This window comes from Bos taurus, chromosome 6 (genome assembly GCF_002263795.3).
Source record: "Bos taurus isolate L1 Dominette 01449 registration number 42190680 breed Hereford chromosome 6, ARS-UCD2.0, whole genome shotgun sequence".
Classification (NCBI taxonomy): Eukaryota; Metazoa; Chordata; class Mammalia; order Artiodactyla; family Bovidae; genus Bos; species Bos taurus.
Window position 1 is genome coordinate 76,705,035 of NC_037333.1, and position 1,153,433 is coordinate 77,858,467.

The following is a 1,153,433-nucleotide window of genomic DNA, read 5'->3' on the forward strand; positions in this document are numbered from 1 at the left end:
AAGTAACATTTGTGCACAGACTGGAAGGAAGCAGTGCAGACCTCTGCAGGTAAAGAGTGCTCTAGGTGCAAGGATGAGCAGATGCAAAGCCCTGAGACAGGAGTGTGCTTGGAAAGTGGATAAGCAGCAAGGAGGCTGTTACTGCTGCAGCAAAGTGATCTCTGGGGAAAGGAGCTAAAGGTCAGGCTTTAGGGGTGTTGGGAGTTAGAGTGTATAGTGCTTGGAAGGCCACTCCAGACCTCTCTGAGTGATAAAGGAACAACTGGAAGATTTAAGGCAAGGCCACTGTTAGGTGTTAAATTGAGCACCCTAAAAAGTTACGCTGACGTCCTAACTCCAGGTACTCGTGAATTAGATATTTGGAAACAGGGTCTTTGTAGATATGATCAAGTTAAGACGAGGTCACTAGATTGAGTCCTATTCCAACATGACCATTGTCCTTATAAGAAAAGGAAAATAATATGGAAAGACAGAGACATACAGGGAGAATGCCATGTGATGACAGAGGCTAAATTTGGAGTGATGCAGCTGGCAACTGGAGAAGGCCAACAATTGATGGCCACCATCAGAAGCTAGGAAGAGGAAAGGCAGAATCCTATCCAGAGCCTCAGCAGGAGCATAGCTCTGCTGACATCCTGACTTCTAGCTTCTAGTAGAACCGCTAGACAGTGAACTTCTGTTGTTTTAAGTTACCCAGCTTGTGGTACTTTCTTACAGTAGCTCTAGGAAACTAATACAGTCACTTTGCTCTCACAGTATGTATCTGACTAAGTGTCAAGAAAAAACTATAGCAAGGGCAAGTGTAGGAACTAGGAGGCTATCTTATGTCAAGTGTTCTGGGAAGCAGATTCTAAATCAAAGACTTGCAAACAGGTTTATCCAGAAGTATGCTCAGAAACAATACTGGGTGGGAATGGAGGTGGATGGGGGGATGAGGGACTCAGAACTAGGCAGGGGGAAGAGTGGAGCTTGCAAAACACCCAGGCAATTCCGTGGGTCTCACTGAATGTGAGATGGTCCTTCAGGGTCAACTTGAAGGAGGTGAGCCTAGTATAAGTATCCCTGTGAAGGACACGTATTGAATTAGTTTCCTGGGGAGGGAACATAATCTTGAGTTAGAGGTCTCCCTTCAGTAGCAGGAAGGAAATACTTGAGGAACTCCTCTGTGAGCAGCCCACATGCTTCAGGCTGTTGAAACAAATACTTTGGTCCTGGGGAGAAGGAATATACAAGGTGCTTTATATCATCTCCAGAAGAGGATACTGCATTTATAGAAGAGAGATTCAAACAGCATGGGAAAACTGGAATTGGAGTATAGCTATGGAATTCTGTGTGTGTAAATGGTGTAGTTGTTTATGGGGTGTGTGTGTATGTGTGTGTGTGTATCCTAGCAAGGATCTTCCATTTGCACAGTACTCTAACTTTATAATATATGTAATTTGATGGCCACATTAACCTTATAGTGCAGGTAAGACAGGTTTTTAAAATACTAATTTCTACAATAAGGAAAACCCCTAGAAATATCAACTAATTGCCCAATACTTGGTGAGTTAATGGTAAAGGCAAGACTGAATATATGCTCTTCTGAATCCATGTTCTGAGTTGTTTGTTCCAAGTCATATGGCTTAAATATCACTTCAGATATGTGATAGTGATTGTACTACACCATTCTGCATATTCTTTTACACCTTGTTATGTTGCAGTACTCCAAGAAAGTATGTGGAAAGAACTACATAATTGTTTATCAAATTCACAGCAGTTTCTTCCTGGATCCAAAGCTAGACCACATTTGCCAACTTCCTTTACAATTAGTGTAGCCATATGACTGAGTTCTCATGAATGGAATCTGAGCGGTGATAAGGATCATTGTTGTTGTGATCTTATGGACTATAGCCTGCCAGGCTCCTCTGTCCATGAGATTTTCCAGGCAAGAATAGTGGAGCAGGTTGGTATTTCCTTCTTCGGGGATCTTCCTGGCATATGGATCAAATCCTTGTCTCCTGCATTAGCAGGAGGATTCTTTACAACTGAACCACCAAGGCAGCCCACCATACCATTCATTTGTGTGTGTGTGTGTGCATGCTCAGTCACATACAGACTGTAGCCTGCCAGGTTCCTCTGTCCATGGGATTGTCCAGGCAAGAATACTGGACTGGGTTGCCATTTCCTCCTCCAGGGGATCTTCCTAATCTAGGGATCAAAATCCCATCTCCTATGTCTCCTGCATTGCAGGAGAATTTTTACTGCTGAACCACCAGGGAAGACTGCAATAAGAATCCTGCAGGCGCATAAATAAAATGCTGGGGAATCATCCCTCTCTGTTCCCCAGGGTCTTCCCAGTGCAAAGCCATGTGTTAAAGATGGACGAGTATCCACTAGCCTGGATCTCTGAGTGTTTGAAGGGAACAAAGATACCCATACACTAGCTCCTGTTTCAGTTTAGATTCCTAATCCAGTGATTTTTTTTTTTTTTAATGAGTAAAGAATTGGAAACACAACATGTTTACCTTAGTGTAAGATACGTAGTAGAGTTTGGGGATTTTACTTCATGACATTTCACATAAGCCTAACTAATGTATCTTATTAAAATATAATGCTAAATAACTTAAGAATATACCAAGCTGTTTATATATGTATATTTAATTGTTTCACCATTTTGTGAGAAAATCATTATTTTATTTTTCTAGTTGTTAAATCCCTGAGAGATGAACTAATTAACTGATAACTAAGCAAACGTGAGTTTGAGTGAACTCCGGGAGATGTGATGGACAGGGAGGCCTGGCGTGCTGTGATTCATGGGATTGCAAAGAGTCGGACACGACTGAGTGACTGAACTGAACTGAACTGAAGCAAACAAAAAACACTTGAGATTTAAACCATTCCAGCTTGAAAACACACCAGAGAAGGTGGGAAATTTACTCAGTGTTCATATTTTAAAAACTGCATGGAAGAACTCTGAATAGCCTGGCTTAAGTCACATGGCCATCTATAACAAAACACTGGGTAGAGCTGGTTACAATATGTGATTTGACCTGGTTCATCTGCCTTCCCTGGGTACCACAACGCACAGATCATTACCAATACATAAGTGCAGAGGAAAAGTACACCCAAGAAATAGGCATGCAATTTGCAAAAGCAGGAAGAGGGAAATGACCAGACAAAATCCATTGATGACTATGACTAAGTTATGCTGGCTTCATCAAAAAGGAGAATGTACTGTAACATCTCAAGGGCTGTTTTCCAGAAACTAAGTATAGCAATGTAGCTGGATCTTATAAAAGAAATAGAACTCATGTCCAGACAGCCATTTAAAAACGCTCTCTGCATTTCATGTAGACTCTTCTCTGTGCATATGTTTTATGACTCTTTCTGCAGATTATCATCATTTTCTTCACTTCTGCTGGGTGCCTAAAGGCAAGTTTAAATGGTGATAGAATAGTCCAGGTCTCCCATCAAACACGAACCATCTCTGATTCTTGAATTAAAATGGCAGGTAAATGAGGGCCATGTCACAATTTGGTAGCTTACCTGGCCTATTCAGAGAAACAATGACTCTCTCAAGGCCAATTCCCTGGAAACAAGACTTGTTTATCCTGCTAATCAAGCAACCTACCTCCTTCCCTTCCTGATTCAAAGAACCATAACCAAGGAGCAGTGTTCTCATTGGAAAAACTCACTTTCAGGATCTCTACGAATGTTGCCAAAGGTTTCATAAGATAAATGTGTCTAGATGCTGTACTCTATTAATACCTAATGTTCATCCTTGAGAAAGATATTATACTCTATGAATCTTAGTATCATTATTATTAAAGTAGAAATAATACCTATGTCGCTGGTTTCTTGGGAGGATTAGGCCTTGCCCATAGAAGGTGAGGATGAGAGATGGACATGAGTTTGAGTAAGCTCCAGAAGTTGGTGATGGACAGGGAAGCCTGGCATGCTTCAGTCCATGGGGTGGCAAAGAGTCAGACATGACTGAGTGACTGAATTGAGCTGATAGAAGGTGAGGGTCATTACTTTAAAAGAGTTTCAGTGCAAAAATAATCCACATAAAAATTAGTCATGCTTTATTTTGAACAACAAAACATATTTTTTTCCTGGCTTGATGGCTAATTAGATGATTTCCAAGCTCTTTTCCAGTTCTTTAATGCAAGTGATTTTTTCCAGCGGACTCCAAACCATTAGCCAAAAAAACAGTGCTTTCAAAGCAAGAGATTCACTAATATCTCAAGGATATTCCAAAGCATGTCATAGCATAAAATTATTTCAGAGGATTCAATTTGTTTTAAGCAACAGCAGCCTCCCCTTGTCAAGGTGACTAACTTGAATTTGATAGCTTTAATTTAGATGTATAACTTTTTTTAATATATAATCTTAATAGAGTGATATATAATATTAATCAGACATAACAGATAAATCTCATATATTTTATAACATATATAATACTTGCCTTGAATTTTTTCATCACCAAACATTTATTAAATATCTAATATGGTCCTGAGCACTATATTTTTAAGTAGGCAATAACTATTATTTTTCCTACACTCTTCATTTTGCTTTTATAAGAAAAGAGGTGAGGTGTATGATTGAAGCAAATATCAGAAATGAGAAAATTATCTAACTGGGAGTTAGATAACTATAAAAATATTATTATCAACATTCCAAGAGGAACAATGCAATATGTGTTCTACAAGCCAAGCTTATAGGAAAATCCAGCAGACAGTATTATAGGGAACCTAATTTCCTAGATATCACCATAATACAGGCTGCATGTTAGACTATAACATGTCCATACAGAATTTTCCCTCTGTGTACATCTTTATTAGGAGTTTAGATATAGATGCCAAATAAAAAATAATTTATTAAGGCTAGCAGTATTTTTAAGATCTGATTGCTTTCTTCAAGAATATATTGCACTAAATCAGTCTTAGATATATAGCAGAAAATGTGACCATGTACCCCTGATCCTCCACTATCAGGGGTGTTGAGACCCTTTGCATAATATAGTCTGAAAACTCCTAATGAAGGATACTGATTAGCAAAATTTGGGCCAGCTGCCCTTGCCTGGTCAAACATAGCCAAGGGACAGGGCCAAACGGTATGGCGAAAGCCTCCTCATACTTATGTTGAGGAACCACTCTGAGAGAAGGGGGAATAATGAGTCAGTCAGGAAGATCCCCCGGAGAAGGAAATGGCAATCCGCTCCAGTGTTCTTGCCTGGAAAATTCCATAGACTGAGGAGACTGGTAGGCTACAGTCCATGGGGTCTCAAAGAGTCGGACATGACTGAGCGATTTCACTTTCACTTTCATCTCCTATTGGTTGAGGAGCAGAGCCTAACAGGGTGCAATATTTTACAAAGAAACAAAAGTATTTCCCTTTTGTTCTAGGCCATGACAATCATTATTAAATACCTGGTTGACCATGGTATTTTAATTTGTAATGCATAAGCATGTTTGCCTTTATAAGAGGGAGATCTTAAGAAAACAGTTTTGGGTTTTGGAATATTTTTATATTTCTAGAGTCCAGAAGTTAGATACTGTGTTGTGATACTTTAACAGCAACCATGTTTATAAGAGTGCTGAATACTTCTCCAAGGGCCAGTGTTCTATTCGTAACATTTATAGTAAGTAGTTTAAAGCATTTGGTGTTGAACCTAATTTAAAGTTATGAAAGGTAATTTAATTGTGGGATCTAAGACAAAGTAGCAGGGAAAGTTAAAAAGAAAAAAACTAAAAAAGAAAAAGCTTGTTGTTTCTTTCACAGTCATGCAGAACTGGCATGCATGTATGCAAGCATTAGGGAAATTATGAAAAGGAGTTCTAGAGAGACTCTCCACTGAGAAGAAAAAAGGATATAAAAAGAATGTTAAACAATTAGGAGAAGCTCTTTATAGAAAGTATCTATATCTAGATTTATTTTATATGGGTCTATTGATAAATTTCCAGGTTATTTAGAATGTATAATACATAGATCCTCTTTTGGACCAAAAAAGACTAAGGCTGAATTGCTTTGAATCAAGGTAAGAATAGATGATACCAAATCAGTAGGGATATATAACCAACCTTTTAAAATGGGTCCTTTGATGTACATCCCAAGAAATGAAGAACATCACTGGATACTTCTTAGAATTAAACTATCCCTTAGTCAGTCAAATATGTTCTGATAGTATATATAATCTTCACTTGAGTCATCATTCTAGTGAACCCCAAATCCCTTAGACTTCTAATCATACCATGGCATACTAGGAATCTGAATATTAAGCTCTGGTACATACTTTGCTTGCAGGTATGATTAACCCTGCAGTGTATTTAGGCCCAGTAGCATTTAAGATGATACCTGTCTGCTGATAATTGATTAGGTATTAGAAAATATTTTTCCTAGTAACAAAAGCTTAGTAATTTATAATCTTGTGAAAGTTTACATCTGGTTGAAATACAAGGTCATTTCATGTGAAGGTGCATTGTCTAGTGTCTGCAGAAGGGACAGTTTGGTTACTAAAAGCCTCAAATATTTGAAGCTCAGCCCAGGGTAGTACATGTCAAGTCATAGGGTAAGGAAGAGTTGAATCATTAATGAATCCTGATTTTCACTTGCGTGCATGCCTGCCTGGAATAGTCAACATTTCTCATTTTACTTGTAGCTGGGTGTTACCAGCTCACCATTTCAGAAAATGAAATGAAAGGGCAAATGGTGTGTGCAAGTTTAGGAAAATGTCTCTGGGTGTGTCTTTCTTTTCTTCCTTTTCTTCTCTGCTCCTGCAGTGTAGGCATGATAGCGAGAACTGGAATCAGGAATAACTACCCTGCGTGGCTGAGCAAGAAGATAAGGAAGGTGTCTATTATAGGTTGGAATGCTGCAACAGCCCAGGATCACTAAATACTATACTTTAACCTGAAAAAATAAATAAACTTTTATCTTATTTATTGTTGATGTGTGTTTCTGTTGCTTGCAGCCAAAGTGAATCCTAACTAATATAGAATAAATTATTAAAAAAAAAAACTTTGTTAACTTTAACTAACTTCCCCTAATTGAATAACTATCAATTCCAATCAGGTAAGAAGGCATTTACTGAGTATGCAAAAACAAGGTATCTTACATACTTACTTTCTTTATACAACAATTACAACTGAGAGGTATGCCACTGTGCAAAAGCCTTGTCCATACCTCTGTTTATTTCTGTAGAAGTGACATCTGTGAATAGAAACCATGGATTAGTGACATATATTATTCTAGTAGGCAGTTGACATAATATCAGCTTTCTTTCCAGAAAAATTGTGTCAGTAAATATCACTAGCATAGAGGCAGGCATGTCTCAGTTCAGTTTTGTTAGAGTTTAGTAGTACGAAACTGCTATTTTTCAGCTAATTTCATGAGTGAAACAAAATGGATCTGGTACTTGTATATATTTTTACGTACTGGACTTACATTGACAGAATATATTTCCTTTTTTTTTGGCCATTTGTATTTATATTGTGAACATGTTATGCATGTTCTTTTCCTACATATCATGTGCTGGAGATTTTAGTGTATTTATTTGAAAAGTCTTTTGGTCAGGAAATATTTTAAATTATTAAAATATTTTAATTGTGATTATCTTATTTGATTGGCTATTCAGCTTTTAAAAATTTTTTGGGGAGGGGTTCTTTTCAATTTTATAAATATTGATTTATTTTTCAATTTTAATGTAGTTAAAGTCAACAGTGGGAACTTTTTTGAAAACCACTCTTGCACACAGAGCTACCACATATAATAGCTTCTTTGCTCAAACATCATCTGTCCCGAGAAGAAGGTGTTAAATAGAGTTGTGTAGCAAAGAGGGCATAGCATTTTATTTGATGGTATTTTCGTGGAAGGTTCACCTTAGAAAAATATTGGCAAGAGTCATGGATTTCCTGGCAATGGAGTATTGACACTTTGTATCTTAAATCAAATAGAGAAGACTATGCCCATCAGATTTAAAATGATTTGGAAGCATGAGGTTTGAACCTAAAGTACAGGTAGCTGCTGTAAAAATTGTTACCTTGACATTTGATTAAGTTGTATAAACCTTTAACCTATTCTTTTCTTTACAGTGCTTTTCATTAACCATCAGCTATTTTTATTCACACATTTTCCCCCCTTTTTGGTTCTTTCTTCCTCATTATTTTGTTTGTAATTTTGTTTGTTTGAATCAACTCCTCTGTGGTGAATACTTTAAATTATTTATTTAACTTACAATGCTTAGTTTTCACTTCTTATATCTCGCATGTTGATAAACATATTAATTATATTTTAAAATTTATTTTTCTCACATATCCTACCAGACCTGCCATATCATGATGTCTGATTCTAAAAATTGGTCTATAGGTGCTGTTTATTTATATTTCTTCTGCTACCACTTATACCATTTAATATCTATATAGCACCTTTCATTCTATATTCTGTTCTTATTACTTTTCTACATATCTACATTTGGGGGATGAATTGAGTACTTTCCATTTTTCCTCCTTTACAAATAAGAGCCTCTTGTCACAATTGGTTAGAGTCTACTCTTTCCAAAATCATTTAAGTAAAAGTGACTCCAGATGTCAGTTTACGGTTTCTTTAAGTACTCTGGGGAATTCATGGATGCCCCATATTAAGCAAATTCAAGTAGCCTAACTTAAGCCTGTGAATATTTAGTTGGTCAGAATTCAGCAATATCATTCAACCTCTTTCCCATTTTTTTTCCAAAATAAAAAGAATTATAATGTGCAAAATAATGTGGGTACAGATTAATCTTACACAGATGATTGAAATTTGTAATTTAAATTCCAGGAAGATACTCTAATGTGAGAAGGCATACAGCAAGCAACTAATACCTTTAAAAGAACAAGAAAAAAACAGAATGAGATGAGTGTAGAGATACAATCAAAGTGCTATGGGAATATAATAGAAGGGGTGATTATTTTGAATGGGTAGCAGTTGGTACTGGAATTGAGTTTTGAAGACTGAATGAGATTTTGATAGTCACTTGTATTGGGTTTGGTCTGTTAATTCGAATGCGGTTTTATGTTCTTCAGATGTTGACTCTACCTCCCTAATAACTGAGAGGGCATTAGATCATTCTGAATATATTATATACACTCAAATGTAATTTGGATATAATGTGCTTGTTGAATGCATATAATAAATCTTGGTTTCTCTTATAATTGCAACTCGAATGTACTGATACAGACAATAACACCTTAGCCATTTCAAATTATGAAATTTTAGAGCAGGAAAAGACCTTAGAAATTACCTACTTAACCCTCTAATTTACAAAGAAGGCAGAAAAGGGCTCAGTAATTGAACAAGGTCACTCAGTTAACTTGAACAGACTTTTCCTCCATCAAAAGGCACTGCTTTGGAAGCGACACCTTTCCATATCCATTATGGTAATTTTTACTCATGTGAAATAAAATCATTTAATCCCCACATCGGATTATCAGAAGATACTTTAACGACTACAATGAACTTGCACGCTGTGGTAAGTTTGAAGGAACATAAAATGGACCAAAGGCAGAAAACGCACTGGGACTGGAAACCTGCATAATGAAAATATGGAATAATTTGAACCTGTAAAAAGAGACGCTGGCAGTAGTTTCAATCTGATGTCACTTATTCACCTGGGGTGGAACGAAGGAAGAAGAGAAGAGAGAGAGGGAGGGGGGGAAGAAAGAAAGAGGGGAGAGGGAAGCTCGAAGGGGGAATGGGGGGCGAGAGAGAGAGGAGGAGGGAGAGGGAAAGGAAGACAGAGAGAGAGAGAGAGAGAGAGAGAGAGAGAGAGAGAGAGAGAGAGAGAGAGAGAGAGAGAGAGAGAGAAAGGAGAAAGCTTGTCTCAAAGCCGCGAGGAGAGGTACCCTTTGTTTGACAAACCCTGAAAGGAAAGCCTCTTGTAGCAGCTCTCTCGTTCCCACCTCCAAGCGTTTGTCGAGCTGCTAGGTGGAGCCCGCGCGGCGGAGCCCGAGCGCACTCCAGATCCGGGTTTTGCCTCCCGCCACCCCTTCTCGCGGCGCGAGCCCCCTCTTCGGCTCTCGGCGCTCGCTTGCCCGCGGCTCATTCTGGGCTCGGCTAGGGCCCCGGCTGCGTCCGCGGCACGCAGGCTGCTCGGCCTCGGCGCGCCCGCGCTCCGACCGGTTCTCGGCGCGTCGCCCGGTTGTCTGCTCGCCCCAGTTCCCAGGAGCGGGGATGCAGAAGGTGCCGCTGGTCCGGGTGGGCGCCGCCGCAGCCGCTGCCGCCTTTTCCCGGACTGCTCGTGGCCTCAGCTCCCGCAGCTGCCGCCTGTGACTCGCCCCCTCCCCTTTCTTTCTTCTCTTTTTGCCTCCGTCCTCTTTCTCCGGGTGTGCGCGCGCGCGGGTTGCACGGCTGGCTTTGGCAGAAGCTCGCTCGTGTGTGCGTGTGTGTGAGTGTGCGTGTCTGGAGAGCGCCAGAACCTTGCTCCCTCGCGGGGAGTCGAAGAAGAGAACGAAGCGAAGAGGCGGCGGAGGCAGCGGCGGCAGCGCCGAGCCCGGGGCCGCGCGATGAAGCTCCCACATGTCCGCAGCTGCCCGGCCGGGCCGACGAGCTAATCAGCCACCCTCCGGGCTCGGGGCTCCGCGGCCCCCGGGAAGCAGCCCTAGGCGGCCGGGCTCCCGCTCCGCCGGCAAGCCCCCGCTGTGCACCTGGGAAGGAGTTTGTGGGTCCCTCGCTCCCGCTCTCGGCGGAGGTTTCGGACGCGTGGGGGAGACCCTCGGCGGCGAGAGAACCCCGAGAGGAGAAGGAGGAGGGTTTGGCGGAGAAGGATCCACCCCTAGCCCTCGCGGCTCCCCCTACCTTTTCCATCGCTCCCGCTCTCCAGCGGAAAGGGGAGGACGAGGAAGAAGAAGAAAAAGAAAGGGGGTGGGGTGGGAGAACTGGATATAAAGATCGACTGGGGGGATGGTGGCAGATTTTTGGTCTCTTCAGCAGCGTGTTTCCTTAAGCGGTAGCAGCAGCAGGAGGAAAAGCAGCCCCAGCTATGACTGCCGCATGTTAATAGCTGCCGCTGGGGTCCCTCGGCTGCTGCTGGAGCCAGAGCCTGACTCCGAAGTTGTGCAACTGTGGACTGGGAGAGACATTTGAACCCTCCACTCTTTGCTCCGTTTTTACTCCCTTGGTGTGTGTGAAGCGAGGAAACGTAAAGGAAGACAAGCATTTGGCTCCCCCCGCCACCCCACCACCCCGTCGCTTTTCTTCATGGCTGTGTAGCAGAAGAAAAGGGGGAAGGAGACTTTTCGTTGTTTCCTTGGCCGGGGTCTCCACCCTCCCGCTGCCTTCTCTGCGCTCTGGTTATAATTCCTGGACGCGTGTGCTGGGGGTGTCTACGCTGGGGCTGCTCGGTATTTTGCCCCGGGCTCCATGGTTCGATTGTGGAAACTGCACCAGGCTGCAGGTTGTTGAGCAACTGATGGGACGAGCTCAGGGACCGGCGGTTACGAAAGGTAATTTATTCTTCTCACTCTTCCTAATAGTGGTGGCCCCGGCCCGGCGCAGGCGTCTGCGTCCGCGGGGCAGGCGACCGAGGGGGCGCAGGATTCACGCACACTCAGCCTCCCACTTGCACACTAGCCCGCACACACACTCATCCAGTCGTGATGTGGGGCGGGAAGGGAATCTCAAGGCTGGTGGACGCTGGGGGTTGGCACGGGTTCGAGGTTTTTCCAGCTACTGGGCGGTTTGGCGGCTGAGAGAAATGAAGGGGAGAGTGGCCGGTGAGCATTCGCAGTCCCGCACTCTGGGGGATAGGAACGGTTTCCACCCTGGGAATTTTCCCTCCTGTCTCACCCCAGTGTCATTCCCCTGGTGGGAGCCCAAAGCAAACCAGGGGGCGCCTTCTCGCTGCCGGCCCGGAACCTGTGCCGCTTGAGGCCGGAGAGGGCTGGAGGACCCACAGGGACCTGGTGAGGAGCTCGGCTCAGGGGTGATGGGGACTGAGGGGACCCTCTCAAGACACCTGCCTGAAGCATCCATGGGGGTCGCGTTTGCCCAGTTCGTGTCCCGGAGTCGCGGAGCCTCACCACCTCCCCATACCCCGCCCGCTGTGTCCCCTTCACGGGCAGTTTGGTTTAGACCTGCTTGCTCTGGCTTTGTTAGGCGGTTTTGGCTGGAGAAAGCGGCTACTTTCGTGGGTGGCCGGGGGCGGCGTGGTGTTGGGAGTGGGCACTGGGCGGGGGGTGGGGGCGGCGGTGTTGCAATAATCAGTCCGGCCGGGGCGCCGGGGCAGGGTGGTCAGAGCATTGGTGGCCGCGGTCGGCTAGGTTACAGGTAGGAACGCAGGCGCCCTGTATTTTTTCACCAGTGAAGGGAAAGCTCCGGGCTGCGGCGGAGCTTCAGTGTCACCGCACCCCGGGCGATGGTCCCGCGTCGGAGCTCAGAGGCTAAGCGTGCCAGGCCCCCTGGCACTATAGGTGGGTGGGTGTGTATGTGTGTGTGTGTATAGGAGGGAACCTCCGCTACCGGGGTTAATCGGCAGCGGGATCGGCGTGTTCAGGTCTACGTGTGCGCGCGTTAGTACGCTCCGGGGATGGCCCGGAGATATTTGCCGGGATGACAGAGCTGATGCTACTTGAGCTGAGCTTGCTTATCGAAATCGCCTGGGATCCGCTTAACCGGAAAATCTGGTTTGAGGAGGCCGAGGGGGAGGTAGGGGTTCTGAGGAAGCCCTACTGTGTCCCCTGTCCCCTAGTGAGCACCTCTAAGAGATGCGTGCTGCGCGTGAGAATCTCTGGTGCAGCGCGCGATGCACCCCAAATTGGCCCTGGTGAGGACCAAGCGATAGAGTAGTCCTCTTTCGGTCAGGTTGAAATAACCAAATCAAGCCCGTATAACCCTTGATCCTCAGAATTCTCTGGCCACTCTCAGATAGAAATGTGCGCTGCATAATTTATGGCCAGAGATATCACAGCAATTGGGCGAACTCGAGGCGTGTGAGCCACCTCTGGGTGTCTCCTTCCTGTGCCTGTGTGTGATCCTGCCTGCGGTAGTTAGAGCACATTGTAAACAACGGTGTAAGCAGCCCTGCCAGTCTCCTTCGGAGCCCGACCTGGTGATGTCTGTTGTGTTTACTTTCTTGGGTGGATTACTCATTAGGAAGTATAAGCCTTCTTGGACCTCCGATTTTACATCCTTTCAGCCAGCTGCTGGGGAAATGAGGAGATGCACAGACTCTGGCAGGAAGGAAAAATTGCCTTCTGTGTTTTGCTCTGAAGTAAATAGGCAGTCTGCTAATTTAGTGTCATATGGGCTATCAACACTAGTTAAAAGATGTCACTGTAGAATCTACAGAGAAATAGTTCTTCTGTAATTTTTCATTTGGAGAATGTACTTTGTTTCCCTGAGATTAAACAGAATTTAGCTAGATTTCCCTGGTATATTTTTCAATCTGTAATGGTACTAAATGACCTAGAGTTCCAGCATTCAATTTGTCTATATATGGATTATAGATAGAATTGTCAGTTCTTTTATAGAATCACCAAAAGAGATTCCCAGATATTTGTCTAGGAGTTAGAATATTTGTAGTGAAATATCTCACCTTTGTTTCACCCAATCTTTTGTTGTTGTTATTGTTGTTGCCAAGGGTTAAAAATGTACAAAGACAGTTTTAAAAAGTTGGAAAGCTAATTACTTTTCAGTTTCAATAATCAGAGACATGAAATTCTTTGTTGTAGATTAGCCCTGACTGCTTTCATGTTTGTTGTCCATGGTTTTGTTGAAAGAAAGTATAGCACTGTAAATGTAAAAGGGTACTTTGATTCTGGGTACCATCATTTTCATATTTCTTTCAATTTTAAGATACTGGCATCTTGGAATAGCTTAGATTACCCCTCAGTTCCCTCACCAAAAAAGGAATACTGAATCACTGATGCCTGATTTTGATTGTTATATTTGTATGGGATAGGGCTAGTGGAAAACTTAGGAAATTGTGATTTCATCCATGCGATTCTAGCTTCTTACATTTCTTTCCTTTCTAGAGGGTATGTGTTAAAGCCTTTGCCCTTGCAAGTATTTCTGAAGATTAAAGAGTACTTGTCCTCTTATTTTAGATCTAATCACAGTGATTCCAGGTCCTGTGTTAGAAGATTTGATCAGATCTGTTCTTTGTTTCCTAGCAGCATGTGTTTCCTAGCAGTCATACATTCCACAGGTCCTGATGTCATTAGAACTGTGTCTGTCAGGGTATTGTGCTGTCTTTAGCTGAAGGTGAATGTGTCACAAGTGCCTGAATGCCATTCCCTAGCACTTCTTCATAACTAAGTGTTCAGTAACCTGCTCTGTTGGTGTGCATGGTTGATGAGACTGTTTCCGTAAACTCAGGGTAGGAGGAATGATTACTATGAAGGTTTATGTGAACTATTTAAAAATTTTAGATAGATACATTAGGTTGCTCCAGGCATCCATGGCCTAAAGAGTGATAAGCCAGCATGTGATTTGCTTAATGGATAAATGCTTTTGATGTCTCATTTTAAGTTGCTTGGTGTGATTATCCTTCAGATTGGGAGCCCTCCATGAAAATATGAATGGAAGGTCTTTTAGAAATGAGTTTATTAATGATGATCTTCTTGCATTTTGGAGATTTTAAACATTCCTTTAAAACATTCCTTTGCACAGGGAATAATAGTGAGTATGAGACTTACTGGCTCCAGCTACTGTGCCTGGCATTGTTTCTAGTAATTAGGAAAGACAAATTTTTTATGGACTTGTTTTCCTTTTGATTTCTTGCTGAGCTCTAGTGAAGTTAATCCTAAATAGCAGATTTTAAAAAAAGTTATCAAATCGAAAGAATTGAAGTCAGTCAAATAATATTATGCTAAACTGAAATGTTTTTTCAGATTTCCTTTGGATAACTTTAACTGCTGGATGAAACTCTGTTTGAAAAGAGCTGCCAAGTAGGAGTGATAGTTACTGTTAGAAGTGGGGCATTTTTTGCCCAGAAATCAGCAAGGAAAACTGCTTGTGTACTTAAAAACAAAATAATTTTGAGAAATGCTGTGTAGCTTTAATTTAGCATGGTGTGAATGGCTATAGCATTTGGAATTAGAGGGAGAATATCTTTCCTTAAGTTTTGCAAATGACTATTTTCCCTTTGATTTCTTAGATTTGCATAGCATTCAAAATATACTCTTGTTCATATAGGGAGGAACCCTAAAGACAGAGGCTGTATTGTAATTTAGCATTTGTTTGCCTTCAAGGACATGTTTGCGCTTTGATCACTATTGCATTTATGTCTTTTTCTTTTATGCAAATGAATTTCCTACTAGAATATCCTATTTTATAATAAAATATAAACAAAAACTTTAAAATATGAGTAAGGGCTTCCTGACATGCTTCCTTTCTTATCTTTGAGTGTGTGTTATTAGGAATTTGCTGATCAGTGGGAGAAAAACTCAAATTTTTCGTTGATTATGATTTTGATATTGATGTTTATTAGCCATTGTGAAAGAGTAGTACAGGTGTGCCTGTGAATAGCATTTATGAGCCCAAAGATGTGCACACTGTCCCCCAAATTCTTTTATGTCAGTACCCTGGTCTGAGTCTACATGGCCCACTGAAATTAACTTTTCTACTGCATAAAGTAACCAGGTGTCATTTTTTTCTTAGAATTGTTAAGTGTGCCCATGAGCTCACAAATACAAATATATATATAAAAGACTTAGCTGTTCTACTCTGAGTTCATTGAAATTCTCCATCTGTTTTTAGAGAGTGAGTGAAAGGAAGAGTCCTTTCTGTATTTGATAATAACAGATTCTATGTGTGTTAGTCACTCAGTCATGTCTGACTCTTTGCAACCCCACAGACTGTACCCTGTCAGGCTCCGCTGTCCATGGGATTCTCCAGGCAAGAATACTGGAGTGGCTTGCCATACCCTTTTCCAGAGGATCTTCCCGACCCAGGGATTGTCTCCTGCATTTCAGGCAGATTCTTTACCCTTTGAGCTACAGGGAAATCCTAACAGATTCTATAGATCTTAATAATTTATGTCTTACTAATGTCTTGTTGACATTTAAAACAAGAATTTAGTTAAATATTAACGAATTTCTTCAGGAGTGATTACATATACACATTAGAAGTTGTTAGCATTTGGTCCATATTCAAGAACTTAAATGGAATACTGTTGGTGGTAATCATAGTTATTGTGAACATTATCTCTGGGATGGAGATTTGATTCATCCAACTGAATATTTCTTTCTGGTAAACTTCTGTGTCAGTTATTTTGTAGAGCAGACAAACTTCTCTTTTCAAACTTTATTCTGGAGAAATCTGTGGGTTTGTGGGACCCTTTCAGGGGTACTCTAAGAAGAAAACATTTTCACAAAAATGCTAAGATTTTTTTTTTAAACCTTTAAATCTCATACTTTAACAAGTTTATGGTAGAGTTTTCCAGAAGGTATACAATATGTGATGGCATCATTACTTTGATGGCATATGGCATGCTGGTGTATTCTTGTGTTTTAAAATTTTATGAGCTTAACTATTATTATTTAAACATTGATGGTTGTAACCAATATAATCAACAGTTGCTTTATGTCACCAATTTTAAGTGTGTAAAAGGGTCCTGGAACCGGAGAATTTGAGAACCAGTGAAGTTGACTTTTCAAGATCTGCCTCCTTGTATTCCAAAGTTCACCTCACTGGACCATATAAAGAGTCATCTAGGATGAGAAAACAAATTGTTCAAGTTTTAAAAACACACAAGCCACACGGGTATTTTATTAATAATTTGACATTTTCACTTTTCCCTTCCCAGTGTAGAGAGCTTCTTTCTAGTTTCTTTGGTCCCCAGTTAGTGGAATGGAAACATTAAGGCTACGGGTCTCCAGGGAAAATTTAAAATCTAGGCCCCAATTCTTGATATTCTGCTGTCTGGACAGGCAGAACAGCTTGGTGGTGATGAGAAGGAACTCTGTGATGTGTTTGCCGAGGTTTGATAAATTATTTGATTTTTGCCAAGATATTGGATCTCTCTCTCTATGCCTTAATTTCCTGGTATGTTTTTGTGGGTATAACAATTGTTCCTAATTCATAGGTTTTTCCCATTCTTAAAATTTAATGGGAAAATATATGCAAAGTGTTTGAAGCAGTTATAGGCACAATTGTAACTACTTGCTACTGTCATTATTATTATTTTTTAGGTCTCATGAGGGGCCCAGGAAACTTTAATCAATTCCCCATGTGACTATGTGATTGAAATTTACAATTATGTGTTATCTCATTGCTTTATAGCATACCTTAAAATGTGATTAAATTTGAAAATTTCATATAAAAGATAATCTTGGCTGTATTTTACACTTGCACTTGAAAACTTAAGAGTTACTGGATTTTTTTTTTTTTTTTTTTTCTGTATAGTAAGAATGAATCAAACACCTTTTTAGTCTGGGCCAAGTTTGAAGTTTGGTAGAGGATGAATGCCCAATTAAATTGAGATTTCAAAGACCCTAATTGAATATTTATGTATCTTGGGAATTATTAGGGAGGAAATCACTTTTCTGAAGTGATATCAAGACGATTCACTACACTCTTAGTCTGTTAATCACTATCTAAACAGGCCATTTTCAGTGAAAAACATCCTTGGGGTAATTATACACTGCAGTTCTGTTTGTGAGTGGTCATATGCTTGACAAGTAACAGAAACCCCACACAGAGATTACTTTTAATAGATGCTAAAGTTTAAAGATGACCTGTAATACTTCCGAATGGCACTTTGACATCTATTGGAAAACTTTCTCTCTCTCTCTCTTTAGTCACTAAGTTGTGTCCGACTCTTGAGACCCCATGGACTGTAGCCTGCCAGGCTCCTCTGTCCATGGGATTCTCCAGGCAAGAATGCTGGAGTGGGTTCCCATTTCCTTCTCCAGGGGATCTTCTTGACCCAGGAATTGAACCTAGTCTCCTGCATTGCAGGCAGATACTTTACCAACTGAGCTATGAGGGAAGCCCTAACCTTATAGAGATATTTATAAATTCCATACATATATTTGAACATATTTCATGGCTAGTTTTGGAGAAGGAAATGGCAACACAGTCCAGTACTCTTGCCTGGAAAATCCCATGGACAGAAAAGCCTGGTAAGCTATAGTCCAAGGGATTGCTAAGAGTCAGACACGACTGAGGGACTTTACTTTCACTTTTCACTTTCATGCATTGGAGAAGGAAATGGCAACCCATTCCAGTATTCTTGCCTGGAGAATCCCAGGGACAGAGGAGTCTGGTGTGCTGCCTTCTCTGGGGTTGCACAGAGTCGGACATGACTGAAGCAACTTAGCAGCAGCAGCAGCATGGTTAGTTTAATTTCTGACTTAGGGTGACCACTATGAAATGAGTGCTGTAGCACTGATCTCCAGCTCTTTGGCAAAACCTGACTTTTTCTGCAGAAACTATACTATACTCCTTAGATGGGCATACCTGGACAGTGTTCCTGATTATGAACTGCTTAGAAATGGTCTTTGGAAAGAGAGACACTTGAATACAGTCTCAGATCTGCAACTTTATAGCTATATCATCTCTCTTTGTGAAGTAAAGGTAATAAAATCTGCATTGCTGGTTTGGGGTGAGAAATAGGAAATGAGCAGAAAAGGACCTGATAGAGTGAACATTTAATAAATGGTACCTATTATTATTAGAGTGATATTAGAAATGTCCTCCGCTACTGATATTAAGAAAACTTAGCTAAATCAAATATCATTTTTTTTATGGAAGAGTTCTCGATGAGCTATGAAAATCAATAGCATTTTCTTAAGAAATTGAGAAAGGTTTCACATGTATTTTTGTCTTTTCCATTATCTTTCCCTCTCTCTTGTTTTAATCTTTTAGTAAGTACCTATTTCTGAGCTCTTCCTTGTAATGTTAAAATGTTGTATGTACTTTGCTACTAATTCTGCCCCCCTCCATCATAATCCTGACAGGAAAATATTTTTGACAGCCACAAAGTGCTGTGTCTGAAGATTGACTTTAAATCAGGTATAAAATGAAAGTAGCAATTTAACTTAAGACATTTTAAATTAAACTCCTGATCATCTTTTCACATGGCGTCAGCAGCTCTTTAAGCTTTAACTGCATCAGAATATTCTACATGTTGTAACCAAATCATCATAAACTTCCAAGATTTAAGGATTTCTCATATTTTTGAAGGATTTATAATCTTAAAGTTTAATCCTCATAAGATTGCTATAAATGCAGATGAACCCTTAAAATTCAGATCCCCAAATTGTTTTAAAGACTAGAAGTATAGAAGGGGTCATAAATAAGTCCATGTTTTAGAATGAACATGTGTATTTCAGTGACAGTTGCCATTAAGAGAAGCTATTAAAATGTGTGACTCATATCTAATCATTCAAAATGTATGTTAAAATGGAAAGAGTACAACATGGTTGGTGGTAAAAATGAATGAAATAATAAACTGCACGTTGAACGGCTGACTTGCTAAATTGTACCAGACTTAAGTGTCTTAAAGTATGACTCAAGAAAACGAAAGCCAAGTAGAAACGACCCCCCCTTTTGTTTGATCAGCTTGTGTTGGTGTTTATGCATCCCGCAGAGGCAAAGTGTGTTACTATTCAAGACAGCCCCAGTGGCTCCACAGTAGCCTGAGCCTGTGAGAATAGGGGAGAGACTTAAGCCCAGTTTTTGATGTTCTGCATGGGTGGGTAACCTGAATACTAAAGTGCATTCCATTGACAGCTGACCCTCTAAGAGGGTTTTCAACAGTCTCTTGTTTTGTTTTGGTCCCCCCTCCCCATTTTCCTTTCCTCAGAGTTCTTCCAAATACTTTTGGATAAGAGGAAATGGTCCTGACGGATGATTCTTTTTTTTGTATGAGATTTTATTTCTGGCCAGAACGGAAGGGCTCAACTGGTTAACATTTCTGTCTCTTGTTTTTTTTTTTTTTTTCATATTTTCAGTGTTGATTTGTCAGTGGCTGATGGTTGTTGTTTGAACCTTAACTCAGAATACTGATCATGACTTCAAGGAGTAGACAAAGAGTCTATTGAGAAATAGGTTTGTATTAGCATGAGGCATGTGTATATCTATAGACTTCTTTCTGCTGGCTTTAGTTGTTCAGTTGAATTTGTTGAGTTTTAATCATAATATTAACAGTAGTTGACTTTGGAAGAAGAACTTAGGAAATCCATTTTCTTTTAAAATAACATACCATCATGATTTGAATTTTAGGCATATTCAATTAAATTTCACTTTAGTTTTCAATAAATTTTATGTGTGACAGTTAAATATTATTTTGCAGTCATTCCAAATGAAGCATAGTTTATAACGTCTCAGTTGATGCTATATGATATATCATATGATAATATCTTCGTTATTATGATTACATATGATAACCATCATATGATATATCATATGATAACATCACCATATGATAACATCTCAGTTGTCAAATGGACTTAAATTTAGCTTAAATGATTTAGCAGAATGGGTGTGCTCATTCTTTTTCTTTTAATTGCAGACACCTCCCACTAGCTTTAGGCCATAAATGATTAGGGGGAGGTTTTTGTGTTTCTCACCTGAAAAATCTTGGGAAAGGATGGAGGTTTACCTAGGCATCATAAAAAATTAGCACCTTGACTACCACTAGGATTCCGTTCCAGTTTCATGATCCTGAGCAGACTGTCTCTTCCTTCTCTCTGGCTTCACTCTGGATTCTTAACCTTTCACCACAGTCTTAATTAGGTATTCAGCTTTAGATCAATCTATTATCACCAGCTTATGGAGTCAGTAAGAACACTGCAGTTCCTCTGTCGATGGACTAATATCTAGAAGAAAGAAAGGCTCAATTAAGAGAGGGATATTGTCGACAGAAAAAGGTAGAGGGACTGATGAAACCTGAATGTCCACTGCAGTGATCCTTTGTTAACTCATATCAGGCATTAGGAGAATTGGTTAGAAAAGCCATTTAAAAGGGATGTATTCTTTTCTTTTCAGTAGCCAAAGTGATCATTGGAAAACGGTCTCCTTTTACTTGACTCAGAAAACACAACAAAAGCATGCTGATCAAAGGAATTCAAATTTTCAGATTCAAGAACATCTGTGAAACTGTCTAATTTGTCCAGGTTGTCCATGTCTGAAAAGCCATTAAATATCTGCAGATATTATTTACATAAACAGTGTATGCCATTCCATCATTTGATGGCAGAGTTGCCTTCCCACAATGCCGAACAGGGGACACTGGAGACAGATTCCTTGGTACACAGAGTGCTAACTTTTTGCTACTCTTCCCCACAGTGCTGATCTTACTGGTTAGATCGTTTAGGCATTGAGTCCTAAAATCCAGGTGAAAAATCCCCTAACGTGCCACTGGGCATGGAACTCATGGTTAGGTTAATTTATGTATAAGCTCCATTAGCCATATTTAGATGGTCCTTAATGAAAAGGAATAAATTGTTCCTAAACCAGAAATGGAAGTTTCACAGAATAAAAAGTTATCCCAGAAGAAATCAAAGAAACAAAAATTTATGTCATGGGATTAAATACAGCATAAAATAAATGCAAGTAGAAGTAAAAGGAGAAAAAAGTGGATTTACAGGTATAAATCCATCCATCTGTTTGAAACGTCTAATTATTTTACACTTGCTAGTGTACTCATTATGTCTTGCTACTGATGGGAATATATTTTTATTCAAATTAACCTTATGTTTAGAGGCAGATGTAGGATATTTCAAATAATTGAGTATAGATAGCTTTATTAGCTAAGCATCCAATGAAAATGTATCTTCAATGTATCCATTAATAATGTTATTGAAATGATAGACATCTAATTTGGATCCATGATCACAAAAACTAGAGCCTAGGTAGTGTTTAATCCTGACACTTGACCAGCTGAAGTTAAATGGTGCTTTAGAGCTATTATTTGTGTAAGATGGGAAACCTTAAATTTACTGTGTTTTATGTATTCAAACAGAAAGTTATTATTGACTTTTCTTTTAATATGACCAACTTGATATAAATAGTAACATAGGAAAATTTGGGAGAGTTTTTAAAGGTTGATAGAAGCCTTAGTTAGAAGAACTCCTGTGTACTTTCCTTATTGTTGTGTATCTTTGAAGAAGAAAGAGTCCTAAAAATTAGTAGGCTGTCAGCATTTTATTTTTGTGATCTGACGCTATTAAGCAAACTTTGGGAGTATTTCTTTTTGTGGTGCATTTGATTAAAGGTGTGATCTTATCTTGGTGAAATAGCCTGCTGGGCTGCAGACAGTAGTATTCAGAAACGAAATTTGCTTAGAGCCTCTGAGCAGACGTTTATTCATTGAGACCCTTACTGAATAATGGATGATAGTGAAATTGCAGGAGTGTGTATGTGTGTTTTCTTGCCTGAATATAAGGGTTGAGATAGAGCAACAACAAAAACGTAATGGTGTATGAAAGGTAGAATAGGTTTATAAATGAGAAATTAACCTACATTATTGCAAATGAATGGACTCTCTGTGTGGAGGACTCAGAGTATCATATCAGGATGGTGTGCTAGTCCATTTGCTTTGTTTCAGTAATCTTGCTGAGTTCCTTCCTTTTCTGCTATTCCTCATAGCTTGGTAGATGTTATTCTGGGATTTGTGCAACAATCTCAGTGTATATCCTTTATGTATGCTCTTTTGATTCTAATTGGGTGCCAGTGATAGCTGAATTTTGATTTCTATTCATTCTTCCTAGTGCAACTTATTCTACATTCTTAGTGATCACACTTAAAAATTTTTTTTTCCTATGGCACATGCTCCTAATGAATACTTGTGAAATATAGTAATACATAAAGTCAAAACAGAAATCAACCAGTATATCATAATATAATACTACATTGCAGTGTTCACAGAGGTTATGTCACACATTTTTAGGCTGATTATCCATGTATTTATCTATGTATTATCTGCATTTTATGTGTGTTTGTGTCTTTGTTTTAGAAGAATTGAGGCTAAAATATATATAGTTTGTATAATTCTCTTCAGGTTCCCAATGGCATTAATTTTTTACAGCATCATTTTTAATGTTGTAAAATATTTATTTTGTAATGTGGATATACTCTAATTTATTTAAACATTTCCTGAGAAATTCCCTGGCAGTCCAGGGGTTAGGACACTGTACTTCCACTGCAGGGGGTGTGGGTTCAATCCCTGGTCAGGGAACTGAGATCCCACATGCCACACGGTGTGGCTGAAAATAAATAAATAAATTTAAAAAAATAAAAAAATTTGGACATTTCCTTATTCATGTGAGTTGTATTTTGTGATGATAAATAATATGAAGCTTGGCCTATTCTCTGATGATTTTTGTGGTGGAGATTCCTTGAAGTACAGTTATTAAGACAGAGTAAATAATGACTGTTTGACTTTTACCACTTGGTTATAGTAATCCATATGCATCATTGTCTAACTGATTTTCATGGGAAATTTTGAAGAATTATCAACTGTTAATTGTGTAGAATTAGTAGTTATTAACTTTTCATTATTTATAAAGTTAGTAACAGTTGTAATAATTAACAAAGTTGTTTGATAATTCTAAAGAATTACTAACTCTCATATTAATGCATAAAAGCAGAGGTCAGTAAACTGCTCAGTAATAAAACAATTAAATATACTGGCTATTAATATTTAAATAAGAAAGGTAATGGCAAAGAATGCGCAACCACACAATTGCACTCATCTCACACACTAGTAAAGTAATGCTAAACATTCTCCAAGCCAGGCTTCAGCAATATGTGAACCGTGAAAATTCAGATGTTCAAGCTGGTTTTAGAAAAGGCAGAAGAACAAGAGATCAAATTGCCAACATCTGCTGGATCATCGAAAAAGCAAGAGAGTTCCAAAAAAACATCTATTTCTGCTTTATTGACTATGCCAAAGCCTTTGACTGTGTGGATCACAATAAACTGTGGAAAATTCTGAAAGAGATGGGAATAACAAACCACTTGACCTGCCTCTTGAGAAACCTGTATACAGGTCAGGAAGCAACAGTTAGAACTGGACATGGAACAGACTGGTTCCAAATAGGAGAAGGAGTACGTCAAGGCTGTATATTGTCACCCTGCTTATTTAACTTATATGCAGAGTAGTACATCATGAGAAACACTGGGCTGGAAGAAGCACAAGCTGGAATTGAGATTGCTGGGAGAAATATAACCTCAGATATGCAGATGACACCACCCTTATGGCAGAAAGTGAAGAGGAACTAAAAAACCTCTTGATGAAAGTGAAAGAGGAGAGTGAAAAAGTTGACTTAAAGCTCAACATTTAGAAAACTAAGATCATGGCATCTGGTCCCATCACTTCATGGGAAATAGATGGTTAGACAGTGGAAACAGTGGAAACAGTGTCAGACTTTATTTTTTTGGGCTCCAAAATCACTGCAGATGGTGATTGCAGCCATGAAATTAAAAGACGCTTACTCCTTAGAAGGAAAGTTATGACCAACCTAGACAGCATATTCAAAAGCAGAGACATTACTTTGCCAACAAAGTTCCATCTAGTCAAGGCTATGGTTTTTCCAGTAGTCATGTATGGATGTGAGAGTTGGACTATAAAGAAAGCTGAGTGCCGAAGAATTGATGCTTTTGAACTGTGGTGTTGGAGAAGACTCTTCAGAGTCCCTTGGACAGCAAGGAGATCCAACTAGTCCATTCTAAAGGAGATGAGTCCTGGGTGTTCATTGGAGGGACTGATGTTGAAGCTGAAACTCCAGTACTTTGGCCACCTGATGCGAAGAGCTGACTCATTGGACAGGACCCTGATGCTGGGAAAGATATAGGGCAGGAGGAGAAGGGTTCGACAGAGGATGAGATGGCTGGATGGCATCACTGACACAATGGACATGGGTTTGGGTGGACTCCCGGAGTTGGTAATGGACAGGGATGCCTGGTGTGCTGCTGTTCATCGTGTTGCAGAGTCGGACACGACTGAATGACTGAACTGAACTGATCCTTAATGTCTTTGATTTTAACTTAATATTAAGGTAAAACCGGGCAATGAAACTAATTTATGAAGAATTAAGAAATCCACCATCCAGTTTATGTCCCCATAAAATTTCTTAGTTTTGTTCTCTGCTCTGAATTGACTTAATCTCTCAAGTTCATCTGTAAACATCAATTTTTAACAAAGTTCTTCTTTTCCAAACCTCTCATGGAGCAAGAAAATTGGTGGACTAGATTTAGGCTATTGTAAATTTTAAGAATGAAAAGCAGGAATAAACTGTCAATAAACACATTTATAGTAATTGAAGATTGCCTATAAAAGGGGAATGAGATCAGTAAAGAAAGTAACTGACTGAATAGTATGGCTCATAATTAGTAAATGTCAGCTCAGTTTTTGCTAGGTTTAAGTTTAGTTAGAGATCTGTCCATTGGATAAAAAATGACTACAAAATTTTAATGTGTTCAGTAGCACTGAAGTGAAATAGAAGAGGAAAACAGTAGGTTTGTAATGCAAATTTTTATCATTTTAACAATAATGCCAATACCTACTGAGTTTAATTTCATTATTTCATTCTTTGTTCAGAGGGACCAGTTGTTCTATTTTTAACCATATCTTTTTGATTTCTGTGTCTGTCATAAAGACATTTATTTAGGATATACATCCTAGCAGTCAAGTTGGAGACCAGTTCTTACTTCACTTTCTATATTTTCTTTAAAAATACATACCAGAACATAGTTATGGGACCGAGTTTAATGCTGGATTAATAATGAATGTATACCTGCATGAGTGTGCTTTATGGACCTAGAAGAAATAATTGAACATGAAAGCAGTTTTTGAAGTTACTGTTGCAGGATAAATTCAAGTGCCATTCAAAATTGCTTTGCACCTGCAAGTAGAATAATCAAGGCATAGAAGGAATCCTAAATGACACAGTCTTGCACACTTTGGTTCCTTGAAAAAAATTAAAATGTTGCTTAGCAATTCCCCGTTTACTAATCAATGGCTATAACGTTTCAGTTATGCAAAATAAGTAAGTTCTAGAGCTCTGCTGAATAACATTATGTCTGTAGTTAATAATATTATATTGTCTGCTTAAACATGTTGTTAAGAGGGTAAATCTCAAAGGTTCTTACCATAGTAAATCTTTTTAAAAAGTGACATGTCTGATGACTATGAGCACATAGCCCGAGGCCTCCTAGAACCTAAAGACTGAAAATGTTAACTCCGGTGACACCACCTTGTTACCTATGTCAGAGAATTGTATCCATTCTGATCACATACCCTGTGACTCCCACTGCCCCTGCGTTTACCTGGCTTTTAAAGTTGCTTTGTTAAAACCCTTCAGGAGCTTGAGGCTTTTTAGGGCATGAGCCACTTCATTTCCTTGCATGGCCCTGCAATAAACCTTTCTCTGCTCAAAAAAAAAAAAAAAAAAGTTACTTGTTAGGAATTGAACTGACTTGCCCAAAGTACCATGACTGGTTTATAGCATATGCTGCCTTTTGTTAAGTGTATGCATTGATGTATTTAGTGTATACTTAGATGTATACTTAGTGTTTCCTTTTCACTTGTTTTTTTCTCACATGGATGAATTTACTTACATAAAATTATTATAAATTATTGTAAGGTTTAAGTATTAACTTGCATTTAGTTCTATATTAATGCTCTTTACCCAAAGTAATAAATACACATGTGGAGAAATACAAAATACAAGAACATATAATGTATATTAATGAGAAGCAAAGTGGTAGAATAGCAGAAGCTTGAGAGTCAGAAGTGCATGATTTCCAACCTGCTGTCTGTTGTGACTCTGAAAACGTGACTCAGCCTCTCCATGGCTTCGTGTAAAATGGGGATAAAAATAATGCTTACCTTTCCAAGTTATTTTGAGGATTAAATGAGATGATAAACATAAAACATATACCACACTGATAGCTTGTATAACTTGTGTTAGTTTTTCATAGATTTTTAAAGCGGATATCTTCTTTTAAGTAGGACTCTAAATCATTCTGCTTTTTCTGCAGTTCTCAAAAGACCAGCTTTATGAAGTCATTAATTTTGTCATTCACTATGTATTTGTTAGCACCAGATGTCTGCATGATGTTGGGGATGTGGAGCATAATATGGCAAAAAGAGCCTCTGACTTTAGTACTTGCACAGACATAGAAATAAAGAGGTATTAAGCAATGTATCTATCATGGATTGTTAAAATTCTGGTAAGTGCTACAAAGGTCAGGTTCAGGATACTATGAGATAGCAGCAGGATCAGACCTTGTCTGAGTTGACGGGGTGAGTGAGTCTGCAAAGACTTCCCAGAGCAAGGGACATTTGAACTGAGATATGAAGGTTGAGTAGGCAGCCCTAGAGAACGTGCTGGTTCACTGCTTCCTTCACATTCTGTCATCAGAAGAGCTCATCACAGACCCAAGCATGTTCAAGTGGAGGAGGTTAATAGAGGTGAGTAAAGGGAAGAAAATCGAGCATAGTTACCTTGATTTGACAGTAGAGACAACACATTACAACACACCTGAATTTTTCATTTTACCTGAGTTAACACAGAGAATGGTTTAATATCAGTTGTCTGGCTATGATGCTAAATTTCAGAATGTCATAAACTGTCTAATGACCATAAAGTATGATCAGGCACTGTAGATTTGAGATGAGGAGAGTACTTAAACTATGTATGGATACTGAAACCACAATTTCCTAGTTTAGCTTTAGGCATGTGTATCTGTGTGTGTGTGACCGGGAGAGAGTTTTACTCCAGAAGGTTGGTTTCTGTTCATTTTTATCCTAACTTCTCCCCCTGCCCATTGTCTTAGTAAGTGTGTGGTGTCTTTGGTTCTGAAACTTTAGAAATGGAGGAACTAGTTTTAGGAATACCAGTTCGATAGTTTGGCAGTGGTTACAACTCTTTACTTGTCAAAGAAAAGTAGTAATACATCAATATGGAAAATGATTGTTAAGAGAGATATAGTATAATCATTTAGTAAAGACAGATTTTCTCTAGCATCTCTCCACTGTGAGGATTAAGCTTGTTATTTATTTTTTGAAAGCTTTCCACAGTATATGATGATAAAACTGGTTTTACTGTTATTTAGAACAAATCATTGAATGTTAATAAAATAACAATGAAGTAAGTTCTACAAAAAATGATATTAAAGTCTATGAATGAAAAGATAAATAAGTGTGGTTTAAGAAAATTATCTTAGAATAAGAAAATTAATATAGGACAAATGCTATAATAAGAAGATAGTAACTTTGGAATCATTAATCTTTTGCATCCATTTATCAACATTTTACTGTGTACTTCCTGTATGATAAAATTAAACAGAATAGTGATAGAGATTAGAAAAAAGTAAATAGAATAATTGCCCCAAGAATCTCAGGCACTCCAGGTAAATGTTTTTCTCACCTTACCAAGCCCTGGAGGATTTGTAAGAACTGGCTAAGCAGACAATCTTCCTGCAGAGGGGATCCTCCAGTCTCAAGGCCTAGAGTGAGACTGGAGCTCAGCTCCTGTGAAGAACTCAGGGAAGGTTCTTGTAGCTGGAACATCAGGATTGAGAGAGGCATGAAATATAGCTAAGGGAGTAAGTACGAGTCCAGAGTTTATAGGTTTCTTTTTCTTTTTTTAAGTATTTTGGATTTTATCCCAGGAGCAGTGGGAAAATCATGAAAGGTTTGAAGTGAAGTGAAGTTACATGAAGTTACTCCGTTGTGTCCAACTCTTTGCGACCCCATGGACTGTAGCCTACCAGGCTCCTCGGTCCATGGGATTTTCCAGGCAAGAACACTGGAGTGGGTTGCCATTTCCTTCTCCAATGCGTGAAAGTGAAAAGTGAAAGTGAAGTCGCTCAGTCCTATCCGACTCTTCGTGACCCCCTGGACTGCAGCATACCAGGCTCCTCCATCCGTGGTATTTTCCAGGCAAGAGTACTGGAGTGGGTTGCCATTGCTTTCTCCAATGTCGTTTGATTATTTGTCTTCTTGTCTTATACTTGTATGGAAATATAATTTCATTTATAGTTGGGACTGCTTTTAGTCTTTTGATAACCTAAAATAGGTGATTATGTAAATAGAGTTTATGTTTTATATTGATAGGTTATTTTTTTTTAAGGATGGATTTATAGTTGCTAGGTAAGCATCATGCATGAAATATATCTTGGGTGATTTAAAAAATTAATAGTATAACCTCTAATAACTTGACTGTGTCCATGAGACTTACTGTTTTAGAACATAGACTTTAGAGTCAGATGAACTTAAGTCTAAACTTTAGAGCTGCATACCAAGTAAGAGCTGTGTGATTTTGGGTCATTTTTTGAGTCTCAGTTTACTCTCTGTATCAATGGTTTAATGATATCTATTTCACAGTGATATTATGATAATTAGATTAGTTTCTGTTATATAATACAAGGTTTATATATTGCATATGAGAGTCAGATGGGAAAAATAGATACTGTCACGCTTGCATGTAGCAAGGAGTGAAACATGGTGGTTCAAGCCATCTCTTTTTATCCTTTAATCCCAAAATTTTTGCAAGATTGACATCACTTTAAATCTTGTCTTCAATCTTCATGGCCTTCCATTTGGGATTATTTTGTCGTGTTCCTTCATATATACCATACTATTTTTTTTTTTTTAATCTCTGACTTACTATGAAAGGAATGATTATCTAGTAGTTTATGAGATACAAATGAAAGCCTAAAAAAAAGAAACATTTTAAAATTTGAAGAAAGTTGCTTATTTTAAAAAGGGACAACTTAAGAAAATAGCATTACTCTCATAAAGAATTAACTCTTAGGAAGAATAGGGTATGAACTCAGTGTTGAATGGAATACAGTTTTATAAAAACCTGAAGCAATGGGGAATTATAATTAGGTAATAGTTACCAAAATTATTGGCGGTTTTGAAAAAAAATTGTACAGTTGGTATGTATAATAAGAGCAGTACAGTTTTCAAAAATATTTTGTAGCCAAGTATTCTGAGAACAATTGCAGATGTGTAAGAACTAGGGCTTGGTACCCTTTGTACTTAGCTTGTGAGAACTTGTTCTTCAGAGGTAGCCTTGTAGTATGTCAGTACTTGTATCCTCATGAAGAATTGCTCTTTCAATTTAAAGTGAAGTCGCTCATTGGAGCCCGACTCTTTGCAACCCCATGGACAATAGTGTGCACCAAGCTCCTCAGTCCATGGGATTTCCTAGGCAAGAGTCCTAGAGTGGGTTGCTATTTCCTTCTCCAGGGAATCTTCCTAAACCAGGGATTGAACCCAGGTCTTCTGCAATGTAGACAGACGCTTTACCATCTGAGCCACCAGGGAAGTCCATTTCAATTTAAGATATTCTCTATTCTCTAATTGTACTGGGTAGAAGAGTTGCAATTTTAAAACTCTCTTGACAACTAAAAGGACTTTTTGAATGCAAGTAAAAACCCTAAGTTCTCCTTCTGGGTAATTGAATATCTAATATTATTTATAATCCTGCCTGCTCTAAACATGAATTAGTAATTTTTCCATAAGTTTTTGAGTCTTTCATTGGAATTAATATTTTATTCTGTAATTGTTTTATTGTTTTTTCTGAATGTTGTATTAAAAAGAACTGTTAAACACAGAATGACATAGTTAAGTATATCAAAAAAGAACTTATTTTGAATAATTTTGGGTAATTGTAGCAAACCAGATGTTGCTAAGTTCTTATTTAATCAAAGATAAAAAATATTCACAATATAGTTTTGTCTAGCTGTCAGCTTAGATAAATGAATCCATTTCAATCAGCATGCTCCTAGTGAAAAAAGGAGAGGATATAATAACATTTTTCTAGCTACATTTGTTGAAAATAAATATTAATCTTCTATGTGGTTAAAACCATGCTGAGCCAATTTCATCATAACCATAATTGCGGAGAAGCCATTTAGATTTTTTATTTTTATGAAGTTTGCTTCTTTTTCTCCTCTGGAGGCATTGAGTTAAATTCTACTTTTCATTTAGATTATATGTCCATGTAGGTTTGTGTTAATCGTATATAGTCTTGAGGCTACTTGTTAAGACACTATTGGGTGATTTATTCTCCAAATATAATGCTGTGACGTGGCCAAGATTTTTTTTTCCCTCCCAAACCTAAACTTATTTTAAAAAAAATGTTGTAATTCTTGTGAGAAATTTAAATATTAATACTTTAAAGATTCCCTGTTCTCTTTTGTTCAGTGGCTTTAGTTAAGAGAAACTGCATCTTGAGCTGTGCTGATTTCTTAGAGAATGATGTATAAGATAAAATACTAAATGAAAACAAAAATCAACCTAATACAACAAAATAAAATAAGACGTTAGGCCAGGAAAAAAAATGTTATTTTCAAGCTCCATTAGAAATGCCAGGGAGAAGAATGGCAGAAAAGGATGATAGGTTTCAGGACCAAGTTGGTAAGTAATGAGTTTATATGTTTTTGTCTTTTTATTGTGCAGTCAGGGAAGGTGGAAAGAAAAATCTCAGACCATAAAGTGAATAATATCTTCTTAAGAAAGTATTGACAATGTCATACTTTCCTGAACTGATAAAAGTTTTGAATTTATGTGCTGTCTTAAGGGATTCCCAGATGGCACGGTGATAAAGAATCCACCTGTCAGTGCAGGAGATGCAAGAGACTTCAGTCCATTCCCCGGGTTGAGAAGATCCCCTGAAGGAGGGCATGGCAGCCCACTCTAGTATTCTTGCCTGGAGAGTCCCATGGACAGAGAAGCCTGGTGGGCTACAGATCATGGGGTCTCAAAGAGTCTGACACGACTAAGCACACACACACACAAACACACTGGGCCTCCACTATTGTTGTATACAGGAGTTGTAGTGAGGGGTTTGGTATTATGGTTGCAATTGTTGATTTTTATCAAATACATGGAATGCCTGTAGGGAAAATTGTTGGAGCCTTCTAAATGTGGCTCAGAGGGTAAGGAATCTGCCTCCAGTGCAGCAGACCCAAAATTCCTATGAGCTGTAATAATTGCCAGAACAAATTGATTGTTCCAGTTTATGCAGATGCTTGTCTAGGCTATTCATAGAGGAAATATAGAAAATAAAGATTGAGTTGCAATTTTATTTCTACCTCTAAGAATAATTCTTAAGGATGTGTCTTAGATTATTATTATTATTTTTTTTGAGTCAAACTCTTATCTCAGTTTTGTGTCCTTTTCAGAAAGCAAGTTTTAAAGTGTTCTTAATTGGTAGTTAGGAAATTGGTTGGAAACATATCACAAAAATCTCTTTGGAGAGAGATTGGGATGCCAAGGAAGAAGGGGGAAATCATAGGTATAAATTTATCTCTTTTTACTTTTATTATGGAAGTTTGAGAGAAGAGCAGAAAGCATATTTAATGGTCTTTCTGAAGTTATGACTAGTAGTACAATTTGAGCAGTGAGAAGAGAGTGATGCAAAATTGTCCTTTTATGGATTTCTCATTGGTCTTGCTGCTTCAGTGACTTTGAGAGAGAAATAAAACAATTCTTTTTGCTTCTCCTGGAACACAGTGGTTTTGAATGTAGGTGTAGAACCAGATTGGTGAGTGGTGGTGTCAGTCAAATGCCTCTACTTGTGGTTAAGATTCATATGCCAACAATTGTGGGTGTTTTGCCCACACACTATGGGGTAACAACCTGTATTTGATTTTTATTTTCTTCCTACTGTGCTGAGGGTGTCTGTCTGAGTGTTTGTGACTTACTGATTGTTCGGGCAGAAGAGTAGGTTTCTTTGAGGTACCTTGTCATTCTTATACTGCCTAGTTTCTGCCTGCCTCCCTATGCCTTTTGAAGCACAATAGAAATGACAATCTAGAACCAAGCAATCGGCTTCCAAGGGCAAATACTAACAGATCCCAGACTTTAAATGCATCTGAAGAAATCTCCAAATATTGCAATCAAAAATGTGATAGGAAAAAAGGTAAGTGTCTTTACATTTGCCACCCTCTCTTTTAAAACTCTTGCTGCTGCTTTGTTTTAAGTGGTCAGTACTTTTTTCACTCATAACTTTTTTATTGGTAAATTATAACTTATTTTTAAATACTGTTTAGAAATCATACTTTAATTTTTTATTTCCAAAAATAATCCTTGCGTGAATTAAGTGGGGTCTCAAAGATGGATCTGATGAGAATTTCATATCTAACAAAGTCTTTATCATTACTCTTTTTTTTCCAGCTTTGAGAAAACTTTAAATATGTTTATTTTCCATAGTTATAATTTTTGGGGTGGACATACATATCTAAAATTTATTTAAGAGCCTTTATTTAGGTCTTTGTTGACAATGTATTCTACATGAATGTAGAATCCACTCTTTTGTTCTTTTAAAACTGATTATAATTTGATATAGTAGTGGCCAGAAACTTGAAATGTATGGATGTTCTTCTGGTATCATGATATGACATGAGTCATTTCCTGGCAGATACTATGGGCTAGTTAATTTCCAATCAAACCCACCTTCCTGGAGTTGATAGCCCTGTGGCTGAAAGGGCTATGTAAGACTGAAACTTTTCGGAACATGTCCAGTTTTATGTAGTTGCTGGGTCAATGTCTGGTTTTCCCATTTCTTCCCTTCTTATCTCTATGCTGTTAGGGGCATTATCCTTTCTGCCTCATCTTCCTTAACCTCAGTGTTGTCCCCAGGCAATATAATATCACTTAACTATCCTCTGCTAGGGAAAAATAGTCCTAATACCATAGTCAGTGTTTCTCTGTGCAGATAATTACAAATATCACCTTGTTGTTCACCCTAGCTGTATGTAGCTTCATATATTTTAACAGGCATCTGGTTTTTTAGGCATCTCTTTTTACTTCCTTTGCTCTTTTAGTGACATCCAATTTAATTCCAGAGCTGAGCTTAGTTCATTCTTAGAGGAGCAAGGCCGTTTCTTCTGAGCCCTAGTCAACAATCAAAATTGGTCTTCCAGCAAGAACTCTGGCTCATCCAGTTATTTGGATTCAGTCCTATGTATCTATTGCTTTTCCTGGCCTATGGTCAGAGTGAAAATCCACTGACTGTTCCCCTGGTTTCATTTGTTAATAACATCTTTTCCATCACTGTTTTCTACCATCTTGTTATCTGACTTTTTTTTTGCTAGTAGCTCTCAAGTTCTCATTTTTCTCTAACAGCCTCTCAGAGTGCTCCCCACCCTTATTCTTTGTCTCCCCCAGAATAACTACCTAGAATTTATAATGACTCCTCATGGGTTATAGGAGAGTCACTTTGTCTAGCTTAGAGTTAGTTCTTTATTGTTCCTTTTCAATTCAAATATCAGCATATAAACATCAACATTTCTAAACCCAATTATAATTATCATGTTTTCCATCCAACCTTAGCACAACTTTTCCTCTTAGCTTGGTGATGGGTGTCTCAGTATCTGTAGTTATCCTAGTGGCTGAGCTTAAGGACCACTTCTTTAAAAGAAAACACTGAGAATCTATATTAGCTGTAACTGGACACATGTTAGAATTTGTAACAGTAAATAAATCATTTCACTTTGAAGTGTGGTAGGAAAAGTCTTTTTTTTTTTTTGAAATATCACATTGGTTTCCACATGGTCAGAAATCTCTTGTTTTTTGTGCATATATGATTATTTTAGCTTCAGGGTCATTGATAGAGCTGAGATTTTGATGAGTGGATAGCAGAAATTCATTCATTTTATGGGACTCATTTTAGATTTATGACTTTAGGTGAAATGCAAATACCACTACTTAGGTGAATAATCTCTGAATTATAAAGTAGGATATATTTGACCTTTGTTTATTGGCATCACTTTATGAGAAGATGGAGGAGGGGAAAACCCTGAGAGATTTTCTACTTTGACTGCAAATTGCCTAGCAAACAACTAGAGGGACAGCTCAGGTGGGAATGCGGCATGAAGTTGTCATTTCATCTCACTCTGGAGAAATGTGGGTGTCAATTAGAAAAAATTAATGGAAGGTAGATAGCCTATAAAATCCAACTCTTGTCTTCAATCCTCAGAATAATTTAAAGGTATATGAAAGTAGAGCCTCATTATCTTTGTAAATTGAGATTATTTAAGCTCAGTGAAGAAGAAACAGAAAATATACCCTTCTGAGAAACCAAATTTAACTCTTTTAGGTATTTAAAACTAGATTATTTTACTAATTTGTGCTTTGGGAGCAAGTTATATATCAAAATGATAATATTTTTATTTAAGATTTTGTTTTCTGGAGCTCAACATGAATGGCAATACTAGCATATAATACATGCTTCATAAATGCACATTGATGAATGAAGAGGTAAAACTTTATTTTGCCTTAGCAAAGATATCTGGCAAAGATGGAGTGGGGAATTTTAACCTTTTCTTATGGCAATGTATTTCCTGTAAGTGTTTCTTTTCTTTTAGAATTATATTACAATCCTAATGGAAAAGTATAATCTATTCTTTAATTCTGCCCTTGGCTGAACTGAACCTTGGAATTGTATAACTAATGAGATACAGTGTTTTGCTTCTCAGGTTCAAATGTAGCACTTAGGTTTTCATTTTTCATTCATGGCTCTATCTTTGTAAAACCATTCCTTTGTCAAAAATCAAAGGTTAATAAGCCCTAATTGTTAAACACAGCCAGTAGAAGCTATGTTATGCTGGTATTCTAAAGCTCAGAATATTTGAAATGGTCTTCATTTGATGTTCTGTGACATCTGGACTGCTCAGCAAGCTACTCTAAAATTTTCTGTTAAAAGAACTGGCAATTTTCTTAAATGTTTTATTTTGGATCAATTTCAACTTAGAAGTTGTAAAAATAATAGAAGAGTTCCCATATACTCCTTAATTAGTGTCCCCTAATGTTATTGCTATGGTTTGAAGGTGTCCTAAATTTCATGTGTTGAAATCCTAATACCTAATGTAATGGTATTAGGAGATGAGGCCCGTAAGAGGTCTTAGGTCATGAAGGTGGAGCCTCATAAACCAATGGAATTTACGGTCTTATGAAAGAGACCCCTCAGAACTCCCTACTGCTATTGCTAAATCACTTCAGTCGTGTCCGAATCTGTGTGACCCCATAGACAGCAGCCCACCAGGCTCCCCCCGTCCCTGGGATTCCCCAGGCAAGAACACGAGTGGGTTGCCATTTCCTTCTCCATGAAAGTGAAAAGTGAAAGTGAAGTCGCTCAGTCGTGTCCCCGACCCTCAGCGACCACATGGACTGCAGCCTTCCAGGCTCCTCTGTCCATGGGATTTTCCAGGCAAGAGTACTGGAGTGGGGTGCCATTGCCTTCTCCCGAGCCACAGTGAAAAGACTACCATCTATGAACCAGGAAGCCCTACCAAACACTGAATCACTGCACCATGAACTTAGAAGTTCTATCTCCAGAACTGTGAGAAATAAATTTCTACTTTTATAAGCCACTGACATCTCTGGTATTTTGCTATAGTAGCCTGAACAGCCTAAAACAGTAACTATAGTTCAGTTATCAAATCTGGAAATTAATGTTGGTAAACTACTATTAACTAAATTCTGAGCAGATGTAAAATAGCTTATGCAAATCGAGTCATATAGCTAGTACATCTTTGAGGAAAATCTTTCAAATAGGTAGTAATTAGGCAATGAAAAGAGTTATTCAGGTAGTCATATCTAGACATTATTTGCTTCATAATATTGTTTTGAGAAAACTTGAATTTGTGGATAAGATTTTGTACATTTGAAATGTAATGTAGATGTCTCAGATTCACACTGGACATATGACTTTTTTAACTTAATTTTTTCTTTCAACCATACATGTATTAATTTTAATTTGTAAATATGTGAAAAAGAAGCCAGGCTAACATCAAATGAGTATGAATCGAAAATTCAGAATGTATTTTTTTTTTTCTCTAATTTTATTTTATTTTTAAACTTTACATAATTGTATTAGTTTTGCCAAATATCAAAATGAATCCGCCACAGGTATACAGAATGTATTTTTAAAAAACTTATTTCGGTATTTATTTATGTGAGGGCTGAATATCACAGATATTTATGTGAGGGCTGAATAATGTGTGGAAGTCAAAATGTCCAAAGTATAGGCTGTGGCTCTGGCAATGGCTAGTTAGGTGATATTTGCACTTTCCTGTGTCTCTTGCAAGTTGGGAATACTAAATAGTACTTACATCCATAGTATTAAGATTCGTGAGACTATATATCTAAAACTTATAGCACAGTTTGGTCCACAATAAAAACAGTAAATATTAATTTTTATAATTCTTTAAAGAAGGCATCATTTTAGGATTTTAAATCACTGTATACCATATGACATGTTTTGAGAGAGAATCAAGGACAAATCAGCAGAGGTGTCATTGTTAGGTAATTAGAAGTTACATTGTTAAATTTTGGTATATTTTTATTATTTTAATTTTAGCTAAGGAAGATATTTGTTAACTTGCTATTGAATGAATTTAGAAATTATCATAACATGTAACTATTTTATCCAAGAATGGGTAGATAATCAGGAAGCCTTAGAAGTAAAGAGAAGTAGAGAGGTGGGAATAAATTAGAAGTGGTATGACAATAAGAAAAGAAGAAAACTATTAAATAATAGTGACTAATAAAATTTCCCCTTAGTATTGTAGTAGTTAAAATACTGCCATGTGCTCAGTTGTGTCCAACTCTTGTGACCCCATGGACTATAACCTACCAGTCTCCTCTGTCCATGGAATTTTCCAGGCAAGATTACTGGAGTTGGTCACCAGTTCCTACTCCAGGGTATCTTCCTGACCGAGGAATCAAACCCACATCTCTTGTGTCTCCTGCATTGGCAGGTGGATTCTTTACCACTCTGATACCTGGGAAGCCCTGAATATTGCCATAGAGGCATTTTAACTTTACCAGGCTCCTAGAATAAGAATATTGCCAATTCAACAAAGTAAAAATCCAGATAAGACAATACATGCAAATACCTAGAGATTTAACTAAATATAGTTTTGATTTTTTTCATGCAAAAATAGTTCCAGAAGTGAGTAGTCCAGTGCTAGTGTAAAATGTTTTTGATGACAGTGAGACCGGAAGCTCCTATTGCTTAAGCCTAGTCATGTTGCTCTTACATCCTGTGTATTCTCATAGTTGGCCTTCACATCAGCCATGGGAAGAAGGAGAAAAAGTTGTGTGGAGGTATTGGAACTAGTAAAGGTAGAGGAAAACTTTTCTAGAAAATACTCAGTTTCTGTGTCTTTCAACAGTGGTGAGTCATAGGACCACTCCTAGCTAGAGGGGTGTCTGGGGAATTAAGTAATTTTTAAATAAGTGTATTCTTACTCTGAACAATGTGAAGTTTCTGCTACTTAGGAAAAGGGAGGTGAATGACAAGCAGCTAATACTGTCTGCAGAATCCCTTGGCACCGTTCTCAGCACCTAGTGAGTCCTCATCGTCTGATAGGCATTCTGCTTTGTTATTGTTGTTGCTCAGTTGCATGTAAATTCTTTCAGATCATCAGCATTAGACCCAGTTTGGTTAAATGAAACAGTACTTAGTAGAACTGTCAAGTGTTGTGAAAATATTCCAGATGTTTCAGTCTTTCCTTATCTTTTCTGAATTTCTAATGTGGGCTTCACCGCATAAGTTGTTAAGAAACTGTAGTAAGGTCGTTTCCCCAATTTTCTAAAACCCTTTCACCCCTGTTGTTGTTTTTTTATTTGTATGTTATGATTTGTAAAAAATGTATTATTGTTGAGCCCAACCACCTGTCACACGAGTTTCATAGTAGTAGAGCTTTATTTAACCATTCAACAAAATATTTATTGTGCACTAATTAGAAGTTTATATCATGATATGCCTAATAATATCTTGAGGCTTATCAAACTTGCAGATAGGTTGCAAAGATTTTAGTCCTAGATGAAAGCCAGTAGTTTCCTGGAGAGAAGTACTGATAAGAACTAGGTTAGTTGGCTTGGGCACTGTCCCAGGCAGTCCCCCAGCCCAAGCAGGTGTTGTTTGTGCTATACAAGGAGACTGAGGCAGCAGCCCAGTTGGATAAAATGGTCCAATGTGAGGATTGTTCTGTCTCTAGGAGACGATGGTTTCCGTGTGTGCAGGACTGAACTCAGGCATGCCAGATAAGCAGTTTCTTGCAATAAGGGTAGATTCATGTGCCTCCATGTGAGGTGGTTGTTATGCTTGTCTTCTCTGGAGGCTGGGTAGGACAGAAATTAAAGTTGGAAGACATCTTATGATTCCAGGTGAGAGGTTTTGTAGAATGAAGAGGCCGCTAGCTAGTAATTCATGCAGGGAAATAATTTATGGAGGGTATTGGGAGGGGACAAAACACAAAAACAAAGCCTCTCCCAGAGTTTGGCCTTGAAAGTGAAAGCATTAGTCACTTAGCTGTGTCCGATTCTTTGTTATCCCATGGACTGTTATCTGCCAGGCTCTTCTGTTCATGGACTTCTCCAGGCAAGGATACTGATGGAGTGGGTAGCCATTCCCTTCTTCTGGGGATCTTCTTCACCCAGGGATCGAACTCTGGTCTCCTGCATTGCAGGCAGGTTGTTAATCATCTGAGCCACCAGGGAAGCCTGAGTTTGGCCTTGGTCTTTTCTTTTCTTCCCGGTATACTTTACTGTACTTCCATCTCTCCACCCTTCCCTCTTCACTGGGTGATTTCAGGCTTATCATTTAGGACTCAGTTTAGATGTCACTCAGCTCCCAAATCTGGATAAGATTATCCTTTTCTGCATTTCTTAGCAACTGCACTTTCTTTGCTGTAGCATTTCTTAAGGCTTTTTGTCGCTATCTACTTATTGTATTTTCCACAAATAGTATCTGTGTTCTACATTTTATCCCCTAGAGCAATCTCACTGCCTAGGACATGGTAAATGATAAACATAAGGTACCTGTGGTGTCAGATATCTGCATTGCAATGTACAATACCTGGATAGGAGTTTATTTGAGTGTATAGCACTGAGGAGGTAATGGTGACTGTGCCATGCTATTATAATGCAAGAATGAGGCCATTAGATAGAAAGGAGGAAAGAAGCATTGTTCAACAGATAGAGGTGGGAAATTTAGAGATATGAACTTGTGCAAGTACTTAACCTCCCAGAGGCCCAGTGTCCTAATCTGAAAATGGTGGAGAGAATGGTGATTTCTCCCTCCTGGGATTGTGTGGAGATTAAATGTGATGATGTGTATGGAGAAATCAGAGAAAGGCTTGCTACAGAGTAAGTGATCAATTATTGTTACACATATTGTATTACACCTCTTATATATTCTTATCTAGATTTAAAGAGGTAGGATGTCTATTCTAATGTTTGCATAGGTTTGAATTCCAGTTCTTTCAGTTACTAGCAGTGTCACTTTAGAAAAGTAAGTTTATTCATCCTGAAAATGAGCTAATGATAGCAGCACCTTCACATTGCTGTTCTAAGGATTGACTGGCTTAAAGTATGTAACATGTTTAGAACCGGGCCTGGCATTTCGAAAATGTGCTTTAAGATAGTTGTTATTATAGCTAAAGTCTCTGAAAGTACTGTATTAAGAGACGGACCTTCTGCTTTCATTAGAGCACTCACCAGAATAGAGCCAAAGGAGGCCACACCATGTGTGTGGAACTGCCACCAGCACAACTCACCCAAAGGTGTCATCAGCCAAGATAATTTTGTTGCCTCTGTGTCAGCCTGAATGTAGATAGTGACAAAGCCTCAACATTCTGTAATATTGCTCTATTACAAAATTATTTGCTTGAGTATTTATTATTATAGACTTTTAAAACAAATTTAAAATTTTATAATTAGTACTAAAATTCATTATGAAAAAAGCCATTTGGTTTATTTGAGTACTCTAATGAAAAATCCCTTAATAATGATAACATGTGGCACAGTGGTAAAGAATCTGCCTGCCAGTGCAGGAGACACTAGAGATGTGGGTTTGATCCCTGGGTTGGGAAGATCTCCTAGAGGAGGAAATGGCAACCCATTGCATATTCTTGCCTGAGAAATTCCATGGACAGAGGAGCCTGGAGGGCTAAAGTCCATGGGGTCACAAGAGTCAGACATGACTGAGTGTGCACATGCACACACACACACAATAATAATAATAATAAAACCTTATATTCAACATATTAAACTTAATTTTAGTTAAGTGCTTCTGCACACATATTTTCATTTAGGACCAGGTCATCTCTTTAGGCCGTCATGAGTGGTTGAAGTGATATGGGTTAAATTCCTACAGTTCTTCTTTTATAAACTATTCTCCTTTATTTTAGTTTCCTGTGCTTTTGTCTTCTTTCTTTTTAAAAAGGCTGTTGTGCACCCCTGCTTTATGCCATATATCTCTTCTATATTTTTTCTTCCTTTATCCCTTTGCTTGCAAGAGCGTTAGCTGTTCTTCCCAAGCTATACTGTTAGAATAATACAGTGTTTGTATTTACCATCTAGATCCTTCATTTTATAGACTAAAAAGTTGGAGTTGTGGAAAGGAGAAAGTATTGGAACAGAGTGCTCAGAGGAACACACAACAATAATGAAGTTACCCTGAAAGCCTGCATGTCTCCTGACCAGTCAGCAGCCCTTATGTCAGTGCTATCTCCGCTGTGGGAATTGGAGCCCTGGAGAAGGGTACTGAGTGGTGTTCAAAAAATCCCATGGGCAGAGGAGCCTGGCGGGCTACAGTGCATGGGGTTGCAAAGAGTTGGACACGACTGAGCGATTGAGCACGTAGCACTGGGTGGTGGGCTGTATGATATGCGAGATGATATAATAAGGTTGACTTCTCTGGTGCTGACCATGGGAACGTTCCCATCTTACAAGTACCATTTTCATCATAGATTACTGCTTATTAACCAGTTCAGACAAATAGGTGAAATGAAATTATGTATTTAATATACAACCAATGTATATTTGAGTACCTATTCAAAACCAGATGCTGATCTGGTTACTTGGGATGAGAAATGAGCAACAGCCAAAGATTACTGTCTTCCCAGAATGCTTTTCTGTGGTGGAGAATATATGTAGTAGTAAAGTTAAAAAGTGAGTGAATTACACTGCCTTTTGGAAGGTAATAAGTGCTCTAGAGAAAAGGCAGAGCAGGATAAGGGGATTAGAGGAATAGGTTGAGGGGAAAGGAAGGCAGGTTGTCATATTAAACAGGGTAGGCTTCATTGAGAAGGTCACATTTGAATAAAGACTTGGAGGATGTCAGAATGTATAAGGAAGTTTAATCCAAATTTCTACACAATTTTAGTAGTATAGAAGTTAGAAAATGAATCAGGAAGTTAAAGCATGTTACTTACAGTCTCTCCTGCTTGGGGCATTGAGATATATCATCCATAGCTATAGATATGAACTATGTTCTACAGGTAAATAGCCAAATTCAAGGCCATTTGTTAGGGAAAATTTTAATATTAATAAGGAGAGATGCATGTTTTGCTGACAGAATGAGAATGATATATAAAATGACCTGCTTAGGTTAAGAATTTTGGCATTCTCCTTAGTCCCACAATGAAAAGGACCTCTTTGTAAAGGAAAGATTTTTTCTTTTGAAAAATTACATTTTCTTCACTTTATAGTAAGTTCATTATATCTTAAAATGTGTTTTGTATAACGGTTGCTGTATATATCTTTAGTGACATTTGCATCAATGTTTGTATCCAGTTGGGTATGGAAGGCAGTGTTATGTTATCTGAGGGAATGCATGGCCTTGCTGTCAAGGCTCAGCATCAAATTTAAGTTGTTTCTTGACACTGGAAGTTATAGAATATCAGAAGTGCTTGCTAGTACCTCAGAGCAACATACTCACATATTCAGTATTCGCAGTCTTAGTAACATTAGCATTCTATTGTTAGTGTAGGGGTTTATTATTATCGTGAGCTAAAACTGCTAAGAAATTCAGAAGTTCTCATATAGTAAGGTATGAGCCCTGTTATTACTGGTGGATGTAGATAGAAAGCTTCTTAATTTATGACAGTGAAGAACATGATAATACACTGTGTCCATAATTCTTGTTATGGTGGAAGTTGTGGTTTGGCAGTTGTGGTTTGGCATATCTAAACTGGCGACGTGAGAATTATTTCTGTTGACACTTAACTGAGAAGAGAACTCTGCAATTTTTATAATCATGCCTTGGTTTTAAAACATATTGTGGATCAGGTCAGTCAACAAAGAGGTTGAAATTGGCTTCCTGAGACTCCATTAGGTGTTGGATCAATGTGGCACTGACCTGAATATTGTGTTGAAAGGTGTAGCAGAAAGAGGATGAACTTTAGGATAAATCTGGTGTGTGTGCACAAGCATGGGTGTTGTATTGATGTGGTTTACAAGAGGGGTCTGGAATTCTGGTGAATAAAGCTGGAGCGGTATGGGGACTTCCCTGGTGGTCCAGTGGCTAGGGCTCTAAGCTCGCAGTGCAGGGAGCCTGGGATGGATCCCTAGTCAGAGCACTAGATCTCACATGCTGCAACTAAGAGTTTGTACGCTCCAACTAAAGTTCCCAGATACTGCAGTGAAGATACTGTGTACCAAAGCTAAGATCTGGTACAGACAAATAGATAAATCAAATATATAGTTTCTAAAAAGCTAGAGAGGTGAGTTTGAGCCAGGTTCTGGGGCTTGGACTTTCTTGTGGTTAACAGGTGTAGGACATGGAGGATAAGAAGTTCTGCAAGAGGGGCCAGTCTTAGGTGCCTCTTGGCAAGATGTTAGGGACCTCACCAGGCAGTAGCCATGGGAATGGTGAGAAGGTTGTAAGAAAGTAAAATATTTCGGAGCTAATGACTAAGTTGTGGATGGACAGTAAAGGAGAAGAAATCCAAGTTGATTATATGTTACCTGAGTGATAGAGAGGATGGTGGAATCATTTTATGGTGTTAGAGGACCATTAAAAAAAATGATGGGAAAGGTATTGTATTCAGTATAGGATGTTTCTTTCACTTCCTCATGGGTATGATCTGGAGATAGATTTCTGAAGCTATGGGGAGGATTTGGGCTAGAGATACAGATTTTGGCATCTTTGGGGTGGAGGTTGAGGCCAAGGTTATGGATTAAATTACTAGGAGGAGTCATAAAGTACAGGCACAGAAAATAGCCAAGGATAAATTCATGAGGAACTCTGAGGGATCCAGATAAGAAAAGGGAAACAAAAAGATATGGTCACAGAGTGTGGAGGAAAAACACTTAGATTTTAAAATAGAAGCAAAGAAAGAGTATTTCAGAAGTTCTTGTTCAAATCTAATTAGTGACCTTTTTCCAGAGTGTTTCAGTGAAAACTGGCACTGGCCAAAAAAGATCATTGCAGAGGGTTTGTGATTGAAGGAGAGGTGGGTAAGAACAGACAGCAAGTATAAATTATTTCCCCATTTGTTGGGAAGAGCAAGAGAAATTTTTAGCAGTGTCCAGAGGAGAGTTATAGATGGCTGTGAGGGTTGGTTTTTTGTTTGCTGCATTGCTCACTTGCACTTTGAAGATAAGAGAGGGTGGAACATAATTGTGAGTTGTAGAAGTCAGTCTGAAGAGAATATGTGAGCAGACGAAGAACTTAGCTAACAAAGCAAGGTCTCAGGAACACTTGGAAGGAGAGGCTTAGCTTATTCTTCTGCTCATGGAGATAATGCCCACCCTATGTCTATAAGGAATTAATGAGAGAATAGGTTCTCATTTATCTAGTTATATGTCTAGAGGTAAGAGGCATTCAGTAAATGTTTGATCTATTCAGCTCCCAAATCCTTACTCCTGAAATGTGCTTGCTGACCTAGAGTTTGTATTGGCAGATATGTATTAAGTGTTGAACTGCACTCTGTTAAACATATGATAATCTTAAGAGGGTGGAACTAGTTGATCTGTAATTCTTAATTTGCTGTTCAACCCTGTTTTTTGGCTAATCTTTTTTATTACCACATCTTTTCTGGCTATGCCACTGATTGTACCAAGCTTTACAAATATAATCCTTACACTGCAGAATGATAGTGCAGTGTGTGAGAGCTTATAGACCAAAGTGTTGCTTATATAAGTAAGGAAGAAGGGAAATAAAAATTCCTCTAAAGGTGAGATAAGCACAGAATGGATAAAGCATAGGTGTGTAAAACTATCTCCAAAGTGACTGAATTGCACTTTGGCCTATAGCTCTTTGCTAGATTAAAGTATGATTAGATCTGATGAATACTGTGTCACTCAGGAGAAGAGCTGGTTAACTATGGTTGTGTAGAAAGGAAATTCTTCATCCATTGGTGAGACCATCTGCCCTTAGAGAAATGGGCTGGTGGCTGAGACTCTAGTATCTGGGTCCCTGTGAAGGTTATTTCTCCTTGTAAGTTAGTAAGGTGATATTCTGCTTATCTATGTCAATCTCTGTGGGCTTGGATATAGTGAGTCTGCTTTTGAGAGGCCTTTTCTTCCGCTCTAGATGTTCAGCTTTCATTAATGTTTCTAAGTATATGAGAATGAATCCTTCCTGTAAATGGTCAAGGAGGAGACATGCTTTTTTCTTTGGTGAATCCATCAGCCATTTTTCTACTCAACAGCACAGAGATAAAATAATACTACTGAAACTTTTCTTCTTTATTTTTTGGTATTTTATGAAAACAATCTTTACTAGATTGAACATGACTGTTATTCTAATAAAGCTTTTTAGGGCTTATACATATAAAATGAACTTTTATGAGCATGTATCAATATTATGATAGCCAACTAATTATTTTAGTGATTATTAGCATCTGTAAGTGGAGGTCTGTTTAAGAAAAGCATGGTAAATCCTAGTAATAATTCCTCTGAATTACAGTTGTCACATGAGGTTGTTTTGGAAAAAGTATTATTTATTTCATAATTCAATAAAGTGAATTAGAACTGAGTTTCCTCAGTGTAGTATATATCAAAACTTTTTTGTCCACCCAATGAAATCATAATTGTAAATCTGTCTAGGCTTGCTTTCTTCCTATCTTTTAAGATAAACAAGGCTATGAATTTGACTTTCTCTTTCAGATTTTACTACATTAATAGCTTTTGCTCTGCATGTGAATTTACATATAATTCTTTACTCATTCCTTTTTCAGAATGCAAAGATATTTATTCATCTGTAGTTGTGTTCCATCAGAGTTACAGTTTCATATTTTACTTTATTGTTGTTGCTGACTACTAAGAGATTGCTTAAGCTTATTTTCCCTAAAGTTTTTTCTTTTTTTTTTTTTTAATACATGAGCAGTACATTCTGAAGATGTTAAGAATCTTTTCATTTTCCAAGTGTATATTCATTTGGACTGCCAGGACTTTGACATAGATTGAACTTTTAAAATGTAAGGAATCCAGAAAAATGGTACCGATAAACCTATTTTCAGGGCAAGAATAGAGACACAGATGTAGAGAATTGGTATATGAATGTGGCGGGGGATAGAGAGAGGATGAACTGAGAGACTGGAATTGATATATATACGCTACCATGTGTAAGATAGATAGCTAGTGGGAAGCTGCTGTATGGAACATGGAGCTCAGTTTGCTGCTCAGCGATGACCTAACAGGGTGGGATATAGGGGTTGGGTGGAGGAGGGGAGGTCCAAGAGAGAGGGAATATATGTATACATATAGCTGATTCACTTTGTTGTACAATAGAAATTAAAACAGCATTGTAAAGCATCTATCATTTCAGTTCAGTCAGTCATGTCTGACTCTGTGATTCTATGGACTGCAGCATACCAGGCTTCCCTGTCCATCACCAACTTCTGGAATTTGCTCAAACTCATGTCTATCAAGTTGGTGATGCCATCCAACCATCTCATCTTCTGTCATCCCCTTTTCCTCTTGCCTTTAGGCTTTCCCAGCATCGGGGTCTTTTCCAATGAGTGTCTTGTCAAGGCTATGGTTTTTCCAGAGGTCATATGGATGTGAGAGTTGGACTATAAAGAAAGCTGAGCACCGAAGAATTGATGCTTTTGAACTGTGGTGTTGGAGAAGACTCTTGAGAGTCCTTTGGACTGTAAGCAGATCCAACCAGTCCATTCTAAAGGAGATAAGTCCTGGGTGTTCATTGGAGGGCCTGATGTTGAAGCTGAAACTCCAATATTTTGGTCACCTGATGTGAAGAGCTGACTCATTTGAAAAGACCCTGATGCTGGGAAAGATTGAGGGCAGGAGGAGAAGTGGACGATAGAAGATGAGATGGTTGGATGGCATCACTGACACAATGGACATGGGTTTGGGTGGGCTCTGGGAGTTGCTGATGGACAGGGAGGCCTGGCGTGCTGCAGTTCATGGGGTTGCAAAGAGTTGGACATGACTGAGCGACTGAACTGAACTGAACTGAAAGCATCTATACCCAGATGAGAAAAAAAAAATTAAGGAAAGCATTGCATGTATGTTTTCTATATCTTGCCATCCCTTATGCCACGATTTTTAGTTTTTTGGGGGTGGATTCCTGTTGAATATTTAAATAAACTTTTGGCCAACAGAGCTAGGTTAGCTGCATTTTCCCTCACTTTAGGGGGAAGGGGAGAAGGGAGACAGTAGGTTCCTAATAGTCTTTGTTTTTTGACACAGGGAAGAAGACAAAATGTGATGGAAGAGATCACCATTGACCAAATCCTAGATCTTTTGTCTGTACCAACTCCTTGAGTGAAGCTGAGAAATGCCATTTTTTTATTTGACCTGAAGTATAACCCTGTCTGCTTTTTAGATGTCGTGAATATTGATAAACATTATAAAAGATAGACCTATTGGTTAGCTTTAAAAAAAAAAGAAAGCAGCTGTATGATAATTAATGCAGCTGAGGTTTTCTGCAGTTATTAGTATTCTGGAAATACCTCACTAAGTTGCATTAGCTTTTTGAAAACTCTGCAACATCTATTTTTAAAATCTGGTTAGTAGTCATATCTCTAGTATATTAAATGTAAAACAAGATCTCCTTAAAAGGCAGATTATATTATAATATTGTATATAGAAATAATATGTAAGTGAATGGTCAGAGTGAAATATAAAAACAGAATAAAAAGCATTTCTCTTATAACAATGTGAATCCGTGTAGCTGAGGCATATATTAATAAATTGACACTAGCTCTTTTGCGCTTTTGATATTTCACTGGTATCAATTCATTGGAGGCTGACAACTTTCTCTTTTCAGTTGATTGATTTTGAATTTTTCAAACTGATTAATGTTTTCATTTGAATGGTAATGCTGACTTTGCAGAAGATGTGATCTTTTAATTAGCAGATGCTGAGATTAGCATTAGGGCTGAACAGTAATTAGCATTTGTTCTTATAGTACAAGAGCACAAACTAAGTGCTGAAGCAAATAGAGCTCCTGTGTCTACTTTCCATTGTTCTTTAGATCTCATTTATGAGAGAGGTTAACAATTATTGAAATACTTAATTACTGTGGCTCTAAAAACATTTTAATACATTGAGGATTCACTTAAGAGAAAAATATTTTCAATTCCTTAAGAATTTCTGTGTGTGTATATGTATTGTTTTGTTCAGTCGCTCAGTTGTGTATGACTCTTTGCAACCTCATGGATTGCAGCACACCAAATTTCCCTCTCCTTCACCATCTCCCGGAGTTCGCTCAAACTTATGTCCAATGAGTTGGTGATGCCATCCAGCTATCTCCTCTTCTGCTGTCCCTTTCTCCTCCTGCTTTCAATCTTTCCCTGTATTACAGTCTTTTCTAATGAGTTGGCTCTTCACGTGGCAATCCCACTCATAGGCATATACCCTGAGGAAACCAAAGTTGAAAAAGACACATGTATTCCTTATTCATTGCAGCCCTATATAGAATAGCCAGAACATGGAAGCAACCTAGATGTCCACTGACAGATGAATGGATAAAGAAGTTTTGGTACATATGCACATGGAATATTACTCAGCCATGAATAGGAACACATTTGAGTCAGTTCTAATGAGGTGGATGAACCTAGAGCCTATTCTACAGAGTTAAGTAGTACAGAGAAAGATAAATATTTCATCAGTCAGTTCAGTTCAGTCAGTTCAGTCACTCAGTCATGTCCGACTCTTTGCTACCCCATGAACTGCAGCATGCCAGGCCTCCCTGTTCATCACCAACTCCCGGAGTTCGCTCAAACTCTCGTCCATCGAGTCAGTGATGCCATCCAGCCATCTCATCCTCTGTCGTCCCCTTCTCCTCCTGCCCTCAATCCCTCCCAGCATCAGAGTCTTTTCCAATGAGTCAACTCTTTGCATGAGGTAGCCAAAGTACTGGAGTTTCAGCTTTAGCAGCATTCCTTCCAAAGATATCCCAGGGCTGATCTCCTTCAGAATGGACTGGTTGGATCTCCTTGCAGTCCAAGGGACTCTCAAGAGTCTTCTCCAACACCACAGTTCAAAAGCCTCAATTCTTCAGCGCTCAGCTTTCTTCACAGTCCAACTCTGACATCCATACATGACTACTAGAAAAACCATAGTCTTGACTAGATGGACCTTTGTTGGCAAAGTAATGTCTCTGCTTTTGAATATGCTATCTAGGTTGGTCATAACTTTCCTTCCAAGGAGTAAGCATCTTTTAATTTCATGGCTGCAGTCACCATCTGCAGTGATTTTGGAGCCCCCAAAAATAAAGTCTGACACTGTTTCCACTGTTTAACCATCTATTTCCCATGAAGTGATGGGACCGGATGCCATGATCTTCGTTTTCTGAATATTGAGCTTTAAGCCAACTTTTTCACTCTTCTCTTTCACTTTCATCAAGAGGCTTTTTAGTTCCTGTTCACTTTCTGCAGTAAGGGTGGTGTCATCTGCATATCTGAGGTTATTGATATTTCTCCCGGCAGTCTTGATTCCAGCTTGTGCTTCTTCCAGCTCAGCTTTTCTCATGATGTATTCTGCATATAAGTTAAATAAGCAGGGTGACAATATACAGCCTTGACGTACTCCTTACTAACATATATATAGACCTTAGACAAATGGTACTGAAAAATTCATTTCTATGGCAGCAGTGGAGCAACAGACATACAGAATACACTTATGGACATGGGGAGAGGGGAGGAGAGGGTGAGATGTAGGGAGAGAATAACATGGAAACTTACATTACCATATGTAAAATAAATAGCCAATGGGAATTTTCTGTGTCTCAAGAAACTCAAACACCCTAGAAGGGTTAGATGGGGAGGGAGATGGGAAGGAAGTTCAAAAGGAAGGGGAAATATGTATATGTATGTCTGTTTCATGTTGAGGTTTGACAGAGAACAACAAAATTCTGTAAAGCAGCTATCTGTCAACTAAAAAGTAAATAAAAAAAATTGGGGTTTGGAATCAGACTTAGAGTAAAATCCCTACTATGATACTTTCGAGGGTGTATTACTTGACAGTTTTATTCACAGTGTCTTTGACTGTGAAAACGGAAGAGTGTAATAGAATTGCTATGAAGATTAAAACTGTATTTTACATAAAGCATGTGCATGCTGCATGCTAAGTTGCTTGTCATGTCCGACTCTGTGTGAACCCATGGACTGTAGTTCGCTAGGCTTCTCTGTCCATGGGATTCTCTAGGCGAGAATACTGGAGTGAGTTGCTGTACTCTCTTCCAGGGAATCTTCCCTACCCAGGGATCCAATCCATGTCTGTTATGGCAGGACAGTTCTTTAACACATCCACCACCCAGGAAGTCCACATAAAGCATGTAGTATACATTAAATAATGAGTAACTATTACTGTTCTAGGGCTTCCCTCATAGCTCAGTTGGTAAAGAATCTGCCTGCAATGCAGGAGACCTGGGTTCAATTCCTGGGTCAGGAAGATCCCCTGGAGAAAGAATCCAATGGACAGATGAGCCCGGCAGGCTACAGTTCATAGCATCACAGGAGTTGGACACGACTTAGTGACTAAACCACCACCATTACTGTTCTAAAAAAACCTACTGTAAGTAATGTTAAGTAACATTATTTGGCAAGAGTACTAATTGGTGCCATTGCCTTCTCCGATTATATACATAATATAATCATATATATAAATATATGTATATACAAATTATATACATATAATATATATGTATAGTATCTATAAATATATAACATATAATGTATGTGTATGCAAATTATATACATATAATATATTTATAATATATAATATAATGTTAGATAATACGAGATAGGAGAATGAGATGGTTAGATGGCAACACTGACTCAATGGACGTGAGTTTGAGTGAACTCTGGGAGATAGTGAAGGACAGTGAAGCCTGGCATGCTGCAGTTCATGGAGTCACAAAGAGTGGGACACAGCTTATCGACTGAACAACAACGTGATGACCTACATTTAAAAAATACAGAAACACCATTTATTTTAGCTTAGTTAAGCCTAACAAAGAAAATAAGTGATAAACACCTGTAGCCTAGCTAAATTCCCTTGTTGTACTCTCTTGTGAGCATCATGTATGCCTCTGCCTCCTCTCCAGAAAGCCTTGTTCTGCTGGTCATTGTATCCATCCTAGCTCTTCTTCATATAGGATTTCTTACAGATAAGCTGAGGTGTCCCCTCCAGAATTGCTGCCTAGCAGTGGCAGTTTCTGTTTTGTTTTTTATGTAAATGGTTTCCAGAACAAATGACAGGAGAAAATAATCAAACCATGAATGGTGAAATATAAACTGAAGGCTCTTTTTCCACATATACAGTGTGGACTGCATTTTTAGGCTAAAGGTAGAGAAGAGAGTGATAATGTATAGGGATGCTAAACATGTTGTTGACTCAATGTATATCAAACATCAACATCGTGAGAGTTTAGCCAATGACATTTAAAGGGAAAAGTGCCGCTAATCCCCAGTGCCTGGGAGACATGTTGCTATATAGAATTTTTTTAATCTAGTCATACCATTTAAAATAGCCCTAAAGTAAGTGCTTTTACATCTGTTACTATGGATGTTAGTTTCTCCCAGGAGACATCAAACACAACACTTAAGCTGAGTGAGCAGAATAATTGACAATCTAGATCTCTATTCTCACAGTTTGCTGCCTGCCCACTTAAATACAAACAGAGGGAAAGAGCAAAAAATGAGTCAAAGAAGATTTCTAGAAAAAAAAAAAGAAGCTTCAAGGTATAATGCTTTATTTCTTTAGAGGGTTTAAATGGTACTTGAATGTAATGAAATTTTAACATAGAATAAGATTTTCTTTCAGGGTATCACATCCATTGAAAATAGGTAAAACTAAATATGACATTGAAGCAGGAGAGTTTTTACTTTAGAATTAGAAAATAGTTGAGAACCACATTCTTGAGAAAAAACTGGCTTAAGTTCGTAAACTGAAATATCTTTTTACTTGAGTGTGTATTTAGTTGAATATCAAAAGATAATAAGGTGATTGACTGTTTGGCAAGCATTTCAGTTTTCAGACCTAACTAACAGGAATGTTTCCAAATAGATCTCAGATTTCCTTTTCTGCTCATCTCGACAAGAACTTTTATTCCCTAAGTTCAATATAAAGAAAAGTCCATCTTCAGCACCATGTAAATCAATGAAGTTAGGACATTCCCTCACGCCATACACAAAAAATAAACTCAAAATGACTTAGAGACTTAAATGTAAGACATGGCACCATAAAACTCCTAGAAAAGAACATAGGCGAAACATTCTCTGACACATGTCATACCAATAATCTCTTAGGTCAGTCTCCTAAGGCAACAAAAAATAAATAGGACCAAATCAAGCTTATAAGCTAAAGGAAACTATAAATGAAACAAAAAGAACCTACAGAATGGGAGAAGATAACTGCAAACGATTTGACCAACAGCTTAATTTCTAAAATATACAAATAGTTCATACAGCTCAATAACAACAAAAAAACCGCAAGCAATCCAATCAAAAATGAGCAAAAGATCCAAATAGGTATTTCTTTAAAAAAGACATGGAGATGACCAATAGGCACATGAAAAGATGCTCACCATCTCTAATTATTAGATCAATGCAAATCAGAACTACAAAGAGATATTACTTCACACCAGTCAGAATGATCATTATGAAAAGATCTACAAATAACAAATGCTGGAGAGAGTGTGGAGATAAGGGAACCATTGAATACTGTTGGTGGGGATGTACACTGGCACAGCCACTATTGTAAATAATATGGAGGTTCCTAAAAAATCTAAAAATAGGGTTGCCACATGAGCCAGCAATCCTACTCTTGGGTATATATCCACAGAAAACTAATTTGAAAAGATACATACACCCCAACGTTCATAGCAGCACTGTTTTCAGTAGCCTCATACATGGAAGCAACCTTAATATCCATTGACAGATGAATAGATACAGCAAATGTGGTGTATATATGCAGTGGAATACTACACCACAACAAATGAAATAATGCCACTTGCTGAAACATGGATGGACCTAGAGATTATCACACTAAGCATATGTAATCTTGAATTAGGCATCAATATATTGAAATTACTTTTGTCAGTATCCATTTTAGCCAGGTTAATCTCTATGTGGCTTGGAAATGCTTTTGCTAGGCAATTACTTTTCCATAATTGTTTCTGTTTTTAGGATGGGTAATATAAAGGAAAAAAATTAAATTGTGCTTTCTATCAATACATTTGGTTTTTATAAAATTTGTAAATTACTTATAAGCAGAATATGTAGTTTGAATTGGGAGTGACCTCTCTTCCATTGTCCAATTTTACCTTAGTCTTTCTGGTACTTTAGTAAGCATCACCATATTTATCACTTGGTTATAGCATAATGTAACTTTTTTTACTTGTGCGTACAAAAATACACTCGCTATACCATGTACTCTAGGCATGGTTTGAGATTTATATTCTCATATTTTGTTTAACAATATATTACTTGAGAGAAGTAGGTTTTATGTTTCTTAATATATGTAAATGTTAAAAGTTACTAAATTTGTTATGATATATGGCACAATTTATATTATTAGAATATTCCTGATCATGTAATTCTGTGCTCACTACTCTCACCTAATTCCTTTTTTTCTGGGCAAACCTAAATCATAATTTTATTCGCTTGATTATCTGTTTAATATCTAGGACTTTATACCAATTGTAACCTCAGTGAGGCTGGGATTTATGTCTATTATGTTGCACTGCTGTACTTCCAGTCCCTGTAGAGGACTGGGCATGTAGTTGGTGTTCAGTAAATATTTGTTAAATGAGGTGAATGAGTGCCTTTCAGACTGATGAAATTGTGCTTCAGTGTTTTTTAAACATTGTTAATTGCCACAAGGAAGCCTATGTATAATTATTAGAATGCTTCTGCAATTTTCCTTTTTCCCAGTATTTCATAAACTGATTTTTATTTGAATCAAAGGATATTTGCATTATTTTGAACATAAAATCTCTTATTTATATAAGCATAAAATTAGGAATAATGTCTGAAATCTCATGAAAAACCAAGGCCTGGGTTAATCAGTGAGGAGCTTTCCATTGAAAGACTTGTATAAATTTTTCATAAACATTAGAACTAGCAGTGCAGAAAATACATAGAAATTCCTAGTGCACAAGTTATCATTGCCTGAAGGCTGCTGGCTAACAGTTTCCCCTGAACTATTCAGGAATGCAGTCTTATTTGTTGGCTAAATAGAATATATATGATGAGTTCATTTTTACAGACTGTCATTCTCTTCATAACACATTCTTGATTTCAATATCCTCCCATTGAGGAATATATAAATTTTAGAATTTAATTTTACAATTATTGAACAGTTCTACGCAAGGCATTGTTTGAAAAACACACCAATAATTTATTGTCTCTGGCTTTATTTGTAAGCTAGTGAAGAAACAGAACAAGTGCTATAAGCAAACTACAAAGTGCCCTGGGAACATTGAGGAGAAAGTTAATTTCAACAAGAGAATCAATGAAATGTTTACTGAAATCAGTGATACTAGACATGAACATTTAAAGATGAGTAGAATTTCAGGAGGTGAATTGGTAAGAACAACGTGACCCCACTGTGTATTTGGTAGGGAGTTCAAATTCAAAACAAATGGGAAATAAACACAAGTCAGGTAGAGATCAAACCATCTACTTTATTATTACTGGTTATATATTACTTTATTATTATATCAATTAGAAACCACAGTCTGGCAAGGTAGCAGTGGAGATGCAGACAGAGAACAGACTTACGGACATGAAGGCGGGGTGTAGGATGAATGGAGAGAGTAGCATGGAAAGACACCATCATGTAAAATAGATGAGATAAGATCAGTCGCTCAGTCGTGTCCTACTCTTTGCGACCCCATGAATCGCAGCATGCCAGGCCTCCCTGTCCATCACCAACTCCCAGAGTTCACTCAGACTCACGTCCATCGAGTCAGTGATGCCATCCAGCCATCTCGTCCTCTGTCGTCTCCTTCTCCTCCTGCCCCCAATCCCTCCCAGCATCAGAGTCTTTTCCAATGAGTCAGCTCTTCGCATGAGGTGGCCAAAGTACTGAAATTTCAGCTTTAGCATCATTCCTTCCAAAGAAATCCCAGGGCTGATCTCCTTCAGAATGGACTGGTTGGATCTCCTTGCAGTCCAAGGGACTCTCAAGAGTCTTCTCCAACACCACAGTTCAAAAGCCTCAATTCTTTGGCGCTCAGCCTTCTTCACAGTCCAACTCTCACATCCGTACATGACCACAGGAAAAACCATAGCCTTGACTAGATGAACCTTTGTTGGCAAAGTAATGTCTCTGCTTTTGAATATGCTATCTAGGTTGGTCATAACTTTCCTTCCAAGGAGTAAGCATCTTTTAATTTCATGGCTGCAGTCACCATCTGCAGTGATTTTGGAGCCCAGAAAAATAAAGTCTGACACTGTCCACTGTTTCCCATGAAGTGGTGGGACCAGATGCCGTGATCTTCGTTTTCTGAATGTTTAAGCCAACTTTTTGACTGTCCACTTTCACTTTCATCAAGAGGCTTTTGAGTTCCTCTTCACTTTCTGCCATAAGGGTGGTGTCATCTACATATCTAAGGTTATTGATATTTCTCCCGGCAGTCTTGATTCCAGCTTGTGTTTCTTCCAGTCCAGCGTTTCTCATGATGTACTCTGCATATTAGTTAAATAAACAGGGTGACAATATACAGCCTTGATGAATTCCTTTTGCTATTTGGAACCAGTCTGTTGTTCCATGTCCAGTTCTAACTGTTGCTTCCTGACCTGCATATAGGTTTCTCAAGAGGCAGGTTAGGTGGTCTGGTATTCCCATCTCTTTCAGAATTGTCCACAGTTTATTGTGATCCACACAGTCAAAGGCTTTGGCATAGTCAATAAAACAGAAATAGATGTTTTTCTGGAACTCTCTTGCTTTTTCCTTGATCCAGTAGATGTTGGCAATTTGATCTCTGGTTCCTCTGGCTTTTCTAAAACCAGCTTGAACATCAGGAAGTTCACAGTTCACATATTGCTGAAGCCTGGCTTGGAGAATTTTGAGCATTACTTTACTAGTGTGTGAGATGAGTGCAATTGTGCGGTAGTTAAGCATTCTTGGCATTGCCTTTCTTTGGGACCGGAATGAAAACTGAATTTTTCCAGTCCTGTAGCCACTGCTGAGTTTTCCAAATTTGCTGGTATATTGAATGCAGCACTTTCACAGCATCATCTTTTAAGATTTGGAATAGCTCAACTGGAATTCCTTCACCTCCACTAGCTTTGTTTGTAGTGATGCTTTCTAAGGCCCACTTGACTTCACATTCCAGGATGTCTGGCTCTAGGTGAGTGATCACACCATCGTGATTATCTGAGTCATGAAGATCTTTTTTGTACAGTTCTTCTGTGTATTCTTGCCATCTCTTCTTAATATCTTCTGCTTCTGTTAGGTGCATACCATTTCTGTCCTTTATCGAGCTCATCTTTGCATGAAATGTTCCTTTGGTATCTCTGATTTTCTTGAAGAGATCCCTAGTCTTTCCCATTCTGTTGTTTTCCTCTATTTCTTTGCATTGATCGCTGAAGAAGGCTTTCTTATCTCTTCTTGCTAATCTTTGGAACTCTGCATTCAGATGGGAATAATCTTTCTTTTTCTCCTTTGCTTTTCGCTTCTCTTCTTTTCACAGCTATTTGTAAGGCCTCCCCAGACAATCATTTTGCTTTTTTGCATTTCTTTTCCATGGGAATGGTCTTGATCCCTGTCTCCTCTACAGTGTCACAAACCTCATTCCATAGTTCATCAGGCACTCTATCTATCAGATCTAGGCCCTTAAATCTATTTCTCACTTCCACTATATAATCATAAGGGATTTGATTTAGGTCATACCTGAATGGTCTAGTGGTTTTCCCTACTTTCTTCAATTTAAGTCTGAATTTGGCAATAAGGAGTTCATGGTCTGAGCCACAGTCAGCTCGTGGTCTTGTTTTTGCTGACTGTATAGAGCTTCAGGGAACTCAAACCAGGGCTCTGTGACAACCTATAGATGTGGGGTGGGAGGTGGGATGGAGGCTCAATAGGAAGGGGACATATGGATACCTATGGCTGATCCATGTTGATGTATGGCAGAAACCAACATAATATTGTAATTATCCTTCAATTAAAAAAAAAAAAAGAAATCACGGCCTGGACCTGCTGCCAAATGGCTTCTCAAATACTTCTTCCCTGGAGTTAAACTTATTCAGACCAAGTGGGAAAAGACACCCAGGTTTTGGGCAAACTTTTTACACCTTTTCTCACTAAATTGAAGTACATGAAATTACCCACTAAGTAATCTCTGCTTCTCGCAAGGGCAGCAGTGACTACAGAATGAAGAGATTGTTAAATATGTTTTCCTCTTGGGAGTAGAAATGTCAGCATGAGAGAGGGGATTATGGTTCCCCCTAATAGTAGGTATCTTGATAGAAACTAGCTTAAGCTTTAAATACTTACTAGTAATATTTAAAGAAAGCTTTATTAATTCTAATGTTGGCTTTTTTTTAGAGCTGTCATTTTGTTTTGATGGAAAGCTATTTAATATCCATTCTAGTTCCTTTTCCTTCAGAGACCTTTCAAGGGAAGTCATGTTTGTATTGGTGGAAATCTTCAGCAAATAAAATTAAAAGTCTCTTATGTCTGATTTGTGAATGAAATCCAAGGTTGATTTTAATACCATCATCATAAAATAAGTTAAAGGACATTATATCACTGTGCAATCAAATGAAGTTAACCATGCTATTAAGAATAATTTAAATTAAATTTTACTTCATTACTAAAATATTTTGATTAAATTCTATCCTTGGACTTATGATTTTTTTCTCCATTGAAAGTAAATTTGTACTGGCAATTTCAAATACAACTCATTGATAGAATACAAAAATTAGGATCATTTATTGCTGTCCAGATCTACCTAACTTTCCCAACCTGTCATATTTTATAGAGCAAATATTTGTGGGTTATGGAGTTCAGCATGAGACCTTTGCTTGTGAAAGTTTATTAGCTGACTCCAGTTACACTGATTTATGCAGTAGTAAATTTGATGAAAGGGGAGGGATTGTGTTTTACTGATCAGAAAACACATTGAGAGTTAAACTTGTATTTCAAGTCTTCTAGGGGAATATTTTCCTTATAAAAATGTTTTAATGACATAAATACCCATTTGATAGAATAGAAATAAAAGTCACTTAAATAGTATTATAGAAGAGTTGCTGACCTTGGTTTGCTTTTTCCATGAGGCCTAAATAACTGTACGAGTAATAAACATAAAACTGGTGTTTCCTTTTCTCTCTTTAACTAAATGTACGCATATGTAAATATATGTAGGGCATATTCTCTTATATTATGTGCCTCTGATCTGGTTTTCTTCTCTATTTTCTGCCACTCATCTTTGCTTTTTACACCTTATACTGTTTTTCTTTAATAAAATAATACTTGTTCAGAGAGATGTGAAGGGTTTTGAAGGGTTTATTAAGAGGGGTCCTTTCCACATCATCCTCTCCTTGCCCTACTCTTCTGCAGATCCTCGTGTGAAGAACTAAGATGTAAACAAGAGAGAGGATCGGGTAGTAGTAAATGGAGAGACAGCATCTTGGCATTGTCTTTCTTTCTCATCGTTTCTCCTCTGAAGCACATTCAATTTTTTTAAACAAATTTATTTTTTATTGATTTTTGGCTGTGCTAGATCTTCCCTGCTGTTAGGTTTTTCTCTAGTTGTTGTGAGCAAGGGTTACTCTTTGTTGGGGTGCGAGGGCTTCTCATTGTGGTGGCTTCTCTTGTAGGGGAGCACAGGCTTTAGGGCACGCGGATTTCAGTAGTTGTGGTACATGGGCTCAGAAGTTGTGGTTCCCTGGCTGCAGAGGACAGGCCCCATGGCTGTGGCCCAAGGGCTTAGTTTCTCCTCTGCAAGTGGGATCTTCCCAGACCAGGGATCAAACCGGTGTCCCCTGCATTGGCAGATGGATTCTTTACAATGAGCCACCAGGGAGGCCCCCAGCACATTCGGTTTTGCTGTCCTTACTCCTGCTTTCTTTGGCAGACTGTCAAGAACAGCTAAAGAAAACCAAATAGACTTGTGGATCAGTGCTATTACACATGTAAGGTTTTTAGCCTCAGCTGAACCTCAGCAGATCTTTCACTTGTCTCCCAGTCAGCTTCCTTTGCCCATCTATCATGGTGCTTATATTTGCATGTGCTATTCTTTTCCTGAAATATCTTTTTAAAAAGTTCCTCTTCAGATAAACCCCAGTCATCCTTCAAGACTGGCTGGAATGTTACTTGAATTTATGAAGTTTTGCAGCTTGCCCCTTTTTTCTTCCCATCTTCCCCAGGTCCTTCCCCTAGCCTAGCTACTGTCTTTCTTTTGCATGCTTTTAGTGTGTCACAGGTAGCATTGTTATTAGTGTTGAAACCTTTCTCTCCCACATGCAGTTTCTGGAGGCCATGTCCATGCTTCATTCATTTTCTAGTCCAGTGGAGGGCAGGGGGTGGGGGAAGCATGGTTGACATCAGTCTAGGTTTGCTGAGTTAACCAGTGCCTTTGAATAGGTTATTGGTCTCAAAATATGGTCTGCTGGGGAAGCCAGAGTCATCGTCTTCTTGACCTTTGTCACAAATATCTACCTGTTTATAATGGCCATAGTTTATTTAAAACACATCACTGCATGGTAATAGCATTAAGTGGTAAACGGAAGGGTGAGGAAATAGTTCAAATAATAATCTAGCTTTGCTCCATTTAGATAAGGCAATAAAATACCTTCAGGCAGATATCTGTTTTTTTTTTTTTTTTTTAAACAAGGTCTCTCATTAGCTCCCATAATTTCTATAAGTAGTTCCTGCCACGGTGTGTTCGCATCAGTAGGCTATTTCTCTGTGTTTCTCTTCTTCCTGTTTCTTTTCCACCCTCCTCTTTTTCCCTCTGTGCTACTCTCTGTTGCCTCCTGACTATGGCTCTCCTCTAAAAATCTACATAAAATCTATAACTCCTTTCAGATCTCTTTCCATCGGCCACCTGCCAGCTGTTGAGGCAACAGCTGATTCTCCTTATATAGTGAAAGGGTGGGGCCACAGATTCACAGGTGCCAGGCTTCTGGTTCTTTTCCCTCACCATATTGAAAACCCAAGTTCCTTATTACACAAAATAGCCCAGCTGCCATCTGTCTTGTTACTGGTGATCAGGGAGGAGTTTTCTGTAGAATGGTTCATAGTGGGACTCATTCTGGGGGGAGTAACTAGCAAAACTTACAAGTATCAGGCATTGGCATTGGAGGTAAGTTTAGTCATTGCTATCCTGCTGCAGTTTGGGACCCTAAAAGGGTATTGTATTATGAAAATGTTCACAAACCTTAATAATTGTTTGTCCATAATTATTTAGTTTCTCCATAAGTTTAAATTTAAATATGTATTTAGGTTGGAATTTGGCATTATGACTTTGACTATGTCTCAATCTGTAGCAAGTTTCAATTGATTTTGTCTTTTGTCATGTTATTACTTTAATTTTATTTTGCCCAGAACAAATGAAGATTACTTATATCCTAAATAATAGATTTATGCTAATAACCCTTTTCCTATACAATATTTTAACCAAGATGAGTTTTCAAATTTTTCAGGGGAGGGGGTAATGGATCAGAATTGGGGTGAATGTTTTTACTCTGATTACCTATTTGTGGAGCATCAAATTTTATCATATGCTTATAGGAAAGAAACTAGGTTTACAGTCTATAAGGCCACACAATTGAGTGCTTCTACTGATTATCTTTTAAGCAAACACTAATGATGTAACAATCTGAGATTGAGATGTTTCTAAAGAAAAAGAAAGGAAGCAAATAGTTAATTTTTTTCCATATGCTTTAGTTTCAGATATTTTTGTCAGGAGCATATTGGCTTTTTAAAGCATGATTGAAAGCAGGCACTTTTAGTTTTAGCTGAATTCATTTAGCCATTAATAAAAAATATAATGTTCCTGACACTGAGCTACATCGAGGGGATAGAGAAATGAGTACAGCAAACAAAGAGCCTTCATCATATTCTATTCCTATTCAGGGGGTGTTTTTATAAATAGAAATCTCCCTTGTATACTACCTCCTATGCTGCTGCTAAGTCACTTCAGTCGTGTCTGACTCTGTGCAACCCCATTGATGGCAGCCCAACAGGCTCCACCATCCCTGGGATTCTCCAGGCAAGAACACTGGAGTGGGTTGCCATTTCCTTCTCCAGTGCATGAAAGTGAAAAGTGAAAGTGAAGTCGCTCAGTCATATCCTACTCTTAGTGACCTCATGGACTGCAGCCTACCAGGCTCCTCCATGGGGTTTTCCAGGCAAGAGTATTGGAGTGGGGTGCCATTGTCTTCTCTGACTACCTCCTATAGGCAGACCAAAATGTATATGACAATTTGTGCATTGTAAGTTCTATAAAGTTTAGCTCTTTTGTAAAAGTTCATAGGGCATTTACTTTTTGATGGTGTGGATTGTAAAACTTAGGTAGGTTTTTAAATACCCCATCTGCATAATTTGTGATAGGAGTTAAAATATATTGAAGGGCATATTTTGCACTATGCTGCTGCTGCTGCTAAGTTGCTTCAGTCATGTCTGACTCTGTGCGACCCCATAGATGGCAGCCCACCAGGCTCCCCTGTCCTTGGGATTCCCCAGGCAAGAACACTGGAGTAGGTTGCCATTTCCTTCTCCAATGCATGAGAGTGAAAAGTGAAAGTGAAGTCGCTCAGTCGTGTCCAACCCTCAGTGACACCATAAACTGCAGCCTAACAGGCTCCTCCATCCATGTGATTTTCCAGGCAAGAGTACTGGAGTGGGGTGCCATTGTCTTCTCCGATTTTGCACCATACTTCCCACCTAATGCCATAATTGACAGTTGTTCATTTTCTTGCCCCACAATGATATTTAAGTAATGACACTTTTTGCTAAATTTCAGTCAGTTGTGGGGTTTGAATAACAGAATAATTCTACCATTATTTACATTATATAGCATTTTATGTTTTAATGCATTTTCACATTAAAAAATCTGATTGCATTTTCCCAACCTCCATGAAATTTAGCTTTACCAGAAATTGTTATTCCTTTCCTTAAATAATAAAATGATACTCAAAGATGTTAATAATAATAATAATAGCAGCTTTTCCTTTTAGATCAAGAACAAAGGTTTGTCCAGAACAGTACCAGGAACAATACATCACAGTGGCTATGGAAGTTATGCATTATTAACTTTTTCTTTACAGTTGAAAAAATGGAAGAACAGCCATGGTAGATCCCGCCCTACTGCCTGGCTATATCAGGATTTGAACCTAGATCTATCTCAAACTTGATTGGAATGTCTTTATTATATATTCTAATATATTAAAATACGAATATTCTTTATTATATATTCTAATTATACCCTTCTGTCCCCCTTGTGTGAATTAATCAAGTCGTTCAGCCAGTTATTAGAGCTGGAATATCCAGATCTTATGGGACATAATCTGGTGCATTGTCATTCACTGACTCATTATTTATTCAAAGGTTATTTATGGCATGCAGACTTTATTTCTGTGATTGTGTCTTAGCTCACAGAGTTAAGAGCAAAGACACCGATGTGAATTTACAGTTTATTAGTAATGCTTTAAGGAAACATGAAACCGTTCAAAACAGAATTAATGTGATTTACGTTTTAGAGCTTTTCTATTTGTTCCAGACATCCCCCACAAGGAGAGCAGTAAACTAATTTGAATACCATTCAAAAGTTTCAGAGAGGGAGGGTCAAAAGGGAGGGCATATATGTATACCTATATCATGTTGAGGTTTGACAGAAAACAACAAAATTCTGTAAAGCAATTATCTTTCAATAAAAAGTAAATAAATTAAAAAAAGTTCCAGAGGGGTAAACTGCTACATGTGTGAAATGCAGTGTTGACTTAGTGAATTGAAGCTTTCTCATTTACTTGTCTTTGCTTCTTTAGCAGTTCGATCAAGTGGTACTATATATTTTTTGTCACTCTCATAGATTTTCAGATTATCTTCTAAAACAGACCCATGGTGAGTTGTTGAAATGCTTCATTTTAGAAAGTTACATATGACTAGGCATGCTGTAAATTGAAATTAAATTACTATTATGTAACATTTCTTTCCAAGTATATTGAGTTTGATTTCCATTATTTTCTAAGCTATTTCCACTGCCTTAGTCTATTTGTTTGTTTAAAGTCTTTTAAAAAACAAATTTCACTGCTGATTTTATAATCAGTTGACTAAATGGCAAATACTGATATATTGATTGATATAATTTGATCTGCAGTAAAACCTAATCTGACGTGATTTTTCTGTGGGTTGATGATACATGGGCAGAAATGGGTAATAGCTAAAGCATCTAAAATTAGCTGTCTTATATTTGTCTAAAATACTCTTTTTTTAGACATCAACCAATTTTTCTTTTAACAGTACATCTAATCAATTTCAAAGTGAAGAAAAATAAAGCCTGAGCCAGTTTTGAAAATTATTCCTCCTTGAAATGTTCTGAGTGTTGGAATTTATTTTACAGTTCCAGCTAAGTAGGCTTCTAGGCTGAAAAGAAGGGGATGAATAGTGTCTAAATCTGCTTTAGCAGAGAGCTTGTTTATCGAGCTACACCTCATTTTCCTTTATCTGTCACTGGGTAAATAATGGGTAGAATTTCTTGGTTGGTTGTATTGTACGTGCACAGCATAAAGCTTTGAGTCAACTAACTGTAGCATTTCTGATTCTTCCTCAAGCTGTCTTTAACTTGCTTAGCTCCCTTCTCCATCTCACCTCCCTGCCTGCAATATGATCCAAGCAGAATTATGCAGTTTAGACAATTATAGTCTTCAGTGTCTATCTTTAAATTTGTACATTCAATCTTGAAGTATAGATCCTTTGCCAGATGAAATAGAAATTACAGTGAAGTAGATTCTTAGGTATGAATTGAGTTTTAATTTTTTTAGGAGCTTTCAACATTTTGTTTGGCAATATTTTTCTGTAAAGGTAATACATTAGTAAGGATTTGCAGTGTCTCATAGCATTTATCAGAAAACCCAGCATGTTAGGAGCTTAAACAGTATAGAAGTTTCTCTGTCTTAGAAAAGAAATCTCTCAGTGGGCATACATGGTTGTAGGTTATTTCCATGGTCTTCAGAGACCAAGGCTCTTGCCTCCTTCCACCTTTTGACTCTGGCTTTCATTCTCAGGATCACCTTATGTTATGCCATGGCTTCTGGAGCTGAAGCGACCTCATCTACATTCCATATTGCAGGAAGGAAGGGAAAATGCAAAGCAGGAAGCACAAAAGGAATGCATTTTTCAGCTGAATCAAGGCCTTCTAGGAAATTCCACACAGCATGTATATATAGCCTGAATGTAATAACATGGCCACACCTAGCTACAAGGGTGGTTGGGAAGAAACCTAGTCTTTAAGTTGGGGACATTGCCCCCTTCGATGAAATAAAGAAAAAAAAGGAGAATGAATTTAATATGCAACTGTCATTGTTCATATACATGATGGTTGCTTCTCCAGTTTTCAGTTTTTTCAACTGTAATTTTGGCAAAAGAATATCCTCCCCATGGTGTTTGTGTGAGGGTTGAGGGAGATAGTGCATGAGTGATGCTTAGTCCTGGGACAGAGTAAACATCACCATGGTTACTTTTCTAATTCTCTTTCCCTTGTCATTATTGCAACATTAGAGCAGCAGGAAGTCTCAGGGCTTTATGGACACTTAGGATATGATGATCCACATTAACTTGTGAATTACTTCACTTTCGGGACTAATATGTGCTTTGTTTGCAATTGGTGTCTCCTTGTATTGTCTCTCTTCTATAATGCCTTACATAGCAAAGGCACATTCTATCTTCATGCCCTAAATATAACCGATAACTGGGGATTAGTCACCCTTTGAAGTGGAAAAGGATTAGCCACAGCCAGGATTAATCTATTCTGAAATTTTGGAGACTATGGAGTTTACTGAAATAATCAGTCTCCTTAAAGAAGCAGGCTGCTCTTTAGTCAAGGATTCTAAAAGAGTGTCAGTAAAGAAGGGCAGGCCTGGGCAAGCCACATGGCTAGTCTCCTTGTCAAAGGAGGCATTGGATTGGCTGATCTCTAAGGTCCTTCTTTTTAAATGATGTAATTGTAGAAATTCCATTCTCTTTAGGGCTGTTAAGACCATGTAGGTCTTTGTGGTGTTTGCTGATTTTTATATGAAGAAGGATAGTGAGGGTGGGCTGATCTGGTGGGCTTTAAGCAGCCCTCACAATTTTATACCATTAAGTTTTGTTTCCTGAGGTATCAAATTGTTTATTTTCCTCTCTGGAGTTCTAAGAATTGCAGATTTAATCAGATTTGAGCTATTTCAAGAAAATACTCTTGAAAATAAAAGTTCAGTGGCATATACATTAATACATTTTTTTGTTACTGTAAAATGGTACATTATTTTCCTTTCAGTTCAGTTCAGTTCAGTTGCTCAGTTGTGTCCAATTATTTGCTACCCCATGAACCAGAGCACACCAGGCCTCCCTGTCCATCACCAACTCCTGGGGTTCACACAAACTCATGTCCATTGAGTCGATGTTGCCATCCAACCATCTCATCCTCTGTCATCCCCTTCTCCTCCTGCCCTCCATCTTTCCCAGCATCAGAGTCTTTTCAAATGAGTCAGCTCTCCGCATCAGGTGACCAAAGTGTTGGAGTTTCAGCTTCAACATCAGTCCCTCCAATGAACACCCAGGACTGATCTCCTTCAGGATGGACTGGTTGGATCTCCGTGCAGTTCAAAGGACTCTCAAGAGTCTTCTCCAACTCCACAGTTCAAAAGCATCAATTCTTCAGTGCTCAGCTTTCTTCACAGTCCAACTCTCACATCCATACATGAATGCTGGAAAAACCATAGCCTTGACTAGACGGACCTTTGTTGACAAAGTAACGTCTCTGCTTTTGAATATGCTATCTAGGTTGGTCATAACTTTCCTTCCAAGGAGCAAGTGTCTTTTAATTTTATGGCTGCAATCACCATCTGCAGTGATTTTGGAGTCCCCCAAAATAAAGTTGGCCACTGTTTCCACTGTTTCCCCATGTATTTGCCATGAAGTGATGGGACCTGGTACCATGATCTTAGTTTTCTGAATGTTGAGCTTTAAGCCAACTTTTTCACTCTCCTCTTTCACTTTCATCAAGAGGCACTTTAGTTGTTCCTCACTTTCTACCGTAAGGGTAGTGTCATCTGCATATCTGAGGTTATTGATATTTCTCCCAGCAATCTTGATTCCAGCTTGTGCTGCTTCCAGCCCAGTGTTTCTCATGATGTACTCTGCATATACGTTAAAGAAGTAGTGTGACAATATACATCCTTGATGTACTCCTTTTACTATTTGGAACCAGTCTGTTGTTCCATGTCCAGTTCTAACTGTTGCTTCCTGACCTGCATATAGGTTTCTCAAGAGGCAGATCAGGTGGTCTTGTATTCCCATCTCTTTCAGAATTTTCCACAGTTTATTGTGATTCACACAGTCAAAGGCTTTGGCATAGTCAATAAAGCAGAAATAGATGTTTTTCTGGAAATCTCTTGCTTTTTCCATCACCCAGCGGATGTTGGCAATTTGGTTTTTGGTTCCTCTGCCTTTTCTAAAACTAGCTTGAACATCAGGAAGTTCACGGTTCATGTATTGCTGAAGCCTGGCTTGGAGAATTTTGAGCATTACTTTATTAGCGTGTGAAATGAGTACAGTTGTGCAGTAGTTTGAGCATTCTTTGGCATTGCCTTTCTTTGGGATTGGAATGCAAACTGACTTTTTCCAGTCCTGTGGCCACTGCTTTTTCCAAATTTGCTGACATATTGAGTTTAGCACTTTCACAGTATCATTTTTTAGGATTTGAAATAGCTCAACTGGAATTCCTTCACCTCCACTAGCTTTGTTTGTAGTGATGCTTCCTAAGGCCCACTTGACTCCACATTCCAGGATGTCTGGCTTTAGGTGAGTGATCTCACCATCGTGATTATTTGGGTCATGAAGATCTTTTTTATACAGTTCTTCTGAGTATTCTTGCCATCTCTTCTTAATATCTTCTGCTTCTGTTAGGTCCATACCATTTCTATCCTTTATTAATACATTTAATTTTAAAAAATTATTTATTTTCAATTGTAAGATAATTGCTTTAAAATACTGTGTTGGTTTCTGCCATGCATCCATGTGAATCAGCCTTAGGTATACATATGTCCCCTTTCTCTCAAACCTTCTCCTCACCTCCCACTGCATCCCACCCATCTAGGTCATCACAGGTCACCCTTTTGAGTTCCCTGAGTCATGCAGCAAATCCCACTGGCTATCTATCTATATATAGTAGTGTATATGTATTTGACATGCACTTTTATGAAAGGAATTGGACTATTTTTCCTCCCAAATGAGCAATGGACTACTAATAACTAAATTTTTCCAAATAACTCCCAAGTAAATACTTGTTCTGGTATGTGTTCTGCCATTTTCAGAGACTACTTACTATCTCATCTGCATAAATGGGAATATTTATTATACTTGTTTTTTAGGTCAAGGAGGGAGAGTTAAAGAAAATCATGAATGTGAAGTTTGTTAACCATTTATCTGGAGCTAGAGATCATGACTATTTATTACTGGTACTAAATAGTATTCTTCCTATTATGGAAATGAACTTGATAGCTAGCTAATTTAATTGGGGAGATGATCATTTATCTACTGCTAAATAACAACTATCAATAACCTTTTTATTTTGCTCACACACTATATGGGCAGAATTCTGACAATATGCGGAGGGCTTGCCTCTGTCCCACACTTGTCCGGGCACTCAGTGGGGAAGATTCCAAAGGCTGAGTGTGCCTGAGGTCTGGGACCTGGATCATCTGGAGGCTCCTTCACTCACAGGTCTGGTTGCCGGGGTGTGGTGCCTTGAAGGCTATGTCCAGCTGTATGATTGACTAGAGAACCTATACATGGCCTCTCTGTGTGGCTTGGATTTCTCCCAGTATGACAGCTGTGTTTGGAAGGGGACATTCAGAGATCAAGTGTTCCAGGCGACCCAGGGGAAGTGGCATGGCACTTTTTGACCTTGCTTCAGAAGGCACGTAGCATCACTTCTGCCACATTCTATTAGTTGATGAATTCTCAAGCCCTCCCAGGTTCAGGGGGCAGGGCATAGACCTTCTGTGTCCTTGGAAAATGTGTCAAAGGACTGTAAGGCCATCCCCACTGCCCTCCTGTCCTTATAGAAGGTTGAAAGTGATGAGGGACAAGCATGATTTCATTTGAAGATAGTTTGTGTGTAAGTTATTCTCAGAAGTAATGAAACTCTAATCTGTCAACATTTTAATATGACCAAGCAGGTAAAGTTTTGCATCAAAGGTGTAAAATTGCTGAAAATACAATCCTAGCTTTTAATCCTGCTAATCTTCGACCTTTACACTCTCAACTCTATGATAAATCTTTTTCTAAAAGAAAATTTAAAAGTCATTGTGGTGGTCAGGCACATTTTATTTTTCTCATATAGGAGTTATATCTTCCTAAGGTTTTTGAAAAAATAATTTATTTGTTTATATTTATTTTTGGCTATACTGGGTCTTTGCTGTGCAGACTTTTCTCAAGCTGCAGTGAGTTGGGGCTACTTTCTAGTTGCAGTGTGTGGGCTTCTCATTGTGCTGGCTTCTCTTGTTGCGGAGCCCAGAATCTAGGGCACGTGGACTCAGCAGTTGTGGCTTCCAAGCTATAGAGCTCAGATCAGTAGTTGTAGAGTACTGGCTCAGTTGCTCCATGACATTGGTCCGGGAAAGGATTGAACCCATGTCTCCTGCATTGGCAGGCAGATTCTTTACCACTGAGCTACCAGGGAAGCCCCTAAGGTTTTAATGAAGATTAAATTGTCTATTTTTAAAATGCTTAGAACAGTACCAAGTATATATATTACAAATCCAAAATAAGTGCTTATTATACTTTAAAAAGGCTTTCCAGGTGACTCAGTGGTAAAGAACCTGCCTACCAATGTAGAAGATCTGGGTTTGATCCCTGGGTGCGGAAGATCCCCTGAAGGAGGAAATGGCAACTCTTTCCAGTATTCTTCTCTGTCTCCCATGGACAGAGGAGCCTGGTGGGCTATAGTCCATGGGGTCGCAAAGAGTCAAACACGACAGAGCGATTAAGCATGCACACATGCACGCATGCACACTTACAAAATGCTTGTAAATCCCTTTTAAAATGGCATAAGGAATAATTAAATTATTGTTAAATCAACATAATATTTACCAATATTTGTACCATCAGGATTGTTACTATAATATTTCTGCAGATTTGATAAAAATGATTTTGTTAATTTGTTTTAAAGGTCAAAATTTATTGTCAACTAATTAGTGATTCTGATTTTTAAATTACAATGAATATTCTTTCTCAGATCTGTAGTTAAAATTATATTTCCAATGTGAATGTCTCATTAATTTTCCAAATTGATCTCACTTATTTTTTGGAAGCAACAGCATATCATCAAACTTGTTCAGATTTATTTTGGATCATTTCTGACTTGTATTTTAGTTTTCTCAAATTTAAAGTACATTTTCTGAGGGGCCCCAGTCGAATGTTTTAAAACCTGAGATTATAGCACCTGGTGGCTGATGATGCTCTTCTAAACTTACTCAAACCAGAAAGCAAACTTATTTACATCTAAATGACCATACTTTCTTTTGCTCAGTATCAAGCCTGCTGTTTCATTTTTATTTATAGTGACCTCATGCTTAGAGTACCTTGCATAAGTAGGAGTTTAAAAATTATTTGAATAGCCAGGATGAATATATCTTTTCTTGATGTTTTGATTTCTGAGTGAAGTGAGGATACTGAGGTTAAAATGTGTCGTGCATATTTTTTTAGTTATCACTCTCAGTCTAAGCCAGGCATATGGACAGTTCTGACAGTTAATTTTGTAAATCATTCAGGAATCTGACTGCTTTCTCAAAACATACCTGGGTCTTTCAGGCAGAAGTCTACAGGTGATTGCCCCTAGATATTTGCCTAGAGATGATTTAGAAAATTGGTGGGGAGCTTTGCTCTTCCCCAGCTATCAAAAATTAACCTGCCAGAAATTTGCAGACACAGCAATGATATGTTAATGATTCTGCACAGGATTTTTTTTTTTTTTTTAAGAAGTTGTCTATTCCAAATTTCAGAGATTCAGCATTTATTATTTGGTAATTTACTTCTTTTTTTGCGCTATGAACAGGACATTAATTACCAGGCTCCTTGACTGTCTCAAACCTCTAGTGTACTGATTGTATTTATTGAACTCAGGTAACCAGCGTTCTGTTACTCCAGTGGTCAACATAGTTCTCATTTGCTGGGAGAAAAGAGAGGAAAATCTTTGCACCAACAACTTAACTCCAAGAGGGACTGTTGTCTGATTTCCAAACAGGCCGGGGAGTAGTACACTGTCCTGCCGGATCCCCTTTGGTATTCATTATAGCATCCTGACTGGGTCACAGGGTGAGAGCCCAGAGAGTGAGAGGGGCTGAGGTTGTGACGTTTTGTTTATATGTTCAGTTCCACTAAGTCATGTATTTATGACTTAGTATACCGTCAGAGCCTTTTATAAATTTAAAAATTAAAAAAAATCATTGCTAAAAATTTTATGTACTTTGTAATTAAAGTTAGCTTCAAATGCTTTGAGCTTTTACATGTGAGTTGGTTAATTTATCTCTGTGAGGATCGAACCAGATGATCTCCAAAGGCAGTTCTAAATCCCTATGTTTCTATAATACTGGTTATTTTTCTAAACTTTAGCCTCCAGTTTGATTTTTTACCTTTGTTTAATTTTTGGCATAACCATTATTCTGATCAAAGTGCTGTACAAGCGATCAAGGTGCATTATCAATATTATTGGTTAAAACAGGAAAGCTTTTTACCTTAAGCTTTTGCTGTTTTAACTACTTTTCAACCTCCTTGTGCATTTTTTGTTTGCTTGTTTGTTTCATTTACGGGAGTTGATTTACATTCAGCATCTTCAGGGTTAGTCAAAGTGCGTGGTTACTCTTCCATCCCGCTTATACTCCTCATCCTATAGAAGTATGTGAGTGGCTCAGTCCTTTGAAAGTTTGAAATTTGATCATAAACTCAGAAGCTTCAAGATCTAAGCAGAGAGTCTTAATAAACTAAGAATATATTGTGTAAGTGCTGCCAGCTCCTCAGATTATTTTACTAGAAACTGGAAACCTAGATTTTTACTGTTACACATTTTACCTACTTGGTGCCATTTGAAATGATTTTAAAACTCTGAGGGAAGAAAGATAAAAGAAATTAAAAGTGATACGACTTTGGAAGACCAGGTCTACTAGTCCTTTAAATTCTAAACCTTAAACCTTAAAAGGCACACTTTTCAGCTTTGTGCTGACTGCTACTCTGTTGTGAATCATTCCCCTCAGTAGACCCCTCCTCTGGGGACTCTCCATTCCTGAGTGCTATGTTTTACAAGTGTGAACTTGCCTAGGAACTATAATTATCCCTGGACTTCAACATGGGTTCCTCAGTAGTAGTTGCCATGCTTATTAAGTTCCTGAAAAATGTCTGTCTCCTGAACTAACATCAATTTCACAGGCATCCAGGATTGATGCTGATCCTTAGGTCATCCTCACACTCAAAGCTCTTCCTTTTTACTAGTCATTTGTCTTTCTGTCTTCCGGATCAACCTACAATATTTTGCATGTTTTCTGATTTATTCTTCATTTTTCAGAGTCATTGCCACTCCTGACTCAGTGCTCATCTCAGCACCAGTGATTGCTTTCATTCTTGTTATCTTTTCACTTCTGTCATTGTGTACTCCTTCTTACTACTTTTTACACTCTTGCACTTTCTACGTGAATGGAAAAAATGGAAGGGATAATGTCAATAAAGTAACTTAAGTTATAGCATAAATATAGCAACCACATGTTAGATTAAAGAAGGATGCTGTGGGTTGGTATTAGAATGACATTACCTGACCACTGAATGCATTTGTTTTTGGCAAATCAGGTTTGATATCCCATTGTTCTTCAGCACAGACTTGCTCACTTTTGTGAAATTTTGAAAGTGGTAAGTTCTCAAGAAAAGAGCTTCTGTTCCTAGGTAGCTTTTACACACAGAAGTTACAGTATACACAGTATACTGTATATATTCAGTATTTATAGACTGGTGCATTAGAGGTCCTGAAATTGTTCAGCTGGCCCTCTTATTAAATGCTTTTTGGGTTTCTCTTACTAAACTTGGAGCATTTTAACACTCAGTTTCAGTCATATCCAACTCCTTGTGACCCTGTGGATTGTAGCCCTCCAGGCTCCTCTGTCCATAGGATTCTCCAGGCAGGAATACTGGAATGGTTTGTCATTTCCTCCTCCACGGGATCTTACTGACTCAGGAATCAAACCCACCTCCCTTATATCTCCTGCATTGGCAGGTGGGTTCTTTACTGCTAGCACCACCTGAGAAGCCTTGGCTTGATTTTATTTCTGTACATCCCATTGTGAGGACAGGACTGTCATGAGTGTTCTCACCAATTGCCTTGTGTTGTTGTTTAGTCTCTAAGTCATGCCCGACTCTTGTTGTTTAGTTGCTAAGTTGTGTCTGTCTGTTTTGACACCCCTTGGAATTGTATTCTGCTAGACTCCTCTGTTCGTGGGATTTTCCAGGAATACTGGAGTGGGTTGCCATTTCCTTCTCTGAGGAATCTTCCTGATTCAGGGATCAAACCCACGTATCCTGCATTAGCAGGTGGGTTCCTTACTGCTATGTCACTAGGGGTAGGACTGGTTAAACTCAGTCTTCTTTGCTTCCCTCTTTACATATCTGATATGTTTAGAAAGGATGATGTTGTAGTTAGAGATGCCATTTTTAATTATTTATACTGAAGAAGATGTGCATTATTGTTTTATGTCATCACTATTAAATACATTTATTTTTCATAACTCTGTTATGAAGAGGTCCTGTTATTACTGTTGTACAAATAGGAAATCAAATTGTAGGGAGTGGAAATTACTTGCCTGGATCACAGGTTGTACATAATTCCTGGGAGCTCTCACTATTCACCATTGTTCTGTGCTGTCTGTGTCTCAGTACTTCATTTCTGGTAACTCATGGTTAGTGTAGCCAGGTGGCCCCTGGTAAACAAGAAATCCTTTTCTAGCACCATGCAAATCAATTCCTAATAAGTTGTTATGTAAGCTTTTAAAAGAATAATGTAAAATTCTTATGTCAATATCTTGAAGAATTTACTGTTCTCTTCTTTTGCAAATTGAAAATGCATTTGTCTGAGTCTGCCTGGTGACTCAGACCCCTCTCCAATCTTTTAAGTTCCTTCAAAGATAACTGCGTTTGTTGGATCTATTTTGCAAGTCCTTTCAAATAATCTGCTCTTTAGTCAAATGGTCTAGGAGATTGGAATACTTTCCTAGTAATACAGTATTTCTCAACACATTTTCACATTTTCTTACCGTTAGCTCTACTTTTCCTTCTGACCAGTTTTTCTTCTGCTCTTTACAGTCAAGTGATTATTCTCTGATAGAGAATTCTGAGGCAACATGAATATTAGTTGTTTGGCTATCTTTTAATCATCCTTTTATATCCTTTATATCATTAATTTTAAAATGTATGTCTCCCTTGCCTTCCTTTGTGGGTATTTGCTTATTGCTTTAAGTTGTTGCAGCACATAGTTAGTATTTAGTTGTTAGAGAATTTAAAAGTAAATCAGAAATTATTTTCCTGCCAAACTGAATAGAATTTACTAGAATTATGAGTCTTCTCTGAGGTAGTATCAATAATTACAGACACTTTTTTTCCTCTGCATGAGTCAGTAAAAATACTCGACATTTTTAGGAACATCATATCTTTCAAGATAAATCTTCAAAGTTTAGCTTCTTTTGTTTGTTTGTTTTGTGTGAAGGAGTATTGTGAGTTAATCAACACTAAATCAACCTGAGAAAGCACATTTTTACTGTGCTTTGCCAGTGATTTACTTTGTGTTAATTTTTACCTTTCATTACTTGTAATCTAGAACAAACCAAGTTTATAAACTCTAAAGATGATGAAGGACATCCAGGGTAGAATCACATTTTAAAAATGCAAAGCCAGCTAAGTGTGTCATGCATTTGACTATGTGTATTCTCACATCCTGTCATTTGTATTTATGGAAAAATCTTTATATTTGAAAACTAACTTTAATAGGTGGTGCACTGTTAAAGAATCTACTTGCTAATGTAAGAGACACAAGAAATGTAGGTTTGATCCCTGGGTCAGTAATGACCTCTGGAGCAGGAAGTGGCAACCCACATCAATACTCTTGCCTGGGAAATCCTATGGACAGAGGAGCCTGGCAGGCTACAGTCCATGGGGTCCCAAAGAGTCAGACATGACTGAACACAGCATATACATTAAAAATTCTAACATTTTGGTGATTACTTTTCTCATTTCTTCTGTTTCTAGTCTTTTATACATACAATCAAATTTTAATATGAACTGAAATATGAAAATTATAATATTCCCAGCTGTACACAGAAGTACAGGAAAAAATCTTAACATGCTTAGAGTCCGTTTCATTGTAAAATATATTCAGTGCTTTTATTTCACCTTTCACTATTTTTAATTCTTTGGCATTGAAATCCAGTATTTCCATGAGGTCCATGTTTCCAAGTCTATTGCTAACATACTTGCCCTCCTACAAATAATATCATAGTAGTTTATGATAGATCACAATGTCAAAAAGATCACAAGGTCACACTGATCTTGGTCTAATTTTTTGCTCTGTTGAAAGAAATAAGAAATTCAGTTTGGCTCCAAATTTTGGAGAGAGGATAATGTTATTCAAACCAGTGAAGTGGCTCAGCTATGTCTGACTCTTTGCTATCCTATGGACTGTAGCCCACCAGGCTTCTCCATCCATGGAATTTTCCAGGCAAGAGTACTGGAGTGGATTGCCATTTCCTTCTCCAGGTGTTATTCAAAACAATAGTTTAAATATTTACTCATGATATCTAATTAGTGCTATTTATAATTGTTATTTTAAAACCATAATATTCCTTTGGTATCAAGTTTATGTTATGGGGACCAGTGAACAACTAGGTATATATTTAGACAGATCTGTGTTCTTTGAACTTAGTTTTAGACACACTGACTAGGATAGCTTAGGAATACTTTAAATCTATTCTGTGAGTACCAAATTTAAATAGTGAAGATAAATATTAAAATTAAGTTAGAAAGCCTCACTACTGATGATAATAGTCTTGAAATAAAAGTCAAATAAAACGTTGGAATGCTCTTATGTTGTCCTTGCTGTTATATAGTTGTGTCATATGAACTTATTAAAGATTATTTCACTTTATAATATTTTTGGATCCATTTTTCTTACTGAAGGTATGGATGTGTGTGTGTGTGTGTGTGTGTACCTGTGTGTACATGTGCATGCATACTTTTGGGCAGAAGGCACAGTGGTTTGTGGGGAAAATGTGTATGTGGTTTCAACTGCCTGTTTTTCTCCAAAGTAAGAAGAGATGTATGAACAGGTACAGGTTAGAGTCCTTTAAGGTTAGGGCTACCAGCTGCCTGGGGAGCCCTAGGACAAATATTTTTGTAAACCTGAGTGTTAAAATTTCTACCCCACCAATACTAAAATGTTGGTAATACCAGGAGATCTTGCTTATTAGCACTGAATGAACTAATGGACCAGGTCCCTTGATAAAATTTAGTCTTGGTTCCAGTCAAAAAAAAAAAAAAAAAAAGCCCTTATAACATCAGAGGATCCCCAAATGAGGATATACTTCGCTCTATAAGCCTCCATGGTTTTGGTATTGATGATGATTTTTCCAACTGTAATAGAATCTGCATATTGCTTTTCCAATATTTAGGACCCACCAGAACCCTGGGGTGTGTTAGCATGTGTGTTACATCATCCTAATGTGGTTCATGTGGCCTTTGGATCAAGTTTTTGATCTATTCTGGGATGTGTGACATTGGGGATATTATTTTACCTCCTTGATTTCTACCTTGTAGAAGGGGAATACAAATAGTAACTGCTTCTCGATTATGTTAAATAACAGAATGCATATAAAGTGATTAGTTCTGTATCAGGGACATAGTAAGCGCTCAGTATTATTGAAATCAACTAATTGTCATTGACACTCCTGAGATGTTGTCCGACTGCTTGAAGAGTAAACTTACAGTACTATTCATAACTATTCATTGTAGACCCTAAACCTATAAAATTAATGTGTCCATAACAGTAGGTAAGGTGTTTACCTCAGGATTAATCATATATTCTTATATGAATATATAATAAAAATAAAGTAATTCAGTTTTGAAATATAGAGAGGTATTTGGGTATCACAAGTATTAAAAAAAAGCCCTCATAATGGCACCCCACTCCAGTACTCTTGCCTGGAAAATCCCATGGACGGAGGAGCCTGGTGGGCTGCAGTCTATGGGGTCGCTAATAGTCCGACACGACTGAGTAACTTCACTTTCACTTTTCACTTTCATGCATTGGAGAAGGAAATGGCAACCCACTCCAGTGTTCTTGCCTGGAGAATCCCAGGGACGGGGGAGCCTGGTGGGCCGCCGTCTATGGGGTCACACAGAGTTGGACACGACTAAAGTGACTTAGCAGCAGCATACCTCATATACTAATACTTTGCATAATTAAATCCTATGTCTAAGATAAGAACATACAAACTTGTGCTTTCTTTTCTGTCATGCCAAGATTTTTAAGCATTCCCATATTTGCCTGATTCGCTCCCAGTATCACTTCAGGCATGCTTCTTCATCAATTGAATTTATTTCAAAACTAATTAATGATATATTCCAATAAAATCTTTCACCAGCATCCTCCCATTCCCACCATATTTAATTATTTTAAAATCAAGACAAATAACAATTTGATATAAGATCATCACTATTCAGAACTGGTCAGGCTTCTTCCTCAATGTAAGCAACTCAGCAAAGCAGTTTTCCTCACAGCCTGGAGTCTTGCAGTTTTATCCTCCCAGTGTTTGTGTTGCATAAAGTCTGACCGAAATGTAAGTTAGTCCTTGTGTCTCACTGACATGATGACATAAAGGAGAAAAATGGCATAATTAGCTTTTTGTATCTTGTACATTTTTTTCTTTGAACATATTTATGTTCTAAAACACTTACTTTCATTGGAAATATATGAGTTTCTGTTATAAAGCGATGCAAATCAATGCATACTCAAATAGGTTACCAAGATATATGCCATTGACACATTAGATTTCCTCTTTTCTACAGTTTCAAAAATCATTACTTTATGATTCAATTTAGAAGACATCTGAGTAAGTACTTAGTATCTAACATTGTGCTAGAGGCTTCAGGGATTTGCAAGGAAGTATAAAAATGCTTCTTGCAATCAAGGAACTTCAATAAGATGTATATGATTAAATGTTAAAATATATGATGAGCATGAAAGTGAAGTCATTCACTCGTGTCCGACTGTTTGCAACCCTATGGACTGTAGCCTACTAGGCTCCTCCGTCCATGGAATTTCCAGGCAAGAGTGGGTTGCCATTCCCTTCTCCAGGGGATCCTCCCAACCCAGGAATCGAACCCAGGTCTTCCACATTGCAGGCAGATGCTTTACCTTCTGAGCCACCAGGGAAGGCCATGATGAGCATCAGATCAGATCAGATCAGATCAGTCGCTCAGTTGTGTCCGACTCTTTGTGACCCCATGAACCGCAGCACGCCAGGCTTCCCTGTCCATAGATATTAATACCATACAAGGTCAGAGTTGAAAGAGATCAGAATGATTTAGATATTTGAAGATGATTTCATTGCATATTAAACCTGTAAATTTGTGAAGCTTATGAAGAATATTGGAAAACTGATAATGGTTTAGTTGTTTTATACTTTTTGGACAAGAGAGAGACTAGATAGAGCTTCAAACTTTATATCTTCTACCAAAGCATTTAGCTAAAAGCTGTTTATAGAAGGAAACAAAATGTGCTTTTCTGTCTATTATTTTCCCTGGGCATTTCTTGATCTACTTGTTAATAAATAATGAAGCCTAGAGACAGTCTAGTACTTGATGGCAGAAGTGGAGTTAATGGTAAGATCACAGGCTTTGATGTAAACAATGTGATTTTGGCTCTTAATTTTGATACTTACTACCTTTCCAATTTTGGAAAACTTATTTAATATCATCATGTCTCTTTTTTCATACATAAATAGTATTTCATGGTAGTTGTGAGAATTAAATAAGTAAGTGAAAAGTACTTAGCAAAAAGTCTGGCACACAACACACCTCAACACATACAAATTTAGCTCTATGTTAAACTAAGAGCCTGGTTTAAGATCTTTGTAATCATATGAAACCAGATCTGGTTTTTTCATCTCTATGAAGAGAACAATAGTGATTTACCAAGGTGTTTCAAAGGATTGAAACATTGGTATTTTGAAATTGGCCATGGAGTGTGTATGTACGTGCAGTGGTGGCAGGAAGAGAATGTTTTGCCATGGAAATTGATAAACACTTCAAATTAGAGATCCTTATTTTTTTCAAGAGTTGACTTACAAGCACACTGCTGGATAAAAGAAACATACTATTAAAGAATCACTGTAAAAACTATGATACAACTGTAATGCAGTGTTTCAGTTTAGTATTTACAAGTACGTTGAAACCAGCCAGGAATGTCAAGGAAGAATATCTCCTTTGAAAAGAAGTAATGTCTATATTGAGGATTTGCCATGTGATAAGTGAGGACAACAGTTTCTGAAACAGAAGGAAATAACCTATGTGAGGTTCTAAAGCTAAGAGAGAATTGTTCTTTCAAACAGCTGAGTTAATTGGGGCTTGGTCTTAGACTTCTATGGAGATAGAGATGTTAGGAAAGGAGAGGTTGCAGAAGTAAAATAAAGATCAGGGAAGGACTTAGCCATGGTTAGAAGATTGACTTTTAACGTTATTCCATGTTAAAGTATAATAATCCAGCCTTATTCATGAGAATCATCTTTATAATAGTTATGAAATTTATTATTTGCAATTTTAAGCAGTTCCACAATCTGTGGTAATTCATAGCCATCTATGTGGTATAGTCATTCACCCATCTCTACATAATTATGATCTATTTTTCATTCTTTTGTATTATATATTTTATTTTTTTAAATGGAAGACTTTATGAAATTAAATATATGCATATCTGAGTTATACCTGATAATATTAACTCTCAAAATTAGAAAATGAAGTTAGTTTGGTATGACTTTCCTAGGAACCTCTGTAAGTGGTAATTCTATTTTATACCTGTTTCAGTTTTGCTAGGAAGAAATATTAACCTCAGAATTGTGTTATTTTTGGGGTTCACTCTTCTGAAAAAAACTCAGCTAATGCTTTCTTTCACATTCACTAAAGAGCATATTAGTGATCACCACTGTTAGATCGTTAACTAACCTGGGCTGCTTCTTGCCTGGCCAACCACCCTGAATTAAAAATAAATAAATAAATAAAAATCTGCCTTGGTTTCTTTTCATTATATTTTGAATTTGGAACACTAGTTTCTTCCTGATCATATTTATTTTATAATAGTTTTACAAGCATTTATCTTGTTATAGAAAGGAGAAAAAAAAATAAAAGTGAAGGACTTCTGTCTCCTGTAATTTTGCCCTACTTTATACAATGCCACCTATACATCAAGAACTAGACTTCTTGTCTGTTTTATTTTGAATAATAAGGAACCAGTTCATTATTTTTGTCCTGTGATGCACTACCACTCTTAAAAACTTCTATGACTCAACCATAAAGGAGTGTATCTTTTAAAATATTTCTGGAAAAATGATCAGCATATCAGCTGTCAAATGGTAATGCTAGGGAAGATTTAAAAAATAGTGCACAGATGTATTAGGAACTGTGCATATTTAGATGAGTTTAAAATGTAAAAGTGGGGATTCCATATTTAAAGTTTCTGAAAATTGTTCAATACAATCTTGATATAAAGAGTCATTGGGTAAATTATGAATTCCTGGATGGCTCAGTGGTAACGAATCCCCCTGCCAATGCAGGAGACTCTATTCCTGGGTCTGGACAGTTTCCTGGAGAAGGGAATGGGTACCTACTCCAGAATTCTTGTCTGGGAAATCCCGTTGACAAAGGAGCCTGGCAGGCTACAGTCCATGGGATTGCAAAAGAGTTGACTTAAGACATGACTTAGCCACTGAGCAACAACAACAAACTGAAAAGTTAGGTAAATGTAAAATCATTGCAGAAACAATTCATAGTCTGCTTTCTGCTGTGTTATTTTCCAAGTAAAGTATATACCATTTTGTTAGCATTATTAAATGAAAATAATTGGAATGAAATCAACAGTATGCAATATATTATTTAATAGGAATTGAACTTTGTAGTAAAGATATCCCTAATTTTCCCAGAGAGAGGGGATTTAAAATAGTTTATTAATTCACTTTGATATTTTGAAAAGTTAGGAAATTCTTAAGAGGAGGAACCTTGTGGTTGGGGTTTAATCTTTTTAATCTTATCTGTAATTAAATATTAATTATAAAACACTTGTCTTTATATATAGTACCTTATGGAACCTGGAAAATCTGGTTTCTTTGAATTTTTATGTATAGTTCTAGGTCTTCATTTTGCAGGAAGAAAAAATACTGCTAAAACTTTCATATTTGGATGGAATATCTGTCTACTCTGAAGTGCCAGAAAAAGCCTTAAATGACGTGTGATGTGCTGCTAGTCATCTAATGAGGCATTGAGTGCAATGTGATTATGACTACATTACATGGGTACTGTGGATACTGGTTTCTCAAATGAATCAAAAAAGTTTCCAGGACCTGCAAGTACTGAAATAGTGCTGCTGCTAAGTCGCTTCAGTCGTGTCCGACTCTGTGCCACCCCATAGACGGCAGCCCGCCAGACTCTGTGATCCCTGGGATTCTCCAGGCAAGAACACTAGAGTGGGTGGCCATTTCCTTCTCCGATCCATGAAAGTGAAAAGTGAAAGTGAAGTTGCTCAGTCATGTCCGGCTCTTCTCGACCCCATGGACTGCAGCCTACGTCTGTCCATGGGTATTCTCCTGGCAAGAATATGAGAGTGGGTTGCCATGCCCTCCTGGAGGGGATGTTCCCGACCCAGGGATCGACCCAGGTCACTGGCCAACAGCAAATGTAATGGAGACAGCATTGTGATTGCAGATAAAACAGACTGTATTTGTCCATTTAGGGTGGACTTTTACTCATTTGCTTCAAGATAATTTTGACTTTCCTTGAAATAAATGGAAGTTATAGACTTGTTGGTATCTTTTATTATCCATGTGGTGTCTGCATGAAAGAAGAAGCAAGTAGATTTCAGGAAGTTTCCATAGCAGTAACAGATGCAATCAAACCGGCCAATATTGGGAATTATTGTTCCATAAGTAATTGTGGTTGGTTTCTAACTTTGATTTTATTCAGTCTAATAACAAGTATTGCTCTAGAGATAATTGTTGATGGTTGCAGACACTGATTTCATTCAATTAAGCTGGTAACCTTTTTAAGAAACTGCCTGGGAGAAAGCCAAGAATTCCAGTCAACTGATTTCTAGGGGAAGTGAATTGCAGTTGTCTTAGCCTAGAAAATGTTCCAGGTAGACCACAGCTGTGTTAATTAACCTTTTCTTTAAACTACCTTCTCTACACAGAACTCCAGATGAGCAACATAGCTGAGGACCATGTTATCTGGATTCAGATTTTGCTCAGAGTGATTATAAAGTTGGTAAGACTTATAAAATATGTTTGAGACATATACTAAGAGTGTGAAGGATGGTCTGTCTTTGTAAATCACATCAAAATTCAGATTCTCCCTCCTTTCTTCCTTTCTAAAAATCACTGATGTGTGTATTCAACAAAAGCAGAACCAGTGTGTATTATACAAAGGTTTGCTTTCTTTATGTCAAATTATAAATCCATAATGATAGATAATATGGTTGGAAGACATTGGAAACCTGGTCTGACATACTTTTTCTTAATGAAATGTAGAAATATTGGAGTAGTATAATTGGCTTATGACTAATGTGGACAATACTGAAACTTTGCTGTTTATATCTTTTTTGTTTCCCGGAATGGGAGAGTAAAAAATTCTTTGTGTTGAAAGTATACATTATATCTGGGGAAAAATGTTTCTTTAAATAAATGAAGCCTTTTGTGTAGGTACCAATGCAAAAGTCATAGGTCCCAGTGACCATGTGTGTCAATAAAAGGCATTTATGTGTCATAGCTACACCTAGTCATCTATGAAGTTATATTGTCCATCAAACTAGTAAGAGGCAGGGAAGTATTAATGTGATTCCACAACCATCCATCCTTGCCTAGGTAAGGTAGGAAGAAAACTGATAAACTCTTCAAAATATACTCATTTGAGTGATCTTTATATACAGAATCAGTTCAGTTTAGTTGCTCGGTTGTGTCTGACTCTTTGCGACCCCATGAGTTGCAGCACGCCAGGCTTCCCTGTCCATTACCAACTCCTGGAGATCACTCAAACTCATGTCCATCGAGTCGGTTTGAGCTAAGTTTTATTAACTGTATCAACCTGATTAATATTTTTATATTTTTGAACAAATAGAATCTACCAAAGAACAACTTGCTAAAAAAAAAATATTCCTGACATTGCTATTGATACTGGGTTTTAGTAGGTGAAGATTCATCATCTGCTGATGATATTCAGGTTCACAATTAAAAAGATTATGTCCAAGATGATTTTGATTGATTGACTTTTCCCTGGCTCATGGCCAGGGTTGCCGCATATGTGTATGGCAACCCACTCCATTACTCTTGTCTGGAAAATCCCATGGACAGAGGAGCCTGGTAGGCTGCAGTCCATGGAGTCGCTAAGAGTTGTGCACGACAGAGCGACTTCACTTTCCCTTTTCACTTTCATGCATTGGAGAAGGGAATGGCAACCCCCTCCAGTGTTCTTGCCTGGAGAATCCCAGGGACGGGGGAGCCTGGTGGGCTGCCGTCTCTGGGGTCGCACAGAGTCTGACACGACTGAAGTGACTTAGCAGCAGTAGCAACAGGCTGTATCTTTTAGGTTTTGCTCTAACTCATGACAGCAGCAGTTATTTCCTATCTTCCTGGGCTGAATAAAAGGAGGAGAGTAGTTAATAAGGTGACTTTGAACAGTGACAGAGGAATGTAGTGGGTATATGTTATGCTGTAAACAAGTTCTAATCTCTCTAAGAGTTGTAAGTAATATAAGATAAAAAGTATAAATCAGAAGTTTTTGCTCGGGGAGGGAAAAGTGAGATAATTGGCTAAAATGGACAAGTTTTGAATTTTACCAGCCTTAAACATGATGAGAAGTTTAATTCAAACTGGCTTTTGAATTAAAGCAATATAGCATACTGTGGGGGTCAGTCAATTCCAGTAAGTGGGCGGTACTGGCACACATAATAAGATAATGTGAAAAATTAACTACAACCCAAGATTTTTGACCTTCAGTGCAACTTCAAAGTTGAAAGAGATTAACTTAAAATAATGATCTTTTTAATTTGCATTTTGGAATTTATCTTTTCCTTAGTTCTTGCAAAAGCACATTGATGCACATAGATATTTGGGATATTATCTATAGTGGTATAAAATTAATAAGGAATTTTATCATATTACCTTTTCAATTTTACATCTTTTAGTCTTTATGTGTTTCTAGAATTCTTCTTTGGGTAGTTACAATTTGATAACAAATCCAAAAGTAATTTGTAGCATTTCAGGTTAAGTTTTTATTTTGTAATGAATAGATTTTCAGAAAGTTTGTCTGGTCTTCCTCCTTCATGCCTCTGCTAGTCGCCTGGCACAACTATATCCAAAGGGCTTGGACTCGATTCTTCACGTTTTTTCTGACTCAGGACTACTTTAGAAAGAGCTCTGTTTTCTAGGCTTTTCCTGTGCTTCACTACAATATTACCTTTAAAAAGTGCATTTAGGGATACTTTAGAAAGATTAAATTGTACTCATACATATTCATAAGGCAGAATAAAGAGCTGACTCTTATTTGGGGTGACTTTTAGAGAGTAGGGATTCTAGACTCTTAAGAAGATGCCATTCAGTTTTAACATACTTTTGTAGGAAAGGAGATTTGTTATATATTGCTTTGATTCACTAAATCTTTACTGGATGTTTTTGGACATATTTGGACAAGCATTCATGACTGGAAAATCCCACAGATGGAGGAACCTAACGGGTTACAGTCCATAGGGTCGAAAAGAGTCGGACACGACTGAGTGTCCAAACACATAGGCTCGTGTGAACTAGGACAAGCATTTGTGGGCAGGGAATGTTCTACAGTGGATTTTATACTGTGATTTTTCTTACATACAATTTACAGACTGTTCTAAAAATATAGGGATAAAGATTCTCCCTTTATCTTTAAAAAAAGGAAGTAGTTTTTCTACTATAGTTGCTCATTCTTATAGAATGAAATAGTTTTATATATAAGAATAATCTAATCATTCCAAAAATATTTTATGCTTGACAAAAATTTTATTGATCCGAATTGGGGCTTCCCTGATTGGCTCAGATAATAAAGAATCTGTATGTAATATGGGAGACCTAGGTTCAATCCCTGGCTTGGGAAGATTCCTTTGAGAAAGGAATGGCTACCCACTCTAGCATTCTTGCCCGGAGATTTCCATGGACAGAAGAGTCTTGTGTGCTGCAGTCCATGGGGTCACAGAGAGTCAGATATGATTGACACTTTCACTTTCACATTGTAGTCCGCTAATTAAAGTAAGCCATAGGCTAGTGTCAGTGCCTTTGTTTTTAATAATAAACTCATAGAAACATTACTGCTGTAGAACAATGGAGAGTTAGTGTTCAGAATTGTATGTTCATTGATGAAAATGTCCTGGACTATTGCTAATAAATGAATTCAGTTTAGTTTTGAATAGTATTTTTGTAAATATTCTTCATTTTGATGTATTGTATTTTGTCTAAGTATTATAATTCTGAGCTCAGTAGCAATTTTGATGTGTTGAATGCCATGTTTTTAAATACATTTAAAAGATTGAAACAAACTCAAACAAGTTACATAAATGAAAGCAATTGCAGTTCTTGTTGGAAAATTAAGGTTTCAACTCTGTTGGAATATATTTTTCATAACCTTTTCTAAAAGCAAACACCCTATACAATAAATTACTGGCGTGTGATATTTAAGAGACATCAATCAGGATTTCTTTTTTTTCAGAGAGGGTCCCAGCTGCAACTTAGCATGAATAAAAATCTCTATCCCTTTCCCTCAGAAAGATTTATATGGTTAAAATATGAGTTATATAGTGAGTTCTTATATCACCACTGATCATCATTGATCTCAGAGACTGGCCAATCTGTAGACTTCGTCCTCATTTCTGCTGTACAGTAGGCCTGAGAAGTTGAGGCAGCCTGGATTTTATTCATTTGCACGTAGAGGGTCAGTTTTCTTATCCTTCTTTACCCTTCAGCATTCCAGTACAGACTAGAAAGAATATTTAAAGTGAGTTGATGTCAGTTTGGTAAAAAAGAAAAATACTGTCCGTCTACTAATACCATGGTTCAATTTAAAAAAAAAAAAAAGGAGGAAAAGGTGTTTTCTTTTCTCTGTCCCTCTCTTACGTACTTGCTCACAGAAACTGAGAGCTACTCAATTAAAAGGCAGGCTGAACATGGACTACGTCTCTCCATCTGTTTCAGTAAAGCATTGTCCACCTCAAATTTGGATAGGGTGTAGAATATTTTAGTTGTCTTCCCTTTTTATTTTGCTACTTTGATTCAAGTATTGTAATTATATAATAAATAGTGTACTGGTATTTTCGGGGAGGTATTGATGGAAATGCTTTTGAAAATACAGACTATTAAGTAAGTTTTGTGGAAGTATATGAGCATGCTCTTTGTCCAAAATCTTGGCAAGAAAATATTGATAACTGATTATTTAAATTATGAATATGTATAATTATTAGTGGCCAACATGCCATTTTTTAATGAGCCCATGTAAATGTTTGATTGATTTCCTAAAACATGGGCTTCACTTTTTAGTCTATAACATTTAGTTTGCTTTCGTTATGAATCCAATGTATTAACTGATCCAAAGGGAAAAAAATAAAGTAGTTTATGGAGAAGTTAATATTGCTTCAGTTCTTTTGAAAGTTATTCATATTTTGAGTGGACAGTGTCCACTTATTAGTGTAAAAGTCACAGGCCTAATATTCCAATTTGAAATCATTGCAGGTAGTCTCTTCTGAATTCAGTTTTTCCCTCTTTGTAGATGCAAGGTAAAGAACTTCATCCCAAGGTTAGCTATCTGTTTTTACTTGCTGATTCACCCAATTTATATCTTCCTACTATCAGGTATGTTTTAGTCTAGGGTCTAATAAAGTATATAAGAATTTGTTGGACTAAGCTATTTTGAGCGAGGTAAATTCTATCGTTTAAGGAAGATATTTGTATATCATTATTTCCTGTGGAAATGCCCTGTGAAATATTTAGCATCAAGTTGCTAGCATACCTTTTTAGTACTTAGTACTAACAGCCTCCTCTAAAGAAAAAGAAATGGCCTTCCTTTTCTTTTTTTCTAGTTGTGTGTGATGTATTAAAATATGACCCATATTTGGGAAAAACATTATGTAAAATTAAATGTTAGACCTGTAGTACATCATTTATTAATTGGCAAGATAATTTCTTGAGAAACACTGCTACAATACTATAGAAAGTGTGACCGAGTTTCTCAGGTAGCAAAAACTATCTTAATTCTTTAAAACAAAGGACATTTATTTGGAGAGCACTCTTGGGAAAATGAATAATTTTGTCAACTCATTCATTATTTGCCCTTTATACTTAGGGCTTTAAGAAGTGAAAGGCAGGTGATAGTATATCCACTGTTTCTTGGTCATTCAGATGGTAACTTGTTCAATTAAAAATTCTTGTTAGGTCAGACATAATGGATTCTTGTTGTTACTTTAGTATTTATTCAATGAAAGGGATCAATATTTTGGGCCTGGGGGAGTAAAAACGGATAAGACACTCTGCAGTAAGTCTCTCTCTTCATTATAAACTTTTGGCTGGCAGGTGCAGTGTCTGCTGTAGGACTTATTTTAATTAGAAGATCAAGGTGGAATAAAAATTCACATATTCTTTTTCTCCCTTTTTAATAGCACATAAGCTTTGTTAGTGCATTTTACATTCTCCTCCCTGTTCTCTTCTCTGTGTGCTCTTTTTAGAAAGGATTTCTAAAAGAGAATTTGAGAACAATAGATCTGATTTTGAGAAATTTAACTATCGTGCATTTGAACTCTGTACAGAGCCCATTTGTTTCGAGTTTGAATAGATTAAATCTTATCGTGGTAATGTACACTCTGGTGGTACCTGATAGGTAGAGAAGTAATCATTCTTCATTAGCATAGTCACCTTTGCCAAGTTTTAAATGTATCTTTGTTTAAATTTAATGAAACTGATTTGTGATTTTTCTGAAGCATGGCATTAAATAAAGCTATAATAAATTCTATTTTGCTTTGCTAGTTGAAGTACTTTCCAAATATGGCCTAATGCTCTATTCAAGTAATAATGTCATTTGCAGAACAAGCTGTCAAATTTGACTTGCTCTAAATTTGGCAAGAGCCAGTATTTAAAAAATTAAACCAAAATGCAAGTCCTTGCCATTCTGCAGCAAAACCTTACTCAGACCATTACATTCAATCTAATAGATGATTTATTAACTTGCCATTTAATTCATCTAAGTAAAAGATTTAAATGAGATCATCGATCTGAGAGCTGGCACGAACCTTTCCAAATCCTTTAGTTCTGCTCCCTGGTTTTACAAATGGAGAAACTGAGACCAGGAGAAATTAAGTGGCATGCCTAAAATTACATAGCAAATTGTTGCCAGGAAAACCCGATTCCGTCAACCGAGTCTTCTTTTCAAATCATCATGTCAAAGAGATTGGTTGCTGTTTATAAGAAACAATAATGGTTTAAAATTTATTTATGTGAGGACTTCCTCGGTGGTCCTGGGGTTAAGACTTTGTCTTCTAATGCAGGGGGTGTGGGTTCGATCCCTGGTGGAGGAGGTAAGGTCCCAAATGCCCTTTGGCCATATATAATCAAAATATAAAGCAGAAGCAATATTATAACAAATTCAATAAAAATTAAAAATGGCCCACATCAAAAAAAGAAATATGTAAGCCAGTTTGTCTTCAGATCCCAATTTACTTAGAATTACCACAGTACAAATAATTTAGACATGTGCAGCTTGCAAAAACCATCATATTTAAGGGTCAGAATATGTAAAGAATAAAGGTTAGAGGCTCAGAAATGTTAGGTATACCCTATAAGACTAAATTTAAAATTATAGGCTCTTGAGTGCAGGGCCTCTTCCTGAGTGCAGGTTTACTTCCATGTCTTTATACAAGAAAACCTTTAGGGGTAAAATTCTAACAGGATGTTGTTGTATGACTGATTGAACTCCATAAAGAGTGAGAATTTGAGAAAATGTTACTTGTGACTAGCACCAATATTTCCCATATGGGAATCACATTATTTGTATCACTTTTCAGTTAATCTTCTTATTAAGAAAAATATTGTTTATCTGACATTAGACATTCCTGGAAACATATCCTTGTCTAATTGTGAAGGTCCTAAGCAACGTAGGAGAGTGGCAGTCATAGTAGTTTAGATTTGCTTGTGAGATAACACTGCATCAGAGGAAAGAAGTTTGAAATACAAAGGCACTTGGAGAGGTTGTCAGGAAATTAATGTTACCCGAAGCGTGTTTTTATTATTGCTGCCAATAGGCAGATGAAATGTAAGAATGGCCAAGAAAATCAGAATGTCCTAAACACCTGCCATTTATAGCAGCTAATACAGTAAAAAAGCAAGCATTTCCTTAAATATGGAATCGAACAATAATTCAAATCCAGGTGTTTAGTATCCAAGTCAGGACTATATAAACTCAAATGCCTTTAGGAGACAAGAATGTAAAATGAAACTGAAATTTATATATGTTGTAAATCTTTGCTCTTACTATGGTATTATATTGATTGTTCAAGTCCTTGATCTTAGACAAAGATTTGACAGAATTGAATGTTACCCAGTTTTACAGATCTCTCAAATGAGGTCATACTATGGCATTAAAAATATAATTATCCTAGGGCTTTTGGTTTCTTAGAGTAAGCATTGTTTAGGTTTTGTTAGTATTTCAGATATTTAAATAAATGGGAAAAGTTTGTGAAATACAATCTATCGTATGTCCATAGCACTTCATGTACACATCATTGTGAAGTAGGTCTTTCTAAGATTGATTTTGTGGCATTTAAGAAAAGAAAGTAAATTACTAAAATCAGAAATGGATGCGGAAATGGAGAAGCCTACTCTTTTCTGAACTCTTTGCTGAAGGCAGCTGCACTGCATCCCATAGCTAACTAATTTATGGTAGAGTATTCACTGCTTTTGAGCTTCAGATTATTCAGAAGCAGCAATCAAGGCCAGCCCAGAATTAATGTGCAAGTGACCTTTCTCAGAACTGGGTCAGAGGAAAACATCACTTATCATTGGAAGAGGTAGATTTTCAGATGTCATGAACTTCTCTTGCCTCTGTTTGAGCTAAATGGTAGAAGGGTTTCCCTTTCATAGATGTTCATTCTCAGTAGAGAATGAATGGGTGATATAGATCCATCTAATTCTGAATTGTTGCTGTTCATTTGTGTGACGTTTAATGCAAAGCCATAGGGAAGAAAGTGATGTGTGCATTTAAAAAAGGACTTTTCAGTGCATATTAAGTTTACCATTAGAGGTGAAAATACATTGTTTTTTAAGTGCTTGATATTTGTGAGATCTTCAAATACAAGAACGAATTCATTCAAGTCCAGGTAGTTTGAATATGTGGGAATTATTTGGAACATCTGATTTCTCTAAGTAACGGTATCTCATAGGACACTAAAACATTTAACTTTCTCATATAAATTTGTGCTTATGCTAAAATAGAGCTTCTAGAGTTTCAAAAATGATATGGTTTTATGATACTAAGTTTAAAATTTTTGTGTTCATTTTTTTGATTTCTGTGACAAACTTAAAATGTTAATGAAAAAACTATGCCTGGAAGCAGAAGTATGTTCAGAAGTCATGATTTAAAAATAAGCAAAGAGAGTGAATCTAAAAAAAGGGGGAGGTAGGGTAATAACTTACATTTTTCAAATGAAATTAAAGTAATTGGTAAGATTAATGTTGCATTCATGTGTATAAATCAAATATCTGTGTAAGCCTTGCATTCTGTGTAATGAGGGCTTTGGATAGATTTTACTTTTTGAACAGCTTTTTAAAATTAGAAGGTAACAATAACCCTGTGTACGAGACAGCAAAAGAGACACTGATGTATGGAATAGTCTTATGGACTCTGTGGGAGAGGGAGAGGGTGGGAAGATTTGGGAGAATGACATTGTAACATGTAAAATATCATGTAAGAAACGAGTTGCCAGTCCAGGTTCGATGCACGATACTGGATGCTTGGGGCTAGTGCACTGGGACGACCCAGAGGGATGGTATGGGGAGGGAGGAGGGAGGAGGGTTCAGGATGGGGAACACATGTATACCTGTGGTGGATTCATTTTGATATTTGGCAAAACTAATACAATTATGTAAAGTTTAAAAATAAAATAAAATTAAAAAAAATAAATAAATAAAATTAGAAAACAATGCAGTCATGATTTTCATGAAAAAAAAAAAAAAAAAAAAAAAACCTGTTCTAACATTTCTCCAAACAGCTTGGGATACACTGCTAGTGAGAATACTACAGACTTTTAAGTCTGGCCTCTACAGACTTTTAAGATGAGATGGTAACTAAAATCATCATGGATACAGCTATAATCCTAATTAATACTTAGAATGAAAAGTAGATTTTGAATAACTTTAACTGTCAGTCATATTGAATTTATTTTGATATTATTAAGATAGGACTCTTCATTTAAAGTAAATTAGGGAGATTTTGTGTAATCAAATGCCCACTGAAGAGCATTCAGACTGCTGTATAAAGTATATTCTTCATAGACAGTAAGTTGAAAATAAATAAACTTTGCTCTAAACTATTATATGGTATTCTGGAGTGATTTTTTGGGTTGACGAAGTTCTATAACATCTTATGGAAAAACCCAACCAAATTTTATGGTCAATCCAATAATATATTTTGGATTCTATTGTCTACTGTCTAGATTTGCTTCCTTCCCAAACATGCTACCTGTTTGAGTAAGTTACTGTCTCAAGTCTCAATATCCTCAGCAATATACAGGAGATAATGAGAAAAACTACTTTTGGCGGGACTTGGGGCTGGAATGGAGAGGGGAATGGCAAACCACTTCAGTATTCTTGACTTGAGAACCCCATGAACAGTATGAAAAGGCAAAAAGTTAGGACACTGAAAGATGAACTCCCCAGGTTGGTAGGTGCCCAATATGCTACTGGAGGTAAGTGGAGAAATAACTCCAGAAAGAATGAAGAGATGGAGCCAAAGGGAAAACAATACCCAGTTGTGGATATGACTGTTGGCAGAATTAAAGTCCAATGCTGTAAAGAGCAGTATTGCATAGGAACGTGGAATGTTAGGTCCATGAATTGAAGGCAAAGTGGAGGTGGTCAAACAGGAGGTGGCAAGAGTGAACATCAACGTTTTAGGAATCAGTGAACTAAAATAAACTGGAATGGGTGATTTTAACTCAGATGACCATTATATCTACTACTGTGGGCTGGAATCCCTTAGAAGAAATGGAGTATCCATCATACTAAACAAAACAGTCCAAATGCAGTACTTGGATGCAATCTCAAAAACGACAGAATGATCTCTGTTCGTTTCCAAGGCAAACCGTTCAATATCACATTAACCCAAGTCTATGCCCCAACCAGTAATGCTGAAGAAGCTGAAGTTAAATGGTTCTATGAAGTCCTACAAGACCTTCTAGAACTAACACCCAAAAAAGATGTCCTTTACATTATAGGGGACTGGAATGCAAAAGTAGTAAGTCAAGAAATTCCTGGAGTAACAGGCAAATCTGGCCTTGGAGTACAGAATGAAGCAGGGCAAAGGATGATAGAGTTTTGCCAAGAGAACACACTGGTCATAGCAAACATCCTCTTCCAACAGCACAAGAAAAGATTCTATACATGGACATCACCAGATGCTCAATGCAGAAATCCAACTGATTATATTCTCTGCATCCAAAGATGGAGAAGCTCTATACAATTAGCAAAAGCAAGACTGGGAGCTGACTGTGGCACAGACCATGAACTCCTTATTGCCAAATTCAGACTTAAATGGAAGAAAGTAGGGAAACCACTAAAGCATTCAGGTATGGCCTAAATCAAATCCCCTATGATTATACAGTGGAGTGACAAATAGATTAAAGGGATTAGACTTGATAGACTGAGTGCCTAAAGAACTATGGTTGGAGGTTCCTGACACTGTACAGGAGGCAGGGATCAAGACCAACACCTAGGAAAAGAAATGCAAAAAGGCACAATGGTTGCTGATGTGGCCTTACAAATAGCTGTGAATAGAAGAGAAGTGAAAGGCAAAGGAGAAAAGGAAAGATATACCCATTTGAATGCAGAGTTCCAAAGAATAGCAAGGAGAGATAAGAAAGCCTTCCTCAATGGTAAGTACAAAGAAATAGAGGAAAATAACAGAATGGGAGACTAGAGATCTCTTCAAGAAAATTAGAGATACCAAGGGAACATTTCATGAAAAGAAGGGCTCAATAAAGGACGGAAATGGTGTGGACCTAACAGAAGCAGACAATATTAAGAAGAGGTGGCAATAATACACAGAAGAACTGTACCAAAAAGGTCTTCATGACCCAGAAGATCATGATGGATTGATCACTCACCTAGAGCCAGATATCCTGGAATGCGAAATCAAGTGGGCCTTAGGAAGCATCACTGTGAACAAAGCTAGTGGAGGTGATGAAATTCCAGTTGAGCTATTTCAAACTAAAAGATGATGCTGTGAAAGTGCTATACTCAATATGCCAGCAAATTTGGAAAACTCAGCAGTGGCCACAGGACTGGAAAGGTCAGTTTTCATTCCAATCCCAAAGAAAGGCAATGCCAAAGAATGCTCAAACTACCGCACAATTGCACTCATTTGACATGCTAGTAAAGTAATGCTCAAAATTCTCCAAGCCAGGCTTCAGCAGTACATGAACCGTGAACTTCCAGATGTTCAAGCTGATTTTAGAAAAGGTAGAGGAGCCAGAGATCAAATTGCCAACATCCCTTGGATCATTGAAAAAGTAAGAGAGTTCCATAAAAATGTATACTTCTGCTTTATTGAAAACACCAAAGCCTTTGACTGTGTGGACCACAACAAACTCTGAAAAATTCTTCAGGAGCTGAGAAAATCAGGCCACCTGACCTGCCTCTTGAGAAATCTGTATGCAAATCAGGAAACAAAAGTTAGAACTGGACATGGAACAGCAGACTGGTTCCAAATAGGGAAAGTAGTATGTCAAGGCTGTACATTGTCACCCTGCTTATTTAACTTATATACCAGTATATCATGAGAAATGCTGGGCTGGATGAAGCACAAGCTGGAATCAAGATTGCGGGAGAAATATCAATAACCTCAGATATGCAGATGATACCATCCTTATGGTAGAAAGCAAAGAAGAAGTAAAGATCTTCTTGATGAAAGTGAAAGAGGAGAGTGAAAAAGTTGGTTTAGAGCTCAACATTCAGATTATTAAGATCATGGCATCTGGTCCCTTGATTTCATGGCAAATAAATGGGGAAATGGTGGAAACAGTGACAGACTTTATTTTTGGGGTTTCCAAAATCACTGCAGATGGTGTCACTGCAGAGATGAAATTAAAAGACACTTGCTCCTTGGAAGAAAAGTTATGACCAACCTAGGCAGCATATTAAAAAGCAGAAACATTACTTTACCAATAAAGGCCCATCTAGTCAAAGCTATGTTTTTTTCCGGTAGTCATGTATGGATGTGAGAGTTGGACTATAAAGAGAGCTGAGCGCTGAAGAACTGATGCTTTTGAACTGTGGTGTTGGAGAAGACTCTTGAGAGTCCCTTGGACAGCAAGGAGATCAAACCAGTCCATCCTAAAGGAAATCCATCCTGAATATTCATTGGAAGGAGTGATGCTGAAGCTGAAACTCCAATACTTTGGCCACTTGATATGAAGAATTGACTCATTTGAAAAGACCCTGATGCTGGGAAAGATTGAAGGCAGGAGGATAAGCGAACGACAGAGGATGAGATGGTTGGATAGCATCACCAACTCAATGGATATGAGTTTGAGTAAACTCCGGGAGTTTGTGATGGACAGGGAGGCCTGGCATGCTGCAGTCCATCAGGTCACAGAGTTGGACATGACTGAGTGACACTGAGTGACTGAGCTTAACGATGAAAAGTACTTCTTGGGGTGGAGTTGGGCTAGAATGAGGTAGATGGTGCATGTAAATGCTTAGTACAATTTCTGGCATAAATGTTAACTCACTTATTGTTTTGTTTGCTGAAGTTGTTTTTAACAGAGTAAGGACACATGTTGATGCACTCAGAGCCAGATTTTAGTTTCCTTTGTTGAATTTATTTAATTTGGAAAGGAACATAAATATTTAAGTATGACCACTGTCATTAGCCCAAACCTCTCTTTCCTAAGTATCGTATTTGGAGGAAATTGTGCAGTATGTTGTCTTTCTGCAATTAGCAGAGGCAAGGCAGCACTAAGATCCGTGTCCTGTGTATGGAGAAAGCTGGAGTCATGCCTTTGCCTCCATATGAGTGGCAGAGTTGCCACTTTTGTCCCATATGCTTGTCTATCCAGCTGATGTTGCAGATTTATACAAAGGTCCTGTATTTGCTGAAAAATATGCTTGTATGGAAAAGACTTTGTGACATACTTTGTGTCTTTGAATTACTTCCATCTGTTTCTTAGTCAATGTTAAAAGACAAAGAAAAAAAAAAGAGAAGTGGTGTTAGAAAATGGAAGTGTAGTTTCATAAAAACTGTGGTAAAATTTTTGTTTATGACCCATTCCCCACCCTCCACCATGAGACATTTGAGAGGAAAATGGCTGCCACACTCACAATTTCAATTTTACCAATTCACAGCTGTATATAATAAAAGCATTTAGAGGTTTTAAAGAATACCTTTGCTGTTAACTAACATCTATTCCCCCAAATGGAATTTGTGATGCAAGTCTTAAATGGTTCTTTGTTATTTACCTAATATATATTTTAAATGTATTTCCTCCTACGAATATATCTGTTCCTAGGCATAAAGAATGCCATTTTAAGATAAACTGATGTAATATATTTTAGTGGTTTTAAAAATTGTGAAAACTGTGACTTTTTCCGTATAATCTTCAGCAATCTTGACTACAATAAAAGATTCTAAAATAACCTTCATCTTTTTAGTAAAAAGAGAATCTACATGCAACATAATAAAGAGAAATTAAGAAACTTTAAAGTGCATACGTAGCAATATTAGAAGAAAGTTTCTATAATTTGGAAAGATTTGGCAAGAAAAAGTTAAAGTGTGGAAGTCAGAAATATTCGATGACAGAGTTCTGGCAGGAGTGGTTTTTCCCTACCTTTCAACATGAAGAGTCTCTAGCAGTTTAATGAGCAAATATAAAAATGATAAATGTTGGCATTATTATATAAACCACAGGAGAGACTGCTATCTCCACTATGAAATTGAAGAGTTTTAAATCGTATCCGATTAGTGGAAGACAAGAAGGGAAGAATATGTTACAAGCCTTCAACTACATTGCCCCCAAGTTGTAGACATCTAATTCCCCAGGGTACTGCCTTTCCATGAGGGCAGGGCTGTTTATGTTGTGTTTAGCAACTTACACCCAGGGTCTAGCCTAGAACTCCTCAGTAAATGTGTTGAATGAATGACTGTATTTATCAGAATGAATGATTTAAAAACTAACGTGTTTAGGGTTCATAATCTGTCTTCTCTGTATGTTTCTTTTGTTATCGTAGGTGGAGTGCTGGTTAGGGAAGAATACAAGATGGACACTTAGAAATTGGTTCCTGGCTTTGCCCCTCACTGGTTTTGTGACTTTGAATAAGTCAGTTTCTTTTTCTGGGCTCTTTCCTGGAAGACATTGGTCTAGAATTAAAATTAGGAAAATTTTAACCTTCAGACTTGTTTCTTTCCTTCAGCTTTATTAAGATGTAATTTGTGTAAAACATTATGTAATTTTAAGATGTACACCATGTTGATTCGATTCATTGATAAACTACAAGATCATTACTGCCACCCAAAGGAGGTTTTAAATAAGGGTCCATTATATGGTTTAGGGCTACATGTGTGATTGTATTCATCTTCACCCTGGTCCTTAGCCTTCAGAGGATAGGACATCTGTATCTATGTCTGTATTGTCCCACAAACTACATGCTCTCCATACTGCTGGAACTAAGTGTTTATTCCTTTCTGTCAGTATTGCCTGCTGTACTACTTAAGCCTAAACTTCACTCCCTTGCATTATCAGATAACTATATTCTCCGTGACACTACAAGTTTATCTGAAGGTAGGAGTTTTGCCTTTATCAACTTTGAATGGTACCTGTGCTGTGTTACACCTAACGAAATACATTCTTCACTAACAACAAAAAGTACCTTTCGGTAATAATTATTTTTTCAAGAGCATCTGTACCAGCTGAAGGGTATTTGTTTCTAATTTCTCAGGTTGTGCATATACAAGTTCATATTGATAAAGGGTCTGCTACCGTGTCACTGTGTTATCTGAAAGGAAATACCAGGTCTCTAGTTCTTCTCTTTTCTCCAGGCATCACAGAATGTCCTACGGGGTCTACTCAGTCTGCAAAACTGTCTCTAGGTGCTCTTTACAGATTTTAATGAGATCCCTGTTGAGAAGCATGCGGGCTGTAGTGTACTTGAGTTTTCACTACTTCTCTTTGCTTCTGCCCTGTCCACTTGACTCATTTAAACAACCTGCCAGGTTCCTGCAGGGCCTTGTGTTTGAACCATGTCTAGACAGATCAGGGTGAGCATTCAGTTACTTACGTATCTAAAATAAAAGCGATGTCTGTTGGCCTCAGGGGACACTCTGTTGAATCTATTTATTCTCTTAAAAATAGAAGTAGAAAACTAAATAAGGATTTAAGAAGTAGGCATGTGTGTCTCTACATTTTTTATTTAAGCAAAAGGTCTGAGACTGTACCACAGGCCAAAGACAGATGTTAGGGAAAAGACAGTAAGCTGCCATCAGAGTTCATGATAGAAGAGTGTGTGCCCAAAACAGAAAGATAGGAGTTATTCTGCTAAATGAGGAGTAGGTACCTGAGGGCAAAGACTGAGAAAAGAAGTTGATCATCTTACTCAGCAAAACAATCTATTTCAATAAAGGTCCTGATGCTGGGCAGAAAGGAATATATGATTTTTAATATCTTCAAAACGTTGCTGTCCACAACAGAGGGTTCTTTCCTTATCTTAACTTCAGAGCTTTCCTGACCAACTCCGTTAAAAGCAAGTCATCCATAAATTTAGACATTTTAAAGCCATTTATGATTTCAGTCCATACAACTTCTTGGGTTCACATATAATGGTTTCAGTGTAGAGAATATGTCTTTTGTTTGTTATGTATTTACCTCTTTCAAACTTAAAAGAATGGCACTCAGTTCTACAATATGTGGCTATAGTAAATTCCATGTAGTCATGATTTTACAGATCAGATTTTGATTGTATTTATTTTTTTGTTTTTGGCTTTCTGGGCTATATGAAGTAGTTCATTCTTTAATGGAGTTTCCACAGATGTGTTTAAAAGATTATTTTATATCATAGATTTTAGAATTCTTGCTGTTCATTTATAATTCCTTTTAATCAACTTAGGTGGTAACGTATAACTGAGCTCTGAACTTTATTTTATCTTGATATGCCTATTTTTCTTATTTAGACAGTTTTCTCTATTCTTTTTTCAAGCTGACATGTTAGCAAGAAGATATCTCAAATTTAGAAAAAGCTTGCGTTTTATTTTTTCTCTAAAAATTTTTAACCATCAAATCTTAAGCTTATTACTTAACTTTTTAAAATGACAGTGCACTCATCTCTAAAATAGGGATAATATACAAATATTGGATTAGACAAAAAGTTCATCCAGATTTTTCTGTAAGACAACGTAGAAAAATCTGAATACAGTTTTTGGCCAACCCAATAGATACTGGTATATACATAATTTGCAATAATAGGTAATATACATAGCAGATATAACCAATACACATGCTATACATAGTAGATACTGTTGTGAGAATCAAATGATTTGTGAAATAAACTGGAAACTGAAGGACTAAATAAGTTGAAAAGTTTTTTTTTTCTTTTTTAATGTAGCTATTATTAAAAAATAATGTCTGGACATTCAGTTCAGTTCAGTTCAGTTGCTCAGTCATGTCCAACTCTTTGCGACCCCATGAACTGCACCACGCCAGGCCTCCCTGTCCATCACCAACTCCTGGAGTTCACTCAAACTCACATCCATCGAGTTGATGATGCCATCTAGCCATCTCATCCTCTGTCGTCCCCTTCTCGTCCTGCCGCCAATCCTTCCCAGCATCAGAGTCTTTTCCAATGAGTCAACTCTGCATGAGGTGGCGAAAGTATTGGAGTTTCAGCTTCAGCATCATTCCTTCCAAAGAACAACCAGGACTGATCTCCTTTAGAATGGACTGGTGGTAGTGATGCTTTCTAAGGCCCACTTGACTTCACATTCCAGGATATCTTATGCTATAAAGAGCAATATTGCATAGGAACCTGGAATGTTCGGTCCATGAATCAAGGCAAATTGGAAGTGGTCCAACAGGAGATGGCAAGAGTGAATGTTGACATTCTAGGAATCGATGAACTAAAATGGACTGGAATGGGTGAATTTAACTCAGATGACCATTATATCTACTACTGTGGGCAGGAATCCCTTAGAAGAAATGGAGTATCCATCATGGTCAACAAAAGAGTCTGGACATTCAGCAAATGTTTTTTGATCATTTCTGGCTTCCTATGGGTGGGGTTTATAACATATACATTTTATTTACTCAAACTTTACTAGAGCCAGCAACCTGATTTCAGTTTCTGATATTGCCATATAATGATGTGCAATTTTGGGAAAAATAAGTCATTTAACTTCTTGAACCTCAAGTTATATATTTTGTGGATGATAAGATAGGACTGACTGATATGGGTTAGAATTATGCCTGTGAATCTTAGAATAGCACATGGATTAAAGTAGTTCAGCAGGGGTTGATGTTGATTTATCTTGATGAATGTGGGTAACATATAAAGCACCTAGCATGTGACAAGATCTAGGTGGACACACATCAATATTAATTGCTTCACTTTCTTGTGAAGTTATGGCATTTTTAAAAACTATGAATACCATTTTGGTCAAATTTTCATTTACTTCAATAAGAGTCAACATCTTGGCAAAGAATTTCAATAGAATCCAGAATCTAAAATCACAGGGATGTAGTGGAAAGAATGTTTGAATAGAGAGTCTCAAGATCTTAATTCCAGTCCCAGAGCCACACCTTACCAGCTGTGTTGTTCAGAACAATTTACTTTACCTTCCTGAAATCCACCTCTCATTTACAAAAATAGGATAATAATATCTATCCTATGTACCAGCAAAGATTGTTGTGAGAATTAAATGAAATAAATACATGTCAAAATGTTTCTTTAAGCTCCATTGCACTACAAATGATGCTATTGTTCCTATTAGGCCAAGCAATGCAAAAGTTAAGAAGGAACACTCAAAAGAAAATAGGTACACCCTCAGACCTGTAGAAGAAGCAGTGATGGGCTAATTCCATGAGGGAAGCCAGCCAAGAATTTATACCTGTGGGGTAAATTCTCAGTTGTAAGGGTCTGTGGCTGTGAGCAGTCAACAATTTTCAAGAGGCTGGTTAGGAAATTAAGAGAACAGATTAAAGTAGAATTGGGTAATGTTTCCCCTGGATCTTTATACTTGAAAATTTTCAACTGAGATACAGCTGATCCTTTCATTTACTTTTTAACGGTAGCTAAGTTTGGCTGCCTGCAGTGACACCATGAATCATGTTTATATTCTGAAAAAAATGGTCTCTTTCATCTGCCCTTTCTCTTGCCCCACAACATGCAACTAAGATCTAAAAGTTATTTTTCCTCAAGGGAATTTTCTCATCAGATCAAAACTCTGAAGTTCTGTGCAAAGATAATGAGCTAGTAGCAAATTGAATTTTAGCTTTTCCAAGAGTATTGAAATATTTCTTACAGTATTTCTGGTAGGGTTCACAAGTGAAAATATGAAATATGACATTAAATTGCAAAATATCTTAGGAAACATTGCAGTGGTGTTTTGAAGGGAAAATGAAGCACTTCATTAGTAAGAAATGGTTTTGAATCCATATACAAAAGGACCAGATATGAGCATGTACAGTATCATTCTGATCTATACCACAGGTTTTAGTTCATTTTGTATACAGACATGCCAACTCTTAATTCACATTGAACAAGATTCCTTTAATAATAAAGTCCTTATGTGGCTACAATTTAGTGCCTTAAGTTTGTTGCTGCTCCATGTCTGTTCATGATCATAAAAGAAAAATATTTCAGACTCCAGCAGATTCTGTTTGTCTAGACTGGTTTCAAAAAAAGTATTGCTTTATTTGATAATGGAAGTTGTAATATTTCAGCTTAGAGGCAGTTCCTTTTAAAATATAGATCTATTTGGACTGTCTGGAGGCCAAAAATGTATCACTTCTGAAACTTAGTTTACTGGTACACAAGTAAACTGCTGCATTGAAAACTAGGTATTCATTGACATTTCTGAGTGGGCTTTTTTGTGTTTATTAAGTAAAAATATTTGTTTCCATGAATTAGATCCTTTGTTTTGTATTAGCCAGCCGACTGTCTTCCCGTTCATCTGTTCAGAGTACATTTACTGAACACCTTATACAAATGGCATAATAGCAGACGTTGTTGAGAGTGTGATCAAGGAAAGCATCTTTAAAGAGATGACATTTAAGGTCAGGCCTAAAACATTAGAGCTGGCCCTTCATTTCTGTAAGGCTGAACTTAATGATATCTAAAGTCATATCTGTGATTCTGTGTGTGCCTGAGTAGTAGAATTATCTGCTGTGACTGACTTTATCATGTCTCGTTATGGCCTTATATTCCTTCCAGTTTGAGACTTAAGAGGTTTCTGCTGATGTTTTTTCTTTGTTTTGCTTTTTGCCTCATTTTCCATCTATTATTTATTTTTTCCCATCTCCCCTTTCTCCCTTACCTTGTGACAGAAACTATTGGCTTTACGAGATTAATGTTAAATGTGTTGTTCTTATTTGGTTCGGTTAATAAATGTATGCTTATGGCCAAGTCACTTAACCTATTTGGGACAAAGTTTCCTCATCTGGAAAATGAAGGTAATTAAGCTTTGTAAACTACTTCAGAGTATTAGAAGGTTACTGATAGTTCAGTATTAAATATACTTGTGAAGGATTCTGAGAAGTATAAAATATGTGGGGAATATAATGTATGTTGGTAATTTCACCCCAGGAGACACTAACACTATCAAAGAAAATTTAAACCATTGGATGTATCGCTCTCTAAAATACATTTAAAGTATTATTTTTAAGAAAAAGGACAAATAAATGTAAGTAAAGTAGGTTTTTATATAAAGTACTGTTTGTTATCTCTAATCAATCTATATACAGCGTTGCCTTTATAAACAACACGTAGTTTTGGGAGACATTAATAGGGATTACATATTGAATATGTAAATTAAATGTTAACATTTTATTTATTTATTTTTTAAATGTTAACATTTTAATGTGAAATTAAAATCCCCTCTACAAAGTAGGGCTTCCAGGTGGCACAGTGGTAAAGAATCCTGCCACGTAGGAGATGCAAGAGATGCAGGTTCAATCCCTGGGTTGGGAAGATCCCCTGGAGGAGGAAATGGCAACTCACTCCAGTACTCTTGCCAAGAGAATTCCATGGACAGAGGAGTCTGGAGGGCTACAGTTCATGGAGTTGTGAAGAGTTGGACACAACTGAGTGAGCATTCCAATGTATACTTTGTTATTATCTGATATTATTTTTCCTGAGAAGATTATTTCAGAGTAGATAGGCTTTCTGAATTACAGCTTTGTTATTATTTAATGAATCAAAAGGTATATCTTTTTTTAAAACTGAAAGAAAACACAGAAGTCCATGAAAAGATATATATTTTAATAGCAAATATCAGAATCAATTTGTTTGCCTAACAGAAGAGCTTAATTAAATGTATTGTGAAACATTGACTTAGTGAAATGCTTTGCAGCAATTCATACTTTTGATGCAAAATTTAAACATGCTGACCCAGAAAACAGCTATTAGTTGATTGACAGATAAATGTAAAAAGAAGATCTGGTATATTACACACACACACAATATTACTCAGCTTTAGTCTAGAAAAAAAAAAAGAATGAAATAGTGCCATATGCAACAGCATGGATGGGCCTGGAGATTATCATACTAAGTGAAATAAGCAAGACAAAGACAAACATCACATGATATTGTTTATATGTGAAATCTAAAAATATGATACAAATGAACTTATTTATAAAAATAGGCTCTAAAAAAATAATAGGCTCTAATACATAGAAAACAGTATTCTGGTAAGGAAGAGGAAGACAGGGATAAATTTGGAGTTTGGGATTAAAATATGCATGTGTGCTGTGCTTAGTTGCTCAGTTGTGTCTGACCCTTTATGACCCCATGGACTGTAGCCCCCCAGGCTCCTCTGTCCATGGGATTCTCCAGGCAAGAATACTGGAGTGGGTTGCCATGCCTTCCTCCAGGGTATATTCCCAACCCAGGGATCGAACCTAGGTCTCACACATTGCAGGCAGATTCTTTACCATCTGAGCCACCAGGGAAGCCTAAAATATGCGTACTGCTACTGCAGCTGCTGCTGCTAAGTTGCTTCAGTCATATCCGACTTTGTGCGACCCCACAGATGGCAGCCCCCCAGGCTCCCTCGTCCCTGGGATTCTCCAGGCAATAACACTGGAGTGGGTTGCCATTTCCTTCTCCAGTGCATGAAAGTGAAAAGTGAAAGTGAAGTTGCTCAGTTGTGTCCGACTGTTAGCGACCCCATGGACTGCAGCCTACCAGGCTCCTCTGTCCATGGGATTCCCCTTATCAGACAAAACAATAAAGCTGCTTTCTGTTTTTCTTTTTCGTGGAAAGGCTTTTTATTTTAAATGTAGCAGTATGTGGATTGACATGAGTTTGAGCAAACTCCGGGAGATAGTAAGGAACAGGGAATCCTGGTGTACTCCAGTCTATGGGGTGACAAAGAGTTGGGCACAGTTTAGGACTGAACAACAGCAACAGTGTATACATGTCCATCCCAAATTCCCAAACTATCTCCCCACCCCTTCGCCCTTGGTAACTCTTAAGTTTGTTCTCTAAGTTGTGAGTCTGTTTCTATTTGGTAAAAAAGGTCCTTGAATCATTGTTACAGTTTCTTTGAAAAAAAAAAAAAAAAAATTGGACTGTTTGAATTACATTTCCTAAACGGGAATGTTACTCCAAAGACCAGTGAGATTACCATAGTCTAAACCAGATTTTTGTTGTGATTATTGTAGCAAGTATTTTTTAAGCTTTTCACATGTAAAGCTCCTTGTGTTATGATTCTTGCAGTATTTGATCTAACCTTTTGGCACCTCAAGAATAGTATTTCTTGTGCATTAAATTGCATTGTGATGAGGAGGTAATATTTTAAGATGATTTAACATACTTGGGAGTAGTTATATTTTTTTCAATAAGGAATTGTTAATTGTTAAGAATATCTATAGAGATTTTTTTCTTGGATGAAGCATTAAGAACAAGGTGTGGAAAAGAAGGCAGGATTTAGACTTTAGAATCTTCAGACTGAAACACTCCTTACCTTTGATTTCTTCTAAATGCCTTAAGGCCAAAGGAGCAAAGGCAGGAGAGAATCCTGAGAAGCAATTCTATAGAATTGGATTTTTTATATCTGGGCAAGTTGGGTGACCTCTACTGAGCCTTGGTTGTTTTTCTGGTTACAGTTTTCTTGTACAGCATTCCATTTCTTTTATTTGACAAAACCATAATAATGATTTGGGAAAAAGCATTTTTAATGAGAAATATTAAATTACAAAAGTAGGTATGTTTCAAAGTTGAGAAAATCTTTTCAGTTTGTTATTGTCAATATCTATTTAGAGTCACTGAAGTGAATGTGACTTTCAAAACACCTACTTAGATTCTCTGTGTTGATAAGGTACTTGGTCCTTATTCTCTAGGTCTTCCAATTCAGAACTATATCCAACCTATTTTTTATTTTGCTATCAAGATTCTAAATAGGGTACGGTATCTGCTTTTGCTTGCCTTTCAAAAGTGGAGCATTGTAGTAGACTCAGTTCAATTCAGTTGCTCAGTCATGTCTGACTCTTTGTGACCCCATGGATTATAGCACGCCAGACCTCCCTGTCCATTACCAACTCCCGGAGTTTACTCAAACTCATGTCCATTGAGTCGGTGATGGCATCCAACCATCTCATCCTCTGTTATCCCCTTCTCATCCCACCTTCAATCTTTCCTAGCTTCAGGATCTTTTCAAATGAGTCAGTTCTTCACATCAGGTGGCCAAAGTATTGGAGTTTCGGCTTCAGCATCAGTCCTTCCAATGAATATTCAGGATAGATTTCCTTTAGGATGGACTGATAGGATCTCCCTGCAGTCCAAGGGACTCTCAAGAGCTTTCTACAACACCACAGTTCAAAAGCATAAATTCTTTGGCCCTCAGCTTGCTTTATAGTCCAACTCTCACACTCACACATGACCACTGGAAAAACCATAGCTTTGACTAAACTGATCTTTGTTGGCAAAGTAATGTCTCTGCTTTTTAATAAGATGTCTAGGTTGATCATTGGAGAAGGCAATGGCAACCCACTCCAGTACTCTTGCCTGGAAAACCTCATGGACGGCAGAGCCTGGTGGGCTGCCATCGATGGGGTCACACAGAGTCAGACACGGTTGAAGTGACTTAACAGCAACAGCAGCAATAGGTTGATCATAGCTTTTCTTCCCAAGGAGCAAGTGTCTTTTAATTTCATGGCTGCAGTCAACATCTGCAGTGATTTTGGAGTGCCCAAAAATAAAGTCTGTCACTGCTTCCACTGTTTCCCGATCTATTTACCATGAAGTGATGGGACCAGATGCCCTGATCTTAGTATTCTGAATATTGAGTTTTAAGCCAACTTTTCACTCTCCTCTTTCAATTTCATCAGGAGACTCTTTAGTCCTTCTTTGCTTTCTGCCATAAGGTTACTATCATCTGCATGTCTGAGGTTATTGATATTTCTGCCGCAATCTTGATTCCAGCTTGTGCTTCATCCAGCTCAGCATTTCTCATGATGTACTCTGTGTATAAGTTAAATAAGCAGGGTGACAATATACAGCCTGAAGTTCATCTGGAAGTTCATGGTTCACATACTGTTGAAGCCTGGCCTGGAGAATTTTGAGTATTACATTTCTAGTGTTTGGGATGGGTGCAATTATGTGGTAGTTTGAACATTCTTTGGCATTGCCTTTCTTTGGGATTGGAATGAAAAACTGACCTTTTCCAGTCCTGTGGCCACTGCTGAGTTTTCTAAATTTGCTAGCATATTGAGTGCAGAACTTTCACAGCATTATCTTTTAGGGTTTGACATAGCTCAATGGGAATTCTATCACCTCCACTAATTTTGTTTGTAGTAATGCTTCCTAAGGCCCACTTGACTTCTCCTTCCAGGATGTCTAGCTCTAGGTTGGTGATCACATCATCATGATTATCTGGGCCATGAAGATCTTTTCTGTATAGTTATTCTGTGTATTCTTGCCACCTGTTCCTAATATCTTCTGCTTCTGTTGGGTTCATACCATTTCTGTCCTTTATTGTGCCTATTTTTGCATGAAAAGTTCCCTTGGTATCTCTGATTTTCTTGAAGAGATCTCTAGACTTTCCCATTCTATCGTTTTCTTGTATTTCTTTTCTTTGATCACTGAGGAAAGCTTTCTTATGTCTTCTTGCTATTGTTTGGAACTCTGCATTCAAATGGGTATATCTTGTCTGTTCTCCTTTGCCTTTCATTACTTTTCTTTTCATAACTGTAAGGCCTCCTCAGACAACCATTTGCCTTATTGCATTTCTTTTCCTTGGGGATGGTATTGATCCCTGCCTCCTGTACAGTGTCATGAACCTTGATCCATAGTTCTTCAGGTACTCTATCAAATCTAATCCCATGAATCTATTTGTCACTTCCACTGTATAGTCATAAGGGATTTGATTTAGGTCATACTTGAATGGTCTTAAAGAGATGGGAATACCAAGACCACCTGACCTGCCTCTTGAGAAATCTGTATGCAGGTCAGTAAGCAACAGTTAGAATTGGACATGGAACAACAGACTGGTTCCAAATAGGAAAAGGAGTATGTCAAAGCTGTATATTGTCACCCTACTTATTTAACTTATATGCAGAGTACATCATGAGAAACACTGGGCTGGAGGAAGCACAAGCTGGAATCAAGATTGCTGGGAGAAATGTCAATAGCCTCAGATATGCAGATGACACCACCCTTATGGCAGAAAGTGAAGAGAAACTAAAAAGCCTGTTGATGAAAGTGAAAGACGAGAGTGAAAACATTGGCTTAAAGCTCAACATTCAGAAAACGAAGATCATGGCATCTGGTCCCATCACTTCATGGCAAATAGACAGGGAAACAGTGGAAACAGTGTCTGACTTGATTTTTCTGGGCTCCAAAACACTGCAGATGGTGATTGCAGCAATGAAATAAGAAGATGCTTACTCCTTGGAAGGAAAGTTATGACCAACCTAGACAGCATATTAAAAACAGAGATGTCACTTTGCCAACAAAGGTCTGTCTAGTAAAAGCTATGGTTTTTCTAGTAGTCATGTATGGATGTGAGAGTTGGACATAAAGAAAGCTGAGCACCAAAGAATTGACGCTTTTGAACTGTGGTGTTGGAGAAGACTCTTGAGAGTCCCTTGGACTGCAAGGAGATCCAACCAGTCCATCCTAAAGGAGATCAGTCCTGGGTGTTCATTGGAAGGATTGATGCTAAAGCTGAAACTCCAATTCTTTGGCCACCTGATGTGAAGAACTGACTCATTTGAAAAGACCTTGATGCTGGTGAGAGGAGAAGGGGACGACAGAGAATGAGATGGTTGCACGGTATCACCAACTCAATGGACATGAGTTTGAGTACACTCCGGGAGTTGGTAATGGACAGGGAGGCCTGGCATGCTGTAGTCCATGGGGTCACAAAGAGTCGGACAGTACTGTGCGACTGACCTGATTGATGTTTAACAGCTGCTCTCAGAAGATCAAATTCAGGACTGTATAATGAGGTTTTACCTCACATTTAAAATCTATCTTTGATTATTAAGTTGATTGGTAATATTTTAATTTTCATATTAGACAATTTTTGTGTTAGAGTTTTTTGGAGTATGTGGTAGTGTAGCATAATGGGAAGCTGGCTTTGAGATTGAGGAAGTTAGATTCATAATGCTTTTAATTCATAACATTTTAGGTGTTTTTTGAGTAAATTTTTTGGATATTTTGTGGATTCACTAAAGAGATCCCACACCTTTTATTATAATTAACCTGATATATCCTTTCTAGTTACTTTTTTTAGAAATCTTTTTATGTTATATCAGAGGAACTGTTTATCAATGGTGAATACGGTTGATATAAATAAAATCTGAAATTCTGCAGTAGCTGACATTCAAATTTGATCTTTAGACTCATAATTCAAATTTACTGAATAGTTGGAACCTTTTGCTTGGAGTGTGACAACCAGTGGTTATTTCATTCATTCACAATTACTTGGTAGACCTAAAGTTTTTGTTATTCATTGAAAGTCTTCGAATGTGAAGGACTTCCTCATAATATGACATAAATTTTCATATTTGAGATTGTTTTGTTTAATCATGGTCCAGCTACTTTTCATAGTGAAGAACACATCTCCTTTTTCCCCCATTGTTTAGTCATGGTCCTGCTATTAAAAAAAAAAAAAATCTACACTGTTGTTTGTAATATGTTCTCATGCCAAAGAGAATCCTAATAGAAGGTTGCATTTAGCTTAGTAGCCAATCACACATTGTAAAGGTCTTCAATAAAGCCACCAATAATTCTATCACATATTGCCTAATATAATTTGGAAGAACGAAAGTACTCCTCTCTGATTCCTTTATGTTTATGTTTTTCTTGCAAATAAAGTAGTAAATGTATAACTTTGGTTTATTGAAATTGATTAGCCTTCCTGCTCTTCATAACTATAGGTAGCACTGGCTTGATGGCTAAAACTGTCTTTCCTCAGAAATGGCTAATTAGCAATTGAGTTTTTTTTCAGGGACCCCTTTTCAGTGGTAGTCATGAATAGGAATTTCAGGTCTTTTAATTCCATCTTTTTCTATTTTTTAACTTTTTCTTTCTATTTTTTTCTTTTTGCAGCAGCTGCCTCACTCAGATGCTGATGATCTCAGTTAGACCTGCCCTAGTCTATTCCTTCTGCTCTGCTGCTTATAAATTCTGTTACCTTGTGCCTAGGAATTCAGAGACACTACTCTCTGTTAACTAAATTTCAGAAATGGTGCCAACTCTTCAATTCTCCAAAGTATAGTAGAGAATCGACTCCAGTGGTTCAGACTTTACTGATAAAGTTCAAGGATAACAAAAGAAAAATAACACACAGTACAATATAGATGTTGTTAAAGAAATTTCATGTCTCAAAGGCTTACGTTCATCCTAAGTCTTCTAGCTCCTTACCTGTTTCCAGAACCCTGGGGCAGCTTACTCTACTAAGTGGAGTACTTTATGCACCCACCTCACTGCCCTCTACATTTTGGTACAAATTTGAGAGGACCGTGCCCAGAGTCCTTAATCTCCCTGGATATTGAAATGATTCATAGGGCTAAGGTCCACACTCCAGAGCATCCCCCTACAATTATGTAACTATATGCACTTCATCCACAATTACACAATTGTGGTCCTGTCCCTAATACATGATCGAAGCCAGTGCATTCTGGATTGTTTATTCTTAATAACATATCCTGACTATTTCAGTGTCTTTCCATGCATCTTAATTGATGTGAAGTGACACCGAATGGTCTTTAATTCCAGGTCTCCTACAAACATCTATTCAAACAAGCAGGAATTTTCATAGAGCCTTCTCCAGAAGGAACAAAACACCGTAACCTTGTAACACATTTATACTTAAGACATATGATTGACTTTCTTAACCAGAGTCCACTGTCTCTCTTTCTAAAATATCTGTATCCAGTGATTCTATTGCTTTTAAGTCTCCTGTGAGAAATAATGGACAGTTGTTTGCTTTATATTAACCTAATAGGGCCATATTCTGCACCTATATGTACAGAAAAGTGTATGGTAGATATAAATAAAAGCTCAGTGCCTACTCTCTACCAAAGCATCTCACCACATATTATTTATGAGCTACATATGAACGATGGATCCAGAGATATATTTTTCCTCATTCTAAAAGTATGCAGCATTTTATCTATTAATTGGTGTTTTTTGATTATCAAAGAAATCAGTTTCCTATTTATTAAAATATTTTCATTGTATTCCTATGGAAAGTTTAGAATCTATTATCAGTTGCTCTTAAATTAACTTTATCTAGCTGTAAAAATAATTTAACTTTATCTAGCTGTGAAAATAATTGGTGGAACATATCCAAAGTTTTAGCATTGGGGTATTCACTTATATTATAAAATGGAAGAATTCATTGAAAGAATGTGTGTTTTCTTAAAATGTCTAAAGAAATAGTGAGATCTCATCATATTGACGTGGGTAGGAGATCAAACTGGAAAATATATCAGCATATGTGAATTGACAAGACACTATCTGTGCTTCCTTTGCTTCCTTTCTTTCCTCCCTCCCTCTATCCCTTCCTCTATTCGCCTTCAAGTTATCCTGAGTTCTCCCTATTTTATCGTCTTATTTTACCAATGGCTTTGTTTCATCATTCCATGTTAGCTTAATGATCTTAATGTTCAAAAATATGTATTTGTGAGATGGTTGGCCACAGGTAGATGGATATGGTTTCAGGCAATGAAAGAGAAACTACTTAATCTGTCAAGAAAGAAAGAAATATGACCCTGACTTTATTTAGTATAGTGCTTTAGCCAGCTGGAATACCGTACATTAAAAAAAAGAAAAAAGAAAAAATCCCGTCTCCAGATGCTAATTACAACAGAAGGGTTTACCACCTGCACTGATTAAATCAACCTTAAAAAATTATGCATTTATCTTACTGAGTAAAAATAGAGAATATTTATCAACAAATGGAAGAGCAGATATATGGGGATATATATATAACTTAAAACTGCTGAGTTTTAAGTTATACATGTAAAATGAGGGGTATATGTCTTACAATTTTTGTTGGTTGCTGGAAATAGTTAAGTAATTTTCTTGATGTTAAATTGGACAAAATATAATTTCTAAAATATAAAATACATATCAGTACTTTTTTTCAGTTTCCCTGGCTGTGTATCTAGACTGCTAAATAGTCCATGGATTGATCCTCATGCTGTCCCCTTGTGGAGCAGCCTCGTCCCTCAGTCCCACTTTGCAAATCCGAGTGTCAGTGTCTTGCTCAGCGCTTTTCTGTGCCACTAACTAAATCATGCTTCAGGCTTATGAAACAGGACAGTCATTCATTGTTGCAAACAAAGGAAAACGTGTTCTCCAGACTCACTTTTAACTTATCCTTGCTTCAGTCAGAGGTTTAAAGGGATCCAGTTTGGAGCTCAGCATTATATTAAAAATCATCTTAGGTTTTGTGAAATGCTTTCTCCTTTTGGTGCTTTCCCTGTGTTCCAGTGATCTTGAATTAATTAATATGGTACCATTAAGAACAAAGAGGGGCTATTCCCTCTTAGGAATTTAAAAATCATTTTCTTTTACTTGGTGCTTCCACTTGGACTTCTAGTTTAACTTTCCTTATCTTTTTTTTTTTCTTTTTTTTCCGGCAACTCATGCATAGGAGAACTGAAGAAGAGTGTTTAATTCTCTTAAAATTAAAAAAAAAAAATAAACATGATCTTAAATATATTAAAATAGTTTGATTTATTCTGCTGTAAAATTAATTCTCTTTGTGGTCAACTGTTTCACAGCATCTTGGCATGTGGATATATAGTGTGTTTTTAAAAATATAGTTATTTGAAACTTGATTTATCATTTTGGCTCAGATATGTGAACCCATAGAATATTTCACATGGATTGCAGTGCCAAATTCATGTCATCCCCCAGAACAAAACAACAAAGTTTGTTTTTTGATTGGAGCTTGGAGTCACTTGTTTAGTATTTTTTCTTTTTTTCCCAACATTTAAGATTTTTCACTTCGACATGAAAGCCGATGGGCCTTGGCAATGAACTTTTAAAATAATGTTTGACTTTTAACAATCCTGTTTTTTTGGAAGTAAAATTTAAAAGTTTTTTTCTAGAATATTTTAAAGCATTTCAGATGGTGACAGAAGTCATAAAATGAAAGAAGATAAATTCAGTCTGACACTTTAAGATGGTATCTGTGTAACTAAGGCAAATTGGTGAGTTGTATATAAATACCCAGTGAATTGGGAAACTGCAAATAGTTACATATAATAATTCAGTCCGACATGAATTTTTCCCTCTTTTGTATACCCAGACGAACCATGTGTATCTTTGTAAATTCTTTTGTAAATTCATCATATTCATTGAATTTTTTAGCAGTATGTTATTTCTAGAAGTCCTAATTTGAATAAAATAAGAAAAGGAGGGGAAAAATCCCCAAAATTCAGTACACACACATTCTTTCTCTCAATATATAGTGTTGGAAATAATATTTCTTTCAAAGTTATAACATCCACAATTTTTCTTTTTAAATGTGGTCACCAGTTTTATGCACATTTCTTCCCCCCCCCCCAAATTTTATCCTCTTGTTTTTGGTAAACAAGGTGTCTGTGAAGTGAAAGTTGCTCAGTTATGTCCGACTCTCTGCGACCTCATGGTTTATACAGTCCATGGAATTCGAATACTGGAGTGGGTAGCCTTTCCCTTCTCCAGGGGATCTTCCCAGCCCAGGGATTGGACCAAGGTCTCCTGCATTGCAGGCAGATTCTTTACCAGCAGAGTCACAAGGGAAGCCCAAGATGTCTGTATTCTTTTATAATTACTAAAGGACTTAAAATTACTAAAGAAATTTTGTGATTACTAAAGTCAAAGGACTCCTTAAATTTATAAGAAAAAAAGCAGTGTCCAGCTTTACTTTCACTGACTCTTATTTAATGACTGAATATCAGCAATAAATATGGAGCTCTTTATAGTCATGATTTTGCATAGGTAGAAGAGACCAAGTTCTCAGTTCTTGAATAGAAGATACATTATAACACATCAAAGTAGAAACAGTCCAAGCGCAAACTACTTGTGGATATTGTAGTTATATTGTAGAAGTGTAGCTATGTAGAAAGTGCACTTCAATCATCATTTGCCCCCTTTAACATCTTAGTATTTTAATAATAGACCATTACTAATGTAGTCTTCTATACTGTGGTCTTGCACCAGAGCATAAATATGTTTGACGCTCTTGTTAAGGTGACACATCCTTTTCTTGTACATTGAGGTTTTCATCTTAATGCATTATACCTGTCCGGTGAGGAAAACTGTAATGTGCTCTTCAGACGTGGGTTTGGGTGAACTCCAGGGGTTGGTGATGGACAGGGAGGCCTGGTGTGCTGCAGTTTATGGTGTTGCAAGGAGGTGGACACGACTGGGCGACTGAACTGAACTGAAACATTAAAAAAAAAAACAAAAAACCTGGAAAGTAAAAATGTCCACTCTAAGGGATTAGAGGTAATTTTACTGTATTTTTTCTGTATTATAGAAAAATGATTGTTTGAATGAATGTTACTATTTTGTGTAGATTTATTAAATTGTATAAGAATTCTGTAAGCAGCTTTCTCAGTGGTGATCAAAAGCATAAAAATATGGGCTATGCTTGTGTGATGTTTTTCAAAGGTACTGTTTATAGCTCTGCCTCTTTAGGAGAAATTGAAAATATAGGATGATGGATACAGATTTTTTGCTAGCTTGAGAAAACTTATCTTTGAGGACAGATAGTACCTGTCTTTTGATATATAACTTTAGTAAGTTAAATTGTTTAATATGATTAATGGTTTTGAGGTATTATAGTTGAAGTAGTGATAATGATTTTAGGAACAGGTAAAAATCTGACCTAGGTAACTTAATAAAATATGTGAATGTATTGATTTTACTAGTGAGTTGAAGGATATATCTGGCTTCAAGCAGGATGATCAGAACTAGCATTTCTCTTTTTCTATTTCTTGGTGCTTCTCCCTCACTGTTGACTCTGTAGTCTAGTGACCCGAAGATAGTGTGGCCACAAGCTGTAGGACTACAGGATTTTTCTTCAAAATCCTGATCCAGAGGAGAAAAATCTGCTTCTCATATTGTTTTGTAAAAGTCCCAGGATCAATGCTATTGACTCCAACTGGCCTAACTGGGAGAAGAGACCTATCCCAGTCCATCTGTAGGTCAGTGAGGATGGCATGTACTAATTGACCTCAATCAATAAAGGGTTATATTTCAATGAGTATGAGACCAGTTTCCTATTGCTGAGAAATTTGGGGTACTATTTAGAAAAGATAATGGATGCAGGGTTGACAACCACAGATTTTCACTGTAGTCTTAATTGTTTTATTTTTAGAGCTCATGGACAGTGAGACTACTGATGGGTTGTGAGGGCTTAGCATACTTGTTTTTTAATGTTTTGAACACTGACATTCACCTCCTCGTCCTTATTGTTGTTTAGTCGCTAAGTAGTACCTGACTCTTTTGCAACTCCATGGACTATAGCCCACCAGGCTCCTCTGTCCATGGAATCCTCCAGGCAAGGATACTGGAATGGGTTGCCATTCCCTTCTCCAGGGGATCTTCCTGACTCAGGGACTGAACCTGGGTCTCCTGCATTGCAGACAAATTCTTTATGGTCTGAGCCACTAGGAAAGCCCAGAAGCAGACTATAACGTAATTCTTTTAGACCTTACCCTAATGGGCTGCTGGAGAGGACCATTTTCTCAGTTCTGTACCATCAATAGTAATAGTATGCCATCAGAAGTTCTGCTGGGAGAAAAATGTTTCTCTGTGCTTTCTAGCTGCAATGTGCCTCCCTTCATAAATGGATTTTTTAACCTAGTCCTTAAGATATCTCCTTGGTTTAGCAGCTTTTGGTTCTATATAACAGAAGATCAAGCTAGCAGTGACCTTATCCAAAGGACACTTGCTTACTTCAAAAGAATTCCGAAAGAAGGTGGTACCTGTGATTATTTGGTTTTTCAACTGAATCATCAAGGACCTTTTCTCTTTTCAGAGGCTTTGGTATATAATTTTGCTAACTCTAGGTAGTAAAATGGCTTTCAGATATCTTGGCATCAGGTCCTGACATAACAGCATTCAAAAACAGAAGTATAGTAAATTGCACAAATATTTTTCTAAAGTCACCCGATACTCCACCCCTGCCCCCAATTCCATATCATTAACTAGAACAATAGACCGTAAATAAATGTTATCATTTTGTATATTCATAATAGAGACTGCCAGGTAGAGTGTGACTGAGAGCAGTTGTGTGGCTGGTATCTCCCACAACTGCTCAAAGTAAATAGGAGATAATTGCTTCATTTTATGTAGAGTCATGGGGGTGAGAGACTAGTCCCATACTGAAGACTTTGTAATGAAAACCACTTTTTTATCTGTTTTAGTTCTTGTGCTTTTTCAGTGGTTCTGAATCTTTAGAATAATGTCATTTAACAAAGTATTTCACATAATAGAAGCAAGTTCTGCTAAACTTGTTATCCTTGCCTGCTTCCTCCATCAAGATGCTAATGATGAAAACAGGATAGGTCAAAATAAATTAGGCAAAAAATTAAAGTAAAATTCTGCATATATGTACATGTATACACATAGAATGTTATACACACCTAGATATGTATATGTATTATCATGTATTTTGGAGGTGAGCATTGCCATGATGTAGCACAACTGAAGAATTCTAGTAATTTTAAATAGCCTTATCATGTTTTCCTTTCATTTGCTGATTTCCAAGATTTCTTCTTTCATAGGCTCAGATACTGCTCTCTTTCCATTCAAAATCACCCACAGAAAGTATTAGCATCATCTTAGAGAAGTGTTTGCTTATTACACTTTGCACCATCTTTCTGTTTCACTTCATGTTTGATTAATAAGATACTTATCATTGTACTAGACTTAAATAAATACAATGTAGATAATTTTGCTTCCCTGGTCACTTCCAACATTAGAAGACTATTAACATGTTGTGTACTAAATTATATAGATATAAATTATGGCAATAGTTGTCTTTATGACATGCTCATGATTTATATTATAAAATACATGTTTATAGATAAGTTATGGCAGAAAGTGAAGAGGAACTAAAAAGCCTCGATGAAAGTGAAAGAGGAGAGTGAAAAAGTTGGCTTAAAGCTCAACATTCAGGAAATTAAGATCATGGCATCTGGTCCCATCACTTCATGGGAAATAGATGGGAAAACAGTGGAAACAGTGTCAGACTTTATTTTTCTGGGCTCCAAAATCACTGCAGATGGTGACTGCAGCCATGAAATTAAAAGACGCTTACTCCTTGGAAGGAAAGTTATGACCAACCTAGATAGCATATTCAAAAGCAGAGACATTACTTTGCCAAGAAAGGTCATCTAGTCAAGTCTATGGTTTCTCCAGTGCTCATGTATGGATGTGAGAGTTGGTCTCTGAAGAAAGCTGAGCACCGAAGAATTGATGCTTTTGAACTGTGGTGTTGGAGAAGACTCTTGAGAGTCCCTTGGACTGCAAGGAGATCCAACCAATCCATTCTAAAGGAGATCAGCCCTGGAATTTCTTTGTAAGGAATGATGCTAAAGCTGAAACTCCAGTACTTTGGTCACCTCATGCGAAGAGTTGACTCATTGGAAAAGACTCTGATGCTGGGAGGGATTGGGGGCAGGAGGAAAAGTGGACGACAGAGGATGAGATGGCTGGATGGCATGATCGACTTGATGGATGTGAGTTTAAGTGAACTCCAGGAGTTAGTGATGGACAGGGAGGCCTGGTGTGCTGCAATTCATGGGTCGCAAAGAGTCGGATACGACTGAACGACTGAACTGAACTGAACATAATAGTATTTTTTTCTTATGCTATCAGATTCAGAACTTCTAAGTCAATTTTTTCAAACTTTTGAATGAGCCAGATATTTGGATGTTGCTACACGAAAATTTTTCTCCATGATTATTAATTTGTTCAGGTGAGATATATTTTTAAAAAGAAAGAAAAGGCAAATTTAGTGATTCCAATATAATGTAAGGAGATAGTAATAGGATACTAAAGACAAAATGTTTTAATTAACATTAATTTTTAAGTCTAATCTGCCTGCAATGCAGGAGACCTATGTTCAGTCCCTGGATGGAGAAGACGCCCTGGAGAAGGAAATGGCAACCCACTTCAGTATTCTTGCTTGGAGAATCCCCTGGACAGAGGAGCCTGGTGAGCTACAGTCCATGGGGTGGCAAAGAGTTGGACACAAGTTACCAACTAAACCACCACCTTCAATTTTTAAGTCATGCAACTAAGAAGGGTGAAGCAAAGAGTGCTCCCATTAGAGTAGAGTAAATGAGATGGAATTGGAGTTTCTCCAGTGTCCATTGACTGGTTTAGAGTTTGTAGGGTCAAAAGTATAGAGCCACAATTATAATGTAGTCAATATAAACCTCAGTACAGAAACAGTTATAACTTATAGAGTGTCCGTGATCTCTTCATAATTAAAACTACCTTATATATACTGAAATATACTTGTTTTTCATTATGGCTCATGTATAAAATATCGTTCTGGGTATTTAATCCAGTTTGTTTAGTTCAAAGAGAAAGTCTTCAAACTTTGATGAAAGAAAGCAAAGTAATAAAATAATCTCTGTGGGTTTGGGGACTATAGTTATAAAACTGGTAACATTTTTTGCGGTTTATCTAGAAAGTACCGATAGTGTTTGGAAATTAGATTATTGTTCACCTAGATGGCGAGCTTGTACATGTTTGTAATTACCTTTTGTTTATATGAAAATATAATAGTGTATGTATGTGTAACTTTGTATCCATAATTTGAGCATTAAAAAAAAAAAGCAGTCTTAAGACTGCCAACAATATAGTCTTCATGACTCTCCTATGTATCCAATGAGTGCATGGTGGGACAGGAGTGAATCAGTCAAATAAAGAAGGTCTGCCCCAAGGCTTTTCTTTGTTAATAGCAAAGTAAGAGACCTGGAGTCTGAGAAAATCCTGAAAGCTAGGAGGAAGCTGGAAGGCAGGAAATAATCTAGCTGACAAAGGAGGAGAATTTTAGAGACTTTTCTATGTTCTCTTAGATGCCTTTTCTCAAAATGCCTCTTTCTTCAGATTGCACCACTGGGAAAGCAAATAGAACCTCCTTGACCAACAACCAAGATTCATTTTAACAAAATATGTACCCAAGTGGCTTGACTATAGTTTCCTGAGACTACCTGTCCAATTTGAGGCTCCAAGGGAACAATAAGGAGAGATTTCACAGACTGTTCAGGTGAACCTCTTCTTCCTCTGTTTCAGTCACAAACACAGCTAGTTATCAGCACCAAGCACTTGCCTCAGCAAAGCCAGGATGTGCAGAAAACAGAGGTGGTGGATTGCTGAGATAGGTTATGTACCAGCTGGGGGTTTTGTGAAATGAAAGACACCAAGTCAAGGTATTTGGAGTGGAGAGAACAGTAGCATTCCCCTTCCTCTTTTGTCTTTTAAACCATTATGAAGCCTAAGATATTCTACTAGGTTTATATTAAATATGATTGTTGAATAAAGCTTTCTTGATTCACTTGCGAGTCATATGATTTAAAGCAGTTGCTCAGACATTTCCAAATGGATTTATTTTCATTTCCTCACAATGATATTGAAACTCTACCTTTTCCTGTAAATGGAAGTATTTAAATAGATGAGGTACTCAGAATTTAGACTTATGATTTATTTTACTTGTGATGATATATACTGCAGTACTGAATATGATGTTAGCTAATACCTTACCTGTCTGTGTGCATCACAACTGCATTCATTAATCAGAAATTAATAAACTCAGATAGGAATATTCTGATTGATGCTATACTAGTTGATAATACTTAGAAGAAAGTGACAAAATAGAGAGGTATAATCTATTGGCCCCAGGTATTTGTTTACTCGCTTTTTAATAAGTGAATCCAATTTCAAGTCTGTTGATGAGAATTCAGACCTAGCAAGCAGTAGGAATTGAGGAAGGTTTAACCAATGTGGGATTAATTTAACATCCTAACTGTAACCTTCCTAGTTGTTCTGTTAGAACAAGTAAGTAAATCTCCCTCTGCCATTTTCTCTACTTTATAGGTATGAAATGCTGTCTTGTGGTTTTCAGGGATAAAACGTTAATGACCTTAAGAGTTTTGTACAGTGACTGGAACATACTATAATTTATCCACTCAAAGGCATACATTATATTCTTATTTTTGTGTATCTGAAAATGGATGCCTTATAATATTTGATAGTCTATCAATGTAATTGGTAACATGCATTTCCCCTTAATGGTGCATAAAATTATGTTCTATCGTATAAGCAGTGGCATCATGTGTTTTTTGAAATATGAGTCATAAAATGGCTTCTAAAATAATACTCCACCCTATAATGAAAGGTGTCTTAATGTTTTACAAATGGAGAATAGATGTGCCCAAACTGTTAGTTCCCTTTCCTTTTCTGTAGAACTGTTATTTGATGTTAGACATTGTTCAATACTGATGGCTAATTTAAGCCTCAGTCTATGCTCCGTTTGTGATGTTTCAGATTATATATGTGTGTGTGTGTGTGAATTATTTTTGATTAATAAATATAGACATCACAAATATGAAGCAAGTAATAAAAATAGTTAAATTCTTGTAATTGCACTTAATAATAGCTGTGCTTTGATAAAGATATTTTCACACATCACCAAGTTTATGATGAAACAGCTGATCTCTACATAAAACATGGGGGCTATAAACAGAGTGAAGAATGGCGTGGCAAACTACTCCAATATTCTTGCCTGGAGAATCCCACGGACAGAAGAGCCTGGTGGGCTACAGTCCATGGGTCACAAAGAGTTGGACACTAATGAAGTGACTTAGTGCTCACACATGCATTAACAGAGACTCTATTCAGTATGGAATTGATAATATATGTTATGTGTTTTTAAGTGGACTTTGCCATGGTGTCTCATCTAAAGTAAACTGGTTTTTGTGGCTGTGTTGTATGGATGTGTGCAGTATGAAAAGGATGCTATGAAATAGAGGCTATTGGATTTTTCTGATAAGAAACTAAACAAAGCTAGCTTAATAACACTGTTATTTTTTTTTTCCCTGCCACCTCAGCAGGTGATGTGATGAAGGAAACTTGAGTGCAGTGATGAAATATCAGGACAAGAACGTGAAAGGTTGAGTTATAGGAAATGAGACAGAAGGTAGACTGACTCTTTACCCAGGTCAAATCTCAGGTTAACTGAAATTCTGGTGCTAGGAACAAAGAAAAACTCATTGCCTTTTCATGGTAAATGTCTGTTAACCCAGTCGTGAGGGAACTTCTGAGAAGCCCTGGTGTGCTTTTCAACAGATTTGTAAATTCAGTCAATACATGAAATAAAAATCAGCAGTTGGGAGTCAGTGCTTTGCCTAATATTTTGGTAGATCAATTGCTTAAGGATTTAAAATCCATCCACAGTAAGGATGATACATACTGGATTAGAATTAAGGGATTTATTTGGTCTTCTTTTCCCAGAAAACCAGGATTACTTCATGTCAAAACAGTGTCTTGAGAAAGTGTAAATAGCAAAAGGCTTTACTTGAAACTTCATTTGGAGATGAAGACTTTTATTTCCAAAATATATTATCATTATAAGATGTGATTTTGTGTACCGGTATTTTTGAAAGTAAGTAGCTTACTTTATACAAAGCAAAGCTTGTTAAATTGTGTTTATAAAATGCTTCTTGTGAAAGTAGCAGTGCTCAAATACATAATTTATATCTCTCTTCTTTGGCTTCCTACTTTAAAGTTGTATTAATTATATCTATGGAATTAAAAATGCTTTATTATGGTATATTAGACATATTGATATTATTTGAAAACTTTCACCAAAGTATTTTGCAAAGAGAACATCAGTTTTATAGCAGTTGATATTCTCCCTATACCTCCTTAAACTATGCCTGTGTGTGTGTGTGCCTACTTGCTCAGTTGCTCAGTTGTGTCCAACTCTTTGCAACCCCATAGACTGTAGCCTATCAGGCTTTTCTGCCCATGAAAATTTCCAGGCAAGAACACTGAAGGGGTTACCATTTCCTTCACCAGGGGATCTTCCCAACCCAGTTATCAAACCTGAGTTTCTTGTGTCTCCTCCATTGGCAGGCAGATTCTTCACCACTGTGTGACCTTGGAAACTATAAATATTAATAACATGAAAACAATAGATCAGGCACCATGATTAATACTGTTTGTTGTGCTATTTAATTGCATAGGTAGCTATTTATTTTTAAAGTGTTGTTTTATTTCCTGGATAAAATGGATAATTCTGATTTCTGAATAGATACATTGAAAATCATTGCTGGATACCGGAAATGTTTCTGGGGTCCCTTTAATTGCATTGAATAGACTGCACCTAATCGGTTTTTGATTTCAAGTCTTTTGTCAATAGAATGGTGATGTTTATATGTACTTTGAAAACTGTAGGGAAGACAAAAACACTGAAAGTTTATTTCTAATTTATTAGTAATGGTGATAAAAATCTGCTGCATTTTTAAGTTTCTGCCTTGAATTTTTGTAAAGTGTGAGACTGCAGATCTTATGTACTAACATAAGATTAACAACAAAAGATTTTTCCCCTTCTGTTTGTTTTTTAAACAATTATTTATTTTTAATTGTAGGATGATTACTTCACAGTACTGTGTTGGTTTCTGCCGTGTGTGTGCATGCGCGTATGTGTGTTAGTCACTCAGTTGCGTCAGACTCTCTGTGACTCCATGAACTGTAGCCTGTCAAACTCTGCTGTCCATGGAATTCTCTAGGCAAGAATACTGGAGTGGGTTATGTATGTCCCCCTCCCTCTTGAACCTTCTTCTCACCTCCCACCCCATCCTACCCTACTAGGTTGACACAGAGCACTGGGTTGAGCTCCCTGAGTCACACAGCAAATTCCCAGTGGCTATCTACTTTTGAATATGGTAATGTATATGTTTCCATGCTACTCTGTCAATTCATCCCAGCCTCTCCCTCCCAAACTCTGTCCTCAAGTTTGTTCTCTATGTCTGCATCTTCATTGCCGCCCTACACATAGGAGCTGATCAGTACCATCCTTGTAGATTCCATTACATCCATTAATATATGATATTTGTCTTTCTCTTTCTGACCTACTTCACTCTGTAGCTTCATCCATCTTATTAGAACTGAATCAAGTGTGTTCCATTTTATGGCTGGATAATATTCCATTTTCTATATGTTCCAAGACCTTTTTAATCCATTCATCTGTCCATGGACATCTAGGTTGCTTCCATGTCCTAGCTATTGTAAATACTGCTGTGATGAACACTGAGGTACATGAGTCTTTTCCAGTTATGGTTTTCTGAGTGTATATGCCCAGTAGTGGGATTATTGGGTTATATGATAATTTTATTCCTAGTTTTTAAAAGAATCTCCATATTGTTCTCCGTAGTGGCTGTTATCAATTTGCATTCCTGTTAACAGTGTAGGAGGGTTCACTTTTCTCCACACCCTCCCTAGCAATGAATGTTTGTAGGCTTTTTAGATGATGACCATTCTGACCCATGTGAGGTGATAACTCATTTTAATTTTCATTTGCATTTGTCTAATAATGAATGGTGTTGAGCATCTTTTCATGTGTTTATTAGGCATCTTTATGTCTTTGGAAAAACTGTCTCTTTATGTCTTCTGCCCAGTTTTTGACTGGGTTGTTTGTTTCTCTATTATTGAGCTGAGTGAACTGCTTGTATATTTTGGAGATTGACCCTTTGTCGGTTGTTTCCTTTGCTATTTTTTTTATCCCATTCTGAAGGTTGTCTTTTCACCATATTTACAGCTTCCTTCACTGTGCAAAAACTTTTCATTTTAATTAGGTCCCATTTGTTGATTTTTGTTTTTATTTCCATTACTCTAGGAAGTGGGTCATAGAAAATCCTGCTGTGATTTATGTCAAAGGGTGTTCTGCCTGTGTTTCTCTTAAGAGTTTTATAGTTTCTGGTCTTACCTTTAGGTCTTTAATACGTTTTGAGTTTATCTTTGTGTATGGTGTTAGGTGGTGTCTTAATTTCATTCTTTTACACAAAGCTGTCTAGATTTTGCTGTACGACTTATTGAAGAGACTAAATTTTCTCCATTGTATATTTTTGCCTCCTTTGTTAAAGACAAGGTGCTCATTTGTATGTGGTTTAACTCTGGACTTTCCATCTTGTTCCATTGGTCTGTATTTCTGCTTCTGTGCTAGTGCCATACTGTCTTGATGACTGTAACTTTGTCTGAAGCCTGAAGTCGGGCAGGTTGATTGCTCCAGCTCCATTCTTCTTTTTCAAAATTTGTTTGGCTAACTGGGATCTTTTGTGTTTCCATATGAATCTTGAATTTTTTATTGTAGATCTGTGAAAAAATCATTGGTAGTTTGATAGGGATGGCATTTAATCTTTAGGTTGCTTTGGTCATTTTCACAATATTGATCCTTCCAATTTAGGAACATAATATATCTCTCCATCTGTTTGTATCATCTTAGATTTCTTTCATTAGCACTTTATAGTATTCTCCATACAGGCCTTTTAACTTGTTAGGTAGGTTTATCCTTGGTATTTTATTCTTTTTGTTGCAGTGATGAATGGGATTATTTCCTTAATGTCTCTTTCTTATTTTTCATTGTTAGTATATGATAATGCAAGGGATTTCTGTGTATTAATTTTATATCCTACAACTTTGCTATATTCATTGATTAGTTTTAGTAATTTTCTGGTGGCATCTTTAGGGTTTTCTATGTATAGTATCATGTCATCTGCAAACAGTGAGGGTTTTACTTCCACTTTTCCAATCTGGTTTCCTTTTATTTCTATTTCTTCTCTGATTGCTCTAGCTACGACTTCTAAAACTATGTTGAATCATAATGGGCACTCTTGCCTTGTACCTGATTTTACAGGAAATACTTTCATGACGGTGTGATCACTCACACTCACCTAGAGCCAAATATCCTGGAATGTGAAGTCAAGTGGGCCTTAGGAAGCATCACTACCAACAAAGCTAGTAGAGGTGATTGAATTCCAGTTGAGCTATTTCAAATCCTGAAAGATGATGCTGTGAAAGTGCTGCACTCAATATGCCAGCAAATTTAGAAAACTCAGCAGTGGCCACAGGACTGGAAAAGGTCAGTTTTCATTCCAATCCCAAAGAAAGGCAATGCCAAGAATGCTCAAACTACCGCACAATTGCACTCATCTCACACACTAGTAAAGTAATGCTCAAAATTCTCTAAGCCAGGCTTCAGCAGTATGTGAACCATGCACTTTCAGATGTTCAAGCTGGTTTTATAAAAGGCAGAGGCACTAGAGATGAAATTGCCAACATCTGCTGGATCATGGAAAAAGCAAGAGAGTTCTAGAAAAACATCTATTTATTTCTGCTTTGTTGACTATGCCACAGCCTTTGGCTGTGTGGATCACAATAAACTGTGGAAAATTCTAAATGAAATGGTAATACCAGACCACCTGAGCTGCCTCTTGAGAAACCTCTATGCAGGTCAGGAAGTTAGAACTGGACATGGAACAACAGACTAGTTCCAAATAGGAAAAGGAATACGTCAAGGCTGTATATTGTCACCCTGCTTATTTAACTTATATACAGAGTACATCATGAGAAACGCTGGACTGGAAGAAACACAAGCTGGAATCAAGATTGCTGGGAGAAATATCAATAACCTCACATATGCAGATGATACCAGCCTTATGGCAGAAAGTGAAGAAGAACTAAAGAGCCCCTTGATGAAAGTGAAAGAGGAGAGTGAAAATGTTGGCTTAAAGCTCAACGCTCAGAAAACAAAGATCATGGCATCTGGTCCCATCACTTCATGGGAAATAGATGGGGAAACAGTGGAAACAGTGGCTGACTTTGTTTTTCTGGGCTCCAAAATCACTGCAGATGGTGATTGCATCCATGAAATTAAAAGATGCTTACTCCTTGGAAGGAAAGTTATGACCAACTTATACAGCATATTTAAAAGCTGAGACATTACTTTGTCAGCAAAGGTCCATCTAGTCAAGGCTATGGTTTTTCCAGTAGTCATGTATGGATGTGAGAGTTGGACTATAGAGAAAGCTGAGCACCGAAGAATTGATGCTTTTGAACTGTGGTGTTGGCGAAGACTCTTGAGAGTCCCTTGGACTGCAAAGAGAACCAACCAGTCCATCTTAAAGGAGATCAGTCCTGAGTGTTCATTGGAAAGACTAATGTTGAAGCTGAAATCCAATACTTTGGCCACCAGATGCTTACAGCTGACTCATTTGAAAAGACCTTGATGCTGGGAAAGTTTGAATGTGGGGGAAGGGGACGACGGAGGATGAGATGGTTGTGTTGCATCACCGACTCAATGGACATGGGTTTGGGTAGACTCTGGCAGTTGTTGTTGGACAGGGAGGCCTGGCGTGCTGCAGTTCCTGGGGTCACAAAGAGTCAGACACGACTGAGCGACTAAACTGAACTGAAATGAACTTTCAGTTTTCACAACTGATAATGATGTTTGCTGTGGGATGTTGCATACAGTGTTTAATATGTTGAGGTATGTTCCTTCTATGCCTACTTTCTGCAGGGTTTTCATCATAAATGGTGTTGAATTTTATCAAAAGCTTTCTCTGCATCAATTGGGATGATCACATGAATTTTATCTTTCAATATGTTAATATGATGTATCTCACTGATTGATTTGTATATATTGAAGAATTCTTGCGTCCCTGGGATAAAGCCCACTTGATTATGATTTAAGATGCTTTTAATGTCTTGTTGGATTCTTTTTGCTAGAATTTGGTTGAGGATTTTTGCATCTATGTTCATCTGTGATATTGCCTTGTTTTGTTTTTTTTTGTGGCATCTTTTCATGGCTTTGATGTCAGCATGATGGTGGCCTCATAGATTGTATTTGGGAGTTTTCCTTCCTCTGATATTTTCTGAAGAACTTGAATAGGATAGGTGTTAGCTTTTTTCTAAACTTTTGGTAGAATTCACCTGTGAAGCCATATGGCCCTGGGCTTTTGTTTGTTGTTAAATTTTCTATTAGTTTAAATTTCTGTGCTTGTGATTGGTCTGTTTATATTTTCTGTTTCTTTCTGGTTCAGTTTTGGAAGGTTGTACTTTTCTAAGAATTTGTCCATTTCTTCCAGGTTGTCCATTTTATTGGCATATAGTTACTTGTTGGAGTCTCTTATGATCCTTAGTATTTCTCAGTTGTCTATTGTATCTTTTTCATGCTAATTTTATTGATTTGGGTCTTCTTTTTCTTGATGGATCTGGATAATAATTTGTTAATTTTGTTTATCTTCTCAAAGAATTAGCTTTTAGTTTTATTCATCTTTGCTATTGTCTCTTTCATTTCTTTTTACACTGATCTTTACAATTTATTTCCTTCTACTAACTTTGGGGTTTTCTTTTTGCTTTTTCTAGTTGCTTTAGGTGTAAGGTTAGGTTGTTCGTTTGAAGTTTTTCTTGTTTCTTGAGATAGGTTTGTATTGTTATAAAATTCCCTGCTATAAACTTAGCTCTTAATACTGCATGTATTGCATCCCATAGGTTTAGAGTTGTAGTGTTTTCATTGTCATTTGTTTCTTGGTATATTTTTGTTTCCTTTTTGATTTCTTCAGTGATCTGTTGGTTATTAAGCAACTCATTGTTTAGCCTCCATAAATTTTCTGGGTTTTTTGGGTTGTTTATTTCTTGTAGTTTTATATATTCTTATAGCATTCTGGTTAGAAAAGATTCTTGAAATAATTTCAGTTTTTTAAAATTTACCAAGACTTGATTTATGACCCAAGAAGTGATCTATCCTGTAGGCATTTCCATATGCACTTGAGAAAAAAGAGGAATCTATAATTCTAGTATTGGTACACTTAATAGTGTCCCAGAGATCTCTGAGATTGTCCCCATTTCTTTTTATCCTTTTTTTGCTGTATTCTGCTCTGCCTCAGTGTTTCCACCATTCTTTCTTCCAGTTCACTTATTTGTTCTTCTGCCTCAGATGAGACTACTATTAGTTTTATTGGTTCCCTTTAGTGTGTTTTTAATCTCAGTTATTGTGTTGCTCTTTGCTGATTGTCTGTTCTTTAATTATTATAGTTCTTTGTTAAACATTTCTTGTATCTTTTCTGATCTGTGCCGCCAATCTATTTATCTGTCCTCCATTTTATTTCCATGATTTTGGATCATTTTTGCTATTGTTACTCTGAGCTCTATTTTAGATAGACTGCTTATTTCCTCTTCATTTGCTTGGTGTTGTGGATTTTTACCATTTTCCTCCATCTGCTGCATGTCTCTCTGTCTTTTCGTTTTTTTTGATTTACTGTGTTTGGGGTCTCCTTTCTGCCTGCAGGGTCGGGGGTCATAGTTCCTTTTAATTGTGGAGTCTTTCCCCTCATGGGGGAGCTTGGAACAGTGACTTGTGAAGGTTTCTTTGTTGGGAGTACTTGTTCTGTGTTCTGGTGGATGGAGCTGCATATTATCTCTCTGAAGAGCATTGACATGTCCAGTAGTATGTCTTGGGGTGTCTGTGTGCTTGGTATCACTTTGAGTAACCTTTCTACTATGGGGGAGGGTTGTGTTTCTGTTTTGCTAATGGTTTGGCATGAGGCATTCAGCACTGGAGATTTCTGGCTCTGGGGCTTGGTTTTAATGCAGAGGTCCCATTGATTAATGGTCCATGATGTCAGGAGTTCTCGGGTAGTCTAAAGTCCTAGACTTGGATCTCCCACCTTGGGGATTCAGGCCTGACACTTTATTGTAGCATCAAGACTTCACAGGCCTCACAGCACAGAAGACAAAACCCCGAGGGTAACAATGAAAGCACCCCTCAATAGCCAAGGACACCCAAAGAAACTTGCACACTTACAAAGGGAAAATAAGGAAAAAAAAAGAAGAAGAAAAAAAAAAAGGATAAAAACAAGAGCCAAAAAAGAAGAGATCAATACTGTAGAAATAAGGGAGAACAATTAATGAATTTATTTAGAAATAAGACTTTTTTTTAGGTAGTAAAAAATATATATTAAAAAATTTTTAATATAAATTTATTTATTTTAATTGGAGATTAATTACTTTACAGTATTGTATTGGTTTTGCCATACATCAACATGAATCCTCCACAGGTATACACATGTTCCCCATCATAAAAAGTAAGTTATAAAAAATAAAAATTAAAGACATAATAAAGAACATGAACAATGTGAAAAAGAAAATACTAAAGGGAAAAAAGGAAGGAGAAAAATGTATATAAGTGGTAGTTCTACCTCCACCTCCCTAGAAGGCCCTCCAATACTATACTATTCTCTGGACCTGCTGTGGGGACAACTCAGACTCTAATTTGACTCCGCTTCTGTGTGTACTTGCCTCCAATGCCCAAAGTTGCCAGAGCTAGGGCTTTTTCTTTTGTGTGACCACTCATTGTCCTTTTATTTATTTTTTTCCCCATTTTTTTTCTTTTTATTTTTTAACTTTACAATATTATATTGGTTTTGCCATACATCAAAATGAATCCGCCACAGGTAGTCTACTTGGTTGATCATATGGATTTACTCTGCAGCTTGTACAGCTGGTGGAAAGTTTTTTGATCTTCTTCCTTAACTAGAGGACCCACATCCCTGTTGAGGTTATGTAGGGCTGCAGTACAGATTTTCTGTATGGTTATCACTCCATTCAGACTGTCACAGATCAGCTGCTTCACTCTCCAAGATCCCATATGCCTCCTCTCTGTCCCAAACTATTACTTTGATGTGGGAATCTCACCCCTGCTTCAGTTCCTCTATCCCCCAGGTACAGGTCCAGCCCTGCTCTCTCTCCTCCTCTTGTCTCCTCCTCATTTTCCCTTCCTTCCTTTGCTCTACCAAGTTTTGTGTGGTTCCATATTCCTTTCTGGTGGTCAGGGACTCCTGCCAGCTTTCAGCTGGTGCTCTGTGAGATCCTCTGCTTTTGAATATGTATTCCTAATATATCCCTGGAGAGAGAAGTAGTCCATGTTCAGCTATTCCTCTGTCATCTTGATGTCTTATTCCCTTCTGTATTTTTCCTGAATCATGTTTCTATAACTGAAGGCACAGGGTGTCCTGGGGAAAAGGAGGGTTTTTGAGGAGACAGAACTTACTGAATTTTACTACCTTATTTTTTACCTTAGTTAGAATACCCTCTTCTCTCCTTTCTGATGTGTGGGTATAAGGGAGGAAAAGTAATTTTCCCTCTACCCGTGTAAGTTCACAGCTGTGACTCCTGTAATAAAAGACAGATAACAAGAAAAAAACAAAAGAAGTTTATTACCTTGTATACCTCATGTGTATATAGGAGATATCCAGAGAAAAATGACTAGTAACTCCCTGAAGTGGCTTAGAATTCAGTCTTGAATGCCATCTTAATAGAGAAAGGGTAGAGGGATTTAGATCTATAAGTTGGAGAGAATAGATGATTTTAGGGAAGATGAATGGGCCCTTGGAAAAATAGATGTGGGGATGATAGTTTGAGACAAACTTTGGTTTGTCTTGGTGTGGTGTCAACTTTTAGTCCCCTATCCTGTGACAAAAGTCAGTCTTTCTTGGGGATGAAGTTCCCAGGAAGTGATTTCTGACGTTGAGTTCCTCTTGGGAGATCTATCATTAGGCAGATAAGAGAAATTCAGAGAAAGCCTGTCCCTGCATTTGCTGTTTTTCATATGCCTATAGCTGAAACTAATCAGTGTTTCAGAGCAGTATAATTTGTGGTAAGATATCTTGAACTCCTGTAGTCATATTTTGGGGTAGTATATTTTGATATCCTTCAAGGGTTTGTTTTAATTAAGTCAGGAGATTCTTGTGAAGTTTAAATAAGATACCTTCTAGAATGGTCCTTAATACTCATATATCACTGTTACCACCACCACTCAGTTATTAAAACACATACAATTTGCCAGGCTTTCTGTTATGTGTTTTATTTTTAGAATTTTGTATAATCTTCCAAATTGCCATTTTACATGCATGGAAAAAGGTTTGAGGAGAATCAGCTCCTCAAGATTACATAGTTAGTACATAGTATAACCAAGGATTTCAGCTATTTAAAAAACAAACAAAAAACAACAACAACAAAAATTTTTTTAATGATTTTTGACATGTTTGTTGCAAACTAATTTGAGCATGTTTTAATTATTAAATGATCTGGAATTCATTATAAACTTGTTCATGTGAAAGTTATTTAAATTGTTCCTATTTCTATGTGCTTTTTTTCTTTTTGGTAAAAGCATGAAGATATTAAGAAAGCTGTCATGAGACTATCATAATAATATTAAGGGGATAGAATCAGATTAATACTATCTATGCTGTGTTAACCAGCCTACATTTGTGATCCATCTCCTTGGGCACACAAGCTGCTTGCTGTATTGTGCTGGTAAAGATAACCCTTAATTCCTCTGTATCCTGTTTTTGAATCATTTCATTAAACAAAAGCCTTTGAGTCTTCTTTTGTTGTGGAGAACAAATGGTTAGATTTTAGGAACTGTAGCTACTTTTGTTGTTCACAAATTCCAGAGCCTTTCAAAATTTATCATTCACATTCTCAGCTCTGCACACAATCAGTCATTATGTCAGCAGCTGCCCAGGGAGCCTCACTTCAATTCATTCAGCCAAATAATAACCATCAGGACAACCATTGCTACATTAAAAATAATAATAAAATCAAATCCTTAAATAGCAGAGTTCTTTACTTCTGTAGCTAAAAAGCTTATATTGGGTAGAAAACCCATTGTACATTTTGACAGGAAGAGAAAAGTAATATCTGTTGAAAGTTAAATTGATTAGATTGATATGTTTTAATACTAGGAAAGGTTAGAAAGGGTTCCATTTCCAAATAAATGACTTCAAATGATTTATTACAGGGTACCATAACTTAATCAGATGTTGGCTTTGGTTTTTATAGTCTAGAGAGCGAGCAATCAAAAATCTGTAACCATGTGAATAATTATACATTTTGAAATAACTTTAGCATAAACGCATATCTTTTGTACTTTTCTTCATTAGTGGTAATGGACACATTGTATATTGAACATTTACCTTGTTTTTGAATATGTGATATAATCTATTTGTAATTAAATAATTAAGAAAATAATTTCTAAAATTATAACTTGAGTGTTTGTCTCCATCCTTCTTCCACCGTGTACACTCTCCTCATCTTTTTTCTCTGCTTTCCTGTGATGTGTCACTTCCTGCATTCCCTGGCATATCACTGTTTAGAACACTGAAGAAGCACTTCATATATTGCAGGCAAAGCATAAATATAAATATTAATTTATACAGCATCATTGTGAGGCTGTGTCAGGAACACTTTCACTGAACTGTTTTGTGTAATGTCAGGTTCTCCCTATTTTAAATGTCCTTGATCATGTTCTTTACTGGTGTCTTAAACGAAAACCTATGTTTTTGTCAGCATCTTCACTTAATTTCCTTCTCATGCTAGAAATAAAGAAAATGAGAGGTAAGTGCTGACTCAGATGATCAGTTTGCTGGCAACTTGCTTTTAAGTCACATGGAATTTGAGCCATTAATTTATGCACAATATTGCCACCTTTTGCATAAAACTTTACATCTTTGAAAAGATCTGTTTTACTTTCTGAGTTACTAATAACTTGAAAAAAAATGAGAGGTTTTATGTGAATTTAAATTCAGTTTTGGTTACATAAAAATTAGATGCATATGTCAGGTGACCTGAAGACTTGTTTCTTTTTTTTTTGATATATGTAAGGTCTATTGTTAAGAATCTGGATACTTTTCCTTAAAGATTTATGTTGTATATTTTCTCAGCTATATGCAAAGACTTAGTAATTAAAATTTCACTGTTCATTAGCAAATCTGGTATAATAGATGTGATTTCTTAAAAGGTAACCAAGATAATTTTGGTGTTTATAGTAGAAAATCTATATGGTATCTTTTATTATTTATTATTATTATTACTCGAGTATCCAATGGGCAGAGAAGCTTGGTAGACTGCAGTCTATGGGATCGCAAAGAATTGTACATGACCAAGACACTGAGCCCCTGGATAAGGAAATGGCAATGCACTCCTGTATTCTTGCCTGGGGAATCCCATGGACAGAGGAGCTTGGTGGGCTACAGTCCTTGGGGTCACAAGAGTTGGATACCACTTAGTGACTATACCACCAGCACCAAGAGACTGAGCACAGCACAGTCTCTCTTATTATTATTTTTACCTTGAATGTTTTTAGTTACTGTCTCATTTACCATCAAATTTGGGATCCAGTTTTCTATTTTAGACAAGCATAGCAGCTTGCTGAAGAGTGGCTTTTTAAATTTAAGAATTATTTAGCTTATGCTTTTTAATAATGGATAATTCTGATATTTTCTTTTATTGATCTTGAAAGAAATAACTCATTTAGTTGAAATACAAGAACTTCTTAAGTTATATTTGCTAAGTATATCATTCTCATATATAATGCCAGTATTTTATCTCCATTTAATCTCAGGTTACTGCTGTCATAGCCTTCATTCAGTGTTTCAATGCAAATGTTTCTAAAGGGTTGCTATGATTTTGCAAATACTTTAAAATCTGCCAAACAAATGTACATGCTCTAAATGCATAAATCTTCCAAACAGATCTGATATGGGATTAACATGAAACTGGAATAGACCGGACTAGTGAATGCCAAACTTAATGTACAGTCTTTTTTGAATAAATTTTACAGGAGAATTGCAGAGTTTGTAAATTACATAGCCATCATAAATCAATACCCTTTAGATTGCTCTGCCTTAGATAAGGAGTTGCCTTGCAAGAGGCCATGACATACTTGAAAGTGAATGCGAAGAAAGCAGTTAAAAGGACAGAGGAACACCCATTAAGGAAAGGGAATGCTTAGGAAATTATTATAAAAGTTGAGGACACAAATTACACATTCCTGGGCACTGGTTATTTTATGCAGAGTGCATGGATGAATGAAATGGCTCATGCTGGATTTTACTCTAGACTGTTATAGGATTAAGATGTTTGAACTGGTCTTGTAAATTTGTCCTAATGCTTGAGAACGAGTCCTCAAATCTTAATGTTGTTAGTTTCTTAATAAAGATTTTGTATTTATTGATGAGGGGCTTCCCAGGTGATGCTAGTGTAAAGAACCTGCCTTTCCATTCAGGAGACATAAAACACGGGGTTTCTATCCTTGGGTTGGGAAGATCCACTGGAGGAGGGCATGGAGAATCTTATGGACAGAGGAACCTGGCGGGCTATAGTACACAGGGTTGCAAAGAATCAGACACTACTGAATCAATTTAGCACACACGTAGTTACTGATAAAGTTGTAGATCATGGTCTCTATTCTCATCTCAATGTTGTGTAAGAAAATTAACTTCCATGGAGGATACTGGTAATCTCTTAAAAATATTTCACTATGAGCCATCTAATCATTTTATTATAATAACTTACTCTGCCATCCACTTTATAATTTTACTGACTAAATGAAAAGTATTAGCAGAAAAAGATTGTAAGGTTAAAACACTACTTTTTAAAAATACTGTCTATAGTGGCAAAACAAGTTTTGTGAAGAGATGTGAACACTTTTTATTTTATTTTTTTTTAAAAAAAGCGTTTTCACAGGATCAAATTAACTGCCAGAAAGTTTTGCCAAACAGATTTTAAGGGGAAAATCAGGCTATCCTAACTGTCCAAATGTTTTCTCACGTTTCAAACAAGCAGCTGCTGGGAGTTCATGCCAGTAGTAAACCTTTCAAGGCAGAATGTGAGCAGCTGTCAATCTTGTGTCAATATTTTAAATTCACTTACAACTATCTTAACTGGTGTAAAAATGTCTCTTTCCCCCAAAAGGACTAATAGATAATTCCTTTTCATACTTTGCCTCCTTTTACTTCCCTAGTGGTAAAATAGCCAAATAAGAAGCTTTGGAAGAGAAAGAGAGATTTCTTTTGAGTATTAGGAGTAAGAACAAATCTCAATTTGTCTCTTGATGAGGGTAAATAAAAAATACCAACAGCAACTAAAATATACTAACAATATGAAAAATGTTAAAAATTATAATCTATAAATAGTTTAGCAAATATTTGCATAATAAATTTTAGGGGTTATTGCTAGAACTTTTTTATTTTTATTTTTTTGTAAAGACAGTCTAGAATTTGACCTTCAGAAGCTTATAGGTAAAGATTGGCAGAAGAAAGAACAAAATGCTTAGAAATTAGTTTGAAGATATCTATTAAGCTTAAACACTGGTGCATAATTATCACCTTGACTCTTAGATTATAATACAAAGATTATATTGTAATCCTTGGTCTAAAGAAGTTTTCTTTAAAATAGATAAGACTCAAAAGTGCCAGATATTATTGTGTATGTAAATTGAGAGGAAAATGTAAAAGATTGTGCTTGAGATATGATTGTATAATTTTTGTTCACTAGAGTAGGAGGATTTTATTAAAAGCATGATGATGGATAATCGTAGGGTGAGTAATGAGGGGAAAAGATGAAGAAACAGCAAACTGAAGCCACTTGTTTGCCTGGAGAGTGAAGATTTGTACAGAGCTAATAATAGGGAAGTGAAGGCTATCGGTGGAGACACTGAAGCAAATGGTTAAATCTCATCCTATCCTTGAATGTTTTTATCTAACAAGTAGGCATTGGGGAATTTTTCTATAAAAAGCTGAATTATTTATGGAACTAAACATTGTTTACTTCTCCTTGAACAACTTTTCACTTTCTTTTTTTTCCCCCTGCTTAATACTGAAAAAAATTCCTTTAGTCATGGAAAATTTTTATAAGATTTGATTTTACCTCTAATGTTACATTTTTGCTATCCAGGTTCAAAAACTATTAACATACATCATTATGCATATTGATGATGGTTAAAAAGTAGCCATAAAACAAAATCCTAACTCATTATTCATATTGGATTATGAGATATAACTACAAAGTATGTGATTTAGGAAAAAAAACAAACTTTCATAATTGCAACAATTCATGCAAATAAGACAATCTTTTAAAATAGTCATTTTGAGATACTATACTCTTATTCTAGTGATAAGGATATTGCTAACCATTTTTGAACTTCTCACTGGAATTGTCTATAACTGGTAATAAATAAGAAAGTAAGAACCACTGTTTTGTCAATACTTATGAAATATTTCTGTCACATCATGATCTGACTTGGCTCAAAATATATTTAGCCTTTCAAACGTGAAATCTATTTCTTACAGTTACTATGAAATGTAGTATGGACCTCATCAGTATCCCTGAAACTTTAGTGAGTAATGAATATGAAAATGAATTCTGTCAGAGGTGCTAAATTGAAAAAGGGGTTCCAACATATCTTTTTTAAAAATTGATGGAAAAGTTGCTGTATTATTGCATAAATTTTTAAGGTAAGTTATAAGGAATCACATTCCTTATCATGTATAAATTCTAAGAAACTGTTAAAATTTTCTTTTATAGTATCAACTCATATGACTATGGGAGAAGGCAATGGCACCCCACTCCAGTACTCTTGCCTGGAAAATCCCATGGATGGAGGAGCCTGGTAGGCTGCAGTCCATGGGGTCGCTGAGGGTCGGACACGACTGAGCGACTTCACTTTCACTTTTCACTTTCATGCATTGGAGAAGGCAGTGGCAACCCACTCCAGTGTTCTTGCCTGGAGAATCCCAGAGACGGGGGAGGCTGGTGGGCTGCCGTCTATGGGGTCGCACAGAGTCGGACACGACTGAAGTGACTCAGCAGCATATGACTATTCAAATTTATAACTTTTCTTTATGGAGTGAAAACACCAAACATCTGCATCTTGAAAGAATAGTTTATATACTAGTTGTGTGGTACTTAGGCTCTCAGAGCTTGTGAGATAGAATGGCTACTTTGAAAGCCCAGCTTCAGCTTCTACTGAAAAAAGCCACCTTGGCTTCAGAGGTGGTGCTAGTGGTAAAGAACCTGCCTGCAAATGCAGGAGACACAAGAAACGTGGGTTCGATCTTCGACCCCTGGGTCAGGAAGATCCCCTGGAAGAGAGCATGGCAACCCACTCCAGTGTTCTTGCCCGGAGAATCCTATGAACAGAGGAGCCTAGTAGGCTACAGTCCGTAGTGTTGAAAAGAGTCAGACACAACTGAAGTGATTTAGCACGCAGCACACACATAACTTTTACATGCTGTGTTGTCTTAGGGGAAAAATATCACTTCTTCTTCCTGTAACTCTGATTCCTCATCTGTGTTTTGGGAATAACAAGAGTGTCTCATAGGTTTTAAAGATTAATAACAGTGTATGTGAAGTATTTAGAATGGTGCCCTGAACATGGGAAATGTTATCTAATGTTGACAGATGTTAATACTGATAAATTTGAATTTTTTTTTCTTCACCAGCAAATTTAATATTAAGTGATCCTATGTGTGATTTTCATCTGAAAGTAGTTATGACAGAAACTGTTTCTGGAAGAGTACTGTTATATGCCTAAATCTGTAATTTCCTTTGATAGTTAGGAGTCTTACACTTTTGTAGTAAAAAATTAATTAGATATTTATACATTTTTTTGCATTTCAGGTGGCATCATTAAATGCCAGAAATGTGAGATTTTTAAGTTTAGCATAGCTTTCTTTCTCAGGATTTTAAAGTAAATCATTCTGTGTTCATATACTACAGTAGTGAATTTTATGCATGGTTCCACAAACTACCTAGTATAGTTTGATTTCCTCATTTAATTTAGTAAATATTGAAGAGTGTACACCAATCTTGGATGGCTACCTAAAACATGGATGTGATGAAAAATAAAGATAGGTTAATCTTGCAGAAATCACAGTTTAACTGCAACACAGAATCTTTACTCTCTTCACAAGGCATTATGTTCAGTATTAGCAGATGATAATAGATAGCTTGTTTTTTCAAGGGTGTGAACATGTTCGTTTCTGTGCCTTGGGTAGCAGCTGTGGCTGCTGTGCACAGATGTAACAGACTCTCCAGGTAAATGAGAGCTACAATGTTGTTTGTGTAGCTGCTGCTGCTAATTGTAGAATATTTGTGCAGTAGCCCTGCTGCCTGACTCTTCTGCTGCTTTCATAGTGGTGAAGACCTCATTGTGTGATTGCTTTTGCCCTCATGTAATTGATTCACTCCTTGTTTTTTGTTTTGTAGTGAAATGCATTTGATTTTAATCCAGGAGTTGTGCAACTCTCAAGGGAATAGACATTGTTCTATTGTAGGTGAAATACTCCCTGTGCTCTTGAGGTCTTGGGACTTCCAGTTTGTTTGTTTATATTATTTGGTAAAGTGATTAAATACTTCACCCCTCCTTTAGGTTATGCCATTGAAAAACAAACTCCTGAATTGTAACAGGCAGTGAGGAGCCCTTATTTATTTATTTTTAATGTTTACGTTTTATACCTGAGGTCACTTTGTGCATTCTCACATTTAGTAGCTTTGAATGTTTTTTGGCTTTTGTATACTAATTAGTGCTTTCCTCTTCTTATGTTGGTTAAAATTTTCAGATTTTCATTTTAGAAGTTATTTGTGTGTGTGTGCGTGTGTGGTGCACATAGCGGAATGGTGAGTGCTTCCTTGTAATAACATGTTTCTGATCATTTCTGTTTTAACAAGCTCCAAAGGACCTTGGTATAATGTTTCCTGGGTGTCTTATTGATTTAAATCTCAGTATTAGTAATACAGTGAGTGTTTATGGAAAATCCCAGAGCAAAGGAATTTTGATAGGGAGGTTCTTCCCATCTTAAAAATCACCTGAAATAATCCTGGTAGTCTTAGCAGCGAATCAGTTTCAACAATGGAACACCAGTGTCTACCCTAGAATCCTTTGTCTTTGGCTCAAATTTCAGTCAAAAAAGCAGAGTTCTGTGTCATATGTATTAAGTTATGAGGCAAGATTAAATTGTTAAATTATGAAGTCAGATTCTGTTATTCAAAATCAATCAACTACTGTTTGTTATCAGTCCTAAGCCTTATGCCTCACATGAACCATTCACAGGAATAATTTGAACCATTGATTCTTTGAAACAAAAGATTTTACAAATTTTTTCCAACTATTTTACTTCAAGTATATAATAAACAAGACATAGTGTCCATGCTTAGTCACTTCAGTTGTGTCCAGTGACTTTTTAAGACCCCATGAACTATCGCCCGCCAGGCTCTTCCAGTATTCTTGCCAGGAAAATGGGATTTTCCTGGCAGAAATACTGGAGTGGGTTGCCATTTCCTTCTCCAGGGATTTTCTTGATGCAGGGATGGAACCTGTGTCTCCTGCATTGCAGGCAGATTCTTTACCACTGAACCACTAGGAAAGCCCCCATACTTTAGTTCCAACACTTAAATTGTGAATATTTTCCTTGAAAAGTGAGTTTTAATCTACATTTGGAGCTTTGGTAGTAAGAAATACTAATACTCATGTATTAAAATTTCTATATTATTATATCATTCCAGAACTTATAAAGTATCTCGTGCTCCTTCTAAGGAAAGTTCAAGTCTAAAGTAACAAAACAACTATATTATATATTGTTGTAGATTGTATTATAATATCAGTGAGAATTTGGTTCACAAAAGTATGGTATGTTGGTGTAGGAAATGCTAGAGTTGGTAGGGTCTGGGGAAACTCTAAAAGGTTCTCTTTTATTTGTCTTTCAGTTCAGTTAAGTTCAGTCGCTCAGTCGTGTCTGGCTCTTTGCAGCCTCATTGACTGCAGCATGTCAGGCTTCCCTGTCCATCACCAACTCCTGGTGCTTACTCAAACTTATGTCCATCTAGTTGATGATGCCATCCAACCTTCTCATCCTCTGCCGTCCCCTTCTCTTCCTGCTCCCAGTCTTTCCCAGCATCAGGGTCTTTTCAAATGAGCCAGTTCTTTGCATCAGGTGGTCAAAGTATTGGTGTTTCAGCTTCAGCATCAGTCCTTCCGATGAATATTCAGGTCTGATTTCCTTTAGGACTGATTTTTAAAGAAAAGTAGGGCATCTAGATTTCCAAGTAAATTTTCCTATTTTTTTAAAATTGTTTAATAATATGTGGTTCATAGAAGAAAAGATGTATCTTTCCAAAAAGTGTTTTGATTTTCTGACTCTCAGATTAGCTTGAATTTTAAAAAAATTGAGATGTAATTAACATGAAATATACACACCTCTTCAGAGAAGGCGATGGCACCCCACTCCAGTACTCTTGCCTAGAAAATTCCATGGATGGAGGAGCCTGCTAGGCTGCAGTCCATGGGGACGAGAAGAGTCAGACACAACTGAGCAACTTCACTTTCACTTTTCACTTTCATGCACTCGAGAAGGAAATGGCAACCCACTCCACTGTTCTTGCCTGGAGAATCCCAGGGACGGGGGAGCCTGGTGGGCTGCCATCTCTGGGGTCGCACAGAGTCAGACACGACTGAAGTGACTTAGCAGGAGCAGCAGCAGCAGCATACACACCTCTTAAGACATCTCTTTAATGACTTCTGACAGTATACATACAACTGGATAACCACCACTTAAAACCAGGTTTAGAACATTCTCACCACCCTAGACAGTTCCCTGGTGTACCTTTCCAGTCAATTCCCTATTCTCCAAGTGTGCAACCACTTTCTGGAACCTTATCATAAAGGACAAAGAAATTCTGTCTCTACATCAATCTTTAAAGCCCAAGGGCTAAAACTTCCAATGGCCATTTTCTGCTATAAAAGAAAACAAAATGAACTCAAAGTGAACTTCCTTTGGTCAAGGGAAGGAGGGAAAGAAAATAACATTTGTTTAATGCTTACTCTGTGCTGACCACTTTACATCCATTATTGAAGCCTTGTGTGCAAAATAATGCAGTTTTTAAAGCCTCTAGATGCAGGGACTGAGGCTTGTAATGAAACGATGACTTGCCCAGTGTCAACAATTAGTAGGTAAGGTGAGAAAGAAAAACCAGAATCATAATATTAAAGATTTCTTTTTCCTAGTATAAACTTGGAAATGTGTTTTTGAAAATTAATATAATAATAAAAATGGTTTTCTATGGTTAGATTACCACATGGTGACAACAGCATCTAAAATATTACTATTGTTGTTCAGTTGCTTGGTCATGTCCAACTCTTTGCGACCCCATGGACTGCTGCACGTCAGGTTTCCCTATCCTTCACCATCTCCCGGAGTTTGCTCAAACTCACATCCTTTGTGCTGATGATGGCATCCAATGCCCTCATGCTCTGTTGCTCCCTTCTTCTCCTGCCTTCAGTCTTTCCCAGCATCAGGGTGTTTTTCAAAGAGTCAGTTCTTCGCATTTAGGTATCCAAAGTATTGGAACTTCTGCTTCACCATCAGTCCTTCCAATGAATATTGAGGGTTGATTTCCTTTAGGATTGATTGGTTTGATCTCCTTTCAGTCCAAGAGCCTTCTCCAACACTGCAGTTCAAAAGTATCAGTTCTTTGGTGTGCAACTCTCTTTATGGTTCAACTGTCACATCCATACATGACTACTGGAAAAAATGATAGATTTAGCTATATGGACCTTTGTAGGCAAAGTGATGTCTCTGCTTGTTAATAAGCTATCTAGATTTGTCATAGCTTTTTTTCCAAGGAGCAAGCATCTTTTAATTTCATGGCTGCAGTCCCTATCTGCAGTGATTTTGGAGTCCAGGAATATACAGTCTGTCATTGTTTCCAATGTTTTCCCATCTATTTGCCATGAAGTGATGGGACTGGATGCCATGATCTTAGTTTGTGGAATGTTAAGTATTAAGCCAGCTTTTTTCTCACCTTCACCTTCAATAAAATATTAATATATTCATTTATTAATTGCCTGATGCTATTCTGACATACTAATTTTGACCTTACAATCAAATTTAAGAGGTAGTATTTTTATTTGTATTTCATAGATTAGGAGAATAAGGACTATAGAGTGTATAGTCAGGCCACTCAAAATGGCTGCTGTATGGCTTTCTGTATGTCTCCTTCCTGATATGGGCCTTGCTTCACTTGTATCCTACACATATGACTGACCTTCTTAGATACTTGCCCCAGGACCTAGCTAGTGATTGTTCTCATCTAAGGGGCTGTGAAGGCGTGGTGCCCATCTACTGGTTTCCCTGGTAACTAGTGAGTCCACCTGACATGAATTCTCCTCCCACTGGTAATCTCACCCCCCAGCATGCCCTATACTGCCACCGTGTCCTTCCTGCCTTGGGATGCAGAAGATGGGGTGTCGCTCTAGGATTTTGCTTCATCCATCCAAGCTTCCCTATCCATCTAAACGACTGATGTTTCTGTTGCTGACTCCAGTCTCTCTTATGTCTTAAATCTGGGCAAATACAGACCTTGTAGGCCTGGGGGTGGTGGTGCAGCCCAACAGAGTCATTAATTACCTTTTTCAAATTCACATATCAAATTAATCAATTAGCCAGAATTTAATCAGGGATCGTTAACTCTAAGGATTGTACTTTTTATAAAACTATTTTGTTATTTGTTATATTTTATTGATTTAATATTACTGACTTTTACTTTGAAAGAAAACTTGACTTATTCTGTGACAAATGTTTATGGATTACAGATATCAATTTTAATGGGATATGAAGTGTGAAAGTACACAAACACTATAAATGTTTCTAAAAGTGTGGAAACGATATGGGTGAAAGATTATATATTTTATATATGTGTAATATAGTAAAAAAAACTGTTTAAAGTGCAATTAAGATGTATATCATAATTTACTGAATGGTAGTGTCTGTAGTCCAGATATTAAATAATTAGCAAATTAATGTTTTGTCTCATTGGTGGGGTTGAATAGTACACAAGTCCACCCTTGGTTCTGTCTCATTTAGGAACTAATTGGCAAATTAAAATCAAATTATTTTTTGAATCATCAAGGCTAATTTAAGAGAAGGTAGCTTGAGTAAAATGTGCTGTTTTAAACTATCCCCCTGAAATGGTCTCACCTACCTCTTTATAGAGGAAGAAGCTGGAGAACCAAGATCTCCCGAAAGCAAGCTCAAGACTTGTCTTAGTAATTCTCTTCCCAGTGGGAAGAGAAAGATGCTTAAGGGCATAGTGGCGTGTGGAGAAGGGAAAGAGCCAGGGACAGACCCACATAGAAGTGTTACCTTAACATTTTTATCTCTGCTGAAATTGAGTACATAACGGACTTAAAGTTAGCGTCTTGCCAATTCTATTTCTCCTATTTGGGGAACAAATATAGGATGGAGACATAGTAGGATTTTCCAGTGATTCTGCCCCTGAGAGTGGAAGGGTGTTGAGGGAATGCAAGCACCTCCTTGGAAGGATGGCAGAGAACAGAGGGACGGAGGGAGGGTGGTCCTTTATTAACTATTCCTTATTGTTTTCATGTACCTTGAGGTTATGACACTAAAATGTTTGTGTATTTATAGTTTAATGTTTTTAAGACTTCCTTCGGGGACACTTGCTGTGCTTAACCTGCTTACTCACTTCAGTCAGCTGCTAGTGTGTTAATTCATCCTGACACTATAAGTGCATTTGAAGTTCACAATAAAATAAAAACCATTAGTGAAGGTATCAGTCAGTAATAAAAATAAGATCTGCAAAACTTGTACTTTAATTAAAAATGGGGGCTGTTGAAATGAGAGATTAATGGAGCCATAAAGTAGAAAAATTAAAATGCATATGTAAAACTGAATGGAGTAATAGTTCCGAAGATTTACCTTGTCTTAAAATGGTTTTTGAAACCTTACTCTCATTAGATTGTAATTCAGAAGGTCATGAAGCCACAGAAGCAGGAATTTGCATAATCATCATTATTGGATTGATGATAGGTATTATAGTTTACTGTCTTATTTAAAAAGGTAATAGTGGAAAACAATACCATTTTGCCTTTTCATTTTATTTTTCTTAAAAACAAAGTAAAATATTTATTTGTTTGGCAAGTTCTTTAATTATATGTTTGTTGCACATATAGAGAAAAGACTCCTTCAAATTATATGGTCTCAAAGTATATCAAAATGTTTTGAGACATTCAAATGTAAAGCTTTAAATGATGCTCATTTCTAATTGATTTTCCAAAAGGGAGAATGATAGGAAGGAAGAAGGAAAGTCACATCTGTCAATTACTTTCCTGGAAATCCATATGAATTTGATAAATTAAGAGATGTCTTGGTCCACTGTATGGGCCAGTATCTGAGGTCAGGACATCTGGTACCCTAATTTGGCTCTGTCATATTTGTACGGTGGAGATTTGAGTCAAACCATTTAAACACTTTTTGTTTTGCCCTCTACCAAGCCTCTACAGATAAACATGCTGGAGGGTAAAAGCTGGGGTATGATACTAGCATCTTATCTACTCCTTGTTTATGTCTGAAATTAATAAGACATTTACTTCCATTTTGATGCTTCCTTAGTGCTATATAGCAATGATCACTTATCGTACTAAAGAATCTCTGATACATGTACACAACTCTAATAAATCATGTTTAGCATAACAGTGTCTTCAGATAAGAATAACAACCTTATGCTTTAAAGAGGTTGCTGCTGCTGCTGCTGCTAAGTCGCTTTAGTCGTGTCTGATTCTGTGCGACCCCATAGATGGCAGCCCACCAGGCTCCCCCGTCCCTGGGATTCTCCAGGCAAGAACACTGGAGTGTTGCCATTTCCTTCTCCAATGCATGAAAGTGAAAAGTAAAGAGGTTAGCAGGAAAAAAAAGATTGCTGATAATTCACTGGTTCAGAGTACTGGTTTTTAGGTATTTTCACCAGTGGACATTCTCCACAAAAACCTCCCTACACAGTCTTCCACCCCTCAGAAATGAAAGATATGAGTTGGTTATCCCATAAATCATCTTTCCAAGAAAGCGAGCTGTTCTTGCAATAGGATGGCAGATGGAACAGCTTTTTACCAGTGGGGGATTGTTCTCTGCTGCCAAGTATATTGAGGAAAGAAGGAATTATTTTAATTTGTCTGTTATTCTCCTTTGCAAGCAATTTTATATGTATAAGAAGCTCACTCATTTTGGGATCTAAGTTATTATTTTTGGCACTTTGTGTGATGAATGTATATGCACTGGTTAACCTTTAAACAGATATAAATGCAATACACTATTAAAGGATCTTCTGCTTGTTGAATTTCAAAAAGTCATGGGAGGTTAAGGTGTAGAAAACATTATAGGTAGTCTCTCTTGCTGCCCAGTTTCTCAAATGTGCAGAGTAGGAGAACTCTTATGAGAGGAGAAGTTTTCTTTACCCTGGCTAAAGCCTAATGAAAAAATAAAAAATGGTCCAGCTCTTACTCTGATCAAGCATGTGAAGATTATTTTATTAAATGACCAGATTTATAGAGGGATAGAATGCTTCAGCTCTTGGTAAACTTTATTCGTGGTATTGACTTTTGATATACATACAGATAGTTTTACTGTCTCTCCTGACTTTATACAATGACTACTTAAATGCAGAATCTGTTTTCTTTCTGTGAAGTACAATACCAATGTTCTAATCTTTGCCAAGGGCATGGGTTATTCCAGGGTGTAGTCAAGTGAGCAGTCCATTGGGACACATAATTATATCCTGCTCTTTGGTGACTTCAAAGAGAATATTTTGAGAGAATTATTAGTTTTCTCAAACAGCCACACATGTATTGAAATAGCAAGATCAAGTCCAAAATCCTGTGAGCTCTTTTGCTAAAAAAGATAACATGTAAAATGCTGCACATCTTCACTATAGTTACTGCTTTCTAAGAAACCCCTTTTCCATGCTGTCTAAGATCAGCTTATTTTTTTAGAGTTCTTCTTTTTTCTTTCATTTCTTTTTTCACTTGTCCCACTTGAGGGGAAGATAACTGAATCACCTCAGGCTCTGTGCTTGTGGACCCTATGAATTTAATGCCAATAAATAAATTATGCATGAGTATATTCCAGTCTAGGTTGTGATTTCAGGTAAGTAGTTAGTATCTTAGGTGTTTTGTGTTATTTGATAGGGAGGAGATAAAAAAGGATATCCAGATCTTAGGAAGGGACATTCTACATTGTGCCAGATTTTAACTTTAAGTAAAATACTGTGCTTTAAAATAGTATTTTAAAATACTGTCTTCTGTGTTCTGAATGCGTATCAGGTGATTTTCTTGAATATTTCTCTAACACCTTATTTGTAGATCCAGGTTACTTCCATTGTGTTGTTATTCTTTCTGGAATATGTGGTTTCTAATATTGCTGTGGGGCTTCCCAGGTGGCTCAGTGGTAAAGAATCTGCCTGCCAAGCAGGAGATGAGGGTTCAATCCCTGGGTCGAGAAGATCCCCTGCAGAAGGAATGGCAACCCGCTCCAGTGTTCTTGCTTGGGATATCCCATGGACAGAGGAGTATGGTGGGCTACAGTCCATGGGGTTGCAAAGAGTCAGGCATGGCTTAGTGACTAAATAACAACAACGTTGCTATGGTAGTATAAAGAGAACTAGAAGACCAAGAACTGTATTTTGTGGGCCAGGTCTGACACATTTCATAATGCAAAACTTACTTATTCTGCAACCTCACTGCAAGGAGAACTGGGAATAGCCCTCTTTTGGTATGCCTAGGAAGTAGTAGCAATGGGTTACTAGGCTTCATTGTCTCTGCCAATAGTGCTTTTATAAATTCATAACACAACCTATAATATCATCATCAGAGTCAATTTCAAATTATGTTACTCACACCTGGATACATTATGTATCTTAGTGTTCATGAAACTCTAAGGGAAAACTAGAACTTAAGACTGACACTACTCAACTTCAAGATTTTACAAAGCTACAGGAGTTGAGGTAGTATGGTATTTGGTGAAGAGTGGACAGACTGTTTTTGTCAAGATTAATGGAACAGAAAGAAGAATCCAGAAGTAGACTCACAGAAATACGGTTAACTCATCATTCACAAAAGAGCAAAGGCAATTTAATGAAGAAAAGATAGCTTTTCAACAAATGGTAGTGCAGCAACTATATATCCACATGCAAAAAATAATGAAATTAGAAACAGCCCTTAAACCTATCACAAAAATTAACTCAAAAATGGATCAAAGACTTAAGTGTAAAACCAGAAAAAACTCCTACTCGATCACATAGGATAAAGTCTAGGTGACCGTGGGTTTGGTGAATAATTTATATACAACTAGAGCACAGTATCGGAGAAGGCAATGGCACCCACTCCAGTACTCTTGTCTGGAAAATCCCATGGATGGAGGAGCCTGGTAGGCTGCAGTCCACGGGGTCGCTAGGGGTCGGACACGACTGAGCGACTTCACTTTCACTTTTCACTTTCATGCATTGGAGAAGGAAATGGCAACCCACTCCAGTGTTCTTGCCTGGAGAATCCCAGGGATGTGGGAGCCTGGTGGGCTGTTGTCTCTGGGGTTGCACAGACTTGGACACGACTGAAGCAACTTAGCAGCAGCAGCAGAGCACAGTATATGAAAGAAAAATACTGACAAGTAAGGCTTCATGGAAATAAAATCTACTCTGTGAAAGACACTGTTAAGAGAAATGAAAAAAGAAATTATGCCTGGTAGAAAAATCTGTAAAACCTATTTGTGACAAAACTGATACCCATTATATACAAAACTCTTAAAAATGCAATATGAAAAAAAATCCAGTTAAAAAGTGGGGAAGAGAACTGAACAGACTGCTCTGTGAAGATGATATGTAGTTGATAAATAAGCCTATGAAAATATGCTGAGCATCATTTGTCACTAGAATATTCTAAATTAAGTATTCTATTTAATTACTATTACACACCTTTTAGAATGATTAAAATCCAAACCACTGACAACACCAGTTTGTTGACAAGGCAGTGGAGGAACAGGAACTCTAATTTGTTGCTGATGGGACTGCAAAATGATACAACTATTTAGAAGATAGTCAGTTTAACAGTTTTTTTTTAACTGCATTATTACTGTGTGATACAGCAGTCATGATCCTTGGTATATATTCAAATCAACTGAAAACACATGTTACACAAAAACCTACTCACAAAAGTTGATAGAACCTTCATTCATAATTGCTAAAACTTGTTAGATATCCTTTAATAGATGCATGTATAAACAAACTGTGGTACATCCAGACAATGGAATATTATTCACAGATAACAAGAAATGAGCTATCAGGGTGGTCCACTGGTTGAAATTTCACCTTCCAATGCAGGGAGTGTGGGTTTGATCTCTGGTTGGGGAGAGAAGATACCACATGCCTCATGACCAAAAAACCGAAGTATAAAACAGAAGCAATATTGTAACAAAATTAATAAAGACTTTAAAAAATGGTCCACATCAAAAATAAAATCTTAAAAAAACAATAAAATGAGCTATCAAGGCACAAAAAGACATGGAGAATTTTAAACACATGTTGCCCAGTAAAGAAGCAGTTTAATTCCACACAGTATGATTCCAACACTGTGGCATTCTTGAAAAGGCAAAACTTACCAGTAAAAAAATCAATGAGTGATGTTGAGCATCTTTTTATGTGTTTGTTAGCCATTTGTATGTCTTCTTTGGAGAAATGTGTGTTTAGTTTTTTGGCCCATTTTTTGATTGGGTTGTTTATTTTTCTGGAATTGAGCTGCAGGAGTTGTTTGTATATTTTTGAGATTAGTTCTTTGTCAGTTGCTTCATTTGCTATTTTCTCCTATTCTGAAGGCCATCTTTTCACCTTGCTTAGAGTTTCCTTTGTTGTACAGAAGCTTTTAATTTTAATTAGGTCCCATTTTTTAATTTTTGCTTTTATTTCCAGTATTCTGGGTCATAGAGGATCCTGCTGTGATTTATGTTGGAGAGTGTTTTGCCTATGTTCTCCTCTAGGACTTTTATAGTTTCTGGTCGTATGTTTAGATCTTTAATCCATTTTGAGTTTATTTTTGTGTATGGTGTTAGAAAGTGTTCTAGTTTCATTCTTTTACAAGTTGTTTACCAGTTTCCCCAGCACCACTTGTTAAAGAGATTGTCTTTTCTCCATTGTAGATTCTTGCCTCCTTTGTCAAAGTAAGGTGTCCAATAAATGCTGGAGAGGGTTTGGAGAAAAGGGAACCCTCTTACACTGTTAGTGGGAATGCAAACTAGTACAGCCATTATGGAGAACAGTGTGGAGATTCCTTAAAAAACTGGAAATAGAACTGCCTTATGACCCAGCAATCCCACTGCTGGGCATACACACCGAGGAAACCAGAATTGAAAGAGACACGTGTACCCCAATGTTCATCACAGCACTGTTTATAATAGCCAGGACAAGAAAGCAACCTAGATGTCCATCAGCAGATGAATGGATAAGAAAGCGTGGTACATATACACAATGGAATATTTCTCAGCCATTAAAAAGAATACATTTGAATCAGTTCTAATGAGGTGGATGAAACTGGAGCCTATTATACAGAGTCAAGTAAGCCAGAAAGAAAAACGCCAATACAGTATACTAACACATATATATGGAATTTAGAAAGATGGTAACGATAACCCTGTATGCGAGACAGCAAAAGCAACACTGATATATAGAACAGTCTTTTGGACTCTTTGGGAGAGGGAGAGGGTGGGATGATTTGGGAGAATGGCATTGAAAGATGTATAATATCATATATGAAACGAATCGCCAGTCCAGGTTCGATGCAGGATACAGGATGCTTGGGGCTGGTGCACTGGGATGACCCAGAGGGATGGTATGGGGAGGGAGGTGGGAGAGGGGTTCAGGATGGGGAACATGTGTACACCCATGGCAGATTCATGTTGATGTATGGCAAAACCAGTACACTATTGTAAAGTAATTAGCTTCCAATTAAAATAAATAAATTTATATTAAAAAAAAAATCAATGGTTGCCAAGGACTCAGGAAAATGGGACAGGATGAACAGGTAGAGCACCAGGGAGCTTTAGGGCACTGAAAAGATTTCATAGGACACTCTACTGTTGGATCCATGTTACTATATATATATTTAAGTTTTAAGAGTGAAAGTTCTAAATATGAGATAGGAAAGATTATGGTGAGCAAAGGGTACTCCGAGTGGTGGTCACATTCTCAGAGATTGGTAAAAATCAGTTTAGATTTCTCAAGATGAGGAAGTCTGCTCAATTCTTGCCCAAGATCTTAACTCACAGTTGCCTTGTCTCTGAATCCCCTCCCTTCCTTCTAATCTGATATCTAAACCCTTGGTTGTCTATGGACAGTATGTGTTTGATCCTTTATCTCATTTCCATGACACAGAATTAATGACTATTCTTTTAAGTACCCCCAACCTATTCATGGGAGTTGAGTGGAAGTTCTTTCTAACCTAGATTAGTCACAAACACACTAGTGATCAGCCTTGGGATATTAGACAAGGGCTGTATATAACACCTTCTTCCCAGTGGCTCAGTTGGTAAAGAATCTGCCTGCAATGCAGGAGGCCTGGGTTTGATCCCTGGGTTGGGAAGATCTCCTGAAGAAGGAAATGGCAACTCCAGTATTCTTGCCTTGGAAATCCCATGGACAGAGGAGCCTAGCATGCTACAGTCCATGGGGTTGCAAACTACAATGAGGCCAGAGACTAAGTCTCCAATGGTAGTGTTAAAAGTGTAGTTCAAGTGATCTTGAAGGAGGTGCTGGAGAGGCAAGGAATCAGGCTGGTCTTGATTTTAAGTCTTGGATATATAGATTAACAGGTACCTTTTGCCATCAACTTCTGGAAACTGTGAATGATCAAGGTTAAGGACCAAGAGTCATATATATGTACTAGGAGTTAGACTAGGTTGGATTTTGTGCAGCTCTTGACTGCTGTAAACAATCATAAGACCATATTCAGATCTCAGTCTAGGTACTAGAGTCGTCAAGATGACACTATTTTTTGGCAGCAAGTTAAGTGAACTAACAGAATAAATGTGTCTCATTTTCTCTCTGTTTTCAAGATATGTACCATGTGTAAAAATAGTTTTGAAATATCATAATTTAGAGTTTTCATAGATATTAATTGAGTATCTGCTATGTACCAAATAAGTTTGAGGCACTGGAATGTTGTTGTTGTTCAGTCACCAAGTTGTGTTCGATGTTCTGTGACCCCATGGACTGCAGCACACCAGGTTTCCCTGTCCTTCACCATCTTCCAGAGTTTCCCCTAGTGCATGTCCATTGCATCAGTGATACCATCCAGCCATCTCATTCTCTGTCACCCTCTTTTCCTTCTGCCTTCATTTTTTTCTCAGCATCAGTGTCTTTTCCAATGAATTGGCTGTTCTCATCAGCTGACCATAATATTGGAGCTTCAGCTTCAGAATCAGTCTTTCCAATGAAAATTCAGGTTTGATTTCCTTTAATATTGAATATAACAGTAAGTAAAATTTACCCTTGCTGTCATAAAACTTCCTCTACTTGAGGAAGACTGATTATGGAAAACATTTATAAATAATCTAGTGAATAATTCCCAGAGAAGGCAATGGCAACCCACTCCATTGTTCTTGCCCGGAGGATCAGGGACAGAGGAGCTGGATGGGCTCCCGTCTATGGGGTCACACAGAGTCGGACACAACTAAAGCAACTTAGCAGCAGCAGCAGCAGCTTCTTTTTTATACATTTTTGGAAACTACATAAACAGAAGTAGAGAATTTTAGACCATTTTTACTGTCATTTTTCCAAGATGTGCTTTATTAAAAATATTAGGAAAATTATTGATAATGTAGAACTTGAGCAGTGTAAATTGATTTTTTTGAAGTTTTTTTCTTCAGGCTTGGGAAATTTTAAGCATTCACCCAGACTTACTTGTTGGGGGTATATATTTAATTATCCAGAAATTTATAAGACGGACACAAACTCTGAAACTTGTAGAAATAAAAGCAGTACTGAAAATTTTGGTCATGTTCTGATGTGTGACCATTGTGGAATAAACCATGAGGCTGGATTGTCTGTGCTTTAAGAATGCTAGTACATTTTTGAGAGCTAAATCTGGGGGTGGATCTGGCAGACCAACATCCTAGCTTCTGGTATCACTAAAGAAGTAGCAATTATTTTCAATTTTTAAAATATAAAGCAGATTTTTGTTGGAAGCATGTGCAAGTACCCAAGTAGATTGCAGGACAGTTTTGGCCCAAAGATTAATGGGACCATTACAAAGGCTTTCACCAGGTTGTAATTCTAAGGGTGGTTAGAGTACATTCATTATGTAGTGCCAGGATCCTTAAGGGGTTTTTGGGAGAGCTGGAAATGGATCTTTCTACATCAAAAGCTATTAACTTGTTTTTCCCTTCTTATGTAAGGCATACATTAGTGACTTTTTAAAAAATGCATTGAATTGGTTACTTTTTTGAAGTGCAGAGTAAAAATGAATTGTGAAATATGAGTACAGATTAGTTGAGAGCAAATTAACTCAGTTCCCAACCATATTTTATCACTGGGTAAAGAAATGCAAAACTGAGAAGTGTATCTTCTATCTTTATAGAATAACGAGGGACTGTATTAGCTTTCCAGGCTGCCACACTGACAATTTAAATAACTGAATATCTTCTTAATTTCTTTTTTTTCCCTCTTCTGTACCCTGATGTAACACTCAAAAAGAGAGCTATTATTTCTGTGCACTATAGGAATAGGATATTATTGTAAATAAATGATTTTTTCAAATTCAGTCTACTCAACTTTGGAAGAAGATTGTTACAAACAACACCACATGAGGAGACTCAAAATAAGGATTTTAGCTCTGGTTTTGCTAATGGGCCAGATTATTACCTTCTTAGAAATCCAGTTCCCTTAGCAGCAAAAGGGCCATAGTATTAGTTTGCTGTGAACATAATTGTGGTTTCAGACCATGCATTTTAAATCATTATAACTATGCTCAAACAGATCTTTATTAATCAAAATAGGAACTCTTAAAATCAACATATTTTTGCCAATGAGAAATAAGTTTGTTTATTCCTGTAGTGTAAAAGTCATGCTTCAGGATTCAATGAACTCTTTGAAAGCATTTTCTGCCTCCTGTTGGCTGTGGAAGTGTTTTCGCTGAAAAATGTTGTTGAGATGCTTGCAGAAGTGGTCATTGGTTGGTGAGTGGTCAGAAGAATATGGCAGATAAGCAAATCTTTGTAGCCCAAACATTCAACTTTTGTAGCATTGAATGTGTGACATGCGGTTGGATGTTATCTTTGAGAAGAATTGTGCCCATTTTGTTGATGGATGCCGGCTGCAGGCCTTGAAGTTTTGGGGGCATCTCATCGATTTGCTGAGCGTACTTCTCAGATGTAATGGTTTCACAGTGAATTAGAAAGCTGTAGTGTACCAGCCCCAAGCTTCCTGTATCTTGCATTGAACCTGGACTGGCAATTCCTTTCTTATATTGTACATGTTTTAATGCCATTGAGGGATGGTATGGGGAGGGAGGTGGGAGGGGGTTTCAGGATAGGGAACACGTGTACACCCGTGGTGGATGCATGTTGATATATGGCAAAACCAATACAATATTGTAAAGTAAAATAATAATAATAAAAAATAAATAAATAATAAAAAAATAAAACTGTAGTGTTTCAGACCAGCAACAGATCACTAAACAGTGACCATCACCTTTTTTGTGTGCAAGTTTGGCTTTGGGAAGTGCTTTGGATCTTCTGTTCCATCCAGCCACTGAGCTGATCATTGCTGGTTGTCCCATGCAATTCACTTTTCATTGCAGTTCAAAATCCAATTGAGAAATGGTTTGTTGTTGTGTAGAATAAGATGACACTTCAAAACGGTGATTTTTTTTTTATTTTTGATCAGCTCATGAGGCTCCCACTTATCAAGCTTTTTACCTTTCCAATTTGCTTCAAACGCCAAATGACCATAGAATGGTATGGGTTGAGTTCTTGGGCAAGTTCTTGTGTAATTGTAAGAGGATCAGCTTCGATGATGCTCTAAGTTGGTCATTATCAACTTCTGATCACGGGCCAATATGCTTCTCTTCAAGGCTCTTGTTTCCTTGGCAAAACTTCTTGAACCACCACTGCACTGGACCTTTGTTAACAATTCTCAGGCCAAATGTGCTCTTGCTGGTGCAAGGTGTCTCTGGTGCTTTATGACCCATTTTGAACTTGAATAAAAAACTTGCTTGAATTTGGCTTTTATCTAACATTATTTCCCTAGTCTAAAATAAATATAAAATACACAGCAAGTAATAAGTCATTAGCAAAACAAAATAAAGCAAGAAATGTACATAAAGATTATGTGTGACATAGCCACATTTATTTAAGAATGTATTCCAATATAAAAAGGCTAAGCTCAACAATGCAAAACTGCAGTTACTTTGGCAGCAGCCTAATATATGCCTTGCCTTCATGTCAAGACGTTTTGAGGATCAAATGAGGTAATTCTTGGACAAGTTTGTGAATTATGAAGTAGTATAAAATCATTATAGTTTTCTTGATTTGAGTCATCACTCCTTTTCAGAAGAATTAGCCACACACTGCTGAAGTTTTGTTCTGTGGAGTTAACCCCTGGTAGTCGACAGAATGACAGAGGCACTATGAATTAGTCTTCAGATAAGCATCAGATCTCTCATCAGTGTAACAGCTCTGTAATCACCCCAAGACACTGCAAGTACAGTTATAGTGCACTGCTGCTGCTGCTGCTAAGTCGCTTCAGTTGTGTCCGACTCTGTGCGACCCCATAGACGGCAGCCCACCAGGCTTCCCCGTCCCTGGGATTCTCCAGGCAAGAACATTGGAGTGGGTTGCCATTCCCTTCTCCAATGCATGAAACTGAAAAGTGAAAGTGAAGTTGCTCAGTCGTTTCCAACTCTTAGCCACCCCATGGACTGCAGCCTACCAGGCTCCTCTGTCCATGGATTTTCCAGGCAAGAGTACTGGAGTGAGGTGCAATTGCCTTCTCCGGTTATAGTGCACAGTTTTGTCCTATTATAAACAGTTTCATTCTGCATATATGAAAACTCCCTCAGTTAAATATTCTGTTTTTTTTTTTTTCTTGACAAATTTAATGTTCTAGAGAATTTGAAATATTTTAAATGGAATTATTATGTTGACAGTCACAATGCTAACTAAATGTCATATTTATTTAGTAATTATTGGTTGTCAGATATTTGACAAGTCCTGTAAATTCTCAAATTTAATCCTTACAACAACCTTGTATTATTATGCCCGTTTTACCTAAAAGAAATCTGAAACTTCAAGATATTAAATAACTTGTGCAGGTTACAACTGGTTAAATGGTGTAATTAAGAACCAGACTGCCTGGTTTTAAAATATGCCCTGAAATACTACGTTTTACTACCTTGCTAGAGTCATTTTCTGGTAAAAATATTTCAGAAAAAAATTAGATAGAAAGACAGCACTTTCATAAACTCAAAGAAAACACCACTTAAGAAAAACACATGATAGTTCTTCACTTTTATTTCGTTCTGGGGAGAGAAAATTTTAGTCCTCTCTACAAACACTTGGAATAAGTTATTAAGTCGTTTGATAAAAATCTTCACATCAGTATTACTTTCAGTCCCATGTGCCCAATATATTTAAAGTTTATCTTTTATTCTATTAAGAACTCTGGATATATTTACATATTTATACTTGACTTAGGATACTCTGAGCTAAGAAATAAATGGGAAACTGGATAATTCTTGAAAATTGACTTTATTATGTTAGTCTCTAGATTCTCCCACTTTCTCTCTCATATCACAGTTGATGATTAGTTCTGAATATGTAGAACCTATGGTATTTAGAATCAATGCATGTAGGCTCAATTCCAGCTTGCTCTTTGTGAGACTATAGTATTGAGATTTAGTGTATCCCACTGAATTCTAATTTGATCATACATAACATGAGAATAACTATTAAATTTTTCCTAATCTGAGAGAATTTTATAAAGTTTTAATGGTATATAAATTATATTATGTAATAAACTATAGGATTATAAGCAATTGAGTAAGAGAAGGTGTTCATATCTGTGTAACTGTCGTAAATTTTAAATATAAAAGCTACTAAAATATGTGCATGTGCTTTGAAGAACTGTTACTTCTCTGCTCTGGACTGAATTGTTCTCCATTCTTATGTTGAAGTCCTAACCCTAATAATGTGACTGCATTTGGAGTTAGGAGCAATCAAAGAGTGATAAAGGTTACAGGAGGCCATAAGTGTGTGGCACTAATTAAATACTGTCAATACCAGTGCCTTTATAAGAAGGGGGCTTCCCTGGTGACTCAGTGGTAAATAATCTGCCTGCCAATGCAGAGACATGAGTTCGATACCTGAGTCAGGAAGATACCTTGGAGGAGGAAGTGGCTACCCACTCCAATATTCTTGCCTGGTAAATGACATTGACAGACAAGCCTGGTGGGCTACAGTCCATAGGGTTCAAAGAGTTGGACACAACTGAGCACAGATGCATATACACATGCATGTGTATATGAGTAGGTGAGAGACAGCAGAGTTCCCTCTTCCATAAGAGGGCACAGTGGGAACCCAGCTGTCTGCAAGCCAGGAAGGGAGTCTCACCAGGAACCAAGTTGGCTTGCACTTCGATTTTGGACTCCTTAGCCTGTGAGATATAAATTTCTTTAAACCACCCAATCTGTGGTGTTTTGTTATGGCAGCCCAAGCTCACTAATATACCTTCCTAAGTATACTAATAAACCTAAGGATAGTTGTAATAAATAGAACTAGGAGCAAGTTACTTACTAGTAGTAAATTACATATATAGTGTGAGATTGGGTGAGGGGGGGAGAAAGAGACAGAGAGATTTTGACTTTAAGGAACTGGCTTAGTCTGGAGAGTCAGTCAGGTAAGAATTGATGTTGAATTTTTAAATTGCAAGACTGGTCATCAGAATTTCTATGTTGTATCCTAGAGGTAGAATATTTTATTCTTTGGGAAAACATAGTATGTGGTCCAAAGGCCTTCATCTTATTGTGTAAGACCCACCCATTTTATGAAGAATATTCTGCTTTGCATAGTTGCTGCTGCTGCTAAGTCGCTTCAGTTGTGTCCAACTCTATGCGACCCCATAGACGGCAGCCCACCAGGCTCCGCCATCCCTGGGATCCTCCAGTCAAGAATACAGGAGTGGGTTGCCATTTCCTTCTCCCGTGCATGAAAGTGAAAAGTGAAAGTGAAGTGGCTCAGTCATGTCTGACTCCTAGGGACCCCATGGACTGCAGGCCTCCAGGCCCCTGCATCCACGGGATTTTCCAGTCAAGAGTACTGGAGTGGGCTTTGCGTAGTTAACTGATTATAAATGTAAATCACATTTATAAAGCACCTTTACAGGAACATCTAGTCTAGTATTTGGCCAAACAATTGGTAAACCATTTTGTTAGCCAAGTTAACATACAAAATTAACCATTGTATTGCTGTAATAAATAAGTATAAATTTAGTAGCTTAACAGCACAGATTATCTCACAGTCTGAAAGTCAGAAGTCTGAAATGGTTCTCAGTTGCCTAATACCAAGATGTTAGCAAGACACAACTTCTGGAGAAAATCCACTTCTTTGTCTTTTCCAGCATCTAGAGGCTGCCTCCATTTCTTTGCTCATGGTTTCATCCCTCTGTCTTTAAAACTAAGTATGTCTTACATTATCATCTCCCTATTTCTTTTCTTCTGCCTTTTCTTCCATTTGTAAGAATCTTTATGGTTACATTAGCCCTACACTGATAATCTTAGATATTCTCTTAATCTAACAGTCTGAAGAGTAAATTCCTTAATTCCATTTGTAATCTTAACTCCCCTTTGCTGTGTAATTTAAGATATTCACAAATTTGAAGGGTTTGGAACATGGATATCTTGTGGCGAGATGGGGTGGCTTCTTCTACTGACTTCACTAGCTGACTTATGTGGCCTAAGAAGGGTATGGTAGTTGTTGAGACCAGACATTTAAGCAAAAGCACCTAAGTTGGTAGTTCTAGCTCTTCCTTTGAGTTTAACAGGCAGATGACTTTATTTTTTCCCAGATTGAAGTGATAGTTGCTAAGTTATGTTTGACTCTTTGTGACCCCATGGAGTGTAGTCTGCCAGGCTCCTCTGTCAGTGGGATTCTCCAGGCAAGAATACTGGAATGGGTGGTCATTTCCTTCTCCAGGGGATCTTCCCAACCCGGGGATTGAACCTGGGTCTCCTGCATTGCAGGCAGATTCTTTACCATCTGAACCAAGAGGTTTGCTCATCTATAAATTGAACTGAAAGTGTTTGAAAGGATAAGTGGTTTGATACTTGTAAAGCATCTAGAGGAGTGATTAACACATAATAAGAAATCAGCTCATTTATCTGTTATTATTTTGATTACATAGTTCATCTGTGTTTTTTTAGAAAATTAAAAGTAATATAACTTGGTTCGGGGAAATGAGAGATATATAATTATTATCACTTTGTTCCATGACTTTTCTTTAGGTTTTATGCAGTCCAAGATAACTTACTTTTTCTGTTTTAAATTATCTTAAAATCTAGAGACACAATGATATTTTATGCATATACATATGCATCTAGTAAATAAAAGATACTTCATGCCTGGCAATGGAAACAGGAAAACAAAGCATCACCAAAAATATTGAGCACATTAAAATAAGAATTTGAAAGAAAATTGATTTTTTCCCACCGCCTTCTTCTGATTTGAAGGAGGTGGAAGTTTTAGAAAAAAGATAGAGTAAGGCAGACTTGATTATTTTTAAGAATATATAACATTATAATTAAATGTAAAATATTCTCAATAGAAAATCAAAAGCAAAACCAGACTATATTACAAAATCAACTTTAGTCATATATATGTGTTTGTGTGTGATTTTTATTGTTAGAAATGAGACTTAATCTGCCAAATGTTTTATCTGTTAGGCCCTGGCAGTTCAACAGACAAATATGGAAGCCACAAAAATGATATATCTTTATTACATTGAATTTATAAATATTTACAGAACATTTTGATGTGCACTTTTTAGATTTAATATTTTTGACAACAGCAGCCACATATTGAACTTTTCTGTACTTTTTTTTCTTGGCTTTGACAATTCCTGTCTATAATAAATTTTGTGAATTTAGTTCTTGCATTGACATAGCTAGGTACCTGGGTAATGTAACCCATTAAATCATACATGAAATAGAATGTTAAATTCTGAAAGCCTCAAGTAATAACCTTATTATCACAATCACAATACAGTTCTTCTGTGTGGACCTCTCACTTATAGAGTACTGAATGCATTGCTTAAGAATAGTGTTTGCAAAATCTGTAACAGATTTTGTACTGATAATTTTATTTATGTTGTAGTCCAGTATTTAGATATTGATATATGGTCATATACTAAGGTGGAAGTACCTTAGTATATGAAATGTGAGTAGAAAAACATTTTTAGTAGCTTAATAGAAAGCTATCACTTTGAAAGTTACGTGTGAGTTCTCATTTTACAGGCTTTTTCTTTTAAATATTTTTCATTTAACAGATATTTGTTGAACATGTTCCAAAACAAATTCTACTGGTTGCTGCTGCTGCTAAGTCGCTTCAGTCGTGTCCGACTATGTGCGACCCCATAGACGGCAGCCCACCAGGCTCCCCCGTCCCTGGGATTCTCCAGGCAAGAGTACTGGAGTGGATTGCCATTGTCTTCTCTGCTAGTGGTCGAGAAGTTAATAAAATAGAAGACACACTTTTTCTATGCATCTTATATTCTAGCCTTTAAAAAAACCAATATGATGGCTTTTAACCTTTTCTGGTAATTTTATGGTAGTATTCCTCTGTTATTGGATTAGAGGAGTAAACATATATTTAATATAATTTATTATATAAAAAGTTAATTTTGAACTAATATGATTAAATAGATTGCTGTGAAATAGAGAAGGGCTTCCCAGGTGGTACAGTGGTAAAGAAACTGCCTGCTGAGGCAGAAAACATAGAGTTCGATCCCTCAATGGGGAACGTCCCCTGGTGGAGGGAATACACTCCAGTATTCTTGCCTGGAAAATTACATGGACAGAAGAATGTAATGGGCTATATAGTCCATGGAGTCGCACAGAGTTGGACATAACTGAGCATGCACAACCTCAAACCACAAAAAGAGAAGGGGATCATTGAGCAAATAGTTATTGATTACTTACATATTTAAAAGGATTATGTCCCTTTAGGAATACTAGAACCTATTATACTGAACAGTATAACTTCCTCATAGCAAACTAAGAAGTAGGGCCATACAGAAGCTGGGACCTTAGAAACTGAATTATTTGCTGTGGTTGTGCATTTGATGAAGCTGAGTCCAGAAACCAGGTATGTTTTATTCCAGGGTAGAATACTCTTGACCCAAGTGCAATGTGGTGTCTAAGTTTGTAAGTTTTTTAAAGTATTTTATTGAAATATCGTTGATTTACAGTGTTATGTTGATTTCTGCTGTGCAGCAAAGTGATTTATATATATATATATATATACACACACACACACACACACATATTATTTTTCATATTATTTACTATTATGGTTTGTCACAGGATATTGAATATAGTTCCCTATGCTACACAGTAGGACCTTGTTGTTTATCCGTCCTGTATATAATAGTTTGCACTTGATAATCTCAAACTCCCAGTCCTTAACTCCTGCACCCTCTTCCATGTTGGCAAGCATGATTCTGTTCTCTATATCTGTGTCTGTTGTGCTTCACAGATACATTCATTTGTGTTGTATTTTAGATTCCACATGTAAGTGGTATCATGTGGTTTGATCTTTCTGATTTATTTCATTTGGTATAATAATCTCTAAGTCCATCTGTGTTGCTGCCAATAGCATTGTTTCATTCCTTTTTATGGCTGAGTAGTAGTCAACTCTATGTATGTGTGTATACGTGTGTGTGTGTGTGTGTATCGTACATCTCATATCTTCTTCATTCATTCATCTGTCGGTGGACATTTAGGTTGTTCCCATGACTTGGCTATGGTAAACAGTGGTTTTGCTGCAAACGTAGAAGTGTATGTATCTTTTGAAATTATAGTTTTGTCTGGATATCCCAGGAATGGGTTTGCTACAGCATGTACTAAGTTGCTTTAGTCATGTCTGACTCTTTGTGGCCCTGTGGACTTTAGCCTTCCAGGCTCCTTTGTCCATGGGATACTTTAGGCAAGAATACTGGAGTGGGTTGCCATGCCCTCTTCCAGGGTTTTTTCCCAACCTAAGGATTGAACCTGTGTCTTTTATTTCTCCTGTATTGGCAGGTGGTTCTTTACCACTAGTGCCAGCTGGGAGGCCCAGGTGCAGCATATGGCAACTCTATTTTTAGTGTTTTGAGGAACTTCCATGCTGTTTTCTATAATGGCTGTACCAGTTTACATTCAGTTTGGTTTGTAAATAACTCATTCTCTTGAGTGAGATGTTTCTACTTGTTCATATGTGTTGTGTTATGAAGAATTTGAAAGTCTCTTTGGCCATGGTGTTTGTATGTATTATCATACAGAAGAAGTCCTCTGACTTCAAGCCATTATAACCTATTGGAATCCACATGCAGGGAAAAAAATGGTCTCTTTTATCTACACGTCAATGGGAATTCTAGGAAATATATGATTTGTATATAAATTTCAAGTGAGCACTTAAATATTTGAAAATTGTGTAGAAAAATTACTATTTATTACTTGTCTAAGTTGTAAGCTGTTTTTTAATCAACAAATTTAAATTTCTATAAGCATGAACTTATTTTCTGTAGTTGAAATTTATTTCTAGTTTTTCTCTTTAATTTTTCATACATGGAAAATTTTTGTCAATGTAATAAAAAGTTACTTTGTTTATGTGAAAAATACTACATGTTTAATATGTTGTTAATGTAAAAAAAATGGAGAAGGAAATGGCAACCCTCTCCAGTATTCTTGCTTGGAGAATTCCATGGACAGAGGAGCCTAGTAGGCTATAGTCCATGGGGTTGCAAAGTGGGAAATGACTGAGCTACTATCACTAATGTAAAAATACTACATGTATAATAAGATCTTATAGTAAGCATTTCTTGAGTAGTTACTCTTTGCTCTTTGCTGGATGTGAGGAGGTGAATTTGCCAATCTCTTTCCTCAGGGGGGAAATATTTAGGAATACAGTCATTTCATTCAAATGCTGTCTGAGACACAAAAATATGTATCTGGTCATATGCTATATTTTATTAGAATTTTTATCAGAGAAAGAATTTATAGTCATAACTATTTTGCTGTTTTAAAACTATTATAAAAATTAGAAAAATTTAGGTAGCTATCTGTTATTTCTCCTAATAGTAGACAAAATTAAGTTTAGTATGACAAAGTCTATGAAATTTTATTAAATTTTATTTAGAAGAATTAATTTAATCATGTTTTTTCAGTGTTAGTAATCTTCAGCTACCCAGTTATTCCAGTTTAAAAATGTTATTACAAAAAGAATTTAAAATTTGATATTTAGAATATGTTTCACTCAGAATTACTGAGAATTAGTACCATCTGACTAATTTTTTGCCAAACTATCATAATAGTCAACAGAAAAGCATTTAGTGAAAGTTGCGATTCTGGTAAGCACAAGATTACTAAGCCATCTAATTTTTGAGTGAAATCTCCAATTAAAATATTTGGAAGAGTTTCTCTATGAGATTAATCTTAATGGGCTATAGACCTATACTTATTAAAACTTGCTAGTCCTTTGTTTTTGCTTTGAAAATCTAATGCTTATTTTTATGGAGAAGAATTTATATTCTGAATTCAAGAATGGTGAATTGTAGTTATATCAGAAAAAGACAGATTTGTGTTGGAAAATTTTAAATTTCTTTTGGGGAGCTTTTGTTTACATGCTTTGGGGTAAATTTTCAACACAGTGTGTGTTAAGATTGAACCATGCAGCTCTCACTGATGTTATTGGGAATCTCTAGGCTACATTTGCTCATGCTGTGCTGAAAATGTACCTCCTAATGTTTGAGTAGTTTTCTGGCTATCATACATGCTAAAATAGAGTGATTATGGCCAACAGTATAAATATATACTTAGATAGTTTTAAAATATGTGTTTGATAAAGGGTTATATGAATTGTTATATAGAGCTCCAATCTAATACACTGCAACTTAACATTGAAAATAGTAGCATTCAGTGAACCATAGCTTATATTTCACCAGGACCAGATGATATGGTTCGTTTTGACTTCATTTTACTCCTTGCTATGATTCTGAACAGAAGCCACTATGGCACAAATGGAGAGCACCCCAATGGATTCGTTTATGAAATGCCATATGCTAAGAGAATTCTTAGAGCTTCCCCCTCTTTCCCCTTGTCCTTATTTTTAATCAGTACATCCAAGGCTTCAAGAACAAGGCTTCTATCTAGTGTAAGCTACACAATGAATTTTGCTAACTTTTATTCCTCATTTTGCTTGTTGAGGCAAAGTACAGAAGTATTTTCTGGAAAGTGTGTCCCTAGATTACTTTCTTTTTCTATTTAAGTGCAAGTAGATGCTTTATCATTAACATACTTGTCCATGATTGATTTAGAGAAATTAAAACTTATTGTAAAACTGATTTATCAGATATTTACTGTATTTTGTGTGATTTTTGAATGGTTTTATATACTTATAGAACTCTATGATTCTTTAAATAGTAAAAAGTCTATTTTTTTGGTCACTGAAGAATGATTATAGAATATTTCTTATCTAGTACTTTCAGGTTAGTAAGGTTCACATGAGAGGCATCCTAAGTTTTGCTTTGCTAGTTTTTAGTATTTATTCAAAGAAACATTGATATATGAAATTTTACAAGAAATATAAGAAAGAAATGTAACCTGAAAATATACCTATATTAAGCCATATGCATTTATTATTGTGATAAATTAAGGAAAAGGAAATGGAGAAGATTGATTTTTTTTTTTTTTTTACTTTGGAAGACAAATCAGACTAATTCCACAACATGTCTGATTTTAAATGTTTGGCTTTCTCCATGTCAAAAATGTTTTCTCTTTTATACACTTTACTGAAGTTATTGAATATTACTATCCAGAACTAAAGTACCATTAGATACTCTCCAAGTTAGAAAGATGAATAAAGCCCTTGGAATTAGAGTAAGATTACACATTTAAGAGTGATGAAAATGAGTTTGGACTTCTTCAATTCATCAAGCCTCTTGATGCCATAAGGAAAATCTACCAGCCTGATTAAAATTGAATGTCCTGGATTTGGGGGGGGGGGGAAGTCAATTCAAGGGACAGATTTAGATGTCACAGAGTGGTAGCTGAAATTCTGGGATTAGAGTAGATCACTCAAAAAAGGAAGTAGAATAAGAAATGAAATGTCTAGGGAAACCATACAAATAAAGAGAAAGAGAAACAGAGAAAGACAAGCAGAATTTGAAGAGTTAAGAGACTGTGAAAATGATAGACAAGAAAGAAGCAATTTTAAGAAAATGAAGAGCTCAAATATCTAATGTTTCATGTTGTTTTTGGCATATTGAGTGAAAAAAGGGAATTTAATTAATTAATTCACGGAAATGTTTAGTAGCTTTAAAGAGATATAACTTGAGCCCTAAAATATTGAAGCTCAAATGGAAAATAAAATGGAAACTGTAATTAAGACTGTCAAAAATTATTTCAGTACATTGGTTAGTCCCTTAGACTGCAAGGAGATCAAACCCGACAATTCGTAAAGGAAATCAACCCTGAATATGCATTGGAAGGACTGATGCTGAAGCTGAAGCTCCTATACTTTGGCCACCTGATGCAAAGCGCTAAGTCAAGTGCTTGGAAAAGACCCTAATGCTGGGAAAGATTGAAGGCAGGAGGAGCAGAAGGCTGCAGAGGATGAGATGGTTTAATGGCATCATTGACTGAATGGACATGTGTTTGAGCAAATTCCAGGAGATAGTGAAAGGCAGGGAAGCCTGGTATGCTGCAATCCATGGGGTCGCAATGAGCTGGACACAGCTTAGTGACTGAACAACACTGGCCATGAGAAGAAGGAATCAAGTATAATGGTGGTATGAAACAGAGCAGGAGTTGTGAGAGGATGTTTTGATGTTGATTTATTTCTTTTTCACGGGCAAGATTTGCACTAATTTTTCACTAGGAAGATAATGTTAATTTATAGTCCACTGTCACCTCTGACAGTGAAAAGGGGCTATTAGTATTTGTTTCAGGATGATAGGCATATACAGGAACTCTGAGTAGCAAACTAGGATATAATAGTTACCCTATTAAGTAGAAGGAATTAAGCCTAATAATTTTCAGTTCTAGACAGACTAAGGTAGCATAAAAAGCTTTTAGGTGTCTGGATGACATAGAGAGCAGAAACATTGCCACATTCATTCCGGAGATAATTGGATCCAGTGACAGTTTCCCAATGATTGACTATAAAGTAGAGGCAAAACATATAAGGCCTATGCCAATTTTTTCATTATATATTTTAAAGAGTATCTTCTTTGCATGAAAGGGAAAGACAGAAACAGCATTTGACACTCTAAACAGTTGTTACAGAGGCATGTATACACAACCCATAAAGGAAAATGACAGAGAATATCATCCATTACAAAAGAAAGCAGCCAGATTGCAGTTTTTTTTTTTTTTCCTTCGTTTGTTTGTTTTTTAAGTTCAGGTTAACTATTTTGGATATATTAAAGGAAACTATATGAGATTTCAGTGAAACTTTATTTGCATATTTTAAGTTTTTTTTTTTTTTCTAAAGCAAAATGTTTTTCTGTAAATATGGTAGGAATGTTAGGTGATACAAATGGCCTCTCTTTATACTAAGAGGATCACATTTGGTTTGTTTTGTTACACTATTGAATTCTCCTGGTCCTCCTCCTGCTTTATTGTGTACTGTTCCCCATAGTCCCTCAAGCTGAAAATTGATCTCCAGTCAATAGTGTGCATTTATTCAACCTGCTTCGTAATCGGTCCTGCTCTGTGAATGAAATTCATCGTGGGAGACTTGTTTACTATCTCTGTTAGGACTGACCTGGTTGAAAGCCCTGTCAAGCTGTCTGAATTTGGATGCTTTGGACGTTTGCCGTAAGGAATTCTTTGCTCACCAAAGGAGCTAAATTGAGCAGAGATGAAGGACTGGTGTTCATTGATTTTTTTTCCTCCTTGCTTCTGAACAGCTTAGAGGACAGGGTACAAATTTAAAAGCTGTACCATAAGCATTTAAATAAAATACTCTTCTACTCTTACAAGTCTAACTGATGTGGTTTATAAAATAAAACAGGTTTATAATTGGGAAAGCATTTAGCTGGCTAATAGAAATTCAAAGAAATCTTTGGCAATATTGTATCATTTCTTGTACCTGCTCTTGAAAGCTGTTAGTAATGCCAGGGTTTCCTTCTTAGAGGGATCAAACCATCCTTTGTTTGAAAATAAAATTCAGTCCTTTGATGTTTCACTGGGCCTTTTCTTCCTCTTGCTCTTTTCTTTTTTTTTTTGATTCTATTCTGATTTATTTTAATTGTAGAAATTCTATTTTTTCTGACATATAAAAAGATAAATGCTCAATGTAAAGCCAACAATACAGGAAATTAGAGAGGAGATAAAGTCATCTGACATGTCTGAAAAATTAATTTTGTTAAGCTTAGGTCACTATCCCTCTGTGCACATATATTGAATTGATGGTGTTCTGTAATCTGCTGTTTTTTATTTTTTTTAACTCAACAGTGTGTTGTGACCATTTTCTAGAACAATAAAGATAGGTCTGTGTTATCTTCCTATGACTTAAAGGATTCTGATTTACAGGATTCAGATATTTTACTGATTGTCTAAAGATGGACATTTCTAAAATCATAGAAGAATAACTTTGTGTTAATCCTTGTTTCATGTCAGAAGAGAGGTATTCAGGCTGTCTGAGCACAGGGGAATGTGTTAGCCAGGGACAGGTGCACCTCAGAGAACCTGAGGATATTCAGTACAGTTGGGTCTTCTTTAAAGTCTGGAATCAAGGAATAAATTTGGATTATTTTTTGGCACATTTCATTGTCTTAGCTTCTTTTCTTGCATCTGCTCACAGTGTTTACATCTCTGTGGTTGTTCAGTGGCCCAGTCGTGTTTGACTCTTCGTGACCCCATGGACTGCAGCATGACAGGCCTCCCTGTCCCTTATCATCTCCTGGAGTTTTCCCAAGTTCATGTCCATTGCATTGGTCATGGCATCCAGTCATCTCATCCTCTGGATTGCATTGGTCATGGCATCCAGTCATCTCATCCTCTGACACCCTTTTCTGCCCTCAGTCTTTCCCAGCATCAGGGTCTTTTCCAATGATTTGGCTCTTCACATCAGGTGACCAAAATATTGGAGCTTCCGCTTCAGCATTAGTCCTTCCAATGAATATTCAGGGTTGATTTCCTTTAAGATTTACTGGTTTGATCTCCTGCAGTTCAAGGGACTCTCAAGAGTCTTCTCCAGCACACAGTTCAAAGGCATTAATTCTTTGAATGTCATGCTTTCTTTTGGGTCCTGCTCTCACAACCATATGTGACACTGAGAAGACCATAGCCTTGACAATATGGACCTTTGTCAGCAAAGTGATGTATTTGTTTTTCAGCGCACTGTCTAGGTTTGTCATAGCTTTCCTGCCAAGAAGCAATCATCTTCATGTCTGCTGTTACCATCCACGGTGATTTTAGAGCCTAAGAAGAGCAAATCTGTCACTGCTTCCACCTTTTCCCCTTCTATTTGCCATTAAGTGATGGAGACAGATGCAATGATCTTAACTTTCTTGTTTTTTAATATTTAAAAAACTGGCTGTTTCACACTCCTCCTTCACCTTCATCAAGAAGCTCTTTAGTTCCACTTTGTTTTCTTCCATAAGAGTGGTATTATCCACTTACCTGAGGTTCTTGATGTTTATTCTGCCAGTCTTAATTCCAGCTTGTATCTCTTCTAGCCCAGCATTTCTCATGATGTGCTCAGCATATAGGTTAAATAAACAGGGTGACAACAAAGAGCCTTGTTGTACTCCTTTCTTAATCCTGAACCGGTTAGTTGCTCCATACAGGGTTCTAACTGCTGTTTCTTGACCTGCGTACAGGTTTCCCAGGAGACAGGTAAGATGGTCTGGTAATTCCATCTCATTAAGAGTTTTCCACAGTTTATTGTGATCCACACACTTGAAGGTTTTAGCGTAGTTGATGAGACAGAGGTAGATAGTTTTCTGGAATTCCTTTGCTTTCTCTATGATCCAGAGAATGTTGGCAATTTTGTCTCTGGTTCCTCTGCCTTTTCTAAACCCAGCTTGGACATCTGGAAGTTCTTGGTTCCTGTAATGCTGAAGCAAAGCATGTAAGATTTTGAGCATTACCTTACTAGCATGGGAGATGAGTGCAACTGTCTGGTGGTCTGAACATTCTTTGTTACTACTCTTCTTAGGAATTGGGATGAGGATTGACTTTTTCCAGTCCTGTGGCCATTGCTGGGTCTTTCAGATTTGCTGACATGAGTGCAGCACTTTGATAATATCATCTTTTAGTGTTTTAAATACCTCTACTATAATTCTATTGCATCCACTAGCTTTATTGAGGAGAAGGCAATGGCACCCCACTCCAGTACTCTTGCCTGGAAAATCTCATGGACAGAGGAGCCTGGTAGGCTGCAGTCCATGGGGTCGCTAAGAGTTGGACATGACTGAGCAACTTCACTTTCACTTTTCACTTTCATGCATTAGAGAAGGAAATGGCAACCCACTCCAGTGTTCTTTCCTAGAGAATCCCAGGGACGGGGGAGCCTGGTGGGCTGCTGTCTATGGGGTCACACAGAGTCGGACATGACTGAAGTGACTTAGCATAGCATAGCATAGCTTTATTGACAGCAGTGGTTCCTAGGGCCTAGTTGACTTCATACTCCAGAATGTCTGGCTCTGGGTAACTGACCTCATCATCGTGTTTATTTGGTTCCTTGATAGCTTTTTTGTGTGTGCAGTTTTCTGTGTCTGTGTATTCTTTCCATCTCTTCTTGATATCTTCTGCTTCTACTAGGTCTCTACCATTTCTGTCCTTTATTGTGTCCATCTTTGGGTGAGATTTTCCCTTGGTATTTCCAGTTTTCCTGAAGAGATCTCTAGTCTTTCCCCTTCTGTTGTTTTCCTCAATATCTTAGCATTGTTCATTGAACAAGGCCTTCTTGTCCCTCCTTGTTATTCTCTGCTGCTGCTGCTGCTAAGTCGCTTCAGTCGTGTCCGACTCTGTGCGACCCCATAGATGGCAGCCCACCAGGCTCCCCTGTCCCTGGGATTCTCCAGGCAAGAATACTGGAGTGGGATGCCATTGCCTTCTCCATGTTATTCTCTAGAACTCCACATTTAGTTGAGTGTAACTTTCCCTTTTCCCCTTACTTTCTACTTCTCTTCTTTCTTCAGCTCTTTGTAGAGCCCTCTCAGATAGTCAGTGTTTACACATTTTCCCAGGGTTTCTTCCTTCTGTTTAAATTTCACAGATGAATTTTTCTATGATCATCTTTGGCTCAATTTGCAGGGCCTTTTTTTCTTAACATTTGGGTTATTAATCCATTATCATTGATTAGAAATTATTTTCCCACTTAGACTTTCAGCCTTGTTTATAATAGCTTTGCTATATGGGCATCTAAATTGTTTTATTTCAAAAGTTTTTAAGCATGACAAAATTTTGGGTTAGAGAAATATACATCCAAGTAAAATTAACTTTAGCTGTAAGTAGTAGTTTCTGTTATTGCTAGGTATAAGTTGCTAATGCCAATATATAGTCATTATTCTAACTTGAATGTACATTGCAATTCCAGACCAGTCTTTTCCTTTTTGATTTGGGGAAATAGGAGCACAAACTTAGAAGCTCCCTCATAGCACTGAGACTTAAAAAGGTGGGCACATTTACTGCGTTGAAAGTAGACGAATCTCTTAGATATCATGGGTTTCATCTCATCTGCTGTAAAGCAAGGCATTTGGAATTGTAATCTCTACAAATGTGTATTGAGCATCTATAATTTATTGGCTTATTTACATGTGCTCTTTATTTATTCATCATTTCAACTGCGTAAGATGAGTGTTGCTACCTGCTTCCTATGTGTTGAGAATCTATGGTTCAGAGAAACGAATTAAACTTTATCATCATATATTTAATAAATGGTAGAATTGAAATGTGAATTTAGTTCTTTCAGAACTTAAAACCTGTTGTTTCCCTGATTATATCGTATATTTATGTTAATTTATATACCCTGTGTGCTCCAGAAACTTAGTTTCTAATTGGACAGAGGGAATATTGGGTTGGCCAAAAAGTTCATTTGAGTTCCCAGAGTAACTTTTTGACCAACCCAATATTTATTATTTGCCATCCAGACCAGTGATGCTTAACTAGAATGGTACCACCCCTGGAGCATTTGAGAATGTGGGAGAACATTTTCATTTGTCACATTGACTGGGAGTTGCCACTTGCATTTAGTGATTGAGGCCACAGTAATATTAAACATTTTACAGTGTCTACTTCAGGCTCCTAGAACAAAGAATTTCCCCCTACAGTTGCGTCCTTGGTGCCCATGTTTAGAAACAGTATTTTTCTGTGATATCTGTGAGGGCAGGAGACATTTCTTCTTGTTGTATTATTACTGCCTAGTAGAAGTGTAATGCTTTAGTTTTTCATAATGTGTACTGAAAACTTCCTGGAGTCATAGCCACAAGTAGGAGTAGCCATACCAATAGGATAGTAATTATTACTACCACTTAACATACAACCCAGAGTTTCAGTGCTGAGCACATTTGTTTACTAAGAGAATATCCAAAGCCTTCATGATGTTATAGATTTTACATCATAAACCCTCCTGTGATATTAATTGTTCTCTGCCAGAGTATTTCACTGGTTACTTCCTTCACACTTATATTCTGTTGATAGTATCTACCAAAGAAATTGTGCTCTTTCAGGTTGCCCTTTCTTGGGTCCTTTTTTTTCTATACTAGGAAGGGGAAGTGTTAGTCGTTCAGTTGTGCCCGACCCTTTGTGAGTACATGGAGTGTAGCCCACCAGGCTACTCTGTCCATGAGATTCTCCAGGCAAAAATACTGGGGTGGGTGGCCATTTTATTCTGCAGGGAATCTTCCTGACTCAGGGATCGAACTTTGCTCTCTCACTTTGCAGGCATTCTTTACCATCTGAGCCAGATTCTCCTTTGGCGTGCAGTTCCCATTTTTTATTACCTTGGTAGACCTAACTCACTTTTCCTTATCTAGTTTAGGTATGTAGCTGTTCTTCTTGCACAATTCCGGAATACCCTGCTTGTACTGCTATTAAGGTGTTGACCGCAGTGCTGTGTTTTAGTTTTCTGATCTTGTTTTTCCTCTAGCCTGTAAGCTCCCTAAAGGTAAGGGACTGTGTTTACTTCAGTAGATAAAAGATTATAGGTTACTTTCCCCATAACTTGAACTATTCTTGATGAGAGCAGTTTTAGAATGAGTAGTCCTTCAGCCAGTTCAGACTATCCAAACTTTGTATTATGTCTTGGCATTCTTTTCATTGGAATGAGTCTTGTAAAAATCTTAGTATATAGTCTCTTCACAGAAGATATATATATATACGGCTTTAAATCCATCACTGATTTTTAAATCTGTCATCATTGGGCAGTAGACACATTTTTTTTTGGCTTAATAAGGCTAATTTTTTGTTAAAATTTACTCTCTGTAAAGGCTCCATTCCAAAAATATTTAAATCATTTGCTTTAAAAAAGCATTTAACCAGTATAGAAGATAACCGCATATACTTTGAAAGTAGAGTATGAACAGGAATTAACAACTGTGAATAGGAGAGAACACTTGAAAATTTATTATTTCTATTTTGTACTGCTATCACAAATTGACTTAAAAGCAAATTGTTTCTTGATTAAATCCTTAAAAGGAAATCTTTAGTGGGCCTGTGCCACTATTAAAAATGCAAATATTTTAAATTCAAACTTACGAGAAACCACTTATAAATAGAATTCTTGGATATTAACTGCTCTGACTTAAAGGATCTTCAAATTTATCACAATAAAGTATAAACTAGTTACCTCAATTTTTCAGTTGTATTAAAAATACTTCTATAATACTTTAGTCCATTAAATTAAGGATAGAACACTATAGAAATGATATATCCTCTTTGATTTAGGCTCTTACAATTTTTGAAACATGAAGTTCTTAATTGTAATTATGGGTTATAAACAGAATTATGTTGTACATTTCTTGAGTCTAGGATATACTCTGGGTGATAATGTTTTAAGAATAATAATTTATAATATACTTTCTTGTGATTTATCTTTCTCTTAAAAACTATGTACAATAAGAAAGAGTTTATCTTAGTTGGGACTTTGTTGATAATTAAGGTTTTAATATGTCTGTTAAATATAAGCTCATTTGCTGATGAGTGCTAATGACCAAAATGAACTATGGAAATATTAATTCAAATTAAGTGGTTAGAGGATGAGAAAAATAGTAAAGTATCACTAAAATTAATGAAACAGTCTTTCCTATTATGATATATATATATATATATGTATGAACTTATTTTAGCTTAAAATTATGTATACTTACATACAGTAGTGAAGGAAATCAAGCTGTTCCATAATTCTCTTTAAAATGGTGTATTATTTTATTCTACTTTTTATAATTAAATTGAAATGATGTGTATAAACTGAACTTCAGTGAAAATAAAAGTGTCATCTCAAGCTTTGTGGATTTTGTCTCAAAAAAACACATGATTTAAACATGTTAGATCAAGGTTAATGGATGTATTGTCTTTGAAGGCTCTGACAGTTGAGTTGCTGGCATGGTAAAAGAATTTGTATTCCATTAATGGGTGAACTTCTTACCTATGTAATAAATAGTGTATTTTACAAAGAAGTAAAATGATGAATTTATTTCCTTTGCTTCAGGGAGATGAGGCAAGGTGCATATGGCTATCTTGACGGACGAAGTTGTCCCCTTATCAAGAAATGACACATAAAAATGGCTAAATTCCAAATCATGAGCACTTGAAAATATTTATTGAAATTTTATTTTATTTGAACTCCTTTGTATATAAGTAAAAAATAATACATTGTGAAATTTTAACTCTGATATAAACAATACTAATATTGTTGACAGTATTAATAACTTTGTTATAAGTTAAGTATATTCTATGTCTTTAGTACATAGAGCTGTGATAACTCAGGGAACATGGTTTGAAATCTGGAACTTTTGCATCCTTACAAATATGAACTAATGGAATTTTACTTTATTTTTTGTTCTGTTTCTCAAAGTACAGTAAAACAGCATGAAATAAGTAGTATAATAACTTGGGAATGTACTGAGTTAGAAGCTGCACTGTTTTATTTTGGAATGTCACTTAAATGTGTTGTGTTAAATCTGGGTACATTGAATTCTTACTTAACCTTTCAACTTTATTAAATGTCCTGATCTTCTTATTCTCAAAATATCCTTTAATATAAATTTTATTTGCAAAAAATTAAAATAGATTTCCATAGTTTGCAGATAATTTAAATTTATTTCTCTCTTCAAGGGTTGGAATAGATTTTTCTGGAGCACTGGGGAGAGAACATCCACCCTCAGAACTAGTTGATCTCCTTCCTCTGATATGATCAGGAAAGCAGCTCTGAGAAAACTGTATTGTGAAGTGACATTAATTACATGTAGCAAAATGTAAAAGTGTGCATTTGGCATGAAATGAAAGTGAAAGGAAACATTTTAAACTTTAGATACCTAATGCATTCCAAGAAAAAAACAAGTGATGTGACTATCAAGAACCATCCGTAAGTGTTGTCAGGGACAGCCTTTTCTTCCTCATACAAAGTGATAATTCCCACAAATCTAGAAAATGTACCTTAGAAGCAAAGTTTTTCTAATTACATTTTAGGACACTAGGGAAGCTTCTGTAGATGTCTCTGCTTGCATTTTACTGTGTTAATCTCACCTTCCCTTCCCCTTTTTCTTTCTTTGGTTAGGAATAACCAGTGTGACTAGAACGTTATACATTTTAAAAAGACTCCTAGACAAGACTATAAAATATGTCTTTTTCAAATTCTTTTGAGTTAGATTTGTGACAGCTTTGGTTGAATTTTTCTATTTATCAAATTGGATTTAGAAAGAGATTTATCATCCTAATTGGTTAAATGGGGACAAAAATCTCATCTTAAGTTGTTTTCATTGAATAAAAGTTATCAAATTTATATAGTAGATACAATATTTGCTTCCTCATTGAAGAATGCCTATTATAATCCATACGAAAAATTCTTAACTCTTCCTTTTAACAGCACATTTATAAGCTATTCTTATGAAAAAAGTAGAATGATTTCTGTCTTTTCTTGGTGGAGATTGCTTAAAGTAATGAAACTGGTTTGTTAAAATACTAGTATAATGCTCAGTTAATAACCAATTATTGTGGTTTTTGTTTGAAGAAGAGACATTTAGACGAACCTCATCTCTTTGTAGAGAATATACCTCTGGGATATGACACTGGACTTTTCTCATATTTCTGGGTAATACCTAAAAAGCAGTGCCTAATGCATAGATTCCTTTTCATTCTGTTTAACTCTTAAAGTTATTCAGCTTTTAAAGGAATATCATTACTGCTTGAGATTATCCCTATAATGAGAAATCACAGCATGCATCTTGAAAAAATGGTTCCCCTTCATCTCTTCTCATTCATCTCCTTGTGAAATTATAAATGCATGAGTGCAGTGTATGGCTATTCAGGTCAAATTCTCTTTCAGGACTGATGTTCCTGTTATACAGTTTATCCATCTATTAGCATGCTGAAATGTCAAAAGCTTCATTTTTTGAGAGTAGAATGTCAGTTTCTTTTTTTACTTAGAGCAGTTTACCCAGGGAAAAAGCAAGAGATTTGACAGTTATAGCCATCAGGGCAAAGTCTGGCTGATGATTTGAGAAAATAGGAGTAAATGTTCAAATACAGGGTGCTCTAAGTTTATATGTTTTCAGGATGGTGTATGAGGTAAAAGGGACAGTGCATGCAGTAAAAGGTAAATAGAGATCAGAATAATCTGTGCCTGTGTATATAAAAAGCTGCATCTCATTCCTAAATTTCAGGTTTTGAGAACTATTTTTTCACTCCTCTAAACTCTTGAATTCAAACTCTTGAGTGGCTTTTGAATTGCAGCCAAGGGTATCATTGTGATTGCCTGTAAGTAAAGAAGTTTTCAGTTACCTGTTGTTTACATCTAAATATTTAAAACTGTGATTGAGAGCTTTTCATTGATAATTAGAATTTTATTTATTGTATGTATATGGGTAATTAAGAAACTAAAGATAGCATATGTATGTGGAAAAGAAGTTGGATAGAGTACAAAGATTCTGTATATTAATGTAGAATATATAAGATGTATTCAACAAGTACTTCATTAGAATATATAAAGTGAAATTATTTTTAAAATACTATAAATATGAATATTAACTCAGTTGTGTTGATCATTCAGTAGACAGTATTGAGATCAATGAACAATTACACAAGAGCACAGTTTTCAAGGTGCCAGTCAAAGCCAAACAATGAGCTTCCCCTCAAATTTCTGAAAATTCTCCCTTTGTGAGATAATGGATTGGGGTGCCTCTTTGTCTTTCCCACTTAAAAAGTCACTTGGCACTGAGGAATGATGTGGTTGTTATCTACATTCCACATGGATTGAAAATCCCTTCCTGCATGCCCATGCTCTGGGATCTGTATGAGTCCACGAGATCCTGTATGGTCTGTGAGCCTCTGCTCCTTTATGTTCTGTCTCTGGATGGGACTGTGCTGTCTTGAGAGGTCTATCTGTTGAGGGTATTTCCCCCATGAAAGGAAAGTGAAGAGCTTGGAGGGTAGCAGGTTATTTTGCAAGCTTCTGAGCCTCAGTGTATAAGTGTGTGAGGAGGTGTTAGGGTGGAAATTGGGCTCATTATGCTTTTCAGTTTATTCGTTTGTTGGTTCCCTGTCAACCTGCCAGCCTCTCTGTGGGACAACTGCCCTTTGTATCATAATCTGCCAACATTCATGGTGGTTGCATTCACTGTACCCGTTGTACTTTGGAACTCCATTACAACTGGGGTTTGAATGCAAAGCTTCATGATATCTGGGTATATAGACAGTGTGCTGAGCCACAAAGGCACCCTTTGTATTTCTTAGTCTTATAATCCTTTAAAACAAAACAAAACACAAAAATGCCCAAACCAGCTTTGAAGAAGGGATTTTCTGAGAATAGGAAGGAAAATATGCTTTTACCACGCTGTTCCATACTTTCATAATACAGTGTTTGGGAAGAAGGGGAAATTTCTAATATTAAAGCTAGATTTGTTTCTTGGGCTAAAGTTGGCTATGTCTAAGACTAATTTTCTACCTGTGGAGATGTGAGTGACTTTGCACCTGTCTTCATCTGTTACCTTGCCTAGGCAGGTGGCTACATTGATTATTTTTGGCATATGCTTTAGAAGTACCTCCATGACCCTTGTGAGTTCCTACTTTGTCCACAGTCCTGGACAATTCTTAACTTTGAACTTCCTTTTCAAAGGAAGATGTGCCTCTGACCTCTTTATGGTCACCTCCTCTGAGTCTTTTGTTTATCTTCTCTTTTCTGTGAGTGTGCAATTTGGTTTTGAGAATTAAGAATAACAGAATCTTCAATCGGCAGACAGGTGACAATTACAAATGAAATAAGGAAGGCTTGTTTTTCTTCGTTCCACACCCCCTCCCATTACTTTAGAGACAGAATTCCAGTTCTGAGGTATGAGGAAAAGCGACACAATTGGGATGCTACAGCAAGCTCAGATAAATGCTCTGCTCTGCTTCTGTCCTTCCTCCCTCTCCAGGGGCTGACGCAGGCTTTGTGAGGGTCAAGGTACTCTCTTCCTTTCTTCCTCCTTTCTGTTGAAATACTTGACATAATTGGGAATGATATGTTTACTCTTTTTGTTCAATATCAGTTTAAACTGATATTTAAGTTAGTGCATTAAAGCATTGAGCACTTGCCCAGTACTCTGGTTCACATGTACTTTTCTCATTTAACTGATAAACTTGCATAGGACCATGGAAGTCAGAGCTTCCTTTGGAGATTCTTTGGCTTCTTAAGAATCCTGAGTCTGTTCATGCTACTGTAGCTTGTTGTTTTGGCAGACCATTGACTTTCATAAATTCATACACATGCACACATGCGTGCACACACACACACACACACACAGAACACACTAGTTATAGTAGTGTCTGTTACGGTCTTCATCAGTATGAATACAAGCAGATCCTAGGTCCTTTAGTTACTGTAATTAAAAGAAAAGAAAGTCCCTGTTACATGGTGGTCTCTCTAGCATTGACTTTTACTAGAGTGGTATTTTCAGGACTTCAATGACAATATATAAAAGAAAGAAGGTGTCTTTCTGTTCTTCCTGTTTGTAGATGGTTCTCAAAATTTAGTGTGCATTTGGTTCACTTGTGTTATGGTATGTGTGACAGAGATAAGACTGATTTGATTTAATAGCTATTATGTGGCACAAAGATATGCATATTAAATAAACATTCTGATTTTCAGAAAAGAGGCTCAGAAGACACAGTTTGAGGACCACTGAGGAAAGCCTTCCTGTGTGGTCTCTAGTGTGTTATAAATGAATCATTCTGTGTGAGGCTTTGATCATCTAAGCTAGTTTATCATTTCTAAGTTTGATCACCATAAAGGCCATTTAATCTATACATAGTCATTATATATATGTATATATGTAAATATATTTTAGATAATATCCTATATTGGTTTCCATTCATAATTCAAAATTATTGAATAACTATTAAATGAATGTCAGTGTACAAATCATAATGAGCATTTTATGTGAATGTAGATTATTATAATCTTCTGACATTGTAGGTAAACTAAACGAATAGTACAGTATTATGAAATTGTCTTTTACATTAGGTAGAGCTTATCCAGTACCCTATTTCCATGTGTCTACAAACTTAACTCATGATCATTCCATTTCACACATATGTATGATTCCTAATCCTTACCTCCTTGCTCATTAATGAGTACTGAAAAAATTTGTTCTTTGTAGGCCCACCGATAAAATATTTAAGTGCCTTCTCATCAGACTGACTCTAGCAGTGATTGATACAAACTCACTCTTTTCTAGTCTTTGCTTAGGATCCTTAACTTCTCAGTTGTTGCTGTTGTTCAGTTACCCAGTCATGTCCGACTCTGTGAACTGATGGACTGCAGCACACCAGGCCTCTCTGTCCCTCTCCATCTCCTGAAGTTTGCCCAAGTTCATGTCTAGTAGCATCCAGCCATCTCATCCTCTTATGCCCTCTTCCCCTTTGCCCTCAATCTTTCCCAGCATCAAGGACTTTTCCAGTGAGTCAGCTGTTTGCATCAGATGACCAAAATACTGGAGTCTGATTCAGGGTTGATTTCCCTTAAGATTGACTGGTTTGATCTCTTGCTGACCAAGGGACTCCCAGGAGTCTTCTCCAGCACCATAGTTTGAAGACATCAGTTCTTCAGATAAGAGAGGGTGAGATGGTTGGGTGGCATCACTGACTCATTGGACATGAGCTTGAACAAGCTGTGGGACATGGTGATGGACAGGGAAGCCTGGCATGCTGCAGTCCATGGGGTCGCAAAGAGTCAGACACAACTGAGCAACTGAACAACAAAAACAACTGTCCAGCTCTCACAACCATACGTGACCAACGGGAAAGCCATAGCCTTGACTATATGGACCTTTGTCGGCCTTCTCAGTACTTGGCATTAAGAAATTACAAGAATAGTTCCAATTTACAGGTTTATTTTGATGCTTGATGAAAATATATTTGCAGAACCCTTAGCATAGTGCTTCACACATATTGAATCTTCCTTAAATGTTTAGTTAGGTGGTCAAGAGTGTCTAGGAAACACATACTGTCTCTGGATTTTTTATTTTTTTTGATTGTGGGTATCAGCAGTTTTGTTTTTATTTAGGTATTTGTTAAATTCAAGAAGGCAGTTAGATTGGTTTACTTTATACTAAAAGAGATCTTAGAGATTTTTAAGTGAACACCCATGCCACCATTTTTCATTTCAGAACCTGAGGAACTTCATGTAGAATAATTAATAAGCTGGCACTGAAAATGGTTTGCTTGCTCCAGCTATGGAATACACATCTCCTAGCCTCATTATACTTCTGAATATTAAAGTATGGTGTTCGATGCATGATACAGGGTGCTCGGGGATGGTAAACTGGGATGACCCAGAGGAATGGGATGGGGAGGGAGGTAGAAGGGGGGTTCAGGATGGGGAACACATGTACACCCGTGGCAGATTCATGTCAATGTATGACAAAACCAATACAATATTATAAAGTAATTAGCTTCCAAAAAAAATAAAGTGAAAAAAAAAAAAACATATGGTGCCTTAATTCACAGAAATTGGGCTATTGTCATCAAATAGCACACATTTGATAATCACTTACACTGTATAAGATATTTTGTGGTAGTGGTTGGTGGTTTAGTCATTCAGTCACGACTGACTCTTTGTGAACCTATGGACCATAGCCTGCCAGATTCCTGTTCATGGGATTCTGCAAGAATGCTGGAGTGGGTTGTCATTTCCTTTTCCAGGGGAACAAAGACATTTTGTATGTATTTTAAATATTTGCAGGAATATAAAACTGTTTTATACTAAATTTTTAACATTTTTCTCTTTGAAAAATGCTGTTGGGTCTAATAACAGCATACAGCATATATCAAACAGCCTTGTAACTACAATTGTCTTGCGCTTTGTATATTAATAAAAATTGGAAGACCTGGTTCTATAGTTTGGCAGTGGTTTTGCATGATGATGGAGCCCAGGGGGACAGTCTTAGACCTCTTGGTCCTTGAGTTTGTGAAGCTCAGGTGTTTTGGAGCCAGTTTGCTGCCAGCTGGCTTATTCTCAGAGGCGGTGCTCTGGCAATAATTCTTCAGACAGATAGAAGCAGTCAGATTGGTCAACAAAACTGAGAACCAAAGTTTTGGAATCCCTGTTCAGGATAATTCCTTTTCAAATGACACTGGCTGCCATGTAAAGAAAAGTACAAAGTTGGAGGGGTGTTGACAGACCTTGTTCTGTACTTCATAACATAACTCCATCTGAAGATGCAGTGCTTTATTTTGGCAGCTGTGATATGGTGATTAGGCACATATTTTAGACAGGACATGCATCAGAGCCATCATCCCTCAGATTCAAACTAAATTGGGCATTTTCCTCTAGGGAGTAATTCTGCCCTACTCACCACATCTTACTACTTGCCACTTATCAGAGAGTGGCCCAACTGGCCCCATTAATCCTCATTTTAAAGTCCAGACCAAAATATTACCTTCTCAGTAAACCCTTGTCCACTGTTCTCTTTTATACAATATCTGCCATGCTGCTCTCTATTTTAGCAATCACTGATTTCTAACTTTTTTGTCTGATTTTTGTCTCACAGTGTAAATGATTATCAGAAGGTTGTTATTTGATGACAAGTGTGAGATGGGCATTCTCACACTTTTACTGTACAGCTTTATTTTTGTTTTTCCAAGTCCCCAGTGTAATGTCAGGCACATTCTCAGTGCTTAATAACAGTGGAATGAATGAATGTGCCATTTGGATACTTCTTTGTAAGGTAGAATTTAATAGATATAACTGATCTTGAGTGAACAGTGTTGCTATTGTACAGTGTAATTAAATGTACTTTATGAAGTTCCATCTCAAACTTTCTTGCTCTGAAATAGTACAGATCATCTGGAAAATTTTGCTCAACTTTCTCCTTTAAAGACACTTTTACAAAGCCGTTTTTCACTATTATTTAACAGTAAATCAACATTCACAAAGCTAAGATCATGGCATCTGGTCCCAACACTTTATGGCAAATAGATGGGGAAAAAATGAAAAGAGGGACAGACTTTATTTTCTTGGGCTCCAAAAGTGACTGTGGTTGTTGACTGCAGCCATGAAATTAAAAGACACTTGCTCCTTGTAAGAAAAGCTATAAAAACCTAGACAGTATATTAGAAAGCAGAGACATTACATTGACAGCAAAGGACCACATAGTTGAACCTATGTTTTTTCCAGTAGTCATGTATGGATGTGAGAGTTGGACCATAAAGAAAGTTGACAAAGATCCCACAAAAAAAGAAAACTACAGGCCAATATCACTGATGAACATAGATGCAAAAATCCTTAACAAAATTCTAGCAATCAGAATCCAACAATACATTAAAAAGATCATACACCATGACCAAGTGGGCTTTATCCCAGGGATGCAAGGATTCTTCAATATCCGCAAATCAATCAATGTAATACACCATATTAACAAATTGAAAAATAAAAACCATATGATTATCTCAATAGATGCAGAGAAAGCCTTTGACAAAATTCAACATCCATTTATGATAAAAACTCTCCAGAAAGCAGGAATAGAAGGAATATAACTCAACATAATAAAAGCTATATATGACAAACCCACAGCAAACATTATCCTCAATGGTGAAAAATTGAAAGCATTTCCTCTAAAGTCAGGACAAGGGTGCCCACTTTCACCATTACTGTTCAGCATAGTTTTGGAAGTTTTGGCCACAGCAATCAGAGCAGAAAAAGAAATAAAAGGAATCCAAATTGGAAAAGAAGAAGTAAAACTCTCACTATTTGCAGATGACATGATCCTCTATATAGAAAACCCTAAAGTCTCCACCAGAAAATGACTAGAACTAATCAATGAATATAGTAAAGTTGCAGGATATAAAATCAACACACAGAAATCCCTTGTATTCCTATACACTAATAATGAGAAAACAGAAAGAGAAATTAAGGAAACAATTCCATTTACCATTGCAACGGAAAGAATAAAATACTTAGGATTATATCTACCTAAAGAAACTAAAGACGTATATATAGAAAACTATAAAACACTGGTGAAAGAAATCAAAGAGGACACTAATAGATGGAGGAATATACCATGTTCATGGATTGGAAGAATCAATATAGTGAAAATGAGTATACTACCCAGAGCAATTTATAGATTCAATGCAATCCCTATCAAGCTACCAACGATATTCTTCACAGAGCTAGAACAAATAATTTCACAATTTGTATGGAAATACAAAAAACCTTGAATAGCCAAAGCGATCTTGAGAAAGAAGAATGGAACTGGAGGAATCAACCTACCTGACTTCAGGCTCTACTACAAAGCCACAGTTATCAAGACAGTATGGTACTGGCACAAAGACAGAAATATAGATCAATGGAACAAAATAGAAAGCCCAGCGATAAATCCACGCACATATGGACACCTTATCTTTGACAAAGGAGGCAAGAATATACAATGGATTAAAGACAATCTCTTTAACAAGTGGTGCTGGGAAGACTGGTCAACCACTTGTAAAAGAATGAAACTAGAACACTTTCTAACACCATACACAAAAATAAACTCAAAATGGATTAAAGATCTCAACGTAAGACCAGAAACTATAAAACTCCTAGAGGAGAACATAGGCAAAACACTCTCCGACATACATCACAGCAGGATCCTCTATGACCCACCTCCCAGAATATTGGAAATAAAAGCAAAAATAAACAAATGGGACCTAATTAACTTTAAAAGCTTCTGCACATCAAAGGAAACTATTAGCAAGGTGAAAAGACAGCCTTCAGAATGGGAGAAAATAATAGCAAATGAAGCAACTGACAAACAACTAATCTCAAAAATATACAAGCAACTCCTACAGCTCAACTCCAGAAAAATAAATGACCCAATCAAAAAATGGGCCAAAGAACTAAATAGACATTTCTCCAAAGAAGACATACAGATGGCTAACAAACACATGAAAAGATGCTCAACATCACTCATTATCAGAGAAATGCAAATCAAAACCACTATGAGGTACCATCTCACACCAGTCAGAATGGCTGCAATCCAAAAGTCTACAAATAATAAATGCTGGAGAAGGTGTGGAGAAAAGGGAACCCTCTTACACTGTTGGTGGGAATGCAAACTAGTACAGCCACTATGGAGAACAGTGTGGAGATTCCTTAAAAAACTGGAAATATAACTGCCTTATGATCCAGCAATCCCACTGCTGGGCATACACACTGAGGAAACCAGAAGGGAAAGAGACACGTGTACCCCAATGTTCATCACAGCACTGTTTATAATAGCCAGGACATGGAAGCAACCTAGATGTCCATCAGCAGATGAATGGATAAGAAAGCAGTGGTACATATACACAATGGAGTATTACTCAGCCATTAAAAAGAAAACATTTGAATCAGTTCTAATGAGGTGGATGAAACTGGAGCCTATTATACAGAGTGAAGTAAGCCAGAAGGAAAAACACCAATACAGTATACTAACGCATATATATGGAATTTAGAAAGATGGTAACAATAACCCTGTGTATGAGCCAGCAAAAGAGACAGTGATGTATAGAACAGTCTTATGGACTCTGAGGGAGAGGGAGAGGGTGGGAAGATTTGGGAGAATAGCACTGAAACATGTAAAATATCATGTATGAAACGAGATGCCAGTCCAGGTTCGATGCCCGATACTGGATGCTTGGGGCTAGTGCACTGGGACGACCCAGAAGGATGGTATGGGGAGGGAGGAGGGAGGAGGGTTCAGGATGGGGAACACATGTATACCTGTGGTGGATTCATTTTGATATTTGGCAAAACTAATACAATTTGTAAAGTTTAAAAATAAAATAAAATTAAAAAAAAAAAGAAAGTTGAGAACTGAAGAATTGATGCTTTTCAAACTGTGGTGCTATAGAAGACTCTTGAGAGTCCCTTGTACTTCAAAGAGATCAAACCAGTGTATCCTAAATGAAATCAACCCTGGTATTCTTTGGAAGGACTGATGCTGAAGCTCCAGTACTTTGGCCACCTGATGTGAAGAACTGAGTTATTGGAAAAGACCCTGATGCTGGGAAAGATTGAAGGCAGGAGTAGAAGAGGATAGCAGAGGAGGAAATGGTTAGATAGCATCACCAACTCAATGGACATGAGTTTGAGCGAATTCTGGGAGATAGTGAAGGATAGGAAGCCAGGTGTGCTGCAGTTCATGGGGTCATAAAGAGTTGGACATGACTGAGTTGACTGAACAATTGAAAGACAACAATAATAAATAATGATACACCAAGAGCCAAAGGACTTTCTTTAGTTTTTTTTGTTTGTTTGTTTTTATAGCTTTCTTTCTTTCTATTTTTAATGCAGTGTGTCTGTGTGCAAGGGGTCATGTGGTATGAACAGTGGCAACAACTGCATTAGTTTGAGGAATCAAGACAATTTTGAAGTGAAAGATTTAATATCAGTTCTTTAAAGGGAGTTTGCTTTAAATGTACCCTTAGATGAATTGTACCAAGGTAACATTGAGGTTTTTAAAATGCATATTTGGTCTAATGATGTGTGTGTGTGTGTGTGTATTTTTGTTGTTCTTATATTTATTGCAAAACTGTTTTGTTAAATCTATAATGTACTGGAATTAGTATAATTCTGAGGAATAGCTACTTTCATATTTCCAAAGCAGTTAATCTAAATAGAATTTGTTAACATTGTGATAGTAGTTACTATTTCCTTTGGGAAATTTTAATTTTAATATATTATAATTACAAAACTAATTTATAAATACTTATAAAAATTAAGGACTACAGAAGTGTATCAAGTTGAGTAAAAATTAACAACCCTTCTTATTGGCCATAAGTAAATATGGTAAATGATTTAGTATGTATTTTTCTAGATTTTTCTTTATGTATACAGTCATGTGTGTGTTCAGTTGTGTCAAACTCTTTGTGACCCTTTACACTATAGCCCACCAGGCTCCTCTGTCCATGAAATTTTTCAGGCAAGAATAAAGAAGTGGGTTGCATTTTCCTCCTTCAGGGGGTCTTCCCGACCCATTGACTGAACCCACCTTGCCTCTGTCTCCTGCATTGCAGGCAGATTCTTTACCACTGAGGTATCAGGGAAGCCTTATATAGTCATATATAGGGTAGTGTATTTATATATGGGCTTCCCAGGTGGCACAATGGTAAAGAATCCACCTGCCAATGCAGGAAATAGAAGCGATGTGGCCTCGATCTCTGGATCAGGAAGATCTCTTGGAGTAGGAAATGGCAACCCACTGCAATATTCTTGCTGGAAAATTCCTTGGACAGAAGAACTTGGCGGACTACAGTCCAAATGGTTGCAGAGTTGGACATGACCGAGCACACATATACACAAACACATTTATATATGCAATATATGCTTATACATATATGTGGTATATACCTATAAAGCCAATAGAATATTCATAAAAATGGAAATGGTATTGTTATTCATAACAATTCATAACATTCTCAGATGTTTTTGTTGCTTCAAAACTTATCTTGGAAATCTTTCTGTCTTAGTGTAGATAAATTTGTTTCTTTCCTTTTTATCAGTCTCTGAAAGTGAAAGTTGCTCAGTCGTGTCTGACTCTTTGTGACTCCGTGGACTGTATAGTCCATGGAATTCTCTAGGCCAGAATACTGGAGTGGGTAGCCTTTCCCTTCTCGAGGGGATCTTCCCAGTCCAGGGATTGAACCAAGTCTCCCACATTACAGGCAGATTCTTTACCAGCTGAGCCACAAGGGAAGCCCAGGAATACTGGAGTGGGTAGCCTATCCCTTCTCCAGGGGATCTTCCTGACCCAGGAATTGAACTGGAGTCTCCTGCATTGCAGGCAGATTCTTTACCAACTGAGCTATGCTCTAGTGGTTCTTTATTTACCAGGTCCACAGTATAGTGATTCAATCTCCTTTTCTTGGCCTTTTGCATTGTTTTCAGGTTTTTCCTACTTTGATTTCTGTTACAGCACACATCATGGGCATATTTATTGGTGCAAGTATTTTGGGAGATTATATTTGTAAAGTGGAATTATAGGGGAAATTATGAAATATATAATAAATGCTTTTGCTAAACACAATGCAAATGCATGAGTTCTTTCTTTCACATGGTCGTTTTAATAACAGGATCTTGCTATTTTAGAGTAAGTACACTTTTTTCTAATTATATAATAATGTATATCCATTATAGAGAATTTAGAATTATAGAAATGTTAAGGGATAAAAAGAAAAGCTGTCTAATCCTACCATCTAGAAATAAGCACTGTTGCTCTTTTGATACGTTTAGTTCCAATCCATATTTTCCTATGCATAATTTTTACTGTACTGATAGCTCAGATTTTCTTATTTATCATTATAGTGCATTTAACCCTGCATCCGGAGAAGGCAATGGCACCCCACTCCAGTAGTCCATCCCATGGATGGAGAAGCCTGGAAGGCTGCAGTCCATGGGGTCGCTGAGGGTTGGACAGAACTGAGCGAATTCACTTTTACATTTCACTTTCATGCATTGGAGAAGGCAACGGCAACCCACTCCAGTGTTCTTGCCTGGAGAATCCCAGGGATGGGGGAGCCTGGTGGGCTGCCGTCTATGGGGTCACACAGAGTCGGACACAACTGAAGTGACTTAGCAGCAGCAGCAACCCTGCATCATTAGAAATATTAAAACATTGATATACTGATTCCCTCATTATTCATTATATAGCACTAGCATGATACTTAAACTATATTTCTGTTTTATATTGATACTTAATATGTCTCCATTTTCAGCAGTCATAGATAGTAAGAAATATCTTTCATGTAAAGCTTTCTATGTGTTTTGTATTAGTCTCTTAGCACACATTAAAAGTCATGTAAATACTGGGTTAAATAGTAGTAATACTATGATGTATTTAGATGCCAAATTATTTCCCACAAAGACTGTATCAATTGCAGTCCTTTTTGTACGGTTTAAGTATGCCTATTTCAGCATTCTTAGGCTGCTACTGATGGGTTTTTATGATGTTTGGAAGGCTACGATCCATTTCATTTTTAGTCTTAGAATATTATTTCTTATTCGTTATAGGTACTCCTTTATGGTTTTGGCTTTAAGTTAAAACTTGTTTTAAACCTCTTGAACTTTGCCAGTTGGCCCAAATTATTAGACATTTCAGGACTATTTACTTATTGTGTAGTTTTACATGCATCATGTGTAGTGGGGTAATCAATGATGAACAATTCAATAACATAAATGTTTAATAGTAATAATGAAAACCTAGAGTCTCCAGAGAAATTCAGTATGCATGAAAGTTCCTTTCAACTTTGTGTGTTTCTTGGTGCTCCCTTCGGAGACCATGTCGTCTGCATCCATTCGTCATACACACTGTGCACCTCAGAGAAGGAAAAAGTGTGTAAGTTTCTTTTTCTGTTGCTGTTTCCTCCTTCATATATGTCTTCTTTTTGTGAAAAGCCATATTCCCTGGTGGCTCAGATGGTAAAGAATCTGCCTGCAATGTGGGAGACCCTGGTTCAATCCCTGGTTCAGGACAATCCTTTGGAGTAGGAAATGGCTACCCACTCCAGTATTCTTGCCTGGAGAAGTCCATGGACAGAGGAGCCTGGTGGGCTACTGTCCATGGAGATGCAAGATTCAGACACGACTGAGCGACTAACACTATGTTTTTTTGAAGCTTTTGCCACTGAGCTTTACCGCTTTTCTTTCCTTTTATTGTTGACATGACTGAGCTCTTATCATTTTCTAATTCAAGGAACCTTCTAGGATTATCTCATAGCTTTCAACTTACTGAACCTGTAACTTCAAACAGCCATGATTTCAATACAGCTCAGTTATTAAACTATCTCATATAAGTTTACTCATATGCCATGATTATCATAAATCTTATCAACAGATTATTTCAGTTTTCAAAACCACAGAAACCAGACCTACCTCTGATTATAGTCTTCTCTTCTTCCAATTAACTTTCTCAGGTACTGTCATAATATCACTACCATTAATACGTTGATTTTTGCCCTCACCATGTTCGATTCATTGATCATCATTTTTCTTACAATCTTGCAAATACTCTCAAAATCCTTGTTGCTCTGTTTTCATCACACTAGCCTGGCAAGATGCCTTACCGTATGTCAAAAATGATGTGTTGGAAGGACCCTGGCCACATCAGGGTTTAGTCCTTGCTCTCTGTGCTGACTAACAATATAACCTTGGCAAGTCACTATACTAATCTAGCCTGTATAAATTTTAGTGTTTAGACTAGATCATCATTTTCTAAAATATAATAGACACTAGATCCAGATGTTATATATAAAAAATTTCCATAGTCAAATATATTTGGTAACACAGCGTATTATTCCCTTTTACACATTCACTCTGCATAATAGCATTTTAAAGGCTCCGAGGAGTCCTATGGGGAGGAAAAAGCAATTTGACATTATTTATCCTACTATTTCTCAAACTATTTGACTGTGGAGCCTCACACACTTAATTTCTATCTGCAGAACTTGAATCACATTGAGCACACATTTGGGATTGCTAGGCCAGATTATCTTTGGCATTGTTTATTTTTGGTCTTTAATTTTCATGATTCTGTAATTTGTTTTATGTGCTTGTTTTAGTCACTAAGCATATCTAGGATAGATACAATCCAGAGTGTCCATAATTCAGTGAGATGGATTTATACTACATATCACCCACAAATAGTGCTTGACAGTGGTCCTTCCTTAAGAAGTATTTTTTTTTAGATCAGTGGTATTCTATATACTGTATTAGAGAGGGAGAAAAACAATGCCTATGACTTATTAACTACAGTGTGGCAAGTAATCCCTTATTCCACAGTCATCAGTCAGTGAATAAGGTTTCTTTAAGTCCTTCCTTCAAAGTCACTTAAATGGAGAAGTAGATGCATTTTTGTGGGGGAGGCAATGCATATATGTAAGAATTGCCAATACTTGCTTTGCATAATGTAGTGATTCTGATAGGTTGCTGGAGTAAGTACAAGTTAAAGAGATGCATGCAAGTACAGGATTGTACAGTTCAAACGAAATGGAAACTTGATTAACAGAAGTCACTGTCATAGACTAATTGTAATTCTGCAGCATATGAATCCTTGAAAAATGTCCCCTAAAAGGTCAGCCAAAAGTCCTGCTTCTGTCTACTGTTCCCCTGAAGAGAATTTTCAAACTTAGGTATTTCCTGGCATGGTAAAAACCAAGGGACCTTTAAAATAATTTTTAAAATATTTATATAAGTTAAAACAACATGAGTTTAGTGGAAATGATAGTAGAGCCTTTCTGGTCATTAAGTAATATGAGATTTAGCTTTCAATTTATTTAACTAAATGTACTATATGCAGGAGACCTGGGTTCGATCCCTGGGTCATGAAGATACCCTGGAGAAGGAAATGGCAACCCACTCCAGCATTCTTGACTGGAAAATCCCATGGTCAGAGTAGCCTGATAGGTTACAGTCCATTGGGTCGCAAAGAGTCGGACACAACTAAGAGATTTCACTTTCATTATATGTGAATGAGAGCTCTTTAAACTATATATCTCTTTATTTTTTGTTCCTATGTTTCATTGTCTTTAATTTACTTTTTTGAGAAAATATTTCTAAATTTGTCCTTTTTCGTGTATTAAGTTAGCATATAAAAGATTCATGCAAATGTTATTAGTTATGCATTTTAAAATAATTATGTTGGTTTTATTATAAATATGGGATATAATTCCCCAAGAGCATGGCAGAAATAATGAATTAGTACTTAGAGATTTTTCTAGTGCTAATGATTAAATGATTGCTTCAGTAGTGTAATTTTTCAACTCTACATAATTAATGACTCTGAGTAAGCAATTAAATTATGTTTAATTTTGATAACTGTTATGATTAAATAATTACATATTTTGTTATTTCTAAAAATTAATTGTTTTATTGGCTGTGATGTTGATTGAGTCCTCACTTAATTTATTGATTTTTGTTGTATGGGAAATGTTTTTTAAGTCAAACAAATGCCCATGATACAACTAGGCAAAATCTCTACGCATTTACTACAATAGGCAAGAATAAAAACTGTGGTTCAAATACAAGAGCAGTTCAATGTATTACTAACTGATTCACGAATTATACCAACAGGACGGTCATTGATATTTTCTGAAAGGAAATCCTTAAGTGGAATACTACACTTTTCTGTCTCTTTTGCCCTTTTATAAAAAGTTCAACATTTTATTAATGACTTGAAGAAAGACATCAAAGGGAATATTTTCAAGATTTGAGGAGGATATTTATTTGGTAGCAAAAAGTTATGTTTCAGAAATAAATTCCAAAATTAATCTCTATAGGCTATAAAATTTGTATGAGTTATACAAGAAGAGGTTTATGTCATCTTATTTCTTCAAGAAACCATCTGAGAAAATACTCTATCACGATGAAGTGAGTTAGGAGCTGCAGGGTGAGATAGGACTGAGGATTTTTTTATTCATTCATCAAACCTGATTGAGCGCTAACTACATGCTAGGTTCAGCTCTTCCTGAGCCCCTAAGGAACTCGTAGAACAGTTGAAACAGGTATTTGCTAAATGGTGGTGTTAGTGAAAATAGATGCTCTTTCAGAAGTAGAAGGTTTGTGTAGACACAAAATTAAGATAGTTTTAATACTGACATTACTTAGGATGTTTGAGGTTTCAATTACCGTACCACAGTTTGACCTTGTGGTGTTATCATTAATGACAATTATTAATATTATTCAGAATAAAATGTTGTATTGAAAATTGAAAAATTGAAACTTAAGAATTAGGGTCATTATTACAAACCCTAACTATGAAAAACACAGTGGTGTAGAAGGTCTAGACTGTATTATATAAAGAAATATTGAAAGACTGTTTAGCGTAAGCAAGAGAATGCTTAGGGATATGAAAGCTTTGTATTGATATGTGCAAATGCCATAATCCATGTTTTTATTATTCTTTGTGTTCTGAAGTGTAAGTGTCCTGAAGATGTGTGCGAGTTAGAACAGTTTTCAGTTTAAAACTGTTTAAGTTATATACAGTGAGGATATTAGGAACCATAAGCTTCTCTATTGGTATGTGAAACTTTCTTTGAAATGATTGTGAGGGAAATTGCTTTAAACTCTTTATGTACCTTTCATTACACCAAAGTGAATATTTCCAACTGTAGGAAGAAAGAAAAGAGGTATAAATATATATACTTCATGATATTGAGTAGGAAGACAGTATATTCAATTTGATTAATCCTTGTAACTAAGTCTCTTCCTATTGCTATTGGAAGGCACATTAGCTCTTTTAGGCCAGCAGGTATCACTCAATGCATTATTCAAATAATAGAGCCCATTGGGTTATTAATGCACCAATCTGGTTTTCAGTATATAACTCATAACTACTTAGAATGGTTCTTAGAACTACAGTCTTCGAGTATGATGACTGAGTTCACCAAAACAAACAAACAAACAAAAAAATCAATGTATGCCTGGGTTAAACCTGATTCATGTTTAAAGTCTCAGGGAAAGCAATGACTTGATTCAGATCAAAGGACCTATCACAGGTACTTGAAAGTCTTAGATATTCTGTGAGGAAAATTGCTGAAGTTTTATACTTGCTCAAACCAAAATCAAGAGATGCCTTCACCAGTTTGAGCCATGCTGTATTTCTTCATTAACCCATATTTTTACATTTTATATATGGAGAGTTTGCATTTGTTTAATCATGGTAAACATTCAACTGGAGATACTTGTTAAAATATTATTAGAAATTTTATATCTTTATACTTTCTGTATCTATGGATATAAGCTCTATGCAGAATTTTTCTTCTTATATCTTAAGAAGAGTCTGTTAGTGAATTATTGGACCCCTAATGGATCATTTGTCTATCATTTATTGAAATCAGACAAACTGATTTGTTAATATTTCTTCACCACCTGAAACCACTGTAGAGCACTCTTAGAAAATTTTAGCACATTTTCTAAGCTTGTAATAAAAGCAGATATTATTGGAAAAGCAGAGAACACGATTACCAAAGAGAAGAAACCAAATCAAACCCCCAAACCCAAGGACAGACACTTTTTATTCTTAAATGCACATATGAATATTTTAATCAAAATGATTACAAAGTGACTATTTTCCTATGTAATTGATTCTTTATTGTGTATATATTTATATCATAGAATTTGAAATTACCTCGAGGGTAATTTTTGAATGTTCATTGAGATATTTGTTGATATTTTTATTTAAAACATAAGTCACAGTTGCTCATTCAAAATTTTGTAATATTCTTCCAGGAGTACTTTAATCAGATCATGTAATAAATATTCTTTATTACTGCAGAGCAGAGTTGTGGAGAAAGCATGGTATATTCAAATGAGTATCCTAGTAGTACTATCAGAATAAATCTATGTTCTTAAAACACAAAACTTATGTTCTTTGGAACGTGGAAGCCTAATTCCAAACTTAAATTTTTACAAGGCAGAATTAAGATTATTTAATTGGCGAAAATAAATTTCTATAATACAGAAAGCTTAAATCTGAGAAAATGAATAGTCAAAGGTGTAAAATATGGTAGATATAAAAATGAAATAAAAACTCATAGTAAATCATGACTCTGCCATTTTATTAAACTTTGTTTCATAAACTGGAAGACTTGGCAATCTGATAAATTTGCCTTTTAATATTCAGTGGTTAATTTTTAAAATAAATGATTCCTTTGTCTTCTACTGCAGTAGTTAGCTAAATCTGTCTTAAGGAATGTGGAAATCTGCAGTCTTGACTAAGTAATAATAGAAGATATAAGCAGAAAAGTTCTGGACTTAAATCCAGAACTGTTATTTTAACCGTATTCTTGATATGATTTAAGAAGAGAATTTGAAATGAAGATGACTAAGTTGGAAGGGTAGTTATTTAGGATATGTGCATTTCATTTAACTGCCTTAAGGTATTTCTATAAGATCTGATTATGTTTGAGTGCTAAGAAAAAAGCTTGTATCATGTTACTAGTTTCAAATACAAAGGCAGTGTTATTCTTAAAAACTTAAGGAACATTTTGAATCTTATAAAGTAGTGAAACTTGATAAACAGACTTTTGATTTTAGTATTTAGATATATGTTCCAGTTTCCCTGGTGGCTCAGAGGGTAAAGAGTTTGCCTGCAATGTGGGAAACCTGAGTTAAATCCCTGGATTGGGCAGATACCTGAAGAAGAAAATGGCAACCCACTTTAGTATTCTTGCCTGGAAAAATCCCGTGGATGAAGGAGGAGCCTGGTGGGCTACAGTCCACAGGGTCGCAAAGAGCTGGACATCACTGAGCAACTTCACTTTCACTTTCCACTTTTGTATGTTGATTCCTTTCCTATATTCTCTGAATTGCAGAAAAGAATAACAATTTTTGAATATTTTCATTCTACCGAGAACCACTTATGATACATTTTTACTTTAAAGATAATTAAGCATTTGGTTATTGCTTTTCTGTGATTATAGAAAATACAATGCAACAATAATACCCTATGATTATTTTAGAAATAAACCTCTTCCCTCTTCCTAAAATGCCACACCATAATTATCTGTATTCTCTCTATTTGGGTCACCATACTATAATATAGAGTGTCCCTTTATAAACTTTGATCATGTCCAGAATCCTGGCTGCATCATACACAATGCTATGACTTACTTCTTTGATCATCTGTTGGACAGCACAATATTAGTACTTGTCTTGTGGGTTGTAGTGGGAAATGATGAAATAAGGCTTAATAAATACTAGTACCTTTACATAAAGTAACCAATCAAGAATGTTAGATGCCATTATTTTCCTTTAAATATGGGTGCATGGGGCTTCATTTTCTGTAATATTTATCCATGGCTTCCGAAATTGTGACTCCCTAGAGTCAATGATTTTTAAATGAATCAGAAAATAAATGAATGAGTGGTTCATAGATGGACTTTTCATTCTATACCTCACTCCTACTCATTTTTGAGATAGGCATTGAAAATTTAAAAACATGCTTTACTTCCTACATTTATTCTACAAATGTTTCTTGAATAATAACTTAGATCCATTGCACAGTCTGAGGTTGTCTATAAATTGGTGGTGGTGTTCAGTCGCTGAGTCATGTCTGACTCTTTGAGACCCCATGAACTGCAACACACGAGGCTTCCCTGTCCTTTACTATCTCCCAGAGTTTGCTCAAACTCATGTCCACTGAGTTGATGATACATCCTACCATCTCATCCTGTCACTCTCTTTTCCTCCTTCCCTCAATTTTTCCCAGCATCAGCATCTTTTCCAATGATTCAACTTTTCACATTGGGTGGCCAAAGTACTGGAGCTTCAGCTTCAGCATCCGTCTTTCCCATGAATATTCAGGGTTAATTTCTTTTAGGATTGACTGGTTTGATCTCCTAGCAGTCCAAGGGACTCTCAAATGTCTTCTCCAGCACCACAGTACAAATGCATCAATTCTTTGGCACTCAGCCTTCTTTATGATCCAGCTCTCACATCAGTACATGACTACTGGACAAACCATAGCTTTGACTGAACAGACCTTTGTTGGCAAAATGATGTGTCTACTTTTTAATAAGCTGTCTAGCTTTGTCATAGCTTTTCTTCCAAGGAGCAAGTGTCTTTTAATTTCATGGCAGCAGTCACCATCTGCAGTGATTTTGGAGCCCAAGAAAATAAAATCTCTCACTGTTTCTATTCCCCACCCCCCATCTATTTGCCATGAAGTGATGGGACTGAATTCCATTATCTTAGTGTTTTGAATATTGAGTTTTGAGCCAGTTTTTTCACTCTCTTCTTTCACCTTCCTCAAGAAGCTCTTTAGTTCCTCTTCGCTTTCTGCCATTAGGGTGGTGTCACCTCCATAGCTGAAGATACTGGTATTTCTCCTAGCAATCTTGATTCCAGCTTGAGTTTCATCCACAATGGCATTTTGGATGATACATTCTGAATATAAGTTAAATGAAATAGTAGATTAGGATGTATTTATTTATTTTAAAGGTTCAGTCATTTTATAAATACAAATTGAGTATTTACTGTCGGTTTGGGCCAGATGTGATAGAGTGTTTCAGAAGGGACTCAAACTGGAAACAGGGAAAAAAATTCAAACACAATGTTGATAAAAATTAGAGAACACTATTTGAGATCTGTTGTCAATGGAGCATGAATCCGTATCTGTAATATTTTCAGTTAATACAGACTTTATTTTCCTTTTTGTATTTTGAAATTTATACTGAAGAGTAATTGCAAAGAGAGTGTAATTTTTCCAAAAAAAGGATGCCTCCTCCCAAATATTCTCATATAGAATATTTTCTTTCTGTTTAGGCAGATGTATACCTTTATAATGATTGTTCTGTCAGAACTATAAAATTAAAAACAGTGAGGTGGTGCTCTTTTTGTTATTCATAAATACTACTTTAGTACATTCAGTCACCTAATGATTTAAGTTATGAATTGAAAGTACTTTTAAAGGTGGCTTAGAGGTAAAGAATCCACCTGCAATGCAGGAGATTTGGGTTTGATCCCTGGGTTAGGAAGATTCCCTGGAGAAGGAAATGGCAACCCACTCCAATATTCTTGCTTGGGTCGGACACAACTGAGCATGCATGCATGAATTAAAATATTCAATGCATGTTAGTTTCCAGACATGTCATTTTGACATGACTGGAAAGGATCTGAGTCTCTCCATCTTTTTAATTCGTGGCTCAAAAGTCCCAAGAGAGAAGTCTTTTCTGTCTAACTACTATAGCTTAGGCTGGTCCTAGCATTTCCAAGGAGGAGTTTGGTGATGTTCTGGGCAAAGTGCTCCAAGTTTTCTAAATTGTCATTTATTTGTGTGCTGTTTTTTTTTTTTTTTTTTCCCTAAAGCCACATCACAAGACTTGTGGGATCTTAGTTCCCAACCAGAGATCAGATCTACGCCCCCTGTAGTGGACTACCAGGGAATTCCTTTGTGTGCTATTTTGAATAGGTGCTGCATGTACTTATATATTTGCATGCGTGCATATATATATATACACACATGTCTATGTGTGTATAGCTATGTACATATATAAATATACGTTACACCGTGCCATTTTACAGAATTTCTGTTTCTAGTGCATTTTAAATTTATAAGTTCAGTTCAGTTCACTCGCTCAGTCATGTCTGACTCTTTGCGACCCCATGAACTGTAGCACGCCAGGCCTCCCTGTCCATCACCAACTGCCGGAGTCTACCCAAACCCATGTCCATTGAGTCAGTGATGTTATCCAACTATCTCATCCTCTGTTGTCCCCTTCTCCTCCTGCCCTCAATCTTTCCCACCATCAGGGTCTTTTCCAATGAGTCAGCTCTTCGCATCAGGTGGGCAAAGTATTGGAGTTTCAGCTTCAGCATCAGTCCTTCCAATGAACATCCAGGACTGATCTCCTTTAGGGTAGACTGGTTGGATCTCCTTGCAGTCCAAGGGACTCTCAAGAGTCTTCGCCAACACCACAGTTCAAAAGCATCAATTCTTCGGCGCTCAGACTTCTTCACAGTCCAACTCTCACATCCATACATGACTACTGGAAAAACCATAGCCTTGACTAGATGGAACTTTGTTGACAAAATAATGTCTCTGTTCTTTAATACGCTTGTCTAGGTTGGTCATAACTTTCCTTCCAAGGAGTAAGCGTCTTTTAATTTCATGGCTGCAGTCACCATTTGCAGTGGTTTTGGAGCCCCAAAACATAGCTATTTCCATAAAAAACCTTGTTAAAGGCCCATTGCTTGCTCAGTCACTTCAGTCATGTCTGACTCTCTGCAACTCCATGGACCATGGCCCGCCAGGCTCCCCTGTCCATGGAATTCTCCAGGCAAGAATGCTGGAGTGGGCTGCCATTTCCTTCTCCAGTGATAAAGTACGAAGTGAGTGAAGTGAAGTCACTCAGTCGTGTCCGACTCTTTATGACCCCATGGACTGTTGCCTACAGGCTCCTCTGTCCATGCGATTTTCCAGGCAAGAGTACTGGAGTGGGTTGCCATTTCCTTCTCCAAAAGCCCGTTTAGTAGTTTAAAAATGTTTATGAACAAGGATTGTGTGCTCAATCATGTCTGACTCTTTGTGACCTCGTGGACTGTAGCCTGCCAGGCTCCTCCATAGAATGTTCCAGGCAAGAATACTGGAGTGGTTTGCCATTTCCTTCTCCAGGGGATCTTCCCAAGCCAAGGATTGAACATGTGTCTCTTGTCTCCTGAATTAGCAGGTAGATTCTTTTACCGCTGTGCCACCTGGGAAGCCCAGAGAGAGAGAGAGATTTGTATTCATGTAGATTAAAAAAATCATATAAAATTACCATTAGTACCCCAAGGAGGTGCCTTAATAGGTAGCTTTATCTTTCAAACTGTTTTCATGAAAATATCTGTGTTAGTTTCTCTGGCCATTTTCTAGTCAATTTTGTATAATTTTCTAAGTTACTTACAACTTTGAGAATAAAAAGAAAACTATTTGGTTTTCTATATATCATTTTAATGTTTATATTAAGGTTTTGATATTAAATTTGTTAATGGATAATAGACAAATGAGGAATTTGATATGTGACATTACTGAATATAATTAATGAGAGTTGTAAATGTTAAGTGATTGGTAAGAATGTGAAACAGTTGTTCTGATCCTGTTTTGGGAAGTTGTGCTTCTTTTAGCAGGTGTGTTGAAAGAATTGAAAAACTTGGAAACATTTTGAAAAGTAATTTTGATTAGATTAATAAGTCTGGAAAAAATGTTATATAAGTCTGAAATAATTGGTGGTTGTGGCATATTAATAAACTAGTTAAGATTAAATAGGAAAGATATAACATTAAAATGTACTACTGTGGGAGAAGCTCTCTTCTATACTAAAAAATCATTAAAAGCCATATTTAAATATTGACTATAAACCATTTTAAGATACTTTTTTTAGACAAATCAGCAGTAAAAAATAAATTAATAATGTGTGATACTAAATAGTGATTGTTAAATCAGGTTTGAGAATAGAATGTTGGCTAAATAGAAAGTATTCTTGTTTTTTGATTATTGGGACTGAAAGGCATTCTGAATGTAGTTAAATTTAAAATAACCTCCAACCACCATTCTGAAAGAGATGAAGGGACAAGATACTTAGCAGTTTTCAATATGTAGATGATTTATATAAATTCATACTTAGCATTTTTCTCTACACTTCTCTAGCTGGAATTAATTTTTTGAAGTAATAATGTTTACCAGTATGATTTCCTACTTTTCTTTCTAATACCATAAATGGGTTAAAAGGATCATTTTCATTTTCTTGGTAGAACCTACCCCCAGCCATACTTTTATGTAATATAAAAGTAAAACTACCCCCATAGTTTTAGAGTCTCTCTTTTCTCTCAGAGACATACTATATAAATCATAACAAATACCAGACATTTAATTGGTTGCCATTTGCCAGATATGGTTTAAGTGATTGACTTCTGTTAAATCTTTAAATCCTCATAACATCCCTATGATACAAATAATCATATATTACTTTTTCAAAGGGGAACACCTTGATATAAAGATAATCAAGTGGCTTATCTTAGGTTGCACATCTAGTCTTTGGGGCATCAGGGAATGGCGTCATTAGCCATCTAACTACATTGATCTTGCTATGAACCATTGAACTATTCTGCTTCTTATGAAAAATTTTATTTCATCACAATATAAAATTTACATTACAAAATAAAATTTGCATTACAATATAAAATTTACTTCCAGAAACAAAATTAAGAAAAATGATATGTCAAGGGCAATGCAAATAATTGTAGAAATGAAGGAAAAGTTAATGGCCAAGATTGTTTATTTGGGTATCAAAGGATGATGGCATATGTTACATACTTCATATAAAGTTCTCTACTATCCACAGTGGATAAGACTTTTTTTTCCAGTGCTTTACTGACCCAAATAAAATTCCGACTTTGAACTCTGACTCAATAAACTATTGTAATATATATATAACATTTTAAAAATTACTAATCAGGAATGTGAATGATCTACCCATTACCTGTGGGTTCAGAGAGGCCAGGACAGTGGTTTCTGAAGAAATTAGCATGATTTATTAGTAGTTCCAAGTTGTATTCATTTCAATTTATCAGCATGACCTTGCTTAGACTCTTTAAAAAGCTTCTAGTTCACCTTGAGCCTCTGTTCTGCCTTGGTTTGAACAGTGGTATAGTTTTATGGCCTCTTTTCAGTTTATACTTACTAGAGCAGGTCAGTCTCTGGTTTCAACATTTCCTTCTGTCATAGTCTGAATTGATCGGAATACTTAAGGTCAATGGAGCAGAATAATTTGTCCTTGGCCCTTTCTTTAATTCCTTAAAAGTAAAAATATAAAGGCTAGTTTCATTTTATAAAAATAGGAGTATAGAGATCTCCTTTCTCTTATCAATTCTTTAACTGCCTGATGGGTAATATTAGATGAGACACTTAACTAAGCAGGATTCATTCTCATCTGAAAGTCTGGTAAGATGAAAAGTTTACTGTCAGAAATGTGAAACCCAAGTAAGATAAAACATATTCATCAGCTACAAACAAATCCCATATTGTATTATTAAATTATCATTATAACTGATTTTTGTTCTTTTTAAGCCTCTTCCAAAAAGACTTCCTCTAATATACATATTTTGCTTTTAGAATATATATATATATTCTATGTATATATGTAGAATATATATATATTAGGATATATATATATTCTATGTATACTATGTATATATATATATGTGTGTGTGTGTGTGTGTGTGTGTGTGTGTGTGTGTGTTTGGGGATGTTTGTGTAGTCTATCTTTTTTGATAATTTCTTAATCTTTTAATAATAGTAATATATTATTCATGTAAATTAGTTCCTGTTATATAAGCACAGCTATTGTGCTTGGTTTAAATGCATTTATAAGTTCTTGAATGAAGAAGGTACATATCCAACTATGGAAATCTCCTTTGGTAAACTAGAAAAGTAATAGATAATATCTTTCTATGGTAAAGGAGTACCTTTCTAAGAAAGTTAATAGATGATATTTTTCTAAAAGTGACAATTTGGGAATTAAATTGAGTGTTTTCAATTTATGGAAGAAATGTAAATGAGTCCTTTTTGGCCATGTTTGTTGACAAAATATGCCTTGGCATTCAGAGCAGACATTGACCCACTCTCTTTAAGTATATATGTAGTTTTATTTGCTGATCATTTCATTTCTTAGCACAGCTATACTAACTTTCCTATGAGAGTAATGTATCTAGCAGAGAAGAAAAGGAATGAAAGATTTTCAATAAATGTTGCTTACGTGAATGAAGAGTAAATTCAAGTATATGTTTCACTGGTAGTCTGTGGCTTCAGAGATAATTTTCATGGTCATATTCAGATTTTAAAGTGTTATTCTAAATCTGTTACTTCAGTTCAGTTGCTCAGTCCTGTCCAACTCTTTGTGTCTCCATGAACCTCAGTACGCCAGGCCTCCCTGTCAATCACCAACTGCCGGAGTCTACCCAAACCCATGTCCATTGAATCAGTGATGCCATCCAACCATTTCATCCTCTGTTGTCCCCTTCTCCTCCTGCCCTCAATCTTTCCCACCATCAGGGTCTTTTCCAAAGAGTCAGCTCTTCGCATCAGGTGGCCGAGTATTGGAGTTTCAGCTTCAGCATCAGTCCTTTCAATGAACACCCAGGACTGATCTCCTTTAGGGTGGACTGGTTGGATCTCCTTGCAGTCCAAGGGACTCTCAAGAGTCTTGTCCAACACCTCAGTTCAAAAGCATCAGTTTTTTAGCACTCAGCTTTATAGTCCAAGTCTCACATCCATACATGACCACTGGAAAAACCATAGCCTTGACTAGATGGACCTTTGTTGACAAAGTAATGTCTCTGTTCTTTAATATGCTGTCTAGGTTGGTCGTAACTTTCCTTCCAAGGAGTAAGCGTCTTTTAATTTTATGGCTGCAGTCACCATCTGCAGTGATTTTGAAGCCCCAAAAAATAAAGTCAGCCACTGTTTCCCCTATTTCCCCATCTATTTGACATGAAGTGATGGGACTGGATGCCATCTTAGTTTTCTGAATGTTGAGCTTTAAGCCAACTTTTTTACTCTCCTCTTTCACTTTCATCAAGAGGCTCTTTAGTTCTTCTTCACTTTCTGCCTTAAGGGTGGTGTCATCTGCATATCTGAAGTTATTGATATTTCTCCCGGCAATCTTGATTCCAGCTTGTGCTTCTTCCAGCCCAGCGTTTCTCATGATGTACTCTGCATATAAGTTAACTAAGCAGGGTGACAATATACAGCCTTGATGTACTCCTTTTCCTATTTGGAACCAGTCTGTTGGTTCATGTCCAGTTCTAACTGTTGCTTCCTGACCTGCATACAGGTTTCTCAAGAGGCAGGTCAGATGGTCTGGTATTCTCATTTCTTTCAAAATTTTCCACAGTTTACTGTGATCCACACAGTTCAAAGGCTTTGGCATAGTCGATAAAGCAGAAATAGATGCTTTTCTGGAACTCTCTTGCTTTTTCGATGATCCAGCGGATGTTGGCAATTAGAAAGCATCAATTCTCTGATTCTTAGCTTTCTTTATGGTTGAACTATGACATCTGTACATAACTACTGAACAAAAAACACAGCTTTGACTATATGGACATTGTCGGCAAAGCATTGTCTCTACTTTTTAATACTGTGTCTACGTTTGTCTTAGGTTTCCTTTCAAGGACCAGTGTATTTTAATTTTATGGCTCTAGTCACCGTCCGCAGTGATTTTGGAGCCCAAGAAAACCTCTGTCACTTTTTCTATTGTTTCTGCATCTATTTGCATGAAGTGATGGGACCGGATGTCGATGATCTTACTTTCTTAAATCTTGAGTTTCATGTCAGCTTTTTCACTCTACTCTTTCAGCTTCATCAAGAGGCTCTTTTATTTTTGCCATGAGGGTAGCATCATCTGCATATCTCTGGTTTTTGACATTTCTCTCAGCAGTCTTGACTCCAGCTTGTGATTCATGCAGCCTGGCAATTTACATGCTGTACTCTGCATAGAAGTTGAATAAGCCAGGTGAGAGTAACAGCCTTGTTGTACTGCTTTCCCAATTTTGAACCAGTCTGTTGTTCCATGTCTGTTTCTAACTGTTGCATCTTGACTGGCATTAAGTTCTCTCAGGAGACATGTAAGGTGGTATGGTACTCCTATATCTTTAAGCATTTTCTGCAGTTTTTGTGATCCATACAGTCAAAGGCTTTCACGAAGTCAACAACGCAGGCATAGTTGTTTTCTGGAATTGCCTTACTTTCTCAATGATCCAATGGATATGGGCAATTTGAACTCTGGTTCCTCTGTCTTTTCTAAACCTATGTATATCTGGAAGTTCTCTGTTCAGGTACATCTGAAACCTAGCTTGAAGAATTTTGAGCATTACTTGACTAGCATGTGAAATGAGTGCAGTTGTATGGTAGTGTGAACATTCTTTCACATTGCTCTTCTTTAGAATTGGAATGAAAATTGACCTTTTCCAGTCCTCTGGTCTCTGCTGAGAGTTCCAAATTTGCTGACATATTTAGTGCAGCACTTTAACATCATCATCTTTTAAATATCTCAGCTGGAATTCTGTTACCATCTCTAGGTTTGTTAGTACTAATGTGTCCTAAGGCCCACTTGACTTCATACTCCTGGATGTCTGGCACTAGGTGAGTGACCATGCCATCATGGTTGTCCAGGTCATTAAGACTTTTCTTGTATAGTCCTTCTGTGTATTCTTGCCCCCTCTTCTTATTCTCTTCTGCTTCTGTTAGGTCCTTACGATTTCTGTCCTTTATCATGCCCATGCTTGATGTCTCCAGTTTTCACTGGAGACATCTTTAGTTTTCCCCATTCTATTTTTTCCCTCCATTTGTTTGCATTATTCATTTAAGAAGGCCTTCTTATCTCTTCTTGCTATTCTGTGGAACTTTGCATTCAGTTGGGTAAGTATATCTTTCCCTTTTTCTCTTGGCTTTTGCTTCTCTTCTTTCCTCAGATATTTGTAGAGTCACCTTGGACATCCATTTCACTTTCTTACATTTGTTTTTCTTTGGGATACTTTTGATCACTGCCTCCTGTATGATATTATGAACCTCCATCCATAGTTCTTCAGGCCTTCTGTCTACCTGATCTAATCCTTTGACTCTAGTCATCACCTCCACTGTATAATCATAAGTGATTTGATTTAGGTCATGCCTGAATGACCTACTAGTTTTCCCTGTTTTCTTCAGTTTGAGCCTGAATTTTGCAATAATGTGCTCATGCTCTGAGGCACAGTAAGCTGCAGGTCTTTTTTTACTGACTGTATAGAGTTTTTACATCTTCAACTGCAAAGAACATAATCAGTCTAATTTCGCTATTGACCTTCTGGTGATGTCCATGTGTAGAGTCACCTCTTGTGTTGTTGGAAAGAGGTGTTTGCTAGGACCAGTGTGTTTTCTTGAATAATATAGATTAGTATATAGTAATATAGTTTATTGTTTCCACTGTTTCCCCATCTATTTGCCATGAAGTGATGGGACCAGATGCCATGATCTTAGACATAGGAATTTTAGACATGGGAATCTTTTTAGACATAGGAATCCTAAAAATGACCAAAACCCTTAGGAAAGATGATACATGTTAAATCTGTAAAAAATTGAGATATTTAGCCTGAAGAAGAGAAATGTCATACGGATATGACAAAGGGTATTGATGAAATGGTTTCTATAACTACCAAAAACAGAAAAAAGTAAGGTAAGAAATGATCTTTGGCCCCGATTGTATTATTTGCCTTTAAGATAGAATTGTTGAATATGAGGATATTAAAATAATAAAATTATCTATATAAGAAAATTATCTTTCCATGATCAGTTCAGTTCAGTAGTTCAGTCATGTCCGACTCTTTGTGACCCCATGAACTGTAGCATTCCAGGCTTCACTGTTCATCACCAACTCTCTGCTCCTGCTGCTGCTGCTAAGTCGCTTCAGTCGTGTCCAACACTGTGCGACTCCATAGATGGCAGTCCACCAGGCTCCCCCATCCCTGGGATTCTCCAGTCAAGAACACTGGAGTGAGTTGCCATTTCCTTCTCCAACGCATGAAAGTGAAAAGTGAAAGTTAAGTCGCTCAGTTGTGTCCATCACTTAGCGACCCCATGGACTGCAGCCTACCAGGCTCCTCTGTCCATAGAATTTTCCAGTCGAGTACTGGAGTGGGTTGCCATTGCCTTCTCCTACCAACTCCCTAGCTTGCTCAAACTCATGTCCATCGAGTCAGTGATGTCATCCAACCATCTCATCTGCTGTTGTCCCCTTCTCCTCCTGCCTTCAATCTTTCCCAGCATCAGGGTCTTTTCAATAGAGTCAGCTGTTTGCATAAGGCAGCAAAAGTATTGGAGTTTCAGCTCCAACATCAGTCCTTCCGATGAATATTCAGGACTGATTTCCTCTGCGATGGACTGGTTGGATCTCCTTGCAGTCCAAGGGACTCTTAAGAGTTTTCTCCACCACCATGGCTCAAAAGTATCAATTCTGTAGTGATCAGCTTTCTTTATGGGCCAACTCTCACATCCATACATGATTAAGGGAAAAAAAAAAGCATAGCTTTGACTAGATGAATCTTTGTCGGCAAAGTAATGACTCTGCTTTTAAATATGCTGTCTAGGTTGATCGTAGCTTTTCTTCCAAGGAGCAAGCTTCTTTTAATGTCATGGCTTCAGTCGCCATCTACAGTAATTTTGGAGCCCAAAAGAATAAAGTCTGTCACTGTTTCCATTGTTTTCCCATCTATTAGCCATAAAGTGAAGGGACTGGGTGCCATGATCTTCATTTTTTGAATGTTGAGTTTGAAGCCAGCTTTTTCACTCTCTTTCAGTTTCATCAAGAGGCTCTTCAGTTCCTCTTCACTTTCTGCCATAAGGGTGGTGTCATCTGCATAACTGAGATTATTGATAATTCTCCTGGCAATCTTGGTTTCAGCTTGTGGCATCCAGCCCAGCATTTAGCATGATGTACTCTGCATATAAGTTAAATAAGCAGGGTGACAGTATACGGCCTTGATGTACTCCTTTCTCAATTTGGAACCAGTTTGTTGTTCCATGTCTGGTTCTAACTGTTTCTTCTTGACCTAAATACGGATTTCTCAGGAGGCAGGTAACGTAGTGTGGTATTCCACTCTTTTAAGGATTCTCCACAATTTGTTGTCAAAGGCTTTGGCATAGTCAATAAATCAGAAGTAGATGTTTTTCTGGATCTCTCTAGCTTTTTCTATTATTATTCAATGGATGTTGGCAATTTGATCTTTGTTCCTCTGCTTTTTCTAAATCCATCTTTTATATCTGCACATTCTCGGTTCATGAACTGTTGAAGCCTTGCTTGGGGGAATTTTGCTTTCTTTTCTAGCGTGTGAGATGAATGCAATTGTGTGGTAGTTTGAACATTCTTTGGCATTGCCTTTCTTTGGGATTGGAATGAACACTGACCTTTTACAGTCCTGTGACCACTGCTGAGTATTCTATATTTGCTGGCATATTAAGTGCAGCTCTTTAATAGCATTATCTTTAGGACTTGAAATAACTCAGCTGAAATTCTATCATCTTCACTCTTTTTGTTCTTAGCTACGCTTCCTAAGTTCTGCTTGACGTCAGACTCTAGGATGTATGGCTCTTGGTGAGTGATCACACCATTGTGATTATCTGAGTCATGAAGATCTTTTTTGTATAGTTCTTATGTGTATTCTTGCCACCTCTTCCTAATAAATCTGCTTCTGTTAGGTCCATTCAGTTTCTATCCTATATTGTGTCCATCTTTGCATGAGATGTTCCCTTGGTATCTCTAATTTTCTTATAGACATTTCTAGTCTTTCCCATTTTATTGTTTTTCTCTATTTATTTGCATTGATCACTGAGGAAGGCTTTCTTATCTCTCCTTGTTATTCTTTGGAACTCTGCATTCAGATGGGTATATCAGATGGGTATATCAGATGGGTATATCTTTCCTTTTCTCCTTTGTCTTTAGCTTCTCTTCTTTTCTCAGATATTTTTAAGGCCTCTTCAGACAACCATTTTGCCTTTTTGCATTTCTTTTTTAGGATATGGTCTTGATCACTGCCTTATGTACAATGTCAAGAACTTCTGTCCATAGTTCTTCAGGCACTCTGTCTATCAGATCTAATCTCTTAAATCTATTTGTCACTTTCACTGTATAATTGTAAGGGATTTGATTTTTGTCATACCTGAATGGTCTATTGTTTTTCATTACTTTCTTCAATTTAAGTCTAAATTTTGCAATAAGGAGATCATGATCTATGCCACAGTCAGCTCATGGTCTTGTTTTTGCTGACTGTATATAGAGAATCTCCATCTTTGGCTGCAAAGAATATAATCAGTCTGATTTTGGCATTGGCCATCTGGTGATGTCCATGTGTGGAGTCGTCTCTTCTGTTGTTGGAAGGGGGTGTTTGCTATGACTAGTGCCGTCTCTTGAGAAAACTCTGTTAGCCTTTATCCTGCTTCATCTTGTACTCCAAGGCAAAACTTGCCTGTTATTCCAGGTATCTCTTGACTCCCAACTTTTGCCTTCCAGTCACCTGTGATGAAAAGGACATCTTTTTTCACGTTTCCATGATAGTTTTTTTTTTTTTTTAATGAAAATCCTTTCCCTGAGATTTGGCTTTTCAATTCAGTTTAGTTGCTCAGTCTTGTCCGACTCTTTGTGACCCCATGAATCACAGCACACCAGGCCTCCCTGTCCCTCACCAACTCCCAGAGTTCACTCAGACTCACGTCCATTGAGTCGGTGATGCCATCCAGCCATTTCATCCTCTGTCATCCCCTTTTGCTCCTGCCCCCAATCCCTCCCAGCATCAGAGTCTTTTCCAATGAGTCAACTCTTCTCATGAGGTGGCCAAAGTACTGGAGTTTCAGCTTTAGCATCATTCCTTCCAAAGAACACACAGGGCTGATCTCCTTTATTTTTTTCTTTTCTTTTTTAACTTTACAATATTGTATTGGTTTTGCCATATATCAACATGAATCCACCACAGGTATACACGTATTCCCCATCCTGAACCCTCCTCCCTCCTTCCTCCCCGTACCATCCCTCTGGGTCATCCCAGTGCACCAGCCACAAGCATCCAGTATCGTGCATCAAACCTGGACTGGCGACTCGTTTCATGATCTCCAGTATTCTTGCCTGGAGAATCCCATGCACAGAGAAACCTGGTGGACTACAGAGCATAGGTCACAAAGAGTCAGACAAGACTGAGTGACTTAACACTTCACATGATGTTGAGAGGATTCGATGAGTCCCTGCATGCAAAAAGGCTTAGTGCAGGGTCCAGCATATAATAAAGTTAGGCATTTTATTTACAAATTTACCTGTATTTTAGAACACATAAAGCAATAAACAGTGTGAATCAGTAGAGAATGGAGATATATTAGTAAAAAACTATGATCATGCTAAGTCGCTCAGTTGTGTTCAACTCTGCGACCCCATGGACTGTAGCCCGCCAGGCTCCTCTGTCAATGGGATTCTCCAGGTAAGAATACTGGAGTGGGTTGCCATTTCCTTCTCTAAATAACGATGATATATTTTTATAAATTAAATTTAGCAAAAATGTTATTAAAAATACCACGGAGTTTACTTAATGTTTAAAAAAATAAACATAAATGGTGAAACATACATATTTGGTCATAATATTGAAGACAAATATACAGAAACAATTAAAGGAGTTATGAAATATTGTGTTAATGTAGAAAGTATTTTGAGGAAGGATGTATTTTCTTGTATGCTACTAGGATATATTTGAAAGTGCTATTTTTATTATATGTGTGTATGCAAAAAAGGTTACTTTCTAGTATTTCTGTTGTAATATATCCCAGGGTCTATTGTTAGTATCTGTTTTTAAAGTTTGTTGAGACATTTACCAATGACAAGCTCATGTTGCTGTATTTTAATTCAGAGCATGACATTGATACCAGTGTCTGAGGGCTAGCCCTTAACTACTTTTTCTCTGATTTTAAATTCTGTATTGTTAATACAACTGCCTATCATGAATAATTTAAAATATTTCTTTTGCTGCTGCTGCTGCTAAGTCAATTCAGTCGTGTCTGACTATGTGTGACCCCATAGATGGCAGACTACCAGGCTCCTTTGTCCCTGGGATTCTCCAGGCAAGAATACTAGAGTGGGTTGCCATTTCCTTCTCCAATGCATGAAAGCGAAAAGGGGAAGTGAAGTCACTCAGTCGTGTCCTACTCTCAGTGACCCCGTGGACTGCAGCCTACCTGGCTCCTCCATCCATGGGATTCTCCGGGGAAGAGTACTGAATTGGGTCGCCATTGCCTTCTCTGTACAATATTTCTTTTAGAACTTTATATTGGATGCATGTTCAGATCAGATCAGATCAGTCACTCAGTGGTGTCCGACTCTTTGCCACCCCATGAATCCCAACAGGCCAGGCCTCCCTGTCCATCACCAACTCCCAGAGTTCACTCAGACTCATGTCCATCGAGTCAGTGATGCCATCCAGCCATCTCATCCTCTGCCTCCCCTTCTCCTCCTGCCCCCAATCCCACCCAGCATCAGAGTCTTTTCCAATGAGTCAACTCTTCGCATGAGGTGGCCAAAGTACTGGAGTTTCAGCTTCAGCATCATTCCTTCCAAAGAAATCCCAGGGCTGATCTCCTTCAGAATGGACTGGTTGGATCTCCTTGCAGTCCAAAGGACTCTCAAGAGTATTCTCCAACACCACAGTTCAAAAGCATCAATTCTTTGGCGCTCAGCCTTCTTCACAGTCCAACTCTCACATCCATACATGACCACAGGAAAAACCATAGCCTTGACTAGATGAACCTTTGTTGGCAAAGTAATGTCTCTGCTTTTGAATATGCTATCTAGGTTGGTCATAACTTTCCTTCCAAGGAGTAAGCATCTTTTAATTTCATGGCTGCAGTCACCATCTGCAGTGATTTTGGAGCCCAGAAAAATAAAGTCTGACACTTTCCACTGTTGCCCCATCTATTTCCCATGAAGTTATGGGACCGGATGCCATGATCTTTGTTTTCTGAATGTTGAGCTTTAAGCCAACTTTTTCACTCTCCACTTCCACTTTCATCAAGAGGCTTTTTAGTTCCTCTTCACTTTCTGCCATAAGGGTGGTGTCATCTGCATATCTGAAGTTATTGATATTTCTCCCGGCAGTCTTGATTCCAGCTTGTGTTTCTTCCAGTCCAGCATTTCTCATGATGTACTCTGCATATAAGTTAAATAAACAGGGTGACAATATACAGCCTTGACAAACTCCTCTTCCTATTTGGAACCAGTCCGTTGTTCCATGTCCAGTTCTAACTGTTGCTCCCTGACCTGCATACAAATTTCTCATGAGGCAGGTCAGCTGGTCTGGTATTCCCATCTCTTTCAGAATTTTCCACAGTTGATTGTGATCCACACACTCAAAGGCTTTGGCATAGTCAATAAAGCAGAAATAGGTGCTTTTCTGAAACTCTCTTGCTTTTTCTATGATCCAGCGGATGTTGGCAATTTGATCTCTGGTTCCACTGCCTTTTCTAAAACCAGCTTGAACATCAGGAAGTTCACGGTTCACATATAGTTTCTCTTTAAACAATTTGTCAATACTCTGTATTTTTCTATCTAAATTTTATATGATATAGTCTTACTCCAGAAGACTGAAGATATTAATATCAATTTGAAATTGATATTATAAAATTATAATAGGCATAATATAAAATATCAGAAATGATTACTTAATGTTCTTGTTTGTTTACTAATAAAGAATGCAATGATATCTATATTTTGTTTAGATCCCTGAGACAAGAGTCCCAATTAAAAAAAATCTAAAGCTAGTGGTATTTGAATATTTATGATTATTTTTAATGTCTGAAAAAGAATGTTTTCCTTTGTTTACTCTGGCTAGTTTTTTTTTTTTTTCTTGTAGTGATACTCACTTATTTCTTGAAATCGCTAGAATTGTAAGCCCATAACTTATGATACCCAGCATGATATAAGCATGTCATTTACTCTATCCTTTTTGAATACTGTAGAGCTATATTATCTTTTGACTCTACCATTTAGTATTTATCTCATGTTTTGTAAGTTTTACATTCTCTATGCTGTAGATTCTTCATCTGTTGAATTGGTGGTACTCTTCTTTACTTTGTAAGCTCTAAAGTTTTAAAAAATAAAATAAAAACTTACACAAAAAACATGGAGTGTAACATTTATGGCCTTGATAGCAAAAAATAATTTGTGCCTATTATGTGCTGAAAAGGGTTCCAGGTTTTTCATATTGTTTATTTAAAATCTTCTCAATAACACTTTAAGATACTTCAAAATAGCTCATTTTCCCAGTTTTACAGATGAACAAATAGGAACATAAATAACTTAATCCAGTTATTGTCAGAGTTAGAATTTTAAATCAAGTAGCCTAGTTCCAGAGCATATATTTTATGTTTCTTTTTTTTTTTTTACTGTTATTACATAGATATTTCATATGTTGTATGTATAATTTATAAATAATTGGGGTGTAATAAATCACTCAGTAGTGATATATCATGTGGTGCTTGAAATATGAAATAGAGTATACAGAACAACACGATATTATGCTTATCTTATATAAAATCCTATTGAACGTCTTTTCTGCTTTCAGTTCTTTTTCTAAAAAACAAGATATTTACCTTATGTTTTTGAATATTTATTTATACATGTTTCCTCTGTTGGGTGTGGAGCTTCTTAGTAAACCAGGTTCTCATTTTTTATTTTGTATCACACATAGTAGCGTAGTGACTTCCACCCAGTACATTTTGAATACATTTTGTAGGATGAATGAGTGAACAAGAAAATGAAACCATTAGCATAAATGGAGAATTAGGAAAGGACAGTCTAAATGTTTCTCATGATATGTATAATACAAACAGTTTGGAGTTTGAAAGGGGGACATTTGCTAGATAACCAAAATGCAGTAGTAATACTAATGGTTACTGTAATGTGACTTGCAGTAGTCTTTTCATTAATAAGTGCACCTTGATGTTATCAAGTTTTGAACAGCTGTATTTTCGGTAATGTTGTAGTAGATGTAATACACAGTAATTGTGCACTTGTTCTTAAAATGATGAAATGGTTGAATGGCATCACTGACTCTATGGACATGAGACTGAGCAAGCTCTGGGGGTTGGTGTAGGACAGGGAAGCCTGGTGTGCTGCAGTCCATGGAGTTCCAAAGAGTTGGACATGACTGAGCGACTGAATGTTGTCATTCTTAAAACCATTGTAGCAAATATGGTAAGCCTTACTTTAGCCTTAGTTTGTATTTATAGAGGGAACATTAAGCAGCAGAATATTCTCTAAATGACAAAAAAAAAAAACTTGTCTGGTAAAGGAAATGAAAGATAAAATATAAGCTGATATCATTATACTCAAGCCATTAAACAATAGTTATGATACGATTTTCGTGCAGATGCCACTGCACAGGTGTTCTAACTAAAGTTGGTTGTTCTAAACAGGAGAGGGGGAAAACGTCACTTTTAGTCTTGTTTACTTGACAACTTGACTTTGGAGGTGACAATGCCAAATGCTACAAAACTTCAATCTACCACTAGAAGTTTGACTGACTTTTCTAAAATGTAAAAATGAATATTTTAGCTCTAAAGAGACTGCTGAAAAGACCAGTACTCTGGGAATTAAACACTTATAGAGAGCCTCTCAGCAAAGACAGGTTAATTGATGTTCAATATCATTTGAACTAAACTACATCAAAGGGAGAATTACAGCCTCCACGTACTGAAGACACTTACTGTGTCCTCGGTGCCACCCTTGCCATACATTTTCAGGTGGTACAGGGATAGTTTGCTGTCATCCTCTTGCACGTCAGAAACTCTCAGTTTGGGGATCAGCCAAAGTTTTGAGGGGGTACTTCATGGTAGCAAGCTAAAATTGCTTCTGCTTCAGAACTAAGAGCAATTCCTAGAACTCTTCAACTTTTGCACCACAATATTTTTTGTCTAAAATATATGTGTGTATGTGTGTGGGGAGCTGTGTCCGACTCTGCAACCTCATGGGCTGTAGCCCCCCACACTCCTGTGTCCATGGGATTTTCCATGCAAGAATACTGGAGTGGGTTGTCATGTTCTTCTCCACAGTATCTTCCTGACCCAGGGATTGGGTCTCTTGCATGCCCTGCATTGACAGGTGGATTCTTTGCCATTGTGCAGCCTGGGAGGTGCCTAAAGTGTAAACTGTAGAACAACAGTTAGTACCCTTAGAAGTTGCAAATGTTAACCCCAAAACTATTTTGCCTTCTCTCTTGCTCCCCAAAAAACATTAAAAAATGCTTATTTCTGTTTTGTAAGAATTCTATATAATGGCTGCAACATTTTCAACACATGATGAATATAAATTCATGAGAATAATGATGAAGGGAGGTTTAGGAAAGCTATTATTCTAATTGTGTTATGAAGTTCAGTGAGTTTTTCAACAAAGTAGACTACTTATTGAATAACTGATTTGAATGGGAGTTTACAATTTACAATACAATGAAATGCCAGATAATTTTTCCTAAAAGTAGGGTAGTAATTTTAGGGGGAGAAAATTCATTTTATTTTATTTTTAAAAAAGAGATAATGGTACTTAATAACTTTATTTTAAAACAACTCTTCTTCCAAATTGTATAGAATCACTAGAAAGGCTGAAAAGTTTTGAGATTTCTATAAAGCCATAATTTTATGGAACATTTAAGTGTCAGTAGTTTTGACTAGCTGCCATAGAAACATAAACATCAGTGTCTGTTGAGACACTGTAAAGGCACAAGTGGAATGTAGCCTGTCTTGGTACTGTCTGTGCTGGGTTTTAATAGTGCATCTGCACCTATTTTTCCCAGTGGAAAATGACTGCATGTCACATGGTAGTTTTTTTTTTCTATAACTACTGTATAATAAAATATAGCCATGATAAATATCATCTAAGCGAATAAAGCAGATTTGGACTGAATCCATTTTGCCTTCATCACTCAGGCTTTGAAGTAGTTGTGTATCCTAAATCAGTTTAATTGGATCAAGTTGTATTTGCAGTGAAGTTGAGAAAGATTTTATTTGTTGTTTAGGTAATGTTTTCAGTTTAGTTTCCTCTACATTCCACTGTGTTTGTCCAGATTGTAATGTAAATTGCCATTTAAGGTAGTTGACCTCTTCAGCTATTTTTTTTTTCTTTTCTTTTTTGTTGTTACTATTATTATTGTTATTCTATTACTTTGCCAACAAAGGTCCGTCTAGTCAAGGCTATGGTTTTTCCTGTGGTCATGTATGGATGTGAGAGTTGGACTGTGAAGAAGGCTGAGCGCCTAAGAATTGATGCTTTTGAACTGTGGTGTTGGAGAAGACTCTTGAGAGTCCCTTGGACTGCAAGGAGATCCAACCAGTCCATTTTGAAGGAGATCAGCCCTGGGATTTCTTTAGAGGGAATGATGCTGAAGCTGAAACTCCAGTACTTTGGCCACCTCATGTGAAGTGCTGACTCATTGGAGAAGACTCTGATGCTGGGAGGGATTGGGGGCAGGAGGGGAAGGGGATGACAGAGGGTGAGAGTCTGAGTGAACTCCGGGAGTTGGTGATGGACAGGGAGGCCTGGCGTGCTGTGGTTCATGGGGTCGCAAAGAGTCGGACACGACTGAGCAACTGAAATGAACTGAACTGAACTGAACTGAACTTAATGAAGGAAAGAAAGTGAAGTTGCTCAGTAGTGTCTGACTCTTTGTGACCCCGTGGACTGTTTGTTGCTTACCAGGCTGCTCCCTCCATGGGATTTTCCAGGCAAGAGTACTGGAGTGGGTTGCCATTTCCTTCTCCAGGGAATCCTCCCGACCCAGGGATCTAACCCGGATCTTCTGCATTGTAGGCAGACTCTTTACCATCTGAGCCGCCAGGGAAGATTCCTAATGCTGGTAATTAAATACCTCCAAGTTAGGATTTTGTACGTTGTTAAGAATTTGCACAATTGCTCTGAGTGTCCTGGGAGCAGGAATAATGTTTGATTGAATTTTGTAGCTGTTACCTAACTCAGCGTCAGATTTTCTGTGGTTTTGTATATTGGATTGATTATTGAATGAAAATGACTATGAATAGTTTTCTTAGTTAAAAATCTAAATATATAAATAGTTTTGCTTTATAATATATGTAAAATTTCCATACACTTTAATGTAAAATTACAAGGTGAAAATATAGAATTTAATTTTGTGGGTGAAAAATGATTCCAGCCGTTTTTCAAACCCTTTCTTACTTACTCTTCCAAAAATACCTTATTCATCTTTGGTCTTGATTTTTAACTATGAAAAAACCATAGCATGCTATGTTTGCAGTTATAATAGGTCCATAATTGTCATATAAGAGGGATTAGATATATGACTGTGTTTTCTATAAGGCATGGTCTTTTAGTTCTAAATGCTGTTGGAAGGAATGAGAAACATTAAAAACTTTATTTTCATATAATAGTTAAAGGTAAATTTATATTTACATATTTTATCACATATGAATTTGAGAACTTAACTTTATTTTTTAAGAGGAAAATACAAAATTTTTGAACAGTTAGTATTAATATTTCCTGTATGTTTTGCCTCCTGAAAGCATAATTTACAGTAAATTGATTGTATTCAGTAACAATGGAGACTAAAATCAATTTCAAGTAAATTTTAAAAGCTCAATATTTAATTCAGTGATTTTCTTTGTGTTATAGTCTTTGATTTGTTAATCTGAAAAGTGCTGTTTTGGTTTGATCAACCTTGCTTTTTAAAGATTTGTGTTGATTGTTTGCAAGCAACATGTATTACTTTTAAAAGATCTGTGAATAAATATGCTTTCTGCCTGTTTCCTCCCAAAATCTCAACTAATTAAAAAAAAAAAATTGCCTGGACAATATTTAGAAGAAGTGATATGAATTTCCCCCTTCATGGGTATGTGGTATTTAAATAACTTAAAATGTGGGTTTATATGCTCTTCTTTTGATATACATAATACATATAAATAAATTAGATATACTTAAAATCATGTCTTGAAAAGGCATGGACAAAACACACTTATGTATATACATATCCTTTAAACTTTATCAAGGGTGTTAACTTTTAATTGTATTTAATACCAGCATAGTTTGACCTTACTGAATTGAACATGAATAAAAATGCAGTTGTATAGAGTCTGGTTTGGATATTGTGTTCTTTGCAGAGAAAAACTTCCGAAAATTGGAAGCAACCCCCACCTGATAAAAATGGCAAAACTCCGAATGTTTGATACTTTGAATAAAACCATTTCCAAACTTCTTTGTGGGTAGATTTCAGTTTTCTTTAGAGCTTTAGGTGTTTGTGCGGGTGGTTAGTCTGTCAGTGTCATAGTGCTGCCTCTACTTCTGATTTCTACTTAATAGACCCTATAGAAAATAAACAATAAGAGTTGACTGAAGGCCTCTCTGTGAGTCAAGCTCATTCGGTTTTAGTGCACTGTATTTTCTTTTTACACCATATTTCATGATTAAGGACTGTGTGTTAGATTGATCCGATTTCCAGATGGTAGAGTCTCAGATAAGGAACTTATTGCAGTGGCATATAATGTATATCACTTTAAAGATCTCAGTGCTCAAAATTTTCTGCTTGAAATCTTACACAAAGTGAAGAATAAAGCTATAGGCAGTGTAAGAATGGAACAGGAAAAAAAAAAAAAGGAGAAAGCAGAGCAGTGTGGTACAATGGAAATCTGATATTTGATATGTTAGCTAATCTCTTTTGGTCCTGCAGCCAGATTTTTCTCTTTTTTTCTCTTGTGAGAAGCATTTCTTTATTTCTTTCTTTCTGCTTTTTGATCCCATACTCTGCCCCTTGCACAGTTGGAATGTCCCCAAAAGACTTTGGCAGAGGTCACTTCTCAGAGCTTTTTAAACTTTAGTTAGAATACATTTATTGATTTTTTTAATGACCAGTGGAATGAGAATTTTTGGAAAAAGCTCATCTGAGATTCAATGTCTGACTTGGCAGTCCGAACTCTTTTAAACCTTTGAGAACACTTCATTAGATGCCAGGTCTTCATCGTTAGTAAAACTCTGTGAGGATTCTGGCATATTGGATTTTCCTTGGGATTGGTATCAGCTGACAATTTGGCCTTACAGACATTGGAGAAAAAAATCATTTTTCTGGAGCTGACTGTCAGAAACTGCATAAGTATGTGAAGTTCAGTAACACTTTTTAAAAAAATTCAATCATGTGCCTGTTGACATTATTTCGTAGAAAGAGTTGACACGATAACTTGTTCTTAGACTCTTTTCCTTATTTATAATCATTTGAAATTAAGCTATTTTGTTTGTCTAAATTAGCCATAAAGGGAAAGTACATTTTTGTCAACCGAAAACCTGGTAACTAAGAATAGGATAATGCTTAAAGGAAAATATCTTTTTATATTTCAGCATTTCTGCTTCAGTGTACTTTAAAGATTTTTGTTAAAATTTTCAACATAAGATAAAACATGACAAAATTTTCTACATCCATATTTCTGAGATAATTCTCATATGAATCCATGAGTGTACTAGCTACTTTATTCAAGTTAATACCATTCTAACACTCATGCTTCATGTTAGGCTCTAGTGTCTGCTTGACTGGTATCAAAGGCAATGAGATGTATTGATTGGAGGGTATTTAAATAATATACATTGAGGGTTGATTATTATGCATTTTATTTAAATGTTATTTGGAGATCATTTAAATAGGAAATATCTGTAATATATTCAAAATGAATGAATTCATATGCAACCATTCAAAATTACCTATAAAGAATAAGGTGACTATTTTTTTTTGTAATCCACCTTCAAAAGGATGCATTATGAGCTTTAAAATGTATATTCAAAGAAGCAGTGGCAATCAGTATCACTTTATTGAGGTATGTATTTTGAAAATTAATTCTGTATAATTTAGGAATCATAGTTTCATATTTTAAAAAGAATTCTGAGACCACATTTTTTCTAACTCCTGTATTTAGAAGAAAACATTTATTATTCAAAGTTTGATATTATATATTGCTACTGAAGTTGAAACAAATGGACATGGATCTAAATAATCCTCTTTTAAGAAAAATTCTTGGATAATCAATTATTGTATATTTCATTACTAATAATGCAAACTGTTCAAATTATTTTGCACTGCTCTGTTAGAAACCATATAAATATATATATTTTTAACAGCTGATACTTCATGATATCAGTAATGAAGTGGATTTTAGTGTATTCTACCAGAAAACAATTATTTAAAAGTATATAGAGTAGGCACTTTTTACTATAAATGACAGAAGCGAGATAACGCCTATTATTATAGAACTTGCAAATTATGACTAGGAAGCAAATATGTGTTATGGTTAAAACATAACCATTTTTGAGGGTTAGAAAGAGATTAAATTGGATGATTGTTTTTTATATTGATAACTTGAAAGCTATTTCTCAAGCAGAGAATGCAAAGAACATTCATTGCTTAGGAAATAATCTTCCTAGAACACCACCAACTCTTCTTAGGGTTAGAGCAATGGGCTGCTGACTACTTGTAATGCAGAAATGTTAAAGGGAAAGCAGAAAACCCTTCAGACATCAGCCATTAATCCATCTTCCCTACACAGAGTTTCTATTATGAACTGAGTCCTTTAAAGTATTGGTTCTAACCTTCAATAGTCACATCTGTTGTATATTTTACCAACTTTTCTCCCATCATGGGAACTTTCTCATTTTTCCTGTAAGCAATAGAGTGCTTGAACTCCTTTTGATGGTGAATTATTCACAGCAGGTCATATTTTCTTCCTTATGCCATAGGTTGATAGCTGCAGAGTTCCTTACATAGGAACAAGCTAAAGCATCTGTGACTCAGTGCTAGGCCAAGCCCTAAGAAGGAGGTACCTGTGGGTGTGAAAACTTGGGTGAGATTAATATTCTTGCCTTTTAGTATCATAATCAAGGCCAAAAGAATACAGTGAAAGCAGACCCCTGAAGGAATTGCCAGTCAAATGCAATGCCTTAACCAAGATGAGAGTTTCGGTATTATATATGCCATGAACTTTTAATTATCAGGAAATTACCATTTCTGTGGGGCAGAAACAATCTTTGTGTGTAATTGAATTACAAAGTAAAAGGCCTGTTCTTTGGTTTTGATTTTAATAAATAAAAACTTTAATAAATGCTGGGGAGGGTGTGGAGAAAAGGGAACCCTCTTACACTTTTGGTGGGAATGCAAACTAGTACAGCCACTATGGAGAACAGTGTGGAGATTCCTTAAAAAACTGGAACTAGAACTGCCTTATGATCCAGCAATCCCACTGCTGGGCATACACATTGAGGAAACCAGAATTGGAAGAGACACGTGTACCCCAATGTTCATCGCAGCACTGTTTATAATAGCTAGGATATGGAAGCAACCTAGATGTCCATCAGCAGCTGAATGGATAAGAAAGCAGTGGTACATATACACAATGGAGTATTACTCAGCCATTAAAAAGAATACATTTGAATCAGTTCTAATGAGGTGGATGAAACTGGAGCCTATTATACAGAGTGAAGTAAGCCAGAAAGAAAAACATCAATACAGTATACTAACGCATATATATGGAATTTAGAAAGATGGTAACAATAACCCTGTATACGAGACAGCAAAAGAGACACTGATGTATAGAACAGTCTTTTGGACTCTGTGGGAGAGGGAGAGGGTGGGATGATTTGGGAGAATGGCACTGAAATACGTATAATATCATATATGAAACGAGTCACCAGCCCAGGTTCGATTGCACGATACTGGATGCTTGGGGCACTGGGACGACCCAGAGGGATGGTATGGGGAGGGAGGAGGGAAGAGGGTTCAGGATGGGGAACACATGTATACCTGTGGCAGATTCATTTCGATATTTGGCAAAACCAATAGAATATTGTAAAGTTTAAAACTCAAAAAAAAAAAAAAAAAAAAAAAAGACACCAAGATCAACATGCAAAAAAAAAAAAAAACAAAAACCTGTTCTCTGTAAGAACTTCATATACACTGTTCTATTCCTTGATATTAACCACAGAGACTGGGTATACAGTGGACACAGATGAAGAGCTTTTCCCTTTCCTTCCATGTGTCTATTGACCCTATATTCTTCTACTTTATTTTATCTAACAATCCTATTAAAAATGCACTGGTCATAACAAACACCCTCTTCCAACAACACAAGAGAAGACTCTATACATGGACATCACCAGATGGTCAACACCAAAATCAGATTGATTATATTCTTTGCAGCCAAAGATGGAGAAGATCTATATAGTCAGCAAAAACAAGACCAGGAGCTGACTGTGGCTCAGACCATCAACTGCTTATTGCCAAATTCAGACTTAAATTGAAAAAAATAGGGAAAACCACTACACCATTCAGGTATGGCCTAAATCTAATCCCTTATGATTATACAGTGAAAGTGAGAAATAGATTTAAGGGCCTAGATCTGATAGACAGAGTGCCTGATGAACTATGGAATGAGGTTCATGACATTGTACAGGAGACAGGGATCAAGACCATTCCCATAGAAAAGAAATGCAAAAAAGCAAAATGGCTGTCTGGGGAGGCCTTACAAATAGCTGTGAAAAGAAGAGAAGCAAAAAGCAAAGGAGAAAGGAAAGATATAAACATCTGAATGCAGTGTTCCAAAGAATAGCAAGAAGAGATAAGAAAGCCTTCTTAGGCAATCAATGCAAAGAAATAGAGGAAAACAACAGAATGGGAAAGACTAGAGATCTCTTCAAGAAAATCAGAGATACCAAAGGAACATTTCATGCAAAGATGGGCTCGATAAAGGACAGAAATGGTATGGACCTAACAGAAGCAGAAGATATTAAGAAGAGATGGCACGAATACACAGAAGAACTGTACAAAAAAGATCTTCATGACCCAGATAATCATGATGGTGTGATCACTGACTTAGAGCCAGACATCCTGGAACGTGAAGTCAAGTGGGCCTTAGAAAGCATCATTACGAACAAAGCTAGTGGAGGTGATGGAATTTCAGTTGAGCTATACCAAATCCTGAAAGATGATGCTCTGAAAGTGCTGCACTCAATATGCCAGCAAATTTGGAAAACTCAGCAGTGGCCACAGGACTGGAAAAGGTCAGTTCATTCCAATCCCAAAGAAAGGCAATGCCAAAGAATGCTCAAACTACTGCACAATTGCAGTCATCTCACACACTAGTAAAGTAATGCTCAAAATTCTCCAAGCCAGGCTTCAGCAATATGGGAACCGTGAACTTCCTGATATTCAAGCTGGTTTTAGAAAAGGCAGAGGAACCAGAGATCAAATTGCCAACATCCGCTGGATCATAGAAAAAGCAAGAGAGTTCCAGAAAAACATCTATTTCTGTTTATTGACTATGCCAAAGCCTTTAACTGTGTGGATCACAATAAACTGTGGACAATTCTGAAAGAGATGGGAATACCAGACCACCTGACCTGCCTCTTGAGAAACCTATATTCAGGTCAGGAAGCAACAGTTAGAACTGCACATGGAAGAACAGACTGGTTCCAAATAGGAAAAGGAGTTCGTCAAGGCTGTATATTGTCACCCTGTTTATTTAACTTATTACAGAGTACATCATGAGAAATGCTGGACTGGAAGAAACACATGCTGGAATCAAGATTGCTGGGAGAAATATCAATAACCTCAGATATGCAGATGACACAACCCTTATGGCAGAAAGTGAAGAGGAACTCAAAAGCCTCTTGATGAAAGTGAAAGTGGAGAGTGAAAAAGTTGGCTTAAAGCTCAACATTCAGAAAATGAAGATCATGGCATCCGGTCCCACCACTTCATGGGAAATAGATAGAGAAACAGTGGAAACAGTGTCAGACTTTATTTTTCTGGGCTCCAAAATCACTGCAGATGGTGACTGCAGCCATGAAATTAAAAGACGCTTGGAAGGAAAGTTATGACCAACCTAGATAGCATATTCAAAAGCAGAGACATTACTTTGCCAACAAAGGTTCGTCTAGTCAAGGCTATGGTTTTTCCTGTGGTCATGTATGGATGTGAGAGTTGGACTGTGAAGAAGGCTGAGTGCCGAAGAATTAATGCTTTTGAACTGTGGTATTGGTGAAGACTCTTGAGAGTCCTTTGGACTGCAAGGAGATCCAACCAGTCCATTTTGAAGGAGATCAGCCCTGGGATTTCTTTGGAAGCAATGATGCTAAAGCTGTAACTCCAGTACTTTGGCCACCTCATGCGAAGAGTTGACTCATTGGAAAAGACTCTGATGCTGGGAGGGATTGGGGGCAGGAGGAGAAGGGGATGACAGAGGATGAGATGGCTGCATGGCATCACTGACTCGATGGATGTGAGTCTGAGTGAACTCTGGGAGTTGGTGATGGACAGGGAGGCCTGGCCTGTTGGGATTCATGGGGTGGCAAAGAGTCGGACATGACTGAGCGACTGATCTGATCTGATTCTTTATATGTAGGCAACCAATGTATTTTTCACCATAATATTTCTTCCCTTTTCTTGTTTTAGTTATAATTTACTTTTTATTAATCTAAAGAAAATGTGAGAAATTCAGTATTTGACCAGTTAAAGTGTTGGATAATATATTGATCTTTGAAGATTATTGTCTATTTTGCATTATCTGTGTACTTTTCCCCTAATAAACTATGAGTTGTCATATACTGTATATAATTTATACCCTTTGTAGGTCTGTTGACTGTTCCAAAAAATATGTTATATTTTTATTGATGGGGAAGAAGTTTATGACTAATTTATTCTAATTTATTAAAATTGAAGACACTTTAGGTCTTAAAAGACATGGATTTTTTTGTAACATAAAATATATAATTAGTGGGAGTGTGTTCATCTTAACGTTGGTGTTTGGTCAACATTATCCCTTCTTTCCTTTATTATTCTCTCATTTTTGTTAACTTTGCATTTAGTTTGCTCTTCTTGTCAGCTTAGTTATTGGTTTGGAAACTTCTTTTGTAATATAGGTGTTTAAAACTATATATTTGCTTTTAAGCAGTACTTTAGCTCTAATCCATAAACTTTGTCATGTCGTGTTTTAGTTTTTCATAGTTGAAAATATTTTTAAATTTCTCTTGTGATTTATTCTTTGATGCACTGGATATTTAGAAAAATTTTTAAAATTTCCAAATATCAGGGATTTTCCAAACTTCTTTCTTTTTGATTTTGATTTTAATTTTGTTTTGGTTTGACAAATGACTTTGTATACTTTTCTGTTCTTTTAAATTAGGAAAGAGATGGTAAAATTCCCAGATATAAATGCCACAGCATCCCTACTGTTCTTACCAAAAGTAGAATAGTTTTTCTGGCTTAAGCACTTAATCTGTTGTATAACTAGTCACTTTCCATGCTCCTGAAATAGCTAATTTTTGACAGTGTTGTCTAGTTTTATAATTGATTTAGAAGTCTGCCTTAAGACACTCTCCTTTATATGCGCTAAGTCACTTCAGTTGGGTCTGACTCGGTGTGACCCTATGTATAGTAGCCCACCAGGCTCCTCTGTCCATGGCGTTCTCCAGGCAAGAACACTGGAGTGGGTTGCCATTTCCTGTGTCAGGGGATCTTCCTCACCCAGGGATGGAACCCATGTCTCTTATGTCTCCTGCATTGGCAGGTGGGTTCTTTACTACTAGCACCACCTAGGATTTCTCCTTTTGACAATGGCATACATTCGTGAGTCCTTAAACTATCATGTGTGAAAAATATGGTGCATTTAGAACTAAAGTTTGTACTGTCAGTTTCAAATGCACCATGTTTAGAGATGTGTTTGTACCCGAAGTATTCAGGCTAAATTCATGGGGTTTACATTAACAAGGTACTCTATCTTAGCTGCATTCTGTCTGAGGAGCCAGCCAGCCAGCAACCCAAGCTGGCTGATGGGAAAATTCTATTTAATGGTATAGACAGTGTCAAAAAGACTCTATGGAAAATAATAGGGACATTTTTGGATTATTGAGGAAAATGAGACCTTAGATTATTCTGGCAGATAGATTTAAGAGAGGAATAGATGGTAATCCAAGAATATCAAGGCCTATTGCAGTATGACAGGAGGGGCCAGTGGTAACAATATGTAATAACAGGTGGCCAAACTAAGTGTCCACTGCTTTGGATTCCTATTTTGGCACTTTTACTTGATAGCCATGATAATCTTTATGAGTTGCCTTTTCTAATCTGTAAAATAGGAATTTTTTTTTTTTTTTTTTGTCTCTGCCTGCTTCACATGGCTGGGATGATTATGATACTGGAAACAGAGGTGAAAAACAAATATAAAGACTGCACAGAGAGAATAATATAGTGGTGCATAGTAACGCTCATCCATAAGGACTTAAAGTAGAAAATATTTGAAGATAACTCATAGACTAGTAGATTGAGAGATGAAAGATGGTAGTTGAAAAAATGATTTGAATAATATGATCTTATAGAGGTAGAATGTCAATAGTGTTGTTACTGTATCTATTTATAAAGCTTTATCTTTTATTTTCTTAACTTTCAAACAATTTGAAGTGATAGATATGAAGACTATACACTTCCTTTTACAGTAAGATAATAAATTGTGGTACCCAGTGTTTATTTATTTAATTTAAAAATGAATTGAGCTCTAACTCATAGATAAAAATTTGCCTTATGATAATTTGATTCATTGTATTTTTATATGAATCTAAGTTCTCATTAATCTTTTAAAAATATCTGTCCTGTTAGGCTGCAGATCATCTATTAATTGACATTAAAATGATCTTTTAATTATATGTTTGTGCATGTCACTTCTTTATCACTTCATGAACCTTTCCTGGGCAGTTGAGCAGGAGTTGTCAAATACTTTTGAATTAATGCCACACAAGGATATGGTGGCATTATAAAAAAATGTAATTTCATCTTAATTCCAGACTGATTTTTACTGAGATTTCCTGGGGAATCTCATTTAAGTATCAGAATATGAAGGTATCTTCTAATAGTCATGAATCCTAGGAAATTCTGAGATGACTATTTCCTGAAAAATTCACTTAAGGAAGCTTGTTTTCTGTCTTCCATTGTAAATGTGCTCTTAACATATATGGACAGTAATAATCAGTATTAATGCTATTTGAGCAGCTTGAGGGTTTAGACTCTGAATCTGGAATATTTGTGATCAAATTCTAATTTTACCATTCAGTGTCTCAGAATATTTATTTGTAAAATAAAGAAGATAACATTTATACCAACCTCAGAAAATTTTTCTAAAGATTAAGCAGAATATAAAATTTTACAGTATTTAAATATTTTTAAGTTCACTGAGAATATTAATTGTTCAGAAAATAATGTTTAAAGTTTAAAAATATTTTCAAAATGTCTTAAGAATATAAAGTCAAACTTACTCTCTTCCCCTTCCTCTCTTCTTCTCATTTTGTTCTTAGTTCCCATTGAGAACCAAGTCTAAACTCTGTAAGTGATATTTTTGTCTGTTTGGTTCATTTCTGAATCCATAGTACCTAGATCAGTGCCTTGACACAGGGTAAATAACTTAATTGCGTTTGGAAGAAAGGAAGGAAAAAAGGGAGAAACGAAAGAAGCTAGTCTATTTTTTAAACTTGCTATCTCAGGATCAGAAGATTTATCTTTAACTTTCATGTCTTTATCTTGGGTTTTTTTAAATTAGAGACTCAAACTTTATTGTTATGTTATTTTCCAATTTGATATATATGTGTTTATTTACATTTTATCAAGAGCAGGGTCTAATTTAACTTTATTTTTTAATTTAAGCACTCTAGTATTCATATCAGAGAAGGCGATGGCACCCCACTCCAGTACTCTTGCCTGGAAAACCCCATGGACAGAGAAGCCTGGTAGGCTTCAGTCCATAGGGTCGTGAAGAGTCGGACACGACTGAGCGACTTCACTTTCACTTTTCACTTTCATGCATTGGAGAAGGAAATGGCAACCCACTCCAGTGTTCTTGCCTGGAGAATCCCAGGGATGGGGGAGCCTGGTGGGCTGCCGTCTATGTGGTCGCACAGAGTTGGACACGACTGAAGCGACTTAGTAGCAGCAGCAGCAGTATGCATATCCAAAGTACTTCATCTAACTAACTCTTACAACTGACATTCAGTTTCAATAATTGATCATGAATTAGTTTTTATATAACTTTTATTTTTGGATAGGGAAAGTTTTCATTTTTAATAATGTTTTCTGGTGAACACTATAGAATTCCTATTTTAATGCTATCATATTTGCAAAATATTTAATTTAAAAATATACCTTCTTTTGACAGAAAAGAAAGACCCCAAAACAAATAGAACTGACTCCAAAAGTATATTTTTAAAGTAAATATTTTGCAAATTTGATAGCATTAAAATAGGAATTTGATGTTCATCAGAAAATATTATTAAAATTAGTGAAACGACAGGCCACAAATAGAAGGTATTTTTACCACTTAACCAAGAAAAGATTACTTTCAGAATTAGTATATAACCCTAAAAGTCAAAAGGGAAAGACAAAGGAAAGTTTATGGAAGTCATGAGTAGATACTTTATTAAATGTGAAAGGGCAATGAAATATTGCAGTGATACTCAGTTAATTGTATTTGTATAAATTTTGAACAGTAGTGAAAACATGTCAGTATAAATACATTGAACTGTTATATCCTCCTGTGAGTGTTTTCCTTCAAAGTAATCACTTTGATCAAAAATAATTCTAGCAACTCTTCTTTTAAAAATCCCTTTTAGACATGTTTACTAATTAGAAAGAAATTCAGCCTTCTTGCTCTATACTGATAGAACAGTGTTATTTGGTGTGGTATCTCTGTTTGCTTTTCTAGTCCCTTTGTCAGGTCTGTTTGTTTTGCTCCTTTGGTTTTTGTCTTATTACAGCAAAGATTTCAAATGATGGACTAAAGGGTTTAAACCAACAGAGAAGTTACAGCTCAGTTGCAGCTCAAGCAGACAGAACTTTTGTTCAAGAGACCCTGCCAAGACATGGGAGCAGTCCAACCCTGAAGGAGTCATAAAGATCTCTCTTGGCTTCCTTTTTCATACTTCAATCTCATTTTCTCGGTTGTGCACTGTGTAAAACGGGACTTGTACCCATCACCAGTCAGGAAAGGGAGTGCAAATGGGTATATGTATGACTGACTGACAGTTGGCAAGCTTCCCTGGTAGCTCAGAGGTTAAAGCGTCTGCCTGCAATGCGGGAGACCAGGGTTCTATCCCTGAGTTGAGAAGATCCCCTGGAGAAGGAAATGGCAACCCACTCTAGTACTCTTGCCTGGAAAGTCCCATGGATGGAGGAGCGTGGTAGGCTAAGAGTCGAACACAACTGAGCGACTTCACTTTTCACTTTCTGTTGTGTAAGTCTTCTCAAAATTCAGTCTGTTATAATCAGATGTATGTATGTATATAAAAAGGAGCCTGGTAGGCTACAGTCCATGGGGTCGCAAAGAGTCGGACATGACTGAGCAACTTCACTTCAATGGGCTCTTAGCTGCCTAAGGTTACTTGAGGAAGCACCGGTAGTTTGTATCTACTGTGTGCCTCAGGCCCAAATTCAATAGTTGGAAAAGTCTCTGTGGGTTTTTTTTTTTTTTGCAGCATTATCTGTGAGCTCTCCTGGGTGTGTCTGGGATGGGTTTTAAAGATCAGCTTGCAATCCTTTTCAGCTAGGCCACTCCTTGTTGCTCATGCCTAACATGAGTTGATGTTAATTGAAGAAAACAGCCAGTCCCATTGCTTTAATGTTTTTAAATCCTGAAATAAAATATAGTGCTTCTATTAGTGACTATTTTTCCACTGGCTTTTTTCATATATATCTGATGGTAATCAATAATGTCTGTAAATAAAAACTCAATTTTTATTTTATGCTAATGGCTTTCTGCCTATAACTAATTCTTAATCCATTTGAGGGACAAGATACTAGAATAGATAATAGATTTTGTCATTGTTTTGGCATGTACATGATTACTTAACCTCTGCTAATAGCACAATACTAACAGCATAAAGAATACCAAATATTGTAATAATTGATACAGGTGATGCTTGTATAAAGCATTAAATGGACTCACTGTAAAGTTCAGAAATTAAACTTGTTGCATGACAGTGAAAACACTGAAATACGAAAGAAAATAACCTTGGAGGACATTATTCCTTTTAAAAATTTATGTGTGTGTGTGTTTATATTATTTCTTTTTTGATAAAATGTCTGACATTGATAGTACTTTAATAATAAGATAAATAGGAGAAACTATAGTAATTTAGAGAAAATAAAGACTAAAATTTGCCATTTAAGGAAACTTTAATGTTATTGTTTATTACTTCATAATATTCTTAAAGCCTGAATTTCTCTGAATTATTATAATCACATTCTGTGTGTGCTGTGCTGTGCTAAGTCAATTCAGTCATGTCCTACTCTTTGCAACCCTATGAACTGTAGCCCATAGGCTCCTCTCTCTGTGGGATTCTCCAGGCAAGAATAGTGGAGTAGATTGCCCTGCACTTCTTCCTTCTTCCCAACCCAGGGATCAAACCCTCATCTGTTATGTCTTCTGCATTGACAGGTGAGTTCTTTACCACTAGCACCACCTGGAGAATCCCAGAGACGGGGGAGCCTGGTGGGCTGTCGTCTGTGTGGTCACACAGAGTTGGACAGGACTGAAGGGACTTAGCAGCAGCAGCAGCACCACCACCACCAGCACCACCTGGGAAGCCCCTAAACACTATCTATTTATTCATAAATACACAGAGCATGTATATTTTGGGGGCTTGTGTGTATATGTATGATAGAGTAGCAAGATATACTAAGGCCTTCCTCCAGTATTTTCTCACAATAGTTCTAGTAATAAATGTGATTAAACATATCCCAGGATCTTAGCTAAAAGTCCCTATGGCAAGAAGTAAGAAAGTTTCTTGGAAATCTCAAAATTTATTTTAAAACCCTGTGTGTTCATTTAATTAGGAAAATATTTAAGCTCCATACCTATCAAATTCATTCACTTTTCCCACTGAACATTATAGTAAATTAGATGGTAAAGGAAGATAAATCACATGTGAATTGAATTTTGTTTTTATATGTGGTTCTGCTTCTCTGGACAGAGAAGCCTGGAGGGCTTGACATGACTTTGTGACTAGCTGCTATACCCTAACCTTTGTTGGAGAAATACATTTGACAAACGATAAGAAATACATGTCTACTCAAATAGTCCTACACCTATAACTATAAAGTGTATATTTTTTCTCATCATCTAATTAATTTTTTTTTTACAGAAATGTTTAAGTGTTCAGTAAATCGGAGGAAAAAAAACATGGAGTTTTAGCAACTGAAGCGCAAATTAAGGTAATTATTAGATTATTGCTGCCAATCATGATTGTTAGTAATTTCAAAGTATATTTACTATATTCAAGTTAGAATATGCTTTTATGTGTTTCACTGAAAGTTGAACATATTGTTTGATGGGCTACTGAAATGCAATTTTACATAGTTTTGGAAAATAAATTGACTGCTTGTGAACAAATATGTAAATAATATACTACAAAGTACTTGTTGTTGTGAAGAATTATACTCTAAATATTTGAACACTAATGGGCTGCTAAAAATAATTTCAGCAGTGTTCTACTTTTGAAAAGCATATGGCTATCTTACACTCCTATGTAATATTGGATAACTATACAGATTTTTTTAAAAAATTAGTACATGTATATGACAATTCATGAAAGTCACTTTTGCTTAATTCGTTCTATTTGCTCTCAATTACCTATCCATGATGGTGAAAATGTATATTAGGAAATAAAATGTATGGATCTTATAGATCAGACTATTTAATGTAAAGCACATTCTTTTCAAAAGTAATGTTTTTATTTATCATAAATATATGTATGCAGTTGAACATAAGAGCCTTTAAGGTGTATGACAGTAGGCCAGTACATGTAGTTTGTTTTGCAGCAAATCATTTGAAGACAAAATAATCAATGGTAAAATTGGAATATCCTTTCTTCTTGAAGTTACTAAAGTTAAACTCCTTAAAGTGATTTTGAAATTTCTAAAATGTACACTATTATAAACATGCAGCTTGAAAGTAGAAATATTAACTTTATTTTCTTTATAAAATCATATTAATCTAATTTTGAATTGAGGATATAATTGGTATGTATTATAAATCATTATAAGCCTGTTTTCAAAGATTCTGTATTTTGCTTTTTAGTCTAAGAAGAATATTGAGTGACCTAAGACTATAAAAGTATCGCACTCACCTTTGTAGATATAAATTTTCCCATTGATTTTGTTTCTTATAGATATTTTGTTTCAGTTTCTTTGTCACTGTTCTCTTCTGCCCGTTCCTTTACAAATGCAAGCAAATAACATTATCCCTCTTTTCCAGAATAGATATGATTTAATCTACTAGCTTATCTATACATTGACATATAAATTTCACAGAAGTTCTTTTATTGACTTGAGTAAAGTGGTTTTTCCAGCACTTAGTGAAAGAAATAAATTTTAAAACAGTCTGAATCATTTTTTAAAAAATTAATCCAAGATAAACTTAGATGTGCTTGCTATAGAGAAATTAAGGCTAATGAGAAAGACATGAAGGTCTATAGAAGTGATTATATATATTTTAAAAGCATCAGTAGCAAACTGCTAAGGACACAGACATGGGAGAGCTTACTTTTGCTGGAGGCCCTTAAAACCTTCATGCATGCTGTGAAATTCACTGAGAGGGGTTGCTGATACAGAGAAAGGGAGGCCATGTGGGAGACCATGCATTCCAGATCAACACAATACCTTTTGAAGGGGTGCATAAAGGAGAAAGGGATGGCCATTGAAGGACTGAGGGATTACACATGTGACAGTACTATGTTAAGAGATGAGTCTGGAAAAGTAGATTTGGAGCAGCTCATATAATATATCGTGTTTACCAGACAAAAGCTTAATTTTCCATCTTAGCTGTCTCTAGAGTGCTTAAGTATCCATAAGGTTGTGAGGAAAAATTTTCAGAATCTCTCCTGATGCCTATTTTCGTTAAGAAATATAAGAAACAGCAAAAACCTTATAATATTTAATATCATGATTGCTACTGGCCCCCAAAATATGAAATTTCTGGAAAAGTTTTGAAATTTTTACAGTATTAAATAGTAGACAGTATTTGCTTCCTGGTTTTTTAATTGACCTATAATACATATACCATAGGTTCATCCTTTTAAAGTGTATAATTCTGTGATTTTTAGTGTATTTGCAGAGTTGTGTACCTGTCACCGCTATCTAATCTAGAAAAAGTTTCTCATTCCTAAAAGAAACATTGTACCCATAAGCAGTTACTCCCATTCTTCTCTCATCTCATCTGCAGGAAGCCATTAACATATCTTCTGCTTCTATGGATTTACCAAATAAAGGGAAGCATACAATATTTTTGTATCTGCTCTTTTCACTTAACATAATGTTTTCAAGTTTCAAGTCTTGTGTAAATTAGGACAATTATTTTATGCATGGATAATAGTAATGAAATCACATTTTGTTTATCCATTTATCAGTTGACGGACCTTGGGTTCATTAACACTTTCTGGCTATTATCAATAATGATGCTATGAACATATATGTCCGAGTTTTTGCATAGACATAATCGGACACGACTGAAGTGACTTAGCAGCAGTAGCAGCAGCATGTATTACTTTCTCTTGGGTGGATAGGTGGGGTGGAATGGTAACTGTATGTTTCACCTTTTGAGGAACTTCCAAATTGCTTTCCAAAGCAATTGGAAGGATTTTACATTCCCACCAAAATTATGTATGTTCTAATTTCATCATATTCTTGCCAAAAGTTTTTATTGTCATTTTGATTACAGCCATTCTAATGGATGTCAAGTGGCATCTCATTGGATTTTGATGGCAGTTGTATTTTTAAGAGTATTTTAGTATACTGATGTTACAAGTGTTTTGATAAGTGTGTTAAGTAGAATCATTGTCTATTTTCAAGTAGACTGATTCTCATATTTAGACAATAGTCTTTACAAAAGTAAAAGTGAGAGTCACTCAGTCATGTCCAACCCCTTGCGACTCCATGGGCTATAGAGTCTGCGGAATTCTCCAGGCAAGAATATTGGAGTGGGTAGACTTTCCCTTCTCTAGGGGATCATCCCAACCCGTGGATCAAACCCAGGTCTCCCACATTGTAAATGAATTCTTTACCAGGTGAGCTACAAGGGAAGCCCAAGAATACTGGACTGGGTAGCCTATCCCTTTTCTAGTGGCTCTTCCTGACCCAGAAATAGAACCGGAGTCTCCTGCATTGCAGGTGATTCTTTACCATCAGAGCCATCAGGGAAATTTGAGTTAAACTTATAAAGGTTATTTGATTAATCCCATGCATAAATTAACAACAAATGGTATAGCTGGCATTTTCTCTATTTTTATTAAAAGATATTTTCAGATTCATTATAAGCATTGATAATCACCATAAATTTATTCAGGGTATCAAAAACAACATAATCTCTTATATGTGATTAAACTTGGCCTAAGAGCGTATTTGTCTTGAGGTATAGGTTAGTGACAGTACACAGCATCATTAATACCAAGATTTTAATAATATCTGGAACACAACTGCACCCCTTTCTGGGTTTTTCAGCAATGTTTGAAGTCATGCTCAATCTAGCCATTTACAAATTTTCACTAAATTTATGATAAATGTTTGGAAGTTGTATTTGAGATTTCCTGCAGGGAAGGAATGAAATCATTGGAGAAACCATAGTTCTTCCTGCTGTGGTAAAGATGGTTGAAATCACACAAGATAAATTACATGGCAACAAATAAAATTATGTTACTTTATCACTAAATATTCTTAGAAAATTACATGAGAAACATTGCTTTAACCAGAAAAAAAAAGTAATGTTAGAACAAATTATGTAGTATGAGAGATTTGTTTTGCCTTTGGACAAAACCTGTTTTTCCAATATCAATCAGTTTATGATATTTGCTAGATTGCTTGTTAAATTCATATTTATTGATACATAATTATGTATATTAAACATATTCTTTTTAATGTACAATTATATTTTGATGCAGAAAATTGTGTTAGAATGTACCACCAAAATCCAGATGTAGACTATATCCTTCACCACAGGTTCTCTTGTGCCCGTTTGTAGTCATTCCCTCCTGCCAGTATCATTCCTGGGAATCTCTAGATTCTTCTTTAGTAATGAAATACAACAAAACAAACAATAACCCGAGAGGAAGCTGACTGAAGAAGATGCTGATTAAGTTTTGAAGAAGGATTCTATATATGACCTTCAAGGTGTTACTTATCTTCTCTCTGCTTCAGTTTCTTTATTAGAAATATGGAGTTAACAACATCATCTACCACATATCATTTAGAGTAGAGCTAGGTATATTTAAACACTTCTGGACACTCATGTTTTTTTAAAAATTAACTATAATTTTTTGAATCTTGTACGAAAGATTTATTGGAGTATATTTTCCACCGTAAATGACTTCTTAGTATCAATTCAGTCACAAAGAATCAAATCACATTTTTCAAAATAATACAAGTAATTCAGAAGCATGATGATCACACAAGTTTTGGTTAATGGTTCCATTCTTCCAATTCCTTAGGCACAGATGCTAAGAGTGACTCTTGAATTTTCTTTCAATTGCATTGCATATCCATCAGCATCTTTTGTTGGGCTACTGAGTACCTCTTTTGCTACTACCTTCATCCAATCACAATCCACTTGACTGGAGAATTGCAGCAGTCTCCTGTTTTTCTTGCCTCACTGTTTTCTCTCTACAACACTCAGTCTTTCTTGCTCTACCTTCAACCTTATCTAAACTCCAACTGCCCTGACACCATTTTCATTCACTGACCACAGGAGCCCTCTCTACCAAGGAGCCTTATCCTAAGATATCCCGTGGCTTATTTCCTAGGCTTCAGATACCCTCTTCTCATGGCAGCCTTCCTTGAACAACCTATTTAATATTGAAACTGTCTGGGGGCATACCCCACCCTCCTCTCTTGCTTTCTTTTTCTCCAGATCATATAATACCACATTACACACAATTCTGTTTATTGTCTCATCCTATTAGTCAATATATTTGAAATATTTCCTCTTTATAGCATTCTTTTAATTTTTACTTTAATGTGTCTTTTATATTGTTACACTGGCCTTGCTCATGACTTTGAATATTAGAAAATTAATTCTGGAGGCATGCAGTGTGGGGGATTGTCTGACTTGAGGCAGGAGAATTATCTGGGAAATATTTGCAATATCTCATGTAAGAGATAATAAAGATTTGATTTAAGGTGACAACACTGGGGATTGAGTAGTAATAATGCATTTGAGACTCTGTATTTAAAGAAAATTGACAAGTAATAGTGACTGATTATATTTGATTAGTGAGAGTTGAAATCTCAGTGGGACAAATCTCAAGAAGCTTGAAACTGATGTCTCCATGGATGGTGGCACCATTTACTGAGCTTTAGGGAGCAGGGTTCTAGAGAACCCTGTATGTTTCTTATAGAAAAACAATTATCTTCATAGGAATAATAGAGTTTGTTTTTTTACAGAAATTATTTCCAAAGCTAGATGTTAATTTTTATATCTAGGTAGGAATGATCTCTGAAAATAGAACACTTTTAACTGAAGGTCATTTCATTAATTGTCTCAAATTATTTACCCACTTGTTTATAGAAATTAAGAAAAAAATGTTTTTGTATGCTCTGAAAGTACATTTTTTAATTTCAAAACCACAGTCAGAAAGTGTAAGATGTATAAACTGGCCATGGGCAGAGTAAAAACACATTAATTATTCAGACAGTCATCCTTACTTATTCCATTCTTGGAGATATAGTGGCTGTCAGAATCTGTCAGCTGTATAGTTAGTACCCTTCAGAATTTACATGCATAAATGGTGACCTTTGGAAATTTGCATAAAGATAAGTCTGGCATTGGAATGATAGCTGCCAGTCAGTTTTGCAAGGCAAAAGTTGTCAGCCACCATTTAAACGACAAAATGGGCAATGAAGCAGGGATAGCAAATGGAGTATATACAAAAACAGCAATTATACCTATTTGACCAGAACAAAAATATAACTTGGTTATAACTAGAGCTTTATGAAGTTAAAAAAGTTATAACCAATTACTAGATATCTTTGGAACAGTATTTTTGCTTTTCTCACAACATATTTGTTCAAAGTTTTGTTTTATAATATCAGAATTTAAAAATTTAATTATTTAATATGTTTACTAGATTTTGTATTATAAAATCAGTGTATAATTATTATAGACAATTTAGAAATATTGCAAAGAAAGCTTATAATTATCTATAGCCTCACATTCAGAGAAAGCCATAGTTAATGTTTTAGTGTTAATTCTTATTTATCCTTTTAAATAGATAAATATACACATATATATTTATTTATTTAAATAGATAAGCATATTCATAGCCTCATAAATGGGCAAGTACTTTCTTACTGTCATTATACTATATTTTATTCATCATAAATATGACAGATAAACATGTATAAATCCTTTGATGCATAGTGATTATTTTTTGAATAGATTTTTAGTGGTGGAATTATTTGATTTAATTTATGACTCTCTTTAAAACTTTTGATGTATATTAAAATTTCCTTACAGAAAGTCAATTTATTGAAATACCTTCTCCCTTTAATCATTTTCAGATGTTATATTTTAAATGTCTGATTAAAGATTGCCATTTAGGGAATGTTGTACTAAAATCAAAATCTATGTAAGGCATAAAATCATTTTCAACTAAAAGTATCTTTTCTTTTATTATTGTTACTAATTTCAATTTCTATGTTTCTATATATGCATGTCACTTACTACTTAACACACTCATCACCCTAAACCTGAAACATTCATATTTCAGAACAGTGCTGAATACCTAAACCAAAGTAAAAAATAATGAGAAACAAAATTTAAAAAATTTGTGCATTCAAAAGAATTATATATAAATCATGTGATTTATAGAATGTATAGAATATTGAGATTTGTCCCACTGAGACTTCAACTCTCACTAATCAAATACAACCAGTCACTAAGACTTGTCAGTTTTACCCTTTAAATACAGAGTCTTAAATGCAGTACTCTCACTCAGTCCCCAGTGTTGTCACCTTACACTAAATCTTTTTTATCCCTTACATGGGATATTGCAAATATTTCCCAGATAGTTCTCCTGCCTCAAGTCACACAATCCCCTACACTGCCTGCATAATTTATGGCGTTGAAAATATTGTGGTGGTTCAAAAAAGACTGGTCATTTCTGCCTGAATTAGAGATATTATGTGGAGTATAGAGAGGACTGCTCTATAATATGAATATTTATAAGTTGGAAGGAATGGAATTTTTGTTTTGTGCCATAGTGAAAAACTAAAAATAGTTTACTACTGGTGATTTTTATTTATTTTTTGCAGGAGAGGGATTTTTAAATAATTTTTAAATTGAGTATATACATTTAAAATGTTTTCCTAAGTACATGTATTTCAAATTATGAAGTAATTTGAAAATACTGGAGGAATTTTATCAAATGTGTACACCCATGAAACTGTGACTGTTATTTGTCTGTCTTTATATCTGTCTATATATCTGACTATGTATCTATGCTTATAGTATTTTTTTTGTTTTCTACATTCTATTCTGAGATTTAAGACTTGTATAGAACTATGTTTTTATCACCATAAGTAGGATACAAAGTAGTTATAGCACCTAAAAGTTTCTCCTTACTGCCCATTTTTAGTCATTTTCTGCCTGTGTCTCTAATCTATAGCAACCACTATTATGTTCTTCATTCCTACATTTTTAGGTTTTTTAGAATACCATATAAATGAATCATACAATAAGCAGCCTTTTGAAACTGACTTCTTTCACACATCATAATGCCTTTGAGATTCATCCTTGTTTTTGAGTATATCAACAATTCATATGTTCTTTATTGTTGGCAGTATTCCAATCTATAGATGACTCACAGTTCATTTATCCATCTGTTCCCTTGTTGAAGATATTTGCGTTGTTCGTAGTTTTTGGTGAAATTAAAATTCCTGTAAAAATTCATATATATGTGTGTGTGCATAAATTTTCATTTCTTTAGTATAAATACCTAAGGATTGCAGTGTTATGTCATGGTAAGTGTATATATTATTTTTTTTATTGTTTCTGTTTTGTATTTCCAGGTTTGTTTTCTTCCTGTTGCTGTTTTATTTGTATCTTATGTGACATTGTTGTTATATAAATTGGTGCTATGCAAAGATTTTAATATTCAAGTGCTAAGTTAACCTGTTATTTTTTAATGCTAACTTCAAGACCTGCTTTTCTTTATCTCTGATTTTAAATAGAAAAAATTCTATCATCCAAGTGGAAAATGCCGCTTTCATGATATTTCCTTCCATAATATTTTTCACTTTTCTTTAGGATATGTCTTGTTTCCTTTAGTAATTGATCCCCAAACAATTAACCATAGGAACTGCAGTTTAACTGTTTATCCACTAGGTACAATATTAGCTTGTATTCTAATTAAGCAAATTAGTTTTATTCTAACTAAAGCACTTTTTACATAGAAAAGATCCTCACTGAAAAAAAAATACAATATATTTTAACAAATTTGGTCATTTAGCATTCAAGACTTAGGAAGTGAAAATTTTTAAAAAACCACATATAAAACTTTAGAAATACTAAAAGCTAAATGTTAATCTGTTTATCAAGTATGAGGCATGAATAGCCATTGAAAGTCATCATAAAAAATCTTGTAAATGTAGCAGTCTATTATATCTCAGAGTAAAGTTTCCATATGTACCTAAGAGTCTCTGAATTATACGTAGTTTAGAAATGTGGTTCCCATTAGGAACACCTCTGAATCAGGTTCTGTTCCCTCTAGGCTTGGTCTTGCCATTAACTTGCTATGAGACTCAGGGCACATCATATAATCTCTCTGGATTATAGTATTCTCCTTTGTCCAATTAGTGAGGGTAGTGCTAGATTATCCATAAAGGACCTTCTTGCTCTTAAAAAAAAAAAAAAATAGGATGCTGCAATTCTGTAGTGATCTTGGGTCATTGAGAAGAAAAGTTAGTTTGTGTGTGTTTAATATACTTTGTCAAAGGCAAGGATATATACAGTATGTTGTAAAAGACTTAAAAATATGTATAACTTTGAAAAACAGTTTTGGTACTTGGAAGAAATCCACTAACCTAGGAACCTTGACTATTATCAAATCATTAATTTTCTTACTATTTTTCAAAAGTTAAGTAATTTTAAAAATTCTAGAATTTGTTTTAAGTATTTACTTGAGTAAATATAAATTGATAACTCCTTTTTTAGTACTATAGAGCCTTATTGAAAATAGCATTTAATCATTTTTTCCCAGAATTTCTGTCAATACAAATTTATTGAATTAGTACCTCTCCTTAATTATGAAACATAGACTTCATAATGATTTCTCAAATTTTTTTCAGAGTAAATATGAGGTTTTTTTTTTTAAACAGAATTTTCACTTATATAATCACAAGGAAAGGGGACTGATTAAAAACATCATCTTTGGTTACATTTACTTAATGCTGGGTAACTACTACCTCATTAAGTAAAATATTTCAAATGCTGAAGAATGTCATTGTGAATCTTGAAGAGGAATAAAGGTTAAAATATTAAATTTGTTTTTAAAAAATGATTTAGTGGGTATTATGTTAATATCTGGGATACTTAAGACCTCTGGTGTGGTCTATAGGGATTGTGCTGTCCTTGTCCTGACACAGAGAAAATCACAACTCTAGCAGGGGATAAAGGATCATGTAAAACTAGCTACATTATAATGTCCTAAATACTATAATAGAAACATGAGAAAAAGGACATAATTAATTCTGAATAAAAGGCCTTAGGAAAGCTTTGCAAATTGCTAGCATATGGGAAGGATTTTACTTTCTGAGAACAGAGAATGGACATTCTAAAAGAACAGATATTCTTTATAAAATACTGTATTCATTAGAAAATAGTGAATATTCTATTTGAGGGACTGGAGTTTTCCTCAGTGATGGAGTATTAGGTAAAGATACCTGAGGAAATTTAAGAATAATAAGAGATCCTTTTGATATGATTATATATTAAGTAGAGAACTATATAGCTATATTGTCATGCTTTTTTTTTTTTAAGAACAACATCTCTTGAAAGTGTGCGAGTTGCATTAAAGGTGGGATATAACCATCAGATAAGAAACATTAACTAGAGGGCTAGAACTGATAGCTATTGTCTTCTGTAAGCTGATCGGAAACACTAGTGTTTTCAGCATTGATGAATTCCAAGTGCTTAACTTCCTCCCCTGTATTTTTATATAAACCTTCGACATATATACCTTTAGAACATACTTAGTTGAGGGGGACTACAGTTTTTCTTCTTTAAAACATTATAAATTTTACACATAAATAAAAATTTCTTTCATATCTTTCCAATTCATCTCACGTACATTATATACATTTTGTTCTTGAGTCCTAAAATGTGTTAGTGGAGGAGAATTTAATTCTTTAAGAAAAAAGAATAAAGAAATTGAATTTCTTGGTTTGGCTTAGTGTTGCCTTCAATGTTCTGAGAACAATAATGCAATTAGATAAAATGTTTATCTACAAAATTTAATTCCTGGGGAGTAGCTTCTCAAATTGCCTGTTACAAGTGTAATGGAAGCAAGCAGTTGTTTGCTGGCTTTGTTGCCAAAAATTGTGAATGGCTAGATTTTTATAAAACGTGGTGGTAATGCATATATAATCATGTAAACTCTCCATTGTCAATTTGAATGAAGAAACTGAATTTTGTAGACAAACAGTTTCTGTTATATTGTCTCAGTGTTCTCAGCCATGAGTGAAGAAATCTTTGATGTTATTAATTATTCCACAAATGAAGTTCTTAATAGAGTTCTTTTTCATTTCAATTTAATTTCATCCTTGATTAAATACACTGAATTAGTACTATTTTGGATTGTTATTTTATGGATAATCTAGTAATAAGTAGTTGAAAAGGAAAGTTTGATATTTATTCTGGGAATATGTAAATATCCAAAGAAAACAAATGCTTCTTATCATTATACCTCTATCAATAAATATTGTAGCAGTAATTCCCTCCCATTAGCAGCTAATGATGACATAGCTGAATATATTTTAATTGGCATGAACTTCCATATAATGGACTTCCCCACTGGCTCAGAGGGTAAAAGCATCTGCCTACAATGCGGGAGACCTGGGTTCGATCCCTGGATTGGGAAGATCCCCTGGAGAAGGAAATGGCAACCCACTCCAGTATTCTTGCCTGGAAAATCCCATGGACCGAGGAGCCTGGCAGGCTATGGTGCATGGGGTCGCAAAGAGTTGGACACGACTGAGCGACTTTACTTCACTTCACTTCCATATAATGACAAGGAATAAATTTAATAGAAAACAATTTGGAAAACATTGATACAGAGGGGAATAGCCCAACCATTCATTTAGAAAGAGTGACAGACACAGTGAAAGTTGCTCAGTTTCCCCGACTCTTTGAGACCCCATGGGCTATACACTTCATGGAATTCTCCAGGCCAGAATACTGTGGTGGATAGCCTTTCCCTTCTCCAGGGAATATTCCCAACCCAGGGATTGAACCCAGGTCTCCCACATTACCACATTACCAGAGGATTCTTTGCCAGCTGAGAGACAAAGGAAATGCTTAGAAAGGGTAGCACTGTTTTTAGTCCCATCTTTAAGATTATCCCACCTTGCTGCTGCTGCTGCTAAGTCGCTTCAGTCGTGTCCAACTCTGTGCAACCCCATAGACAGCAGCCCACCAGACTCCCCCGTCCCTGGGCTAATGCTAACAGATCAACAAGGAATGAGCTAATGGAATGTCCAACAAACTGTATTCATCATAAATTGAAGACAACATCTGAACTGAGATCATTTCCAAATTGCACTTACTATATAGCTTTTGTTACCTAAAGGGGAAAGGATGTGTTTCTGAAGTGCTATTATGTGTGTTTTTACTCAAATGCTTGATACATTTCCTGTACATACATGATGCCCACTGATAAAATTCTTTTAACTTTAATTACAGCAGAAAATAAACATCTAGCATAGTTTAAATTAATGAAATAATATTAGATTTTGTTATGATTATGTGTATTTGTCTTTAATATATTTAGAATGTAAACTCAAAGTTCTGGTCCATTTCTGCCATTAATGATGATAACGTCTTAAGTTTTATTTATGTATTGCTATCTTTCATAATGTCATAGATCAACAAAAATTGGGTACTCAGAAACTTTTTAAAGAACGTATATATATCAAGTTATATTAAAACACATTTCTTTTTTTGCCATTTAAAAATTTTATTTAATTTTATTGAAGGATAACTGCTTTACATAATTTTGTTGTTTTCTGTCAAACCTCAACATCAGTCAATCATAGGTATACAAATACGCCCTCCCTTTTGAACCTCCCTCCCATCTCCCTGCCCATCCCACCCCTCTAGGTTGATGTAGAGCCCCTGTTTGAGTTTCCTGAGCCATACAGCAAATTCCCATGGGCTATCTATTTTACATATGGTATATAAGTTTCCGTGTTACTCTTTCCATACATCTTACCCTCTCTTCCCCTCTCCCCATGTCTATAAGTCAATTCTCAGTGTCTGTTTCTCCATTGTCACCCTGTAAATATATTACTTTTGTTTTTATTTCCCTTACTCTAGGAGGTGGGTCATAAAGCATCTTGTTTGATCTTGTTCTGCCTATGTTTTCCTCTAAGAGTTTTATAGTTTCTGGTCTTACATTTAGGTCTTTAATCCACTTTGAGTTTATCTTTGTGTATGGTAGTGGAAGTGTTCTAATTTCATTCTTTTATGAATAGCTATCCAATTTTCTCAGCACCATTTATTGAAGAGGCTGTCTTTGCCCAATTGTATAATCTTGTCCCGTTTGTCAAAAATAAAGTACCCATAGGTGCATGGGTTTATTTCTGGGCTTTCTGTCTTGTTCCATTGGTTTATATTTCTGTTTCTATGCCAGTACCATATTGTCTTGATGGCATAGCTTTGTAGGATAATCTGAAATCAGGAAGGTTGATTCCTCCAGCTCCATTGTTCTTTCTCAAGACTGCTTTGGCTATTCGGGGTCTTTTGTGTTTCCATATGAATTGTGAAATTCTTTGCTGTAGTTCTGTGAAAAATGCTATTGGCAATTTGATAGGGATCACACTGAATCTGTAGATTGTATTTGGTAGTATAGTCATTTTCACAATATTGATTCCTCCTACCCAGGCACACGGAATGTCTCTCCATCAGTTTATGTCATCTTTGATTTCTTTCATCAGTGTCTTATAATTTTCTGTGTACAGTTCTTTTGTCTTCTTAGGTAAGTTTATTCCTGGATATTTAATTCTTTTTGTTGCAATGGTGAATGGGATTGATTTGTTAACTTCTTTTTCTGGTTTTTCATTGTTAGTATATAGAAATAGAAGTGATTTCTGTGTATTGATTTTATACTCCTGCAACTTTGCAACGGAGAAGGCAATGGCACCCCACTCCAGTACTCTTGCCTGGAAAATCCCATGAATGGAGGAGCCTGGTAGGCTGCATGCAGTCCATGAGGTCGCTAAGAGTCGGACACGACTGAGCGACTTCACTTTCACTTTTCGCTTTCATGCATTGGAGAAGGAAATGGCAACCCACTCCAGTGTTCTTGCCTGGAGAATCCCAGGGACGGGCGAGCCTGGTGGGCTGCCGTCTATGGGGTCGCACAGAGTCGGACACGACTGAAGCGACTTAGCAGCAGCAGCAGCAACTTTGCAAATTCACTGAATAGCCCTAATAATTTTCTGATACTATCTTTAGGGTTTTCTATGTACAATATCATGTCATCTGCAAACAGTAAGAGCTTTACTTCTTTTCTGATCTGGATTCCTTTTATTTCTTTCTCTTCTCTGATTGCTGTAGCTAGGAATTCCAGAACTGTGTTGAATATCAGTGGCAAAAGTGGACACCCTTGTCTTGTTCCTGACCTTAGTGAGAGTGCTTTCAGTTTTTCACCGTTGAGAATAAAGTTTGCCATAGGCTTATCATACATGGCCTTTCCTATGTTGAAGTAGGTTCCTTCTGTGCCCATTTTTTGAAGAATTTCAATCATAAATGGGTGCTGAAATATGTCAGAGGCTTTTTCTGCATCTGTTGAGAATCATATGGTTTTTGTCTTTCAATTTCTTAATATGGTGCATCACACTGTTTGATTTGCATATATTGAAGAATACGTACATCCCTGGAATAAACCCAACTTATTCATGGTATATGAAGTTTTTGATATGTTGCTCAATTCTGTTTGCTAAAATTTTGTTGAAGATTTTTGAATCTATGTTCATCAGTGATATTGGCCTCTAGTTTTCTTTTTTGTGTTATCTTTGCCTGGTTTTGGGTGATGGTGGCCTCATAGAGTGAGTTTGGTAGTGTTCCTTCCTCTGCAATTTGTTCAAAGTTTTAGAAGCATAGGCATTAGCTCTTCTCTAAATGTTTGATAGAATTCTCCTGTGAAGCCATCTGGTCCTGAGCTTTTGCTTTCTGGGAGATTTTTGATAACAGCTTCAATATCAGTGCTTGTGATTGGGTTGTTCATAATTTCTGTTTCTTCATAGTTCATTCTTTGAAGATTGAACTTTTCTAAAATCTGTCCATTTCTTCCAAGTTATCTATTATATTGCCATATACTTGTTCATAATAGCCTCTTATAATCCTTTGTATTTGTGCATTGTCTGTTGTAACCTCTCCTTTTACATTTCTAATTTTGTTGATTTGATTCTTCTCTCTTTTTTTCTTAATGAGTCTGGCTAAAGGTTTGTCAATTTTGTTTACCTTCTTAAAGAACCAACTTTTAGTTTTATTAATTTTTACTGTTGTTTCTTTCATTTCTTCTCAGTTTATTTCCACTTGGATCTTTATGATTTCTTTCCCTCTACTAATTTTGGGGTTTTATTGTTCTTTTTCCAGTTGTTTTAGGTGTAAAGTTAGGTTGTCTATTCGATGTTTTTCTTGTTTCTTGAGGTAGGATTGTATTGCTATAAACTTCTGTCTTAGAACTGCTTTTGCTGCATCCCATAGGTTTTGAGTTGTCATGTTTTTATTGTCATTTGTTTCTAGAAATTTTTTGAATTCCCTTTTGATTTCTTTAGTAACCTGTTGGATATTTAGGAACATGTTGTTTAATTTTCATGTGTTTGTGTTTCTTACAGGTTTTTTTTTTTTTTTTTCTTTCTTGTAATTGATATCTAGTCTCATAGCATTGTGGTTGGAGAAGATGCTTGATACTATTTCAGTTTTCTTAAATATACTGAGATTTGATTTGTGACCCAAGTTGTGGTCTATCCTGGAGAATGTTCCATGTGTACTTGAGAAGAAGGTGTATTCTGCATTTGGATGGAATGCCCTGAAGATGTCAATGAAATCCATCATATCTAATGCATCATTTAAGACTTGTGTTTCCTTATTAATTTTCTGTTTTGATGATCTATCCGTTGGTGTGAGTGGGGTTTTAATGCCTCCTACTACTATTGTGTTACTGTCAATTTCTCCTTTTATGTCTGTTGGCGTTTGTCTTATATATTGAGGTGCTCCTATGTTGGGTGCATAGAAATTTACAATTGTTATGTTTTCCGCTTGAATGATCCCTTGATTATTATGTAGTGTCCTTCCTTATCTCTTGTAATCTTCTTTAATTTAAGGTCTATTTTCTCTGATATGAGGACTGCTACTCCAGCTTCCTTTTGTTTCCCATTTCCATGAAATATATTTTTCCATGCTCTAACTTTCAGACTATATGTGTCTTGGGGTCTGAAGTGGTTTTCTTGTAAATAGCATTTATGTGGGTCCTGTTTTTGTATACATTCAGCCGTATGTGTCTTTTGATTGGAGCATTTAATCCATTTACATTTAAAGTAATTCAGTTCAGTCACTCAGTCATGTCTGACTCTTTGCGATCCCATGAACCGCAGCACACCAGGCCTCACTGTCCATCACCAACTCCCGGAGTCCATCCAAACCCATGTCCATCAAGTTGATGAAGCCATCCAACCATCTTATCCTCTGTCATCCCCTTCTCCTCCTGCCCTCGATCTTTTCCAGCATCAGGGTCCTTTCCAATGAGTCAGCTCTTCACATCAGGTGGCCAAAGTATTGGAGTTTCAGCTTCAACATCAGTCCTTCCAATGAACACCCAGGACTGATCTCCTTTAGGATGGACTGGTTGGATCTCCTTGCAATCCAAGGGACTCTCAAGAGTCTTCTCCAACACCACAGTTCAAAAGCATCAATTCTTCAGTGCTCAGCTTTCTTCACAGTCCAACTCTCAAATCCATGCATGACCACTGGAAAAACCATAGCCTTGACTAGACGGACCTTTGTTGGCAAAGTAATGTCTCTGCTTTTGAATATACTATCTAGGTTGGTCATAACTTTCCTTCCAAGGAGTAAGCGTCTTTTAATTTCATGGCTGCAATCACCATCTGCAGTTTATTTTGGAGCCTAGAAAAATAAAGTCAGCCACTGTTTGCACTGTTTCCCCATCTATCTGCCATGAAGTGATGGGACTGGATGCCAAGATCTTAGTTTTCTGAATGTTGAGCTTTAAGCCAACTTTTTTACTGTCCTCTTTCACTTTCATCAAGAGGCTCTTTAGTTCTTCACTTTCTGCCATAAAGGTGGTATCATCTGCATATCTGAGGTTATTGATATTTCGCTGGCAATCTTGATTCCAGCTTGTGCTTCCTCCAGCCCGGTGTTTCTCGTGATGTACTCTGCATATAAGTACAGGGTGACAATAATAATAATAATAATAAGCAGGGTGACAATATACAGCCTTAACATACTCCTTTTCCTATTTGGAACCAGTCCAGTTCCATGTCCAGTTCTAACTGTTGCTTCCTGATGATATATATGTTTGTATTTCTGTTTTCTTAATTTTTAGGGGTTGATTTTGTAGGTCTTTTCTTCTCTTGTATTTCTTAACTATACAAGTTCTGTTAACATTTGTTGTAAAACTGAGTTCTCTTAACTTTTGCTTATCTGAAAAAGTTTTTATTTCTCCATCAATTTTGAGTGAGATCCTTGCTGGGTACAGTAATCTTGGTTGTATATTTTTCCCTTTCAGTACTTTAAATATATCCTGCCATTAACTTCTTGCCTGCAGAGTTTCTGCTGAAAGATCAACTTAAGTGTATGTGGTTAAGTGTATGAGGTTTCCCTTGTATGTTATTTGTTGCTTCTCCCTTGCTGCTTTTAATATTCTTCCTTTGTGTTTAGTCTTTGTTAGTTTGATTAGTAAGTGTCTTGGCATGTTTATCCTTGGGTTTATCCTGTATAGATCACTTTGTGCCTCTTCAACTTGATTGACTATCTCCTTTTCCATGTTGGAAAAATTGTCAATTATAATCTCTTCAAAAATTTTCTTATACCCTTTCTTTTTCTCTTCTTCTTCTGAGACCCTTATACTTCAAATGTTGGTGAATTTGATATTGTCCCAGAGGTCTCTGAAACTATCCTCAGTTCTTTTCATTCTCTTTTCTTTATTCTGTTCTTCAGAAGTTATTGCCACCATTTTATCTTCCAGCTCACTGATTGTTCTGCTTCAGATATTCTGCTATTAATTCCTTCTAGAGTATTTTTAATTTCAATAATTGTGTTGTTTGTCTCTGTTTGTTGATTCTTTAATTCTTCTAGGTCTTTGTTAATGGATTCTTGCATTTTCTCCATTTTGTTTTTAAGGTTTTTGATCACCTTTACTATCATTATTCTGAATTATTTTTCAGGTAGTTTGCCTATTTCCTCTTCATTTATTTGAATTTCTGTGTTTCTAGTTTGTCCTTTCATTTGTATAGTATTTCTCTACCTTTTCACTTTTTTTTTTTAACTTATTGTGTTTGAGGTCTCCTTTTCCCAGGCTTTAAGGAAAGTTGAATTCTTTCCTTGAAGAAATTTGAATTCTTTCTTCCTCTTGGTTTCTGCCCTCCTAATGTTGGTCTAGTGGTTTGTGTAAGCTTTGAGTACAGTTTGTGCTGAGTTTTTGTTTGTTTGTTTTTCCTCTGATGGGCAAGGTGAGTGAGGTGATAATCCTGTCTGCTGAAGATTGGGGTTTGCATTTTTGTTTTGTTTGTTGTTTAGCTGAGGCATCCTGCACAGAGTGCTACTGGTAGTTGGGTGATACTGGGTCTTGTATTCAAGTGGTTTCGTTTGTGTGAGTTCTCACTATTTCTTACACCCTAGGATTAATTCTCTAGTAGTGTTGGGTCTTGGAGTCAATGCTCCCACTCCAAAGGCTTGGGGCTTGTTCTCTTCTCTGTTTTCCAGTCTGTCTTGCACTCAGCCAGTGAGGCATGAAAGATTCCCAGTGAACAAATTAAAGACAATCACTTTCTCCTTAGGGTCAAGGGTCACTCCCTTCTGTCCCTGTAAGTTCTAGATCTCTGGCTCATTACAAAAGATTAATCTCAGTAACAGCCACATGGGAAAGGTGCAGTGTGGGCAAGGTCTGAGAGGGGAGGACTCTTTCCAGGCTGCCATTCTCCCCAAATCTCCACATGATCACCTGAAACACATTTTTAATATCAATCTTGGAAGAGAGATTTTTGACATATATGAAAATTATTGTCATCATGACTCATTTGCACTGAATTTTTGAGTAGTTTATCATTTGAAAGGCTTTGATCTCTGACAACATATTGTGTAGTATAGGTAAAAATAAAGAGTAACCAAGACGCTTTGGCTTTCCCAGACACTGTATTTTCTGTAATATCCAAGTTTAACTCATCTAAGAAGAAAATTTTATTTGTTGTTTTATTAATGTATAATGTAGTTACTGAAAATTTATTCTAAATCTAGATTTTTTCCAGATAATAAATTAGTTTTTAAAGTTACATGGTAGCACGTATTTGTGTCATGCTTTGGTGTTTTTGATGTTTTTCACATTCAAATTGATATCGCTGAGTATATATTATTTTCCCAAATAGTAGGAAACATATTTTAATGAAATTTCTAGTAACTCATTACCTAGTAAAGAAGAGATTGTCACTCTAGACATTGCGAGGAATGGAAATTTGATTTAGTAGAATAACATTTGATATTTCATAATTAGTTTCCAATATAATAAAATTATATTAAAACTATAAAATAATACATAGCAATAACAATAATGCAGTTTACAGCATTTATTATTTATTATTATATTAAAAATTAATCAAATCATTACATCATCATTCACTAATTATTACAAAATTATATAAAGTTAGGATTTTTAAACGATGAACTTTTCTTTGTTGCATGTTGATATAACTTATGGTTTTTGTCCTGTGGCAAAGCCTTCTTGTTCTCACAGAACTTTCTCAATTTAAAATTTAAATTGTTTTACAAGATCAGTTAAGGAATAGAACTAATATGACTGAAACAGAATTCCCCTTCATTTCTGTGATCTGGCCAGCATTAAAAACCAAATGGTAAAAAAGATACCCAAAAGGGAAATGGGGCAAATGTGGGGATATGAAAATATGAATGTACATTTTGCCTTTTAAAACTCGTTTAGATACCGCCTTAATCCTCCAGAAAATTTTGAGTTTCATAGCATCTTCCTACCTCTTAGTTCCTAGTTAGCTATGTTGCCTATATCTTCACCAACTTTTCTTCCCTCTTTTGCATCACAAAGTCAAATGCCAGTATTTCTAAGATGGTCCTTGAGACTAGTCCTGTTCTATTCTTTGTGTTTTCTGAGTGCCACATGTGAGTACTATCTTTAGAAAAATTAAGTAACTGCAGGAGTTTCTAATCTGGAGTAAAAAAATAAATAAAATAAAAATAGTAAATGGTTTTTTCAGGCTCCAGAGAAGTATACTGAATTTCTTATCTCTTAAGAATCATTTCTTTAAAGAAGGAATTTTAAAGCATAAAGATTCAATTTCTCTTCTGTATTGAACTCCAAAGATATTTTGAGTGTATATTTGTAGAAATAGAATGGATGAGTAATAAATCGTTCACTGGAGAATAGTACTAAACCATATTTTGAACAGGTAAATAAATCTGGAACTGTTGAAAGCCCTAGAGTGAATCATTTTTCATAATATTTTAGAAGACTTTATCATACCCAGGAGGTTAGACTCTGAATGATGAAATAATAAAGTTATGTTAGTTTTGATAAGTTTATTTTGCCTTGAGAAAAAAATTCAATGAACGTTTCACTAAACTAATCCTGAAAATTTGTCAGAGCTCTTTGTGAAATGTCTAAAATTAAAATTAAGTAAGGAGTCGAATGTGATAAAGTAATTAATTAAATAAGAAATCAGCCTTTGTGAAGCTGAAATTCCATATAAAATTTGAGATTTTAACTTTGGATTTTGATTGATTGAAAATACACATTTAAGCAGACCTTTCATTAGATATCAGAAGATGAGAAATTTTAGCCTCTGTAAATATATTGATGGTGAATAGCATCGCAGTTCAACTTGAACCATATTTTTTTTTCATTGAGATAAGTTATCTTATCTTTTTTCTTGTCTATTAGCATTTAAAGCATGGCAAAGAATTTCATTTAAAGTCATCATCTGAACTTGGTTAGCAAGTTCAGTTCATGATAATCCTGTCCATCAACCTTACTCTGGTTCAGTTAATACCTGGGAAGATAGTATCTTCTTTTCTACCTTTCCTGACTTCCTAGGTTTGCTGACCACACCACCTTTTTGGCTTCCGTTGTACTTTTGCCTTCTGACACCATATATGGAGCCGGTGGTACTAAACACTTTCTACACTTTCTTTAAAAACATGTTTGACTTTATTGGTATACTTCTGAAATATGAACCAACATATTCAAAGGATCTGTCAAAATCTAATATTCAGTTAAAGAAGTGAATCAGATCTGATGTCTAGAACATTTAAATAAAGGAATCGTCTCTTTTTTCCTCTTCTCTTTTGCATTGTGTTTTTCTCCTTTCATAACTGTCTCCCTAACAAACACACATGCACATATACACACCCAAGTGCTTTTTTTACTCCTTTATTTTTTCTTACAGTAAAGAAAAGAATAATGTATACTAAAAATAACAGCAGTGAATGGACCATTTATAGGATAGGACAATTCCTTACTTGTAAGTAGAAAGTATATGGAAATAGAAATTGTCCACAGAATTGAACATTACTAAAATTATTCTTATTCAAATGTCAACAGGATATTTGATATGAAAGTATCTTAGTTCAGTTAGTATTCTGTTCTTCATTAATATATAAATAACATGAAATGAACTGTGTGAAACTCTCAGGAACAGAGATGATTTTTTTGTATGTTTCACAATAGAAATTAAGATTATTTAGGAAAGGGCACTGGTGAGTAGTTTGACATTGACTTTGAAAGTGTGTTTTCATGGCTAAAGATTTAATTTTTAAAGCAGATTATTTTCCATATGAAATCTAATTTTTAAATGATATAGATCATATATTAGACTAATTTATAGCAGAATTATTAATTCATTATTGTTTCATCTTTTTGGCTAATTTGATTAAGTTTCAAGATCTATTTTAAAAATACTATATATACTTTATATTTTTAAAGTTTAAAGTTTTTAGGTTTGTAAGCAAAAGTAGAAAAAGGTATCAATTAATAATAAGATATTTAACTCTTCATAGTGAATAAAAATGCTAAATGAGTATTTAAAACTACTAATACTGGTTCTTTCACTGTACATATTAAAGATAGGGTTTCACTTCCGTGGACTTGAGTTTCTGCTGTAAATTTGAGAGCACTGAACTTAATGACTGAGATATCTTTCTGATGTTAAATGTTTAATATTTAAATGTTCCTTTGTGCTCTACAAACTTAAACTCTTGCCTTTGGGAATTTAGAAGTGAGAAAGAATGTCATTTATGTTTGCTCTTATATATGATAAAGTAGACAAGAACTTCAGTCGGAATGACAGGGTATGATTTCCAAATTTAAAATGTTGCGTTGACAAATGCAATAAATTTATACTTAGTTATAAGTAGAGGCAGTGAGTAGCAGGGCACATGATAAGTGCAAATATGCTCCTGAGATAATATAATTTTCTATAAATCAAAATAATCAAGAGAGCATATATTTAATGGATATGGAGAGTTTATCAGCTTGTATTAGAGTATTCATTTAAAATAAATGAAGAAAAGGGAAAAGATCTAGTTGAATTTTTAAATCTCAGTTAATTAGAAAAATTTTGCGTATATAATATCTTAATGATTAACATATCTGGAGAGATCAATTCCTTGTTGAAAGTAGTATAATAATGATAGAAATGAGTATGCTACTGCTACTACTAAGTCACTTCAGTCATGTCCGACTCTGTGCGACCCCATAGACGGCAGCCCACCAGGCTCTCCTGCCCCTGGGATTCTCCAGGCAAGAACACTGGAGTGGATTGCCATTTCCTTCTCTAATGCATGAAAGTGAAAAAGTGAAAGTGAAGTCGCTCAGTCGTGTCCGACTCTTAGTGCACCCATGGACTGCAGCCTACCAGGCTCCTCCATCCATGGGATTTTCCAGGCAAGAGTACTGGAGTGGGGTGCCATTGCCTTCTCCAAGAAATGAATATAATTATTATAAAAAGCTTTTGCTCCAGTGAAAGTCAAATGAAATATAAGAATTAAAGACTTACAGTATAAGAAGAAATAGGGTGTATATATATATATATATATATATATATATATATATATTTTTTTTTTTGTAAAGGAGACTAGTAAGACAACTAGAAATGATTCCTGTTAAAACCTGGCATTTAGTAAAAGAAGACTATCACTATATATTGTCTATGAGATTCCTTGTGAATAACTGGCAATGTGAGGCTATAGTAGTCAGAGCTCTTTATTCCTTCCAAACCAGTTATTGTGCTGCTAATTAGAATTGGATATTGCTGGTAGTGGAAATGAGGGAGACTATCAATGTTACTTTGTGTTAAATTTTAATCACACAAGTTAGGACATTCAGAATTATGGTTTCCGTGGTAACCACAACACTAAGCCCTGTGTGAAGGCATTACAGTGGGGGTCTTTGATTAAAAGAAAGTAAACCAGAAGTGAAACAAAATGCTCCATATGTGCAGCTAAAGTTACAAAAAAAAAAAAAAAAAAAGTTCAGTTCCCTTGTCCTTAATTATATTTGTTTAATAGTATGTCACGTGTTTGTGCAGTATACTGAAAGGTCTGTTGTAATTCTCATGTGGATGCTGTGTTTTCATTAGGTTTCAAATGATTATTTTTATAGCAGCTTTTGCATTTTTAAAATTTATTCAATTTATGATTTTCATTTTTAACATCTGCAGAATCCGACCCTAGGGAATTCGTGATAATTCATGTGGAAGAGAATTGTTTTTCAGTGAAAAATTTTTATAAAATGTGTAGATAGAATTGTGTGTTGTGTGCTAGTCGCTCAGTCATGTTCAACTGTTTGTGACCACATGGACTGTAGCCCACCAAGCTCCTCTTGTCAATATGATTTCCGAGTCAAGAATATTGGAGAGGGCTGCCATTTCCTTCTTCAGGGGATCTTCCCAATCCAGGGATTGAACCCACGTCTCCCACATTGCAGGCAGATTCTTTATTGTGTGAGCCACCTGGACTTTTGCTTGTAAGGTTTTTATTTTTTTTTTTAAATAAAAATAGGTTGACAGCTATTTAAAGTTCCATTTTTAGTAAGTTAATTTTTACCATCAAAGTGAAAAGAGTCCCAAGGAAGAAACGAGATTGACTAATTAAAGGCATTAAAGAGCATTGGAACCATAAAGAGAATGTCCTGGTGGTCTAGTAGTTAGTAATCTGAGCCTTCACTTACAGGGGCTTGGGTTCAATCCCTGGCCAGGGAACTAACAACCTGCAAGCCAGGCATTGCAGCCAAAACAAAAACCCACAAAACAGTGAACCCATAAAGAGATTGGTATAGTTTAAAAGCAGTTGAAGACACCAATCACTATAGAAAAAATGTACTTACAGAAGATTTTATTTTTGAAGAATACATTTTGGTCAAGAATGGGGATAGAAATCACTAAACCATTGTGTCGCATTCATGTCTAATTTTTACAGAATATAATATTTAGCATATACTGGAAAACAAATGTGTTTCATACAGTTGAATAAAAATACACATATATGTATAAGCATGACAGAGTAATGTTTGTGCTGTAAAAATAGAGGAGATATACTCTGATGAGGATTTTTTCCTTTTACTATAGTGGTGATTTATTGAGCATCTATTATAGGGTTAATTATGCTAAATTTGTCATTATCGAAATTGAAATGCTTTAAGAAACAAATGATGTGGTGACATTTTTGACAAGAATAAGTAAAAATAAGAAAAATAGTTTTCTACATTTTCATCTGTAAATATAAAACATTCTAATCATACTATTACTTCCCATAAATATCTCAAAATATAGACTATAACATATATTCAAATCAGTAACGTAGATAAAGTACTTTTCTATGAATACATAATCATGAAAGAAATGCCAATGGGTCAGACTTGGGCCCATTTTTATACAGGCATTTAGTCTGTTGCGATATCAGCAAACTTTTTCTATAAGGGCCAGATCAGATCAGATCAGATCAGTCGCTCAGTGGTGTCCGACTCTTTGCAACCCCATGAATCGCAGCATGCCAGGCCTCCCTGTCCCTCACCAACTCCCAGAGTTCACTGGGACTCATGTCCATCGAGTCAGTGATGCCATCCAGCCATCTCATCCTCTGTCGTCCCCTTCTCCTCTTGCTCCCAATCCCTCCCAGCATCAGAGTCTTTTCCGATGAGACAACTCTTCGCATGAGGTGGCCAAAGTACTGGAGTTTCAGCTTTAACATTATTCCTTCCAAAGAAATCCCAGGGCTGATCTCCTTTAGGATGGACTGGTTGGATCTCCTTGCAGTCCAAGCGACTCTCAAGAGTCTTCTCCAACACCACAGTTCAAAAGCATCAATGCTTCGGCGCTCAGCCTTCTTCACAGTCCAACTCTCACATCCATACAAGACCACAGGAAAAACCATAGCCTTGACTAGATGAACCTTTGTTGGCAAAGTAATGTCTCTGCTTTTGAATATGCTATCTAGGTTGGTCATAACTTTCCTTCCAAGGAGTAAGCGTCTTTTAATTTCATGGCTGCAGTCACTATCTGCAGTGATTTTGGAGCCCAGAAAAATAAAGTCTGACACTGTTTCCACTGTTTCCCCATCTATTTCCGATGAAGTGATGGGACCGGATGCCATGATCTTTGTTTTCTGAATGTTGAGCTTTAAACCAACTTTTTCACTCTCCACTTTCACTTTCATCAAGAGGCTTTTAAGTTCCTCTTCACTTTCTGCCATAAGGGTGGTGTCATCTGCATATCTGAGGTTATTGATATTTCTCCTGGCAATCTTGATTCCAGCATGTGTTTCTTCCAGTCCAGCATTTCTCATGATGTTCTCTGCATAAAGGGCCAGATAGTAAACATTTAAGTTTTTGCATGACATATGGTGTCTGTCCTATCTTCTGAGCTCTGCTGTCATAGTGCAATGGCACCTGTAGTCAATATGTTAAAAAATAAGCATAGCTGAGTTCTAATAAAATTAAGTAGATGAAATTTGAGTTTCATCTAATTTTCACAACATGAAATCTTCTTCTTCTTTTAACTACTCTGAAAAATATAAAATAAATCTGAGTTTGTGAGATGTACAAAAACAGGAAACGTGGCAGGTTAGTCATGTGGGCTGTAGTTTTCCAAACCCTTGTCTTTATCACTTTCTGATATTTGTTTCATTGTTATATTTGGAAAGGGTTTGTTTCTTGGTTTATCAAAATACAAATATAATTTAAATACAAATATACTATCAACCTGCATGACAAAAATTAGTACTTAAAACACTAGACACTTATGTATTCAAAATTGCTTTTTAAAATTCTACATCAATTTCTGCTTATGATGTGAATATTTTATGACCCATTCTATTTTCAAACAATGGTAATATCATCTACCTAGCTTTAATAGTATCGCAAAATGGCAGTTTTTTCCCCCCACTTATGAAGTTTAATCAAGGTAAGAGCTAGGCAAATATTTGGGTAGGTGGAGATCAAAATGTGAATAAAGTGATTGGAGAAGGTAGTGTATACATATAGGTGCAGTGCGCATTGCAGCCCAGAATTAAGCAGATGAATACATATAGGCCTCCCCATGTAGATTGTTGCTGCTGTAAAATTTATTGAATGAAACACTGGAATCTGTGTTTCCAGTGTGTGTCTGGTTGCTCACAGATGGAAGAGAGAGAAGAAACTAGTCAGGTATGTCATGTTCCTTTTCTGAACTTGTCAGATAAGTCTAAAATGTTTTTTTTCCCCTACAGCAGAGTGAATAAAAGCTGGCAAATGACAGAAAGTTACATTAAATGCTGTTCTTTGTCTGAAAAAATACATTTAGAGGAAAGGCTTTTGTTTTTCCTATCTTTTATTCATTCATTTATTCAGTCATTCAACACATCTTTTTAGTTACCTACTCTATTAGTTGTAGTTACCTACTCTATTAGCCTTACAAATAGCTGTGAAAAGAAGAGAAGCAAAAGGCAAAGGAGAAAAGGAAAGGTATACCCATTTGAATTCAGAGTTCCAAAGAATGTCAAGGAGAGATAAGAAAGCTTTTCTCAGTGATCAATGCAACGAAATAGAGGAGAACAATAGAATGGGAAACACTAGAGATCTCTTCAGGAAAATTAGAGGTACCAAGGGAACTTTTCATACAAACATAGGCACAATGAAGGACAGAAATGGTATGGACCTAACAGAAGCAGAAGATATTAAGAATAGGTGGCAAGATTACACAGAAGAACTGTACAAAAAAGATCTTCATGACCCAGATAACCACGATGGTGTAATCACTCACCTAGAGCCAGACATCTTAGAATGCAAAGTCAATCAGGCCTTAGGAAGCATAACTAGGGAAAAAACTAGCAGAGGTGATGGAATTCCAGTTGAGCTATGTCAAATCCTAATAAATGATGCCATGAAAGTGCTGCACTCAGTATGCCAGCATATTTGGAGAACTCAGCACTGCCCACGGGACTGGAAAAGGTCAGTTTTCATTCCAGTCCCTAAGAAAGACAATGCCAAAAAGTGTTCCATCTAGTGGATAATTGCACTCATTTCATACGCTAGCAAAGTAATACTGACAATTCTCCAAGCAGGCTTCATCTGTACATGAACCGTGAACTTCCAGATGTTCCAGCTGGATTTAGAAAAAGCAGAGGAATCAGAGATCAAATTGCCAGCATCTGCTGGGTCATCAAAAAAGCAAGAGAGTTCCAGAAAAACATCTATTTCTGTTTTATTGATTACACCAAACCCTTTGACCATGTGATTTACAACTAACTGTGGAAAATTCTTAAAGAGATAGGAACACCAGACCACCTTACCTGCCTCCTGAGAAATATATATGCAGGTCAAGAAGCAACAGTTAGAACTGGACATGGAACAACAGACTGGTTCCAAATCAGGAAAAGAATACATCAAAGCTGTATATTGTCACCCTGCTTATTTAACTTACGTGCAAAGTACATCATGAGAAATGCTGGACTAGATGAAGCACAAGCTGGAATCACAATTGCCAGGAGAAATATCAATAACCTCAGATATGTAGATGACACCACTCTTATGGCAGAAAACAAAGAACTAAAGAGTCTCTTGATGAAATAGGAAGAGAAGAGTGAAAAAGTTGGCTTAAAACTCAATATTCAGAAAACTAAGATCATGGCATCTGGTCCCATCACTTCATGGCAAATAAATGGGCAAACAATGGAAATAGTAATAGAGTTTATAGAGTTTATTTTTTTGGGCTCCAGGTCACTGTGGATGGTGACTCTAGATATGAAATTAAAAGACACTTTCTCCTTGCAAGAAAAGTTATAACCAACCTAGGCAGCATATTAGAAAGCATAAACAATCCTAACCTAGATAGGTTCAGAGAAGGTCTCCTTGAGGATTGAAGAGGAATCTTCTAAAGAAGAAAGCAGCTTGTGAAAAATAAAAAAAAAGTCCTGTTACAGTGGGGAGCATGCTCCTATAGTCTTTCTTGTTCACTTACTATGGGGAATAGTACCTTGCTTTTTTCCAATTGTAGCTTAATTTTTGATCTGTATAAATGAAAAAAATAAATCCATAGTCTGAAAATATTTAGCTATATTTGAAACAAATTATCTGAAGAAACTTAGAATCACATCATTTGATATTTGTTTATCTTGGCTTTAATGCTTATTAACAGAGGATGCCTCAACTAGGTGTTGCTCCTACGAAGTAGAACATTCTTTCAATTGATCCATTTTTTATTACCACTTGGAATGCAATATAAAAATCCAGATAGTGTATATAAGTAGTTTAGTCTAAGCTGATATCGTATTTCCTCTTTTCCTTTGCAAAAAAAAAAGAAAAAGAAAAAAAAAGTCTGGTTAATAGTCAAAGGGAAAAATCTATTATTTTTTTAAAAATTCAAGTCAAAAATATCAGAATTTTGATCAGAATATCAGAATCATTAGATAATGTCTTAAATAAAAACTTTGTTTTTTTTTTCTTGAACTCTAGTGTGTCAGTAGTCCTAATATTGCCAAAGAATATAAAATAGTTGAAATATTCATGAGAATAACATAGAAAGTGATGATAAATTCATATACCCACAACTGAGATATAACTAAAGATGTGGTGAAAGTGAAAGTGAAGTTGCTCAATTGTGTCTGACTCTTTGCGGCCCCATGGAATGTAGCCTACCAGGCTTCTCCATCCAGGCAAGAATACTGGAGTGGGTTACCATTTCCTTCCCCAGGGGATCTTCCCAACCCAGGGATCAAACCCAGGTCTCCCGCATTGGAGGCAGATGCTTTAACTTCTGAGCCACCAAGGGAAGCCCATATACTTAAAATGCTCTTCGTTTGACCAGTTCTTTGCTAAACGCTTTCCCAGACTGGAGCTTGGATAATTTTCATATAACTACTTACATCTTTGAAAAGAGATGGGGTTAATTGAAGAGGGAAGCTGTAGATGTCAAGAGTGTTTGGAAACACTGCTACTTGCTTATTATGGGGAATACTAAAATATTGACAGATTAAAAAACATGATTTTACAGTGAATAAACAATTCCATTTGGAAAGGAAGCATAAAATTTTATACACTTTGATAAATTTTTCCATGTGTGACAGAAGCTCAGTCTTAATTGCACTTAGTATTGTAGTAACTATTTACATTTCTTATTACTATATGTAAAAGGGCATAGTTCTGTAAGAGGTACAATTTATAGACTCCTAGCACTTAATCTCAGAGAAGGCAATGGCACCCCACTCCAGTACTCTAGCCTGGAAAACCCCATGGGTGGAGGAGCCTGGTAGGCTGCAGTCCATGGGGTTGCAAAGAGTTGGACACGACTGAGCGACTTCACTTTCACTTTTCACTTTCATGCATTGGAGAAGGGAATGGCAACCCACTCCAGTGTTCTTGCCTGGAGAATCCCAGGGACGGGGGAGCCTGGTGGGCTGCCATCTCTGGGGTCACACAGAGTCAGATAAGACTGAAGGGACGCAGCAGCAGCAGCACTTAATCTTAATTGTATTAGTTATGACCTACCTAGTCTAGATACATATCTGGAGTAATACCAAAGGAGTTCTTTAGCTTGAGATTTATGATGACAATAGCAACTTTTGTTCAGAGTGACTTAAGCATTCCTATGGCGTGAGAACTATCCATGAAGCCCAATGAAACACCAGGTAATATTTTGGTATACATCACTTATTGTAGTTAATTCAAATTCCTCCTAATTATGAAAAATATCTGATGTGAAATTACAAGTAAATATTAGTACGGACTATGAGACAGATTGTTTTTTGAAATTTAGGGATGCAAAATGAAATTTAGATGTGATCCTAAATTTATCAAATTCTTATGTTGAAAGGCTTCTTTGTATTAAATGCAAATTATATTTTTCAGATTGCCAAATGCTAACCTTTCTAAGTAATGAATGTTACTCCGTGGTCAGCCACAACAGGAAAATAATGCATTTTGATCTGTATATTTCAACATCTGGTTGTCACTATGATGCTAAACCTATCAGAAATACTCTTTGCCAGATGTGACTTATGGTTATGTTATATTTTATTTAGTTCAGCAAAATGTATTTGAAAAGAAATCAAAGATATTACAGGGAATAAGCAAACCTAAGCAGTCTGTTCTGAAGGAGATCAGCCCTGGGATTTCTTTGGTTTTGGCCACCTCATGTGAAGAGTTGACTCATTGGAAAAGACTCTGATGCTGGGAGGGATTGGGGGCAGGAAGAGAAAGGGTCGACAGAGGATGAGATGTCTGGGTGGCATCACTGACTCGATGGACGTGAGTCTGAATGAACTCCGGGAGTTGGTGATAGACAGGGAGGCCTGGCGTGCTGCGGTTCATGGGGTGCAAAGAGTCGGACATGGCTGAGCAACTGAACTGAACTGAACTGAAGCAGTTTATTCATTCATTAATTAAAACAGTAAAACATTCATAATGAAAACAGTTAACATTTATTGAGAAGGACCTACACACCTTCTATTTGTATACATAACAATTGTTTAATTTTTACATCAACTGTATGAGAGCAGATTCTATCTGTTCTTCATGGTATAGATGAGGAAACTAAAGAGAAAAACGTGGGTAGTCATATAGCTAATGTGGGCTTTCCCACATTATATGGCAAGCTTTGAATCTGAGCTGAGGCCAAAATGCTATACAATACAACCTCAGTGTATGCTGCTTTAGTTTCTACTTGACTTTGACCCTACCTAAAAGAAGAACAAATGGTTAAATTTTACAGGTCTAATGACTTTTTAATATTAATGACTATATGCTGCTTTTATGAATAACTAGTACATTTTAAAGATGGTACATATTGAGGGAGATAGATAAGGCAATATTTTATTAAGGTATTTTTCTCTGATGAACATATACCTTTTTTTCTGTATTTAAAATTATTTCTAATATGTGTTGATAGATAATGCACTTTTATTTCTAAAAGGTCTTTTCTTGATTTGTATTATTTTAAATTTAAGTCATTTTCTTTTATTTATCAAAATATAACAGGGTAAATAATGTGGCTGATAAATCATTGAAATTATTAAACATTTTCAATGTTACACATTCATGTTTGGAGAGGCAAAGGTAGTTCAAATATTTTAACTGTAGTGTGTTTGTGGAGTAAAATATTCTGTGCAACTTATTCATCATGTCAATTTAGTAAAAATATAAAACACTGTTAGTATTGTTCTTTAATAGGTGAGCTTATCTAGTATAATTGCTGAATGATGTCATTGGTATTTCCCTTAGCTAAGAACAGTATGCGTTATGCCACAAATCATTCCATGGAACCAACTGTCATAAAATACTGTATAGGGTTTTACATTACAACTAAGGTTAAAAATAACAAAGTAGAATGTTATGAATTTGCTTACTTTAGTCAGATTTGTATAGATTTTATTTCATTCCAATGGTATGCGAGTTAGGCAAATAATTGTATAAGTAATTCAACAGGACTTCTATACTTGGATTTCAGTGATAAAATTTATATTCAGTGCCTAAGTCTGATACAATGAAATCTCATAGTACTTTATTGTACTTTTGCAGAATTAATAATAAAGATAATTTGAGGTAATATTTTTCTAACTGGAAGCCAAGATTTGAGCAATATGGAAAAAACTATTGAAGAATTATACTAAAGAAATATGTTTAAAATAATTTATTTTGATATTGCAAAAGAGGATATGTCATTAGTCTTTCACATATTAATTTTCTCTTTGCTCAAATCATAATGATAGAATAGTGCCAGACCTTTAAGGTTTGGACTTCGTCTGACAGTGTAATTTAATAAATATAGTAGTTAATCCTTTAATTTCCCTCTTTTATATCCTATGAAACCCTCCAACTTCAAGGTTTGAGGTTCTCATAATCTTTCTTTATTTGTAACATCTTGATTATGTCTTAGAGTTGCCCATAAGAAACAAAAGAAAACGCCAGCTGTGTAAACCAATCCTGAGTTTACATTGCATCTGGTTTTACCTTCCAAACAAAGTTCTCTATAACAAGGTTCTCTGTCATCATCATAGCTTGAAGGATTGGGAAATAATAGAGAGTCGAATCCCAAGAGATGAAGGAGACTGGATTAGCTCATACATAATGTACATACTTTGCCATTAATTTCAGAAATGCCTGTACTTAAAGCTATAAAAATTATTGGGGACTTCCCTGGTGGTCCAGTAGCTAAGACTTCAGGCTCCCAATACAGGGGGCCTGGGTTTGATGCCTGGGTAGGGAGCTAGATCCCACATGCTGCAACTAACACCTGGCATGGCCAAATATATAAATAAAAATATTAAAAATTCTTTTGACTTGTATTCTCATGTTTATATGTGTATAAATTATAACTGAATGAATGAATTCATTAGAGAATGACAATATATTAGTAAATGAAGGGACTCTTATAAATCATAAATCACAGACTCAAATTGTAAATTAATTTTCCATAACAAACATTTTGTACACCATATTAATAGAAATGCATCTGAAAAAAAAGAAAAAAAAACATTTAAATACAGAAGATGGTGAGCCTGCAGTGCATCATATTTTCTAACACAGAGGACAAAGGACAGGAGGGAGAAGGAAAGTAAAAAGATAAAACTTTAAAATAAGGGGTCTTAACTGCTGATTCTAAGATGAATCTGTGCTTCTCAAAGAAATTTTACAAATTTAACATCCAGCAAAGTTCTTTTGAACATTGCACTAAAATGACTATTGTACTCTTCAGTATTCTTACTTTTTTGTGTAAAGTTTCCCTGCTCTTTGCCTGTAATGGATTCCAAATGTGCTAGGCTTGTTAGTATGGCTGTTACTTCTCTTCTGGGCCCCAGTTAACCAATGAGAAGGTTATTTTAAACTACTAAAGCTGCACCTGGGTGTTTGTAGCCCATGGAGATATTAGATCTTTCCCTTTCTTTCTTGCTTGTAGAGATTTGCCTGGGTGTATTAACAGACTATACAGAGATTAATTTGATCATTCCCTGCTTGTGAGAGGGAGAAGGCACTGGCGACCCACTCCAGTACTCTTGCCTGGAAAATCCCATAGACAGAGGAGCCTGGTAGGCTGCAGTCCATGGGGTCGCTAGGAGTTGGACACGACTGGGTGACTTCACTTTCAGTTTTCACTTTCATGCTTGGAGAAGGAAATGGCAACCCACTCCAGTGTTCTTGCCTGGAGAATCCCAGGGACGGGGAAGCCTGGTGGGCTGACGTCTATGGGGTCGCACAGAGTCAGACACAACTGATGCGACTTAGCAACAGCAGCAGCAGCAGCAGCAGCAGCAGCAGCAGCAGCAGCAGCAGCAGCTTGTGAGAATAGGTTACCGGAAGCTGCACATCAGTTTTTCCAGCTCTTACTGATTTTTTACTGAATTGTGGTTTTGCCTCTTTAAGCCTTGTGCAAATGTCCCATGCATACCAGTATTTAACTTGGAATTTGCTTTTTAAATGTAGATTATTCAATTTATATAAGTTTCATGATAATCAGTAATCATAAATCTCAAGATTCTTGAAACTAATATGTATGGTTTTAGATGGACTGAGGTTCAAACCTAGATTCAATGATAGCCTGATTTATTTTCCTGGAAGTTGAATAAGAAAACACTGAATTTAAATAATACCAAGGTGTTTATATTGTCTCTTGCTAAATCTAATATAGTATTGTGTGTGTGTGTGTGTGTGTGTGTGTTAGTCGCTCAGTCATGTCTGACTCTTTGCGACCTCACAAACTGTAGCCCGCCAGAATTCTCTGTCCATGGAATTCTCCAGGCAAGAACACTGGAGTGGATTGCCATTCCCCTCTCCAGAAATATACTATTAAGTTTACTTTTTTCTGAGTTTTATAAATTATTCTTATAGATTAATTTAGAAGAGTCATTAGTAATGCAGAGAGCTGCTGATCAGATTTACATATATTGACTTTTAAGTCTACATAATGTAGTTTACTTATTAATTTTGTCTTCTTTTCTCTTAGTGTGTCAGAGCAATTATTTTGTGTATGGAATTCAGATACTGGCATTTTATGCCTCATGACTAGCTCTGCCTGGTTCATTAGTTTTTTTTTTTTTTTTTTTCTCCCCAGTTTTTTGTATCTTATATCAGTATTTTATATTTTATTATATTATATATATTTATATTATTTATTTATTATATAAATACTTTTATATTTATATATTTTGTATCTTATAAAACAAAGATATGTTTAGAAAAGTCACTAAAAATTCTAATTTTGTTGAAAAAATTTATGAAGATTATGTCTCTTCTCAAACTTTTCCTCTTAATATTTATCAAGTCGCTAAATCATGTCTGACTTTGCAACCCCATGGACCCCCTCCAGGCTCCTCCTCCTATGGAATTTACCAAGCAAGAATACTGGAGTGGTTTGCCATTTCCTTCTCCAAGGGATCTTCCTGACCCAGGAATCAAACTTGTGTCTCTTGCATTACAGACATTCTCCTGCATTGAAGGCAGAGTCTTTCTCATGCAGCCACCCAGGAAGTCCACACATCAAGCAGTATACATACCATTTATTTTACTTTTTGATATGTCTTAAAATTAGGCATTGTTCTAATCCTAATTCATAACCCCAAAACTCTTGACGAGTTGAGCCAAAAAAAGGAAAGGCATCTTAAAAACAAAATTGTGTACAGAGTTCTAAATGTTTCAGTCATACACAAAGTAACCTCATTTGTTATTCATTTTTAAGTAATATCTAAAAAAATAATATTAATAAAAAGCCATTTTAACCAAAATTTGAACCAGAAAATAAAATGTTATACTTTCTTTTTAAGGTGACTTGTAAACATGACATAATACCTTTACTGGGATTCAGAAAATGATTACACTTATTTTTATGCTTGATTTATAATCTTAAAATTTAAAATACTGATGATTTGACCTGTAAAGTTAATTGAAAGGAAGAATGGATTTTGTTGTGCCTTATTTTTAAAGAAGTGTTATCCCAACATTTTTAAGTGAACTTTTTGAATATTTATTCTTTCATAGGATTAAAACTTAATTCAGAGTTTAATTAAGGGATCAGGAAAAGGAATTTTAGGATAGAGGAAATGCAGTTACATTTTTGTCTATGAGTATGTACTGCATGCTGCATCTGCCTCAGTCATGTCCGACTGTTTGCAACCCCATTGACCATAGCCCAACAGACTCCTGTCCATGGCATTCTCCAGGCAAGAATACAGGAATGTGTTGTCATGCCCTACTCCAGAGGATATTTCTGACCCAGGGATCGAACCTGTGTCTCTTACATCTCCTGCATTGGCAAGTGGGTTCTTTACCACTAGTGTGACCTGGGAAGCCCCAAGATATAAATCTACTTAATTTTTATAATAATCAATCCATATTAAATTGTGTGTGCATGTACGTAATGTTCTTTTTTGGGGAAAAAAGTGTCAATCAGCACTTTGGCAACTGAAATGGAAGAAAAAACTCTAAAACTTATTTGTTTCCATTTATTCATTAAACAAATTGGTATTGGACATTTTAAAATAGCATGTTTTTCCATAAATTTATATTTGTAATTCTTTAAACCTAGGCTATAAAAATGAAATTTTGAGAGATAAGCTGGAAAACAGGATATTTTTTATTCTTTTAATTTGTCATATTGCAAGAATTATGCAAAGAATTTCTGTATATTCTTCAACCACATTCCCACAAATATTAAACTTTTACCTGTAACCACAGTTCCTAAAAAAAGAATATCATTTTTTTAACATAGTGACATACATAGTTTATCATTCTTTTCACTTCACATGCAAACACAAATGCAAAGGTAAAATTATGAAAAATTTCAAAATGATTACTGGAGAGCATTTAGCCTAAAGTGCTGAGTGTTGGGTTCATGTGACTGCATTGGTTGCTTGTCCATGACGCCATCACTGTTTATAAACCTCAAATATTGTCCATTTTACCAGTAATGTCCATTATAGCAAGAGAAAAATCCCTAATCATGCATTATATTCAGTGATCATGCCCCTTTAGACTTTTTTTCCTTTTTTTTTTGGTGGTGGTTTCTCAGCCTTTCTTTGTATCTCATTATGTGATATTTGTAAATTCCATAAGATAGTTCTTTTATAAATGCCCCTCAATCACACTTTTTCTTATTTTTTCTCATGGTTACATTTATGTTAGACATTTTTGACATGAATACCACAAAAAATGATATGATGTTCTCAGTACATCATAATAGGAGGCAAGTGATATCAATAACAAAAATTGCCAGTCTTCCTTCCTCTATTCAGTTCAGTTCAGTTCAGTTGCTCGACCGTGTCCGACTCTTTGTGACCCCATGGACTACAGTACGCAAGGCTTCCCTGCCCATCACCAACTCCTGGAGCTTGCTCAAACTCACATCCATTGAGTCAGTGATGCCATCCAACCATCTCATCCACTGTTGCCCCCTTCTCTTCCTGCCTTCAAATTTTCCCAGCATCAGGGTGTTTTCCATTGAGTTAGTTCCTTGCATCAGGTAGCCAAAGTACTGCAGTTTCTGCTTCAGCATCAATTCTTCCAATGAATATTCAGGACTGATTTCATTTACAGTTGACTGGGTTGATGTCTTTGCAGTCCAAGGGACTCCCAAGAGTATTCTCCAACACCACAGTTCAGAAATATCAATTCTTTGGTGATCAGCTTTCTTTATGGTCTAGCTCTCACATCCATACCTGACTGCTGGAAAAACCATAGCTTTGACTAGATGTACCTTTGTCAGTAAAGTAATGTCTCTGCTTTTTTTTTTTTTTTTTTTTTTAAAGCTTTGTCATAGCTTTTCTTCCAAGGAACAAACACCTTTTAATTTCATGGCTGCAGTCACCATCTTCAGGGATTTTAGAGTTCAAGATAATAAAATCTGTTACTGTTTCCATGTTTCCATATCTATTTGCCATACAGTGATGGGACTGGATGCCATGATCTTTGTTTTTTGAATTTTGAGTTTTAAGGCAGTTTTTTACTCTCCTATTTCATCAAGCTTTCACCAAGAGGCTCCTTAGTTCTTCTTCCCATCAATCAACAGAAAATTTGATTAAAGATTTACTTAACATGGCCCTCCCCATCAGAGCAAGAACTAGATTCCCTCACAGCCAGTCCCTCTCATCAAGAAGCTTCCAGAAGCCTCTTATCCATCAGAGGGCACACAAAATGTAAACCACAATTGCAGAATATTATGCAGACTGATCACTTGGATCACAGCCTTGTCTAACTCAATGAAACTATGAGCCATGCCATATAGGGCCACCCAAGATAGACAGGTAATGGTAGAGAGTTCTGAGAAAACATAGTGCACTGGAGAAGGGAATGACAAGCCACTTCAGTGCTCTTGCCTTGAGAATCCCATGAACAGATTGAAAAGGCAAAAAGATATGACACTGAAAGATGAGCTCCTCAGGTTGGAAGGTGCACAACATGCTACCTGAGACAAGTTAAAAAATAGCTCCAGAAAGAATGAAGAGGTTGAGCCAAATGAGAACAACACCCAGTTGTGGATGTGACTGGTGTTGTAAGAAAAGTCCCAAAGCTGTAAAGAACAATATTGCATAGGGACCTAAGATGTTAAGTCCATGAATCAAGGTAAATTGGAAGTGGTCAAACATGAGATGGCAAGAATAAACATAGACATTTTAGGAATCATTGAACTAAAATGGACTGGAATGCACAAATTTAATTCAGATGGCCATTATATCTAGTACTGTGGGCAAGAATCCCTAAGAATAAATGCAATAACCCTCATAGTCAAAAAAAGAGTCTAAAATGCAGTACTTGGGTGCAGTCTCAAAAACAATAGAATGAAGTCTGTTTCCAAAGCAAACCATTCATTATCACAGTAATCCGAGTCTGTGCCCCAAAAACTAATGCCAAAGAAATTGAAGTCAAATGGTTCTGTGAAAACTTACAAAACCTTCTAGAATTAACAGCAAAAAAGATGTCCTTTTCATTCTAGGAACCTGGAATGCAAAAGTAGGAAGTCAAGAGATCCCTGGAGTAACAGGCAAGTTTGGCCTTGGAGTACAAGATGAAGCAGGACAAAGACTAAAAGGGTTTTGTGAGGAGAATGCACTAGTCATGGCAAACACCCTCTTCCAACAACACAATGGATGACTCTACACATGGACATCACCAAATGGTCAATACCAAAATCAGATTGATTATATTCTTTGCAGCTGAAGATGGAGAAGCTCTATACAGTCAGCAAAAACAGACTGGGACCTGAATAGGGCTCAGATTTTGAACTCCTTATTGCAAAATTCCCTCTTCTGTAAAGATGATATTGAAAAATCAGGATTCTTTCTTAAAAGTTTGCCACAGTTTTGTGCACCTCTTATGTGGATAACTGTCTGATTCACACTAATATAATGCATATTAACACAAGAGCAGTATTTAGCTTCTAGGTTTGAATCATTAATGTTTCCAATCTTTCAGATTACAATTTTAGCCAGTACCTCTTTCAGTCTTTATATTTTTTGGATAAATGATCAATTCTCTTTACCTTACCTTGAAATTTTATTCTTTACACTTTTCTGACTTATCAGAAATTTCAAGTATATCTTAAGCTGAGCTGCTGAAATGACTCCTTATATGTAACTTACTGGATATCAGGATAACTTGGGAGATTTGAGAGATTTCCTGGACACTTTCAATTGTAGTGATATTACTGAGAAAATCACTTTAACAATTCAGCTAATGGAAGGATAATTCTATTTTAAGATGATAACCAATTATTGAAATGATTTAAATATAAAGTCATTAAAACTTTTCTTAGTTTTTAAATTAAATAATAAGAATGTGTTAATATGAATGCTAGCACTCATTTATTCATGTTAATACACACGAATTGAGTTCTGGTAATACGTCACCTCTCAAATGTCCACGCTTGATGACTACATGCTGTGATACCTTTTTTCAAAAAGCTCAGTATTTGGCTAGAGTCATAGACAGGTAACTCAATAATTTTAGTTTAGTGGGGCTAATTCTTATGACAGGGGCAGGCAGAGGATGTTCCTGAAGCACTGATATGGGTGCCTGACTCAGCTTAAAAATGTACTGAAGTGTTATGTTTCCCAGTAATATTGCCTGAATATTTAATAAATTTTAAAGGATGACTAGAGGCTGGGGGCCAGAGAAGGCAATGGCACCCCACTCCATTACTCTTGCCTGGCAAATCCCATGGACGGAGGAGCCTGGTGGGCTGCAGTCCATGGGGTCTCTGGGAGTCAGACACGACTGAGCGACTTCACTTTCACGTTTCACTTTCCTGCATTGGAGAAGGAAATGGCAACCCACTCCAGTGTTCTTGCCTGGAGAATCCCAGGGATGGGGGAGCCTGGTGGGCTGCCGTCTCTGGGGTCGCACAGAGTCAGACACAACTGAATCGACTTAGCAGCAGCAGCAGAGGCTGGGGGCAGCACTCTAAACAGAGTAAATAAATTGGAGATCTCATTCTTTTATCATCTCTAATGGTTATTCATTTTATAACATTGATTCTCCAAAAGAGGTTCCATATCTCCATGAAAATACTCCACCTAACTTATGCAGAAGCAGAAATTTAGGATTAGTAAATAATGTATGACCAGCCTAGACAGCATATTAAAAAGCAGTGACATTATATTGCCAACAAAGTTCCATCTAGTTAAAGCTTTGGTTTTACCAGTAGTCATGTATGGATGTGAGAGTTGGACTATAAAGAAAGCTGAGCATCGAAGAATTGATGCTTTCGAACTGTGGTGTTGGAGAAGACTCTTTAGAGTCCCTTCGACTGCAAGGAGATCCAACCAGTCCATCCTAAAGGAAATCAGTCCTGAGTATTCATTGGAAGGATTGATGAAGCTGAAACTCCAATACTTTGGCCACCTGATGCAAAGAACTGACTCATTTGAAAAGACCCTGATGCTGGCAAAGATTGAAGGTGGGAGAAGGGGATCACAGAGGATGAGATGGTTGGATGGCATCACCAACTCAATGGATATGAATTTGAGTAAACTCCAGGAGCTGTTGATGGACAGGGAAGCCTGGCTTGCTGCAGTCCATGGGATCACAAAGAGTTGGACATGACTGAGTGACTGAACTGAACTGAACTGAGGTACACTGAATCTGTAACTAATGCTGCAGTGAATATGTGGGTGCATATAACCTTTTTGAGTTAGTTTTTTTTGTATTATTTGAATACATAATCAATAATCAGAAGTGTAATTGCTTGATTATGTAATAGTTCTGTTCTTAATTTTTTAGCAACAGTCTTCATTTTGTTTTCCACTGTGGCTGAACCAATTTACATTCCCATCCACAGTGCACAAGTGTTCCCTTTCCTCCACATCCTTGTCAACACTTGTTTTTTGGTAAGAGCCATTCTAACAAGTGTGAGGTGATTATTCATTGCAGTTTTGATCTGATCATCCCTGATGATTAGTGGGCTTTTACATTCTTACTTCACTCTGCTGCTGCTACTGCTGCTGCTAAGTCACTTTAGTCGTGTCCGACTCTGTGCAACCCCAGAGACAGCAGCCCATTAGGCTCCCCCGTCCCTAGGATTCTCCAGGCAAAAACACTGGAGTGGGTTGCCATTTCCTTCTCCAATGGATGAAAGTGAAAAGTGAAAGTGAAGTCGCTCAGTCGTGTCTGACTCCCAGCAACCCCATGGACTGCAGCCCACCAGGCTCCTCTGTCCATGCGATTTTCCAGGCAAAAGTGCTGGAGTGGGGTGCCATACTTCACTCTACTATAGTTTAAAGTAAAAAGTTAGATTTTTTTTAAGGTAGTCTTTTTATTTACTTGTTAATCTCAATTGAAGTCTCCCAAATGTTTTGGGTTTTCAAGGAAAGGGATTAAAAAGACGATGTGACTTTATTGCAACTAAGCCTTGATATCAAGCTTGTGATATTCCAAATAAACATCACCATCTTGGGGGAAATTTTTCCATACACCTTAAAAGTACATAAAATGTTTAATATAGTGAATAATTTAAATAGTGTATTCAGTTCAGTTCAGTCGCTCAGTTGTGTCCGACTCTTTGCGACCCCATGAACCACAGCACGCCAGGCCTCTCTGTCCGTCACCAACTCCCGGAGTCCACCCAAACCCATGTCCATTGAGTTGGTGATGCCATCCAACCATCTCATCCTCTGTCGTCCCCTTTTTCTCCTGTCCTTGATCCTTCCCAGCATCAGGGTCCTTTCCAATGAGTCAGCTCTTAACATCAGGTGGCCAAAGTATTGGAGTTTCAGCTTCAACATCAGTCCTTCCAATGAGCACCCAGGACTGGTCTCCTTTAGGATGGACTGGTTAGATCTCCAGATAGCAGCCTATAACAGGAGGCTTAGATTTGATAATGCTTTGTAAAATAATAAAAATATAAAATTCTATAAAATTACCCACATTAAAATATTCCCACATATTAACTGAAAAACTTGGTTTATTGATTTCATACCAAGGAATTTCAAGTACATCAAATATATTCAATATATATTATTGCTTAATATTTCCATAGCATACAGTATTTGGTATCAACCATGTACTAAAAAATACAATGTTTTTTTTATTAAATTATATCAATTTTATAATCTACATGTAATTTTAAGTAGTATGTAAACAGAAAGAGACAGACATAATGCCTGAAGTTATCCTTACATCTTAAGAAATGATACCAACACTTTTATTTTTGCAATTTAAGAAATAATTAATGATGTGAAATTTATTCTTTTAAAGTAATACTATAAGTAATTCAACTGTCTAATAAATATATAATTACTTTTATTTAATTTAAAATTATGTATTATAAATGTTTCTATTTTGAAATACTGTATGTTTTATGTATATATCTAATATTAACAGTTGAATATGTATGCACATTTTGGAAATTTAATTATACAATTCCCCTAGGATTTACTGTACTAATCATTTTGGTAAATATTTGAACATTTTATTACTTAGATAAAATTTTTGATGTCATTTTGAAAATTATTGGAAGAACCTAATATTTATATTAGTTTACAAATATGCATATTTATAGTGCCTCATTATTCCATATTACAGTTCCTATTGAAGGCCCTGTAGTAAAGTATCATAAGCAAACATTAATTTAAACAAATTTTAATATTAATTTTTTATTTTGTTTTTTACTAAAACATACATACATTTTACAGATAGATGTAGGTTGACATGTAAGAAATACAGTGGAGAGACTTCCTTTACTAAGTTTTCCCCAATAGTGATACATGGCAGACTGCTGTAATTATAGACTGGGTGTGACATTGGTTCAGTGAAATACTTTTGCTTTCTATATGCCTATCTCCTTATATCAATATTTGAAGAGAATTTCTTATAGATACCATATCTGCCAATCTTTGTATTTAATTTGGTTTAAATTTTCATAGTATAATTATTTAATATGTTAAGGCTTGCATCTTCACTGTTGTTGGTTTTGTGGTGGCTGTACTGTACAACTTCTGGGATTTTAGTTTCTTGACCAGGGATTAAAACCTGGACTCTTGGCAGTAAGAGTGTGGAGTCCTAACCACTTTGTCTTTTATGTGTCTTTATATAATTGCTTTCCTTGGGCATTATATTATATATAAATAACATCATGGTGAACTTTTGTCAATTTTTCACCAGTACAAGTTTCTCCACCAAAATTGTCGAGACTTTATATCCCTTATGATCCCTTTACCCTCCCTCATGTATAAATAGTTGTCTTATTTTCTCTCCATACATTCAGAACCACATCAGTGTCAAAATTTTGCTACTAAAGTCAAATATAACTTAAGAAGAAATGGAAAATCTGTTTTATTAACACTTATTTTTATCTTACTGTTTTCCTTTGTAATCAGTGATTCCTACTTTTATTATTTCCATTCAATTTAGAGAACCACTTTCAGGCATCCTCTTAGAATAGTTTGTTTGGCAACACGTTTCTTTAGGATACCTTTATTCCCTGTGATTCCTGAAGGAAATGTTCATATGTTCCTTGATATATAATGTAGTGTGTTCACAGGTTCCACTGATTAGTATTTGGTGGGGGTTGGGGGGAATTTTGTGTCTATCAAAATGAGGATAATAGATCTTTTATTATAGTTTCTAAGACTTTTCAAATTTTTGTTTTCATTTGTTTCTCCTCTGTGGTTTAAATTGGATAATTATTTTGCTGTATATAAAATTATATATCAGTTCAGTTCAGTCACTCAGTCGTGTCCGACTCTTTCCAACCCCATGAATTGCAGCACGCCAGGCCTCCATGTCCACCACCAATTCCCAGAGTTCACTCAGACTCATGTCCATCGAGTCGTTGATGCCATCCAGCCATCTCATCCTCTGTCATCCCCTTCTCCTCCTGCCCCCAATCCCTCCCAACATCAGAGTCTTTTCCAATGAGTCAACTCTTCATACTGGAAAAACCATAGCCTTGACTAGACAGACTTTTGTTGGCAAAGTAATGTCTCTGCTTTTGAATATGCTATCTAGGTTGGTCATAACTTTCCTTCCAAGGAGTAAGCGTCTTTTAATTTCATGTCTGCAATCACCATCTTAAAAATCTTAAATTAAAAAAAAAAGATCACATGATATCAATGATGTGATGACATCTGACTAAGCTTTTAAGGTGACTATCACAAAAAATGTCCCAAGAGCAATTACAGAAAAACCTGAACCAAGAAAAAAAAAAAAAAAAATAGCAAAGAAACAAAAAGTTTCAGTAAAGAAACATAAGATGTAAAGAAGAAATAAACAGAAAATTTAAGGCAGAAAAATATAATAATCAAAATTTAAAAACTCAATGTATAACCCCAAGAGCCTAACAGATAATTCTCTTTTTTTATTTCTTTGAGATTTTATTGGTTATTCATATGATGAATAATTTTCTTTTAAACTTGAACATTTTGTGTATTATGTGATGAAGCTCTGGATTTTGTTTAAATCTTCTCTTTTAGCTGATTTCTTTGGTTACTGCCCCAACTGGGAAGATTGAGTACTGCTCTGTTATTTTATTATGGAGATAGAAGTACTCATTTGGCCATTGTTAAAACCTGAAGGGGAGCACCTTATCACTGCTGGATGCGGCTAGAATATGAAGTTCCCAGGAGTCCTCTACTGATATCTCCCTGACTGGGAGGAAGAAGAGTACTCCATTATTACTATCTATGTGGCTTCCACTTCCTGTGTGCACTGGTAAAATCTTGCTTGGCCTCTGCTCACCAACCTTATAAGGGGTATTTAATTACTCTTGTTGAGTGTGGGTATCCAAGTTCCCCATGTAGCTTTTATTGATAACATGGAGTTAAGAGTTCTTATTATTGCCTAGAGGGGATGAAAGTGTGACCTCCCCACTATACCTTCTCTGATATCACCCTTGTGGGGAGAGTATTGAGCTATATTGTTATAATCTAATAGGAGCTGAACTTTAGACATTTCTTGGTGTTTGATGATGTCAATGGTGATGGGGTACAATGAGTTCAATGTTGTTTGCCTTGGATAGAGTGTTTTTGTTAAGTTTCCTGCATTGCTGTGATGCATTTTTCCTTATTCCTTGGTTCAAGAGAGGACGCTTTAGTTGAACAGTTTGTTGTTTGCATCTTTTCTTTTTATAGGTTCCTAGGTTTTTGTGTTCCAAGCCCAAACTCTATAAATCCAGAGAAAACCCAAGGATTCACTACCATATTGTTCCTTGAATCTTGAGGACCATAGCTTGTCTGCCTATTCTCTCTAGTTTTCAGGGTCTTCTTATATTTGTTTATGTATAGTGTCCATGGTTTTAAGTTTTACTTGACTGAAGAAATAAAAAACAAACAACAAAAAAAAAGCAACAACAGCAAAAACTCATGTACCTTCTCACTGGGATCAGAGTTCTCTTTACCTTGTTGTTAAGCAGATCAGTCCCAGATACTGCTCTAATTTCCAAACATCTATTCATTTGGATTTATTTAATATTCTGTGTGGACTCAGGATCAAGGAGAGTGAATTGGTTATTGCTAAATTTTTTACTATTAATGAAAATATATTAAAATCATGTCCCACTGATATGAAATATCTTTGTGTATAAAGACCAGATTAGTATGAAACTTTATATTTAATGGAATGCTTTCATGTTACCAATCTACAACTTTACTATTAGCTTCTAACTTTATATTGTTTTAATTTTATTTTTGTTATCTTATTCCCTTTCTATGAGAGTATTTACTTTAGTGATTCATACTAATTCAGGCTTTGACAAATTTTTCATTCTTAAAATATTTGTATGACCAAGTTTTTTTTTAAATCCTTGCTATTAATGTGCTAGCGGTTTAATGATAGATATGTTGAAGAATGAGAAATTATTGTGGTTTTTATTTTGAAAATATGAGAAAATATACATGTAAACTTAATTCCCTTCTATTTGCTTTCTATATTCTTTTTTTGTATTAAGTCTTGGTACCTCGGATTAAGAAACCAAATAAGAGTCAAATGTTCACATGGCATGTCATAAATCTTATTGTTTATTAAAGATATGCATTTTCAAATAGTAAATGTACATTTGGCAGCTATGTGTGATTTTCCTGTATTTATTGGGAATATTTATGCCCCAAAGTCCTATTTCTAATATTAAGCTAAACCATATTGGTGTGACTGAAATTCATCAACTTTGTGGAAAACATTTCAGAAAATTATCCCAGAAGACCCTCTTAGGCTGTCATAGATAATTGTGATGAGAAAAAAGCATTACATAGAAATAGGAGCCCAGAAGCTAATTCATCTGGAAAAATGGAAAAAATAATATGAAGGGATTTCACTTTCATAACAAGTTTCATAACTAGTGAAGTGAAAGTCACTCAGTCATGTCTGACTCTGTGGGACCCCATGGTATATACATCCATGGAATTCTCCAGGACAGAATACTGGAGTGGGTAGGCCTTCCCTTCTCCAGGGGATCTTCCCAACCTAGGGATTGAACCCAGGTCTCCTGCGTTGCAAGCGGTTTCTTTACCAGCTGAACTATGAGTGAGACAGATGAAGTTTAATGAACTCTTCAATAAAAATGCTTCACTAACTTAAGATACATCGTCCCTTGTATGTAATATAAAGAGGCACTGCCAAGACTATTCTTCCTGCTACTCAGTGCATGTTAATTATTTTGAACATTGGAGCTGATAATTGAAGATTTGAAGATTTGATTTATTCTTTTATAAGTATATGTCACTCTTTTTCCAGAGAATAATTTTATTGCTTAAATTTTCTTCTCTTCTGGTAAAGGTAACATGATTCAAGTGAATATTATCAAAAGTTTTTATTATTATGTTTGATATTTTGCCTAACTCTTTGACTATTATTCTGTGCTCTGTGTCAGTTTTTGCATTTTGTGAGGGTTTCCTTTTTATTTATTTTGTTCTTATTCCACCTATAAGTGAAATCATACAGTATTTGTCTTTCTCCATCTGACATATTTTACTTAGCATAACACACTCTAAGTCCATCTGTGCTGTCACAAAAGGCAGATATGTAGCATATCCTGTTTATCCATTTATCTATTGATGGGTACTTAGGTTGCTTCCATATCTTTACAGTAAATGATGCTGTGATGAACATAGAGCTGCATTTATCTTTTTCAATTAGTGTTTTCATATTCTTTGGGTAAATAGCCAGAAGTTGAAATATGGATCATATGGTAGTTTTGTTTTTAATTTTTTGAGGAAACTCCATACTGTTTTCCATATTGGCTGCAGCAGTTTACATTCCCACAAACAGTGTATAAGGGTTCCCTTTCTCTATATCCTCGCCAGTATGTATCATCTTGCCATTTTGATAGTAGCTATTTTAACAGGCATGAGGTGATACCTCATTTTGGTTTAGATTTGCATTTCCCTACTAATTAGTGATTTTAATATCCTTTTACATGCCTATTACCCATCTATATGTCTTCTTTGGAAAAATGCCTGTTTAGCTCCTCTGCCCAATTTTGTTGTTGAGTTACATGGATTCTTTATACGTTTTGGATATTGGATATCCATTTTATTTGGATATATAATTTGAAAATATCATTTCCCATTCCATAGGTTGTCTCTTTGTTTTGTTATTCATTGTTTAGTTCCTGAAAAGTTATTAGTTAACCTGTGCTTATGCAGTTATATTAAGAGAAATGGAGGAGAGGAGACAGCAACAAAGAAAATATGAGAATGGTTTTGTTTTTTGTTCGCACTAGTGGTAAAGAATTTGCCTGCCATTGCAGGAGATGCCAGATATGGGTTCAATCCCTGGGTTGGGAAGATTCCCTGGAGAAGGAAATGTCTACCTACTCTAGTATTCTTGCCTGGAAAATCTCATGAACAGAAGAAAGAGCCTGGTAGGCTACAGTCCATAAGTTTGCAAAGGGTCAGACACGACTGAACACACAAATACTTAACTTTGTCATAATATAGTAAATCCAAGAATTGTATTTATGAATTTTTCCTTTTGGTTTTTCTCTGCTTGTTTACAGGAGTTGATATTTGTTATAAACTGTAAAAGTGATTTTTCACCTAATTTTTTGTAAAAGACATAAAAATTTTATTTTTCCAACCTTAGTCATCAAAATAATGGTATGGAAGTTTTTCTGTTATTATTTCAGCTTAAATTCTCCAACCTTTCCTGGCAATCTTAAGCAAATACAATATTTACTTGGACTTCCTAGATTGCTCTGTGGTAAAAAATCCACCTGCCAACGCAGGAGACATGTGTTTGATCCCTGGGTCAGGAAGATCCCCTGGAGAAGAAAATGGTAACCAACCAACCAGTATTCTTGATTGTGAAATCCCATGGACAGAGGACACTGTCAGGTTACAGACCATGAGGTCACAAAAAAGTCAGACATGACTTAGCAACAACAACAATAATATTTACTTAATCTACCTTATAGCTTTCTGGTTGTCGTAAAATAGTTGGAAATGTGCAAACCAATATTCTAAGTAGGTTTCTGAATTTTACCTGAGTGGAAGGAGTGTTTTTATTTCCAGCTATTTCTTGTTTTGTTTTGCTTTGACTTTAAATAAAGTTCTATATGTCTTGAATAAAAAGAGGAGAGCCATTAAAATAGGCTTTACTAAGATATATCACTAAATGCTAACCAAATTTATTGTGGAATACTTTAATACAGTATCCTATGTCAATTATAGATAATTAAAACTAGGAATTGATTAAATTACAGCCTACTTCCTAGGAGTCACATAATAAGAAACTTATATTGATGTAGTTTACCTTTCACGTATTGGTAAATCACTTTTGAAAATTTTATTTATTTGTAAATAGTTGCCTATTTTCAGGAATTCTTTTTATTTTAGGAAGACTTTTTTAATGAGGAACTAATGAATTCTTGAGAAAAGACAAAAGTGGTTTTTTCTCCCCCCCAAAGTTGTGTATCTGAAGCAATTTTTGTAGAATGTTAATACTAGTTAGGAAAACTTTAGAAAGTTATCTCATGAAGGCAACAATAATTTAAATTTGTATCATCTACTACATCATTATTGAGGTGCTATTTTTATAAAGATGATGAAATTCTAATGAGTACTAGTAACACATATAATTGACCATTTTAAGTTTATCTCATTTTCCTCTATCTTTGTTTCTACTTCCTTTTGCCAATCTTTTCTTTTTCTATTTATTCCTCTTCTTCATCCCCATTAAAACAACAAAAACAAAAACACAAACCTCTGTTTAAAGTACCTTTTTTCCCCCAATATAGTATACATTTTCAGCTTTTCAAATAATCACTTTACAGAGCCAGGGACATACACTTCAATAATAGGGGCTGTGATATATCTCAGTGTAGGGAATCTAGATAGCATTTTTCCCGTGTTCTAACACTAACATATTATTCTCGTTTTTGAGCTATTCTCCAGCAGTGTTTCAGAAGTTAATAATGGTCTATGCCTTCTGTCTCTTTTGTGGTTTAATTAAGACATTCATCAAGATTCCTCAGTCTCACTAATAAGAAGCTTAGATTATTATAGAAAGTAATTTTCAGAATATTAAAAAATACATCTTTCAGTTGTGTTTTTCTATGTGCTCATTTTTAGAATTGGCAAATTATGTGAAATACATTATAATGTATTATTTGATGTTAGTATATATTCACAGGCATAATATTGACTTACATCGGTCTCAATTTTGGCTGAAAACATAATGGGAGATAAGAAATTAGTACTTTTTCAGTAAAAGCTAATATGTTGAGTATTTTTAATATTTATATACCTATTAGAAAAAATAAATAAATAACTATGAACTTCTTTCAAAAGTCATTGAACTTCCTTTTCTTCTTCATCCAAGCCTTCCCCAGATTCCTCAAAATGATGCTGCTTTATTCAGTTTCAACTTGTGATAAATAAAAAAGGATAATTGAGTACTAAACTGGGTCAACGTATGTAAGAATTATATTTAGAAAAATATTTTTGCTTGTATTTTTAAATTCCAATACAAATGATTTTGAAAAATGGTATAATAAGTATGGGCTTTGGATCAATTCCAAAGTGCTAATAACTGCTTATTTCTAGTGTGCACCAAAGCAAGAAAAAATTGAGATTAATTTTTGGAAAGTGTTATTGCACTTTGATGTCTGTTGTAATCTCTAAACATATAATCAGTAGGCTTACTTTGTTGAGAGGGATGTATTTCATAAAAGAATTGGTCTGTGACACATTGTAATGAAAAAAAGAAGTCCTTCACCACAGATAGTTTGTAAAGCAGTGGTTTATAAAAACAGTACTCTTGTTTAGTTTGAATGGCTATTTTTGAGAAAACTTAGAAACGTTTTCCTTAGTGGTAAATATAATGATAGCAGATGTTGTAGTTTAAGTTAAATTTTATTTTTTAGTTTAAATCAAATTTTATTTTTTCATTATAAGAGGAGTTATATAGAAATATAATTGAGAATGCAATTTTGTGCTTAAACTCTGTCTACTCCATGACTGACTTACGGAGTTTGAACTTTGGTGAGGCAGATAGTTTTAGGGCAAAACCTTTGACTGCTGAAGTAATAGACCCAAAGGAATCAGATTGATTGCATGTTGATAGTATAGCAGTGAAGATTTTTGGTAAAATATAATTTCATTTTCAATGAGATACACATTTTAGGCACAAGTACTAGTTAGCAGTTGAACTTGGTCCAACCTGATTAAAGATAGAATTTAAAATTTTTTACTATGATGAATCATACAGACACAGGGAAACAATGTAGTTTCCTAGGACTAAGCTTTTCTGTTGTCCTTAGTATGTAACCTTCATTCTCATGCATGCAAACTGGTGACTGTCTAGTGCCAATCACCATGTTCTGGCTGGAAAGGGAGAAGAGCGGGATGCAAAAAGCATATTTCATCTAAGGCTACCATTCATTTTGGAGATTTTCTAGATGTTGTGCTTAATAGCTTTCATATTGTATCCTTTTGTATCCGAAAGAGTTGAAAATATTACTTTTAGATTAAATATTACTTGAAAATATTACGCTTAGAACAGAGCTTCTGCCACGAGAAATGAAGTTCTGTTAGTAAGGAGACACTAGAGAAAGGATATTGGGTGATCATCTGGAAGTCTCTGTCATCGGAATGGCTTGATATTCCCCAGTTCAGCATATGTCGAGCTCTGAACATCTGGCCTGGTTTTGTCTTCAAAATGGAAGCAGATTGATATAAAATTTTGTTTAGGGTCATCTCTGTTCATTACTTCAGTATCTTGAGTGTTATCTTCTTTTTTTTTTTTTTTAATGTTCTTGCAGTACTTTATTCCTGACAGTCTTCCTGTTACCACCATACCTTTTTCATTTTTTGTTGGTTTTGGCAAGGGCTATGTTCTTTGATAAAATGATATGTATCGATAAATTATATAAAAGAAAATACTTTAAATGAAAACAGACCACTTGAATAGGGAAATAACATCCTGCTCAGAAAACTCTCAGTAACGCCCAATGTTTGTTTTGTTAATTTTTTCATAAAATGTTCTTTTCATATCAATATGCATTCATATAATACATCTAAGTACTAATTGTATTAACTGTGTTGAATATTCATGCTTCTATAAGTAGAGTTTAAGAGGAAATTCTTGATTGGATATACAGGTCAGATCAGATCAGATCAGATCAGTCGCTCAGTCATGTCCAACTCTTTGCGACCCCATGAATCGCAGCATGCCAGGACTCCCTATCCATCACCAACTCCCGGAGTTCACCCAGACTCACGTCCAACGAGTGAGTGATGCCATCCAGCCATCTCATCCTCTGTCATCACCTTCTCCTCTTGCCCTCAATCTCTCCCAGCATCAGAGTCTTTTCCAATGAGTCAACTCTTCGCATGAGGTGGCCAAAGTACTGGAGTTTCAGCTTTAACATTATTCCTTCCAAAGAAATCCCAGGGCTGATCTCCTTCAGAATGGACTGGTTGGATCTCCTTGCAGTCCAAGGGACTCTCAAGAGTCTTCTCCAACACCACAGTTCAAAAGCATCAATGTTTCAGCGATCAGCCTTCTTCACAGTCCAACTCTCACATCCATACAAGACCACAGGAAAAACCATAGCCTTGACTAGATGAACCTTTGTTGGCAAAGTAATGTCTCTGCTTTTGAATATGCTATCTAGGTTGGTCATAACTTTCCTTCCAAAGAGTAAGCATCTTTTAATTTCATGGCTGCAGTCACCATCTGCAGTGATTTTGGAGTCCAGAAAAATAAAGTCTGACACTGTTTCCCCATCTATTTTCCATGAAGTGATGGGACCGGATGCCATGATCTTCGTTTTCTGAATGTTGAGCTTTAAGCCAACTTTTTCACTCTCCATTTTCACTTACATCAAGAGGCTTTTTAGTTCCTCTTCACTTTCTGCCATAAGGGTGGTGTCATCTGCATATCTGAGTTTATTGATATTTCTCCCGGCAATCCTGATTCCAGCTTGTGTTTCTTCCAGTCCAGCGTTTCTCATGATGTACTCTGCATAGAAGTTAACTAAGCAGGGTGACAGTATACAGCCTTGATGTACTCCTTTTCCTATTTGGAACCAGTCTATTGTTCCATGTCCAGTTCTAACTGTTGCTTCCTGACCTGCATACAAATTTCTCAAGAGGCAGATCAGGTGGTCTGGTATTCCCATCTCTTTCAGACTTTTCCACAGTTTTTTGTGATTCACACAGTCAAAGGCTTTGGCATAGTCAATAAAGCAGAAATAGATGTTTTTCTGGAACTCTCTTGCTTTTTCCATGATCCAGTGGATGTTGGCAATTTGATCTCTGGTTCCTCTTCCTTTTTTAAAACCAGCTTGAACATCAGGAAGTTCATGGTTCATATATTACTGACGCCTGGTTTGGAGAATTTTGAGCATTACTTGACCAGCGTGTGAGATGAATACAACTGTGCGGTAGTTTGAGCATTCTTTGGCATTGTCTTTCTTTGGGATTGGAATGAAAACTGACCTTTTCCAGTCCTGTGGCCACTGATGAGTTTTCCAAATTTGCTGGCATATTGAGTGCAGCACTTTCACAGCATCATGTTTCAGGATTTGGAATAGCTCAAGTGGAATTCTGTCACCTCCACTAGCTTTGTTCATAGTGATGCTTTCTAAGGCCCACTTGACTTCACATTCCAGGATGTCTGGCTCTAGGTCAGCGATCATACCATCGTGATTATATGGGTCATGAAGATCTTTTTTGTACAGTTCTTCTGTGTATTCATGCCATCTCTTCTTAATATCTTCTGCTTCTGTTAGCTCCATACCATTTCTGTCCTTTATCGAGCCCATCTTTGCATGAAATGTTCCTTTGGTATCTCTGATTTTCTTGAAGAGATCCCTAGTCTTTCCCATTCTGTTGTTTTCCTCTATTTCTTTGCATTGATTGCTGAAGAAGGCTTTCTTATCTCTTCTTACTATTCTTTGGAACCCTGCATTCAGATGTTTATATCTTTCCTTTTCTCCTTTGCTTTTAGCTTCTCTTCTTTTCACATCTATTTGTAAGGCCTCCCCAGACAGCCATTTTGCTTTTTTGCATTTCTTTTCCATGGGGATGGTCTTAATCCCTGTCTCCTGTACAATGTCACGAACCTCATTCCATAGTTCATCAGGCACTCTATCTATCAGATGTAGGCCCTTAAATCTATTTCTGACTTCCACTGTATAATCATAAGTATTTGATTTAGGTCATACCTGAATGGTCTAGTGGTTTTCCCTACTGAGCCACAGTCAGCTCCCGGTCTTGTTTTTGCTGACTGTATAGAGCTTCTCCATCTTTGGCTGCAAAGACTATAATCAATCTGATTTTGGTGTTGACCATCTGGTGATATCCATGTGTAGAGTCTTCTCTTGTGTTGTTGGATATGGGTGTTTGTTATGACCAGTGCATTTTCTTGGCAAAACTCTATTAGTCTTTGCCCTGCTTCATTCCATATTCCAAGGCCAAATTTGCCTGTTACTCCAGGTGTTTCTTGACTTCCTACTTTTGCGTTCCAGTCCCCTATAATGAAAAGGACATCTTTTTTGGGTGTTAGTTTGGAAAAGTCTTGTAGGTCTTCATAGAACCGTTCAACTTCAGCTTCTTCAGCATTACTGGTTGGGGCATAGACTTGGATTACTGTGATATACAGTTAGCATACAGTAAAATTTAAAGACTCCATATTATTAATATATAGGAAGAAAAAGTATTTGATTTAATTCAAATGCTATCTACATGCTACTTAATTCAGATACTATCTACATGCTGCTGATTATAAATTGAAATCCTTTTTCATATGTCACAGTAGTATATTTGATTTAGAGTGGTTTCCATGGTTTTACACTTTTATAAATTCATATATGACACTTATTTTATTAAAAATGTATGTATAATACATTTGTGATACATGCAAGTAGATTTTTAGAATTATAATACTATATTTTGGTATTTTCAGAGAAATAAAATATATTCAGATATGTTAAAATATCTATGTTTTACAACTTGATATAGATCTGACTGTTCATGACTACAAAGTTAAAAATTTTAAGATACACCTTTCTATTTTATTTTTTTTTTCTTTACATGGTATCTTTTACATTAGGGAGTATGGCTCTGTGAATGTGTATAAGAGTTACTAATCAGGAATTTTAAAACATTTTGGTTTCTCTAAATGCACACATGGGTTAATGTATCTGTAGACATATTTTTATCATGATAAATTCTAATATAATACTAAAACATTTGCAGTGGATAAAAGTGTGGTAATTTATTCAAAATCTCATTTCTATAGATGAAGAAACTAAAGTATAAAGTAATTTGGAGTCATACCCAAGTTTATAAAAAGCGACTTATTGGGTGAGGTCAAGTAAAACTTCATCCTCTAAATCTTTATTTTTCTATCACCTGTCTTAAAGAGGAAATTTGCCTACCAGATAAGAAATGCCAGTCTGGTTGTTTTAGAATACTATTGGAAGACCTATCTTCAAGTTTTAGCTCTGGTTCTTAAGAACTGCGTAACTTGGAGCAAAATACATGTTATCAGTTTTCTGTGAAACTGGCAAGTGCCATCTTAGTAACAAATTCACACAATTGCTGTGAAGATCAAATAAGATGTGTGTGAAAAACACTAGAAGTCTTATAATAGTATCCACAACAAGAGTAATTCATATCTCTATGGCACTTTTAGAAAGTACTGTTTATTATTGCTCTCATGCCTAATTCATTTGACCTGCTTATTTATCTTTCACTTTATAGAATTGTTAGTTGAGTGTATTCTCCTCGGTTCCAACTCGTCTCAACAAAAATTTGAAGTGAAGGACGTTAAAGCCCTCAGTGCATCACAGCTCTTGGACAGACGGTGTTATAGCTCTGAGGTCTTGAACAGACCGTGTTATAGCTCTTAGACAGATCAGTGTTACAGCTCCATGTTACAGGTCAATTTTATTTAGAAAATAGCAGGAAAATACATCCCTGAGGCGTGAGGGCATGCAGACCCAAAGACTGGAAGAGAAGAAAGGGCGAGCATGTGAGTGCATGTGCTGGTGGTGGTGGGGAGGGCCGGAGAGAATGATCTCAGGAGAGAAAGAAACCCCTAGCTCTATGGCTTCTCTTTTTATATGTTTTTTTCCTCCCCCCAGGCCTACCTTATGTAAATTGGGCTAGCCAGGAGTGCTGTTTGTTCTACCTGAGGTCCTCACTCCAGTCCTCAGACATTCCTTTGACCTTCCTTTGTTCTATTTTCCTGGACTTTTCCCTTCCTTGTCTTTTGGCCACTGCCATTTTGGACTCCAGTTTCCTATTCTAACTACCTAACAGATGTATAGCCGTTTTTATGCAAGTGTTAATTTTAGTATCTCTAAAAAGGTTGGGTAAACTCTGGGAGTTGGTGATGGACAGGGAGGCCTGGCATGCTGCGATTCATGGGGTCGCAAAGAGTTGGACACAACTGAGCGAATGAACTGAACTGAACTGAAAAAGGTTACCAACTAGAATATCCTGTTTAAAACATCTTCCTTAATACATTCTTAAAATTTGGTTTTTCTAAATGTTAGTTTGATTTCTTCAGTTCAGTCACTCAGTCGTGTCTGACTCTTTGTAACCCATGGACTGCAGCACACCATGCCTCCCTATCCATCACTAACTCTTGGAGTTCACTCAAACTCATGACCATTGAGTCAGTGATGCCATCCAACCATCTCATGCTCAGTTGTCCCCTTCTCCTCCCACCTTCAATTTTTCCCAGCATCAGGGTCTTTTCCAATGAGTCAGTTATTTGCATCAAGTGGCCAAAGTATTGGAGTTTCAGCTTCAGCATCAGTCCTTCCAATAAATATTCAGGACTGATTTCCTCAGTCTATTTGATTTTTTGTCACGTATGTTCAGTTAAAATTTTAATAAACATACGTCATTATTATGCTTGTTAATATATGCAAACTTATTCACAAACATAGCCTGTTTATGTATACACACAGATAAGACAAAATGGTTTATGGTTAAATTATGGAGCATCTTACTTTTTACTAGGTTATTAAGTACTGGGGCTTCACTAGTGGCTCAGTGTTAAAATATCCAACTGCAGTACTGGAGATGTAGTTGACACAGGTTTGATCCTTGGGTTGGGAACATCCCCTGGAGGAGGAAGTGGCAACCCACTTCAGCATTCTTGGCTTGAAAATTCCATAGTTAGAGGAGCCTGCTGGGCTACAGTCCATGGGTTTGCAAAGATTCAGGCATGACTAAGCTGTAGAGCATATTGTGTACTAAGGATTCCAAGATATTTTTTAAAACATGATAAAATCAAAATTGATCTAAGATATTTTTCTGTGTAGTATATTCATATAAGAATTTTTGAGGCTAATATGAATGCTGCTGAATATCTAATTTATTGGTATTATAAATTTTGATTAAATCTGGCATGGGGGTATTACATTGTCTAATTAATTAGTAAATGTTTGGTTATCACTGGTGGTTTTATTTTCTTATGAATAGTGTTCAGTTCAGTTCAGTTCAGTTCACTTCAGTCACTTAGTCGTGTCCGAGTCTTTGGATCACCTTGAATCGCAGCACGCCAGGCCTCCCTGTCCACCACCAACTCCCAGAGTTCACTGAAACTCACGTCCATCAAGTTGGTGATGCCATCCAGCCATCTCATCCTCTGTCATCCCCTTTTCCTCCTGCCCCCAATCCCTCCCAGCATCAGAGTCTTTTCCAATGAGTCAACTCTTCGCGTGAAGTGGCCAAAGTACTGGAGTTTCAGCTTTAGCATCATTCCTTCCAAAGAACTCCCAGGGCTGATCTCCTTCAGAATGGACTGGTTGGATCTCCTTGCAGTCCAAGGGACTCTCAAGAGTCTTCTCCAACACCACAGTTCAAAAGCATCAATTCTTCAGTGCTCAGCTTTCTTCACAGTCCAACTCTCACATCCATACATGACCACAGGAAAAACCATAGCCTTGACTAGACGAAACTTTGTTGGCAAAGTAATGTCTCTGCTTTTGAATATGCTATCTAGGTTGGTCATAACTTCCCTTTCATGAAGTAAGTGTCTTTTAATTTCACGGCTGCAGTCACCATCTGCAGTGATTTAGGAGCCCAGAAAAATAAAGTCTGACACTGTTTCCACTGTTTCCCCATCTATTTCCCATGAAGTGATGGGACCAGAGGCCATGATCTTCGTTTTCTGAATGTTGAGCTTTAAGCCAACTTTTTCACTCTCCTCTTTCACTTTCATCAAGAGGCTTTTTAGTTCCTCTTCACTTTCTGCCATAAGGGTAGTGTCGTCTGCATATCTGAGATCTTTGAGATTTCTCCCACCAATCTTGATTCCAGCTTGTGCTTCTTCCAGCCCAGCATTTCTCATGATGTACTCTGTATAGAAGTTAAATAAGCAGGGTGACAGTATACAGCCTTGATATACTCCTTTTCCTATTTGGAACCAGTCTATTGTTCCATGTCCAGTTCTAACTGTTGCTTCCTGACCTGCATACAGGTTTCTCAAGAGGCAGATCAGGTGGTTTAGTATTCCCATCTCTTTCAGAATTTTCTAGTTTATTGTGATCTACACAGTCAAGGCTTTTGCATAGTCAATAAAGCAGAAATATATATTTTTCTAGAACTCTCTTGCTTTTTCCATGATCCAGCGGATGTTGGCAATTTGATCTCTCATTCCTCTACCTTTTCTAAAACCAGCTTGAACATCTGGAAGTTCATGGTTCACGTATTGTTGAAGCCTGGCTTGGAGAATCTTGAGCATTACTTTACCAGCATATGAGATGAGTGCAACTGTGCAGTAGTTTGAGCATTCTTTGATATTGCCTTTCTTTGGGATTAGAATGAAAACTGACCTTTTCCAGTCCTGTGGCCACTGATGAGTTTTCCAAATTTGCTGGCATATTGAGTGCAGCACTTTCACAGCATCATCTTTCAGGATTTGAAATAGCTCAACTGGAGTTCCATCACCTCCACTAGCTTTGTTCATAGTGATGCTTTCTAAGGCCCACTTGACTTCACATTCCAGATGTCTGGCTCTAGGTGAGTGATCACACCATCGTGATTATCTGGGTCATGAAGATCTTTTTTGTACAGTTCTCTGTGTATTCCTTCAACCTCTTCTTAATATCTTCTGCTTCTGTTAGGTCCAAGCCATTTCTGTCCTTTATTGATCCCATTTTTGCATGAAATGTTCCCTTGGTATCTCTAATTTTCTTGAAGAGATCTCTAGTCTTTCCCTTCTGTTGTTTTCCTCTATTTCTTTGTATTGATCGCCGAAGACGGCTTTCTTATCTCTTCTTGCTATTCTTTGGAACCGTGCATTCAGATGGGTATATCTTTCCTTTTCTCCTTTGCTTTTTACTTCTCTTCTTTTCACAGCTATTTGTAAGGCCTCCCCAGACAGCCATTTTGTTTTTTTGCATTTCTTTTCCATGGGGATGGTCTTGATCCCTGTCTCCTGTACAATATCACGAACCTCATTCCATAGTTCATCAGGCACTCTATGAGATCTCATCCCTTAACCTGTTTCTTACTTCCACTCTATAATCATAAGGGATTTGATATAGGTCATACCTGAATGGTCTAGTGGTTTTCTCTACTTTTTTCAATATAAGTCTGAATTTGGCAATAAGGATTTCATGATCTGAGCCACAGTCAGCTCCTGATCTTGTTTTTGCTGACTGTATAGAGCTTCTCAATCTTTGGCTGCAAAGAATATAATCAGTCTGATTTTGGTGTTGACCATCTGGTGATGTCCATGTTTAGAGTCTTCTAGAACACATATTATTCATATATAAACTATGCACATATGATTAAATATACTTAAGAATAGGTCATATGATTGAAAGAACAAAATTAGAAGTCACTGTTTTTCTTTAGCTAAAAAGTATTGTTAAACAGATAATAGGAAAAGTATCAATTTTAATTGTGAAATCTGATGAATATAAATGTAGGTGAAACATTCAATCTTAGCCTTAATATTATGAAGAGGTATTGCTAAAATTTCTATAGCGATTGTATTTTGTGATTTTTAGCATTATTTCTGGTGTGTGGGGAAGTTTGCATGAGACTTTTTAAAATTAATAGGAACTAGATTTTGTTTTGAGTTAATATATAGTTTGTGTTGGCTACATGTTGAATACTCCCAAAGTTTTATACTTCTTTAATCTGTTCTGCATAATATTTGTTTTGCACATAAACCTTGTATTTGAGAGTCAACTGCTCAGAAAAAAACAGCAAGAAAGGCATTGATCATTTCACTAAAGAAACTGAGCTATTAAAATTCTGTTAAGTAGATAAGTAACTGTGGGAACAGTAGGATAAAACAAGAAGCCATGAACTTTCTTTATATTTGGGGGAACGTTGAATCTAGTATGAAGCAGATTAGCAAGAGATGAGCTAGAAAGGTATACTGAGGTTGAATTTCAAGAGTTCTTTAATGTTATGGTAGGGAGTTTGGGTTTCATCCTACAGCAGTATGAAGTCATCTGAAACTTGATGAAGAGATAGGGAGAGGTCTTTTCAAATAAGCCTGGCTGATAGCAGTGTAGAAGATGAAAGTCAGACAAGAGTTCACAGGGCCCTGAACTTGTGGAATGACAGAAATCGAATGAAGGAGGTGGTGTTAAGAGGTATTCTGGATTTGGTTTAAAGGAATTCACAGGCTTACATGTGGAGAAGAATGAGGAAGAGGGAAATCTCCACAATTATAGCAGGATTTGTAATGTGACTGACTAGAAGACCAGTGATGTTATTTTAATAGGTTGAAATCACAGGATGTGAAAGAGTTGGATTACTGGGGGAGGGTGATGATTGTGGGATGTTTCAGAACTGCTGAAGATCTTGGTTGTTTTCTTCCTTACAAAGTTGGAAATGTGTTGTGTTGGAACTTAGAAACAAGACCACAGTTAAATTAAGATATGAAGAATGGGATGTACTGTTTATTTTTTTCATTTTTATTTTTTTTAAATTTTATTTTATTTTTAAACTTTACAATATTGTATTAGTTTTGCCAAATATCGAAATGAATCTGCCACAGGGGGATGTAGTGTTTACAGTAGCCATAAGCCACGGATGGACTGTAGGGTAAAACCATGTTTAAAAATGGAACTTTGATGAAAACCTTCATATAAAGATGAAGTAGAGGATGAGGCGTTAAGTGAAGGAAGCTGAGAAGGGTTAATATTAGAGATTCAGAAGGAAACACAGAAAGGGAGGACAATGTCACAGAGGTAATATTGAAGAAAGATTCACGGAAAACAACCCACAGTGTCAAAGCTTGCAAAAGTTAGATCTGAAAAGATTCTGTGGTCTGAAAATAGAGTTTGTATTTAGATATTGAGAAGAAGTATAATAGTATATCAAGTGAGAGTTAGCTCAAAATCCCAGGAAATAAAGGAGATTGGTGGTTGAAAATTTTAAAATGAAATTTAGCAAAGCAACTTTTGTTGCCTAAAAAAATACTTCCAGCAATGGCAAATTAAAGACACACAAGAGTATTTAATGAAATGTCACCCTCACGTTGTTTCCATTGCACCCTGTCACTCCAGAAAAGAGTGTGTGGGTAGAAAGCACGCTGAAAAATTAGAGGTAAAGGAAGATCAAGCATATGTTAAGTAAATAGAGAAAGAAGACTCTTCGGACGATCATCTTTAGTAGTATGTGGGTTCATATATTGGAGAAGGAAATGGCAACCCACTCCAGTGTTCTTGCCTGGAGAATCTCAGGGACAGAGGAGCCTGGTGGGCTTCCGTCTATGGGGTTGCACAGAGTCAGATACGACTATTGTATAAGATATATTATATTCTAAAATTGCATGTGGTCATTTTACATTCAATATAATTGAACTGATTTTTACCCCAGTACTCTTGTTTAGAGTTGGGGAAATGCTTATAGCTTTATCAGTTTTTCTGTGAACATAAGAGGAAGCTCTGTAAATTCTCATGTCTACATTTCAAGAATGTCAATAAATGGTTTTAAAGAAAGTTCCTGTTTGTAGGCATTATGAGTGAAGAAATTAGGGCATTAGCTTGCCTGAGTACTGGATATTCAGACTCTCAAGTTATTATCAATTACAGTTCAGAAATATGGATGGGAAATAGTCATTTTAATTAGGAAGAGACTCTTGGAAATGAAGTAATTTTTTAAGGTAATTTTCTTGGTGAATGATCACTTGAATTTATTTATCACATGAATGTCACAATGAAATAGATATTTATTGGGTAGTTTTTAATTAGAAATAATGGCTTGTGGAGTTGAAGTGCTGAATCATTTTATCTGTTTCATGGCTCAAGTGTCCCCTATTGAAAGATGATCCCATTGATAGGTTTGGAGTATCCTATCTTAATGCTTTGTCTTCTAAAACACAGATAAATCAGTCTTATATTGATATTCAAAAACTACATCAACAGTGAAGTACAAAGATAATCAAATTATTAACCTGTACTTTGGAAACAAACAGGTAATTTTGCCTTTCATCATAACTGAAGTACTTTATAAATTAATAGAAAAATAAGTTATATGGCTACCTATTTCTAAATGTAAATAGGATTGGAAGCGAATCAACCAACCTTGTCAAATTTATGAGCATGAGTGCAATAGTGTAACTGATGAGATGGCTTCACTGTATGAAGGATGTGTCATTCGGAAGGACACATTGATTCAAGTTAGTTCTTTTCTGTTTGTTTGCATTTAATTATGTCCTAAAAAGATTGGTATAGAGAATAAAATATACATGAACTAGCACTTCTGATTTATAAAAGTACATCAATGACATTTCAATTTTGAATACAACCTCTGTAGGGAGAATAGGACTGAACATGCAACTTGCATTAACAATATTGAATTCAAATGAAAATTTATTCCTATTTCTCATTCATCTTTTAGCCAAGATATTTCATCCATACTGAAATGTACATTTTAACATTGCTTGTACTTAAAACCCACAATCAATAAAACTGAGATACAAAAATAAATGAAATTGAAAAAATTATGTACTTAGTTTTATTATTTGTTCATCCTTTATATAAATGTGGTGTTTCTCAGTGCCCTTTAGGAAATAATGGGATTAAAGAATTGAATCTGCCACTAACTGATTATGGATAGTTAAAATTTTTCTTGTGAACACAGTATATATCTGATATGTTTATATCATATCAAAATATATTCTACCTAGTATTTTGATATTAAGGGTAGAAGAGGTTTAGTGGCAACATTAAAACCTCAAGCTCAGGAAAGCCTCAGGGTGATTATAAAAAGAATAATGAATGTTAAACAGTAGTTTCAATCATAATGTCTTAGATGTTTAAGTAGCCATTGAATGCTACTAACAGCCTTCTCCTTCCATAAGTCTTGGTTTGTTTCTCAAAAGTTTGTGCCCCACCAGGGTAAGATAAACTGGGTCTCTCTTTAATTGTAAATTATTTGTCTTTGTAATCATTATTATCATCACTTGAAACCAAAGAAAAGAGGTGGATTGGGAATGCAGTCTCGGTATATTTTCTGTCATTTTAATTGAAACAGTCTGTCTTTGTGAGGAATCTGAGGTAAACTGTACGAACCATGAAATAGGATCTTTGAAGTGCTTAAACAGTCCCTCTATAAAACAAAACCAATGGACGTGAGGGCCATCTGGCAGAAGCAGCTGTCCCCTGTCTCCCCTTCCTTAATGGGTATTCTCATTCCACAGTAGGTACCATTCCTTTGTCCAGGGAAGCTGTTGTCTCTTTTGAGACTGAACACTCAACACAAGATGGCCTACTGAGATAGAAAACTATTTTTTTGTAGGAGTGTTCAGCCTCAAAGGGGCTTGAGACTGATTCTGATGGATCAGACAGTAAAGAATCTGCCTGTATTGCAGGACACCCGGCTTCTATCCCTAGGTGGGAAAGATCACCTGGCAGAGGAAATGGCAACCCACTCGAGTATTCGTGCCTGGAGAATTAAATGGATAGAGGAGACTGTCAGGATACAGCCCATGGGGTTGCAAAGATTCAGACACAAATGAATGACTAACACTTTCAGTCTCAAGAGCCTGGATCTTTTTGTTACCTATAACAAGTTCTACTGATATTGAACTGTTCTAATTGTGTGTGTGTGTGTTATACAGAGAGCAAACTAAATATAGTTGACTATGGAACAATACCAGTTTAAACTGTGTAAGTATACTTATAGGAGTTTATTTTTCAACAGTAAATAACTCCAGTACTAAGTCCTTGATCGGTTTAAATTGTAGATGTAGGGGAATGGAGGTTACCTGCACTGAATATAAATTATAAGAGGATTAACCTCTGCATTGTTCATAGTTTATATGTATCAACAAAATGAACTGGGATAAACAAATGTCTATTGTAAATTCACCATGTAAGAAATGATTGGGAAAGAATGAAAGCAATAAAACTTGAAAAGATAGATTTTAATATTAAATTTTCCTCAGGAAGGAAGATATTTTAAGTCATATTTTTAATGTCAGTAGTAGCTTATAATGTACTTTTCTCATAGAGTCAGTATTTTAAAAATAACTATAAGCTCTTACCAACAAAGGTCCGTCTAGTCAAGACTATGGTTTTTCCAGTGGTCATGTATGGATGTGAGAGTTGGAATATAAAGAAAGCTGAGCACTGAAGAATTGATGCTTTTGAACAGTGGTGTTGTAGAAGACTCTTGAGAGTCCCTTGGACTGCAAGGAAATCCAACCAGTCCATCCTAAAGGAGATCAGTCCTGGGTGTTCATTGGGAGGACTGATGTTGAAGCTGAAGCTCTAATACTTTGGCCACCTGATATCAAGAGCTGACTCATTGGAAAAGACCCTGATGAGGTTGAGGGCAGGAGGAGAAGGGAACCACAGAGGATGAGATGATTGGATGGCATCACCGATTCGATGGACATGGGTTTGGGTGGACTCTGGGAGTTGGTGATGGACAGGGAGGCCTGGCGTGCTGCAGTTCATGGGGTCACAAAGAGTTGGACACAACTGAGCGACTGAACTGAACTGAACTTAATAAATTAATAGCAATGCTATCCCCTGTTTCAGTGACCATAGATAAGCTAATTAATTTATCTCTGCTTTGGATTTCTCATAAGTAAGATAGGGATAGTAGGTACTTTATAGTTTTGTCATGGCAATTGAGCCAGTATATGTTGAGTATTCAGAAGGGTTCTAGGGAAGTAAGTTAAGTATTTACTATTATTTTTTTAAAATTAGTAGTAGCAGAATCACTTGTTTTGTTTGATGCATGTAAGCAAATTGATCTTTTCCCCTGAAGAATTAGTGTAAGACCAAGTTCTTGAAACTGGCTTATTTTAAAACATAATTGAAAATGTGCTGCCATTTTATGATTCTATAAATGTAATAAATTTTTGCTTATAGTAACTGTACATATAAAAGTTGACTCTTTTAAATCAAGTTATTATGTCATGTTGGCCTGGTTATGACTATTCAGCCATGATGTATTTCATCCATGCTCATCCATTTTTAGTCCATTTCACATGTCTAAATTACCCATTATGTAATAAGATTATAAGGCAGGCTTTAACTTTTAAAAGACAAGAGAAGCCTGATAAATAGCAGGTACATTAGACCTTGTCCTAATCCTAAATGAGTATCGCTAATGTCTCATTAATTATAATACTTTTCTTACTCACACTTGGTGTTTTCTGTGTTTCTAATGCTCCATTTAGGCATGAAGTTACTAACTTCCTTAAGCAAAGGATCAGGGTATGCTACAAGACCAACAGCCTTATAAGGGCTCTCTTAACATTTAGGAGTGGCAGTTCTAGAATAAAAATATATAGAATAGAGATATGATTATTTTCCTGCATTCCAATGATCCTGGTACTTCGTTTATGCACTGTTTCTATCTGGTATTTTCAGTGTTTCTTATGTATATTTTTTCATGATGTTTTGGGCTCATTATATGTAAGAATTGTATCTTGTGTATTATTCCTCTGAGTTGCCATCTCACAGCAGATGACGTGTCAGTAGAAACTTAATAAAAGTTTGTAAAGTTTAATTTATGAATGTATACATGGTGGATAAGATATATAGGTATCATATTAGTGAAATGTTTACAAAGGCATGACATGATAATTTACAGAGTCAGGATTGTGAGTGGCTTTTTCTTTTTTAAATTAACCTAGCAAGTCACCTAACTCAGCACAAATCCTGTAACTTCTGTGTTGCTAAATATGATGGATAATCTCCAGTCTCATCTTAGTTAAGTCTCAGTAGTATTCAAAACACATAATAACTCCCCTTATTTCTGACACTTTTATTTTTTTATGCAATGAACTAAATCACATCTCTGGAATTTCCATATCAGTTTCAGGCACCACCATTCAGTATTCCCCTTTGCCCGTTTATTGAGTTCTTTCATTGAGTTTTTTTTTATCCTCCTTGTCTTCTTGCATTCCTACTCTGTAAATACTATTTCTGGCTCACAAATTTGTATATATATGGTCTTAATTACAGACTCGTATTTAGCTATCCCCTGACATCTCAACTTGGGTATCTTATAGTCTTCAAGGGAACCTTTCATGCAAACGTGGGATCGATAAAGGACAGAAAAGGTATGGACCTAAAAGAAGCAGAAGATATTAAGAAGAGGTGGCAAGAATACACAGAAGAACTGTACAAAAACAAATCTTCATGACCAGATAATCATGATGGTGTGATCACTCACCTAGAGCCAGACATCCTAGAATGTGAAGTCAAGTGGGCCTTAGAAAGCATCACTACAAACTGGAATTCCAGTTGAGCTATTTCAAATCCTGAAAGATGATGCTGTGAAAGTGCTGCATTCAATATGCCAGCAAATTTGGAAAACTCAGCAGTGGCCACAGGACTGGAAAAGGTCAGTTTTCATTCCAATCCCAAAGAAACGTAATGCCAAAGAATTCTCAAACTACCACATAATTGCACTCATCTCACACGCTAGTCAAGTAATGCTCAAAATTCGCCAAGCCAGGCTTCAGCATTACATGAACCGTGAACTTCCAGATGCTCAAGCTGGTTTTAGAAAAGGCAGAGGAATCAGGGATCAAATTCTCAATATCTGCTGGATCATGGTAAAAGCAAGAGAGTTCATCTTGGAAAAAGCAAGAAAAACATCTATTTCTGCTTTATTGACTATGCCAAAGCCTTTGACCTTGTGGATTACTATAAACTGTGGAAAATTCTGAAAGAGATGGGAATACCAGATCACCTGACCTGCCTCTTGAGAATCCTCTATGCAGGTCAGGAAGCAACAGTTAGAACTGGATATGGAACAACAGACTAGTTCCAAATAGGAAAAGGAGCACATCAAGGCTGTATATTGTCACCCTGCTTATTTAATTTATATTCAGAGTACATCATGAGAAATGCTGGGCTGGAAGAAGCACAAGCTGGAATCAAGATTGCTGGGAGAAATAGCAATAACCTCAGGTATGCAGATGACATCACCCTTATGGCAGCAAGTGAAGAGCTAAAGAGCCTCTTTATGAACGTGAAAGAGAAGAGTGAAAAAGCTGGCTTAAAGTTCAACATTCAGAAAACTAAGATCATGACATCTGGTCCCATCACTTCATGGGAATTAGATGGGGAAACAATGGAATCAGTGTCATACTTTATATTTTTGGGCTCCAGAATCACTGCAGATGGTGATTGCAGCCATGAAATTAAAAGATGCTTACTCTTTGGAAGGAAAGTTATGACCAACCTAGATAGCATATTCAAAAGCAGAGACATTACTTTGCCAACAAAGGTCCGTCTAGTCAAGGCTCTGGTTTTTCCAATGGTCATGTGTGGATGTGAGAGTTGGACTGTGGAGAAGGCTGAGTGCTGAAGAATTGATGCTTTTGAACTGTGATGTTGGAGAAGACTCTTGAGAGTCCCTTGGACTGCAAGGAGATCCAACCAGTCCATCCTAAAGGAGATCAGTCCTGGGTGTTCATTGGAAGGACCGATGTTAAAGCTGAAACTCCAGTACTTTGGCCACCTCATGTGAAGAGTTGACTCATTGGAAAAGACTTTGATGCTGGGAGGGATTGGGGGCAGGAAGTGAAGGGGAAGAAAGAGGATGAGATGGCTGGATGGCATCACCGATGTGATGGACATGAGTTTGAGTGAACTCCAGGAGATGGTGATGGACAGAGAGGCCTGGCGTGCTGCGATTCATGGGGTCGCAAAGAGTTGGACATGATTGAATGTCTGAACTGATAGTCTTCTCAAGTTAACAGTTTCAAAAAGATAAAAAGTAAAAAAAATCAAAAACAAAAAAACCCTCTCTTTCACACCTGTTCTAACTGCCAATCTTCCCATATCAATAAATAAAATTTCCATCGTGCCAAAGACTGTTGAATCATTTATGATAACTCTGTGTTGATTGGACACTGCCAGAATATGTCTTAAATGAATCTGATTTTCATTATATTTCTAAAAGCCATCTGCTTAGTCCAAGCCACTTAGTTTTCTGATTTAGTCTCCTTCACTAGATTATAACCTCTTAAGCACAATACTTAGATATTTTGAGGTTCTTGTTATTTTTCAAGTGATTAACCCAGCACCGGTCTCACAGTAGTTATTGGAATATATTTGTAAATGAATGTATTTGTTAGGGCTTCCTGGAGGAAACTCTTCTATAACAACTTGTAAATGATACTTTGATAAAATTTTGCCGCAGTCATGGTGGAAAGACTGCTGGCAGATAGTGTATTAATTGACTCTGATATTATTCAAAATAAATTCCAATGCCCTTTTGATGAAATCTCTCTAGAACTTTGACACAGTGATAAGTTTTGACAGAGCAATTCATGATTTAAATAAAATTGTTGTGAAAGCCATGAGCATATATATCTTTAACTCAAAAATATATGAGTTAGCTTCATAGCTTCTCACTATGAAACTCCATACATTTAATAGTAATAAAGTCAGGTGATATGTGTAGTAATATAATCAGATCATATTCTGATTTTAACCCTTTGTTTTATAGTCAGAATAGATAATGTAGTCATAGAATGTTTTCCTTCTTTAGCATAAATGAGAGCTTTATTATTATCCTGAATCCTGCTATTTTAAAACTTCTCAATTTGACATGTAGTAATTTTGAATCAGAAAGAATACTTTATACTACTGTATTTAGTGAATATTTATATTCTTATTCTTTGAGTAATTTCAAAATTAACCAAAGTACTTCAGATATGCTGGGTTTTTTTTTTTAGTTTTAGTTTTTTTTTTGTTAAAGCTGATTTTAAAACATACACATAGCTTGATTTTAACTAACATAAACTAGCAAAATGAAGATTTGTAAATTTGAAGATGTGCATTTAGCACTCCCATTTTTTGATTCAGTCAGACTTTACAAATATTTTTAAATATTAATTAATAATAATTTACATTTATAAAACAGAACTCATTCATTTGAGATATTTTCAATTGAGATAAATAATATGGCCACTGAGACTTAAAAATGATATCACTCAAGTTTTGAAGAGAAAGTTTTCAAACATTAAATTGAAGAACATAGATTTTATAATTCCATTTATTATAAATTGTGAAATAAAAACAATGTAATTCTTAGTTTTAAATGTAAGAACAATTTACCTTATTAATTATGTTATAAGTATTTTAATACTTTTATATTTTAATACTTTTAATATTTTTTGTTAATTTGTGTGATGTTACCATTTAAATGTAATATCCTTTATGTAGCTAGAACTATCATTTTTATGGATTGTAGACCCTCAAATTAAAAAAGAATAATTGATTTTGCCATTTATCTCATGTTTTTTCATGATTAGAACTATTTTTCACTGTCTATAAAGGAGTTCAAGGTTACTAATAAATATCAAAGAAAAAAATAATAGCAAATATAGAGAGTAAAATGTAGAGATCCCTTTCTAATCCTCTGCTTAAATTTCAACTACCACCAGACATTCATGGATTCATCATAAATATAGTAAATTCTCTATACCAGTTGATTTCTTGGTTAATGTATCAATACATGTGCCCATTTTCAGTGTGAAAATAGAAAGGTTAACTTAGGTTTCTATGTATTGTATAGGCTTGACAAGGTATTCTATTCTGTACAGTGTATTCTGTTCTGTATTTTGTTGTCTATATAATATCATCTCTTTCTAAAATATGTATTAATCGGTATAGTATTCATCATCTCCTTTAATCAATGCATAATCTAGATGTTTAATCCTTCCCCTAGGAAACTGTACAAGTCTTCTTTCTGGTCCTCTACCTTATTCCCAGACAGTCTTTCATCCTTAAAACAGCAAGTGAGGGAATTCCTTGGTGATCTAGTGTTTAGGACTTTGTGCTCTCATTGTCAAGGACCTGGGTTCGATCCCTGGTTGGGAAACGAAATTCCTTACAAGTCACATGGTATGGACAAAATAAATACACATAATATAAAACAGCAAAAGGAACCTCTCAATTTTTATAATCTAGCATATTTCAAAGAGTGTATTAAGAAGTTAAATTAATAGTAGTTCCAAACTTATAATATTTATACATAAATATAAACTTGCATAATAGACTCTGTTTATAAATTTGGAGTTTATTCTAGGAATTTAATTAGTATATAATTCTTGTAGACCTGATATACTCTGAATAACTTCATTAGTATGAAAAGCCAAAAAAAATTAATTTCATTTAACATGTAATCAAGAGTAAGCCAGGATGGGTATTGAATATAGCTTATGATTCTAGATGTCAGCAACTTTTCATAATAATAATTTTTTCAATACAGATTAATTCACATCATTAGCATCTATTCGTTGGTTGATTAAAATTTATTCTTTGTTTCTTGGGAAAATCAAAGATGACAGCTTCATTCATTTTTGCTTTTCTTTGAATTTTAAACTGTTTTAAAATTTTGATTTTATATATGGAATAAATGTTTGCTGCTGCTGCTGCTGCTAAGTTGCTTCAGTTGTGTCCAGCTCTGTGCGACCCCAGAGATGGCAGCCCACCAGGCTCCCCTGTCTCTGGAATTCTCCAGACAAGAACACTGGAGTGGGTTGCCATTTCCTTCTCCAATTGAATAAATGTTTATGGATATACAATTTGATCAGTACCTCATGCTATAAAAGAACATGATTAATAGATCACTCACCATGTGGATAAATTCATTCTGGTTCTTCTGTGTTCATTCACGTGTTCATCCATGAACAGTTCCTGAGTGTCAGTCTGTTTTCTATATTAGTACTTGTGATGCCCATCTGTCTCCTTCTACATAATACAAATATGTCCTTCTACATAACTTACACTTCAGACAGACTTTCTCCATACTTAGTTCATCCTCTTATTCCTGCTTACAATTTCCTTTGTCCTCCTCCCTCCCTTTGCAACACTTGCCCTCAGTTCATGCTCCAGATCATATCCTATTCTTCACTGGACATCAGTGACATTTTTCTCTGAATTCTTTTCAAACTCATCCACACTTAGAAGTTGATCCAAATGAATTGTTAACATTATTAACAAATCTCCATAATTGACTTCTCAGCCCTGTGTACCTTGTTTTTGCTAGCTACCTGGAAAACTCCACTAGGACTGGCTGCACATTTTTTTGTTCTTCTTGGAGTTCCTCATACTTAGTGTTTTGTCTGTCAAAATACAGTCTTTCTTTAAGCATTTTATGATAGAATGATAAGGCAAATGTGCCCTCAGTGAAGTGATGAATATGAATATGACATAGTGGAAAGAAGCTATGAATATTTTAATACACTTTTTAGGAATTTGCATGCTAAAATGCATGCAAACCTATAAAACTGTCTGTAGGTATTCAAGTCACTCTATCACTCTCTTTCACATTAACCTATTTCAGTTCCTTCAAAGTACTAAATATCAGGAATGAACTTATTTCTTTACATATTTAGTTGCATTTCTGTCTAGGTGATACATAGACTAGGCTCGATAGGAGACTTGTCTGTCTTCACTACTGTGTTTCCAGCACAAGCATAGTTAGTACCTGGAACTTAGTCAGTATAAGATTAAATTATTAATCAATTAACCAAGCAAAAATATACAATTTTAATACTCTAAGATGAGGCCTACAGATGAAATGATGTGCTTGTGCTCAGTGGCTAAGTCTTGCCTGACTATTCTATGACTCCATGCCCGTGGCCTACCAGGCTCCCTTGTGCATAGAATTTCCCAGGCATGAATACTGGAGTGGGTTACCATTTCCTTCTACAGGGGATCGTCCCTACCCAGGAACTGAACCCTGCATTGAAGGTGGATTCTTTACCACACAGTCACCTGGGAATCGCTTCTCCAAAAATGATATTGAATACCAAATTTAAGGTATTTGGGAAAACATCATTATGTTGTAATAATCTCTTCAATTTAATCTTCCTAATTCAGACTTCATTTGATAAAGAAGTTTCTCTGTAAATCTTTCTGAGATGTATTAACTTTCCAGTCACTGTACTTTGAAATTATTGAAAGAGTAGAACAGACCCTTGGAGGTTGAAAGACAGTAGTTGATAAAACCAACTTTTTCTCAGCTCACATTTTTGTCAACATTTGGTCTCAAATAATTCTTGAGAGTGACCCCCTTATAAATAAAAGGTGACATTTTTCTTGTAAGAAAATGTATAAATATATTGGCTGAGTTTTTTTTTTAATTTTAAACAAATTCTTTTTTATCTTAAAAAGATGACCCTTAGAAAGATGCATTTCAAAAAAATATGCTACTTTTTCTTTTTTTCCTACACTCATTCTATACCTTCACTCCCTTTTTATCCATTTTGATACCTGTTTTACACATGCATATATACATAAATATATACACAAATAGATTGAACATGTATGTATGTCATATGCAATAAATATCATTGTATTAGTTGTTTCTATCAATTATATATCTGTCCTATCTTTCTTGTAATATAAAGTTTATGGTTCTTAAATTTAGAATATTTTTTTCACACTTCATATGGAAACTGACAAAGTTTAGAAGAAGCACTTAGTAATTGGGCTGCTCAAGTCATGTAACAGGTGATTCAAATCCTATTTATAAAACACCATCTGTTGTCTCAAGGGACTTCTCAGATGTATTAGCCATGTCAGTAGATTTCTTAAAGTTTGTCAGTGGCTTTTCTTAAGAGAGCATGAGGCAGATGATTTCATAAAAGGGTAACATCTGCAGATGGCAGAAGTTGAGTTGCTATTTGAAAATTTGAAGTAGAAATATATATAATGTATCATAATGTGCTGTTGACCTAAGATGTCCAACTCAGTTTTCCTATCATGGTTTGTATTGTGCTAAGTGTCCTGCACCAAATCACCTGACCTGCCTCTTGAGAAGTTTTTTTTTCTTTTTTAAAAAAAAATATTTATTTTAATTGGAGGCAATTACTTTACAATATTGTAGTGGTTTTACCATACATTGATATGAATCAGACATGGGGGTACATGTGTTCCCTATCCTGAACTCTCCTTGAACCTCCCTCCCCATCCCATCCCTCTGGGTCATCCCAGTGCACCAGCCCTGAGCACCCTGTCTCATGCATCGAACCTGGACTGGTGATCTGTTTCATATATAATAATATACATGTTTCAATGCTATTCTCTCAGATCATCCCACCCTCGCTTTCTCCCACAGAGTCCAAAACTGTCCAATACATCTGTGTCTCTTTTGCTGTCTCGCATATTGGGTTATCGTTACCATCTTTGTAAATTCCAAATATATGCATTAGTATACTGTATTGGTGTTTTTCTTTCTTGCTTACTTCACTCTGTATAATAGGCTCCAGTTTCATCCACCTCATTAGAACTGATTCAAATGTATTCTATTTAATGGCTGAGTAATACTCCATTGTGTATATGTACCACAGCTTTCTTATCCATTCATCTGCTGGACATCTAGGTTGCTTCCATGTCCTGGCTATTATAAACAGTGCTGCGATGAACATTGGGGTACACAGGTCTCTTTCAATTCTGGTTTCCTCAGTGTATATGCCCAGCAGTGGGATTGCTGGGTCATAAGGCAGTTCTATTTCCAGTTTTTTAAGGAATCTCCACACTGTTCTCCATAGTGGCTGTACTAGTTTGCATTCCCACCAACAGTGTAAGAGGGTTCCCTTTTCTCCACACCCTCTCCAGCATTTATTGCTTGTAGACTTTTGCATCGCAGCCATTCTGACCAGCATGAGATGTTACCTCATTGTGGTTTTGATTTGCATTTATCTGATAATCAGTGATGTTGAACATCTTTAATGTGTTTGTTAGCCATCTGTGTGTCTTCTTTGGAGAACTGTCTGTTTAGTTCTTTGGCCTATTTTTTGATTGGGTCATTTATTTTTCTGGAATTGAGCTTCAGGAGTTGCTTGTATATTTTTGAGATTAATTCTTTGTCAGTTGCTTCATTTGCTATTATTTTCTCCCATTCTGAGGGCTGTCTTTTCACTTTGCTTATAGTTTCCTTTGTTGTGCAAAAGCCTTTAAGTTTAATTAGGTCCCATCTGTTTATTTTTGCTTTATTTCCATTACTTTGGTAGGTGGGTCATAGAGGATCCTGCTGTGATTTATGTCGGATAGTGTTTTGCCTATGTTTTCCTCTAGGAGTTTTATAGTTTCTTGTCTTACGTTTAGATATTTAATCCATTTTGAGTTTATTTTTGTGTATGGTGTTAGAAAGTGTTCTAGTTTCATTCTTTTACAAGTGGTTGACCAGTTCTCCCAGCACCATTTATTAAAGAGATTGTCTTTTCTCCATTTTATATTCTTGCCTCCTTTGTGAAAGATAAGGTGTCCATAGGTGTGTGGATTTATCTCTTGGCTTTCTATTTTGTTCCATTGATCTATATTTCTGTCTTTGTGCCAGTACCATACTGTCTTGATGACTGTAGCTTTGTAGTAGAGCCTGAAGTCAGGCAGGTTGATTCCTCCTGTTTCATTCTTCTTTCTCAAGATTCACTGGTTCCAAATAGGGAAAGAAGTACATTAAGGCTGTATGTTGTCACCCTGCTTATTTAACTTATATGCAGAGTATGTCATGAGAAATGCTGGGCTGGATGAAGCACAAGCTGGAGTCAAGATCGCTGGGAGAAATATCAATAACCTCATATATGCAGATGACACCACCCTTATGGCAAAAAGTGAAGAAGAACTAAAGAGCCTCTTGATGAAGGTGAAAGAGGAGATTGAAAAAGTTGGCTTAAAGCTCAACATTCAGAAAACGAAGATCATGGCATCTGGTCTCATCACTTCATGGGAAATAGATGGGGAAACAGTGGAAACAGTGTCAGACTTTATTTTTCTGGGCTCCAAAATCACTACAGATGGTGACTACAGCCATGAAATTAAAAGACTCTTACTCCTTGGAATTAAAGTTATGAACAAACTAGACAGAATATTAAAAAGCAGAGACTTTACTTTGCCAACAAAGGTCCATCTATCAAGGCTATGGTTTTTCCAGTAGCCATGTATGGATGTGAGAGTTTGACTGTAAAGAAAGCTGAGCACCAAAGAATTGATGCTTTTGAACTATGATGTTGGAGAAGACTCTTGAGAGTCCTTTGGACTTCAAGGAGATCCAACCAGTCCATCCTAAAGGAAATTGGTCTTGAATATTCATGGAAAGGACTGATGTTGAAGCTGAAACCCCAATACTTGGCCACCTGATGTGAAGAACTGATTCATTTCAAAAGACCCTGATGTTTGGAAAGATTAAAGGGGGGAGGAGAAGGGGATGACAGAGGATGAGATTGTTGGATAGCATCACCGACTCAATGGACATGAATTTGAGTAAACTCTGGGAGTTGGTAATGGACAGGGAGGCCTGACGCTGCAGTCCATGGGGTCGCAATGAGTCAGACACGACTGAGTGACTGAACTGAACTGAAGTTGTCCTGATTCTCATTGTTCCTGCCTTTCCTCTTTTTGTCCCTGATGGTAGGGGATGTGATAATGATTATTATAACAATATAGCAACAACAGCAAAAAGTAATGATCAAATTGTGTTAAAAACTATAGTCCTAATATGTAATAGGTCATGTGGTATTTAATTTAAATATTGTGACAACTGATCATAATTACATTTTAAGACTTATGTTAAATTATTTGTGCAGTGCTTGTATGTTTAATCATTAAGTTGTATCTGACTCTTTGGTCTCATGTAGCGACCCCATGGTCTGTAGCCCACCTGGCTCCTGTGTTGATGGGATTTTTGCAGGCAGGATTACTGTAGTGGGTTGCCATTTCCTCCTTCAGGAGATCTTCCTGACCCAGGGATTGAGCTCTCGTGTCCTGAATTGGACATCCTGCATCTCCTGAATTGGAAGGCTGATTCTTTAAAACTGAGGCACCTGAGAAATACATTTGTCTTGTATTGTGCAACAACAATAATAATAATAATAATAATAATAATAAATATCAGAACCAGTGTCTGAGTTCAGTTCTCTTTGAGATCCTATAGAGTGACTCTCTAAACTTTATTTTTTCATTATTCCTCTTCTTTTTGTACTTTATATTTCCTGCCAAACTAATTCATTCTTACTTCATCAATTTTCATGTCTTTGTAGATAATTCTTAAATTGATATCTATAACCCCATTCCCCTCTTTTTTCTGACTTCTGCGTCTCCAAATCTGACCAATGCCTCTGCCTGAAAATACTCTAGAAATATCACAATCTTTCTACAGTATTTAAAATTAATTCTTCTTGGTTAAATCATCCTTATCCTTTTAAATACCCTTACTCAGGACATTGTCTTTGTCTCTGTTCTCTCTTTCAGTTGTTATCTACAAGCAGGAGGCACACAGTGTTGATTTTTATCTTGTTCCCTAGTTTCCTGCATTGTTATTCAGATGTATAGCATTTTTGTAAATATTATTGCTATTCAGCATGTTCTAAAGCCTACAAATAGCCCTACAAATTACGTCTATATGTCATTGCTGAATAATCTTTCTGAAATATTGAAAAGATTCTCTTTATGCTCTTAACAGTCTTCATTGCCTACACCTTTTCAAAAATAAATAGAGAGAGCATGTTTGCCATATTTCCATTTTGGTGTTTACTATCTTATGTAACTGCAAGCCAACACATATTGGTTACATCCAGAGATCTCCTTCACAATTCATAAACTGAAGCTGGACAACTTTTCATTACTTATCGATGTATCCAAGTCCTTGTGCATGACTCTTTCATCTTCCTGAATGTCCTATCCTCCCCACCCTCTGCCTTTCTGAATTCTACCCTTTATCCATTCTATTTAGGTAACTTTTCCAATGGGAAGTAATCTCTCCCATGAACAAATTGACCATGGTTGGCTGAACTTTGTTCTATCTGTTCTAGGTGTTTAATGAATGTCTATTGAATTGAACAGGCCTCATCTAAATTCTAACTTTGGCTATTAATATATAGATAATTTTACAGCTCTAAGATCACATATAATACTGTTTTTGCTGCCATCATATTAATTCTGATTTTGAGCATATTGTTTGAATATGCTTTCATTTTTTACTACATTAATATAGTTTGAGATGATGTTCATGAAACTCTTGTTTAAAAACTGAGAATATTTTTTACTATTTATTGAAAATTTGGAAGAGCAGTTTCAGCTAAAGGAATAATTTGATTGCAGTAAGCAAATACTTTTCTTCATCAAAACTATTAATATTTTATTTTAGTGCTTATAAAGTATTACTAAACTGTAAAACATACTAATTAATTTTTTTTTGATCTTGAGAAGATATTTAGAGCACTTAGTAGGTGCAGTGTTCTGAATGTCAGGAAGATGAAAAAGAAGCCCAGTCTGTACTTAAAATAGAACTCCAATTATTAACAAAAATCCTTTGATAATAACTATAATACTAGTTCAAATAAAGTATTTGAGAAACACTGAATAGATACAGTTGGTTATTTCACAGAAAGAGTTATATCTGAGTTGAACCTTGAAGCATAAACCTGAGTATAGGAAAGACATTACAAGTAAAAAGTGTTAGTCAATCAGTCATATCTGATTCTGTGACCCTATGGACTGTAGCCCACCAGGCTCCTATGTCTATGGGATTTCCCAGGCAAGAATACTGTAGTGGTTAGCCATTCCCTTTTACAGGGGATCTTCCTGACCCAGGGATAGAATCCTGGTCTTCTGCAATGCACGTGGATTCTTTACCATCTGAACTAGCCAGGAAGCCCATTGCAAACAGACAGTTTTTGGAGGGATAACTAGTGTGTTGTGCTAGAGAAAAAGTAAGTCGAGCTGATGAGGTAGAGTATTAGATGTGTGTGAAAAAATGACAAGAGGTTAGGCTTAAAAGTAGGCTGGAATAGGTCAAAGAAAACCAGGCTCTTCTGTCCATGGAATTCTCAAGGCAGGAAACTGGAGTAGGTTGCTGTTTCCTTTTCCAGGGGATCTTCCCAACCCAGTGATCAAACTCGTGTCTCTCATGTCTCCTAGTTGGCAAGCAAGTTCTTTACCACTAGTGCCACCTGGGAAGCCACAAAGAAAGCCATTAGATCATTTTAGGCAGAGAGACAACAAAGTCCTAGTAACAGCATTATAAATTCTGGATTTGAGAGGGAGAACTGGTCAGAGAGATCATTTAGGAACCACTTCCAATAATTTTGGTAAGAATAACATGCGTAGACTGGGATTTAGAACAAGAATGGAATGAGACAAGTGTGGAAAGTCAAAGAAAATAGTACTCCCCTGAGTAAGGATTTAAAAGAGAGAGTTAGGTTTCATCTTGAAATCTGGCTGGGTCGTAATAATACTGCCTACTTAATAGAGAAAGCAGGGGAGTTTAGGAAGGGAAGCAATCATAATGAGTTTGTCTTGAGTTTATTAAATACTTAACTTTATATGTAGGTTCCTTGAAGTCAAAACATGCTTATGTATCTTAATCAGTTCAGTCATTCAGTCGTGTCTGACTCTTTGTGACCCCATGGACTGCAGCACGCCAGGCTTCCCTGTCCATCATCAACCCCAGACCTTACTCAAACTGATGGCCATCGAGTTGGTGATGCCATCCAACCATCTCATCCTCTGTTGTCCCCCTCTCCTCCCGCCTTCAATCTTTCCCAGTATCAAGGTCTTTTCACATAAGTCAGTTCTTCCCATCAGGTGGCTAAAGTATTGGAGCTTCAGCTTCAGCATCAGTCCTTCCAATGAATATTCAGGAGTATTCAAGACTCAGTTTTCCCCGCAGTCAGTCTTTCCCATCAGGAAGCTTCCATAAACCTCTTATCATTATCCATCAGAGGGTAGACAGAATGAAAATCAAAATCACAGAAAAGTAATCAAACTGATCACATGGACCACAGCCTTGTCTAATTCAATGAAACCATAAACCATGCTGTGTAGGGCCACCCAAGACAGACGGGTCATCGTGGAGAGTTCTGACAAAACATGGTCCACTGGAGAAGGGAATGGCAAACCACTTCAATATTCTTGCCTTGAAAACCCCATGAACAGTATGAAAAGGCAAAAAGATAGGACACTGAAAGATGAACTCCCCAGGTCGGTAGATGTCCAATATGGTGCTGGAGATCAGTGGAGAAATAATTTCAGAAAGAATGAAGAGCTAGAGCCAAAGCAAAATAAATAAATAAATAAACCACCCAGTTGTGGATGTGACTGGTGATGGAAGTAAAGTCTGATGCTGTAAAGAGCAATATTGCATAGGAACCTGGAATGTTAGGTCCATGAATCAAAGCAAATTGAAAGTGGGCAAACAGAGATGGCAAGAGTGAACATCGACATTTTAGGAATCAGTGAACTAAAAATGGACAGGAATGGGCAAATTTAACTCAGATGACCATTATATCTACAACTGTGGGTAAGACTTCCTTAGAAGAAACAGAGTAGCCCTCATAGTCAACAATAGAGTCTAAAATGCAGTACTTGGATACAGTCTCAAAAATGACAGAATGATCTCTGTTTCCAAGGCAAACCATTCAATATCACAATAATCCAAGTCTTTGCCCCAACCAGTAATGCTGAAGAAGCTAAAGGTGAACGATTCTATGAAGACTTATAAGACCTTCCAGAAATAGCACCCAAAACAGATGTCATTTTGATTATAGGGGACTGGAATGCAAAATTAGAAGTCAAGAGATACCTGGAGTAACAGGCACATTTGGCCTTGGAGTACAGAATGAAGCAGGGCAAAGGTTTATAGAGTTTTGCCAAGAGAACGCACTGGTCATAGCAAACACCCTCTTCCAACAACACAAGAGAAGACTCTACATGTGGACATAACCATATGGTCAATACCAAAATCAGACTGATTATATTCTTTGTGGCTGAAGCTGGAGAAGCTCTATGTCAGTCAGTTCAACCTCTCAGTCATGTCCAGCTCTTTGCGACCCCATGAACCACGGCATGCTAGGCTTCCCTGTCCATCACCAACTCCCAGAGTCCACCCAAACCAATGTCCATTGAGTCAATGATGCCATCCAACCATCTCATCCTCTGTCATCCCTTTCTCCTCCTGCCATCAATCTTCCCAGCAACAGGGTCTTTTCAAATCAGTCAGCTCTTCGCATCAGGTGGCCAAAGTACTGGAGTTTCAGCTTCAGTATCAGTCCTTCCAATGAACACCCAGGACTGATTTCCTTTAGCATGGACTGGTTTGATCTCCTTGCAGTCCAAGGGACTCTCAAGAGTCTTATCCAACACCACAGTTCAAAAACATCAATTCTTCAGTGTTCAGCTTTCTTTATAGTCCAACTCACATCCTTACATGACTACTGGAAAAACCATAGCCTTGACTAGACAGACCTTTGTTGGCAAAGTAATGTCTCTGCTTTTTAATATGCTATCTAGGTTGGTCATAACTTTCCTTCCAAAGAGTAAGCGTCTTTTAACCTCATAGTTGCATTCACCATCTGCAGTGCTTTTGGAGCCCAGAAAAATAAAGTCAGTCACCGTTTCCACTGTTTCCCCATCTATTTGCCATGAAGTGATGGGACTGGATGCCATGATCTTAGTTTTCTGAATGTTGAGCTTTAAGCCAAATTTTTCACTCTCCTCTTTCACTTTTATCAAGAGGCTATTTAGTTCTTCACGTTCTGCCATAAGGGTGGTGTCATCTGCATATCTGAGTTTATTGATATTTCTCAGGGCAATCTTGATTCCAGCTGTGCTTCTTCCAGACCAGGGTTTTCATAATGTACTCTGGATATAAGTTAAATAAACAGGGTGACTATATAAAGCCTTGACATACTCCTTTTCCTATTTGGAACCAGTCTGTTGTTCTATGTCTAGTTCTAACTGTTGCTTCCTGACCTGTATACAGGTTTCTCAAGAGGCAGCTTCTCAAGAGGAGAAGCTCTATATAGTCAGCTAAAAAAAGACTGAGAGCTGCTTGTGGCTCAGATCATGAACTCCTAAGGCTACCCACTCCAGTATTCTGGCCTGGAGAATTCAGGGTCACAAAGAGTCAGACAGGACTGAGCAACTTTCACTTTCACTTTCTACATTTTAATAACTCATACTTTAAAAAATACAACATAACCATTTACTTGTTAATAGAGTTTTCCATTCATAAGCTAGGATTTTTTTTTTAAATTTTAATCAGGAAAAGGAAATGTAGAATATTTTTATTCAAGGCACTTACTGATATGGGGCATTTTTCAATTTGAATTCATTTTTATCTAATGTATCTTGCACTGTGTAGCATTTTAAACAGTAGTTGAAAGACTCTAATACAAAACCATTTTGTTCTAAATCTAGCGCACCATTTCTGACCCCTTTCCTACCAAATTCAGCCAGTGATATCAATGAAATCTTATAATTTTCTCAACTAAAGGCCACTTAGTTTTGTTTTATGCAAAACAGTCTGTTTACCAGCAAGTGAAGTAATTTTCCAAATCCCTTGCAGCTTACACAGCTACATTCTTTGCAATTACTCCACTTATTTTTAGATGTTAAATGAGGATTTACAGGAACTCATGCTCTAAAGAACATTTCAGGACTTGCTATTCAATCTTACTTAAAATTTAAGTAATTTTTTTTTTAAAGCATTAGGTTCCATGTAGTTTTATGTTTAACAGGGATGTTATATATTATCACTGTTCAGTCTTTATGGTTATTATCTTATCTAAGTAATCCTTTAAAAAGCCCAGGAACTTCCCTGGCAGTCCAGTAGTTAAGATTAAGTGCTGCCAATGCAAGAGGCAGAGGGAAATGGGAACCCTCATGCCATACAGCAAGATAAGGAAAAATTAAAAACTCCAAATAAACTTAACATATAAACCAGCCAGCCTTTAATTCTGTTATTTAAAAATATTTCTTTAAATTTGAAGATATTTTTGATCATGTTTTTGCACTTCATGTGATTGTGGTTTTCCTTACTTCAGACCAGTGGTGTGTGAGCAGTATATTGGGTTTGCCAAAAAGTTTGTTTGGGTTTTTCTGTAACAACTTATGGGAAAAAACTAATGAAGTTTTTGACCGATGCAGTAAAAATTTGTTCACATGTTTTGGCCCTTCCTACTCTCTGTAGTCATTGAGTAAACCACCTATCAATTTTTCAAAGAAAAACAGAATGAAGATAAGCCATAACTAACGTCTAACATGAAAGCCTTTTGTTTTTGTTTACAGTAAATGTGTTTATAAGGACAGAATTTATTATGAATAATGTGAGATTTATATCAAAAACATTAACACTAAATTTGTATTAACACTAAATTTGATGGTTTCATTCTCAATGGATATCACTTTAAAAACATTGCAGATATATCTGATTCTGATGGCTGAATCAGTGTGTGCTGTTAGATGAATAACAATGACAGGAATTTATATTATTCAGTATAGGCAAGGGACTCCCTCTATTTGCTGCAATAAAAAGGCATTCCTTGTTCATAGTATCAGATCAGTTCTATGCATTTAATAATCATAATAATTTGGGATGGAATGACATTCCATATATGAAGGCATATTTGCATTGCTTCTTGGTGTTTTTTCAGTGTAATGTCATTAATTCTTTCAGGTGAGCAGCTTTTAGAAGTACTTTGTCTCTGGTCATAGGCTTTTTATTCTTTTTTCCTAGCTTATGAATTGTTGAATCCTTAGCTCTGTCTCCTTTCCAAACTCTTGGATTGGTCTATGGACACCTTTATCACCATGTTCAACCCTCCCCCTCAGGCACCAAATTCCGTAAGTGACTTTTATCTTGATATCTGGGCCCAGCCTCTGATTTGAACCCACTTTGGCTCAACCTGAATTTTGTTCCCGTACTCCAGTCCCTGCATTCATCTCTTTTTTAATCTTCTAATTAATTACAAAGATTTTGGTCATAGTCCTAGATCTTACCCTAAGGTAATTCTTAGATTCTGTATATCATGTACTTACATAGTTTAATCTCCTATTATAGATATCCCTTTGGGTCACTTTTTCTCAGTTCACTCAACTTGTACTTTATTTTTTTATAATCCATCACTGGCATTCAACCGACCCAGTATGGTCTGTATTACCAGAGGCCATACCATGGTTATAAGCTCATCATGAACCAGGTTTCATGGTTTTTCCCCCCTTCAATAATTCTTGGTCTTAGGACAAATACTTTAGATTAGCTTTCTTGAACCTATGAGATGGTATTGACAGCTGACAAATTACTAAAATGTGGTTGTTCTATATGGAATTTCCTTTCATGTTTGTAGGTTCTGCATCTTGAAAGACAGTCTAAGCCCCAACCCAGTCTCAGTGCTAGTAGCACTGCCTGTTGGAAAACATGTATTCTGTGTGTCTGTCTAGGGTAGTTGAAGAAAATATAGATGAGCATGACGGAAGTCAGAGAAGATTTATATAAAGGCAAGGGCAAACTTCTTTTTGTTTAAATCCCAGAATTTTCCTCAGTGGCAGGCATAGAGCAGTGATACATATTGGTTGAAATCACTAATATTGTGCTGATATTACACATTACACAGGAGAAGCAGGAAGATTCTCCTGATTCCTTCTCAGTTGTTGGCAGCCAGGTGTATATTTATTTAACTGCTTTTAGGCTTAGCCTGGAACAACAGTAACAAAAAAATGTATTTGCCAGCAAATCGTTTGCTGCTACAAAGCTGATAATATACCTGTTAAGAAGAAGTGGACACAGGGACAATACTAAGAGATAGAAGACTTTGGACAATAATTCTAAGCAACCTAGCTGTTTAGGATGAGATTCTCTTGGGGGATTTTGGACAAGTGATTTTCCTGCTTGTGCTTTAGTTCGTCCCTTATTTGTGGAGTAAAAATAATAAAACTGCTATATAGATTATTGTGAGGGTTAAATGACAATTACAAGTGCTTAAAACACCTCTCAGGAGAAGGCAATGGCAACCCACTCCAGTACTCTTGCCTGGAAAGTCCCATGAATGGAGGAGCCTGGTAGACTCAAGTCCATGGGGTCATAAAGAGTCGGACACGACTGAGCGACTTCACTTTCACTTTTCACTTTCATGCATTGGAGAAGGAAATGGCAACCCACTCCAGTATTTTTTGCCTGGAGAATCCCAGGGATAGGGGAGCCTGGTGGGCTGCTGTCTATGGGGTCGCACAGAGTCGGCCACGACTGAAGCAATTTAGCAGCAGCAAAACACCTCTCAGCATATGCATCATTTGATCAATCTTACACCTTCTGTCCTGTGGACTTCAAATAATTAAGTTGAAATTTGATTCAAATGCACTTCATTAGCAGCTTTAAAGGGCAAAAATGGCATTGAAGATTGAGTGTTGGGAGGTTGAAAAACCCTTCATCACCTAATTTTTTTAAGCAGACCTAGATTCTTAACTCGTCTTGATAATTATTTAGTGACAAATTTAATTTAGAATTTATCTTGATAAACTGTTTCTAGAATTTGGAGTGATGCTGTTAGAATATATCAGGCCAGAGAATAATGTACATATAGGGAAAAAAAATAACCTATTGTTTTTCCACTCTTTTGGAGTCTTTGACCACAGGTATTTATAATCTGTAGAGCGTATGACTTGCTAAGAATAATGGTGTATGAAACCACCATTTCATTTACTTTGTCTTAAATGAAACAAAGTGAAGAACTTTGAGAACATATAGAATAATATATATATATATATATATATATATATGTATTCTATTTCTCTCTGCTGATGTTCCATTTGATTTTTCTCATAGCAGTACAGTTTCAAAGTCAGTTAACAGAATATGTAATCTCAAATTTTGTACGACATTTTCATGGGCACTACTTTCTAATATTTGCAGGGTTCTCATGTACAATGTATAGTTTGTTTACTGTGCAAGTCAAGGAGGCAAATAAAGTCTGAAACCAGACTCTGCTTTACTTCCCAAGGCATATGCTCTAGTATGGGCTGAGTGTGCACAGACGGGGCATCTTTTTCAAATGAATTTGCAGTTACCCTATGGGACAGAAATGGTATGGACCTAACAGAAGCAGAAGATATTAAGAAGAGGTGGCAAGAATACACAGAACTGTACAAAAAAGATCTTCATGATCAAGATAATCACGATGGTATATTCACAGACCTAGAGCCAGACATCCTGGAATGTGAAGTCAAGTGGGCCTTAGAAAGCATCACTACAAAAAAAGCTAGTGGAGGTGATGGAATTCCAGTTGAGCTATTTCAAATCCTGAAAGATGATGCTGTGAAAGTGCTGCACTCAATATGCTAGCAAAATGGAAAACTCAGCAGTGGCCACAGGACTGGAAAAGGTCAGTTTTCATTCTAATTCCAAAGAAAGGCAATACCAAAGGATGCTCAAACTACCGCACAATTACACTCACCTCACATGCTAGTTAAGTAATGCTCAAAATTCTCCAAGCCAGGCTTCAGCAATACATGAACCGTGAACTTCCAGATGTTCAAGCTGGTTTTAGAAAAGGCAGAGGAACCAGAGATCAAATTGCCAACATCCGCTGGATCATTGAAAAAGCAAGAGAGTTCCAGAAAAACATCTATTTCTGCTTTATTGACTATGCCAAAGCCTTTGACTGTGTGGATCACAATAAACTGTGGAAAATTCTGAAAGAGATGGGAACACCAGACCACCTGACCTGCCTCTTGAGAAACCTATATGCAGGTCAGGAAGCACCAGTTAGAACTGGACATGGAACAACAGACTGGTTCCAAATAGGAAAAGGAGTACGCCAAGGCTGTATATTGTCACCCTGCTTATTTAACTTCCATGCAGAGTACATCATGAGAAATGCTGGGCTGGAAGAAGCACAAGCTGAAATCAAGATTTCCGGGAGAAATATCAATAACCTCAGATATGCAGATGACACTACCCTTATGGCAGAAAATGAAGAGGAACTAAAAAGCCGCTTGATGTGAGTGAAAGAGAAGAGTGAAAAAGTTGGCTTAAAGCTCAACATTCAGAAAACGAAGATCATGGCATCTGGTCGCATCACTTCATGGGAAATAGATGGGGAAAGAGTGGAAACATTGTCAGACTTTATTTTTGGGGGCTCCAAAAGCACTGCAGATGGTGACTGCAGCCATGAAATTAAAGTACGCTTACTCCTTGAAAGCAAAGTTATGACCAACCTAGACAGCATATTAAAAAGCAGAGACATTACTTTGCCAACAAAGGTCCGTCTAGTCAAGGCTATGGTTTTTCCAGTGGTCATGTATGGATGTAAGAGTTGGACTGTGAAGAAAGCTGAGCACTAAAGAATTGATGCTTTTGAACTGTGGTGTTGGAGAAGACTCTTGAGAGTCCCTTGGACTGCAAGGAGATCCAACCAATCCATTTTGAAGGAGACCAGCCCTGGGATTTCTTTGGAAGGAATGATGCTAAAGCTGAAACTCCAGTACTTTGTCCACTTCATGCGAAGAGTCGACTCATTGGAAAAGACTCTGATGCTGGGAGGGATGTGGGCAGGAGGAAAAAAGGGGACAACAGAGGATAAGATGGCTGGATGGCATCACCGACTTGATGGACATGAGTTTGAGTGAACTCCGGGAGTTGGTGATGGACAGGGAGGCCTGGTGTGCTGCGATTCATGGGGTCACAAAGAGTCAGACACGACTCAGCAACTGAATTGAACTGAACTCTGGGCTAAGAGCAGCCCTTTATATTTGGGTTTTATATTCATCTAAGTCACAAATAACGGTAAGCATTAGATAATATAATTGAATTCTGTCACAGATGTGTTATGTTTTAGAGTTATTCAATGGCAGAGTTAATTATTCTACAGAAATACCACTCCCAAAATACATGGCACATTCTTATACTCTTCTTTAACTCTTTGGGAAGAAGAAAAGAAACTCTTCTTAGATATTTTATCATTCTCCCTCTGTTAAATAGATGAAGGTGGATCATGCACTTGTAATCATGACTAGAACTTAGTATTGTAATGTAGACCAAGAGTTGAATATTAAGATCAGCTTTTTTTTTCTTGACTGCTTTAGATTGATAAAATATTCAAACAAATAATATTAAAGGTCCTAGTAGAATGTTAAGAGAAAATGTCAGATTATAAGGCATTGATGTGTAATTTGTGAGAAAATTGAAATTTTTCATGTTTGTTTTTTTCACATTTCAAGGGAAGCAAAGGGAATTTAATGAAATATGGATAATTATGAAGAAGTGACTCTTAAGTACAAACTTTATAGAATGAATAGAAATCATATAGCTTCTTTTACCTTCAGTGTGGATATACTCAGAGTTCCAGACTTTTAATATCATTGCAGAGTTTGATTTATAGCTCACTATTTGGTTAATTTACTTTGCTCCTTGGTTTCACAGTTTATAAAAATAAGATGATAATAGTGGATATTGTTTGGATTTTTCTAAGAGTTAAATATCATAATGTACATGAAGAACTAAAAACAATGCTAGTTAAAATTTGTAGACTCAAAATGTGAGGTATTATTTTTATAATTATTGGTTTTAACTACATCTTGCATAGCTGTTTATTTACTCTTTCATCTGTAAGTTTAAGCCAATGCTTATTTTAGCATTTTAATACCATACCATATAGTAAGATGATAGAAATACATATATTTTCTCTTCATTGTCACTTTCAATTTAATGAGAGCATTGGTGTTAGGGGTGTTTAAATAACAAATGAATAGACATGAAAAAAATAATCACCAAGAATTCATTCTTTAGAAGGAAATTATTGTATTATTATTACCTTCATCATGCTGTGTTGTGGTATGCTTAGTCACTCATGGTGTCTGACTCTTTGCAACCCCATGGACTCTAGCCCATCAGACTCCTCTGTCCAAGAGGCAAGAATACTAGAGTAGGTTGCTATGTATTCTTCCAGGGAATCTTCCTGAACCAGGGATCAAACCCAGGTCTCCTGCATTGCAGGCAGATTCTTTTCTGTCTTAGCCACCAGGGAAGCCCAAGTCGGGTGCCATGGACTACCATTCGCTGTATTTAGCGAAGGTGTTAAATATGAACACTTTACTTTTTGTTAGTTTCTAGAGTTCTTATTTAGTCAACTAAAAATTAGATATATAAAAAACCTTTAGCTAAAGAAATTACATTTCTGCTATCTAGATGATAACTTGTGTGAACATACTTTAAGTAATTTACATCATGTTAGAGAGTGTTACATACCACAGTGGTTATGTTCATGGTCCAGACTCGGCATACAGGAAGTTGCATGATTTTGAGCAAGTCGTATCTCTTTACTGAATCTAGTTATGCTTTGAATAAATAAGTGAGACTTAGAGTTTTCAAAATATCTTCCTAGTCACACAATCTGATATTTATTTTTAAAGACAGTCTCACAAAGGAAGGGGAACCTTTGTTCAGATTCAGGTTCCCCTGCCTTTAAATTCTAAGTGCTCTAAATAAATTATTTTGTCTCTTAAAATTTTCTTATTTAAAAAGGGAGGGAGCATAAATCACTATTAGGAACATTGTTTTCTTTCCCAAAATCTACCAATTATTTACTTTATTAGTTTTTGCCATTAGTCCTGTTTTCTATGAAGTTAGCATTTTGGAGCCACACAACTTATAATACAGTCTTTTTGTATAGATATATTCTTTTAAAAATATGTTACTTTTTGTTACATGACACAATTTTGTGACAGTATTTATTTTAGTCTTAACCTTTTATACAGTTTATCAATCTCTGCCTGTTGAACTGGCATATTGAGTTTTGTTGTTGTTGTTCATTCACTAAGACCTATCTGGCTCTTTGTGACCCCATATTCTGCAGCATGCCAGACTTGCTTGTCCTTCACTGTTTTCCAGAGTTTGCTCATATTCATGTCCATTGAGTCAGTGATGCTATCTAACCGCCTCACCCTCTGCTGTTCTCTTCTCCTTTTGCCTTCAGTCTCTCCCAGCATCAGGGTCTTTTCCAGTGAGTCAACTCTTCGCATCAGGTGATGAAAGTATTGGTGCTTCAGCTTCAGCATTATATCTAATATAATTATTTATTTTGGTATAAGACTATTATGTTCATGATTCATATCTATTTGCCCCATCTGTTTTTGTTCTCTCACCTCATTTAAAATGCAATTGTTTATTATTGAAATCTATGTTTAATAAAGGCATCTGATAAAAATAAAGATAGAAAGTTTTATTATATATAGATTTAATATGTATAAGCAAAAGAAATTTCAAATTTTGCTGTCTATAAATTTCTGTACACTACAGTCTTAGACGTTTCAAACATCTATGAATAATTAATAAAAATATTTGAAAACCATTTAATGATCACTTATTGTTTGCTGACTCTTTTGCTTATTATCTAACAGGTTAAATATTCTTGAAGGAGTAAATCTGATACAAGAATAGTCAGACAAGTCATTAGAATAGAATAGGTAGCCTAGAAATTGACCTTGATTTGTATGTGATCAGATTATATGATAAAATAGATGACTCAAACAAAAGAGATTGAAGTATTTCAGAACTGGTGCTCTGTTAATTTGTTAGACAGCTCTATAAAAATATATTTCCTCTCTTTCAAACTGTATAACTAATACATTTAAAAGACGTAACATTTTAATGGAAAAAAGGGGCAAAGGGCAATGCAGCACTTTCTCTGAATGGTGAAGGATGCTATGAGCTTGCAGGTAATGAAACGTATCACGAAAGCTATACAACCACTGTGTTGAATATCAGTAGATTCAACAATTTCCAGATTGATGGATTGGCCAGGTTAGATACTGCTAAGGTACATAGAAGAGGTTACTTATATAGCATGTTTTTAAAAATCTCAGAACAGTCTGGGTACAGCGAGATGGGCAATATTTTCTATATAAATGGACATTCAGACTTTGAGCTCATGTTCCTCACCAGAGAATACAATGGAGAAGAAAGTAACATTTGTAAATATTACATTATGTCTTTGGAAATCCAACTGAAAACCTCCAACTCTCTCTATAGATGGATGCAAATGTCCACATGTTTGGAGTAGTCAGAATCATAGCCTAATCTGAACATATTCTGGACACCACTTCAACTGGCCAGCCTTCCTTAATTTTTTCTGCTCTATGTGGATCAGAAAAGGGGTCAGCTTCCCAGAAGTCACAAGAAGTCACAGTAACAAGACCAATAAAGAGTTTTTGCTAAAGTAGACTAAGGTTAATACGTACTGAACTCTGATTTTGTATCACATCATTTTCAAATCCCCTTATTTTCTCCCTACATAAAAGAGATCACTGATTGGTGATTTATGTTTTATACAGGGTCCAGAGTCCCCTCCTTTTGAGCTGATTCCCCTAATTGACTGGGGTGTGGCTGCTTTGGGCTGACAGCCAAATCTTTGAAGGAATTTTCCTTAGACATCAAGGTTTTGTCTCTGTCCTAAGGAAGTCTCCAATAAGTGATCCATGCTCGGGTACTCAGGCCTTCTCCCTTGCTGTACATGACTGCCCTTAAGGGCCATCTTGCTTTGATGTCTCTTCATTATTAGGGTGAAGCCTCTGTATTCTTCTTACAATTCAGCCTTGTCCTCTGCTTAGCTCAGCTTTCCTAATTTCTCTTGGTTACCCCCCCTCCCCCTAGTATTCTTCCTGCAAATATATCTTGTACTCAAGGTGTGCTTCCCAGGGAATCTGACCTAGAACTCTAGTCATATTCATGATAATATTCCAAACCTTGCAGATACTATTTCAATTTTTGTTGATTCCTAGAACAGGAAGACAAACTTGTTCTTAGATGAACTTGGAGTGATGTTTGAGAATTTTTTAAATGTACCTTACTTAAGCTAAGCTAAGCTAAGTCACTTCAGTCGTGTCCGACTCTGTATGACCCCATAGACAGCAGCCCACCAGGCTTCCCCATCACTGGGATTCTCCAGGCAAGAACACTGGAGTGGGTGGCCATTTCCTTCTCCAGTGCATGAAAGTGAAAAGTGAAAGCGAAGTTGCTCAGTCGTGTCCGACCTCAGCAACCCCATGGACTGCAGCCCACCAGGCTCCACCGTCCCTGGGATTCTCCAGGCAAGAACACTGGAGTGGATTGCCATTTCCTTGTTTGAAATTATCGTTGGCATCTTTTTAATCCTTAGCAGGGCTTTACAGCACAAAACATGTAAGACTAATTCTGTATTCTCCTCATTCTCACTAAGATTGTACACATAACTAGAATGATTATGATGTGTTCACAATCTGTTTTGAGACTTGGAGTGTTTGTGACATGAAATTTCATGATGTACTTTTACTTGATAATGGAATAGGCAAGTGAGACAGCTCTTTTTTCACAAAATGCCTGAAACAAAGATGACAGAATGTAAAACAGCTTGGCAATTTATGGACAATTTGTTATTATTTTTTCTTGGTTTTTAAATTATATTTTATTGATTACTTTGGAGAAATTCTCCAGAAGTTTAATGTTGACTTTGCAATGACTTAGAGAGACATGCATATAGTCCTTGTTTAGGAATCATAAATGAGAACTGATTAAATTTGTAAGTGCTACTGTAGTTCAGAAGTATCATACTATATGATTGGGAGACTGTCATAAAAGAGAAGAGACTAGTTCAGTAGTGAAAGATTTGGATACAGCATTGGTAGAACATCTTAAGTTTGAATACAGTCAAGTAAGATGGAAGTAAGTTTAAAAGATTTTGACTGTTAGTCTAAGGATGCTGAACTTTACCTTTTAGGTAGTATGCAGTTTTAAACGATTTAAGAGGCAGGTTAGGTAATATATGAAAAATATATTACAGAAGAAAAAGTGATACAAAAGGGAACTGGTAAAGGAAGAGAATGGTGGAAGGGCCCTATTTAGGATGGGATCACAATACGGCAGGATATAAGTCTTCTTGATGGTCATATTCTCAATTCCATTATTTGGAAATCTTACAAATATATTTATGTTACATATCCCTTGGAATGATTCCTATGGTTACTGTTGACGTGGACTATCTCAGATGATTGTGTGGCTGACAGACCCCTTTTAGGCAGTGGGACTAGTGATGTATTTGGTCACAAAATTATAATTTTGGGATATAATGGTTATATTATTGATTAAAATCAAAACAGCCACTGAAGTGCACAGATTAAATATACTGCTTTCTCCTTATCTTCATTGCCTCAGAATTTATCCCAGGAGAAAATTAAATTGGTTTGGAAACATTTATGTTTTACAAAGCCATGTTGGATTTACCTAGAATCTCATGCTTATGTAAATAATGGAAAATTGATTTGAACTTAGATATACATTAATCTGTACTTAAAATTATTGTCCATTTCTTATACAAAGACTCAGTTTATCACTAGATTTCTGTTGTCTCCACTATCTTGCTTATTTCATTTAAAGACATTTTGCTAGGTAGTAGCCCTAGAAACATGGACATGGAATAACAGACTGGTTCCAAATAGGAAAAGGAGTATGTCAAGGCTGTATACTGTCACCCTGCTTATTTAACTTCTATGCAGAGTACATCATGAGAAACGCTGGACTTGAAGAAGCACAAGCTGGATCAAGGTTGCACGGAGAAATACCAATAAAGTCATATATGCAGATGACACCACCCTTATGCAGAAAGTGAAGAGAAACTAAAAAGCCTCTTGATGAAAGTGAAAGAGGAGAGTGAAAAGTTTGGCTTAAAGCTCAAGATTCAGAAAACAAAGATCATGGCACCTGGTCCCATCACTTCATGGCAAATAGATGGGGAAACAGTGGAAACAGTGTCAGACTTTATTTTTTTGGGCTCCAAAATCACTGCAGATGGTGACTGCAGCCATGAAATTAAAAGATGCTTACTCCCTGGAAGGAAAGTTATGACCAACCTAGATAGCATATTGAAAAGCCAAGACATTACTTTGCCAACAAAGGTCCATCTAGTCAAGTCTATGGTTTTTCCAGTGGTCACGTATGGATGTCAGAGTTGGACTGTGAAGAAAGCTGAGCACTGAAGAATTGATGCTTTTGAACTGTGGTGTTGGAGAAGACTCTTGAGAGTCCCTTGGACTGCAAGGAGATCCAACCAGTCCATTCTAAAGGAGATCAGCCCTGGGTGTTCTTTGGAAGGAATGATGCTAAAGCTGAAACTCCAGTACTTTGGCCACCTCATGCGAAGAGTTGACTCATTGGAAAAGATTCTGATGCTGGGAGGGATTGGGGGCAGGAGGAGAAGGGGACGACAGAGGATGAGATGGCTGGATGTCATTACTGACATGATGGACCTGAGTCTGGGTGAACTCCGGGGGTTGGTGATAGACAGGGAGGCCTGGTGTGCTGCGATTCATGGGGTCGCAAGAAGTCGGACATGACTGAGCGACTGAAGTGAACTGAACTGAATTGTATAACTATAAATGTAATACATTCAATGTAAAATGTATTACATTTATAATACATATACAAATATATATATTTATATTTATGATTGTATAAAAGTATACATTTATAAGGAGAAGGCAGTGGCAACCCACTGCAGTACTCTTGCCTGGAAAATCCCACGGACGGAGGAGCCTCGTGTGCTGCCGTTATGGGGCTGCACAGAGTCAGACACGACTGAAGTGACTTAGCAGCAGCAGCAGCATACATTTATAAATGTATTAATTTATACAAATAGAATTGCATTTATACAACATGTGTGTGTGTGTATAAATGTATATACCTGTACACCTGTGACTGATTCGTGTCAATGTGTGGGGAATACCAACATAATATTGTAGAGTAATGGCCTATTATTAAAAAAAAAAGTATGTGTTTATAAATGTATTACAATGTACACTTCTACAATTATAAATATATAAATATGCATATATATAAATGTATACACATGCATATATGTATTATAAATATAATACATTATATAATAAGTATATTACATTTATACAGTCACAAATGTATAAATATGTTTATATAGATATATATATTGACTTGAATTCCTTTGACATCAGATAGCTAGCATTTCAAATTTTAAAAAAATGTTTGGCATCTGCATTTATATTTCACTTTTCTAGATTCCATGAATTCACATTTGCTAACTTGTTTTCCATGTGGTTAATGGAAATAGTATTACCTTTCCAACTATAGGTAGGCATCATTCTTAATGAACTTGTATCTTCCTCATTCCCAGATCTGTCACTTAATTGTAAATATGTCATTATTAAAAGCTACGTGACTTATGTAAGCAGAGATCCTGTTTATGTTAACAGAGAGGTATCATTAAGAGATAAGTAAAAAGTAAAAACTTGAAGTATATGTAGGTAGAATCTTTCCAAACTATTTCCAACTGTGAATAGCAGCCCCAATGAGAAGTAAGTATCAGGCTTGCCATGACTCTACAGTGGCTTGCTTTGTTCCACCGCTTCACCTAAGAATCAAGCAGCACATTTTATACTATTTTTTTCTGAAGTGTCATTTATTCTTAATTTTATGTATACAACATCAAGCTAGCTATTACTTACTAGCTATTTTGAATATAAAAAAAAGTTATTAATGCTCACAATTTTTAATATAATGTTCTAAGCAACAATTCTACCTGTGTGCTCATTGCTCAGTTGTGTCTGACTCTTTGAGACTCCATGGACTGTAGTGCTCCAGGGTCCTCTGTATATGCAATTTTATAGGCAAGAATACTAGAGTAGTTTACCATTTCCTACTCCATGATTTGACATTAATACATGTTCTTAGGGGGCTTCCCAGGTGGTACAGTGGCAAAGAATTCACCTGCCATTGCAGGAGATTCAAGAGACTCAGGCTAGATCCTTGGGTCAGGAGTATCCCCTGAAGAAGGAAATGGCAACCCACTCCAGTATTCTCACCTGGAAAATCCCATGGACAGAGGAATCTGGTGGGCTACAGACCATGGTGTCACAAAGAGTCAGAGATGACTGAGTGTGAGCATAAACATGATCATGAGCAAGAAATGTTTATAATGAAAAGTAAAATGTCAGAGTGAAGAGAATGGATGTGGAACATTCAGGTCTTAAATACTGGCCCTGCCAGCTACTTGGTGAGTGGCCTTGGGCAAGTCACTTATAGTCTCAGTTCTTCATCTTATTTGCATAAAGTTCAGGGATACTAAAAGTTCTACTTTGTAAGGTTGGGGTGAATATTAAATGGATTAACATATGAAGAGTGCTCAGCACAGTGCCTGTTACAGAGGAAAACTTCAGCTATCTTGTTGCCTATCCTGAGTTATAATTCTCCCTACAGCTGTAAATCTCCATGAGGCTTTATTTAAATAGCTCCTATAACTAAGTTTCACCTTCATTTAGTGAAATTGGAAAAGAATTGAAGAGAATACCCTAGCAGTCCAGCGGTTAGGACTCTGTGCTTTCACTGCAGGGGCCTTAGATTCCATCCCTGGTAAGATCCTATCAAGTGGCCCAGCAATTAAAAAAAAAAAAAAAGAAGTTAAGAAAATAAATCTGTACTACTTTCTGAATACAGGTTTCACTGAGAGAAAAGAGAAGAACATCTTTAGGAAAGATAAATTCTTTTGCTCGATTTTTTTTTTTTTTGTTTCCTCGCTTGAGTTGTTTTTCATTCCTACCTTCTGTTTAGGATAATATTTAGATAAATTATAATATGACACAAATATTTTACATTTTAAATTCAAAAAAAAGATTTATTTTTAAAACAAAGCTATGAGAATGTATACAAGTAAGATGGGTTTTTTTTGCAAAAAATGTGATCTATTTTTACATTGTACTGGAATGTGAAGAGCTTGATTTATAACCATGGATAGTTAATATGAATAAATCATACATTACAACAGTGAGCTTCTTCTGAGATTTAGAATGCATTTTTTGCATATAATCAGAATGAATTTGGCTGAACAAGTGGTAGCTTTTTGTTTGTGTGATATATATATATATATTTGAGTGTGTGTGTATGTATGGTAAGTATATATGTATACGTACCTATAGTCTACAATCTTTTGTCCATGTAGATACATATATAAATATATATAATCACAAACTAAATCATACAAATATATGATTGGACAGAATGTAAGATTTTTTTTTTCCCCTTAATATGTGAGAGGAGTATTTATCTTTGGAATTTCTTTTGTTTAGAGCTCACTTTATCAGGAAGCATGAAGGCCTTTCACATTGGAAATCCTTCTTCAGTGACAGTGGTATTATAGTTTAAATATGAAAAACTTAATTATGTAGCCAGTAATATATTTTACCTGTTTGTTAAGGCAAAACAAAAGAAAACTCTTAAAAAGTGACTTCATGATTTTGGGCTTATATTTAGTCTATTTTCCTTTTGTGTAACTAAAAGTAATCAGTCAAACATGGTGGTGGGGTGGGAAAAGACATATTTTAGATTTGAAAGACTTCAACGACATTATTTTCTAACTAATGATGACAATTGCAACAGAAGGAATATCCCATTAAGGTTGGAGGACTGGACAAGGCAGTGGAGAAGCATCAAAGCACTATTATTAAAAATAAAAAAGAAGACTTAATCATAACTTTGGAATATTTTCAAATTTGAAGATGTTTTCCTATGACAGGGATTATAGATGATGAGACTTCTAACTAGAAAAGGTAAAAATACGGCCAGAGCTTAGCTATATCTTGAGGCTGAATGCCGAGACCATTGTATTCTAAGTAGTTTATTTATTTATTCAACAAATGAATATCAGCCATGTGCCTGGCCCAGAGAGTGTAGGTACGAACAAAATAGACAGCAAAAATGCTTTTCTGTAACTATTACTATATTACTATAGTATACACAGTATATATATATATATATATATACATATTATATGGAGTATGTATAGTATATAAGGTATATGCTATAGTAATATAATAATGGCCTATACATATTCAACTCTAGTAATAGTCATCTATTCAACTCAGCTATTTTTCTATTCTGTTCTATCCTATTCTACTACATTTTCTTCTTTATTTGGTTATAAAATAAAAGCATTTCCAGGTAATAGCCCTTTGGACTTAAAGAAACTCATTCTTTTACATAACTGAGGTATTTCAAATTGAATAAAACTGTTACTTCAAAATTAGATGTAAAACACTTTTGATCTATAACATTATAGATATATGTGTTTAGTTGTTTGGGGCTTCCCTCAAGCTCAGTTGGTAAAGAATCTGCCTGCAATGTAGGAAACCCTGGTTTGATTCCTGGGTCGGGAAAATCTGCTAGAGAAGGGATAGGCTACCAAGTCCAGTATTTTTGGGTTTCCCTTGTGGCTCAGCTGATAAAGATTTCATTTAGTTATTTGTTACAGACAAATTTCACTCAAGTACTAGGCCTTATATCTATATTATTTGTTTGATCTCTACTAAATTGTCTTTTTGTTTCACATGTATTTAATAATAAACCTGATGATTGAACAAAGTATTATGAAACAAATGTTAAAGGAGTTCAGTGACTTATTTATTCCATACGTACTACCTGTATTCAAATCTAAAATATGCCTCTTCCAACAACACAAGAGAAGACTCTACAAACGGACATCAACAGATGGTCAGCACCAAAATCAGATTGATTATATTCTTTACAGCCAAAGATGGAGAAGCTCTATACAGTCAGCAAAAACAAGACCAGGAGCTGACTGTGGCTCAGATCATGAACTCCTTATTGCCAAATTCAGACTTAAATTGAAGAAAGTAGGGAAAACCACTAGACCATTCAGGCATGACCTAAATCAAATCCCTTATGATTATAGAGTGGAAGTGAGAAATAGATTTAAGGGCCTAGATCTGATAGATAGAGTGCCTGATGAACTATGAAATGAGGTTTGTGACATTGTACAGGAGACAGGGATCAAGACCATCCCCATGGAAAAGGAATGCAAAAAAGCAAAATGGCTGTCTGGGGAGGTCTTACAAATAGCTGTGAAAAGAAGAGAAGTGAAAAGCAAAGGAGAAAAAGAAAGATATAAGCATCTGAATGCAGAGTTCCAAAGAATAGCAAGAAGAGATAAGAAAGCCTTCCTCAGCGATCAATGCAAAGAAATAGAGGAAAACAACAGAACGGGAAAGACTAGACATCTCTCCAAAAAATTAGAGATAACAAGGGAATATTTCATGCAAAGATGGGCTCGATAAAGGACAGAAATGGTATGGACCTAACAGAAGCAGAAGATATTAAGAAGAGATGGCAAGAATACACAGAAGAACTGTACAAAAAAGATCTTCATGATCAAGATAATCACCATGGTGTGATCACTCACCTAGAGCCAGACATTCTGGAATGTGAAGTCTAGTGGGCCTTAGAAAGCATCACTATGAACAAAGCTAGTGGAGGTGATGGAATTCCTGTTGAGCTATTTCAAATACTAAAAGATGATGCCATGAAAGTGCTGCACTCAATATGCCAGCAAATTTGGAAAACTCAGCAGTGGCCACAGGACTGGAAAAGGTCAGTTTTCATTCCAATCCCAAAGAAAGGCAATGCCAAAGAAGGTTCAAATAACTGCACAATTGTACTCATCTCACACACTAATAGGTAATGCTCAAAATTCTCCAAGCCAGGCTTCAACAATAGGTGAACCCTGAACTTCTGGATGTTCAAGCTGGTTTTAGAAAAGGCAGAGGAACCAGAGATCAAATTGCCAACATCTGCTTGGATCATCGAAAAAGCAAGAGAGTTCCAGGAAAACATCTATTTCTGCTTTATTGACTATGCCAAAGCCTTTGACTGTTTGGATCACAATAAACTGTGGAAAATTCTGAAAGAGATGGGAATACCAGACCACCTGACCTGCCTCTTGAGAAACCTATATGCAGGTCAGGAAGCAACAGTTAGAACTGGAAATGGAACAACAGACTGGTTCCAAATCAGAAAAGTAGTATGTCAAGGCTGTATATTGTCACCCTGCTTATTTAACTTCTATGCAGAGTATATCATGAGAAACGCTGGGCTGGAAGAGGCACAAGGTGGAATCAAGATTGCCAGGAGAAATACCAATCACCTCAGATATGCAGATGACACCACCCTTATGGCAGAAAGTGAAGAGGAACTAAAAAGCCTCTTGATAAAAGTGAAAGAAGAGAGTGAAAAGGTTGGCTTAAAGCTCAACATTCAGAAAACTAAGATCATGGCATCTGGTCCCATCACTTCATGGCAAATAGATGGGGAAAGAGTAGAAACAGTGTCAGACTTTATTTTTTTGGACTCCAAAATCACTGCAGACGGTGATTGCAGCCATGAAATTAAAAGACGTTTACTCCCTGGAAGGAAAGTTATGACCAACCTAGATACCATATTCTAAAGCAGAGACATTACTTTGCCAATAAAGGTCCATAGTCAAGGCTATGGTTTTTCCTGTGGTCATGTATGGATGTGAGAGTTGGACTGTGAAAAAAGCTGAGCACCGAAGAACTGATGCTTTTGAATTGTGGTGTTGGAGAAGACTCTTGAGAGTCCCATGGACTGCAAGGAGATCCAACCAGTCTATTCTAAAGGAGATCAGTCCTTGGTGTTCTTTGGAAGGAATGATGCTAAAGCTGAAACTCCAGTACTTTGGCCACCTCATGTGAAGCATTGACTCATTGGAAAAGACTCTGATGCTGGGAGGGATTGGGGGCAGGAAGAAAAGGGGACAACAGAGGATGAGATGGAATCAGGGACTCAATGGACAGGAGTTTGAGTGAACTCCGGAAGTTGGTGATGGACAGGGAGGCCTGGCATGCTGCAATTCATGGGGTCTCAAAATGTCGGACACGACTAAGCAACTGAACTGAACTGACTGCCTGTCTTTACTTTGTTGCTTAGACAGGTCAAATATAATGTAAAACACAGTCCCTCAGATTTTGGGAGGGCTTCACTGATGGCTCAGTTGTTAAGAATGCACCTGCAAGGCAGGAGACTGTGGTCCATCCCTGGGTTGGGAAGATCCCTGGAGCGGGAAGTGGCAACAGACTCCAGTATTCTTGCCTGTGAAATCCCATGGACACGTGAGCTTTGTGGGCTGCAGTCCATGGGGTCCCAGAAGAATGAGTCACAGCTTAGCTTCTCAGCAACAACAACAGAGTTTTGGGAACAAGTGAGGACAGACAAAATGATATATTGGTCAGATAAAAGTATGTAGGTTTACTTTTGGGTCTAGAAGAGTTAAATAAAGGTTTTTACAAATTGTGTAATGAGGTGAGTCTCAAAATTTGCATAAGGATTTGTTGAAAAGCAAAGATGTTTAAAATTTAGTCATACAAATTTTATTATATAATAAAATGTCGAGCTTTCCCTGGAGCTCAGTGGTAAAGAACCTGCCTTCAATACAGGAGACACAGGAGACTTGAGTTTGTGTCCTGGTGAGGAAGATTCTCTGGAGTAGCGAATGCTTCCTTGGAGAATCCCATAGACAAAGGAGCCTATGTCTACCAGTCTGTGTTGTTGCAAAGAGTCGGACATGACTGAGTGAGCACTCACAGCACAAAATGTAGGGAGTTATATTATTTACTTTCTCTCTAAATTCCTTTTTGATGTTTTCTACCAGTGACTATCATTTATATTTTGATATACATTTTAGTCTTCTGAAAAAAAAATGTACCCATGGTATTTTTTTCTAATATAGAGTCATTATAGATGAGCATGCATGCAAAGGTTGTATCTTTTACTTATGTCAAAATATATCATGAAGTACTCTGCATCCCCATAAATGTTTTTCAAAATGTTATTCAGTGGCTGTTTGCATTGTTTCTAGTGTCCCTTTATTAAACCATGGTTTGAAAATATATAATTGCCCAAGTTAATATATTTTCCAATGTAAAATGGTTACATAGTAATTAAAAATTTTATTTCACTCAATTGTATGTAGTTATCCTGAAATACTTAGGGGTTGGCATATGGTGGTCATAGTGCTTAATTTGGAAAATGGTTGGAAATTGATCATTAAACATAAATTAACAAAAATATAATTTTAATTAAATTACTTACCATCTTATATATTAACAAAAAGTCAAGAAAAATTTAAAATTCAGAAGACTCTGTTCATTGTCTTACTCTTTTCTGAGAATACAATTTTGAAAGCAGAGCCCCCCACCTTAAATCATGTAATAGTCATGTTCTGAAGTAGATTAGTTTGAAAACCTATGTTAAGATACAATTACATAGTTTAATAATGGAAATGTAATCAAACTAATGGAGCCTTAATTTACATTTTTAATCCCTTCTGACTTGTTTTTTGTTCTTTGTGACTGGTTAGATTCAGTATATTATTCTGAAATATAAACTGGCAATTAAGATTCATGTATTGGCTTTTAAGGTCTGTGTCAATTTTCAGAAAGTCATTTAGCATTTCTTATTTTACTAACATAAAATGATTCGATTGGACAAGGTTAGAATTTCTTAGTTATTCACAAAGATCTTGAGTTTTTGGAGTTCCTAATTCCCCAATATAAATAAATAAACATTGATTTATAATGCCTCTTGCAAATATAGAATTCAGTCTTTCTGGAAGTGTTCAGATTTCATGAAATGCTTTTTGCCATAAATTTGTCAAGATGCTTTGTCAGAGTTAATGTGTTTGTACATGGTAACTATCTAATAATAGTTTGCATATGATAACATTCTTCTTTTTGTCATAATAAGAGGGGTAGTTTGCAATATGATTTTTGACCACTGCAGTTTAATTTGTATCTTTTTCATGGGAAGTGAAAATAACTAATTGGATATGTCCATAGATATGAATAGTGGTGTTTTAATTCATTAAAATATCATAAAACAATTGTTAGTTAATGTATAAAAATAAAAGTGTTCTTTATTTAAAAAATCTGAATAAAATGAATTATTCTGCTTGATTTTCATGGAGATTTCTAAAAATGCAGTAAGTAAAATCTTCATTGTTTGGTTAGAAGAATTAATATAATTTCAAGACTAGAAATATCAACTCCAATGATGTTTATTTTTACATTAAATATGTTCTAGATATATGATTTATAAATGTTCTTAAAATATGAGTGTGATCTAATAATATTCACCTTTGCTTTCAAATAGTGATGTGTCTTATTTATTTGGAAAAATAATAGAAATAGATAAATTCCTAAAATTTAATCCTTGGATACCCATTTAACTTAAAAAAAAAAAAACATTTTCTTGCCCTGTAACTGAATTTTACCTTATCAAATTACCCAACACAAATTATTCAGGTCATCTAATATTACTGACCAAAATTAATTTTAAATTATATAAGAAATACAATTTTAAATTATGGATCTTTTATTTGTTTTCTTTTTGGAAACCCATTATCCCTAAGTGTTCTTGAGACAATTTATTTTTTGAAATAGTGATATTGTAATGTGACTTGGTTGACACTAGCATCTCAGAAATTCAGTTCCATTTATTTTTCTAATTCCTATTTTTCATGTTTACTTTTAAAGGATTTGATACTTTTAGAATAGCACCAAGAAGATAGTTATTCAAAAACATGTTTATATTTAGTGATATAATGGTAATTTTTTAAGGCTGAACTTTATATCACAGTCAAAATAAATATTTCTCTTATTTAGCTCATCTTCTACTGTATAGAGATTATCTTTATAAATTTGTCTATTAGATATTAAGGATATACATTTAATCCTAAGTTTTAAACCTTTTCTCATTTTTTGACATTATATTTTTGGGTATTTATCTTAAAAATCAGTAGTAATTAAACAAGTCATTAGGAACTGAATTGTTTCATCTTTCTAAGTCACCAGCACAGATCTTAGTAGACACCATATTTCATGGATCTATATAAATGTGGTATGGTAACAAATAAAACCCAAGTTGAATCAATGATTCACCTCCAGATCACACCTAGTGTAAGTTCCATGTGTGATAGCTGATATGTCAGCTTATAAGTGCATTCTTTATTTTTTGTTTCATCTGTTCAGAGAGGCTGCCTATTCCTAATCAAGGAAAAGAGTAATTAAAAAAAATCAAAAACATCATAAATGCCTGAGCATGTATTATTAACTGCATGAGGTAGAGTAAAATGCAATATTTATACATGTAATTAAATAGCATCTTATTATAAAATTTACATTTGACCTTTAATTTTTATAGCCCTTTTAGGAGCCTGGTTATCTTCATTGCATATGTAAATGGGGATAGGAAGAAGTATGATTTCATCAAGTGTTTCTAATTTGACCTGTTCTTAATAATAGCCTAGTAAATTGTTGTCTATTGTTATTTCTCAAGGGTTCCAGAAGGGCCCTGGATCCACTAATCCTTTCTGCTCTGATGAATTTAATGCCCAATAAGATAAATTCTTGGTTTTCATTGAAATGCAGATGTTCCAGGGGAGGATAACAACTTGAGCCCTAGAAGAACTTTATGCTTTATAAAGGAACTATTCACATTATCCTTAAGTAAGGCAGGTAAGAAAGGAGTGAGAATTTGAGAAAAGGGTGCCTTTAAAGGAAAAAGACTTAGTGTGGGGACAATAAGTTTGAAATAGAGGATACTGGGCATCAGTCCCCTGGATGCTTTGGGCTTGGTTTGGTCCAGTTCACCAAATCAGTAAAAAAAAATTGTTACGTACTAAAACATAAACTAAAACCCAAACTACTGCACAATTGAACTCATCTCACAGGCTAGTAAAGTAATGCTCAAAATTCTCCAAGCCAGGCTTCAACAATACATAAACCCTGAACTTCCAGATGGTCAAGCTGGTTTTAGAAAAGGCAGAGGAACGAGATATCAAATTGCCAACATCCGCTGGATCATTGAAAAAGCAAGAGAGTTCCAGAAAAACATCTATTTCTGCTTTATTGACTATGCCAAAGCCTTTGACTGTGTGGATCACAATAAACTGTGGAAAATTCTGAAAAAGATGGGAATACCAAACCATCTGACTTGCCTCTTGAGAAACCTATATGCAGATCAGGAAGCAACAGTTAGAACTGGACATGAACCAACTGACTGGTTCCAAATAGGAGAAGGAGTACATCAAGGCTGTATATTGTCACCCTGATTATTTAACTTATACGCAGAGTACATCATGAGAAACGCTGGGCTGGAAGAAGCACAAGCTGGAATCAAGATTGCCGGGAGAAATATCAATAACCTCAGATATTCAGATGACACCACCCTTAAGGCAGAAAGTGAAGAGGAACTAAAAAGCCTTTTGATAAAAGTGAAATAGGAGAGTGAAAAAATTGGCTTAAAGCTCAACATTCAGAAAACGAAGATCATTGCAACCACTCCTATCACTTCATGGCAAATAGATGGGGAAACAGTGTCAGACTTTATTTTTCTGGGCTCCAAAATCACTGCAGATGGTGACTGCAGCCATGAAATTAAAAGACACTTACTCCTTGGAAGGAAAGTTATGACCAACCTAGATAACATATTGAAAAGCAGAGACCTTACTTTGCCAACAAAGGTCTATCTAGTCAAGGCTATGGTTTTTCCAATGGTCATGTATGGATGTGAGAGTTGGACTGTGAAGAAGGCTGAGCGCCGAAAAATTGATGCTTTTGAACTGTGGTGTTGGAGAAGATGCTTGAGAGTCCCTTGGACTGCAAGGAGATCCATCCTGTTTATCCGAAAGGAGATCAGTCCTGGGTGTTCTTTGAAAGGAATGATGCTAAAGCTGAAACTCTAGTACTTTGGCCACCTCATTCGAAGAATTGACTCATTGGAAAAGTCTCTGATGCTGGGAGGGATTGGGGGCAGGAGGAGAAGGGGATGACAGAGGATGAGATGGCTGGATGGCATCACTGACTTGATGGACATGAGTTTGAGTGATCTCCAGGGGTTGGTGATGGATGGGAAAGCCTGGCATGCTGCAATTCATGGGGTTGCAATGAGTTGGACATGAGGGAGGGACTGAACTGAACTGAAAACATAATTAGGCAAAGGTATGATGACTTGAGAGTGTCCTTGTCCCTTGATAAACTGTTTCTTTACTGTCAACAGCAGGAAGTAATGGATCTGATTATTTGAGAGAAATTAAAAAAAAATAGTAGAGAAAGAAAATAAAAAACTTTTGTTGAGTTTTGTTTTTGCCTTGCCCTAGTATATTGGGCGAGTCAGCCCAGCCAGATTACATGGTGTTACTTAGGATACGCAGTCATTGTTCATTGAGTATAATCGTTGTACAGTACCTGCTTCTTGGCAAAAGGCAAAAGCCAAATCCAAGTAGCACAGTCCCTACAACCAAGGAGATTAATACTCAGTCACATTGGGGGCTAATCAGAACTGTTTCAATGGCCTCCTGCTCAGATGTTTGCTTATTCCCACCTCCAGGGTGTTTGGTAGAAAACTATAAGCCTTAGTTACACAGCTAATAGTCTTTCCAAGGTGGAATAATTTAAAAGTAAAGTGAATGTAGAAAGGCAATGTGAAAAGGAGCAGATGAAGCCCCTTTTAATTTTTCTCTTTGGAAGTTCAAGGGATTGGCAGGGTATGTGTTGCTGCTGCTGCTAAGTCGCTTCAGTCGTGTCCAGCTCTGTGCGACCCCAAAGACGGCAGCCCATGAGGCTCCCCCGTCCCTGGGATTCTCCTGGCAAGAACACCAGAGTGGGTTGCCATTTCCTTCTCCAGTGCATGAAAGTGAAAGATGAAAGTGAAGTTGCTCAGTCGTGTCTGACTCTTAGCGACCCCTGGCAATACTCAAGACATACAGTTATACACCATTAAAAGTATATGCTGTTTCCTTGTAACTAAAATTTTCTAGCATCCTGCATATTTTACTATAATCTGGCAATCCACATTTAGGGGACAAATTTAAAAAAATAATAAAGCAACAAAATACACACAATTCATGTGGTACTTTACCTTGAAAAAGATTTTAAATTTTTTATGGAAGTGGGGGTTAGTTTGTGAGTTGTGAGGAAAGAACTGATATAAAGTGTATGTGAAAATGAGAAGGACATGGCAAACCACTCCAGATTCTTGCCTGGAGAATTCCAAGGGCAGAGGAGCCCAGTGGGCTATAGTCCATGGGGTCGCAAAGAGTCAGACATGACTGAGCGACTAACACTTATGTGAAATTGGATAGAAAGTTTCAACATCATATTAGATCCTGAAGCCACCTGTGGACATTTGAAGTTGTGTCTGTTCATTTTCCTTGAGCTAGAAAAGGCTGTGGTCCAAGTGATCAGTTTGGTTAGTTTTCTGTGAGTGTGGTTTTCATTCTGTCTGCCCTCTGATGGATAAGGATAAGAGGCTTATGGAAACTTCTGATGGGAGAGACTGTAAGGGGGAAACTGGGTCTTGTTTTGATGGGCAGAGCCAAGTTCAGTAAATCTTTAATCCAGTTTTCTGTTGATGGGTGGGGCTGTATTCCCTCTCTGTTACTTGATTTGAAGCCAAATGTGGTGGAAGTAATGAAGATAATGGTGACCTCCTTCAAAAGGTCCCATGCACCCACTGCCGCACTCAGTGCCTCCGACCCTGCAGTAGGCCAGTGCGGACCCAAGCCTCCACTGGAGACGTCTGGACACTGATGGGCATGTCTGGATCAATTTCTTGTGGGGTCACTGCTCCTTTCTCCTGGGCCTTGGTGTACACAATGTTTTGTTTGTGCCCTCCAAGAGTCTGTTTCCTCAGTTCAGTACAGTTCAGTCATTCAGTTGTTTCCGATTCTTTGCAACCCCATGGACTACAGCACACCAGGCATCCTGTCCATCAACAATTCCCAAAATTTAACCAAACTTATGTCCATTGAGTTGGTGATGCCATCGATCCATCTCATCCTCTATCGTCCTCTTATCCTCCCACATTCAATCTTTCCCAGCAACAGGGTCTTTTCAAATGATTCAGCTCTTTGCATCAGGTGGCCAGAAGTTTCAGCCGTAAGATCAGTGCTTCCAATGAACACTCAGGACGGCTCTCCTTTAGGATGGACTGGTTAAATCTCTTTGAAGTCCAAGGGACTCTCAAGAGTCTTCTCCAACATGACAGTTCAAAAGCATCAATTCTTTGATGCTCAGCTTTTTTTATAGTCTAATTCTCAAAGCCATACATGACTACTGGGAACACTATAACTTTGACTAGACAGACCTTTGTTGGCAAAGTAATGTGTCTGCTTTTTAATATGCTGTCTAGCTTGGCCATAAATGTCCTTCCAAGGAGTAAGCTTCCTTTAATTTCATGGCAGTAGTCACCATCTGCACTGATTTTGGAGCCCCCAAAATAAACTCAGCCACCGTTTCCACTGTTTCCCCATCTATTTGCCATGAAGTGATGGTACCAGATGCCATGATCTTAGTTTTCTGAATGTTGAGTTTTAAGCCAACTTTTTTACTCTCCACTTTCACTTTCATCATGATGGTCTTTATTTCTTCTTCACTTTCTGCCATAAGGGTGATTTCATCAGTGTATCTGAGGTTATTGATATTTCTCCTGGCAATCATGATTCCAGCTTGTGCTTCATCCAGCCTGGCATTTTGGCCATGTAATCTGCATATAAGTTAAATAAGCAAGGTGACAATATACACCCTTGACATACCCCTTTTCCTGTTTAGAACCAGTCTGTTGTTCTATGTCCACTTCTAACTGATGCTTCCTGACCTGCACACAGGTTTCTCAGGAGGCAAGTCAGGTGGTCTGGTATTCCCATCTGTTGAAGAATTTCTCAAAGTTTATTGTGATCCACACAGTCAAAGGCTTTGGCATAGTCAATAAAGCAGAAATAAATTTTTTTCTGGAACTCTCTTGCTTTTTCAATGATCCAATGGATGTTGGCAATTTGATCTCTTGTTCCTCTGCCTTTTCTAAAACCAGGTTAAAAATCCAGAAGTTCATGGTTCACATATTGCTGAAGCTTTGCTTGGAGAATTTTGAGCATTGCTTTCTAGCATGTGAGATGAGTACAATTATGCAGTAATTGATTTCTTTGGCATTGCTTTTCTTTGAGATTGGAATGAAAACTAACCTTTTCCAGTCCTGTGGCCACTGCTGAGTTTTCCAAACTTGCTGGCATATTGAGTGCAGCACTTTCATAGCATCATCTTTTCGGATTCAACTGGAATTCCATCACCTCCACTAGCTTTGTTCGTAGTGATACTTCCTAAGGCCCACTTGACTTCAGATTCCATGATGTCTGGCTCTAGGAGAGTGATCACAGTATCGTGATTATCTTGGTCATGAAGATCTCTTTTGTACAGTTCTGTATATTCTTGTCACCTCTTCTTAACATCTTCTGCTTCTGTTAGCTTCATACCATTTCTGTCATTTTTTAGATTGCATCCAAGTACTGCATTTTGGACTCTTTTGTTGACTATGATGGCTACTCCATTTCTTCTAGGGAATTTTTGACTACAATGTTAGATATAATGGTCATCTGAGTTAAATTCACCCATTCCATTCTGTTTTAGATTGCTGATTCCTGAAATGTCGACATTCACTCTTGCCATCTCCTGTTTGACCACTTCCAATTTGGCTTGATTCATGGAGCTAACATTCTAGGTTTCTATGCAATATTGCTCTTTACAGCATCAGACCTTGCTTCCATATCCAGTTACATCCACCATTGGGGGTTGTTTTTCCTTTGGCTCCGTCTCTTCATTCTTTCTGGAGTTATTTCTCCGCTGATCTCCAGTAGCATATTGAGCACCTACTGACCTGGGGAGTTCATCTTTCAGTGTCCTGTCTTTTTGCCTTTTCATACTGTTCATGAGGTTCTCAAGGCAAGTACACTGAAGTGGTTTGCCATTCCCTTCTTTGGTCAGTCCTCTGCAAGTTCTGTTGGTTCCATTGTGGGATTAATAGCAACCTCCTCCAAGAGGGCTTATGCTATACTCAGGTCTGCTGCACCCAGAGCCCCTGTACCAGGCCACTGCTGACCTGTGCCCTTCCGAGGTCTGAGAACCTCAGGCGACCAGGTGCTTGGTGAGCTCACTGTCCTAGGTGGGCCATGCGTCTCAATCACTTCCTTGGGCCCCACTGCTCAGTTTCCCAGGTGTGCTGTGGGAGCACTGTCTCAGGTGTGCCCTATGTCTCCTCTGGAACGCTTGAGGAATCACTAAGAACAAAGCTAGTGGAGGTGATGGAATTCCTGTTGAGCTATTTCAGATCCTAAGATGATGCTGTTAAAGTGTTGCGCTCAATATGTCAGCAAATCTGGAAAACACAGCAGTGACCACAGGACTGGAAAAGGTCAGTTTTCATTCCAATCCCAAAGAAAAGCAATGCCAAAGAAATTCAAACTATGGCACAATTGTACTCAGCTCACACACTAGCAAAGTTATGCTGAAAATTCTCCAAGCCAGGCTTCAACAGTATGTGAACTGTGAACTTCAAGATATTCAAGCTGGGTTTAGAAAAGGCATAGGAACCAGAGATCAAATTCTCAACAGCTGTTGGATCATTGAAAAAAAATACAGCTCCAGAAAAACACCTTCTTTTGCTTTATTGTCTATACTAAAGCCTTTAATTGTGTGGATCACATCAAACTGTGGAAAATTCTTAAAGAGATGGGAATATCAGACCACCTGATCTGTCTTTCAAGAAATCTGTATGTAGATCAGGAAGCAAAAGTTACAACTGGACCTGGAACAGATTGGTTCCAAATAGGGAAAGGGTTACGTCAAGCCTGTTTATTGTCACCCTGCTTATTTAACTTATATGCATAGTATATCATGCAAAATGCCAGGCTGGAAGAAGCACAAGCTGTAATCAAGATTGCTGGGAGAAATATCAATAACATCAGATACTTTGATGAGATCACCCTTATGGCAGAAAGTGAAGAAGAAATAAAGAGCCTCTTGATGCAAGTGAAAGTGGAGAGTGAAAAAGTTGGCTTAAAACTCAACGTTCAGAAAAGTAAGATCATGGCATTCTGTCCCATCACTTCACACTAAATAGATGGGGAAACAATGGAAATTATGACAGACTTTATTTTTTGTGGCTCCACAATCACTGCAGATGGTGACTGCAGCCATGAAATTAAAAGATGCTTGTTCCTTGGAAGAAAAGCTATGACTAACCTAGACAGCATATTAAAAAGCGGAGACATTACTTTACCAACAGAGGTCCGTCTAGTCAAAGCTATGATTTCCCAGTAGTCATGTATGGATGTGAGAGATGGACTATGAAGGCTGAGTGCCAAAGAATTGATGCTTTTGAACTGTGGTGTTGGAGAAGACTCTTGAACGTCCCTTGGACTTGAAGGAAATCCAACCAGTCCATCCTAAAGGAAATCAGTCCTGAATGTTCTTTGGAAAGACTGATGCTGAAGCTGAAAGTCCTACACTTTGGCCACCTGATGCAAGGAACCGACTCATTGAGAAATACCCTGATGTTGGGAAGGATTGACTTCGGGAGGAAAAGGGGACGACAGAGGATAAGATGATTGGATGGCATCACCTGCATGATGGACATCAGTTTGCGTAGGTTCCAGGAGTTGATGATAGACTGGGAAGCTTGTATTGCTGCAGTCCATGGATTCGAAAAGAGTTGGACAAGACTGAGCGACTGAATTGAACTGAACTGAACTGTTCATTTTGTGTGTTCTTCTGCAGGTGAGTTCAGTTTAGTGCAGCCATTTACCTAAGGGGCTAGAGAGGTCAGTTAAAGTTATTGGACCTTTAAGCCTGAAAGTAGTAGACAATACATGAAATGATGGTCCTGGCTGTCTTCCAATAAAACTTTTTTTTAAAATGAAAACATGTCACTGCTGATTTCACATGAGTTTGTAGATTTTGGCTTAAAGTTTTCTGCCTACCAATTCTTAAATAAGCAAATCTAAAAATTGCATTATGTTTAAATGGTTCCTGAACCACATCAGTTGCATCAGAACAAATTTATGTTTTCAAACTGAGTTTTCAATTTCATTCTTAAGTTTGGCATATTGGAGTACATGGACATATGTATATAGCAAAAGAGTAAAACTTCAAGAGTCATTAATGCCTGTACTAGGAATATAAATATGAACATTTGTTCACTGCAACATGCTAAGTCAGGTTACTCTCTCTGCCAAGGTGTCTTCATATTTTCATTTGTTACATTTAATTTCTTAAATTTAACTTTTGGCTTACAGTGTTTAAGTATGTGGTATTTAAAAGTATCTATTTACTCTAGCAAGCTTGGTAGTGCCTTTTGCATTTAATTTAGACATTTGGAAACATTTTAACTAAAGTTATAAAATCCAAACATTTAAAATATATATTTCTATTATTTTAAAATAACATATAACTAATATTATAATGCCTAAAGAATGTTTGTTTTGTAATACACATTTTAATATTGGAACTAGATATATGTATTGCTTGCATTTGATATGGAAGGTATTCTTTCTTCACCTCCTGATTTAAAATTGCTTTATAATTTAGGTAGCATATTTATTAATTATATATTCCTTAGAAAACTTATCAAGGTTGGAACATATGAATACTTTGTTTACAACCTTCTAATGCAGGCAAGCAGCTTGTGTTTATGATATGTATCATATCATGCAAATATGTTTTCTTTGTGGGCATATATATTCAAATATAAAAATAGTGTTATTTGCAAGACTGAAAATATATTTCATTTTAATAAATATTTTTTTTGTTTTAAAATTAGTAAAGCTTGTCCAGAAGAAGATGGGAAGGATTTTAGGAAATAATTGCAAGAAATTTTTAAATAGTCTAAATACAACCTACAAATAGCTACCTTTTTGTCCTAAACAAACAGATTAATCAGCTGTAATACAATTCATAATCCTATGATTAAATATAATTGGGATACAATTGCAAATATATTTATTTGTCCACTTTATAAATAATCTTGATGAATTTTTATTGTAGTTTATTTGAAAAATACAAATATTCTTTCTATGTATATTTCTTATAATTTTAAAATTAAATGTTCAAAAAAGTCCGGTAATTACTTGAGTATGAATTATTTCTAACTGCCAAATGATTTTTCCAAAAAGTTCTTTTTTCTTGGTAAGTTAAGTTAGTTCAACAGGATTGTTGAAAATTAAAGTGTGGTTTGTTTTGCGTTTTCGGGCTGGTTCTTGAATGGTTCAGTTTGGTTCAGTTCAGTTCAATCACTCAGATGTGTCCAACTCTTTGTGACCCCATGAATCGCAGCACGCCAGGCCTCCCTGTCCATCACCAACTCCCAGAGTTTACTCAAACTCACGTCCATCGAGTCAGTGATGCCATCCAGCCATCTCATCCTCTGTTGTCCCCTTCTCCTCCTGCCCCCAATCCCTCCCAGCATCAAAGACTCATCAAAGAGATGAGTCAACTCTTCGCATGAGGTGGCCAAAGTACTGGAGTTTCAGCTTTAGCATCATTCCTTCCAAAGCAATCCCAGGGCTGATCTCCTTCAGAATGGACTGGTTGGATCTCCTTGCAGTCCAAGGGACTCTCAAGAGTCTTCTCCAACACCACAGTTCAAAAGCATCAATTCTTCAGTGCTCAGCTTTCTTCACAGTCCAGCTCTCACAGCCATACCTGACCACTGGAAAAACCATAGCCTTGACTAGACGGACCTTTGTTGGCAAAGTAATGTCTCTGCAGTAATATACATTTAAATATGAGATACATAGTTTAGACACATTGTATCCCATTCAGTAAAGATTACTTCACCTTTAATGTGAGAACTAAAATTATTTAATATTTGACAGTAATATTTAAAATAATTTCCACTTACTGATCCTTTTCAATCTTATTTCTAGATTGTCTCATACATTAGCCAGTATCAGAAAACAAAGCCATGGGGAAATACGTCATCTCTAAAATGACTGTAAAATACTTTTCATACATTATTTTCTTATATGAAAAATTTTTTTAAAAATTCTGAACATTTTGTGTCTTTAGTGTCTCATGTGAATATAAAGAATGATGAACACTGGATAATTCTGCTGTAGTTTTTCTAGTTTGGTAGACCAGGGAGGATACAAAAATCAGATTATGGATGAGTATGATTTACATTACCTTCTTCATGTTATTAAATTGCCAGTCAATGTGTCTAATACCATTGGAAAATTCAGTATCCTCAAGAGACTGTATGTTCCATAAGCTCAGAGACTGCTAGCTTCATTCCCTGCTCTCTCCCCACTTAGAATGTCTGGTATAAAGTAGGCACTGAGTAAATATTTGTTGAATGAATGATGTCTTCCTGTGTTTGTTAGACCAATAAAAGTTCAATTAAACAAATAAATCATTTGTGAAAATTTAGTGTATGAAAAACGATGGAGTCAATTTAAAATCAAATAGAACCCAGCTTGACTGTTAGCTGTGTTGATTTTAGAAAAGCACCTGAGTGGCCACATTAATAAAGTATGGATGATGATATGTAAATTATAAAACTATTATAAGGGCCAAATGAAAAAAAAACATGATTTTAAAGCATTTAACAGTGTGTGTATAAGATAGAAGGGCTTCCCAGGTGGGTCAGTGGTAAAGAATTAGTGCAGGAGACACAGGAGCAATGGGTTTGATCAGAAAGATACCCTGGAGAAGGAAATGGCAACCTACTCCAGTATTCTTGCCTGGAAAATCCTTTGAACAGAGGAACTGGAGGGCTACTGTCAATGGGGTCACAAAGAGTCAGACAATACTTAACAACTAAACATCAATAGACCATACAATTAGTTTAAGCATTCCAACGCATAATACACATTTAAAGAAATTGTGTCTACTGCTCTATAAATAATTTTTGAATGAATGAATAAACTTATTAATGTGAGGTTTGATTGAATTTCAAGTGTGAACACAGTGAGTGAGTTAGTGAATGAAAGTCACTCAGTCATATCTGACTCTTTGCAACCCCATGGACTGTAGCCTGCCAGGTTCCTCTGTCCATGGAATTCTCTAGTCAAGAATACTGGAGTGGGTTGTCATTTCCTTCTCTAGGAGATCTTCCCCACCCAGGGATCAAATCCAGGTCTCCCATATTGAAAGAGGAATCTTAACCATTTGAGCCATCAGGGAAGCACATATATATGTGAATAAATGAAATTTGAGGCTTATATAGTTGGAGAACAGTTTCTTTGAGAAGTGAGGCAGTGAAATACACTCTTATTTCAAGTTAGAACACTAAAGTAGAAGTGATCTGTAGTTCTCTTCTCACAGTTAATATGAATGTAGCTCAATCACCACCTAATTATTTTATACCTTTTTCTCCCATTTGTAACTTTGCAGATCTTACTTTGTTTGAACATTTTCCCTTTTTCATTAAAAAAAAAAAAAATCTTTGATTTATTTTCATGGTTCTCCACCTCTTCCTCTCTTTCTCTCTTTTCCTCCCTCCTCCCCTTCCTCTTTCCTTTCATCAATTTTTGATTTTTGGACCACTGTAAATATTTATGAAAAACCACCTATATTTTCTTCTCTATGCATGACTACTGGCTGCGTGTTTGTCTGTCTATGTCTGTCTTATTAATCACTGAATTGACATGTACACTTGGAAAAATGTTCTAATTATTGTAGAAAATTATGTTCTTATTTCCTGAAAATGTTTTGTCACATCTTTGACCTTTGTCAAAGGAAGGATAGATTAGACCTTAGGTAAGGCAAGTATACCATGATATCTCAGGTAACACAGATAAAAAGGGACATGGAGAAGAACACAGGTGTCCAGAGAAGAGAACTTGGGGTAAGGGGGTGAACTGGAATAAGAAGTAGCTACCTTAGATATGATCTATCAAGCATTTGTCAATAAGACAAATGTGTGAGACAAATGTTCATGTTTTAAACTTTGGGGTAATCTGGCTGGTCAAAGTGTCTCTTTTATATGAATAAGTCATAACTGTGGAAAAAAGCCAACATAAAACCTTGAGAAAGCTTTAAAATGGTAGCATTGAATATTGATGCAAAGTTTTAAAGATATCAATCAAATTATTTGTCTTTGTTTGTTTTTCTGTTGCCATCCTTACAAAATATTGAGTTGTAGAAGATCACATATAATAGTTTTATGCTATGTATAATGTACAGTAATTTAGGATTAAGTAATTGAAGATACATGGACTTATGTTCTGACACATTCATATGTAATACTTATTACTTTCCTTTACTTGTATGTTAGGGAAGCAATAAATAGCTAGGCTCCAACAGGTTTTTGCCCTGTAGTCTTTATACTTATAAAATCACTTCAGAGTAACAGCTTTCTAAATCATAGCAGCATATAGTATATTGCAACAGGTGCTATGGAGGAAATAAGCATAAAAGGGAATAAAACAAAGTAAAAACCCCATTGTTGAAAAACAGTTATTACCTCAGGCATAATTTCTTCCACACCTTCTCCTGAGCCCCTGCCTGTATAACCATCCCAGTCTCTTAAGCAGCAGTCAGGTCACTTTGTGAAACTGTATCTATGTTTTACTGCCTAGCATATAAATACCAGGTAGCTCAGCTTTAGCAGTTGTTTTCCTGACTTCATAGCTTTGCTAAATCATTATGAGGTGCAACTGGGATGCCAGTGCTAGAAGGCTAGAGAGGGATCTCTTTTTTCAAAAAGGTCTGCTTTTGTCAAATCACCCTGAAAGGAACCGTTTTTCTCAAAAAGACTTTTTCAGAATGTCCCAAATAGTCTGTCATATATAGGGTGACTAGAGTTTAGAGAAAGATTTCACTTTATCAACAACATCTTAAACTCAACTGAATTCAAATTCTTTCCTTTGTCCAGAATAATAGTGTCTTAGGAAGCCACATGTTGGAAATAGTAGAGAGCAAACTGAGCGAGACTTACACCAAAGGCTGGAAATAGGACTAGGATGATGATTAACTGTAAGAAGCCATTGTTTCTTATTTAATGGACTTAATAAAAAGGGCTCTGTTGCAGTGACTAGCATCAATAGAGGGAGTGTCATTTAGCAGAGCCTGCACTGTAACCTCAACCATGGAAAGGACACAACTTTTCAACTTCAATCATTGGCTATGAACCCAATCACCTCTTAGTACTGACAGAACTTCTCATTTCTCAAATGAAAGTGAAAATGAAGTAACTCAGTTGTGTCCGACTCTTTGGGACCCGATAGACTGTAGCCTATCAGGCTCCTCTGTCCATGGGATTTTCCAGGCAGTCGTACTGGAGTGGATTGCCATTTCCTTCTCCCGGGGATCTTCCAAACCCAGGGCTCAAACCCGGGTCTCCTGCATTGTAGACAGACGCTTTACAGTCTGAGCCAAATAGGTAAAATGGAAAATAAAAGTAAAATAGGTTACCAAATTATAAATATGTTGTAATTAAACTCTTCCTACTTCTTGGTGTCCCTGGAGCCAGACTCAGATTTCTGGCTTGTGTGCTCTATTTGGCTGAGCTTTGTCGTCTTACCCTGCCCTCACTCCAGGGAGCATGGCATTTTTCTCTGTTCTTATGAGAGGTCCAGCTACCATTACTCCTTGCTGATTCCCAGTCTTTGGATCTTAAAAGGAAAGGCAGTACACTGCCTTGTGGTCCTGAGTTTACACTCGAATCAGACTACCTGGTTTGAATCCCTTTTTGGCCACTGTGTGACTATATGGACAGAGATGTCTTCTTTGAAAATTCTTAATTGTTCTATATTTCAATTTTTTTAATCCATAAAGTGATGAAAATAATGTTTAAAGAATGTTTATGAAGAATGAATTAATTAACCTTTGTCAGGTATTTTGAATGAAGTTGAGTACACTGTAGGTATTCAGATAGGAAAGGCTTTCCTAATTAAAAACTTCTGCTTATGAGCACACAGCCCCATAGATTTCTGTTTAGAAGCACTGGTCAGAGTTGCACCTTTCTGTTTGTGTGTGCATATGTGTGCGTTTGTGTGATTCAATTTTGTCCCTTCATTTGAAAGCTATGCTCTTTGACATTTAAAAACCTGTTTTATATTAAAACTTGTTTTTTGCATCATCCTAATAACATTTTATCCCTTGTAAAATATTTTCAGTTTCTCTTTGGAGATTGAATTTAGAAAAAAGAGATAAATTTGGCTGTACGAAGATTCATAATTTTTAAATGCTATCTATTTTCAAGACCAATTGTAATTTACATCAAGAGAATATTACACAGAATACAAGTGACAAGAGAATATATAATGTGGACATTAATTTAGGATATAGTTATTTATGAATTGTTTTGAGAAGTCAAATACAACTCTATTGTTTGTGCTTAGGAAGGAGAAGATATTATCTTATTTCAGATAGGTCAGGAGGTTGTGTCCTCCATAAGACCGTTTACCTGTCTTATTTGTTTAAAGAAGAAAAATACACTGAAGGAATGCTTTGATATTCTACCAGGTGGGTGCCTTATTTTTCACTATTAACTATATACATTGATTAGGTAAGGCAAATTTAAATGCTGCTTTTTCATTCTAATCACTTTGTCACACTTTTAGACAGTACATCATAGTAAGATTCTAGACAGCTCATAGGAAAGCCTTTTCCTAAAATTGGAAAAAAAAAAACAAAAAAACTATGATTTTGAACATCTGTTTCTCCTTTATTGACTATGCCAAAGACTTTGACTGTGTGGATCATAATAAACTGTGGAAAATTCTGAAAGAGATGGGAATACCAGACTACCTGACCTGCCTCTTGAGAAACCTATATGTAGGTGAAGAAGCACCAGTTTGAACTGGACATGGAACAACAGACTGGTTCCAAATCGGAAAAGGAGTACGTCAAGGCTGTGTATTGTCACCCTGCTTATTTAACTTCTATGCAGAGTACATCATGAGAAACGCTGGGCTGGAAGAAACACAAGCTGGAATCAAGATTGCCGGGAGAAATCTCAATAACCTCAGATATGCAGATGACACCATCCTTATGGCAGAAACTGAAGAGGAACTAAAAGCCTCTTGATGAAAGTGAAAGAGGAGAGTGGAAAAAGTTGGCTTAAAGCTCAACATTCAGAAAACGAAGATCATGGCATCTGGTCCCATCACTTCATGGGAAATAGATGGGGAAAGAGTGGAAACAGTGTCAGACTTTATTTTTGGGGGCTCCAAAATCACTGCAGATGGTGATTGCAGCCATGAAATTAAAAGACACTTGCTTACTCCTTGGGAGGAAAGTTATGACCAACCTAGATAGCATATTCAAAAGCAGAGACATTACTTTGCCAACAAAGGTTCCTCTAGTCAAGGCTATGGTTTTTCCAGTGCGAAGAGTTGACTCATTGGAAAAGACTCTGATGCTGGGAGGGATTGGGGGCAGGAGGAGAAGGGGACGACAGAGGATGAGATGGCTGGATGGCATCACCAACTCGATGGACATGAGTTTTAGTGAACTCCGGGAGTTGGTGATGGACAGGGAGGCCTGGTGTGCTGCGATTCATGGGGTCGCAGACATGGACACAACTGAGCGACTGAACTGAACTTAACTGATAATTTTGAATGGGGAGAAAAATCTTGATCCTCAGTATTTTTTGAGGCAGAGTCATTTAAAAAATTGAACAGGTTGAATTTTAGGTTCTGGAAATTGATTATCTTAAAGCTATCTGAATCCTATACCTTTTAGAGAGTCTTTCCGTATTCCCAGAGTAGGCGTACCTGAGTTTATTTTACAACTTCGGTAACAACTGAAAATAGCAGTAGAGCCAATGATACAGGATGGCTCTTATCTGATTTACAAAACATTTACGTAACAGTGATTTCATAGAATTGCAGAAATCTTCAAGGTAAATATTATTGTACAGAATTTTTGTTATTTTTGAACATTTTAAAATAATATTTAAATACCTATTCTAGGGTTGCAAATGTTCCAATAACAAATAGCAGAAGGAAACCACTGTTTATATTTGAGAAACAGTAAACCAGTTAACACAAACTGGAAGACTTTGGTTGTCTTTGGGTACTAGACTCAGTATTTTTAACATATCTGTGTTTGTTATTATTTTTATGACATTGCTTATTGGGACATTGAGTAACAGAAAAACATGATGTGTGTGCTGGTGTTGGAAGGATAATGGAGTAGAACAATACAAAATGGGGTGAAGAGATACTTGAATTAATAATATTACAAGTAGTTTCACGATAAGATGTATTATCTTTGATGCATGAGAAAAAATTACTCAAAAATAAGCATATTCTTGTAGTTCTGTGGGTTATGAGCCTTAGTATTACTTACTTGAGTGTCTCTAGCTTTGTCTCTCTCAAGAGATTGCAGTCAGGCTATTGGACACAGTCTCACCTTTAGGCTCAATTGGACGAGAATCCACTACTAAGCTTATTCACTTGGGACTCTCTACTGGCTACATCATAACGTCATGACATCATACCAATAACATCATGACCTTACATCATATATCATGAGGTGGCAGTTGGATACCTCCAGAGTAAACAACACAAAAGGCCTAAGACAAAACCGCAGGATTTTTATAATCTGATCTTTAAAGTGACATCCTATCACTTCTGCCATTCTGTTTATTTGAAGTGAGTCAGTAGATTCAGTTCACCTACAAGGGGATGGATTACGCGTGAGTATAGATACCTGCAGGCAAGAATCACTGGGGGTTCATCTTGAGGCTGCCCACCACAGATATGAAAGCCTGAGATGTAGATTTGGTAAAAGTACTGAAACAAAGATCTATGTTGAAGAAAGTATTAATAGACTTTGAAAAGATAGCCCTAAATTTTAAACATAACTCTGTGTCAACTCAAGATATGACCTCGAAAGAGTTAACTTAAGAGTTCCCATTGTAAAGTGAAATGTTGGGTTCAATTATACCTGTTTTCATTATTATTTCATATTATTTCCTTTTATCCTTTGTATATCATTGAATTTTAGGAACCAAGGAATCTGATTGGTATAAAGGTCTTCTGTGCTACTAATACATGAAATAGATTGAAAACTATGAAGAGACTGCCGGATTTGACAATTAGGGAATTTTTTGACAGAATTCTCAGTGAGTGAAGAAGACAGACCTGACTGGAAGTAATTAGAGGGTGAAGTGGCTGTGAGGTATTGGAACCAATAATTTTTGGTTGCTAAGGTGAGAAATTTGACAGTGAAGTGAAAAAGATATGTATGTTTTTGAATGTATGTCTTTTTTTTTAAGCACTAGAGACTTTCAATATTTCTGAGAAAGATGGTGACCAGAGAGCCTCAGCTTGATTCACCTTTGTGCCTTAGATACTTGTGTAATGCCTGAAGCAAAGCAAATGCAGGACAAGGGGATGGTCGACGAATGAAAGCAGCTTTTCCTTCTCCCTTCATTAGAGGCAGGGCTGTGTGCCTAAGAACAGGCACTAGATTGAGATTGCTTGGACTGAATTAGTTTGGTGACACGTATTTGAGCAAGTTCCTTAAAGGTTTTGTGGCTCAGCTTTTCCATTAGTAAAATGGGTATAATTCCAGACTGAACAAGAGATAAATGAAGAAAAACAAAGACAAACCAAAAACATTTATATTGTTTATAATAGGGCATAAGACCTTGATATGTGATTAATTTTATTATTAAATACTTTTATTTAGGAAAAATATTTAGAGTCATTTTCTCTTTGACCTAACCAACTCTTAACTTTTCTTTTATCTGAAACTTTAATCATTTGCTTAATTCTACTACATACTAGTGAAGCAGAAATTTATTCACCTTCTATTAGATGCCAAGCTTTGTGCTAGTTGATGCAAATGTAGAAATGAATGAAATATGACCATGTATTTTTGGCCTGTTCTCTAGGAAGAGACACATATACGTGAACAAATGAGAATAGTAAAATATTCTTGACTTTGTGATACAATTGTGAATAGAAATTTTTATGAAATTGTCAGAAAAAAATTTACAGGGAAAGAGATTTGTAAATATTATAGAAGTAAGATTTACTTTGTAATCGACAAGATTAATGAATGTATTATTAATACTGATGATTACGGAGCTATTGCTGAATCTTTAATTTTACAATAGAGCAAGCAGAAAATTTTGCAAGGCTCAAGTTCTAGTGTACAATAAGAATGTTAGGATTCTGATGTACAATAAGAAGTTAGGATTCTGATGTACAATACGAATGTGGTACAAATCCCTCTGAAATATTAACAATGTAATCTTGACATTTAGGTACAACTGTCTTATATGAATAACATTTAACTAAAGGAAAGAAAATAATTTGAAGATCCTATTTTATCTTTTGTGAATCACAGTGAAAGCAATTAATTTGAGTCTTTTCTATGGGAGGCTTTGTTTTTCCATCAGATCAGAGATCAGATCAGTTGTTCAGTCATGTCAGACTCTTTGCGACCCCATGAATTGCAGCACGCCAGGCCTCCCTGTCCATCACCAACTCCCAGAGTTCACTCAAACTCATGTCCATCAAGTCAGTAATGCCATCCAGCCATCTCATCCTCTGTCGTCCCCTTCTCCTCTTGCCCCCTATCCCTCCCAGCATCAGAGTCTTTTCCAACGAGTCAATTCTTCGCATGAGGTGGCCAAAGTACTAGAATTTCAGCTTTAGTGTCATTCCTTCCAAAGAAATCCCAGGGCTGATCTCCTTCAGAATGGACTGGTTGGATCTCCTTGCAGTCCAAGGGACTCTCAAGAGTCTTCTCCAACACCACAGTTCAAAAGCATCAATTCTTCGGTGCTCAGCTTTCTTCACAGTCCAACTCTCACATCCATACATGACCACAGGAAAAACCATAGCCTTGACTAGACCAACCTTTGTGGCAAAGTAATGTCTCTGCTTTTGAATATGGTGTCTAGGTTGGTCATAACTTGCCTTCCAAGGAATAAGCGTACTTTAATTTCATGGCTGCAGTCGCCATCTGCAGTGATTTTGGAGCCCAGAAAAATAAAGTCTGACACTGTTTCCGCTGTTTCCCTATCTATTTCCCATGAAGTGATGGGACCAGTTGCCATAATCTTCGTTTCTGAATGTTGAGCTTTAAGCCAACTTTTTCACTCTCCACTTTTACTTTCATCAAGAGGCTTTTTAGTTCCTCTTCACTTTCTGCCATAAGGATGGTGTCATCTGCATATCTGAGGTTATTGATATTTCTCCCGGCAATCTTCATTCCACCTTGTGCTTCTTCCATCCCAGCGTTTCTCATGATGTACTCTGCGTATAAGTTAAATAAGCAGGGTGACAATATACAGCCTTGACGAACTCCTTTTCCTATTTGGAACCAGTCTGTTATTCCATGTCCAGTTCTGGTGCTTCCTGGCCTGCATACAGATTTCTCAAGAGGCAGGTCAGGTGATCTGGTATTCCCATCTCTTTCAGAATTTTCCACAGTGATCCACGCAGTCAAAGGCTTTGGCATAGTCAATAAAGCAGAAATAGATGTTCTTCTGGAACTCCCTTGCTTTTTCCATGATCCAGCGGATGTTGGCAATTTGATCTCTGGTTCCTCTGCCTTTTCTAAAACCAGCTTGAACATCAGGAAGTTCATGGTTCACATATTGCTGAAGCCTGGCTTAGAGAATTTTGAGCATTACTTTACTAGCGTGTGAGATGAGTGCAATTGTGCAGTAGTTTGAGCCTTCTTTGGCATTGCCTTTCTTTGCGATTGGGATGAAAACTGACCTTTTCCAGTCCTGTGGCCACTGCTGAGTTTTCCAAATTTGCTGGCATATTGAGTGCAGCACTTCCACAGCATCATGTTTCAGGATTTGGAATAGCTCAACTGGAATTCTATCACCTCCACTAGCTTTGTTCGTAGTGATGCTTTCTAAGGCCCACTTGACTTCACATTCCAGGATGTCTGGCTCCTGGTCAGTGATCACACCATCGTGATTATCTGGGTCATGAAGATCTTTTTTGTACAGTTCTAAAAGTTAAGGACACGTAACAACAACAACAACAACAACAAAATCAGTGAGTGTTACGGTAAATAGTACTTTTGTGACACAGAGATGGCTTATTTACATTATTTTTTTTACCACAAAGGTTTTATAGAATATTATTAGTTGCTAAATTCATAGGAAACAACGTTATATCATTGAACTTAAATGCTGATAATTTTTTTTTAAGGGAGAACCTGTAACAAGAAGGTAGAGTGAGAACATTTCAAATAATAAACAAAAAATGAGAAAAGTCCTCATTGTTTTATTTTTACAGTTTTTCACCCTAAATAGTAATGAGTATATTAACTTCATCAATTCCGTAATAGATTTTATTAACAGGAAAAGAACTGCCTATCTCAAAGCTATAGCAATAAGGAATTACCTGCTGTTTAGTATCTAAAGCATAAATGTATTTCACTTGAGTGCTATTATACTTCATCTATTTATCCAAATGTAGTGTATCTCCTCCAAAGATAAATCTATTTTTCCCTGCAGGACTTTGTTGCTGATTAAATTAATATAAATTGCTGTCCAACTCTCATTAAGTCACTGTTGTCCAATTGTACAAAGTTACATTTTACTTGAAATGATTATTTTCTCTCTAAAGAACGTGTGTGCTTAAAAACAATCCAACTATTTTAGGCTAATCTAACAAACTATTTTAGAATGCGATGGAAAATGTAAAATAAGTATCTTCTCACTGTGCTCTAATTGAACATTCTGAAGAGAATTTTCACAAGCTGGGGCATTTTCTTGTGCTTCTTTTTTTTTTACTATTGATTTGTTCTATAGCAGTATCTATTGCATGTCACATGTCAAAGGGTCCCTTGATTCTCTGTGTAAAAGATAATGATATTTGAATCATGGAATTTTAAGCATTTTTTATCAGAACCTGAAGGAGATAAAATAAATTGGGATACTGTTAACAGCACTGCTGTATTACTTTAGCTAAGAGAAAAAGAATACGGTTCATTATGATTGAATTCAGGGCTCATTTCTAAAAGTGACATAGATTTATAGTTTCTTTTCTGTCCGTCCTGCTTGGTCCCCATGGTACTAGATCTTTTTTGAAGTATGTAAGAAAGAGTTAGTGCTAATGGCAAGATTTTTTTCTATAAAGTTGTATTTTAAAGTTAGATTTGGGAAATGTTAGCAAAACGACTCTGATTTTTTGAAACTGATGAATTATGACTACCAAATATAGGTTTTGATTAATATTCATAAGGCAGATCTTACATTTTCTTTGTTTTTTCAAAATACTTGCCAAGATCTTATGTTAACTGCTGCAACCATAGAGATTCCTTAGAAACCTTGATAATATTTCAGGGATTTAAACTTCAGTTCAAGAATATTAAATCAGGGGTAAATGAAGCTTCTAAATTCTATTACCTCAGTAGATTTACAGACCATGTGTGTTTAGTGAAATCTATAGACATCATCCTATTCATATTGAAGCAAATATGTAGACTGTATAATGATGAAAAAAATAATGACAGCTTTTAATTTCAAAAAGCACATGATGTTACACAAGAATTTTAGTTAAGAATTTAGACTTTACTCTTACAAGATTAAATGGCTTTTCAGAAAAATCTGGCAGCATCACAATCAGTCTTGGCCCAGGGGCATTTTGTGGGTTGTGTTCAGTTTGGGTCATAAGGTTCCCAATATTTATCATTGTATTTATACATCAGATTTTCTGTTGTGCAATAGCTACTCTTCTATCTTCTGGTGAATTCCTTTCTATATTAAGTATTTGAAAACCTTCATTAACATAATCAAGTATTCAACAAATATCCTTGCATATCAGTACTTTTTAAGAGTGAGTATTTCTTCTCGGGAATTTCAGTCCCACCTCCTACTTCCCATTTTATTTATTTATTAAGCAAGAACTTGAACTCAGCTCATGCAAAAAATACTGATGACATATACAGAAATAAATGAAAAGATAATGCACTAAATCTTTGTAGTTTGGAAAAGAAATGTATTGTAATATGTCTGATACCTAATTTTAAAAATCTTTTATAGCTTTTCAATAATTTTTTGTTCAATTTATCCAGTTTCAACTACAGTGTAGGTCTCCATGTATGTGCAGGCTTGACTCTTGCAATCCCACGGACTCTAACCTGCCAGGCTCTTCTATCCATGGTGTTTCCCAGGCATGATTACTGGAGTGGGTTCCTTCTCCAGGGGATCTTCTCCTACATTGGCAGGCAGATTTGTTTTACCAAGAGATACTTGGGAACCCCATAAAAATAGTATAAAATCAACAAAGTCAACTGAATTAGAAACATTAATGAAATTCCTCATTATTATGTTAGAGTATTCATGGTCAGAATTTTTATCTGGTAATATGGTCAAGCTTTGGCTTGGTGGCCATTTATGTTTTGTTATTAATAAGCTGCAATAACATTTACTTTATTTAAAGAGGTAATGATCCATATCAATAATTATCAAAAAGAGTTGAACCAAAAAAGCCTGAAACTTTTTTTTTTCTTTGTAAAATCATTAATGTTACAAGAACAATTTAATTCTCTGAACAAAACTACTTGGTACAAAAATGTGTGGAATCAAGAATTTGAACTATACCCTTTAGCTCCTTGGCTTCCCTGATAGCTCAATTGGTAAAGAAGCCTTCTGCAAAGCAGGAGACCTGAGTTGGATTCCTGGGTTGGGAAGATCCCCTGGAGAAGGGAAAGGCTACCCACTCCAGCATTTTGGCCTGGAGAATTCCATAGACTGTATAGTACATGGGGATGCAAAGAGTCTTGGACAAGACTGAGCAACTTTCACTCTCACTTTAGCTCCTTGTAAACAGAAATCTATTCTTACTGTATTTATATTTTCTTTGTAAATGTGTTTCAATACTAGGAAGCATGTATAGGGGAAGGATGCAGAGAGCTTAGGGAAGTTTATAACATTATCTCCTTCTCACTTGGCTTAGGGGATTTAAAAGTTTGTGCATACATACCGCTGTATATAAAATAAACAACAAGGATCTACTGTATTGCACAGGGACCTATATTCAGTATCTGGTTAATAACTTATCATGGGAAAGAATTTGAAAAAGAATAGATAGATGTGGGGGAGTGGGGATTGGGGTGTGTTTGTGTGTGTGTGTATAAAATTGAGTCACTTTGCTGTTTACCTTAAACTAATACAGCATTTTAAATACACTATACTTCAGTTAACAATTATTTTGAAATATATTTTGTGTTTGAGTTACTACTTTCTATCTTAGTCTTATAGTTCCTCTTTATCTTTATTAATTTAAAAACTATATTTTGGCATACAATGTATAAGAGCTCATTGACTTTTAATGTTTAATTCATTTCATTTCTCCTCTTTAAAAAAGGCTTGAAGAAGATGATTGCAAGAGTTTTCCTTTGTTCTGACACATCAAAATTACCCAAATATGGAGTTTGCACTTTTTACATATATAAAATAATTTCTAGTTAATTTCTCCATAGAGTATCTTAAGTGTCATATGTTTCATTTTTATTTCCTTATAAATTTTCTTTGCGAATAGAGCATAGAATAATAATTACTTCACTTGCAATGTGATCTCCCAAAACCAATAAATTGTTGATCCTTATCAGAGTAATTTTTATAGGTGTCTAGGATTAACACTATGCTAAAAGGATTAATGCTATATTTCTTTCCAGATAATTTTGTGTCTTCTGATTAATTTTTAAGATACACACTCTCACACTGAGACATGTATTTGTATCAGAGGGTGATTCTGGTAATGGGGTTAGTGATCCTTTGCTTCCTTGGCTAGACCACTGTAAGTCAACAAAGCAAAAGATGAAGAAAAAAAGAAGGAAACTTAGTGGGGTCATGTCTGAGAGGGGCTAATGGATGCTTTTGGTTTAATGATATCTGAAATGTATTTTTCAATGCTCCTTAGAATTCAAAGAAACTTTTCCATTAACTGTTTTAGTCCCAGGGAATACTGATGTTCTCCTCAATGCCATTGTTTCTGCTATGTATTTTCATTTCTGAATCTTTTATATTTAAGAAATCCATTGTGGGGCTATTTGACTCTTTTCTGTTTGAGATGAAGTGAATCATTTCTGTATCTTTGTCTTGGATTTGCATGGTGAAATTGTTTTACATTGGATGTTTACTGGCAATATTCAGCAAATTTTCCCTTAAGTACTAATTTGTAATAATACATCCATTTCCATCTAAGATTTTTAAAGGTGCCTGTGAGTACACATGTGTGTATGTCTTATGTTCAAATGAAATAATAATATTATTTCAGGTAATATTTCACTGATGTAGAAAATGTATAGATACACTGTAAAAAATGTTCTTTTCTTTCTATAGCATGGGTCACATAGGAAATATTCACTGTCTTTTCACTGTTTGATTGGTTGGTTAATATTTGTTGGTATACTTCAGCTGAACTGGTGAAGTGTTTCCTTTTTTTTTTTTTCTTAGTTATGGGCAGATTAACTCTATACAAGATTGTCAAATAGATGCCCCTTTGACATCTTGATTCCCAAATAATTTTTTTCTTTTTTGACACCAGGCTCCCAAATAGATTGAAATTTTTCTGTTAGAAGAAAGTTAATAAACCACAAATACCTTAGTATAAATCAACTACTCATGCTTTGTTGTTATTGTTGTTCAGTCACAGAACCTTTCGAGCTCTTTGTGACCCATGGGCTGCAGCATGCCAGGCTTTGCTGTCCTTCACTATTGCACTGAGTTTGATCAAACTCATATCCATTGAGTCAGTGATGCCATCCTACCATTTCATTCTCTGTCACCTGTTTCTCCTCCTACCCTCAATCTTTCCCAGCATCAGGGTCTTTTCCAGAGTAGACTCTTTGCATCAGGTGGCCAAAGTATAGGAGACTCAGCATCAGTCCTTCCAATGAATAGTCAAGGTTGATGTCCTTTCAGTTCAGTTGCAAAGTTATGGGTAACTCTTTGTGACCCCCCGGACTGTAACACACCAGGCTTCCCTGTCCATTACCAACTCCCGGAGCTTGCTCAAACTCATGTCCATCCAGTCAGTGATGCCATCCAGCCATCTCATCTTCTGTCTTCCCCTTCTCCTGCTTTCAATCTTTCCCAGCATCAGGGTTTTTTTTCCTAAGGAGTCAGTTCTGGGCATCAGGTGGCCGAAGTATTGGAGTTTCAGCTTCAGCAAGTGTCCTTCCAATGAATATTCAGGGCTGATTTCCTTTACGATTGACTGGTTTGATCTTGCAATCCAAGGGACTCTCAAGAGTCTTCTCCAGCACCACAGTTCAAAACTATCAATTCTAAAGTACTGAACCTTCGTTATGATCTAACTCTCACATCAGTACATGAGAACTGGAAAAATTAAAAAGCAACAACAACAAAACAACCATAGCTTTGACTGTATGGACTTTTGTTGGCAAAGTGTTGTCTCTGCTTTTTAATCACTGTCCTGGTTTGTCATAGCTTTCCTTCTACAGAGCAAAAGTCTTAAGTTCATGGCTGCATTCACCACCCACAGTGATTTTGGAGCTGAAGAAAATAAACTCTGTCACTGCTTTCACTCTTTCTCCTTTTATTTACCATGAAGTGATTGGACTGGATGCTATGATCTTAGTTTTTTCACTGTTGAGTTTTAAGTTAGCTTTTCCATTCTTCTCTTCACCCTCGTTAACAAGCTCTTTAGTTCCTCTTCACTTTCTGATATGAGAGTGATATCATCTGCATCTGAGGTTGTTAATATATCTCCCTACAATCTTGATTCCGGCTTGTGATTTATCCAGCCTGGCAATTTTGCATGATGTACTCTGCAAAGAAGATAAATAAGGAGGGTGACAATATACAGGCTTGTCATACTCCTTTCCCATTTTTGAACTAGATTGTTCTATTTCTGGTTCTAACTGTTGCTTCTTAACCAGCATACAGATTTCTCAGGAGACAGATAAGGTGATCTGGTGTTCCAATCTCTTTAAGAACTTTCCTTGTTCATTGTCATCCACACAAAGTCTTTAGAGTAGTCAATGAAGAAAAAGTAGATGTTTTTCTGGAACTCCCTTACTTTCTCCATAATCCAATGAATGTTGGAAATTTGATCTCTGGTTTGAGAGTGTATTTATCTGTGTGTTTTTTTTTTTTCCTGTTTTATTAGATAAAATTGACATAATGTTCAGTTGAACATTAAGTTGTACAGCATAATGATTTTATATATATATAAATTTCATATAAATATAAAAATTATTTATATATAAAACATATATATAAATGATTTATATATATGTTATGATACATATATATACTGCTACTGCTAAGTCACTTCAGTCATGTCCAACTCTGTGTGACCCCATAGATGGCAGCCCACCAGGTTCCCCCGTCCCTGAGATTCTCTAGGCAAGAACACTGGAGTGGGTTGCCATTTCCTTCTCCAATGCATGAAAATGAAAAGTGAAAGTGAAGTCACTCAGTCATGTCTGACCCTCAGCGACCCCAGAACTGCAGCTCTCCAGGCTCCTCCATCCATGGGATTTTCCAGGCAAGAGTACTGGAGTGGGTTGCCATTGCCTTCTCCAATATATCATATATATATATGTTTATATATATATATATATATATATATATATATATATATAAATAAAATATAATGATTGCCACAATAAATTTAGTGAACATCTATTGCCTCATACTGGTATAATAATTAAAACGATTCTTTTTTTTTTTGCAATGAGAACTCTTAGGATTTACTCTGTTGATAATTTTCATAGATAAATACAACAGAGTTAATTATATTGATTGTGCATTATATCTCTAGTATTCATTTATCTTATAACTGGAACTTTGTGTCTTTTGACTACCTTTGTTCCTATACAAAGATACTAAATTGTTATTGACTATGTTACCCCTCTGTACATTTCATCCTTCTAACTCATTTATTTTGTAATTAGAAGGATCAGATACTAAACTATACATTTTCATTAAAGGTAATAAATAAGACTTAACATAAAGAAAAAAAGAAAGAAGAGACCCTTTTCAAAAGGCCATTATTTTATTTGACTAAATAATCTTGTTGCTTTACAAAGAAAAATAATTATCTGCCTTTTAAGAGGTTTAGGAAAGAAAAATAAGGGCTATAAGCTTTGTTTTTAAACTGTGTTATGTTTCATGAATAACATTAAAAATTATTGCAATGGTAAATATTCCTAAAAGCAAGACTATGTTTCTTTGGAAATTCAAGTTTCTGAGATACTCAGAGCATACCTTATTTTTTTTAATATCCTTGAAAGGTAAATCAATGTCTCCAAAACAAGAAGAAATAGTCTTTTGGGTGCTTTCAAGTATATCTTATTCAGTAGTCATAGATGTACTAGGAAATGAAAAAGCCAGAACATAGATAATTGTTGCTTCTAAAAAGTAAAGTTTTGTAATTATTCTAATTCACAAAATTTTAACTGCTCCAAAGTTAGTGCAAATATAGTTATTGTTTCAAAAAATATTTTTAACCTAAAGATGCCTCAGCAGTTTGCATGGTAGAAAATCATGTACTTTGGCTCTTTATCTGCCTTCACTATGAATTATATTAGAAGAATAGTTAAATAAAATGTTGGTTAAAAAGGTCCAGATATTACTGTGTATAGTAGTCTTCCAGCTTTGTTGTTTCTGATGGATTTTCCATCACAGTTGATCTGTGTTTCTTTACTATATTTCTAGCTAGAGCCAAGTGTTGAACAATTACGCTATATATCTTTTTTGTACAATTTGCCAATTTTGGTTATTTTAGAACCTAGGTGTTCCTGAATTGTCCTTGTGAATCATCACCATTCTGCAGAGAAAGGACTGAAGAAAGAAATGATTTATGTACTGAAGCATCAATGTGATTTTTAAACTACATAACTCAAAGATATTTTTACCAAAGACAGGGAGAAAAGCTTTTTCTAGGGGATCAAAACTGCAGTATCTTTAAATAAATAGAAGCCATTAAGCCATTTTAGAAATATTAATTATTAAGAAAGTCAAATTTTATGAAGAAAGTTTTTTACAGGCAATATCTTAAATAGTACTCTTTGTCCCAATAATTTTAGGCAGCTACTTTTGTACTGCTCGTTTCCAAGTTTTGTTTCCTTATGCTTTTTCAATTGCATAGTTTCTAGAATGGATTACTTTTAGCCTAAACTCAGTTAAATATAACTTAGAAGTACTTCTATAGCATCCTCTTATCTAATGGGAAATAAAAAAACAGTTACTGTATATAAAAGAGTATCTTGCTCAAATTTCATTTGATTTCATTGATGTGTGTAGATTTTGAACACTTTGAAAAGTATAGACAACCAGAGGATGGAGTGTAAAGACTTCTAGGTGAGATGTGTATGGTTTGTGTGGCTTGGTCTTCATTCATTTTCACAGGTCTTAATGGGACTATTTTTTTCCACAACAACAAGAACAACTTGGTTATTCTTCCCACTAAACAAGACTCTCTTTTTTTCCTTTGTTTTTACCAGTTGTCTTAATTAAATCACCATATTTGATTGATTTAATTATCTTTCTACATCAGAAAATGTGTGCTGTTATTTGTGTAGACATCTTTAGGAGTCATTCAGTTTAATTTTTTAAATGAAAAGTCTTGACATTATTATAATTTAAGATGACACTTATTTTTATCATTATAAAATATTCCAGATATATAGAAAGTACACTGAGAGTTAGAAATTGACTATTTGAATGATAAGTTTCCAGTACTCTTGCCTGGAAAATCCCATGGACTGAAAAGCCTGGTAGGCTTGGGGTCCCAAAGAGTCGGACAGGATTGAGCGACTTCACTTTCACTTTGTTTTATCTATTCATATGCATTCTGTTTTATTAGGTTACTAAAATAATAATATTTATTGAATAAAATGAATATGATAAAATATATGTTATCATTGTGTTAATATTATATATTTATATAAATTGTTACATATATATGAATCAATAAATTAGTATATTAATGACTAAGTATAATAAGTTCTGTTATAAAATTCTTTAATTATGGGAATCTTAACAGAACCTGACTTACTGACTTACTTTTTTTTTGTTTGTCTAAATACATCCTTTATTATTCTATAGTTAAGGACATTACTGAAACCTGTTTAGGGTTTCCTTTTCTGTTGAGGTACTGCCACTAGGAAATTTTCAATTTCTTTCTTTTCCTTGACATTTTCTTTCCCAGGCTGTTGGTTACTGATTCCCAGATGTAATTGCTTTTTAGATTTTTCCCATGTTGCTCAGGTCAGCTTCTATAGTGATAGGGCTAGAAATATGATGAATGGAACATAAAGATGATTTCATTCTTGTTTTGTTTAATTCCTGTTGACCGTTTTGCCTACTAGTTAAACCCTGGAAGTTGAGGAAATGTTGCTGATATGAAAATACATTTCTTTACCCTAAGCAGCAATACCCATAGCTCCATCATATACTTGTTTTATAATTCCTGAAGAATAGATGTTATAATGATTATTATTTCTACTAAATTATACATATTTTATTATAAAGATTAAATAGAGTTTAGATATAATTTTCTTCCCCATGAAGAATATACTTTGAGGTACAAGCAGCTGTCTTAAAAGTTGAGTTTTGTAAAATGACTGTTTCATAATTTGGTAGCTACCTGTAAATGCTATACCATCAAAATATTAATATAAAAATGTATTGATGCATTCAAATTTTTAATCTGTGTTTTGGTGTTGTATTAAACCAGACTATGGTAGCTATTGATTTTAAAACCATTAAGTGTATATTTAAATAAACTCTCAGTCATATTAAAGTTACAGCATAAATATTGCATCATATGCTACAACCTTAGAAACTCTCCCTTAGCATTAATGGTCCCTGACTCCCTTTGGGTATTTCAGGAATTGATACTCCATAATGGGCCATTAAGGAAGATGTTTAATTTGAGACCTATCCAGGTGCACCCTACTGAGATGAGATAATTTCAAAACCTCTGATTTTCCTCCTGCCTAGTTACTACTGATACACTAACTGCAAGGAATGAAACATAGCAAAGTTATCTGTATGACTCTTAAAGGGCACTACATTTCTTTCATAATCTCAAGAACAAGGCATGTAGAATATATAGATATCCTTATGTTAGGAGGTTCTAAAGGAATTATTTTTAGACCTTATCTGTTACACATTTTTTTTAATCCACTATTGTATAGTAATCTCTTTATTATCAATACTTGTTTAAACGTCTTTTGAAAAGATACATACTGATCTTTTTCTTTTTAATGTGAATATCAAGGGTTTAAAGTCAAACTGTTTATATGAAAGAGATGAATGGGACTGACTAGTCATGATAACTAAACCCCAGTGAAACTCTGATATAAGCATCTAGCTCATAACGAGATTTAGCTCCCCCTGCATTCCACTTGGTTTTGGAAAGTCTTCAAAGAAACTGTAAGTAGATGTGTAGTTTTTTTTTTTTTTTTTTTTTCTTGTGTGCCTGAAGGAATTGGAATAGAATGATAGAATGAATTTGATATTACTACCTCAGTTCTGTAGCTTTCCTATTCTAGAATTTACTTTTAATTAAGTCAGTTATTTAGTAACTGTCATTGTTTTCAGAGAAGTAGTGTTAAGATTCCCCACCCTCCCCATTCAGCCTTCTAAACTCATTCTACAGCTTGATATGAGTCTAGCATCTAAGTTGACTTTTAAAGTTTATTGTTCCCAGCTATGCAAATAGCTTTTTACCATTGTCAACTGTATTACTATCTGCATTGGTATGATATTTTTAAATTTTGCTAGAGAAAACATAATCATGTTTTCTATTTCTCCAGCAAACCCTGGTACTTAATTTGTAACTAAAACTTACGCTAGATAGAATATATTATCATGATTGTCAATTATGAAGTACCCAGGTGATTTCAGTTATAAAATTGTCAAAAAGAAAGCAACATAAGACAGTACTAATCTATCCCAATCATGGAGTCAGGGCAGAAAATAAAAATCCAATAAATATTAGAAATGTTTGAGGTTCGTGACCTAATCACCTCTCAAAGCCCTCACCTACAAATTCCATCACATTGGTATTTGTATTCAACATATAACTCCTTGGGGAAGGGGGACAAACATGCAGTTTATAGTATGTAGGTTGTAGAGTCAGTAGTCAATGGGAGTGATGAGAGAGAGTAGGATCTTAAGAATGAAAGTACACACCATGTATCTAGACTGCTGCTGCTGCTAAGTCGCTTCAGTCGTGTCCGACTCTGTGCGACCCCATAGACGGCAGCCCACGAGGCTCCCCCGTCCTTGGGATTCTCTAGGCAAGAACACTGGAGTGGGTTGCCATTTCCTTCTCCAATGCATGAAAGTAAAAAGTGAAAGTGAAGTCGCTCAGTCATGTCCAACTCTTAGCGACCCCATGGACTGCAGCCTACCAGGCTCCTCTGTCCATGGGATTTTCCAGGCAAGAGTACTGGAGTGGGGTGCCATTGCCTTCTTTATTCAGGTGCAAATCTGAGCATTTATTTTTAGCTTTGTGACCTCAGCAAACTCTTTAACCTCTTGGTCTTGCAATTTCCTCATTTGCCAGTTAGGAATAGCAATAGCCCCTTTATTTGAAGTTGTTACAGAATTAATATTAATGTTTATTTTTAAAATAAATTAAGGGTATTAAAACAGTACCTGATAGTAAGGAATCAGTAAATGTTCATTGTTATTATGAGGAGGACTATTATTTTGCCTCATGCTCTAGATTTTGGAATAGATTCACCTTCTCCTGTCAGAAGTAGAATTACTTACTTTGAAATAGAAACCCGATGAATCTGCATGTGTTAAATATAGCTTGCTTGCCTTTGTTAATTTCTACTTCCCTTGGAAATAGAAACCAGTCCTTGAATATTATCATAAATGACATTATAAAACAGTTGTTGATTTTTTGAATATCCTTTTAAATAATGGCTGTGTTCATCAGGCTTATTTTTAACAGCTAATATTGATGATAAAAGTTTGAGATTCTATTGATGACAAAAGTTTTCATTTGTAGAGACCATAGTATCTATTTTACAAATCATCTACATGAAAAGAGTGTGAGATCTGGTTTTCAGTTTTCCTTATCTCATTTCAAATAGCATTATTTCTCAAACTGGTTGCATTAATGCTATTATTTATACTTAGGTTAATTTCAAACTCACTGATTTTATTTCCTATTGAACATATCAATGGAGGCAAATATCTTATCCAAAGCCTATTGGAAATAACCAGATGCTTTGTAGAATCTCAGGGAAAAGGTTAATTCAAGGACACTTTGCAAGGAAATGATCCTTAGTAAAACATCAATCTATTTCATGGTTAAATGATATGCTGCCCTAAAGCTAAAAATAGCATTGCTCATTAAATCCAAATTTGTTCCCAAACATTAATAGACACTTGTTAGATCATAACATCATCTGAAAGACAATTAGATGGGACTTTTACTCTAGAGGACTTTCTTATAAAAGTTACCTTTCTGGATTACCTGTTTTCTTACATAATATCAAATTATGTTTGAAATATAATTATAAGGCAATATGTGTTTTACTTAAGCAGTAGAAAATACTTTGTTAGGATTTCAGACAATGGGTAGAGACTTAGCATTTCATTGTTTGAAAAGTGTGGTGGGTAAATTAAAAAAATTAATTGAATACAAATGGATCTTTTTTCTTATCACTTTGTAGTTTGTGGGACAATAGTAGGGAAGGAATGAGGAAAGAATGAAGACTTCAGGAAAGTTATAGTGAAAATGTAGTTTTACTTTTGGACTATTCTAACTCTAATGTTTTTTTCCTGTATCTTCTTAACTATCTTCTATTTTTTTCTTTTTATTTTTCATCCTGATTTATTCTTTTTCTTTCCACCCTTACAAAATATATAACTTTGATATTCTGTAATATGAGAAATTGTTGTCTTGACTTTCTTCAAGTAATCTATACTTTAAATCACAGTCCTACACTTGGAGGTGACTGTGAACTCCCAAAGTTCATACTCCGGTAATATTGTTACTAATACCACTAGCCTAATTTTCTTTCCTCTCCATTTTCTTCTCGGTATGCCAGGACGAATTTAATCTTCTAAAAGTGTGGTGTTTACATTATACTTTCTGATTCTATCCCAGTTCTCACACAACCAATCATCCATTCCTATTGAACACTCTTCTGTCTCAGTCACCACCAAATGTAATCTCTTCTACCATTTATAATCCTACTTTTGAATATAAAACCCTTCATTAAATCAAAACATGGATTTTTCTTACATTTTGAATGCCTGCTCTTGCCAGGTATCTTTATAGGTCATGTATGTGTATAACTTTTATTTAAGCCTTCTAACCATATGGTGGAATAAGTATTAATTTTAGGTGTGAACATTAGAGTATAGAAAAATTAAGTCATCTGCCTGTGGTCATACAGCTCACAGCTTGAAGAGAGAACTTTAAAACTTTCTCACTCCAAAGCTCATATTATGCCTTCTATTCGTGCTGATTCTGATGGCTCTGTTTAATACTTGATAATAGGAGTTTTTTTTTTTTTTTAATGTGCAGAAAAAAGGGACTAAGAAAGATATGGCCGCATCTAGTTCTAGGTCAATTCAAACATATACTTAGTGTATGTGGAATTTCTTCCAGGTTGTATTTGTCTTGAATGTGTTATAAAATATGCATCTGAACAGATAAGTAGCAGAGTTAAACACATAGTCTATTATTTGGTTGTAATACACTTCTGAGTGCACACCACTGCCATTGTATCTGAAAGTGTGGTAATTTTCTGAAATCAGTATTTTATCTCAGATAGCATAACAGCTGCTTAGAGATGTTATGCAAGTTTAGAACCCTGATAAATGCATCATATTATGAAAATGCAAAGTCTCTGATATTTTTGTGTGGTGTCATGTTAGGTACTACCTAAATACTAATTAGTTTATTAATTTGACGGTTCACTTAATACTTCTATTTTATTTAATATCTTAACTCAGTTTCTCTATATCAAACCAAAGATGATTCACATAAATTACTTTCAGAGCAAAATGCTCAAATGTTTAAGAGTAATTTAGAAGATTAAAAAAATTTTTAAATATACTTTGTATAAATATTTGACTTCCCTGGCTGCTCAGATGATAAATAATCTGCCTACAATGTTAGAGACCCAGGTTCAATCCCTGGGTTGGGACGATCCCCTGGAGAAGGGAATGGTTACCCACTCCAGTATTCCTGGGGCTTTCATGGTGACTCAGAAGGTAAAGAAACTGCCTGCAATTCAGGAGACCTAGGTTTGATCCCTCCGTGGGAAAGATACCTTGGAGAAAGGAAGGGCTACCCACTACAGTATTCTTGCCTGGAGAATTCCGTGAATTGACTAACACTTTCACTGGAAATATATACCCTCATTTTTGAAAGATAATGTTTGCAGTGATTTTTATTTATGCAAATTGTGCTTTTAAAATAAAGAAATTAAAATTTCAAAATTCATCATTGGAAACTAAGTAAATTGAATTCAAATTCTTTGTATAGCTTTCACAACCTTTTCTCTTCTACCCAAATCCTTCTTTATATGATATTCCCTTGCTCCTTACTTACTCAGTAGACCTCACATACTAGACAAATTAGAGTTCTATAGCATGCTGTTTTTTATCTGCTCTTAACTTTCTTCATAACAACTCATAACCTAGAAAAATCCTTCTCCAACCACTGTTTAGTCAAATTTTATCTACTCATGCTCTAGCACAAGTATCCTTACAAACTTAAAAATTCCATAGTCTACTCAAATGCACTCTCATTTGAGAAGTTATATATAATAATTCTCTTGGCAAGCAGCAAGAAAACTTTAAAGAAAAAGTACTCTTTTTTAAGTTTTAGACATTGTGCTGCTACTGCTAAGTCGCTTCAGTCGTGTCCGACTCTGTGCAGTCCCATAGACAGCAGCCCACCATGCTTCCCTGTCCCTGGGATTCTCCAGGCAAGACCACTGGAGTGGGTTGCCATTTCCTTCTCCAATGCATGAAAGTGAAAAGTGAAAGTGAAGTCGCTCAGTCCTGTCTGACTCTAAGCAACCCCATGGACTTCAGCCTACCTGGCTCCTCCATCCATGGAATTTTCCATGCAAGAGTACTGGAGTGGGGTGCCATCGCCTTCTCCATTAGACATTGTAAATTATAGCTAATATTTTTAAAATATGTATTTTACTCAATCTGATCTTTAAACCTTATTTTGCTTCTACTCAGTGATCATTAACACCAGACGTTTAAATATTTTATAGGATGGTGATTGGGAGAAGTTGTGTAATAGTCATCTAATTTTTCATTTTACTGCTCTACTTCTTTTCCCTAAGAGTTAATTATAACTTGGAGCATCCATTCACAGCAGAATGAGTCTTCCATGTAGAACCATGTTAGAAAGACATGTTTGTGAGAATAGATACCATGTATCGTTTTATAGGACATGGATTATGGAGCACTGACCTGTATGTGCTTATGATTATATAATATTAATAAATCATGGAAATATTGCCATATTAAATTTGAATATTTAGCACTTAAACTCCTTATCTAAGCATCTATGCATAATTAAATACTCTATTTGAAATATATTTTCCATCCTTGTTAAATATTTCTCAGAGACACTTGATTCTTTTTGGTTAATATGGATAAACTTTTTTTGAAAATGTATCACTTTCATTAAGTTACCATATGTCAGTTTTATATTGCTAAGAAGTTAATATTTGTTAATGAATGTAATTGCAAATCATTCAAATTTCAAAATCTGTCTAATAACCTGGAAGAATACAGATTACACTCAAACAATATTTATAAACATTTCTAAAGTAAGAGGATTTTTTTTTGCGGGGGGGAGGGCGGAAATAGCTGCAGTTTAGCTATTTGGAATGGGGAAATGTTGCTGAATGGGAAACTGTTGTTTTATAATTAGCAATGGTGTTATAGGACTATGTACCAATCAGTTATTAAAACAGTGCCACAAGGCATTTTAAACATTCGGCATGTGCCAAACATGTAAAAAAAATCAAGCTCTAAAAACACTTAAATGGCAAACATGTAAATATATAAAATGAAATGTGGATTAATATAAATTTTTAAGGTAGATATGAAATGCAATTTGTAGTTAGCAGAATTTGTAATAAGTGAATATTTAACCGGTGGAACCAATACAATATTGTAAATTAAAAAATAATTAAAATAAATAAAAAGAGGATATAAAAACATTGTAAAGAAGATATTATAGTGTCTTTAGTAGGTTATTATGAGGGAAAAGTACAATAATGACATGCAATTTAATTTGGAAAAGATTGAGGTTAAGATATTTTATAGATATGTACTTAAGAATAGCTTAAAAGTAGAAGCAACAATTCCAAGATGAATGGCATTCACAGGCTAATACTAATCTTTATTTAGAGTATAGAAAGATAGCAAATATAAAATAAAATTTCAAATATGATTTGAGAAGGATGTATGAAAAAATTAAATTGAGAAAAAATTATGCCATCAGAATTTAAGGTATCAGTTTCCTCAAAGTAAATCAATGTCCAAGTTCAGAAGAACTTTTATTTCAGCAGTAACAAAAAAAAATAGTTTTAGCATATAATTATGCTAGATATGAATTAAGTTTAATCTGAATTAAATAAATTTTATTAAATTTTAATCTGAACAAATAAGGAATTTTCCATGTAATTTATGAGGAAAGATTTTACTTTCATAAAGCATTTATAGAATGTTTTCCATATTGTGAATTTTTTTTTAATGTTTAGTTGAAAATGAGTCAAATCACAGTTTCCTAACTATAATCTTAAATATTAGTGATATAAATTAGAACACTTTCATCAACCTCAATTTTTCCTTTATAATATTGTTAAGTGTAGTGAAGTTATATAGTTTTGATGGAGGACAGATTACCTAATCAAGATAAATATATTCCTTCCAAGTTTTTGAGAGCTTCTCTGGTGGCTCAGACAGTAAAGAATCTGCCTGCACTGCAGGAGACCCAGGTTTGATCCCTGGGTTGGGAAGATCCCCTGGAGAAGGAAATGGCAACCCACTCCATTATTCTTGCCTGGAGAATTCCATGAACAGAGGAGGTTGATGGGCTACAGTCCATGGGTTGCAAAGAGTCCTTCATGACTGAGCGACTTTCACTCACTCCAGATTTTTGATACCATAACAGGGAAAACTGTCTGCCATCTTCTGATAATCTTTGATATATCTTAGAAACTATCTTTCAGTAGTAATTTTTAAAGCAACTTAATTTTAAATTAATTTAATATGTTTTATTACTAGAAATTAATATCCTAAGTAACATAGTGTGTTTCAAACAAGAAGAACATACTGAAAATTCTTTTTAAAAAATAAAATCTTACATTGTCTTAGTATCCATTACTCATTCATAGCTTTCTTTAGGACAGTGCGCATCTATCTCAAGGAGACTGTGTATGATTTTCCTAAATATGTAAGTGAGATTTAAGGTGTGGGAGTCAAGCATATGGTCTGTTCCTCAGTTCTGAAGAAATTAAGGAAACAAAGGAATTGGTGAGTGACAAACAAGCATTGGTAGACATGCATGATGACATGACATCTCTGCATCATGCAATGTGTGTGCTAAGTTGCTTCAGTCTGACTCTGTGGACACTATTGACCATAGCCCGCTAGACTTCTCTGTCCATGGGGATTCTCCAGGCAAGAATACTGGAGTGGCTTGTCATACCCTTCTCCAGGGGCTCTTCCCAACCCAGGAACTGAACCTGCGTCTCTTACGTCACCTGCATTTGCATGTGGGTTCTTTACCAGTAGTGCCACCTGGGAAGCCCCAGTAATTTATGGTATGCTAATCTTCTCAGCAAAATACAGGTGTATATTTTTCTCTTATGCAGTTGAAGAAACTGAAATTCAGAGAGCTTTGTAAACTTGCCTAGCACCAGAATGTTCAGTCAGCATGTTTTTAAGTCCTTTGCTGTTTTTTTCAAAAGACTTTTTGGCAAGTTGTGTGTGTGTGTGCACATGTTTCTAGAATATCTCACTTAACACATATCACATTTTGCACAGCACTTTAAATTATTGGTGAGTACACCTTCTGGCATCCATATTTTACTAGAAGTTTTTTAAAAATAGTGATATTTTAGACTCTCAGCCACATTCTCCTATTTTGACCCATAGTATTAACATAGAGCTTTGTACATGGAAAAGTTTAAAGAAATTCTTTAGAGTTGGAAATATATGTTGAACTTGACTTGTCAAATTCTTTTTGTTAGTAGTAAATTTTTTTGAGTAATCATTTTGTTCAAGAGTTATTTAATGAGTCTTATATCTTTTCTTGGTTTTTCTCCTTTATGTGTTTTTGAAGAGCTATGTTTCCAAAATGATTTGAGTAAAAATCCCCTTTATATGAAAACTGATTGGTTTGGCTAATAACAACGTGTAATTGGAAAAGAAAAACATTCCAAAAAGTTTTCTTTCTTTCTTTTTTTTAATGTTAGTATTGAAGGAGTAATGGCTTATTTTTCTGTAGATTATCAACAGTCTGGTCTGGAACATTATCTACTAAAATTTCTATATTATTATTTGTACCTCCAAATTAGCATATTATTGTGGGACTGTGAGTGAAAGGTCCATGGATGGTGAGGCTAGAGTGTGAGAACATGTCACTGTCGTCAAATAACAGCTTCCATTCATCTAAATTCCTTTCCTCACCTCTGTTTACACACAGGTGTTTACATAGTAAACAGTACATGGTTACACTGTAATTGTGAAAACAAATTTTTATGCATAAATCAAGTTCAAAGTAATCTTAGTAGACATGACTTTATGCCCTGCCATGATATCCTAAAATAAGTCATTATTATAGATAATCACTTTCTTATACTTCCTATCATTTTCTCCTGTCCCTTCATCAAGTTGAAAATACATGAAATAAACTGCTGGTTTTCACTAAAACTGGACTTAATTTACTTCATAATTGTGTTACTCATATTTCACTATGGAAATAATTTTTTGATTCCTTCAAAGGGTGCAATATTATAATTTGTCCAGTTTCCTTTTAAGCATGTCTATCTTCTTCTTTCTCTTTGTCCCTCCAGACCTACTTCATATATCCATGCTGTTCCTTTGTTCTTTACTCAGCACAATTGGGTAACATGTTTAAGCAAAGCCTAAGTCTTTCATCAAAACTTGCTATATTTTGTCTATTCCTTTCCACAAGTAACACCCCTGATTATGATCATAAGTAAGTAAGTGTTATTCGCTCAGTAGTGCCTGACTCTGCGACCCCATGGACTGCAGCCCACCAGGGTCCTCTTGTCCATGATATTTTCCAGGCAAGGATACTGGAATGGGTTGCCATTTCCTTCTCCAGGGGATTTTCCCAACCCAGGGATCGAACCCGGGTTTCCTGCACTGGAGGCAGATTCTTTACCAACTGAGCTATAAGGGAAGTTCCATACATCTTGTTTATTTCTACCATAGAGAGAAGAAAGAGCACTGATGTTGGAGGCAGACGTTCAGTTTGAAATTCTTGCTCAGTAACATGTCTGATTTCCTTCTCAGTAGACATGAGACAATATTATCTGCATGATAGATCTGTATGGATAATTTAATCATATAATTGTGTAAATACCTATAAAATTAGTTGTCATATGAAAAGAACTGAAAAATGTTAATTCTTCTCTTTATATTGAGACTTCATGTATTATGATTTTCCCATTACAGGAGAAGTTGTGGGAAAAATTTTTCTACTTTAATTACATTCTCAATAGTATCCACCAAGGAAGATATTTAGTATATATTTTTGAAATAGTGAATAAATAACTCACCTAGAAGAGTTGCTATTAAATTAGTATTGTATATATTTATCTTCTTCATACACGTGTGTGTGCGTGTGTTTGTGTGTATTTGTTTGTGTACATATACATGTCCCTTGATGCTATAGAGGGGAAGAAAAGATAATTGAATGTTGAGGGGGATTGTTTACTTATTGATGGGTCAGTCAATTTATGTATCCTTATTTAAGTATCCATAATCATATTCATGTAAAAGAAGGCTATTTTAAATTAGTACCTGCTTTCAAATTTATTTTCAGAAAGAGTTATATACTTGTGACATGACAATTAAATATAAGTTCTAAATGTTTTCTTATAAGTCACAGTGTTAATTAAAAAAACAAGCAAAATGTTACACAGAAATTCTTTTCACATTATTTATCTCAACCTCATTTTTTCTTGTCAATGCTTTCTCTGTTTGTAAAAGTAAAATGTTATGAGAGTGTTTATTATGAGCTTAGTTTTTCTATTATGTCTGTGAGTTTAGAAAGAAAATTATTATATCTGTTGTTTCCAGATTTAGTTTATTCCATGCCTATCTTTACAATTGTGACTCAGTAAATAGTTTTGCTTGAATTTTCAAATGTCTTGCTTCTTACACAACCACATTAAAAAGTAAAAGTAAGATAAAATTGAAAACTCATGAGATGTATAAGAATTGTTAATATATATAGCACTTTCATACTTACTGTTCTGAACAACACATATTTTTATGTATTGCATATAATATGTGACAAATTTTAACATAGTTAATGTTCATGTAACCATATGAATTAAGTAACATTGCTTCCCCACCATTAACAGACAGGAAATCAAGGAGCTGAATGCTTAAATGACTTACCCAAAGTCTTAGTACTAGTAGAGTTGTGTGTATGTTAGTTGCTCAGTTGTGCCCGACTCTTCGCAACCCCATGGACTGTAGCCTGCCAGGCTCTGCTGTCCATGGACTTCTCCAGGCAAGAACACTGGAGTGGGTTGCCATTCCCTTCTCCAGGGGATCATCCCAACCCAAGGACTGAACCTGGGTCTCCTAAATTGCAGGCAGATTTTCTTTACTGTCTGAGCCACCAGGGAAGCCCACTAGTAGAGCTAATAATTCAAATTAGATGGTCTTGCTTCAGAACATGTGCTCTTACTTACATACTGTGAATAGTAGTGCCAGAAATTCAGATAAATCTGTGTAATTTTGCCTTATAATGAATGTGAGCACTTCAGAAATATTTTCCAATGTGTTTTGATAGAATGAAGGTTATTATAATCCTCAGTAAACTATCTCTATTTTGAATATTTCTTTCCAGAAAAAAATTTAGATTTATACTCAAAATATGAAATATATTTCACACTATTTCACAATAGTGAAATATATACTATCAATAATTACTTGAATAGAGGGAAAGAGAGAGGAAAGAAAAGAAAGAAAGAAAAGGAATACCTAGTTAGTACTTGATTGATCAGTTTTAAAGATGTTCACTGTAAAAAACAACATCTTCAAAATTGAGGTCATGTACCTTCAATACTTTTACTTTCTAACATATATATCTGCAAACTTTAAAGAGAGGGCAGCTATATCAGTTTGATTCAGTGAAATAACTTTACAATGCTTAAAATTTTTAGTGTCTTCTATATGTATTTAACACTTTTAAGCAAAATTCGTCATTTTGAGTTGTAGGATCCTGGAAGATAGGTTGCATGTTTTATTCAATATTTTGCCCTATTTTCTTAGCACTGTACTTTGTAATTTAGAGGACACTCAGTAAACTTTTGCTAAATGAATTGATTATGATTGAGCATAATTAATTAACATAAATTATAATTTTCACAAATTTAATTACAAAAATAATTAGAAAAGTAATATAGTTAAAATTTAGAATAATTTCTGAATTATTCTCAGGGTCTAGAATGAAAGTAGGACTCATACATTTAACTTTTTTGTTCACACATATAGTAATCATAATGAATGGTTTTTTAAAAACTTTTCTGTTATTAGTAAAAATTATATTTGTGGATAATATTTACCCTAAGTAAACACCAAATGTTTAAACCTATTGACAAATTATACAAATTAATTATTATACTAATGAGTATAGTTTATTTATATTAATTTGTCCAGTGAGACTGAATTACTTGTGTCAGTAAGTTTGGGGGTTGGGAAATAAATACTGTGGTAATACGTAAGTTAATAATGTCTTTTAGGTTACTTACTTATTTTTATGTATGATGTGTGTATTGATTACAATGAGGAAGGGAGGAGGTATACAGATGTTCTTGTCAGCAAGGAAACTTTCAAGGAAATGATAAAACCTATATTTAATAACTTTTTTTTTTTTCTTGTTTGCAGGATTCTGAATTGGGTATTGGTGTTTCTGTTTTGAAGAATATTTCTTTTTGAGCTGTTTTATTTTTAATCATCCATCTTGGGATACAGAAAAAGAATCAGAAAGACACTTATTTTAAGTTTAGAATACTCACTCCTGAGGCATCCTCACTGCCGAGCTCACGACAATGTGGCCATCACAGCTACTAGTCTTCATGATGCTCTTAGCACCGATAATTCATGGTAAGACTTTTAATTATATTTTTCTGTGACACTTAATGTTGTCTCAGTAATTTACATTAGATCCTTTATTTTAAATTTTTGTGCTATGATTTTTCAGTTTTTGCCTACCATGTAATAATAGCTGTAAGTAATGTACTTTAAGCTGTAATAAATAGAATGTTGAGTTTTATTTCTTAAAATACCATTTAAAATGTGTATCTAACCAAATTATTTTTTTAATTTCATGTTTTATTATTTTTTATCACCCTTAAAGAGTATCATTTAAATTATTAACTATCATTTATTATGAATTTAAATGACCTGTTTTGCTAAGTAAAATAGCTTTTAATATAGTAAATGCCCTTTCGAAAGAAAACACTCCCAAATTCTACTTTCCTGAACCCAGTAATTATTTGTTTCTGAGTGTTTAGTAACATGCTCAATCCTTAACACACAAAATTAAATTGAAACCTCTCATTAAGACAGAATTGTGATATCCCTTTTAACGAGAAAAGAGATAAAAAGCATTATCAAAACAGTATCAACATAAGCAAAAATGTATTTTTCCTGAAACATGCTAATATATTCATGAAAGACTGTATACATGTTCATTTAGACATCTTGGTACTTATAGCATGAGTATGATAGTTAAGAAATAATCTATCTTTCTTTGCAAATTTTTATAAAACATCTAATTAGTCAATAAATAAGCAAAACAAATTCTGTACCACTTAGAATAATATTTATTTAATCCCTCTAAAAATTGCCAGATTAAAGTCTATACATATGTTACTTTTTCCCAATTTAAAGTTTTCTACTGATTATCATTGGTTTTGCCCTTAGATTAAAATGGCATAATACAGTCACTGTCGCATATGTTAATGATAATTATAGCAAAGAAAAAAGGACACAGCTGTACTTGCCACTGCTTAGGAGGTCTCAGAGTATTAGAGTTTAGCAGGCAGCTGAAATGACTTTTTAGCCTCCTTGGCTCATTTTTGGTTTTTAATTGACTGTAGAAATCTATTGTAGTTTTTCAGTGATGCAGTTCTTAATTTGACTCATTCATATGTTTTAACATGAATTGCATTCTACTGTCATTATAAAAATGGGATAAAATCACTTGTCTTTTGACATTTCCCCTAAAGTTTCCCTGCTTTCACAACTTTATTTCTAACAAATTGCTATAAGATAGTGCTTTTTTAAAAAATAAAAGTAAAATTATACAACCATCTCATTTTAAACAATGTAAAATTGTTAAATATTTCAAATTTTTCCCTCAATTCTTATACTGATGTGACACTTGCACATTCATATACTTGGGCATGTATAACATTTTGTGATATGGCACAGTATAGGAATTATGTTCTTTTAAACAAATGCTTTTCTAATTGTCAGTGTACCTAAAGATGATTCTACTTAGCCTTTTTGATATTATGAAAATGTCTCACTCGTAAGTTTATTTGAAGATTAAATAAATAGGATATGTAAAAAATCTAGCACAGAACATGACTGATATTAAGTGATTGAACATGTTAATTTCCTTCATCATACTATCTACCCTTCCCGTATATTTTTGTTCTAGTAAATTGTAACAGCTAAGAATTAGCTTACCCTGAGAGCTTCTTCATTTGATACTGATATTCAGGAAAAAAACCTCTTAAGTATATGTACAATTCATGTTTACAAAGTCAGTCTAAAATTGTACTATTAGAGCAAGGTAGGTTAAAAATAGCAGAAATACACATTGTAAGAAAGACTTTCTTTTCAGAGGTGCAGTTTCTGGTCTCCTAAACCTGACACCTACTTTGTACCTCATGGGTCCCAAAGATCACTGAGCCTTACACCATGATTCTTGAGTTGAGACCTGTATTGAATAAGCATACAGAAACACACATATAATCTCTTCAAGCAACTCTAATAAGTATTTAAAAACTAATAAAGTACAGAAACTATTGACCCTGGTATATAAAAATATATAAAATATTTTGACTAAAAAACTAAAATAATGTTTTCATTTTCTGTGAACTACTTTATATCATCCTATGCATATCAGGCTAAACAGTATAGAAACTTTCCACTTATAAACTTTATTCTTATTACCTTGTGTAAGTATTTTAAAATTTTTCACCAGAGAAAATACAAGTCAGTTTTGACTGCCTTCTGTGGAAGGCTTTCTCCATTGCCTTGTGATGCCACTTCAAACTTGTAAATGAAGGGCTCCATGTAAGCAGATTTTTTGAGTTCAGCTTGCTCATAAACAGAAAGTGTGTGTGCCTTTGATCAGTGCAGAAATATAATGGAATTAGACATTTTTGGAGTCCCCACCAGTCTTGGCTTGAAGGAATACCATATAGCTTGAAACCTGAGAGGACTGAAATAAAATAGATGTCTTAGTAATAGAGGTACTTTTTTTCCAAAACATCCCTGGATAGCATGTCCTTGCCTACTGTTGATGCAACGCCTAGCTATATTTCTTCTCCTGATCAGAGAGAATTAACTTTTCTGGACATGACCCAAATTTCTGGCCTTTTCTCCAGAGTATATAATAATGATGACTACTTCCCTGGTGTCTCACACAGTAAAGAATCCACCTGCAATGCAGGAGACCCGGGTTTGAGACCTAGATCAAGGAGATCACCTGGAGAAGGGAATGTCTACCCACTCCAGTATTCTCGCCTGAAGAATTCCAAGGACAGTGGAGCCTGGCATGTTACAGTCCATGGGGTCACAAAGAGTTGGCCATGACTGAGTGACAAGGACATAGTGATTCAATAGCCATAAACTTTAAATGTATTTGGTACAATTAATTATCACAGCATTCTCATGGGTTTAATATTACTTATTATTATCATCACTACTTTGTATATAACTTTTTATAGTGAAAGTATTGGGGTACCAAGTGACCAAACAACTTGACTAAAGTTGCACATGAGACCCAGAGAGGTCTTAAAATGAAGGATTTAGCTTCTTGAGCTCTGGTCTTAACTGCAGGTAAATAATCAGTTCCTATTAAAGCCATTCTTCCCTGTAGAAAATTCCACATCAGCTCTCCTGGTTCTTGTGAACAGATGAGGTAAAAAGGTAGATTTCTGCCTCTTCCATGTTCTGGGCATAGACCAACTGGGCTTTGAAGTCTTAACAGATCTGAGATAAAATTTCAGCTCTACTGCCTACAAGTTCTGTAACAGTTACTTGGTAAATTAGGTAACAAATAACATTTATCATAGACTGTGAGTCAGATGACTGTGCTAGCTACTAAAGCTATGGTAATGAACAAGGGATTCTAAATTCTTCCCTCAAGCTTATAGTAACTTAAAATTTGTAATCCTGCTTTTCATCTGTAAGAACAAACACTCCATGTAGGGTTATTTTAAGAAATGAATGATATACACATAGTTCTAACATAGTGCTTGGCACTCAGTTAATCTTTTTTCTGTTTTATTTTCCTACCCCTAATTACTTTGAAATAGAGCTAAACCTCTCAGCATTAGATAAGGAATATATACAATTATCCTTATTCTTACCCTGAGAATTGAAGTCTTTTGCTACTAGAACCTCAGCATTTTGATTTTGCCAGAAAATTTTAATACTAGAATCTAAACAAAATTATTGTCAAACTGATTATATATATCAGATATATATATAAAGACTTAATATATAATTGTCAGTATATTATATTTTAGTATATAATTCTCTATTGTCAGTGGTAGTAGTATGTAATTGTAAGTGATGCATTTTTTGCATGATTTCTGCATGGGTAAAATTAGAAACTAAGCTAAATAATTAATTCTGAATAATATTTACACTAGTTGAGTAATCTCCCACATCATCCTAGAGAGTCTGGCCAGTATTTTTTATAGGAAAATAAACTTAATTAGTATATCCACATTTTGTGTATATATATATATATATATATATATATATACAACTTTAAACTTAAGAAATGTCTCTGGTTCTATGTTTATCTGTCCATATTTTATGTCTCTGTGTACCTCTGTATTTCTATTTTTCTGTTTTCCATGACTGTGTCTCCTTCCTGTATAACCATAAAATCCTTATCTATAATGCAATGAGACCTGGCAGAAGTAAAGAGAAGTAGTGAAAGCAGATGGCCAGTTCTTTGGTGTTAACTAATGTAGTGTTGCATGAAGATAAAAGACTTTTTTGTTCTAATGATGTGGTTGGGAGCAAGGGAAAATAGAGAGATCAGAGAACAAAAATCCAGTGATACCATGAGCACCTGGGACTCATCCTGACTGGCGGTAAAACAATATCATGGTTCAGTATAGGACCCACACTAGGAGACCTGTTCTTGGGAGGTACGTCACCCAAGCCATAATGGGTTGGGAGTTGAGAAGGTGATTGCGATGCTCAAATATTTTAACTGCATCTTGTGTTCATTAAACTGTACTTAGCAAGTGTATCACAATGATAGAGATAGAAAACAGGATCATTGTAGCTTACTATATGTAAAAGGAAACAGTATTTTTAATGATATCTTTGCAGAAAAAAGTAGAATTTAGAAAATTCTTTCATGAGCCACCATATATGTACTTTTTCCCAAGTTTATTTTGTGTTGGTAAAGTTGCATGTGTATTTATATATTAATGAACTTTAAAGCTAACAAATTAGTTATTATAAACAGTTCTTAGCAGGGACAAAACAATGATCAAACACATATATATTGTACTATTATGGTTTTTGTAATTTGTTTTATTATTAATCTATTTTTAGTTATAGTAATATTTAATGTGCCAATGATTTAAAATAATAATTCAAAATATTTTAACCTCTAATAATATGTGAAGCTTGAGAAAGTACCAAATTATATTTTACCACAGAAAATATTACCATATAAATTTTTTTATGAAGTCATGTTTTATTAATGGTGAAAGTGGTAGGTTGACTTCTAAGCTCTGCTTAGCTATTTTTTTTCTAGAAATTAATCATCCTTTAAATGTTTATAATGCTTGCCAGCCTAGATAATTTGTAATACTTGCAGTAATATCACTATCTGTATGGTCAAATATGTTATACTGAGAAATCTTTGTCATCATCATGATACATGAGATTATTGAGAACACATCCAATAGCATCTATTAATGCATTAGCCACTTGGTACTGAAATTCAAAATAAATATTAATATATATTTCAAAAGTTAACTATGCAGTCTCTAATACAACAGTATGTACTACCAATATGTACATCTGACAGCTTTCCTTTGTAAGAATGTGTTTAGGAGCCTTCTCTGTGCATTCAGTATGCAGTTTGGCAATTGGAAAATAATTTTATTTTGTCTTTGCATCTGCAAAACATGTTATGTGTGAATTTTATTGTGGTAATACTCCTCTACAAGTAAGAAATGTGCACTTTGAGAGCAAAGTAGCATTTTCTATCTTCAGATTTTATGTACTATGACTGTTTCAAGGGTTTAGAATCATATATTATTTTTTGTGCTTCTTGGCTTTGGGGTAAACTGATTATACTAGGATGGTCGTTGTGCACTTGATGTTGAATACATTTCAAGTAGTTTGATGTGTAATATATAAGTATCTAATTGTCTCCCTCTTCTTTGCATTGCTATTTATTTTCATTCTCAATGTAAGAATAGTGCTCTTACATTTATAATTTCATGTAAATAGCCATAGGGCATTTTTCATACAATTATTTCCTGCATTCAGATTGGAAAATAATTGCTTAATGACCAATCAAAAAATTGAAATGCAATAGGAAAGAGTCTTATCATGCAAATAAGATGCTATATATCAATGTTACATTATGATCTGTTTTGACAGTTCAGAATAAGGCCCTGTTGAAAACTAGAGTTAAGTCATTCTCTAATTTATTTCAGATTTTTAATTGATGAATTAAAAATAAACTTTATTTTAATAATTATATTTTTATTTTATTTGAATCTATGTTTCTTTACCATCATAGCAGAACTAGTTTCTTTAAATATAAAAACTTGTCTTTGTATCAGAAAAACTGTGTATGAATTATTTGACCAAAGGAGTTAGGCTAGCTAAGGATTTGCAAGAGAAATATGCTGGTTGTAATTTCCAAAAGTAATGGCTAGACACCTTCAAACAAAACTAGGCTCTCACAGTGACACTTGATAAACTTTCTGTGTTTATTTGATCTATGCACACTGTAGTTTGTGGTGATATGAATGTCATGAAGTCAAGGTTATAGCTTGATAAAGTATAAGAACATAGTCTCGTATATTTCTTTGTCTGTCATTACCAGTGTCACCTATTTTATTGTTTAAGTAATCCTCTTCAAACAAATTTATATCAGAAGGCAAAAATTCAATAATCCCATGACCTGGTGGTACAATTAATACTAATGGTTGTTAGATATTTTTTGCAGTCGTGCAAGCGCATATTTTTAAAAAGTGGATTAACTTTAGAAATAAAAGTTGTGTCTTTAATACTGATTTCACCTTAAAATTAAGACATTTCTAGCCCTTCATTAAAGTTTAAAAAATTATGAATGCATGTTATATAAGAAATAATTGTGTATATAACCATAGATTATTGGCTCAGCACTGAAGGTCATTGATACATTACAGTTACAAATCGCAGTATAAGGGAACATGGTTGTATATAAAATTTGACTGTATCTTTGTACCCATAGAAGAAAATCTCTTGATAATATGGAAAGTAAAAGAATGACTCATTTTTGACTCACAACTATATAAAATAAATGGTCATAAATGATCAAAACAGCCTTACTTATTATCACCACCATTTATTTAAAATAATTCCACAAGTTTTGGCTACTATAATAATCAACAAATGTAAACAAGAATAAATATTCAAATATTAAGATATAATTGTTATTTGCAGGTAGATTATGATGCATTCAGAAAATCAATAATATAATAACTTTCCAGAATCAATGAAAGCACTAAGTTCAGGTTTATGATTCATACATGCATATATGATTACATCACAGTAGAAATGAAATGCCTGAGTTACTTAGGAAATATAGGAGGAGCTACATTAAACCTAGGAGAAGAAAACTGTGAAACTTACTGTGAATTATAAAATAAAACACCCAATATACCATGTTCCTGAATAAAAAAAGACTAGGAACAGCAAAATTGTAAGTTATTTCCAAGTTAAATTTTATGTATGTTCACACAACTGCTTTCAGAGTACTGATGTGAGCTTTTCCATGTAGAAATTTAACAAAATTATTCTAAAATATATATTGATATATATATATAGAATATTAAGCAAAATTTTACAAAAGTGAAAAGAATAATAGGTAGATATAAATTTAACATATATATTATGAAAGAACAGTAATTAAGATATAATATCAAAATTAGTGTAATTGATCAATTTTGAAAATGAGATTCCTGAAAAATCACTGCACTCTATATTTGTATTGTAATTTTCAAGGAATGACTCAGAAAATCAAATATCTAAGACAAGAAAGAGTCAAATAAGGATCAAATCAATTGTGTGTGTATGTGTTTCGAATTATATACTATGGAACTTCTGGAGAAAGACTTCTTTGAGTTGCCTACTTTAATTTCCATTCTTAATGTATTAGATAGCGTAAACTTTGGCTGTGGTCACAGTAGAATTCAAAATGAATAATAGCTTCTAGAGAATATATTCTTGTTCACCAAACGTTTCAAGAAAGATAAATGTTTCTGGTTGGGCAGTATATGTGTGTGTGTGTGTGTGTGTGTGTGTGTGTGTGTGTGTGTGTGTGTTTGTGCACGTGTGTGCATATCTCTGTGTTTGAAGGACAGAGGGGATGCCATTCTCTTGTTCTCACAGTTATTTATAGACTCAGTCTATTAATGGCACAAGAGTTCCAATATCTTTCTGAGGCTCATTGTCATTCCCATCCACAGAAGGAAGAAGAGTATTGGGAGGATTCCAGTGGGAGGTTCTTATATGGATATGCTTGGAAATAGTGCGCATTACTTTTGTTTCCGCTTCCATTAATTAAAACTCTGCCTCATAGCCACACCTATAAATAAGTTTGAAAATCTTGTCCTCTTGTGATGAAGGAAGAAGAAAATATTTTTAAAATATATGGTAGTTTTTTAAAAATTAGATTTGATGCATCAATATCTTTTTTAATGTATAAATGGGTACTTAAAATATCTTTCTTGAGATATATTTCATATACCATAAAATTTAGTTTAGTGGATTTTAGTGTTTGCATAGTCGTGCACCTTTTAGAGTGTAATTAGTCCTCCAAAAAGAAATCCTATATCCATTAGTAGTCACATCCATCTTCCCCTTGGGAAGACCCAGTCCCTGACCATCAGTAATCATTGTATCTATGCTTTTCCCTATTGTAGACATTGCAACTTGCTTCTTTCATTTAGCATAATATTTTAAAAATATATGTATACCATGGCATGTATCAGTGGTTCTTGTTTGTTTCCAAGTAATCTGTTGTATAAATATACCACATTATATTTATCTGTGGATGGAAATTTGGATTATTCCCCACTTTTGGCTATTCTGTATAATGTTTTTATGAAAATTCATGCATAAATTTTTGTGTGGACGTTTTCACTTTTCTTGGGTATAAACCTAGGAGTGGACTTGCTGAGTCACATGATTACTATATTTAACATTTTGAGGAAGTGCTAAACTACTTTCCAAAGTGGTTGCACAGTGATACGTTGCAAACATTCTTGCATTCTCAACTATATTTGTTACTGTCTTTTTTCTTTTAATCAATCTGGTCAAAATGAAGTAGTATCTCATTGTATAATTTTTTTTTTTTTTTCTACTCAGTAGTTTCTTTTTGATGATCTATTTTAAATATAGTAGTTTGTACATGTCAATCCTAAACTCCCAATCTTGACTTACATTTGTCTAATGTATAATCTTGAGCTCATTTTCGTGTACTTGGTTATTTGCATATCTTACTTGAAGAAATATGATTTAATCATTTCTTAATTTTTATTTTTCATTTCTAAGTATTCTTTATATAAATATATTTTTTGTAAAAAGGTCACAGGGTACCATTGTTACAGTACATTTGGATTTAAGAAATCTTTAGATGCATTTTCTAAGAGGCTTTTTGCTTGGATTTGCCCACTTAAATCTCAGCTATTTTAAATTCACTTTGAAATCATATATCATTTGTCTAGCCCCACTCCACCTTCTTTTTTACTTATTCCTAAAAATAGTTCATTAACTTGTTTTTTTATGATTGCAAAAACTACTAATTGACAATGATTGAAACTTTATTCTGATATGTGAATTGAATAGTGGTGAATGATACACAGAATAGTTAGGTAATTCATTGAATTCTTCTAGTTAGTTTCCAATTACTCCTCCTTAAGAAAATGATAAAGAACATTAAGCTTTAATTTGATGGCCAGAAGCATTTCTATTTTTGTTCTAGTCTGAATTCTTCTACCAGATTCGGAAAGCCCTCTTTTTTACATTTTTTGTGTCTTTGCTCAAATTATAAACAGTGCATCTTTTATTTCCATACACTTATTTTCTCTGGTATGTTCTACAAACAACTCAATGCCTCTTTAAATCTTAAGAAAGTTATGCTATTTCTTGTGTCTGTCAAATCTACACATGTTACTTAGTATCCTTTGGACTCACTCATATCACATCTTTAAACAGAAAAAGATGAGAAATGGAAAAGGACTTGAAATATTATTTGGAAAGAATCCTAGTCAACTTGCACTATTTCAGCCCACTGGACTTATCTGAAATAATACTATTTCAGGAGAAAAGATTAGGACTAAATAAAGATAATGATTTATAAATGTTATTACTGAACAGCTGTTACATTTTTAAGAAACCTTGAATAAAGGAAGATGTCCTATTTAGAAAATAATGCTTACATGAAGCCCAGAACTGAAGTTTACAGTATTATTCAATTTAAACTGCTTTGGAATTCTAATTTGCATGGTTCTATTGAATGAAGTGAAAAGATTTCAGGCCTTAGAATCTAATTCCAATTCTGTTACTTCCAAGAAACATGACCTTAACCATGTGAATCACGGTTTTCTTATTTTTTATAAGGGTAATTAGGCCTACTTTGTTGTACTATGAGGATTAAGTAAAATAATGTATAGAAAGGCCTTAGAACCAAGCTTCACACATTTAATCTTGGGAAAATGTGGTCATTAAAACATACCTTTAAGAATTAGACCTAAAAACCAAATGACCTGGATAGTTAGCAAATTTTAAAATACTACACTGTCTTGGGTCACTTACTTTCCATAGTGTTTTTCAAATACTGCATTGTATATTCTTAACCCCCAAATGTGACAGTTTCTCTAATTATGAGTCTACACATTTGTACACACATTCCATCATTATATTCAGGACTCACCACTGAACTGTAACTAAGTCTTTAATGAGTTACTAATGAACATCTTAAGCTTAGATAAGCAAAAAAAGAAAAAAAAGTTTGAGCGTTTTGAAAAACTATTCATAGTTAAGCCTGTTGCTTTTAATTAGGCTATAAGCCCAGTGAAATTTCCTGTCTTTACTAATCTTCCCAGGTTTGAAGAAATTGAATAATAAGTGACAGATGTACCCTCCCTTTGATATTATTAATGTGAGGTAAAAAGGGATAAATACATTGAGCTAAATTAGAGAAATCATTGTTTGATTAAACACAAAGATAATATACAAATTCAAAATAGTATATTTCAATGATTCATTTTTTTCCTTAGACTCTGATAACTTCAAAACCAGTTAATTTTGTTGTTGAATTAGAAAATAACAGATGTCATGAGGAAAAAAGATCCAGAGATGATTAGACCTTGTAGATGAAAAAAAAATCCTCTATATGGATGAAAGAGCAAACAGCTTTTACATATAACTGCTTCTCTCCAAGCTGTTAGAGATACTGTGAAAATAGTGATCACAGACACTACCTGAATTAGATCAGGACTATTATTTTCTGTAGCTCTTGTTATAAATCAACAATGGTGGTGACTGTTTAGCAATGATCCATTTAAAAAATTCCTTTTGATAGTGAAGTTGATGAAACCATGCAGACCTTAAGGGCACATGATTAAATAATGAAGACAGATAATACATAAAATTCAAAGCAACAGGATGGCATGATGCTCCCTCCAGGGAACACTCATATTTGTTTAAAAGGAACCCTTTTATATCAGTCACAGTGGCTCAGGACAGTGGGAAGAGCTGAGATAGCCCAGATGTTTTACGGGTTACACACTGTTGTTAGAGGCAAGCTTGACATCATGCCTCTGTACACAAATTAAAAATCAGCATGTCAGTTTTTAAAAGTAAGTGTCCAATAATAATTACACTCTCTATATATGTATCATAATATAAAAACACAGTCAGTTGTTTTGACCTGTGAGACTGTTAACATGTCTGCTTGCTTGTGAACCAGCATTTAGGCATTCATTTTGTATATGTGCTGAGGATGGGGTTGATTGGTAAAAGTCCCTTATTATTTGGAAAAATAATACCAAAAACATTTTCATTCTTCTCAACTACCTTCAGAAATGCCAGTTATGATTAGCTTAGGATGGGGAGAAAGCACTCACTAACAAGACAGATCTCTGTCAAAATATGTATAATTTTTGCTGCTTTTTTTTTTTTTTTTCCTACATGTCAAGTACAGGTGTCAATGGGATTAAGGTAAAGTGCCTCATTACTATCGTTATAAAGATTTTCAAAGAAATTATCTGGAATATTCTGAAGGCACATTTTCTCTACCATTAAAATGTTAACATTCTTTAAGAGGAGAGTAGACGAAGGGAAATTAAAGGAATATTTGTATTCTCCAAAGAATAAATTCCAGAGTTATACTTTTGTTATCATTAATTGAAATCTGTTTGCATTATGTTTGCAAAGAGACAGTTGTGACATTTTATTTAATTTAAATGAAAATAATGTGCTTTCAAGAGCTGATTTTTTTTCAAATTTGTATCAGTACCAGAATTTTATTCTCTGCTTATTCATTTTAACAAATATTTGAGATATTTCTATTGCAGTATTTCAGTATACGCAACCACAGTGAGCCACAATTTTTCTTTTATTTTTAGAACATGGAAGATATCATGGTTGAAAGACAATTAAAAATAATCTTTTAATGTTGTTTCTTTTGTTTTTTAACACTGGGAATTTAATTTCCCTTTAGCTTTATTCATAACAGGTGTTTGCTTTTTCCACTAGTCTCAGGATGTCTTATATTGCTTTCAGAACTTGAAAGTTCAGTCTTTTGATGAAAGTTTAAAACATTTAAAAGTGTTTATTTTCCTGTAACAAGCTCTGTTTTAGAAAAGAGCAAGAAACTCAGTTTGCAAGGAAAGATGCATGTACACATAGAGCATATGAACACTACATAAGACAAGGAATAATCTGTTGAGTTAAATAATATATGCATATACTCTAAAGGTTGCTTCGTCATATACAGGTAGAAAAGTCATCACTTCTGAGCCATTTCTTCTAAGACCCAGAATTAAATCAGAGTTTTCTCTGTATTAGAACTCCCATGATGTAGTTTCTACCTGGTATTTTCTACCTTAGTCAGGTAGAAGTGGAACATTTATGACAATTGTTAGAGATTACTTTGTTGTTGTTAAATTGCTAAGTCGTATCTGGCTCTTTGCCACCCTGTGGACAGCAGCACCACAGGCTTTCCTGTCCTTCACCATCTCCCGGAATTTGCTCAGATTCATGTCCCTTCACTCAGTGAAGATATCTAACCATTTCATCCTCTGCTGCCCTCTTCTCCTTTTGCCTTCAATCTTTCTCAACATCAGGGTCTCCAATGAGTCAGTTCTTCACATCAGGTGGCCAAAGTATCGGAGCTTCAGCTACAACATCAGTCCTTCCAATGAATATTCAGGGTTGATTTCCTTTAGGATTGACTGGTTTGATTTCTTTACAATCCAAGGAACTCTCAAGAGTCAAGGGACTCTCCAGCACCACAACTTGAAATCATCAATTCTTTGGTGCTAAGCCTTCCTTATGGTCCGAGTCTTATATCCATACATCACTACTGGAAAAATCATAACTTTAACTATATGGACCTTTGTCAGCAAGGTAATGTCTTTACTTTTTAGGTTTGTTATAGCTTTCCTTCCAGGGAGCAGGTGTCATTTAATTTCATGGCTGCACTCACCATTCACAATCATTTTGGAGCCCAAGGAAATAAAATCTGTTACAGCTTCCACTTCTTCCCCATCCATTTGTCATAAAGTGATGGAACTGGATGCCGTGATCATAGTTTTTTGCATGTTGAGTTTTAAGGCAGCTTTTTCACTCTCTGCCATTAGACTGGTATCATCTGCATATTGGAGTTTGTGACTAGTTCTCCTGGCAGTCTTGATTATAGCTTTTGATTCATTCAGCCTGGCATTTTGCATGATGTACCCTAAATATAAGTTAAATAAACAGGGTGACACTAGAGCCTTTTCTTATTCCTTTCCCAATTTTGAATCAGTCTGTTATTCCATTAAGGTTCCAACTTTTGCTTCTTGACCTGCATACAGATTTCTCAGGTAGCAGGTAAGGTGAGCAGGCAGGTAAGGTCTCATATTCTTATCTTTTTAAGAATTTTCCAGTTTGTTGTGATCCACACAGTCAGTGGCTTTAGCATAGTCAATGAAGCTGAAGTAGATGTTTTTCTGGAATTTGCTTGCTTTGTCTATTGCCCAAGAAATGTTGGCAATTTGATCTCCGGTTCCTCTGCCTTTTCTAAATCCAGTTTGTACATCTGGAAGTTCTCAGTTCACATAGTGCTGAAGCCTAGCTTGAAGGATTTTGAGAATAACCTTACTAGCATACAAAATGAGTGCAATTGTACCCAGCCTATAAAGCAATTTTGCAGCTGTCATACTTACTTTAGGGAGAAATCAGGAAAGAAGTAATTTATTAATACAGCCAAGATGAAGGTGATGGCAGGAAGGTAGAGTCTTTCAGTTATGCATAAAGAAACACAAAAAAATGGGAAATGACAGTTACTTAAAAGCAAAGAAATAATAGCAGTCATCTCTCTCTCTCTCCTCCCTTTCCTTCCTGCTTCCTCCCTCCTCTTCTACCCTTTCTCTATGGATAGATAGATAGATATAGATATGGCACTAAATTGGATTAGGTATTTTGTATCACTCAGTCATTTTTTGATAACAAGCATTTCAATATAATTTGTAGCATTTATGTAGCATGTTGCCATTAGTTGAACACTTTTTCACACAAAAGCTCAGTGACTACTCATAGCAACTCTTTGAATCATACATAGTAATATCATTAATTCTAAGATGCACAAATAAACTTGGAACTGTCAATCTAATGATGTAATGACATTTCACATAGTTATTAGAAGAGAAACTCAAATCAAAATCCCTTAACCAGCTCTTAGAGGCTTCTCCCAAAGCATTTTAATAACCTGTTGAGAATCACCTTATTTTGTAGACCTGTGATTTTAATTAGAAATAAACCATCAGAGCAGCACATGTTAATAGAAGAATGAAGTAGAAATAAAAGAAGAAAAGGAAAGAAGTAAAGTTTGATTTAAGGAAAACGATATTGTATTTGCTTAAATCTTGTAAATAAAAAGACAAATATTTGAAGACAGGTGTCTTCTAGAACTAGATTAATGTGTTTTATACATAGCCTATTTGCACTGAATTTAGACAAGTGGGTAGAGAATGCCATAGTACAGATATCACATGTTTCTCAACATGAAGAAGGACTTGTTTCTTCATATGTAATTGGGTGGGTGGCTCAAGAACAGAGTGAATTTGTAGTCACAGTTTCCTCATATGAAACTTAGTGATTTTTAGCAGACATAATCTTAGAGTTATTATCTATTGTGTGAGTTGAATGGTTCTTTCCAGACTTGAGATTGCATATTTTTAATGGAATGCCAGACATATAACTGCAATATTTATCTTGAAGACTTAGTTTTATAATAGCTTCAGGAAGAAAAATTTGATTTATATTTATAACTCAAATATTTCCCCAGAATTTATATAATAACTTAGGGGATAACATATACACTATTTTTTTAAAACAAAACTTAAGATTTTAGCTCTGTTCTAAGAATATTAGAGATACCAAGGGAACATTTCATGCAAAGATGGGCTCAATAAAGGAAAGAAATGGTAGAGACCTAACAGAAGCAGAAGATATTAAGAAGAGGTGGAAAGAATACACAGAAGAACTGAACAAAAAAGATCTTCACAAGCCAGATAATCACCATGGTATGATCATTCATCTAGAGCCAGACATCCTGGAATGTGAAGTCAAGTGGGCCTTAAAGCATCACTACGAACAAAGCTAGTAGAGGTGATGGAATTTCAGTTGAGCTATTCCAAATCCTAAAAGATGATGCTGTGAAAGTGCTGCACTCAATATACCAGCAAATTTGAAAAACTCAGCAGTGGCCACAGGATTGGAAAAGGTCAGTTTTCATTCCAATCCCAAAGAAAGGAAATGCCAAAGAATGCTCAAAGTACCACACAATTGCACTCATCTCACACACTAGTAAAGTAATGCTCAAAATTCTCCAAGCCAGGCTTCTGCAATACGTGAACCGTGAACTTCCAGATGTTCAAGCTGGTTTTAGAAAAGGCAAAAGAACCAGAGATCAAATTGCCAACATCCACTGGAAAAAGCAAGAGAGTTCCAGAAAAACATCTATTTCTGCTTTATTGACTATGCCAAACCTTTGACTGTGTGGATCACAATAAACTGTGGAAAATTCTGAAGGAGATGGGAATTCCAGACCATCTGACCTGCCTCTTGAGAAACCTATATGAAGGTCAGGAAGCAACAGTTAGAACTGTCATGGAACAACAGACTGGTTCCAAATAGGAAAAGGAGTACGTCAAGGCTGTATATTGTCACCCTGCTTATTTAACTTATATGCAGAGTACATCATGAGAAACACTGGGCTAGAGGAAGCACAAGCTGGAATCAAGATTGCCGGGAGAAATATCAATAACCTCAGATATGCAGATGACACCACCCTTATGGCAGAAAGTGAAGAGGAACTAAAAAGCCTCTGGATGAAAGTGAAAGAGGAGATTGAAAAAGTTGGCTTAATGCTCAACATTCAGAAAACTAAGATCATGGCATCTGATCCCATCACTTCATGGCAAATAGATGTGGAAACGGTGGAAACAGTGACAGACTTTATTTTGGGGGCTCCAAAATCACTGTAGATGGTGACTGCAGCCATGAAATTAAAAGTCTCTTACTCCTTGAAAGGAAAGTTATAACCAGCATAGACAGAATATTAAAAAGCAGAGGCATTACTTTGTCAACAAAGGTCCATCTACTCAAAGCTCTGGTTTTTCCAGTAATCATGTTTCATTGTGAATGTTGGACTCCAAAGAAAGCTGAGTGCTGATGAATGGATGCTTTTGAACTGTGGTGTTGGACAAGACTCCTGAGAGTCCCTTGGACAGCAAGGAGATCCAACCAGTCCATCCTAAAAGAGATCAGTCCTGGGTGTTCATTGGAAGGACTAATGTTGAAGGTGAAACTCCAATACTTTGGCCACCTGATGCGAATAGCTGCCTCATTTGAAAAGACCTTGATACCTGGAAAGATTGAGGTCAGGAGAAGGGGACGACAGAGGATGAGATGGTTGGATGGCATCACTGACTCATTGGTCATGGGTTTGGGTGGTCTCCGGGAGTTGGTGATGAACAGGGAGGACTGGTGTGCTGCGGTGCATTGGGTCGCAAAGAGTCTGACATGACTGAGTGACTGAACCGAACTGAACAGACTTCGTCCATGTGGGCCGTGTTACAGCCCCTCCACTTTTGCTGCTAGTGGTCGGTGACTCAGATTCCTTTGTAGAGATGGTCAGTTTAAAGATTAGTTTGATCTATTCACACAAGATACCCCGACTTCATGGAACACCTTGCAGTCTAGTCTCCTTCAATTTAAGAGTCAAAATCTATTTAAATTCACAGTATTTTTGTGCTTCTCCATCTTACCACATGAAATAATTTTATCATCTGATCCAGACCTATTCTTTGTAGGTCCACAGACCTTGCTTTCTGGTAGTTTAAGCACTCTTATTTCTTGTTTAAGGTGAGATTCTTTCATTTAATGCAGACACTCATATTTTTCAACTGACAGTGAGTCCATTCCACATGCGTTTTCAATCACAGTTTTCTGCCTACTCTAGCATTTTACCTTTCCTGAAATAATTGATCTCTAGTTCCGTTCTTATGTCTTTTTCCCTTTCCTGCCCTAGTCCTTTTTTCCCTAGAAGCTCTATTCAGTATCCTAACCAAGTGGCTGGTTGTTCCCAAACTAAACTCCTTAACCTGGTTTACAATGCCAATGATCTGGCTGTTGCTCACCTCTCTGATCTCAGCCCAGAACATTCTTATCCCAGTCCTGTACAGATTCATTGGCCATTGTGATAATTCTTGATCAGCCCAAGGCGATTCCAGATTGAGGCCTTCGGAATGCTCTTTACTCCTGAGTTTTTATGACTAGCAACTTCTAATTTTGCTTCCATATGTAAATCTGTAAAAATCTAAACATAGTAGCATTTATTATTCTATTTAAACTTTCTGTGGATTACTCATATCTATATGATAGTAAAATTATTTATGTATTTGCATCTTCTCTGTCTTCCATACAAGAATGGGTGATTCATTAAAGTAGGTATGTAATCTCTCTTTTTCACTAAAATCTCCAGTACCTAGAAAAGGACTTGACATATAATTGCAACTCGAAACATATTTGTTGAATGAATGAACAAGTAAATGCATGCTCCATCACTCCAGATCTTCTTGCTAATTTGGCTGAGGGTGAAATCTCTCAACTTTATTATAACTGAAGCTTGAAGGATACATAATAGCTTCATAATCTTTTCCTAATTCCTTCCATAGACCATAGATATTTTAGGGAAAATATACCTGTATATATGTTCATGTGGCCTTCCCTGGTGGCTCAGCAGTAAATAATTTACCCCCAGTACAGGAGACATGGATTTAATCCCTGGGTCAGAAAGATCCCCTGGAGAAGGAAATGGCAACCCACTCCAGTGTTCTTGCCTGGGAAATCCCATGGACAGAGGAGCCTGGTGGGTTACAGTCCACAGGATCACAAAGAATCAGACATGATTGAGTGATTGAGCATGCACATGTTCAAAGAATCAGACATGATTGAGCGATTGAGCACGCACATGTTCATGTAAAAATAATTTAAAAAATAGTCACATTGTCAACTTGGGTATAAGGAGAATGATATTTTGGAAGTTGAAAGATTGGAAAAGATGTCACTGGAGGTGATTTTTTAGATATTTTCATTTTTGTCACAGCTGTATTTGGCCTTAAAACTTGCTACTTCTTTTGATACCTTTTCATTCACACAAACTGTCAAAATAGCATTCAGATTAACTTTTGGCTAGATATTTTAGTGTACATACATTATAATGAGTTTAAATAAAAATTTGTTTTAGGGTGGTGCCTTAAAGATATATTTTAAACTTTGTCATTGTGGACAAATTTCTTAATATCATTTTTGCTTTTTATAAGAGCTATATCATTTGTCATGATTTGGAGGAGAATGTGTTTTTCACTCTTAATTTTCAAATACTTTAGACACCAAGAAGTTGTAGCACTACTGTATAAGCTTCTAGTATTAGAAAGATGATTATAAAATTCTCTTACTTTATCGGATTTCTTAGTTTCTCTCCTGACTGTTGAATGGTAGCCATATAGAATCCTTATCATGTTTTTAATATGCATGTTATGTTAAAATAATTGTGTAATGCAAAATTGTTTTCCCTGTAAAGTCTTTTTCTTTCTGTTAGCAAGAACATTATCATTATTACTCCTATTTATTACACTAGTTGCAATTAGTATAGAAAAGTGTATCTGTAGCAATTCACACACAAAAAAAGAAGTCCTGTACTTAAACCGTTCTGTTTTTCATAGCATAAAATGTATGGCTGTTCTGTGAATATTAAAAAATAATCATGTGTGTGTAATTTTATTTTTTCATTATTGTCTTGGTCTTCCATATTTATCCATTTATGTAATATGTACCATTTGTCAGTAAAATCACTGTGTATATATATGGCAAAAATGTATGTATATATTTTTCATCCTAATGTCCATCACAAACCTTAGTACAGCATCTTTCCAAAAATGTTAAATAACCTGAAACATATAAATAAATATAAAACAATCCATGTAACAATTCCACAAACAAAATTAATAAAAAACTTTCTGAAAGTTTCTTCACCCATTATTATATCAAGCTTTTTGTGTGTAAATATTTAATTCAATAACCAATATTTTCATTGACACAAACATGAGTGCCCATAAATTAGAACAGAATGCTGTGAATCTATAACAAATATAATCATTATATTTTTTTCAGGCAGCTTTTTCTGCTTTCCATAATTATAGTTAATTTTCTAATGGTTGTTAGGAGTTAGGATGAGGTTTTTGGCTTACTTAAGATCGTGATTAACTAGGACAGAGTTACACAGTCCATATCACACTAGCAACCAGGAGATGTGAGCTCCTTAGCTCCAGGGTTGCCTGTGGGGCCTGGGGTGGTGGAGTCCACGGCCTAGGGCCTTCAGCAGAGAGCAGCCTTGGAAATAGCCCCAGTAGGGCTCCTCTGAGGCTGGCCTGAGCTAAGCGGAGTCTGATGGTGCGCCCTGCGGTCCCCGCAGGTGGCAAACACAGTGAGCGACATCCAGCCCTTGCTTCTCCACTGCGACATGCTGAGCGCGGCCCAGGAGGCGCTCTACCTCCCAGACATCTCCTTCAGCAGCCAGCTGCGGAGCGCGCCACTGCTCATCGCGGACCAGGGCCCCGTGGAGCTACCAGAGGAGTTCGTGGTCCAGGTGCCCATGGAGCTCAGATCTCAGCCCAAGGTGCGGCCAGCGGTGGGGAGAGAGGGCTGGGGGTGGCTGGGTAGGGGCCCCTAGGAGGCTCGGCCCCAGGCAGTGCCCAAAACGTGTCTTCTCATAGATCTCTGCATTCACTCATGTGGCTGATGTTTACACCCAGTGAGACACTGACATGTTGTTGAACAATGCATGCTTGTTCTACATTAGAACCTCATTGCTATTTCAAAATGTTTGACTTTAAATTTCCTATTCGGTTTGAAATATTTTCACTGCAAGTTTAAAATTACTCTTAGTGACCATGTCAACGGTTGTAAATTTGAATGGTTGTAAAAGACACATTTTAACATTTCCGATCATCTGTTTGAAAATATATTCCCATCAATGGAAACTGGAAAGAGTTTTGAGATTATGGTGAAAACATCTTGATTAGGAATTGTGTGTAGTCATTTAAAGAATACATCCTGATAGGAAAGTGATAGTTGCAGAAGCAACCAAATTTTTTAATGGAAATGTTGGAAAGTGCTTTCTTTTTATTATTGTCTCTTCAGTTGGCAAGTACAGTGTGAGACACCCAGCCTTTGAAGTTCCAATGAGGAAAGTTATATAATATTTTTAGAAAATCCAGTTTTATTCTTTTCCTCAGTACTTCATATATATATATATATTTTATCTTTACATAATATTTAGTCAATAGAGTTTTTTTCTTTTCACTCATCAAACTTTATGAAGACTGTCTTATCTCTCTAATTTCCCTCAGGGAACATAATATGTATAATGTAATATGAAATAATATATACACTATTATGTGCTTATTATACACTATTTATATACTTTATTTATAATTTTCTTTGTGTCTGCAACATGAAGAAGGTTGAGAAACATTTGGCAGGTGGAACCATGAGTATCAAGCTTTATCCCAAAACACACATCTCCTACACCATAATTTAATAATACAGGAAATACTGTCTAAGGAATCTGAAATGCCGCTATATTAACTGAGCTTATCTTCTGAGCACCATTACAGAACTCTCTGGTAAAATATGTTGGAATACTGTATTTTAGTTCAGCGACAAAGGGTTATTCAACACCTTTTTATCAATTTGAGATTTAAGAGACCTGTGATATTTAAACCTAATTCTTCAATTACTTCAGCCATGTAGAGTAAGTGTGTGGTGATGTTGGCACTCACAGTGGCTCCTTCCACTCAATCACATATTTTAATCAGTGGCCAAGAGTCTTTCAATTCGGATTAGCACTACTCCCCTGATAGCGATGATTGGGGGTCATTGCTGGGAGGTAAGTGCATGTATTTCTACAGAAGCACATAGAATTGACTCCAGAGTGTTTAGAAAAATCGCAGAAAAGATATAATAAATATTCTTTAAGAATTCATTTTTTTTTCTGTTTTGTATTATCATTTTAAATCTGAAATTCTCTAAATTGAGTACAGTTATATTTTTCACAAAATGTGCTTTAGCAATCAGAAAGTTTTCATCATGACATTGGCTTTTGATTTATATTATGAAAGAGTAACACAACATTAATGTTTTTTTTTAATTTGCTCAACTACATATGTGTTCATCACAATTTCTAGTACTAGTGAAGAAGAAATCTAGAAATTAATTTTACTTTTTGAGTAGATGTTATAAATGTTTAAATCAGCAACTGTAACATAAACACAGAAACACACACAAACACCTGCTGGCAATTCAAAATAGCAGTCAATTAGCTTCCTTTTTTTCCTATAGTACTTTTACTAATATGTTGGCTGAATTTATACATTCCCCAGCTTTTACAGCTTAATAAGATTTTTCTGTATTACTAGCTTTTACTTTTTGCCATGTGTGTGTCAGGTTACATTGTAGTAAGGGGATTAAGTCACATTTTTCTATCTATTTACAAATAGGAAAATTGAATTATATTCTATTTTGGGCAAAGACAAAAATGAGGGTATCAGGAAACCTTTACTTGATCTTGTAAATGAACACTTAGGTAAATATCATGTGATTTAAAACGAGCCTAGGTTATTATGTTAATCTGCTATGATGAGGTAATACTTTCTGAGAGTCACTTTTGTGCAAAAGTAATTTTATCAGTCAGAGAGCAACTAAAGGTCATCTTTGAAAGCTCTCTATAGAAAGAATAAAGAAGATGAAGTAAATATTACAGGGGCATAATCTTTATTGATATGGAAAATAGTACATACAGCTAGAACACATGAACTGGTATTAAATATGAAATTAAAATAAGAGATATCACATTACTTTGAGCTCTTCAAACTGAAAAAACATGAAAGAATTCAAACTGGAAAATGTCAATGAACTCCAGCTTCCTCCCTTCTTCTACCTGCCTTTCTAAAAGAGAAACAACAGTCTGTTATAGAAACAAGATATTTTAAGATACAGAAAACTCAGAAAAATATAAATAGTAAAGCTTGATATTAATGCAGTCTTTGATTGGAATACAAAATTGATATTACGTTAAAAAAAGTTAACCTCTGTTCTGTAGATAGCCAAAAGAGCAAATAGAAACACAACAAACTCAGCCTTCACAGCATAACAAAAACCCTTTTATTTGTTTGAAATTAAACTTTGCCATTTTTTCCCCCTTTATATTCAATTCCAGATAGCTAATAGCAGTTCTTGAGAGTTAACGAGTGTTTGGATTCACAGGAATTAGGACTTCACAGTAGAGCAGCAAAGCATAAAGAATTAAAAAATATTGTTCTCAGAAGACATTTTTCTCTTTAGCATATTAAGGCAGAAGGATGTCTGAGGGCAGATTGCATGCTTAATGACTAGATATCAAGACTTTTCCTTGAAGCTAAAGGAATGTTAATGTGTTTTTTATCAGCATTTTCCTTGCTTTAATTGTGATTTTCATGCAGATGCATAGAAAGTTCATTGAGATGATCTACAAATAAGCCTCCTGCAAGCCACATGTATAGTGTGCAGGGTTCATACAGGTGTTCTCTCGGAGTATAGCTGAAGCATTTCAATCCTGACAGGTCATAAAAACTCTAGAAGTCTGTGATCATTTTTAAGCTTACCTTTTGCAGGAGTCAAAATGCTTTTACAAGTGGCTTGTGTAGTCTCTCAGTCTCTTGAGGAATCACATCCACCTCTGCCATCACTATTTTTTTTTTCCATTTTCTCCCGTTCTTTCTTCCATCTTTTTATGTTTATAGATGAGAATTCTTTCATGCTAATTAAGCTCCATTTGATTTTTTTTTTATTGCTTTACACAAGTAAGTCTTTAAATTAGTCTGCTGTTGTTGCTCCTAAGTCACTTCAGTTGTATCTGACTCTGTGCAACCCCCTAGACGGCAGCCCACCAGGCTGTGCCATCCCTGGGATTCTCCAGGCAAGAACACTAGAGTGGGTTGCCATTTCCTTATCCAATTAAATTAGTCTAAATACTGGTAATTCCTTTATTCATTCTTACCTTCATTATGTTTTCCTCTTTTGATTGTTCATAGATGCATGCTGGGCCTTGCTCTAAAGTGGCAGGAAGGCAGAGATGGAGAACTAACAAACTTTAATGGTACTGGGAGATAAAAATAATACATTGTGACAAAAGTTTGCTAGAGGATATCTTTTCCTTGCACCCAAAGAGCCAAGAGCTTTGTTTGTAAAGTAGTGATTAACTTATGTCTTTGTATGTGTGTGTGTGTATTTGATGGTAGGTGATACCTGTAGGAGCAGTGTTTTAAGAATTCATAATTCTGACTTCCCTGGTGGTCCAGTGGTTATGCAATGAAGGGAACACTGGTTTGATCCTGGATCAGGGAAGATCCCACACGCTGCGAAGCAACTAAGCACACATGCCATGACAATTGAACACATGGGCCAGAACCCTTGAGCTGCAGGAGAGAAGCCACCACAATGAGAAGCCCTCACAATGCAACTAAGAGTAGCCCAAGAGCTTGCTTGCTGCAAGTAGAGAAAGTAAAAGTGAAGTCACTCAGTCGTGTCTGACTCTTTGCGACCCCATGGACTGTAGCCCACCAGGCTCCTCCATCCATGGGATTCTCCAGGCAAAAATACTGGAGTGGGTTGCCATTTCCTTCTCCAGGAGATCTTCCCAACCCAGGGATTGAACCCGGGTCTCCCACATTGTAGACAGTTGCTTTATTTACCATCTTAGCCACCAGGGAAGTCAAGTAGAGAAAGTTCAAGAGCAAAATGAAGATGGAGCACAGCCAGTAAATAAATAATTAATTCATTAAAAAAAAAAAAAACATAATTCTTATGGAAATCTAAGGACTATTAAGCCCTGGACCTTGGTGATCAGTAAATGATACCAGGGAATTTTTTTTTTTTCCCCCAATGGGCCTAGTTCCTCTTTGATTCTTCTCTAGCTTTCTGACAGCTTTCTTTGCTCATTAACATTGTAAATGACTGCCTTCCTGAATTGTACACCACTGCCCTTAGCAATAGCACTAAGCACCAACTAGCACTTGTCTTACCTTTTAGTTTGAATTTCCAAAAATAATATTTAATCTTCATTGGTTAGGCCTGATTAAACCCCTGATTTAATTATTCATGTCCCTGGCCATCTTAGGATGTAGGGCCACATAGAAGCAGTTTTGTAGCAAAGAGGAACTACAGAGACCCTATTACAAAAGTGAGTATAAAGTCCTATGGTACACGTAAGGAGAGTATCAACTCAGTTTTGGAAGATTGGAAGAGATGCTTGTGAAGAAACATGACATTTAACCTGGGATCTGACAGCCAAATAGTAGTTAACCAAGTATAGCGGTAGAAAAAGAAAGATACTATTAATTTTTAAAGAAATGGTACCAGACCACCTTACCTATCTCCTAAAAAACCTGTATGCAGATTAAGAGATAACAGCTAGAACCAGATATGGAATAACTGACTGGTTCAAAATTGGGAAAGGAGTACAACAAGGCTATATGTTGCCATCCTGCTTATTTAATTTATATGCAGAGTACATCATGTGAAATGCCAGGCTAGATGAATCATGTGGGGAGAAATATCAACCTTAGATACACAAATGATACCACTCTCATGGTAGAGCGTGAAGAGGAATTAAAAAGTCTCTTGATGAGGATAAAAGAGGAGGCTTGAAACTCAGCATTCAGAAAACTAATGGCATCTGGTCTCATCACTTTATGGCAAACAGAAGAAGAAAGAGTGTAAGCAGTGACAGATTTTCTTCTTTGGGGCTCCAGAATCACTGCAGATGGTGACTCTAGTCATGATATTAAAAGACACTTGCTCCTTGAAAGGAAAGCTATGACAAAGCTAGACAGTGTATTAGACAGTAGACATTGCTGACAATGACCATATAGTTCAAGCTATGGTTTTTCCAGTAATCATGTATGGTTGTGAGAGTTGGAACATAAAGAAGGCTAAATGCTGAAGAAATGATGCTTTTGAATTGCAGTGCTGAAGACTCTTGAGAGTCCCTTGGACTTCAGGGAGATCCATCAGTCAATATTAAAGGAAATCCATCCTGAATATTTATTGGAAGGACTGATGCTGTAACTGAAGCGTCAGTACTTTGGCTACCTGATGCGAAGAGCCAACTCATTAGAAAAGACCCTAATGCTGGGCAAGGTTGAAGGCAAAGGGAGAAGGGGGCGGCATAAGATGAGATAGGTAGATAGTATCACTGACTCAATAGACATAAATTTGAGCAAACTTTGGGAGTTAGTGGATGACAGAGGAGCCTCGTGTTCTGTGGGGATGCAAAGAGTTGGATATGACTCAGCAACTGAACAACAGCAACTAATATAGATAGGAAACAGTAGTACACAGGCCTAGTTCAGAAAGGATAATTTCTATTTGTTTGCCCAGAAATAATCTACAGAAGGTAAATCTGGCATGATATAATGTTATGAGGAGTTTGGAATTTCTCTGATGGCAGTAAGGGTAATATTAAGTTAATTTTAGAGGAATTGAGGGAGGAATGAACTGCCACCTGCATTTGACAAATAAACTAGAGGCTTCAAGGCTTGAAATGGGAGATTATTCTATTAATTCAGATAAGAAATGATGTGGCACTGACTCTGGGAACCAATGACATTGGTGATAATGAGGATCTATTGACAGGAGTTATAGGATTCATTGGGTAAGTGAGTAAGACAGAGGGAAAACCCAAAGAAGACTACCAGGTTTCTATCTTGCATGAGTATATGAGGAATGATCCTATCACTTCCTGAGATAAGAAAGACAAGAGGAGACAGAGAATGTTGATAAGGAATGATGGTGGTGTTACCCAAACATTTATAAATGACTTCTTCAATATATTCCTGTGAATAGAAACCCAGGTTTCTGGCTCTGAATTTAAGAATGCTCAACTTAAAAATAATATGTTAGTCTGAAAATATAAATATAAATGCTATTAATTGAGCATGACATTCTCATTAAAAAGAAGAAAAATATTATTATTCTTCATTAGGTATTCTATTTTGCCTTAGGTATAATAAGGTTCTTCAACAAATGAGCATCTGGTAGGCATTCAGGCATTCCTTCTATCTAATACTTGCCAGTAATACCTAGCAGGGCTATAATGGAGCCAAGATGAGATTTGATTTTGAGCTCTCCTGTGTTGCCATGAAACAGCTGGAAGAATTCTTCCTATATATATTCTTTTGGAATGTATACTTTTCAGTACTATGGCAAAGAGGCAAATTGAATGAGGTTAAGACAGTTGATCTGCAGGCCTAAATATATTTAGCATTCATTCAGTTCTTAGTACAATGTTCCATGGCAAAATTCAGAAAGAAAGTAGGAGACTAGTCTCCTCATATTTGGGCTCGTTAACAATGTAACAGAGAGCATAGTTTAATGAAATAATAACAAAAAATAATCTTCATGTGCATGTGAGAATACCTCAGAAATGAATCTTTATTTATACTTTTGCCTAATTAAAAATGATTAATAAAACAGAATATCTCTTAATGTCATTGTAAAATGATGTTTTATCTTAAGGAAATATTTAATCAATTATTACTCAGCTATTAAAAAGAATACATTTGAGTCAGTTCTAATGAGGTGGATGAAACTGGAGTCTATTATACAGAGTGAAGTAAGTCAGAAAGAAAAACACCAATAGAGTATATTAATGCATATATATGGAATTTAGAAAGAGGGTAACAATGACCCTATATGTGAGACAGCAAAAGAGACACAGATGTAAAGAACAGACTTTTGGACTCTGTGGGAGAACGCAAGGGTGGGATGATTTGAGAGGATAGCATTGAAACATGTATATTGTCATATGTGAAATAGATCACCAGTCTAGGTTCGATGCATGAGACAGGGTGCTCAGGGCTGATGCACTGGGATGACCCTGAGGAATGGGATGGGGAGTGAGGTGGGAGTGGGGTTCAGGATGGGGAGTGGGGTGGGAGGGGGGTGCAGGATGGGGAGTACATGTAAACCCATGGCTGATTCATGTCAATGTATGGCAAAAACCACTACAGTATTATAAAGTAATTAGCATCCAATTAAAATAAATAAATTAATTTTTAAAAACAATTGATTAAAAGTCTCAAAAAATAAAAGCTGCACTCCCCCAAAAATAAACACTTTCAAGTCATAGATCACGACCACAGCTGCAGAACTCACCTAGTTGTACATATGAAGGCATTAATATAAACTGATGGAGGCAGGGGGAGGTTAGCAAAAACTCATTTACTGTGATAGTTGTAAGACAGTGATTTGGAAATGGAGCCAGTTATACCATGATCTCATCAACATGATAGGGGAGGTCATGGACACTGGAATAAGTGAAGAACAGGAAGAGGTAACATGGGATGCTTTAAAACTTACAAGCCAAAGTACATGCATCCAGTAAATGAGATTAGTACATGCATGCTCAGTCATTCAGTTGTGTTGAACTCTTTTTAACCCTGTGGGCCATGAGATAATCCAGGCAAGAATCCTGGAGTGGGTTGCCATTCACCACTCCAGGGGATCTTCCAGACTCAAGGATCAAACCAGCAGCTCCTGCATTGGAAGGCAGATTCTTTGCCATTGAGCCACCTGAGAAACCCAAAACAAGATTAGTAGGTAGCACACTTTTTTCTTACCTCACACTACATCTCCTTCCACACATTTCTTATCTTTCAATCCCATGGAGTTTCTAACAATTTGTTAGATAAGCCCTTCCCCCTTCCTTCCACATCTTTGGCAAGTGATCTTATTTTTGCTGGTTGGCATGTCCTATACTACCTGAGTCCTCTTCAGCTCAGCTAAAAAGTCAATGTAGGACAGCCCTGAATTGATTTTTCTCTCCTTGCACTCATCCTTAGCTGTATTCTTGACCAAACAATTTCTATCCTCCCTCTAATTCTGAATTAGAGTGGCCTGAAGATGTGTGTGTGTGTGCATTTGGTAAATAACTTCTCTTCACTTCCTCCTTGCTTTTATATTTTCATTTTATATAAGTAATGATCACAGGAAAACCTGATACTTTTTTACTCTTAATATGTTTTTATATGTGTTATTTATATTGACTTTGATGAGTTATCCTTCTAGCATGTTCTAATGTTCTTACTCCCCAAGTTCTGAAAATCTGATTTTTATTTTGTTATTACATTGCAGTCTGAAGTGTATAGGTTAAGTCCCAGAATTCAGGGGGAGCTAGAGAGATGAAAGAACTTATAACAGAACAGAGATAAATGTTGCTACAAAAATAGAAACCCTCTGTTTTACAATCTCAGTCTTTTGGATATAACTGTTACTGCAAGTGAATAGTATAACATGACCTTCAAAGTGCTGTGTTAGCTTCTTGTTTTACATGAAAATATAATATTTCAGATGAAAGCCCCTGTTCATATTTGTTTCTTTTAGTGAGGTTTGCCAGTTTAAACAAAATGTCAGGTCTAATTGATATGCAAGATTTATCATGTGGACACCACCCTTTAGAATTATTGTGTGTGTGTGCTAAGTTACTTCAGCCATTTCCGACTCTTTGCAACCCTATGAACTGTAGCCTGCCAGGCTTCTCTGCCTGTGGGATTCTCCAGGCAAGAATACTGGAGTGGGTTGCCATGCCCTCCTTCAGAGGATTTTCCCTACCAAGGGATTGGACCTGAGTCTCTTAAGTCTCCTGCATTGACAGCCAGGTTCTTTACTACTAGGCACTAACTGGAAAGCCCTTTAGAATTATTAGGTACACAATATTATATTTTTATATGGGAAGGATAATAGGTATTTAGAAAAATAGGTATTTAGTTTAAAAAAATAATAAAATTTCTGGCCTAAAACATGATATTTTAAAACATTTCTTTAGGATCTTGTTTCTGTCCCCAAATAGTATAATACTAGAATGATGTATACAATGGAAAATAAATGTATTAATGAGATTGGCCTTCAGATATTTCCAGGAAAATATGATAAACACTTTTGTTTCTTTATGTTGCATAAATTATATTTTCCCTTTCCATCTGACAAGTAAATTTTTAGTAGCTTTTCAAAATGCTCATAGAAATTATATTTTTTGCCACTGAAATTTTCTTGTTACCAAGAATTTGTATCATGAAAAAATTCAAATCCTTGACATTCTAGCCCCAAAAGAGTTACTTAGGGATATATAAATTGTTTCATTATTTTATTGTTTGCCACATAATAACAATTGTGTATATGTTCCAAAGAAATAGGTTTTACCCTTCCAGTCACAGGTGCTTTTCAGAATAAATTATTTACTGGAAAATCTTTTCCTTTTTCTTATGTTTCCCTTCAACTCAAATAATACGTGATAATGAGAAAGATCTGAAGTATATTCCAGATATAGAGAGGAAGCTTCCATTATTTTTATAAAAGCCTTACTTCAAATTAAGATGAAAGGGAAGAGGAGGGCAGGTGTTGTTTTGCATAGAATATCATACATTCATAGATTGGTTTATGTCTGGTTTTTAGATTTTTGCATTATTCATGTATGTCTCCAGCACAGAAATGCAAACATTTGGCCAGGCACTCTAATTTATTATTTTTCTCTTTCATATGTATAGTTAGCCAAATTGATAATTTCCCTCCCGAGTAATACATCCTAAAGAAGCAATTCTTTTTTCTTAGTCATTATACATGTCTTTAACTCTTCACCATTTTGTTTTTATTGCTATTGAGAGAGTAGTATTATGGAATTACAGTAACTATATGAAATTTAGAGTCTGACAGATTTGAGTTCATTCTCACCAGGGGCTTCCCTGGTGGCTCAGATGGTAAAGAACCCACCTGCAATGCAGGGACCAGGGCTCAATCCCTGGGTTGAGAAGATTCTCTGGAGAAGAAAATGGCAGCACACTCCCATATTCTTGCTGGGAAATCCCATGGACAGAGGAGCCTGGCCAGTATAGTCCATGGGGTCACAAAGAGTTGGACACAACTGAGCAACTAACAATTTCAGCTTTATTGTTTATTAACTGTATCAACTGAGGCCAAGGTCTTACATTTTAAAAAATCTTTGTTATCTCATCCATATAGTGTACTAATAAAAGTATATACATTGTTGTTCTTATGATTAAGCATCGTATGTAAATATATCAAATATGATTAAGCTCATAGTTTTTGAGACCTAGTATGCATTCCTTTTTTTGGTGTCATTTTATAATAATCTTACCATAGATAAATAATGCAAGATCCATGAAAATTTTTCAGTGAACTGTTTAGTTTCTTTTAATATTTTTGTTGACTTTGGAAGAGACAAAATGCTGTACTCAATTACTGGCTTCATGTTTCTGTCACAATCATGGGTTCATAGCTAGGGTAATTGAACACTGAGTGTAAGTATTCTGATGAGAAAATAACTTCAGTTAGTTTACATGTTGTTTTTTTTCTATAATGCACATAGAACCCTCTATAAGGCTATTTCTTTCCTCAAGGATTTACAGTCAGTTGCTGGTGACAGAGAGAGTTGGCAAACCATAGGCATTCGACTCAATGATTTGGTGAAATGGGTGTCATACAACCCCCGGAGAATGGAATGGCTACCCACTCTACTCTTCTTGTTAGGAGAATCCATGGACAGAGGAGCCTGGTGGGTTACATTACCATGGAGTAATACAAATGCTGTAGTATTTTAAAGGAGGAAGAAATGGCTTCCCTGGTATGAGCTGGGGATTTTGGAGAAAGGAGTACAGGTAAAGCTAAGACAATGTGGTATTTTTTTATTTCTAGATTTTGATGTGAAGCCTTTATTGAATTTCTTATGATATTGCTTCTGTTTTCTGTTTTGGTTTTGGCTGCAAGGCATGTGGGATCTTAGCTCCCTGACCAGGGATTGAGCCCACATGTCCTGCATTGGAAGGCAAAGTCTTGAAGCACTGGACTGCCAGGAAAGTCCTGATAATGTGATATTTTAACAAACTCTTGAAAAGTCCCCAGAATCATTTGCAGCCTTAGATGGGAGGTGCTGGCAGTGGACGATGCTCCAGGGAATTGAATTATGTGAACAAAGTTATAGGTGAAGAAAATTATGACATTTTCATCAAACAGTGAATAGTTTAACCCACAATAAGGGAATGAGAAAAGAAGTAGTGAGGCAGGAAGTTTGAAAAGTAGTCCGTAGCCATATTATAGGGGGTCTTAAATGCCTGGGTGAGACTTTGTATGTAATTTTGTCTGTAATAGGGATTGTTTAGAAGCTTTTGATCAGAGTTGCAGTTCAGAACTTGTCAGGATTATGTAGGAAGGTTTGTGGTAGAGAGAGACTTGAGCATGGAGAGATCAGTTAGGTTGTTGCCCTAGGGCAAAAGGTAATGAGTGACTGAACTGGGGAGAAAGCAATGGGGATGGAAAGAAGAGGAACGATATGAGAGATGCACAGAAATTGAATCTGCAGTGGTTGACTACTAATTGGATGTAGGGAGTGAGGATAAGGGAAAAGTCAAAGATGGCTAGATGACTAGGCCATTCATAGAATTAGGATGACAAGAGTAAGCTTTGGTTTTCAGGGGGAAAATGATGAATCTGATCTTAGAAATATTGAGTTAGATATATAAATGAGAACCAGACTTTGAAACATTAATCTAAATATTGGGAGAAGTTATTGCTAGTAATAGAAGTTAGACACTTTCAACATAAAGGTGATGGATAGTTAAGGTTACTGGGGTTTAGGAGATTGTCAGCGCAGAAAAGAGAATGAGCAAGAAGATATCCTGGGGGCACACTTTCGTTTAGAGGAGGGAATATTATAAGCCAGTGGAGGGGTAATCATATCATAGGTTGATACAACTGGCAAAGGGAAGTCCCAAACTTTTAATATGCTTTACCACTCTGGCAGTCTCTGCTGATGTGAATCCACAGAAAGTTCATAAATGCATGATAAGATGATGAGAGAGTGTGAGCTAATAAGTGACAAAATGCAAGTATTTTTGATTCTCACTGATAGATTTGTGATGTGGCAATCTTTCTCAAATATCCTCTACCAAGTAGAGCATATGATAGATGATTAGATTTATTAGTATGTATGTTAGAATTGGGGGGGGGAATGATTATGTCTAGTGATTTTCTTCTATTTTGGAATTTTCACATATTCTTTTCTCATCATGGTTTAGTTGTGAATCATCAGGCTAAAGTAGTGCTGGAGTGGACACATGTTACAAGTATGTAAAATTTTTTAAAATTTTAATTTCTAGAATGTTGTAATACTGTTTGAGATTCATAGAAAAATGCTGGGATTTTTTTGATGAGACTTGGAAATCAGTAATTAAGCTAAAAATTATATACTGTAATAAGTTTTGACTGGCTGAATCTAAATATATGCAGTCAATAGCAAAAAAAAAAAAACTTGTTTAAACACTTATATCACTTTAAAATTTAAGAATTATACAAAGCAGATTGATTTTTAAATTTTATTTGAAACTGCTGATCTTGTGAAAGAGTAACTTATTCCCACAGTTCACATCTGAAAGGAAAAAGATACCATTTGTTCATCTGGTATTTATAAATTTTCTTTTATTTATATTAAGTAATGTGATTATTTATAGCATTAGAAAACTAATATGATTATATTGGGAAGATATTCTACCAGAATTATTTGACTAACCTATGAAGATGTGTGTTTTGTTGGTTTTCTTCTTACTCCTTACCTATATTTTATTTGTCCTGTTATACAGATTGATTTACCATCTTAAACATCTATGACAGCATAGTATTGTTGAAAAGCTACTTGTATGAGGTCCATTTTTTCATTTCTCACGTTTTTAGTCAACATACACATAAATGCATATTCACAGGAATTTAAACAAAATAAACACGGTTATGTAACCCATGGATAGGACTACGCTAGATTAGATGTAAGTTAAAAATCTTTATTTGTATTCATTGTAGTTCGGAGAACGTGAAATTTTTATAAGATATTGCCTTACATTAAAGGAAAGTCGTCACTAATTGAAAACTTCAAGGCTTGTTTTATTTTTTGCGTTTCATTCTGCATGATGTATTCACTTGTTTTCCCCTAAAAATATTGTAATGTACACATTGAGTTATGGGGACACCTGACAAGGAAGGTGATGAGGCATTTTGATAAAGCCTAAGGTAATCTCAGTTTCTGCTGCTGCTGCTAAGTCGCTTCAGTCGTGTCCGACTCTGTGCTACCCCATGGACGGCAGCCCACCAGGCTCCCCCGTCCCTGGGATTCTCCAGGCAAGAACACGGAAGTGGGTTGCCATTTCCTTCTCCAATGGATGAAAGTGAAAAATGAAAGTGAAGTTGCCCAGTCGTGTCCAACTCCTATCGACCCCATGGACTGCAGCCTAGCAGGCTCCTCCATCCATGGGATTTTCCATGCAAGAGTACTAGAGTGGGGTGCCATTGCCTTCTCCCCTCATATCTGTGCCATGTTTTGAACTCTGTTGAAATATGGTGGTTGTCTTCATTTGGATTCTCACTATGCACTTTTCTCCCTTTTTTGCATTTCTAATTCCCATTCATATTGTAGTGCTTGGCACCTGGGATATGACAGTGTAATTTGGTGATGAAGAGGGTGGTTTCTTGGACCAGAATGCTCTGCATTCAGTCCTGACTCTTCTACTCTACTTCATAGAGATATGTCACCTCTCTATGCCTTCCTTCTCTTATTTTTCAGATAGGAGTAATAGCAATACTAATTCATAGGGTTGTTATGAGGACTGATATAGAAAATGGTACAGCATGCAGTAACAATAAATGTTAGTCCTTGTTTCCTTCTTTTCTGTTTTGTTCTATACTGTATCCTTTTGTGTCCCTTTCTCCGCAAAGCCTTCCTTGATCCCGGGAGGCTAGGATATAACAACATTATTGTATCTTGTCTGTTTACTCATGTGTTTTCCTCTTTGGACTCTGTTTAAGAATAGAGGCTATGTCTTTCATTTTTATATCCCAGGCACCCAGAAATGAGCATACTGGGTGGTAGACACTCATATTTGTTGAATGAGTAAATAAATTAATGAGATTTTAGAGATATGTGCTGTTGTGTGGGAATTTATATCAGTGCAGTAAAAGCCTCTACATAAACTACCAGACAAGTGAAATTATGACTGCAAGGCACACAGACCAAGGCATCAAGATTCTGGAATTACATGCTTTATATATTCTGTCATCGGAAGCCCATTACAAAGCTGTAGGATACATTTGCACAGATAGGAAGAGTTCCATTGGATGGTTGGAAAGGTCACACTTTCTTAATTCTGTTTATGCAGTGTCGCAATATCCTCATTCACTTTCTGCTTCATCAGCTATTTCTGCTACTGATGTGATTACAAAAAACAGATAAACAAGGAAGTTCAATGTTTGGGAAGTATCTACAGGTAACACTAGCTTAGTTTATTGGAGAGATGCAGAGACTTGTACACTTGACTGCAGCTATACCCTGCTGTTTAATGTATTGGGCTGCTGTGGCTTATATCTGCCTTTTTCAAGAGAAGAACACATGGAATCAGAAATGGACCATAACAGATGTAACTAAGAGGTGCAGATGTAGCTGCTGCTAGTCACTTCAGTCGTGTCTGACTCTATGCAACCCCATAGATGGCAGCCCACCAGGCTCCCCCGTCCCTGGGATTCTCCAGGCAAGAATACTGGAGTGGGTTGCTATTACCTTCTCCAATGCATGAAAGTGAAAAGTGAAAGTGAAGTCGCTCAGTCGTGTCTGACTCCTAGGGACCCCATGGACTGCAGCCCACCAGGCTCCTCTGTCCGTAGGATTTTCCAGGCAAGAGTACTAGAGTGGGTTGTCATTGCCTTCTCCTCAGATGTAGAGGGGAGGTAACTATTAATCTAGAGGTGATATAATCTGGGCTTTATGAGTGTTTAAGATGTATGGTCTTTATATCCCTTTCTAAGTAACACTCTTATTTGTTCCATTCTTGTAATTGTTTCATTAATTCTGTAACATGTGTAAGGGTTAGTAACTTACTCATTTTATAAATTTTGCCTGTATCTCCCAAGTTACTTGCTTATACTTAATGTATATTTAACATATAAATTTTACCTATACATTTGTTTCTTATATCTATAGCAGATTAAATGTTCTCAATTGAAGTAGCAAATACACACTGCATGTGTTATGGCTAACCATAATCTCTGGTTTCCAAAGAGACCCAGTTTATACCTGTTGTCCTCCAATAATCCTTAATAGTATCCTCTCCCATTCTCAAAAGTGTCCTGTTTTAAATGATAATGTATTGGGTTGGCCAAAAATTTTGTCTGGGTTTTTTCATATGATGGTGCAGAAAATCTGAATGAACTTATTGGCCCACCCAAAATATTGCCACCTTAGTATTAATCCACCATCTGTTACTTGTGAAACTATGTAAATTGAGGTAAGTTATGGAATACCCCATCTATACAATTAGTGGATTAGCTGTTATTTGTAAGCCCTTGTGAAATCCAAAAGTCTTTGATACTTAGGAAAAAATGTATAAACCATTTTACTTCATTGAGTCTATTCATATAACTACTACCCTAAAGACAAGAACATTTTTCCATTAGAACTGGACCTAAATGAAGGTTACATGTAAATGTTTGCATTAACTACTTTGAATTGTACAAAATTACAGTTTTAATTTATACTTGAGGTGAAATATTTGAGACATTGTGACCATCGACTTAAGTTGAAAAACTAAAAGCACTTTTATTAATTTGTTTAAAAATGGAGTATATTAAATATAACACTTTGAAACTATTATATGTGGTTTTTAAAATACTTTATGGCTATGAGTTCAACCTCTGCTTGTATTCTATCTATATATTGAATTAAATGGTTGGCAAGGAATACTGTTTTTTGAGGAAGGTAATAACTTCAGTTTTCAATGTGATATATTTTCAGATATCCATAGCCAGTTCTGTAGGGATTTTGAGAATAATGAGAATTAAAGTAAATCAGATTTTTAGCAACAGATTTGTATGTCACCTACAGAGAGGAAATCACATAAATATATGAATTGTCCCAGAAGGGTTAGTGTAGATGTAGAAGGGAAGTGAAGAAAAATTTGGATAGCACATTTTTTACCGGTGAATTAATTCTTGCCTTGTGGATCTTTCAAGATTGACAACTAAAAATCTTACCAGAGAGTAACTGAATTTTCTCTACTCTGTAAAAAGAAATCTTCCTGGAATATATGGATATCTGAACTATTTCGTTTTAATGCAACACTGTTTATTTTAGTTTTTTTCATGGGTAGAAAATCCCATGGCCCAGGATTGAGTTTGTTGAACACAGATTATCGAGAGGTTTTGCTGTTTGGAATTTTGCACTTATATATGGTTATTCCAATTTGAAGGGGCTGGGAAAATACAGTCAATGTTATTCAAGTGTCCCTACTCCCTTGCTTAGCTGATAACCTGATACCACTGAAAAAAATGATTCTACCAGTGTGCTCTTGTACCACATTAAATTTGAAAATACCAGGAGATTTGATGGGTGATTAAATGACTTGAGCTCAGCGGAAACCCTCCTTTTTGTAGGTGGATGGAGAAGCAAGATTGATGGAAATATATTGATCTGTGTGTACATAGCAGTTTATAGGAATTCGTATAGGTGTAGATGGTAACACTTGGCACTCAAATGTAGTAGAGAATTTATCACATTGTCACATTATAGTTATTTATATATGTACCTTTTCCTCCTTACCTGATTATAAAAGTCTTGAGGAACTTTTATTCATCATGCATTTGCCTAGTTTCTTAATATTATATTATCTATGGCTTTGGGTATTTATCCAATAAATATGTCTCTAATCATATATTAACTGTAATACAACCAGTTGGTGATGGACAGGGATGCCTGGTGTGCTGAGATTCATGGGGTCGCAAAGAGTCGGACACGACTGAGCGACTGAACTGAACTGAACTGAACTGTAATACAAAGAGCACAATGTTTGTGAGCTGTAGACAACCATTTATGAAAGCAGGAGCTAACTGATAAAATACTGATATTCTTGTATGGCGTATCACTGACAAGCGTATTAAGCAAATAAAACGAGTGTGCGTGTTTGCACACATGTTCTTTCACAGACCCGAATCTCACTTAAATAATTAGATGCTTTGCTCCCATCTCTACCCTGCAGGAAACATGTTTTTCTCCTGGTTTAACTTGTGTTATACTAACAGGCTGCAGTTCTGATTTTAGTTGTTTGCTTCTGGGCTTTGTGGAAGCTGCTCATTAATTCCTTTGGGGTTGTGGAGGGGAGGAAAGGTAAGTACCTTTCATCATTCTGTGATAGCCTCGGGGGTTCATTCAAGAACCTTAGTGGCATGCTGTGGTGAGAGCAATGAACAGCTCTCCAGTTGGAAAGACATTATAATTAAAGCATTTCATTTCCTTCATTCAGCAGGCATTTACTATGAACCTAGTGTGTGCAAATGAATGACTCTCTTTACATAAATAATAGGGATCTGAAGATGTGACTCCTGCTTGGGAAGAAATGATAAACCAATAAATAAGACAGAAGATGGAATAGAGAGGAGAGCAACCCTGTTGTAAATCATTAGAGGAAAAGGGATAATTATTGGAATAAAATTCCCATATATGATGTGCTCTCTGATTTTCTAATAGTATGTCTTGTGTTTCCTCCTGTTTGCATGACTTTGCCCTTAGTAATTCCTAAGAAAAGCAGACAGGTCTTGTTATTCTCTAGTATACTTTTGTTAGCCTGTGGAAGTATTATGTTTTACCTCCCATGATACAGTGTCTGTGTTTCAAATTAAGGTGGTATGTTTTCTACCACATGCATGTAAAATAAGGAAAGGATCATTTTGGCTGTCTGAGCAAATTACTTATTTGATTCAGTTCTGTCTGTTTTATAATACCGATCGTTAACAAGCTAAAACAAGCTAAAAATATTTGGCAGAGTTGGTGATCCCTTTCCTTAGGTGAGATCTTGGAATCAGAAATCGTGCCTCAATTTATATGAAGGTCACCGGTTTATACTGAGTGTGTGAGGAAAGGAGGCAGTCAGATATGCATGGCTGCATCTGGACAGGAAAAGCATTGCACATATAGCCACACCAGCTCTTGCTTTATCTTCAAAGTTGGAATAAAAGCTTGTGTGACTTGGAGTGAAAAAAAGTTTATCAGCAAGATCATTAATAACTTGGTACTCAGCTTTTCAAGTTACAATTAGCTGCTCAACAGCTGTGACCTTCAAGAACTACTCATTATTGTTGGTCTGATTGTTCACTCCCACTCAAGTTCTCCTTTCAGAAATAGTTTCTCTGACATCATTGACCCCAAGGGGTCAGAGTGAGAAATGAGTCTTCAAGCATCCATTTGTAAGTCTTGCTTTTGCAGAATGCTATACATGTGTGGATGTGTGTGTGTGTCTGAGGAATTCAGCCGATGGTTAATGTTTCACTGTAAATCCAGCTGTTTGGTCAGATCCCAATTAGGATGATGCCTGTTGGAAGAGGGGGCACCCCTGGGAGTAGGGAGAAGATTTAGTGGCCTCAAAAACAAAGTAAAACTGATGGTAACACAGACTCCATTTTATTTAGATTTTTTTTTTTTTTTTTGAAGTCTCAGTGTACATGCTTGCCAAACTCTGTCATGCACTGTGTAGCATCTCAACGGATCAGCAGGGATTTTAAACATGCTGTGTGTTTGGCATACACTGCAACCCAAAGAGAAAGTGAGGATTAGAGCAACTGTAGTGAAGTATGAAATGAAAGCTCAGCTGGAAAAGGAGGACTGGATTATGTTCAGCTTCTTTGCCTCAGTTCCTTTGGATATTAAGAACATGGTGCTCTTAGTAAAAAGGGGTTTGCTTTCTCAAGGTGCAGCGCCTAATCTCTGTGTTCTGAAAGGAGGCTTAATTAGGGAAAAGCTATCTGTCATAAAACAAAGAATGAACAAATCGACAAGAAGGTTGATAGAATTTGATGATGAAAAGGACTTTTTTGCCCAATTATGACTCAAAATCCTATCTTTTAGTCTTTAGGGAGTCTGGTCAGTAAAATGTATATATAATGAAGTTCGTGAAAATGCAGCCTTGGCAGTTTCAACCTAAGATTTCAAACATGTGAAGTCATTGTGACTCTGGATGGAGATGTCTGGAGAGGACAAGATGGTCTGGTTTCTAGTTCTGACTCATTTGCTTCTACATCATGTGGTCCAGGACAGCATCTCTGGCCTGTGTGCTTTTTAGTTTGCATTTGAGAAGATGGTGGGACTTGGTTAGACTTGCATAGTTGGTGAAGTTTTTGAGGAACTGCAGTTCTTGGCATTGTAATCTCTCTGAATGCAGTTGTATTTCTCTATCGCCTCTATTTTAACCATATTCACTGGTTTTACTATTATTAGCTTTAGTGACCAAAAGAACCACCAAATAAAATCTAAATAAATTTCAAAGGTCTCTTCCTTTGTTCTCTGACTTTAGCCTTTCTACCACAAATCTGTCATTTCTTTTCATGTCTAATATCAAATGGTTAGGTTACTATTTTCTATTTTTTGAAATGTCCATATTCATGAATTTTTTCATATAATGATTTCTAAAGCACAGCTTTTTCATACCGTTCATGGGGTTCTCAAGGCAAGAATACTGAAGTGGTTTGCCATTCCCTTCATGAGAAATGCTGGGCTGGATGAAGCACAAGCTGGAATCAAGATTGCCAGGAGAAATATCACTAACTTCAGATATGCAGATGACACTACCCTTATTGCAGAAAATGAAGAAGAACTAAAGACCCTCTTGGTGAAAGTGAAAGGGGAGAGTGAAAAAGTTGGCTTAAAGCTCAGCATCCAGAAAACTAACATCATGGCATCTGGTCCCATCACTTCATGGCAAATAAATGGGGAAACAGTGGCAGACTTTTTTTGGGGGGGCCCCCAAATCACTGCAGATGGTGGCTACAGCTATGAAATTAAAAGACACTTACTCCTTGGAAGGAAAGTTATGAAATAGACAGCATTTTAAAAAGCAGAGACTTTACTATGAAAACAAAGTTTCGTTTAGTCAGGGCTATGGTTTTTCTAGTAGTCATGTATGGATGTGAGTTGGACTATAAAGAAAGCTGAGTGCTGAAAAATTGATGCTTTTGAACTGTGGTGTTGGAGAAGACTCTTGAGAGTCCCTTGGACTAACCAGTCCATCGTAAAGGAAATCAGTCCTGAATATTCATTGGAAGGACTGATGATGAAGCTGAAACTCCAATACTTTGGCCACCTGATGTGAAGAGCTGACTCATTTGAAAAGATCCTGATGCTGGGAAAGATTGAAGTCAGGAGGAGAAGGGGACCACAGAAGATGAGATGGTTGGATGGCATCACTGACTCAATGGACTTGAGTTTGAGTAAACTCTGGGAATTGGTGATGTACAGGGAGGCCTGGCGTGCTGCAGTCCATGGGTTCTCAAAGAGTCGGACATGACTGAGCGACTGAACTGAACTGAACTGAAAGCATGGCTTTGCATTCAAATATCTAAGTATCCTCTAAAACATAACTTATTATGATGAAATTGAAACTTCATCATTAAAGTTGATACTTTCAGCTAAAAGACTGTACAGATGAACAGCAGCAGCAATAAAAATAGCTTGCTTATTAAAAGTGTACTGTGTACTGGGTGCTTTTTGTTAAGTACTTCACATTAATATATGTATTTCATGCCAACCTATGCTGTAGGGACTATTTTTATTCCTTTTACAAATTAAGAAATTGAGACACAAAGAAATAACTTATTCAAAGTCTTGCAGAAGTAAGACTTAACCCCAGGCAATCTGTAGCAAAGTCTGAAATCCTTTCCTCTATAACCATACTAATATTGAGTGAAATACAATGGACTTTCTTCAGGAAATCTAAGATTTCCATATGTTTTAGATATTAGAATTATTAAACACATCCCTAAAACTGAATTAAATATAGTAAACTTTTGAGGGATAAGATTTGAGAATGTAGCAAAATTGTCAAGATGAATTCATTGCATTTGAAGATTAACCTGAATTTAATACCCCAAGTTGATATTTCAAAGGTATATTTTAAGAAAGTTTATATTTGTGCATATTGGAAATCTATCACTGATTACTACAACTGATTAATGTAGAAAGGAAGTTGAAATATACAACGTTCATTCACTAGATTTTTATCAAAGGTTTCATATGGTAAAAAGGGAAATAGTCACCAAAATAAAGAAAAAAAAAATAGCCACACACCTTTAGTCACAATGTAATTAGGATCAGCTGGGTTGAGCTGGGGCACTAATGACTTTGAAGCTTGGTATGTAAGCAGAAACCTCTGCTGCTGCTGCTGCTAAGTCGCTTCAGTCGTGTCTGACTCTTCACAATCCCATGGACTGCAGCCTACCAGGCTCCTCTGTCCATGGGATTTTCCAGGCAAGAGTACTGGAGTGGGTTGCCCTTGCCTTCTCCCAAGCGGAAACCTCTAGGACATTGTTATCAGAGACAGAATAGGAGAAACATTCCAAGTTCATAGAAACTGCTGGCAGCCTAAAGAGTCCTAGGAAATGAAGGTCCAGGGCAAGATGGGCAGGAGTTCGTGGCCCCAGCAGCAAAGGAAAAGCACTGAAGCAGCTTGATTGCTCACTGTTGGCCTGTTTTTATTTGTTTCACCCCCAGTGAGAGTTAATCCTGAGAGAACCTGGCCAGCAGGTGAGAATAACTGAAAACAGCTGGCTGTTATGAGGGCAGGGCTAGAGCAGATGCTATTTTCTGGTAGATTTTTTTTTTTTTTTTTTTGACAATTGGATAAGTCACATGTAGTTTACTCTTTTAGCCAGACATTTTAGTGGTTCTTCCAATAATCCCATGCCCACAAGCCTGCCATTCTTATGTGCTTGAAGCCTGATCTAAGGCATTATAAAGGAAGGACTGGGAATGAAGCATTGATATTCTTCAGTAAGGTTGATTTACTTCCATCTCATAGTTAACCTCCAAAGTCACCTTGACAGGGAAGCTCTCATTGGAAAGAGGAAGAGAGCTCCCAAGAAAGCGAGAAGGAATAAGTGTGAGTTCTGTTCAGCTGGACTACCTGGAGAGCAGTTCCTCTGTACATTTCCAGAGGGAGCTCTGGGCTAAAAGAACTAGATGATGATACAGAGTTCCCTTGAGCCTGTAAATGTATCCTCTTCCCTCTTTTCAAAGCAAGCAATCTATAAAGAAAGACAACCAACCAGGCAGATGAAATGGATATATTGAGACATATATACATATCCTAGTATTTCAGTGTCCATGCTGGTTGAGTTTTGAAACCTTTTTATTTTATTTATATTTATTTTGAATTTTATTTTTTATTTTTATCACCAAAAACATTTTGTATTGGGATATAGGAGAAGGCAATGGCAACTCACTCCAGTACTCTTGCCTGGAAAATCCCATGGACGGAGGAGCCTGGTGGGCTGTAGTCCATGGGGTCGCAAAGAGTCGGACAGGACTGAGAGACTTCACTTTCTCTTTTCACCTTCACGCATTGGAGAAGGAAATGGCAACCCACTCCAGTGTTCCTGCCTGGAGAATCCCAGGGACTGGGGAGCCTGGTGGGTTGCTGTCTATGGGGTCGCACAGAGTCGGACACGACTGAAGTGACTTAGCAGCAGCAGCATAGCTGATTAACAATATTGTGATCATTTCAGGTGAACAGCAAAGGTACTCAGCCATACATACACATGTATCCATTCTCTCCTAAAACCCCTCCCAACCAGGCTGGCACGTAACAGTGAGAAGAATTCCATGTGCTATACAATAGGTCTTTGTTGATTATCCATTTTAAGTATAGAAGTGTATACATGACCTTCCCAAAGTCCCTAACTATCCTTTCCACCCCACCCTCTGGCAACCGTAAGTTCATTTTCTAAGTCTGTCTCCTTCTGTTTTGTAGGTAAGTTCATTTGTATAATTTCTTTTAGATTGCACATATAAGGTATGCTATATGATATTATTTAAATTGGCTTGTCTGTCCTTGCCTGTGACCATATTTAGTGACGTAGTACTGTGGGGTTATGGCAAGTGCATCCAAACTGTCACAAGCACTAATTACCAGAAGTGTAGTCAATGAGAGTGTCTTTTTTTCTGATGATTTTTGATCTAGGTAAATTATATGACTTTCTTAGTGTGAATATATAATAATTTATTCATCATTTGAAGTTGACAAGTAATGCCATGTCTGCACATAAATATCATTTCATTTGTTCCAGTGTATTTTTTAGATAAATCTTTGAAATTTGAATTGCAGGCTACACAGGTAAAATGTGTGTATTCATTTCACTAGTTATTTCCAAACCAGCTAGATCTGAGCGTGTTTGCTCTACCATAGCCCCACCAAAAGAATATACTGTCAAAGTTTTAGGTTTTCCAATCTGATAGTAGATAAAGGAATATTTCAATGAGTTTTAGTTAGCAGTTTTCTTAATGTGAGAAGGCTGGACAGTTTTTTTATCATGAAAGGCTTGGGATTAGTTTCTTAAGGTTCAGGTCCATTTCCATTTCTTTTTTGTGTGGACTATCTATTTCTATAATGTTGTTGGCTTTATCATCTTTGTTTTTAGAAGTTTTATATACTAGGGATATCAACACTGTAAGTTGTCATTATTCCCAGTTCTTCATTTATCTTTTATAGAATTTTATATAAATAAAATTTTTATAAATATTTTATAGAAACAAAAATCTCTGTTTTCCTATTTGAAAGTAGGAATGTAATTTGAATCTGGATATTCTCAAAAATATTTAAGCTTAGAAGGGTCGTTTGAGATCATGTCTATAATCCACTTATTTATAAATGAGAAAATTGTGGCTCAGAAGCTTCATGTAATTTCCCCATAGTTAATGGGCTGACACCAGACCCAGTTTGATCTCTAAACAAGTTTTAGTTTCTTTATTGTGAACACATATGCTTTTTAAGTGAACTAATTATATTTTCATTTTAGTTGTTTAAACAAAAACAATTTTGAGGAATCTAGCTATGTCTAAACATTTACATTATTTCTAGAAATTAAAAAAATAATTCATGTGCATAATATTGGTAAAACGTAGGAAACTTAAAGAAAAAAGCATATATCTAGCTGCTAAAGGCAATCATTATGAAGAGCTCTACATACTTTTTTTATCTTTTTATCTATGCTGTTTATGTATCTATGTATTTAATGCAGTTGTGATTATACTATAGTTTTTATCTTTTTTCAAGAGTTTGAAAACATCAGACTGGTTCAAAGTGTTTACAAAGTTATATTTGCATGATATTCCATTAAGAAATAGAATAATTTGTGTGTTGTCTACTTTTGTGACATTTCATTTTTACTAATAGACTTTTGCATAATATAAATACATCTTAGAGAAGTGACATTGTGTTTTCACACCATTGCTACACCTAACATTCTCCTTAGTTTTAATTAATTAATTAAATTCACTTTAATTCAGATTAATTCAATTTAATCCTGCATTCTTTGCTACCACTGTACTCAGATTGCTTTTTTTAAGTTCACCAAGAATTTCCATTTTGTCAAATTCACCGTTTGTTCCCTCTGTCATCGTCTTAACTGACTTTTCAGCATCATCTGACATAGCTGATAACACCACAGTCTCATAGTCCTCTTTTTTCTACACTATTTTAGGATATCAGGTTACAGAGCATTCAGATATTATTTGATTCCTCATGGGTATCACACTATCATCACTCTTCCAGCTTGTTCAATCTTTGTTTTTATTTATTCATTTTTATCTTTCCCTGTGGGGGGCAGAATAATGGCTTCCCTAAGTGGTCATCATTCTAATTAATTTCTAACTACTGTAAATCCCTAACTACTTCCCTAACTACTCCAGAAAGGAACACAGCCCTACTGGATTTTAGCCTGTTGAGAACCACAGCAAATTTCTGACTAGAGAACTGTAGAATGACATTTGTGTTGTTACAAGCCAGTTAGTTCATGGTAATTTGTTACTTCAGAAGTAGAAAACCAATATATGCTTCTCATCTTCCTTTCTCAAACTAATTCTCCTTCTCCACTCTAGTGCTTTGGATATATATTCTTTTAGTCATACTTTCCACATTTGTTTAAATGTACCTATATTCTTATAAAATTAGGAAATATTTCATGAGTTTTTTTTTTTTTTTTTTACATACATGAATGCAGAGATGGTATTGTGCTATTCATCTTATTTATTACTTTTTTTTCACTCACTATTATTGTTGAGCTTTATCCATATTGCTGTAATGTTTGTTCAGTTATTCAAACATACTCCATCATCAAGTATTCCACTGTTGTATCATATTTCATCATATGAATGTACTGCATTTACCCATCCAATCTTGTAGTGATTCTGTCTGCTTATCTTAGCCCATCATATGGGTGGTTCACATTTTACTAATCCAATAATGGATACTTTGCATGCTTCTAACTCTTCATAATCAAAACCAATGTGCTACACATTGTCCTAGTTGTCTCTTTGTGTATCAGTATAAGTTTCCTTGGGAATAAATACATTCCACACAGATAGATCACACACAGATAACTAACTTCACTAAGCAGCAACAAGTTGCTCTTCAGAATGGTTGCAGCAGTTTTCACTTCAACAAACAGGTCAGAATTTTTCTTTCAAGCTTAATTATAGAAGCCAGCGTTTTATTTTGTCTATGGATAGATATTAAGTGGTATTTCAGTGTTTTAATTTGGATTTCTCTGATTACTAGTGAGATTGAATATTCTCTTTCAAAATTAATTGTCCAATTGGACAGTAACTTCTGTAAATTGACTCTTCACAGTCATTACCTGTTTTTCTCCGGGGTTGTTTTTTTTTCCCCCTAGGTTGTAAGAACTCTAATGGTAAGTCTTTGAGATTTTTAATTGTGCAAATATCTTCTTCCTCTCTTTTGACATTTAGATAGATTTGAGCATAAATCTTTCATTGAAATATAGTCCGAAGATGCCATTTTCTCCCTTTTGGTTTGTGATTAAGAGGTATTTCAAAACCATTCCTCACCCAATATCATACATATTTTACCTTTCACATTTAGAGCCACTCCTAAAATTCAAATAAATTAGCTTGAAGTTTTTAATATGTTATGAGCTAGAAATAAAATATTTTTTGAATGTAGTGAGCCAATTTTTTTCAATACACATTACCAAATAATACAAGCTGTCTTCAGTGGTTTGTGATGTTATTTCTGTATAACAAATTCTCGTGTACTCATACCTTTTTATTCTCTTTCATTGGTTCATTAGCCAGCATCTAATCCAGTATGCCACTATGACTTTGTAAAACTCTTGTAGGAGCAAATTCCTTCCTTTTACTCCTTTTTAAAATCGGCTTAAATTTTTTAAACTAGATTTTCAAGTTTCCGTCCAGATTTTATGATTAAGTTTTAATTAGAAATACACTGAATTTAGATTGACCTGTGGGACACTGATAAAGTGAATCATATTAATAGCTAGTAAAAATTCTAGAAGTTCTCTTCAATTTTTATTTTTGTTTACCTCCTACTAATGCTATGTTATCTTTAATATTTGTGGAGCTAGAACAGGGGCTTATGTGGAAGCCTGCATATCATACATTCTAGTTGAAAGTTATCAATTAAGCTATCTTCCATACTCTGCCCATGTTACTACCCTGAAATATAGAGGCTAAAGGAGTTCCCCTCCTTGTGGGGCAAATGATAATAAGCTTGAGGGTGGTTCTGTTCTGCTTGTAGGAGATGCTAGGAAGCTGGGCTTATCCAGGATCTACCCAGAGGCAGGACTGATACTATCAAACTTTAATGAGACAGGGTGGGTAATGCCTTTCCTCTGTATCTCACTTTTCCCACTTCGGGTTTCCAAGCAGTCCTAGGTTCTTCCAAGCAGAGGGGAAAAGAGAAGGAACTCTGTCTTCCTAGACATTGATTTCAGCTAATTTGAGAAAGACAACTTTAAGCAAGAGTTGTTTAAGCACTCTTTTCTCTGATTTTCTACTGCAGAGTTTTTCCTCAGTTCTCTCCTTCTACCACCACTGTCCCACCCTTCCCTTCCAGTGCTCAGACTTGCAAGTACTTTGGAGACAGTTCCTGTATCTTTCCCAGTGATTCTCTTTGGGTATGGAGCTTTCAAAAACTCTTTCTTATGACCTACAAAGGAGTTTCTGTGAATGTTAGATGTGGATCTTCTTAGCTCGACCCAAGGCCTCTGCTGCCTCCACTTCAATCCATCAATAAGTCAAGTTCCCTCCAAAACATCATTGCAATGAGTACTTTCTTCCCTAAGCCATTATTATCTCTCACCTAGGCTTTTATAGTAACTTCTTTCTGGTCTCCCCGTATCTGTTTTTATGTTTTGGGAATTAATTCTCCAGAGTACTGAGAAGGAATGTTTTAGAATACAAATTGTTACAGCTCTCCCCTGATTCCCACACTCTAGTGGTTTTTCCTTGTTCTTTCAATTAAATAAAAGCTCCATCCATTGGTTTATAAAACCTTTACTGGCTATGTCCCTGTTTATATCTGCAGCCTTATTTATATCACCTTATATCAACATTGAACTGGAGTTGGCTTGTACTGACTGTGAGAATGAATTGATAAATTTTCAAAAAATTTGCAAGTCAGTTGTTAAAATAAACTATTAAAATATTATCTAATCTTACAATAAATTAAATTACATGGTAAACAATAACTAGTTCAAGCTCATCACTTCCTAATTATTTTATTGCATTTTATTATACTATTGTTTAAGCTCTTGGGGTCTTTTCATGTATATTGTATGGGTATGGTTGAATATTTTCTAATGGTTTTACTTAGTGTATAGTGAAGTCATGTTGATAGCTTGATATCAGCTCTTGAGAGAGAATTTTCACCATAGAAAAGAACAAATATTACAAATCAGTGCTTACTTAATGTTTTGTTGATTGTCTAGACCTAAAAATGTGTTGTAAACAGTTGTTAATGCATAGTAAACTATGAGCGGGGCTTCCCTGGTGGCTCAGATGGTAAAGAATCTGCAGTGCAGGAGACCAGGGTTCAGTCCCTGTGTTGGGAATATCCCCTGGAGAAAGGAATGCCTACCCACTCCAGTATTCTTGCCTGGAGACTTCCATGGGCAGAGAAGCAAAGTAGGCTATAGTCCATGGGTTGCAAGGAGTTGGACACAACTTGAGGGACTAACACTTTCACTTCACTTCAAACCATGGATAGCACAAAAATTTGAGGAGCTATTCCAGAATTTAGAAGCTACTGTGCAATATAACACAGAAGTTACATTACTAATGAACTAGTCAAGTTTCAACATTTGTCTTTTTTATGTTTTCATCTTGCTCATTAAATAAATAGAAATATCAATCAACATTAACTTTAACTACACTTGTTCATCAGTTACAACTTACTTTGGCTACAGATATAAGAAGTTAGTGACAGAATTCCGTGAGAGTCAATTGGTTGTATGTAATTTATAACATAGGGTATTGTATACGTTACTATTGTTTACAGATTGTACACTGTACATCTTTTATATCAGTAACATTTATAACAAATTTAATATTTGTATTATACCCATGGTTTTCTAGAAAGCCAGTCAAACATTTGTTAGCACATCATTGCTCTTCATGCAGTATTTTTATCTTTGTAAGTAATATTTTTTTATTAGAATCATTTTACTTTGGAATTCAGTTAAAGTCCAAGAGATAAGTAAATTCATGGAACTAAGTTGTTTTTTCTTCTATTGTGGTTTCCGAGTTAAGAAAATTAACTGAAGGGTGCTAAAAAAAGACAATACTGTTAATAATGAGAGAGTCAGCATGACAAATTGCTCCCCAGGTTGCTCACTGGTAAATAATATGCCTGGCAATGCAGGAGACATAGGAGATGCATGTTTGAATCCTGGAAAGATTCCCTGGAGGGGGAAGTGGCAACCTACTCCAGTATTCTTGCCTGGAGAATCCCATGGACAGAGGAGCCTGGTGGGCTAAGTCCACAGGGTCACAGAGTTGGACACAACTGAGCAGCTGAGCACACACACATATAGTGTGATAAAGTAATTCACTTTTCTTAGATAATTTTGAGCTTGTGTACTTTTGTTATCAACCCTCTCACATTGTTCCTCAGCAAGAATCCTTCTGCCTAGTATTGTTTGAGCTAAGAGAATGAGACTGAGTTTGGTTCAGAAACAAAGGAATGTTTCATTCTTTGATCAGAGGATGGAGGGATGCTAGCTCATCTTTAGTCCACGCTCTTTCCCACAGGCTGTGGGCAGAGCTGCTCATAGGGCTGTCTTTAGTGGGGAGTGGTTGCTTTGGGCAGGGGCAGCTGTGCTTGCTTCCCCTTCAGATCGCAGCGCCAGGCACAGTGTTTTGTCTTCTTGCCTGCTGACATCATCTTGAGTCTGTGTGTCCTCTGCTTTGCTTCTGCACAAACCTGTCCGTTTAGGTATCGGGCACAGCCATTTTGTAGGAGGAACTCTGGTCTGAAGTAAAGGGTTTGAGGCCCCTGTGCTCAGCACCCTATGAACGCAAAGGAAAAGGAAGAAAAAGCTGAGACTTTGTCTTATTACCCAGATTGTTTTTATTTCTTGAGAAGTCTTAATGGATTTTGCCACTGACACTTCCTCAAAAGAGGCATGCCTTATTTGTATAGGAATTTATATGCTGATTCACACATGTGTGTGTTTTCTGATAGGCCAACAAAATATTAAAGGAATACAGATTGCTTCAATGTCCTATAATCTTTGTTGATTCACTTTATGAAGCAACAGACAAAACATTTTATATATTTTGCTGTGGTGACTGGTGAATCAATGATAAAGGTGCTGAGTCCAGGATAACAAAGAAAGGTGTGTATTGATAAATATGATTCCAGAAGTATTCTTACTTGTGAAGCTAACTGATTTTGAGGGGCTGACTAAGGCATAGTTTTAAAGTTGCAATATATTTATTAATTTATGGGTCATTAATCTAGGGAGCTGGCCAACTAACTAGTTATCCTGTTAAATAATAGCACTATAAATCTAGGTAATTCTTAAATATCTCACTATTTACATTATAAATTATACTGCTCATGTGATCTTTCAATTCTCAACTGTCAGCTCGTGTGTGTGTATGTGTGTGTTTATGTGTGTGATTAGACACTTTTAAATTTTTACATTAATAATATTTATCACATTGTATTGATAGCTAAATAATACTTACTCATTTCAACTCCACAGTTAGTATGCTGTAGCTAAACACCTGATTGAAGAGTCACTGTGCATATTTTTTTGTAGATTAAGGACTCTATGGCTATTTTTCTAGCATCAGGTCTTGAGGCATGTAACTATTTGAAATTATATAGTTCAGTTCAGTTCAGTCGCTCAATCGTGTCTGACTCTTTGCGACCCCATGAACCACAGCACGCCAGGCCTCCCTGTCTATCACCAACTCTTGAGTTTACCCAAACTCATGTCCATTGAATCGGTGATGCCATCCAACTATCTCATCCTCTGTCGTCTCCTTCTCCTCCTGTCCTCAATTTTTCCCAGCATCAGAGTCTTTTCAAATGAGTCAGTCCTTCCAGGTGGCCAAAGTATTGGAGTTTCAGCTTCAACATCAGTCCTTCCAATGAACACCAGGACTGATCTCCTTTAGGATGGACTGGTTGGATCTCCTTGCAGTCCAAGGGACTCTCAAGAGTCTTTTCCAACACCACAGTTCAAAAGCATCAATTCTCCAGCGCTCAGCTTTCTTTATAGTACAACTCTCACATCCACACGTGACTACTGGAAAAACCATAGCCTTGACTAGATGGACCTTTGTTGACAAAGTAATGTCTCTGCTTTTTAATATGCTGTCTAGGTTGGTAAATCCTGATTAATTATTTAGAAACTTGCCTATCAAGTATTAGCAAATTCCTAGTGATGTTTTGTGTAATTATAAAGCCAGTTATGTGCTTGTTGGGGAAGAAAATTTTTTCTTTCTTCCCTTTTAGGTTCTTTGGTCAAATAATTAAGTTGATATAAAACAGATTAACAGGAGGAATACAGATAAAACTGCATGTATATGCAGGAGCCCTATAAAGATGAAGACTCAAAAGGCAGCCAGGTAATTGAAGATTATATAACATCCTAAGCTAAGGAAAGGGCTAAGAATATAGGGATACAGAATGGTGGAAGGCCATACATATGAAAGCAGAGATGTTTAGAAAACAAAGGTTGCTGTTATCAGTTTCTTAGGTAAAAAGATAATTCTGTTAACAGCTCTCTTCCTGATACAGGCCCCTTTTTCCAATGGAAATTAAGGCTATTGGGGGGGTATAGAGAATTGTTCCTCAATCTGTTGCGTTTTTGATTACCTTTCACTGAAAATAATCTTCCGGCAAAACCACCATATTTTAGGAGGACTGACAAAATCTGTTCCCTCATGGTCAATGAAAAAACGTGCACCTCAAAGGTCATAATTTGAATTCTTCATTTTAGCTAGAGTTGAAAGTATTTACAAAATCATGATACTGTGGATATTTTAATGTTAAAAATATTTTGGTCTTCTTCTTTGCTTTCAAATATGAAAATTAAGAGTAATAAGTATGGAGGAGACTGAAGGGACTGTGATGACTGAGAAACACTGAACATTTTATTCATAGAAGGTACTGTCAACATTTATATAAGGTGTGATTGCATTTATACATAACTCATTACTGTTGACCCTTTATCAACATGGTTTAACTGCTCACATCCACTTTTGCAGACTTTTTTCAGAAGGTAACATGTGCTAAATACTAAAGGACTACACTATCCATGGTTGGTTGAATTAGAAGATGTAGAATAGTGGAAATATAGAAACTGTACATATAGAGAACCAACTGTAAGTTATATACAGGTATTTGAGGGCACAGAGCTTTGTGCCCCTAACCTCCATATTGTTCAATGGCCAACTCTATATAAAGACTTAGAAGATCAGAAATATAGCTTCATAGGTGAATTCTATCAAATATTTAGAGAAGAGCTAACACCTTTCCTCAAAACTTCCAAAAAATTGCAAAGGGAAGAACACTCCCAACCTTAAGAGGCCACTATCACCCTGATACCAAAATCAGACACAGTATCACAAAAAGAAAATTACAGTCAAAATCACCAATAAACACAGATGCAGACAGCCTCAACAAGATACTAGCAAACTGGGATTTTATCCCAGGGAGGCTAGAAAACTTCACTATATGCAGATCAATCAATGTGATGCATCATATTATTAAGGGTTCCTTTGGACTTATTCACATAGTTACATTTTCGAAGATGTTTCAAGTGAAACTGGACCTTATAAATTCTGTGTCTGATAATTTAGAGAATTTTTCTTTTCAGTTGTTCAAGAAACAACAGTATTTATATCACCCACAGATCTCCTTTGTCAAAGTTAATTTTTATTTAAGTCCTATCTGGAATCACCTTCTTTTGCTCAGAGGCAAAGAGCTGGGAGGTGGCTCTTTGGAAAAGAGGTAACTGCCAATTTGTAAGCCCTTGGGATAAGTTGGACAAGAAAGGCAATTAAATAAATTTCATCTTGATGCTCTCAGGCCATAACAGCTACTTTGAAAAGACTGCATTAAGTCTTTTAGGATGAAATCTTTGAAGAGAACTCAGGATGCAATTGGTAAAGAATTTGCCTGCAAATGCAGGAGATGCTAGAGGCATGGGTTCTCAAGTTCGATTCCTGGGTCAGGAAGATCCCCTGGAGGAGGAAATGACAACTTGCTCAGCATAATACTGAATACCTACCCACAGCAAATATTCTCAGTGGTGAAAAACTGTAAGCATCTCCTGCTTGGCCACGTCCAATTTACCTTGATTTATGGACCTTACCTTCCAGGTTCCTGTGCAATATTGTTCTTTGCTACTTTGGATTTTAGTTTGACCACCAGATATACCCACAACTGAATGTCATTTCTACTTTTGGCCCAGCCAATTCATTCTTTTCTGGAGCTATTAGTAATCTGCTCTTTGCTCTTCCCCAGTAGCATATTGGACACCTCCAACCTGGGGTGCTCATCTTCTGGTGTCACATATTTTTGCCTTTTTGTACTGTTTATAGGATTCTCATGGCAAGAATACTGCAGTGGTTTGCCATTCTGTCCTGCAGTGGGTCACATTTTTCAGAACTCTTCGTTGTGACCTATCCTTCTTGGATGGCCTTGCCCAGCATGGCTTATAGCTTCATTGAGTTTTATGCAAGCTCCTTAGCCACAGCAAGGCTGTGACTCATGAAGGGGACATAAACACTGCTGTATTTAAAAATTTTTAATCCAGATCAAAACAAACAATAAAAATAAGAATAAATGTTTTCAATGCATAGGTAAAATGGAAAAATAAATATAGATTTGTTTTAGGAAGAGGAGAAAGAATTATTTTAGCTGGATAAAATATTATAGCACAACTATTAATTACGCTCCCACAAACATACAAATTATAAAACTTCTCAGAATGCTAAATGAAGAAAATTAAAATGTATAAATGATTTAGCATTAAAATGGAGCCAACCTCCCCAGTTGATTATACAACTTGTCAATTTCTGTGACTTTTCACCATCATTTAGTTTTATTTTTTCCCATATGGACTAATTAATTATTGGCTAACCTTGCAGTATAATAGGGCATCACTAGTGGTTAAAATGGAAAAGAATCTGCCTGCAATGCAAGAGACCTGGGTTCAATCCCTGGGTCAGGATGATCCCCTGGAGAAGGGAATGGCAACCTATTCTAGTATTCTTGCCAGGAGGATCTCATGGACAGAGAAGCCTGGCGGGCTACAGTCCGTGGAGTCACAGAGTCAGACATGATTGAGCAACTAGCATTTTCACAATATAATAGAAGGGATGGTTTTTAAGTATTAAGATCAAGTGTAAGCATAAAATAAATGACAATAATTCTCATTCATTGGGCATTTTTCTATCATGTTCTCTATGATAGATTGCCAGATATTTCTCTAGCAAAGATAGATTTATTCAGAATCAGCAAACAATTATAATTTGGCATCTGTGACAGTGGTGAACCACAGGCAGTTAGGTATACAGCAAGGAAAGAGAAAGGAAAACTTTTTTTTCTTTAAGGAAAGCACTTTTTTAGAGGAGAAAAGGAAGTTGGGAGAGCTCAAAGTGTCTGGAAGAAGAGGTGCTTTTTTTTTTTTCCAATATAGGGCTCTGTTATCATCATAAGGCATGAGAGCTCCTCCTTCTGGTTTCTCAACTCTATTTAAATGAGGATTCTGTATTAAACTTTCACACTGTTGTTCTAAACACCTCACCAAGTGGCAGTATTTGGTTAATTAGTGGCTAGGCAACAGGATGATTTGTAGACTTGCTAAAAATTTTCTGAACTTCTCAATTAACTTCTGCAATTGATATCTTTGGGTTTTTAGATTCTCAATCTTGAAACAGAGTAAAAATCCCATTTTTAAATTAGCTTATGCAAATGAAGAGTATTTGAGGGAAGCAATCAGAATTTACATATCAATGATATGTGGAATTTCCTTTAAATTAGCGCTGGGGTAGTGCCTCTACTTGTTGGAGGACCCTGGAGAAAGTTTTTGAGTGAAAGCTATTAAAAGGAGAAGTGAAGTGTCCATTTTTTCAGTCTTTGTTTTAGGGATTCATTGTAATCCTCATTAATTCATGGTTATTAAGAAATACTTTTAGCTCAGTTTGGAATGATAGTTCTTTAATGAGTACCTCAAAGTCATATTAGCTACAGACTTTTTTTCTGTAAATTAGACTTGGACCTTTAAAATGTTTGATTCTATTTACTTGTAAAAAATTTTCTCTCCTGATTTAGGTTTTTAGTTCTGTCATTTATATTCATATTTTCTGCTTTTTCCTAATCCACCATCTGTGTGTGTGTATGTGTGTGTGTGTGTGTTCCTGAGAGTGAAAAACTGAAAAAAGGTGAAAGAAGAAAATTTGATTATATATCTAAGTGTTTAAAAACAATTACAGGGTTTTTTTATTTTATGGCATTTCTACACTTTAATTTCAGGGTCACATTGAATTAAACTGTATGTCAGAGACTTCCCTGGTGCTCCAGTGATTAAGACTTCATACTACCAGTACCCAGTCAGGAAACTAACTTTCTGCATGCCATAAGGCACAGCCAAAAAAAAAAAAAAAGTCAGTATAATTGAGGGTAAAACTTTTCTTTCTGCTTTCTTAGATTCAATATTTGGAGCCTTCACATTAAAGTGACACAGGACAGATTAGCAGGAGAGAAGGTGTATGCATATGCATATTCATATGCATACAAGGGGACAACACAGAAAAGAAATTAAATGTCCCCAAATGAGAAATATGTGGGTGCTTACATACCATTTTAACAAAGCATGATAAAGTGTGGATAAGGGACTTTTTATAGGAAATGCTTTGGGGATTCTGGTGGAGAGAAAGAATTGTAGGAAGGTGACTGAGAAAGGTAGGGTAATGAGGGCTTTCTAGACAGATTTGTTGTCCAGTCATCTCAGATAAGAGTTGTCTCCAGATTTGTACTCACACTCCTGGAAAGGGAGAGGAGGACACATTTACAAATGGAAATTTCCTTGATATTTTCTCTGCAGAAAGGAAATGTATCTCCTGCTTTTAGGTAGAAAGTGGAAGGACAACTCCTCCTGAGTTTTGTTGTTGTTGTTCAGTTGTTCCGTTGTGCCTGACTCTTTGCGACCCTGTGAACTGCAGCATGTCAGCCTTCTATGTCCTTCACAAACTCCTGGAGGTTGCTCAAACTCATATCCATTGAGTCAGCTTTTTCTTAATAGCTTTCAGCTCAAGATAATCCTTACACCAATGTGGCTTATTTTGGGGTGACATGTTCTGGTCCTTTTCATCTGCTTTAGAATGTCACTGAGTGTCCAGTAAGGGAATTTTCTCCCAGTGAATATAGGTATGCTTTAATTTTAACATATTGTATACCTTAGCTGTTTGTGCATGCTAAGTGGCTTCAGTGTTGTTAGACTCTTTGCACCCATCAAGACTGGCCTGCCAGGCTCCTCTGCCCATGGGATTTCCAGGAAAGGATACTGTAGTGGTTTGCCATGCCCTCCTCCAGGGGATCTTCCTGACCCAGGGATCAAACCTCAATCTCATGTCTCCTGAATTGGCCTGTGGGTTCTTTACCAGTAGTACCACCTTAGCTCTTTATTTCCTATCTTAAAAGTAGCAGAAATCTATATTTTAGTGAATGCAAATGACAAATGAGCCTATTAAAAAATAAAGCCAGGGTTATATACATTCTGCCTTTTTTCAGTAAATATTAATTGATTCCCATTGTACTCTAGGAGCTCTTTTAGATACAAGAACAAAATAATGGGATAGAAATAAGCAGTAGACAATATTCTGTTTTCTTCAGTAGGCAGCCTTGGGAGAGCAGATAGAGAAAACAAGATTGGAAATAAAATTCATTGGTATACTATATCAAAGGAAAATATTCATATACCATTCTAGCTTCTTCTGGTATTATAGAACCTAACTTTCATCCATGTCTGATACACAGCAAAACAGTTTACTGACACTAAGAAAATTATAGCATTTAATGCAGGGTACCAAGCAGGGAGAATGGACAACTCTTTTCAAATTACTTGAGCTACCTGATGACTTTCATAGATGGGTTTTTAAAGGCAATGTCTTGAGTTAAGGTTACAGGATACATTACTTTCTTCTGATTGGTTGGTGATGATGTAACAGGTGGTATTTTGGGAATCTCAATCATTAACCTTATAGTTCCAACTAGTCTGGGGTCTACATGCTTATGGTCACCATATTCCCCCAAGATAGAGGTCTCAGTTTTTGCCTAGGAACTTAACGTTATATATCACATTGTTATATGTATCTTTTGAGGAGGAACTGGGCTCTTATTTAAAGGCTGAACTACTGTTCAAGCTGCCTTGTTTAACTTCTTTTCCTTTGTTTATGCATTCCCTCACTTCTCTATTTAGTAGCTGCTCTTTGGAACTCAGCAAAAGCCTAGGAGATTAAAACCTTTTTTCTGCAAATAAGAAATGAGGGACATGGAAGAGATTTTGTACCTGGGAGGGTTTGTAGGGACCAGATTGGTTTCAATGCCCTCTCTTTTGATACTCCTTTATCCTAGGGGGAACAAGGGTGGGATAAAAAAGGAATGAAGTTTTGAATAGAGAAGTTAATCATAAGCTTGGCAGGGGAACTTGGTTTTAGGGGGACTCTGTTTCACTGGATGTTCTAAGAATAAAACTGACATGAGACATGAACACAAGAAAATTGAATTTAATTTCATACATGCATTAACCCCATATACATGAGAGGTTCAGAGACAGAATGGTAAAATGAACTATACATGACATCCTGGGCTAAAGAATGGGATAAGGGCCTGAAATTCTCAAGGACATTGAGGGTCATTCACAGTGCAATAAAAAGAACAGATATTGGGTAATTAGATGTTTGCTCTGCCATACAGATGGAATCATTTAAATAAAATTTCTCTCTGGTAATAATTCTGTTTTGGAAAAAAAAAAAAAACACAAATTCTTCTAGGTAGTTAAAAGGAGGGCAGTGATTTCTCTTGAACCTCAAGGTCTCCATTGCCTTTAGCATAAAATAATCCACATACCAAGTTGATATGTCTCTGGGAGGCCTGTTCTGAAGCTCTGCAATGAAAATGAAAGTGTTAGTAACTTGGTCATGTCCAGCTCTTTGCAACCCCATGGACTGTAGCCTGCCAGGCTCCTCTGTCCATGGAATTCTCCAGGCAGGAATACTGGAGTGGGTTGCCATTTCCTTCTCCAGGGGATCTTCCCAACCCAGAGATTGAGGCTGGGTTGCCTGCACTGCAGGCAGATTCTTTACAGTCTGAGCCACCAGGGAAGCCCATGCAATATCGTATATCAAAAACCATGGTGTATCATACATCAAAAAGTAATATAAAGAAAAATGTTAGGGTAGATGGAAAAGGTTGCAAATATAAAGAATATAGTCAGAAAAGAATTTAATGAAAAAGTGACTTCTGATCAATATCTTGGGGGAGATCATTCCAGACAGAAGGAACAAACAGAAAAAGAAGGCTGAGAAAGGAGTGTATTGAAGAACAGCAAGGAGATTGATGTAACTAAAGCAGAATGAGCAAATGGATGATTGTTGCAGAATGGGAGAATTATGGAAATGGGAGTTGTGTGTTGAGGGGGTTGGTTGGGTCAGAGTAAGGAGTTTGCATCTAAGGAAAATGAGACTTTTAGTAACAGGACTTGGCTACCATGTTTCCAAGGATCATTCTGTCTATTATATAGAGAACAGTAGGGAAGGACCTTCCTTATTTTGAGATGGAAAGTTTTCCTAAAGCTCCTTGGAGAAGGAAATGGCAACCCACTCCAATATTCTTGCTGGAGAATCCCATGGACAGAGGAGCTTGGTGGGCTACAGTCCACCAGGTCGCAAAGAGTTGGATAGGACTTCACTTTCACTTTCTACTGAAACACTTAGATGCCTCTAGGGCTTGGAGTTAACATAAAAGAGTAAAGCTTAGTATTGAAAGCAACTGTTAAAAGGATTAAGGAAATGGGTGCTTTGCCTCAGTGATAAGCATTTTACTTGTGGTGAATGAGGAAGCACATTATGAAAGGGCTGTCATTGCTCACCTCCAGTTTTCACAAAATGATAACATAGGCCCAAGTGTTTCTAGGTCTTCAGATTTTTTACAAGAAGCCAAAAAAATATTAATTTTTATGTTAAATCTGCTGATCTTTAGAAGTATGGCCTTTCACTCATATTTAAAACACTCAATCACCCACACTATCTGAGCTGATTATAACATTTCTGAGGGAAGGGTTTAAAGGAAGGTTTCCAGTTTGCATTTTCTAATCTATATGTAGCAAGATGAAGCTGGTGGGTTCAACAATGATAAATAAGAGATGAGATAAAGATGAAGGGAGAGAGATCTGCTCTTATATTCTGATCTTTTTAGGTAAAAGGCTTATGAAAATTTTCTTCTTAGACATATTTTGTCATAATCCAATATTGAGTATGACCTAAATTATTTTACCTTTAATATTCTTCAATTTTTATCACAATAAAATGATTCTTAACACATTCAAACACTATAAGACTTTATCCTTAAATAAGAGGAACTCATATGTATGTGTAATATCTAAAACAAATTTTTATTATGGACCCTTAATGAATGCAAGATACAGTCTTTTTTTTTTATCACTAAAAATACATCATTGATTCACAGGCATGAGGCATCAGGAAGTGCTAGAATTCAAAGACTTACTATGTGGTTTTGTTAAAAATAAGATGGTAAAAGTAGATAACCCACTTATTATCAATGTGTACCATCTACAGAATTGGGTATTTTAATGATGCACTGCCTGTTCCTATGGATAAAGCTGTCTAACAGGCATTTATAAGTTATCACCAGTGAAAAATTACCTAGCAGGTTGACTGCATTTTACTGTGTAATGCTAAGGTGCTGTAGGTCCCCAAAGTTGCAATTAGTAAGAGCACTTGAATACTAACTTTTGGAATCTCTCACAGAGTGTGGTTTCTTTAGAATAAAAGTATATGTGTCTGTATATATACTTTGCTTATTTTACCTTGAATCATTGATTGGATTTTTTGTAGTCTTTTTTTTTTTTTTTTTTAATAAAAAAATCTTAAAGAACTGTAATTGACTCCAGCACTTTTTCATGAGAAGGGATTAACAGATTGGCTGGATAACAATATTTACAAAACAGATGAGGTAATATGGATCTTTACTGTAAAATCTTGTGGGAAACTATTGGGTAAAAATGGCACCTTTGATGTAATGGCTTGTGAAATATGATTTAAAAAGTGCCCTAAGTTTGGGGAATTTCACAATATATACCTTGAGTTTTATTAAAGTACCCCTGTTTAGTTCAGATTTTGAGGTTATTGATTTATATTCTTTCCCATCACAACATATTTAAATTTCTGGTTACAAAATATGATGATAGTCTGTTTGAATGGAGCTTTGATAGAACTCTAATATTGTTAAATCATTTTTCTTTTGTGTTTCTAGCTCCTTTCCTCATGGACTTTCCCAGTCTATATTTGATGACCACTTTAGAAGCTGAGTGGAAAAAAGTAACACTGTGAGACTGGTGTTTAGCCCTTTGGTAAACCTCTAACAGGGATGGGGGAGCCTGGTGGGCTGCCATCTATGGGGTGGCACAGAATCAGACACTACTGAAGCAACTTAGCAGGAGCAGGAGCAAACCTCTAATATATAATATTGCTTTTAGTTCTACTCTCTTTTACCAGTACCAGACATAAGATAGAACTCTCCTTTTTTCCTAGGTACCTATCTATCTGCATAGATTCACTGCCTATAAAATTGCTTGGAGAAATTATTGTTATTATCCAGTTGTTTTTCAAACAATCTCAAAATTCCTCCAATATAAACTTTTTATTTTAAAAATGGATCATTTTAAGCTTCTGGCTGAAATAGGTACTATTTCTAGGTCCTGAAGGAAGTATTTGACATATTCAAGTGTCTTATAAAGTTTCAGAGTGCCTTGAACAGTGGCGGATGATTTGAACTTTCTGAGTGGACTTGAACTTTCTTCTTTTCTCATTGGGAAATGCAGATTCGAATACCCCTCAGGTTATCATAAGCATTAAAGGAGCATACTATGTGTGCATAAGAATCATATGCAAATTAAATGAGATTAATGGTTTGCCCAAGTCCTGGTGCAGGATAACTGCTTCGTCATACTTTGGGATTATTATCACATATTGTGCTATACATAGCATAAATGAGACAGGTTGCATAATCCGTTTAATGCTGTGTTTTGCACAATGTAAGCTCTCTGTAGTGATAGCTTCTTATAATTGCCACCACCACCATCATCCCTGACCATTGGCACTTTCTCCGTATATAAATTCATATTTTTTTTATTAAGAATTAAAATAATCTATTTGTAGAAACATGGGACAGTCGGTACAACTGGTTTAATTCCCTTTAATTTTCATGTGGTGACTTGAAAGTCTTCTGTAAGTTGTTCTCCCTTTGCCAATATAAGCTGCTTTTGTTTATGGCCTAGCTGAATACTTAAATAAAAATTAGAAAATGAAAAAGTTTAAAAATAAAACCTTGGCTTGCACCCAGCATGGCATTTAGTGTTATTAGGCTGAATTTGGCTCGTTCTTGTCTACTAATAGTCAGTGCATCTGACACACTGGCAGTAGGTTTTTCCAGCACAAATGTTCATGCCTTGTAATATTTTGTACTCAATGTGTGGACATATTTGTTATGTGTTACTTTTTTTTGGCAGTACCATAAGGGGATGAAAGTGTGACTAAAAATGTTGGAAACAAGAAAAGCATGAGTAAAATATTTGTGTCTTTCTTCCTTATTTGCTTATGTCCATATTAGGGTGTATAGTCCACTGACCTAAAGAGGAAATAATGGGATAGTTACACATAATTATAATTATGTTATTTTTATTCTAGTTTTATAGAACAAAAATGAGCTTTGATGGAATTGTGGAACTGAATATGATATGCGATGTATGTGTTACCCTTTGCAAGTGCTGTATTCATTCATGCCTATTCTGTCTGTGTAACATTCTCTTCTTTGATCCTTAACCATACCCCTCTGATTCACATGACAAACTCCTAATTATCTTTCAAGATTCAGCTTCAAGACTCATTATATCCTCCTGTGCTATTACTTCTTCCCGGGGCAGGAAGATTAGAGAGCTCTCTCTCTGCTCTCATGGCTTGCCTTCCACAGTCTGTTATGACACTTAGCCTGTTATATTGTTATTGATTACTTGCCTGAAGCAAAATAAAAGTATGAACTGGGGAAGAATGCTGGATGTGTCTTTCTGTTGTTTTAAATCTATTATGCCTAGCACAGTGATTAATTTATGATATACAATAAATGATTGTTTTATGAAACAGTGCATGCTAACTATAATAGTTAATAAGGTATCTTTTATGTATCCAGAAATTAGAGTAATATAATGTAATTTCCCTACAAGTAAAAATGATAATAACTAATGGTAAACTATGTTTGACCTTTAACTGACCAAGAGACTCTAAATGTCCAAGTATATTATATCCTCAAATTGTTGTGATGGTTAGCTTTCTTTTTTGGGAAATGGTGTGAAAATCTGAGCACGTAAAGTGATTATGGTGGATACCTGCCTTTGGATGTCACTAAGTGTATAGGGATTGAGAAAACCAGTCCTACCAAATATGTCCAATATTTCAGATCGCACTGCAAAAGCCTTGTTTTTTTAAACCTTACTTTAAAGAAAGTAATCTTTAGGAGATTAACCTACTAGTGTCCTAATTAGTAATCTACCCCTTCATAAGGAAGGGGTGTAGTCTACTCCTTCATAAGGAAGGGGTGTAGTCTACCCCTTCATAAGAACCTAAATAAGTCTTTTATCTTCATCTGGCTGATTTCACATGGCCTCCACACTTAGGCTTGCTATCCATGGATCTCTTTTACTGTGACAATAAGACAGTGGGAAACAGATATGCCTATTTGTTCTCCAGTCATAGTTTTGTTTTCATTGTCACTAAAATATAGACTCTTTGATTTATTTATGGTTGCAGCAGTTTTCTTTTAGATGAAATGTCATGATAACTTGTGTTGCTAATAACTTTAAAAAAATTGAGAAAGATAGAGTACCATATAGATAAATTAACATAGTAACTTTTATTTTAACTTTCAAGGTGCTTAAGGAATAGAATATGCTTTATTAATAATACTGATCAGTACATATATTCTAAGGTTTTATATCAATTTTTTTTGCCATCCAGGGAAAATTAATTCTGCCATTCAAGACTCATTTCTATTGGGATTCAGGGCTCCATGTTGAATACCTTCTTTGGCAGTAGATAAAAGAAAAATTAATTCTGCTTGTCTTATTTAACAATGCCATTTAAAAATAATTTCAAAAGAACACATTTTGTTGCCATTATTCTTACTGAGAAAAATGTCAAGAAAAGAATACATGTTTTGGATGAGGATAGATATTTTAATTATTGATATTTAATTATTTCAATGTATATCTCATTTATAATCTCATTTACCTCTAGGTACATTAGATGTCTTGATACATATTTTCTTCAGAAAGAAAAATAAGTAATTTACTGCTTTCTTTTTTTAAAACAGATGATTCAAGGAAATGGGTAAATTTTGAATACCTGAAATTTTCATAGCCTTATTCTAAATAGTTATTAGTTAATTCCTTACACAGAAAGCAGATATTCTCTGCATGTTTCTTTCTATTATGGAACATACTAACAATTGTTCCATTTCTACTTTATGGAAATTATAAATTACAGTCTATAAATCTCATAAATCTGCCAAATAAACAGGAATTATTGGTTTACTTCTCAGTAAGGTTGACTTTATAAATTATTTTTTGTTATATATCATAATGTTTGCTTTTATCTTGTCATTTCATCTATCCTGTGGTTTATTAATTCTAAGCTCAGGCTTGCCATCTTGAGAATTTATGTATTACTCATAAGATGACCCTAACTCTTAGTGTTCTGAGTAAAGACTTGTAACTTATATTTAATCACATATTATTTTGGCACTCTTGATGATCACTTTAGTTCAGTTAGTCACTCATTTGTGTCCTACTCTTCGCAACCCCATGGACCACAGCACGCCAGGCCTCCCTGTCCATCACCAACTCCTGGAGTCTACTCAAACTCATCTCCATTTGTTGGTGATGAAATCCAACCATTTCCTCTTCTGTCGTCCCCTTCTCCTCCTGCCTTCAATCTTTCCCAGCATCAGGGTCTTTTCAGATGAGTCAGTTCTTTGCATCATGTGGCCAAAGTGTTGGAGTTTCAGCTTCAGCATTAATCCTTCCAGTTAATTTGCCTGGGCTGCTGTAATAAAGTATCACATAGTTGGTGGCTTGAACAACAGAAAGTTATTTTCTCTTCAGTTCTGGAGACCACGAATCTGGTAGCAAGGTATCCCCAAAATTCTTTTCCTCTAAGTTCTGGGAGGGAAGGACCTATCCCAGGCCTCTCTTCAACTTATTGATGGCTGGCTTCTCTCTGTGTTTCTTCACGGAATCTCCCCTCTATGTTTTGTCTCTGTGTCCACATTTTCTCTTATAGGGACATCAGTCATATTTGATTTCACTCTATCCTAGTAGCTTCATTTTAATTTGATTATATTTGTAAAGATCCTATCTCCAAATAAGGTCACATTCTGAGATGCTGAGGGTTAGGACTTTAACATAGAAAATTTCCTTCAATATGTGTAACAGGATGGGAAATTTGCATTTCAGAAAAACATCTGCAGCTTTTTTTCCTAGTGGGCTGGATCTGCTATTTAAAGTTTTTTTTTTTTTTTTAATATGAACAATTTTTCTTGATATCTGTTAGAAGAGATTTAACAAAATGTGTTTCGGCATAGACTCAATAGTTTTATTGTGTCTGATGATGGTAAGACATGTATGGTTAATAAATAAAATTAAATATTATTTATAAATTCAGTCTTGACACTTTATGCAAGAAATTTTTGTTCTTAAAGGATATTTTAAAAATAATTTAGTATAAACTTGTATAATTTTGCTATCATTAGTAACACATGTGTGCTCCTTTTTATTAAAGAAATGAGTTCTTTATATGAGTAAATATGATCTATTTGCTCAACAGAAATATGGCATTTTAACTCATAGAATATGGAACTGCCTGTATTTTATCCGTCACCTATTCTACTTGAACTCGAAGCTTGGACAACATTCTTAATCATTTATTTACCATGTTTAATGAGAAGGAAATAGATTCCTGAAGCAGAGAAGCAGCTTGTCAGATGCTATGCAATTAGTCGAAAATGTCCGGTAAGAAACCAAAAATCATAGAATAAAAATCCAACAAATTTTACAACTTTAAATGACCTTTGAGTTCATCGGCTTTGTAATTTTCCAAATGAGGGAACTAAGGCTCAGAGAAGTTGAATAATTAGTCAAAATCATACAGTTAATTCAGTGGCAGAGTAAATACTAAAATGCACGTTTAATTAGTGCACTCATTTCAAAATCAGTTCAAGCAAGATCAATCTCATGGGGTGTTTTAGGGGCCACTAGCCCCTAGGCCACTAATCTACTCTGATCATCATCACCCCTTCCTCCAAAGACCCCTATAGGTAAATGCTAAAAATAGTTAAGCAAATATATACATAGGTAGGGAAAATAGGCAGAGTATTTGCAGTCTTCACACTATTGAAGTCACAGCTCAATTTGTACTACCACTGGTATCAATAGCCAGTCATTAGGAAGAAAAGTATATTAAAATTTAAGGACAAGACCCTATGTTCTTCTACCTTCTAATTATCCAAGTAGATTGATAGTCCTTAGCCCCATCTGAAATCTCTATTGAATTAACTGATGGTTCCCATACACCATTCTTTTCAAGGCAGTAAGTAAATTAAGTTGAATTATTAATTTGTTTTGTTGTGATTTTTCTTCTTATTATGGTGCCTTATATTTTTCCTCATTCAGTTTCCATTTATCTTCTAATCTACCTAATTATATTAGTATATGATCTGATTTTGTTTGAAAACTTCCTTTCCTATCAATATGTAAACTTATCTCCTTTCATTTTGAATCTTTTTGCATGGCCCCATACCAAATATTTATAAACACTTTAAGAATTCTCCAGCAAATAAGCAAAGAAAACAAAATAGTAGCAATTATAATTTCTAAAATCTGTCTACCATACCCTTCAACCTATTTTCCGCTGCTACTTTTACATCAAATCATACTAATAATTTGAAACTAAATTTATTCTTTATCTTTTGTGGGTTTAAATTCCTGTTTTTTGTTCTTTTAACTATACTATAAAACCAATTCTTGTAACGTGGAAGCAGTAGAAGAAAGGAATTCTGAAATTGTTCACACTCATAGTTGAAGCTCTGAGGAATTGAGAAATTATTCAATGGTTATAAACTGAACAAGTGGTAAGTCAGAACTCGGTAAAAAAGAATTTTTCCAGAGTTCATAGTAGTCCCACTGTAATATATTAATGCAAATCTATCAACTAAATGTCTTAGTCCGTTTGGACTGCTATAGCAGTTATATACCATGGATGGGGTGATTTACAAACAGTAGAAGATTGTTTCTCATAGTTCTGGCGAGTAGAAAGTCTAAGATCAAGGTGCTGGCATGTTTGTTGTTTGATGAGGACCTGCTTTATGATTCATAGATGGCCATCTTTTTGCTGTATTCTCTCATGGTATTAGTGATAGGTGGAAAAATCATCTCTGGAATCTTTTTTTTATTAGGGAACTAATCCCATGTGTGAACGCTTTGCCCTACTGATTTAATCACCTCCCAAAGACTTCCCACCTGCAAATACTATCATATTGGGAATTAGATTTCAACGTACGGATTTGAGGGGAAAGGAGACACAAACATTTAGCCTGTAGCACTAAGTTATAGGTCTTTTTCACGCTTCATCATCAGTGAAAATTCTACATTACTTGATATTAATTGCTAGTTCTTTCATGATCCCCTTCACTCTATCTGATTTTGTAAAGTATAACCATGGTTCTCCTCTTGCTTCTTTAACTCTCTTTTCCCTTCACAATTCCTTCTTCTATTTTTACCCCTTCTCCTCTGAATGAATCTACTTCTGAGGATAATCCTCAGCTTTCTTATCTTTTCTAGAATTGTGTGTGTGTGTGTTTTTTTTTTTTATCTGTAGATTATGATTGATGATTGATTTAGAAGCTCAATCTAAAGGGTTGATATTAGAATTATTTTAATGTACAACAATAGAATAAATCTCATATAGTGAGCATAGGGGTCGCTAAGAGTCCGACACGACTGAGTGACTTCACTTTCACTTTTCACTTTCATGCATTGGAGAAGGAAATGGCAACCCACTCCAGTGTTCTTGCCTGGAGAATCTCAGGGACGGGGGAGCCTGGTGGGCTGCCGTCTATGGGGTCACACAGAGTCGGACACCACTGAAGTGACTTAGCATAGGAGTGAGCATCAGTATTAGTTGGAGAGGCTTCTTTCCACTGTGTGTGTGTGTGTGTGTGTGTGTGTGTGTGTGTGTATGAGAGAGAGAGAGAGAACTTTGTATTGGGTTAAGTAAAAATGTATTTATTTCTAGAGAGTCATGGTCAAAAAAGTTTCAGAAATACCCCCCTGTATAGATTGTCTTCCTTGGCAACTGAAAAAAATAGCTTTATTTAAAAGTAGTTCACATGCAGTAAAATCTATCCTCATAAAATACACAATTCAGTGATTTTTCGTATATTCACAGAATTGAGCAAGTGTCATCACACAGAATTTAGAATATTTCATCATCACCATAGAAAATCTATAAGTATTAGCAGTCACTCACCATTTTTTTTTTTCAAATTCCCAAGTGCTAAGCAACCAATAATCTACTTTCTGTCTCTATGGATATGACTGTCTGTATATTTAATATAGATATAATAATACAGTATATTGTATCTTACAAACTGGCTTCTTTTACTTGGCACAGTGTTTTCAAAGTTCATATAAGTTATAGCATGTATCAGTACTTTAATTTTTATTTTTCTACTGACGTGAAAGTCACATAAAGTCAGCCATTTAAAACTGAACACTTATATGGCATTTAATACATTCATTATGATGTGCAATAACTATATATATCAAGTTCTAAAAGTTTTCGTCATTCCATTCCTAGTTATTGCTGAAAGATCTTCTGCATTTTGTTTATCATTCATCAGTTGGTGAACATTTGTTTTGTTTTCATTTTTGGCTATGACTATTGCTGCTATGAACATTTGCATAACATTTTTAATGGCAACTTTTTACAACTGTTGTACTTCATGTATTATTTTTAATTCAGGTGATTAACACATGTCGCCCAAGATTGATTTACACAAGCACTTGAAATTTAAGGGCTAAATAGTTACTGAGTCTTTATGTATATAAAAACTTAAAGTGAACTTATCTTTGTCTCCTTTTCCACCATTTTGAAAACTCCTGCGTTTTCCTTTCTCTGCTACTAATACAGCCATCTCTATCTACTTTGACACCATCCTACCCTTTCTTCTCACTATTGAAGGTCAATCAGTTCAGTTCAGTTGCTCGGTCGTGTCCGATTCTTTGCAACCCCATGAATCACAGCACGCCAGGCCTCCCTGTCCATCACCAACCCCAGAGTTCACTCAAACTCATGTCCATCTAGTTGGTGATGCCATCCAGCCATCTCATCCTCTGCCTCCCCTTCTCCTCCTGCCCCCAGTCTCTCCCAGCATCAGAGTCTTTTCCAATGAGTCAACTCTTTGCATGAGGTGGCCAAAGTACTTGAGTTTCAACTTTAGCATCTGTCCTTCCAATGAACACTCAGGACTGATCTCCTTTAGAATGGACTGGTTGGATCTCCTTGCAGTCCAAGGGACTCTCAAGAGTCTTCTCCAACACCACAGTTCAAAAGCATCAATTCTTCTGCACTCAGCTTTCTTCACAGTCCAATTCTCACATCCATACATGACCACTGGAAAAACCGTAGCCTTGATTAGACGGGACATTTCTTGGCAAAATAATGTCTCTGCTTTTCAATATGCTATCTATGTTGGTCATAACTTTCCTTCCAAGGTATAAGCGTCTTTTAATTTCATGGCTTCAATCACCATCTGCAGTGATTTTGGAGCCCAGAAAAATAAAGTCAGCCACTGTTTCCACTGTTTCCCCATCTATTTCCCATGAAGTGATGGGACCGGATGCCATGATCTTCGTTTTCTGAATGTTGAGCTTTAAGCCAACTTTTTCACTCTCCTCTTTCACTTTCATCAAGAGGCTCTTTAGTTCCTCTTCACTTTCTGCCATAAGGGTGGTGTCATCTGCATATCTGAAGTTGTTGATGTCCTGGCAATCTTGATTCCAGCTTGTGGTTCTCCCAGCCCAGCGTTTCTCATGATGTACTCTGCATATAAGTTAAATAAGCAGGGTGACAATATACAGCCTTGACATACTCCTTTTCCTATTTGGAACCAGTCTGTTGTTCCATGTCCAGTTCTAACTGTTGCTTCCTGACCTGCATATAGGTTTCTCAAGAGGCAGGTCAGGTGGTCTGGTATTCCCATCTCTTTCAGAATTATCCGCAGTTTATTGTGATCCGCACAGTCAAAGACTTTGGCATAGTCAATAAAGCAGAAATATATTTTTTCCTGCAAGGCTCTGTTTTTCTTTATTAACACTGTCATTTCTTCTTATCTGGATGATTACAATTAGCATCTTGTTTTTTGTTTGTTTTACCATTTTTCACTGTAAATTCTCTCAAATCTGTCTTGCGCATCTCAAGCAGATTATTTTTCTTAATGTGCAATTGTGACCAAATCGAGACTCCATGCAAAGATCTCAATGCCTCACATCTGAAACAACTCCTTGTCCCTCAGAGTCTGTGTTCCCTGGGTCTGAAGCCTACTGATGGTCGTGCTCTCAACTAGGAACACCAGAGACATTTACTTGAGCATGTATTATTTATAGTTAGCCCCACAGATATTACTGGGCCATTGTCATGGCTGAAAGGGCCTTGTGCTTCTTTCTGTTATCTGAGGAATCAACTCAGCAAAAACATCCAAGGGACTCTGAAGAACAAAATTTATTGCTCAGAGGTGCTCCAGGGCACATAGTACATGCAGGAGCCACACAGGAAAGTTGTAGGAGACGGAGGGCAAACATGGACCTGGGGCTTTGCCTTTATTAGTATCCCTGGGTTCACTTTATTGGCTAAGTTGAACTATAAAAGTGGGAATTAAGGTCCAGGAAGGGAGACGCAGAGTCACTCAAGCAGTTAGTTTTCTAGATTACCAAGGGTTTTCTAAAAGAAGGATCTTAATGGATGGGGGTGGCCTAGTTCCTTATCTGATTGTGTCACACACCTGGGGAATATGTTTATTGAAGATGATTGTCTTTTGAAATGGGCACCTCAAAATCAAAAGTTTAGCATCAGACACTTGCACTGTAATCAGAAAGATTGTCAGGATCAAACACTGCAGTCTGTTATATTTTTTGCCATTATACTTACCATTAATGGACACAACATAAATTTATGGTTCATTTTCTATCTCCCCCAATCATTAGTTAGGCTCCATGAGGTTAGATATTTTTTTCTGTTAGTTTACTGCTATGCTCCAGCTTTTTGGATGGTGTGTAGGAACTCAGTAATTATTTGTTGAATGAAGTAAAAATCAAACCCAGACCTCTCTTTAACATAAACTATTATATATTTTCACTAGTAGCATGTATTATTTCTTGCCTTATACCTGTAACTATAGCAAAAGTAGACCTCGTGCCATTTCCTAAATTAATTTCTGTGTTAATTTCAATTTAAATCAATTGGAGAAGTGGGTGGTAATGGAAATTACTGAGGCTAGAGGCTATGGCTCTGGATTACGAAAGAGGGTTGATCAAAGTCGTTCTGAGATTAAGGTTATCTGGAAAGCCATCGTTAGACAGTGGAAACACAGAAAAAGACATAAGTATGATCTTAAAAAAAAGCGTGAAAACCAAAGGAGATTTATACTGAAGTGGAGACCATAAACATAGGGTATTATATAGTAGACATCAAGGCAATTAGTGGGCTCGGATTAGAGGAGTGTGAGAGTTTGGGGCAGCATGAAAGCAGGTAGCTGTTTTACTGGATGCCTGTGTAAACCTCCCAGGCCCCAAGATAATGCTCTACAGCTTTATTTATACCATCTAATCTACTAGGAATTATTTTGTGTATAATTCTCATATTCACTTAAAACTCAGGCAGTATTGAAATTTACAAGATGTGTAACTTTGATCAAGCACTTATTATGTTCCTGGCACTATGCTTGACAATTGACTTAATTCCTATGAAGGAGATTCAAATTATTATCCTCATTTAATACAGAAGAAGACTACTACTTGAAAAGTTTGAGAAGGTTGTTCATGAATAGATAGCTTTGGATAGGAAACATGACATTTATATTCATTACACTCATATTCATCTTGCTGAAAATAAAGCTTATTTCTTGGCATATAATAAAAATCAACAGCTGTTTGTTGAGTTAACGGCTGAGTAGATAGATAAATAAATTGTATTAGCTTACAAATAATAATAATAAGATGTTCACATCAGATGATGTTTCCCAAATGACGAGTTTGGGTGTTTTTGAATATTTTAATAATATTTGTTAGAGAGTTTTCAAAAATTTTTTGGCTTGTTTTAAATCCTTTTTCTTGGCAAAACTTGTTTTAATCGATTTAGTGTTATGGTAAACAGGCCCATAAACCATAGAAAACACTATAATTATGCAATTCACCACTTTTTAAAAAGTGCAAATATTATTCCAATGGGCTTATATTTTCTCTACAGTAACTGATCAGGGGACCACAAATATTGAAGAAAAGAAACTTCAGCTTTTCATGAATCCTATCTGTGCAGTTATTCTTACTTGTGTTATTTTTTTGCTTCAGTGAAGACCACTTTTAATTCAGCCTCACTTGGTCTTCTGTTTTGTCTTGTAGACCAATTTATAGCCCAGTTTGTCCTTAGACTTAATAGTTAAAATTCGTTTATCCAGATATTGTAATGTGAGAAAACAAATATGGTTTAAATGCTTATGTTTTTAAAAAGAGCAATTTATGAGACTGTGAATTATCTAAGGGACTACAGATGAATCCCTTTTTAGTATATACTTTTAAACATATAAAACCCTATCTTAGAAAACCTAAAGCATGTGACATGATATTCATGGCAATGTGGTATCTCAAAATAGTATAAATTAAATAATATACCAGCAACTTCTCATTTATAAAAATGTCACTATTTCACAATTTCCCCCCTAAATAACACTGCATTAATTTGTGTCATGTGAAATTAAATATGGCAGAGATTATTACATATGTGACAATTGCGTGTGTTCTCAAGGCCCCATTCTGTGATATGACCTCTTCTTTGAGACCACTGAAATAAAGAAGTGCCTTTGACAATTCGAATCTCCAGGCATCTTTATGTAAATGATCATCTTTTGCCAAAAGTTCAGGATATCTGTGACAAATTCTTAGTGTATTTCTGAAGTAAGATTTATAGGCCATCTGAGCAAAGCTGTAGGACCAAAATAACAGTTGTTCATTAATGCAGAAAATCAGCAATAGAAATACACTTATTCAGTAATATGTGCTAAGCATAGTACTAGGCATTGGGATCTGGTATTATTAGGTATTATATTTTTTGAAAATTAAATCAAAGATCTGAAAATCATTTGTTTACAAATGTCAGCATTTCTATCAAATTTGTTTAAACATACTTGTAAAATGATATGGTTTGATTGAAGTGGGATCAATATTGCAATTTATCCCTTCATTTTTTTTGGCATGAATCATAGAAAGCCAATTATGAATATAATCATCCTTTTTGCTCTGTTCTTCAACAACTTATTGATTAAAGTCAATGTCTGTTTATAACAATACATTTTTGAAAGCTTCCTCTAATAAGAATTTGAGCAAGACTTAATGAAATTATTTTAAATAACATTGAGCTCTATACGATTTTAAAATTGTGTTTTAGTAACTTTAAAAACAATCTTGTTAAAATCATTTTCAGTTCATTTCAGTTCAGTTCAGTTGCTCAGTTGTGTCTGACTCTTTGAGACCCAATGAATCGCAGCACGCCAGGCCTCCCTGTCCATCGTCAACTCCCGGAGTTCACCCAGACTCAGGTCCATCGAGTCAGTGATGCCATCCAGCCATCTCCTCCTCTGTTGTCCCCTTCTCCTCCTGCCCCCAATCTCTCCCAGCATCAGAGTCTTTTCCAATGAGTCAACTCTTCTCATGAGGTGGCCAAAGTACTGGAGTTTCAGCTTTAGCATCATTCTTTCCAAAGAAATCCCAGGGCTGATCTCCTTCAGAATGGACTGGTTGGATCTCCTTGCAGTCCAAGGGACTCTCAAGAGTCTTCTCCAACACCACAGTTCAAAAGCATCAATTCTTCGGCGCTCAGCCTTCTTCACAGTCCAACTCTCACATCCATACATGACCACAGGAAAAACCATAGCCTTGACTAGACGCAACTTTGTTGGCAAAGTAATGTTTCTGCTTTTGAATATGCTGTCTAGGTTGGTCATAACTTTCCTTCCAAGAAGTAAGCGTCTTTTAATTTCATGGCTTCAATCACCATCTGCAGTGATTTTGGAGCCCAAAAAAATAAAGTCTGACACTGTTTCCACTGTTTCCCCATCTATTTCCCATGAAGTGATGGGACCAGATGCCATGGTCTTCGTTTTCTGAATGTTGAGCTTTAAGCCAACTTTTTCACTCTCCTCTTTCACTTTCATCAAGAGGCTTTGTAGTTCCTCTTCACTTTCTTCCATAAGGGTGGTGTCATCTGCATATCTGAGGTTACTGATGTTTCTCCCGGCAATCTTGATTCCAGCTTGTGTTTCTTCCAGTCCAGCATTTCTCATGATGTTCTCTGCATATAAGTTAAATAAGCAGGGTGACAATATGCAGCCTTGACAGATATTTGTTCAGGCTTCAGTTGGTGAAACTATGCTGTGTTCTCTCAAAGTATCATTTTTTTTTTCATTTCTTTTTTCTTTCATAGTCTTCGTGATTATCTGGGGGTTAGTTAACCACTTACATATTTAATTGTTCTTAATGTGTATTCCTTTCTCCCATTTATGTTATAAATTCCCTAAGGTCATGAATCAGTGTTTTATTGACCACTGAATACCCACAACCTGGAACAGTGTTCGGTACTTCCTTTAATGATCAATTTATTTTTGTTGAATGAACAGATGAAATTAATCACTGATTGATATTTATCTTTTAAGCATGTCACAATATGTATTTCTCAAACATCACCTTGACAGTTTTTATTTCACAGCTTTCTTGTTTAATGATTTGAGGAAGACATCAAGGTGGATGTTTAGAACTTTATTTCTTTGGTTTTAATCTATTTCAAAAAGTTGCTGTGTGGTTCTGAAAATACATAAATACTTTGTATTAACTTTTTTTAATAGGTGGGAAAATTTTATTAACCTCAATAATGTATTTTGAGGTTGAGCTGAACAAATAAAATAGAATCCTGGATATGTCTTATATAATTTCATGACACATACACAATTTTCATCCACATATACAATATTCTTTGGTATAGCCTTTATCACCTGTTTTCTGTGATTTTTTTAAAATGTGATTTTTGAAGGCAGTTCATAAGAATTTTGAAACTTAAGTGTGTGAGGTGAGTTTCTTCCTTCAGGATATTTTTGTTGTATTTATTGTTAGAGAAAAGAGAAAAATCTATTCAGAATCCTTTTGATGGCTTTGCCGCAAAGTTGGGGAGAGATGAAATTTCACTTCTGACCCAGCCCCATGTATTACATTTTCACTCAAAAGATCTTCCCTAATGTTCAGAATTATTCAACGTGTGCTTGGGATTTTTGTTTGTATGTTGCTTCGCTTAAGACTTACAGTTTCATTTTAGCTAGATTTTTTCTACATTCTGATTCCTTTTTTTTCCTAATTTGGAGAAGAAATCATCATCAATATTTATGAAAAAGCATGTTACTATTCTTCCTAATCCTACAGTCTGCATGTTTAGCAAATATCTGAACATTCATAGGCTTAGAGGTTTTGTTAGTATATTGCTCATTTACTGATATCACTTAGTATTGATTTCACTGTATTTAAAACTAGAATTTACATTCAGTATTTAGTGTTTAGTCAACTTCTTAATAAAATATGTTCATTTAAAAGAATTGTTAATAAAATATTCACTGGGAATAAAGAATAATTCATTTTGCAAACAGCATTGTCCATTTGCAACATTTGTTAGCTTCTGTAAACAGGTAGTAGGAAATTTGGGCAAAAAATCCAATGAACATGTAGATGTGGATTTGGTCAGGCTCTTCTTGATTAGATTTTTTTGTTCTAATCTCTGGTGTATTACACAGACAGTAATGCTCAGCACTGATTTGGCGAGTTTATATATGTGAAAGCTGTTGTAAATCTTGTGGATAAAGAAATTATAAATATTGTTCTATATGTTTTTTGATACTGAAGATTACCAAAGAGGATATTACAAGGTCTTATCTGTTGATGATTTGTGCTGCTGAATTAGAAAGAGATGTCTTAGCATTGCTTTCCTTAAGGATAAAACAAAACAAAAACATATAAGCCACTGAAAGCTCTTTACCCTTTCCGGTGAATGTACTGTGTTTGCAGGATAGTCGGAGGAGGGGAAAAATGTGAGTAGGTGCTGCTTGTGTATTTCTGAATGGTATTTGCAGTGCATTTGAGTTCATTCACTGTTTAGAAACCCCTTCCCTTTACAATTGAACATCATTTGGTCTTAACCTGTGACATCACTGTTTGTTCAAAACTGATATATATCCTTCACTAAATTTCCCGTCTATTTCTTATTACAATCTGTATGACTGCAGATATTCTCTGGTGTATGACAAGAAAAACATATATTTTAAACTTGGTGATTTGCAATAAAGAAAGTCATTTATTTATATACTGTAGTAAAAATATAATTGCATTCGAAAATTAATGCCTTATTTTAAAATCAGTGATTTTCCATCTTACCACAGTAGATTTTCACACAAAGGAAATTTTCATCTTAGTTTTTGTGATATAATATTGAAATGTATTAAATGTTAGAAAGAAATTTTAAGATTCTTGAAATAATAATAGTATACTGTTGTATTTTGTGCTATTAAAAAAGGGCTCTGTCAGACACAGTAAGTGGAATAATAACTTGAATTTCGATTCAGACATTAGGCTTAATTTCACTAAAGAAATGGCAATCCATAAATTTTACACTATTAATAACTAGTGTGATATTGTCACATTGCCTTATGTATCTCCTGATATAATCCCCCTTCCTTTGTTCTCTGTGAAACATACAAAGAGAGTCATTGCATCTTTTTTCCTATATGAATTTCTAGTTAAATCCTCAATCTTGCTATTTTAAACTAACCCATTTGCCTGGAGAATCCCACGGACAAGGGAGCCTGGTGGGCTGCAGTCCGTAGGGTCGCAAAGAGTCGGACGTGACTGAGCAACTAACACATAGTTTCTTGGTGTACACTAAATAGGGATGATGATGTTGACAAGCTTTAGAGTTTGAAATACAATGATATATAAGAAAATAAAATTATACTTTTAAAGCACCTGATACATGTTAGCTTACCATCATCATATGATCTTATAGCTTATTGCAGTATTTGTTTCATCAATTTCTAGATGTTATTTTTCACTCTGGTCTTTTTGAATAATCTTTTGGCTAGGGCTTTTAGGATTATTTTAATTAATATTATGTTATTCTTTTAGGCTGTAATTTTCCACTACCCTATATCAGTTCAATTAAGTTGCTCATTTGTGTCTGACTTTTTGCGACCCCATGAACCGCAGCACGCCAGGCCTCCCAGTCCATCACCAACTCCTGGAGTTCACCCAAACCCATGTACATTGAGTGAGTGATGCCATCCAACCATCTCATCCTCTGTCGTCCCCTTCTTCTCCTGCCCTCAATCTTTTCCAGCATCAGGGTCTTTTCAATGAGTCAGCTCTTCCCATTAGGTGGCCAAAGTATTGGAGTTTCAGCTTCAACATCAGTCCTTTCAATGAACACCCAGGACTGATCTCCTTTAGGATGGACTGGTTGGATCTCCTTGCAGTCCAAGGGACTCTCAAGAGTCTTCTCCAACACCATAGTTCAAAAGCATCAACTCTTCAGCACTCAGCTTTCTTCACAGTCCAACTCTCACATCCATTCATGACCACGGGAAAAACCATAGCCTTGACTAGACGGACCTTTGTTGGCAAAGTAATGTCTCTGCTTTTATTAAAAAGACATGCCGTCTAGGGTGGTCATAACAGAGACATGCTGTCTAAGTTGATCATAACTTTCCTTCCAAGGTGTAAGCGTCTTTTAATTTCATGGCTGCAGTCACCATCTGCAGTGATTTTGGAGCTCAGAAAAATAAAGTCAGCTACTGTTTCCACTGTTTCCCCATCTATTTCCCATGAAATGATGGGACCAGATGCCACGATCTTCGTTTTCTGAATGTTGAGCTTTAAGCCAACTTTTTCACTCTCCTCTTTCACTTTCATCAAGAGGCTCTTTGGTTCCTCTTCACTTTCTGCCATAAGCATGGTGTCATCTGCATATCTGAGGTTATTGAGATTTCTCCAGGCAATCTTGATTCCAGCTTGTGTTTCTTCCAGTCCAGCGTTTCTCATGATGTACTCTGCATATAAGTTAAATAAACAGGGTGACAATATACAGCCTTGACGTACTCCTTCTCCTATTTGGAACCAGTCTGTTGTTCCATGTCCAGTTCTAACTGTTGCTTCCTGACCTGCACACAGGTTTCTCAAGAGGCAGGTCAGATGGTCTGGTATTCCCATCTCTTTCAGAATTTTCCACTGTTTATTGTGATCCACACAGTCAAGGGCTTTGGTATAGTCAATAAAGCAGAAATAGATGTTTTTCTGGAACTCTCTTGCTTTTTCAATGATCCAGCAGATGTTGGCAATTTGACCTCTGGTTCCTCTGCCTTTTCCAAAACCAGCTTGAAAATCTGGAAATTCATGGTTCACATATTGCTGAAGCCTAGCTTGGAGAATTTTAAGCATTACTTTACTAGTGGGTGAGATGAGTGCAATTGTGTGGTAGTTTGACCATTCTTTGGCATTGCCTTTCTTTGGGATTGGAATGAAAACTGACCTTTTCCAGTCCTGTGGCCACTGCTGCATTTTTCAAATTTGCTGGCATATTGAGTGCAGCACTTTCATAGTGTCATCTCTCAGTATTTGAAATAGCTTAACTGATATTCCATTACCTCCACTAGCTTTGTTCGTAGTGATGCTTCCTAAGGCCCACTTGATTTCCCATTCCAGGATGTCTGTCTCTAGTTGAGTCATTACACCATCGTGATTATCTGGGTTCTGGGCATCTTTTTTGTACAGTTCTGTGTATTCTTGCCACCTCTTCTTAATATCCTATATGATTTGGACTATATTCTGGATCTGATTTCAAGACTCTTTCTGAGTTAACTACTGTTTAGTTCTTTCTGCCATCTACTGACCTTCTTGTGAATATGTCTCCTCTTTCTCACATTTGTTGGGATAGAGTTGATAACATTATGTTTGTTTAAGGTATACAATATGTTGATGTCATACACATGTATTTTGTGAAGTGATTACCATAATAAAGTTAGTTAATACCTTCATCATCTCACATAATTGTGATCTGATTTTTGTTATGGGAACATTTAAAGTCTACACTCAGCAAATTTCAAGTATATAATACAGTTTTGTTAATTGTACTCACCATGCTGTACATTAGATTTTCAGAATTTATCCATCTTATAAATACTAGAAATTTAAACCCTTTGGTAATATATCTCCATTTCCTTAACCCCCAGCCCCCAGAGACCACTAATCCATTCTCTGTTTCTATCAGTTTGCCATTTTAGATTCCATATATCAATTCTGTTAAGTCACTCAGTAGTGTCTGACTCTTTGTGACCACATGGACTGCAGCAAGCAAGACCTTCCTGTCCATCACCAACTCCCATAGCTTACCCAAACTACTGTCCATTGAGTTGGTGATGCATTCCAACCATATCATCCTCTGTCATCCCCTCCTCCTCCTGCCTTCAGTCATTCCCAGCATCAGGGTCTTTTCCAACCAGTCACTTCTTTACATCAGGTGGCCAAAGTATTGGAGTTTCAGTTTCAGCATCAGTCCCTCCAATGAATATTCAGGATTGACTTCCTTTAGGATTGACTGGTTTAATCTTCTTGAAGTCCAAGAGACTCAAGAGTCTTCTGCAACACCGAAGTTCAAAAGCATCAATTCTTCAGAGCTCTGCTTTCTTTAGGGTCCAACTTTTACATCCATACATGACTACTGGAAAAACCATAACTTTGACTATATGGACTTTTGTCAGCTAAGTAATGTCTGTACTTTTTAATACACTGTCTAGGTTTGTCATAGCTTTCTTCAAATGAGGAAACATTTTTTAAATTTCAAGGCTGCAGTCACCATCTGCAATGATTTTGGAGCCCAAGAAAATAAACTCTCACTCTTTCCATTGTTTCCTCATCTATTTGCCATGAAGTGATGGGATCCGATGTCATGACCTTTGTTTGCTGAATGCTGAGCTTTAAGCCAGTTTTTTCACTCTTCTCTTTCACTTTCATCAAGAGGCTCTTTAGCTCCTCTTCATTTTCTGTTGTAAGGGTGGTGTCATCTGCATATCTGAGATTATTGATATTTCTCTTAGCCATTTTCATTCCAGCTTGTGCTTCATCCAGCCCAGTATTTCGAACGATGTACTCTGCATATAAGTTAAACAAGCAGGGTGACACTATACCAACTTGATGTACTCCTTTCCCAGTTTGGAACCAGACCATTGTTCATGTCCAGTTCTAACTGTTGCATCTTGACCTGCATACAGATTTCTCAGGAGGCTGGTAATGTAGTCTGATCTTATCTCTTTAAGAATTTTACACAGATTGTTGTGATCCACACAGTCAAAGGCTTTGGCGTAGTCAATAAAGCACAAGTAGTTGTTTTTCTGGAACTCTTTTGCTTTTTTAATGATCCAACAGTGTTGGCAGTTTGATCTATGGTTCCTCTGCCCCTTCCAAATCCAACCTGAACATCTGGAAGTTCATGGTTCATGTACTGTTGAAGCCTAACTTATAAATTATGAGCATTACTTTGCTAGCATGTGCTGCTGCTGCTGCTGCTGCTGCTGCTAAGTCGCTTCAGTCATGTCTGACTCTGTGCAACCCCATAGATGGCAGCCCACCAGGCTCCCCCATCCCACCAGGTTAGAACACTGGAGGTGGTTGCCATTTCCTTCTCCAATGCATGAAAGTGAAAAGTGAAAGTGAAGTGAGATGAGTACAATTATGTGATAGTTTGAACATTCTTTTGCTTTGCCTTTCTTTGGGATTGAAATGAAAACTGACCTTTTCCAGTGCTGTGGCCACTGCTAAATTTTCCAAATTTGCTGGCATATTGAGTGCAGCACTTTCTTAGCATCATGTTTTAGAATTTGAAATAGCTTAACTGGAATACCATCACCTCCACTAGCTTTGTTTGACCTCTACAGACCACTTGACTTCTCATTCCAGGATATCCGTCTCTAGGTGAGTGATCATACCATCGTGGTTATCTTGGTCATTATGATCTTTTTTGTATAGTTCTTCTGTGTATCCTTAAGTTGTATTATACAGTAGTTGACTTTCTCTCATCTGACTTTCCTTACTTAGCATAATGTCCTCAAGTTCCATCAGTTTTGCAAATGGTGTGATTTCCTTTTTTCACATGAGTGAATGATATTCCATTGTGTACATATACCACATCTGCTCTATTCATCCATCCATCATTTTTTACATTGTAATATAATCACACTGTTTCCAATTTTTGACTATTGAAAATATGCTGTAATGTAAAAGGGGGTAGAGGCATCTCCTGAGATCATTACTCAGGATGTTGAATATATCTTTCTTTGCTCCGAACTTCTGCCTGGAATATTTTATTCTCTTTTCTCCTATATTCACTTATTATTTCATCTTTAAAGGATATCTCAAGTTTGCTTCCTTAAGAAATCCATCTTAAGCACCCAAACATTGCTTCATTACTTGGTATTTGTTTCCCATTTTCCTTGTATTTTGGTTTGGTTAAACTTTTCATAGGTTGTGCATTTTCTTATCAACTATAAACTTCCAGAGTGGCAGGAAACACTTAGGAAGATTCTCAGTTCTTTTGCTGTGGACCATCTGTCTGTCTGCTCTCTCCTGCTATGAAGTTTTACCCATCGGATCTTGTTGCCATTATTCTATAACCTTTGGTTTTGGTAATCATGGATACTTTCTTTTGGCTTTGGGGATTTTGCCACACTCACATCATTAGGTCTCTCTAGATTGTTTTCCATTTATATTCATGAGGAATGAAATTTCTAAGCTGTCATATTTCACATATCACATTATCCATATCATCTTTATATCAAGTCTATCTCTATTATCTGTATTTATGTTTATCTGTCTATTAAGAGATCAATATGGAGAAATTTATAATGAGGGATTGACTCACACAATTATGAAGGCTGAGAAATCCCGTGATTTGCTGGTTTGCAAGCTGGCAGCCTGGGAAATGCAGTGATATAGTTCCAGTCCAGTTTTCAGGTTTGTAAACCTGAAAAGCAGAGTGTCACTGATATACGTCCTGGCCTGTGACTGAGGGCCTGTGATCTTGGAGCACCAGTGTTAGAGGGTGGAAGATACTTATTCCAGCTCATGCAGAGAGAAAATTTATACTTCCCCATTTTTGTTGTATTCAGACCCTCAATAGCCCACCTTAAATTGGTGACAGTGATTAGTCTTCAGAATCAAATGCTAAAGTTTGTTAATCTTTTCTAGAGAGGGCCTAATGATACTCTCAGAAATACAGTTTGAGCAGCTACCTGGAGCATCCCTTTACCCAGTCACATTGACACAAACAATTAATCATCATGTACAAATGTCTGTCATTTTCTTGATTTCATATGATAGCTCTGGAGGTCTTTTTGCCCGACTTTTGGAATCCCATTCTGTAGAGGACCACTGCTAGGCCTGAGATAATCACCCACGTGGATGGAGAATTTAAACAGCATCCATGTCTTATGTTTGGTAACACCCAGCAGCCGCCTTGTTGTTCAGTTGCCCAGTCATGTCCAACTCTTTGCAACCCCATCGACTGCAGCATACCAGGCCTCCCTGCCCTTCAGCATCTCTCAGAGTTTTCTCAAGTTCATGTCCATTGCATTGGTGATGCCGTCCAGCCGTCTCAGCCTCTTACACCCTCTTCTCCTTCTGTCCTCAATCTTTTCCAGCATCTGGGACTTTTCCAATGAGTCGTCTGTTCACAGCCACCCTGTAATTGATAAATATACATTTGAAATTAAATTGGCATATCTTTTAAAATCTTTTGAATTGTATATTATTTTTTAGTAGACTCTCGTTTATCTTGAAATTATAATTTTTAGTCTTAAGAACATTTTGAACAGCCAGGTTGGTGTTTTTGACATTTAGAAAAAGACTGGGATAATTGTGATATGTGAAATTTGACACAGTTTTAGACATTTTATCCCTCATGAATATAATTGGAAGGAATGTCGAATATAATTTTATTAAATGTTGAAACTTATAACAAGTATATATGAACTCATTTAGTCAGACACTTGATACATTTTTTAGGCAACCTCCATGTGGATAATTTCACTTAAAGGTCACCAATTTGTATATGTATCTTTAAAAAGAATGATTAATGTTACTCTCATGTTGAAGCTCGATAATTCAAAAGGATAGCTTTGCATTAATTGTTTCATGATATTAATCTCTTTAGAATACTTTTTCCTGTAATTTCAGAATTGTAATTTTCATGCTTTATTTTTTCTTTAACCTCAGACCATAATTGCCTTTGGTTATTTCTTTATGATGTCAGTTCTAATTGTCACTATTACACTTAATTAAATACTAAAGTATTTAAATGATATGTATTCTTTATTGAAGTAGACTTGTTGAAATTCAGTGTATTGGATGCTTGCTGGTAGGAGATGTACTTTTATATACAGTAGATGATAGGTTGATATTTCACTGGGTTTCCAATATTATTTTTGCAGCCAAACATTTCAGACTAGATCTTCAGAGCACATTTTTAAAAATTTGGATAAGTATGTTGGCATGTAAAACAACACAGAGAAACTACACATATTTAAGAACATTATGTCATAGGCTCTGTTGAAACTTAGAATTGGGAATATTTGCTTTTTGGAGCTTGGTGGGCTGCAGTCCATGGGGTCGCAAAGAGTCAGACACGACTGAGCGACTTGACTTTCACTTTTCACTTTCATGCATTGGAGAAGGAAATGGCAACCCACTCCAGTGTTCTTGCCTGGAGAATCCCAGGGACAGGGGAGCCTGGTGGGCTGCCGTCTCTGGGGTCGCACAGAGTCGGACACGACTGAAGCAACTTAGCAGCAGCAGCAGCAGCAGCTTTTTGGCAGCATTTAAGTAATGAAGTATTTTTAAAAGTCATTACTGATAATTTATGGTAGAAAGTAGCCCACTCCCAGATATGTTCTTATTCTCTATAATTAAATTCCTTTAAAATCATTAGCTTTGACTTATAAATGATTTATTTTTATTTATTTTTATTTTTTTTACTTTACAATATTGTATTGGTTCTGCCACACATCAACATGAATCCATCACGGGCATACGCGTGTTCCCATTCTGAACCCCACTTAACTTACTTCTTTCTCTTAAGGAAAGAGATCTATATCTATATATATATATAGATATTTTATTTTAAAGTTTCCAATAGAACTTTTCTGTTTTTTTTCTTTTTCTTTTATTATCATTGGAATAGAGAGGACAAAAATTAACACCTATTAGTAATCTGTTTATGGTACCGAAAATTGATTATGTATTATAAATAATATAAAAATATGTGTATGATAAATTGAATAATAAAATACAATTATATATATAGTTGTATTTTTAAAAATTAATTGCCTGAACTACGTTTAAGCAAAGGGATGGTAATATTAGACTGCCTGTGTGGGTCATTCATAATATTTTTCTTTTATTGATTTTGTAATTCTTCAATATCATCCAACAGTTTTAATATCCACTCTTTAAGCATTCCTTCGGACCTGATTCTACACTCTATTATTAATAGATAGCTCCAAAATTACTGGCTTAAAAGAATAAACATTTATTATTTTCTATGGTTTCTTTAGGTTAGGTATCTGGAAGTAGCTTAGTTTGCATTTGCTGGTTCTGGTTCAGTCTCTCATGGGTTTGTAGTTCTTTCTGGTGGCTGAAAGGTCAGCCTCCAAGATGCCTCACTCACCTGCCTTACGAGTTCATTCTAGCTGTCAGCATAGTGTTCAGTTCCTTTTCCGGACCTCTCCTTGGGGCTGCTTGAATGGTTTCAAGATTTGATAACTACCTTTGTACAAAGTGAGTGGTTCGAGACAGAGGTTAAAGCTGCAGTGTCTTGTTAATGAACTATTCTTGGAAAGCGTACACTCTCATGTCTATCAAGCTATGTTCATTTGAAGTGAATTACTACAGAGGATAAGATGGTTGGATGGCATCACTGACTCAATGGGCATTGATTTGGGTGGACTCTGGGAGTTGGTGATGGACAGGGAGGCCTGGCGTGCTGCGCTTCATGGGGTCGCAAAGAGCTGGACACGACTGAGCGACTGAACTGAACCGAACTAAGTAAAGCACACGTTCAGGGTAAGGACGATGAAACTGGAGAAGTAGCAAAAAATTATGAACATATTTTAAAACTGCCATATAGACCTCTTTAGTAAAATCTGTTCTCCCTCTTCTGGGTTGTTTTTATTTACTGCTTTGGTTTTAAGTACTACTTTACAATTCTCAAATTTATAAAGATCTCTTTTCTAAATCATGACCTTTTCAACTTCCTAATAGATTTTGTTCATGGCACTGTACTCTAACTTGCTTCTTCCAGAAACCTGGTAGTCATCCTTGTCACCCTCACTTTTACCCTTCATGTTCAACCAGTCATTAGTCATGTAATTTTTTTTGTCCCTAAACATAGATATATTATCTGTTATTACCATTTAAAGCAACCATTTTATCTTTATTACTGCAAATATCCTTCTAATATGCATTTTCCTCTCTATGCTTAATTTTTTCTTAGTAAATTTAATTTTGTTTAATACATGGGATAATATGCTTCTCAGGTGGTGCAGGAGAGAATCTGCCTGCCAATGCAGGGGACACAAAGACGCAGGTTCAATCCCTGGGTTGGGAAAATTCCCTGGAGAAGGAAATTGCAACCTGCTCCAATATTTCTTTTCTGGAAAACTCCATGGACAAGGAGACGGGTAGGCTATAGTTCATGGGGTCACAAAGAGTCAGTTGCGACTGAAGTGATTGAGCATGCATGTAGTCACACATACTTGATTCATCTGTCCTAAAGCTAAGTGGTAGTGGCAGGTATATTAGTCCTTTTAGGCAAAATCTTCTTTAAGTAGATAAATAGTGCATTTCTCTATGTTATAGATATCCAGCATCTAATCAATACACTCATCTATGTGTCTTCTGAGGCCACTGATACTCCAACTTCTTCATTTATCCTCTTCTACTCTATATGTACTCCTCAAGCTATTTTATGTCATTACCATGGTTTTAGCCTATATTCTATTCTTAAATTCTAGACTCATGAATCCAAATGAGAATTAAACATTCCTGAGTATTATCCTGACACTTAAATTCAATGTGTTTAAAAACTTAGTTAAATTATACTAGATTAATGCCCTCAACCAACTAACTGATCGCTTGCCTCTTAATCTGTTCAGTCTTTTACTTAGTTGCTATCTTTTGTCCTGCAATCCTGTTTCAAGTTCCACCCCCTTCTTTGAGTGTTCCCCTCTATAAAGCTCTAAAGTTATCCTAGCAAGACTCTGACCCCTGTTCTTGAGTCCAGGTGGAAGCAATTAACTCTCCTGTGGTCATTAGCTTTTAGCACCCAGTTCCCAACCTCACCAACCACCTCCCCGTGCCTCCCACCACCAACCCCGTCCTGCCCAGGCAATCCTTAGATTGGTATCTTTAGTTACCCAAAACTCACCAATAATTTTAAGTATTTTGAGTCAAATGTCATCAACCCAGCATTATGATGGGAAAGCAACAAGAGGCTTCAATAGCAGAGTGGCCGAAGTCTCAGAAAATGAAGAATCAGAGTGATTTGTGCTGAACCAAGTGAGCAAAAACTGGGATCTAATTTTCTTGTTGTTTAATCCCTGGCTAGGATCACTTTTAATTAAGGATGTTTTTCACATAGAACTTGGGCACTTTCTGAGGTTCAGGCCATTGGTAGCAGAGAAGTTCCTTTCCTTTGTGTCCCCTTTGTCCCATGGTCAGTGGGTAGTAACAAACTGTAGTACCTATCAGAAGTCTACCAGGTTTCACATTTAGTTTTTCCAATTTATTCTGTCAAAGTCTGTCTATCACATACATAATAGGTAACACTCTTATAACTACAGATTAACTCATGGTAAGAAAGTGAGATGGAGCTCAAGAATATGTCTTCTTTGCCCTGTATTATTTTTCTATAGCCGCTTCACAATGCCCAGTGCAATATATCCTGATTAAAAATATGGTAGATTATTTCACTGGATAAATGCAGTAAATATACTATGAAAATACTATGACATTTTCCATGTCATAGCATTTTTCCATAGTAACCAAAGTCTCTCCATTGTTATCATGATAACTGAATGGAAAGCAAGACAAAGTGATGAAAATAAAAACTTTTAAGCATTTTATTTTTACATTTGAATTGCTCACTGATTAGAGTATTTAGCAACATAATTAGAAGTAATTTAAGTAGCTAATCAGATAATGTTATAAAATAGTTTCCAGTGATACATTCCTTTAAACAAAGCATACACATTTAGGAATGTAATTTATCACTGAGTTATTGATACAAATGCAATTATATGTTACATAGAAGAAAGCATTCACAAATCAACCGTGGTACCTTGTAAAAATGTCCATATCTATAACTTTTGGGTAATTCTCATAGGGTTAAAAGAGATACATGGGAAACTAGCCCTCCACATTTTAGCTCTCTTTGCCATTTTTTAGTGTCTGGTTCTAAATCATATTTTGACAGTTAAAGACAGATAAAGCTATGTCTGTGTGTGTACTTGTTTTAGTAAAATTGACTGATGAGTTTAATCAGTCAAATTGTCCACTTAGACAAATGCTTTGACTGTATGATTTGCTAATTTGTTTTTCTTTCTTTATTAAATTAACTTGTTTTAAACAATTTGATTTAATTGGTTAGGTTAACAAAACATAGCAAGATCAACTCAATGTTTGGAAACAGTTTCGATGTGATTTTTTTAAATAGTTATACCGAAGTTAAGAAAAAAACTGTCTCTTAGCAAATGCTCAAGAGTTTACTGTACAACATTCAGAAAAATTCAGATTTCAAGAACGTTTTGTAAATAAACAAGCAAAAAGTGTCTGTTATTCTATTTTAACTGATCAAAGTTATGTAACTAGATTGCAAAATTGGAGCATGTTTATTGTTCAACGATTTTATTAATTAAAATACTATATACATTAATGAAAATGTCTTTTTCCTTGAAAGAATCTCATTATTAAAAAGAACTTCAGGTTTAAAATAGGTGTCTAGTTTCTAAATAATATATATATATATTTTTTATATTACGAACCATAGAAATGCGCATTTTAGAGATTCAGTGTCTGTTGTGAGACAACCCTGTAAAATATTGACTCGAGATCAAACTTTAAAAATAATGTTACCTCCAATCTGTATGTTCATTCTCTTTGATCAGTGCTGTGGCTGTGATAGATTTGTGTGTGTGTGTGTGTTTGCCTGTGTGTATCTGTCTCTCTGTGTTTAAAGGTGATGGAGGACAGAATAAGAAGGATGCTGAATGAAAAGAATGGAATTAACTGTACAGTTTGGCTTGAGTGACTTACTTACTCGGAAGTTATGCATGGGGTCTTTGGGGGTATTTATGGTTTTTCCAAAGTAGTATTGAGATAAAAACTAATATCAGTCTCAATTTAGAAATGAGTTATGGTTTCATACAACAAATCAGTATTTTCTCTAAGTTTCAAGTGAAAATGTTTATAGTAATAAAATCTCATTTCCCCATTACAACTCTTTTTACACTTTCTTGTTTCTCTTCTCTCTTCTTTGCTTTTTAGGTTTCATACTTAATGTAAAAGCAGTAAGAAAAGTTGAATGTATTTCTTTAAATACATTTTTATGTATGTACACACTGAGTTAATCAACCATCAATTAAAATGTAATGGTATCATGTGTTTATCTCTATAATTAATTCTGTTATATGAATATCAACTTACTAATTGGTTGGTAAACACTTAATTTTGGAATTTCAGTCATGTGCTTTTAAAAGAAGACTTGTTGAGTTATTCCAATTAAACATTTGACTCTCTTGCAATAATGTACTGATTATGTTCACAGTCTTAGATTATGAAATTGTTAAATCTGACATGAAAAGATAGACGGTTTGCTGTATGAAAATGAAATATATATGCACAGCAAATATCTGAAACCAAACCGCAAATGAGAAAAACACAAAGGACAAAATTTCAATTTTCTTGCTATGCAAAAAAGTTTTGCAATAACAAACTACAAATGTGAGCAAGCAGTTCACAAATGAAATATGTGTGGAGGATTAATAAACATATGACAATATATTTCATTGTATAAATAAAATGGTGAAAATTAAAATAATGATTGTTGTATCATTATTTGTCTATCACTGGCAAAATATAAAAGAATTGGTAATCTGTAGTTTTTTCTTTATAGATAGAACTAGAAAACTTTATTAAAAGCTATTAAAAAAAAATCCAACCCAAATAGAGTGATAAGACTGAAGTGACTTAGCAGCAGCAGCAGCAGTTTTAAAGAAGAAAGTATTGCTTATATATAGAACAGTCTTATGGACTCTGTGGGAGAGGGAGAGGGTGGGAAGATTTGGGAGAATGGCATTGAAACATGTAAAATATCATGTATGAAACGATATGCCAGTCCAGGTTCGATGCACGATACTGGATGCTTGGGGCTAGTGCACTGGGACGACCCAGAGGGATGGTATGGGAGGGAGGAGGGTTCAGGATGGGGAACATATGTATACCTGTGGCGGATTCATTTTGATATTTGGCAAAACTAATACAATTATGTAAAGTTTAAAAATAAAATAAAATTAAAAAAAAAAGAAGTATGCATTTATATTAAGCTTTTTGGACATTTAGTTGTTGATATTTGGCAAACTTCATATATATTTACCCCCTATAAATTTTATTTATAGACATAGGCCATAAAATATATTTAGATAATTATATTTTTTCTAAAGTATCATAGCCAAGTACACAGGTTTGTACTTCTTTACAATATTATGACCCAAAAACACTGGGACATTTCTAAGTACCTGTTAACATAAGACCAATTAAATAACATTTTATGTGTATATGTATGTGCAATGCAGGTGTTAAAAATGTGAGATTCAACTAGGAATGAAAAGATTTCCACCATATATTGTTAAATTAATAAGTAAAATAAATCAGTGTATCAAGCAGTATGTATAGTGTGATGCTACCTGACTGAAAGTTACTTAAGTAAAATTTAAAAAGGGAGGGGAAGAAAAATACAATGTTTTTTTTCTGTAGACAGTTTTTATAGGAAGATCACCACATTGTTAACTAGTTACCTCCTGACATTGAAAGATAGATGCGAAGGAATTGTAATTTGTCTCCTTACAAATCTCTATCTTCTAAAAGAACATTCACTATTTCTATCATTAACTGAAAAAGTATACTGATTTATTTTCATTATTTATTGAAACAATAAAACAGTTTTAAAATTGAAATAGATTACCTTTTTAAGTAAGTATCTATAAGCTCAAGAACAGTACTTTTTTGGAGAGGGGTAATGGTTTCCATAGAAAAATGAAACAGATACAGTATTCCTGAGGTTAATTTGAGACTCTTGTTTTACAAATTGGATGATATTTCTGTATAGTCTTTAACTCATCTACCAGCCAGTGCTTTAGAAAATCCAGAGTGCTTTGTTTCCATTTATAAGGCGGGAAATCAAACAAACAGACTGTAAGACTAGGTTTTTAAGAAACAATTGTTATAGTTAGATTTTTAACATTTTATTTGATTTTTTAACATCTTAAAAACATTTTGTACTGGAGTATAGCTGATTAACAATGTTGTGCTAGTTTCAGGTGAGCAGTGAAGGGACTAAGCCATACATATTCATGTATCCTTTCTATCCCAAATCTCATTCCCTTCCAGGCTGGCACATAACATTGAGCAGAGTTCCATGTGCTGTACAATAGGTTCTTGTTGCTTATCCATTTTAAATATAGCAATGTGTACATTTGCTTCCCAGAGTCTTAACTGTGCCTTCCACTGGCAACCATGAGTTCATTTTCTAAGTCTGTGAGTCTCTGTTTTGCAAGTAAGTTAACTTGTATAATTAGATTTTTAAAAATCCTGTCAAGTTACTAAAGTAAAATGCTCCATTTGTAGTAAAATTTATGAATTGAGGTTGCTTTATTCCTTACTATTAGTAGACCAAAAACACATATTTTTCCTTTGTATGTAACAAAGATGTTTTATTTTTCTTCCTCCTTTTGGTAGCTTTCAGCCGTGCCCCCATTCCGATGGCTGTGGTTCGCAGAGAGCTCTCCTGTGAGAGTTACCCCATTGAGCTTCGCTGTCCAGGAACAGATGTCATCATGATTGAAAGTGCCAACTATGGGAGGACTGATGACAAAATCTGTGACTCTGACCCTGCTCAGATGGAGAATATACGATGCTATCTGCCTGATGCCTATAAGATTATGTCTCAAAGGTAGGATATTTCTAATATTCTTTCTGCATTTAGTATAGACAGTCAACATGCATCTGTGTGACATATTAAGCATAGGTAAGAACATAAAATCCTGTACTTTAGAATACTTTACAGAGCTTTTTCAATATCAAACTGTTCCCCATATCACTAAAATGCTAGTGCCATAAATTGCAAATGGCATTGGAAAATATTAAAATGTATTATTTATTGTTTCATGTGTTCTCTTCTGCATTCTCTAGACCTAGATTCATTAGTTGAGAAATCAAATTAATTTTTCAGTTTTCAAAAACAGAATTATGTAATTTTATCCAGAAATTACAGAAAAATATGTTACTACTAACAATGCTTTTCCATTAGTGTGGCAAAAGCAAATAAAATTTAGATTCATGGGCAATTTTATAAAAAATATATAGTAAAGACTATTGATTAATGATTATTTGACCTTGGAAAGCAATTTTAAAAGTTTTCCTTAGATATCTAGTATATGAATTAATTCATTTAATACATTTAAACTGTCTGAAGTATTACAATATTGAAATAAATATAAATTAGAGTATCATACAATATCATTGGATAGGTAAAAGAAAATCTTCAATTCTAAAGAGACTGGTTAATTCAAATTTATGGTTTAGAAAGTTTATATTAGAATTTCTTAATGTTGTTATTCAGTTGTATCTGATTCTTTGTGACTCCCTGGACTGCAGGCTTCCCTGTCCTTCACTGTCTTCCTGAGTTTGCCCAAACTCATGTCCATTGAGTTGATGATGCCATCCAACCATCTCATTCTCTGTTGCCCCCTTCCCCTCCTGCCCTCAATCTCTCCCAGCATCAGAGCATTTTCCAGTGAGTTGACTCTTCACAACAGGTGGTTTAGTATTTCTTAATAAATTAGTTAAATACTAAATATCATTCATATATTTGCTCACTATTGTGATTTGTCAGAAATCAGTAACGAAGTGATTCATCTTTGACAAACCTTTATACTGTCTGACTACTTACTCACAAGGTATTTTTTTAAAACTTAATGAACGATTTAGTGAATTTGTTTTTAATTAGAATTTCTATTCAGGCATTTCTTTCTTTTGTTTAAGGATTTCTTAAAATATGGAGGAAATCATACCATATGTAAAAATAAATTGAATTAAACCTGCAAAAACAGTGATTTTCAGGATTATCTTTCCTGTACTTACGAAAGATTGCCTTATTTTTAACCTTCTTGATACTTAAAATTCAGATACATAAGTCTCTATTTTTATAAATTACTGTTGTGTAAATTATTCAGAGAAATTATATCATGCCAGGATTCTGATGATAGAGCATCTGGGGTGTAATGGAAGGATAGTGGTCTCTGGGCAAATCTGAGGGCTCTCAGATTTGTTTCTGAAATGTTTCTAAAATGCTGGCTCATGGTAAGATGAGTGTTAATGGGAAATAAGATTTTAAAATTAGGAATTCCATTTGATACAAGTTTGGTGATTAGAAAACTAATCATTTTGTTGCATATAGGTGTTAATATCATCTTTCAAGAGCAGTTTTTCCACAAGTGGTATGGAATTGGCACAATGACTAAATTGTTATTTTATTTGTTTTGGTTAGAAAACCAAACATAGGATTTTTCAGAATCCTTTTTGGGAGTGGGTTGAGGAGGAATTTCTGCTTTTCTGTGATTATGTTTTCATTTAAAATGTAGAGAAGCATTAACTTCTCTAGCTCTTTGATCTCTATATGATTTTTCACAAAAAATTGTCTTAATCCTTTCATTGATATTATTAATGGCTCCCAAAATAAGCCCTTAATCTTATAATTATTGCAAAAAACATTGTTACAATGGATCTTCTGGAGCTACTGAATTAGATGGGATGCATCTGTAAAGTGACAAATCTGCAGAGGAAAATTGCTTTAAGCACCCTGAGTAAATCATTTATAGAATCCTTGCTAGGGGGCTCTCAAATAAGAATTGTCAGTTAACTGTAATAGCTGTGGCTAATTCTCCATGGAGGCAAGATTCTTGCTTGTATTTGAATTATTAAATGTACTACATTTACACCTGTCCAAAATAAATGGAGAGAAGATATCTGGTTCCATTTTGTAAGCTCCCAAGATATGGGATGATCACGTCCACTTAAGCTGCTTCATAATGAACTCTCACTGTCATGCCAATGCTAGCATGTTTAATAATGCTCAAAATTACTAAGTAGCAAATTAATTATGATGTTGAAAGTTTAAATAATATGTTTGAATTAAAACCATAATAGAAAACATCTTTTTAAAAGGTATTTTAGATTAATTATTGTGTTTTCTTTTATTTAAACTTCTAGAAGGACATTTTATCAGAGTCTACAATTTTTAAGCATGTCTCTAATGGGTGAATTATTACTGAAGTCAAAAAATTATATATGTATCTTTGCAAAACCTTGTTAAAAAAGGCTTCATAACTTCAACCTCATAAATTAGACAGATGTCACAGACAAGGACAGGCATGACATGTTATTTCTGTGGATGTTTGAATACACATTGAATGAATGCATAAATAAATTGTATGCTAATATGTATGTATGGTGTGAAAAATTGGGGACTTGTATCAAAAAGGGTATGACACATGATTTCTACATTTTTTCCCCCAATAGAACTATAGAATCTGCTCTGGAGAGTTCAGTTTCCTCAGTGCCTTTCAGATTAAGCCTGCTGTTCTCAAACCCAAGTGTGTTTTCATACCATTCTTCCCCCAGTTCCTCTGTGTATTTTGTGCCTTTTTTTTTTTTCATTATATTGCTTGAAGATTCGTTAAAATGTCAGAACACATTTATTTTCCCTTCTCAGAACTTCTCATGCCGCCCCTCACCTATTATCATCTACATCCATTTCTTTTGCATCTAAATAATAGATGCGTATTACCATATTTTAGATCATTTCCTTGTCTAAAGCAAATAGTAGGCTTCTAGAGTGCAGACTTGCTCTTGATTTTACCTAAAAGTAAAATTTGAATGTAGTAATCATAAATATGTATATATTTCAAGTCAAGTCAAATATATATATCTTAAATCAAATCAAATCAATGTATTAATGAAGAAATACATATGCTGTCCAATTTTGTCATGCCAATCAGAAGCTTTCTTAAATTTATTATCTGATTCATTTTTGTTTATTTGCATTTTATGTTTATACAGTTGAGTTTAAAATACAATACATACAATTTTGAATCTAAATGAACATGACTGGCAACTAATAACTGCAGGACTTTTACATTTTGAATGCACCTGTTATCACCAGCTATTAATGGAAATACTTGTGTTTTTTAATTCTACCAATATCTGAAAGTTCATGATATGAAGTACACTGTGAGAGTTACTCTGGAGTTTGGTGGATAAAAACATCAGTCATGATTCTGATTCATAAAACTATATATTTTTGTTCAATAAAAACTAAATTGCTATATCATTTGTTCATTAATTTATTTTTATCTTATTTACATTAATTGAAGAGTTCAAAACAGGAAGTTCTCTGTTACCTACATGGTATTAGGGAGCATACAGCTGAAATGGAAGTGTTAGACTGGTCTTTGAAGGATTGCAACATTAGTGGAACTGGAAGAGACCAAAGTGATGTTAGATATAGAAGTGGCTGAATACTGAAAAAGAACACGGGGAGCAGCTTCTATTCAATAACCATTCACCCATTCTTTTCTGTCAGGAGTTCATATGATTATTGATGTCTGATGTGCACAACTTAATCTCTCTAGATCCTCTTCCCAATGGGCCTGAGGCCAGCATCTCACACCAACCATTCCTGTAGATTCAACACATACGCTCTTAGGAAGCCTTGACGATACGACAGTAAAGTAGCTTGGATGCTATTCCCTTGTTAATAAAACTACCACTGTCCATTTTATAAACTAAACACAAATTCCAAGTAAATATGGGAAGTTTGAAAATCATATTTTATGACATCCTCAGCCAATTTTTGACAAGTATTTTAAGTATCTGATATAATAGCCTTACGTTACATACAATTGCCCATAATGTTAAAGTTGAAAAGGAAATTTAAATAAGCATATGTATATGAATGGGCTTCCCTGGTGGCTTAGCTGGTAAAGAATCCTACTGCATTGCTGGAGACCCGGGTTCAGGACACCTGGGTTCAATCCCTGGGTTGGGAAGATCCCCTGGAGAAGGGAATGGCTACCCACTGCAGTATTCTGGCCTGGAGAATTCCACGGACTAGTCCATGGGGTCACAGAGTCAGACACGACTGAGCAACTTTCACAGTATGTATATGAATATGTATAGGAGGGATTCCCTCATAGCTAGTTGGTAAAGAATACACCTGCAATGCAGGAGACCCCAGTTCAATTCCTGGGTCAGGAAGATCCACTGGAGAAGGGATAGACTACCCACTCCAGTATTCTTGGACTTCCCTTGTAGCTCAGCTGGTAAAGAATCCGCTTGCAATGTGGGAGACCTGGGTTTGATCCCTGGGTTGGGAAGATCCCCTGGAGAAGGAAAAGGCTACCCACTTCAGTATTCTGGCCTGGAGAATTCCATGGATTGTATAGTCCATGGGGTCGCAAAGAGTCTACAGGACTGAGCAACTTTCACTTTCAATATGTATATGAAATACTGTGATTTATTGCAGTATAACATACATACTGCTAATTGCACACTGCTGTTGTTCAGTTGCTAAGTCATGTTGGGCTCTTTGTGACCTCATGGACTGCAGCACACAAGCCTTCCCTGTCCTTCACTATCTCCCAGAGTTTCCTTAAACTCATGTCCGTTGAGTTGGTGATGCCATCCATCAGTCTCACCATCTACTGCCCCCTTTTCCTCATGCCCTCAATCTTTCCTAGCATCAGGGTCTTTTCCAATGAGTAGGCACTTTGCACAGGTGGCCAAAGTATTGGAGTTTCAGCTTCAGCATCACTCCTTCCAATGAATATTCAGGGTTGATTTCCTTAGTATTCTCTGGTTTGATCTCCTTGCTCCAAGGGAGTCTTGAGAATCTTTTCCAGCAACACAATTTGAAAGCATCAATTGTTTGGCACATAGCCTTCTGTATGGTCCAATTCTCACATCTGTACATGACTGCTAAAAAAAACATGGTTTTGACTAGACATATCTTTGTCACCAAAGTGATGTCTCTGTTTTTAATATGCTGTCTAGGTTGGTCATAGCTTTTCTGCCAAGGAGCAAGCATCTTTTAATTTCACGGCTGCAGTCACCATCTTCAGTGATTTTGAAGCCCAAGAAAAGGAAATCTGCCACTATTCCATTTTTGCTCCATCTATTTGCCTTGCAGTGATGGGACCGGATGCCTTGTCTTAGTTTTTTGAATGTTGAGTTTAAGCCAGCTTTTTCACTCTTCTCTTTCACCTTCATCAAGAGGCTCTTTAGTTCCTCATTTGTTTCTGGCATTAAGTCGGTATCATCTGCATATATGAGGTTTTTAATATTTCTCCTAACAGTCTTGATTCTAGATTGTGATTCATCCAACCCGACATTTCACATGATGTACTCTACATATAAGTTAAATAAGCAGGGTGACAGTATACAACATTAATGTACTCCTTTCCAATTTGGAGCCAGTTCATTATTCCATGTCTGGTTCTAACTGTTGCTTCTTGACCTGCATACAGTTTTCTCAGGAGGCAAGTAAGCTGATTGGTATTCCCATCTTTTTAAGAATTTTCCAATTCATTATTATCCACCCAGACAAAGGTATTAAGATAGTCAATGAGGCAGAAGTGGATTTATTTTATTTTATTTTATTTTATTGCCTTTTCTGTGGTCCAGTGGATGTTGGTAATTTAATCTCTGGTTCCTCTGCCTTTTCTAAATCCAGCTTGAACATCTGGAAATTCCAAGGTTCACGTACTGTTGAAGCCTATCTTGAAGGTTTTGAATGCTACCTTGCTAGCATGTGAAATGAGTGTCATTCTACAGTACTTTGAATATTCTTTGGCATTGCCTTCTTTGGGATTGGAATGAAAACTGACCTTTTCCAGTCCTGTGACCACTGCTGACTTCTCCAAATTTGCTGCAATATTGAGTGCAACACTTTAAGCACATCATCTTTTAGGATTTGAAATAGCTCAGCTAGAATTCCATGACCTTCACTAGCTTTGTTCGTAGTAATGTTTCCTAAGACCCACTTGTTTTACAGTCCAGGATGTCTGCCTCTAGGTGAGTGACCACACCATTGTAGTTATCTGGGTCATTAAGACCTTTTTTGTATGGTACTTCTGTGTATTTTTGCCACCTCTTCTTAATCTCATAAGTGTGCATCTCACTGAATTTTTACAAACCAAGCTCATCTAACAGCAACCAAGTGAAGACAGAATATTAAGTATATCTCATATATCCCACCTTGTGCTCTGCACCAGCCATATTCCCCGCAACCAAGAATTACTGTTACTGTATTGTCTATTACCTTAAATTAGTTTTGTTCAATTTAAATTCAAATAAATTGATTCATATAGTATATGATTTTTGGTGTCTAGCTTCTCTCACTCAGTGTGTTCATTTTAAAATATAACTTTATTGAAGCATTTTTATATACTGTGTAATTCACTCATTTTGCATGTATGATAACTTTTTTCTACTTTGTTTATCAAGAGGTGCAATCATTTCCATAAATCAGTTTTAGGATGTTTACATCACCACATTAAGATTATTCATGCTTTTCATTGTTAATCTCCATCTGCTTCTGTACCCCATGTTGTCTCTACTGTATCTTGTCTTTGTGTCTAACCTTAATGCATTCTTTTTAAAGCTAAAACCTGAATATTAAATCTAAATATTTAAATTAAATATTAAATATCTAAATATTTAGATTTTACATCTAAAATCTAAAGTCCAGTTAGATTTAGTGGGTGTTTCAATGGGGATATTATCAAAGAAATATTAGCAGTTGTTTCTGGAGGCATGAACATAAATATGTTTATTACCTTTTGAATGATCTTGGAATCAAATATCATGAATCTAGACATTTAAGAAGTACCCTCTTTAGAGTTTTCTATCAAGAGGAGATGTTAAATGTATAAAGTAGTAATTTTTTCTATTTAAATAAATGATTTAAGTTTTACTTTTAACCTGCCAGCACCATTTTAGCAATATTACATTTCCACATGTCATAGTTACATCAGGAATATGCAAAAAAAAAAAAAACAAATGGTGGGAGAAAGAGAGAAAATTGTTTCTCACATTTCTGAAAAAGTTCTGTTTCAGTTTATATCAGTACCACTGCAGGGGATTTTACAGTGTACAAAAAGGGCTTTGTTTTTGTTGCAGTCAATCCTAGTGATGTTAAGAACTCTTTCAATATCAGTAAAGGAGGAAATGCCAAAGTGATAGTTTTTGTATGTACATAGAAGGAAATGGCAACCCACTCCAGTGTTCTTGCCTGGAGAATCTCAGGGACAGGGGAGCTTGGTGGGCTGCCATCTATCGGGTGGCACAGAGTTGGACACGACTGAAGCGACTTAGCAGCAGCAGCAGCTGAATATATTCTGTAATAACTTTGTATATAGACATGAATTTTTCAGTTTGAGTATTCTCCTTTGCTCCCTTGACAGATTCATTGCATTATGTCCTGTATTTCTCTTGGAAATTATAACATATCAAAAACAATTCCACATTTTCAGGAATTTTTTCATTGAATACATATTTTAATGCAATAAAAAGAACAAAAGAATATAAGCATATAAATGGTAATATATAACTCTTTGCTGTAAGTATGAACAGTAATGTTCATATGTATGCTTATTAAGGAAACACAAAGGGAAAAAAGAAGAGTGAAGGAAATGAAGAAAGGAAGAAAAGTCCCATTCCCAAAGCCCAAATGTAGAGAATATGGAAAAAACTGAAAAGTTTATATCTGAAAGGCATTTATCTCTTCTCTTATATTTTGTTGCATTTTGATTTTGAGAATACCTATTTGATAGTACTCTGCTAAAGTACTTCCTGGTCCTCCTCACTGGTCATCTGATTTTGAATGAAATTATATTATGTATGTGTAATTTGAAATTTAAAAATCAGTAAATTTTTAAGTGTTTCAGGAAAGATTAGGGAAAAGTTAAAGGGGGTTGTGTTGGCTGTCTCTTATAGGCCTTGGGAGTGTTAACGCCTTGTGCAGCCACTCTCTAACACTGTTCATGGAAACTTGTAATCCTTGGGTTCTTTCTTGACATTCCGCAAAATCAAAGCTATTTTCATAAAAATTCTGACATTATATTTGCCATTTTCATCGTATTTAGTGCAGGTACTGATGGTGCAAAAGCAGTGGTAGGTAACATTAGCAGGGATCAAGGCACTAGCAACAATGAACTTTTAAAAATATCTCAGTTATTTAATTTCTAATATGGTAAATATTGATAGATATAACTCATATAAACTGATAGTTTGGAAATCTTAATTATTTTAAGAGTTTAGAAAAATTGATGATTAATTTTAAAATTAAAAATTTAGAAAAATTGATGATTTTCCAAAGATTTTTTTTTCATTTCTAATAATTGGGTGAAATTAGTGATTTATGTTCTGTTTTAATTATTTTTACATTGCGTAATACTCATCCTATTTGTTTTAAAATCATGTAGACATTTTCTATAAGTGAGTTATTTTTGAAGGGATTAATATCTCTGTGTTATACAGTACCCTCTGCTAATATAAAATCAAATGAGAATTAGACTCATGCCTAAAACTTACTAACATAATTTTCTGTTCAGATACTCATAACTTACATAAAATTACAAAACCTGCTAAAATTACAAATAAAGTGATTAAAACAATAGAAAGTTAGAATAGCTATTTTTTGAATAAAATTACTACACAGGTTAGCAGTATGATTTTGTGGGAATGGCGAGATAGCCCTGTTATGATATTATCCTAAACACAAATATTTTAGAGAAACTGAATTTATATAAGTATGTATAGTGGAAAATATTTTTCATTTTTGTGTATTGTTGCTATCAGTTTTCTTTTTCAAAAAGAGTCAGCCTTGTAAAGACAGAATTGACGAATGTTTGGGCAACTGTTCCCTGGCACTCTGTATTTTCTGAGTTCTTTTTAATTGTTTTAATTCATGGTAATTCCAGTGCCTGAAGCCATTAGCAAATGCATTGGGAAATATGCTAAACAAAATAAACCTAAAAGCGACCTCGAAATAGAGGTAGAGTGAGAATGATAGATTTACCTAGGATTTGTTCTGTTTCACATTTGATTAATAAAATATAAGAATAATTTTTTCATTCATAGTGAAAGATCATCATATTGTTTCTGCATTTCTAGAATTTTTAGAAATTTTACACCCTGTGGTCACTATGTAGAACTTGACATCTTGTATAAAATGTTTAGCAGATACTAATAAGGGAAGAAGGATAAGAATTTTCTGAAAATTAGAGAACATAGGATAAAAACACTGAAGCTATTGAGTATAATTTCAATTGAAATGGAAAACAACTAACAATTTATGAGCATAAATTTTGTTACTGATTAATGCAATGTAACTGGACTCTGGAGGAAAATAAGTTATAGTGATATGTAGCAGATATTCAGAATAAATACCTCAGTTTCTCTTATCGTTACAGTGATTTTAAAAGTTGCTGAGGATATTGTGGGAGTGGCTTTCAGAATATATTTACTGTCTTTCATTTTTCATTTTACTGATGAGGAGGCTGAGTTGTACAGAGTTAAGAAATTTATCTGAAATTACTTACTATATGATTGTGCAAACATACCTGCTCTCTTTGGGCACAAAGCCTATGATTTTTTTTTTTTTTTTTTGCTGTGCTCATTTGTCTTCTTCTAAGACACTAAGAATACTTTTTTATCTTTGTAAATTTATGTGTAGTTGATTTACACAATTATGTTAGTTTCAACTATATAGCAAAGTGATTCAGTTATACAGATGTATATATATATAAATATATATTTCTGATTATTTTCCAACTATAGGTTATTATATGATATTGAATATTGTTCCCTGTGTCATACAGGAAATCTTTATTGCTTATCTATTTATACATAGTAGGTTATATTAATATATGTTAATCCTATACACCTAATTTACCCCACCTTTCCTTTTGTCACTATAAGTTTGACTTCTATTTCTCTGAGTCTGTTTCCCTTTTGGATACAGATTCATTTGTGAGACTTTCCCAGCAGTCCAGCGGTTAAGACTTCATGCTTCCAGTGCAGGGGGTGCAGGTTCGATACCTGGTTAAAGAACTAAGATCCTATAGGCCATGTGGTATGGACAAAAAAAAAAAAAAAGATTTGTTTGTATTATTTTTAGATTCCACATATAAGTGATACAATATTTTGTCTTTGACTAACTTCCCTCAGTATGATAATCTCTAGTTCAGTATCAATTTAAAAAGGATTATTTCATTCTTTTTACAGCTGAAAAATGTTCACATCTTCTTTTACCCATTCATCTGCTGATAGACACTTAGATTGACTTTTGGCTTTTTTAAATACTGCTGCTGTGAACATTGGGTTAAAGTATCCTTTTAAATTAGAGTTTTGTTTTGTTTTTTTTTCCTGGATGTATGCCCATGAGTGGGAACACTGAATCATATGGTAGCTCTATTTTTTGTTTTTTAAGAAATCTCCATACTGTTTTCCATAGTTGCTGCACCAATTTGCATTCCTACCAACAGAATAGGATAGTTATTATTTGTAAACTTCTTGATGATATCTGCTCTGACTGGTATGAGTTGATAACTCAGTGTGGTTTTGATTTGCATTTCTTTGGTAATTAGTGATATACTAAGAATAATTTCTATCATAAGGAAAGGTCTTTTTACTTTTTTAGTATATCAGAAAAAGCAAGTGAAATATTCAAATCTATCCACATTTCATATAATTCAATCTGTTGTTCAAGCAAAAGAAGGGTTTTAAGGAAACCAACCTTACAAAATTGAACAATATAGCCATTTAGTTTCATCTTTGGAAAAATATCCTTTCTTACTGATTTTTACCTTTTGATGGAGTATTAATGTCTAGAATATTATGTGCGTGAACAAATAGAAAGCATATTTAGTTGTTATTGATAATAATACCTGGATATGTGTAAGGATGCTTTTTATTTGATATATATTCTGGTAGTGATTTGTACCTTTCATTCACTCGTATATTCCTCTCAATAACACTAGGAAATACATTTTATTATTATTTCCATTATACAAATAGATTATTAAAGCATATAGAAATTAACTTATTTTAGAATTTATTTTAAGCCCACTTTTAACTAGAAGTGCCTTAGTTGAGAAATTTGGGGTTTTGTTTGCTATAGGAAGAATAATAAAGTATTAAGATTAGTTAAGAACAGTACTCCTGTGTTCATGATGGTGAGTAAAGAAACTCATTACCTCTCATGGAAACACTCAACCAAATATTGGGTTGGTTTAGCTCAGGTTTTATTAATATTCAATTATAGCCACAAATTTTTATCATTGACGTTTTTGATAGAAAAATTTATTCTTTGTGAATCTGACACTGTCCAGCTTCTCAACCCCTTGTTTATTTGAATCAATTATATTTATAGAATGTTTAGTACAATGTTATGTATCTTGTATTGACAGATACATGCACTGATAGAACAAATCTGATTGAGTTACTAAATATTACAGCTATAACCATATATCAAGCAATATTTATTGAGAACTTCATATTAGCCAGACAGTATTCTAAGCACATTACATGAACTAACATATTTAATTCTTCTCTCACTTATATAAAATGGGTACTATTATCATTCTTCCTTTACTGATCTGGGAACTAAAGCATAGAGAGTTTGATTAGCATCCCAAAGCTGCAGTTTTAACATAATAAATCCAGCTTCAAGATCATGATAACTACTACAATCTATTGCCTGATGTGCTCTGTCTGAAATATGTACTATTTTTAATAAAAGGCCTTACCCAGGAAAGAAGTATGAACCAGTCACTGTTCCTGAAAAGAAATCAAACACACATATATGTGTGCATGTTCACCCCGCATACATATGTATACATTAGTGCTTAGCTGTCATCAGTTCAGTTCAGTTCAGTTCAGTCGCTCAGTCGTGTCCGACTCTTTGCGACCCCATGAATCGCAGCACGCCAGGCCTCCCCGTCCATCACCAACTCCTGGAGTCTACCCAAATTCATATCCATCGAGTTGGTGATGCCATCCAGCCATCTTATCCTCTGTCGTCCCCTTCTCCTCCTGCCCCCAATCCCTCCCAGCATCGGGGTCTTTTCCAGTGATTCAACTCTTCACATGAGGTGGCCAAAGTATTGGAGTTTCAGCTTCAGCATCAATCCTTCCAATGAACATCCAGCACTGGTCTCCTTCAGGATGGACTGGTTGGATCTCCTTGCAGTCCAAGGACTCTCAAGAGTCTTCTCCAACACTGCAGTTCAAAAGCATCAATTCTTTGGTGCTCAGCTTTCTTCAGAGTCCATCTCTCACATCCACACATGACCACTGGAAAAACCATAGCCTAGACTAGACAGACCTTTGTTGGAAAAGTAATGTCTCTGCTTTTTAATATGCTATCTAGGTTGGTCATAACTTGAAACATGGCATGAAGCTTATTAAATTATATGATATTTTCTCCCTAAGGATAAGTTTTCAAAAAAAAATCACTCAATTGCAAGACGTTTTTTCTTAAAAAATAATGAAATCAAATTCTGTTATTCTTTTTAATGTTTTAGAGTTTATAGGGAAACAATTATCCATGGAAATACTTCAGTAAAGATGAACTTATAGGTAATAATGGGGAATAATATACCAGTTTTTGTATGTGTATGGAAATAAAAGGAAATAGATATCAGTTGATGCGCAGACTTTAGCAAAGTGAGGCTCATGAATTAGAAACTACATATATCACATAGGAATTTGAAATACTTATAAAAGAAAATCTATCATGTCAATCTTTTTAAAATCAAACTTGAGTAACACAATACATTAAAATTTCTAATGTTTTATGTAATGAGATTTTAGGTAGCACAATTCTCTATAAGGCTTTTGATAATAGTTATAGAAAAAAAATGGGTCTTTATTTGTGCTACACTATGGTAAGTTTGTTTTATTTGTGGTCAGTTTATGCTCATTTTCTATTTTATTTTGCATATTCTGCCACATCATGCTGAAAACATATTGGTAATTTTGCCTCCGTGAATACTGTGTTAGACACAAGCTTAAACTGATTTATTTTCTCTTCATTAACAAGTCATTCTGTGTAATACATTTTGAATTTCTCATTATGTTATGTGATTAATTTATTAAAAAATGGTATTTCCCAAGTCATTGGAGAATAACCATTACTCTAGCATTTGTTAGTATGAAAAATTGAATTAATTGATACCAGTTTCTGTGAAATTAGGTATTTACAATACTTTGTCACATATGTTAAGCAAGATATGTAAATCATATTTATCTGTAATTAGACTTACAAATGGTAAAAGCAAAAATATGTTTTTTTTTCATGCATATGGGCTTATTTCCATATATAAATATATGTTGAGAGTTTTGGCTTGAAAAGACTTTGATCTTTCCAAAACTGTTAGTTATCAACCTTATGAAAATAAACATTTGGAGCTGTTTCTTGGACATGTTAGTTCATTGAGGAAGTACTATTAGGAAAATAATATAATTCTACAAAAATATTGCCATATGAAAGAGAAAAGCATACTTCAAAAGTATTATAAAAAACAAGAGGATATGGTTATGAGCTAATATGAAAAGAGGAATATAAATGGCTATGGGTTTGAAGTTAACAGTATAGTAATGTTACATGAAAGATTTATAAGTCTTCTACCAATATGAACATCTTACTAAATATACTATTCTAATATTATTTACTGATTTAACATTGAGTTTCTTATTTCATAGTAATTGGTTTTGCTTTAATTTCAGGATTATGCCCACCAAGTTCTGGCAACATGCTACGTCCTTGAGCATTTCTGTTGTATATTATTCAATTATTTCTTCCAACAGCATTTCCCTACTGTGACATTAAAAGAAAACACTGCAACTATAACAACAATAATTATATAAAATATTTTAATGAAAGTCATAGAAAGTATAAATTAATAAAAAAGCACAAATCCACATGGGTATTAGAATGGAATATGACCCTTATCCTGCAAACTAATGGAAAGAAAAATGTGTCGTAGTGTAAGTTATGAGGTACATAACATATATCTCAAATGTTACATTATTGCATGTAAATGAAAAGATGATTTTCCTATATAATTGGATATATATTTTATAGCTGTAATTGCATTATAATAACCTGTGAGCAACAAATGACCAAAAAGGAGCTGCAATATAAGAAATATCTTCCAGAGTCCTTTAGTCTGTTGTTCCACAGTTTCTTGCAGGAACCAGTGAAGAACACGTTGCTTTGATGGTTGTGGTATGAACTCAGTGTACCCTTAGTTTTGAAACTATTATGTCAGCAGTGTTGGCATGTACACAGATATAAATAAATAATATAACTTCTGAGACATAAGTGTATAGAGCATTTATTTTATGTATTTCTTGGATGTTGATTGATTTTAGGAAAAAAAAATGTGTCTGCCCTGGAATCACGTTGTTATATCATTATCAAAATTTAATGTTTACTTTTTCTTTCATTTATTGATAATTAGAGGGATATGTTTCTCATCCATTTCTTTATTTTATTTTAAAATATATGTTATTTGTTTTAGGATGATGGAGAAGACATTTACTGTATTTTACTATTTATGATACTGATACTCAAAGATAAAATGATTAATCCAGAGTTAAATATGATCCTGTGCCTTGAAGTTTAGATATAGATTAATCTGTTTTCATAGCTAGTTTATTTGGGAAGCAGACTGACTTATCTTTAGTTTTATTAATAAAAGGATGTCTTTTGTTTATTAACAAAATGAAAAAAAACAGTTTAAATTCTTAGACTTTTGAATTCAAAAGTAAAATTTCCTAATTATAAGTGGAAACAAATTGGAAATGAGATATTCAGCAATGGTATAGAGACATTTTAAGAAAATATGTCTTTTGAAGCTCCAAAATCATATTAATACCCTTAAAAAGACATTTAGAAACCACCCCCTTACTCTCAGATATGTATGTCCCCTCTTGTAGGTTCAATGCATTGATTGTTTTGCTTTGAGATCTTTGAAGCAGACTTTGGTTTCAAATCCAAGCCATGTGTCCCATTACACATGGATTTCTGAGCAAGTTAGATTTAAAATATTTGCCTTGAAGGGCCATAATGAGAATAGAAAGTTTGTGGGTTTTTTCACATGTGAAATAGCATGATGCCAAAGTGATTGTTATTATGACTAGAGAAATGTTTTCTATATTATCTTCTATTGTTGAATAAGAGGTGTTAGTCTGGATTTGATGTTTGTTTTCTTATGAATGTCAAAGTTTTAAATAATTCCTGTCTCCCTCTATCATCAAGTTCATATTCCAAAGAAATATGATAGGATGTGTTTATATTTGTAGATGTTTTTCTTGCTGTAGTTTCTAAAAATGTTATGGTCACTGTGTAAAGAGTTCTGGTTCTGGGAAAATCCTTAAAGCACATGAAGTTTATCTTTAAAGCCAGAAAAATTTTTAGGGGTGGATGTGTTGCAGACTTTTACTTCTTTATGTTCTGGGACCTTAGACCTCATTGTTTTAGTATGTTTAGTCTCTCTTCCCTACCCCACTCCTTGCTTTATAGTCCTCTATAAGAATGCTATTACTTTCTTACTTTAAAATTACCTCTGAAACTAAAAATTGTTCTAATTTCAGGTGAAGCACATGCCTCATAATGAGGGAAGAATGCTAACCAAAGGTTTATCTGTCTGGAAAGGAAAAAGAGAAATGCATGCTAAGGAGATAATCCAAACTAGCCACCCCTGTTCCAAAGACAAATTTGAATTTATGTGGAATATCACAAAATGATTTATCTTTTGTGGCTCAGCTGGTAAAGAACCTTCCTGCAAAGCCGGAGACCAGGGTTCCATCCCTGGGTTGGGAAGATCCCCTGGAGAAGGGAACGGCTACCCACTCCAGTATTCTGGCCTGGAGAATTCCATGTGCTGTGTAGTCCATGGGATCACAGAGTTTGACAAGACTGAGCGACTTTCACGTGACTAGATTAATAACAGGCATAATACTGTACAATATGTTACAGATATAAGCAAAGCTATTATTTCTTGAAAGTGTTTGTTTCTCTATTAAGAGTTCACCTACATACTTATAAGAGGCTATATTTTGCATTATGAAAATGTCACTTGTCTGCAAAGAAATGTGGCCTCTGAATGTCTTTACAAGTCACTCCTTTAGTCTTATCATTGAATAATCAAGCTTTGTAGATTTTTTCTCTTCTATTTAAATATTATATTTCAAGCAGTAATCTTTGTAAATTTTTAAAGGAAGTCTTGTTAATTTTGTCTTACCAGTGTCATTTTATTCTGTCAATATTGTTGGAAACATCTTGATAGACTACATAAGGAATAGTCACACACACACTGTTTACATTAGTAATAAACAGAGATAGAATTTTAGGAGGGAGTATAGGCAATATGATCTTTACAGAATCTTCCTCTTAATGAAGGAACTAGCACAATGGAGAGTCAGCTGTATTTTTAAACCCAACAAACAAAAGCGTGAAATAGAAACGATTAAGTGTCAGAAGAAAGGGTCTGAATATAAAGTTTGCTAAAACTGAGCATGATAAGTTCTCCTCTAAGGAAATACCTCTTGGGCAATCCAGTCTCAGTTCAGTTCAGTCGCTCAGTCGTGTACGACTCTTTGCCACCCCATGTATCGCAGCACGCCAGGCCTCCCTGTCCATCACCAACTCCCAGAGTTCACCGAGACTCATGTGCATCGAGTCAGTGATGCCATCCAGCCATCTCATCCTCTGTCGTCCCCTTCTCCTCCTGCCCCCAATCCCTCCCAGCATCAGAGTCTTTTCCAATGAGTCAACTCTTTGCATGAGGTGGCCAAAGTACTGGAGTTTCAGCTTTAGTATCATTCCTTCCAAAGAAATCCCAGGGCTGATCTCCTTCAGAATGGACTGGTTGGATCTCCTTGCAGTCCAAGGGACTCTCAAGAGTCTTCTCCAACACCACAGTTCAAAAGCATCAATTCTTCGGCGCTCAGCCTTCTTCACAGTCCAACTCTCACATCCATACATGACCACAGGAAAAACCATAGCCTTGACTAGACGGACCTTTGTTGGCAAAGTAATGTCTCTGCTTTTGAATATGCTATCTAGGTTGGTCATAACTTTCCTTCCAAGGAGTAAGCGTCTTTTAATTTCATGGCTGCAGTCACCATCTGCAGTGATTTTGGAGCCCAAAAAAATAAAGTCTGACACTGTTTCCACTGTTTCCCCATCTATTTCCCATGAAGTGATGGGACCAGATGCCATGATCTTCGTTTTCTGAATGTTGAGCTTTAAGCCAACTTTTTCACTCTCCACTTTCACTTTCATCAAGAGGCTTTTTAGTTCCTCTTCACTTTCTGCCATAAGGGTGCCATAATATGCCATAATCTGCATATCTGAGGTTATTGATATTTCTTCTGGCAATCTTGATTCCAGCTTGTGCTTCTTGCAGCCCAGAGTTTCTCATGATGTTCTCTGCATAGAAGTTAAATAAGCAGGGTGACAATATACAGCCTTGATGTACTCCTTTTCCTATTTGGAACCAGTCTGTTGTTCCATGTCCAGTTCTAACTGTTGCTTCCTGACCTGTGTACAGATTTCTCAAGAGGCAGATCAGGTGGTCTGGTATTCCCATCTCTTAAAGAATTTTCCATAGCTTATTGTGATCCACACAGTCAAAGACTTTGGCATAGTCAATAAAGCAGAAATAGATGTTTTTCTGGAACTCTCTTGCTTTTTCCATGATCCAGTAGATATCGACAATTTGATCTCTGGTTCCTCTGCCTTTTCTAAAACCAGCTTGAACATCAGGAAGTTCACGGTTCACATATTGCTGAAGCATGGCTTGGAGAATTTTGAGCATTACTTTACTAGCGTGTGAGATGAGTGCAATTGTGCAGTAGTTTGAGCATTCTTTGGCATTGCCTTTCTTTGAGGTTGGAATGAAAACTGACCTTTTCCAGTCCTCTGGCCACTGCTGAGTTTTCTAAATTTGCTGGCATATTGAGTGCAGCACTTTCACAGCATCATCTTTCAGGATTTGAAATAGCTCAACTGGAATCCCATCACCTCCACTAGCTTTGTTCGTAGTCATGCTCTCTAAGGCCCACTTGACTTCACATTCCAGGATGTCTGGCTCTAGGTCAGTGATCACACCATCGTGATTATCTGGGTCATGAAGATCTTTTTTGTACAGTTCTTCTGTGTATTCTTGCCATCTCTTCTTAATATCTTCTGCTTCTGTTACTGCTGCTGCTACTGCTAAGTCGCTTCAGTCGTGTCCAACTCTGTGCGACCCCATAGACGGCAGCCCACCAGGCTCCCCCATCCCCGGGATTCTCTAGGCAAGAACACTGGAGTGGGTTGCCATTTCCTTCTCCAATGCATGAAAGTGAAAAGTTAAAGTGAAATCACTCAGTCGTGTCTGACTCTTAGTGACCCCATGGACTGCAGCCTACGAGGGTCCTCCATCAATGGGATTTTCCAGGCAAGAGTACTGGAGTGGGGTGCCATTGCCTTCTCCCTGCTTCTCTCCCATTCCATATTTGTCCTTTATCGAGCCCATCTTTGCATGAAATATTCCTTCGGTATCTCTAATTTTCTTGAAGAGATCTCTAGTCTTTCTCATTCTGTTGTTTTCCTCTATTTCTTGGCACTGATTGCTGAAGAAGGCTTTCATATCTCTTCTTGCTATTCTTTGGAAATCTGCATTCAGATGCTTACATCTTTCCAAATTCACATTGCCACACAATTTCTAGTATAGCTGGACACTTTGTAGGCTAAGGCCACAAAGCCTAAATAGAATTTATAATAAGATACTTAATTATCTTTGAATTCTGAAGACCCTCCTCCATAAGACTAAAACCAGAATTATTTAAGTAGGCTCTTTTACATATGCCCATAGGTTTGGGAATAAAGTAGTTATCTCTTCTGCATTGAGATATTTCCAGAAGGAAAAATTGAACAAGAAAGCAGCAGCTATTTAAACTTACTCCCACTTCTCTTATTTTTCCTCCCTTTCCTGACATCTGGCCTTTGGTTAATAGCACCAATGGCTAAAAATGATTCTGATCTCAGAGAGGCTCATGGCTACAAATAAGGGAAGAACACTCACCACTGCAAATCTGTATATTCTTGAAAGAAAATGAGGGATAGATGGTGGGGTGCATGTGCGTGCTGGTTCCTTCAGTCGTCTGACTCTTTGCAGCCCCATGGACTGTAGCCTGCCAGGCTCCTCTCTGTCCATGGGATTCTCCAAGCAAGAGTACTGGAGTTGGTTGCCATGCCTTTCTCCAGGGGAATCTTCCCAACCCAGGGATCTAACCCATGTCTCTTATGTCTCTCTCCTGTTGTGGTCTTATTTTTGCTTTCTGTATAAAACTTCTCTATCTTCGGCTTCAAGAAATATAATCAGTCTGATATTTGTACTGACCATCTGGTGATGTCCATGTGTAAAGTTGTCTCTTGTATTGTTGGAAAAGGGAGTTTGCTATGACCAGTGTATTCTCTTGGCAAAACACTGTTAGCTTTTGCCCTGCTTCATTTTGTACTCCAAGGTCAAACTTGCCTGTTACTCCAGGTATCTCTTGACTTCCTACTTTTGAATTCCAGTCCCCTCTGATGAAAAGGATATATGGATGCATATGTCTTTCTGAATTATAGTTTTGTCTCAATATATTCCCAGGAGTGGGATGGCTGGATCAAAATGGTAATTCTATTTTTAGTTTTCTGTGGAAACTCCATATTGTTCTGCAATAGTGGCTGTGGCAGCTTACATACCCACCAACACTGTACAAGGATTCCCATTTTTCCATATCCTCTCCATATTTTTTATTTATAGATTTTTTAATGATGGTCTTTCTGACCAGTGTAAGGTGTATTGTAGTTTTAATCTGCATTTTTCTAATAATTACTAGTGTTAAACATATTTTCATGTGCCTACTGACCATCTGTATGTCTGGATAAATATCTATTAAGGTCTTTTTCCTATTTTTCAGTTTTTTTTTAATTGTTGTTGAATTGTATCATCTATTTGTTTATTTTGGAGAATAAGCCCTTGTCTGTTGCATACTTTGCAAATATTGATATTTTCTCCTACTCAGTACATTATCATTTTGGTTTTTTATGGTTTTATTTGCTAGGCAAAAGCTTGTAAGTTAGGATTATGTCCCATTTTTTAATTTTTATTGACTTGGAAGACTTAAAAAAATAAAAGTGCAATTTATATCAGAGATCGTTTTGACTATGTTGTCTTCTAGGAATTTTATGTTGTCATGTCTTATGTTTAAGTATTGAGGACATTTTAGTTCCTTGTATCACCTCAACAGAACTTTTGCCAGGCTCTCCTCTTACCTTTTGTGATTTGACTATGGTTCTTTTTGGCAAAACGCTTTGATTGATAAAATGTAATGTGGAACACAGGATCCACTGGGGTGGATAGGGAAAAAAAAAAAAAGAAAGAAAATACCAAAGTAACTTAAAGAATTTGTATCATTGAAAGGTGATTTTTTTCACTTTTTGTGTATATTCATTGAGTAAATAAAATTGTTATTTTTATTTTGTTAGAGAGACACCTTGATGTTTCATCAATTCAGTTCAGTTCAGTAGCTCAGTCATGACAACTCTTTGTGACCCCACAGACTGCAGCATGACAGCCTTTCTTGTCCATCATCAACCCACAGAGCTTGATCAAACTCATGTCCATCGAGCTGGTGATGCCACCCACTCATCTCATCTACTGTCATCCCCTTCTCCTCGTGCCTTCAGGCTTTCCCAGCATCAGGGTCTTTTCCAATGAGTTGGCTCTTCATATCAGGTGGCCAAAGTGTTGGAACTTCAGGTTCAGCATCAGTACTTCCTATGGATATTCAGGGTTGATTTCCTTTAGGATTTACTGGTGGTTTGGTATTCCCATCTCTTTAAGAATTTTCCACAGATTTTTGTGATCCACATAGTCAAAGGCTTTTGCGTAGTCACTAAAGCACAAGTAGATGTTTTTCTGGAACTCTCTTGCTTTATCAGTGATCCAACGGATGTTGGCTATTTCATCTTTGCTTCTTCTGCCTTTTCTAAATCCAGCTTGATCATCTGGAGGTTCACGGTTCACATACTGTTGAAGCCTAGCTTGGAGAATTTTGATCATTACTTTGATATTTTGTGAAATGAGTACAATTGTGTGATAGTTTGAGCATTCTTTGACATTGCCTTTCTTTGGAATTGGAATGAAAACTGAACTTTTTCAGTCCTGTGGCCACTGCTGAGTTCTCCAGATTTGTTGGCATATTGAGTACAACACTTTCACAGCATCATCTTTTAGGAAATGAAATACCTCAACTGGAATTCCATCACCTCCACTAGCTTTGTTTAGTGATGCTTCCTAAGGCCCACTTGACTTTGCATTCTAGGATGTCTGGCTCTAGGTGAGTGATCACACCATCAGGGTTATCTGGGTCATGAAGATCTTTTTTGTACAGTTCTTCCATGTATCCTTGCCACCTCTTAATGTCTTCTGCTTCTGTTAGGTCCATAGCAGTTCTTTCCTTTATTATGCCTATCTTTGCAGGAAATATTTCCTTGGTATTTCTAAATTTCTTGAAAAGATCTCTAGTCTTTATTCTATTTTTTCCTCTCTTTCTTTGCATTGATTACTTAGGAAGGCTTTCTTACCTCTCCTTGCTATTCTTTGAAACTCTTTGGAACTTATAGGGATATGATTGTATTATGGGTAGTTCAAGATCCTTAATTTCAAACTAAATGCATAAGAAAAACAAAAAGCCTGCCATTTTATTTTGTCAATAAAATTACTTTCATACAAGGAGTGCAAGTTTTACTTTTCAAACATTTAACGAATAGCCAGGGTTTCTATATTGCAGTTGACCTTTATAGAAAGCTTATATATATGAAATGAGTATTGAAAGCTGAGGCTGAGCAAGTCCAGGCTTGATGGCACAGATACATTAAATTAACCATAGAAATAAGCTATTCCTAAAGATTCTCCCACTTAATGCTACTATGTCAGGAATCTTGATAAGTGCTAGGCATTTAAGCATGACTAAAATAGTCCTTCATTATAAGGAGGTTTAATGGAGAAGATTATATAAGCAATTACATTGAAAAAATGTGGTAGATGCAGTAAGAATGATGTGGATAATTGATACATTATCTATTTATTATTATTGCAGACACATGTTTGCTATTGAGAATTGTTATGAATCAAGGTGTCTCCCTCACAAAATAAACAATCTTATTTACTCAATGGATATACACAAAAAGTGAAAAAGATTATTTTTTAGTGATACAAATATTTTAACATCTAAACAAAAGAACTCCTGTAGTAGACTGGGAAGCCTAAAGTGTGAAATCTTAGCTAAATCTTAAAGTGTACATGAAAAATCATCAGAAGAACATTCAGGGTTAAGGAGAGTTACGGGATTGCATAGATGGGAAGGGAAGTAAAAACTAATGCAGTTCAGTGACACTGAAATTCAGTCTAAGAAAAGATGAGGTATATAGACACAAAATAATGGCCTTGACTATCATGTTCAGAATGCTGGATTTTATAATGGCTGTAGTAATTTGCTAGGACTGCCATAAGAAAATGCCACAAACTGTGTGGCTTAAACAAAAAGACATTTAACTCTGAACAGTTCTGGAAGCTAGTTGTTTAAGACCCAGATGTTGGGAGGTTTGCTTTCTCCTGAGGCCTCTCACCTTGACTTGCATATGGCTTCTGTGTGCTCTCTCACAGTCTTTTTTCTGTGTATATGCATCCCTGGTCTCTTCCTATTCCTATAAGTACTTCATTCCTATTGAATTATTGAATTGAATAATGGAAGCCTGAGAACAAGTTAGAATTCCTATTGAATTATAGCCTCATTTAATTTTAGCTCTTTAAAGCCCTTATTTCCAAATATGGAGTTTAGTGCTTCAACGTATGATTTGGAGGGACACAGATTTGTCTACAATGATAAACATGAAGAGAGTCGACTGAAAGATTTTAAGAGAAGAAGCACATTCCTACATTTGTAAAATTTGTGTCTAGATACATAATGAAGATAGATTTGAAGGTAAAAAATAATGGAGGCTTGAGGACAAGTTTGAAACATAAAACAAGCTGTCTGTTATGAAAAACTTCATCTAGAGCAGTTGTAGCATGAACAGAGAATGGCAGACTGAGTTGAGAGAAATGTATCACTAATTGGATGCAGATGAGAAGGGAATTAAAAAATAAAAGTCCCAACATCTGTCTTACAAAAATAGTATTTCTACCTTAAGAGTACAGGTTAACATGGAAAGAGAATTAAAAAATGGCCTTCAAAGCTGGACCAACCTGCCTCCATTTCCCGCCTCCCACACTTGCCTACACAGCTTTGCTTCTTTGATCTTGTCTCTTTGTACTCCCAGTCTTGCTCCTTCTAATCCAGAGGTGATTGTGCCCTTGAAAAAGACTGACACGAATGCTATTCTTCAATTAATCAAGTTAACAGCATAAGTATTGTTTTTGTTACCTTAATGTGGAATGCTGTAGACAGTTTCAAAAGTATATACAGAAAAATAGAAAAACCTCCTAAGTACAGTCAACATTATAAATAAACCAAGGAAAAAAAAATCCCCAATCAAACAAAAACTGAGGCAATATTAGAAATGCAAAAGCAAAAGAAAACCAGCACTTTGCAGACTCATTCAATCAACATTTGTTTATTTATGTATTGAATTATAAAGACAGACTGTTAGCTTTAGGGTGGTAATGATAAGGAATGTGTTAAACCTAAGATATGTATACTCTTTAGAGGTTTACTGTAGGAATGCTAGCCATGTGCAGCTAACCTTTTTATTTTTAAAAAGAAGTCAGAAATTGGACTTTTACAAAAATCTCCTAAATTTTTGAATCAATTAAGGTGTGGGTTGAACAAACTATCTGAAGAAGAGATTTACCTTGTATTTGACTCCTGTCTACTAGAATCTGGGAAATCAAATATGAATTATCATGGATAATGATTATTACATCAAGAAGTCAGTAAACAAGGCTCTATTTAACCTTCTGTTTAAAATACATTTCAATCATTCAAGGATTTTAATAAGTGTAGACAATCTCTTAAGTTCACAGAACCGACAATCTCAGGGTTTGTTTGAGTTTACTTTCAAATTCAGTTAGCATGCACATAAGTTCCAAGATTCTGGGTGGTGGTAATGAAAGGAAGAGTAAAGAGCATCAGAGTATAGCTTTGAAACACAAACTGGAGTTATGTCAAAGCTATGTTTTCATAATTACATTTGGTTAGCACCAGATAGCAAAATAATAAATGATTATAGGCTTATTAGAAATGTTTTCCCTCAGACATGATGTCATTAGAAACGGTATGCCTTCACTTATTTGTAATTTGAGAAGATGCTGCCTAAGTAGAGCAAATGAGGCAGGACAAATTGTCTTTGATTTATCATAGTTGAAAAATATAGACACATGCTATTTATAAATTTTCAAATATAACTTAGCTATTTAGGAATGAAAAACCTCAGATTTGTTACAGAGTATTCTTTTATTGATTTGGTTCTTTTGCTGGCATTTTCACATACTTTACCCTATGTATGCATATGTGTAAGAGTGAGAAGGAGTTGAAATTTTTATCTACTAGTATTATCTTTTAAACCTCTTCCTGTTTAACTTTATAAGGTAAGTCATTTACGGGAAGCATTGGAAGTTCATGGGTATATGGAATTTACTATATACTTAGAATATTGAGAATAGTCTAAATCATTGATATATACAATATCATAAAGATGTGACTTAGATTATAAATATACCTGCTGGTATTGTTAGTGGCATCTAGTCAGCTCAATAATATGGCAATGTTTGAAACAATGTATTATCTTTTATGGAAAATTAATAATTCACTGACTTACCCATGAACTTATTTGTAATTTCTTGCTTAGGATTATGATTAGAAAAAACTGATAGTTATTTTTGTGTTAAAATTGTGCCCTTATTTTGCATTTTACAGTTTAGCATTCTGTTAAATACATGATAATGTTTATTTGTTTCTGTTTATGTAGATAGGCCTTATCAACTGTGAAGCTATTAACTGTGTAGAGGGAGGCACAGCAGGCATGAGGCAAGGAAAGTCCTTGCCAACAGTATTCTTATTGGTTATTCTGTTTGCCAATATTACAATGAAAAAGATACCTGAGTTCCAAATTTTTTAATGTTGAGATTAATTAAAATTTACTCATCAGTATTCCCAGAGAAATCTACACTATGTGTTATTCTGCACCTTCTGAAATAATAAATTCTAACTCTGAAGACTTGTACAAATACATAATTAATAATCAAGGTACAATATGCTGCATATACTATTTTGGACTACACCCTAAAGGCTATTTTAAAACCTTTATTGGGTTTCATAAAGTCATTTATGAGTAAGAATGTGCCTGATTAATTTTCATAGCTATTAATATTTAATAGCATAGCTCTTAAAATTAAAGAAGTAAACATGGTTCATGGGGAAAACACCCCGAATATCTGGAATTCATTTTTGAAGAATTGTTTCATACATATTATTAGCATATTATTTAGTTCAGTTTCTCTGTATTTTAAGAATTTCAGAATTCTGCTTTCTGAACTTTCTTTCCAATATTTATATATACAGTCCTGATTAAGCAGCCTAGCTTCACCTAATATTATTATGTCTTAATCTTTCTTCCCTTTGGCATGCCCCATGTTACTTTCAAATGTGTAATATTATGATAACAAATATTTCAAATTAGGATCCTCTAGCTTCTGATATGAATTTTAAAAATTGCCGATGAGTAGCTGGTTTTAATGGAGAAGGCAATGGCACCCCACTCCAGTACTCTTGCCTGGAAAATACCATGGACGGAGGAGCCTGGTAGGCTGCAGTCCATGGGGTAGTGAAGAGTCAGACATGACTGAGTGACTTCACTTTCACTTTTCACTTTCATGCATTGGAGAAGGAAATGGCAACCCACTCCAGTATTCTTGCCTGGAGAATCCTAGGGACCGGGGAGCCTGGTGGGCTGCCGTCTCTGGGGTCACACAGAGTCGGACACAACTGAAGCGACTTAGCAGCAGCAGCAGCTGGTTTTAATATGCAGATAAAATGGGCATAAATTATCAATGGTTCTTTTTGCTGCCTGAGATAAACTCTCCTCCCACAAAAGAAAATGATATGAAACAAATATATAATAGTTACTAAAGACATGTCACATGTAGGCTGATACATATTTTTGTTTAAAGAAAGACATTTTAGAAAGTCAAAGTAGGCATTGTTAGTAATTATGTCAAGATTACAGGAGTATACAAGTAGCGTGTGTGCTAAGTCACTTCAGTCGTGTCTGACTCTTTGTAAACCTATGGACTGTAGCCCACCAGGCTCCTCTGTCCATGGGATTCTCCAGGCAAGACTACTGGAGTGGGTAGCTTTTCCCTTCTCCAGGGGATCTTCCCAACCCAGCGATGGGACCCAGGTCTCCCGCATTGCAGGCAGATTCTTTACCAGCTGAGCCACAAGGAAAGCTGAAGAATACTGAAGTGGGTAGCCTATCCCTTCTCCAGCGGATCTTCCCTACCCGTGAGTCAAACCGAGGTCTCCTGCATTGCAGGCAAATTTCTTACCAACTGGGCTATGAGGGAAACCCGCTGCATTGGCAAGCGGGTTCTTTAACTAGGACATGTGTATAATATCTAGCTTCCAGAATTAATTATCTTTTTATGAGCATTTCACGTTAAAATAAGAGAAGTGATACATGTGTCTCTTTTATAAAAGAAACTGATTTTACTTTTATTTTAATGCAGGAAAATCTATGATTTGAACATTTGATTATAGATTTACTGACTCTCTGACTTAGTACTTTTCTTTAAGACAAATGTCACATTCCTAAAATCCATTCTTAATTTAAAACTTATTTTAGTAATGCATTGATTCTTCATGTCTAATGGATCATATTGCCAAAGATTGCCCAAAGTCAGCAAACTACATTTTAGAAGATGCATAATTTCAAATTTGTACATATTAACTTACTTTCTTATATCAGAACTGATCTTTAAAGGGTGTCCTTGACCTCAGGGAAATACCACTTAATGTTTTGATACTGTAAGTGATCTGGCAAATTAAAAGAACAACCAAAATATAAGTATTTGTTGAAGAGAAAGCCTCTGAACATAATTTCATGGAGATAATAGTGAGATGGTCAAGTGATTAGAGTGGATCATATTTTCCCTTGATTTTTAGCAAGAATATAGACAAACATTCAGATGTTTCAATTTAATTCTTCTAACGTTATCTGCTTGTCAGTGCAAAGAGAAAAGAAAATGGTTTTAACCATGGGGAACAGAACACTACATGAGTACTTTGAAAGAGAAAGTCTTTTATTTCTTTTAGCTTAGAAATTCATTTCCTAGAGGTCAAAAAATAAATACTAAATAGATAGTGAGGTGAAGAATGTTTGCATATAATCAGCATTAGCAATTTTTTCTGAAAAGCGACAACTACTTATAAAAATCTTTTAATATTCCTTGGCATAGGGAAAATATTGTTTCTTTTTGTTTCTCAAGTCCATTATGTCAAAAATGTCAGTATATTCAGGGGTATTCTCTTTTAGGGAAATGGTAGATGCTCTCACAAATAAACCCCAAATCTTTAGAGGCTTAACACACTGAAGTGTGTTTCTTGTTCTTATAAGACTTCAGAGCTGATATTTTGGCAGGCTATTTTCTTTCATATGGTTATCAAAGAACCTGGGCTCCCTCTAACTGTGATTCCCATCTTCTCTGGTGCCTAAGAATTCCCTCCATCCAGCTGGCACAGTAGACAGGGGACATGGACTAGATACAGAGGAACCCCCCAGAATTGAAGGTGTTAGTTGTTCAGTCGTGTCTGACTCTTTGTGACCCCGTGGACTGAAGCCCACCAGGCTCCTCTGTCCATGGGGTTCTCCAGGCAAAAATACTGGAGAGGGTTGCCATTCTCTTCTGCTGGAGATCTTCGTGACCCAGGATTGAACTTGAGTCTCCTGCATTGCAGGAGGATACTTTGCCATCTGAGCCACCAGGGAAGCCCTACAGCTCCTCAAAACTGTGACCTGGAAAGGTCATCTCTTCCAATCATGATACTCTGGCAAGAACAAGTCACATAGCCAAGAATAAAGAAATAAACAGTCATATAGACAACTCCTGATAAAGCTGTCTTGCTGGCCTGTAGTTTCTATGAGTGGCTACTTCCCACACTCTGGAGTAAAGAACACAATTTTTTGTTGAATAACTAACTGTCTCTATCAGAGTAACTATGATAAATTTAATTTGATAGTGAAGGTCCATTCCAAAGATGAGTATTAACAAGCAATCAGAACGGTACCTCTAGGTGGAGTAAGCTGAGTCCCCAAGGGGAAAGATACCTTCAGTTACTACCTTTTCACAGTTTGAACTAATACCATGTGTGTGAATTATTAATTATATTTTAAAATGTTTCTCTATAAATTTAATGGAAAAGAATTTTAGTAATCAGTAACTCATCTACCCTAGTGTTTTATTGTATATCATACACATTTTCCATTTACTTAGCCATTACAAAGTGGGAATTTGATGATTTGAAGAGATTAAAGTTAAAAAGATGAAATAGGATTTGCTTAATTTTCCTGTTAGAAAACATTTCTGTTAGTTCACATGATGAAAGAAAAAAATCCCTTTATTCTGGTCAGATTGAAATCTGGCCAACTTAAGTATATGATAAGTAATTTAGACACAAAAGCAGATATAGCACAATACAGTATAATTGGCATGATTTTGATATTTTTCAGTCTTTCATCCATGAGATCATTGTGAATTTTATCAACTGAAGGATTTACTGGTGGGGAGTCTGCTCTCTTTACCTTTGAGAAATCTGCAAGTGATTCATTCTGCTAAAAGACTCATGAGAAAACAGAGATGATACTCAAAGGCTCGCTAGACATTAGATAGTAAAGGTAATCACAGTTACTCTTGTAATTTGTCTTGAAAACATACACCTTAACTTATTTGTGCATCAACCCATAATATGAAGAGTCTTTTAACTAGTTCTAAATAATTTACCATACAGTAATGACTTTTTCTTTACTTTTACAAGATGATTATCACCCTTGTTAGAGGTGGTAATATTCTTTGAGAGAGAATTAAAAGATGAAGGCACTCAAAAAATCCTTTAATACAAATGTCAGTCAGTCTCTTTTGCCATTTAGAAAATGGATTATATTACTATCTACAAACAGGGATGGACTTAGGCTTTTGCGATGTAGTATGCAAAGGTCCGTCTAGTCAAGGCTATGGTTTTTCCAGTGGTCATGTATGGATGTGAGAGTTGGACTGTGAAGAAAGCTGAGTGCAGAAGAACTGATGCTTTTGAACTGTGGTGTTGGAGAAGACTCTTGAGAGTCCCTTGCACTGCAAGGAGATCAAACCAGTCCATTTTAAAGGAGATCATTTCTGGATGTTCATTGGAAGGACTGATGCTAAAACTAAAACTCCTATACTTTGGCCACCTCATGCGGAGTTGACTCATTGGAAAAGACCCTAATGCTGGGAAGGATTCGGGGTGGGAGGAGAAGGGGACAACAGAGGATGAGATGGCTGGATGGCATCACTGACTCGATGGACATGATTTGAGTGAACTCTGGGAGTTGGTGATGTACAGGGAGGCCTGGCATGCTGTGATTTATGGGTTGCAAAGAGTCGGACACGACTGAGTGACTGAACTGAACTGAACTGATGCAGAATAAAGGACCAGTATAGATTTCACTACTCAGAACTGCTAAATTATTGATTGTTAAACATGGGATGTCTCAAATTGTATACTCACCAGTTTAGTCTAGCCAATGTATACATAAAATTGGCAGTCCCACATAAAGTAACCTCAAGAGCATAAATGGAAGCTGATATTTGCTTTAGAGAAGAAAGGGGAGAAAAGGAAATCTTAAAGCTTCTTAAAATCTCAAGACGGTTAATTTATTTGTCTTTTTATTTTCGTCATCCCAAATCATTGTATAGGAAATATATGTATAATTTAGGCCAAGTCTTTACCCTCATAGAGCTGAAGTAATTTAACAAAAAATGTTGAAGGAGCAGATTATCCCTTAAATTATCATATTTTTCTGACTTACCATGGCCCTTTAGACTCAATATGATATGGACTACTGTCTCACTTATCTCCTAACCATAATCCCTATTCTTCCCATATTCCCTTTGAATGTTATGATCCTATATTTGCCCCTTTAATGTTTTCTTTGTGTTGGTCTGGGGAAGCTTTGAAGCTGGCTTAAATAAGAGCATAATTTTAATTTCTTTTCTCTATTTTTCTTTTTTTGCATATTTTACTGCAAAGTGGTATATTTAAGGCCTAAGCATAAAATTCTGAGTTCTTATGAAAATTTTCACTGATGTTTTTGATGAACTATTTCCTTTAAAAAATTGATCAAGAGTGGGTCCTGGAGACGTGTTGCAGTAGTAGATTTAATTTTAATCAGTACAGTGTTACATAAAATACATAAACTGAGATTCAATTATGGAAACATTTGTTTTGTTCAGTCACTCAGTTGTGTCTGACTCTTTGCAATCCCATGGATTATAGCACGCCAGGCTTCCCTGTCCCTCACCATCTCCTGGAGTTTGTTCAAACTCATGTCCATTGAGTCAGTGATGTCATCCAACCATCTTATCCTCTGTCCTATTATGGAAACACGTGTGAAAATGTACAATGTGATAGCAGTGCTGCAACTTGACACTATTGAGAACAAAATTCCAACTGCGAAGACACAGGTGCTTGTTAAATTCCTAAATGGTATATGCATCAAAATCATCAGTGTGAATTTGTCCAGAATTTAATGGTGAGGATGCATTATGGGTAGTGAATTAATTCCCCACATGTTTAATTTTTAATAAAGTTGAAAACAATTATTTTTACAAAAGAAATAAAATATCCAGGTCTCAAGAAAAATATTGCAAAGTAAAAAGGCCCTACTGCTAACTGTATTTGCAATATTCACAGCCACAGAACTGAAAGCTGTTGCTGGAAGACTCAAAAGCTGCCAGCATACAGTACTCTCACTAATAGCATTATGCATGCTTACATTGAGAGTGATCTCAAAAAATTGAATTTATCCCAAGTGGCAAACTTCAGAAGGCTCTCTTTCCAAACTTCATAGCATGCAGTTCAGAAAGTGATTGATCTTATTAAGCAGCTGCTGTTGTCTGCTATGAGGCAGTGATGCTTAAGGTCACTGCTTATTCTGTGCACCATTTATCCATACTGAGAATATTTGCACTGCAGGATGTGAGCAATCAATTGGGATCATGATGGCTAAAATATAAAGGCTAGCTTCTGATAGTCTCAATAAGCTGCACTAGATTTAAAGTACATTTTAGCATAGTAATCACCCTAGTGCTCTGAGAATTCAGATAAATTCATCAAGTCTAATACAGAGAAAAAATCCAGGATGCCAAGAAATGATGTATTGGATGTGGAATGATACTTTAGTCTCTGCTTAAAAATCATCTCTTAAAGACTTCTTTCCTGACCTCCGTGTCTGAAAGAACAGTGGTGACCCCTATCCCCAAACACACTTATTTTTGTTTCCATCTTCTCAATTATTTTTCTTCAGATATGATTACCAATTTGTATAACTATTTAAATGTATGCATGTATGTGTATGTCTCATCTGACTAGAGTATCATCTCTATGAGGGTAAGGACTTTGTCTTTCTTAGCTTACTGCAAAATGCTGTTGCCTAAAACAGTACCTGGAGTATAAGAGACACTTTAAACATAAAAGACTGTTGTGGAGTAAAAAGGAATGTATTATCCTTTTTTTTCACTGGAGCTGAAGTAAGGAATTTTTTTTTTATAAACATTCTCAGAGTATAGAAAAGAGTTTTACAGAGAACCCTTTAAAATGGACGAAAAGCTATTAATGTATAAGATAATGATAAAAATACAGTTTGAGAGAAAAAAAATGAATATTTATATGAGATATACATAAGGATGAAGATTTTAAGAAATCTAACATCTTGAATTATGATTGCTGTACATTGACTTTTAGTAATTATTAAATTATCCCTACTATACCTGACATTACTTTAGACCTTATGCATAATAAGATTAATAGAGCATATGTCCTGCCCTTCAAAGGTCCACTATCTGGAGAGAGTTGAAAGCAGCTATAGTATATTTGAATCAATAATGTATATGTTAAAATAGAAGCTAGTATAAGGCACTTTGGGAACAAAGTGAGGAAATGCCTTGCTATTTTGAGGGAAAGCTTTCAGAAAGAAGAGCTATTTAAATTTAATTTTGAAATATGAGATTTGTGTATCGGTTAGACATAAATTCTTTCTCTAGGTGTGAGAAAGAATTTGCGTATTCTGGTCAGAATCATGTGTGTATGTGATAGACCGACAGGAGACTGATAAAGAGGGAACAAATTATGGTTTTGAGTATCAGATTAAGAGAGTACATTTTCATTTTATTCTCTAGGTGATAGGAAGCTGTCAAAGAATTTTAAGCAAGGGAATATAACTTGAACAAAATTATATTTTTTAAAAATGATTTCTATGTCCAGAATGTGGTGAATACATTGGAGGGAGACAGTGGCAAGGTGGGAAATTGATATCTTAGACCTCTGGTTTTCCCCCAAAATTTTTTCAGTGGCATGCTCGCTTTGGGGAATGTCTGTTGAGAGTGGGTGAAAAAAATATTGCAAGGTTAGCTATGTTTTGGGAATATTAAGCAAAGATAAAAAGTTTATTATTTGCTTTATTATTTTATAATTGCTATTACTATTATTATTATTACAGAACTTCTTAGCAAATTCAGTACAGTTCTGTGCCTCATGAATCTCTGAGTTGGGGGAATGTTATGTCATATTTCCAAACATGATTAACCATGGAACGATGTATCTTCCTTCCTCCTGTAAACTGCCACCTCCAGTCTTATCATCTATGACATTCTTGAATCATCATTAGAGCTAGTATTCAGGAAGACTCTCTCAGCTGGGCTTCCATGAGAAATTAAGTCCTAAAGAAAGTTATTTGAGTTAGTCTTTTGGCAATTTTTCCAGTGGTTCATAGGTAACACCATTCTAGATTCGTAAAAGATAAGCTAATTCCTTACATGCAGTGAATGCCCTTGGATATTAGAAATTGATTCTTTAATGATCTCTTTAATTAATGAGAATTCTTTAATTCTCTCAATTGAGAGAACACACTTTAAGGGCTAGAGTTAAAGCAGTAGGAGTGTTAAGAAAGAGGCTATGCCAAATACTTTAGTAAGTTATTTTGATATGGAGAGGAATTTATGGCTTGGATAGACAGCTGTTATCATAGATTTTTTTTTGTTATTAAAGATAAATGAATAATGCACCAAAAATAATCTCGATACGTATATGTTTCAATTTAAAAGTCTGACATTTCTTCCTCATATTTACATGGAATCAAGGCAGAGTTCTGTTCTAAATGATGTAGAGACATTTTAATATAAAGAACAAACTTTTTCTATAGAAAATGATGGGTAAGGAATGTTTGCATCTCAGAGAGTCTGGGAACATATGTTTCAACAAAACTGAACATTTTGTTGAATCACAGGAAGGGCATAAAAAATATACTAAAGCTCCCATTGGAAATTATGAGAAAATTAGTCCCTGAGAAAAATGGTCCAAAATATTTATTTTTTAAGGTTGACAATATAAGTGGTAGGAAAAGAAAACATGGACTCAAGATATTTGATCAAAATGATTAATTGTTGCATAATAGCTGTGAAGTAGGGACATGTTGAAAAAAAACATTATTAGAAACAAAGCTTTTTAAAATCAATGTCTTATGAAAATATTAGAATTTGCATAGCAGATGCCTGAACCTGATGCAATTAACATTATAAACTATAAGGTCATTTATATTTTTATTTTCAGAGTGAAAGCCATTGGATAGTTTAGTGGGAAAAAACAATTTTATCACTACTGAAAATTAATTTTCACTTCTGTAATCAAAGAAAGGATTTAAAATTTTCTGTCCTTCAAAGATGTTGTATAGAATTTTAAGCAACACAAAGACCGCACGAGAAGGCTTGTTTTTCACAAGCAGCTTGATTGATGGAAGATTTCTTTTTCTTTTAAGTAGTGCTGTCTTGCTAGTGAGATAGTCGCAATTCAATTATTGATACAACCTCCCCATGTTGACAAAGATTTTTTTTTTCTTTTTAATTTTTATGATTTTGATTGGTACCTGGAAGGAAAAGCTAGATTTCTGATACTACTTTTTTTACTTTCAATTCTGTTATCCATACTATACAGTGTGACTGATGTTTAAAAAATAAGCTTTTATAAGTATGTTGTATTCTTTTAGGGTAGTATCCAAAATTAGAAAAAAAAGTAGCAATAGGTGGGTTGCTAATATTTAAACATTATCCTATAATTTTTGCTTTCTTCCTATATAAAAATCTTATCATTATGATACAGTGGATATTTATTTTGTTTAATCCATTTCATGAAAATCGGGAATTACTGGGATACTTTCATAGATATGGGATTAATTAATTTTGATTTCTAAGGAATTTGATCACAGATGCAAATGATCTGTATTGTTTATTGGAATGATTTTCCCTTTGTACTAAATGTGTGAAAATACAAATTACACATAGGAATACTGCATTTTTTTTAATAGTGGGCTTATCAAGTTTGGTGTTTATACTATTCAGGACAAATACTGGCCTTTAGAATTTCTGATAATTGCTTGAATACATTCATTTTTCCATATTGTATTTATTTTTTTAAACTTTTGTTCCCATTATATGATTCATATTTTCTTAGGCTTCAAAACCCCTAAGCATCTACTTTATCTCAGCTGTTTCAATGAGCACTTCCTTTCTAGGTGTTTAATTCCTCTCATTATTTTTGGTGGTCATTCCACCTCTTGCTTTTTCCCCCAAATTAGTTTGAGTGCTTCCAGTAAGACTGGTACCTCTCAATCGAAAAGAACCTTATTTTCAAAGTTGCTCCAAATATAAAATGTTAAAGTATGAGGCAGCCAAAAATTCAAACAGCATCTGCCTCATCTCAAGTCACTTGAATGCTTCTTGTTCAGCAACTCTATTTTTATTTTTTCAATATGAATCTTATTGACATAGCTTGAATTCTGAAGATGTGCTTAATATTTCACCCTGACCTATCTGTTCTGTTAATTTCTGTTATAGACTCTACTTGAGTATCTACTTACTTCTGTTATTTACCTTAAGGTCTCTCTGACTGCTCTCTGTCAAAACAGGGAACTTGTTCTAGTAAATTAAGCTCAGTAACATCATACGAATATCTACTATTTTAGAATCTTTAACTGGCCTGAGTTATTAGAACTCACTGACAATATGACATCTTCCTGTCTTTGAAGAGTTAAAAATCTAGTAAAAGTCACATATATGGATATCTTCAGCCTAATATTTTAAGCCTTGAAATTATAGGTGTGATCAGGATTCTGTTGTAATCTAGAAATAAATTATTTGCTCAATATTGAAATTGAAGACTAACAGGTTAGTGCAAATATAATTGTGGTTTTGGACTGTGCAATTTAAATCATTATAACTAGGTTCATACACATTTTTATTAATCAAAATAGGAACCATTGCAATCAACACATTTTTGCCAACAATAAGTTTATTTCTGTAGCATAAAAATCTTTACTTTGGGATTCGACAGACTCTTGGAAAGCATTTTCTGCCTCTTGCTGATTGTGAAAGCATTTTCCTCCAAAAATTTGTCGAGATGCTTAAAGAAGTGGCACTCAGTTGTTGAGAGGTCAGGTAATATGGTGGATGAGGCAAGACTTTATAGCCCAGTTCATTAAACTTTTGAAGCTTTGGTTGTTTGATGTGTGAGTGGGTGTTGTCCTGGAGAAGAATTGGGCCCTTTCTGTTGACCAATACTAGCTGCAGGCATTGCAGTTTTCTGTGTGTCTCATTGATTTTCTGAGTATACTTTTCAGATGTAATGGTTTTGCCAGAATTCAGAAAGTTATAGTAGATCAAATGGGCAACAGATAACCAAAGAGTGACCATGACCGTTTTTGATGAAAAATTGGCTTTGGGGAATGCTTTGAAGCTTCTTCTCAGTCCAACCACTGAGCTGGTCGTCACTATTTGTTGTGTAAAGTACACTTTTCATCACCCAACACAATCCAATAGAGGAATTGTTTGTTGTTGTTGTGTAGAATAAGAGAATATGACATATCAAAACTGTTACCAAGCCCAAGCTCATTCTGCTCACCAAACAACAGGTCGCCAAACAATCAGGAGACTAGTTGTTGGAACAAGGAGTGATGGCTTTAATTGAAAGGCCAGCAGACCAAGGAGATGGCAGACTAGCATCTGGTTGAACCATCTTATCTCAATCAGGATACAGAGTCCTTTTATATTCTATGCAGAGAGGGGGAAGGGACTTTCAGTTGCACCAAACAATGGCAGAGTACGACTGTTAACTGGTTGCTGCTTGACAGTTGCTCACTTGGTTGGGAGGGGGGCCCACCGGGGTGCCCAGTCAATGGCTGAGTAGGATTGTTATAGCTGATGTCTGTCTCAGTGGAGCATGCCAGCCAGAGTGAAGGACAGAAAGGCCCCTTATGTCTTGGGTCCCATCTGAGACCACCACCTTGTGGTCAGCTCATGAGGCACTCACTTATTAAGCTTCATCTTCCCAATTTGCTTCAAATGCCAAATAACCTTATAATGGTTGACACTGAGTTCCTCAGCAGCAGCAGCAGCAACAAAACAAACATGAAGCAAGAAATGTGCAATAAAATGATGTATAATGTTCCAAAAGTTATTAGAATGTATTCCAACATGAATTGACAGATTTCAGCAGTGAAAAACCATGATTACTTTTGCAGCAATCTAATAGCTTCCTAAGAAACATTCTACCTTGGAAAAGTAAGCAAGATATAGGAAGATATTTCTAATAGCAGAAGCCCAGATATGAAACAGAATGAATGTGAGAAAAACTATAAGGTTTATATTTTTATTTAATTTATAAATTTTTGTATTGTTATTAATACTTACTTTAAAATGTTATTTTTAAAAGTGAAATTTAATAAAAATAAGATAGTGCATAAAATTGCCATATCAGGAGTTACTATTTAACAAATCATCCCAAAACTTAGTGTCTTAAAATGATAAATATTTATCAAAATCGCAATTTTGTTGGTCAGCTGTGTGATTTTTTTGATCAGATCTTGGCCTGCTAGGCTGAGGCTTGATGGTCTACAATAGCACACCTATCATAGGTGGTAGTGGTTGGCAGAGAAAGTCCATTCGTTAGAGGAGAGTTGGAGGGATTAGATGGAACTGGTTGTCTGAACTTTTCCTGGCCTTCAGTTCTCCAGGCTTCTTTAAAAGGTGGTCTCAAGGTTCCAAGGGACTGCAAGCCAGAGTAAGTTCCAGTATTCTAGCACTTTTCAAATCTCTGCTTGAGTCATATTTTTTAAAAGTGAACTATTAGCCAAACAAAGTCACTTTGGCCAATCCCAGAGACAATTGTGGAGAAAGAAGCTTCACCTCTTTTTAAGGGAATAGTTGCAATTCAGATTTCAAACATTATTTGTATATAGATAGAAATGATCTGTGGCTATATTTGTAATTTACAGTCACCCTGTAGATTTTAATTTTTATCATTTTATTATTTTTTTCTTATTTCATTGTTGTTTTTTTTTTCATATTGAAAATTACATTCCAGTTTGTCTCAGGATTAATTATTAGTTATACATTTACAGTATGAAGAGTGGATCTGTTCTTTTTTCCTTTTATTTTATTGGTTTCCCTTTTTATTTGAATGTTAAATTATCTGTATTTTATTTTTAGTTGGAGGGTAATTGCTTTGCAATGTGTTGGTTTCTTCCACAGAACAAGGCACATCAGCCATAAGTATAAATATACCTCCTCCCTCTTGAACCTCCCTCCCTCTCCCCATCCTTGCCAAAGGAATGAATGTGAATCAGTTGAATTCAGGTGGATGAACCTAGAGTTTGTTATACAGAGTGAAGTAAGTCAGAAAGAGAAAATAAAATACTTATATTGGCACATATATATGGAATCTAAAAATATGATACTGATGAACCTATTTGTACAGGATTAGAGACACAGACATTTGTTTGCTTTTGTTACTATTAATTGAACACATTTGCTTCCTTACAGACCTCCTTTATTCTTTCTACTTGGTCTTTTTAAATGCACTCTTCCATAAAAAGATTTCCCCAAGTAGATTTTTTTCTAGAAATCAAAGTAAAAAAATAATTATTTTCTTTGGAATGAGATAGTAAAATTATTTTTAAAAGACATTGTGTGCTACTAAGTATCCACATTTGAAATATTCTGTTTTTGTTTGGTAGCTTTAGTGCTAGGCTTCTGCAGAGTATGTGGTGTGTGTGTGTGTGTGTGTGTGTGTGTGTATGTAGTCATGCTTTTGGATATATAGCGACTCTGATGATATTTTTTATCCTGTTTGCCCCCAGGTGTCCAAAGTAGTCCTAACTAGTGATTGAAGCTCACAAGGCTCATTGCTACTTTCTGGCTACTCGGGTGCCATTCAGAGCAGAGACACTGTAGCCACTGCAGTTCACACTTGGAAGTTCTAGGGACTGAAACTTACCTCACTTTTTTCTTTCTTTCTCTACTTAAAATATACCATCAGTTTCAAAAGAAACATATCCTTCCAAACGAGTTTATATTCTGGAGAAAACAAGTTTAATATCAAGAGGTTACTGCTGATTAATCAAAAATATGCTGCTACTCATCCTAGTAAAGAAAAAATAGTTAAAATTTCTCTGCATCAAGTTTCTGGTGGAGTTTTTACCAGTAAAAAAGAGACAAGTGGAGTAAAATTATAAGCGGAATATTTAAAATCTGTTCTTAGATACTTTTGGATAATTTTTTTGATATTTTAGAGATATATATATATATGTACATATATATACATGTATTTAATGTAGATGTATATATACATATACATGTATGTATAAATAAAATGAAGCCTGCTTTTAGGCTTTTTTCTTAAATTGTTGGGAGTTCTTTAATAATATAGGAAAGTACAAACAAGAACAATTTCTATTATATTTAGCAGATTTAACTCATACAACAAACTGCTTTCCCTTCTGAAAATCATAGTAATGACAGTGAAGAGATTTTTTTTAAGATGTAAATTCTACAAGAATGGAAAGAAAATAAAGAAAAAGTAGCTAGGCAGTTTTTGAAGCAGGAAAGCAGATGGATGAATAGTAAATAACTATTTGAGTATAACTGAGAAATTTCAGTTCTAAACTAATGTTGCAGAAAGCCTAAAATCAATCCCATCCAGAGGTCTTAAGGAACCAATGGTACTGGTCCAACTGGAGGTGGAAAAGAAAATAAAAATAGCTATTTAATAAGCCACACTCGCAGAGAAGCCTGGACACTTGAATCTACACAAGTGTCTCTAGTTTGCCTTTTATTCTTTCGCTCATCTCTTAAGCAGTAATAGATAAAGAAATAGTTTGGCTGACTTATTTTCTACTCTTGTGTATAATGTATGTAGTATAAATTTTGCCTTCCTGTAGAATAGTTCATTTCTGTATCTAATTTTATGGATTTACTTGGCTTTTTTCTTTCTTTCTTCTCTGTTTTCCTCTTTAGTTTTTTGTTTGTTCTGTTTTAAACAATTAAGCCTTCATTGGACTGTGGAAGATTCCCCTCATTCAAAGAGTGTAAGTCAATAATGAACAGTCTTACGGCTTTATTTAGTATTGATTAATGATTAATGCTACCAGAGGTTCAAGATGGACTTAGAAAAGACTCCCAACATTTGTTGGATCATCAATAAAGCAAGAGAGTTCCAGGAAAATATCTACTTCTGCTTTCTTGACTATACCAAAACCTTTGACTGTGTGGATTACAACAAATTGTGGAAAATTCTTAAAGAGATGGGAATGTCAAACCACCTTACCTGCCTCCTAAGAAGTTTGTATGCAGGTCAAGAAACAACAGTTAGAACTGGACATGGAACAACAGACTGCTTCCAAATAGGAAAAGGAGTACGTCAAGGCTGTATATTATCACCCTGCTTATTTAACTTAAATGCAGAATACATCATGTGAAATGCCAGGCTGGAAGAAGCACAAAATGGAATCAAGATTGCTGGGAGAAATATTAATAACCTCAGATATGCAGATGATACCACCCTTATGACAGAAAGTGAAGAGGAACTAAAGGGCCTCTTAATGAAAGTGAAAGAAGAGAGTGAAAAAGCTGGCTTAAAACTCATGGCATTCGGTCCCATCACTTCATGGCAAACAGATGGGGAAACAATGGAAACAGCGACAAACTTTATTTTTTCAGGCTCCAAAATCACTGAGGATCATGACTGCAGCCATGAAATTAAAAGACAGTTGCTCCTGGAACACAAGTTATGACCAACCTAGACAGCATATTAAAAAGCAAAGACATTAAATTACTTTGCTGACAAAGGTCTGTCTAGTCAAAGCTATGGTTTTTCCAGCAATCATGTATGGATGTGAGGGTTGGACTATAAGCTGAGTGCTGAAGAATTGATGCTTTTGAACTATGGTGTTAAGAGAAGACTCTTGAGAGTCCCTTGGACTGAAAGGAGATTAAGCCAGTCCATCCTAAAGGAAATCAGTCCTGGATATTCATTGGAAGAACTGATGCTGAAACTGAAACTCCAGTACTTTGGCCACCTAATGTGAAGAACTGACTTATTGGAAAAGACCTTGATGCTGGCAAAGATTGAAGGCAGGAGGAGAAGGGGACAACAGAGGATGAGGTGGTTGGATGACATTACCAACTCAATGGACATGAGTTTGAGTAAAGTCCAGGAGTTGGTGATGGACAGGGAAGCCTGGCATGCAGCAGTGCATGGGGTCACAGAGTCAGACACAACTGAGTGACTGAATTGAACTGAACTGAATTGAATGCATTTCAATCTTGTTTTTATATTCTATCTTTTCCCCTAACTTCTTCTTTACCTATATCCTTTCTTTATTATATAGCTTATTTTAATAACATGGATGAATTGAAGCCGATGATTACAATGAAATTATCACAGATTAAATTCTTATCTGGAATTTAAATAATAACAGTGATGACAAGCACACAGTGATCTCTAAAAAGATGGTTCATGCCCCACCTGCACCCTGTTACCCCAGTGGACCTCAAGTTTCAGTTGGCTTTTTAGAAATTTCTTAGTGCTTGTAAGTGTGACAATACTTTAATAAATTAATTAATTTATTTTTGGCAACTCTGGGTCTGTTGCTGTGTATGGGTTTTCTCTAATTGGAGTGAGTTGGGGCTAGTGTGGGTATGTGGCTTCTCACTGCAGTGGCCCCCCTTATTGCAGAGCATAAGCTCTAGGAGTTAGGCTCAGTAGTTGTGACAGACAGGTCTAATTGTTCCATGGACACGTTGAATCTCCCAGATCAGGGGATCAAGCCCTTGTTGCTTGCATTGGCAGACATATTCTTAACTACTGGACCGACAGAAATCCTAGGAAAACTTTCTATAGTAAATTTGTAAAATTTGCGTGGAAAGGAAATTTTGTTAATCTTGAATTTTATTTTGTCTTAAAAATTCTTCAATGTTGGGATTTTATCATATGTTTTAACATTTTGCTCCTCTTCACTGAACTGTTTAAAAAAGTATTATACACTTAATAACAATAAAAGTCTTTGTAAGTATAGTGTTTGTTCTCAGTATAACCAACATTATCCATTATTGCTCATGTGTGCTTAGTGAATTCTTCTAACAGCTAATTTTCCTTTTACATACTGTCACTAGGACAGCAGAGCTAATTAATTTGTGTGCAAAAAGGCAATTTTTAGGTTTTTTTATGCTTTTAATTTTTGCTGTGAAATTTAAAATTAAAGAAAAAAATAGTTGTATATTTCATTTCCTGTTATAAAATGGGAAAAGGGCAATTAATTTTTACTTACATAATTTATTCAAAGGTGGAAGGGTAAAATAAATCGCTGTTTTCATCTATCTGTACTTGTAAGCAAAATTTTAGTCAGACAATTAGACCACTTTAATTATTCATCAAGACACTGCTTATATTTTTGTGACTGCTGTTGGTATATTTATATCAAAGTAGTCAGTATTTCTTTAGCATTTTCTGAGAGTTTATAGAACCAAATTTGAGGTATATGCACAAAACAAAGTTTGGAAGTGCATCTCTTTTATATATTGAAAAAAAAATATCCTAAAGGAAAATGATATAATCATTGATCTGATATTAGTCAGCCAGTTGTATTTATTTTCATTCAAAAAATTCTATAAATTCTATTGAGGGTATTCCGTTAAAGTAAGATAACAGTAATCTAAACCAATATTGATATTATAGCTGCAGGGTTAAAAATTGTTCATATGAAGTCCTCCTTGAGCATTATAAAGTGGTCTATCTTAACATGCTCATCATTGCCTCCCATTTCCCCAAAGCTCTTATAAATTCAGTCTGATTTGTTAAGATAACTTTTTATACATTTTGTAGGATAATAATATTAAAATAAGAATACACTAATAATATGAAAATCATGATGAAGGTGAAAAGAATAGTTAGAATTTATTAAATATTTGGTACATGCAGGCATTCTAGCAGGTGCTTAATGTGAACATCTGCATTTAATCTTCATAATTAAGTAGATAAAAATTTTGTTTCCATTTAAAACAACTAGAGCAGGGAAAATTTTTAAATATTTCAAAAGTCATAAGTCTAGTGAGCAAAGAAGCTGAGATTGAAATCGAAGCAGTCATTTTCAAGGATATACTATAACCATAACATTCTTCTTTTCCTCCTTCGTGGCAATTTAGTCCAATCATAATGTAACTATAATGATGCCATTTTTCTCAGAAAAAATTATGAAAAACTGAGAAAACCAACTGCTCAGTTCTCAGTCTTTACATCTCAGAAGAAAAAAGAAAATATTGAAAAATAAATGTTTAGTTTCCTTCAATGGTCATATTAATAGGAGAGTGAATAGGAAAATGTGTTAAAAGCTAATTTGAAGTTGACAGTTAACCAGGATCATTCTTACCCATCATGGCCTAAAGTAACATTTTTGCAGTTAAAGAAAATGACTCAGTCATACCTCTTTTAAGCCTTATTCTACTGTCTTATTATGTCTTTGCCACATATCTTCTCTAATGTAAGGTCCTAACTTCTTCCCTAACTTATTTTATCTATTTGCTTATTGCTAGTAAAACCAGAGCTTACTCAGCAGTCTTAATTTTCTAAGACCCTGTCCTTCAAAGCAAAAGATAACTTGAAAAAATGAAAAAGAACAGGACCATGTTCAAACATAGCTGAGCTTGAACTCTAGGTCACAACTCTACAACTTAAAAAGATTTTAATATGAATTTATTGTCAAACACAAAAATCCTCTTAATATCTTACTTCATGTTTGAATCATATGATGTAATTCTTTCTAAAATAATTTTTACGTTTTTTCAAAGATAAAACACATTCAAACTTCGAGAACTGATACAGTTTCTTCCATCATTACCTGTCAGTCAGTTCAGTTGTTTAGTCATGTCCAGCTCTTTACGAACCCATGGACTGCAGCACGCCAGGCTCCCCTGTCTGTCACCAACTCCTGGAGCTTACACAAAGTCATGTCCATTGACTTGGTGATGCCATCCAACCATCTCATCCTCTGTTGTCCCCTTCTCTTCCTGCCTTCAATCTTTCCCAGCATCAGGGTCTTTTCCAGTTAATCAGTTCTTCACATCAATTGGCCAACGTATTTCTGCTTAAGCCTCAGCAGCATCCCTCTAATGAATATTCAGAATCGATTCCTTTAGGATTGACTGGTTTAATCTCCTTTCAGTCCAAGGTACTCTGAAGAGTCTTCTCCAACACCACAATTCAAAAGCATCAATTTTTTTTGGTTCTCAGCCTCCTTTATGGTCCAAATCTCACATCCAACATGACTGCTGGAAAAACCATAGCTTTTACTATATGGACCTTTGTCAGCAAAGTAGTATCTTTGCTTTTTAATATGTTGTCTAGTTTGGTCATAGATTTTCTTCCAAGGTGCAAGAATCTTTTAATTTCATGGCTGCAGTCACCATATGCAATGATTTTGGAGACTAAGAATATAAAGTCTGTCATCGTTTCCCCATCTGTTTGCCATTAAGTGATGGAACTAAATGCCATGATCTTAGTTTTTTGAATGTTGAGTTTTAAACCAGCTTTTTGACTATGCTCTTTCACTTTCATTAAGAGACTTTAGTTCCTCTTTGCTTTCTGCTATTGCTTTCTCCACTTTGCTTTCTGCTTTCTGTGGTATCATCTGCATATCTGAGATTATTGATATTTCTCCTGGCGATCTTGATTGTAGCTTATGCTTCATCCAACCCAGCATTTTGCTTGATGTACTCTGCATATAAGTTAAATAAGCAGGGTGACAATATACAACCTTGGCATACTCCTTTCCCAATTTTGACCCCATCCATTGTTCTATGTCTGGCTCTAACTATTACTTCTCAATCTGCTACCACTTTCTCAGGAGGCAGGTAAGGTGGTCTATTATTCCAGTCTCTGTAAGAATTTTCCACAGTTTATTGTGATCCACACAGTCAAATGCTTTAGTGTAGTCAATAAAGCAGAAGTAGATGTTTTTCTGGAACTCCCTTGCTTTTTCCATGATCCAGCGGATGTTGGCAATTTGATATCTGGTTCCTCTGCCTTTTCTAAATCTAGCTTGAACATCTGGACGTTCTTGGTTCACGTACTGTTTAAGCCTAGCTTGGAGAATTTTGAGCATTACTTTGCTAGCATGTAAAGTGAGTGTAATTGTGCAGTTGTTTGAAGATTCTTTGGCTTTGCCTTTCTTTGGGATTGAAGTGAAAACTGACCTTTTCCAGTCCTGTGGCCAGTGCTGAGTTTTCCAAATTTGTTAGCATATTGAGTGCAGCACTTTCACAGCATCATCTTTTAAGATTTGAAATAGCTCATTTGAAATTCTTTCACCTCCACTAGCTTTGTTCATTGTGGTGATTCCTAAGGCCAACTTAACTTCTCACAACCAAGATGTCTGGCTCTATGTAAGTGATCACACCATTGTGGTTATCTGGGTCATGAAGATCTTTTTTGTATAATTCTTCTATGTATTCTTGCCACCTCTTCTTAACATCTTCTCCTGTTGTTAGGTCCATACCATTTCTTTCCTTTATCAAGCCCATCTTTGCATGAAATGTTCCCTTGGTATCTCTAATTTTCTTGAAGAGATCTCTAGCCTTTCCCATTCTATTGTTTTCCTCTATTTCTTTGCATTAATCACTGAGGAAAGTTTTCTTATCTCTTTTTTAGCTCATGATGAGACTAGCTATAATAAATTGATTGTATTTAATAACTATGATACCTCAGAAACAGCTTATATATTTTATTATATATAATTAAGTTGTATCTTTTAAAAACTCATAAAATATGTCCTTAAGAATTATACTATAAGACTTCCCTGATAGCTCAGTGATAAAGAATCTGCCTTGCAATGCAGGAAACTTGGGTTTGATCCCTGGTCTGGAAAGATTCCACATCCTGCAGGGGAAATAAGCAGGTATATCACAACTAAGACCAAGGCAGCCAAAAAAAAAACACACTATAATAGTAGATATGCATCAGTAATGTAGGCTTTCTCATGCTTTAGAGACAAAATTTTTCTTATTTAAAATGTAAACGTTACATATTTAAACATTCTTTTTGAAGTATGCATAGGTTACTATTTTGAAGTGTAAAACTGGAAATTATTTTTAAAAATTGTCCATTTGGTGATAAAGACCCCAAAAAAGACTTAAATGTTGAAAATGAAATGTCTAAAAAATTAAACAATGGCATTTGAACTTTGAACTTTAGATGTAATTATATTAAAGTATTATTTTTCATCCAGTCATTCAGTAGCTTTATTTATCATCCAGTCATTCAGTATTTATTTAGTGCTTGGTATATGCCAGGGAGTATTTATGGCACTGGCATAAATCTGTGAACAAACTAGATAAAATGAATGCTTGTATGTGGGGTAGGCCAGATTGCTATTTATATAACATGTTCAGAAAAGTTCTTGTTAAAATATCATAAACAAGATGGATATTATTTGGTTCAAAAAGTATATGGACTTAGCTTATAAACTAGGTACTTTTTGCTATTTTTTTGTTCTTTTTTTGGATAATAAACTTAGATGTTAGAATAATGCCTGTATATATTTATTAGTATGTAGAAGCCTACATGGGAGAAGGCGATGGCACCCCACTCCAGTACTCTTGCCTGGAAAATCCCATGGATGAGGAGCCTGGTGGGCTGCAGTCCATGAGGTCGCTAAGAGTCGGACACGACTGAGCAACTTCACTTTCACTTTTTACTTTCCTGCATTGGAGAAGGAAATGGCGACCCACTCCAGTGTTTTTGCCTGGAGAATCCCAGGGACGGGGGAGCCTGGTGGGCTGCTGTCTATGGGGTTGCATAGAGTCGGACACGAATGAAGTGACTCAGCAGCAGCAACAGCTGCAGCAGCAGCAGCAGCAGCAGAAACTTACATATTGGTTACAATAGATAATTTTTAAAATATTTTAACAACACTTAGATGATTTCCCCTTTTTAATTTAAATATTTTTGAATTTGACAATCTGACCATTCACAGGCCAGATATACCTGATATATTAAGACACATAATACAATCTGAGAACTTGGAGGGGGCTTGACTTAACATGGATGTAGGAAAGGACTCTTCACAGAGAACATATTAGCTACTTGATGGAAGAAAACAGTTCATTATAAGTGTGGCTGTAGGCACTCTATGTATATTATTAAAACTATTTTTTAATGGTTATTAAGTATATGTGGAAAGCATTGCATCAATTGACAGTATTTTATTTTGCTCTATTTTATATACTTCTGTATACCTTAGAATGGAGATCCTATTTGGTTCTACAAATAGTAAATATTTATTAAGTAAAACCCTATGTATTTGCAGAGTAAGTTAAATTTGCCTTGAAAATGAAGGTTTGAAGTGAATGAGTCCACTTATACATAGATTTTTTTTTCACTATATGTACATATACTTATTGTCGGTTGAATTGATGGATACAGACTCCATGGATATGGATGAGTGACAATGGGCTTGAGTATCTGCAGAGTTTAGTATCTGAAATAGATCTCAGGGCCAATCACTTATGGATACTGAGGGACAACTGTATGTTTCTCACCATTTTATAGTGTAAGGTATATGTTTATAGAGCCTTTTATTTAATTTTCATATCAAATAAGAAAACTGTAGGTAGAAATAATAATCCCTCACTTTAAATGTCTGTAAGAATCTAATGAATTATTTTTACATGATTTAATGATTAATTTTATTCAGAAATATTACTGTTTTAGTGACTAAGTGAATGTTTCACACACAATAACTTATGTCTGTGTTTGTCTTCAGCTCCATTTCCTCTCCTCTAGATACCTATTTATTTGGATTAAGCCACTTACCATCAAGTATTTCTATTTTCATACAATTCTTGATTTAGCATATTTCTTCAAACAGAAAAGTTAGATTGGAAACAAGTTAGAGTCATTGACTATATGATACTTCTATTCTCCTCAAACTTTTTTTTTCTTGATATTCATTTTTATTGTTGTAGCTCAATATTTTTTTGATTAAGAGCCCAAGCTTTAGTTACCAACAAATTATTTTTTATTTTGTTCATCTATATTCGATAAGGAAAACTATTTCAAAAATGAATCAAAGCTACATATTATTATTGTTTTTCTTTTATACTCTAATAACAGAGCCTGTTTTATCTATTAAAAGCATATTCTTTGCCCTTTTTTTTATAACATGTTGATACATAAACATACACCCACATATCCATATATGCATTCATATACATTTCTCTAAGAATACAACTGTATGTATACATATTGAGAATTGTAACCCATATGTGTACAAGTATATATTGGTCTCCTTTGTACAGCATAGTATCAGAATTTTTGTTTACTCTTCATGGGCAATGATACATATGAAGATAAAATTATTTTTATTAATAAATAAGACTTCTGGAAACAATGTTGGTGATCCATAGGGATGATATGAGGAGTTCCCAGTGAAATGGAAATGCACATTTACATGATACATTTTATATACTACATAATCTGCTTTGTGTTAAGTAATTTTACTAATAATAACTAAATGAGGGACATTACTATCCACATTTAAATGAGGCAATAGAAACATGTTATTCTTTTCACTTCATACAAATAATAAAATGCTGAGATTTAAATCTACTATTTGGAGTGGAAGAGTAACTGAATTCATTCAATACAAAGATGAAACAGGAACAAAACCACCTTCAGGAAAACCAGGTTACTAAAAATGGATATAGATGTTATTTAGGAATCATTTTACAAGAGTTGAAACCATGATCATATTTTCATCTCCTTATTACCAATATTCTTGTAGCCTGAAATTTAGATTAAAATAGTGTATATAACTACTACTACTAGCATTCGTTTTAAAATCATTTGCTTTTTTTCTATTTTTTAAATTTTATTTTGTATTGGGATGTAGCCAATTTCCAATAGTTCATTGTAATAGTTTCAGATGAACAGCAAAAGGATTCAACTTTAAATAAGCATCTATCCATTCTCCCTCAAACTCCCCTCCTATCCAGGCTGCCACATAACAGTAGCAGAGTTCATGTGCTATACAGTAAGACCTTGTTGGTTATCCATTTTAAATATAGCAATGTGTACATGTCCATCCCAAAGTCCCTAACTATTCCGTCTCCCCATCCTTCCTCCCTGCAACCACAAGTTCATTCTCTAAGTCTGTGAGTCTCTTTCTGTTTTCTAAGTAGGTTTATTTGTATCATTTCTTTTTAGATTCCATATAAAAGGGATATCATACAATATTTCTCCTTCTCTAACTTACTTCACTCAGTATGACAATCTAGAGCCTCAAACTTTTTAAAAGATGTATGTATTTCTCTATTGATTTGTGTTTTACTATCCTGTTAGTGTTGTCTACCCTCTGGCAAGGTTGAAGAAGTAAAAATGTTTCCTCCTCAAGAGGGATCAAATGCAAAAACAAATATTAATCATTAATTAAATTTTATGTTTCAGGACACTTCCTGAATTATGTTTATAAATTTCATAATTTCTAATTTCATTTCTATTATATTGTTATGTAAGAAAATTCTATGTTTATTACTAATGAATTAATGAACACTGACTTTAAAGTGATGTACACTTAAAGTTAATAATAATTTTATTTGTGAAACTGCCTTTGTTTAATCTTTGTGGTTATTACTATCTTAATCTATAAAATGGAAAATGTAATATCAAACATATGGGTTTTATGAAAATTAAAGAAAATATAATATACAAGTCATCTTGCAATCTACCTGATATAAAGGTAGTACACAATTGTATTTCCTTTTGAGTTTTCATCCTCATTTATTAGAACAATGATATACCATATCAGTTTATGTTTTTAGTATGGACATGCCCTTTTCCAAAGAAATTGGGGGAAAACTACTCTTCCGATTTTCTTCTGATATTAACATTTTTATTATCCTGTCCCTTATATATCAAGTGAAATGATTATTCTGATATTCTGTCGAATTTTTCATCTTTACTATACCTTATATTCATTTTACCTTATTTAAAATTTGTCTTTTCTGCTTGTACTTTGTGAAAAATAATAATCATCTTTCTCTAAATGTTCCTTTGAGCTGGTACATTGGTAACTGTTAACATCAAATCCTAACTCTCAGTATATTGTAAGTATAACAGATTGCATTAGAAAAAGTAGAATAGTTGTCAGTGCTTGGCTACTTCAAGGGTACAGTACTCTCCTTAGCCCCCTTTGCTTGCTTATAGTGCCTTAATTTTCCAATCATTTAAACCATTTTTTGCATTAAGGTTTCTTTTAAAGTATGACCACATTATATTAAAGATTATCTTTGAGTCACTATCTTATATTTTGTGAAAGGTTGGCATAGTGACGCAAGAGAGGAAAGGACAAGATGCAGAAATGAGAGTATAGAGATAGAATGTAAACCTGAGTAAACATGACTCTTGGACCAAATAGGTGTATGTTTTATGGTAGCTCCCCTTAGAGTTAACTTGATAGCGTGGTAGGAAGAGATACACAGTGTAGTAATAATGATAATAATAACTGCAGCTAATGCATAAAAAAGCTATTTAGGACTTAATGATTAGTGGGACAAAATACTGCATGTTTCAGATTCTTTGAGAAAGTATTTGTTTTAAAAGAAAGGAGTTCTTGGAGAATAATGGGTATTTATAATTTGGTTTACCCATGACTGAGTACATTAAGAAATTTCATTTAATATTATGCATCTCATTGATGATAACTTTTAGTTAAGTTCAGTTCAGTTCGTCGCTCAGCCGTGTCCAATTCTTTGTGACCACATGGACCCAATGACCCATGACACCATGCAGGTCAGGAACTGTTGCTTCCTGACCTGCATAACGATTTCTCAAGAGGCAGGTCAGGTGGTCTGGTATGCCCATCTCTTTAAGAATTTTCCACAATTTATTGTGATCCACACAGTCATAGGCTTTGGGATAGTCAATAAAGCAGAAATAGATGTTTTTCTGGAACTCTCTTGCTTTTTTGATGATCCAGCGGATGCTGGAAATTTGATATCTGGTTCCTCTACCTTTTCTAAAACCAGCTTGAACATCAGGAAGTTCACAGTTCACATATTGCTAAAGCCTGGCTTGGAGAATTTTTACCACTACTTTGCTAGCATGTAAGATGAGTACAATTGTTGGTAGTTTGAGCATTCTTTGGCATTGCCTTTCTTAGGGATTGGAATGAAAACTGACCTTTACCAGTCCTGTGGCCACTGATGAGTTTTCCAAATTTGCTGGCATACTGAGTGTAGTACTTTCACAGTATCATATTTTAGGATTTGAAATAGCTCAACTGGAATTCCATCACCTCCACTAGCTTTGTTCATAGTGATGCTTCCTAAGGCCCACTTGACTTCATATTCCAGGATATCGGGCTCTAGGTGAGTGATCACACCATCGTGATTATCTGGGTCATGAAGATCTTTTTTTGTACAGTTCTGTGATTCTTGCCACTTCTTCTTAATATCTTCTGCTTCTGTTAGGTCCATATGATTTCTGTCCTTTGTTGAGCCCATCTCTGCATGATATGTTCCCATGGTATCTCTAAATTTCTTGAAGAAATCTCTATTCTTTCCCATTCTGTTGTTTTCCTCTATTTCTTTGCACAGATAACTGAGGATGGCTTTCTTATCTCTCCTTGCTATTCCTAGGAACTCTGCATTCAAATGGGTATATCTTTCCTTTTCTCTTTTGCTTTTCACTTCCCATTTTCTCACAGCTATTTGTAAGGCCTCCTCAGACAGCCATTTTGCTTTTTTTGTATTTCTTTTTCTTGGGGAAGGTCTTGATCCCTGTCTCCTGTACAATGTCACAAACCTCCGTCCATAGTTCATCAGGCACTCTGTCTATCAGATCTAGTCCCTTAAATCTATTTCTCATCTCCATTGTATAATTGTTAGAGATTTGATTTATGTCATACCTGAATGGTCTAGTGGTTTTCCCCACTTTCTTCAAGTTAAGTCTGAATTTGGTAATAAGGAGTTCACGATCTGAACCACGATCAGCTCCCAGCCTTGTTTTTGCTGACTGTATAGAGCTTCTCTATCTTTGGCTGCAAAGAATATAATCAGTCTGATTTCGGTGTTGACCATCTGGTGATGTCCATGTGTAGAGTCTTCTCTTGCATTCTTGGAAGAGGGTGTTTGTTATGACCAGCGCATTCTCTTGTCAGAACTCTATTAGCCTTTGCCCTGCTTCATTCTGTACACCTAGGCCAAATCTGCCCCATTTATTCCAGGTGTTTCTTGTCAGTCACTCAGTCATATCCAACTCTTTGGGACCCCATGGACTGCAGTATTCCAGACCTCCCTGTCCATCATCAAGTCCCAGAGTTTACCCAAACTGATGTGCATTGAGTTGGTAATGCCATCCAACCATCTCATCTTGTGTCGTACCCTTCTCCTCCTGCCTTAAATCTTTCCCAGTATCAGAGTCTTTTCAAATGAGTCAGCTCTTTGCATCAGGTGGCCAAAATATTGGAGTTTCAGCTTCAATATCAGTCCTTCCAGTGGACACCCAGGACTGATTTCCTTTAGGATGGACTGATTGGATCTCCTTGCAGTCCAAGGGACTCTCAAGAGTCTTCTCCAATACCACAGTTCAAAAGCATCAATTTTTTGGCACTCAGCTTTCTTTATAGTCCAACTCTCACATCCATATATAACTACTGGAAAAACCGTTGCCTTGACTAGATGGACCTTTTTTGGCAAAGTAAAGTCTCTGCTTTTTAATATGCTATCTGGGTTGGTCATAACTTTCCTTCCAATGAGTAAGCGTCTTTCAATTTCATGGCTGTAATCACCATCTGCAGTGATTTTGGAGACCAAAAATATAAAGTCAGCCACTGTTTCCACTATTTCCCCATTTATTTGCCATTAAGTGTTGGGACCAGATGCCATGATCTTAGTTTTCTGAATGTTGAGTTTTAACCCAACTTTTTCACTCTCCTCTTTCACTTCCATCAAGAGGCTCTTTAGTAATTATAAATGAGCAATAAGGGCTTAAATTACAGTGTGACATCTTAACCTGCTTGCAGGGAAAAATCTGTTTGGCTCTCTAGTATGAAAGATGGTTGCTTCTTTCCCCTCACATTTTATTCTTTATGTTTTTTCTTGTTCTTTTAAAGTTTTGAGGACAGTGTTTATTTCTGAAAGAGATGGCTATAAGGAGGTTGAGAACTGTTTTGCTATAACTCAACTTTTTTCTGCTTCAAAATATAGCTTAGGGACAGTCCCACTTAATAATCTTCATTTTTAAGAAATAAAATTGGACCTTGTTCTTTTTTGATAATATGTAAATTACCTGGAGAATAAGTGCTGCCACAGAATAGCTGTGGTGATTTCTGTTTACATAGCACCTATTCCTGCAAAGCAAATACAACCTTGCTTGCATGAGAACCTCTGGGTCTCTGAAATGTGACATCTTGCTACCTCACTCAACTAACAAATCCATGCAGAAAACACAAGTGAGACTTTAGTGAGAATGATATGATTTGCAGATCTGCAAAGTGAGAATAAGTGAAACTTACCATATACAGATGGAGATTCTCTTTAGGAACAATTTTGCCTTGAAAGTGCTGTGCCAATAGAAACAGTTCCTTTTCATTTTGTAAAAGGACAACTTGTAATAATCACAGGCAACTGGTGCCGATACTATTAGAAATTCATAGGGCTAAAATGTATATTTCATGCTGATGTAGAAAGATTAGTTATTTCTGTCTCCATTGTTACTTATTTTGTGAACTTGCATTTTTAGTTCAGTAACATACATCTTTCATTGTAGGGCCATACATTATTAGTATCTGAAGAGGTACTACATGTTTTTCCTCCATCTTTAAAGCAAAAATCCAAGAAATTTGGATTCACCTAAAAATCGTGATGCAGATTGCCAGAATCAGTCATTTGCATTGAACATGTGTCTTAATTATATCCATGTGTTGGCACGATATTCTGTAGAGACTAATTCTAATCAATTCTGTCTAAACATTCTGGATTTCCCATAAATTACTATGCTAAATCGTTGACAGAATTCCTGCCAGTCTTTGGGCAAATGCTTCCCAATACTGCTATTTTAATATCCCAGAATGAGAGCAGCTTGACAGATCTCTTTGTCTATGTATTTTACATACCCACCTTATTTAAATGTGAAAGATTACTCCTGTGAAATCACTACTTCAAGAGTATTATATTTTTCATGGATTTTATTGTACTGTGTATATTTGACCCATATATTATGCTATTTTTTGAACTGAATTGGCAATTGAAATATTAAAGCAGATTTATACTTATGTAACATTCAGGCACATTTTAACTTTCTAACTAGCATGCATGAATGAATTCTAAGTCATTTAAGTTGTGTCCAATTCTTAGGGATCCTATGAAGTATAACTCACTAGGTTTCTTTGTCTGGGAGATTTCACAGGCATGAATACTGGAGTGGGTTGCCATGACCTCCTTTAGGGGACTTTCCTGACCCAGGGATTGAATCCGCATCTCTTACATCTCTTACATTAGCAAGGGAATTCTTTACCACTAGCACCACCTGGGAAACCCTCTAAATAATATAATGCTAATCAAAAGGTGAAGTTAAATTCAGTCAAGTCGCTCAGTCGTGTCTGACTCTTTGCGACCCCATGAATTGCAGCACGCCAGGCCTCCCTGTCCATCACCAACTCCTGGAGTTCACTCAAACTCATGTCCATCAAGTTGGTGGTGCCATCCAGCCATCTCATCCTCTGTCGTCCTCTTCTCCCCCTGCCCCCAATCCTTCCCAGCATCAGAGTCTTTTCATATGAGTCAACTCTTTGCATGAGGCGGCCAAAGTACTGGAGTTTCAGCTTTAGTGTCAGTCCTTCCAAAGAACACCCAGGATTGATCTCTTTTAGAATGGACTGGTTGGATCTCCTTGCTGTCCAAGGGACTCTCAAGATCCTTCTCCAATACCACAGTTCAGAAGCATCAATTCTTCAGCCCTCAGCTTTCTGCACAGTCCAACTCTCACATCCATACATGACCACAGGAAAAACAATAGCCTTGACTAGATGGACTTTTGTTGGCAAAATAATGTCTCTGCTTTTGAATATGCTATCTAGGTTGGTCATAACTTTCCTTCCAAGGAGTAAGCATCTTTTAATTTCATGGCTGCAATCAACATCTGCAGTGATTTTGGAGCCCCCCCCAAAAAAGTCTGACACTGTTTCCACTGTTTCCCCATCTATTTCCCATGAAATGATGGGACTAGATGCCATGATCTTCGTTTTCTCAATGTTGAGCTTTAAGCCAACTTTTTCACTCTCTTCTTTCACTTTCATCAGGAGGCTTTTTAGTTCCTCTTCACTTTCTGCCATAAGGGTGGTGTCATCTGCATATCTGAGGTTATTGATATTTCTACCAGCAATCTTGATTCCAGCTTGTAGTTCTCCCAGCCCAGCGTTTCTCATGATGTACTCTGCATAGAAGTTAAATAAGCAGGGTGACAATATACAGCCTTGATGTACTCCTTTTCCTATTTGGAACCAGTCTGTTGTTCCATGTCCAGTTCTAACTGTTGCTTCCTGACCTGCATACAGCTTTCTCAAGAGGCAGATCAGATGTTCTGGTATTCCCATCTCTTTCAGAATTTTCCATAGTTTATTGTGATCCACACAGTCAGTTTTCCATTATTGGCATTGAAGGCTTTGTTAACCACTCACATTGTTGTAATTTCATATATATATATAATATTATCCATGACATTTCTCTTTTAATCATAGACCTTTTTAGTGAAAGAAATAGGATCTTAGTAAAAGTAGTTTGATTGAGAAAGTAATTATTTTTTAGAAATATATTGTGTTGTCTACTGAGTTTACATTTTCCTGAAACAAAGAACTGTTAAAACTTCATAGAGTCAGTAAGTTATGGGTCTTTCTCTCTTCCACGTCCTTTCTCATTTTTTTTTCCATTACTCTATAATTCTATTTTTTTTTTTTTCGCTTAGTTTTCCAATGTCCAATGTTTCTTACAGTTACTCTGTATAAGGATTGAAAAAAATCCCATTGAAATCAAGTTTACATGTCTGCAGTTCAAGAAACCAGCCAAAACTGGCTAGCCAAGCACCCAGGGAAGAATACTTAGGTTGGATTGTAAACCTTGGTCACAGAGAGTCACACATTCATTTTCACATGAATGTGTGAAAAGCTCATACATAAATATGGAGCCTTTTTAATGGACAATGATATAGGTGGCAGTTCTCAAAGAAGAGGTGGGCAGACACCATAAAAGGTGTTCAGTTATATTATCTTTTCAAGAATGCTGTATTCAGTCATTAAACTATGATACATGGAACTAGATGATAGTTTATTCCTCAGTGGCTGCCTATCTAGCCTAAATAATTCTGAATTCTAAATAAATATTTATTGTTTGATTAAATGAATGAAGTAATAGTTGGCAAGCTGACATACCTATTGGTATCTCAATTTGTGTTGATGACTTCATTATTTTCCCATTCCCCAGGCTAAACAACATGACAGTTATCTCCTTTATGCCTCTTTAGTACACTCTCAGACATTTTTCTTGTTTCTGTCCCTTCAGTATGCTTAATGAATTTGTACCTTTCTCAGTATTTCCAATGGCATCTCCTTAATCCTGACTTCTCCTAGATCAGCACTTTCTAAATTGAATTTTGTGGAATAGTCATATCCAGTGAGATATTAATGTGATGTGTGTTCTGGGAAAAAATAATAAAAGGTTTCTATTTTCAAGTAAATTTGGAAAAGATGCATACTCTATCACCCCTTGGATATTCACAGTGAACATTAGTGCTTTGATAAATCATACAATAAAGAAACTGTTTTTAATGTTCATTATTCTACCATTTCTTTAAACATTTGACCAATTAACTCTTTTATCATGGAGTGTCTGTTTGAATCTCATGAGACTGGTGTTCTATATATCAGTGTTTGGGAAATGTTGAGGTGTAGTGTGTTAGAAGGAATTAACCACTTTCTCTTTGTTTCTTGTCTTGTTGAGTCTCTGCACCCTATACTTTCCTATTGAAACAATAATTATGAAATAGCACTATGTAATGGACATATAGAAAGTAGTTACTAATTCTGTTGACCGTATTTAACACCTAGAGAAAAAAGAAAATGAGTTTAATTAAAATCAGATATTATTTGCTAGAATATAACATTTATTACTTACTTAAAATAAGCTTAAGGTAATTTCAAAAAAGATAACTAGTACTGTCTTCTTTTAAAAAAAACCTAATTATTTATGTATCTAAATGAGTAAAGTTCTTATAAGGGAACTATGAAACAAAATATCTAAATAGCTTCTTATACATACCATCTCAAAAGTAATAATTGCTACTGGGACAAAATCAAACTGCAGTCATTTTGTTCATAACTTCCTTAACATTTAGTTGCCTCTGTATGTGTTATTTTATTTTGAATGATGATATTGGGAAATGTTCTACATTTTAAAATTCCTGTCCAGAAAATATATTTATTTATTTTTGTGTACCAGAAATATTAAGGTCATAATATTTTTCCATTTTAAATAAAACATTTCTCTAAGTATTGTGAAAGTCACACTAAGATTTTGTTATTGAGCCTTCAAATCTTCATGAGTATTAGCTTGTTCCTTTAAGTTAATGAAAAGAAGCAATAGTGATCATCAAAGCATGCAGTATTTAAAAAACAATAAGGGATCTGCTCTCTGTTTTTCTCTTTGCCCTTTAATTTTTTTTTTTCCCTCTGCCTTGAAGCTTAGGAAGACTCTTTTTTGAGCACTTAGATGCACAGTCTGGTGTCATACCTATTAAGTTCATGATAAAAATGAACCACGGTCTCAGTCTAACCTAGATACTGGTCCTTGATGTTTTATACCTGGAAGGTAATTATTGTTTCGCTCTTCAGAGCTTCATTACCCCCCAAACAACTTTCCTCTGCTCATGCTTATTTTGTTCCTCTTGCTAAGGATGATTGCATATAGTTTTTATTGCTGTCCTTAAAGGTGTATATATAAATTATCTATACAATGTAATTGTTGGCTGAGGTAAATGACCTTTCTGGGTTTCCAGAATGTTTTCACCTTAATTGATCTACCATATATGGCTGCATTGATTTACTATATGTGAATTCACATTATTAATAATTTAAAAGGTTCCTTACTTTTTGTAGGAAATATCATTGATAATTTTGAAGTTTGGAGCTCCCGATAATAACAGTGATGTTCGCAGATTATATTTGAAAGTAATTTACATATTTGTAGATGTGCTTTCACATATATTATCTTATCTTGTCCTTGCAGCAACACTGAAGATCATAAATATTATTATTCCAAATAATGAAGGGATGAACTCATTATTGGAGAGTCAATTACATTGTGTCCTCATACATATAGTAAGTTTTGGAGCTGGGATTCCAAAGCCTGTATTCCTTACTCCTTTATTCCTGAAGTAGTAATTTAATAACACTGACCCATGTTACAATTTTTTGTTTTAAAGGATGATTATTGTTTGGCATACACACTTAGGTTTAACATCTACTTCATGTACAGTCCTGAATTTGTTTTACCTTTTGCAACTTAGTTTTACAATGCAAAAATCAAGTGGAGAGAACCCCAACATTAATGATAATTTATTTCTGAGTTACCATACTTTGTAAGCATATGATTTCACATATTCTAAAGGCAAAGAAAAGAAACAAATATTAGGGCACTAGGAAGTAAAAGCAGTATTCTGATTAAGATTGAGGGCAGGAGGAGAAGGGGACGACAGAGGATGAGATGGTTGGATGGTGTCACTGACTCAGTGAACATGGGTTTGGGTGGACTCCGGGCGTTGGTAATGGACAGGGGGGCCTGGCATGCTGCAGTTCATGGCATCTCAAAGATTCGGACATGACTGAGTGACTGGACTGAACTGAACTGAACTGATCAAGATAACCTAGAAAGTCAGACCACATGGGTTTTAATTCACTCCTTCTAAGTGAGCTTTGTGATCTGGCCTACGTTGCTTAAGACTCATTTTTCTTACATGTAAAGGGAATGCCATAAAAGCATTTTCCTTGTTAAATTGTTCTGAAAATGAAATGACATAATATGTGTGCTGTGTGTGTTTAGTCACTCAGGCATGTTACCCCATAGACTGTAACCTGACAGGCTCCTCTGTCCATGAGGAGACAACCCTCTCCAGCCAAGAATACTGGAGTGAGTTGCCATCCCCTCCTCCAGGGGATTTTCCCAACCCAGGGATCGAACCCAGGTCTCTCACATTGCAGGCAGATTCTTTACCATCTGAGCCACCAGGATAGCCCATAATATGTGTAATTCACTTAATACAGTGTTTCTACTTAGTAAACACTTGCTAATTTTTAGCCATGAAAAAAGTAATGGAATTGTCTTGTTGGTCCTATTCATAATGCTAGTTGTCTTGCCGTTCACAGTGTTCACTCTGTTCACTGAACCCAGGGTAGGCAAGGTATGGTCTAGGAGGCTAGAAGAAGACTCTAGGAGCCATAGGAATTGCAGACATATTTATTTTCTCCTGGCTGGCACAGCAGCCATACACAGCCTCTCTCCTGGCTGATGCAGCAACTGTAGCAACAGCCATAACATAAGCATAACTTAGCCATAATGTGGCCATAACATAACCTTGTATAATGTAACCATGGTATTGCTCCAATGTAGCCCTGATGCAGCAGCAGCCAGGGCTTTCATGGTGAAGCTCATACAGGCATATTGCACACAGTAGCCCATGAGCAAGTGAGTACCTCGTGACATTCATGTACAGTGGTATAAGTGATCTCAGATCTCAGCTGTTACATAATCATTATTTACAAAACATGGGGCAAGAGTGAGAGGCTGTGGGGCAAGAGAGCCTGACCATGCCACCTTGGCTAATTTGCTATTTCCCTATAGGAATGAAAACTTGAAACTATATTGAGACCACTGGAACATCAAAGCATACAGGCATGCAGAGAAGGGGGAAATGAAAAGGGAAACAGGGGAATGAGATAGGGTAATTAAAAAGAAGTGCAAAGGGGCTGCTATTTCTAATGAGGATGTACAGTGTTGCAGGGGAATGTCCCTCCAAACCTAACAAGGAAAAACAAGCTGAATAAACTATAAAATCAGTAAGTTTAGCCCATCAAAGAATCAGGCCCAAAGCAATTGAATAAATTAAAATCCAAAATTTGACAAACCTCTCTTAGGATATATAGCTGCTTTCATTTTTGAAATGTGGGAGGAGGAACTCACTAAAGTAAAAATAAAGCAGCTGAACTTTTAAATTTTTAAATGCTGAATGTGGGCTGAGCGTAGGAGTTTAGAATTTCTAGGAGTCCTAAATACAAGAGGAATCTTTGCTCTCTCCTCATCTTCTTTCTCATTGGCCTTCACTTGAGAGCCCATGAGAAAGGTCAGGATAAGGTCAGGAGAACTGAGAAGTGCATCTTACGAGAAGGCTCACCAGGTTTGCTATAGTCTCCATGTGCTAATGAGAACTAAGAGAAATGCTTCTGCATTCGGGGACTCATGTTCGATAAGCAGCAGAAGCAGTCTGCCTCAGGAGAGATCCCCACTGCCCCCGTCTGAGGTTCATTGGCATAAGGCTGAGGCAGTGTATGGTGGTAGGGAGGTCTAGCAGAGCTGAGACTTCCTGTAGAGCCCGCTTAAGTTTGAGGGCAGGCAGAATGAAGAGAAGCCCAAAGGCACCCTCCCCTGAGTAAGTCAATATCTGTCTTCCTTTAGAAGAGGGAGAAGAGAGTTGAGAAAGAAGTTTCCTAAGTCACAGGTGCAGAGATGCTATTGAATGAAGTCTGAAGATGGAGAAGGAATGGGTGTCACCAGTGCACTGGGGTTAAGATCAGAACTGAGAGAACTCTGACAGGCACTCTGGGCCCTTGCTCTTAAGAGTACCAGGAAGCGTTTTTATACCACTGGGATAGGAAAAAGATTGCTGAGATATACCTCTGGGACATCTGAAAGCAGAGTATGACAACTAAGACAAAATCTGCCATCACTTAGACTGTAAAGTGAGTTTCTAATTCTACTTTCAACATTTAAGCCTGTAGTAGACTGAATTTAAACAACACCAAAGCTCTGGTGCATTGTACTAGTTTGATAGATACGCTATAAAAAACAACTATCGCCTGAGTGACTTAACAGAAACTGATTTTCTCATGATTTTGAAAGCTGAAAGACTGAGATCAAGGTGTCATCAGAGTTGGTTTCATCTGAGGCCTTTTTTCTTTGGATCATAGATAACAGACTTCACCAACTGCCTTCAAATGGTTTTCCTTTATGTGTTTCTGTGTGCAGATTTCCTCTTCTTAGAAGGATACTAGTCATAATGAGACAGGATCCAGCCTAATGAGTACCTAAATTCTAACGTAGCTATTTAAAGACCCTTTATTTAATCACAATCATATTCTGAAGTACTAGGAGTTAGGGTTTCAACATATAAATTTTGAGGTTACACACTTTATAATGTCTTTGTAAATTGTTCCAACTTCCAGTCCAAACAAGAGGTGTACCCTTTTCTTTGTATGAATATTATTCATCTCAGTCCTTATTGTTTTTTCATATGATGTTAATTTTCAATCCAAAAATTACAATACATAAGAAAATATCCTTTGTCAAAGGAGGAAAGAATCAATAGGAGATCCAAGACATTGCAGTTATCAGACTGGATTTTAAAATATCTCTAATAACACAGACATCAATAACAGGTTTGTGGACACAGCAAGGGGAGGAGAGAATTGGACAAATTGATGTAGTAGCATTGACATATGTGCAATATCATGTGTAAAATAGATAGCTAGTGGGAAGCTGCTATATAACACAAACAGCCCAGTCTGGCACCTCTCTGGGAGGGGTACAGGAGGCTCAAGAGGGAGGGGGTATATATATATATATATATATATATATATATATATATATATATATGACTGATTTGTGTTGCTGTACAGCAGAAACCGACACAACATTACAAAGCAATTATCCTCCTGTTAAAAAAATTTTTTAAATACCTTTAATGTATTAAGTAATTTTCTTGAACAAAGGACAACATATGTGAGCAGATAGGGAATTTCAGCAGATAGAAACTATCAAAAAAAAAAATCAAATGTGAATGCTGGAAACAAACAAACAAAAAATACTGCATTGGAGTTAAATAGTTCTTGTGATCTTTTCAGTAATCTAATACATGAAATAGTGATTCTGGCCAACATTGAGCAATATAAATTTTCTAGCTTAAAGCACAGGAAGAAATATAACAAAGTGACTAATTTCTGTAAGACTATGTTTAATTAGCATCCCAAGATATAAAAAGAAAGAGAATGAGAGAAGAAATACTTGAATAAAAATTGATAATTTTCCAACATTAATGAAAAACATCAACCACAGATCAAAACACTAGAGAACTTCAATCAGTGTAAATTCAAAGAAAAACATACCTCCAATATCCTAATCAAACACTGAAAATCAAAAATAAGAAAGAAAACTCAAGGAGGCAACCAGAGAAAAAAGTATTAAATATAGGACAAGTGATGCAAATGATGTTATTTTTCGTCAGATGCAGTGGAATCCATGAAATAACAGAATAGCATCTTTAAAGTTCTGAAAGATAGATCTGGCAACATAGAATTAACACCTCACAAAAATATTTTTCAGAAAAGAAATTGAATTGAAGACTTTTTTTCTAAATTAAAAAAGCCAAAATTTTCTCTGAGTTCTCCATTACAGATATGTTAAAAATAAAAAGGGGAAAAAAAAAGATTCTTCAGACTCTTGGGAAATGATAGCAGATATGTATCTGGTTTGCTTTTAGGTGAAGAATACCTTAAAGATATGAAATATATACATATGAATATATATATACAGGAATAGGTATGCATGTAATATATACATATATTTTATATAGTACATAGAAAGACATTAAATATATTATCAATCTAGTTAGACATTTGTGTGATTAAGGAAAAATAATGGCAATATAGTATGTCTCTAACATCTATAGAAGTTAAACATATGATAATAAAGAGTACAGAAAATGGGTGGATGGTAATTGGAAATATATGGTTGTAAAGTTTTTATGTTTTATTTTTATAAGTAGTGATAAATTAAAAATGCATATTGTAATGTTTTGAGCAATAACTGAAGTAAACAGAGCAAGGCATTTATATGGACTGAATTCTTTCATCTCCCCAAATTCAATTCCTAACCCCAGTATCTCAGAATGTACCCTTCTTTAGAAATAACATCATTGCAGGGGTGATTAATTAAGATGAAGTTCTATCGCAGTAGAGTGGACCCTTCATTCAATGTGAGTGTGTGCTTAGTCAGTCAACCATGTCTGACTCTTTGCAACCCTACTGATTGTAGTCATCAGCCTCTTCTGTCCATGGGGATTCTCCAGCAAGGTATACTGGAGTGGGTTGCCACGCCCTCCTCCAGGGGATCTTCCCAACCTAGGAATTGAACACAGGTCTCCTGCACTAAGGCGGATTCTTTACCATCTGAGCCACCAGGGAATCTGTATAAAAAGGGGAAATTTGGACACTGACAGGAACGCTGGAGAATGCCATTTGAAGATGAAGTTAGAAATAATGGTGATGTTTCAACAAGCCAAGGAACACCAAAGATCACCAGCAAACCACCAGAAGGAAGGGAAAGGATATAGGACAGATTCCCTAGCAAATTAATGAAGGCACAAATAAAAAGTCAGTAGAGAAGATAAAATGGAATACTAAAAATATTTGGTTAACGCATGCCCAAAACAAGAGAGGAAGAAGAAAGAGGAAAGAAGGAAGAGAGAAACAATACAGATCGCATGAAACAAAATCAAACACCTGAATAGTAAATTAAATTAAAATGGTGCAGTAATTGCAATGAAGATAAATGGACTCCAATTAAAAGTCAGAAATTGCCAGACTGGATCATAACAGTTTGTCAGATTCTTTTAAAAGTTAACATGTATCAACTTTATGACAGTAATTCCAATCCTAATGAAAAATGAAGATAAATATCCACAAAAATATTTGTGTACAAGGATGTTCATACTAGATTTATTGATAATAGCCCCAAACAGGAAATAGCCAACATGTTTATCCATAGGAGGATGAATAAACAAACTGTGGTATATTGCTAGAATATGCGATTACTCACTGATGAAAAGGAACAAACCACTGATGGATGCCACAGAAAGTAAAACTCTTAAAAACATTGTTGAGTAAAGGAAACAAGACTGCTAAATATATACTGTTTGATTTCTTGGTAACAGAAATCAGATGAGTTGTTTGTTTGTTTTAAATGTGTGTTCCAGCAGCGTGGGGATGCAGTGAGAAAGGCATATGTGGGTCCTGGGGTAATGGGAATAACCCATGTTTCATAGTGGTGTGGGTTAGGTGAATCTAGACATCTGCCAAAATTGATTGAAATACATTTAAGATCTCTTTATGTATACAACTTGAAAAAATTGGAATAAGAAACACATTTACTTATATTGGCATGCAGTCAATTTTTACTTGACTTTATCTTGAGTGAACAATGTGCACTATGTTTTAATCCAGTTACTACTACCACAACTAGGGCTTCCTTGGTAGCTCAGACAGTAAAGCATCTGCCTACAACGTGGGAGACCTGGATTCGATCCCTGAGTTGGGAAGATCCCCTGGAGAAGGAAATGGCAACCCACTCTAGTACTCTTGCCTGGAAAATCCCATGGATGAAGGAGCCTCGTAGGCCACAGTCCATGGGGTCGCAAAGAGTCAGACATGACTGAGCGACTTCACTTTCTTTCTTTCTCTTTCTACTACTACCACAAATATTTAATATAAATGTTTATACTGAGTTTCAGTTTACAAAGTATTCTGCATATATAGTATTTGACTTGGGCTTAAAAATCACTCCAAGTTAAACAGGAAAGGCTCAGTATGATTATCCCTGTTTTATAGAGGGGATGATGTCACTCATGTTTATTATTCCAGAATCAGTGAGATGATCAGTGGACAAAATGAATCTTAAATGAAAATATTTTGACTCTGTCTCATTTCAGTGAATTTCTTCTACTGAAAACATAATTGTATGTAAATTGAGTTCCTCCACTTCTCAACTCTCACTTAACCTGCCTGCTTATGTTTCATTTATGTAAAGTAGTTCTCTTGGAGCACTGAGTGCCAAAGGGCTTGGTGGTTTATTGCACTGATCCTGTGTTCTAGGACTTCCCAGATGGCTCAGATGGTAAAGAATCTGCCTTCAATACAGGACACTGAGTTGTCCTAAGCCAGTCATATTGCACCTCTGTGTCCCTAAATCAAACCTAGTTATTGAAAACAGCCAATGACAAGAGTGAGATTATTTTGTTTGTGCGTGTAATAGGTTTAGAAGTGGAAGAAATGCCAACTCAATATGTCTTTGTACTCTAAAGTATGAAACCTATATGTTTTTTAACCATATTTTTTTCCTGTTACCCTCCTTCCTCAACCTCCCCAAGGCTGTTAGATGTGTTGTGATGATTTTTTTTTTTAAGTATTTATTTATTTGGCTGCATTGGTTCTTAGTTGCAGCACTCTAGATCTTTCTGTGTCATGCAGGATCTTTAGTTGTGTAGCAGTAACTCTAGTTGTGGTGTGCGCGCGAGCTCAGTAGTCGCAGTGCATGGGCCTAGCTGGTCCACAACATGTGGGATTCTAGTCCCCTAACCCAGATCGAATCCATGTCCCCTGCCTTGCAAGGCAGATTGTTAACCACTGGACCACCTGGGAAGTCCCTGTTGTGATGATTATTAAAAGATCTTGGGTTGTTGACACATTAGGTCTTAACAACTTTCTTAAGAGAAATGTAAAACTTTGGAATAATGTTTAATGTAGTATGTGAATAATGTATATCTTAATAAGTAAAATGATATGCACAATTAAAAAAAATGGAAAATGTATCTCCCAAAGTAGTATAAAACATTACTGCTATGTTCTGAAATCAGTCATAAAACTTATATACTGGTGAGATCATAGAAATGACATTTCAAGAGTTACATTTGTAACTCAAAACAGGAAAGAGTGAATATAAATTAGAATCTCACTGGAAAGTAGGTTTATCATGCAAAATAGGACAGATTCATTAGGGGGATTTATTTTACTCAATTAATAAAATATAATATCCTGCTGAAGACAATGGCTGAACAAGTATAAACTGGTAGCAGAGAAGTCATAAAATCTCATTAAAAAGGATTTTTAAATTGTAGTCTCAGTAGTGAGTTAAATTAAAGAAAATGAGTCCAGATATTTCTCACCCAGAATTATGTGTTCATAACCATAATTTTTAAACTTTAGTCATAGAGGCCAGATTAAGTTCTAATTAATATTGACCATTTTCTCAAATAATTTTAGTATCTATCTAGATTTCTACTTAGTCTTTCGTGTTACAGATTACATAAAAAAACAATTGAGACCATCTGTATTTCACAGAGGCTAACGTGTACTCCACGCTCATTAAAGGAAAATGGAATTGTCTGAATAAATTACTTCTGACTTTACTCCTGACAGCTGGAATCTAGAGAACAGTTCAGAGTGTAATATCCTTACCTCCCTAGACAAGAAGTGGTCAGAATAGTTAAACCTCTTTTTACTTTTTGCAAACTTACTACTTAAGAATAATTTAAACTGCTGTGATCAGATAATCAGATAGTATCATGCTACTGCCACCGACTAAATCTGTTCAGAAAGCAGAATATGAAAGAGGAAAAAAAAATATGTCTTAATTCTGTATAGAAAAAAAGTAAAGGAAGTAGTAATTACAATGACATGTTTTTTTTTAGCAGATGTCATCTTTTGAGAATAAGTTACATAACAGATCCTTCTGCCAGTGACAGTATCCATTGGAGGATACTTCTGCCTTCTGTAGTGTGAACTAAGGTTAATGCTACCCTGCAGAAGATTGCTGTTATCTAGTTAGTCATAATTGCCTTTTTAGGGCACACAGTTTCATAAAAAGTGGGCTTTTGGGAGCAAACCCTGGTTCACTGTATTCTCCATATGACCATATAGTTGTGACAGTATCCATCATATACTTTTTAAATCTATTTGTCCATATCCATGTCTTCTCCATAGCATAACACTGGGTGTGAAAATTCCTTTTTATTAATTTATCAGTTATAGTGATCTCTGTTAGAACTTTGTGACACATACTAGATACTCAATATATAGTTTTTATTTGTATGTGACACTTTTTCTTAAAATAATAATTGATTTCCACAAGTCAGTACCTAGAAAAAGATACTCTTTGTATAGGTCATTGGGTATCATTATCATTCTTGAGTTCTGCTTGGATGGGCTTTTTTTTTTTCCCTCAAAAAACCAAAAATGATTTATTTTTCTAGAATAAATTTGTTTTCCTTTGTGAATTAACCAGAGTTTGACAAAGCTGTTTCATTTTCTGTTTCACTATTCAGTGTTTGAGATTAATGGATATAGATCTTAAAAAAAAAAAATTGCTTTTGTAATTTTTTAAAAGCAGGTTTAGGTTAACAAATCAAGAGGAAGAGATTTTCCTTATACCTACTCATACCCCCTGTACTCCACAGCCTCCCTATCATCAGCCTCATTCACCAGATACTTTTTTTTTTTTTAAATTAAGGGTGAACCTATATTGACACATTATAATTATCCACAGTCCATAGTGTACTTTAAAGTTTCCCTTTGGTGTTATATAATCTATGGGCTTGGACAAAAATATACTCACATACATGAATCATCATAGTATCATAAAGAATATTTTCACTGCCCTAAAAGTTCTTTGTGATCTTCCCACCCACCCCCACCATCAACCATTGATCACAGTTTTTATTGTCTTTATAATTTTACCTTTTACAGAAGGTCATATAGTTGGAATCATACTGTCTGTACCCCTTGTGGATTGGCTTATTTTACTTAGTCATCCACATTTAAGGTATTTCCACGTCTTTTCCTGGTTTGAGAGCTGTTTTGTTTTTATAGCTGAATAATGTTTATCGTTTGGATTTGTGAGAGTCTATCCACTCACCTAAAGAAGGCCATCTTGTGTGCTTCTGAGTCTTGGCAGTTATGAGTAAAGCTGCTATATTCATCTGTGTGCAGACTTTTGTATGGACGTAAGTTTTCAGTTCATCTGAGTAATTATCAAGGAAAGTGATTGTTGGATCCTCTAGTATGTTTGTTTTGTAAGATACTGGCTAACTGGCTTCCAAAGTTGGTTATAAATTTTGCATTCGTACCAGCAGTGTATGAGAGTTCCTTTGGCTCCACATGCATGCCATCATTTAGTGTTGCCTGTGTTCTGGTTTTTGATCATTCTAATATGTGTGTAGTAGTATCTGGTTTTGGAGAAGGATATGGCAACCTACTCCAGTGTTCCTGCCTGGAGAATCCCATGGACAGAGAAGCCTGGTAGGCTGCAGTCCATGGGGTCGCACAGAGTCGGACACGACTGAAGCGACTTGGCAGCAGGCAGCAGCAGTATCTGGTTTTATTTTTCTCTAGTGGCATAGGATGTGGAACACCTTTTCATATGTTTATTTTCCATCTCTATATGGTCTTTGATGAGATGACTTTTATGATTTTTGGCTCATTTCTTATTGTGTTGTTTTCAACAGTTCTTTTATATTTAGGATGCATGCGTGTGTGCTCAGTTGCTTCAGTTAAGTGTGACCCTGTGTGAACCTATGGACTGTAGCCCATCAGGATGCTCTGTCCATGGAATTTGCCAGGCAAGAATAGTAGAATGGGTTGCCATGCTTTCTTGCAGGGGACCTTCCAGACCCAGGGATCAAACCCATGTCTCCTGCATTGCAGGCAGATTCTTTACCCACTGAACCACCTGGGAAGCCCATGTTTAGGATAGCAGTCCTTAATCAGATGTTTATTTTTCAAGTATTCTCTCCTACTCCATAGACTGTCTCTTCATTCTCTTGGCATTGTCCTTTGCCGAACAAAAAATTTTTATCTAAAATTTTGGTGAGTAGATTTGAAGAATTGGGAAATTAAATCTGCATATAGTTTTTAAATATTTTTTTTTATTTTTTAACTTTACAATATTGTATTGATTTTGCCATATATCAACATGAATCCGCCACAGGTATACACGTGTTCCCCATCCTGAACCCTCCTCCCTCCTCCCTCCCCGTACCATCCCTCTGGGTCGTACCAGTGCACCAGCCCCAAGCATCCAGTATAATGCATCGAACCTGGACTGGTGGCTCGTTTCATATATGATATTATACATATTTCAATGCTATTCACCCAAATCATCCCACCCTCTCCCTCTCCCACAGAGTCCAAAAGACTGTTCTATACATCAGTGTATCTTTTGCCATCTCATATACAGGTTTATTGTTGCCATCTTTCTAAATTCCATATATATGCATTAGTATACTATATTAGTGTTTTTCTTTCTGGCTTACTTCACTCTGTATAATAGGCTCCAGTTTCATCCACCTCATTAGAACGGATTCAAGTGTATTCTTTTTAATGGCTGAGTAATACTCCATTATGTATATGTACCACAGCTTTCTTATCCATTCATCTGCTGATGGACATCTAGGTTGCTTCCATGTCCTGGCTATTATAAACAGTGCTGTGATGAACATTGGGGTACACGTGTCTCTTTCAATTCTGGTTTCCTCAGTGTGTATGCCCAGCAGTGGGATTGCTGGGTCATATATTTTTAAGTAGAAAATAGCTCTTAATGAGTCACTTCCTGTTCAGCAGTGTTGGAATGACACATTCCTTTCTCAGATACTCAGTTAATCAAGTTAAGGATTTGTCCCATTACCATTCCTATCAGTTACAGGTATCATTGGTATGAGGAGGGCTTTGTTTTGTTTTTTGGTTTTTAAAAAAAGCCTTCTCCTCTTTCAAGTCTATGAAGCTACATATCTAATAAGCTATGTGTCTATTCTCTAATTACGGGAGAAAAAACAGTCTAGAATATGAATACTATTGACTTTCACTAATGAAAATGGGAGGAAAATGACTAAACTGGCATTCATGAAGTAACTGCTGTGTGCCAGACACTGTTAAGCACTTTTCATATATTATTTCAATTGCTACCCATCTAAGTCAGGCATTTAGATGAAGAAATTCAGTTTTATTGATGAAGAAATTGAGGCTCATTGGATGTGATAACTTTTAAAAACAGCTTTTCACCTTAAAAGTACTAGGGACATAGTAAGAACAGTTTCCTAGGACTTCAGCCTTCTCTTTCCATTATTCTTTATACTATCTTTCTCCCTCTTAAGTAATTTAACTTACAGAAGTAATGCCCCCCCCCAAAAAAAAAAACACATTTTAATCCTTTTAAGTAACCACTTTTAACAAACAGATATAAATATATTTAAGAAAATGAGATCTTACTCTCTACATTGTTCAAGATATAAAACAGTTAAAATGGATATTAGCTATTAAAATAAGTTTTGGAAAAGAGTGCTAGTAAAAATAATGCTATCTAATTTTTTTCTGGTAGTTACATATAGAAGAATCATCACTGACTAGTTAATAAAAAAAATCAAATTCATAAATTTCTATAATAATATAACAGGATGTATCCTTCTGATATTTGGTATTTTATTAATAAGATAAACATCTCTAATTAATTCATCCTTAGGAGTCACAATATCTAAATTTGCCAAATAAATTTTTAAAGCTTTAGGCCTCTTACTTTGGGCGTGTTTATGTTTTATTTGTATGCCTTCAGTTCTCAGTAAATTTATAGGTTCAACTTTGCTTTGTTTTTTTATATTATTATTTATTTTTTAGAGGTTTTTCATTTCTGAGAATAAAAAGAGGTTGTTTATTTATTTTGTGCAAGGGTTTAACCTTTTGTCACATCTCTTTATTTTAATGATCTATGATTTTTTTTAAGCTCTAGGCAAAATACAGAATGTCTTTTGGGCTAACGCTAATGATTGGTTTCTTATCATTTTACACCCTTTGTTGTTTAAGATGAAAGTTTTAGAGAAAGTTCATTACTTTTTCTTAGATGAGAAAATTAACATATCAATATATTTCTTTGACCTGTAAATACCAAAGTTAGAAGCACTCTCTAGTTATTATCTCTGGAAGATATCCATCTACATACAAACATGAAATTGAGTCCACATCTCAATTTGCATTCCTATTACAGAAATCCTTCAAAATTTAGGAGAGAATTGTGATTCTTATTCCAGTAAATATGGCATACCTTTACTAATCTAACCTTGTCTAGCCTTCACTGTGACCTTTTTCAGGTTGGGCAGTTGGAGTTGGAGTTGCAATCCATTGTTTGGTGTCTTTTCCGCCCTTTTAGAACAGTATTGTTAATAATTATGTATAGTAAAACCAGCTAAAGGTGTGAAAATGAAGAAGCAACTTAGGGCAATTAAATCTACCAAAAATAATAAAACCTTTTAATCTTTGTCTTAAAAATAGTAAATATATTTGTATATTTTATGTTATAGGAATTACAAAGAAAATTTATTAAGGAAGATAATCAATGAAATGCAATGCTGTTTTAAAAAGTATAATCAAAATTAGACTTTGATTCTTACTCAAAATACTACATTTTAAGAAATAAATTATAATTCTTGGGAATACATACTCCATAACTTTAGGAAAAATGTATTGAATGGAAGCATATTATAAGACCTCCAAAAGTTTTATCAGATTCCATATGCAACGATCTTGTAAGCACTCTTTATCTTGTCTGAATTTTCTCTATTTTATATTTTGTAATGATGCATTCCTAAAACTTTTGTAATGGTATATTCCTAAAACTTAAATAGTGAAGACCAACTTTAATGATTTCATAACTGTTTATTTTAAAAGTTATGACTACTACCCCTCGTGTTTCTGTGTTTGGCATTTTTATTTTAATATGTATTTTGGGGTTTTATGTTAATTTTTTTGTTTTGCAATTTTTTGGCCATAGGTGACTATCAAGTGAACTAGTAAATAAATGATATTAATTTGACCTGTATCCTTATCAATTGAAGAAGAAGAATCTGACTTTCTAACTACAAAGTCATGACGGAGAATATCAGCTATCGTCACCTTAACCATAGTATATAAAATAATCAAATAAAATAAACTATGAAAATAGTGAAAATTAATGTAGCCCCTATATTTATACATGAGTCATCAGTGACCTGGCAAAATCTATGCTGATTGTGGCCAATGAGCAATAAATAATTTTTCAGTTCAGTTAGTTGCTTAGTTGTGTCCTACTATTTGCGACCACATGGATTGTAGCATGCCACCCTCCGCTGTCCATTACCAACTCCCAGAGCATGTTCAAACTCATGTCCATCGAGTGGGTGATGCCATCAAACCATCTTATCCTCTGTCATCCCCTTCTCCTCTTGCCTTCAATCTTTCCCAGCATCGGAGTCTTTTCTAATGAATCAGTTCTTTGCATCAGGTGGTCAAAGTATCGGAGCTTCAGTTCAGCATCAATCCTTCCAATGAATATTTAGGATTGATTTCCTTTAGGATTGACTAATTTGATTTCCTTGCAGTCCAAGGGACTCTCAAGAGCCTTCTCCAACACCACAGTTCAAAAGCATCAATTCTTCGGCGCTCAGCTTTCTTTATGGTCCAACTCTCACATCCATACATGACTACTGTAAAAACCATAGCTTTGACTAGATGGACCTTTGTTGGCATAGTAATCCTCTGTTTTTTAATATACTGTCTCAATTGGTCATAGCTTTTCTTCCAAGGAGCAGGATCTTTTAATTTCATGGCTACAGTCACCGTCTGCATTGATTTTGAAGTTCAAGAAAATAAAGTCTGTCACTGTTTCCACTCTTTTCCCATCTATTTGCCATGAAGTATGGGACTAGATGCCATGATCTTATTTTTATTAATGTTCAGTCTTAAGCCAGCTTTTTCACTGTCCTCTTTTACTTTCATCAAGAGGTTCTTTAAGGGTATTTTTTGAATATCTGATTGCCTGCTTAAGAAAAACAAAAAGTAAGAATAATAATAATAATGATAGTAAAAAGACAGGGATCAATGACATGACAAAAGATATTTAAATAATCAATCAATATGATTCTTGAATAAAATAATTTTTTCCCACTAATGTTGTAGTTTTAAAATGTTGGGAGGAAAGGTTTTAGCTTATGCAGGCACTTTCCATATGAGAATGAGGTTAAAAATCTTAGCAACTCATTACTGGTCCATTAGAAAGAAAAAATGATAATTTTTTGGATCATATTACATGGATAATTGCAATCACCAAACAATGCAAATGGGATGATGAAATGATGAAAACTGATAAATAAGCTAATAAATGTGCACAATGACTATAAATCCTTTCTTTGTCTTTAAACTGTTTCCTAAATCACTAAAATACCACTAGATATATTTACATTATTTATTGAATCAGTAAAAAAAAAATTGACTGAATTATTACCATGTATTGTCATTAATTGCTGTATGAGAGCATTTCTAATATCCTTATCTAATAGCCTTATCAACCAGCTACAAATTTGAAAATATATTCCAGGTAGTTTTGCTGTTTAGTGCTTTTTACACAGAGACCAGTATTACTTTGGGAAGGGCTTAAAAGTTATATTGAGTAATGTTTTAAAATAAATTACTTATTAAGATAATATTTAAGATAATTTTAACATTTTAAAAACAAAATTGTTATTAAAAATATTTAAGCCAAAGAAGGCAATATAATTGAATTAACTTATTTTTCAATCTTTCTGACAAAGTTTGCATATGCATATTAAAAGTAATTTCCTTAATACCATCTAAAGGAATTGAAAAGTGTATAGCAGAAAGCTTAATTTATTCTCTATGTTGTGCCAAGCATCTAAGGGGTAGCCTTAGTACAATTAACTTCAACAGAATATCACAGAATACTGAAATGTTTTTTGTTGTTGCTGATAGTGGTTGTGTTTTTTGTTTGTTTTGTATTAGATATCAATATCTGCATGGAATGCAAAGCTATATAATTTTAAATTGGGGGAAATTTTAAAAGTATTAATTAATGGTGGAATGCTTTGGATTTTAATAAATATCGTTCACCTTATTTTTCACCCAGTCAAAAGTTAAAGGTAGCTATTATGGCTGAAATCAAAAAAAGAGGGTTCTTTAGGTTCATTGATTAAAAATCAGGGGAGATCAAGCAATGGCCCTCATTCCAAACTAGACCTGTAGTAACACAACGTATGTATTTGTTTTTTGTCTGTGGAGACTTTCTTGATACAATGACAGAGCTGAATAGTTGTGACAGAACCCATCAATCCCATAAGGTGTAAAATATTTACCACCTGAACTTTAAAGCAAATTTATGCTGACTTCTCAAAGGAATACATACATGTATATCATATATAGATTATTGCCATATTATAGTGTGTTTTAGAAATCATTTTGAAGAAAGACATTTGGCTACAGAATATATAAACTCTTCTAAGACTATCTCTGTTTATGCTTCCCTGGTCTACAATATTTGTATTTCTGTCATAATTATAATCATCTTTTTTCTTGTAAGAGCATGTTTTATATAATGTCTGCCAATGAAATAATTAATTAATGCATTAATTACTGAACACTTGCTAGATACAAAAAATGTAAGTACTAATGATATCAAAGTGAATAATTTTGTTCACAATCCACTGAGAGATTCAGAGATAATCTGAATCAACACGTGCATTATATGCACGGGGCAAGATGTAGTCAGGCCTGAAGGAAACTCAGCTGTTTACTGCTCTAAACTGCAGGGAGCTCAAGCCTAACTTAAAATGACTTACAGAGAAAGGAATTACTCTCTTACCTGCAAAGCCCCGGGTTTAATTGACTTTAGGTCTCTCTTCATCTACGTGCTCAAGTGAAGCCGCCAGAAATCTGTCTTTCTCCACTTCTGTTGTACTTTGTATTGGGCTTCATTTTTAAGTGTTAGCATATTGGCTTTAAGCAGCAGCAGGATTATGTACTTGAACTTTTAATCTCAGTTTTAGGTTACTAGCATTTTTTTTTCCCCCAGTGTTTTCAGCAAAAATTCCAAGCTTGGATATTATCGACTTCTGTTGGATTGCAAGCCCATCCCTGATTCAGTCAGTGAGACCAGGGAGCTTCATTAAGCAGATGTGGCTCACATGTCTAAAGAGACTGAGCTTGTGAGCAGTGATTCTGCAGAACAAAATTTTCTGCAGAGCAAAATCCAGATGCTCTTACAGGTGTGAGTGCTAGGTGGACAAATTGATATTGACTGCATTCAGTTAACCTGAAAACCTCTTCTAGGGAAACTTTTCAATAATATGTCATTCTATATAACTAGGATTTTCTTTGTGATATTTTGGGCTAAAAATAATATGACTTTTATATCTGGTCATGGAGAATCAATCAATAGGGAGTAGACTACACTATTTTTTGGTAAAAGTTTGTATTATGTATATCCTGGTGATTAATTAATTTAGAAATTTGAAACATTTTTTAAAAGTTTCAATTTTTCTGTATCACTGATAATTAAAAATTTATAATGAATATGACTTACATTACTATAAATATTCATATATATATACACATACATATATATGTGTGTATGTATATATATATATATATATATATATGTAGGAACATCTTAGTACCCAAATTTAGGTATAAATATAAATACATTAGATTGAATTCTCTATTTCATTATTCCTTATGAGGTAAGATCAAAGTATTTCTGTGTTCAGTTGTGTCTGACTCTTTGTAACCCTTTTGACTGTAGCCCTCCAGGATCCTTACAGGGGATTTTTCAGGCAAGGATACTGGAATAAACTGCCATTTCCTCCTCCAAGGAATCTTCCTGACCCAGGGGTCAAACTTGTGCTTTTCCTGCATCTCCTGCATTACAGGCAAATTTTTTACCTGCTGAGACATCAGGGAAGACCAGAAATATTTCCAGGGGAATATATAAGATTATTAATATACTGTAAGATAAGTACCAAGTTGAAAATTAAACATGAAAGTGATTTTAACACTTCTGTATTTCTTAGAATTCTCTTCCATGCTCTATTACTTCCTAAAATAAAACTGATTATAAAATTTATATTATATAGCAAAAGACCTGATATTGTATATATAAGTATATAAAGAAAACTGGAAAAGAAACTATTTTGAAAATGCAGTTATTCTAGAATAATCATGACTTTTTTAAATGAGCTGCCTTATCTATATATTTATATATATATATATATATATATATATATATATATATATATTTTTTGGCATGGCTTTTGCTATCAGCACTATTAATACCTAAAAGAAAGTGTCTTCTTTTTAAGCAATATTGTACTTACACTTACTTATACTATATGGTTGGCCTCTTTTACTTCATACAGGAGCCCTGTGAAATGTGGGTACTATTATCTCTATTATATAGATTAGGAGTTTGAGGCTTGGAGAGGTTAAGTAACTTATATAAACTATAATAGCTGATAATTGACCTGTGATAGATTCTCAAGTTTGCATAATTTTTAAGCAAATGTTTTTAACTTAAGCAAGACTTCCTCCAATTTCACAGCAAATAGATGGGGAAACAACGGAAAAAGTTAAAGACTTTACTTTTGGGGGCTGCGAGATCACTGCAGATAGTAACTGCAGCCATGAAATTAAAAGATGCTTGCTCCTTCTCTGGTGGCTCAGAAGGTAAAGTGTCTGCCTGCAATGCGAGATCTCTGACCCAGATCTCTGACCCGGGTTCAATTTCTGGATTGGGAAGATCCCCTGGAGAAGGAAATGGCAACCCACTCCAGTACTCTTGCCTGGGAAATCCCATGGACAGAGAAGCCTGGCAGGCTTACAGTCCATGGGTTGCAAAGAGTCGGATACTACAGAGCTACTTCAGTTTCAGTTTGCTTCTTGGAAGAAAAGTTATGACCAACTTAACATATTAAAAAGCAGGGACATTATTTTGCCAACAAAGGTCCATCTAGTCAAAGCTATGATTTTTCCAGTAATCATGTATGGATGTGAGAGTTGGACCATAAAGAAAGCTGAGCACCAAAGAATCAATGCTTTTGAACTGTGGTGTTGGAGAAGACTCTTGAGAGTCCCTTGGACTGCAAGGAGATCCAACCAGTCCATCCTAAAGGAAACCAGTCCTGAATATTCATTGGAAGGACTGATGTTGAAGCTGAAACTCCAATACTTTGGCCACCTGATGTGAGGAACTGACTCATTGGAAAAGACCCTGATGCTGGGAAGGATTGGGGGGCAGGAGGAGAAGGGGACGACAGAGGATGAGATGGTTGGATGGCAGCAACAACTCAATGGACATGAGTTTGAGTAAGCTCTGGGAGTTGGTGATGGACAGGGAGGCTTGGTGTGCTGCAGTCCATGGGGTCTCAAAGAGTCGGACGCGACTGAGCTACATAACTGAACTGAGCCTCCAATTACCTCTGTCATGTAATTTGAAAACATGAATTTGAAAATATTTATAATAAAAGTGATACTATATATATAAAGTCTTCATTCAGTTCAGTTCAGTTCTGTTGTTCAGTCAGAAAAGGAAAGATGTACCCATTTGAATGCAGAGTTCCAAAGAATAGCAAGGAGAGATAAGGAAAGCCTTCCTCAGTGATCAATGAAAAGAAATAGAGGAAAACAACAGAATGGAAAAGTTTAGACATCTCTTCAAGAAAATTAGAGATTAAGAGATGGAAATACCAGACCACCTGACCTGCCTCTTGAGAAACCTATATGCAGGTCAGGAAGCAACAGTTAGAACTGGACATGGAACTGCAGACTGGTTCCAAATGGGAAAGGAGTATGTCAAGGCTGTATATTATTACCCTGCTTTTTTAACTCTTGAGAGTCCCTTGGACTGCAAGAAGATCCAACCAGTCCATTCTAAAGGAGATCAGTCCTGGGTGTCCTTTGGAAGGAATGATGCTAAAGCTCAAACTCCAGTACTTTGGCCACCTCATGCGAAGAGTTGACTCTGATGCTGGGAGGGATTGGGGGCAGGAGGAAAAGGGGACAACAGAGGATGAGATGGCTGGATGGCATCACCAATTAGATGGATGTGAGTTTGAGTGAACTCTGGGAGTCGGTGATCGACAGGGAGGCCTGGCATGCTGCAATTCATGGGGTCACAAAGAGTCAGATATGACTTGAATTTAATTCAAATAAAATACATGTGATGTTACCATAGCTTTAAATTTTGAATAAAAACATGTATTTCCTTTAAATGTATGAGATTCTATTTATATACGGAATATATTTTTCTAACTGTTATTAAAAAAAAAATACCTTCTTCCTTGTTAATGTTAAAATTCAAGATCATTGGTTGACTTGGTCCCAGCTGTTTGGTTTTCTCCAGTGGCTTTTCATGCATTTTTCTTAATCATGTTTTTAATGCTGAAGTAAAGCATTAAGTGTTCATTGTATTGCTGAAAGGATGCTTATTGTTTTAGTGAGTCATATATCTCATCTTTCAGCAGACAGAGATACAAATTTCATGAATGTCCCTTAGTACTCTCTTTTGGTATGACAACTTATATGTATTATTGCTTAAATCAACATCTTAAAAATCTTTAAAAGATTAGTATGAATCTGTAGTTCAGTTTTTTCTCTATGAAATTAAAGTTATATATGATCATTTGTTGAGTGAAATAACTTGCATTGCATATACATAAATTGGTTGAAACATATAAAAAGTGTTTCTTGTTAAACTTTTTTTTTTCATTTACTGATGCATGTAGTGAACTCAAGTCCTTGACGATAGGAATAAATATTTATTGGAACCCATATCCCTTAATTTTGAAATATAAAATTTAAAACTGCATGTTATAAATGACTATATAAATGAGTTGTTTTGTCCCTAGGTAAAATTGAGTTCAGAAAAAGTTTCTTTTGTTTTTATCTCACTAGTTTGTAAATTTTGACAAGTTGAGATGCAGTAGTTATATCCTACACCTCTAGAGTGGGTCTCCATTGATGGGGACAAAAAAAGCCAATGTATAATATAGAAAAAGCAATGAATTTCCTAACTTTTTCTGCCTCCTCACCCAGGTTATACTTGTTAGTTGACTCCTTGTTCATGTCCACTTAGATATTTCAGATTCACTTAGCCATTGCTGCTACCTAACTTTTATCCCCTGCTATTTCTCTCTTTGCTGAACTTCCACTGATTTTCTCTGTTGATGTGCTAGTAATGGCAGTCTCCCAGTACTCTTCTCCCCTTGTAAAAGCTGCAAACACATCCTTCAGTTTGCATATATTCACCAAATGTTGACCCTTTTGATATATTTTTAAAAGTCTATTTACTTATCAGGTGAATTTAAATTCTTGAAATATGGTAAGCAGTAAAAAGCATAATTTTTTTTCACCTTTGCTTCTGTCCATTCTTATACTTTCCTTCAGGCTTCTCCATTTTCTTTCCATCATTTTTATGTAACTTGCTTCCAGCTGAAAAGCCTCAATGGGAGTGCCTTTCCCTCAAACTGAGGAAAGTATTGCTGTATAATTAGACCACAGGGAATGCTGCAGAAGGAAACAGCCACCTTCTTCCCTGTCTTTAGGGATTGCCTATCATCTCTGCAACATGCTCAGACATTATAATCCTCAAGAGCTAATGCTACAGACATACATATATGCCTTATAAATGGTTATTTATAATTGCATATGTTCAAAAATATATAGCTAGCTGATAGTAACTTTAATCAATATCTGACAGTATGGGATTTTATTCACTTAGGTACTGTTCTCTCTGGAGACCCAATTCTTTAAAATCTGTTGTAAAAATTCTCATTTAACACCAAAGCCAAGAAACAAGATTGTGCTTTTAATTCAGTAGCTTACTGTCTGCGCCAACCATTTCTAATGTTTGTTCTTCTAAGAAATGTGAATCTTTCTGACTAATTTTGAAAATGTTTCTTTCTTTGGAGAATGAACAAACAACAAAATCTGGTTATTTGAATGTGTATATAGCAATAGAAATTGTTAAACATTTCATATTATGTATTAGAAATCCAAAAGGTGTATACCCCAGATATTTCTGTTGACATATGAGATTTAGGTTTATATCTTAATCTCTTTAAGGATAATGGTAAACATTGGAGAACAAGGGAGTCTGTTTGGAGTCTGTTTAACAGAGTGATACCTTACAGCAGAATATAGCAGAGAAACAGCGCTTGCTGAGGGACATTGGAGGTTTTACCATCAGCTATTTAGAGTTCCTGTTGTGTACAGGGGCTTCTCTGGTGGCTCAGATGGTAAAGAATCTGCCTGCAATGCAGAAGCCCTGAGTTCGATGCCTGGTTGGGAAGATCAATCCCCTGGAGAAAGGAATGGCTACCCACTCCTGTATTCTGGCCTGGAGAATTCCATGGACAGAGGGGCCTGGCAGGCTACCATTCATGGGGTCACGAAATACACGTCAACACAGAACCAGTGCTTCATGTATCATGTTCCTAATGTAGATCTACTATAAATTATGCCCCTTCTTGTGTTCTCTGCCTTCTTTTTAATTTTTTAAATAATTGGAGCATAATTGCTTTATAATGTTGTATTGTTTCTGCCATACAGCAACATGAATGAGTCAAAAGTATAGATATATCCCCTCCTTCTATTCTCTGCCTTCTTGTGTTGTTCCACCACCAGACATTTAATTTCCAAAGCTAGAGTCTTCAACTTTGGTTCCTCCCTCCTTTTAAGTCTTGACATTTCAAGCAATTATCAAGACTTTTCAGTTTTGCCACCTTAAATATATTTTGAATCCACCTATTTCTCCATCTCTGTTATACAATCCCCACGCCTATAGGCCTGTACTTCACAGATTCATTTTCTATAGAAATGTCAGATTAACCTATATCAAAAGTAATGAGAGTTTATTATTGGATGGACAAAAAAGTTCATTTGGGTTTTCCCATATGATGTTATGGAAATCCTGAACAAACTTTTTTGCCAACCCAATACTTCCTTGCTTATAACACATTCTAGGATCTCACTTAACCAAATAGACTGACTCCAGACTCCTTTAATAACTAACTGGATAATGTGTACACAAATAACAATTTTTCAAAGCCTTGCTTTTCTCATATGCACATGTATACAATCGTATTAAGGTCATTGTGAAGATTGTTACAAGATAACGCACATAGAGCACTTTGCACAGTGTTGAACTCGGAGGAAGCGATAGATTCATGTTAGCTACTCTCTTTATTAACATGTTATACAAAATCTCTGTGTTTGAGCCTCTGTTTGCCTCTCTGACCTCTTCTGTTGTCAGACTGTGTCTTCTACTCCAAGGGCACAAAGTGGCTTCTAGATCTGTATGTAGTTTCAATTTTCTTTCTCTTGTCATCTGTCTGAAATGCCTGCTCTTTTCTTCTACTAATTTCACCAAGGTGACTATTATTCATCTCTTAACACTCAATTCTGATGTCATATCCAGGAAAGCTGCCCTGATATCCACTGTTCTGTCCCATTAGATATCTGTATTTCCTAGGGCTGCCAAAATAAAGTACCACAAACTAGGTGGCTTAAAACAATGAAAATTCTGTCACTGTTCTGAAAGTCAGATGTGCTAGATGTCATGGGTTTGAGGTCCTAGATAGAATCCTTCCTTGCCTTCCTAGCTTCTGGTGGTAGCCATCAAACTTGGTACTCCTTGGTTTGCAGCCTCATCACTCTAATCTGTGCCTCAGTTATAGAATGATGTTCTTTCTACCTGTGTGTCCAAATTTCCCTATACTGTGATATTGGATTAAAGGCCCACCCTACTCCAGGCTGACCTCATTTTTCCTAGTTGCATCTGCAGCAAGTCTAAGTCCAAATTAGGCCTTATTCTTAGGTACTTGGGGATTAGCACTTAAACACATTTTTTGAGAGACAATTCCACCAACAATAGTGACTCTCATGTGTACTTTCATATCACCTGTCATACAACTGTTTTTGCATTTAACTCATCATGTGTTAATAACCTGTTCATGTATCTCCTCTAATAGATTTCAAACTCTCTAGAGCATGCACCAAGTCTAATCTCTTTGTCTTCCTAGCACAGGACACATGATAAGCTTTTAATACATGTCAATTAAGTAAGCATATTATTGTTCACTATTTAAAAATAGGTTTTGTGATACAAAAGATTACAAGAATTGATAATGTCACATAATACCTAATAATCTGATTTTTTACTTTCTCATTACTACAAAGAGAAAGAATATAGAAATACCTTGAATCAGAAACAAAGAGAATATACTTCTTTCCCCTGGGTCCTCATTGTTAGTGTAGCTTTGGGGAAAATATCTAACTACTTCATGTTTATCTATAAAATATAAATGAAAGAAATTATAACTTACTGATTCATTTTCAGGCATCATACGCTTTTCCTTCCAGAACCGTCAGAGACTTAATTTAATCAGAAAGTAGAGTCTACTTATAAAGGGACTGATGTGTCATGTTTAGTTTTCAATCTGAAGGAAATAAAGGACCATGAAAGTCAAGTAAGGATTATGAGAAAAGCTGAGATAAAGCAGCAGTAGTGAATCTGGTTAAGAAGGGATACTGGAGATGGGGTTGAACACAGAGGTATGGGGCTGATTAAATGTTGGGAAGGACGAGAAAGAGGTTTAGGAAGCAGTGTTGAATGAATTTTTGAACTTGTTATCAAATAGGAGATATCATGATATGGATGTGTGAGTGTGCTCAGTCATTTCTGAACTCTTGTGCCTCCACGGACTATAGCCCACCAGACTCCTTTGTCCATGGAATTGTCTCCTTTGTCCAAAAATACTGGAGTGTGTTGCCATTTCTTATGCATATGTTAGTCGCTTCCAGTTCCAGTTCAGTCACTCAGTCGTATCCGACTCTTTGTGACCCCATGAATCGCAGCACGCCAGGCCTCCCTGTCCATCACCAACTCCCGGAGTTCACTCCAACTCACGTCCATCCAGTCGGTGATGCCATCCAGCCATCTCATCCTCTGTCGTCTCCTTCTCCTCCTGCCCCCAATCCATCGCAGCATCAGGGTCTTTTCCAATGAGTCAACTCTTCACATGAGGTGGCCAAAGTACTGGAGTTTCAGCTTTAGCATCAGTCCTTCCAATGAACACCCAGGACTGCTCTCCTTTAGGATGGACTGGTTGGATCTCCTTGCAGTCCAAAGGACTCTCAAGAGTTTTCTCCAACACCATAGTTCAAAAGCATCAATTCTTCGGTGCTCAGCTTTCTTCACAGTCCAACTCTCTCATCCATACATGACTACTGGGAAAACCATAGCCTTGACTAGGTGGACCTTTGTTGGCAAAGTAATGTCTCTGCTTTTTAATATGCTACCTAGGTTAATCACTTAGTCATGTCCAAATCTTTGTGATCCATGGACTATAGCCTGCTAGACTCCTCTGTTCATGGGATTCTTCAGGCAAAAATACTGGAGTGGGATGCCATTCCCTTCTCCAGGGAATCTTACTAACCCAGGGATCAAACCCAGGTCTCCTGCTTCACAGGCAGATTCTTCATCATCTGAAGGGAAGCCATTTCCTACACTGAAATCTAAAATTTTAGAATTCAGTAGAATGATATTTTTGAAAATATAAGAGGTTTTACATGCCTTTCTCTGTAAATGTGTACCTCAGTGAGACCTCTACTGAAGTTATTATACCCTGTAATTATAAAATATTTACATTTTCTTCACTATTCCCCATTTCATGCCTTTCATATAAGGAGGACCTGTAACAGTTGTTTTACACATGAGTGGAATAAAACTCAGGATAAATGGTTTGCTTGCATAATTGTTACTTTGAAAATGGTCTTTTAATTTAAATTTTTTTCTTAAAGCTTATATGTAATTTTAGTCTTTCTTTCTCCAACTTCATCTACATGTATTAGTTCCTTTTTCAACTAATAATCAACAACTGTTTCTTAATCATTTTCTGTTTTCATGGATTATTCTATAACTGTTGAAAATATTGTGTATTTTTGGAGATGGGTAGGGTCTTCAAATGCAGCACAATTCTCCAAACCCAAACTAAATAGCTTCCTAATTTTGTCCCCATTAATCAAGAGTATTTTAATTAATCTGTCATGAAGAAGATCTAATAGCACAGTGATATAAAGGTCACAATATATTAATAACTTTTATTGACAGAAGAGAATTGAATTGAAGTGCACAGTGGCTTCTTAGTTGAAGAAGCTTAGTGTCTTCTTTCTTCTGAGTAACTTTCTGCATTGAGCCAGCTTTTTAAAAATGAAATTGTGAGGTTTCAACATATAGTGCTTTGCTTGGTTGTCAGTGGATTTGTTTCATTTTACTTGGAATTCCAAAGTGAAGACTTTGTAGAATTCATTCATTTTGTTTTATATTTTCAATAATTTCTTACATTTTTAATATTAATTATCATATATCTTTGATTCAGGAATCCAGCATTTATGAGTACCTACACCATCCTGTGTTATATATTGCATTATCCTATGTAGTATTGTTTTTGAGTCTTTAAATAATCACAGATTATAATTAGAAATATGTAGAAAGTGAGACCCTGAGAGACTACATATTTTGTCTTGTTTTTCACCATAGTATAGGTTCAAAGATAGGCTTCTGAGCTTACTTCTAGGATATTTTCTATATTGCTAATGGTATCTAAACTCTTGGCTGTGGACTTTTTAAGTACCTTAAAATTATTCCACATTTCAAGCATTCTCCATAACCTGAAATCTTCCTTTGTGCATTTTGCATATTTTCAAGTGTGTATAAGATTATTTGACTGATTTAATATAAATACATTTAAAAACAGTAAAAATAAAATGATCAATTCCCATGGTAGGTTTTTTAATCAAAAAACAATGAAACCAAAACTACTATTCTATAGTAGCACAGAATTTTTCTTAAAAAGGAAGTCTATATCCTTGAAGAAAATTAGAAACCATTGGCTTACATCAGAACATTCTCTTGGTTAACTGCTGTATTTGAATAATAAGAAGTCTAGTACATGGTAGGCACAAAGTAGGTATCCATAAAGAACTGTTTTTATTGTATGTTTAATAGTTCTAAATATATTTATAAATGTCTTTCTCTAAAAGGAAGCAATTCTTAAAGAGTAATGTAACCAATGTTTAATTATATTTATATTTACTGATTTTTTGTCTCTCAAGTTTAAGACATAAGGTAATAATTGTATGTTTCATTATAAATATTTTAGAATTGTGCCTTATGCATTATATTACATATTTTATTTCTATTTCATATATGTGATTTCAAATTAATAAAGGATGTTAATAAAGCATGTATTTCATCTTTTTGGGTTCATTAATACAAAGTCCTTTCACTTAAACTTAAAAATGTTTAGATTATTTGTTAAATATCTATCTATCTATCTGTATCTATCTATCTGTCTATGATCCTAAATGCAAAAAGAAGCACCAAGTGCCAGTCATTGAAAATGGCAATCTGGAAACCAAGAAAATAAATAAATTGTGTTTACCTTTTGCTTACTATCTTTAAAGGAAAGCTATTTTACCAGATTTTTTTCTTCCTTTTTGCTTTTACTGCAAAGCTTAAATTATTGGTGGCTTTCCCAACCATGCATAAATTCTGAATCATATATCTCAGATAATCACTGTGTTGGATTGAGTAGTATAGTCCACTTGAATATATTTCTCTCATATATGGAATAAAGACCACAACTTTCAAAAGGCAAATGTGAAAAGTCCCTGAACACAATGAATGCATTTAAAGTTGTCAGAAATTTTCATCATAGTCATTCTAAGATGAATCAACCAACATTGTTATCATCTTAAGTTCCTTCGAAAATGTTGCAGAGATTATCCAGCTATGAATGATATGTATAAGCTTTCCAGACATGTGGCAAGATAGGTTTTCATTATGCCAGAGTTCCTAGGTGACCTACACCTGTACATTATCTCTAGAAAGGCTATTTCTCCCCTCAATACTAAAAATAAATGTAATGTTTTACAGGGAGAGAGATGTACAATAAATATAGGAGAAACTTTGTTTTATAGAAAAAAAAACTTAAGAAATTAAAAGACGCTTGCTCCTTGGAAGAAAAGCTATGACCAACCTAGACAGCATATTAAAAAGCAGAGACATTACTTTGCCAACAAAAGTCCATCTAGTCAAAGCTATGGTTTTTCCAGTAATCATGTATGAATGTGGGAATTGGACTATAAAGAAAGCTGAGAGCTGAAGAATTGATGCTTTTGAACTGTGATGTTGGAGAAGACTCTTAAGAATCCTTTGGACTACAGGGAGATCCAACCAGTCAATCCTGAAAGAAATCAGTCCTGAATATTCACTGGAAGGACTAATGCTGAAGCTGAAACTCCAATACTTTGGCCACCTTATGCAAAGAACTGACTCATTTGAAAAGAGCCTGATGCTGGGAAAGATTGAAGGCAGGAGGAGAGGGGACAACAGAGGATGAGATGGTTGGATGGCATCACCGATTCAATGGACAATAGTTTGAGTAAACTCTGGGAATTGGTGATGGACAGGGAGACCTGGTGTGCTGTAGTCTGTGGGTTCGCAAAGAATCGGACACAACTGAGTGACTGAATTGAAACTGAACTTAAGAAAGCTGTACTGTATAGATGACATTACATAAAATTTTTGGAGTTAAAATTTGTCAGAATATGAAGTAGTATGGATAATCTTAAAATTTTTCATTTTATATGAATTTTATGTACACTTTGAAGCATAAATATTCACTTTGAAATATTCACATGAAACAGTAAATTTTCACTTTGTTTTAAAAAGCATAATATCTATTAAGAAATTGAGAACTCACACTTATTCCATATCTCATTGATAATCACTGTTGCTGCAGATCCTTTCTAGATATTCCCTAAATTTATGCATATATTCAACTATACACGTTTAATGTTTTTATTTAAAAATGTAAATCTGGAGGTTTTGCTTTCTTTTCAGATTAGTAAAGGAAGAGTTGCTTCACCATTAAATGCTGTCTAGCATCCCACAATAGGCATGCATTTTAATATATTTAACCAGACTGTGTACCTTAGAATGCATAAACTATATACATGCTTTCAAAATAAACTGTTGTGTTTTAAATTTGAATAAAGACTTATTTTTATGTCCTAATATTTTTGATAGCTGTGCTGAAGACTTTACAATATTTTAAATATGAGATGCTTTTCACTAAAGAAGGAATCTTGAGAGAATGGTATATCTATACATTTGCTTGTGACAAACCCATCCTCACTAGCAACCACAATTTATTCCCTCTTCTGTAAGTGGCTAGTGCATCAAAGGAGACTGCTTGCCTCTCTAGCCCTCTGATGAAGAGCCATCACTGGGTAAAACCAGTCATGTGGATTCCCCTTGTTTTAGGCATAGGACTTTTTTTTTTTTAATTTGGGCCATTGTTCTTTTTTTAATATAAATTTATTTATTTTAATTGGAGGTTAATTACTTTACAATATTGTATTGGTTTTGCCATACATCAACATGAATCCGCCGCGGGTGTACACGTGCTCCCCATCCTGAATCCTCCTCCCTCCTCCCTCCCCGTAAGGGCTGCCTATGGAGTGGCTTTTGGTGTAGAACATCCTTACTCTTAAAATGAGACACAAGGTAGGAACTTTACTTTTTTGGATTTAACTTATTCATGTAAGAACTACAAATACAGTGTCCATTTTAAGACTATAGGACATAAATCCAATAAAATTTCACAGAATCCAAGTCATATACATGATGCTAAATGTTCAGTGTTAAATCTCTGAATTAATGAACTTGAATCAATTCATCTTCCAAATTTAATATATGAGACGATACAACCCTTATTTTTAAGCTACTTTAATTTTCATTTGATTTTTTTTTTTAACAGCCTAAAGTAGAAATGCCCTTGCATTTATCTTGTACTTACTGCTTCCCGGAAATACCTTAATTCACAGCAGGTAGGATGTACACTATAGAATGTACTGTGTAGTGTACATGAATTAGGTCATGACTGGACCTAATTCAAAAGAGCCAGCCCAAACAGGACAGGTACCAGAAAGGAGAGATGAAGCATCTTAGAGGAGATGGACCTGTGAGATTTAGTGGTCTTCAGAAACTGGCATGTGTGGACTTTCTTTCACAGTTTATTATGCTGTACCATGTATATTATACTTACAAACCATAAAGATGGCTAAACTTATTTTTTTGTAATATAAATCTTACTCTTATACTCTTCAAAAAGTCCATGTATGAAGACAGTTAGACATGAACGTTTATTTCTGCTATATAGTCTCCTTTGGAAGTCTTCTTATGTATCCTAATATAGGCATGTGCACACATACAAAGTTATTCATTTGCTTTTATTTGGCACTTCACTGAAAGCAAATGTGAAGAAATCAAAGACATCTTTCTGAGCTCATGTCGTTCCTTTCATAGGCTTTCATGTTAAGTGATTTCAGGAGCCAACATTAGTAAAATACCATTTCTTTGCAATTTTCTTTCTCTGGATTTGATTTTATTCCTTTTTATTTTTATCACATATAAATAGTTTGATCTGAAAATATTACACATTGAGAAGACAAAAGACTAAACTGAATTCGTATGATGTCTCTAGTCTTAGTCCTGTCATGGCAGCTAGGACGTTCTTGTAGCTTGGGGAAGAGAAGAATGCTTTGCAGCACTCACAGGAAGTGTAATCAATTATGTCTGTTTTTAACTTAAAAAAAGAAAATCTGTCTGCGAAGTGAACATTGTCTTCAATAAGAAAAATACATACATGCAAATATTGTTCCTCTTTTAGAAGAAAACAAGTTATACCTCCATTTACTGTACTTTAAGATAATGTATTCAGACACACACTGATTTATTTGGTTAACCAAACATGCAGCTTCAAAAATGTTCAGTTCTGATATGCAGCTGCAAGTAGATGGTTAATAAACTAATATAGAGGCAATTCCTATAATTCTATATATCCATTGTTGTAACATTCAGCTAGTACTAGAAGATTACAGCTTAGAAATCACTGGCACATAACTCAGAACTGAAATGCTTTTCCAAGCAATGCTTCTGAGCATATTAATTTTAAATGTACATTTCCATTTATTGTGAATGCATGCTCTATGAGTTGTATTCATGTCTGACATAGCTAATCATTTTGTTTTTGGAATGGGCTCCATAAGTATTCTGTGGATGGTGACTGATGATTATGATAATTTGTTCTATCAAATATTACCCAGAGATGTGTGTAATATTTGGCAGTTGGACTTCCTTGCAAGATTTTCAAACATATTTTTGTATTTTCAGAATATTACTAATATTACTAAGGCAATTTGAAAAAAAATTCCCAGTAATAAAACCCGTAAGGTTCATAAACTTGTTCATACTATAGTAAGACAATCTGAAAATTTTTCTTTTTTTAAATTGCCACAGAAATAGTTTAGAGCACAGGCAAATAGTATCTTTTTAGTGCAGTAGAAAATTAGTATATTAAATTGAATTTTGTCAAACTAAAACTGCTTACTTAAGTTGTAAACATGAAATAGTCACTTTTTATTTATTTGTGTAAACATATAATAACACAGATATATGAATTAATACATCAGTTGGGTCTCATTAATAATTTCTTAATGTTTGATATTTCACATTTTATGAAGTTTTATTTGTGATATTTTATACTTTATGAAATAAAATTTGAAACAATGACCTAGTTTCTGTAAAATGCTTTAATAATTGCCTTTGTTGGTCAGGCAAACCTAGCTCATTTTCTCACATCTATTGCAATAAGCTTTATCCACTGAAAATCCCATTGTGATCCAAAAAAAAACAAGCATAACATGATGTCTTTTAGCCAAGCTGTAATCAAAACATTTGCTTGCACTGAAACATATATGTAAGTATAGGCCTATACATCATTTTAATAAATAAAACTGTATATTATGGAAATGTTAAACATCTTAGCTCTACTAAACATGCTCTACTATAACAACATGCATCTTCCTGTGTAAGAGTTCTATAAAGTGACTGCCACAGGAAGCAATTTCAGTGAGTCTTTTTGCTTAAGTGCTTAATGGTAGGCTGTATAATACCTCTTCAATGGTCTTGACATCTTCATTCCCATAGCCTGTGAATTTTACTTTATATGGATAAAAGATTTTTATGTATGCAACAATATTAAGACTTTTGAGGTGGAGGCATCATCCAGGTTTATGGAGATGGGCCTTAAATATGATCACAGTGTCCTTATAGAGGGAAGCAAGAAGGTCAAAGAAGGAAGAAGGTAGCGCTGGTCAGAATCAGGGTGAAAGAGGTGATGTGGTGTGGGGCTGCAAGCCAAAGGAATGAGGGAAAGCCTCTAGAAACTGGAAAAAAAAAAAAGGCAAGAGAACAGATTCTTCTCAGACCCTTTATGGAACCAACTCTGCCAACACCTTTGTCTTAGTCGTAGAAGACTATTTTGGACTTCTACCGCCAGACCTGTTTTGTGGTAATTTGTTCCAGAAGCAACAAGAAAACGAACACAGTATCCTAGTTTCTGTGGTCCTCCTTACTCCTCATTTTGGTCATGTTTTTACTTGCTTGTGTCATATCACCTTTGTAATGTAAAGAGTATGAAATAAAATATAAAAATACAAAATATGAATGACTTGGGGTTAAAGAATTACCTTGTGAATCATAGAACTTGATTTAAATTCATTGTTACAGTGTCTTCTGTAAAACATTACAGTACTTTTAGTTTATGGTTTAGAATCAATGTTTCAAAAATATAAACAGCAAATAAGAACCTTATCACTTTTGTTGCTCTTTTTAAATTGTCAAAAAAGCTGTACATTCAGAAAACTAAGATCATGGCCTCTGGTCCCATCACTTCATGGGAAATAGATGGGGAAACAGTGGAAACAGTGTCAGACGTTTATTTTTCTGGGCTCCAAAATCACTGCAGATGGTGATTGCAGCCATGAAATTAAAAGACACTCCTTGGAAGGAAAGTTATGACCAACCTAGATAGCATATTCAAAAGCAGAGACATTACTTTTCCAACAAAGGTCCATCTAGTTGAGGCTGTGGTTTTTCCAGTGGTCGTGTATGGATGTGAGAGTTGGACTGTTAAGAAAGCTGAGCACCGAAGAATTGATGCTTTTGAACTGTGGTGTTGGAGAAGACCCCTGAGAGTCCCTTGGACTGCAAGGAGATCCAACCAGTCCATCCTGAAGGAGAGCAGTCCTGGGTGTTCATTGGAAGGACTGATGCTAAAGCTGAAACTCCAATACTTTGGCCACCTCATGCGAAGAGTTGACTCATTGGAAAAGACTCTGATGTTGGGAGGGATTGGGGGCAGTAGGAGAAGGGGACGACAGAGGATGAGATGGCTGGATGGCATCACCAACTCAATGGACATGAGTTTGAGTGAACTCCAGGAATTGGTGATGGACAGGGAGGCCTGGCGTGCTGCAATTCACGGGGCCTCAAAGAGTCGGACACGACTGAGCGACTGAACTGAACTGAATATAATATATATAATATTTATTTCAATCTTATAATTACTTGAGATTAACAATAGTATTTTATTTATAGAATATTTAAATATAATCTTGTTTTCATCATGTATATTTTCATTTTTCAGTATTTCTACTTTTAATTCATTCCTGATAATAGCTGATTTTTCTGTAACGATCTGGATATAACTGAGTTTATATAGCTGCTCACTGTATAAAATCCTGACACAGATTTAGGATTTTATCTTTTCAAGGTGTGATGTTAAAACTGTATTTCTTAACTGCAAAAAAAAAAAAAGTCATGTCTTTTAACTTAAGACAACTTTCTCAAAGGGTTTTTCTATGTAATAGGAAAGTACTGCTGATTTTAAAAAATGTTAATACACTAAAATATTTGCACCACCTATTTTCTGTGTATGTTGGTGACAGCCACATTTATGTTAATGTTATTAACATTATCAATTGTTTGATAATCATTCTTAGACCTAAATCTATGCAAGAGAATTTTATAGTATGCTGACCATCAGAATTAGCTGTTATTCTATACTGCCTGTTGAGTATGGAATATTGACCTTTATTACTCTTCATTTTCAATACAAAATATATTTTTAAGTTAAAGCATTCACTAATGAATCCATTTTAATTTAGGTAATAAATAAAATCCTCATTATGCCTGACAAATGGTAGCCTCAAGTAAACTCAAACCATTTTCACTATAAATCAAAATGAGTTCTGCCCTAAATACGCCTTATACAGCTAGTATCCTAGCAAGGATTCAGAGGTATAGGTCATACCAGGAAATGAAACATATCATTAAGAAAATAATAAAAAAATAATAAGAAAGAAATAAAGATACAGAGAGAGAGAAAATCTAGCTTGAGATATATTTCTGAGAAAAGTAAAATGAGAACATAAAGCAAATGACAGCGAGAATGTCTCATACTGTGTACTTAGCAATACTCTTTTGGGTAGGAGAAGCCATATATTTTTTTTTCCATAGGAATGTCTACTTATTGATAAATTATTGAGTTAAAAAGATTTTGAGTAAAATTTGCTATAACGAGGATGCTCTGAAATTGAGTGTCTTTTTCAGAGCCAAAATAATTTTCATTATATGTATATTTACCCATGAGTAAATCTAGGTAACCCAGATCTGTTTAAAAAGCCACAAAAGATGCCTAATTTGTTTTTCTATTTCATTAGTAATGTCTGATCTTTCTCTTTGGTGATTTTAAGTTATTTTAAATTATAAGATGCTGACATTTGTGAATAGCAGTCTGCAACATTAATGTCATTATTTGGCTGATCATGAGGAATATAAGAGTACGTTCTTAAAAATAGTCTTACTTATGGGATTATGTATTTTTACACTAATTTGTATAAATTAAATTCTTAGATATATTTTGATATTTAAATATTGACTTTTTACTGTTTATTTTTATTTTTTAGGTATAGCTAAAAGTGTTTCAAAAACATATGTTCACTGCCTATAAAAGTGATATGAAAATCAGTGAATTTATTTTACTACTGCCTAATAAAGTTCTGAGAGAAGGCAATGGCACCCCACTCCAGTACTTTTGCCTAGAAAATCCCATGGACGGAGGAGCCTGGTAGGCTGCAGTCCATGGGGTCGCAAAGAGTCGGACAGGACTGAGCGACTTCACTTTCACTTTCATGCATTGGAGAAGGAAATGGCAACCCACTCCAGTATTCTTGCCTGGAGAATCCCAGGGACGGGGGAGCCTGGTGGGTTGCCGTGTATGGGGTCACACAGAGTCGGACACGACTGAAGCGACTTAGCAGCAGCAGCAGCAGCAATAAAGTTCTGTGGTTCTATTTTCTTAATTATTATTATTTATTTATATAATGAGAGTATTTTCCTACCAAATAGTCCTGTCTTCACATTGACAATATCCTATGGGCCAGTTAATGTTGCTTAAGCTGTATTTTAACTTCTAACTCAATACTGTGCTGTGCTCATTCTAATATTCAATTAGTTACTATGAATAAACTGAATGAATTTTTTAGTGTCTAGCTTTTTAAAGTATACTATAGACATTACCTTAGTAAGCCTAAAACCCTGAATTACCCAAAACCTTGCTTAAATCTGTGTAATTAGAAAGTATTTATTAGATAAAATTTGTATTTATGTTTATAATTACTTAACTATATAGACACTTATTATTTTTCTTCTCCTTTGACTTTAGGTGCAATAACAGAACCCAATGTGCAGTGGTGGCAGGTCCTGATGTTTTTCCAGACCCTTGTCCAGGAACCTATAAATACCTTGAAGTGCAGTATGAATGTGTTCCTTACAGTATGTATATTCTTGTACTTCTTTTAAAAAAGGAAAGATATTAAGCATTGTTTTGCATGCATTGACAACATATTCTCTATAAAACATAAAAATAATCACATAAATTATATTAAAAACTGGATAATTTTAATTTTTCAAGGTCATACATTATCCTCACACTGGACTAATTCGATGTTGCCTAAATGATCTTGCAGCATTTAATTTTGACTATATTTTTCTATATATCGGTCAGTACTTATTCTAAAACTCTTTTCTTATTGCAAGAATATAAAATATTTAGGAAAAAGGATGAATGAATGATATGTCAGTACTATATCCCTGTAGTTCCAACAAACAGCAGTAAAAGTGAATAATATGCTTGTATATATAGTAGCATAGAAATTGATACATTTTCAATTTGATAGAAGCAATTAAATCTAAGCTTCCTCTGCTGCCAACATATTGAGAATTAAAAATATTCATCCAGAGGGAACAGACTGGATAGAAATTGCAAGAATTACATGAACTAAAGTACTCTTTAGAATGTATCTTTTGTACTCCCAAGAAGTTAGTCTTTACAACCCTTATGTCAGAAAAAATATATACCAACAACTTATTTTTTTTCCTTCAGGAATAATGAAAAATCAAACATTCAAAAATGGAACATTTTTGTTCCTTTTTTTAAAATTCAAAGGTAGAATCACCATCTCAAAAGAAAAATTTTTGATCTAACTAGTTAATTATTCATGGAATACCTTAGTGAAGATAACTTAGGAAATCCTATATTCTCATGCTAAATATGCAGCTCATCCTAGAGGCAGAAAACTCCTGGGATCAAAAACAAATTCCAGGTTCCAATATCCTTTGACATCTCAGAAGAAACGAACTGTCGGGGGATCAGCAAATATACTGTGCTTAGAGATATTTCTATGCTTCACTCATTTCTGTTTATTTAAAAAGTATGGCAAAACCAATACACTATTGTAAAGTAATTAGCCTCCAATTAAAATAAATAAATTTAAATTAAAAAGAAAATAAAATAAAAAGCAGTGTGTTGCTTATGAGCTGTAAGTGTTCATACTCTGATAATAGAGAGAAATTTGGCCAGCAAGAAATTAATTAAAATGTAAAAGTAATAGTGAAAGCAATCAGGAGAAAATACCATTGTTTGTTTATTTTAGATGTGATTGATTAGAAGTATATCTAGTGAAGTTTTATAGGCTAACTTTGTTATACAGAAGCATAAGTATATAGGTTTTATTGAAATCCCAGTTGAGGTTCCCCATCTTATATTGTTATCTCCAGGGACTGACCATTCTATAAAAATATAAAGCTAAATGACCATTTATTGTTCATCAGTGATATTTTAAAGAACTAAAATTTGTAGTCTGTTTTAGAACTGTGACAATTATACTTGGATTGCATAATAATAATATCTATGTGAAAAATGTAGAATAGCTACTTCCAAAGGCATTTTTTTTTAAAGTATGAATTAAGGTGTTCTTCAGTCTTAAAGACAGTTTTAAGAAACTTACATTCATATTTTTGAAACATGAAAGCTGAAGAAGGCTTGTTGAATATTTGTTTTTTACACAATTTTTAAAAATTAAAGAATTTCACAGCTGTTTTTTCCATTTTATGTACTTTTTCCAAATTTCTTTCAGGATAAGTACTCCAAAATCCTGTGCCAAACTCATTCTGAAAAAATCATTTTCTTAATTCATTTTGATATAAATGAGAACTTGCTCCGACACATTTGTATAAAGGGATTGTGATTTATCAGATTTCCTCTCATAAATTTTTAGAGTTGGGCAATTTGATTCCTGAATATCCTGTATTTACATGTTTCTGATAATCCTAAAAATGTACCGATTACTTTAGAAGTATATCCATATTATATTAGAATATTTATCTGATTATTTCATTAAATAAGAATTATAAACACAGGTGCAACCACTATGCAGGTTATACATGGTTTAATTTATATGATATAGTATGATTATGTTTGTTTGAAGTATCTTCAGTCTGTTTCAGTTAAAAATATAATGAATAACTAGAAATTCATTTAGTAAATTTAACTTGAATTTAAAAGAAAAGAATCCAAAAGAAGTTGAAAACCATAAAATAAAATAGAGTGACTCGTTTGAAAGGTAGGATAGTTTAGTAAAAAAATGACCAGGTAGCAGGACCCTGGTTAATTTAACAAAAATCTGGATTTTTTAGCTTAGGTAAGCTGTTAAAATTTTTTTAATCTCACCTTACCAACATTCCCTCATCTATAGTACAGTCATCCATTTTATCTGTGGTTTCATTTTCCATGATTTCAGTTACCCGTTGTCAACCTCAGTCTGAAATTATTAAATGGAAAACTCTAGAAATAAACAATTTGCAAGTGTTAAATAATATGCCATTCTAGGTAGCTGGATGAAATCTGCTGTCCTACCGCAGACATGAATCCTCCTCTTCTCTAGTATACTTACTGCATTCACTACCCACTTGTTAGTGTCTTAGTAGTCATCTGGGTCATCACTTCAGCTGTCTAGTGATGATAGCTGTCATGCCATCATAGTACTTGTGTTCGAGTAATCGATATTTTACTTAGTAAAGGGCCCCAAAGTGCACGAGGAGTGATGCTGGAAATATGGATTTTTTTTTTACTATGACTAATTAATAAATTAAATGTTATCATAGATATGTATAGGAAGAAAAACAGTATATTTGGGGTTTGGTGCTATTTGCAGTTTTAGGGATCCACTGAGGTCTTAGAATATATTCCCCTTAGAATGGTCTTGGCATGCGTAAGTCAGTGGGAGACTATTACAAGTCTTTATTTAGGTGATGATAAGCTCCTTTACTTTTCTCCAGAATAAAAAAGCACTGTTTGTTGTTGTTGTTGTTTTCCCAAAAATAAAAATATTCACTTATAAAAAGAGCTGACATTTATTAACATTTACTACATGCCATTTACTACACTGGTTTTAGAACTCTTTACGGGTGACCCTATGGACTACACAGTCCATGGAATTCTCCAGGCCAGAATACTGGAGTGGGTAGCCTTTCCCTTCTCCAGGGGATCTTCCCAACCCAGGGATTGAACCCAGGTCTCCCACATTGCAGTAAGATTCTTTACTAGCTGAGCCACAAGGGAAGCCCAAGAATATTGGAGTGGGTAGCCTATCCCTTTTCCAGCGGATCTTCCTGACCCAGAAATCAAACCGGGATCTCTTGCATTGCAGATGGAATCATTACCAACTGAGCTATCAGGGAAGCCCTTTATGTTTACATACCCTCTTTTATTTAATTCTCATAATCTCCTCCCTGTTAGATATGTGTGTCACAGCTTTACTAAAGAAGAAACAAACTCAGTAAGATAGGTAGAGTGTTTCTTATAAAGTGTAGAATAGCTAGAAAATGGCAGAGCCAGGAGTTGAGTCAGTTTGTAATATTTGTTCTGAAGGACCCAACTCTACTTCCACACATAGATTTTCCCCTTTATATTTTCATGAGTTATTCAGTGGTGTTCAGTATTCAGCTTTCATCAGTACAGTAATGGCACGTGATGAAGAAAGAGCTTCAAGAACCCAGGCCCTTTTTCTCAGTTCTTTTGCTACTTACTTTTAAGAGGTTTGTATTATTCTCTTAAAGCAGGTGAATCGCTGCAAACTTTTATTTTCCCAAACACCTAGTGAAGCTTTATGGCAAAGACTAATTTGCGCTCTAAAAATACTACCCACAATTTAGAATGAGGCTCTTACCTACATAGTAACTTTAAAAGTTGTTTAAATTACCTGCATTATAAGAAAAAAAAAATCCTTGTACTTAATTAAAATGCTTGTTAAAAGACCTCATTGTATTAGTAGAAGACAGACTTCATAGTTAAGATTCAGTATTAATATTTTTAACTTTTCTAACTGTACCACTGAATAAACAACCAAACAAGAGATGCTGTTAGGTTCTGTTTGTCATGTAGTTTTATAATATCCATTTTAATTTTGAATTTAAGATGATATTTTAAAATGTATGTGGTGATATATTTTATATTTATGAATGCTTTGATCTTGATGTATGGGAAAATATTAATATTTTATATTTATTTGTATATATATATATTATATGTATACACACACTGTATTTTTCCATGGTAATATTGATTTTTAAGGTGATGCTTTTTCTTGTTAAAATATAGAAAAGAAGGAAATATAGAAATACAGGGGAAAACAAAATTATGTATAAAAACATATCAATATTAATTATATATAAACATATGAGAGGTAATATAGAAAAATTCAACAAAGTCTCTTGTATCACATAGGAGAAAGAAAGTTGAAAATATCTAAGATAAGCTTGCAATAATTTTTGCACAGAGTTTTAGGAGTCAGTAAATAGGTGGATAATTGAGCAATAAGTTTTAAAAGGACCTTTGCCTGAATCAATCAAATGTTATGACTTCTTTTGAAAAGATGACAGTAGGAAATAAAATAAGGAAAATGAGTAATTGTTAACAATGTAGTGAGGCTACTGAATTGTCCTATACTGAATTTTTGGATCTCTTGTACTCAGTTTTTTTTTCAGATTGTAAAAGTTGGATTTAATCTTTTTTTCCTACTATTTATATTCTCTTGTTTGGTTTTATAGGTACCCTGTTTTGGGGTAAGATGAATTAATATTTTTTCTGTTGCTGTTACACCTTAGTTCCACTGTGGCTTTTATAGCTTTTGCCTTTCCTTCTGCGACTTGATTTTCCTCCTTTGTGATATTTTCTCTCCAAGAGATGACCCAGATATTCAAGAGGTTAAACCTCAGCCTTTACCAGTGCCACATATTTGCTCTCTCATCTTCTCACCCTACCCCATGACTTCTAGCCTGATTTGGATAAAAAATTGTAAGCATCTTTAAGTAGAGTTTCCTTCATTTAGCCAATTTACAGGGATGACTTGAGTTAGAAAGAAAACAATAAAACAACTAACCACCTACACAGAGTATTTCTGAGCAAAAATATCTTTACTTTATATCCTGCTGACAATTTGTCTTTCTTCCAAGGCATGCAATTTCACGCACATTACACTCAAAAAGTGCTTGTCTTCTCTCACAGTCCAGCTTTTCTATTCAGTTGTTTCTTCTTTTTAAAACTACAAAGCACAATTTACTTATTCTAGTAATCTTCTCCTCTGGTAGCTTTTCTTAGGAGATAGATGTGGGAAGCACACAATTGGAGAAGTACTAGAAACAAGTGTTTGGTTAAACCAGTCTTATTTTATAGCACTTACAGACTTTTTCACCATTCACATTAGCCATCTGGAGTTATGTATAAGATTGGCTTTATAGAAAGACTTGCAAAAAGGGCATTATCAGAAATTAATATTCATAATTAATTATATAATCCTTTTTTTAACTGAAAAAATGCCATACTTTCAACATTTAAAGTGAACAAAGCCTTTAAATATTTAATTATAAATAACTCAATATATTTTAGGGCTTCTCTTGTATTTCAGTTGGTAAAGAATATGCCTGTAGTGCACGAGATCCAGGTTCAATCCCTGGGTTGGGAAGATACTTTGGTGAAGGAAATGACAAACCACTCCAGTGTCCTTGCCTAGAAAATCCAATGGACAGAGGAGCCTGGTGGGCTGCAGTCCATGGGGTCACAAAGAGTCAGGCATGACTGAGTTACAAACACACACACAAATATATTTTACAAGTAATGTTTAACTGAGTATATATTTTAAAATGTGCACACATTGATTTCCTACTGGTATTTATTATGTAAGTAAATCTTTATATATTTTAAAGCTCATTGTACTGAAATTAACCCATAGGTTTAAGTTTTTAAATATCCAAAAATGTCAAGATATAATTTGATTTCCAATGGCTCAGTACATTTTCCAGTTTGATACATAGGAGATATTCAATAAATATGTATTGAATGATTGAAAGAAGAAAGGAAATGTGATAAAAGTATTATGTTCATTGCTAGAATGATAAGCAAAAGAAACTCTTATCTACAAGAGAGACCTTATTAACTCAAAGATCTATGGTAAAAAAATATATATATATATATTAATTTTAGTTTCTCCAAGTTATTTGATGTTTGTTACTATATCCCTCAAGAAATCTATGTTGTGCTGTGCTAAGTTGCTTCGGTCATGTCCGTCTCTTTGCAATCCTGTGGACTATAGCTTGCCAGGCTCCTCCGTCCATGGGATTCCCCAGGCAAGAATACTGGAGTGATCATTTCCTTCTCCTGGAGATCTTCCCAACCCAGGAATCAAACTGGTGTCTCTATGCCTCCTGCATTGGCGGGCATGTTCTTTACCACTAGTGCCACCTGAGAAGTGCCTCAAGAATGCTACTAGCAACCAATTTGTTTTCCATATTATTATTTTATACCTTCTTATAATATAGCAAGTATTATCCTTCTATAAGAAGAATATCACTTATCTAAATTCTCTGTTTTTAGAATGATACTTAAAAGAACATCAAAATTCTTCCTTTCCTTTCTCCTTTTTCTCCCCACTAGTTTCTTTCTTAAATATTTTCTCTATACTTGACAGTATCTTGCACCTAACATACAATTTATAAAGCTTTTGTAAGTCAGATTATTTAGCAGTTAATTAAAACTTTTATTGTATATAATAAATAAGAAATATACATAAAAATTGCTATTATACGTTTGAAAAACAGGAAGGATGAGTGGACTATATACTTTCTTAGAAGTTCTTATCCAAAATTCTCTCATACTTTTGTCTAACTGCTTCACATTTTTATGGAAATTAGTTTCAACTAGATGATATCAGTTGCTTTCAAGATCTCCCTCTTTTACAGTCCTATCCTCAATCAGTTTATATTGCAAACCAGACACTGTGCTAAATAGTTGGTAGAAAGCTAAGATAAAAATTCTGTCGTTGAGGAATTTAGCCAAATGAGACTCAAGGTCCCCAAAGTTACACTGTTACTTGTTCAGCAAAGTAGTTGAGCACTTCATATTCACAGCGCGCTAAGGAGATACGCCTGTCTCATAGCGCTTGATGTTTGTAACGGGTGGGTACGAAGGTTTTCTGAAAGACATGACCCTTGAGTGAGCCTTAAAGAACGAGCAGACTTTAGTGAGAAGGGCAATCAGTTTGGGCTGATGGGGCAATGGCAGATAAGAAACTGTTATGGTGAATATAAAATGAAAACAATTCGGTATTTGTATAAAAACAAAATACAAGAGTGACAGGAAATGAAACCATAGATTGGCAGGGTAGGAATCCTGATGTCGCTCTATGCTGGGATTGAGTCCTGATACTCATCACAGTGAGGAACACAAAGATAGAAAATTATTTTTAATGTAATTAACTAATACATTAACTAGAAATACTTGTTTGCAATCTGCAAAAAACAATTTTGACTAAGTTGAAAAACAGTCTTTTGCGGGGAGAGAGGGTTGGGAAATAACACAGTAATAGTTCCAGAATCAAAAGAGAAAAAGGTAAAACTCAAGTCTGAAAAAATAAGATCCAGTGATCTAGAGAGTGTTAGTGGACAGCAAGGACTCTTTGTTTGGATAAATCAGTTCCAAAAATGGTCTGTGTACTCTAAGTCCTGTAAAGATCTCTACAGGGACATCAGTGTTAGTTGCTCAGTCATTTCCGAGTCTTTGCGACCCTATGGACTATAGCCTGACAGGGTCCTCTGTCCCTGGAATTCTCCAGAAAACAATACTGGTGGTGGTGGTGATTTAGTCACTAACTTGTGTCCAACTCTTGTGACCCCATGGACTGTAGCCCTCCAGGCTCCTCTGTCCATGGCGTTCTCCCGGCAAGAATACTGGAGTGGGTTGCCATGCCCTACTCCAGGGATCTTTCCAACCCAGAGATCAAACATGTGTCTTCTGCATTGCAGGTGGATTCTTTACCATCTGAGCCACCAGGGAAGGCCTGGGGCATCAGGACTGCATGAAATTCATTTGTTTCCAAGGAAGGAGAATGGGGTTGTCAAAGAGCCTACATGTAATTAAAAAGAAGCAAACTCCTCAGTAGACTGTGCAATTCAGTCACTCAGTCACGTCTGACTCTTTGCGACCCCATGAGCTGCAGCATGCCAGACTTCTCTGTCCATCACCAAATCCCGGAGCTTGCCCTGTGCTAAATACAGCCTGCAGGGGATTTCTTTAGGCCTCTCAGATATCAACAAGTCAATTTTAACATTAAGTCTGGAGAACACTTGACTGGTATTCCCTTGAGCAACTGCAGACCAGAGCTGAGTGTGTGCTGCACCTTTTAAACAGGGTCTGTTCTTTGCTACTTCGTGTAATTTCCATTCCTTTTGGTATTGTTATCTGGTTCACTATGGGCTCCCCAGGTGGTGCACCCTCTTCCAACAACACAAGAGAAGACTCTACATGTGGACATCAGCAGATGATAAACACCGAAATCAGATTGATTATAGTCTTTGCAGCCAAAGATGGAGAAGCTCTATACAGTTGGCAAAAACAAGACTGGGAGCTGACTGTGGCTCAGATCATGAACTCCTTATTGCCAAATTCAGACTTAAATTGAAGAAAGTAGGGAAAACCACTAGACCATTTCAGGTAAGACCTAAATCAAATCCCTTATGATTATACAGTGGAAGTGAGAAATAGATTTAAGGAACTAGATCTGATAGACAGAGTGCCTGATGAACTATGTACAGAGGTTTGTGACATTGTACAGGAGACAGAGATTAAGAGCATCCCCATGGAAAGGAAAGGCAAAAAAGCAAAATGGCTGTCTGAGGCAGCCTTATAAATAGCTGTAAAAAGAAGAGAAGCAAAAAGCAAAGGAGAAAAGGAAAGATTATTCCCATCTGAATGCAGAGTTCCAAAGAATAACAAGGAGAGATAAGAAAGCCTTCCTCAGTGATCAGTGCAAAGAAATAGAGGAAAACAACAGATTGGGAAAGACTAGAGATCTCTTTAAGAAAATTAGAGATACCAAGGGAACATTTTATGCAAAGATGGTACAATAAAGGACAGAAATGGTATGGACCTAAGAGAAGCAGAAGATGTTAAGAAGAGGTAGCAAGAATACAAAAAGAATTGTACAAAAAAGATCTTCACAACCAAGATAATGACGATGGTGTGATCACTCACTTAGAGCCAGACATCCTGGAATGTGAAGTCAAGTGGGCCTTAGAAAGCATCACTACGAACAAAGCTAATGGAGGTGAAGGAATTCCCGTTGAGCTATTTCAAAACCTGAAAAATGATGCTGTGAAAGTGCTGCACTCAATATGCCAGCAAATTTGGAAAATTCAGCAGTGGCCACAGGACTGGAAAAGGTAAAGAAAGGCAATGCCAAAGAATGCTCAAACTACTACACAATTGCACTCATCTCACACGCTAGTAAAGTCATGCCAAGAATTTTCCAAGCCAGGCTCCAGCAATACATGAACCGTGAACTTCCAGGTGTTTAAGCTGGTTTTAAAAAAGGCAGAGGAACCAGAGATCAAATTGCCAACATCTGCTGCATCATCGAAAAAGCAAGAGATTTCCAGAAAAACATCTACTTTTGCTTTATTGACTATGCCAAAGCCTTTGACTGTGTGGATCACAATAAACTGTGGAAAATTCTGAAAGAGATGGGCATACCAGACCACCTGACCTGCCTCTTGAGAAACCTATATTCAGGTCAGGAAGCAACAGTGAGAACTGTACATGGAACAACAGACTGGTTCCAAATTGGAAAAGGAGTACATCAAGGCTGTATATTGTCACGCTGCTTATTTAACTTATATGCAGAGTACATCATGAGAAACACTGGATAGGGAGAAGCACAAGCTGGAATCAAGATTGCTGGGAGAAATATCAATAACCTCAGATATGCAAATGACAGCACCCTTAGGACAGAAAGTGAAGAGGAACTAAAAAGCCTCTTGATGAAAGTGAAATAGGAGAGTGAAAAAGTTGGCTTAAAGCTCAACATTCAGAAAATGAAGATCATGGCATCCGGTCCCACCACTTCATGGGAAATAGATGGGGAAACAGTGGAAACAGTGTTAGACTTTATTTTTCTGGGCTCCAGAATCATGGCAGATGGTGATTTCAGCCATGAAATTAAAAGACACTCCTTGGAAGGAAAGTTATGACCATCCTCTATAGCATATCCAAAAGCAGAGACATTACTTTGCCAACCAAGGTCCGTCTAGTCAATGCTATGGTTTTTCCATTGGTCATGTATGGATTTGAGAGTTGGACTGTGAAGAAGGCTGAGCACCAAAGAATTGATGCTTTTGAACTGTGATGTTGGAGAAGACTCTTGAGAGTCCCTTGGACTGCAGGGAGATCCAACCAGTCCATTCTGAAGGAGATCAGTCCTGGGTGTTCATTGAAAGGACTGATGCTAAAGTTGAAACTCCAGTATTTTGGCCACCTGATGCGAAGAGTTGACTCATTGGAAAAGACTCTGATGCTGGGAGGGATTGGGGGCAGGAGGAGAAGGGGATGACAGAGGATGAGATGCCTGGATGGCATCACCGACTCAATGGACATGAGTTTGAGTGAATTCCGGGAGTTGGTGATGGACAGGGAGGCCTGGTATGCAATTCATGGGGTCGCAAAGAGTTGGACATGACTGAGTGACTGAACTGAACTGAATAATATGTAAATGTAAACATGACGCTAATTATCAGTAAACAAGATGAATTACATTTCAGTTCAGTTCAGTTGCTCAGTCATGTCCGGCTGTTAGCGACCCCATGTATCACAGCTCACCAGGCCTCCCTGTCCATCACCAGTCCCCGGAGTTCACTCAAACTCATATCCATCGAGTCGGCGATGCCATCCAGCTATCTCATCCTCTGTCTTCCCCTCTCTTCCTGCCCCCAATCCCTCCCAGCCTCAGGGTCTTTTCCAATGAGTCAACTCTTCAAGGATTTAAAATTAATTGGATTTGGAGAGTTAGGAAAGTATTTCATTTAGGAAGCAAACTGTTATTATAGACTTACAGTTTGAGAGGTTAACTTACCCATGCTCGCTCACTTACTTCATTTGAAATAGTAAGATTGTATAACTAAGGCACTTAAACTTAATTCAAATAAAATTTTATAAGACCCTCAAATTGAATAACATAAACCTGACGTTTAAAGAAACATGGAATATAACATTTTGTTTTTAAAATATACAGCATATGGAACAAAAAGTAGTGAAAACATGTGAAAGTGAAGGTTTTCTTTCCAAAGTGTTTGCTACTAGGAACATCTTATAGCAAATATGATGTGTGAGATCTTCGGAGTTTATTTTTCAGAAAAATTTTTTCTAAATTCTTGTAAAATCAATTGAAATACTGTGAAAGGATATTATTGTATTATAATCATTAATTTTATGAAAGCAGAAAAAATAATTGTGTAGAAAGTACTTAATCCAAATATTAAAATTTTCACATAATAGTACCTCAGTAAAATGTGTAATTAGTAAAGGGAAAAATGTATATAAAGTTTAATGTTTTGTTTTATTTTTGAATAATTTCTCAAATTCCGTCTATCTGTGATAGGAGATCACAGATCCTGTGAATCTTGTAAATTTTATTAAATTGCTTAAAATTTTTTCAAAGCCCTGCTATTAAAGCCAAATTATTTTATACAATTAAATACTTATATGGTAGACTCAATATGTTCCCTTAAAGAATCCATATCTTAATCCCATGGTTAGGTGTTTATAAGTGTCAGAGAGACTTTGCCGATTTGATTTCAGACTTTGAAGATCTTGAGATGAGGACATTATTCTGGATTATCCATGGAGACCCAATCTAAGCATAAGTGCCCTTATAAAAAGGAGGCAGGACATTAACAGATGAATGGATAAAGAAGTTTTGGTACATATATACAAGGCAATATTACTCAGCCATAAAAGGAGTGAATTTGATTCTGTTCTAGTAAGGTGGATGAACATAGGGCCTGTTAACGCAGAATGAAGTAAGCCAGAAAGAAAAAAACAAATATCATATATTAATTCATATATATATATATATATATATATATATAATCTCAAAACAAATGGTACTGATAAACTTATTTGCAGGTAGTAATAGAGACACAGACATAGAAAAGAGACTTGTGGGCATAGTGAAGGAAGGTGAGGGTAAGAAAAACTGAGTGAGTAGCACTGAAACATATACATTACTATATGAAAAATAAATCTAGTGGGAAGTTGGTATATAACAGAGGGTGTTCAGCCTAGTGCTCTGTGACAAACTAGAGGGGTGGGATGGGGTGGGGTGTAGGGGGAGGTTTAAGAGGAGAGGGACATATATATACTTATGGCTGATTCACTTTGTTGTATGGCAGAAACCAACATGACGTTGTAAACAATTATCCTCCAATTAAAAATAAAATTTAAAAAAGAAAGTAATAAGTAATATTCAAAAGAAGAGATATAACAACAGAAGCAGAGATTGGAGGGATGCACATTGAATATGGAGGCAGGGGCTACTGGCCAAGGAATGCAGGTGTCCTGTAAGAAGCTGGAAAGAACAGGGACATAGACGTTCCCCTTGAGCATCCAGAATGAACACAATTCTGCTGACCACTTAATTTTAGCCCTTAAGACCCATTTCGAACTTCTGACAATGTATGTTGTTTAAAATCACCAAGTTTGTGGTATTTTGTTATGGCACCACTAGAATTCTAAGTATAACCTGTTACAATTTTTTTCTGACATGATTAACATATTTGGAAAAAAAAACATTGTTTACTTATGACATAAACTAGTGAAGACAGTTTTATTTTCTGAATAAAGATTGTTGTGTATTTCTCTAGTGATATTTTTAAAAGGTAAACATGGAAACTGTCTCTGCCATGGACTGGCTGGATATGAGATGCATAACATGTTGTTATAGACAGACATCATTTTAATTCTATGAATATAGCAAGCCTAAAGCAAACCAAAGTCAAGTCAATGATTCAAAAAATCAATTTTAATGTATTACATATATCTACTGCTTATAATAGGCAGCAAAAATATTGAATGGGTGAATAAGTGGTTTATGGTAAACATATGAGCTAATCAGATATGGTGAATAAATGCAGTGAGTTTCCATTTAAATTTTCTTGTACTTTAAACAAAGAAGAATTTTTTATAGTAACTGACTTGTAATACTTGGATTAAATCCATTATTTATGAACTTCCAAGTCAACCCTGCATGTATTAATTTAATTCCATTTTATCAGCACTTAGTTGCTCAGTCATGTCTGACTCTGTGACCCCGTGAACTGTAGCCTGCCGGTCTCTGTCCATGGGATTCTCTAGGCAAGAATACTAAAGTGGGTTGCTATTTCCTTTTCCAGGGGATCTTTCTGACCCAGAGATCAAACCCTGGTCTCCTAAATTCCAGGCAGTTTCTTTACCATCTGAGCCACCAGGGAAGCCCAATAGAAACCTAATTATCTTCAAAATTTTGCACAATATCTAAATGCCCCCAATATTATAAATATGATTGTTTTCTAATTTCCAAGAAACCATAATCGTCTCATAATTCTGTCATCCTTAGAGTAATCATATTAACATTGAATCAGAAAGGGAAAGGAACTCAGTATTCCTTTGTTTTTATAATTGGGTTTTAATAATATATTTTGTCCTCTGTGCTAATTGCTTTTATACTTCAATTGGAATAGAAACCAATGCAGGATAGAATAATAAGTGACATAGAGACAAAAGAAGTGGCTCCCTCCAAGTGTTCTTCATGGCAATGACATATTTCTAATTATTACTTAGGCACATGGCAGGTCCTGTCACATTTTCCATTCCCTTACCAGTTCTCTCAAGCATGAGACTATAACAGTGAGAGTGAGAACCTTAGAATTTATGTTCTGATTTTGCTAATTAATAGCTGTTTTCTAGTGAAATGACTTTGTTGCTCTGTGAATGAGTCTTTTCACATAGAAAGTAGGGATCATAATCAATTCATATAGTGTCTGTGAAAATTAAAATTAAATATACATAAGATTTATCCAGTGACGGCCATATTAAATTAAATTCCCAGTATATATATTAAATTCTGAGAATATCATAGCTATTAAAATTAAGATGGTTGTGACATTTCACCCATTTCTGAAGTTTTTGACAATCAGTGCTATGGTGTACTTGGACTTAGAATTGTTATGCTTTTAATTTATCCCAGGAAGCCCTGGGTATCCTAGCCATCTCTATTGCTCTAGACTGTCAGTACAGATTCACAGACAAGATTTTTTGTCTTTGTTTTTGTTCTTTTTTTTTTTTAAATCACCTCAGGATTTTGAGTCCTTCTTAAAACTAGTTACAGAGCAATCTGTCCTTTGATTTAGCTCTTGAACCAGTGCTATTTTATGCAGTTGTTATCTTTGACCCCAAGGTGGTACTAAGACACATCAAACAAATTTTCTCATCTACCCTCGATTCTGTGCATTCTTTTAGCACATATTCCCTACTCTGCATCCTCTTTAGACTAACCTTAAACAGAAAATTGGATTAAACATTTACTGAACATGGTAAACATTTACTGAACATTTATTTGCCCATCAGAACAAGATCTAGTTTCCCCCTCCGTCAGTCTCTCCCATCAGGAAGCTTCCATAAGCCTCTTACCCTTCTCCAGCAGAGGGCAGACAGACTGAAAACCACAGTCATGAAAAACTAACCAATCTGAACACATGGACCACAGCCTTATCTAACTCAATGAAACTATGAGCCATGCAGTGTAGGGCCACACAAGATGGATGGGTCATGGTGGAGAGTTCTGACAAAAAATGGTTCACTGGAGAAGGGAATAGCAAACCACTTCAGTATTCTTGCCTTGAGAACCCCATGACGAGTATGAAAGGTGAAAATATAGGACACTGAAAGATGAACTTCCCAGGTCGGTAGGTTCCCAATATGCAACTGGAGATCAGTGGAGAAATAAATCCAGAAAAACTGAAGAGACGGAGCCAAAGCAAAAGCAACACCCAGTTGTGGATGTGATTCCTGATGGAAGTAAAGTCCAATGCTGTAAAGAGCAACATTGCATAGGAACCTGGAATGTTAGGTCCATGAATCAAGGCAAATGGGAAGTGGTCAAACAGGATGGCAAGAGTGAACATCGACATTTTAGGAATCAGCAAACTAAAATGGACTGGAATGGGTGAATTTAACTCAGATGACCATTATATCTACTACTGTGGGCAAGAATCCCTTAGAGGAAATGGAGTAGCCATCATAGTCAACAAAAGAGTCCTACATGCAGTACTTGGATACAATCTCAAAAATGACAGAATGATCTCTATTCATTTCCAAGACAAGCAATTCAATATCACAGTAATCCAAGTCTGCCCGAGCAGTAGTACTGAAGAAGCTGAATTTAAATGGTCTATGAAGACCTTCAAGACCTTCTACAACTAATACCCAAAAGAGATGTCCTTTTCATTATAGGGGACTGAAATGAAAAAGTGGGAAGTCAAGACATACTTGGGGTAATGAGCAAATATGGCCTTGGCGTACAGAATGAAGAGGGCAAAAGCTAACAGGGTTTGCCAAGAAAACACACTGGTCATAGCAAACACCCTCTTCCAACAACACAAGAGAAGACTACTCTATAAATGGACATCAACAGATGGTCAATACTGAAATCAGATTGATTATATTTTTTGCAGCCATAGAAGGAAAAGCTCTATACAGTCAGCAAAAACAGAACCAGAAGCTAACTCTGGCTCAGATCATGAACTCCTTATTGCCAAATTCATACTTAAATTGAAGAAAGTAGGGGAAATTGCTTTTTCTAGGGATTAGACAGAGTGCCTGATAGAGTACCTAAACTATGGATGTAGGTTTTTGACATTATACAGGAAGCAGTGATCAAGAACATCTCCAAGAAAAAGAAATGAAAAAAGGCAAAATGGTTGTCTGAGGAGGCCTTACAAACAGCTATGAAAAGCAGAAAAGTGAAAGGCAAAGGAGAAAAGAATAGATATACCCATTTGAATGCAGAGTTCCAAAGAATAGCAAGGAGAGATAAAAAAGGCTTCCTCTGTGATCAATACAAAGAAATAGAGGAAAACAATAGAATGGGAAAGACTAAAGATCTCTTCAAGAAAATTAGAGATAGCAAGGGAACTTTTTATGCAAAGATGTGCACAATAAAGGACGGAAATGGTATGGACCTAACAGGAGCAGAAGATATTAAGAAGAGATGGCAAGAATACATAGAAGAACTGTACAGAAAAGATCTTCATGACCCAGATAATCACGATGGGTTGATCATTCACCTAGAACCAGACATCTTAGAATACTAAGTCAATTGGGCCTTAGGAAGCATCACTATGAACAAAACTAGTGGAAGTGGTGGAATTCCGGTTGGGGTATTTCAAATCCCGAAAGTTGATGCTGTGAAAGTGCTGCACTCAATATGCCAGCACATTTGGAAAACTCAACAGTGGTCACAGGAATGGAAAAGGTCAGTTTTCATTCCAATCCCAAAGAAAGGCAATGCCAAAGAATGCTCAAACTACCGCACAATTACACTTATCTCACACGCTAGCAAAGTAATGCTGAAAATTCTCCAAGCCTGACTTCAACAATACGTGAATCATGAACTTCCAGATGTTCAAGCTGGGTTTAGAAAAGGCAGAGGAACCAGAGATTATATTGCCAGCATCCGCTGGATCATTGAAAAAGCAAGAGAGTCCCAGAAAACCATCTACTTCTGCTTTATTGACTATGCCAAATTCTTTGACTGTGGATCACAACAAACTGTAGAAAATTCTGAAAGTGATGGGAATACCAGACCACTTGCCTGCCTCCTGAGAAATCTGTATGTGGGTCAAGAAACAACAGTAGAACTGGACATGGAACAGACTGGTTCCTAATTGGGAAAGGAGTATGTCAAGGCTGTATGTTGTTGCCCTGCTTATTTAATGTAAATGCAGAGTACATCGTGAGAAATGCTGGACTGGATGAACCACAAGCTTGAATCAAGATTGCCGGGAGAAATATCAATAACCTCAGAAAATGAGATGATGCCACCCTTATGGCAGAAATTGAAGAAAAACTAAAGAGCCTCTTGATGAAAGTGAAAGAAGAGAGTGAAAATGTTTGTTTAAAACTCAACATTCAGAATGACATCTGGTCCCATCACTTTGTGGCAAATAGATGGGGAAACACTGGAAGCAGTGACAGACCATATATATATATATATATATATATGTATGTATTTTTTTTTTTTGGCTCCAAAATCACTGCAGATGGTGACTGCAGCCATGAAATTAAAAGACACTTGCTCCTTGGATGGAAAGTTATGACCAACCTAGACAGTTTATTAAAAAGCAGATACATTACTTTGCCAAAAATGGTCCATCTAGTCAAAGCTCTTGTTTGTCCAGTAGTCATGTATGGATGTGAGAGTTGGACTATAAAGAAAGCTGAGCGCCAAATAATTGATGCTTTTGAATTGTGGTGTTGGAGAAGACTCTTGAGAGTCTTCTCCCTTGGACAGCAGAGATATTCTGCCAGTCCATGCTAGAGGAAAGCAGTCCTGAACATTCATTGGAAGGACTAATGCTGAAGCTGAAACTCCAATATTCTGGCCACCTGATGCAAAGAACTGACTCATTTGAAAAGACCCTGGTGCTGGAAAAGATTGACGGTAGGAGGAGAAGGGGAAGACAGAGGATGAGATTGTTGGATGGCATCACCGACTCAGTGGACATGAGTTTGAGTAAACTCTGGGAGTTGACGATGGACAGGGAGACCTGAAGTGGTGCAGTCCATGGGGTTGCAAAGAGTCGGACACGACTGAGCAATTGAACTGAACTGAATAGTGCTGGAAATTGCATGAATCACACCCAATCTTACTATGGATTTGTGCATTGTGTCCTTTAGAGTCATGTGTTTCTCACTGATGTTAACTTTTTAGTGCTAGTTTATTCACCTCCAGACCCATTTTTCTCCATAGATTGCAATAGATAGTGAAAGTGTTAGTCTCTCAGTCATGGCTGACACTTGGTGACCCCTTGAACTACATGTAGCCCACCAGGCAAATCTGTTCGTGGGATTCTCCAGGTAAGAATACTGTATTTTCCCATTCCCTTCTCCACGGAAGATCCCAACAAGGGATTGAACTCGGGTCTCCCACGTTGCAAGAAGATTCTTTACTCTCTGAGCCACCAGGGAAGCCCAACACTAGATAGGATGTCAGTGTCCTCCAGCACCTCCAGGTGGATCCTGGCCACGTTCAGTTATTTCACTCAACAAATATTGGTGCAGCCCTTATTATATGAGTTTTCACATATGGGCTCTAGGTTAATAACGCTAGTGAATAATTATGAAGCAATCTAAACTTTTTTTGGGGGGGAGGGTAAACATCCTAAAAGTCAGAGTATAGTTATATAGTATGATTGTATAGTTATATGTAAATTGAGCTGTCCTTTCCTCATTCTGGTAGACTTCCCTGGTGGCTCAGATGGTAAAGAATCTGTCTACAATGAGGGAGACCCAGATTTGATCCCTGGTTCGGGAAGATCCCCTGGAGAAGGAAATGGCAATCCACTCCAGTACTATTGCTTGGAAAATCCCAGACAGAGGAACCTGGTAGGCTACAGTCCATGGGGTTGCAAAGAGTCGGACATGAATGAGCGACTTCACTTTCTGACTTCACTTTCTTCATTTACTCTGTTTCTTTAAATTTCTGAATAGTTTTATGTAGCCTTAGAAAACAATAAAATAGGAAAGACTAGAGATCTCTCCAGGAAAATTAGAGATAACAAGGGAACATTTCATGGAAAGATGTACACAGTAAAGGACAGAAATGTTATGGACCTAACAGAAGCAGAAGATATTAAGAAGAGATGGCAAGAATATACAGAAGAACTATACAAAAAAGATCATAATTGCCCGGATAAACACAATGATGTGATCACTCCCCTAGAGCCAGACATCCTGGAGTGTGAAGTCAAGTGGGCCTTAGGAAGAATCACTATGAACAAAGTTAGTGGAGGTGATGGAATTCCAGCTGAGCTGTTCAAATCCTAAAAGATGATGCAGGCAAATTGCTGCACTCAATATGCCAGCAAATTTGGAAAACACAGCAGTGACCACAGGACTGGAAAAGGTCAATTTTCATTCCAATCCCAAGTAAGGGGAATGCCAAAGAATTTTCAAACTACTGCATAATTGCACTCATTTTATATGCTAGCAAAGTAATGTTCAAAAGCCTTCAAGCTAGGCTTCAACAGTTCTAGAACCAAGAACTTTGAGATATTCAAACTCCATTTAGAAAAGGCAGAGAAACCAGAGAACAAATAGCTAACATTCATTGGAACATAGAAAAAGCAAGGTGATTTTAGGAAAACATCTAGTTCTGCTTCATTGACTACACTAAAGACTTTGACTGTGTGGATCACAACAAACTCTGGAAAATTTTTAAGGAGATGGGAATACCAGACCACCTTACCTGCCTCCTGCGAAACCTGTATGCAGAACAAGAAGCAACCATTAGAACTGAACTTGGAACAATGGACTGGTTCAAAATTGGGAAAGGAGTACGTCAAGGCTGTATATGGTCACCCTGCTTATTCAACTTAAATGCAGAGTACATCATGTGAAATGCTGTAATGGATGAAGCTTAAGCTGGTATCAAGATTTCCAGGAGAAATATCAATAACCTCAGATATGAAGACAACACCACCCTTATAGCAGAAAGCGAAGAAGAACTAAAGAGCGTCTTGATGAAAGTAAAAGAGAAGAGTGAAAAAGTTTGCTTAAAACTCAACATTCAGGAAAAACTAAGATCATGGCTTCTAGTCCCATGACTTCATGAGGGAATATGGAAACATGAGGAAACAATGGAAACAGTGACAGACTTCATTTTCTTGGGCTCCCAAATCACTGCAGGCCATGAGTGCAGCCATAAAATTAAAAGATGTTTCCTTCTTGGAAGGAAAGCTATGACAAACCTAAGTGTATTAAAATGCAGAGACATTACTTTGTCAGCAAAGGTCCATATACTCAAAACTATGGTTTTTCCAGTGGTCATGTATGAATACAAGAGTTGAACCCTAAAGAAAGCTGAGCACCAAAGAATTGATGCTTTTGAACTGTGGTGTTGGAGAAGACTCTTGAGAATCCCTTGAACTACAAGGAGATCAAACCAGTCAATCCTAAAGGACATCAACCCTAAATATTCATTGGAAGGACTGATGCTGAAGCTGAAGCTCCAATACTTTGACCAACAGATGCAAGCAGCAGACTCATTGGAAAAAACCCTGATGTTGGGAATGATTGAGGTTAGGAAGAGAAGGGGATGACAGAGGATGAGATCATTGGAGGCATCATCAATTCAGTGATCATGTTTGAGCAAACTCAGGAAGATAGTAAAGTTAAAGGAAGCCTGGCCTGTTGCAGTCCATGGGGTCACAAAGAGTCAGACATGACTGAACAACTGAACAACAGAACAACAGTAATAGACAGGAGGAGTGAGTAAGGCCTTCTTTAACAGATATAAGTTTAAAATGTATCCCCTTTAATTGCTGTTTGGCATTCTAATTCAGCTTCTCATATTAATTAAAATTCCTCCATGAAGATTTCAAAATTCAAAATTGCCCTCATGTGAATAACTTGGTTATTTTGTGTTTCTTTACCTTCAGTATAGCCTATATTAATACAATTTGCTGTTACTGCTACTGCTAAGTCGCGTCAGTAGTGTCCTACTCTGTGCGACCCCATAGACGCAGCCCACCAGGCTCCTCTGTCCCTGGGATTCTCCAGGCAAGAATACTGGAGTGGGTTGCCATTTCCTTTTCCATAATACAATTTAGGATAGCATATTGAGACATCAAAAAACCCAACTTTCTCAATATCATGAAAGAGCAATCTTTTGTGCATATAGCTTGATTTCAAGTCTTATAACATGTCTCAAGTTTATTTCAAAATTACCTAGAGAAAGCCAATAAGTGGACATTTTAAGAGAAGGTGGGGTGTGCCATTTCCTTTTATGTTCACTATAGGCTGTTTACTTTTGGAAGCTTTCAAATTTACATCCAAATTTCTGCAGCAAATCCTTTCTCATTTTAGTTTTTAAAGTAGGTTGAAATAGATTCAGTACTCAGTTACATTGAGATTTAATAGTTTCTAAAAACTGTCTGCAGTTAAAAACAACCAAACAAAACCCAGCAAATGTAATTATGGAGACAAGAAAGGAATGAATCTCTCTCAAAAGGCAGAGAGGAATGATTCTCTCTCAAAAGGCTTTCCTATACTGTTGTTTTCCTTGACTTGCTCTCTTTCCTATTCTTAATCTTAGAAAATTCATTGTTAAGTTTATCAAGACAAAAGGAAAAATTCAGATGAAGACCATATTCAAATTTGTTGGAAACAAAATGCGTTTATTTCTACAACAACACTTTTGAGGGATTTTTTTGTTTGTTTGTTTTTTTACCTTCTGTATTCATTCTGTTTTCTCAAGTACTGATTGAACTGGTAGTTGGCTGTGTGCATCAAATTCTAACAAACTTTTCTTATGGCTGTATTCTGGCTTTATCCTGATCTGTTCTATCCTACTTATTGAGCTATTTACCCAAGGCTTAATTCCAGGAAAAGTGCTTGCCTAGTCAAAGAATATTGTGGAGATTATCAAGGACTAATACTCATATTGAATTAGTTTCAAATATCAAGTTCAGATCTCATAAATTATGAAATGACTGCCCTGCAACAGATGGTATGTGTTACTCTTTTAAAGAATGAGTGATAAGTGTAAAGTGAAAAACATAAACTATCCTTTGTCTTTAGGACCCAGCAGTCTTTCAGTCATTTTTCAACATTTGCCTACATTTGTGATTAGCACTGATTCTAACACAAAATTCAAGAGTTTATGATGTTATATTACTTGATTGAATCTTACCAGCTGCTGCTCCTTGGGGGTGTCAGATGATATTTTCTAAAATGTTGAAATGCCTTTTCTTTATCATCAGGGAGTAGCTTAAACACTGGCAGTGACTCTTCACTAAAAATCCCATTTGTCATTGGTTCTGAAAGTGCTGAAGATTCAGAACTAATAGGGACCAATGTATGAAGGTCATTTTATTTTACTTAAGTATTAGAAAGCTGGGATCTTGTCTGCCTCATTGATGAAAAATAGAGTTGAAGAGTCTCACTGTTTACCAGAAATATTCAAATGAATCTAGTGTTTTAAAATATGATTTATCTTTTCAATGTAAGCACTTACATTAGTTATTTTGACTCTTCAAATAGCTATACACACAAAAGAATAAAATAGGTTCTGGCATGTAATTAGTGCTTGATAAAAATTTGCTATTAATATTTTAATCTTTCATACAATATGGGTAGAGAGCTTGTCTATTGTTGAAAACACCAAATAAATAATAAAATTCTGAACTATTGTTGTTCTTTAGTCACTAAGTTGTGTCCTACTCTTTGTGACCACATGGACTGGGGCCCACAAAGTTCCTCTCTGTCCATGGGATTTTCCAGGCAAGAATACCGGGGTGGGTTGCCATTTCCTTCTTCAGGGGATTTTTCAGAACTAGGGATTGAACCCACATCATTCTTTACTGCTGAACCACCAAGGGAATCCCCGAGCTAGAAATAGTAATGTACTTTCCTGATTCGGGCTCTTGAGATATTCTACCTGAGTGTGTTTTTAAGAGTTAAAATTCTGATATGGACTAGTATTCATCTATCTTTGAATTATTTCAGTATATACTGTATACTTTAACAGAAACTCAAATCTAATTTTATATTAGTGATGGTTGCTAGGTAACTATTTAATGCAAATAGTTCTGAAATATTTAGCAGATCATTCTCTGATTGGAGTGGAAACTGGAGTGACTTAGAAGCTGATGGTCCAGGAAACGATTGAGAAAGAACATTGTGGAGTGTTTAATAAAAATAGACTGTAACTCTTCTACTTGATTTTCTTTCTCTTTGTCAAAATTAAATATAAAAGGGAGAAATCACTAGAGAAAAATGAAGTATTTTTCCTGAATGGTAGATATTGTTCTCTGAGCAAGTACCAAGTGTTGACACTATGCTAAATACTTTGTATACAGTATCATTTCCTAACAGCAAGGCCAAGGGCAGCCTTTAGCATTCAGTTGCTTCTGTGTGCCATTACCGCTCACCCTGTTACCAGGCAACAGGTCCCACTCAGCCATTGGTCTGCACCACAGAGAGCCCTCTCACAGGCAACCAACTGTCAATAAGTGACCCTTAGTGGTCATGCTGAGCCTCTGGTCAGCACTACAGTGGACCCCACTCACAAGCAGCCAACTGCCAAGGAGTGTCTGTTAGGAAGAGGATTTTAGCCAAAGGTTGGTGAAGTGGTGGCCTTAGTGGAGAGTGAGGTAAGATGTGGATCCCAGCCTTCTCCCTGGGGCCCTCCAGCTCACCCAGCCTTGAAACAGATTAACAGAAACATCATTATTGACTTCAAGAACAAAGGATCTGACAACAAGAAGTTTGCAACAACTAACCACTCCCATCTCTCACCTTTCCTAGAAAAGGGCTTTGCTAAAGCTTTCGGGAATTTGGTTTTTTTTAAGGCATGAGCCACCCATCTCCTTTGTTCCAGACTCTGACATTCTGGTATTGTTTGGTCTCACTGTGCATCAGGCACACAACTTGCTTTTGGTAACGGTTTTGTCCTATAGCAGTTTGTTTATTTATGTAATATAGTTCCCATTTAAAAAATAAGGAACACAGAAAAATATTCTTAGTCCTTATTTTGTCCAAGTTCCCATGCTTAGTAGATGGGTGGAAAGAAGGGGTGGGGATTTTAATACAGGTCCCTTTGACTTGTGGAATTCTGTTCATTTTATTAAAGGCTGGTAAAAATAGCTTCTTATCTGGGCATTGATAATTTTTATCAGCTATCTTTTGCAAAATGTTTTACTATTCTTTAGGGCGATACCTAAAAATTAGAGTCATGTTTGCTGAAGTTAGCTTGACATGAAAACAATTTCCATCAGGAGGTGAAAATCATTGTTAGGAACCTGTGTTAGTACAAGGGTACACAAGAGAAACTCATTAGTGAGTAGGGTGATCACTGTCACTTATGCTGTATCATTTTATTCTTATAGCAGTTTTTTTATTTATGTAGTATAATTCCCATTTTAAAAATCTTGCAAGTCTTTCTGTGAACTGAATCTGATATATAATGCTTTGTTTCTGTTAATAATTGTTAAACACTTGCATTAGTTTTCTACTGCCACTATATTGCAACATAGTGATAATTTTATTCCCTTACAGATGTGAAAGTCAGAAGTCTAAAATAAGGTTATTGATAGAATCCGTTTCTATTAGAGGAGTCTATTCCCTTGACTTTTCCAGCTTCTGAAGGGTACCTGAATTCTATGACTTGTGGCCCCTTCGTCCATCTTCAGAGCATATCATGCCACCCTCTGCTTCTGTCCTCAGGTCTCTTCTCTGACACTGACCCTCTTGCTTCTCTTTCATACGGACCCATTATGGGCTCACCTGGATGACTCAGGATTGTCTTCTCATCTCAAAATCCTTAACTTAATCACACCTGTAAAAGTTCATTTTGCAATGAAAATTAAAACATGCACAGGCTCAGGGGATTATGGTATGGACAGTTGAGAAAGAGGGCATTATTCATCCTTCCACAATTTTTTTTTTTAATTAAAGTGCATGATTTTATTTTAAAAAGAGTATAGTGCAGTATAGAATATACTTCAAGAATATACTTCAAGAATTTATGTCAAGCTCTATTGCTCTATTGCATAATGACCAAATATACTTGTTTATCAAATATCAGCTCTCATAGAATGCTCATATCTCATATTATCTAGGAGAAAATGGGCAGTCCATGGCTGATTTCAGATTGACGGATTAAATTGAACCCAGTCTGCTTACCTTTTTCTTCTGCAGCAAAGTGTCTTTTTTTCTGATTACATAAATAAAGAATAAGTGATCATTTAATAAAAATATTACAAAAATATAAATGAAGATGAAAGTAAAATTTACTTGAGTTTCTATAACTGGAGGTAATTTCAACTATCTTTGGTCCCAACCATTTTAGGTGTTGCTTTATACATTTATATATACACATGTGATTTTACAAGAATGGAATATATATATATATAATATATATATTATGCATATATATATAACCTTAATGATATTCCTTAAGCAGTTAGTAGCTATTTCCCCACCATATTTTTCCTCCACTGATTTACTGATAATATTTTATCAAAAACTGTATGAAACTTTTCTTTGAGTCAAATTTTATTTTCTCAGAACTTGCTTTTCAATATCTCCACAATAGTTGTGACCATTTACTATTTCCTTCGTTACTAAGCTCTCCCTTTTGACTTATCAATATTTCTTTAAATTTTGAAGCACTCTCACCAATTCAATCTCATAATTTTTCTGTTGAATTTCTTATACTTTGAATAATGCAATGATCCTAATCCTTCCACAGACATGTTGCAAGTAGCTTCAGTGTATTCTTGACTACTCATGGAAACATGTGAGTTCTTATCTTGAAAATTAACATACTCCAGTCCTTTTGCTCCTTTGCAATTTCTTCATCTTCCCAAACTATTATATAATTTCATTTTTAGAAAGCATCCCAGTGTGATAGTAATTTAGAACCCAGGGAAAAATGCCAGAATCCATGAATGAGAATACTTAAGGACAATTTTTCTTTCATTCTTATTTTTGTGAGGTTTAATGATCTTCACTTTTGTGAAAAGATTAGAATAATAACAGAAAGTGTATGCTTTTGTTTTATGCTCTTCTATTATCATACTTTAACTCAATTTAGCCACTGTTATTTAGTTTCTTACACAAAATAACCAGATTAACCTTTAAACTGTCACATTCACTCTTTTCAAGCTTCAAAGGAAATGGATCACTTTAGCACCAAGCAAAATTTATTCCATTTTTTGTGATAGTTTTAGACAAACCAACAATTTAGCATGCCAGAATTCTAACTGGCATGCCTAAAGCTTTTAATGTTATACCCTTAAATTTACTGTTATTAAATCACCAAGAAGTTTCAAAGGGGTAGAAAAAGATTATGTTAAGTCTGAAATTAAGCTGTCACATCATAGTAATTTGATTTTAAGTCTGGCTCCACCACCTCCATTAGTAATCACATCTTTGACAGAGACAAAGTTCATCCAATATGAGTTCTTATTGCAGATGAAGTACTGATGATTTTGTGTTACTTTGGTCAGTCAATAAAGTTAAAAGGATAAAGTTTATTTAGTTTTCAACTTGAAGTCAAATGTCTATTTAATTAAATTTTCCAGTATTTGGCAAGAAAGAACTAGTCACGTCATCTTTCTTCAGCTTGATATTAAATAGCATATTGTGAAGGTTGGTAAAGAATATCTACATTAATATGAAACAGATATACTTGGAATCTATTTAGAAGAGCATCAGGAAGTCCAACTTCTTTGTTAAGATAGTTGATAACTTCTGATAATCCCCTAATGCTAAAATTTTGTATTACATCTGCAGGTTTTAAGTATGATATGCATTTTCTAATTGGCTTATGTTACTCTCTAGTATTCTACTTGTTCAAATATTGAGTGTATATATCTATATATCCATATCTATATATATCTTTTATAATTCACAAAATAATTTCTGAACCAAGCAGATGATAATGATTTTAAAACAGTATGTCTTCTACATTTCATTTCTAATCCAGACACCTATCACATAATCATCTCTTCTACACTGTGCTATTGAAAATTTACAGTGCCTTTTTTAATATACTGATGATGTATGTCAAGAAAAAGTAAGTAGAAAATATACTATTAATAATGTGGTCACGTTATATTTACTTGACAAGATAAAGAACCCACCTGCCAGTGGAGGAGACTTAAGAGACATGGGTTCGATCCCTTGGTCAGGAAGATCCCCTGGAGGAGGGCATGGCAACCCACTCTGGTATCGTTGCCTGAAGAATTTGATGGCCAGAGAAGTCTGGCAAGCTTTGGTCCTTAGGGTCACAAAGAGTTGGGCACTACTAAAGTAACTTAGCATGCATGCATATATCATATCACTAAATATATATTATACTTAGTATATATTCAGTGACCAATTGAAGACTAACTACAAAGATAACCTTAATATCCTTAAAAAGCTTATAACCAATTTCATGAGAAAATACAAATTCCTGAATTACTCTTATAGTTTTATATGTGCAAAATAAAAATTCTCATGAGCCAGTTTCTATAGAAGTAGAAAGAAATATTCAAAAACAAAAATTGGCAAAGATTCAGGGTAGAAGAATACAGTGAAGTGAGTTAAAAAATTAGTTGTAATAATATTTTAAGTCAGAAAGTATTTAATATTATTTGAAAATTGATAAAAAAAAAAATAGGTGGGAACATCCAAAAGCTCAGTGAAACAGCAGAGGACCCTATGCAAGAAGTGGTAGTGATAGAGATGTTTCCAAGAAAACACTATCAACTTTTTCTGTCCATTTCTGAATTCTCTAGAAACTGGCCTAATAATTGTAGCATATAGTGGTTATGTGTAGGGTACATTACTTTGTCTTTGAATTTTAGCTAGTATTCTCTTTGTAAACTCACAAAACTTCTGTATGAGTTCTTCTTGAGATGGCCTATACTGTTAGCATGGAACTTCATTTACTAATCTCAAGTTATTCTATTATGTGCATCACTTAACCACAGAGAAATTTCTGCCACAGGAAAGCCAGGAGTGATTACAAGACTAGAGTAAATCAATCTGATCTATACCCTTATCTCTTAGCTATGGAGTAATATTTAAAATTACTAAATACTAGAGTTAGACAGAGGACCAAAACTGATGCTTTCAAACTTTGGGGCTGGAGAAGATTCTTGAGAGTCCCTTAGACAGCAAGACAATCAGACCAGTCAATCCTAAAGGAAATCAACCCTGAATATTCATTGGAAGGACTGATACTGAAGCTGAAGCTCCAATACTTTGGCCACCTAATGCGATGAGCCAACTCATTGGAAAAGAACCTGATATTTGGAAAGATTGAGGTCAGGAGGAGGAAGGGGACAACAGAGGATGAGATGGTTGGGTAGCATCGCTGACTCAATGGACGTGAGTTTGAGCAAACTATGGCAGATGGTGAAGTACGGGGAGGCCTGGCACGCTGCAGACCATGGAGTTGCAAACAGTTGGACATGACTTAGTGAGTGAACAACAAAAGACTATTCAGGGAGCCTCCCACCATTCAGGATTAGGAGCCATAGAGAAGAATATTACTCATCTTAGTTTTCTATTTTAACTTTAATGAAATTAAAAGACGCTCGCTCCTTGGAAGAAAAGCTATGACCAACCTAGACAGCATATTAAAAAGCAGAGACATTACTTTGCCAACAAAGGTCCATCTTGTCAAAGCTGTGGTTTTTCCAATAGTCATGTATGGATGTGACAGTTTGACTATAAAGCAAGTTGAGTGCTGAAGAATTGATGCTTTTGAACTGTGGTGTTGAAAAAGACTGAGAGTCCCTTGTACTGCAAGGAGATCCAACCAGTCGATCCTAAAGGAAATCAGTCCTGAATATTCATTGGAAGGATTGATGTTGAAGCTGAAACTCCAATACTTTGGCCACCTTATGCAAAGAACTGACTCATTGGGAAGACCCTGATGCTGGAAAAGATTAAAGACTGGAGAAGGGGACGACAGAGGATGAGATGGTTGGATGGCATCACCGATGTGATGCACATGAGTTGTGTAGGCTCCGGGTGTTGGTGATGGACAGGGAAGCCTTGCGTGCTCCAGTCCTCAGAGTTGCAAAGAATCGAACAGAGACTGAGCGACTGAACTGAACTGAACTAGTTTTCTGTTTGGTTTCTGACTCATTCTTTGAGACAGTGGTATCAAAACTTATTCCGTTACGTGAAATTATAAAGTATTAATGATTGTAAAAATCATGATTTATTTTTAAAAAGGCATTTACTGAGTTTCAGTGCTATATGCTAGGCACTTAGTGAAATGCTGAAGCAAAAAGTGAAAAAAATAGTGGGTCACTGACCTTACAGAATGAAAAGAGGTTACGCACATTTAAGTTCTTGTGATATTTTCAAATGCTTAGTTTTTAAATTCCACTAATTCCGACCCAGGGATTGAACCCGGGTCTCCCGTATTGTAGGCAGATGTTTTACCATCTGAGCCACTAGAGAAGTCAGTAATTATACATTAAATAAATTATTTAGAGTTGTTTATTTAGTATGTGAGATTATCTCAAGAAAAAATGTCATTAAATATCATAATCATTTTGGTGTGTTCTTCTTCATTCCATCACAGTGTATTATTGCAATCTTTGATTCCAGCCCCAGCTTATAAAATGAGGTAACTGCATATTACATAGAGTTCCAGAAAATCCACTTTAAATTATGTCTTATGTAAATGGCAGGCTGTTCTTTTGCAATGGGTGGCATTATTTAATCCAGTTAAAATTACTTTCTTTTTAACTCTGGAGCTTTGACTTAAATTAGTTTATCCTCAGGCTTCAGCATCTCACTTAAACCATTAGTGTTCTTCTTCCTCTAGGGACTCCCATTTATACTTTCCCATCCAGAATGTAATCCTATCAGAAATGGTAATTATACTTTATACTCAGTAATATCTTTCATCCAGAGAAGTCTTGAGCATTTTAAAATATGACTTTGTTAATGTTTTCCACCTCCCTGAGATGTAGCCACTAGCTGAGAAGAATTTCTGCAGTTTTACAGATGGAAAAAGGGGGTGAAGGAGAAAAATAGAGTTCTCCAAACATGATTTTAAATATGAGAAGGTATAAGTTGAATATCAGAGGTACTCCACAAGAATATAAAATTTTTTAGAAATATAAGCAATTATAAAATTTAATTTTCATTTAAAAAATAATTTTCCAGTCATTATTCATTAACTGGCTACTCTGGCCCAGTGGTATGCTAAACACTGAGTACAGCAGAAAGCAAAACAAAACCAGGTGAAGTGGGACAAGAAGACACAGGTTTCAGATCCTACAAGGCCTATGGGCCACGAAAAGGGTTTTAGACTTGGTTTAAGTTTGTTGAAGGGCTTAGAGCATGTTTAAGTTTTAAAAAAGAATCATCCCCAATAGAATGTGAAATAGGGGATTTAAGACAGTGAGCAGAGAAAATCCATTAGAATTTTTATTTCCAATGTTGTATATTGGTTGTTTTTGCTCTAAAACTTCACCATGTGCTCAGTGGTTCCTGAACATATAATAATAACTTCTAGAAATCTGTGCAATTATATAGGAATAAGTAATGTTGAATGTATTGAATTTTCTAATAAAATATGCTGCTTTGTTTATTGAGGAGCTTCTTGAAAATTGTTTAACTTGGGAGAAAGTATTGTAGATAAATCATGCTTTTATGAAATTGTAGATTGATTGGAAAGTTTAGATCTGTACTCAGATAACAAGTATCTACCTATCTATGTGTCTTATTGGCTAGATAGGGTATTATAGGAGTTCTAAAAAGAAAGTCATCACTTAAGGGGAAAATGACCAGCAAAAGAGAAAGAGGCTATATATTATGTGAATCAGTTCATGAAAGTATGTTTAAAAACTCACAAATAGTCATGTCATTTATTTCCCAAACACTATGGAAAGTTATAAAGAGGATGTAAATGTGTTACATTGTGTTTGTATTCAGTCAGGTGTCAAGGGCTAGTGACTCAATAATGTCTGACTCTTGTGACCCCATGGACTGTAGCCCACCAGGCTCCTCTGTCCATGAATTCTCCAGGTAAGAATACTGGAGTGGGTTGCCATTTCTTTCTCCAGGGGATCTTCCCGACCCAGGGGCTGAAGCCAGGTCTCCAGCATTGTAGGCAGTCTTTACCAACTGAACCACCAGAGAAGACTTTGTATTCAGTGGTCATAGTCTATTGGAAGAACTGCATACTTGCCCAAAACTCTAATGCTAGGCACACTACCAGAAGTACCACAAAATAGAATATGAAAGAAGAAATTTAATCTAACTGCAGAAACAAAGCAGGTTTTAAATTTGAGAATAGTAGACAATAAAATATCAAGTTTTCATTCAAGAGAGAACAGATTTTACCTTAAATATCAGTTTGAAAGAAGACAATAGATCAGAGAATTTTAGAAAATGCTGTGAAAGTTGCATTCAAGTGCCTTAAATTCCAGAAAGAATAGTTAAGTAGATGTATGCCACCATCTAGGTGTTCAGTGATTCCTCCTAAACTAAAGTGCTGATGATGGTGAGGGGGAGAAATGAGATTAGGGTGAAGTGGTGAAGAAAATTTGACAGAAACTAATAAATTCTTGAGTGTGGCTTTAAAAAAAAAGCAAGTACTGAGTTTTGAGCCATAGTGATTATGCAAGTGGCAGTACTATTATTTAAAATAGGAAAGTGAAGAATTCAGTAGAATGTAGAGTTCAGTGAAGTGGGATTGGAAGTAAGTTCTTAAAATCTGAAGTTTGAGGTGCTGGGGAAATTTATAGTGTTCAGCAGTGATCATATCCCTGGGTTTAGAAAAGAGCTTGAGGCAGGAAAGAAAAGATATTTGAGGCATTTTTCCTGAAACCTAACTTAATTCTCAAACCCAAGGTCATACAGCTAATAAGTAGACCTGAAGTTTAACCTCCTTCACCATCATTTTTTTTTAACCAAACCACTATGCTTCCACTTCAGAAGGAACTAAATATTTGAGAATCAATTGTAGAGAGGTACGAGTGGAATTTTGAGAGTGGTGCAAGTATCTGAAACAAACCAAAGGGTTGGTGGGAGGAGCAGGGAGTGTAGAGAACAAAAATTTTGAAAACAGAATGGAGATATATATGCAGAAGGTTTGTCAAAGTTGAAAGACGCTAGTCCAGAACCTAGGGAAAAGGCTATTGTCACAAAAACTAGGAGAATAAAATTTACAGAAAAAAAGAAACACATTAACTTGTAGAATTCTGTAAAGCAGTATTTCTCAAAATATGTTCTATGGAACATTAGCCATGCAACATAATTGAGAAGTGCAAAGGAAAGATTACATCTATCATATCAAGTAAGTTTGTAAGACACAAAATAATAGGCTATCACAACCGTCTTTCTCCTCATCTTCTAGAATCACAGTGTAAATTAGCATTAAAACTATAGAGAAATATGAAATTTAACTTCATCTTAGTGAGCATCTTTTTTTTTTAATGTTTTAAACCTAGGAATTACATATTTGAAAATATTTTTAAGAAAAGAATCATTTAGGGGTAGGATGAAGATTCTTAAAGAGGGGGCTCTTGAGTCACTAGAATCTAAGAAATGTTAAAAGAGGTGTTGCAGAGATAAAAGGACAGTTTAAATCTGGACATAGGAATTGGGGTAAACAATGAAAGAGAGTTGTGGAATTGTAGAATTAGAAGGAAAGGGTGAGGCCCACTAGGTTAATGACTAGTTATTAACTAGTCATTAACATTGACTAATGTTAAAATTACCCTGGAGCCAGATTGATGACAAAGCTGACTACTACTAGGACTCTGGGCTGTGTAAAGGTTGATAGGAATACCAGTCCCTGAACTATTCTGTCCTGGCAATGACTCCAGTTTCTCACTCCATGGTTTCTAGACTCCACTCCTTTCAAGTTTCAATCTTTGAACTCGTCCACCTTGATTACGTTGATCTCAAAAAGTATTGCTGAGAACTGAAGACAGAACCCCTTGCCTTTCTCTAGGGTACTGTGTGTTTCGTCTTTTCTGACAACATGATCAGAGGGTGGGTTCTCTTTGAAGTTTATTCAGTTGTGTTTAATTTATATGAATCTTTAAAATTCTTCTAGTAGCTATCCAACTTTTGTACATGAATGAAACACCTTTTTAAGGTTATTTTATAACTTTGCATTACAATTTGCATTTACATTTTATTAGTATCAGCCCTTTATCCTTGCCTGGTATTTAAAGGACTTTTTCAAATATTCATCCTGACTTTCTTTTTATGGAAGCCCCTAGCTTTGTGTGAATTGCAGATTTTACTTTTATGCCTTTGATTTCTCCAACTGAATATTAATATTAGAGTGATCAGCATGAAGGACAAAGGTTTGCTGAAAGCTGCTATAATCGTTGTCCAACTTTAACTTACCCAGAAATCTCTTCAAGTGCAGTTATTAATTGCATCCAGCTCATTGGGTGTGGCTTTTTCTCTTAAATTAATCATCTCTGTTGTTTTATTTCTACAATCTATCCACTTACATATTAGGATAAGCTTTTTCAAAGCCATGTGGTGTCCTGTAAAATCTTTATTCCTGCATTTCCTGATTTTCTATGAAGACAGCGGTATTACTTTGATATAATTTGTGATTCTGTTTTCATGTACTTAGTACCCATCTCATCATTCTAGAATCTTGCTTGTACCCTAAGTCAGTATCACTAAAATGTTTCTCTAAACATACATTTCTCCCTTTCTACTAAAGGCATGTGTCTTTCCTCTTGCTTCCCCACAACTTTCCTTTGTATTTTTTTATTCTATTTTTAAGGTAGTTTATCATAGTGGCTTTAGAATCTTCATTTATGCACTCAAATTCTTTCAACTTCAGTTTCCAGATCATTGTGAGAATTAAATAAACTTAAATGCTGGAATGTACTTTGCACAGTAAATGCTCAACAAATCCTGGATATTATTCTTTCAGCACCCTAGTCTTGACTAAGAACCTAGATCCATTTACAAACCTAGGGTGAAAGTAATTTTGGGAACTGTAAGTCATTGAATACATACAAAAGTTTCTTTCAATTACTAAGCTTAAGGAGTGTGAGACTTATGCTGGGAACTTAGTCTTTAATTGTTTCTACAAAAACAGCTTGTGGGAGACATCTTTCCAGTAAAAAATATGTAATAGTAAAGGAATCTGTTTATCCATTCAACATCTTAAAATAACTTTCTGAATTTAAAGTTACAGTGCCAAGTATCAGAAAAATAGGGTATGGTTTTAGGAAAAATGGATCAATTTATAAAAGAGATAGACATCAAGACTGTTCTTTCCATTGTTAGGGAGAGCAAATTAGGACAGTCTTGCTGGGCAGTGACTCAGAGAGGCAGATGACAGAGAAAATGGGTACTAAAAAAAGACCAAACCTTGTCACCACAGAATTTACATCCACTTCCTTCAACAGGCCATAGGATACTCTTTTATGATATATCTCATCTATTGTTTGCTTTGATATTTAACTATTTTTCTTTATGTAAATGTCTTTATATAAAGACATTTGTTTACAGGCCAGAATGGAGAAGAGATGAGGAATAGTATCTGCACCTTAGGGAAGTGGTTTCTTATCACTGGGGGCTCAGAATTGCTTGCTTCAAAAGTTGAGTGGAGATACTTTCTTTGGGGGTAGCATCTATATTCACTAGACAATGTATAGCAGTCTTTGGAAACTCATTAACAACGCTTCAAGGGGCAATGCTATTACCAGCTGAAGGATTTTAAGGGGAACATAAAAAGTAATTGCTAAAGGAGGTCAAGTGGGCCCAGGCTTTGATATCACAGCACATCCAAGACTGATTGGAAAATATGTATCAAAGTCTCTCCATGTATCAATAAATAAGCATTTCCATAGGAGTACAAATATTTGGAAAGGAAGATAAACTATAAAGTATTTTGATTCAAAAAAATAACAGTGTGTTGATTTCTTTTTAATGTTTCTATATCTTTTCAATGATTTGATTTATTTTTGTTGACGTATATTTGCTTTACACTGCTGTGTCAATTCCTGCTGCATAGCAAAGTGAATTAGCCATACCTATACATATACCCCTCTTTTTTAGAATTTCCTTCCCACTTAGATCACCACAGAGCACCAAGTTGAGTTCCCTGTGCTACACAGTAGGTTGTTATTAGTTTTCTACTTTATACACAGTAGTGAATGTATATCAATCCTAATCTCCCTATTTACACCTGCCTTTACCCTTGGTATCCATACATTTGTTCTCTAAGTCTGTATCCTATTTCTGCTTTGCAAATAAGGTCAGCTATACCTCTTTTGTAAATTACACATATATGGGTTAATATACAATATTTGTTTTTCTCTTTCTAACTTAACTTCACTCTGTATAACCACCTTTAGATCCACCCACATCTCTGCAAATGACACAGTCCTCTTACTTTTTTATAGCTGAGTAATATTCTGTTGTACTTACGTAGCACATCTTCTTTATCTGTTCCTCTGTTGATGGACATTTAGATTACTTCCATTTTGAATCATAGTTTTCTCTGGGTATATGCCCAGGAGTGGGATTGCTGGATCATATGGTAGTTCTGTTTTTGTTTTTTTAAGGAAAGTCCATACTGCTCTTCATAGTGGCTCTGCCAACTTACATTCCCACTAACAGTTTAAGAGGGTTCCATTTTCTCCACATAGTCTCCAGCATTTATTATTTATAGATTTTTTGACTGTGGCCATTCTGACCATGTGAGGTAATACTTCATTGTAGTTTTGATTTGCATGTCTCTAATAATTAGTGATATTAAACATGTTTTCATGTGTTTGTTGGCCATCCAGCATCCTTGCCTTGAAAATCCTATGGATAGAGGAGCCTGGTGGGCAACAGTCCATGGGGGTCACGAAAGAGTCGGACACAACTTAGCAACTAAACAATAATGTATTCTTTAGAGAAATGTCTATTTAGATCTTCTGCTCATTTTTTAATTGTGTTGTTTGTTTGTTTTTGATTCTGAACTGCATGAGCTGTTTGTGTATTTTGGAAATTAATCCCTCCCAGTTTCCATGGAGGCAGAAGCTGGAAGATGAGGAAGTGGGTTAATGGCTGCCATGCCCCTTGCATGCCACTCAATATCAATGCTTTGCTTCTGTGGTGCCAGGGCTTCTTCCACAAACTTTTCCAAGGTCTTAATCTTTTTTATTCCTCTTTTTTTTTCTTTCTTTCTTTCATCTTACCTGTTCTGAAGGTATTTTTCTTGTCATTTTAGATTTCCGAAATCTTCCACTTATGTTCAGCAGGTCCTTTCTGAGAATTGTCCCTTTTGTAGATGTATTCTTGATGTATGTATTTGTGAGGAGAGACAAACTACACATCCTCCTATTCTGCCATCTTGACTCCTCCCCTCATCAATGATTTTAAATGTGTTTGTTTGACTTTGACTTTTTTAAAGCCTTATTTAGTTTAGCTTTTTTCAAACATGTAAACATCTCTAGCTATCTAATCAGATCTTAGAGACACTTTTCAGCATGATTAAGTGTACTGAGAAATTTTTTAAGCAAACAAAGAAGAATTATGAGAAAGAAATGAAAACCCTTAAGCTTCATGTGCTTGTCTCTCCTCATATGTAACCCAGCATATACTCCTTGGTGTGTGAGATTGTCTGCTGTTTAAGACCTCCTGATGAAAGGCCCATATGTGTTTGCATATTGGCTGCAAGTCTACCAGGACCCCAATATGAGCACTGCGGAGGGCTTAACTCACCATGTCACTGCCCGTACTACTTTATTTCAAGCTTACTGTGGGTCACTTCATCTTACTTTCATTCTTTACCCCCTTTTGTGGCTATAATGTATAATTTAAGTATGTTTTCTTCAGAATATTGCATTCAACATTACCCCAATTTCAGACATTTTTTTCTGAAATTCAAGCTTCCTGGGTCATTTGGCACAGTTATTGGCTTATTTCCAAACTTGCCATCTCCCTTTTGTTTAGAATTGCTGACATTTTCATGCTTATTCATGAAAAATACCATGTGAATTTACACTGGCACTGGGAGAAAATGGTTGTGGTGCCAACAGTCAGTGTCATTTGGATTACAGAGGAATTTAAGGCTGTAATAAATTCTCTCATTCTAAATAAGGTAATGTATCAGAGTAATAAATCTTACCTTTCAAATGCCTTTCTTTAATTGCAATGGCTGTTTTTTTTCCTACACCACTAGCAAGAAAACTTTGATTATTCACAAGTTTTTAATGGTACTGTTTTCTGCCCTGTTACTGTTTTTTTAAACTCTTAAGGTCTTAGTTTTTTAATGTGGTTTCCAAGTTGAAAATTTAGACTCTCTTTGATCTAGGTGGGTTTTTTTTTGTTTTTTATTTTTTTAAGTAGGAACTGAAAAACTCAATAAAAATTTTAGAAAACACATGATACTTTCTACTTTTATTTTTTAAGTTATAAATGAAAATTGATCAAAATTAAAAGGTAAATTCTAAGATTTTTAACATTTCTTAATCTTTCAGTTTCAGTCCCACCTTACCAACAGAACACTTCATAGAGTTATATCCATTTTGATATTACACCCTTCTTACAATTTATAGCTCAATTGTATCTACTTAAATTTAGCCCTTTATTTTAGGCCATTTTATTTTATCTCGAGTTATATTAGGTTGGTGCAAAAGTAATTGCAGTTTCAGACTGTGAATTTTAAATCATTATAACTAGGCTCAAACATACATTGATTAATCAAAATAGGAACCATTCATCAATACACTTTGCCAACAATAAATAAGTTTGTTTATTCCTGTAGCATAAAAATCCATGTGTTGGGATTCTGTGAACTCTTGGAAAGCTTTTTCTGCATCCTGCTGGATATAGAACATTTTCCATGCAAAAAGCTGCCAAGATTCTTGAAGTAGTGGTAGTCAATTGGTGAGAGGCCAGGTGAATATGGCAGATGAGGCAAAACTTTGTAGTCCAATTCATTCAGCTTTTGAAGTGTTGGTTGTGTGATGCGCAGTTGAGTGTTGTCATGGAAAAGAATTGGGCCCTTTCTGTTGACGAATGCTGTCTGTAGGCATTGCAGTTTCCAGTGTATCTCATCGATCTCTTGGCATACTTCTCAGATACAATGGCTTCACTGGGATTCAGATCTGTTGTGGATCAGATCAGCAGCAGACCACTAAACAGTGACCATGATCTCTTTTTGGTGCGGTTTTGGCTTTGGAAGTGTCTTGGAGCTTCTTCTCAGCCCAGCCACTAATCTGGTCATCACTGGTTGTCATAATAAAACCCACTTTAATCACAGGTCACAATCTGATTGAGAAATGGTTCATTGTTGTTGCATAGAATAAGCAAAGATAGCACTTCAAAAATTACATTTTTTTGATTTGCAGTCAGCTCATTAGGCATCTACTTATAGAGCTTTTTCACCTTTCTGACTTGCTTCAAATGCCAAAGATCTGTAGAATGGTCAGTGTTGAGTTCTTTGGCAACTTCTCATGAAGTTTTACGTAAGAGGATCGTTTTGATGTTGCTCTAGGTTGTTGTCAACTATCCATGGCCCACCACTATGCTCCTCATCTTCAAGGTTCTCGTCTCCTTTGCAAAACCTCTTGAACCATCACTGTACTGTACATTTATTGGCAGTTCCTGGGCCTAATGCATTTTGATTCTATGAATTGTCTCCACTACTTTGTGACCCATGTTGAACTAGAATAAAAAAATCACTCAAATTTGCTTTCTATCTAACATCATTTCCATAGTCTAAAATACATATAAAATAAATAGCAAGTAATAATGCATTAGCAAAAAAGCATAAAGCAGGAAAGTTACATTAAAATGATGTATAACATAACCACATTTATTTAAGAATGTATTCCAATATCAAATGGCAAAGTTCAACAATGAAAAATTGTAATTACTTTTGCACCAATGTAAGTATTTATTCTGGCAATTTATTTCATATTTAAATATCACTTAATTTCCCATGTATTTAAACTTCTAATTATTCAATTAGTAGAAATAATATCTTTAGCAAAATTACAAAAATCATAAAAGGGACTCATAAACTTCCCTGGTGGTTCAGTGGTAAAGAATCCACCTGCCAGTGCAGGAGATTCGGGTTGAATCCCTGGATCAGGAAGATCCCCTGGAGAAAAGCTAATGGATTAGTCTTGGAGAATGGACATGAATCCAGTCTTCAGCTTTATAATACCCTTAAATTTATGCCATAAAAGATCACTTTTCAAAATGCCTATTTAATTGCCTGGAGACCCTCACCTGCAGGATGTTGTTCCCTTTATCTTGAATCATAGATCCTTTGATTCTTCTGCCCAGATGACACACCAACAGGAGTATAGCATTCTGTTGAACATCTGCATTCCCAGACAGAATTTTATAAGCACTGTACTGGGTAAGGTTATTGCAGATTACACCTAGAGTATATATTAATGATTCTGGACCTGTGTGTATATGTATATATATTCAGATCAGATCAGATCAGATCAGTCGCTCAGTCGTGTCCGACTCTTTGCGACCCCATGAATCGCAGCACGCCAGGCCTCCCTGTCCATCACCAATACCAGAATCTTGGTGGGTCTCTTGAATGAATTCAAGTTAATTCAAATATACAGCACTGTATATTCACTTTAGTGTGTTCCCATCTCAACATAATACTTTTCTGGACTGCTATCCTTATACACATGTAAAATTATTTTATACATTTCAAGTAAATATTAATGATTTGGATTTTTCTTTTTTAATTAACTTTTCTTTTTATTGAAGGATAATTGCTTTACAGAATTTTGCTGTTTTCTGTCAAACCTCAACATGAATCAGCCATAGGTATACATATCAGTTCACTTCAGTTCAGTTCAGTCGCTCAGTCATGTCAGACTCTGTGACCCCATGGACTGCAGCATGCCAGGCCTCCCTGTCCATCGCCAACTCCCAGAGTTTACTCAAACTCATGTCCATTGAGTTGGTGATGAGTTCCAACCATCTCATCCTCTGTCTTCCCCTTCTCCTCCCACCTTCTTTCTTTCTCAGCATCAGGGTCTTTTCATATAAGTCAGCTCTAAGCATCAGGTGGCCAAAGTATTGGGTTTCAGCTTCAACATCAGTCCTTCCAATGAATATTCAGGACTGATTTCCTTTAGGATGGACTGGTTGGATCTCCTTGCAGTCCAAGGGACTCTCAAGAGTCTTCTCCACACCACAGTTCAAAAGTATCAATTAGTCAATGCTCAGCTTTCTTTGGAGTCCAACTCTCACACTGATACATGACTACGGGAAAATCCGTAGCTTTGAGTAGGTGGACCTGTGTTGGCAAAGTAATGTCTCTGCTTTTTAATATTCTGTGTATGTTGGTCATAACTTTCCTTCAAGGAGTAAGCGTCTTTTAATTTCATGGCTGCAATCACCATCTGCAGTGATTTTGGAGCCCAAACAAATAAAGTCTGACACTGTTTCCACTGTTTCCCCATCTATTTCCCATGAAGTGATGGGACCGGATGCCATGATCTTCATTTTCTGAATGTTGAGTTTTAAGCCAACTTTTTCACTCTCTTCTTTCACTTTCATCAAAAGGCTCTTTAGTTCTTCACTTTCTGCCATAAGGGTGGTATCATCTGTATATCTGAGGTTATTGATATTTCTCCTGGCAATCCTGATACCAGCTTGTGCTTTCTCATGATGTACCCTGCATATAAACTTAAATAAGCAGGGTGACAGTATACAGCCTTGACGTACTCCTTTTCCTATTTGGAACCAGTCTGTTGTTCCATGTCCAGTTCTAACTGTTGCTTCCTGACCTGCATACAGGTTTCTCAAAAGGCAGATCAGGTGGTCTGGCATTCCCATCTGTTGAAGAATTTCCCACAGTTTATTGTGATCCACACAGTCAAAGGCTTTGGTATAGTCACTAAAGCAGAAATAGATGTTTTTCTGGAACCCTCTTGCTTTTTTGATGATCCCACGGATGTTGGCATTTGATCTCTGCTTCCTCTGCCTTTTCTAAATCTAACTTGAATATCTGGAAGTACATAGTTCATGTATTCTTGAAGCCTGGCTTGAAGAATTTTGAGCATTACTTTCCTAGCGTGTGAGATGAGTGCTATTGTGTGATAGTTTGAGCATTCTTTGGCATTGCCTTTCTTTTGGATTGGCTTGAAAACTGACCTTTTCCAGTCCTGTGGCCACTGCTGAGTTTTCCAAATTTGCTGGCATATTGAGTGCAGCACTTTCACAGCATCATCTTTCAGGATCTGATATACTCAGCTGGAATTCCATCACCTCCACTAGCTTTGTTCATAGTGATGCTTCCTAAGGCCCCCTTGACTTCACAATACTGGAGGTCTGGCTCTAGATGAGTGATCACATCATCGTGATTATCTGGGCCCTGAAGATCTTTTTTGTGTAGTTCTTATGTGTATTCTTGCCACCTCATTTTAATATCTTCTACTTCTGTTATGTCCATACCATTCTGTCCTTTACTGAGCCCATCTTTGCATGAAATTGTTCCCTTGGTATCTCTTGTTTTCTTGAAGAGCTCTCTAGTCTTTCCCATTCTATTACTTTCATCTATTTCTTTGCATTGATCACTCAGGAAGGCTTTCTTATATCCCCTCCCTTTTGAAGCTCCCTCCCATTTCCCTCCCCATCCCACCCCCTAGGTTGATTGAAAATATGTTTATTTTGGAAGGTTTTATTTTTGACAGTGGCTGTATCCTATGTGTTATCACATGACTCCACTGTATTTAACATTTTATCCAGTGGAATTATGTTTCTCAGTTATATTATGATAATGATTTTGCACACTGATCAAAATTTGGCACAACATCTGTAAAGCATTTGTGATATATTATGAATTCTATAGATCTTTTTTTTTGAATTCTATAGATTTTTCAGACTGTTCATAAAAGTCAGCACACATGGGCCTTATATCTAAGAGACAACTCCCTAAATTTCAATGACCTGATTAGATCCTTTTGAAAAAAAAGTACAGTCTCTTCTTATATCAGAGATTGCTTTATGGTAGTGTGACTATGGTAGTCAACAGTATTATTTGCCTGTTACAATTTGAATGGAAAATGTTATTCACTACACTAGCTGTATATGATACTTGGTTTGCAGTGTTGAGTTGCTCTTAAATAAAGAATATGCAAAGACTGCTAGTGCTTCTTTTTATCCTTCTTCTCTGTTACTAAAGTTAGGATCCATTTGGCTGCAACTATGAACCTAACAGTGCTGTCTTAAAACATATGCTTCAGAGATTTTGCAGTAATAGTACAATTATAGAATTAATAGATGCAACTATTAGTAAATTATCAGTAAATTAATGAGAATACCATTAGCTTTAAACAGTGTCAGGAAAAAAACATTTTTGAGGGTTTTTGGAATCATCACAAGTGAAATTATATTTTACATTTGCATTTCATTCTGTATTCTATCCACAAATAAACGTATAGCATTTTGGTTAGAATGTAGTTTTTTTATCTGACAGATCATTTATTAACAAATAATTTTTTATTGTCTGACAAATCATTTATTAAAAATGTGCCATGACAAGTCCACCATAAGTATATCCTGATTATGCAATCATTTGTGTTAAAAATCATAACTTTTCTATATTTCATGGATTTACTCTGATTATCAGTATCTCATTTTCAATTTTAACTAATTTTTGGAAGAATATAGGTTTTTTAATCCTACATATCTGGATCGAAATATCAAGCTTGTCGATCACAATTGTATGATTTATATACTTGGACTACTTAGTTCACTGAGCTTCCATAAGGAAATGAAGACCTTAACCTGAGTGTTTTTACCAAGATTGATAAAGAATAGGAATCTGTGGGAAAACACGAGAGGACAAAATGTTTGAATGAAGATTGGTAAACCGGAGGTAACTTAGGCCTCTTCTTTTGGATTCTTCTATCATCTCTCTGTCTTCTGGGAATGAATAAGGCACCTCTCACAAGACGGCCTTATGACCTACTTCAGGAGAGAAAAGGAAGGTCAGAGAGTCCTTCCTGCACCTGAGGTTTCTTAAAATATTTAATATGTCAAGGCACCATGTCTTAGGGTTGCATATTCAGATCCCCTTCGTGTCCATACAGTTACATAGCTGATATCACAATGGGAACATTCTTGCCACCTGTTGAAATTCAGGGGATGGTTGGCATCTGCACAAAGGCAAATGGAGCCTTCTTCACTGTGGTTTTGGTTGCTTTTGTCTCTTGAAGTCGCATGTCTCTGTATACACTTACGTTCCATGTTTCTTCTTGGAATGTTTTGTTTTCAAACTAAAATTGCCGTTTTTGAAAAAAGTGACTATCATATGCTTTCAAAATTGGCCATCAGTTAAACATGGGTATCTGAGTTGCACAACACCCAGATACATGGAAAATGATGAGGACTGATATTGCAGTTACTTCCAAATACCCTCCTCATTACAAAGTAATAATATATTCCTGTAATAAGACTTTATTAAAATTATTTTAGTGTGTAGGTATGAATGTCTATTACTATATTACTAGCCTGATTCTGTAGGTACTTTTACATTAATAAACATAATGTCATTTTATAATAATTATACAAATAGTTAATGGTTGTTGGTACTTATTTCCTCCAGTGAGAAACCAATTATGCTTGTATGACCAGCACTGAGTTCACTCTTTTTTTCTCCCCTTCAGTATGTTCTTTCTCTGTCTAGAAATTAGTTCTTATTAACTCATCATTATGTTCATTAAATCAATAACTTAGCAAATATTTACTGTGTAACCAGTGCTCAAGAAAGCACACATTTTGTTGCCTTTAAATTGCTTACAAATATTTTAGGTTGCTTCGTAATTTACTGTGGTAGATTAATCGACTTTGATCTACTACTTCTCAGTTTAAATGATGTCCTCTCGGAATCTTAAAATTTGCATGGGCTCACTTTTCTGTTTATGAGTTAGTAAATGAAAATATATGAGTTAAAATGGCCAGCATTGCCCATCTTTTCATTCTTTATTCAAGAATTTTAGGTTCCTTTAATCATCCTGAACTGAACGTGATTTATTAAAATAACTTCACATGCTGTATTTTAAATGGCCAAGAAGTAGGACACCCAAAAATGAATAATGGTTTGTACATAGGTAGTATTTGAATAGTTTCTTATGACGAAGGTCTATCTAAACACATTTTCTCTTAAGAAAATAGGAAGGACTATCAAAAGGCTAAATTTAAATGAATGTCATAAAAAGTAGCAGAAAAGAATTATTACATCTGTTGAATCCCTCCTTGTCCACTGGGTCCTAGCTGCTTGTGAAGTGAGAATATGTGATCTAGGTGATTTATCTTTCTCTTTATATGTTCCCAGAATTCACATGAGAATAGACAGAATCAGCCACAAGTTCTGTTTTTCCCCTTTCTATGTCTGCAGCAGGGGTTCTGCGGAATGTGTAAATTTTAGACCTCAGCTATACTTCTTTTCTGAACTTTTCTCTCAGCTGCATGTAACCAGAAAGGATGTTACAAAAATAAGCTAGTAATATTACAGTAGTAAATATTTTTTTTTTTTTGTGGTGGTTAGGAGAAGGAGTGAAGAAAAACTGCTATGTAAAATGTCATATGAGTAACTATCTTTTCCTATATCCAAAATTAAAGGGACTACTAAGTAAATTTGAAACTCAGTATTATGAGTTAATGGAAGTAAAAGATTAAGGTTTAGGTACTGTTTTTGTTTATGTACATGCATATACACATCCTGGTGGCTCAGACAGTAAATATTCCGCCTGCAATGCGAGAGACCTGGGTTGGATCGATCCCCTGGGGAAGGGAACAGCTACCCACTCCAGTATTCTCTCTCTCTCTCTCTCTCTCTCACACACACACACAGAGGCACTTAGCAGATGCCTCTGACATACATATAGCAACCCCTTGGCTCAACTGTTGACCATTTGGTGATGTCCATGTGTAGAGTCTTCTTTTGTGTTGTTGGAAGAGGGTGTTTGCTATGACCAGTGCATTTCCTTGGCAAAACTCTATTAGTCTTTGCCCTGCTTCATTCCATATTCCAAGGCCAAATTTGCCTGTTACTCCAGGTGTTTCCTGACTTCCTGCTTTTGCATTCCAGTCCTCTATAATGAAAAGGACATCTTTTTTGGGTGTTAGTTCTAAAAGGTCTTGTAGGTCTACATTGAACTGTTAAACTTCAGCTTCTTCAGTGTTACTGTTTGGGGCATAGACTTGGATTACTGTGATATTGAATGGTTTGCCTTGGAAATGAACAGAGATCATTCTGTCGTTTTTGAGTTGCATCGAAGTACTGCATTTCGGACTCTTTTGTTGATCATGATGGCTACTCCATTTCTTCTGAGGGATTCCTGCCTTCAGTAGTAGATATAATAGTCATCTGAGTTAAATTCACCCATTCCAGTCCATTTGAGTTCACTGATTCTTAGAATGTCGACGTTCACTCTTGCCATCTCTTGTTTGACCACTTCCAATTTGCCTTGATTCATGGACCTGACATTCCAGGTTCCTATGCAATATTGCTCTTTACAGCATCAGATCTTGCTTCTATTACCAGTCACATCCACAACTGGGTATTGTTTTTGCTTTGGCTCTATCCCTTCATTCTTTCTGGAGTTATTTCTCCACTGATCTCCAGTAGCATATTGGGCATCTACTGATCTGGGGAGTTCCTCTTTCAGTATCCTATCATTTTGCCTTTTCATACTGTTCATGGGGTTCTCAAGGCAAGAATACTGAAGTGGTTTGCCATTCCCTTCTCCAGTGAACCACACTCTGTCAGACCTCTCCACCATGACCTGCCCATCTTGGGTGGCCCCATGGGCATGGCTTAGTTTCATTGAGTTAGACAAGGCTGATGGAGAAGCTCTATACAGTCAACAAAAACAAGACCAAGAGCTGACTGTGGCTCAGATCATGAACTCCTTATTGGCAAATTCAGACTGAAATTGAAGAAAGTAGGGAAAACCACTAGACCATTCACGTATGACCTAATCAAATCCCTTATGGTTATACAGTGGAAGTGAGAAGTAGATTTAAGGGACTAGATCTGATAGATAGGGTGCCTGATGAACTATGGGCTGATGTACGTGACATTGTACAGGAGACAGGGATCAAGACCATCCCCATGGAAAAGAAATGCAAAAAAGCAAAATGGCTGTTTGGGGAGGCCAAAGAAGAGAAGCGAAAAGCAAAGGAGAAAAGGAAAGATATAAGCATCTGAATGCAGAGTTCCAAAGAATAGCAAGAAGATATAAGAAAGCCTTCCTCAGCGATCAATGCAAAGAAATAGAGGAAAACAACAGAGTAGGAAAGATTAGAGATCTCTTTAACAAAATTAGAGATATCAAGGGAGCATTTCATGCAAAGATGGGCTCGATAAAGGACAGAAATGGTATGCACCTAACAGAAGCAGAAGATATTAAGAAGACGTGGCAAGAATACACAGAAGAACTATACAAAAGAGATCTTCATGAACCAGATAAACACGATGGTGTGATCACTCACCTAGTCAGACATCCTGGAATGTGAAGTCAAGTGGGCCTTAGAAAGCATCACTACGAACAAAGCTATTGGAGGTGATGGAATTCCAGTTGAGCTATTTCAAATCCTGAAAGATGATGCTGTGAAAGTGCTGCACTCAATATGCCAGCAAACTTGGAAAACTCAGCAGTGGCCAGAGGACTGGAAAAGGTCAATTTTCATTCCAATCCCAAAGAAAGGCAATGCCAAAGAATACTCAAACTACCACACAATTGCACTCATCTCACATGCTGGTAAGCTAATGCTCAAAATTCTCCAAGCCAGGCTTCAGCAATATGTGAACCATGAACTTCCAGATGTTCAAGCTGGTTTTAGAAAAGGCAGAGGAACCAGAGATCAAATTGTCAATATCTACTGGATCATGGAAAAAGCAAGAGAATTCCAGAAAAACATCTATTTCTGCTCTATTGACTATGCTAAATCCTTTGACTGTGTGGATCACAATAAACTGTGGAAAGTTCTGAAAGAGATGGGCATACCAGACCACCTGACCTGCCTCTTGAGAAACCTATATGCAGGTCAGGAAGTACCAGTTAGAACTGTACATGGAACAACAGACTGGTTCCAAATAGGAAAAGGAGTATGCCAAGGCTGTATATTGTCACCCTGTTTATTTAACTTATATGCAGAGTACATCATGAGAAACGCTGGGCTGCAAGAAGCACAAGCTGGAATCAAGATTGCCTGGAGAAATATCAATAACCTGAGATATGCAGATAACACCACCCCTATGGCACAAAGTGAAGAGGGACTAAATAGCCTCTTGATGAAGGTGAAAGAGGAGAGTGAAAAAGTTGGCTTAAAACTCAACATTCAGAAAATGAAGATCATGGCATCGGGTCCCATCACTTCATGGAAAATAGATGGGGAAACAGTGGAAACAGTGTCAGACTTTGGGCTCCCAAATCACTGCAAATGGTGATTGCAGCCTTGAAATTAAAAGACGCTTACTCCTTGGAAGGAAAGTTATAACCAACCTAGATAGCATATTGAAAAGCAGAGGAATTACTTTGCCAAGAAAGGTCCATCTAGTCAATGCTATGGTTTTTCCAGTGGTCATGTATGGATGTAAGAGTTGGACTGTGAAGAAAGCTGAGCACTGAAGAATTGATGCTTTTGAACTGTGGTGTTGGAGAAGACTCTTGAGAGTCCCTTGCGCTGCAAGGAGATCCAACCAGTCCATTCTGAAGATCAGCCCTGGGATTTCTTTGGAAGGACTGATGCTAAAGCTGAAACTCCAGTACTTTGGCCACCTCATGCGAAGAGTTGACTCATTAGAAAAGACTCTGATGCTGGGAGGGATTGGGGGCAGGAGGAGCAGGGGACGACAGAGGATGAGATGGCTGGATGGCACCACTGACTCGATGGACGTGAGTCTGAGTGAACTCCGGGAGTTGTTGAGGAACAGGGAGGCCTGACGTGCTGTGAGTCATGGGGTCACAAAGAGTCGGACAGAACTCAGTGACTGAACTGAACTGGCTAAACTGTAAATTTACCTTTTTCCTGAGTGAAAGTCACTCAGTTTGCAACTCCATGGACTGTAGCCCACTAGGCTCCTCTTTCTATGGAGTACTCTGGGAAAGAATACTGCCATGGGTTGCCATTCTCTTCTCCTGGGGATCTTCCTGGCAGAGGGATCAATCCCAGAATTCTGCATTGCAGGCAGATTCTTTACCATCTGAGCCACCAGGGCTGCCAAAATTTTACCCAGACCCAAAGTAAACTCTTTTGTGGGCACTCAGGCCTACCTCAGTTACCTCATTCTCACCTTCTGTGCTTTCTCTTTGTCTTGTAATATTCTGCGATAAGACTTTCCCCAAGTCTACAAGCTTCTATGATTGGCACTGAGCCATTCACTTGAATGCAAGGGAGTTCATCTCGTGAAGATCATCCTCAACCACTGGGGAGAAGGGCCTGTGTATCATTACCCCAGATTTATATTACTCACAGAACTATCTCAGAGATCTGGAAAGAATTTGGGTTTCTTTGCCAAAAGTGGCAATTCCAATAATAATGTGTAGTGTGACTTTTCTTCCTTTTCAGTTTTTCTCTCCCCGTTCCTTCCAACTGCTTTCCTGGAATCACCCCCTGAGTATACTACCTACATCAAAGTTCTTGTCTCAGGCTCTACTTTTCAGAGATCCCAAATTAAGATACCAAACCACATAAGATTTCTTGGAATTATTATGTTTGAATAACTCAAAACATTTGTAGGCATCATCTGTCAGTATCTACCTATCATTATATAATTATTTAGTGTTATAAAAATATTGCATAGCCTTTTGTGTAAGTTTGATTTTCAAAATATTAATCATCTCACTACCTCTTTTAATATTTACCATATTACATACCTTCTTCGAAAGCAGCTATAATCTTGCTGAAGAAGTAATAAGCTTTACATGTTTGAAACAGTTGATCAATGCTCCTCTATTATTCTACTGAATACTGAATTTCTTGTTAACATACAAATTGAAGTGGTGTCTTACTCCAGATCTCCCAAAGTGAACAATTTCTGCAAAATCTTCTTCCTAAGGCTTATTTTTCAAATGCAGGCTTTCCTAAAAGCTGTGTTTCACATAGGAAGTTGTTGAAAACCTCATAAGAAGGGGTGGGATTTCAACTAATCTTAGGTAAATGTATTGGAGAATGGGAAAGTCAGTATTAAATGATAAGTGGTATGTGCATTGTTTAGTTGTTAAGTTGTGTCTGACTCTCTTGCAACCCCATGGACTGCAGCCCTCCAGGCTCCTCCATCCATGGGATTCTCTAGGCAAGAATACTGGAGTGGGTTGCCATTGCCTTCTCTAGTGGTATGTGCATGGGCACAGCTATAAGAGAATCATTGTGTTTCATTTCAAAAGAGATAGCTTGAGAGAGAGTGACCCTATAACCAACTTGCTTTTTCTTATGTAAAAGACAAGTTTGTGTGCAATAAAATAGTATATAAAAATGAAAGCAAGGCGTCAATTCACACACAGCTTTTCAAAAGTAAAATCAAATATATCATAATAAAAATTCTGGCATTTATCTACTGAGACATATTTTGTACTTATGCTAGGTATGTAAAATATATAGTATAGTTATGTTACAGCTGTGGGCATGTTCTGATTTAGTAAACATCAATATTGTCATAATCAAGGATAAGATGATTGCCACATAGAACTGGGAGAGAGCAGGTTTTATTATCTGTGAGCATCTATTCTGACTGTTGCATACTTGACCAATTGCTCAGAATGGCTCTAGGGGATTGATTATGTAAGCTTATCTATAACCATCTTCTGTGGGAGGTAAGGGACTGTAACAGGGCAGAGTTTGTCTACCTTCAAAATAAAAAATGTTTTCCTCTATAATACTATTAAGGGAAGTACTGACTATTTCCAACATTTTGTTTAATCCCTCAATTATCAGTTTAAGAATATTGGACTAAATTTGTTTTTACTTTATTTTTATGGAAATAATCTAGGCTTGTCAATAAGCCATTGTTATAGTAAATTTAAGAAAAGCATCAAACTAACATTATAAAATTCAGTCAGTTAAGCTCTCTTGCCTCTTTCTATACTGAAGAGTTGTATGGCTTGAGAAACAATAGATTGAATCTTTTAAAGTCTTAATATACTCCTCATTTTCTCTTTTCTTAATATTCCCAAGTATATATCAGAAATATATATCTAGTCCTATTAAACATTTACAAAGTAGCATTTCTGTCAGGGACCAAAAAAAAGGGCGGGGGGAATAACCTATCTTTCTGCCTTCTTGAAGGTTGCAAGATAAATATTTACTGATTTTAAATTAAAGTGAACATCAGCAAGCTAGACAGATTTATAGAGTTATCTTGTGGAAAAGGAGCTTGCTCTATTTTCACATGCTTTTTCTGGTAGCAAATGTTTTAATCTATTGATGCCATGGAGAAATGCTACATTAGCTGTAAAGCAGAAAGAGAACACTGTTCAGAGACAGGACTGATAATGTATATAGTGCAGGAACGACTTTGCAAGAATTTAATGGCCCTGAATTCAAATAGACAATATATAGTTTACCAGTCTGAGAGAGAAGATTCATAAAAGACGAGTGCATTCTCCAAATGCATAAACTAAACTTAGATATGAAATTAAGATAATATTTTTTACAGTGGCGGTAGAAATTAGTTGATTTGAAAAAGAAGGAAAATTCATTTTCATAGCTTGCTACACACTAGAATTTTGCACTCTGTTCTTTTCATAGTATAAGCATTTGACCTTCATTTTTGCTACTAAAGGATTTATAATTTTCCATCACAAATCTCTCCTCTAAAATTTTTAGGCACAGTAGAACATAGTTCCTCACTGTTTTCTAATGAATCCATGGTACATGCATAACAAATGAACTGATGCTAAGAGAAGACTGGTGAGTTGAGATGCTGCTGCTGCTGCTGCTGCTGCTGCTAAGTCACTTTAGTCGTGTCCAACTCTGTGTGACCCCATAGACGGCAGCCCACCAGGCTCCCCCGTCCCTGGGATTCTCCAGGCAAGAACACTAGAGTGGGTTGCCATTTCCCTTTCCAATGCATGAAAGTGAAAAGTGAAAGTGAAGTCGCTTAGTCGTGTCCGACTCCTAGCAACCCCATGGACTTCAGCCTACTAGGCTCCTCCGTCCATGGGATTTTCCAGGCAAGAGTACTAGACTGGGTTGCCATTGCCTTATCTGGAGTTGAGATGGTATTGTTTGAAACAAGAAAATATCAACTGGAGAAATCTAAGAAACCTTATGCTCTCTTTCCAAATGTACATGTCATTTATTTGAAAGTGGATACCAAATTCTGTAGGTCACATACTTTTCATGTAAGTGGTAAATCAGCCAACATTCACAACTTGAGAATTCACTCAAAATATCATAGTTTTGAATCTAACTTTTCAAATTTATTGACATTTAAAATGGGCATCAAACTGTTGTGTTACTTTATTTTCTGAGTGAGAAACTTTAGTCAGTACAAACTGATAAGTAATTCTCAGGAGACCATGTAGAACCATCTGATGAGAATAAGCTTTTGGAGTCAGATTGTCCTTTTTCAAATTCTAGCTCTTTTTCTTACTAAATTTGCAACCTTAAGCAAATAATTTCTCCTTATACTTCATCTGTAAACTGCTGTTTGTACCTGGTGGCTCAGACAGAAAGGAATCTGCCTGTAGTGCAGGAGACCAGGGTTCAATCCCTGGGTCAGGAAGATCCCCTGGAGAAGTGAATGGCTACCCACTCCAGTATTCTTGCCTGGAGAATTCATGGACACAGGAGCCTGGCAGACTGCAATCCATGGGGTTGCAAAGAGTTGGACAAAATTGAGCGATTAACACTTTTTCACTTTCATACTTACTTTAATGAGTTGTTTTGATAATTAAATGAGTTCATAGTAGGGGTTTCCACATAGTACACATTCAGTAACTGTTAACTGTTGTTACTATAAATGCTTCTTGTTTCAAATTATGCAGTTATTGCTATGTTTTAAAATGCCAAAAAATGTAAATGACTTTGTTTTCAGTGTTCATTATTTTTAAATGCAGTGTTTTTTTTTTTCTTTTTTAAGTAATTAAATATTAATCTAAAATATCAAATGGGTTTATTAATTAAACATCATATGTAGAAAATATTTACTTCAGTGTAGCAATTACACAATCTACATATATCAGTTAATTTTTTTTCCTTTCATCTTATCTTGGATGATTTAAGTTTTACCAGTTATTCAAGAGCATTGTAGATCGAGATCGTTTGTATTGATTTAACAAATTCAGAATATTTATTGAATAGCTTCTATATTCTAGACACTGTTCTAGGAGCTAGGACAGAGCAATGAATAAATGAAAGAGGGACCTTGAATATATACAGCTAACTTTCTAGTAGATTAATAGAGAATGCCATAATATGGATGCTTCTGAGAAAATATATAGTTTCTATTTGAAATTTATTTTTGGTCTTTAGTATTTTTTAATCACTATCTGTGGCAGATTCAATAATATTTTTATGTTCTACCTGTAAACATGAAATTAAAAATTTTAATAATTATCATCTATAGTCAGTTTGTAGGAAAAAAAAAAAAAAGTAAAAGTGAAAGTGTTAGTCACCAAGTCTTGTCAGACTCATTGCCATCACGTGAACTGTAGCCTGTCAGGCTCCTCCGTCCATGGAATTTCTTCAGGCACAAATTCTTCAGGCAAGGATACTGGAGTGGGTTGCCATACCCTTCTCCACAGGATCTTCCCAACCCAGGATCGAACTGCACTTCAGGGGTCTCCTGCATTGCAGGCAGATTCTTTACTGTCTGATCCAACAGGAAGCCCATTGTCAGTTTACAAGTTAGTTTTTTTTTTCTTTTGGTGTTTGTTTATAGGAAGTTTTTAAATTAAAAAGTGAGAAAATTATACATAATAATGTTATATTGTTGAGAGTTCCTTCCTGAATGCTCTAACCAGGAAATTTATGTTTTATGATCCTTCTACAGATAGCTTTTAAGACAAAATTAACTAACAGACAAACAACTGTAGTCAAGTTAAACTGTAAAGTATCTTGCCAGTGTCCACTAGAGTAAAAAATGGAGTGATTATTTATTTTATTCTGTGAAACTTGCCTTTCATTTAATTTGACATATTTTACTAAAACAAACTAAATACTACATTTAGTGAATTACTGAACAGATGTTGGCTGGGTATTATAAAGAATGGGATAACACACTTTATGCTGTTCATATTTATTTTAAATTTAATGTCTGTACTTTGGGTGTTGTAAACAGTATATCCATTTGAAGAACTTCCTGCTTATTATTTCCTTTTGCAACTTTCACCTGGCTAATTTGCAACACATCTTTTAAGGAATATTAATTCCTTCTGTTATTGTATCTCAAAGGAAGAACATAATATGACAAGGAAAGGAAGGAAGAATATGTTCTGGTTATTAAGAGCATAAGAATTTGACATAAGAATACTTCTTATGTTAAATATAACATTGCAGAGCTAAACACCATTATGAATGCTCTCACCTATGGGTGAGAAAAAAGTAGGAACTTTTCACTATACAATTAGCTATGTTTAACTAGACTAAAATGAAATATTGCTGCTAAATTGTCATAGGCATGCTATGATGGACACTGAAGAATAAAGAAACAGAATGAAGAGTAAAGAAACTTCTCCTATGAGAAGTATGCTATGTCTACAGTTTAGGATGCATAATTAATAAAACATAGTTTTTCTTTCTAGTAGGAAAAAAAGTAGCAGATAGTTTTATGTGTATCTATCAACTTTATTATCGTATCCTTAATTATTCTACCTCTGCGTTTCTTTCAAATCTCTCTGACATTATTGATTTAGGTCAGAAGCTGGCTCCTGCCTTTACAGGTGACCTGTGTGTGCCTTATGAGTCTGGGATGTGACACTGCCCTAAAAGGCATGAAAAAAGAAAGGATCTTGTCACAAAAGTGATCTTAAATAGGCAGCTTTGAGAAGAGATTCTTAGGCAAAAATCAGTAAAATACTTTTGTTCAAGTTAAGTTATTGCTAGTTATTAATACTAACCTTTCAAAGGTTTTGGTTGTTGTGGAAATCACATATTTTTCTTGTGGGAAGGAAATCATTTTTTTATATCTGGTGAGTATAATTTAGTGGATAAAGCACTACTGGCATTTAGAAAGTAATAGGGATAACTGAGATACTATTCCTCAACTGATGGATTTATTCAGCAATAGTTTGCACTTGAAAGATACTGATTAGCACTGAGGTTCTTGTGTCAGAGGCCTGGCATTGGATTCTGAGTCTGCTACTTACTATTAATTTATCTTATCTTCATCTAGTTTCCTTCTTAATACTGAAATAATAATGCTGCCATTTTATAATGGTAATGTGACTATTGTATGAATTGTTGTTGTTGAATAGTCCCTAAATTGTGTCTGACTCTTTATGACCCCATGGACTGTAGCAAGCTAAACTCCTCTGTCCTCCAGTAACTCTGAACTTTGCTTAAATTCGTGTGTGTTGAGTTAGTATTTCTATCTATATATGAATCAGATCAGATCAGTCATTCAGTCATGTCCGACTCTTTTCAAACCCATGAATTGCAGCACGCCAGGCCTCCCTGTCCATCACCAACTCCCAGTGTTCACTGAGACTCACGTCCATCGAGTCAGCGATGCCATCCAGCCACCTCATCCTCTGTCGTCCCCCTCTCCTTCTGCCCCCAATCCCTCCCAGCATCAGAGTCTTTTCCAATGAGTCAACTCTTCACATGAGGTGGCCAAAGTACTGGAGTTTCAGCTTTAGCATCAGTCCTTCCAAAGAAATCCCAGGGCTGATCTCCTTCAGAATGGACTGGTTGGATCTCCTTGCAGTCCAAGGGACTCTCAAGAGTCTTCTCCAACACCACAGTTCAAAAGCATCAATTTTTTGGCGCTCAGCCTTCTTCACAGTCCAACTCTCACATCCATACATGACCACAGGAAAAATCATAGCCTTGACTAGACAGACCTTTGTTGGCAAAGTAAAGTCTCTGCTTTTGAATATGCTATCTAGGTTGGTCATAACTTTCCTTCCAAGGAGTAAGCGTCTTTTAATTTCATGGCTGCAGTCACCATCTGCAGTGATTTTGGAGCCCCAAAAAATAAAGTCTGACACTGTTTCCACTGTTTCCCCATCTATTTCCCATGAAGTGATGGGACCGGATGCCATGATCTTTGTTTTCTAAATGTTGAGCTTTAAGCCAACTTTTTCCCTCTCCACTTTCACTTTCATCAAGAGGCTTTTGAGTTCCTCTTCACTTTCTGCCATAAGGGTGGTGTCATCTGTATATCTGAGGTTATTGATATTTCTTCCAGCAATCTTGATTCCAGTTTGTGTTTCTTCCAGGCAAGCATTTCTCATGATGTACTCTGCATATAAGTTAAATAAGCAGGGTGACAATATACAGCCTTGACGTACTCCTTTTCCTATTTGGAACCAGTCTGTTGTTCCATGTCCAGTTCTAACTGTTGCTTCCTGACCTGCATACAAATTTCTCAAGAGGCAGATCAGGTGCTCTGGTATTCCCATCTCTTTCAGAATTTTCCACAGTTTATTGGGATCCACACAGTCAAAGGCTTTGGCATAGTCAATAAAGCAGAAATAGATGTTTTTCTGGAACTCTCTTGCTTTTTCTATGATCCAGCGGATGTTGGCAATTTGATCTCTGGTTCCTCTGCCTTTTCTAAAACCAGCTTGAACATCAGGAAGTTCACGGTTCACATATTGCTGAAGCCTGTCTTGGAGAATTTTGAGCATTACTTTACTAGCGTGTGAGATGAGTGCAATTGTGCAGTAGTTTGAGCATTCTTTGTATATGTAAATTATTTTAAACAATAGATCATCAATAATTAGTAAGCCCACAGATGATATTAGTTATCCTCATTATTATTTTCATCATCATCAGTTTCTTGTTTGCTGGAGAGCATAGCATAGAGGTTAAGAGTGCAAGCCCAGAAGTTCAAATAGCAGCTCTACCAACTGCTAATTATGTGAACTCTGAACTCACCTGTATAACTCTGACAACATTCTCATCAGGGTTGTGGTGAGGATTAAATAAAATAATCTAGATAAAGTATTCACAAATAGCCTGATAAAGGGAAAGTATTAAATAAATATTTTAAAAATTAGAAAATCATTTTTTTTCAATGTCATTAAGGAGAAATTCCACAGAAATTACAAGATGTTTCTTAGTAATTGATTGTAGAAGAAACATTTTGCTGTGTACAATCATTTTGGTAGACAGTGAGAGTTACAATGGACTCTATTATAGAAAGATAGTAAGTGGGATCTAAGGGGAATTTTGTCTGTTTACCGGAAGTACTTCACTGTCTGTAAGATTTGCCCCTTCTCTTTTGTGCACATCATCAAATAAAGCATATCAAGTTCATATTTGGAACTATTTGCCTGTGATTTTAAAAGTGTATCAGTGCCAGCATTTTTTGACCAGCAGTTATAGCAAGACATTAAGCTAGACCCTTATAATCCCTGAGTGAGTGATACAGCGTTTTGGGGCTTCAAGAACTTCCAAGTTCAGTTGATCCTTGAATAACTTGGGGATTAATCTGAGTATAACTTATGGATGGCCCTCTGTATCCACTGATTCAACCAACCATGGACCATGGAGTACCATAATATTTACTATTGAAATATATCTGTGTATAAGTAGTCTTGCATAGTTCAAACTCACATTGTTTAAGGGTCAGCTGTGATTCCAGAAGAAGGATAGAAGGTTAAAATACCAAGGGCCAGGAGAATAATAAATGAGACAGTAATTAAATAGAATAGATATTAGCAAACTGTGGCCAAGGGATAAATCCCCAGTGGGTTGTCTACATACTGGCCCATGAGCTAAGAATATCTTTTACAATTTTATAGATTTGTTTCAAAAAAAGGGAGACAAAGACAACTGTGTGACAAAGCTTATAGGTGGCTCAAAAACCGAAATCACTAATTGGCTGTTTGTAAAAAGTTTGCCAATCATCGGACTGGGACATTATAGAATACCATCCTTCATAAACTCTGTTGGAATTATATACATATTCAATATGGACCTAGAAAATAATTATTAGTAGTGCTTATGAAGGAATGACCTAAACACAGAGTTTGACTTACTGAGATATATTGTGTGAGGCATTCTGGGTAGGGGCTACAGAGTGAGTAAAAGTTGAAAAATAAATATAAGTATAAAGTATATTGAAAAATAAATATAGGTGATAAGCATATGAAGGAAAATGAAAAAAAAATACTGTGACAAAATAGTAAAACACAAAATGAGAATAATAACATAACACATTTTTTGAAATTTATAGCAATGAAACTAAAGACCTAAAATTTATTCAGATGAATTGGTATTATTGGCATGTTAACTTTATCAAATTCAAAAATCTAAATGAGCAAGTATCTTAAATCTACTTTTCAAGAAATTCATATGACATATATAGGATATTTTTGGTATATATTTTCTACTAATGAATTCTGGATCTAACTATTTTTATTTATAGTTATAGTTTCATAATTCTATTATTAATCTTATTCTTATTAACCATGCTATTCCCAAATACAAAATGTTTTCTGCTCTTTGGCTACTGGATCTAGTCCAGTTTGGTTGGGATATTTGGAAGAGTCATACCAAGTAACAGATTATGTAGCAGCTCTTCAGATCCCTAAGCTATTTCTCAAAATGTTATTTTCTTTTTTCCTTACTGAATGTCATTGTGAGTTTTGTTGTCTTATTCCCTTGCACCAAGTGATTATACAAATTTTCAATTCCAAGAATAAGTCACAAGATCTTAAGAACTCCAGTGAAAACTAAAAGAATAATATTTATACAAAAGTAAAGTAATTGGACTTCCTTCAGCTTCTGTTTTTTTGCATCAATATGATTATGACAAATAGATTCAAGGGATTAGATTTGATAGACAGAGTGCCTGAAGAACTATGGACGGAGGTTTGTGACATTATATAGGAAGCAGTGATCAAGACCATGCCCCCCAAAAAAGGAATGCAAAAAGTCAAAATGGTTGACTGAGGAGGACTTACAAAGAGCTGTGAAAAGAAGAGAAGAGAAAGGCAAAGGAGAAAAGGAAAGATTCACCCATTTGAATGCAGAGTTCCAAAGAATAGCAAGGAGAGATTAGAAAGCCTTCTTCAGTGATCAATACAAAGAAATAGAGGAAAACAACAGAATGGGAAAGACTAGAGATGTCTTCAAGAAAATTAGAGATATCAAGGGAACATCTCATGTAAAGATGGGTACAATAAAGGACAGAAATGGTATGGACCTAACAGAAGCAGAATATATTAAGAAGAGGTAGCAAGAATACACAGAACTATACAAATAAATTTTCATGACCCAGATAACCTAGTGATGTGATCACTCACCTAGAGCCAAACCTCCAGTAGTGTGAAGTCAAGTGGGCCTTAGGAAGCATCACTATGAACAAAGCTAGTGGAGATGTTGCACTTCCATCTGTGCAATATCAAATCCTAAAAGATGATGCTGTGAAAGTACTTCACTCAATATACCAGCAAATTTGGAAAACTCAGCAGTGGCCACAGGACTGGAAAAGGTCAGTTTTCATTCCAATCCCAAAGAAAGGCAATGCCAAAGGATGCTCAAACTATTACATAATAGCATACGTCTCACACGCTAGCAAAGTAATGCTCAAAATTCTCCAAGCCAGGCTTCAGCAATATGTGAACTAAGAATTTCCAGATGTTTAAGTTGGATTTAGAAAAGGCAGAGGAACCAGAGATCAAACTGCCAACATCGCTGTATCATCAGAACAGCAAGAGAGTTCCAGAAAAACTTCCACTTCTGCTTTATTGACTATGCCAGTGCCTTTGACTGTGTGGATCACAACAAACTCTGGAAAATTCTGAAAGTGATGGGCATACCAGACCACCTTACCTGCCTCCTGAGAAATCTGTATGCAAGTCAGGAAGGAACAGTTAAAACCAGACATGGAACAATGGACTGGTTCCAAATTAGGGAAGGAGTAGGTCAAAGCTGTATATTGTCACCCTGCTTATTTAACTTCTATGCAGAGTATATCATGCGGAATGCTGGACTGGATGAAGCTAGGAGAAATATCAAGTACCTCAGATACGCAGGTGACACCACCCTTATGGCAGAAATGAAGATGAACTAAAGAGCCTCTTGATGAAAGTGAAAGAGGAGAGTGAAAAACCTGACTTAAAACTCAGCATTCAAAAAACAAAGATTATGGCATCCAGTCCCATCACACCATGGAAAATAGATGGAAAAACAAGGGAAACAGTGACAGACTGTTTTCTTGGGCTCCAAAGTCACTGCAGATGGTGACTACAGCCATGAAATTAAAAAGATCCTTGCTCCTTGGAAGTAAAGCTATGACCAACCTAGACAGCATATTAAAAAGCAAAGACATTACTTTGCAGACAAATGTCTATCTAATTAAAGCTCTGGTTTGTCCAGTAGTCATATGGATATGAGAGTTGGACTATAATGAGAGCTGAGTGCCACAATATTGATGCTTTTGAACTGTGATGTTGGCGAAGACTCTTGACAGTTCTTTGAACTTCAAGGAGATCACATGACTGAGCAGCTGAACTGAACTGGAGATTAGGATAGCCATTTTTGCCCTTACAATGCATAGCATTAAGTGACTCAAAAAGAAAATCACTTTTCTTATTGATTTAATACTATTGAGTTAAAAAGTAAACTGAGTTGAGACTGATATATTAATTCTCTGGCTTCCTTTTTCTAATTTATAACATTTTTACTGTGACTAGATAATAATTTAAAAAAATACCGTTCAGCTGTAAAACCCAAGGAGAATTAATTGTATTTACTAACTGTTTGAGATTAGATTTAGATTCACTTTGAAATATATTTTATTTTTAAATATACAGAGCTGGATCCATAGAACCTAGTAACAGGCATCAATCAAAAATATATTTCTCAAGAGCAAATGGATGACATTTTCCATAGGAAATTTGATCATAGTCAAACTGTTATGCCTTGTGTTTGTAACTCCAGTTTCTCATAACAGTTCCCCCTTTCTCTGCTCTTCACTTCTATTCTTTTTTATCTTTCTATATGAGTTCCTTTGAAGACATTTAGAAAGAACTTATCATTGGTAAAAAACTATTTTGAAAATCACCAGTTATTGGATTGTAAGCTTCCCTAAGGCAAAAATCAGTACTTCCTTTGTAACATGTTCATAAAAGTACAACCAAGTTCATCTTTTTGAGGATTAAATTAAATGATCTCCTGAGTAATTATTCACATAATACGTGTTCGGTGATTGTTAGGTATTTTGATTGTTATTACTTATTTCTGTGTTCACATCTCTGAGGCCCCCCATAGCAGATACATTTAGTGAATCTAATATATAAATATGGATGTATAGTCGAAGACACTCTGATGGGACTTTGCCTTTGCTTTTTTTTTTTAAATAAATCTAATTGCCACATGGTTGTTACATAGTGTGACAAATTATTATGATAAGGGTATATCCTTGCTGAACCAAATGTGATGTTGACTTTGCTGTTACCAATAATAACTTTGAAAATTATTATCTTTTACTAGAAACTATTACTAATAGAGTCACAAAAGAGTCAACCAGTAGCACCATTTTATTGAAAGGGTCTAAATTAATAGTTGAAGGATTTTACAAGTCCATCAATGGAATAGAGAGTTAATACAAAATAAGAGACAGTCTCAGTTTCTGTGGCATCTATAGATATTGTATTTAAGTGCTTAAATTATAATGTGGCTAGTGAAAGGATTTTATGAATTATTGATATTTTCAATCTACACATTCCAGGATGAAATTCATTAAGAGGTGATAGTTTAGGAAACACATTATATAAAGGCATTGTAATACAAGCTGATTGAGCAGCAATTTTATTCACTGGTACATGGGTATCATTTAAAAACATAATTTAGATGCTGAGCTGCAGAGATTACCCTTGTCTTTCATTAAAAAAAAAAGTATTAGCACTTTATTTATGGAAAGAGACAGATGTCTTTCAAAATTTTTGATACACAGTATACCAAAAATTAATGAACATCACAGATCTTTTTATTTCTGTTTACTGAAGTGCTTTTGTATTTTCTTGGTGGATGTAAAATGCATGAGGAGAGAATTTTCTCTGCTTCAGAATAATAATTAATAGGACATGAGTTACTTAGCACTGGTTTGTTTCTGGTGATAAGAAATATCTTGTTTCCTTGGCCAAGAAATGAGGATGCCATTTTTTTTTCTGTTATTTTATCTTCTCCAGAGAGATGCATTACATCACCATTCTGAAGCCTGCTAGCACTGGAAAGTATGACATTCAGTTCCTTTCTTTGAAAATACCACAGTACAATTTATCATTGCGTGGTGGTGTGAGAAATATTAATTGAGCTATTTCTGTGTGCTGGGTATTGAAGATGCAGTGATGAATAAGACCAGAACTTGGTTTTGAATTTCAATTCTACTACTACTTAATAAAAGAGCCATATATCTTTGTACCTGTTTTGTCATTTGAAAAATTAAGATAATGAAATATATACCTCATAAGTATGTTGTGAGATGATTAAATTAGTATATATGCAATACTGAAATATGGGACATGCTTAATTGTTGTTCAGTCACTCAATTATGTCCGACTCTTTGCAACATCATGGGCTGCAGCACGCCAGGCCTGCCTGTCCTTCATTATTTCCTGGAGTTTGCTCAAACTCATGTCCATTGAGTTGGCAATGCCATCCAACCATCTCATCCCCTTCTCTTCTTGCCTTCAATCTTTCCTAGGATCAGATTCTTTTCCAAAGAGTCAGCACTTCACATGAAGTGGCCAAAGTATTGGGGCTTCAGCTTTAGCATCAGTCCTTACAATGAATATTCAGGGTTGATTTCCTTTAGGATTGACTGGTTTGATTAACATGCTTAATGAATGTTGAGCTTATAGCAGACACAGTGCCTGCCCTTAGGGAGATTCCATTTGTGTTATTTATCTCCTCTACACCCCTCTTGGATTTGGTGACAGAAAGGAAATGGAGAGCAAAAACGCAATAGTGTTTCATTAAGTTTAAATGTTGTGAGAACCAGTATATGATATTGGACAAGTGCTAGGAGTCTGAAACCTACCAGTGTTGATCTTGGTTAAGTTTTTAAACCTTTTAAGTTTTGGTTGACTTTTATGTTTGATATGGTAGTAACTACGACCATGTCACATCAAAATATTTTGTTAACTTCAGTTCAGTCACTCAATCATGTCAGATTCTTTGTGACCCCATGGACTGCAACATGCCAGGCTTCCCTCTCCATCACCAATTCCTGGAGCTTACACAAACTCGTGTCTATTGAGTTGGTGATGCCATCCAACCATCTCATCCTCTGTGTTCCCCTTCTCCTCCTGCCTTCAAACTTTCCCAGCATTAAGGTCTTTTCCAATAAATTAGTTCTTCACATCATATGGCCAAAGTATTGGAGTTTCAGCTTCAGTATCAGTTTTTCCAATGAATATTCAGGATTGATTTCCTTTAGGATCGACTGCTTAGAAACTACTGTACTTTCTAATACTTTCTAATATAAAATATTATTATGAGCTTTTGGTTATCCGCTTATAGGAGATTTTCTTTGTAAATAATGCACTAGCAAATTTTTTTTAGAAGACTAATTTGTTTATTACTTTTGTGTGCTTTTAGCTTAACTACTCAGCTGTCCTGAGAAGTTCAGTTCAGTTCAGTAGCTCAGTCATGTAGAACTATTTGTGACCCCATGAACTGCAGCACGCCAGGCCTCCCTGTACATCATCAACTCCCGGAGTTTACCCAAACTCATGTCCATTGAGTCGGAGATGCCATTTAACCATCTCATCCTCTGTCATCTCCTTCTCCTCCTGTGTTTACTCCTTCCCAACTTCAGGGTCTTTTCAAATGAGTCTGCTCTAAGCATCCGGTGGCCAAAGTATTGGATTTTCAGCTTCAACATCAGTGCTTCTAATGAACACCCAGAACTGATTTCCTTTAGGATGGACTGGTTGGATCTCCTTGCAGTCTTAGGGACTCTCAAGAGTCTTCTCCAACACCACAGTTCAAAAGCATCAGTTCTTCTTTGCTCATCTTTCTTTATAGTCCAACTCTCACATCCATACATGACTACTAGAAAAACCATTGCCTTGACTAGACAGACCTTTGTTGACAAAGTAATGTCTCTGCTTTTTAATATGCTGTCTAGGTTGGTCATAACTATGTTTCCAAGGAGTAAGTGTCTCTTAATTTTATATCTTTAATCTGCAGTGATTTTGGAGCCCCAAATAATAAAGTCAGCCCACTGTTTCCCCATCTGTTTGCCATGAAGTTATGGGACCGGATGCCATGATCTTCGTTTTCTGAATGTTGAGCGTTAAGCCAACTTTTTCACTCTCCTCTTTCACTTTCATCAAGAGGCTTGTAGTTCTTCACTTTCTGCCATAAGGGTGGTGTCATCTGCATATCTGAGGTTATTGATATTTCTCCCTGCAGTCTTGATTCCAGCTTGTGATTCCTCCAGCCCAGCATGTCTCATAATGTACTCTGCATGTAAGGTAAATAAGCAGGGTGACAATATACAGCCTTGACATACTCCTTTTCCTATTTGGAACCAGTCTGTTGTTCCATGTCCAGTTCTAACTGTTGCTTCCTGACCTGCATACAGGTTTCTCAAGAGGCAGGTCAGGTGGTCTGGTATTCCCGTCTCTTTCAGAATGTTCCAGAGTTTATTGTGATCTACACAGTCAAAGGCTTTGTCATAGTCAATAAAGCAGAAATAGAAGGTTTTCTGGAACTCTCTTGCTTTTTCGATGATCCAGCAAATGTTGGCAATTTGATCTCTGGTTCCTCTGTCTTTTCTAAAACCAGCTTGAACATCTGGAAGTTCACGGTTCACATATTAGTGAAGCCTGGCTTGGAGAATTTTGAGCTTTACTTTACTAGTGTGTGAAATGAGTGCAATTGTGCTGTAGTTTGAGCATTCTTTGGCATTGCCTTTCTTTGGGATTGGAATGAAAACTGACCTTTTCCAGTCCTGTGGCCACTGCTGAGTTTTCCAAATTTGCTGGTATATTGAGTGCAGCACTTTCCCAGGATCATCTTTTAAGATTTGATATAGTCAGCTGGAATTCCATCACCTCCACTAGCTTTGTTCATAGTGATATTTCCTAAGGCCTGCTTGACTTCACATTCCAGGATGTCTGACTAGGTGAGTGATCACACCATCGTGTTTATCTGGTTCATGAAGATCTCTTTTGTATAGTTCTTCTGTGTATTCTTGCCACCTCTTCTTAATATCTTCTGCTTCTGTTAGGTCCATACCATTTCTGTCCTTTATTGAGCCCATCTTTGCACACAATGTTCCCTTGGTATCTCTAATTTTCTTGAAGACATCTCTTAGTCTTTCCCATTCTACTGTTTTCCTTTATTTCTTTGCACTGATCACTGAGGAAGGCTTTCTTATCTCACCTTGTTATTCTTTGGAACTCTGCATTCAAATGGGTATATCTTTCCTTTTCTCCTTTGCTTTTCACATCTTTTATTTTCACAGCTATTTGTAAGGCCTCCTCAGATAGCCATTTTCCTTTTTTGCATTTATTTTTCTTGGGAATAGTCTTGATCCCTGTCTCCTGTACAATGTCATGAAGCTCTGTTCATAGTTCATCAGGCACTCTATCTATCAGATCTAGTCCCTTATATCTATTTGTCACTTCCACTGTATAATCATAAGTGATATGATTTAAGTCATACTTGAATTCTCTCGTGGTTTTCCCCACTGTCTTCAATTTAAGTCTGAATTTGGCAATAAGGAGATCATGATCTGAGCCACAGTCAGTTCCCGGTCTTGTTTTTGCTGACTTGTGTTTGCTGTCCTGTGAAAAGTGTACCCAAATGCTTTTTAATAATCTAAGCCAAATGTAACCAAGAAAATAGTTTGGTTCAAAATACTACTACATTTCAATAATAAAAATATTTTTATAATTATTAAATATTTTACAACTCTCTTATTCTCTTCATAAATGTCATTTCTATATATTAGATTAGATGCATTAATTACATAAAATTCTGCTCATTTAGAATGTTTAAATTTTAGATAGAAAATGGGTTGTATGACTTGCAGTTTAAAAGGAAAGAAATTTTAAGCTACATTAGCATTAGATACAATTTCATAGTTCTCAGTTATGGCAATTTAGTTCTACCAATTTTTGGTAAGCGACAATTTTATTTCTCTGTAATTTGTAACACTATTTGAAAAAGGTTGACAATGCATGCATATGCTCTCTCATCCATACATTTTCTAATTAAAGAATGCAATCCCAAATATTGCATATGGTACAGATATGGACAGAACTAATATAGAACTAATAACATCTTATTTCTTCTAAACAATAACATGACTGTATTATATTTTATGAATTGTTGTGGAATGAAGTGGAAATTTGCTAGTCTTTTTTTTTTTTTTACTGTTTCTTCCTTTTATTCAGAATGCAGTTACCCTTAATTTGAATTTGCCCTGTAGCTAACCACAGGATGTAGCTTGTGACATTAAGTTTGACAAAGGACAACAAGAAAATCACTTTAAGGCAACATATAAACATATTTATGGAGGTTGCATGAATGAAAAAAGTAGTTTGGGTATTAAAATTGAAGACAGAAAAGTAGAGGAACTACTTCCAAGGAGGTTTGGAAATGAACAGCAACGGCTAAAATGTCAGAATTCAGGATATTGGATCGGAGTAACAGACAAGAGGTCCTGAAGAAGACCTAGCAGGGTTGTCATCATACAATCATTTATTCATGATCCCATAACAGAGAGAAGAAAAGGGAGTGTTTTCCACTTGTGTTTCTAGATTGTCATAGACTGCTTTATAGTGACCAATTTCTCTTGCCATTATAACCTCAAGACCATGCTTTTTTTTTTTTTTTTTCCTTTTTTTTCTTTGGTTTTACATTTAATGAGTTGAAGATGCAAATTGCTTATAAATTTACTTTCCTCCCCATCCTTTAAAATATTCAAAGACATCATCCCATGTATGATTCTATATAGCAAATCCAGATTCTTCTTTGCCATTTTTTTCTTCTTATCACATACCTTAAATATCTACAAAACAGAATTAATTATCTCTATGTGGATTGTGTATTAATTCAGTGGATGTTCATTGAGTATGCATTACATGCCAGGCATTGTGAGCTTGTGAAGGATACAGGGGTAAGCATGGTTTTTATATGCAGGCAGTTTGTTTGCATTTACTTCTTCAGGTGAGGGAAGCATCTAGAATTAGATGATGAAGAATGACTGGAGAACCCTAAATGTTACTTAGCTTTTCAGTGACAAATTATGTTTGCCATACTAGTTTTTGTTATGGGAATATGATTTGTATGTACTTTAACTCAACTTAAATTATAGGATTGTTTTACTTTAGTCTTAGAAATGGCAAATAAATGATGAATGAGCTACAGCCAGTCATGACATAGGTAACACCATAATTTTCTCTGAAATAGAATTGCCTAATAAATCTTAATTTAAAGTCACAAGCAGTGCCAGAGGTGCACTTTACTTGGGCTACAGTTTATGACAGTTTCTTCAAATTAGACCAGGACCAGAGAATTAAAAGTTAAACTTTGCCTAATGACAGTTGAGAAAATAAAGGTAAAATTTATTTGAAAAATAAAAATCTCCATTAAATTATAAGATAGTAGTTATAAATTATAATAAATATACCTTATTAATACTTTTTGCCACATATCCATCTTGCTCATTAAGCATTTGTTGGAGAGAGAAATACTAGTCACCAAGAAGTTAAAGTAATTGCACACAAAAATAAGATGAATTTTATATGGAATAAGACTAAAGTTGTGTGATTGTACATTTTATGTTGTATAATATAACCAGCTTCATATATAATCCAAAGCATATATATTTAGAGCTATTTCAAAGAACGAAATTAGTTCTAGGAATCCCTTGGTAGGCTAGTCCTTGACAAATGTCAACTTCAGCGTAAGACCCCACTCTCAGCCTCCACTTTCATTGTGAAATGAGCCTCCAGTACAAACATTTTGAGACTATTGATTAATTTTTAAAGTGCTTACTTCCGTTTCTTCTACTTGTCAGAGTGAGCTCAGGTTTGTTAGTAATCTAGTCATGAAGTTCATCTCTTAGGTAAAGTATTTAAGTGAACTATATTGAAGTATACAGTCCAGTAAATACTACATTTACTTGATATAGGTTTAATTAATGATGATGATGATAAATTATAATAATATAAGAGTATCATAGTTTTTTAAAAAGTCCTAAAAATCCTATTAAAAATAAGATTTGTCAATTAATGACATATCTTAAAAAGGATAACCCCATTTACAACTTCCTAAACATAAGTTTTCCTATATACCATTTTTGTCTTCTAACGCATGTGATTTTGAGCTTTCAAAAAAGTCAAGGAGAGAAATGAGTGTGATTTTGCTGGTAATTGAAGACATGAGCTTAAGTCAAAGCACAAAATCTTACCTGAAAGTAAATATCCAAAAGAGTATTTCTCCCTTGTTTTAAAATGTTCCTAGAGTTTTATTTATTGTACATAGTAGCTCAGTTTATCCCTTCCACTGAAATTATCTTAGATTTATATCACTTGGAACCTATTATTTTTCTTTTTAATGTTTGTATCATGAGCCCATTTTCTTTTGAGTCTTTCCCTCTTTCTTCCCCACTGATCCTTTTTTTTTGTTTGTTTCCTTGTTGTGTGGCAAATTCTCCCTATAGAGACCAATATTAATTAGAAAAAGAAGATGTCGCTTGATGAGTTTCCTGAATGTGTTACAGTTTCTCAAAATTTTCCTCTACTTGTAATAATTGATACCTTAAAATCATAATGGAATCTAATTTGAAAGATACATAACCATAACGTGTTGGAGAATCTCAATTTATTCTTAAAAGACTTTGTTGAAAGACTTGCTTTAGAATTTCAGAAAAGCCCAGAGCAGGTGGCTCATTATTTGTATCATCCTTTGGATATATTTTTTCCTGAAGATAGTATTTTTCCACAGTAACATAAAATACTGATGAGTGGGAGGAAGAAAAGCTTCTTCAGTAAGGATTCTAAATATATTTATTCAGGATGAGAGCATTTCCTGTTAATGTGTCACCTCGCAAGGTACATTTCTCATTAACTACAGAAAATATTAGGCCCTAAGAGATGAGTTACAGAGTAGTTTCTTCCAAAGAGATCAATTCTTGAGATGGGTAAAAAGCAAGACCATTTTGTTAAGTAGTGGTATAAACAATAATTAATAAATGAGACTATCAAAACTATCTGAAAGCTTTCTATATATAATTACCAACCTATCTTTCAAATAGAAAATCCTTGTGTTATTATTATGAATATTGTATTTCCTGTGTCTATAGTTTGGAATGATATGTTAATTCAATCTTAGCTTAACTTTTGCCTTATTTTTTTTTTCAAACTTATACTGTATTTTTAAGCTTATAATGTGGTTGTTTCTTAAAAAATAATTTTATAGAGGAATGGGTTCTTTTAAGAAAGACATGATGTTCAATAAATCAAGTTTGAGTGCAATAAATTATTTACTTTCAGTTTGCAAGAGGTGAATAAAAAGTGCTTGGCCAATATCGTACCATTAATCTATTCTCTTTTCTCCTTTCTCTCTTTACTTCTCTCTCTCCAATAGAAGTGGAACAAAAAGGTAATTAAATACCTTTCATAAATTATATACTATTTATAGGCTAAGTTATTTAACAGTTTAACATCTAGTTAAAATAATTGTTATTAATTTTTATCTATTTTCTGAAAATTTATTTACTACTTCTGCTGCTCAACTTCACTTTAATCTGTTGTACTGACCAGTGCTGGTTTGATTATTTTTATCCTAAAACAGTTTAATAGTGTAAAGTTTTAAACCATGCATTTTATTCCTCTTTATTTTTAAATGAGTAGTTAGAAATCCAGTAGATGCTGATGCATAATGACTGCTTCATATTTGTTTTTATTTCTAGACTAGATAATTTTCCATAGCTCTGGAGTGATTCCCTGTTCTTTTGATTTTTAACTATTAAGGGAAAAGGGGAGATGGTTTTCTGAAATACATTAAAATAAATTGCTTTTGTAAGCAAAGGCTGATTATTAACTAACATAAAGTTTATATACAATTTTGACAAGAATACCTACCCATCCTTTATAATTATAAACATCATATTGCGTGTGTGCTAAGTCACTTCAGTCGTGTCCAATTCTTTATGACCCTATGGACTGTAGCCCACCGGGCTCCTCTGTCCATGTAATTCTCCAGGCAAGAAGATGTAATGAGTTGCCATTTCCTCCTCCAGGGGATCTTCCTGACCCAGGGATGGAACCTTCATCTCTTATGTCTCTCACATTGGTTGGCGGGTTCTTTACCAGCAGCACCACCTGGGAAGCCCAGGCATCATATTAGAGTCCTGAAAAATTCTTCCAATAATGAATTTTATTATTAATTATAATTTGATGATGATCCTCTATCCTTGCTATGGAAGATTTTGATAGTTAAATTTTCCCCTAAATGTCTCATTTTCCCAAAATTGAAACTTTGGACATTTTAACAATGTACTTTTGTTTTTAATAACCTGCAAACCCTAGTTGAGTTTCATCTTAGATTTTCTCTTAGATGTAGGTTTATAATTGCTGTTAAAGAGCTAATCACTAATATCAAGAGAATAATACTTTAATCATTAAAATACGAATCAACCTCCAGATTTCTTGTGATTTCTTAATTTCTCTTCCCAATATACTTCTAATCATTTCAAACATAACAGTGAACTGCATGATTATTTTGCAGTGTGTTTGCTCTACAAAAATATTGGAGCAGTGTTTCCCATAGCAGGTTCAGAAGAAAATTACATCCCATCAGGCTCTGTAGAAAGGGTTCTGTGATCAAATTAATTTGTGTAAATTTGCTCACACTTCCTTCTTCTGCCTTGCGGAGTCACTAATGTACCTCAGCACTTAGAATCCTGATATTATTTTAATTAGATATTTCTTAAGCATGTGTGGCTAGGAATCCCTGTTTTTGTGTTGGGTTTTTTTCTGTGTATTATATATCTAAACCATATAAATAGGTATTTCAAGGACCTCCTTTTGGGAAACATTGCTTTTTAGCCCCTTTGTTACAGATGAATCAGTCAAGCTTTCCTTACCACCACTCACATGATGTGCTACTGAAAAATAAAATTAATCAGACAAGTCCTGCCCATTTTCAGTCTGAAGTATGAGCAGCAAAATATTGTAGCAAGTAATCTTGTTTTTTTAATGTTCTTCTCATGTAACAGTAAAAGGTACATGTTTTTAAGTTCCAATTCTACTGTATTTAACAGGACATTTTTAACTGATTAAAATCTAGATCTTGGGTTCTTCTCTGTAACTTTTCACCTTTTCTTCTTCCCTTATTTCTTCTTTCCTTTCTTTTTCTTCCTTTCTCTTTTTCCTTCCAGTATCCATCCATCACTCATTTTTAATTGTGTGAGTTGCATGCTCTGTGTGTGCTGTAGCAGCTTTAAGGGCTTTTTTGCTATAAGATTCAGTGGCCTGTATTACAAGGTTTTTCTTTTCCCTTATTATGTTTTTAATTACTTTTGTATTTTAATTTGCTTCTTAATGACAAGTATAGAGTAGTTACTAGCATCAGAGTGAAAACAATATTTTTTAAAAACTTTCAAATAAGATATATGAAACTATCACGTGTAAATGTTTGTATTTGGTATATGTCCATAGAATACACAGACATAAGTCACATCTATATAGATAGCATATCCAAAATTATTGAAACACTCTTGCAAAGGTAAAATGCAAAAGAAAGCACAGCCACTCATGAAAAGGCCAAATTTCATCAGCAAATCAAATCAGAATGATTCTAAAGAAATGTCAAAATTAATGTGGAAAAATACTTTATGTTCTCAGAAGAATGCAGCAAAATAATTAAGTGGTGGTGGGTATTTCTTATTAGAGTTGAATTCCACTTGGTGAAAAGTAAGAATATATGACAAAATATTTAAATTAATATAATTATTATTTTGACTCTTTCCCAATTGACAGTTTTTCTTTGTCCTGGACTACTAAAAGGAGTATACCAGAGTGAACATTTGTTTGAATCTGACCACCAATCTGGGGCATGGTGCAAAGACCCTCTTCAGGCTTCTGACAAGATTTATTATATGCCCTGGACCCCATACAGAACTGATACCCTGACTGAGTACTCATCCAAGGATGACTTCATTGCTGGAAGGCCAACTACAACCTACAAGCTCCCTCACAGGGTGGATGGCACAGGATTTGTAGTGTATGATGGAGCTTTGTTCTTCAATAAAGAGCGCACCAGAAACATAGTAAAGTTTGATTTGCGGACTAGGATAAAGAGTGGAGAAGCTATCATAGCAAATGCCAATTACCATGATACCTCCCCTTACCGCTGGGGAGGCAAATCTGACATAGACTTGGCAGTGGACGAGAATGGGCTATGGGTCATCTATGCAACAGAACAAAACAATGGTAAAATTGTCATTAGTCAATTGAACCCTTACACCCTACGGATTGAAGGGACATGGGATACTGCATATGATAAAAGATCAGCTTCCAATGCATTCATGATATGTGGAATTCTGTATGTGGTCAAATCTGTCTATGAGGATGACGACAATGAGGCCACGGGAAATAAGATTGACTACATTTACAACACTGACCAAAGTAAGGACAGTTTGGTGGATGTGCCCTTTCCTAATTCATACCAGTACATAGCAGCTGTGGATTACAACCCCCGGGACAACCTTCTTTATGTGTGGAATAACTATCACGTCGTGAAATATTCTTTGGATTTTGGACCTCTGGATAGTAGATCAGGTAAGTTTGACTTTTGATGGTACTTTAAAGGGAACTATTTACAGCTTGAACTTAGTAAGTTTATTGTGTATTTTTATTAGACTTCTTTCTCCTGGTTTTTCTTCTGGCCTGTGTTTTGAAAGTTATTCATTTTCTTATTAGCTAAAAAATGTTGCTGTTAATCACTGTTAAAAAAAAAATTTATAGGCATGAGAATCCAACTCTTACTCCTCTATGCAGCTAGTCTCCAACTTTCATCCCTTCTTTGAAGGGCATTTTCATTATCAGCTAGTTAGTTTGTGTGCCTGTGTGTGTAGTGAACTATAGAAAACCTTTGCAAAAATAGAATGCTATCCCACCTAATTAATTGTGACATGCCCTACAAAGTGCCCTCTACTTGAAAATGCCAAAGGGTTGGCTTGATATAATTCTTCAGGAGCCCTATACCAATATATTCAACTCACTGAGCACATCATATATGACCACCCCTACTGGGAATATTGTCAGTTTATTCATATGTATAAGTGTACCTAATTGATATATACAGAAAAATGTTCATAACTGATACAGATAAAAGAATAGATCTCAATTGTAAAAGAAAAAACAGTACAAAACTCAGCTTAAAAAAGAAAAAAAGACATTTCAACTCCCTTTCTTTAAAAGTATCTTTTCTTCTCCAGGAAATACTGTTTACTTTTAGTATTGTTTGAAGACAGTCATCAATTGATCCATCTTTTACATTTTTAGTTGCATAACTGAGCAGATTTATCTTAGTTTAGAAGTTAAATTATTTTAGCTAGCAATTTTACTGTTCAGTTTAGTTCAGTCTCTTAGTCGTATCTGACTCTTTGCAACCCAATGGACTGCAACATACCAGGCTTCCCTGACCATCACCAACTCTCAGAGCTTGCTCAAACTCATGTCCGTTGAGTTGGTAATGGCATCCAACCATCTCATCTTCTGTCATCCCCTTCTCCTCCTGCCTTCAGTCTTTCCCAGCATCAGGGCCTTCTACTGAGAGTCAGTTCTTCACATCAGCTGCCCAAAGTACTGGAGTTTCAGCTTCAACATCAGTCCTTTCAATGACGATTCAGGACTGATTTCCTTTAGGACAGACTGGTTTGATCTCCTTGCAGTCTAAGGGACTCAAGAGTCTTCTCCAACACCACAGTTCAAAAACATCAATTCTTCAGTGCTCAGCTTTCTTTATAGTCCAACTCTCACATCCATACATGACTACTGGAAAAACCATAGCTTTGACTAGATGGACATTTGTTGGCAAAGTAATGTCTCTGCTTTTTAATATGCTGTCTATGTCGGTCATAGCTTTTCTTCCAAAGAGCAAGCTTCTTTTAATTTAATTTCATGGCTGTAGTCACCATCTCCAGTGATTTTGAAGCCCCCAAAAATAAAGTCTCTCACTGTTCTCATTTTTTCCCATTCCATTTCCCTGAATTAATGGAAACAGTGATAATATTGTTCTTCCTGATAAAATATAATGGAAAAGTAAGATATAAGTGTCTGAATTTTCATAGTGACATAGCAATTCAAAGTTCATTTTTTTAAAATTCTTACAAGTTATTATTTCTTATTTTCTGCATTGTTTTTACCATGCTTTTACTAGCATGTCATTTTGCTTTATTAACTTACTTCATTATATACTTATCATCTTATACAATTAGAGTCTAAGTGCCATATAGCTAGTAATCTTGCTTTACTTATCCTTTTATTATTTTTCATCTGACCATTATTTCTGCCTTCTTAGATCCTAGTGTACTATATAGCATAAAGATAATACTCAATAATTCTTTGCTGAGTGAATGAATGGATGAAAGCATGAATGGATGCCTTTCTATTTCTCACTATGATAGAATGTCAAATTGGGTGGCATTTTCTCTAATGCCTGAGAAGCTTCTACAAGACTGAGAGCTGTTCTTTCCATGGCCAGCATGTTGATATTATGTTGAACTGCTTTTTGTAGAAGAAAAACCCTAATAGGCAATAGTAGCAAAAGCAACTTCTCATTATTAGTCCTGAAAAATCTCCTAGACCTAGCTAACCTCTGTACAGGTAAGGTTTCTTAAACCAACACACCTTTCAGTTAAAAAGCTAAGCATCTGAAATATTCTGGGAAGACAATTCTTTCAGACCTGTGATATTCTTGAGTATTTTGCCAGTGGAAACTCTATTGTTGAGTGGTTCTTAGCCTTTTTTGACTTTTAATTGTAACCAAAGTAATTTCTAATTGCCTTAAAAGAAATGATACATAGTAACATAATCATCTTTTGGTGTTAGTGAAATAAGGGCAGTAAAATACCTTAATTTTATTTATTGGTAAAATCATGCATTATTTTTTAGACTAATGATAAGTTTAAATTAATTAGTATTCCAGATTTTAACTCAATGAACTAAAGCAAATTCTTAACTTACTTTTTGTAAATTATCCTTAAAGATGATACTATAGCCCCATGTATTTAGAGACTTGCCAAAAATATTTCTGGCATACATTAATAAAATTATATTTTTACCCCATACATGTATCCCTATGCATAATAATTCATTGTAATCATGGACACAGGAAAATTATACCACTCGCTTAATACTTTTTGTTTGTTTGCTTATAGAATTAGATTATGAGCCATCTTGCCCACTTATAATAGTTATCATATTTGTTAAAAGGATATTATTAAAGTGGCAAACACTAAGAAATGAAAAAGCTCAGCTTTTGAAACAAATCACTATCTTAATTCAGGAAATTCAGTTTTCATTCTTTTTAAATGACAGTGAAATTGCTTCTGTTTTCCAAAAAGTGAGACTTCAGCTATATTAAACTTGTATATGTAATCACAAGGAAAATGACCAATTTTCATGTATGAATGCTCAAATTAAAAAGCTAGAACTTTGGTGTGTTCCTATAGTGGAGAGGTAGAAAGAAAAAGTAGAGAATAAGAATGTGTACATTTTATGCATCAATATGAGAATTTCAACTAGCATTAATGGAAGTTAGTTGTTCACCCTATTATACAAAAACAGTTTCAACTGAGTGTTTTTCTTTAGTATAAATTACACTGACATTTTTCAAAGAAATTTCCTTTTGACTTGTTTTTATGGACATTTTTATGTGTCTGTGTATGGAAACCAACTTACTGTAAATATTTAGGGTCAAAAAAACTACTCTGTAAATTAAAATATCTGGGTATTGGAAGTTGAGACAAATATGTTCCCCTGATGTATAAAAATCCCCAGGTGAAACATCCATAGAGGTAGCATACTGCTTCTGAACATAAGTCTGGGAGCCAAAGAACTTGGGTTTTAATTCTGCCTCCAGTGCTTGTTGGATTGTGGGCCTCTTGGTCTTAGTTACCTCAACTATAAAATGTAAAAATAATAATAATAATAATACCTGTGTCCAAAGATTGAGTTTCCCTGGTGGTTCAGTCATAAAGAATTTGCCAGCAGTGCAGGAGACCTGGGTTCAATCCCTGAGTTGGGAAGATCCCCTGAAGAAGGGAATGGCTACCCATTCCAGTATTCTGGCTTGGAGAATTCCATGGACAGAATTGTCTAGCAGGCTAAAGTCCATGAAGATTATTGTTAGATTTTAATGAGATGATATATGTATAGATATAGCAAAATTAACATAAAACTACATATCAACCCTACATGGACCTTTATTATCCATGTTATCTAATTGAGGGGCTTAAGGCACTACTGCTCATATAATTTTATTAAAAATCACCAGCTACTACAATGCAGCATGAACTTCAAAGTCATGGTCCCTTCTGTGACACTAGAAGTGGAAAGTATGCTTACTGAAACAATGTGTCCAAATTCATTCATTTGATAGAAGTGATCTCAGTATCCCCATGTGCCAGGCACTCTCCAGATGTCAATCTAATTTGTAGATCTCATGATTGGATAATTACCATAGATCTGCACTCCAAAAAAAGTGCTTCTGATTTTCAGTGGTGAAATCATGTACTCTATGAAGATTTGCTAAATAATTTAAGAAATAAATCAATGAATTATAATATATACATACATATTTTATATCTTATTATTCAGAATATTATGGTAATTGGAGTAATAGTCCAATAATGTATTTTATTAAGATTATACATATGCTTCCCTTCACTGTTGGCCATGCACTCCTGTGATCTGGAAGTTATTATCTGGAAGTCACCCCAGTTATTCCCCACCCACCACACACACTTACTTCTTATCTTCATTCAGATCGTAGTGATATTTGGTAATATAAAGGAAGGTTGGTGTGGTAAGATGTGCCTAAGCACGTTACAGGACCTAGTGCATTTTCTTCTGTAAGTAATTATAGAATTACTCAATAGTTTTACAATGGCAAAGAAAATGAGCAACTATTCAATGGATTCTGTTTTCAGAACATCTCAGGTTTTTCCATTGATGAACTGCATGAATCTTTTCAGCTTAGAGAAAATGAAAAGTGTATCCATTGAATACACCTGTGTATTCAAGTGAATAAGTGTGTTTCTTTGAAAATATATTTTGTCTGCAGAATAGGTGGTTAAGTTTTGGACACCAGAATCTTAAATATTTGTAAGCATTGTCACCTGAGCTAAAAAGTAAATATGTGAATTTTTTTTTTTTTTTCTGAACCGAGGACTACCAAATCTACAATTTTCCTGAAATGTACTTTTAACTGAGCCTTTTTCCTCTCTTATAAAATATGATAAATTATGCATTCATCATTTCCTTCAATGGCTATCTTTTGTAAGACATACTTTTAAAACTTCCAAACAGTACTTAGCTATTTCACATGTTATTTGAGTGATTCTCATGTTGCCATCATGATTCTAAAATTCTACTTGATATCTTCATATGTCTGGTGTGAGGGAATCAAGTAGTTACTTTACTTGTCGTTAGTTCACTGCTGTTGAATGACTCTTACTCTTGGAGTTCTTTCTCTCAAATCATCTTGTGCTGAGTTCATAATTCATTAATAAAAAAGAGATGTGAGGTATTATCTTTTACTCTCTCATTTTGTCTCTAAACTGTTGACTAAACAATCTAAATGTTCTTTGTCAAATATACAAATATTTTCCACTATCTCAACCTGAAGAAAAAAGAAATATGTACAGGTTGATAATAAGAATATACAGAGAAGGTAAAGGCCAAAATTCCTAAAATTAGTATGTCTAACAGATCTACAACCCTATTGGTTGAGATTTAGTGAAACACACCAGGCAGTCAGTATGAACATCAGATGACAAGGACATGTAGCTGTTGTCTAGTGCCTGCTCTTCTACTTCCCAAACACAATCCAAATTTTGAAAGCCATTTTATATTATGTAAATGTAATCATTTTGTATATGCTGAAGATAGTAGAATCTAAAACAACAAAAAGCCTACACATAACACTTTAATAATGCAGATAAGGTGAACCTTCTGTCCTTACAATATGCTAATTAAGTGCATTTGTGTCTCCAGTAAAAGCTGTGGCTATGTAGTGATGAATAAGAACTTTAAACACACATGACACCTCGTTAAAATGTAATTTTCACATCATATATCTGAGCCCTTTACTTTGACAGCTGAGTAATGTGAATGCTGGGCAGAGAATCTTGAACATTTTGAAGCTGTCACGTGCTTAATAGGTAGCCGAATCTGCTTCCTGAACGGTTTATTTAAATATGTTGCATCCTAGTCACAAAATAGAGCCTGAAAGTAGTGGGATGTTAAATCAAACTTGCCCTCAGCATATAGGTTATGATTGCCTCATGGTTCCACTCGAGATATCACATTGTCTCTAAAGTTTAATTGACGTAAATCTCAGTAGCTGAGTGAACTTCACAGAAAGAAAAAACAGTCAGCTACTTGTTGCTAATTTCATCCAGGTCTTTATTTTTATGCATCAGCTGTTTGGCTGTCTGCAGAGGCGCCCCCTCTCTTTCTCTCCACTCCTGCTTCTTTGCTTTTAGTGACAGCTGCTGACGGAAGGGCATTGCTGCTGGTGAGTTGTCAGGGAGCACAGCCAAAACTTACAAATTTTGCAAAAGCTATTCTATTGCCACTTAATGTCAGCTGAATTCTCTTATGTTTGTTTTTACATTTCTTATATTTTTCTTCTTTGTCATTTTAAGGCTAAACCTTTCCAGAATGACACCCTCTGCTTTTCAGGCTCTTAATATCAAAATCTCAGTCCTCTCGGGTTTCTACAACCAAACCCAGTGTTAGCCTTTCATCCCACATAGAGGTGACCCTCTTAATAAAGGAAACAGATACAAGGGATAAAAATGTTCAAAATTTTTATTAATTTTTTTCCTACATAGTGACATCCCTGAAAAATGTATAATTATTAGAACAGTAATCAGAATTATTTCTACATGTAGCTCACAGTCATACAAGATGACTTACTTGTGAATAAGCTTCCCACTCACACCAGCTGTCTTTTCTGTAACCATTTCACTGCTCATTAGCACGTCCACCAGAGGGCAGACAGGTGGAACTGAAACAGTTTGGCTGTTGATTATTAGCACATCTTGTCAGGGATGGCAGAAGTGATTAAAATGGGATTTCTGATTATCAAGAGATTCCACTTTAGAATACTCTACTTCCATCTGTATTACCATAGGTAAGTCAGAACTGACTTTATTAGTAAAGTCTGATTTTTGCTTTATTTTTCCGTTTTTTTTTTTTTTTTTTAATTTTAACAATCAGAATAGGGTTACCAAGCAAAAATACAAATCTAAGCAGAAAAATATTTCCCCCTTAATAACTACTTTTACACCATAAAGCTACATTCTCAGATAATAATGATGAATGACCAAAAATTTAAGATACCTAAATTACAGGTATAATCTACCATGCTATATAATTTTATGGAATGAGACATGTTGTCAGATATCTCTGAAAACAAATGGATTATGTATTTTTGTTTAATAATAATTCTTCCTGATTTTCTTCATGACCTTCAGTAGTACAAATCCTTGGCCAAACTCTATGTATCCACTTACGCCAAAGAAGACACAAATTGAAATTGCCTACTGTCATGTGACTGAAGTATTCTAGCCTTAGAATTTGGATTTTAAAAACTAATTGTTAAAAAATAAAATTCTACCAAAAATATACAAATGCACGTGAAATTAGGTATTTGTTGATTTCATGGCTTAGAATTATCTCTTTGAGAAAAAATGGCACTTTATTTGTAAATGCTTTGTTCCATAAAAATACAAAATGATAAACTTTAAAAATTTTTTAAACAAACTTTTCAAAATCTATGAAAATTTTGCAATGTAGTATACATATTTGCATATTAAAAATATACTTTTATGTTTTATAGAGAAGCCCACTGAGATAAATCTGAGAGAAACAGCAATAATAGTGGGGAGCAGTTCTGAAAATTCATTCTTCATTTTGATACAAAAAAAAACAAATCCCTTAACCTGTTTGTGGAGAGGAAGCTTGAAAGTGGAATTGAAAAATATTAAGATAGAGGTGAAAAGTGAAATTCAGGCACAAAATCAAGCCTGCTATAGAAGGCCAAAGCAGCCAAACTGGGCTTAATTCGGAAGTCCAATGATTAATAGTTGTTTCTTCCCCTCTTTCTCCCTTCTTCCTCCCTTCTTTCTTTCCTTTCATTTTTCAAGACACATGTCTTTAGGTAGCTGAGGTATGCTCTGTGGTTACAGTTGTTGAACAGGCCAGGCATTGACCCTGCTCTCATGGAGTTTATAGAATAGGGAAAACTTAGAAGAAGAAACAGAAGGAGAAAGGGGGACGGTGTGTCAGAAAACAGTGTTACTGATTAGCTACTAATTTTTGAGTATTTTACTTTCTGGCCTTTTACATAGATTATCAAATTTAATCCTAACAAAAATCTTGCCAAAAAAGCATTAGCTTCATTTCCAGTTAAAGAAATTTAGGATCAGAGACAGTAAGTAACTCAAATGTCACATACATAGTCCAGAGTTGCAGTTAAAGTATTAATTGTCAGACTTTCCACTGTGTCGTGTTGCCTCCCTTGGTAATTAAAAAGAATACAGGTGCCATAGTTACAGAGCAAGGGGAAAGCAGGAAGGCAGTGTACAGATAGTACATAGAATATAAGTAAAGCAGATAAAGTGAAGTAGCAAATGCAAAGCCGAAAGGCCACATCAAACTCATTTAGAACAAGGACAAGCAAACAGCAGCTAGTGTTGCAAAGCACCTAGTGAACAGTGCCCCGTGTCTGCTTTCTGTGCAGTGGGGTAGGGCCTTCCTTTGCATCTGCTCTGCCCGAGTGCTTGGCAAGCAGTATTAGCATATGACAACGGGGCAGCTGTCAGACAAGCAGACCTTCCTCACCTTGATCTCTGGTTTCATTTGCCTGAAGGATAAAAGCAAGCAGTCTACTGCTTTCCTGTGAACTCTGCTCACCTGGCTTGAGATCTGCTGTCATAAAATTGAGGTGCACTGGTCTTGTCAGGCGGAGAAGGCAATGGCACCCCACTCCAGTACTCTTGCCTGGAAAATCCCATGGACGGAAAAGCTTGGTAGGCTGCAGTCCATGGCGTCACTCAGAGTCGGACATGACTGAGCGACTTCATTTTCACTTTTCACTTTCATGCATTGGAGAAGGAAATGGCAACCCACTCCAATGTTCTTGCCTGGAGAATCCCAGGGAAGGGGGAGCCTGGTGGGCTGCCGTCTCAGGGGTCGCACAGAGTGGACATGACTGAAGCGACTTAGCAGCAGCAGCAGCAGCAGGTCTTGTCAGGAAGAAGGTGTAGGCTGAGGAGCTACAGGTGTTTCTGCAGAGAGATTTGGAGAATTGAAGAGATCATTCCAGAACACTTCTGTTTTCTAAAAGAAGCACCTGCCATCCCTCCACATTGCACTAGGTTTCACATACATGCCTTAACACTTAAAAAAATACTGTGAAGTGCAGATGTGAAAACTAAGATTCAGAAATGTAAAGTCATCTGTCTGGAGAAACCCAGTTTGTGAACATAGATGTGAACTTTAAAGAAGCCCAGGTTTATTTAACTAAATCATGAAGCTGAGACACTTTGTATTTACAATGAAAAAATTCTAATGTACACAAATATACAGTAGAATGTGATATAATGGTGTATGGTTTTTCTGTGTGCATGTGTGCGTGTGTCTTCTTATAAATGCTTGAAGAAACAGATTTAATTATTGAAGGATTATAAGACTTAGAAACTTGCAGAAATTCTGAGCAATTTAAAAGACTTTAGAGATTTGGGGACTGGCTCTTTATTAGATTTACTTAGCATGTTAATTCCATTTTTTTAATCTAGATGTTTTGCTAGCAATACTTTAATGGTTACTATCTATGAGCAAGATTAGTAAAATGGGGAAAAATGAATAAAAGAAAGGAGGTGGTGAGGCAAGAAATGAGGGAAATAAACATTTTTATCCTAAAACTAAATGGACAAGAAATGAATGAGTTCTTTTACTTCAAGAAGAAAGTGGTGAAAAAGCATGAATTTAAAAATGTTATTTTCCAAGATTGATTTAAGAAATAACCTCAAGTGGTTAAAGATAAACTTAAAGACAAAATGTGGCATACTTATGCCTTGCTGGTTGAAATATAAATTGTTGTTAACCACTTTTGAGGGAAACTTGGCAATATCTAGTAAAGTGCATGGAGCTTCCCAGGTGACTCAAATGGTCAAGAATCTACCTGCCAATGCAGGAGACACAGGTTGGATCCCTGAGTCAGGGAGATCCCCTGAAGGAAGACATGGCAACCCACTCCAGAATTCTTGCCTGGGAAATCCTATGGACAGAGGAACCTGGTAGGCTACAGTCCATGAGGTCGCAAAAAAGTCAGATAAGACTGAGTGACTAAGCATGCATTTAGTAGAGCCCATGTCTAAGTGATACCTTATATACTAGTAAGGGGCTTCCCTGGTGGCTCAGATGGTATGGAATCTGCCTGCAATGCAGGAGACCCAGGTTTGATCCCTAGGTCATGAAGAACCCTGGAGAAGGGAATGGCAACCCATTCCAGTACTCTTGTTTGGGGAATTCCATGGAGAGGAGCTTGGAGGGCTGCAGTCCACTGGTTCGCAAAGAATCAGACTTGATTGACTGACTAACACACACAAATACTAGCAAATCCGCTTTTAGATTTGCTTCTGGAGAAACTTTCTTACTTTTGTCCTAAGAGAGCAAGGTTTGTGTGTGGTTGCCCAAGTGAATAATAAGCAGCTAGAATAGGAGATATGAATGTGACACCTATCTTCACTGGCACCAAAAATTATAAAAGCCCTGGTCAGTGTTGAAAAGTGAAAGTGTTAGTAGTTCAGTCAACTCTTTGCAACCCCATCCTATAATCCCCCAGGCTCCTCTGTCCATGAAATTCTCCAGGCAAGAATACTGGAGTAGGTATAACAGTTCCCTTCTCCTTGGATCTTCTCAAACCAGGGCTCGAACCCAGGTCTCCTGCATTGCAGGCAGATTATTTACCATCTGAGTCACCAGGTCAGTGTTGAAGGTAGAGGGAAGCATTATGTGATCAGTTATCTTAGAAAGAAATATACCAAGTCAAGTACTGGTACCCATGGAATGATAAATAAGAAAAAATCTTATCCTGAGATTTACCCTTTCTAGTAATAGCATCCATCTGGTTTCACGCTGGCTATAATAACTCAAAGAAGCCAGAATTACAGTTTCCCAGGCACCAACAGCCTTTAACTTCTGTAACTCTTTCTCAGAAATCATTGCACTGTTAGTGAAAGAAGCCCTCTCTTGTCAGAAAAGGAAATTTTACTCTGAAATTTTAATTGAGTGTGACTTATTATAGTAACTCATGTGTTTCAGCCACTGTGCATGTTAAACAATTTTTAAGATTTAATTGCTCTAAAATTTGTTTTATATCACCTTCACTGAATTTTCCCCTGAGTTTGAATAGATTAACCTGCTATACATTCTAGTCTGCCATATATTCTGTATTCTTATAACAGCTTTTAGTATAATGATAATTTTAAGCTGTCAGGATCATGGCAAAATACTTCAGGGGCTGAACAAGATGACTGAGTTGGTTGATCATATTCGAGTTAAGAATTTGCAATGCCATGACATCAGCTCAAGAGCCCAGTTTTTGAAAGCATGGAAAATATAAAATTTTCTAAACCGAATAGGGAACTAGAGGATTTACATGTGAATGAAAGTTGAGGTTTTAATTCTCTGAGTTACAATAGAAAAAGCTGAGTTAGTCAGAAGAGATTTGTGCCATAAAAATATTGTATTTCAGGACAGAATATCACATAAGGAATTTAAAAAATAATTATCTAGTAGAGTTGAAAGGTATATTGGGTTAGATTCTAAAATCATCTATTTAAGTAAAATTAAATATTACCAAACCTATTTTTGAACCTCCTGTAGTAGTTTATAAAATATAATGAGATTTTAAAAAATATATATCCCTAGAGTACAGAGATAACATTATATGTTATAGTGTAATGTATATTGTACATAATAAATTGTACCTTTACAAAGTATACTTTTACAGTAATTTAATTACATAACAGAACTGCATGAGTTCATGTAAATTGAGTGTAATATCTGTGATACAATTCCTTTGTATTAAAAAAAGAGTTCCATAGTTACTCCTGTGTAAATCATTTACATGAGAACTTTTTCCCCAAACATATATTGATTTGTACTTTCCCATTAAACTTATATGGAAGTATTAGAACACTTATTAAGTGCCTAAATGATACAACTACAAAAGTATTGTGGTATAAGAATATTTAATGATATGAGAAATGTTCATTATATATTGCTAATTCTTTTTAAAGCAGGTTTAAATGATTTAGAATTTAGGTCATTATACATTTTTCTACTTTCATTTGTGTTTGAAAAATTTTACACAAAGCTTTTAAAAATGCTTTATGTGGAATAAATCTACTCATTATATCTAGTACAGTTATTGACAAGCATAGAATCCAAAGGTTTAATGGTAGCTAATTCTTTTTTATTGGCCTTGCCATGAGACATGTAGGATCTTCCTCCACCAGGGATCCTACCCACCTACCCTTGTTGGGAGTGCAAAGTCTTAACCACTTAATTTCTTATGGGTTCAGATTTGAGCTTATCTGGGATTCTTCAGATTTCTTTAGTGAATATGTGCGGTCTTCAAAATATATGAAACACATTTCTTAAAATTAATATTCCGCATTACTGGCGTATAATAATCTTTAGAATTCTATGATGAGATATTAAAAGGCCTTCTAGTTCTGTTCAGGACAATTGCCCAACTGACTGATTCTCACCCACGTGTGACTAGGACACACAAACCAGAATGTGCCAAAATATTCTTGAGAGAATGAAACTGAAGGAGGGGAGCCTTACTCTATTTCTAGCTTTTTTTTTTCTTTGCTGTAGAAGAAACTTTGTAGTTCTTAAAAGTATTGGGTATTCCTAGAAGCTTTACCTCTACCCCTGATTACTGAGACATTATTTGGTTTAGTGGTACTTTCTGTCAATTTTGACTTTTAAACTTTTTTAACCATCAGTTTTCACCAGTTGTTTATAAAGGTTAAAATTGAAAAGGAAAAAAAAAAAAGAGAACCATGTATTTAAATGTATTGAATAAAAGAGTCAACCTTCCTAATCAGAGATGCAACTTAAATATTTTACTTTTAGCTTTGACAGTAAGGCAGGTTAATTTGCTCATCTATGACATTCAGTATTATTATGTATACAACTGTCCCCTTTTTGTGGGCCCCCCTAGATGACTCAGCAGTAAAGAATCTGCCTGCCAGTGCAGGAGACGCAGATTCAATCCCTGGGTTGGGAAGATGCCCTGGAGAAGGAAGTGGCAACTCACTCCAGTATTCTTCCTTGGGAACTCCCATGGACAGAAGAGCGTGGCGGGCTATAGTCCAATGGGTCACAAAAGAATTGGACACAATTTAGCAAGTAAACAAGAACAACATGCTTATATTTTCTAAGAAGTAGAAAATAAATATGTTTATTGAATAGCGACTGTTCAGTTCAGTTCAGTTGCTTGGTCATGTCCAACTCTTTGTGACCCCATGGACTGCAGCTTACCAGGCCTCTCTGTCCATCACCAACTCCCGGAGTTTTCTCAAACTCATACCCGTTGAATCAGTGTTGCCATCCAACCATCTCATCCTCTGTCGTCCCCTTTTCCTCCACCTTCAATCTTTCCCAGCATCAGGGTATTTTCAAATGAGTCAGCTCTTTGCAAGAGGTGGCCAAAGTATTAGAGTTTCAGCTTCAGCATCAGTCCTTCCATGAATATTCAGGACTGATTTCCTTTAGGATGGACTGGTTGGATCTCCTTACAGTCCAAGGGACTCTTAAGAGTCTTCTCCAACACCACAGTTCCATTAAAATAAGATATCCAAGACATACTTTAGATGACTGAGAAGCACTAACGGTTGTTATCTTTGTGTAATTATATTAAAAACTGTTGACAAAACTGTTAGAATATTTTGCTGCAGTTTTATGTAATTATTTTGGGAGACAAATAATTTTGTTCTAGTGATCAGTGAGTTTAAACACTCTGATGAATTAAAGCCTCTTTTTATATTTCTTTGTATAATAAAACTTCAGTATTTGCAAGTAGGTTATAGGCAAGAGATTGCTAAGTTATATAGCATAATGGATCTCAAAACATAGTCCAACAGAAATTTTTTAAAATGCAAGTTCTCAGGTTTCACCCCAAATTAAATCAGAAACTCTGGGGGTGAACTCAGTAATCTATTTTTAATAGGCAGCTAAATTTGAGAATTACTATATAGGCCATAATCCCTCAATTATATAAGCTAGGGTAGTATATACTACAAAGTACAATAAAAATATTACACTACATTTTTTATTTTTTTGCTTTCTAAATTTCTGATTGCCTTTAAGTGTTTCCCAATCCCCTGTCTGAAAGAAGCTATATAAATCACTAAGGGAACACGTTAAAATGCAGATTTCCTATCTCTCTCAAATCACAGCCCTAAGATGTTGATTCAGCGTCAAGTGAGACCTGGGGACAGTATTTTTAAAAAGTGATTCTGGATTTGAAAAAATATATCACTGCTTTAGATTCCCTAAGGTATAAATAAAATTTGTATCTTAGCAGGAATGTTATTTTAATGCATTAAGAATCTGTGGAGCGATATATACTATCTACCTTCTCTCTGAGTTAAGGCTGTTCTGGCAGTGAAATGCATCACTTTTTTTTTTATTAAATGACCCTGTTTTGTGTCCTCATAGAATTACTACCTGTGTGGTTGACAGAAAAGAACAGTAGCCTAATACAGGATTGACACGTCCCCTCACAGGCTTGTTCTGGCAAAGCAAGGTGCCATTCATCTTCACCTTGGGTAGCTGGAATAAATTAACACACTGAGAAGAGCAATGAGACACTTTGTAGTCATGCAGGGCCTTAGGAACACTCATGGTATAATCATGTGTTGGCAAACAAACACCAAAGGTAAGAAAAGGGGCAGGAAAACAAGTAAGGCCTTTCCCTATAGTTGAAAGAATGTATAGTATAATCCTATGAGCAATACCTCAAACTTCCAAATTTTAATTTAAGGCTAAGTTATATTTCATACTCAAAGGTAATGTTAGCTAGAATTCTGAATTTTTCATTAATGTTCATAATTTTCCAAGTATATTAACACATAGTCAGGAATACGTGATATGTCCTTCTGCTAACTTTCATAAATATGGACAGATGATGAGATGTTTTGAAATGCTATTTTGCTCTCTGAGTCTGATCACCCTTTATGACTATTTCTTCTGGCTATTCAAGGCAGGCATGAATGGCACTCAGCTTTGGCAGCTGAGATCTGAGTGGAATCAGAAAATGTGCCCATGCTGAATCAAACTGATGTGTAAACTTTCTTTTGTCCAGCCCCCTGCTGCTCTCCATTTTTTCTTTTTTAAGATAGAAACATCTGGTGGCTTTGACTCAATAAGGATGTAAAATTTAAAAGCACATTTTCAAATATGAACCTGTTGAATAAATATGCTAACTCACTTAAAAGGCACTCAAAATTTTATATCATTTTAATTTTTAAATTAAAATTGTGCTTGGAAGTGCTGTGCCACTAAACAAAGTAACTATTTTTAAGAAAAAACTTTTCTTTATGTTAAATTCTCCCTTCATTTTTAAAAATATATCTATTATTAGAGTTATCCCTAGAAATGTTTGCCTTAGTAACTAGGTTGAGTAGTAGTTGTTTATTCTGAAGATATTTTTGTTCACTTTCCTCTAATTCTTTAAATTTTATACTGTCTCTTCCCCCAATTTAAAGCTGAAAATGCAGTCATTCATTCTTCTTGCACTGAAGTTCGATTTATTTGTTCTGAATGTACTCTATTCTGATTAGGATGAAAGGTAATTCTGCTATTTTTCCTCTTTAAAATAATATGAAATAGTAAAGTAATAAAATAATATGAAGCTTCACACAAGCCTTTGGGATTTTTTGCATTCTTAAACTGTAGGAAAAAGGAAAATCTAAGAGATGGAATATCTAAAAATCATGTTTCACTAATAGCCATCATGATTACCTATTTTAGATTCTAAGTATATCCTCTTTGAGATAATTCAGAGGCTTTTTAGATTTCTTTAATTATTTTACATAATAAGGCTAAAATTTTTATGTAATTCAATCTGTTAACAAATAGTTATTGAATTCTTATGCCCAGCTCTGTACTCAAGATTCTTAAATTAATTAGAATGAATATGTGATAGAATTGATCCTTTTAAATTTCAAAGCAATTCATTTAAGTGTTAAAGTGGACTGATTATACTGCTTGAAATGGGATGAGGACACAGTTATCATTTTGCAGAGTATCGATGGGTACTGTAAGCAGAGGATGTAACACTGGCTGCATCCTAAATATATGAGCTCCCTGATATTTTGATATGCTAAGGTTTTACCAGATTCATTTATTTTTCCATTAATGAGAAGGAATAATATTCACTGATTCAGTCTGTAGTACTTGGCCATTATATGCTGAGCTGTATAAACAATGAGCAACTGTATCATTGTTTATATTACATGATTTTGTTTATTCATTAAAAAATTTTATGACAGCAGTATGGCTTGGCAGCATGCTTATGGTAATGAAGAAGTTAATTAGTAATGTTGAGCAGAATTTCAAGAGATGACTTTTAGTAAGTAATACTGAAAATATTATAGTAGTCATCCACAGATAAACACAAGCTTTAGACAAATGGGAAACATGGTCAGATTACAAAAATCATATTAGAATCCTTTCGCTTTAAGTTTCCACAGAATAGTACAGATAAACATACTCACCCACATACCATAATTTCCCTGGGGTTTTTTTTTTCCCTAACAGTAAACTAAAGTAAGCAATCATCTTTAAATAATAAATTCACTCTGATAGAAGACGATGACTCTGCCAGTAAAAGAAGCAGACGGCTTACCAAAAATTCTGGAATTGCATGAGCTTTCCAGTCCAGAAATATTGATAGACATAGTCTGAGTGTGTTAGTCTGCTTCATTTTAGAGCCAAAGAAGTCTTAATTCAAGCACTAGGAAATCCATAATTGGAAAGAATCCCACAGTCACTGCTGATATTTTCCTCTAATTATAAGTGACTTTGTGTGTCATAAGTCCACTTAAGAACTCTGGATTCTGATAAGAAAAGTATTCTCAGTCTCCATTTACTAGATCTGGTGTTATCAGAAATTCACTTCTGCTGGCTATGCATTAGAGTGCCATGTAGTATTTGATACAATGATATGAAAATGCTTATATTGGTGTATTTTAATGCAGCGTCAATTTTTGCCTGAAGGCTAAACAGAGGTTAAACTTACATTTCTTGATATTTGTAATTTAGTGGATGCTATGACTCATTCAGGAATTCATTGTGATTGTGGCAGGTGACGTTACTTTATTCTTGTGTCATGTCACCATCACCAGTAACTCCATATCTGGGCCAAGCCCACTGGATTAAATATGGATTCAATTCTCATAGACCTGAAGAGGTTACTTTTAATGAGGAAAAAAGGTATTTTTTTTCTTGTTTATAAATATCATAGATGTGTGTGTGTGTGTGTGTGTGTGTGTGTGTGTCTCATCTGAGTGGGAAGTGCCAAAGTTATTAAAGCCAAGAGATGTTAGAAGCTTGGTGATATGAGATATTTTGAAAAGAGATACTGCCAGGAAATTGTACATAAAACCTCTCAAGATTTTTTAGTTGGATGGGTTATGAGCACACTCAAAATATCAGATTTTATTTATTCAACATTTCATGAGTATTTACTATGTGCAAAATACTTGGCAGAAATGGCTAGAAAAGGAGAGAAGAGAAAGAGATTATTGATAAATAAATAGAATGGTTTAGGAGAGAAATCAGAGGTGCCTTCAAAGACCTGAAGTCTGTGGATGAGAAGATATTCATACTTCATTCTTCCTACAGTGAGCACGAGCAAGTAGTTAGAAACCATAGGGTGAAGACAGATCACATTATGTTGTAAAATATAACTTAAAATTTAAAAAATTAGTCAATTATAATTTTGAAGTCCTTTCCTCCTTCCTAAATTTTGGTAATTTCTAAAATGATGCAGAATTGGAAAAAGTTAGCTTCAGCAACCCTGCAACCTGACAGCTTTCATGCGAACTAGGTGGCAGTGTTTTTAAGGTCTAAACAAATTTCAGAAATATTGTCAACTCCAAATATGGAAACAAAGTTTATTCTAATAATGGTTTGGAAAGTAACTGAGTACATGCCATGTGAGGGCATGACTGCCTACTAACTGATAATATAGCTGGTAACCAGAGGTGGTAAGGTCCTTGTTCCAGCAGTGGTTCTGCCAGAGATTATCTGAATATATTCAAATAATTTTCTTAGCCTCTGTTTTTCTATAACCAAATAAAATCTCATCAGTACAGTGCTATTACTAAGATTTCTTATAGTAACAGATCCTACTGTGGCAATTTGTCCTTGGATTATTCTTATTGGATTTACTGAAACCTCTCTTGGTAACATTAATATAATGTAACATTTTCAAAGTAAAACCATGGTTATGAATAAAGAGGAGCTTTTGGAATGGTGTTTTTAAAAATTATTTCCTTAAAAGGGAATTGTTTTTTTTTCTCCCCCTTGGTATTCTAAGCCTACAATATTTTTAGGTTATCCAAAAATAATCCAGAAAAATAAATGTTAGCACATCCACTTGAAGGCTATATTCCTTAGATAATTGTATGTATACTAGCTGCAGTATCACAGCTTCATCTATAGAATGTTAGTGCTGTGTCTCCACTGATGCATATCTACATTTATGCTACTAGAAAGCTATTTAAGGTTGATTTGACTGTTTTCAAAATGGCCAATTTCCCCCTATTAGGCACATGTAAGGTTAAGGTTGTGATTAGTAAGCAGTCAATTTTTGGCATTCAGTAAGTTCTCTTATTCATAATTAAGTTCACTTACTCATCTTCATACAGAGAAAGAACAGGAAGAACATTCATAAAATGATGATATAATACTCAAAAATGAAAAAGGCATGAATGACTCTGGGAGAAGGAGAGATATGAGATATTTGGTGAGATACTCATTCCTTAGTTGCTTTTACCCAACAAAGTATTTTATTTCTCATAGTTTTATATATATTTTATTTTTTAACCAATAACCTATCCAAAAGGGTATTATATTAAGTAGTATAAAGACTGGATTTTTAAAAATTGCAGTTCTTGCTCACAGATGAGCTTATAAACTAACAATATATTTTTACCCTAAATAAGTTCTTGGTCCGGTTCAGTTCAGTTCAGTTCAGCCACTCAGTCATGTATGACTCTGTGACCCAACAGACTGCAGCATACCAGGCCTCCCTGTCCATCACCAACTCCCAGAGTTTACTCAAACTCGTGTCCATGTGTCAGTGATGCCATTCAACCATCTCATCCTCTGTCATCCCCTTCTCCTCCTACCTTCAATCTTTCCCAGCATCAGGGTCTTTTCAAATGAGTTAGCTCTAAGCATCAGGTGGCCAAAGTATTGAAGTTTCAGCTTCAATATCAGTCCTTCCAATAAACAGTCAGAATTGATCACCTTTAGGATGGACTGGTTGGATCTCCTTGCATTCAGAGGGGCTCTCAAGAGTCTTATCCAATACCCAATTCAAAAGCATCAATTCTTCATTGCTCAACTTTCTTTAGAGTCCAACTCTCACATCCATACATTACTACTGGATAAAACATAGCCTTGACTATCTGGACTTTTGTTGGCAAAGCTATGTCTCTGCTTTTTAATATGCTGTATAGGTTGGTCATAACTTTCCTTCCAAGGAGTGAGTGCTTTTAATTTAATGGCTGCCGTCACAATCTGCAGTGATTTTGGAGCTCCCAAAAATAAAGCCAGACACTGTTTCCCCATCTATTTGCTATGAAGTGATGGGACTGGATGCCATGATCTTAGTTTTCTGAATGTTGAGCTTTAAGCCAACTTTTTCACACTCCTCTTTTACTTTCATCAAGAGGCTCTTAGTTCTTATTTATTTTCTGCCATAAGGGTGATGTCATCTGCATACCTGAGGTTACTGATATTTCTCCCAGCAAACTTGATTCCAGCTTGTGTTTCATCTAGCCCACTGTTTCCCATGATGTCCTTTGATTGCAAGTCAAATAAGCAGGGTGACAATATACAACCTTGACATACTCCTTTTCCTATTTGGAAACAATCTGTTGTTCCTTGTCCAATTCTAACTGTTGCTTCTTCACCTGCATACAGATTTCTCAAGAGGCAGATAAGGTGGCCTGGTATACCCATCCCTTCAAGAGTTTCCCACAGTTTATTGTGATATACACAGTCAAAGGCTTTGGCATAGTCAATAAAGCAGAGATAGATGTTTTTTCTGGAACTCTTGCTTTTTCGATGATCCAGCAGATGTTGGCAATTTGATCTCTGGTTCCTCTGCCTTTTCTAAATACAGCTTGAACATCTGGAAGTTCGTGGTTCACATATTGCTGAAGCCTGTCTTGGAGAATTTTGAGCATTACTTTGCTAGCGTGTGAGATGAGTGCAATTGTGTGGTAGTTTGAGCATTCTTTGGCATTGCCTTTCTTTGGGATTGGAATGAAAACTGACCTTTTCCAGTCCTGTGGCCATTGCTGAATTTTCCAAATGTGCTGGCATATTGAGTGCAGCACTTTCACAGCATCATCTTTTAGGATTTGAGACAGCTCAACGGGAATTCCATCACTTCCACTCAGTTCAGTTCAGTTGCTCAGTCATGTCCGACTCTTTGTGACCCCATGAATCGCAGCACACCAGGCCTCCTTGTCCATCACCAACTCCCTGAGTTTACCCAAACTCATGTCCATCGAGTCAGTGATGCCATGCAGCCATCTCATCCTCTGTCGTCCCCTTTTCCTCCTGTTCCCAATCCCTCCCAGCATCAGAGTCTTTTCCAATGAGTCAACTCTTCGCATGAGGTGGCCAAAATATTGGAGTTTCAGCTTCAGCATCAGTCCTTCCAATGAATACCCAGGACTAATCTCCTTTAGGATGGACTGGTTGGATCTCCTTGCAATCCAAGGGACTCTCAAGAGTCTTCTCCAACACCACAGTTCAAAAGCATCAATTCTTTGGTGCTTACCTTTCTTCACAGTCCAACTCTCACATCTGTACATGACCACTGGAAAAACCTTCCACTTCCACTAGTTTTATCCAGAAAATATTCTAAAGCTTGCCCATTATTTTTTCATGTATTTTTTGTAATATAATTTCTTAATTGATGCTTTTATTGAGAGTCATTCAGCTATCTGAATAAAACAGGCAGTGGTTTAGTAGCTAAGTCGTATCCAGCTCTTGGGACCCCATAGACTGCAGCCCACCAGACTCTTCTGTTCAGGAGACTTCCTGGGCAAAAATACTGAAGTGGGTTGCCGTTTACTTCTCCAGGAGATCTACTAGACCCAAGGATAGATCCCTGGTCTCCTGTTATGCAACCATATTCTTTACCGACTGAGCCACCATGTGGTATCCCCCAAATACCCTTTATATTGTGACTGTGATAAGCCTTACATCCGAAATAGTCCTGTTATTGATAAAAGCAAATGCTTTATATTTAAGAATTTTCACTTTAAATATGAATAACAAAAATTAGATTTTTGTGAAGTCTTATCCTGATTACTTGAGTTTCTTTAGTATTAAAAAAGGAAAAAACAAAATTTGTCTTACAAAGTGATGCTAATTCTTTTGGCATTCACCAGTATACAAATGATAAAGAAAAATCAAGAATATAAATTAATTAATTACAAAATGCATTAAGTTTTCTTAATTTCTCATACTAAATATGCCCTGGGAGGTTGCTGGGGCATGTGACACTCCTCTGTCCATGGGGATTCTCCAGGCAATAATATTGGAATAGGTTGCTATGCCCTCCTCTAGGGGATCTTCCCAAGATTTCAAATCCAGGTTTCCCACTTTGCTGGCAGATTCTTTACCATCTGACCCACCAGAGAAGCCCCCTTAAAAAATATTGTTTTCTTAATTTCCCATACTAGATATGCCCTGTGAGGTTGCTATAAGAAAGGAAATTGCTGTAATATCTTATAAATGTCAAAATTTGTAAATAATTGACTAACTTCACAATGGAAGGTATCATTTCTTTGATTGATATGTCATATAAGATTTAAAACCAAAAATAACATAATGGATTTTTAAAAGTATAGAGCTATATAGGGCTTCCCTTTTGACTTAGATGATAAAAAATCTGCCTGCATTGCAAGAAACCTGGGTTTGATCCCTGGGTAAGGGAGATTCCCTGAAGAAGGGAATGGCCACCAATCCAGTATTCTTGCCTGGAGAATTCCATGGGCAAAGGAGCCTGGCAAGCTCTTGGGTCACAAAGATTGGGACACGACTGAGAGCTAACACATTTCACTTTTTCATAGGACCATATAAGACTGAATTGGGATTAAATAATATTTTGCTACTGTGTTCTTTGAAAATCTTATTGTATGTGCCTTCAATATTATAAAGTAACATCATAAAAAGTGTTTGACAGATTTCAGTATTAGCTTAAGCTTGTGAAAGAAGAAAACAATCCAGTGAAATTTAATATCGAAAACAAACCCATTCCAAATAATTCTGTTTTTCTTGAAGTTTATCATTCATTGAAAGTTTGCCAGAACTCCTTGTATGTTATATTCCTTATTTTTTTTTTACTAAGGCCCTACCTTACTTAAAAAAGATTTTGTTATTTTTTTAAAGAATTTAATAAATTATATACTTTATATTATATAAATTTATAATTTATAAATATAAATTATTTATATATTTATATAAATATATAAATTATATACAAATTCACCACTTTAGTATGGGTTTCTGTAAATTTTATAAAATGTTGTTTTAAATTCACTACTATAATCAAGATATAGAATTGTTATTGTTCAGTCGCTATATAATGTCCTACTCTTTGCAACCCCATAGACTATATATAGCATGCCAGGCTTCCCTGAGTTTGCTCAAACTCATGTCCATTGAGTCAGTATGCCATCCAATCATCTTATCCTCTGTCATCCCCTTCTCTTCCTGCCTTCAGTCTTCCCCAGGATCAGGATCTTTTCCAATGAGTTGGCTCTTTGCATCAGGTGGCCAAAATATTGGAGCTTCAGCTTCAGTCTTTCCAGTGAATATTCAGGGTTGATTTCCTTTAGGATTCATTGGTTTGATCTCGTTGCAGTCGAAGGGACTCTCAGGAGTTTACTCCAGCAACACAGTTCAAAAACATTAATTCTTTAGCATTCAACTCTCTTTATGGTTCAACTCTCACATCCATACATAACACTGGAAAAACCATAGCTTTGACCATACGGACCTTTGTCAGCAAAATGATGTCTCTTCTTTTTAAAATGCTGCTAGCTTTTTCATAGCTTTCCTTCTAAGGAGCAAGCATCTTTTAATTTCATGGCTGCAGTCACCATCCACAGTGTTTAAAATCTATTCTGTTCCCATTGTTTCCCCATCTGTTTGCCATGAAGTGACAGGACCAGATGCCATTATCTTTATTTTTTGAATGTTGAGTTTTAAGCCAGATTTTTCACTCTCCTCTTTCACCTTCATCAGGAGGCTCTTTAGTACATAGAGTTAGGAGCACATAAATAAAAACTGAAAAGGACTAAGAAAAAAAAATAAAAAATACAGTGAAGAAGGTAATGTCCAACAGATGTAAAGAAGAGTCTTTTGGACTCTGTGGGAGAGGTGAGGGTGCGATGATTTGAGAGAATAGTATTGAAACATGTATATTATCATATGTGGAATAGATCACTAGTCCAGGTTCAATGCATGAGACAAGGTGCTCTGGGCTGGTGCACTGGGGTGACCCTGAGGGATGAGATGGGAAGGGAGGTGGGAGGGGGTTCAGGATGGGGAATTCATGTACACCCATGGCTGATTCATGTGAATGTTTGGCAAAAACCACTACAATATTATAAAGTAATTAGTCTCCAATTAAATAAATTTAAAAAAAGAAAGTAATGTCTAAAAAGACATATTACATAATCTAATATCTGGCCACAAATTTGACTGTAAAGATCTTTTCCAATTGATGAGAATATCATAAAAATATTATTTGTGTATGTTTATGTAACTGAATTATCAAATATTGCATTCAAAAATCATTAAATGTTTTTATATGTATTATATATATTATATTATGTATTTAATATATATATTCCATTTCTGAGAATGGATTCCAATGTCAAGAACTGATTCCATTGTTTCAGTGCAATAATTTTTTCCTTATATGAAGTCAATTTCTTTTACCAGTTTAAAAGATGTGTTCTACTTCCCTTTGGAGCAAGATGTACAGATTCAACTTCCCTTTAAAAATAATGTTCATCACAAATGTAATAATTGCTTATTTTCAGTCTTCTTCTCCAGTCTGAACATCCTTAGTGTTCATTCATGTATCATCATAACAATGTTCTTAAGACTCCTTTTCACCTTTTCTCTTTCTGTTCTCAAAACTGGGCACCACATAGAGATATAATGAGACCACCAATATACAGGTGGTTTGACTATCATCAATGGTTCACCACTAAAATTTATTGAGCTTTTCCAATGAACTGTGAAGTTGCATTTTTTTTTCCTTTTTATATATAAAGAAACTGGAATTTACAAAAATTGAACTGTATCTCTGTGATCATATAACTCAGCTTAAGAACTGAGATTTCAATCTACATTTAACTTTGTGGAGAATACTAAATCATTATAATTCAGACTGAGTAATCAGAATTTAAGCATCTGTATTGTTCCATTGATTCATGACGAATTTATGGTTAAGAAACCAAGTACTATAAAACTTCCCAATATATGATTTCTTTATTTGAAATATAAGAGTATGTCTCCTCAATCCTATATATACATGTACAATCCACATTTTAAAACAAATTCAGAATAATTATGAGATCTTAAATGAAGGAATTCTTTAAAAACTTAAGTAGAGAATAGGAAATACTTTACTAAATTTTCACCTTGGATTCAGAATATTAGAAATTTATATATTTATGGCATGAACACATGTGTTAAAGCAGTGGTATTTATCTTGACTGTGTTTTTAGTTTTTCCTCAAAATATTTTTGTTAAAATATATCTTAAATTTTATCTATTATTGGAATGAAAAGCAAGTGTTTATATAGTGAATTTATATTTTCCTGGAATACTTTTCACTAAATTATACAAATAAAATTATAGATATAAGTATTTATTAACAAAGGAAGAAAATTTCAAATGTCCTTTGAAGACTTAATATGACACAAACACATACCAATTAATTGTCAAATGTGCTAAGTAAAGTAATTGCTTTGTCACTTGCTAAAGGAAAATCTTACATTCCACATCACTTTTTCTAAGGCTTATTATATATGTGGGCAGATATTTCAGGAATCTTATACATTTTAAACTTTATTTTTTTCTTCAGAATTTAAAATGTATTATTGTTTTAGATTTTCTAATTATGCATGAGATAATATTACTAAGTAGTATGCTAAGCTTCCCTTTAATTGACAGGTTTGAACTTTAAGTATTTAATTGGTACTTCATAATAAAAATGACTGAAAGTCCACTTTCAGAGAATTCTCTAAGGGATGAAATGTCTTCATTACCAGCAAGATGTAATTAATTTTAAATTATTTCCACTTTTGCCAAGATATATTCATATACTAGAATATACATTCCATAACTCCAGTGGTAAAGATTCCAAAATGACACTGAAACAATGTTGCATAATCAAAACTGGAATGTGCAATATAAAGTGTAAATTCATAAATGAACCATGCCCTTTTATTGGTACCTGTTATTAAAACTGGAATGAAAGTTTTCCTATTTGAATCTCACAGAAAATGAGTCATTTTGAATAGCTGAATTCTCTGTCTAAATGAGAATGTTTAAGTAGCCAGAACATTTAAGACACATTTTAATCTTTTTGAAGAAATTCCTTCTGTAAATTATTCTATACACTATATATATTTAGCCACCCTTTTTTTTCCTGTAGCCAAGCTAGCTCAACTTGAATTGACTGTTCTAGATTATCATTATGTTTTGTGGCTTTTGACCTGACTTACATATATTTCTTATATAAATTCCTGGTTTCAAAGTAAGTGGGTTATACACAAACTGGAAGCAAGATTGCCGGGAGAAATATCGATAACCCCAGATATGCAGATGACACCACCCTTATGGCAGAAAGTGAAGAGGAACTCAAAAGCCTCTTGATGAAAGTGAAAGTGGAGAGTGAAAAAGTTGGCTTAAAGCTCAACATTTAGAAAACTAAGATCATGGCATCCGGTCCCACCACTTCATGGGAAATAGATGGGGAAACAGTGGAAACAGTGTCAGACTTTATTTTTCTGGGCTCCAAAATCACTACAGATGGTGACTGCAGCCATGAAATTAAAAGACGCTTACTCCTTGGAAGGAAAGCTATGACTGACCTAGGTAGCACATTGAAAAGCAGAGACTACTTTGCCAACAAAGGTTCGTCTAGTCAAGGCTATGGTTTTTCCTGTGGTCATGTATGGATGTCAGAGTTGGACTGTGAAGAAGGCTGAGCACCGAAGAATTGATGCTTTTGAACTGTGGTGTTGGAGAAGACTCTTGAGAGTCCCTTGGACTGCAAGGAGATCCAACCAGTCCATTCTGAAGGAGATCAGCCCTGGGATTTCTTTGGAAGGAATGATGGTAAAGCTGAAACTCCAGTACTTTGGCTACCTCATGCGAAGAGTTGATTCATTGGAAAAGACTCTGATGGTGGGAGGGATTGGGGGCAGGAGGAGAAGGGGACGACAGAGGATGAGATGGCTGGATGGCATCCTGACTTGATGGACGTGAGTCTGGGTGAACTCCAGGAGTTGGTGATGGACAGGGAGGCCTGGCGTGCTGCGATTCATGGGGTGGCAAAGAGTTGGACATGACTGAGCGACTGATCTGATCTGATCTGATAGGAAATTAAGTGCCTATGACTAGAAACATATATATTCATTACAAACATTTATAGTTCTAAATTAAACTTTGACAGCTCCTATGACAGTAGATGGCTGTACATTTATTTGTGTAATCATAAGTTACTTGGATTACATTGAATGAATGCATTTGTCATATTATTTCAAATAATCAAAAACTGAAGCTAGAACAGTATTGTTATAGTGAATTACCTCACTTGCATCCATTCTCTTTAAATTCTGGGATACTAGATTTATTTATATTTTTTACAATTACATAACCTTGGTGTCCCCCCTTTTACCCCACTGACACTGTTTTACTTCAGTCCATTGATCCTCTATTCAGGTGGGAGTAGGGGTATTACACAGAGAAGGAAATGGCACCCCACTCCAGTACTCTTGCCTGGAAAATCCCATGGATGGAGGAGCCTGGTGGGCTGCCATCTATGGGGTCGCACAGAGTTGGACACGACTGAAACAACTTAAGAGCAGCAGCAGCAGGGGTATTAGAAATTATGTATTACAGTCACCTGAACACATGAAGATTCCAAAACCGCCTCATCCTCCAGAGTTTCACCTGTTGATAATTATTGCTGGGTGAATCACTGTTTTTGATGGAAGTGTGTCTTCCTTACATATTTAGAGACTGAAATGTGGGAGATTGGTTGAGGCTCCCAACGTCACTTTCCTATCATCTTGTAGCAACTGATTGATGCTTCAACTTATAGTCTCAACAGACTCCTCTCCACCCTCATTCCCACTGTCAATCCGTCCTCCACACAGCTACCAGATAATTCTAAAACTCAAAACAATCATTTAAATCCTATAGTTTATTTTCTTGACTTCCTATTGCTTTTATGATTAACCTTACAAACCATATCATGAAAAATATAACCTCAATATATTGTCTTCATCATAAACAATGTGTTGTCATAATTTCATCTAAATTTATACTGTAAATTAGAATACATTTTATATATTTAGCTTCTAAATAAGAATATTAAGGTAAGCTTATTTTAATAGATTTTAAATACATTAAAGACCTGGAAAAGCTAGAATAATTCCCTGATAATGATCTGCATATTCTTTGTGCTCATGCTCAGTCACTCAGTCATGTCCAACCCTTTGCCACCCTGTAGACTGTAGCCTGCCAGACCCCTCTATCCACAGGATTTTGCAGTCAAGAATACGGGAGTGGGTTGTCGTTTCATAGGAAATATGTTTTACGAGAAAGGATGCTAGGTGCCATCTCCATGATGTCATAACCTATTTTGCAGACAGTCATAGTTGATAAATTTATATTGCCTTTAGAGAACCAAGTAGATTATATTTATTTTTGTAGCTAAAAGAGTCTTAAACATGTGATGTACTCTAGTCGACAATATCCACACAAAATTAGCCGTTTTTCCTACTTATAAGTTTGTTTACCATTGGAGAGTGGGGGTGGATTCACTGTCACCTGAACATTGGCTGTGGGTAATTTTATCCCACAAAAGTAAAGATGTAAGTGGATGGATTATTACAGCATACAGTCTTTAGTATTTTTCCACTGTAGAAGTTTATACTTTTGTGATGTCCATTACAAACTTCAAAACAAGAAGGAAATTTCTGCTTGTAATACTTTCTAAAAAGAACAAATTGGTTAGTTTTAAAACCAATTAATCTAAAAATGAGAACACCTGTCTCTTCTTAAATAGTGTGATGTTTTCCTATGAATTCAGTTTGAGATAATGCAAATCTGAATAGCCATGATTCATTTCTAGTTGTCTGTTTCTTCCAGTTTGAAACAAATGAAAGCTTCCTGTTATTGAGTTTCCTGGAAAGGAAAGACAAGTGATTGTTCAGTTGCCTGTGGAGATATTCTTAGTGAAGAGGAACTCAAATGCACTTGGCGATGATTGACTGACTTTAAGAATAAGGTAGCAGAGTTTAAGAGGCACTTGCTCATTTGTAAGTCGTAGAGTCTAAATGAGGAAAACCATTAGGTGATGGCTTCTTCAGTTTTCTGTCATGTTTGCTTGTGAACTAATGACCATTTTAAGCATAGATCTTAACTGAAAATTATTCTAAAGAAAGTCATTCATCACGGTTGCATTCACAATTACTTCCACATGAATAACTTCTTATCTCTTAACCTCTTTTCATGCCTAAGCAGCTCAAAAAATTCATATGCAATAAATGCATTTTACATGAATGGCTTTATGTCAGGCCACTGAGGAGAAATTGAAGAGCTATTCATTGGATTTTTCTGTATATCAAATAGAAACAATAATAGCTATTTTCTAAAAATGAAAAAAAAAATCAGTGTGAGCTCAACCTAGATTTAAAAAAAGAATGTATCAAGAATGATTAAAGAGTAACTACTGATTAGAATTCTTGAGTTTCATTTCTTTCAGTTTATATGTGACCTTGAGGAAACCATTTGCACTCATCTCTGTTTAACTATGACTAGAAAGTACATACATTATGCAAAATTTGAAAATAAAATATAGAAACATAAAGGAAATGAATCACTTTTTCAGCTTATCAGCTACCGTCTGCAAGTGAATACTTTACAGCTGCTGCTGCTACTGCTAAGTCACTTCAGTCGTGTCCGACTCTGTGTGACCCCATAGATGGCAGCCCACCAGGCTCCCCCATCCCTGGGATTCTCCAGGCAAGAACACTGGAGTGGGTTGCCATTTCCTTCTCCAATGCAGTAAAGTGAAAAGTGAAAGTGAAGTCACTCAGTTGTGTCGGACCCTTAGCAACCCAGTGGACTGCAGCCGACCAGGCTCCTCTGTCCATGGGATTTTCCTGGCAAGAGTACTCACAGTAAATAGAAGTCACTTTTCCAGATTATCAGCTAATCTGTTCAAAGGAACACTTTTCAGCTATTCATAGGGGGTTTTTATTGTTTCTTAGAATTATATGTAGTTCAGAAAAAAAACCCAAAGATCCTTTTTGGAAAAGGGTTTTTTTTTTTTTCACTCCCCCAAAAGATTATTCTGTGACCTTTTCAGAAAATATATCCAAAATCTGCTCCTGCTTATGTCTCTTATCCCACGTCCCACTCCCTTGCAGTTGGCACTCAGTGCAAAGATGGCCCTGTGCTACTTCATGTAAATGAACTTCCCCGTGTTCTGGTACCTTGATGCTGCCTTTCTTTCTTCACTCAGGAAGCCAAGTCCTCTGTACCTTTTGTGATTGGGATGATCATAGAATTAATCACCCAAATTGGGACACTTGACAAGAAAAGGACAGCTAGTGAGACAGGAAGTGTGAAAATAGATGTCAACAGCGCCGTATGGAACCATTATTTAAGAGCCATCTAAAATATTAGCTCCTCTGTGATGGTTTCTCCCCAAACAGAAATGCTTGTCTCTTGTTTTTATTGCTGTTGACCTCCATTATGACACTTAACACATTGTATTGGGTTGGCCAGAAAGTTCATTCAGGTTTTTCCGTAACATCCTTGGAATAGTTTAAACAGTAATAGATTTCATCCTAACAAAGTAGAAACAAATTTCAAAAGGAAAAAAGAAAACAGTTTGCATCCCTTCTGGTGTTTTCAGTTTTATAATCGAACAATTTGATTTTGTGGTAGAGTTGTTTTCCCCTATTCTTTAGAATTTTTAAAAGGTCAGCACTTAACAGCCTGTGTTTTTTCTTCTCTCAGGATCACTTTATTTTTTCTTCTAAAACACAGCACTCTTTGCTTTTCCAAAGAATTAAATAGATTTCTCAGAAGTTCTTGGCCTTTTTTCCTTACATGGACAATTAAAATGAAATTTGGTACTACTTTCCTTCTTTCAGTTCTTTGATAGCTTTTCATCCACACAGAAGTTAAGCAATGAAAATTTATAACAGAAGAAATTCGAAACTCTGGTGCCTAAGAAGGATATTCAGACTCTATGCCACATGATAAAGAATATTTTAAAGTATCAACTGTTTAATTTTAGACCAATGTTAAGTACCCTACAAAAGAGTATATCCAAATTAAAGTCCTTACTTTTATTTTTTTTAATTTTATTTTATTTTTAAACTTTACATAATTGTATTAGTTTTGCCAAATATCAAAATGAATCTGCCACGGGTCCTTAGTTTTAATTTGAAGGTTATACTTTCTTAAAAATTACTACAAATTTGGGGCAGAGAATATGGGGGCAAAACATTTAAACTGAGACTCAGTTGCCTCGTTTGTTAAACACTGATAACTAGAGCAATTACTGTTTTGATTTGTTGTAAGGATAAACATAGATTTATAAAATCCTTAATAGAGAATTTAGCAAAGTGTTAGATATTTAACAAATATCACCAACATTATCATTATCCTTATTTTTATATTATCTTTTATAGCAGTTTATCATTACCCAAACCAATTGATAAACCAGTTGAATTGGTTTATTGAATATATAACAAAATGTCCACACTATCAGGGGAAAAACCCAAAACACATATTCCTTTTTAGATTAAATTTGACCACGTGAACAAGAATGTGAATGTGAAAGTCACTCAGTCGTGTCTGTTTCTTTGCGACCCCAAGGACTATATAGTCCATGGAATTCTCCAGGCTAGAATACTGGAGTCGGTAACCTTTCCCTTCTCCAGAGGATCTTCCCAACCAAGGGATCAAACTCAGGTCTCCCATATTGTGGGCAGATTCTTTACCAACTGAGCCACAGTGGAAGCCGAAATTTGACCACAGTTCAGTTCAGTTCAGTCACTCAGTCATGTCCGACTCTTTGCAAACCCCATGACTCGCAGCACGCCAGGCCTCCCTGTTCCTCACCAACTCCCGGAGTTCACTCAGACTTATGTCCATTGAGTCAGTGATGCCATCCAGCCATCTCATCCTCTGTTGTCCCCTTCTCCTCCTGCACCGAATTCCTCCCAGCATCAGAGTCTTTTCCAGTGAGTCAACTCTTTGCATGAGATGGCCAAAGTACTGGAGTTTCAGCTTTAGCATCATTCCTTCCAAAGAAATCCCAGGGCTGATCTCCTTCAGAATGGACTGGTTGGATCTCCTTGCAGTCCAAGGGACTCTCAAGAGTCTTCTTCAACACCACAGTTCAAAAGCATCAATTCTTCGGCGCTCAGCCTTCTTCACAGTCCAACTCTGACATCCATACGTGACCACAGGAAAAACCGTAGCTTTGACTAGATGGACCTTTCTTGGCAAAGTCATGTCTCTGCTTTTTAATGTGCTATCTAGGTTGGTCATAACTTTCCTTCCAAAGAGTAAGCATCTTTTAATTTCATGGCTGCAGTCACCATTTGCAGTGATTTGGGAGCCCCCAGAAATAAACTCTGACACTGTTTCCACTGTTTCCCCATCTATTTCCCATGAAGTGATGGGACTGGATGCCATGATCTTCGTTTTCTGAATGTTGAGCTTTAAGCCAACTTTTTCACTCTCCACTTTCACTTTCATCAAGAGGCTTTTGAGTTCCTCTTCACTTTCTGCCATAAGGGTGGTGTCATCCGTATATCTGAGGTTATTGATATTTCTCCCGGCAATCTTGATTCCAGCTTGTGCTTCTTCCAGCCCAGCGTTTCTCATGATGTACTCTGCATAGAAGTTAAATAAGCAGGATGACAATATACAGCCTTGACGTACTCCTTTTCCTATTTGGAATCAGTGTGTTGTTCCACGTCCAGTTCTAACTGTTGCTTCCTGACGTGCATACAAATTTCTCAAGAGGCAGGTCAGGTGCTCTGGTATTCCCATCTCTTTTCAGAATTTTCCACAGTTTACTGGGATCCACACAGTCCAAGGCTTTGGCATAGTCAATAAAGTAGAAATAGATGTTTTTCTGGAACTCTCTTGCTTTTTCCATGATCCAGCAGATGTTGCATTTTGATCTCTCGTTCTTCTGCCTTTTCTAAAACCAGCTTGAACATCTGGAAGTTAACGGTTCATGTATTGCTGAAGCCTGGCTTGGAGAATTTTGAGCATTACTTTACTAGCATGTGAGATGAGTGCAATTGTGCGGTAGTTTGAACATTCTATGGCATTGCCTTTCTTTGGGATTGGAATCAAAACTGACCTTTTCCAGTCCTGTGGCCACTGCTGAGTTTTCCAAATTTGCTGGCATATGGAGTGCAGCAACATATATGAATTCTCAGTTCCTATCATGTCCTAATCACCAAGTTAAACTCCTCCATGCTCAAAGGGTTTAATGAACAGTAATGATACTTCTCCTTTGTCTCAGAGAAAACAAATGTAAAATAGCCATGACACAAACAGTAATGATGACAAATGTTTAACATTCGGGCCTTATTATGTGGCAGGCACTCTGCTTCATATTTGTGATTTTTTTTTTTTTTTAACCCTCACCACAATCCTAAGAAATGTAAATGCTATTGTTTTCTTTTTGTAGATGAAATGGACACTGAAAGACTAATACACCCACTCCCCAGCATCCATAAGTGATATAACTGTATGAGTACCCACAGGTCTTGTGTCTCTACAACCTGTGTTCATAACCATGGTACTACAGTGCCTCACTACTGAAACCCATGTGTTCTGGGATATGTGGCTTTGATTAGAATTAGTGAAACATAGCTCAGCCTTGTAAGTGTGGTCTAACAAAGACTAGCTTCTTAACCATCTAGTAACAATGAGCTAGGAATGCAATAAATAAACGGAAAAAAAACTACACACATACATTCATGTATATTTATCTTTATAAGATTCCCTTAGTACAACTGAAGCAAGACATATGCTGTCAACATGAGATTCAGCAGGAGTGATTGTTGTATAGGGATATTGAATAATACTTTAAAACTAAGCAACTTGTCAAAATTCATTAGCTAATTATTTTCGTATTACTTCATATTAATTCTGCTGTAGGAGGTCCATTGATTTAGATCATACCTGAATGGTCTAGTGGTTTTCCCTACTTTCTTCAATTTCAGTCTGAATTTGGCAAGAAGGAGTTCATGATCTGAGCCACAGTCAGATCCTGGTCTTGTTTTTGTTGACTTTATAGAGCTTCTCCATCTTTGGCTGCAAAGAATATAATCAATCTGATTTCGGCGTTGACCATCTGGTGATGTCCATGTATAGAATCTTCTCTTGTGTTGTTGGAAGAGGGTGTTTGCTATGACCAATACATTTTATTGGCAAAACTCTATTAGTCTTTGCCCTGCTTCATTCCATATTCCAAAGATTATACAGTGGAAGTGAGAAATAGATTTAAGGGACTAGATCTGATAGAGTGCCTGATGAACTATGGATGGAGGTTCAAGACATTGTACAGGAGACAGGGATCAAGACCATCCCCATGGAAAAGAAATGCAAAAAAGCAAAATAGCTGTCTGAGGAGGCCTTACAAGCATCTGAATGCAGAGTTCCAAAGAATAGCAAGAAGAGATAAGAAAGCCTTCCTCAGCGATCAATGCAAAGAAATAGAGGAAAACAACAGAATGGGAAAGACTGGAGATCTCTTCAAGAAAATTAGAGATACCAAGGGAACATTTCATGCAAAGATGGGATCGATAAAGGACAGAAATGGTATGCACCTAACAGAAGCAGAAGATATTAAGAAGAGGTGGCAAGAATACACAGAAGAACTGTACAAAAAAGATCTTCACGACCCAGATAATCACGATGGTGTGAGCCAGACATCCTGGAATGTGAAGTCAAGTGGGCCTTAGAAAGCATCACTACAAACAAAGCTAGTGGAGGTGATGGAATTCCAGTTGAGCTATTCCAAATCCTGAAAGATGATGCTGTGAAAGTGCTGCACTCAATATGCCAGCAAACTTGGAAAACTCAGCAGTGGCCACAGGACTGGAAAAGGTTAGTTTTCATTCCAATCCCAAAGAAAGGCAATGCCAAAGAATGCTCAAACTACCGCACAATTGCACTTATCTCACATGCTAGTAAAGTAATGCTCAAAATTCTCCAAGCCAGGCTTCAGCAATACATGAACCGTGAACTTCCAGATGTTCAAGCTGGTTTTAGAAAAGGCAGAGGAACCAAAGATCAAATTGTCAATATCCGCAGGATCATGGAAAAAGCAAGACAATTCCAGAAAAACATCTATTTCTGCTTTACTGACTGTGCCAAAGCCTTTGACTATGTGGATCACGATAAACTGTGGAAAATTCTGAAAGAGATGGGAATACCAGAGCACCTGACCTGCCTCTTGAGAAATTTGTATGCACGTCAGGAAGCAACAGTTAGAACTGGACATGGAACAACACACTGGTTCCAAATAGGAAAAGGAGTTCATCAAGGCTGTATATTGTCACCCTGCTTATTTAACTTCTATGCAGAGTACATCATGAGAAACACTGGGCTGGAAGAAGCACAAGCTGGAATCAAGATTGCCGGGAGAAATATCAATAAGCTCAGATATGCAGATGACACCACCCTTATGGCAGAAAGTGAAGAGGAACTCAAAAGCCTCTTGATGAAAGTGAAAGTGGAGAGTGAAAAAGTTGGCTTAAAGCTCAACATTCAGAAAACGAAGATCATGGCATCCAGTCCCATCACTTCATGGGAAATAGATGGGGAAACAGTGGAAACAGTGTTGGACTTCCTTTTTTTTGGACTCCAAAATCACTGCAAATGGTGATTGCAGCCATGAAATTAAAAGATGCTTACTCCTTGGAAGGTAAGTTATGACCAACCTAGATAGCACATTGAAAAGCAGAGACATGACTTTGCCAAGAAAGGTCCATCTAGTCAAGGCTATGGTTTTTCCTGTGGTCATGTATAGATGTGAGAGTTGGACTGTGAAGAAGGCTCAGCGCCAAAAAATTGATGCTTTTGAACTGTGGTGTTGAAGAAGACTCTTGAGAGTCCCTTGGACTGCAAGGAGATCCAACCAGTCCATTCTGAAGGAGATCAGCCCTGGGATTTCTTTGGAAGGAATGATGCTAAAGCTGAAACTCCAGTACTTTGGTCACCTCATGCGAAGAGCTGACTCATTGGAAAAGACTCTGATGCTGGGAGGGATGGGGGCAGGAGGAGAAGGGGACGACAGAGGATGAGATGGCTAGATGGCATCACTGACTCAATGGACGTGAGTCTGAGTGAACTCCGGGAGTTGGTGTTGGACAGGGAGCCCTGGCGTGCTGCAAGTCATGAGGTCGTAAAGAGTTGGACACGACTGTGGGACTGAACTGAACTGAACTGAACTGAGGGGGTCCATTCTTCCCTGCACCCTTTTTGGCTGTTGCTTGATAAGAAGAGTGGTATTTAAATAAGGATAATTCGTAAAGTTTCCAACCTCATAAATTCAGGTCAGAAAAAATTATAACGTGTCTGGTCTTTGGTGTATTGAAAATCATTAACTCAGAGCTGAGATAATGACAACAGAAGTTCAGTATATAACTGAAACCCTTCATGTTGTTTTTATAAGTAACCCTGCATGATCAAGAAGTTCCCCTGGAGTTCTCCTGAACTATAATTGAAGATATTTGTTTAAACAACTTTGGTCATATTCTAATAATATAATTTCCTTTAATGAATTATGAACATCTAGGCTTGGGCTTCCTTGGTTGCTCATCTGATAAAGAACCCACCTGTAATGCGGGAGACATGGGTTTGATCCCTGGGTTGGGAAGATCTCCTGGAGAAGGGAACGGCTACCCACTCCAGTATTCTGGCCTGAAGAATACCATGGACTGTATAGTCCTTGGGGTCGCAAAGAGTCGGACACTACTGAGCAGCTTTCACTTTCATGCTTGGACTAAACTCATCTGGAGCCAGTTGTAGGCCATCAATCGTAATTCTAAGAAGGATTCTCATGAAAATAGTCCTTCCATGTGTATAATATAATATAGATAATGTGATAACCATATTCTGTAATAACCACTTACTGTTTTTCCTTTAATAGTGCACTTTATGGCACAAAAGTCAAATTGCTTTTTTGTGACCAACTTTTATTTTCTCAGCCATATTCTAGTACTGATGTTCTCCTTCATACTGACATATAGGACTCCTGTCCTATGCAGTTAACTGTGCGATTTGATCAGACTGAAGAGATAATTGAGGATCCACTAGCCTCAAACCTTCCATGAAGTTAGCACAGTGTCACCTTTGATATTCAGTGGGAGACAACTCAGCCCATCAATATTCAATATTGCCATTTTGGTTTTGAAACTGTAGGTATGACCTCATGCTCTACTGCACAGATAATCTACTTGAGAATATGTTTATTTTCAGAAATAAGATTAGTGATGGGTAATCTTATTTGGGTTATGGTAAGATGGGTAATCAGTAAAGTCATCACTAAAGTAGAGGCTATAGATAGTCGCTTTTGGAAGGTTTATGTGATTTTTTTCTTGAGATAACATTTCTATGAGCATTTAGAACATAATGGCTATTTGAGTACAGCACTAGCACTTGATGTAAAATATTAATGGTAAGACACAATGATTTGTATATACCAAAACATGGAAGAAACTTTGAATTAAATTGAAAGGATTTGAATTCTATTCATTCTCTAGCTATTATTTTTTAATAGATTCTCACATTTATCTCACAGAAATAAGATGTTGGATTCTAGAGTACAGTGAAGAATTCTAGAATTCTTTGTCATTGTAGCAATGAAATATAAAAAAAGAAAAGTAAAATTATTATGATGCCTCATGGTATCATGATGGTGGTTGTGGTTTAATCACAAAACAGTGTCTGACTCTGCAACCCCATGGACTGTAGGCAACCAGGCTTCTCTGTCCATGTGATTTTTCAGGCAAGGATACTGGAGTAGGTTACCATTTCCTTTTCCAAGGGATCTTCCCGGCCCAGGGATCAACACTTGTTTTCTGCATTGCAGGCAGTTTCTTTACCAACTGAGCCACCAGAGAAGCCCTTTGTGTCATAAAATAAGGCTAAATTACTTGTTCTGTACTAAAGGAGGATACAGTAACAAAGTCCAGCACTTCTATATAATATTAGCAGCTCATAGTAGGATTTAACAATATTGATTGATCCCTAATGTCCCTAAAAGTGCATTTTCAAGATATAAAAGTATTTCAATATAGTTAATTTCCAGAAATGAATATTCTCCTTAATGAGTTAATGCTTTATCATCACCAAAATTTAGTGATTTAGCTAGTTTCTCCATTTTTTGTAAATATTTTTGTCTGAACTTTCTAAGGCATCTCCCCTTTATTGACAGTTAATAAGCACTTTAGGAGGTATGATAATAAGCAATTTTTTTTAAATTGTATATTAGCTGTCTATATATTCCCATTCAAAAAGTGATAAATTAAGATGTGTTACTTGAGTTATAGGTGGTTGAATTAATTGAATCATGGCTATGTTAGTAAGTTTTTGAATGGCCAAGGGAAAAAAGCTGAAGTGATTAGCTTCCTTTTGTAAGGTGTGCTTATTAAGGGAAGAAAATACTTCTGCTACCCAGACACACAGACACATTTCTACACAAACAAGATGATTTTATTTAAATTAAGAAAAACTCAATTCAAATTGGCTAAAGCTAAAGGAAGGAATTAGATGTCTGACATACGTAGACTTCCAAAGACAGAGGCTTGCTTCAGACCTAAAAAGGAAGTGTTCATTTGTATTATCAAGGCTCTATCTCACTCATCCAGAAGCTCAGCTTGCTTGTGATTGACTCCTGTTTCATGACTTCCTCCACATGCAGCGAGATGATCACTGGCATCTCCAAACATAAGTTTTTCATGGAGCTCAAGTTCTTTTCAAAAGAATGTTCTTTCTGTCTGCCGGGAGCCGGCATATTGCATATTGAGTGCATATTGCATATTGCATATTGAGTGCAGCACTTTCCACAGCATCATCTTTCAGGATCTGGAATAGCTCAACTGGAATTCTGTCACTGCCGGGAGCCAGCGTGAGGAGCTCTACCCATGACAAAGGTCATGAGGAAGGAGGCTCGGCATACACAAAGGCGGGATCGAGCCTCAGGAGTCCCCCTGGAAATTCTCGAGCATTTACACCCAAAACCAGAGTCTGCCTACTTTCTGCTTTGTGCTTTCACCTACACCTCTGACTTTACGGGGGGCTGTCCCCCGCTACCTCTCTGAAAAAAGAGTTAGCTTACAGCTCCAGTTAATAATTCCTGGGTGTGACAGTGTTTCAACCTACAAACTCCTTTGGAAATCCTCTAGCCTGCCTGAATAGGTTTCTCTGGCCACATGTGATTGTTCAGAGCCTCCCAACTGTGAGAGGCAGGAGATGTTCTGAACTGTCTAAACACAGATTCTTTTGAGCAGTTAAAAGATTGATTTTAGAAATTGTATTGGTGAAGGGATTTTCACTTGTTGGGCCAATGTTTGCTGCTAAGTTTCCATATCCCTTACCTGCTGTGTCCCTGGCGGTGTATTGATTAATATAATTGTAGTAGCTTTAATGTTTGTAGTAGCTTTAATGTTTGTAACCTGGGACCCTTGAATTAATTCTTTTTCTTGTTATAGCCCACCACACCTTTGCTCTGTAGGAATGCAGCTTTATCTAATGCTTTTGGAGGGTGGCTCCTGACCAATCACCTTTAGAGAAAAATAAGTTTTCTGAAGAAAGGGTCTTAAAATGTTAACAGGCCTCCGGGCCAGAAGATGATGCAAATCACCTAAGCTTTTGCATATGATAAGTTTACAGAAAGAAAGCCTGGCTTGCTGCCTGACTCTACCCCTTCCCCCATTATCCTCTATGCATAACTTAAGGTATAAAAACTACTTTGGAAAATAAAGTGCGGGCCTTGTTCACCGAAACTTGATCTCACCATGTCCTTCTTTCTCTTACCTTCTGGCTGAATTATTCAGCCTCTTTTCTCCACTAAATTTCCTCACTGAGCTATCCTTATTTCAGCCTCTTTTCTTCACTGAATTTTCCTACTGAGCTATCCTCATTCTATTACTCTTTATATCTTTGATAAATATTTAAATAAATAGGTCGCCTATGCCGTCTCTCCTTCGAATACCCTGGATCAGCTGGGGCTGGACCCCGGCATCTGTCTATTAACACTAGCAAGTTCCAGGGAAAATCGTAATAGGATCTTCTGATATATTTGATAGAACTGTCCGAGTAACCAAGTTCACTTCAGTTGTTCAGTCATGTCCGACACTTTGCAACCCCATGGACTGCAGCAGGCCAGGCCTCCCTGTCCATAACCAGCTCTCGGAGTTTACTCAAACTCATGTCCATTGAGTCCGTGATGCCATCCAACCATCTCATCCTCTGTTGTCCCCTTCTCCACCTGCCCTCAATCTTCCCCAGCATCAGGGTCTTTTCAAATGAGTCAGCTCTTCGCATCAGGTGGCCAAAATATTGGAGTTTCAGCTTCAGCATCAGTCCTTCCAATGAATATTCAAGACTGATTTCCTTTAGGATGGACTGGTTGGATCTCCTTGCAGTCCAAGGGACTCTCAAGAGTCTTCTCCAAAGCCATAGTTCAAAAGCATCAATTCTTTGGTGCTCAGCTTTCCTCATGGTCCAACTCTCACATCTATACATGACCACTGGAAAAACCATAGCCTTGACTAGACGGACCTTTCTTGGCAAAGTAATGTCTCTGCTTTTGAATATGCTGTCTAGGTTGGTCATAACTTTCCTTCCAAGGAGTAAGTGCCTTTTAATTTCATGGCTGCAATAACCATCCGCAGTGATTGTGCAGCCCCAAGAAATAAAGTCTGTCACTGTTTCAACCATTTCCCCATCTATTTGCCATGAATTGACGGGACCTGATGCCATGATCTTAGTTTTATGAATGTTGAGCTTTAAGCCAACTTTTTCACTCTCTTTTACTTTCAGCAAGAGGCTCTTTAGTTCTTCTTTACTTTCTGCCATAAGTGTGGTGTCATCTGCATATCTGAGGTTATTGATATTTCTCCCAGCAATCAAACTCTATACTTTTACTTTATAAATATTTTCACTTTTATGACAACTTTAACTTTTCATAGATAACTATAATATAAATGCCAAGTACCTCTAAATTATGCTAATAGTGCTTTGCTATTCTTTGAGTGTAAAGCTAAATTCTAATTTTTTCAAATTCTTTTGATTAAGACTGCAAACATAAAAGTGGGATAAATCTGCCAAAAATGAACAATTTGCACAAAGAGTTCAGACTTTTCAGCTGACAGCATTTTAGCACACAGAGGGGTGTTGTCAAAATTTCGCTACAGGCAGTTTCATTCTATACAATGATATAGTTTAGAGTTTATGAAAAGAATTACGTGGTAAAATTCACTGTCGTCATCCTTGGAGACTATCCATACCCTTTTATTTCTTGGTGTAAAAATCTAGTCTTATCATATTTGAAGCACTCTGGTCCCACTATTGGAAGCCTATACATGGGATACCTTTTGCACAGAAATTTCTGAATTCATGTCTTTTGTGGGTGTATATTGATCTCCAACAACTAACTGAACATGCTGGCAGGTCCTGCTGGGCTCTCTTCATGATCGATCCTCTCACAGATTCCATGGATTAATGAAAAGAGAGGAGAACAGTTCTGAGCTAATTGGCCTGATTGTGGGGAAAATAAGCATCTCCTTATTTCTTTTCTTTGGAGAAAAAAAACTAATTTTATGATCAAAGTGAAAGTAAAGTCTCTCAGTTGTTTCCGACTCTGAGACCCCATGGCCTGTAGCCTGCCAAGCCCCTCTGTCCATGGAATTCTCCAGGCCAGAATATTGGAATGGGTAGCCATTCCCTTTTCCAGGGGATCTTCCCAACCCAGAGATCAAACCCAGGTCTCCCTCACTGCAGGGGGATTCTTAACCCTCTGAGCCTCCTCTTCCTGACATAGAAATTGAACCTGGGTCTCCTGCAGTGCAGGCAGATACTTACTGCTGAGCCACCAGGGAAGCAACTATATCATTACACATATAAAGAACTTCTTTGATCCTGGACCCATAATTAATATATTTGAAATTTTCAACTCCTTTCAATTGAGAAATAACTTGTGGTAAATTTCTTATACTACAGTATCCAAAGTTCTCATTCTAATTCTCCTATAGGTATGCCTTCTCTAATTTTTACTGACTCAGGAGCTGTGAGGAAAAATGCCTGAAGGGCATCATTTGAGAGTAACACATGCTCAGTAGCTTTTACTTGGAGACCTGTGCTGTCTCACTTCTCCATTTATAGCATTTATTCAACCAAATCCAGGCTGCTCCTCTTCATATTCTGTACCCTTCCATGGGGACCAGGGCTAAGCGCAAAGTGTAAGCATTTTTTGCCATCCACCTATGAACTTTTTTTTCAAGTACATTTAATGTGCTTTATCATTCTACTTTGTGAATAAGTGTTGCTGTATATTTTCTATTAGAGGGGAGGAAAAGAAAATTTAACATGTTATGTTTTTCTTAGCATGCTAGGATAATCTTTGAAGCAGAACTCTAAAAATACAAGCACAGCAGGCCATCTTCCTGGCTCTGTACTCCAGGGAACAAACTTCTTTATTGTGAAGACCCTAATCTATACTTTTCTTGTTGTTGCTTGCTTCTGTGATCCTAGAAGCAAATTTTCATTTGCTAGTTCTCATTTGAAGTAATTTGAATAACACTTTTCAGGCACCATAACCCTTTATTTTTGGGGGCTCCAAAATCACAGCAGATGGTGACTGCAACCATGAAATTAAAAGACAGTTACTCCTTGAAAGGAAAGTTATGACCAGCCTAGATAGCATATTGAAAAGCAGAGACATTACTTTGCCAACAAAGGTCCATCTAGTCAAGGCTATGGTTTTTCCTGTGGTCATGTATGGATGTGAGAGTTGGGCTGTGAAGAAAGCTGAGCACCAAAGAATTGATGCTTTTGAATTGTGGTGTTGGAGAAGACTCTTGAGAGTCCCTTGGACTGCAAGGAGATCCAACCAATCCATTCTGAAGGAGATCAGCCCTGGGATTTTTTTGGAAGGAATGATGCTAAAGCTGAAACTCCAGTACTTTGGCCACCTCATGCGAAGAGTTGACTCATTGGAAAGACTTTGATGGTTGGAGGGATTGGGGGGGGCAGGAGGAGAAGGGGACAACAGAGGATGAGATGGCTGGATGGCATCACTTACTCGATGGACGTGAATTTGGGTGAACTCCAGGAGTTGGTGTTGGACAGGGAGGCCTGGCGTGCTACGATTCATGGGGTCGCAAAGAGTCGGACACAACTGAGCGACTGAACTGAACTGAACTGAACCTTTTATCCTAAATACACAGTTCTAGTCTTTCCTTTATGGCATTAAATATGTTCAATTCATTAAATACAGATAAATAAATAGAATTATAGTGTCAATTTATCCAATTTTTTACAATTTATTGTAATTATGTAATTGTCACCTACTTAATAAATGTTTTGAGGGGAGTAAAATTGATAAAGTTACAATAGAAGGTTTTTTTCCCCTGCTTTTTATTTTGTGTTGGGTTATAGCCAATTAACAATATTGTGACATTTTCATGTGAACAGCTAGGAACTCAGTCAGACACGTACATGTATCCATTCTCTCCAAACAGAAGAGTGTTTTTAAAAAGATCTACTTTACATAAACACATTGGGTTAAAGTCTGTACTTGGAGAATTGCTGTGTATCTCATTTGATAGAGACATCTTCAAGAGCCCCATAAATGTTTTCTGCTAGAAATGGACAAGATGAGAGAGGTGAAATAGTTATAAATTTGTAACACTTTTTAATTAAGCAAAATTAGTTGCACTGTGAATTTATTTCCATATGTGATGGAAATTTTCCCAGAGTTTTACTATTTGCCTTGTTTATGATTTGAAGCGTAGTGTTTTTAACATTCATCTTGATTGTCTATGTCTTTATTGTGAATTTTCACCAGATGAGACTGGGTGCATTTATGGCCATAAATGAATTTTCATCAGAAATGCATTGACAATGGCACCCCACTCCGGTACTCTTGCCTGGAAAATCCCATGGACGGAGGAGCCTGGTGGGCTGCAGACCATGGGGTCGCAAAGAGTCGGACAGGACTGAGAGACTTCACTTTCACTTTTCCCTTTCATGCATTGGAGAAGGAAATGGCAACCCACTCCAGTGTTCTTGCCTGGAGAATCCCAGGGACGGGGGAGCCTGGTGGGCCGCCATCTATGGGGTCGCACAAAGTCGGACACGACTGAAGCGACTTAGCAGCGGTAGCAGCAAAACATTCAAGTGAGTCCTAGAACAGCACAGAAGACATGGAAACTGAAGTTGTTATCCTTCCAGCTCTCATGGAGTCTTATACCTGGATTGTCCTATGTAAAGTCTTTGTGTGTTCAGTGAGCTTACTCTTCCAGTAAAGGCAGGGAAGCCTGGTGTGCTGCAGTCCATGGGGTCGCAAAGAGACATGATTGAGCAACTGAACAACAACGCAAATTAGAGAAGTGAAAGGGTGTTTCAGTTTAATATTTATAAAATTTTAACAAATGTTTAAACAAGTTTAGAAATCCTAGAATAATTTGAGGGTGTGTGTTTATGTGTGCATGTGACAATAAATATAAATATGCACACAATTGCTACTCATATTTTCCCACATAGCACACAACTTCTGGAGAACATACATTTATAAATATTATGTAAGTTTTCATTACATAAAATGAGTATAAAGCCAACATCATCTTTTTTATTCTTTAGAATTTGATACCTAGGCTGCATGTTGAAAATCAGGTTAAATAATTGTTATCTTTTTGATATTATTTTGATAGTTGAATTTAATTATAAGAAAATAAGTGGATTCAAGAGATGAAAAGACTATGCCCTTTATGCATTTCTTGCCATAAATCAGATGCCATGGAAAACACCTCTTCTTCTCTCTCTTAAAAAACACTTTTAAATATTGTGAATCATATTTCCAAATATCATAAGAGAATTAGGAGAGTGAACATGACAATTTTAGTCTTACAGAGTCACAGTATCTGCCTTGTGCTGGTCCCCTGCCAGTCTTTCCTGAGTCACCCGAGGAGCTTTTACTTGTTAATAATCAAGGTCATTTTTGTCTTTCTTATAGATGCAATTAATAAATATTTGTTGAACAATTACTCTGAGACACACACATATTTATTGGGCTCCCTTTACCTTAACAAGTTGATTTTTCACTTAAATCCCATAGTTTTTACCTCTGATTATAGATTTCAAGAGTTAACAGTTTACTTATTTCCAACACTTGGTATCAGTCATATGAGTGAAAGTCACTTAGGCATGTCCAACTCTTTGTGACCCCATGGACTATACAGTCCATGGAATTCTCCAAACCAGAATACTAAAGTGGGTAGCCTTTCCCTTTTCCAGGGGATCTTCCCAACCCGAGGATCGAACCCAGGTCTCCTGCATTACAGGCAGATTCTTTACCAGCTGAGCCACAAGGTATAGTAGGCATTCATTAAATATTTGTCCTAATGAATAAATGAGTAATTGAGGATATTAATGAGAGCTACTCACCATTTCTTTTTATTTTGCCATTATTTGAGATAAAGAGTTATTTTACTCAGTTTTTGCAAGTTCCATGATCAATAACTGGTATAAAACTAACATTTGGTATTTTATTTTAAAAATTTACAAACTCTTGGACAATGATATATCATCAAGAACATCATAATCACTTTATTACCACAATGCTGCACAAAATTATATTCTTAACATGCCAGATATATCTAATAGTAACAAGAAATTCAGCAGATACATAATAGCCCACATTTTAATATCCCACTGCACAATTAGATTCTGAATGTTGGAAAACATGACAAAGAATGATTCCAGTTTAATCCAAAATTTTCATGTCTTAATTTCCTCCTCGTCAAAATTAGATAATAAAAAAGCAATTTTAAAAAATAAATTATTTTTCATTACTTACACTTATCATTTATATTGACTGATGAATTACGTATCAGAAAATCACCACACAACAATGAAATAAGCCAAAAGGAAATAGTAAAGGGGTAGGAGTGGTAAAGTAATGTGTGTTTAATGAACCTTGATTCTATACTAGACACTAGTCATCTTTATGTCACTATTGATTTCATTCTCACTGTAAATCTGTGACCTAGATAATTTTGTGAAAGTGGATTGACTCCATGTCTCCCTTTTATATAAAACTTAATTTTCCTATAATGCAGCATTCCTGGCATTATTTTGTCCAGCCAAGTTTCTACACTTTCTCCATTCTCTGTCATAAAAATAAGAGAAATAAAGGAGAAGAAAGGATGAGTCAGCAAAGCACAGAGAATTTTTAGGGTTGTCAGTTCAGTTCAGTCACTCAGTCGTGTCCGACTCTTTGTGACCCCATGAATTGCAACACGCCAGGCCTCCCTGTCCATCACCAACTCCTGGAGTTCACTCAAACTCACATCCATTGAGTCAGTGATGCCATCTAGCTATCTCATCCTCTGTTGTCCCCTTCTCCTCCTGCCCCCAATCCCTCCCAGCATCAGAGTCTTTTCCAATGAGTCAACTCTTCGCATGAGGTAGCCAAAGTACTGGAGTTTCAGCTTTAGCATCATTCCTTCCAAAGAACACCCAGGACTGATCTCCTTTAGAATGGACTGGTTGGATCTCCTTGCAGTCCAAGGGACTCTCAAGAGTCTTCTCCAACACCACAGTTCAAAAGCATCAATTCTTCAGCGCTCAGCTTTCTTCACAGTCCAACTCTCACATCCATACATGACTACTGGAAAAACCATAGCCTTGACTAGATGGACCTTTGTTGGCAAAGTAATGTCTCTGCTTTTCAATATGCTATCTAGATTGGTCATAACTTTCCTTCCAAAGAGTAAGCATCTTTTAATTTCATAGCTGCAATCACCATTTGCATAGGAATCTGGAATGTTAGGTCTATGAATCAAGGCAAATTGGAAGTGGTCAAACAGGAGATGGCAAGAGTGAACGTCGACATTCTAGTAATCAGCAAACTGAAATGGACTGGAATGGGTGAATTTAACACAGATGACCATTATATCTACTACTGCAGGCAGGAATCCCTTAGAAGAAATGGAGTAGCCATCATGCTCAACAAAAGAGTCTGAAATGTAGTACTTGGATACAATCTCAAAAATGAGACAATGATCTCTGTTCATTTCCAAGGCAAACCATTCAGTATCACAGTATTCCAAGTCTATGCCCCAACCAGTAATGCTGAAGAAGCTGAAGTTGAACAGTTCTATGAAGACCTACAAGACCTTTTAGAGCTAACACCCAAAAGAGATGTCCTTTTCATTATAGGGGACTGGAATGCAAAAGTAGGAAGTCAAGAAACACCTGGAGTAACAGGCAAATTTGGCCTTGGAATACGGAATGAAGCAGGGCAAAGGCTAAAAGAGTTTTGCTAAGAGAATGCACTGGTCATAGCAAACATCCTCTTCCAACAACACAAGAGAAGACTCAACATGGACATCATCAGATGGTCAACACCAGAATCGGATTGATTATATTCTTTGCAGCCAAAGATGGAGAAGCTCTATACAGTCAGCAAAAACAAGACCGGGAGCTGACTATGGCTCAGATCATGAACTCCTTATTGCCAAATTTAGGGCTGTGAAAATACTGATATGATACCATAATCGTGGACTGATATCATTATACATTTGTCCAAATCTGTTGGCTATACAACACCTAAAATGAGCCCTAATACTAAATGGACTTTGGGCAATTATAAAGTGACAGAGTCAGTTCATCAGTTGTAATAAATGTACCACTGTGGTGGGGAGCATGGATAATGGCTACACCTGTGTGGGACAGGATATATAGGAAAGCTCTACCTCTTCCTTAATTTTGCTGTAAATGTTTAACTTTTGTAAAATTCCTCATAAAAAATGATAAAAAGACAGAATACTAAAATTTGTATAATTATTATGCTATGTCTGTCTCTGCCCTTAACTAGAGGGTGACCTTAGGTGAGTCCTATATCTTCAGTTCAGTTGCCTAGTCATGTCCTGACTCTTTGAGACCCCATAGACTGCAGCACACCAGGCTTCCCCATTCATGCTATTTCCTGTAAATCACAAGAGTTGGGCTAGATGATTTCCAAGGAAAGTATCCCATCTCTGATTTTTGTTTTGCCTAGTTTTGTATAGTTGTGTTTTATGCTTATCATTTATTTACAGTCATCAAGTTATGTTGCCTTGTGAAATGATCTCTTTTTTGATTAAAAGAACTTTGTCCTATCTATACTATTGGCTGTATTTTAGATGATTGTACATTCTTAATAATGTGATGCAGGAATTTGTATGCATTATAAACATGTGGTTAAGCAGTTGAAGCTCTAGAACTGTCATTTAGAGCAGTCCTGACAAAATGCAGAATCTCAGTGTGTTATAATATGGCAGCAATTCAAATAAATAAATACATGGTAGATTGTGTATATGTGAGTGTATTATAAGGGCATAGAATAACTCCAGAATGATATACTAGATAAAAGAGATTGCCTGTGGGAAGTATCAATATGATTAATCCTATCATTTTATCGCAGTTAAATGTGTACCACATCCATGTATTAGCTATTCAAATAATTAGTTCATTAATATGAACGGAATGTGTTTAAGATATATATATAAGGCTTCCCTGGTGGATCAGATGATAAAAAAGCTGCCTGCAGTGCAGGAGGTCTGGGTTTGATCCCTGGGTCAGAAAGATCCCCTGGAAAAGGGAATGGAGACCCACTCCAGTATTCTTTTCTAGAGAATCCCATGGGCAGAGCAGCCTGATGGGCTACAGTCCATGGCGTCTCAAAGAGTCAGACATGACTGAGCAACTAAGCACATCACTATTTATTGTATCGTGTCTTAGTTTTCTATCACTGATGGAACAAAGTACCACAAACTTAGAAGGATAAACAATGGTAATTTGTTATTTCTTTATATTTCTCTAAGATGGAAGTTCGACATAGGTCTTATTAGACTAAAAGTAGTTCTTTCTGTAGACTGTAAAGAATCTTTATGTTTATCAATTCTAGAAGCAGCCCTGATTCCTTGATTCAGGTCCCCTTCTTCCATCTTAAATGCCAGAAATGACTTATTTAGTGTTTCTCACATTGCATCAATCTGACTTACTCTTCTGCCTCCCTTTTTGACTTTCAAGAACTACTGACATAAGGATAATCTCTCTATCACCACCATAATCACATCTATAAAGTCCTTCCTGCCATATAAAATAACATATTCACAGATTCTGAAGATTAGGAGATAGGCATCTTTGAAGAGATGTTGTTCTATCTTCCATAAGCTATAAGCAGAATATCTGAGGAGACTATAATTCCTAAATCAGAATTGCTCTGAAAGAGAAAAAGTCTTAGAAACAGCCTCTTGTATGGCCTGTGCTGATTGATCAACTGAAGTTTATGACCCCTGTTTTCATGCTAACATCACAATTCTGGTCATTAGGTTAGCCTATGTTTTTTTCCAATCTAGCTTTTCACAGTTCTGCACCCTGAACACATACTGTCAGTGGAATAGGTCTGAATATTACCTACTTCAATTGTATTTTCTTCTATGCAGAGCATGGGGTTAGTACAATGATGATAAACATTAGGAAAGAAAGAGTTGTGTATGGAGAGGAAGACTGCCTCAAAAGTCTTTTTTTCTAACTGTTGGATTCAAAATGATTCAAGGAGATCTGTGTTACTGAACCTTATCATTTTTAACACCTCCATTAAAATAAAATTAAAAATTCCAAGGGAAGACTAATACAGTTAACCTATTATTAAATAGTACATAATGTTTTGTCCATTGTTTGAGGAAAATAATTTTAGAATCCCAATTGTTCTGTGATTTAGTAATGTAAATACTTAGTTTTAGGTTAGCTTAGAAAAGGAGAACTAGAAATTTCAGAATTTTAGTGTATTTGCCTCTCTCCGCCCTCGTGGGTATATTTATAGGATGTGGAGGCAGTAAGCTATATTCTAAGAATATGGTCTCTGGACTTGAAACCTGATTCCCACCCACACTGTTGTGTAACCTTTGAAAATACACTTAACCTTATAAAGCTTTAGTTACTGCATTTCTATAATAGGAAGCAACATTTACCTCACATGGTGCTTCTTGATATTAGTCTTGTAGAAAATAATCATTTTAATTAATATGTTCTTCAGTATTCAAAGTGTTCATTCCTCTTTGTTCTTATAGGACTATAAAAACTACTAACAGAGGACTGTAGTTTTTCTGTAAACACTAGAAATTCAGGAAAGAGAAATGCTCTGATTCATTTTCCTTTTTTTATTCTCTTTCTAGTTTATTTTTGTAAACCTTGCTACAATAGGTTTTTGAGACTTCAAGGAATAATTTTGAAGTGATGCCTCCAAAATTCAGTGTTTGTCATTTTAACCACCAAGTCTATTTTTCACACTTGTGAAAGAAAGGGAAGCATTTGTATGGTTTTGTAAAATAGATTCCCCCTCTATATCTGTGAGCACCTGAAATTCATCATCAATATAAAACATTCCTCCATCCAATACAATTTCAAACCTACAACCAATGAGGTATTTTGCAGGCCGACAGGTTTCATTTCTCTCGGATATGAAAGGCAATTCTTCCTGAAAATTGCTCCATTGAATTTTACATTAAATTCCTTTCACAGTGTATCTTCTTAATTTTTAGGTATCATAATGGTATTGTGGTTGTTTTAAAGAACTCTTATTTTAAAGACACATACTCAAGTAATTTACAGATGAAATTATATGATATTTGGGGTTTGCATCCCATATTCTGGGTGGGATGGGGAAAGAGGCTTGGGAGGAGACCAGTGAAACAATATAGGCCATGATATCGGAAACAACATTGCCTCCAAAAATATGACTCAGGGAATTGACCATTGTAAGACAAAAAGGTATGAACTTGGAGCAGTTAGTGAAGAAGTAACAAGGCTTGTTTATGCAGCTTTCTCAGCCCTGTCTCTGGGACAGTGATGCCTTCTGTCTTCCTGGTGCAGAGAGGATACCTTTCGCATGGGAGATTTATGTCCTGCTTTCAGGGAGACCAAGAAGGGCCAGAGTATCTTTATGTATCATTTCTTTCTCAAGTAACTTTAATTCAGATAAATCAGAGTGGCATGCTTTGGGGTGGTATAGTCTATTCTCCTTCACATGTATTTTTTAATTCTTTCCTTTTTAATACATTTTTCAATTTTTATATTATTTTAATTGGCTTTTTCTGTCTACCCTCCTTTGTGGATTCCTGTCCTGTATCCCTCCCACTCATTTTATTGGCAGGCGTTACCTCATATCCTTCCTTCTACTGCCGGGTGCCTGCCATGCTCATTAACTACATTGCTACTTGCTGTTCCCTCAGTCTCATCTTTCTTCAGATCCTGTTCTTCCCTCACTTCACTTTCTTCAGTCCAGTGCTATTGTTGTGCTCTGACTCTCACCTCTATCTGGGTACGTATCATACTTCATTGCAATTACCTAAACATGTGTTCAAGCTGCAATCTTTTTATTGAATCATTCTAGTTTCTTGTTTCTATGGTTACTGTTAATACTGATCACAGAATGGGATCGGGTAATGAAGAAATATTTGCTGGATGAAATACACACCAAACATAAACAAAACACACAGAAGTTACCTTCAAATTACTCTATTTGTTTTCTGTGTGGCAAGTGATATCTACAGAGAATCCCATCAATGACCTTTGAGCCTCCTTCAATGACTTTATATCCTCAATAAGTGTAGTTGTTTCTCTGTTACCTCATATGTTAGTAAAGTCACTGAAAATAAGTGTGAGTAATTGGATGAGGGGGGGAATGGAAGCCAGAGTGAAAAATAGTCATTAAATTGGCAAATTTACAACTCTTTTCTTCAGTAATTACCTTTGATTGGTGTTACATCTTCACCTGAAAGCTAGCTTTTTGAATGCCAGACAGTTATAGTCAGACTATATGAAGACAGAAAAGCAAGCTGTTGTAATACTAGGCACACCCAGTTTTCCATCAGCACATACAACACACTGATCTCTGCTATTTTTTTTTTTAAATCAGTAGCTGAGATTATTTACCCAGTTTTCCATCAGCACATACAACACACTGATCTCTGCTATTTTTTTTTTTTAAATCAGTAGCTGAGATTATTTTCAACAACAACAAAAAAATTAAGCTCTTTTTTGAGGAGGCTCATCTACTTTCAGAGTATTTGAAAAACTTAGAAAAAACCTCATATGCCATTCTTGAAGGCAGTGTAGTGTGTGTCGCCCCCCTGCGCCCTTTCACGGGTCACTTCTCGTGGTGATGGGCCTTGCATAACTCAGTGAAGCTGTGAGCCATATTGAGCAGGGCCATCCAAGACAGGTCAAAGTGAAGTGTTCTAACAAATGTGCTCCACCAGAGGAGGAAATGGCAACCCACTACAGTATTCTTGCCTCAGGAACCCCATGAACAATATGAAAAGACAAAAAGATACAACACCGGAGATGAGCACCTCAGGTCAGGAAGTGTCCACTGTGCTACTGGGGAAGAGCAGAGGACAGTTACTATAATAGCTCCAAAAAGAATGAAGAGGCCAAGGTGGAAATGACACTCAGTTGTGGATGTGTCTGGTGATGAAAAAGCTGGCTTGAAATTCAACATTCAAAAAACTAAGATTATGACATCCCATCTCATCACTCATGGCAAGTAGAAGGGGAAAAAGTGGATGCAGTAACAGATTTTATTTTCTTGGGTTCCAGAATCACTGTGGATGGTGACTGCAGCCATGAAAGTAAAAGATGCTTCCTCTTTGGAAGGAAAGCTATGACAAACCCAGACAGCATATTAAAAAGTACAGACATCACTTTGCCGACAAGGGTGCATATAGTCAAAGCTGTGATTTTTTTCCAGTAGTCATGTATGGATGTGAAGGTTGGACCATAAACAAGACTGACCACAGAGGAATTGATGCTTTTGAATTGTGGTATTGTAGAAGACTCTTGAGAGTCTTTTGGATTGCAAGGAGGTCAAACTAGTCAATCCTAAAGGAAATCAACCCTGAATATTAATTGGAAGGACTGTTGCTGAACCTTAAGCTCCAATACTTTGGCTATCTTATGTGAAGAATTGTCTCGCTGGAAAAGACCCTGATTCTGGAAAAGATTGAGGGCAAAAAAGATGGGGCTGGTAGTGTATGAGATGGTTAGATAGCGTCACTAACTCAATAGACATGAATTTGAACAAACTCTGTGACGTAGTGGAGTTTAGGGAAGGCTGGCATGCTACAGTCCATGGGATCACAAAGAGCTGCACATGACTTATTGACTGAACAACAATGATAGGTTCCCACCTTCCACATGGAATCATTATTATAGTAGGGCAGAGAAATGGAGAGGTATCACTTGCTATCATTCTAAAGCTTGTAAAAGGAAAATGAATCTCATTAAAAACCCCATGAACAAAAATATGAGATCTATATTATTGTTTGTAAGAAGGGTAAAATGTCATATCTCTAGAGGAAATAATTAAGTTCAGAAGTTGAAAATTTAAAGCAAACAAAAAGAAGGCATGAAATGTTCCTCGATGGCCATAAACTATTAAATTTGTTTACAGCACTGTATAGAAAATGAGGAAAATTTGATTTGAAAGTTGGTGTAACTGGAGAAACCAGTGGGGACTTTGTTATTAAAGTGTGTTTTTATTTCAGGAACAAAGTTGTATTGCCAACTACATACTGCTATATTTTATTTGTGTGCTCTTTTACTTATAAGTGACATTATTAATGTGTCTGTGTGTAAAATTTGAAATAAATATGTTAGGAAAACCATCTGATAGCAGCACATTTTGGTCTTTCATTCTTAATTAATAGAAATAGATTTGGACTCATCCATATTTTTATCTTTTTACAATTTCCTATAAAAGTCAGATAGTATCTCTTGCCTTTTCTTGAACTTTTCAAATGCTATTCATAGAAATTAAATTAGGCCTTCCAGATTATTGTTTAAAATTGCAACCTGCCAGTCCCACTTCAGTTCCCCTTTAGCCTATTTTAATTTGTTTCCATTGCCTTCAGCATCTCACATATATAATATTTGTTGTATTAATTGCTTATTGCCTATCTTCCCCTATGTAAGAGTGTGGATTATCATTTGTTATGTGCTACCTAAGAAGGCACCTGTCACATATTAGGGACTCCATTTATTTTGTGTGATGAATTAATGAATGAATGAATTTATAATAGTAATAATCATAAAGCTAAAAATTCTAAGCAATTTGCCACGCACCAAGCACTGTTCTAATTGCTGTAAGTGTGTTAGTTCCTCAGTCGTATCCAACCCTGTAACTCTGTGGACTGTAGTCAGCTAGGCTCCTCTGTCCATGGAATTCTCCATGTAAGAATACTAGAGTGGGTTACCAGTCCATTCTCCAGGGCACCTTCCCAACCCAGGGATCAAACCCTAGTCTCCTGCATTGAAGACAAATTCTTTACCATCTGAACCACCAGGGAAGCCCTATATGTATAAATTTAATTTTCAGAATACCCTATGAGCTCCGTGCTATTATAATCCCCCTTATCCAAATGAGGAAATTAAGGCACATAGAAGTTAAACAGCTCTATAGTTACTAGCTAATAACTTATGTTGTTAATAATTCTATGGCTCAAATGTGGCAGAATCCCAATACTATGATAGGCAGTTCTGTGTCCTGGGCATGATTTTACCTGTTACACTAAGCTGACTTTAGTTTACAGACCTAGCCAAATAGAAAAAAAAAAAAAAAGTACATATTTTTGTAAATAAATAGTTTTCAACCCTTTAAGGTGTCTACACACCTGAAAGTTGATGACCCAAACACCTTGAGAATAATAGCTTGCTGAGACTTCAGAGGTAAGAGGGAGTTGAGGGCAGTTTTCTGCAGGCTACTGTATCCCCTTTATCACTGTTCCTCTAACATCACTCTTGACAACCACTGGTTTGATTTGGCTTTTGAAAGTCACCAATTTCTCAAGATGTCAGTTTTCTTATTCTAAAATGTTTGGGACTATATGCTATCAAATGTCTTCAGACGTCCAAATTCTATGGTTCTAAAAATGTATTTCTGTGTTCTGATGTGCAAGTAAGGTATTGACAGAAAGAGAGGGGAAAAGCCTTTTCCTGTACCTAGTGCTGGCCAAGTCTTTTCTATATTTGAACTTCAGTAGAAATCACACAGAATTCCTAAATGAGATGCAAATTAAATGAAACTTGAAAGAGAGATTGAAGATAGAAAAAAATGGCTTTTCCAAAATGCAAAATGGCCCTTCAGGTTCTGCTAACAAGCACCCTTAATTTTTCTATATTTTGGGCATGCCTAACACTGGATGGTTCATACATTTTCACTTCAGAATATAAGCTGCTCTTTCTCTTTCTTTTCCTGTGTATATGTGTACTTTTTGGCCAGATCATTTTTTCCTCTTCTCTCTCAATGTGGATGACCGAAATCTTGTTTCTATGTTTATTTGGTGAGATTATTCCCTTCCCAGTTGTCTTAATATTAATTATTTCAAGGTTTTACCAATCCTAATTTAACTACACTATCAGCTTAAAATGAACAAACAAGCAAAAGACCCTGAAAACCATCTCTGTGATAGGGGAACCCTAATATGTCCCTAATGAAAAGTAAAATGGTACCTGTCGGCTCAGCGGTAAAGAATCCGCCTGCCAGTGCAGGAGACACAGGTTTAATCCCTAATCCAGGAAGATCCCCTAAAGAAGGAAATGGCTACCCACTCCAGTATTCTTGCCTTTGAAATCCTATAAACACAGGGGCCTGGGCACAGGGGGATATATCCACAGGATTGCAAAGAGTCAGATGCAACTTAGTGACTAATAACTGCTTCTTTAGAAATCATTTCCACAAAAGTTTAAAACATAGAATTTACTGTGTGACCCAGCAATTCCAATTCTAGGTATATATATTCAAGAAAATTGCAACATATGCCTACACAGAAGCTTGTAGATGAAGGTTCATAGCAGAATTTTTCATAGTAGTCAAAAGGTGGAAATTATTCCCAAAGTCCATCAACTGATTAATGGATACAAAATATATGGTATGTTTTACAATGAAATATCTCCAATTTCCTTGAAGAGATCTCTAGTCTATGTACATACATGTGTATACATAAATGCATATATATGATACCTTCATACAAATGACATCTTCATACAAATGACATCTTCATACAATGCAATCATACAATGCCATCTTCATACAAATGCATACAAATGTATTCATACAAATGCATACAAATGTATGCAAGTGAATCTTAACCTGGGAATATATTTCTTATAAGAAACAAAGATCACAGATCATAATCAAAATGCTATTTTAAGTGTATATAGCTCTAAGGATCTATTAAGGTAGAATCAATAACTAATTATAACAATGAAGGTCAAAAAATATAAGTGAAAGTCACCAAGAAAATTTAGAAATATTGTTAAAAATAGGGAAAATAGAATACTTGCACAATGAAATATTCTTATAACCAAAGTATAGAAAACTTCAAAAATATTTTTATTAAAAAGCAATTCAAACAAAAGTCAATTTAAAATATATGAAGACAAACTATTTAGAATGTCTATTCTTCAAACTGTTTACAGAATTAATGTAATTCTTATAAACTTTCAGTATGATTTTTTTTGCTTTGAAATTTAGAAAACTGCATTAAAATCAGAAGGAAAAATAATCAGATAATATCCTTTTTAATTTGGAAAAGTAAGGAGAATATCATATATTTAGATATACAAAGCTGTGGTTACAAGGATGAGGTGAAACTAGGTATCAGTTCAGTTCACCTTCTCAGTCCTGTCCGACTCTATGATCCCATGGACTGCAGCACACCAGGCTTCCCTGTTCATCACCAACTCCTGGAGCTTGCTGATGCCATCTAACCATCTCATCCTCGGTCATCCCCTTTTCCTCCTTCCTCCTAGTCTTTCCCAGCATCAGGGTCTTTTCCAATGAGTCAGTTCTTCACATCAGGTGGCCAAAGTATTGGATTTTCAGCTTTAACATCAGTCCTTCCAATGACTATGTAGGACTGATTTCCTTTAGGATTGACTGGTTTGATCTACTTGCAGTCCAAGGGAGCCTCAAGAGTCTTCTAGAACACCACAGTTCAAAGGCATCAATCCTTCTGTGCTCAGCTTTTTTTATAGTCCAACTCTCACATCCACACATGACCACTGGAAAAACTACAGCTTTGACTAGATGGACCTTTGTTGGCATAGTGATGTCTCTTATTTTTAATATGCTCTCTAGGTTAGTCATAGCTTTTCTTGCAAGGAGCAAGTGTTTTTTAATTTCATGGCTGCAGTCATCATCTGCAGTGATTTCGGAGCCCCCCAAAATAAAGTCTGTCACTGTTTCCATTGTTTCCCCATCTATTTCTCATGAAGTGATGGGATGGATGCCATGATCTTAGTTTTCTGAATGTTGAGTTTTAAGCCAACTCTTTCACTCTCCTCTTTCACTTTCATCAAGAGGCTCTTTAGTTCTTCACTTTCTGCCATAAGGATGATGTCATCTGTGTATCTGAGGTTATTGATATTTCTCCTGGCAATCTTGATTCCAGCTACTAGGTATAAGACTAGGTATAAGACTAAATTATGGAGGAAAATGTGTCAGATGTTTAAAAACATGTATTTGATATGCTTTTTACTCTCTTTGCTCTTTTTGAAGCTGACCACATTTTTCTTATTGAATATTATTCACCATAAATCCACGAGAAAATTTTATGGCAGTTAATTATGGTTTTAGCTGGTCCTGGGGTCATTATCTGACTGATGATGGGCAGGGCTGGAGCCTGGTATGTTTGGCCACAGGGACCTAGGGTCCCAGGACTAGTGCCTGTGCACTGATATGAAGGACCATATCCTGGGCTATCTGGTATACAGGGTGGTATCCTGGGGAGGCTGTGGGCTCAGGGGATCTTAAGGCAGCCCCACCCAGTTAGTTACTTGTCCTGATGCATCCCAGTACTGATGTAAACATGCTGGTGGTCAGGGCGAGGTCCCAGTGCTAAGAGACTTCAGGAAAGATTCCAAACTGGCACTTACCAGTACCATTGTCCACGTGTAAGAATGACTGCCACCAGTGTCTATATCTTGACAGTGAGCTTTAGTTTCCTTCTGCCTCTTCTCAACGTTCTTCAAGGTGAGCTAGTGGGTCTGACCTAAAATTACTGCTTCTGCCTTGAGTCCTAGAATGTGAGAGACTGTGTGTGTGTCCTTTTAGAGGGGAGTTTCTCTTTCCCACCGCCCTCTGACATTAAGCCCCTACTGGCCTTCAAAACTAAAATTGTTCTAGGGGTTGGTACAATACTCTCAGACTGCGGAGCCTAATGTGGCGCTCAGACCTCTCACTCCTTGGAGAGAACCTGTGCAATTGTAATTACCCTACCCCTGCACTGCCTAAAATATGTGGGTGGAGCACTCTGAAGTTACATGATTATCCCAAGAGCAGAGGCAAATGTGCCATTTAAAGGGACCATTTACTTCAGTTTGAATATAGAGGTGACAGTTTCAAAGCAGTTACTTGTCAGAATTTAATCACTGAAATCTACACACATTACTTCCAGGTTTAGTATACTTTCTTTGAGAAACATAATACAGAAGAACAAACTTCAAATTTGTTTGTCAAATGCTTTTGTCAAAAGTCAAAACGCTGCTGGCCTTGCTCTTTGCCTATTAGTTACTTACATTTTTTATTTAAAATTTTTATTACATTTTTTATTTAAAAATATGTGTATACTTATATAGTACCTACCTTTGAAACCTTATAGTGATACTGGTTGCATAAAATGAGATGCTGTATGTATGAATACGTAGTGGCTGTTATGATATGTAGTAAAAGCCATGTTCCTTAGTTAGACATAAAATCAACACTTTTATATGCTGAGGTTATTTCGAACCAATATGAAATGACTCTTATTTTCATTTACATGATCAATAAAGTTTGAAACTGATTCATTTGTAACAACACAGGACCTTAAAAATAAAAATGTTTTTGCAACAAAGTATGTAACATAAGTAAACATCCGATGTTTTTATAATTAATATAATATGAAATTTTTAATATGCTCTATTACACATGAACTTGATAATAGTGCACAATTGCTCTCTTATTACTTTTATAATAGTCCTTTTAGTATTCCACTGAAACATGGCCAGTGAATGCACAATATTCTTAGCTACCATTATGAGGGGCTTTGTATATTACAACCTTTTCACTGTGTCTGCTGTTAGCTAGAAAAATGCTGGGAGCAACAGCAGCTACTATCAACAGGGAGCCATATTAATTATTTGAAATGTGCCTCATAAGAGGAATCAGCAGACTTTATTACAAGTCGAATATTACTTGAAACGGGAAGGTTACTCTAACTGTTACCATAATCTATATATCGTTAACTTTCCTTGTTTAGGAAAAGAGATTAACAACCCTGTAAAGTGCTTTAGTAAATGTATAAAATACAACTGCATATCCCTTGTAGAAAGAAAATGATGGGTTCTCTACTTGTACCCAATATTTTTTTCATATAAAGTGGCTTTAGTAATTGAACTCCGTAATTATACTTTCTTGCCTTAAAATTCAAATTGTTTACTGGATTATCAGTCTATAAGCTATAGCTACTTTGAGCATTAGAAAATCCTTTTGTTTTTAAGTTAGAATTGTTTTTTTTTTTTTTCCAGTCAGCAATTTGGTCTTCAAAGGAACTTTAACACTTTAACTCATACAACAGAAAGTGTATTACAAGTTTGTGTGTGAGCTGACAAAATACAAGAAACAGAATGAATCCATCTACCTGCTTTTTATATTGTGGGTAGTTATTATTTTTCCATCAAATACAATAAGCAAGTAGAAATAGTTTTTAAACAATAAGTAAAATGTTGAAAAGTAATAATAAATATAAAGTTAATTAGGATTGTAAATAAGTGCTATTAAAAGTGTTATCTGACATGGATGCCTGTCTGCAGATTGTTACTGATCTTCCTTGAAATAAGTGCCAAAATCAAAAGTCAGTGTTTAGAAACATTTAAAGCAAAGAGAGTATTTAATGTCTCTTTAGAAATGAAAAATGGGGACTGTATTTTATATGTCTTGTTTTCAGTTTTTATATTTCATTTTTCTTGCCAGTCACTTTTATGGTGTTTTTCAAAGTGTCATTTCACAATAAACATGATTTAAAAGCAACAAGTTCAAAATTGGAGAAGGAAATGGCAACCCACTCCTATATTCTTGCCTGGGAAATCACATGGAGAAAGGAGCCTGGTGTGGTTGAGTCCATGGTGTCACAACAGAGTCAGACACTACTGGCAACTAAACAACAACAATAAAATTAGCTTAAGAAGGACTGTTTTAATTGGTTGACGTTTCGATGACGCATAATGTTTGCATTCTATAAGGCTATGAATTCAGTGTAAAGAGAGATGTGTGAAATCATAAAACTAACCAAAAAGTATAAAAACATTATTATAGTATTTTAACATTTATTTTTGGGTCCACAGGGCAGGCACATCATGGACAGGTATCATACATCTCTCCACCAATTCACCTTGACTCTGACCTGGAAAGACCCCCTGTTAGAGGTGAGTTGTTGTATTCTTTTTTTTTATATATTATTATTTAAAGAAAAAGAGAGTCTATTCATTATTTGATGAAGACAATTAATTAAAGATGATTATAAATATGTATGTTACAGTGCAGTGCCTGTTTAAAAAAAACAGGAGGAAAATGGTTTGTAATGATAACAGAGAGTAAGTCTTATTTATAAAATAAGATGTGAAATATTTTTTTGAGAAATGCTTGTAAACCAAATAAAAGATGTGGCTCCATAGTGAAAGACTAGTTGAAAACCAGCCTAGATTTAAAGATTATTATATAATCATTTCCTTTTTTATTGGAACTTTCTTCTTCTACTATCTTTTTATATATTTTTTTTAGTAAATTAAGATGTCTTAAACTAAGTTACATTGACAAATTTATTTCCTTGCAAATTGATGTTTTATGTTTTATTTTTCTTTTAAAAAGTCATTTTAGTATTAATAACATTTATTTTTAAATTGTATAAATTTAAATTATATATTTAAATTGATGCCATATGTTTAAAGATTTTTAAAAATAACTAATCATACAAAACAGAAATTAAAAGTAACATTTATCTTATCTACAGAATTTATCTTTCTACTTTTAAAGGATTATTAATAAATTTTAATGTTGTATAATGTTTAATCTGATGTAATAATAGATACAACTTTTAGTTTCATAAATACCAAATATCCTAAGGTTATTTTTTTTATTTAAAGTAATATAGTATATTTTCTTATACTTTTAAAAATATGCAATAAAAATCACTGGATCTGTCTTTTATGAGCATGTTCTCCATACAGTTTCCTCTGCTAGGAGTCTCAATTTTTTCTTTGCTACCCGTTAAGTTTCTACCAGTGTTTCAATGCCCTGCTTTATCTTCAGTTCCTCTGTTAAGCCTTTGCTGACTATGTATTAGGCAGAAGCTAAGTGCATGCCTCTGTCCTCTGCGCCTGCCTCAGTTATTGTACCTAAAGCAGTGCATTTTATTTTTTCAGGCTAAATGTTTCCCTTTCTTTTTTGTAAGGTCCTTGAGGGCAAAAGTGTCATAATTATTATTTCTCCTCCAACCACTGGTCTGTGCTTGACACATAATGGGAAGTCATACAATGATTTCTGAATGTGACAACCTATATTGTGAAGGATGCATCCTCATTTTTTTAAAGAAGTAAGCTGAGCAGGAATAATAAGAAATTTCACAAAGAGGACACAGAATGTACCAAAATATGGGTTTGTAAAGGTTGTGATATTTTTAAGGAAATATGCTAGGTGCACAGTAAAATGAAAGCAGTTTTAGACGAAGAAACTGGAAAGATGTAATGAGGCAGACTGTAAAGGATTCTGTTTCATATGCCAAGAAGTTTGTCTTTTATCCTGGAAAAACAAAGTCATCAAATATTTTTAGATAAGTTAGTGGGGTGTTACATTATAACATCACCAGTTCTTGATATTGGAAAAATATCACTGTTAATGTAGATGATGCAAGATTGACAGAGAGAGGCTGATTCAATAATCTAGGTAAAAGATGAATAGGAAATTAACAGTGTATTGGTGGCAGGGGTAGGGTCTGAAAAGTATTTTGAAGAAACATAGTATTGATTGAACAGATTTAAGGGAAAGAGCAGAAATACCTCTAAGATTGCTTTACTGATTAATTACCTGAATGCTTATAATGTAATTTCTCCTCATGAGGGAAATATGAGTTATGAAAGGATGTCTTGTTTTAACCTTGCTAATTCTTAGTAGAATGTCATTTCCACCAGGGGTGGAGGCCTACTTATGCAAGTTAGTGACTTTAATTCAGTTCTTCATACATAGTCCTAGTATAAATTGGGAAGCATACTGTACAGTCATGAGTAGAATAGTGTAATAATCCACTCTGGAATTTAGTGGCTTAAATCAAGAAACATTTTTTATAGTTCTCAGAGTTGGTTGCATTACATGTGTACTGCCTTGACTGAGACTGGATATTTAGTACTTAGCAGACTGGTCGGTTTTTCAGGGGAGGAAACTCACTAACAGGTTTGATAGCCATCTTGATGTCATCTTGGGGCTTCCCTTGTGGCTCAGACGGTAAAGCATCTACTGCAGTGGGGAGACCCAGGTTTGATCCCTGGGCCAGGAAGATACACTGGAGAAGGAAATGGCAACCCACTCCAGCACTCTTGCCTGGAAAATCCCATGGACGGAGGAGCCCGGTAGACTGCAGTCCATGGGGTCGCAAAGAGTTGGACACAACTGAGCAACTTCACTTTCTTTATTTGATATCATCTGGGTGGTAGCCATATGACTCTCATCTAGCAGGCTAGCACCAGCTCATTCCCATTGTGACAGGATTCCCAGCAGTAAGGAGGAAAGTCCCAAAGTTCAGGTATTGTTCAAGACTGCTTGTGCCATGTTTGTTATGTCCTATTGGCCCAAGTCAGTCACATAATCATCCCCAGACTTAAGAAATAGACTACATCTCTTGAAGAAGGAACCACAGTCTGAAGGACTATGGACAGAAGAAGGAGAGCAATTCGGGCCATGTCAACCTATAGTATTCTTGCCTGGAGAATCCCATGGACAGAGGAGTCTGGCAGGCTACGATCCATAGGGTCGCAGAGTTGTACATGACTGAAGTGACTGACCACACCTACAAGCAACCTACTATAGCTAGACAGATAGAATAAAATAAGTTTAGAATAAAATTTGACAAAAATTGAGTGATAAAGGGATTTAGAGACAATAATTTTAAACTTGGGAGTTCTAGAACTTTCTTGTCTTTAATTCCTCAACTGCTACACAGAAGACAGAAATAAGCACTCAACAATGTCTTTGTGAGGATTAGGGATAATATAGACTAGAGTCTGGCATTTGATAAGCCCTAGATAAATTGTGGCTATTAGTATGTACTTTTGGGTTTGCTGTTGTGGCATATAGGAAGAAATTTGGCATGGAGGCCAGGCAGACCTACATGACCTTAAGCAGCTTCTGTCTGTCATCTGTAACGCAAGGATAGTAATGCAACCCTGGCAAGTTTATAAGTGAAATAGTGTCAATTCCTGGCAAATAACTTGACATAAACTAGACTCTGAAGAGTCGGTTGGCATTATTAAGAACTTCACTTTAAAGTGGCATCATCTTAGTAAAAGTAGTGATGATACTGACGTGGTGAAGAATGAATTACTGGAATCCAACAGTGTCCTGCTTTATGAAAAAGTGAAAGTATTGGTCCCTCAGTCATGTCTGACTTTTTGTGACCCCATGGGCTGCAACCCACCTGGCTTCTCTGTTCTTGGAATTCTCCAGGCAAGAATACTGGAGTAGGTAGCCATTCTCTTCTCCAGAGGATCTTCCCAACCCAGGGCTCAAACTCAGGTCTCCTGCACTGGAGGTAGTTTTATTTTTTTACCATCTGAGCCACCTCAAATTGTGTCCTCGACCTTAGAAGGATTGTCCTGATAACTTGTAGGTCTCAAATCTTTCTACTATATGCCCAAGACCCTCTTAAACTATGCTGATTAATACAATTACAGTTATAGTTATAGGCTCATGTGTTATAGTTCTGAACCTTTTTTAAATGAACATTTAATTAAAGAGGTTTGTATAAATCACCAAAATTGTAGTACAAAAGATCTTGTGTTTTTAATTAAAACTATCTAATATTTAATTTAAAACAAATATTGGAAATAGTGTAGAGTAGGCAATATCATTACTTTGGAACCAAAAATATTTCAACTATCACTCATTTATCGTCATTTACTATTTTTAATTACACTGTATATTTTTTATGTTTTTATGAAGTCAAATGACACAAATGACCTATAAATGATCTTTATATAGAGAGAGAGTCTCTCATGCATGTTATAGATTTTTATTTGAATATATGCAAAAAGATAAATGAAGTTCTTTATTTTGGAATTCTATAATAATTTTTGTTAGATTATATAGCAATATACTTTGAACTACCTGAAAAACCACACTGCTATTTTAGCTTTTCTTTTTCTATTTTCCTTCCATAATTTTATAAATGTTGAGACTATGAGAGCTATGTCCTGATATTCCCCTCCCACCCACTAAATTACAGTTCACTGTATTATTTCTCTCTCTTCCTATACCAGTTTCCATTAGTGTACATGAATGTCCATGTTTTAAGAATTCTTGCTATATACATATTAATTCCTTGAGTATTTTACAGACTTGACTATATTTTCATAGAATATCATACTTAAGTTATTGACATCAAAAAAGCAATACAAAATGATATTTAGAATGTAGGAAAGAAAGCTGTGACAAAGCTAGACAGCACATTAAAAAGCAGAGACATCACTTTGCCCACAAAATTCCATATAGTCAAGGCTATGATTTTTCCAGTAGTCATGGACAGATGTGAGAGTTAGACCATAAAGTAGGCTAGGTACCGAAGAATTCATCCTTTCAAACTGTGATACTGGAGAAGACCCTTGAGAGTTCCATGGACTGCAAGGAGATCACACCAGTCAGTCCTAAAGAAATCAACCCAAAATATCCATCGAAGGATTGTTTCTGTAGCTGAAGCTCGAAAACTTTGACCACTTGAAGTGAAGAGCCAGCTCATTGGAAAAGAGCCTAACGATTGAAATGAATGAAGGCAAAAGATGGGAGCGGCAGAGGATGAGATTAGTTAGCATCACTGACTCAATGGATATGTGTTTGAGCAAACTCCAGGAAGATAATGGAAGTCAGAGAAGCCTGGTGTGCATGGGGTCACAAACAGCAGGACACAACTTAACAAATGAACAACAGTAATAACAATACATTTACTAATGTTTTCACTGGGGATTTTTCAGTAGAAAGTATCATTTATCCAACATACAATTATGTATCAGATTGCTTCTGATATTTTGCCATTTTATACTATTCTCACCCCAAACATTTTGTATTACTTGCCACTTTTTTTTAAATAATGATTTTGCTTTTAGTATTTGAGATAGTGAACTAATTATTGGTAATTTTGGAATTATTTTTAAACTGATATTTTAAAAAATAATTATATAATTGTTTTCAGATATCTATATTACATTTTCATTTATTTTTCATGGTTTTAAATTTTATATAATGTATGAATCATTCCAGCTTTAATCTACATGTCACCATACTACCTCCTTTCAGTTTTCTTGATTTCTTTCGCTTTTGCTCTCATTTTTAGGGGGAAAAAGTGTATCTTTCAAAACTGATGCATTTGTTTGTCATAATATATTTCTTCTTTGATAATGTGTATTCTGTGACCAACATGCTTATTGTAACCATATGGATAATATAGTAGCACGTTACCAAATAACCTTGAATAAAATGTTGAAATTTATATTTCAAAGTAGCTGAAGTATATAAATTCAGTAGCACTTAACCCACTGATGAGTAAATTTGAGAGATGCTGTTCTTTAAATCTAATGTGATCATACATGGCATTTGGTCACATAATTTATACCTGTGATGATTATATATGCATTCTGCAATTTACAGATTTTATTACTGAACAGGGGTGTAAATTCCAATAGTTTACTAGTACATTAATGTCACAATACATTACAAGGTAGGTAACCAGAGCTGCCACTATAAATAGAAAAATAGTCACAGCCCTCACTATAAACTACTTAATAAAAATAAGATCCTGAATCAGCATTCACCATTACAGTAATTTTACTCACCACACATCTCATTAATCAGGACTTAAAAAGAAATAGTTTCATCTAGAAGCCTTATTATTTTTAAGCCCTACATTATTAAAATGTTTGTTACAATTTGTACTGAATTTAATGGGGTTGATTATATATTTCTTATGCATATACATTCTCTATGCTTTTCAGACATATTTCCCAATTTTAGTATTACAATTGGAAATGAAAGTCTACTTTTGTAATTTTGTAGCAGATTTGTAAATAAGAACAAGGGAATTCTTCAGTTCAGTTCAGTTCAGTTGCTAGTCATCTCCGACTCTTTGCGACCCCATGAATCACAGCGGGCCAGGCCTCCCTGTCTATCACCAGAGTTCACCCAAACTCATATCCATGGAGTTGGTGATGCCATCCAGCCATCTCATCCTCTGCCATACACTTCTCCACCTACCCCCAATCCCTCTCAGCATCAGAGTCTTTTACAATGAGTCAGCTCTTCTCATGAGGTGGCCAAAGTATTGGAGTTTTAGCTTTAGCATGAGTCCTTCCAAAGAACACCCAGGACTGATCTCCTTTAGAATGGACTGATTGGATCTCCTTGCAATCCAAGGGACTCTCAAGAGTCTTCTCCAACACCACAGTTCAAAAGCATCAATTCTTTGGTTCTCAGCTTTCTTCACATTCCAACTCTCACATCCATACATGACTACTGGAAAAACCATAGCCTTGACTAGACAGACCTTTGTTGGCAAAGTAATGTCTCTGCTTTTCAATATGCTATCTAGATTGGTCATAACTTTCCTTCCAAGGAGTAAGTATCTTTGAATTTCATGGCTGCAGTCACCATCTGCAGTGATTTTGGAGCCCCCCAAAATAAAGTCTGACACTGTTTCCACTGTTCCCCCATCTATTTTCCATGAAGTGATGGGACCGGATGCCATGATCTTCGTTTTCTGAATGTTGAACTTTAAGCCAACTTTTTCACTCTCCACTTTCACTTTCATCAAGAGGCTTTTTAGTTCCTCTTCACTTTCTGCCATAAGGGTGGTGTCATCTGCATATCTGAGGTTATTGATATTTCTCCTGGCAATCTTGATTCCAGCTTGTGCTTCTTCCAGCCCAGCATTTCTCATGATGTACTCTTCATATAAGAATAAGCAGGGTGACAATATTCAGCCTTGACGTACTCCTTTTCCTATTTGGAACCAGTCTGTTGTTCAATGTCCAGTTCTAACTGTTGCTTCCTGACCTGCATATAGGTTTCTCAAGAGGCAGGTCAGGTGGTCTGGTATGCCCATCTCTTTCAGATTTTTCCACAGTTTATTGTGATCCACACAGTCAAAGGCTTTGGCATAGTCAATAAAGCAGAAATAGATGTTTTTCTGGAACTTTCCTGCTTTTTCCATTATCCAGCGGATGTTGGCAATTTGATCTCTGGTTCCTCTGCCTTTTCTAAAACCAGCTTGAACATCTGGAAGTTCACGGTTCACATATTGCTGAAGCCTGGCTTGGAGAATTTTGAGCATTACTCTAGTAGCTTGTGAGATGAGTGCAATTGTGTGGTAGTTTGAGCATAGCAGGGCTCAATAGAAGCTGCAGTTCTGAAGGTCATGTGTCCACACCAAGGATCCTTTCTCCCTAACCTTTATTTTGCTTCCTAACTACTCACAAAATACTCTGCACCAGAATAAGATCTATCACAGACAGAATCACTCAAATTCTTAGTGTTTAGGAGGGAGTTTGTTTGGGGAGCTGCGTCAGAATCCTAAGCAGAGTTGAATATTGACATTCAGCTATACCAGTTGAGGCACCCTCTTCAGTTGAAACTGTTGTTTTATTGTTTGGTTTGGTTTGGTTTCATTGTGTTTTCTATAAAATTGGCTGACAGCTTTAGCAGTTAATGATGGAACCCTTCCTATAAATTCTTCACAACATCATTAGCAATTCAATTCAGATAAGTTCCTGTCAATAACCAAGGAAAGACATTAACTTCTGAGAAATGTCTTCCTAGTATGTAACTAACAGTGATATTTTGAATATTATGCTGCAGAAAAATTTGACTGTTCCCAGATACATTCTGCCTTCCAATATGATAAGACACTAGTAATAAAGCTGGCAAAGAACATTGTTATATTTTGTATACTATTGTGTATAATCTTCTTTTAGGTAGGTTCTTATATTTGATCATAAGCCTAATGTGATGTGAACTGCTAAGTCGCTTCAGTCGTGTCCGACTCTGTGCGACCCCATAGACGGCAGCCCACCAGGCTCCCCCATCCCTGGGATTCTCCAGGCAAGAACACTGGAGTGGGTTGCCATTTCCTTCTCTAGTGCATGAAAGTGAAAAGTGAAAGTGAAGTTGCTCAGTCGTGTCCAACTCTAGCAACCCCATGGAGTGCAGCCTACCAGGCTCCTCTGTCCATGGGATTTTCTAGGCAAAAGTACTGGAGTGGGGTGCCATAGCCTTCTCCAGTGTGACGTGAACAGTCATGTCCAACTCTGCAACCCTTAAACTGTAGCCTGCCAAGCTCCTCTGTCTGTTGGATTCTCCAGGCAAGAATACTGGAGTGGGTTGTCGTTCCCTTCTCCAGGGGATCTTCCCAACCCAGAGATAGAACCTGGATCTCCTGCTTTGCAGTCAGATTCTTTACCATCTAACTACCAGGGAAGCCCCAAAGGGGATGTTGCATTAATCTAATAATACTCAATACTAAAGGGTGTGTTGCATAAGCCTAATACTCAGTACTCAATACCAATTTATACATTTTTAAACTTCTTTTTCTGTAATAAAATGAGTAATATAAACATGGTTCCATTGGCAGATAATCAATGAATAGAATAATGTCAGGCATTAAGTTTCACTTCCAAACTGAATTACATTCAGCAAATCCACACACAGAAAATATTGTTTCAGCTCAAAATAAACAGATGGTCCTGTGTAGTGCATATATATATAAAGTAGACTATAGCCAAAGATATAGAGTCACAAATTTGAGATGTTAACACACAACATTATTTAGTGAAATATAAAAACATTTTATATTGATTAAAATAAAATAAGTTCAACACATCTGGCATTCTTACTGAGGAGTCTCCAGGCTTCTTTAATGTGCTATGATAATGTTTTTCTAACTTATTTGGTTAACAAATATTATGGTGAAACATAATTGCCAAGTTTTATCCACCCTTATCCTAAGGTAATAAAAATTAAATTTGCATATAATGAAGTACTTTGACCATGTTGGATAAACTGCCTACAGTTGCAAATGCCAAGCTTTTTTTGTTCTGTTTATAGTACACTGTGAACACATACAAAATAGATACAGAGAGTATATAGCTTGTTATTATTAATGGTAAACACCACTCCCTTTCATTAAGTATGTATCTTATGTCAGACACAGGAAAAAATATTTTATACACATTGTCTTCTTTAGTCTTATAAGGATCCTGTCACTTTTCATTCAGGCTTATTGGTCATCATCATTCTATTTCTAACATCAAGCATACAACTATAATACAATAAATTAATAATTGAATTTGGGCTGAATTTAAGTGAAGTTAAATTCTAACTCAATGGTAAAATGTACTTTTTTCTCAATATCTTTAGGAATAAGTCGGAGTGTTTTGTAAATTGTAATCTACTTTCAAAATATAAATTATTGTTGAAAAGTCAACATTTATCATTTGAATTAATTTAGTATACTCCTGCAGGTCCCTTGTGGAAGATAGTTTATGTGTTGAGAATAAGTATCCAGAGAATAGTGTGATCTGGTAGGTTATCTCATTAGGTTCCTAGTCAGCTTATCTTGGTGTTCTCTCCGTGAGCCTGATTGAGAAGAGAGCTTGTTTGAACTCTCCTTCCCCATCGGTTGATTAAATAATATTCTTAGTATCCAAAGGGTATTAAGTGAAGACAGAAGCTTGATACTGTTATGATATGTACATTCTCCTTCAGATTTGGTGTGCCTAATGGCAGATCCAGTGATAATGGTCCTTGGCTTGAATGTGAAGATTCCTCCATTGGAGCTATTGTTCAAGGCAAGCAAATGTCTATGGTATTAGGATATCTCTAAGAAGCTATGACCATGATTCAGTTCACTGAACTTCACGCTTCCCCACACCTCCCAACCACCCCTGGCTCTCTGTGCTCCCTCTTAAGATTGCTCAATGGCCCAGCTTTCCTAGGAATGCTACTATAGGTTCCAGTACTTACTTCTCTTTGTCTTGTTTTAGTTTTAGTCTCATTAAGATACATGAGGGTAGAACTGCTTTATTTTGTTCAGAAATAAAATATTTAATGTTTTCCAGATGTCATAACTTTACAGTGAGGTAATACTAGTCATTAATAATAATAGCTAACATTGATTATACAAATTAACCTTAAGACATATGATCACCTAAAAAGTATCCATATGATCCCCTTTCTCCCAATTCTCAAAGACAGTTTCTCATAGTTTTCATCAGGATGTTCCAGTAGATACTACTTTTTTGAGTTGACTTGGTATGAACACTTGATATTTATATTTAGTGTTTGTCAAGCTCTATTCTAAGTACTTGACGTGGATTAGTACTTCAATAAGTTCCCAAATCCCATGAATCAGATAGTATTATTGTTGTAACTTTATGAATGAAAAAACTGAGACATAGAGAATTTCTTTAACTTCACAAATGCCATACAAGTATTAACTATTGGAACCAAGATTCAAATCGAGATATCTGAAATCTGGTATAACAGTTTTTCATTTATACAAACTGACTTAATTTCTAAAACTATGTATTACAGCAAGTATTTAGTAATAAAATATCATCAGCAAGCAATGGGAGTCTGACCATTCATAGTAGAGTATTTTTTAAAACAAATTCACCACTCTCAGTATTCATCTCAAGAACACAATATGATACAAGCAGTTCAGACACTTATGTACTACTGCTCAATGAGAAATAATTTGTATGTGTGTGTTTCTTTCTCTATAAAATAGAATATTTTGTTCTGTTGTCATTCTTGTTACCTTCTACTCTTCATAAAATGTGTTACTTTTTCCTCACAAAAGGAGTGTATACTGTGTTTTCCAGTATTCTCTCCCCAAAATGGTTATTTATGTAATCACTAAAAAAAATGTTATACATGTATACTCAAAATAATTGTACTGCCAGGAGCAGACTGCTATCAGTTGTATTAACCACCACCACCAGAGCCTGGGATGGGGAAGAAGGAATTGTCTTGAACTCCAAATATAGCAGTCACCTGCATCCCTACCTGCTGAATACTCACAGCTGCAAGGTTCTCATTTCTTGGTATACCCCCACAATACATGCATACAAATACATATGCCATTCAGAAGTACCATCTTTAAAAACAATTCTTGACAATAGATTTAGAAGATTGGTATGATAAATTTAAAATATATAGTAAATCCTAAAACTTTAAAATATCTTCTACTTTTACTGTCAGTTGCCTGAGATGTGATAAAATCTCTTTTCTCCAGGTTCATCTTTTTTTATCTAGATGGTAGTAGGTGAGGCTGTCACAGATACATCATATATATCATAGAAATGAGGAAAGTGAGGATCATGTTTTCTTAGTTCTAAAAGATATATGTATGGGAAGCATTGACTTTGGGTATTATTAATCCCATGACACCCAAAAGCAGCATTGCCTTTACACTAACAGGCACTTGGCACCCTCAGTGCTGAGAAACACTTTTCTCTTAGCTGATTATAGCTTTGGGTCCAGCAATAATTTCCAGTTCTTCAGAGGCCAGCGGGGAAAAAAAAAAAAAAATTCCCTCACTGGAGTAGTTAGTCCTGTTGTTTGGCATCAGGATTTTCTGGGTGGAATATTATGAAAGTATGCAGCTACAATTCTAATTCTTGTATTTAATCATGATAACCTTAGTTTATGTTAGGCTCAAAATCTTGCAAGCTAACTCAGCAGTATGTGAACTGAGAACTACCAGAAGTATAAGCTAGATTTTGAAGAGGCAGAGGAATCAGAGATCGTAGAGAAAGCAAGGGAGACTCGGGGAAAAAAAAAAAAAATCTACTTTGCTACACTGACTATGCTAAAACCTCTGACGGTGTGGAATACAACAAACTGTAGGAAATTATTTAAGAGATGGGGGTACCAGACGACCTTACCTGTCTCCTGAGAAACCTGTATGCAGATCAAGAAACAAGAGTTAAAACCAGACATTGAACAACTGACTGATTCAGTGTTAGGAAAGGAGTTCATCAAGGCTGTATATTGTCACCCTGCTTATTTAACTTATATGCAGAGTACTTCATGCAAAATGCCAGGCTTAATGAATCACAAACTTGAATCAAGATTGTTGGAAGAAATATCAACAACTTTAGATATACAGATGATACCACTCTAATGGCAGAAAGTGAAGTGGAGCTAAGGAGCCTCTTGATGACAGGGAAAAAGCTGGCTTAAAACTCAACATTCAAAAAACTAAAATCATGGCATCTGTTCCTATCACTTCATGGCAAATAGAAGGGGAAAAGATAGAAGTAGTGACAGATTTTCTTTTTGGGGGCTCAAAACACTGTGAACTTTGACTGCAGCCATGAAATTAAAAGATGCTTGCTCCTTGAAGAAAAGCTATGACCAACCTAGGCAGCATATTAAAAAGCAGAGACGTTTCTTTGTTGTTGAAGGGTCTTATAGTCAAAGCTATGGTTTTTCCAGTAGTCATGAAGGGTTGTGAGATTTGGACCATGAAGTAGGCTAAGCACAGAATTGACGCTTTCAAACTGTGGTGCTCCAGAAAACTCTTGAGAGCCCCTTGGACTGCAAGGAGACCAAACCAGTCAATCCTAAAGGAAATCAACCCTGAATATTCGTTGGACGTACTTATGCTGAAGCTAAAGTTCCAATCTTTGGTAACCTGATGCGAAGAGTGGACTTATTGGAAAAGACCCTGATTCTGGGAAAGATTGAAGGCAAAAGGAGAAGGGGATGGCAGAGGATAAGATGGTTAGATAACATCATCGACTCAATGGACATGAATTTGAGCACACTCCAGAGATAATGGAGTTCAGAGGATCCTGGCATTTATAGTCCATGGTGTTGCAAAGTGCTGGACATTACTTAGTGATTAAACAACAATAACAAACCTTAGTTTGCTAACTATATATGATCATGGACAAATCCAATAACAGCAACAAACTCTCTCCCAAGATTTTTTTAAGTATCAAACACCAAATATGACACTATATGTGAAAGTGCCTCATACACTATAGATTGCTGTACATATATTATTAATATAATTTAGCACCAGTGCTTTATTGCTTTAGTCTAAATCTCATTATACCTCATACACATTAAGATCCAGAATATAAGTCCTCAAGAGGGTTTACAATGTTTTAATACTCCTTAAATCCTATTGGCATATCTATGAAATTTTCACATTAAAAATATCCATGTTTACCCTGTGAATTTATGTACATTTAAAATCTCAAAAATGTATCAGACAATAAAGCTATACATCAGCTTTTTTGTCCTTTCCTGAAAGACTGATTTTTATTTAATATTCTGTGCTGTTACATCTTATGAATAGGTTAGGTTCTGCGTTTATAGAGTAAGACTAGAAAAAACCCACAAAACCCACCTTGAGATACCCTCAAAATTATGTATAAAATATAGTTTATCCAACACTGAGTTGGATGTCAGAAAATGTGAATAAAAATACCTCAATTTTCTCTTGGAAGTAGAGGTATTTTTGTGATGATCGTGTGGGAAGACATAGAACCAAGGAAACATAGCTCTTGAGGTCACTCTGGGCCATGTGTCCCTTGAGTAAAATGGCAAATGGACTCTTCTCTCAAATCTTTTTTGAGTTAATGTCGTTGAATTTAAGTCAAGTTAATTTTGCAATGACTATACTATAGGGAATAATTAGGAGAAGGCAATGTCACCCTACTCCAGTATTCTTGCCTGGAAAATCCCATGGGTGGAGGAGCCTGGTAGGCTGCAGTCCACGGGGTGGCTAAGAGTCGGACACGACTGAGAGACTTCACTTTTTACTTTTATGCATTGGAGAAGGAAATGGCAACCCACTCCAGTGTTCTTGCTTGGAGAATCCCAGGGATGGGGGAGCCTGATGGGCTGTCGTTTATGGGGTGGCATAGAGTCGGACAGTACTGAAGCGACTTAGCAGCAGCAGCAGGGAATAATTATTATGTGCCGAACACTGTACAGGAGATGGACAATACAGTGATAAACAGGAGAGAAAACCTGGGCTTAACCTGGTAGTGGAAGAAGTTACCAGTATATAAATATAGATTCAACAACCAAGGTTATGAATAGGTTATGATTAGATGTATAAAGGTGGTATATAAGTGGATGGTCAATAAAAACAGTTCTAGAGAGATAAATATTGACCTGAACTGTGAGATCAGAATGAAAATGAGTTAGCCATGATTAAAGTTGAAGGATAGTGTAATCAAAGCCCCTGACATAGACAAGTCATGGTGTTATTTTTTTACTAAGCAAATACTGATTAGAGCTTCATATGTGCCAGGCACTCCTGGGACTGTGCAGTTTAAAGGTCTGTCAACACTTCTGTTCTCATGGAACGTACACTCTAGACAGTGAAAGACATAGTAAATGAACAAAATAATTAACAAATATGTGGATGTGATTAGTTCTGAACGTAGAGGGAGGACTGGGGATATAGGCAATGCATTTAGTCAGGACTCAGACTATACAAGACTTTTTCAAGGAAAAACCAGAGCTTGACAGTAAAGTGGTTAAAATGTTTCTTTTTTAGAACTATTGCAGTAGAATAAAGACCCTGGTATAGACGGGGCCTGCTCTTCAAATACAGCATAAACTAGTGAGAATTTATAGCCAAGGAACAGGGCAGGGATCAGTGGATGGAAAATTACTAAGAGGAAACATCAGAGGTGAGGGTAATTCTGAAACCAACTTCATAGGATTCTAGCTGAAGACGGTTCAGGGAGATTGGACATCATCAGATGTCCAGTGGTGGAGGATGAGGAATATGATCAGATATGGAAGGCAAGCAGATACTGAGGGTGGGGTTCTAATTAAACTAATTTAGCAGAGTCATTGTTAAAACTGGATTTTACAAGTGCATGGATGGACCTGAAAGAAGGTTCAGGAGTTAATTAAAGTTGGTTCAAGCAAAGAATCTCCGTTGGCCTTGTAGGCCATGCAAGGAGTTTGGGTTTTATATTAAGATCTTTAAGGATCCCTGAGTAATTTTTACACAGAATTTTGCATAATCTGGTTTTGATTTATAAAAAATCACTCTAGATACAGTGTGGAAAATGGCATAGGATCCAACCATATCGTTGTGTCCCTTATTTAAATTTCATTTAGAGAATTCCCTCCTGTCACTTGATTTTTTTTTTTTTTCCTTAAGATTGTCTTTTCTACTTCCCACTCCATTTTTCACCTTATTGGCCTTTGGGTAATGTGTGACTTCTCTGATCCAGAAGTAGAGAAGAATTTGGAAATTTGCTGTAGGGCTAACTGCTGAGCCCTTTAGAAGCAGAACCTGAGGGAACACATGCCTGGATTCCAGAAATGCATGGGAGTTATAGTCCCTAGAGGGAAGAAGGGCATTAACTGATAACAGATAGCCCAGGAAAACACTGTATTTGCTATGCCCAGTCTGGGTACACTGAATATTGACCCTGTTAAAGCAAGAACAGCCTTAGATTCTTGACTGGTGATTACTAGACTGTTAACCTATTGGTCAGGTTGGTCTGCATTGCATCTGGAACTGGGAAAGCCTTCAGTGTTCACAGTTGATCTGATGTGAAATGAAAAGACAGAAGCTACATGAGGGATTATAGCAGATCTTTGTGTACTAATCCCAGCCATTCAGTTTATCCTATAGAAACTAAAAATTACTTTGGGTATAGAAGGCTTCCCAGGTGGCACTAATGGTAAAGACCCCACCTGCCAATGCAGGAAATTTTAAGATATGCGGTTCCATCCCTGGGTGGGGAAGATCCCTTGGAGGAGAAAATGACAACCTACTCCAGTATTCATATTGCCTGGAGAATCCCATGGACAGAGGAGACTGGCAGGGTACAGTCCATAGGGTCGCAAAGAGCCAGAAACGAGTGAAGCAACCTAGCACACATGCATAGGAGGCATTAATACCACTATTTTGCATAGGAATTTTGACTACTTTGTTTAGGATTAGATTGGGAATAAAGAAAATTAGTAGGCTATTTCAAGAAAGGATTCTTGGGACTGCAAACTTAAAGACAGTAGGTTTGGGAATACAGATGACATGATGGATTCATAGACTCTGCAGTTAAAGTTATAATAGCATGGTGGGTTTTTGGATATATTGGGGAGAAAAAATATGTAATTCCTTGATTTATAATTCAGATAATTTGGGTGAATATTGATACTGTCCTGGAAGACAAGGGAAATTCGTATTCAAACTAAAGATCACCTATTATTAATTATTTGAATATACATGCAAAATGAAACGTGATTGGAGCTTGTTTCCTTTCAGTCCACAGGAGATACGAAAAATAATTTCAGGGGTGTCTGAGACCTTTAACCTTTTACAAGTAATTGAATTGGCCCTTTGGTCACCAGGTGGTTAGTTATCCCAGGATGTAATTTATTTAGAAGAGTATGACTAGTGAATTTATGGGATACTGAGTCTGATAAAGTTCTTTCCTGGAACCTGAAAGGCATGCCTGCCAGATTTTATTTAGGTTTTAATGAATGAATAAATGAAGGCAAGGCTATAGAGTGAAAACCACCTCTGGTCATCAAATGGTCCATGCCTTTCCTTTGTTTCACTCTTTTGAACAATTGTACTCCTTCATTTCCAGTGTGTATGTTCATTTGAGAGGGGCACCTCAGGGCATACGTGTTTCCTTTTTTTTTAGATAAAACCATTCTTGAAGATGAAACACAGAACATACAGGCTGCACTGCAAGCACATAAAACCTGGGATACCAGCTGGAAAATGTCTTAGCCTTGTACTTCTGATTTCTTAAAGTTAAAAAAAAGGGGGAGTGGTAGTGGATAAACATTCACGTTTTGTGTCTGTTGTTTTTCTCTGTTATATAGAAAGGTGATGTTGATGTCTTACAGAACAAGACTTTTTAGAAGCAAATTCTCAGAATTTTAACACCCCCCAAAATATGTGGTATTATTTTTCTTTGTAAAATCTATCCAGCTAAAATATTTTCTGATAAGTTTAAATGTATATGAATTAATGCCCTGGAGAGTTTCTTGAGTACTTCATTTTGCATTTTACTGAAATGTGTATTTTGAAAACATTGGTGAAATTTGTCATTTCCCACCTTGCCCCAGCAGCAGCTGGAGCCTGGACCATTTTCAATGGCTGAAGCTCAGGCAGCACTAATCTAAGGCAAATGACATATTAAAAGCTACCTCACCACCTCTTCTTCTATTAGATGTGCCTAAGGTGAAAGAAAGAGGATAATATTGTATTGAAGTTCCAGCCATTTTCCTTTTTCTCCTCTTCCCTTTCCATTCCTATTACCTTAAAACTATTAACTACTGGTCATGCTCTTAACATCAAAATACTTACAGGAAAAGATTTGTTTTGAATGAGCAGATGGACCAGTTCTAAGACAAGCTGCTATATTAATAAACATGTGTGGTGCTTTATCTGCAAAGGAGCCTATTTTGACATTTCTCCTGGATGATTTGTATAACCTATCACTATCACACCTGGAGCAGGGACAATAAATGGGCACTTAATAGTCAAGCAGTGTGTGAACACCTTCATTATAACTTCATTATGTCAGATATAATCATCTATTACTGAATGTCAGGCATTTAATTTATGAACAGTTACCCTACAGAGTTAGTGGCCATAGAAATGAATGGGCCATTCATGTCCCTTTTACTGTAAATTTCCTTCTCCCAGTACCATCTCCTTTTTTATACATACAGTATTAATTTGACATCTTTTGGGGATTTTAGAATATAAGATGTGTTGTTTATATTTATGAAATTTGAGAAGAGGGTAAATGTGAATCACATGTGATGTACAATTGCATATATTAATATGCATATCTATTTACAATAATAGTACAGTTCTATCATTTACTTATGAACTTTTATTTGATTTTGATAAAGAAGTGATAATGCTCTTAGGAAAAAGCAAAAGTTTCCCCAGAAATCTATAATGATATAAGGTGCATATCATTAATAATACTGTTGTTTAGTCATTAAGTCATGTCAGATTCCTTTGCAACCCCATGGATTGTGTCCAGACTCCTCTGTCCATAGGATTTCCCAGGTAAGAATACTGGACTGGGTTGCCATTTCTTTCTCCAGGAGATCTTCTGAACCCAGGGATTGAACCCATGTCTCCTGCATTGGCAGGTTGATTATTTATCAGCAAGCACCAGAAAAGCCCTAACAATGCTGTACTGTGCATCTAAATGTTCATTGAGAGTAAATTTTTATTCTATGTATTTTTAGCACAAAATAATAATAATACCAACAATAATAATAATTCCATTGGACCATAATCAGTAGTCAAAAGTAAAAGTTGCTCAGTCGTGTCCAACTCTTTGCAACCCCATGGACTATATACAGTCCATGGAATTCTCCAGACAAGAAGACTGGAGTGGGTAGCCTTTCCTTCTCCAGGGGATCTTCCCAACCCTGGAATAGAACTCAGGTCTCCAGCATTGCAGGCAGATTCTTTACCAGTTGAGCCACAAGGGAAGCCCAAGAATACTGGAGTGGGTAGCCTATCCCTTCTCCAGCAGATCTTCCCAACCCAGGAATCGAACCAGGATCTCCTGCATTGCAGGCAGATTTGTTACCAACTGGCCTATGAAATTAAAAGACGCTTACTCCTTGGAAGGAAAGTTATGACCAACCTAGATAGCATATTCAAAAGCAGAGACATTACTTTGCCAACAAAGGTTCGTCTAGTCGAAGCTATGGTTTTTCCTGTGGTCATGTATGGATGTGGACTGTGAAGAAGGCTGAGCACCAAAGAATTGATGCTTTTAAACTGTGGTGTTGGAGAAGACTCTTGAGAGTCCCTTGAACTGCAAGGAGATCCAACCAGTCCATTCTGAAGGAGATCAGCCCTGGGATTTCTTTGGAAGGAATGATACTAAAGCTGAAACTCCAGTACTTTGGCCACCTCATGCAAAGAGTTGACTCATTGGAAAAGACTCTGATGCTGGGAGGGATTGGGGGCAAGAGCAGAAGGGGACGACAGAGGATGAGATGGCTGGATGGCATCACTGATTCGATGGACGTGAGTCTGAGTGAACTCCAGGAGTTGGTGATGGACAGGAAGGCCTGGCGTGCTGCTATTCATGGGGTCGCAAAGAGTCGGACACAACTGAGCGACTGTTCTGATCTGATCTGAACTATAAGGGAAGCCCAATCAGCAGTGGCACTACCTAAATGATATGTATAAGAGAGATAGTGAAAAGAGAAGCTTCAGTTTGTGAGAGAGAAGCTGAGGGAAATAGGAGAACCAGAACTAGCATTTTGTAGTTTTTCATAATTGATGTTCTTACTGGCATCTACAGAACCCTTCAGCCCTTTTCTCTGGACTTAAGAAAATACAGCCAGAGCTTCACCATATCTGTTTCCAAGTTCAGTATTAGAGAGAGCTTCAGTTGTTATGAAGACTCCAGATCTTCAAACTGAAATTACTATCTGTGAGAAAGTTCTTTCAGAGGTGTCTCAACTGCTGTCTGTTTAGAAACTTAGGACTGGGGTGATGGTAGGATCCAGTACATGGAAAGAGAAATCTCAAAGTCTATTGAACAATCAGTGCCACTATTAGACTTTGACCTCTCAGATTAGAACAACATGAATAATACAGACAGAAAATTATTAACAAACTGACAACAGAATTAAATGGTATGAGGATGAATCTACATTAATACCAAAACCATATTACAATTGCCTTTGGCTGTTTGAAAGGTTGGTGCTGCCAACAAGAAGCTTCCTCCTATATATTAATAATACAGACCTGCTTTTCTTCCACCCAGTTCCAGCTTTTAATGTGATGAATGGTAGCATTCACACAGGAAACTAGGTGGCAGAAGATTATGAATTTCTTCATTAGAATTATAAACTTAAAGAAACCATGTATTTTGGAAGGATGTCTCACATAACTGAAAAATATCATTGAGGATAAAGAAGGGGAGGATATTTAGTTTTAATATCCGAAAGAAACAAAGGCTCTGGTAGTGTGACAGAATGCATTTGCAAAACCTGACTACACTGACACATCTCTAATTGGCATGGACATAGCTGCCTTTGATTTCTGTTCTCTATAGATATCAGTGATCAATAGTCATATTAGTCTATAGACTATTTCATTGACTTGAATGACTGGAAAGTTCATTAAGGGACCTGAGTTGTACAAGGTGATCTTTTAACAACCAACCCAAATACTATGGTTAAGATTTATGTGATGAAAACTCATGCTGAAGATGACATAGAATGATTTTGGCCAAGACTCTTCAGGGATGCAAGCTCCCCAAATGAACTGATTAGACTTCTCTCTTTTACAGATCTAAACCCTTGAGCAAGTGTAACCAGAATCATGGGAGGCTGGTATGAAGGCTCAGTTGGTTGGCAAAAAAATTTCCAAACCTTCAGAGTAAGCTTCACATAGGAGGGCCCTGAGATAGTCAAAGCACTAGATGGCTGACTAGACCTCAGTGCCTATTCTAAACTACCAGACTGCACTTTGCAGGAATCTCATTCACTTACTTTCCTTTCCCCTTTGTCTTACATGTATCTTTCTCACAACTTCATTAGATCTCCATTATCAAAGATTTACATCATTTGGGACCATATTGGAGCATATATCATGATATATAATTGGTAGGCAAAATATGGGTTACCCTGAAATTTCGTGTAAAATTCACTAGCATAATTTTTGCAGGGACACTTGGTTCATACTACATTTAAAAATGTACAAAGGTGAATACCTTGCCTTTTTGCTTTCAGCTATTATTACAATCTTTAAAATCCATGTTACTGAGTAACTTTAGTTATCATCCATACTGAAAGTGGGCTTAACTCCTGCTAAGATACAGGAGCCTGGCACGCTGCAGTCCATGGGGTCACAAACAGTCCAATACTACTTAGAGACTGAACAATAAGATACAAAGAAAATTCAAGAAAATATATGATCAAAGATTTTACATGTTTAATAAGAGAAGTGGAAATGTTAATCAAAAGAGAAATGTTTTTTAAAAACATTTAATGAAATAGTTCATGGATGGTAGAAAATAGTACAATAGTAATCTGTAATAATAACAGTGGAAGTCTGTGATCTAACTATAATTTTTTCAAGGTGTGTACAATCACAGTGAAAAGACTATAAATTTACAAATCTTACCTTGAACACTAACCATTTGACAAATGTTTATGGAATTTAACAGAAAATTTTAAGATACAGCATCTATTTTAGGCCATAGGGTAGCAAAATGTAAATTGCTTTCCATCAGCAAAAAAATGGAATAATTCTAAAATGTAAGCAAAATTCTTTTCCCTCTAATATAGTTAGAATCATTATTAAATCAGATACATTAAACTGCTGGGAATTTGGGGACAATAATTAGATTTATTTACAGAAGTTGATTGACATATACCCAGTCTAATGAAAAATTACATACATTTTTGAGAATTAAAGCTTTTTACTGATTTTTTTCTTTTTTCATGTTTCAAATAGTTTGGGGCTTAATCTTTTCATCTTCTAAACTAGAAATAGTTGCTTGATTAAAGCTCCAAAATTCTATGTTCTCTGAGGAACAAATATTGTATAATTAGGGTCCTATCAAATTATGTAAACTCATTATTGTATGCACTGTTGAATAATATATGCGATGCAAATAATTGAAACCTTGGAGTCATAAAGTTGTAAAAGCTAAGTGAAAACAATTTAAGTGCATTCTTTCTTTTATCAAAAGCACTAGAATTTTTTTTTTTCCTTTTTGTAGTCTATGTTTTAGAATAGCCAATGTTAGATTACTGACATGAAATGTTATATTCTCTTGATCATTTTACCAATAAAATTTGAATATGTGATATTCAGGCCATTATGCATTTCTAAATCTGAAGTACCCATAATTTCAAATCAAGAGACATGTAAAACCCAAATGTCTTCCTTATGCTAATATTTTTCCTTGAATAAAAATATTATTCATGAATGCTTATTATAGTACTCATTAACATTTCATATTTAAGTGACTGTATTTATCATGAAACAAATTTATTTTTGTGGAACTTTTTGATGTCTTCTCAATTAAGAAAGGAATTGGTGAGTGGTTTTTATTTATTCTGTCATGTGAAATCTTTGCCTTTGAACACATGTAATTTAAAATGACTTTTACTCAGCTTCTATCCAACTGCAACTGTAGGAGTAGTACTGCATAATAGAAGAAAATCTGAAATCTAATACTTAGGAAATATCTTTAGAAATGCTATTAGCAAATAAAATAAGAACAAGAAAGGTCACCACCAACTGAATGGCAGTTTTAAACCTGGTACAGTATTTGGTGCTTCACATAGATTATTTCTAATTCTTATGAAAACTTGGGAAAGTAGGTCTCTTTATCCTCTTTACAGGAATAAGCTGAGACTTAGAGAAGATGCTGTAACTCATCCAGTGTTGTACAGCTATTAAGTGCTAGAGCTGGAATCCTGCAGAAGATTCCAAGCAGCTGCTGCTGTTGTGTTCAGTTGCTAAGTTGTGTCCGATTCTTTGCGACCCCATAGCACGCCAGGCTTCCCTCTCCTTCACTGTCTCCCAGAGTTTGCTCAAACTCAGGTCCATTGAACTGGTGATGCCATCCCATCATCTCATCCTCTGTCGCCCCCTTCTCTTCTTGCCCTCAATCTTCCCCAGCATCAGGGCCTTTTCCAATGAATCAGCTCTTCACATCATGTGGCCAGTGTTGGAGCTTCAGCTTCAGCATCCGTCCTTCCAATGAATAGTCAGGACTGAATTCCTTTAGAATAGACCAGTTTTATCTCTTTGCAGTCCAAAGGACTCTCAAGAGTCTTCTCCAGCACCACAGTTCAAAAACATCAATTCTTCAGCCCTCAGCCTTCTTTGTAGTCAAATTCTCACATCCATACATGACGACTGGAAAAAACATAGCTTTGACTATATGGACCTTTGTCACTAAAGCAATGTCTCTGCTTTTTAATATGCTTCAGTATTCTTGCCTTGAGAAACCCCCCCCCCCCGCCACCAAAAAAAAAAAATTCCAAGCAGTAACCATATTCTTATAGTCAGTAAAATATATAATAATAGTAGCAAAATACCAATATCTCTTAGGAAACAATGTAAAAACAAAAACAATTGTGATAACCTTCTAGAAAGTAAAGATCACACACTATTATCAGGTATTAGTAATCTCCCAGACATGGAGCTTGAAAGAATGGTATTGAATTATTATTTTAAAGTGAAATGAATCCCATTTGTCAGGATGTACTAAATGCAGTTAGGAGTAAGCTTTAGAACTGTCTTGTTTGTTGCTGTTGATAACTTTTGTTTCTCATCAAACTCTCATTATCATTGGTCACATTTCCCAGACCCCAAGTTGTAGCTATATGTAATCCACATTTTGTTGGTATTAGTAATAATTACACTTGCTGGATTATATCATGGGGCAAAGAGGAAGAAATGTGTTCATAAATCTCTTTGGTCATTTCATTATATATAAAGTTAAGTATCCAGTTAAAAATCAAGAAACCTTGTGAAGTTTCTGAAAAATCAGTGCTATTTTATTTGGGTTCATGGTAGTTTAAAATTACTTAAATGTGAACCTGTCTCTGTAAAAAGGAAACAGAAATGAATAGGAAATTTTTCATAAGTTTCTCATAGCAATTTAGCATTTGTCATATTTAAAGAAAGATTGTCAAGCAGGTAAATTCGAGACCATTCTTGTATTTGTTGAAACTTCGGTTTTGCTTCTATGAAGTAAATTAGAGCTACATACAAACATGTACAATTGAGTTACTTTGGTTACATATGGATATAGGTTTATCTAATATGTGGAACATCTTGAAGAATCCCCAACTCTGTTTATATTAATGAGTGAAGTTTTAACACAAGCAAAGCTGTAACTTCTCTGGCGGGAAGTAAAACAAGGTCTGTGCCATTTATCTTTAAGAAAATGTCTGAATATGCAAATTCATTTAATTTCTTCTCTTTGTTATATTTTATTGTGAAGGAGATAAGGGAGTTGGTTTAATTTAATGACAAAATAAAAGGCTCTGTCTGTAACTCTCATTCATTCATGTGTCTTAAGTGTCTAGAAAAAATGGAAATGACCTTTTAAGACCTGAGTTGAATACTAGTGAGACTAGTACAGAGGTGTTCTGCTGCTGCTGCTGCTGCTGCGTAGCTTCAGTCGTGTCCGACCCTGTGCAACCCCATAGACGGCAGCCCACCCCCCATCCCTGGGATTCTCCAGGCAAGAACACTGGAGTGGGTTGCCATTTCCTTCCCCAGAATCACTTAATATAAAGGGTTGTATTGATAGCTGCTATTGCTGCTAAGTTGCTTCAGTCGTGTCTGACTCTGTGCAACCCAACAGATGGCAGCCCTCCAGGCTCCTCCATGCCTGGGATTCTCCAGGCAAGAATACTGGAGTGGGTTACCATTTCCTTCTCCAGTGCATGCATGCATGCTAAGTCGCTTCAGTCTTGTCTGACTTTGTGCGATCCCATGGACAGCAGCCCACCAGGCTCTCTGTCCACGGGATTCTCTAGGCAAGAATACTGAATGATTTTCTATTAAGGAAACTTCATGGGTAGGGTGGAGTGAGGGAGAGCAGGAAGGAAGAAGGCATGTGCTGGACTATTTAAAACTCTCATACTTTGTGCAGTAGTTCTAAAATTCTTTGTTTTTATATAACTATAAAATTTATAGTTGAAAAAAGAAAAAAATTCCATAAGAATACATTTTTTCTTGTTAGTATTCTTATGCTTTTTTTTCTTTTTAATTGTCATAATTTTCCAGGTTTTCTTCTTTTTAATGATTTGGTTACTTTTGATTTACTTATAGGTTTTTAGAGATAAGCAATATGAAAAGTTACAGATTATAAAAGTATGGTTCTCATGTAATGGTATAGAATGTCATCTATTTAACTTTCCCAAAGATATCTAATGTGATTAAAAAATCCAATTTACATATGTTAAAAGATAAACTAAGACATATTAAAATTTAAGAATTTGTTGAAAAAAAAATTGATCAAATCAGGCAACATACAATCTAGCACATAGAAAGGAGATTTGAGGAGCTATACAAAATGAAAGACTTTTACAGGCAGAAGGGAGTGAAATCAAGAAAGTTATACTAGGCAAAAATGCAGACTAATTATTGCGAGGTTACTTTCCTTTAGGGGATGGCAAGGGTCTATCAGCAGATTATCTAACTAGTGTGCATGCCTGTGTGTCCTCAGTTGTGCCCAACTCTGTGATTCCATGGACAGTAGCCCACCAGGGTCCTCTGTCCATGGGATTATCCTGGCAAGAATACTAGAGTGTGTAGCAATTTCCTTCTCCAGGGCATTTTCCCTACCCAGGGACCAAACCCACATCTCCTGCATTGGCAGGCAGGTTCTGTACCACTGCACCACCTGGGAAGCTATTGGGCAATTCCCAGCTGACTGATTTAAGACTCCATTTCTGGGAGAGACAAAACTGTACTGGGACTTACCATAAGCAGTTCCATTTGGGGCTTGTTGTCTTTTTTTTTTTCCACATATAAGGAAAGGGAATCTCTAAGAGTTTGTGACTGATAATAACACATTTTGACTATACTACCCTTTGTAAGTCTAAGTCTGAGCTAACTCTTCTGAATCAACAAGCAGCTCCATGTATTGCCTTTCAGTCAGTTCAGTTCAGTCGCTCAGTCATGTCCGACTCTTTGTGACCCCATGAACCGCAGTACACCAGGCTTCCCTGTCCATCACCAACTCCTGGAGTCCACCCAAATCCATGTCCATTGAGTTGGTGATGCCATCCAGCTATCTGATCCTCTGTCATCACCTTCTCCTCCTGCCCTCAATCTTTCCCAGCATCCGGGTCTTTTCCAATGAGTCAGAACCTCGCATCAGGTGGCCAAAGTATTGGAGTTTCAGCTTCAACATCAGTCCTTCCAATGAACCCCCAGGACTGATCTCCTTTAGGATGGACTACTTGGATCTCCTTGGAATCCAAGGGACTCTCAGAGTCTTCTCCAACACCACAGTTCAAAAGCATCGATTCTTCAGTGCTCAGCTTTCTTTATAATCCAACTCTCATATCCATACATGACCACTGGAAAAACCATAGCCTTGACTAGACGGGCCTTTGTTGGCAAACTAATGTCTCTGCTTTTTAATATGCTGTCTAGATTGGTCATAACTTTTCTTCCAAGGAGTAAGCATCTTTTAATTTCATGGCTGCAATTACCATCCGTAGTGATTTTGGAGCCCAGAAAAATAAAGTCAGCCACTGTTTCCACTATTTGCCCATCTATTTGCCATGAAGTAATGGAATCAGATGCCATGATCTTAGTTTTCTGAATGTTGAGCTTTAAGCCAACTTTTTCACTCTCCTCTTTCACTTTCAGCAAGAGGCCCTTTAGTTCTTCACTTTCTGCCATAATGTATTGCCTTTAACTGACCTTTTCTAGCTTTGCTTTTCTTTTTCATTGTTTTATTTTACTAGTTACTGTTCTAGGGCCTTTAGTAATAGTAATAGTAGTGTTAGTTACTCCAGTCGTGTCTGACTCTTTGTGATCCCATAGAATGTAGCCTACCAGGCTCCTCTGTCCATGGGATTCTCCAGGAAGAATACTGGAATGGCCCATGCCCTTCTCCAGTGGATCTTCCCAAACCAGGGATCAAACCCAGGACTCCTGCATTGTACACAGATTCTTTACCATCTGAACACTGAAGCCTTTAGGAGGTTATAATAGAGGTGTTTGTTGTTTGCTTAGTTTTCTTGCTGTCCCATCTTGAAATGACATTTTTTCCCAAAAAGAATGGGTCAGATAATTAGGGAAAGCTATATTCCTGGGTTTACATCTGGATTTGGATGAAGGAAAAGGTTGAAGAATGCCTCTGGATGATCTATCAAAATATGCTACTTAAGGAAGTGATTACACCTTCAGCCAAGGGGAGAGATGGTTTGTGTGTTTTGGTTTAGATTATGTTTTCTTAAAGGATTGCTTCCTTCCATCCTTCCTTCTCTTTTTATTTTCCAAGGCTAATAAAAATTTCCTTCTCAAACTTCCTCTAATTTCTAGGGAAAGTAATAACTAAATTCCAGGTGTCCTTTATCAGTATAAACGGAAAATGTACACTGGCTAATTTTTAAAGTCAAATATTCCATATTTTACATTAAAGGCAGCCTTTCTGCCACCAGCCTCCCCTTTTCTTTCTTCACTAAGGTTTCTCCTTTTTTTTTTTTCCCTCCTCTGTTTTGCCTAAACAAATGCAACCATGACAACAATAAAAATCCTGGTTCAAACCTTCAACATTTGAAAACTCAAAAGTATGACAGTCTTATGGCAAAACTGAAAATCATTGGTCTCCATCAGTCCTTTCCAATATGCTGGAGGCTCACTTAAGTATTTGCATATAAATTATGTAGTTTCTTAAATTTTCATATACATCCTCAGGCCTAACAGATAGTCTCAGATGATTTTCAAGTCAAAATCACAATAACCAGTACCCTTAAGGAAGTTCTTTTAAACTTTTCTGTTCTCCCTACCTTTTCATCTCACTGCTCATCTTAATTGACTCAAAACTTCATGTCAGCGCCACATAGCTGGTAGAGATTTTGAGAATGAAAAATGAGGGAAAAAGTTAACAAAGCAACACAGATTTGTTACTAAGAATATTTTACAGAATATTTTACAGAAGAAGGACTGCACCTTGTCAGGCTTCGCTGTCCTTCACTGTGTCCCATAGTTTTCTCAAACTCATGTTCATTGAGTTGATGATACCATTCAACCATGTCATCCTCATTCCTCCCCTTTTACTCCTGATCATTTAAAACCATGAGATAATTTCAAAATTGTAGAATGGGAGAAAAAAAATTTTATTGGACAAATAAATTATCATGAGGAAAAAAATTCCACAGTGAAATCATTTGTACCTGCTTGCTATTTTCTTGAATATTTGAGTTCCTTGCTGCCTAAAGGACTTTACTCTTATCTTTGCAAACACTGCTATTAGAGTAATACTTGTAGTGGGAAAGGAGAGGGCATGGGAAGAGGCCAGCATGTATAGAGATAAATGACTGAAATTTGACTGTAGTTATCCCTTGTAGAAGCCAGCAAAGTTGACACTGTGGGTATTTTGCAATCATTTGTTTAATTAGCTGAAACTCCTAAGGGAAAATTTTATGAAATGGCAAACTTCCAAAGACTAATTTAAATCTGTTTTTCTATGTATGACAGAATTTTTGTAATACAGAGCTGTTAAAAAGGTACCAGTGTATAAAAGTCCATACAGTCAAAACCTTTAATAGCAAAAGCAATATTTTACAGAGAAATGTGAAAGTAAGTTAAAATAAAGGTTAATATAGGGTAAAATATTATTCACCTGAGAGAATTGAGATACATGCTTGCAGGTGGCTAAGAAAATCATATTTTGACTAAGAGGATTATTTTTAACAGTCTCCACCCCCACCCCCAAGCCTTTCTTGTTTCCTTTGGATTTTTCTGTGTAGGTAAGTATATAATTAAGTTTACATTCTGTTTTTACCTAGTGGGTTTTTCAAGCTACAAGATAATTCATTTTTGTAACAACTAGAGGCTATTAAGTTTTCATCATCCCACTTTAGTACTTTCAGAGTTTAGATTTAGGTAACTGGTTGATTCGGAGAAGGCAATGGAAACCTACTCCAATACTCTTGCCTGGAAAATCCCATGGACGGAGGAGCCTTGTAGGCTGCAGTCCATGGGGTTGCTAGGAGTCGGACGCAACTGAGTGACTTCACTTTCACTTTTCACTTTCATGCATTGGAGAAGGAAATGGCAACCCACTCCAGTGTTCTTGCCTGGAGAATCCAAGGGACAGGAGAGCCTGGTGGGCTGCTGTCTATGGGGTCACACAGAGTCAGACACGACTGAAGTGACTTAGCAGCAGCAGCAGCAACTGGTTGATTAGAGGCTAGAGAACTAGGTTTTCCTTTGCATTTGGTTACAAAGACACAAAAATACTGTGAGTCATCCTCCTAGGGGATAAAACAGCAGCTGGCCATAAAACCAACTCCTCAGGTGTTTTTAGTTGTTGTTTTTTTTTTTTTTTTAATCTACTGTATCATTTAGAAAATCAAAATCTTATTAATGTACTGATTGCAGTTGAATAAAATCCATTAGATTTGTTATAATCCTGAAGTTAGAGGAAGACTTTATACAAGCTCTGGTTGAAAGCAGTTTGCATTTTGTGTGAAGCTGCATCATTTGTTGTCTGCAGTAGCTGATGATTTTCTTGAAAAGATCAGCTAAATGGAAGCTTCTAGTCATGAATGCATGTAGTATACAATGAAGATGTAGTTTACACACTGGAGATTGGAAACAGGTGTTCCGGAACTGGTTCTATATGGGATTGCTTTCAGTAGGAGCCTATGAGGAAACACACAAGAAAAAGAGCAACTCATAATTCTTATGATTATTACCTCATTCATACAAGTGCCAAATGACTCAAATGGAAAAAGGGTACCATAGGAGTAAAGCTTTCAAAACGTAGGCCTAGGTGGGAAGGGTGTGACAGTACAGACACAGACAGAATCATTGTTCATGCTATGAAATAGTTTCATTTCCTTCACTCTCAGAAGTTGTCTAGTTGACATCATTTCTAAATTTATAGATATAAACATATAGATATGTAAAATCCATGTAGCAGAGACAACTGGATGTCCAGTGCCTGTTTACCTTTTCTTCAGTGGTAATGGGGCCTTCATTTACAGCTGGACCCTTGGCTACTGGGAATAAAGAGATTTTCCCTTACAGTTAAGATATGTCCTAGCCAACAGTATATAAGTAGAGGTGATTTGTGAAACTTCTAAGAAGTGTTCTTGGATGAAGGTGGCATTCTCCTTCCCTTCTTTTGTCCTCCCCACTGCCTGGTTGTAATATTCTAGGGGAGCCATTATAGATCACAAAGTAGATTTTTATGTATTAGAGAAGTGATGAATGTGATAAAAGGTACCTGCTTCCATATTAGCCCAGGAAAACTGTTTTGTCTTGAGAGAGAGAGAATATGGTCTCTTGAGTTAACCATTCTTAGGTTGGATTTTTTTATCACCAACAACTGAATCTCATCCTGTTATACTCTAACATGAGATCCAATAATAATTTCACTAGTAGACTGTGCCTATTGTCAATTCATGAGGGTCTCTGATTCTCAGAAGTGTATAAAAATGCAAAAAGTATATTTTTATGTGGTTTCTCTTTCATCTTTGCTTTCCTTTCTTTTTTTGCAGTTCTAGTTTTACCATAGCAATTGCATTCAAAAAAGTTTTCAGAGAAAAAATTAATTAAAAGCTATATATTTATCTTATTAATGTACAAGTTGGGAAAAGACTGGCTAAAAGTAAATAATGGCAATAAATTTTCTGTTTGGTAGGTTGAGCATTACTGCTTTAAAGATTGTCATTGATGTAGCCTTTGTATCCATTCCAACTGTCCTTGCCTTTTGCAAACCTCTTCATATCTTTATGTGGTGGCTCAGTTGTAAAGAATCCCCCTGCCAATGCAGGAAGCACAAGAGTAACGGGTTCGATCCCTGGTTTGGGAAGATACCCTGGAGAAGGAAAAGTGAACCCACTCCTGTGTTCTTGACTGGAAAATCCCATGGACAGAGGAGCCTGGCGGGCTAATGTCCATGGGGTGGCAATCGGGCAACTGAGCACATAAGTACCAGCCTTATATCCATTCCAACTGTCCTTGCCTTTTCTGCAAAACTTCTTCATATCTTCATAGATATATAATTTTAAAAATTTATTGTAGTACAATTGCTTTACAATGTGTTAGCTCCAGATGTACAGCAAAGTGAGCCAGTTATACATATAAATATAGCCACTCTTTTTTTTTTTTTTTTTCCTCTATAGGTTGTTACAGAGTGTTGAGTAGAGTTCAGTTCAGTTCAGTTCAGTTGCCCAGTCATGTCCAGCTCTTTGCGACCCCATGAGTAGAGTTCCCTGTGCTAAACAGCAGGTTCTTGTTAGTTACCTTTTTTATATGTAATCGTGTGTATATATCACTCCCAAACTCCTAGTTTAGCCCTCCTCACCTTATTCCCTAGTAACCATAAATTTGTTTTCTGCATCTGTGACAGTACTTCTGTTTTATACATAAGTTCATTTGTACCTCTTTTTTTTTTTTCCAGATTCCACATATAAGCCATTATCAAATGCTATTTGTCTTTCTGTGTCTGACTTACTTGACTCAGTCTGACAGTCTCTAGGTACATCCAGGATGCTGCAAATGGCATTATTTTGTTCTTTTTATTTGCAGTATTCCAGGAGACTCAAACTGCATTCATAGCTTTCGGCCTATTTTCTTTGCCTTATCTGACCAGCTTCCTCATTGCCTTGTGCTGTGGTGTATCTCTTTCACAGTTAACAATACTCTGTGTTGTGACTATTTACATGCCACATGTAAATGTGACTATTTACATGCCAGTCAAAAACAATGGAAATGTTAGTTCCTACATGCCAGTTATCTGTCCAGACTAATGGGCACATAGTAGCTACCCATTAAATATTAGGAAAGAAAAAGAGATGGAAGATAGGAAAGAAGAAAGGGGTTGTCCTTAGAGTAAGTCAGCTTTCTTCTTAATATTAATCAGAAGTATTATGTGGATAAGTGTAGTCGTCATATACACTACTAGTGTGTACAATAAACTTTTTTATTACAGTTTTGTGTTTTGATAGTTTAATTCTTGGTGTCTTAATTTTATTTTTTAGACATAAATTCTCTTGGAATGATCCCTTTTCATTTTTGGAAAATTTCTTGTGAGGAAAAGTAAGAAACTATTCATAACTATTGATCATAAGTCCTGTTATATGTTTCTTCTTTTTATTAACAATTATTATACTCCACTATGCTCTATTTAATGACCCAGAATTTGCTTAGTGGTAATATTAATCCTTAATGACAGAAATCAATAACTATTGTGGGAAAAGTGTGGCATTTGGAGGAAAATTGAAGAGATTATAAGGATACAGTAAAATAGTTAAACTGAAACAGTGTGAATATTTATATGATGAGATGTAAACCAATTTCTGTGAACAATTACCTCCACCAGTACTATTCTATTAATGTATACTGCTCAGTGCACTTTTATAATATTTATTGTCATTACATTATTTTATCAGTGATTCTTCCATTCTTTCGTTACAAAACTTTATATTTGCATAATATCTTCATTAAAAATTATATACTTGCTCATGTAGGACATGTTAAAAATTAAAAAAGAGTAAAATTAAAAATTACTCATATATACACTTCCCACAAAATTGCAGTGTTGTCATTTTAGTGTATAGCCACCTTACCTTCTGTTTTGTTTGTACAGGGAATATTATTATACATTCTATTTTTCAATCTATTTTATTAACTTCAAAATAAGTCATGAAAAAAAGTTTACATCAACGAATATTTTTCTACAGTATTATTTGTGTTTGTATTATATTTCATTTGTATGGGTATATTTAACTGTTCTCATATTATGAGATATTTAGTATAATTCCAATTAACTCATATTATAAATAGCTCTGCAGTGAATATTCTTGCAAAGTGTGTGATTATATCTTTTGTGCCCATCTGTGATTGTGTCCTTAGACTAAACTCCTATTTAATGAAATTCCTAAATTTAAGGATAAGCATAATGCTACCACAACTTTTAAAATATTCATTGACAGTTGTCCTGCAGAAATGTTACACTGATATACAATCTAAGTAGGGCTCTCCCCCACATCTCACTATTTAGAACCACTTAGAAAAATGTTTAACAATTTAAGTAGAGGGGTGTGCGTGTGTGTGTATATCACTTGAAAGTAGATACTATACTTTTTGTATGAAGAATCATTAAATTTTTATCTTAGAATTCTATTTGCTTCAAAGTCCCAGTTGGGAATTTATGTTAAGTGAAATAATATTTATGTATTAAATAGTAGTAGAATGGAAGAATATTTTTAAACCATGTACTGTATCTAAAAATCTAATATTATAAACCACAGTCTTTTTTTTTTTTTTTTTTTGGTGCTGAAATATATTAGCTCTTCTAACTCTGAAACCACATAAGTTAGTTTCCTAAGGAGGCTATAATAAATAATCACCATGTTTTTTAATGGCTTCAAACAACAAATTTATTCACTCCATAGTTCTAGAAGCTAGAAGTTCAAAGTCAAGATGTCAGCTGGACTATAATCTCTTCAAAGCTTCTAGAACAAGATCCTTTATTGCCTCTTAGCTCCAGAAGTTCCTTAGCTAGAGGCAGCATAATTCCAATCTCTGCCTCCATCTTCACACACTGTCTTCCCTGTGTACCTCTATCTCTAAGTGCCAGTCAAAAAAAGAAAAAAAAAGATAAACACCAGTAAAGTTGGATTTAGCACCACCCTTCTCTAGTATGACCTCATCTTAACTTGATTACACCTGAAAAGATTCTTTTTTTAATAAAGTCAAACCACATTCACACAGGGTCAGAAGTTTCAGCCAAGCTCTCTTTGGAGGACATATTTTAACCCATTACCCCATATATCTTAAAACTTATCCTCAATTATTATCTATTTTGATAATGAGGTAATAGTGGTTCTTACTTGTGGGTCAATACTTTTAATAGTATTATCTCATACAATGATAAATCAATTCAATCACCAAACCCTTCACCTTGTGACTACTTTCTGTTCCAGAGACCCTCTTATATACAAATAATAGGAAAATCAAAGTTCACTGAGGATTTTCTGAGACATGCCACTGATATCACAGGTGACTAGATTATGACAGACAGCAATGAATAAAGTTCCAACCCATTCAATCTTCTGTTCATACCAGTTTGTAGAGAAGTACTTTATCAAACTGTCCAAATACTTTAAAATAACCAAACCAACTCACATAGATAGTATATGCATTTTAACAAGTTCAGCTTTTAACAATATACAGTAAAGTTATAGTTATGTTTTCTTCTAGTGAAAAATCTTAGCCACTGTTACAAAAAAATTCATATTTAGCTGATCTGAATATCTTTTTTCTCTGCTTTAAGTTCTATTGATTCTTTTCTTATTTTGAAAAAAAAAAATTCAACTATTTTTTTTTAAATAAGGGCACTTAACCATTCTCTATAAAAGTCCTGTGTGCTATCCAGTGATGTTTAGCTTTGTATTACCAATGAATTATTGCTTCCTTAGGGCACAAACTTCTAAATGCTGTCTGCTATATTTGCTACCTGGCTTCAGTTAGTGTCAAGTTCTCTGTATCATTAGGATAGATTCTAATGCATATTCTGCTTTCCTGTAAAAAGGAATATTGTATATACTTTTTGTGAGATGTGGCTCAAAAACTGGATCCCCCTTCTTTCATCAGGCACAGACTGGTATATATTAACTCTTACTATGTAACCCCATTCAACAGTGCTTGTTGGGGGTCTTTTTATCCATTTTATATAGAAGTTATATATGTAACCTTTAGAACAGTTCTTGTTCTCATCTCTGATTTTAATTGTCTTTAGGTTAAGTTTTCAATTCTTTCTTACAAATATTGTATTCGTTTAATATCTAAATGCCAGCAACAACTTTATTTCTTACAAAAACCAAGTGCAATCAGCATAACCAAACACATTTAGTTTATTCTTAATTTGAGGACTGCTTAAAATATTTTCATACTCCAGTGAATATTGCCATGATTGTTTTAGGTATAAACACATTACATGTAAACAAAATGCTTCTGCAAAGCAGATTGACTTGAAAAATATTCCTTTGAATTATGATATAGCATATTTAAGCAATTTTTGGCATTATTTTATTTTCCTAGTTTCTCTTACTGAAGACATCAGAATCTAACTCCTAAGAGATAAGTAGTAACATCCTCTGATCCAGGTCTTGATGAAAACAGTAACTAGTAATTCTTTAACTCAGGACAGTGGCTGGTCAGTCTATACTCTCTTAATATTTATTAGGCACATGCCATGGGCCACATGCACTCTGCTTCTTAACCTTATGATTATCTCCTTTTATCCTCACAATAATTCTGAAATATGATTATTATTAATTTTTCCATTTAAAAGATGCAGACAGTGAATCTTAGAGAAACTGTATTTTCTTTCCTAGCTTTATTATTCAATTTACTAGATAGTTTACCATCAGTGAAATACAATAAGTAGGACAGTTTTGATATCAGACTTTAGATTGTCTTATCATTATTATATGATAGCTTTAGTGACTAAGTTAATAGTACTGATCCATTTTAGATCCTTTGTCCTAATTTTAATTCTAGGCTTAAAAGTTTCAAATTATGCAGGCAAACTGTATTGTTAATGATAGAAAATGTCAGCATAATTGTGCTAGTTTCCTGGGATCCTTCTAGAACGCATTTTCTTTGCAGCATTTTGCCCTTAAAGAACATACAAACATTAAATACTGAAGAGGCTCTGGAGAAAAGAGAAGCCTCTTGATTGTTGGTGGGAATGTAAATTGATATAGACACAGTGGATAACTGTATGAGTTTCCTTAAAAAATGAATAAAACCACCATATAACCAATAACCCAGTACTGAGCATATACCCTGAGGAAACCATAATTGAAAAAGACACATGTACCTCAATGTTCATTGCAGCACTATTTACGATAGCCAGGACATAGAAACAACCTAGATGTCCATCAACAGATGAGTGGATAAAGAAGTTGTGGTACAAATATATAATGCAATGTTACTCAGCCATGAAAAGAGATACATCTGAATCAGTTCCAATGAGGTAGATGAATCTAGAGCCTATTATACAGAGTGAAGTAAGTCAGAAAAATATTGTATATTAATGCATATATATGGAATACAGAAAGATAATACCGATGAACTTAACTGCAGGGCAGCAGTGGAGATGCAGACATAGAGATTATACTTGTGGACACACTGGAGAAGGAGAAGTTGGGACAAATTGAGAGAGTAGCATTGAAACATATATATTACCATACGTAAAGCAGAAAGCCTGTGAAAATTTGCTTTATGACACACGGAACTCAAACCTGGTGCTCTGTGACAACCTAGGGAGATGGGATGGGGTGGGTATATTAAATAAATTGATTAAAAGCACAAGCAAAACAAATAAACCAAAAAAGGAAGATACTCTGGACCAGGCTATTACTTCTTTATAATAGCACTAATTTTTTTCCATGTTATATAGGATTGTACTTAAGTGGAAATTTAAATATAGATAGAAAAATCTGAATTTTTTTGTCAGTAATCTATATAAAAATTATCCTCTGTGCACCAAAAGGGAAGATAAAAAAATGCTTTAGATACAACAAAATATAAATTATCCCCATCAAGATATATTGCTATTGAAAATTCTGTCCCCAAACCGAATCATCTTTGCCAGTAGCATTCCCCATTGAAATAAACAAAAGCATATTCCCTAATAATGAAAGTGAATTAAAAAGTGAACCAATGTCATTTTTCATCATTCATTAGTAGAGATTTGAAGAGTTGACTCATTGGAAAAGACTCTGATGCTGGGAGGGATTGGGGGCAAGAGGAGAAGGGGACGACAGAGGATGAGATGGCTGGGTGGCATCACTGACTCGATGGACGTGAGTCTCAGTGAACTCCGGGAGTTGGTGATGGACAGGGAGGCCTGGCGTGCTGCAATTCATGGGGGTGCAAAGAGTCCGACATGACTGAGCGACTGATCTAATCTGAGTAGAGATTTGAATTGAATGCTTGTATAGTTTATTCTAAAACAGACATAACTTTATCTTCTTTATCTGCTATTTTTATTATTTATATTACCTTGATATTCAAGTCTTTTATCTATTTCTTTTTAAATATAGTGATTTATCCAAAAGTCATATTATGCAGAGAAATTATGAAATCTTTAGTATTAAGTGAACAAAGATGTATAGATCAGTAAAGATATATATTAATTTCAAGAGCATTTATTAAGTACTTATAATGTGAATAACAAATTAAGGTTCTTATTCAATGCATTCAAGTGGCACTTTTAGGGGGTAGTTACTACAGTAACTTTGATCTTGTTAAAAATTTCACCTTAGCTCCATTTCTCCTGATATTATATTTAAAATTATTTTTTTCATTTAAAGTATTATATAGAATAAACCTCTCCAATGACATGTGATACTGTTTGTGTTTTTAATATAACATAATGAATATAGTGGATTTACTTCTTTAAATTTTGAAAGACATTGTCAACATACTATAGTAAAGATTTGTTTTGCTATACAACTAGAAAAAACATAGACAGCTTTTACTTTGTCAGGAACTGATGATATAATTCGGAGAAGGCAATGGCACCCCACTCCAGTACTCTTACCTGGAAAATCCCATGGATGGAGGAGCCTGGTGGGCTGCAGTCCCTGGGGTCGTGAAGAGTCAGACACGACTCAGCGACTTCCCTTTCACTTTTCACTTTCATGCATTGGAGAAGGAAATGGCAACCCACTCCAGTGTTCTTGCCTGGAGAATCCCAGGGACGGGGGAGTCTGGTGGGCTGCTGTCTATGTCGCCCAGAGTCGGACACGAATGAAGTGACTTAGCAGTAGCAGATGACATAATTATGTGTTTATGGAGGAAAAAAAAATGTCATAGCTAAAATATATATTGTTAATGTCCAAATTTTTCCTAAGCAATTTTAAATTTGAATCTTTAAGTTTGCATGTTAGGAGACTGCCAGGATGGTGGCCATATTATTAGGTTTTTGTTTACTTAGGACAGTTTTTTAAGATATTTTATTTATTTATTTTTTAATAAAAAAAGTGGGGGGGGGAGTGCGGAGTTTGTCTGATTTCTCTAAACTCTACTTCGTTAACACTATTATATTGGTGTGCTACTTAATACAATTAATGTAGATGCCATGGTTATTTAATCTGCTTGTTTCATTTAGTTCAAATGTGTGAAGTTTAAAGTGGAAAACTTTTATGAATGAAGGTTCAAAATATGTGGAATTATCAGACAGATATTTCTGCCAACAGTTCAGTTCAGTTTGTTTAGAACTCACCTTCTTCTTAGAACTACTTCTAACTTTCATCTTTTGAAACCACCAGCTACTGACTCTAGAAGAAAGACACTTGTTTTGTGCCCTGGAGGTGTATGCATGTCAGAGCTTATCCCTCTTTGTACTCCTGTTCTTAATTAGCACAGTGTCCAGGCCAGAGGTGGGGGTAGAGTTTCACACTGGCAAGATTTACTAATCTGGTATTCACTGATGGCCTTAAGCAATCCCTGTTTCTTAAAGAAATATAAACATATAGGATAAATGTAAACCAGTATCTGTTTAAGGATCTCCTGGGTTTCACACTGCAATATCCTTAAGAAATACCTGGCATGCAGATTCCCAGGATCCATCTCCCAGATTGTAACCCTTTAGACTTATGACGTAGAGAAGGAAATGGCAACCCGCTCCAGTACTCTTGCCTGGAAAATTCCATGGATAGGGGAGCCTGGTAGGCTAGTCCATGGAGTCACAAAGAGTCGGACACGACTAAGCAACTAACACACACACACACACACACACAGACTCATGATGGTGGAATAGAATTTGCATTGTTAATAATGTTGATAATTGTAGCTGATTTATCTCTCTGATCTGGAAAAATGAAGTAAAAGTCGCTAAGTCATGTCCCAGTCTTTATGATCCCATGGACTGTACATGCCACGGAATTCTCCAGGCCAGAATACTGGAGTGGGTGGCCTTTCTTTCCTTTCTCCAGGGGATCTTCCCAAACTCATGTCTCAAACCCAGGTCTCCCACATTACAGGCAGATTCTTTACCAGCTGAGCCACATCCCTGTAAAACTACTATTATTATTGACAGTTTGTGTTACAACTGTTTATTAAATACTTGTCATGTGCTTGACAACATAGCATGTACTTTTTAAAGTTGTTATTGTTGTTCTGTTCAGTTTATAAGTCATGTCCAACTCTTTGCAGTCCCACAGACTGCAGCATGCCAGGCTCCTCTGTCCTCCTCTATCTCCTTGAGTTCACTCAGATTCATGTTGATTAAGTCAGTGATATTATCTAACCATCTCATTCTCTACTTGCCCCCTTCTCCTTTTGCCTTCAGTATTTCCCAGAATCAGTGTCTTTTCCAGTGAGTCACCTCTTCACATTAAATGGCAAAAGTATTGCAGTTTATGCTCCAGCAACAATCTTTCCAGTGAATATTGAGGGTTGTTTTCCTTTAAGATTAACTGGTTTGATCTCCTTGCCGTCCAGTCTCCATCACCACAATTTGAAAACATCAGTTCTTTGGCCCTCAACCTTCTTTATGGACCAACTCTCACATCTGTACATGACTACAGGAAAAGCAATAGCTTTGACTCTAGGGACCTTTCTCGACAAGGTGATGTCTCTGTTTTTTAATATACTGTCTAGGTTGGTCATAGCTTTCCTTCCGAGGAGCAAACATGTTTTAATTTCATGACTGCAGTCAGTGTCCATAGTGGTTTTGGAGCCCAGGAAAATAAAATCTGTCACTGCTTCCACTTTTTCCCCTTCCATTTGTCATGAAGTGATAGGACCAGATGACATGGTCTTAGCTATTTGAATGTTGAGTTTCAAGCCAGCTTTTTCACCCTCCTCATTCACGCTCATCAAGAGGCTCTTTAGTTCCACTTCACTTTCTGCAATTAGAGTGGTATCATCTGTATTTATGAGGTTGTTGATATTTCTCCCAGTGGTCTTTTTTCCAGCTTGTATTCCATCCAGCCTGACATTTTACATGATGTATGTTGCATACTAGTTAAATAAGCAAGGTGACAATACACAGCTTTGCTGTACTCCTTTCACAGTTTTGAACCAGTCACTTCTTCCATGTCTGATTCTAACTGCTGCTTCTTGACCTGCATACAGGTTTCTCAGGGGACAAGTAGGTGATCTGGTACTCCCATCTCTTTTAAGAATTTTCCACAATTTATTGTAATCCACACAGTCAAAGGCTTTTGCATAGTTAGTGAAGCAAAGTTCAGTTCAGTTCAGTCGCTTAGTCATGTCTGACTCGGCAACCCCACGGACTGCAGCATGCCAATTCTCCCTATCCATCACCAACTCCAGGAGCTTGTCCAAACTCATGTCCGTCGAGTCGGTGATGCCATCCCGCCATGTGTTGTTCCCTTCTCCTTCTGCCTTCAATCTTTCCCAGCATCAGGGTCTTTTCCAAGGAGTTAGTTCTTCGCATCAGGTGGTCAAAGTATTGGAGCTTTGGCTTCAGCATCAGTCCTTCCAAAAGTAGATGCTTTTCTGGAGTTCCCTTGCTTGCTCTATGGTTGATCCACTCTTGGCAATTTGATCTCTGCTTCCTCTGCCTCTTCAAAACCCAGCTTGAACCAAAGTTCATGGTTCATGTACTGCTGAAAGCCTAGCTTGAAGAATTTTGAGCATACTAGCATGCTTCCATGGTGCTGCTGCTGCTGCTAAGTCGCTTCAGTCGTGTCCAACTTTGCGACCCCATAGACAGCAGCCCACCAGGCTCCCCCATCCCTGGGATTCTCCAGGCAAGAATACTGGAGTGGGTTGCTATTTCCTTCTCCAATGCAGGAAAGTAAAAAGTGAAAGTGAAGTTGCTCAGTCATGTCCAACTCTTAGAAACCCCATGGACTGCAGCACACCAGGCTCCTCCGTCCATGGGAGTTTCCAGGAAAGAGTACTGGAGTGGGTTGCCATTGTCTTCTCCAGCTTCCATGGTGGCTCAGTGGTAAAAGAATCTGCCTAAAATACAGAAGACTCAGAAGGAGCCACAGGTTTGATCCCTAGATGGGAAAGATCCCCTGAAGAAGGAAATGGCAACCCACTCTAGTATTCTTGCCTACAAATTCCCATGGACAGAGGAGCCTGGCAGGCTATAGTCCATGGGGTTGCAAAGAGTCTGACATGACTTAGTGACTAAATACAATTTCTAGCATGTGAAATAAGTGCAATTGTACAGTAGCTTGAACATTCTTTGTCAATGCCGTTTTTGGGACTGGAATGAAAGCTGAGTTTTCCAGTCCTGTGGCCACTGCTATTTTCCAAACTTGCTGACATATTGAGTACAGCACTTTCAGAGCATCATCTTTAGTTTTTTAAGTAGCTCAGCTGGAATTCCATCACCTCCAGTAGCTTTCTTCATAATAATGCTTCCTAAGGACCACTTGACTTCACACTCCAAGATGTCTGACTCTAGGTGAGTGACCATAGCATTGTGGTTGTCTGGGTCATTAAGAGTTTTAGTGTATAGTGTATTCTCTGTATTCTTGCCACTTCTTCTTAATCTCTTCTGCTTCTCTTAGGTCCTTGCTGTTTCTGTCCTTTATTGTACCAATCTTTGCATGAAATGTTTCCTTGGTATTTCTAATTTTCTTGAAGAGATCTCTAGTCTTTCCTATTTATTGTTTTCCTCTATTTTTTGCATTGTTCACATAGGAAAGCTTTCTTGTCTCTTTTTGCTATTTTCTGGAACTCTGAATTCAGCTGAGTATAACATTTCCTCTCTCCCTGCCTTTCACTTCTTTTCTTTTCTCAGCTGTTTCTAAAGCCTCCTTAGACAACCATTTTGCCTTCTTGTATTTCTTTTTCTTTGGGATGGTTTTGGTCACTGTCTCCTGCACATTGCTACAAATTTCAGTCCACAGTTCTTCAGAAACTCTGTCCACCAGATCTAATCCTTCAAAACTATCTGTCACCTCCATTGTATGTTTATAAAGAATTTGATTTAGGTCATACCTGAATGGCCAAGTGGTTTTCCCTACTTTCTTCAATTTAAGCCTGAATTTTGAAATAAGGAGCTGATAATCTGAGCCACAGTCAGCTCCAGATATTGTTTTTTGCTGGAACAAAAAAACTGTATACAGCTTCTCCGTATTCAGCTGCAAAGAATATAATCAATCTGATTTTGGTATTGACCATTTGGTGAGGTACATTTGTAGAATCATCTCTTAGGTTGTTGGAAAAGGATATTGTCTATGCCCATGGTGTTCTTTTGACAAAACTCTGTTATCCCTTGTCCTTCTTCATTTTTAACTCCAGGGTGAAAAATGCCTGTTACTCCAAGTATCTCTTGACTTCTTACTTTTGCATTCCAATACCCTATGATGAAAAGCATGACTTTTATTGATGTTAGTTCTAGGTCTTGTAGGTCTTCATAAAACCAGTCCACTTCAGCTTCTTTTACAACAGTGGTTGGGATTTAGACTTGGATTGCTATTGTTGAATGGTTTGCCTTGAAAAGGAACCAAAGTTATTCTGTCATTTTGAAATTGCACCCAAGTACTACATATCAGGTTTTTGTTGTTAAATATGAGGGCTACTCCATTTCTTCTAAGGGACTCTTGCCCACAGTAGTTGATATAATGGTCATCTGCATTAAATTCTTCCATTCCCATCCATTTTAGTTCACTGAGTCCTACAATGTCAGTGTTCAATCTTGCCATCTCCTGCTTGACCATGGCCAATCTTTCCTTGATTCATGGACCTAACATTCCAGGTTCCTACGCAATATTGTTCGTTACAGCATCAGACTTTACTTTCACCACCAGACATATCCACAACTGAGGGTCATTTCTACTTTGCCCAGTCATTCATTCCTTCTGAGGCTATTATTAATTGCCCTTGCCTCTTCCCCAGTAACATATTGGACACCTTCTAAACTGGGGGATTCATCTTCTGACTTCATATCTTTTTGCCTTTTTGTACTGTCCATGGTGTTGTCTATGCAAGAATACTCAAGGGAGTTGCCAATTCCTGTGGATCATGTTTTGTCAGAACTCTTCACTATGTACTTTTTAAAGCACTCCAAGTGGAGAAGATCCCCTGGAGAAGGGCATGGCCACACACTCCAGTATTCTTGCATGGAGAATCCCATGGACAGAGGAGTCTGGCAGGCTACAGTCCATAGTGTTGCATAGAGTCAGACATGATTGAAACGACTTAGCATACACTGCTTTTATATCCTTCTGACAACTATTTCTGGTAGAACTATTTCTCCCCATTTTATAGATCATGGTTACCTTCCCCAAAATAGCAAAATTAATAAGTTGATTTATAGAAATCCCTCACTTAAATTTCTTAACATTTATTTGAGTAATCATGCTCTCAAATGATTTTCACAAGAAGAATGAAACAAACAAAACAGTAAACCCAGACTACTCTCACATACACGTTCTATGTCTGCCATGTGATATCCACTTAACAATGGTTTAACTTGTCTCATTAGAATAGCACTGATTTTTAATGTAAAAGTTTGACAAAAATCCCTTTAAATTCAGTTTTTCTTTAGGTTCTGACCCACTTTGGTCTAATTAAACATCCCATCTTGTGCTATAAATGAGTTCTTCACAATCAAGAATGTGCACAGTCAGCAGTAGTCTTCATGAGATTTAGCAGTTATTAAGTAACTTAAAGAAATGTGAATGAATACTTTGCTTTTCAGTGATAAATAATACTGAACGTATTTATCCAGCTTTGTGTTCCACCCTTGCTGCTGCTGCTGCTGCTACTGCTGCTAAGTCGCTTCGGTCGTGTCCGACTCTGTGCGACCCCATAGACGGCAGCCCATCAGGCTCCTCCGTCCCTGGGATTCTCCAGGCAAGAACACTGGAGTGGGTTGCCATTTCCTTCTCCAGTGCAGGAAAGTGAAAAGTGAAAGGGAAGTCGCTCAGTCATGTCCGACTCTTAGCGACCCCACGGACTGCAGCCTAGCAGGCTCCTCCGTCCGTGGGAGTTTCTAGGCAAGAGTACTGGAGTGGGTTGCCAGTGCCACCCTTGCTACCTAATATATTATTATCCTTAACATAGTTCACCCAAACTATTCTAACAGTGTATGTTATATGCCCTACAAGAGCCTTTTTCTCACTAGTAAAACTTAACCAACCATATATATATATATGTATATATAAATCAAGGATGATAAATCAAGAATGACAACATTTTTGCCAATAAGGATATTAATTACATGTGTATATTTTAAAAATTTATTGGCATCAGTTTCATAAGAAGAAAGAACATTTTAGTCCCTGTTCCAGTGATGAAAATGAGAATAAAATCATAATCTCAGAGTAAAAGATGTTACTTTAAGTTATGGATGGAAGTGACATGGATTGGTATATGTTCCTTCACGGGCTCTTCACAACCGCTGCTTTAGGCAGGTACTGGGTTTGTCTTTTCAAGAGCTTCCTAATGACTTATTCCATTGCTTTTGTACTTACTTATAAAAAGCCACCCTTCAAATTTTCAACAGTTTTTTGATTAATGCAATATTTAACATTTCTTTTTGAATTTAAGGTTTTGTAGCATCATTGCTATGATGCATCATTTCCTCTCTAAGTGGCAAGCAATCTGTAGTGGTTTTTAAATTTCTATAAAAGTGCATTCCTAGTGCTTTTCTCTCAGTCTTCTACTTCCTTTTTAGACTAAAAGCATACTTATTATGCTATTGGTGTCTAATATTATCTTTAAAAAAGGATAAAGAAGTTCTCATTTGCAATTTCAAAATAATACCAATAGTTCTTTTGTTTCTATTTCTTTTTCTTACTACTACTGCAGTAGTAAAGAATCTGCCTGCCAACTCAGGAAACACAGAGACACAGGTTAGATAGATCCCTGGGTCAGGAAAATCCCCTGGAGTAGGAAATGGCAACCCACTCCAGTATTCTTCAGTGGAAAATTCCATGGACAGAGGAGCCTGGCGGGCTACAACCCATGGGACTGCAAAGAGTTGGACACGACTGAGCGACTGCACACACGCTACACTGAAGGCACTAAGAAAAGGAATTCTGGAATTAGAATATTTAGGGACTGTATGGTGTGCTCAGTCACTCAGTCATATATGACTCTTTGAGACCCTGTGTCCAACCCTGGACTGTAGCCTGCCAGGCTTTTCTGTCTGTAGGATTTTTCCTGGCAATAATGCTGGAGTGGGTTGCCATTTCCTTCTTCAGGACTACATGGTATATCTTTCATTTTTTAAAGTATGTTTTCATATCGTTTGTGTGTATTGTTTTCTGACACAACTCCCAAGACTGTCCCCACTCAGATGCCAGCCACAAAAGAGTGCCTGACCTACCCACACTTCTGCCTGCCCGACTACAAATTCAAGGGGTAACTATGATTCCCTTCCCCATTGCAGGTTCAATAATTCTGTAGAGCAACCCGTGAAACTCTGAACTCATGAAAATGCTCTATTATTATTTAGGATTATAGCTTTAGATGCAACTCAAGCCAAATTGAAGTAAGAAGATGTGTGGGGTTCTGCACAGCCTCAGTATCCTCTCTGGGTGTCACCTCCCAGCACATTAATGTGTTCATCTAATCTAGAAATTTTCAGAATCCTAGAATTCAACAGTTTTTATAACCAACTCTCCAGTCCCCTTTCCTCTCCCAGGAGGTTAGACAAAAAGGCCTAAAATTCCCACCCTCTAATCCTGTGTTTGGTCTTTCTGTAACCAGCCCCCTCCATCAAGAGACCCCATTCTGAGTCACTTCTATTAGGATGAACTCAGAATTTGTTATTAGTGAGAAAAGACATTCACAATTCTGAGAATTTTAGGAGTTCAGTGACAGGAACTAGGGATCAAGACCAAATATATATATATATATATAATTTTTTTTTTTTTTACCAGAGTTTGTTTTCTGAAGTGAGTGGAATATTATGATCAGATTTTCCTCTCCAGAAGCATCAGTAAGCATTCATAGTGTGTTTACTGTCTCATCATCTGGTAATTTTCTTATGTTCTACTACACAATTTCACTTTTGTCTGCAGCATAATGGCTACAAAAATACTTGGAGAAATTAAAAAGTACTCTCTACTATGAAGTATTATTATTACTTTAATAATTTTGAAGAACATTGCTCCCCTGAGTCACTAAAGAAGCATGTTTGTGTCCCTTGCCTCTGACCCATAAGAAGGTAAACTCAAAGCTACCTGCTGAAGCTTTTTTGTTGTTGTTATATGATTTGCCTTCCTTGAGTTGATGTTTATATATAGTTCCTAATATTTGAAATATATTCTTAATTTCCAGGAGTCCCAGTATCCATCATAAGAATCAGGTTCATTTGTAAAACTCAATATGGGAGAGCCAGATATGGAAAGTATGAACCATGATTACTGTACATAATTTTTATAGAAAAGGGTTCTTTTCAATAGCCCAGACTTGAGATCTATACTTTGAAAGCATTTTTTTTTTGGTGGTAGTTATGGATTTTGATATGTTACAGTTTTCATTTGCACATATGATTTAGTTTATTTGCTAAGAAATCTTCTTTCTTAGCATATTTATAAGCCAGAGTACTTGGGAACTTTTTGTTGTTCAGTCACTCAGTTATGTCTAACTCTTTGCAGCCCTATGGACTGCAGCATGCCAAGCTTCCCTGTCCTTCACCATCTCCCAGGGCTTGCTCAAACTCATGTCCATTGAGTTGGTGGGAATTTATTGCCTCTTTATTGGTAGAACTACATATGTGTGACTATGCTTATACTCGTATTCTTAGAAGGAGTGATGGAATAATGGTGGGCATCCAGAAAGTTGACTAGTCAATATCTTCCTTGCATAATTGAAACCAACCTCAAAAATAAAAGAAACCATGTAGCACTTGATTTCTGAAATGATTCTCCAGTCAAGGAACCAGCTCCTTGGAGGAATGTCCAATTCTGGGACTAAGGCAAAAAGTATACAGAACAAGCCTGGAAAATCTTACAGTGACAGAAAGTAAAGAAAGTCTCAAAAACTAAAACAATGGTGATGTGTCAAAGAGAGATGAGAGTGACCAAGAGGGAAGAGCTCCGATGGCCAAAGTGGAAACAATTTGTGCAACAGACTAAATTATGTAACGTTGGAATACAACTTAACAATACAAGAGGAATATCCATGAATTCATACTAATACAAGTAAATGATTAAACAAGTAAATAAATGGAGGGGGAGAGACTGATTTCCTTTAGTAACTTGCTATCAAAGAATACAATATGGAAGGGGCGGGAGGGAAACCCAAGTAAGTTTACAGTGGAGAAATTTGGGAAGCACTACTTCACTCATAGGATCGATGCTAATATCTTCACCAGTCAGACATGTTAATAGCACATACACTTGACATGATGTGATTGAAATGACACTTCACTTCTGTGGCCATCTTTCTAAAAGACTACATTCCCAGTCTAATCATGAGACAGGGCAAGAGACAAGCCCTAATTTAGGGACATTCTACACATTATCTGACCAGAACTCAAAATTATCAACATCCTTAAAAACATGCAAAATGCAGGAAAATGTCACAGTCCAGAGAAAGTTGCAGAGATGTGGCAACTAAATGTAAAGTGACATCCTGGGTGTGATCCTATAACAGGAAAAAGACATTTAGGAAAAGCTAATAAACTGGTGTTTATTTAAACTGAATATTCATTGGAAGCTCTATTGCTGAAGCTCCAATATTTTGGCTACATAATGCGAAAAGACTCACTGGAAAAAGCCCTAATGCTGAGAAAGATTGAAGGCAAAAGGAGACGGGGAGGCAAAGGATGACATGGTTATAGCATCACCAATTAAAGTACATGAATTTGAGCAAAATCCAGGAGACAGTGATGGACAGAGGAGCCTGGCATGCTGCAGTCCATGGGGTTGCCAAGAGTCGGACGTGATTTAGCGACTGAACAGCAACAACAAATTAGTTATGATAAGTGTCCTACACATTACCTACCGTAATGTAAGATGTTAAAAATTAGGGAAACTGAGTTCTGGGTATGTAGGAAACCAGTTGCAAAGTAATCTTTGCAAACTTTATGTAGTAAACTAGAAACCATTTTTAATTGTAAAATAAAAAATTAAGAGAAAAAAACATGAAACAAAAAATCTCACATTTATAGAGTTGCCTGGGATTTTATATAGAAGAACATTTCTGGAAGCAATCAAATACAGAAACTGAAAAGATTATGGTGTTTGCTTGCTTTCAACAGAAAGGAGTTCTGATTTAAAGACACTGTTTTGTGAGTGAATTGACAATCAATGAAGTATATTGAGATAACAATAGGGGATATCAATAAAGATTATTTTTCACTTTTACCAATTTTTCTGGGCTATTTAAAAGATCATGACAGTTTTAATTTTGTTATTTAGATATCAGCAGTTTGTTACTAATAAAATGCACAACTGTCCCACACTGGGACTTTAATAATCCACTTTAAATCATCTTAAAGTAGTTTAATGACAGTTATGTGCTATGAGTGAAGAAAATACTTTCCTAATATTCACTGAAAGGTGAAAGATATAATTCCTTTAGTTTTTTCCAACAAACATTAATTGAATGCCTACCAGTTGTTAGGCTCTGGAGATACAAACTTAATCCCTAATTTCAAAGAAGTTATGGTCTAGTAGAGGGCAATAGGCATATAATCAATAACAGTAATTAAGTAAACTATGCCTTGGTCCATTGAGAGCACTGAAGAAGGATTCATCAATTGCAGAGGACAGGGACAGTTTAAAAAGGCTTTGCAGAACAGGTTATTCCAGAGCTTAAACATCTTTCATCACGCTAAAAATGTTGGGAAACAAATGCTTAGTCTGAAGCCTGAAAGTAGTATATTAGATTCAGGCAACTGCTAGTATTTGAGAACTTCTCAGCCACAGTCAGAGTAGAAATTCTATAAGAGAAAAGCCTAGAAATACGGCCATACCCCAGGCTATAGGGAGCTTTATAAACTTGGCTAGAGTTTTAAATACCAGAATAAAATAATCAAGTTATTCTAGCAGCTCTTTGTCAAGGACAGTGAAGGTGGCTTGCCTATGAGAAAGTGTTGGGGCCTTATTTTAACTTTTTACCACCTAAGCACTGCTAATTTCCTCCACTATGATGAAGGAGTACACCTAAGTGTGGCATTACAACAGCCGTTAAATGTGTTGGGGTGAAACACTGAAGAAACCTTTGGAAGAGCATAAAATTATAGACAGCTGAGATTAGATGTTGAATGACTGTTTTAATAGTCCACATGAGAGATCCAAATTAAGTTTTAGCGATAATGACAGAGAGGAAGACAAATTTGGGATAATTTGATGAGGCAAAATCATTTGGAATTTAATCATTGATAAATAGTGAGAATAAAGATATCCCAAATGAGTTTTCATTATTGAAAGGAACAGAAGTTGGCTTGTGAGGAAAGATAATGAATTAAGTTTTAGCATATTGAGTTTGAGATACCAATGGGAAGCAGAAGTGACATACCCAAAAGGTAATGAATAACATGATCTAGAGCAGGAGTTGCAATTTTTTACTGCAAAGGACTAGATAATAACTCTTTTAGTCTTTGAAGGCTACTGTCTCTGTCACAGCTACTTAGTTCTGTTGTTGAAACTGGGAAGCAGCCAGGGTCACTATGTAAACAAACTAAGAGAGGCAATAAAATCTTAAAACACTAAAATTTGATTTCATATCATTTTCATGTCATGTAGTATTGTTTCTTTTTTCTAACTATTAAAAAAAAGAACAAAAAAAAACTCTGCTCTCATCGACCATTCAAAAACAGACTGGGGGTAGGGGTGGGAGGGTGGGCAGATTTGGCCCCAAATCCTGTAATTCGCTGACTTTTGATCTAGAAAGAGGTCTGGCTTAGAGATGGGAACTTTTTGTTGTTGTTGGTATTAACCTATACAGAGAAGTCTGAAGTGATGGTTGTGAATACCATGATGTCTATATATTGATGGAGAAAAGAGCATGGCTAGTATGTGGTTAGGGAACCAGAGTTTATGGACTAGGGGTCAGTAATGAGATTTGAGAGGTATCAATAAATGAGATCTGGAAAGTATTAATAAAACAAATCCTATATTTTTAATGAATAATCCTATAATCATTATTTTTTACATATACTATGACTCTGAATACTATCAGCATATAAACTATACTGCTATTTCCATTTTTCTGTGTATTTTTCACTGCTTAGTGTACCACCTACAGTAGAATTTGCATTTGAAAATTGTCTAAAGGAGGATGGATGGTTAGTAAAATATTTTAAAAACCCTTATTTAGAACCGTTTGATTTAACTTAGGAAGTTGTAGGTTGTGTTCTTTTTCTACCTATTAATCTAGATAAGCAAAAAGGAAACTAAATGAAAAGCTTAGAACTTTAAAATAACTTGTATGTTAAGTAATAATAAAATAATTAGTAATGGTAATATTGCAAATTAGTGGTTACGTTTACTTTTTTCAGACTTCAGTCATGATGGTCTTAAGTATTTATGTTTTTATTAATTCCTTGATGGTGAAAAATGATTAACTAAAACATTTGTTAATGAAGTTCCTCACCATTACGTAGGTTTCAGTGACCCAAAGCCCCATATTTTTTCAGTGTTCTCTTTCCAATTTGTAAGTTGTTAAAAAGCATGACATAGTAATAATAACCGCATGCAGTTCTGTAAGAAGTAGAAGAAATTCAAATGTGAAAAAGTTAAAAACGTTATTAAATGATGTTTATAATTTAGTTCTGATAAAATGCTAGGAAATTAATGTGATTATGAATCCACAGTAATGATCTGTTTCAGCAGTGTGTGGTATTAAAGTGGCATTATTCTTACTAAAGAGGCAACTACTAAACAGAACTAGTTATCTCATCAGTGAAACCAATTTTAAAGAAAGATAGTGCCTAATTATGTTAGCAAAATAAATGATGTTATGTTTTTCGGATGCTTGTCTGAGTTAGAGAAATATGATCTTATTGCCTTTAGGTTAATAAAATACCACTATACTAAAAGCTGTTTTTCAGAGCACAAATCCTCATACTTAACTTAAAAAATAGAAGTAAATGTGTGTGTGTGTTTATATATATATAGTCATTATTTTGGAATAAAATTTTTAACGACAGGGTATATTTCAGGTTTACCTGTGGAGACATTTGATTCTGTAGCTTCAGAGTGGCAGGGCTTTGTAATTTTTAAAGCTCTCCACGGGTTTTCTAACTTGCATGTCAAAGGTAAGAGACACAGTTGTGCTCTGTGCAAGTATATGTACAAGTCTGTGTATTGTTTACTTCCTTCCCTGCAACTGGCTTTGGACAGCTAACCTGAGAACAGTGCCATTCTCTTCTCTTTCTTTTCCTTAACAATATGGAAATAAACTGAAGCCAGATGAACATTTACGTACCAACATTGTCCAAAATCATATTATCAGAATTGAAGTGAAATGTGGAATTATTTGCCATGCTGATCAGAAAGTGAACAAATTTACCCACAAGCAGAGATAGATAACAGCAGCTGTCAGCTAATCCTTTCTTTATTTTATCTCTCTGAATCTGGGTGGAGTAGACTTTTATGATGCTGGCATCAGTGCACTGTGCTGATGCCAATATCTTGGTCCTTTTGTTAATGCCAACATTATACAAATCTTCTCATCCACTTTACTTCATCTACAGTACTTCCCCTGGGTGCCACATCTAAGAGTTGTCACTGAATGCCTGATTCCCATGCAGTTGCCTCTCAGAGTTCTTTCAGGTTGTTAATAGCTGCTATGAGAGTGCCTGCCATGTGGCAACTACTCTTTGGAGCACTTTATGACTTCTTATTCAATAATTGTCACTGTATTACAAGACAGCTAACATCATCATCTAAGGAAAGGCAAAATTCAGGGGAGATGAATGAGACTCTCCCTTTTGATAAGGGCATGGCAAGGTAGAGTAGCCAAACCTCTTTGTTTCCCCAGGACTTAGAGAGTTACCATGACATGAGCCTTTCCGCTTTAAAACTGGGAATGTCCCAGGAAAGCCATGATATGTTGGTTTCTCTATGGTAAGCCCAAGTTCACAAGAGCATTTAGAATAAGATAACTGTTGCTCAAGATATAATCTGTGCCAAAAACGGAAACCATGGGACAGAGCTATAACTATGAGAAGCCAGAGTCCAGATCAGCCAAGGCATAAACATTTATACGGTTCAGCTGGCCTGACCCACTTTTAGCTAGAGATGTTGGTTGACATTGTCTAATGTGGTTTAGAAGAGAAAGAGACTCATCTATGATAGGATATTGAATAACCTGACCCTGGATGAAAACAAAGCAAACCATTCATTGTCCCCTCACACATGCTCCTTGGTGCTCTGTGTAGCAGCACTGCCAGTAGTATCCTTGGGGAAAACCTCAACTCTGCGTTTCTGCTTGTGTCAGTGGCCTTGCTCGCCATAACAAAGCAATTCAGAAAGTGATCTCTGGACCCCTAGGATTAGCCTCCCCAGGACCTTGTTAGAACTACAAATTCCTGAACTCTATCTCAGACTAAATCGGAACCACTCTGAGATAACACAGGAATCGGTTTAAATTCACTCTTCAGGTGTCTATGATGTTCAACAAAGTGTGAAAAACATGGCTCCAGCAAAAATACTCCAGCACAACTAGTAGGTTTGTGGTTCTCATTCTGGTTATGCATCCAAATAATTTTTTTTTTTGGTGGGGGAGCAGGATAAGAGGTATATATATATTCTTTAATTTTATTTTATTTTTTAACTTTACAATATTGTATTGGAGGTATATTTTTAAATCAGACAAAAATCAGCTTCCTAAGTTGCATTACTAAGGTGAGTCTGATTTAGTATATTCAGGAACCAGTAGATAGGCAAAAGAACACAGGATTTGAATTTCAGAAGCCAATATTTGCAGCCCAGCTTTGCTACTTAAATACTGTGTGACTCCTCTCTGAAAGAACAGGTTGAACCAGATGAGCAGAATGAACTTTTTCTGTTCTTACATTCTGTAATATGCTTGATATCCTGAACCCACTAACAAAGACCAAACATTACTGACAAGGAAACATTCTACTTCACTTAGTGTCTGGACGTCATTCATGCTCAGTAATTCCAGTTCTACATCTTTTACTGTGGTAAATTGGATACTTATGTGGGTAGCAGTAGACAGACAAACACACTCAAGTATACATGAATTATTTTATTTTCAAACATTATTTAACAAAAGTCTTGCAAATATATCACCTTAGTTGGGGAGGAAGTTAGATATTTTATAACTTTAGGGCTATAATTTATTATTGGCAACAAAATGAAAAAACCTCACTGCCAGCATGTGGGCACAGTTTGAAGCGATTGAAATCATACAAACATCACTTAATAAGCATTGATTTTGAGTAGCATAGCTTCAGAAAGGATTGATTTTTAAAGGATATTTTAATTATGCTCTAACAGGTGTTCAGAATGAAATGCTATATTTCAATTATCCATATGAAGGTTTAGTCAGCATTGATTATTCTGAATGTCTAGCTTTGCAAGAGAGCAAAAAGGAAAATGGTTTTAAATAGACTCTTCTGGCACATATTTTATACTACTAGTAGTTACAGTGTCATCAAACCTTGAAAATAGTCTCAATGTATATAAGTGAAAGATGGTGGACACTAAGCCTTTATAGAAATAAGCTGTATCTTTGTAGGTTATCTAAGACATTAAATTCCTGAGTTAAAATTCTAAAGAAAAGGTACCAGTGAACTTTTCTATAAAACAAAACTAGAGTTATGGATGTAGAAAATAAACTTACAGTTACCAGAGGGTAATGAGGTTAGGTATAAACTGGGAGATTGGGATTGACATATGCATACTACTGTATAAAAAACAGATGACTAATGAGAACTTACTTACAGCACAGGGAACTATATCTAATTCTCTGTTATCACCAATATGGGAAAAGAATCTAAAAAAGAGTGGATGTATATATAACTGATTCATTTTGCTGTTTAGCAGAAACAAACACAATACACAAAAGAACTATACAAAAAAGATCTTCATGACCCAGATAATCATGATGCTATGATCACTCACCTAGAGCCTGACATCCTAGAATGTGAAGTCAAGTGGGTCTTAGGAAGCATTACTACAAACAAAGCTAGTGGGGGTGATGGAATTCCAGTTGAACTATTTCAAATCCTAAAAGGTGATGCTGTAAAAGTGCTGCACTCAGTATGCCAGCAAATTTGGAAAACTCAGCAGTGGCCACAGGACTGGAAAAGGTCAGTTTTCCTTCCAATCCCAAAGAAAGGCAATGCCAAAGAATGCTCAAACTACCGCACAATTGCACTCATCTCACATGCTAGAAATTAATGCTCAAAATTCCCAAGCTAAGCTTCAACAGTACATGAACCATGAACTTCCAGATGTTCAATCTGGTTTTAGAAAAGGCAGAGGAAGCAGAGATCAAATTGCCATCTGCTGGATCATTAAAAAAGCAAGAGAGTTCTAGAAAATCATCTATTTCTGCTTTATTGATTATGCCAAAGCCTTTGACTGTGTGGATCATAATAAACTGTGGAAAATTCTTAAAGAGATGGGAATACCAGACCACTTGACCTGTCACTTGAGAAATCTGTATGCAGTTCAGGAAGCAACAGTTAGAACTAGACATAGAACAACAGACTAGTTCCAAATTGGGGAAGGAATACGTCAAGGCTATATGTTGTCACCCTGCTCATTTAACTTGTATGCAGAGTACATCATGAGAAACTCTGGGCTGGAGGAAACACAAGCTGGAATCAAGATTGCTGGGAGAAATATCAATAACCTCAGATATACAGATGACACCACCCTTATGGCAGAAAGTGAAGAAGAACTAAAAGCCTCTTGATGAAAGTGAAAGGGGAGAGTGAAAAATTTGGCTTAAAGCTCAACATTCAGAAAACAAAAATCATGGCATCCGGTCCCATCACTTCATGACAAATAGATGTGGAAACAATGGAAACAGTGACAGACTATTTTTTTGGGCTCCAAAATCACTGCAGATGGTGATTGCAGCCATGAAATTGAAAGACGCTTACTCCTTGGAAGGAAAGTTATGACCAACATAGACAGCATATTAAAAAGCAGAGACATTACTTTACCAACAAAGGTCCATCTAATCAAGGCTATGGTTTTTCCAGTAGTCATATGAGAGTTGGACTATAAAGAAAGCTGAGAGCCAAGGAATTGATGCTTTTGAACTGTGGTGTTGGAGAAGACTCTTGTGAGTCCCTTGGACTGCAAGGAGATCCAACCAGTCCATCCTAAAGGAAATCAGTCTTGAATATTCATTGGAAGGACTGATGTTGAAGCTGAAACTCCAATATTTTGGCCACCTGATGTGAAGAACTGACTCATTTGAAAAGACCCTGTTGCTGGGAAAGTTTGAAGGCAGGAGAAGGGGATGACAGAGGATGAGATGATTGGATGGCATCACTGACTCAATGGACAAGTGTTTGAGTAAATTCTGGGTGTTGGTGATGGACAGGGAGGCCTGGCGTGCTGCAGTCCATGGGGTCACAAAGAGTCGGATATGAATGAGCACTTAACTGGACACAATACAATACCGTAAATTACCTATATGCCAATAACATTTTTTTCAGATTTAGAAACTAAAAATCCATTTAGACTTTCTCTTCAGACCAGTTTTCTCATAAATGATTCTCAGATATTCATTTGAATTTATGAAATTAGCATGAAATGTTGGGAACTGATCTTTAAAAATAGGTTCTCTAAACCAATAAAAATTTCCCTGCTGAATTCAAGTCCTTGATCAGAATAGGAAAGCCAACTAACTAGTTTTCCTCTCAGTGCAAAAGGCCTTTTAGGAGCCTCAGTAAATATTAGCAAGTCCAGCATAAAACCTTGCTTCTTCCTGATCTTGCATTTGATTTGAACATTTCAAAACCCCAGAGTATCAGATATTTAAGTTAAACTGAGCTCACCAGAAAACCAAGCTTTTAGATGTTATTGTGATATTACGACAGTTACTTACTGCCTAAATCACATGCAGAAACTATAGTAATGCTGGCTTTAGAAGATCAGAATTTTGATCTACTATTTCCTTTTGTTTGTGGTAGAATAACTTTATGCTACTGTGGCAACAAATAAAGCCAAGGTCACTAGCAGAAACTGGAGTAAATAATGGAATTTTCAAGCAAGATTCTTTTGAATCTGGTGTTAAACTGACTGAGGGGAAAAATGTTACATTTACTGAATATATAGAGTTCTGTGAATAGTGCCCCAAAGACACATTCAAAGAACAGGTTAGAAAAACTGGTAAAGCTGTGAAACTGTTGAACTAAAATGCAGTCATTAGAAGCATAGTATATAATGTTTCATTTAACTGTATTTTGAGGTTATTTTCTTTGATGGACATACACTATCACATGATACGTACTTTGATCCAGAAAGACCCAAATATCTTAATAATGATGCAGAACCTAGTGATTTTTAGCCTGTTTGGAGAAAATGTAGAGAGTATTACTTATATATGAATGTTTGTAATCCACTTAATTATTTATATCTCACTGAATGAGGTTGGCTTAAACTAAGCGTAAACTATGAAATAAAATTTTAGTCTAGAATAAAATGAGTATTTTAGATAAGAAACTTGAACCATTCACGAGGGCTTAAAAAAAAAAAAAAAAAAACAGAATTAAATGTATTGGTTTCTTCAGGGCCTTCATCTAGCTGTCCTGTATCCTGGGCTTCCCAGATGGTGTTTGTGGTAAAGAGCCTGCCTGCCAATGCAGGGGACATAAGAAATGGGGGTTTGGTCCCTGGGTAGGGAAAATACCTGGAGAAGGACATGGCAGCCGACTCCAGCACTCTTGCCTGGAGAAGCCCGTGAACAGAGGAGCCTGACAGGCTACCATCCATAGGGTCGCAAAGAGTTGGACACCACTGAAGTGACTTAGCACAGCATACTGTTGTATCCTGTATGATTTCACTCAGGATGTAGATTCCCAGGAAGTCTAACTGACCTAGCTTGACTCAGACCAGAGAGGGTCAGGGCATCTTGAGTGGCATTTCACAAGTTTATATACACAAGCTATATAGTTCTACAAAGCAAAATTGAGATGCTTTTCCAAGCAGAAGTGAAAGTCAGGAAAGCAAAAACAATAAATATTCAACACAGAAAGCAAAGTGAGAATTAATTTTTATTAGTCCTGCTAATTTAGGATAGTTTTTGTAACCAGTCTGACACTTTTCCACTTCAGTTAACAGATTATCAACTATCCCTGAAACACACGCACATTCTTTGTTTGCTAGCAAAAATCCAAAAATGCTTATATCTGTTCCTTCTCCCTATTACCTACTGCGAAATTCCTCACCTTCCACACTTCTGGCAGGTGCCCATTTGGCATCTTGACATCTGGGGCAGGATGATTCTTTGTGTAGGGTGCTGTCTTGTGTATTGTGGGATGTTGAACAGCATCTCTGCCCTCTACCCACCGGATGCCATCCCTCTTGGTTGTTACAACCAAAAATCTCTAAATATTGATGAGTGTCCTCTAGAGGACACCATCATCCCATTGGTACTCAGTGAACTCTTTGACCATATTTGAAGAAAATCTCTTTTTTTTTTTTCTTAATGAAAATAAATAGTAAGCCTTCTAATACATTTTAGCTATTTGAAAGAAATTTCATATAGAGAAAGATTGCCCAATATACTATTATTAACATTTCTTTTTGTCATAGTCTGTATTCACACATTAACTAAAGGTTCTGAGTCTAATCATAAAACACCTTTTGTTCTAATCCTACCATATTTCTTTCCTGCCTTTAGAGCCCCCTTTGCCCCACAATCATCATTTCAGCCCAAAGAATAATCTGATTTTTGAAGTTTCAATTTCCATTTACAGTTCCATATGATAGCAAAATTTCCAAAGTTCATTCACAGTAAAATTTCTTCCCAACTTTCCCTCTCCTCGATGCTATAGGAAGCTTGCTGTGTGAACTGGGTGCCTAGCCTGCTTCCTCTCTGTTTTTCCACTGAACATTTTCCTTGTCTTCTGTGGGACAGACTGCCTCTAGCTCCCAATGGTTTAGCATCACAGGTGAGGAAGAGAGGACAGCTGAGGCATAGGGATCATCTTATGTGATAGATTCAGATTGGGCAGCCGATAGTTTCTCCTTAGGAAGATACATAAAATGAATCTGTCTTGGGCAGATATCTGAAAGCTGAAAGGTCCCACTGATAAATATTTGTGTTCCATGTGAAAACAAATGATGCACACTCTTCCAGCTGGATGACCATTCATGATTCCTCCTTATGCCCCTGGAAATTCTTTTATACACCTCTTCTACTAATACCATTTTTCACCTCCAAAAAGTCATCTTGGGCTTCCAGGCTGCACCCTTCCCTGGTCCTTGAGAACTTATGCAGCCTTGCTGTCATCTTGAGAGTAGAGCTATAACCAGTTCTCTGTGCATCTTGGTCTCTTTTCTCTGCTTTGTCAACAAACTCTGGGGCATACATATTAAGCACCTGTGAATCCTTTCTCATTAGCTTTAAATGAGAGAGAAACAATGACAACCCTTCAGTAACTTGATCACACTTGATGGTGGCATATCTCACGGTTCTCACTGTAGTATATTCCTCAGGTTCATATCACTTGTACAAATTGCCAGGCCAGGAGTGCAGAGAACTTCCTTAGGGCTGTCTGCAATTTAATGACAGATTTGTCTGCTCTGGAGCTAGTTAGCCTGTCCTCAGCATATATGTTCTCTGTGGCAGGAGGAATTCAGATTCTATTGGTACTGGCCTAAAGCTACCTCATTCATTTCTTTCGTGTCTATAGTAAGTCTGGAAAACACGCGGATTTCCAAATACCTCCAAGCTTTCCAGTATAACTTCTGAAACCTTATAATTAAGGAACTCCCTGTTCAGCAAGTCTTTTCATTGAAGACTCCTTTTACTTCCTGGCATTAACTAAAATGCATGTCTCCCCTGAGCACACCCTCAAGTCCTCTTTTGAAGGAAAACTATTTTCTTGTGTCTGTTGTAATTCTATTTTAGGGATTAAAGGTAGTGTCACATAGATCAATCTTCCACATGCTTGTTGAATAACAATATTAAACAGGACAAAAAAAAAAAAACAAACAAACAAAGTAAAAACCTCCTCTGTTCTTATGAAGCTCATGGCATTCAACTGTTTTCCCTGAGAATCAACTACAGGCCAGAGAAGGCAATGGTACCGCACCAGTACTCTTGCCTGGAAAATCCCATGGATGGAGGAGCCTGGTAGGCTGCAGTCCATGGAGTCGCAAAGAGTCAGACACGACTGAGCGACTTAACTTTCACTTTTCACTTTCCTGCACTGGAGAAGGAAATGGCAACCCACTCCAGTGTTCTTGCCTGGAGAATCCCAGGGATGGCGGAGCCTGGTGGGCTGCCGTCTCTGGGGTCACACAGAGTTGGACACGACTGAAGCGACTTAGCAGCAGCAGCAGCAGCAACTACAGGCACAGTAGAGATTATGTACAGACTATCAGAAATGTATTGACTTCCTTACAGAATTTTGTTTTTCATTACAACATGAAAAATTCTTGTGTACTTGGCCTTCAAATTCTGTTTCTTAGGTTAAACATCATAAAAAAGGGATTTTGATATTAGCTCATATCTGCTTCTTAACAGATATGCTAAGGAATATTTGCATTATTACTAGTTAGATTAAACCAAACAGAAACCAGAAACTTACATCTAAAGGCAAAATTTTTTGAGATCATCATATCAGCACCTGATAGTAAGTTAAAGAATTAAATTTTAAAATTGAAGAGGAAGAAGACCATTATGAGGGGAAGAGAGGCAGGAGGAGAAAAAGGTTAAGTGTGTGAGAAGGTATTCAGCCAGGTGAAATCAAAGCAAGAAATGAGAAAGGTAGTTAATAAAACATGAGCAGATTCAACCTGATTAAGTATAGGAGTCAGATAGATCTTATTTTGACTCCCTGCAATACTTCTAAGAAGTTGTATTTGGAGTTACTAGCATTGCCTTCCAAATGACAGTAAGGTTTTTTGTTGTTTTTTTTTCCCCCCAAAAAAGCATTACCGAGTAATTTAAGTGAAGTTGATTTTAAGGAGGATCTGGTGGAGTCTAAGATCAAATAGTGTGTATATACTTTCAAGTAGGAACAGTAAAATGCAACTTAATTTTGCATTAATAGTACAGAGAGTCGTTTAAGCAACACATTTAAACTAGTAGATTCGACCAATGTTTATAGTAAAATATAAGCAAATATTTTATTTTGCTATATGAAAGTGTTCCAGTGAGAAAGAATGGTATCATTTGTTTATTTTTTAAAGTTATCTGAATAACCCTTATGTTAAAGTTTTACCAAATGCATTTAGAGTAATTGATAAGAGGTAATGGATTTTTGCTTTCATGATAAAGGTGAATTTATATACTTTTTCCTCTCTATGGGAAATGTCACTTAATCAAAATGTTGCCATTGTATGTTTTTGATGACATTTATTTGTCTGAATATATGCCATATTCCGAAAAAGAAATATAAATGAACTTCTTTTAATACAAGGTACAGCAGAGAACCTTTCAAAATTACTTTCACATTCTGTGTCTTTTATTACATACAAGTTGACATGAAATGTCAATCTTTTATTAGGTCAGTGCCATATATGACAGATTGATTTATGTTTTTGTTAAGTTTCTGATTAAATATGTAGGATAATAAGTGATAATATAAATAATATAAATGTTACCATTTACTTTGATAACAGTATTTAGATTTTTCACACTAAAATCAGAGTAACTTAAAATATGTTCACAGGCAGGATGAGAAAAGTGTAAAATTTTTCTTTAGATTAAAATGTTTAGGCCTAAAATGTGAACATAATGTGACTAGAGTTTATTTTGTTCTCTTAAGGCAAAAATCTATTTATCAAGCCATAAGGAAATTACAAGCCCGGCTTTCAGTTCTTTGTTTAAAATGCACTGTAGTGCAGTATGATTTGCATGTTAATGATGTGAATCCAACTGTATAATAAATGAGAAGGGGAAGATATAAACTAGTTTCATGTAGCGGACTTTTTTGTTTTTCATAATTTATTCCTTAAATGTTTAACTTGAGAAGACTTCTATGATATATGTTTATGTGAAAGCTGATAATTTGTGGTCATCAAATGCAGTGGCATTGACGCCAGAAGTTTCATTCTCAGATTTCTTGCTCAGAAAGTAACTGGACACTAAAGGCATTTGAACATCTTTGGAAGGCAGATCTAATATAGTCAACAAGAGTCTCACAGAGTTTATTCTGTGCAGTGTGATCACTGAAATCAGAAAACATGAAACTACCACGGTTTTTCTTTCTCTCACCAATTTTCCCCGCCCTTGATCCAATTCAAGCATGCAATTGAGATGCTTTGTGTTTTGTGTTTTTCATTAATTTCCTAGTATGCTGTTATGTCTATTCTCCTTAAGTAAAAAAGCAAAATACAGCCATTTTTTAGATATTAATGTGTGATTTATGGAAATGTGTTTTAGAAGCATGGAATCACTAGAAATTGAAAAGCATAATCTGTATTTTTGAAAGCCATCCAATTTCCTTTATTTACAGACTTTGACTCATTTCACAAATTGAAAAGCAACCATCCAGCCATTTCATGTTTAGATTAATATATGTTTAAAATATTCTAAAACCATTATCAGCATGCAGTAGCCCTCTCATTGAATAAGTATAGGTAAGAGGTAAATGAAGAAATTCCTGCAAATCAATGGTTCTCAAATGGAGGTGATTTTGCCAAAAAGGTTATTTGGCTGTCTCTAAAAAAAGACTCTGAAGCTAAGAGGGATTGAGGGCAGGAGGAGAAGGGGATGACAGAGGATGAGATGGCTGGATGGCATCACCGACTAGATGGACGTGAGTTTGAGTGAACTCCGGGAATTGGTGATGGACGGGGAGGCCTGGTGTGCTGCAGTTCATGGGGTTGCAAAGAGTCGGACCCGACTGAGCGACTGAACTGAACTGGAAGTTATGTTTGATGGTCACAACTAAGAGCAGTGAGTACTACTGGCATCTAGTGCATGAAGTCCAAGTCCAAGGATGTTGTTAAAACCCTAACATGCACAGGACAAACCCCACTCCCTAAGACACACACACAAACCCACACACACACCAAAGTGTCAGTAGTATCACTGTTGGGAATTCTTGTTCTCAATAAAGTTGTGGAACCAAATCATACCTTAAATTTTAAATTCTAAATCACATACAACTGTGACAACAGTTAGAACTTTTGTTATCTACTGGTATATAACAAGGTATCTACAGGGGCTCTTCCCGACTCAGGGACGGAACCCAGGTCTCCTGGGTTCGCAGGCAGATTCTTTACTGCTGAGCCACCAGGGAAGCTCCACAAATAACTATAGTTCTTTCTGTTTACTGTTTGATCTATTAGCTATACTATAAAAGACATATTCTATGGTACTTAATACATATGTGATGACTGATAAAATTGCATTTTGATAGATATCAAGTATATTTTTCACATTCATAGAATTCAGAGTTTCTATTTTATAGAAAATATACTCATAATGCGTAATTTTGGGGACATGAAAATTATATAGTCAAATAGAATTTTCTGTTTCTTTCAAATAACTTCATTGGACATTTGAGCCATTTGCATATCTTACATGGATTTCACACATACACAAAATGTTTATTAAGCACCTATTATCTAACAGGAACTGGGTACTAGGTGTGCAATATTTCATTCTCATTCGTAAGTCTATCTTACCCATTTTTTAAAAAAGGGAACGAATACTTTTCCTGGTTTAGAGGTTTGCCCAAAGTTTCAAAGCTAGAAAGTGCAACAGCTGGTACTCATATGCAAACGTCCTTTCATGTGGTTCTTCCTAACTGGTGGTGTTAAAAAAAAAAAAACACTCTGAGATGAATGAAATCTTGAACTCTCAGTCTAAATTAATGTCCTAAAATAATAAACATACACTGAATACAATTATGAGTCATCTAAAAATGATCATTTCTTTCACTCTTCCTCCTTTTCTGATTGCAATCATTACAAATCACAGCTATCATTATGATTAGGGATTTAGCGAAATGAAGTGGGATATGAAAGGGAAAAAATAGTTAAGACTGAGAAGAGTATGTTCCAGAAAGAAACATTTGGATCACTGAAGTTGACAGGGAGCCTTTTTGGGACAGGAAGTAAATCCAGGATTATTAGAAGGGAGAGAACAAGGGCAGGGTGGCTTCAGTGATGCTTAAGAAGTAGGCAGGATGAGGATTAGAGGCCTTTTAAAATCATGTTTAAGCATGTCAAATTTATAATAATATCAGTTGGGAGCTTTTAAAGGCAACAACATTATATTTGCATTTTTCAGAAATCACTCAGGTAAAAGGTGAAAGATTGCAGGTATTTTCGTGATGACTTAACTATTGATAACTGCAACTACCTGGGTGGACCTGATGGGGAATACATGTATACCTGTGGCGGATTCATTTTGATATTTGGCAAAACTAATACAATTACGTAAAGTTTAAAAATAAAATAAAATTTAAAAAAAATAAAGAAAAAAAGTAGTCTCAAAAGTTTCATGCTTATGATTCTACTTACATATCATTCTTGAAAGGTTGAAAGTATAAAGATGCAGAATAGTTAAGAGGTTGCTAGGAAATAGGGATGAGAGGGGAGTGTATAGGTATGAATACAGATAGAACATTCCTGTATCATTCAGGTGTAGACAAACATGTCTACATGAGATACAATCATGCTGAACTATATGCAGATGTGCATAAATGAGTGCAGGTGAAGAACAGTGAAAATTAAACAGTTCTGTACCAATGCCCATTTCCTGGCTTTGACATTATACTGTGGTTACATAAGGATTCACCATTGGAGGGAAGATAAAGGAAGGGACTCTTTGTACTATTTTTTGCAACTTCCTATGAGTCTATGCTTATTTCAAAATAAAAAAGAGTTCTAAAAGGCTATCATAATAGAATAGGCTTAGGTTAGAATGGAATGATAGTAAAGAACAAGAAAGGCAATGTCCTCTAGGCTCAATGACAATCACATTTGCGAGTCCCAATGTTAAGATTTTGTAATGAATCAAAGCAGTTGATGCTAGAGTGCTTTTATTGAACAAATACTAATTGAACAGCCTCTCTGTGTCCCAGGCTGTTGCAGGCACTGAGAATCATTGTTGGGCAAAACAGCAAGAGCCTGTCTTTAATGGGGCTTTTGGGCTATCAGGTGTCTAAAACATGCCTGCAGAGTGTTACAAAATTTTGGCACTCTCCTATATAAAGACCAGGCTGTGCTTCTAAGAGATCAAGCTACTGATTGAATTTTATTATGATTTGTGGACTCCTAAATTATGTGGGCCATCTGTAATTTTGATTTTACAGTAGTTTGATCTTATTCATATCATATATTTGAATATTGATTTAAAATATTGATTTCCTTTTTCTCTCCACTTTGAAACTAAAATCCCTCCGATTTTACTTTTAAAGCTAATTATTGAATTTAACTTTATTGGGATAAAATGATTTGTTATACCCTGTATGCTCCCAAATTTCATGTTCTGAAATACCACAGAGCAGACAAATAATTTTGAAGAAATATTTTCTCCTTATTTAAATTATTCTTACTTAAAAAATATATATATATTTCCCATTGGAGTGCAAGTAACAATATCCTATATCTTTTCTAAAGCTGGTTTGGATAAACTAGGTAGTAGATTACTAGTGGGGTTTTAAATGTCCTTCAGAGCTTGAGGTGAAAAAGATAAACTTTATGACTATACTTCAGGCTGGTCTAATTTCAGTTCTTGTTATATAAATTCAGGAAATAGTTCAACCTTCTAAATTAGGTGGCTGTTTATAACTTTCCTGAAACAGAGTCAGTGGCATGTTAGGATAACCTGAATTTGATTATAATAATGTTACGTTATGTGTGCGCTTAGTCGCTAGTTGTGTCCAACTCTTTGCAACCCCATGGACTGGAACCAACCAGGTTCCTTTGTCCATGGGGATTCTCCAGGCAAAAATTCAGGAGTGGGTTGCCATGCCTTCCTCCAGGGAATCTTCCCAACTCAGGGACTGAACCCAGGTCTCCCACATTGCAGGCAGATTCTTTACCATCTGAGCCACCAAGGAAGCCCAAGAATACTTTAGTGGGTAGCCTATACTTTCTCCAGGGAGTCTTCATGACCCAGGCATCACACCAGGGTCTCCAGCATTGCAGGCAGACTCTTTACCAGATGATCTACCGGGATTGTTGCTGAATATCTATTGTAAGTCTGTATTATTTTTAATAATTTGAACACATTATAACATGTAATATATTGTATGTCCTATATTCAAGTGAATATAGGAATCCACATCTTTAAAGCTTTAATTTTTGCTTTCTGGAGAATTAATTGACCAAATCCACACAGCTAGTAGATGATTATCCAATATTTGAAGTTAAAATGAATGTTCTTTCCAGTACACCTCAGTGTCTTTAAATTTTTTAATATACTGTTTTATGAAGCCTTTGGGTTCTCTTCATAGGCCTCTGAAAATGAACATAATTCTTTTGGAGTTAAAAAAAAAAAACTCAGTATAATCAGTATCCATTTTATTTGCTTGTTTCCCTAGCAATTTAAAATATATGTGAGATGTGCATATGCATGTATTTGTGTGTATGTTTATGCATATGTGTGTGTGTGTATATATATATATGTATATCCATATATTTTAGTAGAGAAACCTCAAAATTATTATTCCAAATTGTAATTTTTTCCTAACAATTTGCTTCTCTGATCCATTTATTACTACCTGTGAAATGCATGACTCCATCTTATTGAAAGAAAAATCACCAGGAGAAAGCAAACTGGGGAGGTTTTTATTATACTATCTGGAATGTGTTCAGTAGGCATGGTTGGCATGATAGTAAAAAGAAAATAAACTATTTGGTATATATTTGAGTGAGGAGAAATTACTAAGTTCCCAACATGAGGACTAGTCAAAACATTTGCCTTAGAGATAAATGTCCTGAATTTTTTTCTTGAATATAAAACAGAAAATACCTTGGCCTAATCATTCAAACACTTAATTCTCTCAAGATAGACAATTTCTATGCAGTATTATTCTTTATAGCATCAGACTTTACTTTCACCACCAGACACATCCACATTATCAGTTATTAGTGAAGTCGCTCAGTCGTGTCCAACTTGTTGCGACCCCATGGACTGTAACCTACTAGGCTCCTCCGTCCGGGGGATTTTCCAGACAAGAGTACTGGAGTGTGTTGCCATTTCCTTCTCCAGGGGATCTTCCCAGCCCAAGGATCGAACCCGGGTATCCCACATTGTAGGTAGACTCTTTATCATCTGAGCCACCAGGGAGTCCCACATCCACAACTGAGTGTCATTTTCACTGCCCTCCACTCTTCCTCAGTAGCGTATTTGGACACATTCTGACCTGGGGGGCTTAACTTCTGGTGTCATATCTTTTTGCCTTTTCATGCTGTTCCTGTTCATGGGGTTCTTATGGCAAGAATAGTGGAGTCCATGGGGTCGCAAAGACTCAGACACGATTTAGCAACTGAACAACAATAAAGACAATTTCTACCCCTTCCTTTATTTTAGAGGAAATTAATGGAATTACCAGTATCTATATAAATATGTAAGTTTCTCAAGAGTCTAGGTCTGTATTTTCTGATACTAATCTTATGGCTTAATATTATGGAAGTAAAAGTTTGAAACTCCTGTAAATTAAATCATACAAAATTTAATCTGGAATGAACAATTAAATTATTTAATACAACTTTATTGAAACCTTAATGTAATGAGATACAGTTACATATATACATATATCTGAACATACTTTCAAAATAAAGCATAGATAATTATTATATTATGCACTCATCATGAATTACTGAGTATTTAATATATGTCAGATAGTATATTTGTATGGAAAAGAGAGTAGAATATCAAATTTCCTTGCATTCAATAAGCTATAGAGTTGAAGAGTTTAAATGTGGTTTTGGAAGGATGAATTACTTTATCAAGTCTGTAATCTATATGCTGATTATTAAGTGACTTAGAAGAATGTTTATGTTTTTACTTGAAATTAAGTATCATTTATATGACGATTATGCAGCTCTCTTTCTTTTTTATAATTTTAATTACCTGAGGAAAATGAAATGTTTAGTGGTCTTATCAGTGTTAGAGAGATGATAGGCACAGTGAAGAGCCAAGATTTGACTGTCTACAACTCATAGTACAATAAGCCTGATTACCCTACCCTATAAACTCCTTGAGGAGAGGGGCCATGTCATATTCAATCTTGTATTCCTATTCCAGCAATGAGTTGGATCTCCCATTTGTGTCACTGTTAGGTTCTTTGGTTAAAAAAAAAAAAAATACTTGAGTTTGTTTAATTGTTGCTTTTAAGAAAGTGCTTAGAATACAATCTAATGACCTTCTTTTTTCCAGACTCTAGACATAAACAGCAAAACAAATAGCTGAGAACTTCAGCCACCTTGAACAAAGGCCTTACATTTTATCAGTTTCTTAGGAACTTGTGCATATATAACAGGGATGACAACATATATATTACTTTAAGCATCTGCAATAGATCAAAGTTTCTAAAATTACATTCTTAAAAAAAAAAAAAAAACTGGAGCTTAAATTATGAGCTCTTCTTCCCTATTCACTTTGAGTGTTTCATTTCCAGAAACAGAATAATTTTCTTTTTCCTGAATTTAACTTCATACTTATAAATAAATCATGTATAACCCATATATTTTGGAACCACTTTGTCTTCATAGGTAAACTACAATTCACAAGTTAATAATAAAACATATGTCACTGCAAATATTAGGTGATAACTTCAGTAACTGGATGTTACTGATGTTACATCATTCAGTAACAATGATGTCAAAACTAGGGAAATAAAATACAATATTGAGGCTGTAAGTAAGGAATTATTCTAAATCCTAATACCAATTCAGCAGCATTACACTCTGAATGTTTTGCTGCTTGATGAGAAATCAGTAAATTCAATTCAGTTGAATTTATTCCCCCAGTTTTTGTGTGTGCATAGTTTTGTAACCAACAAAATGTACTTAATATTCTCATAAATCAAAACTTCTGGAAATTTTACTGTAATGAGAAAATCAACATAATTCTGCTGATTATAACTCAGGAATTCTCAGAAATACGTTCATACTGTTTGAAGTTAATATGTCTATGTGGTCGTTTCAATTTTAAGTAAATAATAGTATTCGAGATGAAGCTGAAGAAGAGTTTACTTGAGAAGGACTAACTCTTCTTTTGTTAAAATAAAGACTCAGGCATTGACTCAATTCCACCAACATTATTGAAGACCTAGTATGTACCAATGAGGAGCATAGTATCCATACTCAAAAGCCATCACCTCTCTTACAGCCCCATGTTCTCGTCTGTATGCATGTGACCCATAGTATTCCAGTCATCTTCATCACCACTGAACCCTCAAATATATGGTCACATAGGAACTTGTTCTCCCTACTTCCATTTCATTTACTCTTGAACACAACAACTGAACTGAACCTAAGTCAGATCATATCTTTCCTCTGCTCAGAACTTACTGTGGCTTCCCACACCAGACAGAGTGAATATTGAAGTCCTCCCCATACCTGTAAAGTCCTATATGCTCAGTCCCTCAACACCTCTGTGCTCTCATCTCATACTGGTTTTCCCTCATGTTGCTCCAGCCACACTGGCCATCTCACTGCATAGAGACTTTTGCAGATGCTTTTCCCTCTACCTGGAAAGCTCCCCCGTTATTCACATCTCTCAGTCTTCCACTTCCTTCAGGTCTTCCTTGTCACCTTAACAGCCAAGCAAAACCTGACACCCTATTAAAAATTGCAATTCCCTCTTCTAACACTTCTGATTATTTTCCCCTGTTTTTCTTTTCTACTTGTCATTAGCACTTTTAAATATTTAATATGCTATATATTCTAATTTCTGTCCTGTTTATCATACTAAAATATGAGCTCTTTGAGGGCAGGAGTTTTTACTTTTTGTTGTTTTTGTTGTTCATATCAGTATCCCAGTGTTTAGAACAGCACGTGGTAAGCAATCAATAATTCTCAGTTGTGTTGAGGAATAAATAACAATATCATGTCCTGTGCTAAGTCACTTCAGTCATGCGTGTCCAACACTTTGCAACCTCATGGACTGTAGCCCACAAGGCTCCTCTGTCCATGGGATTCTCCAGGCAAGAATACTGGAGTGGGTTTCCAGTCCCTTCTCCAGCAATACCATGACTGATAGTAAATGTTTATTAATCTGTTGTTCTCTGTCATTTACTTTGCCAAGTGTGTTGGTAACACTCTTTAATAAATGTAGATCTTTCCCCACAGCATCTACCAATAAAAGGTTGTTTCTTGGGTGCTGGCCACAACATGTATATATCACTAGTTGTACTTACTCTTCCAAAAGCTGGCATTGAGCAGAGCCCTTGTGAAGTCTTACATGGCAGTAAATGGAAGGGAAGGGATGAAGGATCAGAGACAGCTTTGGAAATAGACTTTTATTCTGCTTAAAGTCAAACAGAAAGATATGACCCTGCTTGTAGACATCTCTCTGAAGCACAGCTCTGAGGGAAAAAGTTCTATACTGATCCTTAACATTAGTATTTCTGTATTAAACTAAATGAAGTCCTTACAATGTACTTCATAACAAATTAAACATAAAAATATAATTTTTATCAGTGTTAATGCTTCACAAAAATAATTCAATTTAAATATGATTGTTCTGAGATAAGAATTTTCTTAATGGAGAGTAAAATGCATTGATAAAATATATTTTCCAGCCTATCAACTGTAGATATTCTTAGATGCCCTGCTTGCTGTTTTCCCCATTTATCCATTCCTATCTATTGTGAAGTTTTACAGTGGGGCCCTCCCCTGCTTCCTTGACCTATCCCTGATGGTCATCTACATTGGCTGGGAGCTTATTAACTCTTAGACACAAGGCTAAAAGTTGAGAAAATAATTTTTTCATAACACATTGTAACACATAATCCTGTCATGTTAAATTTGAAAAGGTCTCTTGATGGAGATTGTATCCAATCCAAACTCCACAGAATACATAGGAATTATCAGATGGAAATGAGGGTAGGAATACTGTAGCATATGCAAAGACCCTGGGGCCAAAAGAACAGGACAGCTGGGAAACTACTGGTGATTTCCTATGGTTTAAGAGAAGAAGTAAAGATGAAAAAACATTGTACATGAGCTGAAGGAAGAAACTCCTAAGGGCTATAGGCATGAAGAAAAAGCGATCAGCCTTTGTTTGGAAGGCAGATGGAAAACATTCAAGGATTTTAATCTGGTGAGTCACCTATTCCAGTGTATACCCTAAGAATGCCCCTGGCAAAAGGTAGAGAATGGTTTGGATAGTGAAATTTTAAAGAAAAATAAAGAACATTGATTTTCATTATGTGATGCTATTGCTAAATATAGTTTGGTAGGATACTGTAGTCGCTAAAAATCTGAAATCTGGATCATTTAAATAAAGCATAATGATCATATTAAATCAATGCTAAAAGACAAATACATTCAAATTTGGCAAGTCTGGAATTATAGCAAGCAAAATCTTGTGATAATGTCATTACTCCTTGTGCATTAACCATGTAATTGACACAGTAAGCTGAAGAATCTTCTCACCACACATGTGATGCACATGTAATGGTGCAGCATCTTTATCAGAGCAAACATGATTGCAAACAAATCTCTTCTCTCAGAGCGTTGTATGTTAATTAAAATATCTAACTGAAGAAGGATGTATTTATTCAGAAAGCATTCGTTAGTACCTACATAATTCTCAAGAAGAAAAGGAGGACGGTTGAAAATCAATGACTGAACTAGAAGACAAAGAACTCAAAATGCTTTGCTTGAAACAAAAACTGTAGCTCACTATCAATGAGAAGATTTACAGTTCCTTTCAAAAATTTGTTATTCAAAACGGCTCCTTCAAAAGTCCAAATGAGAGATGGCATTATTGAAATTGGAATCAGAAAAGATAACTTGAAATTGATTTTTAACTATTGCCTTACTACTCCATCAAGCAGTAAGAAGTCAAAAAAGAACTTTTTCCATCAGCTGGAAAAATTTGCACAGAAAATGTGTTAACATCCCAGCAATGACACCACTGACACACATTTTTAAACCTATTGCTTAATATTAATAAAATTATATCACTTAATTTTAACATTAATTAATATCAATACATAATTTTTAAACTTCAAGTTTTTATTATTAAATTTTCTTAATTTTATGTTTTCTTTTTGAAACATCCAGATAATTTTATATGCAAAAAACATATATTAAAATCATTTTTACTGTTGATTATTTTAAGAATTCAGTTTCACTTAGTATTTTAAAATATGTTGCTAAATTTTATATTTGAATTGAATTAAATGCTGGGTCAATAATTTTACTTTATAAATCCTGAATTTGTATTTTGCAAAAGTAGCTAGTGAAATACTACTGTTCACATTTTTTGCTTTTATTAGTAAAATGTTAAAAGACTGCTGTTTTCATTCACTGATGATGATAGGCTGAGCGTAGGTAATGATGACTGGGAAGAAAAAAAAGTTTTTTAATGAGACAGAATCAGCCAGACCTGACAATTTAAGTATATGTGTATAAGGCAAAAGAAGGGAAAAGAGAATACTCTGCTTTCTTGTATGAACTTTGAGTAAATGTAGTTATGAACATTACCATTCCCATAGAGAGAGGAGACACAAGAGAAAAAGGAGGAAGAGAGGAAACAGAAAAATAAGCAAGAAAACAAAATAGCAAATAGCACCTCTGTCCTGTTTTATACCCCAAATGCACTGTGATGGATTTGGCAACTCTGCTGGATTGGCAGAGTCTAGTTGATGGCACAGTAAAGCAGACCATGAATGGCAAACAGAAGGTTCATCACAGGACTCTCTACAGTTTCTTAATCCTGAGATACTTTGAATCTGACTGGAGCCAGTGCCCCTACTGTTTGTTGCCTGTAAGTGAGGCTGAGTAGTTTCTAACCTTACAGTTAGAAAAGCAGTGTATGTATGTGGAGGGCTGGTATATGCTTGTATTCCTATGATGGGAATCTGACTGTATTATACCAGAAAGATGATTCTCTGCAGTGGTTATTTCTATAATATTATTAGGACATTCCTTTGTATACATTATAGATTTAATAACCTGTTAATATCTAGGCTTCACTGTTAGCTCAGATGATAAAGCACCTGCCTGCAATGCAGGAGACCTGAGTTCAATCCCTTGGTGGGAAGATCCTCTGGAGAAAGGAATGGCTACCCACTCCAGTATTCTTGCCTGGAGAATGCAGTGCAGAGTGGAGCCTGACGGGATACAGTCCATGGGGTCACAAAGAGTTGGACGTGATTGAGCAACTAACACTTTCACTTTTCACTTAATATTTCGTCAAATAGCCTAACCACTTTCATTTGGATTTTGGAGTACATTGGGAATAACCACTTTCATTTGGATTTTGGAGTACATTGGGAAAATGCCAATTAAAAAAATCTAGTTAGTAAATAATTTATGAACACACCAATAGGAAACTACTTATGGAGATAGTGAATGACAGGGAAGAATAGCACGCTGCCGTCCATGGGGTCTCAAAAAGTAGGCACGACTTAGTGACTGAACAACAAATATCAAGCTTGAAAGTTCTGATACAATGGGTCAGTTTTTAACAGCATCAGAGTAAAATCACCAAGCTACTCCAATTTGTGTTAAGGAGATTCAGAATTGCTCTTTTACTTTTTAGTTTGTAAGCACTTAAATTTCTGATTTTTTTTTTTTTTTTTTTTTGGTCTCTCCTCTATTTGCAACAGTTTAGAAACTCATGTTACAGTTAATGTGGAAAGAATACTGTTTTCAGTATATAGCTCCCTCCCTATCTATACTGAGTTTGAAAATGGTACAGAGAGGGCTTTAAAATATTTAATCCCCTAATTGTTGAAAAGTCCTGAAGCTTCTTAAAGCTTACTGAAGAGTTGAATTGCACTGTAACTTTGTTTTCTATAATTGAAGTCGAAGAGAACCACAGACAAGACTACATTTAACATTAGTCAAATGACTTGTTTTGATACTCAAGTGGCACTCTCAAATTTTGACATTGGTTTATCTTTCCCATGTTTAAAGCTCCTTGAATCGTCAAATAAAGAAGACTTCTGACATATTAGGATGTCTTTAGGTCCTACTGTGAACCAGCAATGCAGGTGTTTTCTTCTGGATTTTATTTCAGAAATCTCTACCACAGGACCTCTTGGCACGGGAAGTACCACCACCAGTACCACCCTTCGGACCACAACCTGGAGCCCAGGCAGGAGTACCACCCCCTCAGTGTCAGGAAGAAGAAACCGGAGTACCAGCACCCCATCTCCAGCTATCGAGGTGCTTAATGACATTACCACACACGTTCCATCAGCATCGCCCCAAATCCCAGCTCTGGAAGAGAGCTGTGAGGCTGTGGAAGCTCGTGAAATCATGTGGTTTAAGACGCGTCAAGGACAGATGGCGAAGCAGCCATGCCCTGCAGGAACTATAGGTAAGTTTGTCCTGCAAAACTAAGCTAAAGGTGTATTGCTAGTTTGGCTTGCTTTCCTAGCATTTTCTTGTTTATTTGTTGTCGGTGTGGTTTGGGGTTTGTTTGTTTGTTTTTTGTCATGACATATTTTAACATTTGATTACATTCTGGATTCAGCCGAATTACAATTGAAAGCAAAATATTGCCAGAGTTTGAGAATGCACCCTAAAGAAGTCACAGGTGAGAATCTGCTGGTAATATTTATGAGACCAGTAGTTCTCACCCATGCCGTGCAGTTTCTAGGTCAAGTTTCAGTTAAGCTCCAAAGGGACTTCCCTGGTGGCTCAGATGGTAAAGAATCCACCTGCAATCGGAGAGACCTGGGTTCAGTCCCTGGGTTGGGAAGATCCCCTGGAGGAGGGCAGGACAACCCATTCCAGTAGTCTTGCCTGGAGAATCCCATGGACAGAGGAGCCTGGGAGGTTGCAGTCCATGGGGTCACAAAGAGTTGGACAACTGAGCAACTACACACGGCACAGCACAAGTTCCGAAGAGCCAGCTCTTCTACACAAAAGCTCAGAGTTAAATCGCTGGGTTGGTGGGCACTAGTTCTCATGCTTGTTACCATCAAATATATATTACACAAAACTAGGCCGAGGGCTTCTATATTAGATAATCATTGGAACTACATATCATTTAACAAGAGAAAAGATTTAACTATCTTTTATTACCAGTCCTCATAGCCGGCCTTAATAATCAGAGGCTCTTTGTTGTCAGGGATGATGCTGGGAGGAGCCAACCTCCTCTTACCCAGCAACCACTGGAGACATCAATCCTGCATCGTTTTCTGTAGGGAACAGTCAAGAATTGGATAGCTCTTTGCCCTCCACCACCACATCCCCGCCCCCTGCTTTTTTCACGCTTAACAATTCATAATATCCCAAACTCAGAAATAGTTTGATTTCTTATTGTTACATATAAATCATCATAAAATTAATACTTGATACCCTGCATAAAATTTGAATTATTCCATAAAATATGTAAATAAAACAAATAGGCAATAGATGTCATTAGACTAACATTGTTAGGACTCTGTCTCTGGGTTTTATTGATTTGATTACTTCAACAGGTTTGTCTTAACAAAGTTTCAATGTGGACGTGTACTTTTGAATTCCATGGTATATGAAGTGATGGGAAGATCAGAAGATGCATATTGATTTCTATAAAAGTGCACATTTAATTTTTTTCAGCAAAGTGTTTAAAATTATTCTGAAATCGTTCTTCCCGTTATGAAGGTGCACAGTGTTTAGTCCCATTGTTTTCTATGGTATTGGAATCAGAAAACATTTTTAATTTCTCTAGAACTGTCTCCCTAATTTTAGACTCAATTCCTTTATCTCTAAAAGAGAAATAATAATAGCACCAACTTCTTCAGATGTTTGTTGTAGAGCTTAGTGAAGTACTTTTTCTTTGAAAGCAGTTAGCAAACTGTAAAGACCTACAGAAATATGTCGTTATATTTCTGTGAAAATGAAGAAAGATTTAAAGAAAACCTGAAACCCTCCCTCCCAGGTGACTGTGTTATGCTGTGGTCTTACTTTTACCCTTTGTCTGTCCCCTGTGCTGATCCTGTGTTCAGGCCCACACAGTCTTTTCTCACTTGAATTATTGTGATAGCTTCCTCATAGCCCCGCATCACTCCCCGAAATTCATCCTCCATCCTGCTGCCACAGATATCTTTCTAAAACCTAAATCAGCCCATTTGTCTCCTCTGCTTAATGGCCTTCATTGATTTTCCAACACCCACAGATGACAGACAAGGGCGTTTACGATCTGGCTCTGCCAGCCTTTCCAACTCCATTAAATACAACTCCCCTACCCAGCAGACCTCAATTCAAAACACTTGATTCCCAAAGACAGCATATTTTTCCTTTGCCTGGAATGCCCTTACCCACCTTGCAGAGTGATTCCTTTATGACTCAGCTGCTACCTTACATCTGAAAACTCAAGCAATAAGCCCCATGGAGGCTTATTCATTTAATTCATGAAATTATTCCCTGTACCTGGTGTAGTTGTCCGTAAATGCTTTAAAAATACTGAGTGTTTGTTGTGTTATGATTTTCTAATGATAGTTGCTTTGCTTGCCAGGTACTGTAAATGGTACTTTAATAGTCATTACCTCAGTTCAATGATCACAATCTTATCTTTTGCTCATATGTAAAAATATCATGGACATAAAGTCATTATAATGAAGATTGTTTGAATATTTGAAGCAGACCTATTTCTCTCATTATTTTAGGAGTATCAACTTATCTCTGCCTGGCTCCTGATGGAATCTGGGACCCCCAGGGACCAGACCTTAGCAACTGTTCTTCTCCTTGGGTCAACCATATAACACAGAAGGTAAACCATGTGACTGTCAAGGAAGGCTTTGCCAGTTCTAGATCCTCGGTTGTTGAATATAACAGCTAAAAACAAAATAGTCAATATTTGTTTTAATTAATGTGGAAAAATTCTCCCATTTTATTTTAACTCAAGATGTAATGACAGTTCTAATATGCTGTGAGCTAATTCTAGAATTTTTTTGTTCATAAAGGGCAAATCTGTGTATTTCCCCTAAACTGGCATTATGGCTTATAATAGTTTTATTATTAATACAAATTTTATTGTATTGTGAACTACAGATATAAAAGTCCAAGAGGTATTATAAATCAAACAAGCAAAAGCTTCTAGTATTCATACATATGGATTTTCCTGTGGAAATAATAATTACCAAAAGAAAAAAAAAATCTACCTTTGGAATCTTAATCCATTTGATAAATGTTCTGTAACCTATTCATTTATCAGTGTTAAAAGTATACACATGTGTGACAGAATCTTGCAGACTCAAATTTGCAGGGCTTATTTGGTTGCAATATGTTGAACATTTTTATTATTAATGCACTGTGGAGCTTTGAATTGATTTCATTACAAACAGAGACCAGATGTGCATTTATGCCAAAAGGGCTATGGGATGAATCCTTATTATAGCAATTTGTGCAGATTTATGCACTCCTAAAATGGAGAGTCCTTCTATAGCACATTAGCTATGCTGAGGAATTTTTGAAAGAGATTTTTCCTGAGAAATATTACAAGTGATGGCCTCACTAAAAGCCTGTCTGTGCCATTTGCTCTTTTCTCTATTTGTTTTTAACCAGGCTTATCCTCAATAATATACTGTATAATAATCCATAAATATCTACCCAGTAGATCATTTAGCAGATGAGCCGTAACTATCTATTTACCCTAAATCATGGAAGACCAGTGGTTATATTGACTCCAGTTACCCTCTTACATATGCATCTCCATACTTGTTGCTATTCATAATGATGCTTCTCCAATTTCAGTACTGTTCCTGCCACAGTTTTTATGTTCTTTGATTTTATTACAATGTAGCTCAGACCCCAGGGCAAATAACTTACTGGATGTGATCAGATTAAAAGATCAGTAGCATATCACCTTACATTAGCAACTTTTAAAAAATATTCCCTACATACTTAGCCTGGGGGTTAACATTAATTCAGCAATAATTCACCTAGAAAGCTGTGTGTTCATGATAATTCTTGAATATGGTTGGCGTATTTCATTGCAGAAATTACCGGTGACTTTAACTGATAACATTGCTTAATTCTTTCCTTTCCTCTGCAGACCTTCTAATCTTATGACAAAAGACACAGTTCCTTGCAAAGACCAGACAGTTGTTGCCCATTTGATTTAGGGATGGAATGTTTTTATTTTATAACAGATATGTTCCATTCTTTTGGAAGGTTTCTGTATACTCCTATAGCATCTGTAAAAATATATTAAGATTATATAGTTTAGATAGTTGAAATTTATAATGCCTTAGCTAGATTACTTATAAATTTGTAGAACTGTCAAACGTTTAATCCCTGCAAATCGACTTATGTGCTTATTGCCAGGTCAGCGTTGGAGCTGGTATTTAACTGGGTCTACCTTTAACAAGATGTCATGCTTAGCAACAATACCAGCTACACAGTGAATAGATCATGATGGCCTTTATATCCCATACCCACTTAGCTAGTCTCTCTTCACTTGTCTCCACTCTTTTCCTTGGTGTATCCATTATACCTCCAACTATTTATCCCATTCATTAAACATAATGGTAGTTGAACAGGCTACCACAAAACTCCAACATATTTAAATATTGATGTTGTAAACCTCTGAGAGAGAATCTGCATGCACTTCCCATAGTGATTTTTCTCTGTTTTCTCTCCCTCCTTCCCAAAACATCTTCCACAGAATTCATCCTTTTACTCATTTCCTCCCTCAGTACCCAAGTCCCAACAGCAAACAGATGGAACCTGGGCAGAAAATTTGTTTACAGTGGTATTGAGGGAACAAAGGTGAACTACAAGGGATTAAGAGGAATTCCAATGCTAGGAACACAGATAGAGCTTTCCCCAACCCCAGGCCTATGGTTGCCAGATCAAAGGAATGGTGGAAAATTGGTAACAGAGTGTCCGACTCTGTGCAACCCCATAGACGGCAGCCCACCAGACTCCCCCATCCCTGGGATTCTCCAGGCAGGAACACTGGAGTGGGTTGCCATTGCCTTCTCCAATGCATGAAAGTGAAAAGTGAAAGTGAAGTCGCTCAGTCGTGTCCGATTCTTCCCGACCCCATGGACTGCAGCCTACCAGGCTCCTCTGCCCATGGGATTTTTCAGGCAAGAGTACTGGAGTGAGTTGCCATTGCCTTCTCCAAGCCTCCCCACTAGCCAAACCCAAACAAAAGCCAAAGGGAGAGATGTTGTCTTAAACATATCATGTAAGTCCATTTCTTAAGACAGAGAAAAGGATGGAGGAGGATGGAAAGTGGTCTTCTCTGACTTAAGAAATGGAAAGTATCCAGCAGAGTTCAGTTTTTCTTTACTTCTCTCACCCCTCCTCCCTTTCCCATCCTTCTCTTCCTCTCTTCACTGCCTCTCTCTTCCCTCCTTCCTTTCTCTTGCTCCATCCTCTTTCCTCTGCTCTGACCTCCCCATTTTATGTTTTATGTCATGTTGAAAAACTTAAAGTGAAATAGGTATCTGATCTATTCCTCCCCTCCTCCACTCACTGTGGTTCTGAGAATTTTTAAAGTAGAGGAACACTGTTTACCCCCAATAACAGTATAGATGGGGAAAAATAAAGAGGGAGTGATTCTCTCATTTGAACAGTATATTCAGTTTCCCCTACCCAAGTTTGTGGTACCATTATAGGCTGCAAATATGAATAAATAAATGGATCACGATGCTCACTTTGGTTGGAAAAAGCAAACATTATCATTTTTCTTAAGAAATGAGTTGTGTTTTTTCTTCCTGCAGTCAGGCAAAGAGGGAAGAACCAAGCACAGAATTTTGATCGTTTTGTGATTCACAAATGAAGTCAGGCCACTTCATATGGGTGAAATGATAGATTGAATTTTGAGTGGTATTATAGAGTAGATTACATTTCACTAGAGAAAATGTAAGCCTTTAAAGTCAGAAGAAGTTTGTTAAATGCTGGCCATAATACTTTCATAGTCATGAGATTTAATAAAAAGCCAAATTTGTGTAGAAAGGAAAAGCAAAATACAAAAAGGAAAATTTACCTCAGCAGCAATGGGGAAGTGTAGGGGCAGAGAAAGAAGGAGAAACTGGTAAGTGAGTGGACAAATCGATGGGCAGGTGGACAGAAAGGTAGATACAATGATAAATAGATGGTTGGATAAAAAGATTAGATAGTGAAGCTGAGTACATACGTCTTCAAATTAATGTTTTAAAAACATTTTCCTGTTTATGGAAGCCAACAAATTAGTTTAGAGCTCTGCCTTCTCAGATACATGTGATGAAATATCTGATTTTCTTACCTTTCTCAAAGACTGTTCACTGAAACCATAATCTCTGGCTTTAGTTTGACCTGTAGTTTGGACTCAAGTCTTCAAAAAGGAGTTTATATTTTCTATTTTTGCATATCTGTAAAGAATTCATTGTACTTTATAATCCCTCATATCTTTTTTTTCAATTGAAAACTGTGAATTATAAATGTGAAGACCCTCCATATTTATAATATTTCCATGTAAAGTGAGATCTGCTTCCTACTTCATTAACTGGTCCAAGTATTATATGCAAAAGAAACACCTGAATTGTTACTGGGAAATAGTCTTACTGTTTCTAGCAAACTAAAGTATCTTTTCTTTTGTCTGCACACAAGTTACTGACAGATTTTGAGATAATGTAAGGTTCTTCCTGCATTTTCTAAAGAAGGATGTGTAGATCTAGAAATGGTGTTGCTGTTTTATATTATGTGCGTGCTAAGTTGCTTCAATCATGTCCAATTCTGTGCAACCCTATGGACTGTAGCCCTACAGGCTCCTGTCCATGGCGATTCTCCAGGCAAGAATACTGGAGTGTGTTGCCAGGCCCTTCTCCAGGGGATCTTCCCGACCCAGGGATCGAACTCACATCTCTCATGTCTGCTGCATTTTCGAGATCTTTACCACTAGCACAACCCGGGAAGCCCCAGGTGCAGGTTACAGTACATAATAAACCAACTGTTTGTTCTGAAACTCTGGCTGAATCTTGTACCCGGATCTTAATTTCACCATTCTTTTCGAACCCATAGATCTACTATGGAATAAAAGTAAATTGCTTATTATTTTTATCAGAGATTTGTGGCATTTCCACATCTTCAAGCTTAATTAGCCTACATTCAATTGTAAGGTAGAGGCATTTTATTGTCTATAAACCCACTTGACTCAGACTCACAGAAAAATAGGTAGATCTTTCAAAGAAATGGTAGCTTTATACTTAAACACTGTAACTCCTCCATGAATTATTTTGCCACCTAATTAATGTTTGATGTATAAAATCCCATGAAATGTCAAAGCTTATTTCAAATAAAATGGTTTTTTCTTGTGTCAAAATTTGAAATGCAAATAGTATCCATCTCTGTCATAATTATTATCCTTAACTACAGCAGCAGGGTTTCCCCTCCTTTATTCAAGCCTTAGGTATAATCCCACCATTTCAATACAGGCATTAATTTACTAATCCTCACAAAACTTATAAGATTTCTCAGTATGCATGTACTTATTTCTGAGGAATAATTTTAGCAGAATTTATTAAAAGAATTGTTAGAGATAGACATTGTAATGATGTCTTTAAGCTAGAATAAGCGAAATAACTATTTCAGTCTTGCTTCTTTGCATAGAAGACTTGGGGCAGATGTAAGATATGTGTATATTTTTGTATGGAAATAAGATAATAATAACTGGTGAGTGAAATAAATAGGACAATCAGAAAAAAGAGTGGCTTCTGGATGCCACTGGAAAGACTGTGATTCATGCAGGCCTGATCTGGATAGGTAACTTTTGAACTGAGCTTGAACCTTAAAGTCATAGTAGCTATCAGTCAGTCAGTTCACTCAGTTGTGTCCGACCCTTTGCAACCCCATGGACTGCAGCACACCAGGCCTCTCTGTCCATCACCAACTCCCAGAGTTTACTCAAACTCATGCTCATTGAGTCAGTGATGCCATCCAGCCATTTCATGCTCTGTCCTCCCCTTTTCGTCCCGCCTTCAATCTTTGCCAGCATCAAGGTCTTTTCCAATGAGTGAGTTCTATGCATCAGGTGGCCAAAGTATTGGAGTTTCAGCTTCAAATTTAGTCCTTCCGATGAACATTCAGGACTGATTTCCTTTAGGATGAATTGGTTGGATCTCCTTGCAGTCCAAAGGACTCTCAAGAGTCCTCTCCAACACCACAGTTCAAAAGCATCAATTCTTTGGCACTCAACTTTCCTTATAGTCCAACTCTGACATGCATAAAAGCCATAGCATTGACTGGATGGACCTTTGTTGGCAAGGTAATGTCTCTGCTTTTTAATATGCTGTCTAGGTTGGTCATAACTTGTCTACCAAAGAACAAGCATCTTTTAATTTCATAGCTGCAGTCACCATCTGCAGTGATTTTGGAGCCTCAAAAATTAAAGTCTGCCACTGTTTCCACCGTTTCTCCAGCTATTTGCCTTGAAATCATGGGAATGGATGCCATGATCTTTGTTTTCTGAATGTTGAGCTTTAAACCAACTTTTTCCCTCTCCTCTTTCACTTTCATCAAGATGCTTTTTAGTTCCTCTTCACTTTCTGCCATGAAGGTGGTATCATCTGCATATCTGAGGTTATTGATATTTCTCCTGGCAAACTTGATTCCAGCTTGTGCTTCATCCAGCCCAGTGTTTCTCATGATGTCCTCTGCATACAAGTTAAATAATCAGGGTGACAATATACAACCTCAAAATACTCCTTTCCTAATTTGGAACCAGTCTGTTGTTCTGTGTTTAGTTCTAACTGTTGTTTCCCGACCTGCATACAGATTTCTCAAGAGGCAGGTCAGGTGCTCTGGTATTCCCATCTCTTGAAGAATTTTCCACAGTTTACTGTGATCCACACAGTCAAAGGCTTTGGCATAGTCAATAAAGCAAAAATAGATGTTTCTCAGGAACTCTCTTGCTTTTTTGATGATCCAACAGATTTGGCAATTTGATCTCTGGTTCCTCTGCCTTTTCTAAAACCAGCTTGATCATGTAGAAGTTCATGGTTCATGTACTGTTGAAGCGTGGCTTGGAGAGGTTTGAGCATTACTTTACCAGTGTGTGAGATGAGTGCAATTGTGCATTAGTTTGAGCATTCTTTGGCATCACCTTTCTTAGGCATTGGAATGAAAAGTAACCTTTTCCAGTCCTATGGCCACTGCTGAGTTTTCCAAATTTGCTGGCATATTGAGTGCAGCACTTCACAGCATCATGTTTTAGGATTTGAAATAGCTCAACTGGGATTCCATCACCTCCACTAGCTTTGTTCATAGTGATGCTTCCTAAGGCCCACTTGACTTCACATTCCAGGATATCTGGCCTAGGTGAGTGGTGACACTATCGTGATTATCTGGGTCATGAAGATCTTTTTCATACAGTTCTTCTCTGTATCCTTGCCACCTCTTCTTAGTATCTTCTGCTTCTGTTAGGTCCATACCATTTCTGTCCTTTATTGAGCTCATCATTGCATTGTTACCTTGGTATCTCTAATTTTCTTGAAGAGATCTCTAGTCTTTCCCATTCTGTTTTCCTTTATTTCTTTGCACTGATCACTGAGGAAGGCTTTCTTATCTCTCCTTGCTATTCTTTGGAACTCTACATTCAAATGGGCATATCTTTCCTTTTCTCCTTTGTTTTTCACTTCTCTTCTTCTTACAACTATTTGTAAGGCCTCCTCAGACAGCCATTTTGCTTTTTTGCATTTCTTTTTCTTGGGGATGGCCTTGCTCCCTGTCTCCTGTACAATGTCCCAAATTTCCGTCCGTAGTTCATCAGGCACTCTATCAGATCTAGTCCCTTAAATCTATTTCTCCTTTCCACTGTATAATCATTAAGGATTTGATTTAGGTCACACCTTAATGGTCTAGTGGTTTTCCCTACTTTCTTCAACTGAAGTCTGAATTTGGCAAGAAGGAGTTCATGCTCTGAACCATAGTCATCTCTTGGTCTTGTTTTTGCTGACTATAGAGCTTCTCCATCTTTGGGTGCAAAGAATAGTAGCTATGGGAGAATCCAATTTATGGCACCACTGCCATTAACAAGAAGCCTGGAAATGACTCTTGGTGCCTCTCTCTCATTTCACTCACACATCCAATCAGAGTGTAAGCCTGTCTGTACTTGTAAATCTCTACCAAATCAGGCCACTCTTCATTTTCCCTGCTGCTCCAACCCTAATCCACAACAGCTTTTTCTACTGTGTTAGCTTCATAGTAGGTCCCCTTTCATTCACTCCTGAACCCTCTAATCCATTCCACTGAGTTCCATAAGCCTGAGTAGACCACTCCTATTTAGATTCTTTAATACCTTCAGATTGCTCTTGGCACAATTTCTCAAAATCATCATCACACCTTCCAAGTGGTACTACTGCTCTGCTCCTGCTCGTATCTCCAGCTGCCTGAACCCCAGTCACAAGTACCCTCGTGCAGCGCCCTTAAGTCTCCCTGCACCTCTTTCCTAAAAGCTTCTCTCTCTGCCTAGAAGCTCCTATCCTCATCCCAACCTAATTTTCTCTTTTCTATTTGTCTTCAGATTAAACATTCTTTCTCAGAGAAGTATTTCCTAAATTATTCCCTAACTTCAAACACCAGGCTAAACTGCCTTTAGGGCTTCCCTGGTGGTCCAGTGGTTAAGAATCTGCCTTGCAATGCAAGAGACACCTGTTCGATTCCTGATCTGAGAAGGTCCCACCTGTGTCAGGGCAGTTGAGCCCGTGTGCCACAACTAGCGAGCCCGCACTCTGGATCCTGTGAGCTGCAACTAGTAATCCCGTGCATCACAACTACTGAAGCCTGAACACCCTAGATCCTGTGCTCCACAAGAGAGGTCACCACAAGGAGAAGCCTGTGCACGGCAACCAGAGAAAGTCTGGAAGCAGCAACAAAAACCCAGCACAGCCAAAAATAAACAAATATTAAAAAAAAAAAAAGTTGTCTTTAAATTTGATCCACTGCACTGTGATTCTGGATTGAATTCAAAAAAATTAAAATTAAATAATTGTGCAGTTAATTTATTAATAGCTCTTTCCAGATCCTATTATGGGAAACCACTTTATTTACCATTTTATCCCCAGACATTAGTATGGTGTTATTCATAGAAATTCAAATTGTGGTTAAATAACAAATGAACATATAGAATGATAGAACAGTTTTTTTTGTTTTTTTTTAGAACAGTTTTTGAAATTAGAAATGTTTTATTCTTTAAAACTGTATATATATACATATATATATGTATGAGTATATATACATGTGTGCATGTATACATATACACAATTTATGCTATGTTGGTAGTAGATTGAATTCTAAAGGTATAAAATTTTTTTTTTTTTAATTTCTTTCCCACTTTTAGTACCCTGTCTTCCCAAAGCATGGTTATTCTAGACATCACTTACTTATATAGCATCCTCTTGGCTCCCTCCACAGTCCCCATCAGAATTTTATCTTACTGGGTCACTCTCAACTTGTCTGTTAACTTTCAACTTATTTGATATTTTCTGTTGCTTTCTTACATAGTCTCCATGTCTTTATTACCCCTGTACTATATTCCCATAAAACCTCACAGACATTATCTTATAATTGCATTTTTGAATTAATACCATCTGCTTTTATGTACCCCGCATACCAAGCAGTAGAATGTGAGGTTCCTGAATGTGAGCAAAACTACATATAACATTTGACTTTATTTCTTTAGGAAATAAGTGTCCAAATGATTGTTTAATGAATGAAATATTTTTTAATATTTTTTAATTTTTTTAATATTACTACTACAGTTTCTTCAATTTTAAGAGGAAAAGGGGATCATAATAAATAACTAGTTATATCCATTTTTATTTTACTCTAAATATGGTTTCACATTTTTATTTTAAACATTTTTTTATAATTTATCTGTACTTTAGGTTTTTTTTTTTTTCTGTTGCAGCTTTCTTGTTGGTGAACCTTGAGTTCCAGACTTCTTTAGTGGAATTAATTCAATTTATTCTTCATAAATAAACACTTCTTGAATGCTAAAACATAATAACTATTTTTAAGATAAATTACTGATGATTTTTGTATTTGACTCACCATTTACAACAACACACTATCTGTCATTGACACATACATTGGCAACATCATTATCTTTTATGTTGAAAACAGTTATATTTTGACTTGTCATCTATATTTTCAGCTTTTTCATTACTGTATTTTAAAAAAAAATTAAATATTTATATTAGGGAATTATATAGGCCTTCTTTTTTAGCTTATCATATCCTACCCCAATATTATAATACTTAATGTTGAAAACAACATTTGTACAACTACGCAGAACCAAAAAAATAAATTGAATTGCAATATGAAAATACCTATTATTTTTTTCTGTTTGTTAAGTAATTTTTCTTTTTATAATGTTCCCTGATAGCTGTAATGAAAGTCAGTACTTGAATCTTTAGTTTTGAAGATAATGTGTTAAAGCCTATTATTTATTCTAGTAGATCCCAGCCTTTTTCCAAAAGGACTCATTTAACTGAATCACAAGACTCCAGAGGTCCATATGCCTTGACATTTTCTCATAGAAAAAATACTATGTGGTAATAAAGACATAGAAGCAAACAATACAATAATAATGATAATAGTAACAATGGTAATAAAACAATTACACAAGAGCACAATGCTTAACAAAGTAAAACAATAGTAATTTCACAAATATATTCATTTTTATGAGAACAGCATAGGTGGAACACAATAGCAAATGCAAGACTCTGTGCATGGTGCACTGATTTAAAGAATATTCCTTTGGAATATTATAGGAACTCCAGCTATCTGGATACTCATGTGCACAGGGGTTTTGTAACATTGCTAAGCAATTGTATCTGGTGTTTAGACTTAATTGATGGAATGATGAATCTGAACACTTTATGCATACTAGCATTTTACCAATTTAATTAATGAATACTGAATTTTATAAATCATTAAGTGAGTTAATAGATTACCAGTAAATAGCTCTAAATTGTATATAATGATTAAATATATGGATTATAATCACTTTTATGTCACTTTGTGACTGCTTCAAAGTACTTTCACGATCCATCGGTGGGTCATGAATGCTACTTTGATCTACATTGACTCTGTTACACATTTATCCTTGAACCTTATAATGTATTCCATTTGGTGTTACAAGTATCTTAGTTTTTCAGGCCCTGATATTTTACAAATTCAATAAACTTAGTGCAGGTGTTTTTCTCTTTTTTTCATTTTAAAAGTTTTTAAAAATACCAATTAACCATATAATACTTTAACATATTCTTCTTACAATATATATTCTTGTAAAATTTAAGCATTGAACAAAATGATTCTTCTTTTGATTTCCATCTTTCAATTTTGTCCTATGTGTTTAAACATACACATATATATATATAAACATACAAAATATCTACATATAATATTTATTTTTCATAGCATGTTTATATGCTACTCAAGTAGCATTCATATTTCACAAATACCATGCCTATATATATTAGTATATATTTATAATTTTTATACTTGCATTTAAGTCAATATTACATGTTGAAGATTGATGTTAACAATATTGTTCTCTTTATTACAAAGCTGTTTATAGTATTCCATAATTTTTATATATATGTCCAGTTTTGTACAGACATAACCCATTTTGTTTTCTATTATAAGCAAGCTGGAATGAATATCTTTGAACATTTCCCTTTCATAACAGTGGGATTATTTTTTTACTGCTGATAGTGATAAGAAAAATCTCTGTCTTACACAGTCTTCAGATTTCAGAGTTTAATAGACACTATAATTTACATAGGAAGTATACAAATATACACATCAAGTAGTAGTTTATGACTGTCATATGTATACAAATCTTTGTCAACACTTGGTTACTAAGCTGTTTTTGTGTATTTGAATTAGGATTTTATATAAACTTAAGAATGTGATTGTTAACAATTTAGGTATTCCAATTGCTCCAATTTATTCATTTATTTCTTTAACATTTGGTCCTGCTATGAATATATTAAGTATCCCTGCATAAACAGTGGTAACCAGTTTGAGTTTTTTAGTGTACCCCTTACAGCTTTCTGAATATCGATTAGGAAGATAGCCTTACAAAGAGAGGCCCTTTCTATTTGTGATCCTAAATTCTATATATGACTGTTAAAAACAGAAAAAGAGAAGAAAAGAAAATGTTCTAAATAATGACACTTTTGTATAATAGTAGGGCAGACTAAAATTAGGAAAGATATATGCCGAACCATTAACAATCTCTACAAAATGGGAATGTATAGAGTCAAAAGAAGAGACACTCATTATTTTTGCATTGCATACCTATATCTATATTGCATAAATGTGTTATAATTGTACTTTAGTTTAATTTTAAAAAAGATAAAGGACGTGATAACTTGGAAAATTACACTTATTTACCTTTTTAAAAAAAGTTTTACAAGCCTTCCTTACAAATTAATATATATTCCTGTCTTATTACCCAAAGCTGTCAAATTTGTTCAAGTGATCATAGCATATAAGTTTTATCTCTTTTAACATCTTTGGATTGTTGACAATTTGAACAATTCTTATAGAATATACTTAAAAAATCAGCATGTAGTTTTAGAGAAGGAAAATGCTAGAAACTAAGCACTAGTTTGCTACCAAGTACATGGGGGTGAAATCTTTTACTTAGTAAGAAGATGAAGACCATTTTAAAAAGCAGAGTTTTTATTTGGAATTACATTTTCACAGAGCTTAGCAGACAGTGAGTATTCATTGTGAACTAAGTGTTAAACTAGACATAATGGAAAATTTGTATTGTCCTCTGAGAACACAGTTGTCCACAACACAAACTCATCAATGTTCAATTTAGAAATACATAGAGAAAAATCACTGGGCAAACCTTAGACTTAACCCCTCAGATGGGTAAAGTGAGAATCATTTCTAGAAGTTAGAGTCCTCAAGAGGAGCTTCCTAAAGGCATGACTTTCAAGTTAGTTATTAAAGAAAATAATGGATTAGCAGGAAAACTCAGGGAATGTATACCAAATAAAGAGGGAGTTTAATAACTTACTTACCTCAATGATTATAACATATGCAAAAACAATTGTCCAAAGAAGCCAATAAAATTACTTAAGATCTCTTTCCTTTTTGTTCTATTTTCAAAATTGTAGTTGAAATCTGGAGAGACAGCCGCCAACATTGCTAGAGAACTGGCTGAACAGACACGAAATCATTTGAATGCTGGAGATATCACTTATTCTGTCCGGGCCATGGATCAGTTGGTAGGCCTCCTAGATGTACAGCTCCGGAACTTGACTCCAGGTGGAAAAGATAGTGCTGCACGAAGTTTGAACAAGGTAAGGACCTTAGTTACATGCATCTTTAAAGTTGTAGTAAAATCAGTGAGAATTCCCTGATTAATTTCCCTCTCCATAAAATCAAATCATTCTAAAGAAAACTGCTAGCTATATTCAATTCACTTCACTGTCTCATTATAATAATGCCCTTATTTGACTTTCAATCTAAGGAACAATAAATGATAATCTCTTTGCATATATTTTGAATCATAATTTATTTTCTGTAGAATTCTGTTCTGGATGCTAAATTCTGACATGGTTAATATAGATAAATGCTGCTTCTTTTGTTTCTTTTTTTTTTTTATCCCTTTCAAGCCTTTATTAATATGATTAATAGTAAAACAAATATCTAATCAATAAAGAGAAATTTAGAAAATAACAGTGAGAAAAGATATAAATAATACATTATAGATTAAAAAAATAATTTAACCTAATTCATATTACATTTAAAAGCTCATTGGACAAAGTGTTTTAATTTTCCTTTTTATTTTTAAGTAACTTATTTTGCATCACTACCATTATAACTTAATAGGTTTTAATGTGTTTCAGCAACTTTGAATTGTAAGTAATAAAAATGCTTTTAAATTGTAAGGAATTTTATGTGTTTTAATTTATAGCTATAAATCTACAATATATGTTTATATACATTATATACACATATGTAAACATTTGGTATATAACTTATACAGATATAAGCATTGTATTTACTTAAATGTATAAAATATGTTTTATATATATTTATAAGGAGTATCGTTTATGTAACAAAATTTCACATTGTGAAAAGATAATAGAATTGCTGCCATTAGATAACATATATTCTCTTAATGGCATTTTTGTAATAAAGATGATCAGTTATTGAAACTGGATTTTAAGGCCTTAAATATCAGGGATAATCTTAATATCAGGGATACTTCAAACAGCAAGAATTTGGCAGCAACAGACTAATATCCTGTATGGAATTCACTGAATGAATATTCCCCTTTAGAATGAAAAAATAACTTTACAGAGTGGTCTTTGTTGTGTTTATTTCTTTTCTGTCTTATTTGACTAAGAGTATCATGAGATGGAAGACATTTTTAAAATGATGATTGTTTGACATTAAAGAAAAAAAAAACCTAGATATTTTATCCAGCAGTTTTTTCTGCAACTTCATCCTCAGAAAATAGATTCAGTTTTATCAGTTAGATAGAATTTATTACTAAGGTATTTTTTTTTTGGTTATTTTCATGCTGAGTGAAAAGGAATTATTTTGTCACTCACATCCATGATAGAATCTCAGCCCAGCCCCTGACAGAATATAATCCACAGCTGTCTATGTAATCTGGGCATGCTGTGATTTTACCAAGGTTTACTGGATGCTGTTAATGAATATCGCTGCCAGCTATTGTTATTATAATGTACTAGAAGTAGTAATTTCTATTAATGCTACATATCCATAACACTACTTGTTATAGAATATTTTGTATCTTTATTTATAAATGATGTTGATGTCTGGCAATATCAGGTAAAGCTGGCAATTAATGTCACATTCTAACAGGCTACAGCTAATCAGCTTGCCTAGTCTGAATATTAAATAACTACATAATGGGCAAATTTCCATTTGTGAAGCTTTTTAATGCTCTCTTTTGTTTCTTATTTAGCTCTTTTCAGTTGTTTATATAATGTGGTTTGTCATATGTTAATTTGCATGATGGGGTAAAGAGATGGGATGGCAAAGGTTATTCACATGCTTCCTGGCTTGCTACCATTTCCCGTGGTTCCCACTGTTCCCTGAAGCAGTTATAACCCAACAGATTTGCAAAGTCAACTCAGTACAAATCAATTGTGCTCCACATTGAAATTCTGAAGAGTTTAGAGACCTTTTAAACCAAGATGCTAGTCAGTAATCCAATGACAACACTGGCAATTTACTTGTACTGATTACTCACTTAATTCTTTAGAGGAGTAACTACTCTATGCTCACTGAAGAATGTATGAATTAAAGTTGAGAGAGTATTAGCCACACAAAAGGTATCAGAGTAACTGCTTCTTAAAATGGGTAATTTTCTCCTTCAACAATCAAGGCTACTGAAGGAAAAAAAATACTAGAAAAGGAGGAAAACTACAATCTAATTTATAAATTTTGCAGTCATTTATTTAAACTGAACAAATATATGTATTAATAATTCATTTTATCACCAGGAAAAAAAAAATATTTGGTACTGAATACGAGTTGCTGTTAATCTTTTTCCCAAAAAAACATCATTCTATATGCAAATAAATAAATACAGTCTTGTTATTCCACAAAAGTTTCTAAAATGTGTAAAATCTTTTGGTCAAAACCATTAAAAGAAATTCTTCAAGAAATAAAAACAGAGATAAATCAGAAGATTAATCACATTCTTTTAATCAGAAGTTACTTATCTCTTGGTATTTGTCCCTTAGAATCAACGAGTCAAATGAATATGCATTTCTATTTTCTCAATAAATGGAACTTTTTATATGTATGAACAAATGGTTTGTGGTACATGTTAACTACCTAAATTATCTTTAAACCACAAGCAATTTACTATCTTTAAAAAATGGGTTTCAAATCCTTGACATACTTTAATTACTTAACACATCTTCGTCTGTGGCCCACAAGTTAATAACTAACCTCATATGAAATGAATCATGTCAAAAAATAAAGCATATTGATTTTTACTAATTTCTACTAAATTTATTCTAAGATTTCTTTCCATCATTAACAGCTTTATACCATCCAGTTATCACTTGGGTTCTGGAAAGGTATTGGTTACTATTTTTCAAGCCAATGCTGACATTTTGCTGCTGCTTAGCTGTCATTCTCTTCTAGGAAGTAGTGCACAACAATATAAGGTGTTTGTGTAGGTGTGTTCTTTTATTTTTCTTGTTTTCTTCTGTCACTAACTTGTTTTTTCTATTCTGTGTTTAATCTGCTGTCTTAATGGATTCAGCTTCAGAAAAGAGAGCGCTCTTGCAGAGCCTATGTCCAGGTACTTTCTGCGTTTTTATAAATGTGTTAAGTTGTTGAATTGTCTCTGTTGGCAATAGCATGTATGGGAATCTGACAGAAAGATGATAATGTATTGAACTTGAAGAATTTCAGGGTGGTATAGACGGTGGGAATGGAAAGCTATATGAAAGAGCATGTGCTAAAAAGAAATTTGAAAAGTGACAGTGCTCTATCATACAAGAGGATCACAGACTAGCTAAGAGGTGCAACTTTGGTGTGAGAATTTTGATCATCATTGAAAGGTGAGTTGGATATAATATATAAATCTCCAATTTCTTCAGAGGGGGCTTTGAAAACATTTCATTCATATATTGATCTGGTTAATATTTGATTAACAAGTTATCCAGAAATGGCACTCAATCAAATAAGACAACAGTTCCAGGATACTTGGAATGTTATACTTCTGTACCAAATTGATCAAGACATGCTGTAACGATCTTATTCTTCCACTCATTATAAGCACATGAATCCCAATGTGAATGTTTTAGTTAACGTTGTAATTTGTTTCTAAGCAAGGTTAAAAAAAAAAAAAAAGTTTCTATGTTTATGAGTTCTTGTGGAAAGGAATCCCTGAAGCCAGCTTCATAGTTATTTTTAGAAGGAAAAGAAGGGTGGGGATATCAGAAGATAGGAGAGAGAAGAAAGGAGAGAGGTGAAGGAAAGAACAAAGGAAGGGAGGCAAGGTCAAACAACAAAATACTTTAGTAATGACTTCATTCTGCTTTATTCAAGGTAAATCAATCCACGGGTTGCCAGAATCAGTGCTTCACCATCAGTAGCACACTCTTCCTGAGGGATATTGGGCAAGAGTTAGTTTTATGGAGACAACTCGAAACAGGGATTGCAAAGGAAGTTGGGGATTTCCTTATAAGGCTAGCAGATCCAGTTTTCTAGGGTAAAGTGAGCTGGGTTAGAGGATTGTGATTGGCTCCTTGACAATCATTTCCCATAAATGCAGGTTTAGATTTGTGATATGGGCCAGGCTACTGAGGCAGCTTCCATTCTGTGGGTTCCAATATACAAATTAACTTTATCAGAAGGAAGAAAAATATGAAACTGTGTAGCTGTAAATGTTATTCCCTATGTGGATATATCAGCATTTTTAAAGGGGAAGGTCAACTACATTTGTAAAGAAGGATGTCCTCAAGACCCATGTTACTAGTTCTCAGATTGGTAGTCCAGAAATTAAACTGTATCCATTTATTCACAATAAGGGCATTGTGCGAGACAGTCATTTAAAGCGGGGGGGGGGGGGGGGGGGGGGGGGGGAAATCTGCATAACAGAGGTTAGGAAGAAAACCTTTTAATTTGTATTCTTTCTTATAAAATAATGAACTGTTGTATATAAGCAACTGTTCAGGTTTTTCTCATATTTTGGAAAAGAAATTACTTTGGGAGGTATATGTATATATACTTCTTTGTGTGTGCAACAGATAGAAAAATTGAAGTACTCTTCAGAACTGAAAGCTGAGGATCATTTTTGAGCAACATTAGTATTGTTTTTGATTGCAATCTATGTTATCCTTTTAATAGGGCCTTGGAAATAATTAGAATTAGCCTTTCAGTATTTAAATCTCTATGAAATGCATGGCCATTCAAACAAGAATCTCTGATGGAAAATTAATAGCACAGTTTATTCAATGGCTGATTTCCTGTTGTTATAATTGACTGGCTATGAATAAATGTTTCAGCTATTGACTAAACATCTGATAAGACCAAATACAAACAGAATATTGGTGAAGTGGAAATGCTCTGCTTGCTAATACATGACATTATTTCTATTCCTTTTGTATAGATCATTATTCTGTGAAATTCTAGACTGAATAATACCTAAATCTTTAGTCTATTTGGCTTTTAAAGACATGTTCTCTATTATTTCTATATTCAGAGCACATTCTAAGCTACCTGTGAAATAGGAATGAAATATACCAGAAAGGTTTTTTGCACTAAATTTGAAAAAAAATATTTATTATAAGATACTTAATTTTTTTTTTCCTTTCCATGGGCACAAGCAGTGATTCTTCTAGATATGATTTTGACCATCTAAATACATTTAACATTTAATTATTTAGAAGTACAGTGTCTATTTTATGAATTATCTAGATCCATTCATTACTTCTTGCTTCCCACTTTTTATTTCACACACACACACAATAACAGTGAAATCTGGACTGTCGATAGTCAGCTATGATAACTGATCTATAAGTGAGCAATTAAAAGTTAGTTGCTTTGATTTTTTAAAATAATATATGAATCTCCTAAAACTTATTATGCTTTTATATCAAGAAGTTTAATGAAAATAAAAAAACTGGGTCCAATATATTTTATTTTTCCTTATTCAGTTGTAATTTTAGATTACCCTAAAAGTTTTGTTGACTATTAAAATATAGGTATTCACATATGTCAAATTAAAATATCATTACCATATCCCAGACACAATGCATATCTTCATTTAGAAGAGGGTTTTAAGTTTTATGCCAGAGAAGACAAGTAAGGCTTGTGTTCCATATGCATATTAATATATATGTTACCATATATATTATTACCAGGAGGGGCCATAGAGGTGAAGATGAGTGAATTGAAATATGGAGAGATCCAATGACTGGAACTAGGTCACACAGCTGGCACTGATGGCACTAATGCTTCTATCCTGGTGCATCCAGTGCTTCTTCAACACCATCTTAAGAATAACAGTGATGTAATATGAAGAATAAATCATTTATTAGGCATTGTGACCGTCACTGAAAAGCATTTTGCATAAATTCTTATTTCATATTCTTTTGCAGGAACTATTAAAATTTACTGACATTCATTTTTTTCCATTTTAAATGCTTTAAAAGCAGGACATTTTCCTAGTTAAGAAATATGTTTTGACTTTTGCCAGCAGTTTCCTTTCTCCTCCAAATCCCATAGGTGGCATGGACTCCCTGGAGACTCACAGTCAATCTTGCTTGATGGTAATGGAGTCTGCCTGCCAATGTAGGAGATGTGGGAGATGGGGGTTCAATACCTGGGTCATAAAGATCCCCTGGAGGAGAAAATGGCAACCTACTCCAGTATTCTTGCTTGGAAAATCCCATGGAGAGAGGAGCCTGCCAGGCTACAGTCCATGGGGTTGCAAAGAGCTGGACACAACTGAGTGACTGAGCACACATGCATCGTTATTGATGTGAATCTTTTGAGTCATTCTTTGGAAACCACTATTATTTGCATACTTAGGCCAAGGATTGATTTAACAATTAGTAAATAACTGCAAAATTTTTTTTAAAGACACACACCTGGTTTCTTCTCTTCTTCGCATTCTTCCTTCCATTTTTCATTTTTTTAAAAGGCAGATAGTCTATGTTTTAAGTCTTACAAAGTATTTGAAATAAGCCCTCTTTTTATTAGATTTTACTTATTTTATTTTATTTGGACTTAATATTTACTTATTTATTTATTTATTTTGTTTGTTTCACCTTCATTATCCACTAGAAATCTGTATCCTAGGTATTAGTGCCGGGGTCCAGCCCCGGTGGATCCAGGGAATTCAAAGTGGGGACGGCGTCGGCAAGGATCAGGAAACAACTGCTTAATTAAACTTTAATTAAGGACATAAAGAGTAACAGAATAAGGATAGCTCAGTGAGGAAATTCAGTGGAGAAAAGAGGCTGAAATAAGGATAGCTCAGTGAGGAAATTCAGTGGAGAAAAGAGGCTGAATAATTCAGCCAGAAGGTAAGAGAAAGAACGACATGGTGAGATCAAGTTTCAGTGAACAAGGCCCGCACTTTATTTTCCAAAGTAGTTTTTATACCTTAAGTTATGCATAGAGGATAATGGGGGAAGGGGTAGAGTCATGCAGCAAGCCAGGCTTTCTTCCTGCAAACTTATCATATGCAAAAGCTTAGGTGATTTGCATCATCTTCTGGCCCGGAGGCCTGTTAACATTTTAAGACCCTTTCTTCAGAAAACTTATTTTTCTCTAAAGGTGATAAGTCAAGCGCCACCCTCCAAAAGCATTAGATAAAGCTGCATTCCTACAGAGCAAAGGTGTGGTGGGCTATAACAAGAAAAAGAATTAACTCAAGGGTCCCAGGTTACAAACATTAAAGCTACTATTTACACCAATTATATTAATCAATACACTGCCAGGGACACAGCAGGTAAGGGATATGGAGACTTAGCAGCAAACATTGGCCCAACAAGTGAAAATCCCTTCACCAATACAATTTCTAATCAATCTTTTAACTGCTCAAAAGAATCTGTGTTTAGACAGTTTAGAACATCTCATGCCTCTCACAGTTGGGAGGCTCTGAACAATCACATGTGTCCGGAAAAACCTATTCAGGCAGGCTAGAGGACTTCCAAGGGAGTTTGTAGGTTGAAACACTGTCACACCCAGGAATTATTAACTGGAGCTGTAAGCTAACTCTTTTTTCAGAGAGAGGTAGTGGAGGACAGTCCCCCGTAAAGTCAGAGGTGTAGGTGAAAACACAAAGCAGAAAGTAGGCAGACTCTGGTTTTGGGGGTAGATTGCTCGAGAATTTCCAGGGAGACTCCTGAGGCTTGATCCCACCTTTGCGTATGCCAAGCCTCCTTCCTCATGACCTTTGCCAGGGGCGGAGCTCGCTCCCCGCATATTAGCACAGTAAAAGCAACCTCAGCTTCAACTGTAAAAAAAATAATAATAAACTCACACAGTAGTTAACAAAAACATTCAAGAATTACTAGTTGAGCGCATTTGCACAATAATCCTCTCAGTACTGGGAATACAGCAGTGCCCACAACAGGTCAAAATCCCTGTTCACTCTCCTAGGGTGAAATATCTAGTAGCAGAATATAAACAGTAAATATATGGTATGTGAGATGATAATAAATGTTATGGAGAAAAACAGAGCAAGAAATGCATCACTGAGGTGAGGTGACATTTGAGAAAAACTATGAAGGGGTGAACTGTGAAGATATGTAGGAAAAAGCACTCTAGCAAAGAAAACAGAAAGTTTCTGAGATAGAAATAAGCCTGTGTTGTCTAGGAAGCCAATGCAACTGGAATGAAGTGAAAGAGAAAAGGATGACAGGACGTCAAGGGCCCAGATCTGACAGACCTTTGTAAGGACTTCAGCTTGTATTCATAGAGAGGAAACCACTCCAGGGTTCTGAGCAGAGGGATGACATGGTCTGATACGTTTTAAAATTAGAAAATAGATGATAACAGGAAAAGTAAGGACTGAAAGAGGGTAACCATTTGGGCAATAACAACTACTTAAAACAGGATATGAGTATGGGATGCTCAAATAATTTTTCTGGTTCAAGGTTTTTTTTCAAAGTGGAACAAATAGGATTTACTGTGTGGATCACAATAAACTGTGGAAAATTCTGAGAGAGATGGGAATACCGGACCACCGGACCTGCCTCTTAAGAAACCTGTATGCAGGTCAGGAAGCAACAGTTAGAACTGGACATGGAACAACAGACTGGTTCCAAATAGGAAAAGGAGTACATCAAGGCTGTATATTGTCACCCTGCTTATTTAACTTATATGCAGAGTACATCATGAGAAACACTGGGCTGGACGAAGCACAAGCTGGAATCAAGATTGCCAGGAGAAATATCAATAACCTCAGATATGCAGATGACACCACCCTTATGGCAGAAAGTGAAGAGGAACTAAAGAGCCTCTTGATGAAAGTGAAAGAGGAGAGTGAAAAAGTTGGCTTAAAGTTCAACATTCAGAAAACAAAGATCATGGCATCTGGTCCCATCACTTCATGGCAAATAGATGGGGAAACAGTGGAAACAGTGTCAGACTTTATTTTTTGGGGCTCCAAAATCACTGCAGATGGTGACTGCAGCCATGAAATTAAAAGACGCTTACTCCTTGGAAGGTAAGTTATGACCAACCTAGACAGCACATTAAAAAGCAGAGACATTACTTTGTCAACAAAGGTCCATATGGCCAAGGCTATGGTTTTTCCAGTGGTCATGTATGGATGTGAGAGTTGGACTATAAAGAAAGCTGAGTGCCGAAGAATTGATGCTTTTGAACTGTGGTGTTGGAGAAGACTCTTGAGAGTCCCTTGGACTGTAAGGAGATCCAGGCAGTCCATCTTAAAGGAGATCAGTCCTGAGTGTTCATTGGAAGGACTGGTGTTGAAGCTGAAACTCCAATACTTTGGCCACCTGATGCGAAGAGCTGACTCATTGGAAAAGACCCTGATGCTGGGAGGGATTGGGGGCAGGAGGAGAAGGGGACGACAGAGGATGAGATGGTTGGATGGCATCACCGACTCAATGGACATGGGTTTGGGTGGACTCCGGGAGTTGGTGATGGACAGGAAGGCATGGTGTGCTGCAGTTCATGGGGTCATAAAGAGTTGGACACGACTGAGCAACTGAACTGAACTGAAGGGATTGTAAGGTGAAGTGTCTGGAAAAGAGAGGTGTTGGAATGACCCACAGTGTTTTGCCTGAGCAACTGGAAGAATGAATTTGCCCGTTACTGAAATGGTCTATCTGTGACCAATTTGGGAGGAACATGAAAAGAACCTCACTAAAAGTATGTTAAGTTTCTTATCAGATATGCAATATTGATGGTAAATTTGCAGTTAGGTATATGAGCTTAAAATTTAGCTGAATGTTCACGCTAGAAGTAATCATTTAGTAATGTTTCAGGAACCAGTCAATCCTAAAGGAAATCAATCCTGAATATTCATTAGAAGACTGATTCTGAAACTTAAGCTCCAGTACTTCAGCCACTTGAGGCGAAGGGCCAACTCATTAGATAAGACCCTGATTCTGGGAAAGACTGAAGCCAGGAGGAGAAGGGCGTGACAGAGGATGGGATGGTTTGATGGTCTCTCTGATTCAATGAACATGAGTTTAAGCAAGCTCCAGGAGATAGTGAAGGGCAGGGAAGCCTGGCATGCTGCAGTCCTTGGGAAGGCAAAGAGTAGGACATGACTGAGCGACTGGAAAACAACAAAAACAAAAACAATGTGAGAGTGGCATTTTCAGTCAATGTTTCATTTCCTAGATGAGTTTATCAAGGAAATGAGCATAGAGAGGAAGGAATCTAGGGCTGAGACCCAGGACACTGTCATATGATGAGGTCTGGGAGAGGAAGAGTAACCAGCCGCAGAGAAGGAGGAGGACCTGAAGAGTATGGCATCCAGGAGTCAACTCAAGTTCTTATCTCACACAAAAGAAAAAGATGTCAGGTGCTGCTGAATCTGCTCAGAAACACAAATACAGCTTTTCAGTGATAAAAGTAATGTCAACATTTGATGAATTTTAAAAGATTCTAAAGCCCGGATACATAAACATTTCTACCTATTGCTTCTTTTTTTTCTCTCTCTTTAATACAGGCTTTCTGTGAACCTAAGTTGCTACTTGCACCTTTGACAAAGTGAAAATTGAATTATGCCAGTTTTACTTGTGTGCCTTTGGTGGATGAGACAAGAAAAGATTCTAACCTCCATTTATACTCCTAGGAAGAAATTAATGAGTATTTTCAAGTTCCTTGTTTGGTCACTTAATTGGCTGTGTGACAAAGAGCTCCGTGGTGCATGTCAAACAAGTTTTTGAGTCTTCTAATGATTTGTGCTTTGCTTGACTTGTGATACTATTCTTTGTGGCCTGTGAGGCTGGATATCCTTGTTAAAGTGGCTAGAATAAATTGGCTAGTGGTGTGCATACAACGTAGTATATTAACTATAGCAATGGGGAGTACTTTTAGCAACTCTTTCAAGAGATTTCAGTGTTTGCCCATAAGCATCAAAGCCAACTCAAACTTTCATTTAATATAATTAAAAGGACATCTGAAAGTAGTTTGAATCACGCCAGGTTCTTGAGATTTGGTAACCCTTTGTTAAAACACTATGAACTTAATGTATTTCACAGCTTGATAAATCTGCACTTGATTTGTGTAAGAGAGAAAATATAAATCTGTACCCTGCATGTTTCTGGTGCTCTGAACCTATTGCTAAAAGACATTGAGATCAAAGAAAGTGACTTCCGTGTAAAAGTAGTTTTCTTTAGATAAAGAAGAGATATGAATTCTTTTTTATACATTGTAGTCATTAAATAAGGCAATTGTTGAATCAAAAGATAGTAAAACCATATGTAATATAAGCAGTGTAAATTATACAGGCTATTATTTAAGATCTTGGACAGGTCAGTTCATAAATCTAGTGATTTGAAAACTTCCAAAGGATAATGACAGATATTGATGATGGACTTTCTGCTTTGACGTGCAAAGAACATCATTTTGGGAATCTCTCAAAATCCTCGTGGCTAGTGTGTCAGATCAGGCAGAGATGGCTGCTTTACAAAGTTATTTCCAACTCTTCCGTTTTGCACATTTCCTATAAATCAACAAAATGTTCCTGTTTACATATATATATATATATAGCTAGAATATATATGTGATTTATATATATGGAATATATATAAAATAAATATAGAATATATATATATATATATATATGGTTTGTAAATGCTTCAGGAAGTAATTCTAATAAGGGTGGGAGAAAAAGGCCTTTTATTTCTATATAAAATACTTTCACCTAAAACAAAAGTATTTTCTCACTTTTTTCCACCAAATTTTATTCTCTCCTTTCTTGATTAAAGCCTGGATCATTATTTAATTGTAAAATTGTTTCTTTAAAGTCCATTCTAGTTCATCATTGCTCTCTGAACATGAGTTTACCTTCAAAGAAGTTTTAAATACACAGAACATAAATATATATTATTTCTATGCAAACATAAGAGAGTACACATCAATTTACCTTACTATGTGTCTTTAAAAGCCTTATGATCATATACCTAACCAGAAGGAAAAAAATACACTTAAAATAACATTAGAGATTTAAAAACCTACTTTCTGAACCTATCATAAGCATTTCTGGTGCAGGTTAGACAAGAAATGAAAGCTTTAAGGTGTCATTTGCAGTAAAGTAGTTGCCTAATGACTTGGAACCAAACAAATGATTTTTTTATTCTACTACTAACAGAATTATAATTTTTATATTTTCACTTATCTCATGTATGAACTTTTTACAGCCAGTAGTCACAGAAACTTAACTATGGTAACTTAAACTAGGACTTTATTTTCATAAATAAAAAGGAAATACAGTTGAAGCAGTTCAAGATTAGTATGAACACTCCATTTCAGAGACCAAGGCTTCATCTGTTTTTCTGCTATATTGTATTTAGCACCTGGGCTTATCTTCAAAATGACAAGATGCTTACTTAGCATCCAATCATCACTTCATGCTAATTTCTACACAGAGAGGAGGACAGTAAACTATTCATTTCTGTTACAACTTTCCAAAAATCTCACCCAACTACATTTAATCATTTCTCCTACTCCTAACTGTATCCCTTGGCTGTTTAGTTTACATAAGTAAATTCTTCTTTGATAGATACAGTTTTGCAGCTGGGCATAGTGTCCAATGATTCTGTGTCTAAAACAAGAGAATTATTGGGAAGTAGTGTTCTTAGATGAAATAAAAAAAAATTTTTTTTTCATATTTGATGGTACATATTGATATATTCATCCAGTTTTGATATGATATCTGCCAGAAAGTTATGATGATACAATACCAATGGTTACTTTTAAATCCTAAGTAGAGATTAAAATGTCCTTTTGATTGTTATATTCTGAAGGCAATCATTTTTGTTCAAAGGAAAAAAAAACAAGGTTATTTCAAATTATTTCCAGATGGCATTTCTTTCTTTATAAGTACTTTTCTGAATGGATAATATAGGTATATGTTACAAAATTCAAAAAGTGGAATAATAGATATGTCTCCTTCCCACTCAGGCCACATGGCTAACTCCAAGGCATGCCACTGATGTTGTGATGTATTTCGGTGGTGTCCCCTCGGAGTTGAATGGTGCAAGCAGCCCTGCCTCTCTCCCTAGTAATTCATATCTCTTTCCTCAAAACAATTACTGTATCAACCTCTTAAATATCTTACCATGGAAGACTAGTTTTGCTCACATCCATATTTTTATAACGTTTCTTTATAAATCTTGTCATACAATTGCAAAACAGTGTTTGTTCTCCTCGCCTATGACTAGGACGTTGAGAGTAGCTGTGGCAAACTCATGTTATGTGGTAGCATTCCACTACTGAAAGAATGAACATATACTGATGATCAAAGGCAGTCTTGCATCACAGTTTATATCAATAAAACAAGTTTATCAGTAGGAAACCAGTTGAATAAAATGCTACACCAAATAGTTGAATACTCTCTAGCCACAGAAATGTTTTTAAAATGCAGATTGATCAAGACTTGATCCCACTCAAAGACTGTCTTTTTCCCTTAAAAAAAAAGTCCTGTTTTGGACTATAGTGTTTGAGAATTTGACTCCTCTTGCTGATTTCCCACATCTTAGCTGGCCTCTTCCATAAACTTGGAGTCTACACTCCCAAATGACCTAAGGACTTGCATTTCATATTTCTGTGCCTTTGTAGTCACAGTGCCTTCTACTTGGATTCCTTCTCTACTTCTCCTTCCCTTCTTCTCAGTAGCATTCACTTATCTGACAACATTTAGTTGATGCATGAATAGGATTATTCCTGTTTCCTGAAGACCATTTAAATTGTACTTAGCACATGAAAAATGACCTCTAAATATTTACCATTTAATTTAGGCCTTCGTCTAATGTTTCCAATTGCTTGATGGTATTTGCACTGAAGAGTATGAAAGGCAAAAAGATATGACACCAAAAGATGAGCCTTCCAGGTCAGTAGGTGGTCGATATGCTACTGAGGAAGAACAGAGAAATAGCTCTGGAAAGAATGAAGAAGCTGCATTAAAACAGGAATGGATCCAGTTGTGGATGTGTCTGGTGGTGAAAGTAAAGTCTGATATTGTAATAAAAATATTGTCCAGGATCTGGGATGTTAGGTCTATGAATCAAGGTGAATTGGACATGGTGAAGCAGATGATGAAAAGAGTGAACTTCAGCATTCTAGGAATCAGTGAACTGAAATGGATGGGAATGGGCAAATTTAATTTAGATGACCATTATATCTACTACTGTGGACAAGAATCCCTTAGAAGAATTGGAGTAGCCCTCGTAGTCAACAAAAGAGTCTGAAATGCAGTACTTGGGGGCAATCTGAAAAATGACGGAACGGCCTCTCTCTGTTTCCAAGGCAAACCATTTAACATCACAGCAATGCACATCTATGCCCCAACAACTAATACTAAAGAAACTGAAGTTGAGCAGTTCTGTGAAGATATACAAGACCGTCTAGAACTAACACCAAACAAAGATGTCCTTTTCATCATAGGGTATTGGAATGTAAAAGTAGGAAGTCAAGAGATACCTGTGTGACAGATAAGTTTGGCCTTGGAATACAAAATGAAGCAGGACAAAGGCTAACAGAGTTTTGTCAAGAGAGCACACTGGTCATAGCAAACATCCTCTTCTAACAACACAAGAGACAACTTTACACATGGACATCACCAGATGGTCAATACCCAAATCAGATTAATTATATTCTTTGCAGCTGAAAGGGGAGAGGTTCTATATAGTGAGCAAAAATAAGACCTGGAGCTGACTGTGGCTCACATAATGAGCTTGTTTTTGCAAAATTCAGGCTTAAATTGAAGAACATAGGGAAAACCACTAGGCCATTCAGATGTTTCCTTAATCAAATCCCTTATGATAGTTGACTAATAGATTCAAGGGGCTAGATCTGGTAGAGAATGCCTGAAGAACTATGGGCAGAGCTTCATCACATTATACAAAGGCAGTGACCAAAACCATCCCAAAGAAAATTAAATGGAAGAAGACAAATTGCTTGTTTGAGCTGAGAAAATAAGAGAAGCTGAGAAAAGAGAAGCAAAAAGAGGAAAAGACATAACCAACTGAATGAAGAGTTTCAGAGAATAGCAAGGACAGATGTGAAAGCCTTTTTAATTGAACATTGCAAAGAAATCAGAGGAAATCAAAGAATAGGAAAGACAAGAGGTCTCTTAAAGAAAATTGAAGATACCAAAGAAACATGTCATGCAAAGACAGGCACAATAAAGGACAGAAATAGTAAGGACATAACAGAAGTTGAAGAGATTAAGAAGAGATGACAAGAATACACGGAAGAACTATACAAAAAAAGGTCTTAATGACCTGGATAACCACATGGTGTGGTTACTAACCTAGAGCCAGACACCCTGGAATGTGATGTCAAGTGTGCCTTATGAAGCATTACTATGAAAAAAGCTAGTGGAGGTGATGAAATTCCAGCTGAGCTATTTCAAATCCTAAAAGATGATCTGTAAAAGTGCTGGACTCCATATGTCAGCAAATTTAGAAAAGTCAGCAGTGGCCACAGGACTGGAAAATGAATGTAATGATACAGAAGTTTTGAACATTCTTGGTTCATAGATAAAGCAAGTGGATTCCAGAAAGATATCTACTTCTGCTGCATTGACTACACTCAAAGCCTTTGATTGTGTGGATCACAACAAACTGTGGAAAATTCTCCACAAGAGATGGGAATGCCAGACCACTTTACCTGCCTCTTGAGAAACCTGTATGCAGGTCAAGAAGCAAGAGTTAGAACTCTACATGTAACAACAGACTGGTTCAAAGTTAAAAAAGTAACACATCAAAGCTGCATATTGTCACCCTGCTCATTTAACTTATATCCCGAATACATCACACGAAATGCCAGGTTGGATGAAGCACAAGCTGGAATCAAGATTGCTAGGAGAAATAGCAACAACCTTAGATATGAGGATAATACCACTCTAATGACTTAAAGCTAAGAGGAACTAAAGAGTCTCTTCATGTGGTAAAAGAGGAGAGTGAAAAACTAGCTTAAATTAAACATTCAAAAAAACTAAGATCATGACATCCAGTCCTATCACTCCACTTCATGGCAAATAGAAGGGAAACAAGTGCAAACAGTGACAGATTTTATTCTCTTGGGTTCTAGAATCACTGAAAATGGTGACTGCAGGCATGACATTAAAAGACGCTTGCTACTTGTAAGCAAAGCTATGACAAACCTAGTGTGTGCATGCTAATTGCTTCAGTCAGGTCTGACTCTTTGTAACTCTCTGGACTGTAGCCTTCCAGGCTCCTCTATCCATGGCATTCTCCAGGCAAGAATTCTGAAATGGGTTGCCATTTCCTCCTACAGGGGATCTTCCTGACTCAGGAATCAAACCCATGTCTCTTACATCTCCTGCACTGGCAGACATGTTCTTTACTACTAGCACCACCCAGAAAAATCCTAGACAAATCTAAACAGCATATTAAAAAGCAGAGACATCATGGTGCCAACAGAGGTCCATGTAGGCAAAGCTATGGTTTGTCTTGTAGTTACGTACAGATATGAGAGTTGGACCATAAAGAAGACTCAGTGCTGAAGAATCGACGCTTTCCAATTGTGGTGTGGAGAATACTCTTGAGAGTCTCTTGGACAGCAAGGGGATAAAACCAATACATCCTCAAGGACATCAACCCTGAATATTCATCAGAAGGGCTGATGCTGAAGCTGTAGCTCCAATACTCTGGCTACCTGATTAGAGGAGCCGACTCATTGGAAAAGACTCTGATGCTGGAAAAGACTGAGGGCAGGAGGAGATCGGAGCTACAGAGGATGAGATGGTTGCATGACATCTCTGACTCAGTGGAAATGAGTTTGAGCAAGCTCCAAGAGATAGTGAAGGGCGGGGACGTCTGTTGTGTGGCAGTCCATGGATTCACAAAGAGTTGGACACTTCTTAGCTACTGAACAACAACAGCAACAACATTTCCACCACAGTAGAAATTCTCAAAACACTTCTCTACATCACTGTCACCAGCCCCTCTCCTTTTACTGTCTCTTAATTTCACCTCATCAGACTTTGCCCTCACTACCTTACTGCAGCTGTACTAGTTGAGGTCATTAATGATTTCATGCTGATGAACTCAGTAGTCAGATGTCAATTAACTGTACTTAACCAGTCAGAAGACACAGTTGATTTCTTTGTCTTCCTTAATACACTATCCTGAAGAAAACCCATTCTCTTGATTTTCCTCCTCTTGATGCTTCTTTGCAGTCTCCTTTCTTCACTCCTTTTCTTCTAAATCCATGGGTTTGGGTGCCTCTTAGCTCAGTCGGCTCTTGTTTGCTCTTTGTTCTGACACTCCTATGTGATCTAGTTGATTTAAGTGGCACCTATGTGCCTAAGACTCACAGATGTTATCTACAGCACAGACCACTTTCGTGAACTCCAAAATTAGTTTGAAGGTAACTTTTCAAATCTTCACTTTTTTTTTAAATAGGCATCAAATTCATAACTGAATTCCCAGTCTTCACCTGAAAACTAGTTTCATGTGCAGTGTTCACCTACTCAATTGATTTGGTTCACCCCCGCCACCTCCTGTTTTCTAAATAAAGCTCCAAACATGGGCCTCTCTAAGATTTTGAAATATGCAAAGCATATTTCCACTTGTTGAATTGCATTCTGTTTATTCACCCTTTTGGAATACCTCCTCCAAATATCTACATGGATAACTCTCTCAGCAACTTTGTCTTTTTAAAATCATTACATTTTCAAGGAGGCCCACTTGGACCATCCTAAGTAAAATCAAAAGCCACCCTGTCCCCAACCCTACCCCTAACTCTGAATCCCCCATAGATAGATGATTGGTAGGAAGACCTGATTTACCCCTTGTCTGTTTGGTTAATGTTGTATTTAAGCTTGAAATTCTCATGGAGCCATTCTAATACAAAGCTTGTACTTCATGTTTCTACTATTATAATGCTTGTCATGCTGTATTTTACTTGTTTATTTCCCTGGCTTCACTCTATTGTTATCACTTTGAAGGAAGGAAGAATAACTATCTCTCTTTGCAGTATCTCAGTTAAAGGCACTTAATTAATATTTGTTGAATGAATGTTGAGTAAGTAAAAAGTTAATGGCAACCCACTCTAGTATTCTTTCCTGGAGAATCTCCATGGGCGGAGAAGCCTGGTGGGCTACATCCATAGGGTTACAAAGAGTTGGACGTGACTGAAGGGACTTAGCACAATTTCTCTAACACAACATAGATTTGACAGCATTCAATCATTTAATTTTATATAAGATTTAAAAATAATACAGTCAGTTACAGTTTGTTAAATATATTTTTAAATAAGAAGTTTCTTGAAGAGGCAGAGTCTTTTGTAAAATTTCTGTTTTATCTTGTTCTACTATTAAAGGTTCTTATTACTATATTCAAGTCAGTTGTATTATACAGTCATTTTTATTAAGACTTGAAAATGCCAACATTTCTCTGTAATATAAAAGGGAGTTCAGAGATTAGTGGTTTTTATATGCTTAGTAATATTAAATAACAGTGATTATTAAAAAAATCTTAGGTTTATTGATCAGATGTGTAAATATCAGTCACCCAGCTTGACTTCTAGTAAAAAAACTTTAAGTTTAAAACTGTTTTGAAGACTTCTAACATTTGCCCTTTAAAATTTTGATTTGAATCAATGTCTAAACATAGATTGGAGTACAATGTGCCCTATTCAGGAATGATGTTAAACTTTTGCTCTATTTTATTTTATTCTCAAATGACAAACTTATTACAAAGTCAAAAATGAAGAGTTAAGGTTTTTAAAAATTTTAATTATAAATCAATGTAAATTATATATATATATATATTATATATATAGAGAGAGAAAGAGAGTCAGAGAGTCAGAAAGCAAGAAATTGGAGCATAGAAGATCTGAATACTTATTTTTCTTTCTCTACATAGCCTGAGATTTATACGTGACATATATTAAACATGGAGAAGGAAATGGCAACCCACTCCAGTATTCTAGCTTGGAAAATCCCATGGGCAGAGGAGCCTGGCAGGCTATAGTCCATAGGTCACAAGAGTAGGACACGACTTAGCACTATCTTTCTTTCTTTCTATTAAACATAAATATATATATATATAATATAGTAAGAGAAACAATGTTCAGCATGATTACTGTATATATTGATAAAAAATATTGTGTTCATGAGAACACAGGAAAAAGATAAAGATGTGGAGATAAAAAATAAAATTTCACTTTTCAAAAGGATGTCAGCAACTTAATTTAAATTTATCCACTAAGGGGAGATAATTGCTCTTAATATTCTAATGGGCTGCCTAATGATTATATACATATATATGAACATATGCTTCAACACAAAAGAAAAAAAATGAAAATTCATTAAAAAATAATGAATGACCTCAAGAACTTAAGATCTAAGTTTATAAATCCTTTATGTAAATATACTTAATGGCTGTAGATTTTCTACACAATACAGCCCAAACTGCTATCATACTGAAAATCTTCTAAGATCTGAATTATACTCACCATTTCTCTCACTTTACTTTTTTTACACTTTTTTTTAATCTATCTTTTCTTACATCATGCATTCTTCTCACCCCAAGCACAAACCATTTCTTGCCTCAATACCTTCGTTTTTGTCTTTTTTAATCCTTAACTTGCTTATTATGTTCTTCAGCCTCAAATTTCCTTCTCTTAGGTAAAAAAAGCTTATTTATCTTTTAGTGTCTGATTCAAAACCAAACACCTCTAGGATCTTTTATCCTTCTCAGCAAGAATTCAGTACACTCTGTCCCATGCTATATGTTTACCTTCTGCTTTGGAGTGTAGGCAAATTGAGAACAGATGTTCTTATTTTTCCTAACCTCACCCAGCAGTGATTTCCCTAGTTCTTTGCATATCATACATATTTAATAAAATATGAGTTGCATTGAAAGTTAAAATGAATTACCCTTCATTCTCTGCAACTCATTCTGCCTTCCTTCCAAACCATGCTGATATCTGGTCATTCAGAAGACTTCTTGGGTGACATAGCAAAAAGTTACAGGAGTAAAAAAAGATGTTTTCAGTTTCCCTATTGTATTAATGATTTGATAGTAAAAGTAGGATATTTTTGTTTAATGAGCCTTTATAGAATACTAAAATGTCTCAAAACACTAAAATTTACCCTGGAAAAATGAAAATGAACGTGATATGTCCCCTGAGGACATCAGAATTTAGTCAGAATTTAGAATCAGAATTTAGAAAGCCAGACCCACATATGAATAATTCTATTAAAGGTGAATAAGTACTAAAAATGGGAGCCCATTTTGACATCGAGTCTCTGATGATAATGATTTGGATAATACTGGCTTAGTTAATAGATCTTTTCATTTGTACTTAATCTTTGCTCTTATAAAATCAGAGATTTTTTTTTTTTTTCCTACTGATATGAAAAGGGAGAAAACTCACTTTCATGTGAATCTTCACCAGATGGCAATAATTCAGCAAAGAGTTATTGAACACTTACTGTGTGCCGGGTGGTTTTGGGCACTTACAAATGACACAATCACTACCTTCATGAAGTTTACCTTTTTCCGAGTGAGTGATCTACCAGTTAAATAGTTTTTTTAGGTAAATAAATATCTGACACACCTTAGATAATGATACCTATTACAAAGAAGACAAAACAGATAATGGATTTAAGTGGGTGACTCTCCTTAGATATGCTGCTAAAGGAAGACCTATATGAGCAGCTGATACCTGAGCTAAAACCTGAATGAGATCATGATTAACAAGCTTGTCTTCAAAAAAACTACTATGATGGTATAGTTGTATATCCTTTCAAAGGCATTCATTCTGTTTGGATCTTTATTTTAATGGTTTTCAAGCAGAGAAGAAGGGTAACTAAGTTTCCCAGGTGATTTGGTTACCTAGTTACCTAGTTTAAGATTTAGAATTTACCTTGGTAAGAAATGCCATTGATATATTTCTCACCATGGACCCTTTTATGTATTCTTGCTAAGGAATTCTAGACTATTTCACAAGGACATTCTCCTAGAAAAATGATGAAAATTGATATTGGAAGATATACAGCTATTTTTCACGAAAATTTCACAGTAGTTAACAACAAATAAAAACACTGTCCCTTTTGAAATATATGAAGTGTGATTAAACAGTTTAAAACACCTTTTAACAAACATGCTATAGTTAAATGCTCAGTGTAAAATTAGTCAAATGAATTTGCTTAAGATCTGAATTTAATGATGAGGGGTCAGATAATATTGTGCAATGCCAATATATGTCAGGAAAGATATGGGATGTCCATAATTCTGGTATGAAGCTAACTGACTTTTCACACTTTCTAATTTATGTTTGATTTTTAGGAAGGCAAAAGTGACTTTAGAGTCTAGTCTGTAAACTGTTTAATAAGAAAAGTAGTATCTTATATAGTATGCCCCTAACCACACTCAAATTGAAATATGATGCATCTTATTTTCTTATGCAGTTCACACTTTGTTAATTGGTTAGAAAACATCAAATTGCCCAAAGGCACACTGAAATGTGTGGTGAAACCAGAATATAAATTCCCAGGTCCATCTCCTATTCAGTTTCTTGTGTTTTGAAAATATAGTGGGGTGAATTAACATTTAGTTTCTGGCAAAGATATTTTAATTAAATTAACATCCCCAAATTTTAGATTATTTCAGTCTATAATGTCAAAACCGTTAGGTATTTTTGTTTTTCCTTTTCAACCTTTTGTGGTTAGAATATATTTTAAGATTTATCCAGAATTAGTCTTATTTATTATAACTTTAGAATATAAATCTTAGGTCAATAAAAAAAAAAAAATGATAGCAGATGAGAAATTGATGAGAGCCATTGATCAATGTCCCATTACCTCACTTTAATCAAATGCATTGTGTATTTCCTGTTCAACTTTGGTTCTAAACTGTAGTTAAGTTCATTTCTTTGGAACCAAATAAAATGAAAAAGCAACTTGTATTTTAAAGAAATGTTTTTGAGGTAGTGAAAGCAGTACAATAACTAGTTTGACCAGAAAACCCCCCAAAATGAAAGCTTTATTACCAAGTGTCATCATTTGTGTGTAAAATATATAAATGTATGAATATATATAGGGAAAATGAAATATAGATGTTATTTTGCTGTTGAATATTGTGACTGTTTATTTGGTCTTCATGAAACTAGTAACAGGGACATGTTGAAAGGTTGTTGTTGAATCACGCGAACACACCAGGATTCTTGGCCCCCGGAGGAGAAGAATTCAATCCGGGGCCAGAGACGAGGCTTGATCGCTCAGAGCTTTTGTGTAATAAAGTTTTATTAAAGTATAAAGGAGATAGAGAAAGCTTCTGACATAGGCATCAGAAGGGGGCAGAAAGAGTACCCCCCTGCTAGTCTTCAGCTGGATGTTATATAGTCACTAGCAGTCTGTTAATGAAAGAAAGGAATGTCTTAAAATTCAGAATGGCACCAGGCCCCTCACCCGTAAGATGCATTTTGGGATAATCTTGGCACCAAATGGTTTATCCTGGGCCATAAAATGATTAACTTGAATCTTGAAGAAGGGCAGACCACCATACAAATAGTTTCATTTACATAGATTAGGGGAACAATATCTGAGTATAACATACTGGTTTGTCAAGTAGGTTCTGGGCCAAGAGGCAGAACCGACTTGGAGACAGAGTTTGGGGTAAAGGCATAGTACATTAGCATAGCTTAAGACAAACATTCCCGTAAGAAAAAGGCATTGGTTATCTCTAGGCGAAACCAAGTGTCATTATGGCAACACAGTATTTTAAGAGAAACCTCCCTTTAAATTTGTATAGAGAAGGAAAAAATATTGTTTTAAGAGAGAGAAAAATGTCTGACACTTGCAGGCTATTTCCTCCATTTGGAGACCCCTGGCCTTCCTGCCTGTTACCCTCTCAACGTCAACAACCTTTGGAAAGCTTACACAAATTGTATTAATTATAAAGCTATTAAATTGACTTAATTATGCTATCTCACTAGCAGAAAACAGATAAGTTAGTTCAAGCCTCTAGAATACATATTATGAATTTTTTAAAAAATCATGTATCTATTTTTTACAGTTAGTCTTTGTTGCTATGTGTGGGTGTTCTCTAGTTGCGGTGAGTGGGGGCTGGTCTTCTTTGCAGAGCATGGGCATCTCATTGTGGTGGATTCCCCTATTGTGGAGCACAGGCTCTAGGGCACACAGGCTTCAGTAGTTGTGGCACACGGGCTCAATAGCTGAAGCTTGTGGGCTCTAGATAGCACAGGCTCAGTAGTTGTGCATGGGCTTAATTGCTCCATGGCATGTGGAATCTTCCTCTACCAGGGATCAAACCCTTGTCCTGTCCAATGGTAGGTGGATTCTTACCCACTGTACCACCAGGGAATATTATGAACTATCAAATACACATGTTCTTCCCATTCCTCCATAGTAGTTAAGTTGTGTATCAGTTCTGCTTATGAGATTGGGTTGTAGAAGAGGCATTCCTTCCAGATCTCACTTCAGTGTGAATATTTTGCAATTATCAGGGATGACTTGTGCTTTATTCAGTGAATACCTCTCTCCTTCCCACACTGAACTTTGATATCAAATTAAAATACAGATAGGATTGCACCTAAACACTTGTTATGAGCCAGGAGACCTTATGAAATGATTTCATTATCATCTCTAATTTACAGAAGAGTACAAAAAAGTTAAAAAACTTGCCCAATAGCACACAACTAGTAAGGTGGCAAAGTACAATTGCAGACTCAGCAGATCTGGTTCCAAATCCCACACTGATTTTAGCATCTGAGAATTCTGTCTCAATTCATGTGTTGACATTTCCTATTATATACTTAGGCAATCATAATAGGTGCTATTTTAAAAATAAATAAATACTAGGTTTGTGTCTTAACCCACCCAGATTTTAGGACCTGTCATTTCTGCAATAAACTTGGAAATCATTTAGGCTTTAATAGAAAACTTCTATTAAACCTTACCTCAGGGAACATTCTGGGAAGATAAAGCAATGTTTCTGTTCTGCCCTCTATAGATTTTATTTTTTTTTAATTTAACAATGCAAAAGGAAAAGAAGCAACTATAGTCAACTCTGAGATGTTCTAAATAGGAAACTGTTTACAAATGGGGTGCTTTAGCTAAAATACTGAGTCTTTAAACTGACAGTAAATACATCAGACACACTCCTTATTATCTTAGTTTTGCAACTGAAAATGTATAAGGTGCAATATTTTTTCATTATATATTTTGAGCATATTTTAACAACTGCTTTGTGGGACAAAAATATTGCACCTTATACATTTTCAGTTGCAAAACTAAGATAATAAGGAGTGTGTCTGATGTATTTACTGTCAGTTTAAAGACTCAGTATTTTAGCTAAAGCACCCCATTTGTAAACAGTTTCCTATTTAGAACATCTCAGAGTTGATTATAGTTGCTTCTTTTCCTTTTGCATTGTTAAATTAAAAAAAAATAAAATCTATAGAGGGCAGAACAGAAACATTGCTTTATCTTCCCAGAATGTTCCCTGAGGTAAGGTTTAATCAATGTAAGGTGCTTCACTAATGTTAAAATGGTTGGTCCATAAAGAACTGGCATAGGTTTTGTCACATATGGAGCTTTCAGAGCATTTCTAATGAATTAAGAAGATCAGTGAATCCCAGAAAGAATACTTCCTTGCACTCAAGAGGTCAATGTCCTCTGTTTGGCTTCAGAGAATACATAAACTTTTTTGTTGTTTGATTTCTATCCGGCACCTCCTTTTTTTGGCATGTCCTGTTGGCATCACCCCATAGAGAACTTCCTGGAAAGCAGATCAGATTGCTGTGATCCAGAAATGCTTTTGTCTGGTTTCTAGGTCATGTTTTAAACACAGAACAAATGACAGAGCTAAGCATACTATGTGGAGATACTCAGTCATTAAACTCATGAGGGACTTTTTTTTTTTTTTTTTAACAATGCAAAGTACTCAACTTGCAAGTAGAACTATTTTATGTACAAAGCCAGTGATGTAGATTTTTAGCCAGAACTTGGAAAAGCTGGGAAAAATATCAAGAAAAACTTTTATCAAAAGGCAGATTAGTTTTTGAAGTTGGTGTTAATTGGCAGCAAGGTGTTTCATTATGAAGCTGAATTTTTAACAGTTGTTACTTGGTTACTATGAAAACACCAGCCAGAAGAAAACACTGCAGCTTAAGGGGTATTCCCCCAGTCTCTGCCACTCCCTCTCCCAATGTGTCAATACTGTGAGTCCTGTTTTAGAACACCAATGTACTGCCTGGAAAGTGCCTGTGTTTGCTGTTTATTCAACTTATTTCCGGATTAGATGCATATTTCATAATCAACAGGTTCAAGGAAGATCACTTTCAAACTGCCAGTGGTGTATTTTTCTGTTGTGCAATTCTCTATGTTTGAGTGAAATCTTAAGACCTTAATGGAAAATTGTCTTTTCTTGCAACCCAGAGTATTGAGCTAACCGTGGGAAATATATAAATTGTAACTAGAAAGACAGTTCTTTTGGATGAAGCAGAGAGAACCTTGGTACTTTATCTCTATGTGTGAGTGTACTTACTGCTGTTTTTTTTTTTTAAGGAAAAATGCTCAAAGGCCATAGGTAGCAAGCTCCAAGTGCTTACTCTCCTTCCTAGTAGTAAACAGCACAAATGTTTCTCTTCCAAAGCCCTGGGAGTATGTATGCTTTGATATTTTTCCCATAGTGACATTTTACTAGCTGGCTAAGAAAAAAATTGGTTTGCTTAGTGAGTTCTTTGGAGAAGGCAATGGCACCCCACTCCAGTACTCTTGCCTGGAGAATCCCAGGGACAGAGGAGCCTGGTGGGCTGAAGTCTATAGGGTTGCTAAGAGTTGGACACGACTGAGCAACTTCACTTTCACTTTTCACTTTCATGCATTGGAGAAGGAAATGGCAACCCACTCCAGTGTTCTTGCCTGAAGAATCCCAGGGACAGAGGAGCCTGGTGGGCTGCTGTCTATGGGGTCGCTCAGAGTCGGACACGATTGAAGCAACTTAGCAGCAGCAGCAGCAGCAGAGAGTTCTTAACCTATACATAACAAATTCTTGTATTGTCCTGTCTTTAGTCATCCTTTTGATTTCTATTATGTTCAGCATCTAGTTTTATGGTGATGTATAGAGGAAATAATTTTTGTGGTGATGTGATGGAAGTGTTAGTTTGAATTACTTGCCAACAGTTTCCCAGCCAAATAATTTAATTATGTGATTATAGTCTTATTGAAGCCTTTGCTATTGATTTTAAGAAAGAAGCATAGCTCTATTTGTTGTCCTTCAGAACAAAAAGCAGGTTTTCCTGTTGTCTTGCAAAGTCTCAGCTAGGATTTTACAGCACAAAATAATGAATGCTTCCACTGCAGCATGTCACAGGGGAGGCTGGGACAATACTGAACTCATGCACACCAGTGATTCTTACTTGCTGGGCAGCATGTATGCCTGGATTTCTGACAGCCCTGTGGGTTCACTAGAGACCTCTGTCATTCTGTTCATCTTCTTGTAGGCAATGGTCGAGACAGTTAACAACCTCCTCCAGCCACAAGCCTTGAATGCCTGGAGAGACCTGACTACAAGTGATCAACTGCGTGCAGCCACCATGTTGCTTGACACTGTGGAGGAAAGTGCCTTTGTGCTGGCCGATAACCTTTTGAAGACTGACATTGTCAGGGAGAACACAGACAATATTCGTAAGTGGCTTTTGTTATACAGAAGGGCCAGAGAAGGACAAGAAAGAACTATCATCTTGTTCAGCAGAAGAGGGAAAAGAAAAAAGTATCATCTATGGTGGACCACATATTATGAGTGGTACTTTATTTCAGGGGAGATAAGTTATTGTTTTTTCTATACTTAGGAGGGTATCACTTGTTGTTAGCTTAGGAGTGTCCTCATAATCACACATGTGTATTTCCAAGGACATTTCAATACTGACTATATTAGCCTGACCTGAGATCAAGGACAGTGAGACCCCCCCCACTTTTTTTTTTTTTTTTTTCAATTTTTATGTATGAAACTGATGTATACATATAAGTTTCTATCTATGGAGGGTAGTATTTTAAATTTTACCCTACGGGTCACTTCAGTTATAATAAAAATCTCTCTGAATTATAAACTATAAAGAAGGTAGTAATTTAAGTTAAAGTGTTAAAAATAATTTTTGATAATTGTGTTGCTAGCTCATAAAAAGTATAAATCTGATTAGTGTGTTTAAGGATGTAGCTGACAGTTTTATTTCAGAAGACTTGATAAAATTATTTCAAAGTTATTAGGTTTAAAGATAAATCAATATTGATATAATAGTAGAGTGCCAGATTATAAAAAGATTTCACTTAATTCATAAAATAAAGATAACATTTTGAAAGTAAACTGATAGTCAATGACAAATTGTATTTGAGCTTTAATTTTAAATTCTAGGCTTTATAATTGATAGTCTTACCTATCTGATTTTTAATAATTTTATTTGCTTTATTTTGAAAAAAATTGAAATACTAAAAAAAAAAGAATTTCTATAAACACTGAACTACTATAAAGTAGAGCAGATGAAGATTAGTTCTAGTGTTTTGATTTCAGAAATGTTTCAGTAATTAGATTATCTTAACTTTGGCATGTTTCTCAATGAGTACTGACATCTTTTTACCATTAATAGAATTGGAAGTTGCAAGGCTGAGCACAGAAGGAAACTTAGAGGACCTGAAATTTCCAGAAAACACCGGTCATGGAAGCACTATCCAGCTTTCTGCAAATACTCTAAAACAAAATGGCCGAAATGGTAAGTTAGAATGTGTCTATTAAGTTTGATGGAATTGAACTTGTCATTAATTCATTGAGTCTTAGGTTGGAATTTTAGATGGACTTGAACTTGTCATTAATTCATTGAGTTTTAGGTTGGAATTTTAGATCTGCTATCTAAAATCTTTTCTCTCCTCTCACTCCACTGATCTCTTTCTTCTCCTCTTTTTTAGCTTCTGCACTAACAATATTTTAATGATATTTGCTCTACAAAATTCCCAGTTATATTTGGAAATTGTTGTTACCTTTCAGATGTAGAAAAATATCAGAAACTTGAATGTGAGGAAAATTGATAGACAACAAAATCCAGAAGTTCTGACTTTTTCCTTTGGAAGGAGTAACACCCACCAACTTGACAGATTTTGCTTCTAACATTTCTAGTGGAAATTTTATTTATAATTTAAAATTTATAAATACATCATTTGCTATAAACTGCATGGACTTTGAGGGCATTATGCTAAGTGAAATAAGTCAGATAGAGAAACACAAGTATCTCATTTACATGTGGAATCTTAAGAAAAAACAAACTAGCTAACTGATAAAGAAAACAGACTACTGGTGGCTAGAAGTGAAGGGTGAGGGTAAGCAAAATAAGGGTAAAATGTAAAAACTTCTATTTATGAAATAAATAAGTCATGAGGATGGTGACTATCATTAATGATGCTAGATTACCTGTTTTGAAAATTGATAAAACAATAGATTTTAAAACTTCTCTCAAGAAAAAGAAAATTAACTCTCTATGGTGATGAATGCTAACTAGACTTATTGTGGTGTCATTTCATAATATATACAAATATCAAGTCACCATGTTGTACACCTTAAACTAACATAATGTTATATGCCAATTATATCTCAATTTAAAAAAGAAATCAAGACTGGACTGTCTAGATCACAGAGAGCATGCTAAAAACGGAGAGGAGCTGGAGCAGCTGAGGCAGGAAGGAATTGGACTAGGGAGCATGTGATAGGTCTGTGAAATCATTTTATTTCTTCCTAAGTGTAAGCTGGGATGAAGAACTCTCTGTCAACACATGTATACCTGTGGCGGATTCATTTGGATATTTGGCAAAACTAATACAATTATGTAAAGTTTAAAAATAAAATAAAATTTAAAAAAAAAAAAGTAAAAGATAAAAAAAAAAAGAACTCTCTGTCAGTAGGATAAACTGATGTGGGCCAAGAGCCAAAGAAGGGAAACCATTAGGAAGAATCAGGAATCTGATTTCGCTCTACAGAAAATCTTAGCACTGCCTCAATATTCACACTTAGTAACAAAATAAATACAATTTTAAGTTAGGGCTGATAAAATTTCCAATACTAAAGAATTTTGTTCTGCTGGCAACAAACATAATCTGTTTTTCTTGATATTATTTTAGTCTCTTCTTTTTCAAAACGATTTACCTTGTAATATGAAACATCAGCTCTGAGCTGGTTGTACAACATGAAGTCATCTTCCTATCACATAGCAGGTTAAAAGATATCACCTCCTTATTTAAAAATGTTAATATTAGTGAGGCTTGAGACATACTGTCTATGAGATTATTTTTTTAATATTTATTTAATTTTAATTATACTCAGTTACTATAATCTAGTACTAAATTGATCTGTATCTACTGGTTCCATTGTCCAAAAGCATCTATTTACATTTTCTGTATGCTTTGCAAAGGAAAAGCATAGAAACATCATCAAAAATAAGTTAATAAGGATCTCCATGAGAACAAGAAGCTTTCCCAATATGTTCTGTGCCTGGCACATGGATGCAATCACTAAGGGTTTATCAAATAAATGTATGGATTTTCAGATATAAAGCCAATGAAGATTGAAATATGTCTACATTAGTCATATAGACATATAGTTTACATAGTTATATAGTTTTGAACTTATTTTATTTGCTAAATTAATGTGTGCATGTGTATGTGTGTGTTTTAGGCCACATTTAAGCATGAATTCTGGAGTGGAGATTTTGTAACAATTATATATGTTAAATTGCACTGGTAAAGCAAGGTGGGATGACAGTCTGATGCCATTCCACAAGGGGAAATTGGTATGAATTATCACCAGTTATAAGCCAATTAAAATAGCCGTTGTTTCTGTCAATGAGAAAAATACATAGCCATTCCTAAAGTTTAGCCCGCCAAAAATTAACATTTTTATGTTAAATATAGAGGAAAAGAACTAAAATTAAATGCTATGTTGTAACAGTCAAAAAGTATTTAGTACATTATTGTTTGTATTAGAAAGTATAAGAATGCCCCTTTCCGTTATGTGGCTCGGATAATAATCTCTTTACTGGATTAGAAATCTTATAGTATTACTGAGACAGCTAGATAATCAGGTCCAGAAAACATACAAGATCAAGGAGGCCGACAGAAGCCTGTGTCATCACAAAGAAACAGTTCTGTGAGACGTCACTGCTGCCACAAGGGAAGGGGCTGCTGCTGCTGCTCCACCTCCTACTTCCTTGAGTCACTAATTCCCCATCTGAAATCTGAGGCTAGTGCATCTGACTGGACACGTTGAACTTATGTGCCCTGAGCAACCTCTTTGAAAGGCAAGCTGGGAAAGCAAATATATGTCCCTTTTGTGTCTGTAAGTATCTAAGAGTAGGGCATTTCCCAAACGTGGGAGTGCAATTTAGATATTGGACAGCCCCCTCCTTCCTCAAAAAATGTATTAATTTTTATCTTTATTCCCACTTCACTTTACAATTCAGGGATTTCCATGTCAGTTACTACAGTGGTCAGGACAGTGCCTGTCTCTTGGGGAACCAAAATGGATTTATACTGGAAGGAAGACATAGGGCTTTAAGAAAGGAAATTATGTAAAATTTAAGAGAAACATACTAAAAAGTTAATTTTACAGGGGATTTATATGTAAGAGATTGTCATAAGAGAAAAAATAAGGTAGAAGGACATAAGAAGATGTCATCTTGAATATGATAGTTGAGGTTTAAGACAGGTAAGGAATTTTTAAAATTCATTGAAATAGTTAATTTACACTGTTATATTTACAATATAAATATCCATTGTTTTCCATTATGGTGTATTGCAGGATATTAAATATGCTGCACTCTATAGTAGGGCATTGTTGTTTAATCATTCTCTACATAATTTGTATCTGCTAATCTCAAACTCCCAATCCTTACCTCTCCCAGACTCCCTCCCCTTCAGTAACCACAGGTAAAGATTTTGAATATTTTATTTTGTTTTAATTGAAATTGAGAAATAATTGGAATATAATAATGTACTTAAGTGTTTGATCTCCTTGCTTGATCTGATCTGACAGCAAACAGATCAAACAAGTCAGTCCTAAAGGAAATCAACCCTGAATACTCATTGGAAGGACTGATGCTGAAGCTGAAGCTCCAATACTTTGGCCACCTGATGCAAAGAGCTGACTCATTGAAAAAGACCCTGATGCTGGGAAAGACTGAAGGCAGAAGGAAAAGAGTGGAGCAGAAGATGAGATGGTTGGATAGCATCACAGATGCAATGAACACAAACATGGGCAAGTTCCAGGAGATGGTGAGGGACAGGGAAGCCTGGCGTGCTGCAATCTGTGGAGTCACAAACAGTCGGACATGACTTGGCGACTGAACAACAGGATCTTAAGTATTTAGCTTGATGAATTTGACAGTTATACATTCCTCTGTTACATCACATGAAATAAGATGAGTGATGTTTTTAAAGTGCTGCACTCAATATGGCAGCAAATTTGGAAAACTCAGCAGTCACAGGACTGGAAAATTTCAGTTTCATTCCAATCCCAAAGAAGGGCAATGTCAAAGAATGTTCAAATTTTTGTACAGTTGTGTTCATTTCACATTCCAGTAGGTTATGCTTCAAGCTAGGCTTCAGCGGTGTGTGAACTGAGAACTTCCAGATGTAAAAGCTGGGTTTAGAAAAGGCAGAGGACACAGAGATCTTATTGCTAGCATTTACTGATCATAAAGAAAGCAAGGGGATTCCAGCAAAGCATCTACTTCTACTTCATTGACTCAACTAAAGCCTTTAACTTATATAACATATAAGTTATATATAACTTTATAAGTTATATAAGTTATAACTTTAACTTATATAACATATAAGTTATATAAGCATATAACAACAAACTGTTGGAAAATTCTTAAAGAGATAGTAATACCAGACCACCTTACCTGTCACCTGAGTAATTTATATGCAGTTAAAGAGGTTCATGACATTGTACAGGAGACAGGGATCAAGACCATGCCCAAGAAAAAGAAATGTAAAAAAGCAAAATGGCTATGTGAGGAGGGCCTCACATGTAGCTAAGAAAATAAGAGAAACAAAAAGCAAAGGAGAAAAGGAAAGATATACCCATTTGAATGTAGAGTTCCAAAGAATAGCAAGGAGAGATAAGAAAGCCTTCCTCAGGGATTAATGCAAATAAATAGAGGAAAACAACAGAATGGGAAAGACTAGAGATCTCTTCAAGAAAAGTAGAGATGCCAAGGAAATATTTCATGCAAAGATGGGCTCAATAAAGGACAGAAATGATATGGACCTAACAGAAGCAGAAGATATTAAGAAGAGGTGGCAAGAATACACAGAAGAACTATACAAAAAAGATCATCACAACCCAGATAATCATGATGATGTGATCACTCACCTAGAGCCAGTCATCCTGGAATGTGAAGTTAAGTAGGCCTTAGGAAACATCAGTACGAAAAAAGCTGGTGGAGGTGATGGAATTCCAGTTGAGCTATATAAAATCTTAAAAGATGATGCTGTGAAAGTGCTGCACTCAATATGCCAGCAAATTTGGAAAACTCAGCAGTGGCCACAGGACTGGAAAAGGCCACTTTTCATTCCAATCCCAAAGAAAGGCAATGCCAAAGAATGCTCAAACTACCTCTCAATTGCACTCATTCACACACTGGTAAAGTAATACTCAAAATTCTCCAAGCCAGGCTTCAGCAATATGTGAACCGTGAACTTCCTGATGTTCAAGCTGGTTATAGAAAAGGCAGAGGAACCAGAGATCAAATTGCCAACATCCGCTGGATCATGGAAAAAGCAAGAGAGTTCCAGAAAAGCATCTATTTCTGCTTTATTGACTATGCCAAAGCCTTTGACTGTGTGGATCACAGCAAACTGGAAAATTCTGAAAGAGATGGGAATACCAGACCACCTGACCTGCCTCTTGAGAAATCTGTATGCAGGTCAGAAAGCAGCAGTTAGAACTGGACATAGGATAACAGACTGGTTCTAAATCAGGAAAGGAATACATCAGGCTATATATTGTCACCCTGCTTATTTAACTTATATGCAAAGTACATCATGAGAAATGCTGAGCTTAATGAAACCCAAGCTGGAATCAAAATTTCCAGGAAAAATATCAATAACCTCAGATATGCAGATGACACTACCCTTATGGCAGAAAGTGAAGAAGAACTAAAGAGCCTCATGATGAAAGTGAAAGAGGAGAGTGAAAAAGTTGGCTTAAATCTCACCATCAGAAAAGTAAGATCATGGCATCTGGTCCCATCACTTCATGGCAAATAGATGGGGAAACAGTGGCAGACTTTATTTTTGGGGTTCCAAAATCACTGCAGATGGTAACTGCAGCTATGAAATTAAAAGATGCTTACTCCTTGGAAGAAAAGTTATGACCAACCTAGACAGCATATTAAAAAACAGAGACATTACTTTGTCAACAAAGGTCCATCTAGTCAAAGCTATGGTGTTTCCAGTAGTCATGTATGGATGTGAGAGCTGGACTATAAAGAAATCTGAGGGCCACAGAATTGATACTTTTGAACTGTGGTGTTGAACACTCTTGAGAGTCCCTTGGACTGCAAGGAGATCCAACCAGTCCATCCTAAAGGAAATCAGTCCTGAATGTTCATTGAAACGACTGATGTTGAAGCTGAAACTCCAATAATTTGGCCACCTAAAGTAAAGAACTGACTCGTTTGAAAAGATCCTGATGCTGGGAAAGATTGAATGCTGGAAGAAGGGCACGACAAAGAATGAAATGGTTGGATCACATCACTGACTCAAAGGACATGAGTTTGGGTAAACTCCAGGAATTTGTGATGGACAGGGAGGCCTGGTGTGCTGCAGTCTATGGAGTCACAAAGAGCTGGACCTGACTGAGTGACTGAACTGAATTGAACTAAAAGTAGCAACAGTTAGAACTGGACATGGAACAACATATTGGTTCAGAATTGGGAAAGGAGTACAAGAAGCCTGTATATTGTTTCTCTGCTTATTTAACTTCTGTGTAGAATATATCATGCGAAATATTTGACTAGATGAATCATAATCTGGAATTAAGATTGCCAGGAGAAATATCAACAACCTCAGATATGCAGATAATAACCACTCTAATGGCAGAAATTGAGGAGGACCTAAAGAATCTCTTGATGAGGGTGAAAGAGGAGAATGAAAAAGCTAGTTTGAAACTCAACAAAAAACTAAGATCATGGCATGTGGTCCCATCACTTCATGGCAAATAGAAGGAGAAACTGTAAACAGTGATAGACTTTAATTTCTTTTGCTCCAAAATCACTGTAGATAGTGACACCAGCCATGAAATTAAAAGGTGCTTATTCCTTGGAAGGCAAGCTATGACAAAGCTAGACATCAGAGACATCACTTTGCAGATGAAAGTCCATACAGTCAAAGCTATGTTTTTTCTAGTAATCATGTACAGATATGAGAGTTGGACTATAAAAAAAGGCTAAATGCCAAAGAATTGACATTTTTGAATCACGGTGCTGGAGAAGTCCCTTGGACTGCAAAAAGATCAAACCAGTCAATCCTAAAGGAAATCAACCCCGAATATGCATTTAAAGGACTGATGCTGAGCTCTAATACTTTGGCCAACTGATAAGAAGAGCTGACTCACTAGAAAAGACCCTGATTCTGGAAAAGACTGAATTCAAAAGGAGAAGGGGTGCCAGAGGAAGAGGCGGTTAGAGAGCATCACCAACTCAATGGACATGGATTTGAGCAGACTTCAGGAGATAGTGAAGGACATGGAACCTGGCATGCTGTAGTCCATGGGATTGCAAAAAGTTGGACATGACTTATCAACTGAACAACAACCCAGAAAATGTCCTGATGTCTCTTTCTGGTTTTCTCACCCCATCTCCCGACCTGATGAACTGCTTTATTCTCATTAATATTTCTAATTACAAATTTTATCTGTTCTTAGACTGGAATAATAAAGTGTGTACTCTTTCCATCTGTATTCTTTAACTCTGTATAATATTTTGTGGATTCAGTCATGATGCTCCATCTATCATTTGTTTGTTCTTTATTGATGTATAGTAATTCTGTTATTTTAATAAGCCATAATTTGTTTATTCTCCTATTGACATACTTTGAGTTGTTTCTATTTTTGGACTTTTGTGAATAAGGTAGCTATAAACATGCTTATACAACCTTTTCTTTCTTTGTGTGTATATGTTTCCATGTATCTAGCAAGGGTAGATATATGTTTAACTTTATAAGAAATTGCCAAATATTTTTCCAAATAGTTGAACTCCCACCAATAGTATGCAGAGGTTCATTTGTTCCACACTTTTACCAACATTAGTGTGGCTAGTCTTTTGTAGTGTGAGTTGTGGAGATTCTAGTGGGTATTGCTATCTCAATATTATTTTGATTTTTACTTCCCTAATTATGAATAATGTTGACAGTTTTTCTTGTATCTATTAGCTTTTTATATATCTATAATAAAGTATAATAATACTTTGTAATAGTTTTATGTGTTTTGCCATTTTAGTATGAAATTAATTATTTGTTGAGTAGAAGAAATGCTTTATGTATTTATGAGTCATATGCATTTATATTTCCTAGTTTGTGGCTATCTTATTAATTTTCTTAATATTGTATTTGGTAGACACAGATTTTCAATTTTGATAAAGTTTAGTTTGCCATCTTTTTCTTTTATAATTAGTGGCTTTCAGGTCCTATCCAACGAATCTTTGCTTTCCCCAAGATCACATAAATATCTGATATTTTGTTCCAGACTCTCTTTGATTTGAATGAGATAGGGATTGAGGGTTTTGTTTTTTTTTTTTTTAGTACTGATATGTTATTTTCGTATCATTAGACTCTCCTTTCCTCATGAATGATTGGCACTTTGGTTGAAATGAATGTTTGAATTTTGTTGTGAATATATATAATATAATATAAATTTGATTATAATCTAATTAGAAACATCTAGTCTAAAAAGGATGTACAAGCTAATTAGTTTCTTCCCAATTTATATGTACTTATTTTAGGAGAGATCAGAGTGGCCTTTGTCCTTTATAACAACTTGGGTCCTTATTTGTCCACGGAGAATGCCAGCATGAAGTTAGGAACAGAGGCCATGTCCACCAATCATTCTGTTATCGTCAATTCTCCAGTTATTACAGCAGCCATAAACAAAGAGTTCAGTAATAAGGTTTATTTGGCTGATCCTGTGGTGTTCACTGTTAAACACATCAAGGTAAGAAAATGTTTATCCACATTATATTTGTTATAAGTATGAAGTATATTAATTTCCTTTCATTGTCCCTATTATTTGACATATAGAGATCCATTTTCTATAAAATAGTGACTTTTTTCCCCAAAGTGAGGGAGGAGAGTAATTCTTGTATATGTATATCAATTCAGTTCAGTTCAGTCGCTCAATCGTGTCTGACTCTTTGTAACCCTATGGACTGCAGCATGCCAGGCTTCTCTGTCCATTACCAACTCCTGGAGCTTGCTCTCAAACTCATGTCCATCGAATCAGTGATTCCATCTAACCATCTCATCCACCATTGCCCCCTTCTTTTCCTGCCCTCAATCATTCCCAGCATTAGGGTATTTTCCATTGAGTCAGTTCTTCGAATCAGGTGGCCAAAGTATTGGAGCTTCAGCTTCAGTGTCAGTCCTTCCAATGAATATTCAGGATTGATTTCCTTTAGCCTTGACTGGTTTGATCTCTATGCAGTCCAAGGGATTCTCAAGAATCTCTCCAACACCACAGTTCAAAAGTAGCAATTAGGTAAAAGTATAGATGGATTTATAAATACTTAATTGTAATTAAAAAGAACTAGAAATATGTTCAGTGGAACTGGGCATAACTACACATCTGACATTACAAGTAATTATGCCCTTTGTGTGTAGATATAATTTTATGCATATGCAAAGATTGTAGTGTAAATTGAACGAAAAATTTTAAAAACTGTTCTCTCAGAGAGGCTTTCCTGGTGACTCAGATGGTAAAAAATCTGCCTGCAATGCAGGATTCCCAAGTTTGATCCTGGGGTTGAGAAGATCCCCTGTAGAACAGAATGGCAACCCATAGTTCTTAGAGTACTAAGTATCTTTGCCTGGAGAATTTTCATGGACAGAGAAGTCTGGTGGGCTACAGTCTATGGTATAGCAAAGAATCAAACAAGACTGAGCAATTTTCACTTTCACTTTTCTTCCACTTTCACTTTTATCATCTCAGATGTTTATTATATACAGCAATTCTTTGCTTTGTAGGATATATTAATTGATGTGATTCTGAGATAATACTAGTATCTCTTCAATATTATTTTTAAATGAATTCACCTGGAATCAAGGGGAATAAATAACATATATTCATATATTCACATTTATTTAGAATTGATAAGCCCCACTTAATATGAAAACATTGGTAGACATCTCCAGAAATATTGGAACATAGTATGAAATTTTGTTAGATGTAAATAAAATGCCTACTTAATTTGCATGATCATAAAGTAGTTATTGGCTTTACTGATTTTTTTTGTTTGTTTTTTTCTGTAGCAGTCTGAGGAAAACTTCAATCCTAACTGTTCATTTTGGAGCTATTCCAAGCGCACAATGACAGGTTACTGGTCAACCCAAGGCTGTCGGCTCCTGACAACAAATAAGACACATACTACATGCTCTTGTAACCACCTAACCAATTTTGCAGTACTGATGGCACATGTGGAAGTTAAGGTAAGATATATAGCGTATGATAAAATTCCTTAGCATACAGTTAAGACACTAAATAAAAAGTCTTACCTCTGCACCTATCTTAGTATTCTAGCTTTTGTAGTAATTCTATTCAAGAACTCTCTGATGTTCAACCCATACCATAGTAGATGATTCAAATAACTCTTTTTTTTCTAGTATCAATATAGTTCATAATATTGAAATCTGATATGAAATAAAATTTTGCTGATAAAACTTCCCCTGTTATTCCCTGCTTTTATTTTGTATGAATAAATGTCAGACCATATCCTCATGACCTGGACAAGATAGGACCTCAGCATTACAGGCCAGGGCAATGGGGTTAAGAAGCTAGAATCTGTTAGGCTGAAGACTAAGGAGCCATGCATGAGATCAAATACTCTCAAAATGAGTGTTGGGAAAATAGCCATTAAACACATTGTAATAATGGTTCTGCCCATTCAAAAGACACAATTATAAGGAAAAATTCAGGTAATGGATTGTTTCCAAAATCATAAACATGACTAACTTGGATGCATCAGTCTCTTTCTAGGTGATTGGTTGTCATGGAAGGCAGGATGAGTATTTAGATTTCCGATATAGCTAGGATATAAAAATACAAAGGGATTACTAACTTGGCTATAGAGATTGATAGATGGGTTATAACAAGAAATTATGACTGTGAATTCTCTTCTCATCTTCCTGATGTGAATAAAAATAGAGGAAGTATCATTGGTTTTCCAGTGCATCTTAAAACATGAAAACCATGGCAAAAATTTTATCTACCTGATATCATCGATCCAATAATTTTATCCAAAATTTTATTTGGCTCTGTCGAAGTTAAAAATGATAAAGGTAGAAGAAAACAAAATCCAAGCCCACTCAGCACCTAATAAATTACCTTAGCTGTGTCAACACAGTCAAATTTGGTCTTTTAAGGACTACAAACAGTATTTTGTCAGAACTTCACAAATTGATAAGCTAAGCAAGATTGGCCACACTAACAAATATTAGATTTAAACCTGGAATGTGTTCGTATGACTCTAGGATTCTCTCTTTTCAGCTTAGGGTATAAATTCAAACACAGGAAAATGTATCATATTTCAAGGAAGAAGAAAATACAATTTTTTGCTCAGTTCATTGCAATAACAATCTCTACTCAGTCCATTACACAAGAATCTTGACTGTGACCATTATTGTATGTCAAAAAGAGATAAAATAAATGGAAATCAGTATTTTCCTTCAGCAGTCAGTAACAAAGTATGCCCTGGATTTCTTATATCACAATCTCTTGAAGTTATGAGAATCATTCCCATCTTGATCATGCAATGTGAATTTGACACTTGAAAAACGAGAAGCAAACAGAATGATCATCTCTGAAAGTCCAAAAGAAAATGCAGCAACCAAACTTACATTAGACTAATGTCTAGAAATGAAGGCTAGTTTATTCATGCACAGTGAGATATGCAATAGCCAGTTAGAATAGATATTTACATTGTCTAGTTATCATTCTCTAATTCCACAGGAAAATCTATAAAGAAAACAAAATTACATTGGAGAATTTTGCTTGATTAGCTTGAAAAGAGCAAGAAGAATTAGCTGAGTCTAGATGCTGTTGCTATTAATCTGTGGTGCCCTGATGTATCTTCACTCCAGGGCTCTACCGATGTACTGAGTTGCTCTTTTCTATCATCTGTGTTATCCCTGCAATTCATTCAGTACTTCCTTCTTTCTTTTAAAGAATATTTTTCAAGCACCTAAGTAAAGATATTGATGTGTTACACAATAGGTTCTGAATAAATGTAACTCCCTCCTTCTAATCTGCCAGAGATACCAGAAGATTCTAGCATTCCAGTGGAACTTAGGTCATTCATGATGCTTACATTTTTAAGGGGAAGGAAAGGGCAGAGAAATGAAGCTTCAGTCATAATTGTGATAAGCCTTATAATTGATACCTACACTGTGATTTAGGACACAGAAGGGGTTCATCTAAGGCAGGACTGATCAGAGAGAGGGCTTATCAAAAAAGTGACCTACGCTGAAGGATAAGTAGGATGAATTTAGTAAGGTAAACTGTGTAAAACTTGCATCAACCACATTCTTGGAACAGTTTGCCTTGGGTACAGTATTCTCTCTTATCTCTTTCCTACCTCAGCAACTGGTCCTTTTGAGCTTCCTTTGCTGGTGCCTCCCCATCTCCACAGCCTCTTGTGTTGCCCTGGCCAGGAGTGTAATCCTAGACGTACTCCAGGCACTATCCATTTCTCTGTAGTTGATCTCATATGGTGGTATGCTATAACCATCATCTCATGATCCCCAGGTTTCATCTCCATTTCTTAACTCCAGACTCCTAGATTCAATAGTTAACTTGATATATCCATCTAGACTTCTAATCAGTGTCAAAATTCCAGAACAATGCTTTTGGTGTTTTCCTACCAGTCTTTTCTTTCTTAGTAAATGGTTACTCTGTCTTTCCAAAAGCTCTGGAATAACCCATCCCCACAAAAGACTGTGGGAAGTAAGAGAAAGGAGGTCACTGGTCTCAGCCAATTTACAGTTTATCAAGGGAGAGAAGCATTAAGACTGACTTTTGAAGGAAAGGGATGCACTAAAGTGACAATAGGTCTTCCCAGGCGGTGCTAATGGTAAAGAACTCACCTGCCAGTGCAGGAGAAATAAGGGTTCGATCCCTGGGTTGGGAAGATCCCCTGGAGGAAGGCATGGTAACCCACTCCAGCATTCTTGCCTGGAGAATCCCATGGTCTGAGGAGTCCATAGGGTCACAATAGTCAGACGCAACTGAAGTGACTTAGTACGCACACACATGAAGTGACAATATTACTGAAAACCTGCCTCTGTGCACCAGTACCAAAATGAATCTCAGATGCAGAATTTTGGGCGATTTAGGAAAGAACATTGCTTTACCAAGTAAAGGGGGCCACTGCAGGTTAATGCCCTCAAAATTGTGCATCCCCACCTGAGGGGCTGTTGTGAGGAGTCTTATATTTAGAGTTTGTAGGCAGGGTTGCTGATGAGGATCAGGGTGCATGCGGGGCCTGCATTCCTTCAATCCAGAGGTCATCTGGCATCAGGTGGTCTTTGGATGAGCTTCTGTGGTTTTTGAGGTTCTTCTGTGACCTTCTGTCTGCAATGAAGGAGGCTTCATTAAGTTAACAACTTCCATTTGGTGGGGGTTTTGGTTCTGTACAGAACTCAAAGACATTGCTATGTATATGCCTTAAGGAGGAACCAGAACCCTTTCCCAAGCCTGCACTATTATTTCTTGACTGCTCCTTCCTTGTCTCTTCATCTCTTCCCTTTTCTTATTAGCAACTGTTTGAATCTGTCCTTTGGAACTCAGGGAAGATCATGGAGGCTGAGTGAAGCCTGTTTCATATTAGAAACGGGGAACATGGAAAGACATTTTTGCCTGGGAGCCCCACAGGGTCCTGCTCAGTCCTACACAGCTGATTAACTACTTTTGAGTTTTCTCTGCTTCTCTTGTCTATGGAAACATTTGATTTTCTTCTCTTTTAGATTTTCTTCTCTTTCCATTATGAAAGTTTATATAATATAGTTTTATACCAAACTGTGGTAGTATGTATGGCATTTAAAAAAAACTTTTCATTATTGAAATCATGTGCAGATTTGTCTGCTGTTCCGTAAAATGTTGAATACACTAAATTCAAATATCTGTCTCTTCTCCTACTAGTAATTCTCTTTGTGAACAATCTATTTAGGAGGAGTATTTTAGTTTGCAGGATCATAAGTTTCAAACTAATTGAGTAATGTTTCTACTGTGGTTTTTGAGAACACAGTAACAAATGCTTTAGAAATCACTGATAGCTGTTTCCTCTACTCAAATGATAATTCTTTGGGAGAGAATTTAAAAAGTCCCCGTGATCATTCCTGTCAGTTCAGCTTGATGTTGATTTTTATTATGTTTAAAAGGCTTCATTTTCCTTAGTTTGATGCTTGCATCTCTCTTTCGCCCTCTCTTTTCTTTTTAGCTTAGTATATCCTATTGCTTCTACCTCAACATTACCCCAGTCCAAGTATAGGTATTATTTTTCTGTTTAAAAACATTGTATTTTTTAATTTAATATTGATTTAAAACAATTTGAACAATTTCAAACAATTTTGAAATTTTTAACTTCATACCATGGTTTCTGTGTGTCAGGTATTTTATAACTAGATTTTCTAAGTTAGAAGGAAATACACTGTAGGGTTCTGCAGTGGGACATGAAGAAAAGTACTTGCTTTTTAAAAAGTCTAATTTTATTTTTAAAGTCCAAAAGAAAAGTTAAGAGTTTAAGAGAGGATTTTATTAGTGAAAAATAGAATGTTTAATGTTTGTTGATAAAGGTTGTACACTTTCATTCCCAGTTTTTTTATTCTCATTTTATATATTGTCATCTGTACTGTAATGGGTTTGAGGTGAAAGTAGAGATTAAACTCATAACTGTTCTTGGGCTCCAAAATCCACGTGGATTGTGACTGCAGCCATGAAAATAAAAGATGCTTCCTCCTTGGAAGAAGAGCTATGACAAACCTAGACAGGGTATTAAAAATCAGAAACATCACTTTGCGGACAAAGGTCCATCTAGTCAAAGCTGTGATTTTCCCAGTAGTGATGTATGTATGTGAAAGTTAGACCATAAAGAAGGCTGAGCACCAAAGAATTGATGCTTTTGAACTGTGGTGTTAGAGAAGACTCTTGAGAGTCCATTGGACAGCAAGATCAAACCAGTCATTCCTAAAGGAAATCAGTCCTAAATATTCACTGGGAGGACGGATGCTGAAGTTGAAGCTCCAGTACTTTGGCCATCTGACACGAAGAGCTGACTCATTAGAAAAGATCATGATGCTGGGAAAGACTGAGGACAAGAGAAGAAGGTTGGATGGCATCACTGACTCAATGGACATTAGTTTGAGCATACTCAGGGAGATAGTGAAGGACCGAGAAGCCTGGCATGCTGCAGTTCATGGGATCACAGAGTCAGAATATGAGTTAGAGACTGAACAACAAGAGTATATAATACTTTAATTGATGTATTTATTCAGAGGGAAAATAAAAAAAAAAAAAACTAGGTAACTCACAAATTGAATACCCTCCAAATATGTAAAATTCCATGAAAACAAAATGGTTTTAAAAATGTAAAATTTTATTGTATAATCTTAAATATTAACTCTATCAAAATTTTTGACAACCTCTTAGAACCAAGAACTATTATTGGATTTTCTTATCAAACAATTTCATAGTAATATGTTTCCTTCATATATTTATTAAAATCTGAAATTATTTATTTGCTAGTATGCTGTTTTATTGAAGAAGGCAATGGCACCCCACTCCAGTACTCTTGCCTGGAAAATCCCATGGACGGAGGAACCTGGTAGGCTGCAGTCCATGGGGTCGCAAAGAGTCGGACACGACTGAACGACTTCACTTTTACTTTTCACTTTCATGCATTGGAGAAGGAAATGGCAACCCACTCCAGTGTTCTTGCCTGGAGAATCCCAGGGACGGGGGAGCCTGGTGGGCTGCTGTCTTTGGGGTCGTGCAGAGTCGGACACGACTGAAGCAACTTAGCAGCAGTAGCAGCAGCATGCTGTTTTATTGTCTGCCTCCTCTGCTAGACCCTAAGCTCTGTATTATGAACAGAAACCTGAAAGAAATGAGAATCAATCTTACAAATCATCTGGGGAAAGACTCTTCTAGGCAGAAGGGACAAGAACAAAATCCTGAACTGGGGGTAATTCTGATGTGAACTGCAAGAACAGTGTAGTTGGAGTGGAAAAAAATTTTTTTCATTACTTATTTTCTCCACTCTTTATAGAACTTTAATAGAAAAAGATGAAACAGTGGTAAACACCCACATACTCCTTATTTGGAATTACATTTAAATTTTTGACACATTTGACTTTAACTTTTCTCTGTATGTACATAGCATATATAATGTATTATTTGACTCCTTGAAAGTAAATTGCTGATTTTATAACATTTAATTCCTAAATCTTGCAGCAAATGTGTTTCAGGAAAAGTCTCTACCATTAAAACACACAAGAAATTTAACTTTGACTCAGTATTATCATCTACTGTATAATTCATACACAGGTGTTCTAATTATCCTGATAAATTGCTTTATAGCCATTGTGTTTCCACTTAGGACCTAGTCAAACATCATGCGTTACCTTTAGTTGTGACATTTCTTTGGTTTTCTTTAGAAGTAACGCCACCTATTTTTGTCTTTCATGAAAATGACATGTTGCAGAGTTCAGGTTATTTGTCCTATAGAATGTTTCACAATCTCAGTCTCTCTTATTGTTTCCTCATAGTTAGATCCAGGTTACATTTTTTGGGCAAAATAATACCTTGTAGGAGATGCTGTATCCTTCCCGTTGTGTAGCTCACACGGTGAAGAATCTGCCTGCAATGCTGGAGACCTGAGTTCAATCTCTGGGTGGAGAAGATCCCTTGGAGAAGGGCATGGCAATTCACTCTAGGATTCTTGCCTGGAGAATCCCATGGACAGAGGAGCTTGGTGGGCTACAGTCTATGGGACTGCAGAGTCAGGCGCAACTGAGCGACTAACACCTTCACTCCCACTGGAAAAGGAAGCCACTTATAGGAGTCACTAAGTTTGATCACCTTGTTAAAGTTACATTGTATGGGAACATTTAAGTTTTTAATTAAGAGAAACGTGGATGAAAAGTTAGTTTTATCCATCTCAATTTATTTCATTGTAATCACTTTATCCCACCCTTCATTTGTTCCTCAAATATTTAAGTACTGTTTTTGGGACGGACAAAATTTGTGGTCTAGTTTGTAATACTAGTAATCAGCAAAATTAGTGTCTTATGAAAAATGTCTTATTGTTGTGTTAGAGAATGCTGTAGAAACACATGGTGGGCATGCTGTTATTCAGTCAAGTCTGACTTTTTGCGACCCCATGAAAAATAGTTGGTCACCTCCCTCTGTCTATGGAATTTTCCTGTGAAGAATACCACAGTGATTTGCCATTTCCTCCTCCAGGTAGAAACACATAGGGGAAAGCCTTAATTTGACCTTAAGAGATCGAAGAAGATGCTCTAGATGAAATGCCATAACTTTAAGCAAAATGAGTGACGGGGTTGAGGTAGCATGAAATAGGGTTCAATTTTTTATGGTGTGTATTTTCAGTAAATTTTATATTATTTTAGAGAGTATTAGTTGCATTCTTCCTCTTATTTGTTTTATTTCTAAGACGTAGCATTTTTAAGCAAAAAACAAAAACAAAAAAAAAACAAAAAACCCTGCAATCTTCTAACACATCCTAAATCCTTACCCTTAAATTTCTCAGGTTCTTGGTTGTCTTCAGTATATAAACATGGCTAAAAATAGCAGCTGGAGCTGCATCTGCAATTCTAGTGAGAAATACTTTACAAGAAAAATAAGTAATCAAGTTTAAGGGATTGCAAAAAGAAGAGATTTGATAAGGACTTCAAGCCTCAGAGAGGCCAGTGATAGTAGGAACTAATATAATTTCTTTAATGTCTACTTACATTGTCTTATTTGATCCATAGCACCATAATAGGTATTGTCATCATAATTTATTTCCTTGTTTTATAATCTGAAGGGAAGTTAGGATAAGAAAATTTAGGAAACTTAGTATCCTGATTCCAGCTAATTGCCTCTTCTTCTACAGCACATTATCTGAACTCACTGTACCCATTATTAATCAGGTAAATGAGGGTAATAAAATTATTTTCTAACATTGTCTCAGGGTTAAATTAGTGATTGAACAGCAAAATCTATTAAAATCATGTTGAGAATTATAAAGATTTCTGAAAATATAAATGTTTAATTCACTATATACTCAAGTGCCCTCAAAACCTTTGAGCTTTTGATCCTAGGAGTAGTTAACTATCAAGACTCCAATATTTAATTGAGTTTCTAATAATAAATAGTCCTCTACTGGTACATGAAAGAAAGACATTTAGACCAGTGCTTTGCATCACTGTTCAAAGTGACAGATTATTTTTTTTTACAATGAAATTGTCAAGTTATAAATGGATTTACAGCAAGATATCATCATAACTGCCCAAAACTTCCCAACGCTTCAAAATGGTTATGTGGACATTGTGAATTCCTATAATGTCAGCACCACCAAATTCAATTTAACTACAATCATAAGTTAGTACTAAGTATACATAATCCTTTCATTGATTGGATTTCTTCTTCATGTGTGAGATGATTTTTAAGATAGACCAAATGATGAAAAGACACTTACTCCTTGGAAGAAAAGTTATGACCAGCCTAGATGGCATATTAAAAAGCAGAGACATAACTTTGCCAACAAAGGTCTGTCTAGATAAAGCTATGGTATTTCCAGTAATCATGTATGGATGTGACAGTTGGACTATAATGAAAGCTGAGCACCGAAGAATTGATGCTCTTGAACTGTGGTGTTGGAGAAGAATTTTGAGAGTCGTTTGGACAGCAAGTAGATCCAACCAGTCCATCCTAAAGGAAGTCAGTCCTGAGTATTCATTGGAAGAACTGATACTGAAGCTAAAACTCCAATATTTTGGCCACCTGATGTGAAGAACTGACTCACTGGGAAAGATTGAAGGTGGGAGGAGAAATATCACTATTTCCTTCTTTTTTATGTTTGAATAATTTTCCATTGTGTATACTATATCTTCTTTATTCATTCTTCTGTCAGTAGACTTTTATGTTGCTTCCATGTCTTCACTTCAGTACAGTCGCTCAGTCGTGTCCAACTCTTTGTGACCCCATAGACTGCAGCACCCAGGCTTCCCTGTCTACCACCAACTCCCAGAACTTGCTCGAACTTGCTCATGTTCATCAAGTCAATGACACCATCCAACCATCTCATCCTATGTCATGCCCTTCTCCTTCTGCCTTCAATCTTTCCCAGCATCAGGGTCTTTTCCAGTGAGTCAGCTTTTCACGTCAGGTGGCCAAAATATTGGAGCTTCTGCTTCAGCATCAGTCCTTCCAATGAATATTCAGGACTGATTTCCTTTAGGATTGATTGATTGGATCTCTTTGCAGTCCGAAGGACTCTCCAGAGTCTTCTCCAACACCATTGTTCAAATGCATCAATTCTTCAGTACTGAGCTTTCTTTATGGTCAGCTCTCACATCTGTACATGACTACTAGAAAAACCATAGCTTTGACTAGACAGAATTTGTCTGCAAAGTAATGCCTCTGCTTTTTAATACGCTGTCTAGGTTTGTCATAGCTTTTCTTCCAAGGAGCAAGTGTCTTTTAATTGCATGGCTGTAGTCACCATCTGCAGTGATTTTGGAGCCCAAGAAAATAAACTCTGTTACTGTTTCCATTGTTTCCCCATCTATTTGCCATGAAATGATGTGACTGGATACCATGATCTTCTTTTGTTGAATGTTGAGTTTTAAGCCAGCCTTTTCATTCTCCTCTTTCACTTTCATCAAGAGGCCCTTTAGTTATTCTTAGCTTTCTGCCATAAGGGTGGTGGCATCTGCATACCTGAGGTTATTGGTATTTCTCCCAGAAATCTTGATTCCAGCTTGTGCTTCATCCAGACGGGCATTTCCCATGAAGTATTCTTGCATATAACTTAAATAGACAGAATGACAATATACAACCTTTACATACTCCTTTCCCTATTTGGAACCAGTCCATTGTTCCACTCTGGGTCTAACTGTTGCTTCTTGACCTGCATATAGGTTTCGCAGGAGGCAGGTAAGGTGGTCTGGTATTCCCATCTCTTGAAGAATTTTCTACAGTTTATTGTGATCTAACAGTTGAAGGCTTTGGCATAGTCAATAAAGCAAAAGTAGATGTTTTTCTGGAAATCTCGTGCTTTTTCTATTATCAAATTGATGTTGGCAATTTGATTTCTGGTTCCTCTGCCTTTTCTCACACCAGCTGGAACATCTGGAAGTTCTTGGTTCACATACTGTTGAAACCTTGCTTGGAGAATTTTGAGCATTTCTTTGCTAGCATGTGAGATGAATGCAATTGTGTGGTTGTTTGAACATTCTTTGGTATTGCTTTTCTTTGGGATTGGAATGAAAACTGACCTTTTCCAATCCTGTGGCCACTGCTGAGTTTTCCAAATTTGCTGACACATTGAGTGCAGCACTCTAACAGCATCATATTTTAGGATTTGAAATAGCTCAGCCTGAATTCCATCACCTCCACTAGCTTTGTTTGTTGTGATGCTTCCTAAGGCTACTTGACTTCAGAATCCAGGATGTCTGGCTCCAGGTGAGTGATCACACCTGGGTCCTTAAGATCTTTTTTGTACAGTTCTTCTGTGTATTTTTGCCTCCTCTTCTTAATATCTTTTGCTTCTCTTAGGTCCATACCATTTCTGTCCTTTTTTATGCCCATCTTTGCATTAAAAGTTTCCTTGGTATCTTTAATTTTCTTTAAGAGGTCTCTAGTCTTCCTGATTTTATTATTTTCCTCTATTTCTTTACATTGATCACTGAGGAAGGCTTTCTTATCTCTCCTTGCTATTCTCTGGAACTCTGCATTCAGACGGGTATATCTTTCCTTTTTACTTTGCCTTTGGCTTCTCTTCTCTTCTCAGTTATTTGTAAGGCTTCCTCAGACCTCCATTTTGACTTTTTGCATTTCTATTTTTGAGGGGGACGTTCTTGATTGACACCTCCTGTACAATGTCACAAATCTCCATCCATACTTCTTCAGGCACTGTATCAGATTAATCCCTTGAATTTGTCACATCCACTGTATAATCATAAAGGATTTGTTTTAGGTCATACCTGAATCATCTAGTGATTTTATCTACTTTCTTCAATTTAAGTATGAATTTGGCAATAAGAAGTTCATGACCACATCAGCTCCTGGTCCTGTTTTTGCTGACTGAATAGCTTCTCCATCTTCGGCTGCAGAATATAATCAATCTGACTTCAGAATTGAGCGTCTGGTGACATCCATGTGTAGAGTTGTCTCTTGTGTTGTTGGAAGAGGGTGTTTGCTATGACCAGTGTGTTCTCTTGGCAAAACTCTTTTAGCCTTTGCGCTGCTTCATTTTGTACTCCAAGGCCAAATTTGCCTATTGCTGCAGGTTTCTCTTGACTTCCTTCTTGTGCATTCCAGTCCTCTCTGATGAAAAGGACATGTTTTTATTTGGCGTTAATTCTAGAAGGTCTTGTATGTCTTCATAGAACCATTCAAGTTCAACTTCTTCGGAATAGTGGTTGGGGCATAGACTTGGATTACTATGATATTGAATGATTTGCCTTGGAAACAAACTGAGATCATTCTGTCGTTTTTGAGATTGCACCCAAGTACTGCGTTTTTGGACTCTTTTGTTGACTATAAGGGCTACTCCATTTCTTCTAAAGGATTCTTGACCTCAGTAGTAGATACAAAGGTCATGTGAATTAATTTCACCCATTCTGGTCCATTTTAATTCACTGATTCCTAAAATGTCGACGTCAACTCTTGCCATCTCCTGTTTGATCACTTCCAATTTACCTTGATTCATGGATCTAACATTCCAGGTTCTTATGTAATATTGTTCTTTATTGCCTTGGACTTTATTTCCATGACCAGTCATATCCATAGCTGGGCACTGTTTTCACTTTGGTTCCATCTCTTCTTTCTTTCTCAAGTTATTTCTCCATTCTTCTCCAGTAACATATTGGGCACCTACCAACCTGGGGAGTTCATCTTTCAGTGTCCTATCTTTTTGCCTTTTCATACTGTCCATGGAGTTCCCAAAGCAAGAATATTGAAGTGATTTACCATTCTCTTCTCCAGTGGACCACGTTTTATCAGAACTCTCCACCATGATCCATCCATCTTGGGTGGCCTCACATGGCAAGGCTCCTAGTTTCATTGGGCTAGACAAGATTGTGGTCCTTGTGATCAGTTTGGTTAGTTTTCTGTGAATGTACTTTCATTCTGTCTGCCCTCTGATAAATAAGGATAAGAGGCTATGGTAGCTTCCTGATGAGAGAGACTGACTGTAGGGGAAACTGGGTCTTGTTCTGATGGGTGGGGCCATGCTCAGTAAATCTTTAATCCAATTTTCTGTTGATGGACAGGACTATGTTCCCTCCTAGTTTTTTGTCCTGAACCCAAACTATGTTAGGGGTAATGAAGGTAATGGTGATCTCTTTCAAAACAACTTGTGCATGCACCTTTTTATTCAGTGCCCCAACCCTATAGCAGGCCACTGTGGACCCTTGCCCCCACCGGAGACTCCTGGACACTCACAAGTTAGTCTGGCTCAGTCTATCGTGGGGACACTGCTCCTTTCTACTGGTGTCCAGGGCACACAAGGTTTGTTTGTGTCCTCCAAGAGTCTGTTTCCCCAGGCCTGTGGAAGTTTTGTGACCAAATCCCACTGGCTTCCTAAGTCAAATTCCCAGGGGATTCTCAGTCCCTTTGCCAGATCTTCAGGTTGGAAAATTTGTTGTAGATCCTAGAACTTTCTTAACAGTGTAAGAGTTTCTTTGGTATAACTGTTCTGCAATTGTGTTATTACTACCTAAAAGTTACAGTTACTACTTAAAAGTTACAGTTAGTATTTAATACTAATTAGTAGTAGTGCTAATATTGTGAAAACCTATAATTATATTTTTAAATGTTTCTTTCTGTCCTCTGATACAGCAAAAATATTTACTGTATATTTAAATTTTTAGGCTATATTATTACACATTTTATAAATGTGAGAATTAAATAAGTTAGTACAACAAAATAATTAAACAGATATGATATATGTTTAATAAAAATAACTATGACATGTTTTTTTCTATGTGTAGTCTTTATCCTTTTTTTGGTAGTGTTAAAACTGAATATACTGTATAGTAAAATTCACTCTAACCTGTAGTTTTCATCTTATGAAACCAGATTACATTAATTCTTAATGTCAATACAATATGATGGCATCAAAATAAATATCTTCTCAACAAAACTTTTCAGCAAAGAATACTTAGGACTTTACTTAATCACTTGCTTAGTAGGTTTTTAGACTTGTGGGTATTAGTTCCCAGCTCTCCAAAAATTCCCATTCACTTTATATGTACAGGCTTTTTTTGGTAAACCAGCTGTTTTTCAATTTATTCCTTTGCATCTCTGAATTTACCATATAGTCTGTCCATGTCCAAAATATTCATGATTTAGAACCATTTTCAAGCACATCGAATGTCAGCATAAGATAAAACACTATTAGAGATAATGGCTTTAAAGTACTTAAATAGTTGTGAAATTATGAAATAAAGATTGGAATCCAATAAAGTTTTAGTTTTAATATAGAAATCATAAAGTCCTATTTAACATAACTGCTCTTTTCTGGTGAGATATTTTTTGTAAATAAGCTTAAATCCCAAAAATAAGCAATGTTTTTCTCTGTAATTTTTTTTTTTTCCTAACCTACACAGAAGTTCACACAACTCAGGTAGAATAAGATAGAGTATCTTTTATCAGATTCCCTATAGCCGCTTCAGAGCTTATCAAACAGTTTTGGAAAAACATATAAATGTGTCATATTATAATATTTTTCTCCATTGTCATCTGTCATATATATAAAATTCAGAGAAAGACATTTTCCTTGCTTTCCATACTTTGAAAATAGGATTTTATGAAAGTCAGTATTATAGCATCTTGTCTATGGCCAGCCCCAGTAATAGTCATCCTGAAGGCACATGTCTCAAGGAGACTGTCTCCTTCCATTTTCAGAAAGTGAAAAGGCTCATTAAGTACTTCTACACACTTTGAGGAAACTGAAAAGTGACCAAATAATTTCATTATGAATCCTCATTATCACAAATAAGCAAATCACATCCCTTTTTAGAAGCCTTTTCTACAAGGTGTACAGGACATTAAGTGGGTAAGAGCTGTTCATTTTCTTTTGTAAAGAGTTTATAGGCTGGATTACATTTTCCAAAATTTACATTTGCAATGTCTATCGAATATGCAGATTGATAAGCAAAGTCTGTTTTATGTCTGGACAAGATATTAACAGTCTTTTGTGTCTTCTGAAGTTTAATCAAAATCTTTATGGAAATCAAGAAGACAATTGAAACTTCATTTTTCAAATTGAAATATATAAGACGTAGGGGAAACATTATTTTGTTTCTGAGATTAAACACATCATTTTTTTGTCATTAGTAAGATCTGACAGAATCAGCTTTACACTGCTGCTGCTGCTGCTAAGTCACTTCAGTCGTGTCCGACTCTGTGCGACCCCATAGATGGCAGCCCATCAGGCTCCCCTGTCCCTGGGATTCTCCAGGCAAGAACACTGGAGTGGGTTGCCATTTCCTTTTCCAATACATGAAAGTGAAAAGTGAAAGTGAAGTCGCTCAGTCGTATCCGACTCTTAGCGACCCCGTGAACCTCAGCCTGCCACTATAAGGAAGCAAAACATTGATTATCAAACTTTCCCCTTTTGTCTACCCATAGGACATTTCATTTGCAACCTCTGAATCTGGAAAAGTACATCAGGAAAAATGCACCTTTACAGGTGTACAGACAAATCAAGGGAACAAAGCATTAATGCATGTTTACTTTTTTGGAATACTCAAGCTTATCCCATCGTTCACTTCTTTCAAACTGAACCTATCTCTGATCTCTGGAATAGTATCATTGTCTTGGAGAACATTTTCCCAGGGTTCCAAATTTTATTGCTAAAACTAGGACATTCCTGAGCAAACCTGGATAGGTAGTCACTCTGCCATTGATGCTGTATCTGCCACATTACTAGTTGAATAATCTTGGGTAAATTACTTCTCTGTGCGCCAGTTTCTTCATCTGTAAATTGGAAGTAATAATAGTATAATGTCATATTGTTTTATAGGACTAAGTGACTACCCTAATAAAATAAATTAGCACTTGTAGACGAATCTGGTATTTTGAAAGTTGTGTGTCAGCTATCATCATCATTATTGTTATCACCATCATCATCATCACTGTCAGAAATGTTAAAGATGAAATTTTCTCTCTACCTCACTTCATTTCTTACCCTCACCCCAGTTCTCTAAAATCTTTTTCTTATTTACTGCTTGATTACATCATTTACTTAAAAATATTCTAATTGGCCAGTAACTATTTTTTTTTTAATCAACTGTACTTTTTAAAAACCTATATCCCCATGTAATTCTCAGCTACTGTAGGATACTTAGTTTCCACATTTCCTACTATTTTTTTTTTTTTCTGTTTCCTTCATTAATGTAGTGGTGAATCTGGCTCACCAAATGTGATGAAATTTAAAAAATAATAATTCAAATCAAGTAAATCTTACATAACTTAGGCATACAATGCTGTGCTTCTAAAACCAAAGAGATATTCTGAGTAAGTTCTGTTGAACTCTGAAGACAGTGAATATGTATGTTTTTGTGTGCTCTTACTTGCCAGTGTTTCTCTCAGCAATTAAAGTCTGAAAATATTTGATTGATTTTTTTTCAATTTGATATAAATTTGGAAATTACTGCTGAGTTATTTTGGTTAATTTACTGTAAAAATCATAAGAGGTGCAGCCTAATCATTCTTTTTATTGTTACTCAACTTTGACCTTCACCCTATTCCACAAAGAAAATCCTTATTTCCTCAAACCATTGAGCCCTTTATTTTGCCAAGTATTTGTAGGGTGACCTTTGTGTTTGATGATCTGTTAGAGCAATGCAAGAAACTATTTCACAGAGTTCTTACCACATTTATCAGAAAATAGGACTTTCATAACAACACTGGCTTCAGTAAAATTCTTGAGTCAGAACAATGCCTTATGCTGATGTGATACATTAATAACAAATCTAGTGCTCCTACATTGGCAAAGAATAAAAAAATGAAACTCATTTTAGCTATAATGCAAGTACTTCAGAACAAGATATGTTTGAGAGGCAATTTAAAAACCATTTTATTATACCTTAGTAACTCTGACTCAACATTAAAATAATACATTTTAATACAGAAAGTAAAACAGATTCTTGAAAATTACTGGCCAACAATTAATAATTATTATAGGGTAATTGTTTAAGTAGTGTCTGGAAAATTCAGCTTTCTAAAAATATATAAAAGAGAAAACATCCAGAAGGGTTCAGAATTAATTCATACAGTTTGTGTCCCATCTGGAAACACTCATGAAGTTAAAATGAAAAGCATTTCAAAATCTATTTCTCCATCTTGTTTGCTGACTTACTTTTTGGAAAATAAAGTTGGAAATATCAAAATTTACATAAGGGTCTTAGTTGACTCAGATTGAGTTATTTTTATATCATGAGGCAAAAACCACATTTCCCTATTCCATGAATTTGGGCTTTGTTTCATTAAATATACCTATTGGTTTATTTAAGAGTTTTATATTGACAGAGTGAGTTTCATAAAACATCATTGTTTAAGCCATCTTTTTCCTTTGTTGAAGTACTTATTCCTTTTGTGGTATTTGAATTACTCAGTAACCCAACAGTGATAGCACAAAGCAGATTCATAGAGATGAAGAAAAAAGGGAAATCAGAAACTTTCTGAAATATCTGCATTTCATATGTGAATATAAACTTCATAAAAAGCTGGAAAAACAAATGTTATTTTCATAAAAATTTCTTTCTAAAATGGAAGAGTCAGTGAATTTCCTGGAAGTATATTCTGATGAATCATTCTGCTTGTAAGATTTTCTCTCATAGTTCTCCATCATCTTTAAGATGTTAATTGTCTTGAAGTTTTTTCATTCTTTTTATTTTTTGTGAATTTTCCAAATGTTTATAGTAACGAACAGTTTATGGTACAACTCTGGAAAAATAGGTATAGAGGTGAAATTAAGTACTTTTGGGCTTTGTTATTTAAACTTCATAAACACAATTGTATAGTAATGAAGGGCTTCCCAAGTGGTCCTAGTGGTAAAGAACCCTTCTGCCAATGCAGGACTTAAGAGATGAAGGTTCAATCCCTGACCTGGGAAGATCCCTTGGAGAAGGGTATGGCAAATGACTCCAGTATTCTTGCCTAGAGAATCCCATGGACTAAGGAGCCTGGCAGGCTATAGTCCATAGGGTCACAAAGAGTTGGACACGACTGAGGCAACTTAGCACACACATATAGCAATAAAGGTTGAATTCAGATTCTAAAGTTAAAATCTGTCTCCTCATATGCTATGGATATATTTTGCTCTTAATTTATAATAACCCAAATATTATTAATGATATAAAGTAAACTTACAATGTTATAAGAAGAAATTAGGTAATTAATTAGTCGGTTGCAATAATGTTTGATATCTTTAGGCAAAATAACATTAACATTTGTTCTTGTTACAGTTATTATTTTTCTGTTCTACCCTGTGTTATTCATATAGACTTTTGACTTTTAAATGAAGTTTGCTGTCAAGCATGAAAAAATTTAAGATTATTTTTAGATTGCTGCTGTTGCTGCTAAGTCGCTTCAGTCATGTCTGACTCAGTGCGACCCCATAGACGGCAGCTCACCAGGCTCCCTCGTCCCTGGGATTCTCCAGGCAAGAACACTGGAGTGGGTTGCCATCTCCTTCTCCAATGCATGAAAGTGAAAAGTGAAAGTGAAGTCGCTCAGTTGTGTCCGACTCTTAGGGACCCCATGGACTGCAGCCTACCAGGCTCCTCCGTCCATGGGATTTTCCAGGCAAGAGGGATGCCATTACCTTCTCCATTTTTAGATTAACCAAGAACAAAGAAACATTGACTTCCTTACTTTAACATATATTATCTTACTTACCACACAATAACCTGAATCCTCTGTTATTTTATCTCTATGTATATGAGGTTTTGATACTGTAAAGGGTAGGTGGTTGTTCAAGATAACAATTGCAAAATTAGAGTGACAAGGTTAAATCCACATCTTTTAACTCTCAGATTTACTCTGTGGTCCTCTTATTTCCATGCAGATTTTTGCCTTTCTTCTCATAATTGACCCCTTGATATATCCACATATTTTAAGATACTGTGGTTTAACAGCCTCCTCATTCTCCAGCTCTATTTTTTTTTTAATATCTTGCTCAAGATTTTAGAGCAGATGATTTATGAACCAAAATGGGAGTTCCCTGCTGGTCCAATGGTTAAGACTGTGCTTCTACTGCAGGGGCAGGGATTCAATCCTTGGTCAGGGAAGTAAGATCCCACATTCCTGCATGTCACGTGCCATGCGATGTGGCCAAAAAAAGTCCCAAAGATTGGGCAGCATGATACAACTTTTAGTTTATAATATAAGGCCATTTCAGAAGAGAGGGATAATTAGAGAGAATTTCATTTATTCAGTTCATATATTAATTGTGCATCTACTCTAGGATGCAACTTTATAGGACCTGGGGATACATTGGGGATCAGAAGATAAAACAACTTATTCTCTTGGAGTGCAATTTCTAGTAGAGGCCACAGATGATAAACAAATACTAATAAAATATCTAATATAGGTAAATGTTAAGGGGAAAAATAATGCAGCAAAAGTAATAGAGTCAGTTGGTTAAATGAATTTTGCAGTTTTTGATGGGATGATTCAAACAAAGCTCTGTGAGAAGGTGACATTTGAATGAAGTAGTGAATGAAGGTAGTGGATTAAGTCACACAGCTATCTTTTGGAAGAGCATTCCCGACCAAGAGAACATCAAGTACAAAGTTTGTGAAGTTGGAATGTGCTTGACATATTCATGGGCCAGAGGAGGCCAACTGGGGTTGAGTAAACTGAACGAAGGGGAGAATAGAAAATGTTTCCACAGAAGTGCAGACTTCTGGGACCTTGTAGATCTTTGTAAAGACTTTGGTTTTTACTTTTATTGAAATGGGAGACGTTGGATGCTTCCATCAATGAGTCTTATTATCTGACTCGCTGATGGAAGCATCCAATGTCTCTATCTTGTTGAATAGAGAGGAAAGGGCAATACATGAGGGTCAAAGTAGGGAATTCATTTAGGAGGCTGTTAAAAAAAAATCAGGTGGTTCTAACCAGTGTGGTACAATTGAGATGACTGGCAGCTGTCAGATAGAAGACAGGATCTACGAGATTTCTTGATGGATTAAGAGTAATTTTTGCGTGTGTGTGTAAAAGGAATCAATACGATTCTTAAGTTGGCCAGAAAACTGCAAAGAATGAAGTGTTGCTATTTACTGAAATTAGTAAAACAGAGGGAAATGTAGATTTGGGAGTGAGAGTGGAGGGAGAAACAGGATAAGGGACTCAGTTTTGAACATAATGTTTGATACTGATCCTTTTTAAATTCCAATGGAGAGTAAATGGAAGCTAAAGCTATACTGATGTAAGAGGGTCCAGCTCCTAGGACATTTGGTCTAAATGGTGCAGGGTTATAACCATTCAAAAACAAATATTAAGCATTTTTTATGTGGCATATCAAGTACTGAGTGCTAGAATATAATAATAAGATATAAGCTTAAAAAGATCTCAAGTCACATAATGATATGTAGTTCATGTCAAAGGTGATTTGAGTCATATAGTGTTCACAAACATGAAACCTTGGAAATAAGAATACTTGATCTGTTATAGCATTGTTAAAGCTATACTAGGAGTTTTAGTCAATTGACCATCCTCTTGAAAAAGGGTTGGTTTTTATCATGGTTTGGTCTCCTGAAATTTCTGTTATGACAGATATAAAGAACGCTAAACTCATAGATCTTGTTCACATTTAATGCCCGTCATTCTTTCTCTTTCATCTTACTGATAAAATTCAAGTGGTGAGTTGCATTTGATCATAGTATGGTATATATAAGGTTGTTGATGTTTGTTTTCTGAGCTAGACAGTATTACCTGAAAGATGATTATTAATTAATTGCTAGACTTTTTTGTTCCTCGTTTGAGTGTTTTGTACTTTTTGTACTGTTGTTTTGACATTTGGTATTCTTCTCTTAACAACTGTGCATGAGGTTTTTAAAAGACGTGTGAAGGCACTGAGTAAAGTATATATACGTTTCTAATAAGGCAACTACCCAGGAAAGGCAGAAGTTATTTGGTTTCCTTTTTTCTTTTTTTTTAGTTTTATAGGTCTTTAGGATACCTTTGAGAATGTATTATATATGCCATTATGGAAGACTGCTGTGCTGAACGTTGGTACTTGATATTCAATTACAGCATCTTTCCTTTAAGTCAAAGAAGAGAGCAAATAGCCCTCTGTTCAAGGAACCAGTAGCACTAACCACTCTCCAATAGTAACAGTAATTTAAGCTGTCAGAGACCAACACTAGTCTGTGTCCCCTGGAGAAAAAAGCAGTTAAAGCAAAATTTCATGTGGTTTTTCTTTCATGATTTGAGCTCCTTCTGAGAAATACATCTAGAGTTATGCAGGAATATATCAAAACTGTTTCATTGACAGTGTCCTAGCAGAGTTCTTTATCAGATAACAACTGTGAAGTTGTATCTGGCGGTATGTGAAGTGCTGTGATGCAGGTTGCAGCATGGTGGCTCACTTGTAAGGAGAATTTCCACATTCAGAATAATCTTTATATGAAGTTTCCATAAAACATAAAAGGACAAAGTCTGGATAAAATAAAAAATTAAAAAAAACTGTATGTATGTATATATTTCTAAGGTGAGCTAACAATGTGGGAGACAATGAAATGTAAATAGTAACTCCATCCTAAAACAAAAATCAATGTGTATGATCTCTACAGTTAAAAAGATGTCAATTAGAAACACATCTCTTTGTTTTCTACTAAAAAATTTGCTATGCACATGTTATTCTTTTTTCTTTTCTTTTTTTTAAATTTTATTTTATTTTTAAACTTTACATAATTGTATTAGTTTTGCCAAATATCAAAATGAATCCATCACAGGTATACATGTGCTCCCCATCCTGAACACTCCTCCTTCCTCCCTTTATGCATAGATCCATAAAAATCAATGTAACTGAATTGTATCTTTTAAAATTTTACATAAATGGAATCATACTGTATAGGTACTTTTTCTACTTGCATTTTTTTAAGTCTAATATTAGATTTTTGAGAAGTATTCATGTTTGGGAGTGTACCTCTAGAACACTAATTTTCTATTCCTCTTTTGAATATCATTTCCTAAGAATCAACAAATATTTATTTATTCCCCTTTTGATGGAAGTTGGGTCTTTATGACTTTTCAAGAAACCTAGAAAGAAAAAAGGAATTGACAGATAATTTCTCAAGTCTGCTCCAACATGTTGGCACATAAATGTGTTGGGTTACTGTAAATTCTAAAGCTTCACAGAGTGGTTTTGGATGGGGGCAAACTATCATAGAGTAGAAATAGAGTTTTGAATCTTAGAACAAAGACACAAATGAGATTGTGGAAAAACCTAGAAACATGTCAGGTATGGAACTCACAGGTCTATAAAAGAGCCACCAAATGCAGTTTCAGTGTGGAAGGTCTCATGAGCATATTTCTTTTTTCATAATTCTATTATCTGTTTTGGGCTTCTTATATAGTATAGTGATTTTGAATGCTTATTTTCCATCTGTATGTAACAGGTTCTATTCATGTAAAACCTTACAGGGATCACAATTCTTGATCTCTTTAAGCCCTTCAGTATGAATATAAATCCAAGGACTATCCTTTTTCTTTTAGATCTTCTACTAAATAAATGGTACACATATGTGACTGTCCTTCAGAATTAACTGGGCATCTTTATAAAATCACATACTTTTATAAACTCAACCTTGGAAATTCTGATAAAGGATTTATAGAACAGATAAATTATAATTTTTATTTAAAAAACAACAATAATTCAGAGAACATTTCAATTAAGATACCACTTCCCTAAATGTATAACAATTTTTAAAGAAAATATTCCCTAGCAAGAGTTGTTTAAAAAAAAGTTGTAAAAAAGCAACATGGTGTAGAAAAATGAAAAGCTTTGCCTTGAAATCTTTGGCTGGAACTAAGTTGTTTTGCTTCAACTATTTATATGCTGAAAATGAACATATCTAGGAAATGTGTGAACACTACTGACAAACTGATTCACACCTCAGAGTAAAGATAAAATGCCTTACCTGTGGACTAGGAAAAAATAAATAAGTCTTCTTACTCATTGTTTGTGTGGAGGATTTTTAGTACATTTTTAAAATCATGTTTCATGAATCCAGGCCCTTATAAAGCTTTGTAATTGTTATGTATGACTGGAACTTATGTATTTTCCATCATGTTTCCAGCATAGTGATGCTGTCCATGACCTCCTTCTGGATGTGATCACCTGGGTTGGAATTTTGCTGTCCCTTGTGTGCCTCCTGATTTGCATCTTCACATTTTGCTTTTTCCGTGGGCTCCAGAGTGACCGTAACACCATCCATAAGAACCTCTGCATCAGCCTTTTTGTAGCAGAACTGCTCTTCTTGATTGGGATCAACAGAACAGATCAACCAGTAAGCAACTTATGTTGTTATTAGAAAACAATTTCTCCACTTGTAGCTTTCCAGTTCTCAAAATATTCTTGTTTGAAAGTGTCCTCTCTTCCAGTTGTCTTAGTTATGAATTTTCATATCTTATTCAGTTTTCCCTTTTTCATGTCAATTGTCATAAAGGAGTAGTGAGTATATGGATGTATGAATGTACATTTCTTGAGAAATTCTGTTCATAAATTTGCCTTTCTAAAGAACCATGTTTCTTTATTAGTCTTTATTTTTTAATCACAGAGCTGAATATTGAGGAGAGTTAAGTCATTTAAGGAATGGAGGAGTATCTTTTCTAACACGTATTTGTTGTTCTTTCATAACAAACTTTTTAAAGACAATGGAAATTATGTTGAAAATTGCATGTCTAACATGACTTTTTTAAAATATAAATTTATTTATTTCAATTGGAGGCTAATTACTTTACAATATTGTATTGGTTTTGTCATACATCAACATGAATCTGCCATGGATGTACACATGTTCCCCATCCTGAACTCCCCTCCCACCTCCCTCCCCATACCATCCCTCTGGGTCATCCCAGCAAAAGAGACACAGATGTATAGAACAGTCTTTTGGACTCTGTGGGAGAGGGCGAGGGTGGAATGATTTGGGAGAATGACATTGAAACATGTATAATATCATATGTGAAATGAATTGCCAGTCTAGGTTCTATGCATGATACAGGATGCTAACATGACTTTTCTAATTGACTTATTTTGGAAAATAGTTCAAACTATATATTGTTTTTATAATTTATATACTCATCTCAAGTTTTGTTTTACACTTTTTATTTTTTCAAGTTCTGTTTACATTTTAAATGCTAATGTCATACTTTATTACTAATGACATTTAGCCATATCAAGAAAGGAAGGGAAGGAGGGAGAGAAGAAGGGAGGAAGGAAGGGAGGAAAAGAAAGAAAAGAGGATAACAAGGAATAGTACCAGCCAACTGTTCTTGATAAAAACCAAACAAAAAATATGATCAGTAGATAATATCTAATATATTAAACAAACTTTATGCCCACTTGTAACTTTTGTGAGGCCCTTTCTATGTCCTTGAGATTCATGAAAATAGCACATTTGTTCTCATGACTAAAACTACAAATGAAAACTCATCTTTTAGAAGACTTTTAGGCATAATAAATAATTCATTCACTTAATGCTGTTCTCTGGTATGAGTCCATATGTACAGTCTTTACAATGAAAAAGCAGTTGAATTCATGTTTGTGATTACACATTCATGATTAATTAAAGGGTGCAATTACAGTGATTATACTTTTAATTGGTTATCATATACAAATGTGACAATTTTTCTCAGAAATGCATATAGATGAATAAGCAATCAAAGTACACATTTTTTTCTCCAAAAACTACTCTCTGATAACAAAAGTTAATAGTTGAAGCCCTAACTCTAAAAATCAAGAAACTGTGATATTTCCCAAGAAGAAATCATTTCATTCTCTTTTTAACCTGCAATTCAACTGCTCTTTGATTTTTCCTTTCATTTAGAAACCTTCTTATTCTTGCTTCCTGATGATACATATGGTATGATAAACTTCTCCAAATTTTGCAGACTGCACAAAACTAATTTCTGACAGTAGCATGAGGACAATGATTGATATGAAACTTGGATAGGTGCAGCTCAGCCCAACTGTCTTTACTCTTGTTGCTGGATATGTGTCCTCTTCCTGCATCTTATATGGCAGTTAGGCTTTGCTTTCTCTCTCTGTGGGCCTCCCTGGTGGCTTAGACGTTAAGGAATCTGCCGGCAATGCTGGGGACACAGACTCAATTCCTGGGTTGGGAAGATCACCTGGAGAATGGAATGACAACCCACTCCAATATTCTTGCCTGGAAAATCCCATGGACAGAAGAGCCTGGTAGGCTTCTAAAGCCCATGGGGTTGCAAAGTGTAATACACAACTGAGTGACTTTCACTTCCCTTTTCTTTCTCTAGCTCCTTTGGTGCCTGACTTCCTTATCACCCCTTCATCATCATCTCTCTAACCCAAGGATATAGACCTGCCTTTGGCCTCATTTCTCAAGGATCATACTCATCATTGAATCCATACTAATCAGATCATTTGTATGAATTTGTTGCCTTTTTTCTTATAGGAACCACAGATTTTACTTAGGACTCATAAAAAATAAAGACTTCCCCTCCAGAAGAATGAGAATTTCAGAAACAGACATAAGAAAATTAATATATGGTCAGCTGAAACTTGTAGTACCTTAGAAAATATGACAGAGTAAGGTCCAACTGCCTTTTTTACCAAGCTTGTGTAGACCAGCATTTAGTAAAATAACACAAAAAATAAGAAAATGAAAGCACTTATGGAACAGTTTATTTTTACCAGATCTACTTTTACATCTTTGCAGTACAAACTTCACAATTCAGCTTAAATCCTTTCTGAAACAAGGCAAGGAAGAAATAAACAATAATAAGTAATAATCTCATAAACTATTTTAATTATTATATTTTTATTTTGGGCTATTTTTCTCCTTGGTTTTAGTGTTTCTCCTTCATTTACATTGAAGAATTTAGTATGTTAATAAATACAGGATTATTTATACAGGACCAAGAAAAAAATTTGTGAGATCTATTTTAAAACCTTTAGACTAATCTCTAGTATAATTATCAATAGAATCTTCTTAGAACCTTTTCTTACATGTTATACTTTTTTCTTATTATAATGCTCTGCTTTCATCCATATATATTATTAATCAAATGTTAAATATGGCAAATAGATGAATAAACAGTGGAAACAGTGACAGACTTTATTTTGGGGGGCTCCAAAATCACTGCAGATGTGACTGCAGCTATGAAATTAAAAGATGCTTGCTCCTTGGAAGAAAGTTATGACCAACCTAGACAGCATATTAAAAAGCAGAGACATTACTTTGCCAACAAAAGTCTGTTTAGTCAAAGCTATGGTTTTTCCATTAGTCATGTATGGATGTGAGAGTTGGACTATAAAGAAGGCTGAGTGCTGAGAATTGATGCTTTTGAGCTGTGGTGTTGGAGAGGACTCTTGAGAGTCCCTTGGACTTCAGGGAGATCCAGCCAGTCCATCCTAAAGGAAATTAGTCCTGAATATTCATTGGAAAGACTGATGCTGAAGCTGAAACTGAAACTCAATTACTTTGGCCACCTGATGTGAAAAACTGGATCATTTGAAAAGACCTTGATCCTGGGAAAGATTGAACACAAGAGGAGAAGGGGACGACAGAGAATGAGATGGTTAGATGGCATCACTGACTCAATGGATATGAGTTTGAGTAGACTCTAGGAGTTGGCATTGAACAGGGAGGCCTGGCATACTGCAGTCCATGGGGTCGCAAAGAGTCGGACACGACTGAGTGACTGAACTGAACTGAACTGAACTGATGATTTTTAAATATAGGTTATATTTGATTAGGTTTTAATATATGAATTAAGTATATGAATTTTAAGAATCTTGTCTCAATTCTTTTGCAGACCTATTTTACTACTGTAGTCTTGATAAATATTTATTTTAACTTTATGGCAATTGAAACTTCATTTGATAGTTATCTGACTGACTCATGTGTTCCTTTCCCTAGATTGCCTGTGCAGTTTTTGCTGCCCTATTGCATTTCTTCTTCTTGGCTGCCTTCACCTGGATGTTCCTGGAGGGAGTGCAGCTCTATATCATGCTGGTAGAGGTTTTTGAGAGTGAACATTCACGAAGGAAATACTTCTACCTGGTTGGCTATGGGATGCCTGCCCTCATTGTGGCTGTGTCAGCTGCTGTAGACTATAGGAGTTATGGAACTGATAAAGTGTGAGTTTATGTTTTCTTTCCTTTTTTCTCTTCTTTTTAAATCTAGTTGAAATTGAAACTTTGAATTTTCTCAGAAACTAAGATCTTTATATCACCTTACAGCAATAAATGACAGAACTATAAAAGCAAATGAGGATAATTCAATTCATGGGTTGTACTTTTGTTATTATGTAAAAAGAGATAGTATTCCGAGATTCCACATCTACATCACAGACTTGAGTAATTGTAAAGGGACGATACTTTTAATATCTTTCAGAGCATTGAGACTTTTGCCAACTCAAGAATTAGCTATGTTAAACATGTGTATTCAGAGGAGACTTTAGTCTCTGACACTGAAACCTTGTTTCCTTCCTGACATATCAATTCTAGTCACTAGAAAGTAACTTATACCATTAATAGAAAGGTAGACTTATAGGATCAGGGGCAACTTGTGGTTTCCCTTTTTTCCCCGGGTAGCTACTGGGGTCTAGTGATGACCTTTATTTTCAACATACCTTCAAACTGGTGAGACATACCCATAGAGATGTTAAGCATAATTATGGAAAGAAATTCGGTGAAAAATATTCCTGTAATTCACATCATTATAAAAACTGGGATCCTGAGAATTAATTAGTTTTCAGAGAAGAAAGTTTAGAAAGAAGAACAAGACATCTCTGATGAATACTCACATTTAAGTCATAGATTGAGGAAGGAAATTAAAAATAGAGAAGGAAGAGAGGTGAAAAATAAAGCCTCTGAACTATGGAGAAAGTGAGAAAAAGTTTCAAGGTGGGACTTTATGTCCAAGATAATGTAAGTAGGGTAAGCATGGAGGAAAAATCATTTGTCCTATTTTGATAAAGTGCTAGAAACAGAAGCCAAATTGGAAGATGTGAAGAGATAAGTCAGTGGCAATAGAGTAGAATCTTCATGTGTTAACTACAGCTTGAAAACATTTGATTGAGAAATAGTACAAATATTAATTTATGATACCAGTGATGAAGAATTCTTAAAAGTGAAGGTGCAAGAACATCTAGGGTGTGAAGAATCAAGTTGGAAAGAGGAGATTAGCAGACAGAAAGTATCTTATGCCTCATTTGTATTCAACATATATAGGCTGAATGAAAAGGAAAGGTCCCAGGGGGATAGAAAAGCATAGATTAGACATAAGATGAGAAAAACCTTGATTCAGTACTGAAAGTGGCCTTCGAATTCACCTAGTCCAAGGCATTAATTTTACAGATGAAAAAATCAGGAGCCAGGTAAATTGCCTTGCCCATGATGATAGAAGTAGATGGTGGCAGACATGTAATGAAATAAGTCAGGTTTATTTCCACTAAAACTAGGATGTTTTTGAAATAGTCAGATGACCCCTGTCTTCTGAGGTGTGAAGAAAATAACAGGTAAGATAAATTTGGAAGTGGAGGAATTTTTCCATCAAGTAGGAGATGCTGATCTTTGCTGAATGAACAGGTGAGGTCATGTTGAAAAGACAGGAGATTTGAAAAGCTTTGAAATGAGCACTATGGAAAATGTGTTAAGGAGCCAATTAGATATTAATAAAAAGATTTCCAAGCAATAGTGAAGGCCCAGATGAGGTTAGATAACATCAATTTATACAGAAGTTAATAAGCCAAATTTCATGACTTTCCACTAGCAGTCAGCAGCCTCAATATGCTAGCAATAAAGCAGCTCATTTCCCAGAAGAGAAGATTCAGGAGGGAATGACAAGAGGACTCCACAGTTACAAGGAGCATAGTTAAAATAGAACATGCTTTGGTGTAGAAGCACCAACAGTGTATTTAAAAGAAGACCATATCACTTCTGTTGAATTTTTTATTGAGAACAGTGACAGGCTACATAAAACCATTTGCCTAATATTGCTAGTAGTAATTATTTTTTAATCTAAACCTTGTGAATTGTAGTCAAATCTAAGGTCATTTTGTGTATCTCGGTGGCAATCATGGACCAGATTAGGATTAGATAAAATTATTGTCTATATTTTGCTGTAAAGACATTTTAGGAGATGGAGATTAGATAGATGATAGAATTTAATTTAAAATCTTTTATTGATATAATTTACATGCCATAAAGTTCACCCTTTTAAAGAATATGCTTCCATTGTTTTTAGTATATTCAGTGTTAGGCATCCATCACCACTATCTAATTTTAGAATATTTTTATCCTTTCTGAAAGAAACCCATTAGCAGACATTGCCCTTAAATCGTAGGATTTTTGTTTTAATTAATATGTTTCCACTCTAATATATTAAATTGACTGACATAGTTATTTGTTATCTATCTTTTCTTAGAATCAATACTATATATTCTCTTGTGACTTTGTTAAAGCCTTGGGTATCATTGCTTTAATTTCCTGTACCATACCTGGAAGCTCTCATTTACTGACATTATTACTTTGTAAGAATAGAGGCTAATTTATTTCCCAGGCACTGATTTGAAACAAGCCTTAATGATAATTCAGTTTCACCATTATGATTTTTCCCAAAACAAGGAGAAGTAAAACAGATACAGATAAAATAATGGATAAATGAAAGAAGTATAGAAAAGGATAGGGAAAATTGTACTAAAACTCTATCACAGGTGGGCATAGAGCAGTTAGTGCCTCATTTTTATATTTTCAATAAATTGTCCAGAGACAGACCTTCAAAATACATGGAAAAAAATTTTTGACTTACCCCTTTGGGACTTCATCTAGCCCAGTGTCTATAGAGTTCTGTTTTGCTCTTTGAAGAAGCACGTGTTGAAAAAGAAATGTTACTCAGTCATTTGTATGTACTTGATAAGCTGAAATGAACAGACCTGTTTTTCTAGGGAGTTTAATCAAGATATTGTTTAAAAATACATATAAGCAAAGAATTTCTATACAACCAGAAGAATTTCTGTATATAGAATTATGTATCTTATTGCTTATTATTTTTTTTAATTATTTATATTAATTGGAGGCCAATTACTTTACAATATTGAATTGGTTTTGCCATACATCAACATGAATCCACCACGGGTGTACATGTGTTCCCCATCCTGAACGCCCCTCCCACATCCCTCCCCGTACCATCTCTCTGGGTCATCCCAGTGCACCAGCCCCAAGTATCCTGTACCCTATATCCAACTTGGACTGGTGATTCGTTTCTTATATGATATTATACATGTTTCAATGCCATTCTCCCAAATCATCCCACCCTCTCCCTCTCCCACAGAGTCCAAAAGACTGTTCCATACATCATTGTCTCTTTTGCTGTCTCTCATACAGGGTTATCGTTACCATCTTTCTAAATTCCATATATATGTGTTAGTATACTATATTGGTGTTTTTCTTTCTGGCTTACTTGATTCTGTATAATAGGCTCCAGTTTCATCTACCTCATTAGAACTGATTCAAACGTATTCCTTTTAATGGCTGAGTAATACTCTATTGTGTATGTGTACCACAGCTTTCTTATCCATTCATCTTCTGATGGACATCTAGGTTGCTTCCATGTCCTGGCTATTATAAACAGAGCTGTGATGAACATTGGGGTACACGTGTCTCTTTCAATTCTAGTTTCCTCGGTGTGTATGCCCAGCAGTGGGATTGCTGGGTCATAAGGCAGTTCTATTTCCAGCTTTTTAAGGAATTTCCACAATGTTCTCCATAGTGGTTGTACTAGTTTGCATTCCCACCAACAGTGTAAGAGGATTCCCTTTTCTCCACACCCTCTCTAGCATTTATTGCTTGTAGAATTTTGGATCACAGCCATTCTGACTGGTGTGAAATGGTACCTCATTGTGGTTTTGATTTGCATTTCTCTGATAATGAGTGATGTTGAGCATCTTTTCATGTGTTTGTTAGGCATCTGTATGTCTTCTTTGGAGAAATGTCTGTTTAGTTCTTTGGCCCATTCTTTGATTGGGTCGTTTATTTTTCTGGAATTGAGCTGTAGCAGTTGCTTGTATATTTTTGAGATTAGTTGTTTGTCAGTTGCTTCATTTGCTATTATTTTCTTCCATTCTGAAGGCTGTCTTTTCACCTTGCTTATGGTTTCCTTTGTTGTGCAGAAGCTTTTAATTTTAATTAGGTCCCATTTGTTTATTTTTGCTTTTATTTCCAATATTCTGGGAGGTGGGTCATAGAGGATCCTTCTGTGATTTATGTCAGAGAGTGTTTTGCCTATGTTCTCCTCTAGGAGTTTTATAGTTTCTGGTCTTACATTTAGATCTTTAATCCATTGAGTTTATTTTTGTGTATGGTGTTAGAAAGCGTTCCAGTTTCATTCTTTTACAAGTGGTTGACCAGTTTTCCCAGCACCACTTGTTAAAGAGATTGTCTTTTCTCCATTGTATATTCTTGCCTCCTTTGTCAAAGATAAGGTGTCCATAGATGCGTGGATTTATCTCTGGGCTTTCTATTTTGTTCCATTAATCTATATTTCTGTCTTTGTGCCAGTACCATACTGTCTTGATGACTGTGGCTTTGTAGTAGAGCCTGAAGTCAGGCAGATTGATTCCTCCAGTTCCATTCTTCTTTCTCAAGATTGCTTTGGCTATTCGAGGTGTTTTGTATTTCCATACAAATTGTGAAATTATTTGTTCCTGCTCTGTGAAAAATACCGTTGGTAGCTTGATAGGGATTGCATTAAATCTATAGATTGCTTTGGGTAGTATACTCATTTTCACTATATTGATTCTTCCAATCCATGAACATGGTATATTTTTCCATCTATTAGTGTCCTCTTTGATTTCTTTCACCAGTGTTTTATAGTTTTCTATATATAGGTCTTTAGTTTCTTTAGGTAGATATATTCCTAAGTATTTTATTCTTTTCGTTGCAATGGTGAATGGAATTGTTTCCTTCATTTCTCTTTCTGTTTTCTCTTTATTAGTATATAGGAATGCAAGGGATTTCTGTGTGTTGAATTTATATCCTGCAACTTTACTATATTCATTGATTAGCTATAGTAATTTTCTGGCAGAGTCTTTAAGGTTTCCTATGTAGAGGATCATGTCATCTGCAAACAGTGAGAGTTTTACTTCTTTTCCAACTTGGATTCCTACTATTTCTTTTTCTGCTCTGATTTCTGTGGCCAAAACTTCCAAAACTATGTTGAATAGTAGTGGTGAAAGTGGGCACCCTTGTCTCGTTCCTGACTTTAGGAGAAATGCTTTCAATTTTTCACCATTGAGGATAATGTTTGTTGTGGGTTTGTCATATATAGTTTTTATTATGTTGAGGTATGTTCCTTCTACTCCTGCTTTCTGGAGAGTTTTTATCATAAATGGATGTTGAATGTTGTCAAAGGCTTTCTCTGCATCTATTGAGATAATCATATGGTTTTTATTTTTCAATTTGTTAATGTGGTGTATTACATTGATTGATTTGCGGATATTGAAGAATCCTTGCATCCCTGGGATAAAGCCCACTTGGTCATGGTGTATAATCTTTTTAATGTGTTGTTGGACTCTGATTGCTAGAATTTTGTTAAGGATTTTTGCATCTATGTTCATCAGTGATATTGGCCTGTAGTTTTCTTTTTTTGTGGGATCTTTGTCAGGTTTTGGTATTAGGGTGATGGTGGCCTCATAGAATGAGTTTGAAAGTTTACCTTCCTCTGTAATTTTCTGGAAGAGTTTGAGTAGGATAGGTGTTAGCTCTTCTCTAAATTTTAGGTAGAATTCAGCTTTGAAGCCATCTGGACCTGGGCTTTTGTTTGCTGGAAGAATTCTGATTACAGTTTCAATTTCCGTGCTTGTGATGTGTCTGTTAAGATTTTCTATTTCTTCCTGGTTCAGTTTTGGAAAGTTGTACTTTTCTAAGAATTTGTCCATTTCTTCCACATTGTCCATTTTATTGGCATATAATTGCTGACAGTAGTCTCTTATGATCTTTTGTATTTCTGTGTTGCCTGTTGTGATCTCTTCATTTTCATTTCTAATTTTATTGATTTGACTTTTCTCCCTTTGTTTCTTGATGAGTCTGGGTAATGGTTTGTCAATTTTATTTATCCTTTCAAAGGATTTGGCTTTGTTGATTTTTGCTATGGTCTCTTTTGTTTCTTTTACATTTATTTCTGCCCTAATTTTTAAGATTTCTTTCCTTCTACTAATCCCGGGGTTCTTCATTTCTTCCTTTTCTAGTTGCTATAGGTGTAGAATTAGGTTTTTTATTTTACTTTTTTCTTGTTTCTTGAGGTATGCCTATATTGCTATGAACTTTCCCCTTAGCACTGCTTTTACAGTGTCCTACAAGTTTTGGGTTGTTGTGTTTTCATTTTCATTTGTTTCTATGCGTATTTTGATTTTTTTTTTTATTTCTTCTGTGATTTGTTGGTTATTCAGCAGCGTGTTATTCAGCCTCCATATGTTGGAATTTTTAATAGTTTTTCTCCTGTAACTGAGATCTAATCTTACTGCATTGTGGTCAGAAAAGATGCTTGGAATGATTTCAATTTTTTTTTAATTTACCAAGGCTAGCTTTATGGCCCAGGATGTGATCTATCCTGGAGAAGGTTCCATGCACACTTGAGAAAAAGGTGAAATTCATTGTTTTGGGGTGAAATGTCCTATAGATATCAATTAGGTCTAACTGGTCTATTGTATCATTTAAAGTTTGTGTTTCCTTGTTAATTTTCTGTTTAGTTGATCTATCCATAGGTGTGAGTGGGGTATTAAAGTCTCCCACTATTATTGTGTTATTGTTAATTTCCCCTTTCATACTTGTTAGCATTTGTCTTACATATTGCAGTGCTCCTATGTTGGGTGCATATATATTTATAATTGTTATGTCTTCTTCTTGGATTGATCCTATGATCATTATGTAGTGTCCTTCTTTGTCTCTTTTCACAGCCTTTGTTTTAAAGTCCATTTTATCTGATAAGAGTATTGCTACTCCTGCTTTATTTTGGTCTCTATTTGTGTGGAGTATCTTCTTCCAGCCCTTCACTTTCAGTCTGTATGTGTCCCCTGTTTTGAGGTGGGTCTCTTATAGACAACATATGTAGGGGTCTTGTTTTTGTATCCATTCAGCCAGTCTTTGTCTTTTGGTTGGGGCATTCAACCCATTTACATTCAAGGATAATTATTTATAAGTATGATCCCATTGCTCTTTACTTGATTGTTTTGGGTTCGAGTTTATACATCCTTTTTGTGTTTCCTGTCTAGAGAATATCCTTTAGCATTTGTTGGAGAGCTGGTTTGGTGGTCCTGAATTCTCTTATCAGACTTTATTTTTGGGGGCTCTAAAATCACTGCAGATGGTAACTGCAGCCATGAAATTAAAAGACGCTTACTCCTTGGAAGGAAAGTTATGACCAACCTAGATAGCATATTCAAAAGCAGAGACATTACTTTGCCAACAAAGGTTCGTCTAGTCAAGGCTATGGTTTTTCCTGTGGTCATGTATGGATGTGAAAGTTGGACTGTGAAGAAGGCTGAGCACCGAAGAATTGATGCTTTTGAACTGTGGTGTTGGAGAAGACTCTTGAGAGTCCCTTGGACTGCAAGGAGATCCAACCAGTCCATTCTGAAGGAGATCAGCCCTGGGATTTCTTTGGAAGGAATGATGCTAAAGCTGAAACTCCAGTACTTTGGCCACCTCATGCGAAGAGTTGATTCATTGGAAAAGACTCTGATGCTGGGAGGGATTGGGGGCAAGAGGAAAAGGGGACAACAGAGGATGAGATGGCTGGATGGCATCACTGACTCGATGGACGTGAGTCTGAGTGAACTCCGGGAGTTGGTGATAGACAGGGAGGCCTGGCGTGCTGCGATTCATGGGATGGCAAAGAGTCGGACACGACTGAGCGACTGAACTGAACTGAACTGAAAGCTTTTGATTTCTCCTTCATATTTGAATGAGATCCTTGCTGGGTACAGTAATCTGGACTGTAGGTTATTTTCTTTCATCACTTTAAGTATGTCTTGCCATTCCCTTCTGGCCTGAAGAGTTTCTATTGAAAGATCAGCTGTTATCCTTATGGGAATCCACTTGTGTGTTATTTGTTGTTTTTCCCTTGCTGCTTTTAATATTTGTTCTTTGTGTTTGATCTTTGTTAATTTGATTAATGTGTGTCTTAGAGTGTTTTGCCTTGGGACTCTCTGGGTTTCTTGGACTGGGGTGATTATTTCATTCCCCGTTTTAGGGAAGTTTTCAAGCTTATTATTAAATTTGTCTTTGTTGTCTCATTTCTGTTACTATTGCTTTTTTCTTTTATTTCTAATGGCATTTCCTTCTTCCTGCTCATCATACTTAAGTGTTTATTTGGGGTTTTTTTTTTGCCAATGTTACCTCCTTATATGCTACATTGATGTTTTTAGTACAAATATGTAAGTCCACAGTCATAATAAACAGCAATTAGCCAGAAATCAAAGACATATTGTCACACATTTTTTTGTAAATTGTCATTAAAATTGATACAGTAAAATTTTTGTCTTAGATGTCTATTTTACTTATTTTTGGAATTTTATTATCATGCATTTTTACTTGTTAGCCTCAACTGCTTGATTACATCTAGAATAAAACCATTGAATATATATTACAATATTCCAAATAACAGGTTTCTCTTTCTTTTTTTCTCATCTTAGTGTTCTTAATGTATTTTATTATAGTAGCCATGAGGTTTTATTTCTGAAATCTTTAATAATAATAGCTTAAATTTCTAAAAAGTACAGACAGAATCATATCAATGGTAGGAGATAAAATTGGAGACAAAACTGTTTTTGTAGATTAAATAAATGTTATTTTGATACAGATAGAGGTAACTATCATTCCATCTGGCTGATGGATTACGATGTGTTTTTCTATGAAAGTCATTAGAGTTGTTGAATTGATTATTATGTACAAAACACATACTGACACACAAAGCATACATAATTTGATTTTGAGAAATTGCTTAGTGTGCCATCAATTTGCAAAGTTTATAAGAGAATCTCATTATTTCATGATAGTGTTTAATGAAATCTTTTAATCTGTGTTGACATTATTCTTGAGACAATTTACTTAGAATTACATTTAGTCACAATTATAAGACACTTAGAAAATCAAATTAAAATTTCAATACAATTGTTAAAAAAAAAAAAAAAAAAACCCTCAGCTAGTAGACCACAGGTCTAAATTGTACTAACTATGGGATTTTTTCCATTTTCTGTCTTCTTTTATATCTTCCTTTAATCTCTCTTATACTGTTATTTCGGGCTTTCCCAGTGGCTCAGCAGTAAAGAATCCACCTGTAATGCACGAGATGCAGGAGTCACCGGTTTGATCCCTGGTTTGGGAAGGTCCCTTGGAGGAGGGCATGGCAACTATTCCAGCATTCTTGCCTGGAGAATCCATGAACAGAGAAGCCTGGCGGGCTACAGTCCATAGGATCACACAGTGTCAGACATGACTTAAGCGACTTAGCATGCAGGCATGCATCCATACTACTATTTATATAGATATTCAATGAAGCCATTGGGTATAATTCTGTCAAAAGATAAAAAGTTGACTTAATAATTAAAACAGAACTGATGTGGAAATTCTGTGATAAATAGTTTGATTTTATGACCTGAAACTAATCAGTTCCTGTAAACTTTATTTACCTCAGTATTACCTCCCCAAATGTAAACTGTTTGAACATTTAATTTTTATTCAAAGGAAAAAATGCATTTATATTTTATAGCACTTTCCTTGAAATCTAAGTTTAGGGCAGTAAAAGCAGTGGTTAAAGTGATGGGTAGATTGAAAAAGGGCTGTAAGGAAGTCGGTTCCAACAGGAGGAGAAGGGAGAGTGCTGGGAAGTAGTAAACCTCAGAGAATAGCCCAGGAATTAAAGTGCAAGTTCAAAAATTGGTAAGAGGTTTCTGAAAGACGTTGATTAGGTCATGAACATTTATAATGGACCAGAACATCCTTGAGTTCTTGAAGCATAACTGAGCTCTTAAAGATAATTGAAATCAATTTTATGATCTGAAAATTATTATAAATCATCTATTAAGTCTTAGATTTGTCTTCCTAGCAAGCTTAACAACAGCTCTAAAAAGCATAGTCTCTCCTCGGCTAGTTAAAATCCCCCCTCCAGTTTCTTTATTTTAGTTTCATTCTCTAACCTGCATAATCATTTGAATAGAAAATTGATTATTGATTTTTAAAATACTGGATTATATTATCATTCAAGAAGGAAGCCAGCCAAGGAACATTATCCTTGATAGTATCTGAAAGTTATATGCATAGGTTTATTCAATACATTTACAATGTCTAAGCACTTCATCCTACACATAGAACGTTATATATTCATCTGAAATATTTATCTAATCATATTATTATATATAAAATATTCCTACTTTTAATATTGCATTAACATGAAGCATTTACCTCATTGAATATGTTGTCACCAGGCATGTTTGACTTTAAGTTGGACAGGGGGAGATAATATAGATAATGAACCAGTATTTATCATCGACATATATCAAGCTAATCATTCAATATGTGTGTGAGGAGTGCTCTGCGTGTTATATGTTATGTTGTTAAAGCCAAGAGCATGTTTTATGTATGAATTACAGAGACTGAGGGCTTATTATATCATAATTTCATCACCCAGGAACCTGCATTGAGCATGAGATTATCACTGTATGCAGTATATAAGAATTTAGGGTTCAGCATATTTTTTTTTGTTTAAAGATTTAGCTCTATCACAGAACATCAAGACTACTGTCTTGTTATTTAGAAAATGTGACTGATGTCAAATGTAGGACTTAACTTCTTACTGGAACCAAAGAAGTATAATATCTTATCAAGTGATCAATTTATAATTGCAAAGATCTAATATTTTTACTTGGGCAATCTGTGATTTATGTGCAACATATACATTTCTCATCTAATCATTTAGAATTTATAATTGTCAACAAAACTTAGATTTTATTATTTTATATCTTGTGTATTTATTCTTTTTGAGAAACACTAGGTTAAAGGACTTTGGAGTCAGGTAGACTAGAATCAAATTCAGGCTCAACTAATTATGAGTGATGTGGCTGTGAACAAGTTAGTTTCATTTTCTAATTTGTAATATGAGGGCTATTATATAAGTACCTTGCAAAACTACTGCAATATTTGAAATTGTGTGTGTATGAGTAAGTACATATGTGTATGTATGTGTGGGCATATATATATATATAAATATTTAATTATGTGTGCATGTGGGCTTCCCTGGTGAGTCAGTGGTAAAGAATTTGCCTGCCAATTCAGGAGATGGAAGTTTGATCCCTGGGTCAAGAGGATCCCCTGGAGAAGGAAATGGAAACCCACTCCAGTATTCTTCCCTGGGAAATCCCATGGACAGAATAATCCGGCAGGCTGCAATCCATGGGGTCTCAAAAGAGTCAAACATGACTTAGTGGCTAGACAACAACAGCAACAAATGAGTGTATGTAAAATATCTGGCATATATAAACATTTATTGTATATTACTGGTGCTATTATTCAACTGGGATACAAACTATGATTAGCAACATAGTTTTAATTGCAAAATAAATTTTATTAAAAGCATCCATTTATAAAAGTAATGATTGCAATTCTTATGCTACTGCCTCCTGTTAGTTTAAGCAACATGGGACTATAGGGATTATTCCAGTATTTACTATTAATAAATTATAATAGCACTTTTCTTACCTTTGTAGTCCACCATAAAGTTATAGGATGTATTTTGCTGAAGAAATAATGAATCACTTATTTTTAAAAAATAAGTGCATATTGGGTATATGAAGACAACATAACCTATATTTGGTGTATGAGATGTATCAGATGCAAAAGTAGAGCTGAACTACAAATGCTAATCTGGAGTACCAGTGGATCACATTCTATTCCTACATCACTCTGCCAATCTATTTTCCAGTTTATGCACTTGCAAAGTATTTCAAGTTTAGATGGAACAGTGTATTGTGATATAAATTACATTAAAAAAATCCTTAGCAGGTGTATTATTCAGTAAGCTTAGAACTAGATTTATGCTTGAAGTATATATCTGTCCTTTTTCCTCTTCTCTCCTTTCTTCCCTCAATTCTCCTTATTCCTTCTTTTCTCTCTCAATCTTGCCAGATATATGTAGTACAAATGTACAGAGATCTGCATAGGTTACAGAAAAAAGACAAATATGTAGTTTACAAACTTTCATAAACAACCTGATATGATGAGACCATGTAAAGTTTATGATCTACCAGTAGTGAAGATTGTTTACTGGTTACATTTAATACTTCATCAAGGGCAGTTTTGTCTGTGATTTAGAGTTTGCAGAAAATGAAGCAAATACCATTGTTAATTTACATTACTTCAAAAAAATGGTTCATAGTTAGATGTCTGCTTTGATAAGAGTGAATAAATAGGCAAAAAAATACAGTGCACCATGGCCTCTTAATTAAGCGGCACTGTATTAAACATGGTAACTTTGAATAAGGAACTGTACTAATGCAGTGTTTCTGGATTCTAAAAGCATTATAAGTCATATGTTTTTGGTAACATTTATATATATTGGGCAATTGGTTTTACCATTTTTCTAAACACAGAATCATTCATGTTTTTGTGTGCGTGTGTTTATTAATTTATTTTTTATTGAAGGATAATTGCTTTACAAAATTTTGCTGTTTTCTATTAAACTCATCATGAATCAGCCATAGGTATACATATATCCCCTCCGTTTTGGAACTCCTTCCCATCTCCTTCCCCATCCCACCCCTCTAGGTTGTTACAGAGCCCCTGTTTGAGTTTCCTGAGCTATACGGCAAATTCCCAAATTCCTGTTGGCTATCTGTTTTACACGTGGTAATGTAAGTTTCCATGTTTCTCTTTCCATACATCTCATCCTCTCCTCCCCTCCCCTTGCCCAGTGTCCATAAGTCTATTCTCTACATCTGTTTCTTCATTGTTGCCCCGTAAATAAATTCTTCAGTACCATTTTTCTTGTGAAAGAAGGGCTTCCCTCATAGCTCAGTTGGTAATGAATCTGCCTGTGATGCAGGAGATTCTGTTCGATTCCTGGGTTGGGAAAATCCCCTGGAGAAGGGAAAAGCTACCCACTCCAGTATTCTGGCCTGGAGAAGTCCATGGACTATATAGTCCATGGGGTTGCAAAGAGTAAAAGAAAACCAGTGAGGAATATTTTAGTAGAAGAGAATTAGCTTTAGAAGTATGGTTTTCTCTGGTCTTGTTTTGAGAAATGAATTTGTTTCATTATTTTTATTTTTATTTTTCTGTTTTCTGGGTAAACTTTAAGGTAGTACTTGCTGGATTGGTAATTGATATTTTTATGTGAGACTGATCCAGATATCAATACCTTTCAGTTCAGTTCAGTTCAGTCGCTCAGTCGTGTCCGACTCTTTGCGATCCCATGAATCACAGCACGCCAGGCCTCCCTGTCCATCACCAACTCCCGGACTCACATCCATCGAGTCAGTGATGCCATCCAGCCATCTCATCCTCTGTCGTCCCCTTCTCCTCCTGCCCCCAATTCCTCCCAGCATCAGAGTCTTTTCCAATGAGTCAACTCTTTGCATGAGGTGGCCAAATTATCATCTAATTTGCAAATGTTTCTTATATTTTGGAAGAAGACAATTCTAGAAGAAAATGATAATTTAGCTATGTAAATTAGCATTACTTCTTTAGCATATTAAATCAATAGACTTGAATTAATGTAGTAAGACTTTTTCAAATATTTAGCAATATATGCTGATTTTATAATTTTTTAAAATTGCTACAAAAATTTGATGACATCTTTGTATAGGTACATGGGAGGAAAAGTCAAAGTTTATGGTTTGTGACAAGTTCTCTTTTAATTACAGGATATATCTGGTCTTACAAGGTTTTCCAAACTTGAGTCAAATAAGCATGTTGTGTCATCAGAATACACTTGCTCTTTCAACAGCGGATTATCTCTCTCGTTATAGTACTGCTATAAACCTAATGTATAGATTATATATAAATGACAGAAGTTCGTTAGAAAAGAATTGATATAATCTTAAAAATTAAACAAAAGTGGCTTCCTGGTGGCTCAGATGGTAAAGAATCTGCCTGCAATGCAGGAGACCTGGATTCAATCCCTGGGTTGGGAAGATCCCCTGGAGGAAGGCATGGCAACCCACTCCAGTATTCTTGCCTAGAGAATCCCCATGGACGAAGGAGCCTGGTTGGCTACAGTCCGTGGGGTCACAAAGAGTTGGACATGATTGAGTGACTAAGTACAAAATTAACAATTTCACAAATTAAATGATGCTTAGTGAATAAAGGAAATTTTCAGATAAATCATATTTTTCAGTGGCAGATCTATGCAGTCATTTGCAAACTAGACTTTAATGTGTTTAGTGCAATACATTGTTCCTTTAACATTTGTCTTTCCTTAATTAATGGTTTTACATTATATCTAAGTGACATTGAATTGTCTAGACTTTTGGAATACTATGAGGTGGACTGTATGTGTCCAGGCATGTAAAAACACCCACATAATACAGCTGGCCTTCCAGATCCATGGGTTCAGCATCTATGAAAAAGGAGGACCAGCTGTAAGGGACCTGAGCATCTGTGGATTGAGGGTTTGGGGTCCTAGAACCAATTCCCATGGATACTGAGAGATGTCTGTATTCTCCCTGACCTTAAAGCCAGGGTGAATTCTTTCAACACTGGCATAGGAAACTCAGGGCACAAATCACACAAACTTTTGAGATAGTTAATGAGAAAGAGAGGAAATACAGAAACTTTTGAGAAAGCCAGCGTGCAGCCAGAAACAGCAGGTATGGCCATATGGCAATTGAATTAGAAAAGGAATTCTTGCCACGTTGCCTTCCAGAAGATAGTCAGGCCCAGGCAGCCCTTAGGGATGGATGATTTATTCAGCACATGTTAAGTCTTTCATATTGCCTCATTCGCTGTTTAGTTCTCCAGGGAATTTAAATCTATTGTACTGAAAAGATATTGAAGAATTTTCTTTCAAAAAAATTAAAAAAAACACTTATATAGTAATTTTATTTATACCAAATAGATATTGAAGAATTTTTTTTACCCTCCTCCCCAAAGAAAACTTCTAAAGTAATTTCACTTCTACATTTAGAGATCACTATGCCAAAAGCACATCTATTTCCAAACAAAGCATTTGCTAAGTAGAGAAGACATTTTTTTCAAAAAAGTATAAAAGTTTTGTAAGACTAAAATTTAATGATGTTATTTTAACAACACATTTGGTGAGATTATGTAAAGTTTTTTTAATTTCCTACTTAATCCAAGATACTCTGCAATATTGTAATTAAAACTACTATACTTAACCTGTACAGTAACTGTTCTCAGAAATCCTCAAAATACATTTCTCTTTGAAAAAATTTGCAGAGAATGTGTTTTGGTTCTCAGATTAACTCTCAAAAACTTGTTTGACCTCCACATGAACAGGGGCTATACTAATAACAGGCATTCTTAAATGTGCTGTTAGAATATCATGCTGCTATAATTTCAGAGGTCTTCCCTGGTAACTCAGATGGTAAAATATCTGCCTGCAATGCAGGAGACCTGGGTTCAATCCCTGGCTTGGGAAGACCCCTTGGAGAAGGAAATAGCAAACCTGTCCAGTATTCTTTCCTGGGGAATCCCATGGACAGAGGAGCCTGGCTTTTTAGCAACATTCTTGGACTCTGTGTGTGTATGTGTGTGTGTGCACGTGTGCTTATGTATGTTTTAATCTGGGAAAATATTCATGCTTTGTCCTTTATTGATCTTAATTTGTGGGAAAATATAATCCTTGTTGAAAACCCTGAAAGACCCATGGATATTTCCTCTGCTTTGGTCTCCCGGCAACACACACAAACTCATTATTAGAGGGGTAACAAACTAGCCTACAGTCAGAATGAAGACAGTGTTCGTATTTCAACCGTTGAGTTCTCTGGTTTGTTTCTGCTTATTGCCAATACCACACTTTTATTTTTCCATGGCCAAACTTTGTTAACAACAGCACAACAAAAAGTTTACTAAGTACTCAAACAAATTAATGGCTAGTAGTTTGAGTATTGATTGCTTCTCTAACATTTTTTCAAATATGATTATTATGTTTATTGTGAATGAAGAAAAATTATGTAAAAAGATGAACTTGTAGTCAGTTTCTTATTGGACTGCAAATATATCCCAGTGTAAATTATTTTGCAAATATTTTACTTTATAGAATAAAGCCCAATTTTCTTGTTTTAAAATCAGGTTTTTTCAGGGCATTTGATTATTTCTTTACTTAAAAAATCTAACTTTTAACCTTTATAAAAAATTTAAGTTACTTAAAAGTAAAAAGAAAAAAATAATAATAAACCTCACTGGCCCTATTGCTCAGATGATAAAACTGTTAGTATTTTGGCAGGTAGCTTTCAGGAATTTGAAAAGTGAAGCATATAGCTAACACCTCTTTTGTGCATTTCTAGTCCTCTGTACACCCATATGAGAGGCAATCACTAACCTGAGTTCGGTGATTTTTTCCCAATTAATTTAAAAAATTGCATTCATATTTAAATATATCTGTCAAAATATGAATATTATAGTTCATATAGATATGTCACTTTAGTTTTTCACTAAACTTTGTTCCTGTGATCTATTTTACTGACATATAAAGACCCTTACTCTTCACTACTTTATAACATTTCATCACATGTATAGAAAAATTTTTTTAATTTGTTGCTGTATTGACATACATAAATTTCTTCATAGCTTTTCTGGTTCTCCATTATTGTTGAGATTTAATGAGTAGTTACATAATGAGAAATATTTACATACTTCAGACAACATACATGCTGTTTTAGAATGCTTAGCACACCACTGAACTATTTTCTAGTTTTTTTTTTTTAATTATGCTTCAAATATATCCACATGGCAAATAATTTAAGATATGATTTTTAACATCAAAGGTAATTTATTCAAGATTTACATTAATCTTTCTCATAATAGTCACTTCCATTTTGTCTTCCTGTCATCCTGAAGAAAGAAAATGTAATTTCCCAAAGGCTTTAAGAATTGGGGGAGTATTAAATGTAACTGAAATTAAGTGATTAATAATTTACTTTTGGGTCATGAATCAACTTCATGGAATGCCAAGGATCATTTGCAACCTCAGAAGCACTAGCAGTAACAATGCACTTTTTAAGACTCAAGAACTCTCAAAGGTTGGCTGCCCAACCTAATTAAACTTCAGTCTTCTGATACCAAATTTATTTCTTCTTTGTACTGAATCTCCTCAGATCTTCTTGACAGGAAAATGTCACTTTACCTGACAGCTGATAGACAGGTTATGTAGCACCATAATTGGAGAGAAAAGGATAGCTTAAAGCTACTCGACTTAATGGCTATATGTATGGCTCTTTCTTTCTTTCTTTTCTTAAGATTTCTGTGACAGACACAAAAGGCCCCAGCAAATAGGCCCAGTGCCATTTATTCCTGCTTCCTCCAGGGGTAATTATCTTATTCCATCAATAGTGCTGTCAGAAATTGGGCACATAATTCAGCATTTAAATGAACAAGCAGTGTAATATTTCCTGTCTCCCAGTGGAATGCTTTGCAGCTCACATTCTTCTCTGTCACTCACTCACTCTTGATGTATGTCCCATAGCCAGTCCTTGAATGCCTTCTCTCCCTGTGTTTCATTGCAGATGTTGGCTCCGTCTTGACACCTACTTCATTTGGAGTTTTATAGGACCAGCGACCTTGATAATTATGGTGAGAACTCCTAATTAACTATGTGTTTCCCAGGTCAAGAAATAAAACTTTCACTCTCCCTATGCTGGCTATCTTTAATTTACATAGATTAATTTGGGGGTAAGCATGTATTTATTTGACACTACATAACTCAAGCAATTAGACACTCATTAGTCTACTTTTATATTGTAAAATGCTTAATCAAAACCCTCGGGAGCAGAAAACATGCATTTGCACAAGTTTATGCAGTTATTATAGCTCCTCAGGAACCTGATCTAGCATAATCCATTTGGTTTTATAGGTTTTAAACAGTGATGACTTTGTTTGACAGTAGTACATTTTCTTTCTTTTTCATTTGGATAATTTGAATTATGAATGGAATCAAATTGGAAATGTGGCAAAAAAAATAAATAACCTTCCTGTTCCTTCCAATTCTGTTTTTATATAAATTTCAAAAACTTTAAAATTTAAGAGGATTTTACTTGAGAATGACAAATAAGTTAGGCAAACATTCTGGAATCATGCTTTCTTTTTTATTTTTAAATGCATAGTATCTTTCAAATATGAATTGTTTATCCTAATTTAGATACTATTGTTGGTATCATTATTTATGCTTATCATTTTAAAATACAAGGTTGCCCCAAGTTCTGAAGTATAAACAAAGCAGGTAACAAGGGCATTTTAACATGTGGTTTGTTTTGTTTTATTTGCAGTCATATGGTCTGTCTTGGTCCAGTGATATAAAAATGTCATTGGGGGTGCCCACTACTTTAATTCTAGTTTGTTGTAGCATGAGAATTTAACCAGCATTTTATAACCCTTTTGATCTAGCTATTCACAAATATTATGATTTTGAATATTAGTTTTGTAATGCAGCATTTGAACAATAAGTTAAGGTCCATGTTTGGAGGGTGGATATAATATCAACCTGGAATAGATATTGTCTTTTTTATAAACATATACTTGACTTTGAATTGTTTTATAGTTCTACAGCATCATTCCAACTGCTGCTGATTTTCTATTTGCATTTGGCATATCAATGCTTTGTAATCCTCTGGTATCTCAAGTTTCCAAGCTGCCTTTACAAAAAGACTAGATGATTATCTGTGACCCAATTATTTTATGAGAGCTAATTTCCCAGAACAACTCATCTGTCATAGAAAATAGACTTACTTTTTTTTCTACTCCAGTTATGCTACATAACAGTACCTTTTACATTCCAGCTTAATGTAATCTTCCTTGGGATTGCTTTATATAAAATGTTTCATCACACTGCCATTCTGAAACCTGAATCTGGCTGTCTTGATAATATCAAGTAAGTAACTTTTCTTTTGCTTTTCTTTAGTCTACCTTACCTTGATACACTAAACTATTCAAGCTTTTAATTGTATTGAGATATTTATGACAAAATGATAAAGATCAATGTGTTTTATTTGCTGAATAAGATCATTTACTGACTACTGCGGTGACTTGATCTGCCTGAAAATAAGTATAGTGAAGCTTTGTCTTCAAAGAGACTTTTTCCCCCCTAAATTATAATTTAAAAAATGATAAGTTTTTTATTGAAACTGTGTTAGTCTCTCAGTCATGCATGACTCTTTGTGACCCCATGATCTTCCCAACCCAGGGATCGAACCTGGGTTTCCTACACTGCAGTTACATTCTTTACCAACTTAGCTACCAGGGAAGACCAAGTTTTTATTAGATGTATTTATTTATTTTGTCCAGGAAGCAAATATGTAGTTACTATATTGGGCAGACTCCTGTTTCGTAGAGTAATAGCCACACCAGTGCTCAACATTCCATCTCCTACTTCAGAGCAGTGGGAAGAGAGCAAGATGGTGCCACCTGCAAGTACCAAAGGAGGATGTTTATACTACAGGGGAGGAACCCAGAAATTATTAATCTGGGTGTTTATGGAGGAATTCTTATACTGCTGCCCTTCTGTCCTCCTGAGAGAGAAAGAGAAACTTAACATCTCCCTAATGTAAAATCCTATGGTATACAAATTTAATGCTCCAGATTTTACCTTCTTTGAAATGTTAACAAATCTCTTGGGAAGTAAACCCCACCAGAAGACTCTCAGTATGCAATCATCTTTTAACTCTCAAGGTTTATCCTTTAACGAAAATCTGCTTTTTTATGCTCAAAAAATCTGAAACATGCAGAGATAAGAAAATATCCACATTTCTTTCCTCCCTAGTAGTACTTCTTTTATATATACACAAAAAGAATCCAATTTACATTTTCTGGAAAAAAAAAAAAGTTCTTTAGTATAACCAAGAACTTTGTCTTATTCCCGTAAAGGGTGTGACATTTGAGAAAGAATAGTATGACTCTGTTGCAGAGGGAGAGGGTAGGAAGATTTGGGAGAATGGCATTGAAACATGTATAATATCATGTATGAAACGAGTTGCCAGTCCAGGTTCGATGCACGATACTGGATGCTTGGGGCTAGTGCACTGGGACGACCCAGAAGGATGGTATGGGGAAGGAGGAGGGAGGAGGGTTCAAGATGGGGAACACATGTATACCTGTGGCGGATTCATTTTGATATTTGGCAAAACTAATACAATTTGTAAAGTTTAAAAATAAAATAAAAATTTAAAAAAAAAGAATAGTATGGAGATGTACTTTAGTTATTAACATATAGTCTGTATTAAGTAGCTTTTGTAAGTGATTGCCTATGCTACGTATAAACTGGTTAAATGTTTTTATTTAAATGAATGTACTTTCAGAGGTTTAATGAGGTTGCCTGTAACTTTCATGTGCTACTGACATTCTCCTTGAACTACCTCAGATAGCAGCTCTGTCACCCATTTCTCATCGACTTACGTTTAGCACCTGACATAGTTCCTTGCCCACAGTTAGTCCTCAATGTGTTTTCAGAATAAAGTAATGCATTGAAGACTGTAGTGACAAAAGTGCATTGAAATTAAGTGCTTAATTTGGTTTAAGGGATCTTCTGTCTATAACAGTTGAAAAAGTAGCTAAAGGGTTAGAAAAAATAAAAATATAATGTAGTAAACTAGAACTTATCTACTGTGAGTAATAGTCTTTTGTAGTTTAATATTACTTAGTTGAGTCATTACACTTTTGAATTATGTACAACTAGACTGCCCTTCTAAAATGTCATTATGGTTCCGTGGACTCTTTGTTCCTAATGGTATTGAATTTAGATCAATTATATAGGCACATAAAATATAACTTCTTTATCTTAGCATATTTGTACTCACTTTCATACAAATTATATCTTTATATGTATCTTTATGTAATATAAAAATGCATTTAATATTTTATTATCATTTTTGTTACATTTTAAAGTACTATCAGAAATAAGTGAATAACACTTTGATATTTATGTGACAGCTTTTACCAAATTAAAAATTTTAGAAATGTCTTGAACTTAGTACAGTCACATATTTTAAAAGATATATTTGTTTTCTCATTATTCATATGTATTTCTTTAGGTAATATGAGTTGAATCTCTGTGATATTACTAATTAGAAAAACAAGCACACAAAAGTGATAATTACATGTCATAGTATAGAAGGCATCAAATTTTATATTATGAAGCAAAATAAAGCCTTAAATGATGCTGTCTTGATTTGAATTCTGTATAAATTCCTTTATAGTTTACAGCCATTGGCAAGTTTGAGCCTTTCTCTCTTCTTTAAAATGGGTACAATAATGAAGCATACATACCATCAAATGAGCAGAGGAATGTAATCATGAATGTAATGATGATGGTTTTTAAGGAAAAGTCAATAAAGTACAAGGAGATAAATAAGGTAGCTGTTATAGAGAATACAGAGGGTAGTTTTAAGATGGAAAGATATGCATATGGATATGCTGATAGGAAAGAACCAGTTTTAAAAGTGGTTAGAAATAGAGGAAAGGGAATATGTGCTATAATCATGATCCAAGGAACATAGGGGAATGAGATCCAGAATAGTGGGACGATAATTCCACTTCATTCGATTTCATGAGACACTTTTGTACTGAGATACCATAAACCAGCCAGGGGAATTCTTTTCTACTCAGAATGGATAAAATAGTTAATAGGTATGATGTACATATGTGGTAGAACCAGAGTGGAACAGTAAATTGAGGAATTTCTGTCTATTCTCCTCTACAAAGTAAGAAAAATGGTCATCTACAGGTTATGAGGACATGTGGGATAGAGAAAATTTAAAAAAAAGTCTCAAGAAAATATTTCTTAGAACTTTATAGAATTTGAAGAACATTTTATTTCATTCAAAATATGTTAACTATTTAATAGGTGCTTGTAAAAAAATCACCAGGGCATAATTAAAAAGAAAAAAAGAGAATTTAAGAAAAAGCAAAATACAAAATCTGGCATCCTTTTTGTTTTTAGTAAAAATAAGGATCTGTATAATATAAATTTTTAAGTGGTATGGATGATATGAGGGTATTTATTTTAAAGGCATAGCATGATTTATTTGGAAAATCTTTTTTAGTATGGACAGAGGGCATAAAAATGTATGTTTTTCTTATTATGTTTTGTTTTGTAAAATAATGAATAAGATCCACCACCTTACACAGTTTGCTGAGAAAATAAGCTCACCATGTAAGACCTTTTGCCAGACAGTGTCTTTCTAAAACTATTCATTCATTTATTAAATATGTGTTATTTTTATTATACATGTTCTTTCACAGAGAAGAAATATCTTCTTTATCCAAAATTTGTTGCTTCTTCCCATATTCACTACCACCACTTCCTTTTATGCCACAGTGAACTTCTGCAAAGCTGCTTCAGTGGTCTTCTGACATTTTCCCCCACACTGATTCTTGCCCCTGCCTCCATTAGCTAGAACGATCTCTTGAAAAGTTTAAATCTGATCATGCACCTCTCTTGGGTAAAACTCATCGGTGGTTTCCTGTTACTCTAACACTGAAGTCCAAATTTCCTACCATGGCCCACTAAGCCTTCCTAATCTAGTTGCCCCTTTCTTTCTACAGCTTCATTTTAAGCCATTTTAAGGGCCATTTAAGCCCCTCTGGCCATTCTAGATGCACTCACTTTTCCTTCAGGTCTTATCTGCTATTTCTCTACAGACTTTCTTTTCCCTAACACTGCATGACTGATACTACCCTAATTAATTAATCATCTAAAAACTATTGTTATATTTTAATTTTAATTTACTTCATAGTCATCATATTAATAATACTTTTTTGTTGTTGTTGTTATGGGGAGAATATTTGCTAACCAGCTGACATGAAGTGTTCCAGCCTACTTGACAGTTAATTCTTATTATAAGTGGATAAATTAGTGTTTGAATTATAAAAAATAAGTAAATAAATACATTTTGATGTTAGTATATGGTATTCATTTGGTTTGATAATGACTATATTAATGATATACTCTGGGAAAAAATAATAATATATTAAATTGCTATAGTTAACATACTTATGGAGGTAGAGGTACTCCACGTCTCAAATATAACCAAAAAAATACTTAAAACTACATTTCTGTTTGCTCTTTTCTTACTTGTCCTTTGTCTTCTTTTCATCAAAATAGGTAATTATATTTGGAGGAAAAAAATAACTCCAGTCACTTGAATTTTGGGGTTGAATTTCAGACATAAGGAAAATCTAGCCTAATTTTTTAAAATATATATATATATATAAATATAATAAAGCAATTAATGAAATGTTATCAGCACAAAAGTAATTTATAGTATTGCTGAAGCATTATGACATGTATAACTTTAATTTTTGAGGAACATTTATAGCACCTGTGACATTTCCCTTAGAAATAAAAATTGATCATTTCTATAGTTATCAACTACTTGTATTGTTGAAAAACTATTTAACAGCATCACAATGACTTTGAATAATAAAAATAAATAATAGAATTTTTTAGGGCAAAGAAAGAAAATTGGTGCCCATATGGAGAGAAAAAGAATCTGCTAAACTTCCCTTTTCTATATCTGTCCCTTTGCCCTTTTCCAGGGACAGATATCTTCTGCATCCAGACTTCTTATCTTGACCTAGTCCTGTTTTCCAATTTCTGGTATCTCCCCTTCATTATGGTTTTGCATGAGTGATGGATTGGCAAACACAATGTCAGATAGTTTAAAGAAACAGTTTTCACTTTCCTTCCTTCCTCCCTGCGCTCTGATTCCTAACGGAAGGTATAATGTTGAAGAGAAATAACAACTCATGTTATACACAATTTCAATTTGAATTGGTTATATGATCTCACAAGTTACATCATGGCTCTAAAGTCTTAGGATCTCCTCAGAATTAGGAATAATTGATTCTGCTTTATTGAGTTTTGTTATAATTAAAACTATCATATATATAAAGAATACAAAACATAATTTAGTGTTCATATAGTATGGTTTGATTATTTTTAACCAATCTATGTGGAAATACATTTCTGCCTTTCATTCTTAGTGTTTTTCTTAGTGAAATTTGCTCATTCTCTTATCGAAATCTCATTAGAATTTGACTGGCTTTGTTTCTCATGTAGAACTGGCCTGATATGATCCTCTTTTTTTTTTTTTCCCTTTTAAAGCAAAAGTTATCCTATTATGAAAGAATTAGGCTCCAGGAGTGAAATGCTCATTTGATTAATAAGTAACAAGTTCTGTAGTTAGTTTTAAATTAGGGGGGAAAAGAAGTGTCTCAGTGAACTTAGACATCTGCCACACATAAAGAAATCTAAGAAGGCTTCTGAGTAGCTTCAGGGATGAATAGAAAAATGTTTTACCTTACTGGTATCCATAGTAACTTACTTATTCCTTAATAAGGTAATTTTTGCTGTGTACTGTATTTCTAGATATTTGTAGAAATAATTAAGTCATTTACCTTTGCTAGTACTACATTAGTACTTCATGGAGTTAAATGTGGTAGGTTCTTAAAAACTGAAGGTGGAAAAGTAGAATGATATAATCATTAAAAATGTAACAGTATCACAAAAACTTTCAATACTCTGATTTTTCTTCTTTATGTTAATATATTAAGATGGAATATATATATATTCCCTGCTTTTTAAAGTGGTATCATTTTTATACTGAAGTCAGTGCAGTATCTTAAAAAGAATTTGATCCTTTATGAAAACTGGAAACCTAGTTCTGAATTATATGTAATAAATATATTTGCCCACTTCAATGACTTCTGGATGAGTTATGAGGAAAATATAATACTTTCTCATTCTTCTTAAAATATTAACTTGTTGTTCAGTCACTAATTCGTGTCTGACTCTTTGCGACCCCATGGACTGCAGCATGCCAGGCTTGCCTGTCCTTAACAGAAGTTTGAGTTTGCTCAAACTTATGTCCACTGAGTCAATGATGCTATCTAAACATCTCATCCCTTGCTGCCCTCTTTGCCTTTTGCCTTCAACCTTTCCCAGCATCAGAGTCTTTTCCAATGAGTCAGCTGTTTGCATCAGTTGGCCAAAGTATTGGAGCTTCAGCATCAGTCCTTCCAGGGAATACTCAGGGTTGATTTCCAGGTTCCTATGCAATATTGTTCTTTACAATATTGGGTTTTGCTTTCACCACCAGACACATCCGCAACTGAACATCATTTCTGATTAGGCCAGCAACTTCATTCTTTCTGGAACTATTAGTAATTGCCCTCTGCTCTTCACCAGTAGCATATTGGGCACCTTCCATCCTGGGGGCTCATCTTCCAGTGTCATAACTTTTTGCCTATTCATACTGTCCATGGGGTTCTCTTGGCAAGAATACTGGAATGATTTGCCATTCTCTCCTCCAGTGGACCATGTTTTGTCAGAACTCTTCACTGTCACCTGTCCGTCTTGAGTGGCCCTGCACAGCATAACTCATAGCTTCATTGAGTTACTCAAGCCCTCTCACCATGGCAAAGTTGTGAGCCATAAAGGGAAAAATATTAGCTGTGAATTAAAAGGTTGAAATATTGTTTTGGACTTTTATAAAGGAAGCTCAGTATAGTTTATATAGTCCATGAAGACTTGAAAAAAAAAAAAACTTGTGTCTCTATTCAGCTAATTTTATTCATTGTTTATCTTCCACCACCCAAACTACTACATTTAAATGAACATGCCATAGATTTCTAATTATTTTAAGCATTTAAAGATGTGTTTAGAAACTGTCACCTCTTGTAAAAAAAATTCCTCGGCCAACACACTGTACTGAGATGTGTTTTTCCAAAACTTTTTAATCAAATATAATTGTCAATACCCACACACACTGTGAACACTTTAGTCCTTAAAAGGGAACTAGTAGTTGATTTACTTTATTCACTGTAATAAAATAATTTTTAAGAATATTCTGAAAAGAATATCATTCAGTATCTCATTTTCCCCACCTTCCCTCCATTTCCTTGGTCTGTGGTTAAACATCACTGAAAATGTTCCACAAAGTTATCTTAAATGATCGAGGTATATTTGAAGAATAATACAATCTAAACAGCACTGTTTGGAGTTCTGTGTATTTTTATGACACCACTAGATTTACTTCAAATAAGTTAAGATTTTCCTCAGGTTTTAGTTAGTCCTTTACTGATTAACTTAATTTCAACTGCAAACATTTAACAATCACTTCTATGGAAAATTAACTTTAGCCACCAGTTCACAAAGCTGTGCATTCAGCCAGTCTTGTTGCCAATCTCACTGTATCATGCATTTTAGGCTGTAGTTTTAAGTTTTGTGAAATATTAAAAGTGTTAGTCTCTTTTTTCAGGCTTTCTCTTTAAAATGCATTCAGATCCCCATGAGATCTTTCTAGAACCAGGTGTTTTTTACATCACTGTGTTTGGCATACTTCATTTTCTGGGAGCTGACACTGAGAGGAAAAAAAAAAAAACAAAACAGTTTGAAGGATGACTGTCACGGGCTCACTGGAAAACTGTTAGGCATTTTACCTTGAGAGCAAATAATTCTTTCACTTTTTCCCAAAATGATCAGGTTATATCAGGATTAGGATAATCAATTACAGCCTAAGGATGAGAAAGCCTAAAAGACTACCTAAGGGGGGGAAAAATTATTCTTTATGAGAAAAACTTAAAAGCTGGTAACTCCTGTGTTCTTTATATGTTGGCTAAACTCAGATTTCCTTTGTATCCTATATGAAATGTGCAGTCAGACTTTGGGAAAGCTTGGTAATCAGAATTGTTTTATGAAACCAGCATTTCTGTAGTAATTATACACACAACAACAGAATTAATCTAAAATAAGCAGTTATAACAAGGCTGTATTTTTCCCCCAAAATAATTAGGAGACAATATTCACTTAAACTTTCATTAGGTCGGAAGAAATACAAAAAAATTATAAATGAATAATATTTATATTCCATATTATTCATATATTTTATTTGTTTAATGTATAAACACATTTTATTTTTGTCTTTTACTCATTAATTTATTTAATAAATGAAAAGTCATAAAATTTTGGATACGTATTGAAGATATAACTTACTGAATTGATAATTTATTTACACAGACTATAAGAGAAAGGTTCTTATGCAATATTGCTCTGTACAGCATCGGACCTTGCTTCTATCACCAGTCACATCCACAGCTGGGTATTCTTTTTGCTTTGGCTCCATCCCTTCATTCTTTCTCTAGTTATATCTCCACTGATCTCCAGTAGCATATTGGGCACCTACTGACCTGGGGAGTTCCTCTTTCAGTATTCTATCATTTTGCCTTTTTATACTGTTCATGGGGTTCTCAAGGCAAGAATACTGAAGTGGTTTGCCATTCCCTTCCCCAGTGGACCACATTCTGTCAGATATCTCCATCATGACCCGCCCATCTTGGGTTGCCCCACAGGCATGGCTTAGTTTCATTGAGTTAGACAAGGCTGTGGTCCTAGTGTGATTAGATTGACTAGTTTTCTGTGAGTATGGTTTCAGTGTGTCTGCCCTCTGAAGCCCTCTTGCAACACCTACCATCTTACTTGGGTTTCTCTTACCTAGGGCGTGGGGTATCTCTTCACAGCTGCTCCAGAAAAGTGCAGCCATTGCTCCTGACCTTGGACAAGGGGTATCTCCTCACCACCGCCCTTCCTGACCTTCAACTTGGGATAGCTCCTCTAGGCCCTCCTGCGCCCGTGCAGCCAGGGCTCCTTGGACATGGGGTTGGTCCTCCCAGCCACTGCCCCTGGCCTCGGGCGTTGGGTAGCTCCTCCCGCCCGCTGCCGGTGGCCTCGGGCTCCCATCACTTCATGGGAAATAGATGGGGAAACAGTGGAAACAGTGTCAGACTTTATTTTTCTGGGCTTCAAAATCACTGCAGGTGGTGACTGCAGCCATGAAATTAAAAGACGCTTACTCCTTGGAAGGAAAGTTATGACCAACCTAGATAGCGTAGACAGAGACGTTACTTTGCCAACAAAGTTCGTCTAGTCAAGGCTATGGTTTTTCCTGTGGTCATGTATGGATGTGAGAGTTGGACTGTGAAGAAGGCTGAGCACCGAAGAATTGATGCTTTTGAACTGTGGTGTTGGAGAAGATGCTTGAGAGTCCCTTGGACTGCAAGCAGATCCAACCAGTTCATTCTGAAGGAGATCAGCCCTGGGATTTCTTTGGAAGGAATGATGCTAAAGCTGAAACTCCAGTACTTTGGCCACCTCATGCGAAGAGTTGACTCATTGGAAAAGACTCTGATGCTGGGGGGGATTGGGGGCAAGAGGAGAAGGGGACGACAGAGGATGAGATGGCTGGATGGCATCACTGACTCAATGGACATGAGTCTGAGTGAACTCCGGGAGTTGGTGATGGACAGGGAGGCCTGGCATGCTGCGATTCATGGGGTCGCGAAAAGTCGGACACGACTGAGCGACTGATCTGATATGATCTGGTAAGAGAAAGGAGTAGAGTGTGATTCCAAGATTTTTGGCATTGGGTATTGAGATATGACTGTAGAAAAAAGACACACTGGGGGCAGGTTAGCAGATTTGGGAGGGGAGTTGAACAACATAAGTTTGAAAGATTTACTAAATATTGCAGTGTAGATGATGCATAAGAAGTTGGAATAATGAAGAGAGCTGAAGATTTAAATTTGAAATCATTGGTATATAGATTTGATTTGATTTTTGCATTTAGTGTTTTTTAGGTATTAAATATTGATTTTGTTTTATGTATCTTTATTCCTTTCTATAGTGGTAAATGATTCTGCTTTTTTTTTTCCATTTATGACAATGATATATTTCCTGTTAAACCATTAAGCAAAGTGAGATGATTTTTAAAAAATTAATAATGTAAAGGTGGTATGCAGACATGACAAAAGCTTAAGATAGTGATTTTCCAGTCAGATTGGTTTGTGTCACTTGTCATGGTATGTTACTGTTAGGATATCCTTGCTGTGAGTATATACATCATAATGCTCCTAATGAGTAATAAAAACTGAAATCCAGAAGTAGGTGTCTTTGTAGCTGGTTTAATAGCTCAGTGATGTTAGTAAGTACCTTAGCTCTTTCCATCATTTATCACCCTTAGCATATTGGATATTGTCACGCACAGTGTCAACTTGTGGTCCAGGAATGTCTCCTTCAGTTTCCACCATCTCATCTTTAGCAATTGTGTTCAAAAGCAAAAGCAAGGAGAGAAAAGAGTGCTTTCATCAAAAGCCTCTTCTATACAATGTTGCAAACCTCTGTCCTTAGTACCGCGGGCACTCAGTCTATCAGATCTAATCCTTTGAATCTGTTTGTTACTTCCAATGTTTAATCATAATGGATTTGATTTAGGTCATGACTGAATGGCCTAGTGGTTTTCCCTACTTTCTTCAATTTAAGTCTGAATTTGGCAATAAGGAGTTCATGATCTGAGCCACAGTCAGCTCACAGTATTGTTTTTGCTGACTATATAGAGCTTCTCCATCTTTGGCTATAAAGAATATAATCATTCTGATTTTGGAACTGACCGTCTGGTGATGTCCATGTGTAGAGTCATCTCTTGTGTTGTTGGAAGAGGGTGTTTGCTATGACTAGTACATTCTCTTGGCCAAACTATTAGCCTTTGCCCTGCTTCATTTTGTATTCCAAGGCCAAACTTGTCTGTTACTCCAGGTATCTCTTGACTTCCTAATTTGCATTCCAGTCCCCTTTGATGAAAAGGATATCTTTTATTAGTATTAGTTCTTGAAGGTTTTGTAGGACATCATAGAACTGTTCAACTTCAGCTTCTTCAGCATTAGAGGTTGTGGTATAGACTTGGATCACTGTGATATTGAATCATTTGTCTTGGAAATGAACAGAGATCATTCTGTCATTTTTGAGATTGCACCCAAGTACTTCATTTCAGGATCTTTTGTTGATTATGAGACCTACTCCATTTCTTCTAAGGGATTCTTGCCCACAGTAGTAGATATAACGGTCATCTGAATTAAATTTGCCCACTCCCGTTCATTTTAGTTCACTGATTCCTAAAATGTCAGTGTTCACTCTTACCATCTCCTGTTTCAACACTTCTAATTTACCTTTACTCACAGACCTAACATCCCAGGTTCCTATGAAATACTGTTTTTTATAGCAGCAGACTTTTCTTCCACCACCAGTCACATCCAAAACTGGACATTGTTTCCCCTTTGGCTCAGCCACTTCATTCTTTCTGGAGCTATTTTCTCTGCTCTTGTCTAGTAGCATATTGGGCACCTACCAACCTGGGGAGTTCATTGTTCTGTGTCATATCTTTCTGCCTTTTCATACTCTTCATGGGTTCTTAAAGCAATAATACTGAAGTGCTTTGCCATTCCCTTCTCCAAGGAACCGTGTTTTATCAGAACTCTCCACCATGCCCTGTCCATCTTGGGTGGCCCTACACAGCATGGCTCATAGATTCATTGAGTTAGACAAGCCTGTAATCCACGTGATCAGTTTGGTTTGTTTTATGTAAATTGTAGTTTTCATTCTGTCTGCCCTCTGATGGATAAAGACTAGAAGCTTATGAAAGCTTCCTGATGGGAAGGACTGACATGGGAAAATTGGAGTCTTGCTCAGATGGGTGGGGCCATGCTCAGTAAATCTTTTTTTTGTTTGTTTGTTTTTGTTTTTTTTCACATTCTATTTTTTTTTAATTTTATTTTATTTTTAAACTTTACAATATTGTATTAGTTTTGCCAAATATCGAAATGAATCCACCACAGGTATACCCGCGTTCCCCATCCTGAACCCTCCTCCCTCCTCCCTCCCCTACCCTCCCTCTGGGTTGTCCCAGTGCACCAGCCCCAAGCATCCAGTACCGTGCATCGAACCTGGACTGGCAACTCGTTTCATACATGATATTATACATGTTTCAATGCTATTCTCCCAAATCTCCCCACCCTCTCCCTCTCCCACAGAGTCTATAAGACTGATTTATACAGCGGTGTCTCTTTTGCAGTCTTGTACACAGGGTTATTGTTACCATCTTTCTAAATTCCATATATATGCATTAGTATACTGTATTGGTGTTTTTCTTTCTGGCTTACTTCACTCTGTATAATAGGTTCCAGTTTCATCCATCTCATTAGAACTGATTCAAATGTATTCTTTTTAATGGCTGAGTAATACTCCATTGTGTATATGTACCACTGCTTTCTTATCCATTCATCTGCTGATGGGCATCTAGGTTGCTTCCATGTCCTGGCTATTATAAACAGTGCTGCAATGAACATTGGGGTACACGTGTCTCTTTCCCTTCTGGTTTCCTCAGTGTGTATGCCCAGCAGTGGGATTGCTGGATCATAAGGCAGTTCTATTTCCAGTTTTTTAAGGAATCTCCACACTGTTCTCCATAGTGGCTATACTAGTTTGCATTCCCACCAACAGTGTAAGAGAGTTCCCTTTTCTCCACACCATCTCCAGCATTTATTGCTTGTAGACATTTGGATCACAGCCATTCTGACTGGCGTGAAATGGTACCTCATAGTGGTTTTGATTTGCATTTCTCTGATAATGAGTGATGTTGAGCATCTTTTCATGTGTTTGTTAGCCATCTGTATGTCTTCTTTGGAGAAATGTCTATTTAGTTCTTTGGCCCATTTTTTGATTGGGTCATTTATTTTTCTGGAGTTGAGCTGTAGGAGTTGCTTGTATATTTTTGAGATTAGTTGTTTGTCAGTTGCTGCATTTGCTATTATTTTCTCCCATTCTGAAGGCTGCCTTTTCACCTTGCTAATAGTTTCCTTTGTTGTGCAGAAGCTTTTAAGTTTAATTAGGTCCCATTTGTTTATTTTTGCTTTTATTTCCAATATTCTTGGAGGTGGGTCATAGAGGATCCTGCTGTGATGTATGTCAGAGAGTGTTTTGCCTATGTTCTCCTCTAGGAGTTTTATAGTTTCTGGTCTTATGTTTAGAAAATCTTTAATCCTATTTTCTATTGATGGATGGGGTTGTTTCCCCTACTAGTAATAATGGAGGTAATGATGACCTCCTTTTAAAGGACTTATCCCAGGACTACTGTATTCAGTGCCCCTTACACCATGCAGGCCACTGTCAACCCACACCTCCACTGGAGACTCCTGGACACTCACAGGCAAGTCTGGCTCAGTCTGTTGTGGGGTCACTGCTCCTTTCTCGGTCCTGGTACGCACAAGGTTTTGTTTGTGCCCTCCAAAGTCTGTTTCTCCAGTCCTGTGGAAGTCCTGTAATCAAATCCCACTGTCCTTCAAAGTCAAATTCCCTCAGTTCTCAGTCCCTTTGCCAGATCCCCAGATTGGGAAATCTTCTGTGGGCCCTAGAACTTTCACCACAGTGCAAGAACTTCTTTGATATAATTGTTCCCCAGTTTTTTCTCATGCCTAATTATCTATTATTAAATGTCTGCTGTGGATATGTCTACATTATAAAAATTCAAGTAAATCTTATGAAAATGGAAGTATTATATTATTGCAGTTCATTCATCCCCAAGTTTTTTGACAGATAGAACTTATTCTAGTCTTTGCTTTTATTTATACCATAGAAGAGATTAATGTAAGAATCTGTTTATTATTTAGGAATTAAAAATGTTGAAATTTACTGTTTTAATCTTTTTTGTTCATTTTTTAAAAATGCAGTTGCTGTGCACTTTCCAAACAGGTACTTGTATTTGGCATTATCTTGTTTAATTCTATATTGTAAAACTTAATCTTGCTTGCTGTTGGTTAAACTCACAAATTCTATCCTAAAGTGTTTTCATTAATTTGTAATATATTTATTTTAATATACTTTCAGCTTATAAACAATTATACAAGGAAATAATAGATTTGGAACTATATATTTCAAATATAAATAAAGAGATTTGAGTCACTTTGATTTATTTCCACAAAGATCATCTTTCTTTTAAACATATAAGTCAGTTTTTGCACCAGTGACTACTTAAGGTCATAATTCTTTAAAATATAAAGTGAAAACTATGATTGCTTAAAGGCTGAATGAAATATACGAAATCTCATGGATGTCACAATTATGTGGCTTTTAAGAGCTGTCTTGGTTGCTATAATCAGAACCAACTAGTAATAACATTTTTGCCTAATATAACTATAAAGTGACTCTGAGAGAGTCAGACATGACTGAGCGACTCAGCACAGAACAGCACAAAGTGGCACAAATTATTTTAAACTGAAAATTCTATTTACTACAATGATTATCAGCATATAAATTTGTCTGAAAGTTGACCAAAACTTATGATTTAAAAAATTTGATGTGAGAAATTTTGCATAAATATTATTGGGCTCAAAGACATTTTTACTTGCAGATCCTAATCAACCCATATTTAAAATGTTTCTTGGAGATGTTTAAAGAAAATTTACGGGTAATATTAAGTTAAATATTGAATTGCATTTTGAGTCACATACTGCAGATAAAAATTTAGTCATAGATTCTGAAATAAATGACCTAAACCCTCTGGTTCTGCCCTTCAGTTCAGTTCAGTCACTCAGTCATGTTGTACTCTTTGCAACCCCATGGACTGCAGCACACCAGGCCTCCCTGTCCATAGCCAACCCCTTTAGTTTACTCAAACTCATGTCCATTGAGTTGGTGATGCTATCAACCATCTCATCCTCTGTTGTCCCCTTCTCCTCCTGCCTTCAATCATTCCCAGCATCAGAATCTTTTCAAATTAGTCAGTTCTTCACATCAGGTGGCCAAAGTGTTGGAGTTTCAGCTTCAGATTCAGACCTTCCAATGAATATTCAGGACTGATTTCCTTTAGGATGGACTGATTGGATCTCCTTGCAGTCCAAGGGACTCTCAAGAGTCTTCTCCAACACCACAGTTCAAGAGCAACAATTCTTTGGCTCTCAGCTTTCTTAATTGTCCAACTCTTACATCCATGCAGCTACTGGAAATACCATAGCACTGACTAGACATACCTTTGTTAACAAAGTACTGTCTCCGCTTTTTAATATGCTGTCTATATTGGTCATAACTTTCCTTCCAAAGAGCAAGCGTCTTTTAATTTCATGGCTGCAGTCACCATTGGCAGTGATTTTGGAGCCCAAGAAAAGAAAATCTGTCACTGTTTCCACTGTTTCCCCATCTATTTCCTATGAAGTTATGGGACCAGATGCCATGATCTTAGTTTTCTGAATGTTGAGCTTTAAGCCAACTTGTTCACTCTCCTCTTTCACTTTCATCAAGAGGCTCTTCAGTTCCTATTCACTTTCTGCCATAAGGGTGATGTCATCTGCATATCTGAGGTTATTGATATTTCTCCCAGCAATCTTGATTCCAGCTTGTGCTTCCTCCAGCCCAGTGTTTCTCAAGATGTACTCTGCACATAAGTTAAATAAGCAGGGTGACAATAGTCAGCTTTGACATACTCATTTCCCAATATTGAATCAGTCTGTTGTTCCATGTCCAGTTCTAACTGTTGCTTCCTGATCTGCATACAGGTTTCTCAAGAGGCAGGTCAGGTGGTCTGGTATTCCCATCTGAACTCCCCAGGTCGGTAGGTGCCCAGTTTGCTACTGGAGATCAGTGAAAAAATAACTCCAGAAAGAATGAAGAGATGGAGCCAAAGAAAAAACAACATCCAGTTGTGGATGTGCCTGGTGATAGAAGTAAAGATGATGCTGTAAAGAGCAATATTGCATAGGAATCTGGAAAGTTAGGTCCATGAATCAAGGCAAATTGGAAGTGGTCAAACAGGAGATGGTTAGAGTGAACACTGACATTTTAGGAAACTAAATTGGACTAACATTTAGCAAACTAAAATGGACTGTAATGGATTAATTTAACTCAAATGACCATTATATCTACTACTGTGGGCAAGAATACCTTATAAGAAATGGAGTAGCCCTCATAGTCAACAAGAGAGTCTGAAATGCAGTACTTGGATACAATCTCAAAAACAGCAGAATGATCTTTGTTCGTTTCCAAGGCAAACCATTTAGTGTCATAGTAATACAAGTCTATGCCCCAACTAGTAATGCTGAAGAAGCTGAAGTTGAATGGTTGTATGAAAACCTACAAGACCTTCTAGAACTAACACCCAAAAAAGATGTCCTCTTCATTATAGGGGACTGGAAAGCAAAAGTAGGAAGTCAAGGAATACCTAGAGTAACAGGCAAAATTTGGCTTTGAAGTACAAAATGAATCAGGGGAAAGCCTAATAGAGTTTTGCCAAAAGAACACAGTGGTCATAGCAAACACCCTCTTCCAACAACACAAGAGAAGACTCTACACATGGACATCACCAGATGGTCAGTACTGAAATCAAATTGATTATATTCTTTACAGCCAAAGATGGAGAAGTTCTATACAGTCAGCAAACACAAGAGCAGGAGCTGACTGTGGCTCAGATCATGAACTCCTTATTGCCAAATTCAGACTTAAATTGAAGAAAGTAGGGAAAACCACTAGACCATTCTGGTGTGACCTAAATCAAATCCCTTACAATTATACAGTGGAAGTGACAAATAGATTCAGGGGATTAGATCTGATAGACAAAGTGCCTGAAGAACTATGGACGAAGGTCATGATCGTACAGGAGGTAAGGATCAAGACCATCCCCAAGGAAAAGAAATTAAAAAAGGCAAAATGGTTGTCTGAGGAGGCCTTACAAATAGCTGTGAATAGAAGAGAAGAGAAAAGCAAAGTAGGAAATGAAAGATATACCTATTTGAATGGAGAGTTCCAAAGAATAGCAAGGAGAGATAAGAAAGCCTTCCTTAGTGATCTATGCAAAGAAATAGAGAAAAACAATACAATAGAAAAGACTAGAGATCTCTTCAAAAAATTAGAGATACCCATGGAAAATTTCATGCAAAGATGGGCACAATAAAGGACAGAAATGGTATGGACCTAACAGAAGCAGAAAATATTAAGAAGAGGTTGAAAGAATACCCAGAAAACTATACAATAAAGATCTTCACAACCCAGATAATCACAATGATGTGATCACCAGTGTAGAGCCAGACATCCTGGAACGTGAAGTCAAGTGTGCCTTAGGAAGCCACACTATGAACAAAGGTACTGGAGGTGATGGGATTCCTGTTGAGCTATTTCAAATCCTAAAAGATGATGCTGTGAAAGTGCTGCATGCAATATGCCAGCAAATTTGGAAAACTCAGCAGTGGCCACAGGACTGGAAAAAGTCAGTTTTCATTCCATTCCCAAAGAAAGGCAATGCCAAAGAATGGTCAAACTCCCACGTAATTGCCCTCATCTCACATGCTAGCAAAGTAATACTCAAAATTCTCCAAGCCAGGCTTCATCAGTAGGTGAACTATGAACTTCCAGATGTTCAAGTTGGATTTCGAAAAGGCAGAGGAACCAGAGATCAAATTGCCTACATCCTTTGGATCATTGAAAAAGCAAGAGAGTTCTAGAAAAACATCTACTTCTGCTTTATTGACTATGCCAAAGACTTTGACTGTGTGGTTCTGCCCTTAATCAGCCCTAATAGTTGCATTTGATCTAACATCAGTTTAAGATTTCATGTGTTTTGTCTATTTGAAACTGTGAGTGAAATAATGAGACATACTTATGTATTGAAGTTTTGCTATATATCAGGCACAGTTCTGCACCCTCTACATGTGTAAATTTAATCTTTGTAATAGCTCTTTGAGATTTCAAAAGGGATAATTAACTTACCTTGAGACCTTACAGATAGTTAGTGCCAAACCTTGTATTCCAATAGGCCGTCTGGTTTGAGTCCATTTCCTAATTATTACCATATATTCCTTATTCTATTACATTGTACATCTACAAATAAACTGTGCTTCACTTGAGTTTTTCCTAAGGATCATTTTAGAATGAAGACATGCTTAAAGATTTAAATTCAAATATGGACTGGAATACATGACTAAAGAACCCCATCTTCAAAATCCTGTGATTATTTTAATATTTTAAATAATGAGCTGAAAAATAAGGTTAGTAAAGTGCAGTTTTCAGGAATCTTAATGTAACAGTGGTCTTAGAATTAGAGATAGAGATTTCAGAGTACCTAGAATTTAAAGTGAATTACTGAATGAAGCTACCCAAGAAGGATGTGGTTCTGGTAAACAGTCACTTTGGTGACTCAGAAAGTATAGTCAACATGGTAAATAAAAAATTATGTCATAGAAGCCAAAAAATAGAAGGGGATGATCAACTATAGGATGTTCCTGAGTACTCGAGTATGATGAGATGGAAAAGTTGACAAGGGACTTGACAATGATAGGACATTGTGGAGTTAAGAGGAATGTGTGCCTAAGTAGAGTGGCTTTTATGAAAATGAGAAGTGAGCCTGTATGAATTATATGTTTAGAAAACTCTTGACAAATTTTTCAGTAAAGATAACACCAAAGATTCTTGGAGAATCTGTGGGATCAAAAGGTGTTTTGTTTTGTTTTTTAAAGTACTGAAGTATGTTTGCTGATGGGAATGAACCTATAGACGAGGAGATGATTCATAAAAAGCAGGAGAGAACAATCCTCAAAGGAGCACAGTTCTTGAGAAGCATAAGAATGAATGAATATGTTGCCATAATAAGAAAGAGGCATTTCTCTCATTATAAAAGGAGGGAACACAGTGTGTGTGGGTACTGTTGAAAGTAGTTTATAGATTTGGTTTCAGAAACGTGAGGATGTTTCTGTCAGTAGTCTCGATTGAGTTCTCCCAGAAGTGGACTCTGAGCCAAGGATTCAGCACAAACAATTAATGAAGGAATTCCTTTAATAGGAAATCAATAAGAAAGTAAGGGGAAGCAGGATAGATAATAGGAAGAAGCTATGCAAGGTTGTCATTCTGGTGAAGTCTCAGACTGACCCTGATCCCAAAGGGAGCTCTGGAGTGTAAATAACACTTTGGAACTGTCCAGTGTTAAGGCATAGGAACTGGAATTCTATAATTTCAGACCTGTTAGTAATTGACTACAGTCTTGCTGAGGGACAAGGGATGGGTTGTGAGAGTGGAATGTAAACTCCCAGGCACTTCTGGCTGTATGGGCCTAGTAGCTCTGGTACACAAAAACAGTCATCTGCAGGTCATGGCACAAATCTTTATCAGCTAAGCGTGCAGCAGATGAGGGATCAAGTCAGGATCTGTACAAGGGATTGTGAGGTCCAGACAGTGCACCAATGCATTTGCAACTATCAGATTGCTTTAAGTAAATAGGAGGCAATATTCAGTTGAAGGTGTTGGGATAAATAGGAAGTTTGAGGTACAAGGAAGATGTTCAATATTCCTCATGGGGTAGGGGAAAGCACATTGATAGGGGAGTTTAGTTGACCTTCTGGATATTGTTAAATGTTATTAGACATTTGTTTTGTTCAATACTCATCTATTCAGGGTTGCATATTTTTTCAAATCATTAAAGATGAGAGGAGATGCAAGAAAAAGGTTATAGAATCTAGGCTGGTCAAGCAGGAAAGGATGAATACAAAACGGGGGATATATAGTGAAAGTGTGGAGGGGTCGAAAAATGAGATGTCTGGAGATGCTAGTATATAACAACAACAAAAAAAATAGGAAATAAATGGTGGTAGTAGATATTTGACGGCAAGACTCTCAGAGGAGCTGGGTTTTTGACAGAGGTAAAAGTCATGGTTTGGCAGTATTACTTCTACTGCCTGAGTTGTAGGAAAACCAATATTTGAGTTTGTGTGGTCTTCAGGGAAAGCACTGTAAGCAGACAACACTTAAAGCATGAACGTGACAAAAACACACCCAGGATGGAATATTAGAATGGAGGGGAATTTGTTGATATTAGATTCTGAATTTCAAGGGACAGGATGGAATTGGGGGAGAACAAGGGAAATGGTGGACATTTGGATTGAATTAAATTACATTTTAAGTAATTAGATGGAGCAAGCTTGGGACCATTTTTGTGGTCCCCATTCATTATTTACTATCTTTTTGCAGTCACTTATAATCTTAGATAATAGATTTTGTACCCATAGAATGGAAAAATCCCCCTAGAAAGATGAAAACACTACTTACATTCTGCCTTAGATACATACATTTCTCCTCAAATTCTAGAAAATATCAAGGTACTTAATCTTAAAAATCGCATCTCAAGCTATTTAATTATATTCCAATTCATTAAAGGAGACTGAAATGCTCTATGATTAAAGATATTATTATTATTATTACAGATGATCGCTGACAGGCAAACTAATCATCACAAATTATGGTTTACACAATCAGGCTGAAAAACTTACTAGCACACTCTGGGTGCATATCAGTATCCCCTAATTCCAAGGGAATACCTCTCATTTAAATAAGAACAACATTAAAGCAAAAACACTTTTTTAAATTTCAGCTTTTCTCATTCTCCTACTTTCAGGAGTACTTTTTTAATAGGAGGGTTACTTTGTTTTTAATAAGTTTACCTCATATTAAGAAGTAGTGAAACAATGTAAGTCACAGTTATTTTAAATAAAAGACTGTGTAGTAAATCACTGGATTTGTAAATAAAATGTGCAGACAGTATAGTGGAATGTTAGGTGTCTTGAGCTGCTCAGTCCACGCTTGAAAATTTCCTAATCTAATTTTCTCTTGGCTGAGTCCCAATTGTTGCTGGATTTGTTCCACTATATACAATTATGTATTTTAAAAAGATCTGTCATCCAAGTCCCCTGGCTCTTTTATAAATGTATATTTGAGCATGTATTCTAGAATACTCAGAAATGTTGTTTATAGAAGTTCATATTTTCAATCAGACATTTAAACATGCTAACACAAAAATCCTCTCAGTTCCAGTACTGAGATTAACGGTTTTAGCTTTAATTTCAAACTGTTTATGAGATAAAGCAAGCAAGCCATGAGTATAAAAAGTAGTAATATATCAGTGAAAAATATTGACATAATTGAATATTAACATTACATATGCCAAGAAGTAAAAAAAATGGCGAGTTTTCTTTGTGATAGTCATTATCATTGCATTTTTCTCATTTTTCTGCCTTCTTTGAATTTACAACATCTTGTTCAGTTAGCTGTAGAAAGATATCTAAAATTACCAGATCTTCCACTCAGTTACTTTCATTAATGTAATATATAAAAACTTAAAGCAATAAAACAATAAATATTCAACATCTCAGTTCATACTTACAGGAACCCTATTAGTAAAATGATTAAGGTCATTTGTTTCTATTTTTAATCTTCCTAAAATCATTTTCATTTCCCCTCCTTTTTTTTTTCAATGAGCCTTTCTGTAAACTTTCTCATTTACTTGCTAATATAAAGTTTGAATACTTCGGTTATTGCATGTAGCTTCTCCATTTGTCATGTCTCTGTTGATTCTTGTTTTACTACAGAGAACAATATTATATATTTAAACCATCAACTTTTCCTCTGTAGTGTGTGATTTTGAGGTCTTTGGAGGACATGTTGTATTCCTAATATGATCAGCCAAATTTCCAACATTGTTCGCAAAATAATCCATCCTTTTCCTCAAGATTTTTGCTGCTACACTGTCCCAAACCAAATCTCTGTGTGCTCTCTTCTATTCCATGGACATAAACTTCATTTCTCTACCATTACTTCATTATTACCAACCTTGCTTAGTACTAACCTTGCATGAGTCCTCCCATTTTGATCATCTTTCAAAATTGCTTTATCTTCTCTTAGACTTTTATTTTTCTTCAATGTAAATTTCAGAATCAGTTTTTAAAGTTCTTCTTCACCATTATGCAATAATTAATCATGATGTTTATGCACCATTAGATTTTGCTATCTAATAGCTTATTTAGGATTTTCAAGTAAGATTTTAAATAAAATATTCTAATTTATTCTTTTATTCTCTTAAATTTTACCTACCTAGTAAGTTATAGTAGTCTCATAAAGCTTTTCTTCTTTTTCACTTAGGCCTGACCTATATGAAAAAAGGATTATTTGTTGTTTTAATATTAAATAGAACTTATTTGTAAAATATTCAGGGTCTTGAGGTTTCTTTGGAGATGTAGCAGCATATGAATAATTGTTCATGTATATCTATGCATATTTTATAAGTTATTTATTTCAAGATTTAATGTCACTGCATCAGAGAATGCAGTTGGTTTGATATTAATTCTTAGTATTTTATTAAGGTTGCCCTTTGGCCTAATGTGTGACTGATTTAAGAACTGTTATTTTGGTATTTGGAGTTTGTATGTCTTTAAAGTTTGATTTATGTGTATATTTGCTTAAATTTTCTATACCATTTCTCAATGTTTTCTTGTTGACATAATTTTAAGATTATATTCAGATTTCTAGTTATAAATATATTTAGGGGCTACAACATCTCACAGAGCTTCTGTGTTAGAAGCAGACTAGAAGTAGAGATTGTGGGTCATTACCTAGGTCTACTCACTATTCAAGAAACTAGTTGAGGCATAGACTATTCTTTCCTTGGTTGCATTCAATTCTAAAAAGATCACAGTAAGACACTCCAGTATTCTTGACTGGAGAATTCCATGGACAGAGGAGCCTGGAGGGCTAAAATCTATGGGGTCACAGAGAGTCTGACACAACTGAAGTGACTGAGCATGCACGCATGCAAGATTATGTCATTCATTGTTAAAGTGAGTAAACTAGGCCTAATGAAAGTTACATCACTTGACCAACATTAAATAAGACTTGTATGTATCCTATTGTGTTTCAAGGTCTGCCTTGGTTCCATTTATTAGAATCTTTAGTAAATACCAACATGTTTAAAATACACAGTTGTACTTTTTTATGTTTTAGTTGTTCATACAAGTGGTTTATAATAAGGTGTTTATTCACAGATAGGATATGATGAATGCTTCTGTTGCAAGTTGTTGAAATGAGAGGTGATGATAACATATGGTATGAGAAAGATATAACAATTCAATGTGTCAAAACACATTTGGCAAGAATATCTAAAAGTTATCAATTTTTCTCTCATTTTACTTATCTTAAAAGTTTTTATATCTTCTAAATTGAAAAAAGAAACCTTGAAAGTATGTTATACCTTTAAAGTACCTTTAAAGTACTTCCTGTCCTTACATTCTAATGATCAAGCTTATCAGCTTGAAAAACATTGGTCCTTAAATAATAAGCCAGGAAACATGATTCTATCTGTAGGTTTTAAAATATAAAAGATGTCAATTTGTTGCCATTATTTTAAGATCTTGAGATATTTCTATCACATACTAGAACCACAGTTTTCATAGATTATAAGACAAAATCATTAGTAAGAAATGCAAACTTCTTTTTATATAGTTTGTCATTTACTTTATCCTATTCAGAGTTTCAAGTTTTCAAAAAATCACAAGAAACTATGAAATTCAATTTTATAACAGATATCTTAATGAATTTTCATGAACATTTCACATATAATTTTATGTTGTTTATGTCTTACTTGATGATCAAAGGGTTACGTTTAGTGAAATATTGCGGTTATTAGTGTACTTTTTGACACTGAAGATACAATATATTTATCAATTAAATTTGGATTTCTCATGTAATACAAAGAACTATTGGTTTCTATTTTAATGTTCATTAGGAATCTGGATATATACCCCAGTTCAAATGAAAATGTAGAATTTCATAGCATATACTAAGCCTAAAGAAATCCAGAATAAAACATCAAATAGACTGAAGCTTTCTCAATCTAAATATTGATTTCAGAAAAAGGCAGTGATTCTCCCTTGCTCTTTGGATGTCTAGTTAATATATGAATTTCCAAAACACTTAAAAGAAAAACACTTTTTTCCCTGTAGCTCTTTTTTTGAGGTCAGAAGGTCAGTACACAACAGCAAATGTAAAAACAAATATGTGTATGGTACTTTTGTATATTAAAGTTATACGTTGTTGAGTAATTTTTTGCATTTTAAGTAAAAGGAGCTTTTTGGAACTTTTATTTAATACACACAACAGCCCTATGAACAAAGATCTATATTTATACACATTTCAAAGATGAAGCTTGTGAGGGTGAGAGTAGATGAATAATGTGCCCAATGTTGTAAAATGCCCATCTAAGTGCAGGCAGGATGATTCACAAATCAGTGCTTTCAGTTACTAAGATACACTATCTTTCATGATTAATATTGATAATCATACAATGATCTTATTTGCTTCCAATGTGATTCCAAAATTTTATATCTTAATTGCACATGTATATTTGTGCTTAGTTGCTCAGTCATGTCCAACTCTTTACAACCCCATGAACTGTAGCCTGCCAGGCTGCTCTGTCCGTGAGATTGCCCAGACAAGAATACTGGAGTAGGTTGCCATTTCCTTCTCCAGGAAATCTTCCAGACCCAGGGATTGAACCCATGTCTCCTGCATTGCAGGAGGATTCTTTACTGTCTAAGCCACTAGGGGGAAGCATCTTATTTTCATGGAAACTACCAATTCATTTTTATAAATTTTCATAAATTCATTTTTATAAACCTACTAGTTCATTTTATAAATCTGATAGATGGAGATACTAAAGTGTGATAAATTTTTTGCTGTTTGTGTCCAATATACTAATTCATTTTTCATTCTCATAATTGATGCTCCTAATGTCTTTTGTATATAAGTTAGCTCTTTGACCATATTGTACTGAGTTATAAGAATTTGTATAGCATTAAGTTGGGGAGATAATATAATTAAAGTTTTATTAGTCATTTATTTAATATTTATTAATCCAGGCAAGAATATTGGAGTGGGTTGCCATGTCCTTATCCAGGGGATCTTCCTGACCCTGGGATTGAACCCATGTGTCTTATGTCTCCTACATTAGCAAGAGCAACTTCCCTGGTGGCTCAGACGGTAAAGAATCTGCCTACAATGCGGGACACCCAGGTTCAGTCCCTGGATTGGGAAGATCTCCTGGAGAAGGAAATGGCAACCCTCTTCAGTATTGTTGCCTGGAAAATCCTATGGACAGAGGAGCCTGGTAGGCTACAGTCCATGGGGCCGCAAAGAGTCAGACATGACTAAGCGACTTCACTTCTCACTTTTCTTTACCACTAGCACCCCTAAAAATTCTCTACCATAGAGGCCCCTAAAAATTCTGAACTTTATTCTAAGGATCACTCTTAAAGATAATATTATGACCTTAATATTTAAAATTTTGAATTTTAGATGTAAGGATAAAATGATAAATGTCTGATAAAAGGAAAATGTACTTACTAAGAAAAATGTATATTTTTTTCTTATTTGTACCTTGAAAACTATACAATATGTTTTATTTCATTTTCCATGTCACAATTTGTAAATTCTAAGATAACTTGTAAGTTCCTATTAACATCACCAAGAACATCTTAAGCCCTTGTGTCCATATTTTCATAAAACCTTAAAATAATTACAGTAAAATTGTTTCAGTCTTACAACCTGGGATGAATTTTTGAATCAGTGGACTTTCATTGGTGAATCAGAATGAAAATTATTCAACTTTAGAAGCTAGCTGTGTAGATTTTTTTTAATAAAAAGTGAATCAATAGCATATATCTTTGTCACCATAACATGTGGCAATATTATCATCAATTTAATTTAGATTTGATGGAAAGACATTCTGAAACTAGATTCTTTAAGCCAGTAGAATATCTGACAACATGATGGAAAATAACTGACAGATTATAGATAAAGTTTAGTGATATTTAGATTTTAAACTATTGTATATTATTCATGTCATTCTGGAGGTAAAATTAATGAATAGTTCTTTGTCATTAGCATGAATTTCTATATTGCATGTGAATTGCTGCCGCTGCTGGTAAGTCACTTCAGTCGTGTCTGACTCTGTGCGACCCCATGGACTGCAGCCCACCAGGCTTCCCTGTCCCTGGGATTCTCCAGGCAAGAGTACTGGAGTGGGGTGCCATTGCCTTCTCCGATATTGCATGTGAACTAGGGATTCTTATAGCTAAAACCTGCTTTAGTAATTATTGCACAGGCTAAGCCACGATAAAAATTACTCTAAATTACAGTAGCTTAAATTTACATTAGAGTATAGAAATAGGTGATCTAAATCTAAAAGGTGGCTCCCCATTAATAAACAGACTTCCTTTTAGATCTGAGGCTGTACTGTCAATGTCTCCTAGGAAAAGAGAAGGATAAAAAGGTCCAGGGAAGCCCAGTTCCAATCTTTTAATTGCCAAGACCCAGAAATGTCACAGTTCACCTATGTTCATATTCTCGTGAATTAAACACATTGCCATCAGTTCAGTTCAGTCACTCAGTCCTGTCCGACTCTGCAAAACCAAGGACTGGATCACTCCAGGCTTACCTGTCCATCACCAGCTCCTGGAGCTTGCTCAAACTCATGTCCATTGAGTCAGTGATGCCATCCAACCATCTCATCCTCTGTCGTCCCCTTCTACCTTCAATCTTTACCAGCATCAGGGTCTTTTCCAAGGAGTCAGTTCTTCACATCAGGTGGCCAGAGTATTGGAGTTTCAGCTTTAGCATCAGTCCTTCCAATGAATATTCAGGACCGATTTCCCTTAGAATTCACTGGTTTGATTTCCTTGCTGTCCAAGAGACTCTCAAGCATCTTCTCCAACACCACAGTTCAAAAGCATAAATTATTTGGTGCTCAGCTTTCTTTATAGTCCAACTCTCACATCCATACATGACTTCTGGAAAAACATAGTTTTAAATTGATGGGCCTTTCTTGGCAAAGTAATGTCTCTGCTTTTAATATGCTGTCTACAGTTGTCGTAACTTTTCTTCCAAGGAGCAAACATCTTTTAATTTCATGGCTGCAGTCACCATCTGCAGTGACTTTGGAGCCCAAGAAAATAAAGTCTCTCACTGTTTCCCTACTTTCCCCGTCTATTTGCCATTAAGTGATGGGACCAATGCTATGATCCTCATTTTTTTGAATGTTGAATTTTAAGCCAGCTTTTTCACTCTCCTCTTTCACTTTCATCAAGAGGCTCTTAATGAGGTTCATCTTCGGTTTCTGCCATAAGGGTGGTGTTATCGCCATATCTAAGGTTATTGATACTTCTCCCGGCAATCTTGATTCCAGCTTATGCTTCATCCAGCTCAGCATTTCTCATGATGTCCTCTACATATAAGTTAAATAAGCAGAGTGACAATATATAGCCTTGACGTACTCCTTTCCCATTTTGGAACTGTTCTGTTGTTCCACATCTGGGTTCTGTTGCTTCTTGACCTGCATACAAATTTCTCAGAAGGCAGGTAAGGAGGTCTGGTATTCTCATCTCTTTAAGAATTTTCCAGTATTTGTTGCAATCCACACAGTAAAAGACTTTGGCATAGACAATAAAGCAGAAGTAAATCTTTCTGGAACTCTCTGGCTTTTTCTGTGATACAATGGATGTTGGCATTTTGATCTCTGGTTCTTCTGCCTTTTCTAAATCCAACTTGAACATCTGATAGTTCTCGGTTCATATACTGTTGAAGCCTCACTGAGAATTTTCAGCATTACTTTGCTGTCATGGGAGATGAGAGCAGTTGTGTGGTCGTTTGAACATTCTTTTACCTTTGCCTTTCTTTGGTATTGGAATGAAACCTGACCTTTTTCAGTCCTGTGGCCACTGCTGAGTTTTCCAAATTTGCTGACATATTGAGTGCAGCACTTTAACAGTATCATCTTTTAAGACTTGAAATAGCTCAACTGGAATTCCATCACCTCCACTAGCTTTGCTCATAGTGATGCTTCCTAAGGCCCACTTGACTTCGGACTCTAGGGTGTCTGGCTGTAGGTGAGTGATAACACCATCGTGGTTATCTGGGTCAGGAAGATCTTTTTTTGTGCAGTTCTGTGTATTCTTGCCACTGTTTCTTAATATCTTCTGCTTCTGTTAGGTCCATACCATTTTTATCCTTTATTGTGCCCATCTTTGCATGAAATGTTCATTTGGTATCTCTAACTTTCTTGAAGAGTTCTCTGCATTCAAATGGGTATATCTTTCCTTTCCTCCTTTGCTTTGGCTTTTCTTCTTTTCTCAGCTATTTGTTAGGTCTCCTCAGACAACCATTTTACCTTTTTGAATTTCTTTTTCTTGGGAATGGTCTTGATACCACCACCTGTACAGTGTCAGGAACCTCTTTCTGTAGTTCTTCAGGCCCTCTGTCTATCAGATCTAATCCCTTGAATCTATTTGTCACTTCCACTGTATAATCATAAGGGATTTGATTTAGGTCATGCCTAAATGGTCTAGTGGTTTTCTCTACTTTCTTCAATTTAAGTCTGAATTAGGCAATAAGGAGTTCATAATCTGAGCCACAGTCAGCTCCCAGTCTTGTTTTTACTGACTGTATAGAGCCTCTCTATCTTTGGCTGCAAAGGATATAATCAATCTGATTTCAGTATTGACCATCTGGTGATGTCCATGTGTGGAGTCATCTCTTGTGTTGTTGGAAGAGGGTGTTTGCTATGATCAGTGCATTCTCTTAGCAAAACTCTGTTAGCCTTTGCCCTGCTTTATTTTGTACCCCAACTGCAAACTTGCCTGTTACTCCAGGTATCTCTTGTTTTCCTACTTTTGCATTCTAGTCCCCTATGATGAAAAGGACATTTTTTTTTTTTTGGTGTTAGTTCTAGAAGTTCTTTAGGAGTTCATAGAACCATTCAACTTCAGCTTATTCTGCATTAGTTGTTGGGGCATCGTGGATTACTGTTACATTGACTGTTTTGCCTTGGAACGAACAGAGATCATTCTGTCATTTTTGAGATTGCACCCAACTGCTGAATTTCAGACTCTTTTGTTGATTATGGGGGCTACTTCATTTCTTCTAAGGGATTCTTGCCCACAGTAGAAGATATAATGATCTGAATTAAATTTGCCCATTCCAGTCCATTTTAGTTCACTGATTCGTAAAATGTCAGTGTTCACTCTTGTCATCTCCTATTTGACCACTTCCAATTTATCTTGATTCATAGACCTAACAATCTGGGTTCCTATGTAATATTGTTCTTTACTGCATTGGACTTTTACTTCCATCACCAGTTCCATCCACAACTGGGCATTATTTCCACTTTGGCTCTGTTTCTTCCTTCTTTCTGGAGTTATTTCTCTGATCTCCAGTAACGTGTTACTGACATGAAAGAGTTCATCTTTCAGTGCCCTATCTTTTTGCCTTTTGATACTGTTCATGGAGCTCTCAAGGCAAGAATACTGAAGTGGTTTGCCAATTCCCTTCTCCAGTGGACCACGTTTTATCAGAACTCTGCACCATGACCCGTCCATCTTGGGTGGCCCTACAGGGCATGGCTCAAGTTTTATTGAATTAGGCAATGTGGTCCTTGTGATCAGTTTGGTTAGTTTTCTGTGACTGTTTTTCATTTTGTCTGCCCTCTGATGAATTTGCTCAGTAAATCATTAATCTAGTTTTCTGTTAATGGGTAGGGCTGTGTTCCCTCCCTGTTGTTCGGCTTAATGCCAAACTGTCAACCCATGCCTCCACTGGAGACTCCTGGCACTCACAGGCAAATCTGACTCAGTCTCTTGTGGGGACACTGCTCCTTTCTCCTGGCTCCTGTGTGTACAAGGTTTTGTTTGTGCCCTCCAAGGGTCTGTTTCTCCGATCCTGTGTAAGTTCTACAATCAAATCCCACTGACCTCCATAGTCAAATTCCCTAGGGCTTCTCCATCCCTTTGCCAGATCCCCAGTTTGGGAAGTCTGTTGTGGGTCCTAGAACTTTCTGAACAGTTCAAGAATTTCTGTGGTATAATTTTTCTGCAGTTTGTGTGTAGATAACTCTAAGTAAAATTGGAATTGGAATTGCAGTCTTTGCTACTGAGTATAGCAAGCAGCTGATCCCCAGAGTTGCCAACAAAAATCACAGAATAGCACCCTGATATCTCTCTCTTTTGGTATTTCTCATTAAGGCAGACATCTCACTCTAGCAATTATAGTCTAAGTTCTATATATGTATATATATGTGTGTGTGTGTGTGTGTGTGTGTGTGTGTGTATGTATAACATTTTTAGTGACCCATAGTTGCTTTACAATGTTGTGTTAGCATCTGCTGTACAGCAAAGAGAATCAACTGTGTATTGTTTTTGAAACATTTAGGTAGCTTAATATAATTTTGTATAGCCCTTTGTAGGTATCCCTACATGTTAACCTCTGTAACTTTCTTTACCTAATATTGTACTGTATAAATTAAAATAGAGTCATTCTAATCATAAATTTAGCATCATAGATGGAAAATATTGATACCATGGGGATGCATATAGTAGAATAAATATCATGCTATTATCTTCTGTAAGTTTTCAATATTAATATAAGTACAGGATTTTCTTTTTAGGCACAATTTACAAGTGTTAAATATGATTGATTCTTAGAAATTCTTCTCTTTATCTTTTTACATATCCATGGCATTATTTAAATATTTTAGAATTTCATTTCCTGGCTAAAAACTCTCTTTGACTCTTCTAGTTCAGCACTGTCCAATAGAACTTTCTGTGATGACAGAAATATGTTCTAGAACTGCTGTGTTCGATATGGTAGCTATTGAAATTTCTAAGTATTTGTAATGTAACTATTGTGACCAAAGGAAATGAATGTTAAACTTAATCTCCTTTTAATTAATTTAAATTTAACTATAAATAAATCCATGTGGCCAGTAACTCCATATTAGACATAGTTAGTCACTCCCTGCTCCATCTCCAAACTTATTTTCACCACATCTATTTTACAGCATAATATTTACTCCTGAAGCATCATCAAATGAATTTAACTGTTCAACATTTATTATTTTCTATTATATTCTTTGGGGTGGTAAGAAATTCTGTATTTTCAGAATGAAAATAGTCTAATAGTAACTACGGGGAATTTATCAAACAATGTGTCAGGTACTATTCTGAGCACTTGATACATAATGTATCATTTCATTATCACAGGAAACTTACATTATAATTATCACCATTTTATAGATGTAAAAATTGACACAACCTAAGGTAAATTATTAATAATTTTTGCCTAATATCAAATAGCTAGTAAGTGACTAAATTAGGATGTAAACCTCAGGCAAACTGGCTTCAAATCCCAGGCTGTCACTCTGTTCTTTACTCTTTTATCACCCTGGAGAGTGAGACTTTTTTATCTGTGGTTCGCTTTGTTCAAAATGCATCACAGTTGGAGCCTTTCTAAGAGCTTTACTTTGTATGCATGATATCAGAAACCATTGCCTCTGGCAAGAGGTAAGAGAATAGAGGATCAAGCTTTCTGTTTCTTTTCACTCCTGTCACAATTCACTCAGAAGCAACTATGTTTAAAAAAAAAAAAAAATCCAAAATATCCCCTAACTAATCTCTACTAATTTGGTGCTTGGATCTCATTTTGTGTGGATGATACTAAATAGTACATACAAGTGATAATGGACAGGTGCTGTCTGTTTGCTCCTATTACTACATAAGATTGTTCAAAAATTTTTCTCAGTGCGCCATCAGAAATAATTTTAAAATAGTCTTGTTGATTATTTTCAATGGGCTATAATGTTCTGATTTAACTCAGGTCAATCATCTGCAAGTTAAAATTACTCAGAAGTGTACTGTCCATAATTAAGTAATCTCACCTACTAATATTATAGAATAAGGAGACCTTTAGATGACATGAAATCTATCATTTTAAGTATGCCCCCAAGCCTTTTCCAGGTTGCTCATAAGATTTCTCATTCTCTAGAGAAATGTGGTCTCTTAGAAATAAATGTCTCTGTCAAGTCACAAGTAATATGTGCACATGATGAAAAAAAAATGGAATTTTTTAGTCTCCTAAGGGATATTACAGTATTGTAAAATTGATTTTGTTCCTTGTTATTTAGGTTCTCATGGTCATTTTAGGATTTACCTTCTGGATATAAAGGGAAGATTATGATGCCTTCTAGGGAGGTGGGCGACAGAGGCCTTTGGGAACCAGGAGAATATTTTTCATATGAAATTCTTTGTCATAAAATGCTAATGTTGGTGTTCTTGTCTTTATGTCTATGCATTCTTTAGCTATGAGGATAACAGACCCTTCATCAAGTAAGAATGACCTGAATGGCTGATAAATTCCATTTATCAGTGTGGTCCCATGAACCAGCTGTCAGATCAGTACTGGAAAATCATTAGAACTTCTGTCATTCACATTGAGGCAGAAGAGCAAACTGTGCAGGAAAATAATCAGGCATACAACTTCTCTGCAGAATAAATATGCTGCAGGTGTATTGCCAGGAAAATTCTGCTTCACCTCTTTTAATTGGATAGCACCTGAACTTAGTGCCACAGTAATAGCAACTTCATGTGGTACAGACTTGTTTTGCTTTTATTGGCTTTCTCCTTTCATTGTGATGTGCTCCTCTGTGCTGCATATGTCGTCATTTCTGTTGCTTGTTCGGACATCATTCATCTAAAACTATTTCATGATTTAGTGTTATTTCTTCAAATGATTTTCTGGATATGAAACTACCAAGTTACAAATGATACTAATGAAGTTCTTAGGCTAAATATCCAAAAGAAGGGGAAATACCTCCTTCAAAAATTAAATCTTGCATTGCCAAATAATCTCTTTCAAATTTGACACATATCTTGATTATTGATCATATCTTTTAAGCTTCTGAAACAAAGCTACAAGTCTGTACTAATCTAATAAAAATAAACCTAAATATTAAGATTTGGGCTTTTTCTCCTTTGTACATTTTAAAATTCTATGTCCTGCAGCAATAAACAAGATTGGCAACCTTTCGGTGATCTTGCTGTAGACTTTCAGTTTGTTCTTCTGGTGAAGAGTCCTTTGTTTTCATTTTCTCCAGTACCATTTCACTTACTTCTTCATGCTCTTCTTTTTTCTTTAGAATTTGGGCTCATCACTGTTTTATATCATTAACACTTGAGCCCATTATGTGTTTTCTAGTGGATAGCTGACTTGAATATTTTATCCTATCATTTTATTTCTAAAGCTGAATAACAATTTTGTCTTGGTTTAATGGCAACTCTTCCCATTTTTCCTTTTTCCAATATCTGTAAAAAACTGAGAGCTTTATCTTGAAAGTTCTCATACTTCTGAATCTGCTTTTGAAACAAGATATTAACTTCTAAGATGTTTTCTAATTTGTATATACAAACATGTCACATACATGTTTGTGGCATGGCAAACTTCCTTTAGGGATTCTTTATTCAAGATTATTAATTTTTTAATTAAGCACATTAAATTTAGTGGATGTTTCCATCTGAAATATAGTGGCTGATGGTTATAGAAGGAAAATGGTAAATATTTGAGATTAACTTTAATAAGACTTTAATAATATTTAACTACTCTGGGACATATCTTTCTTAAAATGTAGTTCTCTCTGAAAATTTATTAAACCCAGCTTCAGATTATAGTAAATATATGCAATTTTCCATCCTTTGTTTTGCAAAGTTTCAATCCCTGTAAATATTCATTTCTTAGACAATGTAAGTAGAGGATAGTAGTCTGCTGAAAAGAAATATTAGTTTACCATGTTCAGGAAGGTATACTGGGAAAGGAAAGGATGGGCTAAGACTATAGAAATCTAGACTGTTTTGGTCCTATCATATGTACATAGAAGTTGAGAAGATTACACTTTCAATTATTGGATTCCTATCTATTGGAAAGATTTATTTTATGTTGATAGTGAATACATAACCACAAATATATGAACTTTTGTCACCCATTTACTAGTATTGTGAATGGCAGCTTGGAGGAAACTAAGGGAATGGAGTGAGAGTGAGAATTTGTCTTCCGTTCTGGACTACTTTGTTCATACCTCTCCATCCCATTTTCAACTTCATTTTCTCCCATGAGTTTACAGACACTTCAAAGACATGAAGGTGTCCTGAGCCTTTGGGCTTCTTTTCAACAAAGCTGCCAATTGCCTGATTTCCAAAGTCTAGTCCAACATAACCCAGAAGACAGCAATCCAAAGGCTGAAAGAGTAGATGGTGATCTAGAGGGGAACTATTTTTTTTTCCATCTACTGTATATCACATTTGTTCTACATAACTACAGAATCAGACAGAAATTTATATGTGTTCCATATATTGGTTCCTTCTGTTTTTATCAGTACACATTAAATTTTTTATGGAAAAAGAGGAAATTTGGAAAAATGGGGTAAAAGTGTATCAGGTGAAGCACTAATGGAAAGAGTCTAGTCAAATAAATGTTATCATACCAATGAGACCAGTGGAGACTAACATAACTTTACAGACTTTCCCCCTTGCCATTAACCATAACTACATCTCCATATCATTCACATATGTGCTGCAAATACCTGAATAGTTTAATAGTACAAATCTGCTTTGCTTAAATGAATTTCTGTGTTCATAACATTTTCATTCATGTATATCTCCTCAAGCTTGAAAACTTGTAAGTTCTCATTAAAATCTTGAAGTACTTATACCACCTGTCTTACATTTCCTGTCAATAAACTTACCGTAACATTTTTTTCAGTGTCAGTATTGTTGATACAATATGACTATGTTAACTAAAGACAAACTATTTGATAACTCTTAATTTTCTCTTCTCTTTGCAGGTCATGGGTTATAGGTGCAATAGCTCTTCTCTGCCTATTAGGATTGACCTGGGCCTTTGGACTCATGTATATTAATGAAAGCACAGTCATCATGGCGTATCTCTTCACCATTTTCAATTCTCTACAGGGAATGTTTATATTCATTTTCCATTGTGTCCTACAAAAGAAGGTAAGCTAGAATTCTCTGTTCAGGAACAAATGGCATACAAAAAAAAAAGAATAAATGGCATATATTCTATGATAACAAAACACCGTAATATAAATCATTCTTGATCCTTTTGTCTCTGAAAAATAAATATATGATTTGGTTAATTTCATTTTTATAATAGAAGAGAAAAACAGACATAAAATGCAATTGTAAAAGTTGATGAATGTGTTAACAACAAAAGACAGAATCATATTTTGATTTAGACAGTGCACAAAAATAATATTCTTATAGATTTGACCTTATTGTCTTTGATATTATTGGCAGACACATGGAATTGTATATTAGGAAGTAGATGTTCTAAGATGTATGGAGGCAAAGAATATACATATGTATATATTATATAGCATGGCATAGGAAATATATATTTTTCTATTTTTAAAAAAACTAGTTGTATATTCTAAGAAATATAAATATCTAAACAATTTATGATAGAAAGCATTTATTATTTTAATGAATGGTAAAACACTTAGTAAATATCTCTATGTGTGTGTTAGTTGCTCAGTCATGTCTAACTCTTTGTGACCCTATGGACTTAGGCCCACCATGCTCCTCTGTCCATGGGATTCTCCAAGCAAGAATACTGGAGTGACTTGCCATTCCCTTTTCAAGGGGATCTTCCTGACCCAGGAATTAAACCCAGGTCTCCTGCATTGCACACAGATTCTTTACTGTCTGAGACACCAGGGAAACCTGAAGATCTCTGAACTTCTTTAAAAGCATATTTTATTAAAATTTATGATTTTGATGATTAGAATGCAATATTTAATTTTTATAATGGTCTATTTTTTATTATTTTTCACATCTACCAAGACCTAAAGTACTCATTTTAAAAGTTAATTTTAGCAACTAAACACTTACATTGCTTTTTTTTAAATATCAACATTGATTTTCTCATCTTATACTTTTTAACTCAATTAAAAATGTGGTCTTTATAGTTCTGATCACATAGACCCCTGAGCCAAGACTGTGTCCGAATCCTAGTTCCTCTACTTAATGGCTTATGTGACCTTGGGCCATTTAATTAGCATGCATGTGCTCCAGTTTCCTCATGTATAAAGTGGAGCTAATAAAATAATTATGATATATTGAGATGTGGCACTGAAGATGAAATGGGAAAATGTGATTTTTTTTTCCCTAAGCAACAACAAGATCCACAGTTTTTCTTTGGAAAATGAAGAGTAAATATATCACTCTATATGATTTTGGGTTTGAAAGACTAAACAAATTTGAGAAATGTGTGTCCACTTATTGAGATGAGTTCAGTTTTATCCTGTTTTCAGCTTTATATCATGTTAGATATTAAAAATATGCTGGCATGATATTAAATGTAGGCTAGAATAACAATGTTGACTTAGGCCAGTTAATGTAGGTTACAGAAAACAGGTTAAGATGTTAGAATGGATGAATCTTCCTAAATACTTAATGTGCATACACCCCAATTGCAATCATTTAACCTAATAAATGTTTATTCTTTTTTACTCATGGCCCAATTGATGCAGGTGCCTAATGGAGGAACACAGCCAGTGACAGCTCAACTAACCTCACTATTTTATTTCGATAGTGATACCAACACCTTTACTAACACTTTGGATGTTGGTATCCAGCAGATAATCTGAGAAAAAGAGAGGGGACCTTGTATAAAAAGTCTGGAAATGGTTCATATCATTTCCACTCACATTCCATCAGATAGGACACCGTCAGTAGTACCACTCAAACTGCAAGCAAGGCTGGGAAACATAGTCTACCTCTTATACCCCAGGAAGATGAAGAATTGGGTATTATAATACAAACAGCTAGCAGGTGATGACACTTGGTCAGTGTGAAGACTTGGAGACATGAGCGATGAGTAAGAATAGAAATGGAAGAAAGTGTCTGAGGAGAAGAATGAAAAGATAGTATCTGAATTAAAGATGGGGGAAGTATCCAGAAGTAAACAGTGGTCAGTATTATAAAACACTGCAGAAAAGTCAGAAAGACTTGAAAAGATTTCTAGATTTTGTTAGAAAGGAGCCATAACTGATTGTCAAGAGAAATATGTAAAAAGGTGGAAGCAAAATCAGGAAAAGGTAGCATTTGTTCATGTAAATAAGGGAATATTGGGCCATCATAGGTAGTTATACTAACATTTTCAAATAAAGTAAACTGGATTTGCCAATTCTTTTCTATATTAGCTGGAAATTTTGTATGTGTGTATTGAAATTTTCTATAGAACAGAAAAGATTTTTGTGCTTTATGCATGAATTATTTTGATTGGGATTATCTTCATTAGCTAGTACCTATTAGAGTTTTCCCTTATTATTTTATTATGTCCAAAATACACATCACTGTTTCGGTATCCAGGTAGAGATACCAAACCTTAGAATCCAAAAACAAATTATGGGTTTTAGTATATGGAACGTATTTAACAGAGGTGAATTTTTAAAAACTACATGTGATCAAGTTCAATTTTGTGATTCATTACAACAGAGTACAGCAAACTATAGTTTTCTTCTTGATTCATTCATTCACTGATGGACAGTTTGGTTACTTCCATATGTTGGCTGTTGTGAATAGTGCTTCAGTGAATATGGGCATGCAGATATCTCTTTAAGATCCTGATTTTTGTGTTCTTGGGATATAAGCCCAGAAGTGGGATTGCTGAATCATATGGTAGTTCTATTTTCAATTTTGTAAGGCACTTTCATATTGCTTTCCATAACAGTTGTATTTATTTATATTCCCACCAACAGGGCATAATACCTCTCTTTCTTCCATATTCTCACCAATTCTTATTGTGATTTAGTCTCTAAGTCATGTCCAACTCTTTGCAACCCTATGGGCTATAGCCCACCAAGCTCCTCTATCCATGAAATTTCCCAAGCAAAAATACTGGAGTGGGTTGCCATTTCCTTCTCCAGAGGATCTTCCTGACCCAGGGATGGAACATATGTCTCCTGTGTCTCCTGCATTGCGGCAGATTATTTACCCCTGAGATAGCAGAGAAGCACCAATTCTTATCTCTTGTTTTCTTCATGATAGCCATTCTAACATATGTGAAGTGATATCTAATTGTGATTTTGATTTTCATTTTTCTAATTAGTTATGTTGAGCATCTTTTCAAGCTAGCCATTTGCATGTCTTCTTAGAAAAAATGTCTATTCACTTCTTTAGTCCATTTTTAGTTGGACTGGGGGGGCTACTTTTGAGTAGGTGGGGCTACTTTTGAGTTGTATGAGTGCTTTGCATATTATTGGTGTTAACTACTTATCAGATGTATGATTGGCAAATATTTTCTTCCATTCTGTAGATAGCCATTCAACTCTGTTGTTTCTTTTGCTGTGCAGCAGCTTTTTAGTTTGATATAGTACAACTTATTACTTTTTCTTTTGTTGCTTGTTCTTTCTATGTGTGTGTGTTAGTCGCAGAGTCGTGTCCAAGTCTTTGCGATCCCTGTTCATGGAATTCCTCCAGGCAAGAATACTAAAGAGTAGGTTGCCATTTCTTCCTCCAGAGGATCTTCCCAACCCAGGGATTGAACCCAGGTCTTTCATATTTGGTGAGGTGTAGTCCTCTCCACTAGTCCACAGATAGCTTCTTTTATATTGGAACCCACCTCATGTCCAGCACAGTTGCAGCTGCTCATGCGACCAGACTTCAGGAGAAAAGAGGCTCATTTACTTATGTATAAGCAGAAGCAGCCTAAGGGGCAGGTGTCTAACTTAACATGTACTTCCAAGAGCTTTTGGATGCCCCCCAGTGAGGGCACCAGGGGTGCCATCTTTGGTGTATCCCTCTACCTGCTCTAGCTCTGGGGTGCCATCTTTTTTTCCTCTCCACAGGTGTCTTAAATTTGTAAAAAAAATTGATTGATTGATTTAATGAAGCAATGGCACCCCACTCCAGTACTCTTGCCTGGAAAATCCCATGGATGGAGGAACCTGGTAGGCTGCTGTCCATGGGGTTGCGAAGAGTCGGACACGACTGAGCTACTTCCCTTTTACTTTTCACTTTCATGCATTGGAGAAGGAAATGGCAACCCACTCCAGTGTTCTTGCCTGGAGAATCCCAGGGATGGGGGAGCCTGGTGGGCTGCCGTCTGTGGGGTCGCACAGAGTCGGACACGACTGAAGTGCCTTAGTAGTAGTAGTAGGCCTGGGAATTCCCTGGTGGTCCAGTGGCCAAGACCCAGCACTCCCAATGCAGGGGTCCCTGTTTGATCCCGAGTCAGGTAACTAGGTCTCACACACGGCAACTAAGAGTTCGCAAATTAGATGTTGTGTATGGTATAAGATAGTGAGGTTCAGTTTCATTCATTTACATCTGGTTATCCAGTTTTCCTAATGCCATTTATTAAGAGACTGTATTTTCCCCATTATTTATTCATAACTTTCTTATCGATATTAGTTAACCATATCAGTCCAGTTCAGTTGCTCAGTCCTGTCCAATCTTTGCAACCCATGGACTGCAGCACCTCAGGCTTCCCTGTCCATCACCAGCTCTCAAGCTTGCTCAAACTCATGTCCATCTTGTCGATGATGCCATCCAACCATCTCATCCTCTGTTGCCCAATTCTCCTCTGACCTTAAATCTTTCCCAGAATCAGGGTCTTTTCCAAGGAGTCAATTCTTCGCATCAGGTGGCCAAACTATTTGGTGGCCAAAGAGTTTCAGCTTCAGCATCAGTCCTTCCAATGAATATTCAGGACTGATTTCCCTTAGGATTCACCGGTTGGATCTCCTGGCAGTCCAACGGACTCTCGAGAGTCTTCTCCAACACCACAGCTCAAAACCATTAATTCTTTGGCACTCAGCTTTATTTATAGTCCAACTCTCACATCCATACATGACAACTGGAAAATCATAGCTTTGACTAGATGGACCTTTGTTGGCAAAGTAATGTCTCTGCTTTTTAATACTAGGTTTGTCATAGCTTTTCTTCCAAGGAGCAAGCATCTTTTAATTCCATGGCTGCAGTCACCATCTGCAGTGACTTTGGAGTCCTCCAAAAAATAAAGTCTCTCACTGTTTTCCATAGTTTCCCCATCTATTTGTCATGAAGTAATGGGACTGGATGCCATGATCTTTGTTTTGGAATGTTGAGTTTTAAGCCAGCTTTTTCACTCTTCTTTTTCACTTTCACCAAGAGGTTCTTTAGTTCCTCTTCACTTTCTGCCGTAAGGGTAGTGTCATCTTCATATATGAGGTTATTGATATTTCTCCCAGCAATCTTGATTCCAGCTTGTGCCTCATCCAGCCTGGCATTTCTCATGATGTCTGTATATAAGTTAAATAAGGAGGGTGACAATACTTGACATACTACTTTCATGATTTGGACTAGTCTGTTGTTCCACATCTGGTTCTAACTGATGCTTCTTGACCTGCATACAGATTTCTCAGGAGGCAGGTACCAAAGAGATGGTTTGGTACTCCATCTCTTTAAGAATTTTCCACAGTTTATTGTGATCTACACAGTCAAGGGCTTTGCCATAATCAGTAAAGCAGAACTAGATGTTTTTCTGATATTCTCTTGCTTTTTCTATGATGCAGTGTTGGCAATATGATCTCTGGTTCCTCTGCCTTTTCTAAATCTAGCTTGAACATCTGGAAGTTCATGGTTTACGTACTGTTGAAGCCTCACTGGGAGAATTTTGAGCATTACTTTGCTAGTGTGTGAGATGAGTGCAATTGTGCCGTAGTTTGAACGTTCTTTACCATTGCCTTTCTGTGGGATTGGAATGAAAAGTGACCTGTTCCAGTCCTGTGGCCACTGCTGAGTTTTCCAAATGTGCTGGCATATTGAATGCAACACTTTCACAGCATCATCTTTTAGGATTTGAAATAGGTCAACTGTAATTCCATCACCTCCACTAGCTTTGTTCGTAGTAATGCTTCCTAAGGTCCACTTGACTTCACATTCCAGGATGTCTGGCTCTAGGTGAGTGATCACAACATTGTGGTTACCTGGGTTATGAAGATCTTTTTGGTGTAGTTCTGTGTGTTCTTGCCAACTCTTCTTAATATCTTCTACATCTATTAGGTGCATACCATTTCTGTCCTTTATTGTGGCCATCTTCGCATGAAATATTTCCTTGGCATCTCTGACTTTCTTGAAGAGATCTCTAGTCTTTTCCATTCTATTGTTTTCCTCTATTTCTTTGCATTGATCACTGAGGAAGCCTTTCTTATCTCTCCTTGCTATTCATTGGAACTCTGGATTCAAATGGGTATGTGTTTCCTTTTCTCCTTTGCCTTTCATCTCTTTTTTTCAGCTATTTGTAAAGCCACCTCAGACAATGGTTTTACCTTTTTGCATTTCTTTTTCTTGGGGATGGTCTTGATAACTGCCTTCTGTTCAATGTCATGAACCACCATCCATAGTTCTTCAGGCTCTCTGTCTGTCAGATCTAATCCCTTGAATCTATTTGTCACTTCCACTGTATAATCATAAGGGACTCAATTTAAGTCAAGCCTGAATGGTCTGGTTTCCCTACTTTCTTCAATATAAGTCTGAATTTGGCAATAAGGAGTTCATGATCTGAGCCACAGTCAGCTCCTGGTCTTGTGTTTGCTGACTGTATAGAGCCTCTCTAACTTTGGCTGCAAATAATATAATCAATTTGATTTTGGTATTGACTATCTGGTGATATCCATGTGTAGAGTCATCTCTTGTGTGTTGGAAGAGGATGTTTTTACTATAAGCAGGTATAGACAAGGGTTTATTTATGGGCTCACAATCTGTTCCATTGGTCTTGCATTGTAGCTCAGCTGGTAAAGAATTTGCCTGTAATGTGGGAGACCTGGGCTTGATCCCTGTGTTGCGAAGATCCCCTGGAAAAGGGAAAGGCTACTCACTCCAGTATTCTGGTCTGGAGAATGCATGGACTGTATAGTCCATGGGGTCAGATAGAGTCAGAAACGACTGAGTGACTTTCACTTCAGAATCTGATCCTTTGTCTATTGATCTACTTTTCCAATACCATACTGTTGGGATTACTATAGTTTTGTGCTATGGTGTGCAGTTTGCAATGTGATGCCTCCATCTTTGTTCTTTCTTCTCAGGATTGCTTTGGCTGTTTGGAGTCTTTGGTGGTTCTATATACATTTAAGGATATCTTTTTCTGTATCTGTGAGAAATATTGGAACTTTTATAGAAACTGCATTGAACCTATGGATAGCTTTGGTTCTTATGGACATTTTAACAGTCTTATTTCTTGTAGGAGGTTTTTCTTAAGCCATCTGACTGATTTCAATAATATGCTCATCTTATGTAGTTACTCATATTTGAGTAGAGAAATATAAAATATTCCATTTTTTAGATCATTTGTTTTATAGGATTATTTGTTTATTGATTCAACTCATTAACAACAAAAAAAATCAAACTTTGAATTGTCATTTTCTAGAGCGTAGATTGTATGATTGTGTCACCAGCATCTCTACTTTATCATTAAGGTTGTCAAGTTTTCTTTGTTGTTAATTATGTGAATCATCTCAGAAAGTTTCATAATTATTTTATTTCTGATCAGAGAGTATAAAAGAAATATTCTTTGGGCAGGTGTATTTTCTTTTCCATCTTTATTTTAGAACAACCTCATGTTGAATAATCACATGCCATATCTGATTGGGATAAGATGTTGTATCATGTGAAATAGTGGATTAGAATATGCAAATGACTAAATTGACAAAAAATTATAATATGAAGAGATACCTCTCATGGAGATGGTGCATGTTATTTTTGCTTTTTTCTTTTTAACATACGTGCTCACCACTTCAGATCTAATCATAGAAAAATTAAGTCTGTAATGATTCAGTAAGTAATATAGCTAAATGTGGGACTAGGTATCACAAGATATCTTTATTTACTGGTTATTTATATAATCAGTTCAGAATATTTAACATTTTTTGGTATATTTTCATGGTGAATTCCTTCTTATACAATAGTGTTCCCTTTGAAAGTAACAGAAATGGAAGTGGTTCCCTTTCTTCTTCTTTCTCTAATAGCCTCTCTCTCCCCAAAATATCTGTTTAGGTTTAAATCACTTCACTAAAAACCACTTCCTCTTCTAAGGAGAAAACCATCACTTGTTGAGTTCATTAAGAAAAACAAAATAGGATATAGGTTATGGTGAAAATTTAGGTTCTAGGAGATATTTAATAAATTGAATACAAATTACTAAACTGTAATTGATAATGCCTCCATATGGGTGGAGATTTTTAACTTTCCTAAATTCTAATTAAATATTTGTCCTCATTTTCTCCAGAGACAAAGAATGAGATAATCTAATAGATAATAATATATAATACCTTATGTTGGTTATAGCAATATTAGAAATGTGGCATCTTAGTGAGCGCTTTCTGATCATAGAGCACCCATGAGATTTGGATATTTTCACATAATGCATATCACTTAACCTTTTCAGTCTTTCAGTTTACTTTCAGTGCTTAATCTTTTTAGTGTTCTTATTTGTAAAATGTCAGTAATAATTACTTCCTAGATTCATTTTGAGTGAAGAGCCTAGCATCAGATCAAATCAGATCAGATCAGTCACTCAGTCGTGTCCGACTCTTTGCTACCCCATGAATCGCAGCACACCAGGCCTCCCTGTCCATCACAAACTCCCGGAGTTCACCCAGACTCACGTCCATCGAGTCAGTGATGCCATCCAGCCATCTCATCCTCTGTCGTCCCCTTCTCCTCCTGCCCCCAATCCCTCCCAGCATCAGAGTCTTTTCCAATGAGTCAACTCTTCGCAAGAGGTGGCCAAAGTACTGGAGTTTCAGCTTTAGCATCATTCCTTCCAAAGAAATCCCAGGGCTGATCTCCTTTAGAATGGACTGGTTGGATCTCCTTGCAGTCCAAGGGACTCTCAAGAGTCTTCTCCAACACCACAGTTCAAAAGCATCAATTCTTCGGTGCTCAGCCTTCTTCACAGTACAACTCTCACATCCATACATGACCACAGTAAAAACCATAGCCTTGACTAGATGGACCTTTGTTGGCAAAGTAATGTCTCTGCTTTTGAATATGCTATCTAGGTTGGTCATAACTTTCCTTCCAAGGAGTAAGTGTCTTTTAATTTCATGGCTGCAGTCACCATCTGTAGTGATTTTGGAGCCCAGAAAAATAGTCTGACACTGTTTCCACTGTTTCCCCATCTATTTCCCATGAAGTGGTGGGACCAGATGCCATGATCTTCGTTTTCTGAATGTTGAGCTTTAAGCCAACTTTTTCACTCTCCTCTTTCACTTTCATGAAGAGGCTTTTTAGTTCCTCTTCACTTTCTGCCATAAGGGTGGTGTCATCTGCATATCTGAGGTTATTGATATTTCTCCCGGCAATCTTGATTCCAGCTTGTGTTTCTTCCAGTCCAGCATTTCTCATGATGTACTCTGCATATAAGTTAAATAAACAGGGTGACAATATACAGCCTTGACGTACTCCTTTTCCGATTTGGAACCAGTCTGTTGTTCTATGTCCAGTTCTAACTGTTGCTTCCTGACCTGGGTACAAATTTCTCAAGAGGCAGGTCAGGTGGTCTGGTATTCCCATCTCTTTCAGAATTTTCCACAGTTTTTTTGTGATCCACACTGTCCAAGGCTTTGGCATAGTCAATAAAGCAGAAATAGATGCTTTTCTGGAACTCTCTTGCTTTTTCCATGATCCAGCAGATGTTGGCAATTTGATCTCTGGTTCCTCTGTCTCTTCTAAAACCAGCTTGAACATCAGGAAGTTCACGGTTCACATATTGCTGAAGCCTGGCTTGGAGAATTTTGAGCATGACTTTACTAGCATGTGAGATGAGTGCAATTGTGCGGTAGTTTGAGCATTCTTTGGCATTGCCTTTCTTTGGGATTGGAAGGAAAACTGACCTTTTCCAGTCCTGTGGCCACTGCTGAGTTTTCCAAATTTGCTGGCATACTGAGTGCAGCATTTTCACAGCATCATCTTTCTGGATTTGGAACAGCTCAACTGGAATTCCATCACCTCCACTAGCTTTGTTCGTAGTGATATTTTCTAAGGCCCACTTGACTTCACATTCCATGATCTGGCTCTAGGTCAGTGATCACACCATCGTGATTATCTGGGTCGTGAAGATCTTTTTTGTACAGTTCTTCTGTGTATTCTTGCCATCTCTTCTTAATATCTTCTGCTGCTGTTAGGTCCATTCCATTTCTGTCCTTTATCGAGCTCATCTTTGCATGAAATGTTCCTTTGGTATCTCTGATTTTCTTGAAGAGATCTTTAGTCTTTCCCATTCTGCTGTTTTCCTCTGTTTCTTTGCATTGATCACTGACGAGGGCTTTCTTGTCTCTTCTTGCTATTCTTTGGAACTCTGCATTCAGATGTTTATATCTTTCCTTTTCTCCTTTGCTTTTCGCTTCTCTTCTTTTCACAGCTATTTGTAAGGCCTCCCCAGACAGCCATTTTGCTTTTTTGCATTTATTTTCTATGGGAATGGTCTTGATCCCTGTCTCCTGTACAATGTCACAAACTTCATTCCATAGTTCATCAGGCACTCTATCTATCAGATCTAGGCCCTTAAATCTATTTCTCACTTCCACTGTGTAATCATAAGCGATTTGATTTAGGTCATACCTGAATGGTCTAGTGGTTTTCCCTACTTTCTTCAATTTAAGTCTGAATTTGGCAATAAGGAGTTCATGGTCTGAGCCACAGTCAGCTCCTGGTCTTGTTTTTGCTGACTGTATAGAGCTTCTCTATCTTTGGCTGCAAAGAATATAATCAATCTGATTTCGGCATTGACCATCTGGTGATGTCCATGTATAGGGTCTTCTCTTGTGTTGTTGGAAGAGTGTTTGTTATGACCAGTGCATTTTCTTGGCAAAACTCTATCAGTCTTTGCCGTGCTTCATTCCATATTCCAAGGCCAAATTTGCCTGTTACTCCAGGTGTTTCTTGACTTCCTACTTTTGCATTCCAGTCCCCTATAATGAAAAGGATATCTTTTTTGGGTGTTAGTTCTAAAAGGTCTTGTAGGTCTTCATAGAACTGTTCAACTTCAGCTTCTTCAGCGTTACTGGTTGGGGCATAGACTTGGATTACTGTGATATTGAATGGTTTGCCTTGTAAACGAACAGAGATCATTCTGTCGTTTTTGAGATTGCATCCAAGTACTGCATTTCAGACTCTTTTGTTGACCATGATGGCCACTCCATTTCTTCTTGCCTGCAGTAGTAGATATAATGGTCATCTGAGTTAAATTCACCCATTCCAATCCATTTTAGTTCGCTGATGCCTAGAATGTCGACATTCACTCTTGCCATCTCTTGTTTGACCACTTCCAATTTGCCTTGATTCATGGACCTGACATTCCAGGTTCCTATGCAATATTGCTCTTTACAGCATCGGACCTTGCTTCTATCACCAGTCACATCCAAAGCTGGGTATTGTGTTTACTTTGGCTCCATCCCTTCATTCTTTCTGGAGTTATTTCTCCACTGATCTCCAGTAGCATATTGGGCACCTACTGACCTGGGGAGTTTCTCTTTCAGTATCCTATCATTTTGCCTTTTCATACTGTTCATGGGGTTCTCAAGGCAAGAATACTGAAGTGGTTGGCCATTCCCTTCTCCAGTGGACCACATTCTGTCAGACCTCTCCACCATGACCCGCCCGTCTTGGGTGGCCTTATGGGCATGGCATAGTTTCATTGAGTTAGACAAGGCTGTGGTCCTAGTGTGATTAGAATGAGTAGTTTTCTGTGAGTATGGTTTCAGTGTGTTTGCCCTCTGATGCCCTCTTGCAACACCTACCGTCTTACTTGGGTTTCTCTTACCTTGGGCGTGGGGTATGTCTTCGTGGCTGCTCCAGCAAACCGCAGCCATTGCTCCTTACCTTGGACAAGGGGTATCTCCTCACTTTGCTAGGAGCCTAGCATAGTTCCTAGCAAAGAATGTTTAAGATGGAGAAGCTTCCTCATCTCACCCTCCTATCTCACCCTCACGCATATCTTCAACAAACACACACACAGAAGTTGTCACAGACTTATTTTAAAAAACAAAATATGAATTGGCTTGTAAATAATGAATAAAAATGATGATTTCTAATTAATGATAAATGGCATAAAAACTTGGTTGGAAACAATATAATTTAAATATATTAAAATATGTAATTTTGGCATAACCAATGAAAGGTTTTAAAGATTAGCACATCATGCCTCTTTGTTCTGCTCACACTGAGCACCTTTTTTCTCTTATCTATCCTATCTTTCAACTTAATTCACTAAACCAACAAATTCCAACATATATATATATATAGATTTTAATTAATTTATTTTTTAATTGAAGGATAATTGCTTTACAGAATTTTGTTGATTTCTTTCAAACCTCAACATGTATCAGCCATTGATATACATGTGAAGATTATTTCAGCAGTCTTCTCTGGGAAGCCTTTCTTGGTCCCTCTCTACTTCTATCAGGCACTCCTTCTCCATGCTTCAATTCACATGACTTTGTATCATTGTTCCTATCACATAATTTAGTGAATGTGAGTTCTTCAAACAAATCTGAATCTAGTCAGTATCTGATTTTGCCATATTATAGATGGAATGAACTGTAATATATTGAGATAATGTTTAATTTCAAATACTAACTTTACTATATCATACACACTCCTTATTTTTCTCTTGATTCTAAGTAAAATTTCTCAGGAAAGCATGTTTTTATAAGTTTGTTTTAAATAATATTACATTGTCACAAATTCTGGAAACTATGAACTCATGTGAAATCAATGAAATGCTAAAGATAATATATATACAATATTATTTCATAATGAATGTAAACTTTGTGAATATAAAGCCAGTAAGTTATCCTATAATGTATTTTAATTGAGGAACAAGTAATTGGCATTTATTTTTCTTGATGTCACTAGTGGAGATATGATTTAGAACAATTTCTGTTTATTTTTGTAAGTCTTGTTTGATTAAATTGATTTCCCCCAGAATTGTTGATATATTTTCTTGTTTGAAAGTATCAGCTAAAAAATGTGTATCTCCTTTTATATTGTGATTTTTATACTACAACAAGGATTAATTAGTTAATTGCAGTCCTATATAGGAAAACAATCATATTTCTCTGTAATTATTTAATAGAACTATTTTGATGAAGGTCTTCCCTCATAGTTCAGTTGGTAAAGACTCTGCAATGCAGGAGACCCAGGTTCAATTCCAGGATTGGGAATTCCCTGGAGAAGGAAATGGCAACCCATTCCAGTATTCTTGCCTGAAAAATACCATTGACAGAGGAGACTGGCAGGCTATAGTCCATGCAGTTGTAAGAGTTGGAGATGACTTAGTGACTAAACCACCACCATTTTGAGGGATAAATTTTAAATATTTTGAATGTTATATTCTCAAATTGACAATTTACCTCTTTTAAGAGAAATACATTTCAAAGAAATATAAATTATTTAAAAATGCTTAGCCCAACACATTCTTTTTTTCTGCTCTGTCTTTAAATATTTTGTCTCTTCTTTCTCTCTCACCTGTTTCCATTTCCTCTTCTCTCTAACTTCCTGGCTAGACCTCTGCCTAAATGATAGTTGCACCAATAGGGATACTTTGTATCAGATCTATGAAGCTAAACATAGTGTAGAAAAGTCTTTTAAGTTTTTGTTTTTTCAACTAAGAGATTATATCATTATGGTGTGATTGGGCATATGTGTGTTTATGTGTTTTAAAAAGTCCAGTTATACAAATTTCAATCTTCACAGTATGGATATTATTTTATATTGGGTTCAATGCACAATACTGGATGCTTGGGGCTAGTGCACTGGGACGACCCAGAGGGATGGTATGGGGAGGGAGGAGGGAGGAGGGTTCAGGATGGGGAGCACATGTATACCTGTGATGGATTCATTTTGATATTTGGCAAAACTAATACAATTATGTAAAGTTTAAAAATAAAATAAAATTAAAAAAAAAACATAAAATATATTCTGAACAGACTTTCTTATTTATATCTGTAGGGCAAAATGTTTTAATTATCTGAAAATAAAACTCACGTACATTTTATATTTCTAGCTGAAATGAAGTCTTTGCTAATAGAGGTTAATGTTTTTGACTAGGTACGAAAAGAGTATGGGAAATGCCTGCGAACACACTGCTGTAGTGGCAGAAGTACAGAGAGCTCCATTGGCTCAGGGAAAACATCTGGTTCTCGGACTCCTGGGCGCTACTCCACAGGCTCACAGGTAAACAATATTTGTTAATTAAAATGAAATAGCTCTTATCTGTATTTGATTATGAGTTGCTGTCCTTTCTTGATGAGATTTATTTTCTATCCCCAGCATTTAACAAAACACAATTTTGTTGTTTTGTATTAGTGTGTCTCAAATGAAAATGGTTATGACAGAAATTTAAGAAACCAAACTGCAAAAAAATTTGAAGTTTAGAGTCTAAGTTTGAATAGTAATTCGTGATTTCAGATTGTTCCTAGTTGAATGAAAAATGAACGTGAGGAAAGGAATTTGACATATAACCTAAAATTTTAAGAACGTAATACTTTACATAAATGTTCTTAATTACTTCTTTTAATTAGTCTAATAATTCTTTATTGTATACTGAAAATATTTACTTATTAAATAGGTTTAATAGAAAGTTATAACTCATTTCATGTTGTATGCTAGTAGATCAAAGGGCAATTCAGAATACCAAAGTAGCATCATTGATTTAACTGGTTAAAGTGCTTGCTTCCATGAGTCCAGAACTTCAGTTCAGTTCAGTTCATTTTAGTCTCTCAGTCTTGTCTGATTCTTTGTGACCCCATGAACTGCAGCATGTCAGGCCTCTCTGTCCATCACTGACTCTTGGAGTTTACCCAAACTCACGTCCATTGAGTCGGTGATGCCATCAACCATTTCATCCTCTGTCGTCCCCTTCTTCTCCTGCCTCAATCTTTCCCAGCATCAGGGTCTTTTCAAATGAGTCAGCTCTTTGCATCTGGTGGCCAAAGTATTGGAGTTTCAGCTTCAACATCAGCACTAGATATATTAATAATGACTGCATCACCCCTCTCAAAGGAAATTCTGAACTTCTAAGTAACTTGTCTTCTATTTTCTACACAATGTCAGTCCAAAGATTACTATGTAGAAATTTCAGCAACTCTAGGATGCTAAAATGCACCAAATAAAAGACATATGTGGGTCATGCATGAGTGAGTTTGAGTTCCAATTACCAAACTAATATTTCTAAGAATATATGATTCAGTGGGAAAAACAATCATTTTGTAGTGTTGTTAACTGAAATTTTCTGAAGAAGACTTGAATTGAAATTCCAAAATAAATTTATAAATCAAGAGCATATTTTAACTCTATTAATGCAACCTTCTAAATTAATTTATTTTAATTTGGTAAGTATTTATATACACATATATATAATAAAAAAGATCATTTGTTCTTTGACTAATTCCAATTGGCTTATAAATATAATAGGTTCAGTTTCCCTAGACAATTCCATTCATATGCTTAGAAAATTAAATATCCTTGTAACCTTTAATTATAATATCACTTGCCAAGCTAATATATCTTATTCTCTAAAACACATTCATTGTCAGGCTGGACAGTTGTACACACTGAACTAGCACTTGAAAAACTCTTATAAACCAAAGATAATAAACAATATTCTCAGAAATGTTTTCATCACACTAAAGGAGTTATGTTTTATTTTATAAATAAAACCACATATCTACTATCAATCTAATAGTTCCAACTAAACATTTTAAAACAAACATGTAACTGTCAAACCTATCAGTTATATGTTAGTTTTAGAATGTTTATTTTTATTTTGACAAGTTATCTTGACATTTAACAACCACAAATTATCATAATAATCATGGAACTTATTCCCACATATAAGAATAGGCAGTTATTTAAAATTTGAATTTATTTTATTATTTCTATGGCTTAGTAAGGTTGAAAAGTTGTAAATTATGGAAGCAAATGTACCAAATTAGATGGACTAAGATTTCTGAGTCAGGACTAGTAAATTTTCATTCCGAATCTGAGTTTCATGTAAGAGTGCAGGCACACCTGGATACTTTCTGTATGACCTTCTTGTGATCCAGTCCTTCATTTTCAACCTGATAAATTCTTACCTCTCTTTTTTGTAACAGTCTTTTCAACAATTTTAAATTGAAATTTCTGAGATTCTGTATGTCATTTAACTTGATCTGTTTCTGCATTCCTTTCATATAACTGAGCTCATCAACCATTATCCCACAGCCATTTTATTGACAAATGTCTTCAGTGAAATCATAGTATTTCGGAGCTTCATGCATTATATTAGAACAGAGTTGTGCAATGTTTAGCATTACTTCTAACCCACAAGATAAAATACTGCAGTTTAAAAGAATAATCATAAACTTTGTGAGTGTGTAGACCTTGTTTTAATTCTAGCCTTGCCATATTCCTACCAGCTGTGACACAAAACAAGTCATTAAATCTCATTAGCCCTCAATTTTTTCATAAGTAAAGTGGTTTCTGATTTCTTACATCATTAGGAAGATTAAGCTAATGTGTACAAACATGACAAATTGTGTATGCTCAAAAAGTTGGAATAGATATCACTTACTAGTGGCATTATTGCAGACTATAATTTCAGGTATATATTTTAAAGCCATGTCTTTTTTTTTTTTTTTGTACTTTTATAGTTATAACATCACAATTATAATATTGGGAAGAAAAACCTCACATTGTTTTCTTGTGCTTAATATAATATCAATTCTGTTTAACTTTGACAGTCTGACACTACACAGAGTACTATTACTTAAATATAGTCTGTTTAGGTAGAAATAGTAAACATTTTACATTAACTGTGAAATTCCATGCGCAACATCTAAAACATTCACTGATATTGAGGTAATATTTTGAGAGTATAGGTGTCTTTTTCCACATCAGAGAACTTCTAAAATAACAATCATTATTTTTTGTTGTTAAGAAACATTGGATTTATGTTATAAAATGCCAAGCAATATTATAAGCTCTGGTGATAAAATGGTTAAAAGACAACTTCATCCAAGATCTGGGGCTTTCATACTAACTGTAAAAGGCAGAAAATTTATTAACAATCAAATAAACCAACAGAAAATATCAGATTATAAAAGTTGCTGCAGAACCAAATATAGCCATATGATGCATAAAGTCCAGGTGGTTACTTGGATTAAGTGCTAGGCCAAGACTGTTGGGAGAAATGACAGGAAGGGTGTTCAGGGAAAGAGAATTTCAGATGAGAGTGCATCAAATATAAAGCCATTTAGGTGGGTAAGAACTTGAAACTTTGGGAGTAGGAAGAATGTCATTGGCTCAAGTGGTGTGTGAATGGGAAATGAAGAAAGCTGGAGACGGATCCTTAGGTATTTGTAAGAGAACTGGAGTTTTGATTTTATTTTGACTATTTAGAAAGTTAAGGATATAATTTAGAAAAGGAGGTGACAGGAAATCACCCACATATAATAAAATCATGTGGCTACTGTGTAGGTAATGGAGGGATGTGATTTTCAAGACTAAAAAGTAAAAATCCTCTCCATCTGTTAATCTCCCAGTGGTAATCACTTATAAAAGATTGGTTTATAAAAACTCTGACTGAAGTATTGTTCTTTCCACCTTGACCTTTCATTAATTGTTCTGTCATCTATTCTCAGTTGTTTTGTTGAATTTGTAGATGTATTTACTTTTGTTATATAGTATTTTAAACCAAAAATATATGTACCATAGATTAAATTGTGAAGTGTAGTAATAAAATCAACACCTGTGAACTCATCATCAAACTTAGGAAATAGAGTATTTTCCATATGTTTTTCCCTTCTTGAAACTTCTCCCTAAGCAATCCCTGTATCTCCCTACCAGAGACAATCTACTAACCTTTTGTTTGTCATTTTCATGACTTATTCTAAAAATTTCTTCACCTCTCCAAAAGATGTTAATTACTTCACCTAAAATATTTCTTTTTTTTTTTTTAATTTTTTATTCCTTTATTTCTCATGTGTTCCCCATCCTGAACCCTCCTCCCTCCTCCCTCCCCATACCATCCCTCTGGGTCGTCCCAGTGCACCAGCCCCAAGCATCCAGCATCGTGCATTGAACCTGGACTGGCATCTCGTTTCATACATGACATTTCCCATGTTTCAATGCCATTCTCCCAAATCTTCCCACCCTCTCCCTCTCCCACAGAGTCCATAAGCCTGTTCTATACATCAGTGTCTCTTTTGCTGTCTCGTATACAGGGTTATCGTTACCATCTTTCTAAATTCCATATATATGCGTTAGTATACTGTATTGGTGTTTTTCCTTCTGGCTTACTTCACTCTGTATAATAGGCTCCAGTTTCATCCACCTCATTAGAACTGATTCAAATGTATTCTTTTTAATGGCTGAGTAATACTCCATTGTGTATATGTACCACAGCTTTCTTATCCATTCATCTGCTGATGTACATCTAGGTTGCTTCCATGTCCTGGCTATTATAAACAGTGCTGCGATGAACATTGGGGTACACGTGTCTCTTTCCCTTCTGGTTTCCTCAGTGTGTATGCCCAGCAGTGGGATTGCTGGATCATAAGGCAGTTCTATTTCCAGTTTTTTAAGGAATCTCCACACTGTTCTCCATTCAGAGCAGAAAAAGAAATAAAAGGAATCCAAATTGGAAAAGAAGAAGTAAAACTCTCACTATTTGCAGATGACATGATCCTCTACATAGAAAACCCTAAAGACTCCACCAGAAAATTACTAGAACTAATCAATGATTATAGTAAAGTTGCAGGATATAAAATCAACACACAGAAATCCCTTGCATTCCTATACACTAATAATGAGAAAACAGAAAGAGAAATTAAGGAAACAATTCCATTCACCATTGCAACGAAAAGAATAAAATACTTAGGAATATATCTACCTAAAGAAACTAAAGACCTATATATAGAAAACTAAAAAACACTGGTGAAAGAAATCAAAGAGGACACTAATAAATGGAGAAATATACCATGTTCATGGATTGGAAGAATCAATATAGTGAAAATGTGTATACTACCCAAAGCAATTTATAGATTCAATGCAATCCCTATCAAGCTACCAACAGTATTCTTCACAGAGCTAGAACAAATAATTTCACAATTTGTATGGAAATACAAAAAACCTCGAATAGCCAAAGCGATCTTGAGAAAGAAAAATGGAACTGGAGGAATCAACCTACCTGACTTCAGGCTCTACTACAAAGCCACAGTTATCAAGACAGTATGGTACTGGCACAAAGACAGAAATATAGATCAATGGAACAAAATAGAAAGCCCAGAGATAAATCCACGCACATATGGACACCTTATCTTTGACAAAGGAGGCAAGAATATACAATGGATTAAAGACAATCTCTTTAACAAGTGGTGCTGGGAAATCGGGTCAACCACTTGTAAAAGAATGAAACTAGAACACTTTCTAACACCATATACAAAAATATTTCTTTAAAATGATATCTTATTGTGTGTAATCTTCTGTGACTTGCTTTCTTCATTGGCATATTCTAAAGCTTGTCCTGGTCCTTTCCATGAACACTTAAGTATAAGCTTAATGCTACATATTATATAGTTTTCTCTGCTTGCAATACTTTACCCTTTTCTCCTTTTACAATTATTATTTGATATAGTATAATAAGTTATAATCTCCTAAATCAGGAGCCAAATGATTGAAGTCAAATATTGGTTATACCACTTATTAGGTCTGTGATATTGTACATGTTAACCTCTAAACCTCAATTTTGTAATGAATAAGCGAGTACATACCTCAGGGAATTCTTGGGAGATTTCAGTGAGTGAATACATGAAAAACACATGAGAGAACCTAGAAGAATTAATTGAAATATTTGTTATATTTATAATATATGTTTTATATACACACACAATAATTATTATATATCAAGTACCATTTCAGGTGAACAAAAAAGGACAGAATTTTTATTTTACTTTTTTCTTTTGGCTGCCTCATGCGGCCAATGGAATCTTAGTTCCCTGACCAGGAAATGAACCTGGACCCTCAGCAGTGATAGCGTGTATTCCTAACCATTCAACCACCAGGAAACTCCCAAACTTTCTGTTTTTCTAGAGCCTCAAACCTATATGCAGACATTGGACATTACTGATTGGACATTAAATATAAATATAATAAATAACTATATTATAATAATATGTTGTATGTAGAAAATGGTAAAGCTATGAGGGCAAAAAGTTGCAGAGTTGGGTACATGAAATACAACTTCTATATAGGATGATCAAGTTAGGTCTCTTTAAGGAGAAAGTATTTGAGCAAAGATAGAGATGTAAGAGTTATCCATACCCATATCTGGGGAAAGAGTACTCCATGCAGAAGAAATAATCATACAAAACCGAAGGCAGAAGCATGCTTGGCTTGTTATGTAAGAGCAGGGGAACAGGTGTGGCAAGCCCAGGTTGAGAGACTAATGCTGCTGCTGCTAAGTCACTTCAGTCGTGTCCGACTCTGTGTGACCCCATGGACGGCAGCCCACCAGGCTCCCCCGTCCCTGGGACTCTCCAGGCAAGAACACTGGAGTGGGTTGCCATTTCCTTCTCCAATGCATGAAAGTGAAAAGTGAAAGCAAAGTCGCTCAGTCATGTGTGACCCTCAGCGACCCCATGGACTGCAGCCCACCAGGCTCCTCCATCCATGGGATTTTCCAGGCAAGAGTACTGGAGTGGGGTGCCATTGCCTTCGAGAGAGAGAGAGAGAGACTAATAGAAGATAATAATAATAGAAGATAATGGGGCCAGCTCAATAAATGTCACCTAAAAATAGGCAGGGAGGCCTGGTGTGCTGCTATTCATGAGGTCGCAAAGAGTCGGACGCGACTGAACTGAACTGAAAAATAGGCAGGCTTCCCAGGTGGCTCAATGGTAAAGAATTTGCCTGTTAATGCAGAAGGCACAGGAGACATGGGTGGGCAAGAGCCTCTGGAGGAAGGAAATGACAACCCACTCCCTATTCGTGCCTGGAAAATTCCATGGACAGAGGAGCCTGGCAGGCTACAGCCCATGGAGTCACAGAGTCAGACACAATTGAGCACACATGCAAAAATGGTCATAATTCCATCAACTCTCAGTTGAGATGTCACTTCTTCACTGCAGTGTTCTCAGATTTACTTGGTTCAGTTCAGTCGTTCAGTCATGTCCAACTCTTTGTGACCCCATGAATCACAGCACACCAGGCCTCCCTGTACATCACCACCTCCCAGAGTTCACTCAAACGCACATCCATCTAGTTGGTGATGCCATCCAGCCATCTCATCCTCTGTCGTCCCCTTCTCCTCCTGTACGCAATCCCTCCAAGCATCAGAGTCTTTTCCAATGAGTCAACTCTTCGCATGAGGTGGCCAAAGTACTGGAGTTTCAGCTTCAGCATCATTCCTTCCAAAGAAATCCCAGGGCTGATCTTCAGAATGGACTGGTTGGATCTCCTTGCAGTCCAAGGGACTCTCAAGAGTCTTCTCCAACACCACAGTTCAAAAGCATCAATTCTTCAGTACTCAGCTTTCTTCACAGTCCGACTCTCACTACATACATGACCACTGGAAAAACCATAGCCTTGATTAGACGGGACATTTCTTGGCAAAGTAATGTTTCTGCTTTTCAATATGCTATCTAGTTTGGTCATACTTTCCTTCCAAGGAGTAAGTGTCTTTTCATTTCATGGCTGCAATCACAATCTGCAGTGATTGGAGCCCCCCCCCCCCCCCGCCAAAAAAGTCTGACACTGTTTCCATGTTTCCCCATCTATTTCCCATGAAGTGATGGGACCAGATGCCATGATATTTGTTTTCTGAATGTTGAGCTTTAAGCCAACTTTTTCACTCTCCTCTTTCACTTTCATCAAGAGGCTTTTTAGTTCCACTTCACTTTCTGCCATAAGGGTGGTGTCATCTGCATATCTGAAGTTTTTGATATTTCTCCTGGCAGTCTTGATTCCAGCTTGTGCTTCTTCCAGCCCAGCATTTCTCATGATATACTCTGCATATAAGTTAAATAAGCAGGGTGACAATATACAACCTTGACGTACTCCTTTTCCTATTTGGAACCAGTCTGTTGTTCCATGTCCAGTTCTAACTATTGCTTCCTAACCTGCATATAGGTTTCTCAAGAGGCAGGTCAGGTGGTCTGGTATTCCCATCTCTTTCAGAATTTTCCACAGTTTATTGTGATCCACACAGTCAAAGGCTTTGGCATAGTCAATAAAGCAGAAATAGATGTTTTTCTGGAACTCTCTTGCTTTTTCCATATCCAGCAGATGTTGGCAATTTGATCTTTGGTTCCTCTGCCTTTTCTAAAACCAGCTTGAACATCTGGAAGTTCACAGTTCATGTATTGCTGAAGCCTGACTTGGAGAATTTTGAGCATTACTTTACTAGTGTGTGAGATGAGTGCAATTGTGTGGTAGTTTGAGCATTCTTTGGCATTGCCTTTCTTTGGGATTGGAAGGAACACTGACCTTTTCCAGTCCAGTGGCCACTGCTGAGTTTTCCAAATTTGCTGGCATATTGAGTGCAGCACTTTCACAGCATCATCTTTCAGGTTTTGAAATAGCTCCACTGGAATTCCATCACCTCCACTGCCTTTGTTCATAGTGATGCTTTCTAAGGCCCACTTGACTTCACATTTCAGGATGTCTGGCTCTAGGTGAGTGATCATACCATCGTATGGTATGAACTCATGATCTTGGTCATGAAGATCTTTTTTGTACAGTTCTTCTATGTATTCTTGCCACCTCTTCTTAATATCTTCTGCTTCTGTTAGGTCCATACCATTTCTGTCCTTTATTGATCCCATTTTTGCTGAAATGTTCCCTTGGTATCTCTAATTTTCTTGAAGAGATCTCTAGTCTTTCCCATTCTGTTGTTTTCCTCTATTTCTTTGCATTGACCACTGAGGAAGTCTTTCTTATCTCTTCTTGCTATTCTTTGGAACTCTGCATTCAGATGCTTATATTTTTCCTTTTTCCTTTGCTTTTCATTTCAAAGCTATTTGTAAGGCCTCCCCAGACAGCCATTTTGCTTTTTTGCATTTATTTTCCATGGGGATGATCTTGATCCCTGTCTCCTGTACAATGTCACGAACCTCAGTCCATAGTTCATCAGGCACTCTTCTAGGCCCTTAAATCTATTTCTCACTTCCACTGTATAATCATAAGGGATTTGATTTAGGTCATACCTGAATGGTCTACTGGTTTTCCCTACTTTCTTCAATTTAAGTCTGAATTTGGCAATAAGGAGCTCATGATCTGAGCCACAGTCAGCTCCCAGTCTTGTTTTTGCTGACTGTATAGAGATTCTCCCTCTTTGGCTGCAAAGAATATAATCAATGTGATTTCAGTGTTGACCATCTGGTGATGTCTATGTGTAGAATCTTCTCTTGTGTTGTTGGAAGAGGGTGTTTGCTATGACCAGTGCGTTCTCTTGACAAAACTCTATTAGTCTTTGCCCTGCTTCATTCCATATTCCAAGGCCCAATTTGCCTGTTACTCCAGGTGTTTCTTGACTTCCTACTTTTGCATTCCAGTCCCCTATAATGAAAAGGACATCTTTTTTGGGTGTTAGTTCTAAAAGGTCTTGTAGGTCTTTATAAAACCGTTCAACTTCAGCTTCTTCAGCGTTACTGGTTGGGGCATAGACTTGGATTACTGTGATATTCAATGGTTTGCCTTGGAAACGAACAGAGATCATTCTGTCGTTTTTGAGATTGCATTCAAGTACTGCATTTCGGACTCCTTTGTTGAGCATGATGGCTACTTCATTTCTTCTAAGGGATTCCTGCCTGCAGTAGTAGATATAATGGTCATCTGAGTTAAATTCACCCATTCCAATCCATTTTAGTTCGCTGATGCCTAGAATATCGACATTCACTCTTGCCATCTCTTGTTTGACCACTTCCAATTTGCCTTGATTCATGGACCTGACATTCCAGGTTCCTATGCAATATTGCTCTTTACAGCATCGGACCTTGCTTCTATCACCAGTCACATCCAGAACTGAGTATTGTGTTTACTTTGGCTCCATCCCTTCATTCTTTCTGGAGTTATTTCTCCACTGATCTCCAGTAGCATATTGGTTTCAGATTTCCTAGACAAGGACATATTCTTTTGTTATATGCACTTAAAAATTATTTTAATTGTGTATCATAACAGATATTAACAAAACCACACAAAATTTAAGTGTATGGCACTTTTTATTTTATTTTATTTTATTTTTTTTTAATTTAAAAAAAATTTTTTTTTTTTTTTAATTTCAGGTATACACATGCTCCCTATCCTGAACCCTCCTCCCTCCCCCCTCCCCATACCATCCCCCTGGGCCGTCCCAGCGCACCAGCCCCAAGCATCCAGCATCGTGCATTGAACCTGGACTGGCATCTCGTTTCATACATGACATTTCACATGTTTCAATGCCATTCTCCCAAATCTTCCCACCCTCTCCCTCTCCCACAGAGTCCATAAGCCTGTTCTATACATCAGTGTCTCTTTTGCTGTCTCGTATACAGGGTTATCGTTACCATCTTTCTAAATTCCATATATATATAAGTATGGCACTTGGATTTATCCTTCCCCAGATCAATTATTAGAATATTGGCAGTAACTTAGAAACCCTTTGAATGCTTCTTAATCAGTCATCTCAAGACATAATCACTATCTTAACAGTAGCTTTTCTTTTGCATGTATTTGATACTTATCCACATGAAATCATCCAGTACATATTCTTTTATGTTTTCCTTCTTTCCTTGGGCATTATGTTGCTGCAGGTGACTCTGTTGCTCTTTTGTTTTCATTACTCTGTGTGTTCAGTCCATTCAGTCATGTCCGATCTTTGTGACTTCATGGACTCTTGCCCACAAGGCTCATCTGTCAATGGGATTCTCTAGGCAAGAATACTGGAATGGGTTCCCATACCTTCCTCCACGGGATCTTCCCAACTGCCAGATTGAACCTGTGTCTGCCTGCATTTCCTGCCTTACAAGCGAATTTTTTACCCACTGAGCCGCCTGGGAAACCCTTCATCACCATACATTATTCTATGATTTATGTGTCCATCATACCATTGATAGGCATTGAATTGTTCACAGTTTTCAGCTATAATTAGTAATGCTTCTGTAGAGATTTGTGGACATATTGTACTTTTGCATTTATTTTGTTAATTTATATGTGATTAATCTGTCATGTATTAGTCTAACATCTCCATGAAGGCAAAGATGTTTGTGTTTGCCTTTCCCCTTTGTATTTTTTACATTAAAGAGGCCAATTAATATGTTTATAGTTAATTAGCCAATAAAACAAATGTGAGAAATTGATTCCAAGTATTTCAGTTTGAATTTTGAAGTATTCTTCAATAGAAAAATTTTTTATGTGTCAGGTTTAATGCATCAGTTTTCTTATTGTATTTTATTATTTTTGCTTTTTTTGTATGTGTAATATGTGTATTTTCTGATCTATATAACAAAATAGTATTTCCAAAGGATAAACATGACCCAATGTTCATAAAACCAATCGTCTAATATTTGAGGATTAGGTACTCCTATTATTTGAGTTCAGATATATTTGGAATATAACCCTTTTGTGAGCCTTGGTTTCACCATTAGTACTAGTTAATACTAGTTAGTATTATAACTTTTTCATCCTTGGAAAAGCTTCTTAAAATATTTTGTTTCCTGTTCACAAGACTGTTATTTCTTTTTTGATCCCTAACTCTAATAAAGTAACTAAACAGTAAACCAGAAAAAGTCTCCCCCCAGAGTGGAAAAATCTTTCTTGAATTATCAGACACTTAAAAAATTGAATTTGAGAATTTATATAATGATGTAAGAATTTCAGTTCTCTATAAAACTTCCTACTGTATGGAAATGAATAAAGATCAATTGAATTCCTTTGTTTCCTTCAAAAGATAGAGAAGTCAAGATAGTATGTAACCTGTAAAATTACATTGCTCTTCTTACAAAATGTATCGAAAATGTTAAGTTTCAGTTCAGTTCAGTCGCTCAGTCATGTGTGACTCTTCGCGACCCCATGAATCGCAGCACACCAGGCCTCCCTGTCCATCACCAACTCCTGGAGTTCATTCAGACTCACGTCCATCACGTCAGTGATGCCAACCAGCCATCTCATCCTCTGTCGTCCCCTTCTCCTCCTGCCCCCAATCCCTCCCAGCATCAGAGTCTTTTCCAATGAGTCAACTCTTCGCATGAGGTGGCCAAAGTACTGGAGTTTCAGCTTCAGCATCATTCCCTCCAAAGAAATCCCAGGGCTGATCTCCTTCAGAATGGACTGGTTGGATCTCCTTACAGTCCAAGGGACTCTCAAGAGTCTTCTCCAACACCACAGTTCAAAAGCATCAATTCTTCGGCACTCAGCCTTCTTCACAGTCCAACTCTCACATCCATACATGACCACAGGAAAAACCATAGCCTTGACTAGACGGACTTTTGTTGGCAAAGTAATGTCTCTGCTTTTGAATATGATATCTAGGTTGGTCATAACTTTCCTTCCAAGGAGTAAGTGTCTTTTAATTTCATGGCTGCAGTCACCATCTGCAGTGATTTTGGAGCTCAAAAAAATAAAGTCTGACACTTTTTCCACTGTTTCCCCATCTATTTCCCATGAAGTGATGGGACCAGATGTCATGATCTTTGTTTTCTGACTGTTGAGCTTTAAGCCAACTTTTTCACTCTCCTCTTTCACTTTCATGAAGAGGCTTTTTAGTTCCACTTCACTTTCTGCCATAAGGGTGGTGTCATCTGCATATCTGAAGTTTTTGATATTTCTCCCAGCAATCTTGACTCCAGCTTGTGCTTCTTGTGATCTACACAGTCAAAGGCTTTGGCATAGTCAATAAAGCAGAAATAGATGTTTTTCTGGAACTCTCTTGCTTTTTCCATGATCCAGCGGATGTTGGCAATTTGATCTCTGGTTCCTCTGCCTTTTCTAAAACCAGCTTGAACATCAGGAAGTTCATGGTTCATGTATTGCAGAAGCCTGGCTTGGAGAATTTTGAGCATTACTTTACTAGTGTGTGAGATGATTGCAATTGTGCGGTAGTTTGAGCATTCTTTGGCATTGCCTTTCTTTGGGATTGGAATGAAAACTGACCTCTTCCAGTCCTGTGGCCACTGCTGAGTTTTCCAAATTTAGTAGCATGTTAATAATACTTGTTGTTTTCATCCCAAACTATTTCTTCTTATAAAATTCTGAATTAAGTAAAATTTTTGTTACTAAAGCTTTAATGCACATTTAAACATTACATTCCCATAAAATTACAGTGTAAATAATTTTTTTTACCTTAGAAATTGAAATTACTAAATTCTATCTAGAGTACACTTCTATGTATCTTCATATGTATCTTCCATGTATCTATACATGTATCATATGTATCTTTTATATTGGCATATCATATTACATTTGGGGCTTCCTTGGTGGCTCAATTGGTAAAGAATCCTCCTGCTATGCAGGAGACTGCCTGCAATACAGGAGACACAGGTTTGATCCCTGGGTCAGAAGAAGGAAATGGCAACCCACTCCAGTGTTCTTGCCTGGAAAATTCTATGAACATAGGAGCCTGGTGGGCACAGTCCATAAAGTTGTGAAGCATCAGACACAACTGACCTACTAAACCACCACCATTACATTTATTTTAAATAGTTATAATGACTTCTGGCATACGCATTTAAGAATACACTTAATAAGAACCAATGATTATCATTAATTTAGTTCCTGATGTTCTCATGCTCCTGTACTACAAGCATGTGTAAGCTGTGTATTTGCCAGATGCCAGAAATAAAAGCCTCATATAAGCCTATATTACAGAAATAAAATAAAAGAGTGACTTGTGCAAAGGTTCACTGTATAGTGATTTTATTTCCTTTTTCCTTTTTCTTCATCCAGAGCCGAATTCGTAGAATGTGGAATGATACGGTCCGAAAGCAGTCAGAGTCTTCCTTCATTACTGGAGATATAAACAGTTCAGCGTCACTCAACAGAGGTAATTAGAAATAATTTTTCATATTTTTTCTTTTTGTGATTACTTTAAGAAGTTCCTAAATACATTTCTTTATTTGCAACTTCTGGACTTTGTTCCATGTGATAGGAATATTGCAAATATATAAAATGTGGTTGAGTGTAGCAGTGTATTCCATTATTCATAAGGCTTCTTTTCTCAATCCTGAATTTTCAGATCTTTTTTGAAAGTAAGTTAAAAAGTGAGAAATTTCTTTCTCTAATCATCTGCCACTGCTGTAAACTGGTGAGTTGTCAGGCCTCATTGGAAGCTGTGAAAATGGGCAATTATGTGGCTATATAGTCTGCTAAGCATCATAGAGTTTCACATTGTCCCAGGTATAGAGCAATTTCTTAGTCTTTGTGGAAGTAAAATTATACTGTCTAATATACTTAAGGCAACCTGTGTATTTGTGGAAAAATCCTGTCTAATCTTAATATCAGTAAGATGTGTTCAGATAATATTGGATATTTAAAGATACAGAAGGAAAAACCCACTATATGTAAATTTTATACATATATGTATATAATAATTCTTTCGGTGTGTATATGCTTCTGGTTAAAATTTTTCTGGAATATCATTTAGATTTTAAAAACGGTGTTCCCTTAACTACTATTTTGTTTGTGCTTGATCTTTCTTATTCCCTCTGTCTCTCTCCCTCTCACTTTCTCCCGCTCCTCCCCTTCCCCATCATAAGTGTATGTGTGAGTGTGTGAGAGAGAGATTAAAATTAAATTGACTAAAAAAAAAAAAATTAAATTGACTGCAGTAAAAATGGGTAGAAACAATGTTTGTGCAGAGCTGGGGTACACTACAGTCTGTGCTGGGAGATCTTTGGAACATAGTTTTATCTTGGGGATGGTGCTGGCATGAGCACATTTTAATCAGACTGTCCTAAAAGAGACATTTTTTGATGCATACATTCGGTGGTTATTTTCATGACTTTTTTATGATCAATATTGTTATTTTTATTAGCTCCAAACTAGAATTGTTTGCTTTAAACCTGCTTCTGTCTACTTTTTGTTACATCAAATGCTACTTAGAAACAACTAATTCACTAATTATGGCTTATGATTAAGAATGATTCAAATACTGGTGTTCTTGATTACTTTCAGTCAAATAAGTTGCATCTTGTTTATATAAAAGAAGTTATAAAAAATAGTGTCTAAGTTAAATTTGATTTAGGGATTCATCCATGTTGTATAAATCTTGATTGACTTCCATGCTTATATGTGTGGTAGTGATAAAGTAACTATAACCTAGTGATGATATTAAATTTTCTACAACACTTTTGCTTAAGTAGAACGGTGAGTGCAAATATTCTTGCAAATATGAAGAAAATACATTAAAATAAAACAATTACCTTCTTGTATTTTTTTTCAGTTTATTTTACATAGTATCTCACAAGTGTTCTCTTTTTAAGTTTACTTTTATGATTAGTTTTATGAAAATTTAAATATGAATACTCTTAACTCTTTGACACACTTTCTAAATCAGAGCAAATATATTGTCTACACATCCCTCCAAAGTTTAGGAAATAAATTGCTTTCATAGTGACAGATTTTCTTTTTACTTTAAATAATATATAGAAATAATACATTGAAAATGTATGGCGGATTCATTTTGATATTTGGCAAAACTAATACAATTTGTAAAGTTTAAAAATAAAACAAAATTAAAAAAAAAAGAAAATGTATAGTATGCTCCTTTAAGAAAACTATTCTTTTATTCAAAGCTATTCTTATTAATAAGATTTTTTGTTAGTATCTTGTATCTAATGATCACAGAAAGCATAGAATGTATTATTTAAACAAAAGATGAGGTTTGATTGTAATAATGCAGCATTTATTTGCTTACTGTGAAGACAGAGAACATGTAAACTACTTGGCTTAGCATTGTGATCTAGATTTATATTGACATGAAAGCATGTAGCTTTATTAAAAATTATTTTAAATGAATAATTTTTATGACCTTGATTTTAAGGTCAATTGCACTATGTAAGATTGCTTTGCTCTTTTTAGTTCCTTCTCAGAAATTTCATCAACTTGGAATATGTGCTATGTATGACTAGGTCAATTTAAAATATATTTAAAGAAAATAATAATATTTTATATTGTCTGATTATATATTAAATCTGTTTTTAAAAATCTTTAGTTTTAAAGGATACTTCTTAAAGTTATTGAAGAAAGCATACAAAATTTCTTGTGATACCCAGTAAGTTATTTGATGATGACTTTGGGGAGAGGGTAAAACTGACTTTATGGTTTGTTTGAAGTATGCCTATGCAGTGATCTTTTCCTTCAGGATATATATTCTTCCTTTCACTCAGTGACTTTAATGGGGAGACATCATAGTGATCTTCCTGATCTCCTGTATTAATTTCCTAGTCCCCCGAGTCAGAAACTCCTCATTTTGTTCTCATCTCATTATTTTTTATCTTAGATGAGTGCAGTACTTTAAAATTTTATTTCTTCATATAGTATCTCTGAAGCTAGTCTTTAACTTCCTTCTTTAATCTTGTCTTGTTCCCCAGGGTCCTATCTTCCCTGCATTCAGGCGTGTGTATCATATTTAGGTAGGTGGCATATAAGATTCACCCTTCCAGATAAACACTTCAGTCACCTCAGCACATAATTATTTACATCTATGTATTCAAAAGATTATATTCTCTATTATTAAAATAAAAATGTTAGGCACTACATCTTTACATCTTCATATATTCTAACTTCCCATTCATTCTTAGTTTCTTACAGTTATAAGTTTTTAATTTCCAACTTCATTTTCCTTTCTTTCTAAATTAGATATTTTAAATCTCTTATGTTTGTCTTTAGAGTGCTTCTGACCTTTGAAAACTACAAGAAGTTGTCTAAAAATTAGTCTTATTTTCAATTCAGGATTTCTTTTCTATTCATACCACTGTCCAATTCATTTAAAGAAAATTATCTTAAATTTCTGTATGTCTTATCATCTGTTCTTCCAAATAAGAACCATTATTATCATCTTTGGGATTCATTAAGAATAGAAGATCTACCATGCGGTGAATAAATCCTTCTCAATGGTTTATATTTTTTCAAATTATCTCTAATGTTGGTTCTTGAACAAACTAGTTATATCCTATGTATCAGATTATTTGTCTAGAATCCTCAATGTGATAAATTTGATTACCATTGGGATTGTACTCCTTGGAATCAAGCAAGACTTTGGAAGATTTATTGATAATTTTCAAATTTATGAAATCATTCTTAGACATTCTCTTGGGGATTTTGTTATTTGGTCACCTCATCTCTTTAAAAGCTTTCATTACATTGTCCTTGGAATATCTATATTTTGAAGATGTTTTCCAAGTGCTCAGTATACATTTTCAGACATTTTTCTTCTGATGACTTGTTTGCCACAATGCTACACACTCATACAAATCCAGAATTTCATGAAACCAATTCCCCAAATCCCAGAACTAACATCAAGTTAACTTCACCCATGCCTCTGTATACACAGGGAGAAGGAGCTTTTTGAGAGCCCTGAGGTGATGGTTGTTTACAGAGAGTTTCAGAGAAAGCTAACTCTGATCAAGCCATGTTTCACAAACCCCACAGGACAGCTTGTTCCTTTGTTCATTTAAATATATACAATTTGCATATACCGTGAAGTCATCCTCAGTTCTCAAGCTGCTCCCAGGACAATGGAACGCTAATTCAAATTTTTGGTAGCTCGGAACTCCTGATAGTAGTAGAAACAATTGGTAGCTAAGGTTAGGTTTCCCACCTGTATCCCCTACCCAGTCTCTACTGGCCAAACTGAATTCTGAGTATTTAGATTAGCAAACTTGAGTTTGATCCAGATATGTAGCATTTGATGAGAAATTCTCTGGTAGTTCAGTTATAATAATTGTTACATGTTTCCACTCTTTTTGTAGATATATATAGAAATTGTGATATTTTCTGAAATGAGATCTTATTAGGCTCTATCATCATGAATAATATTTACAGCTTTCATTTTCTTTTTAATAGTTGAATTGACATCAGAAATTTCAATTTAGAAACAAGGTTTGGTAGGTAGCTGCTACCAATATGTCTGAATTATCAAAAGGTGCCTCCCTGCCTCCCAGCTGTGGACTGCAAAAATGTGCCCCATTTGAGTGGGAGAACCACCAAAAAGGCATTTGTCCTGGAACAATGACTTGGCTAGTACTGTGAATTTTATTTTCCCTTACTTCCCATTCTCCATCCCATCAACATCCCACACAATGTAGATTTTTCTTCATGCAGATATGACCAGTAAAGCTGTATTTATGTAAGCCAAGTTTAAGTGTTATGTGGCAGAAGACTGTCTAATATGTAGCTGTATTTTACATAGCAGCTTTGATTATGAAGTGTTAACCTAGGAACTTTCAGTAAATTGCTGAACTTTTCAGTGTCTTTGCAGTACGGATATAAATAGTACCCACTTCAGAGGGACCTTGAAAGGATCGAGTTAATATATCATAGTTGCTTACAACATGCCAGGAACATAATAAGTACTATTATTATTATTGTATTCACAAGTTTATTAATATTTTCTAACAACTGAAAACTGATTCTTGCCAATGCTCTCAAGTAATCAGATATTAAAATTCATCATTCATTGCAAAGGTTTCTTTTACTTTGTAGTTTCTAGTAATAGGTGGGAGGAATGAAGTAATTACCTGAATGTCAAGTAAAAGAAATAATTTACCTAGTATGGTGCTTCCCTTGACACTAACAAAAGGAAATAAACTAATAAAACTGAATTGTCTCTTTTGAATTAGAAATTAAATGCAAATTACACCTATGTAGTTGCATTTTCTATTTTTGATTTGTATCTATATTTTAGCATTGAGGAAATAAATGTAAAATATTTTTTCTCCCTACCTTAGATAGTATAAACAAGCACAACCTTCTCTTTCCTCCAAGCCCTCCTGTGCTTCAGAGGCTTCGAGACACTAGCTCAATGTAGACCGGTCCTCTAGATAACCAGATACATAGCAGAGTAGGAATATGACTTGTTCCCTTTTTAAATTCATGTCTTCTCAGAACCTATATTGTCTTTCCCAGGAAATCGGTCATTGGGACAGATGAAACTTCACAAGAAATCACTGGCTGTCTCCTTAAAATTTAGGCTACTAAACATATTTTATTTTTATATTTTTAAGAAAAATGCAAATGAAAAATATAAGTGGTCTTTCACTGTAATTAATGATTCATATATATTAAAACTACTAGGGTGAATACTCAAACTCATTCATCACCTTATTAATGTCAGTAAGTATAATTTGGCTTACATGCATATGATATGTCTTATTGCCCCCAAAGCCTTGCTGTTTTGAAGGATTATAAAATCATTGGCTGTAAATATTAACCAGATTCTATTATAATTTGATATCTATTTGTGAAATTTGTAGACACCGTTAATTATATGCCTAAGAGAACTTGCATAGCTAACAGATCAGACTGGGCTATATAACAAATTACTTTGTTATGAATAAGTATTATGATGACATGAGTGCAAATGCAGTAAGTATCCTATGCATGGACACATTTTATATTTGAGATTCACCATTTTATTTATATCTAGTATTTTTCACTTTTATATTTGTGATTGTTAATGAGGCAACAGTGATTTCTGTGTTTCTTTTCCTTTCTATGTGTCTTCAATATTCCGAAAGTATATGGTAAAATAAGAGTATCTCCTGTTTTAGGAAAATCAGTTCAATACACAAAAGCAAAATGGATACAGATTTTAAAAGTGAAATATTGCATCAAATAGATAATGTAACAATGCTACTAATAACCTGATTCCTTGATTCCTCAAGGAAGACCAAGTAACTTTCAGAATGAACTTCCCATTGCAATATGAGATATATTAAATATTGATCTCTAGTCAGTCTGGGGCATATGTTCTTGCTATAAATTGTTAGCAGGAACTGAAAAAGAAAAACCTTTAAAATGCTTGCCCAGTGAGTCCTGCTTATGTTTTGCTCTTAACTTTGTCCGTTTGTTAGGAATCCTTGAAATCATCCAGGCTGTTGCAGCCAACTGTACAATAGTAAAAATGGCGTTATTACTATTGTTATTATTATTATAATTTTTAAAGATCTCTTCACAAAGAGGGTTATTTATGTAGAGTAGATTTCTTATTTTTATAGAATATGATCTTTCTCCCTTTATATTTAATTTATAGTTAGCAGTATCCCATACTGCTTTGTTATAAACCAAACAAGCCACAGTGAGATACCTTGATAACTTCTAAATATGGTGCTATAGAACATTTCCAATTAGTTTTAAAATACTACTATTTTGTGTAAGTTGCTGAGGATGTAATTTTTTTATTTTAGAGAACAGTATCTTTTTTGAGAACTAAATATGAATACTCCAACTTATCTTCAGAAATTACTAGTGTTCTTTTCTCTGCTAGAACACAATATGCTCCTTTTTAGCCTTCATAAATTTGAAATTTCTCCATTATTGTGTGTAACTGTCATTTTCTTATTGTACACTGTTCACTATTTATTATCCATTATCTTTATATCGATGAAGAACTTGGGTTTCTTGGTAACTTGTCCAAAATCATGTGGTTAATAAAGTACAAAATCTAAATTCCAAACAAGGTCTTTCTGACCAGAGAGCCCTACTTACAGCAATAAAAATTTTCATTATTTTCTTATGATGACAACTTTTCAGGAAGCTTACTGAGGATTAGAATTAGAGATCTTTTCCAAGAATGTATTTCAGAATGATTTTTATTACCTTGTATGGAAATAAGTTGTTCTTAAAGCACAGTTATTCACATCCTTATTTCTTAATTGCCTTGATATAATATTCATTTCCTTTCACTTTATTTTGTTCTAAGCACAGTTCTTTAGTATGGATTCATTCATCCTACTCACTTAGGGAAACTGTAAGATATTGTGAGTAAATTGGGAGATGGATTGACAATACCATTTTTTTACAAAATGATTTGATATTGAATATGCAGAATTACTGTTTAACTATATGTTTAAATATAACTGCAGGACTTAGGTTGCAAGAATTTATGATCATTCTTTTTCCTGGAAGTTCTCAAATACCCAAAATATCAAGAAATTTTATTAGTAGAATCCTTTTCTCTTTTATTTTTAATTTCTTGTGTTTCAGTAAAAGGATGAATATTTTGATTAGAGAAAAGATTATGTTAAAAAAAAAGCTTGTAAATAGCTTCTGCCTATAATAATTTAGTAATAGAACCAAAGATATAACTTTTCCACATCTCTATATTCCTGAATTTGATGTTCCTTGAACTGTGTTCTCTCAGAGGGCAGTATAATAATACTGAGAAAAAAATTGAAAATTTATTTGAGTTGATTTCAATTAGGCAGTGTTAATGTTGTAAGTTAAACTTATTAGTTTCATGTGCTAATTTCAAGTTGAAAAAAATCTATGAAACATCTTCTAATTCAAAATCTAAAAACAAAACAAGACTGAACCTCTCATCTGGAAAAATGGTCCTACTATATTATAAACATAAAAGATAAATGCAATATATAATATCCAAAGTTAATTGAGTCATCACTTGTTCAGATTTTTTCTAAGAAATAGATTATATTAATTTATATCTGCTATTCTGAAAGTGAATAGAAGCTAGTTCATTTACATGGAAAATTAAAATGTGGAAATAGGATATATTTTAGCATAAATAAAGTCTTATTAGGAAAAAAAAATACTTAAATTGTCATTGCCAATAATTCTGTAGTATCCAAAAGCCCCTGTTTATTGCATAGTGAATCTTTCATTTTATATAGTTCAACCTTATATACAACATGCCATTTAAAAGTAAGTATTTATGTGATAGGCACTCCTTTGATCTTGTAATAGGCTTTCCTTATAACTTATTATTATAAAGGATGTGGGTTCTTCAAAAACCAAAACAAGTTACCCATCACATTCATAGAGTAATTTACAACCCCAGAAAATCACTGGAGAACCAAGATAGGTTTAAGATGATATTACAGATTGAAGGAAGAGAGTTAGTCTTGATGTAGGAAAATAGAAACAATATGTTTCCTGAAATAGCCTCAATCTAAAAACAGAGCTGAGCTGATTATGATTATATGAGAAAATAAGTTTTCTCTGAAAAACATTATCAAGAATCTCTGTATTCATAGACACGTTGTTTTAATTCATATCTACTTTTCTCTATATACTTTTTAAATAATGTTTCCAAATTTAAAATTCAAACTTTAGCTGGTATAGGCTTCCCCTTGTGGCTCAGACAGTAAAAAATCTGCCTGCAATACAGGAAACCTGAGTTTGATCCCTGGGTTGGGAAGATTCCCTGGAGAAGGGAATAGCAGCCCACTTCAGTATTCTTGCCTGGAGAATTCCATGGACAAAGGAGTCTGGCAGACTACAGTCCATGGGGTCTCAAAGAGTTGGATATGACTGAGCAACTAACACTAACTTTCACAGACTTTCTGCATGTGAGTTTGGATAATTTGCACACTATAAGTATGCCAATATAGGGCAAAAAAAATCTATGAAAAGTTATATTTTCTTCAAATTGGTATTTTAGGTTGTTTAATTATTATATTTTCCTTTGTTCTAAAATTTGTTTCATTCAGCAAAAAATCACAAGAAGTTTGTGATTTACAAATGAATATAACTGTGGGAATAACTACATACCACATTCTATACACTACATTCTTACTAAAAAGAAATGTGATTTACTGCTTTTTTACCTGTGGTTAAGCACTTTGGGCCTATTATATTTGGGCTCAGTATTCTTGTTTTGAGTACTATGCCAAAGTATTCAAAATGTCTAAGTTAAAAGCATACAGAAATATATAGCTCTGACCACAAAAGATGAGTTTTAGAGATGAATGACTGAGTAGTATAGGTTCATCATTTCTACTTGCAGAGCATCCACCTCCTATTTTGTGAAGCAAAGACTCACCAAGAATTCTGATTTCCAACCCTGCCACCATTGACTTGAGTAGTCAAAAAACATAAGATCTCTGAGAAAGCTTGCTTTCAGCTAATTATGTAAAAAACAACAATGAATACCTAATGGCATAAGTTTCTTCAATAAAGTACAACCAGGTTGTGTTGCATTGCAGAGCAAAAAAAAAAAAAATATATATATATATATATATATACACACACACATATATATACACATACATAAAATAATACCTTAAAGCTTTTAGAAGAAAATACATTTTAGATTTTAGATTAAAGGAGTTCTTAAAAATAAAATAACAAACATAAACTACAAGAAAAAGATAATATTCTCAGCTCAAAATTTAAACAGTACTCAAAAAAGGTGAGCTACTAGAAGGAGATGTAAACAGTACATGTAACAACAAAATGTTAATGCCTACATTGCAATGAATGTCTTCAAATTAATATATAAAATTCAACAGTCTAATATGTATGTGGGAAAAAGATATGAATTGGCAATTCTCAGAATAAAGAACACTTACAATCAACAAATATATGAAAAATTACTCCATCTCTCTAGTATTCAGGAAAATGCAAAGTATAAGGGTAGTATGATATATTTCATACTCTATCAAATTGGCAAAATGTCAGCCAAACAATACTAAATCCTGGCAAAAATTTAAGAAATATGGACTACTTGTGAAAGTGTGCATTGATACACATGTATTTGAAAAAACGGAAAATGTGGGCAACATATGACCCAGTAATTTTACTTCTAAGTATGTATTGTAGAAAAACTCATGTATCTGGACAAGAAGACATGTTTAAAGCCAATTAGCACAAAATAAGGGAAAAGAGAACAGGTAAAATCTAGGCCTCCTGACTCTAAAGCTCTGAATTTACATATTAAAATAGAGGCAACACCTCTACATTCAGAATATTCCATTTTATACTGAACTAACAATAATCCAGTCTTTACTCTGGAGACAACATGTCATTGAAATCCATATTAATAGATTTCCAGTGAATGAATTAGCTATTAAAAGAAACTGAAGTATCTCTCAACCATTTGAAAGCAATTTAATAGGCAGGTTGATTAAAATTTAATAGCAAACTTGTTGGCTATTAAAAGTGCATAGTGTGATAAATCAAGATGTCAGCTCTTCAATTTATGACTTTGGGAAAAAGTGATGAACGAGCTTTTGAGTTTCAATAAAACATCTCTTCTTTGACACTTTGTAATTTAATTAATTGTTTGAATAAAAACAGTGGGAAAATATAAAGATATGGTTTCTATGGTTTTAAAATTTGTATCACTTTTAAGGACACCATGCAGATTATTTTACTTATATCATTATAAAAATCTTGTTCTTAATATGTCTGTCTCTATTTTATAAAGTAGCCCTTTAAAATTGATTTAATCATTGCTAGCACTTTCAGTAGATTACATTTGTGTACTGATATTGTTTTGTTACACAAAAAAGCAGAAAAGTAGGAAACAAAATATTTCAAATAGAAACTGCCTATTGAATCAGTTCTCCATAGTTCTAGAGGTCTCTTTTATCTACTTTTATTTGTTATATAAATTAATATGTGAATATGAAAAATAAACTAACCGAATTTACAGAAAAGCATATGATGAAAAAGTAATACACTACTATAAGGTTCCTAATAAAATTTTGTTGAAACATATTTTTGGAGAAGATGCTAAAATATGTTTGAAAGTCATTGACTTAAATATATTTAAGAAAAACTACCAGAGTAATTTTGGCCACCTGATGTGAAGAGCTGACTCATTTGAAAAGACCCTGATGTTGGGAAAGATTGAACGCAGGAGAAGAAGGAGATGACAGAGGATGAGATGATTAAATGGCATCACCGACTCAATGGACATGAGGGGTCTGGGTAAACTCCTGGAGTTGATGATGGACAGGGAGGCCTGGCGTGCTGCGGTTCATGGGGTTGCAAAGAGTCGGACATGACTGAGCAACAGAACTGATAGCTACTGATACTGACCAGAGTCATGTGTGACCTTGAATAAATCATGAATGTCTCTGAACCTGTGTTTCTTTACATATAGTGTGATGATGATCAGTTCAGTTCAGTTCAGTCACTCAGTCATGTCCGACTCTTAGCAACCCCATGAACTGCAGCACGCCAGGCCTCCCAGTCCATCACCAACTCCTGGTGTCCACCCAAACCCATGTCCATCGAGTCAGTGATGCCATCCAACCATCTCATCCTCTGTCATCCCCTTCTCCTCCTGCCCTCAATCTTTCCCAGCATCAGGGTCTTTTCAAATGAGTCAGTTCTTTGCATCAGGTGGCCAAAGTATTGCAGTTTCAGCTTCAACATCAGTCCCTCCAATGAACACCCAGGACTGATCTCCTTTAGGATGGACTGGTTGGATCTCTTTGCAGTGGAAGGGACTCTCAAGAGCCTTCTCTAACACCACAGTTCAAAAAAGATTTAGATAATGTTAAAATCTCATTCCATTGTAAATTCTTGGTTATAACCTTTTTTCCATTGTTACATTGCCATTGATTAGGTGATATTTACATATGTAAGGTATACTTTGGATATTTCTGAATCATTTCTTCCAGATTTCTTGTTTATTTTAGGTCCCTTGTTAAAGAAAAAGACATGTTTTTTTTTTCCTGTATACCACTTTTCTTAAATATTTAAAAAAGAAGTAGAAGCCACAGTACTTGCATTCTTGTATGAGCACAGTTGAGCACACAAACATACACCTATTTTGCATACAATTTTAAGGGTTTCACAACTTTGTAGAGACCATTTCCTGCTGAAAGAGTCCTTGCTTTACACTGCAATTAGTATTCTAAATTTCTACAGAAAATACATTATTGGTGAAACTATTTTTATTTATACAAAATGAAGTCTCTGCTGTGGGACAGTATTATTATCTGAAGACAAAAGCACAAAGACATCACTCAGGCGTAACTCTGCTTTGTGTAAAACTATGACTTATATGCATTGGTCAATATATACAATGAAAATGACATCATAGAAGACAAAACAAAACTATGCCAAACCAAAGGAGAGAGAACGATGAGGGAATTGAATGGAGGATGAGGTATATTAAGCAGGGAGGAATCATCTGGGTAAAGCTATTTTATTGAATAAACCAAACAGAACATTTACTATGCTGTATATTTATACATAAGAATTTGAAAATTGACGTATATTGATATGTGACTAATAGAGAATGTTTGTATTCAATTGGTTCATTGAATCACCACAGTCTTAAATTATACAGTTTTGTCCATTTAATATGATCAGTGTGAATGTAAGTGCACTTTTTTTTAATGAAGTGTGAGGGGCGAAGGAGAGTGATAGTTCTAGTTATTTTAAGAGCTTTTCAGTATACTTTTGTTAGCCTGCTGTCAAGAAGAAACGTTGTTTGAATTATGTTTCTGAATCATATAATATAGATTCAAGTGATATCCAACTGTGATCTTGTTTCAGATCTGTTCTTTCCTTCACAGTTTCAAAGCAGGTGAATCTGCCTTAGATTTTCAGTCCTCAATTACAGGTATCACATTGAACTAGCCTAGGCAGTGCTGTCATTCAGGGCCTCCCAGTGTCAGAACACATAGTTTAGTTTCCTAAGGAAAGAAATGTAGCAGGTTTGCGGTAAAAGACTACACATTTGAAAAGAATATACTCATTATTCCATTCAAACTTTACTCATTCAAAAACTTTTATATCAACCTCAATATTTAGATTTTTTTTTTTTTAAAAAAAACCTCTTCTTAAAATGACTACCTTTGATTTTACACTTAGTCTTTTTCAGTAGCACAGGGTCTGACAAAAAACTGTCAGAAAAACCTCTAAGTTTTCAGTGTGGAATATGAAAATCCTATTTTGTTTTCTATCATGCTTTTACCAAAAGTAAAGATTTTGTGCTTAGTCCTCTGTTGACAGCCTTCTTAATGAGCCATGTATGTTGAAATTCAATACTAATTCCTTTCCTATGGTTTTATTAAAGAGCAACCCCTTGTTTCTGATAGCAAATAATCAAGTTTGACTAGACTGTAGTCAGGATGTAATGAGTCAAAGAATTAAAGAACAGCTATTTTTACATAGCCGCCTTAAACTGTTTTACCCTATTTAAGTTTTTTGAGTCATAGCAGTCTGTTCTGTTTTTTTCCCCTCTAATTATTATCTGCAGTTAATATTCAGGTAGCATTTACTATTTACAAATAATTACATGAATATTGTCTTTGCTTTAATAATTTCAGTATTTCATGGCAGGCAGTGCTGTTTCCCCGCCCCCCTCTAATTATTATCTGCAGTCAATATTCAGGTAGCATTTACCATTTCCAAATAATTATATGAATATTTATCTTTGCTTTAATAGTTTCAGTATTATGGTCATCAGTGTAGTATTGGAAGGAAAATAATCACAGTAGATGGCGAAATAGGTGGAGAAACAGTGGAAACAGTGGCTGACTTAATTTTTTGGGCTGCAGAATCGCTGCAGATGGTGATTGCAGCCATGAAATTAAAAGATGCTTACTCCTTGAAAGGAAAGTTATGACAAACCTAGACAGCATATTAGAAGGCAGAGACATTACTTTGTCAACAAAGGTCCGTCTAGTCAAGGCTATGGTTTTTCCAGTAGTCATGTATGGATGTAAGAGTTGGACTATAAAAAAAGCTGAGCGCTAAAGAATTGATACTTTTAAACTGTGGTGTTGGAGAAGACTCTTGAGAGTCCCTTGGACTGCAAGGAGATCCAACCAGTCCATTCTAAAGGAGATCAGTCCTGGGTGTTCATTGGAAGGACTGATGTTGAAGCTGAAACTCCAATGTTTTGGCCACCTGATGTGAAGAGCTGACTCATTTGAAAAGACACTGATGTTGGGAAAGATTGAAGGCAGGAAGAGAAGGGGATGACAGAGGATGAGATGGTTGGATGACATAACCGATTCAATGGACATGAGTTTGGGTAAACTCCAGGAGTTGGTGATGGACAGGGAGGCCTGGCATGCTGCAGTTCATGGGGTTGCAAAGAGTGGGACACGGCTGAGTGACTGAACTGAAATCACAGTAGGAATTATACAAATGACACTCTTAAAAATTTTAATCAAAGTATAAAACTACTTAGAGTTGAAAAAAATGATTTTGTTTTAGTTTTCATCTTTTCACAATGTCATGGATTTCACATAAGTTTTTTCTTTAATTAAGGAAATATCTCTTAACAACTATCCTAGACATGAGATACAGAGCAGTGAAAAAAACCCTATGTATTCTCTGTTTTTCTGGGGTTTACATTACAGTGAAATTAGCACATGAACAGGATTTTCCCATACATAGTGTTATAACTATCTTCCTCTCCACCTCCCACTATCAATTTATTTCTATCTTCAAACTGACTAACCAGTAGGCTTAACATTTTAGTGGCAAATTAGTGACAGATGGTCTGTAAACTTTGATCTTCTTGGAAGTCTTCAGCAATTTCACAGTTATTAGAAGGGGAGTTTACAAATCAGTAGCTATTTGGAGGGAAAAGGAAAAGACAGGTTGGACAGAACCTTGGAAAACAGTATCAGAATTCAAAGTGACCCAATTAAATTGGAGAAGCAGCCAGAAGCAAACAGAACAGACTTGGGCAAAAGACAAATGAAATGCAGTGCAGCTACAGAGAAAAGACATAGGCATAACTGTGTACATAAAAGATGAAGGAAGATAGATTCTGTGCAGGTGTTTAGATAAAAGATTGGGCATTAGCAACAAGCAGAGTTTTTTAGTACAGCCAGTGCTATCTTTCATAACTTAAATGCCTAAATGTGAGTGGGTACTGTGAAAGTAAAACTGTTGGTCCCTCAGTCATGCCTGATTCTCTGTGACCCCATGGACTGTAGCCCTCCAGATTCCTCTGTCCATGGGATTCTCCAGGCAAGAATACTGAAGTGGGTTTCCATTTGCTTCTCCAGGGGATCTTCACAACCCAGGGATTGAACTTGGGTCTTTTCTCATCGCAGGCAGATTCTTTACCACAGAGCCACCAGGGAAGCCCAAAGATAGGCATCACATTCTAGGAAAATTGCACTTGTTTGGCACGCCAACAGGAAACATGGCATTTTGAGATTACAACAGCTATGCGTGTCCATGAAAAGGTATTAACTTCTTACACAAGGTGAATCGAATGAAGCATAATTGTTGAGTTATTCAGATATCTCCCTCAAAATTTCAAACTAGCAAACTCATAGAGCTTATCCAAAACCTTATAGTCTTTGCAAAACATTGATCACCAAACTGCACATCCTGCTCTGTAGTTCCTATAACTGAGCCCATACTTCTTATAACTCTTTGGTTTCAGGACTAAAGTCAGTTTTAGTGACACTAATTATATTAGTTTTAAATGGTGCATGAGGTATAAAAATGAATGATAGTAAAAAAAGCCAACAATGTAAATAGTGATTCTTTTTCTGTCAGGAAGAAGGGTCCTTAACACCAACGATAAAGAGAAAGCTGATTTTAGTTTTAAGTTTAATTTTTTTTTAAGTTTTTATCTGGTTTTAGATTCAACAGCAGGTGGATCTCCAATAATGTCACTCATTAGGACTGTAGTTTAGTAGCTGATTCTTCCTTGCCCTCAGACTTGAAACAGCCTACCAAACTCTTGTGGTAGAGATGGATAGTGTACCATTTCAGCAACACTGTATCAAATACAGCTGTATGCCAATCCATTGCTGCTATTATTGCTGGCCTTTTCTAACTTAGCAGGAATTGATGATAAATAACAAAGCTTTAAAATTCAGTCTTCCCACATTAGTAGATTTCACTGATAAAAGTGCTTTAAATTTAAAATACATTTAAAGATTAGGAAACCCCTAAGAAAAACAGAACAAAAACTTTATGCTAGGAAAGCTAGAACCAGATGGATTATCTGTACAAATTTTGATATGGAACTCCACTTTTTGTTCTCTTATTATTAGCTTTTTTGAAAACCAAATTCTGAACAGAAACCAAAATTTGAGTCACCTGCTTCCTGCTTATGCTTGATTCTTCCCAACTCAATTGTTTACTTGTTCTCTAGGTCGTCTTTTTTAAATTATATTTTTATTATTTATTAAAGTTCAGGTAAATTGACATATTAGTTTTCAGTGTATGGCATAATTAACTTCTTGTATATATTATGAAATGGTCACCATAATGAATCTAGTTCATATTCATTACCATACATAATTAGTTTTCTTATGATGGTAACTTTTAAGCAGATTATCTTTTACATAGGCATAGGAAAAAAAAGGGATATTTTCTTTTATAAGCTATGTGAAGTAAGGAAAAAAAGTGACAAGCCATCTTCCCAGCCTACTATTTGTTTTCCTATTACTTTAAATAATGTGTAGGAATGAGGGGAAATATATAGAAATGCACATGTAAGTCCCAGCGATAAAGATCTTACCCTTATTTGATCTATGAGAAAATATAGAGTTTGAATAATTTCATATTTTTAAGTTTTACCCTAGTTCATTTTAAGTTCTTATACCTTTCATTTTTTATTTAAATTTTCATTCATAGTAACTTTAGAAAACAATTACTTGTATTAGAAGACTAACCTTTTTTATTTGAGAAAAGGCTGCAATAATAAATATTACATAAATACAATTTACAGGTAGTTTGTTTTTTAAAAATGTTGGGCAAATCAAATCCTGTCTCAGTCAGTTTATCTTAAATTTGTGCAACATCAGCAATGTCCGTGTTTAAGATTAACAGTATTCAGTTTCTTATCTGAAAGACCACTATAGCCAACTCATTTTAGCTTTCCTTACTAATATACCATGTATTCAATTCATCAATGAAAAATAATATCCTGATGTACCCATTTTATAATAAGCTGAAGATCTGCCATCTCACTGTGTAAAGACATGTAAATGTATATGAAATACAAGTTTAACAAATACTCATCAAGCATATAGTAAGTGAAAACTTGTGTGCCAGTTCTTTGCAGAAGGTGTAGGATGTAAACATATGGCTTATTTCCTAATATAACTGAAACCTTGCAGCTCTACAGATCAGACAAGCTTTGCCTGGCCATGAAATTCTCCTGGCCAGAATATTGGAGTGAGTAGCCCTTCTCAGGGTATCTTCCCAACTCAGAGATCGAACCCAGGTCTCCCACATTGCAGGCGGATTGTTTACTGTCTGAGTCACCAGGGAAACCCAAGACAAGGTTTATTGTCCTTTAAATCAAGAGTTCACTTTCCCAATTTTGAGGTTAAAATATTTATTTGACTGGTAATTTACTGTATAACAGTATGATTAAAAAAATTAAAACTGCCATGGAAAGTTTTCCCTTTTCACTTTTTTAACATTTCTGTGAGCAACTGAATGTTCCTATTTTATGCATTCAGTATAGATTACTTTTTGAGACAGTTGTAGATTCACTTGCAGTTGTAATGAAATACTACAGAGAGCATGTACCTTTTTCCCAGTTTCCCTCAATAATATCTTGTAAAAGTATGCTACAGTGTCACAGCCAGCATATTGACATTGAAATTTCCCACCAATTTTGCTCAGATTACTTCAGTTTTACTTGTATTTAATTGTATTTGTGTGTATGTGTGTGTATTTAGTTCCCTGTAATTCTATCATAAGAATGAGTGAATGAGTGAGTGAGTGAAAGTCGTTCAGTTGTGTCCAGCTCTTTGCGACCTCATGAGTAGGTTTGTTTATCCACCACCATAGTCAAGATACAGAGTCATTCCATCAAGGATGCCTCATGTTGCCCTTTATGACCATGCCCACCTCCTTCCCACTTGCATTTTTCAACCCTGGAAGCCACTAGGGTGGCTTATGCAGAAATGCATAATGTTCTGCATTTCTATAATTTTGTCATTTCTAGATTATTATATACATATTTATGGAATCATTCAGTGTAAATCTTTTGAATTGTCTCTTTTACCCAGTATAATTCTCTAGCAACTCATCCAGGTCATTATGTGTATTGATAGTTGTTCAGCTTTATTTCCGAGTAGTATTCCATGGTATGGATGTGCCACAGATTGTTTAACCACTCACCAGATGAAGGACATCTGGACACTTCCCCATTATGGACTATTAAGAATAAAGCTGCCATGAATCTGTAGGTTTTTGTGCCAGCATGAATTTCCAATTCTCTGGGATAAAAGTCCAAGAGTACAGTAGCTGGGTGGTATGGTAATTGTACATTTACGTTTTTTTAATTAATTTATTTATTTTAATTGGAGGCTACTTTACAATATTGTACATTTAGTTTTATAAGAAAGTCCAAACTACTTTTCAGAATAGCTGTACTACTGTATATTTCCATCAGCAAAGTATGAGTGATCTCATTTCTCTTTATCCATGCCAACATTTGATGTCATCACCATTTTTAAGTGTATAGTGATATCTCATTATGGTTTTAACCTGTTATTTTCCTAAAGCATTCTTTCTCCTTTTCTCATTATGAACTTGTTTGCCGCCTGTATACACTTTTCCATGACACATCTGTTTATACCTTTGGTCCATTTTCTAATTGAATTGTTTTCGGTTTTGTTTGTTGTTGATTGTTTTTTACTGTTGACTTTTTGGAGTTCTCCAAAGTCCCAGATATCCCAGATACTAGTCCTTGTTGGACTGCAAACATTTGTAAATTGGCTTGCAAATATTTTCTCCTGTTCTATATGTTATATTTTCATTTTCTAATATTTATATATTTAAATTAATATACAGTGTTTTCAACCTACCCTTATACAGTTTGTATTTTTCTTTCTTCAGTGATTTTTCATTTATCATCTAACATAAATACATATATATCTATGATTTTCGTATATGGCCTAATTCTATTTAATAAAACTGTTTTCTAAAGTTTTTGCCTTTTTGGTTAAATTGCTATGAAAGATGGGAAGTTGTAATGCATGCTGACAGTTTGGTAGAGACTAAGTACTTCTATTCATAAAGAAATGAAAGAGTTTAACTTTCTTACTTTGCTATGCCAAAACCCACCAGTTGGAAAATGGAAAATGTAATTATATGTATTGGTTGATACCAAGAACTTAATATTTAATTTAAAGTATTTTAGAATAATATCCTTATGATCATTTTATCAGATTTGAAAGTTCACCTAATGCTTACTATGGTGAACTAACAAGTATGATTGCATTTTATTTTATTTCAATTTGAATAAGTCTTCTTCATAGAATTGTAAGTAATGTCAAAATCTTCTGTTGTGTCCACAACTGCTCTCCAAATGAGTGTTTTATCATAAATGTTGCCTTTTATTATTTTCATTGGAAACAACCCAGTGGTTTCTGTGATTGAATGAATATTTTATTTTAGCTTTTCTTTCTGTGTTTTAAACTTTCTTTAAGCTTTTGTGTTTTGTGTTTTGTTTATATGGAAGACTATATTTTGCTTTTTTAAAAAATCTTTCATTTTTAGCAAGCATGGGAATATATTCTTGCTTACACTCTGGGAAAGAGAACACCCTAAATGTGGCTTAACATTAAAAATCATCTTCTTTCTTTCCCATTGACTCAGATATGTGCATTGTTGGAAACATGTGTGCTTTAAGTGGCATATATTTTTGAGTCTGACTAGCTGCCTGCCTGTGATCAGGACTATATCAACTGTTATCATTCTAAATGTTTCCTTTCTTTTTTTCAAACACATTTGCCTGATTGACCTTTTTTTTTTTTTTTCTCTGTCTTTCTATGGGGCTGCTCCAGGAGCCATGGCTAATCATCTTATAAGCAATGCTCTGCTTCGTCCGCATGGTACTAACAATCCCTATAATACATTGCTTGGGGAACCGGCGGTCTGTAACAACCCTTCTGTCAGCATGTACAACGCACAAGGTGTGCTGGAGTTTATCTTAATTTTTTCAAGTGAAAGTCCCATTTTATGTAGCTTTTATGGCCACATTCTATTTTTCTTTCCTTCTTCCTGCCTTTTCTTTCTTTTGGAAGCAGACACACAGACTCTTTTCACCTTTCACCCTTCTAGGTGCTTTTATTTTCCATTTTCCTTAGGTTTTCTTTAGTAAGAAATGGATTTTTTCCTTCTGATAAACAAATGCTTGATTCACCAATATGTGTTTGTTCTCTGTAATGTTATAAAATGTTTTGTGGTTTGTCAGTACTTTTCTTGTTGTTGATTGATTTCCATACTAAATACCTGTGTATTCATTTTGAGAAATGAGCTATTTGCCTAAGGTAAGTAAGATAAAGAAGACTTGATTCAGTGATCTTAATGCTATAAGATCAAGAAAGTAATCTTACTCTCTTCTACCATGAAACACACTCTAGGCACAAATATCAGTACTAAAGAAAGCACTTAGATCAACTTCATGGAAAACACTGAAATAAGCTGTGGAGGAAAGAACAGTGAACTGAACAGTAACAGATCAAGTTCTACCCGATCTTAATATTGCCTATATGCAGTGACTCAGGAAGGTCGTGAAATGCTTTTTCTACTGTGGCTGCATGTTAACAGCAAGGGTTTTGGATATGGCTCCTCTGTATATCCTCCAACTTTAAATTATATCTCAGATAAGCATGTCTCTTTAAAACCACTTACAATCTAAGCATTTGTATGTGACACTATCTTTTTTAAGATAAAAATATATTGGGGCACAAGAAATTAAAAATATTCATATCATAAGTAAAGTGACCACATAAAAAAATTACTCAAGTAAAAGTTTTATAAAAGAAAAAATTTAGTCAGTGATCCAACTATTTAAAATTATATTTGAAAATAACTCACTATAACAAAGAGACTTCAATAGTTCCTTCAAGCTGGACATGATAGATTAGATATATTTTAACTTTCCTAGGCAATCTTGAGTAAAATGTCTATTATCCTTTTTTGGGAATATGTGTGTGTGTGTGTGTGTGTGTGTGTTTCCTTCTCAGAGGTGAAAAATTACTGGCATGAATGTGAAAACTTGGTGTGAATGTTTATTCCAAAAAAAAGCATTTTTGTTGCAACATGGTCTTTGGATATCTCTCTAAAATCATCTGAGTTTCCTAGGTGACAGAGACTTGTTAGATACAAAAGACGATTATAAATGGTTTCAAAAATTTCAAAGCCAATAATTCAGAAGTGACTTCAGGAATATAGTCAAGTGGTTTGTCAGTAGGAAAAATAATTAAGCAAACTGTTAATTTTATCCAGTTTCTTAAGATTTACACCTGAGAATCATAGACCTAGAATTAAAAGAAGGGAGAGAACACACTGAATCCTCTTTGCTGTACTATGGACATTCTGTCAGCGTGTGCTTAAGTATTTCCTCTAATGATGCCCTTCCTAGCTCAGGATCTTAAATATTCAATTGTTGAAATGTTCCATTTGTTATAAATATTTTTCTTTCCACCAAGCCGAAATTTGCCTCTGGCCATGATGCTTAGCTTTGCCTTCTCGAACAAAGATGAGCAAAGCATTTTTCTGCTGTCTGTGGCATCCTTAAATACTTGAAAGTAGTTAATCTGGCTTCTTTTAGTCACCTTTTTATTCTAGTAAAGCAGCCTTAGTGCTATCAATGGAAGAAAGTTTCTTCATGGTTATCCCCCTTTATATCATTTACCGTTTGCCAATATCCTTATTTCGTTTTAGCATTCAGTGGTGTGTATATTACACAATGCACCAAATGTGGTTTGGCAGAACAATTCTGCAGACTTTACGAAGGCTTGTCTGGGGCTTTTCTTTATTTTCATTAGTCTAAATGACAGATAACCGTGTCATTAGAAGCATTTTAAAGTGTGCTGACATATTAAGTTTTGAATGATACTAAATGAAGATTTACACCATATTTGCAAATTATATCTGTTCTACATTATTCACCTTACACGAAGAATTGTTGGAAATTGGTTTAAAATAAGTAATAAATTTAGATCACATTTTATTTAGCTCTTTTGACTATTCAGATATAATTTCTAATGTCATACATAATGAAAAAGTAACAATCATTAATCTGTGTTTTCCCTAATTCAGTATTTGCCTTCTTGACTTACTTTATTACTGGCATTCTAAATTAGATTTTTCTAAGGATGGAACACTATTATATAAACACTTTCAAAGTGAATTTTTCATGACAAAATTTAAAATAATACCATATAAATCCAAAGTTTTATTCCCGTCAAGCCTATTACTGAATATTACTATTAAGATTATCAATAAATACACAAAGGTTACTTCTGAATGGATTTGTTGTTTATGCCAGTAAACTACATTTGGCTGACTTTTCTTAAAAATAGAAGTAAATAATTTTATTATTGGTTTTCAGAATCAGAAATGGAATTGTTCAACTACTTTATGTTTTAGTATTTTTTAAGATGTTAAGAAAATCTGGTAGTGCTTAAAATGATGTTTTACCACTGACCAAAAATAAAACTTGGTGACTATCATATTGCTACTAATCTTATGCTTTCAGATGAATGCACTTATATTCTTACTGGCAAGGTGAAATCTTACATGAAATATAGGTGGCTCGGTATGTACTGGAGTGGTTTATGTTGAATTACGACTTGGTTCTGTTCTGTTGGTCCTTTAATTCTGTTATACCAATGCCATCCAAGCAAAGAAGCATTTGGATTTAAAGTATCCATTTTTGTTTTTTATATTTTTATTTAAAATATGTAAAGATATGTTATAGTGTTCCTGATGCATATAGACTTAGGAACAAAAATGAATAATATACCTTTGTTAGATTGGATTCAGATTCTCTTTGTGGAAATATTTAAAACTTCGTGCATAGTATTTCTGGACCATTATCTTCCTATCAGTATTGGATAGTTCAGTTTTTGTTAGATAAATCTTATTATAGATTAACCTGTCAACAAAATGAAATATATAGAGAAGTCATGCTTTTACAAGTTAATTTACATTTTAAGGTGACTTAATTCAATTCTAAAACTTTAAAGAAAGACATATCTTTAGGATGGGATACATGAAGAATACATTATAGTTGTCAAGAATACAAGGTTATAGTATAAAGTATATAATTAAATATTCTGTTACAGCTTTCAAAGTCTAATGCAAGATGTGAAGAGAAGAAGGTAGAGGAGAGTAGTGCATGAAGTCAATCAAGATTCCCCTTCTGATCCCAGTTCTGCCACTGTTAGCAGAGGGGTGTTAGATAAGGCTCAGTCTCTCTTGGCTGCAGCTTCCTCATCTTGCAAAGCAGGAGCTGAACTTCAGTTACCTCTCCTGTGCTTTCCACTTCTAAAACGTTATCATTTACAGAAGGGGCCATAATGAGCCTACAAGCAATTTACATCTGTTGCTATACTAATTTGGCTTTTTATTTCAAATTCTTCTTCTTTAAAAGAAATTTTCTCTGCATTTTGACATATTGTTGGTCTTTTGCTGAGAAGCAAATCAACTTTTAAAGTACAAAAACAGTACCTCTAAAGCAGTGGTTAAATTGTAACAAGTCTGCATCTCTTGAAATTATCTAGCCCAGCGACTTTGCTGGTTTTTATTTTGTGATGATTTAATCCTCTTATAAAGAAAATCAGCAAGAGCAGTTTTTTGACTGGATTAAAATATGAGAATTTTTTAAAATAATGTTTTTATAGTTGTTTTTAAAGTATTAACTTTTAAAATGTTTGATTGCATATGACTATGCAACAATCCAGAGGAAAACTTGATATTGATTGGTGATTTTTTTCCCTTCACATTTTCATGATACAGAATAATGGTTGGATTTAACATTTTTCTTTCTCCATAGTTATACAACTTTTGAATATGAGCTCCAGAAATGACAGTATTGATCAGTATTATTTATAAATGATAAAAAGCATTTGTATAGGTACAGTGGGAAAAAAATAACCTTTGTACATGAGAAGATACATAAGAAAACAAACATAAAAACTAAGAAAAGTGTTTTTCTTTTCTCTCTATACAAACTAAAGAATTTACTAACAATCTAACTGAAAAAAACTTAAAGTGACATTCCTTAGAAGCAAGTATGTCCTAACACGTACACACAAATATATATGTAATATTGAATTAAAATTGTGGAAAATGTCATGGCTTGCCCTCAGGATTTTACTCTCTTTGGTTGGTGTGATAATTTTAACTTTAAAATAAATGTGTATTTGTTTGAAATTTACAAACTGACTAAACGCTTATTACTCATTTTATTAGCATGTGTTATGGGGGTTTCTTATTTTCTAACATTTCAGTATTTTTAATTATGATAAGCCATGTAACACAGACTCATGAATTTTGGGGCAGTGGAATTATTTCCTTTGACTCTTTTTTCTGCATATCATCAATTTGCTTTTTACTCATGTTTCTTCTACTGTCGCTGTAAGCTTACTTGTTGTTTTTTCTTTCCTTTTCTCCATGCTGTCGTTTAGAGCCCTACAGAGAGACAAGTATGGGAGTAAAGCTAAACATTGCATATCAAATGTAATTTTTTTTAGTTCACTTTTATTGCATCACATATAGATGATGTAGTTATTAAAAACAGTTCATCTCACAATTTAAAAACTAAAGAACCTATAAATCAACTTATATAAATATATGTTAACAGAGATTAGACGCTTTTGTTGTCTGATTCTTTTATCGTGTCACGTAACATAGTTGTTAAGTCTCATGTAATGTTTGTGTGAGTTAAATTGTTTTTAAATTAAGCATTTATTTTTGCTAAGTAATTCATAAACTTTTAATTTTCATTACTACATTCCATCACACAAATACATGTCACATAGAATGTATCCACCTTCTTTTAGTATGGCTGTTTTCAACCTGTACCTAATGCATTGACAACAGAAATAATAAACACGTTTCAATGCATCAGTTGCTCAACCATAACCATCAAGCATACCATAGCAGCCTCTGCAGCAGCAATCACCCATCACATATGGCCCTTTAAAAAACATTTACTTTTATTTTTTCTTAACATCGTGGATTTGTCTACAAGATATCTTATAACATGAAAATAAATCGCTTCACCCTATGTCTGTGATGGCTGCTTTTTTAATGTATTCAGTGCATTGTTATTTTTGAAAACTGTGTTACTTGAATACAGAGTATGCATCAGAAGTCCATATAAAAATTGATATATTTGGAACACTTTATTTAAACCAGTAATGAACTAGCTCACTTTTGGTAAACATAACTGCATCACAGATATAGAATGAATGCTATATTTTCACAAGTTAATGATGTATTGAGAAGTTTAATGGAATTCTTAAAAAAAAATTGTTCTATAAAGAAGTACCCTTATTTAGCAGTATTGGTTAAATGTTTGTGTTTTATTTTATTTTGTGGTTGCATTTGAAGTAATTTATGTAACTATTATTGATTCTTGGTTTCTTGTTCATTCAAGAAAATGCAAAAATCTTGAAGAAGCATATGGTCAGATTTATATCACTGCAGCTGTATCTTCCCAGAATAAGATGTTTAATCTCTTTTAAACCCAAAGTTTAATATGCACACAAAGTCATCACTCATTATGAAATGGAACCTTAAATACTGACACTATGTTTTTAGGAATTAGATCCCATGTTTTATACATTCTTTTGTAGAATTATCTAATGACCCTAACAATTACTAATGGATATATAATAGTAATCAAAGTGCTTATAACAGAAAAAAAAAAGGAAAGTAAATCAAAATATTTCTGTTTTGAAAGTTCCCATTTGCAAATTATTTTGGTGTGCCATTTATTTACCTAGGCATTATTTAATAACTATATCATTCTGACAAATTTAACATAATCCTTTTGTGGTTTTTGTATAGGGATTTCTCAGTTTTACAAAATTACATACCAAATTATTAGACAGTGCTTGAATCTTCTACTTTGATTAGTACATTCAAAGTACCACACCATGAATTATGTTAATTCTATACCTATTTCAATGTTAAGACAACACATAAAATTAAAAGGTAATGAATTATTGATTGACTTTGGTGTGTATAAATTGAAAGCTGTGAATGGCTACAGAAAATTTTGTGTTTTTTTCCTAACATAACCAAATACATTTCAAATAGTGTCAGGCAATGTTTGTATGGAACGTTATAGGGTTTTGTGCAAATTTATAGAGTTTTAAAATTCTTTTAGAGATTTACTGTAAATACTTATTTTCTATTTAAAAGATTTCTATCAATTGTCCAAGTATATGTATATATATTTATATAGATATGTATATATAGATTTAATAGTACTTTTTTATTTCCAAACATTTTATACTTAATTCAAATTGCTACCAATTTATACATACTTCATAGTCGGGTGTTTCTGCTTTTGTGTCTCTGTGTATGTGTTCTATGGCCAATTGGACATGAATGTCATAATGTTTTGTGATCTTTTTCAGAGGGGCTTCTGAACAATGCCAGGGATACAAGTGTCATGGATACTCTACCACTGAATGGTAACCATGGCAATAGTTACAGCATTGCCAGTGGTGAATACCTGAGCAACTGTGTGCAAATCATAGACCGTGGCTATAACCATAACGAGACCGCCCTAGAGAAAAAGATTCTGAAGGAACTCACTTCCAACTATATCCCGTCTTACCTGAATAACCATGAGCGCTCCAGCGAACAGAACAGGAATCTGATGAACAAGCTGGTGAACAACCTGGGCAGTGGGAGTGAAGATGATGCCATTGTCCTGGATGATGCCACCTCCTTTAACCATGAGGAAAGTCTGGGCCTGGAATTGATTCATGAGGAATCAGATGCTCCTTTGCTGCCCCCAAGAGTCTACTCCACAGAGAACCATCAGCTACACCATTATACCAGAAGGCGGATCCCCCAAGACCACAGTGAGAGCTTTTTCCCTTTGCTAACCAACGAGCACACAGAAGATCTCCAGTCACCCCACAGGGACTCTCTCTACACCAGCATGCCAGCGCTGGCTGGTGTGCCCACTGCAGAGAGTGTTACCACCAGCACCCAGACGGAACCCCCACCGGCCAAATGTGGCGATGCTGAAGATGTTTACTACAAAAGCATGCCAAACCTAGGCTCCAGAAACCACGTCCATCAGCTACACACCTACTACCAGCTAGGTCGCGGTAGCAGTGATGGGTTTATAGTTCCTCCAAACAAAGATGGGACCCCTCCAGAGGGAAGTTCAAAAGGACCAGCTCATTTGGTCACTAGCCTATAGAAGATGACAGAAATTTAAGCCAACAAGACTGCTAACACCTGATAGACTGTGCTGAGTTGATATTCGCAGTGGTAATAATGTGTTCTTTTAAATCTTTATGCTGTTCTTGAACGACAAACACAAACTCTCAGACTCCTTTTTTTTTTCTTTTTTTTTAAACTGGGATTTTTAGGTCAGCCCAGGGGAGAAAGATAACTGCTGAAATTCCCCTGTGCCCTCTCCTTTCTTGCCCTTCACCCCCCGCACCCAAGATGGAGACTTCATTATGTTAATGAACGAGATTTGAAGAAAATGGCACTCATTGTGGCCTTGTTGAATTATGTTGTGTTTGTTCTAACATCTCTGATGCTCTGTTACTATAATTACAAGGACCTGATTTTTTCAAAGGCCAGAGCAGTTGTTCGGAGTTAGTAACAATGCTGCATCTAGACTGGAGTGTTGCACAAACATAAAAGCAAAGCAAACTGTGTCACATAGTGGTTTTTAGTCATTCACAACCTGAATTCACCACAGTGGGAATAGCTGTGGTGTGCAAAATCAAACAACAAAATCAATAATGAAATGGAGGGGAATTCTAGAATTATATGCTAAATGCATATTTTATGATTTGCTGTATTAACTGATGATAAACTAATGGCAGAAAAAAAACTGAACAATTTCTATGTAATGTACAGATACTAGCATTGCACATGTAGTCTGCTTTCTGTTCCTCCAGAATTTGAGTCCTGTTAATGTAGTGGGAAAAAAAAGAAATTTTCTTTTTCTTTTGTGCTGGTCTTGCAAGTTTGTCTACCAGTAAGAGCAAAGTTTCCTTCCTTTCTTCTTTCTTTTCTTTCTTTCTTCATTTCTTTCTTTTCTTTTCTTTCTTTCGTTCCCTTTTTCTTTAAAATTTCACCTGGCAAAAAAATAAATAAATAAATGAAGCTATCACTTTATAAGAATCATTTTCTAGTAATGCAAACAAATTATTTTTTACAAAAAAATAAAATAAATAAAATTAGACTTCCTTCCCTCACTATATATCTTTATTCAGTCAGAATATTTCCAAGAGCATTTTTGCAAGTTAGAGCAGGAAGAACTTTTATGTTTACAGTGCACATCTGTTGTAATGCAAAGCATATTTGGCAAGCAGTTCATCACTAAGACAGTAGCTATGATTCTAGAAGTCAAGAGATGTCAGTAGAACTAGTGGGGCTTCTGCATGTGAAAAACGGTATCCCATAGGTGTGAAAGTGCTGAATACTCAGTCTGATCCCTAAGTGGGCACCTGCACTACCAATTTTTAAAGGAAATACACACAATTGTAGAAAGAATCAAAAGGTCAAGTTATTTTGAAGTGATTTAAAAAAGAAAACTCTTCTGTTTATTAACAGGAAAATTATTTATTTGACAGGATTTTAAGTAATGTAGGATTATAAGAGGTAAATTAGCAGCACATACAATTTTTTTTTAAATTTATGATCCATTTTGTATGGTCTCAAAGTTGGATGACCTCATTACTAATATTTGTTGTAAAAGTGAAACTTGTTTGCCAACCAATAAACAACTGATTGAGATTTAGAAGATATTGTATTGATGTATGTACTATATGATTAATTATTCTTTTCATTTTTCTCACCTTTCTTCTGTTTTCAGTATATAAATTCTGCTAATCCTCTGTGGCCCAAATGAGCCGTGCTAAAGAAATCAATCTGCCTAGGTGAATAAACTAAGCACAAAATTCGTTTTTGCAGACAAAATATAAGAGAATAATGAGATGGGCATTTTTATGTTGGCTGAAATAAGATGCATAACTTACTTTCAAGCAGGTTAATATGTAGATTACTATGTGCTTATTTATAAGCCAGCTTCAGTCACACGGCTTATTATAAAAGTCAGCTTCAATCAGAGATTTAAAGTATTTGGAAAAGAAGGATCATATTTTCTCCTCCATTGTATTCTTCATTTTGATGTTAAATATTTAAATTCATTCCATTAGCTAAAAGTGCAAGAATAATGGCAAAGAGAATACCCATTTTATAAACATAAGACATTTTTATGCTATTTTTTGGTTGTTTTTCTATGTATAGATAAAATGAGAGGGAAAAAGTCCTTTCAAAGAAACTTTCTAGATCTCCAATTACTGAAGAATCTTTACCAGCAGTGTGCAAGCATGGGGACCCTCCTAGGGCAAAGTTAGAATGAATTTGCCAAATTATAATTTCTAATTGTATTATATGATTTCTTGGTGATTTTTTTTCTTTATTTTTTTCAAAAAATTTAAACATCAGCCACCTATAAATTAATTTCTTGAATTAAGATTAGAAAGAGTAGTTTAGAGAGTAGCCAGTAATCTATGTATTCAGTTTTAATATAAAACGAAAGAAAAAATTCTGTACTGGGCCAGAGTACATCATAACCTTAAATTAATATCACCTCAAAATATCTTATGCATCATTCCTTTTAGTCACTTGACATAAATATTTTTTAAGTCTACACTTGTCTCTAAGTTACAGGAGAACCACAAGCTTTATGAGTAATTAGGTTTTCAATTACCACATATGGCAATATTAGCTCCTAAAAGGTGGTTAGTCTATCTGGTATATAGAATACATTTGATAATGAACGAATCCCTTTTAGACATGCTTAAGGTGATTTCAGAAACACAAATGTAGTCTGTGGATTTATGAGTACTTACGCTAGTTTTGCCAATCCAAAAGTAATCTATATGAAAACTCCATCAATAAGAAGCTAGTTTCACAGAATAATGGGGAAACTACCTCAATTCAGCTTGCTGATGATGCCAATTCTGATTTTCTGCTATTGCTACCTCCCTGACCATTATTTTTTGTGTTTCATTATATGGAAATTTGAAGCTGATAATCTCCCAGCTCTACATAGTCCAAGTTGAAGAAGATCACTTGAATACATAGACTGATGTGGAAAGCCCTTCAGTCCTGTTGGTAACCACCAAGCGCTTATGTCAAGATGAAAGGGTCAGATTTTTGAACTTACATACATCATAATTGGTGTGCTTTCAGAGAGACTTAGGATCCCAAAGACTTTCACAAGAAGAGATTATTCCCCCAAATTGAATGTGACTATAGTGAAGACAAAATAGTGGATTAAAGAGTTAATTATGTATACATTTCAATAGAAATTTGTGGATGTCTATCATATATTCCTTTAGTCCTTGTTACACTAGCAAGTGTTGAATTCCTGAATTTGAATCTTCTTTCATGTGCATTTTCATGTGTGGCAATTGATAATAACTTTAAAATTTTTTTAATCATATTTGGCTGACCCTATATTTTCAGTACTCTGTGACATTCATCACCCTTTTATTTGCATATTTTGGTGTATTTATCTGATCTTCCATCAAAAAGTAAACTTTCACCAAACATACTATACTACATTGTACATTATTTGGAGAACTGGAAGTAAAAGTTATGCAGTGAAACAAGTTATTATTTCCAAGTAAAATAACATTTTTATAACATTTTACAATTTTGTTTCCTTTTTGAGGTCTGTTTCACATGATACTTTAATAGGGCATTAGCTTACAAACCTCATGTCTAGTTGATTTAGAAAATGTTGGATTGTTGCATAGCCCATGTTCCTAATTGATAATATTTATGGAGAAATGTAAATTTTGTGAGGAGAAATAGGCAGGAATTCCAATTAAGTTTTTGAGCATCTTTTGTTTTCACTCTATTAAAATTAAAAATACTATAGTTAAATAATAAATTGTTATGCTAAAATAATCATAATGGCAAAAAATAATTGGCATGAAAAATTATCTTGAAGTTAAAAATAGTCAATATAATGTAGTAATTAAATGCAGGTAAAGGACAGCCCTTCACCTCCTGTAATACAAATTTATAATGACTGAAATTAAAATGTAGTTGTGATTTGTATTTTTAAATTACCATTAGCCTAAAAATGTTGACATTATGAGGAAAGGTTTTTAAGATTTCATATTTAAATTTTTTAATATTAACTTAGTTGGTATAACAAAAGTTTTCATAATAATGGAAAAAAGGATATATTATAAATGAATTATTTAAGAACCCATAAACTTAAAGTCAGGCAATATCTGCAGCTTTTTCCCTCAAACCTGTTCAAATCCATTGTAATTTGCCTGCTTTAAAAAATGACATTAAAAACGTCAAAGACTAACTTTTTGTTTAATTGTGGAGACCAAAAGGGAGAGGAAAATATTTCTTCTAGGTTGTCTTAAGATTGACTTCAAAATCATCACCTCCTATTAGTGAAAGAATAATTCATTTTTTTAGAAGCTGTCCATCAGTACTGTACCAAAGTGCAACTGCTTATGGCATTTTTCAAAAACCACTGTAGAACTAGTCTGTAATCAGTTCATATTTAGAGAGAGAAAAATGTAGAAAGAAAAAAATAAAAACCCAAATCTTAATTTGATTTGATTTTGAGTAACTCTGAAAATGCTGACAAGAATGTCCTTTCTTCTTTAACAAATATATATTTTATATAAAATAGCAATATGTATGATCTCCCCAATGTACTATAATAATAGTATCAAGATATTAAGAATTAATTAGCTCATGTTTAACAATTCCTAATTATAGCTCACTACATAAGTAATTATGCATTTCTAAGTAATACTTTAAATATGTCTTATGTTAGATTTCTACACAAAAATTAGTAACATGGAAGCACAAAAGTGAAGCAGCAACATTGCAAAATAGCTTATGGAAGCATTTTTGTGCAAATGAATTCTACATGAGAATCATCTTTGAGCTTGTAAAATAAATTCGATGGATCCCAACCATAAATTCAATTTTGTAATCAGTAGTAAAAAGGTCCCTATATAATCATCTGAAGAATATTGACAAATATCTAAATTTTCATTTCTAGACTAAAATAAGTTCAAGTGTTGATAGCTTCTTCTTTCCTGCTTAGGCCAGAAGAGGAACTTTCCTATTTGCTAATTAACTTGATTACTTCCTCTTTGCTTTAAAAAGGAAATTAGTCAACTTTCATCTGTACACATACTTCCATATGCCATTTATTTTATTTCCTGTTTGCAGAGGAAATAGCTTGTTTACATTATTGCAAACTTTGTGATTTTTGCAATGAAACAGATAGTTGTTATGGTTTTGCATCTTCTCATTTGAAATAAAGTTATTGCCATTCCCTATTCTTAAGAAGTTAAAAGCCAGCAATTCTTTAATATCTACGATCTTTAAGTTATTATTCAAATGTGTTGGTTTCAACATTTCTGTCTCTTAATAGTACATCACACAAATCTTTCTAAACTCATATCCCCGTAGAGTATTTCAAAGGTAAATACAAACTATGGTTTTTAAGAAGGCGTGTGAAAGGAGAACTTTGATTTATGTGAAGAAGTCATAGAAGACTATATAAGGAAAAAAACCTCTGTTGAAGTAATAAAGTGTTTTCAACCACAATATGTACAGAAGAGCAGAACCAAGTTGAATTCATGGTGAGGTAACTAGAACTAAATTAGAGATACAGAGAAAAATTATCTAGGAAAAAATAATAAAATTACTTAGAGTGATAAAAATCTTAAACACTGTACCAAATGTTATTGATGTATTGAAAAAAATCAAATTTAAGTTTACCATATTATAATTTTTACCACAGAAAACACTAAACACTTTTAACCCTCTTTAGATATTTCTTGTTTAGTCTTGTCTCAAGGAAACATGAATATTTTATAAATGTCTCTTAAATAGAAGTATTTTTGCCTCAATTCACAGTCACGCTGTAGTCTGCTTACTCTATTGTATGTCAACATAGTTAATGCTACTAGTAACTTTGTACCTTTTAGAGCTTTATTATGAATCTTTCTAATAACATTAAATTAACATTAAATTGGAATTATGTACATTGTGCAAAACAATTCATAACTAAGCAATAATCATTAATTCATTATATATATATATGAATAAACTTTGAGACTGAATAATACAAATAATTAACAATGCTGAAAATAGTACTCTCAAGTCCTTCTCTCTCTTCAGTTATTGTAGTCAATTCATAAAATTCTGCAGACAGTTGTACACATGACGTGTTATCAAAGTACTCCATAATCCAGGTATGCTAAAAGTTCCCAGTGCTTCTTTCATTCTAAAATGCCAAACGAAAGAGCTTGAAAGAAGAAGAAAGTAATGCCTTCTAAGTTTCTTATTTAGGTAAACATTGTCATTCAGAATGAATAATTTTAAAAGGAAAATGTTCCATTTTGTGGTCTGAGGGAAAGGTTATTAAAGTCTACAGTTAGCCCAATGTTGGATAATTTTAAATTTTAAAGGAGTTAAGTTTGTCTCAATGGCCCAAGAGTGCAGAATTTCACAATATATTGGCAGGGAAATAGGTATAAAATCCATACCCAAATTGGCTTTTAAATGTTAAGAATTCCTCTGATTCTTCTGAAAGTGAAGCAGGTAAAATAGAGCCAGATTCAAAATGAAATATATTGGTTGACCTCAAAAGGCAAAATAGCAACAACTCTTTGGTAGTAGGTAGAGGTCTTTGGGGATGGAACTCAGGATACAGTGACTAAACAGAATGTCTTCTTACGCTGACCACTGCCTTGTCCTCTAGTGCATTTTTTAATGCCTTGAATTTCAATTTGTCACCATGTCTTATGTTTTGAATGACATCATGAATCAAGAGATTAGGAAAAAACATTTAAAATTGATTTTCATGCCTCATTTGAAAATAGAGATTTCCTTTACCATCCTAAATAATATAAGATGATATGTCTTGAAGCAGCTGTGGACAATCAGAATGTGTTCATTTATAAACAGGTCTTATTTGTATATTCTAACACTGATCTTTGCCTATGAACTACAAAGTCAAGAATTGTAGAGAGGGTCAACTTGATTTCCCTTAATGGTTTCTGTGAATATATTGGAAAATGGAAGGATAATTAAAAAAGTTTTTTCATACTGTTTTCCCACTTGCCAAGCATTAAATCTAATTCAAAATACATCTTTTTAAAAATGATAGTTTATTTTAAAAACTAACAAATAATGAACCATTTCTCATTGATAAAAATCACTTTTTTAGATACTAGAATATAGCTATTGCAGGCTTTGGTCTCTTACATTCTCATATATTTACACATGGCATTAAAATTATCATACACACTTAACAGATTTCAATCTATTGGATTTTTCCCTTGTACAACGTTTCCAACTTTTTTTTCCCCCTTAAATCTTCTGTACAATCACATGTAAAATCATAAGCTACAAACCTCAATAAAAAATATCAGTAAACAATAAGTGATGTAGTCACTGTTATTATATGGTAATACCCAAACTCTGGTTTGGAAACAGTATTTCAACTGCAAGATAATAATTGAAACATGGACTCTTACTATCCCCACCCCTTTAATCTCCTCTGACAAGCTGAAAATAAAACAAGAAACTGTTTTGTTTATGTTTTCAGAAAACTGCTGCCATCTGAGGTGTCTATGAGTTGATTCGTTATTGCCAGGAAAACAGAAAGTTAAATTCAGAACTTAGTGTTTGCTCTTAAAGTTTGCCAATGATGTGATATAATCAAATGCAGTCCTGTATCTGCTGCCTGATCAATTTCTTTTTCCTCCTCTCAAACTGGCAAGTAGGGGAATCAGTCACCAATGAAACTTTGGCTCAAAGGAGAATTAGGTGCTCTGTGAAAATGAAGGTGTTAGTTGCTCAGTTGTGTTGGACTCTTTGCGACCCCGTGGACTGTAGCCCACCATGAAATGCTTCAGGCGAGAATACTGGGGTGGGTAGCCACTCCCTTCTCCAGGGAATTCTCCCAACCCCGGAACTGAACCTGGTCTTCTGTATTGCAGGCAGAGTCTTTATCATCTGAGCCACCACTATTCTTCTTTTGAATAAAAGGCATGATAAATAGTAAATGTTGTAGATCGCAAAGGTAGACGTTGTATAATCATCATTCTGTACTGTCAGGGATTCTGATTATTTGGTTTACTAACTCTTAACATCAGTACAAATTTCAGCTAGAGGAAATGTAATTTAGATGCGTCTACTTTGTAATGTTGAAAATACATTTTCATTAAAAAAAAAAAAAATACTTTGAAAAGGAAACAGAAATCAGGAACTCTTGAGTGGCTAGTGTATACCTGACACTTTACAGTGCCTCATTTGATCTTTCCAATCATATGGTGAAATGGATTTTTTCACACAAAGGAAATTGAAATTCATACCTCAGAGTCATAGAGCTAGTGAGTTTTGAGCCAAAATCTCTTTTTTGGTTCAAAAAAGAGATTTTTGGGGTCAAAGTCCATTGTATTAATCTCATCAACTAAATGATTAGTTGAAAAGAGGTAGCTCAGACGGTGAAGAATCTGCCTGCAATGCAAGAGACCTGGGTTGGATCCCTGGGTCAGGAAGATCCCCTAGAGAAGGGAATGACAACCCACTCCAGTGTTCTTGCCTGGACAGTTCCATGGACAGAGGAGCCTGGTGGTCTACAGTCCACTGGGTCACAGAGTTAGACATGACTGAGTGACTAACACTTCTACTTTCACTTCTTATTTAAATAAAGGAGTGAAAACAGATATTCAAGGAAACTTTCAGAAAAACATGAAGCCTGCTTTTTAAAGAGCTAAAAGTTTATGCAAACTCCATTTTACTAAGCAGTTGGCAGAAATAGAGAAGTGTCACTGACTGTACACTTCTGAAAAATTACTTTTCTAAGAATAGAGCATCTCATCTCTAAAGTAAATGCAATACCTAATTTGTATGGGATATATAATGTACTTGACACACATGAAATTCTCAAAAAAAAAAAAATCTTAAAACAGATTTTTCGTACTAAATAAATTCTATGTGTGTGCTGTTTTTCAGCAAGTCTCATTTGATGAAAAAAAAATGTCTTTGAGTTTAAACGTTTTGGGGAGATGTCAGGCTAAACAAGGTAACATAACTTTTTATCATAAGATTTCAGAGAATGTACTGCAGAGTAAAAGAGGAGTATTTATTGTGTTGTTTCCTAAACTTATTTGGCCCTAAAATCCTGAAGGAATCTGAAGAGCAACAATTTAAAACTATTAACCTATGGAACTCAGTTGGTAAAACACTGCCCAAAACACTTTTGTTACAACTGCATTTTTTATTTCTCCTGAGTATTTTACATCAATGAAATGTTGTAGGTGTGACTCCTTCAATATTAATTGGTTTTATAACTCATCATAAAATGTTACAAAAGTATTGGCCCTAAATGTCTGGTCCCATTCCGTAGGTGGAGAAAGAGCAATTAAGATGAATGACACCTTAAGAATTCTGCCTAGTCATAGAATCCCTTTATTTAAATATACCTTCCTATCTTCTAACATCAAATATCCATTTGGCAACAGACACTGGAGACAAAGAATTTTACTCAACAATCGTGTTTCTCATTTACAAAGAGAGACTGATTCAAATCCCTACGAAACACAATAATTGTGCTACATTTCGTTCTCTTATTTTGAAGAGGATGATTAAACTTCTCTTGCTATTTTCCTATGTTATTATAAAGGTCAATAAAATAGCTCAGTATTTCTCAGCCCTGTCATCAATGAGAATCACCTAGGGTATATTAGGAAAAGAAAGGAAAACAAACACACACCTCATTCCATAGCAATTAAATCTGAATCTCTGGGTGGTGACCAAGTATAAATTAATCTTCAGAGCCCACAGGTGACTTAATATGCAACTTGAGCTGAGAATCACAGAGTTAACAGTTTAATAAATACTGGTAAGTATTAACATTAATAAAATGTTTGCTGCTAAGTCGCTTTAGTCGTGTCCGACTCTGTACGACCCCATAGACGGCAGCCCACCAGGCTCCCTGGTCCCTGGGATTCTCCAGGCAAGAACGCTGGAGTGGGTTGCCATTTTCTTCTCCAATGCATGAAAATGAAAAGTGAAAGTGAAGTCGCTCAGTCGTGTCTGACTCTTAGCGACCCCATGGACTGCAGTTTACCAGGCTCCTCTGTCCATGGATTCTCCAGGCAAGAACACTGGAATGAATGGGTTGCCATTTCCTTCTCCAAATAAAATGTTTAAATATGCTCAAAATTTATAAAGTTTCTCTTTAAAGCAGAAATGATATACAGAAAATTACAAAGAAAATTTCTTATCTTCATGTGAGTCTGATTAATCATCTAAATGGTTTTTCTCTCAATTTATGAAGATAAATTATATATTGTTCAAATATAAATCAACTGGATTATTAAATATATTTTTCATTTTTTAATTCATAGATGAAAAACTCTTGTTCAGAATATCTGGGTTTCTATCACCATTTTCAAGTCCATGAATATTATCATATAGAAAGAAGTCTGTTATTAGTTTTAGATCATGCAGAATTCAAAGATAAATACCAGGAATTAACTTCATGGAACAAAAGTTTCTTCAAGTTTTTCCTGGAAATTTGACGACTACCAAACCATATATGTACCTGGTATTTTGCACAGCTATTTACAAATGTAGCTATTCAAAAATCTACTCACTGTAAAAATGAGTTGCTTGTAAAATGAAGGATATACATTTTTACTATTAACAATGCATAACAGATAGTAAATTAAGTTTCTTCAATATAATGCCCAGCTAATATTTACCTGGTGGTCATCCAATTCACATTTTTATTTTAAGTTCTAGTAAACAACTAATATTGATTCCTAAACGTTTCTCTAATCAGGAATAGCAGGAAGGACCCCATGGAAGGTAAGAGAAAAATCAGTAACCATTCATTAGAGATAACCACTTACGCTGGGTTCTCACAGCCACTAGTGTTCTCCTTCAATGGTTAGCAATAATACCTAGAATTAATACATCTAAATTACCAACCTACTTAACACATAACTTTCATGGATAAAATGATAGGATGTCAAATAGTTTTTATTCTAGTGACAACTGATCAAATGTTAATGTCTGCTTGGAACACACCTTTTGAAAGCTGCATCTAAGATTAGTAAGAAGGAATCCCATAGTGAATTTTTTACGTCTGCTGTAGTAAGGGGAAAAAAAACCACAGGGGTAATAAATCAACTCATGTGCAATTTATATATTTATATAAACATATAGTATATAGAGAGAGTCTGGTGGGCTCTAGTCCATGGGTTGCAAAGAGTTGGACATGACTGAGCAACTAACACTTTCAATTTCACTTTTCATCTCTTATATACAAGTTGTTAATACAAATATCTGATACATATTTTAGAAGAATCCAGAGTCCTAACTCCTTTTTGATGATAGCTATTTCAGTTATGCAATGATAGAAAATATTTTACAAGGGGAGCAGAAAAATTATTTATAATCATTCATTACACCTCTTTCTCATGTTTGCTTTACATTACTTATTGAGCTATGTTTAGAAGATTTCCGTTCCCATTATTTTCACAAAGCTATACCTAAGCTCTCCTCTCCTCTATCTAGTCTTTACTTCCATTTTACCACAACCCTGTCTGGTCTCCCTCATATTCAGGCTATATTCTATCTGCTGCTGCTGCTGCTGCTAAGTCGCTTCAGTCGTGTCCAACTCTGCGCAACCCCATAGATGGCAGCCCACCAGGCTCCCCCTTCCCTGGGATTCTCCAGGCAAGAACACTGGGTTGCCACTTCCTTCTCCAGTGCATGAAAGTGAAAAGTGAAGTTGCTCAGTCCTGTCCGACTCTTCACGACCCCATGGATTGCAGCCTACCAAGCTCCTCCATCCATGGGATTTTCCAGGCAAGAGTACTGGAGTGGGTTGCCATTGCCTTCTCTAATTCTATCTAATCTCATAGAAAATATGAGATCTCTTTTCTCTTTAATATTTTCCTCCTTATCAATCTCATTCTCAGTCTCTCTGTTATCTTTACTTGTGGTCTTACTCACTTTCCCCTCTTAGGTCTGTGTTTCACAAATGTCATTTCTGCCTTATCTAATGTTTCTTACCAACAGCATCTTCTCCCACTCAGTCAAAAGATTCACTCATCAGCCAATCCTTTCTTTTGTTTCCCTTCTTTTCCTTTCAATATTCCCAGACTCACTTTTGTGTTAGTCCTCAACCAAAAATTTTTTTCTAGGTCATTTTCATCCATCTCTCTGGACTTCTCTACTCATCACTCTAAGTCATTTGTGTCCCCAGTGTACAGGGTAAATTCACAGAATTGCAGACCTGAGACAAGTCTTGAAATCATTTAGTTCCATCCTTTTACTTCACAGATAAGTAAACTGAGGACTACAGAGGACATGGAAGTGTTCAATGTCATAAGATTCATGCTGGAGCTAATTCTTGAATCAGGGTTTCTTGATTAGCACATTTTATACAATATTATTTTTAAAATGTTTTCCTGGTTTACCCTTCCTATGGCAATATGTCTGCCTTACATGTGATATAGTTTCTCCTCTCTTTCTATAATTTAAAGATCTTTTTTTTTTTTTTAAGCAACAGAACCAAAACTCAATCTTTCTTAAGCTAAACCAATAAAAAAATATTTAATGGGATTTATTGATTCATGTAATCATGGAGGAAAAGGGTGAAGACAAACCTAATTGGGAACGAGGACAATGAACACAGTAAAGACTTGTTCTGTGTCTTATTTTTATCTACTTTTCCCTATGTGCTAGCTTGATTCCCTACTGAGAAGCAGTATCTGATGGTGGCTGAGTTTCCAGACTTTGAACCTACACTGCTTGAGTTAAAAGCCTGCTTCTCCATTTTCTAGTCCTGTGATTATGAGCAAGTTCTCTATAGTTCAGTCCCCTCCTCTGTTAATATGTGAGATAATACAGTAAAATTATAAGTTAATAAAATGCTTTTAGAACAGTGCCTTACATGTAATACATGCTTAAAAACTGTTTCCTATTCTTTCTGTTGCAACTAGACAGTCTCTTTTTATAGAGAGTCATGTTTGGCAGCAGCTTTGGATTTTGAATCAAACAGAGCCATGAAAATCTAAAAGAGCATTTGGTTAGAAAAATCACAAGGAAGGATTCAGATTCACCATGCTTGGTTCTCATAGCTTACCCTGGACCAGTTTTCCCTCTGGGATTATGTACCATGATTGGAATAGCCTAGGTTACTGTTCCTATCTCCTCTAGGATAACAAAGTCTTAACAGGAGCTAATGTAAGGGGGATGCTGGAAAAACACACTTGGAGTAGAATCAGTTCTTACAGTGCTGTGTCTCATCCAGTCCATCTGAGACATGGGCCTTGTAAATGTCACTCTTTCACAGCTAAATCCTGCTTTACATCTGACTGATCTTAACTGATTATTTTGATTTAGTTTCAGTTCTATCTCACAAAAGCATCTAGTAAACCCATAATCCAATCAATATTACAGAAGTGGTATATTTCCCTCAGTTACAATTAATTTCTCTCCTCTCCTTAATAAGTCTAATTATAAACATTAGAAAATCAGAAATGAATGTTTCATTCTTCTTATTCTTCTCTCAGTTGATTCCTAAATTTTACTTTGTAAGTTTGAAAATTTCAAGTAGAGAAATACTACTTTTTCTTACACTTATGTGTCCTTGAAAAGATAATTAAATTGGTTTTGATGAAAAAACTCTTTCTCAAAAAAAGGTGGAGATGAAAATGCTATTAGGTTTAATCCAGGATTAGCAAGAGACAGCCAGAGAAGCTGTTATTCTCATCCAGCATGAAGGTTTAAAACTGAGGGATACACCCCACTACAATACATACATCTGTACAAAAAAATAATTACATTTCAATTCTGACATGCTACCACCAGTTGGAAACAGTCTTTCAGATAAAATGGTCAGGACTTTTCCCAAGGTATGCCTTGCACAAAAAGCAGTTTATTTGAATATGGAATGCAGATCTTATCTTCCAACACACGTACAAACATACAACTATTGGGAGGAAAATGAGAAAAAAATATATGTGTGTGTGTGTGTGTGCGCGCGCGCAAGCATGCGCTAAGTTGCTTCAGTCATGACCAACTTTGTGACCCCATGGACTGCAGCCTTCCAGGCTCAGTGGGATTTTCCAGGCAAGAATACTGGAGTGAGTTTCCATTTCCTACTCCAATATATATATAATTCTAGCAAACAAAAGCAAATCCTATCAGCTTTCCACCAATTTCACTGCTGCTACTGCTAAGTCACTTCAGTCATGTCCAACTCTGTGCGACCCTATGGACAGCAGCCCTCCAGGCTCCTCTGTCCACAGGATTCTCCAGGCAAGAATACTAGAGCGGATTGCCATTTCCAGTTTCACTAAGGAGGAATATATATGCGTTATACTCTGGGGTGTTCTATATTCTTTAGGTTAAAGAAAAGATCCAACCCCTTGTATAATGCCATAGGATTTTCAGTTCTACCAAAAGAAGTCAAAAGTGAAACACAATTACAGTCCTACCTCTTCTGCTTCATGATCCATATAACTGTATAGTTGTGTTTTATTAGTTTCTTCAGTTTTAAGTGGAAGTAATTATTGAGATTTTTGTGAATAAACAAACTAGAAGTGCTACTAAATTTTCTTTTGAAGCATTTCCAGAAATATTAAAAGCTAGACAAAAATAAAAACTAATTGAGTGGTCTAATTTAAAAAAAAATAGTTTAAAGTGTTCCAAATCTGAGATGCAAAAAATTGGATATACATCAGAGGAAATTACTATTTCCAGTAGACTTAATTTCAAACAAGCTAGAGGGGAGACCATCATAAGCAAATGATGCAAATCTTTAATTAGAAAAAATTAAAGCCTAATAGTGATTTAATTACAGATAAGATTAAGTTTTGCCATTTAAAAATAAAAATCAATTAAATGCTAATGCTCTATTGGGAGTTTGCTAGATTTAAAAGCCTGGATTTTGGAATTTTGGAACTTGATTACTAAAAAAGACCTCATCCTTTATCTATACAGGCTTTACATTAAAGCAGTTGCATAATCTCAGTATGCTAAAGTTTTTAAGATGATAGAATGTTCAACCATTTCCTGTCACCCCACCTAAATACTAACAATATACAAAGACAACACATACTTTCACTTTTCTTGGAGGAATATCAACTTCAAGAACAAGGGAAAATACTGAGGATTAAATCACACTTGGGGCTTATAGAGTTGCATGCTCCAAGTGTTTGAAAACACTTTCAAGAGAAGGGAATACAGAAAAGGATTTTAACTCTCAAGACTATTGTAACTTAAGCATATTGTGCTGCAAATAAATCCTGATGTGACTGTCATGGAAAATAGATGCTGTAAAGACCATTCTTTAGAGGGTAAATACAAACTGTCTATGCAAATAATAAAAACTTTTTGATTAAATGAGCTGAAGCTCAGCTGTCTCTTGAGTTTTAGAATGTTCTTCAGCAATTCTGTCCCTCAGTTCAGTTCAGTTCAGTCACTCAGTTGTGTCCGACTCTTTGCGACCCCATGAATCACAGCATGCCAGGCCTCCCTATCCATCACAAACTCCTGGAGTTCACTCAAACTCATGTCCATTGAGTCGGTGATGCCATCCAGCCATCTCATCCTCTGTCATCCCCTTCTCCTCCTGCCCTGAGTCCCTCCCAGCATCAGAGTCTTTTCCAATGAATCAACTCTTCTCATGAGGTGGCCAAAGTATTGGAGTTTCAGATTTAGCATCATTCCTTCCAAAATTACGTCCCTAGTGAGATTTAATTATCTCATTAGATATTTATTTACTACTATATATTAAGTTTCAGTGCACCATTATAGTTTGTGGACTAACAAATACATAACTGCTACTAGATAGAAACAAGTTACCCAAATAAGTATTTCCAATTATTAATATTTCACAAATATATAACAGTATCCCCAGAGCAATCAGTTTGAAGTACATTAAGGAGGCTTGTGGATGGAATATAACATAGAGGAACAGAAGATTGTAGAGGGTCACTTAGAGGTAAGTGACTTTTTAAATACATCCTGCTAGGGTTATTTTTTTCTCTCAAAAGCTACCCTAGCTTGGCAAAAGAATGTTTAAGATGTTAAAAACTAAGACACAAAGGACTAGAGATAAAGCTTTTGAATAACTATTTCCTTTTTGTAATTCTTAGAGGGAAAAAAAATGATCTACTATCCTCCAGTAAATGACTGTTTATCTTACACCTCTTATTCAAAGAGTTTGGAAACATTATCAGGCCTTCAAAATAATCTCTATCATGATGACATTTCTGCAGCAATGAAGTGTAAGAAAGTTACTATAACACTTAAGTCAGTGTTTCCCAAACTATTCTGATAATCTTCGGTTCTTTGCGATATTATGTATGTGTGGGGGGTGGGCATGGAAAGGAGGATTTTCTGTGAGTCAAATAAATTCAGATTAAACAAATTGAAACACATTTTTTAACCCAAGGTTTTCAAAATCTGTAATATTTTTGTGTTTTCGCCAAAACAGCATAAACTAAATATTCAGTTCAGTTCAGTCACTCAGTCGTGTCCGATCTTTGTGACCCCATGAATTGCAGCACGCCAGGCCTCCCTGTCCATCACCAACTCCCAGAGTTCACTCAAACTCACGTCCATCAAGTCTGTGATGCCATCCAACCATCTCATCCTCTGTAGGCCCCTTTTCCTCTTGCCCCAATCCCTCCCAGCATCAGTCTTTTCCAACGAGTCAACTTTTCACATGAGGTGGCCAAAGTACTGGAGTTTCAGCTTTAGCATCAGTCCTTCCAAAGAACACCCAGGACCAATCTCCTTTAGAATGGACTGGTTGGATCTCCTTGCAGTCCAAGGGACTCTCAAGAGTCTTCTCCAACACCAAAGTTCAAAACCATCAATTCTCCGGTGCTCAGCTTTCTTCACAGTCCAACTCTCGCATCCATACATGACCACAGGAAAAACCACAGCCTTGACGAGATGGACTTTTGTTGGCAAAATAATGTCTCTGCTTTTCAATATGCTATCTAGTTTGGTCATAACTTTCCTTCCAAGGACTAAGTGTCTTTTAATTTTATGGCAGCAATCACCATCTTTAGTTATTTTGGAGCCCAAAAAATAAACTCTGACACTGTTTCCACTGTTCCCCCATCTATTTGCCATGAAGTGATGGGACCAGATGCCATGATCTTAGTTTTCTGAATGTTGAGCTTTAAGCCAACTTTTTCACTCTTCTCATTCACTTTCATCAAGAGGCTTTTTAGTTCCTCTTCACTTTCTGCCATAAGGGTGATGTCATCTGCATATCTGAGGTTATTGATATTTCTCCCGCAATCTTGATTCCAGCTTGTGCTTCTTCCAGCCCAGCGTTTCTCATGATGTACTCTGCATAGAAGTTAAATAAGCAGGGTGACAATATATACCCTTGACGTACTCCTTTTCCTATTTGGAACTAAATATTAAGAAAATAATATTCAGGGTTATGATGGGATAGAAAAGAAGGAAATTAAAGTAGAAAGAATGGTAGTGATTACTAAGTCCATGATTCTAAACCTATTTCTGGATCAGCAAGATCTCAAGCCTACTCTGTTTTGTACAAAGATACCTAAGAGGAGTAACAGAACAGACTTAGTCTTTGGTAAATAAGCAACTGCATGTTACCTACCCAGTCATCCTTGTCCCTCTTAAAAGAAGTGAGATGGATATTTGTCAGGGATAAACTAAAATAACTGAAGCTATTACTGGAACACAGGCACATGCATTCAATTTGTGTCTTTTATTGCTGCTTCTGGTTACAAATGTAGAGTTGAATAATTGTACAGACCCCTTACAGCTGGCAAGACTAAAATATTAAGTATCTGGCTCTTTTTAAAGAAAAATCTTTATTTAATGCCAACTCCAGCATTAGTAGTTAGGGGTACACATTCTGAAACAAGAAATCAAGCTTCAAATCTTAGACTGTTTATGATTTAGGTAAGTTACTCAGTCCTTCAGTGCCTCAGTTTCCTTATCCACAAAACATGGGTAATAATTTTACCTCTCCCAGAGAATTTTTATAAGAATGAAAGATGTTAATCTATGAAAGCACTTAGAATATGTGATGCATATCTGTGCCTGACACACACACAGTATATGTAAGTACTAAACTATTATTACTATTACTAATAAAATCCTGATATTATATTACCATTGCAGTTTGCTGAGGTACAAGTCAATATTACTCACCCTTTCTTGTGGCTGAAGGTGTTTAATGAGATATTGATAAAAATTATTGATATTGCTTCCAAGAAGTCTCTGTTAAAGTGATTGCCTCGGCTAGGCATTGTGTCTTTCATCATTCCTTCTCTTCCCTCCTATGATGGTAGGAACTTTAGCAGTCATCTTGGACCATTCAGTTCATTTCAGTCACTCAGTCGTGCCTGACTCTGCGACCCCATGGACTACAGCACGCCAGGCTTCCCTGTCCATCACCAACTCCCAGAATTTGCTCAAACTCACATCCATCGAATTGGTGACGCCATCCAACCAACTCATCTTCTGTCAACCCCTTCTCCTCCTGCCTTCAATCTTTCAATCATCAAGGTCTTTTCCAATGACTCAGTTCTTCATCAGGTGGCCAAAGTACTGGAGTTTCAGCTTCAGCATCAGTCTTTCCAATGAATACTCAGGACCGATTTCCTTTAGGATTGACTGATTTGATCTCCTTGCAGTCCTAGGGACTCTCAAGAGTCTTCTCCAACACCACATTTCAAAAGCATCAATTCTTTGGTGCTCGACTTTCTTTATGGTCCAACTGTCACATCCATACTGAAGAAAACATAGCTTTGACTAGACAGACCTTTGTCGGCAAAGTAATGTTTCTGCTTTTTCATATGCTGTCTAGGTTGGTCATAACTTTTCTTCCAAGGAGCAAGCGTATTTTAATTTCATAGCTGCAGTCACCATCTGCAGTGATTTTGAAGCCCAAGAAAATAAACTCTGTTACTGTTTCCATTGTTTCTCCATCTCTTTGCCATGAAGTGATGGGACTGGATGCCATGATCTTAGTTCTCTGAATGTTGAGTTTTAAGCCAGCATTTTCACTCTCCTCTTTCACTTAGGCAATCTTTAAAAGACAGCTATATGTTAAAGATGGCAGAGCAAGAGATTAAAGGAGCATGAATCCCTGCTGAATATGCTGCTTCTGTAGGACCCTGAACTGTCTACTTTCAGACTTCTTTCACCTGAGCAAAACTAAATCTCTATCTTTTTTAGTTATCGTTACTTAGATTTTTCTCTCACATGCAACTAAACATAACTCCGAACTGATACAGCAGTGAATCAATTAAAATTATTATTTATTTCCTTTTTTTGAGAAGAGTGGGAAAAGATAATAATGCCATTTTTTTTTTTTTTTTAAGAAAAATAAGGAAAGAGTGTGAAAGGTTTTTGCTGAACCACAAAAGATGCTGAGATTCTTGGCCTCCAGAAGAGAAGAATTCAATCCGGTCCCAGAGATGAGGCTTGATTGCTCAGAGTTTTTGTGCAATAAAGTTTTATTAAAATATAAAAGAGATAGAGAAAGCTTCTGACATAGACATCAGAAGGGGGCAGAAAGAATGTCCCCTTGCTAGTGTTAGCAATGGAGTTACATACCTTTTAATTAGTTATTACTGTGAATCAAAAGAATGTCTGGAGGTTGTAAAGACCTTACTAGACCCACTCCCATAATTTACATTTTAAGATTACAGGATTAGCCAGAAGGTTTTTTCCAGAAACTGTCCTCAAGCAGGATATATTATTGTTATATAATCCTAAGTAATGTAGAGGGGAAAAAAACGTTTGTCCTTTCTTCTTCCTTGATAATTTCAGACCCCTCTCTCCTTGGGGACCCCCAGTTCTTGATAAGAACCTGAGGTTCTTCCTAGGAATTGACTCTCTCAAGTGGTAGGGCTTTACACTTCAACATTAAACTACAGCTTTGCAGGATGGTCTTATTTTAGACTGCTTAAAACAGGACTATTCAATTTAACTCTAATCTCTTCATGGAATATATATATATATTATTGTAGGAAAATCTCAGCTATCATTTAGCTCCAGCACAGCATGATTTCTCATTACTAGCCTACAGTTATCAGAGGAGTTTCCTTTCAAAGTTGTAATCATCATGAAAATGAAGTGAAGTGAAGTGAAGTCACTCAGTCATGTCCAACTTTTTCGACCCTGTGGACTGTAGCCTACCAGGCTCCTCCGTCCATGGGATTTTCCAAGCAAGAGTACTGGAATGGGTTGCCAATTCCTTTTCCAGGGGATCTTCCCAACCCAGGGATCAAACCCAGGTCTCCCACATTGTAGGCAGACACTTTACTGTCTGAGCTACTAGGGAAGTCCATTGTGAAAATGGCAATGTACTATTTAGTCAAAAGATAGTGAAGTTCAATTAAAACTTGATAGCAACACAAATCTTTCTTGTCTCATGCATGAAAGCTGTTTATATCAACATTTGACTACTCAGTTAAAAATGAGCACTAGAAAAAGTTTAGCAAGAGTCATAATAGCAAACACATCAGGAAATGGCTATTTAACCAATACTACAGTATCTTAATAGGGGGTGTGATGATCAGGTATGTGTTTTTTTTCCTCTTGATAAAGCCATGCCATTTTACCCAAAGATATCAGTAAGGTAAAACTCTGTCCTAGTAACACAGGACATGCATCATATGATGCAATCACTTGCAAATGACAAACAATTGGTTGGTAAAATCACTTTGGGATAAAAGTATTGCTTAGAGGGACATTTCTGAATGTCTCTGCACACATACAAGTAACTCTGTTACTTGAACTTAAGAGGAATAAACAGGAAAAGTATAATTAAGTGTACTAGTAGGTGAAGAAACTAGTTTTAACAAATGATTACAAGGAAAAATAGTGAAGATCGTTAGAGCTTAACACATAAGTATTTATAAGTGACTGAAGGATTGATGTGATAGGTTCTCAAACAGATTACTGCCAACTGACAGCCAGGTGAATGCTTTCCTTTTCTGCAAATGGTCACACTTCCAAATTAAATGAAGACAACCACAGATGTCTTTTATAAGCATCAGTATTTTCTTTTTTTTTTTTATTTAAATTCATTTATTTTAATTGGAGGCTAATTACTTTACAATATTGTATTGGTTTTGCCATACATCAACATGAATCTACCACGGGTGTAAACGTGCTCCCCATCCTGAACCCCCCTCCCACCTCCGTTCCCTTACCATCCCTCTGGGTCATCCCAGTGCACTAGCCCCAAGCATCCTGTATCCTGCATTGAACCTGGACTGGCGATTCATTTCTTACATGATATTATACATGTTTCAATGCCATTCTCCCAAATCATCCTCCCCTCTCCCTCTCCCACAGAGTCCAAAAGACTGTTCTATACATCTGTGTCTCTTTTGCTGTCTCGCATACAGGGTTATTGTTACCATCTTTCTAAATTCCATATATATGCGTTAGTATACTGTATTGGTGTTTTTCTTTCTGGCTTACTTCACTCTGTATAATAGGTTCCAGTTTCATCCACCTCATTAGAACTGATTCAAATGTATTCTTTTTAATGGCTAATACTCCATTGTGTATATGTACCACAGCTTTCTTATCCATTCATCTGCTGATGGACACCTAGGTTGCTTCCATGTCTTGGCTATTATAAGCAGTGCTGCAATGAACATTGGGGTACACATGTCTCTTTCAATTCTGGTTTCCTCGGTGTGTATGCCCAGCAGTTGGATTGCTGGGTCATAAGGCAGTTCTATTTCCAGGTTTTTAAGGAATCTCCACACTGTTCTCCATAGTGGCTATACTAGTTTGCATTCCCACCAACAGTCTAAGAGGGTTCCCTTTTCTCCACACCCTCTCCAGCATTTATTGCTTGTAGACTTTTGGATCACAGCCATTCTGACTGGCGTGAAATGGTACTTCATTGTGGTTTTGATTTGCATTTCTCTGATAATGAGTGATGTTGAGCATCTTTTGATGTATTTGTTAGCCATCTGTATGTCTTCTTTGGAGAAATGTCTACTTAGTTCTTTGGCCCATTTTTTGATTGGGTCGTTTATTTTTCTGGAATTGAGCTGCAGGAGTTGCTTGTATATTTTTGAGATTAGTTGTTTGTCAGTTGCTTCATTTGCTATTATTTTCTCCCATTCTGAAGGCTGTCTTTTCACCTTGTTTATAGTTTCCTTTGTTGTGCAGAAGCTTTTAATTTTAATTAGGTCCCATTTGTTTATTTTTGCTTTTATTTCCAATATTCTGGGAGGTGGGTCATAGAGGATCCTGCTGTGATTTATGTCGGACAGTATTTTGCCTATGTTCTCCTCTAGCAGTTTTATAGTTTCTGGTCTTACATTTAGATCTTTAATCCATTTTGAGTTTATTTTTGTGTATGGTGTTAGAAAGTGCTCTAGTTTCATTCTTTTACAAGTGGTTGACCAGTTTTCCAAGCACTACTTGTTAAAAGAGATTGTCTTTTCTCCATTGTATATTCTTGCCTCCTTTGTCAAAGATAAAGTGTCCATAGGTGTGTGGATTTATCTCTGGGCTTTCTATTTTGTTCCATTGATCTATATTTCTGTCTTTGTGCCAGTACCATACTGTCTTGATGACTGTGGCTTTGTAGTAGATACTGAAGTCAGGCAGGTTGATTCCTCCAGTTCCATTCTTCTTTCTCAAGATTGCTTTGGCTATTAGAGGTTTTTTGTATTTCCATACAAATTGTGAAATTATTTGTTCTAGCTCTGTGAAAAATACCGTTGGTAGCTTGATAGGGATCTATAGATTGCTTTGGGTAGTATACTCATTTTCACTATATTGATTCTTCTGATCCATGAACATGGTATATTTCTCCATCTATTTGTGTCCTCTTTGATTTCTTTCACCAGTGTTTTATAGTTTTCTATATATAGGTCTTTAGTTTCTTTAGGTAGATATATTCCTAAGTATTTTATTCTTTTCATTGCAATGGTGAATGGAATTGTTTCCTTAATTTCTCTTTCTATTTTCTCATTATTAGTGTATAGGAATGCAAGGGATTTCTGTGTATTGATTTTATATCCTGCAACTTTACTATATTCATCAGTATTTTCATGTGCAAATGATACAAACTTAAAAAGCACCAAAAGAGCTACATAAGAAAAATCCCCAAACTTGTATTGCAAATACAATAAAACATGTCCTGTGGCCTGTTTCACCTCAGATCAGACCAGATCAGTCGTTCAGTTGTGTCTGACTCTTTGCGACCCCATGAATCGCAGCACGCCAGGCCTCCCTGTCCATCACCAACTCCTAGAGTTCACTCAGACTCACGTCCTTCGAGTCAGTGATGCCATCCAGCCATCTCATCCTCTGTCGTCCCCTTCTCCTCTTGCCACCAATCCCTCCCAGCATCAGAGTCTTTTCCAATGAGTCAACTTTTTGCATGAGGTGGCCAAAGTACTGGAGTTTCAGCTTTAGCATTATTCCTTCCAAGGAAATCCCAGGGCTGATCTCCTTCAGAATGGACTGGTTGGATCTCCTTGCAGTCCAAGGGACTCTCAAGAGTTTTCTCCAACACCACGGTTCAGATTTATGTCTGTGCTATTTATTAGTGTATTCCCAGTACCTGGAATAGTATATGGCATGTGGCAGCACTAAATAAATATTTGATAAATAATAGGTCAATGAATGGATCGGGAATAATGAAAAACTTTAAAATAGCATATTATAAAATTTTCCACTGGTATCAATTTGCTGTGTATTCCTTCTAAAAATTTTCTAGGGATATGCCAATGTATATATGTGGCCTAGGTATACATTCATACATGTGTATGTATGCTTACCTGCAGATATAGGCATGCTTTATACTTTATATAATTATATATTTTACATTGACTTACATTTATATATTAGCATTTAATATGTTACTTATTTTCAGCAAATGGTCATTTTTTTTTTTTACACATTTTGAGTAGTTCAATGACAGCTTCCTATGTGATACATGAATGTTTCTATTATTTTTTATAACAGTAAATTTTTCCAACCAGGTTCAACCTCCAATTTAAGTTAATTCTAGCTTTTTGTCATTCTTTTTACACATAATCTTTACACTATATTAATGTATCTATAGATAAACTCCTAGAACCAAAATTGCCAAGTCAAAGATGTGTGCTGTTTTAAATGTGTTATAATAGATAAACATAAACCCCCAAGTACTTCCCAACCTCCACTATCATCAAGCATTGGCCAGTGTGTTCATCTATATCTCTATCCATCTCCTTCCTTCCCATTTTATTTTGAAATAATTTTTGTGATTTACTTTCCTTTTCATGAAGCAAATCATGCAATTATATCCATACATATATGTCTCTTTAAGAGATTACTGTTTCATTTAGACATAACTGTGATATCATTTACATGCCTTAAAATAAAAGAATAATTCTTTTAAAATTCTCGAATACCTAGTCAGTGTTTATATATTCAACTGCCAATTGTTTGGAGAAGGCAATGGCACCCCACTCCAGTACTCTTGCTTAGAAAATCCCATGGACAGAAGAGCCTGGTAGGCTGCAGTCTATGGGGTCGCTCAGAGTCGGACACGACTGAGCAAATTCACTTTCACTTTTCACTTCCATGCATTGGAGAAGGAAATGGCAACCCACTCCAGTGTTCTTGCCTGGAGAATCCCAGGGACGGGGGAGCCTGGTGGGCTGCCGTCTTAGGGGTCACACAGAGTCGGACATGACTAAGCGATTTAGCAGCAGCAGCAGCCAATTGTTTTACATGTTTTGGAATCAAGAATCAGATAAGTCACTCACTAAGGCTGATTAGGTCTTTAAGCCATTTTTTCCCCCTTGATTAAAAAAAATAAATTTTGTTTTTTGTTTGTTTGCTTTGTTATTTGTTTGCAACAATCAAGGTTTTACTTGATGCATCACTATGATGTCTTTTACTAGTTTCCTCCACTCTCTGCACTTCTTCTACAATGAGTGTTGGATCCAGAAGCTTGAGTAGATTCATGTACAGTGATTTAAACAAGATTACTTCATAGGTGATGTTTCACTCTTTTCTTTCATCATCAGGAAGTAAATCATATCTGTTTGTCTCTCTATATATAGTATGAGTAGCCATTGATAATGACATCAATATTCATGTCAATATATGTGCAGTCATTTTCATTATCTGAGGCTTATTTCCCTAATGGATTTCTCAGGAAGGGGCATGTGCATTAGAACTGAGTTCAAAGAAGATTTAAGAAGCTGAACTGTGACTTTTATACTAAAAAATTTGGCAAGAAAAACAGAGTCAAATTTGCTTTTCTTGAGTATCTGAAATATGATGAATATACCACTCCTTTGTCTTTTGGCATAAAATGCTGCTATTGACAATTAGGTGACAATCGGGTCTTCTTTACTCATATGTAGCTTGGTCGTTTTGACTTAATATTCACAGGACTTTTTTTTTCTTAAAATTTCTATGATGTTATTAAAATATGTCTTCAAGGGTGGCCATCCTGGGTCAAGTTTTTCAGTATGCATTTCTTTTCAATATGGCTTGTATTTTCAGATAGTTTTCCTGAATTATAACTCTTGGCATTTTTTTTTTTTTTTCATTTCTTGGAATTGATTTTGTTTTTGTTGAGGACATCTATTACAGCTTACCTCTATTTCATTCCACTGTTTTCTTCTTTAGGGATTACAATTAAAGATATATTGAAACTCATTTACCCACATCTTTATCTGTGTTTTCCTTAATTTCTTATTGCTTTCTTCACTTTTTGTTTTTACAATTTTCCTTTTTTCTTTGTATTTCTTTTAAGAAGTTATTAAGTTTAGTAGCTCAGATATTCTTTATAATTATTTTTATTACTGAATAAATTTTTATTTCTATTGTTTTAAGTTCAATCACCTTGTCTGAACTTTTAAAATCCTAATATATATTGTTCTTTCACAACTTATCATTTTATTATTTATTCCACTTTATTTTAAAATTTTAGGTTATAATTTTTATCTTTTTGGAGCATATCTGTCCTGCTTTAATGTCTGTGGGAAGTTCTGCTCCACATTCTTTCCTTACTTCCAAAAGTTTTGTATGAGTTTCAAACCAATCCCTGTCTGTGTCCCATTTTTATCTGAAATTAGTTTTCCTAAACTTTTAGAAAGGAGAGGTGGATCAGAATTTTTGTTTTAGCTTAGTAGTTTCAGGGGTCCTTCTCATTGCCATAAAGTGTTATGAGAAATATGATTTTCTGAACTCTTCTGATCTGGCACCCTTCTATTTTTACTCAGACCTTCACTTTTCTTACCTTGTCCCTGTCTTGCTCACTTGGAATCTATTCCCCAAACTTCCTTCTCACTGTGGGACTTTGTTCTAGATGGTAGCTTTGCCTGGTTAGTTTTGAATGTTCATGGAGACCATACTGCTCCATCCTGTCAGAACTTACCATGGAACCTGTGCACCCAAGAATTGGAACGTACAACAACTCCCCCACTTTTAGCTCCTGTGCTTTCTGGTAAAAATCTTTTGTAATTCTGGAGTTCTCCTCCTTTCAGATCATTCAGATTCCCTTTTGCTTAATTTTCATCCCTTTAATGAATGCTATGAATTGTAGTTTATAATTATTGGTGATCTACTCCCATCTGCTAGTATTTTGGAGTCCATGGAAATACTTTGTCAATTTTATTGTAGCTGCTAGCTGTGAGGTTTGGGGTTTTACTATGCAGTTTCTGCATCTCTTTTTATAATGGGATTTTGGAAGGTCCAACATTGCACCACTACAACCATCATTTCATAATATTCTAGCAAAGATGGTACATGGATTTTTAATTTTGACGGGTGGGACAAATTTCCCTTAACAAAGTCTTAGTCCTTGTACTCTCATATATAGTTTATGAGAGTTTCTTTCCCCATCCCATGGCTAACATTAGATATTATTACTTTTCATCTTTGGCAGTCTATCAAATGAACAGGTGTAGATCACTGTATTATGTTTCCTTTCATGAATGCAATTTATGAAGAAGGGGTATTGAGCTATATTCATAGATATACCAGACAATCATGTTTATTTCCTGTGAACTAATGTTTTACATATCCTTTGAATGTATTTCTAACAGGGCTGCCTGGTCTTGTTTGTACTGGTTTATTAATTTAATATATCAATAAATTGGTTAAATCATTTAGATAATTTTAATGTAGTAATTCATATTGTCTTAAGTGTTCCATGTCATTTGTTTTTCACAGATAATTTTGTTGTTTAAACCTTATTATCCAAATATTTTGCTTTCTTCCATGGTTTGAAATTCCACATGTATTATTCTCAAATTGCAGAACTCTATTTGGATTAATTAATGAGCATTTAATTCTGATTCACTGACATGCCTGCCTACTCTTTTTTCTATTAAAATTCAATTAATAAATTGTAAAATTATTACAACATATAAGGTATAATGTAAAATTATCTGCACAGCATATTTTAATCTATAAGGACTATGTTCCTCTAAACATTTTTTCCTTAATGTTTCTTTCCATTATGTGAAACTTAATTGTAATTTTTGCTTTCTAAGGAAGTAAGAGGCTTGCCTGAGGATACATATCTCAGGGTGGGCAGAGGCAGCATTTGAAATAAAATCTGCCTGACTCCAAAATTTATACTCCATATACATAGTTTTTGTTTTTAAAAAATTCAATTCACCCAGCAAGAAAAACAACTCTGTCGTGTGTACTATGTGCCGGATTCTGTGTTAACTGCTAATGCTACAAAGATAAATTATTTTGTTTTTGAGCTTGAGAGGTTATTGCTTAATATCCTATTGTAATCCTTTTTTATTGCCAATTTCCCTCCAGAAAAATTATAGATAAATCTTTATAAAATCTTTTAAAACCAAAGAAGTAGTCATTTTAAATATCATAAATACATCAGTTGGGCACAGAGACAGTTTCTAAAATAATTTTTGTTTGGAATCATTTTTATGAGAGCAGAATACTTAAAAAAACAGAAGCAAGCTTTATATTTTAAAAATAACAGAATAAGTATAATCTCTTCTACAAAACAGCCTCTTTAGAGTTTATACCTAAAGACCCTAATTCATGTTCCTTAATTCTCCTTTAAAGATTGTCTAAGCTATTGGAAAACATGGCTCAAAAACCTCAAAAGGTTTCAAATCCTTCCTCCTTATATTAGTTATTTATAGCTGCATAAAATATTACTCTGGATTGCCTAAAGACAACAATGTTTATTATCTCACGGCTTTTAGTCAGTGGCTGCTTTCAATTCCTTGCCACTTGGACCTCTCTATAGTGCAACTCAAAACAGGGCACCTTGCTTCATCAGAACTATCAAGCAAGAAGACAAGAGAAAGGTGTGTCAGCAAATGGCAGACAGATTTGAATCTAGTCTTGGTAGTACCATCCCATGGCCTTTGCTGGGTTCAAATCATTAGAAGTAGATTATTAGGTTCACCCCACATACAAGTAAAGGGGATCATAAAATGATATAAATAACAGGAGGCAGGTGTTACTACAGATCATCTTAGAAGTCTGCTTACAACTATCCTCTCTGTACTGATTCTGCTACCCTGACTTGTCTGTGTAACATAGTAATAGAAGAAAAGAAATAATTTACAAATTATTATCAATAAAATTAAATCTAGATATTCTTAGAATAAAGTTTTGTCAATATATTCTTTAGTTTTGCTATTACTGATAAACTTAACAGGTATTTAATGACTTACTGCATGGCCAGTGGTGAACTAAATTTTGTATAAGTTTATCTCTTTTAGTATTCACATAAGGTTACTAATAGCCTTAAGAGTTAGGTGATCACTATTCCCCCATATTAATTTGACAAAACCAGGGCACAGAGAATCTAAGTAACTTGGCTCAGGGCATACAACCAGTAAAACAACTATCTCCAACTCCATAACTGCCATCACTACATTATAAACAGAAAAATGTGTTTATTTTTAAACTCTCTCTAAATATTGTGAGCTGGACACTCTCTACTACATTTCTGGTGACTAATTCTGAGACCAAAATCATCATCTAGGTAGGACTTAGGGTATCTGTTTGAAAAAAATAAGTAAAAGCCGACTATGAGTTAAAGTTCAGATATATATCCTATAGTAAGACTTTGCTGCACAGAAATTTTATAAGCCTGCAGCAGTTATGAGCCTGAACTGTGAAAAAACCTGAACAGACACAAACCATTTGCAGATAATTGTGCTGTCATTCCTACTTCATTACTTTTAATAGAATTGAATTTGTGGTGCTCATGCCCAGATTCATGAGTGCTACCTTTAGGACGAAGACATGTCAGGTGTCTTTATTCCTAGGTGAATGGAATGCTTTGGGGAGGAAGTCACTGTGCAGCACAAAAGACACATTCATTTAACTAAGGGACCATCTTCATTAAAATAAAATAATTTTTTAAATGGTTTCAGATGACCCTGTATATCTAGCCTGGCTCTTGGTACAAGAGATGTGATGATAGAAAACAATTATACAGTGGAGCTCTCAGGGCAAATTTGGTATCTGTTCCAATAAATATCAAGCAGGGATTACATAATCCACTCTTTTAAACTCTGAGAGGGAATGAAACCTGAGTCAAACAAATATATATATTGAAAAGGGTTACTTTTGTATTCAATCAGTGATGAGATTAAAAAAATAAAACTTTAAAACATTTTATAGGAAATGAATTTAATTAATAAAGCTAAACAGATAAACATAATACTCAGGTTCCTTTGCCTATCCAAATGAACTTTTTCATAGCCTTGAACTCACTCCATTTTGTCATTTAAGTCACTTTATCAAATGAATATCTGTTCAATAAGTTGTACTTCCCAGATGGTGCTAGTGGTAAAGAATCTGCCTGCCAATGCAGGAGACACAAGAGACCTGGGTTAGATCCCTGAGTTGAGAGGAGCCTCTGGAGGAGGAAATGGGAAACCCACTCCAGTATTCTTGCCTGGTAAATCCCATGGACAGAGGAGCCTGGTGGGCTACAGTCCATGGGCTCACAAAGGGTCAGACACAACAAGCAACTTAGCACACACAAAACCAGATGACCAAAACACATGTTAAAAATGTTGAAGAATTTAAACTTCCTGACTTGCAGCTAGTTATCAAGACAATAGGATAGTTGCATAAGGATTGACATAATCCATATCAATGGAATAGAATTTAAGCTCCAGAAATAAACCTTTATTTGCTGTCAATTGATTTTGACAAGGGTGCCAAATCAATTCATTTGTGGGGAGGATTGGTGGGAAGAACAGAAGTCTTTCTATAAATGTGTGCATATGTTTAGTTGCTCAATCATTTCTGATTATTTGTGACTGTAGCCCTCTAGGCTCCTCTGTTCATGGGATTTTCCAGGCAAGAACACTGAAGTGGGTTGCCATTTTCCTCTTCCATGGGATATTCCTGACCTAGGGATCAAACCTGTGTCTCCTGTGTCTCTTGCATTGGCAGGTGGATTCTTTACCCACTGAGTCATTGGGGGTGCTGGAGCAATGAGACATCCAGATGTCTACCTCACATCATACATAAAAACTAACTAAAAATGAATCAAGATCTAAATTTTAAAGTTCAATATATGAAACTCTTAGAAGAAAACACAGAAGCCAGTTTTCATGACCTTGCATTAGTAAATGGTTTCTTAGTTATAATGCTCAAAGCACAAATAACAAAAGAGAAAATAGATAACTTAGGCTTCTTAAAAAAAAGTTTGTGCTTTAGTACCACCAAAGAAGTGAAAAAACAGCCTGCAGAATGGAAGGAAATATTTGCAAGTCATAAGGAATTTGTATCCTAAATATATTAAAAAAGAATCACAACTCAATAAGAAGAGGTTAAATAATATAATTAAATAATAGGTAAAAATTTAAAAGACATTTCTCCATAGAAGATATACAAGTAGTAAATAAACACATGAAAACATGAAAAGAGAGGCTAGTATCCCTAGCCATTCAGATCAGATCAGTCGCTCAGTCGTGTCTGACTCTTTGTGACCCCATGAATCACAGCACACCAGGCCTCCCTATCCATCACCAACTCCCGGAGTTCACTCAGACTCACGTCCATTGAGTCAGTGATGCCATCCAGCCATCTCATCCTCTGTCATCCCCTTCTCCTCATGCCCCCAATCCCTCCCGGCATCAGAGTCTTTTCCAATGAGTCAACTCTTCACATGAGGTGGCCAAAGTACTGGAGTTTCAGCTTTAGCCATTAGGGAAAGACAAAACTACCATGAGATGCCCCTTCACAAGCACTAGAATGACTGAAACAAAAAAAGACACACAACAACAAGTTCTGGCAAGGATGTCGACAAATTAAAACAATTAAACACTGCTTGTGAAATTGTAAAATGTGCAGGTGCAAAGGATGGTAGTTTGGCAGTTCCCCCAAAAGACTAAATAAACAAAGGCTACTATATGTGGCAGTGGTTCTAAGGATGTACCAAAGAGCATGGAAACATGACCATACACAAAATTACACACACATTTTCATAGCAGCATTGTTTGTAAGAGTCAAAAAATGGAAACAAACCAAATTCCACTAACATAAATGGTTGAACAAAATGTGGTATATTCATACAATGGAATATTATTCACTTATAAAAAGGAATGAAGTATTGGTACATGCTAAAACCTGGATGAACCTCAAAAATATCATGCTATGTAAAAGAAGCCAGTTACAAAAGACCAAATATTGTATTTTCATTTAAATGAAATCTCCAGAATTTGTGAATCCATAGAGAGAGTGGTTATTAACTGCCAAAGGCTTAAGGAAAGAGAAATTTTGTGGTGACTGCTAATGTGTATGGAGTTTCTTTGAAGTGTGAATAAAAAAAAAGATCTTGAAATTAGTGATTTTATTTGCACAATTCTGTGAACATTAAAAACTATATTTCAGACAAGTGAATTTTATGTTATGTGAATTACATCCCATAGAAGTTTATAAGAAAATTGTACTTGTCTCATTATGTGTCTATTTTTTCTAATTACATTGTAAGTTTTTGTTTTTGCCTGAATATTAAAAATTCATTAAAATTAAAGGATTATGTTTCTCTGGAAAATTATACTTATTGTCTTCAATAACTAACCATCAGTTCAGTTCAGTCACTCAGTCATGCCCAACTCTTTGTGACCCCATAGACTGCAGCATGCAAGGCTTCCTTGACCATCACCATCTCCCTGAGCTTACTCAAACTCATGTCCATTGAGTCAGTGATGCCATCCAACCATCTGATCCTCTTTTGTCCCCTTCTCCTCCCACCTTCAATCATTGCCAGCATCAGGGTCTTTTCAAAGAGTCAGTTCTTCATCAGGTGGCCAAAGTAATGGAGTTTCAGCTTCACAAACAGTACTTCCAATGAATATAGAGGACTGATTTCCTTTAATATGGACTGGTTGGATCTCCTTTCAGTTCAAAGGACTTTAAAGAGCCTTCTCCAACACCACAGTTCAAAAGCATCAATTCTTCAGCACTCACCTTTCTTTATTTTTTTTATTTTTTTATTTCTTTATTTTATTCTTTATTACTCCAAATTTCACATCCATACATGACCACTGGAAAAACCATAACCTTGACTAGATGGACGTTTTTTGGCAAAGTAATATCTCTTCTTTTTAATATGCTATCTAAGTTGGTCATAACTTTTCTTTAAAGGAGTAAGCGTCTTTTAATTTTATGGCTGCAATCACCATCTGCAGTGATTTTGGAGCTCAGAAAAATTAAGTCAGCCACTGTTTTCAGTGTTTCCCCATCTATTTCCCATGAAGTATTGGGACCAGATGCCATGAGCTTCGTTTTCTGAATGTTGTGCTTTAAGCCAACTTTTTCACTCTCCTCTTTCACTTTCATCAACAGGCTTTTTAGTTCCTCTTCACTTTCTGACCTAAGGGTGGTGTCATCTGCATATCTGAGGTGATTGATATTTCTCCCAGCAATCTTGATTCCAGCTTGTGCTTTCTCCAGACTAGCATTTCTCATGATGTACTCTGCATAGAAGTTAAATAAGCAGGGTGACAATATACAGCCTTGACGTACTCCTTTTCCTATTTGGAACCAGTCTGTTGTTCCATGTCCAGTTCTAACTATTGCCTCCTGACCTGCCTACAGGTTTCTCAAGAGGCAGGTCAGGTGGTCTGGTATTCCTATCTCCTTCAGAATTTTTCACAGTTTATTGTGATCCACACAGTCAAAGGCTTTGGCATAGTCAATGAAGCAGAATAGATGTTTTTCTGGAACACTCTTGCTTTTTCATTGATCCAGTGGATGTTGGCAATTTTATCTCTGGTTCCTCTGTTTTTTCTAAAACCAGCTTGAACATCTGGAAGTTCACAGTTCACGTATTGCTGAAGCCTGGCTTGGAGAATTTTAAGCATTACTTTACCATCCTGTGAGACGAGGGCAATCATGCAGTAGTTTGAGCATTCTTTGGCATTGCCTTTCTTTGGGATTGGAATGAAAACTGGCCTTTTCCAGTCCTGTGGCCACTGCTGAGTTTTCCAAATTTGCTGGCATATTGAATGCAGCACTTTCACAGCATCATCTTTCAGGATTTGAAATAGCTCCACTGGAATTCCATCACCTCCATGAGCTTTGTTCATAGTGATGCTTTCTAAGGCCCACTTGACTTCACATTCCAGGATATCTGGCTTTAGTTGAGTGATCACGCCATCGTCATTATCTGGGTCGTGAAGATCTCTTTTGTACAGTTCTTCTGTGTATTCTTGCCACCTCTTCTTAAAATCTGCTTCTGTTAGGTCCATACCATTTCTGTCCTTTATCTAGCCAATCTTTGCATGAAATGTTCCTTTGATATCTCTAATTTTCTTGAAGAGATCTCTAGTCTTTTCCATTCTGCTGTTTTCCTCTATTTCTTTGCATTGATCCCTGAGGAAGGCTTTCTTAACTCTTCTTGCTATTCTTTGGAAATCTGCATTCAAATGGGAAGATCTTCTCTTTTCTCCCCTTGCTTTTTGCTTCTCTTCTTTTCACAGCTATTTGTAAGGCCTCCTGAGACAGCCATTTTACTTTTTTGCATTTCTTTTCCATGGGGATGGTCTTGAGCCCTGTCTCCTGTACAATATCACAAACCTCCATCCATAGTTCATCAGGCACTTTATCAGATCTAGTCCCTTAAATCTATTTCTCACTTCCACTGTATAATCATAAGCGATTTGATTTAGGTCATAGAGTTGACTCATTGGAAAAGACTCTGATGCTGGGAAGGACTGGGGGAAGGAGGAGAAGGGGATGACAGAGGATAAGATGGCTGGAGTTTGGGTGAACTCCGGGAGCTCTTGATGGACAGGGAGGCCTGGTGTGCTGCAATTCATGGGGTCGCAAAGAGTTGGACACGACTGAGTGACTGAACTGAACTGAACTGAATGGTCTAGTGGTTTCCCCTACTTTCTTCAATTTAAGTCTGAATTTGGCAATAAAGAGTTCATGATCTGAGCCACAGTCAGCTCCCAGTCTTGTTTTTGTTAATTGTATAGAGCTTCTCCATCTTTGGCTGCAAAGAATATAATCAATCTGATTTCGGTGTTGACCATCTAATGATGTTCATGTGTAGAGTCTTCTCTTGGGTTGTTAGAAGAGGGTGTTTGCTATGACCAAGGTGTTCTCTTGGCAAAACTCTATTAGCGTTTGCCCTGCTTCATTCCGTACTCCAAGGCCAAATTTGCCTATTACTCCAGGTGTTTCTTGACTTCCTACTTTTGCATTCCAGTCCCCTATAATGAAAAGGACATCTTTTTTGGGTGTTAGTTCTAAAAGGTCTTGTAGGTCTTCACAGAACCGTTGAACTTGAGTTTCTTCAGCATTACTGGTTGGGGCATAGGGTTGGATTACTGTGATATTGAATGGTTTGCCTTGGAAATGAACAGAGATCATTCTGTCATTTTTGAGATTGCATCCAAATACTGCATTTCAGACTCTTTTGTTGACCATGATAGCTACTCCATTTCTTCTAAGGAATTCCTGCCCACAGTAGTAGATATAATGGTCATCTGATTTAAAGTCACCCATTCCAGTCCATTTAGTTCGCTGATTCCTAGAATGTCAACGTTCACTCTTGCCATCTCCTGTTTGACCACTTCCTATTTTCCTTGATTCATGGACCTGACATTCTAGGTTCCTATGCAATATTGCTCTTTACAGCATCAGACCTTGCTTCTATCACCAGTCACATCCACAACTGGGTATTGTTTTTGTTTTGGCTCCATCCCTTCATTCTTTCTGGTGTTATTTCTCCATTGATCTCCAGTAGTATATTGGCATCGACCTGGGGAGTTCCTCTTTCAGTATCCTATCATTTTGCCTTTTCATACTGTTCATGGTGTTCTCAAGGCAAGAATACTGAAGTGGTTTGCCATTTCCTTCTCCAGTGGACCACATTCTGTCAGGCCTCTCCACCATGACCCATCTGTCTTGGGTTGCCTCACACAGCGTGGATTAGTTTCATTGAGTTAGACAAGGCGGTGGTCTGTGTGATCAGATTGGCTAGTTTTATGTGGTTATGTTTTCAGTATGTCTGCCCTCAGATGCCCTCTCACAGTACCTACCATCTTACTTGGGTTTCTCTTACCTTGGATGTGGGGTATCTCTTCATGGCTGCCCCAGCAAAGTGCAGCCGCTGCTCCTTACCTTGGACGAGTCACCCCTCCTGACCTTGAACATGGAGTAGCTCCTCTGGGCCCTCCTGTGCCCGTGCAGCCGCCGCTCCTTGGACGTGGGGTTGCTCCTCTTGGCCGCCGTCCCTGACCTCAGACATGGGGTAGCTCCTCTTGGCTGCTGCCTCTCCCTCAGACGTGGGGTAGCTCCTCTCGGCCACTCCTGTGCCATTGCAGCCTGGCACTTTCAGTTGATGCCCCTGACCTTGGGCATGGGGTAGCTCCTCTTGACCGCGCTTCCTGTGTGTGAGATGAGTGCAACTGTGCAGTAGTTTGAGCATTCTTTGCCATTGCCTTTCTTTGGGATTGGAATGAAAACTGGCCTTTTCCAGTCCTGTGACCACTGCTGAGTTTTCCAAATTTGCTGGCATATTGAGTGCAGCACTTTCACAGCATCGTCTTTCAGGATTTGAAATAGCTCCACTGGAATTCCATCACCTCCACTAGCTTTGTTTGTAGTGATGCTTTCTAAGGCCCACTTGACTTCACATTCCAGGATGTCTGGCTTTAGGTGAGTGATCACACCATCATGGTTATCTGGGTCATGAAGATCTTTTTTGTGTAGTTCTGTATATTCTTGGCCACGTCTTCTTAATATCTTCTGCTTCTTTTAGGTCCAAACCATTTCTGAACTTTATTGTGCCCATCTTTGCCTGAAATGTTCCCTTGGTATCTCTAATTTTCTTGAAAACATCTCTAGCCTCTCCTATTCTGTTGTTTTCCTCTATTTCTTTGCACTGATCATTGAAGAAGGCTTTCTTATCTTTCCTTGCTATTCTTTGGAACTCTGCATTCAAATGGGTATATCTTTCCTTTTCTCCTTTGCCTTTCACTTCTCTTCATTTCACAGCTATTTATAAGGCCTCCTCAGACAACCATTTTGCCTTTTTGCATTTCTTTTTCTTGGGGATCGACTTGATAACTGCCTCCTGTACAATGTCATGAACCTCCGTCCATAGTTTTTTAGGGACTCTGTCTATCAGATTATATTTTTCTGGAAAATTATACTTATTCTCTTCAATAACTAGCTATACTTTTTGACATAAAGTCTATTTTGTATTATTTATTCAACTGCATCCACTTTCTTTCTTAAGAATATGGTGAATTATAACTTTTTAAGAATTCTTTTTTTTCAAGTATCTATTTTCCAATTCTAGACCTTTCTCCTATCAGTCACAAAGCCCTTTGAAAGTCCTTAAACAATGTATTCATTTACCTTATGTTTTGATTAAATTTTCAGTAAAAGGTTTTTTGACTGTAATTGACTGATTGTTACTTTTTTCCACTCAGTTTTTCTGCAGTCATACTTCCCTAACTGGTCAATGTCAGTAGCATGGCCATGGAACTTTGGGGAATTCAGCTAAGGAGATAAGTATTTCGGGAGTAGAGAATTTTGTTTATGTGGTTTATAGAGTTACTTTCTTGGATTTTTAATTCTTGTTTGTCTTGTTGGTGTGGGAATGCCTTCTAAGAGTTCTCCAGCCACATATGGTATAGTCTTACCTGGCTTCACCACACAGAACTTATGGCCCTGAGGCTGCACTGCCATATGAACTTTCCTACAGTCCCTAGCAACAAAGATATATGTGAAGTGGAGGAGAAAAATGTTTGGCAAAACATGAATGTAGGAACTTACTTATTAAAAAAAAAATCTTCCAATCAAATTTTAAGTATAAGATGTCGTCCTTCTTGGTGCTTACTCAAAACAGAAGCTGTGTCCTGTCTGGTACATATCCAATAATTTACATGTACAGTTATAAATACACACTTTTTAAAAAAGTACCTTACATAACAGAATTCAGTGTTCAGTAGGGTACAAACCTATAAACATGCTGTAAATAAGTACACTAGCGTGTCCACCCTTGTTTTATGCATCTCAACACGTGGGAGCACATCTTAGTATATTTGATGCATTTGTCTTTTAAGTTGCAGCTGTATGGCTCATGCTAAAAAAAGAAAGGTTTCCTGCTGATGTGACCCAAAATACTAACATTGATGAATATACCATAAAATATGCCACACAATGAGTCTGTAAGTAATTTGATTAATGAATACATAATTCTTTAATGTATTCCCCTTTACAAGAAGATTTTAAAGGCTCTGAAACCTCACAGCTCATATATAAAACAAACAGGTTTTCCTAATTTTAACAACCACCACCAAAAAAAAAAGTCTAAATGATATTACTAATGATAAGCCATAAAATTGAAACTTTTCTACTTTACCAATATTAGAAACAAACTTCAATCACGCTTAAAAAATTGGAATTGTTTTTCTTTCTGTTCACTAAAAATTTCCCAAAATCTTTATTCTATGTATACCTGTGATGGATTCATTTTGATGTTTGGCAAAACTAATACAATTATGTAAAATTTAAAAATAAAATAAAATTAAAAAAAAAAAAAGAAAAGAAAAGCAATACAAAATATTCAGCCAAAAAGTTTAGGACATATAAAGATATGTCCAAAAGGAGACTTTTAAAGTTCATTTGTTTGTTTTGGCTTATGGTATTTGTGATGTGTGTGTGCTAAGTCACTTCATTTGTGTCTGACTCTCGGTGACCCTATAGACAACAGCCCATTAGGCCTTTCTGTCCATGGGATTCTCCAGGGAAGAATACTGGAGTGAGTTACCATGTCTTCCTCCAGGGGATCTAACCCACTTCTCTTAAGTCTCCTGCATTGGCAGGCAAGTTTTACCACTAGCGTCAGGTGGGAAGCCCACTTGTGGTTTTTGCCAGCTCTTAAAACATAATTTGTTATGATTTTTCATTCTAAATAAATATTAAATTTTATACCAGATTTGTTATTAGTTATTCTTTATATCTTTTTCTTAGAGAATCCCAAATTAAATAAGCCCCTGGATTCTTACAAAATCTGTATTTCTGTCTATTATTTATTTTATTTTTGTCACATAGTATATATAAAAGTATTTCACTGCAAACTTTTTCCTGCATTTCCATGTCCACTGCTAATATTTTTATTGGTCATGTGAATTTTTTTTTTGAAAATTTTCCATCCATTTTGACCATTTATTTTATCATTTAAAATATTTTCATATTTTACTTTGTGAAAGTCTTTTTATATGTAACATCTTAGTACTTCATTAAGTATATTGCAAATATTTTCTCCCACTTTGCAACATTTTGATTTACTTTAAAACATCTTTTGATAAATACGTTCTCAGTTTTGATGTAGTTAAATTTATGTTTTTTTATTTATTTATGGTCAACTCTTTTTTTCTAAAGGTTTTATGTTTATTTTCCATTTTTACCACTACTGACATGTTGCAAAAACAGTGCAGACTAACCTGGCTACCTTTGCAGGACTTGGCAATGATTCAAAACTGGTTTAGTTAAAAAAAAAAAGGAACATATTTTGTAATCTATCTTCAAGGTCTTCAGGAGAAGGTTTGAATTCTATACGTTATTATTAAGCTAACAATTCAGGACTAATATATCTCTCATCTTAAAATAATTATTTTATTTATAATAATAATTATTAAAATAATTTATAATAATAACTTTCTGTCCAGAGGTTTAAAAAAAAAAAAAACAGGAAAGAAAAGAAAAATTAGATTTCCCACTGGCTGGCAGTGTGGCCATCGCCCCAGCTCTACTTGGCAGTGACAGTGTTCTCCATTAAAGGCTCTGTAGGGGCCCAAGGCCCTGTGGGACTGTGGCTGGTCCCTTGACCGTTCTGCTGAGGGCTGTCCCCCACCAGGCTTTCCTCCTCCTCCTGGGCCAGCGGACCCTGTAAGGACATGACAGGGACACATACCCTGACCCGCTGGCCCCTGCAGGGACCAGAGGACCTCTGACTCTGCTTACAGGCACTAACTTCTGAGAGTTAGGATGTTCAGAACAGGAGCAGAGTGGGGGAGATGGAAAAGGCTGCAGAGTCCAGAGGAGACCAGCCAGACTTCATTTGGGGGCATTTTCAACAAAGCAGAGAACTCAGTACTGAGAAGGTAAGCGTCTGGGAGACCGGGCACAGCCACAGATAGGTGCGGGTCTGGAGGCGGGGACAAGGGCTGCTCTAGGAGAGCCTGTATTCCCAGGGACCCACTTTTTGAAGCCTCTCTGTCTCCCGTCAGCCTCAGGCTCCCAGGAGATGCACACCTCAGCAACCCCCAGAGTTAGGGTGGATGTTGAGCACGGGCAGCCCTGCCTCATCCACACTGGGGGGTCCTCAGAATTCTGGGCAAAGCGGGGCCAGGGATGTCACCATAGCAGCGGAGGACTGGACTGGTGTTAGGGCCTGCATGCTCGCCTTTGCTGCCGCAGCAACCAAGGAGTCTGACAGGCTGCTCCTGTGAAGCTCCGCCTTGTAGGGAGGGGCAGGGCTGCAGTGGGTTTCTAGAATCCTCAAGCTTCCTGGTACCTGGCTGATACCCGATGCAAAACTGCTGGGGCAGTGGAGGCCAGGGAGCAAGATAACTGGCCAGTGGGGTTAAACACACCAAGGTGGGAGATCAGGGCAGGAGCCTGCTCTGCCTTCTGTACCTGCACACCCACAGGGTGACACGACACATTTGTCACCAGCAGTAGGTGGCAAACATACCTTGACCTGTTCTACCATAAATAGGGTGTTTTCTAAAAGGAGTCCAAGGCACTGGTCTTCCCACAGGCACCCTCAGACAGCAGTGCACCAGCCTCTGTCTGTCACCCAGGGTGTCCCTTAGAGACACTCTGATTGACAAGGCAGGACCCTACTCACGTGAGATGTACAGATTTTTGGGGTCTGGTCCCAGCCAAAGTGACTGGCACATCTGTGCTTCTGAGCTTACAGGAACTGGTCCACACAGTAAATAGAAGTGGAGACTCTGAACACAACATGCTTCCCCCACCTCCGCCCAGGGTCCTACCTGCCATAACGGAAGAGGCAAAAAGTTCTGAAGTGGGAACACAGGTGAGGGCAGAACAAGATTAAAGATATTTAGCATCATTTTTCTGGACATGAACACTAACCCTTGACTCCGGATCCCATACTCTAGTTGAACTTGAATATACCACGTACTCCAAGCCAGCCAGGGCCTTAAGGAAGAAGCCCCAGAAACATGAACACAGAGCTGGTTTTCCCTGGGCGGAGGTGGGGGAAGCATGTTGTGTTCAGATGGTGACTGCAGCCATGAAATTAAAAGATGCTTACTCCTTTGAAGCAAAGTTATGACCAACCTAGATAGCATGTTCAAAAGCAGAGACATTACTTTGCCAACAAAGGTTCGTCTAGTCAAGGCTATGGTTTTTCCTGTGGTCATGTATGGATGTGAGAGTTGGACTGTGAAGATGGCTGAGCGCCAAAGAATTGATGCTTTTGAACTGTGGTGTTGGAGAAGACTCTTGAGAGTCCCTTGTAATGCAAGGAGATCCAACCAGTCCATTCTGAAGGAGATCAGCCCTGGGATTTCTTTGGAAGGAATGATGCTAAAGCTGAAACTCCAGTATTTTGGCCACCTTATGCGAAGAGCTGACTCATTGGAAAAGACTCTGATGCTGGGAGGGATTGGGGGCAAGAGGAGAAGGGGACGACAGAGCATGAGATGGCTGGATGGCATCACTGACTCGATGGATGTGAGTCTGGGTGAACTCCGGTAGTTGGTGATGGACAGGGAGGCCTGGCGTGCTGCAATTCATGGGGTCGCAAAGAGTCAGACATGACTGAGCGACTGATCTGATCTGATCTGATCTGATATATATAAATATATATCAAGTTTCAGTCATAGCTCTAAGGCAAAGTTACATTTCTCACATGGACAAAAATGAGATACCTAAAGTCGGACGTTAAGGAGGTGGGTTCACACGTCCCTCACAGCACCTTGGCCTGGATGACGATTTCTGGGTTCTCTATGTCCTTCTTGCTCTGGATCATCCTCAGCTCCAACTGGGCCAGGCTGTGTTTCAGTCCTTCCCCAAAGTGGCTTTTGCACATTTTTTGATGGTCAGCTGTGGAACATGGGGCATGGCCAATGGAGTCTTCTTGCAGGCCACCTTGAGATTGTTGGGGACCACAGGTCTGAGCTGGTGATGATCACCCTGTCAGTGCCCACTGAGTGCAGCATATCTATCACCACTAAGGCTTTTACCTGGCTTTATCCCACCCAGCAACTCAGCCTCAGACTAGTTGGGGGTGATGATGTCTGCAACTTGCACGACTTCTCTATGTAAACAGGGAGATCCCCAGGGTGGCACATGGACCTTCTCCGTTCCACGTGTGTCCCATCTCGGGGTCTCTTGTGCACACAAGCCTGGAGTTCTGCTGCTTCAGCTCTGCACGATGCCCACCACCATGGCCAGGAAGAACAAGCCTTTCGTGTAACTGGGAGCATGTAGTCATACTGGTTCACCTTGTTCAGCTTTAGCCCGTCTTATAGCTCCTGGAGCTCTTCTGAGTTTAGCTCTTGGCCCTTCCCGTGTGAGTAGCCTGTGTGGTTTGACTACTAAACCGTTTAGGGCATCTACCTCAAACTGCAAAACCTGCAGCAGGAACGTGGTCACAGAGCTGTGAACCTTGTTGCACCTGGCATACCTCCACGCAGTGGGGGTGGGGCGGGGCGGAGGGGAAGTGGGATTCAAGGCAGAGGCCGGGCGGGGTCAACGTCTCAGCCACAAGCAGGGTCTGGGCTCTGGACAAGCTCTGAGTGGGCGTGCCAGACAATCTTCCTCTCTAGAGGTATTTTATTTATTTAAAAAAATACATGTATTTATTTAGTTTCCACTGTGTTGTTGGGTCTTAGTTATGGCAGCCGAGCTCTCCCTTTTAGCCCCGTGGACTCTTCCTTGCAGCTTGCTGGCTTGACTCTCGTTGTGGCCCACAGCGCAGCGGGCTCCATAGTTTGCAGCTGGCGGCTCTCTAGTTGAGGCACGGCAGGCTTAGTTTCCACAAGGCATGTGGAATGTTAGCTCACGACCAGAGATGGAGCCCCTGTACCCAGCATTGGACGGCAGATTGTTAACCACTGGACCGCTAGGGAAGTCCCTAAAGACATTTTTTAGAAATTTTCATGGCCCTAAATCTAAAATCTTTTAAAATAGGTTCTTCTACCAGACACTTAAAACATTTCATTTTTGACATTTAAGTCCTTAAATTTTTGCATTCTATGTTTATACATGGAATGAATTCGATTCAAATTTTATCTTTTTTCCATATGGATAGTCATTTTTCCCTAAACATTTTCCTTTCCCAACTAATCTGAAATTTAACCTCTGTCATGTATCAACATGTGTGGCTATGTTTCTTAGTTTTCTATTTCAGTTGTTATTAATATTTTGTTTATCCTTGTACAAGTTTACACTTCTCACTTATTGTAGCTCTATAATAATTACTGATAACTTTCTGGACAGTGCCTTTCACTCTGTTCTCTGGCTCTTACTGGCCTTTCAGTCCTCCACATAAAGTTTTAGGATCAGATTATGTTTCATGAATAACCTTGGTGTACATTGGAATTGTACTGGATATAATCTTTATCAGGAGATATATTATTTCCAAATATCAGTCTTTCGACCACAGACATGATATATTACTCCATATATTTAGCTGTTAACAAACACCTGTTTATAAAGCTTTAAAAATTTCCGTTAGCAGTCTTAAACATTTAAAAAGATTATTGATATAGTATTGTAAATTATGGTATCTCATTGTATTTTCAAAATGTTTATTACTGTTAATATATTTCCTATTTTACATTTGATGTCTCATTCTTTTTCTTATTACACTTGCTTAAGACTTCAAATCAATGTTTCATAAAAGTATTGGTACTTTGTGTACTTGTCTTAGTCCTGATTATAAAGAAAACTATTCTAATATTTCAGGATGGTATTTATCTTAGATCTGTTCTCTTTATAAGATTCAGGATGTTCTGCTATAAATTCTTGCTTACTAATAATATTCATTATGATGTGTATTGGATTTTATTAAACACTTTTTTCAATCTAAATAGATGATCACGTTTCCCCCCTATAATCTGTTAATGTGTTGAATTAAATGTATGACTGAAAATATTGACCTAATCTCCCATAACTGGTATATCTTTTTGGCCAACAGATATTATTTGAAAAATACATTTGGATTCCATTTGCTAATATTCTATTTAGGATATCGCTGCTGCTGCTAAGTCGCTTCAGTCGTGTCCGACTCTGTGCGACCCCATGGACTGCAGCCTACCAGGCTTCTCCATCCATGGGATTCTCCAGGCAAGAACACTGGAGTGGGTTGCCATTTCCTTCTCCAATGCATGAAAGTGGAAAGTGAAAGTGAAGTCGCTCAGTCGTGTCTGACTCTTAGTGACCCCATGGACTACAGCCTACCAGGCTCCTCCATCCATGGGATTTTCCGGGCAACAGTACTGGAGTGGGGTGCCATTGCCTTCTCTCATTTACGATATTGCATCTACATTAATGAGTGAAACAGTTCTGGAATTTTCTTTTCTGATAATATATTTTTCTGGGTTTAATATCCGGCATATCCATGAATAGTAGAATGATTTTGGAGGATTTTCTCTTTTTGATTGTCTGTGATATTTGGTGTGATCTGTTTTTTTGAAAAATTGAAAGAACTCTATCTCCTGGTTTCTATTTTTATTATTAAGAAGTAAACTATCTAGTGTTTATTCCTTTGAAAAGAACCTTTTTCCTCTAATTGTAATATTTTTATCTTTTTACTTGCTGTCTGAAGTTTCATTAAAATATTTCTTTGTATGGATTTCTTTAATTTATTCTGTAAACCCTACACTTTGAATCTTTTTGAATCTTTTGTTTGGCATCTTACATTAGTTATAGAATACTCTCAGCCACACTCCGTTAGAACTACTTATGTTTTAGGGGGAAATTATCCATGAGAATTCTGAGCCCTAAAATGAAGCTTTTCCCCTCTAGAGAAGATTTTCATTTGTTTCTTTCAAATCCCTAGTAGCACTAGAAATCTCCATCATCTTTACCGTAAATTTATGACACATTTTAATATATTAGCTGTACAGTATGACTTTTTGGCCTCAAAGTCACCTTGGGAGCAGTCTGAGTTACTACTTCACAAAGTCAATTCTATGTTATAGATTGGCTCTGGAAATTTAATTTTGCTGATTTATTTAAACAATGTTATTGGTTGTGTTTAGGATTAACAACCATGCTTTGAGTTTGCACTTCAGTTAGTCTAAACACTTGAGAAATAGGACGTTTGTTCTTTCCTTCAGATCCCAGTTTGTTACAGCTCTATAATACCTGTGTTACTGAAATGATCTGATTGCTATATAGGTGTGAATTCAGTTTAAGATTAAGGTTGGATGGGTTTATTAGCTATTCAATTATAGAATTCATCATTGAATGTTTACAGAAAGTTGATTTGGCTAGAGTCCAAAATGTGGAGATGTTTTTATGGCATTGCTTATTTGTAAATGTTTTGCTTAATCAGGCTAAACTTTTAAGCAGTTAAATATGAATAGATACTGTGAATAATAATCTAAGCACCAGAGTAGTTTAAAATACCTTTATCTGAAGGAAAATTCCATTCTGGTGCCTTTGTTAGCAATCAACATGTATTTAATGTAAGATTTTTCATCATCGTAATTAACTACTGAGCTTCTGAAAGCTGAAACACACATTTTTTAAAAGCAGTTTGCCTAGCTTACAAAGATATAATATTCAGTCTTATATATCACTTAATAGATTTTTCTATCATTGCACATCTTTAAGTTTAATGATTGCTATCTTTATTTATTTAGAACCAAATATAAAGCAGCAGATGTACTGAAATAATATATTTGATGCAAATATTCATTACAACAGTGTGCATGTAATATATATTGCTATATACATACTTGTGCCTACTTAGCACAGACTTCCAGCACTACATATAAATGCGGCAACTATGATTATGACTCCCAAGCTCATGTGCTTTTAGATGTATAATGATAAAGTACATTACACCTCAGAGTATAAAGTTAGCAGTCCTTAGGTTGTATGAAATGGAAACTTTCTCAGCTTGAGCAAAAAGCTAATTTGTTAGGACAGCTGTGTATTTGGGCCTCGGGGATAGAAATTAGAATGGGAACACACTAAAGAATACATTAAGTTAATCCCTTGGTGCCTCTTATGTCTATCTTTCTCTGAACATCATGCTTTATTTTTCTCCTTCATTGAAAGACAGTTTTTGTCTTGCCCATCCTCTCGGTAGAAAATGACACCAGCATTTGCTCTGGAATTTATGTAAAGTCATGAGGTAATTGAGAAAGACTAAATTGGCTCTCTCTGGGTCTCAGTTCTCAATATTTGACAAGGAACTGATTGGCTGAGTTATGAGCTCACTCCTGGGGTGTGAATCAAAGAGAATCTTGATGGTTTCCACTGTACCAGGGTTGCTAGAGAGAAAAGGGAATATTTGGAGGAAAGAGTTGCTGGACAACAATTCAGTAGTATCTCTTATATTTAATCGGAGGCTGCATTCCCTAACTCCTTACCACTCAAAACGTGGTTGGTGGAATAATAGCGCTGGTATTACCAGGGAGCTTGTCAGAAATTTAGAATCTCTGCTGCACGGTGTCTCTTATGAAATTTGGATTTGCATTTAACAAGATCCTCAGGTCATTTGAATGCAGATTAAAAATTAAAACATGGTTCTAATCTGGTAAAAAGTCAGGACCAGGTGTATAAAAATTGATTTTATTCAAGTATCTTTTACTCTTTTAGCTTCCTAAGTTAACCTTTTAACATTCTGGCAGAATCCCCAACAACTGCTATACATATATTTAATATATATGTATATATATTTAATTATAAAAGTAATCTTGACAGTGTGTCAATCACTGCAAATTCATTTTCATTAATGGAAAAATCAGTTTAAGATTTAGATCCTAATAATTCAGGTCAATAGTTCCAGTTTTATACATGGAGGATGGCATAATGTGTCTATTGACAATGTATTTCTAATATTTTAAAATTTTACAGATACGACTCATTTATATTAATTTCCAGAGAAGGGAATGGAAATCCACTTCAGTATTCTTGCCTGGAAAATCCCAAGGACAGAGGAGCCTGGGGGGCTACAATCCATGGGGTCGCAAGAGTCAGACATGACTTAGCAACTAAACAACCACCACAACCATATTAATTTTCAAAAAAGAAAAATAACTGATTGGACAACTCAGATGGAAACGACTAATTCAGGTAACCTTGATGAAGATGTTTAAGATCATGAAAATCATCAGCTCTTAGGTTATCATATACTTTAATTTTTCTGTAAGCACATCTTATGGAATAAAATATTGGCTGAGTGTCATTAATGTTTATTACACACTAAAACCTTCCTAAATAATATATATAGATTTTTCTGGTTTATATTTTGTGGTGTTCAGATTGTGACCTGCCATTAACTGAACATTTACAAATATAATTATTTTTATCTAGGCTTTCTTTTCTTTCTTTATTATAGTGCTATACATTTTAACTTGGGCTTGGGATATGGAGCTGGACTGACTTGGATTTGGGTTTAACTTCTTGCTAGTTTCATGGTCTTGGGCTACTTACATCAGCTACCTAAGCCTTGGATCCTTGTTTGTAGAGTAGAAATAATCATTATAATTTTTTTCTATAGAATTATGAGACTTGAAAGAGACAATGATTATGTCCTTGCAGAGAGTTAGCATGCTGTTTGGTCAGGCCACTCAAGATGGCTGTGTTCTTGTTCTCTGTATATCCCTCGCTCGAGTAGTCCACACTACATGTATACCCTACTGACATGAACATGTTTGCCCTCAACCCCAGCTAGTGATTGTTCTGATCCTTAGGGCAGATGCAGCTCACCTGATAGTTCATTAAAGTGAAAGTCCTTGTGATGAGCCATATTATAGCCTCCTTCTGCTCAGAGTAGCAAAGATGGCTGCCTATCCTGTCTATTTGCTGTCCATACTAAGATATCACTCCAGAATATTTTGCTGAGGACAGGTAAAATTCCCTGTCTAGTATGCCATCCAGGGTTTCCCTGGTGTCTCAGTAGTAAGGAATCCACCTGCCAATGCAGGAGATGCAGGAAACATGGGTTTGATCCCTGCTTCAGGAAGATCCCGTGGAGAAAGAAATGGCAACCCATTTCAGTATTCTTGACTGGGAAACCCAAGGACAGAAGAGCCTGGTGGGCTATAGTCCATGGGGTTGCAAAGAGTCAAGACAAGACTGAGCACACACACATGCTGTCAACATCTCTATCACTGTCTTCCAGCTCTTTCATCGGCCTTGGGGCTGGGCAACAATAGCTCAACACGTCAGTAAAAATTTGTTGTGGTTATTATTTGGCTAATGGGTCTTCATTGCTGTGAGCAGGATTTCTCTAGTTGGAGTGAGTGGGGGCTACTCTCTAGTTGAGGAGCACAGGTGTCTCATAGTAGTGGCTTCTCTTACTGTGGAGGGTAGGCTCTATAGCACATGGACTTAGTTGCCCCTCAGCATGTAGAATCTTCCCAGACCAAAGATCAACCCTGTGTCCCCTGCCTTGCAGGGTGAATCCTTAACCACTGGGCCACTAGGAAAGTCCACAATTAGTTCCTATTATAATTATTTACCTTTATATGCTCACCTTAACTTTATTTCATTTGGTTCTTGACAGCAAGTTTTTTCATGTTCCTTTTGGAAACATTTTTACCTTATCTAATCACCAACAAAAGAAAGCTTTCTTCTTTGTTCACACTGTTTTTTACTCAGTGGCTAGTTTGGGTTAGAAATTTATTGCCAATACATCTTCTTGAATGGGACTTTGATAATCGTATGTGTTGCCTGTATTTGTTTATAAACTCCACTGCAGTTTTCAACTTGATTCTTACTTGGGTTGATTTCATGTAATCATATACCATTGTATATACTGTATCAGAAACAGGTAAGCAGAGAAAAGTCAACATGGAAGGCATTGTTTGATGTATATATATATATATATATATATATATATATATATATATATATATTTTTTTTTTTTTTTTAAACACAAATAAATCTCTAGCTTCCTTACTTCCTGATTGATTATTAGATTTGCCACAGATAATTCATGAAACATTTTAGAAGTTGGAACCTCCAGGTTAGAAGTTTTGTAGTAAATTTACACTTTTCTATAATCATAAAGGCAATCATTGATCTCAGAAATGTTTATCTTTGCAAATATCCTTTTACTATTTAGGTGAAATATTTTTCTGATTCAATATTGTTATTTCTCATGTATTTCCTAGGATGAAAAATTCAGGTAGAATGTATCTCACATTCAAACACACTGAATTTTCATTTTTCGCAGTTTATTCTTTTTTTCAAGTTTGGAACCAGTGGAGAGAGAGACTTAAGGTCAGACAAAAAGCAAAATGTCACACTCATTTGTCTCATGAGTAACTGGAAAAGGTAAATTTAGATGTAAAGCTAAATAAGCTTACTAATAATCCATCTCTATATTAGACTAACTCACACCATTAATGGGAAAACTGTATAATCCCAGAGTGGACATATCAGACTTTTCCCCTCTTGTGAATAAGACAATAAATAGACAGAATACATGCTTTCAGCAAACACAATAGAAGCACAGAAATTGCCAAGAGACTTGTACTTCTTTCTTGCAGCACCATATCCTCATGAACATCATTTCCCCTTCTATGATCAAGGTAATTTGAGTTTTACTTTTTTTCAAGGTAATACAGAGAAATAGCACAAAACTTTAATATTACCTTGGAATTGAAGACATCTTTAGTGCTGGTAAATAATTGCATTCTAACATTCTGGTGAGTTTTTAAAATCTAAGCATAGATTATCCACTTTAAATATATTATCATTTTAAACTTCAGTCAGTTCAGTTCAGTCACTCAGTCGTGTCCGACTCTTTGCAACCTCATGAATCGCAGCACGCCAGGCCTCCCTGTCCATCACCAACTCCCAGGGTTCAATCAAAATCACGTCCATCGAGTCAGTGATGCCATCCAGCCATCTCATTCTCTGTTGTCCCCTTCTCCTCCTGCTCCCAATCCTTCCCAGCATCAGAGTCTTTTCCAATGAGTCACTCTTCGCATGAGGTGGCCAAGTACTGGAGTTTCAGCTTTAGCATCATTCCTTCCAAAGAACACCCAGAGCTGATCTCTTTTGGAGTGGATGGGTTGGATCTCCTTGCAATCCAAGGGACTCTCAGGAGTCTTCTTCAGCACCTCAGTTCAAAAGCATCAATTCTTCAGCACTCAACTTTCTTCACAGTCCAACTCTCGCATCCATACATGACCACTGGAAAAACCATAGACTTGACTAGATGGACCTTTGTTGGCAAAGTAATGTCTCTGCTTTTCAATATGCTATCTAGGTTGGTCATAACTTTCCTTCCAAGGAGTAAGCGTCTTTTAATTTCATGTCTGCAGTCACCATCCGCAGTGATTTTGGAGCCCCCCAAAATAAAGTCTGACACTGTTTCCACTGTTTCCCCATCTATTTCCCATGAAGTGATGGGACTGGATGCCATGATCTTCGTTTTCTGAATGTTGAACTTTAAGCCAACTTTTTCCTCTCCTCTTTCACTTTCATCAAGAGGCTTTTTAGTTCCTCTTCACTTTCTGCCATAAGGGTGGCATCATCTGCATATCTGAGGTTATTGATATTTCTCCTGGCAAACTTGATTCCAGCTTGTGTTTCTTCCAGCCCAGCGTTTCTCATGATGTACTCTGCATAGAAGTTAAATAAGCAGGGTGACAATATACAGCCTTGACGTACTCCTTTTCTTATTTGGAACCAGTCTGTTGTTCCATGTCCAGGTCTAACTGTTGCTTCCTGACCTGCATATAGGTTTCTCAAGAGGCAGGTCAGGTGGTCTGGTATTCCCGTCTCTTTCAGAATTTTCCACAGTTTATTGTGATCCACACAGTCAAAGGCTTTGGCATAGATAAAGCAGAAATAGATGTTTTTCTGGAACTCTCTTGCTTTTTCCATGATCCAGCGGATGTTGACAATTTGATCTCTGGTTCCTCTGCCTTGAACCCTCTTGAACATCTGGAAGTTCACAATTCACGTATTACTGAAGCCTGGCTTGGAGAATTTTGAGCATTACTTTACTACCATGTGAGATGAGTGCAATTGTGCAGCAGTTTGAGCATTCTTTGGCATTGCCTCTCTTTGGGATTGGAATGAAAACTGACCTTTTCCAGTCCTGAGGCCACTGCTGAGTTTTCCAAATTTGCTGGCACATTGAATGCAGCACTTTGACAGCATCATCTTTCAGGATTTGAAATAGCTCCACTGGAATTCCATCACCTCCACTAGCTTTGTTCATAGTGATGCTTTCTAAGGCCCATTTGACTTCACATTCCAGGATGTCAGGCTCTAGGTGAGTGATCATACCATTGTGATTATCTTGGTCATGAAGATTTTTTTGTACAGTTCTTCTGTGTATTCTTGCTACCTCTTCTTAATATCTTCTGCTTCTGTTAGGTCCATACCATTTCTGTCCTTTATCGAGCCCATCTTTGCATGAAATGTTCCTTTGGTATTTCTAATTTTCTTCAAGAGATCTCTAGTCTTTCCCATTCTGTTGTTTTCCTCTATTTCTTTGCATTGATCACTGAGGAAGGCTTTCTTAACTCTTCTTGCTATTCTTTGGAACTCTGCATTCAGATGCTTATATCTTTCCTTTTTTCCTTTGCTTTTTGCTTCTCTTCATTTCACAGCTATTTGTAAGGCCTCCCCAGACAGCCATTTTGCTTTTTTGCATTTCTTTTCCATGGGGATGGTCTTGAGCCCTGTCTCCTGTATAATGTCACGAACCTTCGTCCATAGTTCATCAGGCAATCTATCAGATCTAGTCCCTTAAATCTATTTCTTACTTCCACTGTATAATCATAAGTGATATGATTTAGGTCATACCTGAATGGTCTGGTGGTTTTCCCTACTTTCTTCAATTTAAGTCTGAATTTGGCAATAAGGGGCTCTAAGCTTATGTAAGATCACATAGAAATTTGTGACACCCTCACAAAAGTAAAATCTAGCCCATTCTTTGGAACTATCAATTCAAACTTTTTTTAACTTTGAATGTTTAATTAAAATGCTGTACATTTCCTCTTACCATTGGGAAATGGTGTACCTTCTTTACTACATCTCTGCTAACTTCAAATATTTCCTTCCGCCCAACTTTTTTTTCCCCTAGTGTATCGATAGTTTCAGAGTGGGAGGAATCTCACTAGGTAGGATTCATGGCAAACTATTAATTACAATGAAATTGCACTGATAAAAATCTCAAATCTCAAATTTTAAATTTATTTTTACATTTTTTCTTCTTTGGATCAACTCAGTGTACTTTGATTCCTCTGGCTCCAACCTGAGTTAGACTCATTATATCACTGTAAGAAGCTAATCTCTTCCCATGACATTATGTACATGGAATGCATAAGAAAATCACAAAGACAAGATTTATTTGTCAAATCTCTAGCTCTAAGGTTTCAAGAGTGGACAAAGAAGTTGAAGTTTTGTTTGTCCTTTCCATTTTTATATCTTAATTTTAGTTTTCAGGATATTGTTTCCCCTCCCCCCCCCCCTTTTTAAGGAAAACCTACAACTTTTATCATTTAGTTTAACTGAACATCATCTGAACAGATTTGAGGATATCATTTTTTTTCCAATATAAATACCCATTTAAAAATACACATGTTGGTTATTAGTTACATTCTTAAAGATGATTAAACTATCCTCTCTGGACAGTTTAACAGCCTTATTACTGCATTCACATTCAACCATCTGGTTTACCTAAAGAAAATTTAAAGGATGATGTCACCAGAGTACCTCATCTACATTGAAAGAATTACACTGCATACACAAGAGTATTATTAGAAACATATGTTTAGTTTAAAGACGCCTTACATTTCATTCACTGTGAGCCAGATTCTATCAGTGACAAACATTTCTCAGGAAGTTAGATAACATTTGAATTTGTTAAATTACCACTAAAAGGCACAGCACCTTAAAACTAGTTTCAAATATCTATTGCACCAATCAAAACTCTTGATTTACTCTAAGGGGAACTTTCTACTCTTAAAACAAATAGAATGAAACAACACAACTGTATTATAGTTGAGAAGGCATAGCAAAGATTTATACAATGTACCAGCATGTATATTGTCTCATATTTAAAGAAAGGGAGATCAGTATTTAATCTCACAGTGAAATTATTGACCTATTTCCACAGAGAGTTAAAAAATTGAAAAATTGACTGGCTTCAGAGAAGAAATGCAAAAGATATAGTGGAACATCTGAAATAAGCAATCAGAACAAAGCATTCTTTGAGGGCTGACCTAGTGTTTCAGCGACTTAATTTTAAAAGAAAGAGCTGTCTATAATATTATTTTAGAACTCCCTCCTCTAAATCAGTTGTTCATAATCTCTTTTTATGATATTTTTTCCTAACAGACAAAAAACTTTAGCAAAACTTATCTTACTTTAAAAAAATAGTCTGTCACTAGCCTGGAAGAGGGGTGGTAGATATCAAACAACATCATATCTCTAAGAACAAGGATAAAGATGGAATGATTTTTAGATAGGCAGGCAACTACATCTGCTTCTAAGGGCTTATATGAAATCAGTTTTAATGTATTCAAATTATTCAGGGTACTTGAAGTAGTATAATGTTACTACATTATACATTAATGTATTAATTGCTGTATTTCTTGTGAAAGCTACATCTCTCAATGGAAAATGCCCTTATATTTTCCAATGTAAAATGACAAGATAAGACTATACCTTAAAGCCAATGAAATTGATAATATGGTACAAGATATAAGTGACCTACAAATAATGAGGTCTCCTAAAAGATTTTGGTTTGTTGACAAGTTAGGTTACATATATAGAATGGTCTGTGACTTACCAAATATTATAAATTTAATGTCATATTAAAATGTTTATTCTGTAGGCTTGTAAGTATCCAAAAATTTTACCTACTTCCAGACTGGGATACTTTTAAGAGATAATGCAGTAAAGTGAATGGCCCATGGGTTTGGAAAAACAAGCAAACAAAAAGCCCCCAAACAACAGCCTGAGTTTTAATCCTAGTCTCTTTATATACTAAGAGTATGGATCAGAATGAGTCATATAATCTATTTGAGCCTGTTTCCTGTTCTGTAAAATGAGAAAATGTTAAGGTGCTATGTATATGACATGGGCTTCCCAGGAGATATTAGGAGTAAAGAACCCTCCTGACAATGCAGGAGACATAAGAGATACAGGTTCAGTCCCTGCATCAGGAAGATCCCCAGGAGGAGGGCATGGCAACCAACTTCAGTTTTCTTGCCTGGAGAATCCCATGGACAGAGGATCCTGGTGGTCTATAGTCCATAGTTGCAAAGAGTCAGACACAACTGAAGTGACGTAGCACACACTGACGTATATGACATATACTTATTCCACTTTCTAAAGTTATGACCAATCTAGATAGCATATTGAAAAGCAGAGACATTACTTTGCCAATAAAGGTCCGTCTAGTCAAGGCTATAGTTTTTCCAGTGGTCATGTATGGATGCGACAGTTGGACTGTGAAGAAAGCTGAGCGACGAAGAATTGATGCTTTTGAACTGTGGTGTTGGAGAAGACTCTTGAGAGTCCCTTGGACTGCAAGGAGATCCAACCAGTCCATTCTAAAGGAGATCAGCCCTGGGTGTTCTTTGAAAGGAATGATGCTAAAGCTGAAACTCCAGTACTTTGGCCACCTCATGCGAAGAGTTGACTCATTGGAAAAGACTCTGATGCTGGGAAGGATTGGGGGCAGGAGGAAAAGGGGACGACAGAGGATGAGATGGCTGGATGGCATCACCGACTCGATGGACATGAGTTTGAGTGAACTCCGGGAGATGGTGATGGACAGGGAGGCCTGGCGTGCTGCGATTCATGGGGTCGCAAAGAGTCGGACATGACTGAGCAACTGAACTGAACTGAAGGCTTCTTAACAAATCACCCCAAAACTTAATGGTGTACAGTCGTCCATGTGTTCTGTGGCTCCAGAATTCAGCCACGTCACAGTGGGGATGGTTTTTTAAATGCTTTTCTGTCCTTCACCTTAGCAATTATCTCTTCCCATGAACATCTCCTTCATGTTGGGCTTCCCAGATGGTAATGAACCTACCTGCCAGTGCAGAAGAGGTAAGAAATGTGGGTTCAATCCCTGAGTTGGGAAGTTCCCCTGGAGGAGGTCATGGTAACCCATGCCAGTATTCTTGCTGGAAAAGCATAACACACACATGGCATGATGTCTGGGTTGCTAGAATGAGTGTCCTGAGAGAGCGAACTCAGTAAGATTATTCTACCATACTCCATTTGTTAGAGCACTTACAAGTCCTTGCCCAGACAAAATGGAACAATACCTCTTGATGGGAAGATTTTCAGTCACATAGTATGAACATGTGGGATGGGTTACATACATTGTGTGACCATTTTTAGAAAAAAGAATCGCCTGCAGCACTCAACATGTAGAAGCTATTTTTATATAGTATGGAATTGTGGAAAAGGCATGGATTTGGGATCAGGATATTTTACCACTTAAAAATTCTTGTTATGTATGTCTCTTACAAATTCTTCACCTATTAAATTAGTATGATACACTTATTTTGAAAGTTTTTTGGTGAGGATTAAAGAAATAATATGCAGAAGTATTTGACAAATACTGCATGCTCAGTAAATGCTTCTCCAGATTTTGCCTTAGCAGGTAATGGCACTAAAATTGCCTCAGTCTGAGTCTGCTACAAAATCAAAGTTCCCAACAATGCAAAGCAGTTGTGAATAGGCCAAATGGATGGATTTCTGTTTAGAATCAAGCTTTGAGCAGTGTATTCAGAACCAGCAAAATATAACTTTCTATCTGGAAAAGTCCAGTGTCATCCACAAGCTTAAGGAACAAATTGAATCACAGACTCCTAGAATCTTAGAGAAGTAAGTTGGCTGATAGGGCAAACTCCACATTTTATAGATAAGAGAATCAAGAGAGGTTAAATTGCTTATTCAAGGTTGTACTCTAAGGAGAAAGTGTGTGGCTGAAATTCATGTCTGCTAACTTGTAGGTTCAAATCTTTAATAGTCAACTATGCATATTATGAACTTTATACCTTTTTTCCTCTGGAATGGAATCCTACATTAATTACAGCTAAGCATATTATGTGTGTGAATATAATAATAACATGATTGCAATAGTTAATAATATGACTAATGAGAGTTTTTCAAAATCTTTATTAGAAGAAATAATTATTCTATTATGGGAAACAATCAGGAAACTGAAGCTGAAAAATATTTTCCAACTTTCCAAAAATATACCTTTTCAGTTTTAAATGTTTGATATTGATTAATCAAAAACACAAATATGATTGTATCCATGTCTTGCTCAGCCACTAAATCATGTCTAACTCTCTGTGACCCATGGACTATAGCCTGCCAGGCTCCTCTGTCCATGAGATTTCCAGACAAGAACACTGGAGTGGGTTGCCATTTCCCCCTTCGGGGGATCTCCCTGACCCAGGGATTGAACCCACGTCTCCTGCATCTTCTACATTGGCAGGTAGATTCTTTGCTACTGAGCAACCTGAATTGATCATAGGTATGTACTGAGCACGTCAGTCAGTTTTCCCATGGAATCAGACTTCCAGGACTGGATGCAGACAACTGAACTCTACTTCCAATCATAGTTGGTACATTGAGTAGTTGTGAGGACTTAGTAGTATATTAGTTCCCTGTTGTAGTTGTATTACTACAACTTAGTGGCCGAAAGCAATACAAATGTATTTTCTTACAGTTCTAGACTCAGAAGTCCTAAACAAGTTTCATTTGGTTAAAATCAAGGTGTTGGCAGGTTTCTCTGGAGGCTCTTAGGAGATTTTTTTTTTTTCTGTTTTTCAACTTCTAGTAGCCATCTACATTCCTTGTGATTATATTTAGAACCACATAGATAATCTAGAATAATCTTTCCACCTCAAGATATTTAATCACATCTATAAAGTCCCTTTGGTCATATTAGAAGACATTCACAGGTCCTAGATGTAGGAGTCTTTATTCAGCCTACCAGAAGTGGCATGATACATACTTATTAGTTTACCTCTTGCCTGGCTCTAAGTGAAGGCTCAATAAAAAGTAACAGATTATTATGTAATACAGTGATTTTGTATTTATACACATAGTCATCATTTGCATCCCTTGAAAGCCACACTGTTGTGTGATATTATTCAAAGACTGTGGTTGCCAAAACAATAAAGTTAAAAATTGTCTCTGAGCATCACCTAGTGGAATGATTAGAAACCAGGAACACTCCAAAGCCCTTCCCACTCCTCCTCACATGATCTTAAGAAGGCACCTCTGTATTCTATGCATTTTTAAACCTTCTTTCCACTTCTCCCCTGGTTCTCACTCTTGATACCTTGATCTGCAGAGATATCCGCCTTCACCTTTTCCTGTGTCATTGCTATTTTATCTCTTCTGCCATTGCATCATACCTCTGTCCCTGCCAACTGGATTTGCTCCACTCTCCAGGGAAAGAAATTGGGTGAAATTCCCAACTCCTTTCTCTCTTCATCACTCTGATGATTCAACATTAGTTTTGAGCCCTTCTCTTCCCCTAGATTTTTATTTTTTCTTTCTTTTAGCAACTTGACTGTTGTATGCTCCTTTATTATTAATAATTGCTATCTATAGATCTCTTATAGCTGTCTCTTGCAGAACACTTTAAGCAGCTTTCCCTAGGCTAAAATGGAGGACATTACCATCAGCTGTTTCACTGACACAAGTTCAAGATGAAGCCATTCTTTTCCCAAACACAGAGTGAGTTTTATGTTGTTCAAGGATGTGAATAATGATTTAAAATTTAGTGTGTATCTATTGTGTGTTGATAAACATGGAATCCACAGTCTCTGCCCAAGAAGTTTGTTAGTATGGGAAATAGAAAAAAAATCAAAACATAATACAGATAATTATAATCCATAGTGACATGCTAGAAAATGTTAGACATTCAGGGTGTGATAGAAGCGTGTAGGAGAGGCAACTATTGCTGATTTGAAGGGTCAGAATTTGGTTCCTCTAGAAAATGTTCTGTATGAGGAGACTTCAAGAATCAACACTCCTTAGACTAATGAAGAGCAGGAGAGGATAGGACCAATGGATGCATGGAGAATGCAGTTTTCAAAGGAAAAAGAAAAGCCTAAAGCAGAGACTTGGAGGATAAGAGAAGGTGTTGTGTGTAAAGTTCTGAGTGAATTTCAGGATGCTGAAGCATTGAGTATGACAGGAGAATGGAAGAAAGAAGGCTGGATAGGTTCACAAGATCCCAAGGGCCTTGAGAGTGATTATAAGAAGTTTAGATTTTATATAAAGGTCAAAGAGGAATTCCTGAAGTAAAGTGGTATTTTAGGAGTGGTGTTTAGGAAGATCGTTATTTGACTCATACTGCAATGGAAAAAGGCAAAAGGGAAGACTGGAGGTAAATTGGGTGGGGCAGGGTAGAACTTATTACAGTAAAACATTTGAACTTCATTCTAAACTGGTGATTGTGACAGGTTAAAGTGGAGAAATGGTTAGAGGTAAATCTCACAGTATTTAATGCTTGTTTGAATGTGAATGTTATGGTGAAATTAGAGAGAGACAGGTTCCTGGTACCTGTCATATATAGATTCTTGGTTGTGAGGTTACTTGTCAGACTTTAGGATCCTTTCTCAATTTGTCTAAGGTCTGCATTTTTTCATTTTTCATTTTGTCTTCATTTTTGCACGAAAAGAATTGACAAGCTGGAGATCATGGTGCACTCACAGATTTTGCCCTTCAATTAGGCCCCTGTTGCACATCTACTTTTTTTTTAATGTTCCTTATTGTTTAACCATTGCATGGGATTCATTTCTCCAACCCTCCCATAGAATTGGATGAAACTGATCCTCACAAGTCTCACAAATCAAGAATAAGATAGGAAACATATGACTACAAATTAGTCAGAAAGGCTAGTTATTTAGGAAACCAGGGTGTTTTGGTGAGGCCCCTGGGAATCTTTCAGCTAAGATACCTTGACGGTTTCCTTCTGCTCTTTAGGAGGTATCAGAGGCGATGGTCTTGTTAGACACAGTGAGGCAGAATTTTCCTACTCAGCTCCTGTCTATTTTCAGGGTCATTTCCTGATGTGATGCCAGAATGTTTTAAGGTGCTGAATTATTAGTAAATTCAAACCAAAAGGTAGAGTAAAAGATTTCATAACTAGGACATGAGAGAAAAATCTTTATCCAATGGATTATTTCTTCTCCCTCCTGAGGAATGATCTTAGACTGTCAGATCATATCCAACATGACCACAACACATACTACATAACCATTAGGAATTCATCTCCTGTTATGACAGGAATTGGTAAGATCTGTGGTTGCAAAGCTCTATAGATGGCTAGCCTTTGCAAACAGGGGAGAAGCATGACTCGTGGGTTTCTCAAGTGTGACAGAATTCTTTAATTTTTCATTAAAGGATGTGAACAGTTTACACAGTTGTCTGAATTTTCTAACAGAGAAAATCAAGCAGACAAATTTCAGAAAAATATGAAGTACTCTTTTGGCATGCCAATGTATTTTTCTTTGTATGCCCTCTGGAGGACAATGAACAAATACTATAATATTACTATTCAAGAAATATAAAACAAAATGAAAGCAAAACAATAAACAATACAAATATAAATATGTGGATAATTTTTTGATTGTATTACATGGAGGACTTTTAAAAGCACAAAACGAAAGAAATTAGAAACATTTCTGTACACAAATGTTCATCAAATCAAATGTAATGACAAACTAGAAAGAAAAGATATGATTAAGAAATTTGACATAAATATAGTCTAGAACCTTAAGCTCTTATTCTTTAAAAAAAAAAATCCACAAGAAAATTTTAATACTTCAGGACATAACTTGGAAATAACTCACAGAGAAATACCAATAGCCTTTAAGTATATTGTGACTACCATTTGTTTTTCCTCAAACCCTCTAGCAGTTTTTTTCTTCTCTTCTGACATCACTCCATGAAGTTCATTTGAGGAATCTCTTCCACACCCCCTACCCCAGTGTTGAACCACGTAGTCTAAGCTCAAGCCAGTCAATAGTTCAGGGCTGGGCACATGTCCTAAGACCATCCATTCAATTCCTAGACTGTTTCTGGGGTCTGCCTGTAAACAAGCTTTTCCACTGAACTTGAACCCAAGAATATATGATGTTTCAGTTACTGCAGTTATCTTGCCACTCTGAGAATAAAGTGTACATATAGAAGAAAGAAGAGCATAGCAGGTAAACAAATAAAAAGAGACTAGGAAAGGATGACATTGTTTGGAGTCTAGAAATTCAGCTGTGCTTGGAAAGTAGTTACAACCTTTCTGCAGAACAATATGTTAATATTAGGTTATATGACTCAGAACATATGTTAATACACTAAAATGTTAATAAAATCATATTGCATATATCTGGTTGATATAATTAGTAATCCTTTTAATTTCTTTTTTAAAAATTTTATTTTATTTAACTTTACAATATTGTATTGGTTTTGCCATATATCAAAATGAATCTGCCACAGGTATACATGTGTTCCCCATCCTGAACCCTCCTCCCACCTCCCTCCCCATACCATCCCTCTGGGTCGTCCCAGTGCACCAGCCCCAAGCATCCAGTATCGTGCATCGAACCTGGACTGGTGACTCGTTTCATATATGATATTATACATATTTCAATGCCATTCTCCCAAATCATCCCACCCTTTCCCTCTCCCACAGAGACTGTTCTATACATCAGTGTCTCTTTTGCTGTCTCGTATACAGGGTTATTGTTACCATCTTTCTAAATTCCATATATATGCGTTAGTATACTGTATTGGTGTTTTTCTTTCTGGTTTACTTCACTCTGTATAATAGGCTCCAGTTTCATCCACCTCATTAGAACTGATTCAAATGTATTCTTTTTAATGGCTGAGTTTTTTTATATTCCATTTTATTTCTTAAATTTTTCTAAAATTACATGTATTTTGTTCTTTACTTTTTACTTTTTATATTCGGAGAAGGCAATGGCAACTTTTACAAATTGGAAAGAATATGTTATTAATTATATTAATGCTAATTAATTTGATCAGTTGTATGAGCAACATGACTATATATGAATTTAGTTAGACTCAAAAAACATTTATTCTCATAAATATGGTAAAATTATACAAGTTATCCATATTGTGAAGTTTGAGGATACATACTTCTGGACTACCAATTCTTCCCAAGACTTCTGATATCAACTGCAAGTTTTGGAGGTTACCATAATCAGTCTAAATTTGAGCAATTAGCTAGAAGAACTCATAGCACTTGCTGAAAGCCAGTATACTCACGATTTCAGATGACTACAGGGAAAGACAATATATGAAAATAACAGCCAAGGTAAGAGATGCATAGGGCAGAGTCTGCGAGGGTTCCAGATATGAAACTTCTGTTGACTTCTGGAAGATCTACACTCCATGCATTGATGGCGACAGTACACCTGAAATATTGTCAAACAGAGTTCACCTGAGTTTCAGTGTCCAGAGTTTTTACTGAGGCTTTGTTACATGGGTATATAATTGATTGATTGCCCATGTGGTTAACTCAGCCACCAGGTAGATTATTCTGCTTGGACTGCCATAACAAAATACCACAGACGGGATAACTTAAACAACAGAAATTTATTTATTCTAGTTCTGGGAGGCTGGGATGTCCAAGATACAATGTCTTGGTAAGGTAGATATCATTTTGAGGCTTCTTTTCCCAACTTTTAATCACCATCTTGCTCCGGGCTCACAGAGAAAGAGTTACCTGATGTCTCTTATAAGAGCACCAGTCTCATTAGCCCAGGGCCCCACCCTCATGAACTCATCTAACCAAAATTTCCCCCCCCAAGGCCCCATCTCTAGATACCATCAAGTTGCAGTTTAGGGGTTCAAAATATTAATTTTGGAAGAACAAAAACATTTAACTGATAATGCTGGGTCAACTGATACCATGAAATTCCAAAGCTCCCACCTATCATTCCATTCTTGATATATGTGCTGTTGAAGCAAGCACAAAACCCCTACTCCAAATCACATGGTTGGTTTTCTAGCCAGGACCAGCACCACAGTAAGGTCCAGTGTGGTCAAAGACCCCATCTTTGAACAAAGACATAAAACACCTGTCACAAGCATAGGACAAAGGCCAACCTCTTTGGGGGCAAGGTCAAATTCTTTACCACACAGAAGAGCTAGTTTTATAAAAATAGTTTAGCTTAGTAAAGTACAATAAAAGAACAGCTTTGTTCTTTCCCCTTTTCTGTGTTTTAATATAGGCTCTTTTTCCTGACCTGATGGCAATGTCTGTGGCAGATCATGCGGCTATATAGTCACTGTCAACTATAAAAATGGTCTTATTTAATATTAATTTTTTTTAAAGTTTTTCCTCTCCCTTTCCTCACACCAAATCTGTGGACTATTTCTTCTGTTTTTTTTTTTTGTTTGTTTTTTTTTTTTGCTTTTGTTGTTAGGTGTCTAAGGGTTTATGATGTCTGTCTTTGTGAATTTTACCTTTTATCATTAAAACATTCATCTTTGTTTCATTAAAATAAATAAATTCAAACAAACAAACCAACGAATTGACTCTCTCACTGCCAAGGTAAGGTTTAGATGTAACAGAGAAATAGAGTAGATATTTTCATTGGTTGGATACTGGTATAAACTGATTCTCAATACACTCTGACATATCAGGCCTGCATAGGTTTATGTAGGCTCTTACACAATAGATAATCGTTTGTGCTGGTCTCTTTCACCCTTTTATTAGTTTTGTCCCCCAGTCACTCTGTCCCCTAGTCCACAACTCCAGATCAAGCCACTTACCCACAGTGGTATCCTTGTGGTCCAAGGGAACTTATGCCTTCTAACTTATAAAATGCCAAGTTTAGTTAAATTTTTCAAGTTGATAGGAAATACCCTATTCAGCATCCCATCAAATGTCCCATAACATATGGCATATGTTACTATGCTCATTTACTGCCCAGAAGAACTAAGGCATATGGCTGCCTGCTTACTGTACCATCCTCTCCCTTTGCCTTGTCACTAAATGTTACCAAGGCTGGCATCATCCTCTCCTCTGAATTTCCCAAGAGAAGTATGTATAGTCTTTCTCTTCACATTACCCACAAATCCAGAAGACTCACATCAGTTTTTCTTAAGAATTCTCTCATGCTTTATGTCATTAGATCTGTAGTTTCACAAGCATAAGATACAAATAATGAGAGTGATGCTGTAGAAAATTCTTATTTATATGAATAATTTTGGGGTTTGCCTGTCTTTACTTGGTGGTAGTGGGACAGTCGGAGAAGGTGATGGCACCCCACTCCAATACTCTTGCCTGGAAAATCCTATGGATGAAGGAGCCTGGTGGGCTGCAGTCCATGGGGTCGCTAGGAGTCGGACACGACTGAGCGACTTCACTTTCACTTTTCACTTTCATGCATTGGAGAAGGAAATGGCAACCCACTCCAGTGTTCTTGCCTGGAGAATCCCAGGGACGGGGGAGCCTGGTGGGCTGCCGTCTCTGGGGTCTCACAGAGTCGGACACGACATAAGTGACTTAGCAGCAGCAGCAGTGGGACAGTGGATACAGTCTTTCCTTTCCACAGAGTGAGGCACAGGCTTCTCTATTCTTATGAATTTCCTTCAAGTAATTTCCTCATGAATCTTCCAATCATTTTTAACAAAGACTGAAAGTGGGTGGTGGGAGTTGATAGTCAAAGAACCAATTTAATCTCATGTTATTAAGTTCTGTGGGAATATGTAGCTCTCTTTGAGTGAGGGAGTTACATATCATCTACTGTCTACAGCTTTAGGGATTTCACCAATTTGTAAAAGTTGAATTGAAATATCCCATTCAGCATCTTAAAGCATGTGACACACGTGACTGTGCTCATTTGCTGCCCCCCAAATCTAAAACCTATTGAACTAACATAGATTTAGGAAAAGTATCACTTCTGATTGATATGTCTTATTCTAATCTAGAATGTCTTAATGCTGCTTTAGAGGACTCTTCTAATGGAGGGATTCTCAGGCTTCTGACATAATAAGATTCTGAGAAATCACAACAATGATCTGTACCTAACCACCCCAAAATTCAGTGGATTGAAATAACACATTTAATCTTGTGTATCTTTTTGTCTTTTGGGGCTTGGCTGATCTCAGTTGAACTTGACTAGATGGTGCTCTACAGACAGTGGTACCACAGATCCTGCTTCTAATTAAAGGTCAAAGGCAAAGTGGGCATATTCAGTGTCTCTCATTTTCCTTGTGTCAGAGATGTCCCTTCCTCTCATAGCATTGGCATAGGGGTGCAAGAGAATAAGTGCAACAGGTACCCTGCTAAGATCCAGGCTTGGCACTGGCATATTATTGCCTCTGCCCATAGACCCTTAGTAAAAGGAAGTCATACGGCCAAGCCAGAGTCAAAGGGTGGTGAAACATACTCATGATGAGGCCATGGAAAAGTGTGGATGATTGAGGGAAGAAGAATCAGGGCAGTAATTCAATTCAATCTAAAACAGCATTGTTTGATGAATATTTTACAAACTTTAGGCTTCCCTGTGGCTTAGCTGGTAAAGAATCTGCCTGCGATGTGGGAGACCTGGGTTCTATCCCTGGGTTGGGAAGATTCCCCAGAGAAGGGAAAGGCTACCTACTCCAGTATTCTGGCCTGGAGAATTCCATGGACTGTACAGCCCATGGGGTCACAAAGAGTCAGACAGACTGAGCGACTTTCACTTTCTCTTTTAGTCATGAATGACTCTTTTTGACCCCATGGACTATAGCCTACCAGGCTCCTCTGTCCATGGAATTCTAAAGCTGACCACCAAAGAATTGATGCTTTTGAATTTCAGTGCTAGAGAAGAGGCATATTTTGGGGTAGCATATTCTTATAACCTTCACATTACTTATTACAATGACAAGGTTATATTTCTTTGTGTGATTGTTTAATTAATGTTTCTGTTACTAACTTGAATATGGGCTCCAAGAAGACAGGAAACATGCTGTATTTAGTTACTGTGATATCACTAATGTCTTGTGCAAACCACCTCCCCCAAATTCAGGAAATACATTTATTGAATTATTTTGACTTATTTCTTATAGTGTAGGATAAAAATAGTTCAGGATGGGGAACACATATATGCCTGTGGCAGATTCATTTTGATATATGGCAAAACCAATACAATATTGTAAAGTTAAATAAAATAAAATTAAAAAAATAAAATAAAGTAAATAGTTTATAATATCTGAGGTTATATTATTGTGGCATGAGTGAAAAAAAGGAGGTATCTTGTATAGATATTCATATATTGTCATGGAATGATTCCAACTTTCCCCTAGTCTTGTTTCCTTTTTAAATCAAGTTTTCTCTTAAATTAAACCTCACCAAAGAGGTTCCATCTTTATAACTTCTCTTTCTTCCTTCTTTCACATCATCCTGTTCTTTTATCTTTAAAACTATGTTTTAATACTAAACCGTAAACTAACCTGATTCCAAACCCTAAAAGCCTGAATTTTGGTAAATCTCAAGGGCTTCCCCATCAAGCTAAAGAAAAACACTGATTTGCATGACTGGATAAAGTTTTACCATCTCAAATTCCTGTTATAATTAGTTTCAGAACAGTAGATCCATGTTATGTCTATTTCTATTCCTTTCCTCATCTGTGGCAAGGGAATGAGTCATTAGAATTTTAATGTTTGCATTACATGCCAGCAGTGGTCTGTTGTTATGCTTTTACTTAAATATTCTGAATTCTGACTGGCTAATCCATTCTACCTTTAACTGTAAGAAAACTGGAATGGGCTGCTAACTCAAACAAGAGAGCCTGGAAAAGGTCAAATGAGTGCAAAATCAGCTGTCAATCATCAAATGGTGACAGAATTAGAAGGCTTGCTTTTGTGACTAAGATTGAAATTGAAACATAGAATGTCACCACATGAATTCTCTAACATTCACAATGAATGTGGTTGGAGTAATAACAGGGAAGACCTAACAATTTTAAAAGGATTATGTTGCATTTGATTCTAAATTCCAAAAGGACACATTCTTTAACCATATGAAATGGCTCAAATGATAATGGGGTGGTGATAGTGTGCTGTTCTGAACTTATTCAAATGCAGATTTTTGAAAATAATTTTATTTATTTGATTTTTATTATCTTTGGCTGTGGTGGGTCTTTGTTGTTGCACAGGACTTTTTCTCCAGTTGCTGCAAGTGGGGGCTGCTCTCTAGTTGAGGTGCACTGGCTTCTCATCGTGGTGGCTCCTCTTGTTGCTAAGATGGGCTCAAGAGTATGCAGGCTTCAGTAGTTGTAGCTCCCAGGTGCTAGATGCTGGCTCAATAGTTGTGGTGCATGGGTTTAGCCACTCCATATCATGTGGGATTTTCCTGGGATCAGGGATCGAACCTGTGTCTCATGCATTGGCAGGTGGACTCTTCACCACTGAGCAACCAAGGAAGCCTCAAATGCAAAACATTTTTGATAAACATCTAAAAAGACACCAAAGCCTATTCTTGAAGCAATTCATAAATTTCACTACTAATATATTATACCTTTTCAATTTGGTCTAGTGTTTATATTTTTTTAATTTATAAATAATTGTTCTGATTTGTAAATTATAGGTGCTATTTTTAGAAATGAATTTGCTTTAATTTTATTTACTTTTTGGCTACATTTTAATCTTCAGACTCACTTTTTTTTTTCCAGAAAGGCTGCCAAATAATACTCCTTTAGGTTTCTAATTTATCATGTATTTAAATAGACTTTCAAAAAATAACTGTACACGTTGTCATTTCTTTTGCTGTGGATTAGTTCAAATTTTTCATTGCTTTTAAAAGTCACAAAAATAGATCTCTGCCATCATTTCAGGGCTGAAAGCAATGTAGCAGTCACAAATTTAGTGCTTTTTTTTTTTTTTTTAACACTCATGTTATCTGTGGACTATTTAGAATAATTGTTTTTCCTTTCACTCTCTTCTGCAAGTTTCCTTTTCTTGCCATGCTACATTTCTGAACCTTCATTGTAGGAAAAGAAGTTTCAGTCTAATGATTGAATGGAATTTGCAGTGTTACCTGTATGGTTTGGTCTCCTGCTCCCTCTATCTCCCTAAGTCTTTGGCAATTAAATTTATTTAATTCTTTGCCAGGTGTTGAGACTATTATCAAACTCAGGTTTGGCTGCTTGCCCCTCAAAAGATGATACTCTAGAGGCAAGTGTTGGTTGAAAGGAAAGGTTGCTTTAATCAGAAGGCTGATAATCTGGGTGGACTCCTGTATCCAAAACCAATTCTGAAAATTCTAGTTCATGGAGAGTTTTTAAAGGACAAAGGGGGAAAGAATCTCAGTGTACTGTTGAGGCAGGAAGTTAGATTTTGTATCAGTCTCCATTACATGCAGACTGACTCCTCATTATCTTTCTTCAGATTTTATCTAGACTGCATGATCTGCCTGCGTGATTGCTGAGGAGATCTTGAGGAGTAAAGAGCTAGTCATTCTTTAATTACTTAATTCTTCATTCCCACTTCTTTTAATCTAGGAAAATAGTCCACAGGTTTGGTAATGTATGGTGTGCAGTCAGTGTGCATAAATCAGCAATTAGGCTAAGTTGCCTAGTGATCTAATTTCTATATTTAGGTTCTTCTAAGGTTAAAGGGGAATGAACAGGAAAGGGCAAACAGCAAAGGGGCAAAAGAGTTGCTTTCAAGATTTTCAAGGTCATCTGAAAGGATCTTTTCATATATGGATAACAACTCATAGCACTTGACTGTTTATCATATCATAATATCTTTGGCTTAGCAATTGCTTTGTTACTCAGCAGGCTCAGAGAAAAAATTTTTGATCATTGGTGTTGTCCACAGACATGCAATCTGTAACAGCAATAGAAATATTGGAAGTTGAAAAGCAGCTGTAAATAGAAGTATGAGATAAATTATTGTTATTCTCATAACAAAAGTAAAGAGCTAAATTAGCTGATCCAGGAGAAAATCAGAACTTTGTGCTTAAGGATATAATTTTGTATTTCATGGAAGTTGAGAGGTAAACAACAAAATCTTATGTGCCAACTAATAGAAAAATAGAGAAGGCCCAGAAAATAGAAGTTACTATTAAAGTGTGTGATTTATAGGTCTGCCAGAGGGGACCAGAGAGTCTCGATTTCAGTGAAATTATTTGAAAAATCTATTCAGAGATGTGCTATGTCGAGGGCCAGGGAAGAGTGGAATAAAATTGATAGAATCCTTCATCTTCACATGCTCAACATATGACTTAAAGGCTCAGTAAAAGAGCAGTTGGCAGTATTTTAAGTCCATGATATGTAAAGGAAGCCGTGTTACCATTATGAGTCCTCATTAAAACTGACTAAAATTCACAGTCAGATTAAGCAAGTTCAGTTTGTTCACTATGTATGCATATTGATTATAGTGCTCTTTCTGACATTGCAGAGGGAAAAATAATCAAACTTGTAGAATGCTGTGGACCTTGGACTTCATGTTTATAGATCCAATTTTCTTTTCATTACACCCCCCTTTACATTGTTTTAGTCTTGGTCCATAAGATGAATGGATCAAATAAAGGAATTCTTTGTGGGTATGGATTACCAAAAGTAAAAAAAAACTAAGAATATGAAAAGCATAATTTGATAAGGGATGAGCAATATATGTGCTGTGGTAATAGAGTGTGGCTCAGATGTAACAACAGACATTTGATAATTACAAATATCTAATTTAATGTACTATTTCAGCCTTGCTGAGTCTGAAACATGAATTAGAACATCTTACATCACTGGCCATGGTTGGAGGAGTCTAGGTCACTTTGTCAGTTGCAGCTCTTTAATGACAATAAATTCATTAGTTCAGTAAGACTGAAGTGAGAATTAAAAGTAATCACAAAAATATACTATTTCTATGGGCTTCGAGTTTTTAAAGGGCTCTTAGAGGTAGCTGACAGAGAAGGCAACGGCAACCCACTCCAGGATTCTTGCCTGGAAACTCCCCTAGATGGAGGACCCTGGTAGGCTGCAGTCCATGGGGTTGCGAAGAGTCGGGTATGACTGAGCGACTTCACTTTCACTTTTCACTTTCATGCATTGGAGAAGGAAATGGAAACCCATTCCAATATTCTTGCCTGGAGAATCCCAGGGACAGAGGAACCTAGTGCACTGCCGTCTATGGGGTCGCACACAGTCGGACACGACTGAAGCGACTTAGCAGCAGCAGTAGAGGTAGCTGAAGAAGCAATCTGTCAAAAGAATTGAGTACCTGTTAAGCTATGGGCATTGTGTCAGGTGCATAAATGGACTACAAATAAACCATAAAACGCAGTCAAGAATCTGAAACAACAGACTATCTTGCTTGAAAAATAAAATCTGAAGAAACAATAAAGAGCAATTCAAATCTCTGAGATATAGCCTATCAGTGCCTAGAATATACTGACCATCATTAAACGTTGAGTAAGATTCACTCTTTCATTCATTCAAGGACTGAAAACACCACTGGTTGGGCATAAAAGTACATACTACCTTGTGAGGAGGAATTTGCATAGGGGTTGGCAAGAATGACCTTTCAATAATCTCTATTTAACTCAATTGCACTTGGAAATTAGTGTGAAAAATAAAGAATATAGATGTAGAGGACGAAAGATAATGTTTCCTCTGAGAGCCAGACATCCTGGAATGTGAAGTCAAGTGGGGCTTAGAAAGCATCACTATGAACAAAGCTAGTGGAGGTGATGGAATTCCAGTTAAGCTATTTCAAATCCTGAAAGATGATGCTGTCAAAGTGCTGCACTCAATATGCCAGCAGATTTGGAAAACTCAGCAGTGGCCACAGGACTGGAAAAGGTCAGTTTTCATTCCAAACCCAAAGAAAGGCAATGCCAAAGAATGCTCAAACTACTGCACAATTGCAATCATGCCATACGCTAGAAAAACAATGCTTAAAATTCTCCAAGCCAGGCTTCAACAATACGTGAACCATGAACTTCCAGATGTTCAAGCTGGATTTAGAAAAGGCAGAGGAACCAGAGATCAAATTGCCAACATCTGCTGGATATCAAAAAAGCAAGAGAGTTCCAGAAAAACATCTATTTCTGCTTTATTGACTATGACAAACCCTTTGACTGTGTGGATCACAATAAACTGAAAAGTCTGAAAGAGATGGGAATACAAGACCACCTGACCTGCCTCTTGAGAAATGTGTATGCAGGTCAGGAAACAACAGTTAGAACTGGACATGGAACAACAGATTGGTTCCAAATAGAAAAAGGATTACGTAAAGGCTGTATATTGTTACCCTGCTTATTTAACTTATATGCAGAGTACATCATGAGAAACACTGGGCTGGAAGAAACACAAGCTGGAATCAAGATTGCCAGGAGAAATATCAATAACCTCAGATATGCAGATGACACCACCCTTATGGCAGAAAGTGAAGAGGAACTAAAAAGCCTCTTGATGAAAGTGAAAGTGGAGAGTGAAAAAGTTGGCTTAAAGCTCAACATTCAGAAAACGAAGATCATGGCATCTGGTCCCATCACTTCATGGGAAATAGATGGGGAAACAGTGGAAACAGTGTCAGATTTTATTTTTCTGGGCTCCAAACACTGCAGATGGTGATTGCAGCCATGAAATTAAAAGATGCTTACTCCTTGGAAGGAAACTTATGACCAACCTAGATAGCATATTCAAAAGCAGAGACATTACTTTGCCAACAAAGGTCCATCTAGTCAAGGCTATGGTTTTTCCAGTGGTCATGTATGGATCTGAGAGCTGGACTGTGAAGAAAGCTGAGCACTGAAGAATTGATGCTTTTGAACTGTGGTGTTGAAGAAGACTCTTGAGAATCCCTTGGACTGCAAGAAGTTCCAACCAGTCCATTCTAAAGGAGATCAGTCCTGCGTGTTCATTGGAAGGACTGATGCTGAAGCTGAAACTCTAATACTTTGGCCACCTCATGCGAAGAGTTGACTCATTGGAAAAGACTCTGATGCTGAGAGGGATTGGGGGCATTAAGAGAAGGGGATGACAGAGGATGAGATGGCTGGATGGCATCACCATCTCAATGGACGTGAGTTTGAGTGAACTCTAGGAGTTGGTGATGGACAGGGAGGCCTGTTGTGCTGCAATTCATGGGGTCGCAAAGAGTCGGACACGACTGAGGGACTGAACTAACTGAACTGACTGAGTTCTTGACTAAGACCCTGTAATAAAAGAATAACAAAAGAAAAACAAGTTTATTAATGTGTACAACTCATATATTGCGGTAGGAAATGGGAACCTACTTCAGTATTCTTGCCTAGAAAATTTCATGGACAGAAGAGCCTAGTAGTCTACAGTCCATGCGATTGCAAAGAGTCAGATACAACTGACTGGGAGCAATAACTACTTGTGTATACCTAAAAGATCCAGGAAAAACTGACTAATGCTCTGGATTGGTTTAGAACTCAACCTTGAGTATCATTTTAAGCCAAAGATAAAAGAAAGAAAGGTGTGCATTTGATGGAGGCCAGTTTTGGAGAGGTTACTAGGAAAGCTTGATAAATAAGGATAAGGTTTGTTAGGAAGACTTAAGCAGGTGCTTTCTCTATTGATAAGATTCTCTTGTGACTTTAGAATCATCTTCCTCTTTCTGGTATAGAGAGGGAGATGCCTTTACAAATCAAGATATGAAGATTTGATTTATACATGTAAAATTCTCTTTCAAAAGGGTACTTTCTACTTCTTTACAGATCTTTTCCTATTGTGCTATTTCTCCAAATAATGTATTATGCCAAAGAGGTATATTTTGAGGTGGAATATTCTTATATCCTTTATAAGAAGAATATTTTTCTTCCCTGGTGGCTCAGACATAAAGAATCTGCCTGCAATGCAGGAGTCTGGGTTCAGTCCCTGGATTGAGAAGATCCCCTGGAGAAGGGAATGGCTACCCACTCCAGTATTCTTACCTGGAGAATCCCATGTACAGAAGGAGCCTGGTGTGCTACAATACATGGGGTTGCAAAGAGCTGGACACAACTGAGCTTAATTAAATTAAACTTACTTATATAGGTCATTATAATCTAGAAGAAAATTTAAATTGCACTTATATGTTTTAATTTAATTAATTTTGTTTTTGTTTTTTTGAATTTACAGGAAAAGTTTGTAAACGTGTTAAGCAGTTAATGAATACAAATACTCCCCCCCCTCATTTTTATGTTTGTGCCACAATCAACTTTTTGAAAGATGTTGGTTTGTTTTTCTTCATTTGTTGTTGTTTAGTCACTAAGTCATGTCCAACTCTTTGGGACCCCATGGACTACAGCACGCCAGGCTTCCCAGTCCTTCACTATCTCTGGTGTGTGTGTGTTAGTTGCTCAGTCTTGTCTTGAGTCCTTACAACCCCATGGACTGTATGTAGCCTGCCAAGATTCTCTGTCCATGAGATTTTCCAGGCAAGAACTCTGCAGTGGGTTGCCATTTCCTTCTCCAGGGAATTTTCCTAACCCAGGGATCAAACCCAGGCCTCCAGCATTGCAAGCAGACTGTACCATCTGAGCCACCAGGGAAGCCTCATAGTTTGCTCAAACTCATGTCCATTGAGTCAGTAATGCTACCTAATCATCTCATCCTCTTCTGCCCCCTTCTCCTCTTGCCTTCAATCTTTCCCAGCATCAGAATATTTTTCAGTGAGTCAGCTCTTCACATCAGGTGGCCAGAGTTTTGGAGCTTCAGCATCAGCATCAGTCCTTTTAATGACTATTTAGAGTTGATTTCCTTTAGGATTGATTAGTTTGTTCTCCTTTTCTTCAGTAAAGTCCCCCAAATTATATGAATATTAGGCCTCATAAAATTTATTCATCCCTTATAAATATTTAGCAATAATAATTAATAAATACATTTGGTTAAAAAACATGAACTCTTAGTTAACCAGATATAAATTAGGTTTTTGGCATAGTTTTCTATTAAGCTTGTGATAATGAACCTATAATATTGACCCAGAAATGACGGAAGTGCCACTGTAGCTAACAGGGAAGTTAGTTATTAGGGTCATTAGATAAATAGGAAAAAGTTCATAAAAATGGAAGTGTTATGAGTATCACTGGATAATCATGTATATAAAACTTGCCACATACTTGCATGAAAAGTCTCAATATAGGTAAACCCATATTAATATCTATTAAAGTATAATTATTTGAACTCCTCAACATCATCTTATTTTTAAAAACTGATTTTATAATTTTTTATCATCAGGGTTCATCAAAACTCAAAGGTCAGTGCCTTTGAAATAACTTAGGAGCTTTGACAGAAATTCTTTCATAATAATTTTCTAAAAACAAAAAATTTCCAAAAGAATTGGTCTATAATCATATTTTCCTAGACAGTGTATGGTATGATGTATACATTTTTTAAATAGTGGTAAACACATCAGGCTCTAATGTGAGGCTGATACTTATCTTTTTTATATCATTATTTTGAGTTTATAGTGCTGTGATTTTTGATTATTGTGGTGTTTGGAAAAATAAATCTGCATTTACAGAAGTGATTCTTTCATCCAACCATGTCTCCCTACAATTGTTCTTCTATTCTTCAAATTCCACTTCTCAAAGACTTCCCCACTGACCCTCTTTAACTCTCTCTCTCTTCTGAAATCTTATATTACTTATTGCTTTACAAATACTCTTTATAAATTATTCCTCACTGCTGTCTAAATCTTTCATTTTTCAAATCTAATCTCCTCAATTAGCTTTTAATCTCTATCAAGACATGGTCTGTGTCTTTGGACTTCTTGGTACTGCTCACGGTAATATGTAAGTAATTAATATTTAATGTGATTGAATTTAATTTAGTTTGATGTAAATTCCAATGGATTTTTTTCCGATAAGATGGTGTGAGATTTTTAACTATTAAAAATATGTAACTATTACTAATTTCAGCCCATTAAGTGTAAAACTTATCCAAAAGATGAGCCAAGACTTGTTATATTTTGCAGTCTTGAGATACACTTCACAGACTCTTCATCTAATCACTGTTCTATTCATCTTGTACAAATCCCAGCCATAAAATATAACATGCCATTGGCTCAGCTTGGATTTATTATAAATCCTTGTTCTATAAGAAACCATGTATTTATATATTCATGAAAAAATATTATTAACTATAGAAGAAAGGACATATTGATAAAAATTTAAATATATTATTCAAGAAAAGAGATAAAAAGTGTATCAGGCCAGATTTTAGTACTGCAGAGAGGGGATAACTTCTGGATGGGGGGGAATCTGATCACTGGTGTCTGCCCCTTTCACAATTTGACTACTTTCTTCAAACATTTAAAAAAAATAGATATATATTTCAAGCCATTTAAGTTTTATATAACCAATTTGTTGAGCTGTATAAGTTTAACTGTTAAAAAAAATGAAACCGCTTTATTTTTCTTTAATCACTGTCATTAGCTGTGTCCCTTAAACAATATTTAAGAGAGATTCCCTAGTCCCAGTCAATCTCACTTACTATATAACCAGTGAAGTTAGAAAATTAAACCATAAACTCTTTTTAAATCTCATCTCTGGGACTTCTCTGGTGGTCCAGTGGTTAAGAATTCACCTGCCAGATGAATGGATAAGGAAGTTTTGGTACATATACACAATGGAATATTACTCAGCTATAAAAAAGAAAACATTTTAGTCAGTTCTAATGAGGTGGATGAAACTTGAGCCTATTATACAAAGTGAAGTAAGTCAGAAAGAGAAACACCAATGCAGTATATTAACACATATATATGGAATTTAGAAAGACAGTAATGACAACCCTATATGCAAGACAACAAAAGAGACACATTTGTAAAGAACAGACTTTTGGACTATGTGGGAGAAGGTGAGGGTGGAATTTCTTGAGACAATAGCATTGAAACATGTATATTACCATATGTAAAATAGATGATCAGTGAAACTTCCATGATGAAGCAGGGCACTCAAAGCTGGTGCTCTGGGACAACCCAGAAGGATAGGGTAGGGAGAGAGGTTGGGGGAGGGATTCAGGATGGGGGATGCATATACACCCATGGCTGATCATGTTGCTATATGGCAAAAATCACCACAATATTGTAATTAGCCTCCAATTAAAACAAACAAAAAAGAATCCACCTGCCAATGCAGAGGACGTGGGTTTGATCCCTGGTCTGAGAAGATTCCATATGCCTCAGGACAACTAAGCTTGTGGGCTACTTCTGAGCCTGAGTGCTGAAACAACTGTGCTCTGCAACAAAAGAAGCCACCACAATGAAGAGTAGCCCCAACTTGCGGCAACTAGAGAAGGTTCATGTGCAGCAACAAAGACCCAGCATTGCCAAGAAATAAAATAAGTTAAATCTCATCTCCTCACCTCTACTTGTTGCGGAAGATTCCTGGCTCCATTACCTGAAGGGAATGCTGAGGAGTACAGCTCTGGAATACATCCATCCCCTCTCTCTTCCAGGTCCAGATTTTTTTTTTTTTTTTTTCTGTCAGGAATTGAAGATACAGTTTAGGGAACAAGATTATCCTCATCATTTCAGAGGGAAGAGATAAAGTGTCCCCCTTTTTCTTTTTTTGATATAAAACTTTTCAGGATAGTTGGCAATTGGATGAATAATTATCCTAAAAAGATATGTCCAAGTCCTAGCCCCTGGCACCTATGAATGTGACCACATTTGGAAAGAGGGTGTTTGCAGATGTAACTGAGGATCTTGAGATGAGATCATTCTAATTTTATAGGAAGGCCCCTAAATCCAATGATGTGTATCCTTGTAAGAGAAAGAAAAGGGGAAGACACAGGGACATACAGAGAAGGGTGTCATTTGGCAATGGTGATAGAGATTAGAGTTTTATATCTGCAAGTCAAGGAACTTCAAGTATTGCTGGCAGGAGAGAGAAACAAGGAATGAATGCATTCTTCCTCAAAGCTCAAAGGATGCTTATTCTCTTTCTCAAAGCTTCCAAAAGGATCCAACACTTCAGACACTTTGATTTTGGACTTCTGGACTCCAGAACCAGTGGTAATAAGTTTCACTTGGTGTAAGTCACCTAGTTTGTGGTAAATTGTTATGACAGCCATGGGAAACTAATGCAGACTTATTCTTGATGCCTGTGTGTGGCAAATGTTTGCCCTGTCAGGGTGTATTTGCAAATTCTTAAGATAATTCTAGGCCATTTCCACTGTCATTTCCTGAATCTGAAAGGTCAGCTTCAAGTTCAAATTTCCCTCCTAGTCTTAATCCCTGTAGAAGACAGTATATTCAAAAGTTTGTGCTGCTCTCATCCTCTTGCCTTGAGGTCAATCCTCATTTATGGCTTACTGAGAAGATAGCTAAGACATTCTGTTGTATTCCACCGACAAACTCTGAAAACAGGTTGCTCTAATTATTTTGTTTCTGTCAGTTCAGTCGCTCAGTCGTGTCCGACTCTTTGCGACCCCATGAACCGCAGCACATCAGGCCTCCCTGTCTATCACCAACTCCCGGCGTCCACCCAAACCCATGCCCACATAATTGATGATGCCATCCAACCATCTCAACCTCTGTCACTCCTTCTCCTCCTGCCCTCAATCTTTCCCAGCATCAGGGTCTTTTCCAATGAGTCAGCTCTTCGCATCAGGTGGCCAAAGTATTGGAATTTCAGCTTCAACATCAGTCCTTCCAATGAAAAGCCAGGACTGATCTCCTTTAGGATGGACTGTTTGGATCTCAATGCAGTCCAAGTGACTCTCAAGAGTCTACTCTAGCACCACAGTTCAAAAGCATCAATTCTTTGGTGCACATCCATACATGACCACTGGAAAAACCATAGCCTTGACTAGATGGACCTTTGTTGGCAAAGTGATGTCTCTGCTTTTGAATATGCTATCTAGGTTGGTCATAACTTTCCTTCCAGGAGTAAGCATCTTTTAATTTCATGGCTGCAGTCACCATCTGCAGTGATTTTGGAGCCCAAAAAAATAAAGTCTGACACTGTTTCCACTGTTTCCTCATCTATTTCCCATGAAGTGATGGGACTGGATGCCATGATCTTCGTTTTCTGAATGTTGAGTTTTAAGCCAACTTTTTTACTCTCTTCTTTCACTTTCATCAAAAGCCTCTAGTTCTTCTCCACTTTCGCCATAAGGATGGTGTCATCTGCATATCAGGTTATTTATATTTCTCCCGGCAATCTTGATTCCAGCTTGTGCTTCTTCCAGCCCAGCATTTCTCATGATGTACTCTGCATAGAAGTTAAATAAGCAGGGTGACAATATACAGCCTTGATGTACTTCTTTTCTTATTTGGAACCAGTCTGTTGTTCCATGTCTAGTTCTGTTGCTTCCTGACGTGCATACAGGTTTCTCAAGAGGCAGGTCAGGTGGTCTGGTATTCCCATCTCTTTCAGAATTTTCAACAGTTTATTGTGATCCACACAGTCAAAGGCTTTGGCATAGTTAATAAAGCAGAAATAGATGTTTTTCTGGAACTCTTTTGCTTTTGCCATGATCCACCAGATGTTGGCAATTTGCTCTCTGAATCCTCTGCCTTTTCTAAATCCAGCTTGAACATCTGGAAGTTCACGGTTCATGTATTGCTGAAGCCTGGCTTGGAGAATATTAAGCATTACTTTTCTAGCGTGTGACATGAGTGCAATTGTGCGGTAGTTTGAGCATTCTTTGGCATTGCCTTTCTTTGGGATTGGAATGAAAAGTGACTTTTTGCAGTCCTGTGGCCACTGCTGAGTTTTCCAAATTTGCTGACATATTGAGCGCAGCACTTTCACAGTGTCATCATTCATTTCTGTACCTGTCCCTAATTTTATTTTCTTGCTCGGAGGAACTAGTGCCTAACAGACAACTGACCTGGGAATGGAATGCCAGCTCTTTCTCTTGCAGGACAGTCATTTCTAGGGTACTTCATAGTTTCAGATTTTTTGAGAAGCAGCACCTTCTTCCCTGTTGTGGTCGTAGAAGTTAGTAAAATTTCTCTAAGAAATTATGGGTTCTACAAGAAAAAAATAACCTATCTTTCTCTCTTGTACTTCATATGGAGCCACCCTCTTTCTTAGATTTGGGAAGAAGATGGAATAACAGTTTGTGGTAGTTGAAACTGGTTCTCCAAACTCATAATTAACTCAGGAGTTGGGGTGGGGGTAAATAGCATCTGCCCTCAACTGCTGACCAGCCCTCCTTAGAATATATGGTAGTTAGTGTTTCTTTGGAGAAGGAAATGGCAACCCACTCCAATATTCTTGCCTGGAGAATCCCAGGGACAGAGCAGCCTGGTGGGCTGCCATCTGTGGGGTCGCATAGAGTCGGACACAACTGAAGCGACACAGCAGCAGCAGCAGTGTTTCTTTGTCTTCAATTTTGGATGCTGTGATTTGGGGGGCACTGGGAACCATTTTACTCAATAACATTACATGCACTTTACATGAACTCTCTCCATTAGTTATATGTAAGTGTGTGGATTTAAATCTTTAATGTGAAAAAACAGCAAGATTTGCTTTTACTATTTATTTGATACCCAATTGACCTCTGCAGTTTACTTCTTTGTAAAATAAGAGAATTGGACAAAAATCAGTTATTTCATACTCGAGTGATTTTAAGAGATAGAAGGGAAAATAGACACACAAAGTCATTGTGAATGGGGGCTGTGACCAACTTAAAAAGTGTCAGTACTTACCGCATATATTAACATTGTTTGCAAGCCAGTTTTTATCCTCTGCTGGTTAGCCTTTAACGGCCATTTCACATTAAATTGTCCATTCGTCTATTTCCATAGATCTATGCTCTTTACACAATCTGAGAGCATTTTTTTTCTTGTCATAATGATTGGAAGTGGGAGATACTAGTCTCTTTTAGTGAGAAGAGACCAGAAATATTATATATGCAATTCACCTTTGTTCCACATGATTTTCAAATGACTAACAGGGCATTCATGTGGGGGACATATTTGTTCATATTTATTCAGATTGAAACTCAATTCTGTTTTTTATATAGAGAGATATAGATAAAGACTTCTTGCATAATTTTATAGAGATACTTTTCCAGAAATATACATTACTGTGTATTTGAGGAATTATTGCACTTTATTTTGTTTAAAATCTTATCCAGCATTATTTAGTATCAGTCACTTTTTGACAAAATCATTTCAGCAACAGCAAGCTATTCATAGAATTTGAGTCTCCAGTGCTTCACACCTGAATCAGGTAGCATTTGTCATTTAGCATTTATGAAGTTATATGGACAAAGGCCAGCATCTATTTCATGAAATCTTATGTAGTTATGCCTAGGAGTGTACATAATGATCTTTAGATTTTTTTCTAAATAAAGTGTTTTTTTATTATTTATGTGTAAATAGCAGATATGAGTTTGAATAAACTCCAGGAGTTGGTGATGGACAGTCAGGCCTGGCATGCTGCAGTCCATGGGGTCACAAAGAGTTGGACATGACTGAGTGACTGAGCTGAACTGAAAAAGCAGATAGGGCATTATATAGATTTTTAGAAAAAAAAAAAAAAAAAACTACATGTAGTTAGATTTTCATATCTATGATCTTAACATTTAGGTGATAAAGCAAATATTGCAAATTATTTGCTGTAAAAAGGGGAAATTGGTTTGATAAAACTAATCTACACCTACCTCCAGAGAGCTGAAAAGTTTCAAAGGTCATCAGAATTCTAGTGTACATGTATATATACATATATGGATCTTCACTTATTCCTTGCAGTATACATGTTCAATGTCCTTTACCATGCCATTGTCCTCACACTATGAAATTCTTTTTGGAGTCACCAGGGGTTTAAAATAGTCTATTTTAAAATACTGTATTACTATTTAAAATGTGTGTGTGAAAGTCACTCAGTTGTGTTTGACTCTTTGTGACCCCATGGACTGTATAGTCTGTGGCATTCTCCAGGGCAGAATACTGGAGTGGGTAGCCTTTCCCTTCTCCAGGGGATCTTCCCAATCCAGGGATCAAACCCAGGTCTCCCGTGTTGCAGGCGGATTCTTTACCAACTGAGCTATCAGGGAACTTCAACTTGATACCAACTTCCAGATAACCTATTAGTTTGATGGTTTCCTGAATAGAAGCAGTTTTTCAATTTTCATCTTAATATGAGAGAAGTATAGCTTCCTAAATATTGTCTATGGTTATTTTTAGATTTTTACAAAATTATTTTTCCACAATTACAATATTTATTAGACTGAAGAGTTTTAAAATTTAAACTAATAAATTGGAAACTCAGTATTAAATGACAAAGTATTTTCAGCATTATAATGAAAAAGGGTCATTTTATTTTCAAATCCTTTTTCTTTCTAACTGAATTTATAATTAGTGAGCACATGTTAAAAAAAGGTGAGATATTCTGATAGAATGAGGTCAAATATTATATATATATATATTTGTACATATATTACAAAGAAAATTCTCATTATGGAAGATAATTGTCATTTGTCACAGAAAATTTCCATAGAATTACAGGTGGCATAAAATTACAAGAAGCTATTTATCTGATCTCTCCCCTTTCAGTTATTTACTCCCTTTTGTCTATAAATGTATCTTCCCATTTGCTCACAACTTTACTTCCCTTTAATTACAACTAAAACATATAGAGAACAATTTCTACTACAATTTTAAACTAAAGTCTGAGGATTCTGCAAACATGTGATGAGTACTTGATATAGTTGAAAGTTAATGGAGATGTAGTCAGTGATAGAAAGTGTCAGAGAAGCTTTATATCTCTTAGTTTTCTCCATTCTGCAATTATAAAATAGATAATTCACATTTTTAAAAATTCACATATTTGTTTTATTTATTAAGTTGGACAACAAAAACAAAGTGTTTTTTAGGATAGGTATTTCTGTATCATCTTTATCCTAGTATTTTCATTCTTTTTACATTATTTTCACTTCTTTCATAAAGTTATAGATATCTGTGATATATGCATAGATTTGGAAATTGAAATAAAACCCAGGTTGACATTAATGTATGAGCAGGAGTATAATTCAGAAAGAATATCTTTATATTGTTCATAATTGTTTCTATTTTGGGCTGTAATTATTAAGGGAATCTGCTAACAGAAGACTGTTTGGCAGAGAATTTAACTACAGTGTTCTGTAACACACAAATTGCTCCTAAAGGTAGAAACCTAGCTTGAAGGAACCTAGAATTGTCATGTCCTTGAGGGGTGCTTAATCTCGAGTTCATGGCTGAAATTGTAGGCCATATTTTAAACATTGTTCTGTGTGTGTATGTGTTTTTTAAGTGTGGGGTAGGGTGTAGCCTATTTAGTATTTTTAGGCTCTCAAATCTGATGGCCTATGACCCTCTACACCTTAAGATTGCTGAAATCTCAGCTTTCTGCCTCTAGATAATTTACAGGAAGGTATTTATTTTCCCCTCTATTTTAAATATTTCACTGAATAAATAAATTATCCTTCCCTTTAATTGATAAAGGTGATACACTCGTTTGGTCATTAAAATCATCTAACACTATTGGCTTTAACAGGCTTTACTCAAATAAAAGCTAGTTCCATTTCATTTTTAAAGCCATTAAGCTTTATCCAAGTAACATTCCTGAAAGCTGTACATTTCATTTGTGCATTCTAATGGCTTAATTTAGTAACTTAATAAGCTTATCTCCAGTCAAAGATAAAATGGCATTTATATAGACTCTAGGGAATGTGTTAGGACTGAATTCTTCCTGCTTCAGTTTCAAACTAGACTCGATTTTGATGGTTATCAGATACCAAAGTGAGTGTAAGACAAATCTACCCATGAAGATTTTCAAATAAATGGATTAAGAACCTACTCTTTTATTTCCTGAACATCTCATGGACTTGGACATTATGAAGATGGTCACAGGGTGAAGAGAGGCTCTTACGAAAGGGATTAGTAAAGAGGTTTCTCTGGAGCTGTTGTACTGCTTGGTTGCTCCATCCTCTTTTGAGGGAGAGGCTTTAGGCAGGGAGTTACTCTCCAACCCCAGGCTTGAAGAGGGCAGGCTTCTAGGCTAGCAATTCTTGTCCTTTGAAATAGTCAGGAAACTTTGACTATTTGTGCCTGACCAAAACAAAGCAAGGTAAAGCAGAATGAACTCCTGAGTTTCTTCCTGCTCAAGAAATCCAGTGGAGGAAAGAAGGTCCTATTAACAACTTTGGTGGCTGCACTGGGATAGGCCCACCCTCACCAGTCTTGCCGAGGACAGAGAGGTCTGATTGTTTCTGAGTCAGATGTGAACCACTCAATGAGGATTTGGTGGGGGGTGGGGTGAGAAGTGTCCACTCGGATATCAGGAGGAAGCAATATGGGCTGGAAGTGTACTCTGGATGCTCTGGGTCTGGGGCTGAGTCATAAGTCCACGTGTAGTAGAGACAGATCCACCGAGGACAATGGCATTTCAGGCAAGAGGAGGAGCATGGAAGCATTCTGAAGCTCATAAAAGAAGATTATGAGAGAAGGAGGTGGCTTTGTTTATCAGCTGGGTATGCTGAATTCACCGAGAGATTTACCTATCTATTCCACCAGGAGAATCCCCTGGTGGCTCAGAGGTTAAAGGGTCTGCCTCCAATGCGGGAGACCGGGGTTCGATCCCTGGGTCGGGAAGATCCCCTGGAGAAGGAAATGGTAACCCACTCCAGTATTCTTTCCTGGAGAATCCCGCGGACGGATAAGCCTGGTAGGCTACAGTCCAAGGGGTCGCAAAGAGTTGGACACGACTGAGCGACTTCACTTTCACTTTCACTTTCCACCCAGACAGCACAGAGTCACCCAGTCAAGCAAATCTGGTAAGAAGCTAAACTGCAGCTTTGCAAGTAAAGAGAGAAGGTAATAGAGAAGTGGCGATTACCACACTCATGAAGCTTCCTTGAGCTTTCAGTTTGTGGAAGAAGAGATTTCAAGCAACGTCAGGATTGAACTGTTTTGAGTATCTGATAGTAGATATTCTAATCACTGAAATAAAATGTATTTGTAAACCGAAGTGACCATATTGTGATTTACTCCCCTTAAATGTGCAAAAAAACCTTGGGACCTCCTGAGCTTCCATCCACAGCTACAGGAAGATGGTCTTTATTATAGAAAGTTTGAAGGGATGGTGGGAGAGCAAAAGAAAGTTTGTGTTTTATTTATGTCTTAGGTTCTGTTTGTTCATCATACTAGTTATGCTGCTGACAAGGAATTCAGGCCATTAGTACTTCTTGAAACTGATTCTTTTTTTGTGCAACATACGTTTTTTTTTTTTTAACAGTGCCTTAGATGAATAGATGGGTAGAATCTAATAGTACTTAGCTTTCAACAGATATGTTTTAGTCTCCATCATTTTCATTATTATTCAATAAACATAAGCCATGTATGCTTTATCCTTGATATCTGTGCCATACTATTTCAGGTTATGATATAGTTCATTTCCATTCTTGATTCTCAGAAGAACATAATCACTTATGTTAGTGAGAGTGTGTCATCCCGGGTCAGTACTCATGACTCATGGGAGACACAGCTATGTCTCCCACCTCACTAGCTGGAGATGAGAAAACTCTGACTTTTAGAGACAGACTGTCTGAAAGTCATAATGTAAAACTGCTTTCTAAACTAATTCAGCTAAATAATATTTAATATCAGATTTTAGTGACTTTCTCATGACTGTTTGTCAGCTCCCACATGACACTTTAATTAATTGTTCCTCCCTTAGTGGCTCGTTTTTGGTCAGATCCCTTTCCTTAGAGCAGCGTTCCCCCACACCCTTTATATACACCATGGCAGAAATGTTGTCTGAGATTCCACTATCGTTAAATGTAGCCCAGTATCATTTAAATATGTTACCTTGATGATGGTGATGTCACTCAGGTAGTTGGCCTACAAGGAACTAGCACAATTTCACTTATTTCATTTTAATGGGTCCCCTTGGCTTTGAGGCTATAAACTAAAATACCACTGCAGTCTCCTCCAGCAATCTCAAACTTAATTATTCCACTCCAGGAAGCCGTCTGATGGCCCTGCAGAGACTTGCTTTTGCTCTCAAATGCAGTCCCTTATTGTGTAGCCAAATTACCTTTGTTTCTTTCTTTTTTTTTTTTAATTTATTTACAAACAGCATGGAAAACTACTCCTCAGCACAATTTAATAGGTGATTAGCACAAATATGATTTCAAGAATTTAGATTGGGTATTTGTCAGGGTTTTCTTTTTATTCTTTCCCATGTAATCACTAAGACTTCTTACATACCATTCCAAGTACTGGGCATTGTGGGTAATATGGTATAAATTGCTAGGAGAGCTGACTCAGATCTTTTCCTCTACTAAGTTTTGATATTATTTATTAAGTTTCACAGTTCAGATGACACTTCTTATATGCCTATCTCTACCAATATCTTTTTTTGCTGCTTTGAGCAAATTTAGTTTTCTAAGCTAAAATTTCTAACTGATTTTGCAGAAAACAGAAGAGAGACAGAGACACATTGCAGGAGAAAGAGCCAGAGAGGTCAGAGATTTGCAGATATTGTCATCTGCAATACACATTTATCTATGAAAATGGAAATAGTCACTAACATATTTGACGAGTGATGGAAATTTTTTAAAATTTCGCATTTATAATATGAAATAATAGTAATATGAATATTTTCACAATTTGAATAATAACAAAGAAAAATTCAGCTCACAGTCAAAAAGAAGACTGAACTGAAACCCAGAAACTCTGTAATAATATACAAAGGAATATTTGGACTCTATTCAATACTTTGTTCTATGAAGACTAATAGGAATCTTATTTCTTGCTTCTGTCTTGCAGTCTTTAAAGATAAAGGGGTAGCTCTACATATGCTGTGTTTCCTACTAATAAAATTTTCTTTCTATTGCTAGTCTTAGGCTTTAGGGAAGAAATGGTAAGATGAGAGAGGAAAAAGTGAAAAAGCCTGGCTTTATTGTACTTTATGTGTGCAAGTAGTTTTTAATTTTGTTCTTTTCAGCACAATGCTTTCATCTGTGCAAGAAATTAAGTGCATGAGAATTAATATGCTCCAGTCAATAGAAGAAGCAATAAAATATAACTGAAGAGAAAGGACCCCCATCATGTACATGCTTTACAGACATTTACTTCCCCATGTGGATGCAATATTTACTTCCCTGGATTGAAGCTTCACACAAAACAAGAATTAGATTTTCTTCATTTTGAGCTTACAAGCCTACTTCATTTAACAACTGTGGACTGAGAAAGAAAAACAGATGGAGGGACAGATAATATTTGGAAAAAGAGCCAGAATGAAGTCGAATTCCACTTGTTTATTTTGGGTTTCGGAGAATGTGGAGAAAAAGAGATTGAATTTAAACACACGAAACCTATAAACACTTTTTCTAAAACTCATTTTAGTTTATCCTCCCTGAACAAACTGAACAATATTTATGAAACTTTGTCTTAGTCCCAATGACCACTTTTGAATTACTGGATGGTCAGGAGAGAATCGGTGAGCACATCAAAGATTGGCAAGTCATTGCAGACTGAGCAGGCTGATGCAGGTGTTACATAATCTATTGATTCAGCATGAATGATTCCCTATAAAATGAGTTCCTATACTTTTCAGACACATTGAAAAACATACAGGTATTGATAGATGTTATTTGCTTAGGCTTAGAGACAAATAAAAGAAAATATTAAGATTTTACTTTTAAGAAATGCCAATTTAAATAATCTCCCTATGACCTAATATCAAATACTTTATGATTGAAGGCCAGTATACCAAAATATAAAGTCTATATATTGTTACCAAGTAAGTGAAACATATAGTTTCCGACTCAAAGGGAACTAACAGGTTAAAATGACACAAAAGTCTCGACAAAACTTTGAAAATATTTAAGTAAACCTACAGTTTGGGCTTTCATTTTGATCACAATAAATTTCACCCTCTTACAACTCTTGCAGAGAGATTATTTTCCATATTCAACAAAGTAAAACATATTTTAAGCAAGTATTTTTCTATTATGAGGAATGATTTAGTCAACAAATATTAATTAATGGCACCTGGCGCTGTTTGACTAAGTATTTTTCACTCCTGGTCCATCAAACAGAAAAATTTTAGGGAGGACGGATACCATTTTGTCATGTCTGAAGTTTCTAAAACTTTAAAGAAATGAAGTACAGAATTTCAAACACATACTCACAGGATACCTCCTAGGTTCTTGGAAGGGATGTGGTACAGTGTGGATCCCAAATTTTAAGCTGTGTTAGCCTCATAGTTAAGATTACCCTGGTCTCTTGTGATCTGACAGAAAGCACGATTCTCCTGTTCTGTGAATTGGCAACAAATGGCAGCAACATGAAAAAAAAAAAAAGAAAGAGAGAAAAAAATGCACTCTCCTTTGCTTTTCAGTACAGGGATGAAAAAAGTTTTATTCAACTTCCAAGCATCAAATTGTTATAAGTATGCCTTTCCCTACTTCTTTAGTGGTATTACCACAGGGACGTGTTTTTTGGGGGCTATGTGTGCTCAGTTGCTTCAGTTACATCTAACTCTCTGTGACCCCATGGACTGTAGCCTGCCAGGCTATTCTGTTCACAGGATTCTCTAGGCAAAAATACTGGAGTGAGTTGCTGTGCCATCCTCCAGGGGATCTTCCTGACCCAGGGATCAGACCTGCATGTCCTGCATTGCAGGAAGATTCTGTATCACTGAGTCATCAAGGAAGGGCAACTGATCTAACCAACAGGTAGCAGGAGGTGAATCCCACAGCATCAGAAAGTGCATTATGGAGATATAGTCTAATACAAGCAACTTCAGTTCAGTTCAGTCACTCGGTCATGTCCGACTCTTTGTGACTTCATGGACTGCAGCACTCCAGGCCTCCCTGTCCATCACCAACTCCCAGAGTTTACCCAAACCCATGTCCATTGAGTCAGTGATGCCATTTAACCATCTTATCCTCTGTCATCCCCTTCTCCTCCTGCCCTCAATCGTTCCCAGCATTAGGGTCTTTTCCAATGAGTCAAAGTATTGGAGTTTCAGCTTCAACATCAGTCCTTCCAATGAACACCCAGGACTGATTTCCTTTAGGATGGACTGGTTGGATCTCCTTGCAGTGGAAGGGACTCTCAAGAGTCTTCTCCAATACCACAGTTCAAAAGCATCAATTCTTCGGTGCTCAGCTTTCTTTATAGTCCAACTTTCACATCCATACATGACTACTGGAAAAACCATAGCCTTGACTAGATGGACCTTTGCTGACAAAGTAATGTCTCTGCTCTTTAATATGCTGTACAGGTTGGTCATAACTTTCCTTCTAAGGAGTAAGTGTCTTTTAATTTCATGGATGCAATCACCATCTGCAGTGATTTTGGAGCCCAGAAAAATAGTCTGACATTGTTTCCACTGTTTCCCCATCTTTTTTGCCATGAAGTGACGGGACCAGATGCCATGATCTTAGTTTTCTGAATGCTGAGCTTTAAGTCAACTTTTTCACTCTCCTCTTTCACTTTCATCAAGAGGCTCTTTAGTTCCTCTTCACTTTCTGCCGTAAGGGTGGTGTCATCTGCATATCTGAGGTTATTGATATTTCTCCCGGCAATCGTGATTCCAGCTTGTGCTTCTTCCAGCCCAGCGTTTCTCATGATGTACTCCACATATAAGTTAAATAAGCAGGGTAATAATACACAGCCTTGATGTACTCCTTTTCCTATTTGGAATCAGTCTGTTGTTCCATGTCCAGGTCTAACTATTGCTTCCTGACCTGCATACAGGTTTCTCAAGAGGCAGGTCAGGTAGTCTTGTATTCCCATCAACTTAAGACCCTGTAAATATTAAGAAATAGTGTGGAGCACAAACCAAGAGTGAACCTAGGGTGTCAGAGCAGGGATTCAGGCCAGGGAAAATGAGGTCATGACAATTACTCACTTACTGAGACTGGGTTTTGATAGCACATTTATGGAGAACCTATTTATTGGCCGTGTGTTATGCTAGGCCCTAAAGATGTACATATAACTAAAACTGACTATCAGGGAATTACAAATCTTGTGGGAGAAGTACCTTCTCCAACATGTAGCATAACTGGTTTCTAAATTATAAAAATCTATATAAATCATGAAGTGCCTTGAGTGATTATAATTTGTTTACTTAATTCAGAAATCACTCCATTCCTCCACTCTACCTGCAACCTTGATTCAGGAGGCACATCTTTGATTACCTCCACTGCCATTTCATCCAATCTCTATGCCATTTTAGTTTTTCACAGATGCTGGAACTTGGTTAGCTCTTAGAAGGTGCACCTGGGGCAGGATTTGCTTTGCATGGTAAAGTTAGTTGTCCCACATTTGGATGTGAGAAAAATTAAAGAATAGAGAGATGGATCATTTTATTGGCATGCTTCCTTCACTATAGAAATGATGGGATATCTGGCTTCATGATGTCGGGAAAGAGGAGGTTCCTGGTTTCCTTCTTCAAATGAGACTACCCTTCCCTAGAAAGTCACCCCATAGTCTCTGGAGAGAAGATGCCTTCATGGTGCTTTGCGCTCCTTGCAGCTTTGGACAACACCAGTGACTTTAGTTAAATGCTGACTTCATCCATCAGCATTGTAGGGGAGGAAAAAGTGTTCCTCAATCCTCTTACAGGCCCTTAGCTGGTCTGAAAATTAAGCTAACAAAAAGCAATTAACAGTAGAAAAGTACACAAACTATGAAACACAGGAGATTTCATTAAGGAAATGAAGACCCTAAGAAATATACCTGAGTATTTTATTGCTAGGTTTGATGAAGAATACACAGTTGTGCAGATACACAGTAGGTCAGAATATGAGATAAGTATAGCTCACAGAGGAAACAGCACAGACTGTTCAGATTCTTCTTGGTGTCCCATTATCTTTGGAGATAAGGATGCTTGTTTCCTCTGGGTATAGGGAGATCACCTCTCACATAGATATTTCATGGTCTGTTTCAGGGAAAAGGGGCAAGGTTGAAGTTGGAGTATCTTCCTGCATTTGCCATTTTCTGAGACTCCGTCAGCTTAAAATATTCAATATGCTGAGGTTACATGTTTTAGGTTAGCAAGTCCTGAGCCCCATCAGCAGCATTGCAAACATTTGATCACACCCTTCTCCTTAAAACATTTTCTTCTCCTGACTTCTGGGACAAAGTTCTCTCCTGGTTCTACTCTACCTCATGAAGTTGTTCCTCCTGAGTCTACTCTGTTAGTTTCATTCTTCTCAATGTCTACAAGTTGGAGTGCTTGAGACTCATTCTTGAAGCAACCTATCCTGTCAACCTATTGAGACACTTCCAGTGATCTCATCAGATCACTTAAATGGCTTCAAATAACACTGATACTGTGATGACTCTAAAATTTATATCTCCAGCCTGAACCACTTCCACGGAATCCAGAAATGTATGTCAAACTTCCATAGACACCTCCACCTGCTGCTGCTGCTAAGTCACTTTATTTGTGTCCGACTCTGTGTGACCCCATAGATGGCAGCCCACCAGGCTCCCCCGTCCCTGGGATTCTCCAGGCAAGAACACTGGAGTGGGTTGCCATTTCCTTCTCCAATGCATGAAAGTGAAAAGTGAAAGTGAAGTCACTCAGTTGTGTCTGACTCTTAGCAACCCCATGAACTGCAGCCTACCAGGCTCCTCTGTCCATGGGATTTTCCAGGCAAGAGTACTGGAGTGGGGTGCCATTGCCTTCTCCTCATGTCCACCTGGATTTGTCAAATTAATGTATCAAAAATTGTGTTCCTGATTTTCCTTCTTAAACTAATTTTATCACCTATAATCCTACCTTCTAGTCAGTCAATTCCATTAGTCTGACTACTCAGACAAAAACTTTGAAATTATCATTGATTTCTCTCTACCCTACATCCAAAACAACAGTAAATTCAGTCATCTCTATTTTTGCAGTCCAATATACATATTAATTTTTACCATCTCCATTGCTAACATCCACATCCAAAACAACATTATTTCTTGCCTAGACTTTTGCAGTAGCCTCATAATTGGTCTCTGTTGTCACTTTTGTCTTACTACAGATTCGTCTCTTCACACCGTCAGGGTGATTATTTCTGACATGTCAGAATACATCATCCCCTACAAAGCCCTACAGTGGTTATCCATCTCCACAAGGCTAAAATCTAAAGTCCCAATTACGAGTATCATCACATTTTTATACTCTCAACTTCTCTTATCCTACTTGCTTGCTTAGGTCCAGATATACTGTCCAACTTGCAGCTTCTTGAACATGTAAAACATGTTTCAACCTCAGGACTTTTGCATTTGTTCTCATTGTGTTCTTCAAGATATTTACATATATCATGCCTTACTTGATTCTTAACTATCCTCAGACAGAGAAAAGACAACACCTACCACCTGGAATGCCCTATTCATCTTACCTGATTTATTTCTGTTTGTACAAGTTGTCATCATTTAGCTTATCACATATATTGTTTTAAGTTTTATTGACATATGAATTTGTGTAAGTTTATGGTGTACTGTGTAAGATTTGATATGCTCATTTTGCAAAATAACTACCACAGTAGGGTTACTTAACATCTCCATCACCTCATATAATTACCATTTCTTTCTTTGTGGTGAGAATATTTTAGATCTACTCTCTTAGCAATTTTCAAGTATATAACACAGTTATTACGAACTATAATCACCATGCTGTACATTAGATCTCCAGAGCTTTTTATCCTATAACTGGGAGTTTGTACCCTCTGACTGACATTTCCCCATTTTTTCCACCCTCAGCCCCTGGGAACTATCATTCTACTTTTTCTATGAATGTGATTTTCTTTTTCCAGATTCCATATAATAGTGATATATACAGTATTGGTCTTCCTCTTTCTGACTTATTTCTCTTAGCATAATGTCCTCATGTTCCATCCATGTTGCCACAAATGATAAGATTTCCTTCTTTCTCTCGGCTGAATAATATTCCATTGTACATATGTACCTTATCTTCGTCATCTGCTAATCCATTGATGAACACTTAGCTTGTTTCATATCTTGGCTACTATGAATACTGCTGCAATGAACACGATACTGCAGTTATTTTTTGGGGATCTTGATTTTATATCTTTTGGATTTACACCCAGAAGTGGGATTGCTGGATCACTTGTTAGTTCTAGTGTTAACTTTGTGAAGAAACTCGGTACTGTCTTCCATAGTGGCTGACCCAGTATACATTCCCATCAACAGTACACCAGGGACTCCTTTTCTTCTCATCCTCACCAACATTTCTATCTTTTGTCTTTTCAGTAATAGCCATTCTAGCACTAATAAGATGTCATCTTGTTGTGATTTTGATTTGCATTCCTCTGATGAGTAGTAGTGGAGAAGGCAATGGCACCCCACTCCAGTACTCTTGCCTGGGAAATCCCATGGATGGAGGAGCCTGGTGGGCTGCAGTCCAAGGGGCCGCTAAGAGTCGGACACGACTGAGCGACTTCACTTTCACTTTTCACCTTCATGCATTGGAGAAGGAAATGGCAACCCACTCCAGTGTTCTTGCCTAGAGAATCCCAGGGACGGGAGAGCCTGGTGGGCTGCCATCTATGAGGTCTCACAGAGTCGGACACGACAGAAGTGACTTAGCAGCAGCAGCAGCAGCAGCAGATGATTAGTAGTGTTGAACATGTTTTCATTTACATTTTGGCCATTTAGATGTCTTTATTGGAGAGGTGCCTATATGAGATCCTCTGGATGGAGGATGATCCTCTGTCCATTTTAACATCAGATTTTTTTTTCTTCTATTGAGCTGTATGTTTCATATATATTTTAGATGGTAATCCCTTATCAAATAATAGATTTGCAATTATTTTCTTACATTATATAAGTTGCCTTTTTATTTTGTTGATCGTTTCCTTGGTGTGCAGAGGTTTTTTTGTTTGTTTTTAGTTTATTGTAATCTCATTAATTTTTGCTTTTGTTTCTTGTGCTTTTAGTGCCAGTTTCAAAAACTCATCTCCAAGACCAATGTAAGAGAGTTTTCCCCCCATGTTTTCTTCTAGAAGTTTTATAGTTTCTGGTCTTATGTTTAAGTTTTTAATCAGTTTTGTGTTAATTTTTGTGCGTGATATAAGGTAAGGGTTTTATTTCATTTCATGTGATTATCCAGTTTTATCAACACTATATATTGAATACACTACCTTTTCAACATTTATTATTCTTGGTTCTCTTGTTAAAAATTAGTTGACCATATCAGTAAAGAATCCACTTGCAATGCAGGAGACTCCAATTCAATTGCTGGGTTGGAAAGATCCCCTGGAGAAGGGATAGGCTACCCACTCCAGTATTCTTGGGCTTCCCCGGCACCTCAGATGGGAAAGAATCCACTTGCAATATGGGAGACCTGGGTTCGATCCATGCATTGGGAAGATCCCCAGGAGGAGGGCATGGCAATCTCCCTGTATTCTTGCCAGGTCCCCATGGACAGAGGACCTGGTGGGTTAGAGTCCATGGGGTTGCAAAGAGTCAGACATGACTGAGCGACTAAGCACATAGCACACATATAACTGAAGCTCTACTTCTGGGCTGTTGAGTCTGTACCATTGTCTATGTATCTATTATTATGCAAATTCCAACTATTTTGATTACTATAATTTTCTAATATAGTTTTGAAATCAAGAGTGCTTCCCTTGTGACTCAGCTGGTAAAGAATCTGCCTGTAATGCGGGAGACCTGAGTTCAATCCCTAGGTTGGGAAGATCCCCTGGAGAAGGGAAAGGCTACCCACTCCAGTATTCTGGCCTGGAGAATTTCATGGACTGTATAGTCCATGGGGTCACAAAGAGTCGGACACAACTGAGCAACTTTCACTTTCACTTGAAATCAAGAAGTATGATACTTCCAGTTTTTTTGCTTTCTCATGATTACTTTGGCTATTTGGAGTATTTTGTGATTCCATATAAATTTTAGAATTCTTTTTTCTATTACTGTGAAAAATGCCATTGGAATTTTGATAGGAATTCTATTGAATCTATAAATGCCTTTGAGTAGTATGACCATTTAAACTATATTAGCGATATTTGTTAACAATATATAGAATTAGCCATAATATTTGCCATATGTCTTAAAGGATGCTTAAAAAGATTTGGAAAAAATAATTCTAATATCTTATTATTAACAAAAAAAAAAACAGTCTTAATGTATTTTAAGGAAAAGAGTTCTAAAAGAATATGCCTTAAATGAAAGGGGCTATTTTCTGGACAGTGTAAATAATGGAATGTAGAATAACTTCTTAGCCATCTGGCTTTTCCATCTTCTATAGCATGCAAGAAGAAGTCCCATGTCAAATTGGTCAGTCACTGTGTTGCTGATGGTATATTTCCTTTTTAACTTTAGCAGATTTTATTTGAATAGATGGCATGCAAACATATTTCTATGATAAGCTGGTGTTGATCACTTTGTTTACAAACACCCAGGGATGTTGGGTTTAGAAGCTGCGAAGACATTCAGCATCCATGAGGCTCTTTTTGCTCTGTGTTATATTTACTTCTCAGGTGGGGTTAATGATGATTCTTTCAAGAACTTGACAGTTGTATTTCCAGTATGCAAAGAATGTTTCTAACTGCTTTTAGTGATAGGCTTAATCTAAGAGTAACAAAAAAAAATCTCATTTTTCCTCCCCTGGGGCCCTTCAACACCTTAACATGTGGAACCAAGAAACTGTCTTTTTTAAGAAGTGACAGAAATTGCAAGTATCTCTGGCAATTTTGGGGAAATATCATCTGTGAAAATAGTTTCATTATTCAACACTTCTGAAATGTGAAAATGAAATACACAAAACCAAACCAAAAGCACCATGGGACTGAAGAGTTTGTAAAATAGAATATAATATAGAAGAATAGAAAATAAAGCCTGCATATTATTTATTGGTGGCTTCATATTCTTAACATGGGGCCAATACAGAAGAGCATAAGCAGATGTCTTCATGACAATATACCAGGAAAATAAACCTATAAATACTGATTTTTATTCTGTACCTACCTACCGTGCAGAATTTGTCAAATTTCTTAAGCTTATATTTGTCAGAAATATCTGTAAAACATTTGTGTGGCTTCCTTAAATTTTAACTTAATGTTAGATATATTTTTACTTGTTATGATGGAGTTGAAGGGCAATTCCATTATGCTTTATAATTACAATATATTTTTGTAAAACAGAAACTTAAAATTTAGAAAGATTGAAAAAGGTAAAAAATCTTGAAAGGTCTTTGAAAGGTCTTTCTTTAATTTTATAAGGAAGTGAAACTTAAGATCAGTTTGTCAATGAAGCAATTTAAAGTATAGGGCCTAATTTTGGTTCATTCTCGATTGTCTATGGCACCCCACTCCAGTACTCTTGCCTGGAAAATCCCATGGATGGAGGAGCCTGGTGGGCTGCAGTCCATGGAGTCGCTAAGAGTCGGACAGGACTGAGCGACTTCACTTTCACTTCTCACTTTCATGCACCGGAGAAGGAAATGGCAACCCACTCCAGTATTCTTGCCTGGAGAATCCCAGGGACGGGGGAGCCTGGTGGGCTGCCGTCTCTGGGGTTGCACAGAGTCGGACACGACTGACGAGACTTAGCAGCAGCAGCAGCAACATATCTTAATAGTACTACTGATTAAATATTAATCTTTTAAACTATCTTAAATATCTTTTAAAATTCTGGTTCTCTCTAATATAATTTATATTAAATATTAGATAGAAGGCAGACATAAGATGATAAGTCTTTTAAGGGAAATATATTTACTTCACATATGTTTTCTACTTTTCAAAATAATCCCAAATTTCTGTATATTTTCAATATAATCTGACAGGTTTTGGTATAACATATGGTTAATCAGTCTGGATTCTGGATTGCAAGCCACACTAATAGTTAGCTAATTTATCTGAAAAGGAATTTCTTGGAAATATATCAGGCCATCAGGCTTCCCACATGGTTCAATGGTAAAGAAGCTGCCTGCCAATGTAAAAGATGCAGGTTTGATTCTTGGGTAGGGAAGACCCCCTGGAGTAAGAAATGGCAACCCACTTCAGTCTTCTTGCCTGGAAAATTCCATGGACAGAGGAGCCTGGTGAGCTAAGTCCATGAGGTTTCAAAGAGCTGGACACAACTGGATGACTGAGAACACCTACACATATAGGCCATCACTCAGATTTATTGGGCAGACTAAAGAACCAGGCTCAGAGAATGAATAAGAAACAAGGAAGTTTCAGCATCAAGATTCCTAGCTCTGGTCACACTGCGAAGTTGTATGATCTGATCTCCATGACAAAATGCTGATGCTAGTGAAAGTTGCCCCTTGAGAATATATTAAAACTTAGGCCTTTGTCTTCACACCCACAATATTTCATGTCCATCCTAAGACTCAGTATTATAAGTAATACCATTCACTTGACTGGTACTAGGTCAAGTGCCTGGACCCTTACTCTCAAGATAATGGAGAAACAGTATCTGATCTCTTCAGTGTGACAATGTACATTTCATCCAAGACTTAAATGATGGAAGAATCCCCTCCACCAAATAAGAAGAAACACTGAATGATGGGAAACTAAAGATGTCCTTTAAACTTGGCATTCTATAGTATATAGTGTTAGTGTTACTCAGTCATGTCTGACTCTTTGTGACCCTATGGACTGTAGCCTGCCAGGTTCCTCTGTCCATGGAATTCTCCAGGCAAGAATACTGGAGTGGGTGACCATTCCCTTCTCAGGGGATCTTCCCAACCCAGGGATCGAACTCGGGTGTCCTACATCACAGGCAGTTTCTTTACTGTCTGAGCTACCAGGGAAGCTCATGGTATATCATCTTTTATATACTAAAACATTTTTGTTTAGTATATAAAATTTTATATATATAAAAATGTGGATTATTGTTATCCACATTTTTAGGTTCTATTAAGTCTCCTTTAACACTGAATTAACCAATACTAAGCATTGCAGTTAGGGACAAATGCAGAATCAGGTTCTTTTGAGCCTCTGGCTACATCATTTTCCTCAATCAATCAATGTATAACTTTTCTTTGTTTTTATGTGTAAAGACAAATTTATTTACATTGTATTTACAACAGTACATTGTTGATTGATTAACCCTTGACTCATGACCAGCAGCACTACAACTGATGTCTGAATGAAGCTTGTCTAATGCATGTATTTTCTCCATAAGACATATCACAGCTTTTTTGACATTTGTAACACGAGATAGCACTTTGGAACTGTGCTTGCAGGCTATTTTAAACACCAAAATCATCAACAAAAGCACAAAAATGGAAAAACTGTGGTGCTAAATAAACTGTGAAAAGAACACTTGCTTATAGTATGAGAACTAAAACAAGAAGGTAGAATGTTGCTTTGTTCAATTTCCAAAGGAAATGTGAGTGCTAGTACTGAACATTTTTTGCTGCTCTGTGCTTGAGTATGTCTGCAAATGACAACAAAGATACCACAAGTATTGATTTGGGGTTTAAAATAAATTTCAGCTAGTGTATGGATTAAAAAAGATGAAATTTGTGAACAATGAAGATACAGTATATATATATATATATATGTATATATATATATATATACACACACTGTATATATACACTATACTATACACTAGTGTAGTATATGTATATACTACACTATATGTGTGTGTGTATATATGTATACACTTCTCTGATGGCTCAGACAGTAAAGAATCTGCCTGCAATCCTGGAGACCTGGGTTTGATCCCTGGGTTGGGAAGATCCCCTGGAGAAGGGAAAGACTACCTACTCTAGTATTCTTCCTGGGAAATCCCATGGACAGAGGAGCCTGATGGGCTACAGTCCATGGGGTCACAAAGAGTCAGATATGACTGAACAACTAACACATAAATATATGAAGTTAACAAGTAGTGCTATGATTTTGCTATGATTTTTTACATATGCATGTAAAAACTGCAATTATTAGTAGTGTAAGTCAGTGATCTAACATACTTGAAAATTCTTTATTGGCATTGATACCTTTCAACATTTAAAATTTAGTTTATTTTATTACTGGATAAATATGATAATGTGGGAAGTTATATAACTTCTCTATTTGGTAGTCTATGTTAATTCCTAATACTTTAAAATTTTTTTTACATCTATGAATTTGCTTATCCCTTGTAGGTTTTAGTTTTGCTTCATTATGTCAAAATCTCTTAGCCATTATTTGGATATTTATTACAAAAAGCTAGTACCAAAGTTCTGTATACTATTTTCAATCTCTAAACTACATTTAAAAGTGATCATCTAACTAGTTACTTGCTCTCTTTGTTCAAGAATACTAATTGAAATTGATTTTTTTTTATTTTTTATTTTGTGTATCTGATGAGTTGGATAGATCTCATTGGTCCAAATTCCTTTCCAGAGCATCTGGCAAATTAAAGATATCAAAGCATAAATAAGGCTAATTCCTGTCAACATTGTCACTTTTGATTTCTTTCTGGACTTTTGCAGAAAGTTGGTGTGATTTAGTGCTCTCAGTATGTTAATGTTTTTGGTCTTTTTCAGCTTTTTCTTTGATCACTGACTTTTGACCTTTGGTTTATGTCAATGAAAATGATAATAAGAAATCTATTTTATAAAGAAATGAGAAATAACTCTCAGGTTCAAAAAACATGTTCTAGATGAGAAACCTTGCCACCCCTATAGTTAATGTTGGTATTGTTGATAACTCTGGCAAAGGTGGATCAAAAGGATAGCATTAGGACTGGTTTGAAGCAAAGGTTTTGATCAGGGATATAGTAGACTTTTACATCAGTGTGAGGCTGAATAAAAAAATCACTATAGGTAGCAGTGGTATGGTAGACATCTTGAATCTAGACTCTAAAGAAATTTCCCCTGAAGTATATCAAATGGTAGAACATCTCAGAAATCAGAGAATGAATATGACTGCTTCTAGAAATTACAGCCTGGTTGGCCTCTGCTCCATTTTATATTACCTCTTGGAGTGAGTAGGCTTGAGTCTTAAGATATCATTTTAAGCAAAAAAAAAAAAAAGGGTCAGGAGCTTGCAGGAGAAGGTCAGACATGCTAAAATAATCTTTTTAAAATAATAGGTCTACAATAACATTAGGTACAAGTGTATGAATTTCTGAAGGGAAGTGAATTCAGTTTTGGAAAATAATGAAAAATGGAGAAGGCTCTAAGACCAAATATCAATATTTCATACATTCATTTATCTGAAATGAAAGCAATTTTTTATGTCTAAAATAAAGAAGAACTATTGTAATTCATTGATTCTAAGATGCACTTTTTCACATTTTTAACATCTCTGAAACATGGAAGCATCTTACAATCAGTGGCACCCTACAATTAAAATTGAATAATGTTTTTCTTTGTGAAGTGTAAAATAATGAGATGTGTTACAACTGAACATAACTTTGATTTGATTAAATACAGTAATATGTCCAAATTTAGAAAAAGATATTCATTAATAAAAATAAGATTAATAAGCTATACAAAATAAACATTTAAAAACAAATTTAGCAGAATATGTTACAGTTTAACCCTAGAGCACAATGGACCCCTTTTAAAGATCAACTTTCTGTCATTTTGTACCCAATTCTTTTTGTATATGTGTATGTGTATTTTTCTCCATAGTCTGTAGTTTTCATCCAGTACTAACTTGGTATAATGTAGTAGTGTTAGTCTCTCAGTCATGTCCAACGCTTTGCTACCCTACGGACTGTAGCCCAGCAGGTTCCTCTGTCCATGGGATTCTCCAGGCAAGAATACTGCAATGGGTATCCATTCCCTTCTCCAGGGGATTTTCCCAACCCAGGAATCAAACCCGGGTCTCCTGAACTACAGGCAGATTCTTTACCATCTGAGCTACAGGGAAGCCCACAACACTGGAGTGGGTAGCCGTGGGTAGCCATTCCCTTCCCCAGGGGATCTTCCTGATCCAGGGATCCCACCTGCATCTTTTGTGTGTCCTGCATTGGTAGGAGGATTCGTTACCACTGCACTACCTGGGAAGCGGGTTCTAAGTTGGTATTCAAAAACTGAAAAAGATCTTAAATAATTAAGATGATTAATTATAATATTCCAAATAATGATTATGTAGTAGATATTTTCTAATTATTACATTAATCAGTTTATATAGGTAGCATTTTTTCTTTTTTGATTTTTCGTTGCTCTTCTAAGATCACACAGCCTAATAGTCATGAATCCACCTAAATGTGTAGTTCAGTCTATCACTTACACACAGGAAGAAAAAGTAGAAAGGACCTTCTACTGTTCAAGTTCTCAAATATATCTCTACATTATATTATAGTGTCTAGAAACTGTCAATTTTCATTTTGACATCTAAAAAACTAAGTTGAATAATAATTTAGAATAATATCTCCTAATTTTAGAATAATATCTTCTAATTTTAAAAATGATATCTTTGCGGGAAAAATATATACAATGGGAAAAAATATCAAACAAAATTGAATTGTCTTCACACTGTCATTTTAGGGGAAAAAAGCACTAATTAGGGGTAGATAAATTTTTTTAAGATGGAAAAATAGAATAATAGTCTTTTAGTAGTTATGAATTTCAAGCACCAGACTGCTTTGGAGAAGTAACAAAAATGGTCTTTCTTTAAAAGAGTAACAGGAATTTAGAGTTGTTCTTTGCCTATCAAAGACTCAAGAGGGATGAAACTGGTTTGCCTCAAAAGATTCCAGACACAGAGGAAATGGGAAAGGTGGCCTTAAAATGGAAACAGCTAAGTGAGGAATTGGAGAACAAAGAGAGGAACATGACTGTAAGAGATCTTTTGTGGCAGAGATGGCTAGGAATTTAGGGGCAATACTGGCTGCCATTTTATCTTTAATCTTTGTTTTTTTTTTGTTCTGTAGTAATGGTGTTCCAGTATTCCATGAATTTGGTTGATGGTTCACACAACACCATTATGTAAATTGCACCTTGGGGAATGGAGGCAGCACAGACATGTTTCAGAGTGCAACCTTTGCAGCCAGGCTTGCCTGGATTCAGATCCTGACTCCATGTATAGCTGTCAGCCTTTCTGTGCTTCATTTATCTTAGCCCCAAAAATGGGAGTAAAGTGTTCTTAATCCATGGAGTTGTTTTTAAGATTCAATCTGTTAATGCAAAGAAAGTTCTTATACCAATGCAAGGTCTAGTGTTAAAATTAAAAACAAGTTTTGGCATAAAAATCACACACAGATTCCTGAAACACCCTGAGGTAGCATTGGGTTTTACTAAGTAATTTAAAATTGAACTGGGAACAGGGGTTTAGATTAAAGCATCTGTGCAAGTCTAAGGGTCCCTTCTGCAAGTGTCCCTTCTAATTCTGTGTGGTGTCTCATGAATGCCAGAAATGGTCAGCAGAAGAATGAACCTGTTCCCTTTTCATGGAGTGAAGACTTAAATTGACTTTTTAAGGCTATTAACGAAGGGTAACTCAGGCGTGCTGCAACTCATGGGGTCACAAAGAGTCAGACATGACTGAGTGACTGAACTGAACTGAACTGAACTCAGGAAGAATGCATTATATCAGACTCTTCTGGTTATATATGTAACATGGGAAATGAAATATCCCAGTCATCTTGCTCTCAGAAATACCCTCTGTTGAGAATTTAATGTACAGAATATGTCTTTTTGCATACTCTTAATAAAATTATTTTACTTTTAAAGGAAGAAAAATATGTGCCCAATAATCATTTTCATTTTCCTGAATTGACCCCTCTGTTTTCATTACATACAAGGTAAGATGCTGCTTTGAAAACTGGAAAACTGGAAGGCATAATGTTACCAAACCAAACTTAGGTGCACTCACCTGTACACGATAAAGCTCATTTACTGTCATTGGGTGGTGCTGATGGAAAGGGCAACATTCATTGCAGGGCATCCATCAGTTAGTTCAGGGCAACTAGTGCTCAAAATACCCAAACCCCCAATGGAATTCAGGAAAGCGTTTTTAAAGGTAAGGTGAGAGAGGGGCATCTTGGAATGAGAAGTCAAGTGGGCCTTCGGAAGCATCACTATGAACAAAGCTAGTGAAGGTGATGGAATTCCAGTGGAGCTATTTCAAATCCTGAAAGATGATGCTGTGAAAGTGCTCCACTCAGTATGTCAGCAAATTTGGAAAACTCAGCAGTGGCCACAGGACTGGAAAAGGTCACTTTTCATTCCAATCCCAAAGAAAGGCAATGCCAAAGAATGCTCAAACTACCACACAATTGCACTCATCTCACACACTAGTAAAGTAATGCTCAAAATTTTCCAAGCCAGGCTTCAGCCATACTTGAACCATGAACTTCCAGATGTTCAAGCTGGTTTTAGAAAAGGCAGAGGAACCAGAGATCAAATTGCCAATATCTGCTGGATCATGAAAAAGCAAGAGAGTTCCAGAAAAACATCTATTTCTGCTTTCTTGACTATGCCAAAGCCTTTGACTGTGTGGATCACAATAAAATGTTGAAAATTCTGAAAGAGATGGGAATACCAGACCACCTCACCTGCCTCTTGAGAAATCTGTATGCAGGTCAGGAAGCAACAGTTAGAACTGAACATGGAACAACAGACTGGTTCCAAATACGAAAAGGAGTACGTCAAGGCTGTATATTGTCACCCTGCTTATTTAACTTATATGCAAAGTACATCATGAAAAACGCTGGGCTGGAAGAAGCACAAGCTGGAATCAAGATTGCTGGGAGAAATATCAATAAACTCAGATAGGCAGATGACACCACCCTTATGGCAGAAATTGAAGAAGAACTCAAGAACCTCTTGATAAAAGTGAAAGAGGAAAGTGAAAAAGTTGGCTTAAAGTTCAACATTCAGAAAACTAAGATCATGGCATCTGGCCCCATCACTTCATGGGAAATAGATGGGGAAACAGTGGAAACAGTGGCTGACTTTATTTTTCTGGGCTCCAAAATCACTGCAGATGGTGATTGCAACCATAAAATTAAAAGACACTTACTCCTTGAAAGGAAAGTTATGACCAACCTGGACAGCATATTAAAGAGCAGAGACATTACTTTGTTAACAAGCGTTCATCTTGTCAGGCTATGATTTTTCCAGTAGTCATGTATGGATGTGAGAGTTGGACTATAAAGAAATCTGAGCACTGAAGAGTTGATGCTTTTGAACTGTGTTGTTGGAAAAGACTCTTGAGAGTCCCTTGGATTGCAAGGAGATCTAGCCAGTCCATGCTAAAGGAGATCAGTCCTGGGTGTCCATTGCTAGGACTGATGTTGAAGCTGAAACTGCAATACTTTTGCCACCTGATGCAAAGAGCTGACTCATTTGAAAAGACCCTGATGCTAGGAAAGACTGAAGGCAGGAGGAGAAGGGGATGACAGAGGATGAGATGATTGGATGGCATCACTGACTCAATGGACATGGGTTTGGGTGGACTCCGGGAGTTGGTGATGGACAGGGAGGCCTGGCATGCTGCAGTTCATGGGGTAGCAAAGAGTTGGACATGACTGAGTGACTGAACTGAACTGAATTGAGAGAGCAGCATGTCAGAATATGTAATCAGTTTCTGCAGAATTCTTTGGTTGTTGGTGATGATGTAATAGGATGATGTCACAGGGGGTTAACATTATAAATCCCTAGGCTCCAGTAGGCCTGGGGGCTGTGTACTAACGGTCATCAAGTAGTTAATGTTTTCCAGTGGTGTGGGTAAAAGTGTGTGTAAAATCAAGAGGTATCTAAGTATTTCAGAGGGGAGCTAAAGTACAGGATATGAGGGGAGGAGTCTGTCCCAGGAAGGTCCCATAGAGTCCTGCTTGGTTATAATAGGTCTTCTGGTTTTAACTTGCATTATTCTATATAAATTGTTTTTTATTTCAAGGACCCAATTTCATTGTATTTTAAATGAAAATATTTAGCAAATCTTCCCTGAAGCACCTTCCAATCTAAAATTATAGAATTTTAAGTGTTCAATAAGTAATTTGGTTGATTGGATTATAGCAAAAGGGTTTTTACATCTAAAAACAAGTATTTTCTTTTTTGAAAAAATGGTCACTTAATAGCCCATAGTCCACAACTTCTAGGTTTTTCCAAACAAATCACAAGTCTAAATACTTCAGGTAACTGAGAATGTGATTCTTAATGATTTTTCTCTGTATTTGGTAGCATTACATCTCCATTGTATTTAATTTCATACCTATTCATTCTTTTACTTGTGAAAAATTTGATGAGAGGTTGAGTTTTTAATCTAATAGCTGTACTTGGCTACAAGTACACATGAGAGTTTCAGTAAACTAGAGCCCACTCGATTGAGGTGGACTTGTGGCAGGAAGTGGGCCCCTTCCATGGTCTGAGAGTGGGCTCTTGTCCAACATTTGGAAATGAATTGTTAAGGAGACACACGTGCTGACAAAGCAAGAGACTATTATTGGGAAGGGGCAACTGTGCGAAAAGCAGGAGGGTAAAGGGACCCAGAAGAACTGTCCCAGCACATGGCTCTCAGTCTCAAGTTTTACGGTGATGGTATTAGTTTACAGGTTGTCTTTGGGCAGTCATTCTAACTCAGGGTCTTTGCTGGTGGTGCTTGTATTGCTTACTTGGCCAAGATGGATTCCAGCAAGAAGGATTCTGGGAGGACACATGGACTGCTGTCTCCTGTCTCCTTTTGATCTTTCTTCTGGTTGATGGTGGTTTGTTATTAATATTAATAGTTTAATGTTCCTTACTAGGACCTCCTATCGTAATATAACTCATGCAAATGGGCTACTGCCCAGGGTGTGTGGTTTCAGTCAGTGTTTCCCCTAACAGAATAACTTGCCCTATTTATTTTTAAAAAGATTTCGGTCAGAATGATCAGTTTATAACAATTGGTGTTATGACTGCTGGTATCAGTGGAAGAGGAAGCAGACAGATCTATAGCATAATCTGGGAAAATAAAAGGAAAAGAAAGGTTTAGTCAGAGATTACAGTAGATAAAACATTAATTGATAGAATTTTTTTCTCCAGCCTCTTATAGATTTTGCTTTAGTTATCCACGTTGACTTAAAAAATATACACAGCCTAAAAGTTGAGTTATAGTTTATTTGGTGGAAGTTTTTAGGTCTTCAAGCCTGGGAAGCAGCATCTCAAAGCAACCTGAGAGAACTGCTCTAAGGAAGTGAGGTGGGACGAGCCAGGTTATATAGAAGTTTTGTAACAAAGGGCAGGTAGTCTGGATGTCAAAAAATGATTGTAAGTTAAAGAAAATGAGATATGTTAAGGAATTTAGCACTTTTCTAGTGTGAGAAGATGGAAGAGTCTGGGCTCACTGAAATTCTTTCTTTGATATGCACCTCAGCTATCTGGGGCCAGTATCCTGTGTTTTCACATCCTGTGTTTTCACATCCTGAGTTTCCTCAAGGTTCACCATAGGGAGTGACTGCAGTCTAATGGCTGTTAGATGGCCATATTCTTTCCTTCCTGAGTTTCCTCAGGGATCACTGGCTCATATTGGAGCGCTGCATGGCTGCAATTGTTGATGACTGAGACAACCTTTGTTTACTGATATGTAGGAAATATCCCATTTCTCATCCATCACCACCTAGTCTGCTGTTGTGGTATGATTTGCTCTAGGTAGATGTTCTTTAGAATGAGTAGCACGTAAAGACATTATTTATTTAACTATTAGCATTTAAGTTATCATGTTTGTTTTTGGCATCAGGACTAGTAAACGGAGACAACTTTGGGGACTATTGTGGGAATCCAGAGTTGGGAGGGTCCATGGTAAGTAGATACTGAATGAGAATTATAGACACATTGGTGAGTATCAGGATTAGTATGAAGAGAAGGTGCATGGAGGAAAGAGAAACTTGCAACTGCACAAGTTCTCTGAAAATTACCTTTGAATTTTAATTATCTCTGAAAGTTGGCCCCCAGAATTCCAAAGGAAACTGGGCTAATTCAAAATGTAGATGCTCTAGTCTGAGATGCTTTGAATTTGTTTATTCAGCTCAAGGCATTTGCTCTCTACATATGTTAGTTTAGGATTATGATGCCAGATGTTTCTTATGGAGGATGCTGGCAATGAAATTCTTCACATATTTACCTTTTGATTTTTATCTAGGAGGCTTTGACTGAATGCCACATGATCAGAATTAAAATAAATACACAATCAAGTTTTTTAAACTTAAGATTTAGTAACTCTTCTCACAGAGATATTCTTGTTAAACTTAATGTCATTTATAGTAGGCAATTCTCTCAGTTTTGTTGATTTTATCTTGTCTGCAATTATATGCTGTGAAATAAAATTAAAAATATATAATTACAGCCCTCTTGGTAGGCTGTTGACTATTTTGAGTTAAAAAGCATTCTGTGCTGGCAGCAGAAACACAGCAGCAGTGGTCTAATTTCCTCTAATCCACTAGGTGCCTGTTTAATTACAATCTTCCATTTACTAGCTCTTTGGCTGTATTCCATCTTTGCTTGTATATTTTTTTCATTCAGTTTATTGTCCATTTCTATTTCATCGAGTAATGTATAATACAGACTTTGCCTGTTTTACTCCCTCAGTTGCAAACGTTGTAGAGTCATTTCTGTATTTTGCTATTTAATTGATTTTAACTTTTATTTTTTATTGGGAGAAGAAACATATTCATAATAAAGTTTAATATTTAAAGTTTTTTTTTTTTTAAGTCAGAACATTATGGAAAGTAACAGAGGAGTTTAAAAGTCATTTCATCTGTCAGATTGATGAGTTAGGTGGTAAATACTGCAAAAAAAAAGAAAACAGATATTGATGAAGGAGTTTTGTTGTCATATAATATAATTTGTTAATTGGTTTAATGAAAGACTCAACTAGTTTTAAAATGTTATGTATGTATAATGATTATATAATTCTTAAAACCAAAAAAATTAATTTAAAAAATTAATTGAAATGTAGTGGATTTACAATGTGATGTAATTGAATTAATTAAATAAATGAAAAGCATACAATTTTATTATTCAATTAACGTACAGTGATTATGTAGATACATATTGATTATGGGCTTTTAATTATATACATGTTAAATATATGGAGTTTCTATCTGCTGAAACAGTTTTGTGATTTTTGTGGTGTTAGATTTGTATGGGATGTGTGAGAGTCAATAGAATTAATGGTAAAGGATTTGGTTTACAGTAAATTTATTCAACTTAGATTGTAATCCACATAAGGGTGGGGATCTTGTCAAACTTTAGCATCATAGTCTGAGACTAGTGCTAAATACAATACCTGGCAAATAGTATGAGGATTTAAGTAAATCTTTCCTTTACAGGCATAAGACCTGCACTTATAGATTTAACAGCAATACACAGCCAGATATACACAATGAAGTTTGGCCAAATACAGAATAAGTTTAACCTTGTGAAGTCTGTTGTCAGCAGTTAGAAGACAAAATCAGGAAAGTAGAGAGAAGCAATCAGGAAGGTAGAGAGAAGCAATGACAAAAATTCTATCAAGAGTTAGAAGCTCATGGTAAAATGTTAGCTTTTATAGGGACTTCCCAGGTGATAAAAATAATTCTGCCTGCTAATGCAGGAGATGCAAGACACAGGTTCAATTCCTGAGTTGGGAAGATCCTCTGGACAAGGAAATGGCAACCCATTCCAGCATTTTTAGATTAAAAAAGTTTAAAACACAAATATTAACTTTTCTTAGATTAAAATAAATGATAGCTAGGAGTTAGGGAGAAGGAAACGGCAACCCACTCCGGTGTTCTTGCCTGGAGAATCCCAGGGATGGGGGAGCCTGGTGGGCTGCCATCTACGGGGACACACAGAGTTGAACACGACTGAAGTGACTTAGCAGTAGCAGGAGTTAGGGAGATATCAAATAGAAAGGGGAACAAAAAATTATTTTAAAGTGATGAACATGTTTTGTATCTAAATTGTGATGGTGGTTACATATATGTACAACATTTCCAGAACTCAGAACTATTCACTTGAAATGGGTACTTTTTACTGTTTGTGGGTTATATTTTTCAGTATGGTTGATTTAAAGAATGTTCTTAGAGAGATGAATAGATAGGTGATGCCTGATAATCTGCCTTGTAAAAAACTTTAGCCTAAGAAACATTTTACAACCTGACTGGAAGCCTAACCTGGAAATAATTTGTTGACTAGAAAATCAATGACTGTCATTTTCATTTTATTTTTTCACCTTTCCTGGCTATTAGTCACTGTGGAAGCAATGCATAGAAAATAGTAAAGGCTCAAAAGGACCAAGAAATCTCCTTAAGCTCTTTAATTACTATTAGAGAGTGAGTTAGAAAATAAGATCACTCGATATAACTCATTGCAATTCTGAACAGACATTTTTGTGATGACATAAAAATTCTTTTTTTTTTTTCTTTGAAGAGAGTTATTTTATCTCTAGTTTTGCTGTAATTGCTCACTTTTATTTATTCAGAACAGACCTGCCTCATTTTCTGGGACTGTACTATGAGAGTCTGGTCATAAAGTCCTGTCTGACTTCAAATTATGTGCTTCTTTAAGCTTTCCCACTGGAATGCAAGCTCACTCTTCTAACTTTAGTGCTTAGCAATGAAGTCATCATGTTATATGCTGCAAATAAATAATGTGGAAAAGTTAATTACTCTCTTCAGCAGAATTTTTTTAACTTCCAGTGAGATAATCTAGATCAGACAAGCTGGGGTTTTGTTTTGTTTGCTTCTATATTCTACAAAAAAGTATGTAATATATTCTCATTTGAATTTTAGTCTCCATTATCTTAAATTAAATGACAATTCCATTTGAATCTAGGATCTCTGGGTATGTTGTAATGACCATTTTTCATACTCAGTGATTGTCCACCACATTTTGAAAACTCCTTTTCATCTTGGGGGAATATTCTTTATAAGCCTTGTATTCTTTTTTCTAAATTAATTAGTTAATTTTAATTGGAGGCTAATTACTTTACAATATTGTAGTGGTTTTTGTCATACAAAGTCTTGTCTTCTTAATAGATTACCAGGAATTATTTTTTTAGCCTCCCTTGAAAATAAGCCATGAAATTAGAGGTCTCTGTCAATTAGAAGCATCCATTCAAAAGTCTGATTTGTAAGAGGAGCCAGCATTACATGTTGGACATTACCTGGAGTGCCAAGCTTCCACCATCACATGAGTTTATTCATTCCATTAATGCATACCTAAGATTTCATAAGAAGGTCCCAATGGGTAATTGACAGAGGAAGAAAAAAAAAAAACAAAAAACTGAGTTCGGTTTGGTTTATAGACCATCCTGCATGGTATATCAGAAATGTGGACCTCTGCAGTGTTACAGTAGTACTCAGGGATATTCCTAAATGAGAGTGGCAATGAATTAATATCTCAATGGGGAGAATTTGGGGCTACACTTCTAATTGTTCATTTGTCTTAGAAGGAAAGAAGACATTAGACACCTTTCACACCCACTCACAGATGCTGAATAATAATAAGGTTGTATCAGTTCAGTTCAGTTCAGTCGCTCAGTCGTGTCCGACTCTTTGTGATCCCATGGACTGCAGCATGCCAGGCCTCCCTGTCAATCACCAACTCCCGGAGTTTGTTCAAACTCATGTCCATTGATTGAGTCGGTGATGCCATCAACCATCTCATCCTCTGTTGTCCCCTTCTCCTGCCTTCAATCTTCCCCAACATCAGGGTCTTTTCAAATGAGTCAGTTCTTCACATCAGGTGGCCAAAGTATTGGAAGTTTCAACTTCGGCATCAGTCTTTCCAATGAATATTCAGGACTGATTTCCTTTAGAATGGACTGGTTGGATCTCCTTGGAGTCCAAGGGACACTCAAGAGTCTTCTCCAATACCACAGTACAAAAGTATCAATTATTTGGTGCTCAGCTTTCTTTATAGTCCAACTATCACATCCATACATGACTACTGGAAAAACCATACCTTTGAGTAGATGGTCCTTTGTTGGCAAAGTAATGTTTCTGCTTTTGATATGCTGTCTAGGTAGGTCATAACTTTTCTTTCAAGGAGCAAGTGTCTTAATTTCATGGCTGTAATCACCATCTTCAGTGATTTTGGAGCTCCCCCAAAATAAAGTCAGTCACTGTTTCCCCATCTATTTGCCATGAAGTGATGGGACCAGATGCCATGATCTTAGTTTTCTGAATATTGAGTTTTAAGTCAACTTTTTCACTCTCCTCTTTCACTTTCATCAAGAGGCTCTTTAGTTCTTCTTCACTTTCTGCCATAAGTGTGGTGTCATCTGCATATATGAGGTTATTGATATTTCTCCCAGCAATCGTGATTCCAGCTTGTGCTTCATCAAGTCCAGCATTTCTCATGATGTACTCTGCATATAAGTTAAATAAACAGGGTGACAATATAAAGCCTTGATGTACTCCTTTCCCAATTTGGAACCAGTCTGTTGTATAAGTTGTATAGGCAAGGGCTTTTGAAGGAAAAATAATGGTGGATTGCTGGCATGGCATTTTAAGGAAGGGCTGTTTAGATAGGAAATAAAATTTACCTAGAGTGTGAGATTATTTGTTTCCCATTAAAATGATGAAACTAAGCATGCTTTCTGTGAAGGAGTTTATTAATACTCAGATACAGAGGATGACAGCTAATACAAATGTGAGTATCCATGCCAATACAAATGAGTTCAGTTCTTGTTTTCAAAAGAAGGATATGCACGGAATCAGCAAGTCTTTCTGTTAACACAATCTGACTAGTTTCTGACTGTGTTAGATTTCTGGTTCACCAACCTCGTAAGATAAAACCCTTACCCCCTACATATAGATACCATCCATACTTGAGGGTAGAGTGCAAACTAGCCAAGAAGGGATAGATGACTTACCGTGAACCGTACAACTTGGCCTTACTAGATTTGGCCTTACTGGAATAAATTACTCTTTGAAATCTGTATTTGCCTTCTCTCTTTTCCATAATTAATATATGTGGCTAATTGAGTGCCTAGTCTTCCACTATGATATCCATGTACCAGTGCTTCTGATCCTGAAACTGATTTTATAGGAACAGAATTAAGGCACAGATATATATTCACTGGGTTTGTAGGTCTAGCTATGTACTGTGTCAACCAAAAGTTGCTGATCTTGCTGTGTGCAAGATTGTTGAAGACACATTATGGCACCAATCTTATGAGGCCATTCTGCCATCTTGCAGAATATGGCATCTGTTATATACCACATGGTGATATAAGGTGTTTTTTCTTAGAATCTGTGAGTAAAGAAATTGGGAGTCAGAATATAAGCTCTCACTTTTATACCTTATGATCTATTGACAAAAATTATAGTTAATGATCCATGATTTTTGGCTTTGTTGATTCAGAAGTCTTAGTAGTCAAGAAAAGATTATTTCCACCCTGGGACACAACTGTGTGTGTGCTCAGTCACTCAGTCATGTCTGATTCTTTGTGTCCTCATGGACTGCAGCATGCAGGCTTCCCTATCCTTCACTATCTCCCAGAGTTTGCTCAAAGTCATTTCCATTGAGTCAGTGATTCCATCTAATCATCTTATCCTCTGTCACCCCTTATCCTTCTCCCCTCAGTCTTTCCCAGTATAAGGGTCTTTTCCAGTGAGTCAGCTTTTTGCATCAGATGACCAAAGCATTGGAGCTTCAGCTTCAACATAAGTCCTTCTGATGAGTATTCAGAGTTGATAGGGGAAAAAGTGGAAGTAGTGACAGGTTTTATTTTCTTGGACCCAAAATCACCGTGGATGGTGATTGTAGCCATGGATTTAAAAGATGCTTGCTCCTTGGAAAAAATCTGTTAGAAACCTAGGCAGCATATTAAAATGCAGAGACATCACTTTGCTGACAAATGTCCGTATAGTCAAAGTTATGATTTTCCCAGTTGTCATGTACAGATGTGACAGTGGGATCATAAAGAAGGCTGAGTGCTGAAGAATTCAGGCTTCTGAATTGTGGTGCTGGAGAAGACTTAAGACTCTCTTGGACAGTAAGGAGATCAAACCAGTCAATCCTAAATGAAATCAACCATGACTATTAATTGGAAGAACTGATGCTAAAGCTGAAGATCTAATACTCTGGCCACCTGATGTGAAGAGCTGACTCATTGGAAAAGACCTTGATGCTTGGAAAGATTGAAGACAGGAGGAGAAGGGGGTTGCAGAGGATGAGATGGTTAGATAGCATCACCAACTGAAAGGACATGAATTTGAGCAAACTCCAGGAGATAGTGGAGGACAGAAGAACCTGGCGTGCTGCAGTCCATGGGCTTGTGAAAAGTTGGACGCAGCTTAGTGACTGAACAATAACAAAGCACTTACTAATTTTTTTTGTATAGCAATCATGCATACATAATTTATGAAAATAAATTTATGTAAAACATACTCTAGTAAATGTTCGCTATGATTTCTTCTGGCTCATCAAGCCCCCTTACTCAGTAACTGAATTGTACAGATTTTGAGTGAATTAAGGAGCATCTAAAACAGTAAGTTATTAACCATTTAAGCGAATAGGTGTGTGCTCAGTTGTTTCAGTTATGTCTCACCCTTTGTGAACCTGTGGACTGTAGCCTGCCAGCCTCTGTCCATGGGATTCTCCAGGCAATAATACTGGAGTGGTTTGCCATCCCTCATCCAGGGGCTCTTCCTGACCCAGGGATCCAACCCATATCTCCTGTGTCTCTGCCTTGCAGGTGGATTCTTTATCACTGAGCCACTGGGAAAGCCCATTTTAGCAAGTAGATCATGTCAAAGACAACCTTTTCATTTGTTCCACCCAAGCTAATAAACTGCTCATGTTCTAGTGTGGTGCTTGTCTCTGAATGGCCAGGTTCTCACTCAGGATGCTCTTGTTCTTCAGCCTTTACTAGGCTCTCACACCTCAGTTAGAAATCCGAGAGGCACAATCTGTGCAGGTTTATATGCCTAAGGGATGGTAGTGTTTCTTCTGCAGTTTAGAGTGGAAACTATTCACAAAAAGTGAAAAAAAAAACAAAAAAAAACAGAAACAAAACAAAACTCCGGACAACAGAGAGCCTTTCATAATGTCTACTTTCAGGCCTCTTGCCACTTCAATATGTCTTTTTCTGGATGTTCTGCCTTTGTTTGTTCTGTTTTCTAGTGCTTCCTTTTATTCAAGCATTTAAAGACAAAGTACTTACATAGACCAAAGGAATCCTGTTTTAGGTGGATAGATTCAAGACTTCAGTTCTGTTGTCTTCGGGGCACACAGAGCGAAACAACTGAGCCTAAAAAGGTTTTGGGAAAGTGCAAGGAGCCTGGAAATAATCCATCTCTTCACATCAGGGTTTGTGTGTACTTCTGTCATCAGCAGGGATTACATGTGAAGTCTTTACTTTTCTCACTGGCTGCTCAACAGGCACAGCATTAAATCTCCTCATCTCTTCTACTTGTGAATTTTAGTTGGTGAGGCTGGTACACAGCATAAAGCCATTTTGGCAAAAATGACATGTGTGGGCGTTTAAACAAGAATGGCAATTTTAATTTTATTTTCACTCTAAATTAGAAAGGCAAAAAAGAAAAAAGAAGAAGAAAGAAAATCTTTCTTGGTCAAACAAAAGAGGGTAGTTTTTGTTTTTTTCATTTGGGTTTCAGGAATACAGAAAAAAAAAAAAAAACTTAAAACTTGTCTATGTCCTTTTAAAGCAGTTGGTTAATAAGCTTTGGCTTACAATTTCAATGTGGAATTTCCCTAGACTACTCTATTTATAATAGAGGCTGGATATTATAGTGGCGTTTTATGTGCCTGGTCTACATTTTAAAGCCCATCTCTGTTGTTTAGGACCAGAAGTGGACACAATTTAATTCTGTTTATTATAGAAATCAAGTGCTTTTGGAGAGAGACTTGTGAGCAGCTGTTTAATATTGTCTTTCGGCTAATATAGAGGTTCATTTCTCTTTCCCTCCAAGGAAATAGCAATTCATGATATTTCTAGAGGTTCTTTTCTACAGAAATGCAGGTCTGCTGCCAGGATTTAGGAGGGAAAAAGATATGCTGTTAATTGGTGGGGCTGGCTGTTTCTGACAGGTGTCAATTTAAGACCTGTATTGCAGTAGGATTTCAGAGGATTCTGCAAAGAAGATATCAATAATCAAAATAGAAAAGGAAAACATATTTTTGTTATATAATTTTTCAGCTATTTTTAAACTTCTTGTAGCTAAATTTAATAGGAAGGATGTTTTGAAACAAAGATGGGCAAGAATTATCTGCATTCCTTGGAGACTATGTTCAATAGTTAAGGAAAATAATTTTCTTTTGAAAACAGTATGGTTAAAATAATTGAGCAAGTTTTAAGGTGAGATGATTGAACAATTATATTTATGGTGGTAAATAACTGAAACGGTCTCTTGAAACAGGGCCTTGAATATAGCATTAGATGTGTTTTACAGTGATGTAGAGGAGACTATTAGACTTGGAAAATTAAATGACATATGGTTCTTTGTTTGGTGTATATATATGAATAAAAAAGGTACCTCCAGGAGGAGACATTCTCATATTCTCTTTAAGGGCCAGTTCTGGCTCTAGATTCATTATCTTAAATCTTAGGGTCCATTTTGTTAGTGTTAAGAGAGAGACAGCCAACTGACTAAGAATTTCAGTGATGCTCTGAGTCAAAGAATAACAGTATCCAGATAATTGCCTTATTTTTCAGTGGATTGTATGAATATAAACTAAATGTGAACTACTTTGATAGTTGGAATAATACTGAGGAATTATTAAATGGAGTAGGATTTGTACTACACATAAAGTTTGGGCCAAATGTCCATTTAAGATAGGTCTTGAGAGCATATATTGGTAGATTTCTACAAGAACGTGGGTGGTCTCATAGGTGTGTGTGCTTTCTGCATTAAGACTATGTGGAGTGAGGTTATTTCTTTTTGTGTTCCATGATTACTTTTTTTTTTTTTTAATTGTACATGATTTTGGATGAACTAGTTTGGGTTTCTTCTCTCATGTTCTTTCTTTCCATTAAAAAAAAGTTACTAAATTTAAAATCTATTGCATAAACATCACATTTTGACTGAGTTGTGTAAAATGATTCAGAAGTAAATTGTTTAAGAGTCAAGGTAGCGTTTGCCACCTGCCTGCCTGATAAGCTGTTGTATCAGAATATAGATTTTCTCTCTTACTGTGGGAAGCACCTTGTGAAAATGCATTCCGAGAGTCTGCTTTCCGTTTCCAACTCAAAGAAGAAGTATTACTGAATTAGGTGGTAATCAAAATATATAGGATGTTTACCTTGAAAACTTGGCTTGCAAAGAAAGCTCTTTGAAATAAAAGATAATAGGTATACGTTATTTTATGGAAAATAAAAATTTTAATAAGAAATTTTGGTTCATGAGGATTTTTGGATTTCAAGGAAGTGTGAAATCTCAAGCTCTCAGAAGCAAGGATGTTGGAATAAAAGGGAGGAGAAACTTGGGAACTTGATGATGTGTTGCTGCCATCTCCATCTCGGACTATCTGTTAGATTTACAATATTTCATTGTTGCTGTTAAGCCCTATAAGCTCTGTTTCATTGTGTTGTTATATAAAGGTGAACACAATACCAACTGAAACATTTACCCAAGCAAATTGGAATGGGCAAACTGCATGAATCTGTCTCTCTGTGTTTCTCTCTCACTTTCCCTCTCATCTCCTCTCCTTTTGGGTTGGAAAGTGAGGTGTCATAGTCATACACACACCAAAATACACTTCAAATAAAATGAAATAAAGCTTAACTTTAAGTTTTAGTCTTTGAATACACATGTAACAATTCTTGCTTCTCTATATGTGAAGAAATTGAGTGTTTAAGTTGGTTGTTTTCACAACTTAGGAGAAAGCTATCATCTGAACTGTTCACTTTTTACTCCCTTGAACTGCCATAAGGGAATGCATTTATAACAACTTGAACTTTGTATATGAGCATGATCCAACTTTAGTCTTGTCCTGTATTTCAAAAACATGTGGGCAATTTTCATCGATTACTTTTACATATGTTTCTAGTCCTCTGTTATGGCTATATTAAGAAGCAAAACTTGTAGAAATAGTACCAGGCAGTGATCCTGTTTTAATAAGATTTTTAATCTAATTATATGTGTTGTAAAGTTCAAATAACATTTGGATCAACTGCCAAATTTTAGGGGTGCTTAGCTGAATTGAACTTCTGAACTTAGGAACAAGTTCACTTTTCAATGCCTAAAATGACTCTTCTCGTGAAAGCAAATCCTTTGCTCTGGTCAGAATTTATATATATATATATATATATATATGTATTTAAATATATATATATATATTTAAAGTCTAGCCTGCTACATTTGACCTATATATTAATATATTTATACATAGTCTATTTATCTTACTACTAAGGAAGTGGAACCATTAATTTCAGAAAATAGAAGGTATTTATTTTTCTAAGATGGTGAATATATATTTTGAATGGTGTCCTATTATGTTCAGATTGGGAAAGAAAATATTTCCTTTTTTATGTTTGTAATTTAAGTTAAGTTGATGGCCAGATGATGTCATCTCTGACTATCAAAGATAATGTTTTCCAGTTATGGACAACAAACAAGCTCTAATATGGATTTTATAATGCCCTCCCCATTTGTTTTAATACATATGTGATGCTAACAGCTCCCTGTAAAATTTCTTATTAATCATGTTTTACAGGAAATATAGGAGTATTAGAGGTATAATGACTGACTGAGCATCTGAGTTAGTTGTTGAATTGAGATCATATGACTCTTGGTCCATTTTTCATTCCACTGTGCTGCAACTACCTCATGTGATTAGTCTTTTTCAAGAAACATAAGAAAACACAATGATTAATATGGAAACAGATAAATTTTTTTGTGAGGTACCAAGTGGCAAGTTTCGGAGAAGGCAATGGCACCCCACTCCAGTGTTCTTGCCTGAAGAATCCCAGGGATGGGGGAGCCTGGTGGGCTGCCGTCTCTGGGGTTGTAGAGAGTCAGACACGAGTGAAGCAACTTAGCAGCAGCAGAAGCAGCAGCAAGTGGCAAGTTTAAGTAAAGATGGACTCTGAGCCAGCTAAGCCATACACAGATCAAAATTATGGGGGAGGAGAAGTTGTGATTGACAGGAAGTGCCTCCAACAAGACAGAGGAGGTGGCCCAAATTTTCTATTTTCTAACTCCGGTCTGTGTACCACCTGAACTATGAGGTTCTTCTCTACAATTGTTTTTTTTTTTAAAAATAAAAAGAATAGCAACATAAGGTTCTGATGTTCTTCAGTAAGTAATAGATTCAAAAGGCATTTAAAATTTTATTTTAATTTTTAGAAGGTTGAAAAATAGCTTTCTTTCCAACATCTCCACCCAAAGAAAATTTTAAAATTCTAAAGTATTTAAATGATTTAAACTAAATATAGAAAACCAGTCATTCAAATGCTGTCATAGATCCAGTTATTATATTATTATGAATTATTGCAATTGCTTGAAAAATATTTCTCTGGCTGAGTTCAACCACTTAAAGGTGTCTCTAAATACAATCTCAGGCAACTGTTTCCTCTTCTCTGAGGATTCTTCTGAAATTACAGAAAAACCTTAACAAAACAACAGACACAATATTGTCCTTTTGTTGTTATTTAGTCACTAAGCTAAGTGGTGTCTGGCTCTTTGGAGACCCCGTGGACTGAAACCCTCCAGGCACTTCTGTCTATGGGATCTCCCAGGCAAGAATACTAGAAAATCAAGAAAAGGTTTTGCCAGAACAACAAAAGGTTAAAGGGATTCTTGAAGGATAGAAAGCAAGCAATGAGCCTGAAGGAGAAAACAAAGACTGGCCCTGGGCACTAGACATAAGCTTAGATCCTCTCCAGAAACTCCAAGATCCAGATCTACATGTACAAGTGGTACAGAGCCAGCCAGGGACCCGCACAGTGATCATTACAGCACTGCCTCTTTCTCCTGTGAATAAATAGGCTGCCAGTAATGACTTTTACCCTTGGGCACAAGCCAGGGAACTGCTCTGGAGAGAGTTTGTCATTGGCCTCAGGGGTGAATTTATTGAGTCCAGAGAGAGAGAGATAAAGAGAGAGGAGAGAAGCACAGTGGAATTTGAGGTTAACAGATTCAAACAGTGTATGCAAAAAAAGACTCCCCTATCTTCCCCCACATCAAAAATTCCCCAAAACTATATATTCTCTTTAATTTGTAAAGTGTTGTTGGAGGGGAGTTTCCGGTTGCCTACCTAGTGGTTCTTTATTCATGTACCCTGTTGGCAAATTTGTCACTAGAGCCGGTCCAATAAACTAAAACCACCAATTAGTGTCTCCCATTCAAAGAATGTGGTTCATTAAGGGGGGAAAAGTCTATTTGTCTATCTATCTTTGATATCTCTACTGTCTCTGTCTCATCATCTATGTACAGAGAAAACTCATGCAAGCTGACTTACTAACAAACATAGTGTTTAATTCAAAGTACCACTGACTCCATGTGTAGTAGGTACATTAGACAAGAAAAATTCACAAGTTATAATCATGAAAGCAACTTTATTTTCATCTTCCACTGTCCTTTTTATCCTACTGGTCAGGCAGAATAGATTTTCCTGACTCTTTCATGAAAAGTCATGATTCTTCCATTCATTCTCCAGTGACAGAAAAGTGTTTTGGTTGCTATAAATAGTCTGGATTCATGCCTTAAAGTTTCTAGTTTATTTTATTAATTGACTCTTCAATATTTGTTCCAAGATAAGACTTCCCAGATCCCTCAGTGTCTGTGGGTGGGCTGCCTGCTTTAAAGAAAGGGATTATTTCAATTTCTTTCTCTCTCTCACTTCTTTCTCTTCTGATAAACTTTTCTACCTCACCCTTCAAAAGTTTTAGACAAAATATAGTGGTAAAATATCACTTAGCTCATAATATTGTTGTGAGAAATGAACTTATAAGCCATATTTAGAATCTAGACTCTAATGATTGTAAACCATGCTTATTTTATATACCACTAAAATAGGAAAAATGAATTTTGCCACTTAAACTATGACACACACTTTTAAAATCTCTTCTACTTTTTTATTAACACCCTTTCCACTTCTCAAAAGAATGTTCCATTACTTTTATGGTATTTATCCTTATTAAAAATTTCAATGAAGGTTTCTTCTTAATCTTATCAAAAGCTATCAACAAATGGGTTTTAGACAACAATCAGAATTCACATATTTTTTTCTTGAAAGATCCTTAAATAGTTTATTGGTTAAAATATTTAGAGGGGCAGTTGTCTAGTTATTCCATTCAATTATGCCATAGAAGTAACCAAATAAAGTTATGACAGACAATGACAGCTGCAGTAAAGGCTAATTAAGAGTGAACCATAGAACTCTACTGACTGTTAGATACATCTGGATTTCAGAAGTGTTACAATATGAGAATGTAGGACATCTTGAAGTTGATGCACTAAAATGTACACACTCCTGTATGTGTGTGAGCATGTGTGAATCATGTCTGGCCATGGTTAAACCTTCTATATGTATCAACTACAATTACTGTTATTATTATTTCAATCTGAATGATACTTTAGAAGGGTGGTTTTGTGTGCTCTGGGACAGATGTGTATTTAAAACTAACTTTTTCTATTCCAGGAAATTGTGAAGGGATTTTGAAGCTTCTTAGAAAAATGTGACTCTACTCTGTGATATGGTTGATGCATTTCTCTCTAGCTGCCAACTGTTCACTTTTTGTCAGTCCTACACAGATATTCTTTCTTGTAGGCCAATAGCACCCTCCCATTCTTGGGAAGGATTTAAAACTTCCTTCTCTTATATATAGTGTACCTCTGGTCCATGAGAAACATTCAGGAATCCTGTAACCAACCTAATCAGAAGTCAGACTGATCTTAAGGGAGTATCTATTCTCCACTTTGCCCCTTTGCAAAGCAGCTGACCAGTACAACATTCTGCATCTATATTTTCAGAATACAAGTCATACCCAGTTCTGTTCAGTTAGTTCAGTCACTCAGTCATGTGCAACTCTTTGAGACCCATGGCCTGCAGCCTGCCAGGCTTCTCTATCCATCACCAATTCTTGGAGCCTGCTCAAACTCATGTCCATTGAGTTGGTAAAACAATCCAACCATCTCATCCTCTGTTGTCCTCTTCTCCTCCCGCCTTCAATCTTTCTCAGCATCAGGGTCTTTTCAAATAAATCAGGTGGGAGAAATATCAATAACATCAGATATGCAGATGACACCACCCTTACAGCAGAAAGCAAAGAGGAGCCAAAGTATTCGAACTTCAGCTTCAGCATCAGTCCTTCCAGTGAATATTCAGAACCGATTTTATTTAGGATTGACTGGTTTGACTCATTTCTGTCCAAGAAACTCTCAAGAGTCTTCTTCAAGACCACAGTTCAAAAGCATCAATTCTTTGGTACTCAGATTTCTTTATGATCCAACTCTCACATTGATACATGTCTACTGGAAAACCCATGGCTTTGACTATATGGACCTTTGTCAGCAAATTAATGTCCATGCCTGTTAATATACTGTTCAAGTTTGTCATAGCTTTTCTTCCAATGAGCAACTGTCTTTTAATTTCATGGTTGCAGTCACTATCTGCAGTGATTTTGGAGCTCAAGAAAATAATCTCTCACTGTTTACATTGTTTTCCCATCTATTTACCATGAAGTGATGGAACCAGATGTCATGATCTTAATTTTTTGAATGTTGAGTTCTAAGCCAGCTTTTTCTCTTTCCTCTTTCACTTTCATCAAAAGGCCTTTTAGCTCCTCTTTGCTTCCTGCTGTAAGGGTGGTGTCATCTGCATATCTGAAGTTATTGATATTTCTCCCACCAGTCTTGATTCCAGCTTGTGCTTCATCCAGCCCAGCATTCCACATGATGTACTTTGTATATAAATTAAATAATCAGGGTGACAATGAACAGCCTTGAGGTACTCCTTTCCCAATTTGGAACCAGTCTGTTCCATGTCTGGTTCTAACTGTTGCTTCTTGAGTTGCATATAGATTTCTCAGGAGGCAGGTGAGGTGGTCTAGTAGTCCCCACTCTAAGAATTTTCCACAGTTTTGTGAACCAGATAATCAAAGGCTTTGGCATAGTCCATAAAAAAGAGGTAGATATTTTTTCTGGAATTCTCTTGCTTTTTCTATGATCCCACAGATGTTGGCAGTTTGATCTCTGGTTCTCCTGTCTTTTCTAAATCCAGCTTTAACATCTGGAAGTTCTCAGTTCATATACTGTTGAAGCCTAGCTTGGAGGAATTTGAGCATTACTTTGCTTGTGTGTGAAATGAGTGCAATTGTGTGGTAGTCTCAACATTCTTTGGCATTGCCTTTCTTTGGAATTGCAAAGAATACTGACCTCTTCCAGGGAGCATCATTCCTTCCAAAGAAATCCCAGGGCAGATCTCCTTCAGAATGGACTGGTTGGATCTCCTTGCAGTCCAAGGGACTCTCAAGAGTCTTCTCCAACACCACACTTCAAAAGCATCAATTCTTTGGCACTCAGCTTTCTTCACAGTCCAACTCTCACATCCATACATGACCCACAGGAAAAACCATAGCCTTGACTAGACGCAAATGTAAGGACATCACTAGTAGTCATTAAAAATGCCATTGAAGGACTGATGCTAAAGCTGAAACTCCAGTACTTTGGCCACCTCATGCGAAGAGCTGAATCATTGGAAAAGACTCTGATGCTGGGAGGGATTGGGGGCAGGAGGGGAAGGGGACGACAGAGGATGAGATGGCTGGATGGCATCACTGACTCGATGGACGTCAGTTTGAGTGACCTCCGGGAGTTGGTGATGGACAGGGAGGCCTGGCGTGCTGTGATTCATGGGTTCGCAGAGTCGGACACGACTGACCGACTGAACTGAACTGAACTTGCTTGAAATGTTCCCTTGGTATCTCTAATTTTCTTGAAGGGATCTCCTGTTTTCCCCATTTTATTGTTTTTCTCTATTTCTTTTCATTATTCACTTTAAAAACTGTCTTGTCTCTCCTTGGTATTCTCTGGAACTCTTCGTTCAGATGGGTATTTTTTCCTTTTCTCCTTTGCCTTTTGCTTTTCTTATTTTCTGAGCTATATTTAAGGCCTCCTCTGACAACCGTTTTGCTTTCTGCATTTCTTTTTCTTGGGTTTGGTTTTGATCATCGCCTCCTGTACAATGTTATGAACCTCCATCCATAGTTTGCCACGTTCGCATGTCTCAAATAAGTGTGCAGGGTAAAAGTGCAGTGTATGTCACAAGATTGTCTACAGTGTCTATCTAATTATTTATGACCTTTAATGTATCATTAAAATACATCTTGACTCTGTCAAGTAAATCATATCTCAAATGTACAGTTCCTTCTCCTAGAGGAATAATTAGTTTTTGAATATACCTGTGACCAAAAATATTTTTCTGTTAATACTTAAAATTTTTTTTAATAGATGAGAATGATTAGTCAAAGAGGAGAAATTTTCAGAAAGGAAAATGCTGAAAATATTTGTAAACTTTTGGAAAAATTTTTCTCTCCCTCTTTTTACATTAGTATAAAGTATAAGAACCCTCATGTACTAAACTTGCAGCTTCTGTGGGTCAAATACGGAGCTATACTTAGAAACAGATGAATCTCCAACAATATAAAATTATTTGGTTTGTCCTGAAAATAATAAACCTCCCAGCTCCCCAGTTCCAAACAGATTATTTTGAGGTATTGCTAATTCACACAGTAGATAGTGCATCAAGCAAGAGAGACATGTGCTTGCTTTCAAGGTTTATTCTTAAGGGGTTTAAGTTTAAGTGGTATTTGTTATATGTCTTCCTGAGTGACTTGGAGGAGTGGTTTTTCTTTGGAGTTGACCCAGGGTTTGAGTGAGACCAAGATGTGCAAAGATGATATAATCTTGTTCTTCTGGCAACCAAATAAGTTGGTTTTCAAATTAGGGTCACATCAGGTCACTTCAGGAAACAGAGTGGTGAGTGATCTCAGCACCTAGTAGCTACCACTAATACCACATTTGAGAGATTTTGCTGTGGCAGCTGAATCAACAGCTGGGATTCTAAAATCCCTAACTTGCACATAGGATTTAGCTTTCTCACCCACAAAATTATGGTCCTATATTTACCATCTGTGTGTCATTTTATATTTATGAAATTATAAAAATGAGGATTTCTTGGGAAAGAAATATTTTTGAAAATAATTTAAAAGCATAATTCTTGATAAGACATGGTCCATTAGACATAACAATAGCTCATTAACAAAGAGTTGCTATTAGCTAATAATTTTTGAAAGAAATCATTATTAATTAAAAAAAATGACGAGTTGTTGAAAAGACTATGTCCTTTTCCAGTAATAGCAAAAAGCCTTCAAAATTACTGCAGAGCTCATCCAATGCTTTATTCTTTTTAACTATATCAATGTCAGCGTACAATGGAAAGAACAATAAAAGCTAACCTTGTGCCATCCTTGAATGTCTTTTGTTTTTTGTCTTGTATTCAAAGGGCAAATACTTTTTGCTAGAGGGTTTGAATTGAAGGAACTGGCTGCCAAAATGCAGGTCACTTTGTCAGGTGGAGGACAGTTTGAGAAACAAAGAAACATGATTCTACCAGGCTAATATACACAGGTGAGATGCAAATCTCCTACCAGTTGTTCCCATTTGTGTCATTAGCCCTCCTGTCCATAAATAAACACCCTCTCTGTGAAAAAGCTTCTAGGTACTATGCCGTACCTTCTGAGCTCTATCAACCTGCAAACCAAGAAAGAGTGATCAGAGAGAAAGTGTTCCCCAAATAGGCTGTCACTGTAGACTGAGACACGGTGCTGATCTTGGGAACAGACGGCATGACTTCTAGGTGTTTCTATGGGGAAGTGTGTCAGTTTTCATATATACTCTTCTCTTAATAAGGAATCAGTAATTGTTGGTACATCTCTGCAGTATGGTTATCTTGTGTTCACTGTTTATAGTATTTCATAGCTATGAGGAAACTTACAGATTCACCTCTCACAGAGGAGAAATATTTTCACATTTGCCTTTTCCAGGAACTTATTTTTCTTATTGCAGATGACTGACTTCAAGTGAGAGTGGATTTTTTTTTTTATTTGCATTTGGGGTATTATCAATTGAAGCATATGTTTAGTGCAGGGAAGAGAAAAACTAGGTAGAATTCTACTTGAAATATTCAGCTACTCTTTCTACAGATTTTTAGAAATAACATTAACTTTTACAAAGACACATTTTCATTGTTTCAAAATAGCTTTAAGTTTTTAATCTGATGTTAAAATTTTTTAATAATCAGAGATGATTTTGTTTTTCATGAAAGATTTCCTGTATTGGTAATTCCATAAGTGTATGGTCCTAATTTAACATAATTGCCCTGAACTAAAAATAAGCAACTATGTATCTGTAGGGTTTAAAACAAGGGCAGCCTTCCAAGTAAATTGTAAACAAATTGACTATCTTAAGATTTTCATTCTTATCTAAAAACTCATTCTTTGCCAGTAAGGTTCATAATTTTCTTTGTGGCTAGAAAAGCATAGTTCTTAAATGGCTCAGTATCCTTAGCCTTCTTGATCTAGACAAGTAAATGCAAGCCCAAGCCTCATGAAGAATGATTGATCTAGTTACATGATTATAATTGTTCCATTAGGAAGAATCAGTTTGTTAAAGCTTTAGGGGAATACATATAAATTTCTTTACTCTTACAATATCAACTTGCTGCTATAAGATGCTCCTTTATCCCTTGTAAACCTCAGTAAAACAACCTTATCTACAAAGAGAAGTCTGCCTTGGCAGTATTTATAAAATATAAATACTAGCAGCTAGATGTAGCTAGACATGGAGACAATCAAGTGAGGGGAAATCAATTGGCATCTATTTAATACTCTATGATGTGTGAAAACTATTCCAAGAAATTGTTTCTTTTTCCTTTTTTTTCCTCTCAACAGGTAGAAATCAGTACTTTTAGTAAAAATTTACATCCGATTTTTAAAATAGAGTTAAGAGGATTTAAAGGTATATTAAGACTCTTGAGAGAGAGAGAGAGAGCTTCATTCTAATTTATATTTTATAAATACTGCCAAGGCAGACTTCTCTTTGTAGATAAAGTTGTTTTACTGAGGTTTACAAGGTATAAAGGAGCATCTTATAGAAGCAAGTTGATATTGTAAGAGTAAAGAAATGTATATGTATATAAAACTCTTATTCTGTGGGCATTATGATATACCACTAATAGATTTACAGGGTTATAGGGCTTTATAACAATACATTGAATTTTGCAGTTTTTGCAGGGATATGCATTTTCACAGAGACACTGCAATTTAGCCACTTCTGTGCAATCCCAATTACTCATGTGGAAACCAAATTTCAAGGTCATCTTGACTGTGGTAACCAAACCCGGACCTAGAGGATATCTAGGTAATCTTATTATTTTATATTTAATGAAATAAAAATTTTGAGATTGTTCAAGATCATAGCTTAAGTTTACTCATATTAAGAGAAGCTTTACTGAATCATTTAAGAATTTATAAATGCATTTTATTATAAAGAACTTAAACTATATGCATTCAAAATTTATTGGGTTGGCCAAAAAGTTCATTTGAGATTTTCCACAAGATTCTTGGCCAGTCCAGTGAAACAGGAAGTCATCTTTTTTCTCAGTCTACAACTTTTGTCAGATTGCTGTGAAACATTTCAGACACAGCCATATGGATTTAACCACAAAGGAACATGTCTAAATACATACATGTAGCCTCTCTCCCACACAGTGTCTGATTCATTTATTTATAAAATTAGTAATATTTTTATGTTTTTTTCTGTAACCTGGTTTTTAACCTTAATATGTAGAGAAATTATTATATTTAGAATAGCTATATTATTCTTTAAAATTACTACAAATATTACATAATATTCTAAGAGAACACACTAGTTATAGCAAAACCCTCTTCCACAACACGACTCTACACATGGTTAGCACCAGATGCTCAAACCAAAATCAAATTGATTATATTCTTTGCACCCAAAGATGGAGAAGCTCAATACAGTGAGCAAAAATAGGACAGGGAACTGACTGTGGCTCAGACCATGAACTCCTTATTGTCAAATTCAGACTTCAATTGGAGAAAGTAGGGAAAACCAGTACACCATTCAGGTATGACATAAATCCTTTGTGATTGTACAGTGGGAGTAACAAATATATTCAAAGGATTAGATCTGATAGTCAGCGTGCCTAAAGAACTATGGACGGAGGTTCCTAATATTGTACAGGAGGTGGTGATCAAGACCATCCCCAAGAAAAAGAAATGCAAGAAGGTAAAGTGGTTGTCTGGGGAGGCCTTACAAATAGCTGAGAAAAGAGAAGTGAAAGGCAAAGGAAGAAAGGAAATATATAGCCATCTGAATGCAGACTTTCAAAGAATAGCAAGGAGAGATAGAAAAGTCTTCCTCAGTGATCAATGCATAGAAATAGAGGACAATGGGAAAGATGAGAGATCTCTTCAAGAAAATTAGAGATACCAAGGGGACATTTCAGGCAAAGATGGGCACAATAAAGGTCAGAAATGGTTTGAACCTAAAAGAAGCAGAAGATATTAAAAAGAGGTGCCAAGAATACACAGAAGAACCATCCAAAAAAGATCTTCATGACCCAGATAACCATGATGGTGTGATCACTCACCTAGAACCAGACATCCTGGAATGGGAAGTCAAATGGCCTTAAGAAGCATCACTAAAAACAAAGTTAGTGGAGGTGATGGAATTCCAGTTGAGCTATTACAAATGGTAAAAGATGATGCTGTTTAAGTGTTGCACTCAATATGCCCACAAATTTGGAAAACTCAGCAGTGGCAACGGGACTGGAAAAGGTCAGTTTTCTTTCCAATCCCAAAGAAAGGCAATGCCAAAAATGTTCAAATTCCTGCACAATTGCACTCATCTCACACACTAGCAAAGTAATACTCAAATTTCTCCAAGCTAGCCTTAAGTAGTACATGAATTGAGAATTTCCAGATATTCAAGCTGGATTTAGAAAAGGCAGAGGAACCAGAGATCAAATTGCCAACATCTGTTGGATCATAGAACAAGCAAGAGATTTCCAGAAAAACTTCTACTTCTGCTTTGTCGTCTATGCAGAAGCCTTTGTGCGGATCACAACAAACTGTGGAAAATTCTTAAAGAGATGGGAATACCAAATCACCTTATCTGCCTCCTGAGAAACCTATATGCAGGTTAAGAAGCAACAGTTAGAATTGGACACAGAACAGCAGACTGGTTCCAAATTGGGAAAGGAGTACTTCAAGGCTGTATATTTCCACACTGCTTATTTAACTTTTATTCAGAGTACATTATGCAAAATGCCAGGCTGAATGAAGCACAAGCTGGAATCAAGATTGCCAGGAGAAATATCAATAACCTCAGATATGCAGATGACACCACCCTTATGGTAGAAAGCAAAGAAGAACTAAAGAGCCTATTGATGAAAGTGAAAGAAGAATGAAGAACCTGGCTTAAAACTCAGCATTCAAAAAATGAAGATCATGGCATCCAGTCCCATCACTTCATGACAAATAGATGGGGAAACAATGGAAACAGTGAGAGGCTTTATTTTCTTGGGCCCCAAAACCACTGCTGATGGTGACTGCAGCCTTGAAATTAAAAGACATTTTTTCCTTGGCAGAAAAGCTATCACCAACCTAGGCAGCCTTTTAAAAAGTAGAGACATTACTTTGCTGACAAAGGTCTATCTTGTCAAAGCTATTGGTTTGTCCAGTAGTCATGTATGGTTGTGAGAGTACGACTATAAAGAAAGCTAAGGGCCAATGAATTGATTCTTTTAAACCGCTGGGTTGGAGAAGACTCTTGAGAGTTCCTTGGACTGCATGGAGGTCCAATCAGTCTATCCTAAAGGAAATCAATCCTGAATATTCATTGGAATGACTGATGCTGAAGCTGAAGCTCCAATACTTTGGCCACCTGATGTGAAGAACTGACTCATTGGAAAAGATTGTGATGCTGAGAAAGATTGAATGCAGAAGGAGAAGGGGACGACAGAAGAGGAGATGTTTGGATGGCATTGTTGACTCAATGGATGTGAATTTGAGCAAGCTCCGGGAATTGGTGATGGACAGGAAGCCTGGTGTGCTACAGTCCATGGGGTCACAAAGAGTTGAACATGACTGAGACTGAACTGACTACATAATAGTTGCATGTGTCCTAAGTTGCTTCAGTTGTGTCCAGCTATTTGCGACCCTATGGACTGAAGTCCACCAGGCTCCTCTGTCCAAGGGATTCTCCAGGCAAGAATACTGGAGGGGTTGCCATGCCCTCCTCCGAGCATTATTGCTGACTCATGGATCAAACCCACATCTCTTATGTCTCTTGCATTGGCAGGTGAGTTCTTTACCACTAGGGCCACTTGGGAAACCCCTGCTGCTAAGTCACTTCAGTCGTGTTCGACTCTGTGTGACCCCATAGACGGTAGCCCCCCAGGCTCCCCCGTCCCTGGGATTCTCCAGGCAAGAACACTGGAGTGGGTTGCCATTTCCTTCTCCAATGCATGAAAGTGAAAAGTGAAAGGGAAGTTGCTGAGTCGTGTCTGACTCTTCACGACCCCATGGACTGCAGCCCACCAGGCTCCTCCATCCATGGGATTTTCCAGGCAAGAGTACTGGAGTGGGGTGCCATTGCCTTAATAGATAAAACCCCTTATTTATGTGATATCTAAACTACGTGTTAAATAAACTCTACATTTCCTACTGATTTCAAAGGTCAACTCAGCAATGTATTAATTTCTTTCTTATATATAACATGAAGTGTATAATCCTATGATTGGGTCTGAGTCTTTTCGTGAGCCTGTACTTCTGGACTGTGTACTTGACAAGTGTGTCTCAGCACCCCTCGCCCCCGCCCAGCCCTGCCCTGTTAGGTGGCATAGCATGGCTAGAGTGGACTGGAATTGAATATTTTCTGTCTCCAGCTTGGTAATAGAAATTTCCCTTGCCCAGGTCAGTTAGGCTCTGATAATACCTAGCAGGTTAAGCTTTGTTAACTGGTTTCCCCTGAGGACAGCCTTGTGAAGGAAGACAGAGAGCTCTGGTATATTTTACAGTGTCTCCTGTTCTCCTCCCTTTTGCAGGATGTTTAAGGGTATTTTCCTAAAATATATACTGTGGGAATCTGGTCAAGCCCCTAGGTAAAGCTCACAGTCTCGCGGAGCCCTCATCTTAGAGGATTTCCTTGGGTCTTTTAGGGGTCAGAGTTGCCTAGTTCAAGCAGTTGGTCAGTTACACTTTAGGTTTTCCTCCCAGGGCACTGCTTCTGGCTGCATGTGTCTTTTGCTCCAGGAAGAAACCATTCCCTCTATTCACCTGTCTCTCCAGTTTTGGGGGGCTGCAGATTGTCCTTTCTTAAGAATCCTTGAAGAGCTGTTGATTTTTTTGAGTCTGTTCAGCTTTTTATTTGTTGATAGGGTGGTGTGGCAACTTGTGAACAGTATGTTTTCTTTTATATCTGATTGTTATTTATAGGAAGATATTGATTTTCACCTGATTAGTATATGGTGAATTTGATAATTAATAAATTTAATACTGTTTCAGTTTATATTTCTATATTCAAGATAGAAAATTATATCTATAAAAATGATAATTCTCATTTTCTTTTAAGTTTGTTTATATATTTTTGTTTGTTAAAAAGCCAATTTGGTTTTATTAATATCTTCTGTTGTTTATTCTAGTTTGTTTGCTTTTTTATTTTATAGTTTAAGAATTTGTGCTTTAAGATTTGTTAATTTCCTTCTGTGTCTTTGAACTCCTTTTCTTGTACATCTGAAAACATTTCAACTTGGGGGATTGTTTTGATTGAATTCAAAGTTAAAAGAAAATATGTTCCAGGATTCAATATTATTGATGAAAGGATAGCAAGATGACTCTGATTCTTTGTAAGTATCCTAGGTTAAAAGAAAGAGATAGCAACTCTTCCCACCCCAAAAAAGGCTGTTACGAAATGCAAATAAGGGAAACTCCAATGACCAACAGTTACATGAAAAGATACTCCCATAACCTAAAATATGCTGTTGCACTCTCAGACTGGAGAAAAAAAATGATAGTTTTAAAATAATGGAAGATATTTAGATAGAAATCTTGTGCACTGTGTTGAAAAGACAAACTGGTTCAACCACATTGACAAGATATCTTATATCACTTGATGAAATTATGTGTGCCCTCACCAAAATCCAGCAATCCAGCTCCTAAGTGTATATCCCAGAGAAATTCTATAAAGCATGTAAGGAGTCATTGATGATGATTTGTAGTAGCAGAGAGTTAGAGGCAATTGTCTTTCACTGGGAGAGTGAATGTGTGTGATGTGGTGGTTACACTCTAAAATGTACCATAAAGTAGCTAGAAGCAATGACTAGATATATACATAAAATCTGATAGCTCTTTGGGAGAGTGTTGCATGAAAAAAAAAAAGAAAGAAAAGAAAACATAAGGCTTCTAACAAAATGCCATATATATGTTTTAAACATTTAAATTCAGAACATAAAACTTTATATGCTCTTATTAATATGGAAAGTAAAAAGCCAAGAATAATCAAGATGTTTCTGAAGGATGAAATTAAGGATAGAAGACTAGTCCTACAAAATATGTTGAGGGCTTATTTTGAAGCTTCAGTCATTAAAAGAGGTGCTCTTGTAAGGAACAAAATAGAAGATTGGGAAACGGACACATGCATTGATTGTATTTCAATTTATGACAGAAGTGACATCATAAATGAAGACTGGAAGGACATTTAATTAGTGAATTATAAAAATGCTTATTGATATGGAAATATCAGCATGGTGAAGTAAAAACTATGTGCCCAGCAAAAAGGGAAAAATAGAATATTCATGAAAAATCCTAATTATTACTAAAATTATATTCTAAATAATCAGACATTTAAGTTCTTGTGTATTTTTAAATTTAAGAATAGTTTAAGATAATATTTCCAGTTGGTTAGATACTTTGTTAATAAATTTAAAAAATTTTCAGAATGATAACATAGTTAGCTGAGTCTGTAGTTTAAAATATAATTTGTAAATTTACTGTTTTATGATGAAAATTTTTTTTATTTTATTTTTTAACTTTACAATATTGTATTGTTTTTGCAATATATCAACATGAATCCGCCACAGGTATACATGTGTTCCCCATCCTGAACCCTCCTCCCTCCTCCCTCCCCGTACCATCCCTCTGGGTCGTCCCAGTGCACCAGCCCCAAGCAAAAAAATAAAATAAATAAAATAAAATATAATTTGTAAATTATTGAGGATTTTATATGATCAATGTGTATACATGTTCCACCATCTGTTGAAAAGAAAATGTGATATCTATTATCATGGTAGTATGTTTCTGTTCAATATGAATTATATGTCATACTTCTGTCATTTATATTTTCTGTTTTAGTGTTTTGCTTACAGATTCTGCCATTTTTTTTTAAAAATATTTTTATTTTTTTAGATTCTTTCTATTTCTACTATTTTGAGAGTTTATACTTTTATTTTGGTACTCATTGAAAGTAAATTTATAAATTTCTATAATATGCTTAAACATCTATATGATTTATAGACTTAGAGAGTGTCTTCTATTGACTATCTACTATGATGGTTAAAATAGTACATTTAGTGTCCCTTCATATCTCTTTATGCCCACTCCAGTTATTTGATCATTTTGTTGATTTTCATAGATTTTGAACACCGTTGAATAAATTGGTACAAAGCAGAACAATTATGGATCTGTTTTTATCTTGTCACACAATGCCCCTTCCTCAGTTCTTTGCAGATCGGGCTGTGGAAAAATGATGATTGCAGTTTTGATCCTTGCACTTATCCTTTTATAAGTTTGTTGAAAGTTCTACTTTGAGGTTCAGTTCAACTTCCTGAGGGTATAACTTGTGATCTTAAAATTGTCTTTGTATTTTCTTCATTTTTCCCCTCCACTTAAGTCATTAGCTTCATTGAATACATCACTTCTTTCAGTCAGAAGATGCAGAAGATGGCAGAACTGAGGTCTCTGGCCAAGGAGCTAGTAGGGAAGAACATAGGAAATAGAGTATCCTTGAACCTTTTGCTCTTAGTCATTCATTCCCTTAGAGCTTCTGCTCTATTTTCTCTTTTGATCTCTGTTCCAACTGAATGTGGTTTTCAAGATTCAGGCAAATGTTTATTTTATTTAAAAAATAGCATTTTAAGTCTTATTTTTAATGAAAAATAAACATATTCAAAATAAAAAAATTATAAAATATATCCCATATATTCCTCACCCAGCTTCTTATAATTATCAACTCATGTCAGTTGGATTTATTTATTCTCCTTTCCTGTTGCTCTTCTTTCTCTTGGATTACTTTGGAGAAAGTATCACATATCATCCCACTTTGTGTGTATTTTCAATGTATCTCTAAAAGATGACTCATTTCAAAATATAACCTTTCTTATTACATAAATGGCTAGGAGACATTCCTTAATATAATTGAACATACAAAGATTGTTTAGGTTCCCACAATTATATATCACTTTTTTAAAACAGTTTAGTTCCATCATGATCCAAATAAATTCCAAGTGCAGCAATTGGTAGATAGGTCTTTTAAGTCTCTTTTAATTTATAGCTTCTACCTTCATCTCACTAGTATTTTTCTCACAATTATTTGTTGAAGAAACCTTATAGCTTGTGTTATAGAATTTTCCACAGTCTAAATTTTCTGATTGCATCCTGTGATATATTGAAATGGGTCCTTTTTTTTTTTTTTCCTGTAAATTGATCAGACTGAGGCTTGATGCTTTTGGACAAAGCTACTTGATAGGTGAGGCTATATTTTCATTAGAAGTGTCCTTATGGTGAATTTAGCAGATGACCCCTTAGATCCATTATTTTATAAAGGGTTGTAAAAGGGTAGCATTTTAATTCATTCATTCCTTTTCAATTATTATTTGAAAAGCTTAGTTGAATAAAGCATTCTCCCCTATGAACCCTTTGTTTATCTGAATTCAGAGCATATAGAGATACAACTACAGGGGCAATGCTTGAGCCCTTTCTCTGTTTACTGGATTTCTAGATAATGTGTTGGCTTTTTAGCATCTGGAAAAAACATGAATTAGTTTTTTAAAATGTATTTTTAAAAAGCTTATGCATTTAAACATTTGATGGGCTTTGAGCATTTCAAATTACTATTCTTATTTATTTTCAAATTTTCCTAGATTTGGATAGTAAGAGTATCCCCCAGTTAGCTTCTGAGTCCTTTTGACATTATCTCAGTAGTGTTTGCTTTCTTACTGTTTAGTTTGACAGCATACTCCCACCTCAACTCACATTTTCTACCCCAGCTTGAAATTAAAAAATTTTTGAGGCATTCCAGTTTCTTTTGGATAAATGGTATTTGAAAACCAAAAAGATTTTTATTGTTCTTGTGTAGGTCTTTTAGTGAAATGACATATTTTAAAAGATCATTTATTCATGTTTATACTCCAATTAAAATTTAATGAATTTAGTAATTCTTGATTTTTACTTAACCAAATTCTTTTTACATGTAAGTTTTCTTTTCTCATGACCAAAATTCCAATTTTCAATGACATCATTATTATCATTCATTTGTCCTATATAGCACATTAAGGGAAACGATACTAGCTCTCAAAAATATGATTACTGAAAATAGTTTGATAATTCTTTTCACTTTTTTTTCCCTTTTAGCGTACATCTCATTAGAAAAGAACACTTGATTTATTGTGCTTTAAAAATCACTTGAAACAAATACTTCCTCCAAGCATAGTTATTTTATCAGCTACACAAGGCTGTGCTCATTTTTTTTTAATCTTCTGTCGGGATTTTAAGATTGTTTAAGTTATTTTTTGTATTTATGGAAACTGCTTGCCATTGTATCAACTCTTATTTTTTTTTCCAAAAACTTTTTTGTTGTTTTTATTTCCTCATTAAAAAAATATAAGCAAATATGTTCTCTTTGGTCAATGGTAGGTTTTAAAACATCTTTAATGATGAATAACATCTGTGTGTGTGTTTGTGCATAGTGTTTATGTATGAGAGGTGGGGGGGGAGAGAGAGAAAGGGAGAGCAAAAAAAGAGAAAAAGCAGTTTCAAGAATGTGTGCTAAAATTTGGCATGGCAAGCAAATTTGAATTTATGGGAACTTTTCAAGATGTGTTCACTGCACACATATTTATAAGTAGGAGTCTGTTTGATGTTAAATTTAATTTGACATTTGAAATTAATAATTTACATGACTTTTTTCTAACATACCCTCTGAGATTATTTACTTTACAAAGCCTATGTTATTTCAGTGAGTTTGTTTAAATAATTGTGAATATTATCTTCATTTATGTTTTAATGAGTAAAAATATCTTTGACAAACACAAGTTCATTTGGAAATATTTTATTAAAATGTTGCAATTTATAGTTATGAGTTGAATGTGACTTGATAATATTTACTTTTAACTGAGAATGAAATAAGCTTATCATTATTTTATATAAACACTACTATATTGATTCTTCAACTTTGACCTAACATAGCTCTAATCTTTGAGAATATTTTTGCTAGTTTGCCTATTTTATGATAGCCAATGATCTTCGCCTCCTGGTATTTATACCCTTAAGTTGTCTCCCTCCACCTTAGACACAGCTTGATTCAGTAAACTTTTCTCGCTAATTGCTCATTGCTTTTAATATGTGTTATCAGTTCAGTTTAGTTGCTTAGTCATGTCCAACTCTTTGCAACCCCATTGACTGAAGCACAGCAGGCTTCCCTGTTTATCACCAGTTCCTGGAGACTGCTCAAACTCAAGTCCATGGGGTCAGTGGTGACATCCAACCATCTCATCCTCTGTCGTCCTCTTCTCATCCTACCTTCAATCTTTCCCAGCATCAGGGTCTTTTCCACTGAGTCAGTTCTTTGCATCAGGTGGCCAAAGTATTGGAGCTTCAGCATCAGTCCTTTCGATGAATATTCAGGATTGATTTCCTTTAGGATTGACTGGTTGGATCTCCTTGCAGTCCTAGGGACTTTCAAGAGTCTTCTCCAACACCACAATTCAAAAACATCAATTCTGCGGTGCTGAGATTTCTGTATGGTTCAACTCTCATGTCCATACATGACTACTAGAAAAACCATAGCTTTGACTATATGGATCTTTGCTGGTAAAGTAATGTCTCTGCTTTTTAATATGCTGTCTAGTTTGGTAATAACTTTTCTTCCAAGGAGCAAGTGTCTTTTAATTTCATGGCTACAATCACCATCTTCAGTGATTTTTGAGTTCAAGAAAATAGTCTCTGACTGTTTCCATTGTTTTACCACCTATTAGCCATGAAGTGATGTGACTGGATGCCGTGATCTTCGTTTTTTGAATGTTGAGTTTTAAGCCAGGTTTTTCACTCTCCTCTTTCACTTTCATCAACAGGCTCTTTAGTTCTTCTTTGCTTTCTTCCATAAGGGTGGTGACATCTGCATATCTGAGGTTATTGATATTTCTCCTTGCAATCTTGATTCCAGCTTGTGCTTCATTCAAGCCTGGCATTTTGCATGATGTACTCTGCATATAAGTTAAATAAGCTGGGTGACAATATACAGCCTTGATGTACTCTGTTCCCAATTTGGAACCAGTCTGTTGTTCTATGTTTGGTTTTACTGTTGCTTCTTGAGTTGCATACAGATTTCTCAGGAGGCAGGTAAGGTGGTCTGGTATTACCATCTCTTAAAGAATTTTTCACAGTTTGTTGTGATCCACCAAAGTCTTTAGCGTAATGAAGCAGAAGTAGATATTTTTTTCCTGAAATTCTCTTGCTTTTCCTGTGATCCAGTGAATGTTGGCAATTTGATCTCTGGTTCCTCTGCCTTTTCTAAATTCAGCTTGAGCATCTGGTAGTTCTTGGTTCACATATTCTAAAAGCCTTACTTGAAGGATTTTGAGCATTACTTTGTTAACATGTGAGATGAGTGCAATTGTGCAGTAGTTTGAACATTTTTTGGCATTGCTTTTCTTTAGGATTGGAATGAAAATTGACCTTTTCAGTCCTATGACCACTGCTGAGTTTTCCAAATTTGTTGGCATGTTGAGTGAAGCACTTTCTCAGCATCATCTTTTAACATTTGAAATAGCTCAGCTGGAATTCCATCACCTCTACTAGCTTTGTTCATAGTGATGCTTCCAAAGGACCACCTGACCTCACACTCCAGGATGTCTGGCTCCAGGTGAGTGATCACACATCATGGGTATCTTGGTTATTATGATATTTTTTGTATGGTTCTTCTGTGTATTCTTGCCACCTCTTCTTGCTAATCAGCTTCTTTTAGGTCCATACCATTCTGTCCTTTATTGTGCCCATCTTTAAATGAAATGTTCCCTTGATATCCCTAATTTTCTTGAAGAATCTCTAGTACTTAAATTCTATTTTTTCCCCCTCTATTTCTTTGCATTGATCACTTAGAAGGCTTTCTTATCTCTCCTTGATATTCTTTGGAACTCTGCATTCAGATGAATATACCTTTCCTTTTCTCCTTTGCCTTTCGCTTGTCTTCTTTTCTCAGCTATTTGTAAGGCCTCCTCAGACAACCATTTTTTCTGTTTGCACTTCTTCTTGGGGATGGTTTTGATCACTGCCTCCCATACAATGTTACAGACTTTTCATAGCTCTTCAGGAGTTCTATCTGTCAGATCTAAACCCTTGGATCTGTTGGTCACCTCCACTGTATATTCATGAGGGATTTGGTTTATGTCATTACTTGTTATAGTAGTTACATATATTGATAACTGTCAGATCAATGACATGTTAAAAAGAAGACTTTATTTACTATGATTCTAGGCCAGATGCTCAAGAAATTCAATTAATGGATGATTGACGACACTTTCCAAGTGACTCGTCATGGTTGAAAATATGTCAAGATCTGGAGGAAATGTGGTGAGAGGTGAGCATTGTGACAGTGTAGTAGTGTGGAGACAGGGTGGAAGGGAAGAGAAGTTCTTAATACCTTGGAGCTGGAACTTGGGAGCATGAGAGTCTAAAGGAAATTATACATATGTGTATATATATATACACATACACACACACACATATGCTTACCAGTGTGATGGCACAGTTTGTGATATTTTTGGCCATACATTCAAGACAATCTATAGTCAGACCCTTCTGACTGGTCAGTATGTAAAGAATTAAACTTATATTTCTTTGTGGTGGATCCTGGTTTTTGCAGCCAGTGCATGCTGGCCTAGACTTACATAAATTTTACCTATCGTTTCATCTTTCTTCTTCCCTGAACTCATCCTAGCCACAGTTCACATTTGCTCTTCTGACCCTCTGTATCAATGCATGAAGATACCATCCAACTGAGGACTCAAAATGGAAACAAAACAGCTATCCTTAACATTTGCCTGCCTTTTATTTACACATTCATTGAGTCTTGTCAAGATTCTTGCTAAAATACCTCTCAGATTTGTCCTCTCTGATCACAACCTCACAGACATTGTTTTAACTTAGTAACTCCACAGCTGTGTTGTGATCTATTAAAATAGCTTCCTGATTCTTGTGCCTGTGTTCAGAAGCTGTCTAGCTCTAAACTATTCTCTCCACTTCAATTAATTTTTGTTGCAAAGCATAGATAAAATAACTCCAAATTTTAGATGAAAATCTTAAATGGCATTGAATTACCAACTGTTAGAAGTCCAGATACCTCAGGATGTCATGCAGGTTTTATTCCATTGGCACTATATATCTTTTTAAAATTAATTTTTATTGTAATATAGTCACTTTACAATGTTATGTTAGTTTCAACTATACAGCAAAGTGAATCAGCTATACATATACATATATCCCCTCACTTTTAAATTTCCTTTCCATTTAGGTCACCACAGAAAATTGAGCAGAATTCCCTGTGCTGTACAACAGGTTCTCAGTAATTATCTATTTTATACACAGTAGGGTATATATATCAATCCCAATCTTCCAGTTCATTCCCTGCTTCTCCCTTTGGTATCCACATGTTTGTTCTCTACATCGGTGTTTCTGCTTTACAAATAAGTTCACATGTACCATTTTTCTAGATTCTACATATAAGTGATATTATAAAATATTTGATTTTACTTCCCTGGTGGCTCAGAGGGTAAAGTATCTGTCTACATTGCAGGAGACCCGGCTTCAATTCCTGGGTCGGGAAGATATCCTGGAGAAGGAAATGTCAACACACTCCAGTATTCTTGTCTGGAAAATCCCATAGACAGAGGAACCTGGTAGGCTACAGTGCATGGGGTCGCAAAGAGTCAGACACGACCGAGCGACTTCACTTTCTTTCTTTCTGACTTAATTCCCTCAGTATGACAAATCTCTAGGTCCATTCACATCTCTGCAAATGGCATAATTGTGTTCGTTTTTATGACTGAGTAATATCCCATTGTATTTTATACACACACACACACACACACACACACACATGCACATACCATATCTTCTTTATTCTTCTGGTGATGGATGTTTAGCTTGCTGCCATGTCCTGGCTATTGCAAATAGTGCCACAGTTAACATTCAGTTCAGTTCAGTTCAGTTGCTTAGTCGTGTCTGACTCTTTGCAACCCCATGAATTGCAGCACACCAGGCCTCCCTGTCCATCACCAACTCCTGGAGTTCACTCAAACTCACGTCCATCGAGTCAGTGATGCCATCCAGCCATCTCATCCTCTGTCGTCCCCTTCTCCTCCTGCCCCCAATTCCTCCCAGAATCAGAGTCTTTTCCAATGAGTCAATTTTTCGCATGAGGTGGCCAAAGTACTGGAGTTTCAGCTTTAGCATCATTCTTTCCAAAGAACACCCAGGACCGATCTCCTTCAGAATGGACTGGTTGGATCTCCTTGCAGTCCAAGGGACTCTCAAGAGTCTTCTCCAACACCACAGTTCAAAAGCATCAATTCTGCAGCACTCAGCTTTCTTCACAGTCCAACTCTCACATCCATACATGACCACTGGAAAAACCATAGCCTTGACTAGATGGACCTTTGTTGGCAAAGTAATGTCTCTGCTTTTCAATATGCTATCTAGGTTGGTCGTAACTTTCCTTCCAAGGAGTAACGTGAACGAACGTGAAGTCGCTCAGTTGTGTCTGACTCTTTGCAACCCCATGGACTGTAGACTGCCAGGCTCCTCTGTCCATGGGATATCCCAGGCAATAGTACTGGAGTGGATTGCCATTTCCTTCTCCAAGGGATCTTCACAACCCAGGGATCGAACCCGGGACTCCCGCATCATAGACAGACGCTTTACCATCTGAGCCACCAGGGAAGTCCTCCAAGGAGTAAGTGTCTTTTAATTTCATGGCTGCAGTCACCATCTGCAGTGATTTTGGAGCCCAAAAAACAAAGTCAGCCAATGTTTCCACTGTTTCCCCATCTATTTCCCATGAAGTGATGGGCTCAAATGCCATGATCTTAGTTTTCTGAATGTTGAGCTTTAAGCCAACTTTTTCACTCTCCTCTTTCACTTTCATCAAGAGGCTTTTTAGTTCCTCTTCACTTTCTGCCATAAGGGTGGTGCGATCTGCATATCTGAGGTTATTGATATTTCTCCAGTTAACATTGGGGTGCATGTGTGTTTTTAAATTATGGTGTTCTCTGGATATATGCAGAGGAGTAAAATCCATGTTTCCCATACTATTTCCAGGATCTTGGATCATCTTTACTATCATTACTCTGAGTTTGTTCTCAGGTAGATTGCCTATTTTCTCTTCAGTTATTTGTTCTTATGGGCAGAAAGCGAAGAGGAACTAAAAAGCCTCCTGATGAAAGTGAAAGTAGAGAGCGAAAAAGTTGGCTTAAAGCTCAACATTCAGAAAATGAAGATCATGGCATCCGGTCCCATCACTTCATGGGAAATAGATGGGGAAACAGTGGAAACAGTGTCAGACTTGATTTTTCTGGGCTCCAAAATCATTGCAGATGGTGACTGCAGCCATGAAATTAAAAGACGCTTACTCCTTGGAAGGAAAGTTATGACCAACCTAGATAGCATATTGAAAAGCAGAGACATTACTTTGCCAACAAAGGTCCATCTAGTCAAGGCTATGGTTTTTCCAGTGGTCATGTATGGATGTGAGAGTTGGACTGTGAAGAAGGCTGAGTGCCGAAGAATTGATGCTTTTGAAGTGTGGTGTTGGAGAAGACTCTTGAGAGTCCCATGGACTGCAAGGAGATCCAACCAGTCCATTCTGAAGGAGATCAGCCCTGGGATTTCTTTGGAAGGAATGATGCTAAAGCTGAAACTCCAGTACTTTGGCCACCTCATGCGAAGAGTTGACTCATTGGAAAAGACTGATGCTGGGAGGAATTGGGGGCAGGAGGAGAAGGGGACAACAGAGGATGAGATGGCTGGATGGCATCACTGACTCGATGGATGTGAGTCTGAGTGAACTCCGGGAGTTGGTGTTGGACAGGGAGGCCTGGTGTGCTGCGATTCGTGGAGTTGCAAAGAGTCGGACACGACTGAGTGACTGATCTTATCTGATCTGATGGGTTTTTACCTTGCTCCTTCATCTGCAATATATTTTTCTGTTGTCTCATTTCATCTAACTTCCTGTGTTTGTGTTCTCATTTCTGCAGGCTGTGGGATCTTGTTCCTTTTGTTTCTCGTGTCTATTCCCTGGTAGGTGAGGTCAGTCCAGGGGCTTGTGTAGGCTTCCTGGTGGGAAGGACTAGTGCCTGTGTCCTAGTGGATGGAGCTGAGTCTTGTCCCTCAGATAGACAGGGCCACATCAAGGGGTGTATTTTGGGCTGTTTGTGAACATAGTGTGACTTTTGGCAGCCTGTTTGCTGATAGGTGTGGCTGTGTGCCTATCTTGCTGTTTGTTTGACCTGAGGCATCTGGTATTGGAACCTGCCGGCAGTTGTGACCCAGTATATCTTTGGGGATTACGCTACTATCCAAAGAATTCCCTAATTGTATAGAGAATCTATTACTGAGGGTCTTGGTAGCATTTGATTGGTCCAGGGATGGGCAAAAAACAATGCAAAGGCAAACCAAACCCCTTTTTTGGGTGGGGAAATGGGAAAAAAATTTGGAGTTGGGCTAAGGGCATGGATATAGAGAAATATAGAGATTGAAACTTTCTCTCTCCACTTATGACTTGACCTCTTTCATATAAATTTAAGGGACTGTTGGCAGTCATTTTCCTTCTTTCATGTGATCTGAGTAGTATCAGTAGTAGGTATGTGGAGAAAAATTATTTAGACAGGTTATCAGAAGAAGCAAATATGCAAATTACAGACCTTGCTCCTCAGGACCCTTGAAACCATCTAGTTGCTGATTTCCTGAGACATGGGTTTCTACTTGTTATGGAAAAAAGAAAACAAAATTACGCCAATGAATATAGTGGTATTGGGGAAAAATAAAAGATATAAGTACTTCTGCTAATTACTAACTGAGAAGGATAAATTTATTTGCTTGTTCAATTTTAACACAGAGATAATTAAATTTAACACACAGAATTAAATTTAACCCACAGAGATTTGAAATTTATTTTCTCTCTATAAAAAGTTATATATGTGTATATATATGTACATTTATATGTTTATTATATTGATTGTTAAAGTTAGATAAGGAAGCCATTAACAGGACAGTTATTCACTTGTCCTTTTCTTTTGTTTATCTGAAAATTTAAATCTTTGCTATTAGTTCAGAAAAAAAATTTTTTTTCTCTGCAAACAATACTTAATGTGTAATTGGAATGAGGTGTATTTTCTCAGCCAGGTATGAATCAAGGCAAACTATGCCCTTTACTCCACCTTTAGCTTACCTATTCTGGAGAAGGCCATGGCAACCCACTCCAGTACTCTTGCCTGGAAAATCCCATGGGCAGAGGAGCCTGGTAGGCTGCAGTCCATGGGGTCGCTAAGAGTCGGACATGACTGAGCGACTTCATTTTCACTTTTCACTTTCATGCACCGGAGAAGGAAATGGCAACCCACTCCAGTGTTCTTGCCTGGAGAATCCCAGGGATAGGGGAGCCTGATGGGCTGCAGTCTATGTGTCGCACAGAGTCGGACACAACTGAAGCGACTTAGCAGCAGCAGCAGCAGCTTACCTATTCATGATTACATGTTAGATTCTTGTCAAATAATAATGTCAGTGAAAGCTATGTGGAACTTCTCTGTTGTCCCCAGACGTATAAGTATAAGACTTAATGCTGAAGATAAATGGGCTCTAAGTACCCAATTTCTAAAAAAAAAAAAAAAAAAAAACCTACTGTCAGTTAAGTTTAGAATCTTCCCACATTTCCCACTCTAATTCCTGGATATTCATCTTGAAGGCATGTCTCCTATATTGGCTAGACTGTAGTGGAGACAGATATAAATATGTAACTAGTGATTTAATTAATTTCTGAGAGTGATAAGTACTCTGAAGGCTACAAACACTAAATGTAATAGAATGTGACTGGGGCAGAGATTTGGGATAGGGTAGTCACAAAAACTCTGAAAAGATAACAGTGGGCTGAGATCTGAGTGATGAGATGAATTCATCTGCCTGAACACTCATAAGAAGAGTATTTCCTCCAGAGGAACAAGTGCAAATATTAGGAAGTTGGAACTTATCTGAAGTAATTGCAGGACAGAAAGAAGATCAAGCGACATCCAAGAGGCATCAAGCAAAAAAGTTAGTTTCATGACTTTTAGTGTATTTGTTAAGATAAATCTGACTATAATAATATAAACCGTTTGGCCTTTTCAGTGTTTTAGTGTTTATGGACTGTAATCCTTCAGGCTCCTTTGTCTGTGGGATTTCCCAGGCAAGAATACTGGAGTACGTTACCACTCCCTTCTCCAGGAGATCTTCCCAACCTAGGGATAGAACCTGGGTCTCCTGAATTGCAGGCAAATCCTTTATGGTCTGAACCCCCAGGGAATCCCCATTTGAATTATTATGATTAATTACAAAAACTGTGAACGATTCTTAGATACTCTTTGCATGATCAAGTAGTGTGTTCTAAAGATAGAATAAAGCCTTGTTTTCATAGGAAGTACTTTTTGTTATAGGCATGATGCCCAGAATTTTATGTAACATTCTATTTAGCACTTTATGGTGAGAAAAGAAATAGTCAATATCATTCAAATACTTTCGTTTGAATATAAAAGAAAATAATATCTATTCATCATGTCAGCTATCCTGAACAGTTTGAACTTGCTAACCTAATGTGGTTACCAGGTAGGATTTTTCTCTTTTTTGAGGGGGTCAAAACACAAATTTCTTTTCCTTTCCCTAGAGGAGTTGGCAAGTATATACTTTTAAACTTACTATCAAACTTTAAAAGTCATCACTTTGAATAGATCTTTATTTTAAGATCTTAAGAAGACTATCAGTGACTGATAAAGTAACACAGGAGTTTATTCTGTTGATGACTTGCAGGAAGTTATTGTGAGTCAATATACAAGATTCATCAGCACACTGTCTAACGCAGCAGAAATTGACTTGCGGGCATAGGTGTACTTCAGTACTGTAGTTATTAGCTCCATTTGTCAATATGGAGAAATGAAAGCTAAGAAAGATTAATTGGGTTTGCCAGGGTTACAAAACATTGGAGTGACAGAACCAGAAAAAGAGCCTGTGTTGTCTGACACCCAAATCTTAGCTCAGCGTCCTACATAATTTTGCCTCCAGCTAAATACTACTGGTTTGGTGGATAGCAGGCTCAATGCATTGCTTTTTATTGTGACTTTTGGGTAATTAATAACTAGGAATGCCTTTTCTGTTCTTTCTAAGACGTTAAACTGTTTCTCAGTGAGTTCTCAGTCATGAATCTTTGTTCTGTACTTGCCTATATTTCTCGCCCCATTGACTTCACAGTGAGATGGAATACAGGAAAGATGTAAAGCCTCTGCCCTTTTTTCCATTAGGGGCAATATTTTTCCAGTTCAGTTACAGGTTTAAACATAGGCTCTTTGTTAGCCAATTCATCCAACACCTCACTCACATACAGCCCAAACTTACAAATGCTTCCTAAATCTTTATGTTCTTATTCTATTAATTTCAGAGAAAAAGTAATGCAATGGTTTTACACTGTGTCTTTTTATCATGACATAGATGAGTTCTGCAGTAACTTATAGAAAAAATGGGTTACCAAGGATTGTTGATTAAATCCTATTCATTTGTGAATGACTACATTTTAATCCCATTTCTCATGGGCCAGAATTTGTTTCATAAATCAGATATACCTTTGTGAAATGTAGCAATATTTTGAGAAATGTAAATAATGACATTGAAGTTTTCCAGTCAATAGTATAATATATTTAATTAATTTTTTTACCACTTCCCAAGGGCAATTGAAAATGGAGGATTTTCCCTGTTCAAAATATGCTGAACCCACTTACAGTAGTATATATATCCCGATTAAAAAAAAAAAAAAGAATATGGCAAGGTGCAAAGGAAAGAAAATGCAATAAAATGCTTGTTGCTCTAGGAGCAAAAGTACCTGGATAATAAGATGCCAGTCAATTGAGATTTCACCCCAGATAACAGAACAAAACATTAGTAACACTAAAGCTGGAGAGAATATACCCATAGTTGGTTCTTAATTTGTGACTTTTTAAATATTTGAGTGATTTATTTGTCATTTGTAGTTTTTCTTTTAAAATACATGTATTAGAAATCCTGATTTCATCTAAAAGATTTGAAATTAAGGTTTATTTTTCAGAAATTTCACATACTTTGTCATTGCTTTTAACCAACCTGATTTATAGTTAACATGCCTGATCCATACAGTTTCATTTTGTTACATGTAATTTAATTAACAGTATTTCAACAAAATGAATAATACTCATTAAGTTTTTCAGAATATGCTCTTCTGATTATTACAGTACCTAGATTTTTCTTGCATGGAGACAATTTGACATAACTACATGCATCTGTGAAAAAGTTAATATCTAATCTAAAGAATTTTTTTCTCCTTTGATTGATGGACAATTTGTAAAGAATGTAGATTGTCAAGAAGCCTTTCCCTTTTCCTTCCTGAAATCCCTCTTTTAAACCATTGCTAGCAATTTCCTGTCTGTGCTGGCATTCAAGGCATAAGATATCCTTGTCTTTGACAGCAAAGGACATTTGTTTTGTTTGAGCTGCATTCTTATCAGTGACAACAATAAAATTGTCAAGTGTGTTATTTGAAACATCAAATTCAATAAGAACCTTTGTGTAAGTAAGGGACATTGGATATAATAATGTTTTCTTTCTTAACCAATGGAATATACAGTTAGACTTTGGAATATTTGGATTAAATGATAAATACAATATAATTACAAAAGAATGTAGTTACAAGGAACCAAGGAAGATATTTCTGTAAATGATAGAGTAGAATTTAAATTTGTTGAATGATATATTTGGAATCAAGGGAACTGTAACAACATTTGCATTTAAAAATGCAAATAAATTTACTTCTCAACAAAGATTTGAAATTAAGTATCTGAGATGCCACTAAAAAAGTGAATGAAATAAGATAAAATTTACTCTCCTATATCTCTTTCTATTTAGAAAATCTCACTGTCAATTGGAAATAATAATAGTCATTCATTCATTTTCCATATTGGTTGAATCCATGTCCTTCCAACCCAGCTTAGACCCATATTTCTGAATGAATTCAGTCTTTGTAAATAAAAGAAAATATACCTAAGTATCTTATGACTTTTTGAGGTAAATTAGAAGAAAAGAAGTTTAAAGATTAAATTTAAGATTCACAAATTTTAAAGTTTTAAGATTTGTTCTACTTCTGGCAAAAATCATAATGATATTAAATCTTAGAAGAAAATTCAGTTAGAATAAAATTCATAGTCTTATGAACATGTAACTATATTCTGTTAAATTAAAATAGTGCTAAATCTGTTCACAGTACAAGATCCTATGCACAGTGTAATAATTGTGGAATTATTAAAACAGTTACTAGTAATTTTTATTTTTATTGTCTGTGCTGCACCTCTAAATTACATTAATAACTATAAGTAGATCATATTTTTATTTTACAAGCACAGACATACTTCGGTCTTTAATTTATCGGTTTCTTGCTTTGCAAAATTCCTAAAACGTAAATTTAGACAATGTACCTTAAAATACAAAATTAATTAACATATATAATAGGGATAGGATTATATTATATTTTCTTATTTAAATTACATTTTCTTGGAACACTATAGCCAAAAGAGAAAATAAAATACATGATATTGTAATCCTTACCAAAAAATTTTAGGTAAGAATTATCATATCATTTTTTTCTTTAGCATAGCTAAAAAGTACCCTCTGAAGTTCTGTTCCTTCTGGAGTAATGTAAAAGCTACATGGGTACAAGAAGACAACTTCTGTTCAATAGATGGGGGTGGGGTGGGGTATAATGTATTAGGGCTTCCCTGATAGCTCAGTTGGTAAAGAATCCACCTGCAATGCAGGAGATCCTGGTTCAATTCCTGGGTCGGGAAGTTCCGCTGGAGAAGGGATAGGCTACCCACCCCAGTGTTCTTGGGCTTCCCTTGTGGCTCAGCTGGTAAAGAATCCACTTGCAAAGTGGGAGACCTGGGTTCAGTACCTGGATTGGGAGGATCCCCTGGAGAAGGGAAAGGCTACCGGCTCCAGTGTTCTGGCCTGCAGAATTCCATGGACTATATATATAGTCTATGGGGTCACAATGAGTTGGACATGACTGAGTGACTTTCACTTTCATTTTCATAATGTATTAACTTATTTCCTATGGGCAAATACATCTGAAGGGGTGTCCAGAATAGAATCCACTAATGTTTAAACTGTACCTGGGGTTGCTTGTGTCTAAAGTGGAGAAAAGGAAAGGGTAAGATTCTTATCATTATAATTCTTTCTCTTCTTCATTCTATTTCTTCTTTGCTCGTGTCTTCCTCACTCACTTGTTCACCTGTGTACACTCCTGACCATATGCAGTCCAAGACTGATGGCCAGATTCATTTCTAGATTTGCTACTGAATTGAATCAGTTTCTCTGCTACTGAATGAACAAACTGCAGGAAACTATTTAGGCATGTGGGAAATAATGATTTTATTTTTAAAGATTTTACTGAGAAAGAGTATTAGCTCTGAATTTTGTTGTTGTTGTTGTTAAGTTGCCTAGTCATGACCAACTCTTTGTGACTCCATGAACAGCAGCATGGCAGGCCTCCTTGTCCCTCACCATCTCCTGAAGTTTGCACAAGTTCATGTCCATTGTGTCGGTGATGCCATCCAGCCATCTCATCCTCTGATGCCCTGCTCTCCTTCTGCCATCAAATTTTCCCTGAATTAGAGGATGTTTTAGAAGTTGAAATTAATAAGTGAATGCATAATTAAAGTTACTTATTTTTAGAGCCATATATCCTTCAAGGTTTTTTTTAGCCATGAGATATTTAATGGTAAAGTACATCAGAACGAAAATGTCTCAGACCCATTTACTCTTTATTTTTAAGATTTTTAAAATTATTTTTGGCTGTGCTGGATCTTCATTGCTATGTGTGCTTTGCTCTAGTTGTGGGAGCAGGGGCTACTCTCTCATTCCAGTGTGCGGGCTTCTCATTGTAGTGGCTTTTCTTGTTGTGGAGCATGGGCTCTAGGGCACAACGGGCTTCAGAAGTTGTGGCTCTGGGGCTCTAGAGCACAGGCTGGATAGCTCTGGTGCATGGGCTTAGTTGCTCTTTGGGTATGTGGAATCCCCCCACATCAAGGATCCAACCCAAGTCTCCTGCATTGCAAGGTGGGTCCTTTACCACCAAGTCACCAGGGATGCCCTCCATTTACTCTTTTAAAATGTGTTAATATGTATTAGTAACAAGTATATGTGTTATGTATGAAATTACTAATCTAATGATAGTGTCAGCCAAATATCCTAGAATTTATTCAATAATCACATGATTTTTCCCTCTCATGCACAGTGTACAAATAGTTGCTATTTCACCTATGATATGTCCAGACTTTTACCAGATTACCCTACTTCTGGCAATCTTCAGAGAATGCATATATATCTGTTCTATTCCCTGTTTGCACACAAGCAGCCACCTGGCTCTAGAATCTAACTCTCCACCTGCTCAGTTTACCATGTGCTCTGTAGTTTGTCATCTCACCCTTTGTCTTAAGACTAACTTCTCTCAGGTGACTATTATTGCTCCAAACTACTTCATTTTCATCTGGGCAGAGAGCTGGCTTTTCGGCTCCCCTCAGGAATCACTGAGAACAGGTTGTAATGTTTAACACTTTACTGAAGACTTGGGAACAATGGAAGAAAAATTTAACATGAAGAACTTATAAAAAGGTGTTTTCTAGAACCACTCTCAGTAGAAGCCAGGATCAATTCAGTTCCTCCTACACCTACCACAGACTCTGATACAGAAAGGTGCTGGGTCAGTGATGTTTTTGTGAATTCCTTAATGGAATTAAATGTTTGTAAAATTCACATATTCAAATATATTCACAGAAGTTTTGAATTAGGAGCCTCTTGACCACTAATCTGCCAACTTGCTTCAGGGTTCAGTTTATGTCCTCTCTGAAAGAATGACTATGAGAAATTCTCTAATCCAGGCTTATCTCTCGAAAGCTAGCAGTAACTAAGCCATTTTCTGCTCCTCTTCCAAGTAAGAAAATTACTTCTGAAGTACTGATTGTGATAATGCATTCATTATTCTAATATCTGCCATTGTTGTTGTTTGGTTGCTAAGTCATGTCCAACTCTTCTGTGACCCCACCAAGCTCCTCTGCCTGTGGGATTCTTCAGGCAAGGATATTGGAGTGGGTTGCCATTTCCTTCTCCAGGGGATCTTCCCAACCCAGGGATTGAACCTGTGGCTCCTGCCACATCTTCTACATTGCAGGCAGATTCTTAACCACTGAGCCATAGCAGAAGCCCCCAGTAGAATGATACATTTAAGTACAAACAAGCACATGTTGTTTTAATTGGTGTGATATCAGTCAGCAACTCCATTCCCTTTTTGAATTTCTTTCTTTACTTTACTCTGCCTGAGTGAGTGATAGTCGCTCAGTTGTGTCCAATTCTTTGCAACCTCATGGACTGAATTCTTCAGGCAAGAATACTGGAGTGGGTTGCCATTTCCTTCTCCAGGGGATCTTACCGACCCAGGGGTCTAACATGGGTCTCCTGCATTGCAGGCAGATTATTTACCATCTGATCCACCAAGGAAGCCTTTCCTCTGCCTGCCCCCCATTTAGTTTTCTGACTCAATCACCCTTGAAACTTGGTACTCTCACTGTCAGGCCCTTAACAATTTGTCTCCACATAGTTCCTACCAGTTCCATTTCTCCATGATCCCCTCCTGTCTGGAAACCTTAGCACCTCTCCAAGTTCATCTTTCATCCAAAGAAGGGGAGAAATTAGATCAAAATAAGGGATATTCTGTAATAGTCTGCAAAATTGCCCTTAGGAAATTTCCCAAGAACTTATGTCAGGATAAATAAACATACCAAGGAATTCTGAAGCCTGTGTAGATCACAATAAACTGTGGAAAATTCTGAAAGAGATGGGAATACCAGACCACCTGACCTGCCTCTTGAGAAATTTGTATGCAGGTCAGGAAGCAACAGTTAGAACTGGACATGGGACAACAGACTGGTTCCAAATAGGAAAAGGAGTACGTCAAGGCTGTATATTGTCACCCTGCTTATTTAACTTATATGCAGAGTACATCATGAGAAATGCTGGGCTGGAAGAAGCATAAGCTGGAATCAAGATTCCAGGAGAAATATTAATAACCTCAGATATGCAGATGACACCACCCTTATGGCAGAAAGTGAAGAAGAGCTAAAAAGCCTCTTGATAAAGATGAAAGAGGAGAGTGAAAAAGTTGGCTTAAAGCTCAACATTCAGAAAACTAAGATTATGGCATCTGGTCCCATCACTTCATGGAAAATAGATGGGGAAACAGTGGAAACAGTGTCAGACTTTACTTTCTTGGGCTCCAAAATCACTGCAGATGGTGACTGCAGCCATGAAATCAAAAGATGCTTACTCCTTGGAAGCAAAGTTATGCCCAACCTAGATAGCATATTCAAAAGCAGAGACATTACTTTGCCAACAAAGGTCCATCTAGTCAAGGCTATGGTTTTTCCAGTGGTCATGTATGGATGTGAGAGTTGGACTGTGAAGAAAGCTGAGCGCCAAAGAATTGGTGCTTTTGAACGTGTTGGAGAAGACTCTTGAGAGTCCCATGGACTGCAAGGAGATCCAACCAGTCCATTCTGAAGGAGATCAGCCCTGGGATTTCTTTGGAAGGAATGATGCTAAAGCTGAAACTCCAGTACTTTGGCCACCTCATGCGAAGAGTTGACTCATTGGAAAAGACTTTGATGCTGGGGGGGATTGGGGGCAGGAGAAGGGGACGACAGAGGATGAGATGGCTGGATGGCATCAGTGACTCAATGGACGTGAGTCTGAGTGAACTCTGGGAGTTGATAATGGACAGGAAGGCCTGGCGTGCTGCAATTCATGGGGTCGCAGAGTCGGATATGACTAAGCGACTGAACTGAACTGAATGAGCCCAGCTCTTCCAGAATTGGGAATTCATTCTGAGTCTGCCTTGGGTGTACTGGACTGAAGTTAAAGGGAGCAACTGAGCCTGAAGCAGCCATCAGCTTAAGTTATCATGATGAATACTGATGCACAGGCACATATGAGAATTGATGTTTTACTTGACATTTTGTTTAAAGTAAAATTACTTGTGTTTTCATGATTTCTAACACAGTATTAATATACAGTAAACTGCTAGCAACTTTTTGTATTTAGCTATTTCTTTAAGAAGCTCTGAGTGTGCATATACTTTATTTAATAATCTTTGAATTTTCTATAAAAATGGATTATAAAGATTAGAGAATTACAAAATTTATCATTAATAACATTTCTTGATTTGCTTATTCACTACTCATTAAAAAAAATGTATCATTTACTTATGCAGATTATCAAAGGAATGGTGTTTGGGTCCTTTGGGAGAGTAGTTTTGATTTTCCCCAAAGTGAAGCAGAACTCTGGTCAGTGTTAGAGGTAGGAAAGAATTTAATATTATTTTTTAATTGAAGTATAGTTGATTGCAGGTTATATTATTTTTGGATGTACAACATAGTGATTTGATATTTTTATAGATCATATTCAATTTAAAGTTTTTATAAAAATTATATTCCCTGTGCAATATATTACATCCTTGTATCTTATTTACTTATTTGTTTATTTTTTTTGTTTTATTTACTCATTTTTTTGGCAATATGGCTTGTGGGATCTTAATTCCCCAACTAGGGATTGAACCCAGGCCCACAGCAGAGAAAGCGCCAAGTCCTAATCACTGGACCACTAGAGAATTCCTGTTTTTCATTTATTTTAAGCCTTGTAGTTTGTACCCCTTGATCTTTTTGCCCTATCGCACCCTCCCACCCACTGGGAGGCATTGGTTAGATTTCTTTATGTATGAATCTGTTTCTGCTTTGTTGCATTATTTCATTTTCTTTTAGATTCTACATGTAAGTGAAAACATACATATTTGTGTTTGTCTGACTTACTTTGCTAAGTATAATAATCCTTAGGTCCGTCTATGTCATTACAAATCAAAATTTCATTATTTTCTATGGGTGAGTGATATTCCATTGTCTGTGTATCTGTTTGTGTGTACATATGTATGTCACATCTTATTTATCTATTTGTTTGTTGATTGATATTTAGGCTTCTTCCATGTCTTGGCTACTGTAAATAATGCTGTCTGAACATTGGGGTTCATGTATTTTTTGAAGTAATGTTTTCTTCAAAGAGAATTTAGAGACAGCAGTATAAATTAGTTAGCCAAAGCAGCCAGAGAAGGCAATGGAAACCCACTGCACTACCCTTGCCTGGAAAATCCCATGGACAAAGGAGCCTGGTAGGCTGCAGTCCACGGGGTCACGAAGATTTGGATACAAATGAGTGACTTCACTTTCACTTTTCACTTTCATGCATTGGAGAAGGAAATGGCAACCCACTCCAGTGTTCTTGCCTGGAGAATCCCAGGGACGGTGGAGCCTGGTGGACTGCCGTGTATGGGGTCTCACAGAGTCAGACATGACTGAAACGACTTAGCAGCAGTAACAGCAGCAGCCAAGGCAGCAGTGGGTATTGGAGAGTGATGGGAGGTACATTTGGATTAATATGATTCTCATTTTAAAGTCAGTATATAAATTTTTCATTGAAGGAAGCAGGAAATATTGAGTTCAAAAGCTTTTAGTTAAAGAAATTATAGAAATTTTACAACTTTTTAGTGTTATTTAAAATCGTATATTATACTCTCATAACAAAAGGAATTAAGGAATAAAAATGTATGCCTCTGTCCATTCTAGAGTTGAAATTGTGGTGGGGGACCCTATTACTTACATAAAGTTCCATAGTAAAACTTAAAAATGATAAATTTTGGGGAAATATCCAACCCTCATGAAATTAAAAGACGCTTACTCCTTGGAAGCAAAGTTATGACCAACCTAGATAGCATATTCAAAATCAGAGACATTACTTTGCCAACAAAGTTTCATCTAGTTAAGGCTATGGTTTTTCCTGTGGTCATGTATGGAGGTGAGAGTTGGACTGTGAAGAAAGCTGAGCACCGAAGAATTGGTGCTTTTGAACTGTGGTATTGGAGAAGACTCTTGAGAGTCCCTTGGACTGCAAGGAGATCCAACCAGTCCATTCTGAAGGAGATCAGCCCTGGGATTTCTTTGGAAGGAATGATGCTAAAGCTGAAACTCCAGTACTTTGGCCACCTCATGTGAAGAGTTGACTCATTGGAAAAGACTCTGATGCTGGGAGGGATTGGGGGCAGGAGGAGAAGGGGACGACAGAGGATGAGATGGCTGGATGGCATCACTGACTCGATGGACATGAGTCTGAGTGAACTCTGGGAGTTGATGATGGACAGGGAGGCCTGGGGTGCTGTGATTCAGGGGGTCACAAAGAGTCGGACACAACTGAGTGACTGATCTGATCTGAAGTAAAACTCAAGTGACAAGTATTTAGGACACAAATCCCAAGTGCAAAAGTTTTTGTGAAAAAAATGTTCTGAATCATTTTCAAACATTGGATAGAAGCTGTGAATCTCCTTTGTGAAGCTATAAGAGAAAAAAATGTAATGATAGCAACTGAAAGTTAGCATCTACTTAGTAAATAAAAATATTCCTCTATATGTACTGTGTGTGTGTGTGTGTGTGTGTACACTAGATCTTGGTTTTGATTTTGTTACTAATGTAGAAAGCATCGTAAGTCCAAGCATCCTATGACAGCTAGAGAGATACAAACTAGGAGTATATTCTTATTTCAACTTTGTGACAAATATCGTTGCAGGTGCCAAAATAGGTGCAAAATTTTCAAATTATCACCTGTGTTTGTTTACAAGAAGGAAAAGTGTCATGCTGCTTAGTGGAATGTTATAGCATTGTGATGCTAACATCTATACTCTGTGCAAGACAAAACTTTAAACTCTTCCATCTGTGATAGTACCATATTTTGTTGAGAAGAATTTGTGCCAATTGTACAGCTGTGTGATGGCAGCCAAAAATAAAGAGATTTTGTAGTTCAAGGATTATAATCTATTAAATATCTTAATTTTAGAAACTAGGGATACATTTTGGTTTCTTTAGACCATGGATTTGTTGGATTTCTAAAAACAGCCCACAGTTGAATCAGTGAAGGATTCTCTGTTCATACCTTCAGTCCTAAATTAAACCTATATACCAGAGTAAAAAGAGAACAGGATTGTCATTCTTTCTTCTTAACATGAATGTATTTCACTGACTTATTCTAGATACTCACAGGCTGGTTAATTAGCTATCTTAACACTCCTAATGTAATTGACTGCTCACATTGAAAGTGTAACCATTTGCTTGTGTGGCACTGTTCTTGGGAGCTATTGATACTCATAAAAGACAAAGAAATATAGTGCATTTAGATGTTGGAAAATCTTATGCATTATGTAATATCCAAATGTAACAATAAGAGTGAATATTGATAAGGGGCCTATGTGCCCTCATTGTTCTACTAACCTGTCAGTTTTAGAAACAATCATGCATCCATTTCACATTGGTATAAAATGTCTATGAATTGCTACAAGAAATAGTCTACAAATTAAAAAGTTATTAAGCATGTCTGTTCAGATGGGTAGAAGCAGGAGGAATTTGGAATTTTAAAGTTTGCATGATCTGTATAATGGCTGGCTGCCCATGAGTTGTCTGCCAGTTCCATCACCTTGATTTTGCTTTCTATCTCCTGACTACTCATTGTACTTTATTTAAACATTTCTTAATGACTCACTCAATGTCAATATAGCTCCTTTCTCTCTCATGAAAGCCCCTCAAGGTTCTCCATAGCTTTGACCATTCGTTACTCATTCGTTACCCATCTAATGCTCTATTTCATACAACCAGCATCACTTACTCTATTTTATGCTTTGGAGAAGGAAATGGAAACCCATTCCAGTATTCTTGCCTGGGGAATCCCATGGACTGTAGCTTCCTAGGCTCCTCTGTCCATGGGGTCACAAGAGTCGGACACAATTTAGCCACTAAACCACCATGATGCTTTATTCTCCCTTCAACTGAATGTGCAGAACCAAATATATCTGGCATCTGGATACAGAGTGTACTATGTATCTTCAGATTTAAATTTCATCAACCAAAGTACTTATAAGTTCTGGTTAGATTGACATGCTGTTTATGTTATGGTTTGCATATTAAATGTCTGTAAATGTATTACTTTGAATATGTTGTCATACAACTGTCACATTAAGAGTAAAATAGTTCTTGCATCTTTATCTTTTTGCCTTGTGCCCATTTTTATTTCCATCACCATTTTACATATATGTATATATATATATATATACATATATATATTTACACACACACACATTCCCCAAATCCCTCAGTGAATTAGATCTGGGGAAGAATCCCTTATGATGCTGCATAGAAGAGAACAGAAATTTTTACCATCACTGAACTGTAGTTTGGAGCCTGAATTTATTTTCTATGAGCCTCTTGAACTACTAATTTAGAAAAAGGATAGACTATTTAATGCTAGCAGCTTTCAACTATTTTTGCTTTAGACTTGTTGAATATTATTACATTTTCAGTTACATTGGCTTCATAAATTGATCCCTGTGGAACTATCATTTCCAGAGGTAGTGTGCCTTCTTTCAAGCCTGGATTAATGCCACTGAATTCACCCTTTGATGTTAGTAATTAAAAAAGAATAAATACTCTTTGTGGATTTTTTCTTCAATGTAATTTAAGCTTCATTTCTTTCTCAGTAATATCTATCTGATAAGATTTACATCAATGATGAAGACTAGTTGGAGCCTGTAGTTCATTTTTGAATTGTTGGCAATAATACTAAGTGTGTTTCTGTAGTCTCTCTGGATTCATGAGGCTCTGTACAGAAAATCTGTTGATTTTCTCTATGTATATTTGGTTTTATTCAATCTAGAAGTATATACTGTGCATGAGCCATTTTAACTGGTGCTATGTAGGAACCAAAACAAAAGATATATGGTAACTTTCTCAAGTTATTGCAATGCATTAGGGAATATAGGTAGTGGCAAATAACTGCATTAAAAATAAAACAAAGAATATGTTCTAAAAATGATAAAATTCATTGTAGGAGTAGAGACAGGATAGTTTTTTGTTGCTATTCATTCCCAAGTAATAACCTATGAGTAGTCCTAACATATTTGAGGTTTATTATGGCAAAAAAGTGAAGAGGAACTAAAAAGCCTCTTGATGAAAGTGAAAGTGGAGAGTGAAAAAGTTGGCTTAAAGTTCAGCATCCGGTCCCATCACTTCGTGGGAAATAGATGGGGAAACAGTGGAAACAGTGCCAGACTTTATTTTTGGGGCTCCAAAATCACTGTAGATGGTGACTGCAGCCATGAAATTAAAAGACGCTTGCTCCTTGGAAGAAAAGTTATGACCAACCTAGATAGCGTATTCAAAAGCAGAGACATTACTTTGAACAAAGGTCCATCTAGTCAAGGCTGTGGTTTTTCCAGTGGTCATGTATGGATGTGAGAGTTGGACTGTGAAGAAAGCTGAGCGCCAAAGAATTGATGCTTTGAAGTGTGGTGTTGGAGAAGACTCTTGAGAGTCCCTTGGACTGCAAGGAGATCCAACCAGTCCATTCTGAAGGAGATCAGCCCTGGGATTTCTTTGGAAGGAATGATGCTAAAGCTGAAACTCCAGTACTTTGGCCACCTCATGTGAAGAGTTGACTCATTGGAAAAGACTCTGATGCTGGGAGGGATTGGGGGCAGGAGGAGAAGGGGACGACAGAGGATGAAATGGCTGGATGGCATCACTGACTCGATGGACGTGAGTCTGAGTGAACTCTGGGAGCTGGTGATGGACAGGGAGGCCTGGCGTGCTGTGATTCATGGGGTCACAAACAGTGGGACACGACTGAGTGACTGAACTAAACTAAACTAAACTAAACTAAACTATGGCAATTCATTTTAAAGTTATCCTCTTCAACTTGTACTAAATAACCACATTCTTGCTTTCAAAATATTCTTGGAGAAAAGCTACTTGTAAATTCAATGCCTCTGATTTAAAAGTATACAATTGTTTCTTTTACTTGACTTTAATATAGAGAAAACACTGTAGAATATCCTAGATAGAGTATATAACTGAAAAAGTCTAATGTGAGTTTTAATCTCACATAAATTATTATAAATTGATGAAGGTGGAAACCACTGGTATAAAAAATTTCATCTCATTGAATAATATTGTGACTCATTGATGAAATGCTGGGCCATTTGTCTGTTTTCAGAAACCCAGTGGTATTGAAACTAATACAGCTACACGGAAATGAAAAAAACGTGAAAAGCCTGTAGGAGATACACAGTGGTACTAGACGTTTCATTAAGTACAGCTTTAGGGCCAGAAATCTTGTTTGTGAACTTACCTTGTAGCTGTGTTTACTTAGGAAGTCCATTATTTTTCCTTATAGTATAGATGTGTTCGAATGGCTGGGGGCTGACCGAGAACTGGGAGTGAGAAACCCCATCTTCATATGACATGACAACCCACGTCATAACCCCTGCATGAGATCATTAATTGAAGATTTTATTGCATTAAATAACCTAACTTATGATTTGTATCTTGGGGGAATTTTCCATTGGCCTGAACAACTGAAATTACTTTCAATGGCACTAACTGAGAAAGAATATTTTTTACAACATAGTATTTGATATCCTTCCTTAATAAGCATGTTTTCAACATGCACATCTCACCTGGAATTTCACATGATCTCTGATAAATGTGATACATTTCCTATACTGTTATGGTGAATTTGCTCTTTAGACAAATTCTAGTTTGGGGCATGTTTTAGTTTCAGAAGTCTGCTATTACAAAATACCACAGACTGAGTGGCTTTAAGCAACAGTTCATTTTCTCATAGTTCTGGAGGTTTGAAGTATAAGACCAAAGATGTCAGAAGTTTTGCTTTCTCTAGAAACCTCTGTTTTTGGCTTGCAGAGTGGACACCATCTCATGGCGTCCTCACATGGCCTTTCTCTGGTGTCTCACCTTGTAGGTCCTAATCTCTTCCTCTTATAGGAACACCAGACATATTGGACCCTATGACCTCATTAATTGTCATTATCTCTTTGAAAGGCCTGTGTCCAAATGTAGGCATGTTGTGGGCTAGGGCTTCAACATATGAATTTGAGGGGGACATGCTAATGCTAAGTCGCTTCAGTCGTGTCCGACTCTATGCGACCCCATAGACAGCAGCCCAGTAGGCTCCTCTGTCCCTGGGATTCTCCAGGCAAGAATACTGGAGTGGGTTGCCATTTCCCTCTCCAGTGCATGAAAATGAAAAATGAAAGTGAAGTCGCTCAGTTATGCCCGACTCTTAGCGACCCCATGGACTGCAGCCTACCAGGCTCCTCCGTCCATGGGATTTTCCAGGCAAGGGTACTGGAGTGGGTTGCCATTGCTTCTACCCATTTCCCTTGTTCCTTACAGAACTGGTCTAATTGTAGAACAGTATTGTACTTAAGAGACCCTCCAACTGGCCACAGTTCTCCATCCTCCAATGGATACCATGGCCATGCAGCATCACATAGGAAGACCAGGTGAATCTCCTTTAAGCCCTGGGGATCAAATCTATCCCAGTTTTTCAGGATACAGTTCAAAGGAATGAGGCTGGAATTGTTAGCTCCCATCTTGTCCTGAAGGATCCCGGACGAGCCCCCATGATGAAAGGTTGTTGTTTGAATCATGCAAAGACACCGGGATTCTTGGCCCCTGGAGGAGAAGAATTCAATTCAGGGCCAGAGACAAGTCTTGATTGCTCAGAGCTTTCGTGTAATAAAGCTTTATTAAAGTATAAAGGAGACAGAGAAAGCTTCTGACACAGGCATCAGAAGGGGGCAGAAAGAGTAGTTCAGTCCATAACAAAGAGTTAAGGGGCTTGGATTTGCTGAACAATGAGAAACTCTAAAAAGTACCCCAAGTAACTAAGGAAATAGTATAGGCTATGAAAAGAGGCTTTGCCTAATATTTATGGCTGTTTGTTTTGCACATGAAGAATGGCAACAGTTGTTCAAATTAGAACTCTTTGAGTCATTCATTACTCTTCACTCTACTGCTATTTAGTGAATTACTTGGGAGAATAAAATCTCTTCTAAAGATCTGTCCAGTCCTTCAGGTTTCCTCCAGTCTTAGTGTGGATATGTTAACTTACATCATCACTAGATTAATATGGAAATTTCCCCATTAGTATTGATATTTCTATCATGATATTTCTATCATTCTCCTAATTTTAAATCCTTCCAATTCATTCTCAGTTCAACATCTAAAGCATTTTACCTTGACCACAGAACTGAGTGAAACTCCCAGCATAATTTAATAAGCTTCTGTCAATGTCTGTACCCTCATCCTCTGTCTCCTTTGCCACTCTTTTCTTTTCTTGCTCACCTCTTACATTCTATGTTTCAGCAGACTAAGCTGGCATTTCTTGAGAAAGATAATGTTCCCTCTTGTCTCTGGTACTTTATATTGCACAATGTATATACTTTACACATGTGGAAATTTTAGCCTGAAGCCCTTTCTGCCAAGAATCTTGTTCATATTTAAGGTCTTAGGTAAGATAACATTTTCTCTAGGGAACCTTTCAAGTAAAAAAAAAGTGAAAGTGTTAGTCGCTTAGTCATGCCCAACTCTTTGTGACCCTATGGACTGTAGCCCACCAGGTTCCTCTGTCCATAGGATTCACCAGGCAAGAATACTGCAGTGGATAGCCATTCCTTCTCCAAGGGATCTTCCCAACCCAAGGATCGAACCTGGATCTCCTGCATTTCAGGCAGATCCTTTACCATCAGAGCCACCAGGGAAGCCCATTGGAAGCCTTTATTGACCCTCAAATCTGGGTAAGATGCTTTTTTAAGTTACCACCAGAACCTTTTATTTGTATTTAGTTGATCCCTACTTCTCTCATAGTATTTCTCTGATTACATTGGAATTACTGTTTTGTTTTTTTTTAATAGTATTAAAATATAAGCTCCTTGAGAAATAGCAATCCTGTCTTACTCTCTGCTTTATCCTAGCATTATTGTTTAGCCTGGCACATGGTAGGTCTTCAGTAGGATGAAGTTACTGAAGCAATAATTAGATTATGAAAGTTCTTCTAAGCTATATAAATTCTTAATAGGTCAGAGATTGATGGCAGGGTAATAATTCCAAAATTGTAAGTTCTCTTTAATTATATTGCTTTTGCTGCATATTCTTCTGTTTCTGTCATTTATATACTGGAGAATGTTCTATATTTTTGATCCCAAGAATTAGGTCACCACTTTTTTTTTTTTTTCTTTCACCTTGCATGATACAAAGTAAAGCTTGAAAGATGGTGATACAGTGTATAAACTGACAACTGGGATGAATTGAAAAACTGAAGCCCAGCGACCAAATTAACTGAGAGGAAGAAAGTAAAAGGACAGTCTGTGTGTCACAGGGAATGCTTCAGGGCGGCTGAGGCTGCTGCCGTCAAGTTTCTGACTGATAACAGAGCTGGTAGCTATCATTACCAGATTGCTTTCAGAAGACAGGAGACTCTGCAGCTGTATGTACGTGTGCATTTTAAGAGAAGAAATGTCCACCCAAACATCAAGGCTGTAAATTGTATGTGGCAATGAATTAGAGCTTTATTCTTCAAACAATGAAACTGAAATGTGATTGAAAGTGAGTGAAGCATGAAAAAGGAACTTACATGCAAAACACTCCAGGAAGAAAGCTGTGTAATGACTGTGCTAAAAATGTATCATTTCTAAATATATGTTATCAGTTTCATCAGGAATTGGGTCCTGGTTTGTAAACATTTAATCGAATAATACATTACAGAATAAAATTACTTTTTGCTTTAGATAAAGACTTAGACTATATAATTACTATGAGAAATGCTTGTGATCTTTGTTCCTTGTGTCTTATATGCCCTGAATTCTTTAGAAACCTTTATGATATTTTGCTACTGTATTCTTTTAAATAAAGTATATATTGAGCATATCAAGTCCTCTGTGGACTGTGAGTGAAAATGTTTGCTAGTCATACAGACCTTGCTGCTTTTGTGAGTCTAAAGAAATTGCCTTGTTGCCCCTGAGAAGAAAGTTTACCTTTTGGACTACATGGGTTGAGGTAATGTCCTATTATGGTAATTTTACACCTGGAAAGGGAAATCTTTGATAAGCAAAGTACACGTGACTAGAGAAAATATTTGTCCAATCAGAAGTAAGAGACCAACTGTTTAAATCTTCCCCCAAAGAACTAGAGCATCGCCAGTAGTAGGCTTAATGTTGCCTTCAGTGTACTGTTTTCATAACTACTTTGATATCAATAAACACATTTATCAAGTAATTACTGTGATGTTTAAGACGGTGTTGGGCAATGGAGACGCAAAAATAAAGATTCTAGATATTATTCTTGCCATCAACTTGCTCACATTCCTTTGGAAAGCTTGTGATTTTTCTTAATAATATTGTCTTTTCAAAATTTTAGTCTCATCATGATACTTTGTTGTTAGCCTTCAATGTTTTCCCTTTGCATCTGGAATAAACTAAACTAGACACCGTGGTTTATAAGACAGCAACTGACCTAGTCTAAGTTTGTGGTCTCTCCCATCATCTCATGCCTCACTGTGTTCTTTCCGGTCTTTTTGTGGTCATTACTCACAGTGTTATTCTCTGTTGCATGTTTCTTCCTCAGAGAGATTTTCCTTCATCATGATATTTAACAATCACTCGTGGCTCAGTGGTAAAGAATCTGCTTGATAATGCAGGAGATCTGGGTTTGATTTGTGGTTTGGGAAGATCCCTTGGAGAAGAAAATAGCAACCCACTCCAGTATTATTGCCTGGGAAATCCCATGGACAGAAGCCTCAGGCTACAGTCCATGAGGTTGCAGAAGAGTGGGACACAGCTTAGCGACTGAACAACAGCTGCCCTCTACACACCCTTAAGTCAGTGACTATCTCGTTTCACTGCTTAATATTCTTAATAGCTTTTATCACTATCTGAAATGTTTGGTTACCTTAAGAAAAGTCCCAATGAAATTAAGTTTGATGGGGAGTAGATTTTCTGGTAACTGCTGAACTTGTGTCATATAAATGTGTGGCTTATAGAAGGTGCTTGATGAGTATTGTTATGTGAATGAATGACATTCTTGAGAGGGTTTGGTGGTTCAACATATGGTGCCACAGTCATCCATACACCAGTAGTTTCCATACAACTGCAGAAGTGGAAGAAGCTCAGGAAGTCAATCAAAGCATTTATGTAAAATAGTTTATCAAGTCTCCCATTAAATGCATATTTATAAAATATAACTGGACACTTAGATGTAGGAAGAGATACAGAATTTCCCCTCAGTGAAGTCCTCAATACTGAAAGACTTACATTGGCATGAGATCTTTCCCATAAAATTATACATCAGATAAAGTCCTGAACATCCATTTCTTGAAAATGAACATATTCCTAAAACCTTGGTTATGAAATCAACTTTTACAATATATTTTTAAAAATCATGAATTTGGATCAATAGATCTCATATTAGTGTGCTATTTATAAAAATATATAGATATTCAGAAAGTGTATTTTCATGTAAGAATTTCTTAGAATATATCCGTAATAGGTATATATGTTGTAAAATTAAAGTGACACTTCTGATTAACTTAAAGCATGGCCAGGTTTCAAACTTTACAAATGCTTTACTACAGTGAGGCATTTTAAAATTGGTTTAAATTTTAAAAAGTAGTTTGGAGTAAATATATGCATGTTAGGCACTGTAGCACATGTTGTTTAAACTGCATCCCTCTTATTAAAGACTTCACTTGCAAATACTAAGGGTGCATTGAAAATGTTTGTTATCTACCAATTTTCTTTTTAGCTTGAGAGACAGTATTCAATATGATAAATTACCTTTATGGTAGAAAATCCATTCTAGAAAAGCCCTCTGAAGTGAATACCTGTTAAACTAGAAGAGCTTTAAAATGAATAATACATTTTATAATGAGAAAAAGGAATTGAAAGATGAAGCACTGAAATAAAATGCCTGATGCTTGAAGGAAAAAATGAAACTGGATAACATGTAAAATTTACCTTTCTGAGTCACACCTCATTAAAAAAAAAGATATAACAGTAGAGGTAACATGAAATGGCAAATGTCATGTTCAAATAGGTTTTTGCTGCATGTAATTATGTTATTTTAGTCCATATGATTAAACTGTAGGCTTATAGGTTGCTATGAGTTAACTTTAAAAATCTGATATTGTAAACTCAGTTTTGGGGAGGACATGATTCGTGGATAAGTTTCCAGTTGCTCCACTGGGTAACACCCAGATTGAAGTCTTCTATTTTCCATCTATCCTTCAGGTTCCTCAGAGCAAGTATTGTTGAAAAACATGCCTTGGTAATATTTCCTTAGAAACATAGTCACTTCTGGATAGAAAAATAGCCTATAACATCTAAATAAGTTGCTTCTGTGCAAACCTCTCTCATTCCCTTTCCCACCTCCTTTCCACCCTCCTCCCCCAAGTCTGTCTCCTCAAACTTCCTTTCTGACAAGTTACCTTTAAAGTGACTCAGTGGCTGTTTTCTCATTCAAGTTTCAAGTCAGATGCAGTGGGGTTTGTCAGAAGGAAGTCACTTCCTGAACTGCTGTAATAAGAGAAGCTCTCCTAACTTGAAGTTTGCAACATAAAAGCTCTCTAGGAAGAATGAAATGGCAGCTGGGAACAGCACTTCAGGCATTGGAAGCAATATAACAGCTGTTAGTGGACAGCATTGCTCTTATAGACCTCTATGTAATTTTCTTAGCCAGGGCCACATCTGCAGGGCATTATGAATCTGCCAGAAGATTAAAAAATTCGTTTACCCTTATCGAAATGTCTGAGGGAACTGTTTGAAGGGTAAGAGTCCTTTGTAGCTTTTATGAGGAGGCCTTTTTGGCAGCAAGAAAAGTCATGTATTAGAAAGGCCAGTTTTAAATTTAAACTAAAAAAAAAAATCTTATTTTAGGACCTGAGTAGTAGAGTGAATGTTAAAAAGTGAAAAAAAAAAATGTAGCTTCTATGAGCTGACAAGATTATTATTAGTAAAAAGATATCAATAGTCAAAATTCTTTTAATATTCCAACTGAGGTTATCATTTATGTATTAATTTCTATCTCTGAATATATACATATATGTATACATATAATGCACATAGATATTCTAACATAGTACACACCTGAGACATCTGCTCATATTATGTAAATTGTATTTACATAAGGCTTTTATGATTTTCAAAAAAAATTTAATTTAAAATTTAAACTTCAAAATAGAAAGGTAAAATAGGGCAAATATTTTTGTTTTCATACTACAGACTGGGATACTGACGTTATGAGAATTTGTCTTTTGTTCTCCAAAATCGCCACAGCAATTGAATGTAATACTTCTAGTTCTAAGTCAGTGTGATGCCTAGTACAATACCTAACACAGAGTAGATATCCATTTGTTTTACATTAAAGAGAAATATTGTTAATATTGAAAATTATAACATGAAAAATATAATTTAATAATATCAGTTATATTGTTGCAGGAAGGGATACCCCTTTCAGAGCCGAAGGGTGGGCTCTTGTCTAACACTTGGAAATGAATTGTTCAAGGAGATATACTTGCTGACAGACCAAGAGACTTTGGAAAGGGGCACCAAGGTGGAGGACAGCAGGGTAAGGGAGCACAGGAGAACAGCTCTGCCACGTGGCTGGCAGTCTTGGATTTTATGGTAATGTGGTTAATTTCTGGATTGTTTCTGCCCAATCATTCTGACTCAGGGTTCTTCCTGGTGGTATGCATATTGGTCAGCCAAGTTGGATTCCAGTAAGAAGGATTCTGGGAGGTTGGTAAGATGTATGGACTGGCATCTCCTCTCTCCTTTTGACCTTTCTCAAATCCTTCTAGTTGGTGGTAGCTTGTTGGTTCCTTTTTGCTTATCAGGACCTCCTGTTGTGAAGTCATTCAAGTGGTTACTATTGGGCCTGGGCAGGGTGGGCATCTTTGGTCAGTAGTTTCCCTAACAATAATAGCATTCGTAAACATAAAAATATTGAAAATAAATTCATGTGACTTTTGATGGAATTTACCCTGTTCTTGGAGAAAGATAGGTAAGTGGTCACAGGTTACTGCTTAATATATATGACTAGAAGATCAAGAAGGGGCATGTATTAATATTAGTGGAGGTCCCCTGCCTCCATAGACAGTTATGTTCTCTTGCTTATAAAGTTCCTAGATATGAGACAATTCTCAGACCCAGAAATCATAGACTGAACATCAGTGATCTCCCTACCATCTCCCCTAAAAGACCTAGGACCACTTATTTAGGTAACCATACAGTGGGGGATGGGGAATAATAGAGGACTCTTGGATGTAGGATCTGAATTGATGCTGACCTGAAGTGCTGTCATGGAGGGTTGAAAAAGATCAGGTACCAAATAGAGCTGAGGTCCATCTCACAGTGGGCCCACTGGATCAATTTTGGCTCTTTTCTCTGGTACATAAATGGATATTTTAAGTTGTTGGCACAACCCTCATACTTCTTTCTTGACCTAATAGAGTAATAGCTAGAAGTAAAGAACTAGAAGTCTTGAAACTTACCCTTCAAGATAGTAAACTAAAAAACACTGGCTATTCTTTAACTGGCAGTGAGATGCAGCCAACTCTTCTGGGCAGTGATATCCCCAAGCTTCCCTATAGGATCAGATTGAAACTAGTCTCTAGCTGAGACCACATTCTTACTATGCCTTTTTCCTCTATGCTTCCCACTTTGAGTGCTTGCATTCTCCTGGGAGCATTTTCCCATTAAGTCATCTGAACGTTAATTCTAGATTTAGATTCATCTCTAGGGAACCTATATATTTTTTAAAATTTTTATTTTATATTGTAGTAGAGTTGATTCCCAATATTGTGTTAGTTTCCTGTATACAGCAAAGTGATTTAGTTATACATATTCATATATCTATTCTTTTTCAGATTCTTTTCCCACATAGGTTATTACAGAGTATTGAGTACAGTTCTCTGTGCTAAATGTTAGGTCCTTGTTGATTGTCTATTTTTCTTAGAGTAGTGTGCATATGACAATCCCAGGGACCTCCAAGGTGGCTCTAGTGGTAAAGAATTTGCCTGCCAATACAGGAGACACAAGAGACGTAGGTCTGATCTTTGGGTCAGGAAGATCCCCTAGAGTAGGAATTCCCACTACAGTATTCTTGTCTGGAAAATTCCATAGGCAGAGGAGCCTGGTGTGCTACAGTCCATGGGGTCACAAAGAGCCTGACACAATTTAGCGACTGGCACATTTTCTAATCCCAACCTTTCAATTCATTGCCTTTCCCTGTCTTTCCCCCTTGGCAGCCACAAGCCCACCTTCTAAGTCTTTAAGTTGGTTTCTGCATCCCTTTTATTTCACCTGTATCATCTTTTTTAAAGATTCCATGTATAAGTGGTATCATATGGTATTTGTCTTTCTCTGTCTGACTTACTTCACTTAGTATGATAATCTCTAGGTTCATCCATGTTGCAAATGTCATTTTTCATTCTATTTTGTGGCTGAATAATATTCCGTTGTATATGTACTACATCTTCTCTGTCCATTCATCTGTTGATGGACATTTAGGTTGCTTTCATGTGCTCGCTATTATAAAGAGTGATACAATGAACATTGAGGTGAATATATCTTTTTGAATTATTTTTTCCAGATATAAGCCTAGAAGTGGGATTGCTGATTAAATAGTAGCTCTATTTTTAGTTTCTTAAGGAACCTCCATACTGTTCTCTATAGTGGCTGTACCGATTTATGTCCCCACTAAGGAGGGGCATATCTATAATATTCGAAATAACATCCTCTGCTCTCTACCACCTTTCATATTGTATCCTATCACCTATTTTAATTTTGCTTTTTACATACCTCACAGTTACTTTATACTGTTTTTCAGTGGGTAGTTTGCTAATTTATTCTTAAAAGGGATATTTAGTAATTCAGTTTAACATATACTTTTTCTATTCTTATTGTATGTATAGATTTGAAGAGGAATAAAATTAAATAAAGCCATAAGTAAGAACTTAGGAATCTATATTATTATAAGTTTAATCTAGTTTTGGGCTTCCCTTGTGGCTCAGCTGATAAAGAATCCTCCTGCAGTGTGGGAGACGTGGGTTCAATCCCTGGGTTGGGAAGATCCCCTGGAGAAGGGAAAGGCAACCCACTCCAGTATTCTCGCCTAGATAATTCCATGGACTGTATAGACCATGGAGTCAAAAAGAGTAGGACACGACTGAGTGACTTTCACACACACTCACAATCTAGCTCTAAACTTAGATTATTTTTCCATATTGAAAACATGAGTTCTTTCCTTTTTATGTTGATAATCTTTATCTTGGATTACCTGGAATGCAAAAGTAGGAAGTCAAGAAACACCTGGAGGAACAGGCAAATTTGGCCTTGGAATACGGAATGAAGCAGGGCAAAGACTTATAGAGTTTTGCCAAGAAAATGCACTGGTCATAACAAACACCCTCTTCCAACAACACAAGAGAAGACTGTATACATGGACATCACCAGATGGTCAACACTGAAATCAGATTGATTATATTCTTTGCAGCCAAAGATGGAGAAGCTCTATACAGTCAGCAAAAACAAGACCAGGAGCTGACTGTGGCTCAGATCATGAACTCCTTATTGCCAAATTCAGACTGAAATTGAAGAAAGTAGGGAAAACCACTAGACCATTCAGGTATGACCTAAATTAAATCCCTTATGGTTGTACAGTAGAAGTGAGAAATAGATTTAAGGGAGTAGATCTGATAGATAGAGTGCCTGATAAACTATGGAATGAGGTTTGTGACATTGTATAGGGGACAGGGATCAAGACCATCCCCATGGAAAAGAAATGCAAAAAAGCAAAATGGTTGTCTGGGGAGGACTTACAAATAGCTGTGAAAAGAAGAGAAGTGAAAAGCAAAGGAGAAAAGGAAAGATATAAGCATCAGAATGCAGAGTTCCAAAGAATAGCAAGAAGAGATAAGAAAGCCTTCTTCAGTGATCAATGCAAAGAAATAAAGGAAAACAACAGAATGGAAAAGACTAGAGATCTCTTCAAGAAAATTAGATACCAAGGGAACATTCCATGCAGAGATGGGCTCGATAAAGGACAGAAATGGTATGGACCTAACAGAAACAGAAGATATTAAGAAGAAATGGCAAGAATACACAGAAGAACTGTACAAAAAAGATCTTCACGACCCAGATAATCACGATGGTGTGATCACTGACCTGGAGCCAGACATCCTGGAATGTGAAGTCAAGCAGGTCTTAGAAAGCATCACTACAAACAAAGCTAGTGGAGGTGATGGAATTCCAGTTGAGCTATCTCAAATCTTGAAAGATGATGCTGTGAAAGTGCTGCACTCAATATGCCAGCAAATTTGGAAAACTCAGCCTTGGCCACAGAACTAGAAAAGGCCAGTTTTCATTCCAATCCCAAAGAAAGGCAATGCCAAAGAATGCTCAAACTATCGCACAATTGCACTCATCTCACACGCTAGTAAAGTAATGCTCAAAATTCTCCAGGCTGGGCTTCAGCAATATGTGAATCGTGAACTTTATTTTTCTGGGCTCCAAAATCACTTCAGATGGTGACTGCAGCCATGAAATTAAAAGATGCTTACTCCTTGGAAGCAAAGTTATGACCAACCTAGATAGCATATTCAAAAGCAGAGACATTACTTTGCCAACAAAGGTCCATCTAGTCAAGGCTATGGTTTTTCCTGTGGTCATGTATGGATGTGAGAGTTGGACTGTGAAGAAGGCTGAGCGCCAAAGAATTGATGCTTTTGAACTGTGGTGTTCGAGAAGACTCTTGAGAGTCCCTTGGACTGCAAGGAGATCCAACCAGTCCATTCTGAAGGAGATCAGCCCTGGGATTTCTTTGGAAGGAATGATGCTAAAGCTGAAACTCCAGTACTTTGGCCACCTCATGCGAAGAGTTGACTCATTGGAAAAGACTCTGATGCTGGGAGGGATTGGGGGCAGGAGGAGAAGGGGACAACAGAGGATGAGATAGCTGGATGGCATCACTGACTGATGGATGTGAGTCTGAGTGAACTCCGGGAGTTGGTGATGGACAGGGAGGTTTGGTGTGCTGCGATTCATGGGGTCGAAAAGAGTCGGACACGACTGAGTGACTGAACTGAACTGAACTTAAGATATATCATATATCTTAAATACTATGGTATACCTGTACTCTAAAATACAGCATGTTCCTAACTGCTCCCTATTGGTTAACAGTCCTTTTATAAATAGTGTAGTATGATCTTTAACTGTCCCAAGATGCCATCCATCTAAAGAATGTCAACTTTTTGCACATTTAAGCTTCTGAAACATGTAAAAGGTAGTGGATATAGTTTATTATACTGAGTCAAGTTTTTAAAACCCTTATAATTTTTGGAATTGAATAGACTTTTAAAATTGTTATAGTCTTTATAGCAATATTAACTTTGATAAATATATCTTTTTCTCACTTTGATTGAAGTATTTCAGAAAATATTTTATAGTAACCTTTAAAATATAGTGACACAACTTAAAAATATAGCACATTAATCAAGAAGTCTACATATACTTAGAGAAAGCAGACCCTCTGAGTTTATCTGAAGTTGTCTTGCATATTGTTTTTGTTGCTTAGTTGCTAAGTAGTGTCTGACTCTTTTGTAACCCCATGTACTATAGCCCACGAGATTCCTCTGTCCATAGGATTTCTCAGCCAAGTCTATTGGAGTGGGTTTGCCATTTCGTTCTCCAGGAGGTCTTGCTAAACCCAGGATTGAACCTGCATCTCTTGCATTACTGGTGGATTCTTTATTACTAGCCATCAGGGAAACCTGTCCTGCATATTACAAAGCCTAAAAATTTAAAACCTTGAGACAGTGTTGTTTTGGTGGGAGTTTATAGGAAACAACAACCTGAACAAAGACAGGACAATTCAGCACTTTTAAAAGTATTAATATCATCAAAGAATTAAGTCCACTAATGGAAGCATTAGAACGATTTTTCCTTTGCTTTGTCTTGCTAGATGATCTGAGATATAAATATTGTCATCAAAAAAGGGGTTTTTTTTTGATCAACATTGAATGAATGATAATATAAATTGCTACTTACTGTGTTTTTCCTCCACTCCACTCTTTGCTTTAATCCCAGGCATGAGTCCATTTGAGTTACAAGGTCACAGTTGCTCGTATGGCCACAGTTGGCAAACCAGTAAATAGAAACTGTACATGTTTGATTTTTAAATAACAGTCTATGGATGAAATTAAGAGATCTGGAAGAATCCTTCCAGGATGCTTCCCACTGAGTGTTTGTAATTCCCCAAATTCATATATTAAATCCTAACTCTAAATGTGATGGTATTAGGAGATAAGACCTTTGTGATGTGATTAGCTCATGGGAGGAGGACCATCATGAATGGGATTAGTGGCTTTATAAAGAGACCCCAGAGAGTTCCCTTGTCTCTTCTGTCACATGAAAATACATCCAAAAGGAGCCATCTATGAACCAAGGAAGAGGCTCTGTGCTCTAACCCCTCAACCCCTGAGACTTACCATTCAAGTTTAGGATAATAAAACTGCCAGATAAATTTGGGCAGCTATGAGTTTAAATGAGCTGTGCTTTCCAAATTTATCTGTAAACTGGAAAACTGCAGCCTTGCAGGCATTTGCTATACCATTATGGCATGAGAACAAGAGAAGATAGATGGTTATCAGAGTTGGATACAGGGTAATTACACAGCCTGGTTTGCCCAGGACAGTCCTGATTTACATCTGCTTTTCAATAGCATTTGTCTCAGACAACATGTCCCAGTTTGAGATGATAAATTAGATGATCACTCTTGCTGTAAATTGCAAATAGGATTTGAAGTAGCCCTGTGAAATTTCCCATAGCACTGGATTGGAGTGAGAATGTGGCTGCATTTTGCTGTTTCTTATTCTATTTAAGGAGAGACAACAGTTGAAAGAGGCATACATAAGGAGACTGCATTTAACTCTGGGCACCTAGATGAACAGAGAGATGCCCACAACCACGTCAAAATTTACCTGGCAGTAGATACAAGTGGCAGCATAGTAAACAGTATAACAGAATAGTATTACCCCTGTCTGTTAATGTCACCATGGCACTGTCAAATACCTGTAAAGGGAGCCTAAATTCATTGCAGATGGCAATTGCAGCCATGAAATTAAAAGATGCTTGCTGCTTGGAACAAAGGATATGACCAAACTAGACAGACCCAGAGGGATGGTGTGGGGAGGGAGGAGGGAGGAGGATTCAGGATGGGGAACACATGTATACCTGTGGTGGATTCATTTTGATATTTGGCAAAACTAATACAATTATGTAAAGTTTAAAAATAAAATTAAAAAAAAATAAAAACACTATAAAAAAAAAAAAGTAGAGATATTACTTTGCTGACAAAGGTCCATCTAGGCAAAGTTATGGTTTTTCCAGTAGTCATGTATGGATGTGAGAGTTGGACCATAAAGAAAGCTGAGCACCAAAGAACTGATGCTTTTGAACTGTGGTGTTGGGGAAGACTCTTGAGAGTCCCTTGAACTGCAAAGAGTTCAAAACAGTCCATCCTAAAGGAAATCAATCCTGAATGTTCATTGGAAGGACTGATGCTGAAGCTAAAATTCCAATACTTTGGCCACCTAATGCAAATAACTGACTCATTGGAAAAGACCTTGATGCTGGGAAAGAGTGAAGGCAGGAGAAGGGGATGACAGAGGATGAGATAGTTGGGTGGCATCTCTGACTCGATGAACATGAGTTTGAGCAAGCTCTGGGAGTTGGTGATGGACATGGAAGCCTGGTGTGCTATAGTCCATGGGATCGCAAAGAGTCGGACATGACTGAGCAACTGAACTGACCTGAAATGAGTGTTTATCTGAGATTGAATCAGATTATGTTTTTAGCTATCTTTGGAAACTAGGTTCAAACTAAGTTCAGTTACAGTTTAAAAGGAAAAAAAAAAAAAAGTGAATATAGGTTAAGGAATGTGTTACCAACTAACTACATGTGTTTTTCAAACTGTTCTCTGAGAAGGTCTATAGGACTGGTCCTCAGAGTGATGTCAGGGGCAATGGGGTACCTTGAATGAGGTATCTGAGCTCACCACCCCTGCTTAAATTAGTTTGATTCTGTTCCTACTTGTTTTAAAAAAAGGCTTAATTGAAGAAAATATTTTCTACTAATATAATGATATTAGAATCACCCGTATTACTCTATGTTTCTCACAGCCCATAACCAACACAAATTTTACTGCTTCTGTTTTCAAAAGTTTGATCATTTCTTGCTCTCTCCACTGTTAACCACCATGTTCAAAACTATGATCATTTCTCACTGGGATTAATGCAAGAACCTCCCAACTGATTCCCTTTTCCTACCTTTGTTACCCAATAGCTTGTTCTCAAAAGACCAGCTGGAATGATCCTTCTAAAAAGATAAGTAAAATCGGTCATTTCTGTGCTCATGCATCTTCTATAGTATCCCATCCCTCTTAAGCCCTACACAGCATGCCCCATATGGTACCTCCTGTCACAAGGCCCTATTTGAGCTGCCCTCTTCTACCTACTATCTCGCTGATCTTGTCCTTTTCTACACTTTCTTATTCTCTCTGTTCAGTTGATTTCTGAGTATCGCTGTTTACACAAATATGCTCATTATTTATCCACTTTAGAGTTTTTGCATTTTTCTATTCACTCTGACTAGCCCACCCTTCCCCCAGAGCAGGCATTAAAAAATAAGTTTAAAGATGACTAGACTCAGTATATTTCTACAAAATCATTTTTATGACTTTAGTTTTGTAATTATAAAAAAATTATTCATTGCAATACCTGGAATTGAACCAAATGTTCTCTTAAAACCTCTAAAGTTGAAGAACTCTGAATCTGTTATATGGTTTTATGGTGTCAGTTTCCAAAATGTCTATTTATCTCCTGATAGAAGAATTTGGGACCATTGATGTCAGTATTAAAGAAATTACAATAGCATAGATTCAACTACCAATATTTATAGGATAAGGATACCTTGGCTATCTTATGTCATATAACAAAGAATTTAAATAGCATTTGTTAAAATTTACAGACTTTAAATCTTAACCATAATAAATTCAAGGAACCCTGTTTTGTGTTCATGTTAGTCTTTCTTGTAGTCCTCACATATTTAGACATTGCTTCTAAAATTAATTTTAAGATCAAGCCAAAACTACTGTCCAAAAATGTTAAGTAACCGTGTATTATTTCTAGAAATAAACCATTGAATGCAAACTTCTCAAGAGAACAGTGTTCAAATGATCAAGTCAGTGAGCTTTTTGAGGACCCAGCTAATTTGTTTTTCTCATATGGTAGGCAGCCACAATGGAAAAGGCAATGGCAACCCACTCCAGTACTCTTGCCTGGAGAATCCCATGGATGGAGGAGCCTGGTAGGCTGCAGTCCATGGGGTTGCTAAAAGTCGGACACGACTGAGCGATTTAACTTTCACTTTTTGCTTTCATGCATTGGAGAAGGAAATGGCAACCCACTCCAGTATTCTTGCCTGTATGCTCCCAGGGACAGAGGAGCCCGTTAAGGCTGCGGTCTATGGGGTCGCACAGAGTCGGACACGACTGACGCGACTTAGCAGCAGTAGCAGCAGGCAGCCACAACAATGGCCCTGGATTGTTCACATCTCCCAGTGTTCACACACTTGTATAATCTTACTCCCTTGACTGTGAGATGGACTTAATTCTGATGAATAGAATATAAGAAATGATACACAGTCATTTTTGAAATTAGGTTATAAAAAGTCTATGTCTCTGTCTTGGGTTCTCTCCCTTTTGGGTGCTCTCTTACCTTGGTGGTTCTGGGAGAGGTCAGTCTGATATCCTGAAGCAGCCCTTTGGAGGATCCTACCTGACTGAGCTTGGAAGGAGATCCTCTGAGCCCTGCCAAAAACTATGTGAGTGAATTTGGACACATATCTTCTGCAGGCTGAGAACCTTGTGAGTGGACTTGGAAACAGTTCTTCCCAGCTGACTCTTGATATGATATAGCAGTCCTAGCTGCCATATTGATTGAAGCTTTGTGAGACCTGCTGTGATATAAACACTCAGCTAAGCACTTCCCTGGTGACTCGGACAGTAAAAAGTCTGCATACAGTGCAGATCCTATTCCTGGGTTGGGAAGATCCCTTGGAGAAGGAAATAGCAATCCACTCCAGTATTCTTGCCTGGAGAATCCCATGGACTGAGGAACCTGGTGGGCTACAGTCCATGGGGTCTGAAAGAGTCGGACATGGCTGAGTGACTAACCACTCTTGAATCACTAACCATTAGAAACTACGACATAATAAATGTCTGTTACCACACAATATCATGAGAATATCATGCTAGGGGTATGCTATCTAAGGATGACATTACATATTACTGTAAAGTTCTTTCTTAAATCCTGCCCTGCTTTTTGGGAATTATCAGGCTATAAGAACTGTTATTCTCACTAGTGAAAGCGAAGTTGCTCAGTCGTGTCTGATTCTTTGTTATTCTCACTAGTCAGAGAGTAAAAATAACAAACAAGAGGAAATGTGATTTTGCATTGTGATAAAACTCTTAAATGGCCAACTGGGCATATAAAATATGTTTATATGAATTTCTTCCTAAAACTCTAGACTTTTCAAAAGTTGATTTCCTACTTCATTTGCCCATCTTTAGTGGTGGTGATAAAATTAAGACAATCAAGCCTGAGTGACTCCTCTAGCCTCTTGTATAAGAAAGGTCACCAAAGGTCACCCAGAGGAGACTCAGTTCTGTTGAGATCAGGGCTGCCTCAAAAGGACAGCAGTAGACAGGATGTTGAGGAGGCAGTGGCCTTGATCTTCATGACTGCTGTCCTAACATTCCAAACTTACACCAATGCCCTTTGAAGTAACATAGTTTGATCCTTCTGGTCTGTCCACATTGGTAAGATTTTAATTGGTCAGAGTCCATTGATATCAATCCATCACTCATGGCCTTGCTATATTATGGCTCTGGTACCAGGGACCTCTAGCATCACTGATCTTTTTATTTGTATAAAAGGAGAAATCTTTCAACATTATTTATATAACTAGCACCTCCATGACTCAAAGCAGCAGCCTGCAGCCTCAGCTTTATTCCAGTCTTTCACAGTTTTCTGAGTATATGAAAGTGTCAGTATTTTTATCTCTACCATTTTCTCTTAGCTGACCTTCAGTGTGCATTTATGTATTATATACATATATATATATATATGTATATAATATACAGGCAAATATGATCATACACTTACACAAATGTAAGATTTTTTTTTATTTTATCCAACTAAATGCAGTGTAATAATTATGTGACAATTAATAAAGTAGATAAACTAATAATTGCAGTAGTTTTGATATAAAATAGATGAAACTTTATATTAAAATGTACAGAAGCACCTTAACTATAGAAAATCAATCTGTTTTTCTAACCCCACAAAATAGAAAATAATAGAAAGTTGTCTATTCACATACACTTGCATGCACACACGTGCACACACGCACACACACACATGCACTTTTCTCCTTGGAGAACATTTACCAACAACATTCTATTATTTGTTCAAGTATTTGCATAAGTAAATCATCTTTAGCATTCTCTGATAATAGTCCCTCAGTGCGTTTCTTGGGTTATTTTTAGCTGGGTGTTGACATATTATATGCTAGCAATTCTCAGCTTGCATATGTTTGAAAAATGCTGGTTTGAACAAGGTGAAATAAAAGTTGTCATTTCAGGAAATTTTAGATTTTAATATGCTTATATATACTATGAAGGTGCAATGGGGGACTGCAGGATGCAGCATTCCTTAGAAGAATGAATCAATAAATTGTTTAGAGAAAACATATTTGGGAAAGGAAAAGGAAGAAAAGAGAGAAAGAAAGAGGAAGCAAGGAAAAAAGAAAGGAAGGACAAAGGAAAGAAGGGGAGAAAGATGAAAAGGGGACATATATTATTTTTCAAATCAATTAAAAGATGGAAAAAATAGATTATTTGCTGGCTGAAATCTACCTAGCATGTTATTGAGCTTTTACGTATGTAACTATCATTTTGTAAGTGGCTCTAGAGACAGCTATTAATGTGAGAAAGAGTGAGGGAAAGGGAGGGAGGGAGTGAGTGAAGAGAGAGAGAGGGACTTACACTTTTTAGATGAAGCACTGAAGCATTTAGGAGAAGTAGAAAATTGTTAGAGGACATATTTAGCTCCTCTTCTAACTATCGAGCAACTGGAGGTCAGACTTGGGTGAGGTGCAAAAATAAACATTATTCATTGCAGACTTAGGATGGGAGCAAGGTGGTAAGAATACACAATACATTTTCCCGCTTAGACCTTTTAAATAAATGTCATTTTTGTCTTATAAAAACGATCTATTAGAATACTTAATTATATAAAATATTTTTATCACATAAAGTATTCACTTGATGATGTAAGCTTTCTTGAATAGGTTCTTGTGGTAGAATATCGATAGGTACACAAAACATGATCAGTAAATAGTTGTTTAATACAATGGCTGAAATCCTGAAAGTGTTCATGAATTTCTTTCTCTGTTGAACCCATCTCTTAAATCCTTCTGCAATATTAGCAGTATCTCCATTGGCTAATCTCATACCCTCCTTACTTCCCTTCTACACTCTTGTCCCTATCTCATCTTCCTGCATGCAGCTTTATCCCTCTACAACCATTTTCTACTTTATCATCAGAATTTTTTTCTCAAGTGAAATCTGATTATGTTGCTTCAGTGCTTATCTGTAGTGGCTCTCTGTTACCTACAAGGGAAAGTCTAAACTATTATGTTGTGTGTATACATTATTGTAATAGTTCAATTATTTCACAACTTTATGCTTTTCTACCTCCCCTTCCTAGTTTAAAATGCCCGCCCTAAAAAATAAATAAATAAAACGCCCTCTCTAGTTCTATGCACTTGATGAGTTCCTACAACTACTTTAAAAAAATTGAGATTTTTTTTTTTTAAGAAACATAATGGGTAAAAGCTCCTTAAAGTGTGCATATAACCTTTTTAACAGGCTTGTTTTCAAGCTGAACCCTTATTTACATTCTTAAAGACATCTTCATTTCTTTTTTGTTCTTTGGAGAAAGCTTTAAATCACATCAATGACCTTCAATTATAAATAGCCCCCATGATTCTAGGAAATAAAATAAAAATATTATTAACCAGTTCTCCAACTTGAGAGACATGAGAGAGTTCAGAGAGAGTAAGAACTCCAAGTGTTTAATGAAGATATGAAATGTGAAACACCTAGTTAAGTAGTTCTTAATAATAATTATGACCAACCCAGTATGTTGTCAATTGGTATTTTATTATGCTATAAATCTTGTAGCCACTTTCCTACATAAATACTACAGTGTGCAATTTAAAGTATTTGCTGAAAGGGCTTGCCAGAAGCTACACAAAGGAAAAATAAAATGAAACACCAAACAATTACTTTTATAAACAGAAGAATTCATTCTAACACCTCACTTTCCAATTCAGCTAGCACAGTGTAGGTTCATTTTTTCCTGAGCTGTTTAAGATATTTGTGCATATAGTATTCTTGAGTGAATTAATTGAGAGGAGGGATCATGGCACATAAAGATGATTTGGTATTATAAGAATGTCAGTCACTTGAGGCACTACAAAGACTGAATATAATATTAAATGGAAGTTTAGCCTCAATTACATCAGTGAAAAGATACAGTCAAATCTATGCAGGCCACCTTTATGATTGTCTTATGCAGACAAAAGAATAGGTGTTCATTTCAACATCTTGGCTTGGGTTATCTGTAAAATGAAGCATTTCTCATGGCTATATTTCCATCCACTTCCCCTCAAAATGACAGTGGAGCAATAGGTACTTTTTTACATGTATTAAAACATTTGAGCTCCTTCCCGTGGGAACTGCCATCTTCCAATAATTTGCCAAAGTGATTAACACAGAGAAAGGACAGGCACCTGCTATGTATTTTCTAGGTCTTTTAGAAAACATGGAGTTGTTCTTTTGGCAATTTTCAGGAAAGATGATATGGTAAACATTGAGGAATAGACACTGTTCAGAAAGAAATATGCCACAAAGGCTACCATGGCAAAACTAGAAGATTTTGGAGTACACCCCGCAGGCTGTTAGCACTGCTATAACAAGTTAAGCTCAATATTCTTGCCAAAAGAAAGAAAGAAGCCAAAGAGAAAGATATCTGGGTTCACTTGAAGCCCCAGCCTGTTCCACCCAGAGGAGCACAGTTTGTGAGCACCCATGTAAAGAGCCTGAGTGACTGGAACATCTTCCCTGTGAATTCATGGATCGTAAAAGTTAGGTCATTTTTTTCCCCTTAATTGAATAGAACACAGTCTCTTCTCCCCCAAAGAAATACTTACAGCAAACCTTATGTCCTAATTAATTAATTATGTACTATTAATTTAATAGTAATATCTTTACTATTAAAATTTAGCGTTTTTCTTGCTTAACAAAAAGAAGCTTGAGCTACTCTCTGGTTTGCATAGAACTGTATGATTTAAACATTCTGCTGCCTTTCTGGCTCAAGGAGTCACCATGAACAGAAAATGTGCTGAATGGGGCAGATATGGCTTCTTTGAGTCATTTTGCTCTTTCTTATCATACAAAACCTCCCTTGTTTGTCAGATCTATTTACTTCCTTCTGTTATTTTTATCTTGTTAATTATTAACATCCATTTTCCCTACTAATCTCTTCCCTCTGGATTTTTTCTTTAGAACTCCACTCATATTTAGTGAACTTCACCCATATTGTTTACCACTCCTGGAGATGAGGAAAAGATAAACAAACATAATTGGAGAGATTAAAAAGATAAACCAGAGATCTAGGGGTAGTGCTAAAGAAGCCAGAAATATAATGGGAAGCAAATTGTAGAGATACAGCTGAAGCTTTTTCTCTCTAGAGGAAACACAATTCAATTCACAGATTAATAACTTGTTCTCCCTTCTGCCTGATACAAATTCTTCTAAATCAATGTGTGCTCAACCCTTTCTTATAAGTTAGGACTCAGCTATAAATTGCTTTCTTTGAGCAGCTTTTCTTAATTTTCCCAATATAAAATAATGCCCCTTCATCACTTATATTACATCAGCATCTTTTAATGTCTGTACATCACTTGAGGTTATCTGAATATACTTGATATCATCATATATTGGCTTTCTCCTTCAAATAAAAAGTAACCTCTATAGGGACTAGATTCTTGTGTGTGTTTTTTTTTAACTCTCTGTCACTAGTATCTAAAGAAAAGACATACTCTTTATAAAGGTAACTGTTTCTTTTCATAGAAAGCTATAATATAATTTAATTAGAGCTATTTTTTTCTAATGAGTCAACTTTTCGCATGAGGTGGCCAAAGTACTATAGTTTCAGCTTTAGCATCATTCCTTCAATGGCATTTTTAATGGCTACTAGTGATGTCCTTACATTTTCTGTAAAACACTTCTAAAAATTATGATGATAAGCTGAATATTGGGTTAACTGTTATTTAAAAATCTTTCCCCAATGTGCATATACTCACATATGTTCAAGTATATGTTATTGTGGCATATTTCTATAAATGTACTGTGGAGTTTCTAAATACAGTTCAGTTCAGTCACTCAGTCGTGTCCAACTCTTTGCGACTGCATGGACTGCAGCATGCCAGGATTCCCTGTCCATCACCAACTCCCAGAGCTTGCCCAAACTCATGTCCATTGAGTTGGTGATGCCATCCAACCATCTCATCCTCTGTCGTCCCCTTCTCCTCTTGCCTTCAATCTTTCCCAGCATCAAGGTCTTTTCCAGTGAGTCAGTACTGATTTCCTTTAGGATTGACTGGTTTGATCTCCTTGCAGTCCAAGGTACCCTAAAGATTCTTTTCCAACACCACAGTTCAAAAGCATCAATTATTTGGCACTCAGCTTTCTTTATGGCCCAACTCTCACATCCATACATGACTACTTGAAAAAAACCATAGCTTTGACTAGACAGATCTTTACAGCTGTCATTCAAAGTGAAGAGTTGCTTTCTATGATGAATATTGGATGACATTTAAAAAATAAAAATAGCAGCAATATTTAAATATTTTTAGAGATATTTTCCTTTGAAAGAAAACGTTGTAGAAAAAGGTAAATTAAGCAATGGTATTCTGAGTTTACATTAAAAGTAAATGGTAAAGCAGGATAAAACAAATAACCAACTTAGTGCACTTGGTTTAATAAACTCATAACTTGGAAATGTGTCACTGGTGCTTTCAAAACATAAGTAATTTTGTGTGAACATTTAAAGAAATTGTGGAGAAATAACTATAAAATTTTAAAAATCCCATCACAAATGAAATATATTTACTTTGAAATGTTATATAATTATTTCAAATTAGTGGATTTGATAGAACAGAGAAAGTAAAAATGCTGAAAAGATTTCTAGCATTCAGACATCATTACAGCATATCTTCCCAATTGTGATCAAAGATTTACAGGCTAAAGTACAGAACTGTGCTTAATTGTCTTTTTGTTTATTCATTTATTCAATTCTTCCCGCATTTAAAATTTCATTGTGTTTGTTAATAGAGTATTTGATTAGCTAATTGAACTAATTAGTTTATTTAGCCTAAGTTAGGAATTTCCTAATTGCTTCTGGTTGGATTTGGGCCAAAATTTCCATGATTTCCTTCATAAAAGACATTATGGTCTGTTTACTAGTTCTGGCTCACCTAAATGTTAGATAGAACAATAAAATACATTTGTCTTTTATGACTACTGTTTTGCTTTCTGAATGTTTTCTCACTGTTCTTCCATATTCCCTGTATTTACTGATACTTGCATCCTCAAACACATCTTCTCTGCTCTTTATTAGTCACTTTATATAATGTAAGTATTTCACTTGTTAACAATAGCTATAATTTTGGAATGCTACATTTTTCCCTGTTAAGAGAAAGCCAAGCTTTAAGTAGCTAGTGGTATAGAATTGGGGGAGGTAGAAGTGAATTGTGGTATTTAGAAGTGTCTGCTTCATAGGGGAAAATACTAAAGGAAAAAGGAAAACTAACATTTATTAAGTCCTATTATAATGTATGGGCTTCCCAGGTTGCACTAGTAGTAAAGAATTCACCTGCTAATGCAGGAGATGCAAGAGATGTAGGTTTGATCTCTCTGTCTAGAAGATCCCCTGGAAAAGGAAATGGCAACCCACTCCAGAATTCTTGCTGGGATTCTTGATGGCTACAGTCCACGGGGTTGCAGAGTCAGACACAACTGAGCTTATTATTATGTAGTAGTTACTCTGAACATGCATTTATCTATTCTATTTTATTTGATGCTCAAAACAATCCCATTAGCTTTGAATTATTGTCATCATGTTATAAGCCATATATATTTTTGGTAATGAAATCTAAAAAATTTACCTGAGATGGCTGCAGAGATATGACAACATGCTATAAAAAATTCAAGCTCCATAAGTCAAGAGTTCCATGATGGAACACAGTTCACTTTGTAAACGGATGTTATATAATCTCTTTATGTTGCCCTGTGGGAATTTGTAACTACGGAATTGACATAGGAATGTGGATGCTCTGGCTAATGCTAATGCTGTGAGTAATACACTCTTCTTCTCTGACCCAAGAGTCTCATGTCTTCTACCAGTGTTCACGAAACTGTGGAAAGCCAATTTGTTAGGTTCCAAATACAGTAAAATTGTGCACTCTTTACAGTTTTTAACAATGATTTCATAATTTAACTGGTACCTTCATTTTCTTAGTGGTACATGAAATAATGGTATATTGAAAAAGTAATGGTTTCTTGGATTCAATGACCTGTTGAATCTGAATATATATTCTAACACCATAATTGGTATCAGTGACATCCATACTTTCTCTCTAAGAATCCTGTCAGATTTCAAGTTCTTAAGTGCAGAGCTGACCAGAACATTGTATGTTCCCAATATTTTCTTTTAAAATTAGACCTAGAGAGAAATGTCACATTAGCTTTAAAGGTGAGCTCTTCTTAAACCCTGCTTGAGTTCTGCTTTGGAAAGCAGATTCCCATGTGGCATCAGTGGTAAGAGAATCCACCTGCCAATTCAGGAGACATAAGAGATGAGGTTCAATCCACAACTGAAGTGACTTAGCACTCACTCAGTTAATTGACTCATAGTTTTATTTTCTCTTTCTATTCCCACCTCGATATAGTCTCCTGAGAAACTTCCTTGGAGGAAATTTGAGAAAGCTGGCTTTAGGAATTTTTGGCTGTGATACTATCTTCCTTACTCTTTCTTAATGAAATCTACAGGAAAATTTATAACTTGAGTGAGAAATAACTGTGAAAGAGCCAAGACACTCTGTCTTTATACATTATCTCCCTGTGGACAAACATCATGGGAAGACACAGCATCATTACAAGGTTTTATGGTAGGCACAGAATTAGAATAAACAGTATTAATGTCATTATGTTGTTTACTAGCATCTGATTGGGAAAACACACACACACACACACACACACACACACAAATAGCAAAAACCACTGATATCCTTTCCCCGGGATGCCAGTGCCCAGTGTATCACTTGTGCCATTGACTTAAACCTTATCTCGATGGTTTCATTTCTTCAGCATAAGTGCATTGGTTTTGGACAGGAGAAAAAATTCAAGCTATTAAGATATGAAAGGGAGGAGACTGGGGATTTCTGAAAAAGATAAATATTTCCTGTGGGCATTGTTTGGAATGGGCATTTGCAGATGTCTGGAAATGGAGTAGCCATCTTCAACTGTGTTCAGAAGTAGCCTGCAGAAAAGGTCAAAATATTCAGAGGTAGCAAGATGGAAACAGTAAACTTCCAAATCACTAGACACCAATTCTGTCACTCTATGTATGTGCAGCAGATAACTTTCCTGGGCTAACCCTGTGTCTTTTTTATTTTTTGCCTTCCTTCCCTGGCAGGATTTGAGGGGAGTAGTGGGATAGAATATATTTGAGTAAAAGATGGTGATACATGGCTCTCACTTATTTCTTATCACAGTTCTTTTCATTAATTGTCAGCCTAGATTAATTCTTCTCTAGCTGAGAAAAGAGATATCAGTTTCCTTAATTCACATGTAATCACTGATCTTTTTTTTCTTCCTTGCTGATTCCAGGCATAGAATTATTTTAATATTGAAGATTATTACCATAGTGTTCTTTTCCTTCAATGTCCTTTTGAGGGACAGGAAAAGAGTATTGAATGGAAATGAAAATAAACCAGTGTTTGATATAGCAAATTTCTAACAGCCACAAATGCATGATCTATGTATTATATTTCCATATATGTCATTAGCCATTATTGTTGTTGTTGTTTAGTCGCTTAGTAGTATCTGACTCTATGCAACCCTGTGGACTGTAGCCTGGCAGGTTCCTCTGTCCAGGAAATTATCCAGGCAAGAATACTGGAATGGATTGCCGTTTCCTTCGTCAAAGGATCTTCCTGGCCCAGGGATCAAGCTCACATCCTCTGTAGGTCTCCTGTGTTGCAGGTTGATTCTTTACCACTGAGCCACCAGGAAGCCTTTCTATATATGTCATTAGCCATTACACTTTCCTATTATTTTTGGACTTTTAATCATTATTCCTCTAAACAAACTATGGCTTTGTGCATTTCTTACTCTATTTTATGTAATTTCTGTTAGTTCTTATAAATTTTATCATACTTCTTTGCTTTCATAAATGTGTTATTACATTTATTCTATGGTAGCTGATTGAAAGTTACAACATATTAGATACTGAAACTCATATTTTTCAGACCATTGCTCTTAATGGACTTATTATCTGATTGGATTTTTTTTTTCTGTTTTACACTTTAGTATTTGTTCTTACTGATAATCATAGAAGTTACAAGTAAAAAATAATTTTCCCATTTCATCCATGCTAGGTGCATTGTTCTATAGGGAATAATTCTCTTTCAAAATCACAAAAGTGCCCCTGAAGATAGTTTTGTACAATTTCTTTTGAAAGGGTCTTTTGAAGCACAATATTTTCATGACCACGTATAATTTCCTGAAGCCTCTTCATAACAGGCTAAATGGTAGCTTTTATCTCCCTTTCTTGATACAATTTTTCACATGTCTATCACAGGTTTTAATTTTCTTTCAGCAACTTTATTTTTAAACTTCAAATAGTGGTAGAATTCTATGTCACTTCCAAACCATTGATCAGGCTATTATAAGTAACACTTCATTCTCCATCATGACTCTCTGCTACTTTACTTCACACTCACCACAGTTATAAATGAAAGAAGGGTCGGAGTGAGATCACTGCAATTGCTTTGAATATGGGTGAATAGTGACCTCTGCAAGGTAGAGCCAAAGCTTGCTGTTTGAGGATGGCAACAAATAAAGAGACCTGTTAATTGTAGGGTGCCAATCAATAAGTGAGCCAGAGTAAGTTAAATACTGAGGATCAATAAACAGGCCAGCAAGACTAAATAGATTTGGAAATACGTTTGAATTGAGTTCTAGATCCAAGAAGCTGTCACCATTATTATTTGATAGGGTCTGAAAAGTCCTGCCAATACAATAAGATAGTACATAATAAGTGGTTAAAAAAGAAAAAGATGGTCATTATTTACAAATAATATAGCTATTTGTTTGAAATTGCATCTCACATTACAGTCCTGAAAAATAGTGGTTTAGAAAATTGGTGTTTATTGTTACTATTATTATTATTGCACATAAAGAATACCAGGGGTAGAATTTTACTATTGATGAGTTTTCCTGACATCATCAGAGAATGAAGCTTCTTCTGTTTTTTTTCTCCTTCTTCCTTAAGGTGTGATTGTTGTTAATGTTTTCAAAATAGCTACTGGACAGGAAGGATGAGGACAAAGGGAAAGAAAAAAAAGAAAGATGATACTAGATGAGTCTGTCCTGCTCTTTAAATACTTTTTTTTTTTTCCTGGAAAGTTCATTTAAAATTTCAGCTTATATAGACTGTGTCCCATGATCTTCTCTACTCTCCAAGTGAGACTGAAAAACAGCATTTAAAACTGCAGTGATATACCAAATAACATCAGAGATTTTTTAAGAAAAGAGAGGAGGATGACTATTGATTAGGAAAAAAAAATGGTCTCTGCCAGAATTAAACATTAGAAAACCAAAGAGAATAAACTGAAAACTCAAAAATAATGAGAACACTTACTCTATGAATTATGGTTAAGACAGATACACAAAATCAAAATGCATTTTTATATGCCAGAAGTTGAAATATAGAAATAACAGGTACTATCCAAAACAAACTGCAAATACTTGAAAATTACTCTAAAAATTTCACAATACTTGTATGAAGCTCTTCACACAATTCTCTAGAGAAATGTAAGACCATGTTAGAATGATTAGAAACATGCCATGTTCTTGGATGAAAAATAGAATGTTTTCAAAATATTAATTATTTCAAAATTAGTTTATTAGCTTAGTATAAAGCTGATGAAATGCCAAGTTACCCCTCTTCAATTTGATTCTCAAAATTAATAGGAGAAATAATGACAGATTATTAAGATGGTTTTAAATTGTGACAAGGATGGATTTGCCTACAAAATATAAAAGCATGTTATCATGTTATAAAGACAAAATGATACAATTATGAAAATATCATAGTACTGAGTAAGCTTTAGAAACCAGATCAATAGAACAGAACAGGTTGTCATGAAACAAAGTAAAATATATGCATATATTGTATTTATCATATTCTATCATTTTCTTAGAATATAATAAGGGCTTCCCAGGTGGTGCTAAGATATCATTACAAACTATTAGGAATGAAGTACAGATTTTTCAACAAATATCTGAAAAAGTGTATGGTCAGGGAGGCCTGGCGTGCTGCGATTCATGGGGTCGCAAAGAATCGGACACGACTGAGCGACTGAACTGAACTGAAAGTTGGATAATCAAATCAGACCATCTTTCTATCCAAAACACCCAAACTCCAAATGAATTGAAGTATTGAAAGTAAAATACATTAAAAAAATAAATAACAAATGAATTTTAAAAATCTACAAAATGCTGTTAATTTCATGATCTTAAATCAGAAAGGGCTTTTTGAGAAAATTGTGTCACAAAGAAAAGACTGATAAGTTTGTTAGATTAAAAATTTTGAAACTATCTTGATATTAAAATATCAATGCCATAGAAAACACTTGAATGTTCAGAAACATATTTGAAGTAAACATGAGAAAGAAAGAGGATATAGAGACATGATGACTGAAGACCAGACACTGGGAAATGGAGTCCAAGTTACAGAAAGAGCTGGCAAGGATTTTATTGATGTCATAGTATAATTAAGCACCGCAACAATTTGTGGAAAAACCTTAATTTCAATTTATATAGGATTTGTAATTGGCAGGTTTTTAGACATTATTAATAGGTTTTCTCACTATGGACATATCCATGACATGTACATAATTTAATCACCCTGAATTATAGTAAATCATAGCTTAAATCTCATAAATTCTGATAGAACAATTCAGTGGCATTTGTCCTAATGTATATATGAAACATCAGGTGTACAAGCTTGTTCATCTGCTTTATTACCTCTCAAGTTCTGTTACTATGTTCTCCCCATTGGTGTATTTTAGCTTAGTATATTTTATTGCTTTGCTGCCATCCAAGAGATTTCTAGAGTTCTCATATTTCTGTTTATTCTTAAAGTGCCTATATTTTATTTTGACAACTATAAAATGTTTGCTAACTACTTGAAACTTATTACATTTTGGAAAAGAAAACCACCTTTAAATCAAATTGAATATGTATGGATCTTTAAAAGGTCTGACCTTATTTGAGCAAATGTTACCTTAGCAGAACAGTTGATCTGAAGGAGAATCAATTATGATAAAAATCACTAACTTCAAAAGAGAAGTCTTGTCTTTGGGAATGACCATGAAATTATTTCTTTGAATTCTAATAATGCACATGACACTGGAAAAATGAAATATTTTTACCACAAAGAAGACATGGAAATGTATGTGAGAGAATTAATTATGTAATAATTAGTTTCTTGCTCTTTACTTTCATTAGTATTATTCATGGAATAAATAGACCATATATGCCAGAATGAGATCTTTTCTAATTAATGGCTTTATTTTGGTTAAAGTTAATTCAAGATCTAAACTGATCACTTTTCTGGATATATTATTTTTGAACATATTAGGGAATGAAATACTTCTTTCAAATAAGAGAACTATTTGTAGATAAACTGTAAAATAATATATCTTTACTATTGTTAAAACAGTGGCAAAAATTCTCATTTACTATGTTATCTTACTTGCTGAAAGTAAAACTGAGTCATATCCACACAAGCTAACATATTTAAGTGAAAATAAAAAGTTTATTTTAAACTGCATAAATATTTGTAATTAACCAAATATGTGGAGTTAAGAAAATAGGCTCTTAACTCATTGCTTATGTATTACACAAAATTTAACAGCAATTAAATGGTTGAACTTTCATTCTCTTCCACATTTCTAGCTTGTGTGAAAGTTGCTCAGTCATGTCTGACTCTTTGCAACCCCATGGACTGTAGCCTGCCAGGCTCCTCTGTCCTTGGAATTCTCCAGGCCAGAATATTGGAGTGGGTAGTCTTTCCCTTCTCCAGGGGATCTTCCCAACCCAGGGATCAAACCCAGGTCTCCCACATTGCAGGTGAATTCTTTACCATCTGAGCCTCAAGGAAAGCCCCATTCTAGCTTAAACACATTTTTATACACATATTTAAAATTTAGTAGATATTTTAATAAGTTAAATGAATTTGTCTTTTCAAAAACATACCTTGTTCATAGGAAAATGCCTTTTCCTTTAAGGGAAGATATAGGTGCATATAATACTCACAGCTTGTGGGGCATAGACTGTTAGAGTTTTATGATTATGAGTTTGAAATGATTAAATGAAAGCCATTCCTAAATTTCTGTAGTTTGAAGACTGATAAGAAGGCAATTTAATGGGCTTTCAAAAGAAATGTTATGATGTCCCTGTTTGGCCAGTGTAGTTGTATTTCCTGCTTTAGACCTTGAATTAGTTTGCTAGGGTTTCCATAACAAAGTAGCATTTACTGTGTTGTTTGCCTTGGAAATGAACAGAGATCATTCTGTTGTTTTTAAGATTGCATCCTAGTACTGCATTTTGGACTTTTGTTGACTATGATGGCTACTCCATTTCTTCTAAGGGATTCTTGCCCACAGTAGTAGATATAATGGTTATCTGAGTTAAATTCACCCATTCCAGTCCATTTTAGTTCACTGATTCCTAGAGTTCAAGAGTGTCGATGTTCACTCTTGCCATCTCCTGTTTGACCACTTTGAATTTGCCTTTATTCATGGACCTAACATTCCAGGTTTCTATGCAATATTGCTCTTTACAGCATTGGACTTTACTTCCATCACCAGTCATATCCACAACTGGGTATTGTTTTTGCTTTGGCTCCATCTCCTCATTCTTTTTGGAGTTATTTCTCCACTGATCTCCAGTAGCATATTGGGTACCTACCAACTTGGGGAGTTCATCTGTCAGTGTCCTATCTTTTTGCCTTTCCATATTGTTCATGAAATTCTCAAGGCAAGAATACTGAAGCGGTTTGCATTCCCTTCACCAATTAATCACGTTTTGTCAGAACTCTCAGCCATGACCCACCCATCTTGGGTGGCCCTACACAGCATGGCTCATAGTTTCATTGAGTTAGACAGGCTGTGATCCATGTGATCAGATTGGTTAGTTTTTTTGTGTGTGTGCTTGTGGTTTTCAGTCTGTTTGCCCTCTGATGGAGAAGGATAAGAGGCTTATGGAAACTTCCTGATGGGAGAGACTGACAGGGGGAAACTGGGTCTTTGTTCTGATGGATGGGACCATGCTCAGTAAATCTTTAATCCAATTTTCTGATAAAGGGTGGGACTGTGTTCCCTCCCTCTTATTTGAACTGAGACCAAACTATGGTGGAGGGAATGGAGATAATGGAAACCTCCTTCAAAAGGTCTCATGTGCCCGCTTCTACACTCAGTGCTTCCAACCCTGCAGCAGGCCATCACCAACCCACACCTTCACCAGAGACTCCTGGACACTCACAGGCAAGAAGTTGAAGTTGGACAGATCTATGAAGACCTATAAGACCTTCTAGAACTAACACACAAAAAAGATGTCTTTTTCATTATAGGGGACTTGAATGCAAAAGTAAGACATCAAGAAATATCTGGAGTAACAGGCAAATTTGGCCTTGGGGTATGGAATGAAGCAGGGCAAAGGCTAATAGAGTTTTGCCAAAAGAACACACTGGTCGTAGCAAACACCATTTTTTCAACAGAAGAAAAGACTCTACACATTACCAAATGGTCAACGCCGAAATCAGATTGATTATATTCTTTGCAGCCAAAGATGGAGAAGCACTATACAGTCAGCAAAAACAAGACTGGGAGCTGACTGTGGCTCAGATCATGAACTCCTCATTGCCAAATTCAGATTTAAATTGAAGAAAGTAGGGGAAACCAGTACACCATTCAGGTATGACATAAATCCTTTGTGATTGTACAGTGGGAGTAACAAATATATTCAAAGGATTAGATCTGATAGTCAGCATGCCTAAAGAACTATGGACGGAGGTTCCTAATATTGTACAGGAGGTGGTGATCAAGACCATCCCAAAGAAAAAGAAATGTACAAAGGCAAAATGGTTTTCTGAGGAGGCCTTACAAATAGCTATGAAGTGAAGAGAAGTGAAAGGCAAAGGAGAAAGGGAAAGATATAGCCATGTGAATGCAGAGTTCCAAAGAACAGCAAGGAGAGATAAAAAAACTTCCTCAGTGATCAATGCAAAGAAATAGAGGAAAACAACAGAATGGGAAAGACTAGAGATCTCTTCAAGGAAATTATAGATACCAGGGGAACATTTATGCAAAGATGGGCTCAATAAAGGACAGAAACAGTATGGACCTAACAGAAGCAGAAGATTTTAAGAAGAGCTGGCAAGAATACACAGAAAAACTATACAAAAAAGATCTTCATGACCCAAATAATCACAATGGTGTGATCACTCACCTGGAGCCAGGCATCTTGGAATGTGAAGTCAGGTGGCCTTAGGAAGCATCACTATGAACAAAGCTAGTGGAGGTGATGGAATTCCATTTAAGCCATTTCAAATCCTAAAAGATGATGCTGTGAAAGTGTTGCACTCAATATGCCAGCAAATTTGGAAGACTCAGCAATGGCCACAGGACTAGAAAAAGTCAGTTTTCATTCCAATCCCGAAGAAAGGCAATGGCAAGGAATGCTCAAACTACTGCACATTTGCATTCATCTCATATGCTAGGAAAGTAAGCTCAAAATTCTCCAAGCTAGGCTTCAACAGTACATGTATTGTGAACATCCAGATGTTCAAGCTGGTTTTAGAAAAGGCAGAAGAATCAGAGATCAAATTGTCAACATCTGGTGGATCATCAAAATAGCAAGTAGTTCCAGAAAAACATCTACTTCTGCTTTGTTGACTATGCCAAAACCTTTGACTGTGTGGTTCACAGCAAACTGTGGAAAATTCTGAAAGAGATGGGACTATCAGACCACTTGACCTGCCTCCTGAGAAATCTGTATGCATGTCAAGAAGCAATAGTTAGAACTGAACATGGAACAACAGACTGATTCCAAATCGGGAAAGAGGGTATGTCAAGGCTGTATATTGTCACCCTGCTTATTTAACTTACATGCAGAGTACATCATGAGAAACGCTGGGCTGGATTAAGCACAAGCTGGAATCAAGATTGCCAGGAGGAATATCAATAACCTCAGATATGCAGATGACACCACACTTAAGGCAGAAAGTGAAGAAGAACTAAAGAGCCTCCTGATGAAAGCGAAAGAGGAGAGTGAAAAAGTTGGCTTAACGCTCAACATTCAGAAAACTAAGATCATGGCATCTGGTCTCATCATGTAATAGGAAATAGATGGGGAAACAGTGGAAACAGTGACAGATTTTATTTTGGGGGGCTCCAAAATCACTGCAGATGGTGACTGCAGTCATGAAATTAATAGACGTTGGAAGAAAAGTTATGACCAACCTAGACAGCATATTAAAAAGCAGAGACATTACTTTATCAACAAAAGTCCGTCTATTCAATGCAGTAGTCATGTATGGATGTTAGAGTTGGACTATAAAGAAGGCTGAATGCTGAAGAATTGATGCTTTTGTACTGTGGTGTTGGAGAAGACTCTTGAGAGTGCCTTGGACTGCAATGAGATCCAACCAGTCCATCCTAAAGGAATAAGCCCTGAATTTTCACTGGAAGGACTGATGCTGAAACTCCAATATTTTGGCCAACTGATGCAGAGAACTTACTCATTTGAAACACCGTGATGCTAGGAAAAATTGAAGGCAGGAGAAGGGGAAAACAGAGGGTGAGATGGTTGGATGGCATCACCAACTTAATGGACATGAGTTTGAGTAAACTCTGGGAGTTTGTGTTGGACATGGAGGCCTGGTGTGCTGCAGTCCATGGGGTCTCAGAGAGTTGGACGTTACTGAGCGACTAAACTGACTGACTGCATTGTTTGAACACAGAAATTTATTGTCTCATAGTTTTGGAGGCTAGAAGTCCAAGATCAAAGTCTCAGCAGGTTTGATTTATTTTGAGCCATCTCTCTGACTTAGAGATACCCATCTTTTCTTTGTATCTTTGCATGTTCTTTTCTTCATGCCTGCCTGTGTTCTAAATCTTTTCTTCTTATAAGAACACCAGTTATGAAGAATTAGAATCAACGTCAATGACCTCATTTAACTTTAATTGCCTTTTTAACAGCTTTATCTCCTAAATAGTCACATTCTGAGGTACTGGGAATTAGCATTTCAACATATGGAGTTTGGAGTGACATAATTCAGCTCATACCCTGAACAAGAAATGAGTCCATCTGCCAAAGGAATTTAAACATTTCTGTCATCATCATGGTAGGCAAAACTGTGATGACAATGATAATGCTAACTAGGGAATAAAGAATATAGCTTGTAATCAGCACAGAGTAAGAAAGCTGAAATTAAAGAGTATATCAATATCCCACCATTCTTTTCAATTAAAGAAGCTGGCAGTCACTATTTTGGATAACATATTGCAAGGAAGGAAACTGATGTGATTAGTTCTACTAACTTAAGGTGTGAGGACTATTATGTTTAGTTATTTGCCTACACACCAGAATGCCCAAATGGTCCTAGAAGACACCAAGATCAGGTGGCAAAGACACCAAATAATCAGGTGGCATGTGCTTTGGTCTTATAAAGTGAAGTGCTACATACTTATAACAGACATACAAATGAAGAGGTCAAAACTCAACTTTGTGATCATTGATTCACTAGCTACCTCATGCTCAAAGGTTGAGCTTGCGAATTAGAAGGAAGATTTTTTTTCAGGAGAGGCTTATACTTGTTTTGCAAGAGGTAGTGGAGATTATGCTTTACTTCACCGCAAGTCATGAGTGATGGTCTTGACTTTGGTGCCTGAAGTTTGGGAGCATATTGAACTGTTATCAGATGCATGTCTAAACACTCTTCCTACTTATATTCTCTCAACAAGTTTAGAGGACAGAGGCTTGGTGAAATGGCCTATAGCATCAGAATAGAGTGCTGTATTAGTACAGTAATTGCACTAATTCCCAACAAAATAGACCAAAACTATATGTTCTTTGTGGACCAAAACTGGGCCATATACACAAGAGAGAGCTGGCCATGGGCTCACTTAGATACAATCCAAGAGCATGAGACATCTCAAGTAATGGGAAAGAATCCGGAGAACCATAATGCTACTCTGTGAAAAAAAGTGATAGCTTTAAATACATTCCTGGTCCAGAATGTACCATGACTCTCCTAAGAGTACTAGCCATATTTGACCTTCCTACTAGCATCATGCCTAAGTTAGGGAAGAAGGGAAACATTAAGATTCTGACTAATTAAGATTTCTGACTAATAGACATAATAGACATTTAAATTCTTTGTGTGTGCAAAGTAACTCTTTGCAACCCCATGGACTGCAACCCCATCAGGCTCTTCTGTCTATGGGATTTTTCAAAATACTGGAGTCTATTTCCATTTCCTTCTCCAGGTGATCTTCCCAAACCAGAGACAGAACCCAGGTTTCCTGCATTGCAGGCAGATTCTTTACCACTGAGCCACCTGGGAATTGTATAAATGAGATTAAACTCATAACTAAAAATGAATTGAAAGCTTTTATTTTCTGAGTCAGAATACAGGATTTAAGGACTGCCCAATATGTCACTTGGTGACAGGAAGCAATAACACCTCAGGATAGCTTTGAATGCATACTAAGGAGGAAAGCATATTGGTTCCTGAATTACATGCAAATCTCCATTGTTTAATTAATGCTTGTGTATGTGCTCAGTCACTCAGTCATGCCTGACTTTCTGCAATTCTATGGACTGTAGACCTCCAGGCTCATCTGTCCATGGGATTCTCCAGCAAGAATACTGAAGTGGGTTGCCATTTCCTTCTTCAAGGGATCTTCCTGGGTAGCCCTAGGTGATTCCAAGTGGCCCAGTGGTAAAGAATCTACCTGCAAATGCAGGAGACCTAAGAGACATGGGTTTGATCCCTGGATGAGGAAATGGTTAAACAAAATTAAATTCTGCTGAAGTCTCTGGCATTATAAAGGTATTCTTGTAGGGCTCCCTTCTTGCTGGATTGTCCCAGAAACCTGACAGGGTTTCAAAAGGTAGAAAGTCCACTTTATACATGTTTGTGGATTTGGATTTACCTTTCTGTGTTTCTCTAAGTTATTGTGACAACTTCCATGTTTTTCCATGGTTGAGTCTTCACTATATGCAGTGCATGAAATTTGTCTAGGCTCTAGTTCCCAGGAGAAGCTAACATGACCCCTTGAGGGTGAAGAATTGTACTTGTTTATGTTATTATCCGGGAGAAGGCAATGGCACCCGACTCCAGTACTGTTGCCGGGAAAATCCCATGGATGGAGGAGCCTGGTGGGCTGCAGTCCATGGGGTTGCTAAGAGTCAGACACGACTGAGTGACTTCACTTTCACTTTCCACTTTCATGCATTGGAGCAGGAAATGGCAACCCCATCCAGTGTTCTTGCCTAGAGAATCCTATGGACAGAGAAGCCTGGTAGGCTGCAGTCCATGGGGTCGCACAGAGTCGGACACGACTGAAGCGACTTGGCAGCAGGCAGCAGCAGCATGTTATTATCCACTCAGAAAAGTTCAGGTAGATTACAGCCTGTTGTCTTCTGTGATGTTTAACAATATGCTTAGACATCATTGACTACACTAAAGCCTTTGATTGTGGGGATTGCAGCAAACTGTGGAAAATTATTAAAAAGATGGGAATACCAGATCACCTTAACTCTCTCCTGAAAAACCTGTGTGCAGGTCTAGAAGCCACGGAACAATGGATTGGCTCAAAATTAGGAAAGGGGTGAAAGTGCTATGCTCAATATGCCAGCAAATTTGGAAAACTCAGCAGTGGCCACAGGGCTGGAAAAGGTCAATTTTCATTCCAATCCCAAAGAAAGGTAATGCCAAGGAATGCTCAAACTACCGCACAGTTGCACTCTTCTCACACACTAATAAAGTAGTGCTCAAAATTCTCCAAGCCAGGCTTTAGCAATACGTGAACTGTGAACTTCCAGATGTTAAAGCTGGTTTTAGAAAAGGCAGAGGAATCAGAGGTCAAGTTGCCAACATCCGCTGGGTCATGGAAAAAGCAAGAGAGTTCCAGAAAAACATCTATTTCTGCTTTATAGACTATGCCAAAGTCTTTGACTGTGTGGATCACAATAAACTGTGGAAAATTCTGAAAGAGATGGGAATACCAGACCACCTGACCTGCCTCTTGAGAAACCTATATGCAGGTCAGGAAGCAACAGTTAGAACTAGACATGGAACAACAGACTGGTTCCAAATAGGAAAAGGGGTTCGTCAAGGCTGTATATTGTCACCCTGCTTATTTAACTTATATGCAGAGTATATCATGAGAAACGCTGGACTGGAAGAAGCACAAGCTTGAATCAAGTTTGCCGGGAGAAATATCAATAACCTCAGATATGCAGATGACACCACCCTTATGGAAGAAAGTGAAGAGGAACTAAAAAGCCTCTTGATGAAGGTGAAAGAGGAGAGTCAAAAAGTTTACTTAAAGCTCAATATTCAGAAAACTAAGATCATGGCATCTGGTCCCATGACTTCATGGGAAATAGATGGGGAAACAGTGGAAACAGTGTCAGGCTTTATTTTTTGGGGCTCCAAAATCTCTGCAGATAGTGACTGCAGCCATGAAATTAAAAGATGCCTACTCCTTGGAAGGAAAGTTATGACTAACTTAGATAGCATATTCAGAAGAAGAGACATTACTTTGTCAACAAATGTCCATATCTAGTCAAGGCTATGGTTTTTCCAGTGGTCATGTACGGATGTGAGAGTTGTACTGTGAAGAAAGCTGAGCACCGAAAAATTGATGCTTTTGAACTGTGGTGTTGGAGAAGACCCTTGAGAGTCCCTTGGACTGCAAGGAGATCCAACTAGTCCATCCTAAACATCAGTTCTGGGTGTTCATTGGAAGGACTGATGCTAAAGCTGAAACTCCAATACTTTGGCCACCTCATGGAATGAGTTGACTCATTGGAAAAGACTCTGATGCTGGGAGGGATTGCGGGCAGGAGGAGAAGGGGACAACAGAGGATGAGATGGCTGGATGGCATCACTTAACTTGATGGACATGAGTTTGAGTGAACTCCGGGAGTTGGTGATGGACAGGGAGGTCTGGCGTGCTGCAATTCATGGGATGGCAAAGAACTGGACACAACTGAGTGAATGAACTGAACTGAACTGATGTCAAGGCTGTATATTGTCATCCTGCTTATTTAACTTCTATGTAGATTACATCATATGAAATGCTGGGCTAGATGAAGCACAAGCTGGAATCAAGATTGCTGGGAGAAGTACAAACAACAAGTATGCAGATGATACTACTCTAATGGCAGAAAGCAAAGAAGAACTAAAGAGCTTCTAGATGAGGGCAAAAGAGGAGAGTGAAAATGGTCAGCATTCGAAAAATTAAGATCATGGCATCCAGTCCCATTACTTCATAGCAAATAGATGGGGAAAAATTGGAAACAGTGACACATTTTTATTTTCTTGTGCACCAAAATCTCTGCAGATGGTGACTGTAGCCACAAAATTCAAAGATGCTTGCTCTTTGGAAGAAAAGCTATGACAAACCTAGACAGTGTATTAAAAAGCAGAGACATCACTTTGCTGACAAAGGTGCAAGTAGTCAAAAGTATAGTTTTTCCAGTAGTCATGCATGGGTATTAGGGTTGGATCATAAAAAAGGCTGAGTGCTGAAGAATTGATGCTTACGGATTGTGGTGTTGGAGAAGATTCTTGAGAGTCCCTTGAACAGCAAAGAGATCAAACCAGTCAGTCCTAAAGGAAATCAATCCTGATTATTCATTGGAAGCACTGACACTGAAGCTGAAGCTCCAGTACTTTGGCCACCTGATACAAACAGCTGACTCATTGGAAAAGACCCTGATGCTGGGAAAGATTGAGCGAATGAGGAGAAGGGGACAACAGAGCATGCTATGATAAGATGGCATCATCGACTCAATGGACATGAGTTTGAGCAAACTCCAAGAGATGGTGAAGGGTAGTCCATGGGTGTGCTCTAGTCCATGGGTTGCTATAGTCCATGGGGTTGCAAAGTGTCAGACATGACTTAGCAACTGAACAACAACAACATAGATATCATTTTCATTCACCCTGCCATCTTTCAGATGCTATACCAGAGAGTCCAGCAAGATGCTTTTATTGCTGCCATCCATCCTAGAAGATCAGACAGATTTCAGTTGGCTGCCATTCAAGGATGGCAGTCAGTAACCCTGATTCCCTCCTGAAGAGGTACAATCTTGTCATTCCTGCCCTAGGTTTCCCATCCCCCTCCACTGCTAGTAGATATTCATAGATAAAGATGCAGAAATAAATTACAGCTCTCTTGGTCCTCAATGAATCACTCTACTACATCAACTTTTTAAAGAACTGGAGCTTGATTTCTTTCCTTTCAACAAATACATTTGCAAATAGTAATAAGGTCCTTAAAAAAAAGTATACATCCTATTGTAGACAGTCTGGGGCCAACTACAACTGGGCCCAACTTGTAACAGGAAGTAACGATTTGAAACTTTCATAAAGAAATCCATACCAGATCAGAATAGAAAGAATAATCTTAACAACACTATTTAAAGATCATTAAGTTTCCTTACTGAGAAAGTGAAACAGATTTGAGAAATTTCTAAACATCACATTCACATATGCATAGTATTCTAAATTTTGTTATCTCATTATGTGATCATAATCCATTCACTTTCAATAAACACTTTTATCATCTTCATAAAATGATGTTAAAAAATTGTTGGTTTAGGAAGTGGCCATCCTGCAGGGGTGAAATCCATTTGATACATTGTCTTGGTTGAAGTATATTAAAAAAATCTGGCCTCACAGATATCAAATTAAAGAATGGAGAACCCCAGACAACCTTGGACCACATTTTGAAATTCACTGATGTGCAGGAAATTCAAAATAATTAAGATTAGGAATTAAAGGATTACCTTCATTTAGAATGGGAAAGAATAAAAGCAGGAGAAAAAAAAAGAGAATCACAGCAGGGAGAAAAAAAAAAAGCAGAAAAAATATAATCAGAAATGAAAAAGAAAGTATTCACTATATCCTCATAAATCACATAATTATTCCTTTTCTGTTCATCTGATGGCTCCACCCCACCTCCCCCCCTCCCCAAATAAGGCAAGCCCAGGCAGCTCTCAGTGAAAATCCAACAGCAAGTCAAAAAGCAAACTGTATTAAACTTTTGTACCTAAAATTAGAAGAAATGGAGAATCAAAATATATTACAGAATAATGTATTCAAGAGGTTAAATTCCACCTGGTGTCAACATAATGCAAAATACATTCCATGGTTATAATTGTCTATATTAAGCTAGAAAACTTAATTATGACTGGCAGATGAATTTTTATGCTGAAGCAAGTATATTTGTAAAAATATTAAAAATGCTAGGGAAGGTAGATAGCTATCTATATTTGCATCTGATTTATTAAATACTAAATACTTTGGAAAGATGGGATGAATTTGCACTAAAACCTAATTGATCTTGATTAAACACATAAAAGTCTTCAGCATTGATAAAATTGATCTGAGGAGTTAGAACCAGGACCAATACATAAAGTACTCTGGTAAGCAATATTCTCTAAGCAACAATTAGTTCCTTTTCAGCCCCTCAGATATTTGCTGTATTATAAGCTCAACACAAGAATTAGGAGTACAGAAAACAGGAACTAATTAAGCAAAACTAAGTATAAACAATTTATAAAGAAACTATTGGGGTTGGAGTGGCTGAAGTGTATCATGGATATTATGTGTACAACATAACTTTATTTATAAGAGTTTTCATAGCTTTTAAAAGGAAACAGAATATTATAGTTTAGAAGGGGGGAAACCCTAGGAAAAATTTGCAGTGTTCTATTCTCTATGTTTTCATATATTTTCCAGAAAGAAATGATAACCAAAATAACAAAACACATTTACCAAACCTCCATATTCTTTACATTGTAGACAGTGAGGTAGAGAAAAACGATAAACAGGGAAAATAGTAATATATTAGAAGACAATATCTTAAAGGGGAAGGAAGCAAACAGAACAGTGTTCTTGAAATATTGCATGCCACTAATGCATTTGTTTCTTTCTTCAAAATTTCTGTACTCTGAGAACCTCTTATAAAATTCATCATTTTTTGTGTGTGTGTGTGTGTGATGGCAGCAGCAGAAGAGCAATTGAGTGGTCACATTCTGATTGTCTTCAGTAACACACAAATAACATTAACACACAATCCTTGGCCTAAGGCAACCGACTATGATGTACCAGAAAACACTAATCAATCAGAATTTGAGTTCCCTTTATTCTGACAAGGTTTCCTAATCTAAGTCATCAGAAGTAGTTTAAAACTCAGTAGTCTTGCCACCCTGTTTGTAATAGAACAGGTACATACCTCAGCTGCTGTCTTTTCCTTTATTGAAAAACTGACAAAGCATTACCAAATATGTCTGCCTGAAATATTTGAGGCTAAGTATAAAACATCAAGATACATGATAATAAATGCATCTGTGATGATTTGCAGTGAAAAAAATTATCCATAAAACTGTCAAAGGCCAACAAAGCAAAACCTCCCCCAACTTGGAGAGCAGTATTGAAGTTAGAAAAATAATTTTGCCCAGAAGGCAAAAATTTAATGGAAAATAAAGGCTGCAGGGTGACATGACTTCTACTCTTTCCATGAGAAGCTAAAACCTGGATAATATAGGCAAGTTGCTAAGTCTCTTCAGACTTTCCTGCACACATTTAGAAAATAAGGAGGCAGACTGGAATGATTTCCAGGGTTCTTTCAAAGTCTTATGAATTTTTAGTGGTTTACAATTATTAGGAAGAAGAAAAGAAAATCTGGATTCTTAACAATCCTCAGTTGAAAATGAAGTTTTCTTTTTTAACTCCTAGGGATTATAATTGAAATACAATGGCCACAACTCTCTATACATGTATTTTTTGCAGCTTATTTTTCTAACACTTTATGAAGAAAATAAAATGAGCTAGATGTATGCAGATGTATTTCTAGTTAACTGATTTTCCTTTCCTATTATAGGGAGTTTGCCTTCTTTGTTATGTGATTAACAGCCACCAGTTTAAAATAAATGCTCAGCCTGGACAACTGGACACCTATTCCCATACCAACACAGAGAGCAGCTTAACCCAATAGATGTAACTTCTGTGTTGTTCCATCCTGTCCTAGTATGTTCCATTTCTATTTAAAGTTGGAATTTTAAAATATCAAAATGGATCTCTAGGGCAAAATCTGCAGATAAAATTTCCCATTTTAATTAATGTACTGGATGATGAAATACTTAATATATATGAGAAAGGCTGATTAATATTAATTTGATATATTTTTTGCCTTCCTATAAAGACTTGTACTGAGATAGGGTGAGTTTTGAGACAATACTATCCCTTACCTTTTATTATTTGGATTTTCTTTATTAGGCACTTTTTGGAGATATATTACCTGAAAATATAATATGATTAGTGGAGAAGGAAGATTAGTGAATGAGTGCCAGACTAGACGTGGTCTCCCATAGGAAACTGACAAGCCCTTGTTTTTCTGTGCAACAGCTGTTGAAACAAAGAGCACCCTAGGTTGTTTGCAATTCCCCATTTCATTGTGTGAATAAAAATTAGCTTTTCCAGGTCATCATTCTTTGGGGACTCTTCTTGTTCTATGTTGAAACTCTCTAGTTGCCACTTGAGATGGAGTGAACTCAATCCTGTGGATCCGTGCTGTTTATTGCTTACATAGTTGCGTGCAACTTGACCTTTGAGTTAGGCACTCAACCTAGTTTTGAGGGGAATTAGTACCTTCTAACATGACACAGAGAATAGACAATTATTAGTGGTCAGACCTGAAATTGAATCCCAGTTCCAAACCATACTAATACTTCCATTACCAAAAATAAAAATCATGATAATAAGAGTTAATGTGAATTGTTTTAGGCAAGTGCAAAATGCTTTACATGTTTTTCAATTAATATTTGCAATAATCCATGGAGGCAAGTACTGTTGTTCCTTGGTATCTTCAGGGGGATTGGTTCCAGGACACCCGCTGATACCCAAATCCAGTTGCTTGAGTCGCTCATATAAAACAGCATAGTGAAGTGAGCACTTGGCATCCATGGATGTGGAACCCCTGGATACAGGAGGGCCAGCTGTATTATTATTAGTACAGAGAGATTAAATAATTTGTTCAAATTGAAAGTGGTCATTTACATGTAGGTTTTTACCTTAAATTATCTTGTTCCTAGCCACTATGTGTGACAGTGTTACTGTTTTCCTTAGAGTCCTAGATTAGTTTCCTTGTGTAAAATAGGAATAATAATGTTTCCTTCTTATCATATATATGAATGCAATATACATATATATTCATACAGACATATCTATGTCTGTCTCCTATTTCTGTCTCTTCATCTCTTTTCTCTATCTCATCATACAGCACAAAGCCTAATCAATAATAGGTTCTTAAAAAGCAGAAGCTCATCTTTTCTTTGCTTGTGCAAGGTGCCTACTCTAATGTTGAAAACTGAACCCAGAGAAGAAAGCAAGAACTTGGTATGCATCAGTGACAGACACATTTGGTTCAATGTAGGTCTGACAAATTCACTGAATTTACTGACGGCAAAATCATGTCTGATCTTTTCTGATTCCTCACACAGTGGCTAGGCTATAAAAATATCACTACCAGCCACTTATGAATTACTACATATTCATAATTTTTATTCATACTAATAATGCAAAACTATTACTTTTTAAATATAAATTTATTTTTATTATTATCACTTCTTTTTATACATAGAGTGACAGTTACAGAGATGAAATGATACAGAAAGTGACAGTAAAGATTGTTGTCGCTTAGTTCTTAAGTTGTGTCCAACTCTTTGCAGCCACATAAACTATAACCCGCCAGGCTCCTCTGTCCATGGAATTTCTCAGGCAAGAAAATTTGGAGTGGGTTGCCATTACCTTCTCCAGGCAGTAAGGCTATGTTAGTACAACTACAAACCTCATGATTTTTCCTGTAAATCAGATCTCCTCTGTGGCAGACAGATCCTAGGGTAGCCCCCAGGATTCCCTGCCCCAGGTGTGCATGTGCTTTGAGTGTCAGTGGGACGTGTGATTTGCCATATCAATAGAATATGGCAAACATTAAGAGATTTTGCAGATGTAAAAAAGGTCATATATCAGTTGATTTTGCATTAATCAAAAGAGAGCTTATCTTGGGTGAACCGGACTTAATCATACAAAAATGCTTAAAATAAGGATGGGGCCCTACCCTGAGGTGAATGATTCTATTGTGGACTTCATGAACTAGGCAGCCATATTAGATAAACCTACATGGCAAGGAACTGTGGATATCCTTTAAGTGCAGTCTCTAACTAAGTGCCAGAAAAAAAGCTGAGACCCTCAGTCATTCAGCTTCAAGGAAATGAATTCTGTCAACAACTTATATTAGGTTGCAAGTCGATTCTTTGGGGAAGGCAATGGCAGCCCACTCCAGTACTCTTGCCTGGAAAATCCCATGGGTGGAGGAGCCTGGTAGGCTGCAGTCTATGGGGTCACTAAGAGTCGGACAGGACTGAGTGACTTCACTTTCACTTTTCACTTTCATGCATTGGAGAAGGAAATGGCAACCCACTCCAGTGTTCTTGCCTGGAGAATCCCAGGGACGGGGGAGCCTGGTGGGCTGACGTCTATGGGGTCGCGCAGAGTCGGACACGACTAAAGCGACTTAGCAGCAGCAGTAGATTCTTTCCCAGTCAAGATTGGAGATGAGAACACAGCCTAGTTGAAACATTCATTGCAGCCATGTGAATTCCTGAGTAGAGGACCTAACTAAGCTGTGCTCAGTCTTAAGGTACATATAAAGTGTGAGGTAATAATGTGTGTTGGTTTAAGTTACTAAGTGAAAGTGAAGTCGTTCAGTCGTGTCCGACTCTTTGCGACCCCATGGACTGTAGCCTACAACGCTCCTCTGTCCATGGGATTTTCCAGGCAAGAGTACTGGAGTGGGTTGACATTTCTTTCTCCAGAGGATCTTCCCAACCCAGGGATCAAACCTGGGTCTCCTGCATTGTAGGCAGATGCTTTACCATCTGAGCCACAAGGGAAGTCTAAATTTGCAGTAATTTGTTGCACAGCAATAGAAAACTGTAGCAATATAAGAAATATTCAACTAATATTTGTGGAGTATTTTCTATGTGCAAAGTACTGTGCTGAGGCCATATTAAGTGCAGATAAAGTTGTTTTCTCAAATTATTGTTCTCCAGAAAATTACAGCTACAATAGTAGAATAACACTGGCATCCTGGTATCATTTGACTTCTAGGACATTTTATTAGTCTTTATTCATAGTCCTGTTAATCAGAACATGATAGTCAGGCATGTAGTAGCATGTATTGCTTGAATTTTGATAAGAATTGGGCTAAGAAAAATATTTTTGAATGTAAGGACATTAATTTGGACATGAGTTCTTTTCTAAGTTCATATGAAAAGATGATATTTAAAGTTAGCTAAATTAAATAGATATTTTTTATGATAACTTCAGGTTCCATTTGAAGGTTATAGATATTTTGAATTTGTTTGTAGTTAAGTATCAGTATTTATGACCGTAGTTAAGTCTTATTGTCCCTTGAATTAGATTAGCATAGTTCCCTAAATTAAGGGAATACAAACAGATGATATAAATTCAATACTAATTTACATAAACTTTATTAGAAAGAATGTTCTTTGGATTCTAATCATGGAAATCTTGGGGAGAAAAAAAAATTCCAAATTCAGTTCAAAGGTGTACTGCTGCTAAGTCACTTCAGTCATGTCCGACTCTTAGCGACCCCATGGACTGCAGCCTACCAGGCTCCTCTGCCCATGGGATTTTCCAGGCAAGAGTACTGGAGTGGGGTGCCATTGCCTTCTCCTCAAAGGTGTACAATGTTAAATAAATATGTTCTTATTGTGATCTACATTTGTATTTCTTAACTGCCATAGGATTTTCAACACTGACTTTCATTCAAGTTTTTTTGCATACTATAAAAATCAGTTAAGCTGTATAGGTGCTTCTTATGTTAGAGGGCACAATTTAAACTCCAGAGAAAATCTCCTAATTCCTATATAGGATGATTTTAGATCTTGGGCTTTCAAGAAAGAACTATAGAAGATATTTTCTTAAACTTTGTTAATCTCAAAATAAACAGCTGTTGTAGGAAATATCCATGTTTTGGTCTTTTCTGAAACTCAGGTACCATCCAGATAATATTAAACATCAGTATACTCACATTGTTTATAAATTAAGTGTTCAGTCACTCAGTAGTGTCTGACTCTTTGCAGCCCCATGGACTGCAGTACGCCAGGCTTCCCTGTCCATCACCAACTCCCGGAGCCAGTGTACTAACATCAAATATAGAAAAAAATGCAAATTAGCACTGGTAAATTATCAATAAGAAGTTAATATTCCTGAAGTGAATTTATGTAATATTAGGTACACTAAATGCAAGATTTCAGAATAAGTGAGACAGAGTTTATAGTAAACAGAGGAATGAATTTAAGTTTTGTTCTCCTTTAAATATAACTTGTTAGTATACTGAATTTCTGTTTTTCCTTCTGGCTTACTTATACTAACGCATATATATGGAATTTAGAAAGATGGTAACAATAACCTGGTGTACGAGACAGCAAAAGAGACACTGATGTATAGAACAGTCTTATGGACTCTGTGGGAGAGGGAGAGGGTGGGAAGATTTGGGAGAGTGACATTGAAACATGTAGAATATCATGTAAGAAACTAGTTGCCAGTCCAGGTTCGATGCGCGATACTGGATGTTTGGGGCTGGTGCACTGGGACGACCCAGAGGGATGGTGTGGGGAGGGAGGAGGGAGGAGGGTTCAGGATGGGGAACACATGTATGCCTGTGGCGGATTCATTTTGATATTTGGCAAAACTAATACAATTATGTAAAGTTTAAAAATAAAATAAAATTGAATATGCTTACCCAAAAGAAAAATAAATAAATAAATATAAGTTGTTAAACTCTTTACTGTCTACATTCTTAAATAACAAACAAAAAACAGCTTTCGTGGACTATCTCACATTATTGAAAAATATGCTTCCTTAATCCTAATCTCTGAGACAAAACTCTCTTCCCCTCATTTCTTTTCTTGATTTGCACTGAAAATTCATAATGTAAGAAGGGGGAAAATAATCCTTTATTCTTAGAAAACCCAAAAAGTAACTGGTAGGTAGCTTTGAAATATCAATATATTTTTTTTTCTATGTAACCAATCTTAAAGCAAAGCATGCGTACACATACAAACAGACACACAAAGACCTTAGTCATTAATATGACTGATTTTCTGTTTTTCTGAGTCTGTCACTTCTACTAGAAGTAGCTGCTAGGCTTGACTTTCTCCATTAATGAGAGATCGGTTCAGGAAGAGTGTAATTTTCCCAGTAATACTCTTGGAGAGCTTTTTGACTCAATAATTCCATGCTTCAAAATTTCAAAGTTGCAGTCCATGTGTACAAACATGTATCATCAAGAGAGTCCATGTCCTATCAGTTCTCTTAACTACTAGTGTCTGTATTCCCTGTTAATGTAAAGGATAAAGTAAAGGAGAAATTGAAGTGAACATCTTTTTCCTCTCAGTTTATTTGTGTTTAGAAGACCTCTCTTTCTGAGCAAAATACATGAGAGAAAACATAACTGCTTGCATGCTACCTGCATTTCATTATTTTTCAGTTTTAATTTTTGCTTGCTTTATCTTTCTTCATCATTATGGAAATTTCTCTCTGGGTCTCTGAGTTACTGTATTTTGCCAGTTAAATCAATAAAACCCTTTATTTGAAGAAAGAATTGCATTACAGTATTGTCAATAAAGAATCGTTATTGCAAGAAGAGGCTCAGAGAAAATAATTAAGAGATGGAAATCTCTGAAGAAACTTTTGCAAACCAATTGTAGATGTAATCTATTTATGTAAATGATGGGTTTACATTTGTATAGCACCTTTCATCCAAATAGATTGCTAGGTACTTAACAATTGTAACTATTCTATTCTTGAATATGAGTATATTCTTTCCTTTCTCTTAAGTTGTTTTCATGATGAAATCTTGGGTCTGCTTGATAAAGTTTGATATGGATTATTTAAGGCAAGAAATGTAAAAGAACAGATGATCCATTTGAGACAATTAAATTACATCAATGTGGTTCAATATGCACAAATCCCAAAACTTTGGGATTGGAAAGGCTATAACTGGGCCTGTCCGACTGTATAACTGTCTGACTCTTTGCAATCCCATGGACTGTAGCCTGTCAGGCTCCTCTGTCCATGGGATTCTCCAGGCAAGAATATTGGAGTGGTTTGCCATTTCCTTCTCCAGGGGACTTTCCTGACCCAAGGACCGAACCCTGGTCTCCTGCATTGCAGGCAGATTCTCTACCATCTGAGCTACCAGGGAAGCCCTTTAACTGGGCCTAGGTAACAAAAAGTAAGTGCTTTCACTCTTATATTTTTTTCTTATAACCATGACTTGACATATTTACCCACTAACACTACCTCACCTTTCCTTTGTGCCTTTTCTTTTGCCTTTCTCAATCAGAACTGTGAGGGCTTCTATTTGATGTGGTAATTGCAACTTTCTCCTCACCAAACTGCAATTGTTTCCAGTTATTTGTTGGGGTTCTTGTCCCTATATGGGATAAAGTTCAGCTTTCTCAGATCCTACTTTGGTCCTCCATCCTCCCTTTCTCTTCACTCATTTTCTTTCTTGAAAAAATAAATTTCTCTACAGGTGTCAAAAACTCCACCATAAAAAGGAATATATTTGAATCCGTTCCAATAAAGTGTATGAACCTAGAGCCTATTATACAGAGTGAAATAAGTCAGAAAGAGAAAAGAAACAAATATTTTATATTAGCACATATATATGGAATTTAGATGTTCAAGCTGGATTTAGAAATGGCAGAGGAATCAGAGATCAAATTGCCTACATCCGGTGGATCATAAAAAAAAAAAAAAAATGAGAGTTCCAGAAAAACATCTACTTCTGCTTTATAGACTATGTCAAAGCCTTTGATTGTGTGGATCACAGCAAACTGCGGAAAATTCCGAAAGACATGGGAATACCAGACCACTTGACCTGCCTCTTGAGAAATCTCTATGCAGGTCAAGAAGCAACAGTTAGAACTGAACATGGAACAACAGACTGATTCCAAATAGGAAAAGGAGTATGTCAAGGCTGTATATTGTCACCCTGCTTATTTACTTCTATGCAGAGTACATCATGAGAAATGCTGGACTGGATGAAGCACACGCTGGAATCAAGATTGCCAGGAGAAATATCAAAACCTCAGATATGCAGATGACACCACCTTAAGGCTGAAAGTGAAGAAGAACTAAAGAGCCTCTTGATGAAAGTGAAAAAGGAGAGTCAAAAAGTTGGCTTAAAATTCAACATTCGGAAAACAAAGATCATGACATCTGGTTCCATGGCTTCATGGCAAATAGATGGGGAAACAGTGACAGACTTTATTTTCTTGGGCTCCAAAATCACTGCAGATGGTGACTGCAACCATGAAATTAAAAGACACTTGCTCCTCAGAAGAAAACCTATGACCAACATAGACAGCTTATTAAAAAGGAGAGACATTACTTTGCTAACAAAGGTTAGTCTAGTCAAAGCTTTGGTTTTTCCAGTAGTCATGTATGGATGTGAGAGCTGGACTATAAAGAAAGCTGAGCACCAAATAAATGATTCTTTTGAACTGTGGTGTTGGAGAAGACTCTTGAGAGTCCCTTGGACTGCAAGGAGATGCAACCAGTCCATCCTAAAGGAAATCAGTCCTGAATATTCATTGGAAGGACTGATGTTGAAGCTGAAATTCCAATACTCTTGCCACTTGATATGAAGGACTGACTCATTTGAAAAGACCCTGATGTTGGGAAAAATTGAAGGCAGGAGGAGAAGGGGACAACAGAGGATGAGATGGTTGGATGGTATCACCAACTTAATGGACTTGAGTTTGAGTAAGCTCTGGGAGTTGGTGATGGACAGAAAAGCCTGGCATATTGCAGTCCATGGGGTTGCAAAGAGTTGGACAGAACTGAGTGACTGAACTGAACTGAACACATATATGTAAAATATATAGCCAGTGGGAATTTGCTGTATGATGCAAGAGTTCAAACTGGGCTTTGTGCCAACCTAGATGGATAGGATGAAGTAGGAGGTGGAAGGTAGAGGGAGGTTCACGAGGGAGGGGACATATGTATGCCTATGACTGATTCATGTTGATGTATGGCAGAAACCAACACAATATTGGAAAGCAATTATCTTCCAATTAAAAATAAATAATTTAAAAAATATAGAAACTTACACAATGACTGTATATTCAAACCAAGATGAATTTGTAGTGAAAAAATAACTTCAAGGTATGTTGTTTGCTGTTTGGATATGAATTAGTTGCAAATGGGATTGAGTAAATACACTAAAGATATGCGAAAGTTGTGTGTTATTCAGAGGATGACTGGCTTAGGATAGTGAAAGCAAGCATTAAGAAATAAGTGCCGCCTCTCTAAAATGAATATTAAGAGAAGAAGAGTATTGAACTGTTCTCTGGGAGGACCAGTAAATGAAGTGTGGAACTAATTGGATTCTCAAAAATTGACCCCATCAGTATTATTATTTGAGTTTTGTCAGTGTGAACATAGAGTAGGCAGAGACCCAGTCACTGAGGACTGACCATGTTCTGGGCACTGTGGATAAAATAGAAACAGGGTGCAGCCTTTGCTTCTGATTAATTAGTGCATTGAAGCTTATGTGGCTAATTGCAATGATAAAGAAAATGAAGAGAAGTTCTTTATGGTTGCAGTTACACAGAGTAAAAGCCTATTACCCAGGATTAGACAAGGAGAAGTATATCGTATTATCATTTTCCTGGCTAATTTATGGTTTGTGACTTTAAATATATCTTGATAGTAATACAGGTATACCATCAGTTCTAAGTCTGAAGCCTACTATAAGGCATAGTAATAAACAAAATTCTCTCAGGGCAGGTACATGCCTATTTTATATCTTTCTGACTTTAAAAGTTAATTGGCTCTTAAAACATGACATTGGATATATCTCCTTACCAGAGTAGTTGAAAGGAATGATTTAAGGGTAACTTGAAATCACAAAGGGCTTCACAAATTAAATTAATTCTCTCTTGCAATTGCCTTTCTCAGTAGAAAAATATTGTCCTCCTATAAATGACAGTTAAAATGGTAGTTAAAATAAATAAGTTAACACAGAGAAAAAAATCAAAATTAACATTATATTGGCCTTATGGCTTGATGATAAAATTTCTTCTTCCC

General features: G+C 36.1%; 1 protein-coding gene, 1 long non-coding RNA gene and 1 pseudogene across 18 annotated transcripts; 1 reads left to right on the top strand and 2 right to left on the bottom strand.

The window, feature by feature from the left end:
- The first annotated feature begins 11,276 nt into the window (after window positions 1-11,276).
- On the top strand, window positions 11,277-947,412 carry ADGRL3 (adhesion G protein-coupled receptor L3). Of its 17 annotated transcripts, none has more exons than XM_059887348.1 (26): window positions 11,277-11,462; window positions 226,436-226,505; window positions 370,171-370,389; window positions 390,026-390,229; window positions 460,780-460,993; window positions 554,434-554,543; window positions 625,308-626,108; window positions 685,863-685,943; window positions 758,786-759,088; window positions 761,367-761,470; window positions 773,829-774,014; window positions 776,969-777,007; window positions 800,374-800,557; window positions 801,514-801,636; window positions 809,914-810,122; window positions 811,436-811,612; window positions 833,720-833,929; window positions 837,542-837,762; window positions 855,363-855,429; window positions 856,632-856,723; window positions 888,658-888,684; window positions 891,192-891,360; window positions 905,461-905,586; window positions 919,309-919,405; window positions 939,072-939,200; window positions 945,669-947,412. In XM_059887348.1, the coding sequence occupies exons 3-26, from the start codon at window positions 370,335-370,337 to the stop codon at window positions 946,466-946,468; spliced, it is 4,728 nt and encodes a 1,575-aa protein (XP_059743331.1). In that variant the 5' UTR covers window positions 11,277-11,462; window positions 226,436-226,505; window positions 370,171-370,334; the 3' UTR covers window positions 946,469-947,412.
- On the bottom strand, window positions 943,466-945,660 carry LOC112447086 (uncharacterized). The gene is made up of 2 exons (XR_003035161.1): window positions 945,576-945,660; window positions 943,466-943,710 (listed from the first exon to the last, which is right to left on the bottom strand). It is a non-coding gene; the product is annotated as an uncharacterized lncRNA (long non-coding RNA).
- A 40,222-nt stretch (window positions 947,413-987,634) lies between the features above and the next one.
- Window positions 987,635-994,201, bottom strand: LOC100140587 (pyridoxal kinase-like; annotated as a pseudogene).
- Window positions 994,202-1,153,433: the final 159,232 nt, after the last annotated feature.

Coding starts and splice junctions, on each gene's coding strand:
- ADGRL3 (XM_059887348.1), top strand. CDS start 370,335: ATGTGGCCATCACAGCTACTAGTCTTCATGATGCTCTTAGCACCGATA. Junction 837,763..855,362: donor AGTTATGGAACTGATAAAGT/GTGAGTTTATGT, acceptor GTTTCATTGCAG/ATGTTGGCTCCGTCTTGACA. Junction 939,201..945,668: donor CAGCATGTACAACGCACAAG/GTGTGCTGGAGT, acceptor GATCTTTTTCAG/AGGGGCTTCTGAACAATGCC.